Source organism: Electrona antarctica, assembly GCF_951216825.1.
Source record: "Electrona antarctica genome assembly, chromosome: 2".
In the NCBI taxonomy this organism is placed as follows: Eukaryota; Metazoa; Chordata; class Actinopteri; order Myctophiformes; family Myctophidae; genus Electrona; species Electrona antarctica.
Genome location: NC_136807.1, coordinates 60,318,035 through 61,380,038, shown reverse-complemented (window position 1 = coordinate 61,380,038; position 1,062,004 = coordinate 60,318,035). Strand labels below are relative to the sequence as shown.

At 41.2% G+C, this 1,062,004-nt stretch overlaps 8 protein-coding genes and 2 long non-coding RNA genes across 14 annotated transcripts; 7 read left to right on the top strand and 3 right to left on the bottom strand.

Annotated features, from left to right (window-relative positions):
- Positions 1 to 98,156: 98,156 nt before the first annotated feature.
- On the top strand, positions 98,157 to 798,134 carry LOC306943732 (uncharacterized protein). 5 transcript variants are annotated; one of them, XM_079530264.1, is made up of 6 exons: positions 98,157 to 98,698; positions 100,516 to 100,752; positions 101,343 to 101,558; positions 104,998 to 105,135; positions 128,385 to 128,495; positions 797,838 to 798,134. In XM_079530264.1, the coding sequence occupies exons 1-6, from the start codon at positions 98,410 to 98,412 to the stop codon at positions 798,080 to 798,082; spliced, it is 1,236 nt and encodes a 411-aa protein (XP_079386390.1). In that variant the 5' UTR covers positions 98,157 to 98,409; the 3' UTR covers positions 798,083 to 798,134. The 5 variants fall into 5 exon arrangements, with proteins under 5 accessions (XP_079386390.1, XP_079386389.1, XP_079386387.1 ...); XM_079530261.1 differs by lacking the exons at positions 98,157 to 98,698; positions 100,516 to 100,752; positions 101,343 to 101,558; ... (1 more) ...; positions 128,385 to 128,495; positions 797,838 to 798,134 and adding exons at positions 113,551 to 114,153; positions 125,471 to 125,752; positions 127,591 to 127,779; positions 155,286 to 157,114; XM_079530260.1 differs by lacking the exons at positions 98,157 to 98,698; positions 100,516 to 100,752; positions 101,343 to 101,558; positions 104,998 to 105,135; positions 797,838 to 798,134 and adding exons at positions 113,551 to 114,153; positions 125,471 to 125,752; positions 127,591 to 127,779 and having other exon boundaries at positions 128,358 to 130,722.
- Positions 188,902 to 190,053, top strand: LOC306935614. The gene is made up of 3 exons (XR_013791402.1): positions 188,902 to 189,196; positions 189,319 to 189,439; positions 189,584 to 190,053. It is a non-coding gene; the product is annotated as an uncharacterized lncRNA (long non-coding RNA).
- On the top strand, positions 190,912 to 192,357 carry LOC306937071 (uncharacterized protein). The gene is made up of 5 exons (XM_079520743.1): positions 190,912 to 191,008; positions 191,175 to 191,348; positions 191,515 to 191,688; positions 191,776 to 191,951; positions 192,126 to 192,357. The coding sequence occupies exons 1-5, from the start codon at positions 190,987 to 190,989 to the stop codon at positions 192,285 to 192,287; spliced, it is 708 nt and encodes a 235-aa protein (XP_079376869.1). The 5' UTR covers positions 190,912 to 190,986; the 3' UTR covers positions 192,288 to 192,357.
- Positions 192,289 to 194,431, top strand: LOC306937060 (ATP-dependent DNA helicase RecQ-like). Its single transcript, XM_079520734.1, has 5 exons — positions 192,289 to 192,474; positions 192,558 to 192,728; positions 192,859 to 192,978; positions 193,231 to 193,513; positions 194,136 to 194,431. The coding sequence occupies exons 1-5, from the start codon at positions 192,368 to 192,370 to the stop codon at positions 194,406 to 194,408; spliced, it is 954 nt and encodes a 317-aa protein (XP_079376860.1). The 5' UTR covers positions 192,289 to 192,367; the 3' UTR covers positions 194,409 to 194,431.
- Positions 726,600 to 728,699, bottom strand: LOC306943914 (threonine--tRNA ligase 2, cytoplasmic-like; the record flags this gene model as incomplete). Its single annotated transcript, XM_079530448.1, has 1 exon — positions 726,600 to 728,699. One exon carries the CDS (start codon positions 728,697 to 728,699, stop codon positions 726,600 to 726,602), a length of 2,100 nt encoding a protein of 699 aa, XP_079386574.1.
- Positions 798,135 to 804,784: 6,650 nt separating the features above from the next.
- Positions 804,785 to 806,826, top strand: LOC306934374 (E3 SUMO-protein ligase ZBED1-like; the record flags this gene model as incomplete). Its single annotated transcript, XM_079516943.1, has 2 exons — positions 804,785 to 805,890; positions 806,163 to 806,826. 2 exons carry the CDS (start codon positions 804,785 to 804,787, stop codon positions 806,824 to 806,826), a joined length of 1,770 nt encoding a protein of 589 aa, XP_079373069.1.
- A 7,082-nt stretch (positions 806,827 to 813,908) lies between these two features.
- On the bottom strand, positions 813,909 to 818,015 carry LOC306913979 (uncharacterized protein). The gene is made up of 6 exons (XM_079490833.1): positions 816,436 to 818,015; positions 816,177 to 816,317; positions 815,485 to 815,603; positions 815,090 to 815,311; positions 814,433 to 814,998; positions 813,909 to 814,309 (listed from the first exon to the last, which is right to left on the bottom strand). Exons 1-6 carry the CDS (start codon positions 816,614 to 816,616, stop codon positions 814,033 to 814,035), a joined length of 1,506 nt encoding a protein of 501 aa, XP_079346959.1. The 5' UTR covers positions 816,617 to 818,015; the 3' UTR covers positions 813,909 to 814,032.
- A 63,188-nt stretch (positions 818,016 to 881,203) lies between these two features.
- On the bottom strand, positions 881,204 to 888,055 carry LOC306934363 (uncharacterized protein; the record flags this gene model as incomplete). The annotated part of the gene is made up of 17 exons (XM_079516932.1): positions 881,204 to 881,394; positions 881,587 to 881,697; positions 881,851 to 881,898; positions 882,013 to 882,222; positions 882,342 to 882,627; positions 882,712 to 882,960; positions 883,442 to 883,605; positions 883,754 to 883,825; positions 883,957 to 884,183; positions 884,256 to 884,427; positions 884,574 to 884,792; positions 884,950 to 884,982; positions 885,067 to 885,150; positions 885,237 to 885,305; positions 885,386 to 885,508; positions 887,769 to 887,865; positions 887,984 to 888,055. 17 exons carry the CDS (start codon positions 888,053 to 888,055, stop codon positions 881,204 to 881,206), a joined length of 2,427 nt encoding a protein of 808 aa, XP_079373058.1.
- A 12,919-nt stretch (positions 888,056 to 900,974) lies between these two features.
- Positions 900,975 to 902,970, top strand: LOC306934352 (E3 ubiquitin-protein ligase TRIM21-like; the record flags this gene model as incomplete). The annotated part of the gene is made up of 2 exons (XM_079516921.1): positions 900,975 to 900,991; positions 901,995 to 902,970. The coding sequence occupies 2 exons, from the start codon at positions 900,975 to 900,977 to the stop codon at positions 902,968 to 902,970; spliced, it is 993 nt and encodes a 330-aa protein (XP_079373047.1).
- Positions 902,971 to 922,225: 19,255 nt separating this feature from the next.
- On the top strand, positions 922,226 to 923,667 carry LOC306938254. The gene is made up of 6 exons (XR_013791697.1): positions 922,226 to 922,290; positions 922,383 to 922,459; positions 922,544 to 922,611; positions 922,695 to 922,786; positions 922,892 to 922,960; positions 923,117 to 923,667. It is a non-coding gene; the product is annotated as an uncharacterized lncRNA (long non-coding RNA).
- Positions 923,668 to 1,062,004: the final 138,337 nt, after the last annotated feature.

Sequence of the window (1,062,004 nt, the reverse complement as noted above, 5' to 3'; positions counted from 1 at the left end):
TGGGGTCCCACAGGGATCTGTACTTGGTCCCCTCCTTTTCTCACTGTACACTAAATCCCTTGGCACTATCATCTCTGCTCACAATATATCCTATCACTGTTATGCCGATGACACACAACTGTTTCTATCCTTCCCCCCCCCTCTGCCACCCAGGTGGAAGAGCGCATCACTGCTTGCCTGGCTGACATCTCACAGTGGATGTCCTCCAACCACCTCAAGCTGAACCCAGACAAGACTGAGCTTCTCTTCTTCCCAGCTAAGTCCTGCCCGATGCGGGAGCTAACTATTTCCGTAGACAACGCCCTGGTAACGTCTGTCCCAACAGCCAGGAACCTTGGTGTTGTCCTGGACAGTCAGCTCTCGTTCAAAACTCACATCACAGCTGTCACTCGATCCTGTAGGTTCACACTCTATAACATACGACGAATTAGACCGTTCCTCACCCAGGAATCATCCCAGCTCCTAATCCAGACAACAGTCCTGTCAAAACTTGACTATTGTAACTCTCTCCTTACTGGCCTACCGGCATGTGCACTGAAGCCTCTCCAACTGATCCAAAATGCCGCAGCTCGCTTGGTCTTCAACCAGCCAAAATTCTCACATGTCTCCCCCCTGCTCCGCTCCCTGCACTGGCTCCCGGTCGCTGCCCGCACAGAATACAAAACTCTGATGTTGGCATTTAAAGCAACCAAAGGTATGGCTCCCCCATATCTTGCCAGCATGATTGAACCCTACAAACCCTCCCGCGCACTCAGATCAGCCAACGCAGGGAAGCTGGAAGTACCCTCACTAAAAACGCCAGGACAACGCTCCACACGTCCCAAACTCTTCTCCCTTCTGGCCCCAAAACTGTGGAATGCACTTCCCGTTGCAATCAGAACTGCAGCATCACTCCCGATCTTCCGCCGTAGTCTGAAAACCCACCTTTTCAGACTCCATCATGGCCCATAGCACTTACCCTACCCCCCTTAGACAGCACTTCTTAGACTTATATAGCATTTGAAACAGACTTATAGCATGTCATGTAGACAGCACAATAAGTGCATTGTATGTAGTCATAGCACTTCATAGTATATATGTACAGCATAGCATAGCATATATGTATAGTTTATATGTATAGTGTCATTATATAGATATGTTCTAGTTATAGTTTATATGTATAGTGTCATTATATAGATATGTTCTAGTCACGTTCTTAGCTTACGCATGTTTCGCGATAAATGCATTTTACATATGTGATGTATTCCCATGCTTTTTGTTCTTGCCTAATGTAAGTCGCTCTGGATTAAGAGCGTCTGCTAAATGCCTAAATTGTAAATTGTAAATTGTGAACACAAACACGATGATTTGATTGGCTGATCATCACCCCGTAGCGATGATTTGATTGGCTGATGTACATATTGAGGATAAAAACAGTGAGGGCAGTAAAAGTGAAGACGCTTAAAGTGATTGGCCGGAATTACATTTGTGATGATTTGATTGGCTGAGCATGGAATGTGATGTATGATATGATACGAGTGCCCCTCACTTCACACAAGTGTGATCTTTGTTGTGGATTTTTGTTGGAATCAGTGTTTGACTGAACTCTGTTGTTTTACATTCATGTCTAATAAACTATTCAATCAATCCTTTTTTTTCAACCAAGGTTCATGTTTAGGTTATTAGAGAGTAACAGATTCAGTCTGTTCTTGGTTGTCACTGGTACTGCAACACTTCCAGAGTTCTTCAGTTAATGAAACATCATGAACTTGGACACATCATCAGTGTTGTAAACCAAGACTTGTTTACATCAGGGTCCTCCATTTTCAATTCACCAAGAAATCTGTATACTTCTGTACTGCAGGAAGTATACAGAAGAAAGGAGGGAATGGAAAGAGCTGGATTAGCTGGAGTAAGAATAAAGGGAATATTGGTGTAATGTATTCGCTATAATACAATTCCTATGATGGATAGGATTATTTTTATTTTTGTATTCGCACATTTTAAAACAACACATTTGGAACAACAACATATTGTACGGGTGAGATTTAGAAAACCCTGTGGGAATTTCCTAAAAATCCTAAAAATCAAACAACAACAATGGATACACAGTATAAATACAAAAGTAAAAATACACATTAGTAGAAATGTAAAGTGTATGTGTAGTGTGTGTGGAAGAGACTGACATTTAATTGTTAGATGTGATTCATCAAATGGTTTTAAGTTTATATTTAAAATGATTTAGTGAAGATATAGACTTTGATGACATCACAGTATAGAACATAGAAGTGGGCGTGGTTTTCTGGACCCACTGAAAAAATCGACCATTCATTTTTTCCCAAATAATATTTATACATTTATTTAAAAAATATACTTAAATGTATTTAAATACTTATGAAGTAAATTAACTACAAGGAGAGAGACTGCTTTTCTCTCTCTATGAAGCTCATAAACAAACCTTAAATAAGTCGGAGGCAGACAGGCAAATGAATGAAGGTTTCGGAGTCCAGAGTTATTGCAAAGACAAAGTACAGATCAGCTCTCCTGCATGACCTCACCAGCCTGACGGCTTGTGAGGGGCCACTGACACCCAGACAGATAGTTCTGACAGTTTATATAGAACTTAGAAGCCGGATACACATTTGAATAGCTCAAGCGGACAGTCGTTGACACCCAAACCAAATGTTCCCAGATATCTTAGGTGTGGTCACAGGAAGAACAACAAAGACCTCTGTCTAGATGCTGCTACTAAGCTAGATCAAAGTAGGCCTATATCTATTTACCATAGAGTGCAAGCTGTGAAGCTGTGGTGTCTACCCAAACATGTCCTGTTGGTGAGGCCTCCTAGTTTTAGATGTAAAACAATTTAGTCTGTCTAGTTTAACATTATTAAGCTATATTAATGAAATGTGGTTCCAAATTACACGACACTTATATCAATTATTTTAAGCCTAGAATCAAGCCTTCTAGGATCCTGGTGAATCATGACCATAAAACCTCTGATTCTGTGAATAAATGAAAATGAAAGATGCCAAACAAATAGCATTTATTAAATGTAGTAAATCATATAATTAAATATGCAATCTTGTTGTTTGTTTGTTTTCTCAGAATCAGAGGTGTTATGGTCATGACTCACCAGGATCCTGGATGGATTGATTCTAGGCTTATTGATATCAATATTTTAGTAAATCTCTATGGGAGAGTTTTCAGCTCTATAGCTGTTCCTCTGCTCACGGTGTTACACTGTACCATGGCTCCCCCTCGTGACCGTTCATGGTACGTGCACTGTGCACGCTCCAGGCTCCAGCACGAGCTCCAGCAGGGCAGAGTCACAGAGAGAGTTACGACCTTAGAGGTTACGACATTGAGGGGGCAGAAAACAGCCTGGTCACGTGGTTCATGTTCACTCGCGAGCCCATAGACTCCAATGCATTCCGTAAACTCCCGGATGTCCCCTTTCAATAGAAGTCTATGTAGAAGAGCCGCCATTGGACTGAAGCCCCGTGACGTGAAAAGAGTTGTCGTAACTCTGTCTCACTTTATATGGCTCTGCAGCAGGGCTAGTGCGCATGCGCAAAGCCCTTGGACAGTAGCCCTATGCGCGTTCACCTTACTCTAAGGCGGTCACACACAGCTAGCTGGTAGCCTGTAGCAGTGTGGTTAGAAAACACAATAATAATAATAATAGTAAAAGGTTTGAAACGGTTTGAAAACAGTGTGGTCGTTAAGCAGCTCAACCCTGAAACACAGCAGGTAAGATGAACTGATTCACCTTGTTTTTACTACATTTATATTTTATATTATTGCCTCATCTTTTAACATGGAACAACACGACGAGTATTTCTCTCATATCTGCTAGTTAGTTATAAATGATCCTAAACCAGCAGTAGTTAATACTAGCAGCAGTAATAATATTGTAACTTGTTATAAACAAGCAGTAGTTAATAGGCCTACTAGCAGCAGTAATAATATTGTAACTTGTTTTAAGAGCACCTACGGACGGCTGCAATTCGAAACTGCCACCCATAAAGTCTGAATCAGTGGCGTATCCAGGAATTACGTTTTGGGCAGACAAGATGTTTTAATTGTCGTCTCCCCGCGCACAATCGTAGCACTAAAGGTTTTCAAAGAGATATACCTGCCAGACGAGTAGTATACAAAGGCTGAAAGGCATGCATTTACATTTCAATGGGTGACTGAGGGTCGCGCTCTACCGCAACGGCCAATCAGCTGTCCATTAATAGTTCTCAGGTCTTGTTTTAGTCCTCTTTTTTCTCATTGTATGGATTTTGGCGGACGCCTGCCCTCGCCTTATTGTAGATCATATGCCTCTGGTCTGAATACCCCCCACCCACCCCTTTTCCCCTCACTATGGGGTATATCTTGCGCCACCGCTTATCCCTTATCCCTGAACTAAAAAAAACCTTTTAAAATAGTTCAAATAGCTGATCTACAAGCTCGCAACGTGTAGATGTAGATCGGCTAGTTGAACTATTTTAAAATGTTTTTTAAAATAGTAAGAAATGGCGAATACGTTTAGGGATAAGGGTTAATTAAGGGTGGCGCAAGATGGAGACCTAGATGTTTTTCCCCTTTTACCTCCTTTTATGATGATTTCCTGTTTTTGGTTACTATATAGAAGTGTATCTCTGTACGTCTCTACATGTTCTGATGAATTGAAAAGGGTGGACCCGATTGTAAACAAGTAATGCTTTCTGGTGTCGTCCACAGTCAACAGTTTTTGTATTGAGTTGTACTTGAAATGTACTGTAATTCTGCAAACTGTTCACCAGTTTTCAACCTATCTTCATATAATAGGTCCTCATTAATAATCATGATAAAATGGCACAATTTTTTCCTACTCAGTCTGTGCCTCATAGGAGGGCTGTGGGCAGTTCAAAAACCGTCCTCCAGTAACATCATCATTAGGCATATAATCTTTTAAACACGATTTTTCTTTTTTTTACAAAAATGTTTAGATTTGTATTATCGTGAGAACCATAGCTTCCATTTTCGCTTCAATCAGTCTGTTATAAATGTGATCCTAAATAAGCAGTTGTTAATTCTAGCAGCAGTAATAATATTGTAAGTTGTTGGGGGGGCAATTTCTTAATTGCTGTTGGTAGGGATATGGGATTTTTAAATCCAGCTCCGTTGAGCCTCCATTATAACATGATTTTAGATGTGCCGTATCTCCAAAGGTTCGAGAGCTGTCCATGGTGGGCCGCCGCGCACCCGACGATTGTAAATCATTTTTGAGTTTGTACCGCATCGCTGAGAAAATGTAGCTGGTTGTACTGCTAGCTAAAGGCTGTGAGCTAATGCGAGTGGTGTTGTGGTCCTCACAGAGGCCCCCACCTTCCTGTTTAACCCGGAAAGGAAACAAGCTCCGTAGAGTGGGAGCAGACCTCGGCAGTGTGAGCATTATAACACTAGATGGCGCTAAAGGATTCAAAGAAACCTTTTACGAGGGCTCCTGTTAGGGTCTTCATGGTGTTTTTGTTGACCAGTGAGAGTGAGGAGATCCTGTATAGGAATCTTGGTCTTTGGTTGAGTTTTTTTTACATTGGTGGCCATTTTATCACAGGAAAAATTAGCCTCCAGGATGGAACCTTCAAGCTGCATGTTGTCAAAGGTGCAAACATAGTTTGTAAATGAGCAGGATTTGTCCACTGTAATGTTAAACACATACATCTTAGTCAATCAGATTTTTTTCTCCACCAGGCCAAAGGCATGGGGAGAGAGTATGTTTTGCACTCTGTTCGTGTGTGTGTCCGTCCTTCCGTCCGTCTGTCCGTTACCAGCTAATCTCCAGCACCGTTAACACGGTATTGGTTTGTTGTTCCTCACCACACTCCTTGAAACCAAAGTGCTTCCACACGCACATCCCACTCACACACTTGGAATCCTGAAATAAAACAATGTAAATGTTGGAGAGTTGGGCTAATACCATTAGTTCAGTCAGACAACTCACAAATAGATTTAGCCAATATTTATTAGAGAATGAGAATACAAGTGTGCATACAATATTAGACTTGGCGTTCGGCTCTGCTGCATTTTCTCGCTGCTCGGCGCGATTAAACACCATCGTAAAACATTAAGAGCAGGGAGATAGATATACAATAAAACCCCCATGGGGAGCATAAATAACAGAGCCTACCGGTGGTGGTGGGAGCAAACATCACATGACAACCAGGAACCATATGCAGAGGAAGGCAGAAAGAGTCAGCTGACTGCCACATCAGTGAATGACGTGTGGGACTTGCACACGCTTATACACCAACATAGTTTTTTATAGGAGGATATATGTGACCATACCATTAACAACCTATATAAGGCAAGGATTCTGAATCCATTCCATCCACAAAAGCACTCATTGGGCTAAAAACGGCAATAGCCACTTGTCCAAATGTGCCCAAAATGTGCTGAACTCATCACATTTATGATGACGGCTATGGCCGTGTTTAGCCCAATGAGTTTTTGTGCAAAACTAATGCTTGGAATGGATTCAGAATCATGACACATCACATGCTACTTAAAACTTAGTCCACCATTGCCGGCGTAGATCAATGGCAATTGGTCTTTTATAGTGCTTTTGATTGATCAAGTCATAATGCTACTCACGTTGGCATCGGGTTGCTCATTGTCGTTTCTTTGCTGCTTGTTTTCTCCGAAAAATAGTCCAAAGTTGTTGTTTTAGTCCAATCCGCCCAACGTTCAGATCTAATAGTGATTTCTGAACGCATCAGGCAAGCCATCTTACCGCTTGTGGTGAAAACTAAGACACAAAACTTGTTGCTCCTCCTCTCGTTGTATTGGGCTGTGTGGGCCGGAGGTAGTTGGCGCTTATTCACAGATATTGCCTGGCTGCCTGCAGTCATTTCACATGGACACCAGGGGGGCGATGAAAGTGTTAACATTATGGTAATTGTTAGGGTCTGGCCGAGCCTCGGGCCGACCCAGTTATGGTAGGGCAGGGCCGGGGTTTGATTCTGTTTCTTTCAATCGCCTGTATCTCCTATTCCTTGTCCCAGACATGTTTGGTCCAAACAAGGTTTATTCCACGGCCCAGACCCAGACCCAAAATAAGAGTTAAACAGGGAAAAATGCTGGCGTGAATTATATCACAAGTTATCAAATGCTGGCGGCCTAATCGTTAAAACATAAATGTTGAAATCTTGCCGTATATAGGTAATGGAATGGTCACATATAAGACCTTATAAAATACATTGCTCAATACCGACAGCCGGTCAGCAAGTGGACTCATTAATTTAAGTATTTTTAAGTATATAGGCAATATTTTAGGCCAATAAAAACACATTTCCCACTCCCCACCCCTGGCTGCCGGACTATAGGTCTCCAGTTATTAAAGTCCTTCCTTATTCACTTGATTTCAGACTGGAGTCCAGACTGCAGGTGAGACGAACTCTCCAGACTCATAAGAACTACAATACCCATGATGCATCACTCCCCGGTGAAGATTAACTCTCCAGACTCAGCTAGGGACGTTTCTATTAAACAGGAAGCTGAAGATGTTTCTATTAAACAGGAATCTGAAGACGTTTCTATTAAACAGGAAGCTGAAGACGTTTCTATTAAACAGGAAGCTGAAGACCAGCCACACCTCCGTAAGTTTCATGTGAAAGAAAATATTGTTCCTGAAGAAACAATGTATTTTGCTAAAATCTTTCAGAACAGTAATAACCTCTAGTTAGTAACGGTTTAGTCAATCTTATCTTGGTAGGTAATAGCTAATTTTGTACATGGAACATGGAAGAAGAATGTGTTTACATTTTAGGAATCCAGTGTTGACCATCATGTTTCTGCTCCTAGACATCCTGCACATGGTTGTGTGTAAAGAGGAGGTTTCTCCTGAACAGGAGAGGAGCCCCAGTCTGCTCCAGGAGGAACCAGAGCCTCCACACATTAAAGATGAACAGGAGGAGCTTAAAGAGGAAAAGGAGGAGCTACTTCAAAGACCAGAGGAACCTGTTGGGTCAACGTTAACATTACTAGCAGTGAAAGGTGGAGAAGAAAATGATGATGATGATGATGATGAAGAAGAAGAACACATATCTTCCCACTGCTCTGAGATTGAAGTTGAACTTGAATCTGACGCTGAAGTCACTGAAGACAGTGATGATTGGGAGAAGACCAGTGAAGACGATGATGATGAACGGCTTGACAAGAGTTTCAGTGACTCAGGTTCCCTGAAGAAGCACCAGCGTGTCCACACTGGAGAAAAACCCTTTAACTGTAAACATTGTGACAAGAGTTTCAGTAACTCATCTCTCCTGAAGCGACACCTTCGTGTCCATACTGGAGAAAAACCTTTCCAATGTAAACATTGTGACAAGAGTTTCAGTTGGTCAAGTAATTTGAAGAGACACCTTCGTGTCCACACTGGAGAAAAACCTTTCCAATGTAAACATTGTGAAGAGAATTTCAGTGATTCAAGTAATTTGAAGAATCACCTTCGTGTCCACACTGGAGAAAAACCTTTTAACTGTAAGCATTGTAACAAGAGTTTTAGAGTATCAGCTAACATGAAGAAGCACCAGCGTATCCACACTGGAGAAAAACCTTTCCAATGTAAACATTGTGAAGAGAATTTCAGTGATTCAAGTAATTTGAAGAATCACCTTCGTGTCCACACTGGAGAAAAACCTTTCCAATGTAAACATTGTGACAAGAGTTTCAAGAGTTCAAGTCATCTGAAGTCACACCTTCGTGTCCACACTGGAGAAAAACCTTTCCAATGTAAACGGTGTAACAAGAGTTTCAGTGTGTCATCTCACCTGAAGAGACATCAGAGTAGCCATACTGGAGAAAAACCTTTCCAATGTAAACATTGTGACAAGAGTTTTAACAATTCAAGTGATCTGAAGAGACACCTTCGTGTCCACACTGGAGAAAAACCTTTCCAATGTAAACTTTGTGACAAGAGCTTCAACAATTCAAGTAATCTGAAGATACACTTTCGTGTCCACACTGGAGAAAAACCTTTCCAATGTAAACATTGTGACAAGAGTTTCGATTACTCACGTTCCCTGAAGACACACCAGTATGTCCACACTGGAGAAAAACCTTTCCAATGTAAACATTGTGACAAGAGTTTTAACAATTCAAGTGATCTGAAGAGACACCTTCGCATCCACACTGGAGAAAAACCTTTCCAATGTAAACATTGTGACAAGAGTTTCAATAACTCACGTTCCCTGAAGACACACCAGTATGTCCACACTGGAGAAAAACCCTTCCAATGTAAACATTGTGACAAGAGTTTTAACAATTCAAGTGATCTGAAGAGACACCTTCGCGTCCACACTGGAGAAAAACCTTTCCAATGTAAACATTGTGACAAGAGTTTCAATCACTCACGTTCCCTGAAGACACACCACTATGTCCACACTGGAGAAAAACCTTTCCAATGTAAACATTGTGACAAGAGTTTCAAAAGTGCAAGTAATCTTCGTTACCACCTTCGTGTCCACAGTTCTCACAGGACAATAAAAAATATGTCCACTTTAAACGGTGTGACCTAAGTTTAAATAACTCGGGTCACTTGCTAAGACACCATTGCATTCACACCATGGGGTAAAAAAAAGAAAGTGTCCATGTGTTCCTGTCTGTCTTGGATTAAGGAGACATAATCTATAGACATGCAGCAGCATCCACTCTTAAATCCCTAAACTCTGTTTATCACTCATCGATTTGATTTATTACGGGTGATAGCTATGGTACTCACCATTGTATCTTATATAACAATGTTGGAAAAATGCATTGGCACCTGTTCTTGTATAAAGCCATACTTGGAGATTGTCCTAAATCCATCTCAACTTTTCTGAAGTACACCCACACCCGGTCAAGTAGTTTCCCCAAATTCAAGGTACCAAAAGTTAGCTCTGAACTTGCTTTTGGCTTCTGTGGCCCTAATACATGGAATGACCTGCAAATGACATTGCAACTGACCACATTGGTACCCTTATTTACAATTTAGGCATTTAGCGTCTGCTAAATGCCTAAATTGTAAATTGTCTTAAGTCGTTTTAAAACCTTGGTGAGCATACAGACCCCCACAATATGTAACTGTTTTTAGATCGTTTTGAAATGTGTCTTAGCATTTTATTGTAATTCACATGTATATCTTTTGTTTTTCTTTTCCTGATCTTCTGATGTATTGTGATGTTTTTTCTATATGATATTGTATTACTCGACGACACTGCAAATTAGTTTGATTACTCAGTGTAATTTCGAGAATAATCAAAACTTGAATGAATGAAAAATGAGCTCACTGGGAGGATCAAATTAAACAGCTGTATGTTTGTGGGGAGGTTGATAGACAAGGACAATATTATGGATTATTATACTGCTCCTATATTTCAAAACAAATATGGCTAAATTCTCCTTCTACAGCACAGCCACCCAGGCGTGGAATGCCCTGACCCCTTCCCTCAAAAAATGCAGATCACTTACGTCTTTTAAAACAGGCCTGAAAGTCCACCTTTCAGCAGGCCCAATGAAGAGGAAATGATCACTTCTCCTTTAAACAGGTGACCACGCCCCCTCCTAACTATCTCCCACTCTGTACATTTAGTGTTTTATTATTTCCATTTCCTGTAATGATATATTTTTTTGTTGTTGTTTTTTTATATAGATTTTTTTGTTGAGGGGCGCAAGCTCCTATTGGGCTTTGTCTTTGTGTGAACACAAACATGATGATTTGATTGGCTGATGTACATATTGAGGATAAAAACAGTGAGGGCAGAAAAAGTGAAGACACTTAAAGTGATTGGCCGGAATGACATTTGTGATTTGATTGGCTGAGCATGTCATGTATGATGTGATAAGAGCGCCCCTCACTTCACACAAGTGTGATTTTTGTTGTGGATTTTTGTTGGAATCAGTGTTTGACTGAACTCTGTTGCTGTTTTACATTTATGTCTAATAAACTTTTCAATCAATCCTGTCAATAGAGGCCTCCATTCTCCTGATCTTTTATTTTTCTTCTCATGTTAAACCTTAAAGGACAACTTTGGGGTTTTTCAACCAAGGTTCATGTTTTAGGTTATTAGAGAAAGTAAAAGATGAGTGTTATATATTTTTTCATTTTTCATTTGCTGCTTTATTTTGTTTAAACACTTTTAGCTATTTTTGGCAGGGGGCGGGGGCATTCGAACAAGTGTCATTTGTCTTACCAAATTGTACAGCAATTATCATTTTCTATAGCCCTACTAGACCCCAGGAAATTACATCTGGCCACAAAAGACCACAGGATCTATTGAATGTGAAGAGGGAGGTGAGAAACTGACATTTTGGAACACTGAATTGTATTCCAAATACTATAGGGAATCACAGTTATTGAAATTTTAGCCCATGTCCGAATATAAACGGCTTCTATGTAGTATTTTTATTTTAAAATATCAGCTAATACCAATATTGCATTTTAAGGCCAACATCGACCCATAACGATTTGATAAAATATTGTCCATCCCTAGATAAAATACTTTGGAACTTTTGAAAATGTATTGTTAACAATGTGTGGAAAATGTGTTGAATTAAAAAATAAAGTAAGTAAAACAATGTTGGCTGAACCTCTACCTAACCCAACTCCTGTCACATCTACAACACTTTGTTTGAAATCGAAGCCCAAGACGTTTCTGTTTACTGCTGCTTTTTACTGAGGTTTATGGGTCTGTAGGGGAGAACGGGGTAAGATGAACCACTTTTTGCTTAAGTTGTCCTGGAAGCAAGGCAAAATGAGATGGCAGTAAAATCTAATGATCGACCCATATTTCAGGATGTCTTCTATCAATTGAAATGATGAGTAAGCATCTATGACAAAGGTCCATGAAAATATGACCTTTTAAAAAAAAAAAGTGGCTCAATTTGCCCCAGGTAAGGGGTAAGTTGATCCAAGTCGAGGGGTAAGTTGAACCACATGATATTTGAATGTTAAAAGCTTAAACTTGAACAGATAAGGTATTCACTTATCGATAATAATATAATAACAGTTTTCCCTTTTGCAAATAGTCTTATTTGTTTATTTATTATTTAAACAATATTAAGACGATTAAATAAAGTTTGTTATTCAGAACCTTATATTTGCAATATTGTTAATACAATATTGCAAACTTCTCTTAAATGAGTATGTACATGCAAATTAAAGGTCATTCAGTATAATTTGAGTAGCAAAGACTTAATAAAAAAAATATGAATAGTGATTCCCATTGACTCAATTTACCCCCGGACATTGGTTCATTTTACCCCCAGCCTCCATTTTAGAAAACAATGACTAGAATAAGTTACTTATTCTTACAATTTATTTGCTAAATGATTCACATGGTTCTATCCATTGGCAAATCATCAACGTGCATGATATTACATTTTAGACCTAGGTACATTTTGCTTTGTATAACTTAGCAACTTAGCTTTTTGTGTAAAATAATGTTTTCTACTTTCCCCATGTGCTAACTAACTTCACAGCCAGGTGTGAACGATGGATTCTTACTAGATTTAAGGTCACATGACAACACATTTTTCTAGTTTTCTAGATAAAGGGGGTGGTTCAACTTACCGACTGGCTCATCTTACCCCGTTCTCCCCTATTCATTTTTTCTTTTTATTGTATTCTTATTTTTCTATTCTATTCTAAACCAACCAACCAACCAACCAACCAGTTTTGATTGTATTCAAATGTCCTTTAATTGTGAATGCATCACCCTTTACATTGCTCTTAATGTTGTGTGTGTAAAGCACACTGCCTTCCTTGTTGAAATGTACAAATAAACATGCTTACTCTAACGGGCAAAGCAGTGCTGTAACTTCATTACACTATTTAGTAAATCAACTCATAAATCAAAATATTATTATTAGACAATGAATCAATCAGTATATTTATTCAAGAGTACATTCACCTTTTTGATCATTAGAATAAAAGAAAATCACACCCGTGTGAAGTGAGGGGAAATCTTGTCATCATATGTCATAATGTTACCAAGATTGCTTTTTTTCCACCTTAGAAATATTGCACGAATCAGAGCCTATTTGTCATTGGACGATGCAAAAACGCTAATCCACGCCTTTGTTTTTTCTCCGCTTGATTACTGCAATGCACTTTTTTCTGGACTGCCTAAAAAAACAACTGACAGATTACAACTTGTCCAAAATGCAGCAGCCAGAGTTTTAACTAGAACTAAGATGAGAGAACATATTACTCCAGTTTTGGCTTCACTGCACTGGCTTCCGGTTGTTTTTAGGATTGATTTTAAAATTAATTTACTTGTTTATAAAGCTCTCAATGGTCTCGCACCTTCCTACCTAAATGACTGCCTGCCTAAATATGTCCCAAACCGCCCCCTAAGGTCTTCCACTGCTGGCCTGCTCGCTTTGCCTACAGGCCGACGGCGTGGAACAAACTCCCACTGTACCTTCGACAGGCAGCCTCTGTAGACATTTTTAAAGCGCAGCTCAAGACCCACTTCTACACTCTTGCTTTTAATTGATCTTTTCATTTTTTGTTATTCATGTCCTCACTGTATTGCATTACTGCTCTTGTTTTTTTTAATGTTTATGCCTTGCTTTTTTTTCCTTTTTTTTTCTCCATTGCTCTGTAAAGCACTTTGAGCTGCATTTCATGTCATGAAAGGTGCTATACAAATAAAGTTGTATGCCTATTATTATTATTATTATTATTATTATTATTATTATTATTATTATTATCATCTAATTCTGGCCAATCACAATAGGTATGCTCCTCACTTTTGTCTAATGTTTGTTCTTCCAGGTGGTCCCCAGCTAAATAATGGGGAGTTGGTAACCAAATATTTTACTCCATTTTATACTGGAAGACATTTTGAACTGTTAGATTTGATTCATAAATGGTTTATATTTTAAATTATTTAGTTTAGTTAGACTTTGAGGAGATCACAGTAGCCTATAACTGTTCCACTGTATTACACAGTACCATGGCTCCCCCTAGTGGCCGTCTATGGTACGTGCACCGTACACGCTTCCAGCAGCAGCAGCGCTGTACTGCGCATGTGCACTGTTTGTTGACACTTTAATTAATGTACAAAGAAAAGTAAAACGTTTGGTTTTAAAACAGTGTCATCGTTAAGCAGCTCAACCCTGAAACATGTGTTCAGGTTATTGATGAAAAACTAATCCAGGGACAAAAGATCATTAATTCACATGTAGGCTACATTGTTTTCTGATTAATTGAAAATGGAGATATATGAGACTGCTCGCCCCTTTACCAACTCGCCCCGGGCGTACAGCCGGCAGAACAGCTCGGCCTGGTATTCCTAAAGTAATCTAAGTAAATTATGCTTAAAGGTATATTCAGTGATTTTACTTAATTCAAATATCACTTATTTGTTCTTTTTTTCTGGATAATCCTCCCTACTATAGAGTGTGCTGACCATAAGGAGTTCCTCCCTGTCCCCAGTGAGCCCCTGGTGTCAAAAAACCCTAGTTTCAGTTTTGGTGGCGGGTGGCAAAGCCTTCATCCAATCAGGATGAGAGGGGCCTTCCTCCAATCATGATCGACTGGGGGCGGGCCTTGGTGCACATGCTGTTGGCCTGTTGCACTTCCCCCCACTGTAGAGCGTGCATGTGCACATTTTGTTGCCGGGGCGGACTGGGTGGTTTTCCAAATCACCCAAATCACTGAATGCTCCTTTAAACGGTTAAAGCTAACCTTATTCCTAACCTCAACCTCAGTAAAACGATGCCTAAACCTAACCCTATTCCTAAACTTAACCCCAGTAAAAGTTTTACTGGGGTTAAGTTTAGGAATAGGGTTAGGTTTAGGCATAGTTTTACTGTAAAACTATGCCTAACCCTAAACTTATTTCTAACCTTATTCTCAGTAAAACAAAATAAAGAATACAAGAACCGCCGCACCGAGCTGTCGGCGTGAGGTCGGCGGAAAAAAGCTGGGGCGAGTTGGCAAAGGGGCGAGATGACCTGTTACCAAATGGAGGACCATGATGCAAACAAGTCTTAGTGCTTTTTATGGTTTTATCCTCGCAGCAGTATGCAGAATATGTACCTATTCTACATCATGTGAATACAATTTACAATCCATCAATGTTGTAAATGAAATGCATAAGTCCTATAAAATGATGTGAAACCAATCAAATTAATCGTTTTGTGTTTACTTTAGCGGGTACTTTTATTCTGAAGAACTCGGCCACCGGATGTCTTATCCTAGCTGACTCGACACTGGTGACTGGACCCTCCTGCAGAGAGCGGTGGTACGGTGAACTTGGTGACCTGACGAAATATGTGACCGTCTTGTGGACTTGACACAATAAATAACTCGCATGGTGATCTTTAAATACGAGCCTGCCTAAATACCGCTAGGTTGAACTCTGCTAATAAACAAACCACAATGATTTACGTTCGGACACTGACGTCACGTGACATCTAGAGACGATGGTCACACATTTCAGCAGGTCACCAATGTCACCGTGACGTCACTGCCATGCTGAACTGACCGAGTGGCTTTGGAATTCAGCTCTAAGAGACGGTGTTCCAGAAGCTTCATTGAAATCTACACTTTTTGATTGATTGATTGATTGAAATATTTATTAACAGTTTGCAGAATTACAGCTAATTTCAAGCACAAACTCAATACAAAGACTGTTAACTGTGAGTAGACGACCCAATTAAGCATTACACTTGTTTACAAGAGGGTCCACCATGTTCAATTCATCAAAACATTTAGAGACGTACAAATAGACACTTCTATATAGTCAAAGAACAGAACAGGAATTCATCATAGAGGTAAAAAGGGAAAAGAAACATAGGCTACAGTGAGGGAGTCAGATTTTTACGGGGGCCAGTTTCGAATTGCAGCCGTCCGTAGGTGCCCTTTGAGAGCGGTTTTGAAGGAGTCAAGGGATTTGCATGTCTTAATGACTGTTGGTAGGGCGTTCAGGTACTTTTCAGGTACAAAATGAGTATTTATGCTCCTGAATGGTTGAACACATTGTTATGATGTCTTGTTTGTCTTCAGATTAACATTCTGACCCAATATGGAGTGGTTTGGAAATGCTACGTTAGCTAGCGGCTAGCTAACAAGGGACTGGACATGTGGTCAGCTAGCATTAAGCTACCGAGATGCTTTTGATTGATTGAAGTGTTTATTAACTGTATGCAGAATAGGTACTTTTCAAGCACAATAACTCAATGCATAAACTGTTAACTGTGGACAACACCATAAAGCCTTACACTTGTTTACAAGAGGGTCCAGCAGAATGTGGGGAGGGCGTTAACATTTGTCATTTGGGAGCCCTGTTGTGTGACATGACGAGCTTGTAAACAGTGACTTTTCCATGGCATTACATACTACTTTATTCACTTAGAATGGTGCAGATTTGCTCAGTTCATACTTCCATAACCCATAACAGAAGGACTTTAGAAGGAAGGATTTTATTGTCTGAACTTTCTATCAAAACAATCAAGTATCAAGCAAATGTGCACTGACGGGCGTGACTGTGAATGACTGTGTAGCAGCTAACAATAGCCACACCACTCTAGAGTCGATCGACAACAACGGGAGGTAAGAATAAATCTATCCGACTAGCGACTGGACCGCGGAGCGCCGTCTAACACAGGATCTTTTTTCATAATTAGACGGGATGATTTAGATCGCGAGTTATGAACGTTGTAGGATTTTCGTTTTCGTCCGCTAAACAGGCAGGGAACATTTTCGATGACGTGTCACTGTTGTGCAACACGAGGATTGGGCAACAAGCGTTCCTAGGCTGTGGAGTGATGCGACCATTTTGATATCATTAATCTCCGTCCTATTTATCAATCTCCGTCTCGGTCAACTAACCGTGCACTTGAACTTGACAGTGATCTCCGTCTGGGGCCCTTAAACCCTTAAACGCCATTTCCGTAGACTCAATGGCAATTCGTCTTTTATAGTGCTTTTGATTGATCAAGTCATAATGCTACTCACGTTAGCATCGGCTTGCTAGTTGGTGTTGTCAATAACACTAAATCGCGTCATCTTGATCGTCGTGCCCATAAACATCCATTCTATCTATTTATTTAAATCGCCTGTATCTCCTATTCCTTGTCCCAGATGGCATTTTTGGTCCAAATAAGGTTAATTCCACGGCCCAGAGCCGGCACTGTGATGCGCCTCCATTATGTTTCAGCAGCACGGAACATGGAATGATGATGCATCGTCACACACCCTAACATAAGATCATAACTTCCGGTCTGCTCTTCAAGATAGCTTAAGAGTTAAACAGGGAAAAATGCTGGCGTGAATTATATCACAAGTTATCAATAAATGCTGGCGGCCTAATCGTTAAAGCATAATGAAATGTTGACATCTTGCCGTATATAGGTAATGGTATGGTCACATATAAGACCTTATAAAATACATAGATCAATACCGACAGCCGGTCAGCAAGTGGACTCATTAATTTAAGTATTTTTAAGTATATAGGCAATATTTTAGGCCAATAAAAACACATTTCCCACTCCCCACCCTTGGCTGCCGGACTATAGGTCTCCAGTTATTAAAGTCCTTCCTTATTCACTTGATTTCAGACCGGAGTCCAGACTGCAGGTGAAGACGAACTCTCCAGACTCATAAGAACAATACCTATGATGCATCACTCCCAGGTGAAGATGAACTCTCCAGACTCAGCCAGGGATGTTTCTATTAAACAGGAAGCTGAAGACGTTTCTATTAAACAGGAAGCTGAAGACCAGCCACACCTCAGTAAGTTTCATGTGAAAGAGATGGAGGCTTATCCAAAAAAAAGAAAAAATAAGTGATATTTCATCCGGTTGAGTGAACGCTGGCGCGACTAGCTGCCGCTGCTCTCCGGTTGTTTTTAAAGTTTTAATGATTTTCTGCATAGCTTGCAGCAGATCACATATCTGTGGCGAAGGGGATACTGGTGGTCTCTACTCTAGGCTTACTGTCAAAACGATCTGTTTGTCAGGATGGCGTTCTAAACTGTTCAAGCTTAGCGTGTTGGCGTTCTACTCACCTGAGTTACCTGGCCACTGCTACTGCTGTTCGGTGAACGTACATCTGCCCGTGCATCATGTGGATCTACAAACTCGCTGTGAGCTCTGTGCTCCTGTGGACTATCATGTCCATAGTGATATATCCAGCGTCATCTTTGATCCAATATATGAGCGCGGAGCTCCTCCAGTTTCGATTCCACCGGCTTGATCCCCCGCCTGTACTGCACCGCTTCCCGGACATCGCCTGCCTTCCTCATCGGAGGTACATCCATCGCGGAGCCGGACGAAGTGTCCACATCGATGACTCCACTGTTATCAACTCCATCTGGTCTTCCACCCGCCGTCACCCTCGGAGAACCATCCGGAGGAAGGTGGATCACAGCGCGTTGGCTCACCTGGCTAGGTCGGCTAACGTTGGCTTCTCCAACCAACAGTCCGACGTCAAATTTGGATTATTTAACATCCGCTCCCTCACTGGCAAGGGACAACTACTGCAGGACCTCCTCCTCGACCGCAAGTACGACTTTCTTTGTCTAACGGAGACGTGGCAACATCCTGACGACTTTTCTCAGTTGAATGAGTCTATTCCTCCTGGGTTTGTTTACACCTGTCAACCCCGTCTCACCGGCAGAGGAGGCGGTCTCGCGATATTACACCGCGAGACTTGGAAGGTCTCAGCTGTCACCATGCCAGTGTCTTGTTCGTTCGAGTCCGTGGCTGTACAACTCAATGGACCCACTCCAACTGTTTTAGTCAACATATACCGCCCACCCAAACCAAACAAGGATTTCACTGATGAATTCACCACATTTCTCACTCACATTTGTTCACTCTCATCTAATATAATTTTGGTAGGTGATGCAAATATTCATATGGACAATATAAATCATGCTCTCACTAAGGACTTCATTTCATGCCTGGACAGTTTTGGTCTTCAACAACACATTGATTTCCCTACACACTCTAAAGGTCATATTCTGGACATTGTCTGTTGTTCTGGTGTCACTCCTCTCACCTGTTCTGCTGTCTGTCTCCCCATCTCTGACCACATGCTCATTTAATTTAATTTAAATCTGATACTGTCCAAATCCAAACTGTCACGCACTATGTCCTTCCGCAATATCAGAAACATTAATCAAACCGACCTCACCACTGGTATTGACTGTTTTCCCGCCATCACCCCCCCATGCACCCCAGAACAGCTGGTTTCCTCATACAATGATGGTCTCCAGATTCACTTGCCCCCCTCAAAACCCGGACTGTTTCATTCCCCCACTCTGCCCCCTGGTTCTCCCCCCACCTACGTCAGCTAAAAGCAGAAGGTCGCCAGCTGGAGCGGCTTTCCAATAAAACTGGTCTCACTGTCCACAAACAGATGTACCATACCCACATCCTTCACTACAAAGATGCCCTCTCCTCAGCCAAATCTCAATATTTCACAGATAAAATCACTGCTGGTGCTGGGAACACCAGGGCCCTGTTTTCAGTGGTCAATAACTCACTCCGCCCCCCAGATTCCCTCCCCCCACACTTCTACTCCACTGACCACTGCAACTCCCTGATGTCATTTTTTAATACAAAAATATCCACCATTCATCAGCAACTGACCCCTCACACGTCCAGTTGTCCGCCTCCTTTTGTTCCCCCCCCGCTCTCTCTACCTCTCTCCTGCTTCGAACTCTCCACTGCCGCTGATATATCTAAACTCATCCGGACATCCAAGCCATCCACCTGCCAACTTGACCCCCTGCCATCCTCCCTGGTTATAGCCTCACTCCCCTCTCTGCTGCCCCTGATAACTGCCATCATTCACTCCTCCCTCACCTCTGGTTCTGTCCCTCCTTCTCTCAAAACTGCTGCAGTCACACCATTACTGAAGAAACCTGGTCTAGACCCCAACATCTTCAACAACCTTCGCCCCATCTCCAACCTGCCATTTCTTGCAAAAATTCTGGAAGAATCTGTTGCTTCACAGATTCAAGCTCACCTCACCAACAATAACCTCTATGAACAGTTTCAGTCCGGTTTTCGCCCCCGTCACAGCACAGAAACAGCCCTCCTCAAAATCACAAATGACCTCCTGATAGCTGCTGACTCTGGACTAGTATCCATCCTCATCCTCCTGGATCTGAGCGCGGCTTTTGACACCATCTCCCACTCCACCCTCCTCGAGCGACTAGCATCCATTGGCATATCTGACACACCCCTAGACTGGTTCCACTCATACCTCTCTGACCGTACTCAGTTCATTCAGCTCAAATCATTCACTTCCCATCCCTCCCCCATCTCCTCCGGTGTTCCCCAGGGCTCCGTTCTTGGCCCTATCCTATTTATCATCTATCTCCTCCCCCTTGGACAGATTTTCCGCAAATACAACATCCTTTTCCACTGTTACGCGGACGACACCCAGCTCTATGTCTCCTCCAAACCCTCTTCCGGCTTCCCACCATCCTCCCTCTGTACCTGTTTGCAGGAAATCAAGTCCTGGTTCACCTCTAATTTCCTCAAACTGAACAGTGACAAAACCGAGGTAGTCCTCATTGGTTCCAAATCCACACTCACCAAGCAACCCAGTTTCACTCTCACCATTGACAACTCCTCAGTTTCCCCCTCCCCTCAGGTTAAGAGTCTGGGTGTCGTCCTCGACAGTACCCTATCATTCCACACCCACATCAACACCACCATCCGGTCCGCCTACTTCCACCTCAGAAACATCAACCGCCTCCGCCCCTCTCTAACTCCCCACAGTGCCGCAATCCTGGTTCACTCTCTTGTCACCTCCCGCTTGGACTACTGTAATTCCCTTCTTTTTGGTCTCTCCCACAAACTTCTCCATAAACTCCAACTGGTCCAGAACGCTGCTGCCCGTATCGTCACCAGAACCCCTGTCATCAGTCACATCACCCCTGTACTTCACCAACTCCACTGGCTCCCCATCAAATACTGCATCGACTTCAAGATCCTTCTCCATACCTTCAAGGCCATCCATAATCTCGCCCCCCCATACCTGTCTGACCTTGTCCATGTCAACATCCCCACCCGGTCTCTTAGGTCTGCCTCCTCAATCACCCTGAAAGTTATCCCAGCCCGTCTCTCCACCATGGGGTCAAGAGCCTTCAGCCGCTCTGCCCCCCACCTCTGGAACTCCCTCCCCCCTGACATCAGAAACATGGACTCTATCACCATATTCCAAACTCACCTCAAAACCCACCTGTTTAGGCAGGCATATGGCTGACCTCTGCTGCAAGCTGTGCCCTAGTTTTGTTTTGCTTTTAACTGTGTTTTGTATCAACTGTTTTTAACCTGTACGGCGACCTTGAGTGCCCTGAAAGGCGCCTTATAAATAAAATGTATTATTATTATGATTATTATCATCTTTTCTGAAGTACACCCGCACCCGGTCAAGTAGTTTCCCCAAATTCAAGGTACCAAAAGTTAGCTCTGAACTTGCTTTTGGCTTCTGTGGCCCTAATACATGGAATGACAAAACGACATTGAAACTGACATTGGTACCCTTAACACTTAGAACACCATTGGCCAAGATCTACGTAAATTAAAGCTCATTATTTAATAAAACCCTCAACGCCGTTGCCGTAGATCAATGGCAATTGCGTTGTTATAGCACTTTCGATCGATCAAGCCATAATGCTACTTACGTTAGCATCTGGTTGCTGCTGGTGCTCTCAATAACACAGGATTAAAATCATCGTGGCCATAATCACCCACCCGTTTGACTTACTAGTTTATGTTCAGTACCGGTAGTCTGGAAATGTGGCTTTTCAAAATAAGAGTTCAATGGGAAAATGCTGGTGTGAATTAGTAAGTGTTAAGTCGTTTTAAAACCTTGGTGAGCATACAGACCCCCACAATATGTAACTGTTTTTAGATCGTTTTGAAATTTGTCTTATCTTTTTATTTGTAAACCTATGTAATTCACATGTATATCTTTTGTTTTTGTTTTCCTGATCTTCTGATGTATTGTTTCTTCTATATGATATTGTATTAGTAGTAGTACTGCGAGAGTGAGGTCTAGCCAACACCAACTCGGGATTCCTGGATCGCTGCCCTCCACAAATTCCTATCCAACATCAGGTTCTTGAGCTCTGCGGTGTTGTCAGCCAAGCTGTCGCGCCGCAGCACGTCTACATAGGTGGTACGCTTCTTTCCCCTCCTGGCTTTGCCCTGGGTTGGCTCCCATAGGGTCAATTTACTTGCCTCAAGTTCTGGGTGCCTGACGCAGTGCCCTGCCAGCCTCATCCTTCTCTCTCTGACTTTGTCTGTGACGCGTGGTAGGTCCCCATAGAGGTCCACATTTCTGATGCGGTCCGTCCATGTGACACCTAGTGCCATTCGTAGCATTCTTGTGTAGACTCCATCCAGGGCTTTTTCCTGTTGTACTGTGAGGGTCCATGTCTCGGCCCCATACAGCAGTACTGACTCCACAGTAGCTATGAACAGCCGCCTCTTAAGGTCTTCTCCCATGTCTGATTTCCACACTCTCCTCATCCCGTGCAAGGCTTTCCAGGCAAGTGCTCTCCGAACCTTCAGATCCTGTTCAGTTGAGGCAGTCCAGGCCCCGAGGTACTTGAAGTCCTCGACTTGCTCGAGCACCGTCCCGTCTGCAGTGGCAAAGGTTTTGTCCTCGGTGTTGAATGTCATTACCTTTGTTTTCTTGGCATTGAGCTTGAGGCCGATCTTCCTGCACTCCTTTTCTACTGCCAGTAGTAGCTCTGTTCCTTTCTCGACTGTATCCGAGATTAGGGCGATGTCGTCTGCATAGTCGAGGTCAGTGACCATGATGGGGTGTACTCGCCTTGACTTCCTCGGGACCAGAGTGAACCCCAGCGCCTCCTCTCTGCCATTGATTGCAAGTCTCAGTGCATGATCCATCACTACAACGAACAGGAAGGGGGCAAGAGTGTCACCTTGTAGGACGCCTGCAAGAATTTCAAATTCTTTGGTGTCTCCGTCGCAGGTTTGGACCTTGGCTCTAGTCTGGCTGTAGCTTGACTCTATCATCTGGACCAACTTTTCTGGAACTCCGTAGGCACGTAGAATTCTCATGAGTTTCCCACGGTGGATGGTGTCGAAAGCCTTTTGGAAGTCGATGAATGTGATCACCGCTGACAGGTGCGCTCCCTTACCCCTTCCAATATCCTCCTCAGTGCCAGTATCTGCCCGACTGTTGTTCGTTCCGGGCGGAAGCCGTTCTGTTAGTTTCTCAGTAGAGGGTCTAAGATTGGTCTAAGACGATTGAGGATCATCCTGTTAGCGGTCTTGGCAACTTGTGAGCTCAGGCTGATGCCACGGTAGTTGTCCGTCTTGGTGAGGTCACCTGACTTTGGTACTGGAACGATGTTCATTGTGCGCCATAGCTCCGGCTGCTCTCCAGACATGTGTGCTTTGTTGATAAAATCTAGCACCACCTCGTCTATGGGCACGTATTTCAGAACCTCTGGTGTCAATCCATCCTCCCCACAGCTCTTGCCGCACTTGATCGTAGCCTTTGCCTTTTGGTACTCATCCATGGTGAATGGTCCATCTGGAATGGGAAGGTCATGGAAGACAGGGGCTATCAGAACATCCTCATCCTCGGTTGCAGGTGGGTTACCTAGGAGTGTTTTGAAGTGCTGGTACCATGCTTCAACCCGTTCCTCTGCATTTTCTCCCCGGATCTTGGAAGTCTGAGAGGACTTTCTGCCAGAGATATCATTGATGAGCTTCCAGCTCATGCCATGCTTCTGGTTAACATGAGCCTCCTCGATCTCCTTGATCTTCTGGTTTAGCTCCTGTTGTTCCAGTGTTGCATAGACTTGGTAGAGCTCCTCCTTCCTCCGCCTGTATTCCTCCTTCAGACCCTCTCCTTTTCCATCAGACAAGGTCCATGTGTGCTGCTCTCAGCTCCTCCCTGGCTTTGATTATTCTGGGGTCAAGACATCTGTCTTTCCTCCTTGCATTGGGGTCTCAGCTGCTGCATTGTTTGCTTCAACGTTTGTAGCGGGCTGATATGTTCTCCTCCTCCTCCTGCAGTACTTGGAACCTGTTCTTGAATTCTACTGCGTAGTGTTCCTGTAGCAGAGGGTCCGTTGCCAGTTGACTCCATTCATATTTCACCTTCCTCCTTCCCACCTTCCTTGGGGCCCTCAGGCTCAGTCTAACTGTTGCTGTTACGACCCTGTGGTCTGAGTAGAGTGAGCTGAAGGACCCGTATGCCTCGCTGTTAGTGACACTGCTCCTCCATTTCCTACGAGTAAGGATGTAGTCAATCTGATGTGCCGTGTTGTGTGGTGACAACCATGTCCACAACTTCCCTCTCTTCTTTTGGAACATTGTGTTGGTGGCCAGCAGTTGGTGCTCTTCCATAATCTCTAACAAGCGTTTTCCATTGTCATTTGTCTGTTCGTTGTAGGTGAACAGCGCATCTCCTGGTCCGAGACGTGCGTTGAAGTCCCCCAGGATGGCCAGGAAGTTGTGTGGCTTGACTCTTTCAATTGCATGCTTGAGCTTGTGGTAGAACTGTTCCTTACTTTCCATGCTGGCATCTTCAGTCGGGGAGTAAGCTACAATGACTGTGAGGGCAGGGTTTCCCTGGAATGACGCTGTAAGGATTCTTTCTGATATGCGTTCAACACCTATCAGTACCTTCTGGGCCTCCCTTCCTATGAGGATTCCAACACCACCATTCGCTGCCTGGGCTGCATTCCGCTATGCTGACCCCGTGTATAGGGCATACCCCATTCCAATTGTCTGGAGGTTCATCTCGTTTGTTCTGTCGTCCTTGTGCACCTGCCTGTGCTCTTGTAGGCCGCATATGTCAACGTGCTGCTCCCAAAGGTTCAGTGCTAGCTCCTCAGTCTTCAGCTCACGTTCTCCTTCCTTCTTACTGCTCGTGGGTGCTGCAAGAGTCCGGATATTGAATGTGGCGAGTCTGAGGGGCCGCTTGCATCTTAGTATAGCATCAGGTGCCCTGCGCCCGTTAGCTACACCCCGCCCAGGTGGGTTTAGGCGCGCGGCATCATCCGGTCTGTCTGGCAGACGCGCTTGGGTACCTGGCACTGTTGTGTTCCTGGGGACTCCCGCCCCTGGAAGTATAGGATTTGTGTTTCTGGTGTACTGATCCATAGTTTCCTTTCATGGCTGTTTACATTCGAGGGTCGCCGGTCCTCTCGAACGGAACAGTTTAACGTCATGCCCAGGACTAGATATTGTATTACTCGACGACACTGACAATGAGTTTGATTACTCAGTGTAATTTCGAGAATAAACAAAACTTGAATGAATGAAAAATGAGCTCACTGGGAGGATCAAATTAAACAGCTGTATGTTCGTAGGGAGGTCGATAGACAATGACAATATTATGGATTATTATACTGCTCCTATATTTCAAAACAAAAATGCAGATCACTTACATCTTTTAAAACAGGCCTGAAAGTCCACCTTTCAGCAGGCCCAATGGAGAGGAAATGATCACTTCTCCTTTAAACAGGTGACCACGCCCCCTCCTAACTTTCTCCCACTCTGTACATTTAGTGTTTCATTATTTCCTGTAATGATATATTTTGTTGATGATATTGAATTTCTGTTGAGGGGCGCTAGCTCCTCCTATTGGGCTTTGTCTTTGTGTGAAAACAAACACGATGATTTGATTGGCTGATCATCACCCCATAGCAATGATTTGATTGGCTGATGTACATATTGAGGATAAAAACAGTGAGAGCAGGAAAAGTGAAGACGCTTAAAGTGATTGGCCGGAATGACATTTGTGATGATTTGATTGGCTGAGCATGGAATGTGATGTATGATATGATAAGAGCGCCCCTCACTTCACACAAGTGTGATTTTTGTTGTGGATTTTTGTTGGAATCAGTGTTTGACTGAACTATTCAATCAATCCTTTTTTTCCAACCAAGGTTCATGTTTAGGTTATTAGAGAGTAAAAGATTCAGTCTGTTCTTGGTTGTCACTGGTACTGCAACACTTCCAGAGTTCTTCAGTTAATGAAACATCATGAACTTGGACACATCATCAGTGTTGTAAACCAAGACTTGTTTACATCAGGGTCCTCCATTTTCAATTCATCAAGAAATCTGTATACTTCTGTACTGCAGGAAGTATACAGAAGAAAGGAGGGAATGGAAAGAGCTGGATTAGCTGGAGTAAGAATAAAGGGAATATTGGTGTAATGTATTCGCTATAATACAATTCCTATGATGGTTAGGATTATTTTTATTTTTTTATTCGCACATTTTAAAACAACACATTTGCAACAACAACATATTGTTCGGGTGAGATTTAGAAAACCCTGTGGGAATTTCCTAAAAATCCTAAAAATCAAACAACAACAATGGATACACAGTATAAATACAAAAGTAAAAATACACATTAGTAGAAATGTAAAGTGTATGTGTAGTGTGTGTGGAAGAGACTGACATTTAATTGTTAGATGTGATTCATGAAATGGTTTTAAGTTTATATTTAAAATGATTTAGTGAAGATATAGACTTTGATGACATCACAGTATAGAACATAGAAGTGGGCGTGGTTTTCTGGACCCACTGGAAAAAATCGACCATTCATTTTTTCCCAAATAATATTTATACATTTATTTAAAAAATATACTTAAATGTATTCAAATACTTATGAAGTAAATGAACTACAAGGAGAGAGACTGCTTTTCTCTCTCTATGAAGCTCATAAACAAACCTTAAATAAGTCGGAGGCAGACAGGCAAATTAATGAAGGTTTCGGAGTCCAGATTTATTGCAAAGACAAAGTACAGATCAGCTCTCCTGCATGGCCCTCCACCTCACCAGCCTGACGGCTTGTGAGGGGCCACTGACACCCAGACAGATAGTTCTGACAGTTTATATAGAACTTAGAACATTTGAATAGCTCAAGCGGACAGTCGTTGACACCCAAACCAAATGTTCCCAGATATCTTAGGTGTGGTCACAGGAAGAACAACAAAGACCTCTGTCTAGATGCTGCTACTAAGCTAGATCAAAGTAGGCCTATATCTATTTATCATAGAGTGCAAGCTGTGAAGCTGTGGTGTCTACCCAAACATGTCCTGTTGGTGAGGCCTCCTAGTTTTAGATGTAAAACAATTTAGTCTGTCTAGTTTAACATTATTAAGCTATATTAATGAAATGTGGTTCCAAATTACACGACACTTATATCAATTATTTTAAGCCTAGAATCAAGCCTTCTAGGATCCTGGTGAATCATGACCATAAAACCTCTGATTCTGTGAATAAATGAAAATGAAAGATGCCAAACAAATAGCATTTATTAAATGTAGTAAATCATATAATTAAATATGCAATCTTGTTGTTTGTTTATTTTCTCAGAATCAGAGGTGTTATGGTCATGACTCACCAGGATCCTGGATGGATTGATTCTAGGCTTATTGATATCAATATTTTAGTAAATCTCTATGGGAGAGTTTTCAGCTCTATAGCTGTTCCTCTGCTCACGGTGTTACACTGTACCATGGCTCCCCCTAGTGACCGTTCATGGTACGTGCACTGTGCACGCTCCAGGCTCCAGCACGAGCTCCAGCAGGGCAGAGTCAAGCCGCTGCCACACCATCAAAAGAGCTGCGCACGTTCTCGGCTGCGCGTAGCTTAAAGCTTGAGTTTTTAGACAGCTGGTGGATGGAAAAGAAGCTCCACCTCCGCCGAAGACTTGAGCGACGGCCAGATTCCCGGAAACGCTCTCCTCCGCTCAAGTCTTCGGCGGAGGTGGAGCTTCTTTTCCATCCACCAGCTGTCTAAAAACTCAGAATTTAAGCTGCGCGCAGCTTAAGAAATGCGCAGCTTAAGAAAGTTTTGCGCTCAGGTGTGGAGACGGTGTCTCAGAGAGAGTTACGACCTTAGAGGTTACGACATTAAGGGGGCAGAAAACAGCCTGGTCACGTGGTTCGTGTTCACTCGCGAGCCCATAGACTCCAATGCATTCCGTAAACTCCCGGATGTCCCCTTTCAATAGAAGTCTATGTAGAAGAGCCGCCATTGGACTGAAGCCCCGTGACGTGAACAGAGTTGTCGTAACTCTGTCTCACTTTATATGGCTCTGCAGCAGGGCTAGTGCGCATGCGCAAAGCCCTTGGACAGTAGCCCTATGCGCGTTCACCTTACTCTAAGGCGGTCACACACAGCTAGCTGGTAGCCTGTTAGCAGTGTGGTTAGAAAACACAATAATAATAATAATAGTAAAAGGTTTGAAACGGTTTGAAAACAGTGTGGTCGTTAAGCAGCTCAACCCTGAAACACAGCAGGTAAGATGAACTGATTCACCTTGTTTTTACTACATTTATCTTTTATATTATTGCCTCATCTTTTAACATGGAACAACACGACGAGTATTTCTCTCATATCTGCTAGTTAGTTATAAATTATCCTAAACCAGCAGTAGTTAATACTAGCAGCAGTAATAATATTGTAACTTGTTATAAACAAGCAGTAGTTAATAGGCCTACTAGCAGCAGTAATAATATTGTAACTTGTTTTAAGAGCACCTACGGACGGCTGCAATTCGAAACTGCCACCCATAAAGTCTGAATCAGTGGCGTATCCAGGATTTACGTTTTGGGGAGACAAGATGTTTTAATTGTCGTCTCCCCGCGCACAATCGCAGCCGGACGGATAGCGGCGCGGTCTAGATACCGGAAGGTTCCCAGTTCGAACCAGCCGTCCGACACGTTAAAATTACCACCGCTGAAATGCCCTTGAACAAGGCATCAACCACTACGATGAAATGTGTTCTATGAGCAGGGCCTGGCTGGAAACAAGTTCTTGAGCTTAGCCCAGATACCCTGGGTAAATATAGATTTCATTTCATTTCATTTCAATCGTAGCACTAAAGGTTTTCAAAGAGATATACCTGCCAGACGAGTAGTATACAAAGGCTGAAAGGCATGCATTTACATTCCAATGGGTGATTGAGGGTCGCGCTCTACCGCAACGGCCAATCAGCTGTCCATTAATAGTTCTCAGGTCTTGTTTTAGTCCTCTTTTTTCTCATTGTATGGATTTTGGCCAGGCCAGAAATGGATTTGGACAGGCGGACGCCTGCCCTCGCCTTATTGTAGATCATACGCCTCTGGTCTGAATACCCCCCACCCACCCCTTTTCCCCTCACTATGGAGTATATCTTGCGCCACCGCTTATCCCATATCCCTGAACTAAGAAAAACCTTTTAAAATAGTTCAAATAGCTGATCTACAAGCTCGCAACGTGTAGATGTAGATCGGCTAGTTGAACTATTTTAAAATGTTTTTTAAAATAGTAAGAAATGGCGAATACGTTTAGGGATAAGGGTTAATTAAGGGAGGCGCAAGATGGAGACCTAGATGTTTTTCCCCTTTTACCTCCTTTTATGATGATTTCCTGTTTTTGGTTACTATATAGAAGTGTATCTCTGTACGTCTCTACATGTTCTGATGAATTGAAAAGGGTGGACCCGATTGTAAACAAGTAATGCTTTCTGGTGTCATCCACAGTCAACAGTTTTTGTATTGAGTTGTACTTGAAATGTACTGTAATTCTGCAAACTGTTAAAGGACCTTCACCAGTTTTCAACCTATCTTCATATAATAGGTCCTCATTAATAATCATGATAAAATGGCACAATTTTTTTCTACTCAGTCTGTGCCTCATAGGAGGGCTGTGGGCAGTTCAGAAACCGTCCTCCAGTAACATCATCATTAGGCAGATAATCTTTTAAACAAGATTTTTCTTTTTTTTACAAAAATGTTTAGATTTGTATTATCGTGAGAACCATAGCTTCCATTTTCGCTTCAATCAGTCTGTTATAAATGTGATCCTAAATAAGCAGTAGTTAATTCTAGCAGCAGTAATAATATTGTAAGTTGTTGGGGGGGCAATTTCTTAATTGCTGTTGGTAGGGATATGGGATTTTTAAATCCAGCTCCGTTGAGCCTCCATTATAACATGATTTTAGATGTGCCGTATCTCCAAAGGTTCGAGAGCTGTCCATGGTGGGCCGCCGCGCACCCGACGATCGTAAATCATTTTTGAGTTTGTACCGCATCGCTGAGAAAATGTAGCTGGATGTACTGCTAGCTAAAGGCTGTGAGCTAATGCGAGTGGTGTTGTGGTCCTCACAGAGGCCCCCACCTTCCTGTTTAACCCGGAAAGGAAACAAGCTCTGTAAAGTGGGAGCAGACCTCGGCAGTGTGAGCATTATAACACTAGATGGCGCTAAAGGATTCAATTAAACCTTTTACGAGGGCTCCTGTTAGGGTCTTCATGGTGTTTTTGTTGACCAGTGAGAGTGAGGAGATCCTGTATAGGAATCTTGTTCTTTGGTTGAGTTTCTTTTACATTGGTGGCCATTTTATCACAGGAAAAATTAGCCTCCAGGATGGAACCTTCAAGCTGCAGGTTGTCAAAGGTGCAAACATAGTTTGTAAATGAGCAGGATTTGTACTCTGTCCACTGTAATGTTAAACACATACATCTTAGTCAATCTGATTTTTGTCTCCACCAGGCCAAAGGCATGGGGAGAGAGTATGTTTTGCACTCTGTCCGTGTGTGTGTCCGTCCTTCCGTCCGTCTGTCCGTTACCAGCTAATCTCCAGCACCGTTAACACGGTATTGGTTTGTTGTTCCTCACCACACTCCTTGAAACCAAAGTGCTTCCACACGCACATCCCACTCACACACTTGGAATCCTGAATTAAAAAAATGTAAATTTTGGAGAGTTGGGCTAATACCATTAGTTCAGTCAGACAACTCACAAATAGATTTAACCAATATTTATTAGAGAATGAGAATACAAGTGTGCATACAATATTAGACTTGGCGTTCGGCTCTGCTGCATTTTCTCACTGCTCGGCGCGATTAAACACCATCGTAAAACATTAAGAGCAGGGAGATAGATATACAATAAAACCCCCATGGGGAGCATAAATAACAGAGCCTACCGGTAGTGGTGGGAGCAAACATCACATGACAACCAGGAACCATATGCAGAGGAAGGCAGGAAGAGCATGCAGACTGGTGAGCTTAAGTAGCCCGCCCCAAAAGGTCAGCTGACTGCCACATCAGTGAATGACGTGTGGGACTTGCACACGCTTATACACCCACATAGTTTTTTATAGGAGGATATATGTGACCATACCATTAACAACCTATATAAGGCAACGATTCTGAATCCATTCCATCCACAAAAGCACTCCTTGGGCTAAAAACGGCAATAGCCACTTGTCCAAATGTGCCCAAAATGTGCTGAACTCATCACATTTATGATGACGGCTATGGCCGTGTTTAGCCCAATGAGTGTTTTTTGTGCAAAACTAATGCTTGGAATGGATTCAGAATCATGACACATCACATGCTACTTATTACAATCCTTAGTGGTCTAGGGGTGGAAAAGGATGCAATACGTTGGCGAGTGAAGAGTCGCTTTATTATAGGCTTTTTAAAGGTTAACACAAAGTACCAGGTTACAGAATTTTAGGGATTTCAAACCTCGTTAACAGTCTCTGGATACAGTTAGAAAAATAGAGAGCAAATAAAAACAACAATCAAAAATAAGCTGGTCCTCACCTTTAAAGTAACCAAAAATCTGGCTTGCCTAGCAGCTTCACCTAGCCAAACAGGTGTTGGTTACAATAAGCAGGCTCTCATTATTTACATAACAGTACTGCCTCTTATTATTATTAATCCAAAACTGAGGTCACACCGAACATTCAGTGGACCAACAGGACATTAATTCAGACCTTTCAGACCTTACAGCTCTGGACAGCATGCACACAGCTACAGCAAAACTGCTACACACTGCCAATGAGCCCAGGTTCAAACACTTCTTTAAATAGTGGAGGTGACTAGCAGGTGATTGGTCCAGCCTGGATTGGAGGCGAGGCGTAGCAACTCGGGTAGGTCTCCTCCCATGACAACCGGACCTAGACTGAAAGTTGTTGTCAGTATTCCACTCTCCAACCATGGGCCATATAGATCGTATAATAGTTGATAGTATAATATAATATATATATATATATATATATATAATACAAAATATGGTAACATTTATACTATATTATATTATACTATTCCAACATAATACTCTTATGTAACACCCCCACCCACAAAATCAAACAAAGTTTGAAGCCAAAACAACTACCAAGCCCGCGAAAGGGCATCAGCCATCACATTATCTGTCCCCTTCTTGTGCCGAATTTCTAAATTATAGTCCTGAATGAGGATTGCCCATCTAATGAGACGTTGGTTATGGTTGCGCACACGGGTAACGGGCTTGACCCCACATAAACCTAAAAAAATTGCAGTGCCAGCAACATAGCCAAGGCCTCCTTCTCAATGGTTGCATACTTCACCTGATAATGGTTGAATTTACGGGAAAAGTAGCAAACTGGATGGACAACCCCACTCACATCCTCCTGTAGCAGAACAGTTCCAGCCCCCACCGCACTTGCGTCCACCTCCAAGGAGAAAGGACGAGCGAAATCAGGAGCGGCCAGCACGGGTGCACTACACAGGAGAGATTTCACCGTTTCAAATGCATGTCGGCACTCAGGAGACCAGATAAATGACCTAGACGGACTTAACAAGCTAGTAAGGGGATTAGCTACAGTCGAAAAGTTTTTACAAAAACCCCTATTGTATCCGGCCATGCCGAGGAATCGGCGCAACTCCCGGACCGTCGTGGGAACAGGGTAAGCAGCAATAGCGGCCACTTTCGCCTCGATAGGGCGCACCTGACCCTGTCCCACCTGTCTTCCTAGATACGTGACAGTCGCCTTGCCAAATTCACATTTAGCTAAATTCAAGGTTAACGAAGCTTTAACCAACCGCTCGAAGACTGTATAGAGGAGCACGATGTGTTCGCTCCAGTCTGAGGAAAAAAGAATCAAATCATCAAGATAAGCGTTGCAGTTAGGCACCCCTTCCAGCACAATGTTAACCAGCCGCTGAAAAGTAGCAGGTGCATTACACATGCCAAAGGCCATCACATCATACTGAAGGAAATGATCTGGCGTCACAAAGGCTGAAATCTCCGAGGCCCGCCGTGTTAACGGAACTTGCCAAAATCCTTTAAGGAGATCTAATTTTGTGACAAATGCTGCTGAGCCTAAATTGTCAACACAATCCTCCATCCTAGGGAGGGGGTAAGAGTCCTGCACAGTCACTGCATTTACTTTCCTATAGTCTGTACAAAACCTAGGACTGCCGTCTGACTTTACCTGGAGCAGGCACGGACTCGACCACGGGCTTGAACTTGGCCGCGCTAGACCATGAGCGAGCAGATACTCTGCCTCTTTTTTCATAAGCGCCCGTTTGGTGGGATTAACACGGTATGCGTGCTGCTTAATAGACCTAGCGCGTCCCACGTCAATGTCATGTTCAAGCACAGTGGTGCGAGTCGGCACATCTCCAAATAAAGCAGGGAAATCATGGACTAACCTGATGATGTCAGATTGCTGGGTAGGAAGTAAATGGGCAAGTGACTCTGGTAGTTTATGCAGCATCTCTGAGTTGCATAACCTGCCCTGCTGTGCTGGGGAGGCACGCAGCATCAAGCCATCTTCCTCCGGAGCCTGTGAAACCTTAGAATCACACTGGGCAGCAGCACCGCCTGCAGAGGAAGATGCTGGCTCAACTACCATTAACCCTACCTCCCGCACATGAAATGCTTTCAACATATTCACGTGGCACATACGAGTTTTACGTCTCCTGTCTGGGGTCCCAATTACATAGTTAGTTTCACTCAGCTTCTCCAAAACTCCAAAAGGACCTGCAAATCGGGCTGACAGTGCGGAACCAGGAATAGGCAGCAGCACTAAAACCGGTCGCCTACCTTGAAAGAGCGCGCTACGGCCGTTTTATCAAAGCGCTCCTTCATCTCAGCCTGAGACTTACTTAAATATTCTCTAGCCAGAGAACATGCCTTGTTGAGACGCCCCCTGAGCTTACTCACAAAATCCACGACGTTGGTTTCGGGAGACACGCTGGCGGCCATGAATTTGTCCTTGAGGACCTTGAGCGGGCCGCGAACCGTGTGTCCGAAAACCAACTCGTTTGGGCTAAACCCCAGCGATTCCTGTACTGCATCTCGAGCAGCAAATAGCACAAAAGGAATGCCCTCATCCCAATTCCGTGTCGATTCGAAGCAGAACTTGCGCAGCATAGACTTTAAAGTCTGATGCCACCTTTCCAGCGCACCCTGGGACTCAGGGTGGTATGCACTGGACACCACATGCTGAATAGACAACGTCTGCATTACTTGTTTAAACACTTTAGACAAGAAGTTGCTTCCACGATCAGTTTGCAAAACCTTAGCAAATCCCCAAGTAGTAAAGAACTTTGTTAGTGCTTTAAGCACTGAGGTGGCCGTGATTTTGCGCAAAGGAATGGCCTCAGGAAATCTAGTAGCCGTACACATTATGGTTAATAAATACTGGTTACCGGCTTGAGTGCGAGGCAGTGGACCCACACAATCCACAATGACACGCTCAAATGGTTCCCCAATGGCTGGAATAGGATGGAGCGGCGCAGCAGGGATAGTTTGATTTGGTTTCCCTGTCAGCTGGCAGGTTGGGCAAGTACGAAAATACTGGGCAACATCTTGTTTCAACCCAGGCCAAAAGAAATGTTTGAGAATTCGAGAGTAGGTTTTGGTTACACCCAAATGCCCAGCCCAATTATGGTCATGAGCCAGCGACAGAATCTGCTGCCTGTATGCAGTGGGGCCCACAATTTGGACCACTGCGCTCCAGTCAGATTCCTCAGCACCAATAGGACACCATTTGCGCATCAACAGTTCACCTTCACAAAAATAACCCCTGCTTTTCGTTTTTAACTCATCTGGAGTCATTACAGCGGCAAAGCATTTGTCCAGTGTGTGATCACCTCGTTGGGCCTGAATGAGATTTTCCCTGGTGACTGGTAGGGATAATTGATCCTTCATAACACCAATCACCTCCCCCCCTTTTGCATTAACACTCGCGCGTTGTGCCAACACTTTAGGAGCAGCAGGCAACTTGTCATCCGCCAAAGCACGCATGACAATGGAGTCAATGGACCTCTTTTAGACTGGGCACGAGTAATCACACACGCCGGAAAAGCATCGGGATATTTTTCAGCCAGAGCATCCTGTTTAACAACCTCCAAGACAGGATTCTCCACCACTTCCAGCACAGGATATACTTTCCCACCTGCAATGTCATTACCCATCACAAAGGAAATCCCCTCAATAGGCAACTCATCGCGCACGGCGACGTTAAAGTATCCTGACACCAAAACAGATTGCACATAGAGAGTATGTAAAGGTGCAGAAATAAATCCCATTTCCACCCCCCTTATTACTGTGCTCGACCCACAGGCCGTATCCTCACCCAAAGGCAAAACACCGGCCAGCATTACACTCTGCTGAGCCCCAGTATCTCTCAAAATACGAACAGCAGTTCGCTCAGTAGTGTCTTGTGACACGGACACCGTACCATCGAATACAAAAGGATCATAACTTGAGTCTGGCTCAGGGCGAACACACACAGATTGAGTCTTAGCATTTTCCCCAGTCTTTATGAGACCAACACTCTTAGAACCATTTTGCCCCTCTTTTTGCTGTCTTGCTCTACAATTAGCAATAAAATGCCCAGACCTTTTACAGAAATGACACACTCTGTCGTCCCTTTGCTTCCCCCCACCACCCCGCTCAGGCGAACGCTGAGCTGATGCGTAATTACGCGCGTTGCCATTCTTATGGGATGACTTAGGGCTGCTCGCAGTAGCATTGAACACAGTTTTATGAGTCAGCACAAACTCGTCAGCAAAAATAGCAGCTTCGTTCAGTGAAGTCACTCTCTGTTCATTTAAGTGTAGTGTGATTACTTCTGGGAGGCCCCTCTTAAACTCTTCAGTGAGCAGCAGTGCACGCAGCTTTTTAAAATCATCCACCTTACTGGAAGCGCACCACCGGTCAAACAGAGCCTCTTTTTCACGGGCAAACTCTACAAAAGTTTGGCTTGATGTTTTAGAATGCCGCCGAAACTTCTGGCGGTAGGCCTCTGGGACCAACTCGTATCCCCTTAATATGGCAGCCTTGACAACATCATATTTCATGCTATCTTGGATCGAGAGTGTGGCAATCACCTCTTGTGCTTTACCATGCAGTCTACATTGCAACAAAATGGACCAAACGTCCTTAGGCCAAGCGAGGGCAGTAACCACTCGCTCAAATGCGCAAAAGTATGAATCTACTTCAGCCTCACGGAAAGTGGGGACCAAGCCAATGTGTTTTGCAATATCAAATGAGGACGTACCTGTGTTTGCGGGACTGGGGTTGCGAAAGGGTGCCTGCTGCATCGAGACCACTGATGACCTCTCTCTCTCCATGTCCAGTTCCATTTTGCGTATGCGGATCTCTTTGTCCGCATCTATTTGTCTCAAATCCCTGTCTGCAGCCCATTTTCTGCGCTCTTGGTCTGCCTCCATTTTTTTTAGTTCCATCTCATGTTGGAACGTTCTCTCTCGTTCCCTCTCTCTCTCCTCCCTTTTCATGCGTGCTATACGCACTTTGACCTTGGATTGAGACAATAAGGATTTGGCGGACCCAGCTGAGTCTGAGGACGATCCTGCACCCAGGCGCGGCAGTGAGGGGTCGGGAGAAGTTTTGGCTCTCACCACCGGAGGCTCCGCACCCGGAGGTTTAGCCTCGAAAGCTCCCTTTCCGGACCCATCCATCTCACCACCATCTAAGGCCCCGGCAGTCCCTCCTCCAAACCCTGCTGTAAGCCCATCTACGGCTGACACGTCCGACTCTGCTGGAACTATCTCTGCAGGCACCACCAGAACACCCATACCCACCAGTCGCGTAAACACTATGTCCTTCATCACCCTTTTTACGTCACTCGCCTTTACCGTGATTTCATACTGGTTTGCAATTAATATTAAATCTTCCTTTCTGCAAATATCCAGTGAGCCTATAGAGGGATTTGCCACAAACGCGTCCAAATCAAAAGAGGTTGCCATTTTCGCTCTTTTTTTTTTTCACAAACCGTAATAAAAAACCAATTAATAAAACTTATTACCGATCACGAGCCCCCAATATATTACAATCCTTAGTGGTCTAGGGGTGGAAAAGGATGCAATACGTTGGCGAGTGAAGAGTCGCTTTATTATAGGCTTTTTAAAGGTTAACACAAAGTACCAGGTTACAGAATTTTAGGGATTTCAAACCTCGTTAACAGTCTCTGGATACAGTTAGAAAAATAGAGAGCAAATAAAAACAACAATCAAAAATAAGCTGGTCCTCACCTTTAAAGTAACCAAAAATCTGGCTTGCCTAGCAGCTTCAGAAAAGAAAAGGGTTACACAGTCAAGACTAGCCCACTCTGGCTGCACTGACTCACCTAGCCAAACAGGTGTTGGTTACAATAAGCAGGCTCTCATTATTTACATAACAGTACTGACTCTTATTATTATTAATCCAAAACTGAGGTCACACCGAACATTCAGTGGACCAACAGGACATTAATTCAGACCTTTCAGACCTTACAGCTCTGGACAGCATGCACACAGCTACAGCAAAACTGCTACACACTGCCAATGAGCCCAGGTTCAAACACTTCTTTAAATAGTGGAGGTGACTAGCAGGTGATTGGTCCAGCCTGGATTGGAGGCGAGGCGTAGCAACTCGGGTAGGTCTCCTCCCATGACAACCGGACCTAGACTGAAAGTTGTTGTCAGTATTCCACTCTCCAACCATGGGCCATATAGATCGTATAATAGTTGATAGTATAATATAATATATATATATATATATATATATATATATATATATATATATAATACAAAATATGGTAACATTTATACTATATTATACTATCCCAACATAATACTCTTATTTAACACTACTTAAAAATTAGTCCACCATTGCCGGCGTAGATCAACGGCAATTGGTCTTTTATAGTGCTTTTGATTGATCAAGTCATAATGCTACTCACGTTGGCATCGGGTTGCTCATTGTCGTTTCTTTGCTGCTTGTTTTCTCCGAAAAATAGTCCAAAGTTGTTGTTTTAGTCCAATCCGCCCAACGTTCAGATCTAATAGTGATTTCTGAACGCATCAGGCAAGCCATATTACCGCTTGTGGTGAAAACTAAGACATGTCGTAAAACTTTTTGCTCCTCCTTTCGTTGTATTGGGCTGTGTGGGCCGGAGGTAGTTGGCGCTTATTCACAGATATTGCCTGGCTGCCTGCAGTCATTTCACATGGACACCAGGGGGGCGATGAAAGTGTTAACATTATGGTAATTGTTAGGGTCTGGCCGAGCCTCGGGCCGACCCAGTTAGGGTAGGGCAGGGCCGGGGTTTGATTCTGTTTCTTTCAATCGCCTGTATCTCCTATTCCTTGTCCCAGACAAAAATAAGAGTTAAACAGGGAAAAATGCTGGCGTGCATTATATCACAAGTTATCAAATGCTGGAGGCCTAATCCTTAAAGCATAATGAAATGTTGACATCTTGCCGTATATAGGTAATGGTATGGTCACATACATAAGACCTTATAAAATACATTGCTCAATACCGACAGCCGGTCAGCAAGTGGACTATACTACTATGGACTATACTACTATTTTTAAGTATATAGGCAATATTTTAGGCCAATAAAAACACATTTCCCACTCCCCACCCCTGGCTGCCGGACTATAGGTCTCCAGTTATTAAAGTCCTTCCTTATTCACTTGATTTCAGACTGGAGTCCAGACTGCAGGTGAAGACGAACTCTCCAGACTCATAAGAACTACAATACCCATGATGCATCACTCCCCGGTGAAGATTAACTCTCCAGACTCAGCCAGGGACGTTTCTATTAAACAGGAAGCTGAAGATGTTTCTATTAAACAGGAAGCTGAAGACGTTTCTATTAAACAGGAAGCTGAAGACGTTTCTATTAAACAGGAAGCTGAAGACCAGCTACACCTCAGTAAGTTTCATGTGAAAGAAAATATTGTTCCTGAAGAAACAATGTATTTTGCTAAAATCTTTCAGAACAGTAATAACCTCTAGTTAGTAACAGTTTAGTCAATCTTATCTTGGTAGGTAATAGCTAATTGTGTACATGGAACATGGAAGAAGAGTGTGTTTACATTTTAGGAATCCAGTGTTGACCATCATGTTATGTTTCTGCTCCTAGACATCCTGCACATGGTTGTGTGTAAAGAGGAGGTTTCTCCTGAACAGGAGAGGAGCCCCAGTCTGCTCCAGGAGGAACCAGAGCCTCCACACATTAAAGATGAACAGGAGGAGCTTAAAGAGGAACAGGAGGAGCTACTTCAAAGACCAGACGAACATGTTGGGTCAACGTTGACATTAGTCAACGTTGTGAAAGGTGAAGCAGTGAAAGGTGAAGAAGAAAATGATGATGAACACATATCTTTCCACTGCTCTGAGATTGAAGTTGAACTTGAATCTGACGCTGAAGTCACTGAAGACAGTGATGATTGGGAGGAGACCAGTGAAGACAATGATGACGAACGGCGTGACAAGAGTTTCAGTGACTCAGGTTCCCTGAAGAAGCACCAGCGTGTCCACACTGGAGAAAAACCCTTTAACTGTAAACATTGTGACAAGAGTTTCAGTTATTCATCTCTCCTGAAGCGACACCTTCATGTCCATACTGGAGAAAAACCTTTCCAATGTAAACATTGTGACAAGAGCTTCAACAATTCAAGTAATCTGAAGATACACTTTCGTGTCCACACTGGAGAAAAACCTTTCCAATGTAAACATTGTGACAAGAGTTTCAGTTATTCAAGTGATCTGAAGAGACACCTTCGCGTCCACACTGGAGAAAAACCTTTTCAATGTAAACATTGTGACAAGAGCTTCAACAATTCAAGTGATCTGAAGAGACACCTTCGCGTCCACACTGGAGAAAAACCTTTTCAATGTAAACATTGTGACAAGAGCTTCAACAATTCAAGTAATCTGAAGATACACTTTCGTGTCCACACTGGAGAAAAACCTTTCCAATGTAAACATTGTGACAAGAGTTTCAGTTATTCATCTCTCCTGAAGCGACACCTTCATGTCCATACTGGAGAAAAACCTTTCCAATGTAAACATTGTGACAAGAGTTTCAGTTGGTCAGTTCACCTGAAGTCACATCTTCATGTCCACACTGGAGAAAAACCTTTCCAATGTAAAATGTGTGACAAGAGTTTCAGTCAGTCAAGTAATCTGAATTCACACCTTCGTGTCCACACTGGAGAAAAACCTTTTAATTGTAAGCATTGTAACAAGAGTTTTGCTAGAGTTCAATGCCTGAAAACACACCAGCGTGTCCACACTGGAGAAAAACCTTTCCAATGTAAAAATTGTGACAAGAGTTTCATTAGTTCAAGTAATCTGAATACACACCTTCGTGTCCACACTGGAGACAAACCTTTCCAATGTAAACATTGTGACAAGAGTTTCAACGTTTCAAGTAATCTGAAGATACACTTTCGTGTCCACACTGGAGAAAAACCTTTCCAATGTAAACATTGTGACAAGAGTTTCAGTTATTCATCTCTCCTGAAGCGACACCTTCATGTCCATACTGGAGAAAAACCTTTCCAATGTAAACATTGTGACAAGAGTTTCAGTTGGTCAGTTCACCTGAAGTCACATCTTCATGTCCACACTGGAGAAAAACCTTTCCAATGTAAAATGTGTGACAAGAGTTTCAGTCAGTCAAGTAATCTGAATTCACACCTTCGTGTCCACACTGGAGAAAAACCTTTTAACTGTAAGCATTGTAACAAGAGTTTTGCTAGAGTTCAATGCCTGAAAACACACCAGCATGTCCACACTGGAGAAAAACCTTTCCAATGTAAACGGTGTAACAAGAGTTTCAGTGTGTCATCTCACCTGAAGAGACACCAGAGTAGCCATACTGGAGAAAAACCTTTCCAATGTAAACATTGTGACAAGAGTTTTAACAATTCAAGTGATCTGAAGAGACACCTTCGTGTCCACACTGGAGAAAAACTTTCCAATGTAAACATTGTGACAAGAGCTTCAACAATTCAAGTAATCTGAAGATACACTTTCGTGTCCACACTGGAGGAAAACCTTTCCAAAGTAAACATTGTGACTAGAGTTTCAATCACTCACGTTCCCTGAAGACACACCAGTATGTCCACACTGGAGAAAAACCTTTCCAATGTAAATATTGTGACAAGAGTTTCAATCACTCACGTTCCCTGAAGACACACCAGTATGTCCACACTGGAGAAAAACCTTTCCAATGTAAACATTGTGACAAGAGTTTTACAATTCAAGTGATCTGAAGAGACACCTTCGCGTCCACCCTGGAGAAAAACCTTTCCAATGTAAACATTGTGACAAGAGCTTCAACAATTCAAGTACAACAATTCAAGTAATCTGAAGATACACTTTCGTGTCCACACTGGAGAAAAACCTTTCCAATGTAAACATTGTAACAAGAGTTTCAATCACTCACGTTCCCTGAAGACACACCAGTATGTCCACACTGGAGAAAAACCTTTCCAATGTAAACATTGTGACAAGAGTTTCAAAAGTGCAAGTAATCTTCGTTACCACCTTCGTGTCCACAGTTCTCACAGGACAATAAAAAAGATGTCCACTTTAAACAGTGTGACCTAAGTTTAAATAACTCGGGTCACTTGCTAAGACACCATTGCATTCACACCATGGGGTAAAAAAAAGATAGTGTCCATGTGTTCCTGTCTGTCTTGGATTATGGAGACATAATCTATAGACATGCAGCAGCATCCACTCTTAAATCCCTAAACTCTGTTTATCACTCATCAATTTGATTTATTACGGGTGATAGCTATGGTACTCACCATTGTATCTTATATAACAATGTTGGAAAACTGCATTGGCACCTGTTCTTGTATAAAGCCATACTTGGAGATTGTCCTAAATCCATCTCAACTTTTCTGAAGTACACCCACACCCGGTCAAGTAGTTTCCCCAAATTCAAGGTACCAAAAGTTAGCTCTGAACTTGCTTTTGGCTTCTGTGGCCCTAATACATGGAATGACCTGCAAATGACATTGCAACTGACCACATTGGTACCCTTAAGTCGTTTTAAAACCTCGGTGAGCATACAGACCCCCACAATATGTAACTGTTTTTAGATCGTTTTGAAATTTGTCTTAGCATTTTATTTGTAAACCTATGTAATTCACATGTATATCTTTTGTTTTTCTTTTCCTGATCTTCTGATGTATTGTGATGTTTTTTCTATATGATATTGTATTACTCGACGACACTGAAAATTAGTTTGATTACTCAGTGTAATTTCGAGAATAATCAACTTGAATGAATGAAAAATGAGCTCACTGGGAGGATGAAATTAAACAGCTGTATGTTTGTGGGGAGGTTGATAGACAAGGACAATATTATGGATTATTATACTGCTCCTATATTTCAAAACAAATATGGCTAAATTCTCCTTCTACAGCACAGCCACCCAGGCGTGGAATGCCCTGACCCCTTCCCTCAAAAAATGCAGATCACTTACGTCTTTTAAAACAGGCCTGAAAGTCCACCTTTCAGCAGGCCCAATGAAGAGGAAATGATCACTTCTCCTTTAAACAGGTGACCACGCCCCCTCCTAACTATCTACACTACATTTAGTGTTTTATTATTTCCTGTAATGATTTTTTATATAGATTTTTTTGTTGAGGGGCGCAAGCTCCTATTGGGCTTTGTCTTTGTGTGAACACAAACATGATGATTTGATTGGCTGATGTACATATTGAGGATAAAAACAGTGAGGGCAGAAAAAGTGAAGACACTTAAAGTGATTGGCCGGAATGACATTTGTGATTTGATTGGCTGAGCATGTGATGTATGATGTGATAAGAGCGCCCCTCACTTCACACAAGTGTGATTTTTGTTGTGGATTTTTGTTGGAATCAGTGTTTGACTGAACTCTGTTGCTGTTTTACATTTATGTCTAATAAACTATTCAATCAATCCTGTCAATAGAGGCCTCCATTCTCCTGATCTTTTATTTTTCTCCTCATGTTAAACCTTAAAGGACAACTTTGGGGTTTTTCAACCAAGGTTCATGTTTTAGGTTATTAGAGAAAGTAAAAGATGAGTGTTATATCTTTTTTCATTTTTCATTTGCTGCTTTATTTTGTTTAAACACTTTTAGCTATTTTTGGCAGGGGGGCGGGGGCATTCGAACAAGTGTCATTTGTCTTACCAAATTGTACAGCAATTATCATTTTCTATAGCCCTACTAGACCCCAGGAAATTACATCTGGCCACAAAAGACCACGGGATCTATTGAATGTGAAGAGGGAGGTGAGAAACTGACATTTTGGAACACTGAATTGTATTCCAAATACTATAGGGAATCACAGTTATTGAAATTTTAGCCCATGTCCGAATATAAAAAAATATAAAGTATTTTTATTTTAAAATATCAGCTAATACCAATATTGCATTTTAAGGCCAACATCGACCCATAACGATTTGATAAAATATTGTCCATCCCTAGATAAAATACTTTGGAACTTTTGAAAATGTATTGTTAACAATGTGTGTGTTACGGACCACGGTCCTGTTGTGATTTGATTATATTTGTTTAAGTATAATTATTATTTATGGTGACTATTAAACTGGGATAATAATTATAAGTTGGAAATCTATTATATATTGTATTATATAAGGCATATTATAAGCTGTGTTTCTTTTGTTCCCTAATAATGAATGAGACGATGAGACTGTTGGCTACAGATCTCATATGGATGAATACAGACATGGCTGTGAGTGACAGGTCCCTGACTGGACCTGCCCCTCCCTTCCTTATTCGCTCTCCCCGACAACACCAGTTTCCTGTTGGCTGAGCACTCTTCCTGTCGCTCTATAAAAGCTCAGTTGAACTTGGACTGCATGGGAGGACGACAGCATATCTAGCAGCAGAGACTCGATCCCTCTGTCCTTCGCTCGTTCGCCTGCCTTTTGTTTTGTTTAGTTTGTTCTTTATTCATTCGTTCAGTTTTGCCGTAAGTTGCCTTAGATCTATTTTTGTTTGGTTTTGTTGCCCAGTTATTTCGTTATTTAATATATATATATCTTCACTCATATATATATATATATAATAATTGTTACTATTCAGTCTGTAGATTGCTATTTATCTGTATGTAAAGCCCGGTTCCTACTCCACCATGTAGGGGTGCCAGGTAGTTTTCTTTTCCCTGATTTATTGTAATTTTGGTTAGTTAGGTTAGTTAGGGATTTAGAATTGTATTTTTGTTTAACTCTCGGTTAGGGCCTAAGTTAGGGGTAAACTTTTGATTTCCAGTTAGAGCCGTTTTCCTTAGAATAGAACCTGCACCTTGAAGCCAATACTATACAGTTGTGAAAATGTGAACCAAAGAACAAGAAATGTAAACTTTGTCTCTGCTAAACGGAAAAAGAGCTACAACAATAAACTAAGTTCTTTTTTCAACCCTGTCTCCTCTTGAATTATGTTATGTTCCTTCACCCTAGACGAAGGTGCGTAACATGATTGGGGGCTCGTAAAAGTAGATAGGACCATTGTTTGATATTAATTCGGAAAGTTAATAAAAAAATTAAAAAAAAGTGAACTCCAAATTTTGCCCAAAAATAATTTGGAGGTTCTCTTTTTTCGCTCTCAAGGTTACCCCTCGTAATTAGGTTTGTTTGTAAGTATTATTGTAATTTGGCTTCTTTGGATTCTGATCATTTTTTTGGATACTTTTGAGTATTTAAATTATTTTTGCGGCCTAGTTTGGCCTTCGTTCGTTTCGTTGTTTTTTGTTAAAAGGCGGCGCGAGTGGAAGTGTTGTTCGTTCGTTTTCTCTTGTTCATTCCCGGTCTGGTGAGTAGTCAAACATTAGTTTTTTTTTGTCTCTCTGTGGTTTGGCAGTTTGCTAGTGTAGGGGTTAGATTTAAATGTCTTCTGGTCAAATAGGAACAAGTAGTATTTTGTCTGATGAAATAGAGGAGGACACACACACACCTCCTGCTTCTCCCACTCTCCGAAATTTAGATAACTTTACGAAAGTGGAATTGAACCTGGTTGCCAAAGCCTTTAATATCCAGGTTCCAACCGGTCTTAATAAAGCCGGGTTGAAACGGTGTGTTGAGGGAAAACTCACCGAGAAAGGGCTCATGGAGAGCCAACAGCAGCATGTTAGTACATCTGTGCAGTCTAGCGGGGGTGCGGCCTCGCACGCCCCGGCATTATCTGACCTGGAAGATGGAGGGGATGCCTCCGCTTCCCAGAGTCCAACGGATACTAACGCCGCTGCTGGGGGAGTCCTCGACACACGGGGTCTCGAGCTCACTATCCGGTTGAGAAGGCTGGATCTTGATGTGAAGGCTATGGAGGTAGAGGCGCTTCAATTACGGATCAGGGCGGCGGAGCTCGAGAGGGAACCGCTCCCCCAGCACAGCTCACTGCAGTCGGCAGGAGCTGTTGGAACGTCTACGACCACCCATGGTGCGACACCGACCTTCGATATCAGTAAGCATATTTCCCTTGTCCCTCCCTTCAGAGAAGCGGAGGTAGATTCGTATTTTGATGCATTTGAGCGCATTGCTACCACTGTGAATTGGCCTAAAAACATGTGGAGTCTGTTATTGCAATGCAAACTTGTGGGAAAAGCGCGGGATGTGTGTGCGGCTTTATCTATCGATCAGAGTTTGGATTATGAAGTGGTTAAAAAGACCATATTACGCAGCTATGCCCTCGTACCCGAGGCGTATAGACAGCGCTTTCGTTCTTCATGTGAGAAAACTGCCGATCAAACCTATGTAGAATTTGCCAGAGAGAAATCTGTGTTGTTTGACAAATGGTGCACGGCTACTAAAGCTGTGACTGCTCACCAGATCCGTGAATTGATTTTGTTGGAGGAATTTAAATCCTGCTTAAATGAGCGCATTGTTGTCTACTTAAACGAGCAGAAAGTGGACAGTTTGGATAAAGCGGCGGTATGCGCCGACGAGTTTGTTTTGACACATCGATCTGTGTTTTCGTCTCCCTCTGCCCGCCGTGACCCTGCGGGGGGCAGATCGGGAAAAAAATCGTTTTCCAAAAACCCACCTAGTTCGGATGCTAATGCGGTCTCCTCGGAGACTCGTGAGTGTTTCTATTGCCATGAGAAGGGTCACCTCATTTCTTTGTGCCCTGCTCTGCAGCGCAAGGAGAATCAGAATCCAAAAAGACCAAAACCAGTGGGGTTTGTTCAAACTTTTTATCCGCCGCTCTCCCCTGTCACAGCTGAGGCTGTTTCGAGGGAAACGGTGGAGCAGTTTGGTCCATTCTTGCTAAAAGGGTTTGTCTCTCTGTCGGGCCAGGATGACGATAAAGTGCCAATCATGATCCTGCGCGACACTGGAGCCTCACAATCTCTCATCTTGCGTGATGTATTGCCTTTTTCAGAGAAGTCTTTCTGTGGTTCTGATGCTCTCGTGTTAGGAGTAGAAATGAATTCGTCGCGCGCTCCGTTGCATAATGTGTTTTTGTGTTCACCTCTGGTTTCTGGTCTTGTGCAGGTGGGTACCCGCGAGTGTTTACCAGTTGGTGGTGTGGCGCTGATTCTCGGCAATGATCTGGCGGGTGGAAAGGTGTTTCCCACGCCGGAGATTGTCGACAATCCTGTGGTCTGTTTGGATCAGTCGGTGAGTATTGGTGACACGGTTTTGTTCCCTGCGTGCGCTGTGACCCGGGCGCAAGCGAGGAGGGGCCGTGATGAGTCTGTCTTGAGTGACACATTCATGTGCTTTGATCAACCAGTGATTCGTTCTGCCGCAAAGCCTAGACAGAAGGATGATGGTGTACTGCATGTTTCGACTGATTTTGTGTTTGATGTTGATAAAGAGGCTTTCGTTTCGGCGCAGCAAAATGATCCATCTCTCACTGTTTTCTGGGAGGGCGCTCGAGTGCAGGACGCGCCGGGTGTGTACAGTGTTGTGGATGGCATTTTGACGCGCACTTGGTTTCCACCTACCGTCGGCAATCTCGGGTGGAATTCGGTGCAGCAGGTTGTTGTTCCGCAACCTTTTCGTTCTCAAGTTTTGAGTCTCGCTCATGACAATTTGGCTGGTCATTTAGGCATACGCAAAATGTACTCTCGCATCCTGCGCTATTTTTATTGGCCAGGATTGAAATCTGATGTGGCTAAATTCTGCCGTTCGTGTCATGTTTGCCAAATCATGGGCAAACCGAACCAAACTATTCCTCCCGCTCCGTTAGTGCCTATTCCGGTTATGGGAGAACCATTTGAACACATTATCATTGATTGCGTTGGCCCACTTCCCAAAACGAAGTCGGGTTATCAATACTTGCTCACTTTAATGTGCGCTGCCACTCGCTTCCCTGAGGCGATTCCGCTGCGTACATTAAAGGCCAAAGAAGTAATTAAGGCATTAATTAACTTTTTCTCCATTTTCGGTTTACCGGTTTCCCTACAGTCGGACCAGGGTACTAATTTTGTTTCGAAGCTTTTTGCTCAGGTTATGAAGACTTTGTCCATCAAACACAGACAGTCCAGTGCATATCATCCTGAGAGTCAGGGCGCCCTAGAGCGTTTCCATCAGACGCTCAAGTCAATGATGAAAAAGTACTGTACTGAGACGGGCAAAACGTGGGATGAAGGCTTGCCTTTTCTGCTTTTAGCAGTAAGGGAAAGTGTTCAAGAATCACTTGGTTTTAGCCCCTCTGAGCTTGTGTTCGGGCACAGCGTGCGCGGGCCTCTCCGTGTTTTCCGTGATCGCCTACTGTCCAAATCTACTGCCCCAGCCTCAAATGTATTGGACTATGTGTCTAATTTCAGGGAACGCCTGCACAAGGCCTGTGATTTTGCGCGTAGCGCACTGTCGGAGACACAGGGGAGGATGAAAAAACGCTTCGACCGTAAGGCGGTTAAACGTGACTTTCAAGTGGGTGACAGGGTGTTAATTTTACTCCCTTTGCTTACTTCCTCCCTCCAGGCTAAGTTCAGTGGGCCCTACGTCATTGAGAAAAAACGGAGTGACACTGATTATGTGGTCAGTACGCCAGACCGTCGGAGAAAAACCCGTGTGTGTCATGTTAACATGCTTAAACCTTATGTGACTCGTTCTGACAGGGATGCGCCTCCAGCCGCGCTAGTCCCTGTAGCTTCGTGTGTTCCCGTGGTGCCTTCTCTTTATTCCCCAGAGAGTGATGGCCTGCAGTCTAGGGGCTCTGGTGGCTCCACCCTGCAAAATTCTGAGTTTCTGAAAAATCTGTCTTATAATTTGCAGCACTTGGATCCTGTGGCTCGAGCGGACATGGTGAACTTGATTGAAAATAATTTGGCTTTGTTTTCAGACACGCCTACGTGCACTACTATTCTGTCCCACGATGTGGAGGTAGGTGATAGTCCTCCTATTAAGCAGCACGCTTACAGGGTTAATCCCACTAAGCGTGCGTTGATTAAAAAGGAGGTGGACTATCTGTTGGAACATGGTCTTGCTGTTCCTAGTTGTAGCGCGTGGAGTTCACCATGTATACTCGTGCCAAAGGCTGATGGCAGTCAACGCTTTTGTACTGATTTTAGAAAGGTGAATAATGTCACTACTCCGGACTCGTTTCCATTGCCGTTAATGTTGGACTGTGTCGATCGCGTTGGTGCTGCTAAATTCGTTACAAAACTCGATTTGCTTAAAGGTTACTGGCAGGTCCCTTTAACTGCTCGTGCGTCGGATATCTCTGCGTTTGTGACACCCGATGGCCTCTATCAGTATACTGTTATGCCATTCGGACTTCGGAATGCACCCGCTACGTTTCAACGTATGATGCGCGTTGTGCTAGCGGGCGTGGCTAATGTTGAGTCTTATCTTGATGACTTGGTAGCGTACAATGATACGTGGTCTGATCACATGCACACACTCGGGTTGATCTTCGAACGGTTGGCGGCGGCCAATTTAACCATTAATCTGTCAAAATGTGATTTCGGTAGGGCCACTGTGACGTACCTGGGGAGGGAAGTGGGTCAAGGTAAAGTTCGTGCCCTTGACGCCAAGGTCAAGGCTATTATTGATTACCCTGTGCCTACGTCTCGTCGTAGTCTCCGTCGTTTTCTCGGTATGTCCAGCTACTATCGTGCGTTCTGCAAAAATTTTGCGGATGTAGTTGCTCCTCTAACCAGTTTGACTTCTGTGAAAAAGCCTTATGTCTGGTCATCTGCATGTCAGCATGCTTTTGATTCTTGCAAAGCCCTCCTGTGTAGCACTCCTGTCCTGGCTGCCCCGGACTTCCATCAACCCTTCAAGCTGGAGGTGGACGCAAGCGGCAGTGGGGGTGGAGCAATTCTATTACAAGAAGATGAATCAGGTACTGACCATCCCGTTTGCTATTACTCCAAGAAATTTAATCCGGCTCAAAACAACTACAGCACCATAGAAAAGGAGACCCTTGCGTTGCTCCTTGCTGTACAATTTTTTGAAGTTTATGTGGGATCCAGCTCTTTACCTGTAACGGTCTACACTGACCATAATCCTTTGGTCTTTTTGAAACAAATGAGAAATTCGAATCAACGGCTTATGCGATGGTCATTACTGGTACAGGACTTCAATTTACAAATTTGTCACAAGAAAGGTGCTGATAATGTCTTGGCAGATGCTCTTTCTCGTGTTTACTCCCCAGAGTAACTCAACTTCTTCTTTTGGGGGAGGAAGTTCTGTTTTGTGGGGGGGGTGTTACGGACCACGGTCCTGTTGTGATTTGATTATATTTGTTTAAGTATAATTATTATTTATGGTGACTATTAAACTGGGATAATAATTATAAGTTGGAAATCTATTATATATTGTATTATATAAGGCATATTATAAGCTGTGTTTCTTTTGTTCCCTAATAATGAATGAGACGATGAGACTGTTGGCTACAGATCTCATATGGATGAATACAGACATGGCTGTGAGTGACAGGTCCCTGACTGGACCTGCCCCTCCCTTCCTTATTCGCTCTCCCCGACAACACCAGTTTCCTGTTGGCTGAGCACTCTTCCTGTCGCTCTATAAAAGCTCAGTTGAACTTGGACTGCATGGGAGGACGACAGCATATCTAGCAGCAGAGACTCGATCCCTCTGTCCTTCGCTCGTTCGCCTGCCTTTTGTTTTGTTTAGTTTGTTCTTTATTCATTCGTTCAGTTTTGCCGTAAGTTGCCTTAGATCTATTTTTGTTTGGTTTTGTTGCCCAGTTATTTCGTTATTTAATATATATATATCTTCACTCATATATATATATATATAATAATTGTTACTATTCAGTCTGTAGATTGCTATTTATCTGTATGTAAAGCCCGGTTCCTACTCCACCATGTAGGGGTGCCAGGTAGTTTTCTTTTCCCTGATTTATTGTAATTTTGGTTAGTTAGGTTAGTTAGGGATTTAGAATTGTATTTTTGTTTAACTCTCGGTTAGGGCCTAAGTTAGGGGTAAACTTTTGATTTCCAGTTAGAGCCGTTTTCCTTAGAATAGAACCTGCACCTTGAAGCCAATACTATACAGTTGTGAAAATGTGAACCAAAGAACAAGAAATGTAAACTTTGTCTCTGCTAAACGGAAAAAGAGCTACAACAATAAACTAAGTTCTTTTTTCAACCCTGTCTCCTCTTGAATTATGTTATGTTCCTTCACCCTAGACGAAGGTGCGTAACAGTGTGGAAAAATGTGTTGAATTAAAAAATAAAGTAAGTAAAACAATGTTGAGTCTGGCTGAACCTCTACCTAACCCAACTCCTGTCACATCTACAACACTTTGTTTGAAATCGAAGCCCAAGACGTTTCTGTTTACTGCTGCTTTTTACTGAGGTTTATGGGTCTGTAGGGGAGAACGGGGTAAGATGAACCACTTTTTGCTCAAGTTGTCCTGGAAGCAAGGCAAAATGAGATGGCAGTAAAATCTAATGATCGACCCATATTTCAGGATGTCTTCTATCAATTGAAATGATGAGTAAGCATCTATGACAAAGGTCCATGAAAATATGACCTTTTAAAAAAAGAAAGTGGCTCAATTTGCCCCAGGTAAGGGGTAAGTTGATCCAAGTCGAGGGGTAAGTTGAACCACATGATATTTGAATGTTAAAAGCTTAAACTTGAACAGATAATGTATTCACTTATTGATAATAATATAATAACAGTTTTCCCTTTTGCAAATAGTCTTATTTGTTTATTTATTATTTAAACAATATTAAGACGATTAAATAAAGTTTGTTATTCAGAACCTTATATTTGCAATATTGTTAATACAATATTGCAAACTTCTCTTAAATGAGTATGTACATGCAAATTAAAGGTCATTCAGTATAATTTGAGTAGCAAAGACTTAATAAAAAAAATATGAATAGTGATTCCCATTGACTCAATTTACCCCCGGACATTGGTTCATTTTACCCCCAGCCTCCATTTTAGAAAACAATGACTAGAATAAGTTACTTCAGACAATTTATTTGCTAAATGATTCACATGGTTCTATCCATTGGCAAATCATCAACGTGCATGATATTACATTTTAGACCTAGGTACATTTTGCTTTGTATAAATTAGCAACTTAGCTTTCGAAAACCTGTTTTTTGTGTAAAATAATGTTTTCTACTTTCCCCATGTGCTAACTAACTTCACAGCCATGTGTGAACGGTGGATTCTTACTAGATTTAAGGTCACATGACAACACATTTTTCTAGTTTTCTAGATAAAGGGGGTGGTTCAACTTACCGACTGGCTCATCTTACCCCGTTCTCCCCTATTCAGTTTTCTTTTTATTGTATTCTTATTTTTCTATTCTATTCTAAACCAACCAACCAACCAACCAACCAGTTTTGATTGTATTCAAATGTCCTTTCATTGTGAATGAATCACCCTTTACATTGCTCTTAATGTTGTGTGTGTAAAGCACACTGCCTTCCTTGTTGAAATGTACAAATAAACATGCTTACTCTAACGGTCAAAGCAGTGCTGTAACTTCATTACACTATTTAGTAAATCAACTCATAAATCAAAATATTATTATTAGACAATGAATCAATCAGTATATTTATTCAAGAGTACATTCACCTTTTTGATCATTAGAATAAAAGAAAATCACACCCGTGTGAAGTGAGGGGAAATCTTGTCATCATATGTCATAATGTTACCAAGATTGCTTTTTTTCCACCTTAGAAATATTGCACGAATCAGAGCCTATTTGTCATTGGACGATGCAAAAACGCTAATCCACGCCTTTGTTTTTTCTCCGCTTGATTACTGCAATGCACTTTTTTCTGGACTGCCTAAAAAAACAACTGACAGATTACAACTTGTCCAAAATGCAGCAGCCAGAGTTTTAACTAGAACTAAGATGAGAGAACATATTACTCCAGTTTTGGCTTCACTGCACTGGCTTCCGGTTGTTTTTAGGATTGATTTTAAAATTAATTTACTTGTTTATAAAGCTCTCAATGGTCTCGCACCTTCCTACCTAAATGACTGCCTGCCTAAATATGTCCCAAACCGCCCCCTAAGGTCTTCAGAATCAGAATCAGAATCAGAATCAGAAGACTTTATTGCCATGACATGTAAACATGTTAGGAATTTGGTTTGGTGGACAGCAGAGTGCAGTTACAACATTAGGACAAGTGCAAAACAGGACAAGACAGTGCAAAGAATAGTGAATAAAATAAAGTGCAGAGAGTTCAAGTGATCAGTTCAGAGCACAAGTCAGTCCATTCCACTCTGAGTGGGGGTGGAGTGAGGATAAAGGGGGGGTCAGGGGGGGACACCAGCAGCGTTGAGGAGCCGGATAACCGTGGGGAAAAAGCTGTTGGAATATCGGGCCTTCATAGTCTTTAGGGACCGCAACCTCCTGCCTGAGGGAAGCGGGGCAAAAAGACTGTGGCCTGGGTGTGCAGGGTCAGCCATGATCTTCCTGGCCCTCCTCGAAGCCCTACTCCTAAACAGGGCCTCAAGGGGGGGCAAAGGGCAGCCAATCACCCTCTCTGCTGATCGTATGACCCGCTGCAGCTTGGCCTTGTCCTTGGCCGCTGCAGCGGGAAACCAAACAGTGATGGCGAGGGTGATGATGGACTCTATGATGGCAGTATAGAAGTTAACCAGCAAGGTCCTTGGGAGGTGAAATTTCCTCAGCTGTCTCAGAAAAAACAGTCTCTTCTGGGCCTTTTTTGTGAGGGTGTCGATGTTGGGCCCCCACTTCAGGTCCCGAGAGACTGTCACCCCGAGGAAGCGGCATGACTCCACTGTGGAGTCATGCCGCTGGAGGGGCCGCGGTCCTCCTGAAGTCCACGATCAGCTCCACCGTCTTGAGAGCATTTAGCTCTAGGTTGTTTCCGGTGCACCAGGTCAGCAGCAAGTCGATCTCGCTTCTGTAGGCAGACTCATCCTCCCTGGAGATGAGCCCTACCAGGGTGGTGTCGTCTGCAAACTTAAGAAGTTTGACCGACTGGTGGCTGGAGGTGCAGCAGTTGGTGTAGAGGGAAAACAGAAGGGGAGACAGGACACAGCCCTGGGGGGAGCCGGTGCTGATGGTCCTCAGCTCGGAGATGGACTTCCCGATCTTCACCCGCTGAGTCCTGTTGGACAGGAAGTCTGTGATCCACCTGCAGGTGTAGTCAGGCACCTGCAGCGCAGAGAGGCCACTCTCCAGTATGGGAGGCAAGATGGTGTTGAACGCCGAGCTGAAGTCCACGAACAGAATCCTAGCATAGGTCCCCGCAGTGTCCAGATGTTCCAGGACGTAGTGAAGAGCCATGTTGATCGCGTCGTCCACGGACCGGTTGGCTCTATATGCAAACTGCAGAGGGTCTAGGAGAGGGTCTGTGATGTCCATCAGGTGGGCAAGGACGAGGCGTTCAAAGACCTTCATGACTACGGAGGTCAGGGCGACGGGTCTGTAGTCATTCAGGCCTGTGATCCTGGGCTTTTTGGGGACAGGGATGATGGTGGAGGCTTTGAAACAGGCTGGTACCTGACAGCACTCCAGTGAGGTGTTGAAGATGTGACTGAACACAGGGGACAGCTGGTCAGCACAGAACACTTCCACTGCTGGCCTGCTCGCTTTGCCTACGGGCCGACGGCGTGGAACAAACTCCCACTGTACCTTCGACAGGCAGCCTCTGTAGACATTTTTAAAGCGCAGCTCAAGACCCACTTCTACACTCTTGCTTTTAATTGATCTTTTCATTTTTTGTTATTCATGTCCTCACTGTATTGCATTACTGCTCTTGTTTTTTTTAATGTTTATGCCTTGCTTTTTTTTTCTTTTTCTTTCTCCATTGCTCTGTAAAGCACTTTGAGCTGCATTTCATGTCATGAAAGGTGCTATACAAATAAAGTTGTATGCCTATTATTATTATTATTATTATTATTATTATTATTATTATTATTATTATTATTATTATTATTATTATTATTATCATCTAATTCTGGCCAATCACAATAGGTATGCTCCTCACTTTTGTCTAATGTTTGTTCTTCCAGGTGGTCCCCAGCTAAATAATGGGGAGTTGGTAACCAAATATTTTACTCCATTTTATACTGGAAGACATTTTGAACTGTTAGATTTGATTCATAAATGGTTTATATTTTAAATTATTTAGTTTAGTTAGACTTTGAGGAGATCACAGTAGCCTATAACTGTTCCACTGTATTACACAGTACCATGGCTCCCCCTAGTGGCCGTCTATGGTACGTGCACCGTACACGCTTCCAGCAGCAGCAGCGCTGTACTGCGCATGTGCACTGTTTGTTGACACTTTAATTAATGTACAAAGAAAAGTAAAACGTTTGGTTTTAAAACAGTGTCATCGTTAAGCAGCTCAACCCTGAAACATGTGTTCAGGTTATTGATGAAAAACGAATCCAGGGACAAAAGATCATTAATTCACATGTAGGCTACATCGTTTTCTGATTAATTGAAAATGGAGTTATATGAGACTGCTCGCCCCTTTACCAACTCGCCCCGGGCGTACAGCCGGCAGAACAGCTCGGCCTGGTATTCCTAAAGTAATCTAAGTAAATTATGCTTAAAGGTATATTCAGTGATTTTACTTAATTCAAATATCACTTATTTTTCTTTTTTTCTGGATAATCCTCCCTACTATAGAGTGTGCTGACCATATAAGGAGTTCCTCCCTGTCCCCAGTGAGCCCCTGGTGTCAAAAAACCCTAGTTTCAGTTTTGGTGGCGGGTGGCAAAGCCTTCATCCAATCAGGATGAGAGGGGCCTTCCTCCAATCATGATCGACTGGGGGCGGGCCTTGGTGCACATGCTGTTGGCCTGTTGCACTTCCCCCCACTGTAGAGCGTGCATGTGCACATTTTGTTGCCGGGGCGGACTGGGTGGTTTTCCAAATCACCCAAATCACTGAATGCTCCTTTAAACGGTTAAAGCTAACCTTATTCCTAACCTCAACCTCAGTAAAACGATGCCTAAACCTAACCCTATTCCTAAACTTAACCCCAGTAAAAGTTTTACTGGGGTTAAGTTTAGGAATAGGGTTAGGTTTAGGCATAGTTTTACTGTAAAACTATGCCTAACCCTAAACTTATTTCTAACCTTATTCTCAGTAAAACAAAATAAAGAATACAAGAACCGCCGCACCGAGCTGTCGGCGTGAGGTCGGCGGAAAAAAGCTGGGGCGAGTTGGCAAAGGGGCGAGATGACCTGTCACCAAATGGAGGACCATGATGCAAACAAGTCTTAGTGCTTTTTATGGTTTTATCCTCGCAGCAGTATGCAGAATATGTACCTATTCTACATCATGTGAATACAATTTACAATCCATCAATGTTGTAAATGAAATGCTAAGTGAAATGCTAAGTCCTATAAAATGATGTGAACCCAATCAAATTAATCGTTTTGTGTTTACTTTAGCGGGTACTTTTATTCTGAAGAACTCGGCCACCGGATATCTTATCCTAGCTGACTCGACACTGGTGACTGGACCCTCCTGCAGAGAGTGGTGGTACGGTGAACTTGGTGACCTGACGAAATATGTGACCGTCTTGTGGACTTGACACAATAAATAACTCGCATGGTGATCTTTAAATACGAGCCTGCCTAAATACCGCTAGGTTGAACTCTGCTAATAAACAAACCACAATGATTTACGTTCGGACACTGACGTCACGTGACATCTAGAGACGATGGTCACACATTTCAGCAGGTCACCAATGTCACCGTGACGTCACTGCCATGCTGAACTGACCGAGTGGCTTTGGAATTCAGCTCTAAGAGACGGTGTTCCAGAAGCTTCATTGAAATCTACACTTTTTGATTGATTGATTGATTGAAATATTTATTAACAGTTTGCAGAATTACAGCTAATTTCAAGCACAAACTCAATACAAAGACTGTTAACTGTGAGTAGACGACCCAATTAAGCATTACACTTGTTTACAAGAGGGTCCACCATGTTCAATTCATCAAAACATTTAGAGACGTACAAATAGACACTTCTATATAGTCAAAGAACAGAACAGGAATTCATCATAGAGGTAAAAAGGGAAAAGAAACATAGGCTACAGTGAGGGAGTCAGATTTTTACGGGGGCCAGTTTCGAATTGCAGCCGTCCGTAGGTGCCCTTTGAGAGCGGTTTTGAAGGAGTCAAGGGATTTGCATGTCTTAATGACTGTTGGTAGGGCGTTCAGGTACTTTTCAGGTACAAAATGAGTATTTATGCTCCTGAATGGTTGAACACATTGTTATGATGTCTTGTTTGTCTTCAGATTAACATTCTGACCTAATATGGAGTGGTTTGGAAATGCTACGTTAGCTAGCGGCTAGCTAACAAGGGACTGGACATGTGGTCAGCTAGCATTAAGCTACCGAGATGCTTTTGATTGATTGAAGTGTTTATTAACTGTATGCAGAATAGGTACTTTTCAAGCACAATAACTCAATGCATAAACTGTTAACTGTGGACAACACCATAAAGCCTTACACTTGTTTACAAGAGGGTCCAGCAGAATGTGGGGAGGGCGTTAACATTTGTCATTTGGGAGCCCTGTTGTGTGACATGACGAGCTTAAACAGTGACTTTTCCATGGCATTACATACTACTTTATTCACTTAGAATGGTGCAGATTTGCTCAGTTCATACTTCCATAACCCATAACAGAAGGACTTTAGAAGGAAGGATTTTATTGTCTGAACTTTCTATCAAAACAATCAAGTATCAAGCAAATGTGCACTGACGGGCGTGACTGTGAATGACTGTGTAGCAGCTAACAATAGCCACACCACTCTAGAGTCGATCGACAACAACGGGAGGTAAGAATAAATCTATCCGACTAGCGACTGGACCGCGGAGCGCCGTCTAACACAGGATCTTTTTTCATAATTAGACGGGATGATTTAGATCGCGAGTTATGAACGTTGTAGGATTTTCGTTTTCGTCCGCTAAACAGGCAGGGAACATTTTCGATGACGTGTCACTGTTGTGCAACACGAGGATTGGGCAACAAGCGTTCCTAGGCTGTGGAGCGATGCGACCATTTTGATATCATTAATCTCCGTCCTATTTATCAATCTCCGTCTCGGTCAACTAACCGTGCACTTGAACTTGACGGTGATCTCCGTCTGGGGCCCTTAAACCCTTGAACGCCATTTCCGTAGATCAATGGCAATTCGTCTTTTATAGTGCTTTTGATTGATCAAGTCATAATGCTACTCACGTTAGCATCGGCTTTCTAGTTGGTGTTGTCAATAACACTAAATCGCGTCATCTTGATCGTCGTGCCCATAAACATCCATTCTATCTATTTATTTAAATCGCCTGTATCCCCTATTCCTTGTCCCAGATGGCATTTTTGGTCCAAATAAGGTTAATTCCACGGCCCAGAGCCGGCACTGTGATGCGCCTCCATTATGTTTTAGCAACATCCTTTTCCACTGTTACGCGGACGACACCCAGCTCTATGTCTCCTCCAAACCCTCTTCCGGCTTCCCACCCTCCTCCCTCTGTACCTGTTTGCAGGAAATCAAGTCCTGGTTCACCTCTAATTTCCTCAAACTGAACAGTGACAAAACCGAGGTAGTCCTCATTGGTTCCAAATCCACACTCACCAAGCAACCCAGTTTCACTCTCACCATTGACAACTCCTCAGTTTCCCCCTCCCCTCAGGTTAAGAGTCTGGGTGTCGTCCTCGACAGTACCCTATCATTCCACACCCACATCAACACCACCATCCGGTCCGCCTACTTCCACCTCAGAAACATCAACCGCCTCCGCCCCTCTCTAACTCCCCACAGTGCCACAATCCTGGTTCACTCTCTTGTCACCTCCCGCTTGGACTACTGTAATTCCCTTCTTTTTGGTCTCTCCCACAAACTTCTCCATAAACTCCAACTGGTCCAGAACGCTGCTGCCCGTATCGTCACCAGAACCCCTGTCATCAGTCACATCACCCCTGTACTTCACCAACTCCACTGGCTCCCCATCAAATACCGCATCGACTTCAAGATCCTTCTCCATACCTTCAAGGCCATCCATAATCTCGCCCCCCCATACCTGTCTGACCTTGTCCATGTCAACATCCCCACCCGGTCTCTTAGGTCTGCCTCCTCAATCACCCTGAAAGTTCTCCCAGCCCGTCTCTCCACCATGGGGTCAAGAGCCTTCAGCCGCTCTGCCCCCCACCTCTGGAACTCCCTCCCCCCTGACATCAGAAACATGGACTCTATCACCATATTCCAAACTCACCTCAAAACCCACCTGTTTAGGCAGGCATATGGCTGACCTCTGCTGCAAGCTGTGCCCTAGTTTTGTTTTGCTTTTAACTGTGTTTTGTATCAACTGTTTTTAACCTGTACGGTGACCTTGAGTGCCCTGAAAGGCGCCTTATAAATAAAATGTATTATTATTATTATTATTATCATCTTTTCTGAAGTACACCCGCACCCGGTCAAGTAGTTTCCCCAAATTCAAGGTACCAAAAGTTAGCTCTGAACTTGCTTTTGGCTTCTGTGGCCCTAATACATGGAATGACAAAACGACATTGAAACTGACATTGGTACCCTTAACACTTAGAACACCATTGGCCGAGATCTACGTAAATTAAAGCTCATTATTTAATAAAACCCTCAACGCCGTTGCCGTAGATCAATGGCAATTGCGTTGTTATAGCGCTTTCGATCGATCAAGCCATAATGCTACTTACGTTAGCATCTGGTTGCTGCTGGTGCTCTCAATAACACAGGATTAAAATCATCGTGGCCATAATCACCCACCCGTTTGACTTACTAGTTTATGTTCAGTACCGGTAGTCTGGAAATGTGGCTTTTCAAAATAAGAGTTCAATGGGAAAATGCTGGTGTGAATTAGTAAGTGTTAAGTCGTTTTAAAACCTTGGTGAGCATACAGACCCCCACAAACTGTTTTTAGATCGTTTTGAAATTTGTCTTATCTTTTTATTTGTAAACCTATGTAATTCACATGTATATATTTTGTTTTTGTTTTCCTGATCTTCTGATGTATTGTTTTTTCTATATGATATTGTATTAGTAGTAGTACTGCGAGAGTGAGGTCTAGCCAACACCAACTCGGGATTCCTGGATCGCTGCCCTCCACAAATTCCTATCCAACATCAGGTTCTTGAGCTCTGCGGTGTTGTCAGCCAAGCTGTCGCGCCGCAGCACGTCTACATAGGTGGTACGCTTCTTTCCCCTCCTGGCTTTGCCCTGGGTTGGCTCCCATAGGGTCAATTTACTTGCCTCAAGTTCTGGGTGCCTGACGCAGTGCCCTGCCAGCCTCATCCTTCTCTCTCTGACTTTGTCTGTGACGCGTGGTAGGTCCCCATAGAGGTCCACATTTCTGATGCGGTCCGTCCATGTGACACCTAGTGCCATTCGTAGCATTCTTGTGTAGACTCCATCCAGGGCTTTTTCCTGTTGTACTGTGAGGGTCCATGTCTCGGCCCCATACAGCAGTACTGACTCCACAGTAGCTATGAACCGCCGCCTCTTAAGGTCTTCTCCCATGTCTGATTTCCACACTCTCCTCATCCCGTGCAAGGCTTTCCAGGCAAGTGCTCTCCGAACCTTCAGATCCTGTTCAGTTGAGGCAGTCCAGGCCCCGAGGTACTTGAAGTCCTCGACTTGCTCGAGCACCGTCCCGTCTGCAGTGGCAAAGGTTTTGTCCTCGGTGTTGAATGTCATTACCTTTGTTTTCTTGGCATTGAGCTTGAGGCCGATCTTCCTGCACACCTTTTCTACTGCCAGTAGTAGCTCTGTTCCTTTCTCGACTGTATCCGAGATTAGGGCGATGTCGTCTGCATAGTCGAGGTCAGTGACCATGATGGGGTGTACTCGCCTTGACTTCCTCGGGACCAGAGTGAACCCCAGCGCCTCCTCTCTGCCATTGATTGCAAGTCTCAGTGCATGATCCATCACTACAACGAACAGGAAGGGGGCAAGAGTGTCACCTTGTAGGACGCCTGCAAGAATTTCAAATTCTTTGGTGTCTCCGTCGCAGGTTTGGACCTTGGCTCTAGTCTGGCTGTAGCTTGACTCTATCATCTGGACCAACTTTTCTGGAACTCCGTAGGCACGTAGAATTCTCATGAGTTTCCCACGGTGGATGGTGTCGAAAGCCTTTTGGAAGTCGATGAATGTGATCACCGCTGACAGGTGCGCTCCCTTACCCCTTCCAATATCCTCCTCAGTGCCAGTATCTGCCCGACTGTTGTTCGTTCCGGGCGGAAGCCGTTCTGTGAGTTTCTCAGTAGAGGGTCTAAGATTGGTCTAAGACGATTGAGGATCATCCTGTTAGCGGTCTTGGCAACTTGTGAGCTCAGGCTGATGCCACGGTAGTTGTCCGTCTTGGTGAGGTCACCTGACTTTGGTACTGGAACGATGTTCATTGTGCGCCATAGCTCCGGCTGCTCTCCAGACATGTGTGCTTTGTTGATAAAATCTAGCACCACCTCGTCTATGGGCACGTATTTCAGAACCTCTGGTGTCAATCCATCCTCCCCACAGCTCTTGCCGCACTTGATCGTAGCCTTTGCCTTTTGGTACTCATCCATGGTGAATGGTCCATCTGGAATGGGAAGGTCATGGAAGACAGGGGCTATCAGAACATCCTCATCCTCGGTTGCAGGTGGGTTACCTAGGAGTGTTTTGAAGTGCTGGTACCATGCTTCAACCCGTTCCTCTGCATTTTCTCCCCGGATCTTGGAAGTCTGAGAGGACTTTCTGCCAGAGATATCATTGATGAGCTTCCAGCTCATGCCATGCTTCTGGTTAACATGAGCCTCCTCGATCTCCTTGATCTTCTGGTTTAGCTCCTGTTGTTCCAGTGTTGCATAGACTTGGTAGAGCTCCTCCTTCCTCCGCCTGTATTCCTCCTTCAGACCCTCTCCTTTTCCATCAGCGACAAGGTCCATGTGTGCTGCTCTCAGCTCCTCCCTGGCTTTGATTATTCTGGGGTCAAGACATCTGTCTTTCCTCCTTGCATTGGGGACTTGCTGGAGACATGTCTCAGCTGCTGCATTGTTTGCTTCAACAAAACGTTTGTAGCGGGCTGATATGTTCTCCTCCTCCTCCTGCAGTACTTGGAACCTGTTCTTGAATTCTACTGCGTAGTGTTCCTGTAGCAGAGGGTCCGTTGCCAGTTGACTCCATTCATATTTCACCTTCCTCCTTCCCACCTTCCTTGGGGCCCTCAGGCTCAGTCTAACTGTTGCTGTTACGACCCTGTGGTCTGAGTAGAGTGAGCTGATGGACCCGTATGCCTCGCTGTTAGTGACACTGCTCCTCCATTTCCTACGAGTAAGGATGTAGTCAATCTGATGTGCCGTGTTGTGTGGTGACAACCATGTCCACAACTTCCCTCTCTTCTTTTGGAACATTGTGTTGGTGGCCAGCAGTTGGTGCTCTTCCATAATCTCTAACAAGCGTTTTCCATTGTCATTTGTCTGTTCGTTGTAGGTGAACAGCGCATCTCCTGGTCCGAGACGTGCGTTGAAGTCCCCCAGGATGGCCAGGAAGTTGTGTGGCTTGACTCTTTCAATTGCATGCTTGAGCTTGTGGTAGAACTGTTCCTTACTTTCCATGCTGGCATCTTCAGTCGGGGAGTAAGCTACAATGACTGTGAGGGCAGGGTTTCCCTGGAATGACGCTGTAAGGATTCTTTCTGATATGCGTTCAACACCTATCAGTACCTTCTGGGCCTCCCTTCCTATGAGGATTCCAACACCACCATTCGCTGCCTGGGCTGCATTCCGCTATGCTGACCCCGTGTATAGGGCATACCCCATTCCAATTGTCTGGAGGTTCATCTCGTTTGTTCTGTCGTCCTTGTGCACCTGACTGTGCTCTTGTAGGCCGCATTTGTCAACGTGCTGCTCCCAAAGGTTCAGTGCTAGCTCCTCAGTCTTCAGCCCACGTTCTCCTTCCTTCTTACTGCTCGTGGGTGCTGCAAGAGTCCGGATATTGAATGTGGCGAGTCTGAGGGGCCGCTTGCATCTTAGTATAGCATCAGGTGCCCTGCGCCCGTTAGCTACACCCCGCCCAGGTGGGTTTAGGCGCGCGGCATCATCCGGTCTGTCTGGCAGACGCGCTTGGGTACCTGGCACTGTTGTGTTCCTGGGGACTCCCGCCCCTGGAAGTATAGGATTTGTGTTTCTGGTGTACTGATCCATAGTTTCCTTTCATGGCTGTTTACATTCGAGGGTCGCCGGTCCTCTCGAACGGAACAGTTTAACGTCATGCCCAGGACTAGATATTGTATTACTCGACGACACTGACAATGAGTTTGATTACTCAGTGTAATTTCGAGAATAAACAAAACTTGAATGAATGAAAAATGAGCTCACTGGGAGGATCAAATTAAACAGCTGTATGTTCGTAGGGAGGTCGATAGACAATGACAATATTATGGATTATTATACTGCTCCTATATTTCAAAACAAAAATGCAGATCACTTACATCTTTTAAAACAGGCCTGAAAGTCCACCTTTCAGCAGGCCCAATGGAGAGGAAATTATCACTTCTCCTTTAAACAGGTGACCACGCCCCCTCCTAACTTTCTCCCACTCTGTACATTTAGTGTTTCATTATTTCCTGTAATGATATATTTTGTTGATGATATTGAATTTCTGTTGAGGGGCGCTAGCTCCTCCTATTGGGCTTTGTCTTTGTGTGAAAACAAACACGATGATTTGATTGGCTGATCATCACCCCATAGCAATGATTTGATTGGCTGATGTACATATTGAGGATAAAAACAGTGAGAGCAGGAAAAGTGAAGACGCTTAAAGTGATTGGCCGGAATGACATTTGTGATGATTTGATTGGCTGAGCATGGAATGTGATGTATGATATGATAAGAGCGCCCCTCACTTCACACAAGTGTGATTTTTGTTGTGGATTTTTGTTGGAATCAGTGTTTGACTGAACTCTGTTGTTTTACATTCATGTTTAATAAACTATTCAATCAATCCTTTTTTTCCAACCAAGGTTCATGTTTAGGTTATTAGAGAGTAAAAGATTCAGTCTGTTCTTGGTTGTCACTGGTACTGCAACACTTCCAGAGTTCTTCAGTTAATGAAACATCATGAACTTGGACACATCATCAGTGTTGTAAACCAAGACTTGTTTACATCAGGGTCCTCCATTTTCAATTCATCAAGAAATCTGTATACTTCTGTACTGCAGGAAGTATACAGAAGAAAGGAGGGAATGGAAAGAGCTGGATTAGCTGGAGTAAGAATAAAGGGAATATTGGTGTAATGTATTCGCTATAATACAATTCCTATGATGGTTAGGATTATTTTTATTTTTTTATTCGCACATTTTAAAACAACACATATTGTTCGCGTGAGATTTAGAAAACCCTGTGGGAATTTCCTAAAAATCCTAAAAATCAAACAACAATGGATACACAGTATAAATACAAAAGTAAAAATACACATTAGTAGAAATGTAAAGTGTATGTGTAGTGTGTGTGGAAGAGACTGACATTTAATTGTTAGATGTGATTCATGAAATGGTTTTAAGTTTATATTTAAAATGATTTAGTGAAGATATAGACTTTGATGACATCACAGTATAGAACATAGAAGTGGGCGTGGTTTTCTGGACCCACTGAAAAAAATCGACCATTCATTTTTTCCCAAATAATATTTATACATTTATTTAAAAAATATACTTAAATGTATTCAAATACTTATGAAGTAAATGAACTACAAGGAGAGAGACTGCTTTTCTCTCTCTATGAAGCTCATAAACAAACCTTAAATAAGTCGGAGGCAGACAGGCAAATTAATGAAGGTTTCGGAGTCCAGATTTATTGCAAAGACAAAGTACAGATCAGCTCTCCTGCATGGCCCTCCACCTCACCAGCCTGACGGCTTGTGAGGGGCCACTGACACCCAGACAGATAGTTCTGACAGTTTATATAGAACTTAGAACATTTGAATAGCTCAAGCGGACAGTCGTTGACACCCAAACCAAATGTTCCCAGATATCTTAGGTGTGGTCACAGGAAGAACAACAAAGACCTCTGTCTAGATGCTGCTACTAAGCTAGATCAAAGTAGGCCTATATCTATTTATCATAGAGTGCAAGCTGTGAAGCTGTGGTGTCTACCCAAACATGTCCTGTTGGTGAGGCCTCCTAGTTTTAGATGTAAAACAATTTAGTCTGTCTAGTTTAACATTATTAAGCTATATTAATGAAATGTGGTTCCAAATTACACGACACTTATATCAATTATTTTAAGCCTAGAATCAAGCCTTCTAGGATCCTGGTGAATCATGACCATAAAACCTCTGATTCTGTGAATAAATGAAAATGAAAGATGCCAAACAAATAGCATTTATTAAATGTAGTAAATCATATAATTAAATATGCAATCTTGTTGTTTGTTTATTTTTCTCAGAATCAGAGGTGTTATGGTCATGACTCACCAGGATCCTGGATGGATTGATTCTAGGCTTATTGATATCAATATTTTAGTAAATCTCTATGGGAGAGTTTTCAGCTCTATAGCTGTTCCTCTGCTCACGGTGTTACACTGTACCATGGCTCCCCCTAGTGACCGTTCATGGTACGTGCACTGTGCACGCTCCAGCACGAGCTCCAGCAGGGCAGAGTCACAGAGAGAGTTACGACCTTAGAGGTTACGACATTAAGGGGGCAGAAAACAGCCTGGTCACGTGGTTCGTGTTCACTCGCGAGCCCATAGACTCCAATCATAGAGTATATATATAATAGAGACTGAACTAGCGCGAAGCTCCGCCCCCCCAGCTATTCATGTCAGTGGAAGTTGCTCAGTGGCGTTTTGAAGCACCCGGAAGACTGCCGGAAGTCCCTCCCAGGACCTCAACTTTGAGGTCCTGAGTGACGTAGGGCAACCGAGCGCTCAACGTTAAAGCCCAGCTGCACGGGGTTTCCCGGTCATGAATCCACGGGTCCGCCTGTAGTCCCTCGTCCTACCACTAGGACCTAGAGCTTCAACGTTGGAAAGCCTGCCTGCCCCCTTGACTCCAATGCATTCCGTAAACTCCCGGATGTCCCCTTTCAATAGAAGTCTATGTAGAAGAGCCGCCATTGGACTGAAGCCCCGTGACGTGAACAGAGTTGTCGTAACTCTGTCTCACTTTATATGGCTCTGCAGCAGGGCTAGTGCGCATGCGCAAAGCCCTTGGACAGTAGCCCTATGCGCGTTCACCTTACTCTGGCGTTCACACACAGCTAGCTGGTAGCCTGTTAGCAGTGTGGTTAGAAAACACAATAATAATAATAATAGTAAAAGGTTTGAAACGGTTTGAAAACAGTGTGGTCGTTAAGCAGCTCAACCCTGAAACACAGCAGGTAAGATGAACTGATTCACCTTGTTTTTACTACATTTATCTTTTATATTATTGCCTCATCTTTTAACATGGAACAACACGACGAGTATTTCTCTCATATGATATATGATATAGTGATATAGTACTTTATTGTCAGTTCACACTGAAATTTGTCTTGCGACACAGCAGCCAAGTATGCAGAACACATATACGTACACACATTTGACATAACACAAAGAACAAGACAATTTACATACATAAAGACATGAAGACAAGAGCAATATCCACCGCTTAGATTATCCTGTGGCTACTACGACTCTTGATTAAGCCTCAAGGTCGAATGGTGGACAAAGGACCTCTTTAGTCTGACCTTATTGTATGCTGGTACACCATATCTCCTTCCTGAAGGTAGCAACCTATATTCTCCATACAACACATGCTTAGTATTAGAGGTGATATTCCTTGCTAACCTTAGGATGCTGTTATCATACGTGGATGTATAAAGTTTCTGAAGTTGTTGTCCAACAATCTTTGAACAAATGTTCAGTTGTTGCAGCATTTGTGACTTTAGGGCTGCAGACAAACATCCATACCAGGTGGTACTACAGTACTGAAGAACACTCATAATAACAGAAGTGAAAAACAAAAGAAGAATCCGTCTACTAGCACCGAAGGATCTTAGACGGCGAAGGAAGTAGATTATTTGCTTTGTTTTCTTACACACCGAATCAATCTGATCGTTCCATGACAATAGATGGTCTATTACTACTCGGTATTACTACTAGGTATTTGTACGAACATACCTGGTTGATCGGTTCACCATGAATAGTAATGGGGGATCTGTGTATCTCTGGTGGTGTACCAAAAACAATCTCTTCTGTCTTTTTTGTGTTAATGATGAGAGCGTTGTTATCACTCCATTCAACCACCTTAGCAGTAATAATATTGTAACTTGTTATAAACAAGCAGTAGTTAATAGGCCTACTAGCAGCAGTAATAATATTGTAACTTGTTTTAAGAGCACCTACGGACGGCTGCAATTCGAAACTGCCACCCATAAAGTCTGAATCAGTGGCGTATCCAGGAATTACGTTTTGGGGAGACAAGATGTTTTAATTGTCATCTCCCCGCGCACAATCGTAGCACTAAAGGTTTTCAAAGAGATATACCTGCCAGACGAGTAGTATACAAAGGCTGAAAGGCATGCATTTACATTCCAATGGGTGATTGAGGGTCGCGCTCTACCGCAACGGCCAATCAGCTGTCCATTAATAGTTCTCAGGTCTTGTTTTAGTCCTCTTTTTTCTCATTGTATGGATTTTGGCAAGGCCAGAAATGGATTTGGACAGGCGGACGCCTGCCCTCGCCTTATTGTAGATCATACGCCTCTGGTCTGAATACCCCCCACCCACCCCTTTTCCCCTCACTATGGAGTATATCTTGCGCCACCGCTTATCCCTTATCCCTGAACTAAGAAAAACCTTTTAAAATAGTTCAAATAGCTGATCTACAAGCTCGCAACGTGTAGATGTAGATCGGCTAGTTGAACTATTTTAAAATGTTTTTTAAAATAGTAAGAAATGGCGAATACGTTTAGGGATAAGGGTTAATTAAGGGAGGCGCAAGATGGAGACCTAGATGTTTTTCCCCTTTTACCTCCTTTTATGATGATTTCCTGTTTTTGGTTACTATATAGAAGTGTATCTCTGTACGTCTCTACATGTTCTGATGAATTGAAAAGGGTGGACCCGATTGTAAACAAGTAATGCTTTCTGGTGTCGTCCACAGTCAACAGTTTTTGTATTGAGTTGTACTTGAAATGTACTGTAATTCTGCAAACTGTTAAAGGACCTTCACCAGTTTTCAACCTATCTTCATATAATAGGTCCTCATTAATAATCATGATAAAATGGCACAATTTTTTTCTACTCAGTCTGTGCCTCATAGGAGGGCTGTGGGCAGTTCAGAAACCGTCCTCCAGTAACATCATCATTAGGCAGATCATCTTTTAAACAAGATTTTTCTTTTTTTTACAAAAATGTTTAGATTTGTATTATCGTGAGAACCATAGCTTCCATTTTCGCTTCAATCAGTCTGTTATAAATGTGATCCTAAATAAGCAGTAGTTAATTCTAGCAGCAGTAATAATATTGTAAGTTGTTGGGGGGGCAATTTCTTAATTGCTGTTGGTAGGGATATGGGATTTTTAAATCCAGCTCCGTTGAGCCTCCATTATAACATGATTTTAGATGTGCCGTATCTCCAAAGGTTCGAGAGCTGTCCATGGTACCCGACGATCGTAAATCATTTTTGAGTTTGTACCGCATCGCTGAGAAAATGTAGCTGGTTGTACAGCTAAAGGCTGTGAGCTAATGCGAGTGGTGTTGTGGTCCTCACAGAGGCCCCCACCTTCCTGTTTAACCCGGAAAGGAAACAAGCTCCGTAGAGTGGGAGCAGACCTCGGCAGTGTGAGCATTATAACACTAGATGGCGCTAAAGGATTCAAATAAACCTTTTACGAGGGCTCCTGTTAGGGTCTTCATGGTGTTTTTGTTGACCAGTGAGAGTGAGGAGATCCTGTATAGGAATCTTGTTCTTTGGTTGAGTTTCTTTTACATTGGTGGCCATTTTATCACAAGAAAAATTAGCCTCCAGGATGGAACCTTCAAGCTGCAGGTTGTCAAAGGTGCAAACATAGTTTGTAAATGAGCAGGATTTGTACTCTGTCCACTGTAATGTTAAACACATACATCTTAGTCAATCAGATTTTTGTCTCCACCAGGCCAAAGGCATGGGGAGAGAGTATGTTTTGCACTCACACACTTGTCTGTGTGTGTGTCCGTCCTTCCGTCCGTCTGTCCGTTACCAGCTAATCTCCAGCACCGTTAACACGGTATTGGTTTGTTGTTCCTCACCACACTCCTTGAAACCAAAGTGCTTCCACACGCACATCCCACTCACACACTTGGAATCCTGAATTAAAAAAAAAGAAATGTTGGAGAGTTGGGCTAATACCATTAGTTCAGTCAGACAACTCAAAAAAAGATTTAACCAATATTTATTAGAGAATGAGAATACAAATGTGCATACAATATTAGACTTGGCGTTCGGCTCTGCTGCATTTTCGCATGCTCGGCACGATTAAACACCATCGTAAAACATTGAGAGCAGGGAGATAGATATACAATAAAACCCCCATGGGGAGCATAAATAACAGAGCCTACCGGTGGTGGTGGGAGCAAACATCACATGACAACCAGGAACCATATGCAGAGGAAGGCAGAAAGAGCATGCAGACTGGTGAGCTTAAGTAGCCCGCCCCAAAAGGTCAGCTGACTGCCACATCAGTGAATGACGTGTAGGACTTGCACACGCTTATACACCCACATAGTTTTTTATAGGAGGATATATGTGACCATACCATTAACAACCTATATAAGGCAAGGATTCTGAATCCATTCCATCCACAAAAGCACTCCTTGGGCTAAAAACGGCAATAGCCACTTGTCCAAATGTGCCCAAAATGTGCTGAACTCATCACATTTATGATGACGGCTATGGCCGTGTTTAGCCCAATGAGTGTTTTTTGTGCAAAACTAATGCTTGGAATGGATTCAGAATCATGACACATCACATGCTACTTAAAAATTAGTCCACCATTGCCGGCGTAGATCAACGGCAATTGGTCTTTTATAGTGCTTTTGATTGATCAAGTCATAATGCTACTCACGTTGGCATCGGGTTGCTCATTGTCGTTTCTTTGCTGCTTGTTTTCTCCGAAAAATAGTCCAAAGTTGTTGTTTTAGTCCAATCCGCCCAACGTTCAGATCTAATAGTGATTTCTGAACGCATCAGGCAAGCCATATTACCGCTTGTGGTGAAAACTAAGACATGTCGTAAAACTTGTTGCTCCTCCTCTCGTTGTATTGGGCTGTGTGGGCTATGTTTTAGCAGCACCCACGGTAAACATGGAATGATGATTCATCGTCACACACCCTAACATAAGATCATAACTTCCGGTCTGGGTTTTTTGCTTTTCAAAATAAGAGTTAAACAGGGAAAAATGCTGGCGTGAATTATATCACAAGTTATCAAATGCTGGCGGCCTAATCGTTAAAACATAAATGTTGAAATCTTGCCGTATATAGGTAATGGTATGGTAACATATAAGACCTTGTAAAATACATTGCTCAATACCGACAGCCGGTCAGCAAGTGGACTCATTAATTTAAGTATTTTTAAGTATATAGGCAATATCTTAGGCCAATAAAAACACATTTCCCACTCCCCACCCCTGGCTGCCGGACTATAGGTCTCCAGTTATTAAAGTCCTTCCTTATTCACTTGATTTCAGACTGGAGTCCAGACTGCAGGTGAGATGAACTCTCCGCACTCATAAGAACTACAATACCCATGATGCATCACTCCCCGGTGAAGATTAACTCTCCAGACTCAGCCAGGGATGTTTCTATTAAACAGGAAGCTGAAGATGTTTCTATTAAACAGGAAGCTGAAGACGTTTCTATTAAACAGGAAGCTGAAGAAGTTTCTATTAAACAGGAAGCTGAAGACCAGCCACACCTCCGTAAGTTTCATGTGAAAGAAAATATTGTTCCTGAAGAAACAATGTATTTTGCTAAAATATTTCAGAACAGTAATAACCTCTAGTTAGTAACGGTTTAGTCAATCTTATCTTGGTAGGTAATAGCTAATTTTGTACATGGAACATGGAAGAAGAATGTGTTTACATTTTAGGAATCCAGTGTTGACCATCATGTTTCTGCTCCTAGACATCCTGCACATGGTTGTGTGTAAAGAGGAGGTTTCTCCTGAACAGGAGAGGAGCCCCAGTCTGCTCCAGGAGGAACCAGAGCCTCCACACATTAAAGATGAACAGGAGGAGCTTAAAGATGAACAGGAGGAGCTACTTCAAAGACCAGAGGAACATGTTGGGTCAACGTTGACATTACTAGCAGTGAAAGGTGAAGAAGAAAATGATGATGATGATGATGATGAAGAAGAACACATATCTTCCCACTGCTCTGAGATTGAAGTTGAACTTGAATCTGACGCTGAAGTCACTGAAGACAGTGATGATTGGGAGACCAGTGAAGATGATGATGATGAACGGCGTGACAAGAGTTTCAGTGACTCAGGTTCCCTGAAGAAGCACCAGCGTGTCCACACTGGAGAAAAACCCTTTAACTGTAAACATTGTGACAAGAGTTTCAGGAACTCATCTCTCCTGAAGCGACACCTTCGTGTCCATACTGGAGAAAAACCTTTCCAATGTAAACATTGTGACAAGAGTTTCAGTTGGTCAGGTCACCTGAAGTCACATCTTCATGTCCACACTGGAGAAAAACCTTTCCAATGTAAACATTGTGACAAGAGTTTCAGTTGGTCAGGTCACCTGAAGTCACATCTTCATGTCCACACTGGAGAAAAACCTTTCCAATGTAAACATTGTGACAAGAGTTACAGAGTGTCATCTCATCTGAAGATACACCTTCGTGTCCACACTGGAGAAAAACCATTCCACTGTAAACATTGTGACAAGAGTTTCAACAATTCAAGTCATCTGAAGCGACACCTTCGTGTCCATACTGGAGAAAAACCTTTCCAATGTAAACATTGTGACAAGAGTTTCAGTTGGTCAGGTCACCTGAAGTCACATCTTCATGTCCACAATGGAGAAAAACCTTTCCAATGTAAAATGTGTGACAAGAGTTTCAGTCAGTCAAGTAATTTGAAGAGACACCTTCGTGTCCACACTGGAGAAAAACCATTCCAATGTAAACATTGTGAAAAGAGTTTCCGTGCGTCACGTTCCCTGAAGTCACACCTTTGTATCCACACTGGAGAAAAACCTTTTAACTGTAAACATTGTGACAAGAGTTTCAGTAGGTCATCTCACCTGAAAACACACCAGCATGTCCACAATGGAGAAAAACCTTTCCAATGTAAACATTGTGACAAGAGTTACAACAGTTCAAGTCATCTGAAGAGACACCTTCGTGTCCACACTGGAGAAAAACCTTTTAACTGTAAGCATTGTAACAAGAGTTTTACTACAGTTCAATCCCTGAAAACACACCAGCGTGTCCACACTGGAGAAAAACCTTTCCAATGTAAACATTGTGACAAGAGTTTGGACATATTGGACTTTCGCCCAAAAATTGAAGTCACTGAAGACAGTGATGATTGGGAGGAGACCAGTGAAGGCGATGATGACGAACGGCGTGACAAGACTTTCAGTGACTCAGGTTCCCTGAAGAAACACCATTGTGTCCACACTGGAGAAAAACCTTTTAACTGTGAATATTGTGACAAGAGTTTCAGTCAGTCAGGTAACCTAAAGCAACACCTTCGTGTCCACACTGGAGAAAAACCATTCCACTGTAAACATTGTGACAAGAGTTTCAACAATTCTAGTCATCTGAAGTCACACCTTCGTGTCCACACTGGAGAAAAACCTTTCCAATGTAAACATTGTGAAAAGAGTTTCAAAGATTCAAGTAATCTTCGTTACCACCTTCATGTCCACACTGGAGAAAAACCATTCCAATGTAAACATTGTGAAAAAAGTTTCCGTGCGTCACGTTCCCTGAAGTCACACCTTTTTATCCACACTGGAGAAAAACCTTTTAACTGTAAACATTGTGACAAGAGTTTCCGTGAGTCACGTAACCTGAAGTCACACCTTTGTATCCACACTGGAGAAAAACCTTTTAACTGTAAACATTGTGACAAGAGTTTCAGTAGGTCATCTCACCTGAAAACACACCAGCATGTCCACACTGGAGAAAAACCTTTCCAATGTAAACATTGTGACAAGAGTTTTACTGCATCATCTTCCCTGAAAACACACAAGAGTATCCACACTGAAGCAAAACCTTTCCAATGTAAACATTGTGACAAGAGTTACAACAGTTCAAGTCATCTGAAGAGACACCTTCGTGTCCACAGTTCTCTGTGTGACGGTGTGACCTAAGTTTAAATACTCGGGTCACTTGCTAAGACACCATTGCATTCACACCATGGGGTAAACAAAAAAAGTTTCCACTATGTGTTCCTGTCTGTCTTGGATTATGGAGACATAATCTATAGTCATGCAGCAGCATCCACTCTTAAATCCCTAGACTCTGTTTATCACTCATCGATTCGATTTATTATGGGTGATAGCTATGGTTGTATGATTGAACCCTACAAACCCTCCCGCGCACTCAGAACAGCCAACGCAGGGAAGCTGGAAGTACCCTCACTAAAAACGCCGGGACAACGCTCCACACGTCCCAAACTCTCCTCCCTTTTGGTTCCAAAACTGTGGAATGCACTTCCTGTTGCAGTCAGAACTGCAGCATCACTCCCAATCTTCCGCCGCAGTCTGAAAACCCACCTTTTCAGACTCCATCATGGCCCATAGCACTTACCCTACCCCCTTAGATAGCATCTTTGTAGACTTAGATAGCATTTGATACAGACTTATAGCATGTTATGTAGACTATAGCACTATAATTGTATTGTATGTAGTCATAGCACGTCATAGTACATATGTATAGCATATATACATATGTATAGTTTCATTATATAGATATTCCACTGTTACGTTCTTAGCTTACGCATGTTTCATGATAAATGGTTTTTATATATGTGATGTATTCTAGGGATGCCAGAAAGTGACCATCAGCCAAATCGAATAATCGACAGCTCTACCGATTAATTGAACCCCCCCAATCAATATCAGATACAACTTTTAAGATTTTATATTATGCACATGCCATGGTCACATAACCATTATATGTTGAGTGCATGCTTTGATGGTTACAGTTTTATAATCAGTTTTGATGAGTAAACCTTCTCAGTTCTCATTATATGCTAGTTACTGCCATTCAGGATGGAAAATGAAATCCATTTGGATTTGGGGAGAAGTAGTTTCATAAGGAGCTGGTATGAAGTACTTGATATAAACAGAAAACGTTCAGATCACTAGTCTACACTCTACTCTACAACTGCCTTCATTTAATCTGATTGTCTGTCTGGCAGGCACTTAACAAGCGATCGTTAACTGTGTCTGTTAGAGAGAGGGGCAGAGAAGAGTGGCTTTGCTCAACTTGATTTATACTTATATTCTCCACTCTGATAGTACATCATGGTCGATATATCATGCAGCCTTACTTATTAGCCTATATTTTGGCTATACAAAAATAAAAATAAAACTTTTTTTTTCTTTTTCTATTTTCGATTATGAAATATTAAAATCGATTTCGGAGACTCAGACGATTAATCCGAAAAACGATTAATCGACGGCATCCCTAATGTGTTCCCATGCTTTTTGTTCTTGCTTAATGTAAGTCGCTCTGGATTATGAGCGTCTGCTAAATGCCTAAATTGTAATTGTATGGTACTCACCAATGTATCTTATATAACAAGGTTGGATGGTCCTCCCTGACAGAGAGACGAAAACTGCATTGGCACCTGTTCTTGTATAAAGCCATGCTTGGAGATTGTCCTAAATCTTTTCTGAAGTACACCCGCACCCGGTCAAGTAGTTTCCCCAAATTCAAGGTACCAAAAGTTAGCTCTGAACTTGCTTTTGGCTTCTGTGGCCCTAATACATGGAATGACCTGCAAATTACATTGAAACTGACCACATTGGTACCCTTAAGTCGTTTTAAAACCTTGGTGAGCATACAGACCCCCACAATATGTAACTGTTTTTAGATCGTTTTGAAATTTGTCTTATCTTTTTATTTGTAAACCTATGTAATTCACATGTATATCTTTTGTTTTGTTTTTCCTGATCTTCTGATGTATTGTGATGTTTCTTTCTATATGATATTGTTACTCGACGACACTGACAATGAGTTTGATTACTCAGTGTAATTTCGAGAATAAACAAAACTTGAATGAGCTCACTGGGAGGATCAAATTAAACAGCTGTATGTTCGTAGGGAGGTCGATAGACAACGACAATATTATTATACTGCTCCTATATTTCAAAACAAATATGGCAAATTCTCCTTCTACAGCACGGCCACCCAGGCGTGGAATGCCCTGACCCCTTCCCTCAAAAAATGCAGATCACTTACATCTTTTAATGGATTAGCTGCTCGTGGCGGAACGTTCCGTCAGAAGGAATCCAACCAGCAACTGCTTCTGGCTGCTTTTTTCATTATTATTCTGCCTTTAGCGATCCTAGACCGGGTTGCGCAACCGCGCTCCTGTCCACCTCCCATTATACAGGCTGACTAAAAAGGTGGATAACTCGAAATCTACGGAGCTCTCCGTGGTTTGGATAAAGCGTGCGATGTTCGGAGGTCTTGAAATAGCCTCTGCAGCGCTCGGCAGTCTGAGGTTGGCTGTGCGTCCAGCAGGTGTCAGTATAAGTGTTAAAAAAGCCTGAAAGTCCACCTTTCAGCAGGCCCAGTGAAGAGGAAATGATCACTTCTCCTTTAAACAGGTGACCACGCCCCCTCCTAACTTTCTCCCACTCTGTACATATAGCGTTTTATTATTTCCTGTAATGATATATTTTGTTGTTTTTGATGATGTTGATTTTTTTTTTTGAGGGCCGCTAGCTCGTCCTATTGGGCTTTGTCTTTGTGTGAACACAAACAAGATTTGATTGGCTGATCATTATCCCATAGCGATGATTTGATTGGCTGATGTACATATTGAGAATAAAAACAGTGAGGGCAGAAGAAGTGAAGACGCTTAAAGTGATTGGCCGGAAATTCCAGAATGACATTTGTGATGATTTGATTGGCTGAGCATGGAATGTGATGTATGATGTGATAAGAGCGCCCCTCACTTCACACAAAGTGTGATTTTTGTTGTTCTGCTATTATGAATTGATTACATAGGACCTGAATGGAAACAAGACCGCCAGGACTTTGTTTTTGTTCTCTCCCTTTTGGAATCAGTGTTTGACTGAACTCTGTTTCTGTTTTACATTCATGTCTAATAAACTATTCAATCAATCCTGTCAATAGAGGCCTCCATTCTCCTGATCTTTAGTTTTTCTCCTCATGTTAAACCTTAAAGGACAACTTTGGTTGTTTTTCAACCAAGGTTCATGTTTTAGGTTATTAGAGAAAGTAAAAGATGAGTGTTATATATATTTTTCATTTGCTGCTTTATTTCGTTTAGGGACCAGTCGAAATTTAGAAAATGGGGCCCTGGAGGAAAATAGGGGAGGGTCATGTCTTTTTTATTTTAGTCAGAGGGAGGGTGAGCTAATTTTACCTCGAGTCCAAGGGAGGGTGATCCAATTTTGATAATACAATAGTCCGGGTTTTATATATATATATAATACTACAGCTTGTCTGAATTAAAGTACAACTTTGGTCAACGATACCCCTCTGTTGCTTTCACTTGGTTCTTCCCAACAGGACCGGTTTTCATTGTTCCCCCTATGTGTCAATCATTGTGCTTGGCCTATCCAGACAGTAGGCGTGTGCAGAATTTGGCCAATCAGTGACGCTCGCGCGAAACGACCGGAAGTAGTCAGAGTCTCAGAGAACAACAACAAACAAGGAAAGTTATGGCGTCTCACAGGAGGAAGAACAGCAGCAGCAGCAAGAATGTGAAGATGTGACGGCTGAACTCGTAAATCGGATTTGGAAAGGCGACTCGAAGCGTGGGAGGCCTGTAAATCTGAGGCAGAGGATTTGGTAGTCCAGAGACTTGATGACCGCATCGCCAGTTTTAGGACTAGGATTGATGCTGTCACAGAGAACATACAAGCTGTTACAGGGAGATGGCCAATGATTTGGACAATGAGAGAGCCTTTCTGCAGCAGTCACTGGAGCATGTAAAGAAATTAAAGGTAAAACATAATCTTGATACTTGATATTAAATCACAATTTTGTACCTGCAACCGTTTCATAGACAGTGGATATTTAAATGTATTGATTGAATAGTTTATTTAACATGTAAAAACAGCAACAGAGTACAGTCAGACACTCAGTTAAAAATGGATCGTTTCCATTTAGGCTCTATATGCAATCAATTCATATACATGATATGAAGAATAACAACACAATTCAATATCAATAACAACAAATTCTAAATCATTTCAGGAAAAAAATAATACAAAAACAGTGGGGAAAAGGGAAGGGGGTTGATCACCTGTTAAAGGGGGAAGGATCATTTCCTCTCCCTTGGGCCTGCTGAAAGGTGGATTTTAAATAGATCTACAGGCGTTATGTCACATTGCAAGCTGGTAGATCAGCTATGCTCTGTTCATCATACAACAAAGTGGTTTAGGCTGGTTTAATTTGTATGTTTACATATGTTGTATTAAACTTGTGGTGTTTTCATGTACAGTTGAAGGAGACACCGTACACCAAGCAGTGCTTCAGACAAGCTGTCAAGAGGAAGGCCAATCAAATTGCTGATGATCAACTAATTAAAAAAAGAGCCAGAGGTGCAGGTCCCAAAACACTGATGGATGCTGAAGATGAGATTTGGTTGGCCAAGTGTATAGGTGAATGAAGTGCATTATTTGAATCCGTTCAAAAATATAGTAATGTATTTGTGAATGTATAGTCAGTGATGCAATTTACATCATGTAAATAGGTTTTCAATTTTGGTTCCTGGGACCCAGTGGTGTACAGTGGAGTACAGTACTGAGTACAGTATTGCATCCCAGGACACATGGAGGGTGACATTGATTGTGTCCTTTCTCAATTTAGTGAGTCTTAAGGTGGCCTTACACTAGCCGATTTTTTTCAATCTGAAATCTGATAGCACCACACACTACAGGATAATCGGAGCGGGGCAGAGCAAATATCAAACATTCTTGATGTTGATCGGGCCGATCCCGATCGCGCTTTGAGCGGCCCCGAGCAGATCGATTGAGTCGGGCACCCCCCGAGCGTCAAAAAATGCCCGATTATCGGCTAGTGTAAGGCCACCTTAAAGGATGCAGGGAGCAGGCTAATTGCATCACTGAGCCAATGGCAATCTTCTAACAATTTTGAATTCACTCTTGTTTTCAGAGGACAAAACTACAGTTCATGGGCGCAGGCATGAGAGTGTTCTGTACAAATCATAGAGTAAAAAACCAGGATCTTCTGTGACTGGCGAACTACAGGAGGGAGGGTAAAAGGCTCCCATTGATCCGCGCTGTGTCCACAGTCACATATAGGGCCAGACCAACACGCATGGGATCCATGCAAAGCAAGAGACATGTAAGTATCTCTCTCCAAATTAAATTTGTGTGTAGTGTGCAATATTAATTACAAAAAAATATCCAGTTCATTACAAAAAATATCCAATCTACAATCTCACAATGCGTTGCAACGCACAGAGCTTGTAGATCGGCTATTTTTTGGCAAAGACATTTGGTGCAGAGTGAAAAGTGGGGTCCAGGAACTCTTGGCAGTGTGACCTGTGCCCCCTGTATTGATTCTTACCACTGTTGTTCATCTGAAATATTTGTGTCACGTATCAATGAGTATTACAGTTTAGAAGATGGTATCTTAATGTTTTCATACAATGTATTTTACAGAAAGGTCAAAGATTGTGGTGTTCCAAGAAGCCTCCTAAAACGGAGTAACGTGACAATGAGTGCACACACCACCAGAGAAAGCACGTTTCTCTTGCAAAGGAACACCTTTTTGGAGTTGAGGCTGGGAAAGGAAGTATGGTTTGGCTATCAGTATGGATGACAAAGCATACCTACGACCAGGAACATCAGGTTTGTTTGTTATTTCATCACATTGAATATTTTCTGTAGTAAGGTACTGTGCTATTGTGCTTTTCTTATTAAAACATTACAACAATGCACATTTCATGATATAATTGACACATAGTGTACACAGTGACATCATGTGTTTTGTGTAAATGCGATGGTCAGTGAGTGAATATAACACAATTGTTCATGTTTTCACAGAGGGCTTCTCTGGGTCACGGCACCAGTCTGTCCTGCAGCCTACCGATGAACATCTGGCAAGGAGGCTCCCGACTCATGACTTCCCTGAGCCATCGATGTATATCACACCCTCTGCCTTCCGTGTACTAAAAAAATCACACCCGTGTGAACTGAGTGGTGTAAGGTCTGTCTGACGTAATGAAATCATGTCTGACGTAATGAAATCACACCCGGGTGTGATTTCATTACCTGGCTTTTTTGTCCAGAAAAAATGAGCATGGTTGCTATGTTCACCCTGTTCACCTGGGTGTGATTTCATTACGTCATTACAACAGGGTGAACATAGCAACCATGCTCATTTTTTCTGCACAAAAAAGCCAGTTGTAGGAGTGGTTTACACCACTCAAAAAAACCCGTCTGAAATGGAGTCCAGTACATTGATTTCCTCAGAGGATTCCAGTATGGCAGTGATACACCCAAAGGCCTACATCGGAACCCATGGGACAACATGGGCATCAAATTATATGCGTCTCAGACGGGACTCTCCTGTTGAATTTGAAGTGCCTAGCAGTAGCACAGTTATTCATCAGGAGATAAGAAAGCTCTTCTGTAGGAACAGAGATGCCACAAAGTACTTCCTTGACACAGCCATGAAAGCTGATGTACTGTGTGTTTCAATGAAGGCTGACTGCCCTTTTAGGTCCTATACCAGCTTACAGTTGGAATCTTTTAAAGCACAACTGAAACAAGGCACACATGACTGGTTACAAGTAAAGGACAACCTGTCTGCTGCAGACATTGCATTAGGGACTGACATTGTCAACCACGTTTCTGTTGTTGTTAGTGCAGTTGAGTCGGCCGTTACTGCCTTGTCATCCAGTTCTGGTATAAGAAGATGTGGAGCTGCTACCAGCCAATCATACAGTCCTGCCACGCTTTACTGAAACTCCAGGATAGTACTCCGATGCCTACCACCTGTCCCCACATCATTGACTTGACTGATGCTGGACCTGGAGTAGGGGTGTCCAATTTTGAGGTACACTTTATTCAATCAGTATTGTTCTTAACTCAAAAGATGCATGTGCCAAGATGACAGTATATAACATGCTGGCAATTTAAAAAATATATTAATAACATACTGTATACATTTTGACCAAGCCCTAAACTGAAATCTTGTTTTTTTAGGTACGATTCAGAGCAGCAGAAAGAGTTCGCATTCATTCAACGGACCTGCTGTGTCGAATTCATAGAGCCCGAGAGGATTCTGGACAAAACGAAGCAGAGCGGTTGAATGCATCCATGGGTAAATGGTCCGTGTATTTTACGGCCATTTCAATTCTAATTTCGTATCTGCAGATACGTATTCAGAATACGGTTTGGTGTTCTGAATACTGTTTGTCAAATATGGAAATGGTAAATTAAAACATAGAATACGGTTCGTTTTCTGAATACTGTTTAGAAATGGTTCATTAAAAACTTAGAAATAGGTATTTAAAACGAAAATATAACCCGATTCTATATTTTCGTTGGTGTCGTTGGAAACAGAATTAAGAATTCAAAACAAGACGCACTGCGACCTGTACTGTGTTATGTGGTTCATTTCTCCGCTCCGTCCCTCCCTCTTCCTGAAAAGGGGGCGGAGGCGTGGCCACAGCCGTCTTGAGTGACAGGCAGGCTGTGCTGCTGTTACTGCAAGCAGACACAGGCAGCGCTGTTGACGATCGCACCAGGCGATATTATATTTAATTTATCCTTTATTATATTTATTTAAACATATTGGTGTGCTTTTAGATCACATTTTAACGCACTGCTGTTATTATATGCCTTTAAGTATTCAATAGTAGACAGGGAAAAAAGCTATAACAACCTGATTACCGGGTGTGCCAAACCTTTCTCAGTTGTTTCTAATAGTAGAATCTAATTCTGCCTTGTACATTTTTGTATCGCGCATAGTTAATGAGATAATTTGCATATTAGATACATTAGCTGAAACAAAGATATAATAAGTACATGAATGTATAATATGGCAATAAGTTGACATAGTAAATGGTGCATTTATATAGCGCCTTTATCCAAGGCGCTTTACATAGACTGTGCATTGCATTCACCCATTCACCGTAGTAATATCTTTAGGGCACAAAATATTCACATTTTATCAAATATAATATATATTTATGTGAAATGAGGTTTGAAGGTGAGATTAGAAGATCAATTATGCAAACGAGGTCATTCTTTAAATGTATTGTTAATGTATGAATTATTCTTTAGATGAACAACACATCAATGCAGATATATGCCTAAATATGGTTCTGTGCAATACTTTGTGCAATATTAACTTGCATGTGTATCATTTTATAAACACATTTTCATATTTGTTTAATTGAAAAGCTAAACTGATTGGAGAAAAAACACAACATGGTACCAATTTTTTGTGAGCTAATAATCACGGTGTGCTAGCTTAGAAGCTTGACCTGTGTATTTAAGGTAAACACATTTTGCAGTGTAAGAAAATCTAGCATGTTTATTGTGATTAATCAGTATATATTATGCATATGTAACAACATGCACATTCAGACTTAAAGATTCAGACTCAAAGCGATCATATTTATGCAATTGTTGAGAGGGGGACAATGGCTGGGGAACACTGTGGGGTCACTGGCTGGGGGACACTGAGGGGACATCTGTCTGTCTGTCTCTCTTGTCTGCAAGCCTGTGTAACTTCTAGTCTGCCTAACTTCTGGAGGGACACTGGGGGGGGGACACTGGCTGGGGGGACACTGGCCCGACACTGGAGGACACTGGGGGACACTGGCTGGGGGGGGGGCACTGGGGGGGTCACTGGCTGGGGAGTCACTGGGGGACACTGCCTGGGGAGTCACTGGGGGGACACTGGCTGGGGAGTCACTGGGGGGACACTGGCTGGGGAGTCACTGGCTGGGGGACATTGGCTGGGGGGGGTCAATGGGGAGTCACTGACTGGGGGGGTCACTGGGGGACACTGGCTGCGGAGTCACTGGGGGACACTGGCTGGGGAGTCACTGGGGGGACACTGGCTGGGGAGTCACTGAGGGGACACTGGCTGGAGAGTCACTGGGGGGACACTGGCTGGGGGACACTGCCTGGGGGGTCACTGGGGGGACACTGGCTGGGGAGTCACTGGGGGGACACTGGCTGGGGAGTCACTGGCTGGGGGACCCTGGGGGGATCACTGGCTGGGGGACACTGGCTGGGGGGGTCACTGGGGAGTCACTGGCTGGGGGGTCACTGGGGGACACTGGCTGGGGAGTCACTGGGGGACACTGGCTGGGGAGTCACTGGGGGGACACTGGCTGGGGAGTCACTGGCTGGGGGACCCTGGGGGGGATCACTGGCTGGGGGGTCACTGGGGGACACTGGTGGGGGGGTCACTGGGGTGACTCCCCAGCAAGTGACCCCCCCAACCAGTGTCCCCCCAGCGACTCCCCAGCCAGTGTCCCAGTGACCTCCAGTGTCGGGCCAGTGTCCCCCCCAGTGTCCCTCCAGAAGTTAGGCAGGCTAGAAGTTACGCAGGCTTGCAGGCAGGCAGGCAGGCAGGCAGGCAGGCAGGCAGGCAGGCAGACAGACAGACAGACAGACAGACCCTCAGTGTCCCCCTCTCAACAATTGCATAAATATGATCGCTTTGAGTCTGAATCTTTAAGTCTGACTGTACATGTTGTTACATATGCATAATATATACTGATTAATCACAATAAACATGCTAGATTTTCTTACACTGCAAAATGTGTTTACCTTAAATACACAGGTCAAGCTTCTAAGCTAGCACACCGTGATTATTAGCTCACAAAAAATTGGTACCATGTTGTGTTTTTTTCTCCAATCAGTTTAGCTTTTCAATTAAACAAATATGAAAATGAGTTTATAAAATGATACACATGCAAGTTAATATTGCACAAAGTATTGCACAGAACCATATTTAGGCAAATATCTGCTTTGATGTGTTGTTCATCTACAGAATAATTCATACATTAACAATACATTTAAAGAATGACCTCGTTTGCATAATTGATCTTCTAATCTCACCTTAAAACCTCATTTCACATAAATATATATTATATTTGATCAAATTAACTATGCGCGATACAAAAATGTACAAGGCAGAATTAGATTATACGTCAAAAATCATATTAGAAACAACTGAGAAAGGTTTGGCACACCCGGTAATCAGGTTGTTATAGCTTTTGCCCTAGATAGATAGATAGATAGGTAGGTAGGTAGGTAGGTAGGTAGATAGATAGATAGATAGATAGATTAGCCATTAACAGTTTTAACATGGTACGTTTTAGGAGTGCAGATGTCTGTGACAGCCTGTCAGCTGGTCAGTCAATTAGCTCCCAATGCTCCGCTTGTCTACGACAGAAAAACAGGTGTAGTGGACAAAGCCTACACCTGACCTGATATTAAAACATTTTCATTCATGCTGGAATGATAAATGCCGAAAGTTTTAGTGATTCCGTCGTATGCCAAATGTGCCGAATGCCGAGCCAGCGCAACTGAGGACTTGGGAGATCTCACAGTCACAGATACCTGTATTAACCCAGCCAGCCCACCACCACCATCACTCCCCGAACCCACCTCACCCCTGCAGCCCACTTTGACAGGCTGGAATGGCTTAGGGTTGACGACAGAGTATGGCTACAGCATCTTGCAATGGTTCTGGTCCACACGATTCGATCCCCCACCCATGCATTATTGAATCCATCTCTCTCTCTCTCCATCCATTCATCCATATCTTTCTATCTATAAAAATACGAGGTATGCCTATACCTTAGCATAATTAGAAAGGCTGTTTTTATTCTATCTATCAATGTTTTTTATTATCGATCTACCTATCTATTGAATACTTTATTGATAGGTTCAATTCAATATGAGGATGTTTAATCAGTGCGTTTCCATTGGGGTTCAATCATCCAGAAGATAAATGGGGTCATCATCCCTATGTTCCCCAGGTTCTATGTCCCCCAGGTTCATATAATAACAGCAGTGCGTTAAAGTGTGATCTAAAAGCACGCTAATATATTTAAATTGTTGTTTAAATAAATATAATAAAGGATACATTAAATATAATATCGCCTGGTGCGATCGTCAACAGCGCTGCCTGTGTCTGCTTGCAGTAACAGCAGCACAGCCTGCCTGTCACTCAAGACGGCCGTGGCCACGCCTCCGCCCCCTTTTCAGGGAGAGGGAGGGACGGAGCGGAGAAATGAACCACAGAACACAGTACAGGTCGCAGTGTGTCTTGTTTTGAATTCTTAATTCTGTTTCCAACGACACCAACGAAGATATAGAATCGGGTTATATTTTCGTTTTAAATACCTATTTCTACGTTTTTAATGAACCATTTCTAAACAGTATTCAGAAAACGAACCGTATTCTATGTTTTAATTTACCATTTCTATATTTGACAAACAGTATTCAGAACACCAAACCGTATTCTGAATACGTATCTGCAGATACGAAATTAGAATTGAAATGGCCGTAAAATACACGGACCGTAAATAACTTTTCTGTTGTAAGACACAAGTGCATCAGATGCAACATTGACCATCCATGTTGACTATGCAACACCATGGTTAATTTCAAATTGTTTGACCCTCAGGTGAAGCGATCTGTGACGGAGGTGCAATCCAGTGGCAGACCTTTTCTGCTACCCATGGTTTGTCAGGAACTGATATCTCCACGATGACTGTGTCAGACCTAGTAGATCATGCAGAGCAGATGATGGAAAAGAACGCTTGGGCTGCGACAGAAGAAATCAGACTCCGCATTGACAAGTCACCTGCACCATGCATACATGCATTTACTGTGGAAAAACAAGGTACTTTGGTGCAATCCAGGTGTGTGTGTGTGTGTGTGTGTGTGTGTGTGTGTGTGTGTGTGTGTGTGTGTGTGTGTGTGTGGCAAAATGGAGTAATGTTTGTGTATGTATGTTTTTGTTTTTTTGCAGAAGACCACTTCTTCTACAACCGCAAGTATCTGCTGCAGTATATGGGAGCCAACAAGCTACAGAGAGCAGCTGTTCCAGGCCATAGTTACTTTCAAAAGTTTGAATGTTTCTTTGAGACTCATTTTGAGATTGGTGAACTATACATGGAGTACCTGAAGGGAAGTTGCAATGGTGAGTTTGCACAGTGTTGGTTATTGGGAGCATGGGATGGGCTCAGTGTACTTTCTCCCTGAAATGGCCAATCTACAAGGTTGCAACATATTGTGAGATTGTAGATGGTAGGCATTAGCAGTGGATTTAATGTAACAATAATGGCCAAACTATTGTGATACAAAGACGGCCATTAGTACCAGCACTCACAGCTATTTTCCTGGGAGTCTGACTCACTGATCGTTCACACGCACATTAGCACGTTCCATCAGAAGTGTGTTCTATTAAATCACTGTCTGACGATCAGTTTTAGTGTAAGCTCCTCAAACAGGCATTAACATATGGCATATAGTAAGACTTGTTCCCTCAGAATAGGAATGCTAGTATTCAATGTTGTGATCTATTGTAGATATTCCTGTATTGCATTTAAAGACAACATATGCCGATATATCCTTTTTCTCAATCCACAGTATCTGGAGGAGCTCACTGTGACTTTTGCACCTCACATCCCATCTCTGGTCCACCAATAGCAAGGATCCCTAGACCTTATCCAGACAACCAAAGACTGCCAGATTTGAAGTATCGCCCGTACAACAAAACCCCAATTGCTGATCGACTGCCAGATGACTTTCAGCCACGAGCTCAACTTAAGAAGGCGTTTGAACGTCTAGAAGTGCAACTTGACAATCCTGTCTCCATCTCAGAGTTTTCACAGAAGTATGTTGTTGCTGAGCGTAGCGTATGTGAATATGTACAACACATAGAACAAATTAAAATGATGAAGACTAAGAGATCTGCAGAAAAGCAGGACAGAAAAGGTCAGGCAGAGGTGAATTCATATGATGACTATGATTGGGAAGACTTATACAGACAAGACCAATTGTCCAAACTTTGTCTGAGTTGGACAAATACTTGTCCAAGCATGCATTGCAGCAACATGGTAAGAAGAGCGTCAAGCTGGAAATAGTGAGAGCCCACATTAGCTAGGCGGGAAATTGATGTGATAGTTCAGTTGGTGATGAAAGCATGAAATTCGGCACAGATGACCTTCATATGACCCTAATTGATAATCAACCTCGGGCCACGCAGAATTCCACCATTTTTCAAGATGGCCGCCAGTTTGCAATTGGACCTATACGTTTTGGACTATATCACTTTGCTAGGGCTGTAAATCTTTGATTTCACCATCATTTTGATATAAGAGAAGATCAAAATAACTTTAGGTTTCAATATGGCGGCATGTTTTCCAATATGGCTGCCAATAAACTGCATAAATGTACATCTGCTCATGGTTAATGCACAGTTGGTGATAGAAACATGACATTTGGCACAGATCACCTTCATGACACCCTAATTCATAATCAACCTTGGGCCATGCAGAATTCCTAAATTTGTCAAGATGGCCGCCAGTTTTAAAAATGGCTGCAACTGGACCTATATTTTGGACTATAGCACTTTGCTGAGGCTGAATCTTTGATTTCCACCTAAGGGAGTATGTCCTGGAGGTATTTCTACCAAGTAAGATACAAAATAACATTAAGTTCCAATATGGTGGCATGTTTTCCAATATGGCTGCCGATAAATTGCATAACTGTACATCTGTTCATGGTTAATCCACAGTTGGTGATACAAGTATGACATTTGGCACAGATTACCTTTATACCACCCTAATTGGTAATCAACCTCGGGCCACGCATAATTCCTCCATTTTACAAGATGGTCGCCAGTTTTTGCCAGTTGAAATGGCTTCAACTGGGCCTACGTTTTTGACTATATCCTTTTGCAGGGGCAGTATTTTTTAATTTCCCCCTCATTTTGATATAAGAGAACATGTTCTGGAGGCATTTCTACCAAGTAAGATCAGAAATAACATTAGGTTCCAATATGGCGTCATGTTTTCCAGTATTGCTGCCGATAAATGATTATGGTTAATCCACATGATCTTATAACATGAGCTCCAACACCACATGTGCTTAAATAATAATTGTATTAATAATTACCATACACAGGATCCATTTAGGTTTTCAATGACCTAGGTTCAAATAGCGTGGCATATTTTGAAATATGGTCACCATCACCATACACAAACTTAGATCCGATAAAGCTTGGTGAAGGTTTTTGGCACATCTTTGCAGCTTGGTATGCAGTTATGGCTTTGTGCAGATTCTTAGTTTTGTCTGTCTTGTTACAGGTCATTCAAAAGCTACCAAATCACTTTAAAATGTGGCGCAAATGGGCAGATGTTACTTTTAAGGCTGCTGCGAGTGAATTTAGCCGAAGATACTTTACACTTCTCTTCTGATATTAACTTCCTTTTTCTTTCCAATGTTGATGTTTTTAACTGTTACCATGGGTCTTGGTATGTAGCTTTGTTCAAGTGTCAACTGAATTCCATCATCAAGTTGCCTGGGGTCAAAATGAATTGGCATGCAATTCATTTTGTAAAAACAACTTTGTTAGTTCAATCACTGTGTTTTGTTATGGCCGCGTTGCGTCGTGTGAGGGCTTCGGAGGCAGCCAATCATGACTAGGTTGCTACTACGCGATTTGCTACACAAGTCTCATATAGCTTAAGCGGCATTTCAGAGTATGTGGTCAGACTGGGAGTCTGACCACATACATTGGCTTTAATAGGGGCAGTCAATCATGACTAGGTCACTAAAATAAAATGAGCTGTTGTATGCCAGGTTTCCACCTGGCAAAAAATACACTACAATAATTATGGGATACAACTGGGCTGGGCTCAGTAACATCACTATCCTACCCCCAGTCCGATCATTCATCCAATGCTATGAATTTCCTATATGATCTGTACACCTTCCGAAAGACTAAAGCCCTGTCTTCCTTGGCTCGGCTCTCCCGCGCTGGCACATCATGTCAATTCAGGTGCGGCTGTTTAACTTTAATTTGGGGCAAGCTAAACAGCATTTAGGAAACTAGAAAATGTATTAGCATTGAACCCCATGCTGAGTATCACAGCTATAGTGTCAACCAGTGTACCCTGGTACTGCAATAACACAATAAAAACTTGTCAATTGGGCTTTTGGGCTTCAGGCATCTTCCCAAATTGAGGAATTCTGCATGGCACGAGGTTGATTACCAATTAGGGTGGTATAAAGGTGATCTGTGCCATATTTCATGCTTGTATCCGGTCTGTGTATTATCCATGAGCAGATGTACATTCATGCAATTTATCGGCAGCCATATTGGAAAACATGTCACCATATTGGAACCTAAGGTTATTTCTGATCTTACTTTGTAGAAATACCCCCAGAACATATTCTCTTATATCAAAATGAGGGGGAAATAAAAAAATATTACAGTCTCAGCAAAAGGATATAGTCCAAAACATAGGCCCAGTTTCAACTGGTAAAACCTGGTGGCCATCTTGAATTATGCATGGCCCGAGGTTGATTACCAATTAGGGTGGTATAATGGTCTGTGCCAAATGTCATGCTTGTATCACCAACTGTGGATTAACCATGAGCCATGAATCATGAGTAGTACAGTTATGCAATTTATCGGCAGCCATATTGGAAAACATGCCACCATATTGGAACTTAATGTAATTTTGTTATCTTACCTGGTAGAAATACCTCCAGAACATATTCTCTTATATCAAAATTAGGGGGAAATCAAAGATTCAGCCCCAGCAAAGTGATATTATCCAAAACGTAGGTCCAGTTGCAGCGATTTTGAAAACTGGCGGCCATCTTGAAAAATGTAGGAATTCTGCATTGCCCAAGGTTGATTATGAATTAGGGTGTCATACAGGTGATCTGTGCCAAATTTCACGTTTGTATCACCAACTGTGCATTAACCATAAGCAGATGTACATTTATACAGTTTATTGGCAGCCATATTGGAAAACATGGCGCCATATTGGAACCTAATGTTACTTTTTATATCGTACTTGGTATAAATACCTCCAGAACATATTCTCTTATATCAAATTGAGGGGAAATAAAATATTTACAGCCCCAGCAAAGTCATATAGTCCAAAAACGTATGTACAGTTGCAGCCATTTTTAAAACTGGCTGGCCACCTTGAAAAAATTGGAATTCTGCGTGGCCGGAGGTTGATTATCGATTAGGGTCATATGAAGGTCATCTGTGCCAAATTTCATGCTTTCATCACCAACTGAACTATCATGTATTGAAAACAGCTATTTCCCGCCTAGCTACATAGGAAAAAGAGTATGTTCAAATGTTCTTAGTGGCCTTGCAGCCACTGCAGCAGATGACTCTTCCTCAGAGTCAGAGTCAGACTTTTCTGCAGAGGAAAGTGAAGATGAGGTGATTCTGGAGATAGTGACATTGCTACTATAGTTACCAGCAACACCACTGAAAACAACACGGCTGTCAATGAGGTGTCACAAGGTGAAAGCGAGTAAATAACCCAGATTATTATTTTTATATAAGTTGAATCAATTTGATTAACCAACCTTTTCCTTTTTTTGATAGAACTGTGCAGGTCCCATACAGTACACTGTATGGCCCTCATGTATCAATTGAGTGTAAAATCTGCCCCGAATTCGAGTGTAGGTTTCGTAGTACACCCACGTCGGGTCGGCATTTATAAAGTGATCGCAAACAGCTGATCCTTCCTAATTTCATTCCTAGCAGTAATAAATGTGATGGCTGAAATGAATCTGGCACGCCCTATAAAATCAAGCCGCGCCCTCGGTTTTGCAGCAATGGCCGAACGGAAGACGGCAAAGAAACTGAATTATTCCGAGGCCGAAATCGACGTTCTCACAACCGAGGTGGATCTGAACAAAAAAGTGCTATTTGCCGGCGCCAATAGTGGTATCGGGAATGACAAAAAACAAAGGTGTGGACTCGCATCACCGACTCCCAGGTGTTAAGGACAAGAGCAGAGGTTTGTTTGACATGCTTGAATATACTTGGATATACAAATCTATAGAATCTATAGATTTGAATAATAAATACATATGTGATAGCCTATTTGGAAAAGGGCTAATTTATACCGTTCATTAGGTCAAGAAGAAGTGGTCGGACATCAAAATGTGGACAAAAAAAAAAGCGTCCCAGATCCGCCAGGCTCAGCTGCTGACTGGTGGTGGTCAGGTATAAAGCTATATGTTATATGACATTGTTGATTGTTTACTTGAGACAAAATTAACGGGTTGATTAAATGTAATTGCTTAAAAATCGGGAGCTCATTTTATTTCCATTGTGATCCTCTGACCAGACTGATCCAGACCTCACTCTCACGGAGGTGGAGCAACGTATTGTATCCATTATAGGACCCGAGTCTATTGAGGGACTGGAGGTGCCCGGCGGCGACACTGCCGTGTCTGATGATGGTAAGTAAACTAGCCTATATCATATACCAGTAATCAAAACCTATCATTGGACCCTATAGGAAATGAGTACAACATTCACACATTCAAATACGGGTTGAAGTTTTTATTTATTTATTACGCCTATCCCATTTCAGAGCAACCTAGCTGCAGTGGTGTTGAGCCACCAGCTCACAGCAGCGGTGCGCACAGTGGCGGTGCGCGTCCATCCCCTCACGCGCCCAACGCTCCAGAGCCAGCCAGCAGTGCGGGAGGGGGGGCGCACGGTGGCAGCGTGCGTCCATCTCCCAACGCTCCAGAGCCAGCCAGCAGTGCGGGAGGGGGGGCGCACGGTGGCAGAGTGCGTCCATCTCCCAACGCTCCAGAGCCAGCCAGCAGTGCGGGAGGGGGGGCGCACGGTGGCAGAGTGCGTCCATCTCCCAACGCTCCAGAGCCAGCCAGCAGTGCGGGAGGGGGGGCGCACGGTGGCAGAGTGCGTCCATCTCCCAACGCTCCAGAGCCAGCCAGCAGTGCGGGAGCTCGCGGTGAGAGCGCGCGCCCTTCCTCTGCTCCTGCAGGTCCCCCACGCCAGGCTCAGGCAACAGCCCTGGTGTTGAACGACGCGGTCCTGGCCGGGCAGCGTGATATTGTTCAGGCCCTGAGGGAAATCAATAGATCTATTATAAACCTCACGGAGAGTGTGGATAGAGTCGGCAGCCAACTAAATAAATAAAAAATTGGGAGTAAACATTGTGCAAAGAGTATTTATTAAACAAGGGTCTTTTTTGCTATATGCCTTGATTTTACATCGAGCTTATAGGTGCCCATATTTCAATTCGTTGCCTTTGCTGTTATATGCCAATGTTTTTAAACCCTCTTTGAATGAAGTGAGAAAAAGTGAAGTGCATTTTAACATGTGTAACGTATCTGGGCCAATTCCAAACTGTATACTTAACTTACTTTTTTAGAACCGCCTTATGAGGTCCTCTCTCCTCTGTCTAGCCCCCGGGTAGGGGTTTTCCGGTGGGGGGTCTATGGGCATCGGCTCATCTGGCTGGACAACGTCTTCGTCCAGGGGCACGCCGTTGACCAGGGCGATGTTGTGCAACACCGCACAGGCCAAGATGATATTGCATGCCTTCACTGGCTTATACAACAGCGTGCCCCCGTTGCTGCTCAAGCAAATCCACCTGCCTTTGATACAAACGAATGCATGAAACGTAAATATACAAATAATAAATGTCAGAAAATAAAGAGCTAGGCTACTAGTATACACATGTGACCAAGCATCTCACCCTTTAGCAGGCCAATGCAGCGCTCCACTGTACCACGGGTTTTTATGTGAGCGGCATTGAAACTGCGCTCCTGGGCAGTCGCAGGATCCTGCAATGGCGTGACTAAATAGTCAGCCATTGCATAGCCTTTGTCACCTAGAACACAAGTCCCACCGAAAATGTAGTAAATGTTATACAAAAAAAATTTGGGCTATTTTGTTTTCATTTTGGGGTACCCAGGCCCCTAAAAAGAGAGGCAGGCAGGCAGGCAGGCAGGCAGGCAGGCAGGCAGGCAGGCAGGCAGGCAGGCAGGCAGGCAGGCAGGCAGGCAGGCAGGCAGGCAGGCAGGCAGACAGGCAGGCAGACAGACTAGTCGCTGTCCATGGTGCTGAATGAATGCAGCCACTAGTAGGCAATAGTGCACTAATGCAGTTTTACAGCAAAATATTTCACAATGTGCTCTGAATCTGATATTAAAATCACAGTAAAAGAGATGAGCAATAAAGCAATAGTATGCTATGTGAAAGCTTGAGTATTTTTAATGCTTCTTTCAAGAGAAATGCTGCTGCAAACAGTTTACTGTACATGAACAACTTGTTCCGAACAAGACATCAAAATATGAACTGTTTACAATTACAATATAATGTTACATTGTGAAGTGTTTTCTCCTGGATTTCTTCAGAGCAAAGTCCTTAATCACGTCACTAAAATCCAATTTGCGGAGGATGTCACTCTCAAATGACATCACAGTCAGACTATTTAGCCTCTCCTGTCCCATTGTGGACCTCAATTTATTCTTTATGAGTGCCAGTTTAGAAAAACTGCGCTCACCACTCGCATTACTCACAGGTAAAGTCAAGTAAAGCCTTAGAGCAATGTCTACATTTGGGAAGATGCCAGTCGCTTTTCTTTTCCTCATGGTCTGGCAAAGCTCTCTTGCATTAGAAGTATCATCCCCAATATATGCTTGGTATTGGACAATCTCTTCAACAAAGTCTACCCCCAAGTCAGTTGAATATCGCCTCTGGAGGTCAGCTGCGCTTTTGCGCAGCTGTTGTGCAGAGAGAGAGGAAATTTTATTCAGAAAGCCAAACACATTATTCAGTTCATTATAAGACTGATACCTGCGATCTAGTTCTGCTACTAATCGGTCCATAACAGTCAAATAGACACCAGAGGAGAACTTTTCTTTGCCTGCTAAATTAACCTCATGTTCTGTGGACTCATCCGCCCGCACTGTACGTTTCTTTTGTCTCTCTATGTCTCCTTTGTAAAGTTGTGATACTGTTGGAGACATATGTTTAGCTTGTTCCTCAAATACATTAAAATTATCTCGCAAGCCTGCGACATAATCTCTCAGCGATCTGACCAAATCAACTGCATTACACAAGTCCAGACGCACAGTCTGTAGCGCCTCACTTGTTTTATGAAAACGCTGGAGAATACAATTCCACATATTGCATAGAAAAGCAACCTCAAGTTTGTTCATTTTGTTGTGAAGCGACCTTGCTTCATCTCGATATGAACGGTTTATGATCTCGTTATCGGCAATGCTCTTAAGTGAGGCTTGAATATTTGCATAATTTATGCACAGCGCATGTGTCGCTTGTGCGTGTGCAGCCCATCTGGTGTCGGAGAGAGATTTCAGTGTTTCAATGCGGTTATTTTCATTAGCCTGCAGTCCTGCAGTTACGACTGCCCATCTAGCAGTTGACTTGGAACAGAAGTTGAACAACTTTTGTACAAAGTTGAAAAATTCAGCTGTCTCTAAGCAGCAGTTGACGCTGTTGACACCAACAAGATTTAACGTGTGAGCTGCGCACGGGACCCATTCAATTAGGGGATTTATCTCTTTCATGCGAGACTGTAAGCCTTTATAAACTCCGGACATATTTGCAGCATTATCGTAGCATTGCCCCCTGCAATTGCCTATTTCAATACCCATCTCCTCCAAAACCGTGATCACGGACTTACAGAGACCCTCCCCTGTGTGGTCAACTATAGGAAGAAACTTTATGAAGCGTTCATGAATGTCACCTTCTTCGGGTGACACATAACGCAAAATGAATGTGAGCTGATCCGTGTGTGAAACATCGGGGGTTGAATCAACACTAATTGAGAAGTATTTGGACATTTTGATTTCACTGATAATATCTGATAATACTCGATCCCCCATCATCTTAACTAATTCTTCATATATGGTCGAGGAAAGATATGATGGTTTACCTGATCCAGCATTACCATATTTTTCGATGTGTGTCTTCAAAAATGGGTCAAAGTCACTTATTACCTCAATGATGCCCAGGTAATTTCCATTGTCAAGACTGCCAATTATTTCACTAGTACCCCGTAAAGGCATTCCCCGCTCTGACAACATTTTTACAACTGCCACTACTCTCCTAAGTACATCTGTCCAGTATGTATACTGCGACTCCAGCTGTTTTCTCAATTCAGTGTCAATTACTCCAATATCTGATGCACGTTTAATGTATGCTAACATCGCATTCCTGTGGCTGTCACTGTTCTCATGTTTTGGAATGCTGTCCGAGGCACGTTTCCAGTCACTCCAACCACATTGAAAAGGGCCCATCTGCGTATTATTTCCACAACCAAATAGTCGGCATGCAAAACAAAAAACGGAACCAGTGGACGGGGAATAAAGCAGCCATTCTCTGGGCACACACTCGCCGTTTTGGAGCACACGGTTGAAAAGGGATTTGGAGAAAAATCTCCTCTGATCCTTATATTGACGTTCAGATGCTTTGGTGTCCGCCTCCTTATTTTGACAGGACTCGGGTCCCTTCTTAGCCCAGTATGATTGAACTCTGTCATCAATGTTACCCCAGCGAGCAGGGTCACTGTTATAGGAATCCTCCTCCGTGTTGGTGTCTATTTGGGCAGTGCCAGCTTCACCCTCATCTGCTTCAGACTGGGTAGAGGGCCCCGGCTCAACCTCCCCCTCGTTGCCTAGGTTCACCATCACCACCTAAAAAATGTCGCATCCGTGCATTTATTAGGCAGGCTAGTTAAAGTTATTACTATTAGGCCTATATATAGCGCTTTTATCCAAAACGCTTTAATGTGCATAATTAGGCTACAACGAACTGGCTACCCATACAGACACTGCACCCGGGCCGGCGCCAAAATAAAACAAAACAAGTATGCAACTATAATGCAAGGCTTATAGCCAGGGCCAAGGCACCAACCTGCTCATCATCTTCATCATCAGGAGCAGATCGTTCCACCTCCTCCTCACCGATGGAGTCATTCACCACCACCGCCACCTAAATGGTCATTTTTGTGCATTTATTAGCCTACACGCCTGGCTCCAAATCAAAACCATTCTGAGCAAGGCTTTAGGTTTAGACACTTATAGACACCGACCTGCTCATCATCTTCATCAGGAACGACGGGAGCAGATAGCGTTCCCAGTTCCACCTCGTCACTGGAGATGTAGTTGTTGTTGTTGGGATCGAGCCGTTCATCATGCTTTGTTGTCGGCAGTGTTGCTGCTTCAGAAGCGGCTTCAGCAACAGCCGCTGAAGCTGTCGCTAAATTAAATGGTGTGAAGAACCCCGTAAGTTTCCTCATTTTGCTCAGTGTCACCTTTTTACGTTCGTCTTTTTCTTCTTTCTTTTTTCTTTTTTGGTGTCCACTCGGACGAGGACGACTCGGACCTTCATTGTCTTCTTTCTTCTTAGCGTTATCCGCCATAATGTTGTCTCAAGATTCACAACAGACAGACAGATGTCGCGCCTAAATGACAGGTGAACTGACCTCACCTCCGGGCCTGGGTGGATCTTGGGTGGAGATACGGAAATGGTGGTGTCACTGGTGTGTGTGGGGGGTGGGGGGGGCCCTTGATACCGGACACAGACAGTAGGCGGGCTTTAGACCGGATCATGCTTTCCACGGCTATAGCTAGCTACCCCACAGCAGTGAGCACTGCAGTGCAGACAGGCAGTGCAGAGAGAAGCTCTCTCTCAATGAACCATAATACAACTAAATACAATAACTATACACACATTTCACTTGAATTGGTCAATTGGATTTCAATACTTTAGTTATAAAAAAAAAAAAAAAAAAAATATATATATATATATAATTTTTTTTTTTCTTTTTTTTTTTTTTTTTTCGGGGGCCCCTCTAGTCGTGGGCCCCCGGGCTTCAGCCCACCCTAGCCCAACGGTAAGTCCGGCTCTGCATAATCATTATCCGATGGTGGTTTAATACGCACATGAGTACAATCAATCGCGCCAACCACATTCGGAAGACCAGCAATCTCATAAAAGTCTCTCTTAATCACGGTTTGCTGGTCGTCAACGAATGGGAACCGAATGTACTCCTCAGTGAGGGACTTAATAGCCTCCAACACTGAGGGCATCATTCGGCTGATGGAGGGCTGTGAGATGCCAGACCTATCCCCGATCTCACGTTGGAAAGTCCCGGTGGCCAGACACCCCAACGTGGACAGCACCTGTATATGGACAGGTATGGCGCGTGAGCGCCTGGTGCTCCTCCTCAACAGGGGATCAAGCCTGTTGCACAAATCGATCAGCACATGTCTTGGGAGACGGAATCGGCTCATCAGCCATCCGTCATCCTCTGCCAGGAGGTCAGCCCGGTCTCTGAAGACCCGTTGGGCCCGTTCACGGGGCTCATCCTCATTTTCAATTTCTTCTGCTGCTGCTGCTGCATTCACGTCCTCTAACAGAGCCAGGTATGCCATGATTGTTGAGATCAGATGACTGGCAAGGCTCATTTAAATAGGTGCGTGAATCTACATTTATGTTTGTAATTGGTCAAATTAAAATCACTTGATTATTGTCACCTGGCTGATGCGGGGTGCATGGCTTTAGGCCTATAATAATTATTATTATTAGTATTATTATTATTATTATTATTATTATTAGTATTAGTATTATTAGTATTAGTATTATTATTATCCTGAAGGATACTTGATTAATCTATATACTTTCAAACGTATTGGAAATGAGACGGAAACAGGAATTTCAACTCTTGTTTATTTGGGCCTACTACCTTCGTTTATGTTCATGCAGATATATGCCTTTCAGCTGGTCAGACAATGTTGCTGATAATAATAATAATAATGATTCTTATTATTATTATTATTATTATTATAATAATAATAATAATTATTATTATTATTATTGTAATCATTTGATTAATCTATTCTATACTGATTCAAACGTGGAAATGATACACGGAGACAGGAATTCCATTCAACTTTTTTTTAATAGTTCTTATCCTTATTATTTCTACATTTGTCTATGTTTAGATGCCTGTCAGCAGTTCAGACAATGCTGCTCCGCTTGTGTACGACAGAAAAACAGCCGATGACAAAGCGTACGACAGCTCCCGACCAGACGTGGTTTTTGTCTTGGCTCAAGTTCAAAATCAAACGTTGGCGCAAATCGTAAATGCCGAAAATGTCGGTAATTTCGGCGTACACCCATATTTTGGCGTACGCACGGTTGATAAATGAGGGCCAAGATCTCTAGGTGTCTGAATCTAGATCTCGATCTTTCTTCAATTAATTGTGCAGCACTACTTCCTATGGGGAACCAGACTGGAAAAGTTGTACCTGTTTTTAACATCCATCTAGAGTCTAAATTGACGTCATAAAGACCAAATTAGAGGAATATAAAAAAACATTTGAAGAACATACTGTACATACAACCAAAACAAATCACACTTGTGTGAAGTGAGGGGCGCTCTTATCATCATACATTATCTCATTCCGGCCAATCACAATTAGCGTCATGTCATCATGACGTAAAATAGACTATGACGTAATATTGTCCATTCATTGTCAACGAGAATTGAATGTTTGTGTCGGACAAAGTTTGTGGACAAACACCAAAAGCTGGATATAGGAGGGGCTAGCACCCCTCAAAAAAATCACCCTCCCTGTGCCAGTGATCACCCTCCCTGTGCCAGTAATCACCCTGCCTGTGCCAGATTCAGATTTTTACGGGGGCCAGTTTTGAATTGCAGCCGTCCGTAGGTGCCCTTTGCATGTCTTAATGACTGTTGGTAGGGCGTTCCACATTTTGGTGGCATAGGAGCGGAAATAATTTAGTCCCTTGTTTGTGCCGAATCTGGATTGTACATGGTTCGTTGCACTCCCTCTGGTGTTGTGGGTGTGGACTTTGTTAACATTAAGGAAGTATCTAGACAGGTACATGGGTATCTTGGTGGATGCTATATTGTGTCTAGAACCTCCTTAATGAAAACGAGATAAGGGTTTATTATTCCTATAAATAAAGAATGTCAATCATCATCACCATCCATGTGTTCAGTAACAGTGTTTAACATGCATTTTATTCCTAAAGCTAGTGGAAGGCAGTCCATTCATCCTTACATGTATTCAGTAACAGTTACACACCTCCTCCACCAGGTGGCAGCAGAGCGGCAGCGGCGCATGCTCAGTGTGACACGTTGACCCGGAAGTAGATGCGTGTTGTTTGCAGGGTTGCCAAGTCTGCTTATTTCCCGCTACTTTTGTCTTAAGGCTAATTATTAGTATAATAAATGACCAAAACATTAATTATCATAGATATACATAGTATTTATAATGATAAATGCATCAAATATTTTTTATTAGCATTATATGGTCATATTATTGGGTTTGTTTTGGCTTGTTTTTCTTGATTTGGCTTTAAGAGTTGGCTTATTTCTCTCACACAATGTGGCAACACTGGTTCTTTGTTTTCAGCGTAATCGGAGAGAAGCTTGTTGTTGTTGTTGAAAATAGACATTTTCCACATTCTATAAGTTATAATTGTATTTAATACACATTCTATATTACAATAGGAACAGTTACACATTATATAAGTTTATGTTACATCAAGTCGGTTCTTCCGAAATCATCTCGGCTCTCCAGCGGTGTTTCCTCCTTCATTCAGCCCAGCTTCGAGTTCCATTCATCGGCGTTGAAGCCAAGAAAACAGCGGTAGTTTGGAATAGCTTTGGTGTGATTGTGAATGTCTCCTAAAGGAGGTAAAACGAGTCCAATGGAGTCTGTACGGCTGAAGATACATGAACACATGACGTCAGTGGTGGGAGAGGACATATTGTGTGTTTTGGACAAACACACAACAAGCGGTGATGTTTGTCGGGTCAGAGTGTTTGTGTTGGAGCGCCTCAGTGCAGCCGCACAGTTCATGGTCAACCTTTTCCAGAGAGAGATGGAGACACTAGAAACTCTGCTGGAGAAACAAAACAAACGGCTGAACATTGACTTTGATATGGGCATCGATCTACACACTGCAGGTATGTGTGTTACACACAACACTAAACTACACACTGCAGGTATGTGTGTTACACACACAACACCAAACTACACACTGCAGGTATGTGTGTTATACACACAACACCAAACTACACACTGTAGCCTAGGTATGTGTGTTACACGCACAACACTAAACTACACGCTGCAGGTACAATTTAGGCAGAGCGACTTGCCATAAGCAAGCACAAAACATGGTAATACATCAAATACATGAAAATAGTCATCAAGACTCATATGTAAGCTAAGCTTACAGTGAAATATTAATATAATGAAACTATGCACTAATACTATAGTGTGCTATGTCTACATAAATATATACATTTATGCATACACCTGTAAGGTCTTCAAGGCTAGGGCATGTGCTACGGGCTAAAATGGAGTCTGAATAGTGTGTGTTTTCAGACTACGGCGGTTTTGGGGCCAGAAGGGAGAAGAGTTTGGGACGTGTGGAGCGTTGTCTCTGCGTTTTTAATGAATGTACTTCCAGCTTCCCTGCGTGGGCTGATCTGAGCGAGCGGGAAGGTTTGTAGGGTTCGAACAGACTTGCGAAATATGGGTGTGCCATACCTTTGGTTGCTTTGAAGTCCGGCATCAGAATTTTGTACTCTGTGTGGGCAGCGACCGGGAGCCAATGGAGAGACTGGAGAAGGGGGGAGACATGTGAGAATTTTGGCTGGTTGAAGACCAGGCTAGCTGCGGCATTCTGGATCAATTGGAGAGGCTTAAGTGCACATGCCGGTAGAGAGTTACAATAGTGAAGTTTTGATATGACTGATGTCTGGATAAGGAGCTGGGCTGACTCCTGGGGCCGGGGCGCCTGATGGAGGGGAAAGGAACTGGTTGGAATAACGTGTTCCTTCCACGCACTACGTCCGGTCGGGGAAACTCCCCCGTCAGGTGAAAAGAAGCAGCTTGGACTCCTCATGCATTAAAAGAAGCATGAGGTCAGTGCGCTCTCCCCAGGTTGGCAGAGGTGTAGCACCCAGGATTACATTAGATAATTGACACTGGGAGAAAAACATGAACATTGGCTAGTACACATCCAAACATGTGCAGATGTTGGACTGTACAAGTAACATCATCCTTTTGAAACTTCTCAAGGGAACTTTCAAAGCCACTTTTAGTCTGGACTGTAGGTCGTTCCACAACCAAGGGCCAAAGAAGGCCAGAATTTTTTTTTACCACCCTCAGATTTGAATGCTGGTACTACACACCGTAGCCAAGCATTTGACCTGAGGTGAACTCGTATGTGTGCATGTGTATGGGGTAGCCAAAGATTTAGACTCTTGTGGATGTATTTTATCGATATACCACCCTGTGGTCACTGCAGAGACACCAGCTGAGCCCTTAGAGCTCTGAACATGTACGAATGTAAAATATAAGGTGCTCACCCTGATGCCCCAAATGTTAGAGAGGCCTACAGGGTGCTTGTGCAATGTAGTAGTCCGCAGTTTTCAATAAAGAACTGTTTTAATCCCGTTTGTGGCCGATTCTGTCTGAAGTTCCCAATGGCGGCAGTGAGGGGGCACATCTGGTGAAAGCCAGAATTACGAATTAATTATGTTAACAAGAAGTAAACGAGGGGGAAATTAAAATACCTGTTCATGTTCTGATGAAGAAAAAACTAAACAAGTGCGGACACAGACAGACCCTTTTCTAGTCGACGGCTTGCCTATTCCAGTAGCCTCGTTGTAAAACGGATATAAATAGGAGAATAAATGTCATCTAATGATAAAAAGCATTGGAGTTGTTGAGCTGATGCTAACCTCTTCTCTCCTCTTTCTGTCTGTGTGTAAAGAGGTTTCATCTGAATATGAGAAGTGGAGATCCAGTCTGGTCCAGGGGGAACCACAACCTCCACAACATCAGAGGAGATCCAGTCTGCTCCAGGAGGAACCACAACCTCCACAACATCAGAGGAGATTCAGTCTGGTCCAGGAGGAACCACAACCTCCACACATTAAAGAAGAACAGGAGGATGATGTGTCACCATTGACATTACTACACTGGGAGACGAGCTGTGACACTCTCTCAGGTAAATCAAATAAAATATAACTTTATCGATTCTAATCTAACAAGCGACATGTTATGACTCTTGTAGATCTGCTATTTCTGAATAGCCAAAGTATGAAATACAGCTTAAGTGTTTAACTCTTTCGGTGCCACAGTTCCATCTGGTGGAGGGCTCTCCGCCACGCCTGTATTCTCAATGGCGAGCACTTTTAGTTTGAAAGCCGATTTGGCCGGAAACTGAGAGTCAGGAAGTAAAAATCTGCTGTGTAACATGTCCCGCAATTGTCATTTAATCCACCAAAACTCATTGACAGATTCACACACAGTGCTCAAGTCACTGACCCATTTCTATAGCAACCCCACACTGCACGTGTCATTTTGAGATTAGATTTATAATTGTGTAAAAATCAAATCATAATATAAATGAATTTAGTCTGGTTCAGTTTTCTACAGGAGTGTTAGGCTGTTTATAAAGTATCATATTAAACTTTATAGTCTCTATAGTCTAGTCCTTGTTCATGACACAGGAACAGCTTAAAGTTGTTATCCATGTACTAATATCCATGTCACATCAAAGTCCTTATTAGTATTTATTGTATTCCTTCATTCCAGAGCAGTGTGTGGAGTCCAGTCTGCAGGTGAAGATCAGTTATCCAGCCACGACTGAAGACCACCTTAAACAGGAACCTGAAGACCACCTTAAACAGGAATCTGAAGACCACCTTAAACAAGAACCAGAAGACCACCTTAAACAAGAACCTGAAGACCACCGTAAACAGGAACCCGAAGACCACCTTAAACAGGAACCTGAAGACCACATGGATCTCAGTAAGTTTAACGCACTCTTTCTTCTTCTTCTTCTTTCTTCTATTGGTGAAAGTGGGTCGGTACTGAGGGTGTAAAGCAGTGGTGTGCCGTCAGGTCCAGCAAGGCGTTCTCTGCTGGCCCTGCACTTGCCTGATGCAGACATTTATATTTTATAATAAATATTTATTTTTCGAAAATATATTGTATTTATTTTGCTGCCATCATTGCCCTGTGATGACCTTTGATGACGTTAGCGTCTTGCCTGTATCGTTTGATGTGATGTTGTGATGATGTGTGTTTTCTGTGGTTCAAATGTTACCTTTGATCAGCATTTTTGTTTGGTTCGTTGGCTTGGGCCTTGGGGTCAGTCTGACACAAATGAAAGGAGACATGGATGTGTTGATGTTTGTGTTTTGGTGAACTTCTTGGGTATGTTCTATGGTAGCTGGTGATCAGCTCAAACAAAAATACTCTTAACTCGCTGAAATCTTGAGACATTTACAAACGGGTTGGTTTATTACACCATCATCGTGGCTATGATTCAGGATGCTTATCTGCTTAATTCCTTTTTATATGAAAGTCCATTATAAGTATGCAGTATCATCTGACGTTTATAACAAACCAAACTGTTTGAAAATCAGTTGAAAATTGAGCTAGTTATGGTTATTAAAGTACATGCACCACAGACACAATATGCTATGAGTGGACGAGCTACCTGTAGCAAGATGGCCGCCATGTGGCGACATTATGTGGCAGCGGTGGCCGAACGGATTGCGGAGCGGTTTTGATACCGGAAGGTCGCCAGTTCGAATCAGCGGTCCGACAAGTTAAAATTACCACCGCTGAAGTGCCCTTGAACAAGGCATTGAACCACTACGATGAAATGTTCTATGAGCAGGGCCTGGCTGGAAACAAGTTCTTGAGCTTAGCCCAGATACCCTGGGTAAATATAGTAATCATTTACTATACATTTCATCAGTACAGGAAAGTGATTGAGAACTTTGTGGACTGGAGTCACCTGAACAGGCTCCAGTTCAATGTCTCCAAAACAAAGGAAATCGTGATGGACTTCCGGAGAGCCCGCCCCCACCCCTCAGCCTGTTTCCATCGGGGGGGTGGAGGTCGAGGCGGTCAAGTCATACAAGTTCCTGGGTGTGGAGCTTGACCATAAGCTGGACTGGTCAGTCAACACAAACTGTATAAGAAGGGTCAGAGTAGGATGTATTTCCTGAGGACACTGGCCTCTTTCAACATCTGCAGGAAGCTCCTGCAGATGTTTTATCAGTCAGTGGTCTCCAGCGTTCTTTTCTATGCTGTGGTGTGTTGGGGAGGGAGCGCCAGACAGAAGGACACAGCCAGACTACACAGACTGATCAAGCGAGCAGGCAAGGTGACAGGGACCAAGCCTGACTCTGTGGCGGTGATGGCAGAGAAGAGGACCCTGGCCAAGACACTAGCCATCCTGGACGATGTTAGTCACCCACTGCACACAGCACTTTACTCTCAGAAGAGCAAATTCAGTAACAGGTTTTTATCCCAGACATGGAGCACAGATAGACTTAAGAACTCCTTTATCCCAAGGGCCATTGGGCTATATAATGAATCAATGGGGGCCATGGGGGGGAGATGAGGAGGGAGGGGGTTGGTCAGTTAACGTATTTGCTTTGCTTTTTTTTGGTGTTGTACTTTTAACTCATGGCTTTTTTAACTTATATGTATTGCCTTTTTCTACTGCATTCTATTTACTGATGTAATGTATTTGTATATGTTCATCATGCTCTTATTCTGTATCCCTTTTCAAATGCGTCCACTTCAACTGCCCCTCATACCTGAAATAGTCCCTGAAACCATTCACATCCCCATACCCACTTAGACACACACAACATCCCTATCGTATGGTTCCCAACAGAATATTTTCGGTATCTGGACACAGGTTATTCCACTACAAAGCTCCATCTGACTGGAATAATCTTCCGCTTTCACTCAGATCAAGCTAACTAGCAAGCTAACTGTACCTGTATGTGTATGTCCTGTGTATTTGTACTGTATGTCATGTTGCAAGTGTCTTTAGTACTGTGTACTTTCACTGCTGTAATGTTGTATTTTGTCTATATAGGACCCCCTCTAAAACGAGATACTGCATCTCAAGGGGCCGTCCTCTCAATAAAGTTCAAAGTATGTATGTTTTACACTGAAGCTGTTGGACAAAACAAATTTCCTTCGGGATCAATAAAGTATCTATCTATCTATCTATCTCAGTGATGTAAATAGGGTGCGTTTTGCGTCCCAAAACGCACTTTATAGTTTTGGGCCGCAACCTCCGCTCAACCTCTGCGTCCACGAGATGCACTACTGTACTCGGCATACACAGTAATAATAATCCACGTGAAAAAAAAAAAATGGGAAAAAATGCGGTAAAACAATAATAATACGGACACGATCATTTTGCATGCCCGCATCCGACCTTATCCTACGTTATAAAAAATAAAATCCACGTAGGAATCGTTCTTGTAGAACCACTAGTCTGTAACAACACTGTCAACACAGCGCGCTGTGCGCCGCCATGTTGGCTCTGACTGAGCGCAGCCTCTAGAATAGAGCTGTTTAGAGACAGAGAGTGACGACAATAGAGTGATCAGTGACGCATGCAGCCCCACGAATAAGCAGTGAACGGAGATGTCACAACTCTCTCAACTACACGGCGCTGCCTCCGACAGAAATATTTAGGGGAACATGTTTTAGCGTGACAAGCAGACCCGATTCAATGGGAAACACACATTGTGTAACACACACCGATATTTTGACTAAGTACAATAATTGCAACTGCAAACAACTTTTGGTTGGTTTAAGCTATGTTAAATCCACTGTTGCCCACTATTAGTATTTCTTACTGAGTTGTGCTTGCTAATGCTACTAGCCTACATTAAAATATACTGTATAGGCCTATTTGATATATATATATATATATATTATTTTTGAGTGGTGCAACCACTCCCTTACGGAGCTATGTGTGTGGGTGGGTGGCTGGGTGTCTGGGTATGAGCACGAAAACAGCATGGTTGTTTTTCACCATCTGTGCGCAACCTAATGCACACACAAACACACACGCACGTATTAACTGTATGCTTTCGGGGGTGCCAGTACATTACAGTACAGTAGAGGGGCCGCCACACGGTAACTCTGTCATTCTCAACCGTTTCGGACGCGACGCGGCACGCCGGAACCGGCCCGGCCCCCTGGGCGTGTTCCTGGGGGTCTGGAACCGAGCGTCAAAAATGCCCGATTATCGGCTAGTGTAAGGCCACCTTTACAGTGCAGAGCGCAGTCAGTGCACCGTCCCATTTCAATGTTGGAAAATGTGGACAAAGAGTAATCTGTTGATACTTCTTCCAGGCACTACTCTGCTCTGAGTTACAAGATTCAAACCTTTTATAGAGTCTCCTTGTATTGTTTTTCCTAGACTTTCTGCACGTCGTTGTGTGTAAAGAGGAGGTTCCACCTGAAGAGGAGAGGAGCTCCAGTCTGGTCCAGGAGGAACCACAACCTCCACACATTAAAGAGGAACAGGAGGAGCTACTTCAAAGACCAGAAGAGGCTGGTGGGTCAACGTTGACATTACTAGCAGTGGAAAGTGAAGATGATGATGAAAACAGAGAGACAGAGCCTGTAGCCGGAACCTCAACTGAACACATGAAAACACAAGCTGATGTAGAGGACTGTGGAAGAACATCACAACCAACTAGTGATGAGCAGCTCGTCTCTTCACACTGTTCTGAATCTGACACTGAAGACAGTGATGAGTGGGAGGAGACTATGGGAGATCAGTCAGCTTTAAACACACTGAAATCACAAAACACACAAAATGTGGGAGGACAGCTCAAGCTGTCCCAGGACCTGAAATCATCCAAACAACCTGAGTCCATGAGGAGTCACACAGGGAAGAAAGGTTTTAGCTGTACAGAGTGTGGCAGAATGTTTAATCTAAAGGGGAATCTAAAAAAACACATGAGGATTCATACAGGGAAAAAATATTGTAGCTGTACAGAGTGTGGTAAAATGTTTAATCTAAAGGCAACTCTAAAAACACACATGATGATTCATACAGGTGAAAAACCCTGTACTTGTACAGTATGTGGTACAGGCTTTAATCGGATGGATCGTCTAAAAACACACATGATGACTCATACAGGTGAAAAGCCCTTCTCTTGTACAGTATGTGGTAAAGGCTTTACTGAGAAAGGTAGTCTAAAAAAACACATGAGGACTCATACAGGCGAAAAGCCATTTCCTTGCACAATATGTGGTACAGGCTTTACTCAGTCGCAGCATCTAAAATCACACATGAGGACTCATACAGGTGAAAAGCCCTTCTCTTGTACAGTGTCTGGTAATGGCTTTACTGAGAGAGGTAGTCTAAAAGCACACATGAGGATTCATACAGGTGAAAAACCCTATACTTGTACAGTATGTGGTAAAGGCTTTATTCAGACGAGTAATCTAAAAACACACATGATGACTCATACAGGCGAAAAGCCCCATACTTGTATAGTATGTGGTAAAGGCTGTAATAGTACATTTAATCTAAAAACACACATGAGGACTCATACAGGCGAAAAGCCATTTCTTTGCACAATATGTGGTACAGGCTTTACTCAGACGCTGCATCTAAAATCACACATGAGGACTCATACAGGTGAAAAGCCCTTCTCTTGTACAGTGTGTGGTAATGGCTTTACTGAGAGAGGTAGTCTAAAAGCACACATGTGGATTCATGCAGGTGAAAAACCCTGTACGTGTACAGTATGTGGTAAAGGCTTTACTCAGATGAGTAATCTAAAAACACACATGAGGACTCATACAGGTGAAAGCCTTTAGTTTAAGACATATGATCAGTCAAAGCCTTTAGGTTAAGACATATGATCAGTCAGTCTAATCCAGGATGATAATGATGCAAAAGCAGAATGATTACATAATCTGACAATATCAACATGACTGAATAAAACACACATTAATAGTTTCTTGTGATGTATTTTTGTTTTATCGTGTGTATGGATCTTATTTTCTATTCAACATGATGGAATTTCATGTTTATTTTCTCTTGCATTATTCCCTCCAGCTCATAGGTTACTGGTAGTACAATATGAGCATCAGTGTGTGTCCGGTCAGGATTTAAAGTCATATTCATTAATATTCATGCAATAATTATTATGTTCATTGATATGCAATAAATAATGGTGCAGTAAAGTGCTGACAAGCTGCTGGGTTTGAGACAGTTGAGTTAGTTTGTTTGACTTTGATCGTTTATATTCTGCAGAGTTTAGTCTCTTTATTGAGGTGTTTTTCTGAACTTAAAGAAACTCTTTTATACCTGGGTTACGGTTATGGAAATATTGATAATGTTTTAGTTTTCTTGGTTTAATAAAGGTTTCAACACTACAGGTTCTCTATGTGTGATTTATCATTACAGAAATGTTATCAAAGATGTGTTCTATTTACCCCATAACTACTGTGAACAATACAGTCATTTTACAGCCTGTATACCTTGTGCTGAAGCTGTTACTACAGAGTACATGAGTAAGTATTAATTTTACACTCTGCATACATTGTAATACTATTCAAATTATTATTACAGTCGTGGTGGTTGTTGTTTATGTGACTGTGGGTCAGTTGGAAACTAGCCTACCTCAAATCTCAACCCGCACGCACACACGCACACAACAGTGTTTTTTACATCAGTGTCTGAGCAAATCGGCTATTTTATGTCATGATCTACGATGATTAGAGCGCCCCTCACTTCACAAGGGTGTGATTTTGTTCTTTTAACATGATCAGAAAGGTATAGGCAGACGCTTGTAGCTTATATTAATGCCTATACTTATTACATTTTGTTTAACATGAAGAAAAACATTTGAAGAACAATAAAAACAAACGGAAGTCTCTCTTGTAGCAAAAACATAAGAGTAACTAAAATGAAGTGGACAGCCAACTAGTGCTGTATGATTCTGAGTCACATTACATTAAGTGGACAGTCAACTAGTGCTGTGTGATTCTGACTCACATTAAATGAAGTGGACAGCCAACTAGTGCTGTGTGATTCTGACTCATTAAATGAAGTGGACAGCCAACTAGTGCTGTATGATTCTGACTCGCATTTAGAAATGAGATCTCTAGGTGTCTGAATCTAGATCTCGATCTTTCTTCAATTAATTGTGCAGCACTACTTCCTATGGGGAACCAGACTGGAAAAGTTGTACCTGTTTTTAACATCCATCTAGAGTCTAAATTGACGTCATAAAGACCAAATTAGAGGAATATAAAAACATTTGAAGAACATACTGTACATACAACCAAAACAAATCACACTTGTGTGAAGTGAGGGGCGCTCTTATCATCGTACATCATCATACATTATCTCATTCCGGCCAATCACAATTAGCGTCATGTCATCAGGACGTAAAATAGACTATGACGTAATATTGTCCATTCATTGTCAACGAGAATTGAATGTTTGTGTCGGACAAAGTTTGTGGACAAACACCAAAAGCTGGATATAGGAGGGGCTAGCACCCCTCATCTGTCACTCGCTGTGCCAGTGTGCCAGTAATCACCGTCCCTGTGCCAGTGATCACCCTCCCTGTGCCAGTGATCACCCTCCCTGTGCCAGTGATCACCCTCCCTGTGCCAGTGATCACCCTCCCTGTGCCAGTGATCACCCTCCCTGTGCCAGTGATCACCCTCCCTCTGCCAGTGTGCCAGTGATCACCCTCCCTGTGCCAGTAATCACCCTCCCTGTGCCAGTGATCACCCTCCCTGTGCCAGTGATCACCCTCCCTCTGCCAGTGTGCCAGTGATCACCCTCCCTGTGCCAGTGTGCCAGTGATCACCCTCCCTGTGCCAGTAATCACCCTCCCTGTGCCAGTGATCACCCTCCCTGTGCCAGTGATCACCCTCCCTCTGCCAGTGTGCCAGTGATCACCCTCCCTGTGCCAGTGATCACCCTCCCCTGTGCCAGTGTTGCCACAGATGCCTAAGGTTCCCAGCCCTGCTCTACTGTACAACCACACAGAATGTTCCCAGAATTGCACCATTATAGTTGTATTAACTGTATTGTGTTTACTGTTGCTATGCTGCTCTCTATGATGACTGAATGTTCTCTCACAAGACCAGCTCTGATCTAAGCAGCCTAATTGTGAACACTGGTGTACTGGTGGACGGGTTTCTGAACTGCCCACAGCCCTCCTATGAGACACAGACTGGTTTCTGAACTGCCCACAGCCCTCCTATGAGACACAGACTGGCAGACAATTGCACGAGTCTCTCCGATCCGAGTCCGAGTCGAGTAGCAAGTCATTTGGTCCAAGTCTCAAGCAAGTCTCAAGTTTTTCTGTTGTGGGCAAGTCAAGTCAAGTCGAGTCTCAAGTTTTTACCCTCAAGTCCAAGTCGAGTTGCAAGTCGTCAAATCAATGACTCGAGTCGGACTCGAGTCGAGTCATCAAGTCTCGAGTCCAATACTCTGCCGGACAGGCCGGTTACTTAAGTTGTCCGAGTCAGCTTGTCTCAAGTCGAGTCGAGTCTGGAGTCATTGTCTTCCAAGTCAAGTCGAGTCTCAAGTTTTTACCCTCAAGTCCAAGTCGAGTTGCAAGTCGTCAAATCAATGACTCGAGTCGGACTCGAGTCGAGTCATCGAGTCTCGAGTCCAATACTCTGCAGACTGGAAGGTCCCTGGACCACCTGGAACCACCTGGAACCCCTCAAGGACCACTGGTGGTCCTCAATGACTTTTTTGTTGACGAAGTGTATCTGATTGATTGATTGTTTTTATTTCACAGTATGTAGAATGGGTACATTTCAAACGAAAGCACAAGTCAAAACAAACACTGCTTTCCATGATTAAGCATTATTATGTGACCGGTGGCCAGAATGAGCCACATAGGAACTTTAACAATTTACTTGTTCGCCTCTTGAGAAAACACATTCATATATATATTCAGGCGCACTGTGTAAAAGTAGTAGGGAGATCAATAACTCCTTTCTGTATATTCATTAAATGGATAAGGTACACACAAGGTTCGTGTTTTTCACCAGGTAAAAGAGCATTGCAATTGAAGGTACCAGGAAGAAGGACTGAGGCGGAAACTGTTTTTGTAGGGGGTTACAATATCAAATTAGTTTATTTATCTAAGACAGAAGGCACTCTAAATGGCCGTATGAAACACACTTATTTATACATTCTAAAACCCCAATCCTAAAAACATATACAAACTAACTAAACCTAAAATAAACACTTAACCAAAAAGAAAAAAAAGGAAGGACGATCACTTGTTAAAACTGTTCATATCATCATTTGTGCCAGAGGTTGTGGACTAAAGTGCGGGGTGCATTCGGAGGACAATCAGCCCGGTGTCCCTGGGGCAGGCGTCTACTTCTTATTGATGTTTGTCAATTTTCCAGTAGATAATGAGGCAAAACAATTAGGTCTAATCAAAAGGTTTATTTGAAGATAATACAAAAATGAGAATAAGTCCAAAAGTAAAGTACAACGATGAATCCAAAAAGAATAGCTGTGCAAGCAGCCGATGAACCATACAGAAGTAGAGTCGCACTTGTTCCTCGGTTGTTAGTCTGGCATATTAGCTCCCTTCACTTTGGCTGCCCTCAGATTATATAGAGGATGATTTCACAACACAGATGATTTCAGAATATCACCGATACCGAGCCGGCCCACGAATATTCCGTAGCCTTTCCCAAGTTTCTACCAAAACACATTAGTCATCCTTTTCTCAGAACCTTCCAGAACATTTGGATACTGCCAGAACATTTGGATACTGCCAAAATGTCGACTTGACATGACAACAAGTTATCGTACTGCACAAAGCATCATACCATATTCCCCACCCAACCAGTTCTGATCTTGAGGGAGTAATCAGAATATCTGTGGTGTTGCAACACTGTACTGGTTCAGATGGAAACCACATGTCACACAAAGGACACAGTGCTGGGACCACATGAATACACTCAGTCAGAGAACAAATTGAAGCATACATAGGTCAAAGGGTTAATAGAATATACACCTGTTTATATAGAATGATACGCCTCTATATGTATGATTGATTCCTATACATTCTTTACACTGTAACACACATGAGACGTGGTGCCAATTCAACTGTTCCAAACATACATATCCTATACTAAGATGTAGCCGTAGACAGGTGCATACAGGTGAGTACTGTGTCGGTTCGATACTTACAGGCAAACCTGTCTGTGTCTGGCGTGCAGTACCACTGGTCCCCGTCCCCAGGGCTGGACTGGCCACAGGTCATACCGGGCATTTTCCCGGTGGGCCCGGTGGGCCGCGACCGCCAGTAGCCCATACATGGGCTACTGGCGGCCTGAGGGCCACATGTGGCCCCCACCTTCACTTAATGCAGCCCGCAGGTTAATATCAACTGTAGGCCCCCCAGTCTACAGTTGAGGGATGTTTATACCATCCCTCTACACTGGGGGTGCTGTTTATACCATCCCTCTACACTGGGGGCGCTGTTTATACCATCCCTCTACACTGGGGGTGCTGTTTATACCATCCCTCCCCACTGGGGACGCTGTTTATACCAGTCAGTCTGTCATACCATCCCTCCCCACTGGGGACGCTGTTTATACCAGTCAGTCTGTCATACCATCCCTCCCCACTGGGGACGCTGTTTATACCAGTCTCTCTGTCATACCATCCCTCCCCACTGGGGGGCACTGTTTATACCAGTCAGTCTGTCATACCATCCCTCCCCACTGGGGGCGCTGTTTATACCAGTCTCTCTGTCATATCATCCCTCCCCACTGGGGGCGCTGTTTATACCAGTCTCTCTGTCATACCATCCCTCCCCACTGGGGGCGCTGTTTATACCAGTCAGTCTGTTATACCACCCCCCCCCACTGGGGGTGCTGTTTATACCATCCCTCTACACTGGGGGTGCTGTTTATACCATCCCTCCCCACTGGGGACGCTGTTTATACCAGTCTCTCTGTCATACCATCCCTCCCCACTGGGGGCACTGTTTATACCAGTCAGTCTGTCATACCATCCCTCCACACTGGGCCCCCACATGTGGCCCCCACCTTCACCTAATGCGGCCCGCAGGTTAATATCAACTGGCGGCCTGAGGGCCACATGTGGCCCCCACCTTCACCTAATGCGGCCCGCAGGTTAATATCAACTGGCGGCCTGAGGGCCACATGTGGCCCCCACCTTCACCTAATGCGGCCCGCAGGTTAATATCAACTGGCGGCCTGATCTAACCTCTTAATTTTTATCTCAAAGTGCACCAGATTGAAGCATTTTCATGGCAAATTTACAGATTTTTCTGGACCCGGGGGGTCCACCCCTGCACTGCACCCCGGCGGTGCAGTGCAGGGGTGGGGCCACATAATATTATGTTGCTTAGGGCCACTAAACGCCTAGAACCGGCACTGTTTGTATCATTTATGTTGTTCTGTAAAAGTGGTGGTATTAGGGCTTGTTTGTGTGTGTGTGCCTCGACGGAGTGGGTGGTAGAGTTTCTGCTATCTGCGCGCTGGTTGTGGTGGGCCGGTCTGGGCCAAATTCACGCCAAAATGACCGGGCCGAATTTTTGTCCCAGTCCAGCCCTGCCCGTCCCTCTCCGTCCGGTGACCGCTGTCTAGGCTCGTCTCTCTCGACTCTCTGTCTCTGGATCTCCACCAGCGATGTCGATCCCAGAATGACTCGCTATTTCAATATCTATACTTTGTTTCACTCACTCTTTCCTCTACACAGCCACGCTCAAGTTGTCACTGTGCCGACTCGATAGCTGGCATGGGCACCGTGGTTCCAGTCCCCTCTGCACTGTCACGATCCTCTCTGTTACGGCACTCCTGGGAGCTTTCTGCCGGGACAACCTTACTCCTCGCTGCCTTCCTGCAGACTGAGGTCGGCCATTTGAATGCACCATGGGCCCGCCCCTCAGCAGCACGTGCATCCCAAGGGGCCAGTGAGGCTTTCCAACGTTGAAGCACTGGGCCCTAGTGGTAAGAGGATGGACTGCAGGCGGACCCGTGGAAGTATGATTGGGAAACCCCGTGCAGCTGGGCTTTAACGTTGAGCGCGTTTGCACTTCCGCATTTTGGGCACCAAATTTTGGTGCCCAAATCGAAAAAAAGGCGGAAGTAGAAGGCTTTTCCGGGTGCTTCAAAACGCCACTGAGCAACTTCCACTGACATGAATAGCGGGGGGGCGGAGCTTCGTGCCAGATCAGTCTCTATCCTTTTAATACTCTATGGCGCATCCGCCGCTCGTTAACCAACAGGAACAATGAGGAACTATTATTACACACACAATACATTTACATGTGGAAACAACACAATGCATTGCTGTGCTAGGATTATTATTGTTTAAACCACATAAATCCAGAGAAACCTTCTCCTTGACCCTCTCACAATTACACTATGCTTTATATTGTGTCTAGAACATCCTTAATGTAAACGAGATAAGGGTTTATTATTCCTATAAATAAAGAATGTCAATCATCATCACCATCCATGTGTTCAGTAACAGTGTTTAACATTCATGTTATTCCTAAAGCTAGTGGAAGGCAGTCCATTCATCCTTACAAGTATTCAGTAACAGTTACACACCGCCTCCACCAGATGGCAGCAGAGAGGCAGAGGTGCATGCTCCGTGTGACACGTTGACCCGGAAGTAGATGCGTGTTGTTGGCAGGGTTGCCAAGTCTGCTTATTTCCCGTTACTTTTGGCTTAAGACTAATTATTAATATAATAAATGACCAAAACATTAATTATCATAGACATACATAGTATTTATAATGATAAATGCATCAAATCTTTTTATTAGCATTATATGGTCATATTATTGGGTTTGTTTTGGCTTGTTTTTCTTGATTTGGCTTTAAGAGTTGGCTTGTTTTTGGAGGTGGTTTGGCTTATTTCTCTCACTCAATGTGGCAACACTGGCAGTGGTTCTTTGTATTCAGCGTAATTGCGGAATCGGAGAGAAGCTTGTTGTTGATCCTGACCTAATCTAGAGAAAATAGAAATTTTCCACATTCTATAAGTTCTAAGTGTATTTAATACACATTCTATATTACAGTAGGAGCAGAAACATTTACACATTATATAAGTTTATGTTACATTAAGTCGGTTCTTCGGTGCCAATGAAATGTTGTGACGAGTCACGACCCGAAATCATCTCGGCTCTCCAGCGGTGTTTCCTCCTTCATTCAGCCCAGCTTCAAGTTCCATTCGTCGGCGTTGAAGCCAAGGAAACAGCGGTAGTTTGGAAGAGAGTCTCTTTGGTGTAAATGTCTCCTAAAGGAGGTAAAACGAGTCCAATGGAGTCTGTACGGCTGAAGATACATGAACACATGACGTCAGTGGTGGGAGAGGACATATTGTGCGTTTTGGACAAACACACAACAAGCGGTGATGTTTGTCGGCTCAGAGTGTTTGTGTTGGAGCGCCTCAGTGCGGCCGCACAGTTCATGGTCAACCTTTTCCAGAGAGAGATGGAGACACTAGAAACTCTGCTGGAGAAACAAAACAAACTGCTGGACATTGACTTTGATATGGACATCGATCTACACAATGCAGGTATGTGTGTTACACACACAACACCAAACTACACACTGCAGGAATGTGTGTTACACACACAACAGAAAAATACACACTGCAGGTAGGCTATGTGTGTTACACACACAACACCAAACTACACACTTCAGGTAAGCCTATGTGTGTTACACACGACACCAAACTACACACTTCAGGTATGTGTGTTACACACACAACACCAAACTACACACACACAGCACTAAACTAGTATACACTGCACAAGTGCACATACAATTTAGGGGCGACTGTGGCTCAAGAGGTAGAGCAGGTCGTCCAATGATCCATGGGTCGGCGGTTCGAATCCCGGCTCCTCCTGTCTACATGTCGAAGTGTCCTTGGGCAAGACACTGAACCCCAAATTGCTCCCGATGTGCTGGTTGGTACCTTGCATGGCTTCCGCTGCAATCGGTGTATGAATGTGTGCGTGAATGGGTGAATGTAATGCACAATCTATGTAAAGCGCCTTGGATAAAGGCGCTATATAAATGCACCATTTACCATTTACAATTTAGGCAGAGCGACTTACAGTAAGCAAGCACAAAACATGGTAATACATCAAATACATGAAAATATATCAATATTCCACTGTAAGCTTAGCTTACATGAGTCTTGACTAACGAAACTATGTGTATACACTATAGAGTGCTATGTCTACATAAATATATATATAGACAAATAGGCATCTAATTTAAATAAATGTAGCCTATGCATTCGCCTGTAAGGTCGTCATGGCTAGGGCAAGTGCTATGTGCTAAGATGGAGTCGGAATAGGTGGGTTTTCAGACTACGGCGAAAGATTGCGAGTGAGTCTGCAGTTCTGATTACAATTCATTCCATAGTTTTGGGGCCAGATGGGAGAAGAGTTTGGGACGTGTGGAGTGTTGTCCCAGTGTTTTTAGTGAATGTACTTCCAGCTTCCCTGCGTTGGCTGATCTGAGCGAGCGGGAAGGTTTGTAGGGTCCGATCAGACTTGCGAAATATGGGTGTGCCATACCTTTGGTTGCTTTGAATGGCAGCATCAGAACTTTATACTCTGTGCGGGCAGCGTCCGGGAGCCAATGGAGGGAGCGGAGAAGGGGGTAGACGTGTGAGAATTTTGGCTGGTTGAAAACCAAGCGAGCTGCGGCATTCTGGTTCAATTGGAGAGGTGTGCATGTGTGCATGCCGGTAGGGCAGTAAGGAGAGTTACCATAGTCAAGTTTTGATATGCAGGGCTGGGTGCAATAACCGCCATACCGCCGGTATACAACGCATACCGCGGTATCGGGTTCGTTACCGCGGTAAAAAAAAAAAAAGGTCCTAACCCTAACCCTAGTTCTAACCTTAACCCTGGGTTCTAAGCCTAAGTGCATATGGTTGATATGAAATAAAGTGTATCATAATAAACAGTGAGGCTCAGTCAGTCTAATCATATGCCAGCAACACCAGAGGGAGTTCAACAAACCATGTGCAACCCAGATTCGGCACAAACAAGTATTGATTGATTGATTGATTGAACTATTTATTAAGTTTGCAGAATTACAGTAGCCTACATTTCAAGCACAACTCCATACAAAGACTGTTAACTGCGAGTGGACGACCCAATAAAGCATTACACTTGTTTACAAGAGGGTCCACCTAAATTCATTTCACTCCTATGCCACAAAAATGTGGAACGCCCTACCAACTGTCATTAAGACATGTAAATCCCTTGACTCCACCCACCCCCACCCACCCCTTTCCCCCCCACTGTATATGTTTTCCCCCCTTTTTTACCTCCTTTATGATGATTTCCTGTTTTTGGCTTTATAGAAGTGTATAGTGTACAAAATGTTATGATGAATTGAACAAGGTGGACCCTCTTGTAAACTAGTGTAATGCTTTATGGTGTCGTCCACTCACAGAGTAACAGTTAACAGTTTTTGTATTGAGTTGTGCAAATGTACTGTAAACTGTTAATACAAACTTAAATCAAGCAATAATGTTAACTCATGGCTTGGGGACTGGGGAGGCGCGCAGTTGCTGCGTGGTGTGGAGCGGCTGGAAGTTGAACCTTTCAATTCATCATATATTAAATCTATCAGTTAACTTGGAATTTGTTTAATATGTTTAAGATTTTAGGTTCCATGATGAGGGGACGTTTTTGAATGGTGACGTGTTTGTTTCATGCGATGCGCTGCTGAGCGGGCATTTCATTGGAGTGAGAATGGTTGCCATTGCGATTCCAAGTGAAGACAGTGTGCGGGATTCTTTTTTTCTCTACTTCTCAGTTCCAGTTATCCGACGCACCTGTAGGTGTGCAGAATGACTTTTTCTTAGTCAGTCAAAAGATAAAAACAGTTCTGTCCGTCCTGTCTGTACAGCTCTCTCTCTCTCTCCCTCCCTCTCCCCCTTTCTCTTCTCTCGCTGACAGACATCAATACAAAGTTGAAACCTGTTACAACGATGCGCCCTTATCCATAGGCTACACGTTTAGCCTAATGTTTCTCTCTCTCTCCCTTCCTTTCTCTTCTCGTCTCTCGCTGACAGACATCAATACAAAGTTGAAACCTGTTACAACGATGCGCCCTTATCCATAGGCTAGACGTTTAGCCTAATGTTTCTCTCTCTCTCTCTCCCTTTCTCTTCTCGTCTCTCGCTGACAGACATCAATACAAAGTTGAAACCTGTTACAACGATGCGCCCTTATCCATAGGCTACACGTTTAGCCTAATGTTTCTCTCTCTCTCTCTCGCCCTTTCTCTTCTCGTCTCTCGCTGACAGACATCAATACAAAGTTGAAACCGTTACAACGATGCGCCCTTATCCATAGGCTACACGTTTAGCCTAATGTTTCTCTCTCTCTCTGACGGTCTGAGCAATGCATGATGCACCTGGCTGTTACAATAGCGCGAGGTATTAATATTCGCTCAAAACAAAGTCGGACAATGTTTTAAATTAGGCTACTCCAAACCAGACCCACCTATAAATGTTGTCTGTTGTGACATCAATGGGATCGCAGGAAAAAGACATAACGTCATAACGGCGGTATGGGGGCCGACAATAACCGCGGTAATACAAATCCCATACCGCCCTATGACTGATGTCTGGATAAGGAGCTGGGCTGACTCCTGGGTGAGGAAGGGTCTGATTTGCAGGTATATGCCATAACACCAACACCAAACTACACACTGTGTGTGTGTGTGTGTGTGTGTGTGGTGTGTGTGTGTGTGTGTGTGTGTGCGTGCGTGCGTGATGCTAATCTTTGGGGGGGAAACGACCCGCGGGTGCCCGATTCATATTTTGACCCGTCCCGCCAAAATGTCATGTGTGTGTGCGTGTGTATGGGGTAGCCTATGATTTAGACTCGTGGATGTATTTTATCGATTTTTACATTTTCATATCTACGAGAGTCTAAGTGCTCCTTCCCCTGCAGTCAATGCAGAGACACCAGCTCAACCCTTAGAGCTCCGAACATGTACGAATGTAAAATATAAGTTGCTCACCGCAATGTCCCAGATGTTAGATAGGCCTACAGTGTGCTTGTGCAATGTAGTAGTCCGTAGTTGTCAAATAAAGAACTGTTTTAATCCCGTTTGTGGACGATTCTGTCTGAAGTAGTGAGGGGGCACATCTGATGAAAGCCATAATTACGCTCAATGTTAACAGGAAGTAAACGAGGGGGAAATGCTGTTTGCTCCACAATACACATAAATAAAAACAGTAAATAAATAACCTGTAATACTAATACCACAGCAAAGTCCATTGTTCATTTAGACTTGTTTAGCAGTCTTACAGCCTGGGGGAGAAAACTGTTCTTCAGTCTGCTTGTGCTGGCCTTGATGCTCTGGTACCTCTTCCCTGAGGGAAACAGTGTGGACAGACTGTTATGAGGGTGTCTTTGGTCCTTGATGCTCTGGTACCTCTTCCCTGAGGGAAACAGTGTGAACAGACTAAGTTACGTATGTAACTGTGGTTCTATGAATTCTGGATGACTGCCAGGCAGTGCTTATCACTGGATGATATCCGTCTCACGTACGTGCAGGTCGAGTAAATAATAACAACAAAGTCACGGATGTGACATGATGACGGTGGGCGTGGAGCGCAGTAGTCACTAATGACTTCCCTGTGGAATCTTCTCGCGAGATTCCTAGTGAACTCTGGCAGTCATCCAGAATTCATAGAACCACAGTTACATATGTAACCTACGTTCTATTTCATTCTTACTGAGTGCTTAACACTGGATGACTAGTACCAACGAACCCCCGGCTAGGTAAGGGACCCCCAGAACAGCAGTCGCAACTGCATTAGTTGCCGCTAAATTAACCATATAGAACCGGGCAAAAGTACACGGTGCGGCCCATGAGGCCACAGCACAAATCTCGCTCAGAGGAACCCCTCGTAGTGCCGCCCAGGAAGTGGAAACACTTCTGGTGGAGTGGCCTCTGACATTGTGAGGCAGTGGCAGGCCTCTTTTCCCACGATTTTGTAACCCATTTTTCACCCCTGTGTCAATTATCTAATGTGATCCTGGGCTCTACACACCCTCCGCCAACCTAGTCCCCATATATGGGCGACATGGGGAGAGCAACGGACTTGAACTCATGCTTCCTTCATGCCTGAGTGTCCAAGTTGCTCCTTTACACCTGACAGGGGGGAGTTTCCCTGGTTGGACGTAGCACGTGGAAGGAACATGTTATTCCAACCAGTTACTTTCCCCTCCATCAGGCGCCCCGGCTGGCCAGGTGGAGGCAGTTTAGAGACCAGGATTACTGCATGTTTTTTGTGAGGGTACCTACCCTAGGGGACACGGGGAGAACATGCAAACTCCACACAGAAAGGCCCTTTCACAAACCCGCCTTCGGGTATGGGCACTGATGACGCGGAGGAGGAAACACGCCGCCAGCACCCACAGCGTCCCGAGCGGGAATCGAACCCAGGACCTTCTAGCTGTGAGGCGACAGCATTACCAACTGTGCCACCGTGCCCCCGTGTGGCAGGCCTCTTGACCTGTATGCCTCCTCAATCACCATGACAACCCATTTTGAAAGCCTCTGCTTGGACAGGGCCTGCCCCTTCCTGTGCCCGCCGAAGTCTGTGTAGCGTTAACGCTATCAGTGGGAAAGGTGGGAATGCATAGAGGACATCTGGCCACGGGTGTGCCAGAGCATCCTGTCCTAACGGGTTCGATGTCTCCATCAGGGAGAACCAAGGAGGGCAATGTGTTGTGGACTCCGAGGCAAACAGGTCCACTTCCGCTGTGCCGTATCTGCGCCAGATCTCCTCTACTACCTCTGGGTGGAGTCTCCACTCCCCTGAGGGAGGCTTCTGGCGGGACAGAAAATCTGCCACCACATTCTGTGGCCCTGGCAGAAACATAGCCCTCAGGCTTAAAAAGCGAGGTAAAGCCCACACGAGGAGTTGCCGTGCCACCCGTAGTGATAGGGTCGATCTGGTCCCCCCCTGGCGGTTTATGTGGTAGACAGCTAACTTGTTGTCGGACCGCACAAGCACATGCCTGCCCTTCAGCTGCAGAGCAAAGTGTCGAAGTGCTAGGAATATAGCACGAAGCTCGAGCACATTTATGTGCTGTGTCAACTCTTGTCCTGTCCAGAGCCCCCTCACAGCTCTGCGTTGCCATACAGCCTGTCCCTCCAGGGCTGCAGTGTGAGAAGGCAGCTGCTGGACACCCTGACTCTCCTGGACATGTGGCATTTGGGGTCTAGATGTAGACCATTGACCCAGATCTGGAATGGCCGCAGCCGCAGGAGACCCAGAGGCACTACTGCTGTCACTGATGTCAGCATTCCTAACAACCTGAGAAACAGGCTGAACCTCAACTTCCTGTTCCTCCGAAAACAGAGAAGAAGATGTAGAATGGCTTCCCCTCGTTGAGGAGTGGGAAAAGCCAGCATTCGGCGGGAGTCTAGGACCAAGCCGATAAACACAACTGTCTGGCTGGGAGTGAGACAGCTCTTCTTGTGGTTGACTGTAAGGCCTAGCCGTGTCACATGACATATAAGGGCTGCCGTATCCTGCTCCACCTGTTCTCTGGTTGGAGAGCAAGTCAGCCAGTCGTCCAAGTACGGGAGGATTAGCATGCCACGGGCCTGCAGTGGGGCCAGTGCCGCCCGCATGCACCTCGTGAATATCCGAGGGGCCAGGGAAATCCCAAACGGGAGCACCCTGAACTGGTAGGCTCTGCCTTCGAATGCAAAGCGCAGATACTGCCTGTGGTGCAGGGCAATAGGGACGTGGAAATATGCGTCCTTTAAGTCGATCGATGTGAACCAGCTGTGCGTTGTGACTGCCTGGAGCACATCAGCTGTCCTCAACATATGGAAGGGTAACACCTTCAGATAGGTGTTGAGCCTGCGCAAGTCCAGTATAGGACGGAAACCATCTTTCTTTGTGACCAAAAAATACATGTAAAACCCACCTTGCTGTGTCTGCAGATCGAGTTCTTCGATGGTATTCTTCTCCAGGAGGGTGGCCACCTCCTGCCTGAGTGCCTGGGATTCCGTGGGATCCTTCATGATGGTCATCTTGATCCCACTGTGAACGGGGGGCCGGTGGCGGAACTGGATATTGTACCCTTGGGAGAGCGTGGCCACCACCCAAGGGTCTGAAGCGGAGCTTTCCCAGTAGCTGAGATGCTGCTGGGAGAAGCGTCCCACCGCCAGCCCCGGGCATTCAGGGCCTACTCCTCTGGCCCTTCTGGTCTCTAGGCGGGCGAAACCCAACCCCCAAGTCCTCTGAGGTGCCGGGCGAGAGGGGCCACGGCGACGTTGGTCGGTCAGTCTGTAGTTCGAGGCCCTTGGGTAGCTGTCTTGCTGCAATGGTGGCCGAGAGCGGCTGGTTCCATAACCTGGTGCAGACCGTTGCCTCGGTACTGGGGGAGGCCCCTTGAGGCTGGCAAACTGCTTCCTTCTGTCGTTAGCTTGGACGCTACGCTCCAAGGCTTGCTGTGCCGCAGCACCAAACACCTCCCCAGGAATTACGGGGAGTTTACGGAGGACTGTCCGGCATTGCTCAGGTAGTGGGGATTGGGCCAACCACCCCGGTCTGCGAGCTACGGTTAATGTTGACAGTAGTCTGCTAAGCTCTGTTATGTACGCCAATGACTCCAGAGAAGCGTCACTCAGGTTCTGGACGGAAGCATCCACACCTGGATTGGCATTCGCGCCCGACGAAGCCTCTACACCTGAGGGGGCATCCGTGCCCGAGGATTGTAGAGAGTGGGACAGAGCCAGCATAATGTGGGACATTGAATTTCCAATGTGGCCTATCCGCATATAGCTCTTGACCAGTAGGTCGTCTGTAGTGCGGCACTGGGGCCTGGGACAGCGGGACACCGGTCGCAGGGCCTCATCAGGTGAGCAAACTAGGGAGGTAATTGATGGCTCCACGGATGGCGCTTTATCAAGCCCATACTTGGCAGCGTCTTGCATAGAGGCCAAGGCCCTATCATCAGAGACATGGTGGGTCTTGGTCTTGGTGTTGGGGTCTACCCAGCATTTGTGGAGCTCTTTAATGTATCCCTCGGAGACGGGGACACTGCTGTAGCAGCAGCCTCATCCAGGCCCAAGCGCGCCAGCGCCATGCCGATCACAGGCTTAATAGAGGTCGGGTTAGACCCGGAATCCCCTCTGACTTCACTGCTCGACCGTGACGAGCGGGTGTATAAAGTCCTGGCGGCCGTCTCTGCCTCCTCTTGTGCGGGTTCATCACCGAAGTCAGTGCAGGAAGCCCTTGTGGATACCGAGTCCTCATCCCACGCTGGGGAGGAGGCGGCAGATTGTAGAGCATCGGCCTGTAGGTCGCCGGCCTGGGGAACAGGCCTATCTGGCTGAAGGTTCAGGAGTAGCTCCTTCGTCTCAGCGAATTGGGATGCCAAGGTGTCTACCTTAGCAGCCAACGGGTCCGCCTTAGTACGCCTAGCTGAGGGGGCATCTTTTCTGGCCCTCTTATGCAGGGTCTTCCGAGATGTAGAGGCCCTCTGCCACTTATCTGCAGGGGCACCAGATGGGGGAATCATCTGGCTCTCTGGCTGCTGATCTTGCACCTCAGCAAGCCTGGCCAGCTTCAGGTCCCGAGACATGTAGCTGCAGTTCATGCATTGGCCCTCGGTTATCCCCTGCTTCAGGTGTGCTACGCCCAGGCATTGGGGCATTCATCATGGCCATCATCGTCCCCCAGTGGAGCCATGCAAACAGCGCAAGGGTGCAAGTACTAGAGCGAAGGCACTCGTAAACAGAATTGTACTGTGGAACACTACTATGGTGGCTATGGAGCGGAGACACTCCAAGACACGTGAAATACCCACAAGTGGAACCACTCTTTTGGGAATAACTATGAATATTAAATTATAAACAAGCTCTGTAATGAGCGCAAACACTCAACAGGCAAGCAATAAACTTAGGTTATTTACTGAACGAGCAAAACACCCTCCAGACAATTCAAACTAAATCTGCTATATAGATATAGTTATGAATAAGCTACTGTAATGAGCGCAGACACTCAACAGGCAAACAATAAACTTATATAGGTTGTTTACTGAACGAGCAAAACACCCGCCAGACAATTCAAACAAAATCTACTATATAGATATAGTTATAAACAAGTAAGACGCGCAAACGCGGGAAGCGAACGCAGCTCGTAAATTGCAATAACAACAATTAGAATAAATTACGTACTTTTTAAGGTTTTTTTAAGTTAATTTTTTTTAAATTAAATGTTTTTTAAAAAAAAATTTAGTGTATGTATGTGTGCGTGCGTGCGTGTTTTTTTTTAAGTTTTTTGTTTAAGTTTTTTTTTAAGTTAAGTTTTTTTTTAAGTGTAGTTTTTTGTGTGTGCGTTTTTCCTTTTTAAGTTTTTTTTTTAAGTTAAGTTTTTTTTTAAGTTAAGTTTTTTTTTAAGTTAAGTTTGTGTGTGCGTTTTTCCTTTTTACGTTTTTTTTTTAAGTTAAGTTTTTTTTTAAGTTAAGTTTTTTTTTAAGTTAAGTTTTTTGTGTGTGTGCGTTTTTCCTTTTTAATTTTTTTTTTTAAGTTAAGTTTTTTTTTAAGTTAAGTTTTTTTTTAAGTTAAGTTTTTTGTGTGTGTGCGTTTTTCCTTTTTAATTTTTTTTTTTAAGTTACGTTTTTTTTAAGTTAAGTTTTTTTTTAAGTTAAGTTTTGTGTGTGTGTGTGTGTGCGTGCGTGCGTGCGTGCGTGCGTGCGTGCGTGCGTGCGTGCGTGTGTGTGTGTGCACGTTTTTTTTAAGTTAAGTTTTTTTTTAAGTTAAGTTTTTTGTGTGTGTGTGCGTGCGTGCGTGCGTGCGTGCGTGCGTGCGTGCGTGCGTGCGTGCGTGCGTGTGTGTGCGTGCGTGCATGTGTGTGTGTGTGTTTTTGTGTGTGATACAGCTGCGCCCTCTGGTGGTGGGCGGGTGGTGTTACAGCGTGACACACAGACACACACACACACAGACACACGGACGTGATCTGCTGGGTCTCATAGTAAATGCTCACTGCGTTCGCAATAAGCTCTGTAATGAGCGCAGACGCTCAACAGGGAAACGATAAACTTAGCTGTTTACTGAAAATAAGCAAAAATACTGAAAACAAGCAAAACATCATACAATAATGATAACAAGTTTTATAAATTGGCTCTGTAATGAGCGCAAACGCTCAACAAGCAAGCAGTTAACTTAGGTTGTTTATACTGGAACGAGTAAAGCACCCGCCAGATAATGTAAACAGAAATTGAATAACGTTTAACAACTAAACAAAGGAAAGAAAGGAGACCGAAATCAGACTCTTATTATTATTATTATTATTATTTATTATTATTATTATATTATATATATAATATATACAAACCTATAGCGTCTCCAGCAGCATGGCCAGTGCAAACACCGGCTTGCTGAGAGTACAAAAGTGTGTCTTTATCGCAGCCCTTGGAGGACGCAACACGATGCTCCAACCTTACCTTAAGGTTACAGGGCTCCCGGTGACAAGACGGTAGTTTAATTATATGAGTATCTCTCAATAAAGGAATAACCTCAAACCTGCTACGCGCCTGCGAGAAGATCAAAAGGGAAGTCATTAGTGAAGGCTGTGGCTTATGCACGCTGACTACTGAGCTCCACGCCCACCGTCATCATGTCACATCCGTGACTTTGTTATTATTTACTCGACCTGCACGTACGTGAGACGGATATCATCCAGTGTTAAGCACTGCCTCTGGCAGTCAGTAAGAATGAACTGTTATGACGGTGTGTTTGGTCCTTGATGCTCTGGTACCTCTTCCCTGAGGGAAACGGTGTGAACAGAATGTTATGAGGGTGTGTTTGGTCCTTGATGCTCTGGTACCTCTTCCCTGAGGGAAACAGTGTGAACAGACTGTTATGAGGCTGTGTTTGGTCCTTGGTGATCCTCATAGAAGTACCTGATGGTTTGTGGACTCAGGCTGAACTTCTGGAGGCGTCTGAGTCCATATAGGCGCTGTAGGGCTTTTGCAAACACCATAGTCGTGTGAGCCTCCCATTTCAGTCTCTCATGAATGAATGGTCATCTGAGTTACTACAGGGAGGGGGGGGGGGGGGATTTGTGTTATTGGAAGAAGAAAATAATACATCCACCACTTGAGTACGAGCATCCCCATGCTGAGGGGAACATTAGACAAAATGTAAATCTATAATCTCACAACGCCTTGCTTTGCGAGGCATTGTGAGCTTGTAGATCGGCTATTTCAGGCACAGAGGTTTGGTGTAGACTCAGAGAGAAAATGATAGAATAGTCAGTAGGTTAACAATTATATTAAAATATGTTTCAATGATTCAATTCATGATACGATTCGAATCCAGATATTAGGTTCACAGTACGATTATTCACGATGTTTTTAAACACAATTAATTTCCAGACAAATGACCGACCTAACCATATTGTTTTTTAATTAATATTAATATTTCAGCTGCATTCTCACCAACAATAAAACACTTTATTATTTTTAACCATTTATTTCATTCGGATTAGTGGAGAAAAGTTAAGCTAGAGCTAAAAAAAGAAAAGAAAAAAAGGCCCCTGGGAACGTGCCAAAATTGCTCATATGGTAGATCCGGCCCTGTCAATGTTAAGATGAAGAAAAAACAAAACGAGCCCGGACACACAGACACGAGGCCCTCTTCTAGTCTACGCCTTGCCTATTCCAGGACTCGGAGCCTCGTTGTAAAACGGATACTTATTTTTTAAACAATGGCGATCCAGACAAAACCAATAGGAGAATAAATGTCATCTAATGATAAAAGCATTTGAGTTGTTGAGCTGATGCTAACCTCTTCTCTCCTCCTTATGTCTGTGTGTAAAGAGGTTACATCTGAATATGAGAAGTGGAGATCCAGTCTGGTCCAGGAGGAACCACAACCTCCACAGCATCAGAGGAGATCCAGTCTGGTCCAGGACAAACCACAACCTCCACAGCATCAGAGGAGATCCAGTCTGGTCCAGGAGGAACCACAACATCAGAGGAGATCCAGTCTGGTCCAGGAGGAACCACAACCTCCACACATTAAAGAGGAACAGGATGAGGAGGCTGATGTGTCATCATTGACATTACTACACTGGGAGACGAGCTGTGACACTCTCTCAGGTAAATAAAATTAAATATCACTTTATCGATTCTAATCTAACAAGCAATGTTATGACTCTTGTAGATCTGCTATTTTTTAATAGGCAAAGTATGAAATATGGCTTAACACATTTTGTGCCCAAAACGTCTGTGGACGTCATGGGTATTACCGCACGTGCATAGCCCAAGACGTCTGTGGACGTTTTTATTAAAAAAAATCAGAAAAATCAAAACACTTTTTTTTTTTTTTTTTTAACACGTGGTGCCAAAGTTTTTTTTTTTCGCCATTGAGAATGCATTTGGCGTTTAAATTAAATAACTCAGAAACTATAAAACATTTCAAAGTAAAAAGTTCCAGCATGTGTCTCCACAGTCAGCTGAATTATAAAAAATGTGAATGGATTTTCTAGGTGAAAGTGATTTTGGGCAGTTAAGCGTGGGCTCTCAATGTGTTAAGTGTTCTTCTTAACTTAACTCTTTCGGCACCACAGCACCATCTGGTGGAGTTATCTTGCCGCCATGCCTGTATTCTCAATGGTGAGCACTTTTAGTTTGAAAGCCGGTTTGGCCAGAAACTGAGAGTCAGGAAGTAAAAATATGCTGTGTAACATGTCCCGCGATTGTCATTTAATCCACCCAAAACGTTTAGAGAAAGGAGCCACAAATCAAGCTTGTTTTTGGTCTAAAAAGAAAAATCCTCCTGTCCACATGTGGAAGTGTCCTTGGGCAAGACACTGAACCCGACACTGCCTCCAATGAGTTGGTCGTTGTGAGCTCACCACCATTGGTGTGTGAATGTGGGAAGTTAGGACGCTGGCGTCGACTGTTTGCTGCTTCACCTCCCAATGTATGAATTCATGAACCATTGTATAGCGCTTTGAGCACTTGGACAAGCGCTATAAAAATGCAATTCATTAATATGATACATATCTTATAGTGTAGTGTAGTATAGTGTATTCATGACACAGGAACAGCCTTATTACTTGCGCAAGCAGAGCGTGCAAGTAATGTTTTTTGTCCGGTGCTCCGATGCGTATGTCCCGTGGCAGCGTATGACGTAATGATTCATTTGTGCTTGATATGGCATTGGTGTCAGATTACATACATGGATACATGCGGGGGCATTACCTTTAATCCACCCGACACTGAAACATATCATTATTACGTCACCATCGAGAGCCAGTTCTACCCTGGCATTGGTACATATCTTCATCACGTCATACGGAGCTACGGACATACGCATCAAACGACCCAAGTAACCACAGTATACTGCTAATCAACCTACTTGCGCAAGCAGAGCGTGCAAGTAATGTTGTTTATCCGGTGCTCCGATGCGTATGTCCGTGGATGCGTATGACGTAATGATTAATTTGTGCAGATTACATACATGTATACATAGGGGCATTACCTTTAATCCACCCGACACTGAAATACATCATTATTATGTCACCATCGAGAGCCAGTTATACCCTGGCATTGGTACATATCTTCATCACGTCATATGCAAGTAACCACAGTATACTGCTAATCAATTTACAAATTACATATATACATAGAGCCTCAACCACCTTGCCCCGAAGAAGGCCAAGCCCCCCAAGCAGTCCCAGACCGCGGCAGATAGCACCAGGCCAGCGCCTGATAAGAAAGCTAAATTCTATTCCATTTATTTCACAGAGAGGCTGAAATTTGAAAGTTCGTAGCGGTCGACAGTACTTGCGCGCTCTGCTTGCGCACTGGCCTACTTGTGTGCAACACGCAAGTAGGCACTCGACAGAGTGCAGTTCTAGTTATTAAAGTTGTTATCCATGTCACATCAAAGTCCTTATTAGTAAAGTATTTATTGTATTCCTTCATTCCAGATCAGTGTGTGGAGTCCACTCTGCAGGTGAAGATCAGTTCTCCAGCCACAACTGGTTCTATTGAACAGGTACCTGAAGACCACCTTAAACAGGAACCTGAAGACCACCTTAAACAGGAATCTGAAGACCACCTTAAACAGGAACCCGAAGACCACCTTAAACAGGAACCTGAAGACCACATGGATCTCAGTAAGTTTAACGCACTGTCTTTCTTCTATTGGTGAAAGTGGGTCAGTACTAAGGGTGTAAATATGTCTTTATTTATTTTATTGGTGAAAGTGGGTCGGTACTGAGGGTGTAAAGATGAACCGATATGAATCGGTTATCGACTTAAGCATTAACAATGTGACTACATCTTAGAGTATATAACAATGTGACTACATCTTAGAGTATATATTAATAGACGGCACCCGGAGGAAACCCTGAGGCGAAATGGACATAGTGGCCGAATTTGTCATTGCAGCTCGAGCCTGTTGACTATCATTGCGCACGTTCATGTTATTGGGCCCATGACACGTGAACGAATGTTTTATACGTGAACGCGCACAAACGGCGCAATGAGACAACGCCAGCGTCGGCTTCGTTTCCAAGGCAACAATCACACCCTCAAATGCAAATAAACGTCAACGACCAGGATCCCAGGACTCTCCACAATGTTGGAAAATGTGGAGAAAGAGTAATCTGTTGATACTTCTTCCAGGCACTACTCTGCTCTGAGTTACAAGATTCAAACCTTTTATAGAGTCTCCTTGTATTGTTTTTCCTAGACTTTCTGCACGTCGTTGTGTGTAAAGAGGAGGTTCCACCTGAAGAGGAGAGGAGCTCCAGTCTGGTCCAGGAGGAACCACAACCTCCACACATTAAAGAAGAACAGGAGGAGCTACTTCAAAGACCAGAAGAGGCTGGTGGGTCAACGTTGACATTACTAGCAGTGGAAAGTGAAGATGATGATGAAAACAGAGAGACAGAGCCTGTAGCCGGAACCTCAACTGAACACATGAAAACACAAGCTGATGTAGAGGACTGTGGAAGAACATCACAACCAACTAGTGATGAGCAGCTCATCTCTTCACACTGTTCTGAATCTGACACTGAAGACAGTGATGAGTGGGAGGAGACTATGGGAGATCAGTCAGCTTTAAACACACTGAAATCACAAAACACACAAAATGTGGGAGGACAGCTCAAGCTGTCCCAGGACCTGAAATCATCCAAACAACCTGAGTCCATGAGGAGTCACACAGGGAAGAAAGGTTTTAGCTGTACAGAGTGTGGCAGAATGTTTAATCTAAAGGGGAATCTAAACAAACACATGAGGATTCATACAGGGAAGAAAGATTTTAGCTGTACAGAGTGTGGTAAAATGTTTAATCTAAAGGCAACTCTAAAAACACACATGATTCATACAGGTGAAAAACCCTGTACTTGTACAGTATGTGGTACAGGCTTTACTCAGACGCAGCATCTAAAATCACACATGAGGACTCATACAGGTGAAAAGCCCTTCTCTTGTACAGTGTGTGGTAATGGCTTTACTGAGAGAGGTAGTCTAAAAGCACACATGAGGATTCATACAGGTGAAAAACCCTATACTTGTACAGTATGTGGTAAAGGCTTTATTCAGACGAGTAATCTAAAAACACACATGATGACTCATACGGGCGAAAAGCCCCATACTTGTACAGTATGTGGTAAAGGCTGTAATAGTACATTTAATCTAAAAACACACATGAGGACTCATACAGGCGAAAAGCCATTTCTTTGCACAATATGTGGTACAGGCTTTACTCAGACGCAGCATCTAAAATCACACATGAGGACTCATACAGGTGGAAAGCCCTTCTCTTGTACAGTGTGTGGTAATGGCTTTACTGAGAGAGGTAGTCTAAAAGCACACATGTGGATTCATACGGGCGAAAAGCCCCATACTTGTATAGTATGTGGTAAAGGCTGTAATAGTACATTTAATCTAAAAACACACATGAGAACTCATACAGGCGAAAAGCCATTTCCTTGCACAATATGTGGTACAGGCTTTACTCAGACGCAGCATCTAAAATCACACATGAGGACTCATACAGGTGAAAAGCCCTTCTCTTGTACAGTGTGTGGTAATGGCTTTACTGAGAGAGGTAGTCTAAAAGCACACATGAGGATTCATACAGGTGAAAAACCCTATACTTGTACAGTATGTGGTAAAGGCTTTACTCAGACGAGTAATCTAAAATCACACATGAGGACTCATACAGGCGAAAAGGCTTTATTCAGACGAGTAATCTAAAAACACACATGATGACTCATACGGGCGAAAAGCCCCATACTTGTATAGTATGTGGTAAAGGCTGTAATAGTACATTTAATCTAAAAACACACATGAGGACTCATACAGGCGAAAAGCCATTTATTTGCACAATATGTGGTAAAGGCTGTGTTAACACAAGTAATCTAAAAACACACATGATGACTCATACAGGCAAAAAGCCTTTTTCCTGTACAGTATGTAGTAAAGGCTTTAATCATACGAGTAATCTAAAAAGACACATGAGGACTCATACAGGTGAAAGCCTTTAGTTTAAGACATATGATCAGTCAAAGCCTTTAGGTTAAGACATATGATCAGTCAGTCTAATCCAGGATGATAATGATGCAAAAGCAGAATAATTACATAATCTGACAATATCAACATGACTGAATAAAACACACATTAATAGTTTCTTGTGATGTATTTTTGTTTCATCGTGTGTATGGATCTTATTTTCTATCCAACATGATGGAATTTCATGTTTATTTTCTCTTGCATTATTCCCTCCAGCTCATAGGTTACTTGTAGTACAATATGAGCATCAGTGTGTGTCCGGTCAGGATTTAAAGTCATATTCATTAATATTCATGCAATAATTATTATGTTCATTGATATGCAATAAATAATGGTGCAGTAAAGTGCTGACAAGCTGCTGGGTTTGAGACAGTTGAGTTAGTTTGTTTGACTTTGATCGTTTATATTCTGCAGAGTTTAGTCTCTTTATTGAGGTGTTTTTCTGAACTTAAAGAAACTCTTTTATACCTGGGTTACGGTTATGGAAATATTGATAATGTTTTAGTTTTCTTGGTTTAATAAAGGTTTCAACACTACAGGTTCTCTATGTGTGATTTATCATTACAGAAATGTTATCAAAGATGTGTTGTATTTACCCCATAACTACTGTGAACAATACAGTCATTTTACAGCCTGTATACCTTGTTACTACAGAGTACATGAGTAAGTATTAATTTTACACTCTGCATACATTGTAATACTATTCAAATTATTATTACAGTCGTGGTGGTTGTTGTTTATGTGACTGTTGGTCAGTTGGAAACTAGCCTACCTCAAATCTCAACCCGCACGCACACACGCACACAACAGTGTTTTTTACATCATAGTGTCTGAGCAAATCGGCTATTTTATGTCATGATCTACGATGATTAGAGCGCCCCTCACTTCACAAGGGTGTGATTTTGTTCTTTTAACATGATCAGAAAGGTATAGGCAGACGCTTGTAGCTTATATTAATGCCTATACTTATTACATTTTGTTTAACATGAAGAAAAACATTTGAAGAACAATAAAAACAAACGGAAGTCTCTCTTGTAGCAAAAACATAAGAGTAACTAAAATGAAGTGGACAGCCAACTAGTGCTGTATGATTCTGAGTCACATTACATTAAGTGGACAGTCAACTAGTGCTGTATGATTCTGAGTCACATTACATTAAGTGGACAGCCAACTAGTGCTGTGTGATTCTGAGTCACATTACATTAAGTGGACAGTCAACTAGTGCTGTATGATTCTGAGTCACATTACATTAAGTGGACAGCCAACTAGTGCTGTGTGATTCTGACTCACATTAAATGAAGTGGACAGCCAACTAGTGCTGTATGATTCTGACTCGCATTTAGAAATGAGATCTCTAGGTGTCTGAATCTAGATCTCGATCTTTCTTCAATTAATTGTGCAGCACTACTTCCTATGGGGAACCAGACTGGAAAAGTTGTACCTGTTTTTAACATCCATCTAGAGTCTAAATTGACGTCATAAAGACCAAATTAGAGGAATATAAAAACATTTGAAGAACATACTGTACATACAACCAAAACAAATCACACTTGTGTGAAGTGAGGGGCGCTCTTATCATCGTACATCATCATACATTATCTCATTCCGGCCAATCACAATTAGCGTCATGTCATCATGACGTAAAATAGACTATGACGTAATATTGTCCATTCATTGTCAACGAGAATTGAATGTTTGTGTCGGACAAAGTTTGTGGACAAACACCAAAAGCTGGATATAGGAGGGGCTAGCACCCCTCAAAAAATCACCCTCCCTGTGCCAGTGTGCCAGTGATCACCCTCCCTGTGCCAGTAATCACCCTCCCTGTGCCAGTGATCACCCTCCCTGTGCCAGTGATCACCCTCCCTCTGCCAGTGATCACCCTCCCTGTGCCAGTGATCACCCTCCCCTGTGCCAGTGTTGCCACAGATGCCTAAGGTTCCCAGCCCTGCTCTACTGTACAACCACACAGAATGTTCCCAGAATTGCACCATTATAGTTTTATTAACTGTATTGTGTTTACTGTTGCTATGCTGCTCTCTATGATGACTGAATGTTCTCTCACAAGACCAGCTCTGATCTAAGCAGCCTAATTGTGAACACTGGTGTACTGGTGGACGGGTTTCTGAACTGCCCACAGCCCTCCTATGAGACACAGACTGGTTTCTGAACTGCCCACAGCCCTCCTATGAGACACAGACTGGAAGGTCCCTGGACCACCTGGAACCCCTCAAGGACCACTGGTGGTCCTCAATGACTTTGTTGTTGACGAAGTGTATCTGATTGATTGATTGATTGTTTTTATTTCACAGTATGTAGAATGGGTACATTTCAAACGAAAGCCCAAGTCAAAACAAACACTGCTTTCCATGATTAAGCATTATTATGTGACCGGTGGCCAGAATGAGCCACATAGGAACTTTAACAATTTACTTGTTCGCCTCTTGAGAAAACACATTCATATATATATTCAGGCGCACTGTGTAAAAGTAGTAGGGAGATCAATAACTCCTTTCTGTATATTCATTAAATGGATAAGGTACACACAAGGTTCGTGTTTTTCACCAGGTAAAAGAGCATTGCAATTGAAGGTACCAGGAAGAAGGACTGAGGCGGAAACTGTTTTTGTAGGTGGTTACAATATCAAATTAGTTTATTTATCTAAGACAGAAGGCACTCCAAATGGCCGTATAAAACACACTTATTTATACATTCTAAAACCACAATCCTAAAAACATATACAAACTAACTAAACCTAAAATAAACACTTAACCAAAAAGAAAAAAAAGGAAGGACGATCACTTGTTAAAACTGTTCATATCATCATTTGTGCCAGAGGTTGTGGACTAAAGTGCGGGGTGCATTCGGAGGACAATCAGCCCGGTGTCCCTGGGGCAGGCGTCTACTTCTTATTGATGTTTGTCAATTTTCCAGTAGATAATGAGGCAAAACAATTAGGTCTAATCAAAAGGTTTATTTGAAGATAATACAAAAATGAGAATAAGTCCAAAAGTAAAGTACAACGATGAATCCAAAAAGAATAGCTGTGCAAGCAGCCGATGAACCGTACAGAAGTAGAGTCGCACTTGTTCCTCGGTTGTTAGTCTGGCATATTAGCTCCCTTCACTTTGGCTGCCCTCAGATTATATAGAGGATGATTTCACAACACAGATGATTTCACAATATCACCGATACCGAGCCGGCACACGAATATTCCGTAGCCTTTCCCAAGTTTCTACCAAAACACATTAGTCATCCTTTTCTCAGAAGCTTCCAGAACATTTGGATACTGCCAGAACATTTGGATACTGCCAAAAGGTCGACTTGACATGACAACAAGTTATCGTACCGCACAAAGCATCATACCATATTCCCCACCCAACCAGTTCTGATCTTGAGGGAGTAATCAGAATATCTGTGGTGTTGCAACACTGTACTGGTTCAGATGGAAACCACATGTCACACAAAGGACACAGTGCTGGGACCACATGAATACACTCAGTCAGAGAACAAATTGAAGCATACATAGGTCAAAGGGTTAATAGAATATACACCTGTTTATATAGAATGATACGCCTCTATATGTATGATTCCTATACATTCTTTACACTGTAACACACATGAGACGTGGTGCCAATTCAACTGTTCCAAACATACATATCCTATACTAAGATGTAGCCGTAGACAGGTGCATACAGGTGAGTACTGTGTCGGTTCGATACTTACAGGCAACCCTGTCTGTGTCTGGCGTGCAGTACCACTGGTCCCCGTCCCCAGGGCTGGACTGGCCACAGGTCATACCGGGCATTTTCCCGGTGGGCCGCGACCGTAGGGGGCCGCCATGATTTAAAAAAAAAGGGGAAAAAAACCCTTTATTTAATTTTTTTATTTTTTTTAATGTATCCCCTATCCCATACATGGGCTACTGGCGGCCTGAGGGCCACATGTGGCCCCCACCTTCACTTAATGCAGCCCGCAGGTTAATATCAACTGTAGGCCCCCCAGTCTACAGTTGAGGGATGTTTATACCATCCCTCTACACTGGGGGTGCTGTTTATACCATCCCTCTACACTGGGGGCGCTGTTTATACCATCCCTCTACACTGGGGGTGCTGTTTATACCATCCCTCCCCACTGGGGACGCTGTTTATACCAGTCAGTCTGTCATACCATCCCTCCCCACTGGGGACGCTGTTTATACCAGTCAGTCTGTCATACCATCCCTCCCCACTGGGGACGCTGTTTATACCAGTCTCTCTGTCATACCATCCCTCCCCACTGGGGGGCACTGTTTATACCAGTCAGTCTGTCATACCATCCCTCCCCACTGGGGGCGCTGTTTATACCAGTCTCTCTGTCATATCATCCCTCCCCACTGGGGGCGCTGTTTATACCAGTCTCTCTGTCATACCATCCCTCCCCACTGGGGGCGCTGTTTATACCAGTCAGTCTGTTATACCATCCCCCCCCACTGGGGGTGCTGTTTATACCATCCCTCTACACTGGGGGTGCTGTTTATACCATCCCTCCCCACTGGGGACGCTGTTTATACCAGTCTCTCTGTCATACCATCCCTCCCCACTGGGGGCACTGTTTATACCAGTCAGTCTGTCATACCATCCCTCCACACTGGGCCCCCACATGTGGCCCCCACCTTCACCTAATGCGGCCCGCAGGTTAATATCAACTGGCGGCCTGAGGGCCACATGTGGCCCCCACCTTCACCTAATGCGGCCCGCAGGTTAATATCAACTGGCGGCCTGAGGGCCACATGTGGCCCCCACCTTCACCTAATGCGGCCCGCAGGTTAATATCAACTGGCGGCCTGATCTAACCTCTTAATTTTGATCTGAAAGTGCACCAGATTGAAGCATTTTCATGGCAAATTTACAGATGTTTCTGGACCCGTGAGGGGGGGGGTTAGCGCCCCCCCCCCCGGCGGTGCAGTGCAGGGGTGGGGCCACATAATATTATGTTGCTTAGGGCCACTAAACGCCTAGAACCGGCACTGTTTGTATCATTTATGTTGTTCTGTAAAAGTGGTGGTATTAGGGCTTGTTTGTGTGTGTGTGCCTCGACGGAGTGGGTGGAGGAGTTTCTGCTATCTGCGCGCTGGTTGTGGTGGGCCGGTCTGGGCCAAATTCACGCGAAAATGACCGGGCCGAATTTTTGTCCCAGTCCAGCCCTGCCCGTCCCTCTCCGTCCGGTGACCGCTGTCTAGGCTCGTCTCTCTCGACTCTCTGTCTCTGGATCTCCACCAGCGATGTCGATCCCAGAATGACTCGCTATTTCAATATCTATACTTTGTTTCACTCACTCTTTCCTCTACACAGCCACGCTCAAGTTGTCGTACTGTGCCGACTCGATAGCTGGCATGGGCACCGTGGTGCCAGATCAGTCTCTATCCTTTTAATACTCTATGGAGCATCCGCCGCTCGTTAACCAACAGGAACAATGAGGAACTATTATTACACACACAATACATTTACATGTGGAAACAACACAATGCATTGCTGTGCTAGGATTATTATTGTTTAAACCACATAAATCCAGCATAAGGAAATAAAGAAAAATAAAAAAATAAACAGAGAAACCTTCTCCTTGACCCTCTCACAATTACACTATGCTTTATATTGTGTCTAGAACATCCTTAATGTAAACGAGATAAGGGTTTATTATTCCTATAAATAAAGAATGTCAATCATCATCACCATCCATGTGTTCAGTAACAGTGTTTAACATTCATGTTATTCCTAAAGCTAGTGGAAGGCAGTCCATTCATCCTTACATGTATTCAGTAACAGTTACACACCGCCTCCACCAGATGGCAGCAGAGAGGCAGAGGCGTATGCTCCGTGTGACACGTTGACCCGGAAGTAGATGCGTGTTGTTGGCAGGGTTGCCAAGTCTGCTTATTTCCCGTTACTTTTGGCTTAAGACTAATTATTAATATAATAAATGACCAAAACATTAATTGTCATAGACATACATAGTATTTATAATGATAAATGCATCAAATCTTTTTATTAGCATTATATGGTCATATTATTGGGTTTGTTTTGGCTTGTTTTTCTTGATTTGGCTTTAAGAGTTGGCTTGTTTTTGGAGGTGGTTTGGCTTATTTCTCTCACTCAATGTGGCAACACTGGCAGTGGTTCTTTGTATTCAGCGTAATTGCGGAATCGGAGAGAAGCTTGTTGTTGATCCTGACCTAATCTAGAGAAAATAGACATTTTCCACATTCTATAAGTTCTAAGTGTATTTAATACACATTCTATATTACAGTAGGAGCAGAAACATTTACACATTATATAAGTTTATGTTACATTAAGTCGGTTCTTCGGTGCCAATGAAATGTTGTGACGAGTCACGACCCGAAATCATCTCGGCTCTCCAGCGGTGTTTCCTCCTTCATTCAGCCCAGCTTCAAGTTCCATTCGTCGGCGTTGAAGCCAAGGAAACAGCGGTAGTTTGGAAGAGAGTCTCTTTGGTGTAAATGTCTCCTAAAGGAGGTAAAACGAGTCCAATGGAGTCTGTACGGCTGAAGATACATGAACACATGACGTCAGTGGTGGGAGAGGACATATTGTGCGTTTTGGACAAACACACAACAAGCGGTGATGTTTGTCGGCTCAGAGTGTTTGTGTTGGAGCGCCTCAGTGCGGCCGCACAGTTCATGGTCAACCTTTTCCAGAGAGAGATGGAGACACTAGAAACTCTGCTGGAGAAACAAAACAAACTGCTGGACATTGACTTTGATATGGACATCGATCTACACAATGCAGGTATGTGTGTTACACACACAACACCAAACTACACACTGCAGGTATGTGTGTTACACACACAACAGAAAAATACACACTGCAGGTAGGCTATGTGTGTTACACACACAACACCAAACTACACACTTCAGGTAAGCCTATGTGTGTTACACACGACACCAAACTACACACTTCAGGTATGTGTGTTACACACACACAACACCAAACTACACACTGCAGGTAGGCCAATGTGTGTTACACACACAGCACTAAACTGGTATACACTGCACAAGTGCACGTACAATTTACAATTTAGGCAGAGCGACTTACAGTAAGCAAGCACAAAACATGGTAATACATCAAATACATGAAAATAGTCAAGACTCGTGTAAGCTAAGTTTACAGTGGAATATTGATATAACGAAACTATGTGTATACACTATAGAGTGCTATGTCTACATAAATATATATATAGACAAATGGGCATCTAATTTAAATAAATGTAGCCTATGCATTCGCCTGTAAGGTCGTCATGGCTAGGGCAAGTGCTATGGGCTAAGATGGAGTCGGAATAGGTGGGTTTTCAGACTACGGCGAAAGATTGGGAGTGAGTCTGCAGTTCTGATTACAATTCATTCCATCGTTTTGGGGCCAGATGGGAGAAGAGTTTGGGACGTGTGGAGTGTTGTCCCAGTGTTTTTAGTGAATGTACTTCCAGCTTCCCTGCGTTGGCTGATCTGAGCGAGCGGGAAGGTTTGTAGGGTCCGATCAGACTTGCGAAATATGGGTGTGCCATACCTTTGGTTGCTTTGAATGCCAGCATCAGAACTTTATACTCTGTGCGGGCAGCGTCCGGGAGCCAATGGAGGGAGCGGAGAAGGGGGTAGACGTGTGAGAATTTTGGCTGGTTGAAAACCAAGCGAGCTGCGGCATTCTGGTTCAATTGGAGAGGTGTGCATGTGTGCATGCCGGTAGGGCAGTAAGGAGAGTTACCATAGTCAAGTTTTGATATGCAGGGCTGGGTGCAATAACCGCAATATCGCCATACCGCCGGTATACAACGCATACCGCGGTATCGGGTTCGTTACCGCGGTAAAAAAAAAAAAAGGTCCTAACCCTAACCCTAGTTCTAACCTTAACCCTGGGTTCTAAGCCTAAGTGCATATGGTTGATATGAAATAAAGTGTATCATAATAAACAGTGAGGCTCAGTCAGTCTAATCATATGCCAGCAACACCAGAGGGAGTTCAACAAACCATGTGCAACCCAGATTCGGCACAAACAAGTATTGATTGATTGATTGATTGAACTATTTATTAACAGTTTGCAGAATTACAGTAGCCTACATTTCAAGCACAACTCCATACAAAGACTGTTAACTGCGAGTGGACGACCCAATAAAGCATTACACTTGTTTACAAGAGGGTCCACCTAAATTCATTTCACTCCTATGCCACAAAAATGTGGAACGCCCTACCAACTGTCATTAAGACATGTAAATCCCTTGACTCCACCCACCCCCACCCACCCCTTTCCCCCCCACTGTATATGTTTTCCCCCCTTTTTTACCTCCTTTATGATGATTTCCTGTTTTTGGCTTTATAGAAGTGTATAGTGTACAAAATGTTATGATGAATTGAACAAGGTGGACCCTCTTGTAAACTAGTGTAATGCTTTATGGTGTCGTCCACTCACAGAGTAACAGTTAACAGTTTTTGTATTGAGTTGTGCAAATGTACTGTAAACTGTTAATACAAACTTAAATCAATCAATCAAGCAATAATGTTAACTCATGGCTTGGGGACTGGGGAGGCGCGCAGTTGCTGCGTGGTGTGGAGCGGCTGGAAGTTGAACCTTTCAATTCATCATATATTAAATCTATCAGTTAACTTGGAATTTGTTTAATATGTTTAAGATTTTAGGTTCCATGATGAGGGGACGTTTTTGAATGGTGACGTGTTTGTTTCATGCGATGCGCTGCTGAGCGGGCATTTCATTGGAGTGAGAATGGTTGCCATTGCGATTCCAAGTGAAGACAGTGTGCGGGATTCTTTTTTTCTCTACTTCTCAGTTCCAGTTATCCGACGCACCTGTCCATTGTAGGTGTGCAGAATGACTTTTTCTTAGTCAGTCAAAAGATAAAAACAGTTCTGTCCGTCCTGTCTGTACAGCTCTCTCTCTCTCTCTCCCTCCCTCTCCCCCTTTCTCTTCTCTCGCTGACAGACATCAATACAAAGTTGAAACCTGTTACAACGATGCGCCCTTATCCATAGGCTACACGTTTAGCCTAATGTTTCTCTCTCTCTCTCTCTCTCTCCCTTCCTTTCTCTTCTCGTCTCTCGCTGACAGACATCAATACAAAGTTGAAACCTGTTACAACGATGCGCCCTTATCCATAGGCTACACGTTTAGCCTAATGTTTCTCTCTCTCTCTCTCTCTCTCCCTTTCTCTTCTCGTCTCTCGCTGACAGACATCAATACAAAGTTGAAACCTGTTACAACGATGCGCCCTTATCCATAGGCTACACGTTTAGCCTAATGTTTCTCTCTCTCTCTCTCTCCCTTTCTCTTCTCGTCTCTCGCTGACAGACATCAATACAAAGTTGAAACCGTTACAACGATGCGCCCTTATCCATAGGCTACACGTTTAGCCTAATGTTTCTCTCTCTCTCTCTGACGGTCTGAGCAATGCACGATGCACCTGGCTGTTACAATAGCGCGAGGTATTAATATTCGCTCAAAACAAAGTCGGACAATGTTTTAAATTAGGCTACTCCAAACCAGACCCACCTATAAATGTTGTCTGTTGTGACATCAATGGGATCGCAGGAAAAAGACGCTCGACACAACTTGTCTTGATCTGAAATGATGTGAAATCCGTTCGCTTTTTTATTTATTTTTTTAACAGCGGGCTGCGGGAGATGTCTGACGCAGTTGATTTGATTGACACCCGAACACGTGTTGCGACATTGACATGCCAATCTTTCCTTAATAAAACTGTAGTCCATAATATCCGTTCCAAAACTCTGTTTGCCTGCACCCCCTGTTACCTCCTCCTGATAGCTAACGCCCCCCCCCCAGAATGGTTATTTGGCCCAAAAGGATTTATATATATTATAATCACACAATCAAAGTCCGGATCGTTTGCAGCTGGGGTTAATTGCCTCGCGCTGCGCAAGGGTCTTCACAATAGCGCTGTTGTGGATTTAATTTTGGTAAACTGCATAACAACAGAAAAACGTGGAAAAGCTATTATGAGTCGTCTTGTCTCTGTAACGGTGCCACTGTGTGTGTGTGTGAGCTGTGAGGGGAGGCCGCGCATGGAGGAGGAATGACACTGGAACTGCACTAGAGACACACAGCTGCTCTATACATCTCCGTATACGGTGTTTTACCGGATTTTGCAGACCTGCTCTATACATCTCCATACACGGTGTTCCACCGGACTAAATAACACTATAAAACCGGAGGATTCTTTTTTCACGCGGGGGGGGGGGGGGGGGGGGGGGGGCAATTATCGCCATACCGGCGGTATGGGGGCCGACAATAACCGCGGTAATAAAAATCCCATACCGCCCCAGCCCTATGACTGATGTCTGGATAAGGCGCTGGGCTGACTCCTGGGTGAGGAAGGGTCTGATTTGCAGGTATATGCCATAACACCAACACCAAACTACACACTGTGTGTGTGTGTGTGTGTGTGTGTGTGTGTGTGTGTGTGTGTGTGTGTGTGTGTGTGTGTGTGTGTGTGTGTGTGTGTGTGCGTGCGTGATGCTAATCTTTGGGGGGGAAACGACCCGCGGGTGCCCGATTCATATTTTGACCCGTCCCGCCAAAATGTCATGTGTGTGTGCGTGTGTATGGGGTAGCCTATGATTTAGACTCGTGGATGTATTTTATCGATTTTTACATTTTCATATCTACGAGAGTCTAAGTGCTCCTTCCCCTGCAGTCAATGCAGAGACACCAGCTCAACCCTTAGAGCTCCGAACATGTACGAATGTAAAATATAAGTTGCTCACTGTCCCAGATGTTAGATAGGCCTACAGTGTGCTTGTGCAATGTAGTAGTCCGTAGTTGTCAAATAAAGAACTGTTTTAATCCCGTTTGTGGACGATTCTGTCTGAAGTAGTGAGGGGGCACATCTGATGAAAGCCATAATTACGCTCAATGTTAACAGGAAGTAAACGAGGGGGAAATGCTGTTTGCTCCACAATACACATAAATAAAAACAGTAAATAAATAACCTGTAATACTAATACCACAGCAAAGTCCATTGTTCATTTAGACTTGTTTAGCAGTCTTACAGCCTGGGGGAGAAAACTGTTCTTCAGTCTGCTTGTGCTGGCCTTGATGCTCTGGTACCTCTTCCCTGAGGGAAACAGTGTGAACAGACTAAGTTACGTATGTAACTGTGGTTCTATGAATTCTGGATGACTGCCAGGCAGTGCTTATCACTGGATGATATCCGTCTCACGTACGTGCAGGTCGAGTAAATAATAACAACAAAGTCACGGATGTGACATGATGACGGTGGGCGTGGAGCGCAGTAGTCACTAATGACTTCCCTGTGGAATCTTCTCGCGAGATTCCGAGTGAACTCTGGCAGTCATCCAGAATTCATAGAACCACAGTTACATATGTAACCTACGTTCTATTTCATTCTTACTGAGTGCTTAACACTGGATGACTAGTACCAACGAACCCCCGGCTAGGTAAGGGACCCCCAGAACAGCAGTCGCAACTGCATTAGTTGCCGCTAAATTAACCATATAGAACCGGGCAAAAGTACACGGTGTGGCCCATGAGGCCACAGCACAAATCTCGCTCAGAGGAACCCCTCGTAGTGCCGCCCAGGAAGTGGAAACACTTCTGGTGGAGTGGCCTCTGACATTGTGAGGCAGTGGCAGGCCTCTTTTCCCACGATTTTGTAACCCATTTTTCACCCCTGTGTCAATTATCTAATGTGATCCTGGGCTCTACACACCCTCCGCCAACCTAGTCCCCATATATGGGCGACATGGGGAGAGCAACGGACTTGAACTCATGCTTCCTTCATGCCTGAGTGTCCAAGTTGCTCCTTTACACCTGACAGGGGGGAGTTTCCCTGGTTGGACGTAGCACGTGGAAGGAACATGTTATTCCAACCAGTTACTTTCCCCTCCATCAGGCGCCCCGGCTGGCCAGGGGGAGGCAGTTTAGAGACCAGGATTACTGCATGTTTTTTGTGAGGGTACCTACCCTAGGGGACACGGGGAGAACATGCAAACTCCACACAGAAAGGCCCTTTCACAAACCCGCCTTCGGGTATGGGCACTGATGACGCGGAGGAGGAAACACGCCGCCAGCACCCACAGCGTCCCGAGCGGGAATCGAACCCAGGACCTTCTAGCTGTGAGGCGACAGCATTACCAACTGTGCCACCGTGCCCCCGTGTGGCAGGCCTCTTGACCTGTATGCCTCCTCAATCACCATGACAACCCATTTTGAAAGCCTCTGCTTGGACAGGGCCTGCCCCTTCCTGTGCCCGCCGAAGTCTGTGTAGCGTTAACGCTATCAGTGGGAAAGGTGGGAATGCATAGAGGAGGACATCTGGCCATGGGTGTGCCAGAGCATCCTGTCCGGGCTCGATGTCTCCATCAGGGAGAACCAAGGAGGGCAATGTGTTGTGGACTCCGAGGCAAACAGGTCCACTTCCGCTGTGCCGTATCTGCGCCAGATCTCCTCTACTACCTCTGGGTGGAGTCTCCACTCCCCTGAGGGAGGCTTCTGGCGGGACAGAAAATCTGCCACCACATTCTGTGGCCCTGGCAGAAACATAGCCCTCAGGCTTAAAAAGCGAGGGAAAGCCCACACGAGGAGTTGCCGTGCCACCCGTAGTGATAGGGTCGATCTGGTCCCCCCCCTGGCGGTTTATGTGGTAGACAGCTGACTTGTTGTCGGACCGCACAAGCACATGCCTGCCCTTCAGCTGCAGAGCAAAGTGTCGAAGTGCTAGGAATATAGCACGAAGCTTGAGCACATTTATGTGCTGTGTCAACTCTTGTCCTGTCCAGAGCCCCCTCACAGCTCTGCGTTGCCATACAGCCTGTCCCTCCAGGGCTGCAGTGTGAGAAGGCAGCTGCTGGACACCCTGACTGGACATGTGGCATTTGGGGTCTAGATGTAGACCATTGACCCAGATCTGGAATGGCCGCAGCCGCAGGAGACCCAGAAGCACTACTGCTGTCACTGATGTCAGCATTCCTAACAACCTGAGAAACGGGCTGAACCTCAACTTCCTGTTCCTCCGAAAACAGAGAAGAAGATGTAGAATGGCTTCCCCTCGTTGAGGAGTGGGAAAAGCCAGCATTCGGCGGGAGTCTAGGACCAAGCCGATAAACACAACTGTCTGGCTGGGAGTGAGACAGCTCTTCTTGTGGTTGACTGTAAGGCCTAGCCGTGTCACATGACACGGCAAGGGCTGCCGTATCCTGCTCCACCTGTTCTCTGGTTGGAGAGCAAGTCAGCCAGTCGTCCAAGTACGGGAGGATTAGCATGCCACGGGCCTGCAGTGGGGCCAGTGCCGCCCGCATGCACCTCGTGAATATCCGAGGGGCCAGGGAAATCCCAAACGGGAGCACCCTGAACTGGTAGGCTCTGCCTTCGAATGCAAAGCGCAGATACTGCCTGTGGTGCAGGGCTATAGAGCGTCGCAGTCCCGCCTCCTACCCTGACCCAGGAAATGAAACCCAATGCATTATTCTCATAGACATTTCGTAAAGTATTTATTTAAAGACGGTTACGCCGCGGACAAAGCCAACTCGAGTCGTGACAACTCATGACAACACAAACAATATTTTGGACCAAACAAATAATTAGAAAGAAGAAAAAAACGGCAGGTTACAACACTTTCTTTGTTGTTTTTCTTCTTTGTAATTATTTGTTTGGTCCAAAATATTGTTTGTGTTGTCATGAGTTGTCACGACTCGAGTTGGCTTTGTCCGCGGCGTAACCGTCTTTAAATAAATACTTTACGAAATGTCTATGAGAATAATGCATTGGGTTTCATTTCCTGGGTCAGGGTAGGAGGCGGGACTGCGACGCTCTATAGGGACGTGGAAATATGCGTCCTTTACGTCGATCGATGTGAACCAGCTGTGCGTTGTGACCGCGTGGAGCACATCAGCTGTCCTCAACATATGGAAGGGTAACACCTTCAGATAGGTGTTGAGCCTGCGCAAGTCCAGTATAGGACGGAAACCTCCATCTTTCTTTGTGACCAAAAAATACATGTAAAACCCACCTTGCTGTGTCTGCAGATCGAGTTCTTCGATGGTATTCTTCTCCAGGATGGTGGCCACCTCCTGCCTGAGTGCCTGGGATTCCGTGGGATCCTTCATGATGGTCATCTTGATCCCACTGTGAACGGGGGGCCGGTGGCATAACTGGATATTGTACCCTTGGGAGAGCGTGGCCACCACCCAAGGGTCTGAAGCGGAGCTTTCCCAGTAGCTAAGATGCTGCTGGGAGAAGCGTCCCACCGCCGGCCCCGGGCATTCAGGGCCTACTCCTCTGGCCCTTCTGGTCTCTAGGCGGGCGAAACCCAACCCCCGAGTCCTCTGAGGTGCCGGGCGAGAGGGGCCACGGCGACGTTGGTCGGTCAGTCTGTAGTTCGAGGCCCTTGGGTAGCTGTCCTGCTGCAATGGTGGCCGAGAGCGGCTGGTTCCATAACAGACATGCAAAAGTGTAGCTTTTCGGCGAAAATCGCCGTTTTTATTCCAAATAAGGCACCTGTGTGATTCATGCAAATACGTGTAGAGGGATGGTATAAACATCCCTCAACTGTAGGCTGGGGGCCCCCAGCCACATAGTGTTTGTCCCCCGCGAACCCCCCCCCCCCCCCCCCCCCCCCCGATAAATAGTACCGATAAACACTTCGCCCGCGGCACAGCGCCGTGCCCCGCACACTGTCACCTTTTTCACCTTGGGCCTGTTTGCATGCCTGCCATAACCTGGTGCAGACCGTTGCCTCGGTACTGGGGGAGGCCCCTTGAGGCTGGCAAACTGCTTCCTTCTGTCGTTAGCTTGGACGCTAAACTCCAAGGCTTGCTGTGCCGCAGCGCCAAACACCTCCCCAGGAATTACGGGGAGTTTACGGAGGACTGTCCGGCATTGCTCAGGTAGTGGGGATTGGGCCAACCACACCGGTCTGCGAGCTACGGTTAATGTTGACAGTAGTCTGCCAAGCTCTGTTATGTACGCCAATGACTCCAGAGAAGCGTCACTCAGGTTCTGGACGGAAGCATCCACACCTGGATTGGCATTCGCGCCTGACGAAGCCTCTACACCTGAGGGGGCATCCGTGCCCGAGGATTGTAGAGAGTGGGACAGAGCCAGCATAATGTGGCACATTGAATTTCCAATGCGGCCTATCCGTGCCGCGATGTTATAGCTCTTGACCAGTAGGTCGTCTGTAGTGCGGCACTGGGACCTGGGACAGCGGGACACCGGTCGCAGGGCCTCATCAGGTGAGCAAACTAGGGAGGTAATTGATGGCTCCACGGATGGCGCTTTATCAAGCCCATACTTGGCAGCGTCTTGCATAGAGGCCAAGTCCCTATCATCAGAGACATGGTGGGTCTTGGTGTTGGGGTCTACCCAGCATTTGTGGAGCTCTTTAATGTATCCCTCGGAGACGGGGACACTGAAAGCAGCCTGAGGCTTAGAAAGCCTGAACAATTCACTTTTAGTAACTGCTGTAGCAGCAGCCTCATCCAGGCCCAAGCGCGCCAGCGCCATGCGGATCACAGGCTTAATAGAGGTCGGGTTAGTCCCGGAATCCCCTCTGACATCACTTGTGGATAGCGAGTCCTCATCCCTTGCTGAGGAGGATGGCGGCAGATTTTAGAGCGTCGGCCTGTAGGTCGCCGGCCTGGGGAACAGGCCTATCTGGCTGAAGGTTCAGGAGTAGCTCCTTCGTCTCAGCGAATTGGGATGCCAAGGTGTCTACCGTAGCAGCCAACGGGTCCGCCTTAGTACGCCTAGCTGAGGGGGCATCTTTTCTGGCCCTCTTATGCAGGGTCTTCCGAGATGTAGAGGCCCTCTGCCACTTATCTGCAGGGGCACCAGATGGGGGAATCATCTGGCTCTCTGGCTGCTGATCTTGCACCTCAGCAAGCCTGGCCAGCTTCAGGTCCCGAGACATGTAGCTGCAGTTCATGCATTGGCCCTCGGTTATCCCCTGCTTCAGGTGTGCTACGCCCAGGCATTTGGGGCATTCATCATGGCCATCATCGTCCCCCAGTGGAGCCATGCAAACAGCGCAAGGGTGCATGATCTTGCACCTCAGCAAGCCTGGCCAGCTTCAGGTCCCGAGACATGTAGCTGCAGTTCATGCATTGGCCCTCGGTTATCCCCTGCTTCAGGTGTGCTACACCCAGGCATTTGGGGCATTCATCATGGCCATCATCGTCCCCCAGTGGAGCCATGCAAACAGCGCAAGGGTGTAAGTACTAGAGCGAAGGCACTCGTAAACAGAATTGTACTGTGGAACACTACTATGGTGGCTATGGAGCGGAGACACTCCAAGACACGTGAAATACCCACAAGTGGAACCACTCTTTTGGGAATAACTATGAATATTAAATTATAAACAAGCTCTGTAATGAGCGCAAACACTCAACAGGCAAGCAATACACTTAGGTTATTTACTGAACGAGCAAAACACCCTCCAGACAATTCAAACTAAATCTGCTATATAGATATAGTTATGAATAAGCTACTGTAATGAGCGCAGACACTCAACAGGCAAACAATAAACTTATATAGGTGGTTTACTGAACGAGCAAAACACCCGCCAGACAATTCAAACAAAATCTACTATATAGATATAGTTATAAATAAGCTCTGTAATGAGCGCAGACGCTCAACAGGGAAACGATAAACTTAGCTGTTAACTGAAAACAAGCAAAAATACTGAAAACAAGCAAAACATCATACAATAATGATAACAAGTTTTATAAATTGGCTCTGTAATGAGCGCAAACGCTCAACAAGCAAGCAGTTAACTTAGGTTGTTTATACTGGAACGAGTAAAGCACCCGCCAGATAATGTAAACAGAAATTGAATAACGTTTAACAACTAAACAAAGGAAAGAAAGGAGACCGAAATCAGACTCTTATTATTATTATTATTATTATTATTATTATATTATATATATAATATATACAAACCTATAGCGTCTCCAGCAGCATGGCCAGTGCAAACACCGGCTTGCTGAGAGTACAAAAGTGTGTCTTTATCGCAGCCCTTGGAGGACGCAACACGATGCTCCAACCTTACCTTAAGGTTACAGGGCTCCCGGTGACAAGACAGTAGTTTAATTATATGAGTATCTCTCAATAAAGGAATAACCTCAAACCTGCTACGCGCCTGCGAGAAGATCAAAAGGGAAGTCATTAGTGAAGGCTGTGGCTTATGCACGCTGACTACTGAGCTCCACGCCCACCGTCATCATGTCACATCCGTGACTTTGTTGTTATTATTTACTCGACCTGCACGTACGTGAGACGGATATCATCCAGTGTTAAGCACTGCCTCTGGCAGTCAGTAAGAATGAACTGTTATGACGGTGTGTTTGGTCCTTGATGCTCTGGTACCTCTTCCCTGAGGGAAACGGTGTGAACAGAATGTTATGAGGGTGTGTTTGGTCCTTGATGCTCTGGTACCTCTTCCCTGAGGGAAACAGTGTGAACAGACTGTTATGAGGCCGTGTTTGGTCCTTGGTGATCCTCATAGAAGTACCTGATGGTTTGTGGACTCAGGCTGAACTTCTTGAGGCGTCTGAGTCCATATAGGCGCTGTAGGGCTTTTGTCTCAGTCTCTCATGAATGAATGGTCATCTGAGTTACTACAGGGAGGGGGGGGGGGGGGATTTGTGTTATTGGAAGAAGAAAATAATACATCCACCACTTGAGTACGAGCATCCCCATGCTGAACATTAGACAAAATGTCAATCTATAATCTCACAACGCCTTGCTTTGCGAGGCATTGTGAGCTTGTAGATCGGCTATTTCAGGCACAGAGGTTTGGTGTAGACTCAGAGAGAAAATGATAGTCAGTAGGTTAACAATTATATTAAAATATGTTTAAATGATTCAATTCATGATACGATTCGAATCCAGATATTAGGTTCACGGTACGATTATTCACGATGTTTTTAAACACAATTAATTTCCAGACAAATGACCGACCAAACCATATTGTTTTTTAATTAATATTAATATTTCAGCTGCATTCTCACCAACAATAAAACACTATTTATTATTTTTAACCATTTATTTCATTCGGATTAGTGGAGAAAAGTTAAGCTAGAGCTAAAAAAAGAAAAGAAAAAAAGGCCCCTGGGAATGTGCCAAAATTGCTCATATGGTAGATCCGGCCCTGTCAATGTTAAGATGAAGAAAAAACAAAACGAGCCCGGACACACAGACACGAGGCCCTCTTCTAGTCTACGCCTTGCCTATTCCAGGACTCGGAGCCTCGTTGTAAAACGGATACTTATTTTTTAAACAATGGCGATCCAGACAAAACCAATAGGAGAATAAATGTCATCTAATGATAAAAGCATTTGAGTTGTTGAGCTGATGCTAACCTCTTCTCTCCTCCTTATGTCTGTGTGTAAAGAGGTTACATCTGAATATGAGAAGTGGAGATCCAGTCTGGTCCAGGAGGAACCACAACCTCCACAACATCAGAGGAGATCCAGTCTGGTCCAGGACGAACCACAACCTCCACAACATCAGAGGAGATCTAGTCTAGTCCAGGACAAACCACAACCTCCACAGCATCAGAGGAGATCCAGTCTGGTCCAGGAGGAACCACAACATCAGAGGAGATCCAGTCTGGTCCAGGAGGAACCACAACCTCCACACATTAAAGAGGAACAGGATGAGGAGGCGGATGTGTCATCATTGACATTACTACACTGGGAGACGAGCTGTGACACTCTCTCAGGTAAATAAAATAAAATGTCACTTTAGCGATTCTAATCTAACAAGCGATGTTATGACTCTTGTAGATCTGCTATTTTTGAATAGGCAAAGTATGAAATATGGCTTAAGTGTTCTTCTTAACTTAACTCTTTCGGCACCACAGCACCATCTGGTGGAGTTATCTTGCCGCCATGCCTGTATTCTCAATGGTGAGCACTTTTAGTTTGAAAGCCGGTTTGGCCAGAAACTGAGAGTCAGGAAGTAAAAATATGCTGTGTAACATGTCCCGCGATTGTCATTTAATCCACCCAAAACGTTTAGAGAAAGGAGCCACAAATCAAGCTTGTTTTTGGTCTAAAAAGAAAAATCCTCCTGTCCACATGTGGAAGTGTCCTTGGGCAAGACACTGAACCCGACACTGCCTCCAATGAGTTGGTCGTTGTGAGCTCACCACCATTGGTGTGTGAATGTGGGAAGTTAGGACGCTGGCGTCGACTGTTTGCTGCTTCACCTCCCAATGTATGAATTAATGAACCATTGTATAGCGCTTTGAGCACTTGGACAAGCGCTATAAAAATGCAATTCATTAATATGATACATATCTTATAGTGTAGTCCTTATTCATGACACAGGAACAGCCTTATTACTTGCGCAAGCAGAGCGTGCAAGTAATGTTTTTTGTCCGGTGCTCCGATGCGTATGTCCCGTGGCAGCATATGACGTAATGATTAATTTGTGCTTGATATGGCATTGGTGTCAGATTACATACATGTATACATGCGGGGGCATTACCTTTAATCCACCCGACACTGAAACATATCATTATTACGTCACCATCGAGAGCCAGTTCTACCCTGGCATTGGTACATATCTTCATCACGTCATACGGAGCTACGGACATACGCATCAAACGACCCAAGTAACCACAGTATACTGCTAATCAACCTACTTGCGCAAGCAGAGCGTGCAAGTAATGTTGTTTATCCGGTGCTCCGATGCGTATGTCCGTGGATGCACCAGGCCAGCGCCTGATAAGAAAGCTAAATTCTATTCCATTTATTTCACAGAGAAATTTCACAGCTTAAAATGCCCCCCGAAACCGTAAACCGGATCACATTCCACCGAGCTCATCGCCTCGGTGCGTTAAAAAAGAATCCTGTCCGACCCCGATCTATTATTGTAAAGTTTGAACACTTTAAACACAGAGCAGGTCAAGCAAAAGGGAAAGGAGCTGAAAGGAACACATTTCGGGATGAACGACCAGTTCCCGAGAGAAATAATGGAGAGGCGCAAAATTCTGTTCCCCATAAGGAAATAATTCATGGCGGAAAACAAGAAGGCTGTCATCTCAGTTAATAGACTATATGTCGATGGTCAACTGTACAGGGACAGTGAGAAGACACCGTGGCTATACTGATAACAATCAGCTATCTATCTATCTGTCTATCTGTCTATCTGTCTATCTGTCTATCTATCTATCTATCCATCTTTCCATCCATCCATCCATCCATCCATATCCATCCCTCCACCTACCGCGCTCTCACTTTAAGCTCATACGGACACACACACACACACACACACTCACAGCCCACCCAACGAACAGAACCCCCCTCTTCAACCCCCACGAACTATAAAATCAACAACTGCTATTAAAAGCCTAATTCTAAACTTTCCATGATGACGAAATTATTGCAATATCGTCCTGTCAAGCAACACAGGACCATCATTAGGATAGGAATAGATCCAATACCTCTTCGAGAGACATTGCTAAAGCGCAAACCATAACTGTTCACCACAAAACAACTCTCGGATGACGAAGAAAAATACTTTGCCTAAAACAGACGGTTCCTATCCATGGTTACGGACCGTAACTTACGGTCGTAAAGCTCACTGCTGTGTTGTACGGGTGTGCACATGCGCGTGCACACACACGCATACGCACCTCCTTCAAATCAGAACTATAGTATATGAACAAAAACTTAAATGACCCCACCAGCTCTACACACAAAATAGTTATAAAAAGAAAGAAAATTTGTCCCTTGCCGAATGTACCTCTATGCGCCGTCTGTCCGCTGCGGCCTCCCCGTGCTGCTTGGGGCTTGGGTGGTAGTGGTGCTTCCGCTTGTCACTCACGCTTCCTTGTCCTGTCTCTACCCATTGCCACACTACCTCGCTACATTCAGACGCATAAATCAAACCAACACACCCAGTCTCTCGAACGCCCACCACAAAGTTACTCTGCTATCGATACTAATGGATAGCGGCCTGGTAACTCTGCCGCCATGTGTCAGCGACACACGGCATGTCTGCCATGTTCTTTGTCTTGCTTGTTTTTTATTACTCCTGTTTTGTCTTTGTTTTTTGTTTTTGCTTTTTGTCTTGCTTGCTGACCTCACTCTCCACCGACACGTCCACTCTCAACTCCACTGATTTTTCTTTCCCCAAGGTACAATTGATATAGAAACAGTCTAAAGGTTGTTCATCTTAACATAAGGAGATACAAAATTGACGCCCTCAGAACATGGGCCACTCTATATAAACCGAATGTCATCACAATATCTGAAACATGGTTATACAAACTAATTTCTGACGAGAGTATGAAAATTGAGAACTTTGTTCTGTACCGAGCCGACAGGGATGCTAACGGTGGTGGTCTGGCCACATACGTTGACTCAAATCTTGTTTCTGAACGTCTCACTCCTACCATAGAGCCTGTCAATGTTGAATGTCTATTTATCAACATCAAGTTCCATGACAACAAACACCTAACAATTGGTAATATCTACAGGCCACCATCTGCTCCGGTTGACTCTATAAATTGCATCCTGTCTACCATCAACTCCTTTGACAAACAAAACGAGCTCATAATTCTGGGAGATTTTAATAAAAGCTGGCCCAGTCATTCCTGCACCAACGACAGAAACCTACTTAAAAGCATAAATCTGACTCAGCTAATAAAGGAACCTACCAGAGTGGACCACTGTTCCTCGTCACTTCTCGATTGGATACTTGTCACTAACCCTGGGAGGATCATTAAATCTGGTGTCATGTCCGACTGTTTTAGCAACCATTCGGTCATGTTTTGTGTCTGGAAAATCAAAATCCCCAGCTCTCCCCCAAAATACATAACTCTGAGACAAAGCAAAAACATGAACGTAAACTCCTACATACAAGACCTAATTGGCATCAACTGGAACAGATTTCAGCAAATTCCTTCTGTTGAGGACGCATGGGACTTCTTCCATACTGAAGTCACTAAGGTAATCAATGTCCATGCCCCCATGAAAACAATCCGAGTCAAAGGAAGACACTTACCATGGATTAACTCACAACTTATTCATCTCTATAAAGAAAGGGACAAAGCTTGGTCAAAATACCGGACCACAAGAGACCCTGGTGATTGGGAACATTACAGACAACTGAGAAACCAATCAAAGACCCAAACAAGAAATGTAAAATCTAACTACTACAAAGACAGCTTTAGACATGATTTCCACAACCCCACATTTTTTTGGAATAAACTGAACACTTTTCTCAATAAAACAGATAAAAAACCCATAAAGCGGATCCAAATCAATAATGACATTATCTCTGACCCCCTTCTCATCTCCCAAGCTTTCAATAACCACTTTTCCTCAATCTGTAGTTCCCAACACACAGACTCCTATGTTACAGCCGGTTCCCCAAACACAAACGCCCATAATGGTTCTTTCTCTTTCAAAAAACTTCAGCCTACCGATGTCTACTACGCAATATGTGAATTAAAAGAAAGTTGTGGTGCCGGTCCTGACGGTCTTGAAGCTAAATTTGTTAAACTTGCTGCTCACATATTAATGTATCCCCTCGCTGACCTGTTCAATCTGTCTCTGTCTACCTCCTCACTCCCTTGGAAAAGTGCAAGAGTCACCCCCATTTTTAAAACTGGAGACCAAACCGACATAAATAACTACAGACCCATTTCCAGCATCTGCACTATTGCGAAAGTCTTCGAAAAACTTATCTACAAACAGCTATCAGATTACATTAACCGTGGCAACATTTTATCCCCTCTTCAATCAGGATTCAGACCACACTTCTCCACAACCACAGCTACCTTAAAATTCACAAGCGACGTACTTCTGTCCTTTGACAAAAGGCAACTCACTGGTGCAATATTCATTGATCTTTCCAAAGCATTCGACATGGTTGACCACTACCTCCTTCTTGACAAACTCTTCTCTGTTGGTTTAATAGAAATGCTCTCCTATGGTTTAACTCCTATCTCCACAACAGACGTCAGTGTGTAGCACTACAAAGCTCTAAATCAGACTTTTCATTAGTAGAGAAAGGTGTTCCACAGGGGTCTTTACTGGGACCACTCCTCTTCTCTATATTCATAAATGACCTACCTGATATCTGTTCCCACTGTCAAGTCCAACTCTATACCGATGACACTGTTATCTACGTTTCTGACAAAAACACTCCCCAAATTCAACACCTCCTACAGTCTGATTTCAATCTGGTCCAAAAATGGCTCCAAAACAATATGCTTTTACTGAACAAAAATAAGTCCTGCAGCATGCTATTCGGCCACTCACGCAGTAGTGCAAAAACCTCCGATCTACGGATTAAATTCAATGATGGTTCAAACCTGGAGAAAGTGGACACATTCAAATACCTTGGTATCACACTTGACCCTGAACTTTCTTTCAAACCCCACATTGATCTCACATTAAAGAAAACCTACGGCAGTTTGTGCTCATTATACCCCTCCATCAACTGCTTCTCATTCGAAGTAAGAAAAATAATCATAAACCAAGTACTACTCCCCATTGTAGATTACGCCGACATAGTCTATCAGAACACCACAGAAACCATCCTCAAACCTCTTAACGTATTAAACAACTCACTATGCCGATTTGTATTGAGGTGCCCATACCAAACACACCACTGTTCCTTATACAGTTCACTTGAATGGCTGCAGCCTAAGGCAAGAAGACAACTTCACTGGTACCAATTCATATTTAAATGTGTGCACTTCAACTGCCCTCCATATCTGAAACAGTCACTGGTACTATATACATCCCCATATCCACTTAGAAATACTCAACATCCCTATTTTGCTATTCCCAGAAGAATATTCTCTGAATCCGGACGTAGGTCATTCCATTACAAAGCCCCATTTGACTGGAACAATCTTCCTCTTTCCATTAGATCTGTGACCTCCCCTGGCTGCTTCAGGACTTCCCTGTATTCACACCTCAAAACAACCTGTTCATGCTACTAACACTGCCCGTACTGCTGTTTACTTCTGACCCCTGTTTCAAGTCACTGTACTGTACCCTCAATATGCTTGTCCATAAAAAGTTGGGGGGATGGGGGAGTGGGTGGGAGAGGATGAGCAAGCTAACTGTATCTGTACATGTCTGTATTATCTATTGTGCACTGTATATTTGTGTAACTGCACTGTACTGTATGTAATGTTTTTTTACCTGTGTACGGGACCCCCTCTAAAATGAGATGCCACATCTCAAGGGGCTATCCTTTCAATAAAATTCTGACCAAATGCTGACCCCCGGAGCTTGAAACACAGTGACATGTCGTTTGATATGATGTTGTGGGTTTTCCGTGGTTCAAATATTACCTTTGATCAGCGTTTTTGTATGGTTCGTTGGCTTGGGCCTTGGGGTCAGTCTGACACAAATGAAAGGAGACCTGGACATGTTGATGTTTGTGTTTTGGTGAACTTCTTTGGTACGTTCAATGGTAGCTGGTGATCAGCTCAAACAAAAATACTCTTAATCCGCTTAAACGTACAAACGCCATCAACATGGCTATGATTCAGGATGCTTATCTGCTGAATTCCTTTTTATGAAAGTCCATAATAAGTATGCAGTATCATCTGACGTTTATAACAAACCAAACTGTTATAAAATCAGTTGAAAATTGAGCTAGTTATGGTTATTAAAGTACATGCACCACAGACACAATGCTATGAGTGGGCGAGCTACCTGTAGCAAGATGGCCGCCATGTGGCGATGTCACTCTCCATTGGCCAGCATCGGAGGTGTGTCATCTAGCCTTTCTATAACGTCACTCCATTGGCCAGCAGTGGGGGTGTGTCATCTAGCCTTTCTCATATATATCTATGATAATGACTACCTCTCATTCAGCTGGTCTCACATCTTCTATGAGAGTGCTGCAATGTAAACAAACAACGGCCACACTATTTACAGTGCAGAGCGCAGTCAGCGCACCGTCACATTTCAATGTTGGAAAATGTGGACAAAGAGTAATCTGTTGATACTTCTTCCAGCCACTACTCTGCACTGAGTTACAAGATTCAAACCTTTTATAGAGTCTCTTTGTATTGTTTTTCCTAGACTTTCTACACGTCCCTGTGTGTAAAGAGGAGGTTCCACCTGAAGAGGAGAGGAGCTCCAGTCTGGTCCAGGAGGAACCACAACCTCCACACAATAAAGAGGAACAGGAGGAGCTACTTCAAAGACCAGTGGCAGTGGAAAGTGAAGATGATGAAAACAGAGAGACAGAGCCTGTAGCCGGCACCTCAACTGAACACATGAAAACACAAGCTGATGTAGAGGACTGTGGAACATCACAACCAACTAGTGATGAGCAGCTCCTCTCTTCACACTGCTCTGACACTGAAGACGGTTATGAGGGAGATCAGTCAGCTTTAAACACACTGAAATCACAAAACACACAACATGTGGGAGGAGCCAAGCTGTCCCAGGACCTGGAATCATCCAAACAACCTGACTCCATGAGGAGTCACACAGGGAAGAAAGGTTTTAGCTGTACAGAGTGTGGCAGAATGTTTAATCTAAAGGGGAATCTAAAAAAACACATGAGGATTCATACAGGGAAGAAAGATTTTAGCTGTACAGAGTGTGGTAAAATGTTTAATCTAAAGGCAACTCTAAAAACACACATGAGGACTCATACAGGTGAAAAGCCCTTCTCTTGTACAGTGTGTGGTAATGGCTTTACTGAGAGAGGTAGTCTAAAAGCACACATGAGGATTCATACAGGTGAAAAACCCTGTACTTGTACAGTATGTGGTACAGGCTTTACTCAGACGCAGCATCTAAAATCACACATGAGGACTCATACAGGCGAAAAGCCATTTCCTTGCACAATATGTGGTACAGGCTTTACTCAGTCGCAGCATCTAAAATCACACATGAGGACTCATACAGGTGAAAAGCCCTTCTCTTGTACAGTGTGTGGTAATGGCTTTACTGAGAGAGGTCGTCTAAAAGCACACATGAGGATTCATACAGGTGCAAAACCATATACTTGTACAGTATGTGGTAAAGGCTTTATTCAGACGAGTAATCTAAAAACACACATGATGACTCATACAGGCGAAAAGCCCCATACTTGTATAGTATGTGGTAAAGGCTGTAATAGTACATTTAATCTAAAAACACACATGAGGACTCATACAGGCGAAAAGCCATTTCTTTGCACAATATGTGGTTCAGGCTTTACTCGGACGCATCATCTAAAATCACACATGAGGACTCATACAGGTGAAAAGCCCTTCTCTTGTACAGTGTGTGGTAATGGCTTTACTGAGAGAGGTAGTCTAAAAGCACACATGTGGATTCATGCAGGTGAAAAACCCTGTACGTGTACAGTATGTGGTAAAGGCTTTACTCAGATGAGTAATCTAAAAACACACATGCTGACTCATACAGGCAAAAAGCCTTTTTCCTGTACAGTATGTAGTAAAGGCTTTACTCAGATGAGTAATCTAAAAAGACACATGAGGACTCATACAGGTGAAAGCCTTTAGTTTAAGACATATGATCAGTCAAAGCCTTTAGGTTAAGACATATGATCAATCAGTCTAATCCAGGATGATAATGATGCAAAAGCAGAATAATTACATAATCTGACAATATCAACATGACTGAATAAAACACACATTAATAGTTTCTTGTGATGTATTTTTGTTTTATCGTGTGTATGGATCTTATTTTCTATTCAACATGATGGAATTTCATGTTTATTTTCTCTTGCATTATTCCCTCCAGCTCATAGGTTAATGGTAGTACAATATGAGCATCAGTGTGTGTCCACATTGGTCAGGATCTAAGTCATATTCATTAATATTCATGCAATAATTATTATGATCATTGATATGCAGTAAATAATGGTGCAGTAAAGTGCTGACAAGCTGCTGGGTTTGTGTAGCTGTTCACTGTGTATTGACGTGTTATTTACATTGTTACATTTCATAGTACATACTATGGTAGATTCCATTGTTACATTATCATAGTACATAATATGGTAGATTCCATCCATCCATCCACTTCAACCCGTAGTCGGGTCGCGGGGGCAACAGCTCCACCAGAGTGCTCCAGACTTCCCTCTCCAGAGCAACATTAGTGACTTCCTCCTGGGGGATTCCAAGACGTTCCAAGGCCAGTGAGTCGATGTGTTTCCTCCAACTGCGCCTTGGTCTGCCCCGGGGTCTCCTCCCAGTGGGATGTGCGTCGAGGACCTCCCTAGGGAGGCGCCCGAGAGGCATCCTAACCAGATGCCCGAACCACCTCAGCGGACTCCTTTCCAGGCGAAGGAGCAGCGGTTCTATTCATAGTACATCATATGGTAGATTCCAGAGACAGTTGAGTTAGTTAGTTTGACTTTGATCGTTTATATTCTGCAGAGTTTAGTTTTATTGAGGTGTTTTTCTGAACTTAAAGAAACTCTTTTATACCTGGGTTAGGGTGATGGAAATATAGATAATGTTTTATTGGTTTAATAAAGGTTTCAACACTACAGGTCCTCTGTGTGCTTTATCATTACAGAAATGTTATCAAAGATGTGTTGTATTTACCCCATAACTACTGTGAACAATAGTTAATTAGTAATGTTACAGCCTGTATACCTTGTGCTGAAGCTGTTACTACAGAGTACATGAGTAAGTATTAATTTTACACTCTGCATACATTGTAATAATATTCATATTATTATTACAGTCGTGGTGGTTATTGTTTATGTGACTGTTGGTCAGTTGGAAACTAGCCTACCTCAAATCTCAACCTGCATGCACGCACGCACACACACACAGTGTTTTTATCTTAGTGTCTGAGCAAATCGGCTATATTATGTCATGATATACGATGATTAGAGCGCCCCTCACTTCACACGGGTGTGATTTTGTTCTTTTAACATGATCAAACAATAAATCAACAATAAAAACAAACGGAAGTCTAGTGCTGTATGATTCTGACTCACATTCAATTAAGTGGACCGCCAACTAGTCCTGCATGATTCTGACTCACATTTAATGAAGTGGACAGCCAACTAGTGCTGTATGATTCTGACTCACACATAGGCGGCGGGTGTGTAAGGCTAGGCAAGGCTTAGCCTTCCCAAAAAATATGCTGGGTATTTTTTTTAATATATATAATATATGTGCACAGCATTATATAGAAGGCTATTGTGTGTGTGTGTGTGTGCGTGTGTGTGTGTGTGTGTGTGTGTGTGTGTGTGTGTGTGTGTGTGTGTGTGTGTGTGTGTGTGTGTGTGTGTGTGTGTGTGTTGTTGCTGCCCCCTGGTGATCGCTGATCGGGTAGGCTATACAGCAACTGGCCTAATAAGCATATGATTGGCTACTATTGGTATGTCTGTAAACCTCGTCCTTCCAGTCGCTTTGTAGCAAACAGTAGCGCGCACTGGTTTGTTTTGGGAAACAGCAAAACGCAAAATGTATTTTTCAAGGCAAAGATAAAGTAATTCAGAAGAAGAAGCTGTGAGTCGGCTGTCAGAACTCAGCAGCATCAGTGCCCGCATGGTTCACACCACTGCAGCAACACTGACACGTTCAGCGGAGTGGCTGCTGTCTGTGCCGTCTGTGAAGAGCCATGAGCCGGGACTCCCGGGAGGGGCAGCAACACCGCCGGGTAATCTACACACTGACTCGACACTTGAGAAAAAGACCCATATCGTCCAAAATATATATATTTTGGCCGATCAGTCGTTGTCTGTGTATAGGCTAATTCATTGGTAAAAGTATGCTAAATAACTCATTTCTAGACCATCTGGGAAATAAATCAGCGGCGATGAGTCCCCCCCTAACGCAATTCTATAGCCTACCCAAAGGTAAAACGCACCCGCCGCCTATGGACTCACATTAAATGAAGTGGACAGCCAAATGAGCATTTGCGCCTGTCGTAGACATGCGCAGAGCAAGTTCAGTCAGGGAACCTCAGTACCGCCTCAGCATCACGCTCCCATTCACATGATTCACTCAGCCAATCACACACTCACTCCATCTTCATACCGGCTACTTTAACCGGAGGTTTGCATTCCTCCTTCTGCTTGCTTGCTCGCTGCTGCTACCGTATACCTGCGCGCTGCAGTATACAACTTGCTTGCTGCTACTGTATCAGCGTGCCGCTGTATACAAACCTTCTGCTCAATTCTACTGCTGCTGACGTTGCTTTCACGGTTTTCCACGCAAACCTGGTAAGTCAGGGGGTTTGAATTGGTGGGAAGAACGTGCACTGCTTTGTTCACCGACGGAACCTAGATCAAGTTGAAGCTGCTGCTTAAATGTTCTCTTCTGTTGCCATTTTATCGTTGTGCCTCAAACACCGAGATCGCATTTGTTAGCCAATGAATGTCACGTTGGGTCTGTCCTGCTCACAACACTAGTCAAGGAAGCAGCCTTACCTGCTATCGAGTTGCTCTGCTTCTCCGCCGTTCTTCACATGTAAATCCAGGCAATGTTTTATAATCACTCAGACAGCGGTCACGTTTAGTGCGTATTCTTGTCTTGACTGCGTAGTAGTAGTGTGTAAAAGTATACACTAGTCTGCGACTAGTTTGTCCAGAGGTAAAGTAGGAGGAGAGTGGCGACACGCTTTGATCTCCAGTTCCAACATCGTTCCTATGGCTGGAACTATCCCGTTGAGATAGAATGAGCACTTTCGCATTCCATTGTTGCCACGGAAGTCGCCACTATTACTAGATTACTCTGAGTATGTCCGCATCGCGTCTGTCAGGCATGTTGCCACGTCTGGTCATTATAAGCGTCTTGGGCTTGTTTTATTTAAGTCACTTGCCGGGTAAACGTCGTAGTTAAACCCACAGTGCATTTGAAGCACCCTCAGTTTAATATGTTGTTAAAATTATTGACGTTGTTTGGACTGTTTTCATAAGGATTCAAGATTGTTTTTGTGGCTAGTTTTCGCGGACCTGGCTGCTTGTCTCTTCCAATATGGCAACACAAGTTCTCTGATCAGAATGAAATGTCCAATGCAGCGTCAGTCAGAAGTAAATGGAGTTGACCAGAGCAACTGAGGGAGTAGAGGTTGCTAGTTTGCATAGGCCCACATGGCTGCTGGGTCCCAAGGAATATTTCAGTGTGAATTGTACCATATCATGGGCCTAGGGTGGGCAGAGCCATGCTGGATATCTTTGGCTGGAGGAATCAATATAATGCCACATGATTCATGCTAACTATATAAACTAAATTATCCTGCTGTTTAAAGTAAAGGATTTACTTGGCTATAAGGTGGATGCTTGCACATTCAGGAATCACAACACTTTTTCATTAGTATTATGAGGTCTTTAGGAGGCTTGATAGGGGATTAATGATCAGGAAGATCTATTGCAAACTATTACCAGTTGTCAAGCGCAGTTCAATATAAGTGGTCTGCAGCTAGAGGATTTTAAAAATGCCCAGAAAAGCACTTTGGCTTGGTTACGTTGGGGTCCTTCTTTTCAATTAATCAGATGCAGAAGTGCTCACGGATGGTTAAAAAATATATATATGCTCATGCTCATAATTGGAGAAACAAGTATATGGTACGGACGCACGGGATATAGGCCTATGCGGGCGCTAAAGTTCTTATAACGACAGTGGGTGCCCCCCCCCCTGCCCTGCCCCCAGTGCGGGAGCGCACTCGTCCATTTGTTTGCATCGCACAGTGCGCTCAGTGCGCTATTTCTGAACGCGTCCATTGTGTCAGTGGGTGCTTCAGCCCTCAAGCACCCCCGGACTTAACGCGCTGGGCCGCCTATGCAAGTATGCTTGGAGAAATTGGTGGCATAGGTTACAGCAGAGCCATCTAATAGAATAGTTACGATGAGGGGGTAGAAACCGAGCGCTGTTCATGCAGTCTGAAAGGCGGACAAGCAGAGTTTGAATACATTGTTTTCAACGAGGTTTCAGCGGCGCAAATAAGAGCTTTTTTTAGGCACGTGTGCAACATGACAACTGTTTTTAAAAGTATTATGTGTTTGTCGTATGGTTACTACAAACCATCTAACATATAGGGATTTAAGATCACTAAAGCTGGGCTGTTGCATGGGTCCATGCATTTCTGCCTACTTCGGTCCTTCTACCCATTTGTAGAAGAGCCGTGCCATTCTTACCGTCTTACTCTATGGCTCTGTTTTTCAGGTAAGTGCATATGGCGCGCCAGGGAAGTGTTTAACATTAAAATAAACGTCTTTAAAGACAGGAATTGGCTCATTGCTAACATGTCTGCTATGCTTAGCCCAGAAACAGGTGTGGTGTTTCTCCTATGCTCAGCCCAGGAAAAGAGGTATGGTGTTACCGCGTTGCTAACACTGCTGCTAAATGATGATGATTTTAATTCTATTAGCGTTACGGCTTAGATGATGCTACACTATGACTGAAGCTAACTTGCTTTTAACGTCAACTTTAGCTATATCCATGTCATTTTAAAGTGATATTCATTCATAGCCTGACCTCATACTGCTTCTGTTTTCCATTTCCTGAGCGACAGGCCTTTATGGTGATCATACTGATGGGATGAACCTTGGGTGCTGGGAAGGTCCTTCCTGTGGGTTGCCGCATACAGTCTTCATCGCAGCTGCGGCCATTACCGGATAGGCTCACATTGGCGGTATTCGTGGATTTGCTGCTACCGAAACCATGAGGTTTGTCAACGTAGAGATGCTTGTCCTGTTTAATTTCATGTTCTAGCCCAGAGGCCATGCTGATGGGTTCGAAGTAGCCTGGTAACTTTCAATCAAACCATGCTAAACTATTCCTGCCTTCTCTTAAACAGCTGCAAGCTTCAGCCAAATCGGCTTAAAACCTATGACTCTGCAGGGTCCTATTCATCTTTCCAAGTTGCTTTCTGTGTATCCTATTTTGTAGTGCTTTAGTTAACTGTTTTAATCTCAAGGCATTATAGCTGACGTTCAGCTTTACTCCAGATCATTCAGTGAGTAATCTACTGGCAATCCTATTACTCTTTCAATACTTTTCAACTGGTTCTCAAACTCCAAGGGTTTCAGTCTTACCTTACATAGATCTCATACAATCAGATGTCTCACTTCCTTCTATGGGTTTCTAAGATGTGGTGAATCCTATGCATGATATTTCCACTTCTGACTTTGCTTGGATGCCCACCATTAAATCACTCAAAACAACTAATTTCATTAAGGTATTTCTGTGACAGCAACTAACACTGGTCTTTGTCCTTTCTCTTCCATGCCTCGTTTCTGCCATGCTGTTCATCCGAAAATGTCATGAGCCCCTGTTCATGATGGATTCCGGGAAGCCATATCCGGTCCTTGGTTCTGCAAAAGCTGCATCTTCTGTGTCAAGGCCGTGGGCTGCCTCCTGATCGCTACACGTCACACTCTTCAGGATCGGCGCAGCTACCACAGCGGCACCAAAAGTTCCAAATGCTACACACATGCTACATATATTCATTATTTAGCTCCCTATGCTGCAGGGTATTATAATACTCTTAAACTGCTTCTGCATGCTTGCTATATGTGCTGTGCCAGGTAGCATAGTTTACTTGCTGCCGCCTTTATGATCATGCTTATATGCACTGTGCCAGGCGGCATAGTTACTGCTGCCGCTTTATGATCATGCTTATATGCACTGTGCCAGGCGGCATAGTTACTGCTGCCGCTTTATGATCATGCTTATATGCACTGTGCCAGGCGGCATAGTTACTGCTGCCGCTTTATGATCATGCTTATATGCACTGTGCCAGGCGGCATAGTTTACTGCTGCCGCTTTATGATCATGCTTATATGCACTATGCCAGGCGGCATAGTTTACTGCTGCGCTTTATGATCATGCTTATACGCACTGTGCCAGGCGGCATAGTTACTGCTGCGCTCATGATCATGCTTATATGCACTGTGCCAGGCGGCATAGTTTACTGCTGCTGCTCTATGATCATGCTATATGCGCTGCGCCAGGCGGCATAGTTTACTGCTGCTGCTCTATGATCATGCTATATGCGCCGCGCCAGGCGGCATAGTTTACTGCTGCTGCTCTATGATCATGCTATATGCGCCGCGCCAGGCGGCATAGTTTACTGCTGCTGCTCTATGATCATGCTATATGCGCCGCGCCAGGCGGCATAGTTTACTGCTGCTGCTCTATGATCATGCTATATGCGCCGCGCCAGGCGGCATAGTTTACTGCTGCTGCTCTATGATCATGCTATATGCGCCGCGCCAGGCGGCATAGTTTACTGCTGCTGCTCTATGATCATGCTATATGCGCTGCGCCAGGCGGCATAGTTTACTGCTGCTGCTCTATGATCATGCTATATGCGCCGCGCCAGGCGGCATAGTTTACTGCTGCTGCTCTATGATCATGCTATATGCGCTGCGCCAGGCGGCATAGTTTACTGCTGCTGCTTTATGATCATGCTATATGCGCTGCGCCAGGCGGCATAGTTTACTGCTGCTGCTCTATGATCATGCTTATATGCGCTGCACCAGGCGGCATAGTTTTCTGCTGCTGCTTTATGATCATGTTATATGCGCTGCGCCAGGCGGCATAGTTTACTGCTGCTGCTTTATGATCATGCTATATGCGCTGCGCTTTCTGCAAGGCTCGCTAACTCGCAGCTCCAGGTGGTAGGCTACTGGGTACTGATTTCAGATTAATTATAATGATAGAATGTTGATCCCTGAATTTCGGGGATCAACAGGCGCTCTGTTGAACACATTGACCTAGTCATCACATAATGTTAGCATGACCTATGTCTGATCCAAGCCCACACTTTTTTTTTTTCTGTCTCTGCGTGGAATGGATATCGGTTTGGTCTTCCTGTTTCAGGAAACAACAGGTGCTCTGTTGTACACATGCATAGCTTAAGGTTGGTGTTGGATGATCTGCTTTTTGGGGGATTCGGATGTTTTGTGCTGTGTTTGGGGGATTCAGAGTCCCTATGGTCGGGACTGATGCGCTTGATCTAAGTACCTAAAAAGCAGATCCAATACATCGCCAAACCATAATAAATATACTGTATTGCTCATCTATATTCAATAAATATATATTACATCCTTCTTGAGTTGTCTGACTGAAATGAGCATTTGCGCCTGTCGTACACATGCGCAGAGCAAGTTCAGTCAGGGAACCTCAGTACCGCCTCAGCATCACGCTCCCATTCACATGATTCACTCAGCCAATCACACACTCACTCCATCTTCATACCGGCTACTTTAACCGGAGGTTTGCATTCCTCCTTCTGCTTGCTTGCTCGCTGCTGCTACCGTATACCTGCGCGCTGCAGTATACAACTTGCTTGCTGCTACTGTATCAGCGTGCCGCTGTATACAAACCTTCTGCGCACCCACCTCCACCCCAGCTACCACCTGTCGTTTTGGATCTACTGTTTAGGTACGGGGGATTCAGAGTCCCTATGGCCGGGACTGATGCGCTTGATCTAAGTACCTAAAAAGCAGATCCAATACATCGCCAAACCATAATAAATATACTGTATTGCTCATCTATATTCAATAAATATATATTACATCCTTCTTGAGTTGTCTGACTGAACTAGTGCTGTGTGATTCTGACTCACATTTATACATGAGATCTCTAGGTGTCTGAATCTAGATCTCGATCTTTCTTCAATTAATTGTGCAGCACTACTACCTATGGGGGGTCTTATATAGACTGATCAGCTGTGGTCTGACGTAATGAAATCACACCCGTGTGAACCATAGCAACCGTGCTCATTTATTTTGGTACGGACAGACACGGGTACGGACAGACACGTAAACTAACAAAGCCAGTTGTAGGAGTGGTTTACACCACTCAATAACAAAGCCAGTTGTAGGAGTGGTTTACACCACTCAAAAGAATCACATTTGTGTGAAGTGAGGGGCGCTCTTATCGTACATCATCATACATCTCATTCCGGCCAATCACAATTAGTGTCATGTCATCATGACGTAAAATAGACACTATGACGTAATAGGCCTATTGTCCATTCATTTTCAACGAGAATTTAATGTTTGTGTCAGACAAAGTTTGTGGACAAACATCAAAAGCTGTACATAGGAGGGGCTAAAACAACACAATAATAACAACAGAAATAAAAGCATAATGTACATTTGTAGATCTCTAGTCTTCATGGATTATGGTCATAATGTACATCAGTAGATTTCTATAGTCAATGGATTATGGTAATAAATTATGACCATATTCCATAAAGACTACTGATCTACTGATGTACATTATGACTCATAATGTACATCAGTAGATCTCTATAGTCTTTCAATCCTACATTTCATCTCATTACAACTTATCAATCATTCCATGTGCAGGATGTCTTTTTTGATAGTTTTTATCAAGTGAAGACTGACAGGAAAGAGAGAGAGAGAGAGAGAGAGAGAGAGAAAAAGAGAAGGGGAGAGACATGCAGCAAAGTTCGTCATGAACGGGACTCGAACACGCAACACGCTGTCAGGCTAGACAGACAGATGTCACTGCAGTTCAATGAAATGCTATTTTTAACTAATGCTAATAGTTAATGCTTTAACTTGTTACACACACGCACACACACACGCACAAAAACATATTTTCTTGTTCTCTATAATGCAATCTTATCTTTTTAGCATAGGGCTTCAAAGAAGTGCCATCATGACTTTACAAATGTTTAACAAGAGGAAGTAGGCCAATAGCCTATACGATTATTATTGATGCTAAAAGTTTTAGTTAAAGCATTAACTATTAGCATTAGTTAAAAATAGCATTTAATTGAACTGCAGTGACATGATTGACATCTGTCTGTCTGTCTGTCTGTCTGTCTGTCTGTCTGTCTGTCTGTCTGTCTGTCTGTCTGTCTGTCTTGTCTGTCTGTCTGTATGTCTATATCTATCCGCTCACAGCTGAATAAGATTTTAACAGGTGCAATCAAAAGTGTGCAAGGAAGCACATTTGTCTAGTTTATCTATTATTATTATCATATAGGCCTGTTACATATAGGCTATGAGGTTGTAGATCGGCTATCTGCACCCACACAGTGCGTAGCCATAATGCATCATTGAATAATGCGTTATTTTATCTATCGATTAATTTAATTCTAAATTAATTATCTATTATCTTAGTGCTAAATCCGATTGCAATGTATGCAATGGCTATCATTGCATTAGGTCATCCACACACCCAGCACTATATAAAGATACCGCTTAGAAATGTATTGTAAATAAATGAATTAAAACAATAAATTAATTTATTGTCTCCTCCGGTGACAAGCTACCAGTACATGCACACACAGGACTGAAAAAAGATAGGCGATATGGAAACAAGGATAAGAACAGATATGATCAGGAACAAAGCATTAATTGTCTTGATGTTGTATTGTGTTTTTGTTTCTGTATAATGAAGTAGGCTATTAAAAAAAGGGCGATCATAATCATAATCATAAATGGGGCGCCCGGTGCACCCCCGGCAGATCCACGGCCGCGTCCGAGGGACCCGTCCTGTTCCGACGGTCCGTCCCGCACACAAGATTGAACTGTACTGTAATGATTACAGACAGTACAGTACTGTGCTAATCTGTTAGCCCTACAGTCGGCTAGCTAAAAACATTGGAAGCTTCCGGACCGGTTCCGGGTGTTAACGTTAGAACTACAAGCGGAAGAGGACTTCATTTTCCATTCATGTAGACCAGCGGTTCCCAAACGTTTTTGGCCGTGCACCCCCTGTTACGTCCCGACCTAGCTGACGCACCCTCCCACATCGAAATATAAATTGCATAAACTATATAGAGACATATATTTCCTATGCAGGATAGGCTATATTCTGCATATACTTGCCATATATTGGCAACATATGTTAATATATTTAAAATAAAACCATAGCACCACCATTAGACATTTCATGTCGTGCACCCCCTAGAAGACGCTCGCGCACCACAAGGGGAAGTTTGGGAACCACTGATGTAGACGAAAGACAGATATTGGAAATTGAAAAAGGGCATTTTTGGATTTTTTATTTTCGATTTCAGAATACAAGAAGTTGTGTTTAACAAAAAAGAAAAACGCGATTTGAGTAAATTTTCGTTTTCCATCATGACAGACACCAGACAGAATATTGATTGAACACAAGATACACAGATTCTCCTGGCTTCTCTGTCCCCAAATCAACTGGCGGCGGGTGTCGTGGCAGGCTTAATGCCTATTCATAGTCTGGATTTCCGGTGGTGAGCTGACCACCGGAGCTGAAACAACGTTGAGCGGTGGTGAGTAAAAACAGAGAGAAGGGCTGGAGCGGTGGCGGTGGTTTGCTCTTCACCGCGGCTCGTGACATCATGTTGTAGTTCGGTGGTCACTGGAAAATCCAGACTATGTATGAGCCTTTAGGCTTACTGAGGTGGAGTGGAGGCTCTTCCACAGCTAGAGGAGAGGGCAGATATTTGGTCTTTGAATCACTTTCAAAGACCATTTGTTTTGACAACAAAACACAACATGAGTCAGGACGAGGTGTAACTAGGGTCAAAATTCAAATCACTAAACTGTCCGCGGTGCCACTGCTGAATAACTGGCTACTGCCTGCGCAGGCAGGTGATTGTAAATTGGGAAATTAGACTGGAGCTGCGCTGCAATGACAACGAGCAATTGAGATAATAGGCTGGCTGTGGCTATATAATATTACTGGGTAAAACAGTGTGTTTTGATACTGTTATTGTTATCTCTATGACAATTATAATATTCCGAATATATTTTGTTATTTTTGATATTTTCATAACTTTACATAGAACATAAACTGAGGGTGCACATTTTGCAATATGCCCCCTCAGGCACCCCCGTGGCGCCGGGTATGCTGGCAATTTGCCACATCTTCAGCCTCCATTGAAGTAAGACAGGAAGAAGACAACAAGGAAACTTAAACTTAAGTAAGTTTCTTAAAGGGCCAGTTTACCCCCAAATGACAGGGTGGACAGCAATGTCAGGGACACACAAAAACATTTCTATATGATTATAAAAACAGAATATATCATGATAAAAAATTACTTGTTTTATCAAATAACTTGTTGTGGACAATCAAACTATGTAAAAAGAAAAAGAAAAATCGAAAAATTAACCACTTATTAGACACACTGTAGTTAGCAGAGTGGTGTGTGGGACATGCCAAAATCATATAGGCTACATCCAATGTTACAGATCTGTATAAAATGAAGGAAACACATTTCAAGAGACTCATCATTGTACTGATATGTGTGTAAATGTTTGGCCATTCATAATAAAACCTCAGAGTTTCATTATTTTGTTACATTTTCATGATATTTGAGTGATTGTGATGGGGACACCCAAATGTACCTTATCGGTCAGATATTTCTATCAAAACTAAAACTCACGGGGTAATGATGATCCTCCTTTAAAGATAAAATTGATATGTTTCAACCACACAGGGTAGCCTACAATGAATTCTTTGAAACACTGACACCAACACCGAAGTAAATATCAGAATAATAGTTTATCTATGTGAAATATAAACTCAGCATTGACAATCAGTTACAACACAGCATTCAACTTCTCAAGTTGTGTTTGTTCGTCAAGCAAGGAGTACCGGTTGTTTTTCCATTGGAGGGATAGCTGGATTTCTCTGGGATTGTTTTCGTTCCACCTCCTTCCACATCCTTCATATTAAGGAATATGAGTAAGGAATATGAGTTGATGCCGTCTGGCAGACGGTACAGATCACCATTCTGCAAGCTAAACAGATATAAATTATCTTTTGTTCCACTGTCAATCAAAGCACTCAATAACAGATAACTAACTACTGGGAGAGTGCAATACTGTAATACTTGAACCTTGATATATTTGCACAGTGTGGGTAGGATAATTATTTTTTGTACTATGAACTGTATTTTTGTACTATGAACTGTGTGTGTGTGTATGTATTTATGTAATGTATAACGCTGTCTCTTGGTGCCCAAGGCAAATTTCTCCTCGGAGACAATAAAGGCTATTGAATTGAATTGGATCATCTTTACGTTTGGATTAACTTTATTATTTCGGGTTGGAGCGTCAGGGAGACGCGTGACGTGTGAGTAACTAAAGGAACAATACGAACAATAGAGCGAGCGTGCGGTTCGGACATATACGGACAATATTTAACCTGTCATGAATACTGTGTTGTAACTGATTGTCAATGCTGAGTTTATATTTCACATAGATAAACTATTATTCTGATATTTACTTCTGTTTTGGTGTCAGTGTTTCAAAGCATTCATTGCATGCTACATGATTGAAACGTATCAATTTCATCCTTAAAGGAGAATCATTACTACCCCTTGATTTTTAGTAACTGTGATATATCTGAGCGTTACAAGGTTTTCAGCCCAAGTCAAGGTTGTAATGTTCTGCGTGTTTCATCCTCCTGTGAACGGACAGACAGACGAACGGACGGACGGGCACACACACGCACACGAACGGACGGACGGATAGAGTGCAAAACATACTCTCTCCCCATGCCTTCGGCCTGGTGGAGACAATAAGCTGTGAAATTGCCTCTTTATGTACTATGTTGTTGAGAACATTTTTAGAATGACACTTCCTGTTGGTGATGTCACTATTTATTATTGTTATGGAGGGAAGAATGACTTGTGTATCAGGGTTGAGTGCGACTGGGGGACAGAGCTGTGTAATGTTATTTAAAAAAAAATGTTTTTTTGTTCTTTTTTTAACCCACAATTTTGTAACCCATTTTTCACCCCTGTGTCAATTATCTATTGTGATCCTGGGCTCTACACACCCTCCGCTAACCTGGGGAGAGCAACGGACTTGAACGCATGCTTCCTTCATGCATGAGTGTCCAGGTTGCTCCTTTACACCTGACAGGGGGGAGTTTCCCTGGTTGGACGTAGCGCGTGGAAGGAACACGTTATTCCAACCAGTTCCTTTCCCCTCCATCAGGTGCCTCGGCTGGCCAGGGGAGGCAGTTTAGTGACCAGGATAACTGCATTTTGTGAGGGTACCTACCTACCCTAGGGGACACGGGGAGAACATGTTAACTCCACACAGAAAGGCCCTTTCGCCAACCCCGCCTCGGGTATGGTCACTGATGACGCGGAGGAAAGGACACGCCGCCAGCACCCACAGCGCCCCAAGCGGGAATCGACCCCGGGACCTTCTAGCTGTGAGACGACAGCACTACCGACTGTGCCACTGTGCCTGTGTAATGTTATTTTAATGATTAATCATCAATTTATTCAAAACATCACACCCGTGTGAAGTGAGGGGCGCTCTTATCATCGTACATCATCATAAATAATCTCAGTCCTGCCAATCATAATTGGCGTCCTCACCTTCGTCATCAATGTTTGTGTTATGCAATGTATGTCTTTACACAAACACTCAAAATTGTTCATTGTCAATGGGAATTTAATGTTTGTGTAGGACAAAGTTTGTGCACACACACCAAAAGCTGGACACACTAAACATGACCAGCAATAAAGCACAGACAGATGTATACAGTATGTGAAAGGCATAATCTATGGATCCACTCTGCCCTCCGGTTTATAACTGGCTGTATGAAATAGGTGGCTGGCCATCATTGGCTAAGAGACGAGAACAACTGCACTGTTTGTTTTTGAGTGGTGTAAACCACTCCTACAACTGGCTTTTGTGTGCAGAAAAAAATGAGCATGGTTGCTATGTTCAAAATAATTTCTGACGTAATTAAATCACACCCGGGTGAACTGGATGACCGTAGCAACCGTGGTCATTTTCTCTGCGCAAAAACAGCCAGTTGTGAAATCACATCCAGGTGTGATACATACATTTATCAAAAATGATAGCTTTTTTTACTTAACATATTTTGTGTGATTTCATTACGTCAGACATTACGTCAGACCACAGCTGATCATGCTATATAAAACCTTACACCACTCAGTTCACACGGGTGTGATTTTTAATCTACAAAGCCTTACTTTAATTGCCTACAGTACATATTAGCAGATTACATCCCAAAACTGGCCATCATCACACCAGTTTCAACATTCACTTGAGCGATTTAAAAGACTTGAGCGATTTAAAAGATCCATTTGAGATCCAGCTGTGCTTGTTCACTTTGAAATGTTTATTATCTTGTAATGTATTTGTGTTTAAATTGTTTACTGTAATCAGGGCGTCATTGGAAAAGAGATCTTGCTCTCAACTTACTTCCCTGAATATATAAATGTTAAGAAGAAAGATGCATAGTCATATCTCATGTCCACTTTCATCGAAGGACATTGGGTACATACATGACAATGGTGGAGACCAACACCACCAGACACCTGATGATGTCATGAACAGAACAGGCCATATATGGATATAATAAAGGTCTCATGAGGACAAGCCAGCACAGAGTGACATCAACGGTATGAGGTGGCATCTCTCTGGGGAGAACATAAGACCCATCGCCAGGTCCAGGGGTTCAGTTGGAGGCAGCGTGGGAACTGGGTTGACAAGAACGCTACCAAGCGGACCTTTTGCCGAGAGTGAACAATATCTCAGATCATAGTTCTCGCCAGCATTAGTCATAAATGAGATAGACCTCGCCAGGATGCCCCAGAACACCATATAAGGAGATAACTGAGACCTTGTAGTGTCTTGCCATTATTTGTCATGCTCGCCATATTTGTAGTGTCTTGCCATTATTTGTCATATATTGAGTGTCCAGGAAGCACTTTTTACCCTGTTGCATAAATGATTGGAGAGGCCAGGCATGTCCTTATTTCTGTATCATTTTATTAAGGACAAAGCTTAGTTACCAAATTCATGATCAGTCCACTCCAGAGCCATCCTAGAGCAGTCCCATCATAGCTGTCCCCGATCTCATCTGGAACCTGGCTATAGATCTCACTCTGACTGACTGGATTCTCGACTGACCTCTCTGACTGGATTCTGTGGATTCCCCTTGGATTCTCCTCGGATTCTGGATCTCCGCACATTTGAGACCCTCTTTATAATTATCCAAATAGTGCATGTAGGGTGTGCACCCCAAAGCCCTTGTATGTGTGTACGCACGTGCATGTGCGTCCCCAAATGTCTCTAGACCACCGCATACTAAGTAGATGGTCACTTCTATAGATTATTAACACAATGGTATCCACGGTTCAATACAATAGCCTTTACAATTTCATAGCAGACCTTTTCAACTGATCACATAGGCCCTTCTTGGAATGTGGCTGTGGGCCAGCTAATATCAAGCCTCTCAGAGCTCACATGCAGAAACTCAGTCAGTGCAGGTTTGTTGTGCACAAACAGTATATGACATTATACAACATTATATGGATATTTCATCGTAATGTGGCTCTGTAATATACGACAACCTCTAAGACACAACGCATCGATACAGATTCCACGGAGCCCTATCGGCAGTTCTGACACCTTCAACCTCGGGTATCTGACCTTTCAACCCAGAAACTCACCCCCCCCACGGATCTGTCACCACTGGTTCTCTTTCTCTCTCCACTGCCAAGGCGCATCTCTGTATTAATTCCTAATCGGACACCATCTCGTGTGATTCGCTGATGACCCCAGGGTGAGAAAACCCGGTCCATCCTCAAGGCATTTCGCATCGGGGGGGGTCAGTGTCGAGTGTATAACATCTCAAGGCTTTATTTCACGGACCATGGAGGAGACTCTGGGGAGTATAGCACAGCTGAGGATGGGCGCACTGGAGCTGTCGCGGCGGTCACGGACCCTCGAAGAGAGGCGTCTGGCGCACTTGAGGCTGGCACAGGACTCTGGGGAGAGGATGGAACGGCTCTCCGAGAGGCTGACACCGGAGGAGAGGTGGGCGCTGGAGGAGAGGACGGCAGCACTGGAGCATTATCTGATGGAGGAGGAGAGGATGACACGGGAGAGCCGGGCAAAGGAGGAGTGGCTGGAACGGGAGAGCCAGACACTGGAGGAGAGCCAGACACGGACGAGGCTGGCTCTGGAGAGGGCGTTGACCATACTGCTGTCTGACCTGGAGTCCAGGATGGAACTGGGCGATCTGATCGAGAGGCTCATCATATTAGAACGGGATAACCTGGATATCAACCCGGCTGTCGAGTTTGACCAAGCGCCACCACCAGCCAACGAGGATCTCGTAAACCGCCTGCCCCACATCACCATCCATACCGATACCGTGGAGGACTGCTGTTCGGTCTGCTGTGGCGAATACGTTCCGGGGCAGGTGTACTCCACTCTGCCTTGTAAGCACGCTTTCCACAGAGAGTGCATTGCCACGTGGCTCCTAAGGTCCGGCACGTGTCCGTTGTGTCGCCATGTCGTGACTCCGCCGTCAACCCTCCTGCCATACACGTACCATCTTGTGGAGGACCCCTTCACATCGGGGACCATGTCCCAGCCAGATCCCCTCGCATCAGGGACCATGTCCCAGCCAGATCCCCTCACATCAGGGACCATGTCCCAGCCAGATCCCCTCACATCAGGGACCATGTCCCAGCCATAATGGTTTTAGCACGTGTCTTGTCTAGTGCATTAAGGACCTGGACATCGTTAGGTCTTTGATCGATTGAATACTTGTATTAATCAGAAATGTAAACGGTACAGACTACAGTCAGATTATTCAGATACTTGGTCTAAAAGGATATCACAGGGGAAAAAAAGTCCTTGTGGTCTTGCTTCCATTCTAGCCCCTGGTATTCAATTCATAACCGTGACATGAAAAATAACAAAATTCAAATCATCACAAAAATGAAATGAGTGGCACTCTCATCACTTTCATACATCATCATACATCAGAATCCGTGCTCAGCCAATCAAATCGTCGCTATGGGGCACACACAAACACACAGCTGGGCATAGGAGGGGCCCCCCAAAAAAGACAGCACAGGTTGAGGAAAAAAGTATCACAAGGTGACACGTAAACTTGTAGGTCTGCTATTTCAGCATTTTTATGCATACAACATTTTCATCATGAACACGATTATGACAATTATGAAAACATAATTGTCTCAGTAATCTTAAATAATCTAAAATAATTGCGATTAGACGGTTATAGTGCAGAATATCGTGCCATTCTATGAGCTTTTGTAGATCTGCTATTGGACGAGAACTCCTATTGTTGTTTTAAGCATTACGTTATACTTTATATATATAGACTCAACAGTACTACCTACTTGTGTGCAACACGCAAGTAGGCACTCAACAGAGTGCAGTTCTAGTTATGTCTGTGTCCCTATTATGCCCATATATGGAGTTCTTTGTCAAGCATGCCCGAATATGGAGTACTGTATGCAGATGTCAGAACATCATTGTGATGTCAGAACAGGCCAGCTCCATATATGGAGTTATAGGGGTGGGACGCGTGTGTGAAATTTGAAGTTGGCGGGGCGAACGGTTCTTGAGTTACTGTCACGGTACGCTCCTCTGCCCTTGGACTTTGTCTGTGTTTTGGGACTTATTACTTGTATTTGTGTTCTGTACCTTATTTTGTAGTAGTGTTCTGTGATTTCCTGTCTGCCTTGTTTGATGTCACCTGCCTTGTCTCACCTCCCTGTATTAGTATAACCCTACCCCCTTTCTGAAACCAGCTCCTCGCCACTCGCGCTGCACACTTGACCTCGATATGCGCGTTCACGCGAGGCTGCGCCATATTAAGTGTCGTCCGAAACCAAGCAGCCTTGAGTGGAAGTGGGTTATAAAGCCCTCAAGAGCGAGTCTGTGCCGATCTAGACTCAATTGCCTTGTGCAGCCCTGCTCTCTGTCCGCATGGAAACCGCAACCTACAAATGTAAGAACCACCACAAATAAATGATAAATAAACTCCTCCTAAACAATCTTCATCTGATGCAGAATAGACAATGCTCCAACTGATGTTCACAAGGGCTCTTTATTTACCCCACCGTGAAAAAACTATAAATTAAACCACACAAACAAAACAACTTTTAACACAATGATTTATAAACACCATGGATGTATATGACATGTCATTTTTGACAGTCACGCTGTATTTCCTTTTTCCATATTAATGAAATCCACGTCACAAACATAACTGTACAAACAAAATAACAGGTAACACAATTGCGTGATGGTAACCATGGCAACGAATGGTGTCTGTTTCCTGTTTCTGCACAAGGAGGGCGAGTGTATTTCCAAACAGTTTTTTATACCCAGCACCCTAATCAAGGGAACTTGATTCAGCTGGAGGGGCACTTTCTGACGAGGGAACCTCCTGAGAGCACTTCAAGTCAAGGGACTGGTTTCAGAAAGGGCCCTAGTCTCGCGTTACCAGACTGTTGACTCCGCGATTTCCAAACGCTTCATCATACAGCTGTATTGTGTTATTGTTATGCCAGACGCAAATGTTTACTCCACTACATTATTTTTAAACTTTAGTATGTAGGCCTACTAGTTACTTTGTAGATTTTGGTTATTAAATAAAAATACATTAACCACTTCAGCCCTATGTACATTTACGTCATTTGAAAATAGCAGATCTACATTGCCAACTACAATTTTAAAATATGTTCTACTTGCAGTAGAGTATATTTCACATTGATTGCAGTACTGATGCTTTTACTTAAATACAAATATGTGAGTACTCTATCCACCACTGCCCGCAAGCTGTGAGTGAATATTATTTTTACTATCCGAGGCCGATTCTAAATCAGTAGTTCTCAATCGTGCCACAAGGAGTCGACCCCCCAAAATGATATGCATCATGAAGGACGTAACAGTGGAATATCTATATAATGAAACTATTCATGTATACTATAAAGTGCTATGTCTACATACAAAAAATTCAAGTGCTGTCTACATAACATTCTATAAGTCTGTATAAAATGCTATCTAAGTCTACATAAAGTGCTATCTAAGTTACATAGGTTGAGCCTTTGCATATGCCTGTAAGATGAGATGAGATGAGATGAGATATACTTTATTAATCCCCGAGGGGAAATTGAAGCGTTACAACAGCACAATGTGACACATAGAAAGCTAAAACTACTGGACAGACAGAAACACAAAACAGACACAAATGGACATAAACCACACAAGACCAGCACCACCAAGGACCATAGGCCATTCGGGGGGAGGGGGGGAGGAAGTTCTTATGCATTGTATATAAGGTCGTCAGGGCTATGGCAAGTGCTACGGGCCATGATTGGCAAAATCAACACTGCTCGAGCAGCAGCAGCGCGTTCTGAATCAACTAGTCCTGTCAAATAGTGTTAGGGAGCTCGTCCTCATTATGTCCACAACGGTATAAGGATTAAAAAATGCTCCAAAATCTCAAAAGTAGCAAAATGATCCATGAGCTCAACGCTCACGTGTTTCAAGCTGGCGGATCCTCTACTTGTGATGCTTTCGTGTGACCAGTGTTCATTTTGGCAGCAAATTTCTATTTTAGTTTTAGTCAGTTTTATTTTATAGTGGATCTCTTGTCCACTAGTCCCTTCCTAGCATTTTAGTCTAGTTTTGATGAAATTGTCAATATACTTAGTTTTAGTCATCGTGGCTTAGTTTTCATTTAGTTTCCATTTAGTTTTTGTCAGTGAAAAAAGGTAGTCGACGAACATTTTCGTTATAGTTTTAGTCAACAAAATCAACACTGCGTGTGACTGTAGTGTGATCGAGTAGGACATTGATTTACGAAAAATAATAGTTAGAACACGGAGATGAGATGTTTCTGCCTCACAGCAACGATGTAGTCTCAAGGTGACGGGAAGATTAGCCAGGAAGAGAGTTTCTGCAGAGGAGGTGCATAATGTGATTAGGCCTAATTTAAGAGCATTACATAGCGGGCCGCAATTAATTACACCTCAGTGTGACGAGGGTTTTTAATAGAGGGAGTGCAGTGAGCTGTATTTAAGACCTGAGGATGATTCTACTAAATCCTTACAGGTTTCTGAAAAACATTGCTATACTGTATCAGTAGGTGTGGTTCCATTAAGCCTTTGCGAAAATAGGAAGCGTATGTTCGTTAATTCGAAAAAAGTAAAGCACATTTTCTGTCGTTTCCATTTGCGGATCTCAAGCAAATAATGTGTGATTATTGGTCTGTTAAACCAGTAGGTGGTGCACTCTTTCAGTCCAATGACTTGATATAACTGCAGAAAAAGAAGGCAGTGCAATGTGATGTCACCAGAACAGCGACACAACCGACACAACAACAACAACAACACATGGACACGACACGACATGAAACAACAACTGGTATGGAGACTATGGATGTCACGAGAAATAGAATAACATTACAACTGATAATGCAGATATGTGCTCTTGGGAGAGTTATCGTAACCACTATATCTGCGTACATATCCATTTTAAAAGCCATCCAGAGACGACGGAGGCGAATTCAACAGGCATTTGCAGCTTTAATGACTGTCGAACCGCCAAGGCCACCACGGGCTTCTCCATACATGTGGGAACGTGAGTGCTCTAAGCATTATTGGGAAGTCACAGTGCAAAGACATTTCACACCAAAGCTCTGGATGGAGGACTTCAGGATGTCAAGAGAGACATTCCAGCAGGTGTGTGACATCATAGGTCCATTCGTTGGACCACAAGAGGTATGCCACCGTCCGCCTGTGCCAACTGAGAAGAGGATAGCTATCGCTATATACAAACTTGCCAGTTGTGCCGAATACAGGCTAGTTGCTCAAGCATTTGGTGTTAGCAAAGCCACAGTCCACTGTTGTGTTTATGCAACCTGCCAAGCCATAAAGTCAGAGATGATGCGAGAGTACGTGAAATTGCCAGATGCGAGGGAGGCGCAAGCAATTGCAGAATGGAACTACTCTCAGCATTATGTACCACAAGTGTATGCAGCACTCGACGGGACACACATCCCAATACTACCCCCAGCAGATGGGTACACGGACTACGTGAATCGGAAGGGATGGCCTTCTATTATCCTTCAGGCTCTTGTGGACGTCCAATCTGTTCAGGTGAGCTATAACGATTCTTGTACATTTGACTACAGGCTAGAAAAGATGGATTTATTCATCATCATCATCACAAAAAAATATTTATATTTATATTTATATTTATATTTATATTTATATTTATATTTATATTTATATTTATATTTATATTTATATTTATATTTTTTTGTGATTCTGAACCCATTCCATGCATTCGTTTTGCACGAAAAACACTCCTTGGGCTAAATTCAGGACGAAAAAGCTGTCAAAAATCTGACTACACATACGTACCACCTTCAAGAAATAGCTCAAGGTATCAAAAATATAATAGCCTAATTTACTATCAACTTCTCTAATCAAGTCCGTTGCCTAACATTGATTTCCTATGTATTGACAACTAATATTTCTGGTATTTTGTCTCTGCTATGCAGATTTCCTGAGAGACATCCACAATACAAGCCCCTAAAGACATAGGAGGAGTCCAGGTGCCTCTTCTCATTGCTGGGGACCCCGCCTATCCATTGCTCCCATGGCTGATGAAGGGATTCTCTGGTTCTAACCTCTCAGAAGATGAGCTTCTCTTCAATGAGCACCTGAGCAGAATACGTGTGAAGGTTGAACATGCTTTCGGTTGCCTGAAGTCTAAATGGAGAGTCCTTTCCAAACGTTCTGACATCCACCACTCCTTCATGCCAACAGTAGTGGCAGCATGTTGTGTTCTACATAACTTGTGTGCGAAGGAAAAGCAAAAGCCAGTACCACTCTCCGCTGCCAACAGGCCCGCCGATGAATTTGAGCAGCCACCTCGCCAACCTTGTCAGGGCCAACCAGATGACGTAGCAGCTGAGGACCCCATATATCAACTGAGGACCCCATATCTCTTCAAAAGAGTGTTATTTCTGCTACAGGCTACCAACAACAGTGGGTGTGTCAAAATAAATACAAGCATGAAATGACAAATTATTTGAAATAATAATCTTCGCCACACAAGCATGTCCATTTCCAGAATCCAGCAGAGTAGTTTCACTACTCGGTAAAGGACAAAAGTGTAAAAAGAACCACCGCTCATCTGCTGAAAAAACCTAAGTGAGGTGCTGGAGTCACAAAGCCAAAGGGATAATGAGAAAAATAAAGGGAAGCTCTGCACACTCAGATCTGTGTATTTATTTTGCAAGCTTTCGGCTAGCTCCTTTCGGAACCCTACTAAAGTTTCTGACATTTTGATGACTTTATGTAGGGTTCCTTCTCACCGGCATCACGCGACATGGGACGCAATCTGACTTACCCTGACTTAGCCCTGTGCTGCTGTGTCGGTGTCACGCTGACATATTCCAAAAGAAGCATATGGACGCTATAGGATACAACGAACCCTCTCACCCCCCCCCCGAACGGCACAGAAGCCGTTAAGTATTTTTAATGTTTGTACGACCGTTTGGCAGCTCTCTTCCTTCCTTCCTTGACTTCCTTATTGACATCCTATTGTACCGCCTCCAGCGTCGGGGTTGGTTAGCTGCGCGTTCCTACGTTCTGGCCTCTGATTGGCGGAGCTCGTACTTGCTGTGGTGGATGTTTGTTCTGTTGTTGTTGTGTCTGCTACATTCACGTGACTACACTCACGTAATTATGGCCCAATATTTGTAGCTCTGTTTCTGAGACCTTTCAAAGTGATTCCAGATACAGAAATTGCATTTTTTTTTATTATTAGTAGTAGTATCACTGTGTACAATATATGGCTGTGTGTGTGAAGATTCGTCAGTTTAATGATGTCTGTGTGCCTTTGCAACAGGTTTCAAATGTACATAATTTGTGTAGAAGTGTCTATTTGTACGTCTCTAAATGTTTTGATGATTTGAACATGGTGGACCCTGTTGGAAACAAGTGTAATGCTTAATTGGGTCGTCCACTCACAGTTAACAGCCTTTGTATTGAGTTTGTGCTTGAAATGTACTGTAATTCTGCAAACTGTTAATAAATTCTTCAATCAATCAATCAATCAATGTGTTTTGATTGTATTGCTGTATTGTGTTTTCTGCTTTCTGTAAACGAATGTTTTCTCATGCCTTTCACTTGGAATTGCCAGTGAGTGTGCAATGCCGGTTGGTGCCACAGGGTGGTGCACTGCTCCTGGCTTGAAATGGTCAATAATCTTTGTCTGTGTGCAATGCCTGGATCCAGTCCACTATAGCCATCATACCTTATAATCAGTTAATGATTTTCATTACACAAAAGTGGCACCTCTTTAGGCTTGTCATTCAAATAGACATTACATAATTTAAATAACCTATACCCCTGTGCACGTTTATAGCAATTAAGCAGCCTCGTTCACAGAAAATGTTCACATGCTTCAACACAGACATTTTGAAACCATCATCAGATTTTATATATCCTAAGGACCTTTTGCAGTTATTGTTTAGTCTGTGAAAGCCTCCAATGTACCTGGTTACAAGACATTTCATTGTGACAATACATTGTGACATACTTTGGTGAACAAGAACTGACTCGGACTCTAAACTTGGGTTCGATTTGATTTTTTGATTTGATTATCTTTATTTTGAACCTTCAGGTAAAACAGTAAAATAAAATAATAATAAAAAAGAACGACAATGCATGTATATTTATTTTTTGGAATGAAATAAGAAAATTATGACAACTATGTGATCATTGATCTTCCACCTGAAGTTCAAAAAGGAGTAGGAAGAAGTAAAGACTTATTTACTCCTCCTTCTTAAATATTCACCATCTCTATAAGTAATTACAATAATCATATAATCCAAGTGTTACTGCATCCATATACTCATTATACATATACTATATATACACCAACATACATACATATATACATGCATATATGAGAACAAGAATTAAGCAACAAATTAAATGAGCAAGTAATACATAGCCAGAGACAATCAATGTGCCTCATCCTCCACTCTGTAATAGTTAAGTATGTCATTTTTATACCTCCTCTTAAACTGTACAATATTGGTGCTTTGTTTGAGTTCCAAAGCCAGACCATTCCACAAGTTCACCCCACAGATTGTTATACATTGACTTTTCATGGTAGTGTTGACAAGAAGTTTCCTCAAATTGAGCTCACCTCTTCAATTATAACCCCCCTCTCTGTCAAAAAACATGTTCTGTATGTTCACTGGTAGTAATCTATTTCTTGCTTTAAACATGACTTGTGCTGTTTTGAACTTGACCATATCTATGAATTTCAATGCATTTAACTGTAAAAAAAGAGAGTTTGTGTGTTCCTGATATGTGACATTTTTCACTATCCTTATTGCTCTCTTTTGTAATATGACCAATGGTTTGAAATTACTTTTACCCCAGATCTCCACACAATAATTAAGATATGGTAAAACCAGTGAACAATACAGAATGTACAATGCCCCTTGATTTAGAATTTGTTTTGATTTCCCCAGTATAGAGACACTTCTTGCCATATTAGCTCGTACATATGAAATATGGGGTTTCCAGCTGATTTTGTGGTCTAGTATCACTCCAAGAAATGTTATTTGATATACTCTTTCTATATTTACATTATCTATCGTCACAGTAGCTTGTGTTTGACGATTTCCAAAAAACATGATCTTTGTTTTACTCAAATTTAATGACAGTTTGTTTTTGTCAAACCACCGTTTCAATGTATTCATTTCTGATGTGATCACCTCCAAAAGCAGCTGCAGATTGTCCCCCGAATTGTCCCCCGGTTCAGGGTTTTTAATAAGGTAGTGGTGGATGAAAGAAGCGGTTGAAAGTGGGACACATGATGTTGAGCCTGAAAGAAAGCAGAGGACAATATGTGAGTAGACTCATTTTTAAATTACATAAAGATGCCTCTTTTTCCAATTCTGCATGTCACCTGTATTCATCCCACTGACAAAGTTCGCCAGCCATCCATTTTCTCTGCTAGCGACCTCATCTGCCTCCCCATCTTCTCTGGATCCTTCAACGTATCAACATATGTGAAGTTTGGAAAGCCCATATGGCTTCTACCAGGGATAAACCGGAACAGCATGTCATTTTTGTACCCTGCTACAAATTTTACAACATCCTCCCGCCTTCTCCTGGATGATGCTGCACCACTGCTGTGTTGTGTTGCAGCCTGTCCAATTCCAGATCTTCTGAACAGCTCGTCCAACTCTTTTCCAAATGAACCAGTCAGCTGAGCACAGCGATCGACCTGCACATCTGTGTACATACCTCTCGCCCGCTGGAGCATGTCTGCAAAACAGTTGCATTAAATACAGGTAGGATATACTACAACACCTGACGTTTAAGAGTAAGACATTTTACTTGTAGTAAGAATATAATATGTGAACCATTTTTAGTAAGATGCTGCTTTTTTTTACCTTTGAACTCGTTGTTTTGAAGTTCATTTACAAGGTCTAAGGCAATGTTGCATCCAGGTCGACCAGTTAGGTTTGCAACACGGTTCCACTTGAGGTCCTCCCTGACCCTTTCTGGGTGAAACCCCTCAATCCCTAATGTACAAAAATAACCGGTCACAACATGAATTTATATTAAGACATTATAAAACATTTCAAGAAATTCAGTAGCACACATCTTTGATCCTGCACACTGCCTTTTTAGTCTACTGCAGAGTGTACACCTAACCTCAATATTGATAAATAGAATGTACCTGTCAGGAATTGATGTGCAATTATGAAATATTTCGGATGTTTTCTATCCGGGAATCGAACCATGTCAGTTTTCCAAAAGTCTGTCATGGCATCTCCATCTCCCTCCCTCACAGCATCTCGCCGGGTGATGTTATACAGACCCTCCCAAATGACTGCTTTGCTATAGTTAAGCACATGGTCAGTTGGATTGGTTTCTTTGTGGTGTAGGCATTCTCCCGAGCAGTACCATGTGGCTATATCATACGAAGGGGGGGGGGGGGGGAACACACACACACACACACACACACACACACACTTGTTACTATAAAAGACAAATTAAAATGCATGGAATTGTGTGGTTTTCCTTTTAAATTGATTTACACATACGTTGCTTGGCCTTTTCTTTTTCTGAGCTACTCAGACAGTTTTCATGGTACCACACAGCTTTTTTACACTGATTGGCAAGTGCACACTGATACATTGTTCCACCCTGGCGTGTTTTGCAGTGGCAATGCACATATGAATCATTGTCTTGGCATTCTTGGCTGCAAAACCAGTCTTCATCCGCTGTGGGTTCGATTGCCATGTCAACGCAGCTCCGGTGAAACCACATTTCCCCGCAAAGGTTGCTGCTGCACTGGAACATAGTTTCTCCCATTTTGTCTGTAAGAAAAAAGAACCTCTTTTACTGCCAAAGACATAGTACTAGTGCTCGCATGAAAGTGTAACAGTACATTATATCTGAACCACTTCACCAGGGTACACACTTGTAATACTGAGGGAGCATTTATCCAATTACAAATGTGTTGCCCTGATTGACAACCATACATGGCTGCTTGGAAAAGGGGACAATAGACGAGGAAAAACACTTAGAAAATAGGAATAACTTAACATACTTTGGTCACAAATACAGTAGGGGTACAGCGTGGACTGGCTTCCCCTCCTTGAACCAGATGGAGTGGCAGCTGCCCTTGCCACTTTCTTGATGTCTTCATGACATGTAGGCATCCAGCAGAAATCGACAACTCTATGCGCCATGTTAGAAAGCCAGTCCATCTGTGCTTCTGGATCATCTGGGTAGTCTGCGGGTGTCTGGTTCACACTTTCCAGTTCGCACAAGTCGGTGACAAAAAGTGTGACGTATGCCTCAACAACAAACTAGGAATGAAGTAGATATGGCATTAATTTCAAGCACCTGTTATCTGTTACAATTCCAAATAGGCTACAAGGGAGAAACTGTTCCATCTTTACAGAGAATAAAGAAAGTATTACCAAAACAAAATCCCAGACATGTTGAATGTTGTCCTTCACTTCCTTACGAAGGGACTTGTGGGAGAAGAAGTGTTTCATTTGAGACAAAGTCCCACGTGCCTCTAGACTTTTGTTTGACATCAAGAGGTCCATCATATCCTACAATATAGAATAATGTTATACACAGTGTGCTACAATTTATATTTTTCTAATGTATAGTGGTTCAAAATGTGCTTGTGGCAGAGAGAGAGAGGGAGGGAGAGAGAGAGGGAGGGAGGGAGAGAGGGAGGGAGGGGGAGGGAGGGGGAGAGAGAGAGAGAGAGAGAGAGAGAGAGATATGTGTGAGAAAGTTGTGTGAGAGTGCATCGTTATCTTTGTATTGGCCGGTTTCCCAGAAGAGGAAAGATTACAGATTAAAATAATGATCAACAATATGAAAAGAATAGTGAATATCATTGGTTACTAAATGTCAACTTAACCTCTGAGTGCTATGTAGCAAACACAGTAGTCAGATGGAAATTCTCTGTCAATAATAATATAAAATATATCAACCTGAAAGCATTTCATTTCTTTATGAAACTCCTGGGGTGCTTCAACCAGACCCTCAAATCAGGTCCATCATATCCTACAATATAGAATAATGTTATACACAGTGTGCTACAATTTATATTTTTCTAATGTATAGTGGTTCAAAATGTGCTCGTGGCAGAGAGAGAGAGGGAGGGAGAGAGAGAGGGAGGGAGGGAGAGAGGGAGGGAGGGGGAGGGAGGGGGAGAGAGAGAGAGAGAGAGAGAGAGAGAGAGAGAGATATGTGTGAGAAAGTTGTGTGAGAGTGCATCGTTATCTTTGTATTGGCCGGTTTCCCAGAAGAGGAAAGATTACAGATTAAAATAATGATCAACAATATGAAAAGAATAGTGAATATCATTGGTTACTAAATGTCAACTTAACCTCTGAGTGCTATGTAGCAAACACAGTAGTCAGATGGAAATTCTCTGTCAATAATAATATAAAATATATCAACCTGAAAGCATTTCATTTCTTTATGAAACTCCTGGGGTGCTTCAACCAGACCCTCAAATCTGGCTTCGGGGGTTGAACCATTGGCTCTGTTACGCTTGCAGCTCGTAATTCTTTCAATGGTCAATGCGTCACCACTGCACAGAATTTCATAGGGCGTGGTCGCAACAGTTGGTACATATTTGTGTAGGCCGTCCATTATTTTTGTAACGCCATCATTTGAAGCTGGATCCTCAGACACCACACCTAGGCTGACCTATATTGATCAAACACAACAGACTAATAATCTCACAATAGACATCTTTTAAACATTTAGCCAGAAATGAAGTTGAACCACCTTTGTATGGTTGATCATGATTAAAGGTGAACTTACGATAGTGCTCTTTTGTCGCATTGCCTGTGTGTAGCGATGCGGAATGTGTCTAGTCACTGTTTTTCTGGGCCCTTTCAGGACTGGGAAATTGTCAGCAATGATACGCATGACAATGGTTATCATTCGCTGCCGAAGAGACTCGAATGTCTAAATTTCAAACAGAAAGAAGAAAAGACTTAAACATACTTATAATATATAATGTATGTATAATAATACAGTGAGACTTATAGTTATAACTAATTAATGTTCATACTGCTTTTGTGCTTTGTAACTATTGTTATGTAAATGAATATGTATGAGTTCTTATACACAGATTATAATGCATTATAGACACATGTGCATGTGTAGCAAGTTAACAGTAAATTATTCATTGCTTGATCACCCACTTGTTGACTGGGAAGAATCTTTGCTGGTGAAATTTCAACAGCCGGGATTGGTAGACCGGTCAGCTGGCTGAAATTGACTCTATAGCGTGTGGCAAATTGGTATGCCCAGATCATAAATTTATTGCCATGTTCACTGCTCAGGTGTTTCGCATGAGCGAGCATCTGTAATGTGAACAATAGAAGGATGCATGAGTAAAAATGTTAAACAGTAGAACTGTATTTTCAGTTGCAAATACATGAACATAGGAAACTGGTGGAAATGTACTTTTACTTCAGTACTGTACTTAAGTACAATTTTGAGGTATTTGTACTTTACTTGAGTATTTCCTATGTCCAATACTTATACTTATACTCCACTAAATGTCTGAGCCAAAATGTGTTCTTTTACTCCACTACAATGATTTGAAAACTGTAGTGACTAGTTACTTTGGAGATTTTAATTTTGATTAGAAAAAATCATACATTAACCACTTCAACCCTATACATTTCGGCCATTTGAAAATAGCCGATCTCCAAGCTCACAATGCGTCGCAACGCGACGCATTGTGAGCTTGTTGATCTGCTATTTTCAATAGTCAAGTACACTTTCAATTCTGTACTTTTACTTTTACGTACCTGCACATTGTCAAAGGACAGAGAATAAGCATTTGCACGAGCCGCTGCGCGACCTGTCTTTTGCCTACGTCTTTTGACTCTTTTTGATGGTTTCTATAATGACATGATTATTTAGTCATTAGAAACATATGAAATATTCACAAGCTGGCTGTGGCTCAGTTTTTGGAGCTGATTGCAAGGCCTTGAAAGGAAGTGTTTGGGGTAAAAGCATTAACTACCATTTAAGACTTACCTCCACTTCCTTTTTCCAAACTTTGACCATTTTGTCATGGTCCAAACGCAGTCTGTCTACATGCCTTCTAGCAGTGTTTTTGCTTAGACTTATTCCGAGTTTATTCAGAGTGAGAAAGATCTTTCCTGTACAACCTTGTCTCCACATGTCCAAAGACATTGCAGCTTGAACGAAATTCATCTTAACGGAGTGGGTGAACATTATAATTGAGAAAACCAGTCCCTTCCTTTTCATCACAAGGGCTGTGGCTTCCTCTGTGGTCAGCCTTCTATAAACACTAAAAATAAAGCGAAATGTTATTGTAGCAAAAAATAAACAAAAGCTGTACAGGCAGGCAAGCAATAGCAGATTGATTATGTTTAATATACCCTGTGTGCTCATCTGTGATCGAATGGCGTTGTGTGAGCCTCTTCGGCTCTGGAAACATAGCAGTCATGCAGGTCATAGTGAGATTTGCTTTTTCCAAAACCCAGTCTGTGGACTTTTCCCACGAGAAACCATCCAGCGATTCTGGGGAAAGTTGTTTGCTGAATGGGCCATTTTTATCTGACTGTAACTGCTTCACCTGAAAGTCATTAATAGGACTACATTTGTTTTTGATAGAAAAATGTATTAACAGTTTGCAGAATTACAGTACATTTCAAGCACAAACTCAATACAAAGGCTGTTAACTGTGAGTGGACGACCCAATTAAGCATTACACTTGTTTCCAATAGGGTCCACCATGTTCACACACACACACACACACACACACACACACACACACACACACACACACACACACACACACACACACACACACACACACACACACACACACACACACACACACACACACAAGCCTTGAATTCATGGTGATCTTTTGTTTAAAGACATTTTCAACAATTTAAGATCTCCATTTTGGCAGGAATATGCTTGGAAGATGGAAACAATGTTGCACATTCATCTATATTTTTTGTACAAACTGCTGTTTGAACTTTGTTTACAATGTTTCTATATTTAAATAAACTACATTACATTTGACCATACATTTGACTCTTGTGTTATATTCTTGTGAAATATTCAGTAAAGTATAGCTCAAAGGCTACATATTCAGTCAGACTTTTGGTGAGTTGTCCTGACAACTGACCCCTAAACGTGAAGACATCTCACCCCGAAAGTGGCCAAAAGTGAAGACATCTCACCCCTGGAAAAGCAGGGGTGAGATGTCTTCACGTTTAGGGGTGAGTTGTCAGGACAACTCACCAAAAGTGGCAAAAGGGGTGAGTTGTCTTGTTACCGTTCAAATCATCAAAAACATTTAGAGACGTACAAATAGACACTTCTATATAGACAAAGGACAGAACAGGAATTCATCATAAAGGAGGTAAAAAGGGAAAAGAAACATATACAGTGATACTATGTTTGATTGGTGTTAAATAGAACTACAAACAATATTATGTACTTCTCACATTTGGGTTAAATGGAACAATACAAATATTAATAATATAACAATGTAACAAAGAACCAAAAAAATAACAATAAAACATAATTACCTCTTTCTGTATTGTCTCAGTGACTATATTGTACATTGCAGTTTTTGCCATGGGCAGCATCATTAATATGCGTATGACTTTTTTGTACCGTCTTTTCTTCAGATCTGCAATAATCTCTGTTAATCGACCAAGCCTTGGAGTGCGTCGTTTAGTGTATACTGCAGGTCCTCTTGGCCTCGGTTTCTCTGGGACAGAAGGTGTATTCTCAGCCGTTCTGTCTGGGGTAAGTGGGCCTGTTTCTTCCGGGGTAGATGGTTGAGTAGATGTCCCCTCACCCGCAAGACTCTGCATTTTGGCTGCAGGCAAACTGTTTGAAGTCCCACAAAAGGTCCTTTTTTTGCCTTGTAGCTTGCTCACCGTGGAGAATCGTTTAATACAATTGCCACACACAAAATCTGTTAAGGACAGACCGGGGAAAGCTAGTCTTGCTGTCCTTGGACTTGAGACAATAGATCCAACACTATATCTATTGTAGCCATGTGCTTTTTTGCGGATTTCGTGTTGGCATTTGCTGCATATAGGCTTCGGCATTTTGGAAACAAATAGAAGCAGGCCAACAGGTCCTCTCTCTCACAGCTGGAGGCGGTCAGATCTCTCTCTCTCCCTCCCTCCCTCCCTCCAGGGTTGCCATGTTGGCTTGTTTCCCACCAAAGTGGTGCTTGTTTTTCGAGTGAAGAGTTGGCTTGTTTTGGGCTTGTTTTTGGAGGTGGGTTGGCTTATTTCTCTCACAAGAGTTGGCAACACTGCCTCCCTCGTGTTGATATACCGCTCTGTCTTCCCCTGGCCTGGATCATCATTTCACTCTCAGCCTATCTAGTGTCTACACTGTCCTGCGAAAGTTTAAACATGGAACTGGTGAGCTGGAGTTTAAACGCGATAGATCACATATTCTCCACAAGACAAGCTCAGGTCGCTGACCCGTCATGCCCGCATGGCACGAGCGTCGCTGGTTATGCCATGAATCATTTAAATAGATGGGGAGCCGTTTGTATGTCACCGATGGCGGTCGAAGACTGCGAAGATGTATATATTATTGGCTTCCTGATCACCGGTATGTTGCTGCTTGGAGCGAACAATGCCCTTTGTCATCGCAACATGGGAAAGAAGGTAATTAAATAAGTGTAATGCTTTATGGTGTCGTCCACTCACTGTTAACAGTTTTTGTATTGAGTTGTACTTGAAATGTACTGTAATTCTGCAAACTGTTAATCAATCAATCAATCAATCAGGTCGCAGTGCTGGATGGAAAAATGGACACCATGAATGACAAGATGGACACCATCCTGCGGGTCCTTGCTGCTCCAGACCGGCCCCTCGAACACAACACAGAGAGATTCCATGCCATGCAAGGTGGACCCTGTTGTAAACAACTGTAATGCTTAATTGGGTCGTCCACTCACAGTTAACAGCCTTTGTATTGAGTTTGTGCTTGAAATGTACTGTAATTCTGCAAACTGTTAATACAATTTTCAATCAATCAATCAATCAATCAAGGTTTGTTGAAGACCAGCGGCGCCCCCCCCCAACATGCTCTCCAGAAGGGACCCCCCCCCCCGGACAGCCATGAGCGAGGACATCTCTATAGCAAGTTGTTGCTATCTCCCACCATGAGTCATGTGGTCTGACCTTGCATGCATTCCAGAAGGAGGACTATGGGCTAACTCACACACTGCACATCTGCCTCCCATCCCATCCCACCCCCCCACCCCCCGCTCTGTCTCAATCCCCATCCACCTCCTCCCCCTCAGCCATGCCTAAACAACCACGTATTACCAATCTTACTTGCAACGTTATGTGATGTCTTCTTATGCCCCCACCTCCCTTGTCCAACCCAACCCTTTCTTTTTCTTTTTTTCCCTCTCAAGATGCAAAAATATGACTGCATGTTATTTGTCTCTATTCTCCGTTAATGCAATGAGTGCCACTGAAACAATTCCAATCTACTGTTGACATGGCAATAAAGTCTGGAATCTTGAATCTTGATTCTATTATTGATAACGATCACCTTATCGATAAGTCTATTGATAACGTGTACTCAATAAGCTTGTTATGGGATTTCTTGGGTATCGGTCCCTATTTAACAGTAACTGTGACTTAGAGGTGGCAGAGAAGTGATACAGAGAGTGAGAGAGACAGATAGAAAGTTTGAACGGGAGCATACCTACAGTATGTTCCCATGCAGGTTAAGAACTCCACTTACAATAAACCTAAACTAGAAACCTAACCTAGTAATTTCAATAATTCTAGTAAGACAAAGTATTTTAGAAACTTAGTCTTGTAGCAAATTACTACTTTAGTAGCAAATTCTGATTTAAGCTCAGTCTTTGAACAATCCATTTAACTTTAGTCCTGCCTAGGCTACTTAAACTATCTAGTCTTAGCCAACTAAAAATGAACACTGACATAAAATTAACTAAAACATAATTGCCCACAAAGATGGCAAAAACAAACATTCTTTGTACATACAATTATATAATTGTATAGTACAAAACACTTCTTAAAGTGTCCTTAAACCAGAAACCTAATGCTAACCCTAATCCCTAAGGTAAGTGGGGAACATGGACCCTGGGGAACATAGGGATGACCCCGTTTGAACTAGAGACAGATATAGTTAGACGAGTATAGCGCCAAAGGCTATCTGACCTGTGACCCTGTTCAGTTGTGCAGGTTGTGTAATTGAGAACTGTGCTATACAGTCCTTTTTTTATGAAAGATTTGTTTTGTGGCTTTTTTCCTTTGATATAGTTATTAGTGAAGATACACATGGAAGTAGGAGGGAGAAAAGGGGAGAGACATGCAGCAAAGGTCGTCATGAACTGGACTCGAACACACGACATGCTGTCAGGCCAGAGCCTATCTGTGCCATCCACCTGGACCGCTTGGCCAGCGGGCGCCCCATGCCTCCCATGCCTGCAGACAGTAAGTTATACATTTTTAAAGTAGGCTATTTAAGTGTTTGTTTTATGCATGAGATCAGAAAATCTGACCATTTAATCACAAATATAGGCTACACAGGAATGGATCTGTGCTATACAGTCCTTTTTTTATGAAAGATTTGTTTTGTGGCTTTTTTCCTTTGATATAGTTATTAGTGAAGATACACATGGAAGTAGGAGGGAGAAAAGGGGAGAGACATGCAGCAAAGGTCGTCATGAACTGGACTCGAACACACGACATGCTGTCAGGCCAGAGCCTATCTGTGCCATCCACCTGGACCGCTTGGCCAGCGGGCGCCCCATGCCTCCCATGCCTGCAGACAGTAAGTTATACATTTTTAAAGTAGGCTATTTAAGTGTTTGTTTTATGCATGAGATCAGAAAATCTGACCATTTAATCACAAATATAGGCTACACAGGAATGGATCTGTGCTATACAGTCCTTTTTTTATGAAAGATTTGTTTTGTGGCTTTTTTCCTTTGATATAGTTATTAGTGAAGATACACATGGAAGTAGGAGGGAGAAAAGGGGAGAGACATGCAGCAAAGGTCGTCATGAACTGGACTCGAACACACGACATGCTGTCAGGCCAGAGCCTATCTGTGCCAGCCACCTGGACCGCTTGGCCAGCGGGCGCCCCATGCCTCCCATGCCTGCAGACAGTAAGTTATACATTTTTAAAGTAGGCTATTTAAGTGTTTGTTTTATGCATGAGATCAGAAAATCTGACCATTTAATCACAAATATAGGCTACACAGGAATGGATCTCGACCTCATTTTGGACGAGGTCTCTCCTTTTCCTCTCAAGGAAAAGCAAAGGGCCATTATTAAAGCCTTAATTGGAGGAAAACACGTCTTTGCGGTTTTACCTACCGGATATGGAAAAAGCGCTACGTTTGGCCTATTTGCACATGTGATGGACAAGGTATTCACATTACATTTTATCCGCCAGTAGAGAGCCACACTCACGCACGCACGCACGCAAGCAAAAATTATTTAGCCTACTACATAACTACATTTACTACACTTTTCTTAAGCACAATTGGACATGCATTACTTCATTAATGTTGTTCTACTAATGCTACTCACTTTTCCACAGTTGGATGTAGGAAAAAAACACATTGTCCTTGTGGTGAGCCCCTTGAAGGCTTTGATGATGGATCAAGTCAACATATGGACGGCCAAAGGAGTGAATGCCGCTGCAGTAACCAAAGATATGGGCAGCGACGCAGTGACAAGTATGTTACAAAATAAACCTTAACAAAATGCACATATTCATACAATAACTATATCCAATGTTGTTTGACAGGTGTCAGTCAAGCGGAAGTGTCGCTTGTATTCATGTCACCCGAATGCCTCCTTATTGAGCCGTGGTGGTCATGGATCAAGTCCTACAAGGACAGAATCTGTCTTCTAGCTATAGATGAAGCACACTGCATCACAACATGGTAGGATGAAAGTGTACCGCATTCTCAATATTGTAAACAAAAATTGCTCATTGTCACAATCAAGTTGTATTTTTATTTTCTAGGGGAGACGAATTCCGGCCGGACTACAGAAAAATCCCCACTGTCCGGTGTGCCCTTTCCTGTCCTATGTTGCTTTTGACAGCAACAGTTACAGAGGACATGGTCAAAGACATCCTTGATCACTTTAAACAGTCAATGGACGACGTGGAGTTCATCACTTCCTTTCCTGACAGGTGTGGGTGTGTGTGTGTGTGTGTGTGTGTGTGTGTGCCCCCAATTTCAGAACCACAGAATACCAATTTATGTGACCTGTTTTTGGGTACATACTTTTATTGATTTTATTTATTTGTGTTATATATTAAGGCCTAATATACATCTGTCCTCGAAGACAAGTACCCTCAACTACTCCAAAGAGCTGGCTTGGCTTATAAAGGACCTCAAGGAGATGGGACCTTCGTCTCCTAAATGCATCATATATGCCAAGTGAGTATGTAATGATGGTGTATAAGGCATTGGTGAATTCTTCTTTGACATTTTTAAGTGTGCTGAATGTTTCTGATTGGTTGATAATTGTTGAGATAAATGTGTTAATCCAATGAATGATACATTTGTGATTTATCATTTTATTCATAAAGATCAAATCAATGAAATTGTATTATATTTGTCAATAGGCACAGTGGCACGCTGCTATGTATAATGTTGATACTAACTACATTAATAACTGTTCTTTTATAGTTCCATAAAGCATGTCAGAGAAATCTATTATGAATTGTTCGTGAGCCTTCAGGATGGATTTTGGAATGGCAGGGAGCATGTCAGCCAAAATAAACTGGTAGACATGTTCATGAAGAACACAGACAATGTAGCGAAAGCTAGGATCCTGGCCACATTTGTCAGACCTGACAGCCAAATCCGATGTGTGGTGGCGACAGTTGCATTTGGAATGGGTATCCACATGGAAGATGTCCGGACTGTTGTGCACTGGGGACCCCCAAAAACCATCCTGAACTATTGGCAGGTATGAGCTGGAATTACACCTATTTGGCAGATTCAAAACATATTGATTCTAATACTATAATGGCATGATTAATTTTAAACTGAACTGTAAAGTTATTAAATCATGCATGCAAATACAACATACAGTCAAAATCACAAAGCTTTCCAATTATATTGTGTACCAATTCTAGATTCCTATAAATTCTCAATTAAAGTAGGCCTATGGGGAAAATGTATAGATTTATTAATGCTGAACTTGAAAACTCGATCTATTTCTCAAGTCGGAGACACTGAATTCAAAATTGGAAACAAACATGCACATATTGGTCTGATCGTTTTTGAGTGGTGTAAACCACTCCTACAACTGGCTTTTGTGTGCAGAAAAAAATGAGCATGGTTGCTATGTTCACAATAATTGGTGTAAGGTTTTATATAGCCTGATCAGCTCTGATCTGACGTAATTAAATCACACCCGGGTGAACTGGATGACCGTAGCAACCATGGTCATTTTCTCTGCACAAAAAAAGCCAGTTGTGAAATCACATCCGGGTGTGATTTCATTACGTCAGATCAGAGCTGATCAGGCTATATAAAACCTTACACCACTCAGTTCACACGGGTGTGATTTTTTCTCTACATGGTAGGAGGTGGGACGGTGTTCCCGTGATGGAGCTCCAGGGAGAGCCATCATGTATGTGTACAGTCAAGTGAATATGGCCAAAGTTGTGGACAAATCCATGATCGACCTCACCAACAATAACGTATGCCTGAGGAGGCAGGCACTGAAACACATCCTCTTGCCCCAGATGGATGCAGAAGATGCACTAGAAGCTGCATGTGGAGGAGATATGTGTTGCTGTGTGTGTGACAATGTGCGATTGTGTGCTAGTGTGCTATTATCATTGCAGGGTTTTTGAGCAGTTTTGGTTGTGGGAGTGGGCATTGCTGTATTATTACATCACGTGATTTATTTATTTACTCCACCACTACTCCCAGCTCTTACCTTATTAAAAACCCTGAACCCAAGTTTAGAGTCCGAGTCAGTTCTTGTTCACCAAAGTATGTCACAATGTATTGTCACAATGAAATGTCTTGTAACCAGGTACATTGGAGGCTTTCACAGACTAAACAATAACTGCAAAAGGTCCTTAGGATATATAAAATCTGATGATGGTTTCAAAATGTCTGTGTTGAAGCATGTGAACATTTTCTGTGAACGAGGCTGCTTAATTGCTATAAACGTGCACAGGGGTATAGGTTATTTAAATTATGTAATGTCTATTTGAATGACAAGCCTAAAGAGGTGCCACTTTTGTGTAATGAAAATCATTAACTGATTATAAGGTATGATGGCTATAGTGGACTGGATCCAGGCATTGCACACAGACAAAGATTATTGACCATTTCAAGCCAGGAGCAGTGCACCACCCTGTGGCACCAACCGGCATTGCACACTCACTGGCAATTCCAAGTGAAAGGCATGAGAAAACATTCGTTTACAGAAAGCAGAAAACACAATACAGCAATACAATCAAAACACATTGATTGATTGATTGATTGAAGAATTTATTAACAGTTTGCAGAATTACAGTACATTTCAAGCACAAACTCAATACAAAGGCTGTTAACTGTGAGTGGACGACCCAATTAAGCATTACACTTGTTTCCAACAGGGTCCACCATGTTCAAATCATCAAAACATTTAGAGACGTACAAATAGACACTTCTACACAAATTATGTACATTTGAAACCTGTTGCAAAGGCACACAGAAATCATTAAACTGACGAATCTTCACACACACAGCCATATATTGTACACAGTGATACTACTACTAATAATAAAAAAAAATGCAATTTCTGTATCTGGAATCACTTTGAAAGGTCTCAGAAACAGAGCTACAAATATTGGGCCATAATTACGTGAGTGTAGTCACGTGAATGTAGCAGACACAACAACAACAGAACAAACATCCACCACAGCAAGTACGAGCTCCGCCAATCAGAGGCCAGAACGTAGGAACGCGCAGCTAACCAACCCCGACGCTGGAGGCGGTACAATAGGATGTCAATAAGGAAGTCAAGGAAGGAAGGAAGAGAGCTGCCAAACGGTCGTACAAACATTAAAAATACTTAACGGCTTCTGTGCCGTTCGGGGGGGGGTGAGAGGGTTCGTTGTATCCTATAGCGTCCATATGCTTCTTTTGGAATATGTCAGCGTGACACCGACACCGCAGCACAGGGCTAAGTCAGGGTAAGTCAGATTGCGTCCCATGTCGCTTGAATCCGGTGAGACCGGACCCTACGTCGTAGGGGTCCAAAGGAGCTCAACCCGGGGGGTCCGGAGACGGGCTAGCTTTCGGCCTGAAGGTGGTCAGTAGACCGAAAGCTTGCAAAAATAAATACTTTGTGCACAGATCTGAGTGTGCGGAGCTTCCCTTTGTCTCATTACTACTCGGTAAAGGGAAAAAAAGACAATTCAAACCGACAGGGACTTTACCACTACGCCACCCCGGAGCGTACAACACAGCACATCCCAGATTCTGCAAATAAATTAAAAAGAAAGGCTAAAACAAAGTGGAAAAGTTTAGGAATTAACCAGTAGAGCGGTCACAACAAGGTGCTATTTTTCAAATGTTATCACTCCAGGTGGTTATAATAGGTAGCAAAGGGATAATTGCCTGATGTTTTTCCCTCACTGAACGGTGTCTGTGGGTGCGTGGTAGTACTAGTATGTGTATGGCGTGTAGATGTAGGTGTGCGTTGTAGGAGCTGCAGAAAGGAATGGTGTGACTGCTGCTGTGGATGTTTGTGAATAGACTGCTGTGGAGATGCCTGTAGATTTTGGTCAAATGAATGCTGTGTGGAATTGGATGACTGTGGGTGTTGATGGAATGGATGTTGTGTAGATGGCTGGTAACTGGGATGAGGAGGAAAGGATGTGTCAATGGGACCGCCCTGCTGGTTCATTCCTGCCATAAACTCGACAGCTTGAGTACATCTCTCAAATGATTGCATAAACTGTTGTAAAACATGAGAAATTGACTGCAAGGTCTCCGTTTCCTTCTCTGCCTGTTCCTGCTGATTTTTGAAAAAGGTTTCCCACATGGCGTTTGTGCTATCAGAAGACTCTTTGCAGAAGACCGTCTCCATATATATATATATATATATATTGTAGCATCTGACCCAGACCAAGACACAGGAGACAGTACATGATTTGAACATTTTAGGCCTAATATTTCTATAAAACTTGCGGCCATTATGGGCATCAATGATAAGTTGAATGAAGGGTAAATGAAGGTCTCATCAATTGTGCAATGTGCACGTTGAAATAATGTACAGTATACTTTACATTTGATTTGTTTTATAGTTAGAGAAAAAATAAAATAAAATAATTGCCAGTGTAACATCGATGTGCAATTCCAAATACTGCAATGTATTTGCTAGTATGATTCACTCACTGACTGTATACTATTGATTGATTGAAATACTTATTAACAGTTTGCAGAATTACAGTACATTTCAAGCACAACTCAATACAAAGACTGTTAACTGTGAGTGGACGACCCAATAAAGCATTACACTTGTTTATACAAGAGGGTCCACCTTGTTCAATTCATCAAAACATTTAGAGACGTACAAATAGACACTTCTATATAGCCAAAGAGAACAGAACAGGAATTCATCATCATCATCGTTCATCATCATGTTTACTCACCTGGGTTCTCGGCATCTCTCTCACTGTCGAGCAACAGCAATGGACGAACAGATGGCCTGTCGCCCAGAATGACGTCCAGCGGTTCAACAAAGTGAACATGTCGATCGTTCAGCCCCGCTTTTGTTGTTGGCGTCTTTTATTTATTTATATGTGGTTTGTAAATTCTTAATGTTTCTCTGGCGTTGCAGATATGCCATTCTCTGCCATTCTGAGAGAAATGTCCTCATAAACGGCCTTGTTTCTGTACATTCCGTTACGTTTAGTTTGTACAGAGACATGATCGATCCCCCCAAAGTGCAATGAGACACGTACTGAATTTCAGCGTCTGTCCACTGTAGTGCTGACATTAGTATTATTTTCCGTCTACTCGCTTGTTTTCGTTGTTTTGCTCTCGTTTTCTTCTCTTCTCTCTTTTTTATTTCTCAGCGCGCCGCATTGCAAGTTAAAATACTCGTGCTCTGTAATGACGTCACATCAGTAGCGCTCGGGTCGCGCTGCAAGTGACATTTTGGACAGTGTGATATGTGTGACTTAATTGTTCACTACATGTGGTCGTTGCATTCAGACTGAGCCAGATCTCCTCAGATCGGATTTAGATGAGATTTGAAACCACCTCTGGATTTGACTCATGTCACATTTGAAAAAAATCGGATTCCATGTGACCCGTCTTATTTTTAAATGTTTTTTTTTTGTGGCTTTCGCCTTTATTTTATATATTTTATGGAGGGACAGACATTAGGCTGACAGGAGAGAGATGGGGGGAAGACATGCAGTAAAGGCCGTCGGGATCGGGAGTCGAACCCGCGGCACACTGCCAGACTGGATTACCAGCCAAGGTGCCTGGACCACTGAGCCATGGCCCATATGTAATTGGCCACCGACCCCCATCTGAATATATATTGTTCCAGGGACCTCCCCCACAGAAGCAAAGATTTGAGTTAAAAACATTCGCTCTGAAAGAATATATATTCAAAGATTTGCGCCACATTTTCACGATTTCTCAAAAATAGCAGACCTACAAGCTCGTAGTGCGGCACTCGGTGCCGCGCTATAACATAATGCTTAAAAGACCAAAAGGGGTTCCCGCTCAAAACACCAAAAGGGGTTCCCGCTCAAAATGGGTTAAGCAAATCGGATTTCTATCTTGAAGTGACACAGATCTGATTCAGGCTACATTCAGGCTAGATTTGGCTGCCAGTGTAAATCAGGCCTTATAGACACCAACTCTGGGGGTGCCCGAGATCAAACTGGGAACCTCGCCATTGCCATCTGGCTGTTCTACCGGCCACTTTACCCCTGATTCACTGCCGCCAGTTCTGAGGAATGCAATGGGGAGTTTGGGCCATGTAGGCTACTGTAGAGCAGTGTTTTTTAACCAGTGGTCCAGGGACCACATGTGGTCCTTGAGGGATGGTCCCCAGCTAAATGATGGAGAGTTGGTAACCAAATGGACCCCTATTATATAGATCTTTAACTCTTGAGCATGGCCGCGGGAAGATATTTACAGTAGGAGGTGCTGAATGCTTAGTAGGGGGTGCACGTGCCTCGTGCACGCGCATTTTCACGCAGAAAAGTGGCTTTTACTTTCCCTCTCCACACACATGAGCAAACTGACACAGGCAATTAACCAGAATAAGGCGCCGATACTGTGATACAGCATACAGCCATACACTGCAAAAAAACATGAACTAAGCAAGACTTTCTATCTTATATCTAGTCTTAAAATAGGATTGATCTTGTTTTAATCATGATATACTAACCAAAAGAAAATTGTATAAGACGATTAACAGTGTTTTTTAGAAAATATTTATTTTTTTCTCTTACTAAGTTATTCAATCTTTAAACAAGTTATTGTACATGTACATCAAGCTAAAATTACCCTCTGAGACAAGAATGAAGCCACACTATGACTTTTAAGACAATTGTTTAGTTGTGAGTACTTATTTTAAGACTTTCAAATTACATATTGAAATGAACACTTGTTGCATCAACACCACATTTATTCATATGACATTTATTACATGTCTTTCAGCAGCCAAAAACATTGTATACATTGGGGGTCCTTGACATGAAACATTTTGAGAACCAATGATATAAGCACCACGTGCTAATTGCTATACTAGAACAAATCATATTTACAAAAGAATAGCATGCATGACAATCATTGTATTAGCATTCATTCTTTCAACACAAATCTTCTCACAAAACCTCTTCAGATGGGGGGGGGGGGGCGCAGCCAAATCATTTTGGGGGACCATGGCATGATGTTTGAATACTACTGAATTCTAAGGAATTTAGTCAGGCTCATGTCATAATGGGTTAATTACACAATGCAGGTCCCCCAAAATGATTTGGCTGCGGACCCCCCCATTCCTGGGTTCTTAATTTTCATTTCTCAATGCAATTACATCATCAAGGTTATATTTTGTCAAAACATACACACTGTTATTAAAACTAATGGGAAAATATGAAGTATAATCTATTAGCTTCTCAGCATCTATCACCTCTGTTGCCTGGGCAAGATTAGGAACAGCAACTTCATATGCCAAGAGATCTCGATTATACCCAAGCGTTTCATAAAGTTGATATTCCATACAATACAGTGAACTGTCTACCAAATAAATCTTTTTTATAAGAGCAAAGACAGGTATGGTCTCAGTTGCACTGACAATAATGAGATACTTTTCACTGATGTACTTGTTACCGTTAAGACTAAGCCACCTAACGCTGACTGCATGTCGTAGGCCATCAATCCCCAGAAAATCTCTAATTTTTACTTTAATATACTCCAAATGTTGTACTTCTGAGACGGGGCCCAATTCCTTCTCGTGTACAAACATGGGATGTTCAGTGCCTATTGCATTTTGACAACACTCATAACGCTGATTATGGTTTACAAGTGATTTACAGACATTTTTGTAGTTAAGTTTAGAGGACCACTGTTTGAAGAAACAGTGCTTTGACTCAAACCTCATGCACATATGCCTTATCAACGGGCCAAGAGAAATAATTTGAGCAGGTATATGCAGCATGTAATGTTGCTTAGGGATAATATTTTTCTCAGGGAAAAGGTGCTTAAACTGTTTCAAATGCAGTTCAATCATTTTCTTCAGTCTCAATACAGTCTGCACAGACACAACAGGGGCAAAAAGTATCTTGACTATCTCAATTAACTCCAAAATAAACTGAACATATTCATTTTTTTCTATAATGTTCAACAGAAAAGGCATGATCTTTAACAATATCAGCATTTGCCCAGAGGATTGTTTAAGTTTGTTATCATTTGATGCCAAGGTGGGACTGATGGGACAGGGTTTGTCACATACATCTATGGGTGATAAAATAAAATTCTGCATGGCTGAGTTGAACACATCTAACTGCATCTGTCCAGAGAGAACAAGGTGTTGTAATACACACTTAATTTCCATAGGTGCGACACCCTCTAGAATTATGTGCATTATATCCTGTGGCGTCTGCTCAATTAGGTCAAAGCCTGGAAAATCGACCAACTTACTTCTTCTGTTTATTCCATAAGTGGTTTTGAGGGCTGACTTTACAAACACTGTACTAGCTCTTTCTATTTCAAGGCACTGTCGAACATGTTTTGCCATTGTCCTTTTAGTAAAACATTGGTCATCAAAATTGAGCTGCATTTCCTCAGAGGCACATTCACAATGCCTACACTTACTGTATGCAAAACCAACTCCTTCCTTGAATCCCGCAAGCTCATGTTGTGCAAGGGTGTCACCACATAATGAAATGACAGCCCCAAATAAATCCATGTCACCATTCGGTGTTTGGATTTTGACACCATTATACAGCAACTGTAAGTCTGCATCAAGTCTTTTTAATATAACATCAACACCGCACTCATGAATATCTTTAGATTTCGCTATAGCAATTAGTCTGATTGCAGCCCGTTTTGTCCTAAACTTGGGGTCTATATTGCCTAATGTATAATAAAACATCAGCAATTTATTTACAGAAGCATGTGACCCAAGCGGATTGCATAGCTCTATTTCATCGGAGTACAGAATCACCTGCAAAGCAGAAGGTCTTGATGAAAACAGTGGGTGGGTTTTGAAAAGGCTTCCATCATTAATGTCATACAAAAAAACATCTTTGTGACAGGTGTAGTGTTTATCATATTAAAAACTCTGGAATTGGACAGTAACTGTTCAAGACTCTTAATTAGGGGTATATAGTAAAATATATCGTTTTTGATTGCGAGTTCCCTCGATTGTCCTTTCTTTCGTCTACAAGCCTTTCGGGACGCCACCATCTCTTCTGGTTCAACTGGGTTAAAAAGCTTACCTAATGGTTTTGTCTTGCATGTAAGCGGTGGCCATTGAGGAGAAGGGATCTTGAAAATTGTCCAATGTCGCTAGTACCTCCTCTTGAACTTCCATACTGTCTGAGTGTCTTTGGAAGATCCTCATCATCGTGTCCCTCATGTTGTGCAGAAGGGCGTTTTGGTACTGCTGGACTCCAGACACAATTCTGTTGACACTCATCTGAAACAAATGATGAGACATCATGTTTAGAGACAGACAATGTATGGCAGTGGTTTTCAACCAGTGGTCCGGGGACCACCAGTGGTCCTTGAGGGGGTTCCAGGTGGTCCCCAGCTTAGCTAAATGATGGAGAGCTGGTAACCAAATGGACCCTTATAGATCTTTAACTCTTGAGTGTAAAATGAAACCAAATGGACCCACAAGGGTCCATTTGGTTTCATTTTACACTCAAGAGTTAAATTATTGTTAAACATATGCAATGGTTAATTTACAAGAGGTCTAAAAAAAAATGTTATTTTGATCAGTACCAACATCAATACAGCATGGACTTTGGACAAAATCTTATCAACACATAACAAAATATTCTTTAGTCATGGGTCTGAGAGGCCAAATCGACATCAAATGGTGATCCGTGGCTCAAATACTGAATAAATAATGGCCCTTGATATGAAAACGGTTGAAAACCACTGATGTATGGGATAAAGGTGTTGCTGATTACTTTGGGCACTTGCTGTGATATACATTGTAATTAGAAGGTCAAGCCTCATTTACTCTGTTCAGTATTTTATTGTATCCCTGAATATAGTATTATAAAAGTATATGCATTATAAAATAATATGTTTAACTGTAGTATAGAAAGGGTGCAGACTTGTATAAAATAATTATATTGATTATATTGTATATTTTTTATATATTGTTAAATTGTTATTGTCTGTTATATTGGAAATTTAAAAACACCAAGTTATGGTAAAATGCAATACCTGGGACAGGTGGCCCCTTTCCCGGATATCGATGGCGAATGCAACTGCACGTCTGGTGAGATTATCACTTAAACCAGGTCCTTCTTGTAGACAATGACAGAAGACAGAATACATTTTCTGACGTGTTCACAGCAGGTAGGGCTGGGCATTTAACCGGAAATATATTGAAACCCAAATGTAGAAACTCTAATGACAGTCTTGCTCATGTATTTAACTACCGGTATTCGTTTGTTTGTTTTATTTATTTTTGTATTTCTAATAGATCCAATACAGACCTGTATAACACAGCACTTTGTACTATATGGTGTTTGTAGATCTGCTATATTCCACTATATAAATAAAATAGCTCCTTAATTATAATCCACAAAAAAGTTTTAAATAATCATGATATTGATTTGAAGTCATACAGCTCTAATATCCGGTGTCATAGCTGTATAAGCATTATCATGCATAGGCAAAATTGAATCTTACATGCGACATTTGATTTGGTGTAACAGGTGAGTTGACGTCACTGCTGGAGGGACCAGCTCCTTCCTGTAGACATATGATATATTAATATACAATTCATTTTAAGACTAGTTCACAACTCTGTAGCAAGTTCTTTTCATGATCCATATAAAATAGTTCATTAAAGGATCAGGATGTATATCATCATGCATAGCCAAGATTGAGTCTTACCTGTGACATTCGATTTGGTGTGGCAGGAGTGACTTCACTGCTCGTCCTCTGCATCACACAACTGCCACCAGTTCCATCCTGTACACATGACAAATTTGTTATAATGGGATATTATTATTAATATTATGTTATACCTCTAGAGGGAGCAGTTTGTTATGTTTAGTCTGCTACATAACATTTTAATTATTTATTTTTGCTTTCATAAATTACATTAAATAACCATGTGCATATCTTATGAGAAGAAGTTACCACAATATAAATACACTTGTTTGTTTTTTATCATGCAGTCAACATTACATCTTGACTTACCTGTGACATTTGAGTGCAGGATGTGTTTGCTTCACTGCTGGTCCTCTGCAAATCTCTTGTTTGGGACACAGCTCCGGAAAAAATGGGTATATCAAAATGTTCACAACCAAGTCTAGACGGCTCAGGTGTTGCTGTTCTCATCCATCCAGTGGGTGGGAGACCAGACTCAAGATACTGACTATGTCTTCGTCTGATATGGTAGTAGAACGAGTTGAATACTCTGTATTCTTCTGTACACCCCTCAATCCCACATATAACACGGAAATCTGGATTGCGACTGTGTGCCTGGTTTATGTGACTCAATAGAGACTTAAGAGAGTTAAGGCAACAAAAACAAAACAAATTACACACCTCCAGCACGCCATAGCTGCCCAAAAAATGATAGCAGGAGTAAATGTTTTGTAACCGGGGCTAACCTAATTGTCCACTACAGCGATCCACTCAACCAAAATGCCCTCCTGTCTGATGAAGACACAGTCCATCAACCAGGACATCCTTCCAGCGCCACACCAACCATCTGTCCTCCCTCCACCTGACTACGTGCAGCTGGAATACACCCACACACCCAGCACGGCAGGCACCCTGCTGTTAAAGGAGAGAAGAGACATTGTAGTGCCTGTTGTGGCGCACACCTCTCCTCCTTCCACACATCCTCCTCATACACTTGTTCCTCAACCCACACTTCTTCCTCCTCCTCTCCACACCCCTGTTCCTCATCCCACCCAAGCTCCTCCTCTGTCATAGAACGTGTTTCCACTCCAGTCCAGTCAAAAAATAAAGTCCAGGGAGTACGACCATATGCGTACGACTGCAAGGCTTGAGTATACTCTAAGTTGCAAGGCAATAGAAAAGCCTTTACTTCCTGATTGTATAGGCCAGGGCTATACCAAAATAAGGAGGGGAGGACGATAAGACTCAATTTAAATTAGCACTTTATGCAAACCAGAAATGACAAAAACAGACGAAAGTAAATAAAATAAGAGTTCATAGTTATAATAGTTATATTATATATTTGTATTGTATCATTGTATTGTTTCACTTAAAGGGGCATTCCACTCATTTTCAACATTTTACTATGTCATTAATACACCTTAGAGCTGTTGTGTGGAAATAATAAAAAAGTTCCCCCATTCTGTGTTTCCTAGAACTAGAGGTCTGAAAAAAATCATTAACATGGTGAAACACATCTTGATGATGTCATCAAGATGTGTTTCACCATGTTAATGATTTTTTTCATAATTACAGTAAAGACACTGAACCCCAAATTGCTCCCGATGTGCTGGTTGGTACCTTGCATGGCTTCCGCCGCAATGTGTGTGTGAATGGGTAAATGTAATGCACAATCTATGTAAAGCGCACCGATGGCGACAGAAATCATGCAAGGCACTAGCCAGCACATTGGGAGCAATTTGGGGTTCAGTGTCTTGCTCAAGGACACTTCGACACTAACTCTGGGGAGCCCGGGTTCGAACAGGCAACATTGCGGTTACGATCCAGCCACTCCACCCCTGATCCACCGCCGCCTCCCTGATCAATTGTTGATCGAGTAAATAAAAACGAGGGGAAGAAAAAATTATGTTCTGGTCTGTTATTTCTTATGCACTTATATGATGTTAGAATGTATGAAATGATCTTCATGGTTTTATTGAAGATTAAAAAAATATTAAAATTGACATTTATTTTATTGGAAAAACATAATTCATACATACGCATGTATGACTCAATGTTTTCTTCAACTCGGTCTGTTTTGTGTTTGGCTTCATCTGTTAACTAACGATGATATAATTGTGATGTTTAAGTAACTGTTCTTTAGGTAAAGCACCTTGATATAAATGACACTTCTTGATATTTGACATGTGTTTTAAATCTGATTTGTAAGTACAAGAAAAGATTCAATGTTGGCTATACTACACATGACAGAGTTATAGGTCATCTTAAAATCCAATGTTAAATAGGCCAGCATTGGATTCATTGCAAACAGACCACTAGGGGGCGAGCCCAACTTGTTTGCGATGGTTTTTGAAAACATTATGCCCATACCTAACATCATGCCAAATATCTAAAACGTGTCACCAAGTGCATAATTGTTATGATTTTGTATGTATTAAATCCCAGTTTATAGGCATTTTAAGCTTACTGAGGCCACCGTGGACGCCATCTTGAAAATGATGCCTTTCCAGAAGTTATTTTCACCCAAACTTTTAATATGTTATTTAGCATACCCAATACTAATAGAATCCATTGGAAAATATATTTTATCAATTATTATTATTATTTTTTACATATTAAATCCCAGCTTTATAGGCATTTTGCAGCTATTGTGGACGCAATCTTGAAAATGATGCCTTTCCAGACATTATTTTTTCCTAATTCTTTAGTATGTTATTTAGCACACCCAATACTAATAGAATCCATTGAAAAATATCTTTTATCAATTATTATGGTTTTTAACCATATACTGAACCATTTGATATTAGATTCATTGCAAACAGACCACTAGGGGGCGAGCCCGACTTGTTTGCGATGGTTTTTGAAAACCTTATACCCATACCTAACATCATGCCAAAAATCAAAAACTTGTCACCAAGAGTATAATTGTTATGATTTTGTATGTATTAAATCCCAGTGCATAGGCATTTTAAGCTCCTGGCAGCCTTCGTGGACGCCATCTTGAAAATGATGCCTTTCCAGAAGTTATTTTTTCCTAATTTTTTAGTATGTTATTTAGCACACCCAATACTAATAGAATCCATTGGAAAATCTCTTTTATCAATTATTTAGATTTTTAGCCATATACTGACCCATTTAATATTAGATTAATTGCAAACAGGCCACTAGGGGGCGCTCCCAACTCGTTTGCGATGGTTTTTGAAAACCTTATAACCATACCTACCATCATACCACAAATCAAAAACTTGTCACCAAGTGCACGATCTTGTTGATTTTGGACGAATTCAGACCCAGCTATTTGTAAACATTCAAGTCTAATTTAGCTGGACTGGTTTTACTCTTCACATGTTTTCACTGTTATTAAGTGGCAGTGGTGGCCGAACGGATTGCGGAGCGGTCTTGATACCGGAAGGTCGCCAGTTCGAATCAGCGGTCCGACACGTTAAAATTACCACCGCTGAAGTGCCCTTGAACAAGGCATTGAACCACTACGATGAAATGTTCTATGAGCAGGGCCTGGCTGGAAACAAGTTCTTGAGCTTAGCCCAGATACCCTGGGTAAATATAGTAATCATTTCATTTCATCTGACTAAACACATGGATGGACAGTAATAGGCCTTTTTACTTCTTACACTGTTATGTATCAGACATGGTCAAATGAATCCTGGGCCAAATCAGACTTATCAGACCATGTCTAATGAAGAGTTCAAAGGGACCCTTCACATTACAGTATCAGTGCCACAGCTGAAATGCTAGCAAGTCAAGTAATACATGTACAGTACTTATTATAGGCATACCTTCAATTGCAGGCCCATCAGGAAATTAATATCTGCACAATATCCATTTGCAAATTCATGCTTCCTGTCTTTTCATTTTACCTAATCATTGTAAATATTAGGTCAACATAATGAATAGTTTAAAATAAATAGCATTTTTGATACTGAAGAACTATAAATGGCTAGTTATAACATTTAATCAGTACATGCACCAACGTAATTAGTTAGGCTACTATGAATTGGACAAACAACTTCGTATTGTATATATATTTTTTATTGTTGGTTTACTGGATTTTCAGCTCCTTGGTCCAAACTGTCCATCATCTCCATGTCCAATACTAAAGTATAAAAACAAAATAGAAATACTGTTAAAGGAGAGAACCACCCATTTTCAACAGTCAACTATGTCATGTATATGTGTTAATAATGATGAGTCGAAATGAGCACAACACCCCCACCTTCTGTATATCTTTATTAGCCGAAAAAAGGCCGTTTTGGGGATTTTGGGGTCACGTGACCAGTGACGTCGTCAAGACTTGTTTTCCTCCGTCCGCCCGCAGTTTACAATGGGAATAACATAAACAGTGCGACTTGAATTGAAATAGAACGCTTTTTAGAGCATTTTCAGCCAATTCAGTTGTAATATGTCCAAGACCTATGTCTTATGAGCCGGAATATATATCCATACCCCATTAAAAACATCCAGGTTTTATTCCGAGCGCTATTATTCATCTCTTTACCGTCATAATTATTTTGGGCGAACGTCTGACGTCATGACGTCTCTCTCCACGGCGCGCAACTCAGAAGGAGGAAGTGATACTACGAAGCGAAGCCAAAACAAAACAAGACAAGAAATCAACGAGTAGAGAACAAGACGGATTGACGGAGAGAAAAGACAAACAAAACAAACGTGTGAGATGGAGTCGAGTAAAGAAAAAGTATCTGGAAGAGCAAGTTGGTGTGCTCATGGGTGTGCTGTCCCGGGATGTCGTGATTATAAACAATCTAAGCTGGAAGGCACCACATTTCACACATTTCCTACCGGCGATATTGCCAGATGTCGGCGGTGGCTTGTGGCCATAAGAAATGTGAACTATGCTGTGAATATGTCGGCAGCCAAGATGAAATCAGTCCGTGTGTGCAGCAAGCACTTTACAGAGGAGGACTATGAAAGGGACCTAAAGTCGTCCTTGATGGGGACCACACCACGGAGAAGACTGAAGAGCACGGCCATTCCCTCGGTGTTTCCGTGGAGTGGGACTGCTGTCCCAATCTACAGAGGTGCCTTGGCGAAACGCAGGCATGCAGAGGTAAAGTTTCAAACATGCATACATTGATGGTATCCAGTCTATCGATTACACTGTAGTTGCTTTTATGATAATTTATCGCACATGCATGGTATTGTACCTTGCTATCTTTATATTTTGAGTCAGTAGTTGTTGGGATACTATTGATGCATTTTAACTGCACTGAAACTAATGTGCAAACATGCCAGGCAATGACTCATTCCACAACAATGTATTAATTTACCATGAAATTGGTCTGGCCTGGGATCTGTGTGTGTGTGTTTGTGCGTGCGTGTGCAATGCGTGTGCATTTTCTAAATTACATGTTATTGTTTTTATTTCCAGATTATGTCCACTATAGATTTGACGACCCCAGCTAAAAATGTAAGTTCTTGTCCTCCTCCTAGGAACCAAACCGTGTTTTTGTGCACTGAATTGGATTATGTAATAGATGGAGGCACCTCATTGGCACTGTGTCATGGGAGTGTCTTTGTGGGTGGCCTCCAGTGGTTATAAATAATGACACTGGTGGCTGATTTTGACTGTGGAGGTTAACATTTGATTCACATTTTGTATTTTGCTCAGTTTAAATTATTTCTTCTTTGCACATATTTATTAGAAAGTTGTATGCCGGTAATAGGGTGCACTCACTGACGAACTTGAGCTATTGTTTGGATGCGAGTCTTTTATTTGTGCGTCATACAGTTTTATCTCAGAGATAAATGTATTGGGGGTGACGGTCACTATTGTTTTAAAGGCTACATGTACACATGTCTTGTTTCTCTCACTCACACACATAACTGTTCATACCATGTTTTACATGCTGTGCAATTTACCAATCTCCCTTTCCATGTTAATGCATACGTGTGGACTAAAGACCAATTCTTATGTGGAATGGCTTTACAGAAAGATGAAACATTTGGACTGTCTGCAGCAGGTATGCCGGTGCATCCCGACCCTGCACCCTGTCCTCGCCCATTGCAGCCTTCGTCTCCAATGTCATTGCCTAAGAAACAACAAAGGGTAACTCACTATATAAAATATATGTACGCCATTACCACATTGTTTGATTTATGTCCCAACTTATTTTGAAGACAAACGGTCGTTTCTTTTTCCAGCAAGTTGAAGCCATGGGTCTAGAGACTGTCTCAAGACCTCCATGTTCACCAGAGAGATTGGCTTTGGTAGGGTGTGTGTGTGTGTGTGTGTGTGTGTGTGTGTGTGTGTGTGTGTGTGTGTGTGTGTGTGTATTATAATTTATTTTTTTCTGTTATTAGGAGGGCACCGATGACATGCCTCTTCAGCAGCAAATCGAAGATGAACCCACCGCATCACCAATGGATACAAGCTTTTGTAGCTCATTAGGAGATACGGAGACAAGTCCTGACTATAAACTTCCCACATCACAAAGCTCTAGTATAGACTCTAGTACAGACTCTGAGATATACAGTGATGTTTGGGATCAAAGAAAGTGGATTGTTAACGAATCAAACCTAATGCAACTCTTTAAAAGATGCCCAGAGTGTGGGTCTGGAATCATTGATACTTGTAAAATTGTTAAAGGGAGTCAAATTAAGATTAGTTGGGAGTGTGTGAAACGACACACAGGGAGTTGGCAGTCATGTCCAGATGTGAGAGAGATGCCACAGACAAATATTGTGTCAATGGCTTCTGTGCTGTTCACTGGCTCCACATTTACAGAAATCAAAGACTGGGCAGATCTTTGTAAAGTACAGTTGCCAGAAAGTACCACTTTCTATGAGTACCAGTCTTCCTACTTCCTGCCCGTTATAAAAGAAGAGTACGACCTGCAACAGAAGTCCATACTTGCCACCATGATAGAAGACGCAAATGCAGGGAAGCCAGTACACCTTTGTGGGGATGGGAGGCAAGTATACATAATATACCTACATGGCTACTGACAAACTTTTACTACATATCTGGTATTCATGTGTCTGGTGACACATTGATGATATCCAGTGATAATAGAGCACCGAAGTCTGACGTCAATATTGATAGAGGGCGCAAGTCCACAGGTTCATGTACTTTTATTTTCATTGTAATCCCCATAGGGGCATTTTAGATCGCCTCATATAAGAACTGTGTTTGAAAAATAAACATGTCATCCTGGCCGTTTCACTCATATGGATATGAGAAAAAGACGCTAATGTTACTACTGCTGCCACAATGCTTATATGAGACGATTTCAAGATGACCCCATGTTATTCTCCATAGAGAAAAACTTCCATGAACCAGGGGATGAGTGAGTGACGTCAGAACTTTGGCGCTCTAGGCTTTTTTCTTTATTTTTTTTGTTTAATCTCAACTCTTGCCTAATTGATGATATGCACACGGCTGCCATCTTGCCAGCAAGGTGCTACCTACAGTAGGTGCAACTTCCCATAGACAGCCCATTCATCCAAACAGAACAGTCCTATCTAATTGTATTAAATAATGTCAAACTCACCAACATTGCAGCTGTACGGAAAGCTTGAATTATCCTCTTTCTATCTGCAATGTGTTTGTTTAATAAAAATCCACTGTAGACATGTTATGAGCTATTCCCTGTCAAGAAATTCCTTGCAGATGATTTTTTTCTGCTGGAGTTTGGAAGTGCTCGATGACTATCACTCAACAGATGGCAGCCATGTGCATATCATCAATACCTCTCCTGTTTCTTTCATTCTTCTGAATTTCATACTTTGCTTACAGATGGAAAATGCAAAACTTCTATTCAGACATAATGAAAATAGTGCTTTGTGCTTCTATAGGTCAGACAGCCCTGGATTTTCAGCTAAATACACAACCTACAGCATTATGGATGACTGGACCAAGCGTATTATCCAATCTGATGTTATCCAGGTAAATGTAATCACACACAAGTTCCTGTTGTGTAATTTCTAATTTGTTTGTTCAAAAGTCTAACGTGTGGTCATTGTTTACACAACAGGTTACTGAGACCACAAGCTCTGTGGCAATGGAGCCTCTGGGGTTCAGGAGAGGTCTAAGCAGCCTTCTGGAACAGGGCCTTCCTATTGACATAGTCACAACAGATCGGTCCTCTTCCATTCGGAAGATCATGAAAGAGGAATTTCCTCAAATAAATCATCAGGTGGACCCCTGGCATTGCAGTAAAGGTCAGATTTTAATATATTGTATAATAGAACAATGAGCCTCCACTGTCTAAAGCCCTAACCACACTAAAGGGTCAAGACGGTTTTAGCGTTGTCCCTGCGGTGTGATAGGTCTTGTTGCACGTTGACCCACATAGTCCCTAGTGATTCAACGCATGGAATTAAATGGCCCAAACCACACCAAAGGGTCGAGACTGTTTTAGCGTTACTGTTTAGACCCAAGGAGTTGCATGGTGACCCTTTGGTGTGGTTAGGACTTTACAGTGATCTTTGAATGGGTAAGGGGCGTTGTTAGGCACGATGTGGAGCGAAGTAGCCTGGCTTACTACAACACCTAGACAACACATGCAGTATAGACTGCATTTTCCAGTGCATAACTGTAGTCCTGTCTTTTAAGAATGTGGCTCTGCCATTTCATGTTCATTTCTCCATAGCTTTGTTTGATTGGCTTGGCAGAAGGTTTTTATCCGGAAAAGGAAACTAGTTTGCCACATTCTAGAAAACCAGGACTAGTTATGAATAGTTATGCATACTCATCCAGGTGTTTTTAAATGGGGTATTTTACAATATGCACATCAAGCACTGGAACTATATTTTTAATCTACAGTGTCCAGTTTGCAGCTAACACTTTCTTTTTTCTTGCAAAGGTATAAGTAGGAAACTGCGAACTCTGGCTAAGAAGAGGTCAAATGCAGATCTCCTGCCATGGGTGAAGAGCGTTGGAAACCACCTCTGGTATTCATGTGCAAGCTGTAGGGGAAGTGTTGTGGTATGTATGAAATTGACAATATTAAAAGGTATCTTTGAAAAACAAAAAGGGTCCGGCACACTGTCAGACACTTGCCAAAATGTTGCTCTTTATTAGGTCAACGTTTCGGTCGCTTAGATGGAAGGTCTATGCGACCAAATGTCGACCTAATAAAGAGCAACATTTTGGCAAGTGTCTGACAGTGTGCCGGACCTTTTTTGTTTTTCAAAGATACGCTTTTTAATATATGCTCTATTACCCTACACACCTGTCACCAGCCTTTTGAGGTGTGCATCGGCCTTTTGCTAAACAGAAATTGGTTACTTGATTGGTTCAGGCTACGTCTCAATGCAATGACCGACGCTCCATATCAGGACAGTTTTTCACACTATCGCCTTCGGAACGCTCGCTCCTTGCCTGTGTAGATGTGTTACACTGATTTGCGTGGCTATCAGGAACACAATAGGAAAAAATTACGGTCTACATTTTCATATTTGTAAATGAACTGTTCAACTGTACAATAGAGTTGAATCATGTGACATGATCAAGACGTTTTGTGTTAGACTTTTAGCCTAAATGTCTGACTGTACCTTGTACTGTTTGCATTTCTGACTAATAAAGTAATCAATCAATCATGCAATCAATTAGACAGAACTATAGTTGACTAAACACAGACAGTATTGAATGTAATGTATCAATTGTGCATTTTACAGGAACTGAAACGGATATGGCTCTCCATTCTGTACCATATCTGTGGTATACACAGCTGGACAGAAAATGGAGAAGAGTACACCTGTGGACATGCTGAGCTGACTGAAGAACAACATAGCCGCAAGAAATGGCTCTCTAAAGGCACAGAGGTGTACAGAGTTTTCTCTGCAGTTGTCCAGAACAGATACCTGATGAAAGACCTGGATCAAATGGCTGATTTCAAGCACACAGGTAAGCTCTCTCATAAAGTGAGTTTTATTGACAGTAAGACAAGAAAGGGCCTATTAACGTCTTGGCTTCCCTGTGAAATCTTTAGCAATGGATCGCAATTTAGTAGTGTGCAGTTTGTGATGTCGCCAATATGATGTCACTCTTGTTCAAATATGGAGGTGGGGCATACATACAGGAAAAGACAAATCTTTATGCTACATTTAAATTCTGAATATTGATCCGTTAGATATTTCATGTCACGATTATTTGACACAATGGAACATTAATATATAATATATGTAAATATATTTTTCAGGAATGCTTGAATCATACCACAGCACCTTACTGAAGTACATGCCCAAGAGGCTTCATTTCAGTTACCAGTGCATGGGGGGACGTACTCAACTGTCTGTGCTTGACCACAACACCAATGTCCTAAGAGAGAAAGCTACCAAAGCCACAGGTATAAATTCAGTGTCGAATTCAGTTTTTATATGATGATCATCGTGTTATCAAATTATCACTGTAATAAACAAGTTACAATAATATTAATAATACATAACCCACAAGATGCAGATTGAGTTGGTGGAATGTTGTCTGATAACTATTGCAATATATTGTTTTTTTTAATCTTTTGATAGGTGAAGAGGTCCACAAATACGTCTACCAAAAGCAGTCTGCTGACTGGGTGGAGAAGAACGTATACGATCCTAAAAAATACACATTCAGGGAGAAACTGATTGAGAAGGTACTGGAGCGACGATTGGATGAAGATGTGCTATATAAAGACCCATCTTCATGCCTACCCAGACCTGACTTTCCAAAGAACATTGCTAGAAAGCCAAGACCATCCACACAGGAGTTGTCAGAAAAACACAGGACAAGAATGTGAAGGGGGGGGGGCAGATTTACAGCAAGAGTACATTTGCCTCAAAATAAAATACTTGTACAGTAGATCAATCTGTCTGAAACGTATTTTATTATTTTGCATCTCAGAGACGAAACGCAGTGCTGTTGTTTCATACGATTCTGTCCACAATTCCATGCTGTATTGAGGTTGGTACAATTAGGTAGAAATGAACAGGAACATGTTCAGAATAACAATTATTTTAAATTCTCCAATTGTGTTCTTGTAAATTAAGTAATGCAGATGTTTGATAATTCAACTCTTGAGTGTAAAATAAAACCAAATGGTCCCATAAGGGTCCATTTGGTTTCATTTTACACTAGAGTTGAAGATTTATTAGGATTCATTAGGTTATCAACTCCCATCATTTACCTGGGGACCACCTGGAACCCCCTCAAGGAACACTGGTTAAACCACTGCCTTACACCATTTGTCCCCACATTTGTCTCAATGGTCAAATGTCGTAAATTTAACCAAACGATCACATAAATTCAGTTGTTCATGAGATAAGAGTGCCCCTCACTGCACATGGACCTGTAAAACATGGATTTTACAGGTCCTGGGCCTCTATTATTTCTTTGTAACCTGTGTAAAGGCCAGTCAATGATGGATATTTTGCTCTAATAGCATTAATCACACATGATGAAAGGGGAATCCGGTTGTCTGGGCCCAGTGTTTCGCCTCTGAGGATAAACTCCAGAATTATTCTGTAGGACACCAATCTGTTCTGCCTGTGGACACAAAGTAGGAAGAATGACATTAGCAGTGTGGGTTCAACTTCTTATCAATAACGCAAGATTCTAAAAGTGTTAATGTATTTATAGATACATCACACTGGTTCTCAACATTGGGCTACAGGTCCAAATGGACCCTTGTGAGTAGTGTATAAATTGACTGTAGACTCAGTGTAAAATGTACTGTGTAGCTTGTGGTCCCAGAGCATTTAAAATGTTTTCAAAGGGTGGCATATGGCATAATGAATAACAAATTGGGGGAGTACTTGAAGTACTTTTTGAGAACCACTGCTTTAGCATACATGTCATGTGGCCTACTGTATAAACAACCAGCTTATTGCAAAACCTGCTGTATAGGTCTGAGCTAAGTTGATTATGCCACTAACAAGGTATCTAGATAGATGTAGAGTGTGTGTTTGTTCAAGTATGTAGCATATATAGAGAGATCATTTCGACCTATACTAACTGATGTTATACTACTGACGTTTAATACACTAGATTAGAGCTATTATAGTTTACTCACGTTTGAGACAGGCTGCCGTTGGGTCCAGCTGGGTTGTTTGTAGTTCTCCAGTTCCTTTTAGGCAAACGAAAAAATGTTTCCAGCACGCCCGGATTTACGTGCGCCTCAAAGTTGTCGTGGTTGCGAAAACATACTTTAATTTCGTCATCGTTGTCACCGTTTGCGTTCTCCATTTCCCTGATATAGAAGGCCATGTACGTGTGCTCATTGCAGCACAGGTGCTCTTGTTCTGTGTCCATCGCTGTGCAGTTGCCACATGAGCACCACGAAGTGGGATCTGCACCAAGTCTTGGTGGTGTGGTTGGATCCAGCTGCAGGGCAGAGGCGGCCGCCTGGGATTCTGCAACAGCTGCAAGCTCTCTCTCTCTCTCCCTCATCTCCTCTTCCGTATATTCCGGCTCGAATAGATAGCCATCCACCTGTCCTGTCCATGAACCATCCTCATCACTAGACGACATTAGAACGAAGTTGTTGTTGTTGTTGTCTGTCGCTGTCGTTTTCCCTCCTTGGCTTCTAAGTTGCGTGCCTTGGAGGCTTTGCGTCATGACGTCAGACGTTCGCCCAAATATTATTGTGAGAGATGAATAATAGCGCTCGGAATAAAACCTGGATGTTTTTAATGGGGTATGGATATATATTCCGGCTCATAAGACATAGGTCTTGGACATATTACAACTGAATTGGCTGAAAATGCTCTAAAAAGCGTTCTATTTCAATTCAAGTCGCACTGTTTATGTTATTCCCATTGTAAACTGCGGGCGGACGGAGGAAAACAAGTCTTGACGACGTCACTGGTCACGTGACCCCAAAATCCCCAAAACGGCCTTTTTTCGGCTAATAAAGATATACAGAAGGTGGGGGTGTTGTGCTCATTTCGACTCATCATTATTAACACATATACATGACATAGTTGACTGTTGAAAATGGGTGGTTCTCTCCTTTAAGTGCATTCATTGAAAAAGTATAAAAGGCGATTAAATTAAGAATTGTAAGTAGTCTATAGCCTTTTATATACGCCAAGGACTGCATGAACGTCAACATTTTATAAAGCTGCACGTTCTATGTGCTGCTTTCAGTGGTTTTTAGCTCCAAATTGACACCATGAATGTCGTTTATGGTCAAAACAAGGTTTTCGGAACATCAACCGGGTAAGACACCGCAGTTAAGTTCGTAACATTCGCTTACGGACAATAGGCTCTTCAAAATAAGGGTTGATGGGAGAAACCTCTGGCAATGCGTGATAGATAAATAAAATAAATATACTGCTTACTTTCTTCATTGACGCCACTGAAGCCATGATCGGTAGTGTCTGGAACCTCCATGTTTGCGTCCTCGCCTGTAGCCTCTGGAACCCCCTCATTGGTGGCTGGAACCGGGTCCATGTTTGCGGCCAGTGCTAAAGTTTAATATAAAATAGAATCATTGTGTTAATTACGTTATATTGAAAAGTAATACGATCTATTCTGCTAACCTATTATTAGGAATTATAAATACATCTTACTTTCTTCAAACATGGCTAGACATGAGGCACATGTCAGCGGTGCCGGTGGTTTCCGTTGGAGGAATTTTATATTCCTGGCCACCACCGCGTTGTCTTGAATCATTTGGTTAATGCTTCGTTGCAGAAAACCTTGTTGGCGATGCAGTGTGTTGGCGTGTGTCACCACAACACTACCAACATTTTTTATTCGGCATTGCAGGTCAGCCTTAGATACCTCATCATCTTCGAGTTGGTGCTGTAAGAGAAACAAAAACAAAATAAAAATATGATATATTAAACCGCCATATACAAGGTGTAGGCATGGTCAACTGTCTCGAGTGTCGTCTGAATTACGAACATATTTTAAAATCAACATTTAGTAGATCATTGTTTAAGCTTACCATGAGGAGCTCAAATTATTTTTTATTTTTTTGAAGGTGGTCGTCTGCTTTCATGGTGCTCGTCATGGTCTCGAGTGTGTGGAAAGCCAGTTGTGACTGAGGCTAGGTTAGGTTGGTTTTAAACCAAAGTATTGATGGGCGTGTCAGAGTCAGAGAATGCTGCTATTGGTTGTTTTTGTCACATAAAAAATAAGAATGTGCACGCAGCATTGAGCTGAGTTAATCTTTTTTTTTTTAAACTAATGCAAAGGAACACAGTAATATATAGAGCAATGAAAGAGCTGCATAGTCTTCACAAATCAGACAGGCAACAAGCAAATCAGATTTTAAAAATAAATTAAAGAAATATCTCATGTCACTTCCTTTTGCATTAAAAAAAATCATTAAAATGTATGTTGTATCAAACAAACAGTTTTCTGTTTTTTACACTATTGTACTCTCATCTATTAATGCATTTATCATATTTATCAAAGCAAAAACGAGTACATATCTTGGAGTGATGCAGCATCTAGTGTTGCTTTATCAAATATAAGTAGAAAGTAGCCTACTTGTTCTAGAAAATAATCGTATATATTGAGGTCGAAAATACCCAATACGGGTGTGTAAGAAATAACAAACAGAACATCATGTGTTTACTTTCTCAAACTTTATTTATTTTTGTAGATTGTACAAATGTAATTTACCCATTGTGCAACGTGAAAGGTTTTAACCCTGTTTTAAACATAGAATGGATGAGTTGTGTAATGTGGTTAAACATGATATATTAATCGTAGCCTTTGAGAGTAGTCATAATAATGCACAATGAATGAACTGATTGCTAGTAGACAGACAGACAGACAGACAGACAGACAGACAGACAGACAGACAGACAGACAGACAGACAGACAGACAGATGGAATTCAGGATACAAAGAAATCACAGCACAATAAATACACAATACATAGACAGATCACACCATACATTGACAATACTACACAGCTCCTCTTACAGAGAGCATGATGGAATAGGCTACCAGCCACAGTTCAAGAGTCATCACATTACACATGTTATGCACAGAACTGAGATGTGGCCTGTTTGTTCACATCTTGTGTGGACAAATCAAGTTGAAATGCTTTTTCATGATTTCTCACTGACAGTATAGTGGCCAACCATTACTGTAAGTGACATTCACATGAATCACTAGTCGTTTCCACCCACTTTCATGGTAAGACTATACTTTCAGGGATCATTTCTATAGGTTTCAACTTGAGAGATGAGTTTCTAAAGTGTTTGGTCTCGCTAACCACGATGAAGAGTTGTGATATTCCCTTCTGAGCGTGAAGCGGGCAGCGAATAATGATTCATTTCAAATGTTTGCTGCCATTGATGACTGTTCTTCGCTTCCCAGTGGAGCGTTGAGGAAGGGAATGTTGTCAGAGTGGTTCTTTAAAGACATGTCGAACATGAAAACTGATAAAAGCTGTGCAGGATCAAGTGGTTCATCTATGTTTTAATGTAAAGTAATCTGGGCTGCTGTCATGAAACATGTTATAGCATACACATAAAGTGTATTATTATTATCCAATTAAATACAAATGAGCTTCATTGGCATGAGACAGCATATGTTTGCAATGCCAAGCATGTGTGAAAATATAACAAAATACAGTTGACAATGGGGTAAGTTGGAGGGGGAACAGTGACCCATCATGATGGTAGAAGCTTATTGTAAAGTCGGGCCCTATGTCCCATGATGATGGTACTTAAAAGTAGACAGCCTAACATATAATGAATTTATTGATCTTCTGGTTGAAATTGTACAAATGTAATTTACCCATTGTGCAACGTGAAAGGTTTTAACCCTGTTTTAAACATAGAATGGATGAGTTGTGTAATGTGGTTAAACATGATATATTAATCGTAGCCTTTGAGAGTAGTCATAATAATGCACAATGAATGAACTGATTGCTAGTAGACAGACAGACAGACAGACAGACAGACAGACAGACAGACAGACAGACAGACAGACAGACAGACAGACAGACAGATGGAATTCAGGATACAAAGAAATCACAGCACAATAAATACACAATACATAGACAGATCACACCATACAATGACAATACTACACAGCTCCTCTTACAGAGAGCATGATGGAATAGGCTACCAGCCACAGTTCAAGAGTCATCACATTACACATGTTATGCACAGAACTGAGATGTGGCCTGTTTGTTCACATCTTGTGTGGACAAATCACGTTGAAAATCTTTTTCAGGATTTCTCACTGACAGTATAGTGGCCAACCATTACTGTAAGTGACATTCACATGAATCACTAGTCGTTTCCACCCACTTTCATGTTAAGACTATACTTTCAGGGATCATTTCTATAGTTTTCAACTTGAGAGATGAGTTTCTAAAGTGTTTGGTCTCGCTAACCATGATGAAGAGTTTTGATATTCCCTTCTGAGCGTGAAGCGGGCAGTGAATAATGATTCATTTCATATGTTTGCTGCCATTGATGACTGTTCTTCGCTTCCCAGTGGAGCGTTGAGGAAGGGAATGTTGTCAGAGTGGTTCTTTAAAGACATGTCAAACATGAAAACTGATAAAAGCTGTGCAGGATCAAGTGGTTCATCTATGTTTTAATGTAAAGTAATCTGGGCTGCTGTCATGAAACATGTTATAGCATACACATAAAGTGTATTATTATTATCCAATTAAATACAAATGAGCTTCATTGGCATGAGACAGCATATGTTTGCAATGCCAAGCAAGTGTGAAAATATAACAAAATACAGTTGACAATGGGGTAAGTTGGAAGGGGAACAGTGACCCATCATGATGGTAGAAGCTTATTGTAAAGTCGGGCCCTATGTCCCATGATGATGGTACTTAAAAGTAGACAGCCTAACATATAATGAATTTATTGATTTTCTGGTTGAAATTGTACAAATGTAATTTACCCATTGTGCAACGTGAAAGGTTTTAACCCTGTTTTAAACATAGAATAGATGAGTTGTGTAATGTGGTTAAACATGATATATTAATCATAGCCTTTGAGAGTAGTCATAATAATGCACAATGAATGAACTGATTGCTAGTAGACAGACAGACAGACAGACAGACAGACAGACAGACAGACAGACAGACAGACAGACAGACAGACAGACAGACAGACAGACAGACAGACAGACAGACAGACAGACAGACAGATGGAATTCAGGATACAAAGAAATCACAGCACAATAAATACACAATACATAGACAGATCACACCATACAATGACAATACTACACAGCTCCTCTTACAGAGAGCATGATGGAATAGGCTACCAGCCACAGTTCAAGAGTCATCACATTACACATGTTATGCACAGAACTGAGAAGTGGCCTGTTTGTTCACATCTTGTGTGGACAAATCACGTTGAAAATCTTTTTCAGGATTTCTCACTGACAGTATAGTGGCCAACCATTACTGTAAGTGACATTCACATGAATCACTAGTCGTTTCCACCCACTTTCATGTTAAGACTATACTTTCAGGGATCATTTCTATAGTTTTCAACTTGAGAGATGAGTTTCTAAAGTGTTTGGTCTCGCTAACCACGATGAAGAGTTTTGATATTACCTTCTGAGCGTGAAGCGGGCAGTGAATAATGATTCATTTCATATGTTTGCTGCCATTGATGACTGTTCTTCGCTTCCCAGTGGAGCCTTGAGGAAGGGAATGTTGTCAGAGTGGTTCTTTAAAGACATGTCAAACATGAAAACTGATAAAAGCTGTGCAGGATCAAGTGGTTCATCTATGTTTTAATGTAAAGTAATCTGGGCTGCTGTCATGAAACATGTTATAGCATACACATAAAGTGTATTATTATTATCCAATTAAATACAAATGAGCTTCATTGGCATGAGACAGCATATGTTTGCAATGCCAAGCAAGTGTGAAAATATAACAAAATACAGTTGACAATGGGGTAAGTTGGAAGGGGAACAGTGACCCATCATGATGGTAGAAGCTTATTGTAAAGTCGGGCCCTATGTCCCATGATGATGGTACTTAAAAGTAGACAGCCTAACATATAATGAATTTATTGATTTTCTGGTTGAAATTGTACAAATGTAATTTACCCATTGTGCAACGTGAAAGGTTTTAACCCTGTTTTAAACATAGAATGGATGAGTTGTGTAATGTGGTTAAACATGATATATTAATCATAGCCTTTGAGAGTAGTCATAATAATGCACAATGAATGAACTGATTGCTAGTAGACAGACAGACAGACAGACAGACAGACAGACAGACAGACAGACAGACAGACAGACAGACAGACAGACAGACAGACAGATCACACCATACAATGACAATACTACACAGCTCCTCTTACAGAGAGCATGATGGAATAGGCTACCAGCCACAGTTCAAGAGTCATCACATTACACATGTTATGCACAGAACTGAGAAGTGGCCTGTTTGTTCACATCTTGTGTGGACAAATCACGTTGAAAATCTTTTTCAGGATTTCTCACTGACAGTATAGTGGCCAACCATTACTGTAAGTGACATTCACATGAATCACTAGTCGTTTCCACCCACTTTCATGTTAAGACTATACTTTCAGGGATCATTTCTATAGTTTTCAACTTGAGAGATGAGTTTCTAAAGTGTTTGGTCTCGCTAACCACGATGAAGAGTTTTGATATTACCTTCTGAGCGTGAAGCGGGCAGTGAATAATGATTCATTTCATATGTTTGCTGCCATTGATGACTGTTCTTCGCTTCCCAGTGGAGCCTTGAGGAAGGGAATGTTGTCAGAGTGGTTCTTTAAAGACATGTCAAACATGAAAACTGATAAAAGCTGTGCAGGATCAAGTGGTTCATCTATGTTTTAATGTAAAGTAATCTGGGCTGCTGTCATGAAACATGTTATAGCATACACATAAAGTGTATTATTATTATCCAATTAAATACAAATGAGCTTCATTGGCATGAGACAGCATATGTTTGCAATGCCAAGCAAGTGTGAAAATATAACAAAATACAGTTGACAATGGGGTAAGTTGGAAGGGGAACAGTGACCCATCATGATGGTAGAAGCTTATTGTAAAGTCGGGCCCTATGTCCCATGATGATGGTACTTAAAAGTAGACAGCCTAACATATAATGAATTTATTGATTTTCTGGTTGAAATTGTACAAATGTAATTTACCCATTGTGCAACGTGAAAGGTTTTAACCCTGTTTTAAACATAGAATGGATGAGTTGTGTAATGTGGTTAAACATGATATATTAATCATAGCCTTTGAGAGTAGTCATAATAATGCACAATGAATGAACTGATTGCTAGTAGACAGACAGACAGACAGACAGACAGACAGACAGACAGACAGACAGACAGACAGACAGACAGACAGACAGACATACAGACAGACAGACAGACAGACAGACAGACAGATGGAATTCAGGATACAAAGAAATCACAGCACAATAAATACACAATACATAGACAGATCACACCATACAATGACAATACTACACAGCTCCTCTTACAGAGAGCATGATGGAATAGGCTACCAGCCACAGTTCAAGAGTCATCACATTACACATGTTATGCACAGAACTGAGAAGTGGCCTGTTTGTTCACATCTTGTGTGGACAAATCACGTTGAAAATCTTTTTCAGGATTTCTCACTGACAGTATAGTGGCCAACCATTACTGTAAGTGACATTCACATGAATCACTAGTCGTTTCCACCCACTTTCATGTTAAGACTATACTTTCAGGGATCATTTCTATAGTTTTCAACTTGAGAGATGAGTTTCTAAAGTGTTTGGTCTCGCTAACCACGATGAAGAGTTTTGATATTACCTTCTGAGCGTGAAGCGGGCAGTGAATAATGATTCATTTCATATGTTTGCTGCCATTGATGACTGTTCTTCGCTTCCCAGTGGAGCCTTGAGGAAGGGAATGTTGTCAGAGTGGTTCTTTAAAGACATGTCAAACATGAAAACTGATAAAAGCTGTGCAGGATCAAGTGGTTCATCTATGTTTTAATGTAAAGTAATCTGGGCTGCTGTCATGAAACATGTTATAGCATACACATAAAGTGTATTATTATTATCCAATTAAATACAAATGAGCTTCATTGGCATGAGACAGCATATGTTTGCAATGCCAAGCAAGTGTGAAAATATAACAAAATACAGTTGACAATGGGGTAAGTTGGAAGGGGAACAGTGACCCATCATGATGGTAGAAGCTTATTGTAAAGTCGGGCCCTATGTCCCATGATGATGGTACTTAAAAGTAGACAGCCTAACATATAATGAATTTATTGATTTTCTGGTTGAAATTGTACAAATGTAATTTACCCATTGTGCAACGTGAAAGGTTTTAACCCTGTTTTAAACATAGAATGGATGAGTTGTGTAATGTGGTTAAACATGATATATTAATCATAGCCTTTGAGAGTAGTCATAATAATGCACAATGAATGAACTGATTGCTAGTAGACAGACAGACAGACAGACAGACAGACAGACAGACAGACAGACAGACAGACAGACAGACAGACAGACAGACAGACAGACAGACAGACAGACATACAGACAGACAGACAGACAGACAGACAGACAGATGGAATTCAGGATACAAAGAAATCACAGCACAATAAATACACAATACATAGACAGATCACACCATACAATGACAATACTACACAGCTCCTCTTACAGAGAGCATGATGGAATAGGCTACCAGCCACAGTTCAAGAGTCATCACATTACACATGTTATGCACAGAACTGAGAAGTGGCCTGTTTGTTCACATCTTGTGTGGACAAATCACGTTGAAAATCTTTTTCAGGATTTCTCACTGACAGTATAGTGGCCAACCATTACTGTAAGTGACATTCACATGAATCACTAGTCGTTTCCACCCACTTTCATGTTAAGACTATACTTTCAGGGATCATTTCTATAGTTTTCAACTTGAGAGATGAGTTTCTAAAGTGTTTAGTCTCGCTAACCACGATGAAGAGTTTTGATATTACCTTCTGAGCGTGAAGCGGGCAGTGAATAATGATTCATTTCATATGTTTGCTGCCATTGATGACTGTTCTTCGCTTCCCAGTGGAGCCTTGAGGAAGGGAATGTTGTCAGAGTGGTTCTTTAAAGACATGTCAAACATGAAAACTGATAAAAGCTGTGCAGGATCAAGTGGTTCATCTATGTTTTAATGTAAAGTAATCTGGGCTGCTGTCATGAAACATGTTATAGCATACACATAAAGTGTATTATTATTATCCAATTAAATACAAATGAGCTTCATTGGCATGAGACAGCATATGTTTGCAATGCCAAGCAAGTGTGAAAATATAACAAAATACAGTTGACAATGGGGTAAGTTGGAAGGGGAACAGTGACCCATCATGATGGTAGAAGCTTATTGTAAAGTCGGGCCCTATGTCCCATGATGATGGTACTTAAAAGTAGACAGCCTAACATATAATGAATTTATTGATTTTCTGGTTGAAATTGTACACATGTAATTTACCCATTGTGCAACGTGAAAGGTTTTAACCCTGTTTTAAACATAGAATGGATGAGTTGTGTAATGTGGTTAAACATGATATATTAATCATAGCCTTTGAGAGTAGTCATAATAATGCACAATGAATGAACTGATTGCTAGTAGACAGACAGACAGACAGACAGACAGACAGACAGACAGACAGACAGACAGACAGACAGACAGACAGACAGACAGACAGACATACAGACAGACAGACAGACAGATGGAATTCAGGATACAAAGAAATCACAGCACAATAAATACACAATACATAGACAGATCACACCATACAATGACAATACTACACAGCTCCTCTTACAGAGAGCATGATGGAATAGGCTACCAGCCACAGTTCAAGAGTCATCACATTACACATGTTATGCACAGAACTGAGATGTGGCCTGTTTGTTCACATCTTGTGTGGACTAATCACGTTGAAAATCTTTTTCAGGATTTCTCACTGACAGTATAGTGGCCAACCATTACTGTAAGTGACATTCACATGAATCACTAGTCGTTTCCACCCACTTTCATGTTAAGACTATACTTTCAGGGATCATTTCTATAGTTTTCAACTTGAGAGATGAGTTTCTAAAGTGTTTGGTCTCGCTAACCACGATGAAGAGTTTTGATATTCCCTTCTGAGCGTGAAGCGGGCAGTGAATAATGATTCATTTCATATGTTTGCTGCCATTGATGACTGTTCTTCGCTTCCCAGTGGAGCCTTGAGGAAGGGAATGTTGTCAGAGTGGTTCTTTAAAGACATGTCAAACATGAAAACTGATAAAAGCTGTGCAGGATCAAGTGGTTCATCTATGTTTTAATGTAAAGTAATCTGGGCTGCTGTCATGAAACATGTTATAGCATACACATAAAGTGTATTATTATTATCCAATTAAATACAAATGAGCTTCATTGGCATGAGACAGCATATGTTTGCAATGCCAAGCAAGTGTGAAAATATAACAAAATACAGTTGACAATGGGGTAAGTTGGAAGGGGAACAGTGACCCATCATGATGGTAGAAGCTTATTGTAAAGTCGGGCCCTATGTCCCATGATGATGGTACTTAAAAGTAGACAGCCTAACATATAATGAATTTATTGATTTTCTGGTTGAAATTGTACAAATGTAATTTACCCATTGTGCAACGTGAAAGGTTTTAACCCTGTTTTAAACATAGAATGGATGAGTTGTGTAATGTGGTTAAACATGATATATTAATCATAGCCTTTGAGAGTAGTCATAATAATGCACAATGAATGAACTGATTGCTAGTAGACAGACAGACAGACAGACAGACAGACAGACAGACAGACAGACAGACAGACAGACAGACAGATGGAATTCAGGATACAAAGAAATCACAGCACAATAAATACACAATACATAGACAGATCACACCATACAATGACAATACTACACAGCTCCTCTTACAGAGAGCATGATGGAATAGGCTACCAGCCACAGTTCAAGAGTCATCACATTACACATGTTATGCACAGAACTGAGATGTGGCCTGTTTGTTCACATCTTGTGTGGACTAATCACGTTGAAAATCTTTTTCAGGATTTCTCACTGACAGTATAGTGGCCAACCATTACTGTAAGTGACATTCACATGAATCACTAGTCGTTTCCACCCACTTTCTTGTTAAGACTATACTTTCAGGGATCATTTCTATAGTTTTCAACTTGAGAGATGAGTTTCTAAAGTGTTTGGTCTCGCTAACCACGATGAAGAGTTTTGATATTCCCTTCTGAGCGTGAAGCGGGCAGTGAATAATGATTCATTTCATATGTTTGCTGCCATTGATGACTGTTCTTCGCTTCCCAGTGGAGCCTTGAGGAAGGGAATGTTGTCAGAGTGGTTCTTTAAAGACATGTCAAACATGAAAACTGATAAAAGCTGTGCAGGATCAAGTGGTTCATCTATGTTTTAATGTAAAGTAATCTGGGCTGCTGTCATGAAACATGTTATAGCATACACATAAAGTGTATTATTATTATCCAATTAAATACAAATGAGCTTCATTGGCATGAGACAGCATATGTTTGCAATGCCAAGCAAGTGTGAAAATATAACAAAATACAGTTGACAATGGGGTAAGTTGGAAGGGGAACAGTGACCCATCATGATGGTAGAAGCTTATTGTAAAGTCGGGCCCTATGTCCCATGATGATGGTACTTAAAAGTAGACAGCCTAACATATAATGAATTTATTGATTTTCTGGTTGAAATTGTACAAATGTAATTTACCCATTGTGCAACGTGAAAGGTTTTAACCCTGTTTTAAACATAGAATGGATGAGTTGTGTAATGTGGTTAAACATGATATATTAATCATAGCCTTTGAGAGTAGTCATAATAATGCACAATGAATGAACTGATTGCTAGTAGACAGACAGACAGACAGACAGACAGACAGACAGACAGACAGACAGACAGACAGACAGACAGACAGACAGACAGACAGACAGACAGACAGACAGACAGATGGAATTCAGGATACAAAGAAATCACAGCACAATAAATACACAATACATAGACAGATCACACCATACAATGACAATACTACACAGCTACTCTTACAGAGAGCATGATGGAATAGGCTACCAGCCACAGTTCAAGAGTCATCACATTACACATGTTATGCACAGAACTGAGATGTGGCCTGTTTGTTCACATCGTGTGTGGACAAATCACGTTGAAAATCTTTTTCAGGATTTCTCACTGACAGTATAGTGGCCAACCATTACTGTAAGTGACATTCACATGAATCACTAGTCGTTTCTACCCACTTTCATGTTAAGACTATACTTTCAGGGATCATTTCTATAGTTTTCAACTTGAGAGATGAGTTTCTAAAGTGTTTGGTCTCGCTAACCATGATGAAGAGTTTTGATATTCCCTTCTGAGCGTGAAGCGGGCAGTGAATAATGATTCATTTCATATGTTTGCTGCCATTGATGACTGTTCTTCGCTTCCCAGTGGAGCGTTGAGGAAGGGAATGTTGTCAGAGTGGTTCTTTAAAGACATGTCAAACATGAAAACTGATAAAAGCTGTGCAGGATCAAGTGGTTCATCTATGTTTTAATGTAAAGTAATCTGGGCTGCTGTCATGAAACATGTTATAGCATACACATAAAGTGTATTATTATTATCCAATTAAATACAAATGAGCTTCATTGGCATGAGACAGCATATGTTTGCAATGCCAAGCAAGTGTGAAAATATAACAAAATACAGTTGACAATGGGGTAAGTTGGAAGGGGAACAGTGACCCATCATGATGGTAGAAGCTTATTGTAAAGTGGGGCCCTATGTCCCATGATGATGGTACTTAAAAGTAGACAGCCTAACATATAATTAATTTATTAATTTTCTGGTTGAAATTGTACAAATGTAATTTACCCATTGTGCAACGTGAAAGGTTTTAACCCTGTTTTAAACATAGAATGGATGAGTTGTGTAATGTGGTTAAACATGATATATTAATCATAGCCTTTGAGAGTAGTCATAATAATGCACAATGAATGCACTGATTGCTAGTAGACAGACAGACAGACAGACAGACAGACAGACAGACAGACATACAGACAGACAGACAGACAGACAGACAGACAGACAGACAGACAGACAGACAGACAGACAGACAGACAGACAGATGGAATTCAGGATACAAAGAAATCACAGCACAATAAATACACAATACATAGACAGATCACACCATACAATGACAATACTACACAGCTCCTCTTACAGAGAGCATGATGGAATAGGCTACCAGCCACAGTTCAAGAGTCATCACATTACACATGTTATGCACAGAACTGAGATGTGGCCTGTTTGTTCACATCTTGTGTGGACAAATCACGTTGAAAATCTTTTTCAGGATTTCTCACTGACAGTATAGTGGCCAACCATTACTGTAAGTGACATTCACATGAATCACTAGTCGTTTCCACCCACTTTCAAGTTAAGACTATACTTTCAGGGATCATTTCTATAGTTTTCAACTTGAGCGATGAGTTTCTAACGTGTTTGGTCTCGCTAACCATGATGAAGAGTTTTGATATTCCCTTCTGAGCGTGAAGCGGGCAGTGAATAATGATTCATTTCATATGTTTGCTGCCATTGATGACTGTTCTTCGCTTCCCAGTGGAGCGTTGAGGAAGGGGATGTTGTCAGAGTGGTTCTTTAAAGACATGTCAAACATGAAAACTGATAAAAGCTGTGCAGGATCAAGTGGTTCATCTATGTTTTAATGTAAAGTAATCTGGGCTGCTGTCATGAAACATGTTATAGCATACACGTAAAGTGTATTATTATTATCCAATTAAATACAAATGAGCTTCATTGGCATGAGACAGCATATGTTTGCAATGCCAAGCAAGTGTGAAAATATAACAAAATACAGTTGACAATGGGGTAAGTTGGAAGGGGAACAGTGACCCATCATGATGGTAGAAGCTTATTGTAAAGTCGGGCCCTATGTCCCATGATGATGGTACTTAAAAGTAGACAGCCTAACATATAATGAATTTATTGATTTTCTGGTTGAAATTGTACAAATGTAATTTACCCATTGTGCAACGTGAAAGGTTTTAACCCTGTTTTAAACATAGAATGGATGAGTTGTGTAATGTGGTTAAACATGATATATTAATCATAGCCTTTGAGAGTAGTCATAATAATGCACAATGAATGAACTGATTGCTAGTAGACAGACAGACAGACAGACAGACAGACAGACAGACAGACAGACAGACAGACAGACAGACAGACAGACAGACAGACATACAGACAGACAGACAGACAGACAGACAGACAGACAGACAGACAGACAGACAGATGGAATTCAGGATACAAAGAAATCACAGCACAATAAATACACAATACATAGACAGATCACACCATACAATGACAATACTACACAGCTCCTCTTACAGAGAGCATGATGGAATAGGCTACCAGCCACAGTTCAAGAGTCATCACATTACACATGTTATGCACAGAACTGAGAAGTGGCCTGTTTGTTCACATCTTGTGTGGACAAATCACGTTGAAAATCTTTTTCAGGATTTCTCACTGACAGTATAGTGGCCAACCATTACTGTAAGTGACATTCACATGAATCACTAGTCGTTTCCACCCACTTTCATGTTAAGACTATACTTTCAGGGATCATTTCTATAGTTTTCAACTTGAGAGATGAGTTTCTAAAGTGTTTGGTCTCGCTAACCACGATGAAGAGTTTTGATATTACCTTCTGAGCGTGAAGCGGGCAGTGAATAATGATTCATTTCATATGTTTGCTGCCATTGATGACTGTTCTTCGCTTCCCAGTGGAGCCTTGAGGAAGGGAATGTTGTCAGAGTGGTTCTTTAAAGACATGTCAAACATGAAAACTGATAAAAGCTGTGCAGGATCAAGTGGTTCATCTATGTTTTAATGTAAAGTAATCTGGGCTGCTGTCATGAAACATGTTATAGCATACACATAAAGTGTATTATTATTATCCAATTAAATACAAATGAGCTTCATTGGCATGAGACAGCATATGTTTGCAATGCCAAGCAAGTGTGAAAATATAACAAAATACAGTTGACAATGGGGTAAGTTGGAAGGGGAACAGTGACCCATCATGATGGTAGAAGCTTATTGTAAAGTCGGGCCCTATGTCCCATGATGATGGTACTTAAAAGTAGACAGCCTAACATATAATGAATTTATTGATTTTCTTGTTGAAATTGTACAAATGTAATTTACCCATTGTGCAACGTGAAAGGTTTTAACCCTGTTTTAAACATAGAATGGATGAGTTGTGTAATGTGGTTAAACATGATATATTAATCATAGCCTTTGAGAGTAGTCATAATAATGCACAATGAATGAACTGATTGCTAGTAGACAGACAGACAGACAGACAGACAGACAGACAGACAGACAGACAGACAGACAGACAGACAGACAGACAGACAGACATACAGACAGACAGACAGACAGACAGACAGACAGACAGACAGATGGAATTCAGGATACAAAGAAATCACAGCACAATAAATACACAATACATAGACAGATCACACCATACAATGACAATACTACACAGCTCCTCTTACAGAGAGCATGATGGAATAGGCTACCAGCCACAGTTCAAGAGTCATCACATTACACATGTTATGCACAGAACTGAGAAGTGGCCTGTTTGTTCACATCTTGTGTGGACAAATCACGTTGAAAATCTTTTTCAGGATTTCTCACTGACAGTATAGTGGCCAACCATTACTGTAAGTGACATTCACATGAATCACTAGTCGTTTCCACCCACTTTCATGTTAAGACTATACTTTCAGGGATCATTTCTATAGTTTTCAACTTGAGAGATGAGTTTCTAAAGTGTTTGGTCTCGCTAACCACGATGAAGAGTTTTGATATTACCTTCTGAGCGTGAAGCGGGCAGTGAATAATGATTCATTTCATATGTTTGCTGCCATTGATGACTGTTCTTCGCTTCCCAGTGGAGCCTTGAGGAAGGGAATGTTGTCAGAGTGGTTCTTTAAAGACATGTCAAACATGAAAACTGATAAAAGCTGTGCAGGATCAAGTGGTTCATCTATGTTTTAATGTAAAGTAATCTGGGCTGCTGTCATGAAACATGTTATAGCATACACATAAAGTGTATTATTATTATCCAATTAAATACAAATGAGCTTCATTGGCATGAGACAGCATATGTTTGCAATGCCAAGCAAGTGTGAAAATATAACAAAATACAGTTGACAATGGGGTAAGTTGGAAGGGGAACAGTGACCCATCATGATGGTAGAAGCTTATTGTAAAGTCGGGCCCTATGTCCCATGATGATGGTACTTAAAAGTAGACAGCCTAACATATAATGAATTTATTGATTTTCTGGTTGAAATTGTACACATGTAATTTACCCATTGTGCAACGTGAAAGGTTTTAACCCTGTTTTAAACATAGAATGGATGAGTTGTGTAATGTGGTTAAACATGATATATTAATCATAGCCTTTGAGAGTAGTCATAATAATGCACAATGAATGAACTGATTGCTAGTAGACAGACAGACAGACAGACAGACAGACAGACAGACAGACAGACAGACAGACAGACAGACAGACAGACAGACAGACAGACAGACAGACAGACAGACAGACATACAGACAGACAGATGGAATTCAGGATACAAAGAAATCACAGCACAATAAATACACAATACATAGACAGATCACACCATACAATGACAATACTACACAGCTCCTCTTACAGAGAGCATGATGGAATAGGCTACCAGCCACAGTTCAAGAGTCATCACATTACACATGTTATGCACAGAACTGAGATGTGGCCTGTTTGTTCACATCTTGTGTGGACTAATCACGTTGAAAATCTTTTTCAGGATTTCTCACTGACAGTATAGTGGCCAACCATTACTGTAAGTGACATTCACATGAATCACTAGTCGTTTCCACCCACTTTCATGTTAAGACTATACTTTCAGGGATCATTTCTATAGTTTTCAACTTGAGAGATGAGTTTCTAAAGTGTTTGGTCTCGCTAACCATGATGAAGAGTTTTGATATTCCCTTCTGAGCGTGAAGCGGGCAGTGAATAATGATTCATTTCATATGTTTGCTGCCATTGATGACTGTTCTTCGCTTCCCAGTGGAGCCTTGAGGAAGGGAATGTTGTCAGAGTGGTTCTTTAAAGACATGTCAAACATGAAAACTGATAAAAGCTGTGCAGGATCAAGTGGTTCATCTATGTTTTAATGTAAAGTAATCTGGGCTGCTGTCATGAAACATGTTATAGCATACACATAAAGTGTATTATTATTATCCAATTAAATACAAATGAGCTTCATTGGCATGAGACAGCATATGTTTGCAATGCCAAGCAAGTGTGAAAATATAACAAAATACAGTTGACAATGGGGTAAGTTGGAAGGGGAACAGTGACCCATCATGATGGTAGAAGCTTATTGTAAAGTCGGGCCCTATGTCCCATGATGATGGTACTTAAAAGTAGACAGCCTAACATATAATGAATTTATTGATTTTCTGGTTGAAATTGTACAAATGTAATTTACCCATTGTGCAACGTGAAAGGTTTTAACCCTGTTTTAAACATAGAATGGATGAGTTGTGTAATGTGGTTAAACATGATATATTAATCATAGCCTTTGAGAGTAGTCATAATAATGCACAATGAATGAACTGATTGCTAGTAGACAGACAGACAGACAGACAGACAGACAGACAGACAGACAGACAGACAGACAGACAGACAGACAGACAGACAGACAGACAGACAGACAGACAGACAGACAGATGGAATTCAGGATACAAAGAAATCACAGCACAATAAATACACAATACATAGACAGATCACACCATACAATGACAATACTACACAGCTCCTCTTACAGAGAGCATGATGGAATAGGCTACCAGCCACAGTTCAAGAGTCATCACATTACACATGTTATGCACAGAACTGAGATGTGGCCTGTTTGTTCACATCTTGTGTGGACTAATCACGTTGAAAATCTTTTTCAGGATTTCTCACTGACAGTATAGTGGCCAACCATTACTGTAAGTGACATTCACATGAATCACTAGTCGTTTCCACCCACTTTCTTGTTAAGACTATACTTTCAGGGATCATTTCTATAGTTTTCAACTTGAGAGATGAGTTTCTAAAGTGTTTGGTCTCGCTAACCACGATGAAGAGTTTTGATATTCCCTTCTGAGCGTGAAGCGGGCAGTGAATAATGATTCATTTCATATGTTTGCTGCCATTGATGACTGTTCTTCGCTTCCCAGTGGAGCCTTGAGGAAGGGAATGTTGTCAGAGTGGTTCTTTAAAGACATGTCAAACATGAAAACTGATAAAAGCTGTGCAGGATCAAGTGGTTCATCTATGTTTTAATGTAAAGTAATCTGGGCTGCTGTCATGAAACATGTTATAGCATACACATAAAGTGTATTATTATTATCCAATTAAATACAAATGAGCTTCATTGGCATGAGACAGCATATGTTTGCAATGCCAAGCAAGTGTGAAAATATAACAAAATACAGTTGACAATGGGGTAAGTTGGAAGGGGAACAGTGACCCATCATGATGGTAGAAGCTTATTGTAAAGTCGGGCCCTATGTCCCATGATGATGGTACTTAAAAGTAGACAGCCTAACATATAATGAATTTATTGATTTTCTGGTTGAAATTGTACAAATGTAATTTACCCATTGTGCAACGTGAAAGGTTTTAACCCTGTTTTAAACATAGAATGGATGAGTTGTGTAATGTGGTTAAACATGATATATTAATCATAGCCTTTGAGAGTAGTCATAATAATGCACAATGAATGAACTGATTGCTAGTAGACAGACAGACAGACAGACAGACAGACAGACAGACAGACAGACAGACAGACAGACAGACAGACAGACAGACAGACAGACAGATGGAATTCAGGATACAAAGAAATCACAGCACAATAAATACACAATACATAGACAGATCACACCATACAATGACAATACTACACAGCTACTCTTACAGAGAGCATGATGGAATAGGCTACCAGCCACAGTTCAAGAGTCATCACATTACACATGTTATGCACAGAACTGAGATGTGGCCTGTTTGTTCACATCGTGTGTGGACAAATCACGTTGAAAATCTTTTTCAGGATTTCTCACTGACAGTATAGTGGCCAACCATTACTGTAAGTGACATTCACATGAATCACTAGTCGTTTCTACCCACTTTCATGTTAAGACTATACTTTCAGGGATCATTTCTATAGTTTTCAACTTGAGAGATGAGTTTCTAAAGTGTTTGGTCTCGCTAACCATGATGAAGAGTTTTGATATTCCCTTCTGAGCGTGAAGCGGGCAGTGAATAATGATTCATTTCATATGTTTGCTGCCATTGATGACTGTTCTTCGCTTCCCAGTGGAGCGTTGAGGAAGGGAATGTTGTCAGAGTGGTTCTTTAAAGACATGTCAAACATGAAAACTGATAAAAGCTGTGCAGGATCAAGTGGTTCATCTATGTTTTAATGTAAAGTAATCTGGGCTGCTGTCATGAAACATGTTATAGCATACACATAAAGTGTATTATTATTATCCAATTAAATACAAATGAGCTTCATTGGCATGAGACAGCATATGTTTGCAATGCCAAGCAAGTGTGAAAATATAACAAAATACAGTTGACAATGGGGTAAGTTGGAAGGGGAACAGTGACCCATCATGATGGTAGAAGCTTATTGTAAAGTCGGGCCCTATGTCCCATGATGATGGTACTTAAAAGTAGACAGCCTAACATATAATTAATTTATTAATTTTCTGGTTGAAATTGTACAAATGTAATTTACCCATTGTGCAACGTGAAAGGTTTTAACCCTGTTTTAAACATAGAATGGATGAGTTGTGTAATGTGGTTAAACATGATATATTAATCATAGCCTTTGAGAGTAGTCATAATAATGCACAATGAATGCACTGATTGCTAGTAGACAGACAGACAGACAGACAGACAGACAGACATACAGACAGACAGACAGACAGACAGACAGACAGACAGACAGACAGACAGACAGACAGACAGACAGACAGACAGATGGAATTCAGGATACAAAGAAATCACAGCACAATAAATACACAATACATAGACAGATCACACCATACAATGACAATACTACACAGCTCCTCTTACAGAGAGCATGATGGAATAGGCTACCAGCCACAGTTCAAGAGTCATCACATTACACATGTTATGCACAGAACTGAGATGTGGCCTGTTTGTTCACATCTTGTGTGGACTAATCACGTTGAAAATCTTTTTCAGGATTTCTCACTGACAGTATAGTGGCCAACCATTACTGTAAGTGACATTCACATGAATCACTAGTCGTTTCCACCCACTTTCATGTTAAGACTATACTTTCAGGGATCATTTCTATAGTTTTCAACTTGAGAGATGAGTTTCTAAAGTGTTTGGTCTCGCTAACCACGATGAAGAGTTTTGATATTCCCTTCTGAGCGTGAAGCGGGCAGTGAATAATGATTCATTTCATATGTTTGCTGCCATTGATGACTGTTCTTCGCTTCCCAGTGGAGCCTTGAGGAAGGGAATGTTGTCAGAGTGGTTCTTTAAAGACATGTCAAACATGAAAACTGATAAAAGCTGTGCAGGATCAAGTGGTTCATCTATGTTTTAATGTAAAGTAATCTGGGCTGCTGTCATGAAACATGTTATAGCATACACATAAAGTGTATTATTATTATCCAATTAAATACAAATGAGCTTCATTGGCATGAGACAGCATATGTTTGCAATGCCAAGCAAGTGTGAAAATATAACAAAATACAGTTGACAATGGGGTAAGTTGGAAGGGGAACAGTGACCCATCATGATGGTAGAAGCTTATTGTAAAGTCGGGCCCTATGTCCCATGATGATGGTACTTAAAAGTAGACAGCCTAACATATAATGAATTTATTGATTTTCTGGTTGAAATTGTACAAATGTAATTTACCCATTGTGCAACGTGAAAGGTTTTAACCCTGTTTTAAACATAGAATGGATGAGTTGTGTAATGTGGTTAAACATGATATATTAATCATAGCCTTTGAGAGTAGTCATAATAATGCACAATGAATGAACTGATTGCTAGTAGACAGACAGACAGACAGACAGACAGACAGACAGACAGACAGACAGACAGACAGACAGACAGACAGACAGATGGAATTCAGGATACAAAGAAATCACAGCACAATAAATACACAATACATAGACAGATCACACCATACAATGACAATACTACACAGCTCCTCTTACAGAGAGCATGATGGAATAGGCTACCAGCCACAGTTCAAGAGTCATCACATTACACATGTTATGCACAGAACTGAGATGTGGCCTGTTTGTTCACATCTTGTGTGGACTAATCACGTTGAAAATCTTTTTCAGGATTTCTCACTGACAGTATAGTGGCCAACCATTACTGTAAGTGACATTCACATGAATCACTAGTCGTTTCCACCCACTTTCTTGTTAAGACTATACTTTCAGGGATCATTTCTATAGTTTTCAACTTGAGAGATGAGTTTCTAAAGTGTTTGGTCTCGCTAACCACGATGAAGAGTTTTGATATTCCCTTCTGAGCGTGAAGCGGGCAGTGAATAATGATTCATTTCATATGTTTGCTGCCATTGATGACTGTTCTTCGCTTCCCAGTGGAGCCTTGAGGAAGGGAATGTTGTCAGAGTGGTTCTTTAAAGACATGTCAAACATGAAAACTGATAAAAGCTGTGCAGGATCAAGTGGTTCATCTATGTTTTAATGTAAAGTAATCTGGGCTGCTGTCATGAAACATGTTATAGCATACACATAAAGTGTATTATTATTATCCAATTAAATACAAATGAGCTTCATTGGCATGAGACAGCATATGTTTGCAATGCCAAGCAAGTGTGAAAATATAACAAAATACAGTTGACAATGGGGTAAGTTGGAAGGGGAACAGTGACCCATCATGATGGTAGAAGCTTATTGTAAAGTCGGGCCCTATGTCCCATGATGATGGTACTTAAAAGTAGACAGCCTAACATATAATGAATTTATTGATTTTCTGGTTGAAATTGTACAAATGTAATTTACCCATTGTGCAACGTGAAAGGTTTTAACCCTGTTTTAAACATAGAATGGATGAGTTGTGTAATGTGGTTAAACATGATATATTAATCATAGCCTTTGAGAGTAGTCATAATAATGCACAATGAATGAACTGATTGCTAGTAGACAGACAGACAGACAGACAGACAGACAGACAGACAGACAGACAGACAGACAGACAGACAGACAGACAGACAGACAGACAGACAGACAGACAGACAGACAGATGGAATTCAGGATACAAAGAAATCACAGCACAATAAATACACAATACATAGACAGATCACACCATACAATGACAATACTACACAGCTACTCTTACAGAGAGCATGATGGAATAGGCTACCAGCCACAGTTCAAGAGTCATCACATTACACATGTTATGCACAGAACTGAGATGTGGCCTGTTTGTTCACATCGTGTGTGGACAAATCACGTTGAAAATCTTTTTCAGGATTTCTCACTGACAGTATAGTGGCCAACCATTACTGTAAGTGACATTCACATGAATCACTAGTCGTTTCTACCCACTTTCATGTTAAGACTATACTTTCAGGGATCATTTCTATAGTTTTCAACTTGAGAGATGAGTTTCTAAAGTGTTTGGTCTCGCTAACCATGATGAAGAGTTTTGATATTCCCTTCTGAGCGTGAAGCGGGCAGTGAATAATGATTCATTTCATATGTTTGCTGCCATTGATGACTGTTCTTCGCTTCCCAGTGGAGCGTTGAGGAAGGGAATGTTGTCAGAGTGGTTCTTTAAAGACATGTCAAACATGAAAACTGATAAAAGCTGTGCAGGATCAAGTGGTTCATCTATGTTTTAATGTAAAGTAATCTGGGCTGCTGTCATGAAACATGTTATAGCATACACATAAAGTGTATTATTATTATCCAATTAAATACAAATGAGCTTCATTGGCATGAGACAGCATATGTTTGCAATGCCAAGCAAGTGTGAAAATATAACAAAATACAGTTGACAATGGGGTAAGTTGGAAGGGGAACAGTGACCCATCATGATGGTAGAAGCTTATTGTAAAGTGGGGCCCTATGTCCCATGATGATGGTACTTAAAAGTAGACAGCCTAACATATAATTAATTTATTAATTTTCTGGTTGAAATTGTACAAATGTAATTTACCCATTGTGCAACGTGAAAGGTTTTAACCCTGTTTTAAACATAGAATGGATGAGTTGTGTAATGTGGTTAAACATGATATATTAATCATAGCCTTTGAGAGTAGTCATAATAATGCACAATGAATGCACTGATTGCTAGTAGACAGACAGACAGACAGACAGACAGACAGACAGACAGACATACAGACAGACAGACAGACAGACAGACAGACAGACAGACAGACAGACAGACAGACAGACAGACAGACAGACAGACAGACAGACAGACAGATGGAATTCAGGATACAAAGAAATCACAGCACAATAAATACACAATACATAGACAGATCACACCATACAATGACAATACTACACAGCTCCTCTTACAGAGAGCATGATGGAATAGGCTACCAGCCACAGTTCAAGAGTCATCACATTACACATGTTATGCACAGAACTGAGATGTGGCCTGTTTGTTCACATCTTGTGTGGACAAATCACGTTGAAAATCTTTTTCAGGATTTCTCACTGACAGTATAGTGGCCAACCATTACTGTAAGTGACATTCACATGAATCACTAGTCGTTTCCACCCACTTTCAAGTTAAGACTATACTTTCAGGGATCATTTCTATAGTTTTCAACTTGAGCGATGAGTTTCTAACGTGTTTGGTCTCGCTAACCATGATGAAGAGTTTTGATATTCCCTTCTGAGCGTGAAGCGGGCAGTGAATAATGATTCATTTCATATGTTTGCTGCCATTGATGACTGTTCTTCGCTTCCCAGTGGAGCGTTGAGGAAGGGGATGTTGTCAGAGTGGTTCTTTAAAGACATGTCAAACATGAAAACTGATAAAAGCTGTGCAGGATCAAGTGGTTCATCTATGTTTTAATGTAAAGTAATCTGGGCTGCTGTCATGAAACATGTTATAGCATACACGTAAAGTGTATTATTATTATCCAATTAAATACAAATGAGCTTCATTGGCATGAGACAGCATATGTTTGCAATGCCAAGCAAGTGTGAAAATATAACAAAATACAGTTGACAATGGGGTAAGTTGGAAGGGGAACAGTGACCCATCATGATGGTAGAAGCTTATTGTAAAGTCGGGCCCTATGTCCCATGATGATGGTACTTAAAAGTAGACAGCCTAACATATAATGAATTTATTGATTTTCTGGTTGAAATTGTACAAATGTAATTTACCCATTGTGCAACGTGAAAGGTTTTAACCCTGTTTTAAACATAGAATGGATGAGTTGTGTAATGTGGTTAAACATGATATATTAATCATAGCCTTTGAGAGTAGTCATAATAATGCACAATGAATGAACTGATTGCTAGTAGACAGACAGACAGACAGACAGACAGACAGACAGACAGACAGACAGACAGACAGACAGACAGACAGACAGACATACAGACAGACAGACAGACAGACAGACAGACAGACAGACAGACAGACAGACAGATGGAATTCAGGATACAAAGAAATCACAGCACAATAAATACACAATACATAGACAGATCACACCATACAATGACAATACTACACAGCTCCTCTTACAGAGAGCATGATGGAATAGGCTACCAGCCACAGTTCAAGAGTCATCACATTACACATGTTATGCACAGAACTGAGAAGTGGCCTGTTTGTTCACATCTTGTGTGGACAAATCACGTTGAAAATCTTTTTCAGGATTTCTCACTGACAGTATAGTGGCCAACCATTACTGTAAGTGACATTCACATGAATCACTAGTCGTTTCCACCCACTTTCATGTTAAGACTATACTTTCAGGGATCATTTCTATAGTTTTCAACTTGAGAGATGAGTTTCTAAAGTGTTTGGTCTCGCTAACCACGATGAAGAGTTTTGATATTACCTTCTGAGCGTGAAGCGGGCAGTGAATAATGATTCATTTCATATGTTTGCTGCCATTGATGACTGTTCTTCGCTTCCCAGTGGAGCCTTGAGGAAGGGAATGTTGTCAGAGTGGTTCTTTAAAGACATGTCAAACATGAAAACTGATAAAAGCTGTGCAGGATCAAGTGGTTCATCTATGTTTTAATGTAAAGTAATCTGGGCTGCTGTCATGAAACATGTTATAGCATACACATAAAGTGTATTATTATTATCCAATTAAATACAAATGAGCTTCATTGGCATGAGACAGCATATGTTTGCAATGCCAAGCAAGTGTGAAAATATAACAAAATACAGTTGACAATGGGGTAAGTTGGAAGGGGAACAGTGACCCATCATGATGGTAGAAGCTTATTGTAAAGTCGGGCCCTATGTCCCATGATGATGGTACTTAAAAGTAGACAGCCTAACATATAATGAATTTATTGATTTTCTTGTTGAAATTGTACAAATGTAATTTACCCATTGTGCAACGTGAAAGGTTTTAACCCTGTTTTAAACATAGAATGGATGAGTTGTGTAATGTGGTTAAACATGATATATTAATCATAGCCTTTGAGAGTAGTCATAATAATGCACAATGAATGAACTGATTGCTAGTAGACAGACAGACAGACAGACAGACAGACAGACAGACAGACAGACAGACAGACAGACAGACAGACAGACAGACATACAGACAGACAGACAGACAGACAGACAGACAGACAGACAGATGGAATTCAGGATACAAAGAAATCACAGCACAATAAATACACAATACATAGACAGATCACACCATACAATGACAATACTACACAGCTCCTCTTACAGAGAGCATGATGGAATAGGCTACCAGCCACAGTTCAAGAGTCATCACATTACACATGTTATGCACAGAACTGAGAAGTGGCCTGTTTGTTCACATCTTGTGTGGACAAATCACGTTGAAAATCTTTTTCAGGATTTCTCACTGACAGTATAGTGGCCAACCATTACTGTAAGTGACATTCACATGAATCACTAGTCGTTTCCACCCACTTTCATGTTAAGACTATACTTTCAGGGATCATTTCTATAGTTTTCAACTTGAGAGATGAGTTTCTAAAGTGTTTGGTCTCGCTAACCACGATGAAGAGTTTTGATATTACCTTCTGAGCGTGAAGCGGGCAGTGAATAATGATTCATTTCATATGTTTGCTGCCATTGATGACTGTTCTTCGCTTCCCAGTGGAGCCTTGAGGAAGGGAATGTTGTCAGAGTGGTTCTTTAAAGACATGTCAAACATGAAAACTGATAAAAGCTGTGCAGGATCAAGTGGTTCATCTATGTTTTAATGTAAAGTAATCTGGGCTGCTGTCATGAAACATGTTATAGCATACACATAAAGTGTATTATTATTATCCAATTAAATACAAATGAGCTTCATTGGCATGAGACAGCATATGTTTGCAATGCCAAGCAAGTGTGAAAATATAACAAAATACAGTTGACAATGGGGTAAGTTGGAAGGGGAACAGTGACCCATCATGATGGTAGAAGCTTATTGTAAAGTCGGGCCCTATGTCCCATGATGATGGTACTTAAAAGTAGACAGCCTAACATATAATGAATTTATTGATTTTCTGGTTGAAATTGTACACATGTAATTTACCCATTGTGCAACGTGAAAGGTTTTAACCCTGTTTTAAACATAGAATGGATGAGTTGTGTAATGTGGTTAAACATGATATATTAATCATAGCCTTTGAGAGTAGTCATAATAATGCACAATGAATGAACTGATTGCTAGTAGACAGACAGACAGACAGACAGACAGACAGACAGACAGACAGACAGACAGACAGACAGACAGACAGACAGACAGACAGACAGACAGACAGACAGACAGACAGACAGACAGACAGACAGACAGACAGACAGACAGACATACAGACAGACAGATGGAATTCAGGATACAAAGAAATCACAGCACAATAAATACACAATACATAGACAGATCACACCATACAATGACAATACTACACAGCTCCTCTTACAGAGAGCATGATGGAATAGGCTACCAGCCACAGTTCAAGAGTCATCACATTACACATGTTATGCACAGAACTGAGATGTGGCCTGTTTGTTCACATCTTGTGTGGACTAATCACGTTGAAAATCTTTTTCAGGATTTCTCACTGACAGTATAGTGGCCAACCATTACTGTAAGTGACATTCACATGAATCACTAGTCGTTTCCACCCACTTTCATGTTAAGACTATACTTTCAGGGATCATTTCTATAGTTTTCAACTTGAGAGATGAGTTTCTAAAGTGTTTGGTCTCGCTAACCATGATGAAGAGTTTTGATATTCCCTTCTGAGCGTGAAGCGGGCAGTGAATAATGATTCATTTCATATGTTTGCTGCCATTGATGACTGTTCTTCGCTTCCCAGTGGAGCCTTGAGGAAGGGAATGTTGTCAGAGTGGTTCTTTAAAGACATGTCAAACATGAAAACTGATAAAAGCTGTGCAGGATCAAGTGGTTCATCTATGTTTTAATGTAAAGTAATCTGGGCTGCTGTCATGAAACATGTTATAGCATACACATAAAGTGTATTATTATTATCCAATTAAATACAAATGAGCTTCATTGGCATGAGACAGCATATGTTTGCAATGCCAAGCAAGTGTGAAAATATAACAAAATACAGTTGACAATGGGGTAAGTTGGAAGGGGAACAGTGACCCATCATGATGGTAGAAGCTTATTGTAAAGTCGGGCCCTATGTCCCATGATGATGGTACTTAAAAGTAGACAGCCTAACATATAATGAATTTATTGATTTTCTGGTTGAAATTGTACAAATGTAATTTACCCATTGTGCAACGTGAAAGGTTTTAACCCTGTTTTAAACATAGAATGGATGAGTTGTGTAATGTGGTTAAACATGATATATTAATCATAGCCTTTGAGAGTAGTCATAATAATGCACAATGAATGAACTGATTGCTAGTAGACAGACAGACAGACAGACAGACAGACAGACAGACAGACAGACAGACAGACAGACAGACAGACAGACAGACAGACAGACAGACAGACAGACAGACAGACAGACAGATGGAATTCAGGATACAAAGAAATCACAGCACAATAAATACACAATACATAGACAGATCACACCATACAATGACAATACTACACAGCTCCTCTTACAGAGAGCATGATGGAATAGGCTACCAGCCACAGTTCAAGAGTCATCACATTACACATGTTATGCACAGAACTGAGATGTGGCCTGTTTGTTCACATCTTGTGTGGACTAATCACGTTGAAAATCTTTTTCAGGATTTCTCACTGACAGTATAGTGGCCAACCATTACTGTAAGTGACATTCACATGAATCACTAGTCGTTTCCACCCACTTTCTTGTTAAGACTATACTTTCAGGGATCATTTCTATAGTTTTCAACTTGAGAGATGAGTTTCTAAAGTGTTTGGTCTCGCTAACCACGATGAAGAGTTTTGATATTCCCTTCTGAGCGTGAAGCGGGCAGTGAATAATGATTCATTTCATATGTTTGCTGCCATTGATGACTGTTCTTCGCTTCCCAGTGGAGCCTTGAGGAAGGGAATGTTGTCAGAGTGGTTCTTTAAAGACATGTCAAACATGAAAACTGATAAAAGCTGTGCAGGATCAAGTGGTTCATCTATGTTTTAATGTAAAGTAATCTGGGCTGCTGTCATGAAACATGTTATAGCATACACATAAAGTGTATTATTATTATCCAATTAAATACAAATGAGCTTCATTGGCATGAGACAGCATATGTTTGCAATGCCAAGCAAGTGTGAAAATATAACAAAATACAGTTGACAATGGGGTAAGTTGGAAGGGGAACAGTGACCCATCATGATGGTAGAAGCTTATTGTAAAGTCGGGCCCTATGTCCCATGATGATGGTACTTAAAAGTAGACAGCCTAACATATAATGAATTTATTGATTTTCTGGTTGAAATTGTACAAATGTAATTTACCCATTGTGCAACGTGAAAGGTTTTAACCCTGTTTTAAACATAGAATGGATGAGTTGTGTAATGTGGTTAAACATGATATATTAATCATAGCCTTTGAGAGTAGTCATAATAATGCACAATGAATGAACTGATTGCTAGTAGACAGACAGACAGACAGACAGACAGACAGACAGACAGACAGACAGACAGACAGACAGACAGACAGACAGACAGACAGACAGACAGATGGAATTCAGGATACAAAGAAATCACAGCACAATAAATACACAATACATAGACAGATCACACCATACAATGACAATACTACACAGCTACTCTTACAGAGAGCATGATGGAATAGGCTACCAGCCACAGTTCAAGAGTCATCACATTACACATGTTATGCACAGAACTGAGATGTGGCCTGTTTGTTCACATCGTGTGTGGACAAATCACGTTGAAAATCTTTTTCAGGATTTCTCACTGACAGTATAGTGGCCAACCATTACTGTAAGTGACATTCACATGAATCACTAGTCGTTTCTACCCACTTTCATGTTAAGACTATACTTTCAGGGATCATTTCTATAGTTTTCAACTTGAGAGATGAGTTTCTAAAGTGTTTGGTCTCGCTAACCATGATGAAGAGTTTTGATATTCCCTTCTGAGCGTGAAGCGGGCAGTGAATAATGATTCATTTCATATGTTTGCTGCCATTGATGACTGTTCTTCGCTTCCCAGTGGAGCGTTGAGGAAGGGAATGTTGTCAGAGTGGTTCTTTAAAGACATGTCAAACATGAAAACTGATAAAAGCTGTGCAGGATCAAGTGGTTCATCTATGTTTTAATGTAAAGTAATCTGGGCTGCTGTCATGAAACATGTTATAGCATACACATAAAGTGTATTATTATTATCCAATTAAATACAAATGAGCTTCATTGGCATGAGACAGCATATGTTTGCAATGCCAAGCAAGTGTGAAAATATAACAAAATACAGTTGACAATGGGGTAAGTTGGAAGGGGAACAGTGACCCATCATGATGGTAGAAGCTTATTGTAAAGTCGGGCCCTATGTCCCATGATGATGGTACTTAAAAGTAGACAGCCTAACATATAATTAATTTATTAATTTTCTGGTTGAAATTGTACAAATGTAATTTACCCATTGTGCAACGTGAAAGGTTTTAACCCTGTTTTAAACATAGAATGGATGAGTTGTGTAATGTGGTTAAACATGATATATTAATCATAGCCTTTGAGAGTAGTCATAATAATGCACAATGAATGCACTGATTGCTAGTAGACAGACAGACAGACAGACAGACAGACAGACATACAGACAGACAGACAGACAGACAGACAGACAGACAGACAGACAGACAGACAGACAGACAGACAGACAGACAGACAGACAGACAGACAGACAGATGGAATTCAGGATACAAAGAAATCACAGCACAATAAATACACAATACATAGACAGATCACACCATACAATGACAATACTACACAGCTCCTCTTACAGAGAGCATGATGGAATAGGCTACCAGCCACAGTTCAAGAGTCATCACATTACACATGTTATGCACAGAACTGAGATGTGGCCTGTTTGTTCACATCTTGTGTGGACAAATCACGTTGAAAATCTTTTTCAGGATTTCTCACTGACAGTATAGTGGCCAACCATTACTGTAAGTGACATTCACATGAATCACTAGTCGTTTCCACCCACTTTCAAGTTAAGACTATACTTTCAGGGATCATTTCTATAGTTTTCAACTTGAGCGATGAGTTTCTAACGTGTTTGGTCTCGCTAACCATGATGAAGAGTTTTGATATTCCCTTCTGAGCGTGAAGCGGGCAGTGAATAATGATTCATTTCATATGTTTGCTGCCATTGATGACTGTTCTTCGCTTCCCAGTGGAGCGTTGAGGAAGGGGATGTTGTCAGAGTGGTTCTTTAAAGACATGTCAAACATGAAAACTGATAAAAGCTGTGCAGGATCAAGTGGTTCATCTATGTTTTAATGTAAAGTAATCTGGGCTGCTGTCATGAAACATGTTATAGCATACACGTAAAGTGTATTATTATTATCCAATTAAATACAAATGAGCTTCATTGGCATGAGACAGCATATGTTTGCAATGCCAAGCAAGTGTGAAAATATAACAAAATACAGTTGACAATGGGGTAAGTTGGAAGGGGAACAGTGACCCATCATGATGGTAGAAGCTTATTGTAAAGTCGGGCCCTATGTCCCATGATGATGGTACTTAAAAGTAGACAGCCTAACATATAATGAATTTATTGATTTTCTGGTTGAAATTGTACAAATGTAATTTACCCATTGTGCAACGTGAAAGGTTTTAACCCTGTTTTAAACATAGAATGGATGAGTTGTGTAATGTGGTTAAACATGATATATTAATCATAGCCTTTGAGAGTAGTCATAATAATGCACAATGAATGAACTGATTGCTAGTAGACAGACAGACAGACAGACAGACAGACAGACAGACAGACAGACAGACAGACAGACAGACAGACAGATGGAATTCAGGATACAAAGAAATCACAGCACAATAAATACACAATACATAGACAGATCACACCATACAATGACAATACTACACAGCTCCTCTTACAGAGAGCATGATGGAATAGGCTACCAGCCACAGTTCAAGAGTCATCACATTACACATGTTATGCACAGAACTGAGATGTGGCCTGTTTGTTCACATCTTGTGTGGACAAATCACGTTGAAAATCTTTTTCAGGATTTCTCACTGACAGTATAGTGGCCAACCATTACTGTAAGTGACATTCACATGAATCACTAGTCGTTTCCACCCACTTTCATGTTAAGACTATACTTTCAGGGATCCTTTCTATAGTTTTCAACTTGAGAGATGAGTTTCTAAAGTGTTTGGTCTCGCTAACCACGATGAAGAGTTTTGATATTCCCTTCTGAGCGTGAAGCGGGCAGTGAATAATGATTCATTTCATATGTTTGCTGCCATTGATGACTGTTCTTCGCTTCCCAGTGGAGCGTTGAGGAAGGGAATGTTGTCAGAGTGGTTCTTTAAAGACATGTCAAACATGAAAACTGATAAATGCTGTGCAGTATCAAGTGGTTCATCTATGTTTTAATGTAAAGTAATCTGGGCTGCTGTCATGAAACATGTTATAGCATACACATAAAGTGTATTATTATTATCCAATTAAATACAAATGAGCTTCATTGGCATGAGACAGCATATGTTTGCAATGCCAAGCAAGTGTGAAAATATAACAAAATACAGTTGACAATGGGGTAAGTTGGAAGGGGAACAGTGACCCATCATGATGGTAGAAGCTTATTGTAAAGTCGGGCCCTATGTCCCATGATGATGGTACTTAAAAGTAGACAGCCTAACATATAATGAATTTATTGATTTTCTGGTTGAAATTGTACAAATGTAATTTACCCATTGTGCAACGTGAAAGGTTTTAACCCTGTTTTAAACATAGAATGGATGAGTTGTGTAATGTGGTTAAACATGATATATTAATCATAGCCTTTGAGAGTAGTCATAATAATGCACAATGAATGAACTGATTGCTAGTAGACAGACAGACAGACAGACAGACAGACAGACAGACAGACAGACAGACAGACAGACAGACAGACAGACAGACAGACAGATGGAATTCAGGATACAAAGAAATCACAGCACAATAAATACACAATACATAGACAGATCACACCATACAATGACAATACTACACAGCTCCTCTTACAGAGAGCATGATGGAATAGGCTACCAGCCACAGTTCAAGAGTCATCACATTACACATGTTATGCACAGAACTGAGAAGTGGCCTGTTTGTTCACATCTTGTGTGGACAAATCACGTTGAAAATCTTTTTCAGGATTTCTCACTGACAGTATAGTGGCCAACCATTACTGTAAGTGACATTCACATGAATCACTAGTCGTTTCCACCCACTTTCATGTTAAGACTATACTTTCAGGGATCATTTCTATAGTTTTCAACTTGAGAGATGAGTTTCTAAAGTGTTTGGTCTCGCTAACCACGATGAAGAGTTTTGATATTACCTTCTGAGCGTGAAGCGGGCAGTGAATAATGATTCATTTCATATGTTTGCTGCCATTGATGACTGTTCTTCGCTTCCCAGTGGAGCCTTGAGGAAGGGAATGTTGTCAGAGTGGTTCTTTAAAGACATGTCAAACATGAAAACTGATAAAAGCTGTGCAGGATCAAGTGGTTCATCTATGTTTTAATGTAAAGTAATCTGGGCTGCTGTCATGAAACATGTTATAGCATACACATAAAGTGTATTATTATTATCCAATTAAATACAAATGAGCTTCATTGGCATGAGACAGCATATGTTTGCAATGCCAAGCAAGTGTGAAAATATAACAAAATACAGTTGACAATGGGGTAAGTTGGAAGGGGAACAGTGACCCATCATGATGGTAGAAGCTTATTGTAAAGTCGGGCCCTATGTCCCATGATGATGGTACTTAAAAGTAGACAGCCTAACATATAATGAATTTATTGATTTTCTGGTTGAAATTGTACAAATGTAATTTACCCATTGTGCAACGTGAAAGGTTTTAACCCTGTTTTAAACATAGAATGGATGAGTTGTGTAATGTGGTTAAACATGATATATTAATCATAGCCTTTGAGAGTAGTCATAATAATGCACAATGAATGAACTGATTGCTAGTAGACAGACAGACAGACAGACAGACAGACAGACAGACAGACAGACAGATGGAATTCAGGATACAAAGAAATCACAGCACAATAAATACACAATACATAGACAGATCACACCATACAATGACAATACTACACAGCTCCTCTTACAGAGAGCATGATGGAATAGGCTACCAGCCACAGTTCAAGAGTCATCACATTACACATGTTATGCACAGAACTGAGATGTGGCCTGTTTGTTCACATCTTGTGTGGACTAATCACGTTGAAAATCTTTTTCAGGATTTCTCACTGACAGTATAGTGGCCAACCATTACTGTAAGTGACATTCACATGAATCACTAGTCGTTTCCACCCACTTTCATGTTAAGACTATACTTTCAGGGATCATTTCTATAGGTTTCAACTTGAGAGATGAGTTTCTAAAGTGTTTGGTCTCGCTAACCACGATGAAGAGTTTTGATATTCCCTTCTGAGCGTGAAGCGGGCAGTGAATAATGATTCATTTCATATGTTTGCTGCCATTGATGACTGTTCTTCGCTTCCCATTGGAGCCTTGAGGAAGGGAATGTTGTCAGAGTGGTTCTTTAAAGACATGTCAAACATGAAAACTGATAAAAGCTGTGCAGGATCAAGTGGTTCATCTATGTTTTAATGTAAAGTAATCTGGGCTGCTGTCATGAAACATGTTATAGCATACACATAAAGTGTATTATTATTATCCAATTAAATACAAATGAGCTTCATTGGCATGAGACAGCATATGTTTGCAATGCCAAGCAAGTGTGAAAATATAACAAAATACAGTTGACAATGGGGTAAGTTGGAAGGGGAACAGTGACCCATCATGATGGTAGAAGCTTATTGTAAAGTCGGGCCCTATGTCCCATGATGATGGTACTTAAAAGTAGACAGCCTAACATATAATGAATTTATTGATTTTCTGGTTGAAATTGTACAAATGTAATTTACCCATTGTGCAACGTGAAAGGTTTTAACCCTGTTTTAAACATAGAATGGATGAGTTGTGTAATGTGGTTAAACATGATATATTAATCATAGCCTTTGAGAGTAGTCATAATAATGCACAATGAATGAACTGATTGCTAGTAGACAGACAGACAGACAGACAGACAGACAGACAGACAGACAGACAGACAGACAGACAGACAGACAGACAGACAGACAGACAGACAGATGGAATTCAGGATACAAAGAAATCACAGCACAATAAATACACAATACATAGACAGATCACACCATACAATGACAATACTACACAGCTACTCTTACAGAGAGCATGATGGAATAGGCTACCAGCCACAGTTCAAGAGTCATCACATTACACATGTTATGCACAGAACTGAGATGTGGCCTGTTTGTTCACATCGTGTGTGGACAAATCACGTTGAAAATCTTTTTCAGGATTTCTCACTGACAGTATAGTGGCCAACCATTACTGTAAGTGACATTCACATGAATCACTAGTCGTTTCTACCCACTTTCATGTTAAGACTATACTTTCAGGGATCATTTCTATAGTTTTCAACTTGAGAGATGAGTTTCTAAAGTGTTTGGTCTCGCTAACCATGATGAAGAGTTTTGATATTCCCTTCTGAGCGTGAAGCGGGCAGTGAATAATGATTCATTTCATATGTTTGCTGCCATTGATGACTGTTCTTCGCTTCCCAGTGGAGCGTTGAGGAAGGGAATGTTGTCAGAGTGGTTCTTTAAAGACATGTCAAACATGAAAACTGATAAAAGCTGTGCAGGATCAAGTGGTTCATCTATGTTTTAATGTAAAGTAATCTGGGCTGCTGTCATGAAACATGTTATAGCATACACATAAAGTGTATTATTATTATCCAATTAAATACAAATGAGCTTCATTGGCATGAGACAGCATATGTTTGCAATGCCAAGCAAGTGTGAAAATATAACAAAATACAGTTGACAATGGGGTAAGTTGGAAGGGGAACAGTGACCCATCATGATGGTAGAAGCTTATTGTAAAGTCGGGCCCTATGTCCCATGATGATGGTACTTAAAAGTAGACAGCCTAACATATAATTAATTTATTAATTTTCTGGTTGAAATTGTACAAATGTAATTTACCCATTGTGCAACGTGAAAGGTTTTAACCCTGTTTTAAACATAGAATGGATGAGTTGTGTAATGTGGTTAAACATGATATATTAATCATAGCCTTTGAGAGTAGTCATAATAATGCACAATGAATGAACTGATTGCTAGTAGACAGACAGACAGACAGACAGACAGACAGACAGACATACAGACAGACAGACAGACAGACAGACAGACAGACAGACAGACAGACAGATGGAATTCAGGATACAAAGAAATCACAGCACAATAAATACACAATACATAGACAGATCACACCATACAATGACAATACTACACAGCTCCTCTTACAGAGAGCATGATGGAATAGGCTACCAGCCACAGTTCAAGAGTCATCACATTACACATGTTATGCACAGAACTGAGATGTGGCCTGTTTGTTCACATCTTGTGTGGACAAATCACGTTGAAAATCTTTTTCAGGATTTCTCACTGACAGTATAGTGGCCAACCATTACTGTAAGTGACATTCACATGAATCACTAGTCGTTTCCACCTACTTTCAAGTTAAGACTATACTTTCAGGGATCATTTCTATAGTTTTCAACTTGAGCGATGAGTTTCTAACGTGTTTGGTCTCGCTAACCATGATGAAGAGTTTTGATATTCCCTTCTGAGCGTGAAGCGGGCAGTGAATAATGATTCATTTCATATGTTTGCTGCCATTGATGACTGTTCTTCGCTTCCCAGTGGAGCGTTGAGGAAGGGGATGTTGTCAGAGTGGTTCTTTAAAGACATGTCAAACATGAAAACTGATAAAAGCTGTGCAGGATCAAGTGGTTCATCTATGTTTTAATGTAAAGTAATCTGGGCTGCTGTCATGAAACATGTTATAGCATACACATAAAGTGTATTATTATTATCCAATTAAATACAAATGAGCTTCATTGGCATGAGACAGCATATGTTTGCAATGCCAAGCAAGTGTGAAAATATAACAAAATACAGTTGACAATGGGGTAAGTTGGAAGGGGAACAGTGACCCATCATGATGGTAGAAGCTTATTGTAAAGTCGGGCCCTATGTCCCATGATGATGGTACTTAAAAGTAGACAGCCTAACATATAATGAATTTATTGATTTTCTGGTTGAAATTGTACAAATGTAATTTACCCATTGTGCAACGTGAAAGGTTTTAACCCTGTTTTAAACATAGAATGGATGAGTTGTGTAATGTGGTTAAACATGATATATTAATCATAGCCTTTGAGAGTAGTCATAATAATGCACAATGAATGAACTGATTGCTAGTAGACAGACAGACAGACAGACAGACAGACAGACAGACAGACAGACAGACAGATGGAATTCAGGATACAAAGAAATCACAGCACAATAAATACACAATACATAGACAGATCACACCATACAATGACAATACTACACAGCTCCTCTTACAGAGAGCATGATGGAATAGGCTACCAGCCACAGTTCAAGAGTCATCACATTACACATGTTATGCACAGAACTGAGATGTGGCCTGTTTGTTCACATCTTGTGTGGACAAATCACGTTGAAAATCTTTTTCAGGATTTCTCACTGACAGTATAGTGGCCAACCATTACTGTAAGTGACATTCACATGAATCACTAGTCGTTTCCACCCACTTTCATGTTAAGACTATACTTTCAGGGATCCTTTCTATAGTTTTCAACTTGAGAGATGAGTTTCTAAAGTGTTTGGTCTCGCTAACCACGATGAAGAGTTTTGATATTCCCTTCTGAGCGTGAAGCGGGCAGTGAATAATGATTCATTTCATGTGTTTGCTGCCATTGATGACTGTTCTTCGCTTCCCAGTGGAGCGTTGAGGAAGGGAATGTTGTCAGAGTGGTTCTTTAAAGACATGTCAAACATGAAAACTGATAAAAGCTGTGCAGGATCAAGTGGTTCATCTATGTTTTAATGTAAAGTAATCTGGGCTGCTGTCATGAAACATGTTATAGCATACACATAAAGTGTATTATTATTATCCAATTAAATACAAATGAGCTTCATTGGCATGAGACAGCATATGTTTGCAATGCCAAGCAAGTGTGAAAATATAACAAAATACAGTTGACAATGGGGTAAGTTGGAAGGGGAACAGTGACCCATCATGATGGTAGAAGCTTATTGTAAAGTCGGGCCCTATGTCCCATGATGATGGTACTTAAAAGTAGACAGCCTAACATATAATTAATTTATTAATTTTCTGGTTGAAATTGTACAAATGTAATTTACCCATTGTGCAACGTGAAAGGTTTTAACCCTGTTTTAAACATAGAATGGATGAGTTGTGTAATGTGGTTCAACATGATATATTAATCATAGCCTTTGAGAGTAGTCATAATAATGCACAATGAATGAACTGATTGCTAGTAGACAGACAGACAGACAGACAGACAGACAGACAGACAGACAGACAGACAGACAGACAGACAGACAGACAGACAGACAGACAGACAGACAGACAGACAGACAGACAGACAGACAGACAGACAGATGGAATTCAGGATACAAAGAAATCACAGCACAATAAATACACAATACATAGACAGATCACACCATACAATGACAATACTACACAGCTCCTCTTACAGAGAGCATGATGGAATAGGCTACCAGCCACAGTTCAAGAGTCATCACATTACACATGTTATGCACAGAACTGAGATGTGGCCTGTTTGTTCACATCTTGTGTGGACAAATCACGTTGAAAATCTTTTTCAGGATTTCTCACTGACAGTATAGTGGCCAACCATTACTGTAAGTGACATTCACATGAATCACTAGTCGTTTCCACCCACTTTCATGTTAAGACTATACTTTCAGGGATCATTTCTATAGTTTTCAACTTGAGAGATGAGTTTCTAAAGTGTTTGGTCTCGCTAACCACGATGAAGAGTTTTGATATTCCCTTCTGAGCGTGAAGCGGGCAGTGAATAATGATTCATTTCATATGTTTGCTGCCATTGATGACTGTTCTTCGCTTCCCAGTGGAGCGTTGAGGAAGGGAATGTTGTCAGAGTGGTTCTTTAAAGACATGTCAAACATGAAAACTGATAAAAGCTGTGCAGGATCAAGTGGTTCATCTATGTTTTAATGTAAAGTAATCTGGGCTGCTGTCATGAAACATGTTATAGCATACACATAAAGTGTATTATTATTATCCAATTAAATACAAATGAGCTTCATTGGCATGAGACAGCATATGTTTGCAATGCCAAGCAAGTGTGAAAATATAACAAAATACAGTTGACAATGGGGTAAGTTGGAAGGGGAACAGTGACCCATCATGATGGTAGAAGCTTATTGTAAAGTTGGGCCCTATGTCCCATGATGATGGTACTTAAAAGTAGACAGACTAACATATAATGAATTTATTGATTTTCTGGTTGAAATTGTACAAATGTAATTTACCCATTGTGCAACGTGAAAGGTTTAACCCTGTTTTAAACATAGAATGGATGAGTTGTGTAATGTGGTTAAACATGATATATTAATCATAGCCTTTGAGAGTAGTCATAATAATGCACAATGAATGAACTGATTGCTAGTAGACAGACAGACAGACAGACAGACAGACAGACAGACAGACAGACAGACAGACAGACAGACAGACAGACAGACAGACAGACAGACAGACAGACAGACAGATGGAATTCAGGATACAAAGAAATCACAGCACAATAAATACACAATACATAGACAGATCACACCATACAATGACAATACTACACAGCTCCTCTTACAGAGAGCATGATGGAATAGGCTACCAGCCACAGTTCAAGAGTCATCACATTACACATGTTATGCACAGAACTGAGATGTGGCCTGTTTGTTCACATCTTGTGTGGACAAATCACGTTGAAAATCTTTTTCAGGATTTCTCACTGACAGTATAGTGGCCAACCATTACTGCAAGTGACATTCACATGGATCACTAGTCGTTTCCACCCACTTTCATGTTAAGACTATACTTTCAGGGATAATTTCTATAGTTTTCAACTTGAGAGATGAGTTTCTAAAGTGTTTGGTCTCGCTAACCACGATGAAGAGTTTTGATATTCCCTTCTGAGAGTGAAGCGGGCAGTGAATAATGATTAATTTCATATGTTTGCTGCCATTGATGACTGTTCTTCGCTTCCCAGTGGAGCGTTGAGGAAGGGAATGTTGTCAGAGTGGTTCTTTAAAGACATGTCAAACATGAAAACTGATAAAAGCTGTGCAGGATCAAGTGGTTCATCTATGTTTTAATGTAAAGTAATCTGGGCTGCTGTCATGAAACATGTTATAGCATACACATAAAGTGTATTATTATTATCCAATTAAATACAAATGAGCTTCATTGGCATGAGACAGCATATGTTTGCAATGCCAAGCAAGTGTGAAAATATAACAAAATACAGTTGACAATGGGGTAAGTTGGAAGGGGAACAGTGACCCATCATGATGGTAGAAGCTTATTGTAAAGTCGGGCCCTATGTCCCATGATGATGGTACTTAAAAGTAGACAGCCTAACATATAATGAATTTATTGATTTTCTGGTTGAAATTGTACAAATGTAATTTACCCATTGTGCAACGTGAAAGGTTTTAACCCTGTTTTAAACATAGAATGGATGAGTTGTGTAATGTGGTTAAACATGATATATTAATCATAGCCTTTGAGAGTAGTCATAATAATGCACAATGAATGAACTGATTGCTAGTAGACAGACAGACAGACAGACAGACAGACAGACAGACAGACAGACATACAGACAGACAGACAGACAGACAGACAGACAGACAGACAGACAGACAGACAGACAGACAGACAGACAGACAGACAGACAGACAGACAGATGGAATTCAGGATACAAAGAAATCACAGCACAATAAATACACAATACATAGACAGATCACACCATACAATGACAATACTACACAGCTCCTCTTACAGAGAGCATGATGGAATAGGCTACCAGCCACAGTTCAAGAGTCATCACATTACACATGTTATGCACAGAACTGAGATGTGGCCTGTTTGTTCACATCTTGTGTGGACAATTCACGTTGAAAATCTTTTTCAGGATTTCTCACTGACAGTATAGTGGCCAACCATTACAGTAAGTGACATTCACATGAATCACTAGTCGTTTCCACCCACTTTCATGTTAAGACTATACTTTCAGGGATCATTTCTATAGTTTTCAACTTGAGAGATGAGTTTCTAAAGTGTTTGGTCTCGCTAACCACGATGAAGAGTTTTGATATTCCCTTCTGAGCGTGAAGCGGGCAGTGAATAATGATTCATTTCATATGTTTGCTGCCATTGATGACTGTTCTTCGCTTCCCAGTGGAGCGTTGAGGAAGGGAATGTTGTCAGAGTGGTTCTTTAAAGACATGTCAAACATGAAAACTGATAAAAGCTGTGCAGGATCAAGTGGTTCATCTATGTTTTAATGTAAAGTAATCTGGGCTGCTGTCATGAAACATGTTATAGCATACACATAAAGTGTATTATTATTATCCAATTAAATACAAATGAGCTTCATTGGCATGAGACAGCATATGTTTGCAATGCCAATCAAGTGTGAAAATATAACAAAATACAGTTGACAATGGGGTAAGTTGGAAGGGGAACAGTGACCCATCATGATGGTAGAAGCTTATTGTAAAGTCGGGCCCTATGTCCCATGATGATGGTACTTAAAAGTAGACAGCCTAACATATAATGAATTTATTGATTTTCTGGTTGAAATTGTACAAATGTAATTTACCCATTGTGCAACGTGAAAGGTTTTAACCCTGTTTTAAACATAGAATGGATGAGTTGTGTAATGTGGTTAAACATGATATATTAATCATAGCCTTTGAGAGTAGTCATAATAATGCACAATGAATGAACTGATTGCTAGTAGACAGACAGACAGACAGACAGACAGACAGACAGACAGACAGACAGACAGACAGACAGACAGACAGACAGACAGACAGACAGACAGACAGACAGACAGACAGACAGACAGACAGACAGACAGATGGAATTCAGGATACAAAGAAATCACAGCACAATAAATACACAATACATAGACAGATCACACCATACAATGACAATACTACACAGCTCCTCTTACAGAGAGCATGATGGAATAGGCTACCAGCCACAGTTCAAGAGTCATCACATTACACATGTTATGCACAGAACTGAGATGTGGCCTGTTTGTTCACATCTTGTGTGGACAAATCACGTTGAAAATCTTTTTCAGGATTTCTCACTGACAGTATAGTGGCCAACCATTACTGTAAGTGACATTCACATGAATCACTAGTCGTTTCCACCCACTTTCATGTTAAGACTATACTTTCAGGGATCATTTCTATAGTTTTCAACTTGAGAGATGAGTTTCTAAAGTGTTTGGTCTCGCTAACCAAGATGAAGAGTTTTGATATTCCCTTCTGAGCGTGAAGCGGGCAGTGAATAATGATTCATTTCATATGTTTGCTGCCATTGATGACTGTTCTTCGCTTCCCAGTGGAGCGTTGAGGAAGGGAATGTTGTCAGAGTGGTTCTTTTAAGACATGTCAAACATGAAAACTGATAAAAGCTGTGCAGGATCAAGTGGTTCATCTATGTTTTAATGTAAAGTAATCTGGGCTGCTGTCATGAAACATGTTATAGCATACACATCAAGTGTATTATTATTATCCAATTAAATACAAATGAGCTTCATTGGCATGAGACAGCATATGTTTGCAATGCCAAGCAAGTGTGAAAATATAACAAAATACAGTTGACAATGGGGTAAGTTGGAGGGGGAACAGTGACCCATCATGATGATAGAAGCTTATTGTAAAGTCGGGCCCTATGTCCCATGATGATGGTACTTAAAAGTAGACAGCCTAACATATAATGAATTTATTGATTTTCTGGTTGAAATTGTACAAATGTAATTTACCCATTGTGCAACGTGAAAGGTTTTAACCCTGTTTTAAACATAGAATGGATGAGTTGTGTAATGTGGTTAAACATGATATATTAATCATAGCCTTTGAGAGTAGTCATAATAATGCACAATGAATGAACTGATTGCTAGTAGACAGACAGACAGACAGACAGACAGACAGACAGACAGATGGAATTCAGGATACAAAGAAATCACAGCACAATAAATACACAATACATAGACAGATCACACCATACAATGACAATACTACACAGCTCCTCTTACAGAGAGCATGATGGAATAGGCTACCAGCCACAGTTCAAGAGTCATCACATTACACATGTTATGCACAGAACTGAGATGTGGCCTGTTTGTTCACATCTTGTGTGGACAAATCACGTTGAAAATCTTTTTCAGGATTTCTCACTGACAGTATAGTGGCCAACCATTACTGTAAGTGACATTCACATGAATCACTAGTCGTTTCCACCCACTTTCATGTTAAGACTATACTTTCAGGGATAATTTCTATAGTTTTCAACTTGAGAGATGAGTTTCTAAAGTGTTTGGTCTCGCTAACCACGATGAAGAGTTTTGATATTCCCTTCTGAGCGTGAAGCGGGCAGTGAATAATGATTCATTTCATATGTTTGCTGCCATTGATGACTGTTCTTCGCTTCCCAGTGGAGCGTTGAGGAAGGGAATGTTGTCAGAGTGGTTCTTTAAAGACATGTCAAACATGAAAACTGATAAAAGCTGTGCAGGATCAAGTGGTTCATCTATGTTTTAATGTAAAGTAATCTGGGCTGCTGTCATGAAACATGTTATAGCATACACATAAAGTGTATTATTATTATCCAATTAAATACAAATGAGCTTCATTGGCATGAGACAGCATATGTTTGCAATGCCAATCAAGTGTGAAAATATAACAAAATACAGTTGACAATGGGGTAAGTTGGAAGGGGAACAGTGACCCATCATGATGGTAGAAGCTTATTGTAAAGTCGGGCCCTATGTCCCATGATGATGGTACTTAAAAGTAGACAGCCTAACATATAATGAATTTATTGATTTTCTGGTTGAAATTGTACAAATGTAATTTACCCATTGTGCAACGTGAAAGGTTTTAACCCTGTTTTAAACATAGAATGGATGAGTTGTGTAATGTGGTTAAACATGATATATTAATCATAGCCTTTGAGAGTAGTCATAATAATGCACAATGAATGAACTGATTGCTAGTAGACAGACAGACAGACAGACAGACAGACAGACAGACAGACAGACAGACAGACAGACAGACAGACAGACAGACAGACAGACAGACAGACAGACAGACAGACAGATGGAATTCAGGATACAAAGAAATCACAGCACAATAAATACACAATACATAGACAGATCACACCATACAATGACAATACTACACAGCTCCTCTTACAGAGAGCATGATGGAATAGGCTACCAGCCACAGTTCAAGAGTCATCACATTACACATGTTATGCACAGAACTGAGATGTGGCCTGTTTGTTCACATCTTGTGTGGACAAATCACGTTGAAAATCTTTTTCAGGATTTCTCACTGACAGTATAGTGGCCAACCATTACTGTAAGTGACATTCACATGAATCACTAGTCGTTTCCACCTACTTTCAAGTTAAGACTATACTTTCAGGGATCATTTCTATAGTTTTCAACTTGAGCGATGAGTTTCTAACGTGTTTGGTCTCGCTAACCATGATGAAGAGTTTTGATATTCCCTTCTGAGCGTGAAGCGGGCAGTGAATAATGATTCATTTCATATGTTTGCTGCCATTGATGACTGTTCTTCGCTTCCCAGTGGAGCGTTGAGGAAGGGGATGTTGTCAGAGTGGTTCTTTAAAGACATGTCAAACATGAAAACTGATAAAAGCTGTGCAGGATCAAGTGGTTCATCTATGTTTTAATGTAAAGTAATCTGGGCTGCTGTCATGAAACATGTTATAGCATACACATAAAGTGTATTATTATTATCCAATTAAATACAAATGAGCTTCATTGGCATGAGACAGCATATGTTTGCAATGCCAAGCAAGTGTGAAAATATAACAAAATACAGTTGACAATGGGGTAAGTTGGAAGGGGAACAGTGACCCATCATGATGGTAGAAGCTTATTGTAAAGTCGGGCCCTATGTCCCATGATGATGGTACTTAAAAGTAGACAGCCTAACATATAATGAATTTATTGATTTTCTGGTTGAAATTGTACAAATGTAATTTACCCATTGTGCAACGTGAAAGGTTTTAACCCTGTTTTAAACATAGAATGGATGAGTTGTGTAATGTGGTTAAACATGATATATTAATCATAGCCTTTGAGAGTAGTCATAATAATGCACAATGAATGAACTGATTGCTAGTAGACAGACAGACAGACAGACAGACAGACAGACAGACAGACAGACAGACAGACAGATGGAATTCAGGATACAAAGAAATCACAGCACAATAAATACACAATACATAGACAGATCACACCATACAATGACAATACTACACAGCTCCTCTTACAGAGAGCATGATGGAATAGGCTACCAGCCACAGTTCAAGAGTCATCACATTACACATGTTATGCACAGAACTGAGATGTGGCCTGTTTGTTCACATCTTGTGTGGACAAATCACGTTGAAAATCTTTTTCAGGATTTCTCACTGACAGTATAGTGGCCAACCATTACTGTAAGTGACATTCACATGAATCACTAGTCGTTTCCACCCACTTTCATGTTAAGACTATACTTTCAGGGATCCTTTCTATAGTTTTCAACTTGAGAGATGAGTTTCTAAAGTGTTTGGTCTCGCTAACCACGATGAAGAGTTTTGATATTCCCTTCTGAGCGTGAAGCGGGCAGTGAATAATGATTCATTTCATATGTTTGCTGCCATTGATGACTGTTCTTCGCTTCCCAGTGGAGCGTTGAGGAAGGGAATGTTGTCAGAGTGGTTCTTTAAAGACATGTCAAACATGAAAACTGATAAAAGCTGTGCAGGATCAAGTGGTTCATCTATGTTTTAATGTAAAGTAATCTGGGCTGCTGTCATGAAACATGTTATAGCATACACATAAAGTGTATTATTATTATCCAATTAAATACAAATGAGCTTCATTGGCATGAGACAGCATATGTTTGCAATGCCAAGCAAGTGTGAAAATATAACAAAATACAGTTGACAATGGGGTAAGTTGGAAGGGGAACAGTGACCCATCATGATGGTAGAAGCTTATTGTAAAGTCGGGCCCTATGTCCCATGATGATGGTACTTAAAAGTAGACAGCCTAACATATAATTAATTTATTAATTTTCTGGTTGAAATTGTACAAATGTAATTTACCCATTGTGCAACGTGAAAGGTTTTAACCCTGTTTTAAACATAGAATGGATGAGTTGTGTAATGTGGTTCAACATGATATATTAATCATAGCCTTTGAGAGTAGTCATAATAATGCACAATGAATGAACTGATTGCTAGTAGACAGACAGACAGACAGACAGACAGACAGACAGACAGACAGACAGACAGACAGACAGACAGACAGACAGACAGACAGACAGACAGACAGACAGACAGACAGACAGATGGAATTCAGGATACAAAGAAATCACAGCACAATAAATACACAATACATAGACAGATCACACCATACAATGACAATACTACACAGCTCCTCTTACAGAGAGCATGATGGAATAGGCTACCAGCCACAGTTCAAGAGTCATCACATTACACATGTTATGCACAGAACTGAGATGTGGCCTGTTTGTTCACATCTTGTGTGGACAAATCACGTTGAAAATCTTTTTCAGGATTTCTCACTGACAGTATAGTGGCCAACCATTACTGTAAGTGACATTCACATGAATCACTAGTCGTTTCCACCCACTTTCATGTTAAGACTATACTTTCAGGGATCATTTCTATAGTTTTCAACTTGAGAGATGAGTTTCTAAAGTGTTTGGTCTCGCTAACCACGATGAAGAGTTTTGATATTCCCTTCTGAGCGTGAAGCGGGCAGTGAATAATGATTCATTTCATATGTTTGCTGCCATTGATGACTGTTCTTCGCTTCCCAGTGGAGCGTTGAGGAAGGGAATGTTGTCAGAGTGGTTCTTTAAAGACATGTCAAACATGAAAACTGATAAAAGCTGTGCAGGATCAAGTGGTTCATCTATGTTTTAATGTAAAGTAATCTGGGCTGCTGTCATGAAACATGTTATAGCATACACATAAAGTGTATTATTATTATCCAATTAAATACAAATGAGCTTCATTGGCATGAGACAGCATATGTTTGCAATGCCAAGCAAGTGTGAAAATATAACAAAATACAGTTGACAATGGGGTAAGTTGGAAGGGGAACAGTGACCCATCATGATGGTAGAAGCTTATTGTAAAGTTGGGCCCTATGTCCCATGATGATGGTACTTAAAAGTAGACAGACTAACATATAATGAATTTATTGATTTTCTGGTTGAAATTGTACAAATGTAATTTACCCATTGTGCAACGTGAAAGGTTTAACCCTGTTTTAAACATAGAATGGATGAGTTGTGTAATGTGGTTAAACATGATATATTAATCATAGCCTTTGAGAGTAGTCATAATAATGCACAATGAATGAACTGATTGCTAGTAGACAGACAGACAGACAGACAGACAGACAGACAGACAGACAGACAGACAGACAGACAGACAGACAGACAGACAGACAGACAGACAGACAGACAGACAGACAGACAGACAGATGGAATTCAGGATACAAAGAAATCACAGCACAATAAATACACAATACATAGACAGATCACACCATACAATGACAATACTACACAGCTCCTCTTACAGAGAGCATGATGGAATAGGCTACCAGCCACAGTTCAAGAGTCATCACATTACACATGTTATGCACAGAACTGAGATGTGGCCTGTTTGTTCACATCTTGTGTGGACAAATCACGTTGAAAATCTTTTTCAGGATTTCTCACTGACAGTATAGTGGCCAACCATTACTGCAAGTGACATTCACATGGATCACTAGTCGTTTCCACCCACTTTCATGTTAAGACTATACTTTCAGGGATAATTTCTATAGTTTTCAACTTGAGAGATGAGTTTCTAAAGTGTTTGGTCTCGCTAACCACGATGAAGAGTTTTGATATTCCCTTCTGAGAGTGAAGCGGGCAGTGAATAATGATTAATTTCATATGTTTGCTGCCATTGATGACTGTTCTTCGCTTCCCAGTGGAGCGTTGAGGAAGGGAATGTTGTCAGAGTGGTTCTTTAAAGACATGTCAAACATGAAAACTGATAAAAGCTGTGCAGGATCAAGTGGTTCATCTATGTTTTAATGTAAAGTAATCTGGGCTGCTGTCATGAAACATGTTATAGCATACACATAAAGTGTATTATTATTATCCAATTAAATACAAATGAGCTTCATTGGCATGAGACAGCATATGTTTGCAATGCCAAGCAAGTGTGAAAATATAACAAAATACAGTTGACAATGGGGTAAGTTGGAAGGGGAACAGTGACCCATCATGATGGTAGAAGCTTATTGTAAAGTCGGGCCCTATGTCCCATGATGATGGTACTTAAAAGTAGACAGCCTAACATATAATGAATTTATTGATTTTCTGGTTGAAATTGTACAAATGTAATTTACCCATTGTGCAACGTGAAAGGTTTTAACCCTGTTTTAAACATAGAATGGATGAGTTGTGTAATGTGGTTAAACATGATATATTAATCATAGCCTTTGAGAGTAGTCATAATAATGCACAATGAATGAACTGATTGCTAGTAGACAGACAGACAGACAGACAGACAGACAGACAGACAGACAGACATACAGACAGACAGACAGACAGACAGACAGACAGACAGACAGACAGACAGACAGACAGACAGACAGACAGACAGACAGACAGACAGACAGACAGACAGATGGAATTCAGGATACAAAGAAATCACAGCACAATAAATACACAATACATAGACAGATCACACCATACAATGACAATACTACACAGCTCCTCTTACAGAGAGCATGATGGAATAGGCTACCAGCCACAGTTCAAGAGTCATCACATTACACATGTTATGCACAGAACTGAGATGTGGCCTGTTTGTTCACATCTTGTGTGGACAATTCACGTTGAAAATCTTTTTCAGGATTTCTCACTGACAGTATAGTGGCCAACCATTACAGTAAGTGACATTCACATGAATCACTAGTCGTTTCCACCCACTTTCATGTTAAGACTATACTTTCAGGGATCATTTCTATAGTTTTCAACTTGAGAGATGAGTTTCTAAAGTGTTTGGTCTCGCTAACCACGATGAAGAGTTTTGATATTCCCTTCTGAGCGTGAAGCGGGCAGTGAATAATGATTCATTTCATATGTTTGCTGCCATTGATGACTGTTCTTCGCTTCCCAGTGGAGCGTTGAGGAAGGGAATGTTGTCAGAGTGGTTCTTTAAAGACATGTCAAACATGAAAACTGATAAAAGCTGTGCAGGATCAAGTGGTTCATCTATGTTTTAATGTAAAGTAATCTGGGCTGCTGTCATGAAACATGTTATAGCATACACATAAAGTGTATTATTATTATCCAATTAAATACAAATGAGCTTCATTGGCATGAGACAGCATATGTTTGCAATGCCAATCAAGTGTGAAAATATAACAAAATACAGTTGACAATGGGGTAAGTTGGAAGGGGAACAGTGACCCATCATGATGGTAGAAGCTTATTGTAAAGTCGGGCCCTATGTCCCATGATGATGGTACTTAAAAGTAGACAGCCTAACATATAATGAATTTATTGATTTTCTGGTTGAAATTGTACAAATGTAATTTACCCATTGTGCAACGTGAAAGGTTTTAACCCTGTTTTAAACATAGAATGGATGAGTTGTGTAATGTGGTTAAACATGATATATTAATCATAGCCTTTGAGAGTAGTCATAATAATGCACAATGAATGAACTGATTGCTAGTAGACAGACAGACAGACAGACAGACAGACAGACAGACAGACAGACAGACAGACAGACAGACAGACAGACAGACAGACAGACAGACAGACAGACAGACAGACAGACAGACAGACAGACAGACAGACAGACAGATGGAATTCAGGATACAAAGAAATCACAGCACAATAAATACACAATACATAGACAGATCACACCATACAATGACAATACTACACAGCTCCTCTTACAGAGAGCATGATGGAATAGGCTACCAGCCACAGTTCAAGAGTCATCACATTACACATGTTATGCACAGAACTGAGATGTGGCCTGTTTGTTCACATCTTGTGTGGACAAATCACGTTGAAAATCTTTTTCAGGATTTCTCACTGACAGTATAGTGGCCAACCATTACTGTAAGTGACATTCACATGAATCACTAGTCGTTTCCACCCACTTTCATGTTAAGACTATACTTTCAGGGATCATTTCTATAGTTTTCAACTTGAGAGATGAGTTTCTAAAGTGTTTGGTCTCGCTAACCAAGATGAAGAGTTTTGATATTCCCTTCTGAGCGTGAAGCGGGCAGTGAATAATGATTCATTTCATATGTTTGCTGCCATTGATGACTGTTCTTCGCTTCCCAGTGGAGCGTTGAGGAAGGGAATGTTGTCAGAGTGGTTCTTTTAAGACATGTCAAACATGAAAACTGATAAAAGCTGTGCAGGATCAAGTGGTTCATCTATGTTTTAATGTAAAGTAATCTGGGCTGCTGTCATGAAACATGTTATAGCATACACATCAAGTGTATTATTATTATCCAATTAAATACAAATGAGCTTCATTGGCATGAGACAGCATATGTTTGCAATGCCAAGCAAGTGTGAAAATATAACAAAATACAGTTGACAATGGGGTAAGTTGGAGGGGGAACAGTGACCCATCATGATGATAGAAGCTTATTGTAAAGTCGGGCCCTATGTCCCATGATGATGGTACTTAAAAGTAGACAGCCTAACATATAATGAATTTATTGATTTTCTGGTTGAAATTGTACAAATGTAATTTACCCATTGTGCAACGTGAAAGGTTTTAACCCTGTTTTAAACATAGAATGGATGAGTTGTGTAATGTGGTTAAACATGATATATTAATCATAGCCTTTGAGAGTAGTCATAATAATGCACAATGAATGAACTGATTGCTAGTAGACAGACAGACAGACAGACAGACAGACAGACAGACAGACAGATGGAATTCAGGATACAAAGAAATCACAGCACAATAAATACACAATACATAGACAGATCACACCATACAATGACAATACTACACAGCTCCTCTTACAGAGAGCATGATGGAATAGGCTACCAGCCACAGTTCAAGAGTCATCACATTACACATGTTATGCACAGAACTGAGATGTGGCCTGTTTGTTCACATCTTGTGTGGACAAATCACGTTGAAAATCTTTTTCAGGATTTCTCACTGACAGTATAGTGGCCAACCATTACTGTAAGTGACATTCACATGAATCACTAGTCGTTTCCACCCACTTTCATGTTAAGACTATACTTTCAGGGATAATTTCTATAGTTTTCAACTTGAGAGATGAGTTTCTAAAGTGTTTGGTCTCGCTAACCACGATGAAGAGTTTTGATATTCCCTTCTGAGCGTGAAGCGGGCAGTGAATAATGATTCATTTCATATGTTTGCTGCCATTGATGACTGTTCTTCGCTTCCCAGTGGAGCGTTGAGGAAGGGAATGTTGTCAGAGTGGTTCTTTAAAGACATGTCAAACATGAAAACTGATAAAAGCTGTGCAGGATCAAGTGGTTCATCTATGTTTTAATGTAAAGTAATCTGGGCTGCTGTCATGAAACATGTTATAGCATACACATAAAGTGTATTATTATTATCCAATTAAATACAAATGAGCTTCATTGGCATGAGACAGCATATGTTTGCAATGCCAATCAAGTGTGAAAATATAACAAAATACAGTTGACAATGGGGTAAGTTGGAAGGGGAACAGTGACCCATCATGATGGTAGAAGCTTATTGTAAAGTCGGGCCCTATGTCCCATGATGATGGTACTTAAAAGTAGACAGCCTAACATATAATGAATTTATTGATTTTCTGGTTGAAATTGTACAAATGTAATTTACCCATTGTGCAACGTGAAAGGTTTTAACCCTGTTTTAAACATAGAATGGATGAGTTGTGTAATGTGGTTAAACATGATATATTAATCATAGCCTTTGAGAGTAGTCATAATAATGCACAATGAATGAACTGATTGCTAGTAGACAGACAGACAGACAGACAGACAGACAGACAGACAGACAGACAGACAGACAGACAGACAGACAGACAGACAGACAGACAGACAGACAGACAGACAGATGGAATTCAGGATACAAAGAAATCACAGCACAATAAATACACAATACATAGACAGATCACACCATACAATGACAATACTACACAGCTCCTCTTACAGAGAGCATGATGGAATAGGCTACCAGCCACAGTTCAAGAGTCATCACATTACACATGTTATGCACAGAACTGAGATGTGGCCTGTTTGTTCACATCTTGTGTGGACAAATCACGTTGAAAATCTTTTTCAGGATTTCTCACTGACAGTATAGTGGCCAACCATTACTGTAAGTGACATTCACATGAATCACTAGTCGTTTCCACCCACTTTCATGTTAAGACTATACTTTCAGGGATCATTTCTATAGTTTTCAACTTGAGAGATGAGTTTCTAAAGTGTTTGGTCTCGCTAACCACGATGAAGAGTTTTGATATTCCCTTCTGAGCGTGAAGCGGGCAGTGAATAATGATTCATTTCATATGTTTGCTGCCATTGATGACTGTTCTTCGCTTCCCAGTGGAGCGTTGAGGAAGGGAATGTTGTCAGAGTGGTTCTTTAAAGACATGTCAAACATGAAAACTGATAAAAGCTGTGCAGGATCAAGTGGTTCATCTATGTTTTAATGTAAAGTAATCTGGGCTGCTGTCATGAAACATGTTATAGCATACACATAAAGTGTATTATTATTATCCAATTAAATACAAATGAGCTTCATTGGCATGAGACAGCATATGTTTGCAATGCCAAGCAAGTGTGAAAATATAACAAAATACAGTTGACAATGGGGTAAGTTGGAAGGGGAACAGTGACCCATCATGATGGTAGAAGCTTATTGTAAAGTTGGGCCCTATGTCCCATGATGATGGTACTTAAAAGTAGACAGACTAACATATAATGAATTTATTGATTTTCTGGTTGAAATTGTACAAATGTAATTTACCCATTGTGCAACGTGAAAGGTTTAACCCTGTTTTAAACATAGAATGGATGAGTTGTGTAATGTGGTTAAACATGATATATTAATCATAGCCTTTGAGAGTAGTCATAATAATGCACAATGAATGAACTGATTGCTAGTAGACAGACAGACAGACAGACAGACAGACAGACAGACAGACAGACAGACAGACAGACAGACAGACAGACAGACAGACAGACAGACAGACAGACAGACAGACAGATGGAATTCAGGATACAAAGAAATCACAGCACAATAAATACACAATACATAGACAGATCACACCATACAATGACAATACTACACAGCTCCTCTTACAGAGAGCATGATGGAATAGGCTACCAGCCACAGTTCAAGAGTCATCACATTACACATGTTATGCACAGAACTGAGATGTGGCCTGTTTGTTCACATCTTGTGTGGACAAATCACGTTGAAAATCTTTTTCAGGATTTCTCACTGACAGTATAGTGGCCAACCATTACTGCAAGTGACATTCACATGGATCACTAGTCGTTTCCACCCACTTTCATGTTAAGACTATACTTTCAGGGATAATTTCTATAGTTTTCAACTTGAGAGATGAGTTTCTAAAGTGTTTGGTCTCGCTAACCACGATGAAGAGTTTTGATATTCCCTTCTGAGAGTGAAGCGGGCAGTGAATAATGATTAATTTCATATGTTTGCTGCCATTGATGACTGTTCTTCGCTTCCCAGTGGAGCGTTGAGGAAGGGAATGTTGTCAGAGTGGTTCTTTAAAGACATGTCAAACATGAAAACTGATAAAAGCTGTGCAGGATCAAGTGGTTCATCTATGTTTTAATGTAAAGTAATCTGGGCTGCTGTCATGAAACATGTTATAGCATACACATAAAGTGTATTATTATTATCCAATTAAATACAAATGAGCTTCATTGGCATGAGACAGCATATGTTTGCAATGCCAAGCAAGTGTGAAAATATAACAAAATACAGTTGACAATGGGGTAAGTTGGAAGGGGAACAGTGACCCATCATGATGGTAGAAGCTTATTGTAAAGTCGGGCCCTATGTCCCATGATGATGGTACTTAAAAGTAGACAGCCTAACATATAATGAATTTATTGATTTTCTGGTTGAAATTGTACAAATGTAATTTACCCATTGTGCAACGTGAAAGGTTTTAACCCTGTTTTAAACATAGAATGGATGAGTTGTGTAATGTGGTTAAACATGATATATTAATCATAGCCTTTGAGAGTAGTCATAATAATGCACAATGAATGAACTGATTGCTAGTAGACAGACAGACAGACAGACAGACAGACAGACAGACAGACAGACAGACAGACAGACAGACAGACAGACAGACAGACAGACAGACAGACAGACAGACAGACAGACAGACAGACAGACAGACAGACAGACAGACATACAGACAGACAGACAGATGGAATTCAGGATACAAAGAAATCACAGCACAATAAATACACAATACATAGACAGATCACACCATACAATGACAATACTACACAGCTCCTCTTACAGAGAGCATGATGGAATAGGCTACCAGCCACAGTTCAAGAGTCATCACATTACACATGTTATGCACAGAACTGAGATGTGGCCTGTTTGTTCACATCTTGTGTGGACAATTCACGTTGAAAATCTTTTTCAGGATTTCTCACTGACAGTATAGTGGCCAACCATTACAGTAAGTGACATTCACATGAATCACTAGTCGTTTCCACCCACTTTCATGTTAAGACTATACTTTCAGGGATCATTTCTATAGTTTTCAACTTGAGAGATGAGTTTCTAAAGTGTTTGGTCTCGCTAACCACGATGAAGAGTTTTGATATTCCCTTCTGAGCGTGAAGCGGGCAGTGAATAATGATTCATTTCATATGTTTGCTGCCATTGATGACTGTTCTTCGCTTCCCAGTGGAGCGTTGAGGAAGGGAATGTTGTCAGAGTGGTTCTTTAAAGACATGTCAAACATGAAAACTGATAAAAGCTGTGCAGGATCAAGTGGTTCATCTATGTTTTAATGTAAAGTAATCTGGGCTGCTGTCATGAAACATGTTATAGCATACACATAAAGTGTATTATTATTATCCAATTAAATACAAATGAGCTTCATTGGCATGAGACAGCATATGTTTGCAATGCCAATCAAGTGTGAAAATATAACAAAATACAGTTGACAATGGGGTAAGTTGGAAGGGGAACAGTGACCCATCATGATGGTAGAAGCTTATTGTAAAGTCGGGCCCTATGTCCCATGATGATGGTACTTAAAAGTAGACAGCCTAACATATAATGAATTTATTGATTTTCTGGTTGAAATTGTACAAATGTAATTTACCCATTGTGCAACGTGAAAGGTTTAACCCTGTTTTAAACATAGAATGGATGAGTTGTGTAATGTGGTTAAACATGATATATTAATCATAGCCTTTGAGAGTAGTCATAATAATGCACAATGAATGAACTGATTGCTAGTAGACAGACAGACAGACAGACAGACAGACAGACAGACAGACAGACAGACAGACAGACAGACAGACAGACAGACAGACAGACAGACAGACAGACAGATGGAATTCAGGATACAAAGAAATCACAGCACAATAAATACACAATACATAGACAGATCACACCATACAATGACAATACTACACAGCTCCTCTTACAGAGAGCATGATGGAATAGGCTACCAGCCACAGTTCAAGAGTCATCACATTACACATGTTATGCACAGAACTGAGATGTGGCCTGTTTGTTCACATCTTGTGTGGACAAATCACGTTGAAAATCTTTTTCAGGATTTCTCACTGACAGTATATTGGCCAACCATTACTGCAAGTGACATTCACATGGATCACTAGTCGTTTCCACCCACTTTCATGTTAAGACTATACTTTCAGGGATAATTTCTATAGTTTTCAACTTGAGAGATGAGTTTCTAAAGTGTTTGGTCTCGCTAACCACGATGAAGAGTTTTGATATTCCCTTCTGAGAGTGAAGCGGGCAGTGAATAATGATTAATTTCATATGTTTGCTGCCATTGATGACTGTTCTTCGCTTCCCAGTGGAGCGTTGAGGAAGGGAATGTTGTCAGAGTGGTTCTTTAAAGACATGTCAAACATGAAAACTGATAAAAGCTGTGCAGGATCAAGTGGTTCATCTATGTTTTAATGTAAAGTAATCTGGGCTGCTGTCATGAAACATGTTATAGCATACACATAAAGTGTATTATTATTATCCAATTAAATACAAATGAGCTTCATTGGCATGAGACAGCATATGTTTGCAATGCCAAGCAAGTGTGAAAATATAACAAAATACAGTTGACAATGGGGTAAGTTGGAAGGGGAACAGTGACCCATCATGATGGTAGAAGCTTATTGTAAAGTCGGGCCCTATGTCCCATGATGATGGTACTTAAAAGTAGACAGCCTAACATATAATGAATTTATTGATTTTCTGGTTGAAATTGTACAAATGTAATTTACCCATTGTGCAACGTGAAAGGTTTTAACCCTGTTTTAAACATAGAATGGATGAGTTGTGTAATGTGGTTAAACATGATATATTAATCATAGCCTTTGAGAGTAGTCATAATAATGCACAATGAATGAACTGATTGCTAGTAGACAGACAGACAGACAGACAGACAGACAGACAGACAGACAGACAGACAGACAGACAGACAGACAGACAGACAGACAGACAGACAGACAGACAGACAGACAGACAGACAGACAGACAGACATACAGACAGACAGACAGACAGATGGAATTCAGGATACAAAGAAATCACAGCACAATAAATACACAATACATAGACAGATCACACCATACAATGACAATACTACACAGCTCCTCTTACAGAGAGCATGATGGAATAGGCTACCAGCCACAGTTCAAGAGTCATCACATTACACATGTTATGCACAGAACTGAGATGTGGCCTGTTTGTTCACATCTTGTGTGGACAATTCACGTTGAAAATCTTTTTCAGGATTTCTCACTGACAGTATAGTGGCCAACCATTACAGTAAGTGACATTCACATGAATCACTAGTCGTTTCCACCCACTTTCATGTTAAGACTATACTTTCAGGGATCATTTCTATAGTTTTCAACTTGAGAGATGAGTTTCTAAAGTGTTTGGTCTCGCTAACCACGATGAAGAGTTTTGATATTCCCTTCTGAGCGTGAAGCGGGCAGTGAATAATGATTCATTTCATATGTTTGCTGCCATTGATGACTGTTCTTCGCTTCCCAGTGGAGCGTTGAGGAAGGGAATGTTGTCAGAGTGGTTCTTTAAAGACATGTCAAACATGAAAACTGATAAAAGCTGTGCAGGATCAAGTGGTTCATCTATGTTTTAATGTAAAGTAATCTGGGCTGCTGTCATGAAACATGTTATAGCATACACATAAAGTGTATTATTATTATCCAATTAAATACAAATGAGCTTCATTGGCATGAGACAGCATATGTTTGCAATGCCAATCAAGTGTGAAAATATAACAAAATACAGTTGACAATGGGGTAAGTTGGAAGGGGAACAGTGACCCATCATGATGGTAGAAGCTTATTGTAAAGTCGGGCCCTATGTCCCATGATGATGGTACTTAAAAGTAGACAGCCTAACATATAATGAATTTATTGATTTTCTGGTTGAAATTGTACAAATGTAATTTACCCATTGTGCAACGTGAAAGGTTTTAACCCTGTTTTAAACATAGAATGGATGAGTTGTGTAATGTGGTTAAACATGATATATTAATCATAGCCTTTGAGAGTAGTCATAATAATGCACAATGAATGAACTGATTGCTAGTAGACAGACAGACAGACAGACAGACAGACAGACAGACAGACAGACAGACAGACAGACAGACAGACAGACAGACAGACAGATGGAATTCAGGATACAAAGAAATCACAGCACAATAAATACACAATACATAGACAGATCACACCATACAATGACAATACTACACAGCTCCTCTTACAGAGAGCATGATGGAATAGGCTACCAGCCACAGTTCAAGAGTCATCACATTACACATGTTATGCACAGAACTGAGATGTGGCCTGTTTGTTCACATCTTGTGTGGACAAATCACGTTGAAAATCTTTTTCAGGATTTCTCACTGACAGTATAGTGGCCAACCATTACTGTAAGTGACATTCACATGAATCACTAGTCGTTTCCACCCACTTTCATGTTAAGACTATACTTTCAGGGATCATTTCTATAGTTTTCAACTTGAGAGATGAGTTTCTAAAGTGTTTGGTCTCGCTAACCAAGATGAAGAGTTTTGATATTCCCTTCTGAGCGTGAAGCGGGCAGTGAATAATGATTCATTTCATATGTTTGCTGCCATTGATGACTGTTCTTCGCTTCCCAGTGGAGCGTTGAGGAAGGGAATGTTGTCAGAGTGGTTCTTTAAAGACATGTCAAACATGAAAACTGATAAAAGCTGTGCAGGATCAAGTGGTTCATCTATGTTTTAATGTAAAGTAATCTGGGCTGCTGTCATGAAACATGTTATAGCATACACATCAAGTGTATTATTATTATCCAATTAAATACAAATGAGCTTCATTGGCATGAGACAGCATATGTTTGCAATGCCAAGCAAGTGTGAAAATATAACAAAATACAGTTGACAATGGGGTAAGTTGGAGGGGGAACAGTGACCCATCATGATGATAGAAGCTTATTGTAAAGTCGGGCCCTATGTCCCATGATGATGGTACTTAAAAGTAGACAGCCTAACATATAATGAATTTATTGATTTTCTGGTTGAAATTGTACAAATGTAATTTACCCATTGTGCAACGTGAAAGGTTTTAACCCTGTTTTAAACATAGAATGGATGAGTTGTGTAATGTGGTTAAACATGATATATTAATCATAGCCTTTGAGAGTAGTCATAATAATGCACAATGAATGAACTGATTGCTAGTAGACAGACAGACAGACAGACAGACAGACAGACAGACAGACAGATGGAATTCAGGATACAAAGAAATCACAGCACAATAAATACACAATACATAGACAGATCACACCATACAATGACAATACTACACAGCTCCTCTTACAGAGAGCATGATGGAATAGGCTACCAGCCACAGTTCAAGAGTCATCACATTACACATGTTATGCACAGAACTGAGATGTGGCCTGTTTGTTCACATCTTGTGTGGACAAATCACGTTGAAAATCTTTTTCAGGATTTCTCACTGACAGTATAGTGGCCAACCATTACTGTAAGTGACATTCACATGAATCACTAGTCGTTTCCACCCACTTTCATGTTAAGACTATACTTTCAGGGATAATTTCTATAGTTTTCAACTTGAGAGATGAGTTTCTAAAGTGTTTGGTCTCGCTAACCACGATGAAGAGTTTTGATATTTCCTTCTGAGCGTGAAGCGGGCAGTGAATAATGATTCATTTCATATGTTTGCTGCCATTGATGACTGTTCTTCGCTTCCCAGTGGAGCGTTGAGGAAGGGAATGTTGTCAGAGTGGTTCTTTAAAGACATGTCAAACATGAAAACTGATAAAAGCTGTGCAGGATCAAGTGGTTCATCTATGTTTTAATGTAAAGTAATCTGGGCTGCTGTCATGAAACATGTTATAGCATACACATAAAGTGTATTATTATTATCCAATTAAATACAAATGAGCTTCATTGGCATGAGACAGCATATGTTTGCAATGCCAATCAAGTGTGAAAATATAACAAAATACAGTTGACAATGGGGTAAGTTGGAAGGGGAACAGTGACCCATCATGATGGTAGAAGCTTATTGTAAAGTCGGGCCCTATGTCCCATGATGATGGTACTTAAAAGTAGACAGCCTAACATATAATGAATTTATTGATTTTCTGGTTGAAATTGTACAAATGTAATTTACCCATTGTGCAACGTGAAAGGTTTTAACCCTGTTTTAAACATAGAATGGATGAGTTGTGTAATGTGGTTAAACATGATATATTAATCATAGCCTTTGAGAGTAGTCATAATAATGCACAATGAATGAACTGATTGCTAGTAGACAGACAGACAGACAGACAGACAGACAGACAGACAGACAGACAGACAGACAGACAGACAGACAGACAGACAGACAGACAGACAGACAGACAGACAGATGGAATTCAGGATACAAAGAAATCACAGCACAATAAATACACAATACATAGACAGATCACACCATACAATGACAATACTACACAGCTCCTCTTACAGAGAGCATGATGGAATAGGCTACCAGCCACAGTTCAAGAGTCATCACATTACACATGTTATGCACAGAACTGAGATGTGGCCTGTTTGTTCACATCTTGTGTGGACAAATCACGTTGAAAATCTTTTTCAGGATTTCTCACTGACAGTATAGTGGCCAACCATTACTGTAAGTGACATTCACATGAATCACTAGTCGTTTCCACCCACTTTCATGTTAAGACTATACTTTCAGGGATCATTTCTATAGTTTTCAACTTGAGAGATGAGTTTCTAAAGTGTTTGGTCTCGCTAACCAAGATGAAGAGTTTTGATATTCCCTTCTGAGCGTGAAGCGGGCAGTGAATAATGATTCATTTCATATGTTTGCTGCCATTGATGACTGTTCTTCGCTTCCCAGTGGAGCGTTGAGGAAGGGAATGTTGTCAGAGTGGTTCTTTAAAGACATGTCAAACATGAAAACTGATAAAAGCTGTGCAGGATCAAGTGGTTCATCTATGTTTTAATGTAAAGTAATCTGGGCTGCTGTCATGAAACATGTTATAGCATACACATCAAGTGTATTATTATTATCCAATTAAATACAAATGAGCTTCATTGGCATGAGACAGCATATGTTTGCAATGCCAAGCAAGTGTGAAAATATAACAAAATACAGTTGACAATGGGGTAAGTTGGAGGGGGAACAGTGACCCATCATGATGATAGAAGCTTATTGTAAAGTCGGGCCCTATGTCCCATGATGATGGTACTTAAAAGTAGACAGCCTAACATATAATGAATTTATTGATTTTCTGGTTGAAATTGTACAAATGTAATTTACCCATTGTGCAACGTGAAAGGTTTTAACCCTGTTTTAAACATAGAATGGATGAGTTGTGTAATGTGGTTAAACATGATATATTAATCATAGCCTTTGAGAGTAGTCATAATAATGCACAATGAATGAACTGATTGCTAGTAGACAGACAGACAGACAGACAGACAGACAGACAGACAGACAGACAGACAGATGGAATTCAGGATACAAAGAAATCACAGCACAATAAATACACAATACATAGACAGATCACACCATACAATGACAATACTACACAGCTCCTCTTACAGAGAGCATGATGGAATAGGCTACCAGCCACAGTTCAAGAGTCATCACATTACACATGTTATGCACAGAACTGAGATGTGGCCTGTTTGTTCACATCTTGTGTGGACAAATCACGTTGAAAATCTTTTTCAGGATTTCTCACTGACAGTATAGTGGCCAACCATTACTGTAAGTGACATTCACATGAATCACTAGTCGTTTCCACCCACTTTCATGTTAAGACTATACTTTCAGGGATAATTTCTATAGTTTTCAACTTGAGAGATGAGTTTCTAAAGTGTTTGGTCTCGCTAACCACGATGAAGAGTTTTGATATTCCCTTCTGAGCGTGACGCGGGCAGTGAATAATGATTCATTTCATATGTTTGCTGCCATTGATGACTGTTCTTCGCTTCCCAGTGGAGCGTTGAGGAAGGGAATGTTGTCAGAGTGGTTCTTTAAAGACATGTCAAACATGAAAACTGATAAAAGCTGTGCAGGATCAAGTGGTTCATCTATGTTTTAATGTAAAGTAATCTGGTGTAATAAATTGTATTATTATTATCCAATTAAATACAAATGAGCTTCATTGGCATGAGACAGCATATGTTTGCAATGCCAAGCAAGTGTGAAAATATAACAAAATACAGTTGACAATGGGGTAAGTTGGAGGGGGAACAGTGACCCATCATGATGGTAGAAGCTTATTGTAAAGTCGGGCCCTATGTCCCATGATGATGGTACTTAAAAGTAGACAGCCTAACATATAATGAATTTATTGATTTTCTGGTTGAAATTGTACAAATGTAATTTACCCATTGTGCAACGTGAAAGGTTTTAACCCTGTTTTAAACATAGAATGGATGAGTTGTGTAATGTGGTTAAACATGATATATTAATCGTAGCCTTTGAGAGTAGTCATAATAATGCACAATGAATGAACTGATTGCTAGTAGACAGACAGACAGACAGACAGACAGACAGACAGACAGACAGACAGACAGACAGACAGACAGACAGACAGACAGACAGACAGACAGACAGACAGACAGACGGAATTCAGGATACAAAGAAATCACAGCACAATAAATACACAATACATAGACAGATCACACCATACATTGACAATACTACACAGCTCCTCTTACAGAGAGCATGATGGAATAGGCTACCAGCCACAGTTCAAGAGTCATCACATTACACATGTTATGCACAGAACTGAGATGTGGCACTGTTTGTTCACATCTTGTGTGGACAAATCATGTTGAAATGCTTTTTCATGATTTCTCACTGACAGTATAGTGGCCAACCATTACAGTTAGTGACATTCACATGAATCACTAGTCGTTTCCACCCACTTTCATGTTAAGACTATACTTTCAGGGATCATTTCTATAGTTTTCAACTTGAGAGATGAGTTTCTAAAGTGTTTGGTCTCGCTAACCACGATGAAGAGTTTTGATATTCCTTTCTGAGCGTGAAGCGGGCAGTGAATAATGATTCATTTCATATGTTTGCTGCCATTGATGACTGTTCTTCGCTTCCCAGTGGAGCGTTGAGGAAGGGAATGTTGTCAGAGTGGTTCTTTAAAGACATGTCAAACATGAAAACTGATAAAAGCTGTGCAGGATCAAGTGGTTCATCTATGTTTTAATGTAAAGTAATCTAGGCTGCTGTCATGAAACATGTTATAGCATACACATAAAGTGTATTATTATTATCCAATTAAATACAAATGAGCTTCATTGGCATGAGACAGCATATGTTTGCAATGCCAATCAAGTGTGAAAATATAACAAAATACAGTTGACAATGGGGTAAGTTGGAAGGGGAACAGTGACCCATCATGATGGTAGAAGCTTATTGTAAAGTCGGGCCCTATGTCCCATGATGATGGTACTTAAAAGTAGACAGCCTAACATATAATGAATTTATTGATTTTCTGGTTGAAATTGTACAAATGTAATTTACCCATTGTGCAACGTGAAAGGTTTTAACCCTGTTTTAAACATAGAATGGATGAGTTGTGTAATGTGGTTAAACATGATATATTAATCATAGCCTTTGAGAGTAGTCATAATAATGCACAATGAATGAACTGATTGCTAGTAGACAGACAGACAGACAGACAGACAGACAGACAGACAGACAGACAGACAGACAGACAGACAGACAGACAGACAGACAGACAGACAGACAGACAGACAGACAGACAGACAGACAGACAGACAGATGGAATTCAGGATACAAAGAAATCACAGCACAATAAATACACAATACATAGACAGATCACACCATACAATGACAATACTACACAGCTCCTCTTACAGAGAGCATGATGGAATAGGCTACCAGCCACAGTTCAAGAGTCATCACATTACACATGTTATGCACAGAACTGAGATGTGGCCTGTTTGTTCACATCTTGTGTGGACAAATCACGTTGAAAATATTTTTCAGGATTTCTCACTGACAGTATAGTGGCCAACCATTACTGTAAGTGACATTCACATGAATCACTAGTCGTTTCCACCCACTTTCATGTTAAGACTATACTTTCAGGGATCATTTCTATAGTTTTCAACTTGAGAGATGAGTTTCTAAAGTGTTTGGTCTCGCTAACCACGATGAAGAGTTTTGATATTCCCTTCTGAGCGTGAAGCGGGCAGTGAATAATGATTCATTTCATATGTTTGCTGCCATTGATGACTGTTCTTCGCTTCCCAGTGGAGCGTTGAGGAAGGGAATGTTGTCAGAGTGGTTCTTTAAAGACATGTCAAACATGAAAACTGATAAAAGCTGTGCAGGATCAAGTGGTTCATCTATGTTTTAATGTAAAGTAATCTGGTGTAATAAAGTGTATTATTATTATCCAATTAAATACAAATGAGCTTCATTGGCATGAGACAGCATATGTTTGCAATGCCAAGCAAGTGTGAAAATATAACAAAATACAGTTGACAATGGGGTAAGTTGGAGGTGGAACAGTGACCCATCATGATGGTAGAAGCTTATTGTAAAGTCGGGCCCTATGTCCCATGATGATGGTACTTAAAAGTAGACAGCCTAACATATAATGAATTTATTGATTTTCTGGTTGAAATTGTACAAATGTAATTTACCCATTGTGCAACGTGAAAGGTTTTAACCCTGTTTTAAACATAGAATGGATGAGTTGTGTAATGTGGTTAAACATGATATATTAATCATAGCCTTTGAGAGTAGTCATAATAATGCACAATGAATGAACTGATTGCTAGTAGACAGACAGACAGACAGACAGACAGACAGACAGACAGACAGACAGACAGACAGACAGACAGACAGACAGACAGACAGACAGACAGACAGACAGACAGACAGACAGACAGACAGATGGAATTCAGGATGCAAATAAATCACAGCACAATAAATACACAATACATAGACAGATCACACCATACAATGACAATACTACACAGCTCCTCTTACAGAGAGCATGATGGAATAGGCTACCAGCCACAGTTCAAGAGTCATCACATTACACATGTTATGCACAGAACTGAGATGTGGCCTGTTTGTTCACATCTTGTGTGGACAAATCATGTTGAAAATCTTTTTCAGGATTTCTCACTGACAGTATAGTGGCCAACCATTACTGTAAGTGACATTCACATGAATCACTAGTCGTTTCCACCCACTTTCATGTTAAGACTATACTTTCAGGGATCATTTCTATAGTTTTCAACTTGAGAGATGAGTTTCTAAAGTGTTTGGTCTCGCTAACCACGATGAAGAGTTTTGATATTCCCTTCTGAGCGTGAAGCGGGCAGTGAATAATGATTAATTTCATACGTTTGCTGCCATTGATGACTGTTCTTCGCTTCCCAGTGGAGCGTTGAGGAAGGGAATGTTGTCAGAGTGGTTCTTTAAAGACATGTCAAACATGAAAACTGATAAAAGCTGTGCAGGATCAAGTGGTTCATCCATGTTTTAATGTAAAGTAATCTGGGCTGCTGTCATGAAACATGTTATAGCATACACATAAAGTGTATTATTATTATCCAATTAAATACAAATGAGCTTCATTGGCATGAGACAGCATATGTTTGCAATGCCAAGCAAGTGTGAAAATATAACAAAATACAGTTGACAATGGGGTAAGTTGGAAGGGGAACAGTGACCCATCATGATGGTAGAAGCTTATTGTAAAGTCGGGCCCTATGTCCCATGATGATGGTACTTAAAAGTAGACAGCCTAACATGTAATTAATTTATTGATTTTCTGGTTGAAATTGTACAAATGTAATTTACCCATTGTGCAACGTGAAAGGTTTTAACCCTGTTTTAAACATAGAATGGATGAGTTGTGTAATGTGGTTAAACATGATATATTAATCGTAGCCTTTGAGAGTAGTCATATTAATGCACAATGAATGAACTGATTGCTAGTAGACAGACAGACAGACAGACAGACAGACAGACAGACAGACAGACAGACAGACAGACAGACAGACAGACAGACAGACAGACAGACAGACAGACAGACAGACAGACAGACAGATGGAATTCAGGATACAAATAAATCACAGCACAATACATACACAATACATAGACAGATCACACCATACAATGACAATACTACACAGCTCCTCTTACAGAGAGCATGATGGAATAGGCTACCAGCCACAGTTCAAGAGTCATCACATTACACATGTTATGCACAGAACTGAGATGTGGCCTGTTTGTTCACATCTTGTGTGGACAAATCACGTTGAAAATCTTTTTCAGGATTTCTCACTGACAGTATAGTGGCCAACCATTACTGTAAGTGACATTCACATGAATCACTAGTCGTTTCCACCCACTTTCATGTTAAGACTATACTTTCAGGGATCATTTCTATAGTTTTCAACTTGAGAGATGAGTTTCTAAAGTGTTTGGTCTCGCTAACCACGATGAAGAGTTTTGATATTCCCTTCTGAGCGTGAAGCGGGCAGTGAATAATGATTCATTTCATATGTTTGCTGCCATTGATGACTGTTCTTCGCTTCCCAGTGGAGCGTTGAGGAAGGGAATGTTGTCAGAGTGGTTCTTTAAAGACATGTCAAACATGAAAACTGATAAAAGCTGTGCAGGATCAAGTGGTTCATCTATGTTTTAATGTAAAGTAATCTGGGCTGCTGTCATGAAACATGTTATAGCATACACATAAAGTGTATTATTATTATCCAATTAAATACAAATGAGCTTCATTGGCATGAGACAGCATATGTTTGCAATGCCAAGCAAGTGTGAAAATATAACAAAATACAGTTGACAATGGGGTAAGTTGGAAGGGGAACAGTGACCCATCATGATGGTAGAAGCTTATTGTAAAGTCGGGCCCTATGTCCCATGATGATGGTACTTAAAAGTAGACAGCCTAACATATAATGAATTTATTGATTTTCTGGTTGAAATTGTACAAATGTAATTTACCCATTGTGCAACGTGAAAGGTTTTAACCCTGTTTTAAACATAGAATGGATGAGTTGTGTAATGTGGTTAAACATGATATATTAATCATAGCCTTTGAGAGTAGTCATAATAATGCACAATGAATGAACTGATTGCTAGTAGACAGACAGACAGACAGACAGACAGACAGACAGACAGACAGACAGACAGACAGACAGACAGACAGACAGACAGACAGACAGACAGACAGACAGACAGACAGACAGACAGACAGATGGAATTCAGGATACAAAGAAATCACAGCACAATAAATACACAATACATAGACAGATCACACCATACAATGACAATACTACACAGCTCCTCTTACAGAGAGCATGATGGAATAGGCTACCAGCCACAGTTCAAGAGTCATCACATTACACATGTTATGCACAGAACTGAGATGTGGCCTGTTTGTTCACATCTTGTGTGGACAAATCACGTTGAAAATCTTTTTCAGGATTTCTCACTGACAGTATAGTGGCCAACCATTACTGTAAGTGACATTCACATGAATCACTAGTCGTTTCCACCCACTTTCATGTTAAGACTATACTTTCAGGGATCATTTCTATAGTTTTCAACTTGAGAGATGAGTTTCTAAAGTGTTTGGTCTCGCTAACCACGATGAAGAGTTTTGATATTCCCTTCTGAGCGTGAAGCGGGCAGTGAATAATGATTCATTTCATATGTTTGCTGCCATTGATGACTGTTCTTCGCTTCCCAGTGGAGCGTTGAGGAAGGGAATGTTGTCAGAGTGGTTCTTTAAAGACATGTCAAACATGAAAACTGATAAAAGCTGTGCAGGATCAAGTGGTTCATCTATGTTTTAATGTAAAGTAATCTGGGCTGCTGTCATGAAACATGTTATAGCATACACATAACGTGTATTATTATTATCCAATTAAATACAAATGAGCTTCATTGGCATGAGACAGCATATGTTTGCAATGCCAAGCAAGTGTGAAAATATAACAAAATACAGTTGACAATGGGGTAAGTTGGAAGGGGAACAGTGACCCATCATGATGGTAGAAGCTTATTGTAAAGTCGGGCCCTATGTCCCATGATGATGGTACTTAAAAGTAGACAGCCTAACATATAATGAATTTATTGATTTTCTGGTTGAAATTGTACAAATGTAATTTACCCATTGTGCAACGTGAAAGGTTTTAACCCTGTTTTAAACATAGAATGGATGAGTTGTGTAATGTGGTTAAACATGATATATTAATCATAGCCTTTGAGAGTAGTCATAATAATGCACAATGAATGAACTGATTGCTAGTAGACAGACAGACAGACAGACAGACAGACAGACAGACAGACAGACAGACAGACAGACAGACAGACAGACAGACAGACAGACAGACAGACAGACAGACAGACAGATGGAATTCAGGATACAAAGAAATCACAGCACAATAAATACACAATACATAGACAGATCACACCATACAATGACAATACTACACAGCTCCTCTTACAGAGAGCATGATGGAATAGGCTACCAGCCACAGTTCAAGAGTCATCACATTACACATGTTATGCACAGAACTGAGATGTGGCCTGTTTGTTCACATCTTGTGTGGACAAATCACGTTGAAAATATTTTTCAGGATTTCTCACTGACAGTATAGTGGCCAACCATTACTGTAAGTGACATTCACATGAATCACTAGTCGTTTCCACCCACTTTCATGTTAAGACTATACTTTCAGGGATCATTTCTATAGTTTTCAACTTGAGAGTTGAGTTTCTAAAGTGTTTGGTCTCGCTAACCACGATGAAGAGTTTTGATATTCCCTTCTGAGCGTGAAGCGGGCAGTGAATAATGATTCATTTCATATGTTTGCTGCCATTGATGACTGTTCTTCGCTTCCCAGTGGAGCGTTGAGGAAGGGAATGTTGTCAGAGTGGTTCTTTAAAGACATGTCAAACATGAAAACTGATAAAAGCTGTGCAGGATCAAGTGGTTCATCTATGTTTTAATGTAAAGTAATCTGGGCTGCTGTCATGAAACATGTTATAGCATACACATAAAGTGTATTATTATTATCCAATTAAATAGAAAATGAGCTTCATTGGCATGAGACAGCATATGTTTGCAATGCCAAGCAAGTGTGAAAATATAAAAAAATACAGTTGACAATGGGGTAAGTTGGAAGGGGAACAGTGACCCATCATGATGTTAGAAGCTTATTGTAAAGTCGGGCCCTATGTCCCATGATGATGGTACTTAAAAGTAGACAGCCTAACATATAATGAATTTATTGATTTTCTGGTTGAAATTGTACAAATGTAATTTACCCATTGTGCAACGTGAAAGGTTTTAACCCTGTTTTAAACATAGAATGGATGAGTTGTGTAATGTGGTTGAACATGATATATTAATCATAGCCTTTGAGAGTAGTCATAATAATGCACAATGAATGAACTGATTGCTAGTAGACAGACAGACAGACAGACAGACAGACAGACAGACAGACAGACAGACAGACAGACAGACAGACAGACAGACAGACAGACAGACAGACAGATGGAATTCAGGATACAAATAAATCACAGCACAATAAATACACAATACATAGACAGATCACACCATACAATGACAATACTACACAGCTCCTCTTACAGAGAGCATGATGGAATAGGCTACCAGCCACAGTTCAAGAGTCATCACATTACACATGTTATGCACAGAACTGAGATGTGGCCTGTTTGTTCACATCTTGTGTGGACAAATCACGTTGAAAATCTTTTTCAGGATTTCTCACTGACAGTATAGTGGCCAACCATTACTGTAAGTGACATTCACATGAATCACTAGTCGTTTCCACCCACTTTCATGTTAAGACTATACTTTCAGGGATCATTTCTATAGTTTTCAACTTGAGAGATGAGTTTCTAAAGTGTTTGGTCTCGCTAACCACGATGAAGAGTTTTGATATTCCCTTCTGAGCGTGAAGCGGGCAGTGAATAATGATTCATTTCATATGTTTGCTGCCATTGATGACTGTTCTTCGCTTCCCAGTGGAGCGCTGAGGAAGGGAATGTTGTCAGAGTGGTTCTTTAAAGACATGTCAAACATGAAAACTGATAAAAGCTGTGCAGGATCAAGTGGTTCATCTATGTTTTAATGTAAAGTAATCTGGGCTGCTGTCATGAAACATGTTATAGCATACACATAAAGTGTATTATTATTATCCAATTAAATACAAATGAGCTTCATTGGCATTGTTGAGTCAAAACTCATAAATGGAGCATGAATCTCATAAATGGAGCTGGATCTTCTACAAGACACCTCAGACCTCTCAGACAACTACATCTCCCAGAGTGCATCAGCTGCAAGATGGCTGCTGGTGCTCATTTGCCTGATTGAACACCTGTTAAAGGCTGCTGGTGGTGGCTGTCAAACAAATATCAGACTACCAAAGATGAAGGTCTACCCATGAGCTCTACCTCCAAAGACGCCAATGGTCGGTTATGTTTGTTCTACTTACTTTGTGCTTACTTACTTACTTAATGTGGTTAAAAATATGGCCTTAATAGGCTAAATGTGTGTAGTATAAGTAACTGTTTCAGTTTGGAACTTGCATTATAGCCTCAATTTGTTTGAGTTTAGATTTCATTTGTTGAAGTCTACATTTACAAAAGGCAATTTAGATGTAGTTAAAGATGTTAACATGATTTACATTATTTATACTTAAAACTACTAAAACTGGACAACTTACCATGTTTAAAGGTATGTTAAATGCCTAGTTGGCTTAGAGCTGATCTACAAGCTCAAAGTTCAGTTTCCCCCTAAATACTTATTACATTTAAAATGCTTGTTTCCTAATTTATTCAAGCTGAAAGGTTACAGTAACCTGAAGTGTTTCATTTAAAATGACTTTAATATTTTGATTAAAACGTTGACTTAAATAAGTTAATTTAAGACTTAATTTAGTGTAAAACACTTTATTGTTAAAACACTAATAGTTAAAGACATGTGATTAGTTAAAAATATATTTAATGTTTAAAATCAAGCATGTTTAAAAGAGAACCTATTGTTTTGAAAATATGTTTGTTTTTGATGTCTTGATTGTTTGACATTGTTGTTAAACCTTATTTCTTTGTTTTCAAAGGTTTTCAACCTAATTGAAGATACCAACCAGTCAACAAACAAGCAACTGTGGATAAAAAAGTTGGAAAATAAAAGTTGACCTGAGTTGGATCTTGGAGTTGTTTCCTTATATGTCATTTTGGAGTGGAATTGGGGTTGACCTAACAGGCATGAGACAGCATATGTTTGCAATGCCAAGCAAGTGTGAAAATATAACAAAATACAGTTGACAATGGGGTAAGTTGGAAGGGGAACAGTGACCCATCATGATGGTAGAAGCTTATTGTAAAGTCGGGCCCTATGTCCCATGATGATGGTACTTAAAAGTAGACAGCCTAACATATAATGAATTTATTGATTTTCTGGTTGAAATTGTACAAATGTAATTTACCCATTGTGCAACGTGAAAGGTTTTAACCCTGTTCTAAACATAGAATGGATGAGTTGTGTAATGTGGTTAAACATGATATATTAATCATAGCCTTTGAGAGTAGTCATAATAATGCACAATGAATGAACTGATTGCTAGTAGACAGACAGACAGACAGACAGACAGACAGACAGACAGACAGATGGAATTCAGGATACAAAGAAATCACAGCACAATAAATACACAATACATAGACAGATCACACCATACAATGACAATACTACACAGCTCCTCTTACAGAGAGCATGATGGAATAGGCTACCAGCCACAGTTCAAGAGTCATCACATTACACATGTTATGCACAGAACTGAGATGTGGCCTGTTTGTTCACATCTTGTGTGGACAAATCACGTTGAAAATCTTTTTCAGGATTTCTCACTGACAGTATAGTGGCCAACCATTACTGTAAGTGACATTCACATGAATCACTAGTCGTTTCCACCCACTTTCATGTTAAGACTATACTTTCAGGGATCATTTCTATAGTTTTCAACTTGAGAGATGAGTTTCTAAAGTGTTTGGTCTCGCTAACCACGATGAAGAGTTTTGATATTCCCTTCTGAGCGTGAAGCGGGCAGTGAATAATGATTCATTTCATATGTTTGCTGCCATTGATGACTGTTCTTCGCTTCCCAGTGGAGCGTTGAGGAAGGGAATGTTGTCAGAGTGGTTCTTTAAAGACATGTCAAACATGAAAACTGATAAAAGCTGTGCAGGATCAAGTGGTTCATCTATGTTTTAATGTAAAGTAATCTGGGCTGCTGTCATGAAACATGTTATAGCATACACATAAAGTGTATTATTATTATCCAATTAAATACAAATGAGCTTCATTGGCATGAGACAGCATATGTTTGCAATGCCAAGCAAGTGTGAAAATATAACAAAATACAGTTGACAATGGGGTAAGTTGGAAGGGGAACAGTGACCCATCATGATGGTAGAAGCTTATTGTAAAGTCGGGCCCTATGTCCCATGATGATGGTACTTAAAAGTAGACAGCCTAACATATAATGAATTTATTGATTTTCTGGTTGAAATTGTACAAATGTAATTTACCCATTGTGCAACGTGAAAGGTTTTAACCCTGTTTTAAACATAGAATGGATGAGTTGTGTAATGTGGTTAAACATGATATATTAATCATAGCCTTTGAGAGTAGTCATAATAATGCACAATGAATGAACTGATTGCTAGTAGACAGACAGACAGACAGACAGACAGACAGACAGACAGACAGACAGATGGAATTCAGGATACAAAGAAATCACAGCACAATAAATACACAATACATAGACAGATCACACCATACAATGACAATACTACACAGCTCCTCTTACAGAGAGCATGATGGAATAGGCTACCAGCCACAGTTCAAGAGTCATCACATTACACATGTTATGCACAGAACTGAGATGTGGCCTGTTTGTTCACATCTTGTGTGGACAAATCACGTTGAAAATCTTTTTCAGGATTTCTCACTGACAGTATAGTGGCCAACCATTACTGTAAGTGACATTCACATGAATCACTAGTCGTTTCCACCCACTTTCATGTTAAGACTATACTTTCAGGGATCATTTCTATAGTTTTCAACTTGAGAGATGAGTTTCTAAAGTGTTTGGTCTCGCTAACCACGATGAAGAGTTTTGATATTCCCTTCTGAGCGTGAAGCGGGCAGTGAATAATGATTCATTTCATATGTTTGCTGCCATTGATGACTGTTCTTCGCTTCCCAGTGGAGCGTTGAGGAAGGGAATGTTGTCAGAGTGGTTCTTTAAAGACATGTCAAACATGAAAACTGATAAAAGCTGTGCAGGATCAAGTGGTTCATCTATGTTTTAATGTAAAGTAATCTGGGCTGCTGTCATGAAACATGTTATAGCATACACATAAAGTGTATTATTATTATCCAATTAAATACAAATGAGCTTCATTGGCATGAGACAGCATATGTTTGCAATGCCAAGCAAGTGTGAAAATATAACAAAATACAGTTGACAATGGGGTAAGTTGGAAGGGGAACAGTGACACATCATGATGGTAGAAGCTTATTGTAAAGTCGGGCCCTATGTCCCATGATGATGGTACTTAAAAGTAGACAGCCTAACATATAATGAATTTATTGATTTTCTGGTTGAAATTGTACAAATGTAATTTACCCATTGTGCAACGTGAAAGGTTTTAACCCTGTTTTAAACATAGAATGGATGAGTTGTGTAATGTGGTTAAACATGATATATTAATCATAGCCTTTGAGAGTAGTCATAATAATGCACAATGAATGAACTGATTGCTAGTAGACAGACAGACAGACAGACAGACAGACAGACAGACAGACAGACAGACAGACAGACAGACAGACAGACAGACAGACAGACAGACAGACAGACAGACAGACAGACGGAATTCAGGATACAAAGAAATCACAGCACAATAAATACACAATACATAGACAGATCACACCATACAATGACAATACTACACAGCTCCTCTTACAGAGAGCATGATGGAATAGGCTACCAGCCACAGTTCAAGAGTCATCACATTACACATGTTATGCACAGAACTGAGATGTGGCCTGTTTGTTCACATCTTGTGTGGACAAATCACGTTGAAAATCTTTTTCAGGATTTCTCACTGACAGTATAGTGGCCAACCATTACTTTAAGTGACATTCAGATGAATCACTAGTCGTTTCCACCCACTTTCATGTTAAGACTATACTTTCAGGGATCATTTCTATAGTTTTCAACTTGAGAGATGAGTTTCTAAAGTGTTTGGTCTCGCTAACCACGATGAAGAGTTTTGATATTCCCTTCTGAGCGTGAAGCGGGCAGTGAATAATGATTCATTTCATATGTTTGCTGCCATTGATGACTGTTCTTCGCTTCCCAGTGGAGCGTTGAGGAAGGGAATGTTGTCAGAGTGGTTCTTTAAAGACATGTCAAACATGAAAACTGATAAAAGCTGTGCAGGATCAAGTGGTTCATCTATGTTTTAATGTAAAGTAATCTGGGCTGCTGTCATGAAACATGTTATAGCATACACATAAAGTGTATTATTATTATCCAATTAAATACAAATGAGCTTCATTGGCATGAGACAGCATATGTTTGCAATGCCAAGCAAGTGTGAAAATATAACAAAATACAGTTGACAATGGGGTAAGTTGGAGGGGGAACAGTGACCCATCATGATGATAGAAGCTTATTGTAAAGTCGGGCCCTATGTCCCATGATGATGGTACTTAAAAGTAGACAGCCTAACATATAATGAATTTATTGATTTTCTGGTTGAAATTGTACAAATGTAATTTACCCATTGTGCAACGTGAAAGGTTTTAACCCTGTTTTAAACATAGAATGGATGAGTTGTATAATGTGGTTAAACATGATATATTAATCATAGCCTTTGAGAGTAGTCATAATAATGCACAATGAATGAACTGATTGCTAGTAGACAGACAGACAGACAGACAGACAGACAGACAGACAGATGGAATTCAGGATACAAAGAAATCACAGCACAATAAATACACAATACATAGACAGATCACACCATACAATGACAATACTACACAGCTCCTCTTACAGAGAGCATGATGGAATAGGCTACCAGCCACAGTTCAAGAGTCATCACATTACACATGTTATGCACAGAACTGAGATGTGGCCTGTTTGTTCACATCTTGTGTGGACAAATCACGTTGAAAATCTTTTTCAGGATTTCTCACTGACAGTATAGTGGCCAACCATTACTGTAAGTGACATTCACATGAATCACTAGTCGTTTCCACCCACTTTCATGTTAAGACTATACTTTCAGGGATCATTTCTATAGTTTTCAACTTGAGAGATGAGTTTCTAAAGTGTTTGGTCTCGCTAACCACGATGAAGAGTTTTGATATTCCCTTCTGAGCGTGAAGCGGGCAGTGAATAATGATTCATTTCATATGTTTGCTGCCATTGATGACTGTTCTTCGCTTCCCAGTGGAGCGTTGAGGAAGGGAATGTTGTCAGAGTGGTTCTTTAAAGACATGTCAAACATGAAAACTGATAAAAGCTGTGCAGGATCAAGTGGTTCATCTATGTTTTAATGTAAAGTAATCTGGGCTGCTGTCATGAAACATGTTATAGCATACACATAAAGTGTATTATTATTATCCAATTAAATACAAATGAGCTTCATTGGCATGAGACAGCATATGTTTGCAATGCCAAGCAAGTGTGAAAATATAACAAAATACAGTTGACAATGGGGTAAGTTGGAAGGGGAACAGTGACCCATCATGATGGTAGAAGCTTATTGTAAAGTCGGGCCCTATGTCCCATGATGATGGTACTTAAAAGTAGACAGCCTAACATATAATGAATTTATTGATTTTCTGGTTGAAATTGTACAAATGTAATTTACCCATTGTGCAATGTGAAAGGTTTTAACCCTGTTTTAAACATAGAATGGATGAGTTGTGTAATGTGGTTAAACATGATATATTAATCATAGCCTTTGAGAGTAGTCATAATAATGCACAATGAATGAACTGATTGCTAGTAGACAGACAGACAGACAGACAGACAGACAGACAGACAGACAGACAGACAGACAGACAGACAGACAGACAGACAGACAGACAGACAGACAGACAGACAGACAGACAGACGGAATTCAGGATACAAAGAAATCACAGCACAATAAATACACAATACATAGACAGATCACACCATACAATGACAATACTACACAGCTCCTCTTACAGAGAGCATGATGGAATAGGCTACCAGCCACAGTTCAAGAGTCATCACATTACACATGTTATGCACAGAACTGAGATGTGGCCTGTTTGTTCACATCTTGTGTGGACAAATCACGTTGAAAATCTTTTTCAGGATTTCTCACTGACAGTATAGTGGCCAACCATTACTTTAAGTGACATTCAGATGAATCACTAGTCGTTTCCACCCACTTTCATGTTAAGACTATACTTTCAGGGATCATTTCTATAGTTTTCAACTTGAGAGATGAGTTTCTAAAGTGTTTGGTCTCGCTAACCACGATGAAGAGTTTTGATATTCCCTTCTGAGCGTGAAGCGGGCAGTGAATAATGATTCATTTCATATGTTTGCTGCCATTGATGACTGTTCTTCGCTTCCCAGTGGAGCGTTGAGGAAGGGAATGTTGTCAGAGTGGTTCTTTAAAGACATGTCAAACATGAAAACTGATAAAAGCTGTGCAGGATCAAGTGGTTCATCTATGTTTTAATGTAAAGTAATCTGGGCTGCTGTCATGAAACATGTTATAGCATACACATAAAGTGTATTATTATTATCCAATTAAATACAAATGAGCTTCATTGGCATGAGACAGCATATGTTTGCAATGCCAAGCAAGTGTGAAAATATAACAAAATACAGTTGACAATGGGGTAAGTTGGAGGGGGAACAGTGACCCATCATGATGATAGAAGCTTATTGTAAAGTCGGGCCCTATGTCCCATGATGATGGTACTTAAAAGTAGACAGCCTAACATATAATGAATTTATTGATTTTCTGGTTGAAATTGTACAAATGTAATTTACCCATTGTGCAACGTGAAAGGTTTTAACCCTGTTTTAAACATAGAATGGATGAGTTGTATAATGTGGTTAAACATGATATATTAATCATAGCCTTTGAGAGTAGTCATAATAATGCACAATGAATGAACTGATTGCTAGTAGACAGACAGACAGACAGACAGACAGACAGACAGACAGACAGATGGAATTCAGGATACAAAGAAATCACAGCACAATAAATACACAATACATAGACAGATCACACCATACAATGACAATACTACACAGCTCCTCTTACAGAGAGCATGATGGAATAGGCTACCAGCCACAGTTCAAGAGTCATCACATTACACATGTTATGCACAGAACTGAGATGTGGCCTGTTTGTTCACATCTTGTGTGGACAAATCACGTTGAAAATCTTTTTCAGGATTTCTCACTGACAGTATAGTGGCCAACCATTACTGTAAGTGACATTCACATGAATCACTAGTCGTTTCCACCCACTTTCATGTTAAGACTATACTTTCAGGGATCATTTCTATAGTTTTCAACTTGAGAGATGAGTTTCTAAAGTGTTTGGTCTCGCTAACCACGATGAAGAGTTTTGATATTCCCTTCTGAGCGTGAAGCGGGCAGTGAATAATGATTCATTTCATATGTTTGCTGCCATTGATGACTGTTCTTCGCTTCCCAGTGGAGCGTTGAGGAAGGGAATGTTGTCAGAGTGGTTCTTTAAAGACATGTCAAACATGAAAACTGATAAAAGCTGTGCAGGATCAAGTGGTTCATCTATGTTTTAATGTAAAGTAATCTGGGCTGCTGTCATGAAACATGTTATAGCATACACATAAAGTGTATTATTATTATCCAATTAAATACAAATGAGCTTCATTGGCATGAGACAGCATATGTTTGCAATGCCAAGCAAGTGTGAAAATATAACAAAATACAGTTGACAATGGGGTAAGTTGGAAGGGGAACAGTGACCCATCATGATGGTAGAAGCTTATTGTAAAGTCGGGCCCTATGTCCCATGATGATGGTACTTAAAAGTAGACAGCCTAACATATAATGAATTTATTGATTTTCTGGTTGAAATTGTAAAATGTAATTTACCCATTGTGCAACGTGAAAGGTTTTAACCCTGTTTTAAACATAGAATGGATGAGTTGTGTAATGTGGTTAAACATGATATATTAATCATAGCCTTTGAGAGTAGTCATAATAATGCACAATGAATGAACTGATTGCTAGTAGACAGACAGACAGACAGACAGACAGACAGACAGACAGACAGACAGACAGACAGACAGACAGACAGACAGACAGACAGACAGACAGACAGACAGACAGACAGACAGACAGACAGACAGACAGACGGAATTCAGGATACAAAGAAATCACAGCACAATAAATACACAATACATAGACAGATCACACCATACAATGACAATACTACACAGCTCCTCTTACAGAGAGCATGATGGAATAGGCTACCAGCCACAGTTCAAGAGTCATCACATTACACATGTTATGCACAGAACTGAGATGTGGCCTGTTTGTTCACATCTTGTGTGGACAAATCACGTTGAAAATCTTTTTCAGGATTTCTCACTGACAGTATAGTGGCCAACCATTACTGTAAGTGACATTCACATGAATCACTAGTCGTTTCCACCCACTTTCATGTTAAGACTATACTTTCAGGGATCATTTCTATAGTTTTCAACTTGAGAGATGAGTTTCTAAAGTGTTTGGTCTCGCTAACCACGATGAAGAGTTTTGATATTCCCTTCTGAGCGTGAAGCGGGCAGTGAATAATGATTCATTTCATATGTTTGCTGCCATTGATGACTGTTCTTCGCTTCCCAGTGGAGCGTTGAGGAAGGGAATGTTGTCAGAGTGGTTCTTTAAAGACATGTCAAACATGAAAACTGATAAAAGCTGTGCAGGATCAAGTGGTTCATCTATGTTTTAATGTAAAGTAATCTGGGCTGCTGTCATGAAACATGTTATAGCATACACATAAAGTGTATTATTATTATCCAATTAAATACAAATGAGCTTCATTGGCATGAGACAGCATATGTTTGCAATGCCAATCAAGTGTGAAAATATAACAAAATACAGTTGACAATGGGGTAAGTTGGAAGGGGAACAGTGACCCATCATGATGGTAGAAGCTTATTGTAAAGTCGGGCCCTATGTCCCATGATGATGGTACTTAAAAGTAGACAGCCTAACATATAATGAATTTATTGATTTTCTGGTTGAAATTGTACAAATGTAATTTACCCATTGTGCAACGTGAAAGGTTTTAACCCTGTTTTAAACATAGAATGGATGAGTTGTGTAATGTGGTTAAACATGATATATTAATCATAGCCTTTGAGAGTAGTCATAATAATGCACAATTAATGAACTGATTGCTAGTAGACAGACAGACAGACAGACAGACAGACAGACAGACAGACAGACAGACAGACAGACAGACAGACAGACAGACAGACAGACAGACAGACAGACAGACAGACAGACAGACAGATGGAATTCAGGATACAAAGAAATCACAGCACAATAAATACACAATACATAGACAGATCACACCATACAATGACAATACTACACAGCTCCTCTTACAGAGAGCATGATGGAATAGGCTACCAGCCACAGTTCAAGAGTCATCACATTACACATGTTATGCACAGAACTGAGATGTGGCCTGTTTGTTCACATCTTGTGTGGACAAATCACGTTGAAAATCTTTTTCAGGATTTCTCACTGACAGTATAGTGGCCAACCATTACTGTAAGTGACATTCACATGAATCACTAGTCGTTTCCACCCACTTTCATGTTAAGACTATACTTTCAGGGATCATTTCTATAGTTTTCAACTTGAGAGATGAGTTTCTAAAGTGTTTGGTCTCGCTAACCACGAAGAAGAGTTTTGATATTCCCTTCTGAGCGTGAAGCGGGCAGTGAATAATGATTCATTTCATATGTTTGCTGCCATTGATGACTGTTCTTCGCTTCCCAGTGGAGCGTTGAGGAAGGGAATGTTGTCAGAGTGGTTCTTCAAAGACATGTCAAACATGAAAACTGATAAAAGCTGTGCAGGATCAAGTGGTTCATCTATGTTTTAATCTAAAGTAATCTGGGCTGCTGTCATGAAACATGTTATAGCATACACATAAAGTGTATTATTATTATCCAATTAAATACAAATGAGCTTCATTGGCATGAGACAGCATATGTTTGCAATGCCAATCAAGTGTGAAAATATAACAAAATACAGTTGACAATGGGGTAAGTTGGAAGGGGAACAGTGACCCATCATGATGGTAGAAGCTTATTGTAAAGTCGGGCCCTATGTCCCATGATGATGGTACTTAAAAGTAGACAGCCTAACATATAATGAATTTATTGATTTTCTGGTTGAAATTGTACAAATGTAATTTACCCATTGTGCAACGTGAAAGGTTTTAACCCTGTTTTAAACATAGAATGGATGAGTTGTGTAATGTGGTTAAACATGATATATTAATCATAGCCTTTGAGAGTAGTCATAATAATGCACAATGAATGAACTGATTGCTAGTAGACAGACAGACAGACAGACAGACAGACAGACAGACAGACAGACAGACAGACAGACAGACAGATGGAATTCAGGATACAAAGAAATCACAGCACAATAAATACACAATACATAGACAGATCACACCATACAATGACAATACTACACAGCTCCTCTTACAGAGAGCATGATGGAATAGGCTACCAGCCACAGTTCAAGAGTCATCACATTACACATGTTATGCACAGAACTGAGATGTGGCCTGTTTGTTCACATCTTGTGTGGACAAATCACGTTGAAAATCTTTTTCAGGATTTCTCACTGACAGTATAGTGGCCAACCATTACTTTAAGTGACATTCACATGAATCACTAGTCGTTTCCACCCACTTTCATGTTAAGACTATACTTTCAGGGATCATTTCTCTAGTTTTCAACTTGAGAGATGAGTTTCTAAAGTGTTTGGTCTCGCTAACCACGATGAAGAGTTTTGATATTCCCTTCTGAGCGTGAAGCGGGCAGTGAATAATGATTCATTTCATATGTTTGCTGCCATTGATGACTGTTCTTCGCTTCCCAGTGGAGCGTTGAGGAAGGGAATGTTGTCAGAGTGGTTCTTTAAAGACATGTCAAACATGAAAACTGATAAAAGCTGTGCAGGATCAAGTGGTTCATCTATGTTTTAATGTAAAGTAATCTGGGCTGCTGTCATGAAACATATTATAGCATACACATAAAGTGTATTATTATTATCCAATTAAATACAAATGAGCTTCATTGGCATGAGACAGCATATGTTTGCAATGCCAATCAAGTGTGAAAATATAACAAAATACAGTTGACAATGGGGTAAGTTGGAAGGGGAACAGTGACCCATCATGATGGTAGAAGCTTATTGTAAAGTCGGGCCCTATGTCCCATGATGATGGTACTTAAAAGTAGACAGCCTAACATATAATGAATTTATTGATTTTCTGGTTGAAATTGTACAAATGTAATTTACCCATTGTGCAACGTGAAAGGTTTTAACCCTGTTTTAAACATAGAATGGATGAGTTGTGTAATGTGGTTAAACATGATATATTAATCATAGCCTTTGAGAGTAGTCATAATAATGCACAATGAATGAACTGATTGCTAGTAGACAGACAGACAGACAGACAGACAGACAGACAGACAGACAGACAGACAGACAGACAGACAGACAGACAGACAGACAGACAGACAGACAGACAGACAGACAGACAGACAGACAGACAGACAGACAGACAGACAGATGGAATTCAGGATACAAAGAAATCACAGCACAATAAATACACAATACATAGACAGATCACACCATACAATGACAATACTACACAGCTCCTCTTACAGAGAGCATGATGGAATAGGCTACCAGCCACAGTTCAAGAGTCATCACATTACACATGTTATGCACAGAACTGAGATGTGGCCTGTTTGTTCACATCTTGTGTGGACAAATCACGTTGAAAATCTTTTTCAGGATTTCTCACTGACAGTATAGTGGCCAACCATTACTGTAAGTGACATTCACATGAATCACTAGTCGTTTCCACCCACTTTCATGTTAAGACTATACTTTCAGGGATCATTTCTATAGTTTTCAACTTGAGAGATGAGTTTCTAAAGTGTTTGGTCTCGCTAACCACGATGAAGAGTTTTGATATTCCCTTCTGAGCGTGAAGCGGGCAGTGAATAATGATTCATTTCATATGTTTGCTGCCATTGATGACTGTTCTTCGCTTCCCAGTGGAGCGTTGAGGAAGGGAATGTTGTCAGAGTGGTTCTTTAAAGACATGTCAAACATGAAAACTGATAAAAGCTGTGCAGGATCAAGTGGTTCATCTATGTTTTAATGTAAAGTAATCTGGGCTGCTGTCATGAAACATGTTATAGCATACACATAAAGTGTATTATTATTATCCAATTAAATACAAATGAGCTTCATTGGCATGAGACAGCATATGTTTGCAATGCCAAGCAAGTGTGAAAATATAACAAAATACAGTTGACAATGGGGTAAGTTGGAAGGGGAACAGTGACCCATCATGATGGTAGAAGCTTATTGTAAAGTCGGGCCCTATGTCCCATGATGATGGTACTTAAAAGTAGACAGCCTAACATATAATGAATTTATTGATTTTCTGGTTGAAATTGTACAAATGTAATTTACCCATTGTGCAACGTGAAAGGTTTTAACCCTGTTTTAAACATAGAATGGATGAGTTGTGTAATGTGGTTAAACATGATATATTAATCATAGCCTTTGAGAGTAGTCATAATAATGCACAATGAATGAACTGATTGCTAGTAGACAGACAGACAGACAGACAGACAGACAGACAGACAGACAGACAGACAGACAGACAGACAGACAGACAGACAGACAGACAGACAGACAGATGGAATTCAGGATACAAAGAAATCACAGCACAATAAATACACAATACATAGACAGATCACACCATACAATGACAATACTACACAGCTCCTCTTACAGAGAGCATGATGGAATAGGCTACCAGCCACAGTTCAAGAGTCATCACATTACACATGTTATGCACAGAACTGAGATGTGGCCTGTTTGTTCACATCTTGTGTGGACAAATCACGTTGAAAATCTTTTTCAGGATTTCTCACTGACAGTATAGTGGCCAACCATTACTGTAAGTGACATTCACATGAATCACTAGTCGTTTCCACCCACTTTCATGTTAAGACTATACTTTCAGGGATCATTTCTATAGTTTTCAACTTGAGAGATGAGTTTCTAAAGTGTTTGGTCTCGCTAACCACGATGAAGAGTTTTGATATTCCCTTCTGAGCGTGAAGCGGGCAGTGAATAATGATTCATTTCATATGTTTGCTGCCATTGATGACTGTTCTTCGCTTCCCAGTGGAGCGTTGAGGAAGGGAATGTTGTCAGAGTGGTTCTTTAAAGACATGTCAAACACTAAAACTGATAAAAGCTGTGCAGGATCAAGTGGTTCATCTATGTTTTAATGTAAAGTAATCTGGGCTGCTGTCATGAAACATGTTATAGCATACACATAACGTGTATTATTATTATCCAATTAAATACAAATGAGCTTCATTGGCATGAGACAGCATATGTTTGCAATGCCAAGCAAGTGTGAAAATATAACAAAATACAGTTGACAATGGGGTAAGTTGGAAGGGGAACAGTGACCCATCATGATGGTAGAAGCTTATTGTAAAGTCGGGCCCTATGTCCCATGATGATGGTACTTAAAAGTAGACAGCCTAACATATAATGAATTTATTGATTTTCTGGTTGAAATTGTACAAATGTAATTTACCCATTGTGCAACGTGAAAGGTTTTAACCCTGTTTTAAACATAGAATGGATGAGTTGTGTAATGTGGTTAAACATGATATATTAATCATAGCCTTTGAGAGTAGTCATAATAATGCACAATGAATGAACTGATTGCTAGTAGACAGACAGACAGACAGACAGACAGACAGACAGACAGACAGACAGACAGACAGACAGACAGACAGACAGACAGACAGACAGACAGACAGACAGACAGACAGACAGACAGACAGATGGAATTCAGGATACAAAGAAATCACAGCACAATAAATACACAATACATAGACAGATCACACCATACAATGACAATACTACACAGCTCCTCTTACAGAGAGCATGATGGAATAGGCTACCAGCCACAGTTCAAGAGTCATCACATTACACATGTTATGCACAGAACTGAGATGTGGCCTGTTTGTTCACATCTTGTGTGGACAAATCACGTTGAAAATATTTTTCAGGATTTCTCACTGACAGTATAGTGGCCAACCATTACTGTAAGTGACATTCACATGAATCACTAGTCGTTTCCACCCACTTTCATGTTAAGACTATACTTTCAGGGATCATTTCTATAGTTTTCAACTTGAGAGATGAGTTTCTAAAGTGTTTGGTCTCGCTAACCACGATGAAGAGTTTTGATATTCCCTTCTGAGCGTGAAGCGGGCAGTGAATAATGATTCATTTCATATGTTTGCTGCCATTGATGACTGTTCTTCGCTTCCCAGTGGAGCGTTGAGGAAGGGAATGTTGTCAGAGTGGTTCTTTAAAGACATGTCAAACATGAAAACTGATAAAAGCTGTGCAGGATCAAGTGGTTCATCTATGTTTTAATGTAAAGTAATCTGGGCTGCTGTCATGAAACATGTTATAGCATACACATAAAGTGTATTATTATTATCCAATTAAATAGAAAATGAGCTTCATTGGCATGAGACAGCATATGTTTGCAATGCCAAGCAAGTGTGAAAATATAAAAAAATACAGTTGACAATGGGGTAAGTTGGAAGGGGAACAGTGATAGCCTGGCTAATAAGCCAGACTAATATCACACAACACTGTCGCGGTATATCAGTCTGGGCTGGCTCCACTTGGATTTCATTTCCCGGGAACATTTTCTCTTTGACGCAATTGGTCAGAGCTACTGTCAGTCAAAGGTCTCAAGCATTGAACGTCACTGCACCAAAGCCCGCCTATATTGCATACCGTGTCCCGATTGGTCCGACCTGTTCTCTGCTGTAGGAAAGAGGCGTGCTACTGAGCCTCGCCAGACCGTAATCCGCTGGTAGGCAACTTTTTTTTGCCAACGGCTGATTCGGTCTGGTTTATTAACCAGGCTAGAACAGTGACCCATCATGATGTTAGAAGCTTATTGTAAAGTCGGGCCCTATGTCCCATGATGATGGTACTTAAAAGTAGACAGCCTAACATATAATGAATTTATTGATTTTCTGGTTGAAATTGTACAAATGTAATTTACCCATTGTGCAACGTGAAAGGTTTTAACCCTGTTTTAAACATAGAATGGATGAGTTGTGTAATGTGGTTGAACATGATATATTAATCATAGCCTTTGAGAGTAGTCATAATAATGCACAATGAATGAACTGATTGCTAGTAGACAGACAGACAGACAGACAGACAGACAGACAGACAGACAGACAGACAGACAGACAGACAGACAGACAGACAGACAGACAGACAGACAGACAGACAGACAGACAGATGGAATTCAGGATACAAATAAATCACAGCACAATAAATACACAATACATAGACAGATCACACCATACAATGACAATACTACACAGCTCCTCTTACAGAGAGCATGATGGAATAGGCTACCAGCCACAGTTCAAGAGTCATCACATTACACATGTTATGCACAGAACTGAGATGTGGCCTGTTTGTTCACATCTTGTGTGGACAAATCACGTTGAAAATCTTTTTCAGGATTTCTCACTGACAGTATAGTGGCCAACCATTACTGTAAGTGACATTCACATGAATCACTAGTCGTTTCCACCCACTTTCATGTTAAGACTATACTTTCAGGGATCATTTCTATAGTTTTCAACTTGAGAGATGAGTTTCTAAAGTGTTTGGTCTCGCTAACCACGATGAAGAGTTTTGATATTCCCTTCTGAGCGTGAAGCGGGCAGTGAATAATGATTCATTTCATATGTTTGCTGCCATTGATGACTGTTCTTCGCTTCCCAGTGGAGCGTTGAGGAAGGGAATGTTGTCAGAGTGGTTCTTTAAAGACATGTCAAACATGAAAACTGATAAAAGCTGTGCAGGATCAAGTGGTTCATCTATGTTTTAATGTAAAGTAATCTGGGCTGCTGTCATGAAACATGTTATAGCATACACATAAAGTGTATTATTATTATCCAATTAAATACAAATGAGCTTCATTGGCATTGTTGAGTCAAAACTCATAAATGGAGCATGAATCTCATAAATGGAGCTGGATCTTCTACAAGACACCTCAGACCTCTCAGACAACTACATCTCCCAGAGTGCATCAGCTGCAAGATGGCTGCTGGTGCTCATTTGCCTGATTGAACACCTGTTAAAGGCTGCTGGTGGTGGCTGTCAAACAAATATCAGACTACCAAAGATGAAGGTCTACCCATGAGCTCTACCTCCAAAGACGCCAATGGTCGGTTATGTTTGTTCTACTTACTTTGTGCTTACTTACTTACTTAATGTGGTTAAAAATATGGCCTTAATAGGCTAAATGTGTGTAGTATAAGTAACTGTTTCAGTTTGGAACTTGCATTATAGCCTCAATTTGTTTGAGTTTAGATTTCATTTGTTGAAGTCTACATTTACAAAAGGCAATTTAGATGTAGTTAAAGATGTTAACATGATTTACATTATTTATACTTAAAACTACTAAAACTGGACAACTTACCATGTTTAAAGGTATGTTAAATGCCTAGTTGGCTTAGAGCTGATCTACAAGCTCAAAGTTCAGTTTCCCCCTAAATACTTATTACATTTAAAATGCTTGTTTCCTAATTTATTCAAGCTGAAAGGTTACAGTAACCTGAAGTGTTTCATTTAAAATGACTTTAATATTTTGATTAAAACGTTGACTTAAATAAGTTAATTTAAGACTTAATTTAGTGTAAAACACTTTATTGTTAAAACACTAATAGTTAAAGACATGTGATTAGTTAAAAATATATTTAATGTTTAAAATCAAGCATGTTTAAAAGAGAACCTATTGTTTTGAAAATATGTTTGTTTTTGATGTCTTGATTGTTTGACATTGTTGTTAAACCTTATTTCTTTGTTTTCAAAGGTTTTCAACCTAATTGAAGATACCAACCAGTCAACAAACAAGCAACTGTGGATAAAAAAGTTGGAAAATAAAAGTTGACCTGAGTTGGATCTTGGAGTTGTTTCCTTATATGTCATTTTGGAGTGGAATTGGGGTTGACCTAACAGGCATGAGACAGCATATGTTTGCAATGCCAAGCAAGTGTGAAAATATAACAAAATACAGTTGACAATGGGGTAAGTTGGAAGGGGAACAGTGACCCATCATGATGGTAGAAGCTTATTGTAAAGTCGGGCCCTATGTCCCATGATGATGGTACTTAAAAGTAGACAGCCTAACATATAATGAATTTATTGATTTTCTGGTTGAAATTGTACAAATGTAATTTACCCATTGTGCAACGTGAAAGGTTTTAACCCTGTTCTAAACATAGAATGGATGAGTTGTGTAATGTGGTTAAACATGATATATTAATCATAGCCTTTGAGAGTAGTCATAATAATGCACAATGAATGAACTGATTGCTAGTAGACAGACAGACAGACAGACAGACAGACAGATGGAATTCAGGATACAAAGAAATCACAGCACAATAAATACACAATACATAGACAGATCACACCATACAATGACAATACTACACAGCTCCTCTTACAGAGAGCATGATGGAATAGGCTACCAGCCACAGTTCAAGAGTCATCACATTACACATGTTATGCACAGAACTGAGATGTGGCCTGTTTGTTCACATCTTGTGTGGACAAATCACGTTGAAAATCTTTTTCAGGATTTCTCACTGACAGTATAGTGGCCAACCATTACTGTAAGTGACATTCACATGAATCACTAGTCGTTTCCACCCACTTTCATGTTAAGACTATACTTTCAGGGATCATTTCTATAGTTTTCAACTTGAGAGATGAGTTTCTAAAGTGTTTGGTCTCGCTAACCACGATGAAGAGTTTTGATGTTCCCTTCTGAGCGTGAAGCGGGCAGTGAATAATGATTAATTTCATATGTTTGCTGCCATTGATGACTGTTCTTCGCTTCCCAGTGGAGTGTTGAGGAAGGGAATGTTGTCAGAGTGGTTCTTTAAAGACATGTCAAACATGAAAACTGATAAAAGCTGTGCAGGATCAAGTGGTTCATCTATGTTTTAATGTATAGTAATCTGGGCTGCTGTCATGAAACATGTTATAGCATACACATAAAGTGTATTATTATTATCCAATTAAATACAAATGAGCTTCATTGGCATGAGACAGCATATGTTTGCAATGCCAAGCAAGTGTGAAAATATAACAAAATACAGTTGACAATGGGGTAAGTTGGAGGGGGAACAGTGACCCATCATGATGATAGAAGCTTATTGTAAAGTCGGGCCCTATGTCCCATGATGATGGTACTTAAAAGTAGACAGCCTAACATATAATGAATTTATTGATTTTCTGGTTGAAATTGTACAAATGTAATTTACCCATTGTGCAACGTGAAAGGTTTTAACCCTGTTTTAAACATAGAATGGATGAGTTGTGTAATGTGGTTAAACATGATATATTAATCATAGACTTTGAGAGTAGTCATAATAATGCACAATGAATTAACTGATTGCTAGTAGACAGACAGACAGACAGACAGACAGACAGACAGACAGACAGACAGACAGACAGATGGAATTCAGGATACAAAGAAATCACAGCACAATAAATACACAATACATAGACAGATCACACCATACAATGACAATACTACACAGCTCCTCTCACAGAGAGCATGATGGAATAGGCTACCAGCCACAGTTCAAGAGTCATCACATTACACATGTTATGCACAGAACTGAGATGTGGCCTGTTTGTTCACATCTTGTGTGGACAAATCACGTTGAAATGCTTTTTCATGATTTCTCACTTACAGTATAGTGGCCAACCATTACAGTAAGTGACATTCACATGAATCACTAGTCGTTTCCACCCACTTTCATGTTAAGACTATACTTTCAGGGATCATTTCTATAGTTTTCAACTTGAGAGATGAGTTTCTAAAGTGTTTGGTCTCGCTAACCACGATGAAGAGTTTTGATATTCCCTTCTGAGCGTGAAGCGGGCAGTGAATAATGATTCATTTCATATGTTTGATGCCATTGATGACTGTTCTTCGCTTCCCAGTGGAGTGTTGAGGAAGGGAATGTTGTCAGAGTGGTTCTTTAAAGACATGTCAAACATGAAAACTGATAAAAGCTGTGCAGTATCAAGTGGTTCATCTATGTTTTAATGTAAAGTAATCTGGGCTGCTGTCATGAAACATGTTATAGCATACACATAAAGTGTATTAATATTATCCAATTAAATACAAATGAGCTTCATTGGCATGAGACAGAATATGTTTGCAATGCCAAGCAAGTGTGAAAATATAACAAAATACAGTTGACAATGGGGTAAGTTGGAAGGGGAACAGTGACCCATCATGATGGTAGAAGCTTATTGTAAAGTCGGGCCCTATGTCCCATGATGATGGTACTTAAAAGTAGACGGCCTAACATATAATTAATTTATTGATTTTCTGGTTGAAATTGTACAAATGTAATTTACCCATTGTGCAACGTGAAAGGTTTTAACCCTGTTTTAAACATAGAATGGATGAGTTGTGTAATGTGGTTAAACATGATATATTAATCGTAGCCTTTGAGAGTAGTCATAATAATGCACAATGAATGAACTGATTGCTAGTAGACAGACAGACAGACAGACAGACAGACAGACAGACAGACAGACAGACAGACAGACAGACAGACAGACAGACAGACAGATGGAATTCAGGATACAAAGAAATCACAGCACAATAAATACACAATACATAGACAGATCACACCATACAATGACAATACTACACAGCTCCTCTTACAGAGAGCATGATGGAATAGGCTACCAGCCACAGTTCAAGAGTCATCACATTACACATGTTATGCACAGAACTGAGATGTGGCCTGTTTGTTCACATCTTGTGTGGACAAATCACGTTGAAAATCTTTTTCAGGATTTCTCACTGACAGTATAGTGGCCAACCATTACTGTAAGTGACATTCACATGAATCACTAGTCGTTTCCACCCACTTTCATGTTAAGACTATACTTTCAGGGATCATTTCTATAGTTTTCAACTTGAGAGATGAGTTTCTAAAGTGTTTGGTCTCGCTAACCACGATGAAGAGTTTTGATATTCCCTTCTGAGCGTGAAGCGGGCAGTGAATAATGATTCATTTCATATGTTTGCTGCCATTGATGACTGTTCTTCGCTTCCCAGTGGAGCGTTGAGGAAGGGAATGTTATCAGAGTGGTTCTTTAAAGACATGTCAAACATGAAAACTGATCAAAGCTGTGCAGGATCAAGTGGTTCATCTATGTTTTAATGTAAAGTAATCTGGGCTGCTGTCACGAAACATGTTATAGCATACACATAAAGTGTATTAATATTATCCAATTAAATACAAATGAGCTTCATTGGCATGAGACAGAATATGTTTGCAATGCCAAGCAAGTGTGAAAATATAACAAAATACAGTTGACAATGGGGTAAGTTGGAGGGGGAACAGTGACCCATCATGTTGGTAGAAGCTTATTGTAAAGTCGGGCCCTATGTCCCATGATGATGGTACTTAAAAGTAGACAGCCTAACATATAATGAATTTATTGATTTTCTGGTTGAAATTGTACAAATGTAATTTACCCATTGTGCAACGTGAAAGGTTTTAACCCTGTTTAAACATAGAATGGATGAGTTGTGTAATGTGGTTAAACATGATATATTAATCGTAGCCTTTGAGAGTAGTCATAATAATGCACAATGAATGAACTGATTGCTAGTAGACAGACAGACAGACAGACAGACAGACAGACAGACAGACAGACAGACAGACAGACAGACAGACAGACAGACAGATGGAATTCAGGATACAAAGAAATCACAGCACAATAAATACACAATACATAGACAGATCACACCATACAATGACAATACTACACAGCTCCTCTTACAGAGAGCATGATGGAATAGGCTACCAGCCACAGTTCAAGAGTCATCACATTACACATGTTATGCACAGAACTGAGATGTGGCCTGTTTGTTCACATCTTGTGTGGACAAATCACGTTGAAAATCTTTTTCAGGATTTCTCACTGACAGTATAGTGGCCAACCATTACTGTAAGTGACATTCACATGAATCACTAGTCGTTTCCACCCACTTTCATGTTAAGACTATACTTTCAGGGATCATTTCTATAGTTTTCAACTTGAGAGATGAGTTTCTAAAGTGTTTGGTCTCGCTAACCACGATGAAGAGTTTTGATATTCCCTTCCGAGCGTGAAGCGGGCAGTGAATAATGATTCATTTCATATGTTTGCTGCCATTGATGACTGTTCTTCGCTTCCCAGTGGAGCGTTGAGGAAGGGAATGTTGTCAGAGTGGTTCTTTAAAGACATGTCAAACATGAAAACTGATAAAAGCTGTGCAGGATCAAGTGGTTCATCTATGTTTTAATGTAAAGTAATCTGGGCTGCTGTCATGAAACATGTTATAGCATACACATAAAGTGTATTAATATTATCCAATTAAATACAAATGAGCTTCATTGGCATGAGACAGAATATGTTTGCAATGCCAAGCAAGTGTGAAAATATAACAAAATACAGTTGACAATGGGGTAAGTTGGAGGGGGAACAGTGACCCATCATGATGGTAGAAGCTTATTGTAAAGTCGGGCCCTATGTCCCATGATGATGGTACTTAAAAGTAGACAGCCTAACATATAATGAATTTATGGATTTTCTGGTTGAAATTGTACAAATGTAATTTACCCATTGTGCAACGTGAAAGGTTTTAACCCTGTTTTAAACATAGAATGGATGAGTTGTGTAATGTGGTTAAACATGATATATTAATCGTAGCCTTTGAGAGTAGTCATAATAATGCACAATGAATGAACTGATTGCTAGTAGACAGACAGACAGACAGACAGACAGACAGACAGACAGACAGACAGACAGACAGACAGACAGACAGACAGACAGACAGACAGACAGACAGACAGACAGACAGACAGACAGACAGACAGACAGATGGAATTCAGGATACAAAGAAATCACAGCACAATAAATACACAATACATAGACAGATCACACCATACAATGACAATACTACACAGCTCCTCTTACAGAGAGCATGATGGAATAGGCTACCAGCCACAGTTCAAGAGTCATCACATTACACATGTTATGCACAGAACTGAGATGTGGCCTGTTTGTTCACATCTTGTGTGGACAAATCACGTTGAAATGCTTTTTCATGATTTCTCACTTACAGTATAGTGGCCAACCATTACAGTAAGTGACATTCACATGAATCACTAGTCGTTTCCACCCACTTTCATGTTAAGACTATACTTTCAGGGATCATTTCTATAGTTTTCAACTTGAGAGATGAGTTTCTAAAGTGTTTGGTCTCGCTAACCACGATGAAGAGTTTTGATATTCCCTTCTGAGCGTGAAGCGGGCAGTGAATAATGATTAATTTCATATGTTTGCTGCCATTGATGACTGTTCTTCGCTTCCCAGTGGAGTGTTGAGGAAGGGAATGTTGTCAGAGTGGTTCTTTAAAGACATGTCAAACATGAAAACTGATAAAAGCTGTGCAGTATCAAGTGGTTCATCTATGTTTTAATGTAAAGTAATCTGGGCTGCTGTCATGAAACATGTTATAGCATACACATAAAGTGTATTAATATTATCCAATTAAATACAAATGAGCTTCATTGGCATGAGACAGAATATGTTTGCAATGCCAAGCAAGTGTGAAAATATAACAAAATACAGTTGACAATGGGGTAAGTTGGAAGGGGAACAGTGACCCATCATGATGGTAGAAGCTTATTGTAAAGTCGGGCCCTATGTCCCATGATGATGGTACTTAAAAGTAGACGGCCTAACATATAATTAATTTATTGATTTTCTGGTTGAAATTGTACAAATGTAATTTACCCATTGTGCAACGTGAAAGGTTTTAACCCTGTTTTAAACATAGAATGGATGAGTTGTGTAATGTGGTTAAACATGATATATTAATCGTAGCCTTTGAGAGTAGTCATAATAATGCACAATGAATGAACTGATTGCTAGTAGACAGACAGACAGACAGACAGACAGACAGACAGACAGACAGACAGACAGACAGACAGACAGACAGACAGACAGACAGACAGACAGATGGAATTCAGGATACAAAGAAATCACAGCACAATAAATACACAATACATAGACAGATCACACCATACAATGACAATACTACACAGCTCCTCTTACAGAGAGCATGATGGAATAGGCTACCAGCCACAGTTCAAGAGTCATCACATTACACATGTTATGCACAGAACTGAGATGTGGCCTGTTTGTTCACATCTTGTGTGGACAAATCACGTTGAAAATCTTTTTCATGATTTCTCACTGACAGTATAGTGGCCAACCATTACTGTAAGTGACATTCACATGAATCACTAGTCGTTTCCACCCACTTTCATGTTAAGACTATACTTTCAGGGATCATTTCTATAGTTTTCAACTTGAGAGATGAGTTTCTAAAGTGTTTGGTCTCGCTAACCACGATGAAGAGTTTTGATATTCCCTTCTGAGCGTGAAGCGGGCAGTGAATAATGATTCATTTCATATGTTTGCTGCCATTGATGACTGTTCTTCGCTTCCCAGTGGAGCGTTGAGGAAGGGAATGTTATCAGAGTGGTTCTTTAACACTAGCATGTCTGAATTAAAATCACTACTACTATGACGGCTAACGGTCAGGCTGACCGGTGTTTTTCGTGCAATTCCATTGGCCACTCTCTCCCTGCATCTCTTCACACCTCTCCCCCCGTGGCGGGGGGTTGACGACTTGCCATTGTCTTCTAAATGTCACATTCCAACTAATTCAAGGCAGCGTTTCAACTCGACAGGACAACTCAAAGTTATTTTTCAACATGTATTTATTTAGCTATGCTCAATAGATAGGTGGAAACAATACGCCAGTCAGTCAACACACCATATTTCACCATATTTTTGATGCGCTGATATATGAAATGAATATGCGCGACAGCTGTGCGTGCGTGCGTGCAAATCAGAAAAGTTTAGGCTACAGACAAAGGAGTTGGGAGTTTGGGAGCGGCCGGCTAGCCACATATTAGCCTATATATATTTTAAAAATACCCAGCATAATTGTTGGGAAGGCTAAGCCTGGCCTAGCCGCCGCCTATGATCGATGTCATTTATATATATTTGATTTATTGTGCCAGCAGAGAGATCCGTAGCAGCAGCACGGTTTATATATACACCATAGGATAGATCAAGTCATGTGACGCATCACCGCCACAAATAGTGCTACAGCGTTATCTAAAATGCACTTCCGCATACCTCACCGTCAGTTACTTGGATATTTTCTCCCTCTCCACGAGAGCGTGCAGAAAAGTTATTTTCTTTTTCATTTCAGTTTACCAAACTATAATTATAGTGACGATGTGAGCGCTATATATTCAATATAGCGCTAGCTATAGCTAGTTTCTGTACCATACCACGTTCCTATGTCGCGCATTTCATATCAGCGCATCTTACCGTCTCGTTTCTGTATTGAATCAACCAAATTTGTACCGTAGTAAAAAAAAACAATGTCTGTTTACTTGGATCCATGAACATAAATTATAACATAATTATGCTAAAGATGGCGTGTATAGTCAACATGTATTTATATCTATTGAGCTATGCGCTTGGTGGAAACAATACCACACACCATATTTCTTTTTCCGTTTCGAGAAATAAAGTCAGACATGAATACTTTGTGTTAATTCAAGAATGTTTATTGTTTCTTAGTGTTACACAATATAACAATATAAAGCATGCAAGGTGTGACATAAAATCAGGAAAACATCCTATGGCATTAGTTTCTGTACATTTATCTGGATGGCACACAAAATGTTGTCTTTCTCTTCTTTCGCTTAGATACACTTGACACATGTCATAGTAAATGTACCAGTGCATGTTCCACACGCCCGTTTGTCACATTTATGGCAGCTGATTAGCGTCTTGTTTCCACATCCGTCAAGCTGACACTGCCTTCTCTTCTTGGGGGTAGGGGTGTCTGGTGTCTGTGGACCATTCTGGGCCCTCTTGGCAGCTCTTGGCGTTGTAGGCTGGTTCTGTGGTGTGGTCGGCAGCGGCTGCAGTGCGCTGCGCTGCTGGCGCCGAGGTGTGCGTGGTGGCACTGACGCAGAGTCCTTTTCATCCATGTGTTCCTTACGGAGCTGTAGTGCCAAGTCCTGTAGGAACTCCCTCCTGGTGAGCTGCGGTTTGTCCAAGCACTGTTTGAACAATACATAGGCATTGATGGCAGCCAGGTCCAGCATGTTGTAAAAGACAGCCACTGGCCAGCGACTGGTGCCAACTCTGACGCTGTAGTTTCGTGCCATCTGATCCAAAATGTCCACTCCCCACTTGGTGTGGTTGTAATCAGTTACAGACTCTGGCTTTTCTTTGGGGTCTGTACCAATCCCGATGGAACGGTGCATGGTGCTCAGGATGCAAACGTTTTTGTTGGGTTTGCTCTGGTAGATGGTGAGCGTGGCATCATTGCTCTTCATCAGTTGCGTGTGGAATAGCCTTTCTTTTCCACGTACGCATGGAGGCAACTCTCGCCTCAACTTCATCGAAGTGAAAAAGTTATCCATTGTGATGTTCCGCCCTTTGTCGAGGAATGGTTCCACCAGCCTCTGGACAACATCTTGAGACAGCGGCACGCCATCACTGCAAATGACAGGGAGAAGGTGTAATGGTTATTACAACGCAAAATATATACATATAGGCATTGATGTAAAGACATTTTAAATACATGATTATTATTATTATTAGAGGAAAATAAATTACCTGCTGCGGTACTGGCCCTTTCCAAGGTAGGGAAATCCATTTAGGAAGTATTTGCTGTCCAGGTCAGCAGCAATCCAGAACTTAATTCCAAACTTGTCTGGTTTATTGGCCATGTATTGCGTAAACCCACATCTTGCCTTTGAGGGGAAGAGCTGCTCATCCACCGTGATGTTCACTCCAGGCACATAGCAAGATTTGCAGTTGTCTGTGAACTGATTCCAAATGTCCGTTATTGCCGCAAACTTGTCTGCTTCTTTGCGAGCGAGTCTGGTGTCCTTGTCATCAAATCGCAAGTAGCGCATGATGGATTTGAAACGGTCACGAGACATTGTTTCTTTTACCATCTCATTTCCCCATTCGTTGGCCCACAGTTGATTCAATGGATAACCACATGTCGTCAACGCACGAATGAAAAACACACTGATGAATGCTTTCAGTTCTGTAACAGACAAATCCCAATCTTGATTCTGTCCATCACTGCGGGCAAACTTCACTGTGCAGTCTCTGACGGTTTCCAATATGTTGGGGTCAAACATACACAGAAAACTGCTCAGCTCGTCGTGGATTCTGACCTTGGCAAAAGCAGTGGGACCTGGTCTGGCTGCGAAGATATTACGCATGGGCACTCTGCCGCGGCCAGCCCCAGGTTGCATAGATGACCATATGGTTCCATCTTTACTTGTCTCAGTCGTGGTAGACTCGGGCTGAGACGTTTCAGGTAAGTCCTCTGTGTCACATTCAGACTCACTATCTGAAGCTGGCGGGTAGTACACTTCAGCCTGTGGTGCGTCTCCTCCGAAATCCCCAAACGGTGCGTCATCATCGCTGTCTACATCGCCGAAAGCAGTCTGCCGTTGAAGGAGGTTGGCTGCTTCTGCTGCAGTGTAACGTCGTTCTCTTGTCCTTCTCATCATGTCGTCTGACGGTTATGTTTCTGAAATGACCAGTGACTGTGACTTTATACACATTTTCTGCATCAAAGTTGTATAGGCTAATTTAAATGTCAATTGATTTCTGATTGGGCTATTACAAATAATGGGGGGAGTTTCCCCGCAAGGTGACAAGAGCAGGAATGTGCAGAATTATTTATACTGATTGATTCAATAGTTCAAACACAATCAACACAATAACAATCGAATTGATTTCTGATTGGGCTATTCTGCACATTCCTGCTCTTGTCACCTTGCAACTACGATGCAAAAAATGTGTATAAAGGATTTGATGTCACACATGCATGTATGTAACACCAAACATTTCAGGCCTACATGGTAATATTCGTTCAAAAACTATAGCCTACGGTACAAAATAAATGTAGGATGTAGCATTTATTCATATTATACACAAGTCATTTCATTGAAAACAGCCAACAGGAAATGTCATGCACAGCTCAGTCACAATGCTATAAACTTTATTATCCCATATAATTATGCTAAAGATGGCGTGTATAGTCAACATGTATTTATTTAGCTATGCTCAATAGATATAGGTGGAAACAATACGCCAGTCAGTCAACACACCATATTTTCTTTTTCATTTCAGAAACTATAATTATAGTGACGATCTGAGCGCTATATATTCAATATAGCGCTCACATGTCACTATAATTAATTACCCTTGCGCAGCAATTACACTGTCCATCTTTGTATTGAGACAATAAAATAAATACGACATTAGCGTTATATATTGTCATTTTTATATAGAGGGGATACATTATAGGGAAGGAGGTCTATCGCGTTGGAATGATTCATGTCATTAATTACCCTTGCGCAAGGTGACAAGAGCAGGAATGTGCAGAATTATTTATACTGATTGATTCAATAGTTCAAACACAATCAACACAATAACAATCGAATGGATTTCTGATTGGGCTATTCTGCACATTCCTGCTCTTGTCACCTTGCAACTACGATGCAAAAAATGTGTATAAAGGATTTGATGTCACACATGCATGCTTGTGATGTAACACCAAACATTTCAGGCCTACATGGTAATATTCGTTCAAAAACTATAGCCTACGGTACAAAATAAATGTAGGATGTAGCATTTATTCATATTATACACAAGTCATTTCATTGAAAACAGCCAACAGGAAATGTCATGCACAGCTCAGTCACAATGCTATAAACTTTATTATCCCATATAATTATGCTAAAGATGGCGTGTATAGTCAACATGTATTTATTTAGCTATGCTCAATAGATATAGGTGGAAACAATACGCCAGTCAGTCAACACACCATATTTTCTTTTTCATTTCAGAAACTATAATTATAGTGACGATCTGAGCGCTATATATTCAATATAGCGCTCACATGTCACTATAATTAATTACCCTTGCGCAGCAATTACACTGTCCATCTTTGTATTGAGACAATAAAATAAATACGACATTAGCGTTATATATTGTCATTTTTATATAGAGGGGATACATTATAGGGAAGGAGGTCTATCGCGTTGGAATGATTCATGTCATTGATTCATGTCATTTTTACACTGTTCGTTTAGCGTGCCCTCCGAAAAATAAAGTAAAAATATTTTTGATGCGCTGATATATGAAATGAATATGCGCGACATAGTCACAATGCTATAAACTTTATTATTCCAACATAATTATGCTAAAGATGGTGTGTATAGTCAACATATTTCTTTTTCCGTTTCGAGAAATAAAGTCAGACATCGTTATTTCTGCAAACCGCATATAAGAAATATAACATCTAAAACAACATTTAGTTTATGTAAGTTTGTAATGTAAGTTTGCCTACATGTGGACTTCCACATGTAGGTTGGAATGCAAATGACACATTAGCTTGAACAATGCCCGTCTCCAGCCGGGAGGAAGGTGTGAACAGCACGGCTTGTGGGGGAGAAAGGGTGAGGGCTCTAAGAGCGGTCCCACGGACCGCAAAAGAGCAGACATTTTAGTAGAATTATGTCTAAAATCATATTTCCAAAACGTTTCAGATGAAAAAAAAAACAGAGATGGTTTGAATCGAACATTTAGAAAAAGTCATGCAAGGGGAACTTTCTCAGGACTTCATGGGCAAAGAAAATCCACTTCAAAATTTCAAAATCGGTCAGCCTGACCGCTCCGACGCGCTAGTGTTAAAGACATGTCAAACATGAAAACTGATCAAAGCTGTGCAGGATCAAGTGGTTCATCTATGTTTTAATGTAAAGTAATCTGGGCTGCTGTCACGAAACATGTTATAGCATACACATAAAGTGTATTAATATTATCCAATTAAATACAAATGAGCTTCATTGGCATGAGACAGAATATGTTTGCAATGCCAAGCAAGTGTGAAAATATAACAAAATACAGTTGACAATGGGGTAAGTTGGAGGGGGAACAGTGACCCATCATGATGGTAGAAGCTTATTGTAAAGTCGGGCCCTATGTCCCATGATGATGGTACTTAAAAGTAGACAGCCTAACATATAATGAATTTATTGATTTTCTGGTTGAAATTGTACAAATGTAATTTACCCATTGTGCAACGTGAAAGGTTTTAACCCTGTTTAAACATAGAATGGATGAGTTGTGTAATGTGGTTAAACATGATATATTAATCGTAGCCTTTGAGAGTAGTCATAATAATGCACAATGAATGAACTGATTGCTAGTAGACAGACAGACAGACAGACAGACAGACAGACAGACAGACAGACAGACAGACAGACAGACAGACAGACAGACAGACAGACAGACAGACAGACAGACAGACAGACAGACAGATGGAATTCAGGATACAAAGAAATCACAGCACAATAAATACACAATACATAGACAGATCACACCATACAATGACAATACTACACAGCTCCTCTTACAGAGAGCATGATGGAATAGGCTACCAGCCACAGTTCAAGAGTCATCACATTACACATGTTATGCACAGAACTGAGATGTGGCCTGTTTGTTCACATCTTGTGTGGACAAATCACGTTGAAAATCTTTTTCAGGATTTCTCACTGACAGTATAGTGGCCAACCATTACTGTAAGTGACATTCACATGAATCACTAGTCGTTTACACCCACTTTCATGTTAAGACTATACTTTCAGGGATCATTTCTATAGTTTTCAACTTGAGAGATGAGTTTCTAAAGTGTTTGGTCTCGCTAACCACGATGAAGAGTTTTGATATTCCCTTCCGAGCGTGAAGCGGGCAGTGAATAATGATTCATTTCATATGTTTGCTGCCATTGATGACTGTTCTTCGCTTCCCAGTGGAGCGTTGAGGAAGGGAATGTTGTCAGAGTGGTTCTTTAAAGACATGTCAAACATGAAAACTGATAAAAGCTGTGCAGGATCAAGTGGTTCATCTATGTTTTAATGTAAAGTAATCTGGGCTGCTGTCATGAAACATGTTATAGCATACACATAAAGTGTATTAATATTATCCAATTAAATACAAATGAGCTTCATTGGCATGAGACAGAATATGTTTGCAATGCCAAGCAAGTGTGAAAATATAACAAAATACAGTTGACAATGGGGTAAGTTGGAGGGGGAACAGTGACCCATCATGATGGTAGAAGCTTATTGTAAAGTCGGGCCCTATGTCCCATGATGATGGTACTTAAAAGTAGACAGCCTAACATATAATGAATTTATGGATTTTCTGGTTGAAATTGTACAAATGTAATTTACCCATTGTGCAACGTGAAAGGTTTTAACCCTGTTTTAAACATAGAATGGATGAGTTGTGTAATGTGGTTAAACATGATATATTAATCGTAGCCTTTGAGAGTAGTCATAATAATGCACAATGAATGAACTGATTGCTAGTAGACAGACAGACAGACAGACAGACAGACAGACAGACAGACAGACAGACAGACAGACAGACAGACAGACAGACAGACAGACAGACAGACAGACAGACAGACAGACAGACAGACAGACAGACAGACAGACAGATGGAATTCAGGATACAAAGAAATCACAGCACAATAAATACACAATACATAGACAGATCACACCATACAATGACAATACTACACAGCTCCTATTACAGAGAGCATGATGGAATAGGCTACCAGCCACAGTTCAAGAGTCATCACATTACACATGTTATGCACAGAACTGAGATGTGGCCTGTTTGTTCACATCTTGTGTGGACAAATCACGTTGAAAATCTTTTTCAGGATTTCTCACTGACAGTATAGTGGCCAACCATTACTGTAAGTGACATTCACATGAATCACTAGTCGTTTCCACCCACTTTCATGTTAAGACTGTACTTTCAGGGATCATTTCTATAGTTTTCAACTTGAGAGATGAGTTTCTAAAGTGTTTGGTCTCGCTAACCACGATGAAGAGTTTTGATATTCCCTTCTGAGCGTGAAGCGGGCAGTGAATAATGATTCATTTCATATGTTTGCTGCCATTGATGACTGTTCTTCGCTTCCCAGTGGAGCGTTGAGGAAGGGAATGTTGTCAGAGTGGTTCTTTAAAGACATGTCAAACATGAAAACTGATAAAAGCTGTGCAGGATCAAGTGGTTCATCTATGTTTTAAGTAAAGTAATCTGGGCTGCTGTCATGAAACATGTTATAGCATACACATAAAGTGTATTAATATTATCCAATTAAATACAAATGAGCTTCATTGGCATGAGACAGAATATGTTTGCAATGCCAAGCAAGTGTGAAAATATAACAAAATACAGTTGACAATGGGGTAAGTTGGAGGGGGAACAGTGACCCATCATGATGGTAGAAGCTTATTGTAAAGTCGGGCCCTATGTCCCATGATGATGGTACTTAAAAGTAGACAGCCTAACATATAATAAATGTATTGATTTTCTGGTTGAAATTGTACAAATGTAATTTACCCATTGTGCAACGTGAAAGGTTTTAACCCTGTTTTAAACATAGAATGGATGAGTTGTGTAATGTGGTTAAACATGATATATTAATCGTAGCCTTTGAGAGTAGTCATAATAATGCACAATGAATTAACTGATTGCTAGTAGACAGACAGACAGACAGACAGACAGACAGACAGACAGACAGACAGACAGACAGACAGACAGATGGAATTCAGGATACAAAGAAATCACAGCACAATAAATACACAATACATAGACAGATCACACCATACAATGACAATACTACACAGCTCCTCTTACAGAGAGCATGATGGAATAGGCTACCAGCCACAGTTCAAGAGTCATCACATTACACATGTTATGCACAGAACTGAGATGTGGCCTGTTTGTTCACATCTTGTGTGGACAAATCACGTTGAAAATCTTTTTCAGGATTTCTCACTGACAGTATAGTGGCCAACCATTACTGTAAGTGACATTCACATGAATCACTAGTCGTTTCCACCCACTTTCATGTTAAGACTATACTTTCAGGGATCATTTCTATAGTTTTCAACTTGAGAGATGAGTTTCTAAAGTGTTTGGTCTCGCTAACCACGATGAAGAGTTTTGATATTCCCTTCTGAGCGTGAAGCGGGCAGTGAATAATGATTCATTTCATATGTTTGCTGCCATTGATGACTGTTCTTCGCTTCCCAGTGGAGCGTTGAGGAAGGGAATGTTGTCAGAGTGGTTCTTTAAAGACATGTCAAACATGAAAACTGATAAAAGCTGTGCAGGATCAAGTGGTTCATCTATGTTTTAATGTAAAGTAATCTGGGCTGCTGTCATGAAACATGTTATAGCATACACATAAAGTGTATTAATATTATCCAATTAAATACAAATGAGCTTCATTGGCATGAGACAGAATATTTTTGCAATGCCAAGCAAGTGTGAAAATATAACAAAATACAGTTGACAATGGGGTAAGTTGGAGGGGGAACAGTGACCCATCATGATGGTAGAAGCTTATTATAAAGTCAGGCCCTATGTCCCATGATGATGGTACTTAAAAGTAGACAGCCTAACATATAATGAATTTATTGATTTTCTGGTTGAAATTGTACAAATGTAATTTACCCATTGTGCAACGTGAAAGGTTTTAACCCTGTTTTAAACATAGAATGGATGAGTTGTGTAATGTGGTTAAACATGATATATTAATCGTAGCCTTTGAGAGTAGTCATAATAATGCACAATTAATTAACTGAATGCTAGTAGACAGACAGACAGACAGACAGACAGACAGACAGACAGACAGACAGACAGACAGACAGACAGACAGACAGACAGACAGACAGACAGACATACAGACAGACAGACAGACAGACAGACAGACAGATGGAATTCAGGATACAAAGAAATCACAGCACAATAAATACACAATACATAGACAGATCACACCATACAATGACAATACTACACAGCTCCTCTTACAGAGAGCATGATGGAATAGGCTACCAGCCACAGTTCAAGAGTCATCACATTACACATGTTATGCACAGAACTGAGATGTGGCCTGTTTGTTCACATCTTGTGTGGACAAATCACGTTGAAAATCTTTTTCAGGATTTCTCACTGACAGTATAGTGGCCAACCATTACTGTAAGTGACATTCACATGAATCACTAGTCGTTTCCACCCACTTTCATGTTAAGACTATACTTTCCGGGATCATTTCTATAGTTTTCAACTTGAGAGATGAGTTTCTAAAGTGTTTGGTCTCGCTAACCACGATGAAGGGTTTTGATATTCCCTTCTGAGCGTGAAGCGGGCAGTGAATAATGATTCATTTCATATATTTGCTGCCATTGATGACTGTTCTTCGCTTCCCAGTGGAGCGTTGAGGAAGGGAATGTTGTCAGAGTGGTTCTTTAAAGACATGTCAAACATGAAAACTGATAAAAGCTGTGCAGGATCAAGTTGTTCATCTATGTTTTAATCTAAAGTAATCTGGGCTGCTGTCATGAAACATGTTATAGCATACACATAAAGTGTATTAATATTATCCAATTAAATACAAATGAGCTTCATTGGCATGAGACAGAATATGTTTGCAATGCCAAGCAAGTGTGAAAATATAACAAAATACAGTTGACAATGGGGTAAGTTGGAGGGGGAACAGTGACCCATCATGATGGTAGAAGCTTATTGTAAAGTCGGGCCCTATGTCCCATGATGATGGTACTTAAAAGTAGACAGCCTAACATATAATGAATTTATTGATTTTCTGGTTGAAATTGTACAAATGTAATTTACCCATTGTGCAACGTGAAAGGTTTTAACCCTGTTTTAAACATAGAATGGATGAGTTGTGTAATGTGGTTAAACATGATATATTAATCGTAGCCTTTGAGAGTAGTCAAAATAATGCACAATGAATGAACTGATTGCTAGTAGACAGACAGACAGACAGACAGACAGACAGACAGACAGACAGACAGACAGACAGACAGACAGACAGACAGACAGACAGATGGAATTCAGGATACAAAGAAATCACAGCACAATAAATACACAATACATAGACAGATCACACCATACAATGACAATACTACACAGCTCCTCTTACAGAGAGCATGATGGAATAGGCTACCAGCCACAGTTCAAGAGTCATCACATTACACATGTTATGCACAGAACTGAGATGTGGCCTGTTTGTTCACATCTTGTGTGGACAAATCACGTTGAAAATCTTTTTCAGGATTTCTCACTGACAGTATAGTGGCCAACCATTACTGTAAGTGACATTCACATGAATCACTAGTCGTTTCCACCCACTTTCATGTTAAGACTATACTTTCCGGGATCATTTCTATAGTTTTCAACTTGAGAGATGAGTTTCTAAAGTGTTTGGTCTCGCTAACCACGATGAAGAGTTTTGATATTCCCTTCTGAGCGTGAAGCGGGCAGTGAATAATGATTCATTTCATATGTTTGCTGCCATTGATGACTGTTCTTCGCTTCCCAGTGGAGCGTTGAGGAAGGGAATGTTGTCAGAGTGGTTCTTTAAAGACATGTCAAACATGAAAACTGATAAAAGCTGTGCAGGATCAAGTTGTTCATCTATGTTTTAATCTAAAGTAATCTGGGCTGCTGTCATGAAACATGTTATAGCATACACATAAAGTGTATTAATATTATCCAATTAAATACAAATGAGCTTCATTGGCATGAGACAGAATATGTTTGCAATGCCAAGCACGTGTGAAAATATAACAAAATACAGTTGACAATGGGGTAAGTTGGAGGGGGAACAGTGACCCATCATGATGGTAGAAGCTTATTGTAAAGTCGGGCCCTATGTCCCATGATGATGGTACTTAAAAGTAGACAGCCTAACATATAATGAATTTATTGATTTTCTGGTTGAAATTGTACAAATGTAATTTACCCATTGTGCAACGTGAAAGGTTTTAACCCTGTTTTAAACATAGAATGGATGAGTTGTGTAATGTGGTTAAACATGATATATTAATCGTAGCCTTTGAGAGTAGTCATAATAATGCACAATGAATGAACTGATTGCTAGTAGACAGACAGACAGACAGACAGACAGACAGACAGACAGACAGACAGACAGACAGACAGACAGACAGACAGACAGACAGACAGACAGACAGACAGACAGACAGACAGACAGATGGAATTCAGGATACAAAGAAATCACAGCACAATAAATACACAATACATAGACAGATCACACCATACAATGACAATACTACACAGCTCCTCTTACAGAGAGCATGATGGAATAGGCTACCAGCCACAGTTCAAGAGTCATCACATTACACATGTTATGCACAGAACTGAGATGTGGCCTGTTTGTTCACATCTTGTGTGGACAAATCATGTTGAAAATCTTTTTCAGGATTTCTCACTGACAGTATAGTGGCCAACCATTACTGTAAGTGACATTCACATGAATCACTAGTCGTTTCCACCCACTTTCATGTTAAGACTATACTTTCAGGGATCATTTCTATAGTTTTCAACTTGAGAGATGAGTTTCTAAAGTGTTTGGTCTCGCTAACCACGATGAAGAGTTTTGATATTCCCTTCTGAGCGTGAAGCGGGCAGTGAATAATGATTCATTTCATATGTTTGCTGCCATTGATGACTGTTCTTCGCTTCCCAGTGGAGCGTTGAGGAAGGGAATGTTGTCAGAGTGGTTCTTTAAAGACATGTCAAACATGAAAACTGATAAAAGCTGTGCAGGATCAAGTGGTTCATCTATGTTTTAATGTAAAGTAATCTGGGCTGCTGTCATGAAACATGTTATAGCATACACATAAAGTGTATTAATATTATCCAATTAAATACAAATGAGCTTCATTGGCATGAGACAGAATATGTTTGCAATGCCAAGCAAGTGTGAAAATATAACAAAATACAGTTGACAATGGGGTAAGTTGGAGGGGGAACAGTGACCCATCATGATGGTAGAAGCTTATTGTAAAGTCGGGCCCTATGTCCCATGATGATGGTACTTAAAAGTAGACAGCCTAACATATAATGAATTTATTGATTTTCTGGTTGAAATTGTACAAATGTAATTTACCCATTGTGCAACGTGAAAGGTTTTAACCCTGTTTTAAACATAGAATGGATGAGTTGTGTAATGTGGTTAAACATGATATATTAATCGTAGCCTTTGAGAGTAGTCATAATAATGCACAATGAATGAACTGATTGCTAGTAGACAGACAGACAGACAGACAGACAGACAGACAGACAGACAGACAGACAGACAGACAGACAGACAGACAGACAGACAGACAGACAGACAGACAGACAGATGGAATTCAGGATACAAAGAAATCACAGCACAATAAATACACAATACATAGACAGATCACACCATACAATGACAATACTACACAGCTCCTCTTACAGAGAGCATGATGGAATAGGCTACCAGCCACAGTTCAAGAGTCATCACATTACACATGTTATGCACAGAACTGAGATGTGGCCTGTTTGTTCACATCTTGTGTGGACAAATCACGTTGAAAATCTTTTTCAGGATTTCTCACTGACAGTATAGTGGCCAACCATTACTGTAAGTGACATTCACATGAATCACTAGTCGTTTCCACCCACTTTCATGTTAAGACTATACTTTCCGGGATCATTTCTATAGTTTTCAACTTGAGAGATGAGTTTCTAAAGTGTTTGGTCTCGCTAACCACGATGAAGAGTTTTGATATTCCCTTCTGAGCGTGAAGCGGGCAGTGAATAATGATTCATTTCATATGTTTGCTGCCATTGATGACTGTTCTTCGCTTCCCAGTGGAGCGTTGAGGAAGGGAATGTTGTCAGAGTGGTTCTTTAAAGACATGTCAAACATGAAAACTGATAAAAGCTGTGCAGGATCAAGTTGTTCATCTATGTTTTAATCTAAAGTAATCTGGGCTGCTGTCATGAAACATGTTATAGCATACACATAAAGTGTATTAATATTATCCAATTAAATACAAATGAGCTTCATTGGCATGAGACAGAATATGTTTGCAATGCCAAGCAAGTGTGAAAATATAACAAAATACAGTTGACAATGGGGTAAGTTGGAGGGGGAACAGTGACCCATCATGATGGTAGAAGCTTATTGTAAAGTCGGGCCCTATGTCCCATGATGATGGTACTTAAAAGTAGACAGCCTAACATATAATGAATTTATTGATTTTCTGGTTGAAATTGTACAAATGTAATTTACCCATTGTGCAACGTGAAAGGTTTTAACCCTGTTTTAAACATAGAATGGATGAGTTGTGTAATGTGGTTAAACATGATATATTAATCGTAGCCTTTGAGAGTAGTCATAATAATGCACAATGAATGAACTGATTGCTAGTAGACAGACAGACAGACAGACAGACAGACAGACAGACAGACAGACAGACAGACAGACAGACAGACAGACAGACAGACAGACAGACAGACAGACAGACAGACAGACAGACAGACAGACAGACAGACAGATGGAATTCAGGATACAAAGAAATCACAGCACAATAAATACACAATACATAGACAGATCACACCATACAATGACAATACTACACAGCTCCTCTTACAGAGAGCATGATGGAATAGGCTACCAGCCACAGTTCAAGAGTCATCACATTACACATGTTATGCACAGAACTGAGATGTGGCCTGTTTGTTCACATCTTGTGTGGACAAATCACGTTGAAAATCTTTTTCAGGATTTCTCACTGACAGTATAGTGGCCAACCATTACTGTAAGTGACATTCACATGAATCACTAGTCGTTTCCACCCACTTTCATGTTAAGACTATACTTTCCGGGATCATTTCTATAGTTTTCAACTTGAGAGATGAGTTTCTAAAGTGTTTGGTCTCGCTAACCACGATGAAGAGTTTTGATATTCCCTTCTGAGCGTGAAGCGGGCAGTGAATAATGATTCATTTCATATGTTTGCTGCCATTGATGACTGTTCTTCGCTTCCCAGTGGAGCGTTGAGGAAGGGAATGTTGTCAGAGTGGTTCTTTAAAGACATGTCAAACATGAAAACTGATAAAAGCTGTGCAGGATCAAGTTGTTCATCTATGTTTTAATCTAAAGTAATCTGGGCTGCTGTCATGAAACATGTTATAGCATACACATAAAGTGTATTAATATTATCCAATTAAATACAAATGAGCTTCATTGGCATGAGACAGAATATGTTTGCAATGCCAAGCAAGTGTGAAAATATAACAAAATACAGTTGACAATGGGGTAAGTTGGAGGGGGAACAGTGACCCATCATGATGGTAGAAGCTTATTGTAAAGTCGGGCCCTATGTCCCATGATGATGGTACTTAAAAGTAGACAGCCTAACATATAATGAATTTATTGATTTTCTGGTTGAAATTGTACAAATGTAATTTACCCATTGTGCAACGTGAAAGGTTTTAACCCTGTTTTAAACATAGAATGGATGAGTTGTGTAATGTGGTTAAACATGATATATTAATCGTAGCCTTTGAGAGTAGTCATAATAATGCACAATGAATGAACTGATTGCTAGTAGACAGACAGACAGACAGACAGACAGACAGACAGACAGACAGACAGACAGACAGACAGACAGACAGACAGACAGACAGACAGACAGGCAGATGGAATTCAGGATACAAAGAAATCACAGCACAATAAATACACAATACATAGACAGATCACACCATACAATGACAATACTACACAGCTCCTCTTACAGAGAGCATGATGGAATAGGCTACCAGCCACAGTTCAAGAGTCATCACATTACACATGTTATGCACAGAACTGAGATGTGGCCTGTTTGTTCACATCTTGTGTGGACAAATCATGTTGAAAATCTTTTCCAGGATTTCTCACTGACAGTATAGTGGCCAACCATTACTGTAAGTGACATTCACATGAATCACTAGTCGTTTCCACCCACTTTCATGTTAAGACTATACTTTCAGGGATCATTTCTATAGTTTTCAACTTGAGAGATGAGTTTCTAAAGTGTTTGGTCTCGCTAACCACGATGAAGAGTTTTGATATTCCCTTCTGAGCGTGAAGCGGGCAGTGAATAATGATTCATTTCATATGTTTGCTGCCATTGATGACTGTTCTTCGCTTCCCAGTGGAGCGTTGAGGAAGGGAATGTTGTCAGAGTGGTTCTTTAAAGACATGTCAAACATGAAAACTGATAAAAGCTGTGCAGGATCAAGTTGTTCATCTATGTTTTAATCTAAAGTAATCTGGGCTGCTGTCATGAAACATGTTATAGCATACACATAAAGTGTATTAATATTATCCAATTAAATACAAATGAGCTTCATTGGCATGAGACAGAATATGTTTGCAATGCCAAGCAAGTGTGAAAATATAACAAAATACAGTTGACAATGGGGTAAGTTGGAGGGGGAACAGTGACCCATCATGATGGTAGAAGCTTATTGTAAAGTCGGGCCCTATGTCCCATGATGATGGTACTTAAAAGTAGACAGCCTAACATATAATGAATTTATTGATTTTCTGGTTGAAATTGTACAAATGTAATTTACCCATTGTGCAACGTGAAAGGTTTTAACCCTGTTTTAAACATAGAATGGATGAGTTGTGTAATGTGGTTAAACATGATATATTAATCGTAGCCTTTGAGAGTAGTCATAATAATGCACAATGAATGAACTGATTGCTAGTAGACAGACAGACAGACAGACAGACAGACAGACAGACAGACAGACAGACAGACAGACAGACAGACAGACAGACAGACAGACAGACAGACAGACAGACAGACAGACAGACAGACAGGCAGATGGAATTCAGGATACAAAGAAATCACAGCACAATAAATACACAATACATAGACAGATCACACCATACAATGACAATACTACACAGCTCCTCTTACAGAGAGCATGATGGAATAGGCTACCAGCCACAGTTCAAGAGTCATCACATTACACATGTTATGCACAGAACTGAGATGTGGCCTGTTTGTTCACATCTTGTGTGGACAAATCATGTTGAAAATCTTTTTCAGGATTTCTCACTGACAGTATAGTGGCCAACCATTACTGTAAGTGACATTCACATGAATCACTAGTCGTTTCCACCCACTTTCATGTTAAGACTATACTTTCAGGGATCATTTCTATAGTTTTCAACTTGAGAGATGAGTTTCTAAAGTGTTTGGTCTCGCTAACCACGATGAAGAGTTTTGATATTCCCTTCTGAGCGTGAAGCGGGCAGTGAATAATGATTCATTTCATATGTTTGCTGCCATTGATGACTGTTCTTCGCTTCCCAGTGGAGCGTTGAGGAAGGGAATGTTGTCAGAGTGGTTCTTTAAAGACATGTCAAACATGAAAACTGATAAAAGCTGTGCAGGATCAAGTGGTTCATCTATGTTTTAATGTAAAGTAATCTGGGCTGCTGTCATGAAACATGTTATAGCATACACATAAAGTGTATTAATATTATCCAATTAAATACAAATGAGCTTCATTGGCATGAGACAGAATATGTTTGCAATGCCAAGCAAGTGTGAAAATATAACAAAATACAGTTGACAATGGGGTAAGTTGGAGGGGGAACAGTGGGCCATCATGATGGTAGAAGCTTATTGTAAAGTCGGGCCCTATGTCCCATGATGATGGTACTTAAAAGTAGACAGCCTAACATATAATGAATTTATTGATTTTCTGGTTGAAATTGTACAAATGTAATTTACCCATTGTGCAACGTGAAAGGTTTTAACCCTGTTTTAAACATAGAATGGATGAGTTGTGTAATGTGGTTAAACATGATATATTAATCGTAGCCTTTGAGAGTAGTCATAATAATGCACAATGAATGAACTGATTGCTAGTAGACAGACAGACAGACAGACAGACAGACAGACAGACAGACAGACAGACAGACAGACAGACAGACAGACAGACAGACAGACAGACAGACAGACAGACAGACAGATGGAATTCAGGATACAAAGAAATCACAGCACAATAAATACACAATACATAGACAGATCACACCATACAATGACAATACTACACAGCTCCTCTTACAGAGAGCATGATGGAATAGGCTACCAGCCACAGTTCAAGAGTCATCACATTACACATGTTATGCACAGAACTGAGATGTGGCCTGTTTGTTCACATCTTGTGTGGACAAATCACGTTGAAAATCTTTTTCAGGATTTCTCACTGACAGTATAGTGGCCAACCATTACTGTAAGTGACATTCACATGAATCACTAGTCGTTTCCACCCACTTTCATGTTAAGACTATACTTTCCGGGATCATTTCTATAGTTTTCAACTTGAGAGATGAGTTTCTAAAGTGTTTGGTCTCGCTAACCACGATGAAGAGTTTTGATATTCCCTTCTGAGCGTGAAGCGGGCAGTGAATAATGATTCATTTCATATGTTTGCTGCCATTGATGACTGTTCTTCGCTTCCCAGTGGAGTGTTGAGGAAGGGAATGTTGTCAGAGTGGTTCTTTAAAGACATGTCAAACATGAAAACTGATAAAAGCTGTGCAGGATCAAGTGGTTCATCTATGTTTTAATCTAAAGTAATCTGGGCTGCTGTCATGAAACATGTTATAGCATACACATAAAGTGTATTAATATTATCCAATTAAATACAAATGAGCTTCATTGGCATGAGACAGAATATGTTTGCAATGCCAAGCAAGTGTGAAAATATAACAAAATACAGTTGACAATGGGGTAAGTTGGAGGGGGAACAGTGACCCATCATGATGGTAGAAGCTTATTGTAAAGTCGGGCCCTATGTCCCATGATGATGGTACTTAAAAGTAGACAGCCTAACATATAATGAATTTATTGATTTTCTGGTTGAAATTGTACAAATGTAATTTACCCATTGTGCAACGTGAAAGGTTTTAACCCTGTTCTAAACATAGAATGGATGAGTTGTGTAATGTGGTTAAACATGATATATTAATCGTAGCCTTTGAGAGTAGTCATAATAATGCACAATGAATGAACTGATTGCTAGTAGACAGACAGACAGACAGACAGACAGACAGACAGACAGACAGACATATGGAATTCAGGATACAAAGAAATCACAGCACAATAAATACACAATACATAGACAGATCACACCATACAATGACAATACTACACAGCTCCTCTTACAGAGAGCATGATGGAATAGGCTACCAGCCACAGTTCAAGAGTCATCACATTACACATGTTATGCACAGAACTGAGATGTGGCCTGTTTGTTCACATCTTGTGTGGACAAATCACGTTGAAAATCTTTTTCAGGATTTCTCACTGACAGTATAGTGGCCAACCATTACTGTAAGTGACATTCACATGAATCACTAGTCGTTTCCACCCACTTTCATGTTAAGACTATACTTTCAGGGATCATTTCTATAGTTTTCAACTTGAGAGATGAGTTTCTAAAGTGTTTGGTCTCGCTAACCACGATGAAGAGTTTTGATATTCCCTTCTGAGCGTGAAGCGGGCAGTGAATAATGATTCATTTCATATGTTTGCTGCCATTGATGACTGTTCTTCGCTTCCCAGTGGAGCGTTGAGGAAGGGAATGTTGTCAGAGTGGTTCTTTAAAGACATGTCAAACATGAAAACTGATAAAAGCTGTGCAGGATCAAGTGGTTCATCTATGTTTTAATGTAAAGTAATCTGGGCTGCTGTCATGAAACATGTTATAGCATACACATAAAGTGTATTAATATTATCCAATTAAATACAAATGAGCTTCATTGGCATGAGACAGAATATGTTTGCAATGCCAAGCAAGTGTGAAAATATAACAAAATACAGTTGACAATGGGGTAAGTTGGAGGGGGAACAGTGACCCATCATGATGGTAGAAGCTTATTGTAAAGTCGGGCCCTATGTCCCATGATGATGGTACTTAAAAGTAGACAGCCTAACATATAATGAATTTATTGATTTTCTGGTTGAAATTGTACAAATGTAATTTACCCATTGTGCAACGTGAAAGGTTTTAACCCTGTTTTAAACATAGAATGGATGAGTTGTGTAATGTGGTTAAACATGATATATTAATCGTAGCCTTTGAGAGTAGTCATAATAATGCACAATGAATGAACTGATTGCTAGTAGACAGACAGACAGACAGACAGACAGACAGACAGACAGACAGACAGACAGACAGACAGACAGACAGACAGGCAGATGGAATTCAGGATACAAAGAAATCACAGCACAATAAATACACAATACATAGACAGATCACACCATACAATGACAATACTACACAGCTCCTCTTACAGAGAGCATGATGGAATAGGCTACCAGCCACAGTTCAAGAGTCATCACATTACACATGTTATGCACAGAACTGAGATGTGGCCTGTTTGTTCACATCTTGTGTGGACAAATCATGTTGAAAATCTTTTCCAGGATTTCTCACTGACAGTATAGTGGCCAACCATTACTGTAAGTGACATTCACATGAATCACTAGTCGTTTCCACCCACTTTCATGTTAAGACTATACTTTCAGGGATCATTTCTATAGTTTTCAACTTGAGAGATGAGTTTCTAAAGTGTTTGGTCTCGCTAACCACGATGAAGAGTTTTGATATTCCCTTCTGAGCGTGAAGCGGGCAGTGAATAATGATTCATTTCATATGTTTGCTGCCATTGATGACTGTTCTTCGCTTCCCAGTGGAGCGTTGAGGAAGGGAATGTTGTCAGAGTGGTTCTTTAAAGACATGTCAAACATGAAAACTGATAAAAGCTGTGCAGGATCAAGTTGTTCATCTATGTTTTAATCTAAAGTAATCTGGGCTGCTGTCATGAAACATGTTATAGCATACACATAAAGTGTATTAATATTATCCAATTAAATACAAATGAGCTTCATTGGCATGAGACAGAATATGTTTGCAATGCCAAGCAAGTGTGAAAATATAACAAAATACAGTTGACAATGGGGTAAGTTGGAGGGGGAACAGTGACCCATCATGATGGTAGAAGCTTATTGTAAAGTCGGGCCCTATGTCCCATGATGATGGTACTTAAAAGTAGACAGCCTAACATATAATGAATTTATTGATTTTCTGGTTGAAATTGTACAAATGTAATTTACCCATTGTGCAACGTGAAAGGTTTTAACCCTGTTTTAAACATAGAATGGATGAGTTGTGTAATGTGGTTAAACATGATATATTAATCGTAGCCTTTGAGAGTAGTCATAATAATGCACAATGAATGAACTGATTGCTAGTAGACAGACAGACAGACAGACAGACAGACAGACAGACAGACAGACAGACAGACAGACAGACAGGCAGATGGAATTCAGGATACAAAGAAATCACAGCACAATAAATACACAATACATAGACAGATCACACCATACAATGACAATACTACACAGCTCCTCTTACAGAGAGCATGATGGAATAGGCTACCAGCCACAGTTCAAGAGTCATCACATTACACATGTTATGCACAGAACTGAGATGTGGCCTGTTTGTTCACATCTTGTGTGGACAAATCATGTTGAAAATCTTTTTCAGGATTTCTCACTGACAGTATAGTGGCCAACCATTACTGTAAGTGACATTCACATGAATCACTAGTCGTTTCCACCCACTTTCATGTTAAGACTATACTTTCAGGGATCATTTCTATAGTTTTCAACTTGAGAGATGAGTTTCTAAAGTGTTTGGTCTCGCTAACCACGATGAAGAGTTTTGATATTCCCTTCTGAGCGTGAAGCGGGCAGTGAATAATGATTCATTTCATATGTTTGCTGCCATTGATGACTGTTCTTCGCTTCCCAGTGGAGCGTTGAGGAAGGGAATGTTGTCAGAGTGGTTCTTTAAAGACATGTCAAACATGAAAACTGATAAAAGCTGTGCAGGATCAAGTGGTTCATCTATGTTTTAATGTAAAGTAATCTGGGCTGCTGTCATGAAACATGTTATAGCATACACATAAAGTGTATTAATATTATCCAATTAAATACAAATGAGCTTCATTGGCATGAGACAGAATATGTTTGCAATGCCAAGCAAGTGTGAAAATATAACAAAATACAGTTGACAATGGGGTAAGTTGGAGGGGGAACAGTGACCCATCATGATGGTAGAAGCTTATTGTAAAGTCGGGCCCTATGTCCCATGATGATGGTACTTAAAAGTAGACAGCCTAACATATAATGAATTTATTGATTTTCTGGTTGAAATTGTACAAATGTAATTTACCCATTGTGCAACGTGAAAGGTTTTAACCCTGTTTTAAACATAGAATGGATGAGTTGTGTAATGTGGTTAAACATGATATATTAATCGTAGCCTTTGAGAGTAGTCATAATAATGCACAATGAATGAACTGATTGCTAGTAGACAGACAGACAGACAGACAGACAGACAGACAGACAGACAGACAGACAGACAGACAGACAGACAGACAGACAGACAGACAGACAGACAGACAGACAGACAGACAGATGGAATTCAGGATACAAAGAAATCACAGCACAATAAATACACAATACATAGACAGATCACACCATACAATGACAATACTACACAGCTCCTCTTACAGAGAGCATGATGGAATAGGCTACCAGCCACAGTTCAAGAGTCATCACATTACACATGTTATGCACAGAACTGAGATGTGGCCTGTTTGTTCACATCTTGTGTGGACAAATCACGTTGAAAATCTTTTTCAGGATTTCTCACTGACAGTATAATGGCCAACCATTACTGTAAGTGACATTCACATGAATCACTAGTCGTTTCCACCCACTTTCATGTTAAGACTATACTTTCCGGGATCATTTCTATAGTTTTCAACTTGAGAGATGAGTTTCTAAAGTGTTTGGTCTCGCTAACCACGATGAAGAGTTTTGATATTCCCTTCTGAGCGTGAAGCGGGCAGTGAATAATGATTCATTTCATATGTTTGCTGCCATTGATGACTGTTCTTCGCTTCCCAGTGGAGTGTTGAGGAAGGGAATGTTGTCAGAGTGGTTCTTTAAAGACATGTCAAACATGAAAACTGATAAAAGCTGTGCAGGATCAAGTGGTTCATCTATGTTTTAATCTAAAGTAATCTGGGCTGCTGTCATGAAACATGTTATAGCATACACATAAAGTGTATTAATATTATCCAATTAAATACAAATGAGCTTCATTGGCATGAGACAGAATATGTTTGCAATGCCAAGCAAGTGTGAAAATATAACAAAATACAGTTGACAATGGGGTAAGTTGGAGGGGGAACAGTGACCCATCATGATGGTAGAAGCTTATTGTAAAGTCGGGCCCTATGTCCCATGATGATGGTACTTAAAAGTAGACAGCCTAACATATAATGAATTTATTGATTTTCTGGTTGAAATTGTACAAATGTAATTTACCCATTGTGCAACGTGAAAGGTTTTAACCCTGTTCTAAACATAGAATGGATGAGTTGTGTAATGTGGTTAAACATGATATATTAATCGTAGCCTTTGAGAGTAGTCATAATAATGCACAATGAATGAACTGATTGCTAGTAGACAGACAGACAGACAGACAGACAGACAGACAGACAGACAGACAGACATATGGAATTCAGGATACAAAGAAATCACAGCACAATAAATACACAATACATAGACAGATCACACCATACAATGACAATACTACACAGCTCCTCTTACAGAGAGCATGATGGAATAGGCTACCAGCCACAGTTCAAGAGTCATCACATTACACATGTTATGCACAGAACTGAGATGTGGCCTGTTTGTTCACATCTTGTGTGGACAAATCACGTTGAAAATCTTTTTCAGGATTTCTCAGACAGTATAGTGGCCAACCATTACTGTAAGTGACATTCACATGAATCACTAGTCGTTTCCACCCACTTTCATGTTAAGACTATACTTTCAGGGATCATTTCTATAGTTTTCAACTTGAGAGATGAGTTTCTAAAGTGTTTGGTCTCGCTAACCACGATGAAGAGTTTTGATATTCCCTTCTGAGCGTGAAGCGGGCAGTGAATAATGATTCATTTCATATGTTTGCTGCCATTGATGACTGTTCTTCGCTTCCCAGTGGAGCGTTGAGGAAGGGAATGTTGTCAGAGTGGTTCTTTAAAGACATGTCAAACATGAAAACTGATAAAAGCTGTGCAGGATCAAGTGGTTCATCTATGTTTTAATGTAAAGTAATCTGGGCTGCTGTCATGAAACATGTTATAGCATACACATAAAGTGTATTAATATTATCCAATTAAATACAAATGAGCTTCATTGGCATGAGACAGAATATGTTTGCAATGCCAAGCAAGTGTGAAAATATAACAAAATACAGTTGACAATGGGGTAAGTTGGAGGGGGAACAGTGACCCATCATGATGGTAGAAGCTTATTGTAAAGTCGGGCCCTATGTCCCATGATGATGGTACTTAAAAGTAGACAGCCTAACATATAATGAATTTATTGATTTTCTGGTTGAAATTGTACAAATGTAATTTACCCATTGTGCAACGTGAAAGGTTTTAACCCTGTTTTAAACATAGAATGGATGAGTTGTGTAATGTGGTTAAACATGATATATTAATCGTAGCCTTTGAGAGTAGTCATAATAATGCACAATGAATGAACTGATTGCTAGTAGACAGACAGACAGACAGACAGACAGACAGACAGACAGACAGACAGACAGACAGACAGACAGACAGACAGACAGACAGACAGACAGACAGACAGACAGACAGACAGATGGAATTCAGGATACAAAGAAATCACAGCACAATAAATACACAATACATAGACAGATCACACCATACAATGACAATACTACACAGCTCCTCTTACAGAGAGCATGATGGAATAGGCTACCAGCCACAGTTCAAGAGTCATCACATTACACATGTTATGCACAGAACTGAGATGTGGCCTGTTTGTTCACATCTTGTGTGGACAAATCACGTTGAAAATCTTTTTCAGGATTTCTCACTGACAGTATAGTGGCCAACCATTACTGTAAGTGACATTCACATGAATCACTAGTCGTTTCCACCCACTTTCATGTTAAGACTATACTTTCCGGGATCATTTCTATAGTTTTCAACTTGAGAGATGAGTTTCTAAAGTGTTTGGTCTCGCTAACCACGATGAAGAGTTTTGATATTCCCTTCTGAGCGTGAAGCGGGCAGTGAATAATGATTCATTTCATATGTTTGCTGCCATTGATGACTGTTCTTCGCTTCCCAGTGGAGCGTTGAGGAAGGGAATGTTGTCAGAGTGGTTCTTTAAAGACATGTCAAACATGAAAACTGATAAAAGCTGTGCAGGATCAAGTGGTTCATCTATGTTTTAATCTAAAGTAATCTGGGCTGCTGTCATGAAACATGTTATAGCATACACATAAAGTGTATTAATATTATCCAATTAAATACAAATGAGCTTCATTGGCATGAGACAGAATATGTTTGCAATGCCAAGCAAGTGTGAAAATATAACAAAATACAGTTGACAATGGGGTAAGTTGGAGGGGGAACAGTGACCCATCATGATGGTAGAAGCTTATTGTAAAGTCGGGCCCTATGTCCCATGATGATGGTACTTAAAAGTAGACAGCCTAACATATAATGAATTTATTGATTTTCTGGTTGAAATTGTACAAATGTAATTTACCCATTGTGCAACGTGAAAGGTTTTAACCCTGTTTTAAACATAGAATGGATGAGTTGTGTAATGTGGTTAAACATGATATATTAATCGTAGCCTTTGAGAGTAGTCATAATAATGCACAATGAATGAACTGATTGCTAGTAGACAGACAGACAGACAGACAGACAGACAGACAGACAGACAGACAGACAGACAGACAGACAGACAGACAGACAGACAGACAGACAGACAGACAGACAGACAGACAGACAGACAGATGGAATTCAGGATACAAAGAAATCACAGCACAATAAATACACAATACATAGACAGATCACACCATACAATGACAATACTACACAGCTCCTCTTACAGAGAGCATGATGGAATAGGCTACCAGCCACAGTTCAAGAGTCATCACATTACACATGTTATGCACAGAACTGAGATGTGGCCTGTTTGTTCACATCTTGTGTGGACAAATCACGTTGAAAATCTTTTTCAGGATTTCTCACTGACAGTATAGTGGCCAACCATTACTGTAAGTGACATTCACATGAATCACTAGTCGTTTCCACCCACTTTCATGTTAAGACTATACTTTCCGGGATCATTTCTATAGTTTTCAACTTGAGAGATGAGTTTCTAAAGTGTTTGGTCTCGCTAACCACGATGAAGAGTTTTGATATTCCCTTCTGAGCGTGAAGCGGGCAGTGAATAATGATTCATTTCATATGTTTGCTGCCATTGATGACTGTTCTTCGCTTCCCAGTGGAGCGTTGAGGAAGGGAATGTTGTCAGAGTGGTTCTTTAAAGACATGTCAAACATGAAAACTGATAAAAGCTGTGCAGGATCAAGTTGTTCATCTATGTTTTAATCTAAAGTAATCTGGGCTGCTGTCATGAAACATGTTATAGCATACACATAAAGTGTATTAATATTATCCAATTAAATACAAATGAGCTTCATTGGCATGAGACAGAATATGTTTGCAATGCCAAGCAAGTGTGAAAATATAACAAAATACAGTTGACAATGGGGTAAGTTGGAGGGGGAACAGTGACCCATCATGATGGTAGAAGCTTATTGTAAAGTCGGGCCCTATGTCCCATGATGATGGTACTTAAAAGTAGACAGCCTAACATATAATGAATTTATTGATTTTCTGGTTGAAATTGTACAAATGTAATTTACCCATTGTGCAACGTGAAAGGTTTTAACCCTGTTTTAAACATAGAATGGATGAGTTGTGTAATGTGGTTAAACATGATATATTAATCGTAGCCTTTGAGAGTAGTCATAATAATGCACAATGAATGAACTGATTGCTAGTAGACAGACAGACAGACAGACAGACAGACAGACAGACAGACAGACAGACAGACAGACAGACAGACAGACAGACAGACAGACAGACAGACAGACAGATGGAATTCAGGATACAAAGAAATCACAGCACAATAAATACACAATACATAGACAGATCACACCATACAATGACAATACTACACAGCTCCTCTTACAGAGAGCATGATGGAATAGGCTACCAGCCACAGTTCAAGAGTCATCACATTACACATGTTATGCACAGAACTGAGATGTGGCCTGTTTGTTCACATCTTGTGTGGACAAATCACGTTGAAAATCTTTTTCAGGATTTCTCACTGACAGTATAGTGGCCAACCATTACTGTAAGTGACATTCACATGAATCACTAGTCGTTTCCACCCACTTTCATGTTAAGACTATACTTTCCGGGATCATTTCTATAGTTTTCAACTTGAGAGATGAGTTTCTAAAGTGTTTGGTCTCGCTAACCACGATGAAGAGTTTTGATATTCCCTTCTGAGCGTGAAGCGGTCAGTGAATAATGATTCATTTCATATGTTTGCTGCCATTGATGACTGTTCTTCGCTTCCCAGTGGAGCGTTGAGGAAGGGAATGTTGTCAGAGTGGTTCTTTAAAGACATGTCAAACATGAAAACTGATAAAAGCTGTGCAGGATCAAGTTGTTCATCTATGTTTTAATCTAAAGTAATCTGGGCTGCTGTCATGAAACATGTTATAGCATACACATAAAGTGTATTAATATTATCCAATTAAATACAAATGAGCTTCATTGGCATGAGACAGAATATGTTTGCAATGCCAAGCAAGTGTGAAAATATAACAAAATACAGTTGACAATGGGGTAAGTTGGAGGGGGAACAGTGACCCATCATGATGGTAGAAGCTTATTGTAAAGTCGGGCCCTATGTCCCATGATGATGGTACTTAAAAGTAGACAGCCTAACATATAATGAATTTATTGATTTTCTGGTTGAAATTGTACAAATGTAATTTACCCATTGTGCAACGTGAAAGGTTTTAACCCTGTTTTAAACATAGAATGGATGAGTTGTGTAATGTGGTTAAACATGATATATTAATCGTAGCCTTTGAGAGTAGTCATAATAATGCACAATGAATGAACTGATTGCTAGTAGACAGACAGACAGACAGACAGACAGACAGACAGACAGACAGACAGACAGACAGACAGACAGACAGGCAGATGGAATTCAGGATACAAAGAAATCACAGCACAATAAATACACAATACATAGACAGATCACACCATACAATGACAATACTACACAGCTCCTCTTACAGAGAGCATGATGGAATAGGCTACCAGCCACAGTTCAAGAGTCATCACATTACACATGTTATGCACAGAACTGAGATGTGGCCTGTTTGTTCACATCTTGTGTGGACAAATCATGTTGAAAATCTTTTTCAGGATTTCTCACTGACAGTATAGTGGCCAACCATTACTGTAAGTGACATTCACATGAATCACTAGTCGTTTCCACCCACTTTCATGTTAAGACTATACTTTCAGGGATCATTTCTATAGTTTTCAACTTGAGAGATGAGTTTCTAAAGTGTTTGGTCTCGCTAACCACGATGAAGAGTTTTGATATTCCCTTCTGAGCGTGAAGCGGGCAGTGAATAATGATTCATTTCATATGTTTGCTGCCATTGATGACTGTTCTTCGCTTCCAAGTGGAGCGTTGAGGAAGGGAATGTTGTCAGAGTGGTTCTTTAAAGACATGTCAAACATGAAAACTGATAAAAGCTGTGCAGGATCAAGTGGTTCATCTATGTTTTAATGTAAAGTAATCTGGGCTGCTGTCATGAAACATGTTATAGCATACACATAAAGTGTATTAATATTATCCAATTAAATACAAATGAGCTTCATTGGCATGAGACAGAATATGTTTGCAATGCCAAGCAAGTGTGAAAATATAACAAAATACAGTTGACAATGGGGTAAGTTGGAGGGGGAACAGTGACCCATCATGATGGTAGAAGCTTATTGTAAAGTCGGGCCCTATGTCCCATGATGATGGTACTTAAAAGTAGACAGCCTAACATATAATGAATTTATTGATTTTCTGGTTGAAATTGTACAAATGTAATTTACCCATTGTGCAACGTGAAAGGTTTTAACCCTGTTTTAAACATAGAATGGATGAGTTGTGTAATGTGGTTAAACATGATATATTAATCGTAGCCTTTGAGAGTAGTCATAATAATGCACAATGAATGAACTGATTGCTAGTAGACAGACAGACAGACAGACAGACAGACAGACAGACAGACAGACAGACAGACAGACAGACAGACAGACAGACAGACAGACAGACAGACAGATGGAATTCAGGATACAAAGAAATCACAGCACAATAAATACACAATACATAGACAGATCACACCATACAATGACAATACTACACAGCTCCTCTTACAGAGAGCATGATGGAATAGGCTACCAGCCACAGTTCAAGAGTCATCACATTACACATGTTATGCACAGAACTGAGATGTGGCCTGTTTGTTCACATCTTGTGTGGACAAATCACGTTGAAAATCTTTTTCAGGATTTCTCACTGACAGTATAGTGGCCAACCATTACTGTAAGTGACATTCACATGAATCACTAGTCGTTTCCACCCACTTTCATGTTAAGACTATACTTTCCGGGATCATTTCTATAGTTTTCAACTTGAGAGATGAGTTTCTAAAGTGTTTGGTCTCGCTAACCACGATGAAGAGTTTTGATATTCCCTTCTGAGCGTGAAGCGGGCAGTGAATAATGATTCATTTCATATGTTTGCTGCCATTGATGACTGTTCTTCGCTTCCCAGTGGAGTGTTGAGGAAGGGAATGTTGTCAGAGTGGTTCTTTAAAGACATGTCAAACATGAAAACTGATAAAAGCTGTGCAGGATCAAGTGGTTCATCTATGTTTTAATCTAAAGTAATCTGGGCTGCTGTCATGAAACATGTTATAGCATACACATAAAGTGTATTAATATTATCCAATTAAATACAAATGAGCTTCATTGGCATGAGACAGAATATGTTTGCAATGCCAAGCAAGTGTGAAAATATAACAAAATACAGTTGACAATGGGGTAAGTTGGAGGGGGAACAGTGACCCATCATGATGGTAGAAGCTTATTGTAAAGTCGGGCCCTATGTCCCATGATGATGGTACTTAAAAGTAGACAGCCTAACATATAATGAATTTATTGATTTTCTGGTTGAAATTGTACAAATGTAATTTACCCATTGTGCAACGTGAAAGGTTTTAACCCTGTTCTAAACATAGAATGGATGAGTTGTGTAATGTGGTTAAACATGATATATTAATCGTAGCCTTTGAGAGTAGTCATAATAATGCACAATGAATGAACTGATTGCTAGTAGACAGACAGACAGACAGACAGACAGACAGACAGACAGACAGACAGACAGACAGATGGAATTCAGGATACAAAGAAATCACAGCACAATAAATACACAATACATAGACAGATCACACCATACAATGACAATACTACACAGCTCCTCTTACAGAGAGCATGATGGAATAGGCTACCAGCCACAGTTCAAGAGTCATCACATTACACATGTTATGCACAGAACTGAGATGTGGCCTGTTTGTTCACATCTTGTGTGGACAAATCACGTTGAAAATCTTTTTCAGGATTTCTCACTGACAGTATAGTGGCCAACCATTACTGTAAGTGACATTCACATGAATCACTAGTCGTTTCCACCCACTTTCATGTTAAGACTATACTTTCCGGGATCATTTCTATAGTTTTCAACTTGAGAGATGAGTTTCTAAAGTGTTTGGTCTCGCTAACCACGATGAAGAGTTTTGATATTCCCTTCTGAGCGTGAAGCGGGCAGTGAATAATGATTCATTTCATATGTTTGCTGCCATTGATGACTGTTCTTCGCTTCCCAGTGGAGCGTTGAGGAAGGGAATGTTGTCAGAGTGGTTCTTTAAAGACATGTCAAACATGAAAACTGATAAAAGCTGTGCAGGATCAAGTGGTTCATCTATGTTTTAATCTAAAGTAATCTGGGCTGCTGTCATGAAACATGTTATAGCATACACATAAAGTGTATTAATATTATCCAATTAAATACAAATGAGCTTCATTGGCATGAGACAGAATATGTTTGCAATGCCAAGCAAGTGTGAAAATATAACAAAATACAGTTGACAATGGGGTAAGTTGGAGGGGGAACAGTGACCCATCATGATGGTAGAAGCTTATTGTAAAGTCGGGCCCTATGTCCCATGATGATGGTACTTAAAAGTAGACAGCCTAACATATAATGAATTTATTGATTTTCTGGTTGAAATTGTACAAATGTAATTTACCCATTGTGCAACGTGAAAGGTTTTAACCCTGTTTTAAACATAGAATGGATGAGTTGTGTAATGTGGTTAAACATGATATATTAATCGTAGCCTTTGAGAGTAGTCATAATAATGCACAATGAATGAACTGATTGCTAGCAGACAGACAGACAGACAGACAGACAGACAGACAGACAGACAGACAGACAGACAGACAGACAGACAGACAGACAGACAGACAGACAGACAGACAGACAGACAGACAGACAGACAGACAGATGGAATTCAGGATACAAAGAAATCACAGCACAATAAATACACAATACATAGACAGATCACACCATACAATGACAATACTACACAGCTCCTCTTACAGAGAGCATGATGGAATAGGCTACCAGCCACAGTTCAAGAGTCATCACATTACACATGTTATGCACAGAACTGAGATGTGGCCTGTTTGTTCACATCTTGTGTGGACAAATCACGTTGAAAATCTTTTTCAGGATTTCTCACTGACAGTATAGTGGCCAACCATTACTGTAAGTGACATTCACATGAATCACTAGTCGTTTCCACCCACTTTCATGTTAAGACTATACTTTCCGGGATCATTTCTATAGTTTTCAACTTGAGAGATGAGTTTCTAAAGTGTTTGGTCTCGCTAACCACGATGAAGAGTTTTGATATTCCCTTCTGAGCGTGAAGCGGGCAGTGAATAATGATTCATTTCATATGTTTGCTGCCATTGATGACTGTTCTTCGCTTCCCAGTGGAGCGTTGAGGAAGGGAATGTTGTCAGAGTGGTTCTTTAAAGACATGTCAAACATGAAAACTGATAAAAGCTGTGCAGGATCAAGTGGTTCATCTATGTTTTAATGTAAAGTAATCTGGGCTGCTGTCATGAAACATGTTATAGCATACACATAAAGTGTATTAATATTATCCAATTAAATACAAATGAGCTTCATTGGCATGAGACAGAATATGTTTGCAATGCCAAGCAAGTGTGAAAATATAACAAAATACAGTTGACAATGGGGTAAGTTGGAGGGGGAACAGTGACCCATCATGATGGTAGAAGCTTATTGTAAAGTCGGGCCCTATGTCCCATGATGATGGTACTTAAAAGTAGACAGCCTAACATATAATGAATTTATTGATTTTCTGGTTGAAATTGTACAAATGTAATTTACCCATTGTGCAACGTGAAAGGTTTTAACCCTGTTTTAAACATAGAATGGATGAGTTGTGTAATGTGGTTAAACATGATATATTAATCGTAGCCTTTGAGAGTAGTCATAATAATGCACAATGAATGAACTGATTGCTAGTAGACAGACAGACAGACAGACAGACAGACAGACAGACAGACAGACAGACAGACAGACAGACAGACAGACAGACAGACAGACAGACAGATGGAATTCAGGATACAAAGAAATCACAGCACAATAAATACACAATACATAGACAGATCACACCATACAATGACAATACTACACAGCTCCTCTTACAGAGAGCATGATGGAATAGGCTACCAGCCACAGTTCAAGAGTCATCACATTACACATGTTATGCACAGAACTGAGATGTGGCCTGTTTGTTCACATCTTGTGTGGACAAATCACGTTGAAAATCTTTTTCAGGATTTCTCACTGACAGTATAGTGGCCAACCATTAATGTAAGTGACATTCACATGAATCACTAGTCGTTTCCACCCACTTTCATGTTAAGACTATACTTTCAGGGATCATTTCTATAGTTTTCAACTTGAGAGATGAGTTTCTAAAGTGTTTGGTCTCGCTAACCACGATGAAGAGTTTTGATATTCCCTTCTGAGCGTGAAGCGGGCAGTGAATAATGATTAATTTCATATGTTTGCTGCCATTGATGACTGTTCTTCGCTTCCCAGTGGAGCGTTGAGGAAGGGAATGTTGTCAGAGTGGTTCTTTAAAGACATGTCAAACATGAAAACTGATAAAAGCTGTGCAGGATCAAGTGGTTCATCTATGTTTTAATGTAAAGTAATCTGGGCTGCTGTCACGAAACATGTTATAGCATACACATAAAGTGTATTAATATTATCCAATTAAATACAAATGAGCTTCATTGGCATGAGACAGAATATGTTTGCAATGCCAAGCAAGTGTGAAAATATAACAAAATACAGTTGACAATGGGGTAAGTTGGAGGGGGAACAGTGACCCATCATGATGGTAGAAGCTTATTGTAAAGTCGGGCCCTATGTCCCATGATGATGGTACTTAAAAGTAGACAGCCTAACATATAATGAATTTATTGATTTTCTGGTTGAAATTGTACAAATGTAATTTACCCATTGTGCAACGTGAAAGGTTTTAACCCTGTTTTAAACATAGAATGGATGAGTTGTGTAATGTGGTTAAACATGATATATTAATCGTAGCCTTTGAGAGTAGTCATAATAATGCACAATGAATGAACTGATTGCTAGTAGACAGACAGACAGACAGACAGACAGACAGACAGACAGACAGACAGACAGACAGACAGACAGACAGACAGACAGACAGACAGACAGACAGACGGAATTCAGGATACAAAGAAATCACAGCACAATAAATACACAATACATAGACAGATCACACCATACAATGACAATACTACACAGCTCCTCTTACAGAGAGCATGATGGAATAGGCTACCAGCCACAGTTCAAGAGTCATCACATTACACATGTTATGCACAGAACTGAGATGTGGCCTGTTTGTTCACATCTTGTGTGGACAAATCACGTTGAAAATCTTTTTCAGGATTTCTCACTGACAGTATAGTGGCCAACCATTACTGTAAGTGACATTCACATGAATCACTAGTCGTTTCCACCCACTTTCATGTTAAGACTATACTTTCAGGGATCATTTCTATAGTTTTCAACTTGAGAGATGAGTTTCTAAAGTGTTTGGTCTCGCTAACCACGATGAAGAGTTTTGATATTCCCTTCTGAGCGTGAAGCGGGCAGTGAATAATGATTCATTTCATATGTTTGCTGCCATTGATGACTGTTCTTCGCTTCCCAGTGGAGCGTTGAGGAAGGGAATGTTGTCAGAGTGGTTCTTTAAAGACATGTCAAACATGAAAACTGATACAAGCTGTGCAGGATCAAGTGGTTCATCTATGTTTTAATCTAAAGTAATCTGGGCTGCTGTCATGAAACATGTTATAGCATACACATAAAGTGTATTAATATTATCCAATTAAATACAAATGAGCTTCATTGGCATGAGACAGAATATGTTTGCAATGCCAAGCAAGTGTGAAAATATAACAAAATACAGTTGACAATGGGGTAAGTTGGAGGGGGAACAGTGACCCATCATGATGGTAGAAGCTTATTGTAAAGTCGGGCCCTATGTCCCATGATGATGGTACTTAAAAGTAGACAGCCTAACATATAATGAATTTATTGATTTTCTGGTTGAAATTGTACAAATGTAATTTACCCATTGTGCAACGTGAAAGGTTTTAACCCTGTTTTAAACATAGAATGGATGAGTTGTGTAATGTGGTTAAACATGATATATTAATCGTAGCCTTTGAGAGTAGTCATAATAATGCACAATGAATGAACTGATTGCTAGTAGACAGACAGACAGACAGACAGACAGACAGACAGACAGACAGACAGACAGACAGACAGACAGACAGACAGACAGACAGACAGACAGATGGAATTCAGGATACAAAGAAATCACAGCACAATAAATACACAATACATAGACAGATCACACCATACAATGACAATACTACACAGCTCCTCTTACAGAGAGCATGATGGAATAGGCTACCAGCCACAGTTCAAGAGTCATCACATTACACATGTTATGCACAGAACTGAGATGTGGCCTGTTTGTTCACATCTTGTGTGGACAAATCACGTTGAAAATCTTTTTCAGGATTTCTCACTGACAGTATAGTGGCCAACCATTACTGTAAGTGACATTCACATGAATCACTAGTCGTTTCCACCCACTTTCATGTTAAGACTATACTTTCCGGGATCATTTCTATAGTTTTCAACTTGAGAGATGAGTTTCTAAAGTGTTTGGTCTCGCTAACCACGATGAAGAGTTTTGATATTCCCTTCTGAGCGTGAAGCGGGCAGTGAATAATGATTCATTTCATATGTTTGCTGCCATTGATGACTGTTCTTCGCTTCCCAGTGGAGCGTTGAGGAAGGGAATGTTGTCAGAGTGGTTCTTTAAAGACATGTCAAACATGAAAACTGATAAAAGCTGTGCAGGATCAAGTGGTTCATCTATGTTTTAATGTAAAGTAATCTGGGCTGCTGTCATGAAACATGTTATAGCATACACATAAAGTGTATTAATATTATCCAATTAAATACAAATGAGCTTCATTGGCATGAGACAGAATATGTTTGCAATGCCAAGCAAGTGTGAAAATATAACAAAATACAGTTGACAATGGGGTAAGTTGGAAGGGGAACAGTGACCCATCATGATGGTAGAAGCTTATTGTAAAGTCGGGCCCTATGTCCCATGATGATGGTACTTAAAAGTAGACGGCCTAACATATAATGAATTTATTGATTTTCTGGTTGAAATTGTACAAATGTAATTTACCCATTGTGCAACGTGAAAGGTTTTAACCCTGTTTTAAACATAGAATGGATGAGTTGTGTAATGTGGTTAAACATGATATATTAATCGTAGCCTTTGAGAGTAGTCATAATAATGCACAATGAATGAACTGATTGCTAGTAGACAGACAGACAGACAGACAGACAGACAGACAGACAGACAGACAGACAGACAGACAGACAGACAGACAGACAGACAGACAGACGGAATTCAGGATACAAAGAAATCACAGCACAATAAATACACAATACATAGACAGATCACACCATACAATGACAATACTACACAGCTCCTCTTACAGAGAGCATGATGGAATAGGCTACCAGCCACAGTTCAAGAGTCATCACATTACACATGTTATGCACAGAACTGAGATGTGGCCTGTTTGTTCACATCTTGTGTGGACAAATCACGTTGAAAATCTTTTTCAGGATTTCTCACTGACAGTATAGTGGCCAACCATTACTGTAAGTGACATTCACATGAATCACTAGTCGTTTCCACCCACTTTCATGTTAAGACTATACTTTCAGGGATCATTTCTATAGTTTTCAACTTGAGAGATGAGTTTCTAAAGTGTTTGGTCTCGCTAACCACGATGAAGAGTTTTGATATTCCCTTCTGAGCGTGAAGCGGGCAGTGAATAATGATTCATTTCATATGTTTGCTGCCATTGATGACTGTTCTTCGCTTCCCAGTGGAGCGTTGAGGAAGGGAATGTTGTCAGAGTGGTTCTTTAAAGACATGTCAAACATGAAAACTGATACAAGCTGTGCAGGATCAAGTGGTTCATCTATGTTTTAATCTAAAGTAATCTGGGCTGCTGTCATGAAACATGTTATAGCATACACATAAAGTGTATTAATATTATCCAATTAAATACAAATGAGCTTCATTGGCATGAGACAGAATATGTTTGCAATGCCAAGCAAGTGTGAAAATATAACAAAATACAGTTGACAATGGGGTAAGTTGGAGGGGGAACAGTGACCCATCATGATGGTAGAAGCTTATTGTAAAGTCGGGCCCTATGTCCCATGATGATGGTACTTAAAAGTAGACAGCCTAACATATAATGAATTTATTGATTTTCTGGTTGAAATTGTACAAATGTAATTTACCCATTGTGCAACGTGAAAGGTTTTAACCCTGTTTTAAACATAGAATGGATGAGTTGTGTAATGTGGTTAAACATGATATATTAATCGTAGCCTTTGAGAGTAGTCATAATAATGCACAATGAATGAACTGATTGCTAGTAGACAGACAGACAGACAGACAGACAGACAGACAGACAGACAGACAGACAGACAGACAGACAGATGGAATTCAGGATACAAAGAAATCACAGCACAATAAATACACAATACATAGACAGATCACACCATACAATGACAATACTACACAGCTCCTCTTACAGAGAGCATGATGGAATAGGCTACCAGCCACAGTTCAAGAGTCATCACATTACACATGTTATGCACAGAACTGAGATGTGGCCTGTTTGTTCACATCTTGTGTGGACAAATCACGTTGAAAATCTTTTTCAGGATTTCTCACTGACAGTATAGTGGCCAACCATTACTGTAAGTGACATTCACATGAATCACTAGTCGTTTCCACCCACTTTCATGTTAAGACTATACTTTCCGGGATCATTTCTATAGTTTTCAACTTGAGAGATGAGTTTCTAAAGTGTTTGGTCTCGCTAACCACGATGAAGAGTTTTGATATTCCCTTCTGAGCGTGAAGCGGGCAGTGAATAATGATTCATTTCATATGTTTGCTGCCATTGATGACTGTTCTTCGCTTCCCAGTGGAGCGTTGAGGAAGGGAATGTTGTCAGAGTGGTTCTTTAAAGACATGTCAAACATGAAAACTGATAAAAGCTGTGCAGGATCAAGTGGTTCATCTATGTTTTAATGTAAAGTAATCTGGGCTGCTGTCATGAAACATGTTATAGCATACACATAAAGTGTATTAATATTATCCAATTAAATACAAATGAGCTTCATTGGCATGAGACAGAATATGTTTGCAATGCCAAGCAAGTGTGAAAATATAACAAAATACAGTTGACAATGGGGTAAGTTGGAGGGGGAACAGTGACCCATCATGATGGTAGAAGCTTATTGTAAAGTCGGGCCCTATGTCCCATGATGATGGTACTTAAAAGTAGACAGCCTAACATATAATGAATTTATTGATTTTCTGGTTGAAATTGTACAAATGTAATTTACCCATTGTGCAACGTGAAAGGTTTTAACCCTGTTTTAAACATAGAATGGATGAGTTGTGTAATGTGGTTAAACATGATATATTAATCGTAGCCTTTGAGAGTAGTCATAATAATGCACAATGAATGAACTGATTGCTAGTAGACAGACAGACAGACAGACAGACAGACAGACAGACAGACAGACAGACAGACAGACAGACAGACAGACAGACAGACAGACAGACAGACAGACAGACAGACAGACAGATGGAATTCAGGATACAAAGAAATCACAGCACAATAAATACACAATACATAGACAGATCACACCATACAATGACAATACTACACAGCTCCTCTTACAGAAAGCATGATGGAATAGGCTACCAGCCACAGTTCAAGAGTCATCACATTACACATGTTATGCACAGAACTGAGATGTGGCCTGTTTGTTCACATCTTGTGTGGACAAATCACGTTGAAAATCTTTTTCAGGATTTCTCACTGACAGTATAGTGGCCAACCATTACTGTGTCGTATCTCTCGGCCAGGCGGAGAGCGCACAGTTGGATTGAACTGGAGTACTCAATGCAGTCCGACACAAAGGTTCAAGGTTTAACAAGTATATTTATTGTAATAATAGGTTGATGGAAGAAAAGGGGGAAAAGGTAAGGGGATGACAGGACCAGGGTGGTACAAGCTCAGGGTCAGCGGGAAAATAAGGTGCAGTTCAGTCCCCCGTCTGTCCAATTTATACTGGCCTACGACATTAGTGTCTGCGTACACGCACGTCTGCTAATCGGTGTGGAAACGCCATATCATATGTGTGGGGGCGCCATGAGTGTGTGCTTAACGTTTACTCTTAACCAATCGTCGGTCCCAGAATGGTCAAACAGGTCCATCTACGCACTTTGGTCTTCATAACTTTGCGTGCACGCTAGTACATGAGAAGACATGTGCGCGTGCGTTCTTGCGTGCGTGTGTGTGCATTCTGTTTGAGGGGTCCCACATGAGATAGTGGGGGCCCCGCATGAGATTGTATATCTTACGTGCTCCTTTTAGCTCTACTATCTAGCATGTGTCCAGTACACCTATGCGCTGTATGTGACAGTGTGTGTGTGTGTGTGTGTGTGTATGTGTATGTGTATGTGTATGTGTATGTGTATGTGTATGTGTATGTGTATGTGTATGTGTGTGTGTGTGTGAAGTCCGAGGTCATTGTATGTTGACCTAAGGACTCGGGCCTCTCTCCCATGACCGGTATGTGTGTGTGTGTGTGTGTGTGTGTGTGTGTGTGTGTGTGTGTGTGTGTGAGAGTGGGTGAGTGTGTGAGTGCGTGCGTGTGCGTGCGTGCGTGTGCGTGCGGTCCTGATTTACACGACATCCCTCCCTGATTTCGATTCGCGCCAGCTAATCAAAAACAAACAAACCACCGAACCCGACAGACCAGGGACACAACCACAACCACCCATAAAAACAAAAATAAAACAAAACAAAACAAAACCCAACGAGCAAAAAATATTAAAAAACAAAAAACAAAAAAAAACAAACAAAAAAACAACAAAAGACACAGCAAAGCACACAAGAACTCCCCACTAGTCGACAAGCGACCCCACCCCACTAGCCTTAGCAAAGTGACCAAGCCACAGAACAATCCACCCACACCCGGCCACCCAGTACCCTTAGCATAGAGTTTCCCCACCTCCCCATTGTTAAAAGTCAAACGGCACAAAGTAATCAACGGTCGCGAAGCTTACGCGTAAACTAGAACAAGCCTTGCAGGACACAACCAAAATAGCGATTATACAGGTATAACTAAATCAAACGATTAGCATAAATCAATAAAACACACCGCAGCCCACAGGCCTACATAAACCGAGAAAAACAATAGCAACAATGCATGCACATCGGCGACACCATAGCGCACTGGACCACCGCCACCATAAAAATGTAAAGGAAAGTTAAAGAGAAACCGCCGAGAAAAAACGAAACACCTAACCAGAAAAAACGCGTGATGACTTCGCCAGGAGGCCGGCATACCTTACCTGTGTACACAAAGAAGAGAGAAAGGACAGACAGAAATGTGTACAGGTGTGTGCACATACGATAGAAAAGATAGAGCTATGTTCCTACGTGTGCATCTACGTGTGTGAGAATATGTGTGCATGTAGTATCAGTCAGGGGGGGGGGGCATTGGGCTGGTGGAGGGCAGAGGCACCGGGACAGGGCGGGGGAGCGTGGGGGCGCGGATGGGCACCAACTGTTCATCCGGACCATCCATCCAGTCCACTTCACCGCGCCCCACCTGGGGACCTTAGATCCCCTGCCTCCGTGCCATTCAGTCATCCAAATCTCTTTCCTCCGGATGAATATCCATATAATCGTCCCTGTAATATTCCGGTCCCGGCCACCCCCTCTCGTCCCCTGAATCATCTCCATCCAAGGTGAACTCGAGGTCTCGTCTGACCACAGGTGCAATGACAGTCATTTGAATCGCCTGAATGTTCACAGCGCCCGCAATGCCCCTGGCAATGAAGGCCCGAAGTAGAGGGATACAGCAACAGATCACCAGGGCCAGAATAAGCAAGCACCCCAGTATGGCCGCTCCTATCTGGGCTAAATAGGTCCCCCACCCCCCCCAGACGTAGTCGCAACCAGTCTTCCCAAGGGTCTCGCACACCGGTGTGTTCGCGAACCTCTTCCCTGAGTTCTCTCAATCTTCCCATTGCCATGGTGAAACTACCATTGTGCGCGGTGCTGTTTGGAATATAGGAACAACAAGTATCCGCAAACATGGAACAAACCCCGCCACTGGAGGCGAGGAGGAAATTTAATGCGTCGCGGTTTTGTGAAGCGACGAGGCTAGTGGCCGCCAGCTGTTGGCCCAGAGCATCCAATGCCTCGTAAGTGTAGTTCATGTAGCGTTGTTGGTTGTAGACAAAATAGTTGAGCCACTTGGCAACCACACTGATCCCTATTGAGGGAAAGAACAGAGAAGCCCCTGATAAGGAAACATGATTTATAACCATGTGGTCTCTGGGTATGTTATAAGGAACCCCAAAGGTGTCAAATTGCACCGAGGACACTGCGGCCATTCCTTGCTCGGCCCCCCTCCGGAGTCTTTTGGAGCGAAGAACGCTCCTGTCTGTAAGGTCCTCAGCAGGTATGATCACTATGGACTGAACAGCCACGACTCTGGCGCATCGCCCGAACCAATTTATGGGCAAAGTTTTAAGTAGAATACGTTCCTTGCACATCCAAAATTGATCTGCCACCGCCTGCGTGGCGTAATGAAGTGGACAGATCGTCGGCTGGGGCTCAGTCTGGTTCCCTTTAAGTACAGTCAATGCCGGGCTGACGTCCACGTCGGCCTGGTCAGGCAAGCACCCGCTGTCGGTCACAGTAGAAGATATGTTCCATATGATCTCACATAAGTCCTCATCCAAGCTGCCCACATCTACAGACGGGTGGTCAACCATAGGGAGGCTCCCGTCCTTCTGGAAACACTCGAAGGTGCCTGCCAGTGTCAAACGCGTACTGCTGGGTGGAGACCCCAGATCCATGCTCATGCGCACATCTAGTGAAGTGCATCGACCTCCAGATAGGGACTCCCTCAAAACCCTAGTGTCCATGGCAGGCCTCATCACCGCACCGTAATATTCTGCCGATCCCAAGTAATGGAGACATTCCGCTGGGCAGAATGGCGCAAATCTCTGGCCAAACATTATAGCTGCTCTGCTGTTATAGGCGGCCGGGACCCTATCGTATCCCATCTGAGTAAAAGCTTCCGCCCTGAATTTCTCCTTCTCCCTCACGCAGCTTCCCCAGCTATATGGTGTATTCATCACTAAAAGTGCGTCAACTCTAGCGGAAGTACAGAAATAACAGTCAGTCTTATTTAAGGTCCATGCAGTATAATCCACCCACTGGTACCATGGGTTAGCGTGAGCTAGGCCATGTAAGGGGTCACTTATTACTGGTTTGTACTCCCGGCGGCCAATTGGACTGTGAGTTACATTTAATCGACCGGCCCATTCCCGTTCCCACTGTTCACCCTTGGAGATCGCCCGCCTAGTCATGTTGGGTCTATCACTGGTAATGTTCATCAACAGCCTCTCCTCAACTACGGGGACATCCATATCGTGTGGAAGGAGAGTCTTGACATCTGAGGAGGTGGTCGTTGCGTTAGGAAACGAAGTGACAGTTGGGACGGTCGGACGGGAAGTTGTATTGTTGTTTGTAGTTGTAGTCAGGGTTGACAGAGGCGTGGTTGTGTTTGGTGAAAGGGTAGCCGTCGTAGTCGAAAGAAGTGTGGTCGTGTTCGTCGGAAGAAGTGTGGTCGTCGCAGTCGTAGTCGGAAGCGTAGTTGTGGTCGGGAGAAGTGTGGGCGTCGTATTTGTAGTCGGGAGAAGTATGGTCGTGTTCGGGGAAAGGGTAAAGAGTGTGGTCGTGTTTGGGGAGAGAATCGTAGTCGCGGTCGGGAGAAGTGTGGTCGTGTTAGTTAGAAGAAGTGTGGTCGTCGCAGTCGTAGTCGGGTTAATTGTAGTCGTAGTTGGGAGAAGTGTGGTCGTGTTAGTTAGAAGAAGTGTGGTCGTCGCAGTCGTAGTCGGAAGAAGTGTGGTCGTGTTAATTGTAGTCGTAGTTGGGAGAAGTGTGGTCGTGTTAGTTAGAAGAAGTGTGGTCGTCGCAGTCGTAGTCGGAAGAAGTGTGGTCGTGTTAATTGTAGTCGTAGTTGGGAGAAGTGTGGTCGTGTTAGTTAGAAGAAGTGTGGTCGTCGCAGTCGTAGTCGGAAGAAGTGTGGTCGTGTTAATTGTAGTCGTAGTTGGGAGAAGTGTGGTCGTGTTAGTTAGAAGAAGTGTGGTCGTCGCAGTCGTAGTCGGAAGAAGTGTGGTCGTGTTAATTGTAGTCGTAGTTGGGAGAAGTGTGGTCGTCGTAGTCGTAGTCGGGAGAAGTGTGGTCGGGGGTTCCCTCCCTGTGGTCACCACAACCAAGACTTGATGGACTGGACAAGCCGCCGTTGGAATCCGATTGGGTTTGCCACGGACACCATTTGTCATGGACGATTGGATTTGCCATGGACACTCTGGGCTGTCTCTGATGCAGGTATATATCCCGCCATCACTGACCTGAAGTTTGGACATAATGAGGGAGCAGTCTCCCTGACTTTGGTCGCCATTCAGGAATCGTATTCTGTTCGTCGGACTACCTCCGGTCACCGCCACTGTACCTTGATGTTCATCTTGCCATAAATTGTACCATAACATGTCAGGTGCGCCCGGTGTTCGGGGGCACGGACACGGGAGCAGTATGAGGCTTCCTTTCCTACCCTTAACCGTCAACATCGTACCGCTTGGGTCTACGTGCCTCACGACTCGGCCTCTGGCGGCCGGGGAGGGAAGACCACTTTTTGCTTCGCCTTTTGGACGATTGAGGCTGTTCTGCTGGGGTGTCGGCGGGTTGTGACACACTTTCGACATCCGGGGCAAGAGAGGGTTGCTCTGGGACAAACCGTAGATCGATTTGTTCGAACCCTTCCTGGAGGTCCCCTCCTGATTCGTCACCGCTACCGCTAAGTGCAATAGGAAGGTGACCAATATCAGCTTCCTGGGCGGAGTCGCCAGAATTATCTCTCTCTGTCTCTGGGGCTGGCAGGGCCTCAGGCCCTGTCTGAGCCCCTGTCTCATCCCCTTGTTGAGCTGCCGGGGCCGCTGGCTCCTCTGTTGGAGGCGTGTGCGCTTCTCCATTGGTGGGGGCTTTGACGCAGTGGTTCAGATGATACCACGTTGGAGAACCGTCAACCTGTACTGCGGTACCGGTACTTCGCACAACAAGATATGGCCCTTGTCGGCGTTCGTTGTTCCAGCGTCTTCGAAAGACACGAACAAAGACACTGTCCCCCGGCACTATGGAGTTGACGGGCGTTCGCTGCGACTCCTCCTTCTCCTCCTGTTCCTGTTTGGAAGAAACGTAAGTAGCAATCCTCCGATGGAGGTTAGACATATACTGGACATACTTTCTCATGTCATCCTCAAGCAGCGACAGACTAGGGCCTTTACCACTGGTGCGTAAACCAGCAGTGTTCATGCGCCGACCCATCACTAATTCATGCGGTGTCATTTTAAGGTGTCGAATTTCACTTGAGCGGCATGCCATCAAAGCGAGGGGGAGCGCATCGACCCAATTGAGCCCTGTTTGTTGACATATTTTTGTGATCCTATTCTTCAGGACACCATTATATCGCTCACAAAGACCGTTAGATTCTGGATGATAAGCAGACACAAAACGTTGCTTGCTGCCTAACGTTTTAAGGACCAACTGCATCGCGCGGTCAACAAATTCTTTCCCATTATCGGAAGCCAGCTTCTCGGCCACGCCCCAGCGGCTGAAGACCTCCCTGCAAAGGAACTTAGCCACCGATTGACTGTCCTTTTTTCGCGTCGGCGTCGCTTCTATCCAGCGACTGAAAACGTCGACCACAACAAGAAGATACCTCTGACCACATACTGGATGAATCATGTCGACATAGTCCATGACAAGTTCTCTCATAGGCCCGTTTGGTGTGGGAATATGGCCTGGGTGCGTCGGTACTCCTCGTCGGATGTTGTTCTTTAAACAAATGGTGCATCGACCTATGACTTGATCAATCTGTTCCAACAAATAAGGTGCCCAGAACCCACATTCTTGTGTGATTTTTCTTTTCACCTCTGTCCTAGCCACATGTGCAAGCCCATGAGACTCCAGTATCAATAAGCCCAATAGGTCGGGCGGTGCTACTGCTAACCCTTCATGGTTACGCCATAACCCTGTGCCGTCCTGGACAGCACCCCGTTCCCGCCATAAGTTCTTATCTAGTTCACTGGCCTCATCTTGCATCAAAATTAAATCAGTCATTGTGACACTCTCCTCCAACTCCACCTCATGCGTTACTAAAAGGATCTTACCCGGCCTGTTAGCTCCTGCCACGCCCCTAGCTGAATTATCAGCGGCATTGTTGCCCAAAGTGATGCGAGAAGTGTCAGACTTATGTGCTGCGCATTTAGTGATGGCAATTTGCTTGGGTTTCATCATTGCTGACAAAAGCTTAACGATCTGTGCTTGATGTTTAATTGGAGAACCATCTGCGGTCTTAAACCCTCGGTTTCTCCACACTGCACCAAACAAGTGGCACACATTAAGGGCATATGCACTATCTGTGTAAATGTTTACTCGTTTGCCTTCTGCTAGCAAACAAGCTTCTGTCAAGCCTACCAGCTCGGCGAGCTGGGCGGAGGCAGGTTGTGGAATTGCCTCCGCTTTTACGGTTACAAAATCAGTACCTTGGGCCTGTACAACTGCATAAGCTGCACTTAAGGTCTCCCCAATGCGATAGCAAGACCCATCTGTCCAATATTCTACATCCACATCAGAAAGTGGAAGAGCTTGTAGATCGGCTCTTAGTCTAGAATACCTTACTGCCTCTTCCACGCAGTCGTGGGGCTCGCCATCCTCGGCGGTGGTCAACCATTCTGATGGATTTTTTGTAGGGCATCTGACCACGGTGACATCGGGTAGTTCTAACATTCGGTGATAGTCCTTAATTCTGGACAAAGTCAATGTGTATTTGCCAAAGTTTAAAAGATTTTTCAGGCTATGTTCTACACAAATAGTCACCGGGTACCCCATTGTGATGGCAGATGCCTTCTCGTACATTAAGTAGGTCCCAGCCAGTGCTCTGTAGCACGGGGCCATACCCATCTCCACCTCACTGAATGCTGTGGAATAATATGCTACGGGTTGGGGTTTAATACCAAAGCCTGTAGGCTGAGCAAGGATAGCGCACGCATGTTTTCCCCCTGTGGACATTGAAGCATACAACAGGAAGCTTTTGGTATAATCACACAATGCTAGAGCAGGGGCCTCCATTAACTTAATCTTTAGTGTCTCGAACGCCGTAATTGCGTCCTCTGTCCAAGTAAGGTTTTCATGCAAATGAGTGGTCCCTGTATCTTTGATCATAAGCCTGAGGGGACTCACAATGACTGCGTAGTCCTCTACCCATGCGGCTGAGTATTGGGTCATGCCCACAAACTTCATCAATTCGCGTACAGTTCTAGGTTTAGGCGCCTTACGAATGGCTTCTAAATGCTCATCGGAAATACCTCGCTGATTATGGCTGATTTTCTGGCCTAAATAAACTACAGTATCCTGACAATATTGAAGCTTTTTCAAACTTACGCGATGGCCCTTCTCTGATAATTTCTGTAAAAGAAGGATCGATTCTTCATGGCACATTTTCTGATTTTTGCTACACAGAATCAAGTCATCACAGTACGAAAGTATAACCGATGTCATAAGAGGCCCTATGTCCTCCAGATCTTCTTTCAAAACTTTATTAAAGATATGGGGGCTGTGTCTATAACCCTGTGGTAGACGTTTGTAGATGTAATGCTCTCCCTTATAGGTGAACCCGAATAATCCCTGGCTCTCCTCGGCCAATGGCACCGAAAAGAACGCCCCTGTGAGGTCGAGTACGGTAAAACACGTTGCGTCCGCGGGAATATCCGATATCAAAATGTGAGGATCCGGTACCTCCGCGGGAAAATCGACAGAAAGTTCATTAATTGCGCGTAGGTCATGGCAGAGCCGATATGAGGAGTCTGGTTTCAAAATAGGTAAAAGGGGCATACAGCTAATAGGGGACTTCGTAGTCTGTAGAACCCCGGCTTTCAATAGTCCTTTTATCTGTGGTTCAATGCCCTGTATGGCAGCGTCTTTCAAGCGGTATTGGTGCTTCCAGGGAGGTGTGGTTCCCGGTCGAAGTTCCACCTTCACTGGCTGGGCTGACTTTACAAGTCCAATGTCTGTACTGCTCTTGGCCCACAAGTCCCCAGGGACCTGTTGCATCATTTCCTCCCTGAGAATTTGTGCTGATTCAATGGTGTAGATAGAGCTGTGTGCCATTCTGGCCGTCTGTGGGTGGCCCATTCCTTGTGCTGAGATCATAATCTTGAGAAATTTCCGATCTTTACTTGCCCAGATTGCAGGGTTTTCTTTTGTTGTTACAAAGACGGTGGATTCAGCTTCCACCATCATTGCCCCTATATGCTTCTGCTCGTAATCTTCGGAAATCCTTAAAGTCACATGTGGCAGACTGTTGTTCACTTTAAAAGTCTCTCTCAGGTATTCTTGCATGTTTATTTTCATCGCCGCCCCTTGGGGACCCAGTATAATACAACCGGAGCTGAGCATTGTCTGTTGTGGCTGTTGTTTCCTCCATTCTTCAGCCTCTGTGTCGCTTGCTTCTTTAAAGTACTGCAATGTACAGTGGGGATCATATTCTGGCAGTCTTGCTCCTGGTAGGTTAGCTGTAAGGAACTTGTCCCACAATCTGGCAGGTTCCAGCAGATCGTTACTTAGGTTTCCCAGCCAGTAGACCAACGAGCCTTCTGTTTGGTCCGTGGCAAATAGCTGCTTGTGTCGTGGGTATTCTTCGGGGGGGACGTGCACCACACATCCGTCTGGTGTGCACTTAATTGTACAGTTCAATCTGGTGAGGGCATCACGCCCTAAAAGGCCAATGGGGGTTTTGTCAGACACAAGTATTGGAATTTCAGTCACTTGGGATTTGAATCTGATTTTTACAGGCAGTGTGGAAGGTATCAGCTGTTTTTTCCCCTCGAACCCGATTGTTCGGACGTAATGCCCGGACATAGGAAGGTGTATGGCGTCTTCTGGTTTTATACAAGTGAAGCAGGCGCCAGAATCTGGCATCAATTGTATTGGATTGTCATTTACCGTTACCCATACCATGGGATCCGGTTCCGCGCCTGACGCCACCAGCTGCCACCGTCCCTCGGATTCTAATGGGCATCCCTATTCTATGCCCCCCTGCGGCGGTCCTCTATGAGGATTCGCCGGACCCCTAGGGGGAGGTCTGGAGTCCCTTGAGTCTGCCCGGTCCTGCTGTGGTGGGCCCTGCCTCCGATCATCCCATCTCCGATCCTCCCATCGTCCAGACTGTTGGCGGCAGCGATTGGCCAAGTGACCATAACGGTGACATATGAAACAGGGACCCAGAGGGCCACGCCACCCGTCAGACTGAGGTTGTGGCGTCGTGCAAGACCACCCTTGCTGTGGTTTCGTCTCACCAGCCACCACCGTCGCCTGTCTGACTGGTTTCTCTCGAGCCAGGTGTGCCATATTCAGCTTCCTCATTGTTTCATCATCTGTTTCCTTCTGTAGTTGATCTTTTCGGCGTAGAGCCTCGACTTGATGCGAGATGTGGTCGGCGTATATTGTGCTGGTCATACTACCCAGACCCACGACGTCTTTAAGTTTCCTCTGGACCGTCAGAGGCAGACCACGTTCAATCTTCCCCCTCACTAAGGCCAAATCCATCTGGTTTCTTTCCGGATCCGTCCCGGTGACGTCTCTCCACTTCTGCATGGCGCGTGCAACGTAAAATCGGGGATTCTCTGCCTCAGCCAGGGGTTCAATCAGGATCCTGTCTGGGTGTACATTAGTCGGATAAACGTCCCTAAGGGCTCGGTACAGCGCTCCGGTGTGTGCGGCGAACAAATCCGCGTCAAATACTGCTGTGATGGAAAAACGTTGCAGCCCAGCCCGAGCGAAGATGGATTCCATGGTTGGGACACCCACCAGAACGGCTAGAAGACGCTTAACGTCCCCAATGGCAATCTGAATGCCCACCACAAGCTGTTCAAACTTCGCAATCCATGGATACGCCCCCTCCTGAAGTGGGGGCAGCTTGTTGGTCAGGTCCGTCAAATCCGTGGCCGCCCAGGGTTTATAGTCAATGTCCGCTCCCCTGATCACAAGTGGCATCTGCTTTGAGGATGATTGTTGGCCCTTGGTCTTGCCCGACCGGAGATCGTAGGTCCGCCTCTCCGGTACGTCGGGGCCGCACTTCTGCAGCTCACGTGCCACCAAATCAAAGTCCCTGTGTAGCGCCTCTTCCTCCCGTCCTAGCTCGTGAAGCTTCTTGTTGATTATGTCGACAACTCGTGGGTCAGGTGCATCCTTATCAGTACAGGCCAGTTCCCTGTGCAGCCACTTCCTGCTCCCCTGGAGTTCCGCTAGATCATCGTCCATCCGGTTCGCAGCGATGGACAGCTTCTCTGCCTGGGCCGTCAGCTTCTCCTCCTCCCCATCAGACAGTACTTGCGTCGCCCCGTCACCGGAACCGTCTGTGGCACGACCCCCTGCGTGCCTGTACCTGCCCTTGCGTTCGGCCTCCGCCAGAAGGGACCTGACTGTGGGAGAGTAGCCGTCCGAGGCCGCTCGACTGTTGGCGTCGGCCCTGGCTCCGCCCTCTCTCCCGTCCGAGGCCGCTCGACTGTTGGCGTCGGCCCTGGCTCCGCCCTCTCTCCCCCTTACGGGCCTGTTCCTACCGTCAGGTAGCATCTCTATTGTGGCGACGGCCCGGCCCGACTCCACCACATCCCCAAAGTCATCTTTAACTTCATATCGGCCATCTGTGTCGAGCATCGGGACCTGTGGGTATACGGATCTCTGTCCGGCTGTGTCAGGGGCCTTCCCCAAATATGGCGGCGGTGACACATGTGAGAAAGGTTCGTCGCACAGCTCCATCTGTTTCTCAGTGAGCCGGGCTGGAGCCTGTAACCTCTCCCGTCTTTCTTTATAGGCTTTGCTCAACTTCTGGCCTTCTTTGAAAAATAAATCCAAAATTGCCACTTCTGCTTCTCGTTTCTCCTTACGGGCCCTGCCACGCCTCCCCGTTTTTTGTTCGGCTCTATACGTACTGATAAGAACTTCGAGGGTTTTAATCACGTGGGGATCAAAGGTCCCGTCTAACGGCCAGGGTGTTTCGATTTCCGGCCACCTGTTCGCCCATTTCTTTGAATAACCAAAAATACCCCTTATCAAAGGGTGTCGCTTCTGTATAATGCCCACAGGGGTCGTAGGCTGCGCCACGCTCACCCCTTTAACCCATCCGGCCCCCATGATTGGTAAACTACACGAAATTGTCCCACGTACTCCGTCAAAATATATCTATATAACCTGTATGTTCCTGGAACCCGGCTGTCAGGGTCCGATATAATCTACGTGTTGTAGGCTGACCCCGCTATGCACAGATCCCAATCAATTGCTGCCTGTTAAAAGGCTGTCAATGACCACCCGAACTATGTGTTGTATTAACAACCGTGACCGCACCATCAGTTTGTAAAACTATGTGTCACTGCATGTACATGCGCGTGAACGTGATATGAGCATTGGCAGGACCTAACCGTATATATAGGGGACTGGAGTTAACCCACAAGCCAACCCTCAAAACACCCTCCCTCCCAAATGTGTCGTAGTTGTGTAATGAGGATACCCGTGACTACAATCCCTATGTACCTGTTAATTCACCTATACCATTATAGTATCATTATTCTCATAAAAAATGGCACCAAACAAGGATGACCCCCCTTAATGCACATTAAGTAAGGACTAACTGACTGTGCAATTGTCCAGAAGGCCTATTGTTACTTGTGTGGAACAAAATGACCAAGCCCAACACCAAAGAACGAGACCATACAAAGTGAACCAGATAGAATGACTGAATGACCAGTGTAGGTCAAGAAGGATCAATTAACATGTGTGACACAGCTCACGTCCGGCATACAAGAGTTGCATTCAGCTGCAGCGCCGTAAGAGTGATATCCAGCTGCGGCGCCAAAAATAGCAGATCTACAGATCTGCAAGATGAGAACCTCAGATCCACAAGATGAAAACGGCAGATCTACAAGATGAAAATAGCAGATCCACAAGATCACAAGATGAAAATAGCAGATCCACAAGATCACAAGATGAAAATAGCAGATCTACAAGATGAAAATAGCAGATCTACAAGATCACCCGACGCAGATAGCAGATCTGCAAGACGAAAATAGCAGATCCACAATGCAAGTGGAAGAGTAAATCACAGCCAAAGTCCTCTGTTGTCAGTCCACGTAACCCTAATCGTGTGTATTTAAACACACACTCAACATAAACTGTGTATCCATCAGCCTATAACTCGCATCGAATCTCCCCCTCAGTGTCTAAAACAAGGCACTAAACACAATTAACCATGCAATGGAGTTAGACAACGCACAGTGCAAGGCCAAGTCATTCAACAAGTCAGCAACCCGTTTCAACATGCAGCAATCAAGCACACATCAACAGCAACACTGGTTAGTGACAGGCGCAGACTTAGAACAATGCAAAGTGACACATGCCGACTTTATCTACCAATTAAAGCTTTGTAATTGAAAATACAATAAGCCACAACACCATATAGTGTCGCGGCAGGGTGTAAATGAAGCAAGGCCACACAGCCAAACTTGTAACTCATCAAAAGCTTTGTAAGTAATAACACCTTAAGTAACAGTACTATTAAGCGCTGTGCTAAAGTGTAGAACAACGTAGGGCCACACAGCCAAATGTGTCAGTTAACAAAAACCTTGTAATTGATGCCACCATGAGCAACAACACTATTAAGTGTTGTCCCAAGGTGTATAAGAATGTAAGACTTACACAGCCAAATCTGTCAATTAACAAAAATGCCTTGTAATAAATGCCACCATGAGCAACAACACTATTAAGTGTTGTCCCAAGGTGTATAACAATGTAAGACTTACACAGCCAAATCTGTCAATTTAACAAAATGCCTTGTAAGTAATGCTCAAACTTCATAAAAGCCGACAGTGATGTTAGAATGACAAGCAACGCAAGGAGCGGGCGTTAAAAAATTAAAATAAAATAGAATAAACGAAAAAATAAAGGTGGCCTAACTAGTCCCACACAATCAAATTCTGCAGACCGTGAATTCAGCCATATTATGTCCAACACAAAGCATTCACAGGCCAACAAGACACAGAAAAACCATTCATCCAGCAGGGTGTACAAAACAATTGGAATCACACATTTGAATGCAGTAACAACGTACAACCGCTGCCGTCGGGGCGCGGGCGGGGGAAACGCACCCCTCCCCTCTGTGGCAACTGACTGGGAGCACAAAATGGCCGCCCAATGCGTGGCTCGATGAGCCAAAATGGAGGACCGCCGACACAGCGTACACGTGCACACTAGGCAACCAACCAGAAGCGTTCCCGTTCCGCAACGCGATGACGTAGCCGCCGTGTCCCGTAAAAGCTTTAACTTGCCACCAACATTCCAATTCAACAATTCAGTTTACGGCCAATTCAAACGGAATATATGTGATGCTCGTATAGGGTTTAGGTGGAGTGGGCCAAAAGTGTATAATCGACGTGGCAGCAAGAAATGACACCGCGCCGATTATTCACAAACACAGCGTTTTAACCCTGCCGCCTGCTGTCAGAACGCAGCCCTCCTCCGAGCAGCCTTCGAGCAGCCTCGTTCTCGTGCTGTTATTATTGTTATTATTTTTCCAAAGTACTTTACCGTCGCTATAAACTACACAAAGTTTAATTTCGGCCAGCGCCCAATCGGTCAGAACGCAACGTATGCAATCGATGCTTTATTATTGGATGACTCGGCACCGTTCTTCGAATAATGATAGTTATCTCGCAACGCTAGCCGTTGACGGTTAGCCACATAATGGTGTGAGCACACCAAAGCGTATATTCACACCAACGGAACGCGAGCCCGACGCGCGCGAACGTGTACAAAAGCGCTCTTCAACGGGAGCGATCTGGGCGTTAAATCACAATGCGCAACGCAAATGTGTGGGTATATTTCAACTGACCCGCAGCGCCGTCCAGCGACAACACGGATCCAACAGCACAAATATCAACCCAACAACGCATAAAGATCCATAACATGAGCCATGAACCTTTATCGCACAGAACAACCAACAAGTATCACAATCCAATGTACGTCTACACTAAACTCTGACAGTTATATGGCCATACATGAGACAACGTCCAACTCTGCAACAATAAAACATCAACGACCACAAGCACTGTCCGTACGGCTGCAATCCAGCCAAACCACATAACCATTAACCTTAATTTTCTTTTTCTATCACAATGGCCCGGGCTTCCACAATTAACTGTATTCCCCTAATTGTATTATATCAACTGTATTCAATTCTAAACAGTACAAGGGCACCCAGCCGCGCCCTTGTTTCACAGAGCGTGGGGTGTGTATAGTGTATTCAGCGTCTATGTGTAATATTAAATTTATCTCGCAGTGGAGACACACAATGCCAAATCAAGTGGGTAGATAATCAACTGTGATGCATTTATCTCTAACAGTCAGTACACTCAAATGGTTAGATAAACCACAATGTCATGCATTTATCCATACTCAGTCAGTATTCATATGTCCTCTGATCGGGTGAGACGCATGTATGAATTATGGTGTTGTCACAGGGTGTACTCCGACCTTATTTTAGTTGGTATTCACTCTGCTGTCGTCAGAGTATGCCTGGCCGGATCAGCTGCACGCGCCCCTGCGGTGTCACCAAAAGCGCTCCAGGAAGAAAAACAAGCAGTTCGTCTTTTTAATAGCGAATATATCAAATCACATATATAATAATAGACTTCACACCGCGGACTCCCGCCCCATTAATTTTATATCAAACTATCCTTATACCCCCCAGCGCTTCCCCAAGTACTTAACTTCAACTGCGCGATTAATTCCAAACGCAATCAATTACCGGCAGACTTATACACTTCCAATCCTAAGTGTCTCACACATTAGGCTGCAACTGGGACCTTTTTTCAAGACTACGGGTGACCCCCTCCCGCATCCCGCTATCTACCTTTACGGCTGATCTTCACCGTAAAAGTTTATCTGATAGGGTCCTGCAAATTAATACCAAGCACTTTTAGATTAGGACGGAGCTCTCGACGCGTACTCCGGCCGACTTATTCAGGCAATTGACGTTCCCAAATAAATCTTAACTTTTGCCTTCTTTTTTTTTTCTTCTCTCATGGATCAACAATGTGTCAGTATTAATGCACTCAATTTAAGGGGCGTTAAAGCAATGGACCTTCTTTAACTGATCAAATTAGGCGATAGACGTACCTATTTTAATCATATTCTTTGCCTGACAACTGAAGGATACATTATACCGATCCCAGAACTCAGAATAGATACACGACAAATAACAACAAGAATTTAAAGGCAGCTAAAGCGATTGACGTTCTTTAACTTGACATAATTAGGCGATTGATGTATTCCCAATTAGATCATAATATTTGCCTTCTGATCTGAAGAAACAGTTAGAGTTCCCAGACCACAAGGGGAGAAAACAATAATAATAAAGTGATTTAAATCACAGTCTGTGTAGGTGTCAGATCATAAGCACATTACAGGGCAAATAAGGGAGAATACGCTTTCCACTGTTTACAGGTGATTATGATAAAGGTGATTATGATAACATGCATTGTGCGGTGCATGAGACCCAGATCCAACTGACATTATCCGCCTCCCGCAGACACAGGATTCTTGAAGTGCAGCTTCCCCCGGCGCGACCCCCAGCATACTACAGCAACACGGGTGTGAATTATAAACAAATAATTCTCACCTTGCTGTAGTATGGACTGTTGTCTTTTTTATGAAGGTCCGCGTCCGGTTGGGTCAGCTTTTCACACTCTTCGTGGTCGCCAGATGTCGTATCTCTCGGCCAGGCGGAGAGCGCACAGTTGGATTGAACTGGAGTACTCAATGCAGTCCGACACAAAGGTTCAAGGTTTAACAAGTATATTTATTGTAATAATAGGTTGATGGAAGAAAAGGGGGAAAAGGTAAGGGGATGACAGGACCAGGGTGGTACAAGCTCAGGGTCAGCGGGAAAATAAGGTGCAGTTCAGTCCCCCGTCTGTCCAATTTATACTGGCCTACGACATTAGTGTCTGCGTACACGCACGTCTGCTAATCGGTGTGGAAACGCCATATCATATGTGTGGGGGCGCCATGAGTGTGTGCTTAACGTTTACTCTTAACCAATCGTCGGTCCCAGAATGGTCAAACAGGTCCATCTACGCACTTTGGTCTTCATAACTTTGCGTGCACGCTAGTACATGAGAAGACATGTGCGCGTGCGTTCTTGCGTGCGTGTGTGTGCATTCTGTTTGAGGGGTCCCACATGAGATAGTGGGGGCCCCGCATGAGATTGTATATCTTACGTGCTCCTTTTAGCTCTACTATCTAGCATGTGTCCAGTACACCTATGCGCTGTATGTGACAGTGTGTGTGTGTGTGTGTGTGTGTATGTGTATGTGTATGTGTATGTGTATGTGTATGTGTATGTGTATGTGTATGTGTATGTGTGTGTGTGTGTGAAGTCCGAGGTCATTGTATGTTGACCTAAGGACTCGGGCCTCTCTCCCATGACCGGTATGTGTGTGTGTGTGTGTGTGTGTGTGTGTGTGTGTGTGTGTGTGTGTGTGTGTGTGAGAGTGGGTGAGTGTGTGAGTGCGTGCGTGCGTGTGCGTGCGTGCGTGTGCGTGCGGTCCTGATTTACACGACAACTGTAAGTGACATTCACATGAATCACTAGTCGTTTCCACCCACTTTCATGTTAAGACTATACTTTCCGGGATCATTTCTATAGTTTTCAACTTGAGAGATGAGTTTCTAAAGTGTTTGGTCTCGCTAACCACGATGAAGAGTTTTGATATTCCCTTCTGAGCGTGAAGCGGGCAGTGAATAATGATTCATTTCATATGTTTGCTGCCATTGATGACTGTTCTTCGCTTCCCAGTGGAGCGTTGAGGAAGGGAATGTTGTCAGAGTGGTTCTTTAAAGACATGTCAAACATGAAAACTGATAAAAGCTGTGCAGGATCAAGTGGTTCATCTATGTTTTAATGTAAAGTAATCTGGGCTGCTGTCATGAAACATGTTATAGCATACACATAAAGTGTATTAATATTATCCAATTAAATACAAATGAGCTTCATTGGCATGAGACAGAATATGTTTGCAATGCCAAGCAAGTGTGAAAATATAACAAAATACAGTTGACAATGGGGTAAGTTGGAGGGGGAACAGTGACCCATCATGATGGTAGAAGCTTATTGTAAAGTCGGGCCCTATGTCCCATGATGATGGTACTTAAAAGTAGACAGCCTAACATATAATGAATTTATTGATTTTCTGGTTGAAATTGTACAAATGTAATTTACCCATTGTGCAACGTGAAAGGTTTTAACCCTGTTTTAAACATAGAATGGATGAGTTGTGTAATGTGGTTAAACATGATATATTAATCGTAGCCTTTGAGAGTAGTCATAATAATGCACAATGAATGAACTGATTGCTAGTAGACAGACAGACAGACAGACAGACAGACAGACAGACAGACAGACAGACAGACAGACAGACAGACAGACAGATGGAATTCAGGATACAAAGAAATCACAGCACAATAAATACACAATACATAGACAGATCACACCATACAATGACAATACTACACAGCTCCTCTTACAGAGAGCATGATGGAATAGGCTACCAGCCACAGTTCAAGAGTCATCACATTACACATGTTATGCACAGAACTGAGATGTGGCCTGTTTGTTCACATCTTGTGTGGACAAATCACGTTGAAAATCTTTTTCAGGATTTCTCACTGACAGTATAGTGGCCAACCATTACTGTAAGTGACATTCACATGAATCACTAGTCGTTTCCACCCACTTTCATGTTAAGACTATACTTTCAGGGATCATTTCTATAGTTTTCAACTTGAGAGATGAGTTTCTAAAGTGTTTGGTCTCGCTAACCACGATGAAGAGTTTTGATATTCCCTTCTGAGCGTGAAGCGGGCAGTGAATAATGATTCATTTCATATGTTTGCTGCCATTGATGACTGTTCTTCGCTTCCCAGTGGAGCGTTGAGGAAGGGAATGTTGTCAGAGTGGTTCTTTAAAGACATGTCAAACATGAAAACTGATACAAGCTGTGCAGGATCAAGTGGTTCATCTATGTTTTAATGTAAAGTAATCTGGGCTGCTGTCATGAAACATGTTATAGCATACACATAAAGTGTATTAATATTATCCAATTAAATACAAATGAGCTTCATTGGCATGAGACAGAATATGTTTGCAATGCCAAGCAAGTGCTAAAATATAACAAAATACAGTTGACAATGGGGTAAGTTGGAGGGGGAACAGTGACCCATCATGATGGTAGAAGCTTATTGTAAAGTCGGGCCCTATGTCCCATGATGATGGTACTTAAAAGTAGACAGCCTAACATATAATGAATTTATTGATTTTCTGGTTGAAATTGTACAAATGTAATTTACCCATTGTGCAACGTGAAAGGTTTTAACCCTGTTTTAAACATAGAATGGATGAGTTGTGTAATGTGGTTAAACATGATATATTAATCGTAGCCTTTGAGAGTAGTCATAATAATGCACAATGAATGAACTGATTGCTAGTAGACAGACAGACAGACAGACAGACAGACAGACAGACAGACAGACAGACAGACAGACAGACAGACAGACAGACAGACAGACAGACAGACAGACAGACAGACAGACAGATGGAATTCAGGATACAAAGAAATCACAGCACAATACATAGACAGATCACACCATACAATGACAATACTACACAGCTCCTCTTACAGAGAGCATGATGGAATAGGCTACCAGCCACAGTTCAAGAGTCATCACATTACACATGTTATGCACAGAACTGAGATGTGGCCTGTTTGTTCACATATTGTGTGGACAAATCACGTTGAAAATCTTTTTCAGGATTTCTCACTGACAGTATAGTGGCCAACCATTAATGTAAGTGACATTCACATGAATCACTAGTCGTTTCCACCCACTTTCATGTTAAGACTATACTTTCAGGGATCATTTCTATAGTTTTCAACTTGAGAGATGAGTTTCTAAAGTGTTTGGTCTCGCTAACCACGATGAAGAGTTTTGATATTCCCTTCTGAGCGTGAAGCGGGCAGTGAATAATGATTCATTTCATATGTTTGCTGCCATTGATGACTGTTCTTCGCTTCCCAGTGGAGAGTTGAGGAAGGGATGTTGTCAGAGTGGTTCTTTAAAGACATGTCAAACATGAAAACTGATAAAAGCTGTGCAGGATCAAGTGGTTCATCTATGTTTTAATGTAAAGTAATCTGGGCTGCTGTCATGAAACATGTTATAGCATACACATAAAGTGTATTAATATTATCCAATTAAATACAAATGAGCTTCATTGGCATGAGACATAATATGTTTGCAATGCCAAGCAAGTGTGAAAATATAACAAAATACAGTTGACAATGGGGTAAGTTGGAAGGGGAACAGTGACCCATCATGATGGTAGAAGCTTATTGTAAAGTCGGGCCCTATGTCCCATGATGATGGTACTTAAAAGTAGACAGCCTAACATATAATGAATTTATTGATTTTCTGGTTGAAATTGTACAAATGTAATTTACCCATTGTGCAACGTGAAAGGTTTTAACCCTGTTTTAAACATAGAATGGATGAGTTGTGTAATGTGGTTAAACATGATATATTAATCGTAGCCTTTGAGAGTAGTCATAATAATGCACAATGAATGAACTGATTGCTAGTAGACAGACAGACAGACAGACAGACAGACAGACAGACAGACAGACAGACAGACAGACAGACAGACAGACAGACAGACAGACAGACAGACAGACAGACAGACAGACAGATGGAATTCAGGATACAAAGAAATCACAGCACAATAAATACACAATACATAGACAGATCACACCATACAATGACAATACTACACAGCTCCTCTTACAGAGAGCATGATGGAATAGGCTACCTACCAGCCACAGTTCAAGAGTCATCACATTACACATGTTATGCACAGAACTGAGATGTGGCCTGTTTGTTCACATCTTGTGTGGACAAATCACGTTGAAAATCTTTTTCAGGATTTCTCACTGACAGTATAGTGGCCAACCATTACAGTAAGTGACATTCACATGAATCACTAGTCGTTTCCACCCACTTTCATGTTAAGACTATACTTTCAGGGATCATTTCTATAGTTTTCAACTTGAGAGATGAGTTTCTAAAGTGTTTGGTCTCGCTAACCACGATGAAGAGTTTTGATATTCCCTTCTGAGCGTGAAGCGGGCAGTGAATAATGATTCATTTCATATGTTTGCTGCCATTGATGACTGTTCTTCGCTTCCCAGTGGAGCGTTGAGGAAGGGATGTTGTCAGAGTGGTTCTTTAAAGACATGTCAAACATGAAAACTGATAAAAGCTGTGCAGGATCAAGTGGTTCATCTATGTTTTAATGTAAAGTAATCTGGGCTGCTGTCATGAAACATGTTATAGCATACACATAAAGTGTATTAATATTATCCAATTAAATACAAATGAGCTTCATTGGCATGAGACATAATATGTTTGCAATGCCAAGCAAGTGTGAAAATATAACAAAATACAGTTGACAATGGGGTAAGTTGGAAGGGGAACAGTGACCCATCATGATGGTAGAAGCTTATTGTAAAGTCGGGCCCTATGTCCCATGATGATGGTACTTAAAAGTAGACAGCCTAACATATAATGAATTTATTGATTTTCTGGTTGAAATTGTACAAATGTAATTTACCCATTGTGCAACGTGAAAGGTTTTAACCCTGTTTTAAACATAGAATGGATGAGTTGTGTAATGTGGTTAAACATGATATATTAATCGTAGCCTTTGAGAGTAGTCATAATAATGCACAATGAATGAACTGATTGCTAGTAGACAGACAGACAGACAGACAGACAGACAGACAGACAGACAGACAGACAGACAGACAGACAGATGGAATTCAGGATACAAAGAAATCACAGCACAATAAATACACAATACATAGACAGATCACACCATACAATGACAATACTACACAGCTCCTCTTACAGAGAGCATGATGGAATAGGCTACCAGCCACAGTTCAAGAGTCATCACATTACACATGTTATGCACAGAACTGAGATGTGGCCTGTTTGTTCACATCTTGTGTGGACAAATCACGTTGAAATGCTTTTTCATGATTTCTCACTGACAGTATAGTGGCCAACCATTACAGTAAGTGACATTCACATGAATCACTAGTCGTTTCCACCCACTTTCATGTTAAGACTTTACTTTCAGGGATCATTTCTATAGTTTTCAACTTGAGAGATGAGTTTCTAAAGTGTTTGGTCTCGCTAACCACGATGAAGAGTTTTGATATTCCCTTCTGAGTGTGAAGCGGGCAGTGAATAATGATTCATTTCATATGTTTGCTGCCATTGATGACTGTTCTTCGCTTCCCAGTGGAGCGTTGAGGAAGGGAATGTTGTCAGAGTGGTTCTTTAAAGACATGTCAAACATGAAAACTGATAAAAGCTGTGCAGGATCAAGTGGTTCATCTATGTTTTAATGTAAAGTAATCTGGGCTGCTGTCATGAAACATGTTATAGCATACACATAGTGTATTAATATTATCCAATTAAATACAAATGAGCTTCATTGGCATGAGACAGAATATGTTTGCAATGCCAAGCAAGTGTGAAAATATAACAAAATACAGTTGACAATGGGGTAAGTTGGAGGGGGAACAGTGACCCATCATGATGGTAGAAGCTTATTGTAAAGTCGGGCCCTATGTCCCATGATGATGGTACTTAAAAGTAGACAGCCTAACATATAATGAATTTATTGATTTTCTGGTTGAAATTGTACAAATGTAATTTAGCCATTGTGCAACGTGAAAGGTTTTAACCCTGTTTTAAACATAGAATGGATGAGTTGTGTAATGTGGTTAAACATGATATATTAATCGTAGCCTTTGAGAGTAGTCATAATAATGCACAATGAATGAACTGATTGCTAGTAGACAGACAGACAGACAGACAGACAGACAGACAGACAGACAGACAGACAGACAGACAGACAGACAGACAGACAGACAGACAGACAGACAGATGGAATTCAGGATACAAAGAAATCACAGCACAATAAATACACAATACATAGACAGATCACACCATACAATGACAATACTACACAGCTCCTCTTACAGAGAGCATGATGGAATAGGCTACCAGCCACAGTTCAAGAGTCATCACATTACACATGTTATGCACAGAACTGAGATGTGGCCTGTTTGTTCACATCTTGTGTGGACAAATCACGTTGAAAATCTTTTTCAGGATTTCTCACTGACAGTATAGTGGCCAACCATTACTGTAAGTGACATTCACATGAATCACTAGTCGTTTCCACCCACTTTCATGTTAAGACTATACTTTCAGGGATCATTTCTATAGTTTTCAACTTGAGAGATGAGTTTCTAAAGTGTTTGGTCTCGCTAACCACGATGAAGAGTTTTGATATTCCCTTCTGAGCGTGAAGCGGGCAGTGAATAATGATTCATTTCATATGTTTGCTGCCATTGATGGCTGTTCTTCGCTTCCCAGTGGAGCGTTGAGGAAGGGAATGTTTTCAGAGTGGTTCTTTAAAGACATGTCAAACATGAAAACTGATAAAAGCTGTGCAGGATCAAGTGGTTCATCTATGTTTTAATGTAAAGTAATCTGGGCTGCTGTCATGAAACATGTTATAGCATACACATAAAGTGTATTAATATTATCCAATTAAAATACAAATGAGCTTCATTGGCATGAGACAGAATATGTTTGCAATGCCAAGCAAGTGTGAAAATATAACAAAATACAGTTGACAATGGGGTAAGTTGGACGGGGAACAGTGACCCATCATGATGGTAGAAGCTTATTGTAAAGTCGGGCCCTATGTCCCATGATGATGGTACTTAAAAGTAGACAGCCTAACATATAATGAATTTATTGATTTTCTGGTTGAAATTGTACAAATGTAATTTACCCATTGTGCAACGTGAAAGGTTTTAACCCTGTTTTAAACATAGAATGGATGAGTTGTGTAATGTGGTTAAACATGATATATTAATCGTAGCCTTTGAGAGTAGTCATAATAATGCACAATAAATGAAATGATTGCTAGTAGACAGACAGACAGACAGACAGACAGACAGACAGACAGACAGACAGACAGACAGACAGACAGACAGACAGACAGACAGACAGACAGACAGACAGATGGAATTCAGGATACAAAGAAATCACAGCACAATAAATACACAATACATAGACAGATCACACCATACAATGACAATACTACACAGCTCCTCTTACAGAGAGCATGATGGAATAGGCTACCAGCCACAGTTCAAGAGTCATCACATTACACATGTTATGCACAGAACTGAGATGTGGCCTGTTTGTTCACATCTTGTGTGGACAAATCACGTTGAAAATCTTTTTCAGGATTTCTCACTGACAGTATAGTGGCCAACCATTACTGTAAGTGACATTCACATGAATCACTAGTCGTTTCCACCCACTTTCATGTTAAGACTTTACTTTCAGGGATCATTTCTATAGTTTTCAACTTGAGAGATGAGTTTCTAAAGTGTTTGGTCTCGCTAACGACGATGAAGAGTTTTGATATTCCCTTCTGTGCGTGAAGCGGGCAGTGAATAATGATTCATTTCATATGTTTGCTGCCATTGATGACTGTTCTTCGCTTCCCAGTGGAGTGTTGAGGAAGGGAATGTTGTCAGAGTGGTTCTTTAAAGACATGTCAAACATGAAAACTGATAAAAGCTGTGCAGGATCAAGTGGTTCATCTATGTTTTAATGTAAAGTAATCTGGGCTGCTGTCATGAAACATGTTATAGCATACACATAGTGTATTAATATTATCCAATTAAATACAAATGAGCTTCATTGGCATGAGACAGAATATGTTTGCAATGCCAAGCAAGTGTGAAAATATAACAAAATACAGTTGACAATGGGGTAAGTTGGAGGGGGAACAGTGACCCATCATGATGGTAGAAGCTTATTGTAAAGTCGGGCCCTATGTCCCATGATGATGGTACTTAAAAGTAGACAGCCTAACATATAATGAATTTATTGATTTTCTGGTTGAAATTGTACAAATGTAATTTAGCCATTGTGCAACGTGAAAGGTTTTAACCCTGTTTTAAACATAGAATGGATGAGTTGTGTAATGTGGTTAAACATGATATATTAATCGTAGCCTTTGAGAGTAGTCATAATAATGCACAATGAATGAACTGATTGCTAGTAGACAGACAGACAGACAGACAGACAGACAGACAGACAGACAGACAGACAGACAGACAGACAGACAGACAGACAGACAGACAGACAGACAGACAGACAGACAGACAGATGGAATTCAGGATACAAAGAAATCACAGCACAATAAATACACAATACATAGACAGATCACACCATACAATGACAATACTACACAGCTCCTCTTACAGAGAGCATGATGGAATAGGCTACCAGCCACAGTTCAAGAGTCATCACATTACACATGTTATGCACAGAACTGAGATGTGGCCTGTTTGTTCACATCTTGTGTGGACAAATCACGTTGAAAATCTTTTTCAGGATTTCTCACTGACAGTATAGTGGCCAACCATTACTGTAAGTGACATTCACATGAATCACTAGTCGTTTCCACCCACTTTCATGTTAAGACTTTACTTTCAGGGATCATTTCTATAGTTTTCAACTTGAGAGATGAGTTTCTAAAGTGTTTGGTCTCGCTAACAACGATGAAGAGTTTTGATATTCCCTTCTGAGCGTGAAGCGGGCAGTGAATAATGATTCATTTCATATGTTTGCTGCCATTGATGACTGTTCTTCGCTTCCCAGTGGAGCGTTGAGGAAGGGAATGTTGTCAGAGTGGTTCTTTAAAGACATGTCAAACATGAAAACTGATAAAAGCTGTGCAGGATCAAGTGGTTCATCTATGTTTTAATGTAAAGTAATCTGGGCTGCTGTCATGAAACATGTTATAGCATACACATAGTGTATTAATATTATCCAATTAAATACAAATGAGCTTCATTGGCATGAGACAGAATATGTTTGCAATGCCAAGCAAGTGTGAAAATATAACAAAATACAGTTGACAATGGGGTAAGTTGGAGGGGGAACAGTGACCCATCATGATGGTAGAAGCTTATTGTAAAGTCGGGCCCTATGTCCCATGATGATGGTACTTAAAAGTAGACAGCCTAACATATAATGAATTTATTGATTTTCTGGTTGAAATTGTACAAATGTAATTTAGCCATTGTGCAACGTGAAAGGTTTTAACCCTGTTTTAAACATAGAATGGATGAGTTGTGTAATGTGGTTAAACATGATATATTAATCGTAGCCTTTGAGAGTAGTCATAATAATGCACAATGAATGAACTGATTGCTAGTAGACAGACAGACAGACAGACAGACAGACAGACAGACAGACAGACAGACAGACAGACAGACAGACAGACAGACAGACAGACAGACAGACAGACAGACAGACAGACAGATGGAATTCAGGATACAAAGAAATCACAGCACAATAAATACACAATACATAGACAGATCACACCATACAATGACAATACTACACAGCTCCTCTTACAGAGAGCATGATGGAATAGGCTACCAGCCACAGTTCAAGAGTCATCACATTACACATGTTATGCACAGAACTGAGATGTGGCCTGTTTGTTCACATCTTGTGTGGAGAAATCACGTTGAAAATCTTTTTCAGGATTTCTCACTGACAGTATAGTGGCCAACCATTACTGTAAGTGACATTCACATGAATCACTAGTCGTTTCCACCCACTTTCATGTTAAGACTTTACTTTCAGGGATCATTTCTATAGTTTTCAACTTGAGAGATGAGTTTCTAAAGTGTTTGGTCTCGCTAACCACGATGAAGAGTTTTGATATTCCCTTCTGAGCGTGAAGCGGGCAGTGAATAATGATTCATTTCATATGTTTGCTGCCATTGATGACTGTTCTTCGCTTCCCAGTGGAGCGTTGAGGAAGGGAATGTTGTCAGAGTGGTTCTTTAAAGACATGTCAAACATGAAAACTGATAAAAGCTGTGCAGGATCAAGTGGTTCATCTATGTTTTTATGTAAAGTAATCTGGGCTGCTGTCATGAAACATGTTGTAGCATACACATAGTGTATTAATATTATCCAATTAAATACAAATGAGCTTCATTGGCATGAGACAGAATATGTTTGCAATGCCAAGCAAGTGTGAAAATATAACAAAATACAGTTGACAATGGGGTAAGTTGGATGGGGAACAGTGACCCATCATGATGGTAGAAGCTTATTGTAAAGTCGGGCCCTATGTCCCATGATGATGGTACTTAAAAGTAGACAGCCTAACATATAATGAATTTATTGATTTTCTGGTTGAAATTGTACAAATTTAATTTAGCCATTGTGCAACGTGAAAGGTTTTAACCCTGTTTTAAACATAGAATGGATGAGTTGTGTAATGTGGTTAAACATGATATATTAATCGTAGCCTTTGAGAGTAGTCATAATAATGCACAATGAATGAACTGATTGCTAGTAGACAGACAGACAGACAGACAGACAGACAGACAGACAGACAGACAGACAGACAGACAGACAGACAGACAGACAGACAGACAGACAGGCAGACAGACAGACAGACAGACAGACAGATGGAATTCAGGATACAAAGAAATCACAGCACAATAAATACACAATACATAGACAGATCACACCATACAATGACAATACTACACAGCTCCTCTTACAGAGAACATGATGGAATAGGCTACCAGCCACAGTTCAAGAGTCATCACATTACACATGTTATGCACAGAACTGAGATGTGGCCTGTTTGTTCACATCTTGTGTGGACAAATCACGTTGAAAATCTTTTTCAGGTTTTCTCACTGACAGTATAGTGGCCAACCATTACTGTAAGTGACATTCACATGAATCACTAGTCGTTTCCACCCACTTTCATGTTAAGACTATACTTTCAGGGATCATTTCTATAGTTTTCAACTTGAGAGATGAGTTTCTAAAGTGTTTGGTCTCGCTACCCACGATGAAGAGTTTTGATATTCCCTTCTGAGCGTGAAGCGGGCAGTGAATAATGATTCATTTCATGTGTTTGCTGCCATTGATGACTGTTCTTCGCTTCCCAGTGGAGCGTTGAGGAAGGGAATGTTGTCAGAGTGGTTCTTTAAAGACATGTCAAACATGAAAACTGATAAAAGCTGTGCAGGATCAAGTGGTTCATCTATGTTTTAATGTAAAGTAATCTGGGCTGCTGTCATGAAACATGTTATAGCATACACATAAAGTGTATTAATATTATCCAATTAAATACAAATGAGCTTCATTGGCATGAGACAGAATATGTTTGCAATGCCAAGCAAGTGTGAAAATATAACAAAATACAGTTGACAATGGGGTAAGTTGGACGGGGAACAGTGACCCATCATGATGGTAGAAGCTTATTGTAAAGTCGGGCCCTATGTCCCATGATGATGGTACTTAAAAGTAGACAGCCTAACATATAATGAATTTATTGATTTTCTGGTTGAAATTGTACAAATGTAATTTACCCATTGTGCAACGTGAAAGGTTTTAACCCTGTTTTAAACATAGAATGGATGAGTTGTGTAATGTGGTTAAACATGATATATTAATCGTAGCCTTTGAGAGTAGTCATAATAATGCACAATGAATGAACTGATTGCTAGTAGACAGACAGACAGACAGACAGACAGACAGACAGACAGACAGACAGACAGACAGACAGACAGACAGACAGACAGACAGACAGACAGACAGACAGACAGACAGACAGACAGACAGACAGACAGACAGATGGAATTCAGGATACAAAGAAATCACAGCACAATAAATACACAATACATAGACAGATCACACCATACAATGACAATACTACACAGCTCCTCTTACAGAGAGCATGATGGAATAGGCTACCAGCCACAGTTCAAGAGTCATCACATTACACATGTTATGCACAGAACTGAGATGTGGCCTGTTTGTTCACATCTTGTGTGGACAAATCACGTTGAAAATCTTTTTCAGTATTTCTCACTGACAGTATAGTGGCCAACCATTACTGTAAGTGACATTCACATGAATCACTAGTCGTTTCCACCCACTTTCATGTTAAGACTTTACTTTCAGGGATCATTTCTATAGTTTTCAACTTGAGAGATGAGTTTCTAAAGTGTTTGGTCTCGCTAACCACGATGAAGAGTTTTGATATTCCCTTCTGAGTGTGAAGCGGGCAGTGAATAATGATTCATTTCATATGTTTGCTGCCATTGATGACTGTTCTTCGCTTCCCAGTGGAGCGTTGAGGAAGGGAATGTTGTCAGAGTGGTTCTTTAAAGACATGTCAAACATGAAAACTGATAAAAGCTGTGCAGGATCAAGTGGTTCATCTATGTTTTAATGTAAAGTAATCTGGGCTGCTGTCATGAAACATGTTATAGCATACACATAGTGTATTAATATTATCCAATTAAATACAAATGAGCTTCATTGGCATGAGACAGAATATGTTTGCAATGCCAAGCAAGTGTGAAAATATAACAAAATACAGTTGACAATGGGGTAAGTTGGAGGGGGAACAGTGACCCATCATGATGGTAGAAGCTTATTGTAAAGTCGGGCCCTATGTCCCATGATGATGGTACTTAAAAGTAGACAGCCTAACATATAATGAATTTATTGATTTTCTGGTTGAAATTGTACAAATGTAATTTAGCCATTGTGCAACGTGAAAGGTTTTAACCCTGTTTTAAACATAGAATGGATGAGTTGTGTAATGTGGTTAAACATGATATATTAATCGTAGCCTTTGAGAGTAGTCATAATAATGCACAATGAATGAACTGATTGCTAGTAGACAGACAGACAGACAGACAGACAGACAGACAGACAGACAGACAGACAGACAGACAGACAGACAGACAGACAGACAGACAGACAGACAGACAGACAGACAGATGGAATTCAGGATACAAAGAAATCACAGCACAATAAATACACAATACATAGACAGATCACACCATACAATGACAATACTACACAGCTCCTCTTACAGAGAGCATGATGGAATAGGCTACCAGCCACAGTTCAAGAGTCATCACATTACACATGTTATGCACAGAACTGAGATGTGGCCTGTTTGTTCACATCTTGTGTGGACAAATCACGTTGAAAATCTTTTTCAGGATTTCTCACTGACAGTATAGTGGCCAACCATTACTGTAAGTGACATTCACATGAATCACTAGTCGTTTCCACCCACTTTCATGTTAAGACTTTACTTTCAGGGATCATTTCTATAGTTTTCAACTTGAGAGATGAGTTTCTAAAGTGTTTGGTCTCGCTAACCACGATGAAGAGTTTTGATATTCCCTTCTGAGTGTGAAGCGGGCAGTGAATAATGATTCATTTCATATGTTTGCTGCCATTGATGACTGTTCTTCGCTTCCCAGTGGAGCGTTGAGGAAGGGAATGTTGTCAGAGTGGTTCTTTAAAGACATGTCAAACATGAAAACTGATAAAAGCTGTGCAGGATCAAGTGGTTCATCTATGTTTTAATGTAAAGTAATCTGGGCTGCTGTCATGAAACATGTTATAGCATACACATAGTGTATTAATATTATCCAATTAAATACAAATGAGCTTCATTGGCATGAGACAGAATATGTTTGCAATGCCAAGCAAGTGTGAAAATATAACAAAATACAGTTGACAATGGGGTAAGTTGGAGGGGGAACAGTGACCCATCATGATGGTAGAAGCTTATTGTAAAGTCGGGCCCTATGTCCCATGATGATGGTACTTAAAAGTAGACAGCCTAACATATAATGAATTTATTGATTTTCTGCACAATGAATGAACTGATTGCTAGTAGACAGACAGACAGACAGACAGACAGACAGACAGACAGACAGACAGACAGACAGACAGACAGACAGACAGACAGACAGACAGACAGACAGACAGACAGACAGACAGACAGACAGACAGATGGAATTCAGGATACAAAGAAATCACAGCACAATAAATACACAATACATAGACAGATCACACCATACAATGACAATACTACACAGCTCCTCTTACAGAGAGCATGATGGAATAGGCTACCAGCCACAGTTCAAGAGTCATCACATTACACATGTTATGCACAGAACTGAGATGTGGCCTGTTTGTTCACATCTTGTGTGGACAAATCACGTTGAAATGCTTTTTCATGATTTCTCACTGACAGTATAGTGGCCAACCATTACAGTAAGTGACATTCACATGAATCACTAGTCGTTTCCACCCACTTTCATGTTAAGACTATACTTTCAGGGATCATTTCTATAGTTTTCAACTTGAGAGATGAGTTTCTAAAGTGTTTGGTCTCGCTAACCACGATGAAGAGTTTTGATATTCCCTTCTGAGCGTGAAGCGGGCAGTGAATAATGATTCATTTCATATGTTTGCTGCCATTGATGACTGTTCTTCGCTTCCCAGTGGAGCGTTGAGGAAGGGATGTTGTCAGAGTGGTTCTTTAAAGACATGTCAAACATGAAAACTGATAAAAGCTGTGCAGGATCAAGTGGTTCATCTATGTTTTAATGTAAAGTAATCTGGGCTGCTGTCATGAAACATGTTATAGCATACACATAAAGTGTATTAATATTATCCAATTAAATACAAATGAGCTTCATTGGCATGAGACAGAATATGTTTGCAATGCCAAGCAAGTGTGAAAATATAACAAAATACAGTTGACAATGGGGTAAGTTGGAAGGGGAACAGTGACCCATCATGATGGTAGAAGCTTATTGTAAAGTCGGGCCCTATGTCCCATGATGATGGTACTTAAAAGTAGACAGCCTAACATATAATGAATTTATTGATTTTCTGGTTGAAATTGTACAAATGTAATTTACCCATTGTGCAACGTGAAAGGTTTTAACCCTGTTTTAAACATAGAATGGATGAGTTGTGTAATGTGGTTAAACATGATATATTAATCGTAGCCTTTGAGAGTAGTCATAATAATGCACAATTAATGAACTGATTGCTAAGAGACAGACAGACAGACAGACAGACAGACAGACAGACAGACAGACAGACAGACAGACAGACAGACAGACAGATGGAATTCAGGATACAAAGAAATCACAGCACAATAAATACACAATACATAGACAGATCACACCATACAATGACAATACTACACAGCTCCTCTTACAGAGAGCATGATGGAATAGGCTACCAGCCACAGTTCAAGAGTCATCACATTACACATGTTATGCACAGAACTGAGATGTGGCCTGTTTGTTCACATCTTGTGTGGACAAATCACGTTGAAAATCTTTTTCAGGATTTCTCACTGACAGTATAGTGGCCAACCATTACTGTAAGTGACATTCACATGAATCACTAGTCGTTTCCACCCACTTTCATGTTAAGACTTTACTTTCAGGGATCATTTCTATAGTTTTCAACTTGAGAGATGAGTTTCTAAAGTGTTTGGTCTCGCTAACCACGATGAAGAGTTTTGATATTCCCTTCTGAGCGTGAAGCGGGCAGTGAATAATGATTCATTTCATATGTTTGCTGCCATTGATGACTGTTCTTCGCTTCCCAGTGGAGCTTTGAGGAAGGGAATGTTGTCAGAGTGGTTCTTTTCCTATATACAGCTGTAGTCCCCACACGTCTCAATATTTGCCATTGACAATGAACAGAGAAATTAGGTCAAAATTCCGCTAAATATGACGTAAATTGAAATATATTATATATATATCTTTTTTTAATTGAATTGAAATACTGTACTTATAAAAGAACCTGGCAACCCGCACCCCGCGGTCATTTTCCGCTAACCTGAGCGGTGCTCCCTAGCCATCATCCCATGCACCGTCGAGAGGAAAAAGAAGTGAAATAAATGCAGCCTTGAGCCTACCTACCAATGTGGTGTTGTGGAGCTTGATCACCTCCTCCTCCTCCTCCTTTCCCCAAATTGCCAATCCCAATAAATCCAAAAGTAGCCTAGTGTGAATACTTCCACAGCCTAATTACTAAAGGATAAACTATCAGTGTTCTCCAAAATGTGTCAATGTTTGTCAACTCAGCACGTGTTGACAGCGCATTGTAAACAGAAGCCGTGTGTGTGTCACACCAAAAGTGGTGACCTATAGAATCCTGTACATAGAAGCATCACGCAATCGTCACCCCTACACAGCTGTCATTAATTAATGGTCTTGACTTGATTGCCTATGCGTTCAAGTGATATAGGGTGAAAACCGTGAAATGCACAGGCTCATCTTACATCGCTGCTGGCTGCCACTGCAGGCAACAATGAACATGCACATTTCCCAGAAAGTTTCAGGGCACACTACTTTGTCTGTCTTTCTCTATCCCTTTCTCTCTGTCTCCCTCCCTGTGTGGGTCACGTGGTGGGCTTTGAGCAAATGGGAGAGGGAATGTAGTGTTGCCAGGTCCGCGTATTGTAAGCGAGTGGTAGTGTGTGTAAGTAGCGTGTTGATTGGCATTTTTTCTGTGCTTGTTTTCATAGACGTGGCAAGAAATTAGGCAGGGGTGTCGGTGCTTGTGGCGTGTTTGTGTTTATTATTGATAGTGATATTGTTTGTGAGTCTGGACGGGAGGCGGCTTTAGTGGCAGTGCAAAGCCAATTTTGACGCGGGTGGTGTTGAGTGTGGGCGTGTGGCGCGACATGAGGAGATAGCCGTGGATCGACGCGGAGGGTAAGTCTGTGACGTGTTAGTGTGTTGTTGCAGTGTGTGTTGCTCCTGCTTCGGCTCCCAGCGTGTCGGCACCCAGCGTGTCAGTGGCGTAGTAGCTGGTGACTTTGGGTATTGGGTTGCGTACATGTTTTCAATTGTATAATAGATAACAAAATACAGTTGACAATGGGGTAAGTTGGAGGGGGAACAGTGACCCATCATGATGGTAGAAGCTTATTGTAAAGTCGGGCCCTATGTCCCATGATGATGGTACTTAAAAGTAGACAGCCTAACATATAATGAATTTATTGATTTTCTGGTTGAAATTGTACAAATGTAATTTACCCATTGTGCAACGTGAAAGGTTTTAACCCTGTTTTAAACATAGAATGGATGAGTTGTGTAATGTGGTTAAACATGATATATTAATCGTAGCCTTTGAGAGTAGTCATAATAATGCACAATGAATGAACTGATTGCTAGTAGACAGACAGACAGACAGACAGACAGACAGACAGACAGACAGACAGACAGACAGACAGACAGATGGAATTCAGGATACAAAGAAATCACAGCACAATAAATACACAATACATAGACAGATCACACTTCTGATTTAGAGTCATTCAATTTAAGGAAATTTTGCGAAATTGTACAAATGTAATTTACCCATTGTGCAACGTGAAAGGTTTTAACCCTGTTTTAAACATAGAATGGATGAGTTGTGTAATGTGGTTAAACATGATATATTAATCGTAGCCTTTGAGAGTAGGCCTAGTCAGTGATCATGCCCATACCTTTAGAGGAAGCAGCAGGAGAAAGAGGACTGAACAAACACGCCATGACTACATTAATGGCCAGGAGACAACAGGAGGCGAGAAAATGCATCGCTTCGAACCGTACCAGCGCCCCTCAAGGACATGTACAGGTAAGGGTTAAGGACGCAGACACATGCACACTCTGAATAAAAACTTACAAGCACATGAATCATTCAAATAATAATGCAACTTGCACACTCAGTGTGTCATTTATTAGTGTGGCCTGAGTCACCAAAACACGTCTAGATGTCTATATTGTGTAATGTAAAAATGAAAAGGCTAAGATATTTATCATTTCTACTAGATTTCGAGTGAGTGAGCCAGCAAATAAATGTGAATTCAAAATGTATTTTATCAGCAAGTTCTAATTCAACTGCTAGTTGAGAGATTTCAAGATGAGAGATTTCAAGTTGCCATTGTTATGATATGGTAGTCACAGTAATGATAATGATTCACGTCTAAACTCTGCCAATGTCTTGAGCATGTTGATCAGTTTGATCAGAGAGAGAACCGTGGTTGATTTTATTGTGTGTATGCTAATCCAAATTCTTCTCTCTATAGGTGCTAAGAAACAGCAGCAGTGTTTCCAAAGACTCTCAGCGGAACCCTCCATGGACAAATCTGTGTTCACTCGACACTCCAGCATGTCCAGCTCTGATGCCTCTGAACCAGAGTGGGACACAGATGAGCAGGAGGTGTTCAACTCTGATGACGTCCCTTCCCCAGCGTTCTACGTTGACATCCTGACCACAACCGCCCCACGGAACTCCATCGTGTCCTGCTCAACTGTCCCATCCCCAACACCACTGACCGAAGTGACCACCAGCTCCTCCCAACACTCTGAGTCTGATCCAAAGAGTTGTATATCCGAGCAAGACTTTCTGAATGAAGGAGAGTACCTTGTCCAGAGCTTCATGGAGGAAGGAGGCTACGGGACGGTGGCCAAGGCCATCAAAACGTCCACATGGGACACGGTGGCCATCAAGATATTAAAGAAACATCACAACTACGACCAAGTGGTAGAACACGAGGTGAGCATAATTGCTTTAGGAGATTTTCAAAATGTGTCATTTATTATATGACTCATCGTGTCTAAATCTTTCTTCTTGTATTTGCAGATGACCATGTCGCGAAAGCTGAAAGTCCTGGACCCTGACACATGTGGAATAGTGAGATTTTACGACGGCTTCGTCCATAAAGGATTTCAATGCATGGTGTTTGAGTCTCTGGATATCGATCTCCTGGGGTTCCTTAATGACAGAGGTCCTATGTCCATGATGGAGATGAGACCTGTCATACAGCAGGTATGAGTTTGAAAAGTGATGGCAACCCATACAGACACATATTCAGTTAAATTTCACACCACCTTGTGTTTCACATTATTAATCGTGCTCTTTATTCTTGACTTGCAGCTTTCCATTGCACTACAGGCCCTGAAGGGTATCGGTCTGATCCACACAGACATAAAACTAGATAACATCATGCTGGTGAACCGACGAGAACAACCCCTCAAAGTCAAACTCATTGACTTTGGTCTGGCTGTTCATGTCTCTGAGACCAAGCAACGGAGGATCATGCCCATTCGTGCATATAGGTGAGTTATTTTGAGCTAGATTTTGTGTTAAATCGTACTGGCCTTTATACATACTGTACTTTACTGAAAGCAGACAGTTATTATATTGCTAACATCCTTTTTGTTTTTCCACCCACAGAGCACCAGAAGTATTCCTGGGCCTCCCACTCACAGAGGCCCTTGACATGTGGTCACTGGGCTGTGTGATGGCCAATGGGATGCTGACTCGTGATTTATTCTGTGGGGACACTGACTCTGAAGTGGTGAGTATTCCACGGATTTACTTTACACAGAAGTTAAATGTTCACCTATGTTTACCTAAGACTGTTACATGGAATATTGTGAATAATAATGTGAAATATCCTGTGTTCCCCCCCCCCCCCCCCTGTAGCTTCTATCCATCATCTTGACTCTTGGTATGCCGGTTCAAGCTCTCCTGGACGCCGGACTGAAAATATGCGGAACAGAAATCCGCTCACTGGAAGAAGTGTTCGACTCGTTGTGTGGTGACGCCGACGGAACTGGAGTCGTCTTTGTGGACCTGTTGAAACGAATGCTTCACCCGGATCCAGAGGAGAGGATAACACCTGACCAGGTTTTGATTGATTGATTGATTGAAAATTGTATTAACAGTTTGCAGAATTACAGTACATTTCAAGCACAAACTCAATACAAAGGCTGTTAACTGTGAGTGGACGACCCAATTAAGCATTACACTTGTTTACAACAGGGTCCACCATGTTCAATTCATCAAAACATTTAGAGACGTACAAATAGACACTTCTATATAGACAAAGAACAGTACAGGAATTCATCATAATGGAGGTAAAAAGGGAAAAGAAACATATACAGTGAGGGGAAAAAGGGGGGGCGGTGGGGGGGATTCAGATTTTACGGGGGCCAGTTTCGAATTGCAGCCATCCATAGGTGCCCTTTGAGAGCAGTTTTGAAGGAGTCAAGGGATTCGTGTTGGACCATCCCTTCATCACCACCAAGTCATGTCCCACCAAACCACAGCGTTGTAGCAAGCCCACACAATAGACTGTGATCTTGAGGTGGAGGTTTTTGTTTTGAGGAACAATTTGAACGCCCGACCAAATCAATGGAGAGATTACACTCCACTGCTGTTGCACTGGTACTGTCACAAACAGTATGATATCTGAAGTGTTTTCTCTCACTTCCACAAGAGACTGAATTTATATCTGCTGCTATTCATAGCTGCTGCAAATGTTTCTCTATACTTTCGCAAGAACCATTTCTGCCTCATTTAAAAAAATGTTTTTAATATTTTGACCATACAGCTTATGTGTAGATATTTTAAACTTGTTATCCAATGTTTTTCAACATATTGTTTGACATTTTATATTATACACTCAAAATATATTTTTTGTACATACCGGTACTATTTTTCTAGTGGCATATGTTGTAAGCATGGATGAAATAAAACGTGTGTATGAAATACATACATTGAAATACATATTGTGTATGTTCTTATTAACACTAGCATGTCTGAATTAAAATCACTACTACTATGACGGCTAACGGTCAGGCTGACCGGTGTTTTTCGTGCAATTCCATTGGCCACTCTCTCCCTGCATCTCTTCACACCTCTCCCCCCGTGGCGGGGGGTTGACGACTTGCCATTGTCTTCTAAATGTCACATTCCAACTAATTCAAGGCAGCGTTTCAACTCGACAGGACAACTCAAAGTTATTTTTCAACATGTATTTATTTAGCTATGCTCAATAGATAGGTGGAAACAATACGCCAGTCAGTCAACACACCATATTTCACCATATTTTTGATGCGCTGATATATGAAATGAATATGCGCGACAGCTGTGCGTGCGTGCGTGCAAATCAGAAAAGTTTAGGCTACAGACAAAGGAGTTGGGAGTTTGGGAGCGGCCGGCTAGCCACATAGTAGCCTATATATATTTTAAAAATACCCAGCATAATTGTTGGGAAGGCTAAGCCTGGCCTAGCCGCCGCCTATGATCGATGTCATTTATATATATTTGATTTATTGTGCCAGCAGAGAGATCCGTAGCAGCAGCACGGTTTATATATACACCATAGGATAGATCAAGTCATGTGACGCATCACCGCCACAAATAGTGCTACAGCGTTATCTAAAATGCACTTCCGCATACCTCACCGTCAGTTACTTGGATATTTTCTCCCTCTCCACGAGAGAGGGAGGGAGAGAGAAAAAAGAGAGCCGTGATGCGTGGAAATCAGTTCCACTGGTCGCGTGCAGAAAAGTTATTTTCTTTTTCATTTCAGTTTACCAAACTATAATTATAGTGACGATGTGAGCGCTATATATTCAATATAGCGCTAGCTATAGCTAGTTTCTGTACCATACCACGTTCCTATGTCGCGCATTTCATATCAGCGCATCTTACCGTCTCGTTTCTGTATTGAATCAACCAAATTTGTACCGTAGTAAAAAAAAACAATGTCTGTTTACTTGGATCCATGAACATAAATTATAACATAATTATGCTAAAGATGGCGTGTATAGTCAACATGTATTTATATCTATTGAGCTATGCGCTTGGTGGAAACAATACCACACACCATATTTCTTTTTCCGTTTCGAGAAATAAAGTCAGACATGAATACTTTGTGTTAATTCAAGAATGTTTATTGTTTCTTAGTGTTACACAATATAACAATATAAAGCATGCAAGGTGTGACATAAAATCAGGAAAACATCCTATGGCATTAGTTTCTGTACATTTATCTGGATGGCACACAAAATGTTGTCTTTCTCTTCTTTCGCTTAGATACACTTGACACATGTCATAGTAAATGTACCAGTGCATGTTCCACACGCCCGTTTGTCACATTTATGGCAGCTGATTAGCGTCTTGTTTGCACATCCGTCAAGCTGACACTGCCTTCTCTTCTTGGGGGTAGGGGTGTCTGGTGTCTGTGGACCATTCTGGGCCCTCTTGGCAGCTCTTGGCGTTGTAGGCTGGTTCTGTGGTGTGGTCGGCAGCGGCTGCAGTGCGCTGCGCTGCTGGCGCCGAGGTGTGCGTGGTGGCACTGACGCAGAGTCCTTTTCATCCATGTGTTCCTTACGGAGCTGTAGTGCCAAGTCCTGTAGGAACTCCCTCCTGGTGAGCTGCGGTTTGTCCAAGCACTGTTTGAACAATACATAGGCATTGATGGCAGCCAGGTCCAGCATGTTGTAAAAGACAGCCACTGGCCAGCGACTGGTGCCAACTCTGACGCTGTAGTTTCGTGCCATCTGATCCAAAATGTCCACTCACCACTTGGTGTGGTTGTAATCAGTTACAGACTCTGGCTTTTCTTTGGGGTCTGTACCAATCCCGATGGAACGGTGCATGGTGCTCAGGATGCAAACGTTTTTGTTGGGTTTGCTCTGGTAGATGGTGAGCGTGGCATCATTGCTCTTCATCAGTTGCGTGTGGAATAGCCTTTCTTTTCCACGTACGCATGGAGGCAACTCTCGCCTCTGTCTGTTCACAGTTCCAAGTATCGTTGTGTTTCTTGCTCGGAGAGACTGCCCCAACTTCATCGAAGTGAAAAAGTTATCCATTGTGATGTTCCGCCCTTTTTCGAGGAATGGTTCCACCAGCCTCTGGACAACATCTTGAGACAGCGGCACGCCATCACTGCAAATGACAGGGAGAAGGTGTAATGGTTATTACAACGCAAAATATATACATATAGGCATTGATGTAAAGACATTTTAAATACATGATTATTATTATTATTAGAGGAAAATAAATTACCTGCTGCGGTACTGGCCCTTTCCAAGGTAGGGAAATCCATTTAGGAAGTATTTGCTGTCCAGGTCAGCAGCAATCCAGAACTTAATTCCAAACTTGTCTGGTTTATTGGCCATGTATTGCGTAAACCCACATCTTGCCTTTGAGGGGAAGAGCTGCTCATCCACCGTGATGTTCACTCCAGGCACATAGCAAGATTTGCAGTTGTCTGTGAACTGATTCCAAATGTCCGTTATTGCCGCAAACTTGTCTGCTTCTTTGCGAGCGAGTCTGGTGTTCTTGTCATCAAATCGCAAGTAGCGCATGATGGATTTGAAACGGTCACGAGACATTGTTTCTTTTACCATCTCATTTCCCCATTCGTTGGCCCACAGTTGATTCAATGGATAACCACATGTCGTCAATCTTGATTCTGTCCATCACTGCGGGCAAACTTCACTGTGCAGTCTCTGACGGTTTCCAATATGTTGGGGTCAAACATACACAGAAAACTGCTCAGCTCGTCGTGGATTCTGACCTTGGCAAAAGCAGTGGGACCTGGTCTGGCTGCGAAGATATTACGCATGGGCACTCTGCCGCGGCCAGCCCCAGGTTGCATAGATGACCATATGGTTCCATCTTTACTTGTCTCAGTCGTGGTAGACTCGGGCTGAGACGTTTCAGGTAAGTCCTCTGTGTCACATTCAGACTCACTATCTGAAGCTGGCGGGTAGTACACTTCAGCCTGTGGTGCGTCTCCTCCGAAATCCCCAAACGGTGCGTCATCATCGCTGTCTACATCGCCGAAAGCAGTCTGCCGTAGAAGGAGGTTGGCTGCTTCTGCTGCAGTGTAACGTCGTTCTCTTGTCCTTCTCATCATGTCGTCTGACGGTTATGTTTCTGAAATGACCAGTGACTGTGACTTTATACACATTTTCTGCATCAAAGTTGTATAGGCTAATTTAAATGTCAATTGATTTCTGATTGGGCTATTACAAATAATGGGGGGAGTTTCCCCGCAAGGTGACAAGAGCAGGAATGTGCAGAATTATTTATACTGATTGATTCAATAGTTCAAACACAATCAACACAATAACAATCGAATTGATTTCTGATTGGGCTATTCTGCACATTCCTGCTCTTGTCACCTTGCAACTACGATGCAAAAAATGTGTATAAAGGATTTGATGTCACACATGCATGTATGTAACACCAAACATTTCAGGCCTACATGGTAATATTCGTTCAAAAACTATAGCCTACGGTACAAAATAAATGTAGGATGTAGCATTTATTCATATTATACACAAGTCATTTCATTGAAAACAGCCAACAGGAAATGTCATGCACAGCTCAGTCACAATGCTATAAACTTTATTATCCCATATAATTATGCTAAAGATGGCGTGTATAGTCAACATGTATTTATTTAGCTATGCTCAATAGATATAGGTGGAAACAATACGCCAGTCAGTCAACACACCATATTTTCTTTTTCATTTCAGAAACTATAATTATAGTGACGATCTGAGCGCTATATATTCAATATAGCGCTCACATGTCACTATAATTAATTACCCTTGCGCAGCAATTACACTGTCCATCTTTGTATTGAGACAATAAAATAAATACGACATTAGCGTTATATATTGTCATTTTTATATAGAGGGGATACATTATAGGGAAGGAGGTCTATCGCGTTGGAATGATTCATGTCATTGATTCATGTCATTTTTACACTGTTCGTTTAGCGTGCCCTCCGAAAAATAAAGTAAAAATATTTTTGATGCGCTGATATATGAAATGAATATGCGCGACATAGTCACAATGCTATAAACTTTATTATTCCAACATAATTATGCTAAAGATGGTGTGTATAGTCAACATATTTCTTTTTCCGTTTCGAGAAATAAAGTCAGACATCGTTATTTCTGCAAACCGCATATAAGAAATATAACATCTAAAACAACATTTAGTTTATGTAAGTTTGTAATGTAAGTTTGCCTACATGTGGACTTCCACATGTAGGTTGGAATGCAAATGACACATTAGCTTGAACAATGCCCGTCTCCAGCCGGGAGGAAGGTGTGAACAGCACGGCTTGTGGGGGAGAAAGGGTGAGGGCTCTAAGAGCGGTCCCACGGACCGCAAAAGAGCAGACATTTTAGTAGAATTATGTCTAAAATCATATTTCCAAAACGTTTCAGATGAAAAAAAAAACAGAGATGGTTTGAATCGAACATTTAGAAAAAGTCATGCAAGGGGAACTTTCTCAGGACTTCATGGGCAAAGAAAATCCACTTCAAAATTTCAAAATCGGTCAGCCTGACCGCTCCGACGCGCTAGTGTTAACACAATATTTGCCGAACCCGGAATTATCTGGATTTGTGCTTGCAATTAACCTTGTGTGCCAAACCGAGAACTTAAGTCTCTGGTTTTAATAATGTAATTTTATCCAGAAACAATAGTATTTTATTTTCCAATTGTTAGCTGTTTTTAGCATCCATCGCTAGCCTCCAGGATATAAATATAAAGTCTAGACCTAGTAAAAAATAACACTGCCATGGCTCAATAGCGCCCTCTGGCAGAAGATGAAGGAGCAGGATTTTGCCTTGAAGAGATCACTTAAATCAGGTCACAGCAGTGACAGGCAGATTTTCACAAGCCTTCGAAACAAGGTAGTAAGGAACTTAAGGAAAGCAAAAGCGGATTTATTTCATCAAAGTAATAGAAGATGCAAGGGGAAATGGGAAATTGATTTGGGAAAACCTTAATAAACTAACTGGGAGAAATAAGGATCACAAAACAAAGGAACTCTAACTTAAAGTGAATGGAATTTTAACTTTAGATGTGATTGCAAATCATTTTAATAGTTTCTTTATACATTCTGTTGAGGAGCTGGCTCAAAGCTTCTCTACTAGAACTTGGACTTTTGATCATATTAAGGACGACAGGCCCATTTTCAGGTTGGATGAGATTACCGAATCTGAAGCGGTAAAGATTATAGGCTCATTAAGAGACTCAAAAGCAAAGGATGTTTGTAATATGGACACAACCTTTCTAAAAACACATAAGGACGCCCTAATCTGTCCTATAGCTCACTTGATAAATCTATCAATCAAATGCATTTTTCCAAGTACATGGAAAACGGCTATTGTAACACCCATTTTTAAGGCTGAGGACCAAACAAATGTGCCAAATTATTCTACCTATTGTGTCAACCAAAACATCCATTGCACTACATTTTACATCTTTGTTGTAAAGCTACCTGATTATGGCAAAAGATATGTTTATGGCAAAAACCTAACTTAAATAATAAACACTTATGCCAGGTCTGCAAATTACCTGGGATCTGTCGACTGTAGGCTATATCTAACATGCTATCTAAATCACATTTTAACGAAAGCCTGCAAAGTTTATAACATCCTATGTATTTCCTATAAGCCCATTTTGGTAACACTTTATATTAAGGTCGCCTTTATAATGCATTATAACTTGCTCATTAATAATGCATTATAATATGCTTATAAGGCATTATAACACTCGTTATAAATGTTTATAATCATGTATAACAACTTATAACCACGTTTATAACACATTATAAGTGCTGGTCATAATGCATTATTATGCTCAGTGGAACAGCACATTATAACTATTATAAGTGCTGTAATGTCTGTGTTATAATGCATTATAACCAATGTGTATTAAATGGAATAATGTCTTATATATAGTATATATACTACTATATAATAATATATAGTATACAATTATACAACTGCTAATAACCATTAAAGAATGTTGCCACTTTACTTAAAAGTCTCAAAGTCCTGCTATAGCATATTATTGATGTTTATAAGACATTCAATTTAATACACATCGAAATATGTGTGTATTCTCTGTGTTCATGTCAAGGCGTGGGTTTGAAATGTTTAAAATGTATCGTGATATGTATCGTATCGCTGTTAAAATGTATCGTTACACCCCTAGTAGGACCTACTCACAGTTCAAACTGTCACAGTAAAACAAGGAATATAGATGGCTTACTGGCTTATTGGCTTACTGCTTATTTGATGCACATAACTGCATGTAAAGATTCAGCAGTTTGTGGTTGTTCCATTCATGCTAGTCATTTCAATGTATTTGCGTATGAAACTGCTGTGACCAAACGTGCTAATGGCCACCTATTAGGTATTGACTAGCTAGATCACCTGTGAACGACCACATTATCATCATTAAAGGTGTGCTTCCACTGTTTTGTGTGGAATTAGCAATCTGCACCAATGATGGTGGCTCATTTGCAACAACTTGTTCTATTGTTCATCAAACCCTGAACACAGGACGTCAATGATGTCAAGCTTTGAGGCAGAGGGCATTACATTCTAGAAATGATTCTCAAAGGAAACGTGTCTGGACTGTACGACCGCTTTTACCTGGGTCTCAATACAGAGCTCAGAGTCAAACACAACAGCCATCATTGTTGTGTTTGGGGGGTTTAAAGAACTTACCAACAACAAAGCAGCATGCTTTAGTTACTAGTTACTTTGTATGTTTTGATACAAAGCACATTAACCACTTCAGCCATATATACATTTCGGCCATTTGAAATAGCCGATCTACAAGCTCACAATGCGTAAAGTCAGTTTTATTTTTCATTTTCATCAATGTCACTTTGAGCCATCAATAAGTCAACAATTCCGGCTACATATGTCTCACTGCAAAGATACATCTTGCACAATAGCCTTGGACCGTGACAGGATTAAATTGGGGTCATCTCAAGTATAGTGGCTGGATTGCCATATAAATCATATACAAATTTAAATGTAAAACAAAGTAAAATATTGGTGCACGTACCATGAATACATTGAATCTATTTATGTCATACATAAGACTATATTTAGTTCATTTTATTTTTACATTTTAACACAATTTGTGCCCAAGACGTCCACATACGTTCTAGGAATGAACTGATGTTATTTACACAATAGTTCATTTCACCCTTGAGAAATTATAATACAAATAACAAGTACACTAATAACCAAATCACATTTTTATTGGCTTAAAAATAGCAGATACGTTATTTGAATTTGGGGGGTTAAATATAACAATTTGATCAGGCCTACAACATAATCAATTCACTTTTATTGAAAAGCAATGGTGAGAGTCACCATGATTTTAGTTTGTGTTTGTTCTTTGAGAAACAAGATGCTCCATGACCTCAAATCACCAAAACAAAGTCACTCCACGAGGAGTCACATAGATACGAAACGTTTTAGTTGTGCAGATTGTGGCAAAAAATGTTCAATCGCAAAGGAAATCTGAAGACACACACAATGATTAATTCAGGGGAAAAGCCATTTGCTTGCACAGTTTGTGGAAAGGGCTGTAGCCACACGGCTCATCTAAAAAGACACATGAGGACTCATACAAACTCATGACAGGGTTGAATAGATTTTCTGTCCACACCTAATTTCCTCCCTAATTTCCAGCCATGTGCAGAAATATATTTCACCAGGACATATTAAATCATCTTTTTAATCACTCACTAAGGTACATGTTATCTTCGTTTGGACACATCTAACTTATTATTGAATGATTCATGAACTATCCTATTATTGTGAATTGTGAATGTTGTGGAATGTTTTGGAGGTAGTCTGTCCCATTGTTAACGGACAGGTTAGGGCGTGTAACCCTATTGCTGAATGGATCGACCAACCAATTTGCATGTGATCCTTTTAGTATGATAAATACTGAGAATTTAGAGCATTGAATTGGTGCCCCTCCCCTCTTTGACCAATCAGTTAGTGGTTCAACCCGTTAGGTTGTGGTTGGTGGAGAGATAGTTCTATTGTTCTCTGGCCAACCAATCCCAAGCAGTTAGTGGTTCCACCTCAGGCTCTCTAGTATAAGAAGAGTTTGTAGTTGTCAGTTCTCCACAACTCCTCCAGGATATCACTCATTTCTGATCAGATCTGACTGTGGACTCCAGGTGAAGATGGAATCTCTCAACTCTAGGAACAATTCTGCTGAAGAAAGAGGACTCACCATGACTACATTAATGACCAGGAGACAACAGGATAGCAAAACTTTCAAAGTAAAAGTAGGAGGCCTGAAAAAGCATCGCTTTGAACCATACCAGCGCTTTTCAAGGACATATACAGGTAAGGGTCAATGAACACTACACATTGTCTAGTGAAAACAGATATATCTAGAATTGGGCTAAATTATAAATATCTGAATTTATCAGCAGTTTTATATCTAATACAAAATATTCTATATTCTATATTTTGATTTCTGAAAAAATCCCTGCTATTCAAACGTGTACATAATTATAATAATGTGATGAATTATATCCCCAACACCATAACATAACATACCAATTGTATGTTGGGGATATAATTAATGTGTAGCTCAGCTCATGTAGGCTATTTGTTGAGCCGAGCGTATCAATCACAACTTTCATAGTTTGTGAAGTATTATTTTGTGTATGATATATTCCATGAGTCACTCTAAATTATATCTCTTCTCTCTAGGTGCTAAGAAGAAGCAGCTGCCATTTAAAAAAAGATTTAAAAAATCCGTTGAGGTCACCAGCCCCACTAGCTCTGATTGCTCAGAGTTGGACACAGCTGAACAGGACATAATCAACTATGATGACGTCCCAGCGGTTAACGTTGACACCCTAACCCTGACCGCCCCCAGACCCGGCATTATGTCTTGCTCGGATCCAGAGTGGGACAGATTTGATTTGGACAATGTGCTCAACTCTGCTTCCCCAACACCACTGGTCATTGTGACCGCCACACCACTCTGATGGTCCAGAGAGTTGCATGGTATCTGAGATGGACCTGCTGGACAGAGGCCAGTACCAAGTCCAGAGCATCCTGGGGGAGGGCAGCTTTGGGACGGTGGCCAAAGCCATCAGCACACTCACCGGTGATACAGTGGCCATCAAGATCTTGAAGAGTTGCAGTGATTATGATGAAGTGGCAGCACGTGAGATGGCTGTGTTGCAAACGCTGAAAGTCCTGGACCCTGACACGTGTGGAATAGTGAGATTTTACGACGGCTTCGTCCATAAAGGATTTCAATGCATGGTGTTTGAGTCTCTGGATATCGATCTCCTGGGATTCCTTAATGACAGAGGTCCTATGTCCATGATGGAGATGAGACCTGTCATACAGCAGGTATGAGTTTGAAATGTGATGGCAACCCATACAGACACATATTCAGTTAAATTTCACACCACATAGACAGATCACACTTCTGATTTAGAGTCATTCAATTTAAGGAAATTTTGCGAAATTGTACAAATGTAATTTACCCATTGTGCAACGTGAAAGGTTTTAACCCTGTTTTAAACATAGAATGGATGAGTTGTGTAATGTGGTTAAACATGATATATTAATCGTAGCCTTTGAGAGTAGGCCTAGTCAGTGATCATGCCCATACCTTTAGAGGAAGCAGCAGGAGAAAGAGGACTGAACAAACACGCCATGACTACATTAATGGCCAGGAGACAACAGGAGGCGAGAAGAAGAGGTCTGAAAATGCATCGCTTCGAACCGTACCAGCGCCCCTCAAGGACATGTACAGGTAAGGGTTAAGGACGCAGACACATGCACACTCTGAATAAAAACTTACAAGCACATGAATCATTCAAATAATAATGCAACTTGCACACTCAGTGTGTCATTTATTAGTGTGGCCTGAGTCACCAAAACACGTCTAGATGTCTATATTGTGTAATGTAAAAATGAAAAGGCTAAGATATTTATCATTTCTACTAGATTTCGAGTGAGTGAGCCAGCAAATAAATGTGAATTCAAAATGTATTTTATCAGCAAGTTCTAATTCAACTGCTAGTTGAGAGATTTCAAGATGAGAGATTTCAAGTTGCCATTGTTATGATATGGTAGTCACAGTAATGATAATGATTCACGTCTAAACTCTGCCAATGTCTTGAGCATGTTGATCAGTTTGATCAGAGAGAGAACCGTGGTTGATTTTATTGTGTGTATGCTAATCCAAATTCTTCTCTCTATAGGTGCTAAGAAACAGCAGCAGTGTTTCCAAAGACTCTCAGCGGAACCCTCCATGGACAAATCTGTGTTCACTCGACACTCCAGCATGTCCAGCTCTGATGCCTCTGAACCAGAGTGGGACACAGATGAGCAGGAGGTGTTCAACTCTGATGACGTCCCTTCCCCAGCGTTCTACGTTGACATCCTGACCACAACCGCCCCACGGAACTCCATCGTGTCCTGCTCAACTGTCCCATCCCCAACACCACTGACCGAAGTGACCACCAGCTCCTCCCAACACTCTGAGTCTGATCCAAAGAGTTGTATATCCGAGCAAGACTTTCTGAATGAAGGAGAGTACCTTGTCCAGAGCTTCATGGAGGAAGGAGGCTACAGGACGGTGGCCAAGGCCATCAAAACGTCCACATGGGACACGGTGGCCATCAAGATATTAAAGAAACATCACAACTACGACCAAGTGGTAGAACACGAGGTGAGCATAATTGCTTTGGGAGATTTTCAAAATGTGTCATTTATTATATGACTCATCGTGTCTAAATCTTTCTTCTTGTATTTGCAGATGACCATGTCGCGAAAGCTGAAAGTCCTGGACCCTGACACATGTGGAATAGTGAGATTTTACGACGGCTTCGTCCATAAAGGATTTCAATGCATGGTGTTTGAGTCTCTGGATATCGATCTCCTGGGGTTCCTTAATGACAGAGGTCCTATGTCCATGATGGAGATGAGACCTGTCATACAGCAGGTATGAGTTTGAAATGTGATGGCAACCCATACAGACACATATTCAGTTAAATTTCACACCACCTTGTGTTTCACATTATTAATCGTGCTCTTTATTCTTGACTTGCAGCTTTCCATTGCACTACAGGCCCTGAAGGGTATCGGTCTGATCCACACAGACATAAAACTAGATAACATCATGCTGGTGAACCGACGAGAACAACCCCTCAAAGTCAAACTCATTGACTTTGGTATGGCTGTTCATGTCTCTGAGACCAAGCAACGGAGGATCATGCCCATTCGTGCATATAGGTGAGTTATTTTGAGCTAGATTTTGTGTTAAATCGTACTGGACTTTATACATACTGTACTTTACTGAAAGCAGACAGTTATTATATTGCTAACATCCTTTTTGTTTTTCCACCCACAGAGCACCAGAAGTATTCCTGGGCCTCCCACTCACAGAGGCCCTTGACATGTGGTCACTGGGCTGTGTGATGGCCAATGGGATGCTGACTCGTGATTTATTCTGTGGGGACACTGACTCTGAAGTGGTGAGTATTCCACGGATTTACTTTACACAGAAGTTAAATGTTCACCTATGTTTACCTAAGACTGTTACATGGAATATTGTGAATAATAATGTGAAATATCCTGTGTCCCCCCCCCCCCCCTGTAGCTTCTATCCATCATCTTGACTCTTGGTATGCCGGTTCAAGCTCTCCTGGACGCCGGACTGAAAATATGCGGAACAGAAATCCGCTCACTGGAAGAAGTGTTCGACTCGTTGTGTGGTGACGCCGACGGAACTGGAGTCGTCTTTGTGGACCTGTTGAAACGAATGCTTCACCCGGATCCAGAGGAGAGGATAACACCTGACCAGGTTTTGATTGATTGATTGATTGAAAATTGTATTAACAGTTTGCAGAATTACAGTACATTTCAAGCACAAACTCAATACAAAGGCTGTTAACTGTGAGTGGACGACCCAATTAAGCATTACACTTGTTTACAACAGGGTCCACCATGTTCAATTCATCAAAACATTTAGAGACGTACAAATAGACACTTCTATATAGACAAAGAACAGTACAGGAATTCATCATAATGGAGGTAAAAAGGGAAAAGAAACATATACAGTGAGGGGAAAAAGGGGGGGCGGTGGGGGGGATTCAGATTTTACGGGGGCCAGTTTCGAATTGCAGCCATCCATAGGTGCCCTTTGAGAGCGGTTTTGAAGGAGTCAAGGGATTCGTGTTGGACCATCCCTTCATCACCACCAAGTCATGTCCCACCAAACCACAGCGTTGTAGCAAGCCCACACAATATCCCCAAACGGTGCGTCATCATCGCTGTCTACATCGCCGAAAGCAGTCTGCCGTAGAAGGAGGTTGGCTGCTTCTGCTGCAGTGTAACGTCGTTCTCTTGTCCTTCTCATCATGTCGTCTGACGGTTATGTTTCTGAAATGACCAGTGACTGTGACTTTATACACATTTTCTGCATCAAAGTTGTATAGGCTAATTTAAATGTCAATTGATTTCTGATTGGGCTATTACAAATAATGGGGGGAGTTTCCCCGCAAGGTGACAAGAGCAGGAATGTGCAGAATTATTTATACTGATTGATTCAATAGTTCAAACACAATCAACACAATAACAATCGAATTGATTTCTGATTGGGCTATTCTGCACATTCCTGCTCTTGTCACCTTGCAACTACGATGCAAAAAATGTGTATAAAGGATTTGATGTCACACATGCATGTATGTAACACCAAACATTTCAGGCCTACATGGTAATATTCGTTCAAAAACTATAGCCTACGGTACAAAATAAATGTAGGATGTAGCATTTATTCATATTATACACAAGTCATTTCATTGAAAACAGCCAACAGGAAATGTCATGCACAGCTCAGTCACAATGCTATAAACTTTATTATCCCATATAATTATGCTAAAGATGGCGTGTATAGTCAACATGTATTTATTTAGCTATGCTCAATAGATATAGGTGGAAACAATACGCCAGTGGCCATCAAGATCTTGAAGAGTTGCAGTGATTATGATGAAGTGGCAGCACGTGAGATGGCTGTGTTGCAAACGCTGAAAGTCCTGGACCCTGACACGTGTGGAATAGTGAGATTTTACGACGGCTTCGTCCATAAAGGATTTCAATGCATGGTGTTTGAGTCTCTGGATATCGATCTCCTGGGATTCCTTAATGACAGAGGTCCTATGTCCATGATGGAGATGAGACCTGTCATACAGAAGGTATGAGTTTGAAATGTGATGGCAACCCATACAGACACATATTCAGTTAAATTTCACACCACATAGACAGATCACACTTCTGATTTAGAGTCATTCAATTTAAGGAAATTTTGCGAAATTGTACAAATGTAATTTACCCATTGTGCAACGTGAAAGGTTTTAACCCTGTTTTAAACATAGAATGGATGAGTTGTGTAATGTGGTTAAACATGATATATTAATCGTAGCCTTTGAGAGTAGGCCTAGTCAGTGATCATGCCCATACCTTTAGAGGAAGCAGCAGGAGAAAGAGGACTGAACAAACACGCCATGACTACATTAATGGCCAGGAGACAACAGGAGGCGAGAAGAAGAGGTCTGAAAATGCATCGCTTCGAACCGTACCAGCGCCCCTCAAGGACATGTACAGGTAAGGGTTAAGGACGCAGACACATGCACACTCTGAATAAAAACTTACAAGCACATGAATCATTCAAATAATAATGCAACTTGCACACTCAGTGTGTCATTTATTAGTGTGGCCTGAGTCACCAAAACACGTCTAGATGTCTATATTGTGTAATGTAAAAATGAAAAGGCTAAGATATTTATCATTTCTACTAGATTTCGAGTGAGTGAGCCAGCAAATAAATGTGAATTCAAAATGTATTTTATCAGCAAGTTCTAATTCAACTGCTAGTTGAGAGATTTCAAGATGAGAGATTTCAAGTTGCCATTGTTATGATATGGTAGTCACAGTAATGATAATGATTCACGTCTAAACTCTGCCAATGTCTTGAGCATGTTGATCAGTTTGATCAGAGAGAGAACCGTGGTTGATTTTATTGTGTGTATGCTAATCCAAATTCTTCTCTCTATAGGTGCTAAGAAACAGCAGCAGTGTTTCCAAAGACTCTCAGCGGAACCCTCCATGGACAAATCTGTGTTCACTCGACACTCCAGCATGTCCAGCTCTGATGCCTCTGAACCAGAGTGGGACACAGATGAGCAGGAGGTGTTCAACTCTGATGACGTCCCTTCCCCAGCGTTCTACGTTGACATCCTGACCACAACCGCCCCACGGAACTCCATCGTGTCCTGCTCAACTGTCCCATCCCCAACACCACTGACCGAAGTGACCACCAGCTCCTCCCAACACTCTGAGTCTGATCCAAAGAGTTGTATATCCGAGCAAGACTTTCTGAATGAAGGAGAGTACCTTGTCCAGAGCTTCATGGAGGAAGGAGGCTACAGGACGGTGGCCAAGGCCATCAAAACGTCCACATGGGACACGGTGGCCATCAAGATATTAAAGAAACATCACAACTACGACCAAGTGGTAGAACACGAGGTGAGCATAATTGCTTTGGGAGATTTTCAAAATGTGTCATTTATTATATGACTCATCGTGTCTAAATCTTTCTTCTTGTATTTGCAGATGACCATGTCGCGAAAGCTGAAAGTCCTGGACCCTGACACATGTGGAATAGTGAGATTTTACGACGGCTTCGTCCATAAAGGATTTCAATGCATGGTGTTTGAGTCTCTGGATATCGATCTCCTGGGGTTCCTTAATGACAGAGGTCCTATGTCCATGATGGAGATGAGACCTGTCATACAGCAGGTATGAGTTTGAAATGTGATGGCAACCCATACAGACACATATTCAGTTAAATTTCACACCACCTTGTGTTTCACATTATTAATCGTGCTCTTTATTCTTGACTTGCAGCTTTCCATTGCACTACAGGCCCTGAAGGGTATCGGTCTGATCCACACAGACATAAAACTAGATAACATCATGCTGGTGAACCGACGAGAACAACCCCTCAAAGTCAAACTCATTGACTTTGGTCTGGCTGTTCATGTCTCTGAGACCAAGCAACGGAGGATCATGCCCATTCGTGCATATAGGTGAGTTATTTTGAGCTAGATTTTGTGTTAAATCGTACTGGCCTTTATACATACTGTACTTTACTGAAAGCAGACAGTTATTATATTGCTAACATCCTTTTTGTTTTTCCACCCACAGAGCACCAGAAGTATTCCTGGGCCTCCCACTCACAGAGGCCCTTGACATGTGGTCACTGGGCTGTGTGATGGCCAATGGGATGCTGACTCGTGATTTATTCTGTGGGGACACTGACTCTGAAGTGGTGAGTATTCCACGGATTTACTTTACACAGAAGTTAAATGTTCACCTATGTTTACCTAAGACTGTTACATGGAATATTGTGAATAATAATGTGAAATATCCTGTGTCCCCCCCCCCCCCCCCTGTAGCTTCTATCCATCATCTTGACTCTTGGTATGCCGGTTCAAGCTCTCCTGGACGCCGGACTGAAAATATGCGGAACAGAAATCCGCTCACTGGAAGAAGTGTTCGACTCGTTGTGTGGTGACGCCGACGGAACTGGAGTCGTCTTTGTGGACCTGTTGAAACGAATGCTTCACCCGGATCCAGAGGAGAGGATAACACCTGACCAGGTTTTGATTGATTGATTGATTGAAAATTGTATTAACAGTTTGCAGAATTACAGTACATTTCAAGCACAAACTCAATACAAAGGCTGTTAACTGTGAGTGGACGACCCAATTAAGCATTACACTTGTTTACAACAGGGTCCACCATGTTCAATTCATCAAAACATTTAGAGACGTACAAATAGACACTTCTATATAGACAAAGAACAGTACAGGAATTCATCATAATGGAGGTAAAAAGGGAAAAGAAACATATACAGTGAGGGGAAAAAGGGGGGGCGGTGGGGGGGATTCAGATTTTACGGGGGCCAGTTTCGAATTGCAGCCATCCATAGGTGCCCTTTGAGAGCGGTTTTGAAGGAGTCAAGGGATTCGTGTTGGACCATCCCTTCATCACCACCAAGTCATGTCCCACCAAACCACAGCGTTGTAGCAAGCCCACACAATATCCCCAAACGGTGCGTCATCATCGCTGTCTACATCGCCGAAAGCAGTCTGCCGTAGAAGGAGGTTGGCTGCTTCTGCTGCAGTGTAACGTCGTTCTCTTGTCCTTCTCATCATGTCGTCTGACGGTTATGTTTCTGAAATGACCAGTGACTGTGACTTTATACACATTTTCTGCATCAAAGTTGTATAGGCTAATTTAAATGTCAATTGATTTCTGATTGGGCTATTACAAATAATGGGGGGAGTTTCCCCGCAAGGTGACAAGAGCAGGAATGTGCAGAATTATTTATACTGATTGATTCAATAGTTCAAACACAATCAACACAATAACAATCGAATTGATTTCTGATTGGGCTATTCTGCACATTCCTGCTCTTGTCACCTTGCAACTACGATGCAAAAAATGTGTATAAAGGATTTGATGTCACACATGCATGTATGTAACACCAAACATTTCAGGCCTACATGGTAATATTCGTTCAAAAACTATAGCCTACGGTACAAAATAAATGTAGGATGTAGCATTTATTCATATTATACACAAGTCATTTCATTGAAAACAGCCAACAGGAAATGTCATGCACAGCTCAGTCACAATGCTATAAACTTTATTATCCCATATAATTATGCTAAAGATGGCGTGTATAGTCAACATGTATTTATTTAGCTATGCTCAATAGATATAGGTGGAAACAATACGCCAGTCAGTCAACACACCATATTTTCTTTTTCATTTCAGAAACTATAATTATAGTGACGATCTGAGCGCTATATATTCAATATAGCGCTCACATGTCACTATAATTAATTACCCTTGCGCAGCAATTACACTGTCCATCTTTGTATTGAGACAATAAAATAAATACGACATTAGCGTTATATATTGTCATTTTTATATAGAGGGGATACATTATAGGGAAGGAGGTCTATCGCGTTGGAATGATTCATGTCATTGATTCATGTCATTTTTACACTGTTCGTTTAGCGTGCCCTCCGAAAAATAAAGTAAAAATATTTTTGATGCGCTGATATATGAAATGAATATGCGCGACATAGTCACAATGCTATAAACTTTATTATTCCAACATAATTATGCTAAAGATGGTGTGTATAGTCAACATATTTCTTTTTCCGTTTCGAGAAATAAAGTCAGACATCGTTATTTCTGCAAACCGCATATAAGAAATATAACATCTAAAACAACATTTAGTTTATGTAAGTTTGTAATGTAAGTTTGCCTACATGTGGACTTCCACATGTAGGTTGGAATGCAAATGACACATTAGCTTGAACAATGCCCGTCTCCAGCCGGGAGGAAGGTGTGAACAGCACGGCTTGTGGGGGAGAAAGGGTGAGGGCTCTAAGAGCGGTCCCACGGACCGCAAAAGAGCAGACATTTTAGTAGAATTATGTCTAAAATCATATTTCCAAAACGTTTCAGATGAAAAAAAAAACAGAGATGGTTTGAATCGAACATTTAGAAAAAGTCATGCAAGGGGAACTTTCTCAGGACTTCATGGGCAAAGAAAATCCACTTCAAAATTTCAAAATCGGTCAGCCTGACCGCTCCGACGCGCTAGTGTTAACACAATATTTGCCGAACCCGGAATTATCTGGATTTGTGCTTGCAATTAACCTTGTGTGCCAAACCGAGAACTTAAGTCTCTGGTTTTAATAATGTAATTTTATCCAGAAACAATAGTATTTTATTTTCCAATTGTTAGCTGTTTTTAGCATCCATCGCTAGCCTCCAGGATATAAATATAAAGTCTAGACCTAGTAAAAAATAACACTGCCATGGCTCAATAGCGCCCTCTGGCAGAAGATGAAGGAGCAGGATTTTGCCTTGAAGAGATCACTTAAATCAGGTCACAGCAGTGACAGGCAGATTTTCACAAGCCTTCGAAACAAGGTAGTAAGGAACTTAAGGAAAGCAAAAGCGGATTTATTTCATCAAAGTAATAGAAGATGCAAGGGGAAATGGGAAATTGATTTGGGAAAACCTTAATAAACTAACTGGGAGAAATAAGGATCACAAAACAAAGGAACTCTAACTTAAAGTGAATGGAATTTTAACTTTAGATCATGATGTGATTGCAAATCATTTTAATAGTTTCTTTATACATTCTGTTGAGGAGCTGGCTCAAAGCTTCTCTACTAGAACTTGGACTTTTGATCATATTAAGGACGACAGGCCCATTTTCAGGTTGGATGAGATTACCGAATCTGAAGCGGTAAAGATTATAGGCTCATTAAGAGACTCAAAAGCAAAGGATGTTTGTAATATGGACACAACCTTTCTAAAAACACATAAGGACGCCCTAATCTGTCCTATAGCTCACTTGATAAATCTATCAATCAAATGCATTTTTCCAAGTACATGGAAAACGGCTATTGTAACACCCATTTTTAAGGCTGAGGACCAAACAAATGTGCCAAATTATTCTACCTATTGTGTCAACCAAAACATCCATTGCACTACATTTTACATCTTTGTTGTAAAGCTACCTGATTATGGCAAAAGATATGTTTATGGCAAAAACCTAACTTAAATAATAAACACTTATGCCAGGTCTGCAAATTACCTGGGATCTGTCGACTGTAGGCTATATCTAACATGCTATCTAAATCACATTTTAACGAAAGCCTGCAAAGTTTATAACATCCTATGTATTTCCTATAAGCCCATTTTGGTAACACTTTATATTAAGGTCGCCTTTATAATGCATTATAACTTGCTCATTAATAATGCATTATAATATGCTTATAAGGCATTATAACACTCGTTATAAATGTTTATAATCATGTATAACAACTTATAACCACGTTTATAACACATTAGAAGTGCTGGTCATAATGCATTATTATGCTCAGTGGAACAGCACATTATAACTATTATAAGTGCTGTAATGTCTGTGTTATAATGCATTATAACCAATGTGTATTAAATGGAATAATGTCTTATATATAGTATATATACTACTATATAATAATATATAGTATACAATTATACAACTGCTAATAACCATTAAAGAATGTTGCCACTTTACTTAAAAGTCTCAAAGTCCTGCTATAGCATATTATTGATGTTTATAAGACATTCAATTTAATACACATCGAAATATGTGTGTATTCTCTGTGTTCATGTCAAGGCGTGGGTTTGAAATGTTTAAAATGTATCGTGATATGTATCGTATCGCTGTTAAAATGTATCGTTACACCCCTAGTAGGACCTACTCACAGTTCAAACTGTCACAGTAAAACAAGGAATATAGATGGCTTACTGGCTTATTGGCTTACTGCTTATTTGATGCACATAACTGCATGTAAAGATTCAGCAGTTTGTGGTTGTTCCATTCATGCTAGTCATTTCAATGTATTTGCGTATGAAACTGCTGTGACCAAACGTGCTAATGGCCACCTATTAGGTATTGACTAGCTAGATCACCTGTGAACGACCACATTATCATCATTAAAGGTGTGCTTCCACTGTTTTGTGTGGAATTAGCAATCTGCACCAATGATGGTGGCTCATTTGCAACAACTTGTTCTATTGTTCATCAAACCCTGAACACAGGACGTCAATGATGTCAAGCTTTGAGGCAGAGGGCATTACATTCTAGAAATGATTCTCAAAGGAAACGTGTCTGGACTGTACGACCGCTTTTACCTGGGTCTCAATACAGAGCTCAGAGTCAAACACAACAGCCATCATTGTTGTGTTTGGGGGGTTTAAAGAACTTACCAACAACAAAGCAGCATGCTTTAGTTACTAGTTACTTTGTATGTTTTGATACAAAGCACATTAACCACTTCAGCCATATATACATTTCGGCCATTTGAAATAGCCGATCTACAAGCTCACAATGCGTAAAGTCAGTTTTATTTTTCATTTTCATCAATGTCACTTTGAGCCATCAATAAGTCAACAATTCCGGCTACATATGTCTCACTGCAAAGATACATCTTGCACAATAGCCTTGGACCGTGACAGGATTAAATTGGGGTCATCTCAAGTATAGTGGCTGGATTGCCATATCAATCATATACAAATTTAAATGTAAAACAAAGTAAAATATTGGTGCACGTACCATGAATACATTGAATCTATTTATGTCATACATAAGACTATATTTAGTTCATTTTATTTTTACATTTTAACACAATTTGTGCCCAAGACGTCCACATACGTTCTAGGAATGAACTGATGATATTTACACAATGGTTCATTTCACCCTTGAGAAATTATAATACAAATAACAAGTACACTAATAACCAAATCACATTTTTATTGGCTTAAAAATAGCAGATACGTTATTTGAATTTGGGGGGTTAAATATAACAATTTGATCAGGCCTACAACATAATCAATTCACTTTTATTGAAAAGCAATGGTGAGAGTCACCATGATTTTAATTTGTGTTTGTTCTTTGAGAAACAAGATGCTCCATGACCTCAAATCACCAAAACAAAGTCACTCCACGAGGAGTCACATAGATACGAAACGTTTTAGTTGTGCAGATTGTGGCAAAAAATGTTCAATCGCAAAGGAAATCTGAAGACACACACAATGATTAATTCAGGGGAAAAGCCATTTGCTTGCACAGTTTGTGGAAAGGGCTGTAGCCACACGGCTCATCTAAAAAGACACATGAGGACTCATACAAACTCATGACAGGGTTGAATAGATTTTCTGTCCACACCTAATTTCCTCCCTAATTTCCAGCCATGTGCAGAAATATATTTCACCAGGACATATTAAATCATCTTTTTAATCACTCACTAAGGTACATGTTATCTTCGTTTGGACACATCTAACTTATTATTGAATGATTCATGAACTATCCTATTATTGTGAATTGTGAATGTTGTGGAATGTTTTGGAGGTAGTCTGTCCCATTGTTAACGGACAGGTTAGGGCGTGTAACCCTATTGCTGAATGGATCGACCAACCAATTTGCATGTGATCCTTTTAGTATGATAAATACTGAGAATTTAGAGCATTGAATTGGTGCCCCTCCCCTCTTTGACCAATCAGTTAGTGGTTCAACCCGTTAGGTTGTGGTTGGTGGAGAGATAGTTCTATTGTTCTCTGGCCAACCAATCCCAAGCAGTTAGTGGTTCCACCTCAGGCTCTCTAGTATAAGAAGAGTTTGTAGTTGTCAGTTCTCCACAACTCCTCCAGGATATCACTCATTTCTGATCAGATCTGACTGTGGACTCCAGGTGAAGATGGAATCTCTCAACTCTAGGAACAATTCTGCTGAAGAAAGAGGACTCACCATGACTACATTAATGACCAGGAGACAACAGGATAGCAAAACTTTCAAAGTAAAAGTAGGAGGCCTGAAAAAGCATCGCTTTGAACCATACCAGCGCTTTTCAAGGACATATACAGGTAAGGGTCAATGAACACTACACATTGTCTAGTGAAAACAGATATATCTAGAATTGGGCTAAATTATAAATATCTGAATTTATCAGCAGTTTTATATCTAATACAAAATATTCTATATTCTATATTTTGATTTCTGAAAAAATCCCTGCTATTCAAACGTGTACATAATTATAATAATGTGATGAATTATATCCCCAACACCATAACATAACATACCAATTGTATGTTGGGGATATAATTAATGTGTAGCTCAGCTCATGTAGGCTATTTGTTGAGCCGAGCGTATCAATCACAACTTTCATAGTTTGTGAAGTATTATTTTGTGTATGATATATTCCATGAGTCACTCTAAATTATATCTCTTCTCTCTAGGTGCTAAGAAGAAGCAGCTGCCATTTAAAAAAAGATTTAAAAAATCTGTTGAGGTCACCAGCCCCACTAGCTCTGATTGCTCAGAGTTGGACACAGCTGAACAGGACATAATCAACTATGATGACGTCCCAGCGGTTAACGTTGACACCCTAACCCTGACCGCCCCCAGACCCGGCATTATGTCTTGCTCGGATCCAGAGTGGGACAGATTTGATTTGGACAATGTGCTCAACTCTGCTTCCCCAACACCACTGGTCATTGTGACCGCCAGCTCCTCCCACCACTCTGATGGTCCAGAGAGTTGCATGGTATCTGAGATGGACCTGCTGGACAGAGGCCAGTACCAAGTCCAGAGCATCCTGGGGGAGGGCAGCTTTGGGACGGTGGCCAAAGCCATCAGCACACTCACCGGTGATACAGTGGCCATCAAGATCTTGAAGAGTTGCAGTGATTATGATGAAGTGGCAGCACGTGAGATGGCTGTGTTGCAAACGCTGAAAGTCCTGGACCCTGACACGTGTGGAATAGTGAGATTTTACGACGGCTTCATCCATAAAGGATTTCAATGCATGGTGTTTGAGTCTCTGGATATCGATCTCCTGGGATTCCTTAATGACAGAGGTCCTATGTCCATGATGGAGATGAGACCTGTCATACAGCAGGTATGAGTTTGAAATGTGATGGCAACCCATACAGACACATATTCAGTTAAATTTCACACCACCTTGTTTCACATTATTAATCGTGCTCTTTATTCTTGACTTGCAGCTTGCCATTGCACTACAGGCCCTGAAGGGTATCGGTCTGATCCACACAGACATAAAACTAGATAACATCATGCTGGTGAACCGACAAGAACAACCCCTCAAAGTCAAACTCATTGACTTTGGTCTGGCTGTTCATGTCTCTGAGACCAAGCAACGGAGGATCATGCCCATTCGTGCATATAGGTGAGTTATTTTGAGCTAGATTTTGTGTTAAATCGTACTGGCCTTTATACATACTGTACTTTACTGAAAGCAGACAGTTATTATATTGCTAACATCCTTTTTGTTTTTCCACCCACAGAGCACCAGAAGTATTCCTGGGCCTCCCACTCACAGAGGCCCTTGACATGTGGTCACTGGGCTGTGTGATGGCCAAAGGGATGCTGACTCGTGATTTATTCTGTGGGGACACTGACTCTGAAGTGGTGAGTATTCCACGGATTCACTTTACACAGAAGTTAAATGTTCACCTATGTTTACCTAAGACTGTTACATGGAATATTGTAAATAATAATGTGAAATATCCTGTGTTTCCCCCCCCCCCCCCCCCTGTAGCTTCTATCCATCATCTTGACTCTTGGTATGCCGGTTCAAGCACTCCTGGACGCCGGACTGAAAATATCAGAAATAACAGAAAACCGCTCACTGGAAGAAGTGTTCGACTCGTTGTGTGGTGACGCCGACGGAACTGGAGTCGTCTTTGTGGACCTGTTGAAACGAATGCTTCACCCGGATCCAGAGGAGAGGATAACACCTGACCAGGTGTTGGACCATCCCTTCATCACCACCAAGTCATGTCCCACCAAACCACTGCGTTGTAGCAAGTCCACACAATAGACTGTGATCTTGAGGTGGAGGTTTTTGTTTTGAGGAACAATTTGAACGCCCGACCAAATCAATGGAGAGATTACACTCCACTGCTGTTGCACTGGTACTGTCACAAACAGTATGATATCTGAAGTGTTTTATCTCACTTCCACAAGAGACTGAATTTATATCTGCTGCTATTCATAGCTGCTGCAAATGTTTCTCTATACTTTCGCAAGAACCATTTCTGCCTCATTTAATTTGTTTTTATTATATTTTGACCATACAGCTTATGTGTAGATAGATTTATTTTAAACTTGTTATCCAATGTTTTTCAACATATTGTTTGACATTTTATATTATACACTCAAAATATATTTTTTGTACATACCGGTACTATTTTTCTAGTGGCATATGTTGTAAGCATGGATGAAATAAAACGTGTGTATGAAATACATACATTGAAATACATATTGTGTATGTTCTTATTAACACAATATTTGCCGAACCCGGAATTATCTGGATTTGTGCTTGCAATTAACCTTGTGTGCCAAACCGAGAACTTAAGTCTCTGGTTTTAATAATGTAATTTTATCCAGAAACAATAGTATTTTATTTTCCAATTGTTAGCTGTTTTTAGCATCCATCGCTAGCCTCCAGGATATAAATATAAAGTCTAGACCTAGTAAAAAATAACACTGCCATGGCTCAATAGCGCCCTCTGGCAGAAGATGAAGGAGCAGGATTTTGCCTTGAAGAGATCACTTAAATCAGGTCACAGCAGTGACAGGCAGATTTTCACAAGCCTTCGAAACAAGGTAGTAAGGAACTTAAGGAAAGCAAAAGCGGATTTATTTCATCAAAGTAATAGAAGATGCAAGGGGAAATGGGAAATTGATTTGGGAAAACCTTAATAAACTAACTGGGAGAAATAAGGATCACAAAACAAAGGAACTCTAACTTAAAGTGAATGGAATTTTAACTTTAGATCATGATGTGATTGCAAATCATTGTAATAGTTTCTTTATACATTCTGTTGAGGAGCTGGCTCAAAGCTTCTCTACTAGAACTTGGACTTTTGATCATATTAAGGACGACAGGCCCATTTTCAGGTTGGATGAGATTACCGAATCTGAAGCGGTAAAGATTATAGGCTCATTAAGAGACTCAAAAGCAAAGGATGTTTGTAATATGGACACAACCTTTCTAAAAACACATAAGGACGCCCTAATCTGTCCTATAGCTCACTTGATAAATCTATCAATCAAACAATGCATTTTTCCAAGTACATGGAAAACGGCTATTGTAACACCCATTTTTAAGGCTGAGGACCAAACAAATGTGCCAAATTATTCTACCTATTGTGTCAACCAAAACATCCATTGCACTACATTTTACATCTTTGTTGTAAAGCTACCTGATTATGGCAAAAGATATGTTTATGGCAAAAACCTAACTTAAATAATAAACACTTATGCCAGGTCTGCAAATTACCTGGGATCTGTCGACTGTAGGCTATATCTAACATGCTATCTAAATCACATTTTAACGAAAGCCTGCAAAGTTTATAACATCCTATGTATTTCCTATAAGCCCATTTTGGTAACACTTTATATTAAGGTCGCCTTTATAATGCATTATAACTTGCTCATTAATAATGCATTATAATATGCTTATAAGGCATTATAACACTCGTTATAAATGTTTATAATCATGTATAACAACTTATAACCACGTTTATAACACATTATAAGTGCTGATCATAATGCATTATTATGCTCAGTGGAACAGCACATTATAACTATTATAAGTGCTGTAATGTCTGTTATAATGCATTATAACCAATGTGTATTAAATGGAATAATGTCTTATATATAGTATATATACTACTATATAATAATATATAGTATACAATTATACAACTGCTAATAACCATTAAAGAATGTTGCCACTTTACTTAAAAGTCTCAAAGTCCTGCTATAGCATATTATTGATGTTTATAAGACATTATTCAATTTAATACACATCGAAATATGTGTGTATTCTCTGTGTTCATGTCAAGGCGTGGGTTTGAAATGTTTAAAATGTATCGTGATATGTATCGTATCGCTGTTAAAATGTATCGTTACACCCCTAGTAGGACCTACTCACAGTTCAAACTGTCACAGTAAAACAAGGAATATAGATGGCTTACTGGCTTATTGGCTTACTGCTTATTTGATGCACATAACTGCATGTAAAGATTCAGCAGTTTGTGGTTGTTCCATTCATGCTAGTCATTTCAATGTATTTGCGTATGAAACTGCTGTGACCAAACGTGCTAATGCTTCCACTGTTTTGTGTGGAATTAGCAATCTGCACCAATGATGGTGGCTCATTTGCAACAACTTGTTCTATTGTTCATCAAACCCTGAACACAGGACGTCAATGATGTCAAGCTTTGAGGCAGAGGGCATTACATTCTAGAAATGATTCTCAAAGGAAACGTGTCTGGACTGTACGACCGCTTTTACCTGGGTCTCAATACAGAGCTCAGAGTCAAACACAACAGCCATCATTGTTGTGTTTGGGGGGTTTAAAGAACTTACCAACAACAAAGCAGCATGCTTTAGTTACTAGTTACTTTGTATGTTTTGATACAAAGCACATTAACCACTTCAGCCATATATACATTTCGGCCATTTGAAATAGCCGATCTACAAGCTCACAATGCGTAAAGTCAGTTTTATTTTTCATTTTCATCAATGTCACTTTGAGCCATCAATAAGTCAACAATTCCGGCTACATATGTCTCACTGCAAAGATACATCTTGCACAATAGCCTTGGACCGTGACAGGATTAAATTGGGGTCATCTCAAGTATAGTGGCTGGATTGCCATATCAATCATATACAAATTTAAATGTAAAACAAAGTAAAATATTGGTGCACGTACCATGAATACATTGAATCTATTTATGTCATACATAAGACTATATTTAGTTCATTTTATTTTTACATTTTAACACAATTTGTGCCCAAGACGTCCACATACGTTCTAGGAATGAACTGATGATATTTACACAATGGTTCATTTCACCCTTGAGAAATTATAATACAAATAACAAGTACACTAATAACCAAATCACATTTTTATTGGCTTAAAAATAGCAGATACGTTATTTGAATTTGGGGGGTTAAATATAACAATTTGATCAGGCCTACAACATAATCAATTCACTTTTATTGAAAAGCAATGGTGAGAGTCACCATGATTTTAGTTTGTGTTTGTTCTTTGAGAAACAAGATGCTCCATGACCTCAAATCACCAAAACAAAGTCACTCCACGAGGAGTCACATAGATACGAAACGTTTTAGTTGTGCAGATTGTGGCAAAAAATGTTCAATCGCAAAGGAAATCTGAAGACACACACAATGATGAATTCAGGGGAAAAGCCATTTGCTTGCACAGTTTGTGGAAAGGGCTGTAGCCACACGGCTCATCTAAAAAGACACATGAGGACTCATACAAACTCATGACAGGGTTGAATAGATTTTCTGTCCACACCTAATTTCCTCCCTAATTTCCAGCCATGTGCAGAAATATATTTCACCAGGACATATTAAATCATCTTTTTAATCACTCACTAAGGTACATGTTATCTTCGTTTGGACACATCTAACTTATTATTGAATGATTCATGAACTATCCTATTATTGTGAATTGTGAATGTTGTGGAATGTTTTGGGGGTAGTCTGTCCCATTGTTAACGGACAGGTTAGGGCGTGTAACCCTATTGCTGAATGGATCGGCCAACCAATTTGCATGTGATCCTTTTAGTATGATAAATACTGAGAATTTAGAGCATTGAATTGGTGCCCCTCCCCTCTTTGACCAATCAGTTAGTGGTTCAACCCGTTAGGTTGTGGTTGGTGGAGAGATAGTTCTATTGTTCTCTGGCCAACCAATCCCAAGCAGTTAGTGGTTCCACCTCAGGCTCTCTAGTATAAGAAGAGTTTGTAGTTGTCAGTTCTCCACAACTCCTCCAGGATATCACTCATTTCTGATCAGATCTGACTGTGGACTCCAGGTGAAGATGGAATCTCTCAACTCTAGGAACAATTCTGCTGAAGAAAGAGGACTCACCATGACTACATTAATGACCAGGAGACAACAGGATAGCAAAACTTTCAAAGTAAAAGTAGGAGGCCTGAAAAAGCATCACTTTGAACCATACCAGCGCTTTTCAAGGACATATACAGGTAAGGGTCAATGAACACTACACATTGTCTAGTGAAAACAGATATATCTAGAATTTGGCTAAATTATAAATATCTGAATTTATCAGCAGTTTTATATCTAATACAAAATATTCTATATTCTATATTTTGATTTCTGAAAAAATCCCTGCTATTCAAACGTGTACATAATTATAATAATGTGATGAATTATATCCCCAACACCATAACATAACATACCAATTGTATGTTGGGGATATAATTAATGTGTAGCTCAGCTCATGTAGGCTATTTGTTGAGCCGAGCATATCAATCACAACTTTCATAGTTTGTGAAGTATTATTTTGTGTATGATATATTCCATGAGTCACTCTAAATTATATCTCTTCTCTCTAGGTGCTAAGAAGAAGCAGCTGCCATTTAAAAAAAGATTTAAAAAATCCGTTGAGGTCACCAGCCCCACTAGCTCTGATTGCTCAGAGTTGGACACAGCTGAACAGGACATAATCAACTATGATGACGCCCCAGCGGTTAACGTTGACACCCTAACCCTGACCGCCCCCGGACCCGGCATTATGTCTTTCTCGGATCCAGAGTGGGACAGATTTGATTTGGACAATGTGCTCAACTCTGACGTCCCTTCCCCAACACCACTGGTCATTGTGGAATCCGTTGAGGACACCAGCCCCACTAGCTCTGATTGCTCAGAGTTGGACACAGCTGAACAGGACATAATCAACTATGATGACGTCCCAGCGGTTAACGTTGACACCCTAACCCTGACCGCCCCCGGACCCGGCATTATGTCTTGCTCGGATCCAGAGTGGGACAGATTTGATTTGGACAATGTGCTCAACTCTGCTTCCCCAACACCACTGGTCATTGTGACCGCCAGCTCCTCCCAACACTCTGATGGTCCAGAGAGTTGCATGGTATCTGAGATGGACCTGCTGGACAAAGGCCAGTACCAAGTCCAGAGCATCCTGTGGGAGGGCAGCTTTGGGACGGTGGCCAAAGCCATCAGCACACTCACCGGTGATACAGTGGCCATCAAGATCTTGAAGAGTTGCAGTGATTATGATGAAGTGGCAGCACGTGAGATGGCTGTGTTGCAAACGCTGAAAGTCCTGGACCCTGACACGTGTGGAATAGTGAGATTTTACGACGGCTTCGTCCATAAAGGATTTCAATGCATGGTGTTTGAGTCTCTGGATATCGATCTCCTGGGATTCCTTAATGACAGAGGTCCTATGTCCATGATGGAGATGAGACCTGTCATACAGCAGGTATGAGTTTGAAATGTGATGGCAACCCATACAGACACATATTCAGTTAAATTTCACACCACCTTGTTTCACATTATTAATCGTGCTCTTTATTCTTGACTTGCAGCTTGCCATTGCACTACAGGCCCTGAAGGGTATCGGTCTGATCAACACAGACATAAAACTAGATAACATCATGCTGGTGAACCGACGAGAACAACCCCTCAAAGTCAAACTCATTGACTTTGGTCTGGCTGTTCATGTCTCTGAGACCAAGCAACGGAGGCTCATGCCCATTCGTGCATATAGGTGAGTTATTTTGAGCTAGATTTTGTGTTAAATCGTACTGGCCTTTATACATACTGTACTTTACTGAAAGCAGACAGTTATTATATTGCTAACATCCTTTTTGTTTTTCCACCCACAGAGCACCAGAAGTATTCCTGGGCCTCCCACTCACAGAGGCCCTTGACATGTGGTCACTGGGCTGTGTGATGGCCAAAGGGATGCTGACTCGTGATTTATTCTGTGGGGACACTGACTCTGAAGTGGTGAGTATTCCACGGATTCACTTTACACAGAAGTTAAATGTTCACCTATGTTTACCTAAGACATGGAATATTGTGAATAATAATGTGAAATATCCTGTGTTCCCCCCCCCCCCCCTGTAGCTTCTATCCATCATCTTGACTCTTGGTATGCCGGTTCAAGCACTCCTGGACGCCGGACTGAAAATATCAGAAATAACAGAAAACCGCTCACTGGAAGAAGTGTTCGACTCGTTGTGTGGTGACGCCGACGGAACTGGAGTCGTCTTTGTGGACCTGTTGAAACGAATGCTTCACCCGGATCCAGAGGAGAGGATAACACCTGACCAGGTGTTGGACCATCCCTTCATCACCACCAAGTCATGTCCCACCAAACCACTGCGTTGTAGCAAGTCCACACAATAGACTGTGATCTTGAGGTGGAGGTTTTTGTTTTGAGGAACAATTTGAACGCCCGACCAAATCAATGGAGAGATTACACTCCACTGCTGTTGCACTGGTACTGTCACAAACAGTATGATATCTGAAGTGTTTTCTCTCACTTCCACAAGAGACTGAATTTATATCTGCTGCTATTCATAGCTGCTGCAAATGTTTCTCTATACTTTCGCAAGAACCATTTCTGCCTCATTTAATTGTTTTTTTTAATATTTTGACCATACAGCTTATGTGTAGATAGATTTATTTTAAACTTGTTATCCAATGTTTTTCAACATATTGTTTGACATTTTATATTATACACTCAAAATATATTTTTTGTACATACCGGTACTATTTTTCTAGTGGCATATGTTGTAAGCATGGATGAAATAAAACGTGTGTATGAAATACATACATTGAAATACATATTGTGTATGTTCTTATTAACACAATATTTGCCGAACCCGGAATTATCTGGATTGGTGCTTGCAATTAACCTTGTGTGCCAAACCGAGAACTTAAGTCTCTGGTTTTAATAATGTAATTTTATCCAGAAACAATAGTATTTTATTTTCCAATTGTTAGCTGTTTTTAGCATCCATCGCTAGCCTCCAGGATATAAATATAAAGTCTAGACCTTGTAAAAAATAACACTGCCATGGCTCAATAGCGCCCTCTGGCAGAAGATGAAGGAGCAGGATTTTGCCTTGAAGAGATCACTTAAATCAGGTCACAGCAGTGACAGGCAGATTTTCACAAGCCTTCGAAACAAGGTAGTAAGGAACTTAAGGAAAGCAAAAGCGGATTTATTTCATCAAAGTAATAGAAGATGCAAGGGGAAATGGGAAATTGATTTGGGAAAACCTTAATAAACTAACTGGGAGAAATAAGGATCACAAAACAAAGGAACTCTAACTTAAAGTGAATGGAATTTTAACTTTAGATCATGATGTGATTGCAAATCATTTTAATAGTTTCTTTATACATTCTGTTGAGGAGCTGGCTCAAAGCTTCTCTACTAGAACTTGGACTTTTGATCATATTAAGGACGACAGGCCCATTTTCAGGTTGGATGAGATTACCGAATCTGAAGCGGTAAAGATTATAGGCTCATTAAGAGACTAAAAAGCAAAGGATGTTTGTAATATGGACACAACCTTTCTAAAAACACATAAGGACGCCCTAATCTGTCCTATAGCTCACTTGATAAATCTATCAATCAAACAATGCAGGACCAAACAAATGTGCCAAATTATTCTACCTATTGTGTCAACCAAAACATCCATTGCACTACATTTTACATCTTTGTTGTAAAGCTACCTGATTATGGCAAAAGATATGTTTATGGCAAAAACCTAACTTAAATAATAAACACTTATGCCAGGTCTGCAAATTACCTGGGATCTGTCGACTGTAGGCTATATCTAACATGCTATCTAAATCACATTTTAACGAAAGCCTGCAAAGTTTATAACATCCTATGTATTTCCTATAAGCCCATTTTGGTAACACTTTATATTAAGGTCGCCTTTATAATGCATTATAACTTAGATGAAACTTACCAGGCTCAAAGAGGGTGAGGGTCTCAGTTCATGTGAGCATTAAGACAACCAGTGACCATTAGCATGTTTAATCTCTGTCTGTAATGATGAAGTATCAGCCATCCTCATTTAGCCTGCATTTCAACCTCAGGTCCAGATGAAAGAATTCCGATGTTTTTATAAAAATACATTGAATTAAAACACAAGCAAAACCCTACTGAAACAAATTCCAATTATTCCATACAACTGAGAACAGCACAACAAATACCCACAACCTTTTATTAAACACATTACTGTCTTTGTGTTTGTTGATACTGTTCTGTTCACTAGACATGAGTACCACCATAGAGAATAAAACACAAAATAAAAAAACATACAAGTTAAAATTAAATTGAATACAAGTATGAACACAACAAACACATGCAGTACATTGTTTGATATAAACACTTTATTAACAGTTTGCAAAAAGTACAGAGGTAAAGTACCAAATCATCAATACATAAAATGCATGACATATGTGACCGCTCACAGTAGTTTGATATACAAGGGGGCCATGGTCATTTTTCAGTTTTTTACATATTATGAAACTACATAATGTAAGCTTTCATATGATGTATTGTTCATTGAAATTGTTAGCACCTCTGGGCCCCAGGAATGGGTGTGACAATAGATACTTGTCTCCACCCCTAATGGCTTGCATAATCACTCCCCCACCCACTAACCACTCCCCCACTAGGCTAGCTGTTAGTGAACACTTAGTAGGCAGTGTGCTAAAGTACATGTTGTTTTACTTAAGTTAAAGTATCAATATTGCAATATAGAAATATAGGACTGACGTTGTTTAGTGTATGTTTTGTAATAATACAATCTAAAAAGTAACTAGTAGGCTAACTGAGTTTTCAAATAAATACATGTGGAGTAAAACTATTTGCAGCCTTGTAGTTTTAGACCCATGCGTTTAATTGCTAAATTTAAAAATGCTGTATATTTACATTACATTATTATTAATATGTACAAAGGTACCTTTTTTACCCCTAAATGCATGGCTTAAATCAGCCGTGCACTGATGTGAAAGAGTTAAAATCTTTTCAACAGAAAGTCAGGGGAAAAAATACCTTAGACGTTTGTTATGATCCTTTCCACGTTTTAAGAAGATCACACCAGGATTTGTACTACACGACACATGTCATCACATTCAATATTTGAGCTGTTCTTCTAACAACAACAATGTCATGGATTGAACAAATTATATAAAAGACGGATTTCACCGCGATGCGCGACCACGCGGACACGCAATGTTATTCTTTCAGTATTGATCATCAGGCAGCAGCATCCAACGGTAATAAAGTTACAAAGATTTAAACACAGTGCTAAACCACACATAGCTACACGTGTTCACTGATATAAAGGGCAAAATAATGGATTACAAGTAACTACAACAATCTCGTCAGAACGCACAGCTGTGTGTAGTGTGGAGACCACAAACACAAAACTGGCAGCATTTTTTTTCTTCAGTGGACGACGACGGCTACGTGAAACTGGAGAACAATACATAGGTATGGCCAATCGAAACAACTCTATGTAAATACGTGCAGGAATGTTCACACCCCCAAAATACGCAAATAATCTTTCATTACAGAGACATTTTTGCAATGTAATTACAACGACTTAATGACACTAAAACAACTTTCTGATGGAATAAAAACATTCTTTAACATTCCAACTGTGTTGAATTGGTGCCCCTCCCCTCTTTGACCAATCAGTTAGTGGTTCAACCCGTTAGGTTGTGGTTGGTGGAGAGATAGTTCTATTGTTCTCTGGCCAACCAATCCCAAGCAGTTAGTGGTTCCACCTCAGGCTCTCTAGTATAAGAAGAGTTTGTAGTTGTCAGTTCTCCACAACTCCTCCAGGATATCACTCATTTCTGATCAGATCTGACTGTGGACTCCAGGTGAAGATGGAATCTCTCAACTCTAGGAACAATTCTGCTGAAGAAAGAGGACTCACCATGACTACATTAATGACCAGGAGACAACAGGATAGCAAAACTTTCAAAGTAAAAGTAGGAGGCCTGAAAAAGCATCGCTTTGAACCATACCAGCGCTTTTCAAGGACATATACAGGTAAGGGTCAATGAACACTACACATTGTCTAGTGAAAACAGATATATCTAGAATTGGGCTAAATTATAAATATCTGAATTTATCAGCAGTTTTATATCTAATACAAAATATTCTATATTTTGATTTCTGAAAAAATCCCTGCTATTCAAACGTGTACATAATTATAATAATGTGATGAATTATATCCCCAACACCATAACATAACATACCAATTGTATGTTGGGGATATAATTAATGTGTAGCTCAGCTCATGTAGGCTATTTGTTGAGCCGAGCGTATCAATCACAACTTTCATAGTTTGTGAAGTATTATTTTGTGTATGATATATTCCATGAGTCACTCTAAATTATATCTCTTCTCTCTAGGTGCTAAGAAGCAGCTGCCATTTAAAAAAAGATTTAAAAAATCCGTTGAGGTCACCAGCCCCACTAGCTCTGATTGCTCAGAGTTGGACACAGCTGAACAGGACATAATCAACTATGATGACGTCCCAGCGGTTAACGTTGACACCCTAACCCTGACCGCCCCCGGACCCGGCATTATGTCTTGCTCGGATCCAGAGTGGGACAGATTTGATTTGGACAATGAGCTCAACTCTGACGTCCCTTCCCCAACACCACTGGTCATTGTGGAATCCGTTGAGGACACCAGCCCCACTAGCTCTGATTGCTCAGAGTTGGACACAGCTGAACAGGACATAATCAACTATGATGACGTCCCAGCGGTTAACGTTGACACCCTAACCCTGACCGCCCCCGGACCCGGCATTATGTCTTGCTCGGATCCAGAGTGGGACAGATTTGATTTGGACAATGTGCTCAACTCTGCTTCCCCAACACCACTGGTCATTGTGACCGCCAGCTCCTCCCAACACTCTGATGGTCCAGAGAGTTGCATGGTATCTGAGATGGACCTGCTGGACAGAGGCCAGTACCAAGTCCAGAGCATCCTGGGGGAGGGCAGCTTTGGGACGGTGGCCAAAGCCATCAGCACACTCACCGGTGATACAGTGGCCATCAAGATCTTGAAGAGTTGCAGTGATTATGATGAAGTGGCAGCACGTGAGATGGCTGTGTTGCAAACGCTGAAAGTCCTGGACCCTGACACGTGTGGAATAGTGAGATTTTACGACGGCTTCGTCCATAAAGGATTTCAATGCATGGTGTTTGAGTCTCTGGATATCGATCTCCTGGGATTCCTTAATGACAGAGGTCCTATGTCCATGATGGAGATGAGACCTGTCATACAGCAGGTATGAGTTTGAAATGTGATGGCAACCCATACAGACACATATTCAGTTAAATTTCACACCACCTTGTTTCACATTATTAATCGTGCTCTTTATTCTTGACTTGCAGCTTGCCATTGCACTACAGGCCCTGAAGGGTATCGGTCTGATCCACACAGACATAAAACTAGATAACATCATGCTGGTGAACCGACGAGAACAACCCCTCAAAGTCAAACTCATTGACTTTGGTCTGGCTGTTCATGTCTCTGAGACCAAGCAACGGAGGATCATGCCCATTCGTGCATATAGGTGAGTTATTTTGAGCTAGATTTTGTGTTAAATCGTACTGGCCTTTATACATACTGTACTTTACTGAAAGCAGACAGTTATTATATTGCTAACATCCTTTTTGTTTTTCCACCCACAGAGCACCAGAAGTATTCCTGGGCCTCCCACTCACAGAGGCCCTTGACATGTGGTCACTGGGCTGTGTGATGGCCAAAGGGTTGCTGACTCGTGATTTATTCTGTGGGGACACTGACTCTGAAGTGGTGAGTATTCCACGGATTCACTTTACACAGAAGTTAAATGTTCACCTATGTTTACCTAAGACTGTTACATGGAATATTGTGAATAATAATGTGAAATATCCTGTGTTCCCCCCCCCCCCCCCCCCTGTAGCTTCTATCCATCATCTTGACTCTTGGTATGCCGGTTCAAGCACTCCTGGACGCCGGACTGAAAATATCAGAAATAACAGAAAACCGCTCACTGGAAGAAGTGTTCGACTCGTTGTGTGGTGACGCCGACGGAACTGGAGTCGTCTTTGTGGACCTGTTGAAACGAATGCTTCACCCGGATCCAGAGGAGAGGATAACACCTGACCAGGTGTTGGACCATCCCTTCATCACCACCAAGTCATGTCCCACCAAACCACTGCGTTGTAGCAAGTCCACACAATAGACTGTGATCTTGAGGTGGAGGTTTTTGTTTTGAGGAACAATTTGAACGCCCGACCAAATCAATGGAGAGATTACACTCCACTGCTGTTGCACTGGTACTGTCACAAACAGTATGATATCTGAAGTGTTTTCTCTCACTTCCACAAGAGACTGAATGTATATCTGCTGCTATTCATAGCTGCTGCAAATGTTTCTCTATACTTTCGCAAGAACCATTTCTGCCTCATTTAATTGTTTTTTTTAATATTTTGACCATACAGCTTATGTGTAGATAGATTTATTTTAAACTTGTTATCCAATGTTTTTCAACATATTGTTTGACATTTTATATTATACACTCAAAATATATTTTTTGTACATACCGGTACTATTTTTCTAGTGGCATATGTTGTAAGCATGGATGAAATAAAACGTGTGTATGAAATACATACATTGAAATACATATTGTGTATGTTCTTATTAACACAATATTTGCCGAACCCGGAATTATCTGGATTTGTGCTTGCAATTAACCTTGTGTGCCAAACCGAGAACTTAAGTCTCTGGTTTTAATAATGTAATTTTATCCAGAAACAATAGTATTTTATTTTCCAATTGTTAGCTGTTTTTAGCATCCATCGCTAGCCTCAAGGATATAAATATAAAGTCTAGACCTAGTAAAAAATAACACTGCCATGGCTCAATAGCGCCCTCTGGCAGAAGATGAAGGAGCAGGATTTTGCCTTGAAGAGATCACTTAAATCAGGTCACAGCAGTGACAGGCAGATTTTCACAAGCCTTCGAAACAAGGTAGTAAGGAACTTAAGGAAAGCAAAAGCGGATTTATTTCATCAAAGTAATAGAAGATGCAAGGGGAAATGGGAAATTGATTTGGGAAAACCTTAATAAACTAACTGGGAGAAATAAGGATCACAAAACAAAGGAACTCTAACTTAAAGTGAATGGGATTTTAACTTTAGATCATGATGTGATTGCAAATCATTTTAATAGTTTCTTTATACATTCTGTTGAGGAGCTGGCTCAAAGCTTCTCTACTAGAACTTGGACTTTTGATCATATTAAGGACGACAGGCCCATTTTCAGGTTGGATGAGATTACCGAATCTGAAGCGGTAAAGATTATAGGCTCATTAAGAGACTCAAAAGCAAAGGATGTTTGTAATATGGACACAACCTTTCTAAAAACACATAAGGACGCCCTAATCTGTCCTATAGCTCACTTGATAAATCTATCAATCAAACAATGCATTTTTCCAAGTACATGGAAAACGGCTATTGTAACACCCATTTTTAAGGCTGAGGACCAAACAAATGTGCCAAATTATTCTACCTATTGTGTCAACCAAAACATCCATTGCACTACATTTTACATCTTTGTTGTAAAGCTACCTGATTATGGCAAAAGATATGTTTATGGCAAAAACCTAACTTAAATAATAAACACTTATGCCAGGTCTGCAAATTACCTGGGATCTGTCGACTGTAGGCTATATCTAACATGCTATCTAAATCACATTTTAACGAAAGCCTGCAAAGTTTATAACATCCTATGTATTTCCTATAAGCCCATTTTGGTAACACTTTATATTAAGGTCGCCTTTATAATACATTATAACTTAGATGAAACTTACCAGGCTCAAAGAGGGTGAGGGTCTCAGTTCATGTGAGCATTAAGACAACCAGTGACCATTAGCATGTTTAATCTCTGTCTGTAATGATGAAGTATCAGCCATCCTCATTTAGCCTGCATTTCAACCTCAGGTCCAGATGAAAGAATTCAGATGTTTTTATAAAAATACATTGAATTAAAACACAAGCAAAACCCTACTGAAACAAATTCCAATTATTCCATACAACTGAGAACAGCACAACAAATACCCACAACCTTTTATTAAACACATTACTGTCTTTGTGTTTGTTGATACTGTTCTGTTCACTAGACATGAGTACCACCATAGAGAATAAAACACAAAATAAAAAAACATACAAGTTAAAATTAAATTGAATACAAGTATGAACACAACAAACACATGCAGTACATTGTTTGATATAAACACTTTATTAACAGTTTGCAAAAAGTACAGAGGTAAAGTACCAAATCATCAATACATAAAATGCATGACATATGTGACCGCTCACAGTAGTTTGATATACAAGGGGGCCATGGTCATTTTTCAGTTTTTTACATATTATGAAACTACATAATGTAAGCTTTCATATGATGTATTGTTCATTGAAATTGTTAGCACCTCTGGGCCCCAGGAATGGGTGTGACAATAGATACTTGTCTCCACCCCTAATGGCTTGCATAATCACTCCCCCACCCACTAACCACTCCCCCACTAGGCTAGCTGTCAGTGAACACTTAGTAGGCAGTGTGCTAAAGTACATGTTGTTTTACTTAAGTTAAAGTATCAATATTGCAATATAGAAATATAGGACTGACGTTGTTTAGTGTATGTTTTGTAATAATACAATCTAAAAAGTAACTAGTAGGCTAACTGAGTTTTCAAATAAATACATGTGGAGTAAAACTATTTGCAGCCTTGTAGTTTTAGACCCATGCGTTTAATTGCTAAATTTAAAAATGCTGTATATTTACATTACATTATTATTAATATGTACAAAGGTACCTTTTTTACCCCTAAATGCATGGCTTAAATCAGCCGTGCACTGATGTGAAAGAGTTAAAATCTTTTCAACAGAAAGTCAGGGGAAAAAATACCTTAGACGTTTGTTATGATCCTTTCCACGTTTTAAGAAGATCACACCAGGATTTGTACTACACGACACATGTCATCACATTCAATATTTGAGCTGTTCTTCTAACAACAACAATGTCATGGATTGAACAAATTATATAAAAGACGGATTTCACCGCGATGCGCGACCACGCGGACACGCAATGTTATTCTTTCAGTATTGATCATCAGGCAGCAGCATCCAACGGTAATAAAGTTACAAAGATTTAAACACAGTGCTAAACCACACATAGCTACACGTGTTCACTGATATAAAGGGCAAAATAATGGATTACAAGTAACTACAACAATCTCGTCAGAACGCACAGCTGTGTGTAGTGTGGAGACCACAAACACAAAACTGGCAGCATTTTTTTTCTTCAGTGGACGACGACGGCTACGTGAAACTGGAGAACAATACATAGGTATGGCCAATCGAAACAACTCTATGTAAATACGTGCAGGAATGTTCACACCCCCAAAATACGCAAATAATCTTTCATTACAGAGACATTTTTGCAATGTAATTACAACGACTTAATGACACTAAAACAACTTTCTGATGGAATAAAAACATTCTTTAACATTCCAACTGTGTTGAATTGGTGCCCCTCCCCTCTTTGACCAATCAGTTAGTGGTTCAACCCGTTAGGTTGTGGTTGGTGGAGAGATAGTTCTATTGTTCTCTGGCCAACCAATCCCAAGCAGTTAGTGGTTCCACCTCAGGCTCTCTAGTATAAGAAGAGTTTGTAGTTGTCAGTTCTCCACAACTCCTCCAGGATATCACTCATTTCTGATCAGATCTGACTGTGGACTCCAGGTGAAGATGGAATCTCTCAACTCTAGGAACAATTCTGCTGAAGAAAGAGGACTCACCATGACTACATTAATGACCAGGAGACAACAGGATAGCAAAACTTTCAAAGTAAAAGTAGGAGGCCTGAAAAAGCATCGCTTTGAACCATACCAGCGCTTTTCAAGGACATATACAGGTAAGGGTCAATGAACACTACACATTGTCTAGTGAAAACAGATATATCTAGAATTGGGCTAAATTATAAATATCTGAATTTATCAGCAGTTTTATATCTAATACAAAATATTCTATATTCTATATTTTGATTTCTGAAAAAATCCCTGCTATTCAAACGTGTACATAATTATAATAATGTGATGAATTATATCCCCAACACCATAACATAACATACCAATTGTATGTTGGGGATATAATTAATGTGTAGCTCAGCTCATGTAGGCTATTTGTTGAGCCGAGCGTATCAATCACAACTTTCATAGTTTGTGAAGTATTATTTTGTGTATGATATATTCCATGAGTCACTCTAAATTATATCTCTTCTCTCTAGGTGCTAAGAAGCAGCTGCCATTTAAAAAAAGATTTAAAAAATCCGTTGAGGTCACCAGCCCCACTAGCTCTGATTGCTCAGAGTTGGACACAGCTGAACAGGACATAATCAACTATGATGACGTCCCAGCGGTTAACGTTGACACCCTAACCCTGACCGCCCCCGGACCCGGCATTATGTTTTGCTCGGATCCAGAGTGGGACAGATTTGATTTGGACAATGTGCTCAACTCTGACGTCCCTTCCCCAACACCACTGGTCATTGTGGAATCAGTTGAGGACACCAGCCCCACTAGCTCTGATTGCTCAGAGTTGGACACAGCTGAACAGGACATAATCAACTATGATGACGTCCCACCGGTTAACGTTGACACCCTAACCCTGACCGCCCCCGGACCCGGCATTATGTCTTGCTCGGATCCAGAGTGGGACAGATTTGATTTGGACAATGTGCTCAACTCTGCTTCCCCAACACCACTGGTCATTGTGACCGCCAGCTCCTCCCAACACTCTGATGGTCCAGAGAGTTGCATGGTATCTGAGATGGACCTGCTGGACAGAGGCCAGTACCAAGTCCAGAGCATCCTGGGGGAGGGCAGCTTTGGGACGGTGGCCAAAGCCATCAGCACACTCACCGGTGATACAGTGGCCATCAAGATCTTGAAGAGTTGCAGTGATTATGATGAAGTGGCAGCACGTGAGATGGCTGTGTTGCAAACGCTGAAAGTCCTGGACCCTGACACGTGTGGAATAGTGAGATTTTACGACGGCTTCGTCCATAAAGGATTTCAATGCATGGTGTTTGAGTCTCTGGATATCGATCTCCTGGGATTCCTTAATGACAGAGGTCCTATGTCCATGATGGAGATGAGACCTGTCATACAGCAGGTATGAGTTTGAAATGTGATGGCAACCCATACAGACACATATTCAGTTAAATTTCACACCACCTTGTTTCACATTATTAATCGTGCTCTTTATTCTTGACTTGCAGCTTGCCATTGCACTACAGGCCCTGAAGGGTATCGGTCTGATCCACACAGACATAAAACTAGATAACATCATGCTGGTGAACCGACGAGAATAACCCCTCAAAGTCAAACTCATTGACTTTGGTCTGGCTGTTCATGTCTCTGAGACCAAGCAACGGAGGATCATGCCCATTCGTGCATATAGGTGAGTTATTTTGAGCTAGATTTTGTGTTAAATCGTACTGGCCTTTATACATACTGTACTTTACTGAAAGCAGACAGTTATTATATTGCTAACATCCTTTTTGTTTTTCCACCCACAGAGCACCAGAAGTATTCCTGGGCCTCCCACTCACAGAGGCCCTTGACATGTGGTCACTGGGCTGTGTGATGGCCAAAGGGATGCTGACTCGTGATTTATTCTGTGGGGACACTGACTCTGAAGTGGTGAGTATTCCACGGATTCACTTTACACAGAAGTTAAATGTTCACCTATGTTTACCTAAGACTGTTACATGGAATATTGTGAATAATAATGTGAAATATCCTGTGTTCCCCCCCTCCCCTGTAGCTTCTATCCATCATCTTGACTCTTGGTATGCCGGTTCAAGCACTCCTGGACGCCGGACTGAAAATATCAGAAATAACAGAAAACCGCTCACTGGAAGAAGTGTTCGACTCGTTGTGTGGTGACGCCGACGGAACTGGAGTCGTCTTTGTGGACCTGTTGAAACGAATGCTTCACCCGGATCCAGAGGAGAGGATAACACCTGACCAGGTGTTGGACCATCCCTTCATCACCACCAAGTCATGTCCCACCAAACCACTGCGTTGTAGCAAGTCCACACAATAGACTGTGATCTTGAGGTGGAGGTTTTTGTTTTGAGGAACAATTTGAACGCCCGACCAAATCAATGGAGAGATTACACTCCACTGCTGTTGCACTGGTACTGTCACAAACAGTATGATATCTGAAGTGTTTTCTCTCACTTCCACAAGAGACTGAATTTATATCTGCTGCTATTCATAGCTGCTGCAAATGTTTCTCTATACTTTCGCAAGAACCATTTCTGCCTCATTTAATTGTTTTTTTTAATATTTTGACCATACAGCTTATGTGTAGATAGATTTATTTTAAACTTGTTATCCAATGTTTTTCAACATATTGTTTGACATTTTATATTATACACTCAAAATATATTTTTTGTACATACCGGTACTATTTTTCTAGTGGCATGTGTTGTAAGCATGGATGAAATAAAACGTGTGTATGAAATACATACATTGAAATACATATTGTGTATGTTCTTATTAACACAATATTTGCCGAACCCGGAATTATCTGGATTTGTGCTTGCAATTAACCTTGTGTGCCAAACCGAGAACTTAAGTCTCTGGTTTTAATAATGTAATTTTATCCAGAAACAATAGTATTTTATTTTCCAATTGTTAGCTGTTTTTAGCATCCATCGCTAGCCTCCAGGATATAAATATAAAGTCTAGACCTAGTAAAAAATAACACTGCCATGGCTCAATAGCGCCCTCTGGCAGAAGATGAAGGAGCAGGATTTTGCCTTGAAGAGATCACTTAAATCAGGTCACAGCAGTGACAGGCAGATTTTCACAAGCCTTCGAAACAAGGTAGTAAGGAACTTAAGGAAAGCAAAAGCGGATTTATTTCATCAAAGTAATAGAAGATGCAAGGGGAAATGGGAAATTGATTTGGGAAAACCTTAATAAACTAACTGGGAGAAATAAGGATCACAAAACAAAGGAACTCTAACTTAAAGTGAATGGAATTTTAACTTTAGATCATGATGTGATTGCAAATCATTTTAATAGTTTCTTTATACATTCTGTTGAGGAGCTGGCTCAAAGCTTCTCTACTAGAACTTGGACTTTTGATCATATTAAGGACGACAGGCCCATTTTCAGGTTGGATGAGATTACCGAATCTGAAGCGGTAAAGATTATAGGCTCATTAAGAGACTCAAAAGCAAAGGATGTTTGTAATATGGACACAACCTTTCTAAAAACACATAAGGACGCCCTAATCTGTCCTATAGCTCACTTGATAAATCTATCAATCAAACAATGCATTTTTCCAAGTACATGGAAAACGGCTATTGTAACACCCATTTTTAAGGCTGAGGACCAAACAAATGTGCCAAATTATTCTACCTATTGTGTCAACCAAAACATCCATTGCACTACATTTTACATCTTTGTTGTAAAGCTACCTGATTATGGCAAAAGATATGTTTATGGCAAAAACCTAACTTAAATATTAAACACTTATGCCAGGTCTGCAAATTACCTGGGATCTGGTGACTGTAGGCTATATCTAACATGCTATCTAAATCACATTTTAACGAAAGCCTGCAAAGTTTATAACATCCTATGTATTTCCTATAAGCCCATTTTGGTAACACTTTATATTAAGGTCGCCTTTATAATGCATTATAACTTAGATGAAACTTACCAGGCTCAAAGAGGGTGAGGGTCTCAGTTCATGTGAGCATTAAGACAACCAGTGACCATTAGCATGTTTAATCTCTGTCTGTAATGATGAAGTATCAGCCATCCTCATTTAGCCTGCATTTCAACCTCAGGTCCAGATGAAAGAATTCCGATGTTTTTATAAAAATACATTGAATTAAAACACAAGCAAAACCCTACTGAAACAAATTCCAATTATTCCATACAACTGAGAACAGCACAACAAATACCCACAACCTTTTATTAAACACATTACTGTCTTTGTGTTTGTTGATACTGTTCTGTTCACTAGACATGAGTACCACCATAGAGAATAAAACACAAAATAAAAACACATACAAGTTAAAATTAAATTGAATACAAGTATGAACACAACAAACACAACAAGCCATCAAGATCTTGAAGAGTTGCAGTGATTATGATGAAGTGGCAGCACGTGAGATGGCTGTGTTGCAAACGCTGAAAGTCCTGGACCCTGACACGTGTGGAATAGTGAGATTTTACGACGGCTTCGTCCATAAAGGATTTCAATGCATGGTGTTTGAGTCTCTGGATATCGATCTCCTGGGATTCCTTAATGACAGAGGTCCTATGTCCATGATGGAGATGAGACCTGTCATACAGCAGGTATGAGTTTGAAATGTGATGGCAACCCATACAGACACATATTCAGTTAAATTTCACACCACCTTGTTTCACATTATTAATCGTGCTCTTTATTCTTGACTTGCAGCTTGCCATTGCACTACAGGCCCTGAAGGGTATCGGTCTGATCCACACAGACATAAAACTAGATAACATCATGCTGGTGAACCGACGAGAACAACCCCTCAAAGTCAAACTCATTGACTTTGGTCTGGCTGTTCATGTCTCTGAGACCAAGCAACGGAGGATCATGCCCATTCGTGCATATAGGTGAGTTATTTTGAGCTAGATTTTGTGTTAAATCGTACTGGCCTTTATACATACTGTACTTTACTGAAAGCAGACAGTTATTATATTGCTAACATCCTTTTTGTTTTTCCACCCACAGAGCACCAGAAGTATTCCTGGGCCTCCCACTCACAGAGGCCCTTGACATGTGGTCACTGGGCTGTGTGATGGCCAAAGGGATGCTGACTCGTGATTTATTCTGTGGGGACACTGACTCTGAAGTGGTGAGTATTCCACGGATTCACTTTACACAGAAGTTAAATGTTCACCTATGTTTACCTAAGACTGTTACATGGAATATTGTGAATAATAATGTGAAATATCCTGTGTTCCCCCCCCCCCCTGTAGCTTCTATCCATCATCTTGACTCTTGGTATGCCGGTTCAAGCACTCCTGGACGCCGGACTGAAAATATCAGAAATAACAGAAAACCGCTCACTGGAAGAAGTGTTCGACTCGTTGTGTGGTGACGCCGACGGAACTGGAGTCGTCTTTGTGGACCTGTTGAAACGAATGCTTCACACGGATCCAGAGGAGAGGATAACACCTGACCAGGTGTTGGACCATCCCTTCATCACCACCAAGTCATGTCCCACCAAACCACTGCGTTGTAGCAAGTCCACACAATAGACTGTGATCTTGAGGTGGAGGTTTTTGTTTTGAGGAACAATTTGAACGCCCGACCAAATCAATGGAGAGATTACACTCCACTGCTGTTGCACTGGTACTGTCACAAACAGTATGATATCTGAAGTGTTTTCTCTCACTTCCACAAGAGACTGAATTTATATCTGCTGCTATTCATAGCTGCTGCAAATGTTTCTCTATACTTTCGCAAGAACCATTTCTGCCTCATTTAATTGTTTTTTTTAATATTTTGACCATACAGCTTATGTGTAGATAGATTTATTTTAAACTTGTTATCCAATGTTTTTCAACATATTGTTTGACATTTTATATTATACACTCAAAATATATTTGTTGTACATACCGGTACTATTTTTCTAGTGGCATATGTTGTAAGCATGGATGAAATAAAACGTGTGTATGAAATACATACATTGAAATACATATTGTGTATGTTCTTATTAACACAATATTTGCCGAACCCGGAATTATCTGGATTTGTGCTTGCAATTAACCTTGTGTGCCAAACCGAGAACTTAAGTCTCTGGTTTTAATAATGTAATTTTATCCAGAAACAATAGTATTTTATTTTCCAATTGTTAGCTGTTTTTAGCATCTATCGCTAGCCTCCAGGATATAAATATAAAGTCTAGACCTAGTAAAAAATAACACTGCCATGGCTCAATAGCGCCCTCTGGCAGAAGATGAAGGAGCAGGATTTTGCCTTGAAGAGATCACTTAAATCAGGTCACAGCAGTGACAGGCAGATTTTCACAAGCCTTCGAAACAAGGTAGTAAGGAACTTAAGAAAAGCAAAAGCGGATTTATTTCATCATAGTAATAGAAGATGCAAGGGGAAATGGGAAATTGATTTGGGAAAACCTTAATAAACTAACTGGGAGAAATAAGGATCACAAAACAAAGGAACTCTAACTTAAAGTGAATGGAATTTTAACTTTAGATCATGATGTGATTGCAAATCATTTTAATAGTTTCTTTATACATTCTGTTGAGGAGCTGGCTCAAAGCTTCTCTACTAGAACTTGGACTTTTGATCATATTAAGGACGACAGGCCCATTTTCAGGTTGGATGAGATTACCGAATCTGAAGCGGTAAAGATTATAGGCTCATTAAGAGACTCAAAAGCAAAGGATGTTTGTAATATGGACACAACCTTTCTAAAAACACATAAGGACGCCCTAATCTGTCCTATAGCTCACTTGATAAATCTATCAATCAAACAATGCATTTTTCCAAGTACATGGAAAACGGCTATTGTAACACCCATTTTTAAGGCTGAGGACCAAACAAATGTGCCAAATTATTCTACCTATTGTGTCAACCAAAACATCCATTGCACTACATTTTACATCTTTGTTGTAAAGCTACCTGATTATGGCAAAAGATATGTTTATGGCAAAAACCTAACTTAAATAATAAACACTTATGCCAGGTCTGCAAATTACCTGGGATCTGTCGACTGTAGGCTATATCTAACATGCTATCTAAATCACATTTTAACGAAAGCCTGCAAAGTTTATAACATCCTATGTATTTCCTATAAGCCCATTTTGGTAACACTTTATATTAAGGTCGCCTTTATAATGCATTATAACTTAGATGAAACTTACCAGGCTCAAAGAGGGTGAGGGTCTCAGTTCATGTGAGCATTAAGACAACCAGTGACCATTAGCATGTTTAATCTCTGTCTGTAATGATGAAGTATCAGCCATCCTCATTTAGCCTGCATTTCAACCTCAGGTCCAGATGAAAGAATTCAGATGTTTTTATAAAAATACATTGAATTAAAACACAAGCAAAACCCTACTGAAACAAATTCCAATTATTCCATACAACTGAGAACAGCACAACAAATACCCACAACCTTTTATTAAACACATTACTGTCTTTGTGTTTGTTGATACTGTTCTGTTCACTAGACATGAGTACCACCATAGAGAATAAAACACAAAATAAAAAAACATACAAGTTAAAATTAAATTGAATACAAGTATGAACACAACAAACACAACAAGCCATCAAGATCTTGAAGAGTTGCAGTGATTATGATGAAGTGGCAGCACGTGAGATGGCTGTGTTGCAAACGCTGAAAGTCCTGGACCCTGACACGTGTGGAATAGTGAGATTTTACGACGGCTTCGTCCATAAAGGATTTCAATGCATGGTGTTTGAGTCTCTGGATATCGATCTCCTGGGATTCCTTAATGACAGAGGTCCTATGTCCATGATGGAGATGAGACCTGTCATACAGCAGGTATGAGTTTGAAATGTGATGGCAACCCATACAGACACATATTCAGTTAAATTTCACACCACCTTGTTTCACATTATTAATCGTGCTCTTTATTCTTGACTTGCAGCTTGCCATTGCACTACAGGCCCTGAAGGGTATCGGTCTGATCCACACAGACATAAAACTAGATAACATCATGCTGGTGAACCGACGAGAACAACCCCTCAAAGTCAAACTCATTGACTTTGGTCTGGCTGTTCATGTCTCTGAGACCAAGCAACGGAGGATCATGCCCATTCGTGCATATAGGTGAGTTATTTTGAGCTAGATTTTGTGTTAAATCGTACTGGCCTTTATACATACTGTACTTTACTGAAAGCAGACAGTTATTATATTGCTAACATCCTTTTTGTTTTTCCACCCACAGAGCACCAGAAGTATTCCTGGGCCTCCCACTCACAGAGGCCCTTGACATGTGGTCACTGGGCTGTGTGATGGCCAAAGGGATGCTGACTCGTGATTTATTCTGTGGGGACACTGACTCTGAAGTGGTGAGTATTCCACGGATTCACTTTACACAGAAGTTAAATGTTCACCTATGTTTACCTAAGACTGTTACATGGAATATTGTGAATAATAATGTGAAATATCCTGTGTTCCCCCCCCCCCCTGTAGCTTCTATCCATCATCTTGACTCTTGGTATGCCGGTTCAAGCACTCCTGGACGCCGGACTGAAAATATCAGAAATAACAGAAAACCGCTCACTGGAAGAAGTGTTCGACTCGTTGTGTGGTGACGCCGACGGAACTGGAGTCGTCTTTGTGGACCTGTTGAAACGAATGCTTCACCCGGATCCAGAGGAGAGGATAACACCTGACCAGGTGTTGGACCATCCCTTCATCACCACCAAGTCATGTCCCACCAAACCACTGCGTTGTAGCAAGTCCACACAATAGACTGTGATCTTGAGGTGGAGGTTTTTGTTTTGAGGAACAATTTGAACGCCCGACCAAATCAATGGAGAGATTACACTCCACTGCTGTTGCACTGGTACTGTCACAAACAGTATGATATCTGAAGTGTTTTCCTCACTTCCACAAGAGACTGAATTTATATCTGCTGCTATTCATAGCTGCTGCAAATGTTTCTCTATACTTTCGCAAGAACCATTTCTGCCTCATTTAATTGTTTTTTTTAATATTTTGACCATACAGCTTATGTGTAGATAGATTTATTTTAAACTTGTTATCCAATGTTTTTCAACATATTGTTTGACATTTTATATTATACACTCAAAATATATTTGTTGTACATACCGGTACTATTTTTCTAGTGGCATATGTTGTAAGCATGGATGAAATAAAACGTGTGTATGAAATACATACATTGAAATACATATTGTGTATGTTCTTATTAACACAATATTTGCCGAACCCGGAATTATCTGGATTTGTGCTTGCAATTAACCTTGTGTGCCAAACCGAGAACTTAAGTCTCTGGTTTTAATAATGTAATTTTATCCAGAAACAATAGTATTTTATTTTCCAATTGTTAGCTGTTTTTAGCATCCATCGCTAGCCTCCAGGATATAAATATAAAGTCTAGACCTAGTAAAAAATAACACTGCCATGGCTCAATAGCGCCCTCTGGCAGAAGATGAAGGAGCAGGATTTTGCCTTGAAGAGATCACTTAAATCAGGTCACAGCAGTGACAGGCAGATTTTCACAAGCCTTCGAAACAAGGTAGTAAGGAACTTAAGAAAAGCAAAAGCGGATTTATTTCATCATAGTAATAGAAGATGCAAGGGGAAATGGGAAATTGATTTGGGAAAACCTTAATAAACTAACTGGGAGAAATAAGGATCACAAAACAAAGGAACTCTAACTTAAAGTGAATGGAATTTTAACTTTAGATCATGATGTGATTGCAAATCATTTTAATAGTTTCTTTATACATTCTGTTGAGGAGCTGGCTCAAAGCTTCTCTACTAGAACTTGGACTTTTGATCATATTAAGGACGACAGGCCCATTTTCAGGTTGGATGAGATTACCGAATCTGAAGCGGTAAAGATTATAGGCTCATTAAGAGACTCAAAAGCAAAGGATGTTTGTAATATGGACACAACCTTTCTAAAAACACATAAGGACGCCCTAATCTGTCCTATAGCTCACTTGATAAATCTATCAATCAAACAATGCATTTTTCCAAGTACATGGAAAACGGCTATTGTAACACCCATTTTTAAGGCTGAGGACCAAACAAATGTGCCAAATTATTCTACCTATTGTGTCAACCAAAACATCCATTGCACTACATTTTACATCTTTGTTGTAAAGCTACCTGATTATGGCAAAAGATATGTTTATGGCAAAAACCTAACTTAAATAATAAACACTTATGCCAGGTCTGCAAATTACCTGGGATCTGTCGACTGTAGGCTATATCTAACATGCTATCTAAATCACATTTTAACGAAAGCCTGCAAAGTTTATAACATCCTATGTATTTCCTATAAGCCCATTTTGGTAACACTTTATATTAAGGTCGCCTTTATAATGCATTATAACTTAGATGAAACTTACCAAGCTCAAAGAGGGTGAGGGTCTCAGTTCATGTGAGCATTAAGACAACCAGTGACCATTAGCATGTTTAATCTCTGTCTGTAATGATGAAGTATCAGCCATCCTCATTTAGCCTGCATTTCAACCTCAGGTCCAGATGAAAGAATTCAGATGTTTTTATAAAAATACATTGAATTAAAACACAAGCAAAACCCTACTGAAACAAATTCCAATTATTCCATACAACTGAGAACAGCACAACAAATACCCACAACCTTTTATTAAACACATTACTGTCTTTGTGTTTGTTGATACTGTTCTGTTCACTAGACATGAGTACCACCATAGAGAATAAAACACAAAATAAAAAAACATACAAGTTAAAATTAAATTGAATACAAGTATGAACACAACAAACACATGCAGTACATTGTTTGATATAAACACTTTATTAACAGTTTGCAAAAAGTACAGAGGTAAAGTACCAAATCATCAATACATAAAATGCATGACATATGTGACCGCTCACAGTAGTTTGATATACAAGGGGGCCATGGTCATTTTTCAGTTTTTTACATATTATGAAACTACATAATGTAAGCTTTCATATGATGTATTGTTCATTGAAATTGTTAGCACCTCTGGGCCCCAGGAATGGGTGTGACAATAGATACTTGTCTCCACCCCTAATGGCTTGCATAATCACTCCCCCACCCACTAACCACTCCCCCACTAGGCTAGCTGTCAGTGAACACTTAGTAGGCAGTGTGCTAAAGTACATGTTGTTTTACTTAAGTTAAAGTATCAATATTGCAATATAGAAATATAGGACTGACGTTGTTTAGTGTATGTTTTGTAATAATACAATCTAAAAAGTAACTAGTAGGCTAACTGAGTTTTCAAATAAATACATGTGGAGTAAAACTATTTGCAGCCTTGTAGTTTTAGACCCATGCGTTTAATTGCTAAATTTAAAAATGCTGTATATTTACATTACATTATTATTAATATGTACAAAGGTACCTTTTTTACCCCTAAATGCATGGCTTAAATCAGCCGTGCACTGATGTGAAAGAGTTAAAATCTTTTCAACAGAAAGTCAGGGGAAAAAATACCTTAGACGTTTGTTATGATCCTTTCCACGTTTTAAGAAGATCACACCAGGATTTGTACTACACGACACATGTCATCACATTCAATATTTGAGCTGTTCTTCTAACAACAACAATGTCATGGATTGAACAAATTATATAAAAAACGGATTTCACCGCGATGCGCGACCACGCGGACACGCAATGTTATTCTTTCAGTATTGATCATCAGGCAGCAGCATCCAACGGTAATAAAGTTACAAAGATTTAAACACAGTGCTAAACCACACATAGCTACACGTGTTCACTGATATAAAGGGCAAAATAATGGATTACAAGTAACTACAACAATCTCGTCAGAACGCACAGCTGTGTGTAGTGTGGAGACCACAAACACAAAACTGGCACCTTTATTTTTCTTCAGTGGACGACGACGGCTACGTGAAACTGGAGAACAATACATAGGTATGGCCAATCGAAACAACTCTATGTAAATACGTGCAGGAATGTTCACACCCCCAAAATACGCAAATAATCTTTCATTACAGAGACATTTTTGCAATGTAATTACAACGACTTAATGACACTAAAACAACTTTCTGATGGAATAAAAACATTCTTTAACATTCCAACTGTGTTGAATTGGTGCCCCTCCCCTCTTTGACCAATCAGTTAGTGGTTCAACCCGTTAGGTTGTGGTTGGTGGAGAGATAGTTCTATTGTTCTCTGGCCAACCAATCCCAAGCAGTTAGTGGTTCCACCTCAGGCTCTCTAGTATAAGAAGAGTTTGTAGTTGTCAGTTCTCCACAACTCCTCCAGGATATCACTCATTTCTGATCAGATCTGACTGTGGACTCCAGGTGAAGATGGAATCTCTCAACTCTAGGAACAATTCTGCTGAAGAAAGAGGACTCACCATGACTACATTAATGACCAGGAGACAACAGGATAGCAAAACTTTCAAAGTAAAAGTAGGAGGCCTGAAAAAGCATCGCTTTGAACCATACCAGCGCTTTTCAAGGACATATACAGGTAAGGGTCAATGAACACTACACATTGTCTAGTGAAAACAGATATATCTAGAATTGGGCTAAATTATAAATATCTGAATTTATCAGCAGTTTTATATCTAATACAAAATATTCTATATTCTATATTTTGATTTCTGAAAAAATCCCTGCTATTCAAACGTGTACATAATTATAATAATGTGATGAATTATATCCCCAACACCATAACATAACATACCAATTGTATGTTGGGGATATAATTAATGTGTAGCTCAGCTCATGTAGGCTATTTGTTGAGCCGAGCGTATCAATCACAACTTTCATAGTTTGTGAAGTATTATTTTGTGTATGATATATTCCATGAGTCACTCTAAATTATATCTCTTCTCTCTAGGTGCTAAGAAGCAGCTGCCATTTAAAAAAAGATTTAAAAAATCCGTTGAGGTCACCAGCCCCACTAGCTCTGATTGCTCAGAGTTGGACACAGCTGAACAGGACATAATCAACTATGATGACGTCCCAGCGGTTAACGTTGACACCCTAACCCTGACCGCCCCCGGACCCGGCATTATGTCTTGCTCGGATCCAGAGTGGGACAGATTTGATTTGGACAATGTGCTCAACTCTGACGTCCCTTCCCCAACACCACTGGTCATTGTGGAATCCGTTGAGGACACCAGCCCCACTAGCTCTGATTGCTCAGAGTTGGACACAGCTGAACAGGACATAATCAACTATGATGACGTCCCAGCGGTTAACGTTGACACCCTAACCCTGACCGCCCCCGGACCCGGCATTATGTCTTGCTCGGATCCAGAGTGGGACAGATTTGATTTGGACAATGTGCTCAACTCTGCTTCCCCAACACCACTGGTCATTGTGACCGCCAGCTCCTCCCAACACTCTGATGGTCCAGAGAGTTGCATGGTATCTGAGATGGACCTGCTGGACAGAGGCCAGTACCAAGTCCAGAGCATCCTGGGGGAGGGCAGCTTTGGGACGGTGGCCAAAGCCATCAGCACACTCACCGGTGATACAGTGGCCATCAAGATCTTGAAGAGTTGCAGTGATTATGATGAAGTGGCAGCACGTGAGATGGCTGTGTTGCAAACGCTGAAAGTCCTGGACCCTGACACGTGTGGAATAGTGAGATTTTACGACGGCTTCGTCCATAAAGGATTTCAATGCATGGTGTTTGAGTCTCTGGATATCGATCTCCTGGGATTCCTTAATGACAGAGGTCCTATGTCCATGATGGAGATGAGACCTGTCATACAGCAGGTATGAGTTTGAAATGTGATGGCAACCCATACAGACACATATTCAGTTAAATTTCACACCACCTTGTTTCACATTATTAATCGTGCTCTTTATTCTTGACTTGCAGCTTGCCATTGCACTACAGGCCCTGAAGGGTATCGGTGTGATCCACACAGACATAAAACTAGATAACATCATGCTGGTGAACCGACGAGAACAACCCCTCAAAGTCAAACTCATTGACTTTGGTCTGGCTGTTCATGTCTCTGAGACCAAGCAACGGAGGATCATGCCCATTCGTGCATATAGGTGAGTTATTTTGAGCTAGATTTTGTGTTAAATCGTACTGGCCTTTATACATACTGTACTTTACTGAAAGCAGACAGTTATTATATTGCTAACATCCTTTTTGTTTTTCCACCCACAGAGCACCAGAAGTATTCCTGGGCCTCCCACTCACAGAGGCCCTTGACATGTGGTCACTGGGCTGTGTGATGGCCAAAGGGATGCTGACTCGTGATTTATTCTGTGGGGACACTGACTCTGAAGTGGTGAGTATTCCACGGATTCACTTTACACAGAAGTTAAATGTTCACCTATGTTTACCTAAGACTGTTACATGGAATATTGTGAATAATAATGTGAAATATCCTGTGTTCCCCCCCCCCCCTGTAGCTTCTATCCATCATCTTGACTCTTGGTATGCCGGTTCAAGCACTCCTGGACGCCGGACTGAAAATATCAGAAATAACAGAAAACCGCTCACTGGAAGAAGTGTTCGACTCGTTGTGTGGTGACGCCGACGGAACTGGAGTCGTCTTTGTGGACCTGTTGAAACGAATGCTTCACCCGGATCCAGAGGAGAGGATAACACCTGACCAGGTGTTGGACCATCCCTTCATCACCACCAAGTCATGTCCCACCAAACCACTGCGTTGTAGCAAGTCCACACAATAGACTGTGATCTTGAGGTGGAGGTTTTTGTTTTGAGGAACAATTTGAACGCCCGACCAAATCAATGGAGAGATTACACTCCACTGCTGTTGCACTGGTACTGTCACAAACAGTATGATATCTGAAGTGTTTTCCTCACTTCCACAAGAGACTGAATTTATATCTGCTGCTATTCATAGCTGCTGCAAATGTTTCTCTATACTTTCGCAAGAACCATTTCTGCCTCATTTAATTGTTTTTTTTAATATTTTGACCATACAGCTTATGTGTAGATAGATTTATTTTAAACTTGTTATCCAATGTTTTTCAACATATTGTTTGACATTTTATATTATACACTCAAAATATATTTGTTGTACATACCGGTACTATTTTTCTAGTGGCATATGTTGTAAGCATGGATGAAATAAAACGTGTGTATGAAATACATACATTGAAATACATATTGTGTATGTTCTTATTAACACAATATTTGCCGAACCCGGAATTATCTGGATTTGTGCTTGCAATTAACCTTGTGTGCCAAACCGAGAACTTAAGTCTCTGGTTTTAATAATGTAATTTTATCCAGAAACAATAGTATTTTATTTTCCAATTGTTAGCTGTTTTTAGCATCCATCGCTAGCCTCCAGGATATAAATATAAAGTCTAGACCTAGTAAAAAATAACACTGCCATGGCTCAATAGCGCCCTCTGGCAGAAGATGAAGGAGCAGGATTTTGCCTTGAAGAGATCACTTAAATCAGGTCACAGCAGTGACAGGCAGATTTTCACAAGCCTTCGAAACAAGGTAGTAAGGAACTTAAGAAAAGCAAAAGCGGATTTATTTCATCATAGTAATAGAAGATGCAAGGGGAAATGGGAAATTGATTTGGGAAAACCTTAATAAACTAACTGGGAGAAATAAGGATCACAAAACAAAGGAACTCTAACTTAAAGTGAATGGAATTTTAACTTTAGATCATGATGTGATTGCAAATCATTTTAATAGTTTCTTTATACATTCTGTTGAGGAGCTGGCTCAAAGCTTCTCTACTAGAACTTGGACTTTTGATCATATTAAGGACGACAGGCCCATTTTCAGGTTGGATGAGATTACCGAATCTGAAGCGGTAAAGATTATAGGCTCATTAAGAGACTCAAAAGCAAAGGATGTTTGTAATATGGACACAACCTTTCTAAAAACACATAAGGACGCCCTAATCTGTCCTATAGCTCACTTGATAAATCTATCAATCAAACAATGCATTTTTCCAAGTACATGGAAAACGGCTATTGTAACACCCATTTTTAAGGCTGAGGACCAAACAAATGTGCCAAATTATTCTACCTATTGTGTCAACCAAAACATCCATTGCACTACATTTTACATCTTTGTTGTAAAGCTACCTGATTATGGCAAAAGATATGTTTATGGCAAAAACCTAACTTAAATAATAAACACTTATGCCAGGTCTGCAAATTACCTGGGATCTGTCGACTGTAGGCTATATCTAACATGCTATCTAAATCACATTTTAACGAAAGCCTGCAAAGTTTATAACATCCTATGTATTTCCTATAAGCCCATTTTGGTAACACTTTATATTAAGGTCGCCTTTATAATGCATTATAACTTAGATGAAACTTACCAAGCTCAAAGAGGGTGAGGGTCTCAGTTCATGTGAGCATTAAGACAACCAGTGACCATTAGCATGTTTAATCTCTGTCTGTAATGATGAAGTATCAGCCATCCTCATTTAGCCTGCATTTCAACCTCAGGTCCAGATGAAAGAATTCAGATGTTTTTATAAAAATACATTGAATTAAAACACAAGCAAAACCCTACTGAAACAAATTCCAATTATTCCATACAACTGAGAACAGCACAACAAATACCCACAACCTTTTATTAAACACATTACTGTCTTTGTGTTTGTTGATACTGTTCTGTTCACTAGACATGAGTACCACCATAGAGAATAAAACACAAAATAAAAAAACATACAAGTTAAAATTAAATTGAATACAAGTATGAACACAACAAACACATGCAGTACATTGTTTGATATAAACACTTTATTAACAGTTTGCAAAAAGTACAGAGGTAAAGTACCAAATCATCAATACATAAAATGCATGACATATGTGACCGCTCACAGTAGTTTGATATACAAGGGGGCCATGGTCATTTTTCAGTTTTTTACATATTATGAAACTACATAATGTAAGCTTTCATATGATGTATTGTTCATTGAAATTGTTAGCACCTCTGGGCCCCAGGAATGGGTGTGACAATAGATACTTGTCTCCACCCCTAATGGCTTGCATAATCACTCCCCCACCCACTAACCACTCCCCCACTAGGCTAGCTGTCAGTGAACACTTAGTAGGCAGTGTGCTAAAGTACATGTTGTTTTACTTAAGTTAAAGTATCAATATTGCAATATAGAAATATAGGACTGACGTTGTTTAGTGTATGTTTTGTAATAATACAATCTAAAAAGTAACTAGTAGGCTAACTGAGTTTTCAAATAAATACATGTGGAGTAAAACTATTTGCAGCCTTGTAGTTTTAGACCCATGCGTTTAATTGCTAAATTTAAAAATGCTGTATATTTACATTACATTATTATTAATATGTACAAAGGTACCTTTTTTACCCCTAAATGCATGGCTTAAATCAGCCGTGCACTGATGTGAAAGAGTTAAAATCTTTTCAACAGAAAGTCAGGGGAAAAAATACCTTAGACGTTTGTTATGATCCTTTCCACGTTTTAAGAAGATCACACCAGGATTTGTACTACACGACACATGTCATCACATTCAATATTTGAGCTGTTCTTCTAACAACAACAATGTCATGGATTGAACAAATTATATAAAAAACGGATTTCACCGCGATGCGCGACCACGCGGACACGCAATGTTATTCTTTCAGTATTGATCATCAGGCAGCAGCATCCAACGGTAATAAAGTTACAAAGATTTAAACACAGTGCTAAACCACACATAGCTACACGTGTTCACTGATATAAAGGGCAAAATAATGGATTACAAGTAACTACAACAATCTCGTCAGAACGCACAGCTGTGTGTAGTGTGGAGACCACAAACACAAAACTGGCACCTTTATTTTTCTTCAGTGGACGACGACGGCTACGTGAAACTGGAGAACAATACATAGGTATGGCCAATCGAAACAACTCTATGTAAATACGTGCAGGAATGTTCACACCCCCAAAATACGCAAATAATCTTTCATTACAGAGACATTTTTGCAATGTAATTACAACGACTTAATGACACTAAAACAACTTTCTGATGGAATAAAAACATTCTTTAACATTCCAACTGTGTTGAATTGGTGCCCCTCCCCTCTTTGACCAATCAGTTAGTGGTTCAACCCGTTAGGTTGTGGTTGGTGGAGAGATAGTTCTATTGTTCTCTGGCCAACCAATCCCAAGCAGTTAGTGGTTCCACCTCAGGCTCTCTAGTATAAGAAGAGTTTGTAGTTGTCAGTTCTCCACAACTCCTCCAGGATATCACTCATTTCTGATCAGATCTGACTGTGGACTCCAGGTGAAGATGGAATCTCTCAACTCTAGGAACAATTCTGCTGAAGAAAGAGGACTCACCATGACTACATTAATGACCAGGAGACAACAGGATAGCAAAACTTTCAAAGTAAAAGTAGGAGGCCTGAAAAAGCATCGCTTTGAACCATACCAGCGCTTTTCAAGGACATATACAGGTAAGGGTCAATGAACACTACACATTGTCTAGTGAAAACAGATATATCTAGAATTGGGCTAAATTATAAATATCTGAATTTATCAGCAGTTTTATATCTAATACAAAATATTCTATATTCTATATTTTGATTTCTGAAAAAATCCCTGCTATTCAAACGTGTACATAATTATAATAATGTGATGAATTATATCCCCAACACCATAACATAACATACCAATTGTATGTTGGGGATATAATTAATGTGTAGCTCAGCTCATGTAGGCTATTTGTTGAGCCGAGCGTATCAATCACAACTTTCATAGTTTGTGAAGTATTATTTTGTGTATGATATATTCCATGAGTCACTCTAAATTATATCTCTTCTCTCTAGGTGCTAAGAAGCAGCTGCCATTTAAAAAAAGATTTAAAAAATCCGTTGAGGTCACCAGCCCCACTAGCTCTGATTGCTCAGAGTTGGACACAGCTGAACAGGACATAATCAACTATGATGACGTCCCAGCGGTTAACGTTGACACCCTAACCCTGACCGCCCCCGGACCCGGCATTATGTCTTGCTCGGATCCAGAGTGGGACAGATTTGATTTGGACAATGTGCTCAACTCTGACGTCCCTTCCCCAACACCACTGGTCATTGTGGAATCCGTTGAGGACACCAGCCCCACTAGCTCTGATTGCTCAGAGTTGGACACAGCTGAACAGGACATAATCAACTATGATGACGTCCCAGCGGTTAACGTTGACACCCTAACCCTGACCGCCCCCGGACCCGGCATTATGTCTTGCTCGGATCCAGAGTGGGACAGATTTGATTTGGACAATGTGCTCAACTCTGCTTCCCCAACACCACTGGTCATTGTGACCGCCAGCTCCTCCCAACACTCTGATGGTCCAGAGAGTTGCATGGTATCTGAGATGGACCTGCTGGACAGAGGCCAGTACCAAGTCCAGAGCATCCTGGGGGAGGGCAGCTTTGGGACGGTGGCCAAAGCCATCAGCACACTCACCGGTGATACAGTGGCCATCAAGATCTTGAAGAGTTGCAGTGATTATGATGAAGTGGCAGCACGTGAGATGGCTGTGTTGCAAACGCTGAAAGTCCTGGACCCTGACACGTGTGGAATAGTGAGATTTTACGACGGCTTCGTCCATAAAGGATTTCAATGCATGGTGTTTGAGTCTCTGGATATCGATCTCCTGGGATTCCTTAATGACAGAGGTCCTATGTCCATGATGGAGATGAGACCTGTCATACAGCAGGTATGAGTTTGAAATGTGATGGCAACCCATACAGACACATATTCAGTTAAATTTCACACCACCTTGTTTCACATTATTAATCGTGCTCTTTATTATTGACTTGCAGCTTGCCATTGCACTACAGGCCCTGAAGGGTATCGGTCTGATCCACACAGACATAAAACTAGATAACATCATGCTGGTGAACCGACGAGAACAACCCCTCAAAGTCAAACTCATTGACTTTGGTCTGGCTGTTCATGTCTCTGAGACCAAGCAACGGAGGATCATGCCCATTCGTGCATATAGGTGAGTTATTTTGAGCTAGATTTTGTGTTAAATCGTACTGGCCTTTATACATACTGTACTTTACTGAAAGCAGACAGTTATTATATTGCTAACATCCTTTTTGTTTTTCCACCCACAGAGCACCAGAAGTATTCCTGGGCCTCCCACTCACAGAGGCCCTTGACATGTGGTCACTGGGCTGTGTGATGGCCAAAGGGATGCTGACTCGTGATTTATTCTGTGGGGACACTGACTCTGAAGTGGTGAGTATTCCACGGATTCACTTTACACAGAAGTTAAATGTTCACCTATGTTTACCTAAGACTGTTACATGGAATATTGTGAATAATAATGTGAAATATCCTGTGTTCCCCCCCTCCCCTGTAGCTTCTATCCATCATCTTGACTCTTGGTATGCCGGTTCAAGCACTCCTGGACGCTGGACTGAAAATATCAGAAATAACAGAAAACCGCTCACTGGAAGAAGTGTTCGACTCGTTGTGTGGTGACGCCGACGGAACTGGAGTCGTCTTTGTGGACCTGTTGAAACGAATGCTTCACCCGGATCCAGAGGAGAGGATAACACCTGACCAGGTGTTGGACCATCCCTTCATCACCACCAAGTCATGTCCCACCAAACCACTGCGTTGTAGCAAGTCCACACAATAGACTGTGATCTTGAGGTGGAGGTTTTTGTTTTGAGGAACAATTTGAACGCCCGACCAAATCAATGGAGAGATTACACTCCACTGCTGTTGCACTGGTACTGTCACAAACAGTATGATATCTGAAGTGTTTTCTCTCACTTCCACAAGAGACTGAATGTATATCTGCTGCTATTCATAGCTGCTGCAAATGTTTCTCTATACTTTCGCAAGAACCATTTCTGCCTCATTTAATTGTTTTTTTTAATATTTTGACCATACAGCTTATGTGTAGATAGATTTATTTTAAACTTGTTATCCAATGTTTTTCAACATATTGTTTGACATTTTATATTATACACTCAAAATATATTTTTTGTACATACCGGTACTATTTTTCTAGTGGCATATGTTGTAAGCATGGATGAAATAAAACGTGTGTATGAAATACATACATTGAAATACATATTGTGTATGTTCTTATTAACACAATATTTGCCGAACCCGGAATTATCTGGATTTGTGCTTGCAATTAACCTTGTGTGCCAAACCGAGAACTTAAGTCTCTGGTTTTAATAATGTAATTTTATCCAGAAACAATAGTATTTTATTTTCCAATTGTTAGCTGTTTTTAGCATCCATCGCTAGCCTCCAGGATATAAATATAAAGTCTAGACCTAGTAAAAAATAACACTGCCATGGCTCAATAGCGCCCTCTGGCAGAAGATGAAGGAGCAGGATTTTGCCTTGAAGAGATCACTTAAATCAGGTCACAGCAGTGACAGGCAGATTTTCACAAGCCTTCGAAACAAGGTAGTAAGGAACTTAAGGAAAGCAAAAGCGGATTTATTTCATCAAAGTAATAGAAGATGCAAGGGGAAATGGGAAATTGATTTGGGAAAACCTTAATAAACTAACTGGGAGAAATAAGGATCACAAAACAAAGGAACTCTAACTTAAAGTGAATGGAATTTTAACTTTAGATCATGATGTGATTGCAAATCATTTTAATAGTTTCTTTATACATTCTGTTGAGGAGCTGGCTCAAAGCTTCTCTACTAGAACTTGGACTTTTGATCATATTAAGGACGACAGGCCCATTTTCAGGTTGGATGAGATTACCGAATCTGAAGCGGTAAAGATTATAGGCTCATTAAGAGACTCAAAAGCAAAGGATGTTTGTAATATGGACACAACCTTTCTAAAAACACATAAGGACGCCCTAATCTGTCCTATAGCTCACTTGATTAATCTATCAATCAAACAATGCATTTTTCCAAGTACATGGAAAACGGACCAAACAAATGTGCCAAATTATTCTACCTATTGTGTCAACCAAAACATCCATTGCACTACATTTTACATCTTTGTTGTAAAGCTACCTGATTATGGCAAAAGATATGTTTATGGTAAAAACCTAACTTAAATAATAAACACTTATGCCAGGTCTGCAAATTACCTGGGATCTGTCGACTGTAGGCTATATCTAACATGCTATCTAAATCACATTTTAACGAAAGCCTGCAAAGTTTATAACATCCTATGTATTTCCTATAAGCCCATTTTGGTAACACTTTATATTAAGGTCGCCTTTATAATGCATTATAACTTGCTCATTAATAATGCATTATAATATGCTTATAAGGCATTATAACACTCGTTATAAATGTGTATAATCATGTATAACAACTTATAACCACGTTTATAACACATTATAAGTGCTGGTCATAATGCATTATTATGCTCAGTGGAACAGCACATTATAACTATTATAAGTGCTGTAATGTCTGTGTTATAATGCATTATAACCAATGTGTATTAAATGGAATAATGTCTTATATATAGTATATATACTACTATATAATAATATATAGTATACAATTATACAACTGCTAATAACCATTAAAGAATGTTGCCACTTTACTTAAAAGTCTCAAAGTCCTGCTATAGCATATTATTGATGTTTATAAGACATTATTCAATTTAATACACATCGAAATATGTGTGTATTCTCTGTGTTCATGTCAAGGCGTGGGTTTGAAATGTTTAAAATGTATCGCTGTTAAAATGTATCGTTACACCCCTAGTAGGACCTACTCACAGTTCAAACTGTCACAGTAAAACAAGGAATATAGATGGCTTACTGGCTTATTGGCTTACTGCTTATTTGATGCACATAACTGCATGTAAAGATTCAGCAGTTTGTGGTTGTTCCATTCATGCTAGTCATTTCAATGTATTTGCGTATGAAACTGCTGTGACCAAACGTGCTAATGGCCACCTATTAGGTATTGACTAGCTAGATCACCTGTGAACGACCACATTATCATCATTAAAGGTGTGCTTCCACTGTTTTGTGTGGAATTAGCAATCTGCACCAATGATGGTGGCTCATTTGCAACAACTTGTTCTATTGTTCATCAAACCCTGAACACAGGACGTCAATGATGTCAAGCTTTGAGGCAGAGGGCATTACATTCTAGAAATGATTCTCAAAGGAAACGTGTCTGGACTGTACGACCGCTTTTACCTGGGTCTCAATACAGAGCTCAGAGTCAAACACAACAGCCATCATTGTTGTGTTTGGGGGGTTTAAAGAACTTACCAACAACAAAGCAGCATGCTTTAGTTACTAGTTACTTTGTATGTTTTGATACAAAGCACATTAACCACTTCAGCCATATATACATTTCGGCCATTTGAAATAGCCGATCTACAAGCTCACAATGCGTAAAGTCAGTTTTATTTTTCATTTTCATCAATGTCACTTTGAGCCATCAATAAGTCAACAATTCTTCTTGCACAATAGCCTTGGACCGTGACAGGATTAAATTGGGGTCATCTCAAGTATAGTGGCTGGATTGCCATATCAATCATATACAAATTTAAATGTAAAACAAAGTAAAATATTGGTGCACGTACCATGAATACATTTAATCTATTTATGTCATACATAAGACTATATTTAGTTCATTTTATTTTTACATTTTAACACAATTTGTGCCCAAGACGTCCACATACGTTCTAGGAATGAACTGATGATATTTACACAATGGTTCATTTCACCCTTGAGAAATTATAATACAAATAACAAGTACACTAATAACCAAATCACATTTTTATTGGCTTAAAAATAGCAGATACGTTATTTGAATTTGGGGGGTTAAATATAACAATTTGATCAGGCCTACAACATAATCAATTCACTTTTATTGAAAAGCAATGGTGAGAGTCACCATGATTTTAGTTTGTGTTTGTTCTTTGAGAAACAAGATGCTCCATGACCTCAAATCACCAAAACAAAGTCACTCCACGAGGAGTCACATAGATACGAAACGTTTTAGTTGTGCAGATTGTGGCAAAAAATGTTCAATCGCAAAGGAAATCTGAAGACACACACAATGATTAATTCAGGGGAAAAGCCATTTGCTTGCACAGTTTGTGGAAAGGGCTGTAGCCACACGGCTCATCTAAAAAGACACATGAGGACTCATACAAACTCATGACAGGGTTGAATAGATTTTCTGTCCACACCTAATTTCCTCCCTAATTTCCAGCCATGTGCAGAAATATATTTCACCAGGACATATTCAATCATCTTTTTAATCACTCACTAAGGTACATGTTATCTTCGTTTGGACACATCTAACTTATTATTGAATGATTCATGAACTATCCTATTATTGTGAATTGTGAATGTTGTGGAATGTTTTGGGGGTAGTCTGTCCCATTGTTAACGGACAGGTTAGGGCGTGTAACCCTATTGCTGAATGGATCGACCAACCAATTTGCATGTGATCCTTTTAGTATGATAAATACTGAGAATTTAGAGCATTGAATTGGTGCCCCTCCCCTCTTTGACCAATCAGTTAGTGGTTCAACCCGTTAGGTTGTGGTTGGTGGAGAGATAGTTCTATTGTTCTCTGGCCAACCAATCCCAAGCAGTTAGTGGTTCCACCTCAGGCTCTCTAGTATAAGAAGAGTTTGTAGTTGTCAGTTCTCCACAACTCCTCCAGGATATCACTCATTTCTGATCAGATCTGACTGTGGACTCCAGGTGAAGATGGAATCTCTCAACTCTAGGAACAATTCTGCTGAAGAAAGAGGACTCACCATGACTACATTAATGACCAGGAGACAACAGGATAGCAAAACTTTCAAAGTAAAAGTAGGAGGCCTGAAAAAGCATCGCTTTGAACCATACCAGCGCTTTTCAAGGACATATACAGGTAAGGGTCAATGAACACTACACATTGTCTAGTGAAAACAGATATATCTAGAATTGGGCTAAATTATAAATATCTGAATTTATCAGCAGTTTTATATCTAATACAAAATATTCTATATTCTATATTTTGATTTCTGAAAAAATCCCTGCTATTCAAACGTGTACATAATTATAATAATGTGATGAATTATATCCCCAACACCATAACATAACATACCAATTGTATGTTGGGGATATAATTAATGTGTAGCTCAGCTCATGTAGGCTATTTGTTGAGCCGAGCGTATCAATCACAACTTTCATAGTTTGTGAAGTATTATTTTGTGTATGATATATTCCATGAGTCACTCTAAATTATATCTCTTCTCTCTAGGTGCTAAGAAGAAGCAGCTGCCATTTAAAAAAAGATTTAAAAAATCCGTTGAGGTCACCAGCCCCACTAGCTCTGATTGCTCAGAGTTGGACACAGCTGAACAGGACATAATCAACTATGATGACGTCCCAGTGGTTAACGTTGACACCCTAACCCTGACCGCCCCCGGACCCGGCATTATGTCTTGCTCGGATCCAGAGTGGGACAGATTTGATTTGGACAATGTGCTCAACTCTGACGTCCCTTCCCCAACACCACTGGTCATTGTGGAATCCGTTGAGGACACCAGCCCCACTAGCTCTGATTGCTCAGAGTTGGACACAGCTGAACAGGACATAATCAACTATGATGACGTCCCAGCGGTTAACGTTGACACCCTAACCCTGACCGCCCCCGGACCCGGCATTATGTCTTGCTCGGATCCAGAGTGGGACAGATTTGATTTGGACAATGTGCTCAACTCTGCTTCCCCAACACCACTGGTCATTGTGACCGCCAGCTCCTCCCAACACTCTGATGGTCCAGAGAGTTGCATGGTATCTGAGATGGACCTGCTGGACAGAGGCCAGTACCAAGTCCAGAGCATCCTGGGGGAGGGCAGCTTTGGGACGGTGGCCAAAGCCATCAGCACACTCACCGGTGATACAGTGGCCATCAAGATCTTGAAGAGTTGCAGTGATTATGATGAAGTGGCAGCACGTGAGATGGCTGTGTTGCAAACGCTGAAAGTCCTGGACCCTGACACGTGTGGAATAGTGAGATTTTACGACGGCTTCGTCCATAAAGGATTTCAATGCATGGTGTTTGAGTCTCTGGATATCGATCTCCTGGGATTCCTTAATGACAGAGGTCCTATGTCCATGATGGAGATGAGACCTGTCATACAGCAGGTATGAGTTTGAAATGTGATGGCAACCCATACAGACACATATTCAGTTAAATTTCACACCACCTTGTTTCACATTATTAATCGTGCTCTTTATTCTTGACTTGCAGCTTGCCATTGCACTACAGGCCCTGAAGGGTATCGGTCTGATCCACACAGACATAAAACTAGATAACATCATGCTGGTGAACCGACGAGAACAACCCCTCAAAGTCAAACTCATTGACTTTGGTCTGGCTGTTCATGTCTCTGAGACCAAGCAACGGAGGATCATGCCCATTCGTGCATATAGGTGAGTTATTTTGAGCTAGATTTTGTGTTAAATCGTACTGGCCTTTATACATACTGTACTTTACTGAAAGCAGACAGTTATTATATTGCTAACATCCTTTTTGTTTTTCCACCCACAGAGCACCAGAAGTATTCCTGGGCCTCCCACTCACAGAGGCCCTTGACATGTGGTCACTGGGCTGTGTGATGGCCAAAGGGATGCTGACTCGTGATTTATTCTGTGGGGACACTGACTCTGAAGTGGTGAGTATTCCACGGATTCACTTTACACAGAAGTTAAATGTTCACCTATGTTTACCTAAGACTGTTACATGGAATATTGTGAATAATAATGTGAAATATCCTGTGTTTCCCCCCCCCCCCCCCCCCTGTAGCTTCTATCCATCATCTTGACTCTTGGTATGCCGGTTCAAGCACTCCTGGACGCCGGACTGAAAATATCAGAAATAACAGAAAACCGCTCACTGGAAGAAGTGTTCGACTCGTTGTGTGGTGACGCCAACGGAACTGGAGTCGTCTTTGTGGACCTGTTGAAACGAATGCTTCACCCGGATCCAGAGGAGAGGATAACACCTGACCAGGTGTTGGACCATCCCTTCATCACCACCAAGTCATGTCCCACCAAACCACTGCGTTGTAGCAAGTCCACACAATAGACTGTGATCTTGAGGTGGAGGTTTTTGTTTTGAGGAACAATTTGAACGCCCGACCAAATCAATGGAGAGATTACACTCCACTGCTGTTGCACTGGTACTGTCACAAACAGTATGATATCTGAAGTGTTTGAGACTGAATTTATATCTGCTGCTATTCATAGCTGCTGCAAATGTTTCTCTATACTTTCGCAAGAACCATTTCTGCCTCATTTAATTTTTTTTATTTATATTTTGACCATACAGCTTATGTGTAGATAGATTTATTTTAAACTTGTTATCCAATGTTTTTCAACATATTGTTTGACATTTTATATTATACACTCAAAATATATTTTTTGTACATACCGGTACTATTTTTCTAGAGGCATATGTTGTAAGCATGGATGAAATAAAACGTGTGTATGAAATACATACATTGAAATACATATTGTGTATGTTCTTATTAACACAATATTTGCCGAACCCGGAATTATCTGGATTTGTGCTTGCAATTAACCTTGTGTGCCAAACCGAGAACTTAAGTCTCTAGTTTTAATAATGTAATTTTATCCAGAAACAATAGTATTTTATTTTCCAATTGTTAGCTGTTTTTAGCATCCATCGCTAGCCTCCAGGATATAAATATAAAGTCTAGACCTAGTAAAAAATAACACTGCCATGGCTCAATAGCTTCCTCTGGCAGAAGATGAAGGAGCAGGATTTTTCCTTGAAGAGATCACTTAAATCAGGTCACAGCAGTGACAGGCAGATTTTCACAAGCCTTCGAAACAAGGTAGTAAGGAACTTAAGGAAAGCAAAAGCGGATTTATTTCATCAAAGTAATAGAAGATGCAAGGGGAAATGGGAAATTGATTTGGGAAAACCTTAATAAACTAACTGGGAGAAATAAGGATCACAAAACAAAGGAACTAACTTAAAGTGAATGGAATTTTAACTTTAGATCATGATGTGATTGCAAATCATTTTAATAGTTTCTTTATACATTCTGTTGAGGAGCTGGCTCAAAGCTTCTCTACTAGAACTTGGACTTTTGATCATATTAAGGACGACAGGCCCATTTTCAGGTTGGATGAGATTACCGAATCTGAAGCGGTAAAGATTATAGGCTCATTAAGAGACTCAAAAGCAAAGGATGTTTGTAATATGGACACAACCTTTCTAAAAACACATAAGGACGCCCTAATCTGTCCTATAGCTCACTTGATAAATCTATCAATCAAACAATGCATTTTTCCAAGTACATGGAAAACGGCTATTGTAACACCCATTTTTAAGGCTGAGGACCAAACAAATGTGCCAAATTATTCTACCTATTGTGTCAACCAAAACATCCATTGCACTACATTTTACATCTTTGTTGTAAAGCTACCTGATTATGGCAAAAGATATGTTTATGGCAAAAACCTAACTTAAATAATAAACACTTATGCCAGGTCTGCAAATTACCTGGGATCTGTCGACTGTAGGCTATATCTAACATGCTATCTAAATCACATTTTAACGAAAGCCTGCAAAGTTTATAACATCCTATGTATTTCCTATAAGCCCATTTTGGTAACACTTTATATTAAGGTCGCCTTTATAATGCATTATAACTTGCTCATTAATAATGCATTATAATATGCTTATAAGGCATTATAACACTCGTTATAAATGTTTATAATCATGTATAACAACTTATAACCACGTTTATAACACATTATAAGTGCTGGTCATAATGCATTATTATGCTCAGTGGAACAGCACATTATAACTATTATAAGTGCTGTAATGTCTGTGTTATAATGCATTATAACCAATGTGTATTAAATGGAATAATGTCTTATATATAGTATATATACTACTATATAATAATATATAGTATACAATTATACAACTGCTAATAACCATTAAAGAATGTTGCCACTTTACTTAAAAGTCTCAAAGTCCTGCTATAGCATATTATTGATGTTTATAAGACATTATTCAATTTAATACACATCGAAATATGTGTGTATTCTCTGTGTTCATGTCAAGGCGTGGGTTTGAAATGTTTAAAATGTATCGTGATATGTATCGTATCGCTGTTAAAATGTATCGTTACACCCCTAGTAGGACCTACTCACAGTTCAAACTGTCACAGTAAAACAAGGAATATAGATGGCTTACTGGCTTATTGGCTTACTGCTTATTTGATGCACATAACTTGCATGTAAAGATTCAGCAGTTTGTGGTTGTTCCATTCATGCTAGTCATTTCAATGTATTTGCGTATGAAACTGCTGTGACCAAACGTGCTAATGGCCACCTATTAGGTATTGACTAGCTAGATCACCTGTGAACGACCACATTATCATCATTAAAGGTGTGCTTCCACTGTTTTGTGTGGAATTAGCAATCTGCACCAATGATGGTGGCTCATTTGCAACAACTTGTTCTATTGTTCATCAAACCCTGAACACAGGACGTCAATGATGTCAAGCTTTGAGGCAGAGGGCATTACATTCTAGAAATGATTCTCAAAGGAAACGTGTCTGGACTGTACGACCGCTTTTACCTGGGTCTCAATACAGAGCTCAGAGTCAAACACAACAGCCATCATTGTTGTGTTTGGGGGGTTTAAAGAACTTACCAACAACAAAGCAGCATGCTTTAGTTACTAGTTACTTTGTATGTTTTGATACAAAGCACATTAACCACTTCAGCCATATATACATTTCGGCCATTTGAAATAGCCGATCTACAAGCTCACAATGCGTAAAGTCAGTTTTATTTTTCATTTTCATCAATGTCACTTTGAGCCATCAATAAGTCAACAATTCTTCTTGCACAATAGCCTTGGACCGTGACAGGATTAAATTGGGGTCATCTCAAGTATAGTGGCTGGATTGCCATATCAATCATATACAAATTTAAATGTAAAACAAAGTAAAATATTGGTGCACGTACCATGAATACATTGAATCTATTTATGTCATACATAAGACTATATTTAGTTCATTTTATTTTTACATTTTAACACAATTTGTGCCCAAGACGTCCACATACGTTCTAGGAATGAACTGATGATATTTACACAATGGTTCATTTCACCCTTGAGAAATTATAATACAAATAACAAGTACACTAATAACCAAATCACATTTTTATTGGCTTAAAAATAGCAGATACGTTATTTGAATTTGGGGGGTTAAATATAACAATTTGATCAGGCCTACAACATAATCAATTCACTTTTATTGAAAAGCAATGGTGAGAGTCACCATGATTTTAGTTTGTGTTTGTTCTTTGAGAAACAAGATGCTCCATGACCTCAAATCACCAAAACAAAGTCACTCCACGAGGAGTCACATAGATACGAAACGTTTTAGTTGTGCAGATTGTGGCAAAAAATGTTCAATCGCAAAGGAAATCTGAAGACACACACAATGATTAATTCAGGGGAAAAGAAATTAAACACATTACTGTCTTTGTGTTTGTTGATACTGTTCTGTTCACTAGACATGAGTACCACCATAGAGAATAAAACACAAAATAAAAAAACATACAAGTTAAAATTAAATTGAATACAAGTATGAACACAACAAACACATGCAGTACATTGGTTGATATAAACACTTTATTAACAGTTTGCAAAAAGTACAGAGGTAAAGTACCAAATCATCAATACATAAAATGCATGACATATACTATAAAAGCAATACAAGTATTTTACATAAAAGCAGTGGCACTTTCTGATAGCTGGTGGTAGGGCATTGCCATGTTCCACATTTGAGTGCCATAATACTAGAACATTAAAAGAGTCACACTATAACATTTAACTCAAACTGTATGTATGAGTCTTTTTAGAATGACAAGTCTGAATTCGAACACTTATTGTCAGACTTTAGTCAGATATAGGCCAATATTATCAATGTAATACGACAGGAAAAAGTAGTACGGAATAACTTGAAAAAATACCCTTTTATATTTTACTTATTTACTTATACTTTGTAATCAAATTTCACACTTCCCACTCTCATTTCGTTCTTCATTTACAGGATATGTTCTTAACTTTCCATGAGAACATTACGGCAAGTATGTCCACATACCTGGCCAATAAAGTTTCACAATGCACATAGAAAGAAGACAAAAATATCTAAAGTACATTGTTATGGATAACTAGCATTTCAATATATAAATGTCTTACAGGCCTTGTGTGTGTGTGTGTGTGTGTGTGTGGGGGGGGGGGGGGGGGGGGGGGGGGGTATTGAGGAAGAAGGTGTTACCTGTATGGTCAGAGTGGGTCACTCTGACCAATCGGGTAACATCGTTCCTAAGTACCCTGACCTGGTCAGACTGCATATATACTGATCATGCCCATACCTTTAGAGGAAGCAGCAGGAGAAAGAGGACTGAACAAACACACCATGACTACATTAATGGCCAGGAGACAACAGGAGGCGTACAGGTAAGGGTTAAGGACGCAGACACATGCACACTCTGAATAAAAACTTACAAGCACATGAATCATTCAAATAATAATGCAACTTGCACACTCAGTGTGTCATTTATTAGTGTGGCCTGAGTCACCAAAACACGTCTAGATGTCTATATTGTGTAATGTAAAAATGAAAAGGCTAAGATATTTATCATTTCTACTAGATTTCGAGTGAGTGAGCCAGCAAATAAATGTGAATTCAAAATGTATTTTATCAGCAAGTTCTAATTCAACTGCTAGTTGAGAGATTTCAAGATGAGAGATTTCAAGATGCCATTGTTATGATATGGTAGTCACAGTAATGATAATGATTCACGTCTAAACTCTGCCAATGTCTTGAGCATGTTGATCAGTTTGATCAGAGAGAGAACCGTGGTTGATTTTATTGTGTGTATGCTAATCCAAATTCTTCTCTCTATAGGTGCTAAGAAACAGCAGCAGTGTTTCCAAAGACTCTCAGCTGAACCCTCCATGGACAAATCTGTGTTCACTCGACACTCCAGCATGTCCAGCTCTGATGGCTCTGAACCAGAGTGGGACACAGATGAGCAGGAGGTGTTCAACTCTGATGACGTCCCTTCCCCAGCGGTTGACATCCTGACCACAACCGCCCCACGGAACTCCATCGTGTCCTGCTCAACTGTCCCATCCCCAACACCACTGACCGAAGTGACCACCAGCTCCTCCCAACACTCTGAGTCTGATCCAAAGAGTTGTATATCCGAGCAAGACTTTCTGAATGAAGGAGAGTACCATGTCCAGAGCTTCATGGAGGAAGGAGGCTACGGGACGGTGGCCAAGGCCATCAAAACGTCCACATGGGACACGGTGGCCATCAAGATATTAAAGAAACATCACAACTACGACCAAGTGGTAGAACACGAGGTGAGCATAATTGCTTTGGGAGATTTTCAAAATGTGTGCATCATTTTATTATATGACTCATCGTGTCTAAATCTTTCTTCTTGTATTTGCAGATGACCATGTTGCGAAAGCTGAAAGTCCTGGACCCTGACACATGTGGAATAGTGAGATTTTACGACGGCTTCGTCCATAAAGGATTTCAATGCATGGTGTTTGAGTCTCTGGATATCGATCTCCTGGGATTCCTTAATGACAGAGGTCCTATGTCCATGATGGAGATGAGACCTGTCATACAGCAGGTATGAGTTTGAAATGTGATGGCAACCCATACAGACACATCTTCAGTTAAATTTCACACCACCTTGTTTCACATTATTAATCGTGCTCTTTATTCTTGACTTGCAGCTTGCCATTGCACTACAGGCCCTGAAGGGTATCGGTCTGATCCACACAGACATAAAACTAGATAACATCATGCTGGTGAACCGACGAGAACAACCCCTCAAAGTCAAACTCATTGACTTTGGTCTGGCTGTTCATGTCTCTGAGACCAAGCAACGGAGGATCATGCCCATTCGTGCATATAGGTGAGTTATTTTGAGCTAGATTTTGTGTTAAATCGTACTGGCCTTTATACATACTGTACTTTACTGAAAGCAGACAGTTATTATATTGCTAACATCCTTTTTGTTTTTCCACCCACAGAGCACCAGAAGTATTCCTGGGCCTCCCACTCACAGAGGCCCTTGACATGTGGTCACTGGGCTGTGTGATGGCCAATGGGATGCTGACTCGTGATTTATTCTGTGGGGACACTGACTCTGAAGTGGTGAGTATTCCACGGATTCACTTTACACAGAAGTTAAATGTTCACCTATGTTTACCTAAGACTGTTACATGGAATATTGTGAATAATAATGTGAAATATCCTGTGTCCCCCCCCCCCCCCCCCCCTGTAGCTTCTATCCATCATCTTGACTCTTGGTATGCCGGTTCAAGCACTCCTGGACGCCGGACTGAAAATATCAGAAATAACAGAAAACCGCTCACTGGAAGAAGTGTTCGACTCGTTGTGTGGTGACGCCGACGGAACTGGAGTCGTCTTTGTGGACCTGTTGAAACGAATGCTTCACCCGGATCCAGAGGAGAGGATAACACCTGACCAGGTGTTGGACCATCCCTTCATCACCACCAAGTCATGTCCCACCAAACCACTGCGTTGTAGCAAGTCCACACAATAGACTGTGATCTTGAGGTGGAGGTTTTAGTTTTGAGGAACAATTTGAACGCCCGACCAAATCAATGGAGAGATTACACTCCACTGCTGTTGCACTGGTACTGTCACAAACAGTATGATATCTGAAGTGTTTTCTCTCACTTCCACAAGAGACTGAATTTATATCTGCTGCTATTCATAGCTGCTGCAAATGTTTCTCTATACTTTCGCAAGAACCATTTCTGCCTCATTTAATTATTTTTTTTAATATTTTGACCATACAGTTTATGTGTAGATAGATTTATTTTAAACTTGTTATCCAATGTTTTTCAATTATTGTTTGACATTTTATATTATACACTCAAAATATATTTTTTGTACATACCGGTACTATTTTTCTAGTGGCATATGTTGTAAGCATGGATGAAATAAAACGTGTGTATGAAATACATACATTGAAATACATATTGTGTATGTTCTTATTAACACAATATTTGCCGAACCCGGAATTATCTGGATTTGTGCTTGCAATTAACCTTGTGTGCCAAACCGAGAACTTAAGTCTCTGGTTTTATTAATGTAATTTTATCCAGAAATAATAGTATTTTATTTTCCGTTTGTTAGCTGTTTTTAGCATCCATCGCTAGCCTCCAGGATATAAATATAAAGTCTAGACCTAGTAAAAAATAACACTCTGCCATGGCTCAATAGCGCCCTCTGGCAGAAGATGAAGGAGCAGGATTTTGCCTTGAAGAGATCACTTAAATCAGGTCACAGCAGTGACAGGCAGATTTTCACAAGCCTTCGAAACAAGATAGTAAGGAACTTAAGGAAAGCAAAAGCTGATTTATTTCATCAAAGTAATAGAAGATGCAAGGGGAAATGGGAAATTGATTTGGGAAAACCTTAATAAACTAACTGGGAGAAATAAGGATCACAAAACAAAGGAACTCTAACTTAAAGTGAATGGAATTTTAACTTTAGATCATGATGTGATTGCAAATCATTTTAATAGTTTCTTTATACATTCTGTTGAGGAGCTGGCTCAAAGCTTCTCTACTAGAACTTGGACTTTTGATCATATTAAGGACGACAGGCCCATTTTCAGGTTGGATGAGATTACCGAATCTGAAGCGGTAAAGATTATAGGCTCATTAAGAGACTCAAAAGCAAAGGATGTTTGTAATATGGACACAACCTTTCTAAAAACACATAAGGACGCCCTAATCTGTCCTATAGCTCACTTGATAAATCTATCAATCAAACAATGCATTTTTCCAAGTACATGGAAAACGGACCAAACAAATGTGCCAAATTATTCTACCTATTGTGTCAACCAAAACATCCATTGCACTACATTTTACATCTTTGTTGTAAAGCTACCTGATTATGGCAAAAGATATGTTTATGGCAAAAACCTAACTTAAATAATAAACACTTATGCCAGGTCTGCAAATTACCTGGGATCTGTCGACTGTAGGCTATATCTAACATGCTATCTAAATCACATTTTAACGAAAGCCTGCAAAGTTTATAACATCCTATGTATTTCCTATAAGCCCATTTTGGTAACACTTTATATTAAGGTCGCCTTTATAATGCATTATAACTTGCTCATTAATAATGCATTATAATATGCTTATAAGGCATTATAACACTCGTTATAAATGTTTATAATCATGTATAACAACTTATAACCACGTTTATAACACATTATAAGTGCTGGTCATAATGCATTATTATGCTCAGTGGAACAGCACATTATAACTATTATAAGTGCTGTAATGTCTGTGTTATAATGCATTATAACCAATGTGTATTAAATGGAATAATGTCTTATATATAGTATATATACTACTATATAATAATATATAGTATACAATTATACAACTGCTAATAACCATTAAAGAATGTTGCCACTTTACTTAAAAGTCTCAAAGTCCTGCTATAGCATATTATTGATGTTTATAAGACATTATTCAATTTAATACACATCGAAATATGTGTGTATTCTCTGTGTTCATGTCAAGGCGTGGGTTTGAAATGTTTAAAATGTATCGTGATATGTATCGTATCGCTGTTAAAATGTATCGTTACACCCCTAGTAGGACCTACTCACAGTTCAAACTGTCACAGTAAAACAAGGAATATAGATGGCTTACTGGCTTATTGGCTTACTGCTTATTTGATGCACATAACTGCATGTAAAGATTCAGCAGTTTGTGGTTGTTCCATTCATGCTAGTCATTTCAATGTATTTGCGTATGAAACTGCTGTGACCAAACGTGCTAATGGCCACCTATTAGGTATTGACTAGCTAGATCACCTGTGAACGACCACATTATCATCATTAAAGGTGTGCTTCCACTGTTTTGTGTGGAATTAGCAATCTGCACCAATGATGGTGGCTCATTTGCAACAACTTGTTCTATTGTTCATCAAACCCTGAACACAGGACGTCAATGATGTCAAGCTTTGAGGCAGAGGGCATTACATTCTAGAAATGATTCTCAAAGGAAACGTGTCTGGACTGTACGACCGCTTTTACCTGGGTCTCAATACAGAGCTCAGAGTCAAACACAACAGCCATCATTGTTGTGTTTGGGGGGTTTAAAGAACTTACCAACAACAAAGCAGCATGCTTTAGTTACTAGTTACTTTGTATGTTTTGATACAAAGCACATTAACCACTTCAGCCATATATACATTTCGGCCATTTGAAATAGCCGATCTACAAGCTCACAATGCGTAAAGTCAGTTTTATTTTTCATTTTCATCAATGTCACTTTGAGCCATCAATAAGTCAACAATTCTTCTTGCACAATAGCCTTGGACCGTGACAGGATTAAATTGGGGTCATCTCAAGTATAGTGGCTGGATTGCCATATCAATCATATACAAATTTAAATGTAAAACAAAGTAAAATATTGGTGCACGTACCATGAATACATTGAATCTATTTATGTCATACATAAGACTATATTTAGTTCATTTTATTTTTACATTTTAACACAATTTGTGCCCAAGACGTCCACATACGTTCTAGGAATGAACTGATGATATTTACACAATGGTTCATTTCACCCTTGAGAAATTATAATACAAATAACAAGTACACTAATAACCAAATCACATTTTTATTGGCTTAAAAATAGCAGATACGTTATTTGAATTTGGGGGGTTAAATATAACAATTTGATCAGGCCTACAACATAATCAATTCACTTTTATTGAAAAGCAATGGTGAGAGTCACCATGATTTTAGTTTGTGTTTGTTCTTTGAGAAACAAGATGCTCCATGACCTCAAATCACCAAAACAAAGTCACTCCACGAGGAGTCACATAGATACGAAACGTTTTAGTTGTGCAGATTGTGGCAAAAAATGTTCAATCGCAAAGGAAATCTGAAGACACACACAATGATTAATTCAGGGGAAAAGCCATTTGCTTGCACAGTTTGTGGAAAGGGCTGTAGCCACACGGCTCATCTAAAAAGACACATGAGGACTCATACAAACTCATGACAGGGTTGAATAGATTTTCTGTCCACACCTAATTTCCTCCCTAATTTCCAGCCATGTGCAGAAATATATTTCACCAGGACATATTAAATCATCTTTTTAATCACTCACTAAGGTACATGTTATCTTCGTTTGGACACATCTAACTTATTATTGAATGATTCATGAACTATCCTATTATTGTGAATTGTGAATGTTGTGGAATGTTTTGGGGGTAGTCTGTCCCATTGTTAACGGACAGGTTAGGGCGTGTAACCCTATTGCTGAATGGATCGACCAACCAATTTGCATGTGATCCTTTTAGTATGATAAATACTGAGAATTTAGAGCATTGAATTGGTGCCCCTCCCCTCTTTGACCAATCAGTTAGTGGTTCAACCCGTTAGGTTGTGGTTGGTGGAGAGATAGTTCTATTGTTCTCTGGCCAACCAATCCCAAGCAGTTAGTGGTTCCACCTCAGGCTCTCTAGTATAAGAAGAGTTTGTAGTTGTCAGTTCTCCACAACTCCTCCAGGATATCACTCATTTCTGATCAGATCTGACTGTGGACTCCAGGTGAAGATGGAATCTCTCAACTCTAGGAACAATTCTGCTGAAGAAAGAGGACTCACCATGACTACATTAATGACCAGGAGACAACAGGATAGCAAAACTTTCAAAGTAAAAGTAAGAGGCCTGAAAAAGCATCGCTTTGAACCATACCAGCGCTTTTCAAGGACATATACAGGTAAGGGTCAATGAACACTACACATTGTCTAGTGAAAACAGATATATCTAGAATTGGGCTAAATTATAAATATCTGAATTTATCAGCAGTTTTATATCTAATACAAAATATTCTATATTCTATATTTTGATTTCTGAAAAAATCCCTGCTATTCAAACGTGTACATAATTATAATAATGTGATGAATTATATCCCCAACACCATAACATAACATACCAATTGTATGTTGGGGATATAATTAATGTGTAGCTCAGCTCATGTAGGCTATTTGTTGAGCCGAGCGTATCAATCACAACTTTCATAGTTTGTGAAGTATTATTTTGTCTATGATATATTCCATGAGTCACTCTAAATTATATCTCTTCTCTCTAGGTGCTAAGAAGAAGCAGCTGCCATTTAAAAAAAGATTTAAAAAATCCGTTGAGGTCACCAGCCCCACTAGCTCTGATTGCTCAGAGTTGGACACAGCTGAACAGGACATAATCAACTATGATGACGTCCCAGCGGTTAACGTTGACACCCTAACCCTGACCGCCCCCGGACCCGGCATTATGTCTTGCTCGGATCCAGAGTGGGACAGATTTGATTTGGACAATGTGCTCAACTCTGACGTCCCTTCCCCAACACCACTGGTCATTGTGGAATCCGTTGAGGACACCAGCCCCACTAGCTCTGATTGCTCAGAGTTGGACACAGCTGAACAGGACATAATCAACTATGATGACGTCCCAGCGGTTAACGTTGACACCCTAACCCTGACCGCCCCCGGACCCGGCATTATGTCTTGCTCGGATCCAGAGTGGGACAGATTTGATTTGGACAATGTGCTCAACTCTGCTTCCCCAACACCACTGGTCATTGTGACCGCCAGCTCCTCCCAACACTCTGATGGTCCAGAGAGTTGCATGGTATCTGAGATGGACCTTCGAGCCTTCAAGCCTTCGAAACAAGATAGTAAGGAACTTAAGGAAAGCAAAAGCTGATTTATTTCATCAAAGTAATAGAAGATGCAAGGGGAAATGGGAAATTGATTTGGGAAAACCTTAATAAACTAACTGGGAGAAATAAGGATCACAAAACAAAGGAACTCTAACTTAAAGTGAATGGAATTTTAACTTTAGATCATGATGTGATTGCAAATCATTTTAATAGTTTCTTTATACATTCTGTTGAGGAGCTGGCTCAAAGCTTCTCTACTAGAACTTGGACTTTTGATCATATTAAGGACGACAGGCCCATTTTCAGGTTGGATGAGATTACCGAATCTGAAGCGGTAAAGATTATAGGCTCATTAAGAGACTCAAAAGCAAAGGATGTTTGTAATATGGACACAACCTTTCTAAAAACACATAAGGACGCCCTAATCTGTCCTATAGCTCACTTGATAAATCTATCAATCAAACAATGCATTTTTCCAAGTACATGGAAAACGGACCAAACAAATGTGCCAAATTATTCTACCTATTGTGTCAACCAAAACATCCATTGCACTACATTTTACATCTTTGTTGTAAAGCTACCTGATTATGGCAAAAGATATGTTTATGGCAAAAACCTAACTTAAATAATAAACACTTATGCCAGGTCTGCAAATTACCTGGGATCTGTCGACTGTAGGCTATATCTAACATGCTATCTAAATCACATTTTAACGAAAGCCTGCAAAGTTTATAACATCCTATGTATTTCCTATAAGCCCATTTTGGTAACACTTTATATTAAGGTCGCCTTTATAATGCATTATAACTTGCTCATTAATAATGCATTATAATATGCTTATAAGGCATTATAACACTCGTTATAAATGTTTATAATCATGTATAACAACTTATAACCACGTTTATAACACATTATAAGTGCTGGTCATAATGCATTATTATGCTCAGTGGAACAGCACATTATAACTATTATAAGTGCTGTAATGTCTGTGTTATAATGCATTATAACCAATGTGTATTAAATGGAATAATGTCTTATATATAGTATATATACTACTATATAATAATATATAGTATACAATTATACAACTGCTAATAACCATTAAAGAATGTTGCCACTTTACTTAAAAGTCTCAAAGTCCTGCTATAGCATATTATTGATGTTTATAAGACATTATTCAATTTAATACACATCGAAATATGTGTGTATTCTCTGTGTTCATGTCAAGGCGTGGGTTTGAAATGTTTAAAATGTATCGTGATATGTATCGTATCGCTGTTAAAATGTATCGTTACACCCCTAGTAGGACCTACTCACAGTTCAAACTGTCACAGTAAAACAAGGAATATAGATGGCTTACTGGCTTATTGGCTTACTGCTTATTTGATGCACATAACTGCATGTAAAGATTCAGCAGTTTGTGGTTGTTCCATTCATGCTAGTCATTTCAATGTATTTGCGTATGAAACTGCTGTGACCAAACGTGCTAATGGCCACCTATTAGGTATTGACTAGCTAGATCACCTGTGAACGACCACATTATCATCATTAAAGGTGTGCTTCCACTGTTTTGTGTGGAATTAGCAATCTGCACCAATGATGGTGGCTCATTTGCAACAACTTGTTCTATTGTTCATCAAACCCTGAACACAGGACGTCAATGATGTCAAGCTTTGAGGCAGAGGGCATTACATTCTAGAAATGATTCTCAAAGGAAACGTGTCTGGACTGTACGACCGCTTTTACCTGGGTCTCAATACAGAGCTCAGAGTCAAACACAACAGCCATCATTGTTGTGTTTGGGGGGTTTAAAGAACTTACCAACAACAAAGCAGCATGCTTTAGTTACTAGTTACTTTGTATGTTTTGATACAAAGCACATTAACCACTTCAGCCATATATACATTTCGGCCATTTGAAATAGCCGATCTACAAGCTCACAATGCGTAAAGTCAGTTTTATTTTTCATTTTCATCAATGTCACTTTGAGCCATCAATAAGTCAACAATTCTTCTTGCACAATAGCCTTGGACCGTGACAGGATTAAATTGGGGTCATCTCAAGTATAGTGGCTGGATTGCCATATCAATCATATACAAATTTAAATGTAAAACAAAGTAAAATATTGGTGCACGTACCATGAATACATTGAATCTATTTATGTCATACATAAGACTATATTTAGTTCATTTTATTTTTACATTTTAACACAATTTGTGCCCAAGACGTCCACATACGTTCTAGGAATGAACTGATGATATTTACACAATGGTTCATTTCACCCTTGAGAAATTATAATACAAATAACAAGTACACTAATAACCAAATCACATTTTTATTGGCTTAAAAATAGCAGATACGTTATTTGAATTTGGGGGGTTAAATATAACAATTTGATCAGGCCTACAACATAATCAATTCACTTTTATTGAAAAGCAATGGTGAGAGTCACCATGATTTTAGTTTGTGTTTGTTCTTTGAGAAACAAGATGCTCCATGACCTCAAATCACCAAAACAAAGTCACTCCACGAGGAGTCACATAGATACGAAACGTTTTAGTTGTGCAGATTGTGGCAAAAAATGTTCAATCGCAAAGGAAATCTGAAGACACACACAATGATTAATTCAGGGGAAAAGCCATTTGCTTGCACAGTTTGTGGAAAGGGCTGTAGCCACACGGCTCATCTAAAAAGACACATGAGGACTCATACAAACTCATGACAGGGTTGAATAGATTTTCTGTCCACACCTAATTTCCTCCCTAATTTCCAGCCATGTGCAGAAATATATTTCACCAGGACATATTAAATCATCTTTTTAATCACTCACTAAGGTACATGTTATCTTCGTTTGGACACATCTAACTTATTATTGAATGATTCATGAACTATCCTATTATTGTGAATTGTGAATGTTGTGGAATGTTTTGGGGGTAGTCTGTCCCATTGTTAACGGACAGGTTAGGGCGTGTAACCCTATTGCTGAATGGATCGACCAACCAATTTGCATGTGATCCTTTTAGTATGATAAATACTGAGAATTTAGAGCATTGAATTGGTGCCCCTCCCCTCTTTGACCAATCAGTTAGTGGTTCAACCCGTTAGGTTGTGGTTGGTGGAGAGATAGTTCTATTGTTCTCTGGCCAACCAATCCCAAGCAGTTAGTGGTTCCACCTCAGGCTCTCTAGTATAAGAAGAGTTTGTAGTTGTCAGTTCTCCACAACTCCTCCAGGATATCACTCATTTCTGATCAGATCTGACTGTGGACTCCAGGTGAAGATGGAATCTCTCAACTCTAGGAACAATTCTGCTGAAGAAAGAGGACTCACCATGACTACATTAATGACCAGGAGACAACAGGATAGCAAAACTTTCAAAGTAAAAGTAGGAGGCCTGAAAAAGCATCGCTTTGAACCATACCAGCGCTTTTCAAGGACATATACAGGTAAGGGTCAATGAACACTACACATTGTCTAGTGAAAACAGATATATCTAGAATTGGGCTAAATTATAAATATCTGAATTTATCAGCAGTTTTATATCTAATACAAAATATTCTATATTCTATATTTTGATTTCTGAAAAAATCCCTGCTATTCAAACGTGTACATAATTATAATAATGTGATGAATTATATCCCCAACACTATAACATAACATACCAATTGTATGTTGGGGATATAATTAATGTGTAGCTCAGCTCATGTAGGCTATTTGTTGAGCCGAGCGTATCAATGACAACTTTCATAGTTTGTGAAGTATTATTTTGTGTATGATATATTCCATGAGTCACTCTAAATTATATCTCTTCTCTCTAGGTGCTAAGAAGCAGCTGCCATTTAAAAAAAGATTTAAAAAATCCGTTGAGGTCACCAGCCCCACTAGCTCTGATTGCTCAGAGTTGGACACAGCTGACCAGGACATAATCAACTATGATGACGTCCCAGCGGTTAACGTTGACACCCTAACCCTGACCGCCCCCGGACCCGGCATTATGTCTTGCTCGGATCCAGAGTGGGACAGATTTGATTTGGACAATGTGCTCAACTCTGCTTCCCCAACACCACTGGTCATTGTGACCGCCAGCTCCTCCCAACACTCTGATGGTCCAGAGAGTTGCATGGTATCTGAGATGGACCTGCTGGACAGAGGCCAGTACCAAGTCCAGAGCATCCTGGGGGAGGGCAGCTTTGGGACGGTGGCCAAAGCCATCAGCACACTCACCGGTGATACAGTGGCCATCAAGATCTTGAAGAGTTGCAGTGATTATGATGAAGTGGCAGCACGTGAAATGGCTGTGTTGCAAACGCTGAAAGTCCTGGACCCTGACACGTGTGGAATAGTGAGATTTTACGACGGCTTCGTCCATAAAGGATTTCAATGCATGGTGTTTGAGTCTCTGGATATCGATCTCCTGGGATTCCTTAATGACATGTGTCAATGTCTTTGTGGACCTGTTGAAACGAATGCTTCACCCGGATCCAGAGGAGAGGATAACACCTGACCAGGTGTTGGACCATCCCTTCATCACCACCAAGTCATGTCCCACCAAACCACTGCGTTGTAGCAAGTCCACACAATAGACTGTGATCTTGAGGTGGAGGTTTTTGTTTTGAGGAACAATTTGAACGCCCGACCAAATCAATGGAGAGATTACACTCCACTGCTGTTGCACTGGTACTGTCACAAACAGTATGATATCTGAAGTGTTTTCTCTCACTTCCACAAGAGACTGAATTTATATCTGCTGCTATTCATAGCTGCTGCAAATGTTTCTCTATACTTTCGCAAGAACCATTTCTGCCTCATTTAATTATTTTTTTAAATATTTTGACCATACAGCTTATGTGTAGATAGATTTATTTTAAACTTGTTATCCAATGTTTTTCAACATATTGTTTGACATTTTATATTATACACTCAAAATATATTTTTTGTACATACCGGTACTATTTTTCTAGTGGCATATGTTGTAAGCATGGATGAAATAAAACGTGTGTATGAAATACATACATTGAAATACATATTGTGTATGTTCTTATTAACACAATATTTGCCGAACCCGGAATTATCTGGATTTGTGCTTGCAATTAACCTTGTGTGCCAAACCGAGAACTTAAGTCTCTGGTTTTAATAATGTAATTTTATCCAGAAACAATAGTATTTTATTTTCCAATTGTTAGCTGTTTTTAGCATCCATCGCTAGCCTCCAGGATATAAATATAAAGTCTAGACCTAGTAAAAAATAACACTGCCATGGCTCAATAGCGCCCTCTGGCAGAAGATGAAGGAGCAGGATTTTGCCTTGAAGAGATCACTTAAATCAGGTCACAGCAGTGACAGGCAGATTTTCACAAGCCTTCGAAACAAGGTAGTAAGGAACTTAAGGAAAGCAAAAGCGGATTTATTTCATCAAAGTAATAGAAGATGCAAGGGGAAATGGGAAATTGATTTGGGAAAACCTTAATAAACTAACTGGGAGAAATAAGGATCACAAAACAAAGGAACTCTAACTTAAAGTGAATGGAATTTTAACTTTAAATCATCTTTTTAATCACTCACTAAGGTACATGTTATCTTCGTTTGGACACATCTAACTTATTATTGAATGATTCATGAACTATCCTATTATTGTGAATTGTGAATGTTGTGGAATGTTTTGGGGGTAGTCTGTCCCATTGTTAACGGACAGGTTAGGGCGTGTAACCCTATTGCTGAATGGATCGACCAACCAATTTGCATGTGATCCTTTTAGTATGATAAATACTGAGAATTTAGAGCATTGAATTGGTGCCCCTCCCCTCTTTGACCAATCAGTTAGTGGTTCAACCCGTTAGGTTGTGGTTGGTGGAGAGATAGTTCTATTGTTCTCTGGCCAACCAATCCCAAGCAGTTAGTGGTTCCACCTCAGGCTCTCTAGTATAAGAAGAGTTTGTAGTTGTCAGTTCTCCACAACTCCTCCAGGATATCACTCATTTCTGATCAGATCTGACTGTGGACTCCAGGTGAAGATGGAATCTCTCAACTCTAGGAACAATTCTGCTGAAGAAAGAGGACTCACCATGACTACATTAATGACCAGGAGACAACAGGATAGCAAAACTTTCAAAGTAAAAGTAGGAGGCCTGAAAAAGCATCGCTTTGAACCATACCAGCGCTTTTCAAGGACATATACAGGTAAGGGTCAATGAACACTACACATTGTCTAGTGAAAACAGATATATCTAGAATTGGGCTAAATTATAAATATCTGAATTTATCAGCAGTTTTATATCTAATACAAAATATTCTATATTCTATATTTTGATTTCTGAAAAAATCCCTGCTATTCAAACGTGTACATAATTATAATAATGTGATGAATTATATCCCCAACACCATAACATAACATACCAATTGTATGTTGGGGATATAATTAATGTGTAGCTCAGCTCATGTAGGCTATTTGTTGAGCCGAGCGTATCAATCACAACTTTCATAGTTTGTGAAGTATTATTTTGTCTATGATATATTCCATGAGTCACTCTAAATTATATCTCTTCTCTCTAGGTGCTAAGAAGAAGCAGCTGCCATTTAAAAAAAGATTTAAAAAATCCGTTGAGGTCACCAGCCCCACTAGCTCTGATTGCTCAGAGTTGGACACAGCTGAACAGGACATAATCAACTATGATGACGTCCCAGCGGTTAACGTTGACACCCTAACCCTGACCGCCCCCGGACCCGGCATTATGTCTTGCTCGGATCCAGAGTGGGACAGATTTGATTTGGACAATGTGCTCAACTCTGACGTCCCTTCCCCAACACCACTGGTCATTGTGGAATCCGTTGAGGACACCAGCCCCACTAGCTCTGATTGCTCAGAGTTGGACACAGCTGAACAGGACATAATCAACTATGATGACGTCCCAGCGGTTAACGCTGACACCCTAACCCTGACCGCCCCCGGACCCGGCATTATGTCTTGCTCGGATCCAGAGTGGGACAGATTTGATTTGGACAATGTGCTCAACTCTGCTTCCCCAACACCACTGGTCATTGTGACCGCCAGCTCCTCCCAACACTCTGATGGTCCAGAGAGTTGCATGGTATCTGAGATGGACCTGCTGGACAGAGGCCAGTACCAAGTCCAGAGCATCCTGGGGGAGGGCAGCTTTGGGACGGTGGCCAAAGCCATCAGCACACTCACCGGTGATACAGTGGCCAAGATCTTGAAGAGTTGCAGTGATTATGATGAAGTGGCAGCACGTGAAATGGCTGTGTTGCAAACGCTGAAAGTCCTGGACCCTGACACGTGTGGAATAGTGAGATTTTACGACGGCTTCGTCCATAAAGGATTTCAATGCATGGTGTTTGAGTCTCTGGATATCGATCTCCTGGGATTCCTTAATGACATGTGTCAATGTCTTTGTGGACCTGTTGAAACGAATGCTTCACCCGGATCCAGAGGAGAGGATAACACCTGACCAGGTGTTGGACCATCCCTTCATCACCACCAAGTCATGTCCCACCAAACCACTGCGTTGTAGCAAGTCCACACAATAGACTGTGATCTTGAGGTGGAGGTTTTTGTTTTGAGGAACAATTTGAACGCCCGACCAAATCAATGGAGAGATTACACTCCACTGCTGTTGCACTGGTACTGTCACAAACAGTATGATATCTGAAGTGTTTTCTCTCACTTCCACAAGAGACTGAATTTATATCTGCTGCTATTCATAGCTGCTGCAAATGTTTCTCTATACTTTCGCAAGAACCATTTCTGCCTCATTTAATTATTTTTTTAAATATTTTGACCATACAGCTTATGTGTAGATAGATTTATTTTAAACTTGTTATCCAATGTTTTTCAACATATTGTTTGACATTTTATATTATACACTCAAAATATATTTTTTGTACATACCGGTACTATTTTTCTAGTGGCATATGTTGTAAGCATGGATGAAATAAAACGTGTGTATGAAATACATACATTGAAATACATATTGTGTATGTTCTTATTAACACAATATTTGCCGAACCCGGAATTATCTGGATTTGTGCTTGCAATTAACCTTGTGTGCCAAACCGATAACTTAAGTCTCTGGTTTTAATAATGTAATTTTATCCAGAAACAATAGTATTTTATTTTCCAATTGTTAGCTGTTTTTAGCATCCATCGCTAGCCTCCAGGATATAAATATAAAGTCTAGAAAATAACACTGCCATGGCTCAATAGCGCCCTCTGGCAGAAGATGAAGGAGCAGGATTTTGCCTTGAAGAGATCACTTAAATCAGGTCACAGCAGTGACAGGCAGATTTTCACAAGCCTTCGAAACAAGGTAGTAAGGAACTTAAGGAAAGCAAAAGCGGATTTATTTCATCAAAGTAATAGAAGATGCAAGGGGAAATGGGAAATTGATTTGGGAAAACCTTAATAAACTAACTGGGAGAAATAAGGATCACAAAACAAAGGAACTCTAACTTAAAGTGAATGGAATTTTAACTTTAGATCATGATGTGATTGCAAATCATTTTAATAGTTTCTTTATACATTCTGTTGAGGAGCTGGCTCAAAGCTTCTCTACTAGAACTTGGACTTTTGATCATATTAAGGACGACAGGCCCATTTTCAGGTTGGATGAGATTACCGAATCTGAAGCGGTAAAGATTATAGGCTCATTAAGAGACTCAAAAGCAAAGGATGTTTGTAATATGGACACAACCTTTCTAAAAACACATAAGGACGCCCTAAACTGTCCTATAGCTCACTTGATAAATCTATCAATCAAACAATGCATTTTTCCAAGTACATGGAAAACGGCTATTGTAACACCCATTTTTAAGGCTGAGGACCAAACAAATGTGCCAAATTATTCTACCTATTGTGTCAACCAAAACATCCATTGCACTACATTTTACATCTTTGTTGTAAAGCTACCTGATTATGGCAAAAGATATGTTTATGGCAAAAACCTAACTTAAATAATAAACACTTATGCCAGGTCTGCAAATTACCTGGGATCTGTCGACTGTAGGCTATATCTAACATGCTATCTAAATCACATTTTAACGAAAGCCTGCAAAGTTTATAACATCCTATGTATTTCCTATAAGCCCATTTTGGTAACACTTTATATTAAGGTCGCCTTTATAATGCATTATAACTTGCTCATTAATAATGCATTATAATATGCTTATAAGGCATTATAACACTCGTTATAAATGTTTATAATCATGTATAACAACTTATAACCACGTTTATAACACATTATAAGTGCTGGTCATAATGCATTATTATGCTCAGTGGAACAGCACATTATAACTATTATAAGTGCTGTAATGTCTGTGTTATAATGCATTATAACCAATGTGTATTAAATGGAATAATGTCTTATATATAGTATATATACTACTATATAATAATATATAGTATACAATTATACAACTGCTAATAACCATTAAAGAATGTTGCCACTTTACTTAAAAGTCTCAAAGTCCTGCTATAGCATATTATTGATGTTTATAAGACATTATTCAATTTAATACACATCGAAATATGTGTGTATTCTCTGTGTTCATGTCAAGGCGTGGGTTTGAAATGTTTAAAATGTATCGTGATATGTATCGTATCGCTGTTAAAATGTATCGTTACACCCCTAGTAGGACCTACTCACAGTTCAAACTGTCACAGTAAAACAAGGAATATAGATGGCTTACTGGCTTATTGGCTTACTGCTTATTTGATGCACATAACTGCATGTAAAGATTCAGCAGTTTGTGGTTGTTCCATTCATGCTAGTCATTTCAATGTATTTGCGTATGAAACTGCTGTGACCAAACGTGCTAATGGCCACCTATTAGGTATTGACTAGCTAGATCACCTGTGAACGACCACATTATCATCATTAAAGGTGTGCTTCCACTGTTTTGTGTGGAATTAGCAATCTGCACCAATGATGGTGGCTCATTTGCAACAACTTGTTCTATTGTTCATCAAACCCTGAACACAGGACGTCAATGATGTCAAGCTTTGAGGCAGAGGGCATTACATTCTAGAAATGATTCTCAAAGGAAACGTGTCTGGACTGTACGACCGCTTTTACCTGGGTCTCAATACAGAGCTCAGAGTCAAACACAACAGCCATCATTGTTGTGTTTGGGGGGTTTAAAGAACTTACCAACAACAAAGCAGCATGCTTTAGTTACTAGTTACTTTGTATGTTTTGATACAAAGCACATTAACCACTTCAGCCATATATACATTTCGGCCATTTGAAATAGCCGATCTACAAGCTCACAATGCGTAAAGTCAGTTTTATTTTTCATTTTCATCAATGTCACTTTGAGCCATCAATAGGTCAACAATTCTTCTTGCACAATAGCCTTGGACCGTGACAGGATTAAATTGGGGTCATCTCAAGTATAGTGGCTGGATTGCCATATCAATCATATACAAATTTAAATGTAAAACAAAGTAAAATATTGGTGCACGTACCATGAATACATTGAATCTATTTATGTCATACATAAGACTATATTTAGTTCATTTTATTTTTACATTTTAACACAATTTGTGCCCAAGACGTCCACATACGTTCTAGGAATGAACTGATGATATTTACACAATGGTTCATTTCACCCTTGAGAAATTATAATACAAATAACAAGTACACTAATAACCAAATCACATTTTTATTGGCTTAAAAATAGCAGATACGTTATTTGAATTTGGGGGGTTAAATATAACAATTTGATCAGGCCTACAACATAATCAATTCACTTTTATTGAAAAGCAATGGTGAGACTCACCATGATTTTAGTTTGTGTTTGTTCTTTGAGAAACAAGATGATCCATGACCTCAAATCACCAAAACAAAGTCACTCCACGAGGAGTCACATAGATACGAAACGTTTTAGTTGTGCAGATTGTGGCAAAAAAAATTCAATCGCAAAGGAAATCTGAAGACACACACAATGATTAATTCAGGGGAAAAGCCATTTGCTTGCACAGTTTGTGGAAAGGGCTGTAGCCACACGGCTCATCTAAAAAGACACATGAGGACTCATACAAACTCATGACAGGGTTGAATAGATTTTCTGTCCACACCTAATTTCCTCCCTAATTTCCAGCCATGTGCAGAAATATATTTCACCAGGACATATTAAATCATCTTTTTAATCACTCACTAAGGTACATGTTATCTTCGTTTGGACACATCTAACTTATTATTGAATGATTCATGAACTATCCTATTATTGTGAATTGTGAATGTTGTGGAATGTTTTGGGGGTAGTCTGTCCCATTGTTAACGGACAGGTTAGGGCGTGTAACCCTATTGCTGAATGGATCGACCAACCAATTTGCATGTGATCCTTTTAGTATGATAAATACTGAGAATTTAGAGCATTGAATTGGTGCCCCTCCCCTCTTTGACCAATCAGTTAGTGGTTCAACCCGTTAGGTTGTGGTTGGTGGAGAGATAGTTCTATTGTTCTCTGGCCAACCAATCCCAAGCAGTTAGTGGTTCCACCTCAGGCTCTCTAGTATAAGAAGAGTTTGTAGTTGTCAGTTCTCCACAACTCCTCCAGGATATCACTCATTTCTGATCAGATCTGACTGTGGACTCCAGGTGAAGATGGAATCTCTCAACTCTAGGAACAATTCTGCTGAAGAAAGAGGACTCACCATGACTACATTAATGACCAGGAGACAACAGGATAGCAAAACTTTCAAAGTAAAAGTAGGAGGCCTGAAAAAGCATCGCTTTGAACCATACCAGCGCTTTTCAAGGACATATACAGGTAAGGGTCAATGAACACTACACATTGTCTAGTGAAAACAGATATATCTAGAATTGGGCTAAATTATAAATATCTGAATTTATCAGCAGTTTTATATCTAATACAAAATATTCTATATTCTATATTTTGATTTCTGAAAAAATCCCTGCTATTCAAACGTGTACATAATTATAATAATGTGATGAATTATATCCCCAACACCATAACATAACATACCAATTGTATGTTGGGGATATAATTAATGTGTAGCTCAGCTCATGTAGGCTATTTGTTGAGCCGAGCGTATCAATCACAACTTTCATAGTTTGTGAAGTATTATTTTGTGTATGATATATTCCATGAGTCACTCTAAATTATATCTCTTCTCTCTAGGTGCTAAGAAGAAGCAGCTGCCATTTAAAAAAAGATTTAAAAAATCCGTTGAGGTCACCAGCCCCACTAGCTCTGATTGCTCAGAGTTGGACACAGCTGAACAGGACATCAACTATGATGACGTCCCAGCGGTTAACGTTGACACCCTAACCCTGACCGCCCCCGGACCCGGCATTATGTCTTGCTCGGATCCAGAGTGGGACAGATTTGATTTGGACAATGTGCTCAACTCTGACGTCCCTTCCCCAACACCACTGGTCATTGTGGAATCCGTTGAGGACACCAGCCCCACTAGCTCTGATTGCTCAGAGTTGGACACAGCTGAACAGGACATAATCAACTATGATGACGTCCCAGCGGTTAACGTTGACACCCTAACCCTGACCGCCCCCGGACCCGGCATTATGTCTTGCTCGGATCCAGAGTGGGACAGATTTGATTTGGACAATGTGCTCAACTCTGCTTCCCCAACACCACTGGTCATTGTGACCGCCAGCTCCTCCCAACACTCTGATGGTCCAGAGAGTTGCATGGTATCTGAGATGGACCTGCTGGACAGAGGCCAGTACCAAGTCCAGAGCATCCTGGGGGAGGGCAGCTTTGGGACGGTGGCCAAAGCCATCAGCACACTCACCGGTGATACAGTGGCCATCAAGATCTTGAAGAGTTGCAGTGATTATGATGAAGTGGCAGCACGTGAGATGGCTGTGTTGCAAACGCTGAAAGTCCTGGACCCTGACACGTGTGGAATAGTGAGATTTTACGACGGCTTCGTCCATAAAGGATTTCAATGCATGGTGTTTGAGTCTCTGGATATCGATCTCCTGGGATTCCTTAATGACAGAGGTCCTATGTCCATGATGGAGATGAGACCTGTCATACAGCAGGTATGAGTTTGAAATGTGATGGCAACCCATACAGACACATATTCAGTTAAATTTCACACCACCTTGTTTCACATTATTAATCGTGCTCTTTATTCTTGACTTGCAGCTTGCCATTGCACTACAGGCCCTGAAGGGTATCGGTCTGATCCACACAGACATAAAACTAGATAACATCATGCTGGTGAACCGACGAGAACAACCCCTCAAAGTCAAACTCATTGACTTTGGTCTGGCTGTTCATGTCTCTGAGACCAAGCAACGGAGGATCATGCCCATTCGTGCATATAGGTGAGTTATTTTGAGCTAGATTTTGTGTTAAATCGTACTGGCCTTTATACATACTGTACTTTACTGAAAGCAGACAGTTATTATATTGCTAACATCCTTTTTGTTTTTCCACCCACAGAGCACCAGAAGTATTCCTGGGCCTCCCACTCACAGAGGCCCTTGACATGTGGTCACTGGGCTGTGTGATGGCCAAAGGGATGCTGACTCGTGATTTATTCTGTGGGGACACTGACTCTGAAGTGGTGAGTATTCCACGGATTCACTTTACACAGAAGTTAAATGTTCACCTATGTTTACCTAAGACTGTTACATGGAATATTGTGAATAATAATGTGAAATATCCTGTGTTCCCCCCCCCCCCCCTGTAGCTTCTATCCATCATCTTGACTCTTGGTATGCCGGTTCAAGCACTCCTGGACGCCGGACTGAAAATATCAGAAATAACAGAAAACCGCTCACTGGAAGAAGTGTTCGACTCGTTGTGTGGTGACGCCAACGGAACTGGAGTCGTCTTTGTGGACCTGTTGAAACGAATGCTTCACCCGGATCCAGAGGAGAGGATAACACCTGACCAGGTGTTGGACCATCCCTTCATCACCACCAAGTCATGTCCCACCAAACCACTGCGTTGTAGCAAGTCCACACAATAGACTGTGATCTTGAGGTGGAGGTTTTTGTTTTGAGGAACAATTTGAACGCCCGACCAAATCAATGGAGAGATTACACTCCACTGCTGTTGCACTGGTACTGTCACAAACAGTATGATATCTGAAGTGTTTTCTCTCACTTCCACAAGAGACTGAATTTATATCTGCTGCTATTCATAGCTGCTGCAAATGTTTCTCTATACTTTCGCAAGAACCATTTCTGCCTCATTTAATTTTTTTTATTTATATTTTGACCATACAGCTTATGTGTAGATAGATTTATTTTAAACTTGTTATCCAATGTTTTTCAACATATTGTTTGACATTTTATATTATACACTCAAAATATATTTTTTGTACATACCGGTACTATTTTTCTAGTGGCATATGTTGTAAGCATGGATGAAATAAAACGTGTGTATGAAATACATACATTGAAATACATATTGTGTATGTTCTTATTAACACAATATTTGCCGAACCCGGAATTATCTGGATTTGTGCTTGCAATTAACCTTGTGTGCCAAACCGATAACTTAAGTCTCTGGTTTTAATAATGTAATTTTATCCAGAAACAATAGTATTTTATTTTCCAATTGTTAGCTGTTTTTAGCATCCATCGCTAGCCTCCAGGATATAAATATAAAGTCTAGACCTAGTAAAAAATAACACTGCCATGGCTCAATAGCGCCCTCTGGCAGAAGATGAAGGAGCAGGATTTTGCCTTGAAGAGATCACTTAAATCAGGTCACAGCAGTGACAGGCAGATTTTCACAAGCCTTCGAAACAAGGTAGTAAGGAACTTAAGGAAAGCAAAAGCGGATTTATTTCATCAAAGTAATAGAAGATGCAAGGGGAAATGGGAAATTGATTTGGGAAAACCTTAATAAACTAACTGGGAGAAATAAGGATCACAAAACAAAGGAACTCTAACTTAAAGTGAATGGAATTTTAACTTTAGATCATGATGTGATTGCAAATCATTTTAATAGTTTCTTTATACATTCTGTTGAGGAGCTGGCTCAAAGCTTCTCTACTAGAACTTGGACTTTTGATCATATTAAGGACGACAGGCCCATTTTCAGGTTGGATGAGATTACCGAATCTGAAGCGGTAAAGATTATAGGCTCATTAAGAGACTCAAAAGCAAAGGATGTTTGTAATATGGACACAACCTTTCTAAAAACACATAAGGACGCCCTAATCTGTCCTATAGCTCACTTGATAAATCTATCAATCAAACAATGCATTTTTCCAAGTACATGGAAAACGGCTATTGTAACACCCATTTTTAAGGCTGAGGACCAAACAAATGTGCCAAATTATTCTACCTATTGTGTCAACCAAAACATCCATTGCACTACATTTTACATCTTTGTTGTAAAGCTACCTGATTATGGCAAAAGATATGTTTATGGCAAAAACCTAACTTAAATAATAAACACTTATGCCAGGTCTGCAAATTACCTGGGATCTGTCGACTGTAGGCTATATCTAACATGCTATCTAAATCACATTTTAACGAAAGCCTGCAAAGTTTATAACATCCTATGTATTTCCTATAAGCCCATTTTGGTAACACTTTATATTAAGGTCGCCTTTATAATGCATTATAACTTGCTCATTAATAATGCATTATAATATGCTTATAAGGCATTAAAACACTCGTTATAAATGTTTATAATCATGTATAACAACTTATAACCACGTTTATAACACATTATAAGTGCTGGTCATAATGCATGATTATGCTCAGTGGAACAGCACATTATAACTATTATAAGTGCTGTAATGTCTGTGTTATAATGCATTATAACCAATGTGTATTAAATGGAATAATGTCTTATATATAGTATATATACTACTATATAATAATATATAGTATACAATTATACAACTGCTAATAACCATTAAAGAATGTTGCCACTTTACTTAAAAGTCTCAAAGTCCTGCTATAGCATATTATTGATGTTTATAAGACATTATTCAATTTAATACACATCGAAATATGTGTGTATTCTCTGTGTTCATGTCAAGGCGTGGGTTTGAAATGTTTAAAATGTATCGTGATATGTATCGTATCGCTGTTAAAATGTATCGTTACACCCCTAGTAGGACCTACTCACAGTTCAAACTGTCACAGTAAAACAAGGAATATAGATGGCTTACTGGCTTATTGGCTTACTGCTTATTTGATGCACATAACTGCATGTAAAGATTCAGCAGTTTGTGGTTGTTCCATTCATGCTAGTCATTTCAATGTATTTGCGTATGAAACTGCTGTGACCAAACGTGCTAATGGCCACCTATTAGGTATTGACTAGCTAGATCACCTGTGAACGACCACATTATCATCATTAAAGGTGTGCTTCCACTGTTTTGTGTGGAATTAGCAATCTGCACCAATGATGGTGGCTCATTTGCAACAACTTGTTCTATTGTTCATCAAACCCTGAACACAGGACGTCAATGATGTCAAGCTTTGAGGCAGAGGGCATTACATTCTAGAAATGATTCTCAAAGGAAACGTGTCTGGACTGTACGACCGCTTTTACCTGGGTCTCAATACAGAGCTCAGAGTCAAACACAACAGCCATCATTGTTGTGTTTGGGGGGTTTAAAGAACTTACCAACAACAAAGCAGCATGCTTTAGTTACTAGTTACTTTGTATGTTTTGATACAAAGCACATTAACCACTTCAGCCATATATACATTTCGGCCATTTGAAATAGCCGATCTACAAGCTCACAATGCGTAAAGTCAGTTTTATTTTTCATTTTCATCAATGTCACTTTGAGCCATCAATAAGTCAACAATTCCGGCTACATATGTCTCACTGCAAAGATACATCTTGCACAATAGCCTTGGACCGTGACAGGATTAAATTGGGGTCATCTCAAGTATAGTGGCTGGATTGCCATATCAATCATATACAAATTTAAATGTAAAACAAAGTAAAATATTGGTGCACGTACCATGAATACATTGAATCTATTTATGTCATACATAAGACTATATTTAGTTCATTTTATTTTTACATTTTAACACAATTTGTGCCCAAGACGTCCACATACGTTCTAGGAATGAACTGATGATATTTACACAATGGTTCATTTCACCCTTGAGAAATTATAATACAAATAACAAGTACACTAATAACCAAATCACATTTTTATTGGCTTAAAAATAGCAGATACGTTATTTGAATTTGGGGGGTTAAATATAACAATTTGATCAGGCCTACAACATAATCAATTCACTTTTATTGAAAAGCAATGGTGAGAGTCACCATGATTTTAGTTTGTGTTTGTTCAGTAGAAGTTTCCCCTGTCAGTTGGACATGAAGGACTCCAATCATAATCATTGCAGGCTATTGCTTTCTAAAGCTTTCATTGTAATACTTTCAACGTGATTGACAAGTTGTGACATAATTGGTGTAAGCCTAATAGTTATAATGTTATAACTATTTCATCATTTCAGCAGCAGATACCTCCTGGATTCACAGGAGTTTCAAAGTAATTCAACGTTCAAGCAAAGACAATACAATGTGTAGGCCTATATGAATTGGCTACAGTACCGTATTGGGCAGATGCATCAAGTTTGTCAAGAACAGTGTGGAGGATACTGAGAAATAAGAGAGAGAGAGAGAGAGAGAGAGAGAGAGAGAGAGAGAGAGAGAGAGAGAGAGAGAGAGAGTCCACCTTTCCCAGTTTCATGTATAAGTCATCCTCCATCCTGATTGGATGAAATAAGTATCCTGGCCTAAAAGGCTGGAGACACTCGGTTACTGAACAAACAATATGATGATCCCTTACAGAATCTTCAACATTCCACAGAGGGTCATAATCATTCCAATGTGATTATGCCAGTTTAGATGAAACTCACCAGGCTCAAAGAGGGTGAGGGTCTCAGTTCATGTGAGCATTAAGACAACCAGTGACCATTAGCATGTTTAATCTCTGTCTGTAATGATGAAGTATCAGCCATCCTCATTTAGCCTGCATTTCAACCTCAGGTCCAGATGAAAGAATTCAGATGTTTTTATAAAAATACATTGAATTAAAACACAAGCAAAACCCTACTGAAACAAATTCCAATTATTCCATACAACTGAGAACAGCACAACAAATACCCACAACCTTTTATTAAACACATTACTGTCTTTGTGTTTGTTGATACTGTTCTGTTCACTAGACATGAGTACCACCATAGAGAATAAAACACAAAATAAAAAAACATACAAGTTAAAATTAAATTGAATACAAGTATGAACACAACAAACACATGCAGTACATTGGTTGATATAAACACTTTATTAACAGTTTGCAAAAAGTACAGAGGTAAAGTACCAAATCATCAATACATAAAATGCATGACATATACTATAAAAGCAATACAAGTATTTTACATAAAAGCAGTGGCACTTTCTGATAGCTGGTGGTAGGGCATTGCCATGTTCCACATTTGAGTGCCATAATACTAGAACATTAAAAGAGTCACACTATAACATTTAACTCAAACTGTATGTATGAGTCTTTTTAGAATGACAAGTCTGAATTCGAACACTTATTGTCAGACTTTAGTCAGATATAGGCCAATATTATCAATGTTGTGTGAAGACACACACAATGATTAATTCAGGGGAAAAGCCATTTGCTTGCACAGTTTGTGGAAAGGGCTGTAGCCACACGGCTCATCTAAAAAGACACATGAGGACTCATACAAACTCATGACAGGGTTGAATAGATTTTCTGTCCACACCTAATTTCCTCCCTAATTTCCAGCCATGTGCAGAAATATATTTCACCAGGACATATTAAATCATCTTTTTAATCACTCACTAAGGTACATGTTATCTTCGTTTGGACACATCTAACTTATTATTGAATGATTCATGAACTATCCTATTATTGTGAATTGTGAATGTTGTGGAATGTTTTGGGGGTAGTCTGTCCCATTGTTAACGGACAGGTTAGGGCGTGTAACCCTATTGCTGAATGGATCGACCAACCAATTTGCATGTGATCCTTTTAGTATGATAAATACTGAGAATTTAGAGCATTGAATTGGTGCCCCTCCCCTCTTTGACCAATCAGTTAGTGGTTCAACCCGTTAGGTTGTGGTTGGTGGAGAGATAGTTCTATTGTTCTCTGGCCAACCAATCCCAAGCAGTTAGTGGTTCCACCTCAGGCTCTCTAGTATAAGAAGAGTTTGTAGTTGTCAGTTCTCCACAACTCCTCCAGGATATCACTCATTTCTGATCAGATCTGACTGTGGACTCCAGGTGAAGATGGAATCTCTCAACTCTAGGAACAATTCTGCTGAAGAAAGAGGACTCACCATGACTACATTAATGACCAGGAGACAACAGGATAGCAAAACTTTCAAAAAGTAAAAGTAGGAGGCCTGAAAAAGCATCGCTTTGAACCATACCAGCGCTTTTCAAGGACATATACAGGTAAGGGTCAATGAACACTACACATTGTCTAGTGAAAACAGATATATCTAGAATTGGGCTAAATTATAAATATCTGAATTTATCAGCAGTTTTATATCTAATACAAAATATTCTATATTCTATATTTTGATTTCTGAAAAAATCCCTGCTATTCAAACGTGTACATAATTATAATAATGTGATGAATTATATCCCCAACACTATAACATAACATACCAATTGTATGTTGGGGATATAATTAATGTGTAGCTCAGCTCATGTAGGCTATTTGTTGAGCCGAGCGTATCAATGACAACTTTCATAGTTTGTGAAGTATTATTTTGTGTATGATATATTCCATGAGTCACTCTAAATTATATCTCTTCTCTCTAGGTGCTAAGAAGCAGCTGCCATTTAAAAAAAGATTTAAAAAATCCGTTGAGGTCACCAGCCCCACTAGCTCTGATTGCTCAGAGTTGGACACAGCTGAACAGGACATAATCAACTATGATGACGTCCCAGCGGTTAACGTTGACACCCTAACCCTGACCGCCCCCGGACCCGGCATTATGTCTTGCTCGGATCCAGAGTGGGACAGATTTGATTTGGACAATGTGCTCAACTCTGCTTCCCCAACACCACTGGTCATTGTGACCGCCAGCTCCTCCCAACACTCTGATGGTCCAGAGAGTTGCATGGTATCTGAGATGGACCTGCTGGACAGAGGCCAGTACCAAGTCCAGAGCATCCTGGGGGAGGGCAGCTTTGGGACGGTGGCCAAAGCCATCAGCACACTCACCGGTGATACAGTGGCCATCAAGATCTTGAAGAGTTGCAGTGATTATGATGAAGTGGCAGCACGTGAGATGGCTGTGTTGCAAACTGTACTTTACTGAAAGCAGACAGTTATTATATTGCTAACATCCTTTTTGTTTTTCCACCCACAGAGCACCAGAAGTATTCCTGGGCCTCCCACTCACAGAGGCCCTTGACATGTGGTCACTGGGCTGTGTGATGGCCAAAGGGATGCTGACTCGTGATTTATTCTGTGGGGACACTGACTCTGAAGTGGTGAGTATTCCACGGATTCACTTTACACAGAAGTTAAATGTTCACCTATGTTTACCTAAGACTGTTACATGGAATATTGTGAATAATAATGTGAAATATCCTGTGTTCCCCCCCCCCCCCCCTGTAGCTTCTATCCATCATCTTGACTCTTGGTATGCCGGTTCAAGCACTCCTGGACGCCGGACTGAAAATATCAGAAATAACAGAAAACCGCTCACTGGAAGAAGTGTTCGACTCGTTGTGTGGTGACGCCAACGGAACTGGAGTCGTCTTTGTGGACCTGTTGAAACGAATGCTTCACCCGGATCCAGAGAAGAGGATAACACCTGACCAGGTGTTGGACCATCCCTTCATCACCACCAAGTCATGTCCCACCAAACCACTGCGTTGTAGCAAGTCCACACAATAGACTGTGATCTTGAGGTGGAGGTTTTTGTTTTGAGGAACAATTTGAACGCCCGACCAAATCAATGGAGAGATTACACTCCACTGCTGTTGCACTGGTACTGTCACAAACAGTATGATATCTGAAGTGTTTTCTCTCACTTCCACAAGAGACTGAATTTATATCTGCTGCTATTCATAGCTGCTGCAAATGTTTCTCTATACTTTCGCAAGAACCATTTCTGCCTCATTTAATTTTTTTTATTTATATTTTGACCATACAGCTTATGTGTAGATAGATTTATTTTAAACTTGTTATCCAATGTTTTTCAACATATTGTTTGACATTTTATATTATACACTCAAAATATATTTTTTGTACATACCGGTACTATTTTTCTAGTGGCATATGTTGTAAGCATGGATGAAATAAAACGTGTGTATGAAATACATACATTGAAATACATATTGTGTATGTTCTTATTAACACAATATTTGCCGAACCCGGAATTATCTGGATTTGTGCTTGCAATTAACCTTGTGTGCCAAACCGATAACTTAAGTCTCTGGTTTTAATAATGTAATTTTATCCAGAAACAATAGTATTTTATTTTCCAATTGTTAGCTGTTTTTAGCATCCATCGCTAGCCTCCAGGATATAAATATAAAGTCTAGACCTAGTAAAAAATAACACTGCCATGGCTCAATAGCGCCCTCTGGCAGAAGATGAAGGAGCAGGATTTTGCCTTGAAGAGATCACTTAAATCAGGTCACAGCAGTGACAGGCAGATTTTCACAAGCCTTCGAAACAAGGTAGTAAGGAACTTAAGGAAAGCAAAAGCGGATTTATTTCATCAAAGTAATAGAAGATGCAAGGGGAAATGGGAAATTGATTTGGGAAAACCTTAATAAACTAACTGGGAGAAATAAGGATCACAAAACAAAGGAACTCTAACTTAAAGTGAATGGAATTTTAACTTTAGATCATGATGTGATTGCAAATCATTTTAATAGTTTCTTTATACATTCTGTTGAGGAGCTGGCTCAAAGCTTCTCTACTAGAACTTGGACTTTTGATCATATTAAGGACGACAGGCCCATTTTCAGGTTGGATGAGATTACCGAATCTGAAGCGGTAAAGATTATAGGCTCATTAAGAGACTCAAAAGCAAAGGATGTTTGTAATATGGACACAACCTTTCTAAAAACACATAAGGACGCCCTAATCTGTCCTATAGCTCACTTGATAAATCTATCAATCAAACAATGCATTTTTCCAAGTACATGGAAAACGGCTATTGTAACACCCATTTTTAAGGCTGAGGACCAAACAAATGTGCCAAATTATTCTACCTATTGTGTCAACCAAAACATCCATTGCACTACATTTTACATCTTTGTTGTAAAGCTACCTGATTATGGCAAAAGATATGTTTATGGCAAAAACCTAACTTAAATAATAAACACTTATGCCAGGTCTGCAAATTACCTGGGATCTGTCGACTGTAGGCTATATCTAACATGCTATCTAAATCACATTTTAACGAAAGCCTGCAAAGTTTATAACATCCTATGTATTTCCTATAAGCCCATTTTGGTAACACTTTATATTAAGGTCGCCTTTATAATGCATTATAACTTGCTCATTAATAATGCATTATAATATGCTTATAAGGCATTAAAACACTCGTTATAAATGTTTATAATCATGTATAACAACTTATAACCACGTTTATAACACATTATAAGTGCTGGTCATAATGCATTATTATGCTCAGTGGAACAGCACATTATAACTATTATAAGTGCTGTAATGTCTGTGTTATAATGCATTATAACCAATGTGTATTAAATGGAATAATGTCTTATATATAGTATATATACTACTATATAATAATATATAGTATACAATTATACAACTGCTAATAACCATTAAAGAATGTTGCCACTTTACTTAAAAGTCTCAAAGTCCTGCTATAGCATATTATTGATGTTTATAAGACATTATTCAATTTAATACACATCGAAATATGTGTGTATTCTCTGTGTTCATGTCAAGGCGTGGGTTTGAAATGTTTAAAATGTATCGTGATATGTATCGTATCGCTGTTAAAATGTATCGTTACACCCCTAGTAGGACCTACTCACAGTTCAAACTGTCACAGTAAAACAAGGAATATAGATGGCTTACTGGCTTATTGGCTTACTGCTTATTTGATGCACATAACTGCATGTAAAGATTCAGCAGTTTGTGGTTGTTCCATTCATGCTAGTCATTTCAATGTATTTGCGTATGAAACTGCTGTGACCAAACGTGCTAATGGCCACCTATTAGGTATTGACTAGCTAGATCACCTGTGAACGACCACATTATCATCATTAAAGGTGTGCTTCCACTGTTTTGTGTGGAATTAGCAATCTGCACCAATGATGGTGGCTCATTTGCAACAACTTGTTCTATTGTTCATCAAACCCTGAACACAGGACGTCAATGATGTCAAGCTTTGAGGCAGAGGGCATTACATTCTAGAAATGATTCTCAAAGGAAACGTGTCTGGACTGTACGACCGCTTTTACCTGGGTCTCAATACAGAGCTCAGAGTCAAACACAACAGCCATCATTGTTGTGTTTGGGGGGTTTAAAGAACTTACCAACAACAAAGCAGCATGCTTTAGTTACTAGTTACTTTGTATGTTTTGATACAAAGCACATTAACCACTTCAGCCATATATACATTTCGGCCATTTGAAATAGCCGATCTACAAGCTCACAATGCGTAAAGTCAGTTTTATTTTTCATTTTCATCAATGTCACTTTGAGCCATCAATAAGTCAACAATTCCGGCTACATATGTCTCACTGCAAAGATACATCTTGCACAATAGCCTTGGACCGTGACAGGATTAAATTGGGGTCATCTCAAGTATAGTGGCTGGATTGCCATATCAATCATATACAAATTTAAATGTAAAACAAAGTAAAATATTGGTGCACGTACCATGAATACATTGAATCTATTTATGTCATACATAAGACTATATTTAGTTCATTTTATTTTTACATTTTAACACAATTTGTGCCCAAGACGTCCACATACGTTCTAGGAATGAACTGATGATATTTACACAATGGTTCATTTCACCCTTGAGAAATTATAATACAAATAACAAGTACACTAATAACCAAATCACATTTTTATTGGCTTAAAAATAGCAGATACGTTATTTGAATTTGGGGGGTTAAATATAACAATTTGATCAGGCCTACAACATAATCAATTCACTTTTATTGAAAAGCAATGGTGAGAGTCACCATGATTTTAGTTTGTGTTTGTTCAGTAGAAGTTTCCCCTGTCAGTTGGACATGAAGGACTCCAATCATAATCATTGCAGGCTATTGCTTTCTAAAGCTTTCATTGTAATACTTTCAACGTGATTGACAAGTTGTGACATAATTGGTGTAAGCCTAATAGTTATAATGTTATAACTATTTCATCATTTCAGCAGCAGATACCTCCTGGATTCACAGGAGTTTCAAAGTAATTCAACGTTCAAGCAAAGACAATACAATGTGTAGGCCTATATGAATTGGCTACAGTACCGTATTGGGCAGATGCATCAAGTTTGTCAAGAACAGTGTGGAGGATACTGAGAAATAAGAGAGAGAGAGAGAGAGAGAGAGAGAGAGAGAGAGAGAGAGAGTCCACCTTTCCCAGTTTCATGTATAAGTCATCCTCCATCCTGATTGGATGAAATAAGTATCCTGGCCTAAAAGGCTGGAGACACTCGGTTACTGAACAAACAATATGATGATCCCTTACAGAATCTTCAACATTCCACAGAGGGTCATAATCATTCCAATGTGATTATGCCAGTTTAGATGAAACTCACCAGGCTCAAAGAGGGTGAGGGTCTCAGTTCATGTGAGCATTAAGACAACCAGTGACCATTAGCATGTTTAATCTCTGTCTGTAATGATGAAGTATCAGCCATCCTCATTTAGCCTGCATTTCAACCTCAGGTCCAGATGAAAGAATTCAGATGTTTTTATAAAAATACATTGAATTAAAACACAAGCAAAACCCTACTGAAACAAATTCCAATTATTCCATACAACTGAGAACAGCACAACAAATACCCACAACCTTTTATTAAACACATTACTGTCTTTGTGTTTGTTGATACTGTTCTGTTCACTAGACATGAGTACCACCATAGAGAATAAAACACAAAATAAAAAAACATACAAGTTAAAATTAAATTGAATACAAGTATGAACACAACAAACACATGCAGTACATTGGTTGATATAAACACTTTATTAACAGTTTGCAAAAAGTACAGAGGTAAAGTACCAAATCATCAATACATAAAATGCATGACATATACTATAAAAGCAATACAAGTATTTTACATAAAAGCAGTGGCACTTTCTGATAGCTGGTGGTAGGGCATTGCCATGTTCCACATTTGAGTGCCATAATACTAGAACATTAAAAGAGTCACACTATAACATTTAACTCAAACTGTATGTATGAGTCTTTTTAGAATGACAAGTCTGAATTCGAACACTTATTGTCAGACTTTAGTCAGATATAGGCCAATATTATCAATGTTGTGTGAAGACACACACAATGATTAATTCAGGGGAAAAGCCATTTGCTTGCACAGTTTGTGGAAAGGGCTGTAGCCACACGGCTCATCTAAAAAGACACATGAGGACTCATACAAACTCATGACAGGGTTGAATAGATTTTCTGTCCACACCTAATTTCCTCCCTAATTTCCAGCCATGTGCAGAAATATATTTCACCAGGACATATTAAATCATCTTTTTAATCACTCACTAAGGTACATGTTATCTTCGTTTGGACACATCTAACTTATTATTGAATGATTCATGAACTATCCTATTATTGTGAATTGTGAATGTTGTGGAATGTTTTGGGGGTAGTCTGTCCCATTGTTAACGGACAGGTTAGGGCGTGTAACCCTATTGCTGAATGGATCGACCAACCAATTTGCATGTGATCCTTTTAGTATGATAAATACTGAGAATTTAGAGCATTGAATTGGTGCCCCTCCCCTCTTTGACCAATCAGTTAGTGGTTCAACCCGTTAGGTTGTGGTTGGTGGAGAGATAGTTCTATTGTTCTCTGGCCAACCAATCCCAAGCAGTTAGTGGTTCCACCTCAGGCTCTCTAGTATAAGAAGAGTTTGTAGTTGTCAGTTCTCCACAACTCCTCCAGGATATCACTCATTTCTGATCAGATCTGACTGTGGACTCCAGGTGAAGATGGAATCTCTCAACTCTAGGAACAATTCTGCTGAAGAAAGAGGACTCACCATGACTACATTAATGACCAGGAGACAACAGGATAGCAAAACTTTCAAAGTAAAAGTAGGAGGCCTGAAAAAGCATCGCTTTGAACCATACCAGCGCTTTTCAAGGACATATACAGGTAAGGGTCAATGAACACTACACATTGTCTAGTGAAAACAGATATATCTAGAATTGGGCTAAATTATAAATATCTGAATTTATCAGCAGTTTTATATCTAATACAAAATATTCTATATTCTATATTTTGATTTCTGAAAAAATCCCTGCTATTCAAACGTGTACATAATTATAATAATGTGATGAATTATATCCCCAACACTATAACATAACATACCAATTGTATGTTGGGGATATAATTAATGTGTAGCTCAGCTCATGTAGGCTATTTGTTGAGCCGAGCGTATCAATGACAACTTTCATAGTTTGTGAAGTATTATTTTGTGTATGATATATTCCATGAGTCACTCTAAATTATATCTCTTCTCTCTAGGTGCTAAGAAGCAGCTGCCATTTAAAAAAAGATTTAAAAAATCCGTTGAGGTCACCAGCCCCACTAGCTCTGATTGCTCAGAGTTGGACACAGCTGAACAGGACATAATCAACTATGATGACGTCCCAGCGGTTAACGTTGACACCCTAACCCTGACCGCCCCCGGACCCGGCATTATGTCTTGCTCGGATCCAGAGTGGGACAGATTTGATTTGGACAATGTGCTCAACTCTGCTTCCCCAACACCACTGGTCATTGTGACCGCCAGCTCCTCCCAACACTCTGATGGTCCAGAGAGTTGCATGGTATCTGAGATGGACCTGCTGGACAGAGGCCAGTACCAAGTCCAGAGCATCCTGGGGGAGGGCAGCTTTGGGACGGTGGCCAAAGCCATCAGCACACTCACCGGTGATACAGTGGCCATCAAGATCTTGAAGAGTTGCAGTGATTATGATGAAGTGGCAGCACGTGAGATGGCTGTGTTGCAAACGCTGAAAGTCCTGGACCCTGACACGTGTGGAATAGTGAGATTTTATGACGGCTTCGTCCATAAAGGATTTCAATGCATGGTGTTTGAGTCTCTGGATATCGATCTCCTGGAATTCCTTAATGACAGAGGTCCTATGTCCATGATGGAGATGAGACCTGTCATACAGCAGGTATGAGTTTGAAATGTGATGGCAACCCATACAGACACATATTCAGTTAAATTTCACACCACCTTGTTTCACATTATTAATCGTGCTCTTTATTCTTGACTTGCAGCTTGCCATTGCACTACAGGCCCTGAAGGGTATCGGTCTGATCCACACAGACATAAAACTAGATAACATCATGCTGGTGAACCGACGAGAACAACCCCTCAAAGTCAAACTCATTGACTTTGGTCTGGCTGTTCATGTCTCTGAGACCAAGCAACGGAGGATCATGCCCATTCGTGCATATAGGTGAGTTATTTTGAGCTAGATTTTGTGTTAAATCGTACTGGCCTTTATACATACTGTACTTTACTGAAAGCAGACAGTTATTATATTGCTAACATCCTTTTTGTTTTTCCACCCACAGAGCACCAGAAGTATTCCTGGGCCTCCCACTCACAGAGGCCCTTGACATGTGGTCACTGGGCTGTGTGATGGCCAAAGGGATGCTGACTCGTGATTTATTCTGTGGGGACACTGACTCTGAAGTGGTGAGTATTCCACGGATTCACTTTACACAGAAGTTAAATGTTCACCTATGTTTACCTAAGACTGTTACATGGAATATTGTGAATAATAATGTGAAATATCCTGTGTTCCCCCCCCCCCCCCCCCCTGTAGCTTCTATCCATCATCTTGACTCTTGGTATGCCGGTTCAAGCACTCCTGGACGCCGGACTGAAAATATCAGAAATAACAGAAAACCGCTCACTGGAAGAAGTGTTCGACTCGTTGTGTGGTGACGCCAACGGAACTGGAGTCGTCTTTGTGGACCTGTTGAAACGAATGCTTCACCCGGATCCAGAGGAGAGGATAACACCTGACCAGGTGTTGGACCATCCCTTCATCACCACCAAGTCATGTCCCACCAAACCACTGCGTTGTAGCAAGTCCACACAATAGACTGTGATCTTGAGGTGGAGGTTTTTGTTTTGAGGAACAATTTGAACGCCCGACCAAATCAATGGAGAGATTACACTCCACTGCTGTTGCACTGGTACTGTCACAAACAGTATGATATCTGAAGTGTTTTCTCTCACTTCCACAAGAGACTGAATTTATATCTGCTGCTATTCATAGCTGCTGCAAATGTTTCTCTATACTTTCGCAAGAACCATTTCTGCCTCATTTAATTTTTTTTATTTATATTTTGACCATACAGCTTATGTGTAGATAGATTTATTTTAAACTTGTTATCCAATGTTTTTCAACATATTGTTTGACATTTTATATTATACACTCAAAATATATTTTTTGTACATACCGGTACTATTTTTCTAGTGGCATATGTTGTAAGCATGGATGAAATAAAACGTGTGTATGAAATACATACATTGAAATACATATTGTGTATGTTCTTATTAACACAATATTTGCCGAACCCGGAATTATCTGGATTTGTGCTTGCAATTAACCTTGTGTGCCAAACCGATAACTTAAGTCTCTGGTTTTAATAATGTAATTTTATCCAGAAACAATAGTATTTTATTTTCCAATTGTTAGCTGTTTTTAGCATCCATCGCTAGCCTCCAGGATATAAATATAAAGTCTAGACCTAGTAAAAAATAACACTGCCATGGCTCAATAGCGCCCTCTGGCAGAAGATGAAGGAGCAGGATTTTGCCTTGAAGAGATCACTTAAATCAGGTCACAGCAGTGACAGGCAGATTTTCACAAGCCTTCGAAACAAGGTAGTAAGGAACTTAAGGAAAGCAAAAGCGGATTTATTTCATCAAAGTAATAGAAGATGCAAGGGGAAATGGGAAATTGATTTGGGAAAACCTTAATAAACTAACTGGGAGAAATAAGGATCACAAAACAAAGGAACTCTAACTTAAAGTGAATGGAATTTTAACTTTAGATCATGATGTGATTGCAAATCATTTTAATAGTTTCTTTATACATTCTGTTGAGGAGCTGGCTCAAAGCTTCTCTACTAGAACTTGGACTTTTGATCATATTAAGGACGACAGGCCCATTTTCAGGTTGGATGAGATTACCGAATCTGAAGCGGTAAAGATTATAGGCTCATTAAGAGACTCAAAAGCAAAGGATGTTTGTAATATGGACACAACCTTTCTAAAAACACATAAGGACGCCCTAATCTGTCCTATAGCTCACTTGATAAATCTATCAATCAAACAATGCATTTTTCCAAGTACATGGAAAACGGCTATTGTAACACCCATTTTTAAGGCTGAGGACCAAACAAATGTGCCAAATTATTCTACCTATTGTGTCAACCAAAACATCCATTGCACTACATTTTACATCTTTGTTGTAAAGCTACCTGATTATGGCAAAAGATATGTTTATGGCAAAAACCTAACTTAAATAATAAACACTTATGCCAGGTCTGCAAATTACCTGGGATCTGTCGACTGTAGGCTATATCTAACATGCTATCTAAATCACATTTTAACGAAAGCCTGCAAAGTTTATAACATCCTATGTATTTCCTATAAGCCCATTTTGGTAACACTTTATATTAAGGTCGCCTTTATAATGCATTATAACTTGCTCATTAATAATGCATTATAATATGCTTATAAGGCATTAAAACACTCGTTATAAATGTTTATAATCATGTATAACAACTTATAACCACGTTTATAACACATTATAAGTGCTGGTCATAATGCATTATTATGCTCAGTGGAACAGCACATTATAACTATTATAAGTGCTGTAATGTCTGTGTTATAATGCATTATAACCAATGTGTATTAAATGGAATAATGTCTTATATATAGTATATATACTACTATATAATAATATATAGTATACAATTATACAACTGCTAATAACCATTAAAGAATGTTGCCACTTTACTTAAAAGTCTCAAAGTCCTGCTATAGCATATTATTGATGTTTATAAGACATTATTCAATTTAATACACATCGAAATATGTGTGTATTCTCTGTGTTCATGTCAAGGCGTGGGTTTGAAATGTTTAAAATGTATCGTGATATGTATCGTATCGCTGTTAAAATGTATCGTTACACCCCTAGTAGGACCTACTCACAGTTCAAACTGTCACAGTAAAACAAGGAATATAGATGGCTTACTGGCTTATTGGCTTACTGCTTATTTGATGCACATAACTGCATGTAAAGATTCAGCAGTTTGTGGTTGTTCCATTCATGCTAGTCATTTCAATGTATTTGCGTATGAAACTGCTGTGACCAAACGTGCTAATGGCCACCTATTAGGTATTGACTAGCTAGATCACCTGTGAACGACCACATTATCATCATTAAAGGTGTGCTTCCACTGTTTTGTGTGGAATTAGCAATCTGCACCAATGATGGTGGCTCATTTGCAACAACTTGTTCTATTGTTCATCAAACCCTGAACACAGGACGTCAATGATGTCAAGCTTTGAGGCAGAGGGCATTACATTCTAGAAATGATTCTCAAAGGAAACGTGTCTGGACTGTACGACCGCTTTTACCTGGGTCTCAATACAGAGCTCAGAGTCAAACACAACAGCCATCATTGTTGTGTTTGGGGGGTTTAAAGAACTTACCAACAACAAAGCAGCATGCTTTAGTTACTAGTTACTTTGTATGTTTTGATACAAAGCACATTAACCACTTCAGCCATATATACATTTCGGCCATTTGAAATAGCCGATCTACAAGCTCACAATGCGTAAAGTCAGTTTTATTTTTCATTTTCATCAATGTCACTTTGAGCCATCAATAAGTCAACAATTCCGGCTACATATGTCTCACTGCAAAGATACATCTTGCACAATAGCCTTGGACCGTGACAGGATTAAATTGGGGTCATCTCAAGTATAGTGGCTGGATTGCCATATCAATCATATACAAATTTAAATGTAAAACAAAGTAAAATATTGGTGCACGTACCATGAATACATTGAATCTATTTATGTCATACATAAGACTATATTTAGTTCATTTTATTTTTACATTTTAACACAATTTGTGCCCAAGACGTCCACATACGTTCTAGGAATGAACTGATGATATTTACACAATGGTTCATTTCACCCTTGAGAAATTATAATACAAATAACAAGTACACTAATAACCAAATCACATTTTTATTGGCTTAAAAATAGCAGATACGTTATTTGAATTTGGGGGGTTAAATATAACAATTTGATCAGGCCTACAACATAATCAATTCACTTTTATTGAAAAGCAATGGTGAGAGTCACCATGATTTTAGTTTGTGTTTGTTCAGTAGAAGTTTCCCCTGTCAGTTGGACATGAAGGACTCCAATCATAATCATTGCAGGCTATTGCTTTCTAAAGCTTTCATTGTAATACTTTCAACGTGATTGACAAGTTGTGACATAATTGGTGTAAGCCTAATAGTTATAATGTTATAACTATTTCATCATTTCAGCAGCAGATACCTCCTGGATTCACAGGAGTTTCAAAGTAATTCAACGTTCAAGCAAAGACAATACAATGTGTAGGCCTATATGAATTGGCTACAGTACCGTATTGGGCAGATGCATCAAGTTTGTCAAGAACAGTGTGGAGGATACTGAGAAATAAGAGAGAGAGAGAGAGAGAGAGAGAGAGAGAGAGAGAGAGAGAGAGAGAGAGAGAGAGAGAGAGAGAGAGAGAGAGAGAGAGAGAGTCCACCTTTCCCAGTTTCATGTATAAGTCATCCTCCATCCTGATTGGATGAAATAAGTATCCTGGCCTAAAAGGCTGGAGACACTCGGTTACTGAACAAACAATATGATGATCCCTTACAGAATCTTCAACATTCCACAGAGGGTCATAATCATTCCAATGTGATTATGCCAGTTTAGATGAAACTCACCAGGCTCAAAGAGGGTGAGGGTCTCAGTTCATGTGAGCATTAAGACAACCAGTGACCATTAGCATGTTTAATCTCTGTCTGTAATGATGAAGTATCAGCCATCCTCATTTAGCCTGCATTTCAACCTCAGGTCCAGATGAAAGAATTCAGATGTTTTTATAAAAATACATTGAATTAAAACACAAGCAAAACCCTACTGAAACAAATTCCAATTATTCCATACAACTGAGAACAGCACAACAAATACCCACAACCTTTTATTAAACACATTACTGTCTTTGTGTTTGTTGATACTGTTCTGTTCACTAGACATGAGTACCACCATAGAGAATAAAACACAAAATAAAAAAACATACAAGTTAAAATTAAATTGAATACAAGTATGAACACAACAAACACATGCAGTACATTGGTTGATATAAACACTTTATTAACAGTTTGCAAAAAGTACAGAGGTAAAGTACCAAATCATCAATACATAAAATGCATGACATATACTATAAAAGCAATACAAGTATTTTACATAAAAGCAGTGGCACTTTCTGATAGCTGGTGGTAGGGCATTGCCATGTTCCACATTTGAGTGCCATAATACTAGAACATTAAAAGAGTCACACTATAACATTTAACTCAAACTGTATGTATGAGTCTTTTTAGAATGACAAGTCTGAATTCGAACACTTATTGTCAGACTTTAGTCAGATATAGGCCAATATTATCAATGTTGTGTGAAGACACACACAATGATTAATTCAGGGGAAAAGCCATTTGCTTGCACAGTTTGTGGAAAGGGCTGTAGCCACACGGCTCATCTAAAAAGACACATGAGGACTCATACAAACTCATGACAGGGTTGAATAGATTTTCTGTCCACACCTAATTTCCTCCCTAATTTCCAGCCATGTGCAGAAATATATTTCACCAGGACATATTAAATCATCTTTTTAATCACTCACTAAGGTACATGTTATCTTCGTTTGGACACATCTAACTTATTATTGAATGATTCATGAACTATCCTATTATTGTGAATTGTGAATGTTGTGGAATGTTTTGGGGGTAGTCTGTCCCATTGTTAACGGACAGGTTAGGGCGTGTAACCCTATTGCTGAATGGATCGACCAACCAATTTGCATGTGATCCTTTTAGTATGATAAATACTGAGAATTTAGAGCATTGAATTGGTGCCCCTCCCCTCTTTGACCAATCAGTTAGTGGTTCAACCCGTTAGGTTGTGGTTGGTGGAGAGATAGTTCTATTGTTCTCTGGCCAACCAATCCCAAGCAGTTAGTGGTTCCACCTCAGGCTCTCTAGTATAAGAAGAGTTTGTAGTTGTCAGTTCTCCACAACTCCTCCAGGATATCACTCATTTCTGATCAGATCTGACTGTGGACTCCAGGTGAAGATGGAATCTCTCAACTCTAGGAACAATTCTGCTGAAGAAAGAGGACTCACCATGACTACATTAATGACCAGGAGACAACAGGATAGCAAAACTTTCAAAGTAAAAGTAGGAGGCCTGAAAAAGCATCGCTTTGAACAATACCAGCGCTTTTCAAGGACATATACAGGTAAGGGTCAATGAACACTACACATTGTCTAGTGAAAACAGATATATCTAGAATTGGGCTAAATTATAAATATCTGAATTTATCAGCAGTTTTATATCTAATACAAAATATTCTATATTCTATATTTTGATTTCTGAAAAAATCCCTGCTATTCAAACGTGTACATAATTATAATAATGTGATGAATTATATCCCCAACACTATAACATAACATACCAATTGTATGTTGGGGATATAATTAATGTGTAGCTCAGCTCATGTAGGCTATTTGTTGAGCCGAGCGTATCAATGACAACTTTCATAGTTTGTGAAGTATTATTTTGTGTATGATATATTCCATGAGTCACTCTAAATTATATCTCTTCTCTCTAGGTGCTAAGAAGCAGCTGCCATTTAAAAAAAGATTTAAAAAATCCGTTGAGGTCACCAGCCCCACTAGCTCTGATTGCTCAGAGTTGGACACAGCTGACCAGGACATAATCAACTATGATGACGTCCCAGCGGTTAACGTTGACACCCTAACCCTGACCGCCCCCGGACCCGGCATTATGTCTTGCTCGGATCCAGAGTGGGACAGATTTGATTTGGACAATGTGCTCAACTCTGCTTCCCCAACACCACTGGTCATTGTGACCGCCAGCTCCTCCCAACACTCTGATGGTCCAGAGAGTTGCATGGTATCTGAGATGGACCTGCTGGACAGAGGCCAGTACCAAGTCCAGAGCATCCTGGGGGAGGGCAGCTTTGGGACGGTGGCCAAAGCCATCAGCACACTCACCGGTGATACAGTGGCCATCAAGATCTTGAAGAGTTGCAGTGATTATGATGAAGTGGCAGCACGTGAGATGGCTGTGTTGCAAACGCTGAAAGTCCTGGACCCTGACACGTGTGGAATAGTGAGATTTTATGACGGCTTCGTCCATAAAGGATTTCAATGCATGGTGTTTGAGTCTCTGGATATCGATCTCCTGGAATTCCTTAATGACAGAGGTCCTATGTCCATGATGGAGATGACCTGTCATACAGCAGGTATGAGTTTGAAATGTGATGGCAACCCATACAGACACATATTCAGTTAAATTTCACACCACCTTGTTTCACATTATTAATCGTGCTCTTTATTCTTGACTTGCAGCTTGCCATTGCACTACAGGCCCTGAAGGGTATCGGTCTGATCCACACAGACATAAAACTAGATAACATCATGCTGGTGAACCGACGAGAACAACCCCTCAAAGTCAAACTCATTGACTTTGGTCTGGCTGTTCATGTCTCTGAGACCAAGCAACGGAGGATCATGCCCATTCGTGCATATAGGTGAGTTATTTTGAGCTAGATTTTGTGTTAAATCGTACTGGCCTTTATACATACTGTACTTTACTGAAAGCAGACAGTTATTATATTGCTAACATCCTTTTTGTTTTTCCACCCACAGAGCACCAGAAGTATTCCTGGGCCTCCCACTCACAGAGGCCCTTGACATGTGGTCACTGGGCTGTGTGATGGCCAATGGGATGCTGACTCGTGATTTATTCTGTGGGGACACTGACTCTGAAGTGGTGAGTATTCCACGGATTCACTTTACACAGAAGTTAAATGTTCACCTATGTTTACCTAAGACTGTTACATGGAATATTGTGAATAATAATGTGAAATATCCTGTGTTTCCCCCCCCCCCTGTAGCTTCTATCCATCATCTTAACTCTTGGTATGCCGGTTCAAGCACTCCTGGACGCCGGACTGAAAATATCAGAAATAACAGAAAACCGCTCACTGGAAGAAGTGTTCGACTCGTTGTGTGGTGACGCCGACGGAACTGGAGTCGTCTTTGTGGACCTGTTGAAACGAATGCTTCACCCGTTTCCAGAGGAGAGGATAACACCTGACCAGGTGTTGGACCATCCCTTCATCACCACCAAGTCATGTCCCACCAAACCACTGCGTTGTAGCAAGTCCACACAATAGACTGTGATCTTGAGGTGGAGGTTTTTGTTTTGAGGAACAATTTGAACGCCCGACCAAATCAATGGAGAGATTACACTCCACTGCTGTTGCACTGGTACTGTCACAAACAGTATGATATCTGAAGTGTTTTCTCTCACTTCCACAAGAGACTGAATTTATATCTGCTGCTATTCATAGCTGCTGCAAATGTTTCTCTATACTTTCGCAAGAACCATTTCTGCCTCATTTAAAAAAAAAAATAATAATATTTTGACCATACAGCTTATGTGTAGATAGATTTATTTTAAACTTGTTATCCAATGTTTTTCAACATATTGTTTGACATTTTATATTATACACTCAAAATATATTTTTTGTACATACCGGTACTATTTTTCTAGTGGCATATGTTGTAAGCATGGATGAAATAAAACGTGTGTATGAAATACATACATTGAAATACATATTGTGTATGTTCTTATTAACACAATATTTGCCGAACCCGGAATTATCTGGATTTGTGCTTGCAATTAACCTTGTGTGCCAAACCGAGAACTTAAGTCTCTGGTTATAATAATGTAATTTTATCCAGAAACAATAGTATTTTATTTTCCAATTGTTAGCTGTTTTTAGCATCCATCGCTAGCCTCCAGGATATAAATATAAAGTCTAGACCTAGTAAAAAATAACACTGCCATGGCTCAATAGCGCCCTCTGGCAGAAGATGAAGAAGCAGGATTTTGCCTTGAAGAGATCACTTAAATCAGGTCACAGCAGTGACAGGCAGATTTTCACAAGCCTTCGAAACAAGGTAGTAAGGAACTTAAGGAAAGCAAAAGCGGATTTATTTCATCAAAGTAATAGAAGATGCAAGGGGAAATGGGAAATTGATTTGGGAAAACCTTAATAAACTAACTGGGAGAAATAAGGATCACAAAACAAAGGAACTCTAACTTAAAGTGAATGGAATTTTAACTTTAGATCATGATGTGATTGCAAATCATTGTAATAGTTTCTTTATACATTCTGTTGAGGAGCTGGCTCAAAGCTTCTCTACTAGAACTTGGACTTTTGATCATATTAAGGACGACAGGTCCATTTTCAGGTTGGATGAGATTACCGAATCTGAAGCGGTAAAGATTATAGGCTCATTAAGAGACTCAAAAGCAGGCTTATTGGCTTACTGCTTATTTGATGCACATAACTGCATGTAAAGATTCAGCAGTTTGTGGTTGTTCCATTCATGCTAGTCATTTCAATGTATTTGCGTATGAAACTGCTGTGACCAAACGTGCTAATGGCCACCTATTAGGTATTGACTAGCTAGATCACCTGTGAACGACCACATTATCATCATTAAAGGTGTGCTTCCACTGTTTTGTGTGGAATTAGCAATCTGCACCAATGATGGTGGCTCATTTGCAACAACTTGTTCTATTGTTCATCAAACCCTGAACACAGGACGTCAATGATGTCAAGCTTTGAGGCAGAGGGCATTACATTCTAGAAATGATTCTCAAAGGAAACGTGTCTGGACTGTACGACCGCTTTTACCTGGGTCTCAATACAGAGCTCAGAGTCAAACACAACAGCCATCATTGTTGTGTTTGGGGGGTTTAAAGAACTTACCAACAACAAAGCAGCATGCTTTAGTTACTAGTTACTTTGTATGTTTTGATACAAAGCACATTAACCACTTCAGCCATATATACATTTCGGCCATTTGAAATAGCCGATCTACAAGCTCACAATGCGTAAAGTCAGTTTTATTTTTCATTTTCATCAATGTCACTTTGAGCCATCAATAAGTCAACAATTCCGGCTACATATGTCTCACTGCAAAGATACATCTTGCACAATAGCCTTGGACCATGACAGGATTAAATTGGGGTCATCTCAAGTATAGTGGCTGGATTGCCATATCAATCATATACAAATTTAAATGTAAAACAAAGTAAAATATTGGTGCACGTACCATGAATACATTGAATCTATTTATGTCATACATAAGACTATATTTAGTTCATTTTATTTTTACATTTTAACACAATTTGTGCCCAAGACGTCCACATACGTTCTAGGAATGAACTGATGATATTTACACAATGGTTCATTTCACCCTTGAGAAATTATAATACAAATAACAAGTACACTAATAACCAAATCACATTTTTATTGGCTTAAAAATAGCAGATACGTTATTTGAATTTGGGGGGTTAAATATAACAATTTGATCAGGCCTACAACATAATCAATTCACTTTTATTGAAAAGCAATGGTGAGAGTCACCATGATTTTAGTTTGTGTTTGTTCAGTAGAAGTTTCCCCTGTCAGTTGGACATGAAGGACTCCAATCATAATCATTGCAGGCTATTGCTTTCTAAAGCTTTCATTGTAATACTTTCAACGTGATTGACAAGTTGTGACATAATTGGTGTAAGCCTAATAGTTATAATGTTATAACTATTTCATCATTTCAGCAGCAGATACCTCCTGGATACACAGGAGTTTCAAAGTAATTCAACGTTCAAGCAAAGACAATACAATGTGTAGGCCTATATGAATTGGCTACAGTACCGTATTCGGCAGATGCATCAAGTTTGTCAAGAACAGTGTGGAGGATACTGAGAAATAAGAGAGAGAGAGAGAGAGAGAGAGAGAGAGAGAGAGAGAGAGAGAGAGAGAGAGAGAGAGAGAGAGAGAGAGAGAGAGAGAGAGAGAGAGAGAGAGAGAGTCCACCTTTCCCAGTTTCATGTATAAGTCATCCTCCATCCTGATTGGATGAAATAAGTATCCTGGCCTAAAAGGCTGGAGACACTCGGTTACTGAACAAACAATATGATGATCCCTTACAGAATCTTCAACATTCCACAGAGGGTCATAATCATTCCAATGTGATTATGCCAGTTTAGATGAAACTCACCAGGCTCAAAGAGGGTGAGGGTCTCAGTTCATGTGAGCATTAAGACAACCAGTGACCATTAGCATGTTTAATCTCTGTCTGTAATGATGAAGTATCAGCCATCCTCATTTAGCCTGCATTTCAACCTCAGGTCCAGATGAAAGAATTCAGATGTTTTTATAAAAATACATTGAATTAAAACACAAGCAAAACCCTACTGAAACAAATTCCAATTATTACATACAACTGAGAACAGCACAACAAATACCCACAACCTTTTATTAAACACATTACTGTCTTTGTGTTTGTTGATACTGTTCTGTTCACTAGACATGAGTACCACCATAGAGAATAAAACACAAAATAAAAAAACATACAAGTTAAAATTAAATTGAATACAAGTATGAACACAACAAACACATGCAGTACATTGGTTGATATAAACACTTTATTAACAGTTTGCAAAAAGTACAGAGGTAAAGTACCAAATCATCAATACATAAAATGCATGACATATACTATAAAAGCAATACAAGTATTTTACATAAAAGCAGTGGCACTTTCTGATAGCTGGTGGTAGGGCATTGCCATGTTCCACATTTGAGTGCCATAATACTAGAACATTAAAAGAGTCACACTATAACATTTAACTCAAACTGTATGTATGAGTCTTTTTAGAATGACAAGTCTGAATTCGAACACTTATTGTCAGACTTTAGTCAGATATAGGCCAATATTATCAATGTTGTGTGAAGACACACACAATGATTAATTCAGGGGAAAAGCCATTTGCTTGCACAGTTTGTGGAAAGGGCTGTAGCCACACGGCTCATCTAAAAAGACACATGAGGACTCATACAAACTCATGACAGGGTTGAATAGATTTTCTGTCCACACCTAATTTCCTCCCTAATTTCCAGCCATGTGCAGAAATATAATTCACCAGGACATATTAAATCATCTTTTTAATCACTCACTAAGGTACATGTTATCTTCGTTTGGACACATCTAACTTATTATTGAATGATTCATGAACTATCCTATTATTGTGAATTGTGAATGTTGTGGAATGTTTTGGGGGTAGTCTGTCCCATTGTTAACGGACAGGTTAGGGCGTGTAACCCTATTTCTGAATGGATCGACCAACCAATTTGCATGTGATCCTTTTAGTATGATAAATACTGAGAATTTAGAGCATTGAATTGGTGCCCCTCCCCTCTTTGACCAATCAGTTAGTGGTTCAACCCGTTAGGTTGTGGTTGGTGGAGAGATAGTTCTATTGTTCTCTGGCCAACCAACCCCAAGCAGTTAGTGGTTCCACCTCAGGCTCTCTAGTATAAGAAGAGTTTGTAGTTGTCAGTTCTCCACAACTCCTCCAGGATATCACTCATTTCTGATCAGATCTGACTGTGGACTCCAGGTGAAGATGGAATCTCTCAACTCTAGGAACAATTCTGCTGAAGAAAGAGGACTCACCATGACTACATTAATGACCAGGAGACAACAGGATAGCAAAACTTTCAAAGTAAAAGTAGGAGGCCTGAAAAAGCATCGCTTTGAACCATACCAGCGCTTTTCAAGGACATATACAGGTAAGGGTCAATGAACACTACACATTGTCTAGTGAAAACAGATATATCTAGAATTGGGCTAAATTATAAATATCTGAATTTATCAGCAGTTTTATATCTAATACAAAATATTCTATATTCTATATTTTGATTTCTGAAAAAATCCCTGCTATTCAAACATGTACATAATTATAATAATGTGATGAATTATATCCCCAACACCATAACATACCAATTGTATGTTGGGGATATAATTAATGTGTAGCTCAGCTCATGTAGGCTATTTGTTGAGCCGAGCGTATCAATCACAACTTTCATAGTTTGTGAAGTATTATTTTGTGTATGATATATTCCATGAGTCACTCTAAATTATATCTCTTCTCTCTAGGTGCTAAGAAGCAGCTGCCATTTAAAAAAAGATTTAAAAAATCCGTTGAGGTCACCAGCCCCACTAGCTCTGATTGCTCAGAGTTGGACACAGCTGAACAGGACATAATCAACTATGATGACGTCCCAGCGGTTAACGTTGACACCCTAACCCTGACCGCCCCCGGACCCGGCATTATGTCTTGCTCGGATCCAGAGTGGGACAGATTTGATTTGGACAATGTGCTCAACTCTGCTTCCCCAACACCACTGGTCATTGTGACCGCCAGCTCCTCCCAACACTCTGATGGTCCAGAGAGTTGCATGGTATCTGAGATGGACCTGCTGGACAGAGGCCAGTACCAAGTCCAGAGCATCCTGGGGGAGGGCAGCTTTGGGACAGTGGCCAAAGCCATCAGCACACTCACCGGTGATACAGTGGCCATCAAGATCTTGAAGAGTTGCAGTGATTATGATGAAGTGGCAGCACGTGAGATGGCTGTGTTGCAAACGCTGAAAGTCCTGGACCCTGACACGTGTGGAATAGTGAGATTTTACGACGGCTTCGTCCATAAAGGATTTCAATGCATGGTGTTTGAGTCTCTGGATATCGATCTCCTGGAATTCCTTAATGACAGAGGTCCTATGTCCATGATGGAGATGAGACCTGTCATACAGCAGGTATGAGTTTGAAATGTGATGGCAACCCATACAGACACATATTCAGTTAAATTTCACACCACCTTGTTTCACATTATTAATCGTGCTCTTTATTCTTGACTTGCAGCTTGCCATTGCACTACAGGCCCTGAAGGGTATCGGTCTGATCCACACAGACATAAAACTAGATAACATCATGCTGGTGAACCGACGAGAACAACCCCTCAAAGTCAAACTCATTGACTTTGGTCTGGCTGTTCATGTCTCTGAGACCAAGCAACGGAGGATCATGCCCATTCGTGCATATAGGTGAGTTATTTTGAGCTAGATTTTGTGTTAAATCGTACTGGGCTTTATACATACTGTACTTTACTGAAAGCAGACAGTTATTATATTGCTAACATCCTTTTTGTTTTTCCACCCACAGAGCACCAGAAGTATTCCTGGGCCTCCCACTCACAGAGGCCCTTGACATGTGGTCACTGGGCTGTGTGATGGCCAATGGGATGCTGACTCGTGATTTATTCTGTGGGGACACTGACTCTGAAGTGGTGAGTATTCCACGGATTCACTTTACACAGAAGTTAAATGTTCACCTATGTTTACCTAAGACTGTTACATGGAATATTGTGAATAATAATGTGAAATATCCTGTGTTTCCCCCCCCCCCCCCCTGTAGCTTCTATCCATCATCTTAACTCTTGGTATGCCGGTTCAAGCACTCCTGGACGCCGGACTGAAAATATCAGAAACAACAGAAAACCGCTCACTGGAAGAAGTGTTCGACTCGTTGTGTGGTGACGCCGACGGAACTGGAGTCGTCTTTGTGGACCTGTTGAAACGAATGCTTCACCCGTTTCCAGAGGAGAGGATAACACCTGACCAGGTGTTGGACCATCCCTTCATCACCACCAAGTCATGTCCCACCAAACCACTGCGTTGTAGCAAGTCCACACAATAGACTGTGATCTTGAGGTGGAGGTTTTTGTTTTGAGGAACAATTTGAACGCCCGACCAAATCAATGGAGAGATTACACTCCACTGCTGTTGCACTGGTACTGTCACAAACAGTATGATATCTGAAGTGTTTTCTCTCACTTCCACAAGAGACTGAATTTATATCTGCTGCTATTCATAGCTGCTGCAAATGTTTCTCTATACTTTCGCAAGAACCATTTCTGCCTCATTTTTAAAAAAAATAATAATATTTTGACCATACAGCTTATGTGTAGATAGATTTATTTTAAACTTGTTATCCAATGTTTTTCAACATATTGTTTGACATTTTATATTTTACACTCAAAATATATTTTTTGTACATACCGGTACTATTTTTCTAGTGGCATATGTTGTAAGCATGGATGAAATAAAACGTGTGTATGAAATACATACATTGAAATACATATTGTGTATGTTCTTATTAACACAATATTTGCCGAACCCGGAATTATCTGGATTTGTGCTTGCAATTAACCTTGTGTGCCAAACCGAGAACTTAAGTCTCTGGTTATAATAATGTAATTTTATCCAGAAACAATAGTATTTTATTTTCCAATTGTTAGCTGTTTTTAGCATCCATCGCTAGCCTCCAGGATATAAATATAAAGTCTATACCTAGTCAAAAATAACACTGCCATGGCTCAATAGCGCCCTCTGGCAGAAGATGAAGGAGCAGGATTTTGCCTTGAAGAGATCACTTAATTCAGGTCACAGCAGTGACAGGCAGATTTTCACAAGCCTTCGAAACAAGGTAGTAAGGAACTTAAGGAAAGCAAAAGCGGATTTATTTCATCAAAGTAATAGAAGATGCAAGGGGAAATGGGAAATTGATTTGGGAAAACCTTAATAAACTAACTGGGAGAAATAAGGATCACAAAACAAAGGAACTCTAACTTAAAGTGAATGGAATTTTAACTTTAGATCATGATGTGATTGCAAATCATTGTAATAGTTTCTTTATACATTCTGTTGAGGAGCTGGCTCAAAGCTTCTCTACTAGAACTTGGACTTTTGATCATATTAAGGACGACAGGCCCATTTTCAGGTTGGATGAGATTACCGAATCTGAAGCGGTAAAGATTATAGGCTCATTAAGAGACTCAAAAGCAGGCTTATTGGCTTACTGCTTATTTGATGCACATAACTGCATGTAAAGATTCAGCAGTTTGTGGTTGTTCCATTCATGCTAGTCATTTCAATGTATTTGCGTATGAAACTGCTGTGACCAAACGTGCTAATGGCCACCTATTAGGTATTGACTAGCTAGATCACCTGTGAACGACCACATTATCATCATTAAAGGTGTGCTTCCACTGTTTTGTGTGGAATTAGCAATCTGCACCAATGATGGTGGCTCATTTGCAACAACTTGTTCTATTGTTCATCAAACCCTGAACACAGGACGTCAATGATGTCAAGCTTTGAGGCAGAGGGCATTACATTCTAGAAATGATTCTCAAAGGAAACGTGTCTGGACTGTACGACCGCTTTTACCTGGGTCTCAATACAGAGCTCAGAGTCAAACACAACAGCCATCATTGTTGTGTTTGGGGGGTTTAAAGAACTTACCAACAACAAAGCAGCATGCTTTAGTTACTAGTTACTTTGTATGTTTTGATACAAAGCACATTAACCACTTCAGCCATATATACATTTCGGCCATTTGAAATAGCCGATCTACAAGCTCACAATGCGTAAAGTCAGTTTTATTTTTCATTTTCATCAATGTCACTTTGAGCCATCAATAAGTCAACAATTCCGGCTACATATGTCTCACTGCAAAGATACATCTTGCACAATAGCCTTGGACCGTGACAGGATTAAATTGGGGTCATCTCAAGTATAGTGGCTGGATTGCCATATCAATCATATACAAATTTAAATGTAAAACAAAGTAAAATATTGGTGCACGTACCATGAATACATTGAATCTATTTATGTTATACATAAGACTATATTTAGTTCATTTTATTTTTACATTTTAACACAATTTGTGCCCAAGACGTCCACATACGTTCTAGGAATGAACTGATGATATTTACACAATGGTTCATTTCACCCTTGAGAAATTATAATACAAATAACAAGTACACTAATAACCAAATCACATTTTTATTGGCTTAAAAATAGCAGATACGTTATTTGAATTTGGGGGGTTAAATATAACAATTTGATCAGGCCTACAACATAATCAATTCACTTTTATTGAAAAGCAATGGTGAGAGTCACCATGATTTTAGTTTGTGTTTGTTCAGTAGAAGTTTCCCCTGTCAGTTGGACATGAAGGACTCCAATCATAATCATTGCAGGCTATTGCTTTCTAAAGCTTTCATTGTAATACTTTCAACGTGATTGACAAGTTGTGACATAATTGGTGTAAGCCTAATAGTTATAATGTTATAACTATTTCATCATTTCAGCAGCAGATACCTCCTGGATTCACAGGAGTTTCAAAGTAATTCAACGTTCAAGCAAAGACAATACAATGTGTAGGCCTATATGAATTGGCTACAGTACCGTATTGGGCAGATGCATCAAGTTTGTCAAGAACAGTGTGGAGGATACTGAGAAATAAGAGAGAGAGAGAGAGAGAGAGAGAGAGAGAGAGAGAGAGAGAGAGAGAGAGAGAGAGAGTCCACCTTTCCCAGTTTCATGTATAAGTCATCCTCCATCCTGATTGGATGAAATAAGTATCCTGGCCTAAAAGGCTGGAGACACTCGGTTACTGAACAAACAATATGATGATTACTATCCCTTACAGAATCTTCAACATTCCACAGAGGGTCATAATCATTCCAATGTGATTATGCCAGTTTAGATGAAACTCACCAGGCTCAAAGAGGGTGAGGGTCTCAGTTCATGTGAGCATTAAGACAACCAGTGACCATTAGCATGTTTAATCTCTGTCTGTAATGATGAAGTATCAGCCATCCTCATTTAGCCTGCATTTCAACCTCAGGTCCAGATGAAAGAATTCAGATGTTTTTATAAAAATACATTGAATTAAAACACAAGCAAAACCCTACTGAAACAAATTCCAATTATTCCATACAACTGAGAACAGCACAACAAATACCCACAACCTTTTATTAAACACATTACTGTCTTTGTGTTTGTTGATACTGTTCTGTTCACTAGACATGAGTACCACCATAGAGAATAAAACACAAAATAAAAAAACATACAAGTTAAAATTAAATTGAATACAAGTATGAACACAACAAACACATGCAGTACATTGGTTGATATAAACACTTTATTAACAGTTTGCAAAAAGTACAGAGGTAAAGTACCAAATCATCAATACATAAAATGCATGACATATACTATAAAAGCAATACAAGTATTTTACATAAAAGCAGTGGCACTTTCTGATAGCTGGTGGTAGGGCATTGCCATGTTCCACATTTGAGTGCCATAATACTAGAACATTAAAAGAGTCACACTATAACATTTAACTCAAACTGTATGTATGAGTCTTTTTAGAATGACAAGTCTGAATTCGAACACTTATTGTCAGACTTTAGTCAGATATAGGCCAATATTATCAATGTTGTGTGAAGACACACACAATGATTAATTCAGGGGAAAAGCCATTTGCTTGCACAGTTTGTGGAAAGGGCTGTAGCCACACGGCTCATCTAAAAAGACACATGAGGACTCATACAAACTCATGACAGGGTTGAATAGATTTTCTGTCCACACCTAATTTCCTCCCTAATTTCCAGCCATGTGCAGAAATATATTTCACCAGGACATATTAAATCATCTTTTTAATCACTCACTAAGGTACATGTTATCTTCGTTTGGACACATCTAACTTATTATTGAATGATTCATGAACTATCCTATTATTGTGAAATGTGAATGTTGTGGAATGTTTTGGGGGTAGTCTGTCCCATTGTTAACGGACAGGTTAGGGCGTGTAACCCTATTGCTGAATGGATCGACCAACCAATTTGCATGTGATCCTTTTAGTATGATAAATACTGAGAATTTAGAGCATTGAATTGGTGCCCCTCCCCTCTTTGACCAATCAGTTAGTGGTTCAACCCGTTAGGTTGTGGTTGGTGGAGAGATAGTTCTATTGTTCTCTGGCCAACCAACCCCAAGCAGTTAGTGGTTCCACCTCAGGCTCTCTAGTATAAGAAGAGTTTGTAGTTGTCAGTTCTCCACAACTCCTCCAGGATATCACTCATTTCTGATCAGATCTGACTGTGGACTCCAGGTGAAGATGGAATCTCTCAACTCTAGGAACAATTCTGCTGAAGAAAGAGGACTCACCATGACTACATTAATGACCAGGAGACAACAGGATAGCAAAACTTTCAAAGTAAAAGTAGGAGGCCTGAAAAAGCATCGCTTTGAACCATACCAGCGCTTTTCAAGGACATATACAGGTAAGGGTCAATGAACACTACACATTGTCTAGTGAAAACAGATATATCTAGAATTGGGCTAAATTATAAATATCTGAATTTATCAGCAGTTTTATATCTAATACAAAATATTCTATATTCTATATTTTGATTTCTGAAAAAATCCCTGCTATTCAAACATGTACATAATTATAATAATGTGATATGAATTATATCCCCAACACCATAACATACCAATTGTATGTTGGGGATATAATTAATGTGTAGCTCAGCTCATGTAGGCTATTTGTTGAGCCGAGCGTATCAATCACAACTTTCATAGTTTGTGAAGTATTATTTTGTGTATGATATATTCCATGAGTCACTCTAAATTATATCTCTTCTCTCTAGGTGCTAAGAAGCAGCTGCCATTTAAAAAAAGATTTAAAAAATCCGTTGAGGTCACCAGCCCCACTAGCTCTGATTGCTCAGAGTTGGACACAGCTGAACAGGACATAATCAACTATGATGACGTCCCAGCGGTTAACGTTGACACCCTAACCCTGACCGCCCCCGGACCCGGCATTATGTCTTGCTCGGATCCAGAGTGGGACAGATTTGATTTGGACAATGTGCTCAACTCTGCTTCCCCAACACCACTGGTCATTGTGACCGCCAGCTCCTCCCAACACTCTGATGGTCCAGAGAGTTGCATGGTATCTGAGATGGACCTGCTGGACAGAGGCCAGTACCAAGTCCAGAGCATCCTGGGGGAGGGCAGCTTTGGGACGGTGGCCAAAGCCATCAGCACACTCACCGGTGATACAGTGGCCATCAAGATCTTGAAGAGTTGCAGTGATTATGATGAAGTGGCAGCACGTGAGATGGCTGTGTTGCAAACGCTGAAAGTCCTGGACCCTGACACGTGTGGAATAGTGAGATTTTACGACGGCTTCGTCCATAAAGGATTTCAATGCATGGTGTTTGAGTCTCTGGATATCGATCTCCTGGAATTCCTTAATGACAGAGGTCCTATGTCCATGATGGAGATGAGACCTGTCATACAGCAGGTTTGAGTTTGAAATGTGATGGCAACCCATACAGACACATATTCAGTTAAATTTCACACCACCTTGTTTCACATTATTAATCGTGCTCTTTATTCTTGACTTGCAGCTTGCCATTGCACTACAGGCCCTGAAGGGTATCGGTCTGATCCACACAGACATAAAACTAGATAACATCATGCTGGTGAACCGACGAGAACAACCCCTCAAAGTCAAACTCATTGACTTTGGTCTGGCTGTTCATGTCTCTGAGACCAAGCAACGGAGGATCATGCCCATTCGTGCATATAGGTGAGTTATTTTGAGCTAGATTTTGTGTTAAATCGTACTGGCCTTTATACATACTGTACTTTACTGAAAGCAGACAGTTATTATATTGCTAACATCCTTTTTGTTTTTCCACCCACAGAGCACCAGAAGTATTCCTGGGCCTCCCACTCACAGAGGCCCTTGACATGTGGTCACTGGGCTGTGTGATGGCCAATGGGATGCTGACTCGTGATTTATTCTGTGGGGACACTGACTCTGAAGTGGTGAGTATTCCACGGATTCACTTTACACAGAAGTTAAATGTTCACCTATGTTTACCTAAGACTGTTACATGGAATATTGTGAATAATAATGTGAAATATCCTGTGTTTCCCCCCCCCCCTGTAGCTTCTATCCATCATCTTAACTCTTGGTATGCCGGTTCAAGCACTCCTGGACGCCGGACTGAAAATATCAGAAATAACAGAAAACCGCTCACTGGAAGAAGTGTTCGACTCGTTGTGTGGTGACGCCGACGGAACTGGAGTCGTCTTTGTGGACCTGTTGAAACGAATGCTTCACCCGTTTCCAGAGGAGAGGATAACACCTGACCAGGTGTTGGACCATCCCTTCATCACCACCAAGTCATGTCCCACCAAACCACTGCGTTGTAGCAAGTCCACACAATAGACTGTGATCTTGAGGTGGAGGTTTTTGTTTTGAGGAACAATTTGAACGCCCGACCAAATCAATGGAGAGATTACACTCCACTGCTGTTGCACTGGTACTGTCACAAACAGTATGATATCTGAAGTGTTTTCTCTCACTTCCACAAGAGACTGAATTTATATCTGCTGCTATTCATAGCTGCTGCAAATGTTTCTCTATACTTTCGCAAGAACCATTTCTGCCTCATTTTTAAAAATTTTTTTTAATATTTTGACCATACAGCTTATGTGTAGATAGATTTATTTTAAACTTGTTATCCAATGTTTTTCAACATATTGTTTGACATTTTATATTATACACTCAAAATATATTTTTTGTACATACCGGTACTATTTTTCTAGTGGCATATGTTGTAAGCATGGATGAAATAAAACGTGTGTATGAAATACATACATTGAAATACATATTGTGTATGTTCTTATTAACACAATATTTGCCGAACCCGGAATTATCTGGATTTGTGCTTGCAATTAACCTTGTGTGCCAAACCGAGAACTTAAGTCTCTGGTTATAATAATGTAATTTTATCCAGAAACAATAGTATTTTATTTTCCAATTGTTAGCTGTTTTTAGCATCCATCGCTAGCCTCCAGGATATAAATATAAAGTCTAGACCTAGTCAAAAATAACACTGCCATGGCTCAATAGCGCCCTCTGGCAGAAGATGAAGAAGCAGGATTTTGCCTTGAAGAGATCACTTAAATCAGGTCACAGCAGTGACAGGCAGATTTTCACAAGCCTTCGAAACAAGGTAGTAAGGAACTTAAGGAAAGCAAAAGCGGATTTATTTCATCAAAGTAATAGAAGATGCAAGGGGAAATGGGAAATTGATTTGGGAAAACCTTAATAAACTAACTGGGAGAAATAAGGATCACAAAACAAAGGAACTCTAACTTAAAGTGAATGGAATTTTAACTTTAGATCATGATGTGATTGCAAATCATTGTAATAGTTTCTTTATACATTCTGTTGAGGAGCTGGCTCAAAGCTTCTCTACTAGAACTTGGACTTTTGATCATATTAAGGACGACAGGTCCATTTTCAGGTTGGATGAGATTACCGAATCTGAAGCGGTAAAGATTATAGGCTCATTAAGAGACTCAAAAGCAGGCTTATTGGCTTACTGCTTATTTGATGCACATAACTGCATGTAAAGATTCAGCAGTTTGTGGTTGTTCCATTCATGCTAGTCATTTCAATGTATTTGCGTATGAAACTGCTGTGACCAAACGTGCTAATGGCCACCTATTAGGTATTGACTAGCTAGATCACCTGTGAACGACCACATTATCATCATTAAAGGTGTGCTTCCACTGTTTTGTGTGGAATTAGCAATCTGCACCAATGATGGTGGCTCATTTGCAACAACTTGTTCTATTGTTCATCAAACCCTGAACACAGGACGTCAATGATGTCAAGCTTTGAGGCAGAGGGCATTACATTCTAGAAATGATTCTCAAAGGAAACGTGTCTGGACTGTACGACCGCTTTTACCTGGGTCTCAATACAGAGCTCAGAGTCAAACACAACAGCCATCATTGTTGTGTTTGGGGGGTTTAAAGAACTTACCAACAACAAAGCAGCATGCTTTAGTTACTAGTTACTTTGTATGTTTTGATACAAAGCACATTAACCACTTCAGCCATATATACATTTCGGCCATTTGAAATAGCCGATCTACAAGCTCACAATGCGTAAAGTCAGTTTTATTTTTCATTTTCATCAATGTCACTTTGAGCCATCAATAAGTCAACAATTCCGGCTACATATGTCTCACTGCAAAGATACATCTTGCACAATAGCCTTGGACCGTGACAGGATTAAATTGGGGTCATCTCAAGTATAGTGGCTGGATTGCCATATCAATCATATACAAATTTAAATGTAAAACAAAGTAAAATATTGGTGCACGTACCATGAATACATTGAATCTATTTATGTCATACATAAGACTATATTTAGTTCATTTTATTTTTACATTTTAACACAATTTGTGCCCAAGACGTCCACATACGTTCTAGGAATGAACTGATGATATTTACACAATGGTTCATTTCACCCTTGAGAAATTATAATACAAATAACAAGTACACTAATAACCAAATCACATTTTTATTGGCTTAAAAATAGCAGATACGTTATTTGAATTTGGGGGGTTAAATATAACAATTTGATCAGGCCTACAACATAATCAATTCACTTTTATTGAAAAGCAATGGTGAGAGTCACCATGATTTTAGTTTGTGTTTGTTCAGTAGAAGTTTCCCCTGTCAGTTGGACATGAAGGACTCCAATCATAATCATTGCAGGCTATTGCTTTCTAAAGCTTTCATTGTAATACTTTCAACGTGATTGACAAGTTGTGACATAATTGGTGTAAGCCTAATAGTTATAATGTTATAACTATTTCATCATTTCAGCAGCAGATACCTCCTGGATTCACAGGAGTTTCAAAGTAATTCAACGTTCAAGCAAAGACAATACAATGTGTAGGCCTATATGAATTGGCTACAGTACCGTATTGGGCAGATGCATCAAGTTTGTCAAGAACAGTGTGGAGGATACTGAGAAATAAGAGAGAGAGAGAGAGAGAGAGAGAGAGAGAGAGAGAGAGAGAGAGAGAGAGAGAGAGAGAGAGAGAGAGAGAGAGAGAGAGAGAGAGAGAGAGAGTCCACCTTTCCCAGTTTCATGTATAAGTCATCCTCCATCCTGATTGGATGAAATAAGTATCCTGGCCTAAAAGGCTGGAGACACTCGGTTACTGAACAAACAATATGATGATTACTATCCCTTACAGAATCTTCAACATTCCACAGAGGGTCATAATCATTCCAATGTGATTATGCCAGTTTAGATGAAACTCACCAGGCTCAAAGAGGGTGAGGGTCTCAGTTCATGTGAGCATTAAGACAACCAGTGACCATTAGCATGTTTAATCTCTGTCTGTAATGATGAAGTATCAGCCATCCTCATTTAGCCTGCATTTCAACCTCAGGTCCAGATGAAAGAATTCAGATGTTTTTATAAAAATACATTGAATTAAAACACAAGCAAAACCCTACTGAAACAAATTCCAATTATTCCATACAACTGAGAACAGCACAACAAATACCCACAACCTTTTATTAAACACATTACTGTCTTTGTGTTTGTTGATACTGTTCTGTTCACTAGACATGAGTACCACCATAGAGAATAAAACACAAAATAAAAAAACATACAAGTTAAAATTAAATTGAATACAAGTATGAACACAACAAACACATGCAGTACATTGGTTGATATAAACACTTTATTAACAGTTTGCAAAAAGTACAGAGGTAAAGTACCAAATCATCAATACATAAAATGCATGACATATACTATAAAAGCAATACAAGTATTTTACATAAAAGCAGTGGCACTTTCTGATAGCTGGTGGTAGGGCATTGCCATGTTCCACATTTGAGTGCCATAATACTAGAACATTAAAAGAGTCACACTATAACATTTAACTCAAACTGTATGTATGAGTCTTTTTAGAATGACAAGTCTGAATTCGAACACTTATTGTCAGACTTTAGTCAGATATAGGCCAATATTATCAATGTTGTGTGAAGACACACACAATGATTAATTCAGGGGAAAAGCCATTTGCTTGCACAGTTTGTGGAAAGGGCTGTAGCCACACGGCTCATCTAAAAAGACACATGAGGACTCATACAAACTCATGACAGGGTTGAATAGATTTTCTGTCCACACCTAATTTCCTCCCTAATTTCCAGCCATGTGCAGAAATATATTTCACCAGGACATATTAAATCATCTTTTTAATCACTCACTAAGGTACATGTTATCTTCGTTTGGACACATCTAACTTATTATTGAATGATTCATGAACTATCCTATTATTGTGAAATGTGAATGTTGTGGAATGTTTTGGGGGTAGTCTGTCCCATTGTTAACGGACAGGTTAGGGCGTGTAACCCTATTGCTGAATGGATCGACCAACCAATTTGCATGTGATCCTTTTAGTATGATAAATACTGAGAATTTAGAGCATTGAATTGGTGCCCCTCCCCTCTTTGACCAATCAGTTAGTGGTTCAACCCGTTAGGTTGTGGTTGGTGGAGAGATAGTTCTATTGTTCTCTGGCCAACCAACCCCAAGCAGTTAGTGGTTCCACCTCAGGCTCTCTAGTATAAGAAGAGTTTGTAGTTGTCAGTTCTCCACAACTCCTCCAGGATATCACTCATTTCTGATCAGATCTGACTGTGGACTACAGGTGAAGATGGAATCTCTCAACTCTAGGAACAATTCTGCTGAAGAAAGAGGACTCACCATGACTACATTAATGACCAGGAGACAACAGGATAGCAAAACTTTCAAAGTAAAAGTAGGAGGCCTGAAAAAGCATCGCTTTGAACCATACCAGCTCTTTTCAAGGACATATACAGGTAAGGGTCAATGAACACTACACATTGTCTAGTGAAAACAGATATATCTAGAATTGGGCTAAATTATAAATATCTGAATTTATCAGCAGTTTTATATCTAATACAAAATATTCTATATTCTATATTTTGATTTCTGAAAAAATCCCTGCTATTCAAACATGTACATAATTATAATAATGTGATGAATTATATCCCCAACACCATAACATACCAATTGTATGTTGGGGATATAATTAATGTGTAGCTCAGCTCATGTAGGCTATTTGTTGAGCCGAGCGTATCAATCACAACTTTCATAGTTTGTGAAGTATTATTTTGTGTATGATATATTCCATGAGTCACTCTAAATTATATCTCTTCTCTCTAGGTGCTAAGAAGCAGCTGCCATTTAAAAAAAGATTTAAAAAATCCGTTGAGGTCACCAGCCCCACTAGCTCTGATTGCTCAGAGTTGGACACAGCTGAACAGGACATAATCAACTATGATGACGTCCCAGCGGTTAACGTTGACACCCTAACCCTGACCGCCCCCGGACCCGGCATTATGTCTTGCTCGGATCCAGAGTGGGACAGATTTGATTTGGACAATGTGCTCAACTCTGCTTCCCCAACACCACTGGTCATTGTGACCGCCAGCTCCTCCCAACACTCTGATGGTCCAGAGAGTTGCATGGTATCTGAGATGGACCTGCTGGACAGAGGCCAGTACCAAGTCCAGAGCATCCTGGGGGAGACCTAGTCAAAAATAACACTGCCATGGCTCAATAGCGCCCTCTGGCAGAAGATGAAGAAGCAGGATTTTGCCTTGAAGAGATCACTTAAATCAGGTCACAGCAGTGACAGGCAGATTTTCACAAGCCTTCGAAACAAGGTAGTAAGGAACTTAAGGAAAGCAAAAGCGGATTTATTTCATCAAAGTAATAGAAGATGCAAGGGGAAATGGGAAATTGATTTGGGAAAACCTTAATAAACTAACTGGGAGAAATAAGGATCACAAAACAAAGGAACTCTAACTTAAAGTGAATGGAATTTTAACTTTAGATCATGATGTGATTGCAAATCATTGTAATAGTTTCTTTATACATTCTGTTGAGGAGCTGGCTCAAAGCTTCTCTACTAGAACTTGGACTTTTGATCATATTAAGGACGACAGGTCCATTTTCAGGTTGGATGAGATTACCGAATCTGAAGCGGTAAAGATTATAGGCTCATTAAGAGACTCAAAAGCAGGCTTATTGGCTTACTGCTTATTTGATGCACATAACTGCATGTAAAGATTCAGCAGTTTGTGGTTGTTCCATTCATGCTAGTCATTTCAATGTATTTGCGTATGAAACTGCTGTGACCAAACGTGCTAATGGCCACCTATTAGGTATTGACTAGCTAGATCACCTGTGAACGACCACATTATCATCATTAAAGGTGTGCTTCCACTGTTTTGTGTGGAATTAGCAATCTGCACCAATGATGGTGGCTCATTTGCAACAACTTGTTCTATTGTTCATCAAACCCTGAACACAGGACGTCAATGATGTCAAGCTTTGAGGCAGAGGGCATTACATTCTAGAAATGATTCTCAAAGGAAACGTGTCTGGACTGTACGACCGCTTTTACCTGGGTCTCAATACAGAGCTCAGAGTCAAACACAACAGCCATCATTGTTGTGTTTGGGGGGTTTAAAGAACTTACCAACAACAAAGCAGCATGCTTTAGTTACTAGTTACTTTGTATGTTTTGATACAAAGCACATTAACCACTTCAGCCATATATACATTTCGGCCATTTGAAATAGCCGATCTACAAGCTCACAATGCGTAAAGTCAGTTTTATTTTTCATTTTCATCAATGTCACTTTGAGCCATCAATAAGTCAACAATTCCGGCTACATATGTCTCACTGCAAAGATACATCTTGCACAATAGCCTTGGACCGTGACAGGATTAAATTGGGGTCATCTCAAGTATAGTGGCTGGATTGCCATATCAATCATATACAAATTTAAATGTAAAACAAAGTAAAATATTGGTGCACGTACCATGAATACATTGAATCTATTTATGTCATACATAAGACTATATTTAGTTCATTTTATTTTTACATTTTAACACAATTTGTGCCCAAGACGTCCACATACGTTCTAGGAATGAACTGATGATATTTACACAATGGTTCATTTCACCCTTGAGAAATTATAATACAAATAACAAGTACACTAATAACCAAATCACATTTTTATTGGCTTAAAAATAGCAGATACGTTATTTGAATTTGGGGGGTTAAATATAACAATTTGATCAGGCCTACAACATAATCAATTCACTTTTATTGAAAAGCAATGGTGAGAGTCACCATGATTTTAGTTTGTGTTTGTTCAGTAGAAGTTTCCCCTGTCAGTTGGACATGAAGGACTCCAATCATAATCATTGCAGGCTATTGCTTTCTAAAGCTTTCATTGTAATACTTTCAACGTGATTGACAAGTTGTGACATAATTGGTGTAAGCCTAATAGTTATAATGTTATAACTATTTCATCATTTCAGCAGCAGATACCTCCTGGATTCACAGGAGTTTCAAAGTAATTCAACGTTCAAGCAAAGACAATACAATGTGTAGGCCTATATGAATTGGCTACAGTACCGTATTGGGCAGATGCATCAAGTTTGTCAAGAACAGTGTGGAGGATACTGAGAAATAAGAGAGAGAGAGAGAGAGAGAGAGAGAGAGAGAGAGAGAGAGAGAGAGAGAGAGAGTCCACCTTTCCCAGTTTCATGTATAAGTCATCCTCCATCCTGATTGGATGAAATAAGTATCCTGGCCTAAAAGGCTGGAGACACTCGGTTACTGAACAAACAATATGATGATTACTATCCCTTACAGAATCTTCAACATTCCACAGAGGGTCATAATCATTCCAATGTGATTATGCCAGTTTAGATGAAACTCACCAGGCTCAAAGAGGGTGAGGGTCTCAGTTCATGTGAGCATTAAGACAACCAGTGACCATTAGCATGTTTAATCTCTGTCTGTAATGATGAAGTATCAGCCATCCTCATTTAGCCTGCATTTCAACCTCAGGTCCAGATGAAAGAATTCAGATGTTTTTATAAAAATACATTGAATTAAAACACAAGCAAAACCCTACTGAAACAAATTCCAATTATTCCATACAACTGAGAACAGCACAACAAATACCCACAACCTTTTATTAAACACATTACTGTCTTTGTGTTTGTTGATACTGTTCTGTTCACTAGACATGAGTACCACCATAGAGAATAAAACACAAAATAAAAAAACATACAAGTTAAAATTAAATTGAATACAAGTATGAACACAACAAACACATGCAGTACATTGGTTGATATAAACACTTTATTAACAGTTTGCAAAAAGTACAGAGGTAAAGTACCAAATCATCAATACATAAAATGCATGACATATACTATAAAAGCAATACAAGTATTTTACATAAAAGCAGTGGCACTTTCTGATAGCTGGTGGTAGGGCATTGCCATGTTCCACATTTGAGTGCCATAATACTAGAACATTAAAAGAGTCACACTATAACATTTAACTCAAACTGTATGTATGAGTCTTTTTAGAATGACAAGTCTGAATTCGAACACTTATTGTCAGACTTTAGTCAGATATAGGCCAATATTATCAATGTTGTGTGAAGACACACACAATGATTAATTCAGGGGAAAAGCCATTTGCTTGCACAGTTTGTGGAAAGGGCTGTAGCCACACGGCTCATCTAAAAAGACACATGAGGACTCATACAAACTCATGACAGGGTTGAATAGATTTTCTGTCCACACCTAATTTCCTCCCTAATTTCCAGCCATGTGCAGAAATATATTTCACCAGGACATATTAAATCATCTTTTTAATCACTCACTAAGGTACATGTTATCTTCGTTTGGACACATCTAACTTATTATTGAATGATTCATGAACTATCCTATTATTGTGAAATGTGAATGTTGTGGAATGTTTTGGGGGTAGTCTGTCCCATTGTTAACGGACAGGTTAGGGCGTGTAACCCTATTGCTGAATGGATCGACCAACCAATTTGCATGTGATCCTTTTAGTATGATAAATACTGAGAATTTAGAGCATTGAATTGGTGCCCCTCCCCTCTTTGACCAATCAGTTAGTGGTTCAACCCGTTAGGTTGTGGTTGGTGGAGAGATAGTTCTATTGTTCTCTGGCCAACCAACCCCAAGCAGTTAGTGGTTCCACCTCAGGCTCTCTAGTATAAGAAGAGTTTGTAGTTGTCAGTTCTCCACAACTCCTCCAGGATATCACTCATTTCTGATCAGATCTGACTGTGGACTCCAGGTGAAGATGGAATCTCTCAACTCTAGGAACAATTCTGCTGAAGAAAGAGGACTCACCATGACTACATTAATGACCAGGAGACAACAGGATAGCAAAACTTTCAAAGTAAAAGTAGGAGGCCTGAAAAAGCATCGCTTTGAACCATACCAGCTCTTTTCAAGGACATATACAGGTAAGGGTCAATGAACACTACACATTGTCTAGTGAAAACAGATATATCTAGAATTGGGCTAAATTATAAATATCTGAATTTATCAGCAGTTTTATATCTAATACAAAATATTCTATATTCTATATTTTGATTTCTGAAAAAATCCCTGCTATTCAAACATGTACATAATTATAATATTGTGATGAATTATATCCCCAACACCATAACATACCAATTGTATGTTGGGGATATAATTAATGTGTAGCTCAGCTCATGTAGGCTATTTGTTGAGCCGAGCGTATCAATCACAACTTTCATAGTTTGTGAAGTATTATTTTGTGTATGATATATTCCATGAGTCACTCTAAATTATATCTCTTCTCTCTAGGTGCTAAGAAGCAGCTGCCATTTAAAAAAAGATTTAAAAAATCCGTTGAGGTCACCAGCCCCACTAGCTCTGATTGCTCAGAGTTGGACACAGCTGAACAGGACATAATCAACTATGATGACGTCCCAGCGGTTAACGTTGACACCCTAACCCTGACCGCCCCCGGACCCGGCATTATGTCTTGCTCGGATCCAGAGTGGGACAGATTTGATTTGGACAATGTGCTCAACTCTGCTTCCCCAACACCACTGGTCATTGTGACCGCCAGCTCCTCCCAACACTCTGATGGTCCAGAGAGTTGCATGGTATCTGAGATGGACCTGCTGGACAGAGGCCAGTACCAAGTCCAGAGCATCCTGGGGGAGGGCAGCTTTGGGACGGTGGCCAAAGCCATCAGCACACTCACCGGTGATACAGTGGCCATCAAGATCTTGAAGAGTTGCAGTGATTATGATGAAGTGGCAGCACGTGAGATGGCTGTGTTGCAAACGCTGAAAGTCCTGGACCCTGACACGTGTGGAATAGTGAGATTTTACGACGGCTTCGTCCATAAAGGATTTCAATGCATGGTGTTTGAGTCTCTGGATATCGATCTCCTGGAATTCCTTAATGACAGAGGTCCTATGTCCATGATGGAGATGAGACCTGTCATACAGCAGGTATGAGTTTGAAATGTGATGGCAACCCATACAGACACATATTCAGTTAAATTTCACACCACCTTGTTTCACATTATTAATCGTGCTCTTTATTCTTGACTTGCAGCTTGCCATTGCACTACAGGCCCTGAAGGGTATCGGTCTGATCCACACAGACATAAAACTAGATAACATCATGCTGGTGAACCGACGAGAACAACCCCTCAAAGTCAAACTCATTGACTTTGGTCTGGCTGTTCATGTCTCTGAGACCAAGCAACGGAGGATCATGCCCATTCGTGCATATAGGTGAGTTATTTTGAGCTAGATTTTGTGTTAAATCGTACTGGCCTTTATACATACTGTACTTTACTGAAAGCAGACAGTTATTATATTGCTAACATCCTTTTTGTTTTTCCACCCACAGAGCACCAGAAGTATTCCTGGGCCTCCCACTCACAGAGGCGCTTGACATGTGGTCACTGGGCTGTGTGATGGCCAATGGGATGCTGACTCGTGATTTATTCTGTGGGGACACTGACTCTGAAGTGGTGAGTATTCCACGGATTCACTTTACACAGAAGTTAAATGTTCACCTATGTTTACCTAAGACTGTTACATGGAATATTGTGAATAATAATGTGAAATATCCTGTGTTTCCCCCCCCCCTGTAGCTTCTATCCATCATCTTAACTCTTGGTATGCCGGTTCAAGCACTCCTGGACGCCGGACTGAAAATATCAGAAATAACAGAAAACCGCTCACTGGAAGAAGTGTTCGACTCGTTGTGTGGTGACGCCGACGGAACTGGAGTCGTCTTTGTGGACCTGTTGAAACGAATGCTTCACCCGTTTCCAGAGGAGAGGATAACACCTGACCAGGTGTTGGACCATCCCTTCATCACCACCAAGTCATGTCCCACCAAACCACTGCGTTGTAGCAAGTCCACACAATAGACTGTGATCTTGAGGTGGAGGTTTTTGTTTTGAGGAACAATTTGAACGCCCGACCAAATCAATGGAGAGATTACACTCCACTGCTGTTGCACTGGTACTGTCACAAACAGTATAATATCTGAAGTGTTTTCTCTCACTTCCACAAGAGACTGAATTTATATCTGCTGCTATTCATAGCTGCTGCAAATGTTTCTCTATACTTTCGCAAGAACCATTTCTGCCTCATTTAAAAAAAAATAATAATAATATTTTGACCATACAGCTTATGTGTAGATAGATTTATTTTAAACTTGTTATCCAATGTTTTTCAACATATTGTTTGACATTTTATATTATACACTCAAAATATTTTTTTTGTACATACCGGTACTATTTTTCTAGTGGCATATGTTGTAAGCATGGATGAAATAAAACGTGTGTATGAAATACATACATTGAAATACATATTGTGTATGTTCTTATTAACACAATATTTGCCGAACCCGGAATTATCTGGATTTGTGCTTGCAATTAACCTTGTGTGCCAAACCGAGAACTTAAGTCTCTGGTTATAATAATGTAATTTTATCCAGAAACAATAGTATTTTATTTTCCAATTGTTAGCTGTTTTTAGCATCCATCGCTAGCCTCCAGGATATAAATATAAAGTCTAGACCTAGTCAAAAATAACACTGCCATGGCTCAATAGCGCCCTCTGGCAGAAGATGAAGAAGCAGGATTTTGCCTTGAAGAGATCACTTAAATCAGGTCACAGCAGTGACAGGCAGATTTTCACAAGCCTTCGAAACAAGGTAGTAAGGAACTTAAGGAAAGCAAAAGCGGATTTATTTCATCAAAGTAATAGAAGATGCAAGGGGAAATGGGAAATTGATTTGGGAAAACCTTAATAAACTAACTGGGAGAAATAAGGATCACAAAACAAAGGAACTCTAACTTAAAGTGAATGGAATTTTAACTTTAGATCATGATGTGATTGCAAATCATTGTAATAGTTTCTTTATACATTCTGTTGAGGAGCTGGCTCAAAGCTTCTCTACTAGAACTTGGACTTTTGATCATATTAAGGACGACAGGTCCATTTTCAGGTTGGATGAGATTACCGAATCTGAAGCGGTAAAGATTATAGGCTCATTAAGAGACTCAAAAGCAGGCTTATTGGCTTACTGCTTATTTGATGCACATAACTGCATGTAAAGATTCAGCAGTTTGTGGTTGTTCCATTCATGCTAGTCATTTCAATGTATTTGAGTATGAAACTGCTGTGACCAAACGTGCTAATGGCCACCTATTAGGTATTGACTAGCTAGATCACCTGTGAACGACCACATTATCATCATTAAAGGTGTGCTTCCACTGTTTTGTGTGGAATTAGCAATCTGCACCAATGATGGTGGCTCATTTGCAACAACTTGTTCTATTGTTCATCAAACCCTGAACACAGGACGTCAATGATGTCAAGCTTTGAGGCAGAGGGCATTACATTCTAGAAATGATTCTCAAAGGAAACGTGTCTGGACTGTACGACCGCTTTTACCTGGGTCTCAATACAGAGCTCAGAGTCAAACACAACAGCCATCATTGTTCAGATTTATAGCTATCCACGATTTAACTTGCTAAGATGATAGCATCATGGTCCATAGCTACGCCTACTGAAAGGCCACAACTGCACATAGAGTATGTCTTTACTCAAACTGTCTAAATAATATAACTCAGGTGTCTTTTATACTTTTATTGTCGTTTAACAAACATACATTTAAACACATGAACTATTTATCTAGGATTGAAGGGTTAGTTTTAACCCTGTTTAGGTTAGACGTTTAGTTAGTTTTAACTAGTTAGTTAGGTTCGTTTAGTTAGGTTTAGTTAGGTTTAGTTAGGTTTAGTTAGGTAAAAAACCATTGGTCTAATGTGAGTTGTTTTTCATCATGTCCATGTGGTTACATGAGGTGTGGATCCTTCGTAGTTGGTTTGAATCTGACTTATTGAAACTGGCGCCAGGCCATTTAAACCCTCTGTTTCCTTAGACCTGCCCTGTGGGCAGGTTCACATCAGCTAACATTCAATTGGCTGCTGGGCACTGTGGCAACAGTCCTTAACCTTACTATTGGTTGAGAGATCAGGAAGTACATTTCCCACTGACATGTGCTAGCCATGTCTGGCATGGGAGAAGCATGCTGGAGGGAGAAGTGGTTGAGGAACTCTTGTTTACACAACTGCTGGCTATTCACCTCTTATCAGAGCTCCCCCGCTATGCTCTGGCCTGTTTCTGACATTCCCTTAGAGGGAGACGGAGGTGTCACATTTCACACCTTCCTGTTAACTTAGCCTGCTTTGGGGTGAAAGGCTCTCCGACCATAGTTATAGTACTAAAATTATTGAAGTTTACACAGTGCATATTTATTAATAGAAACCAAACGCTGATTACCATATCCAGCGGAACACCTCCCGCCAAAACTAATCTATAACTTATAGAGTGGTTTTCCGATATCCGTTATGCCGGTTTGGTTCAACACATAATTGACCATATGTGCCGGGAGAGGGTTCGATAAACACAAAGCCATTTTCACCTGGTTGAAAGCCAGGAGGAAAATGGGAATCACCCCTGAATCAAATGACATTTCAGCTTGCTTGGAATCAGAGGCTGGAATAGACATTGACTTTGGAGTAGTTATACTATGATTAGCTTAACATGCCTTTGAACTGACTGGTTAAGGAATTATAATATTGTTCTTTGTTTATCTTTTCAGAATTAGTTACTCATTCTAAGGTTCCTGTTTGTTTCCTTACTTGTAATTCTGTTTAATTTGATTCCACTTCAAACAAATACCTTGACTTGTGATATCTCCGTGGATCACTACTTAATTTGTTACATTTTAGAAGCAGGTTGGTTCCTGCCATTTATTACCCCTCATAAACTTGCTTGGTCCTGAGCAGATTGGAGATAAGATTTCACAAGGTTCTGGTTTACTTTACTGTCTTCTTCGTAAAAGCCCTTGGATTTTGTGTGTTTAGTAACTAATGTGTAATTTAGCATGGCACTTTTATTACCTTCAGGATTTTTTAGGCAATTATTTCTTAACTGGCCTGCAATTTAACAAAGTCATTACATTTCAAAGTGTTACTACACACTATTTTGTCCCTGTCATTGACATGGGCTGTCAGTTTGTGTGTGGCAACTGTAAGTGTCACGATTCACACCTTCCACCCAGGCTTTTCCCTTGCTGGAAAGGAAGAATTAACATTATTTTATACCACACATTAATTTACCATTTTACCCTAGTTATGAGTTACTTTATACTTTCTGGTTTGTACTCGTTAACCGGGGAATGTTTATGTATTCTGTAATGTTAACTTGTATCACACAATAATAATCACACAATACACTTTTTGTTAAAAACACACATGAAGTTGTCACTGTCCTTCTCTGCCTTGGTGACAGCCTGGAGGTCTCCCTCCCTGTGTGGGGGGGGGAAGCATGTGTGTGTGTGTGTGTGTGTGTGTGTGTGTGTGTGTGTGCGCGCGTGTGCGCGTGCGCTTGCGCTCCCCCGCTGTGCCAACATTCCTCCTGGCGGTCATCCTTTTGGGCCCGCCGGTGTTGGGGGGGGTAGGCATGTGTGCATCCGTCATTCATTCATGACGTAATTGGCATTGACTGCATCTTTTCATTTTAACTTTCCCTCTGCCCTGATCGATGCCATCGGCCGGTTTTATTGTGACCTTACCGATGGCTGCAGGGCTTGTGATGGAGAGCGCTGCTTTGCAAAGCTTTCCCCAGCTTCCACGTGGTTTGGCTGTGGGCGGTCCCCCCAGCTCCCCACCTTTACCCTCGCCGGACGGGAGGGGATTGGTGGTCGCTGTTGTGGGGTGGACTACTGCAGTGGTTGCTGGCATGGGTAGGCATAGCAGGGCGATCGTCGCAGACTCCGCCCTGGTGAAACTCAAGGGCTTATGCCTTGACAGGGTGGATTCTGTGGGTGTCAGGCCGCTGCTTGCACTGGTGGAGGACGGTTTCGTCTCACCTAGGTCTGCCGCTCTGATGTCATCTCGCCCTTCCGAGGCGAGGGATTGCTGTGGCGTGTGCCACTGTTCTGTGGCGGTCGACTTCCTGTTGTCTCCCGCGACGGACGCCGTGACAGCGTGCGCTGTGCTGGCCCCGGCAGCTCTCTGGGTGGTTTCTTCCTTTGGACTCACCCTGGCCTCCGGTGCTGCTGACCTGGCGTAGTCTTCTGGTAGGACACAGCAGGTTCCCTGCCGTTCTGGTGTCCCGTTGAGAGCCTGGTTCTCCCCCGCTGACTTAGTGGCAAGCCCCCCTGGGGCTCGCTGGGTGACGTCATCTGTTGGTAGGACACAGCAGGTTCCCTGCTGTTCTGGTGTCGCTTTGGGGGGAGCTTGGTTGTCCTCCGCTGACGTAGTGGTGACGTCATCTGTTGGGGTGAGAGTGCGGTCAGGCGTCTGTCGCCTCCCGTCCGTTTCTTCCCCCATCGAGGTGACGTCTCTGGTGTAGTCTTCCTTGACCTCTCCGACCTTCTGCTCCGCTGCTGTGACCTGGATCCTCTGTGTTAGTGACCCTATTTTTATTGGCCCTAGATCGTGGTCAGCCTGAGCGGCTTGCAGGTTAAGCCTGTCTCTTCCTCGGACAAGCTTTTTATAGTCAGAGAGCATTTGGATTGACCTTTTCGGACTTATTAAGGATTTGGTGTCCTGTAATATTAAATTCAAAACATTGAGAGCTTTATCTAATGCATTTGATGCCATTGGTTCCCTTCTCTCTGAACTAATCAATTTGTTTATTGTGTCAGACAAGTTTGACCATTGTGGTTCCACTTGTAACCACACTGAATCCAGTAACAATTTCCTCATGTTATAGTATTTAGTCGTGCAGTCATGGAGCTCACTATTTACTTGCAAAGCATTTTGTGATAAATTAGCTTCTTTCAATTCCTCGGAATAGTCGCTATAGCTATCCGCTAACTTCCCGTAAGCTATTTTGAGCCTACCAAATGTGTCCGCTTTTGCGGTGTTGGGAGATTGTTGTGACAGACTTATTTCACACTCAGCCGCTAAATTATTGAATATTGATTGCGCCCCTTTGCTTCTAACTTTTAACTCGTTGATTAAAGCCATCCTTACTTCACCTATCAAACTTATGAATCTTTGGGATTTTAGTAAGCGCTCTCACGGTTTTATAGTTTTATAGCATTGACACAGGGGATTTTAGCCAGTTTAGCGTTTACAGTATTTTTCCTTCTGTTACGGTTCTGGTCTAATCTAAGCTGGGTATCATAGTTAAAAGTGGTTTCACATTCATTGCTAATAATACCTGCCTCCCTTATTACTCAATCAGTTTTAGCCTGGTGGTTTGTGCTGTGCCAGCTCCATTTATTCACAAGCCTATTGCATGTGCCTCTTGTGAGGTTACAATTAGCATTTGGGCTGTTTTACGACCTTCCCCCCCCCCTGCTGATGGCAGGAGTTGAGAGTGGACACTATCTTGAGCCCTGTTGTTTTGCCAAACTCTACCTTCCCCCGCACTTATGGCTAGGATGGAGAGTCTTCTAGAGAGTGAAGCAACACAGCATGACTATTCTACAGTGTCAGTTTAGGGGCCATTTTAAGTTACCATTAGGCCCTGTCTGCCTGTTTACTCTGCCCTTCCCCCGCATTTATGGCTAGGTTAGAAGTATCAGAGTAGAGGCAAGTTGCCCTGTTGTCGCCTATCTCATCACTGCCCCTCCCCCGCCTATGGCTGGGTGGTAGTCACAGTGTGGAAGGCAAGACAAAAGGCTAATGGTTTTAGCAAATTAGCTTTGCTCTGGCGGCCATTTTCCCCTGGTTGAAAGCCAGGAGGAAACTGGGAACAATAATGGCCCAGCTCTTAGTTACAATAATCACTCCTGAATCAAATGACATTTCAGCTTGCTTGGAATCAGAGGCTGGAATAGACATTGACTCTGGAGTAATCATTAAAACCCAGAACTTGGATCACATTGTCGCCTGTGTTTAGGTTAGCAACCTTTTAGCTTTACAGTAACGCTTTTTATCCTATGGTTTGCCGGCTTCTTCAGAGCTCTGTGCTAAACTGGATTTTTAGCTGGTGTACTGTTTTACGCTGGAGTTACTTTTGTTTGTACATTTTACAAGGCCTGTGGTTAGTACATCAGGCTATTTACCATCTACGCTTGAGACTTTTGAGTCTAGCCGTGGCATCTATTAACCGTGCTTTGAACTATTTAGTTACCAGGCTATTTTAGTTACAAGGCTACTGGTTTAATTGTTAGTAAAGTTACCGCGATTAAGTTGATAATTGCACACTAACCTTGCTCATTTGGAGCGTTTGTTTTAGTAAGTTAACCGCGATTATGACAATAATCGCACCGTATGGTTTTTTACTCATTTGGAGTTTTGTTTTAGTAAAGTTTACCGCGATTACGATAGTAATCGCACGCACTGGTTTTTTACTTATTTGGAGTTTTTGTTTTAGTAAAGGTTACCGCGATTACGATAGTAATCGCACGGAATGGTTTTTTACTGTTTGGAGTTTTTGTTTTAGTAAAGATTACCGCGATTACGATAGTAATCGCACGGAATGGTTTTTTACTGTTCAGATTTATAGCTATCCACGATTTAACTTGCTAAGATGATAGCATCATGGTCCATAGCTACGCCTACTGAAAGGCCACAACTGCACATAGAGTATGTCTTTACTCAAACTGTCTAAATAATATAACTCAGGTGTCTTTTATACTTTTATTGTCGTTTAACAAACATACATTTAAACACATGAACTATTTATCTAGGATTGAAGGGTTAGTTTTAACCCTGTTTAGGTTAGACGTTTAGTTAGTTTTAACTAGTTAGTTAGGTTCGTTTAGTTAGGTTTAGTTAGGTTTAGTTAGGTAAAAAACCATTGGTCTAATGTGAGTTGTTTTTCATCATGTCCATGTGGTTACATGAGGTGTGGATCCTTCGTAGTTGGTTTGAATCTGACTTATTGAAACTGGCGCCAGGCCATTTAAACCCTCTGTTTCCTTAGACCTGCCCTGTGGGCAGGTTCACATCAGCTAACATTCAATTGGCTGCTGGGCACTGTGGCAACAGTCCTTAACCTTACTATTGGTTGAGAGATCAGGAAGTACATTTCCCACTGACATGTGCTAGCCATGTCTGGCATGGGAGAAGCATGCTGGAGGGAGAAGTGGTTGAGGAACTCTTGTTTACACAACTGCTGGCTATTCACCTCTTATCAGAGCTCCCCCGCTATGCTCTGGCCTGTTTCTGACATTCCCTTAGAGGGAGACGGAGGTGTCACATTTCACACCTTCCTGTTAACTTAGCCTGCTTTGGGGTGAAAGGCTCTCCGACCATAGTTATAGTACTAAAATTATTGAAGTTTACACAGTGCATATTTATTAATAGAAACCAAACGCTGATTACCATATCCAGCGGAACAATCATTGTTGTGTTTGGGGGGTTTAAAGAACTTACCAACAACAAAGCAGCATGCTTTAGTTACTAGTTACTTTGTATGTTTTGATACAAAGCACATTAACCACTTCAGCCATATATACATTTCGGCCATTTGAAATTGCCGATCTACAAGCTCACAATGCGTAAAGTCAGTTTTATTTTGCATTTTCATCAATGTCACTTTGAGCCATCAATAAGTCAACAATTCCGGCTACATATGTCTCACTGCAAAGATACATCTTGCACAATAGCCTTGGACCGTGACAGGATTAAATTGGGGTCATCTCAAGTATAGTGGCTGGATTGCCATATCAATCATATACAAATTTAAATGTAAAACAAAGTAAAATATTGGTGCACGTACCATGAATACATTGAATCTATTTATGTCATACATAAGACTATATTTAGTTCATTTTATTTTTACATTTTAACACAATTTGTGCCCAAGACGTCCACATACGTTCTAGGAATGAACTGATGATATTTACACAATGGTTCATTTCACCCTTGAGAAATTATAATACAAATAACAAGTACACTAATAACCAAATCACATTTTTATTGGCTTAAAAATAGCAGATACGTTATTTGAATTTGGGGGGTTAAATATAACAATTTGATCAGGCCTACAACATAATCAATTCACTTTTATTGAAAAGCAATGGTGAGAGTCACCATGATTTTAGTTTGTGTTTGTTCAGTAGAAGTTTCCCCTGTCAGTTGGACATGAAGGACTCCAATCATAATCATTGCAGGCTATTGCTTTCTAAAGCAAAGACAATACAATGTGTAGGCCTATATGAATTGGCTACAGTACCGTATTGGGCAGATGCATCAAGTTTGTCAAGAACAGTGTGGAGGATACTGAGAAATAAGAGAGAGAGAGAGAGAGAGAGAGAGAGAGAGAGAGAGAGAGAGAGAGAGAGAGAGAGAGAGAGAGAGAGAGAGAGAGAGAGAGAGAGAGAGTCCACCTTTCCCAGATTCATGTATAAGTCATCCTCCATCCTGATTGGATGAAATAAGTATCCTGGCCTAAAAGGCTGGAGACACTCGGTTACTGAACAAACAATATGATGATTACTATCCCTTACAGAATCTTCAACATTCCACAGAGGGTCATAATCATTCCAATGTGATTATGCCAGTTTAGATGAAACTCACCAGGCTCAAAGAGGGTGAGGGTCTCAGTTCATGTGAGCATTAAGACAACCAGTGACCATTAGCATGTTTAATCTCTGTCTGTAATGATGAAGTATCAGCCATCCTCATTTAGCCTGCATTTCAACCTCAGGTCCAGATGAAAGAATTCAGATGTTTTTATAAAAATACATTGAATTAAAACACAAGCAAAACCCTACTGAAACAAATTCCAATTATTCCATACAACAGAGAACAGCACAACAAATACCCACAACCTTTTATTAAACACATTACTGTCTTTGTGTTTGTTGATACTGTTCTGTTCACTAGACATGAGTACCACCATAGAGAATAAAACACAAAATAAAAAAACATACAAGTTAAAATTAAATTGAATACAAGTATGAACACAACAAACACATGCAGTACATTGGTTGATATAAACACTTTATTAACAGTTTGCAAAAAGTACAGAGGTAAAGTACCAAATCATCAATACATAAAATGCATGACATATACTATAAAAGCAATACAAGTATTTTACATAAAAGCAGTGGCACTTTCTGATAGCTGGTGGTAGGGCATTGCCATGTTCCACATTTGAGTGCCATAATACTAGAACATTAAAAGAGTCACACTATAACATTTAACTCAAACTGTATGTATGAGTCTTTTTAGCTCAGAGTCAAACACAACAGCCATCATTGTTGTGTTTGGGGGGTTTAAAGAACTTACCAACAACAAAGCAGCATGCTTTAGTTACTAGTTACTTTGTATGTTTTGATACAAAGCACATTAACCACTTCAGCCATATATACATTTCGGCCATTTGAAATAGCCGATCTACAAGCTCACAATGCGTAAAGTCTGTTTTATTTTTCATTTTCATCAATGTCACTTTGAGCCATCAATAAGTCAACAATTCCGGCTACATATGTCTCACTGCAAAGATACATCTTGCACAATAGCCTTGGACCGTGACAGGATTAAATTGGGGTCATCTCAAGTATAGTGGCTGGATTGCCATATCAATCATATACAAATTTAAATGTAAAACAAAGTAAAATATTGGTGCACGTACCATGAATACATTGAATCTATTTATGTCATACATAAGACTATATTTAGTTCATTTTATTTTTACATTTTAACACAATTTGTGCCCAAGATGTCCACATACGTTCTAGGAATGAACTGATGATATTTACACAATGGTTCATTTCACCCTTGAGAAATTATAATACAAATAACAAGTACACTAATAACCAAATCACATTTTTATTGGCTTAAAAATAGCAGATACGTTATTTGAATTTGGGGGGTTAAATATAACAATTTGATCAGGCCTACAACATAATCAATTCACTTTTATTGAAAAGCAATGGTGAGAGTCACCATGATTTTAGTTTGTGTTTGTTCAGTAGAAGTTTCCCCTGTCAGTTGGACATGAAGGACTCCAATCATAATCATTGCAGGCTATTGCTTTCTAAAGCTTTCATTGTAATACTTTCAACGTGATTGACAAGTTGTGACATAATTGGTGTAAGCCTAATAGTTATAATGTTATAACTATTTCATCATTTCAGCAGCAGATACCTCCTGGATTCACAGGAGTTTCAAAGTAATTCAACGTTCAAGCAAAGACAATACAATGTGTAGGCCTATATGAATTGGCTACAGTACCGTATTGGGCAGATGCATCAAGTTTGTCAAGAACAGTGTGGAGGATACTGAGAAATAAGAGAGAGAGAGAGAGAGAGAGAGAGAGAGAGAGAGAGAGAGAGAGAGAGAGAGAGAGAGAGAGAGAGAGAGAGAGAGAGAGAGAGAGAGAGTCCACCTTTCCCAGTTTCATGTATAAGTCATCCTCCATCCTGATTGGATGAAATAAGTATCCTGGCCTAAAAGGCTGGAGACACTCGGTTACTGAACAAACAATATGATGATTACTATCCCTTACAGAATCTTCAACATTCCACAGAGGGTCATAATCATTCCAATGTGATTATGCCAGTTTAGATGAAACTCACCAGGCTCAAAGAGGGTGAGGGTCTCAGTTCATGTGAGCATTAAGACAACCAGTGACCATTAGCATGTTTAATCTCTGTCTGTAATGATGAAGTATCAGCCATCCTCATTTAGCCTGCATTTCAACCTCAGGTCCAGATGAAAGAATTCAGATGTTTTTATAAAAATACATTGAATTAAAACACAAGCAAAACCCTACTGAAACAAATTCCAATTATTCCATACAACTGAGAACAGCACAACAAATACCCACAACCTTTTATTAAACACATTACTGTCTTTGTGTTTGTTGATACTGATCTGTTCACTAGACATGAGTACCACCATAGAGAATAAAACACAAAATAAAAAAACATACAAGTTAAAATTAAATTGAATACAAGTATGAACACAACAAACACATGCAGTACATTGGTTGATATAAACACTTTATTAACAGTTTGCAAAAAGTACAGAGGTAAAGTACCAAATCATCAATACATAAAATGCATGACATATACTATAAAAGCAATACAAGTATTTTACATAAAAGCAGTGGCACTTTCTGATAGCTGGTGGTAGGGCATTGCCATGTTCCACATTTGAGTGCCATAATACTAGAACATTAAAAGAGTCACACTATAACATTTAACTCAAACTGTATGTATGAGTCTTTTTAGAATGACAAGTCTGAATTCGAACACTTATTGTCAGACTTTATTCAGATATAGGCCAATATTATCAATGTTGTGTGAAGACACACACAATGATTAATTCAGTGGAAAAGCCATTTGCTTGCACAGTTTGTGGAAAGGGCTGTAGCCACACGGCTCATCTAAAAAGACACATGAGGACTCATACAAACTCATGACAGGGTTGAATAGATTTTCTGTCCACACCTAATTTCCTCCCTAATTTCCAGCCATGTGCAGAAATATAATTCACCAGGACATATTAAATCATCTTTTTAATCACTCACTAAGGTACATGTTATCTTCGTTTGGACACATCTAACTTATTATTGAATGATTCATGAACTATCCTATTATTGTGAATTGTGAATGTTGTGGAATGTTTTGGGGGTAGTCTGTCCCATTGTTAACGGACAGGTTAGGGCGTGTAACCCTATTGCTGAATGGATCGACCAACCAATTTGCATGTGATCCTTTTAGTATGATAAATACTGAGAATTTAGAGCATTGAATTGGTGCCCCTCCCCTCTTTGACCAATCAGTTAGTGGTTCAACCCGTTAGGTTGTGGTTGGTGGAGAGATAGTTCTATTGTTCTCTGGCCAACCAACCCCAAGCAGTTAGTGGTTCCACCTCAGGCTCTCTAGTATAAGAAGAGTTTGTAGTTGTCAGTTCTCCACAACTCCTCCAGGATATCACTCATTTCTGATCAGATCTGACTGTGGACTCCAGGTGAAGATGGAATCTCTCAACTCTAGGAACAATTCTGCTGAAGAAAGAGGACTCACCATGACTACATTAATGACCAGGAGACAACAGGATAGCAAAACTTTCAAAGTAAAAGTAGGAGGCCTGAAAAAGCATCGCTTTGAACCATACCAGCTCTTTTCAAGGACATATACAGGTAAGGGTCAATGAACACTACACATTGTCTAGTGAAAACAGATATATCTAGAATTGGGCTAAATTATAAATATCTGAATTTATCAGCAGTTTTATATCTAATACAAAATATTCTATATTCTATATTTTGATTTCTGAAAAAATCCCTGCTATTCAAACATGTACATAATTATAATAATGTGATGAATTATATCCCCAACACCATAACATACCAATTGTATGTTGGGGATATAATTAATGTGTAGCTCAGCTCATGTAGGCTATTTGTTGAGCCGAGCGTATCAATCACAACTTTCATAGTTTGTGAAGTATTATTTTGTGTATGATATATTCCATGAGTCACTCTAAATTATATCTCTTCTCTCTAGGTGCTAAGAAGCAGCTGCCATTTAAAAAAAGATTTAAAAAATCCGTTGAGGTCACCAGCCCCACTAGCTCTGATTGCTCAGAGTTGGACACAGCTGAACAGGACATAATCAACTATGATGACGTCCCAGCGGTTAACGTTGACACCCTAACCCTGACCGCCCCCGGACCCGGCATTATGTCTTGCTCGGATCCAGAGTGGGACAGATTTGATTTGGACAATGTGCTCAACTCTGCTTCCCCAACACCACTGGTCATTGTGACCGCCAGCTCCTCCCAACACTCTGATGGTCCAGAGAGTTGCATGGTATCTGAGATGGACCTGCTGGACAGAGGCCAGTACCAAGTCCAGAGCATCCTGGGGGAGGGCAGCTTTGGGACGGTGGCCAAAGCCATCAGCACACTCACCGGTGATACAGTGGCCATCAAGATCTTGAAGAGTTGCAGTGATTATGATGAAGTGGCAGCACGTGAGATGGCTGTGTTGCAAACGCTGAAAGTCCTGGACCCTGACACGTGTGGAATAGTGAGATTTTACGACGGCTTCGTCCATAAAGGATTTCAATGCATGGTGTTTGAGTCTCTGGATATCGATCTCCTGGAATTCCTTAATGACAGAGGTCCTATGTCCATGATGGAGATGAGACCTGTCATACAGCAGGTATGAGTTTGAAATGTGATGGCAACCCATACAGACACATATTCAGTTAAATTTCACACCACCTTGTTTCACATTATTAATCGTGCTCTTTATTCTTGACTTGCAGCTTGCCATTGCACTACAGGCCCTGAAGGGTATCGGTCTGATCCACACAGACATAAAACTAGATAACATCATGCTGGTGAACCGACGAGAACAACCCCTCAAAGTCAAACTCATTGACTTTGGTCTGGCTGTTCATGTCTCTGAGACCAAGCAACGGAGGATCATGCCCATTCGTGCATATAGGTGAGTTATTTTGAGCTAGATTTTGTGTTAAATCGTACTGGCCTTTATACATACTGTACTTTACTGAAAGCAGACAGTTATTATATTGCTAACATCCTTTTTGTTTTTCCACCCACAGAGCACCAGAAGTATTCCTGGGCCTCCCACTCACAGAGGCCCTTGACATGTGGTCACTGGGCTGTGTGATGGCCAATGGGATGCTGACTCGTGATTTATTCTGTGGGGACACTGACTCTGAAGTGGTGAGTATTCCACGGATTCACTTTACACAGAAGTTAAATGTTCACCTATGTTTACCTAAGACTGTTACATGGAATATTGTGAATAATAATGTGAAATATCCTGTGTTTCCCCCCCCCCCTGTAGCTTCTATCCATCATCTTAACTCTTGGTATGCCGGTTCAAGCACTCCTGGACGCCGGACTGAAAATATCAGAAACAACAGAAAACCGCTCACTGGAAGAAGTGTTCGACTCGTTGTGTGGTGACGCCGACGGAACTGGAGTCGTCTTTGTGGACCTGTTGAAACGAATGCTTCACCCGTTTCCAGAGGAGAGGATAACACCTGACCAGGTGTTGGACCATCCCTTCATCACCACCAAGTCATGTCCCACCAAACCACTGCGTTGTAGCAAGTCCACACAATAGACTGTGATCTTGAGGTGGAGGTTTTTGTTTTGAGGAACAATTTGAACGCCCGACCAAATCAATGGAGAGATTACACTCCACTGCTGTTGCACTGGTACTGTCACAAACAGTATGATATCTGAAGTGTTTTCTCTCACTTCCACAAGAGACTGAATTTATATCTGCTGCTATTCATAGCTGCTGCAAATGTTTCTCTATACTTTCGCAAGAACCATTTCTGCCTCATTTAAAAAAAAAATATATAATATTTTGACCATACAGCTTATGTGTAGATAGATTTATTTTAAACTTGTTATCCAATGTTTTTCAACATATTGTTTGACATTTTATATTATACACTCAAAATATATTTTTTGTACATACCGGTACTATTTTTCTAGTGGCATATGTTGTAAGCATGGATGAAATAAAACGTGTGTATGAAATACATACATTGAAATACATATTGTGTATGTTCTTATTAACACAATATTTGCCGAACCCGGAATTATCTGGATTTGTGCTTGCAATTAACCTTGTGTGCCAAACCGAGAACTTAAGTCTCTGGTTATAATAATGTAATTTTATCCAGAAACAATAGTATTTTATTTTCCAATTGTTAGCTGTTTTTAGCATCCATCGCTAGCCTCCAGGATATAAATATAAAGTCTAGACCTAGTCAAAAATAACACTGCCATGGCTCAATAGCGCCCTCTGGCAGAAGATGAAGGAGCAGGATTTTGCCTTGAAGAGATCACTTAATTCAGGTCACAGCAGTGACAGGCAGATTTTCACAAGCCTTCGAAACAAGGTAGTAAGGAACTTAAGGAAAGCAAAAGCGGATTTATTTCATCAAAGTAATAGAAGATGCAAGGGGAAATGGGAAATTGATTTGGGAAAACCTTAATAAACTAACTGGGAGAAATAAGGATCACAAAACAAAGGAACTCTAACTTAAAGTGAATGGAATTTTAACTTTAGATCATGATGTGATTGCAAATCATTGTAATAGTTTCTTTATACATTCTGTTGAGGAGCTGGCTCAAAGCTTCTCTACTAGAACTTGGACTTTTGATCATATTAAGGACGACAGGCCCATTTTCAGGTTGGATGAGATTACCGAATCTGAAGCGGTAAAGATTATAGGCTCATTAAGAGACTCAAAAGCAGGCTTATTGGCTTACTGCTTATTTGATGCACATAACTGCATGTAAAGATTCAGCAGTTTGTGGTTGTTCCATTCATGCTAGTCATTTCAATGTATTTGCGTATGAAACTGCTGTGACCAAACGTGCTAATGGCCACCTATTAGGTATTGACTAGCTAGATCACCTGTGAACGACCACATTATCATCATTAAAGGTGTGCTTCCACTGTTTTGTGTGGAATTAGCAATCTGCACCAATGATGGTGGCTCATTTGCAACAACTTGTTCTATTGTTCATCAAACCCTGAACACAGGACGTCAATGATGTCAAGCTTTGAGGCAGAGGGCATTACATTCTAGAAATGATTCTCAAAGGAAACGTGTCTGGACTGTACGACCGCTTTTACCTGGGTCTCAATACAGAGCTCAGAGTCAAACACAACAGCCATCATTGTTGTGTTTGGGGGGTTTAAAGAACTTACCAACAACAAAGCAGCATGCTTTAGTTACTAGTTACTTTGTATGTTTTGATACAAAGCACATTAACCACTTCAGCCATATATACATTTCGGCCATTTGAAATAGCCGATCTACAAGCTCACAATGCGTAAAGTCAGTTTTATTTTTCATTTTCATCAATGTCACTTTGAGCCATCAATAAGTCAACAATTCCGGCTACATATGTCTCACTGCAAAGATACATCTTGCACAATAGCCTTGGACCGTGACAGGATTAAATTGGGGTCATCTCAAGTATAGTGGCTGGATTGCCATATCAATCATATACAAATTTAAATGTAAAACAAAGTAAAATATTGGTGCACGTACCATGAATACATTGAATCTATTTATGTCATACATAAGACTATATTTAGTTCATTTTATTTTTACATTTTAACACAATTTGTGCCCAAGACGTCCACATACGTTCTAGGAATGAACTGATGATATTTACACAATGGTTCATTTCACCCTTGAGAAATTATAATACAAATAACAAGTACACTAATAACCAAATCACATTTTTATTGGCTTAAAAATAGCAGATACGTTATTTGAATTTGGGGGGTTAAATATAACAATTTGATCAGGCCTACAACATAATCAATTCACTTTTATTGAAAAGCAATGGTGAGAGTCACCATGATTTTAGTTTGTGTTTGTTCAGTAGAAGTTTCCCCTGTCAGTTGGACATGAAGGACTCCAATCATAATCATTGCAGGCTATTGCTTTCTAAAGCAAAGACAATACAATGTGTAGGCCTATATGAATTGGCTACAGTACCGTATTGGGCAGATGCATCAAGTTTGTCAAGAACAGTGTGGAGGATACTGAGAAATAAGAGAGAGAGAGAGAGAGAGAGAGAGAGAGTCCACCTTTCCCAGTTTCATGTATAAGTCATCCTCCATCCTGATTGGATGAAATAAGTATCCTGGCCTAAAAGGCTGGAGACACTCGGTTACTGAACAAACAATATGATGATTACTAATCCCTTACAGAATCTTCAACATTCCACAGAGGGTCATAATCATTCCAATGTGATTATGCCAGTTTAGATGAAACTCACCAGGCTCAAAGAGGGTGAGGGTCTCAGTTCATGTGAGCATTAAGACAACCAGTGACCATTAGCATGTTTAATCTCTGTCTGTAATGATGAAGTATCAGCCATCCTCATTTAGCCTGCATTTCAACCTCAGGTCCAGATGAAAGAATTCAGATGTTTTTATAAAAATACATTGAATTAAAACACAAGCAAAACCCTACTGAAACAAATTCCAATTATTCCATACAACTGAGAACAGCACAACAAATACCCACAACCTTTTATTAAACACATTACTGTCTTTGTGTTTGTTGATACTGTTCTGTTCACTAGACATGAGTACCACCATAGAGAATAAAACACAAAATAAAAAAACATACAAGTTAAAATTAAATTGAATACAAGTATGAACACAACAAACACATGCAGTACATTGGTTGATATAAACACTTTATTAACAGTTTGCAAAAAGTACAGAGGTAAAGTACCAAATCATCAATACATAAAATGCATGACATATACTATAAAAGCAATACAAGTATTTTACATAAAAGCAGTGGCACTTTCTGATAGCTGGTGGTAGGGCATTGCCATGTTCCACATTTGAGTGCCATAATACTAGAACATTAAAAGAGTCACACTATAACATTTAACTCAAACTGTATGTATGAGTCTTTTTAGAATGACAAGTCTGAATTCGAACACTTATTGTCAGACTTTAGTCAGATATAGGCCAATATTATCAATGTTGTGTGAAGACACACACAATGATTAATTCAGGGGAAAAGCCATTTGCTTGCACAGTTTGTGGAAAGGGCTGTAGCCACACGGCTCATCTAAAAAGACACATGAGGACTCATACAAACTCATGACAGGGTTGAATAGATTTTCTGTCCACACCTAATTTCCTCCCTAATTTCCAGCCATGTGCAGAAATATATTTCACCAGGACATATTAAATCATCTTTTTAATCACTCACTAAGGTACATGTTATCTTCGTTTGGACACATCTAACTTATTATTGAATGATTCATGAACTATCCTATTATTGTGAAATGTGAATGTTGTGGAATGTTTTGGGGGTAGTCTGTCCCATTGTTAACGGACAGGTTAGGGCGTGTAACCCTATTGCTGAATGGATCGACCAACCAATTTGCATGTGATCCTTTTAGTATGATAAATACTGAGAATTTAGAGCATTGAATTGGTGCCCCTCCCCTCTTTGACCAATCAGTTAGTGGTTCAACCCGTTAGGTTGTGGTTGGTGGAGAGATAGTTCTATTGTTCTCTGGCCAACCAACCCCAAGCAGTTAGTGGTTCCACCTCAGGCTCTCTAGTATAAGAAGAGTTTGTAGTTGTCAGTTCTCCACAACTCCTCCAGGATATCACTAATTTCTGATCAGATCTGACTGTGGACTCCAGGTGAAGATGGAATCTCTCAACTCTAGGAACAATTCTGCTGAAGAAAGAGGACTCACCATGACTACATTAATGACCAGGAGACAACAGGATAGCAAAACTTTCAAAGTAAAAGTAGGAGGCCTGAAAAAGCATCGCTTTGAACCATACCAGCGCTTTTCAAGGACATATACAGGTAAGGGTCAATGAACACTACACATTGTCTAGTGAAAACAGATATATCTAGAATTGGGCTAAATTATAAATATCTGAATTTATCAGCAGTTTTATATCTAATACAAAATATTCTATATTCTATATTTTGATTTCTGAAAAAATCCCTGCTATTCAAACATGTACATAATTATAATAATGTGATGAATTATATCCCCAACACCATAACATACCAATTGTATGTTGGGGATATAATTAATGTGTAGCTCAGCTCATGTAGGCTATTTGTTGAGCCGAGCGTATCAATCACAACTTTCATAGTTTGTGAAGTATTATTTTGTGTATGATATATTCCATGAGTCACTCTAAATTATATCTCTTCTCTCTAGGTGCTAAGAAGCAGCTGCCATTTAAAAAAAGATTTAAAAAATCCGTTGAGGTCACCAGCCCCACTAGCTCTGATTGCTCAGAGTTGGACACAGCTGAACAGGACATAATCAACTATGATGACGTCCCAGCGGTTAACGTTGACACCCTAACCCTGACCGCCCCCGGACCCGGCATTATGTCTTGCTCGGATCCAGAGTGGGACAGATTTGATTTGGACAATGTGCTCAACTCTGCTTCCCCAACACCACTGGTCATTGTGACCGCCAGCTCCTCCCAACACTCTGATGGTCCAGAGAGTTGCATGGTATCTGAGATGGACCTGCTGGACAGAGGCCAGTACCAAGTCCAGAGCATCCTGGGGGAGGGCAGCTTTGGGACGGTGGCCAAAGCCATCAGCACACTCACCGGTGATACAGTGGCCATCAAGATCTTGAAGAGTTGCAGTGATTATGATGAAGTGGCAGCACGTGAGATGGCTGTGTTGCAAACGCTGAAAGTCCTGGACCCTGACACGTGTGGAATAGTGAGATTTTACGACGGCTTCGTCCATAAAGGATTTCAATGCATGGTGTTTGAGTCTCTGGATATCGATCTCCTGGAATTCCTTAATGACAGAGGTCCTATGTCCATGATGGAGATGAGACCTGTCATACAGCAGGTATGAGTTTGAAATGTGATGGCAACCCATACAGACACATATTCAGTTAAATTTCACACCACCTTGTTTCACATTATTAATCGTGCTCTTTATTCTTGACTTGCAGCTTGCCATTGCACTACAGGCCCTGAAGGGTATCGGTCTGATCCACACAGACATAAAACTAGATAACATCATGCTGGTGAACCGACGAGAACAACCCCTCAAAGTCAAACTCATTGACTTTGGTCTGGCTGTTCATGTCTCTGAGACCAAGCAACGGAGGATCATGCCCATTCGTGCATATAGGTGAGTTATTTTGAGCTAGATTTTGTGTTAAATCGTACTGGCCTTTATACATACTGTACTTTACTGAAAGCAGACAGTTATTATATTGCTAACATCCTTTTTGTTTTTCCACCCACAGAGCACCAGAAGTATTCCTGGGCCTCCCACTCACAGAGGCCCTTGACATGTGGTCACTGGGCTGTGTGATGGCCAATGGGATGCTGACTCGTGATTTATTCTGTGGGGACACTGACTCTGAAGTGGTGAGTATTCCACGGATTCACTTTACACAGAAGTTAAATGTTCACCTATGTTTACCTAAGACTGTTACATGGAATATTGTGAATAATAATGTGAAATATCCTGTGTTTCCCCCCCCCCCTGTAGCTTCTATCCATCATCTTAACTCTTGGTATGCCGGTTCAAGCACTCCTGGACGCCGGACTGAAAATATCAGAAATAACAGAAAACCGCTCACTGGAAGAAGTGTTCGACTCGTTGTGTGGTGACGCCGACGGAACTGGAGTCGTCTTTGTGGACCTGTTGAAACGAATGCTTCACCCGTTTCCAGAGGAGAGGATAACACCTGACCAGGTGTTGGACCATCCCTTCATCACCACCAAGTCATGTCCCACCAAACCACTGCGTTGTAGCAAGTCCACACAATAGACTGTGATCTTGAGGTGGAGGTTTTTGTTTTGAGGAACAATTTGAACGCCCGACCAAATCAATGGAGAGATTACACTCCACTGCTGTTGCACTGGTACTGTCACAAACAGTATGATATCTGAAGTGTTTTCTCTCACTTCCACAAGAGACTGAATTTATATCTGCTGCTATTCATAGCTGCTGCAAATGTTTCTCTATACTTTCGCAAGAACCATTTCTGCCTCATTTTTAATATTTAATTTTTAATATTTTGACCATACAGCTTATGTGTAGATAGATTTATTTTAAACTTGTTATCCAATGTTTTTCAACATATTGTTTGACATTTTATATTATACACTCAAAATATATTTTTTGTACATACCGGTACTATTTTTCTAGTGGCATATGTTGTAAGCATGGATGAAATAAAACGTGTGTATGAAATACATACATTGAAATACATATTGTGTATGTTCTTATTAACACAATATTTGCCGAACCCGGAATTATCTGGATTTGTGCTTGCAATTAACCTTGTGTGCCAAACCGAGAACTTAAGTCTCTGGTTATAATAATGTAATTTTATCCAGAAACAATAGTATTTTATTTTCCAATTGTTAGCTGTTTTTAGCATCCATCGCTAGCCTCCAGGATATAAATATAAAGTCTAGACCTAGTCAAAAATAACACTGCCATGGCTCAATAGCGCCCTCTGGCAGAAGATGAAGAAGCAGGATTTTGCCTTGAAGAGATCACTTAAATCAGGTCACAGCAGTGACAGGCAGATTTTCACAAGCCTTCGAAACAAGGTAGTAAGGAACTTAAGGAAAGCAAAAGCGGATTTATTTCATCAAAGTAATAGAAGATGCAAGGGGAAATGGGAAATTGATTTGGGAAAACCTTAATAAACTAACTGGGAGAAATAAGGATCACAAAACAAAGGAACTCTAACTTAAAGTGAATGGAATTTTAACTTTAGATCATGATGTGATTGCAAATCATTGTAATAGTTTCTTTATACATTCTGTTGAGGAGCTGGCTCAAAGCTTCTCTACTAGAACTTGGACTTTTGATCATATTAAGGACGACAGGTCCATTTTCAGGTTGGATGAGATTACCGAATCTGAAGCGGTAAAGATTATAGGCTCATTAAGAGACTCAAAAGCAGGCTTATTGGCTTACTGCTTATTTGATGCACATAACTGCATGTAAAGATTCAGCAGTTTGTGGTTGTTCCATTCATGCTAGTCATTTCAATGTATTTGCGTATGAAACTGCTGTGACCAAACGTGCTAATGGCCACCTATTAGGTATTGACTAGCTAGATCACCTGTGAACGACCACATTATCATCATTAAAGGTGTGCTTCCACTGTTTTGTGTGGAATTAGCAATCTGCACCAATGATGGTGGCTCATTTGCAACAACTTGTTCTATTGTTCATCAAACCCTGAACACAGGACGTCAATGATGTCAAGCTTTGAGGCAGAGGGCATTACATTCTAGAAATGATTCTCAAAGGAAACGTGTCTGGACTGTACGACCGCTTTTACCTGGGTCTCAATACAGAGCTCAGAGTCAAACACAACAGCCATCATTGTTGTGTTTGGGGGGTTTAAAGAACTTACCAACAACAAAGCAGCATGCTTTAGTTACTAGTTACTTTGTATGTTTTGATACAAAGCACATTAACCACTTCAGCCATATATACATTTCGGCCATTTGAAATTGCCGATCTACAAGCTCACAATGCGTAAAGTCAGTTTTATTTTTCATTTTCATCAATGTCACTTTGAGCCATCAATAAGTCAACAATTCCGGCTACATATGTCTCACTGCAAAGATACATCTTGCACAATAGCCTTGGACCGTGACAGGATTAAATTGGGGTCATCTCAAGTATAGTGGCTGGATTGCCATATCAATCATATACAAATTTAAATGTAAAACAAAGTAAAATATTGGTGCACGTACCATGAATACATTGAATCTATTTATGTCATACATAAGACTATATTTAGTTCATTTTATTTTTACATTTTAACACAATTTGTGCCCAAGACGTCCACATACGTTCTAGGAATGAACTGATGATATTTACACAATGGTTCATTTCACCCTTGAGAAATTATAATACAAATAACAAGTACACTAATAACCAAATCACATTTTTATTGGCTTAAAAATAGCAGATACGTTATTTGAATTTGGGGGGTTAAATATAACAATTTGATCAGGCCTACAACATAATCAATTCACTTTTATTGAAAAGCAATGGTGAGAGTCACCATGATTTTAGTTTGTGTTTGTTCAGTAGAAGTTTCCCCTGTCAGTTGGACATGAAGGACTCCAATCATAATCATTGCAGGCTATTGCTTTCTAAAGCTTTCATTGTAATACTTTCAACGTGATTGACAAGTTGTGACATAATTGGTGTAAGCCTAATAGTTATAATGTTATAACTATTTCATCATTTCAGCAGCAGATACCTCCTGGATTCACAGGAGTTTCAAAGTAATTCAACGTTCAAGCAAAGACAATACAATGTGTAGGCCTATATGAATTGGCTACAGTACCGTATTGGGCAGATGCATCAAGTTTGTCAAGAACAGTGTGGAGGATACTGAGAAATAGAGAGAGAGAGAGAGAGAGAGAGAGAGAGAGAGAGAGAGAGAGAGAGAGAGAGAGAGAGAGAGAGAGAGAGAGAGAGAGAGAGTCCACCTTTCCCAGTTTCATGTATAAGTCATCCTCCATCCTGATTGGATGAAATAAGTATCCTGGCCTAAAAGGCTGGAGACACTCGGTTACTGAACAAAAAATATGATGATTACTATCCCTTACAGAATCTACAACATTCCACAGAGGGTCATAATCATTCCAATGTGATTATGCCAGTTTAGATGAAACTCACCAGGCTCAAAGAGGGTGAGGGTCTCAGTTCATGTGAGCATTAAGACAACCAGTGACCATTAGCATGTTTAATCTCTGTCTGTAATGATGAAGTATCAGCCATCCTCATTTAGCCTGCATTTCAACCTCAGGTCCAGATGAAAGAATTCAGATGTTTTTATAAAAATACATTGAATTAAAACACAAGCAAAACCCTACTGAAACAAATTCCAATTATTCCATACAACTGAGAACAGCACAACAAATACCCACAACCTTTTATTAAACACATTACTGTCTTTGTGTTTGTTGATACTGTTCTGTTCACTAGACATGAGTACCACCATAGAGAATAAAACACAAAATAAAAAAACATACAAGTTAAAATTAAATTGAATACAAGTATGAACACAACAAACACATGCAGTACATTGGTTGATATAAACACTTTGTTAACAGTTTGCAAAAAGTACAGAGGTAAAGTACCAAATCATCAATACATAAAATGCATGACATATACTATAAAAGCAATACAAGTATTTTACATAAAAGCAGTGGCACTTGCTGATAGCTGGTGGTAGGGCATTGCCATGTTCCACATTTGAGTGCCATAATACTAGAACATTAAAAGAGTCACACTATAACATTTAACTCAAACTGTATGTATGAGTCTTTTTAGAATGACAAGTCTGAATTCGAACACTTATTGTCAGACTTTAGTCAGATATAGGCCAATATTATCAATGTTGTGTGAAGACACACACAATGATTAATTCAGGGGAAAAGCCATTTGCTTGCACAGTTTGTGGAAAGGGCTGTAGCCACACGGCTCATCTAAAAAGACACATGAGGACTCATACAAACTCATGACAGGGTTGAATAGATTTTCTGTCCACACCTAATTTCCTCCCTAATTTCCAGCCATGTGCAGAAATATATTTCACCAGGACATATTAAATCATCTTTTTAATCACTCACTAAGGTACATGTTATCTTCGTTTGGACACATCTAACTTATTATTGAATGATTCATGAACTATCCTATTATTGTGAAATGTGAATGTTGTGGAATGTTTTGGGGGTAGTCTGTCCCATTGTTAACGGACAGGTTAGGGCGTGTAACCCTATTGCTGAATGGATCGACCAACCAATTTGCATGTGATCCTTTTAGTATGATAAATACTGAGAATTTAGAGCATTGAATTGGTGCCCCTCCCCTCTTTGACCAATCAGTTAGTGGTTCAACCCGTTAGGTTGTGGTTGGTGGAGAGATAGTTCTATTGTTCTCTGGCCAACCAACCCCAAGCAGTTAGTGGTTCCACCTCAGGCTCTCTAGTATAAGAAGAGTTTGTAGTTGTCAGTTCTCCACAACTCCTCCAGGATATCACTCATTTCTGATCAGATCTGACTGTGGACTCCAGGTGAAGATGGAATCTCTCAACTCTAGGAACAATTCTGCTGAAGAAAGAGGACTCACCATGACTACATTAATGACCAGGAGACAACAGGATAGCAAAACTTTCAAAGTAAAAGTAGGAGGCCTGAAAAAGCATCGCTTTGAACCATACCAGCGCTTTTCAAGGACATATACAGGTAAGGGTCAATGAACACTACACATTGTCTAGTGAAAACAGATATATCTAGAATTGGGCTAAATTATAAATATCTGAATTTATCAGCAGTTTTATATCTAATACAAAATATTCTATATTCTATATTTTGATTTCTGAAAAAATCCCTGCTATTCAAACATGTACATAATTATAATAATGTGATGAATTATATCCCCAACACCATAACATACCAATTGTATGTTGGGGATATAATTAATGTGTAGCTCAGCTCATGTAGGCTATTTGTTGAGCCGAGCGTATCAATCACAACTTTCATAGTTTGTGAAGTATTATTTTGTGTATGATATATTCCATGAGTCACTCTAAATTATATCTCTTCTCTCTAGGTGCTAAGAAGCAGCTGCCATTTAAAAAAAGATTTAAAAAATCCGTTGAGGTCACCAGCCCCACTAGCTCTGATTGCTCAGAGTTGGACACAGCTGAACAGGACATAATCAACTATGATGACGTCCCAGCGGTTAACGTTGACACCCTAACCCTGACCGCCCCCGGACCCGGCATTATGTCTTGCTCGGATCCAGAGTGGGACAGATTTGATTTGGACAATGTGCTCAACTCTGCTTCCCCAACACCACTGGTCATTGTGACCGCCAGCTCCTCCCAACACTCTGATGGTCCAGAGAGTTGCATGGTATCTGAGATGGACCTGCTGGACAGAGGCCAGTACCAAGTCCAGAGCATCCTGGGGGAGGGCAGCTTTGGGACGGTGGCCAAAGCCATCAGCACACTCACCGGTGATACAGTGGCCATCAAGATCTTGAAGAGTTGCAGTGATTATGATGAAGTGGCAGCACGTGAGATGGCTGTGTTGCAAACGCTGAAAGTCCTGGACCCTGACACGTGTGGAATAGTGAGATTTTACGACGGCTTCGTCCATAAAGGATTTCAATGCATGGTGTTTGAGTCTCTGGATATCGATCTCCTGGAATTCCTTAATGACAGAGGTCCTATGTCCATGATGGAGATGAGACCTGTCATACAGCAGGTATGAGTTTGAAATGTGATGGCAACCCATACAGACACATATTCAGTTAAATTTCACACCACCTTGTTTCACATTATTAATCGTGCTCTTTATTCTTGACTTGCAGCTTGCCATTGCACTACAGGCCCTGAAGGGTATCGGTCTGATCCACACAGACATAAAACTAGATAACATCATGCTGGTGAACCGACGAGAACAACCCCTCAAAGTCAAACTCATTGACTTTGGTCTGGCTGTTCATGTCTCTGAGACCAAGCAACGGAGGATCATGCCCATTCGTGCATATAGGTGAGTTATTTTGAGCTAGATTTTGTGTTAAATCGTACTGGCCTTTATACATACTGTACTTTACTGAAAGCAGACAGTTATTATATTGCTAACATCCTTTTTGTTTTTCCACCCACAGAGCAACAGAAGTATTCCTGGGCCTCCCACTCACAGAGGCCCTTGACATGTGGTCACTGGGCTGTGTGATGGCCAATGGGATGCTGACTCGTGATTTATTCTGTGGGGACACTGACTCTGAAGTGGTGAGTATTCCACGGATTCACTTTACACAGAAGTTAAATGTTCACCTATGTTTACCTAAGACTGTTACATGGAATATTGTGAATAATAATGTGAAATATCCTGTGTTTCCCCCCCCCCCCTGTAGCTTCTATCCATCATCTTAACTCTTGGTATGCCGGTTCAAGCACTCCTGGACGCCGGACTGAAAATATCAGAAATAACAGAAAACCGCTCACTGGAAGAAGTGTTCGACTCGTTGTGTGGTGACGCCGACGGAACTGGAGTCGTCTTTGTGGACCTGTTGAAACGAATGCTTCACCCGTTTCCAGAGGAGAGGATAACACCTGACCAGGTGTTGGACCATCCCTTCATCACCACCAAGTCATGTCCCACCAAACCACTGCGTTGTAGCAAGTCCACACAATAGACTGTGATCTTGAGGTGGAGGTTTTTGTTTTGAGGAACAATTTGAACGCCCGACCAAATCAATGGAGAGATTACACTCCACTGCTGTTGCACTGGTACTGTCACAAACAGTATGATATCTGAAGTGTTTTCTCTCACTTCCACAAGAGACTGAATTTATATCTGCTGCTATTCATAGCTGCTGCAAATGTTTCTCTATACTTTCGCAAGAACCATTTCTGCCTCATTTTTAAAAAAAAATAATAATATTTTGACCATACAGCTTATGTGTAGATAGATAGATTTATTTTAAACTTGTTATCCAATGTTTTTCAACATATTGTTTGACATTTTATATTATACACTCAAAATATATTTTTTGTACATACCGGTACTATTTTTCTAGTGGCATATGTTGTAAGCATGGATGAAATAAAACGTGTGTATGAAATACATACACAATGGTTCATTTCACCCTTGAGAAATTATAATACAAATAACAAGTACACTAATAACCAAATCACATTTTTATTGGCTTAAAAATAGCAGATACGTTATTTGAATTTGGGGGGTTAAATATAACAATTTGATCAGGCCTACAACATAATCAATTCACTTTTATTGAAAAGCAATGGTGAGAGTCACCATGATTTTAGTTTGTGTTTGTTCAGTAGAAGTTTCCCCTGTCAGTTGGACATGAAGGACTCCAATCATAATCATTGCAGGCTATTGCTTTCTAAAGCTTTCATTGTAATACTTTCAACGTGATTGACAAGTTGTGACATAATTGGTGTAAGCCTAATAGTTATAATGTTATAACTATTTCATCATTTCAGCAGCAGATACCTCCTGGATTCACAGGAGTTTCAAAGTAATTCAACGTTCAAGCAAAGACAATACAATGTGTAGGCCTATATGAATTGGCTACAGTACCGTATTGGGCAGATGCATCAAGTTTGTCAAGAACAGTGTGGAGGATACTGAGAAATAAGAGAGAGAGAGAGAGAGAGAGAGAGAGAGAGAGAGAGAGAGAGAGAGAGAGAGAGAGAGAGAGAGAGAGAGAGAGAGAGAGAGAGAGAGAGAGAGAGAGAGTCCACCTTTCCCAGTTTCATGTATAAGTCATCCTCCATCCTGATTGGATGAAATAAGTATCCTGGCCTAAAAGGCTGGAGACACTCGGTTACTGAACAAACAATATGATGATTACTATCCCTTACAGAATCTTCAACATTCCACAGAGGGTCATAATCATTCCAATGTGATTATGCCAGTTTAGATGAAACTCACCAGGCTCAAAGAGGGTGAGGGTCTCAGTTCATGTGAGCATTAAGACAACCAGTGACCATTAGCATGTTTAATCTCTGTCTGTAATGATGAAGTATCAGCCATCCTCATTTAGCCTGCATTTCAACCTCAGGTCCAGATGAAAGAATTCAGATGTTTTTATAAAAATACATTGAATTAAAACACAAGCAAAACCCTACTGAAACAAATTCCAATTATTCCATACAACTGAGAACAGCACAACAAATACCCACAACCTTTTATTAAACACATTACTGTCTTTGTGTTTGTTGATACTGTTCTGTTCACTAGACATGAGTACCACCATAGAGAATAAAACACAAAATAAAAAAACATACAAGTTAAAATTAAATTGAATACAAGTATGAACACAACAAACACATGCAGTACATTGGTTGATATAAACACTTTATTAACAGTTTGCAAAAAGTACAGAGGTAAAGTACCAAATCATCAATACATAAAATGCATGACATATACTATAAAAGCAATACAAGTATTTTACATAAAAGCAGTGGCACTTTCTGATAGCTGGTGGTAGGGCATTGCCATGTTCCACATTTGAGTGCCATAATACTAGAACATTAAAAGAGTCACACTATAACATTTAACTCAAACTGTATGTATGAGTCTTTTTAGAATGACAAGTCTGAATTCGAACACTTATTGTCAGACTTTAGTCAGATATAGGCCAATATTATCAATGTTGTGTGAAGACACACACAATGATTAATTCAGGGGAAAAGCCATTTGCTTGCACAGTTTGTGGAAAGGGCTGTAGCCACACGGCTCATCTAAAAAGACACATGAGGACTCATACAAACTCATGACAGGGTTGAATAGATTTTCTGTCCACACCTAATTTCCTCCCTAATTTCCAGCCATGTGCAGAAATATATTTCACCAGGACATATTAAATCATCTTTTTAATCACTCACTAAGGTACATGTTATCTTCGTTTGGACACATCTAACTTATTATTGAATGATTCATGAACTATCCTATTATTGTGAAATGTGAATGTTGTGGAATGTTTTGGGGGTAGTCTGTCCCATTGTTAACGGACAGGTTAGGGCGTGTAACCCTATTGCTGAATGGATCGACCAACCAATTTGCATGTGATCCTTTTAGTATGATAAATACTGAGAATTTAGAGCATTGAATTGGTGCCCCTCCCCTCTTTGACCAATCAGTTAGTGGTTCAACCCGTTAGGTTGTGGTTGGTGGAGAGATAGTTCTATTGTTCTCTGGCCAACCAACCCCAAGCAGTTAGTGGTTCCACCTCAGGCTCTCTAGTATAAGAAGAGTTTGTAGTTGTCAGTTCTCCACAACTCCTCCAGGATATCACTCATTTCTGATCAGATCTGACTGTGGACTCCAGGTGAAGATGGAATCTCTCAACTCTAGGAACAATTCTGCTGAAGAAAGAGGACTCACCATGACTACATTAATGACCAGGAGACAACAGGATAGCAAAACTTTCAAAGTAAAAGTAGGAGGCCTGAAAAAGCATCGCTTTGAACCATACCAGCGCTTTTCAAGGACATATACAGGTAAGGGTCAATGAACACTACACATTGTCTAGTGAAAACAGATATATCTAGAATTGGGCTAAATTATAAATATCTGAATTTATCAGCAGTTTTATATCTAATACAAAATATTCTATATTCTATATTTTGATTTCTGAAAAAATCCCTGCTATTCAAACATGTACATAATTATAATAATGTGATGAATTATATCCCCAACACCATAACATACCAATTGTATGTTGGGGATATAATTAATGTGTAGCTCAGCTCATGTAGGCTATTTGTTGAGCCGAGCGTATCAATCACAACTTTCATAGTTTGTGAAGTATTATTTTGTGTATGATATATTCCATGAGTCACTCTAAATTATATCTCTTCTCTCTAGGTGCTAAGAAGCAGCTGCCATTTAAAAAAAGATTTAAAAAATCCGTTGAGGTCACCAGCCCCACTAGCTCTGATTGCTCAGAGTTGGACACAGCTGAACAGGACATAATCAACTATGATGACGTCCCAGCGGTTAACGTTGACACCCTAACCCTGACTGCCCCCGGACCCGGCATTATGTCTTGCTCGGATCCAGAGTGGGACAGATTTGATTTGGACAATGTGCTCAACTCTGCTTCCCCAACACCACTGGTCATTGTGACCGCCAGCTCCTCCCAACACTCTGATGGTCCAGAGAGTTGCATGGTATCTGAGATGGACCTGCTGGACAGAGGCCAGTACCAAGTCCAGAGCATCCTGGGGGAGGGCAGCTTTGGGACGGTGGCCAAAGCCATCAGCACACTCACCGGTGATACAGTGGCCATCAAGATCTTGAAGAGTTGCAGTGATTATGATGAAGTGGCAGCACGTGAGATGGCTGTGTTGCAAACACTGAAAGTCCTGGACCCTGACACGTGTGGAATAGTGAGATTTTACGACGGCTTCGTCCATAAAGGATTTCAATGCATGGTGTTTGAGTCTCTGGATATCGATCTCCTGGAATTCCTTAATGACAGAGGTCCTATGTCCATGATGGAGATGAGACCTGTCATACAGCAGGTATGAGTTTGAAATGTGATGGCAACCCATACAGACACATATTCAGTTAAATTTCACACCACCTTGTTTCACATTATTAATCGTGCTCTTTATTCTTGACTTGCAGCTTGCCATTGCACTACAGGCCCTGAAGGGTATCGGTCTGATCCACACAGACATAAAACTAGATAACATCATGCTGGTGAACCGACGAGAACAACCCCTCAAAGTCAAACTCATTGACTTTGGTCTGGCTGTTCATGTCTCTGAGACCAAGCAACGGAGGATCATGCCCATTCGTGCATATAGGTGAGTTATTTTGAGCTAGATTTTGTGTTAAATCGTACTGGCCTTTATACATACTGTACTTTACTGAAAGCAGACAGTTATTATATTGCTAACATCCTTTTTGTTTTTCCACCCACAGAGCACCAGAAGTATTCCTGGGCCTCCCACTCACAGAGGCCCTTGACATGTGGTCACTGGGCTGTGTGATGGCCAATGGGATGCTGACTCGTGATTTATTCTGTGGGGACACTGACTCTGAAGTGGTGAGTATTCCACGGATTCACTTTACACAGAAGTTAAATGTTCACCTATGTTTACCTAAGACTGTTACATGGAATATTGTGAATAATAATGTGAAATATCCTGTGTTTCCCCCCCCCCCCTGTAGCTTCTATCCATCATCTTAACTCTTGGTATGCCGGTTCAAGCACTCCTGGACGCCGGACTGAAAATATCAGAAATAACAGAAAACCGCTCACTGGAAGAAGTGTTCGACTCGTTGTGTGGTGACGCCGACGGAACTGGAGTCGTCTTTGTGGACCTGTTGAAACGAATGCTTCACCCGTTTCCAGAGGAGAGGATAACACCTGACCAGGTGTTGGACCATCCCTTCATCACCACCAAGTCATGTCCCACCAAACCACTGCGTTGTAGCAAGTCCACACAATAGACTGTGATCTTGAGGTGGAGGTTTTTGTTTTGAGGAACAATTTGAACGCCCGAACAAATCAATGGAGAGATTACACTCCACTGCTGTTGCACTGGTACTGTCACAAACAGTATGATATCTGAAGTGTTTTCTCTCACTTCCACAAGAGACTGAATTTATATCTGCTGCTATTCATAGCTGCTGCAAATGTTTCTCTATACTTTCGCAAGAACCATTTCTGCCTCATTTTTTAAAAAAAATAATAATATTTTGACCATACAGCTTATGTGTAGATAGATTTATTTTAAACTTGTTATCCAATGTTTTTCAACATATTGTTTGACATTTTATATTATACACTCAAAATATATTTTTTGTACATACCGGTACTATTTTTCTAGTGGCATATGTTGTAAGCATGGATGAAATAAAACGTGTGTATGAAATACATACATTGAAATACATATTGTGTATGTTCTTATTAACACAATATTTGCCGAACCCGGAATTAACTGGATTTGTGCTTGCAATTAACCTTGTGTGCCAAACCGAGAACTTAAGTCTCTGGTTATAATAATGTAATTTTATCCAGAAACAATAGTATTTTATTTTCCAATTGTTAGCTGTTTTTAGCATCCATCGCTAGCCTCCAGGATATAAATATAAAGTCTAGACCTAGTCAAAAATAACACTGCCATGGCTCAATAGCGCCCTCTGGCAGAAGATGAAGAAGCAGGATTTTGCCTTGAAGAGATCACTTAAATCAGGTCACAGCAGTGACAGGCAGATTTTCACAAGCCTTCGAAACAAGGTAGTAAGGAACTTAAGGAAAGCAAAAGCGGATTTATTTCATCAAAGTAATAGAAGATGCAAGGGGAAATGGGAAATTGATTTGGGAAAACCTTAATAAACTAACTGGGAGAAATAAGGATCACAAAACAAAGGAACTCTAACTTAAAGTGAATGGAATTTTAACTTTAGATCATGATGTGATTGCAAATCATTGTAATAGTTTCTTTATACATTCTGTTGAGGAGCTGGCTCAAAGCTTCTCTACTAGAACTTGGACTTTTGATCATATTAAGGACGACAGGTCCATTTTCAGGTTGGATGAGATTACCGAATCTGAAGCGGTAAAGATTATAGGCTCATTAAGAGACTCAAAAGCAGGCTTATTGGCTTACTGCTTATTTGATGCACATAACTGCATGTAAAGATTCAGCAGTTTGTGGTTGTTCCATTCATGCTAGTCATTTCAATGTATTTGCGTATGAAACTGCTGTGACCAAACGTGCTAATGGCCACCTATTAGGTATTGACTAGCTAGATCACCTGTGAACGACCACATTATCATCATTAAAGGTGTGCTTCCACTGTTTTGTGTGGAATTAGCAATCTGCACCAATGATGGTGGCTCATTTGCAACAACTTGTTCTATTGTTCATCAAACCCTGAACACAGGACGTCAATGATGTCAAGCTTTGAGGCAGAGGGCATTACATTCTAGAAATGATTCTCAAAGGAAACGTGTCTGGACTGTACGACCGCTTTTACCTGGGTCTCAATACAGAGCTCAGAGTCAAACACAACAGCCATCATTGTTGTGTTTGGGGGGTTTAAAGAACTTACCAACAACAAAGCAGCATGCTTTAGTTACTAGTTACTTTGTATGTTTTGATACAAAGCACATTAACCACTTCAGCCATATATACATTTCGGCCATTTGAAATAGCCGATCTACAAGCTCACAATGCGTAAAGTCAGTTTTATTTTTCATTTTCATCAATGTCACTTTGAGCCATCAATAAGTCAACAATTCCGGCTACATATGTCTCACTGCAAAGATACATCTTGCACAATAGCCTTGGACCGTGACAGGATTAAATTGGGGTCATCTCAAGTATAGTGGCTGGATTGCCATATCAATCATATACAAATTTAAATGTAAAACAAAGTAAAATATTGGTGCACGTACCATGAATACATTGAATCTATTTATGTCATACATAAGACTATATTTAGTTCATTTTATTTTTACATTTTAACACAATTTGTGCCCAAGACGTCCACATACGTTCTAGGAATGAACTGATGATATTTACACAATGGTTCATTTCACCCTTGAGAAATTATAATACAAATAACAAGTACACTAATAACCAAATCACATTTTTATTGGCTTAAAAATAGCAGATACGTTATTTGAATTTGGGGGGTTAAATATAACAATTTGATCAGGCCTACAACATAATCAATTCACTTTTATTGAAAAGCAATGGTGAGAGTCACCATGATTTTAGTTTGTGTTTGTTCAGTAGAAGTTTCCCCTGTCAGTTGGACATGAAGGACTCCAATCATAATCATTGCAGGCTATTGCTTTCTAAAGCAAAGACAATACAATGTGTAGGCCTATATGAATTGGCTACAGTACCGTATTGGGCAGATGCATCAAGTTTGTCAAGAACAGTGTGGAGGATACTGAGAAATAAGAGAGAGAGAGAGAGAGAGAGAGAGAGTCCACCTTTCCCAGTTTCATGTATAAGTCATCCTCCATCCTGATTGGATGAAATAAGTATCCTGGCCTAAAAGGCTGGAGACACTCGGTTACTGAACAAACAATATGATGATTACTATCCCTTACAGAATCTTCAACATTCCACAGAGGGTCATAATCATTCCAATGTGATTATGCCAGTTTAGATGAAACTCACCAGGCTCAAAGAGGGTGAGGGTCTCAGTTCATGTGAGCATTAAGACAACCAGTGACCATTAGCATGTTTAATCTCTGTCTGTAATGATGAAGTATCAGCCATCCTCATTTAGCCTGCATTTCAACCTCAGGTCCAGATGAAAGAATTCAGATGTTTTTATAAAAATACATTGAATTAAAACACAAGCAAAACCCTACTGAAACAAATTCCAATTATTCCATACAACTGAGAACAGCACAACAAATACCCACAACCTTTTATTAAACACATTACTGTCTTTGTGTTTGTTGATACTGTTCTGTTCACTAGACATGAGTACCACCATAGAGAATAAAACACAAAATAAAAAAACATACAAGTTAAAATTAAATTGAATACAAGTATGAACACAACAAACACATGCAGTACATTGGTTGATATAAACACTTTATTAACAGTTTGCAAAAAGTACAGAGGTAAAGTACCAAATCATCAATACATAAAATGCATGACATATACTATAAAAGCAATACAAGTATTTTACATAAAAGCAGTGGCACTTTCTGATAGCTGGTGGTAGGGCATTGCCATGTTCCACATTTGAGTGCCATAATACTAGAACATTAAAAGAGTCACACTATAACATTTAACTCAAACTGTATGTATGAGTCTTTTTAGAATGACAAGTCTGAATTCGAACACTTATTGTCAGACTTTAGTCAGATATAGGCCAATATTATCAATGTTGTGTGAAGACACACACAATGATTAATTCAGGGGAAAAGCCATTTGCTTGCACAGTTTGTGGAAAGGGCTGTAGCCACACGGCTCATCTAAAAAGACACATGAGGACTCATACAAACTCATGACAGGGTTGAATAGATTTTCTGTCCACACCTAATTTCCTCCCTAATTTCCAGCCATGTGCAGAAATATATTTCACCAGGACATATTAAATCATCTTTTTAATCACTCACTAAGGTACATGTTATCTTCGTTTGGACACATCTAACTTATTATTGAATGATTCATGAACTATCCTATTATTGTGAAATGTGAATGTTGTGGAATGTTTTGGGGGTAGTCTGTCCCATTGTTAACGGACAGGTTAGGGCGTGTAACCCTATTGCTGAATGGATCGACCAACCAATTTGCATGTGATCCTTTTAGTATGATAAATACTGAGAATTTAGAGCATTGAATTGGTGCCCCTCCCCTCTTTGACCAATCAGTTAGTGGTTCAACCCGTTAGGTTGTGGTTGGTGGAGAGATAGTTCTATTGTTCTCTGGCCAACCAACCCCAAGCAGTTAGTGGTTCCACCTCAGGCTCTCTAGTATAAGAAGAGTTTGTAGTTGTCAGTTCTCCACAACTCCTCCAGGATATCACTCATTTCTGATCAGATCTGACTGTGGACTCCAGGTGAAGATGGAATCTCTCAACTCTAGGAACAATTCTGCTGAAGAAAGAGGACTCACCATGACTACATTAATGACCAGGAGACAACAGGATAGCAAAACTTTCAAAGTAAAAGTAGGAGGCCTGAAAAAGCATCGCTTTGAACCATACCAGCGCTTTTCAAGGACATATACAGGTAAGGGTCAATGAACACTACACATTGTCTAGTGAAAACAGATATATCTAGAATTGGGCTAAATTATAAATATCTGAATTTATCAGCAGTTTTATATCTAATACAAAATATTCTATATTCTATATTTTGATTTCTGAAAAAATCCCTGCTATTCAAACATGTACATAATTATAATAATGTGATGAATTATATCCCCAACACCATAACATACCAATTGTATGTTGGGGATATAATTAATGTGTAGCTCAGCTCATGTAGGCTATTTGTTGAGCCGAGCGTATCAATCACAACTTTCATAGTTTGTGAAGTATTATTTTGTGTATGATATATTCCATGAGTCACTCTAAATTATATCTCTTCTCTCTAGGTGCTAAGAAGCAGCTGCCATTTAAAAAAAGATTTAAAAAATCCGTTGAGGTCACCAGCCCCACTAGCTCTGATTGCTCAGAGTTGGACACAGCTGAACAGGACATAATCAACTATGATGACGTCCCAGCGGTTAACGTTGACACCCTAACCCTGACCGCCCCCGGACCCGGCATTATGTCTTGCTCGGATCCAGAGTGGGACAGATTTGATTTGGACAATGTGCTCAACTCTGCTTCCCCAACACCACTGGTCATTGTGACCGCCAGCTCCTCCCAACACTCTGATGGTCCAGAGAGTTGCATGGTATCTGAGATGGACCTGCTGGACAGAGGCCAGTACCAAGTCCAGAGCATCCTGGGGGAGGGCAGCTTTGGGACGGTGGCCAAAGCCATCAGCACACTCACCGGTGATACAGTGGCCATCAAGATCTTGAAGAGTTGCAGTGATTATGATGAAGTGGCAGCACGTGAGATGGCTGTGTTGCAAACGCTGAAAGTCCTGGACCCTGACACGTGTGGAATAGTGAGATTTTACGACGGCTTCGTCCATAAAGGATTTCAATGCATGGTGTTTGAGTCTCTGGATATCGATCTCCTGGAATTCCTTAATGACAGAGGTCCTATGTCCATGATGGAGATGAGACCTGTCATACAGCAGGTATGAGTTTGAAATGTGATGGCAACCCATACAGACACATATTCAGTTAAATTTCACACCACCTTGTTTCACATTATTAATCGTGCTCTTTATTCTTGACTTGCAGCTTGCCATTGCACTACAGGCCCTGAAGGGTATCGGTCTGATCCACACAGACATAAAACTAGATAACATCATGCTGGTGAACCGACGAGAACAACCCCTCAAAGTCAAACTCATTGACTTTGGTCTGGCTGTTCATGTCTCTGAGACCAAGCAACGGAGGATCATGCCCATTCGTGCATATAGGTGAGTTATTTTGAGCTAGATTTTGTGTTAAATCGTACTGGCCTTTATACATACTGTACTTTACTGAAAGCAGACAGTTATTATATTGCTAACATCCTTTTTGTTTTTCCACCCACAGAGCACCAGAAGTATTCCTGGGCCTCCCACTCACAGAGGCCCTTGACATGTGGTCACTGGGCTGTGTGATGGCCAATGGGATGCTGACTCGTGATTTATTCTGTGGGGACACTGACTCTGAAGTGGTGAGTATTCCACGGATTCACTTTACACAGAAGTTAAATGTTCACCTATGTTTACCTAAGACTGTTACATGGAATATTGTGAATAATAATGTGAAATATCCTGTGTTCCCCCCCCCCCTCTAGCTTCTATCCATCATCTTAACTCTTGGTATGCCGGTTCAAGCACTCCTGGACGCCGGACTGAAAATATCAGAAATAACAGAAAACCGCTCACTGGAAGAAGTGTTCGACTCGTTGTGTGGTGACGCCGACGGAACTGGAGTCGTCTTTGTGGACCTGTTGAAACGAATGCTTCACCCGTTTCCAGAGGAGAGGATAACACCTGACCAGGTGTTGGACCATCCCTTCATCACCACCAAGTCATGTCCCACCAAACCACTGCGTTGTAGCAAGTCCACACAATAGACTGTGATCTTGAGGTGGAGGTTTTTGTTTTGAGGAACAATTTGAACGCCCGACCAAATCAATGGAGAGATTACACTCCACTGCTGTTGCACTGGTACTGTCACAAACAGTATGATATCTGAAGTGTTTTCTCTCACTTCCACAAGAGACTGAATTTATATCTGCTGCTATTCATAGCTGCTGCAAATGTTTCTCTATACTTTCGCAAGAACCATTTCTGCCTCATTTAAAAAAAATAATAATAATATTTTGACCATACAGCTTATGTGTAGATAGATTTATTTTAAACTTGTTATCCAATGTTTTTCAACATATTGTTTGACATTTTATATTATACACTCAAAATATATTTTTTGTACATACCGGTACTATTTTTCTAGTGGCATATGTTGTAAGCATGGATGAAATAAAACGTGTGTATGAAATACATACATTGAAATACATATTGTGTATGTTCTTATTAACACAATATTTGCCGAACCCGGAATTAACTGGATTTGTGCTTGCAATTAACCTTGTGTGCCAAACCGAGAACTTAAGTCTCTGGTTATAATAATGTAATTTTATCCAGAAACAATAGTATTTTATTTTCCAATTGTTAGCTGTTTTTAGCATCCATCGCTAGCCTCCAGGATATAAATATAAAGTCTAGACCTAGTCAAAAATAACACTGCCATGGCTCAATAGCGCCCTCTGGCAGAAGATGAAGAAGCAGGATTTTGCCTTGAAGAGATCACTTAAATCAGGTCACAGCAGTGACAGGCAGATTTTCACAAGCCTTCGAAACAAGGTAGTAAGGAACTTAAGGAAAGCAAAAGTGGATTTATTTCATCAAAGTAATAGAAGATGCAAGGGGAAATGGGAAATTGATTTGGGAAAACCTTAATAAACTAACTGGGAGAAATAAGGATCACAAAACAAAGGAACTCTAACTTAAAGTGAATGGAATTTTAACTTTAGATCATGATGTGATTGCAAATCATTGTAATAGTTTCTTTATACATTCTGTTGAGGAGCTGGCTCAAAGCTTCTCTACTAGAACTTGGACTTTTGATCATATTAAGGACGACAGGTCCATTTTCAGGTTGGATGAGATTACCGAATCTGAAGCGGTAAAGATTATAGGCTCATTAAGAGACTCAAAAGCAGGCTTATTGGCTTACTGCTTATTTGATGCACATAACTGCATGTAAAGATTCAGCAGTTTGTGGTTGTTCCATTCATGCTAGTCATTTCAATGTATTTGCGTATGAAACTGCTGTGACCAAACGTGCTAATGGCCACCTATTAGGTATTGACTAGCTAGATCACCTGTGAACGACCACATTATCATCATTAAAGGTGTGCTTCCACTGTTTTGTGTGGAATTAGCAATCTGCACCAATGATGGTGGCTCATTTGCAACAACTTGTTCTATTGTTCATCAAACCCTGAACACAGGACGTCAATGATGTCAAGCTTTGAGGCAGAGGGCATTACATTCTAGAAATGATTCTCAAAGGAAACGTGTCTGGACTGTACGACCGCTTTTACCTGGGTCTCAATACAGAGCTCAGAGTCAAACACAACAGCCATCATTGTTGTGTTTGGGGGGTTTAAAGAACTTACCAACAACAAAGCAGCATGCTTTAGTTACTAGTTACTTTGTATGTTTTGATACAAAGCACATTAACCACTTCAGCCATATATACATTTCGGCCATTTGAAATAGCCGATCTACAAGCTCACAATGCGTAAAGTCAGTTTTATTTTTCATTTTCATCAATGTCACTTTGAGCCATCAATAAGTCAACAATTCCGGCTACATATGTCTCACTGCAAAGATACATCTTGCACAATAGCCTTGGACCGTGACAGGATTAAATTGGGGTCATCTCAAGTATAGTGGCTGGATTGCCATATCAATCATATACAAATTTAAATGTAAAACAAAGTAAAATATTGGTGCACGTACCATGAATACATTGAATCTATTTATGTCATACATAAGACTATATTTAGTTCATTTTATTTTTACATTTTAACACAATTTGTGCCCAAGACGTCCACATACGTTCTAGGAATGAACTGATGATATTTACACAATGGTTCATTTCACCCTTGAGAAATTATAATACAAATAACAAGTACACTAATAACCAAATCACATTTTTATTGGCTTAAAAATAGCAGATACGTTATTTGAATTTGGGGGGTTAAATATAACAATTTGATCAGGCCTACAACATAATCAATTCACTTTTATTGAAAAGCAATGGTGAGAGTCACCATGATTTTAGTTTGTGTTTGTTCAGTAGAAGTTTCCCCTGTCAGTTGGACATGAAGGACTCCAATCATAATCATTGCAGGCTATTGCTTTCTAAAGCAAAGACAATACAATGTGTAGGCCTATATGAATTGGCTACAGTACCGTATTGGGCAGATGCATCAAGTTTGTCAAGAACAGTGTGGAGGATACTGAGAAATAAGAGAGAGAGAGAGAGAGAGAGAGAGAGAGAGAGAGAGAGAGTCCACCTTTCCCAGTTTCATGTATAAGTCATCCTCCATCCTGATTGGATGAAATAAGTATCCTGGCCTAAAAGGCTGGAGACACTCGGTTACTGAACAAACAATATGATGATTACTATCCCTTACAGAATCTTCAACATTCCACAGAGGGTCATAATCATTCCAATGTGATTATGCCAGTTTAGATGAAACTCACCAGGCTCAAAGAGGGTGAGGGTCTCAGTTCATGTGAGCATTAAGACAACCAGTGACCATTAGCATGTTTAATCTCTGTCTGTAATGATGAAGTATCAGCCATCCTCATTTAGCCTGCATTTCAACCTCAGGTCCAGATGAAAGAATTCAGATGTTTTTATAAAAATACATTGAATTAAAACACAAGCAAAACCCTACTGAAACAAATTCCAATTATTCCATACAACTGAGAACAGCACAACAAATACCCACAACCTTTTATTAAACACATTACTGTCTTTGTGTTTGTTGATACTGTTCTGTTCACTAGACATGAGTACCACCATAGAGAATAAAACACAAAATAAAAAAACATACAAGTTAAAATTAAATTGAATACAAGTATGAACACAACAAACACATGCAGTACATTGGTTGATATAAACACTTTATTAACAGTTTGCAAAAAGTACAGAGGTAAAGTACCAAATCATCAATACATAAAATGCATGACATATACTATAAAAGCAATACAAGTATTTTACATAAAAGCAGTGGCACTTTCTGATAGCTGGTGGTAGGGCATTGCCATGTTCCACATTTGAGTGCCATAATACTAGAACATTAAAAGAGTCACACTATAACATTTAACTCAAACTGTATGTATGAGTCTTTTTAGAATGACAAGTCTGAATTCGAACACTTATTGTCAGATATAGGCCAATATTATCAATGTTGTGTGAAGACACACACAATGATTAATTCAGGGGAAAAGCCATTTGCTTGCACAGTTTGTGGAAAGGGCTGTAGCCACACGGCTCATCTAAAAAGACACATGAGGACTCATACAAACTCATGACAGGGTTGAATAGATTTTCTGTCCACACCTAATTTCCTCCCTAATTTCCAGCCATGTGCAGAAATATATTTCACCAGGACATATTAAATCATCTTTTTAATCACTCACTAAGGTACATGTTATCTTCGTTTGGACACATCTAACTTATTATTGAATGATTCATGAACTATCCTATTATTGTGAAATGTGAATGTTGTGGAATGTTTTGGGGGTAGTCTGTCCCATTGTTAACGGACAGGTTAGGGCGTGTAACCCTATTGCTGAATGGATCGACCAACCAATTTGCATGTGATCCTTTTAGTATGATAAATACTGAGAATTTAGAGCATTGAATTGGTGCCCCTCCCCTCTTTGACCAATCAGTTAGTGGTTCAACCCGTTAGGTTGTGGTTGGTGGAGAGATAGTTCTATTGTTCTCTGGCCAACCAACCCCAAGCAGTTAGTGGTTCCACCTCAGGCTCTCTAGTATAAGAAGAGTTTGTAGTTGTCAGTTCTCCACAACTCCTCCAGGATATCACTAATTTCTGATCAGATCTGACTGTGGACTCCAGGTGAAGATGGAATCTCTCAACTCTAGGAACAATTCTGCTGAAGAAAGAGGACTCACCATGACTACATTAATGACCAGGAGACAACAGGATAGCAAAACTTTCAAAGTAAAAGTAGGAGGCCTGAAAAAGCATCGCTTTGAACCATACCAGCGCTTTTCAAGGACATATACAGGTAAGGGTCAATGAACACTACACATTGTCTAGTGAAAACAGATATATCTAGAATTGGGCTAAATTATAAATATCTGAATTTATCAGCAGTTTTATATCTAATACAAAATATTCTATATTCTATATTTTGATTTCTGAAAAAATCCCTGCTATTCAAACATGTACATAATTATAATAATGTGATGAATTATATCCCCAACACCATAACATACCAATTGTATGTTGGGGATATAATTAATGTGTAGCTCAGCTCATGTAGGCTATTTGTTGAGCCGAGCGTATCAATCACAACTTTCATAGTTTGTGAAGTATTATTTTGTGTATGATATATTCCATGAGTCACTCTAAATTATATCTCTTCTCTCTAGGTGCTAAGAAGCAGCTGCCATTTAAAAAAAGATTTAAAAAATCCGTTGAGGTCACCAGCCCCACTAGCTCTGATTGCTCAGAGTTGGACACAGCTGAACAGGACATAATCAACTATGATGACGTCCCAGCGGTTAACGTTGACACCCTAACCCTGACCGCCCCCGGACCCGGCATTATGTCTTGCTCGGATCCAGAGTGGGACAGATTTGATTTGGACAATGTGCTCAACTCTGCTTCCCCAACACCACTGGTCATTGTGACCGCCAGCTCCTCCCAACACTCTGATGGTCCAGAGAGTTGCATGGTATCTGAGATGGACCTGCTGGACAGAGGCCAGTACCAAGTCCAGAGCATCCTGGGGGAGGGCAGCTTTGGGACGGTGGCCAAAGCCATCAGCACACTCACCGGTGATACAGTGGCCATCAAGATCTTGAAGAGTTGCAGTGATTATGATGAAGTGGCAGCACGTGAGATGGCTGTGTTGCAAACGCTGAAAGTCCTGGACCCTGACACGTGTGGAATAGTGAGATTTTACGACGGCTTCGTCCATAAAGGATTTCAATGCATGGTGTTTGAGTCTCTGGATATCGATCTCCTGGAATTCCTTAATGACAGAGGTCCTATGTCCATGATGGAGATGAGACCTGTCATACAGCAGGTATGAGTTTGAAATGTGATGGCAACCCATACAGACACATATTCAGTTAAATTTCACACCACCTTGTTTCACATTATTAATCGTGCTCTTTATTCTTGACTTGCAGCTTGCCATTGCACTACAGGCCCTGAAGGGTATCGGTCTGATCCACACAGACATAAAACTAGATAACATCATGCTGGTGAACCGACGAGAACAACCCCTCAAAGTCAAACTCATTGACTTTGGTCTGGCTGTTCATGTCTCTGAGACCAAGCAACGGAGGATCATGCCCATTCGTGCATATAGGTGAGTTATTTTGAGCTAGATTTTGTGTTAAATCGTACTGGCCTTTATACATACTGTACTTTACTGAAAGCAGACAGTTATTATATTGCTAACATCCTTTTTGTTTTTCCACCCACAGAGCACCAGAAGTATTCCTGGGCCTCCCACTCACAGAGGCCCTTGACATGTGGTCACTGGGCTGTGTGATGGCCAATGGGATGCTGACTCGTGATTTATTCTGTGGGGACACTGACTCTGAAGTGGTGAGTATTCCACGGATTCACTTTACACAGAAGTTAAATGTTCACCTATGTTTACCTAAGACTGTTACATGGAATATTGTGAATAATAATGTGAAATATCCTGTGTTCCCCCCCCCCCTGTAGCTTCTATCCATCATCTTAACTCTTGGTATGCCGGTTCAAGCACTCCTGGACGCCGGACTGAAAATATCAGAAATAACAGAAAACCGCTCACTGGAAGAAGTGTTCGACTCGTTGTGTGGTGACGCCGACGGAACTGGAGTCGTCTTTGTGGACCTGTTGAAACGAATGCTTCACCCGTTTCCAGAGGAGAGGATAACACCTGACCAGGTGTTGGACCATCCCTTCATCACCACCAAGTCATGTCCCACCAAACCACTGCGTTGTAGCAAGTCCACACAATAGACTGTGATCTTGAGGTGGAGGTTTTTGTTTTGAGGAACAATTTGAACGCCCGACCAAATCAATGGAGAGATTACACTCCACTGCTGTTGCACTGGTACTGTCACAAACAGTATGATATCTGAAGTGTTTTCTCTCACTTCCACAAGAGACTGAATTTATATCTGCTGCTATTCATAGCTGCTGCAAATGTTTCTCTATACTTTCGCAAGAACCATTTCTGCCTCATTTAAAAAAAAAAAAAAATATATTTTGACCATACAGCTTATGTGTAGATAGATTTATTTTAAACTTGTTATCCAATGTTTTTCAACATATTGTTTGACATTTTATATTATACACTCAAAATATATTTTTTGTACATACCGGTACTATTTTTCTAGTGGCATATGTTGTAAGCATGGATGAAATAAAACGTGTGTATGAAATACATACATTGAAATACATATTGTGTATGTTCTTATTAACACAATATTTGCCGAACCCGGAATTATCTGGATTTGTGCTTGCAATTAACCTTGTGTGCCAAACCGAGAACTTAAGTCTCTGGTTATAATAATGTAATTTTATCCAGAAACAATAGTATTTTATTTTCCAATTGTTAGCTGTTTTTAGCATCCATCGCTAGCCTCCAGGATATAAATATAAAGTCTAGACCTAGTCAAAAATAACACTGCCATGGCTCAATAGCGCCCTCTGGCAGAAGATGAAGAAGCAGGATTTTGCCTTGAAGAGATCACTTAAATCAGGTCACAGCAGTGACAGGCAGATTTTCACAAGCCTTCGAAACAAGGTAGTAAGGAACTTAAGGAAAGCAAAAGCGGATTTATTTCATCAAAGTAATAGAAGATGCAAGGGGAAATGGGAAATTGATTTGGGAAAACCTTAATAAACTAACTGGGAGAAATAAGGATCACAAAACAAAGGAACTCTAACTTAAAGTGAATGGAATTTTAACTTTAGATCATGATGTGATTGCAAATCATTGTAATAGTTTCTTTATACATTCTGTTGAGGAGCTGGCTCAAAGCTTCTCTACTAGAACTTGGACTTTTGATCATATTAAGGACGACAGGTCCATTTTCAGGTTGGATGAGATTACCGAATCTGAAGCGGTAAAGATTATAGGCTCATTAAGAGACTCAAAAGCAGGCTTATTGGCTTACTGCTTATTTGATGCACATAACTGCATGTAAAGATTCAGCAGTTTGTGGTTGTTCCATTCATGCTAGTCATTTCAATGTATTTGCGTATGAAACTGCTGTGACCAAACGTGCTAATGGCCACCTATTAGGTATTGACTAGCTAGATCACCTGTGAACGACCACATTATCATCATTAAAGGTGTGCTTCCACTGTTTTGTGTGGAATTAGCAATCTGCACCAATGATGGTGGCTCATTTGCAACAACTTGTTCTATTGTTCATCAAACCCTGAACACAGGACGTCAATGATGTCAAGCTTTGAGGCAGAGGGCATTACATTCTAGAAATGATTCTCAAAGGAAACGTGTCTGGACTGTACGACCGCTTTTACCTGGGTCTCAATACAGAGCTCAGAGTCAAACACAACAGCCATCATTGTTGTGTTTGGGGGGTTTAAAGAACTTACCAACAACAAAGCAGCATGCTTTAGTTACTAGTTACTTTGTATGTTTTGATACAAAGCACATTAACCACTTCAGCCATATATACATTTCAGCCATTTGAAATAGCCGATCTACAAGCTCACAATGCGTAAAGTCAGTTTTATTTTTCATTTTCATCAATGTCACTTTGAGCCATCAATAAGTCAACAATTCCGGCTACATATGTCTCACTGCAAAGATACATCTTGCACAATAGCCTTGGACCGTGACAGGATTAAATTGGGGTCATCTCAAGTATAGTGGCTGGATTGCCATATCAATCATATACAAATTTAAATGTAAAACAAAGTAAAATATTGGTGCACGTACCATGAATACATTGAATCTATTTATGTCATACATAAGACTATATTTAGTTCATTTTATTTTTACATTTTAACACAATTTGTGCCCAAGACGTCCACATACGTTCTAGGAATGAACTGATGATATTTACACAATGGTTCATTTCACCCTTGAGAAATTATAATACAAATAACAAGTACACTAATAACCAAATCACATTTTTATTGGCTTAAAAATAGCAGATACGTTATTTGAATTTGGGGGGTTAAATATAACAATTTGATCAGGCCTACAACATAATCAATTCACTTTTATTGAAAAGCAATGGTGAGAGTCACCATGATTTTAGTTTGTGTTTGTTCAGTAGAAGTTTCCCCTGTCAGTTGGACATGAAGGACTCCAATCATAATCATTGCAGGCTATTGCTTTCTAAAGCAAAGACAATACAATGTGTAGGCCTATATGAATTGGCTACAGTACCGTATTGGGCAGATGCATCAAGTTTGTCAAGAACAGTGTGGAGGATACTGAGAAATAAGAGAGAGAGAGAGAGAGAGAGAGAGAGAGAGAGAGAGAGAGAGAGAGAGAGTCCACCTTTCCCAGTTTCATGTATAAGTCATCCTCCATCCTGATTGGATGAAATAAGTATCCTGGCCTAAAAGGCTGGAGACACTCGGTTACTGAACAAACAATATGATGATTACTATCCCTTACAGAATCTTCAACATTCCACAGAGGGTCATAATCATTCCAATGTGATTATGCCAGTTTAGATGAAACTCACCAGGCTCAAAGAGGGTGAGGGTCTCAGTTCATGTGAGCATTAAGACAACCAGTGACCATTAGCATGTTTAATCTCTGTCTGTAATGATGAAGTATCAGCCATCCTCATTTAGCCTGCATTTCAACCTCAGGTCCAGATGAAAGAATTCAGATGTTTTTATAAAAATACATTGAATTAAAACACAAGCAAAACCCTACTGAAACAAATTCCAATTATTCCATACAACTGAGAACAGCACAACAAATACCCACAACCTTTTATTAAACACATTACTGTCTTTGTGTTTGTTGATACTGTTCTGTTCACTAGACATGAGTACCACCATAGAGAATAAAACACAAAATAAAAAAACATACAAGTTAAAATTAAATTGAATACAAGTATGAACACAACAAACACATGCAGTACATTGGTTGATATAAACACTTTATTAACAGTTTGCAAAAAGTACAGAGGTAAAGTACCAAATCATCAATACATAAAATGCATGACATATACTATAAAAGCAATACAAGTATTTTACATAAAAGCAGTGGCACTTTCTGATAGCTGGTGGTAGGGCATTGCCATGTTCCACATTTGAGTGCCATAATACTAGAACATTAAAAGAGTCACACTATAACATTTAACTCAAACTGTATGTATGAGTCTTTTTAGAATGACAAGTCTGAATTCGAACACTTATTGTCAGATATAGGCCAATATTATCAATGTTGTGTGAAGACACACACAATGATTAATTCAGGGGAAAAGCCATTTGCTTGCACAGTTTGTGGAAAGGGCTGTAGCCACACGGCTCATCTAAAAAGACACATGAGGACTCATACAAACTCATGACAGGGTTGAATAGATTTTCTGTCCACACCTAATTTCCTCCCTAATTTCCAGCCATGTGCAGAAATATATTTCACCAGGACATATTAAATCATCTTTTTAATCACTCACTAAGGTACATGTTATCTTCGTTTGGACACATCTAACTTATTATTGAATGATTCATGAACTATCCTATTATTGTGAAATGTGAATGTTGTGGAATGTTTTGGGGGTAGTCTGTCCCATTGTTAACGGACAGGTTAGGGCGTGTAACCCTATTGCTGAATGGATCGACCAACCAATTTGCATGTGATCCTTTTAGTATGATAAATACTGAGAATTTAGAGCATTGAATTGGTGCCCCTCCCCTCTTTGACCAATCAGTTAGTGGTTCAACCCGTTAGGTTGTGGTTGGTGGAGAGATAGTTCTATTGTTCTCTGGCCAACCAACCCCAAGCAGTTAGTGGTTCCACCTCAGGCTCTCTAGTATAAGAAGAGTTTGTAGTTGTCAGTTCTCCACAACTCCTCCAGGATATCACTAATTTCTGATCAGATCTGACTGTGGACTCCAGGTGAAGATGGAATCTCTCAACTCTAGGAACAATTCTGCTGAAGAAAGAGGACTCACCATGACTACATTAATGACCAGGAGACAACAGGATAGCAAAACTTTCAAAGTAAAAGTAGGAGGCCTGAAAAAGCATCGCTTTGAACCATACCAGCGCTTTTCAAGGACATATACAGGTAAGGGTCAATGAACACTACACATTGTCTAGTGAAAACAGATATATCTAGAATTGGGCTAAATTATAAATATCTGAATTTATCAGCAGTTTTATATCTAATACAAAATATTCTATATTCTATATTTTGATTTCTGAAAAAATCCCTGCTATTCAAACATGTACATAATTATAATAATGTGATGAATTATATCCCCAACACCATAACATACCAATTGTATGTTGGGGATATAATTAATGTGTAGCTCAGCTCATGTAGGCTATTTGTTGAGCCGAGCGTATCAATCACAACTTTCATAGTTTGTGAAGTATTATTTTGTGTATGATATATTCCATGAGTCACTCTAAATTATATCTCTTCTCTCTAGGTGCTAAGAAGCAGCTGCCATTTAAAAAAAGATTTAAAAAATCCGTTGAGGTCACCAGCCCCACTAGCTCTGATTGCTCAGAGTTGGACACAGCTGAACAGGACATAATCAACTATGATGACGTCCCAGCGGTTAACGTTGACACCCTAACCCTGACCGCCCCCGGACCCGGCATTATGTCTTGCTCGGATCCAGAGTGGGACAGATTTGATTTGGACAATGTGCTCAACTCTGCTTCCCCAACACCACTGGTCATTGTGACCGCCAGCTCCTCCCAACACTCTGATGGTCCAGAGAGTTGCATGGTATCTGAGATGGACCTGCTGGACAGAGGCCAGTACCAAGTCCAGAGCATCCTGGGGGAGGGCAGCTTTGGGACGGTGGCCAAAGCCATCAGCACACTCACCGGTGATACAGTGGCCATCAAGATCTTGAAGAGTTGCAGTGATTATGATGAAGTGGCAGCACGTGAGATGGCTGTGTTGCAAACGCTGAAAGTCCTGGACCCTGACACGTGTGGAATAGTGAGATTTTACGACGGCTTCGTCCATAAAGGATTTCAATGCATGGTGTTTGAGTCTCTGGATATCGATCTCCTGGAATTCCTTAATGACAGAGGTCCTATGTCCATGATGGAGATGAGACCTGTCATACAGCAGGTATGAGTTTGAAATGTGATGGCAACCCATACAGACACATATTCAGTTAAATTTCACACCACCTTGTTTCACATTATTAATCGTGCTCTTTATTCTTGACTTGCAGCTTGCCATTGCACTACAGGCCCTGAAGGGTATCGGTCTGATCCACACAGACATAAAACTAGATAACATCATGCTGGTGAACCGACGAGAACAACCCCTCAAAGTCAAACTCATTGACTTTGGTCTGGCTGTTCATGTCTCTGAGACCAAGCAACGGAGGATCATGCCCATTCGTGCATATAGGTGAGTTATTTTGAGCTAGATTTTGTGTTAAATCGTACTGGCCTTTATACATACTGTACTTTACTGAAAGCAGACAGTTATTATATTGCTAACATCCTTTTTGTTTTTCCACCCACAGAGCACCAGAAGTATTCCTGGGCCTCCCACTCACAGAGGCCCTTGACATGTGGTCACTGGGCTGTGTGATGGCCAATGGGATGCTGACTCGTGATTTATTCTGTGGGGACACTGACTCTGAAGTGGTGAGTATTCCACGGATTCACTTTACACAGAAGTTAAATGTTCACCTATGTTTACCTAAGACTGTTACATGGAATATTGTGAATAATAATGTGAAATATCCTGTGTTCCCCCCCCCCCTGTAGCTTCTATCCATCATCTTAACTCTTGGTATGCCGGTTCAAGCACTCCTGGACGCCGGACTGAAAATATCAGAAATAACAGAAAACCGCTCACTGGAAGAAGTGTTCGACTCGTTGTGTGGTGACGCCGACGGAACTGGAGTCGTCTTTGTGGACCTGTTGAAACGAATGCTTCACCCGTTTCCAGAGGAGAGGATAACACCTGACCAGGTGTTGGACCATCCCTTCATCACCACCAAGTCATGTCCCACCAAACCACTGCGTTGTAGCAAGTCCACACAATAGACTGTGATCTTGAGGTGGAGGTTTTTGTTTTGAGGAACAATTTGAACGCCCGACCAAATCAATGGAGAGATTACACTCCACTGCTGTTGCACTGGTACTGTCACAAACAGTATGATATCTGAAGTGTTTTCTCTCACTTCCACAAGAGACTGAATTTATATCTGCTGCTATTCATAGCTGCTGCAAATGTTTCTCTATACTTTCGCAAGAACCATTTCTGCCTCATTTTAAAAAAAAAAAAATAATATTTTGACCATACAGCTTATGTGTAGATAGATTTATTTTAAACTTGTTATCCAATGTTTTTCAACATATTGTTTGACATTTTATATTATACACTCAAAATATATTTTTTGTACATACCGGTACTATTTTTCTAGTGGCATATGTTGTAAGCATGGATGAAATAAAACGTGTGTATGAAATACATACATTGAAATACATATTGTGTATGTTCTTATTAACACAATATTTGCCGAACCCGGAATTATCTGGATTTGTGCTTGCAATTAACCTTGTGTGCCAAACCGAGAACTTAAGTCTCTGGTTATAATAATGTAATTTTATCCAGAAACAATAGTATTTTATTTTCCAATTGTTAGCTGTTTTTAGCATCCATCGCTAGCCTCCAGGATATAAATATAAAGTCTAGACCTAGTCAAAAATAACACTGCCATGGCTCAATAGCGCCCTCTGGCAGAAGATGAAGAAGCAGGATTTTGCCTTGAAGAGATCACTTAAATCAGGTCACAGCAGTGACAGGCAGATTTTCACAAGCCTTCGAAACAAGGTAGTAAGGAACTTAAGGAAAGCAAAAGCGGATTTATTTCATCAAAGTAATAGAAGATGCAAGGGGAAATGGGAAATTGATTTGGGAAAACCTTAATAAACTAACTGGGAGAAATAAGGATCACAAAACAAAGGAACTCTAACTTAAAGTGAATGGAATTTTAACTTTAGATCATGATGTGATTGCAAATCATTGTAATAGTTTCTTTATACATTCTGTTGAGGAGCTGGCTCAAAGCTTCTCTACTAGAACTTGGACTTTTGATCATATTAAGGACGACAGGTCCATTTTCAGGTTGGATGAGATTACCGAATCTGAAGCGGTAAAGATTATAGGCTCATTAAGAGACTCAAAAGCAGGCTTATTGGCTTACTGCTTATTTGATGCACATAACTGCATGTAAAGATTCAGCAGTTTGTGGTTGTTCCATTCATGCTAGTCATTTCAATGTATTTGCGTATGAAACTGCTGTGACCAAACGTGCTAATGGCCACCTATTAGGTATTGACTAGCTAGATCACCTGTGAACGACCACATTATCATCATTAAAGGTGTGCTTCCACTGTTTTGTGTGGAATTAGCAATCTGCACCAATGATGGTGGCTCATTTGCAACAACTTGTTCTATTGTTCATCAAACCCTGAACACAGGACGTCAATGATGTCAAGCTTTGAGGCAGAGGGCATTACATTCTAGAAATGATTCTCAAAGGAAACGTGTCTGGACTGTACGACCGCTTTTACCTGGGTCTCAATACAGAGCTCAGAGTCAAACACAACAGCCATCATTGTTGTGTTTGGGGGGTTTAAAGAACTTACCAACAACAAAGCAGCATGCTTTAGTTACTAGTTACTTTGTATGTTTTGATACAAAGCACATTAACCACTTCAGCCATATATACATTTCGGCCATTTGAAATTGCCGATCTACAAGCTCACAATGCGTAAAGTCAGTTTTATTTTTCATTTTCATCAATGTCACTTTGAGCCATCAATAAGTCAACAATTCCGGCTACATATGTCTCACTGCAAAGATACATCTTGCACAATAGCCTTGGACCGTGACAGGATTAAATTGGGGTCATCTCAAGTATAGTGGCTGGATTGCCATATCAATCATATACAAATTTAAATGTAAAACAAAGTAAAATATTGGTGCACGTACCATGAATACATTGAATCTATTTATGTCATACATAAGACTATATTTAGTTCATTTTATTTTTACATTTTAACACAATTTGTGCCCAAGACGTCCACATACGTTCTAGGAATGAACTGATGATATTTACACAATGGTTCATTTCACCCTTGAGAAATTATAATACAAATAACAAGTACACTAATAACCAAATCACATTTTTATTGGCTTAAAAATAGCAGATACGTTATTTGAATTTGGGGGGTTAAATATAACAATTTGATCAGGCCTACAACATAATCAATTCACTTTTATTGAAAAGCAATGGTGAGAGTCACCATGATTTTAGTTTGTGTTTGTTCAGTAGAAGTTTCCCCTGTCAGTTGGACATGAAGGACTCCAATCATAATCATTGCAGGCTATTGCTTTCTAAAGCTTTCATTGTAATACTTTCAACGTGATTGACAAGTTGTGACATAATTGGTGTAAGCCTAATAGTTATAATGTTATAACTATTTCATCATTTCAGCAGCAGATACCTCCTGGATTCACAGGAGTTTCAAAGTAATTCAACGTTCAAGCAAAGACAATACAATGTGTAGGCCTATATGAATTGGCTACAGTACCGTATTGGGCAGATGCATCAAGTTTGTCAAGAACAGTGTGGAGGATACTGAGAAATAAGAGAGAGAGAGAGAGAGAGAGAGAGAGAGAGAGAGAGAGAGAGAGAGAGAGAGAGAGAGAGAGAGAGAGAGAGAGAGAGAGAGAGAGAGAGAGAGAGAGAGAGAGAGAGAGAGTCCACCTTTCCCAGTTTCATGTATAAGTCATCCTCCATCCTGATTGGATGAAATAAGTATCCTGGCCTAAAAGGCTGGAGACACTCGGTTACTGAACAAACAATATGATGATTACTATCCCTTACAGAATCTTCAACATTCCACAGAGGGTCATAATCATTCCAATGTGATTATGCCAGTTTAGATGAAACTCACCAGGCTCAAAGAGGGTGAGGGTCTCAGTTCATGTGAGCATTAAGACAACCAGTGACCATTAGCATGTTTAATCTCTGTCTGTAATGATGAAGTATCAGCCATCCTCATTTAGCCTGCATTTCAACCTCAGGTCCAGATGAAAGAATTCAGATGTTTTTATAAAAATACATTGAATTAAAACACAAGCAAAACCCTACTGAAACAAATTCCAATTATTCCATACAACTGAGAACAGCACAACAAATACACACAACCTTTTATTAAACACATTACTGTCTTTGTGTTTGTTGATACTGTTCTGTTCACTAGACATGAGTACCACCATAGAGAATAAAACACAAAATAAAAAAACATACAAGTTAAAATTAAATTGAATACAAGTATGAACACAACAAACACATGCAGTACATTGGTTGATATAAACACTTTATTAACAGTTTGCAAAAAGTACAGAGGTAAAGTACCAAATCATCAATACATAAAATGCATGACATATACTATAAAAGCAATACAAGTATTTTACATAAAAGCAGTGGCACTCTCTGATAGCTGGTGGTAGGGCATTGCCATGTTCCACATTTGAGTGCCATAATACTAGAACATTAAAAGAGTCACACTATAACATTTAACTCAAACTGTATGTATGAGTCTTTTTAGAATGACAAGTCTGAATTCGAACACTTATTGTCAGACTTTAGTCAGATATAGGCCAATATTATCAATGTTGTGTGAAGACACACACAATGATTAATTCAGGGGAAAAGCCATTTGCTTGCACAGTTTGTGGAAAGGGCTGTAGCCACACGGCTCATCTAAAAAGACACATGAGGACTCATACAAACTCATGACAGGGTTGAATAGATTTTCTGTCCACACCTAATTTCCTCCCTAATTTCCAGCCATGTGCAGAAATATATTTCACCAGGACATATTAAATCATCTTTTTAATCACTCACTAAGGTACATGTTATCTTCGTTTGGACACATCTAACTTATTATTGAATGATTCATGAACTATCCTATTATTGTGAAATGTGAATGTTGTGGAATGTTTTGGGGGTAGTCTGTCCCATTGTTAACGGACAGGTTAGGGCGTGTAACCCTATTGCTGAATGGATCGACCAACCAATTTGCATGTGATCCTTTTAGTATGATAAATACTGAGAATTTAGAGCATTGAATTGGTGCCCCTCCCCTCTTTGACCAATCAGTTAGTGGTTCAACCCGTTAGGTTGTGGTTGGTGGAGAGATAGTTCTATTGTTCTCTGGCCAACCAACCCCAAGCAGTTAGTGGTTCCACCTCAGGCTCTCTAGTATAAGAAGAGTTTGTAGTTGTCAGTTCTCCACAACTCCTCCAGGATATCACTCATTTCTGATCAGATCTGACTGTGGACTCCAGGTGAAGATGGAATCTCTCAACTCTAGGAACAATTCTGCTGAAGAAAGAGGACTCACCATGACTACATTAATGACCAGGAGACAACAGGATAGCAAAACTTTCAAAGTAAAAGTAGGAGGCCTGAAAAAGCATCGCTTTGAACCATACCAGCGCTTTTCAAGGACATATACAGGTAAGGGTCAATGAACACTACACATTGTCTAGTGAAAACAGATATATCTAGAATTGGGCTAAATTATAAATATCTGAATTTATCAGCAGTTTTATATCTAATACAAAATATTCTATATTCTATATTTTGATTTCTGAAAAAATCCCTGCTATTCAAACATGTACATAATTATAATAATGTGATGAATTATATCCCCAACACCATAACATACCAATTGTATGTTGGGGATATAATTAATGTGTAGCTCAGCTCATGTAGGCTATTTGTTGAGCCGAGCGTATCAATCACAACTTTCATAGTTTGTGAAGTATTATTTTGTGTATGATATATTCCATGAGTCACTCTAAATTATATCTCTTCTCTCTAGGTGCTAAGAAGCAGCTGCCATTTAAAAAAAGATTTAAAAAATCCGTTGAGGTCACCAGCCCCACTAGCTCTGATTGCTCAGAGTTGGACACAGCTGAACAGGACATAATCAACTATGATGACGTCCCAGCGGTTAACGTTGACACCCTAACCCTGACCGCCCCCGGACCCGGCATTATGTCTTGCTCGGATCCAGAGTGGGACAGATTTGATTTGGACAATGTGCTCAACTCTGCTTCCCCAACACCACTGGTCATTGTGACCGCCAGCTCCTCCCAACACTCTGATGGTCCAGAGAGTTGCATGGTATCTGAGATGGACCTGCTGGACAGAGGCCAGTACCAAGTCCAGAGCATCCTGGGGGAGGGCAGCTTTGGGACGGTGGCCAAAGCCATCAGCACACTCACCGGTGATACAGTGGCCATCAAGATCTTGAAGAGTTGCAGTGATTATGATGAAGTGGCAGCACGTGAGATGGCTGTGTTGCAAACGCTGAAAGTCCTGGACCCTGACACGTGTGGAATAGTGAGATTTTACGACGGCTTCGTCCATAAAGGATTTCAATGCATGGTGTTTGAGTCTCTGGATATCGATCTCCTGGAATTCCTTAATGACAGAGGTCCTATGTCCATGATGGAGATGAGACCTGTCATACAGCAGGTATGAGTTTGAAATGTGATGGCAACCCATACAGACACATATTCAGTTAAATTTCACACCACCTTGTTTCACATTATTAATCGTGCTCTTTATTCTTGACTTGCAGCTTGCCATTGCACTACAGACTGTGTGATGGCCAATGGGATGCTGACTCGTGATTTATTCTGTGGGGACACTGTCTCTGAAGTGGTGAGTATTCCACGGATTCACTTTACACAGAAGTTAAATGTTCACCTATGTTTACCTAAGACTGTTACATGGAATATTGTGAATAATAATGTGAAATATCCTGTGTTTCCCCCCCCCCTGTAGCTTCTATCCATCATCTTAACTCTTGGTATGCCGGTTCAAGCACTCCTGGACGCCGGACTGAAAATATCAGAAATAACAGAAAACCGCTCACTGGAAGAAGTGTTCGACTCGTTGTGTGGTGACGCCGACGGAACTGGAGTCGTCTTTGTGGACCTGTTGAAACGAATGCTTCACCCGTTTCCAGAGGAGAGGATAACACCTGACCAGGTGTTGGACCATCCCTTCATCACCACCAAGTCATGTCCCACCAAACCACTGCGTTGTAGCAAGTCCACACAATAGACTGTGATCTTGAGGTGGAGGTTTTTGTTTTGAGGAACAATTTGAACGCCCGACCAAATCAATGGAGAGATTACACTCCACTGCTGTTGCACTGGTACTGTCACAAACAGTATGATATCTGAAGTGTTTTCTCTCACTTCCACAAGAGACTGAATTTATATCTGCTGCTATTCATAGCTGCTGCAAATGTTTCTCTATACTTTCGCAAGAACCATTTCTGCCTCATTTTTAAAAAAAATTTTTAATATTTTGACCATACAGCTTATGTGTAGATAGATTTATTTTAAACTTGTTATCCAATGTTTTTCAACATATTGTTTGACATTTTATATTATACACTCAAAATATATTTTTTGTACATACCGGTACTATTTTTCTAGTGGCATATGTTGTAAGCATGGATGAAATAAAACGTGTGTATGAAATACATACATTGAAATACATATTGTGTATGTTCTTATTAACACAATATTTGCCGAACCCGGAATTATCTGGATTTGTGCTTGCAATTAACCTTGTGTGCCAAACCGAGAACTTAAGTCTCTGGTTATAATAATGTAATTTTATCCAGAAACAATAGTATTTTATTTTCCAATTGTTAGCTGTTTTTAGCATCCATCGCTAGCCTCCAGGATATAAATATAAAGTCTAGACCTAGTCAAAAATAACACTGCCATGGCTCAATAGCGCCCTCTGGCAGAAGATGAAGAAGCAGGATTTTGCCTTGAAGAGATCACTTAAATCAGGTCACAGCAGTGACAGGCAGATTTTCACAAGCCTTCGAAACAAGGTAGTAAGGAACTTAAGGAAAGCAAAAGCGGATTTATTTCATCAAAGTAATAGAAGATGCAAGGGGAAATGGGAAATTGATTTGGGAAAACCTTAATAAACTAACTGGGAGAAATAAGGATCACAAAACAAAGGAACTCTAACTTAAAGTGAATGGAATTTTAACTTTAGATCATGATGTGATTGCAAATCATTGTAATAGTTTCTTTATACATTCTGTTGAGGAGCTGGCTCAAAGCTTCTCTACTAGAACTTGGACTTTTGATCATATTAAGGACGACAGGTCCATTTTCAGGTTGGATGAGATTACCGAATCTGAAGCGGTAAAGATTATAGGCTCATTAAGAGACTCAAAAGCAGGCTTATTGGCTTACTGCTTATTTGATGCACATAACTGCATGTAAAGATTCAGCAGTTTGTGGTTGTTCCATTCATGCTAGTCATTTCAATGTATTTGCGTATGAAACTGCTGTGACCAAACGTGCTAATGGCCACCTATTAGGTATTGACTAGCTAGATCACCTGTGAACGACCACATTATCATCATTAAAGGTGTGCTTCCACTGTTTTGTGTGGAATTAGCAATCTGCACCAATGATGGTGGCTCATTTGCAACAACTTGTTCTATTGTTCATCAAACCCTGAACACAGGACGTCAATGATGTCAAGCTTTGTGGCAGAGGGCATTACATTCTAGAAATGATTCTCAAAGGAAACGTGTCTGGACTGTACGACCGCTTTTACCTGGGTCTCAATACAGAGCTCAGAGTCAAACACAACAGCCATCATTGTTGTGTTTGGGGGGTTTAAAGAACTTACCAACAACAAAGCAGCATGCTTTAGTTACTAGTTACTTTGTATGTTTTGATACAAAGCACATTAACCACTTCAGCCATATATACATTTCGGCCATTTGAAATAGCCGATCTACAAGCTCACAATGCGTAAAGTCAGTTTTATTTTTCATTTTCATCAATGTCACTTTGAGCCATCAATAAGTCAACAATTCCGGCTACATGTCTCACTGCAAAGATACATCTTGCACAATAGCCTTGGACCGTGACAGGATTAAATTGGGGTCATCTCAAGTATAGTGGCTGGATTGCCATATCAATCATATACAAATTTAAATGTAAAACAAAGTAAAATATTGGTGCACGTACCATGAATACATTGAATCTATTTATGTCATACATAAGACTATATTTAGTTCATTTTATTTTTACATTTTAACACAATTTGTGCCCAAGACGTCCACATACGTTCTAGGAATGAACTGATGATATTTACACAATGGTTCACTAATAGTACACTAATAACCAAATCACATTTTTATTGGCTTAAAAATAGCAGATACGTTATTTGAATTTGGGGGGTTAAATATAACAATTTGATCAGGCCTACAACATAATCAATTCACTTTTATTGAAAAGCAATGGTGAGAGTCACCATGATTTTAGTTTGTGTTTGTTCAGTAGAAGTTTCCCCTGTCAGTTGGACATGAAGGACTCCAATCATAATCATTGCAGGCTATTGCTTTCTAAAGCTTTCATTGTAATACTTTCAACGTGATTGACAAGTTGTGACATAATTGGTGTAAGCCTAATAGTTATAATGTTATAACTATTTCATCATTTCAGCAGCAGATACCTCCTGGATTCACAGGAGTTTCAAAGTAATTCAACGTTCAAGCAAAGACAATACAATGTGTAGGCCTATATGAATTGGCTACAGTACCGTATTGGGCAGATGCATCAAGTTTGTCAAGAACAGTGTGGAGGATACTGAGAAATAAGAGAGAGAGAGAGAGAGAGAGAGAGAGAGAGAGAGAGAGAGAGAGAGAGAGAGAGAGAGAGAGAGAGAGAGAGAGAGAGTCCACCTTTCCCAGTTTCATGTATAAGTCATCCTCCATCCTGATTGGATGAAATAAGTATCCTGGCCTAAAAGGCTGGAGACACTCGGTTACTGAACAAACAATATGATGATTACTATCCCTTACAGAATCTTCAACATTCCACAGAGGGTCATAATCATTCCAATGTGATTATGCCAGTTTAGATGAAACTCACCAGGCTCAAAGAGGGTGAGGGTCTCAGTTCATGTGAGCATTAAGACAACCAGTGACCATTAGCATGTTTAATCTCTGTCTGTAATGATGAAGTATCAGCCATCCTCATTTAGCCTGCATTTCAACCTCAGGTCCAGATGAAAGAATTCAGATGTTTTTATAAAAATACATTGAATTAAAACACAAGCAAAACCCTACTGAAACAAATTCCAATTATTCCATACAACTGAGAACAGCACAACAAATACCCACAACCTTTTATTAAACACATTACTGTCTTTGTGTTTGTTGATACTGTTCTGTTCACTAGACATGAGTACCACCATAGAGAATAAAACACAAAATAAAAAAACATACAAGTTAAAATTAAATTGAATACAAGTATGAACACAACAAACACATGCAGTACATTGGTTGATATAAACACTTTATTAACAGTTTGCAAAAAGTACAGAGGTAAAGTACCAAATCATCAATACATAAAATGCATGACATATACTATAAAAGCAATACAAGTATTTTACATAAAAGCAGTGGCACTTTCTGATAGCTGGTGGTAGGGCATTGCCATGTTCCACATTTGAGTGCCATAATACTAGAACATTAAAAGAGTCACACTATAACATTTAACTCAAACTGTATGTATGAGTCTTTTTAGCTCAGAGTCAAACACAACAGCCATCATTGTTGTGTTTGGGGGGTTTAAAGAACTTACCAACAACAAAGCAGCATGCTTTAGTTACTAGTTACTTTGTATGTTTTGATACAAAGCACATTAACCACTTCAGCCATATATACATTTCGGCCATTTGAAATAGCCGATCTACAAGCTCACAATGCGTAAAGTCTGTTTTATTTTTCATTTTCATCAATGTCACTTTGAGCCATCAATAAGTCAACAATTCCGGCTACATATGTCTCACTGCAAAGATACATCTTGCACAATAGCCTTGGACCGTGACAGGATTAAATTGGGGTCATCTCAAGTATAGTGGCTGGATTGCCATATCAATCATATACAAATTTAAATGTAAAACAAAGTAAAATATTGGTGCACGTACCATGAATACATTGAATCTATTTATGTCATACATAAGACTATATTTAGTTCATTTTATTTTTACATTTTAACACAATTTGTGCCCAAGACGTCCACATACGTTCTAGGAATGAACTGATGATATTTACACAATGGTTCATTTCACCCTTGAGAAATTATAATACAAATAACAAGTACACTAATAACCAAATCACATTTTTATTGGCTTAAAAATAGCAGATACGTTATTTGAATTTGGGGGGTTAAATATAACAATTTGATCAGGCCTACAACATAATCAATTCACTTTTATTGAAAAGCAATGGTGAGAGTCACCATGATTTTAGTTTGTGTTTGTTCAGTAGAAGTTTCCCCTGTCAGTTGGACATGAAGGACTCCAATCATAATCATTGCAGGCTATTGCTTTCTAAAGCTTTCATTGTAATACTTTCAACGTGATTGACAAGTTGTGACATAATTGGTGTAAGCCTAATAGTTATAATGTTATAACTATTTCATCATTTCAGCAGCAGATACCTCCTGGATTCACAGGAGTTTCAAAGTAATTCAACGTTCAAGCAAAGACAATACAATGTGTAGGCCTATATGAATTGGCTACAGTACCGTATTGGGCAGATGCATCAAGTTTGTCAAGAACAGTGTGGAGGATACTGAGAAATAAGAGAGAGAGAGAGAGAGAGAGAGAGAGAGAGAGAGAGAGAGAGAGAGAGAGAGAGAGAGAGAGAGAGAGAGAGAGAGAGAGAGAGAGAGAGAGAGAGAGAGAGAGAGAGAGAGAGAGAGAGAGAGAGAGAGTCCACCTTTCCCAGTTTCATGTATAAGTCATCCTCCATCCTGATTGGATGAAATAAGTATCCTGGCCTAAAAGGCTGGAGACACTCGGTTACTGAACAAACAATATGATGATTACTATCCCTTACAGAATCTTCAACATTCCACAGAGGGTCATAATCATTCCAATGTGATTATGCCAGTTTAGATGAAACTCACCAGGCTCAAAGAGGGTGAGGGTCTCAGTTCATGTGAGCATTAAGACAACCAGTGACCATTAGCATGTTTAATCTCTGTCTGTAATGATGAAGTATCAGCCATCCTCATTTAGCCTGCATTTCAACCTCAGGTCCAGATGAAAGAATTCAGATGTTTTTATAAAAATACATTGAATTAAAACACAAGCAAAACCCTACTGAAACAAATTCCAATTATTCCATACAACTGAGAACAGCACAACAAATACCCACAACCTTTTATTAAACACATTACTGTCTTTGTGTTTGTTGATACTGTTCTGTTCACTAGACATGAGTACCACCATAGAGAATAAAACACAAAATAAAAAAACATACAAGTTAAAATTAAATTGAATACAAGTATGAACACAACAAACACATGCAGTACATTGGTTGATATAAACACTTTATTAACAGTTTGCAAAAAGTACAGAGGTAAAGTACCAAATCATCAATACATAAAATGCATGACATATACTATAAAAGCAATACAAGTATTTTACATAAAAGCAGTGGCACTTTCTGATAGCTGGTGGTAGGGCATTGCCATGTTCCACATTTGAGTGCCATAATACTAGAACATTAAAAGAGTCACACTATAACATTTAACTCAAACTGTATGTATGAGTCTTTTTAGAATGACAAGTCTGAATTCGAACACTTATTGTCAGACTTTATTCAGATATAGGCCAATATTATCAATGTTGTGTGAAGACACACACAATGATTAATTCAGGGGAAAAGCCATTTGCTTGCACAGTTTGTGGAAAGGGCTGTAGCCACACGGCTCATCTAAAAAGACACATGAGGACTCATACAAACTCATGACAGGGTTGAATAGATTTTCTGTCCACACCTAATTTCCTCCCTAATTTCCAGCCATGTGCAGAAATATAATTCACCAGGACATATTAAATCATCTTTTTAATCACTCACTAAGGTACATGTTATCTTCGTTTGGACACATCTAACTTATTATTGAATGATTCATGAACTATCCTATTATTGTGAATTGTGAATGTTGTGGAATGTTTTGGGGGTAGTCTGTCCCATTGTTAACGGACAGGTTAGGGCGTGTAACCCTATTTCTGAATGGATCGACCAACCAATTTGCATGTGATCCTTTTAGTATGATAAATACTGAGAATTTAGAGCATTGAATTGGTGCCCCTCCCCTCTTTGACCAATCAGTTAGTGGTTCAACCCGTTAGGTTGTGGTTGGTGGAGAGATAGTTCTATTGTTCTCTGGCCAACCAACCCCAAGCAGTTAGTGGTTCCACCTCAGGCTCTCTAGTATAAGAAGAGTTTGTAGTTGTCAGTTCTCCACAACTCCTCCAGGATATCACTCATTTCTGATCAGATCTGACTGTGGACTCCAGGTGAAGATGGAATCTCTCAACTCTAGGAACAATTCTGCTGAAGAAAGAGGACTCACCATGACTACATTAATGACCAGGAGACAACAGGATAGCAAAACTTTCAAAGTAAAAGTAGGAGGCCTGAAAAAGCATCGCTTTGAACCATACCAGCGCTTTTCAAGGACATATACAGGTAAGGGTCAATGAACACTACACATTGTCTAGTGAAAACAGATATATCTAGAATTGGGCTAAATTATAAATATCTGAATTTATCAGCAGTTTTATATCTAATACAAAATATTCTATATTCTATATTTTGATTTCTGAAAAAATCCCTGCTATTCAAACATGTACATAATTATAATAATGTGATGAATTATATCCCCAACACCATAACATACCAATTGTATGTTGGGGATATAATTAATGTGTAGCTCAGCTCATGTAGGCTATTTGTTGAGCCGAGCGTATCAATCACAACTTTCATAGTTTGTGAAGTATTATTTTGTGTATGATATATTCCATGAGTCACTCTAAATTATATCTCTTCTCTCTAGGTGCTAAGAAGCAGCTGCCATTTAAAAAAAGATTTAAAAAATCCGTTGAGGTCACCAGCCCCACTAGCTCTGATTGCTCAGAGTTGGACACAGCTGAACAGGACATAATCAACTATGATGACGTCCCAGCGGTTAACGTTGACACACTAACCCTGACCGCCCCCGGACCCGGCATTATGTCTTGCTCGGATCCAGAGTGGGACAGATTTGATTTGGACAATGTGCTCAACTCTGCTTCCCCAACACCACTGGTCATTGTGACCGCCAGCTCCTCCCAACACTCTGATGGTCCAGAGAGTTGCATGGTATCTGAGATGGACCTGCTGGACAGAGGCCAGTACCAAGTCCAGAGCATCCTGGGGGAGGGCAGCTTTGGGACGGTGGCCAAAGCCATCAGCACACTCACCGGTGATACAGTGGCCATCAAGATCTTGAAGAGTTGCAGTGATTATGATGAAGTGGCAGCACGTGAGATGGCTGTGTTGCAAACGCTGAAAGTCCTGGACCCTGACACGTGTGGAATAGTGAGATTTTACGACGGCTTCGTCCATAAAGGATTTCAATGCATGGTGTTTGAGTCTCTGGATATCGATCTCCTGGAATTCCTTAATGACAGAGGTCCTATGTCCATGATGGAGATGAGACCTGTCATACAGCAGGTATGAGTTTGAAATGTGATGGCAACCCATACAGACACATATTCAGTTAAATTTCACACCACCTTGTTTCACATTATTAATCGTGCTCTTTATTCTTGACTTGCAGCTTGCCATTGCACTACAGGCCCTGAAGGGTATCGGTCTGATCCACACAGACATAAAACTAGATAACATCATGCTGGTGAACCGACGAGAACAACCCCTCAAAGTCAAACTCATTGACTTTGGTCTGGCTGTTCATGTCTCTGAGACCAAGCAACGGAGGATCATGCCCATTCGTGCATATAGGTGAGTTATTTTGAGCTAGATTTTGTGTTAAATCGTACTGGCCTTTATACATACTGTACTTTACTGAAAGCAGACAGTTATTATATTGCTAACATCCTTTTTGTTTTTCCACCCACAGAGCACCAGAAGTATTCCTGGGCCTCCCACTCACAGAGGCCCTTGACATGTGGTCACTGGGCTGTGTGATGGCCAATGGGATGCTGACTCGTGATTTATTCTGTGGGGACACTGACTCTGAAGTGGTGAGTATTCCACGGATTCACTTTACACAGAAGTTAAATGTTCACCTATGTTTACCTAAGACTGTTACATGGAATATTGTGAATAATAATGTGAAATATCCTGTGTTTCCCCCCCCCCCTGTAGCTTCTATCCATCATCTTAACTCTTGGTATGCCGGTTCAAGCACTCCTGGACGCCGGACTGAAAATATCAGAAATAACAGAAAACCGCTCACTGGAAGAAGTGTTCGACTCGTTGTGTGGTGACGCCGACGGAACTGGAGTCGTCTTTGTGGACCTGTTGAAACGAATGCTTCACCCGTTTCCAGAGGAGAGGATAACACCTGACCAGGTGTTGGACCATCCCTTCATCACCACCAAGTCATGTCCCACCAAACCACTGCGTTGTAGCAAGTCCACACAATAGACTGTGATCTTGAGGTGGAGGTTTTTGTTTTGAGGAACAATTTGAACGCCCGACCAAATCAATGGAGAGATTACACTCCACTGCTGTTGCACTGGTACTGTCACAAACAGTATGATTTCTGAAGTGTTTTCTCTCACTTCCACAAGAGACTGAATTTATATCTGCTGCTATTCATAGCTGCTGCAAATGTTTCTCTATACTTTCGCAAGAACCATTTCTGCCTCATTTTTAATTTTTTTTTAAATATTTTGACCATACAGCTTATGTGTAGATAGATTTATTTTAAACTTGTTATCCAATGTTTTTCAACATATTGTTTGACATTTTATATTATACACTCAAAATATATTTTTTGTACATACCGGTACTATTTTTCTAGTGGCATATGTTGTAAGCATGGATGAAATAAAACGTGTGTATGAAATACATACATTGAAATACATATTGTGTATGTTCTTATTAACACAATATTTGCCGAACCCGGAATTATCTGGATTTGTGCTTGCAATTAACCTTGTGTGCCAAACCGAGAACTTAAGTCTCTGGTTATAATAATGTAATTTTATCCAGAAACAATAGTATTTTATTTTCCAATTGTTAGCTGTTTTTAGCATCCATCGCTAGCCTCCAGGATATAAATATAAAGTCTAGACCTAGTCAAAAATAACACTGCCATGGCTCAATAGCGCCCTCTGGCAGAAGATGAAGAAGCAGGATTTTGCCTTGAAGAGATCACTTAAATCAGGTCACAGCAGTGACAGGCAGATTTTCACAAGCCTTTGAAACAAGGTAGTAAGGAACTTAAGGAAAGCAAAAGCGGATTTATTTCATCAAAGTAATAGAAGATGCAAGGGGAAATGGGAAATTGATTTGGGAAAACCTTAATAAACTAACTGGGAGAAATAAGGATCACAAAACAAAGGAACTCTAACTTAAAGTGAATGGAATTTTAACTTTAGATCATGATGTGATTGCAAATCATTGTAATAGTTTCTTTATACATTCTGTTGAGGAGCTGGCTCAAAGCTTCTCTACTAGAACTTGGACTTTTGATCATATTAAGGACGACAGGTCCATTTTCAGGTTGGATGAGATTACCGAATCTGAAGCGGTAAAGATTATAGGCTCATTAAGAGACTCAAAAGCAGGCTTATTGGCTTACTGCTTATTTGATGCACATAACTGCATGTAAAGATTCAGCAGTTTGTGGTTGTTCCATTCATGCTAGTCATTTCAATGTATTTGCGTATGAAACTGCTGTGACCAAACGTGCTAATAGCCACCTATTAGGTATTGACTAGCTAGATCACCTGTGAACGACCACATTATCATCATTAAAGGTGTGCTTCCACTGTTTTGTGTGGAATTAGCAATCTGCACCAATGATGGTGGCTCATTTGCAACAACTTGTTCTATTGTTCATCAAACCCTGAACACAGGACGTCAATGATGTCAAGCTTTGAGGCAGAGGGCATTACATTCTAGAAATGATTCTCAAAGGAAACGTGTCTGGACTGTATGACCGCTTTTACCTGGGTCTCAATACAGAGCTCAGAGTCAAACACAACAGCCATCATTGTTGTGTTTGGGGGGTTTAAAGAACTTACCAACAACAAAGCAGCATGCTTTAGTTACTAGTTACTTTGTATGTTTTGATACAAAGCACATTAACCACTTCAGCCATATATACATTTCGGCCATTTGAAATAGCCGATCTACAAGCTCACAATGCGTAAAGTCAGTTTTATTTTTCATTTTCATCAATGTCACTTTGAGCCATCAATAAGTCAACAATTCCGGCTACATATGTCTCACTGCAAAGATACATCTTGCACAATAGCCTTGGACCGTGACAGGATTAAATTGGGGTCATCTCAAGTATAGTGGCTGGATTGCCATATCAATCATATACAAATTTAAATGTAAAACAAAGTAAAATATTGGTGCACGTACCATGAATACATTTAATCTATTTATGTCATACATAAGACTATATTTAGTTCATTTTATTTTTACATTTTAACACAATTTGTGCCCAAGACGTCCACATACGTTCTAGGAATGAACTGATGATATTTACACAATGGTTCATTTCACCCTTGAGAAATTATAATACAAATAACAAGTACACTAATAACCAAATCACATTTTTATTGGCTTAAAAATAGCAGATACGTTATTTGAATTTGGGGGGTTAAATATAACAATTTGATCAGGCCTACAACATAATCAATTCACTTTTATTGAAAAGCAATGGTGAGAGTCACCATGATTTTAGTTTGTGTTTGTTCAGTAGAAGTTTCCCCTGTCAGTTGGACATGAAGGACTCCAATCATAATCATTGCAGGCTATTGCTTTCTAAAGCTTTCATTGTAATACTTTCAACGTGATTGACAAGTTGTGACATAATTGGTGTAAGCCTAATAGTTATAATGTTATAACTATTTCATCATTTCAGCAGCAGATACCTCCTGGATTCACAGGAGTTTCAAAGTAATTCAACGTTCAAGCAAAGACAATACAATGTGTAGGCCTATATGAATTGGCTACAGTACCGTATTGGGCAGATGCATCAAGTTTGTCAAGAACAGTGTGGAGGATACTGAGAAATAAGAGAGAGAGAGAGAGAGAGAGAGAGAGAGAGAGAGTCCACCTTTCCCAGTTTCATGTATAAGTCATCCTCCATCCTGATTGGATGAAATAAGTATCTTGGCCTAAAAGGCTGGAGACACTCGGTTACTGAACAAACAATATGATGATCCCTTACAGAATCTTCAACATTCCACAGAGGGTCATAATCATTCCAATGTGATTATGCCAGTTTAGATGAAACTCACCAGGCTCAAAGAGGGTGAGGGTCTCAGTTCATGTGAGCATTAAGACAACCAGTGACCATTAGCATGTTTAATCTCTGTCTGTAATGATGAAGTATCAGCCATCCTCATTTAGCCTGCATTTCAACCTCAGGTCCAGATGCAAGAATTCAGATGTTTTTATAAAAATACATTGAATTAAAACACAAGCAAAACCCTACTGAAACAAATTCCAATTATTCCATACAACTGAGAACAGCACAACAAATACCCACAACCTTTTATTAAACACATTACTGTCTTTGTGTTTGTTGATACTGTTCTGTTCACTAGACATGAGTACCACCATAGAGAATAAAACACAAAATAAAAAAACATACAAGTTAAAATTAAATTGAATACAAGTATGAACACAACAAACACATGCAGTACATTGGTTGATATAAACACTTTATTAACAGTTTGCAAAAAGTACAGAGGTAAAGTACCAAATCATCAATACATAAAATGCATGACATATACTATAAAAGCAATACAAGTATTTTACATAAAAGCAGTGGCACTTTCTGATAGCTGGTGGTAGGGCATTGCCATGTTCCACATTTGAGTGCCATAATACTAGAACATTAAAAGAGTCACACTATAACATTTAACTCAAACTGTATGTATGAGTCTTTTTAGAATGACAAGTCTGAATTCGAACACTTATTGTCAGACTTTAGTCAGATATAGGCCAATATTATCAATGTTGTGTGAAGACACACACAATGATTAATTCAGGGGAAAAGCCATTTGCTTGCACAGTTTGTGGAAAGGGCTGTAGCCACACGGCTCATCTAAAAAGACACATGAGGACTCATACAAACTCATGACAGGGTTGAATAGATTTTCTGTCCACACCTAATTTCCTCCCTAATTTCCAGCCATGTGCAGAAATATATTTCACCAGGACATATTAAATCATCTTTTTAATCACTCACTAAGGTACATGTTATCTTCGTTTGGACACATCTAACTTATTATTGAATGATTCATGAACTATCCTATTATTGTGAATTGTGAATGTTGTGGAATGTTTTGGGGGTAGTCTGTCCCATTGTTAACGGACAGGTTAGGGCGTGTAACCCTATTGCTGAATGGATCGACCAACCAATTTGCATGTGATCCTTTTAGTATGATAAATACTGAGAATTTAGAGCATTGAATTGGTGCCCCTCCCCTCTTTGACCAATCAGTTAGTGGTTCAACCCGTTAGGTTGTGGTTGGTGGAGAGATAGTTCTATTGTTCTCTGGCCAACCAATCCCAAGCAGTTAGTGGTTCCACCTCAGGCTCTCTAGTATAAGAAGAGTTTGTAGTTGTCAGTTCTCCACAACTCCTCCAGGATATCACTCATTTCTGATCAGATCTGACTGTGGACTCCAGGTGAAGATGGAATCTCTCAACTCTAGGAACAATTCTGCTGAAGAAAGAGGACTCACCATGACTACATTAATGACCAGGAGACAACAGGATAGCAAAACTTTCAAAGTAAAAGTAGGAGGCCTGAAAAAGCATCGCTTTGAACCATACCAGCGCTTTTCAAGGACATATACAGGTAAGGGTCAATGAACACTACACATTGTCTAGTGAAAACAGATATATCTAGAATTGGGCTAAATTATAAATATCTGAATTTATCAGCAGTTTTATATCTAATACAAAATATTCTATATTCTATATTTTGATTTCTGAAAAAATCCCTGCTATTCAAACGTGTACATAATTATAATAATGTGATGAATTATATCCCCAACACCATAACATAACATACCAATTGTATGTTGGGGATATAATTAATGTGTAGCTCAGCTCATGTAGGCTATTTGTTGAGCCGAGCGTATCAATCACAACTTTCATTGTTTGTGAAGTATTATTTTGTGTATGATATATTCCATGAGTCACTCTAAATTATATCTCTTCTCTCTAGGTGCTAAGAAGCAGCTGCCATTTAAAAAAAGATTTAAAAAATCCGTTGAGGTCACCAGCCCCACTAGCTCTGATTGCTCAGAGTTGGACACAGCTGAACAGGACATAATCAACTATGATGACGTCCCAGCGGTTAACGTTGACACCCTAACCCTGACCGCCCCCGGACCCGGCATTATGTCTTGCTCGGATCCAGAGTGGGACAGATTTGATTTGGACAATGTGCTCAACTCTGCTTCCCCAACACCACTGGTCATTGTGACCGCCAGCTCCTCCCAACACTCTGATGGTCCAGAGAGTTGCATGGTATCTGAGATGGACCTGCTGGACAGAGGCCAGTACCAAGTCCAGAGCATCCTGGGGGAGGGCAGCTTTGGGACGGTGGCCAAAGCCATCAGCACACTCACCGGTGATACAGTGGCCATCAAGATCTTGAAGAGTTGCAGTGATTATGATGAAGTGGCAGCACGTGAGATGGCTGTGTTGCAAACGCTGAAAGTCCTGGACCCTGACACGTGTGGAATAGTGAGATTTTACGACGGCTTCGTCCATAAAGGATTTCAATGCATGGTGTTTGAGTCTCTGGATATCGATCTCCTGGAATTCCTTAATGACAGAGGTCCTATGTCCATGATGGAGATGAGACCTGTCATACAGCAGGTATGAGTTTGAAATGTGATGGCAACCCATACAGACACATATTCAGTTAAATTTCACACCACCTTGTTTCACATTATTAATCGTGCTCTTTATTCTTGACTTGCAGCTTGCCATTGCACTACAGGCCCTGAAGGGTATCGGTCTGATCCACACAGACATAAAACTAGATAACATCATGCTGGTGAACCGACGAGAACAACCCCTCAAAGTCAAACTCATTGACTTTGGTCTGGCTGTTCATGTCTCTGAGACCAAGCAACGGAGGATCATGCCCATTCGTGCATATAGGTGAGTTATTTTGAGCTAGATTTTGTGGTAAATCGTACTGGCCTTTATACATACTGTACTTTACTGAAAGCAGACAGTTATTATATTGCTAACATCCTTTTTGTTTTTCCACCCACAGAGCACCAGAAGTATTCCTGGGCCTCCCACTCACAGAGGCCCTTGACATGTGGTCACTGGGCTGTGTGATGGCCAATGGGATGCTGACTCGTGATTTATTCTGTGGGGACACTGACTCTGAAGTGGTGAGTATTCCACGGATTCACTTTACACAGAAGTTAAATGTTCACCTATGTTTACCTAAGACTGTTACATGGAATATTGTGAATAATAATGTGAAATATCCTGTGTTTCCCCCCCCCCCCCTGTAGCTTCTATCCATCATCTTAACTCTTGGTATGCCGGTTCAAGCACTCCTGGACGCCGGACTGAAAATATCAGAAACAACAGAAAACCGCTCACTGGAAGAAGTGTTCGACTCGTTGTGTGGTGACGCCGACGGAACTGGAGTCGTCTTTGTGGACCTGTTGAAACGAATGCTTCACCCGTTTCCAGAGGAGAGGATAACACCTGACCAGGTGTTGGACCATCCCTTCATCACCACCAAGTCATGTCCCACCAAACCACTGCGTTGTAGCAAGTCCACACAATAGACTGTGATCTTGAGGTGGAGGTTTTTGTTTTGAGGAACAATTTGAACGCCCGACCAAATCAATGGAGAGATTACACTCCACTGCTGTTGCACTGGTACTGTCACAAACAGTATGATATCTGAAGTGTTTTCTCTCACTTCCACAAGAGACTGAATTTATATCTGCTGCTATTCATAGCTGCTGCAAATGTTTCTCTATACTTTCGCAAGAACCATTTCTGCCTCATTTTTAAAAAAAATAATAATATTTTGACCATACAGCTTATGTGTAGATAGATTTATTTTAAACTTGTTATCCAATGTTTTTCAACATATTGTTTGACATTTTATATTATACACTCAAAATATATTTTTTGTACATACCGGTACTATTTTTCTAGTGGCATATGTTGTAAGCATGGATGAAATAAAACGTGTGTATGAAATACATACATTGAAATACATATTGTGTATGTTCTTATTAACACAATATTTGCCGAACCCGGAATTATCTGGATTTGTGCTTGCAATTAACCTTGTGTGCCAAACCGAGAACTTAAGTCTCTGGTTATAATAATGTAATTTTATCCAGAAACAATAGTATTTTATTTTCCAATTGTTAGCTGTTTTTAGCATCCATCGCTAGCCTCCAGGATATAAATATAAAGTCTAGACCTAGTCAAAAATAACACTGCCATGGCTCAATAGCGCCCTCTGGCAGAAGATGAAGGAGCAGGATTTTGCCTTGAAGAGATCACTTAATTCAGGTCACAGCAGTGACAGGCAGATTTTCACAAGCCTTCGAAACAAGGTAGTAAGGAACTTAAGGAAAGCAAAAGCGGATTTATTTCATCAAAGTAATAGAAGATGCAAGGGGAAATGGGAAATTGATTTGGGAAAACCTTAATAAACTAACTGGGAGAAATAAGGATCACAAAACAAAGGAACTCTAACTTAAAGTGAATGGAATTTTAACTTTAGATCATGATGTGATTGCAAATCATTGTAATAGTTTCTTTATACATTCTGTTGAGGAGCTGGCTCAAAGCTTCTCTACTAGAACTTGGACTTTTGATCATATTAAGGACGACAGGCCCATTTTCAGGTTGGATGAGATTACCGAATCTGAAGCGGTAAAGATTATAGGCTCATTAAGAGACTCAAAAGCAGGCTTATTGGCTTACTGCTTATTTGATGCACATAACTGCATGTAAAGATTCAGCAGTTTGTGGTTGTTCCATTCATGCTAGTCATTTCAATGTATTTGCGTATGAAACTGCTGTGACCAAACGTGCTAATGGCCACCTATTAGGTATTGACTAGCTAGATCACCTGTGAACGACCACATTATCATCATTAAAGGTGTGCTTCCACTGTTTTGTGTGGAATTAGCAATCTGCACCAATGATGGTGGCTCATTTGCAACAACTTGTTCTATTGTTCATCAAACCCTGAACACAGGACGTCAATGATGTCAAGCTTTGAGGCAGAGGGCATTACATTCTAGAAATGATTCTCAAAGGAAACGTGTCTGGACTGTACGACCGCTTTTACCTGGGTCTCAATACAGAGCTCAGAGTCAAACACAACAGCCATCATTGTTGTGTTTGGGGGGTTTAAAGAACTTACCAACAACAAAGCAGCATGCTTTAGTTACTAGTTACTTTGTATGTTTTGATACAAAGCACATTAACCACTTCAGCCATATATACATTTCGGCCATTTGAAATAGCCGATCTACAAGCTCACAATGCGTAAAGTCAGTTTTATTTTTCATTTTCATCAATGTCACTTTGAGCCATCAATAAGTCAACAAGCTCCTCCCAACACTCTGATGGTCCAGAGAGTTGCATGGTATCTGAGATGGACCTGCTGGACAGAGGCCAGTACCAAGTCCAGAGCATCCTGGGGGAGGGCAGCTTTGGGACGGTGGCCAAAGCCATCAGCACACTCACCGGTGATACAGTGGCCATCAAGATCTTGAAGAGTTGCAGTGATTATGATGAAGTGGCAGCACGTGAGATGGCTGTGTTGCAAACGCTGAAAGTCCTGGACCCTGACACGTGTGGAATAGTGAGATTTTACGACGGCTTCGTCCATAAAGGATTTCAATGCATGGTGTTTGAGTCTCTGGATATCGATCTCCTGGAATTCCTTAATGACAGAGGTCCTATGTCCATGATGGAGATGAGACCTGTCATACAGCAGGTATGAGTTTGAAATGTGATGGCAACCCATACAGACACATATTCAGTTAAATTTCACACCACCTTGTTTCACATTATTAATCGTGCTCTTTATTCTTGACTTGCAGCTTGCCATTGCACTACAGGCCCTGAAGGGTATCGGTCTGATCCACACAGACATAAAACTAGATAACATCATGCTGGTGAACCGACGAGAACAACCCCTCAAAGTCAAACTCATTGACTTTGGTCTGGCTGTTCATGTCTCTGAGACCAAGCAACGGAGGATCATGCCCATTCGTGCATATAGGTGAGTTATTTTGAGCTAGATTTTGTGGTAAATCGTACTGGCCTTTATACATACTGTACTTTACTGAAAGCAGACAGTTATTATATTGCTAACATCCTTTTTGTTTTTCCACCCACAGAGCACCAGAAGTATTCCTGGGCCTCCCACTCACAGAGGCCCTTGACATGTGGTCACTGGGCTGTGTGATGGCCAATGGGATGCTGACTCGTGATTTATTCTGTGGGGACACTGACTCTGAAGTGGTGAGTATTCCACGGATTCACTTTACACAGAAGTTAAATGTTCACCTATGTTTACCTAAGACTGTTACATGGAATATTGTGAATAATAATGTGAAATATCCTGTGTTTCCCCCCCCCCCCTGTAGCTTCTATCCATCATCTTAACTCTTGGTATGCCGGTTCAAGCACTCCTGGACGCCGGACTGAAAATATCAGAAACAACAGAAAACCGCTCACTGGAAGAAGTGTTCGACTCGTTGTGTGGTGACGCCGACGGAACTGGAGTCGTCTTTGTGGACCTGTTGAAACGAATGCTTCACCCGTTTCCAGAGGAGAGGATAACACCTGACCAGGTGTTGGACCATCCCTTCATCACCACCAAGTCATGTCCCACCAAACCACTGCGTTGTAGCAAGTCCACACAATAGACTGTGATCTTGAGGTGGAGGTTTTTGTTTTGAGGAACAATTTGAACGCCCGACCAAATCAATGGAGAGATTACACTCCACTGCTGTTGCACTGGTACTGTCACAAACAGTATGATATCTGAAGTGTTTTCTCTCACTTCCACAAGAGACTGAATTTATATCTGCTGCTATTCATAGCTGCTGCAAATGTTTCTCTATACTTTCGCAAGAACCATTTCTTCCTCATTTTTAAAAAAAATAATAATATTTTGACCATACAGCTTATGTGTAGATAGATTTATTTTAAACTTGTTATCCAATGTTTTTCAACATATTGTTTGACATTTTATATTATACACTCAAAATATATTTTTTGTACATACCGGTACTATTTTTCTAGTGGCATATGTTGTAAGCATGGATGAAATAAAACGTGTGTATGAAATACATACATTGAAATACATATTGTGTATGTTCTTATTAACACAATATTTGCCGAACCCGGAATTATCTGGATTTGTGCTTGCAATTAACCTTGTGTGCCAAACCGAGAACTTAAGTCTCTGGTTATAATAATGTAATTTTATCCAGAAACAATAGTATTTTATTTTCCAATTGTTAGCTGTTTTTAGCATCCATCGCTAGCCTCCAGGATATAAATATAAAGTCTAGACCTAGTCAAAAATAACACTGCCATGGCTCAATAGCGCCCTCTGGCAGAAGATGAAGGAGCAGGATTTTGCCTTGAAGAGATCACTTAATTCAGGTCACAGCAGTGACAGGCAGATTTTCACAAGCCTTCGAAACAAGGTAGTAAGGAACTTAAGGAAAGCAAAAGCGGATTTATTTCATCAAAGTAATAGAAGATGCAAGGGGAAATGGGAAATTGATTTGGGAAAACCTTAATAAACTAACTGGGAGAAATAAGGATCACAAAACAAAGGAACTCTAACTTAAAGTGAATGGAATTTTAACTTTAGATCATGATGTGATTGCAAATCATTGTAATAGTTTCTTTATACATTCTGTTGAGGAGCTGGCTCAAAGCTTCTCTACTAGAACTTGGACTTTTGATCATATTAAGGACGACAGGCCCATTTTCAGGTTGGATGAGATTACCGAATCTGAAGCGGTAAAGATTATAGGCTCATTAAGAGACTCAAAAGCAGGCTTATTGGCTTACTGCTTATTTGATGCACATAACTGCATGTAAAGATTCAGCAGTTTGTGGTTGTTCCATTCATGCTAGTCATTTCAATGTATTTGCGTATGAAACTGCTGTGACCAAACGTGCTAATGGCCACCTATTAGGTATTGACTAGCTAGATCACCTGTGAACGACCACATTATCATCATTAAAGGTGTGCTTCCACTGTTTTGTGTGGAATTAGCAATCTGCACCAATGATGGTGGCTCATTTGCAACAACTTGTTCTATTGTTCATCAAACCCTGAACACAGGACGTCAATGATGTCAAGCTTTGAGGCAGAGGGCATTACATTCTAGAAATGATTCTCAAAGGAAACGTGTCTGGACTGTACGACCGCTTTTACCTGGGTCTCAATACAGAGCTCAGAGTCAAACACAACAGCCATCATTGTTGTGTTTGGGGGGTTTAAAGAACTTACCAACAACAAAGCAGCATGCTTTAGTTACTAGTTACTTTGTATGTTTTGATACAAAGCACATTAACCACTTCAGCCATATATACATTTCGGCCATTTGAAATAGCCGATCTACAAGCTCACAATGCGTAAAGTCAGTTTTATTTTTCATTTTCATCAATGTCACTTTGAGCCATCAATAAGTCAACAAGCTCCTCCCAACACTCTGATGGTCCAGAGAGTTGCATGGTATCTGAGATGGACCTGCTGGACAGAGGCCAGTACCAAGTCCAGAGCATCCTGGGGGAGGGCAGCTTTGGGACGGTGGCCAAAGCCATCAGCACACTCACCGGTGATACAGTGGCCATCAAGATCTTGAAGAGTTGCAGTGATTATGATGAAGTGGCAGCACGTGAGATGGCTGTGTTGCAAACGCTGAAAGTCCTGGACCCTGACACGTGTGGAATAGTGAGATTTTACGACGGCTTCGTCCATAAAGGATTTCAATGCATGGTGTTTGAGTCTCTGGATATCGATCTCCTGGAATTCCTTAATGACAGAGGTCCTATGTCCATGATGGAGATGAGACCTGTCATACAGCAGGTATGAGTTTGAAATGTGATGGCAACCCATACAGACACATATTCAGTTAAATTTCACACCACCTTGTTTCACATTATTAATCGTGCTCTTTATTCTTGACTTGCAGCTTGCCATTGCACTACAGGCCCTGAAGGGTATCGGTCTGATCCACACAGACATAAAACTAGATAACATCATGCTGGTGAACCGACGAGAACAACCCCTCAAAGTCAAACTCATTGACTTTGGTCTGGCTGTTCATGTCTCTGAGACCAAGCAACGGAGGATCATGCCCATTCGTGCATATAGGTGAGTTATTTTGAGCTAGATTTTGTGGTAAATCGTACTGGCCTTTATACATACTGTACTTTACTGAAAGCAGACAGTTATTATATTGCTAACATCCTTTTTGTTTTTCCACCCACAGAGCACCAGAAGTATTCCTGGGCCTCCCACTCACAGAGGCCCTTGACATGTGGTCACTGGGCTGTGTGATGGCCAATGGGATGCTGACTCGTGATTTATTCTGTGGGGACACTGACTCTGAAGTGGTGAGTATTCCACGGATTCACTTTACACAGAAGTTAAATGTTCACCTATGTTTACCTAAGACTGTTACATGGAATATTGTGAATAATAATGTGAAATATCCTGTGTTTCCCCCCCCCCCCTGTAGCTTCTATCCATCATCTTAACTCTTGGTATGCCGGTTCAAGCACTCCTGGACGCCGGACTGAAAATATCAGAAACAACAGAAAACCGCTCACTGGAAGAAGTGTTCGACTCGTTGTGTGGTGACGCCGACGGAACTGGAGTCGTCTTTGTGGACCTGTTGAAACGAATGCTTCACCCGTTTCCAGAGGAGAGGATAACACCTGACCAGGTGTTGGACCATCCCTTCATCACCACCAAGTCATGTCCCACCAAACCACTGCGTTGTAGCAAGTCCACACAATAGACTGTGTTCTTGAGGTGGAGGTTTTTGTTTTGAGGAACAATTTGAACGCCCGACCAAATCAATGGAGAGATTACACTCCACTGCTGTTGCACTGGTACTGTCACAAACAGTATGATATCTGAAGTGTTTTCTCTCACTTCCACAAGAGACTGAATTTATATCTGCTGCTATTCATAGCTGCTGCAAATGTTTCTCTATACTTTCGCAAGAACCATTTCTGCCTCATTTTTAAAAAAAATAATAATATTTTGACCATACAGCTTATGTGTAGATAGATTTATTTTAAACTTGTTATCCAATGTTTTTCAACATATTGTTTGACATTTTATATTATACACTCAAAATATATTTTTTGTACATACCGGTACTATTTTTCTAGTGGCATATGTTGTAAGCATGGATGAAATAAAACGTGTGTATGAAATACATACATTGAAATACATATTGTGTATGTTCTTATTAACACAATATTTGCCGAACCCGGAATTATCTGGATTTGTGCTTGCAATTAACCTTGTGTGCCAAACCGAGAACTTAAGTCTCTGGTTATAATAATGTAATTTTATCCAGAAACAATAGTATTTTATTTTCCAATTGTTAGCTGTTTTTAGCATCCATCGCTAGCCTCCAGGATATAAATATAAAGTCTAGACCTAGTCAAAAATAACACTGCCATGGCTCAATAGCGCCCTCTGGCAGAAGATGAAGGAGCAGGATTTTGCCTTGAAGAGATCACTTAATTCAGGTCACAGCAGTGACAGGCAGATTTTCACAAGCCTTCGAAACAAGGTAGTAAGGAACTTAAGGAAAGCAAAAGCGGATTTATTTCATCAAAGTAATAGAAGATGCAAGGGGAAATGGGAAATTGATTTGGGAAAACCTTAATAAACTAACTGGGAGAAATAAGGATCACAAAACAAAGGAACTCTAACTTAAAGTGAATGGAATTTTAACTTTAGATCATGATGTGATTGCAAATCATTGTAATAGTTTCTTTATAATAATAATAATAATAATAAATTTTATTTATAACGCACTTTACATTTGAAACAAATCTCAAAGTGCTACAACAAGAAGAAGAAAGAACAATAATCTTAAAATAATGCATGATTAAATAAAATGACTAAAAAAGCACATTTCATGGTATACTGCTAAAAGGATTAAAAGCACACCGGGCAACTAATGGTCCAGCTGGCCAAATGCCTTGTTAAAAAGAAATGTCTTAAGTCCCCTTTTAAAAGCGTCCACGGATTGTGGTGCTCTCAGGTGGTCGGGGAGGGCATTCCACAGCCGAGGAGCAGCTGAACAGAAGGCCCGGTCCCCCATGGTGCGGAGTTTTGTTTTGGTGGTTTTGAGTGTGTTAGAATTTCCAGAGCGGAGGGAGCGGGTGGAGGCTGGGGGTTCAATGAGTTCCTTCAGATAGGAAGGGGCGTTGCTGTGGATGCACTGATGGGTGAGGAGGCAGACCTTGTATTCTATCCTGGAGGAGACAGGAAGCCAGTGAAGGGAATGGAGTATGGGTGTGATATGATCATATTTCCGCACTCTCACCAGGATCCTAGCAGCACTGTTCTGGATGTACTGGAGCCTCTGGATGCTCTTGCTAGGGATCCCGGTGAGAAGTGCGTTGCAGTAGTCAAGCCTTGAGGAGACAAAGGCGTGAACAAGTTTTTCTGCATCTGGCAGGGTGAGTGTGGGACGGAGTCTGGCTATGTTTCGGAGGTGAAAGAATGAGGTTTTGCAGAGGTGTTTGATGTGAGGGTCAAAGGTCAGTTGGGGGTCCATTTTTACACCCAAGTTGGTGACTACAGGTGAGAGGGGGAGGTCCTGGGTGGAGAAGGTGATGCTGGTTATTGGGGATGATTTGACCTGGTGTGGGGTGCCGATGAGAATGGCCTCTGTCTTGGAGCTGTTGAGTTGGAGAAAGTTGTCAGTCATCCACGCCTTTATCTCCTCAAGGCAGGTGGTCAGTGTGGATGATGGTGATGATGGTGATGACAGGGGGGCAGAGGGGGGTGGGACTGTCCTGAGGTAGAGTTGGGTGTCATCAGCGTAGCAGTGGTAGGATATCCCATGCCGACTGATGACACGACCAAGGGGGAGCATATAGAGAGTGAAAAGGGTGGGGCCGAGGACGGAACCTTGGGGTACGCCGCAGGTGACAGGGTGTGAACGTGAGTGAACACCTCCCAGGGAAACGCGCTCGGTTCTGTCCGTGAGATATGAGGTGAACCAGTTTAGTGCAGTGTCGGTGAGTCCTATAGTGGAGTGGAGTCGGTTGAGGAGGATGGTATGGTCGACTGTGTCAAATGCGGCTGACAAGTCCAGGAGGATGAGGAGGGAGGGGGAGCCGTTATCAGCTGCCATCAGCAGGTCGTTGGTGACTCTGACCAGTGCCGTTTCTGTGCTGTGGGCTGAGCGGAATCCTGACTGGAATTTGTCAAAGAGGTTATTGTTTTTTAGGTGTTGTTGAAGTTGAGCAGCTACTACCTTTTCCAGTACCTTGGAGAGGAAGGGCAGGTTGGAGATGGGCCTGTAGTTGGCATGAACTTCCGGGTCAAGAGTGGGTTTTTTCAGGAGAGGTGTAATGATGGCTGATTTTAAGGCAGGTGGAACACAGCCGGCTTGGAGGGAGAGGTTGATGACTGTGGTGATGAGGGGGCTTATGGCAGTAATGTGGGTTTTTAACAGTGCTGTGGGGAAGGGGTCAAGGGCACATGTTGATGGTTTCATCTTGGAGATGATGGCCTCAACCTGGTGTTGTGAGATGTTGGCAAAGCAGTGGAAAGGCTGGGGGATCCCAGGCAGTGGGGTGACAGACAGGGAAGTTGAAGTGGAGGAGTGCGATAGGGTGGAGCGGATGTTATTGACTTTTGACCTGAATGAGTCTAGGATGCTGTTGCATTGGTCCTCTGTGGTGTCGCTGTGAGAGGGTGATTGTGGTTTGAGGATGTTATTTATGGTGGTGAAAAGTTGCTTGGAGTTACCGGAGTTGTTATTGATGATATTGGAGTAGAAAAGTGACCGGGCATCTCTGAGGGCCTTTGCATAGGCTTTTTGATGCTCCCTGTATGCCAGCCTGTGGACAGTGAGTCCTGACGCCATGAAACGGCGCTCAAGGACACGGCCCGCTGCCTTCGCTTTCCGCAGCTCACTGGTGAACCAGGGGGAGGAGCGTGAGAAAGTGACTGTTTTTGTTTTGACAGGGGCGTGAAGATCCAGGAGACGGCTCAGGGTGTTGTTGTAGAGGTCAACTGATTCAGTGGCTGATGAGGGGGTTGCAGAGGAGAGGTCATGAAGGTCCAGGGAAAAGGCGTCGGGGTTGATGTTTTTGATTTGTCTGAAGTGAATTTGACGTTTTGGCTTATTGTGGGGGGAGGGGAATGGAAGCTCCATAGAGATGACTCTGTGGTCAGACACACCCATCTCGTACACCTGCAGGTTGCTGATCAGGCCAGGGTCACTGATGACCAGATCAAGCGTATGTCCCCTGTCATGTGTTGGGACGTGCACGTGCTGTGTGAGGTGGAGGCAGTCCAGTAGTTGTAGTAGTTCAGCTGCGGGGGGTGAGGTGGGGGTGTCCATGTGAATATTCAGATCTCCTAGAATTAAGGTGTTGGTGGATGTAATACAGAGTGTTGTGAGGAGATCATGCAGTTCTGAAATAAAAAGTGAGTTTGGTTTTGGTGGCCGGTAAATGAGTATTGCTGTCATAGTGGAGGGGGGTTTGCATTTAAAACCGAGACATTCAAATGAAGAGAATGCTGGCAGAGGGAGGGGAGACAGGTCCAGATGGCCTTTGTGCAGGATGGCTAAGCCACCACCTTTACCACCAGTGCTGCGTGCTTTCTCCAGGTATTTGTAACCAGGAGGGCAGGCTTTGTTGAGCGATGAATAAACCCCTGGCTGGTGCCAGGTCTCAACAAGGCACATGATGTCTAATTGTTTTTCCAGAATGTGGGTGTGAATGAGAGAGGATTTTTCTTTGAGGGTTTGTAGGTTGAAAAGTTCAATTTTGACTGTTGATGGAGTCGTGAATTTCTGCAGTGGCCGGAGTAAGGTGGAATCCACTCCACGTTTTGTATGCCACCTGCAGTAAAGTGGTCTCGCGACGATCCCAGCGCTGCTGTATTGGCTAGCTGGGAGTGTGCTCTGATGACGCGTCACACATGCGACGGAGCGTTTGGTTGAACAGATGGAGTGAATGGAGTGACAGGATTGAGAGAAGACAAATTTACGACGGGAACTTCTGTGGATATAGCGGGGACGGCGGATAATTCTAATCCGTCGGATGACTGAAGTGGATAACGGAGTGGTGAAGTTGTTGAGCCGAAGCAGTTGCGAGATGGAATATTGTAGCATACTGCCCGGTAGGAGTATGGACTGGGAAGATGATGTGATCCTGTTAGCCGGGCCGGCTGCAGCCACCAGTTGCTTGCTGGCTAGCAAGCAACTTCGTGCCCCACTGACAGCACAGGAGCAACTGCACGTTACTGGTCGCCGGCTAGCCCTGAGGTCGCCAGCTAACCAGAACGACGAGAACACGGGGGGGATGGCTGCCTATGTTTTGGTTGTCAGCTAGCCCTAAAGCCGCCAACTAACCGCAACGTTGAGAAGCAGCCAACACACCAGGACAGTAAATCCAGTAAATCCCCCAGGACAGGGGGATGGCTGCCTATGTTTTGGTTGTCAGCTAGCCCTAAAGCCGCCAACTAACCGCAACGTTGAGAAGCAGCCAACACACCAGGACAGTAAAAACAGCCCGAAATATTTCCAGGGTGGAGGTCCAGAAAGCCGTTCTCTTGCAGTAAAACGCTCCTTGGTAGTGGGACAGTGGAGTTAGCAGGTGAGTGAACACAACAACAGTAAAAAGTCCAATCGGGGAGGCAATGTCAAAAAGCTTTAAAAATAACTAATCTAAAACTAGAGGTAAAAGGCAACTTTAAAATAGGCTTAAACTGAACTAATCTAGCTCAGATGGAGAAGCGGCGAACAAACTGACGCCAGCGTCCTCTCACATCCGTCCTCCTCTCTCTCTCTCTCTGTTGTCTGGATTAGGAGCTGGACATGGCTGCTGGCCTAGAATGAATGTTTTATACATTCTGTTGAGGAGCTGGCTCAAAGCTTCTCTACTAGAACTTGGACTTTTGATCATATTAAGGACGACAGGCCCATTTTCAGGTTGGATGAGATTACCGAATCTGAAGCGGTAAAGATTATAGGCTCATTAAGAGACTCAAAAGCAGGCTTATTGGCTTACTGCTTATTTGATGCACATAACTGCATGTAAAGATTCAGCAGTTTGTGGTTGTTCCATTCATGCTAGTCATTTCAATGTATTTGCGTATGAAACTGCTGTGACCAAACGTGCTAATGGCCACCTATTAGGTATTGACTAGCTAGATCACCTGTGAACGACCACATTATCATCATTAAAGGTGTGCTTCCACTGTTTTGTGTGGAATTAGCAATCTGCACCAATGATGGTGGCTCATTTGCAACAACTTGTTCTATTGTTCATCAAACCCTGAACACAGGACGTCAATGATGTCAAGCTTTGAGGCAGAGGGCATTACATTCTAGAAATGATTCTCAAAGGAAACGTGTCTGGACTGTACGACCGCTTTTACCTGGGTCTCAATACAGAGCTCAGAGTCAAACACAACAGCCATCATTGTTGTGTTTGGGGGGTTTAAAGAACTTACCAACAACAAAGCAGCATGCTTTAGTTACTAGTTACTTTGTATGTTTTGATACAAAGCACATTAACCACTTCAGCCATATATACATTTCGGCCATTTGAAATAGCCGATCTACAAGCTCACAATGCGTAAAGTCAGTTTTATTTTTCATTTTCATCAATGTCACTTTGAGCCATCAATAAGTCAACAATTCCGGCTACATATGTCTCACTGCAAAGATACATCTTGCACAATAGCCTTGGACCGTGACAGGATTAAATTGGGGTCATCTCAAGTATAGTGGCTGGATTGCCATATCAATCATATACAAATTTAAATGTAAAACAAAGTAAAATATTGGTGCACGTACCATGAATACATTGAATCTATTTATGTCATACATAAGACTATATTTAGTTCATTTTATTTTTACATTTTAACACAATTTGTGCCCAAGACGTCCACATACGTTCTAGGAATGAACTGATGATATTTACACAATGGTTCATTTCACCCTTGAGAAATTATAATACAAATAACAAGTACACTAATAACCAAATCACATTTTTATTGGCTTAAAAATAGCAGATACGTTATTTGAATTTGGGGGGTTAAATATAACAATTTGATCAGGCCTACAACATAATCAATTCACTTTTATTGAAAAGCAATGGTGAGAGTCACCATGATTTTAGTTTGTGTTTGTTCAGTAGAAGTTTCCCCTGTCAGTTGGACATGAAGGACTCCAATCATAATCATTGCAGGCTATTGCTTTCTAAAGCTTTCATTGTAATACTTTCAACGTGATTGACAAGTTGTGACATAATTGGTGTAAGCCTAATAGTTATAATGTTATAACTATTTCATCATTTCAGCAGCAGATACCTCCTGGATTCACAGGAGTTTCAAAGTAATTCAACGTTCAAGCAAAGACAATACAATGTGTAGGCCTATATGAATTGGCTACAGTACCGTATTGGGCAGATGCATCAAGTTTGTCAAGAACAGTGTGGAGGATACTGAGAAATAAGAGAGAGAGAGAGAGAGAGAGAGAGAGAGAGAGAGAGAGAGAGAGAGAGAGAGAGAGAGAGAGAGTCCACCTTTCCCAGTTTCATGTATAAGTCATCCTCCATCCTGATTGGATGAAATAAGTATCCTGGCCTAAAAGGCTGGAGACACTCGGTTACTGAACAAACAATATGATGATTACTATCCCTTACAGAATCTTCAACATTCCACAGAGGGTCATAATCATTCCAATGTGATTATGCCAGTTTAGATGAAACTCACCAGGCTCAAAGAGGGTGAGGGTCTCAGTTCATGTGAGCATTAAGACAACCAGTGACCATTAGCATGTTTAATCTCTGTCTGTAATGATGAAGTATCAGCCATCCTCATTTAGCCTGCATTTCAACCTCAGGTCCAGATGAAAGAATTCAGATGTTTTTATAAAAATACATTGAATTAAAACACAAGCAAAACCCTACTGAAACAAATTCCAATTATTCCATACAACTGAGAACAGCACAACAAATACCCACAACCTTTTATTAAACACATTACTGTCTTTGTGTTTGTTGATACTGTTCTGTTCACTAGACATGAGTACCACCATAGAGAATAAAACACAAAATAAAAAAACATACAAGTTAAAATTAAATTGAATACAAGTATGAACACAACAAACACATGCAGTACATTGGTTGATATAAAGGTAAAGTACCAAATCATCAATACATAAAATGCATGACATATACTATAAAAGCAATACAAGTATTTTACATAAAAGCAGTGGCACTTTCTGATAGCTGGTGGTAGGGCATTGCCATGTTCCACATTTGAGTGCCATAATACTAGAACATTAAAAGAGTCACACTATAACATTTAACTCAAACTGTATGTATGAGTCTTTTTAGAATGACAAGTCTGAATTCGAACACTTATTGTCAGACTTTATTCAGATATAGGCCAATATTATCAATGTTGTGTGATGATTAATTCAGGGGAAAAGCCATTTGCTTGCACAGTTTGTGGAAAGGGCTGTAGCCACACGGCTCATCTAAAAAGACACATGAGGACTCATACAAACTCATGACAGGGTTGAATAGATTTTCTGTCCACACCTAATTTCCTCCCTAATTTCCAGCCATGTGCAGAAATATATTTCACCAGGACATATTAAATCATCTTTTTAATCACTCACTAAGGTACATGTTATCTTCGTTTGGACACATCTAACTTATTATTGAATGATTCATGAACTATCCTATTATTGTGAATTGTGAATGTTGTGGAATGTTTTGGGGGTAGTCTGTCCCATTGTTAACGGACAGGTTAGGGCGTGTAACCCTATTGCTGAATGTATCGACCAACCAATTTGCATGTGATCCTTTTAGTATGATAAATACTGAGAATTTAGAGCATTGAATTGGTGCCCCTCCCCTCTTTGACCAATCAGTTAGTGGTTCAACCCGTTAGGTTGTGGTTGGTGGAGAGATAGTTCTATTGTTCTCTGGCCAACCAACCCCAAGCAGTTAGTGGTTCCACCTCAGGCTCTCTAGTATAAGAAGAGTTTGTAGTTGTCAGTTCTCCACAACTCCTCCAGGATATCACTCATTTCTGATCAGATCTGACTGTGGACTCCAGGTGAAGATGGAATCTCTCAACTCTAGGAACAATTCTGCTGAAGAAAGAGGACTCACCATGACTACATTAATGACCAGGAGACAACAGGATAGCAAAACTTTCAAAGTAAAAGTAGGAGGCCTGAAAAAGCATCGCTTTGAACCATACCAGCGCTTTTCAAGGACATATACAGGTAAGGGTCAATGAACACTACACATTGTCTAGTGAAAACAGATATATCTAGAATTGGGCTAAATTATAAATATCTGAATTTATCAGCAGTTTTATATCTAATACAAAATATTCTATATTCTATATTTTGATTTCTGAAAAAATCCCTGCTATTCAAACATGTACATAATTATAATAATGTGATGAATTATATCCCCAACACCATAACATACCAATTGTATGTTGGGGATATAATTAATGTGTAGCTCAGCTCATGTAGGCTATTTGTTGAGCCGAGCGTATCAATCACAACTTTCATAGTTTGTGAAGTATTATTTTGTGTATGATATATTCCATGAGTCACTCTAAATTATATCTCTTCTCTCTAGGTGCTAAGAAGCAGCTGCCATTTAAAAAAAGATTTAAAAAATCCGTTGAGGTCACCAGCCCCACTAGCTCTGATTGCTCAGAGTTGGACACAGCTGAACAGGACATAATCAACTATGATGACGTCCCAGCGGTTAACGTTGACACCCTAACCCTGACCGCCCCCGGACCCGGCATTATGTCTTGCTCGGATCCAGAGTGGGACAGATTTGATTTGGACAATGTGCTCAACTCTGCTTCCCCAACACCACTGGTCATTGTGACCGCCAGCTCCTCCCAACACTCTGATGGTCCAGAGAGTTGCATGGTATCTGAGATGGACCTGCTGGACAGAGGCCAGTACCAAGTCCAGAGCATCCTGGGGGAGGGCAGCTTTGGGACGGTGGCCAAAGCCATCAGCACACTCACCGGTGATACAGTGGCCATCAAGATCTTGAAGAGTTGCAGTGATTATGATGAAGTGGCAGCACGTGAGATGGCTGTGTTGCAAACGCTGAAAGTCCTGGACCCTGACACGTGTGGAATAGTGAGATTTTACGACGGCTTCGTCCATAAAGGATTTCAATGCATGGTGTTTGAGTCTCTGGATATCGATCTCCTGGAATTCCTTAATGACAGAGGTCCTATGTCCATGATGGAGATGAGACCTGTCATACAGCAGGTATGAGTTTGAAATGTGATGGCAACCCATACAGACACATATTCAGTTAAATTTCACACCACCTTGTTTCACATTATTAATCGTGCTCTTTATTCTTGACTTGCAGCTTGCCATTGCACTACAGGCCCTGAAGGGTATCGGTCTGATCCACACAGACATAAAACTAGATAACATCATGCTGGTGAACCGACGAGAACAACCCCTCAAAGTCAAACTCATTGACTTTGGTCTGGCTGTTCATGTCTCTGAGACCAAGCAACGGAGGATCATGCCCATTCGTGCATATAGGTGAGTTATTTTGAGCTAGATTTTGTGTTAAATCGTACTGGCCTTTATACATACTGTACTTTACTGAAAGCAGACAGTTATTATATTGCTAACATCCTTTTTGTTTTTCCACCCACAGAGCACCAGAAGTATTCCTGGGCCTCCCACTCACAGAGGCCCTTGACATGTGGTCACTGGGCTGTGTGATGGCCAATGGGATGCTGACTCGTGATTTATTCTGTGGGGACACTGACTCTGAAGTGGTGAGTATTCCACGGATTCACTTTACACAGAAGTTAAATGTTCACCTATGTTTACCTAAGACTGTTACATGGAATATTGTGAATAATAATGTGAAATATCCTGTGTTTTCCCCCCCCCCTGTAGCTTCTATCCATCATCTTAACTCTTGGTATGCCGGTTCAAGCACTCCTGGACGCCGGACTGAAAATATCAGAAATAACAGAAAACCGCTCACTGGAAGAAGTGTTCGACTCGTTGTGTGGTGACGCCGACGGAACTGGAGTCGTCTTTGTGGACCTGTTGAAACGAATGCTTCACCCGTTTCCAGAGGAGAGGATAACACCTGACCAGGTGTTGGACCATCCCTTCATCACCACCAAGTCATGTCCCACCAAACCACTGCGTTGTAGCAAGTCCACACAATAGACTGTGATCTTGAGGTGGAGGTTTTTGTTTTGAGGAACAATTTGAACGCCCGACCAAATCAATGGAGAGATTACACTCCACTGCTGTTGCACTGGTACTGTCACAAACAGTATGATATCTGAAGTGTTTTCTCTCACTTCCACAAGAGACTGAATTTATATCTGCTGCTATTCATAGCTGCTGCAAATGTTTCTCTATACTTTCGCAAGAACCATTTCTGCCTCATTTTTAAAAAAAAATAATAATATTTTGACCATACAGCTTATGTGTAGATAGATTTATTTTAAACTTGTTATCCAATGTTTTTCAACATATTGTTTGACATTTTATATTATACACTCAAAATATATTTTTTGTACATACCGGTACTATTTTTCTAGTGGCATATGTTGTAAGCATGGATGAAATAAAACGTGTGTATGAAATACATACATTGAAATACATATTGTGTATGTTCTTATTAACACAATATTTGCCGAACCCGGAATTAACTGGATTTGTGCTTGCAATTAACCTTGTGTGCCAAACCGAGAACTTAAGTCTCTGGTTATAATAATGTAATTTTATCCAGAAACAATAGTATTTTATTTTCCAATTGTTAGCTGTTTTTAGCATCCATCGCTAGCCTCCAGGATATAAATATAAAGTCTAGACCTAGTCAAAAATAACACTGCCATGGCTCAATAGCGCCCTCTGGCAGAAGATGAAGAAGCAGGATTTTGCCTTGAAGAGATCACTTAAATCAGGTCACAGCAGTGACAGGCAGATTTTCACAAGCCTTCGAAACAAGGTAGTAAGGAACTTAAGGAAAGCAAAAGCGGATTTATTTCATCAAAGTAATAGAAGATGCAAGGGGAAATGGGAAATTGATTTGGGAAAACCTTAATAAACTAACTGGGAGAAATAAGGATCACAAAACAAAGGAACTCTAACTTAAAGTGAATGGAATTTTAACTTTAGATCATGATGTGATTGCAAATCATTGTAATAGTTTCTTTATACATTCTGTTGAGGAGCTGGCTCAAAGCTTCTCTACTAGAACTTGGACTTTTGATCATATTAAGGACGACAGGTCCATTTTCAGGTTGGATGAGATTACCGAATCTGAAGCGGTAAAGATTATAGGCTCATTAAGAGACTCAAAAGCAGGCTTATTGGCTTACTGCTTATTTGATGCACATAACTGCATGTAAAGATTCAGCAGTTTGTGGTTGTTCCATTCATGCTAGTCATTTCAATGTATTTGCGTATGAAACTGCTGTGACCAAACGTGCTAATGGCCACCTATTAGGTATTGACTAGCTAGATCACCTGTGAACGACCACATTATCATCATTAAAGGTGTGCTTCCACTGTTTTGTGTGGAATTAGCAATCTGCACCAATGATGGTGGCTCATTTGCAACAACTTGTTCTATTGTTCATCAAACCCTGAACACAGGACGTCAATGATGTCAAGCTTTGAGGCAGAGGGCATTACATTCTAGAAATGATTCTCAAAGGAAACGTGTCTGGACTGTACGACCGCTTTTACCTGGGTCTCAATACAGAGCTCAGAGTCAAACACAACAGCCATCATTGTTGTGTTTGGGGGGTTTAAAGAACTTACCAACAACAAAGCAGCATGCTTTAGTTACTAGTTACTTTGTATGTTTTGATACAAAGCACATTAACCACTTCAGCCATATATACATTTCGGCCATTTGAAATAGCCGATCTACAAGCTCACAATGCGTAAAGTCAGTTTTATTTTTCATTTTCATCAATGTCACTTTGAGCCATCAATAAGTCAACAATTCCGGCTACATATGTCTCACTGCAAAGATACATCTTGCACAATAGCCTTGGACCGTGACAGGATTAAATTGGGGTCATCTCAAGTATAGTGGCTGGATTGCCATATCAATCATATACAAATTTAAATGTAAAACAAAGTAAAATATTGGTGCACGTACCATGAATACATTGAATCTATTTATGTCATACATAAGACTATATTTAGTTCATTTTATTTTTACATTTTAACACAATTTGTGCCCAAGACGTCCACATACGTTCTAGGAATGAACTGATGATATTTACACAATGGTTCATTTCACCCTTGAGAAATTATAATACAAATAACAAGTACACTAATAACCAAATCACATTTTTATTGGCTTAAAAATAGCAGATACGTTATTTGAATTTGGGGGGTTAAATATAACAATTTGATCAGGCCTACAACATAATCAATTCACTTTTATTGAAAAGCAATGGTGAGAGTCACCATGATTTTAGTTTGTGTTTGTTCAGTAGAAGTTTCCCCTGTCAGTTGGACATGAAGGACTCCAATCATAATCATTGCAGGCTATTGCTTCTAAAGCAAAGACAATACAATGTGTAGGCCTATATGAATTGGCTACAGTACCGTATTGGGCAGATGCATCAAGTTTGTCAAGAACAGTGTGGAGGATACTGAGAAATAAGAGAGAGAGAGAGAGAGAGAGAGAGAGAGAGAGAGAGAGAGAGAGAGAGAGAGAGTCCACCTTTCCCAGTTTCATGTATAAGTCATCCTCCATCCTGATTGGATGAAATAAGTATCCTGGCCTAAAAGGCTGGAGACACTCGGTTACTGAACAAACAATATGATGATTACTATCCCTTACAGAATCTTCAACATTCCACAGAGGGTCATAATCATTCCAATGTGATTATGCCAGTTTAGATGAAACTCACCAGGCTCAAAGAGGGTGAGGGTCTCAGTTCATGTGAGCATTAAGACAACCAGTGACCATTAGCATGTTTAATCTCTGTCTGTAATGATGAAGTATCAGCCATCCTCATTTAGCCTGCATTTCAACCTCAGGTCCAGATGAAAGAATTCAGATGTTTTTATAAAAATACATTGAATTAAAACACAAGCAAAACCCTACTGAAACAAATTCCAATTATTCCATACAACTGAGAACAGCACAACAAATACCCACAACCTTTTATTAAACACATTACTGTCTTTGTGTTTGTTGATACTGTTCTGTTCACTAGACATGAGTACCACCATAGAGAATAAAACACAAAATAAAAAAACATACAAGTTAAAATTAAATTGAATACAAGTATGAACACAACAAACACATGCAGTACATTGGTTGATATAAACACTTTATTAACAGTTTGCAAAAAGTACAGAGGTAAAGTACCAAATCATCAATACATAAAATGCATGACATATACTATAAAAGCAATACAAGTATTTTACATAAAAGCAGTGGCACTTTCTGATAGCTGGTGGTAGGGCATTGCCATGTTCCACATTTGAGTGCCATAATACTAGAACATTAAAAGAGTCACACTATAACATTTAACTCAAACTGTATGTATGAGTCTTTTTAGAATGACAAGTCTGAATTCGAACACTTATTGTCAGACTTTAGTCAGATATAGGCCAATATTATCAATGTTGTGTGAAGACACACACAATGATTAATTCAGGGGAAAAGCCATTTGCTTGCACAGTTTGTGGAAAGGGCTGTAGCCACACGGCTCATCTAAAAAGACACATGAGGACTCATACAAACTCATGACAGGGTTGAATAGATTTTCTGTCCACACCTAATTTCCTCCCTAATTTCCAGCCATGTGCAGAAATATATTTCACCAGGACATATTAAATCATCTTTTTAATCACTCACTAAGGTACATGTTATCTTCGTTTGGACACATCTAACTTATTATTGAATGATTCATGAACTATCCTATTATTGTGAATTGTGAATGTTGTGGAATGTTTTGGGGGTAGTCTGTCCCATTGTTAACGGACAGGTTAGGGCGTGTAACCCTATTGCTGAATGGATCGACCAACCAATTTGCATGTGATCCTTTTAGTATGATAAATACTGAGAATTTAGAGCATTGAATTGGTGCCCCTCCCCTCTTTGACCAATCAGTTAGTGGTTCAACCCGTTAGGTTGTGGTTGGTGGAGAGATAGTTCTATTGTTCTCTGGCCAACCAACCCCAAGCAGTTAGTGGTTCCACCTCAGGCTCTCTAGTATAAGAAGAGTTTGTAGTTGTCAGTTCTCCACAACTCCTCCAGGATATCACTCATTTCTGATCAGATCTGACTGTGGACTCCAGGTGAAGATGGAATCTCTCAACTCTAGGAACAATTCTGCTGAAGAAAGAGGACTCACCATGACTACATTAATGACCAGGAGACAACAGGATAGCAAAACTTTCAAAGTAAAAGTAGGAGGCCTGAAAAAGCATCGCTTTGAACCATACCAGCGCTTTTCAAGGACATATACAGGTAAGGGTCAATGAACACTACACATTGTCTAGTGAAAACAGATATATCTAGAATTGGGCTAAATTATAAATATCTGAATTTATCAGCAGTTTTATATCTAATACAAAATATTCTATATTCTATATTTTGATTTCTGAAAAAATCCCTGCTATTCAAACATGTACATAATTATAATAATGTGATGAATTATATCCCCAACACCATAACATACCAATTGTATGTTGGGGATATAATTAATGTGTAGCTCAGCTCATGTAGGCTATTTGTTGAGCCGAGCGTATCAATCACAACTTTCATAGTTTGTGAAGTATTATTTTGTGTATGATATATTCCATGAGTCACTCTAAATTATATCTCTTCTCTCTAGGTGCTAAGAAGCAGCTGCCATTTAAAAAAAGATTTAAAAAATCCGTTGAGGTCACCAGCCCCACTAGCTCTGATTGCTCAGAGTTGGACACAGCTGAACAGGACATAATCAACTATGATGACGTCCCAGCGGTTAACGTTGACACCCTAACCCTGACCGCCCCCGGACCCGGCATTATGTCTTGCTCGGATCCAGAGTGGGACAGATTTGATTTGGACAATGTGCTCAACTCTGCTTCCCCAACACCACTGGTCATTGTGACCGCCAGCTCCTCCCAACACTCTGATGGTCCAGAGAGTTGCATGGTATCTGAGATGGACCTGCTGGACAGAGGCCAGTACCAAGTCCAGAGCATCCTGGGGGAGGGCAGCTTTGGGACGGTGGCCAAAGCCATCAGCACACTCACCGGTGATACAGTGGCCATCAAGATCTTGAAGAGTTGCAGTGATTATGATGAAGTGGCAGCACGTGAGATGGCTGTGTTGCAAACGCTGAAAGTCCTGGACCCTGACACGTGTGGAATAGTGAGATTTTACGACGGCTTCGTCCATAAAGGATTTCAATGCATGGTGTTTGAGTCTCTGGATATCGATCTCCTGGAATTCCTTAATGACAGAGGTCCTATGTCCATGATGGAGATGAGACCTGTCATACAGCAGGTATGAGTTTGAAATGTGATGGCAACCCATACAGACACATATTCAGTTAAATTTCACACCACCTTGTTTCACATTATTAATCGTGCTCTTTATTCTTGACTTGCAGCTTGCCATTGCACTACAGGCCCTGAAGGGTATCGGTCTGATCCACACAGACATAAAACTAGATAACATCATGCTGGTGAACCGACGAGAACAACCCCTCAAAGTCAAACTCATTGACTTTGGTCTGGCTGTTCATGTCTCTGAGACCAAGCAACGGAGGATCATGCCCATTCGTGCATATAGGTGAGTTATTTTGAGCTAGATTTTGTGTTAAATCGTACTGGCCTTTATACATACTGTACTTTACTGAAAGCAGACAGTTATTATATTGCTAACATCCTTTTTGTTTTTCCACCCACAGAGCACCAGAAGTATTCCTGGGCCTCCCACTCACAGAGGCCCTTGACATGTGGTCACTGGGCTGTGTGATGGCCAATGGGATGCTGACTCGTGATTTATTCTGTGGGGACACTGACTCTGAAGTGGTGAGTATTCCACGGATTCACTTTACACAGAAGTTAAATGTTCACCTATGTTTACCTAAGACTGTTACATGGAATATTGTGAATAATAATGTGAAATATCCTGTGTTTCCCCCCCCCCCTGTAGCTTCTATCCATCATCTTAACTCTTGGTATGCCGGTTCAAGCACTCCTGGACGCCGGACTGAAAATATCAGAAATAACAGAAAACCGCTCACTGGAAGAAGTGTTCGACTCGTTGTGTGGTGACGCCGACGGAACTGGAGTCGTCTTTGTGGACCTGTTGAAACGAATGCTTCACCCGTTTCCAGAGGAGAGGATAACACCTGACCAGGTGTTGGACCATCCCTTCATCACCACCAAGTCATGTCCCACCAAACCACTGCGTTGTAGCAAGTCCACACAATAGACTGTGATCTTGAGGTGGAGGTTTTTGTTTTGAGGAACAATTTGAACGCCCGACCAAATCAATGGAGAGATTACACTCCACTGCTGTTGCACTGGTACTGTCACAAACAGTATGATATCTGAAGTGTTTTCTCTCACTTCCACAAGAGACTGAATGTATATCTGCTGCTATTCATAGCTGCTGCAAATGTTTCTCTATACTTTCGCAAGAACCATTTCTGCCTCATTTAAAAAAAAATATATATATATTTTGACCATACAGCTTATGTGTAGATAGATTTATTTTAAACTTGTTATCCAATGTTTTTCAACATATTGTTTGACATTTTATATTATACACTCAAAATATATTTTTTGTACATACCGGTACTATTTTTCTAGTGGCATATGTTGTAAGCATGGATGAAATAAAACGTGTGTATGAAATACATACATTGAAATACATATTGTGTATGTTCTTATTAACACAATATTTGCCGAACCCGGAATTATCTGGATTTGTGCTTGCAATTAACCTTGTGTGCCAAACCGAGAACTTAAGTCTCTGGTTATAATAATGTAATTTTATCCAGAAACAATAGTATTTTATTTTCCAATTGTTAGCTGTTTTTAGCATCCATCGCTAGCCTCCAGGATATAAATATAAAGTCTAGACCTAGTCAAAAATAACACTGCCATGGCTCAATAGCGCCCTCTGGCAGAAGATGAAGAAGCAGGATTTTGCCTTGAAGAGATCACTTAAATCAGGTCACAGCAGTGACAGGCAGATTTTCACAAGCCTTCGAAACAAGGTAGTAAGGAACTTAAGGAAAGCAAAAGCGGATTTATTTCATCAAAGTAATAGAAGATGCAAGGGGAAATGGGAAATTGATTTGGGAAAACCTTAATAAACTAACTGGGAGAAATAAGGATCACAAAACAAAGGAACTCTAACTTAAAGTGAATGGAATTTTAACTTTAGATCATGATGTGATTGCAAATCATTGTAATAGTTTCTTTATACATTCTGTTGAGGAGCTGGCTCAAAGCTTCTCTACTAGAACTTGGACTTTTGATCATATTAAGGACGACAGGTCCATTTTCAGGTTGGATGAGATTACCGAATCTGAAGCGGTAAAGAATATAGGCTCATTAAGAGACTCAAAAGCAGGCTTATTGGCTTACTGCTTATTTGATGCACATAACTGCATGTAAAGATTCAGCAGTTTGTGGTTGTTCCATTCATGCTAGTCATTTCAATGTATTTGCGTATGAAACTGCTGTGACCAAACGTGCTAATGGCCACCTATTAGGTATTGACTAGCTAGATCACCTGTGAACGACCACATTATCATCATTAAAGGTGTGCTTCCACTGTTTTGTGTGGAATTAGCAATCTGCACCAATGATGGTGGCTCATTTGCAACAACTTGTTCTATTGTTCATCAAACCCTGAACACAGGACGTCAATGATGTCAAGCTTTGAGGCAGAGGGCATTACATTCTAGAAATGATTCTCAAAGGAAACGTGTCTGGACTGTACGACCGCTTTTACCTGGGTCTCAATACAGAGCTCAGAGTCAAACACAACAGCCATCATTGTTGTGTTTGGGGGGTTTAAAGAACTTACCAACAACAAAGCAGCATGCTTTAGTTACTAGTTACTTTGTATGTTTTGATACAAAGCACATTAACCACTTCAGCCATATATACATTTCGGCCATTTGAAATAGCCGATCTACAAGCTCACAATGCGTAAAGTCAGTTTTATTTTTCATTTTCATCAATGTCACTTTGAGCCATCAATAAGTCAACAATTCCGGCTACATATGTCTCACTGCAAAGATACATCTTGCACAATAGCCTTGGACCGTGACAGGATTAAATTGGGGTCATCTCAAGTATAGTGGCTGGATTGCCATATCAATCATATACAAATTTAAATGTAAAACAAAGTAAAATATTGGTGCACGTACCATGAATACATTGAATCTATTTATGTCATACATAAGACTATATTTAGTTCATTTTATTTTTACATTTTAACACAATTTGTGCCCAAGACGTCCACATATGTTCTAGGAATGAACTGATGATATTTACACAATGGTTCATTTCACCCTTGAGAAATTATAATACAAATAACAAGTACACTAATAACCAAATCACATTTTTATTGGCTTAAAAATAGCAGATACGTTATTTGAATTTGGGGGGTTAAATATAACAATTTGATCAGGCCTACAACATAATCAATTCACTTTTATTGAAAAGCAATGGTGAGAGTCACCATGATTTTAGTTTGTGTTTGTTCAGTAGAAGTTTCCCCTGTCAGTTGGACATGAAGGACTCCAATCATAATCATTGCAGGCTATTGCTTTCTAAAGCTTTCATTGTAATACTTTCAACGTGATTGACAAGTTGTGACATAATTGGTGTAAGCCTAATAGTTATAATGTTATAACTATTTCATCATTTCAGCAGCAGATACCTCCTGGATTCACAGGAGTTTCAAAGTAATTCAACGTTCAAGCAAAGACAATACAATGTGTAGGCCTATATGAATTGGCTACAGTACCGTATTGGGCAGATGCATCAAGTTTGTCAAGAACAGTGTGGAGGATACTGAGAAATAAGAGAGAGAGAGAGAGAGAGAGAGAGAGAGAGAGAGAGAGAGAGAGAGAGAGAGAGAGAGAGAGAGAGAGAGAGAGAGAGAGAGAGAGAGAGAGAGAGAGTCCACCTTTCCCAGTTTCATGTATAAGTCATCCTCCATCCTGATTGGATGAAATAAGTATCCTGGCCTAAAAGGCTGGAGACACTCGGTTACTGAACAAACAATATGATGATTACTATCCCTTACAGAATCTTCAACATTCCACAGAGGGTCATAATCATTCCAATGTGATTATGCCAGTTTAGATGAAACTCACCAGGCTCAAAGAGGGTGAGGGTCTCAGTTCATGTGAGCATTAAGACAACCAGTGACCATTAGCATGTTTAATCTCTGTCTGTAATGATGAAGTATCAGCCATCCTCATTTAGCCTGCATTTCAACCTCAGGTCCAGATGAAAGAATTCAGATGTTTTTATAAAAATACATTGAATTAAAACACAAGCAAAACCCTACTGAAACAAATTCCAATTATTCCATACAACTGAGAACAGCACAACAAATACCCACAACCTTGTATTAAACACATTACTGTCTTTGTGTTTGTTGATACTGTTCTGTTCACTAGACATGAGTACCACCATAGAGAATAAAACACAAAATAAAAAAACATACAAGTTAAAATTAAATTGAATACAAGTATGAACACAACAAACACATGCAGTACATTGGTTGATATAAACACTTTATTAACAGTTTGCAAAAAGTACAGAGGTAAAGTACCAAATCATCAATACATAAAATGCATGACATATACTATAAAAGCAATACAAGTATTTTACATAAAACCAGTGGCACTTTCTGATAGCTGGTGGTAGGGCATTGCCATGTTCCACATTTGAGTGCCATAATACTAGAACATTAAAAGAGTCACACTATAACATTTAACTCAAACTGTATGTATGAGTCTTTTTAGCTCAGAGTCAAACACAACAGCCATCATTGTTGTGTTTGGGGGGTTTAAAGAACTTACCAACAACAAAGCAGCATGCTTTAGTTACTAGTTACTTTGTATGTTTTGATACAAAGCACATTAACCACTTCAGCCATATATACATTTCGGCCATTTGAAATAGCCGATCTACAAGCTCACAATGCGTAAAGTCTGTTTTATTTTTCATTTTCATCAATGTCACTTTGAGCCATCAATAAGTCAACAATTCCGGCTACATATGTCTCACTGCAAAGATACATCTTGCACAATAGCCTTGGACCGTGACAGGATTAAATTGGGGTCATCTCAAGTATAGTGGCTGGATTGCCATATCAATCATATACAAATTTAAATGTAAAACAAAGTAAAATATTGGTGCACGTACCATGAATACATTGAATCTATTTATGTCATACATAAGACTATATTTAGTTCATTTTATTTTTACATTTTAACACAATTTGTGCCCAAGACGTCCACATACGTTCTAGGAATGAACTGATGATATTTACACAATGGTTCATTTCACCCTTGAGAAATTATAATACAAATAACAAGTACACTAATAACCAAATCACATTTTTATTGGCTTAAAAATAGCAGATACGTTATTTGAATTTGGGGGGTTAAATATAACAATTTGATCAGGCCTACAACATAATCAATTCACTTTTATTGAAAAGCAATGGTGAGAGTCACCATGATTTTAGTTTGTGTTTGTTCAGTAGAAGTTTCCCCTGTCAGTTGGACATGAAGGACTCCAATCATAATCATTGCAGGCTATTGCTTTCTAAAGCTTTCATTGTAATACTTTCAACGTGATTGACAAGTTGTGACATAATTGGTGTAAGCCTAATAGTTATAATGTTATAACTATTTCAGCAGCAGATACCTCCTGGATTCACAGGAGTTTCAAAGTAATTCAACGTTCAAGCAAAGACAATACAATGTGTAGGCCTATATGAATTGGCTACAGTACCGTATTGGGCAGATGCATCAAGTTTGTCAAGAACAGTGTGGAGGATACTGAGAAATAAGAGAGAGAGAGAGAGAGAGAGAGAGAGAGAGAGAGAGAGAGAGAGAGAGAGAGAGAGAGAGAGAGAGAGAGAGAGAGAGAGAGAGAGAGAGTCCACCTTTCCCAGTTTCATGTATAAGTCATCCTCCATCCTGATTGGATGAAATAAGTATCCTGGCCTAAAAGGCTGGAGACACTCGGTTACTGAACAAACAATATGATAATTACTATCCCTTACAGAATCTTCAACATTCCACAGAGGGTCATAATCATTCCAATGTGATTATGCCAGTTTAGATGAAACTCACCAGGCTCAAAGAGGGTGAGGGTCTCAGTTCATGTGAGCATTAAGACAACCAGTGACCATTAGCATGTTTAATCTCTGTCTGTAATGATGAAGTATCAGCCATCCTCATTTAGCCTGCATTTCAACCTCAGGTCCAGATGAAAGAATTCAGATGTTTTTATAAAAATACATTGAATTAAAACACAAGCAAAACCCTACTGAAACAAATTCCAATTATTCCATACAACTGAGAACAGCACAACAAATACCCACAACCTTGTATTAAACACATTACTGTCTTTGTGTTTGTTGATACTGTTCTGTTCACTAGACATGAGTACCACCATAGAGAATAAAACACAAAATAAAAAAACATACAAGTTAAAATTAAATTGAATACAAGTATGAACACAACAAACACATGCAGTACATTGGTTGATATAAACACTTTATTAACAGTTTGCAAAAAGTACAGAGGTAAAGTACCAAATCATCAATACATAAAATGCATGACATATACTATAAAAGCAATACAAGTATTTTACATAAAAGCAGTGGCACTTTCTGATAGCTGGTGGTAGGGCATTGCCATGTTCCACATTTGAGTGCCATAATACTAGAACATTAAAAGAGTCACACTATAACATTTAACTCAAACTGTATGTATGAGTCTTTTTAGAATGACAAGTCTGAATTCGAACACTTATTGTCAGACTTTATTCAGATATAGGCCAATATTATCAATGTTGTGTGAAGACACACACAATGATTAATTCAGGGGAAAAGCCATTTGCTTGCACAGTTTGTGGAAAGGGCTGTAGCCACACGGCTCATCTAAAAAGACACATGAGGACTCATACAAACTCATGACAGGGTTGAATAGATTTTCTGTCCACACCTAATTTCCTCCCTAATTTCCAGCCATGTGCAGAAATATAATTCACCAGGACATATTAAATCATCTTTTTAATCACTCACTAAGGTACATGTTATCTTCGTTTGGACACATCTAACTTATTATTGAATGATTCATGAACTATCCTATTATTGTGAATTGTGAATGTTGTGGAATGTTTTGGGGGTAGTCTGTCCCATTGTTAACGGACAGGTTAGGGCGTGTAACCCTATTGCTGAATGGATCGACCAACCAATTTGCATGTGATCCTTTTAGTATGATAAATACTGAGAATTTAGAGCATTGAATTGGTGCCCCTCCCCTCTTTGACCAATCAGTTAGTGGTTCAACCCGTTAGGTTGTGGTTGGTGGAGAGATAGTTCTATTGTTCTCTGGCCAACCAACCCCAAGCAGTTAGTGGTTCCACCTCAGGCTCTCTAGTATAAGAAGAGTTTGTAGTTGTCAGTTCTCCACAACTCCTCCAGGATATCACTCATTTCTGATCAGATCTGACTGTGGACTCCAGGTGAAGATGGAATCTCTCAACTCTAGGAACAATTCTGCTGAAGAAAGAGGACTCACCATGACTACATTAATGACCAGGAGACAACAGGATAGCAAAACTTTCAAAGTAAAAGTAGGAGGCCTGAAAAAGCATCGCTTTGAACCATACCAGCGCTTTTCAAGGACATATACAGGTAAGGGTCAATGAACACTACACATTGTCTAGTGAAAACAGATATATCTAGAATTGGGCTAAATTATAAATATCTGAATTTATCAGCAGTTTTATATCTAATACAAAATATTCTATATTCTATATTTTGAAAAAATCCCTGCTATTCAAACATGTACATAATTATAATAATGTGATGAATTATATCCCCAACACCATAACATACCAATTGTATGTTGGGGATATCATTAATGTGTAGCTCAGCTCATGTAGGCTATTTGTTGAGCCGAGCGTATCAATCACAACTTTCATAGTTTGTGAAGTATTATTTTGTGTATGATATATTCCATGAGTCACTCTAAATTATATCTCTTCTCTCTAGGTGCTAAGAAGCAGCTGCCATTTAAAAAAAGATTTAAAAAATCCGTTGAGGTCACCAGCCCCACTAGCTCTGATTGCTCAGAGTTGGACACAGCTGAACAGGACATAATCAACTATGATGACGTCCCAGCGGTTAACGTTGACACCCTAACCCTGACCGCCCCCGGACCCGGCATTATGTCTTGCTCGGATCCAGAGTGGGACAGATTTGATTTGGACAATGTGCTCAACTCTGCTTCCCCAACACCACTGGTCATTGTGACCGCCAGCTCCTCCCAACACTCTGATGGTCCAGAGAGTTGCATGGTATCTGAGATGGACCTGCTGGACAGAGGCCAGTACCAAGTCCAGAGCATCCTGGGGGAGGGCAGCTTTGGGACGGTGGCCAAAGCCATCAGCACACTCACCGGTGATACAGTGGCCATCAAGATCTTGAAGAGTTGCAGTGATTATGATGAAGTGGCAGCACGTGAGATGGCTGTGTTGCAAACGCTGAAAGTCCTGGACCCTGACACGTGTGGAATAGTGAGATTTTACGACGGCTTCGTCCATAAAGGATTTCAATGCATGGTGTTTGAGTCTCTGGATATCGATCTCCTGGAATTCCTTAATGACAGAGGTCCTATGTCCATGATGGAGATGAGACCTGTCATACAGCAGGTATGAGTTTGAAATGTGATGGCAACCCATACAGACACATATTCAGTTAAATTTCACACCACCTTGTTTCACATTATTAATCGTGCTCTTTATTCTTGACTTGCAGCTTGCCATTGCACTACAGGCCCTGAAGGGTATCGGTCTGATCCACACAGACATAAAACTAGATAACATCATGCTGGTGAACCGACGAGAACAACCCCTCAAAGTCAAACTCATTGACTTTGGTCTGGCTGTTCATGTCTCTGAGACCAAGCAACGGAGGATCATGCCCATTCGTGCATATAGGTGAGTTATTTTGAGCTAGATTTTGTGTTAAATCGTACTGGCCTTTATACATACTGTACTTTACTGAAAGCAGACAGTTATTATATTGCTAACATCCTTTTTGTTTTTCCACCCACAGAGCACCAGAAGTATTCCTGGGCCTCCCACTCACAGAGGCCCTTGACATGTGGTCACTGGGCTGTGTGATGGCCAATGGGATGCTGACTCGTGATTTATTCTGTGGGGACACTGACTCTGAAGTGGTGAGTATTCCACGGATTCACTTTACACAGAAGTTAAATGTTCACCTATGTTTACCTAAGACTGTTACATGGAATATTGTGAATAATAATGTGAAATATCCTGTGTTTCCCCCCCCCCCTGTAGCTTCTATCCATCATCTTAACTCTTGGTATGCCGGTTCAAGCACTCCTGGACGCCGGACTGAAAATATCAGAAATAACAGAAAACCGCTCACTGGAAGAAGTGTTCGACTCGTTGTGTGGTGACGCCGACGGAACTGGAGTCGTCTTTGTGGACCTGTTGAAACGAATGCTTCACCCGTTTCCAGAGGAGAGGATAACACCTGACCAGGTGTTGGACCATCCCTTCATCACCACCAAGTCATGTCCCACCAAACCACTGCGTTGTAGCAAGTCCACACAATAGACTGTGATCTTGAGGTGGAGGTTTTTGTTTTGAGGAACAATTTGAACGCCCGACCAAATCAATGGAGAGATTACACTCCACTGCTGTTGCACTGGTACTGTCACAAACAGTATGATTTCTGAAGTGTTTTCTCTCACTTCCACAAGAGACTGAATTTATATCTGCTGCTATTCATAGCTGCTGCAAATGTTTCTCTATACTTTCGCAAGAACCATTTCTGCCTCATTTTTAATTTTTTTTTTGACCATACAGCTTATGTGTAGATAGATTTATTTTAAACTTGTTATCCAATGTTTTTCAACATATTGTTTGACATTTTATATTATACACTCAAAATATATTTTTTGTACATACCGGTACTATTTTTCTAGTGGCATATGTTGTAAGCATGGATGAAATAAAACGTGTGTATGAAATACATACATTGAAATACATATTGTGTATGTTCTTATTAACACAATATTTGCCGAACCCGGAATTATCTGGATTTGTGCTTGCAATTAACCTTGTGTGCCAAACCGAGAACTTAAGTCTCTGGTTATAATAATGTAATTTTATCCAGAAACAATAGTATTTTATTTTCCAATTGTTAGCTGTTTTTAGCATCCATCGCTAGCCTCCAGGATATAAATATAAAGTCTAGACCTAGTCAAAAATAACACTGCCATGGCTCAATAGCGCCCTCTGGCAGAAGATGAAGAAGCAGGATTTTGCCTTGAAGAGATCACTTAAATCAGGTCACAGCAGTGACAGGCAGATTTTCACAAGCCTTCGAAACAAGGTAGTAAGGAACTTAAGGAAAGCAAAAGCGGATTTATTTCATCAAAGTAATAGAAGATGCAAGGGGAAATGGGAAATTGATTTGGGAAAACCTTAATAAACTAACTGGGAGAAATAAGGATCACAAAACAAAGGAACTCTAACTTAAAGTGAATGGAATTTTAACTTTAGATCATGATGTGATTGCAAATCATTGTAATAGTTTCTTTATACATTCTGTTGAGGAGCTGGCTCAAAGCTGCTCTACTAGAACTTGGACTTTTGATCATATTAAGGACGACAGGTCCATTTTCAGGTTGGATGAGATTACCGAATCTGAAGCGGTAAAGATTATAGGCTCATTAAGAGACTCAAAAGCAGGATTATTGGCTTACTGCTTATTTGATGCACATAACTGCATGTAAAGATTCAGCAGTTTGTGGTTGTTCCATTCATGCTAGTCATTTCAATGTATTTGCGTATGAAACTGCTGTGACCAAACGTGCTAATGGCCACCTATTAGGTATTGACTAGCTAGATCACCTGTGAACGACCACATTATCATCATTAAAGGTGTGCTTCCACTGTTTTGTGTGGAATTAGCAATCTGCACCAATGATGGTGGCTCATTTGCAACAACTTGTTCTATTGTTCATCAAACCCTGAACACAGGACGTCAATGATGTCAAGCTTTGAGGCAGAGGGCATTACATTCTAGAAATGATTCTCAAAGGAAACGTGTCTGGACTGTACGACCGCTTTTACCTGGGTCTCAATACAGAGCTCAGAGTCAAACACAACAGCCATCATTGTTGTGTTTGGGGGGTTTAAAGAACTTACCAACAACAAAGCAGCATGCTTTAGTTACTAGTTACTTTGTATGTTTTGATACAAAGCACATTAACCACTTCAGCCATATATACATTTCGGCCATTTGAAATAGCCGATCTACAAGCTCACAATGCGTAAAGTCAGTTTTATTTTTCATTTTCATCAATGTCACTTTGAGCCATCAATAAGTCAACAATTCCGGCTACATATGTCTCACTGCAAAGATACATCTTGCACAATAGCCTTGGACCGTGACAGGATTAAATTGGGGTCATCTCAAGTATAGTGGCTGGATTGCCATATCAATCATATACAAATTTAAATGTAAAACAAAGTAAAATATTGGTGCACGTACCATGAATACATTGAATCTATTTATGTCATACATAAGACTATATTTAGTTCATTTTATTTTTACATTTTAACACAATTTGTGCCCAAGACGTCCACATACGTTCTAGGAATGAACTGATGATATTTACACAATGGTTCATTTCACCCTTGAGAAATTATAATACAAATAACAAGTACACTAATAACCAAATCACATTGTTATTGGCTTAAAAATAGCAGATACGTTATTTGAATTTGGGGGGTTAAATATAACAATTTGATCAGGCCTACAACATAATCAATTCACTTTTATTGAAAAGCAATGGTGAGAGTCACCATGATTTTAGTTTGTGTTTGTTCAGTAGAAGTTTCCCCTGTCAGTTGGACATGAAGGACTCCAATCATAATCATTGCAGGCTATTGCTTTCTAAAGCTTTCATTGTAATACTTTCAACGTGATTGACAAGTTGTGACATAATTGGTGTAAGCCTAATAGTTATAATGTTATAACTATTTCATCATTTCAGCAGCAGATACCTCCTGGATTCACAGGAGTTTCAAAGTAATTCAACGTTCAAGCAAAGACAATACAATGTGTAGGCCTATATGAATTGGCTACACTACCGTATTGGGCAGATGCATCAAGTTTGTCAAGAACAGTGTGGAGGATACTGAGAAATAAGAGAGAGAGAGAGAGAGAGAGAGAGAGAGAGAGTCCACCTTTCCCAGTTTCATGTATAAGTCATCCTCCATCCTGATTCGATGAAATAAGTATCCTGGCCTAAAAGGCTGGAGACACTCGGTTACTGAACAAACAATATGATGATCCCTTACAGAATCTTCAACATTCCACAGAGGGTCATAATCATTCCAATGTGATTATGCCAGTTTAGATGAAACTCACCAGGCTCAAAGAGGGTGAGGGTCTCAGTTCATGTGAGCATTAAGACAACCAGTGACCATTAGCATGTTTAATCTCTGTCTGTAATGATGAAGTATCAGCCATCCTCATTTAGCCTGCATTTCAACCTCAGGTCCAGATGCAAGAATTCAGATGTTTTTATAAAAATACATTGAATTAAAACACAAGCAAAACCCTACTGAAACAAATTCCAATTATTCCATACAACTGAGAACAGCACAACAAATACCCACAACCTTTTATTAAACACATTACTGTCTTTGTGTTTGTTGATACTGTTCTGTTCACTAGACATGAGTACCACCATAGAGAATAAAACACAAAATAAAAAAACATACAAGTTAAAATTAAATTGAATACAAGTATGAACACAACAAACACATGCAGTACATTGGTTGATATAAACACTTTATTAACAGTTTGCAAAAAGTACAGAGGTAAAGTACCAAATCATCAATACATAAAATGCATGACATATACTATAAAAGCAATACAAGTATTTTACATAAAAGCAGTGGCACTTTCTGATAGCTGGTGGTAGGGCATTGCCATGTTCCACATTTGAGTGCCATAATACTAGAACATTAAAAGAGTCACACTATAACATTTAACTCAAACTGTATGTATGAGTCTTTTTAGAATGACAAGTCTGAATTCGAACACTTATTGTCAGACTTTAGTCAGATATAGGCCAATATTATCAATGTTGTGTGAAGACACACACAATGATTAATTCAGGGGAAAAGCCATTTGCTTGCACAGTTTGTGGAAAGGGCTGTAGCCACACGGCTCATCTAAAAAGACACATGAGGACTCATACAAACTCATGACAGGGTTGAATAGATTTTCTGTCCACACCTAATTTCCTCCCTAATTTCCAGCCATGTGCAGAAATATATTTCACCAGGACATATTAAATCATCTTTTTAATCACTCACTAAGGTACATGTTATCTTCGTTTGGACACATCTAACTTATTATTGAATGATTCATGAACTATCCTATTATTGTGAATTGTGAATGTTGTGGAATGTTTTGGGGGTAGTCTGTCCCATTGTTAACGGACAGGTTAGGGCGTGTAACCCTATTGCTGAATGGATCGACCAACCAATTTGCATGTGATCCTTTTAGTATGATAAATACTGAGAATTTAGAGCATTGAATTGGTGCCCCTCCCCTCTTTGACCAATCAGTTAGTGGTTCAACCCGTTAGGTTGTGGTTGGTGGAGAGATAGTTCTATTGTTCTCTGGCCAACCAATCCCAAGCAGTTAGTGGTTCCACCTCAGGCTCTCTAGTATAAGAAGAGTTTGTAGTTGTCAGTTCTCCACAACTCCTCCAGGATATCACTCATTTCTGATCAGATCTGACTGTGGACTCCAGGTGAAGATGGAATCTCTCAACTCTAGGAACAATTCTGCTGAAGAAAGAGGACTCACCATGACTACATTAATGACCAGGAGACAACAGGATAGCAAAACTTTCAAAGTAAAAGTAGGAGGCCTGAAAAAGCATCGCTTTGAACCATACCAGCGCTTTTCAAGGACATATACAGGTAAGGGTCAATGAACACTACACATTGTCTAGTGAAAACAGATATATCTAGAATTGGGCTAAATTATAAATATCTGAATTTATCAGCAGTTTTATATCTAATACAAAATATTCTATATTCTATATTTTGATTTCTGAAAAAATCCCTGCTATTCAAACGTGTACATAATTATAATAATGTGATGAATTATATCCCCAACACCATAACATAACATACCAATTGTATGTTGGGGATATAATTAATGTGTAGCTCAGCTCATGTAGGCTATTTGTTGAGCCGAGCGTATCAATCACAACTTTCATAGTTTGTGAAGTATTATTTTGTGTATGATATATTCCATGAGTCACTCTAAATTATATCTCTTCTCTCTAGGTGCTAAGAAGCAGCTGCCATTTAAAAAAAGATTTAAAAAATCCGTTGAGGTCACCAGCCCCACTAGCTCTGATTGCTCAGAGTTGGACACAGCTGAACAGGACATAATCAACTATGATGACGTCCCAGCGGTTAACGTTGACACCCTAACCCTGACCGCCCCCGGACCCGGCATTATGTCTTGCTCGGATCCAGAGTGGGACAGATTTGATTTGGACAATGTGCTCAACTCTGCTTCCCCAACACCACTGGTCATTGTGACCGCCAGCTCCTCCCAACACTCTGATGGTCCAGAGAGTTGCATGGTATCTGAGATGGACCTGCTGGACAGAGGCCAGTACCAAGTCCAGAGCATCCTGGGGGAGGGCAGCTTTGGGACGGTGGCCAAAGCCATCAGCACACTCACCGGTGATACAGTGGCCATCAAGATCTTGAAGAGTTGCAGTGATTATGATGAAGTGGCAGCACGTGAGATGGCTGTGTTGCAAACGCTGAAAGTCCTGGACCCTGACACGTGTGGAATAGTGAGATTTTACGACGGCTTCGTCCATAAAGGATTTCAATGCATGGTGTTTGAGTCTCTGGATATCGATCTCCTGGAATTCCTTAATGACAGAGGTCCTATGTCCATGATGGAGATGAGACCTGTCATACAGCAGGTATGAGTTTGAAATGTGATGGCAACCCATACAGACACATATTCAGTTAAATTTCACACCACCTTGTTTCACATTATTAATCGTGCTCTTTATTCTTGACTTGCAGCTTGCCATTGCACTACAGGCCCTGAAGGGTATCGGTCTGATCCACACAGACATAAAACTAGATAACATCATGCTGGTGAACCGACGAGAACAACCCCTCAAAGTCAAACTCATTGACTTTGGTCTGGCTGTTCATGTCTCTGAGACCAAGCAACGGAGGATCATGCCCATTCGTGCATATAGGTGAGTTATTTTGAGCTAGATTTTGTGTTAAATCGTACTGGCCTTTATACATACTGTACTTTACTGAAAGCAGACAGTTATTATATTGCTAACATCCTTTTTGTTTTTCCACCCACAGAGCACCAGAAGTATTCCTGGGCCTCCCACTCACAGAGGCCCTTGACATGTGGTCACTGGGCTGTGTGATGGCCAATGGGATGCTGACTCGTGATTTATTCTGTGGGGACACTGACTCTGAAGTGGTGAGTATTCCACGGATTCACTTTACACAGAAGTTAAATGTTCACCTATGTTTACCTAAGACTGTTACATGGAATATTGTGAATAATAATGTGAAATATCCTGTGTTTCCCCCCCCCCTGTAGCTTCTATCCATCATCTTAACTCTTGGTATGCCGGTTCAAGCACTCCTGGACGCCGGACTGAAAATATCAGAAACAACAGAAAACCGCTCACTGGAAGAAGTGTTCGACTCGTTGTGTGGTGACGCCGACGGAACTGGAGTCGTCTTTGTGGACCTGTTGAAACGAATGCTTCACCCGTTTCCAGAGGAGAGGATAACACCTGACCAGGTGTTGGACCATCCCTTCATCACCACCAAGTCATGTCCCACCAAACCACTGCGTTGTAGCAAGTCCACACAATAGACTGTGATCTTGAGGTGGAGGTTTTTGTTTTGAGGAACAATTTGAACGCCCGACCAAATCAATGGAGAGATTACACTCCACTGCTGTTGCACTGGTACTGTCACAAACAGTATGATATCTGAAGTGTTTTCTCTCACTTCCACAAGAGACTGAATTTATATCTGCTGCTATTCATAGCTGCTGCAAATGTTTCTCTATACTTTCGCAAGAACCATTTCTGCCTCATTTAAAAAAAAAAAAAAAATATTTTGACCATACAGCTTATGTGTAGATAGATTTATTTTAAACTTGTTATCCAATGTTTTTCAACATATTGTTTGACATTTTATATTATACACTCAAAATATATTTTTTGTACATACCGGTACTATTTTTCTAGTGGCATATGTTGTAAGCATGGATGAAATAAAACGTGTGTATGAAATACATACATTGAAATACATATTGTGTATGTTCTTATTAACACAATATTTGCCGAACCCGGAATTATCTGGATTTGTGCTTGCAATTAACCTTGTGTGCCAAACCGAGAACTTAAGTCTCTGGTTATAATAATGTAATTTTATCCAGAAACAATAGTATTTTATTTTCCAATTGTTAGCTGTTTTTAGCATCCATCGCTAGCCTCCAGGATATAAATATAAAGTCTAGACCTAGTCAAAAATAACACTGCCATGGCTCAATAGCGCCCTCTGGCAGAAGATGAAGGAGCAGGATTTTGCCTTGAAGAGATCACTTAATTCAGGTCACAGCAGTGACAGGCAGATTTTCACAAGCCTTCGAAACAAGGTAGTAAGGAACTTAAGGAAAGCAAAAGCGGATTTATTTCATCAAAGTAATAGAAGATGCAAGGGGAAATGGGAAATTGATTTGGGAAAACCTTAATAAACTAACTGGGAGAAATAAGGATCACAAAACAAAGGAACTCTAACTTAAAGTGAATGGAATTTTAACTTTAGATCATGATGTGATTGCAAATCATTGTAATAGTTTCTTTATACATTCTGTTGAGGAGCTGGCTCAAAGCTTCTCTACTAGAACTTGGACTTTTGATCATATTAAGGACGACAGGCCCATTTTCAGGTTGGATGAGATTACCGAATCTGAAGCGGTAAAGATTATAGGCTCATTAAGAGACTCAAAAGCAGGCTTATTGGCTTACTGCTTATTTGATGCACATAACTGCATGTAAAGATTCAGCAGTTTGTGGTTGTTCCATTCATGCTAGTCATTTCAATGTATTTGCGTATGAAACTGCTGTGACCAAACGTGCTAATGGCCACCTATTAGGTATTGACTAGCTAGATCACCTGTGAACGACCACATTATCATCATTAAAGGTGTGCTTCCACTGTTTTGTGTGGAATTAGCAATCTGCACCAATGATGGTGGCTCATTTGCAACAACTTGTTCTATTGTTCATCAAACCCTGAACACAGGACGTCAATGATGTCAAGCTTTGAGGCAGAGGGCATTACATTCTAGAAATGATTCTCAAAGGAAACGTGTCTGGACTGTACGACCGCTTTTACCTGGGTCTCAATACAGAGCTCAGAGTCAAACACAACAGCCATCATTGTTGTGTTTGGGGGGTTTAAAGAACTTACCAACAACAAAGCAGCATGCTTTAGTTACTAGTTACTTTGTATGTTTTGATACAAAGCACATTAACCACTTCAGCCATATATACATTTCGGCCATTTGAAATAGCCGATCTACAAGCTCACAATGCGTAAAGTCAGTTTTATTTTTCATTTTCATCAATGTCACTTTGAGCCATCAATAAGTCAACAATTCCGGCTACATATGTCTCACTGCAAAGATACATCTTGCACAATAGCCTTGGACCGTGACAGGATTAAATTGGGGTCATCTCAAGTATAGTGGCTGGATTGCCATATCAATCATATACAAATTTAAATGTAAAACAAAGTAAAATATTGGTGCACGTACCATGAATACATTGAATCTATTTATGTCATACATAAGACTATATTTAGTTCATTTTATTTTTACATTTTAACACAATTTGTGCCCAAGACGTCCACATACGTTCTAGGAATGAACTGATGATATTTACACAATGGTTCATTTCACCCTTGAGAAATTATAATACAAATAACAAGTACACTAATAACCAAATCACATTTTTATTGGCTTAAAAATAGCAGATACGTTATTTGAATTTGGGGGGTTAAATATAACAATTTGATCAGGCCTACAACATAATCAATTCACTTTTATTGAAAAGCAATGGTGAGAGTCACCATGATTTTAGTTTGTGTTTGTTCAGTAGAAGTTTCCCCTGTCAGTTGGACATGAAGGACTCCAATCATAATCATTGCAGGCTATTGCTTTCTAAAGCTTTCATTGTAATACTTTCAACGTGATTGACAAGTTGTGACATAATTGGTGTAAGCCTAATAGTTATAATGTTATAACTATTTCATCATTTCAGCAGCAGATACCTCCTGGATTCACAGGAGTTTCAAAGTAATTCAACGTTCAAGCAAAGACAATACAATGTGTAGGCCTATATGAATTGGCTACAGTACCGTATTGGGCAGATGCATCAAGTTTGTCAAGAACAGTGTGGAGGATACTGAGAAATAAGAGAGAGAGAGAGAGAGAGAGAGAGAGAGAGAGAGAGAGAGAGAGAGAGAGAGAGAGAGAGAGAGAGAGAGAGAGAGAGAGAGAGAGAGAGAGAGAGAGAGAGTCCACCTTTCCCAGTTTCATGTATAAGTCATCCTCCATCCTGATTGGATGAAATAAGTATCCTGGCCTAAAAGGCTGGAGACACTCGGTTACTGAACAAACAATATGATGATTACTATCCCTTACAGAATCTTCAACATTCCACAGAGGGTCATAATCATTCCAATGTGATTATGCCAGTTTAGATGAAACTCACCAGGCTCAAAGAGGGTGAGGGTCTCAGTTCATGTGAGCATTAAGACAACCAGTGACCATTAGCATGTTTAATCTCTGTCTGTAATGATGAAGTATCAGCCATCCTCATTTAGCCTGCATTTCAACCTCAGGTCCAGATGAAAGAATTCAGATGTTTTTATAAAAATACATTGAATTAAAACACAAGCAAAACCCTACTGAAACAAATTCCAATTATTCCATACAACTGAGAACAGCACAACAAATACCCACAACCTTTTATTAAACACATTACTGTCTTTGTGTTTGTTGATACTGTTCTGTTCACTAGACATGAGTACCACCATAGAGAATAAAACACAAAATAAAAAAACATACAAGTTAAAATTAAATTGAATACAAGTATGAACACAACAAACACATGCAGTACATTGGTTGATATAAACACTTTATTAACAGTTTGCAAAAAGTACAGAGGTAAAGTACCAAATCATCAATACATAAAATGCATGACATATACTATAAAAGCAATACAAGTATTTTACATAAAAGCAGTGGCACTTTCTGATAGCTGGTGGTAGGGCATTGCCATGTTCCACATTTGAGTGCCATAATACTAGAACATTAAAAGAGTCACACTATAACATTTAACTCAAACTGTATGTATGAGTCTTTTTAGAATGACAAGTCTGAATTCGAACACTTATTGTCAGACTTTATTCAGATATAGGCCAATATTATCAATGTTGTGTGAAGACACACACAATGATTAATTCAGGGGAAAAGCCATTTGCTTGCACAGTTTGTGGAAAGGGCTGTAGCCACACGGCTCATCTAAAAAGACACATGAGGACTCATACAAACTCATGACAGGGTTGAATAGATTTTCTGTCCACACCTAATTTCCTCCCTAATTTCCAGCCATGTGCAGAAATATATTTCACCAGGACATATTAAATCATCTTTTTAATCACTCACTAAGGTACATGTTATCTTCGTTTGGACACATCTAACTTATTATTGAATGATTCATGAACTATCCTATTATTGTGAATTGTGAATGTTGTGGAATGTTTTGGGGGTAGTCTGTCCCATTGTTAACGGACAGGTTAGGGCGTGTAACCCTATTGCTGAATGGATCGACCAACCAATTTGCATGTGATCCTTTTAGTATGATAAATACTGAGAATTTAGAGCATTGAATTGGTGCCCCTCCCCTCTTTGACCAATCAGTTAGTGGTTCAACCCGTTAGGTTGTGGTTGGTGGAGAGATAGTTCTATTGTTCTCTGGCCAACCAACCCCAAGCAGTTAGTGGTTCCACCTCAGGCTCTCTAGTATAAGAAGAGTTTGTAGTTGTCAGTTCTCCACAACTCCTCCAGGATATCACTCATTTCTGATCAGATCTGACTGTGGACTCCAGGTGAAGATGGAATCTCTCAACTCTAGGAACAATTCTGCTGAAGAAAGAGGACTCACCATGACTACATTAATGACCAGGAGACAACAGGATAGCAAAACTTTCAAAGTAAAAGTAGGAGGCCTGAAAAAGCATCGCTTTGAACCATACCAGCGCTTTTCAAGGACATATACAGGTAAGGGTCAATGAACACTACACATTGTCTAGTGAAAACAGATATATCTAGAATTGGGCTAAATTATAAATATCTGAATTTATCAGCAGTTTTATATCTAATACAAAATATTCTATATTCTATATTTTGATTTCTGAAAAAATCCCTGCTATTCAAACATGTACATAATTATAATAATGTGATGAATTATATCCCCAACACCATAACATACCAATTGTATGTTGGGGATATAATTAATGTGTAGCTCAGCTCATGTAGGCTATTTGTTGAGCCGAGCGTATCAATCACAACTTTCATAGTTTGTGAAGTATTATTTTGTGTATGATATATTCCATGAGTCACTCTAAATTATATCTCTTCTCTCTAGGTGCTAAGAAGCAGCTGCCATTTAAAAAAAGATTTAAAAAATCAGTTGAGGTCACCAGCCCCACTAGCTCTGATTGCTCAGAGTTGGACACAGCTGAACAGGACATAATCAACTATGATGACGTCCCAGCGGTTAACGTTGACACCCTAACCCTGACCGCCCCCGGACCCGGCATTATGTCTTGCTCGGATCCAGAGTGGGACAGATTTGATTTGGACAATGTGCTCAACTCTGCTTCCCCAACACCACTGGTCATTGTGACCGCCAGCTCCTCCCAACACTCTGATGGTCCAGAGAGTTGCATGGTATCTGAGATGGACCTGCTGGACAGAGGCCAGTACCAAGTCCAGAGCATCCTGGGGGAGGGCAGCTTTGGGACGGTGGCCAAAGCCATCAGCACACTCACCGGTGATACAGTGGCCATCAAGATCTTGAAGAGTTGCAGTGATTATGATGAAGTGGCAGCACGTGAGATGGCTGTGTTGCAAACGCTGAAAGTCCTGGACCCTGACACGTGTGGAATAGTGAGATTTTACGACGGCTTCGTCCATAAAGGATTTCAATGCATGGTGTTTGAGTCTCTGGATATCGATCTCCTGGAATTCCTTAATGACAGAGGTCCTATGTCCATGATGGAGATGAGACCTGTCATACAGCAGGTATGAGTTTGAAATGTGATGGCAACCCATACAGACACATATTCAGTTAAATTTCACACCACCTTGTTTCACATTATTAATCGTGCTCTTTATTCTTGACTTGCAGCTTGCCATTGCACTACAGGCCCTGAAGGGTATCGGTCTGATCCACACAGACATAAAACTAGATAACATCATGCTGGTGAACCGACGAGAACAACCCCTCAAAGTCAAACTCATTGACTTTGGTCTGGCTGTTCATGTCTCTGAGACCAAGCAACGGAGGATCATGCCCATTCGTGCATATAGGTGAGTTATTTTGAGCTAGATTTTGTGTTAAATCGTACTGGCCTTTATACATACTGTACTTTACTGAAAGCAGACAGTTATTATATTGCTAACATCCTTTTTGTTTTTCCACCCACAGAGCACCAGAAGTATTCCTGGGCCTCCCACTCACAGAGGCCCTTGACATGTGGTCACTGGGCTGTGTGATGGCCAATGGGATGCTGACTCGTGATTTATTCTGTGGGGACACTGACTCTGAAGTGGTGAGTATTCCACGGATTCACTTTACACAGAAGTTAAATGTTCACCTATGTTTACCTAAGACTGTTACATGGAATATTGTGAATAATAATGTGAAATATCCTGTGTTTCCCCCCCCCCCCTGTAGCTTCTATCCATCATCTTAACTCTTGGTATGCCGGTTCAAGCACTCCTGGACGCCGGACTGAAAATATCAGAAATAACAGAAAACCGCTCACTGGAAGAAGTGTTCGACTCGTTGTGTGGTGACGCCGACGGAACTGGAGTCGTCTTTGTGGACCTGTTGAAACGAATGCTTCACCCGTTTCCAGAGGAGAGGATAACACCTGACCAGGTGTTGGACCATCCCTTCATCACCACCAAGTCATGTCCCACCAAACCACTGCGTTGTAGCAAGTCCACACAATAGACTGTGATCTTGAGGTGGAGGTTTTTGTTTTGAGGAACAATTTGAACGCCCGACCAAATCAATGGAGAGATTACACTCCACTGCTGTTGCACTGGTACTGTCACAAACAGTATGATATCTGAAGTGTTTTCTCTCACTTCCACAAGAGACTGAATTTATATCTGCTGCTATTCATAGCTGCTGCAAATGTTTCTCTATACTTTCGCAAGAACCATTTCTGCCTCATTTAAAAAAAAAAATAATAATATTTTGACCATACAGCTTATGTGTAGATAGATTTATTTTAAACTTGTTATCCAATGTTTTTCAACATATTGTTTGACATTTTATATTATACACTCAAAATATATTTTTTGTACATACCGGTACTATTTTTCTAGTGGCATATGTTGTAAGCATGGATGAAATAAAACGTGTGTATGAAATACATACATTGAAATACATATTGTGTATGTTCTTATTAACACAATATTTGCCGAACCCGGAATTAACTGGATTTGTGCTTGCAATTAACCTTGTGTGCCAAACCGAGAACTTAAGTCTCTGGTTATAATAATGTAATTTTATCCAGAAACAATAGTATTTTATTTTCCAATTGTTAGCTGTTTTTAGCATCCATCGCTAGCCTCCAGGATATAAATATAAAGTCTAGACCTAGTCAAAAATAACACTGCCATGGCTCAATAGCGCCCTCTGGCAGAAGATGAAGAAGCAGGATTTTGCCTTGAAGAGATCACTTAAATCAGGTCACAGCAGTGACAGGCAGATTTTCACAAGCCTTCGAAACAAGGTAGTAAGGAACTTAAGGAAAGCAAAAGCGGATTTATTTCATCAAAGTAATAGAAGATGCAAGGGGAAATGGGAAATTGATTTGGGAAAACCTTAATAAACTAACTGGGAGAAATAAGGATCACAAAACAAAGGAACTCTAACTTAAAGTGAATGGAATTTTAACTTTAGATCATGATGTGATTGCAAATCATTGTAATAGTTTCTTTATACATTCTGTTGAGGAGCTGGCTCAAAGCTTCTCTACTAGAACTTGGACTTTTGATCATATTAAGGACGACAGGTCCATTTTCAGGTTGGATGAGATTACCGAATCTGAAGCGGTAAAGATTATAGGCTCATTAAGAGACTCAAAAGCAGGCTTATTGGCTTACTGCTTATTTGATGCACATAACTGCATGTAAAGATTCAGCAGTTTGTGGTTGTTCCATTCATGCTAGTCATTTCAATGTATTTGCGTATGAAACTGCTGTGACCAAACGTGCTAATGGCCACCTATTAGGTATTGACTAGCTAGATCACCTGTGAACGACCACATTATCATCATTAAAGGTGTGCTTCCACTGTTTTGTGTGGAATTAGCAATCTGCACCAATGATGGTGGCTCATTTGCAACAACTTGTTCTATTGTTCATCAAACCCTGAACACAGGACGTCAATGATGTCAAGCTTTGAGGCAGAGGGCATTACATTCTAGAAATGATTCTCAAAGGAAACGTGTCTGGACTGTACGACCGCTTTTACCTGGGTCTCAATACAGAGCTCAGAGTCAAACACAACAGCCATCATTGTTGTGTTTGGGGGGTTTAAAGAACTTACCAACAACAAAGCAGCATGCTTTAGTTACTAGTTACTTTGTATGTTTTGATACAAAGCACATTAACCACTTCAGCCATATATACATTTCGGCCATTTGAAATAGCCGATCTACAAGCTCACAATGCGTAAAGTCAGTTTTATTTTTCATTTTCATCAATGTCACTTTGAGCCATCAATAAGTCAACAATTCCGGCTACATATGTCTCACTGCAAAGATACATCTTGCACAATAGCCTTGGACCGTGACAGGATTAAATTGGGGTCATCTCAAGTATAGTGGCTGGATTGCCATATCAATCATATACAAATTTAAATGTAAAACAAAGTAAAATATTGGTGCACGTACCATGAATACATTGAATCTATTTATGTCATACATAAGACTATATTTAGTTCATTTTATTTTTACATTTTAACACAATTTGTGCCCAAGACGTCCACATACGTTCTAGGAATGAACTGATGATATTTACACAATGGTTCATTTCACCCTTGAGAAATTATAATACAAATAACAAGTACACTAATAACCAAATCACATTTTTATTGGCTTAAAAATAGCAGATACGTTATTTGAATTTGGGGGGTTAAATATAACAATTTGATCAGGCCTACAACATAATCAATTCACTTTTATTGAAAAGCAATGGTGAGAGTCACCATGATTTTAGTTTGTGTTTGTTCAGTAGAAGTTTCCCCTGTCAGTTGGACATGAAGGACTCCAATCATAATCATTGCAGGCTATTGCTTTCTAAAGCAAAGACAATACAATGTGTAGGCCTATATGAATTGGCTACAGTACCGTATTGGGCAGATGCATCAAGTTTGTCAAGAACAGTGTGGAGGATACTGAGAAATAAGAGAGAGAGAGAGAGAGAGAGAGAGAGAGTCCACCTTTCCCAGTTTCATGTATAAGTCATCCTCCATCCTGATTGGATGAAATAAGTATCCTGGCCTAAAAGGCTGGAGACACTCGGTTACTGAACAAACAATATGATGATTACTATCCCTTACAGAATCTTCAACATTCCACAGAGGGTCATAATCATTCCAATGTGATTATGCCAGTTTAGATGAAACTCACCAGGCTCAAAGAGGGTGAGGGTCTCAGTTCATGTGAGCATTAAGACAACCAGTGACCATTAGCATGTTTAATCTCTGTCTGTAATGATGAAGTATCAGCCATCCTCATTTAGCCTGCATTTCAACCTCAGGTCCAGATGAAAGAATTCAGATGTTTTTATAAAAATACATTGAATTAAAACACAAGCAAAACCCTACTGAAACAAATTCCAATTATTCCATACAACTGAGAACAGCACAACAAATACCCACAACCTTTTATTAAACACATTACTGTCTTTGTGTTTGTTGATACTGTTCTGTTCACTAGACATGAGTACCACCATAGAGAATAAAACACAAAATAAAAAAACATACAAGTTAAAATTAAATTGAATACAAGTATGAACACAACAAACACATGCAGTACATTGGTTGATATAAACACTTTATTAACAGTTTGCAAAAAGTACAGAGGTAAAGTACCAAATCATCAATACATAAAATGCATGACATATACTATAAAAGCAATACAAGTATTTTACATAAAAGCAGTGGCACTTTCTGATAGCTGGTGGTAGGGCATTGCCATGTTCCACATTTGAGTGCCATAATACTAGAACATTAAAAGAGTCACACTATAACATTTAACTCAAACTGTATGTATGAGTCTTTTTAGAATGACAAGTCTGAATTCGAACACTTATTGTCAGACTTTAGTCAGATATAGGCCAATATTATCAATGTTGTGTGAAGACACACACAATGATTAATTCAGGGGAAAAGCCATTTGCTTGCACAGTTTGTGGAAAGGGCTGTAGCCACACGGCTCATCTAAAAAGACACATGAGGACTCATACAAACTCATGACAGGGTTGAATAGATTTTCTGTCCACACCTAATTTCCTCCCTAATTTCCAGCCATGTGCAGAAATATATTTCACCAGGACATATTAAATCATCTTTTTAATCACTCACTAAGGTACATGTTATCTTCGTTTGGACACATCTAACTTATTATTGAATGATTCATGAACTATCCTATTATTGTGAAATGTGAATGTTGTGGAATGTTTTGGGGGTAGTCTGTCCCATTGTTAACGGACAGGTTAGGGCGTGTAACCCTATTGCTGAATGGATCGACCAACCAATTTGCATGTGATCCTTTTAGTATGATAAATACTGAGAATTTAGAGCATTGAATTGGTGCCCCTCCCCTCTTTGACCAATCAGTTAGTGGTTCAACCCGTTAGGTTGTGGTTGGTGGAGAGATAGTTCTATTGTTCTCTGGCCAACCAACCCCAAGCAGTTAGTGGTTCCACCTCAGGCTCTCTAGTATAAGAAGAGTTTGTAGTTGTCAGTTCTCCACAACTCCTCCAGGATATCACTAATTTCTGATCAGATCTGACTGTGGACTCCAGGTGAAGATGGAATCTCTCAACTCTAGGAACAATTCTGCTGAAGAAAGAGGACTCACCATGACTACATTAATGACCAGGAGACAACAGGATAGCAAAACTTTCAAAGTAAAAGTAGGAGGCCTGAAAAAGCATCGCTTTGAACCATACCAGCGCTTTTCAAGGACATATACAGGTAAGGGTCAATGAACACTACACATTGTCTAGTGAAAACAGATATATCTAGAATTGGGCTAAATTATAAATATCTGAATTTATCAGCAGTTTTATATCTAATACAAAATATTCTATATTCTATATTTTGATTTCTGAAAAAATCCCTGCTATTCAAACATGTACATAATTATAATAATGTGATGAATTATATCCCCAACACCATAACATACCAATTGTATGTTGGGGATATAATTAATGTGTAGCTCAGCTCATGTAGGCTATTTGTTGAGCCGAGCGTATCAATCACAACTTTCATAGTTTGTGAAGTATTATTTTGTGTATGATATATTCCATGAGTCACTCTAAATTATATCTCTTCTCTCTAGGTGCTAAGAAGCAGCTGCCATTTAAAAAAAGATTTAAAAAATCCGTTGAGGTCACCAGCCCCACTAGCTCTGATTGCTCAGAGTTGGACACAGCTGAACAGGACATAATCAACTATGATGACGTCCCAGCGGTTAACGTTGACACCCTAACCCTGACCGCCCCCGGACCCGGCATTATGTCTTGCTCGGATCCAGAGTGGGACAGATTTGATTTGGACAATGTGCTCAACTCTGCTTCCCCAACACCACTGGTCATTGTGACCGCCAGCTCCTCCCAACACTCTGATGGTCCAGAGAGTTGCATGGTATCTGAGATGGACCTGCTGGACAGAGGCCAGTACCAAGTCCAGAGCATCCTGGGGGAGGGCAGCTTTGGGACGGTGGCCAAAGCCATCAGCACACTCACCGGTGATACAGTGGCCATCAAGATCTTGAAGAGTTGCAGTGATTATGATGAAGTGGCAGCACGTGAGATGGCTGTGTTGCAAACGCTGAAAGTCCTGGACCCTGACACGTGTGGAATAGTGAGATTTTACGACGGCTTCGTCCATAAAGGATTTCAATGCATGGTGTTTGAGTCTCTGGATATCGATCTCCTGGAATTCCTTAATGACAGAGGTCCTATGTCCATGATGGAGATGAGACCTGTCATACAGCAGGTATGAGTTTGAAATGTGATGGCAACCCATACAGACACATATTCAGTTAAATTTCACACCACCTTGTTTCACATTATTAATCGTGCTCTTTATTCTTGACTTGCAGCTTGCCATTGCACTACAGGCCCTGAAGGGTATCGGTCTGATCCACACAGACATAAAACTAGATAACATCATGCTGGTGAACCGACGAGAACAACCCCTCAAAGTCAAACTCATTGACTTTGGTCTGGCTGTTCATGTCTCTGAGACCAAGCAACGGAGGATCATGCCCATTCGTGCATATAGGTGAGTTATTTTGAGCTAGATTTTGTGTTAAATCGTACTGGCCTTTATACATACTGTACTTTACTGAAAGCAGACAGTTATTATATTGCTAACATCCTTTTTGTTTTTCCACCCACAGAGCACCAGAAGTATTCCTGGGCCTCCCACTCACAGAGGCCCTTGACATGTGGTCACTGGGCTGTGTGATGGCCAATGGGATGCTGACTCGTGATTTATTCTGTGGGGACACTGACTCTGAAGTGGTGAGTATTCCACGGATTCACTTTACACAGAAGTTAAATGTTCACCTATGTTTACCTAAGACTGTTACATGGAATATTGTGAATAATAATGTGAAATATCCTGTGTTTCCCCCCCCCCTGTAGCTTCTATCCATCATCTTAACTCTTGGTATGCCGGTTCAAGCACTCCTGGACGCCGGACTGAAAATATCAGAAATAACAGAAAACCGCTCACTGGAAGAAGTGTTCGACTCGTTGTGTGGTGACGCCGACGGAACTGGAGTCGTCTTTGTGGACCTGTTGAAACGAATGCTTCACCCGTTTCCAGAGGAGAGGATAACACCTGACCAGGTGTTGGACCATCCCTTCATCACCACCAAGTCATGTCCCACCAAACCACTGCGTTGTAGCAAGTCCACACAATAGACTGTGATCTTGAGGTGGAGGTTTTTGTTTTGAGGAACAATTTGAACGCCCGACCAAATCAATGGAGAGATTACACTCCACTGCTGTTGCACTGGTACTGTCACAAACAGTATGATATCTGAAGTGTTTTCTCTCACTTCCACAAGAGACTGAATTTATATCTGCTGCTATTCATAGCTGCTGCAAATGTTTCTCTATACTTTCGCAAGAACCATTTCTGCCTCATTTTTTATTTTTAATTTTTAATATTTTGACCATACAGCTTATGTGTAGATAGATTTATTTTAAACTTGTTATCCAATGTTTTTCAACATATTGTTTGACATTTTATATTATACACTCAAAATATATTTTTTGTACATACCGGTACTATTTTTCTAGTGGCATATGTTGTAAGCATGGATGAAATAAAACGTGTGTATGAAATACATACATTGAAATACATATTGTGTATGTTCTTATTAACACAATATTTGCCGAACCCGGAATTATCTGGATTTGTGCTTGCAATTAACCTTGTGTGCCAAACCGAGAACTTAAGTCTCTGGTTATAATAATGTAATTTTATCCAGAAACAATAGTATTTTATTTTCCAATTGTTAGCTGTTTTTAGCATCCATCGCTAGCCTCCAGGATATAAATATAAAGTCTAGACCTAGTCAAAAATAACACTGCCATGGCTCAATAGCGCCCTCTGGCAGAAGATGAAGAAGCAGGATTTTGCCTTGAAGAGATCACTTAAATCAGGTCACAGCAGTGACAGGCAGATTTTCACAAGCCTTCGAAACAAGGTAGTAAGGAACTTAAGGAAAGCAAAAGCGGATTTATTTCATCAAAGTAATAGAAGATGCAAGGGGAAATGGGAAATTGATTTGGGAAAACCTTAATAAACTAACTGGGAGAAATAAGGATCACAAAACAAAGGAACTCTAACTTAAAGTGAATGGAATTTTAACTTTAGATCATGATGTGATTGCAAATCATTGTAATAGTTTCTTTATACATTCTGTTGAGGAGCTGGCTCAAAGCTTCTCTACTAGAACTTGGACTTTTGATCATATTAAGGACGACAGGTCCATTTTCAGGTTGGATGAGATTACCGAATCTGAAGCGGTAAAGATTATAGGCTCATTAAGAGACTCAAAAGCAGGCTTATTGGCTTACTGCTTATTTGATGCACATAACTGCATGTAAAGATTCAGCAGTTTGTGGTTGTTCCATTCATGCTAGTCATTTCAATGTATTTGCGTATGAAACTGCTGTGACCAAACGTGCTAATGGCCACCTATTAGGTATTGACTAGCTAGATCACCTGTGAACGACCACATTATCATCATTAAAGGTGTGCTTCCACTGTTTTGTGTGGAATTAGCAATCTGCACCAATGATGGTGGCTCATTTGCAACAACTTGTTCTATTGTTCATCAAACCCTGAACACAGGACGTCAATGATGTCAAGCTTTGAGGCAGAGGGCATTACATTCTAGAAATGATTCTCAAAGGAAACGTGTCTGGACTGTACGACCGCTTTTACCTGGGTCTCAATACAGAGCTCAGAGTCAAACACAACAGCCATCATTGTTGTGTTTGGGGGGTTTAAAGAACTTACCAACAACAAAGCAGCATGCTTTAGTTACTAGTTACTTTGTATGTTTTGATACAAAGCACATTAACCACTTCAGCCATATATACATTTCGGCCATTTGAAATAGCCGATCTACAAGCTCACAATGCGTAAAGTCAGTTTTATTTTTCATTTTCATCAATGTCACTTTGAGCCATCAATAAGTCAACAATTCCGGCTACATATGTCTCACTGCAAAGATACATCTTGCACAATAGCCTTGGACCGTGACAGGATTAAATTGGGGTCATCTCAAGTATAGTGGCTGGATTGCCATATCAATCATATACAAATTTAAATGTAAAACAAAGTAAAATATTGGTGCACGTACCATGAATACATTGAATCTATTTATGTCATACATAAGACTATATTTAGTTCATTTTATTTTTACATTTTAACACAATTTGTGCCCAAGACGTCCACATACGTTCTAGGAATGAACTGATGATATTTACACAATGGTTCATTTCACCCTTGAGAAATTATAATACAAATAACAAGTACACTAATAACCAAATCACATTTTTATTGGCTTAAAAATAGCAGATACGTTATTTGAATTTGGGGGGTTAAATATAACAATTTGATCAGGCCTACAACATAATCAATTCACTTTTATTGAAAAGCAATGGTGAGAGTCACCATAATTTTAGTTTGTGTTTGTTCAGTAGAAGTTTCCCCTGTCAGTTGGACATGAAGGACTCCAATCATAATCATTGCAGGCTATTGCTTTCTAAAGCTTTCATTGTAATACTTTCAACGTGATTGACAAGTTGTGACATAATTGGTGTAAGCCTAATAGTTATAATGTTATAACTATTTCATCATTTCAGCAGCAGATACCTCCTGGATTCACAGGAGTTTCAAAGTAATTCAACGTTCAAGCAAAGACAATACAATGTGTAGGCCTATATGAATTGGCTACAGTACCGTATTGGGCAGATGCATCAAGTTTGTCAAGAACAGTGTGGAGGATACTGAGAAATAAGAGAGAGAGAGAGAGAGAGAGAGAGAGAGAGAGAGAGAGAGAGAGTCCACCTTTCCCAGTTTCATGTATAAGTCATCCTCCATCCTGATTGGATGAAATAAGTATCCTGGCCTAAAAGGCTGGAGACACTCGGTTACTGAACAAACAATATGATGATTACTATCCCTTACAGAATCTTCAACATTCCACAGAGGGTCATAATCATTCCAATGTGATTATGCCAGTTTAGATGAAACTCACCAGGCTCAAAGAGGGTGAGGGTCTCAGTTCATGTGAGCATTAAGACAACCAGTGACCATTAGCATGTTTAATCTCTGTCTGTAATGATGAAGTATCAGCCATCCTCATTTAGCCTGCATTTCAACCTCAGGTCCAGATGAAAGAATTCAGATGTTTTTATAAAAATACATTGAATTAAAACACAAGCAAAACCCTACTGAAACAAATTCCAATTATTCCATACAACTGAGAACAGCACAACAAATACCCACAACCTTTTATTAAACACATTACTGGGTTTGTGTTTGTTGATACTGTTCTGTTCACTAGACATGAGTACCACCATAGAGAATAAAACACAAAATAAAAAAACATACAAGTTAAAATTAAATTGAATACAAGTATGAACACAACAAACACATGCAGTACATTGGTTGATATAAACACTTTGTTAACAGTTTGCAAAAAGTACAGAGGTAAAGTACCAAATCATCAATACATAAAATGCATGACATATACTATAAAAGCAATACAAGTATTTTACATAAAAGCAGTGGCACTTGCTGATAGCTGGTGGTAGGGCATTGCCATGTTCCACATTTGAGTGCCATAATACTAGAACATTAAAAGAGTCACACTATAACATTTAACTCAAACTGTATGTATGAGTCTTTTTAGAATGACAAGTCTGAATTCGAACACTTATTGTCAGACTTTAGTCAGATATAGGCCAATATTATCAATGTTGTGTGAAGACACACACAATGATTAATTCAGGGGAAAAGCCATTTGCTTGCACAGTTTGTGGAAAGGGCTGTAGCCACACGGCTCATCTAAAAAGACACATGAGGACTCATACAAACTCATGACAGGGTTGAATAGATTTTCTGTCCACACCTAATTTCCAGCCATGTGCAGAAATATATTTCACCAGGACATATTAAATCATCTTTTTAATCACTCACTAAGGTACATGTTATCTTCGTTTGGACACATCTAACTTATTATTGAATGATTCATGAACTATCCTATTATTGTGAAATGTGAATGTTGTGGAATGTTTTGGGGGTAGTCTGTCCCATTGTTAACGGACAGGTTAGGGCGTGTAACCCTATTGCTGAATGGATCGACCAACCAATTTGCATGTGATCCTTTTAGTATGATAAATACTGAGAATTTAGAGCATTGAATTGGTGCCCCTCCCCTCTTTGACCAATCAGTTAGTGGTTCAACCCGTTAGGTTGTGGTTGGTGGAGAGATAGTTCTATTGTTCTCTGGCCAACCAACCCCAAGCAGTTAGTGGTTCCACCTCAGGCTCTCTAGTATAAGAAGAGTTTGTAGTTGTCAGTTCTCCACAACTCCTCCAGGATATCACTCATTTCTGATCAGATCTGACTGTGGACTCCAGGTGAAGATGGAATCTCTCAACTCTAGGAACAATTCTGCTGAAGAAAGAGGACTCACCATGACTACATTAATGACCAGGAGACAACAGGATAGCAAAACTTTCAAAGTAAAAGTAGGAGGCCTGAAAAAGCATCGCTTTGAACCATACCAGCGCTTTTCAAGGACATATACAGGTAAGGGTCAATGAACACTACACATTGTCTAGTGAAAACAGATATATCTAGAATTGGGCTAAATTATAAATATCTGAATTTATCAGCAGTTTTATATCTAATACAAAATATTCTATATTCTATATTTTGATTTCTGAAAAAATCCCTGCTATTCAAACATGTACATAATTATAATAATGTGATGAATTATATCCCCAACACCATAACATACCAATTGTATGTTGGGGATATAATTAATGTGTAGCTCAGCTCATGTAGGCTATTTGTTGAGCCGAGCGTATCAATCACAACTTTCATAGTTTGTGAAGTATTATTTTGTGTATGATATATTCCATGAGTCACTCTAAATTATATCTCTTCTCTCTAGGTGCTAAGAAGCAGCTGCCATTTAAAAAAAGATTTAAAAAATCCGTTGAGGTCACCAGCCCCACTAGCTCTGATTGCTCAGAGTTGGACACAGCTGAACAGGACATAATCAACTATGATGACGTCCCAGCGGTTAACGTTGACACCCTAACCCTGACCGCCCCCGGACCCGGCATTATGTCTTGCTCGGATCCAGAGTGGGACAGATTTGATTTGGACAATGTGCTCAACTCTGCTTCCCCAACACCACTGGTCATTGTGACCGCCAGCTCCTCCCAACACTCTGATGGTCCAGAGAGTTGCATGGTATCTGAGATGGACCTGCTGGACAGAGGCCAGTACCAAGTCCAGAGCATCCTGGGGGAGGGCAGCTTTGGGACGGTGGCCAAAGCCATCAGCACACTCACCGGTGATACAGTGGCCATCAAGATCTTGAAGAGTTGCAGTGATTATGATGAAGTGGCAGCACGTGAGATGGCTGTGTTGCAAACGCTGAAAGTCCTGGACCCTGACACGTGTGGAATAGTGAGATTTTACGACGGCTTCGTCCATAAAGGATTTCAATGCATGGTGTTTGAGTCTCTGGATATCGATCTCCTGGAATTCCTTAATGACAGAGGTCCTATGTCCATGATGGAGATGAGACCTGTCATACAGCAGGTATGAGTTTGAAATGTGATGGCAACCCATACAGACACATATTCAGTTAAATTTCACACCACCTTGTTTCACATTATTAATCGTGCTCTTTATTCTTGACTTGCAGCTTGCCATTGCACTACAGGCCCTGAAGGGTATCGGTCTGATCCACACAGACATAAAACTAGATAACATCATGCTGGTGAACCGACGAGAACAACCCCTCAAAGTCAAACTCATTGACTTTGGTCTGGCTGTTCATGTCTCTGAGACCAAGCAACGGAGGATCATGCCCATTCGTGCATATAGGTGAGTTATTTTGAGCTAGATTTTGTGTTAAATCGTACTGGCCTTTATACATACTGTACTTTACTGAAAGCAGACAGTTATTATATTGCTAACATCCTTTTTGTTTTTCCACCCACAGAGCACCAGAAGTATTCCTGGGCCTCCCACTCACAGAGGCCCTTGACATGTGGTCACTGGGCTGTGTGATGGCCAATGGGATGCTGACTCGTGATTTATTCTGTGGGGACACTGACTCTGAAGTGGTGAGTATTCCACGGATTCACTTTACACAGAAGTTAAATGTTCACCTATGTTTACCTAAGACTGTTACATGGAATATTGTGAATAATAATGTGAAATATCCTGTGTTTCCCCCCCCCCCCTGTAGCTTCTATCCATCATCTTAACTCTTGGTATGCCGGTTCAAGCACTCCTGGACGCCGGACTGAAAATATCAGAAATAACAGAAAACCGCTCACTGGAAGAAGTGTTCGACTCGTTGTGTGGTGACGCCGACGGAACTGGAGTCGTCTTTGTGGACCTGTTGAAACGAATGCTTCACCCGTTTCCAGAGGAGAGGATAACACCTGACCAGGTGTTGGACCATCCCTTCATCACCACCAAGTCATGTCCCACCAAACCACTGCGTTGTAGCAAGTCCACACAATAGACTGTGATCTTGAGGTGGAGGTTTTTGTTTTGAGGAACAATTTGAACGCCCGACCAAATCAATGGAGAGATTACACTCCACTGCTGTTGCACTGGTACTGTCACAAACAGTATGATATCTGAAGTGTTTTCTCTCACTTCCACAAGAGACTGAATTTATATCTGCTGCTATTCATAGCTGCTGCAAATGTTTCTCTATACTTTCGCAAGAACCATTTCTGCCTCATTTTAAAAAAAAAATAATAATATTTTGACCATACAGCTTATGTGTAGATAGATTTATTTTAAACTTGTTATCCAATGTTTTTCAACATATTGTTTGACATTTTATATTATACACTCAAAATATATTTTTTGTACATACCGGTACTATTTTTCTAGTGGCATATGTTGTAAGCATGGATGAAATAAAACGTGTGTATGAAATACATACACAATGGTTCATTTCACCCTTGAGAAATTATAATACAAATAACAAGTACACTAATAACCAAATCACATTTTTATTGGCTTAAAAATAGCAGATACGTTATTTGAATTTGGGGGGTTAAATATAACAATTTGATCAGGCCTACAACATAATCAATTCACTTTTATTGAAAAGCAATGGTGAGAGTCACCATGATTTTAGTTTGTGTTTGTTCAGTAGAAGTTTCCCCTGTCAGTTGGACATGAAGGACTCCAATCATAATCATTGCAGGCTATTGCTTTCTAAAGCTTTCATTGTAATACTTTCAACGTGATTGACAAGTTGTGACATAATTGGTGTAAGCCTAATAGTTATAATGTTATAACTATTTCATCATTTCAGCAGCAGATACCTCCTGGATTCACAGGAGTTTCAAAGTAATTCAACGTTCAAGCAAAGACAATACAATGTGTAGGCCTATATGAATTGGCTACAGTACCGTATTGGGCAGATGCATCAAGTTTGTCAAGAACAGTGTGGAGGATACTGAGAAATAAGAGAGAGAGAGAGAGAGAGAGAGAGAGAGAGAGAGAGAGAGAGAGAGAGAGAGAGAGAGAGAGAGTCCACCTTTCCCAGTTTCATGTATAAGTCATCCTCCATCCTGATTGGATGAAATAAGTATCCTGGCCTAAAAGGCTGGAGACACTCGGTTACTGAACAAACAATATGATGATTACTATCCCTTACAGAATCTTCAACATTCCACAGAGGGTCATAATCATTCCAATGTGATTATGCCAGTTTAGATGAAACTCACCAGGCTCAAAGAGGGTGAGGGTCTCAGTTCATGTGAGCATTAAGACAACCAGTGACCATTAGCATGTTTAATCTCTGTCTGTAATGATGAAGTATCAGCCATCCTCATTTAGCCTGCATTTCAACCTCAGGTCCAGATGAAAGAATTCAGATGTTTTTATAAAAATACATTGAATTAAAACACAAGCAAAACCCTACTGAAACAAATTCCAATTATTCCATACAACTGAGAACAGCACAACAAATACCCACAACCTTTTATTAAACACATTACTGTCTTTGTGTTTGTTGATACTGTTCTGTTCACTAGACATGAGTACCACCATAGAGAATAAAACACAAAATAAAAAAACATACAAGTTAAAATTAAATTGAATACAAGTATGAACACAACAAACACATGCAGTACATTGGTTGATATAAACACTTTATTAACAGTTTGCAAAAAGTACAGAGGTAAAGTACCAAATCATCAATACATAAAATGCATGACATATACTATAAAAGCAATACAAGTATTTTACATAAAAGCAGTGGCACTTTCTGATAGCTGGTGGTAGGGCATTGCCATGTTCCACATTTGAGTGCCATAATACTAGAACATTAAAAGAGTCACACTATAACATTTAACTCAAACTGTATGTATGAGTCTTTTTAGAATGACAAGTCTGAATTCGAACACTTATTGTCAGACTTTAGTCAGATATAGGCCAATATTATCAATGTTGTGTGAAGACACACACAATGATTAATTCAGGGGAAAAGCCATTTGCTTGCACAGTTTGTGGAAAGGGCTGTAGCCACACGGCTCATCTAAAAAGACACATGAGGACTCATACAAACTCATGACAGGGTTGAATAGATTTTCTGTCCACACCTAATTTCCTCCCTAATTTCCAGCCATGTGCAGAAATATATTTCACCAGGACATATTAAATCATCTTTTTAATCACTCACTAAGGTACATGTTATCTTCGTTTGGACACATCTAACTTATTATTGAATGATTCATGAACTATCCTATTATTGTGAAATGTGAATGTTGTGGAATGTTTTGGGGGTAGTCTGTCCCATTGTTAACGGACAGGTTAGGGCGTGTAACCCTATTGCTGAATGGATCGACCAACCAATTTGCATGTGATCCTTTTAGTATGATAAATACTGAGAATTTAGAGCATTGAATTGGTGCCCCTCCCCTCTTTGACCAATCAGTTAGTGGTTCAACCCGTTAGGTTGTGGTTGGTGGAGAGATAGTTCTATTGTTCTCTGGCCAACCAACCCCAAGCAGTTAGTGGTTCCACCTCAGGCTCTCTAGTATAAGAAGAGTTTGTAGTTGTCAGTTCTCCACAACTCCTCCAGGATATCACTCATTTCTGATCAGATATGACTGTGGACTCCAGGTGAAGATGGAATCTCTCAACTCTAGGAACAATTCTGCTGAAGAAAGAGGACTCACCATGACTACATTAATGACCAGGAGACAACAGGATAGCAAAACTTTCAAAGTAAAAGTAGGAGGCCTGAAAAAGCATCGCTTTGAACCATACCAGCGCTTTTCAAGGACATATACAGGTAAGGGTCAATGAACACTACACATTGTCTAGTGAAAACAGATATATCTAGAATTGGGCTAAATTATAAATATCTGAATTTATCAGCAGTTTTATATCTAATACAAAATATTCTATATTCTATATTTTGATTTCTGAAAAAATCCCTGCTATTCAAACATGTACATAATTATAATAATGTGATGAATTATATCCCCAACACCATAACATACCAATTGTATGTTGGGGATATAATTAATGTGTAGCTCAGCTCATGTAGGCTATTTGTTGAGCCGAGCGTATCAATCACAACTTTCATAGTTTGTGAAGTATTATTTTGTGTATGATATATTCCATGAGTCACTCTAAATTATATCTCTTCTCTCTAGGTGCTAAGAAGCAGCTGCCATTTAAAAAAAGATTTAAAAAATCCGTTGAGGTCACCAGCCCCACTAGCTCTGATTGCTCAGAGTTGGACACAGCTGAACAGGACATAATCAACTATGATGACGTCCCAGCGGTTAACGTTGACACCCTAACCCTGACCGCCCCCGGACCCGGCATTATGTCTTGCTCGGATCCAGAGTGGGACAGATTTGATTTGGACAATGTGCTCAACTCTGCTTCCCCAACACCACTGGTCATTGTGACCGCCAGCTCCTCCCAACACTCTGATGGTCCAGAGAGTTGCATGGTATCTGAGATGGACCTGCTGGACAGAGGCCAGTACCAAGTCCAGAGCATCCTGGGGGAGGGCAGCTTTGGGACGGTGGCCAAAGCCATCAGCACACTCACCGGTGATACAGTGGCCATCAAGATCTTGAAGAGTTGCAGTGATTATGATGAAGTGGCAGCACGTGAGATGGCTGTGTTGCAAACGCTGAAAGTCCTGGACCCTGACACGTGTGGAATAGTGAGATTTTACGACGGCTTCGTCCATAAAGGATTTCAATGCATGGTGTTTGAGTCTCTGGATATCGATCTCCTGGAATTCCTTAATGACAGAGGTCCTATGTCCATGATGGAGATGAGACCTGTCATACAGCAGGTATGAGTTTGAAATGTGATGGCAACCCATACAGACACATATTCAGTTAAATTTCACACCACCTTGTTTCACATTATTAATCGTGCTCTTTATTCTTGACTTGCAGCTTGCCATTGCACTACAGGCCCTGAAGGGTATCGGTCTGATCCACACAGACATAAAACTAGATAACATCATGCTGGTGAACCGACGAGAACAACCCCTCAAAGTCAAACTCATTGACTTTGGTCTGGCTGTTCATGTCTCTGAGACCAAGCAACGGAGGATCATGCCCATTCGTGCATATAGGTGAGTTATTTTGAGCTAGATTTTGTGTTAAATCGTACTGGCCTTTATACATACTGTACTTTACTGAAAGCAGACAGTTATTATATTGCTAACATCCTTTTTGTTTTTCCACCCACAGAGCACCAGAAGTATTCCTGGGCCTCCCACTCACAGAGGCCCTTGACATGTGGTCACTGGGCTGTGTGATGGCCAATGGGATGCTGACTCGTGATTTATTCTGTGGGGACACTGACTCTGAAGTGGTGAGTATTCCACGGATTCACTTTACACAGAAGTTAAATGTTCACCTATGTTTACCTAAGACTGTTACATGGAATATTGTGAATAATAATGTGAAATATCCTGTGTTTCCCCCCCCCCCCTGTAGCTTCTATCCATCATCTTAACTCTTGGTATGCCGGTTCAAGCACTCCTGGACGCCGGACTGAAAATATCAGAAATAACAGAAAACCGCTCACTGGAAGAAGTGTTCGACTCGTTGTGTGGTGACGCCGACGGAACTGGAGTCGTCTTTGTGGACCTGTTGAAACGAATGCTTCACCCGTTTCCAGAGGAGAGGATAACACCTGACCAGGTGTTGGACCATCCCTTCATCACCACCAAGTCATGTCCCACCAAACCACTGCGTTGTAGCAAGTCCACACAATAGACTGTGATCTTGAGGTGGAGGTTTTTGTTTTGAGGAACAATTTGAACGCCCGACCAAATCAATGGAGAGATTACACTCCACTGCTGTTGCACTGGTACTGTCACAAACAGTATGATATCTGAAGTGTTTTCTCTCACTTCCACAAGAGACTGAATTTATATCTGCTGCTATTCATAGCTGCTGCAAATGTTTCTCTATACTTTCGCAAGAACCATTTCTGCCTCATTTTTAAAAAAAAATAATAATATTTTGACCATACAGCTTATGTGTAGATAGATTTATTTTAAACTTGTTATCCAATGTTTTTCAACATATTGTTTGACATTTTATATTATACACTCAAAATATATTTTTTGTACATACCGGTACTATTTTTCTAGTGGCATATGTTGTAAGCATGGATGAAATAAAACGTGTGTATGAAATACATACACAATGGTTCATTTCACCCTTGAGAAATTATAATACAAATAACAAGTACACTAATAACCAAATCACATTTTTATTGGCTTAAAAATAGCAGATACGTTATTTGAATTTGGGGGGTTAAATATAACAATTTGATCAGGCCTACAACATAATCAATTCACTTTTATTGAAAAGCAATGGTGAGAGTCACCATGATTTTAGTTTGTGTTTGTTCAGTAGAAGTTTCCCCTGTCAGTTGGACATGAAGGACTCCAATCATAATCATTGCAGGCTATTGCTTTCTAAAGCAAAGACAATACAATGTGTAGGCCTATATGAATTGGCTACAGTACCGTATTGGGCAGATGCATCAAGTTTGTCAAGAACAGTGTGGAGGATACTGAGAAATAAGAGAGAGAGAGAGAGAGAGAGAGAGAGAGAGAGAGAGAGAGAGAGTCCACCTTTCCCAGTTTCATGTATAAGTCATCCTCCATCCTGATTGGATGAAATAAGTATCCTGGCCTAAAAGGCTGGAGACACTCGGTTACTGAACAAACAATATGATGATTACTATCCCTTACAGAATCTTCAACATTCCACAGAGGGTCATAATCATTCCAATGTGATTATGCCAGTTTAGATGAAACTCACCAGGCTCAAAGAGGGTGAGGGTCTCAGTTCATGTGAGCATTAAGACAACCAGTGACCATTAGCATGTTTAATCTCTGTCTGTAATGATGAAGTATCAGCCATCCTCATTTAGCCTGCATTTCAACCTCAGGTCCAGATGAAAGAATTCAGATGTTTTTATAAAAATACATTGAATTAAAACACAAGCAAAACCCTACTGAAACAAATTCCAATTATTCCATACAACTGAGAACAGCACAACAAATACCCACAACCTTTTATTAAACACATTACTGTCTTTGTGTTTGTTGATACTGTTCTGTTCACTAGACATGAGTACCACCATAGAGAATAAAACACAAAATAAAAAAACATACAAGTTAAAATTAAATTGAATACAAGTATGAACACAACAAACACATGCAGTACATTGGTTGATATAAACACTTTATTAACAGTTTGCAAAAAGTACAGAGGTAAAGTACCAAATCATCAATACATAAAATGCATGACATATACTATAAAAGCAATACAAGTATTTTACATAAAAGCAGTGGCACTTTCTGATAGCTGGTGGTAGGGCATTGCCATGTTCCACATTTGAGTGCCATAATACTAGAACATTAAAAGAGTCACACTATAACATTTAACTCAAACTGTATGTATGAGTCTTTTTAGAATGACAAGTCTGAATTCGAACACTTATTGTCAGACTTTAGTCAGATATAGGCCAATATTATCAATGTTGTGTGAAGACACACACAATGATTAATTCAGGGGAAAAGCCATTTGCTTGCACAGTTTGTGGAAAGGGCTGTAGCCACACGGCTCATCTAAAAAGACACATGAGGACTCATACAAACTCATGACAGGGTTGAATAGATTTTCTGTCCACACCTAATTTCCTCCCTAATTTCCAGCCATGTGCAGAAATATATTTCACCAGGACATATTAAATCATCTTTTTAATCACTCACTAAGGTACATGTTATCTTCGTTTGGACACATCTAACTTATTATTGAATGATTCATGAACTATCCTATTATTGTGAAATGTGAATGTTGTGGAATGTTTTGGGGGTAGTCTGTCCCATTGTTAACGGACAGGTTAGGGCGTGTAACCCTATTGCTGAATGGATCGACCAACCAATTTGCATGTGATCCTTTTAGTATGATAAATACTGAGAATTTAGAGCATTGAATTGGTGCCCCTCCCCTCTTTGACCAATCAGTTAGTGGTTCAACCCGTTAGGTTGTGGTTGGTGGAGAGATAGTTCTATTGTTCTCTGGCCAACCAACCCCAAGCAGTTAGTGGTTCCACCTCAGGCTCTCTAGTATAAGAAGAGTTTGTAGTTGTCAGTTCTCCACAACTCCTCCAGGATATCACTCATTTCTGATCAGATATGACTGTGGACTCCAGGTGAAGATGGAATCTCTCAACTCTAGGAACAATTCTGCTGAAGAAAGAGGACTCACCATGACTACATTAATGACCAGGAGACAACAGGATAGCAAAACTTTCAAAGTAAAAGTAGGAGGCCTGAAAAAGCATCGCTTTGAACCATACCAGCGCTTTTCAAGGACATATACAGGTAAGGGTCAATGAACACTACACATTGTCTAGTGAAAACAGATATATCTAGAATTGGGCTAAATTATAAATATCTGAATTTATCAGCAGTTTTATATCTAATACAAAATATTCTATATTCTATATTTTGATTTCTGAAAAAATCCCTGCTATTCAAACATGTACATAATTATAATAATGTGATGAATTATATCCCCAACACCATAACATACCAATTGTATGTTGGGGATATAATTAATGTGTAGCTCAGCTCATGTAGGCTATTTGTTGAGCCGAGCGTATCAATCACAACTTTCATAGTTTGTGAAGTATTATTTTGTGTATGATATATTCCATGAGTCACTCTAAATTATATCTCTTCTCTCTAGGTGCTAAGAAGCAGCTGCCATTTAAAAAAAGATTTAAAAAATCCGTTGAGGTCACCAGCCCCACTAGCTCTGATTGCTCAGAGTTGGACACAGCTGAACAGGACATAATCAACTATGATGACGTCCCAGCGGTTAACGTTGACACCCTAACCCTGACCGCCCCCGGACCCGGCATTATGTCTTGCTCGGATCCAGAGTGGGACAGATTTGATTTGGACAATGTGCTCAACTCTGCTTCCCCAACACCACTGGTCATTGTGACCGCCAGCTCCTCCCAACACTCTGATGGTCCAGAGAGTTGCATGGTATCTGAGATGGACCTGCTGGACAGAGGCCAGTACCAAGTCCAGAGCATCCTGGGGGAGGGCAGCTTTGGGACGGTGGCCAAAGCCATCAGCACACTCACCGGTGATACAGTGGCCATCAAGATCTTGAAGAGTTGCAGTGATTATGATGAAGTGGCAGCACGTGAGATGGCTGTGTTGCAAACGCTGAAAGTCCTGGACCCTGACACGTGTGGAATAGTGAGATTTTACGACGGCTTCGTCCATAAAGGATTTCAATGCATGGTGTTTGAGTCTCTGGATATCGATCTCCTGGAATTCCTTAATGACAGAGGTCCTATGTCCATGATGGAGATGAGACCTGTCATACAGCAGGTATGAGTTTGAAATGTGATGGCAACCCATACAGACACATATTCAGTTAAATTTCACACCACCTTGTTTCACATTATTAATCGTGCTCTTTATTCTTGACTTGCAGCTTGCCATTGCACTACAGGCCCTGAAGGGTATCGGTCTGATCCACACAGACATAAAACTAGATAACATCATGCTGGTGAACCGACGAGAACAACCCCTCAAAGTCAAACTCATTGACTTTGGTCTGGCTGTTCATGTCTCTGAGACCAAGCAACGGAGGATCATGCCCATTCGTGCATATAGGTGAGTTATTTTGAGCTAGATTTTGTGTTAAATCGTACTGGCCTTTATACATACTGTACTTTACTGAAAGCAGACAGTTATTATATTGCTAACATCCTTTTTGTTTTTCCACCCACAGAGCACCAGAAGTATTCCTGGGCCTCCCACTCACAGAGGCCCTTGACATGTGGTCACTGGGCTGTGTGATGGCCAATGGGATGCTGACTCGTGATTTATTCTGTGGGGACACTGACTCTGAAGTGGTGAGTATTCCACGGATTCACTTTACACAGAAGTTAAATGTTCACCTATGTTTACCTAAGACTGTTACATGGAATATTGTGAATAATAATGTGAAATATCCTGTGTTTCCCCCCCCCCCTGTAGCTTCTATCCATCATCTTAACTCTTGGTATGCCGGTTCAAGCACTCCTGGACGCCGGACTGAAAATATCAGAAATAACAGAAAACCGCTCACTGGAAGAAGTGTTCGACTCGTTGTGTGGTGACGCCGACGGAACTGGAGTCGTCTTTGTGGACCTGTTGAAACGAATGCTTCACCCGTTTCCAGAGGAGAGGATAACACCTGACCAGGTGTTGGACCATCCCTTCATCACCACCAAGTCATGTCCCACCAAACCACTGCGTTGTAGCAAGTCCACACAATAGACTGTGATCTTGAGGTGGAGGTTTTTGTTTTGAGGAACAATTTGAACGCCCGACCAAATCAATGGAGAGATTACACTCCACTGCTGTTGCACTGGTACTGTCACAAACAGTATGATATCTGAAGTGTTTTCTCTCACTTCCACAAGAGACTGAATTTATATCTGCTGCTATTCATAGCTGCTGCAAATGTTTCTCTATACTTTCGCAAGAACCATTTCTGCCTCATTTTTAAAAAAAAATATATATTTTGACCATACAGCTTATGTGTAGATAGATTTATTTTAAACTTGTTATCCAATGTTTTTCAACATATTGTTTGACATTTTATATTATACACTCAAAATATATTTTTTGTACATACCGGTACTATTTTTCTAGTGGCATATGTTGTAAGCATGGATGAAATAAAACGTGTGTATGAAATACATACATTGAAATACATATTGTGTATGTTCTTATTAACACAATATTTGCCGAACCCGGAATTAACTGGATTTGTGCTTGCAATTAACCTTGTGTACCAAACCGAGAACTTAAGTCTCTGGTTATAATAATGTAATTTTATCCAGAAACAATAGTATTTTATTTTCCAATTGTTAGCTGTTTTTAGCATCCATCGCTAGCCTCCAGGATATAAATATAAAGTCTAGACCTAGTCAAAAATAACACTGCCATGGCTCAATAGCGCCCTCTGGCAGAAGATGAAGAAGCAGGATTTTGCCTTGAAGAGATCACTTAAATCAGGTCACAGCAGTGACAGGCAGATTTTCACAAGCCTTCGAAACAAGGTAGTAAGGAACTTAAGGAAAGCAAAAGCGGATTTATTTCATCAAAGTAATAGAAGATGCAAGGGGAAATGGGAAATTGATTTGGGAAAACCTTAATAAACTAACTGGGAGAAATAAGGATCACAAAACAAAGGAACTCTAACTTAAAGTGAATGGAATTTTAACTTTAGATCATGATGTGATTGCAAATCATTGTAATAGTTTCTTTATACATTCTGTTGAGGAGCTGGCTCAAAGCTTCTCTACTAGAACTTGGACTTTTGATCATATTAAGGACGACAGGTCCATTTTCAGGTTGGATGAGATTACCGAATCTGAAGCGGTAAAGATTATAGGCTCATTAAGAGACTCAAAAGCAGGCTTATTGGCTTACTGCTTATTTGATGCACATAACTGCATGTAAAGATTCAGCAGTTTGTGGTTGTTCCATTCATGCTAGTCATTTCAATGTATTTGCGTATGAAACTGCTGTGACCAAACGTGCTAATGGCCACCTATTAGGTATTGACTAGCTAGATCACCTGTGAACGACCACATTATCATCATTAAAGGTGTGCTTCCACTGTTTTGTGTGGAATTAGCAATCTGCACCAATGATGGTGGCTCATTTGCAACAACTTGTTCTATTGTTCATCAAACCCTGAACACAGGACGTCAATGATGTCAAGCTTTGAGGCAGAGGGCATTACATTCTAGAAATGATTCTCAAAGGAAACGTGTCTGGACTGTACGACCGCTTTTACCTGGGTCTCAATACAGAGCTCAGAGTCAAACACAACAGCCATCATTGTTGTGTTTGGGGGGTTTAAAGAACTTACCAACAACAAAGCAGCATGCTTTAGTTACTAGTTACTTTGTATGTTTTGATACAAAGCACATTAACCACTTCAGCCATATATACATTTCGGCCATTTGAAATAGCCGATCTACAAGCTCACAATGCGTAAAGTCAGTTTTATTTTTCATTTTCATCAATGTCACTTTGAGCCATCAATAAGTCAACAATTCCGGCTACATATGTCTCACTGCAAAGATACATCTTGCACAAAAGCCTTGGACCGTGACAGGATTAAATTGGGGTCATCTCAAGTATAGTGGCTGGATTGCCATATCAATCATATACACATTTAAATGTAAAACAAAGTAAAATATTGGTGCACGTACCATGAATACATTGAATCTATTTATGTCATACATAAGACTATATTTAGTTCATTTTATTTTTACATTTTAACACAATTTGTGCCCAAGACGTCCACATACGTTCTAGGAATGAACTGATGATATTTACACAATGGTTCATTTCACCCTTGAGAAATTATAATACAAATAACAAGTACACTAATAACCAAATCACATTTTTATTGGCTTAAAAATAGCAGATACGTTATTTGAATTTGGGGGGTTAAATATAACAATTTGATCAGGCCTACAACATAATCAATTCACTTTTATTGAAAAGCAATGGTGAGAGTCACCATGATTTTAGTTTGTGTTTGTTCAGTAGAAGTTTCCCCTGTCAGTTGGACATGAAGGACTCCAATCATAATCATTGCAGGCTATTGCTTTCTAAAGCAAAGACAATACAATGTGTAGGCCTATATGAATTGGCTACAGTACCGTATTGGGCAGATGCATCAAGTTTGTCAAGAACAGTGTGGAGGATACTGAGAAATAAGAGAGAGAGAGAGAGAGAGAGAGAGAGAGAGTCCACCTTTCCCAGTTTCATGTATAAGTCATCCTCCATCCTGATTGGATGAAATAAGTATCCTGGCCTAAAAGGCTGGAGACACTCGGTTACTGAACAAACAATATGATGATTACTATCCCTTACAGAATCTTCAATATTCCACAGAGGGTCATAATCATTCCAATGTGATTATGCCAGTTTAGATGAAACTCACCAGGCTCAAAGAGGGTGAGGGTCTCAGTTCATGTGAGCATTAAGACAACCAGTGACCATTAGCATGTTTAATCTCTGTCTGTAATGATGAAGTATCAGCCATCCTCATTTAGCCTGCATTTCAACCTCAGGTCCAGATGAAAGAATTCAGATGTTTTTATAAAAATACATTGAATTAAAACACAAGCAAAACCCTACTGAAACAAATTCCAATTATTCCATACAACTGAGAACAGCACAACAAATACCCACAACCTTTTATTAAACACATTACTGTCTTTGTGTTTGTTGATACTGTTCTGTTCACTAGACATGAGTACCACCATAGAGAATAAAACACAAAATAAAAAAACATACAAGTTAAAATTAAATTGAATACAAGTATGAACACAACAAACACATGCAGTACATTGGTTGATATAAACACTTTATTAACAGTTTGCAAAAAGTACAGAGGTAAAGTACCAAATCATCAATACATAAAATGCATGACATATACTATAAAAGCAATACAAGTATTTTACATAAAAGCAGTGGCACTTTCTGATAGCTGGTGGTAGGGCATTGCCATGTTCCACATTTGAGTGCCATAATACTAGAACATTAAAAGAGTCACACTATAACATTTAACTCAAACTGTATGTATGAGTCTTTTTAGAATGACAAGTCTGAATTCGAACACTTATTGTCAGACTTTAGTCAGATATAGGCCAATATTATCAATGTTGTGTGAAGACACACACAATGATTAATTCAGGGGAAAAGCCATTTGCTTGCACAGTTTGTGGAAAGGGCTGTAGCCACACGGCTCATCTAAAAAGACACATGAGGACTCATACAAACTCATGACAGGGTTGAATAGATTTTCTGTCCACACCTAATTTCCTCCCTAATTTCCAGCCATGTGCAGAAATATATTTCACCAGGACATATTAAATCATCTTTTTAATCACTCACTAAGGTACATGTTATCTTCGTTTGGACACATCTAACTTATTATTGAATGATTCATGAACTATCCTATTATTGTGAAATGTGAATGTTGTGGAATGTTTTGGGGGTAGTCTGTCCCATTGTTAACGGACAGGTTAGGGCATGTAACCCTATTGCTGAATGGATCGACCAACCAATTTGCATGTGATCCTTTTAGTATGATAAATACTGAGAATTTAGAGCATTGAATTGGTGCCCCTCCCCTCTTTGACCAATCAGTTAGTGGTTCAACCCGTTAGGTTGTGGTTGGTGGAGAGATAGTTCTATTGTTCTCTGGCCAACCAACCCCAAGCAGTTAGTGGTTCCACCTCAGGCTCTCTAGTATAAGAAGAGTTTGTAGTTGTCAGTTCTCCACAACTCCTCCAGGATATCACTCATTTCTGATCAGATCTGACTGTGGACTCCAGGTGAAGATGGAATCTCTCAACTCTAGGAACAATTCTGCTGAAGAAAGAGGACTCACCATGACTACATTAATGACCAGGAGACAACAGGATAGCAAAACTTTCAAAGTAAAAGTAGGAGGCCTGAAAAAGCATCGCTTTGAACCATACCAGCGCTTTTCAAGGACATATACAGGTAAGGGTCAATGAACACTACACATTGTCTAGTGAAAACAGATATATCTAGAATTGGGCTAAATTATAAATATCTGAATTTATCAGCAGTTTTATATCTAATACAAAATATTCTATATTCTATATTTTGATTTCTGAAAAAATCCCTGCTATTCAAACATGTACATAATTATAATAATGTGATGAATTATATCCCCAACACCATAACATACCAATTGTATGTTGGGGATATAATTAATGTGTAGCTCAGCTCATGTAGGCTATTTGTTGAGCCGAGCGTATCAATCACAACTTTCATAGTTTGTGAAGTATTATTTTGTGTATGATATATTCCATGAGTCACTCTAAATTATATCTCTTCTCTCTAGGTGCTAAGAAGCAGCTGCCATTTAAAAAAAGATTTAAAAAATCCGTTGAGGTCACCAGCCCCACTAGCTCTGATTGCTCAGAGTTGGACACAGCTGAACAGGACATAATCAACTATGATGACGTCCCAGCGGTTAACGTTGACACCCTAACCCTGACCGCCCCCGGACCCGGCATTATGTCTTGCTCGGATCCAGAGTGGGACAGATTTGATTTGGACAATGTGCTCAACTCTGCTTCCCCAACACCACTGGTCATTGTGACCGCCAGCTCCTCCCAACACTCTGATGGTCCAGAGAGTTGCATGGTATCTGAGATGGACCTGCTGGACAGAGGCCAGTACCAAGTCCAGAGCATCCTGGGGGAGGGCAGCTTTGGGACGGTGGCCAAAGCCATCAGCACACTCACCGGTGATACAGTGGCCATCAAGATCTTGAAGAGTTGCAGTGATTATGATGAAGTGGCAGCACGTGAGATGGCTGTGTTGCAAACGCTGAAAGTCCTGGACCCTGACACGTGTGGAATAGTGAGATTTTACGACGGCTTCGTCCATAAAGGATTTCAATGCATGGTGTTTGAGTCTCTGGATATCGATCTCCTGGAATTCCTTAATGACAGAGGTCCTATGTCCATGATGGAGATGAGACCTGTCATACAGCAGGTATGAGTTTGAAATGTGATGGCAACCCATACAGACACATATTCAGTTAAATTTCACACCACCTTGTTTCACATTATTAATCGTGCTCTTTATTCTTGACTTGCAGCTTGCCATTGCACTACAGGCCCTGAAGGGTATCGGTCTGATCCACACAGACATAAAACTAGATAACATCATGCTGGTGAACCGACGAGAACAACCCCTCAAAGTCAAACTCATTGACTTTGGTCTGGCTGTTCATGTCTCTGAGACCAAGCAACGGAGGATCATGCCCATTCGTGCATATAGGTGAGTTATTTTGAGCTAGATTTTGTGTTAAATCGTACTGGCCTTTATACATACTGTACTTTACTGAAAGCAGACAGTTATTATATTGCTAACATCCTTTTTGTTTTTCCACCCACAGAGCACCAGAAGTATTCCTGGGCCTCCCACTCACAGAGGCCCTTGACATGTGGTCACTGGGCTGTGTGATGGCCAATGGGATGCTGACTCGTGATTTATTCTGTGGGGACACTGACTCTGAAGTGGTGAGTATTCCACGGATTCACTTTACACAGAAGTTAAATGTTCACCTATGTTTACCTAAGACTGTTACATGGAATATTGTGAATAATAATGTGAAATATCCTGTGTTCCCCCCCCCCCCCTGTAGCTTCTATCCATCATCTTAACTCTTGGTATGCCGGTTCAAGCACTCCTGGACGCCGGACTGAAAATATCAGAAATAACAGAAAACCGCTCACTGGAAGAAGTGTTCGACTCGTTGTGTGGTGACGCCGACGGAACTGGAGTCGTCTTTGTGGACCTGTTGAAACGAATGCTTCACCCGTTTCCAGAGGAGAGGATAACACCTGACCAGGTGTTGGACCATCCCTTCATCACCACCAAGTCATGTCCCACCAAACCACTGCGTTGTAGCAAGTCCACACAATAGACTGTGATCTTGAGGTGGAGGTTTTTGTTTTGAGGAACAATTTGAACGCCCGACCAAATCAATGGAGAGATTACACTCCACTGCTGTTGCACTGGTACTGTCACAAACAGTATGATATCTGAAGTGTTTTCTCTCACTTCCACAAGAGACTGAATTTATATCTGCTGCTATTCATAGCTGCTGCAAATGTTTCTCTATACTTTCGCAAGAACCATTTCTGCCTCATTTTTTAAAAAAAAATAATAATATTTTGACCATACAGCTTATGTGTAGATAGATTTATTTTAAACTTGTTATCCAATGTTTTTCAACATATTGTTTGACATTTTATATTATACACTCAAAATATATTTTTTGTACATACCGGTACTATTTTTCTAGTGGCATATGTTGTAAGCATGGATGAAATAAAACGTGTGTATGAAATACATACATTGAAATACATATTGTGTATGTTCTTATTAACACAATATTTGCCGAACCCGGAATTATCTGGATTTGTGCTTGCAATTAACCTTGTGTGCCAAACCGAGAACTTAAGTCTCTGGTTATAATAATGTAATTTTATCCAGAAACAATAGTATTTTATTTTCCAATTGTTAGCTGTTTTTAGCATCCATCGCTAGCCTCCAGGATATAAATATAAAGTCTAGACCTAGTCAAAAATAACACTGCCATGGCTCAATAGCGCCCTCTGGCAGAAGATGAAGAAGCAGGATTTTGCCTTGAAGAGATCACTTAAATCAGGTCACAGCAGTGACAGGCAGATTTTCACAAGCCTTCGAAACAAGGTAGTAAGGAACTTAAGGAAAGCAAAAGCGGATTTATTTCATCAAAGTAATAGAAGATGCAAGGGGAAATGGGAAATTGATTTGGGAAAACCTTAATAAACTAACTGGGAGAAATAAGGATCACAAAACAAAGGAACTCTAACTTAAAGTGAATGGAATTTTAACTTTAGATCATGATGTGATTGCAAATCATTGTAATAGTTTCTTTATACATTCTGTTGAGGAGCTGGCTCAAAGCTTCTCTACTAGAACTTGGACTTTTGATCATATTAAGGACGACAGGTCCATTTTCAGGTTGGATGAGATTACCGAATCTGAAGCGGTAAAGATTATAGGCTCATTAAGAGACTCAAAAGCAGGCTTATTGGCTTACTGCTTATTTGATGCACATAACTGCATGTAAAGATTCAGCAGTTTGTGGTTGTTCCATTCATGCTAGTCATTTCAATGTATTTGCGTATGAAACTGCTGTGACCAAACGTGCTAATGGCCACCTATTAGGTATTGACTAGCTAGATCACCTGTGAACGACCACATTATCATCATTAAAGGTGTGCTTCCACTGTTTTGTGTGGAATTAGCAATCTGCACCAATGATGGTGGCTCATTTGCAACAACTTGTTCTATTGTTCATCAAACCCTGAACACAGGACGTCAATGATGTCAAGCTTTGAGGCAGAGGGCATTACATTCTAGAAATGATTCTCAAAGGAAACGTGTCTGGACTGTACGACCGCTTTTACCTGGGTCTCAATACAGAGCTCAGAGTCAAACACAACAGCCATCATTGTTGTGTTTGGGGGGTTTAAAGAACTTACCAACAACAAAGCAGCATGCTTTAGTTACTAGTTACTTTGTATGTTTTGATACAAAGCACATTAACCACTTCAGCCATATATACATTTCGGCCATTTGAAATAGCCGATCTACAAGCTCACAATGCGTAAAGTCAGTTTTATTTTTCATTTTCATCAATGTCACTTTGAGCCATCAATAAGTCAACAATTCCGGCTACATATGTCTCACTGCAAAGATACATCTTGCACAATAGCCTTGGACCGTGACAGGATTAAATTGGGGTCATCTCAAGTATAGTGGCTGGATTGCCATATCAATCATATACAAATTTAAATGTAAAACAAAGTAAAATATTGGTGCACGTACCATGAATACATTGAATCTATTTATGTCATACATAAGACTATATTTAGTTCATTTTATTTTTACATTTTAACACAATTTGTGCCCAAGACGTCCACATACGTTCTAGGAATGAACTGATGATATTTACACAATGGTTCATTTCACCCTTGAGAAATTATAATACAAATAACAAGTACACTAATAACCAAATCACATTTTTATTGGCTTAAAAATAGCAGATACGTTATTTGAATTTGGGGGGTTAAATATAACAATTTGATCAGGCCTACAACATAATCAATTCACTTTTATTGAAAAGCAATGGTGAGAGTCACCATGATTTTAGTTTGTGTTTGTTCAGTAGAAGTTTCCCCTGTCAGTTGGACATGAAGGACTCCAATCATAATCATTGCAGGCTATTGCTTTCTAAAGCAAAGACAATACAATGTGTAGGCCTATATGAATTGGCTACAGTACCGTATTGGGCAGATGCATCAAGTTTGTCAAGAACAGTGTGGAGGATACTGAGAAATAAGAGAGAGAGAGAGAGAGAGAGAGAGAGAGAGAGAGAGAGAGAGTCCACCTTTCCCAGTTTCATGTATAAGTCATCCTCCATCCTGATTGGATGAAATAAGTATCCTGGCCTAAAAGGCTGGAGACACTCGGTTACTGAACAAACAATATGATGATTACTATCCCTTACAGAATCTTCAACATTCCACAGAGGGTCATAATCATTCCAATGTGATTATGCCAGTTTAGATGAAACTCACCAGGCTCAAAGAGGGTGAGGGTCTCAGTTCATGTGAGCATTAAGACAACCAGTGACCATTAGCATGTTTAATCTCTGTCTGTAATGATGAAGTATCAGCCATCCTCATTTAGCCTGCATTTCAACCTCAGGTCCAGATGAAAGAATTCAGATGTTTTTATAAAAATACATTGAATTAAAACACAAGCAAAACCCTACTGAAACAAATTCCAATTATTCCATACAACTGAGAACAGCACAACAAATACCCACAACCTTTTATTAAACACATTACTGTCTTTGTGTTTGTTGATACTGTTCTGTTCACTAGACATGAGTACCACCATAGAGAATAAAACACAAAATAAAAAAACATACAAGTTAAAATTAAATTGAATACAAGTATGAACACAACAAACACATGCAGTACATTGGTTGATATAAACACTTTATTAACAGTTTGCAAAAAGTACAGAGGTAAAGTACCAAATCATCAATACATAAAATGCATGACATATACTATAAAAGCAATACAAGTATTTTACATAAAAGCAGTGGCACTTTCTGATAGCTGGTGGTAGGGCATTGCCATGTTCCACATTTGAGTGCCATAATACTAGAACATTAAAAGAGTCACACTATAACATTTAACTCAAACTGTATGTATGAGTCTTTTTAGAATGACAAGTCTGAATTCGAACACTTATTGTCAGACTTTAGTCAGATATAGGCCAATATTATCAATGTTGTGTGAAGACACACACAATGATTAATTCAGGGGAAAAGCCATTTGCTTGCACAGTTTGTGGAAAGGGCTGTAGCCACACGGCTCATCTAAAAAGACACATGAGGACTCATACAAACTCATGACAGGGTTGAATAGATTTTCTGTCCACACCTAATTTCCTCCCTAATTTCCAGCCATGTGCAGAAATATATTTCACCAGGACATATTAAATCATCTTTTTAATCACTCACTAAGGTACATGTTATCTTCGTTTGGACACATCTAACTTATTATTGAATGATTCATGAACTATCCTATTATTGTGAAATGTGAATGTTGTGGAATGTTTTGGGGGTAGTCTGTCCCATTGTTAACGGACAGGTTAGGGCGTGTAACCCTATTGCTGAATGGATCGACCAACCAATTTGCATGTGATCCTTTTAGTATGATAAATACTGAGAATTTAGAGCATTGAATTGGTGCCCCTCCCCTCTTTGACCAATCAGTTAGTGGTTCAACCCGTTAGGTTGTGGTTGGTGGAGAGATAGTTCTATTGTTCTCTGGCCAACCAACCCCAAGCAGTTAGTGGTTCCACCTCAGGCTCTCTAGTATAAGAAGAGTTTGTAGTTGTCAGTTCTCCACAACTCCTCCAGGATATCACTAATTTCTGATCAGATCTGACTGTGGACTCCAGGTGAAGATGGAATCTCTCAACTCTAGGAACAATTCTGCTGAAGAAAGAGGACTCACCATGACTACATTAATGACCAGGAGACAACAGGATAGCAAAACTTTCAAAGTAAAAGTAGGAGGCCTGAAAAAGCATCGCTTTGAACCATACCAGCGCTTTTCAAGGACATATACAGGTAAGGGTCAATGAACACTACACATTGTCTAGTGAAAACAGATATATCTAGAATTGGGCTAAATTATAAATATCTGAATTTATCAGCAGTTTTATATCTAATACAAAATATTCTATATTCTATATTTTGATTTCTGAAAAAATCCCTGCTATTCAAACATGTACATAATTATAATAATGTGATGAATTATATCCCCAACACCATAACATACCAATTGTATGTTGGGGATATAATTAATGTGTAGCTCAGCTCATGTAGGCTATTTGTTGAGCCGAGCGTATCAATCACAACTTTCATAGTTTGTGAAGTATTATTTTGTGTATGATATATTCCATGAGTCACTCTAAATTATATCTCTTCTCTCTAGGTGCTAAGAAGCAGCTGCCATTTAAAAAAAGATTTAAAAAATCCGTTGAGGTCACCAGCCCCACTAGCTCACACAGCTGAACAGGACATAATCAACTATGATGACGTCCCAGCGGTTAACGTTGACACCCTAACCCTGACCGCCCCCGGACCCGGCATTATGTCTTGCTCGGATCCAGAGTGGGACAGATTTGATTTGGACAATGTGCTCAACTCTGCTTCCCCAACACCACTGGTCATTGTGACCGCCAGCTCCTCCCAACACTCTGATGGTCCAGAGAGTTGCATGGTATCTGAGATGGACCTGCTGGACAGAGGCCAGTACCAAGTCCAGAGCATCCTGGGGGAGGGCAGCTTTGGGACGGTGGCCAAAGCCATCAGCACACTCACCGGTGATACAGTGGCCATCAAGATCTTGAAGAGTTGCAGTGATTATGATGAAGTGGCAGCACGTGAGATGGCTGTGTTGCAAACGCTGAAAGTCCTGGACCCTGACACGTGTGGAATAGTGAGATTTTACGACGGCTTCGTCCATAAAGGATTTCAATGCATGGTGTTTGAGTCTCTGGATATCGATCTCCTGGAATTCCTTAATGACAGAGGTCCTATGTCCATGATGGAGATGAGACCTGTCATACAGCAGGTATGAGTTTGAAATGTGATGGCAACCCATACAGACACATATTCAGTTAAATTTCACACCACCTTGTTTCACATTATTAATCGTGCTCTTTATTCTTGACTTGCAGCTTGCCATTGCACTACAGGCCCTGAAGGGTATCGGTCTGATCCACACAGACATAAAACTAGATAACATCATGCTGGTGAACCGACGAGAACAACCCCTCAAAGTCAAACTCATTGACTTTGGTCTGGCTGTTCATGTCTCTGAGACCAAGCAACGGAGGATCATGCCCATTCGTGCATATAGGTGAGTTATTTTGAGCTAGATTTTGTGTTAAATCGTACTGGCCTTTATACATACTGTACTTTACTGAAAGCAGACAGTTATTATATTGCTAACATCCTTTTTGTTTTTCCACCCACAGAGCACCAGAAGTATTCCTGGGCCTCCCACTCACAGAGGCCCTTGACATGTGGTCACTGGGCTGTGTGATGGCCAATGGGATGCTGACTCGTGATTTATTCTGTGGGGACACTGACTCTGAAGTGGTGAGTATTCCACGGATTCACTTTACACAGAAGTTAAATGTTCACCTATGTTTACCTAAGACTGTTACATGGAATATTGTGAATAATAATGTGAAATATCCTGTGTTCCCCCCCCCCCTGTAGCTTCTATCCATCATCTTAACTCTTGGTATGCCGGTTCAAGCACTCCTGGACGCCGGACTGAAAATATCAGAAATAACAGAAAACCGCTCACTGGAAGAAGTGTTCGACTCGTTGTGTGGTGACGCCGACGGAACTGGAGTCGTCTTTGTGGACCTGTTGAAACGAATGCTTCACCCGTTTCCAGAGGAGAGGATAACACCTGACCAGGTGTTGGACCATCCCTTCATCACCACCAAGTCATGTCCCACCAAACCACTGCGTTGTAGCAAGTCCACACAATAGACTGTGATCTTGAGGTGGAGGTTTTTGTTTTGAGGAACAATTTGAACGCCCGACCAAATCAATGGAGAGATTACACTCCACTGCTGTTGCACTGGTACTGTCACAAACAGTATGATATCTGAAGTGTTTTCTCTCACTTCCACAAGAGACTGAATTTATATCTGCTGCTATTCATAGCTGCTGCAAATGTTTCTCTATACTTTCGCAAGAACTATTTCTGCCTCATTTAAAAAAAAAAAAAATTAATATTTTGACCATACAGCTTATGTGTAGATAGATTTATTTTAAACTTGTTATCCAATGTTTTTCAACATATTGTTTGACATTTTATATTATACACTCAAAATATATTTTTTGTACATACCGGTACTATTTTTCTAGTGGCATATGTTGTAAGCATGGATGAAATAAAACGTGTGTATGAAATACATACATTGAAATACATATTGTGTATGTTCTTATTAACACAATATTTGCCGAACCCGGAATTATCTGGATTTGTGCTTGCAATTAACCTTGTGTGCCAAACCGAGAACTTAAGTCTCTGGTTATAATAATGTAATTTTATCCAGAAACAATAGTATTTTATTTTCCAATTGTTAGCTGTTTTTAGCATCCATCGCTAGCCTCCAGGATATAAATATAAAGTCTAGACCTAGTCAAAAATAACACTGCCATGGCTCAATAGCGCCCTCTGGCAGAAGATGAAGAAGCAGGATTTTGCCTTGAAGAGATCACTTAAATCAGGTCACAGCAGTGACAGGCAGATTTTCACAAGCCTTCGAAACAAGGTAGTAAGGAACTTAAGGAAAGCAAAAGCGGATTTATTTCATCAAAGTAATAGAAGATGCAAGGGGAAATGGGAAATTGATTTGGGAAAACCTTAATAAACTAACTGGGAGAAATAAGGATCACAAAACAAAGGAACTCTAACTTAAAGTGAATGGAATTTTAACTTTAGATCATGATGTGATTGCAAATCATTGTAATAGTTTCTTTATACATTCTGTTGAGGAGCTGGCTCAAAGCTTCTCTACTAGAACTTGGACTTTTGATCATATTAAGGACGACAGGTCCATTTTCAGGTTGGATGAGATTACCGAATCTGAAGCGGTAAAGATTATAGGCTCATTAAGAGACTCAAAAGCAGGCTTATTGGCTTACTGCTTATTTGATGCACATAACTGCATGTAAAGATTCAGCAGTTTGTGGTTGTTCCATTCATGCTAGTCATTTCAATGTATTTGCGTATGAAACTGCTGTGACCAAACGTGCTAATGGCCACCTATTAGGTATTGACTAGCTAGATCACCTGTGAACGACCACATTATCATCATTAAAGGTGTGCTTCCACTGTTTTGTGTGGAATTAGCAATCTGCACCAATGATGGTGGCTCATTTGCAACAACTTGTTCTATTGTTCATCAAACCCTGAACACAGGACGTCAATGATGTCAAGCTTTGAGGCAGAGGGCATTACATTCTAGAAATGATTCTCAAAGGAAACGTGTCTGGACTGTACGACCGCTTTTACCTGGGTCTCAATACAGAGCTCAGAGTCAAACACAACAGCCATCATTGTTGTGTTTGGGGGGTTTAAAGAACTTACCAACAACAAAGCAGCATGCTTTAGTTACTAGTTACTTTGTATGTTTTGATACAAAGCACATTAACCACTTCAGCCATATATACATTTCGGCCATTTGAAATAGCCGATCTACAAGCTCACAATGCGTAAAGTCAGTTTTATTTTTCATTTTCATCAATGTCACTTTGAGCCATCAATAAGTCAACAATTCCGGCTACATATGTCTCACTGCAAAGATACATCTTGCACAATAGCCTTGGACCGTGACAGGATTAAATTGGGGTCATCTCAAGTATAGTGGCTGGATTGCCATATCAATCATATACAAATTTAAATGTAAAACAAAGTAAAATATTGGTGCACGTACCATGAATACATTGAATCTATTTATGTCATACATAAGACTATATTTAGTTCATTTTATTTTTACATTTTAACACAATTTGTGCCCAAGACGTCCACATACGTTCTAGGAATGAACTGATGATATTTACACAATGGTTCATTTCACCCTTGAGAAATTATAATACAAATAACAAGTACACTAATAACCAAATCACATTTTTATTGGCTTAAAAATAGCAGATACGTTATTTGAATTTGGGGGGTTAAATATAACAATTTGATCAGGCCTACAACATAATCAATTCACTTTTATTGAAAAGCAATGGTGAGAGTCACCATGATTTTAGTTTGTGTTTGTTCAGTAGAAGTTTCCCCTGTCAGTTGGACATGAAGGACTCCAATCATAATCATTGCAGGCTATTGCTTTCTAAAGCTTTCATTGTAATACTTTCAACGTGATTGACAAGTTGTGACATAATTGGTGTAAGCCTAATAGTTATAATGTTATAACTATTTCATCATTTCAGCAGCAGATACCTCCTGGATTCACAGGAGTTTCAAAGTAATTCAACGTTCAAGCAAAGACAATACAATGTGTAGGCCTATATGAATTGGCTACAGTACCGTATTGGGCAGATGCATCAAGTTTGTCAAGAACAGTGTGGAGGATACTGAGAAATAAGAGAGAGAGAGAGAGAGAGAGAGAGAGAGAGAGAGAGAGAGAGAGTCCACCTTTCCCAGTTTCATGTATAAGTCATCCTCCATCCTGATTGGATGAAATAAGTATCCTGGCCTAAAAGGCTGGAGACACTCGGTTACTGAACAAACAATATGATGATTACTATCCCTTACAGAATCTTCAACATTCCACAGAGGGTCATAATCATTCCAATGTGATTATGCCAGTTTAGATGAAACTCACCAGGCTCAAAGAGGGTGAGGGTCTCAGTTCATGTGAGCATTAAGACAACCAGTGACCATTAGCATGTTTAATCTCTGTCTGTAATGATGAAGTATCAGCCATCCTCATTTAGCCTGCATTTCAACCTCAGGTCCAGATGAAAGAATTCAGATGTTTTTATAAAAATACATTGAATTAAAACACAAGCAAAACCCTACTGAAACAAATTCCAATTATTCCATACAACTGAGAACAGCACAACAAATACCCACAACCTTTTATTAAACACATTACTGTCTTTGTGTTTGTTGATACTGTTCTGTTCACTAGACATGAGTACCACCATAGAGAATAAAACACAAAATAAAAAAACATACAAGTTAAAATTAAATTGAATACAAGTATGAACACAACAAACACATGCAGTACATTGGTTGATATAAACACTTTATTAACAGTTTGCAAAAAGTACAGAGGTAAAGTACCAAATCATCAATACATAAAATGCATGACATATACTATAAAAGCAATACAAGTATTTTACATAAAAGCAGTGGCACTTTCTGATAGCTGGTGGTAGGGCATTGCCATGTTCCACATTTGAGTGCCATAATACTAGAACATTAAAAGAGTCACACTATAACATTTAACTCAAACTGTATGTATGAGTCTTTTTAGAATGACAAGTCTGAATTCGAACACTTATTGTCAGACTTTAGTCAGATATAGGCCAATATTATCAATGTTGTGTGAAGACACACACAATGATTAATTCAGGGGAAAAGCCATTTGCTTGCACAGTTTGTGGAAAGGGCTGTAGCCACATGGCTCATCTAAAAAGACACATGAGGACTCATACAAACTCATGACAGGGTTGAATAGATTTTCTGTCCACACCTAATTTCCTCCCTAATTTCCAGCCATGTGCAGAAATATATTTCACCAGGACATATTAAATCATCTTTTTAATCACTCACTAAGGTACATGTTATCTTCGTTTGGACACATCTAACTTATTATTGAATGATTCATGAACTATCCTATTATAGCAGGCTTATTGGCTTACTGCTTATTTGATGCACATAACTGCATGTAAAGATTCAGCAGTTTGTGGTTGTTCCATTCATGCTAGTCATTTCAATGTATTTGCGTATGAAACTGCTGTGACCAAACGTGCTAATGGCCACCTATTAGGTATTGACTAGCTAGATCACCTGTGAACGACCACATTATCATCATTAAAGGTGTGCTTCCACTGTTTTGTGTGGAATTAGCAATCTGCACCAATGATGGTGGCTCATTTGCAACAACTTGTTCTATTGTTCATCAAACCCTGAACACAGGACGTCAATGATGTCAAGCTTTGAGGCAGAGGGCATTACATTCTAGAAATGATTCTCAAAGGAAACGTGTCTGGACTGTACGACCGCTTTTACCTGGGTCTCAATACAGAGCTCAGAGTCAAACACAACAGCCATCATTGTTGTGTTTGGGGGGTTTAAAGAACTTACCAACAACAAAGCAGCATGCTTTAGTTACTAGTTACTTTGTATGTTTTGATACAAAGCACATTAACCACTTCAGCCATATATACATTTCGGCCATTTGAAATAGCCGATCTACAAGCTCACAATGCGTAAAGTCAGTTTTATTTTTCATTTTCATCAATGTCACTTTGAGCCATCAATAAGTCAACAATTCCGGCTACATATGTCTCACTGCAAAGATACATCTTGCACAATAGCCTTGGACCGTGACAGGATTAAATTGGGGTCATCTCAAGTATAGTGGCTGGATTGCCATATCAATCATATACAAATTTAAATGTAAAACAAAGTAAAATATTGGTGCACGTACCATGAATACATTGAATCTATTTATGTCATACATAAGACTATATTTAGTTCATTTTATTTTTACATTTTAACACAATTTGTGCCCAAGACGTCCACATACGTTCTAGGAATGAACTGATGATATTTACACAATGGTTCATTTCACCCTTGAGAAATTATAATACAAATAACAAGTACACTAATAACCAAATCACATTTTTATTGGCTTAAAAATAGCAGATACGTTATTTGAATTTGGGGGGTTAAATATAACAATTTGATCAGGCCTACAACATAATCAATTCACTTTTATTGAAAAGCAATGGTGAGAGTCACCATGATTTTAGTTTGTGTTTGTTCAGTAGAAGTTTCCCCTGTCAGTTGGACATGAAGGACTCCAATCATAATCATTGCAGGCTATTGCTTTCTAAAGCAAAGACAATACAATGTGTAGGCCTATATGAATTGGCTACAGTACCGTATTGGGCAGATGCATCAAGTTTGTCAAGAACAGTGTGGAGGATACTGAGAAATAAGAGAGAGAGAGAGAGAGAGAGAGAGAGAGAGAGAGAGAGAGAGTCCACCTTTCCCAGTTTCATGTATAAGTCATCCTCCATCCTGATTGGATGAAATAAGTATCCTGGCCTAAAAGGCTGGAGACACTCGGTTACTGAACAAACAATATGATGATTACTATCCCTTACAGAATCTTCAACATTCCACAGAGGGTCATAATCATTCCAATGTGATTATGCCAGTTTAGATGAAACTCACCAGGCTCAAAGAGGGTGAGGGTCTCAGTTCATGTGAGCATTAAGACAACCAGTGACCATTAGCATGTTTAATCTCTGTCTGTAATGATGAAGTATCAGCCATCCTCATTTAGCCTGCATTTCAACCTCAGGTCCAGATGAAAGAATTCAGATGTTTTTATAAAAATACATTGAATTAAAACACAAGCAAAACCCTACTGAAACAAATTCCAATTATTCCATACAACTGAGAACAGCACAACAAATACCCACAACCTTTTATTAAACACATTACTGTCTTTGTGTTTGTTGATACTGTTCTGTTCACTAGACATGAGTACCACCATAGAGAATAAAACACAAAATAAAAAAACATACAAGTTAAAATTAAATTGAATACAAGTATGAACACAACAAACACATGCAGTACATTGGTTGATATAAACACTTTATTAACAGTTTGCAAAAAGTACAGAGGTAAAGTACCAAATCATCAATACATAAAATGCATGACATATACTATAAAAGCAATACAAGTATTTTACATAAAAGCAGTGGCACTTTCTGATAGCTGGTGGTAGGGCATTGCCATGTTCCACATTTGAGTGCCATAATACTAGAACATTAAAAGAGTCACACTATAACATTTAACTCAAACTGTATGTATGAGTCTTTTTAGAATGACAAGTCTGAATTCGAACACTTATTGTCAGACTTTAGTCAGATATAGGCCAATATTATCAATGTTGTGTGAAGACACACACAATGATTAATTCAGGGGAAAAGCCATTTGCTTGCACAGTTTGTGGAAAGGGCTGTAGCCACACGGCTCATCTAAAAAGACACATGAGGACTCATACAAACTCATGACAGGGTTGAATAGATTTTCTGTCCACACCTAATTTCCTCCCTAATTTCCAGCCATGTGCAGAAATATATTTCACCAGGACATATTAAATCATCTTTTTAATCACTCACTAAGGTACATGTTATCTTCGTTTGGACACATCTAACTTATTATTGAATGATTCATGAACTATCCTATTATTGTGAAATGTGAATGTTGTGGAATGTTTTGGGGGTAGTCTGTCCCATTGTTAACGGACAGGTTAGGGCGTGTAACCCTATTGCTGAATGGATCGACCAACCAATTTGCATGTGATCCTTTTAGTATGATAAATACTGAGAATTTAGAGCATTGAATTGGTGCCCCTCCCCTCTTTGACCAATCAGTTAGTGGTTCAACCCGTTAGGTTGTGGTTGGTGGAGAGATAGTTCTATTGTTCTCTGGCCAACCAACCCCAAGCAGTTAGTGGTTCCACCTCAGGCTCTCTAGTATAAGAAGAGTTTGTAGTTGTCAGTTCTCCACAACTCCTCCAGGATATCACTAATTTCTGATCAGATCTGACTGTGGACTCCAGGTGAAGATGGAATCTCTCAACTCTAGGAACAATTCTGCTGAAGAAAGAGGACTCACCATGACTACATTAATGACCAGGAGACAACAGGATAGCAAAACTTTCAAAGTAAAAGTAGGAGGCCTGAAAAAGCATCGCTTTGAACCATACCAGCGCTTTTCAAGGACATATACAGGTAAGGGTCAATGAACACTACACATTGTCTAGTGAAAACAGATATATCTAGAATTGGGCTAAATTATAAATATCTGAATTTATCAGCAGTTTTATATCTAATACAAAATATTCTATATTCTATATTTTGATTTCTGAAAAAATCCCTGCTATTCAAACATGTACATAATTATAATAATGTGATGAATTATATCCCCAACACCATAACATACCAATTGTATGTTGGGGATATAATTAATGTGTAGCTCAGCTCATGTAGGCTATTTGTTGAGCCGAGCGTATCAATCACAACTTTCATAGTTTGTGAAGTATTATTTTGTGTATGATATATTCCATGAGTCACTCTAAATTATATCTCTTCTCTCTAGGTGCTAAGAAGCAGCTGCCATTTAAAAAAAGATTTAAAAAATCCGTTGAGGTCACCAGCCCCACTAGCTCACACAGCTGAACAGGACATAATCAACTATGATGACGTCCCAGCGGTTAACGTTGACACCCTAACCCTGACCGCCCCCGGACCCGGCATTATGTCTTGCTCGGATCCAGAGTGGGACAGATTTGATTTGGACAATGTGCTCAACTCTGCTTCCCCAACACCACTGGTCATTGTGACCGCCAGCTCCTCCCAACACTCTGATGGTCCAGAGAGTTGCATGGTATCTGAGATGGACCTGCTGGACAGAGGCCAGTACCAAGTCCAGAGCATCCTGGGGGAGGGCAGCTTTGGGACGGTGGCCAAAGCCATCAGCACACTCACCGGTGATACAGTGGCCATCAAGATCTTGAAGAGTTGCAGTGATTATGATGAAGTGGCAGCACGTGAGATGGCTGTGTTGCAAACGCTGAAAGTCCTGGACCCTGACACGTGTGGAATAGTGAGATTTTACGACGGCTTCGTCCATAAAGGATTTCAATGCATGGTGTTTGAGTCTCTGGATATCGATCTCCTGGAATTCCTTAATGACAGAGGTCCTATGTCCATGATGGAGATGAGACCTGTCATACAGCAGGTATGAGTTTGAAATGTGATGGCAACCCATACAGACACATATTCAGTTAAATTTCACACCACCTTGTTTCACATTATTAATCGTGCTCTTTATTCTTGACTTGCAGCTTGCCATTGCACTACAGGCCCTGAAGGGTATCGGTCTGATCCACACAGACATAAAACTAGATAACATCATGCTGGTGAACCGACGAGAACAACCCCTCAAAGTCAAACTCATTGACTTTGGTCTGGCTGTTCATGTCTCTGAGACCAAGCAACGGAGGATCATGCCCATTCGTGCATATAGGTGAGTTATTTTGAGCTAGATTTTGTGTTAAATCGTACTGGCCTTTATACATACTGTACTTTACTGAAAGCAGACAGTTATTATATTGCTAACATCCTTTTTGTTTTTCCACCCACAGAGCACCAGAAGTATTCCTGGGCCTCCCACTCACAGAGGCCCTTGACATGTGGTCACTGGGCTGTGTGATGGCCAATGGGATGCTGACTCGTGATTTATTCTGTGGGGACACTGACTCTGAAGTGGTGAGTATTCCACGGATTCACTTTACACAGAAGTTAAATGTTCACCTATGTTTACCTAAGACTGTTACATGGAATATTGTGAATAATAATGTGAAATATCCTGTGTTCCCCCCCCCCCTGTAGCTTCTATCCATCATCTTAACTCTTGGTATGCCGGTTCAAGCACTCCTGGACGCCGGACTGAAAATATCAGAAATAACAGAAAACCGCTCACTGGAAGAAGTGTTCGACTCGTTGTGTGGTGACGCCGACGGAACTGGAGTCGTCTTTGTGGACCTGTTGAAACGAATGCTTCACCCGTTTCCAGAGGAGAGGATAACACCTGACCAGGTGTTGGACCATCCCTTCATCACCACCAAGTCATGTCCCACCAAACCACTGCGTTGTAGCAAGTCCACACAATAGACTGTGATCTTGAGGTGGAGGTTTTTGTTTTGAGGAACAATTTGAACGCCCGACCAAATCAATGGAGAGATTACACTCCACTGCTGTTGCACTGGTACTGTCACAAACAGTATGATATCTGAAGTGTTTTCTCTCACTTCCACAAGAGACTGAATTTATATCTGCTGCTATTCATAGCTGCTGCAAATGTTTCTCTATACTTTCGCAAGAACCATTTCTGCCTCATTTAAAAAAAAAAAAAATTAATATTTTGACCATACAGCTTATGTGTAGATAGATTTATTTTAAACTTGTTATCCAATGTTTTTCAACATATTGTTTGACATTTTATATTATACACTCAAAATATATTTTTTGTACATACCGGTACTATTTTTCTAGTGGCATATGTTGTAAGCATGGATGAAATAAAACGTGTGTATGAAATACATACATTGAAATACATATTGTGTATGTTCTTATTAACACAATATTTGCCGAACCCGGAATTATCTGGATTTGTGCTTGCAATTAACCTTGTGTGCCAAACCGAGAACTTAAGTCTCTGGTTATAATAATGTAATTTTATCCAGAAACAATAGTATTTTATTTTCCAATTGTTAGCTGTTTTTAGCATCCATCGCTAGCCTCCAGGATATAAATATAAAGTCTAGACCTAGTCAAAAATAACACTGCCATGGCTCAATAGCGCCCTCTGGCAGAAGATGAAGAAGCAGGATTTTGCCTTGAAGAGATCACTTAAATCAGGTCACAGCAGTGACAGGCAGATTTTCACAAGCCTTCGAAACAAGGTAGTAAGGAACTTAAGGAAAGCAAAAGCGGATTTATTTCATCAAAGTAATAGAAGATGCAAGGGGAAATGGGAAATTGATTTGGGAAAACCTTAATAAACTAACTGGGAGAAATAAGGATCACAAAACAAAGGAACTCTAACTTAAAGTGAATGGAATTTTAACTTTAGATCATGATGTGATTGCAAATCATTGTAATAGTTTCTTTATACATTCTGTTGAGGAGCTGGCTCAAAGCTTCTCTACTAGAACTTGGACTTTTGATCATATTAAGGACGACAGGTCCATTTTCAGGTTGGATGAGATTACCGAATCTGAAGCGGTAAAGATTATAGGCTCATTAAGAGACTCAAAAGCAGGCTTATTGGCTTACTGCTTATTTGATGCACATAACTGCATGTAAAGATTCAGCAGTTTGTGGTTGTTCCATTCATGCTAGTCATTTCAATGTATTTGCGTATGAAACTGCTGTGACCAAACGTGCTAATGGCCACCTATTAGGTATTGACTAGCTAGATCACCTGTGAACGACCACATTATCATCATTAAAGGTGTGCTTCCACTGTTTTGTGTGGAATTAGCAATCTGCACCAATGATGGTGGCTCATTTGCAACAACTTGTTCTATTGTTCATCAAACCCTGAACACAGGACGTCAATGATGTCAAGCTTTGAGGCAGAGGGCATTACATTCTAGAAATGATTCTCAAAGGAAACGTGTCTGGACTGTACGACCGCTTTTACCTGGGTCTCAATACAGAGCTCAGAGTCAAACACAACAGCCATCATTGTTGTGTTTGGGGGGTTTAAAGAACTTACCAACAACAAAGCAGCATGCTTTAGTTACTAGTTACTTTGTATGTTTTGATACAAAGCACATTAACCACTTCAGCCATATATACATTTCGGCCATTTGAAATAGCCGATCTACAAGCTCACAATGCGTAAAGTCAGTTTTATTTTTCATTTTCATCAATGTCACTTTGAGCCATCAATAAGTCAACAATTCCGGCTACATATGTCTCACTGCAAAGATACATCTTGCACAATAGCCTTGGACCGTGACAGGATTAAATTGGGGTCATCTCAAGTATAGTGGCTGGATTGCCATATCAATCATATACAAATTTAAATGTAAAACAAAGTAAAATATTGGTGCACGTACCATGAATACATTGAATCTATTTATGTCATACATAAGACTATATTTAGTTCATTTTATTTTTACATTTTAACACAATTTGTGCCCAAGACGTCCACATACGTTCTAGGAATGAACTGATGATATTTACACAATGGTTCATTTCACCCTTGAGAAATTATAATACAAATAACAAGTACACTAATAACCAAATCACATTTTTATTGGCTTAAAAATAGCAGATACGTTATTTGAATTTGGGGGGTTAAATATAACAATTTGATCAGGCCTACAACATAATCAATTCACTTTTATTGAAAAGCAATGGTGAGAGTCACCATGATTTTAGTTTGTGTTTGTTCAGTAGAAGTTTCCCCTGTCAGTTGGACATGAAGGACTCCAATCATAATCATTGCAGGCTATTGCTTTCTAAAGCTTTCATTGTAATACTTTCAACGTGATTGACAAGTTGTGACATAATTGGTGTAAGCCTAATAGTTATAATGTTATAACTATTTCATCATTTCAGCAGCAGATACCTCCTGGATTCACAGGAGTTTCAAAGTAATTCAACGTTCAAGCAAAGACAATACAATGTGTAGGCCTATATGAATTGGCTACAGTACCGTATTGGGCAGATGCATCAAGTTTGTCAAGAACAGTGTGGAGGATACTGAGAAATAAGAGAGAGAGAGAGAGAGAGAGAGAGAGAGAGAGAGTCCACCTTTCCCAGTTTCATGTATAAGTCATCCTCCATCCTGATTGGATGAAATAAGTATCCTGGCCTAAAAGGCTGGAGACACTCGGTTACTGAACAAACAATATGATGATTACTATCCCTTACAGAATCTTCAACATTCCACAGAGGGTCATAATCATTCCAATGTGATTATGCCAGTTTAGATGAAACTCACCAGGCTCAAAGAGGGTGAGGGTCTCAGTTCATGTGAGCATTAAGACAACCAGTGACCATTAGCATGTTTAATCTCTGTCTGTAATGATGAAGTATCAGCCATCCTCATTTAGCCTGCATTTCAACCTCAGGTCCAGATGAAAGAATTCAGATGTTTTTATAAAAATACATTGAATTAAAACACAAGCAAAACCCTACTGAAACAAATTCCAATTATTCCATACAACTGAGAACAGCACAACAAATACCCACAACCTTTTATTAAACACATTACTGTCTTTGTGTTTGTTGATACTGTTCTGTTCACTAGACATTAGTACCACCATAGAGAATAAAACACAAAATAAAAAAACATACAAGTTAAAATTAAATTGAATACAAGTATGAACACAACAAACACATGCAGTACATTGGTTGATATAAACACTTTATTAACAGTTTGCAAAAAGTACAGAGGTAAAGTACCAAATCATCAATACATAAAATGCATGACATATACTATAAAAGCAATACAAGTATTTTACATAAAAGCAGTGGCACTTTCTGATAGCTGGTGGTAGGGCATTGCCATGTTCCACATTTGAGTGCCATAATACTAGAACATTAAAAGAGTCACACTATAACATTTAACTCAAACTGTATGTATGAGTCTTTTTAGAATGACAAGTCTGAATTCGAACACTTATTGTCAGACTTTAGTCAGATATAGGCCAATATTATCAATGTTGTGTGAAGACACACACAATGATTAATTCAGGGGAAAAGCCATTTGCTTGCACAGTTTGTGGAAAGGGCTGTAGCCACATGGCTCATCTAAAAAGACACATGAGGACTCATACAAACTCATGACAGGGTTGAATAGATTTTCTGTCCACACCTAATTTCCTCCCTAATTTCCAGCCATGTGCAGAAATATATTTCACCAGGACATATTAAATCATCTTTTTAATCACTCACTAAGGTACATGTTATCTTCGTTTGGACACATCTAACTTATTATTGAATGATTCATGAACTATCCTATTATTGTGAAATGTGAATGTTGTGGAATGTTTTGGGGGTAGTCTGTCCCATTGTTAACGGACAGGTTAGGGCGTGTAACCCTATTGCTGAATGGATCGACCAACCAATTTGCATGTGATCCTTTTAGTATGATAAATACTGAGAATTTAGAGCATTGAATTGGTGCCCCTCCCCTCTTTGACCAATCAGTTAGTGGTTCAACCCGTTAGGTTGTGGTTGGTGGAGAGATAGTTCTATTGTTCTCTGGCCAACCAACCCCAAGCAGTTAGTGGTTCCACCTCAGGCTCTCTAGTATAAGAAGAGTTTGTAGTTGTCAGTTCTCCACAACTCCTCCAGGATATCACTCATTTCTGATCAGATCTGACTGTGGACTCCAGGTGAAGATGGAATCTCTCAACTCTAGGAACAATTCTGCTGAAGAAAGAGGACTCACCATGACTACATTAATGACCAGGAGACAACAGGATAGCAAAACTTTCAAAGTAAAAGTAGGAGGCCTGAAAAAGCATCGCTTTGAACCATACCAGCGCTTTTCAAGGACATATACAGGTAAGGGTCAATGAACACTACACATTGTCTAGTGAAAACAGATATATCTAGAATTGGGCTAAATTATAAATATCTGAATTTATCAGCAGTTTTATATCTAATACAAAATATTCTATATTCTATATTTTGATTTCTGAAAAAATCCCTGCTATTCAAACATGTACATAATTATAATAATGTGATGAATTATATCCCCAACACCATAACATACCAATTGTATGTTGGGGATATAATTAATGTGTAGCTCAGCTCATGTAGGCTATTTGTTGAGCCGAGCGTATCAATCACAACTTTCATAGTTTGTGAAGTATTATTTTGTGTATGATATATTCCACGAGTCACTCTAAATTATATCTCTTCTCTCTAGGTGCTAAGAAGCAGCTGCCATTTAAAAAAAGATTTAAAAAATCCGTTGAGGTCACCAGCCCCACTAGCTCTGATTGCTCAGAGTTGGACACAGCTGAACAGGACATAATCAACTATGATGACGTCCCAGCGGTTAACGTTGACACCCTAACCCTGACCGCCCCCGGACCCGGCATTATGTCTTGCTCGGATCCAGAGTGGGACAGATTTGATTTGGACAATGTGCTCAACTCTGCTTCCCCAACACCACTGGTCATTGTGACCGCCAGCTCCTCCCAACACTCTGATGGTCCAGAGAGTTGCATGGTATCTGAGATGGACCTGCTGGACAGAGGCCAGTACCAAGTCCAGAGCATCCTGGGGGAGGGCAGCTTTGGGACGGTGGCCAAAGCCATCAGCACACTCACCGGTGATACAGTGGCCATCAAGATCTTGAAGAGTTGCAGTGATTATGATGAAGTGGCAGCACGTGAGATGGCTGTGTTGCAAACGCTGAAAGTCCTGGACCCTGACACGTGTGGAATAGTGAGATTTTACGACGGCTTCGTCCATAAAGGATTTCAATGCATGGTGTTTGAGTCTCTGGATATCGATCTCCTGGAATTCCTTAATGACAGAGGTCCTATGTCCATGATGGAGATGAGACCTGTCATACAGCAGGTATGAGTTTGAAATGTGATGGCAACCCATACAGACACATATTCAGTTAAATTTCACACCACCTTGTTTCACATTATTAATCGTGCTCTTTATTCTTGACTTGCAGCTTGCCATTGCACTACAGGCCCTGAAGGGTATCGGTCTGATCCACACAGACATAAAACTAGATAACATCATGCTGGTGAACCGACGAGAACAACCCCTCAAAGTCAAACTCATTGACTTTGGTCTGGCTGTTCATGTCTCTGAGACCAAGCAACGGAGGATCATGCCCATTCGTGCATATAGGTGAGTTATTTTGAGCTAGATTTTGTGTTAAATCGTACTGGCCTTTATACATACTGTACTTTACTGAAAGCAGACAGTTATTATATTGCTAACATCCTTTTTGTTTTTCCACCCACAGAGCACCAGAAGTATTCCTGGGCCTCCCACTCACAGAGGCCCTTGACATGTGGTCACTGGGCTGTGTGATGGCCAATGGGATGCTGACTCGTGATTTATTCTGTGGGGACACTGACTCTGAAGTGGTGAGTATTCCACGGATTCACTTTACACAGAAGTTAAATGTTCACCTATGTTTACCTAAGACTGTTACATGGAATATTGTGAATAATAATGTGAAATATCCTGTGTTTCCCCCCCCCCCTGTAGCTTCTATCCATCATCTTAACTCTTGGTATGCCGGTTCAAGCACTCCTGGACGCCGGACTGAAAATATCAGAAATAACAGAAAACCGCTCACTGGAAGAAGTGTTCGACTCGTTGTGTGGTGACGCCGACGGAACTGGAGTCGTCTTTGTGGACCTGTTGAAACGAATGCTTCACCCGTTTCCAGAGGAGAGGATAACACCTGACCAGGTGTTGGACCATCCCTTCATCACCACCAAGTCATGTCCCACCAAACCACTGCGTTGTAGCAAGTCCACACAATAGACTGTGATCTTGAGGTGGAGGTTTTTGTTTTGAGGAACAATTTGAACGCCCGACCAAATCAATGGAGAGATTACACTCCACTGCTGTTGCACTGGTACTGTCACAAACAGTATGATATCTGAAGTGTTTTCTCTCACTTCCACAAGAGACTGAATTTATATCTGCTGCTATTCATAGCTGCTGCAAATGTTTCTCTATACTTTCGCAAGAACCATTTCTGCCTCATTTTTAAAAAAAAATTTAATATTTTGACCATACAGCTTATGTGTAGATAGATTTATTTTAAACTTGTTATCCAATGTTTTTCAACATATTGTTTGACATTTTATATTATACACTCAAAATATATTTTTTGTACATACCGGTACTATTTTTCTAGTGGCATATGTTGTAAGCATGGATGAAATAAAACGTGTGTATGAAATACATACATTGAAATACATATTGTGTATGTTCTTATTAACACAATATTTGCCGAACCCGGAATTATCTGGATTTGTGCTTGCAATTAACCTTGTGTGCCAAACCGAGAACTTAAGTCTCTGGTTATAATAATGTAATTTTATCCAGAAACAATAGTATTTTATTTTCCAATTGTTAGCTGTTTTTAGCATCCATCGCTAGCCTCCAGGATATAAATATAAAGTCTAGACCTAGTCAAAAATAACACTGCCATGGCTCAATAGCGCCCTCTGGCAGAAGATGAAGAAGCAGGATTTTGCCTTGAAGAGATCACTTAAATCAGGTCACAGCAGTGACAGGCAGATTTTCACAAGCCTTCGAAACAAGGTAGTAAGGAACTTAAGGAAAGCAAAAGCGGATTTATTTCATCAAAGTAATAGAAGATGCAAGGGGAAATGGGAAATTGATTTGGGAAAACCTTAATAAACTAACTGGGAGAAATAAGGATCACAAAACAAAGGAACTCTAACTTAAAGTGAATGGAATTTTAACTTTAGATCATGATGTGATTGCAAATCATTGTAATAGTTTCTTTATACATTCTGTTGAGGAGCTGGCTCAAAGCTTCTCTACTAGAACTTGGACTTTTGATCATATTAAGGACGACAGGTCCATTTTCAGGTTGGATGAGATTACCGAATCTGAAGCGGTAAAGATTATAGGCTCATTAAGAGACTCAAAAGCAGGCTTATTGGCTTACTGCTTATTTGATGCACATAACTGCATGTAAAGATTCAGCAGTTTGTGGTTGTTCCATTCATGCTAGTCATTTCAATGTATTTGAGTATGAAACTGCTGTGACCAAACGTGCTAATGGCCACCTATTAGGTATTGACTAGCTAGATCACCTGTGAACGACCACATTATCATCATTAAAGGTGTGCTTCCACTGTTTTGTGTGGAATTAGCAATCTGCACCAATGATGGTGGCTCATTTGCAACAACTTGTTCTATTGTTCATCAAACCCTGAACACAGGACGTCAATGATGTCAAGCTTTGAGGCAGAGGGCATTACATTCTAGAAATGATTCTCAAAGGAAACGTGTCTGGACTGTACGACCGCTTTTACCTGGGTCTCAATACAGAGCTCAGAGTCAAACACAACAGCCATCATTGTTGTGTTTGGGGGGTTTAAAGAACTTACCAACAACAAAGCAGCATGCTTTAGTTACTAGTTACTTTGTATGTTTTGATACAAAGCACATTAACCACTTCAGCCATATATACATTTCGGCCATTTGAAATTGCCGATCTACAAGCTCACAATGCGTAAAGTCAGTTTTATTTTGCATTTTCATCAATGTCACTTTGAGCCATCAATAAGTCAACAATTCCGGCTACATATGTCTCACTGCAAAGATACATCTTGCACAATAGCCTTGGACCGTGACAGGATTAAATTGGGGTCATCTCAAGTATAGTGGCTGGATTGCCATATCAATCATATACAAATTTAAATGTAAAACAAAGTAAAATATTGGTGCACGTACCATGAATACATTGAATCTATTTATGTCATACATAAGACTATATTTAGTTCATTTTATTTTTACATTTTAACACAATTTGTGCCCAAGACGTCCACATACGTTCTAGGAATGAACTGATGATATTTACACAATGGTTCATTTCACCCTTGAGAAATTATAATACAAATAACAAGTACACTAATAACCAAATCACATTTTTATTGGCTTAAAAATAGCAGATACGTTATTTGAATTTGGGGGGTTAAATATAACAATTTGATCAGGCCTACAACATAATCAATTCACTTTTATTGAAAAGCAATGGTGAGAGTCACCATGATTTTAGTTTGTGTTTGTTCAGTAGAAGTTTCCCCTGTCAGTTGGACATGAAGGACTCCAATCATAATCATTGCAGGCTATTGCTTTCTAAAGCAAAGACAATACAATGTGTAGGCCTATATGAATTGGCTACAGTACCGTATTGGGCAGATGCATCAAGTTTGTCAAGAACAGTGTGGAGGATACTGAGAAATAAGAGAGAGAGAGAGAGAGAGAGAGAGAGAGAGAGAGAGAGAGAGAGAGAGAGTCCACCTTTCCCAGATTCATGTATAAGTCATCCTCCATCCTGATTGGATGAAATAAGTATCCTGGCCTAAAAGGCTGGAGACACTCGGTTACTGAACAAACAATATGATGATTACTATCCCTTACATAATCTTCAACATTCCACAGAGGGTCATAATCATTCCAATGTGATTATGCCAGTTTAGATGAAACTCACCAGGCTCAAAGAGGGTGAGGGTCTCAGTTCATGTGAGCATTAAGACAACCAGTGACCATTAGCATGTTTAATCTCTGTCTGTAATGATGAAGTATCAGCCATCCTCATTTAGCCTGCATTTCAACCTCAGGTCCAGATGAAAGAATTCAGATGTTTTTATAAAAATACATTGAATTAAAACACAAGCAAAACCCTACTGAAACAAATTCCAATTATTCCATACAACTGAGAACAGCACAACAAATACCCACAACCTTTTATTAAACACATTACTGTCTTTGTGTTTGTTGATACTGTTCTGTTCACTAGACATGAGTACCACCATAGAGAATAAAACACAAAATAAAAAAACATACAAGTTAAAATTAAATTGAATACAAGTATGAACACAACAAACACATGCAGTACATTGGTTGATATAAACACTTTATTAACAGTTTGCAAAAAGTACAGAGGTAAAGTACCAAATCATCAATACATAAAATGCATGACATATACTATAAAAGCAATACAAGTATTTGACATAAAAGCAGTGGCACTTTCTGATAGCTGGTGGTAGGGCATTGCCATGTTCCACATTTGAGTGCCATAATACTAGAACATTAAAAGAGTCACACTATAACATTTAACTCAAACTGTATGTATGAGTCTTTTTAGAATGACAAGTCTGAATTCGAACACTTATTGTCAGACTTTAGTCAGATATAGGCCAATATTATCAATGTTGTGTGAAGACACACACAATGATTAATTCAGGGGAAAAGCCATTTGCTTGCACAGTTTGTGGAAAGGGCTGTAGCCACACGGCTCATCTAAAAAGACACATGAGGACTCATACAAACTCATGACAGGGTTGAATAGATTTTCTGTCCACACCTAATTTCCTCCCTAATTTCCAGCCATGTGCAGAAATATATTTCACCAGGACATATTAAATCATCTTTTTAATCACTCACTAAGGTACATGTTATCTTCGTTTGGACACATCTAACTTATTATTGAATGATTCATGAACTATCCTATTATTGTGAATTGTGAATGTTGTGGAATGTTTTGGGGGTAGTCTGTCCCATTGTTAACGGACAGGTTAGGGCGTGTAACCCTATTGCTGAATGGATCGACCAACCAATTTGCATGTGATCCTTTTAGTATGATAAATACTGAGAATTTAGAGCATTGAATTGGTGCCCCTCCCCTCTTTGACCAATCAGTTAGTGGTTCAACCCGTTAGGTTGTGGTTGGTGGAGAGATAGTTCTATTGTTCTCTGGCCAACCAACCCCAAGCAGTTAGTGGTTCCACCTCAGGCTCTCTAGTATAAGAAGAGTTTGTAGTTGTCAGTTCTCCACAACTCCTCCAGGATATCACTCATTTCTGATCAGATCTGACTGTGGACTCCAGGTGAAGATGGAATCTCTCAACTCTAGGAACAATTCTGCTGAAGAAAGAGGACTCACCATGACTACATTAATGACCAGGAGACAACAGGATAGCAAAACTTTCAAAGTAAAAGTAGGAGGCCTGAAAAAGCATCGCTTTGAACCATACCAGCGCTTTTCAAGGACATATACAGGTAAGGGTCAATGAACACTACACATTGTCTAGTGAAAACAGATATATCTAGAATTGGGCTAAATTATAAATATCTGAATTTATCAGCAGTTTTATATCTAATACAAAATATTCTATATTCTATATTTAGATTTCTGAAAAAATCCCTGCTATTCAAACATGTACATAATTATAATAATGTGATGAATTATATCCCCAACACCATAACATACCAATTGTATGTTGGGGATATAATTAATGTGTAGCTCAGCTCATGTAGGCTATTTGTTGAGCCGAGCGTATCAATCACAACTTTCATAGTTTGTGAAGTATTATTTTGTGTATGATATATTCCATGAGTCACTCTAAATTATATCTCTTCTCTCTAGGTGCTAAGAAGCAGCTGCCATTTAAAAAAAGATTTAAAAAATCCGTTGAGGTCACCAGCCCCACTAGCTCTGATTGCTCAGAGTTGGACACAGCTGAACAGGACATAATCAACTATGATGACGTCCCAGCGGTTAACGTTGACACCCTAACCCTGACCGCCCCCGGACCCGGCATTATGTCTTGCTCGGATCCAGAGTGGGACAGATTTGATTTGGACAATGTGCTCAACTCTGCTTCCCCAACACCACTGGTCATTGTGACCGCCAGCTCCTCCCAACACTCTGATGGTCCAGAGAGTTGCATGGTATCTGAGATGGACCTGCTGGACAGAGGCCAGTACCAAGTCCAGAGCATCCTGGGGGAGGGCAGCTTTGGGACGGTGGCCAAAGCCATCAGCACACTCACCGGTGATACAGTGGCCATCAAGATCTTGAAGAGTTGCAGTGATTATGATGAAGTGGCAGCACGTGAGATGGCTGTGTTGCAAACGCTGAAAGTCCTGGACCCTGACACGTGTGGAATAGTGAGATTTTACGACGGCTTCGTCCATAAAGGATTTCAATGCATGGTGTTTGAGTCTCTGGATATCGATCTCCTGGAATTCCTTAATGACAGAGGTCCTATGTCCATGATGGAGATGAGACCTGTCATACAGCAGGTATGAGTTTGAAATGTGATGGCAACCCATACAGACACATATTCAGTTAAATTTCACACCACCTTGTTTCACATTATTAATCGTGCTCTTTATTCTTGACTTGCAGCTTGCCATTGCACTACAGGCCCTGAAGGGTATCGGTCTGATCCACACAGACATAAAACTAGATAACATCATGCTGGTGAACCGACGAGAACAACCCCTCAAAGTCAAACTCATTGACTTTGGTCTGGCTGTTCATGTCTCTGAGACCAAGCAACGGAGGATCATGCCCATTCGTGCATATAGGTGAGTTATTTTGAGCTAGATTTTGTGTTAAATCGTACTGGCCTTTATACATACTGTACTTTACTGAAAGCAGACAGTTATTATATTGCTAACATCCTTTTTGTTTTTCCACCCACAGAGCACCAGAAGTATTCCTGGGCCTCCCACTCACAGAGGCCCTTGACATGTGGTCACTGGGCTGTGTGATGGCCAATGGGATGCTGACTCGTGATTTATTCTGTGGGGACACTGACTCTGAAGTGGTGAGTATTCCACGGATTCACTTTACACAGAAGTTAAATGTTTACCTAAGACTGTTACATGGAATATTGTGAATAATAATGTGAAATATCCTGTGTTTCCCCCCCCCCTGTAGCTTCTATCCATCATCTTAACTCTTGGTATGCCGGTTCAAGCACTCCTGGACGCCGGACTGAAAATATCAGAAATAACAGAAAACCGCTCACTGGAAGAAGTGTTCGACTCGTTGTGTGGTGACGCCGACGGAACTGGAGTCGTCTTTGTGGACCTGTTGAAACGAATGCTTCACCCGTTTCCAGAGGAGAGGATAACACCTGACCAGGTGTTGGACCATCCCTTCATCACCACCAAGTCATGTCCCACCAAACCACTGCGTTGTAGCAAGTCCACACAATAGACTGTGATCTTGAGGTGGAGGTTTTTGTTTTGAGGAACAATTTGAACGCCCGACCAAATCAATGGAGAGATTACACTCCACTGCTGTTGCACTGGTACTGTCACAAACAGTATGATATCTGAAGTGTTTTCTCTCACTTCCACAAGAGACTGAATTTATATCTGCTGCTATTCATAGCTGCTGCAAATGTTTCTCTATACTTTCGCAAGAACCATTTCTGCCTCATTTTAAAAAGAAAATAATAATATTTTGACCATACAGCTTATGTGTAGATAGATTTATTTTAAACTTGTTATCCAATGTTTTTCAACATATTGTTTGACATTTTATATTATACACTCAAAATATATTTTTTGTACATACCGGTACTATTTTTCTAGTGGCATATGTTGTAAGCATGGATGAAATAAAACGTGTGTATGAAATACATACATTGAAATACATATTGTGTATGTTCTTATTAACACAATATTTGCCGAACCCGGAATTAACTGGATTTGTGCTTGCAATTAACCTTGTGTGCCAAACCGAGAACTTAAGTCTCTGGTTATAATAATGTAATTTTATCCAGAAACAATAGTATTTTATTTTCCAATTGTTAGCTGTTTTTAGCATCCATCGCTAGCCTCCAGGATATAAATATAAAGTCTAGACCTAGTCAAAAATAACACTGCCATGGCTCAATAGCGCCCTCTGGCAGAAGATGAAGAAGCAGGATTTTGCCTTGAAGAGATCACTTAAATCAGGTCACAGCAGTGACAGGCAGATTTTCACAAGCCTTCGAAACAAGGTAGTAAGGAACTTAAGGAAAGCAAAAGCGGATTTATTTCATCAAAGTAATAGAAGATGCAAGGGGAAATGGGAAATTGATTTGGGAAAACCTTAATAAACTAACTGGGAGAAATAAGGATCACAAAACAAAGGAACTCTAACTTAAAGTGAATGGAATTTTAACTTTAGATCATGATGTGATTGCAAATCATTGTAATAGTTTCTTTATACATTCTGTTGAGGAGCTGGCTCAAAGCTTCTCTACTAGAACTTGGACTTTTGATCATATTAAGGACGACAGGTCCATTTTCAGGTTGGATGAGATTACCGAATCTGAAGCGGTAAAGATTATAGGCTCATTAAGAGACTCAAAAGCAGGCTTATTGGCTTACTGCTTATTTGATGCACATAACTGCATGTAAAGATTCAGCAGTTTGTGGTTGTTCCATTCATGCTAGTCATTTCAATGTATTTGCGTATGAAACTGCTGTGACCAAACGTGCTAATGGCCACCTATTAGGTATTGACTAGCTAGATCACCTGTGAACGACCACATTATCATCATTAAAGGTGTGCTTCCACTGTTTTGTGTGGAATTAGCAATCTGCACCAATGATGGTGGCTCATTTGCAACAACTTGTTCTATTGTTCATCAAACCCTGAACACAGGACGTCAATGATGTCAAGCTTTGAGGCAGAGGGCATTACATTCTAGAAATGATTCTCAAAGGAAACGTGTCTGGACTGTACGACCGCTTTTACCTGGGTCTCAATACAGAGCTCAGAGTCAAACACAACAGCCATCATTGTTGTGTTTGGGGGGTTTAAAGAACTTACCAACAACAAAGCAGCATGCTTTAGTTACTAGTTACTTTGTATGTTTTGATACAAAGCACATTAACCACTTCAGCCATATATACATTTCGGCCATTTGAAATAGCCGATCTACAAGCTCACAATGCGTAAAGTCAGTTTTATTTTTCATTTTCATCAATGTCACTTTGAGCCATCAATAAGTCAACAATTCCGGCTACATATGTCTCACTGCAAAGATACATCTTGCACAATAGCCTTGGACCGTGACAGGATTAAATTGGGGTCATCTCAAGTATAGTGGCTGGATTGCCATATCAATCATATACAAATTTAAATGTAAAACAAAGTAAAATATTGGTGCACGTACCATGAATACATTGAATCTATTTATGTCATACATAAGACTATATTTAGTTCATTTTATTTTTACATTTTAACACAATTTGTGCCCAAGACGTCCACATACGTTCTAGGAATGAACTGATGATATTTACACAATGGTTCATTTCACCCTTGAGAAATTATAATACAAATAACAAGTACACTAATAACCAAATCACATTTTTATTGGCTTAAAAATAGCAGATACGTTATTTGAATTTGGGGGGTTAAATATAACAATTTGATCAGGCCTACAACATAATCAATTCACTTTTATTGAAAAGCAATGGTGAGAGTCACCATGATTTTAGTTTGTGTTTTTCCGGAGAAGTTTCCCCTGTCAGTTGGACATGAAGGACTCCAATCATAATCATTGCAGGCTATTGCTTTCTAAAGCAAAGACAATACAATGTGTAGGCCTATATGAATTGGCTACAGTACCGTATTGGGCAGATGCATCAAGTTTGTCAAGAACAGTGTGGAGGATACTGAGAAATAAGAGAGAGAGAGAGAGAGAGAGAGAGAGAGAGAGAGAGAGAGAGAGAGAGAGAGAGAGAGAGAGAGAGAGTCCACCTTTCCCAGTTTCATGTATAAGTCATCCTCCATCCTGATTGGATGAAATAAGTATCCTGGCCTAAAAGGCTGGAGACACTCGGTTACTGAACAAACAATATGATGATTACTATCCCTTACAGAATCTTCAACATTCCACAGAGGGTCATAATCATTCCAATGTGATTATGCCAGTTTAGATGAAACTCACCAGGCTCAAAGAGGGTGAGGGTCTCAGTTCATGTGAGCATTAAGACAACCAGTGACCATTAGCATGTTTAATCTCTGTCTGTAATGATGAAGTATCAGCCATCCTCATTTAGCCTGCATTTCAACCTCAGGTCCAGATGAAAGAATTCAGATGTTTTTATAAAAATACATTGAATTAAAACACAAGCAAAACCCTACTGAAACAAATTCCAATTATTCCATACAACTGAGAACAGCACAACAAATACCCACAACCTTTTATTAAACACATTACTGTCTTTGTGTTTGTTGATACTGTTCTGTTCACTAGACATGAGTACCACCATAGAGAATAAAACACAAAATAAAAAAACATACAAGTTAAAATTAAATTGAATACAAGTATGAACACAACAAACACATGCAGTACATTGGTTGATATAAACACTTTATTAACAGTTTGCAAAAAGTACAGAGGTAAAGTACCAAATCATCAATACATAAAATGCATGACATATACTATAAAAGCAATACAAGTATTTTACATAAAAGCAGTGGCACTTTCTGATAGCTGGTGGTAGGGCATTGCCATGTTCCACATTTGAGTGCCATAATACTAGAACATTAAAAGAGTCACACTATAACATTTAACTCAAACTGTATGTATGAGTCTTTTTAGAATGACAAGTCTGAATTCGAACACTTATTGTCAGACTTTAGTCAGATATAGGCCAATATTATCAATGTTGTGTGAAGACACACACAATGATTAATTCAGGGGAAAAGCCATTTGCTTGCACAGTTTGTGGAAAGGGCTGTAGCCACACGGCTCATCTAAAAAGACACATGAGGACTCATACAAACTCATGACAGGGTTGAATAGATTTTCTGTCCACACCTAATTTCCTCCCTAATTTCCAGCCATGTGCAGAAATATATTTCACCAGGACATATTAAATCATCTTTTTAATCACTCACTAAGGTACATGTTATCTTCGTTTGGACACATCTAACTTATTATTGAATGATTCATGAACTATCCTATTATTGTGAATTGTGAATGTTGTGGAATGTTTTGGGGGTAGTCTGTCCCATTGTTAACGGACAGGTTAGGGCGTGTAACCCTATTGCTGAATGGATCGACCAACCAATTTGCATGTGATCCTTTTAGTATGATAAATACTGAGAATTTAGAGCATTGAATTGGTGCCCCTCCCCTCTTTGACCAATCAGTTAGTGGTTCAACCCGTTAGGTTGTGGTTGGTGGAGAGATAGTTATATTGTTCTCTGGCCAACCAATCCCAAGCAGTTAGTGGTTCCACCTCAGGCTCTCTAGTATAAGAAGAGTTTGTAGTTGTCAGTTCTCCACAACTCCTCCAGGATATCACTCATTTCTGATCAGATCTGACTGTGGACTCCAGGTGAAGATGGAATCTCTCAACTCTAGGAACAATTCTGCTGAAGAAAGAGGACTCACCATGACTACATTAATGACCAGGAGACAACAGGATAGCAAAACTTTCAAAGTAAAAGTAGGAGGCCTGAAAAAGCATCGCTTTGAACCATACCAGCGCTTTTCAAGGACATATACAGGTAAGGGTCAATGAACACTACACATTGTCTAGTGAAAACAGATATATCTAGAATTGGGCTAAATTATAAATATCTGAATTTATCAGCAGTTTTATATCTAATACAAAATATTCTATATTCTATATTTTGATTTCTGAAAAAATCCCTGCTATTCAAACGTGTACATAATTATAATAATGTGATGAATTATATCCCCAACACCATAACATAACATACCAATTGTATGTTGGGGATATAATTAATGTGTAGCTCAGCTCATGTAGGCTATTTGTTGAGCCGAGCGTATCAATCACAACTTTCATAGTTTGTGAAGTATTATTTTGTGTATGATATATTCCATGAGTCACTCTAAATTATATCTCTTCTCTCTAGGTGCTAAGAAGCAGCTGCCATTTAAAAAAAGATTTAAAAAATCCGTTGAGGTCACCAGCCCCACTAGCTCTGATTGCTCAGAGTTGGACACAGCTGAACAGGACATAATCAACTATGATGACGTCCCAGCGGTTAACGTTGACACCCTAACCCTGACCGCCCCCGGACCCGGCATTATGTCTTGCTCGGATCCAGAGTGGGACAGATTTGATTTGGACAATGTGCTCAACTCTGCTTCCCCAACACCACTGGTCATTGTGACCGCCAGCTCCTCCCAACACTCTGATGGTCCAGAGAGTTGCATGGTATCTGAGATGGACCTGCTGGACAGAGGCCAGTACCAAGTCCAGAGCATCCTGGGGGAGGGCAGCTTTGGGACGGTGGCCAAAGCCATCAGCACACTCACCGGTGATACAGTGGCCATCAAGATCTTGAAGAGTTGCAGTGATTATGATGAAGTGGCAGCACGTGAGATGGCTGTGTTGCAAACGCTGAAAGTCCTGGACCCTGACACGTGTGGAATAGTGAGATTTTACGACGGCTTCGTCCATAAAGGATTTCAATGCATGGTGTTTGAGTCTCTGGATATCGATCTCCTGGAATTCCTTAATGACAGAGGTCCTATGTCCATGATGGAGATGAGACCTGTCATACAGCAGGTATGAGTTTGAAATGTGATGGCAACCCATACAGACACATATTCAGTTAAATTTCACACCACCTTGTTTCACATTATTAATCGTGCTCTTTATTCTTGACTTGCAGCTTGCCATTGCACTACAGGCCCTGAAGGGTATCGGTCTGATCCACACAGACATAAAACTAGATAACATCATGCTGGTGAACCGACGAGAACAACCCCTCAAAGTCAAACTCATTGACTTTGGTCTGGCTGTTCATGTCTCTGAGACCAAGCAACGGAGGATCATGCCCATTCGTGCATATAGGTGAGTTATTTTGAGCTAGATTTTGTGTTAAATCGTACTGGCCTTTATACATACTGTACTTTACTGAAAGCAGACAGTTATTATATTGCTAACATCCTTTTTGTTTTTCCACCCACAGAGCACCAGAAGTATTCCTGGGCCTCCCACTCACAGAGGCCCTTGACATGTGGTCACTGGGCTGTGTGATGGCCAATGGGATGCTGACTCGTGATTTATTCTGTGGGGACACTGACTCTGAAGTGGTGAGTATTCCACGGATTCACTTTACACAGAAGTTAAATGTTCACCTATGTTTACCTAAGACTGTTACATGGAATATTGTGAATAATAATGTGAAATATCCTGTGTTTCCCCCCCCCCCCCCTGTAGCTTCTATCCATCATCTTGACTCTTGGTATGCCGGTTCAAGCACTCCTGGACGCCGGACTGAAAATATCAGAAATAACAGAAAACCGCTCACTGGAAGAAGTGTTCGACTCGTTGTGTGGTGACGCCGACGGAACTGGAGTCGTCTTTGTGGACCTGTTGAAACGAATGCTTCACCCGGATCCAGAGGAGAGGATAACACCTGACCAGGTGTTGGACCATCCCTTCATCACCACCAAGTCATGTCCCACCAAACCACTGCGTTGTAGCAAGTCCACACAATAGACTGTGATCTTGAGGTGGAGGTTTTTGTTTTGAGGAACAATTTGAACGCCCGACCAAATCAATGGAGAGATTACACTCCACTGCTGTTGCACTGGTACTGTCACAAACAGTATGATATCTGAAGTGTTTTCTCTCACTTCCACAAGGGACTGAATTTATATCTGCTGCTATTCATAGCTGCTGCAAATGTTTCTCTATACTTTCGCAAGAACCATTTCTGCCTCATTTAAAAAAATATATATATATTTTGACCATACAGCTTATGTGTAGATAGATTTATTTTAAACTTGTTATCCAATGTTTTTCAACATATTGTTTGACATTTTATATTATACACTCAAAATATATTTTTTGTACATACCGGTACTATTTTTCTAGTGGCATATGTTGTAAGCATGGATGAAATAAAACGTGTGTATGAAATACATACATTGAAATACATATTGTGTATGTTCTTATTAACACAATATTTGCCAAACCCGGAATTATCTGGATTTGTGCTTGCAATTAACCTTGTGTGCCAAACCGAGAACTTAAGTCTCTGGTTTTAATAATGTAATTTTATCCAGAAACAATAGTATTTTATTTTCCAATTGTTAGCTGTTTTTAGCATCCATCGCTAGCCTCCAGGATATAAATATAAAGTCTAGACCTAGTAAAAAATAACACTGCCATGGCTCAATAGCGCCCTCTGGCAGAAGATGAAGGAGCAGGATTTTGCCTTGAAGAGATCACTTAAATCAGGTCACAGCAGTGACAGGCAGATTTTCACAAGCCTTCGAAACAAGGTAGTAAGGAACTTAAGGAAAGCAAAAGCGGATTTATTTCATCAAAGTAATAGAAGATGCAAGGGGGAATGGGAAATTGATTTGGGAAAACCTTAATAAACTAACTGGGAGAAATAAGGATCACAAAACAAAGGAACTCTAACTTAAAGTGAATGGAATTTTAACTTTAGATCATGATGTGATTGCAAATCATTGTAATAGTTTCTTTATACATTCTGTTGAGGAGCTGGCTCAAAGCTTCTCTACTAGAACTTGGACTTTTGATCATATTAAGGACGACAGGCCCATTTTCAGGTTGGATGAGATTACCGAATCTGAAGCGGTAAAGATTATAGGCTCATTAAGAGACTCAAAAGCAGGCTTATTGGCTTACTGCTTATTTGATGCACATAACTGCATGTAAAGATTCAGCAGTTTGTGGTTGTTCCATTCATGCTAGTCATTTCAATGTATTTGCGTATGAAACTGCTGTGACCAAACGTGCTAATGGCCACCTATTAGGTATTGACTAGCTAGATCACCTGTGAACGACCACATTATCATCATTAAAGGTGTGCTTCCACTGTTTTGTGTGGAATTAGCAATCTGCACCAATGATGGTGGCTCATTTGCAACAACTTGTTCTATTGTTCATCAAACCCTGAACACAGGACGTCAATGATGTCAAGCTTTGAGGCAGAGGGCATTACATTCTAGAAATGATTCTCAAAGGAAACGTGTCCGGACTGTACGACCGCTTTTACCTGGGTCTCAATACAGAGCTCAGAGTCAAACACAACAGCCATCATTGTTGTGTTTGGGGGGTTTAAAGAACTTACCAACAACAAAGCAGCATGCTTTAGTTACTAGTTACTTTGTATGTTTTGATACAAAGCACATTAACCACTTCAGCCATATATACATTTCGGCCATTTGAAATAGCCGATCTACAAGCTCACAATGCGTAAAGTCAGTTTTATTTTTCATTTTCATCAATGTCACTTTGAGCCATCAATAAGTCAACAATTCCGGCTACATATGTCTCACTGCAAAGATACATCTTGCACAATAGCCTTGGACCGTGACAGGATTAAATTGGGGTCATCTCAAGTATAGTGGCTGGATTGCCATATCAATCATATACAAATTTAAATGTAAAACAAAGTAAAATATTGGTGCACGTACCATGAATACATTGAATCTATTTATGTCATACATAAGACTATATTTAGTTCATTTTATTTTTACATTTTAACACAATTTGTGCCCAAGACGTCCACATACGTTCTAGGAATGAACTGATGATATTTACACAATGGTTCATTTCACCCTTGAGAAATTATAATACAAATAACAAGTACACTAATAACCAAATCACATTTTTATTGGCTTAAAAATAGCAGATACGTTATTTGAATTTGGGGGGTTAAATATAACAATTTGATCAGGCCTACAACATAATCAATTCACTTTTATTGAAAAGCAATGGTGAGAGTCACCATGATTTTAGTTTGTGTTTGTTCAGTAGAAGTTTCCCCTGTCAGTTGGACATGAAGGACTCCAATCATAATCATTGCAGGCTATTGCTTTCTAAAGCTTTCATTGTAATACTTTCAACGTGATTGACAAGTTGTGACATAATTGGTGTAAGCCTAATAGTTATAATGTTATAACTATTTCATCATTTCAGCAGCAGATACCTCCTGGATTCACAGGAGTTTCAAAGTAATTCAAAGTTCAAGCAAAGACAATACAATGTGTAGGCCTATATGAATTGGCTACAGTACCGTATTGGGCAGATGCATCAAGTTTGTCAAGAACAGTGTGGAGGATACTGAGAAATAAGAGAGAGAGAGAGAGAGAGAGAGAGAGAGAGAGTCCACCTTTCCCAGTTTCATGTATAAGTCATCCTCCATCCTGATTGGATGAAATAAGTATCCTGGCCTAAAAGGCTGGAGACACTCGGTTACTGAACAAACAATATGATGATTACTATCCCTTACAGAATCTTCAACATTCCACAGAGGGTCATAATCATTCCAATGTGATTATGCCAGTTTAGATGAAACTCACCAGGCTCAAAGAGGGTGAGGGTCTCAGTTCATGTGAGCATTAAGACAACCAGTGACCATTAGCATGTTTAATCTCTGTCTGTAATGATGAAGTATCAGCCATCCTCATTTAGCCTGCATTTCAACCTCAGGTCCAGATGAAAGAATTCAGATGTTTTTATAAAAATACATTGAATTAAAACACAAGCAAAACCCTACTGAAACAAATTCCAATTATTCCATACAACTGAGAACAGCACAACAAATACCCACAACCTTTTATTAAACACATTACTGTCTTTGTGTTTGTTGATACTGTTCTGTTCACTAGACATGAGTACCACCATAGAGAATAAAACACAAAATAAAAAAACATACAAGTTAAAATTAAATTGAATACAAGTATGAACACAACAAACACATGCAGTACATTGGTTGATATAAACACTTTATTAACAGTTTGCAAAAAGTACAGAGGTAAAGTACCAAATCATCAATACATAAAATGCATGACATATACTATAAAAGCAATACAAGTATTTTACATAAAAGCAGTGGCACTTTCTGATAGCTGGTGGTAGGGCATTGCCATGTTCCACATTTGAGTGCCATAATACTAGAACATTAAAAGAGTCACACTATAACATTTAACTCAAACTGTATGTATGAGTCTTTTTAGAATGACAAGTCTGAATTCGAACACTTATTGTCAGACTTTAGTCAGATATAGGCCAATATTATCAATGTTGTGTGAAGACACACAATGATTAATTCAGGGGAAAAGCCATTTGCTTGCACAGTTTGTGGAAAGGGCTGTAGCCACACGGCTCATCTAAAAAGACACATGAGGACTCATACAAACTCATGACAGGGTTGAATAGATTTTCTGTCCACACCTAATTTCCTCCCTAATTTCCAGCCATGTGCAGAAATATATTTCACCAGGACATATTAAATCATCTTTTTAATCACTCACTAAGGTACATGTTATCTTCGTTTGGACACATCTAACTTATTATTGAATGATTCATGAACTATCCTATTATTGTAAATTGTGAATGTTGTGGAATGTTTTGGGGGTAGTCTGTCCCATTGTTAACGGACAGGTTAGGGCGTGTAACCCTATTGCTGAATGGATCGACCAACCAATTTGCATGTGATCCTTTTAGTATGATAAATACTGAGAATTTAGAGCATTGAATTGGTGCCCCTCCCCTCTTTGACCAATCAGTTAGTGGTTCAACCCGTTAGGTTGTGGTTGGTGGAGAGATAGTTATATTGTTCTCTGGCCAACCAATCCCAAGCAGTTAGTGGTTCCACCTCAGGCTCTCTAGTATAAGAAGAGTTTGTAGTTGTCAGTTCTCCACAACTCCTCCAGGATATCACTCATTTCTGATCAGATCTGACTGTGGACTCCAGGTGAAGATGGAATCTCTCAACTCTAGGAACAATTCTGCTGAAGAAAGAGGACTCACCATGACTACATTAATGACCAGGAGACAACAGGATAGCAAAACTTTCAAAGTAAAAGTAGGAGGCCTGAAAAAGCATCGCTTTGAACCATACCAGCGCTTTTCAAGGACATATACAGGTAAGGGTCAATGAACACTACACATTGTCTAGTGAAAACAGATATATCTAGAATTGGGCTAAATTATAAATATCTGAATTTATCAGCAGTTTTATATCTAATACAAAATATTCTATATTCTATATTTTGATTTCTGAAAAAATCCCTGCTATTCAAACGTGTACATAATTATAATAATGTGATGAATTATATCCCCAACACCATAACATAACATACCAATTGTATGTTGGGGATATAATTAATGTGTAGCTCAGCTCATGTAGGCTATTTGTTGAGCCGAGCGTATCAATCACAACTTTCATAGTTTGTGAAGTATTATTTTGTGTATGATATATTCCATGAGTCACTCTAAATTATATCTCTTCTCTCTAGGTGCTAAGAAGCAGCTGCCATTTAAAAAAAGATTTAAAAAATCCGTTGAGGTCACCAGCCCCACTAGCTCTGATTGCTCAGAGTTGGACACAGCTGAACAGGACATAATCAACTATGATGACGTCCCAGCGGTTAACGTTGACACCCTAACCCTGACCGCCCCCGGACCCGGCATTATGTCTTGCTCGGATCCAGAGTGGGACAGATTTGATTTGGACAATGTGCTCAACTCTGCTTCCCCAACACCACTGGTCATTGTGACCGCCAGCTCCTCCCAACACTCTGATGGTCCAGAGAGTTGCATGGTATCTGAGATGGACCTGCTGGACAGAGGCCAGTACCAAGTCCAGAGCATCCTGGGGGAGGGCAGCTTTGGGACGGTGGCCAAAGCCATCAGCACACTCACCGGTGATACAGTGGCCATCAAGATCTTGAAGAGTTGCAGTGATTATGATGAAGTGGCAGCACGTGAGATGGCTGTGTTGCAAACGCTGAAAGTCCTGGACCCTGACACGTGTGGAATAGTGAGATTTTACGACGGCTTCGTCCATAAAGGATTTCAATGCATGGTGTTTGAGTCTCTGGATATCGATCTCCTGGAATTCCTTAATGACAGAGGTCCTATGTTCATGATGGAGATGAGACCTGTCATACAGCAGGTATGAGTTTGAAATGTGATGGCAACCCATACAGACACATATTCAGTTAAATTTCACACCACCTTGTTTCACATTATTAATCGTGCTCTTTATTCTTGACTTGCAGCTTGCCATTGCACTACAGGCCCTGAAGGGTATCGGTCTGATCCACACAGACATAAAACTAGATAACATCATGCTGGTGAACCGACGAGAACAACCCCTCAAAGTCAAACTCATTGACTTTGGTCTGGCTGTTCATGTCTCTGAGACCAAGCAACGGAGGATCATGCCCATTCGTGCATATAGGTGAGTTATTTTGAGCTAGATTTTGTGTTAAATCGTACTGGCCTTTATACATACTGTACTTTACTGAAAGCAGACAGTTATTATATTGCTAACATCCTTTTTGTTTTTCCACCCACAGAGCACCAGAAGTATTCCTGGGCCTCCCACTCACAGAGGCCCTTGACATGTGGTCACTGGGCTGTGTGATGGCCAATGGAATGCTGACTCGTGATTTATTCTGTGGGGACACTGACTCTGAAGTGGTGAGTATTCCACGGATTCACTTTACACAGAAGTTAAATGTTCACCTATGTTTACCTAAGACTGTTACATGGAATATTGTGAATAATAATGTGAAATATCCTGTGTTTCCCCCCCCCCTGTAGCTTCTATCCATCATCTTAACTCTTGGTATGCCGGTTCAAGCACTCCTGGACGCCGGACTGAAAATATCAGAAATAACAGAAAACCGCTCACTGGAAGAAGTGTTCGACTCGTTGTGTGGTGACGCCGACGGAACTGGAGTCGTCTTTGTGGACCTGTTGAAACGAATGCTTCACCCGTTTCCAGAGGAGAGGATAACACCTGACCAGGTGTTGGACCATCCCTTCATCACCACCAAGTCATGTCCCACCAAACCACTGCGTCCACACAATAGACTGTGATCTTGAGGTGGAGGTTTTTGTTTTGAGGAACAATTTGAACGCCCGACCAAATCAATGGAGAGATTACACTCCACTGCTGTTGCACTGGTACTGTCACAAACAGTATGATATCTGAAGTGTTTTCTCTCACTTCCACAAGGGACTGAATTTATATCTGCTGCTATTCATAGCTGCTGCAAATGTTTCTCTATACTTTCGCAAGAACCATTTCTGCCTCATTTAAAAAAATATATATATATTTTGACCATACAGCTTATGTGTAGATAGATTTATTTTAAACTTGTTATCCAATGTTTTTCAACATATTGTTTGACATTTTATATTATACACTCAAAATATATTTTTTGTACATACCGGTACTATTTTTCTAGTGGCATATGTTGTAAGCATGGATGAAATAAAACGTGTGTATGAAATACATACATTGAAATACATATTGTGTATGTTCTTATTAACACAATATTTGCCGAACCCGGAATTATCTGGATTTGTGCTTGCAATTAACCTTGTGTGCCAAACCGAGAACTTAAGTCTCTGGTTTTATTAATGTAATTTTATCCAGAAATAATAGTATTTTATTTTCCGTTTGTTAGCTGTTTTTAGCATCCATCGCTAGCCTCCAGGATATAAATATAAAGTCTAGACCTAGTAAAAAATAACACTCTGCCATGGCTCAATAGCGCCCTCTGGCAGAAGATGAAGGAGCAGGATTTTGCCTTGAAGAGATCACTTAAATCAGGTCACAGCAGTGACAGGCAGATTTTCACAAGCCTTCGAAACAAGGTAGTAAGGAACTTAAGGAAAGCAAAAGCGGATTTATTTCATCAAAGTAATAGAAGATGCAAGGGGAAATGGGAAATTGATTTGGGAAAACCTTAATAAACTAACTGGGAGAAATAAGGATCACAAAACAAAGGAACTCTAACTTAAAGTGAATGGAATTTTAACTTTAGATCATGATGTGATTGCAAATCATTGTAATAGTTTCTTTATACATTCTGTTGAGGAGCTGGCTCAAAGCTTCTCTACTAGAACTTGGACTTTTGATCATATTAAGGACGACAGGCCCATTTTCAGGTTGGATGAGATTACCGAATCTGAAGCGGTAAAGATTATAGGCTCATTAAGAGACTCAAAAGCAGGCTTATTGGCTTACTGCTTATTTGATGCACATAACTGCATGTAAAGATTCAGCAGTTTGTGGTTGTTCCATTCATGCTAGTCATTTCAATGTATTTGCGTATGAAACTGCTGTGACCAAACGTGCTAATGGCCACCTATTAGGTATTGACTAGCTAGATCACCTGTGAACGACCACATTATCATCATTAAAGGTGTGCTTCCACTGTTTTGTGTGGAATTAGCAATCTGCACCAATGATGGTGGCTCATTTGCAACAACTTGTTCTATTGTTCATCAAACCCTGAACACAGGACGTCAATGATGTCAAGCTTTGAGGCAGAGGGCATTACATTCTAGAAATGATTCTCAAAGGAAACGTGTCCGGACTGTACGACCGCTTTTACCTGGGTCTCAATACAGAGCTCAGAGTCAAACACAACAGCCATCATTGTTGTGTTTGGGGGGTTTAAAGAACTTACCAACAACAAAGCAGCATGCTTTAGTTACTAGTTACTTTGTATGTTTTGATACAAAGCACATTAACCACTTCAGCCATATATACATTTCGGCCATTTGAAATAGCCGATCTACAAGCTCACAATGCGTAAAGTCAGTTTTATTTTTCATTTTCATCAATGTCACTTTGAGCCATCAATAAGTCAACAATTCCGGCTACATATGTCTCACTGCAAAGATACATCTTGCACAATAGCCTTGGACCGTGACAGGATTAAATTGGGGTCATCTCAAGTATAGTGGCTGGATTGCCATATCAATCATATACAAATTTAAATGTAAAACAAAGTAAAATATTGGTGCACGTACCATGAATACATTGAATCTATTTATGTCATACATAAGACTATATTTAGTTCATTTTATTTTTACATTTTAACACAATTTGTGCCCAAGACGTCCACATACGTTCTAGGAATGAACTGATGATATTTACACAATGGTTCATTTCACCCTTGAGAAATTATAATACAAATAACAAGTACACTAATAACCAAATCACATTTTTATTGGCTTAAAAATAGCAGATACGTTATTTGAATTTGGGGGGTTAAATATAACAATTTGATCAGGCCTACAACATAATCAATTCACTTTTATTGAAAAGCAATGGTGAGAGTCACCATGATTTTAGTTTGTGTTTGTTCAGTAGAAGTTTCCCCTGTCAGTTGGACATGAAGGACTCCAATCATAATCATTGCAGGCTATTGCTTTCTAAAGCTTTCATTGTAATACTTTCAACGTGATTGACAAGTTGTGACATAATTGGTGTAAGCCTAATAGTTATAATGTTATAACTATTTCATCATTTCAGCAGCAGATACCTCCTGGATTCACAGGAGTTTCAAAGTAATTCAACGTTCAAGCAAAGACAATACAATGTGTAGGCCTATATGAATTGGCTACAGTACCGTATTGGGCAGATGCATCAAGTTTGTCAAGAACAGTGTGGAGGATACTGAGAAATAAGAGAGAGAGAGAGAGAGAGAGAGAGAGAGAGTCCACCTTTCCCAGTTTCATGTATAAGTCATCCTCCATCCTGATTGGATGAAATAAGTATCCTGGCCTAAAAGGCTGGAGACACTCGGTTACTGAACAAACAATATGATGATTACTATCCCTTACAGAATCTTCAACATTCCACAGAGGGTCATAATCATTCCAATGTGATTATGCCAGTTTAGATGAAACTCACCAGGCTCAAAGAGGGTGAGGGTCTCAGTTCATGTGAGCATTAAGACAACCAGTGACCATTAGCATGTTTAATCTCTGTCTGTAATGATGAAGTATCAGCCATCCTCATTTAGCCTGCATTTCAACCTCAGGTCCAGATGAAAGAATTCAGATGTTTTTATAAAAATACATTGAATTAAAACACAAGCAAAACCCTACTGAAACAAATTCCAATTATTCCATACAACTGAGAACAGCACAACAAATACCCACAACCTTTTATTAAACACATTACTGTCTTTGTGTTTGTTGATACTGTTCTGTTCACTAGACATGAGTACCACCATAGAGAATAAAACACAAAATAAAAAAACATACAAGTTAAAATTAAATTGAATACAAGTATGAACACAACAAACACATGCAGTACATTGGTTGATATAAACACTTTATTAACAGTTTGCAAAAAGTACAGAGGTAAAGTACCAAATCATCAATACATAAAATGCATGACATATACTATAAAAGCAATACAAGTATTTTACATAAAAGCAGTGGCACTTTCTGATAGCTGGTGGTAGGGCATTGCCATGTTCCACATTTGAGTGCCATAATACTAGAACATTAAAAGAGTCACACTATAACATTTAACTCAAACTGTATGTATGAGTCTTTTTAGAATGACAAGTCTGAATTCGAACACTTATTGTCAGACTTTAGTCAGATATAGGCCAATATTATCAATGTTGTGTGAAGACACACAATGATTAATTCAGGGGAAAAGCCATTTGCTTGCACAGTTTGTGGAAAGGGCTGTAGCCACACGGCTCATCTAAAAAGACACATGAGGACTCATACAAACTCATGACAGGGTTGAATAGATTTTCTGTCCACACCTAATTTCCTCCCTAATTTCCAGCCATGTGCAGAAATATATTTCACCAGGACATATTAAATCATCTTTTTAATCACTCACTAAGGTACATGTTATCTTCGTTTGGACACATCTAACTTATTATTGAATGATTCATGAACTATCCTATTATTGTAAATTGTGAATGTTGTGGAATGTTTTGGGGGTAGTCTGTCCCATTGTTAACGGACAGGTTAGGGCGTGTAACCCTATTGCTGAATGGATCGACCAACCAATTTGCATGTGATCCTTTTAGTATGATAAATACTGAGAATTTAGAGCATTGAATTGGTGCCCCTCCCCTCTTTGACCAATCAGTTAGTGGTTCAACCCGTTAGGTTGTGGTTGGTGGAGAGATAGTTATATTGTTCTCTGGCCAACCAATCCCAAGCAGTTAGTGGTTCCACCTCAGGCTCTCTAGTATAAGAAGAGTTTGTAGTTGTCAGTTCTCCACAACTCCTCCAGGATATCACTCATTTCTGATCAGATCTGACTGTGGACTCCAGGTGAAGATGGAATCTCTCAACTCTAGGAACAATTCTGCTGAAGAAAGAGGACTCACCATGACTACATTAATGACCAGGAGACAACAGGATAGCAAAACTTTCAAAGTAAAAGTAGGAGGCCTGAAAAAGCATCGCTTTGAACCATACCAGCGCTTTTCAAGGACATATACAGGTAAGGGTCAATGAACACTACACATTGTCTAGTGAAAACAGATATATCTAGAATTGGGCTAAATTATAAATATCTGAATTTATCAGCAGTTTTATATCTAATACAAAATATTCTATATTCTATATTTTGATTTCTGAAAAAATCCCTGCTATTCAAACGTGTACATAATTATAATAATGTGATGAATTATATCCCCAACACCATAACATAACATACCAATTGTATGTTGGGGATATAATTAATGTGTAGCTCAGCTCATGTAGGCTATTTGTTGAGCCGAGCGTATCAATCACAACTTTCATAGTTTGTGAAGTATTATTTTGTGTATGATATATTCCATGAGTCACTCTAAATTATATCTCTTCTCTCTAGGTGCTAAGAAGCAGCTGCCATTTAAAAAAAGATTTAAAAAATCCGTTGAGGTCACCAGCCCCACTAGCTCTGATTGCTCAGAGTTGGACACAGCTGAACAGGACATAATCAACTATGATGACGTCCCAGCGGTTAACGTTGACACCCTAACCCTGACCGCCCCCGGACCCGGCATTATGTCTTGCTCGGATCCAGAGTGGGACAGATTTGATTTGGACAATGTGCTCAACTCTGCTTCCCCAACACCACTGGTCATTGTGACCGCCAGCTCCTCCCAACACTCTGATGGTCCAGAGAGTTGCATGGTATCTGAGATGGACCTGCTGGACAGAGGCCAGTACCAAGTCCAGAGCATCCTGGGGGAGGGCAGCTTTGGGACGGTGGCCAAAGCCATCAGCACACTCACCGGTGATACAGTGGCCATCAAGATCTTGAAGAGTTGCAGTGATTATGATGAAGTGGCAGCACGTGAGATGGCTGTGTTGCAAACGCTGAAAGTCCTGGACCCTGACACGTGTGGAATAGTGAGATTTTACGACGGCTTCGTCCATAAAGGATTTCAATGCATGGTGTTTGAGTCTCTGGATATCGATCTCCTGGAATTCCTTAATGACAGAGGTCCTATGTCCATGATGGAGATGAGACCTGTCATACAGCAGGTATGAGTTTGAAATGTGATGGCAACCCATACAGACACATATTCAGTTAAATTTCACACCACCTTGTTTCACATTATTAATCGTGCTCTTTATTCTTGACTTGCAGCTTGCCATTGCACTACAGGCCCTGAAGGGTATCGGTCTGATCCACACAGACATAAAACTAGATAACATCATGCTGGTGAACCGACGAGAACAACCCCTCAAAGTCAAACTCATTGACTTTGGTCTGGCTGTTCATGTCTCTGAGACCAAGCAACGGAGGATCATGCCCATTCGTGCATATAGGTGAGTTATTTTGAGCTAGATTTTGTGTTAAATCGTACTGGCCTTTATACATACTGTACTTTACTGAAAGCAGACAGTTATTATATTGCTAACATCCTTTTTGTTTTTCCACCCACAGAGCACCAGAAGTATTCCTGGGCCTCCCACTCACAGAGGCCCTTGACATGTGGTCACTGGGCTGTGTGATGGCCAATGGAATGCTGACTCGTGATTTATTCTGTGGGGACACTGACTCTGAAGTGGTGAGTATTCCACGGATTCACTTTACACAGAAGTTAAATGTTCACCTATGTTTACCTAAGACTGTTACATGGAATATTGTGAATAATAATGTGAAATATCCTGTGTTTCCCCCCCCCCCTGTAGCTTCTATCCATCATCTTAACTCTTGGTATGCCGGTTCAAGCACTCCTGGACGCCGGACTGAAAATATCAGAAATAACAGAAAACCGCTCACTGGAAGAAGTGTTCGACTCGTTGTGTGGTGACGCCGACGGAACTGGAGTCGTCTTTGTGGACCTGTTGAAACGAATGCTTCACCCGTTTCCAGAGGAGAGGATAACACCTGACCAGGTGTTGGACCATCCCTTCATCACCACCAAGTCATGTCCCACCAAACCACTGCGTTGTAGCAAGTCCACACAATAGACTGTGATCTTGAGGTGGAGGTTTTTGTTTTGAGGAACAATTTGAACGCCCGACCAAATCAATGGAGAGATTACACTCCACTGCTGTTGCACTGGTACTGTCACAAACAGTATGATATCTGAAGTGTTTTCTCTCACTTCCACAAGGGACTGAATTTATATCTGCTGCTATTCATAGCTGCTGCAAATGTTTCTCTATACTTTCGCAAGAACCATTTCTGCCTCATTTAAAAAAATATATATATATTTTGACCATACAGCTTATGTGTAGATAGATTTATTTTAAACTTGTTATCCAATGTTTTTCAACATATTGTTTGACATTTTATATTATACACTCAAAATATATTTTTTGTACATACCGGTACTATTTTTCTAGTGGCATATGTTGTAAGCATGGATGAAATAAAACGTGTGTATGAAATACATACATTGAAATACATATTGTGTATGTTCTTATTAACACAATATTTGCCGAACCCGGAATTATCTGGATTTGTGCTTGCAATTAACCTTGTGTGCCAAACCGAGAACTTAAGTCTCTGGTTTTATTAATGTAATTTTATCCAGAAATAATAGTATTTTATTTTCCGTTTGTTAGCTGTTTTTAGCATCCATCGCTAGCCTCCAGGATATAAATATAAAGTCTAGACCTAGTAAAAAATAACACTCTGCCATGGCTCAATAGCGCCCTCTGGCAGAAGATGAAGGAGCAGGATTTTGCCTTGAAGAGATCACTTAAATCAGGTCACAGCAGTGACAGGCAGATTTTCACAAGCCTTCGAAACAAGGTAGTAAGGAACTTAAGGAAAGCAAAAGCGGATTTATTTCATCAAAGTAATAGAAGATGCAAGGGGAAATGGGAAATTGATTTGGGAAAACCTTAATAAACTAACTGGGAGAAATAAGGATCACAAAACAAAGGAACTCTAACTTAAAGTGAATGGAATTTTAACTTTAGATCATGATGTGATTGCAAATCATTGTAATAGTTTCTTTATACATTCTGTTGAGGAGCTGGCTCAAAGCTTCTCTACTAGAACTTGGACTTTTGATCATATTAAGGACGACAGGCCCATTTTCAGGTTGGATGAGATTACCGAATCTGAAGCGGTAAAGATTATAGGCTCATTAAGAGACTCAAAAGCAAAGGATGTTTGTAATATGGACACAACCTTTCTAAAAACACATAAGGACGCCCTAATCTGTCCTATAGCTCACTTGATAAATCTATCAATCAAACAATGCATTTTTCCAAGTACATGGAAAACGGCTATTGTAACACCCATTTTTAAGGCTGAGGACCAAACAAATGTGCCAAATTATTCTACCTATTGTGTCAACCAAAACATCCATTGCACTACATTTTACATCTTTGTTGTAAAGCTACCTGATTATGGCAAAAGATATGTTTATGGCAAAAACCTAACTTAAATAATAAACACTTATGCCAGGTCTGCAAATTACCTGGGATCTGTCGACTGTAGGCTATATCTAACATGCTATCTAAATCACATTTTAACGAAAGCCTGCAAAGTTTATAACATCCTATGTATTTCCTATAAGCCCATTTTGGTAACACTTTATATTAAGGTCGCCTTTATAATGCATTATAACTTGCTCATTAATAATGCATTATAATATGCTTATAAGGCATTATAACACTCGTTATAAATGTTTATAATCATGTATAACAACTTATAACCACGTTTATAACACATTATAAGTGCTGGTCATAATGCATTATTATGCTCAGTGGAACAGCACATTATAACTATTATAAGTGCTGTAATGTCTGTGTTATAATGCATTATAACCAATGTGTATTAAATGGAATAATGTCTTATATATAGTATATATACTACTATATAATAATATATAGTATACAATTATACAACTGCTATTAACCATTAAAGAATGTTGCCACTTTACTTAAAAGTCTCAAAGTCCTGCTATAGCATATTATTGATGTTTATAAGACATTATTCAATTTAATACACATCGAAATATGTGTGTATTCTCTGTGTTCATGTCAAGGCGTGGGTTTGAAATGTTTAAAATGTATCGTGATATGTATCGTATCGCTGTTAAAATGTATCGTTACACCCCTAGTAGGACCTACTCACAGTTCAAACTGTCACAGTAAAACAAGGAATATAGATGGCTTACTGGCTTATTGGCTTACTGCTTATTTGATGCACATAACTGCATGTAAAGATTCAGCAGTTTGTGGTTGTTCCATTCATGCTAGTCATTTCAATGTATTTGCGTATGAAACTGCTGTGACCAAACGTGCTAATGGCCACCTATTAGGTATTGACTAGCTAGATCACCTGTGAACGACCACATTATCATCATTAAAGGTGTGCTTCCACTGTTTTGTGTGGAATTAGCAATCTGCACCAATGATGGTGGCTCATTTGCAACAACTTGTTCTATTGTTCATCAAACCCTGAACACAGGACGTCAATGATGTCAAGCTTTGAGGCAGAGGGCATTACATTCTAGAAATGATTCTCAAAGGAAACGTGTCTGGACTGTACGACCGCTTTTACCTGGGTCTCAATACAGAGCTCAGAGTCAAACACAACAGCCATCATTGTTGTGTTTGGGGGGTTTAAAGAACTTACCAACAACAAAGCAGCATGCTTTAGTTACTAGTTACTTTGTATGTTTTGATACAAAGCACATTAACCACTTCAGCCATATATACATTTCGGCCATTTGAAATAGCCGATCTACAAGCTCACAATGCGTAAAGTCAGTTTTATTTTTCATTTTCATCAATGTCACTTTGAGCCATCAATAAGTCAACAATTCCGGCTACATATGTCTCACTGCAAAGATACATCTTGCACAATAGCCTTGGACCGTGACAGGATTAAATTGGGGTCATCTCAAGTATAGTGGCTGGATTGCCATATCAATCATATACAAATTTAAATGTAAAACAAAGTAAAATATTGGTGCACGTACCATGAATACATTGAATCTATTTATGTCATACATAAGACTATATTTAGTTCATTTTATTTTTACATTTTAACACAATTTGTGCCCAAGACGTCCACATACGTTCTAGGAATGAACTGATGATATTTACACAATGGTTCATTTCACCCTTGAGAAATTATAATACAAATAACAAGTACACTAATAACCAAATCACATTTTTATTGGCTTAAAAATAGCAGATACGTTATTTGAATTTGGGGGGTTAAATATAACAATTTGATCAGGCCTACAACATAATCAATTCACTTTTATTGAAAAGCAATGGTGAGAGTCACCATGATTTTAGTTTGTGTTTGTTCAGTAGAAGTTTCCCCTGTCAGTTGGACATGAAGGACTCCAATCATAATCATTGCAGGCTATTGCTTTCTAAAGCTTTCATTGTAATAATTCAACGTGATTGACAAGTTGTGACATAATTGGTGTAAGCCTAATAGTTATAATGTTATAACTATTTCATCATTTCAGCAGCAGATACCTCCTGGATTCACAGGAGTTTCAAAGTAATTCAACGTTCAAGCAAAGACAATACAATGTGTAGGCCTATATGAATTGGCTACAGTACCGTATTGGGCAGATGCATCAAGTTTGTCAAGAACAGTGTGGAGGATACTGAGAAATAAGAGAGAGAGAGAGAGAGAGTCCACCTTTCCCAGTTTCATGTATAAGTCATCCTCCATCCTGATTGGATGAAATAAGTATCCTGGCCTAAAAGGCTGGAGACACTCGGTTACTGAACAAACAATATGATGATTACTATCCCTTACAGAATCTTCAACATTCCACAGAGGGTCATAATCATTCCAATGTGATTATGCCAGTTTAGATGAAACTCACCAGGCTCAAAGAGGGTGAGGGTCTCAGTTCATGTGAGCATTAAGACAACCAGTGACCATTAGCATGTTTAATCTCTGTCTGTAATGATGAAGTATCAGCCATCCTCATTTAGCCTGCATTTCAACCTCAGGTCCAGATGAAAGAATTCAGATGTTTTTATAAAAATACATTGAATTAAAACACAAGCAAAACCCTACTGAAACAAATTCCAATTATTCCATACAACTGAGAACAGCACAACAAATACCCACAACCTTTTATTAAACACATTACTGTCTTTGTGTTTGTTGATACTGTTCTGTTCACTAGACATGAGTACCACCATAGAGAATAAAACACAAAATAAAAAAACATACAAGTTAAAATTAAATTGAATACAAGTATGAACACAACAAACACATGCAGTACATTGGTTGATATAAACACTTTATTAACAGTTTGCAAAAAGTACAGAGGTAAAGTACCAAATCATCAATACATAAAATGCATGACATATACTATAAAAGCAATACAAGTATTTTACATAAAAGCAGTGGCACTTTCTGATAGCTGGTGGTAGGGCATTGCCATGTTCCACATTTGAGTGCCATAATACTAGAACATTAAAAGAGTCACACTATAACATTTAACTCAAACTGTATGTATGAGTCTTTTTAGAATGACAAGTCTGAATTCGAACACTTATTGTCAGACTTTAGTCAGATATAGGCCAATATTATCAATGTTGTGTGAAGACACACAATGATTAATTCAGGGGAAAAGCCATTTGCTTGCACAGTTTGTGGAAAGGGCTGTAGCCACACGGCTCATCTAAAAAGACACATGAGGACTCATACAAACTCATGACAGGGTTGAATAGATTTTCTGTCCACACCTAATTTCCTCCCTAATTTCCAGCCATGTGCAGAAATATATTTCACCAGGACATATTAAATCATCTTTTTAATCACTCACTAAGGTACATGTTATCTTCGTTTGGACACATCTAACTTATTATTGAATGATTCATGAACTATCCTATTATTGTAAATTGTGAATGTTGTGGAATGTTTTGGGGGTAGTCTGTCCCATTGTTAACGGACAGGTTAGGGCGTGTAACCCTATTGCTGAATGGATCGACCAACCAATTTGCATGTGATCCTTTTAGTATGATAAATACTGAGAATTTAGAGCATTGAATTGGTGCCCCTCCCCTCTTTGACCAATCAGTTAGTGGTTCAACCCGTTAGGTTGTGGTTGGTGGAGAGATAGTTATATTGTTCTCTGGCCAACCAATCCCAAGCAGTTAGTGGTTCCACCTCAGGCTCTCTAGTATAAGAAGAGTTTGTAGTTGTCAGTTCTCCACAACTCCTCCAGGATATCACTCATTTCTGATCAGATCTGACTGTGGACTCCAGGTGAAGATGGAATCTCTCAACTCTAGGAACAATTCTGCTGAAGAAAGAGGACTCACCATGACTACATTAATGACCAGGAGACAACAGGATAGCAAAACTTTCAAAGTAAAAGTAGGAGGCCTGAAAAAGCATCGCTTTGAACCATACCAGCGCTTTTCAAGGACATATACAGGTAAGGGTCAATGAACACTACACATTGTCTAGTGAAAACAGATATATCTAGAATTGGGCTAAATTATAAATATCTGAATTTATCAGCAGTTTTATATCTAATACAAAATATTCTATATTCTATATTTTGATTTCTGAAAAAATCCCTGCTATTCAAACGTGTACATAATTATAATAATGTGATGAATTATATCCCCAACACCATAACATAACATACCAATTGTATGTTGGGGATATAATTAATGTGTAGCTCAGCTCATGTAGGCTATTTGTTGAGCCGAGCGTATCAATCACAACTTTCATAGTTTGTGAAGTATTATTTTGTGTATGATATATTCCATGAGTCACTCTAAATTATATCTCTTCTCTCTAGGTGCTAAGAAGCAGCTGCCATTTAAAAAAAGATTTAAAAAATCCGTTGAGGTCACCAGCCCCACTAGCTCTGATTGCTCAGAGTTGGACACAGCTGAACAGGACATAATCAACTATGATGACGTCCCAGCGGTTAACGTTGACACCCTAACCCTGACCGCCCCCGGACCCGGCATTATGTCTTGCTCGGATCCAGAGTGGGACAGATTTGATTTGGACAATGTGCTCAACTCTGCTTCCCCAACACCACTGGTCATTGTGACCGCCAGCTCCTCCCAACACTCTGATGGTCCAGAGAGTTGCATGGTATCTGAGATGGACCTGCTGGACAGAGGCCAGTACCAAGTCCAGAGCATCCTGGGGGAGGGCAGCTTTGGGACGGTGGCCAAAGCCATCAGCACACTCACCGGTGATACAGTGGCCATCAAGATCTTGAAGAGTTGCAGTGATTATGATGAAGTGGCAGCACGTGAGATGGCTGTGTTGCAAACGCTGAAAGTCCTGGACCCTGACACGTGTGGAATAGTGAGATTTTACGACGGCTTCGTCCATAAAGGATTTCAATGCATGGTGTTTGAGTCTCTGGATATCGATCTCCTGGAATTCCTTAATGACAGAGGTCCTATGTCCATGATGGAGATGAGACCTGTCATACAGCAGGTATGAGTTTGAAATGTGATGGCAACCCATACAGACACATATTCAGTTAAATTTCACACCACCTTGTTTCACATTATTAATCGTGCTCTTTATTCTTGACTTGCAGCTTGCCATTGCACTACAGGCCCTGAAGGGTATCGGTCTGATCCACACAGACATAAAACTAGATAACATCATGCTGGTGAACCGACGAGAACAACCCCTCAAAGTCAAACTCATTGACTTTGGTCTGGCTGTTCATGTCTCTGAGACCAAGCAACGGAGGATCATGCCCATTCGTGCATATAGGTGAGTTATTTTGAGCTAGATTTTGTGTTAAATCGTACTGGCCTTTATACATACTGTACTTTACTGAAAGCAGACAGTTATTATATTGCTAACATCCTTTTTGTTTTTCCACCCACAGAGCACCAGAAGTATTCCTGGGCCTCCCACTCACAGAGGCCCTTGACATGTGGTCACTGGGCTGTGTGATGGCCAATGGAATGCTGACTCGTGATTTATTCTGTGGGGACACTGACTCTGAAGTGGTGAGTATTCCACGGATTCACTTTACACAGAAGTTAAATGTTCACCTATGTTTACCTAAGACTGTTACATGGAATATTGTGAATAATAATGTGAAATATCCTGTGTTTCCCCCCCCCCTGTAGCTTCTATCCATCATCTTAACTCTTGGTATGCCGGTTCAAGCACTCCTGGACGCCGGACTGAAAATATCAGAAATAACAGAAAACCGCTCACTGGAAGAAGTGTTCGACTCGTTGTGTGGTGACGCCGACGGAACTGGAGTCGTCTTTGTGGACCTGTTGAAACGAATGCTTCACCCGTTTCCAGAGGAGAGGATAACACCTGACCAGGTGTTGGACCATCCCTTCATCACCACCAAGTCATGTCCCACCAAACCACTGCGTTGTAGCAAGTCCACACAATAGACTGTGATCTTGAGGTGGAGGTTTTTGTTTTGAGGAACAATTTGAACGCCCGACCAAATCAATGGAGAGATTACACTCCACTGCTGTTGCACTGGTACTGTCACAAACAGTATGATATCTGAAGTGTTTTCTCTCACTTCCACAAGGGACTGAATTTATATCTGCTGCTATTCATAGCTGCTGCAAATGTTTCTCTATACTTTCGCAAGAACCATTTCTGCCTCATTTAAAAAAATATATATATATTTTGACCATACAGCTTATGTGTAGATAGATTTATTTTAAACTTGTTATCCAATGTTTTTCAACATATTGTTTGACATTTTATATTATACACTCAAAATATATTTTTTGTACATACCGGTACTATTTTTCTAGTGGCATATGTTGTAAGCATGGATGAAATAAAACGTGTGTATGAAATACATACATTGAAATACATATTGTGTATGTTCTTATTAACACAATATTTGCCGAACCCGGAATTATCTGGATTTGTGCTTGCAATTAACCTTGTGTGCCAAACCGAGAACTTAAGTCTCTGGTTTTATTAATGTAATTTTATCCAGAAATAATAGTATTTTATTTTCCGTTTGTTAGCTGTTTTTAGCATCCATCGCTAGCCTCCAGGATATAAATATAAAGTCTAGACCTAGTAAAAAATAACACTCTGCCATGGCTCAATAGCGCCCTCTGGCAGAAGATGAAGGAGCAGGATTTTGCCTTGAAGAGATCACTTAAATCAGGTCACAGCAGTGACAGGCAGATTTTCACAAGCCTTCGAAACAAGGTAGTAAGGAACTTAAGGAAAGCAAAAGCGGATTTATTTCATCAAAGTAATAGAAGATGCAAGGGGAAATGGGAAATTGATTTGGGAAAACCTTAATAAACTAACTGGGAGAAATAAGGATCACAAAACAAAGGAACTCTAACTTAAAGTGAATGGAATTTTAACTTTAGATCATGATGTGATTGCAAATCATTGTAATAGTTTCTTTATACATTCTGTTGAGGAGCTGGCTCAAAGCTTCTCTACTAGAACTTGGACTTTTGATCATATTAAGGACGACAGGCCCATTTTCAGGTTGGATGAGATTACCGAATCTGAAGCGGTAAAGATTATAGGCTCATTAAGAGACTCAAAAGCAAAGGATGTTTGTAATATGGACACAACCTTTCTAAAAACACATAAGGACGCCCTAATCTGTCCTATAGCTCACTTGATAAATCTATCAATCAAACAATGCATTTTTCCAAGTACATGGAAAACGGCTATTGTAACACCCATTTTTAAGGCTGAGGACCAAACAAATGTGCCAAATTATTCTACCTATTGTGTCAACCAAAACATCCATTGCACTACATTTTACATCTTTGTTGTAAAGCTACCTGATTATGGCAAAAGATATGTTTATGGCAAAAACCTAACTTAAATAATAAACACTTATGCCAGGTCTGCAAATTACCTGGGATCTGTCGACTGTAGGCTATATCTAACATGCTATCTAAATCACATTTTAACGAAAGCCTGCAAAGTTTATAACATCCTATGTATTTCCTATAAGCCCATTTTGGTAACACTTTATATTAAGGTCGCCTTTATAATGCATTATAACTTGCTCATTAATAATGCATTATAATATGCTTATAAGGCATTATAACACTCGTTATAAATGTTTATAATCATGTATAACAACTTATAACCACGTTTATAACACATTATAAGTGCTGGTCATAATGCATTATTATGCTCAGTGGAACAGCACATTATAACTATTATAAGTGCTGTAATGTCTGTGTTATAATGCATTATAACCAATGTGTATTAAATGGAATAATGTCTTATATATAGTATATATACTACTATATAATAATATATAGTATACAATTATACAACTGCTATTAACCATTAAAGAATGTTGCCACTTTACTTAAAAGTCTCAAAGTCCTGCTATAGCATATTATTGATGTTTATAAGACATTATTCAATTTAATACACATCGAAATATGTGTGTATTCTCTGTGTTCATGTCAAGGCGTGGGTTTGAAATGTTTAAAATGTATCGTGATATGTATCGTATCGCTGTTAAAATGTATCGTTACACCCCTAGTAGGACCTACTCACAGTTCAAACTGTCACAGTAAAACAAGGAATATAGATGGCTTACTGGCTTATTGGCTTACTGCTTATTTGATGCACATAACTGCATGTAAAGATTCAGCAGTTTGTGGTTGTTCCATTCATGCTAGTCATTTCAATGTATTTGCGTATGAAACTGCTGTGACCAAACGTGCTAATGGCCACCTATTAGGTATTGACTAGCTAGATCACCTGTGAACGACCACATTATCATCATTAAAGGTGTGCTTCCACTGTTTTGTGTGGAATTAGCAATCTGCACCAATGATGGTGGCTCATTTGCAACAACTTGTTCTATTGTTCATCAAACCCTGAACACAGGACGTCAATGATGTCAAGCTTTGAGGCAGAGGGCATTACATTCTAGAAATGATTCTCAAAGGAAACGTGTCTGGACTGTACGACCGCTTTTACCTGGGTCTCAATACAGAGCTCAGAGTCAAACACAACAGCCATCATTGTTGTGTTTGGGGGGTTTAAAGAACTTACCAACAACAAAGCAGCATGCTTTAGTTACTAGTTACTTTGTATGTTTTGATACAAAGCACATTAACCACTTCAGCCATATATACATTTCGGCCATTTGAAATAGCCGATCTACAAGCTCACAATGCGTAAAGTCAGTTTTATTTTTCATTTTCATCAATGTCACTTTGAGCCATCAATAAGTCAACAATTCCGGCTACATATGTCTCACTGCAAAGATACATCTTGCACAATAGCCTTGGACCGTGACAGGATTAAATTGGGGTCATCTCAAGTATAGTGGCTGGATTGCCATATCAATCATATACAAATTTAAATGTAAAACAAAGTAAAATATTGGTGCACGTACCATGAATACATTGAATCTATTTATGTCATACATAAGACTATATTTAGTTCATTTTATTTTTACATTTTAACACAATTTGTGCCCAAGACGTCCACATACGTTCTAGGAATGAACTGATGATATTTACACAATGGTTCATTTCACCCTTGAGAAATTATAATACAAATAACAAGTACACTAATAACCAAATCACATTTTTATTGGCTTAAAAATAGCAGATACGTTATTTGAATTTGGGGGGTTAAATATAACAATTTGATCAGGCCTACAACATAATCAATTCACTTTTATTGAAAAGCAATGGTGAGAGTCACCATGATTTTAGTTTGTGTTTGTTCAGTAGAAGTTTCCCCTGTCAGTTGGACATGAAGGACTCCAATCATAATCATTGCAGGCTATTGCTTTCTAAAGCTTTCATTGTAATACTTTCAACGTGATTGACAAGTTGTGACATAATTGGTGTAAGCCTAATAGTTATAATGTTATAACTATTTCATCATTTCAGCAGCAGATACCTCCTGGATTCACAGGAGTTTCAAAGTAATTCAACGTTCAAGCAAAGACAATACAATGTTTAGGCCTATATGAATTGGCTACAGTACCGTATTGGGCAGATGCATCGAGTTTGTCAAGAACAGTGTGGAGGATACTGAGAAATAAGACCTGGACCACATTGACCTGCACAATGAATGAACTGATTGCTAGCAGACAGACAGACAGACAGACAGACAGACAGACAGACAGACAGACAGACAGACAGACAGACAGACAGACAGACAGACAGACAGACAGACAGACAGATGGAATTCAGGATACAAAGAAATCACAGCACAATAAATACACAATACATAGACAGATCACACCATACATTGACAATACTACACAGCTCCTCTTACAGAGAGCATGATGGAATAGGCTACCAGCCACAGTTCAAGAGTCATCACATTACACATGTTATGCACAGAACTGAGATGTGGCCTGTTTGTTCACATCTTGTGTGGACAAATCACGTTGAAATGCTTTTTCATGATTTCTCACTGACAGTATAGTGGCCAACCATTACTGTAAGTGACATTCACATGAATCACTAGTCGTTTCCACCCACTTTCATGTTAAGACTATACTTTCAGGGATAATTTCTATAGTTTTCAACTTGAGAGATGAGTTTCTAAAGTGTTTGGTCTCGCTAACCACGATGAAGAGTTTTGATATTCCCTTCTGAACGTGAAGCGTGAAGCGGGCAGTGAATAATGATCCATTTCATATGTTTGCTGCCATTGATGACTGTTCTTCGCTTCAAGTGGTTTATCTATGTTTTAATGTAAAGTAATCTGGGCTGCTGTCATGAAACACACTATAGCATACCTGTACAAATAAAGTGTATTATTATTATCCAATTAAATTCAAATGAGCTTTATTGGTATGATAAATCATATGTTTGCAATATGCCAAAGCAAGTGTGAAAATCTAACAAAATACAGTTGAAAATGGGGTAAGTTGGAGGGGGAACGGCATTGTGTAAAGTTTACATAGCTGTTTACATTGTAAACAGAGCTATGTCACATTGTGTCGTTTAACAAAACTTTTATACCGTTTAAAATGTATATAATACATTTTATATTTTATACAGGGTATAAAAGATTTTTTGAAACAAAAATCAGCTATCACTTTGGGACAAATAGCAGCATTTCTTTCTCAATGCATTCTTTTGTACAATGCTACAAAAATATTATAATATAATGACCCATCATGATGGTAGAAGCTTACTGTAAAGTCGGGCCTATGTCCCATGATGATGGTACTCAACTGAATTTATTACATGGCTTGGTTGAATGTATAACAGACCTCTGCCTAATCAAACCCTCTGAGCACCAGCTGCGCGGCTGCGCCCCGCTTGATTTACTGCTGTTTCCAACATGACAGCCATGTAAACACACACACACTAGTGACACACAATGTCATTTACAGCTAAACATTGCTCTCAAAAATGTTTTCGAAAAAATTTGAGCGAGAAATAGACGAAGCAGTACCCGAAAATGTATTCTGTTTGATCAACTCACTTCCTTGTTTTTCCGACAGTGCTCCAGCACTGCAGCTGACCAGACGCAGCCAGCGCAAACTTATGGAATACTTTTTTTGTTGTGTTTTGGGTCAATGTATTAATTTATGTTAGGTAGCCATGTAATAAGCGGGATAATATCTGGCTAGGTGGTCGTTGTCGGGATATAATTCACCTTCAGGGAGGTGGTTAAACTCCCTGTCGGTGAATTATCTCCCGACAATGACCACCTAGCCAGATATTATGCCTTACGTAACTGCATGTAGTAATAATAATAATGGCCTACAGAGCATTAATCCGAGGAGCAGTAGGCCATGGGTGCAGCTAGTCAGTTAATGGTATACACCTAAAAATGGCCACGCCCAGGGCACCCCTCTGTGGATTTGTCTATAGGTTATTGGTTTATAATCGTAACCCGGTATGCAATGTATTGATACAGACACACTGCACGTACATATACTTACATACATACAGTACATACAGTACTTTGCCGGGATTTGATCAACCCTGGCTGGGTCGCCTGAGTGAGGGGTATGATGTTGGTAGACCCGAAACCCTGTTGACCTCAGGTAACATCACTGAGGATACGTCCCAGTAGCATCCATGCGATGTATTTTTGAGTGGTGCAAACCACTCCAACAACTGGCTTTGTACCCGTGTACCCGTGTACCCGTGTTTGTTCGTACCAAAAAAACGAGCATGGTTGCTATGGTTAGTATGTGACGTCACTGACATCACAGATATCACGTCAGAGTGAATCAATCTCTATATAATCAATCTTTATAAATGTGTAGTTGCACCACTCAGTTCACACAGGTGTGATTTTTAGTTATTGTTTGAGTGAAAAAGGCCCTTTTTTCGCTTGTATTTTTGAGTGGTGTAAACCACTCCTACAACTGGCTTTTGTGTGCATAAAAAAATGACCATGGTTGCTATGGTCAAAATAATTTCTGACGTAATTAAATCACACCCGGGTGAACTGGATGACCGTAGCAACCGTGGTCATTTTCTCTGCACAAAAAAAGCCAGTTGTGAAATCACATCCAGGTGTGATTTCATTACGTCAGATCAGAGCTGATATAATACCTTACCTTATATAATACCTCACATCGGACAAAAACTCCAGCTGAATCAACCTTACACCACTCAGTTCACACGGGTGTGATTTTTGAGATACAAGCGATTTTTGTTTGATACATTTTTTTCCCTCATACACTGTGTGATATGACTACAGTGACATGCAATAGCTCAAAATGAGGCACAGAACCGTGTCGAGTGGAAGTGTCAGGTTCCACACAGGAACAAGAGGTAAGGGTTCAGGGGTCGCGCGGTCAGAAGTCCTCCCGGTTGCTCCTGGAGTCTCGGAGGTGTGTGAGCGCTCCCAGCACCTCCTCCCTGCTCCTCCTGCCCAGCTGCTGACCTCCTCGGCTCCTAACGCTCAGCGTGTCACTCGCACGCTCCTTCTCCCCGACCACCAGTATGTAGTTGTACTGGGCCAACTGGGCTGAGCGGATCTTCCGGTTTAAGGTGGCGTGATCTTCATTCACACTGGCCATGAAGCCTGCTTCACGGAAGTCCCGGACCACCTGCTGGGCATAAGGCTCACTGTCACCCCCTACAGGAAGAACCATCACCTGCGCTGGAGATAACCACAGCGGCCATTTCCCTCCAAAGTGTTCGGCCAGTATGGCGATCATCCTCTCCACTGATCCCAGTACAGCTCTGTGGATCATCACCGGTCTGTGGTTCTGTCCATCTGGTCCAACATACTGCAGATCAAATCTGATTGGCAGCTGGAAGTCCAATTGGATGGTGGCACACTGATGCTGTCGACCAATGGCGTCGCTGATCTGGATGTCAATCTTTGGCCCATAGAAGGCTCCGTCTCCCGGATTCAACTCCCAGTGTTCCCCAAACGCCTGGAGACTCCTCTCCAACTGCCGTTCGGCAGTGTTCCAGAGCTCCTCCTCCCCCAGACAGGGTGTAGGTCGCGTGGACAGCAGACAGTGGAAGGAGAACCCAAACGTCTGGTACACACTCCTCACAAAGTCCAGACAGCCAGATATCTCCTCTTCTAGCTGCTCTGGCGTGCAAAAGATGTGTGCATCGTCCTGACAGAACCTGCGGACCCGAGTGAGGCCGGTCAGCGCTCCAGACAGCTCGTTCCTGTGGAGAACTCCGAAGTCCGCCCAGCGGAGAGGAAGCTCCCTCCACGACCTCACGTCCTGCTCAAACATCACACAGTGTGCAGGACAGTTCATTGGCTTCAGGGCGTATGTGTGACTGTCCTGGCTTGCCACGGTGAACATGTCGTCGCAGTAATGCTCCCAGTGACCTGAACGCTCCCACAATGCCTTCCTGTACAGGGTCGGGGTCACGACCTCCTGGAAGCCCCGCCTCTTATATTCACTCTTCATCAGGTCAGTCAGTGTGTTGTAAATATGAGCTCCTTTGGGCAGAAAGAAGCAGCTTCCAGGACTGACGTCGTTGAAGAAGAACAGATCCTGCTCCGTGCCGATGCGCCTGTGGTCCCTCCTCCTCGCCTCCTCCTTCTGCTCCTCCCACTCCTTCCTCTCCCGCTCGCCCGGAAACGCCACGCCCAGCAGGCGCATCACGCCCAACGTCTGCGGCTGATTGGCTAATGTCACGGGAGACACCTGTAACATTTTGAAGACCTTGACGAGGCCGGTGTGAGGAAGAAGAGGTCCATTACACACTCCTACACTGTCTCCACATCTGTACACTGTCACACTGGGCCCAGTCCCCTGCTCTCCAATGAGCTGACGTCTCAGCTTGTTGCTCGGGAACAGCTGCTTGACGTCGTGCGTCTGGAGCTCCACAGTGGAGAGGACAGGTCTGAGGGATGCAGCCTCCTTACATCTGTCCTCCAGCTCCGCCAGAGAGACAGTGCTGTTGTCCAGCATATGGTCACAGTAGAGGCCGGACTCCATCACTCCCTCCCTGCACAGCTCGGCGCCCAGCGACGCCTCCAGCACGCCTCCCAGCACGCACCCCGCCGTCCTCCACAACGCCTGTTTGCCCTCAATTGTGTTGAAGTCCAGAAGCTGCAGTTCGCAGTCTCCCTCTAGGGGGCGCAGGAGATCACACAGTTCGCCGTTCACTCTGCTCACCAGTGCTCCTTTCACCCACGTGCTCTGCGCCACGAGGAGGGGCGTGGTCACGCCAGCTCGGCCCTCTACCGTCCTGCCATCGGCCAATCGGATGCTGAGGGGCCTCTCTGTAGCTCCGCCTCTCGTCTCGTCGGCCCGTTTCTCCCTGAGAGACTCGAAGAGCCGCAGGCGATCAGACACAACAGAAGATACCTGCAACTGGCTGTAGGCTCTGTGCATGTGCAGCAGCGTCCCGCGCACTTTACATCTGAACAGAACGGTCACGAGCGTCCTAACAGGACCGGTTACCATGGCAACCATCCTGCAATAACATTATCATTAATAATAATAGCATAACATCGTCATCACATATCACTGTCTCTCTCCTTCACTGCGACACGCCATAATGTTGTTCTGACTGACTGACTCAATCCCCACATCTACCAATCAAGTAATAATTGACTCAATAATGACATCATTAATCATCATTAAATTGTATATGCTTCTCAGCTTTACCCAAACACATTACAAAATGAAAGCACCAGTGAATGCCACAAAATAAAACACAGTTGGACAAATATTTACCCATATATGGACATGCCTGACATCACACCACTGACATCATAGTATTGATGTCATAGTACTGATGTCATAGACTGGCGACAATCAGACAGTTGGTGCATCACTACACAAACATCACCGAGAGCATGTTCCACACGGCATATTTAAACTCGGCAGTGAGCCCAGTGTCTCTGATGTCATGGACACTGGGCTCACTTACTTCCTGTACTCCATGTTGTCTCAGTGAGACAGCCCTCCCCTATCCACAAGGAGGAGCAGTCCACCAAAGCATTATGGGAATTGTAGTCCAGGAAGGAAGTGAGCCCAGTGCCGAGGACATCAGAGACACTGGGCTTAAATATAACATTTCTAAAACCACATATTACACACATAAAGACCCCCAGGAAAGTGTTCTAAATCTTCTAAACGTACGTCATTAACATATTGTTTTGCAGGGTGAAGTGTCCCTTTAAGTAACATTTACAAGTGAATACGCATTAGGAGGAGCATCTCTGATGCTAATCCAGACAGAAAACATCTTTATACACTCACAAGACCATATTTCAAGGTCTTGCTGTGTGAGTGATGACGTGGCACACACCCAGCACCTGGGTATATAGCGGGGCCACGCCTACACGTGCCATTCAGTTATCTTTTTCTTCTGCTATCACAAGCGATAAGGGCAACTGGCATATTCACTCGCAAGTGTTACTTAAATAACCAGTTATTTTAAGGAACAGTTTTCTCATGAATACGCATTAGGAGTACACCCTTCATAAACCACCTTATGAGGGTGTCCTCACTCAGAGCCTTATTGTCAATACCAATATGGCATGCCGATATGGCAGCTTCGTTATCATGAGAGACCAACTCCTAGGGCTGTTCCCGTCCTTGAACAGTGAACACGCCCACAGGACTATCAACCTGCCAACTCAGGCCCCCGGCCTAGTGGAGAAAGGGTCAGAGGTTGAGGCCCTGACCCAGGGGCCCCACTCATATGCAAGGAGCTGACAACCTAAGTTGCCTTATAAGCTCTGTTTCGACCATTCTGGCCCAACCCCCTTAAGTAACCCGGCCCTCTGGGCAAGGACCAGGGGGCCTGAGGGCGATTCCCACGCTCCTCAGCAACTTGCAGGACTGCATGAGCCACCGAGGGCTCTGTAACGTCCAGGTTATAGGACCTCGCAAAGGTGATCGTGACGACCAGTTCGCCGCCAAACAGACATACTGCACCGAAATACACTTGTATAGGGCCCAAGATGCCGCCACACTACGGGTGGAGTGAGGCCTCAACCCAACACGTGGCAAAATACATCTGCTGGAGTAAGCCAATTGAATGGCTTCCACAATCCACTGGGACAGTCTGACCTTTGTCACTGGCTTCCCTTTGGCTTTTGTGCCCATTGCCACAAATAGCTGGCTGGCTTCATTTTCTGAAGGAACCCGTTCTGGCCATGTACACCCGTATGGGCCTGACCTCAGGTCCACCGGCACAACGGTGGCATTGGAGTTCTTCGGAACAAAAGCTGGGTTAGGCTTAACCGTGACCCATGTCTTGTCCTCATTAAACACTGTGTAGTCTGGGCTCACAAAGAGAGCCTGTAAATCACTGACACGTTTAGCCGTCTTGAGGGCCACCAATAGGATGACCTTCAGGGACAAGGCCTTCAGACCCACTGTCTCTAGTTCAAATGGGGTCTCAGAGAAGGCCCTTAGAACCATGGAGAAGTCCCACGGTGGGACCAGAGACCGGGTCACCGGGTGGGGTTTCCGCGCACCCTTCATAAACCGCCTTATGAGGGTGTCCTCACTCAGAGCCTTATTGTCAATACCAATATGGCAAATAAATCAATTAAAAGCAAGGGTGTAGAAGTGGGAAGGTCAAGGTCTCAAGGTCAAGACCTCCCTCTTTGAGGCCTGGAAAGGCACGACCTGGCCAGGCCGACCAGCGCACCACCACTCAAAGACCTTCCATGCTATGTCATACACCTTCCTGGTGGATGGGGCTCTAGCACCCTGAATTGTGGCAACCACATTTGCGGGTAGGCCCTCGTCATGGAGGTTCATCCTCTCACGGGCCAGAGGTTCAGGGCCTCTGGGTCTGGAAGAAATATGTCGAGCCCCACCTGTGTGAGCAGGTCCCGTCTGAATGGGAGCTGCCACGGCCGGTTGTATAGGAGAGGAGCTATTTCTGACCTCCAGGAGCCCCAGGCTGGGCCTACGAGGAGTAGGCCCAACCGTTAGGAGACAACCGTTAAGTCCTGACCCTGTCCAGGGTTGGCTTGATCAGGTTGAGGGTCCATTCGTGGCCCAGGGCGTCCATGCCTAGCGTTGCCGTTCCTCTGATGGAGAAGAACAGGTGACACTTACTGTTCTCCTCTGTGGCAAAGAGGTCTGCCACTGGGGTCCCGAACCTGTCCTGAACCTGTCCCATAGTTGTGGGTGAAGAGACCAGTCCGTGTACTGGAGTGGTCCCCTGGACAGCAGGTCCGCTACCTGCATTCAGGAGCCCTGGGACGTGGCGTGCCTTGATCAAGAGGAGGTGCTCGTCGCACCACAGCACCAGTTGCTTTGCCAGAGCATGCACGGACCTTAGTCCGCCCTGCTTGATGATATAACATACCGTCGTTGTGTTGTCTGAGCTTACAAGAACGTGGGAACCTTTGACGTAGCATTTGGAGTGGTGTAGCGCCAGCAACACCGCCAGCAGCTCCAGGTAGTTGATGTGGAAAGACACGTGACTCTGGTCCCACACTCTGGCAGCGGTGGCCGAACGGATAGCGGCGCGGTCTAGATACCGGAAGGTTCCCAGTTCGAATCAGCCGTCCGACACGTTAAAATGACCACCGCTGAAATGCCCTTGAACAAGGCATCAACCACTACGATGAAATGTGTTCTATGAGCAGGGCCTGGCTGGAAACAAGTTCTTGAGCTTAGCCCAGATACCCTGGGTAAATATAGATTTCATTTCATTTCATTTCATTTCATTTAATTTCTGCTGGCCACTATAGAGCGTCGCAGTCCCGCCTCCTACCCTGGACCAGGAAATGAAACCTAATGCATTTTCCTCATAGACATTTCTTAAAGTATTTATTTAAAGACGGTTACGCCGCGGACAAAGCCAACTCGAGTCGTGACAACTCATGACAACACAAACAATATTTTGGACCAAACAAATAATTACAAAGAAGAAAAACAACAAAAAAAGTGTTGTAACCTGCCGTTTTTTTCTTCTTTCTAATTATTTGTTTGGTCGAAAATATTGTTTGTGTTGTCATGAGTTGTCACGACTCGAGTTGGCTTTGTCCGCGGCGTAACCGTCTTTAAATAAATACTTTAAGAAATGTCTATGAGGAAAATGCATTGGGTTTCATTTCCTGGTCCAGGGTAGGAGGCGGGACTGCGACGCTCTATACCCTGAAGCGTGGCACCCCAGCCTGACAGCCTGGCGTCTGTTGTGAGGACTTTCCTGGAGAGGATTCTCCCCGTGGGGACTCCTTCCGTTAGAGCGTCGTGGGACCCCCACCACTCAGCTCTGCACTTCTTCTTTTTTAGTTATACTGTGTCTCACTACTAGAACTTTCTGACTCTGAGGTAGATAAGATTTTTGGCTGTCAACAGCATCCATTTGTGTTTGTTGTCAATGTTGTGGACCGGAGATGCACGGGGTGAAATGGTTTCTAAGATACGATACTGCATAGTGATTGGCTCTGCTGCATGCCTATGAAGAGTACTTACCAATGAGCTGTGCCTAGCGCCTTTCTAGACACCAGGTTCCATGTCTTGCTCCTGTTCCCATAGCTCAGATAGCTGCCCCTTCTGCTTGTGTGTGTGTGTATGTGTGTGTGACTGTGTGTCCGCATGTGAGCGAGTGACTGAGAATCACCATAACGCACTGTCATTCTTCCACAAGCCCCACATACAGGACACAGTGCGTCCTGTATCAGTTCACTAGGAGACAGGTATTTTCGTTGCCAAATACGGTACGTTCCCGTATTTTACGGGACGGTTGGGAATGTTTGTAAAATTCCTTACAAATGTATATAAACAAATAATAAGGTTAATAAGTGTATTATAAATAACCCATTAACAGTAATGAATGTCTCATAAATATCTTAACAGCTAATAAATATGTTTGTTAAATTCCTTATAAATGTATATAAACAACTAATAAGGATAATAAGTGTCTTTTGTAATTGTAACTCCCTCCTTATTGGCCTACCAGCGGCCGACTACGTCTGTCGCTAGGTCCCGTCAGTCCATCGCTCCGGTCCGCCTGTTGCTAAGTACGACCGCCCGTCGCTGTATTCGGACCGCCGGTCGGAAAACACAACACAAACGCAGAAACAACCATGAAACAAATAAACACTCATTATATTTACACCTGGGAGCTATACATAAAGGACAAATAAGTAAAATAAGCTGTGATAGAGTATTTCGGTAGCCTAGAAGACTTGCTTGTATGGCCGTGGGAAGATATTTACAGTAGGTGCTGAATGTTTAGCAGGGGGTGCGCGCATTAGCACGCGCCGCAAAATGCACGCGCCGCAAAATGCACGTGCACGCGCCTCGTGCACGCGCATTTTCACGCATTTTCACGCAGAAAAGTGTATTTTACTTTCCCTATCTCCACACACATAAACAAACTGACACAGGCAATTAACCCTTACAGCGCTAGCATTTATTGAAAAATTAGGATCTAATTCACGCCAGCATTTTTTCCAGTCGAGCTGTTATTTTGAAAAGCCACATTTCCAGTCTACCGGAAGTAGTATTAACCTAGGACGCTGAATCCAAACCGGTGCACTGGAGAGCTCCACATCACCGGCTCTGTGCCGTCAAAGAAACGTTGTTTTGACCAAAATGCCATCTCGGACAAGGAATAGGAGATACAGGCGATTTAAATAGAATGGATTATTATGGCGACGATGATCTAAGATGGGCGATCAAGTGCTGTGCTAACAACATAGCTAGCTAACCGGCTAACGTAAGTAGCATTATGGCTTGATCGATCAAAACTACTATAAAAGCGCAATTGCCATTAATCAACGGCAATGGGGGTAAGCGTAGTGTCAAAAAAAATTGAACCATTAACAAACAACATTGCAGGCTCTTAAAGGGGAGGTGTTATAAATGTGGAGTGAACTTAAAGGAATTTGCCAAAAACCTCATAGAAAATGACTTTACACACAAGAGCATACAATTGTAAACCTTTTTAAAGTAAGTAATCGGATGACAACAAAACATTCTAAGTTCATTTCCAAAGTGATCAGATTATTCTGTGCAATTAAATAAATGGTCAGTTGGAGAATGATAAAAAGGTGAGTGTACTGGTATGTGAATATTATAAAGTGTTGATCTGTGCATTCTACCGAATTAGGTAGCACTAAAGGTGGCCTTACACTAGCCGATAATCGGGCATTTGAAATCTGACAGCACCACACACTACAGGATAATCGGAGCGGGGGCCGAGCAAATATCAAACATTCTTGATGTTGATCGGGCCGATCCCGATCGCGCGCGGGGGGTGCCCGATTGAGTCGGGCACCCCCCGAGCGTCAAAAATGCCCGATTATCGGCTAGTGTAAGGCCACCTTAAGAGAGAGAGAGAGAGAGAGAGAGAGAGAGAGCAACAAACTGGAGTGCAAGACCTCTAAGTCTTGGGAGCCGTGGGGGTGAACGTGGTTTCGTCAGTAAAAGTTTTTTTCTCAACTGATTATTGTAGCTTGGGGTCACCTCTTAAGAATTCAAGAGGGTGCCCGGTGATATCGCTTGGGCATTTTTAGTTATTAACCCCTTAATGCCATAAACACTAAAAATCCACCCAAAATAGAGTTTTAAGGCATTTCATGCAAAAAAAACTGTGTCTAAATGCATCAAATTTGCTTTTTACAGTGTTTATGAATGTGTATATGCACAATGTATTTGATTGATGATGAATGTATTATTAATTAATGCATAAAATCCCATAACATATATCTTTGGTGTTCTAAATGCATCAAATTTGCTTTCTAGAGTGTTTATTCATGAATGTGGATATGTACATGTATATTTGATTTCAGAACAGGGCATTTTTTTATATTAGCCCCTTCATGCAAAACAGGAAAATACCATAAAATACAATAATAATAAATTGTTATTTGGAAGTCATGTCCACCACATCCCCTTTCCTATGAATTAACTCTTTCAGGCTTATCCGTGAACATTCTACACTAAAACATCAACAGAACATTATGTGCATGACAAACCATATACACAGGTTTTCACTCTTACTTACAGCGAGCCACACCTTTTAATTGCACAAATGTCATCTGGGGTAGATTTGTAATCTTTAGGTAGATTGGTAGGGCTCAGTGGCCTGATAGATCTCTTTTTCCATCCAAACTACTCTGGGTCCCATGCTGGTGGAAGATGCCCATCGACATTTTGCCACAAAGCTGCTTAAAAGTGGGCTCTTAACATTCTCAATTAATGATTGATGTGTTGGTGGTAGAGCAGCTACCTGTAGGTTCTTTTCTCCCAGAATAGTAGTCTAGTTTCCTCCATAGTTTCCTTAACGGAACAGGCCCTGAAGGTCCAAATGGCACTTGGAATGCCTATAGCACAACATGAGGAGAGTGTGGAAATCAGACATGGGAGAAGACTTTGCAGTATCTCTGTCCTCCTCTTCCCTCTTCCATATCTTTCATGTCTGATTCAATCTTGGAGCAGATGTGACAACTCAGGGCCAAGGTCTTCAGGGTCTCTTGCTTCAATGTTATTCAAATATTACATCCTGCACTGTGGCCGAACCTCATGGAGGTTATATGAACTGGTTGGTCCACCGACCACTCCATCCTCCAGCAATGGGTGGTGTCACATAAAAATAACTTTGGACATGTGGAGGTAGCTTTTCAGGTAGTAGAGGCCATAACATCAGAAGATGGAGAAGTCAGTCATCTAGATCAGGGGTTCTCAACCCGTGGGTCGCGACCCCTCGGGGGGTCGCCAAATTATTTTAGGGGGTCCCCAAATTATTTTCAAAAAAAATCACGGTTTTTCAAAAATAGCAGACCTACAAGCTCGTAGCGCGCCACCGAGTGGCGCGCTATGAGCTTGTAGATCTGCTATTTTTCAATAGCTAAATTATAACAATGCTTACAACACCAAAAGGGGTTCCCGCCCAAAATGGTTTAAGGTTATTGTAGCAGTCAATTTATATTGGGGGTCGGGAGGGGGCGGGGCGGGGGTCCCGAGACATTGCCAAAGCATTTCCGGGGGTCCCCGGCCAAAAACGTTGAGAACCCCTGATCTAGATGTATGACATCAGCTATTGCAATCTGACTCAAGGCTCTCATCAGTTCCTCTGCCTCTGGTCCAGCTACGATCCCACTCTGTAGCACTAGCTCAGCCATCAACTACAAGGCACGCACGCACATTCTGAAGGAACTTCTTTCCTATTAAACAAACTTGGCAAAAACATCTGACAAAACACCAGAAAGCCCACTTTCAGCTAATAGTGAACCTACTGTAGGCCCATACTGTATAATAAAATCATCAAGGCATAGCATAGCAGGAAAAAAGTTGTAACATGTATAAATTGTGGTTGTAATCTGTAGCCTACAGCAATGAAGTGATCATATTCATAGCTGTAATGATTTACAAAATGCTACTTTATTCAGCTTTATTAATTTCGGTGGAATAATATTTGTGTTCTATAGACCTGTAGCCTATTATTTAATGGGGTTAAAGTACTCTGTCAATTCAAAACATTGAACATGACCATATGGATACATCTTTATTTTATTAAATAGTACATTGTATTGGATTTGATAGTATCGTTGCATGAAATCTCATAACTACTTTTGTGGGCAATGTTTGGTGCAAGATGCTCGATAGATGACCTGAAAGGGTTAATATGCCACCACCTGAAAAGAAATATGCCACAGTTTCACTAATACAGATTGTAGAAAGCAAAGTTGACATGATTAGTGTGCATACAATCTCAAAAGATATATTTTATGGAATTTGGGGATTTTCGGGCATGAAGGGGTTAATAAGCATTAATTAATAATGCATTCATCATAAATCAAATACGTTGTGTATATCCACTTTCATAAACACTGTAGAAAGCAAATTTGATGCATTTAGACCAAGTATTTTGCATGAAATGCCATAAAACTCTATTTTGGGTGGATTTTTTGTGTTTAGGGGATTAAGGGGTTAATAACTAAAAATCCCCAAGGGATATCACTGGGCACCCTCTTGAATTATTAAGAGGTGACCCCAAGCTACAAGAATCAGTTGAGAAAAAAACTTTTACTGACGAAACCACGTTCAGACAAAAATCAGCCTTCTGCTCCCGGACTGCGTGCTGTGCTGCACATTGTTGCCATGGCACATGGCTGTTGCTTGCGTGTGTGCATTGTGCACGCATGTTCGTGTACATCATGTTATACTGTACTGTGCTGTACCATTGCAATTACAGGATTGCACTCTTTACATTATCTGGAATGCATCCTTCTAACAATACAGGTTGTACCGGTATCTTATCTAGTTTCAAACACTTTCACACCGCAGCTTATGCCTCAACTTTGACCCCTCTATCACATGGAACTATTTTTTGGGCGTAGCCTAAAAAATAGTTCCGTGTGATAGAGGGGTAAAAAAAAGAACGGAAGTTGCACTAATATTTTAGAAATAGATCAACAATACAAATGACGTTAGTTTTGTGGATTAATTTACTTTTACTGCGTGGCCCCCAGTGCCCCCCACAAAATGACCGGAACTACTTGATATTTCACCAAAACCAGAGCAGAACTCCCACCACAGGACTCGGGCAATAAATTAATACAGTTGCAACCACTATATTAATGGCAAGTATTTCATACAACTTAAGTTAAAAAAAATCTGAACTATCCCTTTAAGTATGTGACGTGTGTCAGAAGGCTGTTTTTCTTTTTGTTTTTTGCATAGGAGTTCCCTTATGTTTTGTTGTATAATCATGTATGATGATGTCCGGGAGAAACCAATGTGTTGCTTAATGCTTAGCTCTTGAACATCCCCCTACCTAGTTGGTATATGCCAGCCGCGCTGATGATTGTGGGGGCGGGCTTATGAACATTGAATGGACAGGTGACAGTTATAAGGAGCGAACTGTCAGAGGAGAAGAACGGGTGGGAAGCAGAGCTCAGTGGGGCTATCGGAGCGCGAGAGGAACGGAGACAAGCCGAGGTACAGAGAGGAACAACGGTTACACGATGACTGTCAAGTTGAGAGGGAACTTGACCGTGGCCGTTGGATTGATTGATTGATTGATTGATTGATTGATTGATTGATAATTTTATTAGACAAAAAAATGCAAACAGTACAGGGTACAGTCAAGCACAGCATTGGTCCAAAAGGACAGCACCGAAGAAAGACCTTGCGGTCTTGTTTCCATTCGGGTCCCAAGCATTCATTCACAATGACAACAGTGACAACAAACAATACGTTTCTCAAACACATTAAATCTACATGTACAGGTTGGAATAGAAATACATTAATAAACATAAAGGGGGGGGGGGGGACAATGACCCTCTCTCCCTTTGACCTGATGACAGTGACAGGTGAGTTTTCAGACCCTTTTTAAAGGAAACCAGTGATCTGCTTGTTTTGAGGGAAGGGGGCGGGGCATTCCACACTTGAGTGGCAGTGCTGTGAATTTACCCATATTTGTTCTGAAAATGGGTGGCACCAGATCATTATTTACGCTCCCTCTAGTATTATGGCTGTGGGAGTTGCTCACCTTTTTGAGGTAATCAGTCAAGTAAATAGGCACTGTGGGCATGGATGGCAGAGCTGCATTTATTATCTTGAATCTCTCTAGGTCGTCCTCAGACGAGCCCTCCATCATCGTTTCCAGTCATCCCGGTTCTCCATACATCTGGCCAGTTCGTTGGTACTTTGCGCTCCTGCATCGCTCTTGAGTACATCCACATATGTTAGCGTGGGACGTCCTCGTGATCGATGCCCGTGTGTTGGTTCCCAGAGCACCAGTTTGCTGGCTGGCAGTTCTTGATGCCTTTGGCAGTGTCCTGCTAGTCTCATTCTCCTGGCTGCTATTTTCTGGCTCACCCTTGGTAATCCCTCATACAGAGTCTTGTTAGTAACATGTACAGTCTTGCTGATGTTAAGTACTGCACACAGCATTCTGGTGTAGCACCCGTCAAGGGACTTCTGCAGGGTTGGCTTCAGGGTCCAGCATTCACTGCCGTATAGGAGAACTCCTAGACTCCACTGTTGCGTAGAAGAAGCTGAGTTTGATTTGTCGGGGGAGATTGGAGTTCCATACACTGGTCATGCCATTCAGGGCCCTCCATGCAAGTGCCTTCCTCACTTTCAGATCTTTCTCGGTTGAGTTGACCCATGAGCCCAGGTACTTGAAGTCCTTGACTTCCTTCAGCACAGTGCCTCCTGTTGTTGTGAGAGGTGGATGTTCCGGTGAGATGTTATAGGTGATAACCTCAGTTTTCTTGGCATTTATCCTAAGGCCAACATTGGCACCCTCCAGCTCTACTCTATTCAGGAGTTCCTGAGCTTGTTCCACGTTGTCGGAGAGCAGGCTGATGTCATCCGCATAGTCCAGGTCTGTCAGGACTACTTTGGGTTGTCGTCTCGACCTCCTTGGTGTTAGGGTGGAGCCAAGATCCTGCTCTCGTCCACTGATGGCTTTCCTGAGTGCATAGTCCAGGACTATGATGGGGGCTATGAAGGGGGCTAAGAAGGGGGCTAGGGTATCCCCCTGCATTACCCCAGCCCGGATTTCAAACTCCTCGCTGTTGCCATCTGGGGTCACCACCTTGGCCCTTGTTCCTGCATACATGGTCTCTATTGCCCGGAGCAAGTTGGGAGGGACACCGTAGGCCTTAAGGATCTTCACCATTGTGCCTCTGTGAATCGAGTCAAATGCGTTTTTGAAGTCGATGAAGCAGAGTACAGCAGTCAAGTTATCCTTCTTCACCTCCTCAATCATTCTCCTCAGTGCCAAGATCTGTGCTACGGTAGTTCTCCCCTCTCTGAAGCCATTTTGGTTCTCCCTCAGGAGAGGGTCGATGGCATGCCGTATCCTGTTTAGTATCATTCTGTTGTAAACCTTTGCAGTGATACAAGTTAGGCTGATGCCTCGGTAGTTGTCTGGCTTTGAGAGGTCCCCTGCTTTAGGCACTGGAATGATGTTAGACAGAGACCATATTTCAGGCTGTTTGTTGTTCATTAGTGCCAGGTTGCAAAACTCCAGGGTGAGGTCATCAAGGTCACAGTTCTTTAGGACCTCTGGGGGTATGCCATCTGGCCCAGCACTCTTGCCCTCCCTCACTGTGGATTTCGCCTTGGAAAGCTCACTGGTCGTGAAGGGACCATCTTCGATGTCCAGGCCCTGGAGGATTGCCGGCACATCCTCCTCAACTCCAACCCTGTCCTCTGGGCTGTGTCCCTCCACCTGTCCCTCCTTAGCTCTCTTCCGCCCAGTCAACTCATTGATGACTCTCCAGGCCTCCCCATATTGCCGTTCACCATGCGCTGCCTGCACTCTTTGTACGCTCTCCATCAGTTCCTCTCCTTTTATGGTGTCGTATGTACTGAAGAGAAACTGCTTGGCTTCATTCAGTACAACACGTCTCTCCACGTTTGGTTCACGCTCAAAGTTGAGCCGTGCTTCCTCCACCCTGCTGCGTGCAGCACAGCCTGGTCGCCTCCTCATTCGCAATAACGAATCTCTCGTATTCGCTGCTGGGCTCAGCTAACTTGTCCAGCTGCCGAAAGCACCTCCTAACCTCCTCCGTGTACCTGGCTTGCAGGCATGGGTCGGCTGCGAATGCCTTCCAGTCGTGCCGGATCTTGGGGCTTGGCTTGGGGACCCTGAGGCTCAGTCGCACACTCATGGAGACCACGCGGTGGTCAGAGCCCACAGAGCTGAAAGTGCTGAACGATTCAGCATTCAAGATGGAGCTCCTCCACTTTCGCCTCACAAGTATGTAGTCCAGCTGACGTACAGTACCTGTGGCTCGGTCTCGGAAGGTCCATCTCTTGCCTGTTCTTTTCTGGAACATGGTGTTCGCTGCCAGGAGCTGGTGTTCCATGAGGAGGGCGTTGAGGTGTGTGCCATTGCGGTTGGTAGAGTCGTGGTATGGGAAGGGTACGTCCTCTGGACCGAGCCTTGCATTGAAGTCCCCCAGGATTGCCAGGAAGTTTTGTGCTGGGACGTCTCGGACAGCTGTTGCAAGGTCCTCATAGAACTTCTCCACTTCCACATATGGTGCCACGTTGGTGGGTGAGTACACGACTATGATTGTTGTTACTGGGTTGCCTGAGAACTCTGCGATGAGGATCCTATCGGTATGGTGGTAAACCCGATGGAGAGCCTTACGTGCCAGAGAACCCAGCATTAGCCCTACACCCCCTGTTGCAGCCTGGGCCTCGTTTCGCCACGCAGATGAAGTGATGAGCGTGCATCTCTCCACTCTGCGGTACACGATCTGCTCTTCAGTGTGTACTCTGTGTTCTTGGATCCCCAGGATCTCCACTCCACGCTTCTCAGCACAGTGTGCTAGCTCCACCAATCTTGCTTCTTCTCTCACTGTGCATGCGTTGAAGGTTCCCATTACAAATGGTCTCCGACAACGCAAGAGTGCATTGGACGGGGTGCTGTGATCGGACAGGGCCCTCCCTTGCGGGTTTAAGGTCCTATCATCATGGTGTCCTCCGGGAGGAGGATCAGCGCCACCGTCCTCTGCGATGTTCCTGCGGACTCCCGCCGCTGGAAGTATAGGATTTGGGATGACTGTGTTCTTCATGGTTGGCTTTACAATGCTAATTAAGGACTGTGGGGCGCAACTCCTCGCAGTCCTGGTTTTAGTTCAGAGTGTCCTTCTCCTAGATGGGTTGCCTTCCACGGCTATGAGCCCCATCTGCCCATGCTATTTGCCCATAGCTGACGGCGCCAACCACCGAGATCCCCTACCCAGTTACCGTGTGTGGCCACGAGGAGGCACTGCAGAAGTCTTGGCGGTGGAGCGGCTTTGTACCAGCAGGAGGAGACTTACGCACTCGGCTCCTCTTTTCACCCTCCGCGAGGAGGGCTAGCCGGCGGCAGTAGCTGAAAGCAGAGTAGCAAGCAGGAGCAGCATGCACAACATGCACTAACTACAAGCACTACTACAGTTCTACTGCACTACGCATCACACAGCCCTGCATGCACGCACGCACGCACACGCACGCACGATGCTAGTCCCATTTTTCGTTGATTAACTCTGTCTTCAACACTGAGCCAACCTATGCTATCAAATTGTGTTGCACAGAGGTGGGTCATGGTCCCTAGTCCTAGCAAAAGTCTGATTAGTTTGTTTTGGGAGGTCTGGATCTTATTTTTTTGTGACATTGAGATGTTGGAAAACCAGGAGGTGCATGCATAGTCAAATAAGGGCTGAATAAGGGCTCCAGTTAGTGTCCTGAGAGCCGTCTTGTTAACATAGGAGGAGATTCTGCCCAAGAATCTTGTTCTTTGATTTACTCTTTTGATCGCTCTTGTTGCCATACCATCACCCGTCAGTTTATTGTCCAGGATACAGCCCAGATACGTAACCTCTTCTTTACTAGAGATTACTACATCATCAATACTGACCTTAAAATCCTTTACATTTACCCTATTAAGGGAATGGTTGGACCCAAAAAGAATGGATTCTGTCTTACCTAGATGCAATGAGAGTTTGTTATCTGTAAGCCAAGTTCGGATATTAGTGAGTTCTGAGCTGAGTGCCTCCTCAACCTGTGTTTTGTGTTCTCCCGAAATCAGGAGTGCTGAGTCGTCTGCAAACAGGAACAATTTACAATTACAGGCAGCACTCATGTCGTTAATATATAATACAAATAATAATGGCCCTAGTATGCTTCCTTGGGGCACCCCACAGTTCACTGAGAGGGGGGAGGACAAGGTTCCATTCATGTCCACCATTTGTTCTCTTCCCTCAAGGTAGGATTTCATCCAGCGTACTGATGTACTATCGAATCCTATCACCTCCAGTTTGTCAAGTAGGATTGAGTGGTTAACAGTGTCAAACGCTTTTTGGAGGTCCAGCATGACCATGCCACAGTACTTGCCCGAATCTACCTCACGCTTGATGTAGTCGTTTAGGTACAATAGGCAGGTGTCAGTGGAGTGGGATGTTCTGAATCCAGACTGGAACTCGAACAGCAGATTGCGTTCATCTAGGTAGCTGTTGATCTGTTCATAAATTAATCTCTCCATGACCTTAGATGTGGAACTCAGGATGGATACAGGGCGGTAGTTACCAGTATCTAATTTGCTTCCTTTTTTATATAGGGGGATTACTCGCGCCAATTTTAGTTCCTTTGGGACATAGCATTGGCTAATAGATACATTTGTTATGTGGGCTATAATTGGAGCTATGGAGACAGCAGCGTCTCTGAGGAATTTGCTCCTGGAGAGGAGATCGGAGACGAGACGGAGAGACAGAACCATACCAGCCACAGAGAGGGCTGGCTTGAGCGAGTACTGCACACCTCGTACAACAGGACCCAGGCTAACCCCCTGGGTTGTGTGTAAGTAACTATCCACGCAGTACCTTGCTACGTTACCCAGTTATAGTACACCCGTTTCGACTGTTATCAATGGAAAAGACCGCAGTTATCAGTTCGGATCAGTACGATTGTTTTCGACGAGTATGGGCATTCCTGCCGACTGGAAAAAAAACCGACAGGATTAAGGTTGGCGAACATGCATTAATATTAGGACTGCGCTGCGACATGGCTTTTAGGATTAGGGTTTTAACTTTAGATATTGTATTTTAGTCGGCCATATATAGTGCCCCCTGTATAGATAAATAAATTACGCTTTACATGGTTTGTCACCACTTTAACCTGCTGTGTTGGTCTCAGTCATTCCTGGTGGACATATTGAATTGCTCTTTACCTGGTATAACAAACAAACGTCCTTCTTCTGATGTAATTCAGAGTGTAATCGAGGCCTTGCACCTCTCAAAAGCAAGTTGGATATACAAAAACTAATTGGGTCTCACAGTAAACATGTCCTCGCACTTTTTCAGTGCACTTTAATATTATTACTGTGTTACTCATGAGTTGTGATATAATTCATTGTTTAATGTGACTTTAATCGGCCCGGGTCACAAGTGCACAATGACATACACTACTAGTTATAGTTACTGCTCTAAAAAAACTAGTTACTTTACTAGTTCCTAATTGTGTGTGTGTGTGTGTGTGTGTGTGTGTGTGTGTGTGTGTGTGTGTGTGTGTGTGTGTGTGTGTGTGCGTGCGTGTGGGGTTAGTGGAGCCAATTCGCAGTCATGAACAAACATTCAACTGGATTGTTAGGTGCACGAGTGTGAAGGCAGTGAAAGACAGCATTGCGCATTATGCTATCAGTCACACCGCTCCTCACAGTGTAATCAACAATACTTCATACTTGCACCTCCAACATCTGTAAAAGTCACTGGACCCTTTGGCATATTTGTTGATAATGCTATGCTCTTTGACATCTGCTAAACAATTAATTTGCATTTTCTCTTACTGTACTTGAGTATTTTAAATTTGTACTTTTATTTCTACTCCACTAGATTTTATACAGTATGTGCACATGAAAGGTTCTAGACATGATAAATGAACATCTGCAGTTTGTTCATCCAACATGGTCCAGAAAATCTACTCATGTGACACACAAAGTATCTTCTTTACAATTTCAATTTACAAACATAACCTATTTTAACCACTTCAAACCTATATGTCCTATTATATTTGGTAATTTGAAAATAGTCGATCTACAAGCTCAAAATCATGAGTCTTGATGCAACACATTGTGAGCTTGTAGTTCTGCCAGTTATTTTGCTCTAAATGTAATGCACTCGGTCAACTGTGTATATTCTAAGTGTAGTGTTGTGCATTGCAATGTTTTGTGTGTGCATGTTTGTGTCATTTTAGGTGTGTAGATGGGCATAACCTGGACCGGTGATTGTAGCCTCATTCTGGAAGTGCAGTCCCTCATCGGCCCCAGTTCTACTGTCCACCACCCCCTGCCAGCCGGTGCCCATAGTCTTCTTCATCTCTCTGGCCTCTGTTGACTCCCTCGGATGAATGGTAGACTTGATTGCGTTCGTCGTAATAGCCACTACTGACCCCTCTCTGCATGTGGTCATAGTCACGACCTCTTCCTCTGTGTCTTCTTGGCTGTGGGCAGTCTAATCTCCAATAATCTGGGCAGCCGCAATTGAAGCAACATCCGGTCGGTCGTCATATTGGTTCCTTCCACGTCTCCTGTTGTAATTTTTGTTGTCGTTTTCTTCTTTGTCTGTTGACAGCTTAGTGACAGCGTTCATCATGGCAAGCTGGAGGGCTTCGGCCTTGTCTTTTTTCTGCTTCTTCTCTTTTTCTTTAGTCTCTTGTTCTACTTCCTCTGAAAGCTAGCGCATCGCGTCAAACCAACAATAACTCAAAGCTAGCCTGAAACATGACGGAGGACAAACAAAGAAACTCAGAGAGACAGCTATACTGTTGCTTCTTAGACAATGGCTGAGAGCAGTGTGTTTATTTTCACTTCCTTATATACACAGATCACACGATCACGTGACCGGTATCAGGTCACGTGCTCTTAAAGGTATAGATACAAATATACATACAGTGATATATATATATATACACAGGCAATTAATGATCATACATTCCAACAGCCCCACTTGATCGTGAATTGGTACACAAAGAAATAACACAACAAAAATGTTATTCTCCAAAGAGAAACAAAAAAAACCTTGGACTGTATGTTATTCTCCAAACATGAAACCCTCAAAATTCCTCAATTGACACAGCCTGGCTGGTTTTGTCATAACATCGGCAACCATTTGTTCAGTTGGACAATACTCGAGAATCACTTTACCATCATTGACAGTTGATCTTACAAAGTGGTATCTTATGTCAATATGTTTTGACCTCTGTCTCTGTACAGGATTTTTAGCTAACGCTATTGTACCTTGATTGTCCTCGTAAATCTTTGGCTGCATGTAAAGAAATCCATCAATACATTGTAACAATTGAATCAAATACAAACACTCTTGTAGAGTTGCCGCTAAAGCCATGTACTCAGCTTCACAAGTTGAAAGTGCTACGGTGTATTGCTTTTTAGACCTCCATGAAATCAAAGGGCCCTCTGGGTTTAGGCTGACACAATAACCACTAGTGCTACGTCTGTCACTTGCATCTTCTGCCCAGTTTGCATCACTATATGCTATCAAGCCTAGTTCCTCACATTTCCTATAGAATAAGGATTTTTCCCTGGTTCCCTTCAGATATCTCAGCACATGTTTCACTGTGATCCACTGCTCTTCTGTTGGTTTAGAAAAATATTGTGAAAGTTTTCCCACTACAAAACTCAGATCTGGCCTGGTACAAGTAGTCAAGTATATTAGACTACCCACAACTTCCCTGTATTTTCTCACATCCCCCAATGACTCACTGCTGTCAGTGTAGTTCAGCTTTGCCTCACAGGGTGTTGTTCTTGGCTTGCAGTCCTCCATGTCAAATCTAGTCAATATTTTGTCAACATATTTCTTTTGTGACATAGTCACACAATGTTCACCTTGTTCAAAATCAATACCAATGAAATGTTTCAATTTGCCTAAGTCTTTCATTCTGGATTTTGCTGTAAGCATTTCTTTGACATCAATCATCACATTGTCATCACTTGCTGCAATTATTATATCATCGACCCAAAATAAAATTAATACCTTTTGATCCTTCATTTCCCTTGTGTAAATACAATAATCAACTGGGTTCTGAATAAATTAATTTGTAGTTAAAAAATCATGCAACATCTTGTTCCAATTTCTCCCTGATTGTTTTAAACCATACAAAGATTTATTTAGTTTACACACCAGCATGTCCCCATTCTCAGATGTAACTTCATATCCCTCTGGTTGTCTCATGTAAATCTCAAAATCTATTGGTGCATGCAAATAGGCCGTTTTGACGTCCATTTGGTGTAAGATCATATTCTCTTGTGCTGCCTTTTGCATCAATACCCTCACACTAGTCTGGCTTGCCGTTGGTGAAAAAGTCTCTCCATAATCCAGACCTGGTTTTTGATTGAAACCTTTGGCTACATAACGTGCCTTGAATTGTTTAGATTCATCTGCATTTGTTTTTAAAGCATACACCCATCTACCTCCCACTATTTATTTTCCTTCTGGCAGTTTAGTCAGGGTAAACGTGTCATTTTCCTTTAGTGATTCAATTTCCTCATCCATAGCTCTTGCCCATAACTTAGAGTCAGGTGATGCCATTGCCTGCTTTACTGTGTGTGGCACATCACAAATGACTCTATAACAATAATCAAAGGTTATGTCATCTAGGTCATCAGATTTTACTTGACACTCATAATCCTTTAAATACTGAGGTGGTTTCACTTTTCTTCTGGGATATGTTGCACTCTGGCCACTGTCACCTGCCTGAGCACTGACCAAATCATCCATCTCCCCTGCTTCTTGTTCCTGTATCTCACTGGTTTGGCCATCTTCACCTGCCTGAACATTTGCCAAATCAGTCATTTCAACCACAACCTCTTGTTCTTGTGCCTCGTTAGTTTCCCTATCTTCAGGGAGGTGGTTTACAGTCCTTTCCCCACTGCAATCATCATCCCAATCTGTTTGGGTCTGAATCTCAATGACATTCCTTTGAATGAACTTTACCAATCTGTGCTTAATTACCTTCCCAGTGTCGGGATAAAAAACTAAATAGGCTGGGCTATTTTTTATCATATCCTACAAATATCCCTTTTTCACATCGTGAATCCAACTTTTTCTTATTTTGTTTATATGCATAGCATGGGGACCCAAAAGTTCTCATTCTTGAAAGGTTTGGCCTCTTTCCTGTCAGCATGTAATATGGGGTCTGTCCTACACGCTTATTGAAACATCTATTTCGGATAACAGCAGCCGTCATTACCGCATATGTCCACAATTCCCTTGGTAATTTGCACTCAATCAGCATACATCTGGCCATCTCAAACAGCGTTCGCCAATTTCTTTCAGCTGTCCCATTCTGATGGGGTGAGTATGGAGCTGAGGTCTCATGTCTAATGGACTTTCCGCTTAACAATGCCTGAAAGTGACCAGAAGTATACTCAGTACCATTATCCGAACGAATACACTTAATTTTCCCATAGGGTGAAACATCGGCAATGTACTTCTCTGTAGCTTGGACTGTGTCACTCTTAGATTTCAAGAAATAAACAAAAGTAGCTCCTGAATAGTCGTCAGTAAATGCTAAAGCATATTTGAATCCGTCTTTAGCCGTTGGATCAATTGGTCCAGATAAATCAGTGTGTACAAGTTCTAGTGCTGCTTTAGCTCTTTGGTCTGGTTCTCTATTTCGGCTCTGAGCAAATTTACCTTCTATACACACATCGCATGACAACTTGGAAATATCAACCTTGCCTTTAATTTCCATACCATCAGTTACAATCTGCAGTTTTAACACATCTTCGTAGTTGCAATGTCCCAGAATCTCATGCCACGTCTTGATGTCATAGCACCCATGACATTAATCAACATCAATACTCTCATCAATGGTGTTTACATAAAACAACCTGTCATGTACCTTAATGTCGAATGTCGTGCCGTCTCTCTGGATGAACTTGTTCTGTCCCTCTTTGAAGATGAATGTGGCTCCATTTGATGTTGCTGCGTTGACTGAGAAAATGTCTTGGGGAAAGGATGGAACATACAGCGCCCCCTTCAGCATCGTTTCCACCTCTCGACCCTTGGTATCTCTCAGGTAAAACACTGCAGTACCTCTCTTCAGCGCTACGCCAGAGGCCCTCACTCCATAAGCCATCTCCAGAACATTCCTCCGTGGCTCGAAATTCTCATCGAAGTTTCGGAACTTCTTCACGTCGGTCACAATATGTGACGTAGCCCCGGTGTCGACCATCAGCCCTCTGCTCAGAGTATTACTCCGACAAAGTCTCTGCTTCGGTCTCCCGGCGCCGTCCGAGTCGCGGTTCACCTGGCCCACCTTGAAGGCGAACGCGTGCTCCTCTTCATCCTGCGTCACATTGACGTTGTCTTTCCGTCTTCTTCGTCTGCAGTTGGTATCATTATGTGTTGGACTTCTGCAAAGACTGCACCACTGTCTCTGTTCTTTCTGACTAGCAGCATCTCCGCACTCAAACGATTTGTGCCCTCTCTGGCCGCAGTTATAACAGGACAGTCTCACGTCGTTGTCCTTGCTTCTTAGTCTCATCACGCTGTCATCCCCGGAACTGCTACTGAACCTTTCAGTGATCTCGTAACTCCTCAGTTTGGACTTAAAGTCGGCGAAGGTGATCCTGTCATCACTTTGTGCGATGTGGATGGAAAATGGCTTATAAGATTCTGGCAGCCCCTTCAGAACCATTGCTGTTAGCAAGCCATCACTCAAAGTCTCTTCCGCATTTCTCAGTGCCGTGATAGCTGTTTCTGCTCGTATAATATATGCTGTCATTGTTTCATCTGCAGTTTTCCGGAGCGACGTCAGCTCTGTGTACAAACTGATCACTCTCGGTTTCCCCTTGCCCGCATAGTGATATTTCAGAATCTGTAACGCCTTTCTTCCGTCATCCGCTGCCTCACGCATAACTAACGACAAACTCGTATCATCGAGCACTTGAACCAATTCAGCGTAAGCATTTTCATTTTTCTCGTCGTCCTCAGCTTCTCTTGCTGCGGCTGCAGCGTCTCTTGCTGCGGCTTCCTCCGCATCGAGTGTTTCCTCGTCGTGTCTTTCAGCCCTTTCAGCCGGAGGTAGCCGAGAAATTTTACCAACCATAATTCAAAGTTCCTTTCATCTCCGTCAAAGCGAACACGGTTCCACCGGTCGTTGCTGTCTCTACTACTGGGCTCCATGACCTGTTAAACAAAGCTAACGCATAGCGTCAGACAACAACAAACCCAGAGCTAGCCGGAACTGACGGAGGATAATAAAGGTGACTCAGAGAGCAGATGTGGGTTTGCTTCCTTAGACCATGGCTGAGAGAAGCGAGTGTTTATTTTCATCATTATATACACGTCAACCCAATTGACACATCCGGTTCCGGTTTCAGTATAAAAGCATATATAAATATACATACAGTGACAATGATATATTTATATACACAGACAATTAATGATCATTTCCAATACATCTCAACACCAGCGTCTTCCGGAACGCGTATAGGCAAAATCCAAATCAGCGCAATAAGTTTGAGCGACAGCCTTACTGTCGCCGTCCAGACAAATTAAGCTCAGGATCTGTACGTTTCCCACCTTGTCTCAGTAAAATCCTGGACGTCCTCCTTCTGTACTAATAAAACATGCATATAGCATCGTTTGGATTCGTCTTTACGCACTTTTTGTCTTTGTTTTAGTTTATTTTGCTCTTCTTTGCAGCTCGATGTAGTAGGTCGCCATTGCTGTTGTTATTATGGGAAGGGAATGAAGCTGCGACCCGATTGGTCCATGTGACCAAAACCACACCACTCCCCTTGCAGAGATTAGTACGCTTAGTAAGAAATAGTCCCGGTTTTGACCACCGATTATAAAAATACTGCAGGACGGCATGTGGAGAACTTTTTTATTTTGACTTTCTAACTATAGATCTCTTTTATGGAGCAAAAATGATGTAGTGCCACTTGTGTGGGAGCGAAAGTGGCCTTGCTTGGGGTAAGGCCTATACCTCCTGAGCCACATCCGCCCGCCCTGCTGTTCACCAGAACCAACCCAGAAAGTGATGGAGTCCCAAAAGGTTCACAGGAGCCTCTCTGCCCCGCCCACACACCAGATGTGAGCTGGGGGAGGAAGAAAAAATTAAGAAAACTACCCCAGTGAATCTCTCTTTTGTTTTCTCTCTTCCTCTCTCTCTCTGTGTGTGTGTGTGTGTGTGTGTGTGTGTGTGTGTGTGTGTGTGTGTGTGTGTGTGTGTGTGTGTGTGTGTGTGTGTGTGTGTGTGTGTGTGTGTGTGTGTGTGTGTGTGTGTGTGTGTGTGTGTGCGCGCGCGCGCGCGCGTGCGCGCGTGCGTATTGAATTATCCTCTTTCAATCTGCAAAGCGTCTGTTTCATAAGAATCCACCGTAGACATGTTATGCTACTAGAAAACGTGTTGGAGTTTGGAAGCACTTGTTTTTTATTAACGCATTGTGCTGCTGCTTCCTGCTTCATGTGCAAATCCGAAACAGGTACGAATGCAGGGCCGTTCAGTGACTTTCGACGAGCGCTTCCAAACTCGGCACAGAATTCCTGTGCCACATTGTGACATGCAGGCATCAGTGTTCAATGCCAGTATACTCCCGCAGCTGCTCTATACATCTCCTTATAACAGTATTCTACGGCCTGGGCCGGCTTAGCGGTCCCGCCGGTCCAGGTGTCTTGGGTGCCAATCCAGCATGACAGTGTGTCGCAGGTTCGAGTCCCGATTCCGACAAACTTTGCTGTGTGTCGCCCCCACCCCCCCTCCCAACCCCCCTCTCTCCCCGTTTCCTATAATCTTTTATCCCACGATTTTGCAACCCATTTTTTTCCACCCAGTGTCAATTATCTAATGTAATCCTGGGCGCTACACTTCCTCTGCCAACCTGGGGGGGGCAGCAGACTGACCTCATGCTTCCTTCTATGCATGAGGAGTCCAAGCTGCTTCTTTTCACCTGACAGGGGGGAATTTCCCCGGCCGGACGTAGCGCGTGGAAGGAACACGCTATTCCAAACAGTGACACATAATGAAAAGCAATGAATAAAAAAAACACACACTTTTTGTTTTAAACCAGCTAAATGCACCAAATGGACCATCGCCTAACCAATTTGTACTATTGTTGAGGGGTGCTAGCCCCTCCCATGTCCAGCTTTGAGGGTCTGTGTAAACACAAACATTAAAGACAAAAGTGAGGTCGCAAATTGTGATTGGCCAGAATGAGATTGTATGATAAGAGCACCCCTCACTTCACACATTATATTCAATGTAGGGCAGGCCTATATTATCAAACTTTGACAGATGCCTGTTAAGCATAACCCTTGAGACTGTACTACATTCATACTAAATTGTAGAACTATTATTATATATAGAACATATATTCGCTGGTGATATGTACAGTACACACTGCAGTACATTCATATATTATATAATATATGAATGTAGATATTCACTGTAGGCTACATTATTGTTCACTTACTCCAAATCAACTGCAAATGCAGATCAGAATTTCATTATGATAGCCTACATCTAACACACTTTATAGTACTTTAGTTATTTTTTATTAAATCTTACTCTGTATGAGATGTAATAAACATCTTGAATATTATGACACCCTATCTTATCTCCCCTCCAATGGGGGTCAAACAAGATAGCAAATAACTCATTGAACAGTAATGTTACAGAAAGCATGGTATGTTACAAGTAATTTGGATCCTTGAGCTATAAGTATATCATATTTCATTAAGTCAAAAAAAATATTATAGGCAAAAGATATTCTTTAACTTCTAGCTGTCGTCTTCATTTAATTTCAGATGGTGGTCAGTCACAAACTCACAGTCATTCATTGTTAAGCTTAGACTTTACTACTTCTCTGCATATGAATCTATGTGCATTTGGACTCCTCATGTGTCTTCTTAGATGACCGTTGTCGCGAAAGCCTTTGTTACAAACTGTACAAGTGAACGGCTTTTCCCCTGTATGAGCCCACATGTGTCTTCTTAGATGACTGTTGTCACGAAAGCCTTTGTTACAAACTGTACAAGTGAACGGCTTTTCCCCTGTATGAGCCCACATGTGTCTTCTTAGACGACCGTTGTCACAAAAGCCTTTGTTACAAACTGTGCAAGTTAATGGCTTTTCCCCTGTATGAGTCTTAATGTGTCTTTTTAGAACACTGCTTTCACAAAAGCCTATGTTACAAACTGTACAAGTGAATGGCTTTTCCACTGTATGAGTCATAGGCCCTCATTTATCAATCGAGTGTAAAATCTGCCCCAAATTCGAGTGTAGGATTCGTAGTACACCCACGTCGGGTCGGCATTTACAAAGTGATCGCAGACAGCTGTTTCTTCCTTAATTTCGTTCGGACGTTTATAAATGTGACGGCTGAAATCTATCTGGCACGCCCTATGAAATCAAGCCTCGCCCTCGTTTTTGCGACATGAACAACTGCAATACGACCTGGAAACCATGGTTACAGGGGGAAAAAAGTTTCACCTGCCAAATGAAGTGCACTTTCTGACAATGCGCAGGATTCGTTTGAATCGCAGCAAAGCTTTCTGGTGTGAATGTCACCTAAGTTGCCTTGCTGCCCCCTCCCATACACACACACACACAGACGCACGCAACTTGTTGTATCTTAAATAAATAAACCTGCATGAATTAAATAAAGCTGTAGGACTACCCTGTCTGTTTCTCCTCTCGCTTCGCTTCCCTTGCTGCCCTCACCCCCCGCACGCACGCATGCACGCACATATCGCAATTTACAAGCAACTGTCACTGTGTTGTTAGTTGTAGGCCTATATTAAATTATTAAAGTCTTTATTCATTTAATATACAACAAGATATATTAGTGAACGAAAACCTGAACCTGTGAACCATGAATTATATAACAAATAGGCACGCACACACGCTGCAGTTTTGCAAGGTGCATCTCCTGTCCTGTAGTCTGTCTCTCTCTATCACGGTGGTCCGTCCGTGACACCGTGACCAATTGACCATGCACGTTCGACGACAGTCTATTTAAATTGCCTCGCTGTCAACTGTCAATTATATAGATTCAGCCAAAACCGTAGCCTCATGTGGCACTGAACAGTGGTGGTGGTGGGCTGCAGGCTGGCTTAGCCTATACTATCTCCGATGCGTTCCCACTTGCGCTGGCACGGCACATTTGGCATTCGAGCGACGCGAGGAGGAGATTGCGCATACTGTAACTCCAGAAAGACATCGGCCTGCTGTAGATTAGGCTACAGTAGGCTACCCATGTTGGGACTCTCCGCGCTGCAGCACTGCACTATAGGCTACTCTCCAACGTCCCGTCATGGAAATATTTCAGCACAGACAGCCCAAATCCTGCATGTATGCGCTCATGCAAAACACTGTTTAAATGGCTTAAGCATCTAACTTGCAACATTGTTTTTAATTGCGCGATTTTAATTACTTGTAAAGTTGGAAATCTCCTACTAATTTCATATGACACAAAGACACATCATATGTATTTAGCCCATATATACCTATACAGTTTTATATAAACATTTTAGGAGTGAATACATATGTTTAGATGCCTGTGACAGCCTCTCAGCTGGTCAAACAATGCTGCTCCGCTGTTCTACGACAGAAAAACAGGTGAGGACAAAGCGTACGACAGCTCCCGACCAGACGTGAGTTTTGTCTTGGCTCAAGTTCAAAATCAAACGTTGGCGCAAATGGTAAATGCCGAAAATTGCGGTAATTTCGGCGTACACCCATATTTTGGCGTACGCACGGTTGATAAATGAGGGCCATAATGTGTCTTTTTAGAACACTGCTTTCACAAAAGCCTTTGTTACAAACTGTACAAGTGAATGGCTTTTCCACTGTATGAGTCTTAATGTGTCTTTTTAGAACACTGCTTTCACAAAAGCCTTTGTTACAAACTGTACAAGTGAATGGCCTTTCCACTGTATGAGTACTAATGTGTCTTTTTAGCACACTGCTTTTACAAAAGCCTTTGTTACAAACTGTACAAGTGAATGGTTTTTCCCCTGTATGAGTCCTAATGTGCATTTTTAGCACACTGCTGTCACGAAAGCCTTTGTTACAAACTGTACACGTTAATGGCTTTTCCCCTGTATGAGTCCTAATGTGTCTTTTTAGCATACTGCTTTTACAAAAGCATTTGTTACAAACTGTACAAGTGAATGGATTTTCCCCTGTATGAGTCCTAATGTGCATTTTTAGCTCACTGCTGTTACAAAAGCCTTTCTTACAAACTGTACAAGTGAATGGCTTTTCCCCTGTATGCGTCATCAATTTGAGTTGTGTCTTGTGTGACTTCAGTGTGTTTAAAGGTGACTGATCTACACCGGGCTGCCACTCGTCACTGTCTTCAGTGATGTCAGATTCAGAACAGTGTGAAGAGAGGAGCTGGTCATCACTAGCTGGTTGTGATGTTCCACAGTGATGTTCAGTTGAGGTGCTGGCTACAGGCTCTACGTCTCTGTTCTCACCATCATCTTCACTTTTCACTGCTAGTAATGTCAGCATTGGCCTATCAACCTCTTCTGGTCTTTGAAGTAGCTCCTCCAGCTCCTCTTTAATGTGTGGAGGCTCTGGTTCCTCCTGGACGAGACTGGAGCTCCTCTCCTCTTCAGAGGAAACCTCCTCTTTACACACAGAGAGATGCAGGACATCTAGGGAAAACACAGGGAGGTGCAGGGAGTCTAGGGGAAAAGATACAATGAGAAACAGTAGAGGTTTGATATTATTATTATTTGTTTCATGTTTTTTCCTCTGTTACATGAAAAGCTAGTGCACACACATCCACAGTAGTGCTCAGGTGCAGTTCTCAACAATGGAAAATAAAATATTCACATCGGTTAAGAAAGCTCGGCTGTTTTTATTGCGCTCTAAATTCCCTAACGACTAATGGACCAGATTACTGATGTTTTAACTGAACCCTAGTCCAATTAACACACTCAGCGCCGGGATTCCTTCAAAATAGAAGCTCTGGGGTGCCGGAAAGACATGGCCGCTTTTACTCTGAAAACCCCCAGAAACAAAACGGGGAAAAAAAAGAGAAATATTTATGCTTGCTCTCGTTTCCATAATATCGCTGAATAATCCATCGTGTTGAAGGAGAGGCGGGTGAGAAGTCAGAATTGAGGAGTTTAGTATATCCATCAGATCAAAACCACGGAGAGCGCCCTAGATAAGGAGATACGAGGCATTCTTTCTGCAGCGGTAAATAGGAAGTTACCGGACCGCGCATGAACGAAGAGCGAAGCGTATGGTGGCCTTAGAGTCCAAATAAATTAAAAAAATAATAATATTCTTCTCTCGTTTGGTATCATTGAAGATGCGCTAGGACGTGTATACACGTCATTGCAACCCGTCGATTGGGTTGCTTATGACGTTTCCACACGTCCTACGTACGGTCTGAATGTGTTAATGTTACATTCAGATTGATCTAGTCTGATTCATGGTACATTCAGATTGATCCAGGAGTCAACACATCGATGCAAATCACATTGTTAATGTTAAAACAGATTACCGATTAATCTTCCATTTTAGCCGTAGCACATGACAGTCATATTTATGCAGAGGTTAAAATGTAATTTAGATAGCATGTTATTAACTAGGCTAACTATAGCCTACAGTTTGTCTAGTTTCAATGTACAGATTATTTATTGTGTGATATTATAGTGTTTAGACCCTAGATGCTAGGTTCATGGTTTACCTACAGTATGATCCTAGAACACTGAGGCACTACACTGTCTCTATACATTTGATGAATGTGCTTACCGTGCTTACTGTAAATTGCTCTGGATTAGATAAAGAGTGTCTGCTAAATGCCTAAATAGTAAAGTGTAAAGAGCTTGAAACTTACTGAGATCTATGTGGTCTTCAGGTTCCTGTTTAAGGTGGTCTTCAGGTTCCTGTTTAAGGTGGTCTTCAGGTTCCTGTTTAATAGAAACAGTGGTGTCTGGAGGACTGATCTTCACCTGCAGACTGGACTCCACACACTGGTCTGGAATGAAGGAATACAATAAGAACTTTAACAATAAAGACTTTGATGTGACCTGTATAAGGACTTTATATGATGGGACACGAATAATGGCTTAAATTAGGGATTTTTGGGGGTCCCCAGCCAAAAACGTTGAGAACCCCTGTACTACGGAACAAAATAGATATATTTATAATCAGGAGAATAAATAACAAATACGGCCACAGCCGTAACAACGGCCTATGCTCCATGAAAAGGAGCGATAGGCATAAGTGGAATGTGATGATGTATGATGATAAGAGCATAAGATTTGCTTTTTTGGTGAAAAGGTTGACAAAATAAGCCAGAGGGGATAGCGCCCCTCAAAAAAAGAATACATGTAATGTTCCTATTTTATGACCAAAATAAACTACTACTACTAAACAATCTGTTTGTCTGATTGATTGATTGAAATATGTTAACTGTGAGTGGACGACCCGATAAAGCATTATACTTGTTTACAAGAGGGTCCACCTTGTTCAAATCATCAAAACATTTAGAGACGTACAAATAGACACTTCTATATAGCCAAAAAGAACAGAACAGGAATTCATCATAAAGGAGGTAAAATAAAGGTAAAATAAACATATACAGTGAGGGGGAAAGGGGGTGGGTGGTGAAGGGGCGATTCAGATTTTTACGGGGGCCAGTTTCGAATTGCAGCCGTCCGTAGGTGCCCTTTGAGAGCGGTTTTGAAGGAGTCAAGGGATTTGCATGTCTTAATGACTGTTGGTAGGGCGTTCCACATTTTGGTGGCATAGGAGCGAAAATAATTTAATCCCGTTTGTGCCGAATCTGGGTTGCACATGGTTTGTTGCACTCCCTCTGGTGTTGTGGGTGTGGACTTTGTTAACATTAAGGAAGTATTTAGACAGGTACATGGGTATCTTGGTGGTGTATCGAATCTTGTGGACCAGACCCATTGCAAGATGCTGTACTCTGTCATCAACCCTAAGCCATTCCAGCCTGTCAAAGTGGGCAGGGGTGAGGTGGGTTCGGGGGGGTGAGGCCGATTAGGAGCCTGACCAGTTTGTTTTGGGAAGTCTGGAGCCTTGTTTTAAGGGCCTTTGAGGTGTTATGGTACCAAGAGGTGCATGAAACCTTGTACAAGGGCTCCTGTTAGGGTCTTCAAGGTGTTTTTGTTGACCAGTGAGGAGATCCTGTAAAATAATCTTGTTCTTTGGTTCACTTTTTTGATTACGTTGGTGGCCATTTTATCACCGGAAAGATTGGCCTCCAGGATGGCACCTAGGTACCGTAAATCCTCAAATACATTCCTTCCTTCAATAAAAAGCTGTCCCCCTATTAATTACCGGGGGTGGCGTTGAATTAAGTATATAAAAACCGTCCTTTTATTGGCCGGGTTTTTTGTGTTTTTTTTTTTTCAAGTGCCGTATCTGTTACCTTCGCTGCCCTGGCTGGCTGGCTGTCACTAGTGTCCAAATGCCGGTGGTCGCATTGCTCGCGCTCGTGCACAACGCAACAAACTAACAAACAAACTTCGGGAGAGAACGCCACTATAAGCACTTTTCATGGCCACGGACAACGAAAGCAGCAGTCTAACGAGTGAGAACTGTTTCTGTTTGTGACATGAGGTGCTTCGAGCTCGCAGATCTACGCTTCATGCAACGAATGTACCGTACGTTCGTTCCATAAAAGGGTAGATCCACTACCGTTTGGGGGCTCAGCAGCCTTATAGAACGAACGTACCGATATACTGTGAGCTTAGCCTGTTGCTAACGCGACCCCCCTCCTCTCCCTCTCTCTCTCTAACACAACTCTCTCTAACGCGACTCTCTCTCTCTCTCTCTCTCCCCTGTTGAAGTTGCAATAGTTGGATCACTGCAGTGTTGCACTGTTCATATTAGCTGCTTTGATATTATAGGAAATAGCCTACCATACATTTTATTTTTATGTTATTATTTGCATCTGAACTTGTCATTAGCCTAGGCCTAGATACATACTAGGCCTATACACTGCCTATACATACTGCCTATTTGAATGTGCAGTAAATAGGATAGTAAATAGTACTGTGACCAGATTTGACTGAGGGACTGCCATTGGATTTTTTTTCATGTCATATGAAAGCAGGGAATCATAGTTTTAAAATTGTCTGAAATGTCTTTATTAGGAACAATCCCTTGAGATGAACCATCTCGTTTTCAATTCACAAAATACACTTCATACATAGACACTTTTTTACAGACAGTTCAACCAGACAAAAACAAGACAAGACAAAACAATACAATTCATAGATAAACAAAAACAAACAAACAAAAAAAAGAGAAAGAAAAGAAAACTGCAACAAAACAACATTTCACATAACATGGACATAACATAGACATAACACATGGGTCATTGCATCATGGATCTGTTAGTGATGATGATTAGTGAAAACATGAACAGGTAGTCTCAAGATGAGGACAGCACAGTTTAAAACAAATTAAAAGATGTTATTGAACGAATATGGACAGGTAGATTGTTCCAGTCACAAGGAGCTTTGAACACAAATTATTTTTTGCCAACTGATGTGGGTATATTAAAGTAAATCTGTGAGCAATGTCTAAGTTGATGTGTAGAAGTGTATGGTATCATAAGCTGTTTCAAATACTGTGGATAATTGAAATGAATGCATTTAAAGATGAAATGCAGCCAGTGCTGCCGTCTTCTTGAGGTGGGAGATGGTAAGTTGAGATTTTCGTACAAGGTACAGTGGTGGGTCAAATATGGGCAGTCAAAGACAAATCTGCATAAACGGTTATATACTGAGTTTGAGGGAAGAAGGTTTGTTGTTTGTTGTTACTGTAAAAGTAAAACAGTTTCTGTTACGGTATAGGACACCAGTACTAAAGTTGATTATATTTGAATTGTTCAACTCTATGCAGTTGTGTACCATCAAGACAGGCGATATTGAATGATTGATTGTTAGTTTGTGCTTTAATATTTTGATTAGTCCCGAAGAGTGTTTGTTTTGGTTTTGTTGATGTAATTTATTAGCTATAAGCCATGATTCTAGATAATTAAAATGTAGTTGCAATGTCGACTGAGTTTGTGAAAGGTTAGCTTGTGAAGTGTATATGACAGCGTCATCAGCATAGAGTTGAACGTTACAACCAGAGAAAATTGAGGGAAGATCATTAATAAAGATGGAGAACAGAAGTGGGCCTAGGGTTGAGCCCTGTGGCACACCACGTTCCTGTACTGCTAGGTCGGATTTACTGCCCTGAATGACAACACAGTGTTTTCTATTGTGCAAATAGGAGTTGAACCAAAGTGAGGCATTACGTGACATGCCAATAGAGTGAAGTTTGTCTAGTAGGAGGTAGTGGTCAACTAGATCAAATGCCTTGGTTAAATCAATAAAGATTGCACCGGTAAGTTTACGATTAGCAGAGGCAGAGTGTATGTCGTTGGCGAGTTTCAGTAGAGCAGTAGTTGTAGAAGGATTTTGACGAAAACCAGATTGAACAGGTGAGAGAATGTTGTATTTGGAGAGATAATTGGACAGTTGGTTGTATATTAATCTTTCGAAAACTTTTGCTATTGAGCAGATAATTGAAATTGGACTGTAGTTGGGATCAAGTTGATTACATGCTTTGTAGAGTGGGGTGATACGTGACCATTTCCAGATGGAGGGTATGTCATGAGTTGAAAGAGATAAATTAAAAAGGTCGCAGAGAGGGTACATGAGAATGTGTTGAGCAAGTTTGAGAAATTTGGCTTCGACGCCATCTAAGCCAGGACTGCTGCAGACTTTGAGGTCCTTAAAGGGCCACTTCACCCCTGACACAACCTGATCTTATTTTAATGATGTTTAGGACACTAGAAACACTTTTCCTGGGTTTTTGTGTGCGCAATCCCTGTTTTCAGATATCCTGGTCAGGAATCCATCTTATCTACGTAATACTGATCATGGCCCCTCCCCTCCGGACTACAACAGTCTAACCTCGCGTCACCGTAGAGTATGCGCGTCACCTACACACGGCTACACCTACACCTGAATACAGCCCCGAGGGGTGTCCCTAGTCTCTATTCCGTTCCACCTACAACCCCAGGCCACCTCCACCGTTGCATTCCTCATATTGTTTGTGTACTATCATGGCGTCTGAAGTGCAGAGTGATACTGATCCACGGACTAGATCCATGGACAATATTTATTTGAACCGGAATACACAGATAGAGCAACCCCGGCACAGATGAAACGAGCATACAGGGCAGCCAGGCCCTGGATATTTTTTACTTGATCAAGTAAGAATTATTTATGTAGCCCTGAAACATGACTGTCATACGAGCGTCATGTGAACCATGGCTGTATTTCTGCAAAGTGTAAACATTATGTAAACTTGCATACTCTAGCAATCGATTGCTTTAATGTGAGAGATTTATAAAGTTAGGATAGTAGCTAGGCTATGTATGTGTATAGTTCACTGTTCTGAGTGTCGTAGTATGTAGACTTGTTACACATCAAGATTCCAGTTCATAGACGCAGCCATGTTCTATCATATTGTTACGTTGGGTCCCAAAAATAGAAGGTCTACAAGCTCACAGCGCATCGCAGATTCGACACTTTGTGAGCTTGTAGGTCTGTTATTTTTGGTGCACCAACGTCATGCATGAAACAAAGTATAAATCAGGCTTCACGTCGGATAGATGATGGCCATATATTGTTCTCATTTACAGGAGTCAGGAGGACAGACAATACGGATGTCGTTTTCAGCCTTCAAAACGTGAGAGGATCAACTGCTGCACCGAAAGAAGAACATTCCCTTTTCCAAGCCTTCCATGTCATTTAAAAACTCTGAAAACAGCTATAATGAAGTTATCTAATAAAACATTTACATGACGTACACCTGCTTGCTGCATATTGACTATTGTAAACAATGAAAAAAAGGTTGCACCCCAAATTCCATCTAGTGTTCATTTGAACGATTTCATTTGGCAGAAATTGCATATTGCATAACGTGTTGTATACATTCTCTCCATGTAATCATTTTGCTGGGGATTGCTTACCATACAGTTGAACTACAGTAAAACATGATGGCCTATGTTACAATATCCACTAATTAAAAGCATGATGACACATGGTTACAATGTTACAGTGAAACATGTTCTCGGAAATTCGCACATGAATATGAAACGTACGTTTTGTTTTATTATAAAATGCATTATATCTCCCTTCAGTGTCAATCACAGACTTTCTATTATTTAGTTTGCTTTGCTAAAAAAGCTACGTGACAATTTTCAACCGTAAAGACGGCATGATGCGCTGCAGCGGCTCTGTCTAATTCCTGAAGAGTGAATACATTCTTCCAAAACAAATCTAATGTCCAACCGTTTACTGGTTCATGAAAAAGGAGAAGCAGACTTCACGTTATACAAGAAGGAACACATGGCTTCATGTCGTGTTTTTGTCATCCACTCGAAAAAGGCTAGCAAAAAGTGGATACAGTCAACGTGGGGTTTGTTATTATCCTCGCAAAAATGCACCCGCAGTGAAGGTTGCCAGTTCTTTTACTTTGTGAGAGAAATAAGCAACCATGTCCATGCAAAGTGCAAACAAGCCTCAAAACAATATGCACATATATTTTTGGTTATTTATATTATGTGCCTATTAGGCACATAAGCCGGCTATTTTCAAAAGAAATCTTGAGTGGATAAAGTGCAAATGTGGAATATCTTTGAAATATTTTAACAACACATATCTAATATAGGGCTCCATGGCACGTGGAAAAATACAAATTCATTTGGGGGTCCTTGGCATGTTCATGGAGAACCACTGGTGTGAAAAACATTTGGATGAAAGCCCAAATATCAACTACATTTTAGAAACAAGCCAAAAAAAAGAAACATCAACCAGTGACTGTGAACCACCAATATTTACAAGCAACAACAAACAATAAGCCCAAAGTTGCTTATAATAAGCAGACATGGCAACACTGGGTCACTTCCATGTGTATTTGTTGTTTGTAGAAAATGAGAGGATAAAGATCATAAAGTCACACCTACGGGCCCACCTACGCAGCCTCCCCCTGAGGAACAGCGCAGCAAAGCATTATGGGCATTGTAGGAATTCAGCAATCCAGTCAACCCCTAGTCAAATACACAGACTTCATTATTTTTCTGGTCAAAGGGTGCAAATTTCAAATCGTGCTACTGTTATCTATTACAAATACCATTAACATTGAGTGACTCGATTTTCTTCCAGAGGTGAAGTGGCCCTTTAATTGCGTTCAGGACTTCAACAAGAGTAATTATCCTGAAAGAGAATGTGCTGTGGCAAGGTGGTGTATTGGTGAGAACATAGGGATCAGATGTAGGAGTACAGACTGAGGAGAAACGTTGGTTGAAAGCTTGAGCTACTAAAATTGACATTGGTTGTTCAAGTTAAATTGATGTGTTGATTTTATTATGGTATTTTTATGAGGACTTGGTTTCAATAAATGAGTCCAGTACATTTTACAGGGTTCTAACTGTCTAACAGACCCAAAATGTGATTTATTCATTATGATCAGTTTGAAAAGTAGAAATATAGGCCTCCTTCTTATAGCTGCCTCCTTCCAATAAAAGCCTGGTATCAGAATCGGTTGAGACAAATAAAAGCCCCGGATTATAAATGAGGATTTACGGTAGGTCATCTTTTCGTGTGATAATATTGTCACCCACTCTAACCAAGAAGCCATCTGCCTTGCTGAGATTACTATTTGATCCAAAGAGAATGGATTCAGTTTTTCCCAGGTGTAAAGATAGTTTGTTATCAGCGAGCCAGGTGCAGATTCTACCGAGTTCAGAGCTGAGGGCCTTTTCAACCTGCAGTTTGTTCCTGTCTGAGACTAGCAGTGCCGAGTCATCTGCGAACAGGAACAAGGTGCAGTCACAAGGTGCTGATGATATGTCGTATACATATATTAGGAACAGTAAAATCCCTAGTGTGCTTCCTTGTGGAACGCCACAGCTCACTGGGATGGGGGGGGGACAGTGTTCCATTCACCTCTACCATACAATTTACAATTTACAATTTAGGCATTTAGCAGACGCTCTTAATCCAGAGCGACTGTTCTCTCCCCTCCAGGTAGGATTGCATCCAGCTCACTGATGTGCTATTAAAACCAATTGCTTTTAGTTTGTTAACCAGTATGGAGTGGTTCACTGTGTCAAAAGCCTTTTGGAGGTCCAGCTTGACCATGCTGCAGTATTTGCCAGCATCCACCTCGTGTTTGATGTGGTCGCTCAAATAGAGGAGGCATGTGTCAGTGGAGTGGGATGTTCTGAAGCCAAATTGGAACTCATACATTAATTTATTTGTGGCAAGATACTGTTGTGGACTGAATTAAGTGGTGGACTGGAGGCGAGTGGGAATGATGCCACAACAACTAGGGTTTCCAGGATGGACTTACAGGATGTTTACTTCACGTTAGAACAGCAGATAAGTTGACAGACAGAACTTGGCACAAATAATGTCGGGTAGGTAAACTGAATTGGCTCCCGGTCGCTGCCCGCACAGAATACAAAACTCTGATGTTGGCATTTAAAGCAACCAAAGGTATGGCTCCCCCATATCTTGCCAGCATGATTGAACCCTACAAACTCTCCCGCGCACTCAGATCAGCCAACGCAGGGAAGCTGGAAGTACCCTCACTAAAAACGCCGGGACAACGCTCCACACGTCCCAAACTCTTCTCCCTTCTGGCCCCAAAACTGTGGAATGCACTTCCCGTTGCAATCAGAACTGCAGCATCACTCCCGAACTTCCGCCGTAGTCTGAAAACCCACCTTTTCAGACTCCATCATGGCCCATAGCACTTACCCTACCCCCCTTAGACAGCACTTCTTAGACTTATATAGCATTTGAAACAGACTTATAGCATGTCATGTAGACAGCACAATAAGTGCATTGTATGTAGTCATAGCACTTCATAGTATATATGTACAGCATAGTATAGCATATATGTATAGTTTATATGTATAGTGTCATTATATAGATATGTTCTAGTTATAGTTTATATGTATAGTGTCATTATATAGATATGTTCTAGTCACGTTCTTAGCTTACGCATGTTTCGCGATAAATGCATTTTACATATGTGATGTATTCCCATGCTTTTTGTTCTTGCTTAATGTAAGTCGCTCTGGATTAAGAGCGTCTGCTAAATGCCTAAATTGTAAATTGTAAACTCACACTGTGCATATAGTCTTTCTTTGTTTGTTGTTGTCGGTCCGTAGTTCTCGGGCAGAGACGGAGGAGGAATCACTGAGACGTCCATACACATTGAAAACCGGAACACAACACACTAAACTGGCGGGCTGAACATAACCTACCCAGAACACTCTGAGGCTGAGACCCATAGGTTGCAAATGTTCCCACATTACAATACTTTTCAACCTGTTCATAGACTATTTGAACAGACTATTTGTCTGATATTGCCGTCAACTAAAAACACTGTATGACGTCATACTGTAGTTGACTTACTTTACTCTTGTTAGATTAAAACTGATAGGTGATTTAAAACAGTTGCAAAACTCATGAGAATAGTCTACTGCTTAGCTTTACACACACACACACACTGTCCATGTTTACTAACCTGCTCGGTGTAGTGCAATGTGTGGCTGTAGCATCACGTCCAGCAGTTTGTTCTGTTTCTCCAGCAGAGTTTCTAGTGTCTCCATCTCTCTCTGGAAAAGGTTGTACATGAACTCTCCCTCCGCGCTGAGGCGCTCCAACACAAACACTCTGGCATTAAGCGTCACACTACAAACATCAACACCACGCTGTTTGTCCAAAACACACAATATCTCCTCTCCCACCAACGTCATGTGTTCATTTATCTTCATCCGTACAGACTCCATTTGACTCCTTTTACCTCCTTTAGGATACATTTTCACCAACTGTAATATTATACTAATATAATGTGTAAAGCTCTCGGTTACTACTGTAATATTACTAATGTGTAAAATGTCCCTTTTCTTACGACAGGATCACAAACAAAGAGGTTCCACAACTTTCCGCCTCGCCGATTCCGCCATTACTTCCGGGTCAACGTGTCAAGAGCATGCGCAACAAAGGATGCAGGCGCACCTGTCGCCACCTGGTGGAGGAGGTGTGTAACTGTTACTGAATACAAGGATGGTGATTGATGATTGGAATTCTTTATAGGAATAATAATCCCTTTTATGTCGTTTTCGAGGAGGTCCTAGACACAATACACTGAATACACTTTAACAACAACAAAGAAAGGAAAATAAAACATTTAGACAACACAGAAACTACAACAACCAAAACAATAACAAATATACAAGTAAACAAACATGGTTGGCATAAAATCATAACTTCATAAGGCCAATGGTTCCACAGTTAAACAAAACTGTCACAGGGGGAGGGTTATCACTGGTGTTACGACCCCGGGTCTATATGTGTATGGGAGGTTGGAATATCAATATTCCTTACTCCAATATAACCTTCTTTTCCCTGGGGTGTGGTGGCTTGATGAGAGAGTGATGTGTGCCAGGTGTGTCTGTGGAGGTGGGCAGAGAGTGAGAGAGTTAAGTGACTGCTTTGGAAAGTAGGTGGCGACTTGGAGCCTGGAGGCGGTGATTGGTCTTCGGCGGGTGGTGGAGGAGGATAAAAGGCCACCTCTGTTCAGTGCCAGGGGTCCTCTCTTCACTCTCATGTGGACTACCAGCAAATGCACTACTCACCCTGTGCTCTATAATGTATTCCTCTAGTGCCACTGTGTATCACCTAATGATAAGATAACAATCACAATGATCTAACCAGTCGGGTATTGCTAAGGGTGTGGGGGGGGGGTCTTTATTTTGGGGCCCCGTTTTCTGATGTTTTGTTGAGTAGGAGTTAGGGTAGTGATTGTATTTTCCTTTGTTGATTCCGGACAGTTTAGTTAGGGTTAGAATAGTTAGTGTTGGGTTTATGTTGTTTTGCTGCTCAGATTCCCCCCTTCCTAAAGACGAAATAAAACCCATGGAAAGACTGTGCTCCTGTTTGCTGGTGGTTCATTCGAGAGGTTTTAAGAGGGGTCCATCGCATTCATGTTGCAGTCCAGTTCCCCTAGGCTGTGGCTGTAACACTGGCCCTGGCACACAAGTGTGTGAGAGGATATTTATTTTTGAAATAAAATAGTTAATTAAATTAAGCTCTCATATCTGTATTGTGTAGGCTATTCTGTAGCCCCTCTCGGCACCCTCCGTAAAGCGTTTCTGAAATTTGGATGACACTTTACGTAGGGTCCCTATGCATTTATTCCACGCGATATGGTACACAGATGTACATACCCTCCGTGCAGGCCGTGCTGCGGCCTTTTGGTGGTGGTGAGATGTTTCAAAAGAAGCATAAATCGGCTATAGGAGACAACGGAAACATGAGAGAAATTTCTTTGTTTGACCGTTTTGGCTGCTCTGAAATTCTCTCTTCCTTCCTTCCACTTCCCATTGTACCGCCTCCAGCAAAAATACGGCTTGTGCGTCAAATTAAATTTCTCTCACGTTTCCGTTGTCTCCTATAGCCGATTTATGCTTCTTTTGAAACATCTCACCACCACCAAAAAGCTGCAGCACGGCCTGCACGGAGGGTATGTACATCTGTGTACCATATCGCGTGGAATAAATGCATAGGGACGTAAAGTGTCATCCAAATTTCAGAAACGCTTTACGGAGGGTCCCGAGAGGGGCTAGCTATGCTGTTACAGTCTGTCTGTCTGTCTATGAGATACAGCGGGTTGAGTCTAATAATCATTACAATGGCCTGACATGAAAGAAAATATTTCAAAATAATTAAAATTAAGGTTATGTAGATTCATTGATTGCTTTATTAGGCAGAAATGTAAACAGTAGGCTGTGAGTACAGTAGTCACCGAATATCACTGAAAAAAGTCCTTGCACTCTTGTTTCCATTCAGGTCCTGGGTATTCAATTCATAATCATGACATGGAGCATAACAACAAAATTCAAATCATCACAAGTTTGTAAATACATCGAAGATGCAAATGTAATGAAGCCATGGCCTGGAAGAGAGGTCATCAGGTGGTCTCCAACCTTCGTAGAGTGTTTCAACCCTTAACCACTACACTCTCCAGTTGGCTACATCATCCATGCTGGCACAAGCATTTCAGGCAAAAAGTGTATTGATACCTGCAGTGCCAACCAGCGCTGCCCCAGTAAACAAATTTACATTTTACGTGACGGTACACACATTAACCAGTGAACAGTTTCCTCAATATTATTTTCCAAAAGTAAGAAGGTTTGCCTTGTCTGTTAGAAAAGTACTGTATTAACTGTATTAAAGTACTGTATCAACTGTGTTAACAGCTAAGTCAACGGTAAGCTAACGTGAGCCCAGAGTGTAGCATACGGTAGCCGAAAGGCGAACTGACAAAAAAAAGGAAAAGAATCAGAATATTCTTATCTCGCCCGGTATCATGGAGGATGTGCAACGTCCTATGGATGGAATGTTAAGGGGATAGGATAGATATGGACATTATAGCGATAATATCGTACTATTGGAACTGTGTGTGTGTGTGTGTGATCACTGATCAGCGGGCTGACAGCATGCAGATACAGCGCTAGCCTGTATCAAACATGTTTGAAAATTATCAGAGTGATCATGATCAACTCGGGACGGTTCAGATTGGATCTTTGAACACTCACAGATCAGGGGGATCATCCTCACTGCTGCTTCTCCACAATTTTTGTGTGGATTTCGGATCTGCAAAATGCACTAAAGAACGCGTTCTATGTGCAAACTCCTCGGAAGAGAACATTCCCTTGGCGCGCGTTGGAAATGAACGCCTTGGAAGCGCCTTGGAAATGAGCATCCTCAGAAAGACCAGAATGAACTTAAAGCCGAATGAGTGTAGCCTATACATGAGTCCAATTCTTTTTCAATCGCATTCAACATCGGAATAATCCGGTCAGTCAATCGGAATGGTTTTTAAATCGCATTGAGCACTTTCATTCGGATTTAAGTTTTTGTAGGTGTTTACATGACAACTTTTATTTGGAATAAAAAGGGGTTAAAAGTCCTCATGTAAACCTGGCCACTGACATAGAAACTGATTTTTCAGAAAACTGTAAGGATTTACTTGCACTTTAACCCTGTTGTTGGATATTGCTATATTTGCACCGTCTTATTGATAAATGAAATGTCTTCTTACTATGCCATGTTTTAATTAATTATATATATTGCTAAACCAACTATTTAATAAAGTGTTTTGTATATTGGTTACACACGTTTCTGCCTTGCCTTTATTGTTACTGAATCTGTGTTGGGGAGTCATTACGTGCTCCGGGTGTTCAGTATTAGTATAATATTCCTGGGGTGCAATTCCCCAGGTGGCGTAGTTGGCTACCTTAATCTATACCACCCCGCCACACATTCCCCCCCAAAAAAATGCAAATTCTCATTTGTGTGTGTTTTTATATGAAAAGTCCATACAAATGTGTTTTTAATTACTTCCTGAAAACGAAAATGTGCTGCGTGATGACGTGTCGAGGCCCACATCAATACAAAACAATAAATATGAAGCTCACCAGTCACCAGCAATGATCCCTCTAAAAGAAAATTCGGTCTGAGCAAACCTGATCAAACCTCCTGAGCAGACATCAGCAAACTGAGCAACATACGTCACCTTGACACCAACTATCCAAACGTTAGATAATGCAAAGTGAGTGCCCCTCACTTCACACAGGTGTTATTTTTTCTTTTTTCCAAATGGATTTTGGTATACGAGTGAATCAATGAATAGTTACATAAGGTTACGCACTACAAGTTACAACATTTTTATTTTATATCAAGGTGGTAGGCTAGCAATTTTAGGAATATTCAGGTAGTCTATATCAGTGGTTCTCAACCTTTCAGGCTGTAAAGTAATCATAATGTATAACGCAGTAGACGTGTTAATACAGAACATATAGAATGCAGAGGGACGCAGTTGTGGCGTTAATACAGAACACACAAGTGTGAATGCAGAGGGGACGACAGTTGTGCGTCAGTAATGCAGAACACAGAACACAGAATGCAGAGGGGACGACAGTTGTGCGTCAGTAATGCAGAACACAGAACACAGAATGCAGAGGGGACGACAGTTGTGCGTCAGTAATGCAGAACACAGAATGCAGAGGGGACTACAGGTGTGCGTCATTAACCCATTTTGGACTGAGGTCGATTAAAAAAAAGGCTTCTAAATCAAAAAAAATCTGAAAAATCTATGTTTCTATGTCAGTGGTGCTCAACCTTTTTCATGTCAAGGACCCACCCACCCACACACACACACACACAGTAGTAGCAGTAGTCATCTGAAAGGTTTTGCTTTTAGTCGACTAAAATGTATTTTTTGGGCGGGCCGTGATGGCGTCACAATGCCTGATTTATACTCAGCCGTGTGGTGAAAGACAGCCAATCAACAAGCTCCCTAGCACCACCTGTGATCCGTCCTTTCTTTGCGGAGCCGTCACCCGTTCTACGAGTTGGCTTTGAAGAACGACACTTCCACATTCCAGCGTGCAACATCTTAGTCAAGTGGATTTATTTTGTAGTGGCGCAAGCCCCTCTTATGCCCAGCTTTGTGTGTGCGTGTGTACCCCATAGCGATGATTTGATTGGCTGGCTTAAAAAGTGAGGACGCCAAAAGTGATTGGCCAGAATGTGATGATGTATTTAGAAAGAGGGCACTTTGCTGTCCAGAGGGCAAAAGGGAAGGTGCTCTAGCACCATCTAGTGTCTATCTGTGCACGTGCCTGTCCCCCCCATCGTAATCTACATAATGACATCATCACGCAACAATGTCACAATGTCGTCATCACAACCATGTCCTTTAAAACCAATCGTCAAGTGGACAACATGTCATTTAACGACTTTTAACGACGGCTCTAACTTCTTGTAGTAACGTCTGAGAGATATATTGCATCAATTTGCTATAGACAGTCATCAGCCTCGTGGATTGACCAACCCGCCTGTGATAAATGTTCTGCTGGACACTGCATCTGAGTGGAGCAACAAAACAATACCATGGTGCTGCTGTTGCAGTGCAGCACAAGCTGTACCACTTTAAATGGTCACGTCATCTCAACACGGATCAGATTGCAGTGTGTGTCTTCAACACGGTGTCCTTGCGCTGGAGGACGTTGCCCCCGGCGACACGCAGACGAGGAGAACGTCACCCAGAGATTCCCTCCAGACGTAGAGACCACGTAGCCGTGCCGCTGGAGGATATCATCTACGTCTGGGGAGGGTATCCTTACTGTGACGTGCTCTATGCCTATGACGTCGACGCACACAGATGGTTCAAACCACAGGTTTCTGGGACTGTTCCAGAGGCGAGGTACTGCCACTCAGCCTGTGTCTTGGGGAAGGTCATGTTTATCCATGGAGGATTCATCCAGCTGACTGAATGCATTAATGACATCTACAAGTTGGACACCAGCACACTGGTCTGGACTTTAATCAACACCAGAGGAACTGCACCACCTGTATCAGCGGGTCACTCTGCCACCATTATTGGGACCAAGATGTTTGTATCTGGGGGCTGTGGGAGGGGTCAGTACTACAAAACCATCAGAGTGTTTGACACAGAGACCAACCTCTGGCTGAGCACGACTTCTGCACAGCATCTTCCAGGAGGACACTGGGATCATTCAGCCTTTGACTACAATGGAGAGCTGTACATAATTGGTGGCCACAACAATAACCAGATCTCCAATGATCTGTGGAAATTCAGTCCAGAGACCTTCTCCTGGATGAAGGTTGAGCCCAAGGGGAAAGGCCTGTCTAGGACGTATGGTATGTGCTGTTGCATTGTGGGAGATCGTACCTTCCTCTTTAAAGGAGACGACACATCCAATGACCTGTACGTCCTAGACTTGAGTCCTAGCCTGAAGACCTTATGTAAGCTAGCTGTTATTCAGCATGGTGTGGATAAGTCTGAACTCCCACACAACATCAGGTGGGAACTGAGAGCCATGACTACCAAGCGCAACTAAAATGACTCACTGGTGCCAATTAATAAACCACAGATCACGTGAGCACAGTCCACAATGCTCTGCTGTATTTTACAGTGAAAGCATTATCTTTTGATTGCTTCTTGTGATCAAAAATGAGACCCAGTTAGAGTCTGATGTTCGAATATATAATGTATCTGTTTGCAGCCATGACTGCCACCAGACTTGAAGCTCTGATATTGTTTCATATGTTTTATTCGCCATTTTTTAATAACTTTAAAGACTTACGTGTTTTTTTTTCCGGACAGAGTGACGCGGATGACGCGTTCGGATGACGTAACCGGAAATCGATGACAGTTAGCTGGCTTGCTAGTTGTCGGGTCTGCGGGATAATTTTTGTGTTGTGATCACAACTGGAGGATTTTCATGAAACGGAACAATGATTGTGGCGTTCTTCAAAGTGAAAGTGAAAACATCGGCAGGGAACGGGAGTTAAAGATTATTTGAACTGGGGACCCCCCACCCAGAAAAGCAACAGAATGGTTCCACAGATACATATTGTGAAAATAGCCGATCTACAAGCTCGTTGTGAACTTGTAGATCGGCTATTTTCACAATTGTTGCCTCTTTCTTATATTATTTAACAATCTGGCGAATGTTTGACCAGTTTTTATAGCATGGTTTGCTGATTACTTTTGATGCAGTAATTATGGTCTTTTTCTTTTAGAGCCTTTGAGGTATACAAGTCTTAAAAGTCCTTAAATTGTCACTTCACTGTCATCAAATCATGTGGGGACCCACAGGTTGAGAACGACTGGTATGAATACTCAAATGTGCTTTACATGGGGGGCATGAGAAAACGTAAAACGTAAAAACTTTATTGAGACGAACGTCAGCCCCTTATATGGCCCCTACTACGCCGGCTATGTAGCTCTACATAGCAGAGGGATTGATTGATCGATTGAAAGATGTATTAACAGAGAGAGGTTCCATATGGGGCTAAACCGCTAGAGATTAACGTTAGCTTCCACATGTTTAATTCACAAGCACACCGGAGGCTTGTTGTGCTGTAATGATATGCAAACACTAACATAACCACGTTAGCTAACCAGCTAACGCAAAGCTAACGTTAGTCCCCCTCTCGTTGTTGTAGCGCACAACCATGCTTTTATCCACACTTCCATCCGTTCGCCTTTTAAATCTCAATGTCCCATCAACGCACGGGTCCAAGCAACGCAATCTTATCTGGTTCTTGGGGTTTGTTAACACTGACTGCGCGTCGTCGCGCACTGCGCACAGTCACACACAGGAGGAGAGGAGAGGATACCATAGAGTTATAAAAGGAGGGGAGGAGACCTGTCTGTCGCCTCGCCTGTGTACTAATCTAAATAAAGTGTGGGCAAATGTCGACTCGGGATAGGTGTTATTACTGTAGTAGATGATATTGGGACACATTTATTGGTTTGGCCATGTGCGCGCGCGCACGGGCGCACCTTAGGGGGAACATTGCTCACCAGTTTGATTCCCATTGGCATTGCTTCATTGTCCTCCACGGTTTTGATTAAAGAACTACTCCGTTTTTAATCTCATTCAAGATGACATCCAGACTAAAATATGTTGTGTATAGGTTAGAAATAATCCCCTGGCTTTGCCCCACATCTTTCTGTCTCTTTGTTTACAAACGTGAGATGAGGTCAGGACTTGGAGGCCCCATAGCCTGGAGGGATGCGACGCTCTGATTGGTTCAGAAACTTCAGAGCCAAACTTCAAAATAAAATGCCCACCATTAGTTTCACTACACCTTTAATCACTACATTGTCCCATTAGTAGTAACCTCTCCTGATAACCTTTTCGGTAACACTTTATATTAAGGTCGTCTTTATAATGCATTATAGCGCATTTATAATGCATTATAATGTGCTTATAAGGCATTATACCACTTGTTATAAATATTTATAATCATGTATAACAACTTATAACCACATTTATAACATATTATAAGTGCTGGTCATAATGCATTATTATGCTCAGTGGAACAGCACATTATAACTATTATAACTTAGGTGGTTATAAAGGCACATAGAGAAGTGCTGTAATGTCTGTGTCATAATGCATTATAGCCAATGTGTATTAAATGGAATAATGTCTTATAAACATCAATAATATGCTATAGCAGGACTTTGAGACCTTTAAGTAAAGTGGCAACATACTTTAATGGTTATTAGCAGTTGTATCATTTTATAATACCCTATAGCATGACTTTGTGACCTTTAAGTAAAGTGACAAAACTTTGTATGTTTATAAGACATTATTCCATTTAATACCCATTGGTTATAATGCATTATGACACAGACATTATAGCATAACACTCTATGTGCCTTTATAACCACCTAATTTATAATAGTTATAATGTGCTGTTCCACTGAGCATACTAATGCATTATGATGAAGTTGTTATACATGATTACAAACATTTATAACAAGTGTTATAATGCCTTATAAGCACATTATAATGCATTATAAATGAGCTTATAATGCATTATAAAGGCGACCTTAATATAAAGTGTTACCAGTTTTTCTGCCTAAGACAGGATTGGACTTTTTTTTAATAGTCACAGACTTTTTTATAGTCACAGACAGCCTAGTACGAGATCGGGCGAGATAAGGGTTTATAGTGCCAGGGATCAGGGAGGAGTTTCGCTCAGAATCATACAAAACATCCATGTTTTCAGAGGTCAATAAAATAACACCACGACCTCGTGGGTCCGTTTCCAGTGCTAAATGTATCGTGTGCCCTGTGCCCCGGACATGATTCTGTGTTCCCGGAAGTGCGTCTATTCCGTCGTTCTCGATTCTTAAACAGCATTATCTGCTATAGGCAGGATAAGAAAGGTGTCCCATGACTCGCATATACCTGTACAGCTATAGAATGTAGCTTCGGTAATGCATTTGTCACTAATTATTTTTATTTTATTTATAATTTTTATCCCACGATTTTGTAACCCATTTTTCACCCCTGTGTCAATTATCTAATGTGATCCTGGGCTCTACACACCCTCCGCCAACCTGGGGAGAGCAACAGACTTTAAGTTTGAACTCATGCTTCCTTCATGCATGAGTGTCCAAGTTGCTCCGTTACACCTAACGTCACTAATTCTAATGAGACATCACATTGTATACTGTCAGTATTCTAAAGATGAGGCACCATCACATTGTATACTGTCAGTATTCTAATGAAGAGGCAACATCACATTGGCTAACTGTCAGTATTTTAACGATGATACAGCGTGATTGGTACCTGTCAGTAATCTAATGCAGGGATATTTGTCCTGGCTGTAGGTCACATCATTGGCATGAGATTTAGGCTCTCCTCAAAGACTCCTTTGACCCAAGAAGACTTCGATAATATTGAGCTGCCAAAGGTAATAATACTATTATTTTAATGATATAAAATGTGTTATTTCGAGAGCATCGAAATATAGTTATAATAGTTATAATGTGCTGTTCCACTGAGCATACTAATGCATTATGACCAGCACATAAAGTCATCGATCAGCTGCAGGAGAAATAGTACTGACATACGGTATTTAAAAAACAAAATGTTGTGCCGTCCACTATGGGCAGAAGTAAAAGCACTTTTGGAGATCTCTATAGGAACATGATTCCAATTTTAGGTTGTGGCACGCTACATTCATGATATTTGGAATAGGTTAATAATATCAAATATTGTTTCTAAAGAAACAATGTGGGCTCGCTTCAAGCCAAAATAATAGTAGTTTAACTGCCTGTCTGTGTGTTGTGTGTGGGTAGTAGACTTGTCTCCAGTTGAATTCCAAAGTATGAGTAGGCCTACTCACATTTACAGAAAGCACATAACACGTTAGACTGAAAAATTTGTAACTAAAGCTGTCAAATGCTGTAATTGCAGTGTAATAGTTGCTACACAGTGCTGTGGGTTTTTGAACTAGTGGAGCTATGTTTTACCCCGGTGAGATGTCTTTACTTTCCGGGGTGAGCTGTCTTCACTTTCTGACATTGCGGGGTGAGTTGTCTGTACTTTCCGTGGCACCCATTACAGTAGGCATAATTCAATTTCGGATCTAACTATCGGTTCCTACAGACGTGCGCAGTCACGGCTAATTATTTATTTATTTAACAGTAAAATCCGGTGAAACACTTGTAAGGAGTAGAGCGTCTCTCTCTCTCTCTCTCTCTCTCTCTCTCTCTCTCTCTCTATGCAGCATTGAGGGGGGGGGGGGGTCGTTTGTGGATAATGTTTGCGCTTCAAAGGCAGAGTCTGACGGCTGTACAAAGTTGCTAATTAGACGCACAACGGACGCATGATCAATCAATCACAGTTCTAATAGGCCTATACTGACTGAATTACATCTGAATTGAATGCCCCAGTGTGGAGATGAGCACACTGCACTGCACAACTTTTGACCAAAATGGGACAGCACACTGCACTGCACACAGCACAACTTTTTTCTTTCTTTTTGTAGATATGACAACTTTTTAGTGCACAACTTTTGACCAAAATGGGACAGCACACTGCACTGCACACAGCACAACTTTTTTCTTTCTTTTTGTAGATATGACAACTTTTTAGTGTTTTTGTAGCAAACTGATGTTTTTTTTTTTTATGACAACTTTTTACTATATTTTTTAGTTTACATTTTTTCTATACTTAACTTTTTTCTATATTTTTTTGTACAAACTGATGTTTTTCTAAACTTTTGATGTTTACCTTTTTTTATATTTTTTGTACAAACTGCTGTTTGAACTTTGTTTACAATGTTTCTATATTTAAATAAACTACATTACATTTGACCGTACATTTGACTCTTGTGTTATATTCTTGTGAAATATTCAGTAAAGTATAGCTCAAAGGCTACATATTCAGTCAGACTTTTGGTGAGTTGTCCTGACAACTCACCCCTAAACGTGAAGACATCTCACCCCGAAAGTGGCCAAAAGTGAAGACATCTCACCCCGGAAAGTGAAGACATCTCACCCCTAAAAAAGCAGGGGTGAGATGTCTTCACGTTTAGGGGTGACTCACCAAAAGTGAGTTTAGGGGTGAGTTGTCTTGTTACCGTTTAGATTACATCCTCATGGCAGCCTCGAAAACGAGGATCCGTTCTCCTCAGCCATTAATTTCTTCTCTTTTTGCACTAGCTGAGCTAACAACACATACACATTCATGTTATTAATTATCCACTTCTGTATTCACGTGAGTTGGTGGCCAAACGTGGGTGAAAATTGTAATCTTAACACAAACAAAATAAAGTCTATTTATTTTACACATGTTTTGTTTCACTGTGTATTATCATTAGGGCCCGAGTGCTGCACTGTAGTGTGAAGCCCTATTGAATCACAATTATTAATATTATTTTATCCACAATGAAATTTTTGAGGCGCAAAATGACAAAATGAATGTGCCAAGCCGATCCTCATATTATTGTCTCCATGGCTCCAGCCTCCATGTGCATCGGACTGCGTCCTCGAGTTGCATGCATGCTGCTCAGAGCTGAAGCAGCCCCTCTTCCCCGCCCACTCTAGCAGCGAGTCATTTAGCACCAACACCAGGACAAATCAAAGTCATCAAACGGCGAAAGTAACCCAATCTGCATGAGGAAACGAGACTCTCGTCGGGGGGAGGGGGGCACACACATGGGTCAGCGACGTCCAAATTATGATGGCGTTCGTTGACATGATGACATCTATGCCAGCCTCCTTTTCAAGACAAGAAGGCATTTTATGATATGAGTCAATCTATATTTTTTAAAACCTCCTATTTTCAGTAGGGGTGCACCGATGCATCGGCCCGACAATCGGTAGGGGCCGATGTTTGCCTTGTTAACTGCCATCGGCGCATCGGTAAAAAACTTGACTTTCACCGATGGCAGTGGCCGATGGTCTGCTCGGTAACAAGACAACTCACCCCTAAAGCCACTTTTGGTGAGTTGTCCAGACAACTCACCCCTAAACGTGAAGACATCTCACCCCTGCTTTTTTAGGGGTGAGATGTCTTCACTTTCCGGGGTGAGATGTCTTCACTTTTGGCCACTTTCGGGGTGAGATGTCTTCACGTTTAGGGGTGAGTTGTCAGGACAACTCACCGGGGTGAGATGTCTCGTATTCTTTGAGCTATACTTTACTGAATATTTCACAAGAATATAACACAAGAGTCAAATGTACGGTCAAATGTAATGTAGTTTATTTAAATATAGAAACATTGTAAACAAAGTTCAAACAGCAGTTTGTACAAAAAATATAAAAAAAAGGTAAACATCAAAAGTTTAGAAAAACATCAGTTTGTACAAAAAAATATAGAAAAAAGTTAAGTATAGAAAAAATGTAAACTAAAAAATATAGTAAAAAGTTGTCATAAAAACAAAAAAAAACATCAGTTTGCTACAAAAACACTAAAAAGTTTAGGTAAACATCAAAAGTTTAGAAAAACATCAGTTTGTACAAAAAAATATAGAAAAAAGTTAAGTATAGAAAAAATTTAAACTAAAAAATATAGTAAAAAGTTGTCATAAAAAAAAAACATCAGTTTGCTACAAAAACACTAAAAAGTTGTCATATCTACAAAAAGAAAGAAAAAAGTTGTGCTGTGTGTAGGGGAGTGTGCATTCCTGCCGTCAGCGTCCTCGAGAAACCCATGAAAGCTGAAAAGCTGCGAGAACGGTGCCTTAACAACTTTGAAAGTACCATCTACGAAGACTTGTTTCACAGACCGGAGAAGATCCAGTTGTTTGGATGTGGCCAATATCAGGTGGCGAGAATTGTCCGTGATGACGTCCGTTTGCAGAAAATCCACTGGTAGACTGGCAACATCTAACACAAAGTCAAGTTCGGTTGCTTTTGGCTCGGCAGGCCTAAGCTTCTGTCTGTGTCGGTTGGCAGCCCGGCTCAGATTGGCTTGGTTGACAACATACGCCGTTTCCTCTCTGACTACTGTCTCCACCACGCTGTCAGCTGATGTGAAGAGATTCTCCTGGGTGACTTCAATGACCTTTTTGTAGAGCTGTACCTTAGTTTCAAAGCCAGGATCTCCGTCATGGATGTGGTTGTGTGGTCCAGGTGTGTATACTTCCCCAACCTGCTTCATTGTAGCAAGACAGGTCAGATCTTTTCGTCTTACACTGCAGCGCCAGGTTGTCCCCCTCTTGGTCTGGGCCCTATAGTTGTAACTATAGCCATAGCTATCAACTAAAAGCCTGCCACCGCGCTGTGTACCGCTTGCAATCGTGGTGTAACGAACTGGTTCTGGCTGAGGTTCTGGTGGAGGCGCCGCCACAGCTTCTGGTAGAGGTGCAGCTGCTGGTGGTGGCGCCGCCACAGCTTCTGGTAGAGGTGCAGCTGCGGATGGTTCATCTGCTGGTGGTTCAGCTGGTGGTTCTGCATGCACCCTTGCAATCGTGGTGTAACGAACTGGTTCTGGCTGAGGTTCTGGTGGAGGCGCCGCCACAGCTTCTGGTAGAGGTGCAGCTGCTGGTGGAGGCGCCGCCACAGCTTCTGGTAGAGGTGCAGCTGCGGATGGTTCATCTGCTGGTGGTTCAGCTGGTGGTTCTGCATGCACCCTTCTTCTCGTCCTCTTCGGAAGAACTGCAAAATCAACTTCATTGTTATCAAGAAAGCGTACTGGTCGTTTCACTAGTCGTCGTGGCATCTTGACTGTACTGGCTGTACTGAATTTTAGGCCTCTGTTCCCTACCTTTTTAAAGGTAGGTTAAGCTCCACCCTTTTTTACCTCAACGACTGTCGTTCAGGTCATTTCATACTGTATGAGACAACGACCCCATTAGCCCTCTAATGTGACTCCAACCAACCAAACCTGTTTGATGGCCAGATGTGGGCCTATTTCGCACATGCTAATATGCCACCATCATCGTTGTTGGGGGGTGCTTAGAGATCTTATAGGCCAGCATTCTTCCCTAGTGGGTGCTCTGCTTTGAAATGAAAACAGGAACCAAACCTGTTTGATGGCCAGATGTGGGCCTATTTCGCACATGCTAATATGCCACCATCATCGTTGTTGGGGGGTGCTTCACCATGAATTCAAGGCTTGTGTGTGTGTGACTGAATATGTAGCCTTTGAGCTATACTTTACTGAATATTTCACAAGAATATAACAAGAGTTAAATGTACGGTCAAATGTAATGTAGTTTATTTAAATATAGAAACTACAGGCTACAGATGTAAATATATTTATGACACAGTAAAATGTTGAATTCGCCTTTAAGTATGTCAAGGTCAAATGCATAATAAACCTTACAAATACAAACATTATTGTTTGTATGTAGGCTACCCAGTAGCCTACCCATATGATTAGATGAATGTGCAACTCACAGTCAAGCCCCTAGTCAGGGACCTCTATGGAACGATGATTGATATTGCTTGTAACTTTATAATTTTTATCAGACATAATAATGCTATATAGTTGTTTAAAAAGTGACATAGTACTGCTTTAACCCATTTAGACCTGACTTCGAAATAAAAAAAAGTCTTCTGAAAGAATATATTCAAAGATTTGTGCTGCATTTTCACGATTTTTTCAAAAATAGCATACCTACAAGCTCGTAGCGCGCCACTCGCTATGAGCTTGTAGATCTGCTATTTTTCAATAGCTTAAAGTATAACATAATGCTTAGTTAAAACACCAAAAGGGGTTCCCATCCAGAATGGGTTTAACTGTTACACCCCTCTAACAATGCTTAAAAAATGTGTACAATCTATCAATTATGCAAGAATGTAAACATGAGATAGTCAGACTGCAGCACTGAAGCAAATTGATATAGCACAGAGGCCATTAAAACCCACTTCTGTCTCATTCTGTCTCCTAAAACTCAGACTTTCTGCAGCATCTAACTAAATAAAGCTGTCTTCTTCTCTGCTCTCAATGTCAGAATGACTTATAGAGTTACAATGTGTAACTTTGTGTATGTGGAAAAAAACCTCTCGATCACTCTCTACTTACTAGAACTATGCTTGTTATGGTTAGACCGAATAAATTGAGTTTGTTTAGCTATCCAGTGTGCAATCATTAATATATGTGTTCCTGTCGGGCGCCCGCTGGCCTAGCGGTCCAGGCGCATGCCACACATAATATGGCTCTGGCCTGACTGCGTGTCACGGGTTCGAGTCCCGTTCATGACGACCTTTGCTGCGTGTCTCTCCCCTTCTCTCTCTCTCCCTCTTTCCAGTCATGTTTAGCTTGGGAGGCAGGGTTGTTCCTGTCTACCTTCACTTGTATAAAAAGGCAAAAAGCCAAAAACAAATCTAATATATATATATATGTTCCTGTCTAGACTAGAGATACTTAGAAATAATTAACTCAGTATTTGGTATAGATCAAGCAATGCATCCACAATTCCACTATAGCACGCAGCCTATATGCCAAATGTTATACTGTAATATTATACAGTATTCAGCACATTATTTTAGGGCTATTTTGCAAAGACATTTATTTTACAATATGCAATCATTAGCGACATTGTCACTCGTGTGTGTGTGTGTGTGTGTGTGTGTGTGTGTGTGCAAACTTCTGAAGAAATGTGAACTGAACCCCTCTCAATTTGGTTACTCCAGAAGAGTCCAGATGGCTGTCACTTTTCTCACATGCTAATGTAACTAGCAGTAGCAAGATCATTGTCCGAAAGTTCGCTTCGTTTGGCAGGTGTGAAGGCTCATTCGAATCCTAATGCGTGTCTAATGTGTCTGTCTGTCACTGTGTGGGGATCCGAGTGGAGACTTTCTTCATCTTGTTTAAATATAAATACTTCAAAATTAAAACACATGTTTAGCTCAGCATGATCTATAAACTGTATAGCTAACATGGAATATGCATAATAATTGTGATCGGATCATCAATGGGACTCTGGGAGTAGGCTATCTATTGTAAACTTCGGATCATTTTGCGCTCCCGTCTCCGCTGTGCCTCGTTCATGTGCCCAAAAAAAAGAACAGTGGCGCGCACACACACACACACACACACACACACACAGTAAGTCTCCGACGACACACTGCATCCGTTACTCTCACTTTACGTGAAAAGCCTATTTTTTAACATCGGCTTCTGAACACATTGATAAAATTCCCTGCTACGTTTCCTTGCTTTCCCTGACACAGCCAGTGTGAAGGCAAACCGCATCAAATTAAATATGCAAGAATCCAAATTCTCCGCCCATACGCATTTGAGTCTACAGAAGTATTAGGTGAGAATGTGACCTAATTAGCAACTTTGTACAGCCGTCAGACTCTGCCTTTGAAGCGCAAACATTATCCACAAACGACCCCCCCCCCCCCCCCCCTCAATGCTGCATAGAGAGAGAGAGAGAGAGAGAGAGAGAGACGCTCTACTCCTTACAAGTGTTTCACCGGATTTTACTGTTAAATAAATAAATAATTAGCCGTGACTGCGCACGTCTGTAGGAACCGATAGTTAGATCCGAAATTGAATTATGCCTACTGTAATGGGTGCCACGGAAAGTACAGACAACTCACCCCGCAATGTCAGAAAGTGAAGACATCTCACCCCGGAAAGTAAAGACATCTCACCGGGGTGAGATGTCTTCACTTTCCGGGGTGAGATGTCTTCACTTTCCGGGGTGAGATGTCCGGGGTGAGCTGACCGGACATCTCACCCCGACATGTCAAAAAGTGAAGACAACTCACCGGGGTGAGATGTCTCGTATTCGTCTGCTCTGCAGGCAAATCCGGTAATACACCCTTGTATTGTATCTTCTGAGAGCATGGCAAAGCAGTTTATCAATACATGCTTGCATCACCTCTGAGTTTTTGTGAGACATAAGCTTGGACATACACGTCTGTGTCCTCGGACTCTAGTACAACTTCCCCAGTGTAGTCCACATTGCTCAGCTGAGCATACATAAGCAGAGAGCATCATTGTATCTGCCTCTGGATGCTTATTGAAGACATAGGGCAGTATTATGCGTGTCTTAAGTACCAGGTCTTATGACTTAACTTAAGACCTGGAGGCGTGGTCAATGCTGTTTGGCCACTCAGAATAGCCAAATGGCATTGATCACGCCTCCAGGTCTTAAGTTAAGTAATAAGACCTGGTACTTAAGACACGCATAATACTGCCCTATAGTCTCTGCTTGCCATGCCAGTTGTCAGGTTGGTTGACATGTCTCGCTCACAGTATACAATACATCATCACCCTGCACCTGACCAACTTGTGCTTTCAACTGTTCCTTCACAAGCTTCTGCAGTCTCACCTTGTTTCCTGAGTTGACAATGAGTTGCTTGAACTCGGCAGCTCCTGGGAACTTGTCTTCAGGCTTGGGGAAAACCTTTGGTATATGTGGATGCTTTGCTGCTCGATGATCATGCTCATCATCCTTGATGCTAAAGAGAAGGTCACATCTGTCATTGATGAGAATGATGAGACATGCATCAGCATGGTGTGAGAAGATGATAGAACAGATTTGATCCAGGTAGTAACTCCACATGTGTCTCTGCAGTAAATAAATCTGTCTGTATGCGATCTGACCATTATTATTTTGATTACACTGTCATGCTCGTTTGAGGACAGGTATAGAGACCAGAGCATACATGTGTTTGGGAATGTTGCTGAAGGTTATGTTATTTTGACACCCAAATCAAAGAAACCATACAGCGTTTATTTAATTATTTGATATCTCCGACAGTAAATGCACTGCGATATTATTTTGACGGCCTGCAGTGGGATGGACAATTAGGGTATAGAAACGGACATGGCAGACCCCTTAATGTTGTGGATCAAGGTTATGTTATTTTGTAATCTGACACCCAAACCATACAGTGTTTATTTAATTTGTATATCTACAATATGTCTCCACAGTGAGGCTGGACAATGTAGCCTAGCAGCCTACTACTATAGCCTACTAGCCTACTGGTAGGCAGGGAAATGGCAACCAGAATAACCCGTTCTGAGTGAAACTCCTCCCTATGCACTGGCCCTATATAAATAACACAATTATAACCCTACGATCCCGTAGTTTTTTTTCCTTAGTAATGATTTTCCCTAATGCATAAAGGGTGATTGTTTTTTTGTTTTTTTGTTTTTTTATTAAATTTTTATTCCACATCTTTGCAGTGACACATTGCATAATACATACATAAGTACATAGCGCATATATATATTTACAGCAGGTGCGTTTCATGGTAGTCATTGCATGTTTGTGGATTTTTCTCTTTTTATCCTTTAAAAGAAAGCCCCACCAATATTACCCCTACTCCCAAGTACCCCCTCCCCCCTCCCACCCATAGAAAGAAGAGTAGCAGATAGAGGGAAAAAGAGAAGAATTACAAAAAAAATAATAATAATAATAATAATAAAATAAAAGGAAAAAAAGGAAAAGATAGAGAAAGACAGGGTGAAAACAGCATGTTGACTCGGCCTCAGATGGCATATGCTCCTTGTGAATTGTGACAATGATAGAACAAAGTATGCACCCTCGGGTGAATTATACACTTATCTAGTCCAATGAAATAGCTTGGAGTGAATCAAAGTGAGAGATGAGAGGCTGCCAATGTTTATAAAAAATTTCAACAGAGCCGCGGACAGCAAATTTAATCTTTTCTAGTTTCAGAAATGACATTAGGTTCCGTAACCAGGATGTGTTTGAGGGAGGTAGATGGTTTTTCCATAGCAGTAGTATACGGCGGCGAGCGATTAAAGAGGAAAATGAGACTATATTTTTTTGTCTATTGTTCAGTCTGGCTCCCACTTCAGGGACACCGAAAATAGCAATGCAAGGGTGATTGTTACAACGTGGTTAAAATGATTGTGATGCTAATTACTTCAGCAGTGGTTAAACGTAGGCCCAAACAACACCAATGCAAGTATCCAACTAGTCACAACTACTTGCATTGGTGTGACATGTAATTTTGTTGCAACTCCTTGCAACTGCCATTGGGGGATAATGGTTTCACAGGTCTTATGCTTGATATGATTGTGTGCAGGTGTCACACTCTGTCTCACGACGCTTCGCAAGATGACAATGCACAAGCAGCTTTAAATCAGGGATTATGACACCATCAAGGCCTAGCTGACAACATACATTTTTGTCAACTAAATCAGCTGTAGATTTAGTTGACTGAAATCAAATTTAGTCAACTACAACTAGATTAAAACATGGCTAAAATATGACAAAAAATAAACTGGAATTTTATTCAACATAGGCCTAGTAAAATTTGCCATCAAAATTACCATTGAACTACTGACATTACTTTATTCTCTCGTCCAGGTGCCATGTCATTTTTCCGACCTCTCGATATTCTGACCTCCCATAATTCCGAACTACCACTATCCCAAACCCTAACCTCACAGGAAGCCACGGGTGATTTTGAACCCGCAGCACAGATAAGTTGTAACCTGCCACGGGAGCCATGGGTGATTTTTACCCCACAGCGCGGGTGACCAGCCACGCAGGTCTGACTAAAGGCTCATACATAGTCTGGATTTTCGGTGGTTAGGTGACCACCGAACTACAACATGACGTCACGAGCCGTGGTGAAGAGCAAACCACCGCCAACGCTCCAGCCCTTCTCTCTGTTTTTACTCACCACCGCTCAACGTGGTCACCTCACCACCGAAAATCCAGACTATGAATAGGCCTTAACGGGATGTCTGATAAGGCAGTCCCCATTACACCAAGGCACTGTTGCAGTATAAACCTTTTCATAGTTAGTGTAAAATGTATTACTTACTTACTCCAATAATGCACCCTGTACTAATAGTTTTAACTGTATGGGGACTAAAATTTATATTTATACCATGTTCATTGTTCCCTGTAGTGATAGTTTAAAGGTAGGGTAAGTTAAGTCATTTGCTTTGGTTAAAATAATTGTTAAATAGCTCTGATTAGTATAGAGTGTCTGTTTCTCTGTTCAGTAACAGGAGTCTCCCTGTCTCTCCTGCTTGCTATTAAACAGAGAATGTATTTTCAGGTCGGGGATACCAATTTCATCCAATCAGGATAGAGAACTCCGTCAAGAGAGATAAAATAAGTGAAATTAGAAGTGATGACACAAAGAAATGAGCAGACAAAATTGGAAGTGGTCTTGGAACAGTATAACATCTAAGCTGGTTTATTGAAGAGCTGGAGAGACGGTGATACCCCTGTTACTGAACAAACATATCATTGATTACTGTCAGAATATAGTAGTTTAACCTTTAACAAAAAACGTTGTTTTAACCAAAATATATAACTTACCCTACCTTTAAGTAAAATGTATAGGGGAGAACGGGGGAAGATGAACCACTTTTTGCTTAAGTTGTCCTGGAAGCAAGGCAAAATGAGATGGCGGTAAAATCTAATGATCTACCCATATTTCAGGATGTCTTCTATCAATTGAAATGATGAGTAAGCATCTATGACAAAGGGCCATGAAAATATGACCTTTTTTTAAAAAGTGGTAATGTGGCTCAATTTGCCCCAGGTAAGGGGTAAGTTGATCCAAGTCGAGGGGTAAGTTGAACCACATGATATTTGAATGTTAAAAGCTTAAACTTGAACAAATATATGTATATTCACTTATCGATAATAATATAATAACAGTTTTCCCTTTTGCAAATAGTCTTATTTATTTGTTTATTTATTATTTAAACAATATTAAGTCAATTAAATAAAGTTTGTTATTCAGAACCTTATATTTGCAATATTGTTAATACAATATTGCAAACTTCTCTTAAATGAGTATGTACATGCAAATTAAAGGTCATTCAGTATATTTTGAGTAGCAAAGACTCAATTTACCCCCGGACATTGGTTAATTTTACCCCCAGCCTCCATTTTTAAAAACAATGACGAATAAGTTACTTCAGACCATTTATTTGCTAAATGATTCACATGGTTCTATCCATTGGCAAATCATCAATGTGTATGATATTACATTTTAGACCTAGGTACATTTTGCTTTGTATAACAGTCATTTTACATGATGTGTCGAAATTTTACTTTGACCGACAAAAACCTGTTTTTTGTGTAAACAAATGTTTTCTACTTTCCTCATGTGCTTCCCAACTTCACAGTCAGGTGTAAATGATGGATGCTTACTAGATTTAAGGTCACATGGCAACACAGTTTTCTAGTTTTCTAGATAAAGGGGGTGGTTCAACTTACCCGCTGGCTCATCTTACCCCGTTCTCCCCTACTTACTCCAATATTACGCCCTGTAGTAATAGTTTAGTTATTATGGGGTTGGCCTAAGTACACAATTTACACAATTAGAGGTGCACCGTTTGATAACATTTCTGTAATGATATGTAACAGACATGCAGCAGTGTGTTACGACTAGGCATGCCACGGTATGATATTTTACAGTACGGTACGGTGCCGGTATTGATAACCTATACCTCGGTATTCCACGGTATTTATATATAATAAAAATAAAAAAAAGATTGCCCCCCCCATCTATGTATAGTGACTACCCCTACCTCCTTATAAGCCCTTCTTTGTTCCCCAACCTGTAGGCCTACATATTATTTTGTATTTTTACCTTTTATGATAATTTCAATTTTGTTATTTGTCATGTGACTTGTCATGATTATGAATTGATTACCCAGGACCTGAATGGAAACAAGACTGCAAGGACTTTTTTCAGTGATCCCTTTGGACATGTGTTTGACTGTACCCTATACTGATTACATTTCTGCCAATAAAGTATTTAATCAATAGCTATTCCCCACTGTATTTCACTGTACTATGGCTCCCCCTAATGGCCGTTTTGTACCCTGCACGCTGCAGCAGAGCTAGTGCGTAATCTCAACTGCGCATGATCACAACTCTGTGTGCCGTGTTGACAGTTCACAACTTCACACATAGTAGGCTACATATGGAAATATGGAATATACAATTGGATCTGGGTGTCTTTCAGCAACACTAACTCAAAGGTAGGAAGCAACTTTTCAATCTACTGCAGCTGTGTGGTGAAAATAAATGTTTTGCCTTAGTCTGCAAGTGGAGTTGCACTGCATATGCGCAGCATGCGCCGCCCACCGACGCTGTATTAAAATACCGTCAGCTCGGAAATCTCACGGTATCAACACCGTGGCTTTTCCTGTCGCGGTATTACCGAAATTCGGTATACCGTGGCATGCCTAGTTACGACCCAAAATGTCTAGGGACATGGGTAAACATAACATATAAATGGGACAGGAAACCTCACTCAAAGTTGAAAAAGACTTTACTTGTAGGCCTACACCCTGCTGACATATGATTGTAAGGCCAGGTTCCCAAGCAACCATATTGTCAAGTTCGTGGATGACACAGCAGTGGTCGGACAAATCTCAGAGAACAACGAGGTGGAGTGCAGGTGTGCGGTGGAACACCTGGAGTCTAGGTGCAGAGCAAATAACATCTGCAGTGCATCAATGTCAAAAAGACTAAAGAGATGATTGTGGACTTACTCTTCATCGGCGGAAATGCTGTAGAGGTGGTCCCCAGTTTCAAGTACCTGGGAGTGCAAATTGCCAACAACCTGACTTGCAAGATCAACTTGGTCTCCTTAATAAAGAAGGCCTACCAGCGTGTGTACTTCCTGAGGAGGCTGAAGAGGGCGGGGCTGGGTACCCCTGTCCTTACCCCCTTCTGCAGGTGTGCCGTGGAGAGCATCATAGATATTAAAATGCCTCACTGGCCGCTGCAGTTCATTGGAGCGACGTATCTCCATTGAAGGCAGGAAGTCAAGCGGAAGTGCTGAAGCGATAATTTGCTGAAGGCACGCTGCATCGCTGCCCATGTGACGTCACTCATGCGACTCCTCCATGTCTCTGTCACTCAAGTGCTACTGGCCAATCACAGTGAGTCTTTTCCGGGACATATGTTACACACGCTCATGCTTCACAAGGAATCTCAGGAAAATTGTGCCTTCGATTTTGACACGTGCCCCGTTCGAGAGCATCACTGTGCGGCATGCTCTGAGGCAGCCAGGAAGGTGAAGTCTGCCCAGAAGATCACTGGATGCAGCCTTCCTGCCCTCAGTGACATTTACATGGCAGGTGTAGGAAAAAGGCTACCAGCATCATGAAAGATGCCACCCACCCTGCACACTGTCTGTTCGTCCCCCTCCCTTCGGGCGGGAGGGGGAAGTATTAAGGCCAGCACCACCAGGAAGATGAATAGCTTCTTCCCTGTAGCTGTCAAGGACTATCTAAAGAGGACGAGAAGCGAAGATCGTACGGTGGACGCCATGTTGCGCCATGGAAGGAAAGAAACATGCGCAGTTGAGACCAGGAAGTTGTACATGCACAAATTTGGGCATGTACAACTTCCTGGTAAAAAAAAGGGGAAACAAATCCTATGAGACAGGTTTATGTGACAAAGCATGCAATGCATCTGGCATTTAAGGTAAAACTGCATTTAAGGTAAAACAGTATTTAAGGCAAAACAAATAGGTTAGACCAGGTCTAAATGGGTTAAGTAAAACACTTGGTGATTTTATACGCAGGAATTTATACGCATCTCAGGTTTGTCTTAATTGTCATCGATTAAATTGTAGGCTACTAGGCAACTTGATTCGTTATTTCATTATTCATAATTTCTTTTGTAAACCAAGGTTGTTTAAGACATTTAAGTTTTCTTAATTTGTGTCTATGTATTTTTGTCTGTTTTCAGCATGGATTTGAGGGCTGTTCTAACCGCCAAGGCAAACGTGGACCCCTACCAGAGGTTCCCTAGCATTCCGCTGAAGGCGGTGAACGTAAGGGAGACCCAGAAGGTGCTGCAGTGGGAGTTCCCCGAAGACAGGGCGAAGGCCGTGAAGGTCGTTACAAACCTGTACGCCGCCTTCACCAATGGGGTGACCGCCTTGAAAATGCTCCTATTCGAGAAGCAAGCCCCAAAGGTGAAGGCGGGGAACACGTACATTGTCCGAAATTATCGGATAACACAATATGGTGGGGTGGGCTGCCTGCAGTGTTGTAGGGACACAGGCTTCTACTTGACCAGAGCCCTGGACATCAGCCCAGAAATGGAGGCGCAGTGCGAGGCGCTCCTGGACCTCCCATGCCAGACTATTTCCCTGGAAAACGTCCGCGACGTGCTGCCAGGCCTGGTGACCATAAAAGGCCACATTACAACTGTAAGTCGACCATTATATTATTATCATTATTATTATATTTAATATTTGGACATTTGGAATGTTGGACGGTATACCATACCCGTAAAAGTAGCCTTAACATAATATGTTCCAATTTTATACACCGTAAAAATATACAGTAGGCCTATAGCCTATAAGCGTGCATGCAACAAATGAATTAATGTGGATATAATTTAAAATTTTTGCTATGCGCATGTCTCCTCATTTCTGTCACATATACAGATGGAAACTGTGCGCAAGTTTGCGGGGGAAAAGGGAGCGCCTTGCCCGGTGCAGTGCCTGGAAATAACGGACGTAAGTTTTAATTTTCTTTCAGTTCAACTTTGTGAAATAGTTAATATCCGTATAAATAGTCATACTTTAAGCCCATGGCTATGTGATTCTTTCATTGCAGAAAGGACATGAGGGGACAGTATACCTTTGGCGGGAGGCTATCCTATCCCCGTGCCTGCAAATGGGCAACATGTTCCGGGTGACCCATCTGAAGATGAAGGCCTCTGCCACGGGAACAACCTTCCAGACCACCAACTACACCACCATTGAGGTCATAGGCTACTATATTGTCATTAGAATTATAATGTTTGTAACAGTATGATGTTAGTGTAATTATATTGTCTAGATTTGAACATAATAATAGCCTAACTATTGTATGTAAAGGCTGTGAAAGCATTAACATTTCAACCCAAACACAGAAAAAGAGCTAACCAAAGCGCATATAGATTGCATTTTCCCCCCTCGATAATGATCTATCATTGAAGCTCCAACATTGGGATAGACACAGTGAAAGGTCCTATATGCATTAGGATGTGTTAAAATGTAATGACTGAAAACAAATTTGTTTGATTTCTACAGGATGCGGTGGAGTGCAGGAAAGGCGTTGTCCTTGGGGTGATGGAGGCCGACCAGGGGATGGAGCTGCTGCTGGAAGACAACAGCGTCATCACACCCTGGCCAAATTTGAGAACCTGTTCCCCCCCGAAACCCAATTCCCCCGAAAGGCTTTTATGTTTATGAATGTGTTTTAACACTAGCGCGTCGGAGCGGTTACGAATGTACGAATGTACTCACAGCATAGACTAAATGTTGTTTAATAATAAAGTTTATAGCATGGTCTGTTTGACCCGACCGACATTTCCTTTCCTTGGAGTGAGAATGCTTGCCGATGCGCGATTCCAAATAAAAATGACAGTGTTTGAAATCAGTCCAACCCGATAGACGTCCCGAACCTCTAAATGTTTTGTCAGTGAAAAGATAACAGTTCTGTCCGTCCTTCTTTGTCTGTAAACTTTTCTGCACGCTACCAGTGGAACTGTGGAACTGATTTTCATGCATCACGTCTCTCTTTTTTTTTCTCTCTCCCTCTCTCGCAAAGAGGGAGAGAATATGTTCATGGAGGAGGTGTGAAGAACATTAGACGAGTGGGGGAGATAATGGCCAATCAAATCACATGAAAAACACGGTCAGCCCGACTGTTAGCCGTCTTACTAGTAGAGATTTTAAATCAGGCATGCTAGTGTTAAATGTATTGTTTTTATCTTTTTGCCTATGTTTTTGCTTATTTTTTTGTCTGACCAGGACCTGAGTAAACAAATGTAATTCTGTACACGTAATAAAACTCCTTGAACCTTGAACATGATTGGAAACTGGCCAGAGGCCTGTTGTCTGTTTGACACGTGCGCGCACACACACACACACACACACACACACACGCACACACATTGTGGGTTTAGTGTCCACGCCCCAATTAACTCAGGTGTAAGTAGGTCACTGATTACCCCCTTCCCTATAAAGCCTGGTGCTTTTTCATTCATTCTTGTTTGGCTGTCTGACTGTGTGCACTGCAGTGTTGGTTTTATTTGACTAATACTATGACAAAACTGTCAAACTACATAAAAACTAAGCCATGATGATACAAACTATGACAAAATATACTGACAATTTTGTCATTAGATTAAAAACATGACTAAAATGTTAGGGAGGGAAGAGTGCGGAGAAGAGATCATTCTATGTTCGGTTGCGCTCAGGTTCTTGTGCTCTGAAAATAGCCGACCTACAAGCTCACAATATGAAGAAAGACTAAATTAAGATTTATTCCAAAGACTATCACTAAATCAATACTGCTGCACTGGCATGTGGATGTCAGTGCTCGTCTATGCCTCGTCTAACATCGATTCAACCATACCTACATCCATCCATCCATCCACACATCCATTATACATTGAAACAATGCTATTATTAGGGCCATTTCAACACTTTTCAACCTTCCTCTGTATGCCTAATAGGCCTATGTACCATTAAAAACAATCACTATTACTCTATTTATGGTATAGTTCAAGAAAGGAACATGCCAAAGTAGTCTAGTCAGTATCACTGCCATATGCCTGAATGGCAGTGATATCACTAATAGACAAGTTTGGAGCAACCACCGCAGAAGAGTAAAAGGAATTTCTTTTTTTTAAATGAAGCATATTAAATGCATACAAAGGTTAAAATGCTGAAATGGTCCATACCAAGTATGCTATAGCCTACTGCAGTGGTTCTCAACCTTTTAATACAAAGACCCCACGTTATGTCATCTTTTGTTAGCCTTAATTTGGAAGCCTTAATTTCCAAAAACAAATAAAATAAAATAAACCAAGGTTGAGAACAGCTGCTTTACAGCATTCTCTATGAACAAAAACAAAACGGAGCATTATTCATTTACTTATTTATTTGATTCAAACACAGTTTTGTATAATAGGCTACGTGACAAGTGTACATTACGTTAGTATTTCCAAGTTACTTTGTAGATTTTGATTATTATTACAAAACATACAGTAACCACTTCAGTCCTATACACAGCTCACAATGAGTCACATTGTGAGCTTGTAGAGCTGCTATTTTCAAAAGATGTGTATACATTTGAAAAGTGACAGTCTGTATAATGAGTACTTTTGATACTTTAGGTACCATTTGAGACCCAGAAGGTGCTGCAGTGGGAGTTCCCCGAAGACAGGGCGAAGGCCGTGAAGGTCGTTACAAACCTGTACGCCGCCTTCACCGATGGGTGAAAGTAGGTCACTGATTACCCCCTTCCCTATAAAGCCTGGTGCTTTTTCATTCATTCTTGTTTGGCTGTCTGACTGTGTGCACTGCAGTGTTGATTTCATTTGACTAATACTATGACAAAAAACGTTTGTCGACTACCTTTTTTCACTGTCAAACTACATAAAAACTAAGCCATGATGATACAAACTATGACAAAATATACTGACAATTTTGTCAGCAGATTAAAAACATGACTAAAATGTTAGGGAGGGAAGAGTGCGGAGAAGAGATCATTTTATGTTCGGTTGCGCTCAGGTTCTTGTGCTCTGAAAATAGCCGACCTACAAGCTCACAATATGAAGAAAGACTAAATTAAGATTTATTCCAAAGACTATCACTAAACTAAAATCAACATTTTCTGCCAAAATCAATACTGCTGCACTGGCATGTGGATGTCAGTGCTCGTCTATGCCTCGTCTAACATCGATTCAACCATACCTACATCCATCCATCCATCCACACATCCATTATACATTGAAACAATGCAATTAGTAGGGCCATTTCAACACTTTTAAACCTTCCTCTGTATGCCTAATAGGCCTATGTACCATTAAAAACAATCACTATTACTCTGTTTATGGTATAGTTCAAGAAAGGAACAGTGATATCACTACTAGACAAGTTTGGGGCAACCACCGCAGAAGAGTAAAAGGATTTTTTTTTTTTTAATTAAGCATATTAAATGCATACAAAGGTTAAAATGCTGAAATGGTCCATACCAAGTATGCTATACTGCAGTGGTTCTCAACCTTTTAATACAAAGACCCCACGTTATGTCATCTTTTGTTAGCCTTAATTTGGAAGCCTTAATTTCCAAAAACAAATAAAATAAAATAAACCAAGGTTGAGAACAGCTGCTTTACAGCATTCTCTATGAACAAAAACAAAACGGAGCATTATTCATTTACTTATTTATTTGATTCAAACACAGTTTTGTATAATAGGCTACGTGACAAGTGTACATTACGTTAGTCCTATACACAGCTCACAATGAGTCACATTGTGAGCTTGTAGAGCTGCTATTTTCAAAAGATGTGTATACATTTGAAAAGTGACAGTCTGTATAATGAGTACTTTTGATACTTTAGGTACAATTTGAGTCCTGGGTTGTAAAGCCTAAAAAGGGGAAACAAATGCTATGAGACAGAGGTTTATGTGACAAAGCATACAATGCATCTGGCATTTAAGGTAAAACAGCATTTAACACATTTAGCGGTATCATTTATTGAAAAATTAGGATCTAATTCACGCCAGCATTTTTTAAATTTGAGCTCTTATTTTGAAAAGCCACAGTTCCAGACTTCCGGTAGGGAGCTTATTCTAGGAAGTTTAACAGGTCCCGTTCAACTGTTGTTTACAATTTGGGTCCATGCCAGTGCACTTGGGGGCTTATCATCGCCGGCTCTGTGTCGTCAAAGAAACGCTGTTTTGACAAATGCCATCTGGGACAAGGAATAGGAGATACAGGCGATTGAAAGAAAGGGATAGAATGGATTCTATTAGTAATCTCAGCAAGGCAAATGGCTTCTTGGTTAGAGTGGGTGACAATGTTATCACACGTAAAGATGAAATTACCTACCTAGGTTCCATCCTGGAGGCTAATCTTTCCGGTGATAAAATGGCCACCAACGTAATCAAAAAAGTCAACCATAGAACAAGATTCCTCTACAGGATCTCCTCACTGGTCAACAAAAACACCTTGAAGACCTTAACAGGAGCCCTTGTACAGGGTTTCTTTGACTATGCATGCACCTCCTGGTACCACAGCACCTCAAAGGCCCTTAAAACCAGGCTCCAGACTTCCCAAAACAAACTGGTCAGGCTCCTACTTGATCTAGCCCCCCGAACCCACCTCACCCCTGCCCACTTCGACAGGCTGGAATGGCTTAGGGTCGACGCCAGAGTACAGCAACTTGCAATGGGTCTGGTCCACAAGATTCGATACACCACCAAGATACCCATGTACCTGTCTAGATACTTCCTTAATGTTAACGAAGTCCACACCCACAACACCAGAGGGAGTGCAACGAACCATGTACAACCCAGATTCGGCACAAACAAGGGACTAAATTCTTTTCGCTCCTATGCCACCAAAATGTGGAACGCCCTACCAACTGTCATTAAGACATGCGAATCCCTTGACTCCTTCAAAACCGCTCTCAAAGGGCACCTACGGATGGCTGCAATTCGAAACTGGCCCCCGTAAAATCTGAATCCCCCCCCCCCCGCCCCCCCCTTTTTTCCCCTCACTGTATATATTTCTTTTCCCTTTTTACCTCCTTTTTGATGAATTTCCTGTCCTGTCTATAGAAGTGTCTATTTGTACGTCTCTAAATGTTTTGATGATTTGAACATGGTGGACCCTGTTGGAAACAAGTGTAATGCTTAATTGGGTCGTCCACTCACAGTTAACAGCCTTTGTATTGAGTTTGTGCTTGAAATGTACTGTAATTCTGCAAACTGTTAATAAATTCTTCAATCAATCAATCAATCAATCAATTCTTATGGTGCCGATGATCTAAGATGGGCAACGGAGTCTTGTGACAACAGCTAGCTACCCGATGCTAACGTAAGTAGCATTGTTGGTCGCTCGAATTAATCCACTATAAAAAAGCAATTGGCGTTAAGCGTCAGTATCAAAATTAGGCTTCATTGACAAAGACCTTCGGCAATGGCGCTGAAAGTATTAAGGTAAAACAGTATTTAAGGCAAAACAAATAGGTTAGACCAGGTCTAAATGGGTTAAGTAAAACACACTGGGTACTGATTAGTACTTTTTTCCAACACTGTTCAAAAGAAATTACACTTTTGTACTTCTGTACATTTCCAGGGGACACAAACAAATGTCCTTGAATGACCCCAGTTCAACATGAACAACACATTAACTGTCCATCCATTTGTCCTGAAACTCCAGGGGACACAAAGAAATTAGGCAGTCCTTCAGAACCAATCCCCCAGTTCAACATGAACGAAACAAACAGTCCAATGATCCAACTTCCATCAAACCCACTGGCTCTCGATTAAATTAGCGAGTGCCTCCAACTCCATACCATTAAACTCTGACTTATCTTGTCCTTGATACCCCCCGCCACTCTATTCAAATTGACGAGTAGCCGCTGAAACAAAGAAAACAGGTGTTATTAATTAAAAAAAGAAAGCTGAAGTTCCATTCCAAAGTGACATAAATGTCCCATTGTGTACTAGATTTTCAGGCGGGAACCATTTTCAATCTCATCTTCATACAATTGATCCACACTAACGCTCATTAAATAAATGTCAGTTTGTCTACTCTTGTCTCAGAGGAGGGCAGTGGACACAGACCACCTTCAACGTGGATTTAGCCATTTCAGTCTTTATGAACTGAATGTCCCGTGACATCTGCCTCACCTCCATGAGTAGCTCCGTCAGCATTTTGGTTAGCAGAAATGTCTTGGAAGAAAAACTATTTGACATGAAATGTCAAGGATAGATTGACCATTTTCAATCAAATGACACCAACTTGCTGATGTTTGCACCCCTCGCTTATAGTAACCATTACTGACGAAAACCAAAATCTTTCAGTTGTTTGACTATCTCGTTCTTTGTGTTTGCTCCTGTTTTTTGGCTGATTTGGGAACGCACACGTGGAGATCACACGGCTCTGGACTTCCCAGTTCTCATCAATGAAGTACAGCGTTATACACGTACAGCTCACTTTTCTATAGTCATCTGTCCACATATATGTGGCAGCTCCGCACGCTTGGGCTTCGGATATGGCCTTCTGTTTAATGAAACATCTGTGTCAGTCTGTTTCCAGATTATCACAAACACAGCAGCCTGGCATGATGCACACATCATGTGTAACTGACTTGTTTTTGCCCTTGACAAAAAAGATGCTCAAGCCAAGGACCCTTTTACGGAGACAGCGGCTTCTGTCTGTGCTGATCCACCAGGGACAGTATACAAGGCTATATATGTAGAACTTAATCACTGACCCTATGCAGATACATCAGTACATCTGTGCCTTTCCAGGCAAACCATCCCGTGCACACCTTCCTACCTCCTGCCAGTATGACAGGTCATTTGATGGTCCCCAATGGACAACATGCCTCACATCCCCTATATCAACCCAAATGTCAGTGGCCAGCACACATCTCAATGGGCTGTTGTGTTTGGCAAATGTGGCAAGGATTGCATCCTGTTTTATAGCGGACATTGACTGTGAAACATGTTGTTTTTTTCTTGGTCAACATGACACATGGCACTGCCAAGGCTCTCCTTGAACATGCCAAATGCTGTAGTCAATGTTGTCATGGATCTGTAAGACATAAAGACAGATACTTTGTGGTCATATAGCTTCTGCAGAACCAAGCATTTCTTTGGTGCGGTTTTACCAATCTAGACACTAAGGGCAGTATTATGCATGTCTTAAGTACCAGGTCTTATGACTTAACTTAAGACCTGGAGGCGTGGTCAATGCTGTTTGGCCAATTGATCACGCCTCAGGTCTTAAGTTAAGTAATAAGACATTTAAGTTTGGAAGCACTTTTTAGTTTGACCATATTAATTCGACTATATAAGTACTGTGGATATTTGCTGGAAATCATGCACACTTGTTTCGTACAATCAAGGCCCTCGCCATCGGGAAATCTCTACTGCTCCGGAGACCCCTCTCTCGCTTTGCAACTCACATGCGGAGGTGTGTTTATTCTGAAATAAAACAAATGCAGCTGTTCCATTTTGCCAGACTACTAAATAGCGTCTCCCCTTTGTCTTCCTGTCTGCAGTTGAACTTAAACCAGATGACCTGTTCTTTCCTTGAACACATTTGAAGTTGAGTTTCACTCGTACAGAAAACAGGTAAGCTTGATTTCAAATGTATTTATTATAAATTAAAATTAGAGCTTTGCTGTAAACTTATTAAAACAAAAAAAATCATTTAAATATAGAAAAGAAAAGGGTGCTCGTGCATGAGGTCAAAACAATATTTTTTGCTCTACCCCTCGGCAGACGCAGGCGTGGACCTCCACGGGTCAGCCGGCCACGGGAAGGACCAGGAGGAGTACTATCAGGCCGGCGACGGGCCGCTCTGGTGTTGTTGCTGGGGGAAGAGCGAGGTGCCGGTGGTGTTGCTGACGGTGGTGCTGGAGGTGCGGGAGGAGGTGGAGGGGCTTGGGCCGTCGGAGGAGCGTGCCTCAACGATCCCACATGAGCGAGCCACTCCCATGCTACAGCGCAGCGCTCTAGCGCATTAGCGCTGCGCACGAGAGCCTGAGGCCGCGACCCGTCCCAGGGTGGTCTCCAGCATTTGGAACCCCGCCTGCTGCATGTCCAAGAACGGGCGATCCCCGTCCCTGGACAGTGCTCGATGGGGTCCCCGCCTGAGACGACTCGCGGCCTCGGTCGCTGCCGTAGGCCCACTCCCCGACGGTCCTTCCCCGGGATCCACCTCCTTCTCCTCTCGCTCTCCCCCCGCTTCTGCTGGCTCCGACTCCGACTCGCCAACCTCCTCCTGGTCAGATTCAGCAGCTACGCTGGAGGCGGCCGAGGAGCCATCTGTGGAATTATCATTGAAATTAGCTGCATTGTTTGACTGCATTCGTTGCAATAAATTACAGTTTGGAGATGTGTGTGATGGTGTCTCATTCCTTTCCACTGGGTAAATGTTGTAGGCTATGCATAGGATCCACATGTGAAGTGAGATTGGCTATTATTATACTATTTATTAGCCATGCTATGTTACCGAGATGTGTATTCTCCCACATTACACCACCTAGCATGCAAATTAAAACTGAAGGCAGCAGTTATAATCCAACGAAAAACTAAGGAATTGGGATAAGATAACCACACGAAAAAAAACCTCAACACATGAATCTTCTGAAATCCAATTGTTAAAAATAAACTGATGCCTTCCACTCTTTTTGGACTTATAGCCAATAACCCGTTTGATATTATTTCATTTCAAAATATATCTAGCCATTTCCACCGTATACGTGTAGAATTTACTACACGTGAATTTAGACCGGTAGTTGGCTGCAAGCTTGTTAAAGCTGACAAACATTGCAGTCCAAAAGCGTGTGGTTATTATCTTGACCAATTATTCTTTCGTTTTGATAACGAAATAACTGCCTTCAGTAGTTTTAATTTCATGGAATTGCGTGGCATGCGCCTACACTCGGCCATCATAAACCAGGTGTTAATTTGGGAGAATGCTCTCCACGGTTCCACCCACCCATTTAATTACCAGATACCCCGCCGACCTCAACCCCACCGAAGCCCTCTATGCTTTCGGCGCAGAGGGTAGAGGCGGCGAGGTCCTCGGCTGGTGTGAGAACCTCCAGCGTAGCTGTTCCTCCTCCCGTGGCCGACTGCTGCCGTCGGTTTTGGGCGACCTTTGGATTGAATATTCTATGGTCAATTTCAATATAAGGCAATATGCCATGGAGAGCCACCTCTATTAATCCCCAAGCCATTCTGGTCAATGTCAATATTCCCCATAACACCATCTATACAGTCAACTCAACATACCTTGTGTTTGCCCGTCCTCCGGAGATCAGCATACCTCTTCTTAATTTGTGTCACCGTGCGGCTGACTCCGAACCGCAGCCCACGCCGTGGGAAGGTGTCCCATTATGGCCCGTTGACGTGCTTTGACCTCATGCACGAGCACGCGTATTTCTTCTCTAGAAAAGTGAACAGCCCGGCGGCGTTCTGGTATCTCCGCCATCATAATAGCTTTGCACAGACCGCAGGTGATCACCTGACTTTTAAAGGGAATGGCATGATTGGCTGGAAGGAGAAAACGCCCTAAACACTCCCATGACTAATTCAAGGCCGTTTTGCTCACACCACGGGGGGTGTCGAAAGCGCTTCTTACCATGCCCATAATTGTAATATGACATTGCCCACGCCTCCACCTCTTAAAAACTGTAATATGATATGTAATATGATTTGACCTGCTTAATAGGGCCCTAAATCTCAATTCACAATATAAAACCTGAGCCTAAACTAATACATTTCTGTTTATTCGTTTAGTATTGTATTAGTGTTAATACAATACTATTCGACTGCATACAGTCAAAGTATGAGCTGTCACCCGATCCACTATGAAGCTGCAGCAATACCTGTCTGGCTGTCTCAATATAAGTGGCAGCGAGGAGGGAGAGGAGAGGTAGACACTAGACGTAGCATGGATGTGGAGGCCGTTGCTAGATTAACCTCTAGTAGAACATACAAGTACACTAAACTCAGTTAAACTACAAAACTTCCTCAAATATGTAACTTCAGCTACCATTTTGATGATACGCTAATTTAAGTGTTAAGCCAACTCGTCTTAATATTAGTAATGGTGTTGTCTAACTATCTACTGATAACTGTTCTCTGATAACTTAACAATCTACTCAGCAGGTAATGGCATATTACAAACATTGGAGTCAAGAAGACAGTGTAAAAGTATAACAAGTGATTTTATTAAACAGCAACTAAAATTATAACCATATAAAAACAACATATAAGGCCTAAGAACATAAGGATCCTATGATGTGTGGAGTCAGTAATCAGTGGTGTAAATGTGGATGTGTGAGACATAGTGTGGTGTGTGAGTGGATGGAAAGCATAAAGGAATATCTTCAAGAGAATATATATTCCAAGCAGACAGAACAAAACAAATGGAGCTCCAAAAGCAGAACCTCATGGGGATGGCATGGGGCGAGCAGCTGCTTCACTTTCCTGGTGCTGATTCAATCAGAAAGAAGAGGTTTTCATGTTATAGAAGTGGTTTAATTACCCATGGTAATAAAAACGTATATGACAGTGATGACACACTAAGGTTTTAAAGATTTTTTTTAACATTACTTATTTGATATGAACTAATTTACTGCCGAAGATGTCTTTGACAACAAATCTTTGAATATATATTCTTTCAGAGCTAACCTTTTTTTTTTTATGTCGACGTCAGGCCTTTATCCCGGGATACCATAAAAGTGCACTCCTTCATGGCCGGTGTCCTCCTGAGGGCGGATCGGGGTGGGCAGGACCTCTGCGATCATGTCGCGGCGCCTCCGAGGCCTGCGCCGAGCAGGGCGGGAGGTCATGTTCTGGGCCCCCAGTGTTGGTCCCATCGTCTGCCTGTGTAGAGGCCCTTACAGCGCGTTTGCACCGTTTCGTAATCATATAAGGGTCAATCTGGCGGCAAAACCCACACTCACCAGGCGGTTTGGAGAGAACACGGTCTTCGGGAAGAGGCAGAGAGTCATCACGTAAGCGCTTGGCGCTGAGCTGGAGAGGGCCTTCTGAAGACTTGTTCCTTCCACGAGCTGTAAGAATCAAACGTGAGGATCAGAAATGTACACTTGAGTTGCAAAAGTTACAACGCACTGACAAGAGTCGCAGCCCCGTTTACTCACTTGAGGAGGGGTGTTTGTCTTGTGCTGTGGAGGTAGGATGGCTGTCAGATGCACAGTCAGAGTCTGGCAGTGGATGAGCAGCAGGCATAGCGGGGACACTAGGAGGTTTGGAGAGAACACGGTCTTCGGGAAGAGGCAGAGAGTCATCACGTAAGCGCTTGGCGCTGAGCTGGAGAGGGCCTTCTGAAGACTTGTTCCTTCCACGAGCTGTAAGAATCAAACGTGAGGATCAGAAATGTGCACTTGAGTTGCAAAAGTTACAACGCACTGACAAGAGTCGCAGCCCCGTTTACTCACTTGAGGACGGCTCTGGCTTTTCATGTGCTGTGAGAGCAGGAGGCAGAGGGGTGACCGATGGAGCTTTCACCACTTTCTTTCTGCAGAGGCAGGACACAATAGAGTCATCTCCCCATTAAAGGAGCCATATTCACTCAATCGCTTTCATAAGTATTACTTGTTATGATTCTTGAAATCCTCTACAACCAGAGAGCTGGATTTTGTCTTTGTTCAACACATGTCAGTGGTGTTTTGGCCGGAGTCTTGGTGACCTACCTTGACTTCTTGGTCTTGTTTTTTGGCAGCTTTCTTTTAATGTTCACATTCTTGACAGAACACACCATCCCATCATAGTATTTTAACGTCCATGTCCCTACTGTCAACACACAGAGAAACATGGACATTTTCATCACTAATACTATGTCTACTTTATGCCATCATGCAGTGGTGATAAGTACTAAAATGTATGAGCAGATCTGCAAGCTCAGCGTTGTGAGCTTGTAGGTCGGCTTCTTTCAAATAGCCTACGTATAAAGTAGTGGTTAATGTGTGTTTTGCAATTTACAACACTGTCTTTGTGACAGTTTCAGTGATTCAAACCTTTCTCGTTGACTTTGGTTACTTTTGCTGAATAGTAGCGAGAGTCTGTCCACCGGCCAAGAACACTTTCCCCTACACGGAAATCCTGGAAAACAAAAGAACAGGGTTATTACACCTTGAAAGGGTAAGACCACTTTTGTAGAGGTTTGGGTTGTATAGTTACCTTACCATGATGTAACTCCAAACGTGGACAAGAAATCAAAAATAATTGCTCCAGTGATTAGAAATTGATAATTCAAAATATGCTCCTCATTGACTTACATTGTATTCTGAAACAAAGTCACTTTTTTAGTAAGTAAATGAATGCAAAGAAAGTTGATTCAGGCAATATAGAGCTTCACCAAACCCAGTGCTGGTTTTTATTTTAATAAAAATGTCAACGTCCTGTTCATTTTACTATTTTAAGATCCGATCCGGGTTTTCTTCCTAATAAAAACATTGACATTTTTATTTAAAAAAATAAACCTTTTAAATAACAAACCAATAACGAACCAATTGTCAGTTAACACATAAATACAGATATATCGCAAGAACATCTTATGCTGAAATTTGCTAATGCCTCACCATCTTGCCAGGTCATCCAGCTTCCTGACCTTCCTCTTGATCCTGTTTCTGTAGACTCAAACTATAAATACAAAAAAATTAAAAGGGGGTCAAACTCCTGGGATGGGTACGGAGTGTGAGGTATGCACACAGGGCAAGTTTACTCAACACAGAAACAGGCAGGCAGATGCCAGGGCAAAAGCCCCTCTTGAGTTAGTGCATACAGATCTAGCTGGCCCAATAGAGCCTGCAGATATTGACGGATACAGATATGCTATTGGATTCACTGATGATTATAGTGGGATGATATTTCCGTATTTTCTAACATGTCTTTGAGTGGGGGTGTTGACTATATATGCAAAGCTATGTTGACGTCATCACGTGCCTGCGTGCACGTCTACCTTGTGTTCTAACATCTACCTGCGCCTTGTGTTCTAACATCTACCTGCGCCTTGTGTTCTAACATCTACCTGCGCCTTGTGTTCTAACATCTACCTGCGCCTTGTGTTCTAACATCTACCTGCGCCTTGTGTTCTAACATCTACCTGCGCCTTGTGTTCTAACATCTACCTGCGCATGTGCAAATAAACATTCATTCATTCCTGTCTGATAACTTCATTGATGAGCCACGCGTTTCATTGCTGTGACCACCAACCACTATACGCTTTATTAATATGGCTAATAATGCAACATGAGCAAAGACATGTTACGTCATGATGATGTACAATGATAAGAGTGCCCCTCACTTCACACAGGTGTGAATTATTTAATTGTAGAATAGGCTTCAAAAAATAGAGCAGTCATACTATTAATATTGTTTGTTGTGTAATGTTACACAAGGCTGTAATACACAGCATATCTCTAAATAGCAAATAATGTACAAATGCCTTACATTTAATTTCAAAGAGGGGATGTTATGGTGTTTAAAAATAAGAATAAGAAGTGTTTAACCTGTAAACCTTAAGGAAATGGCAACCTGTTAATTAATACTATGGTTTATTATTATTATTATGTGCAAAGGTATTTTTTTACTTCTAAAGTGATGCCTGCATGTAACCTGTTAATTAATACTACGGTCTATTAATAATAATAATAGTAATTATTATTATTGCAAAATGTAAAGTGGTACCTTTTACCCCTAATATGATGCCTGCAATCAGCTGCACTATCATGTGACAAAAGCCTTGAGCCTTACTGACAGGACTCGGGGAGAAAAAAAATACCTCATGGCGCTGGTGTGTTTGCTACTATTTGCAAACTGTTGGTCTCCCCTCCCCCACAGCAGCAGCTAATAATCACTTGTAAAGCATCTCTATCCGCGGACCCCACTTTGAGAACAGAATTCACCAGCAAAAAAAAAAGAAAAAACATTTTTGGAAAAAAATAAAATAAAATCTGAATTATTTTGCGGACCCCCTGGCTATGCGTCGCGGACCCCGCTTTGAGAACGGTGTCCTGTGACCAGCAAGCAGGTTGGATGATGGATCCAGGCTACTTGTCTGTGTGACTCCACACTAACTGCTAATCACACCAGGCAACAATTGGGAATAATTAGCTAATAGCTATGCTCTGCCTAGTGTCTGCAGAGTGGGGGAGGGGAGACCAACACTTTGAGACAAATTAATGAACAACATGCAGTGACTTTATATCGTCCGTCCACGCAAATAATGTCCAGAAACATGCTTGATATAAATATTGATAAATGTACTTAAAGTACCAAAAGTAAAAGTACTCATTGTGCAGAATGTGCCATTTCACAAGTTCAAAATGTGTACAAAATCTATTGAAAATAGCCGATCTACAAGCTCACAATGCGTCACAACGCGACGCATTGTGAGCTTGTTGATCGGCTATTTACAGTACTTAAGTAAAAGTACTTAATTACTTTCCACCACTGTTCAGTTACCAGTGTTGCGTTTGAGTTTGAGCAAGTCCTGAGCATTCTTGATAAAATATGTGCGGGGAATCTGTTTAAACTAAGGCTGTCAAAGTTAACGCGTTAATCGTGCGTTAACTCAAAGTCCTTTTAACGGCGTTAATTTAATTAACGCGCGATTAACGCAGTGAAGTTTTAACCTTGGTGCGCTCCGTAGTTTGGGGAAGCAAATAAGCGATGCACACCAACACTGACTAATGACAACAACGCAGCAACGCAGCAACATGGAGAAGAAGGGCTATACTCTTGTGAACGGAAAGTTCAGTTTTAAAGTACTGCCAGACGGTTCCATAGACAAAACAAAAGTAATTTGCATTTACTGTAAAGCTGAATTCAGTTACCACCGTAGCACATCTACATTGAAATACCACTTGTCGGCCAAGCACACCGCTGATGCAGAGAGCCCTACGCCCTCTTCCTCAAGCCAAACTACGTTGGTTAATTTACCGAGGAGACAGCTGGACAAGTCCACCACCCGCAAACTTTCAACAGCGGTCGCCAAATGGGTGGCTACCGCTTGCAGGCCGATTAACATTGTGGAGGACGAGGGTCTGCGTGAAATAATACGGATCGCATCCAATGACTGGACGTACGAACTGCCTTGTAGAACCACTACTGTGACGAAGATCCACAACTTGTATGAAGAAGAGAAAGCCAAAGTAGTGGTGACGTTGGGCAATTCAGAGACTATTGCGCTCACCGGAGACCACTGGACTTCACTTGCCAACCACAGTTACCTCGGTGTCACAGCACATTATTTTGATGAGAAGTGGGGACTTATGTCCCATGCGTTATGCGTGATGAAAACGGAAGAGAGGCACTTCGCCCATGCGTGCGCAGAGCACTTTATCCAAGTAGCCCAGCAGTGGGACATTTTAGATAAAGTTAGCACGCTGACTACAGACAGTGCACGTAACATGATCGCAGCGGCCAGGGAACTCCCATTTGAACATATGCCGTGTGCTGCACATCTCCTCCAACGTGCCATCACAGTGGCTCTACAGAACAGCCCATTTGACAACGCGTTGGCAAAATGCAGAAAGGTGGTCGGCCATTTCAAGCATAGTCCACCAAATTCAGCAGAGCTGGAGGAACAGCAACTGGAACTTGGACAAAAAAAAGAGGCAATGGTACAAGACGTGTCCACTAGATGGAACAGCACCCTGGATATGATCACCCGTGTGCTGAGAAATAAAGATGCACTGATAGCTACCCTGGCCCAACATGCAACCAAGGTCACTATGCCAACAGCTCCTGAGCTGGATAAACTACAGAAGTTGAAGACTGTGCTGCAGCCTTGCAGGTAAATTATTGATACTCTCATACTGAAAAAATGGTGTGTGTGTGTGTGTGTGTGTGTGTGTGTGTGTGTGTGTGTGTGTGTGTGTGTGTGTGTGTGTGTGTGTGTGTGTGTGTGTGTGTGTGTGTGGCAGATCTACAAGCTCGTAGCGCGCCACTCGGTGGCGCGCTATGAGCTTGTAGATCTGCTATTTTGGGGGGTGGGGGGGGGGAGGTGCAAGCTCTCAGCTTTGAAGTTCCTAACTTAAATGTTTTTCTTTTTCTATATTATTGCAGGTACATAACTGAACTTCTTGGAGGAGAGAAGTTTGTTTCCTGTTCAATCGTGCTGCCAGCCTTTCGGCATCTATCCAAAAGTATGGAGGTCTCTGAGGATGACCCAGCATATCTGGTTGCATTCAAGGAGAAATTCGCAGCAGACATGGAGCAACGCACGGAAAAAACAAACATCCCATGGCTGAAGGTTGCGACTGCTCTGGATCCTAGATTTAAGGACCTCAAGTGTCTGAGCAAACCTGACAGGGCTGAGGTGTGGAGTTCCATTACTGCCTTGCTCAGGCAGGAGAGACCTGTACAGCCTGAAGGAGCAGCGACGCCTGAGCCACCTAAGAAAAGATCAGCTCTCTCTTTCCTGCTTGACTCAGATGCTTCATCTGATGAAGAGGAGGACTGTGTGGTGAACTGGGTGGCCCGCTACAGGGCGGAGCCCACTGTTGCCTTGGATGACTGTCCACTGCAGTGGTGGTCCGACCATGAAGGGGCACACAGCATGATGGCCTGCCTTGCACGCAAGTACTTGGCAACACCTGCCACATCCGTGCCATGTGAAAGGTTGTTTTCTCTGTCTGGACATGTTGTTCAGAAGAAGCGTGCGTCCCTGTCATCTGAAAATGTCAACAAGCTTGTCTGTTTGAGCAACTGGCTCAAACAGTGTCAGTAACTCTTAGTTATTGTTGTTTTTGTACTGCAGGCTGAGAGAAAGATGGAGGCTGGGTTACAGTCAACCGTTGTTTACTATAGGCTAGCCTAACTGCACTACTGTAGCTGTGTCTTGTTTAGCATGTCTCATGTTCACATGTTCACTTTGTCTGAGAGAAGAGAAGAGATGGAGGCTGGGTTACAGTCAACCGTTGTTTACTATAGGCTATAGCCTAACTGCACTACTGTAGCTGTGTCTTGTTTAGCATGTCTCATGTTCACATGTTCACTTTGTCTGAGAGAAGAGATGGAGGCTGGGTTACAGTCAACCGTTGTTTACTATAGGCTATAGCCTAACTGCACTACTGTAGCTGTGTCTTGTTTAGCATGTCTCATGTTCACATGTTCACTTTGTCTGAGAGAAGAGATGGAGGCTGGGTTACAGTCAACCGTTGTTTACTATAGGCTATAGCCTAACTGCACTACTGTAGCTGTGTCTTGATTAGCATTTCTCATGTTCACATGTTCACTTTGTCTGAGAGAAGAGAAAAGATGGAGGCTGGGTTACAGTCAACCGTTGTTTACTATTAGGCTATAGCCTAACTGCACTACTGTAGCTGTGTCTTGTTTAGCCTCGTGTTTTTGTTAATTTTGTTTGAAAAGAGAAGGAGGCTGGGTTATTCAGCTTCTGCTGAATAAAACAGGACAGCTGTTTACTAAAGGCTACAGCCTAATTGCACTATATAATTTGAGTGACTGTGTCTGTCATATGCACTTTATTGTTTTGTTCAGTTATTTTGTGCATCACTTTTGTTTTGAATGTGAGAGTCATCATTTTGTGTTAACTGCATGGCTGCTTATTGTACTTTAACAAAAAAATGTGGATGAATAGTTCAAGTGTAAAGTTGAACAACACAGTAACACTACATTGTTACTTGATTGTGGACAGTAGGCCTATTTGTCATTGTTCCAATAAAAAACATATGCATTTTTGACATAAAGCAAAGCATTTGTCTCTGTTCATGTTGAAAAGTGTTAAAAACTTGAAATATATCTGTTTAAGTTAGATTTAGAACAGATAAAAAATATGCGATTAAATATGCGATTAATCGACGATTAACTATGGGCAGTCATGCGATTAATCGCGATTAAATATTTTAATCGACTGACAGGCCTAGTTTAAACACAAGATGCATGATCACTCTACTAAAGAATATATACAGAATCAAGTTGTAAACTTACCTTACGTTTCTTCTTCTTCTTCTTCTTGGTGTTTTACGGCGGTTTGCATCCATTTGTTGCATTACCGCCACCTTCTGGTCCGGGATACGGACCAAACAAAATCTTTTCTCTGACAAATTACAGTGTGTTCACCCATATAATCCCACATATCCCCAAACATTGTCCAACCCGTTCCAATGTCACTCAGTGCTGAGCTTGCGCAAACCCTTCCCTCAATGTGTTATCCAAATCTTCTCCCGTAATATCCACAATATTTAGAAATCTCCTCACTGCGTCCAACACCATTTTGATCCTCTCAGACTTGCCCTGCATCTCTACTGCACAATTAATTACCATGGCCATGAACGCCAGGAACTGTCTCTTATCCATACTAATATATCGATCCTCCCTTTCCTTATCCTCCATTTCGTGTTGTTTTTTCCCTCTCTCCCCTTTCTTGTCCATACTCTTCACGGCTTCAGCATATGTCACTCCCTTTTCCGCTCTGATCTTGTTCACCTTCATTTCCTCCACTCGTTTAGGACATTCTGCTGCCCAACTCGTTTAGGACATTCTGCTGCCCCTACAAAGTGGCTTCCCTTGCAGTGAAGACACTTTGGATTATCCGTCACACAATCCTCCTCCTTACACTTGTCCTTGCCACACCTTCCACATCTTTTCACTCTTCTGCAAACAGATGCCACATGGCCGTATTCCTGGCAACAGAAACATCTCATAGGACCTCTCTCATAAGGCCTGACTCTGTACGATACGTAATCCACATATATACGGTCTGGTAGCTCTCCTTGGAATGTGATACAAATGGACTTGGTTTCTTCCCTCTGCCCCTCTCTGTATCTAGACATTCGTCTGGCTGCACAAACACCGTCCACCTCTTCCAGAAAACTGTCCGGTTCGACTGTCAGAGGAACCCCATTAATTACTCCCTTCCTCCTCCTTAATCCTCCCAGATGGAAAGTGTCTACTCGGACACGGGACTCACCAAACTCCCTGATGTTAATAGCCCTGTATGCTTGCTCATGGTCTCTGCAATCAATGAGCGCCTCTTGTAACCCTCACGGACTTTACTTTCCCAACCCGTTTCGCTATGAACTTTCCCACCTCATACTGATCTCCGAAAACGCCGTCAGCTTTACTCTCAGCTCTCATCCCTACCATATACCGATCTTCTTGCGCACTTAGGTCACTTTCCCTCCTTCTCTTTTTCCTATCCACAGATACTGTCATGTCGTCCTCCGAGTCTTCATCATTTCCCCCAAACTCTTGTACTGCTAGTCCTGCTGCCATTTTCAAACAAACCCTGAGTCGATTAGTGGTTATATTACTACTATATTAATATATATAATAATATAAGTGCTAAGAGGAGCATGAGGTGCTGTCTGGAACTCTGGCTGGAGCACTGCCTTACCTTACGTTTGTTGTGCTGAAATGTGTCTTCCACTGCACCGCACCAAAGTCAGTTCCTGTAACAAGTTGTTGCCAACTCTTGTGAGAGAAATAAGCCAACCCACCTCCAAAAACAAGCCCAAAACAAGCCAACTCTTAGCGAGAGAAATAAGCCAAATCTTCCCTCGAAAAACAAGCCAAAACAAGCCCAATAATATCGCCATATAATACTAATAAATAAATATTTGATGCATTTATCATTATAAATACTATCTATGTCTATAATTATTAATTAAACAAGCCAACTTTGGTGGGAAACAAGCCAACATGGCAACCCTGCTGCATACGCTGGTCTCTGTGACACGTGACTGGCCTGTCTCTTCTCATTGGCTAGAAGTGTGCAAACTAAGCACACATGCTGTACCCCGTTGTAGTCGCTAGGGGGAGCACTTGTAGCACTCCTTAGCACACTTGGGAGACTTATAAGACCATGTGGGCCACTTCAGAAAAAAAGCTCGGGGCATTCCACTACACTGTTCCGGATCGATTTAAATGCTAAACTTTGTGGGGACCCATACTTGCGTCCCCACATGGTAAATGGGTCCCCACATCGTTGCTGTGCTAGCATATGCAAGACCCCACATGGTAGGCAATACAAGCCCACACACACACACACACACACACACACACACACACACGCACACACAAACAAACATGCACTCAGGACATTCCGCCTTATTACTCCACCTCATCAGGAACAGGCGAGGCTCGCCACATGAGCCAACTCTGTAGGCCATTGATGAGCTCCTCATCTATCCATTCATCCTCATTTTCAGCAAAATGGTTATGGTTGGGTGCGCTTGCCTGTTCCTGACAACGGGATGAGATTAAATGTGGGCGTTCCACAGGTGGCACATGGCCCCAAGCGCCACTCTTGGTCGGTGGAAACCCTAAATGGGAAGGACGCCTCTTCCACCAAAAGGGGTTCGAGAAGTTCGGGTTAGGGTTCCCTCGCCACAGGAGCCAACACTGGAGGCCATTGATGACCTCCTCATCCATCCATTGATCATCATTTTCAGGTGCCACCTGTGCATTTGGTGGCACATGTGGCCCCAAGTGCCACTCTTGGCCGGGAGAAATCCTGACAGGCAACATTGCCTCTTCTACCAATAAGGACTGGATAGTGGATAGCGTTCAGATTGTCTGACATGTTGTATGGTTAGGGTTAGTGTGGTGTAGGGTTAGAGAGTGTGTAAGTTAGAGAGGAAGAAATGACAATGAGCTCGGTGCAATTCCTTTTATAGGAGAGGGGGTGTGGCCGAAATTCAGTATTTTTAAAAAATAGGGTTACATGTATTTCAGAAAAGACCCGCACACCGTCTGCACTTGCAATACAAAATGTATTTGCAACGTTTCGGTCAAAGACCTTCAAGCATCTCAGATGCCTGAAGATCAGGCACTGGAGCAAACCATCAACAGAGAAGGCAAGAGTCAGGGTGGAGTTGTTGGCTCCACATTACGAAAGGGAGCTCTCACAAGATGGTTAATGACAAGGCATGTGACCACAGCATACGTGGATGCCATGAAAGACCCTTTGTGTGCTTTTGGGCACTTTGCACCAGTGTCACAAAGAACCTCCAGAATGGACAGAGATGAGAGAGACAAGAAGATCAAAACGCTGATGGAAAAGGAAAACAATAACTGTGTTGCTGTAGTGTTTGATAGATATGATCATCCACACTCAAGAGGCTTGGCTTGGCATGGCTGTGACACCACACTGCAGTCTGGTACATGGCTTGATACATGTATGTGCTGGAAGGCATCTTCTGTTGGGGGTAGATTTGCAGCTGATGAATCTGTTGTAGATGCTAGTGTGTACCTCAGTTCATCCAAGGTGGTGCAAGGCCGGCCATCTTCCCTTTTCTTTTTGCCATACAGAAGGAGGGCATACTTTATTGCCACAGGAATAGCCTCCTCCAGACATCCAGAAAGACCAAAATTCACCCTTTGTCAGACTTCTGATTGACTTCTAACTAACCAGCAGGCTCTTTCTGACTTGTTCCGCCCTGGTTCCGCCTTGTTTATGTTGAATTTGCTTCACATCATCATTTTTGGAAAAGACTAAAAACAAACATGATATGCCCAGTCACCATGCTGTGCCTGTGATGTTCCTTTTTACTGACACCAAGTTTAACTTTAAAATAAGAATTGAACACACAGCATATCAATACGAAGCAACTGAAAAACACGTTATTTCAATGGTAGTGGATGGAGAGAAAGGATTTTTGTCCAACCACGAAACAGCAACCAATGGGTGCGAACCACGGGCGGGACTTGGCAAAGGGTGAATTTGGCCATATCTTTTAAGTCACTCAGATGGGTCTTGAGTCTGTTAAATGCAGTAACCTTCCCAATTCTGTACAAGCTGCTTGTGGTATCACAACCTGTGAGGGCGTGGCATGCAGGTAGACATGCACAAAGTGCTGCACCAAGCTTCTTTGCGATAGCACAGACTGGGACAAACCTCTGCCTTGGGCCATGTCCAGAGTGCATGAACACTGTCGAGGATCCAAACATTCCTTTGCTGGAATAATATACCTGTACAAGCAAAACCAGTATGTCTGTATAATCACAATATACCTGTACAAGCAAAACCAGTATGTCTGTATAATCACAACTGATGACAACTCGAGAACGAGACTCTGCTAGATGTGTTGCATGGAGTACCAATCTGGTGTCAGCCTCTTCCTGGTCACTATACAGATCTGTCAACACCTGACTTGCTACCACATGCCAAAACGATGGTGTTCTTTGAAGAGATTCTCTCTGGCCCTGTAGGCCCTGTAGTGGCTATGTAGTTGCTTACAAAGCTGCATAAAGCAACCTTGTTACCACTGACAGTTCCTGTAGTTAGGAACATTGGCTTTTCCTGTGATACGTGTAGTAGACTAGGTCCGTTCCCCCAAAATATGAACCCTGAAGGCAAATCGTGTTAATTTATTATACATGTTTTCTAGGGGTATTAAGGTGTGCTGAATCCACATTTGTGACCAGATTTGATCGAAGGACTGCCATTGGATTTTTTTCATTTTTGTTTTTATCATGTCATATGAAAGCAGGGAATCATAGCTTCAAATTGACATATTGGTTGTGCAGTTTGACCCACTAGTTTTTGAGATATGGCTTATAGAGTAATGTCTTGCAGAGATACAGCAATCTGAGAATTTGGTCTTCAAAGATGCAGTTCCACAGTCAGTGGCATTTGGGGGCGCTGTTTCCTCTTCATTGCTAAAATGAGGTACTCTACCCCCACAGGCGGGGGCAGTATTGAGTCGAAAACAAGAGTGAAGCTATAGTTATTAATTCTGGGTCAGGGTATAGTAAGGAAATGAGCCTTTATAAAATTGTCAAATTCAAAAAAGTAGTAGGCCTATACTATAAATTACCCAATTGATTTACTTAAGTTAAAGTACTACTACCCTATTCATACTAATGCATATAAGGTTGAAGTGGTTAATGTATGTTTTATAATAATTATCAAAATCTACAAAGTAACTATAGTAACTGGAAAATGTCAATGTTTTAGCACCTATATTATGTTATTGGGGTAGATTCAAATAGTAGTCAAAGTTGAATACATAATGCAGTTACCACAGTTTTTATTAAACGTCCCTTTGTTCTCAATAGAGGGGAACAAAAACAAAGATACACAGCGTATTTGTAGCTTTGAATCTGTGTAGGTGAAGTTGAAACCAGTTCATCTTTGTAGCTCTGTAGCTTTGTGTCTTTTGCAACAGCTATACAAACGCTTACATTGACAGAATGGTAGACAGCATCTTTGCATCTGCCTGGCCTGGACTGTTAGCCGTTAGCTCCTGCCGCTAGCCGAATAGTACTAAGCCCGTTTTCAGCTAAATGCGGAAATGTCCAGGCTAAATAACTTATCGACGGGAGTCGTGTTAATATTATTTACTCGTCAATGTCATGTTCACTCCAAATAAACAAGTATTATGCACTTGATGCGGAGAGCCATCTTATAGAAGAGTTGCGATATTGAGGGGGCAGAAAACAGCCCGGTCACGTGGTTCATGTACTTGCACGAGCCCATAGACTGCAATGCATTCCGTAAACTTCCGGTTGTCCCTACAAAGAAGGTTATGTAGAAGAGCCGCCATTACAGACTAACAGACAGACTGGCCCCATGAAGTAAACGGAGTTTGCGTAACTCTGATGAAGTAAAGCTTCATTCACGTTAATCATAATAGCATAATAATAATATCCGTTTCTCAAACAAATCTGAGAAATCCCAACGGCAAATATTCGGTAAAACAGTGACCCCTATTGTTCCAACAAAACAAGCAAGGATGAAGAGGCCTTAATGTTTATTAAATAAACATTTTTGTAATGTACTTAGACTAGTATTTAAGGTAGAAATACATAACGTGACTCAGGCCATTGACCTTATATATATACACACACAATATATACAATAATTACACCAGGAATAATTAATAAAAAATCAAATCACAGCAAACATTACAATCCACACAGCAAACAACACAGCAAACAATTCCTGGTATAACATCCTATTAACATCCTATTACAATCTGGCTGGTGTCTTTGACTTTGTTGGGCGTGATGGTGGGCTGGGTGGTGGCTTAGGACATGTTGTGTCTTTGGCATAGTCCTCACAATACTCTCGGATGTGTTTGTACAGATAGGCCTGCCTCTCTCTGTCCAGTCCTGCTGGTTGTAGAGTGGGAAATCCATGCTTTGGTGGCAGGACGTTGACGTCACGAAGCAGTTGGAACTTCACCTCTTCTTCATCGTTGTGTCGTTTCTTGGCAAACACTATGCCAGGCTTGTTGGCATCAAAGCTGCATGTGATGAAATATTAAATTATGTAAGTAGTGGTTGTTATAGGGTTGAAACACAAGTTTTTATATAATTGAAAAGTGTCAATAAATACATACAAATGTTTAAATATAAAATAAACCCACCGGAAATGCTGGTACTGTTTGATGTGCTCCAGTGGGCGGAAGTATGGTTGGAGGAATTTCTGCCAGTCATAGCAGTGCACCATCACACGGCCATCCTCTGTTCCAACCAGCTGTGCGATGTTGGGCTTTGAGCTGTTGTTCACCATTGCAGCGATGTCAGCCAGGTTGTGGGCGTCTGACTTATGGAAGATCTTCTTGAACTGACCGAAGTAGCAGTCAGGAGCAAATTTTGTGTGACCTACAATCAAAAAGTGGAGCCCGAGTTGATGATGCAGTTTGTGTATCGTGCGCCAGGCACAATACCACAAGACAAACTTGTTTTTATTCTGGCCACAGCAGTTGTCACAGTGAAGATCCACGTCCGTCTCTCCCAGCCCATAATTACAGAAGAAGTGGTGTACATAGCTAATGACTGAATTGCTCCCTTTGCCACATGTCATGCCTTCATCTACAAGGTAGTTGACCTGTTCTGGTATCCCTTCACAGCATATACCAAAAATTCCACACTTGCGTGGAGTTTTGAAAAATATCTCTCCTGGCTGGTGATGGCGATGTGGATACAAGATCTGTAAGAAAATAGCAAATTAGGCTGTTATTATTTTTTGTATTTTCAGACTGACAAATCTGTTTTATCTTTTTTCTTTTAATTGAGTTTACCTGTTGAGCAAAGTCAAAGGAATAGTGCATCTTGAAGTCCCTGCTTGCAGGTGGAACAGGGCCGTTCAGCAGATGCAGATCCTGATCTGTGCAAATCTCTTTGCAGTCTCTGCGCATGCAGTTGTATAGGTCTCGCTCGCCCTTAACCAGGGACAAGTGCTCAAGCTGTACATTAAGTGTGTCACGTTTCTCTTCCTCTGCCAGACCGTTACTTCGGTAAACCTGTACAAAAGGGAAAATAAAAAAACAGCACAAGCATAGTGGATTGTTATCCACATGTAATTACTCTTCTATCTCCATCACAATTCCACTAGTACTGTAACCACAAGGACCCTAGAATTCATATTTGTGATCTTGAATCATTTTGACCATTCATAATGATTTACATACTGTACCTTGTAGTTGTTCTTTTGACACTGCCAACATAAGTCTGACATAGGCTTGGTACACTTTATGTCTGGCAGAAACGTCTTCCAGATGTATCTGAATGAGCTAAGAGACAAAACACGGGCATCTGGAAAAAAAGGACAGATTACATTACATTACATTTAAAAACCATGTACTGCTACATTCAGAGCCAATCAGGCAAAACAGTCGACCAAACGTTCATAGGAGAGCTAGCCTTTGCCCAAATAAACGACTAGGAAGAATATCTAAGCACACACACGCACTGAAGCACACAGCATGCAAGAAAGAGCAAGAGCGACACCGTGAAAAGAGGTGCTCGCATTCATAACACAGCAAACCTTTAACCTTGGTCGTGGGCTACAGTGAGATCCTACTCGCCGCCACCCACACGGCCAGTCGGCTGATATACCACTAGGCTCCCCTTGGTGTCCGGATAGCAGCAGTGCAGCACTCACCACAGTGGGGGAAAAGAACAACAAGCATAAAATTAGTATAAAGAAAACCCAGCTCAAAGTAACAGAACAGAAATGGCTCGAACAAAAACAATAAACTTAAACTAAACTAAACAAATCATAACAGTCATGGTGCGCACACACGCACACACACACACACTTTGTTTATTTTCACATAGCATCCACCCCTAGTGTTTACATCATAACATGCTTTCTTTTTAACCTACCAGGCTCATATTTCTTTGATGTCTCCTGGTATTTACGCCAAACTTCTGCCCTGGTGGTACTAGAGGAGAGGACTTCTCCAGAAAAGTTTTTCTGGTTTGCTTGGCGCCCTGGCAAAACCACAGCATACTCTGCAGCATAACCTGATTGATTGAAGTATTTATTAACAGATTGGAAAATTACAGTACATTTCAAGCGCAACTCAATACAAAGACTGTTATTGTGGACGACACCATAAAGCATTACACTTGTTTACAATACCTCTTATGAAGGATATGACCCGCTGAATGTCATTTGGCTGCAGATAGCGCTTCTGTCGAGGTTTCTTCACAGAGCGTGGCACAAATCCATAGTCTCTGAACTGCTTGTGGATAGCAATGAGTGTTTTCTCTGCCAAGCTAGAATGAAAACATTTAACATTTAAAATGTATGTGGTCATCATGCATGTATGATGAATGTATGTAGTCTAATGTATAATGTAATGTATGTAGAATCAGAATATAATTGTAATTAATATACAATGAAATATCATATAGGCTACATGAAATTAGCTATAGCAAATCTACAAGCTTACCAATGCATAAACATGTACGTTGTCCTGCAGATTTTTATGTCATTGACGATGTATTCTGTCCATGGAGCCTTCCGTTTGGTTGGCGTTTTTTTGTTGTTACTAGTCATCTCTGTTGTTCTTATGTGAGTATCATAATGTCCCATAATCAGCATGTCTCTCATGTCTGCCGCCAACATGGATATCTGCTGACGTCTGTCATATACATCTAATGGATCCAACTTTAGCATACACGACTGTGCGGAATCGTTCTCTTTATCTGCCCGGCGCTTTGTGCATCTACACATGAAGTTTCGGATTTTATTGAGTTCATTGTCTCTAATAGGATGGACAACCTCGTTGGCTAATGTCTCCTCGTGGATATTTTCCTCCACTGTGACAATGTTACAGTCTGTGTCATCATTTTCAAATACACGAACATCGTCGATATCACCTGGCAAACTGGATTCTTCGTCCGAGTCATCTTCCTCCGTCAGACTTCCAACATCACCGTCATCCATATCTAAAAACTCCTCGAGCTCCTTGTCCAATTCTAGTTGATGGCTTGGTCTCAAACCTTCTGCCCTCAACATGTTAAGTAGAGTACAAATTCTTTTAGCGATAAAATCGCGTCTAGCAGCAGGGTCCATCGTGTTCTTTTCGTTTTCTGCTTCCATGTTCATTAAACGCCACACACACAGGCAGCTGTTTCTGTCGCTGAAATAAGGAACAATAAGGAAGTAAAACACAGCCAGAGCCAATCACAGGCGCCTGCGTCATACGGAATTAGCCAATCTCAGGCCGTCACTCAACATTTCACAAAAACAAAGAAGAAGAAATGCGGAAGTGTTTCAACATTTCCCCTTATACCAACGAAGAAGAAACGTAATGTTTTTTATTAATTAAACTGATATAACAACATAACGTGGCAAATAATTGTTTATTTGGAATGTACTTTGGCTGGTATTTAAGGTAAATATAACGCGACTCACTTTTATAAGTAATTTACCGCGGACATGCCGCATTTACCGCAATACATTGGCTTTAGTAATGCAGTTAGCTTATAATATTAGCACATTTAAGCTAACGGCTGGAGGACTACGGATAATCCGGTCAATAAAATCATTACACTTAAACATTAATACAATTATGTCATGTTTACATGCCGAGTTAAGCTCTGACATCTATTTCAGACCTGCGCTAACATTACATGAATAATAATATAGCTTCAGATCATTTTAGACAGAAAAATAAAAAAGGAAAAATAAAATAGTTTTTCAGCTGTCCTGAACAGTTGCCACCCCCGCGATGGCAGTCTCTATATCGCGTGGGGTCACATTTGTTGTATGTAAAGCTCAAAAATGGCCGCTAAGGCCTCAAAATGGACCATTTAAAGATGGCGGCCACCACTGTGCTGAAACATAATAAAATACATAGGCTATATGCTTGGCTAAACAAGGTAGAAGATAGACTGAAATGTCCTTTATGTTTTCATATATGGAGAATAGAATGAAATATTCAGATTTAAGATCAGTTGTGAAGGAACCACTTTAATATAATTTATATTGTGAAAATTGACCTCTTTAGTCCAGGACCTTAAGGATATGTCACGCTAATCGGTCTACTCTAAAAGCACCACATTTGGCCCAGATGTATGTATACAGGGCATGTTCTAATGATTTAGCTAGGGCACCCGAGCCAGTGACCTTCGTGGTCACCATAGTGGCCAAATCCAATATGGCTGCCACCTGAAAACGGTTTTGGCTATAACTTTTGAACCAGATGAGCTACAAATGCAAACTTGGTGTCTATTTCAGGTTGTTTGACAATTTGACATTATGGAATACTTATCTTTATGATTGGGTGTGTCTGGACACCAAATTTGCATATGTCCAAGATGGCAGCTATATTAAAATGAGTTTAGGCCTACCTTTGACACTATTGGCAGCTCAGTCAGTAGAGCACTCACCTTTCAACCACAAGATCATGGCTTCGATCCAGCTCTGATAATAAGCCACTATGACCTACTTACTAGTACAGTACTACTTACTGTTGTGGAGTCCCATATGTACTGAAATCAGGAATATGACAACCATGCAGACACAATAGCAGGAGGATGAGATGAGACTAGCCAGTCACTGCAACCACATGGATGTGCAAAAGAAAGATGCTGATGTGGGAAGCACAAACTAGCTGGCTAGATGTATGGGGAATGTCATTTAACTCCAAGAGTATACAAATTGAACCAATTTGGTTCAGATTGTATACTATTGTATCCAAATTGATAAATTAGCCATCACACATACAACTAAATCTTTGTTTGAATCTTTAAATTAACTATTGGTTTTCAGTTCAGAAAGGGTCTTGTCTTCTTGGAATGGACTTCAAGGTTAAAGTGTACAGCGTTGGTAGCCAGAAGGATCCTTCACAAGAAGCTCATGACGGTTGCTTTAAGGCCTGTAATTTGAGGGAAGCGTTTACCTGGTGAGCTTCCCTGGTGAGCTTCCAACGCGTAGAACCGGAGGACAATCTTTAGGGGTCGTGGGGTAGGTGGGGGTGACAGATAGTAAGCATTTCCACGAGCATGTCAGAGACCGGCTCACTGGCGTGAACGGCAACTCGGACGTCGTTTTGTCTCCCCGCAGCATTGACATAACCGAAGAGTTCAATCCAGAGTTCATCTTGGGCGGCTGTTGCTCCCCTGGTGACCACACCTGTGCCATGGGCAGCAATGCCAGCGGCAATGGTGAGCCTTGCCTGTTCCATTTCCTGCTTCATTCGGGCTCCGTTCACCAACGCCGGGGTGTTGTTCACAATGCGCAGGACAGCGTTATTCAACCGCCACACCCAGTCTTCCATTCTCGAATTATTTTTTCCGCTGAGTCACCTCGAATCAGTCAAGTCGGAAAGAAAGCTGAAATGCTCGCTGCGGCAAATTACTTGTGGAGCCGCGTACGTCACTTCCTGTCTACCCGTAAATCCACTCGGTAGCGCGACGACCAGCCCAGTAACTGAAATAAAGAAAACAAGAGCAACAGCAGACAAGGGAAACACAACTATTCAAGTTGGGTGTTGGGGAGACCATATCCTATATGTTTACATCTTTGACAGCTAATACACCACATGTTGTTGTGGTTGATGAAGAGTCCAGGAAAGTGTCTGTATTAGAGATGGCCTGCACCTTAGACCACAGCCTAGAGGAAGCCTTTATGACCAAGGTCATTATACCAACCACATACCATCTCAGAGCTAGGTGATAGGTGCTGCAGACTAGTTGTTTTGGGATGCCCAAAAGTCTGTGAATGCCGTACGGCACCTAGTGTGTGTGTGTGTGTGTGTGTGTGTGTGTGTGTGGGGGGGGGGGGGGGGGGGGGGCTTACCAAAAGTGTCAAAGGTTCAGGTACGACAAATTGTCCTATAGCTCTGCCATCTTGGAAATATGCAAATTAGGGGTCCACCCTAAAGCCTTTAAGCCCTTCAACATGCGTCTATTATTGTCCAGATCAAGTCAGATGAATTACATACAAATTACAAATACATATCAAGTTTGCATTTGTAGATAATTTGGTTCAAACGTTAGAGCCAAAACCGTTTACAGGTGGTGGTGGTGGTGGCTATAATGGATTTTGGTCGCTGTGGCAACCCTGAAGGTCGCTGACTTGTGTGCCCTAGCTAAATCATTAGAACATGCCCTGGGCTACATCTGGGAATAATTTGGCGCGTTTAAACTGATTAACGCGAAATAACACTGAAAATATTCACCAATAAATGTAATTTTTCACAATATATATGAGTTTAAATCAGTTTCCTCAGAAAAAACAAATCTACCTTGTTTGGTCAAAAATAATATACTGTAATATATTCCAGTATAGTGGTGGCCGCCATCTTTAAATGGTCCATTTTGAGGGCTTAGCGGCCATTTTTGAGCTTTACAGTATACAGCAGATTTGGATTCAGCAGCCCTTAATACCCCTAAAAAACATGTATGTAATAAATTAACACGATTTGCCTTCAGCACTTTAAATAAGCAAATTTTCTGAAATATAGCCTAGTCTATCTGCTTGCTTGGATGGTGCCTCTTCTTTGCCTTCACAAATCTTCTTAATGAGGAACATTCTCCACTGTCACAACAAATTGGTCAACAACAAATTTGAGAAGCTTCTCAATGTGGACATCATGCTTAATTCTTTCTTGCCAGATACGTTTATAAACACTCTTCCTGCACTCTGGGTCATATCCCGGGGCAGCAGGCACCCCACCTAGTCCTCGTCCGACTCCCACCCCTCCTCATCACCACCGTCTGCCCCCTCCTCGGCACCCTCCTCCGCCTCCTGCTCACCAACACCCCCCGGCGCCTGAACTGCGGTCCACGCGTCGACCACGCTCAGAATGAACTCCAGCATTGTTGCATTCTTCTTCCCACCTTTGGCCTTTTACACGGTCAGGGCGTTTGCAAAGCTTTTTGAAATTTCTGAAGCTGATTTGGCGTTTGGGCTTGGCGTGGGAGGGGGGGAAGGGCAGTTCCATGGAGTCAGTGATGACCAGGTCGAGCGTATGGCCTTTTTTGTGTGTGGAGGCGTCCATAGTGAGTAATTTGTATGGTCCAATTTTGGACCACAGCATTTCTCCATGTCCCCTGCAGATGTCATCAATGACTGGAAATAAATATAATTTTAGTCATTTGTACATAGTACAATCTAACAGCAGAATAGTGAATATCACATACTGGAAAGTAAATACCATTGGTCTGGATGGGGTCATCAGAGGGTGGACTATAGCCCTGGCTGGAGGCTCAGTTGGGTTGAGGGTCGGCGGAAGGAGGTGGTGTGGTGAGGAGACTGGTGAGGGAGAAGGGGGGGCAGGGGAAGGGGACTCTGCAGGAATGAAAGGTGGAGGTGGACGGGTAGAAGAGGAACACAAAGCCAGAGGAGAAGGGCAACCAAGCTTCTGCAACTTGGCTGGAATCCTTTCCTCTGGCTCAATGTAACGTGTTATCTGGTCAAAATTGGCAACTCGGGTGCCCAGTTTGTGGACCAGAATGACACTCTTCTCTTCAATTGACTCTATTTGCATAGGACCCAGCATGTCACTCTCCATCTTCCCTCCCTTGCGCCCCTCCTGAACCATATTCTTTAGCAGGACAAAGTCCCCAACCCTAAAATGGTCATCCACACCGTGCAGAAGTTTCCGCTTACGGATTTTATCCTGGGACTTCTGCACGTTGTGGATGACCATTTTGTATACCTCCCCCTGATCCTTCAGTCCTTCGCTTATGACCTCCTTCTCTGCCAATCGCTCTACCTTCTCAGGTGTTATCTACAAGTACAGAAATGCAAGTGTTAAATCTAATGTATTAAGTTAGGCAAATGATGACCACCACCTCTAATCACCTGTAAGAATTAGAGCCTCTAACCTCATATGTGTCGGCCACCTCTGAAGGGTATCTGGCCTCCCTCCCAAACATGAGTTTGTAAGGGCTAAACTGTGTGGCGAGTTGTTTTTTAGTTCGCAAGCCGAACATGCATGGCTTGAGTTTTTTGTCCCAATTCTGAGGGTTCTCATCAGCCAGCTTGTTGAGAGACCTGAAAATTTCATGTCATGTAGAGGACATTTAACATTGCTAATTAACATCTGTGTATTGATATAGCTGCATATTTTAACCAATATAACTTGCCTTTGTATGGTGCCATTAATTTTTTCCACAAGCCCATTGGTCTGGGGGTGGTATGGTGTAGAAAAGCTCCTCTTAATCCCCAGGGATTTGCAGAGCTCTGCGTTGATCTGGGTGTGAAAACAAAGTGAGGAGCAGTCATACGATAAAAAAAAAATATATATATATATATTAAACAAATATATTTTATTGTACAGTAGGCTACTGTATATACTGTACCTTGTTCTTGAATTCAGTACCATTGTCTGTAAGCAGCCTTTGAGGTACACCAAATCTTTATACAAAATCTAATATACACTCAGTGACCTCCTCTGCTTTTTTGCTCTTAAGAGGGTAGGCCTCTGCCCACTTTGTGAAATAGTCCATGATGACACAGACATAAAGATTACCTCCCTCTGTTTTTGTTAATTTTAGCAGGTCCATTCCCACCAACTCAAATGGTTGTTCCACCTGAAAGACATGTTTTCATGAATATGAGATAATATTTTGTGGGTGTATACATGAGCACTTAGTTTAACAAAATATAGCACCTTTATGGGATTGTATTGGCTTTTCTCCTTTAAAGTGGAGACACGCTTTTGGCATTGAGGACACTGTTGTATCTAAAGGAAGAGTGTGCACAGAATCATTGTATAAATGAATTTAAGAAAGACAATAGTTCAATAAAGGAAAGCATTGACTGTAAATATGAGTTGACTTTAGTTCCCTACCCATTTTCTAATGTCCTGTTGCATACCAGGCCAGAAGTACCGAGTGATGATGGCATGGTGGGTTTTGTCAGCACCACAGTGGGCACCCATATCACTGCTGTGAAATTCTTCAAATATGTCACTTGCCGCCTTTGCAGATGTTACCACCTTGGCCCAATGTTGGAGCAACCCCTCTGCCCTCCTCCTGCACAAGTACCACAACTCTCCATCTGGGTCAGAGAGTGTAAATCTCATGAGTTGAAGAGAACACATGGGATAAGGCATGGGGGATGATATTGAATTGTACACAATTGCTTACCTATAATTTTATGAGAGTTGGCTCTTCTTTTGAGACAGAATCTCATCCGTTTATCGGCTCCTTCTGGATATATTCCATGGACCAAAAAGTCCATGAGCTCCTTGATGGAATTGGGCTCCATAACGAACCTAAACTAAACTAAACTAACCCTAACCCTAAACTATTTCTATCTATCCCTACTGACTTTATCTATCTATTTCTGTCTGACTACCTATATCTGACTATCTACCTCTAACTCTAGCTAACTATAGGCTACCACAGACAAACAAACAACTATATGCTATACTTACTTAAATACTTACTACTTACTTACTTACTTATAGGACTGTTACGTTTCCTTCATATATCTAGGGGTACTTAAAGGACGCAACAAGGCTGGCAAGGGAATTCGCTTTTATTTGCACCAGTTCAATAAGGTTATTTTATGCAATAGACAGAGGGTATATATATACAATTAATACAATGGTATATCATGAATATATATATAGAATACGGTCATATATATATAATATCCTCCTGTCTAGACAACCTGTAAGCGACTAATAACGGTAGTTTCTGGGTTTCCAACCAACTTAAAGTTTGGGGCTGAGCCCTCCCGAGCTGAGCCCGGTTACAAGATCAACTTTAAAGATGATTTACTTATATATAATGAAAACAAAAAGAAGGCTGTATGGGGCAACTCAGGGAAAACAACAAAACAGACTAAACCTATCCTAATGGAAACAGAACCCTCTAGCTAATCCTAACCATCAACAGAAAAAGAAAGGTTACAAATTATCAACCTATCTAAACTCTCTACTCTTTCTAGTCCTAACCAAAATACAAACTGTTTACAAAAATCAAGCTCCCACACTCCCGATTATTACAACACAGTATAACTTCTTGTAACGGTACCACAGGTAATCACGCAGAGCGCTCCACACTGGAGTCCCTTGTGAATGTTAGACTCTTTACACAGCTCCCTGGACAAGGTGCTCTCAGTATGTCAGACTGAGTCACAGTGCCAACGAGCTGGCTTCACAGCTGCTCTTAAGTAGTCTTCCTCTGGCTGGCCTTCTGATGATGATAGGCTCCCGTTGACGAGGTGGGCAGGTGGAAGGTAAGTCTCCGCCTCCGAGCACCAGCCAGACCTGTGACTGAGAACTGCAATCAGCACTCCATACTATGCCACATCACTGTATACTATAATATCAATATAATCACGTATAACATAATATATATATATATATATATAAATACCCCTTGTATAATATACAATATATAGAAATACAGTCACGGTATCATATATAATACATATAAATATACAATCCTCGAGTATGTAACACCCCCACCCCCAAAATCAAACAAAGTTTGACCCTATCTCTACCACACTCTAGACAGGGCGTCTGCCATTACGTTATCTGCCCCCTTTTTGTGTCGAATCTCCAAATTGTAATCCTGAATGAGAATTGCCCATCTCATGAGCCGCTGGTTGTGATTGCGCATGCGCTGCAAGATTACCAAGGGGTTGTGGTCCGTGTAACAGACCACCGGCAACGGACTCGACCCCACGTACACTTCAAAGAACTGCAGCGCAAACAATACAGCCAAGGCCTCTTTCTCCACGGTTGCATATTTCACCTGGTATTTGTTGAATTTCCGGGAGAAATAGCAAACGGGATGGACAAGTCCACTCACGTCCTCCTGCTGCAGGACAGCTCCAGCACCCACACCACTCGCGTCCACCTCCAGGGTAAACGGGCGACTGAAGTCGGGAGCAGCCAAGACCGGCGCACTACACAGGAGAGATTTGACAGTTTAAAATGCATAACGACACTCGAGAGACCAGATAAAGGGTTTCGTAGGACTCAATAAATTGGTGAGGGGATAAGCAACAGTCGAGAAGTTTTTGCAAAACCCTCTGTAGTAACCAGCCATGCCAAGGAACCGGCGCAACTCTCGAACCGTAGTGGGAGCGGGGTAGGCGGTGATGGCAGCGACTTTAGCCTCAATAGGTCGCACCTGCCCCTGGCCTACTTGCCGTCCCAAATACGTCACGGTAGCTTTGCCGAATTCACATTTGGCTAGATTCAAAGTCAGCGCAGCTTTAGCTAGACGAGTGAACACTGTGTACAAGCGTTCAATATGCTCGTCCCAACTCCCTGAATAGACGATCAAATCATCTAGGTATGCATTGCAATTAGGCACCCCTTCCAACACAATATTAACCATTCGCTGAAAGGTAGCGGGCGCATTGCACATGCCAAATGCCATGACACTATACTGGAGAAAATGGTCCGGTGTGACAAAAGCAGAAATTTCAGAGGCACGACGGGTTAAGGGGATTTGCCAATAACCCTTTAATAAGTCCAGTTTAGTAACAAAAGCAGCAGACCCCAAATTATCCACGCAGTCTTCCATCCTCGGCAAAGGAAAAGCGTCTTGGACCGTCACCGCATTCACCCTCCTATAATCCGTACAAAATAGACTACCATCGCTTTTAAGCTGCAGCAAACACGGGCTACTCCATGGACTAGAACTTGGCCGTGCCAGGTTATGCTCAAGGAGATACTCCGCCTCCTTCCTCAAGAGCGCACGCTTAGTTGGGTTTACGCGATAAGCGTGTTGCTTAATGGGCCGTGCAGCCTGCACATCAATATCATGCTCGAGCACAGTGGTGCGAGTGGGGATATCCCCGAATAGAATAGGGAAATCCTTCACTAACCTCATGACGTCACGTTGTTGTTCAGTGCGTAGATGAGTGAGAGTCTTAGGCAACTTAATCAGCATTTCTGAATTACAGAGGCGACCCTCGGGTGCAGGTGATGCTCGCAGCACCAACCCATCGTCCTCCGCAGCCTGTAGATCCATAGGATCACCCTGGCCATCCACACTCTGTAGGAGAAGAATGTGGCTCAGCCACCATTAGCCCTACTCCCCTCACATGAAATTCCTTCAACATGTTAACGTGACAGACACGGCTCTTACGCCTCCTGTCGGGAGTTCCAATCACATAGTTCGTGTCGCTGATTTTTTCCAGAACCATAAAAGGACCTGAAAACCGGGCTGATAGAGCAGAGCCCTGAACAGGCAGTAAGGCTAGGACTTGATCACCTGCCTTAAAGATGCGTTTAACCGCAACTTTATCATGACGCCTCTTCATGTCTGTCTGAGAAGCTTTCAGCCATTCTCTAGCCAGAGAACACGCTTTCTCGAGCCGACCTTTAAGTTTGTTAACAAAGTCTAACACATTGGTGTCAGGAGTCACGTCAGCGGCCATCAGCTTGTCCTTCAGGACCTTAAGGGGGCCGCGGACCGTATGTCCGAACACCAACTCATTAGGAGCAAACCCTAGAGATTCCTGTACTGCGTCACGAGCCGCAAACAACACAAATGGAATCCCGTCATCCCAACTTCTTTTAGCCTCAAAGCAGTATTTACGCAACATGGATTTCAATGTCTGATGCCACCGTTCTAGCGCCCCCTGAGACTCCGGGTGATAGGCACTTGAGATCACATGGTGGACAGACAGTGTTTCCATCACTTGCTTAAATACTTTTGACAAGAAATTAGTACCCTGATCCGTTTGGATCACCTTGCAAAAGCCCCACGTAGTAAAGAACCTGGTTAGAGCTTTTAACACTGAGGTGGCAGTTATGTTGCGCAGAGGAATAGCTTCGGGAAATCTAGTAGCAGCACACATAATAGTCAGTAGATACTGATTCCCAGCCTTCGTACGAGGCAAAGGCCCCACACAATCCACAATAACCTTTTCAAATGGTTCTCCAACGGCAGGAATCGGACAGAGCGGCGCAGCAGGAATGGTTTGGTTAGGTTTGCCCGTCAGCTGACAGATCGCACAAGTGCGACAATATTGGGAAACACTTTGTTTCAACCCCGGCCAAAAGAAGTGTTTTAGGATTCGGGAATATGTTTTTGTAATTCCCAAATGCCCCGCCCAATCATGATCGTGAGCTAACGAGAGAACCTGCTGTCGGTATGCAGTTGGGACCACAATTTGGACCACTGCGCTCCAATCTGATTCCTGTTCACCATTTGGACACCATTTGCGCATTAACAACCCTTGGTCACTAAAGTAACCCGTGCCCTTTGTTTTAATTTCCTCTTGGCTCAACACAGCCGCTAGACATTTCTTCAATGTGGAATCCTTATCTTGTGCTTGGATAAGGCTTTCCCTGGTTACAGGCAAAATCAAATGATTTTTCCCACCCTCAGTTACCTCCCTCCCCCTGGCATTAACACTCTGCAGTTGTGCCAACGCTTCAGGAGCGGCAGACAACATTTTGTCACTTGCGAGAGCGCGCATGACAATAGAGTCAGCTAAATCAGAATCCTTCCCCGCTTTACGTGACGGGTGCACGGGTGATCACACAAGCTGGAAAAGCTTTAGGATATTTCATACACAGGGGGTCGTTGGCAGTAACACATTCCACCATAGGACAGTTTATCACTTCCAACACAGGATGATATCGCAGTTTCCCACCTGCGATATCATTCCCCATGATAAATGAAATCCTTTCAATTGGTAATTCATCACGCACCGCCACATTAAAGTACCCAGAGACCAGAGCAGAATGTACATACAGCGCGTGCAAAGGCACAGAAATATATCCCATATCCACTCCTCGTATCACCACACTCGACCCGCAGGCCGTATCGCCATTCAAAGGCAGTACACCCGCTAGTATAACACTTTGTTGAGCCCCAGTGTCCCTCAGCATGCGTACCGCAGTGCGCTCAACAGAATGCTGTGACACCGATACTTCGCCATCCAATACAAACGGATCATAACTGGCGTCAGGACCAGAACGTGCACCCACAAAAGCATTTCCCACACTTTTCTCCATTCTGATCAATCCCACACTCCCAGTACCATTGTGATCTTGCCGTTGTTTTGCTCTGCACTGGGCGATCAAATGCCCCACCTTTTTGCAATAATGACAAGTGCGATCCTCCCTCTGTTTAGCACCACCCCGCTCAGGCGAACGCTGAGTCTGTGCGTAATTACGCGCGTCACCAGACTTGCAAGCTTTGTTTAGATTTGACTCTGGAGCATGAAACACATTCTTATGCGTCAGAACAAACTCATCAGCGAAGATAGCAGCATCCCCCAATGACGCCACTCTCTGTTCATTCAAGTGCATGCATATACTGTCGGGCAAGCCCCTTTTAAACTCTTCCATCAACAGCAGTGCGCGCAGTGATTTACAATCCGTTACTTTGCTTGCCGCGCACCACCTGTCGAACAGAGCCTCTTTCTCCCGAGCGAACTCGACAAAAGTTTGGCTAGCATTTTTAGTATGCTGCCTAAACTGCTGACGATACGCTTCGGGGACTTTTTCAAATGCCCGTAGAATGCTTGCTTTGACAGTGTCATAATTCATACTATCCTGAACAGAGAGCGCGGCCATGACCTCCTGTGCTTTACCCAGCAGCTTACACTGGAGCAAAATGGACCAAACGTCCTTGGGCCAAGCGAGAGCAGTAGCCACACGCTCAAATGCATTAAAGTAGGAATCCACCTCAGACTCACGAAAAATGGGGACTAATCCAATATGCCGTGTAATGTCAAATCTTGACGTACCTGGTGTGTCACCGAGACTGAGACCGGACCGTTGCTGGGGTGCCTGTTGACCTGCCGATGCCGCTGCGGCCCTTGCCTTTGCCTTTTCCTCCCATTCCAACTCCATCTGCCGTATGCGGATCTCTTTATCCGCATCCACATTAATTTTTGTGATTTTCAATTGGAACTCTCTTTCATGTTCCCTCTCTCGTTCTCGTTCTTTCTTTTTCATGCGCGCTATGCGCACCTTTACCTGAGAACCTTCCAATACGGACTTAATAGACCCAGCTGAACCCGAGGAGGATCCCGAACCCAGGCGCGGTCGTGGGGGGTCGAGAGAGTTCTTAGACCTCACCACCGGAGGCAGTCCCACCGGGGGTGCCGTGCCCTTGTCCTCCCCCTTTTCGGACCCATCAACCCCACTACCTCCTATGGCCCCGTCGGTCCCCCCAACTTAAAGTTTGGGGCTGAGCCCTCCCGAGCTGAGCCCGGTTACAAGATCAACTTTAAAGATTTACTTATATATAATGAAAACAAAAAGAAGGCTGTATGGGGCAACTCAGGGAAAACAACAAAACAGACTAAACCTATCCTAATGGAAACAGAACCCTCTAGCTAATCCTAACCATCAACAGAAAAAGAAAGGTTACAAATTATCAACCTATCTAAACTCTCTACTCTTTCTAGTCCTAACCAAAATACAAACTGTTTACAAAAATCAAGCTCCCACACTCCCGATTATTACAACACAGTATAACTTCTTGTAACGGTACCACAGGTAATCACGCAGAGCGCTACACACTGGAGTCCCTCGTGAATGTTAGACTCTTTACACAGCTCCCTGGACAAGGTGCTCTCAGTATGTCAGACTGAGTCACAGTGCCAACGAGCTGGCATCACAGCTGCTCTTAAGTAGTCTTCCTCTGGCTGGCCTTCTGATGATGATAGGCTCCCGTTGACGAGGTGGGCAGGTGGAAGGTAAGTCTCCGCCTCCGAGCACCAGCCAGACCTGTGACTGAGAACTGCAATCAGCACTCCATACTATGCCACATCACTGTATACTATAATATCTATATGTATCAATATAATCACCGTATAACATAATATATATATATATATATATAAATACCCCTTGTATAATATACAATATATAGAAATACAGTCACGGTATCATATATAATACATATAAATATACAATCCTCGAGTATGTAACAAGGACTATATGCTCTGCTCTATTACCACCAACTTCAATATGCTTTAAACTGCTTCTCAAGATCAAAATCTCCTACTCTACACTTGAGCCCTCAGTACATTTCCTTTTTTATAAACGCACATACACTGCATTGGCACACCTATGGCCAATCCAGTGCAACACCTGGATCAGGTGGTCAACATGGTCATGCCAATGCCATGTAGGTCTAGACTGGTTAGAAAACAGCATTAATCCACAACTGAAGAGGTGTAACTATTGACAGCCTATTCTGCATTTGTCAGACTTAACACAAGAGTTTGGGTTTATACCAACATCGTTGACTTGTCATTAAGTGATCAGTTGAATTATGCGTATATTATTTGTTTGAAAACAACGGGTCACAAGTTGACATGTTGCACTGTCTGCTAGACAACAGCAGGTGGTGCTGTTTTATGCTCTGCACAGTGTTATTTTCTCGATATTTACAAATGAAAAGATTAAATACGCTATTCTGCATTTGTCTCCACAGAAGAGTTTGTGTTTCATGGTGTGACTATACCAACATCATTGACTTGTTTCTACAGCTATTCATTGATCAGTTCAACGGAGTGCTTATATTTGTTAAAAAACCAGAGTCACAAGACAACATGGCATGTTGTGACTATACTGTTCCCATGAGTTCACACCTGGACAGACACACATAAGATCAAATAGATCGTGTCCTACAGCAGTTGTCAGCTTATCATAGCGCGATGGGTAGAGCACAGCTCCCCCAATTTTTTTGGTTCATTGCAAAGACGGTTCGAATCCCACTTCCCACACTGATATTTTCATTTTTTTTATTTGTATCATTCTGTGTTTTATAAGTGCATGTTGTCACTGTTTCATACAAGTGAGATTCCACAAACAATCGGATGGGTATTTAATGATCTTTATTGAAAAGAACAGGAGAAGATAGTGTAGGCTCGGGGATCGTTTGGTTTGCATATTCTTCTAGCTGCGGCCGGCGCTACAATAGCTCCCCCCCTTCCTGAAACAACATCTGTGAAAGACGGCTCGTGAACGCGCAAAACCAGTCTGGATCCCCTTGACTTGGAAACAAGTTAAATTGTCACACCGGCAAGAGGAAGGTATGTTTATATGAATAGTTTTCATTATATAGATATTCCACTGCTACGTTCTTAGCTTACGCATGTTTCATGATAACTACTTTTTATGTATGATGTATTGCCATGCTTTTTGTTCTTGCTTATTGTAAATCGCTAAATGCCTAAATTGCCTAAATTTAAAATTGTCCAAGTGCACAGATCACACTTCAAGAACACATTTGTTTTGATTATTTACAAAATTATGGAGCTGGGTAGGATCTACCAGTGGTGCAGTTGAATGTATAAGATTGCCCTGTTATTGAAACATTTATTATTTTCACAGAAAAAGGCCCAAAAAGGATCTACAGAAAAAGAGGCATCCAGCCAGATGATTGAAGAACTGAAACGGCAAATGGAAGGCAAATATTCAGAGGTAAAATATAATTGACTATTTAGAAACTTGAGATTTGATGTGTGTTTTTGAGTTGATGTAGTAATTTTCCTGTGAATTTTGCTGCAACAGAGGAGACTGATTATTCGATTTTGTTTTGGTGTAGTTAACTAACTGAAATGAAGATTCTGATGAGGAGCTGCCCAGGAACTGGAGCGCAGCTCGAAACAAAATAAAAGCCCTTCAGAGGGAAAACAGAGCCCTGAAGGAAGACAACGTGAAACGTATCATAGATGCTATGACCGGTATTTAAATAAAAAACTAATAATCTTGCCATGTCTGCAGAAAACGATAAAGGCCAACGGTCATATATGTTTTGCCCGATGGTTCTTGGTTTACCTATGATCCTAGATTACTATTTCTATGCATTTGTGCATTGTTTTCCTTTCATACTGTAGTTGCTCTGGTTAATGCTTTCATTCCCCTGTCTTTACATCTTCATTCCCTGACCCTGTATAGAGCTTCCAGTAGTGGTTGCACAGCTGAAGCACGTGATCAAGAAACTCACGTCAGATCCTGCCTCTACCTCCTGCTTGTCACCCACACCATCCTCCTGCATGTCACCCACACCATCCTCCATGTCCTGCATGTCACCCACACCATCTGCATCCTCCTGCATGTCACAGTCTGCAGCCATACCTCAAGCGGTGTCTGATGAGATGGTAACTACCCCATAAGGCAGGGGTGGGCAACTTTGACGATGGAGAGGGCCACAATATTTCCACACGCACTCCAGAGGGCCACATTGCAAGCTCAAAACGCATCACGCTGTGACGCGTTTTGAGCTTGTAGATCAGCTATTTTATGCTATTGTTGCTATATTTGAATTGAAATCCTGAATAATGTTTTGCTATTTTTGAATTGGAATCCTGAAAACTAACATTTATGTAATTTAAAATGCATTTAGTTAGTTATGTTACCTTTATGAACTAAATAAAAAAAGACAATAACATTTTAATACTAGTCATTAGCTGAAATCAATAATGTATCAATGTTCGGATATTGACCTCGGGCCGCATTAACTGAAGGTGGGGGCTGCATGTGGCCCCCGGGCCGCCAGTTGCCCATGTATGCCATAAGGCATTTTTATTTTATTTTATACACGAGAAAATGTTGTAGATCTGTGACTTAATGTGGAAAATCTGGTGGTTTTACTCATTACCTGGAAAGAAAGCATGCTCACAAACTTTGTGGTAGAGATACAGTATTTGTATCTGGTTTTACACATTACATGGAAAGAAAGCATGCTCACAAACTTTGTGGTTGAGTTCTATAGTATTTGCAGTCTCCTTAAAAGTTTCATTGGGAAATGGGATGATGCCTCAGATGTTCGTCTATAAATATCCACTGCACAGATGAATATAATGTGAGTATTTGAGAGTAACAGGTTTTTGGCAGGGAAACGCTGGCCAATTCCAGTTTGACCGGGAAGCAGTCGGGGGCGCACAAAGACCTGGAGTCCAAGCCACCACTAGACCCTAGCAAGCTTGAGGCTACAATTGGTGAGGTCTTTCAATATGGACAAACCATAATGATTCGCACACACTGCTTATCAAAATCACCCCCCCCCCCACCCCCTCCCCACTTTGTGGTGTTAATTATGGATGGTGGATAATATGGGGTGACTGTAACAGCCGTTGGCTGTTTTGTGATTAAGGAGTATATATAGAGCTGATGTTATCATCTCTATATTAGTAGGCTGGCTTAGCTGGTACTAGGTTAGGAGGAGTGCCTATTATGTTGCCTGGTACTGGTTGTTGCTTTTGTCCCCTGCAGGTGCTGAGCATTTGTGTCCCTAATGTGTTGCCGTCCTGAGGAGGGCCTGGCTTGGAGCCTGATCAGCCCTCTGATTGGTCCTGTGGCAGCTCAGGCCTCGCTTCCTGGACTATAAAGCTCACTCCATGTCTGGACTTCGGGGTGGGAACACTGCTGCGTGTGGTGTGGGAGCACACCAGCGTGTGGCCTTCCCTCCAGCCGTCCACTTATCTGCCATTCTGAGTGTCTTTACGTTTAGTGTTTGTTAGGTGTTAGTTGTAGCTTCATTTGTCTGTTTGTTAGAGTGTGTTTGTCCATCTGTTCATCCCCACTCTGCTATGTAAGTTACCCTGTTCGTCATTTCATTATGCACGAAGCCACTTTGTATTTATTTTGTGTATTAAAGCAGATACACTTCTATGAGCTGTATTGTTCTTTCACATGTTACGAGCAGTAAAACCCCTAGACTATTATGGTTCGTAACATATTTGGGATCTCGTCCGGTCTTTTGTCTTTTTCCAAAAGTGAACCTGTTAATTGGGATTTATTTTTCTAAAAGTTAACCCATTAGTTTGGATCTCTCCTGGTTTTTTTTGGCTTTTCAAAAGTACCCATGTTAAGTGAATATTAAGTGGCTGTTTGTCAGTTTTTTGTTCCAAAAGAAAGTTGAGCTTGTACTGTGTTCATTTGGTCTCTCTTTCTTGTTTGGTTGTTGCTAAAACTGAGCCCATACTCATATGGTGTCTCTTTTTTAGTAATATTCGTTTGGTGAACCTGCATTTGTTAAAAGAAAGTAACTACTGCTGTCAAAAATAACGCGTTAACGGCGTTATTCATTTGCGTTAATTAATTGCGTTAAAATATTTAACGCAATTAACGCATGCGCAGTCTTGACCCGCTGAAATCCCATACTTCCACTCACTGACGTCACCCACCGCGTCGCTCTAGTTCTGCAGTGGAAGGCGGGTGGTCTAAACAGTAAACACGACAATATGGAGCAAGAAGAAAAGGTTTCGCCTATGGATGGTTTTGTGTTTGCAAAGAACAAAGATGGAACAATAAATAAGCAAGCAGTCATTTGCACGCATTGCTCTAAGCAGTTTAGTTTTCACCGAAGCTGTTCAACCTTAAAGTACCATATCAACGCTAAACATGCATTTGTTGGGGCAGCTTCGGATGGCTTGCGTCAGACCAACCTGAATGAACACAGGGCACTAAGCAAGTCCACCTCCGATAAATTAACCAACACAATTGCAAAATGGGTTGCAATGGACTGTAGACCGATTAGCATTGTTGAAGACAAGGGCCTCGCTAATGTTTTGAAAGTTGCGACCCTCGACACATCCTACACACCACCAGCAAGAGGCACAATAATGACTAGAGTCCACGAGCTGTATGCAACCGAAAAAAAGAAAAAAGAAGAGGCTACAGCTCAAGCAGAATCTATCGCCCTGACAGGAGACCACTGGACGTCCGTGAGTAATACAAATTACCTGGGAGTAACTGCACATCAAATCACTGAGGCATGGGAATTGCAGTCTTTTGCACTAACTATAATGAAAACAGAAGAACGTCACTTTGCGGAGGCATGTGCAGAGCAGTTCCAAACTGTAGCACGCAAGTGGGACATTGAAAAAAAAGTTACAACCATAGGGACTGACAGTGCACGCAATATGATTGCTGCGGCTCGCATTCTACCGTACGATCACATTCCCTGTGTCGCTCACATCATACAGAGAAGCATCACCGTGAGTCTCGCTGACAGCGGATTTGTCGGCACGTTGGCCAAGTGTCGCAAAATTGTGGGCCACTTCAAGCACAGCCCAGCAAACGCAGCAGAGCTGACTGAAGAGCAACGGTCACTCGGATCGAAGGAGGAGGCACTTGTCCAGGACGTATCAACGCGTTGGAATTCCACGTTGGAAATGGTCAAGCGCCTCGTCCGCAACAAAGCACCTGTAATCGCAACCCTGGATCTGCAGAACCATAAACTCGCTATGCTGACGGACGCAGAATGGGACAAACTCAAGAAACTGGAGACCCTTCTAGAGCCCTACCGGTAAGCCCGTCTTCAATCATCATAATGTGACCATTCATTGTAGTCTAAAATTAATTTTATCAAATGAATATTAAACGTTAATCTACTATTAAATGTAACAACTTGTGTTCAAGTAATTCACGTGTATTTCCTCTCTCTCTGTGTGTGTGTGTGTGTGTGTGTGTGTGTGTGTGTGTGTGTGTGTGTGTGTGTGTGTGTGTGTGTGTGTGTGTGTGTGTGTGTGTGTCTCTCTCTCTCTCTCTCTCTGACGTGTGTGTGAGTGTGTGTCTGTCTCTCTCTGACGTGTGTGCGTGTGTGCTGCAGGTATGTCACTGAGCTTCTGGGTGGGGAGAAATACGTTTCCTGCTCTGTGGTACTACCAGCATTCTGCCACTTGCACCGTAAGATGGCAGTCTCTGATGAGGACCCTGCATATGTGGTGAAATTTAAAACAAAGATCATGGAAGACCTAGCCTCCCGCCAAAGAAACATGAACAATGAATGGCTCAAGATTGCAACAGCACTGGATCCACGTTTTAAAGGCTTAAAGAGTGTGCCCAAGATGGAGAGAGAAGCGGTGTGGACCACACTTGGAGGCATGCTGCGTGAAGAACCACCCAGAGCATCTCCACACACTGATGAAGATGGGCCACCCAAGAAGAAAATTAGCCTTCTTCTGGAGATGGACTCTGATTCTGATTCAGAGGAAGATATGCAGCCTGACAGAGACATGCACAGGTACAGGGCAGAGCCCCCCATTAGCACGGAGAAATGCCCCTTGCAGTGGTGGGCATCTCATGCAGGAGCTCATGCCAAGCTGGCCCCGCTGGCTCGCAAATATCTAGCCACTCCTGCAACCTCAGTCCCATGTGAGAGGCTCTTCTCGGTTGCAGGTCACATTGTGAACAAGAAAAGGGCAGCCTTGCTCTCAGAAAATGTGGACAAGTTGGTGTGCCTGAGCAACTGGCTGAAGCATGAGTAGATAAGAGGGCCACATGCAGGCCCGGTTCTTCCTACAGGCCGACGAAGCGGCGGCTTCGAGCGCCATGGGGGAGGGGCGCCAAAAAATAAAAAAATAAAAAAACTTTTTTTTTTTTTTTTTTACTCTGTCCCAACTCTGTCTGCCCAGTGTCCCCCCAGTGCCTCCCCAGTGCCTCCCCAGTGCCTCCCCAGTACCTCCCCAGTGTCTCCCCAGTGCCAGTGTCCCGCCAGTGCCTCCACAGAGCCTCCCCAGTGTCCCCACAGTGCCTCCCCAATGGACCCCCAGTGCCTCCACAGTGTCCCCACTGTCCCCCCAGTGCCTCCACAGTGTCTCCTCAATTTTTGGGACAGAGTAAAAAAAAAAAAAAAAAAAACTTTTTTTATTTTTTTATTTTCTGAGGGGGGGGGGGGGGCGCCGCGAAAAATCCTGCTTGGGGCGCCAGATTTCTCAGGACCGGCCCTGGCCACATGCATGTGTAGGCCATGTTGTGATGGCCATGTTCTTTTGGTTTGATTTAAAAAAAAACTAAAAAAGTTAAAATACTGTACTGTTACAGAAAGAATGTTCCAATGTTTGCCTTAAGCTTATTTCTTATTTGTATTGATGCTCTGCGTCAAAGTAACGGAGCTCCTCTTTTTTTGTCTGCCTGAGAGCATATAGTTATTTAAGTTCTATAAACTGAAAATGTTATATGGATGAACCACAGTGCCTAGTGTAGGCTAGATTCAGAGACAGTTGATTGAGTACTGTTCCAAACCCCCATGCAAACAGTTCAAATTCTGTTCCTCTGTGTTAATAAGAAGAATAACACTGTTATTTGTTGATTTGTTAAATAAACTGAATACTACATAGGTATGTTAACAAATGTATATCCGCTTTCTGTCATTTATCTTTCCATTTCCACAACAATATACAGGAAAACATGGCATATTTTGGACATAGTTCGAATGGTGATTAATCATGATTAAATTAATTTTGAAGCTGTGATTAATCTGATTAGAAATTTTAATCATTTGACAGCCCTAAAAGTAACATGATGTTTTTTCTTTTTTTTCGGTCCCGGTTGTGATCGGCTGGAGTTGCTATTGGTAGGTATGTTGCTCGTATTTTGTTGCACCTTAAGTTTGGTTACTTTAGTATAGGTGAATTGGACAAACTAAAAGCTGTTAGATTACCAAATTTCTTAGAATCTCTGTGGCGGGGCTGCTGGGAGGCGATATAGACAAGGGTGGTGGTGGAGCTGTTAGTTCGAGGTGGCTTTCTGAATGTGGCATCTGAGAGACGGACGGTCAGTGCAACTGGTTGGATAGGGGGGGAGGATGAAGCGGAGGCTGAAGATTCTTCCCTGGGTGCCGCCAGGAGTGCTGGCCTGCCGAAAAAGGCTGGGGGGGTTCTGGGGAACTAGGGATAACCCTTTGGGGGGTGAGTCCTGATAGGGCGCCGGCTGCGACGCCTGCTCCCCGGCCTGATGACACAGCCACGGGAGAGAAATGCCGGTCCGGAGCGCGGTGCTCCTGCTCTAAGCCCCACCACCCAGAGATTGTCTTGGTCCCGTTTGCTGCAGAGAAGGTGAGAGTGAAGTCTGCTTTTTCAGCGTTTGTGTTGAATGTGTTGCTGCCACGGGAAGATTGGCTTAACCTGTGAGGAGCTTGACATGCTAACTAATGGTGCAGAAAATCGAGTCATATAGCTGCTTTTGCCCTCCGTTCAGTTGTGCTGGTATCGCACTAATTTTGATATAATGCAGTGGTGCTGCGATGGCACCGTTCGTATTTCTGAAATCCATAACCTGATACGGACGAGGGTGGATATGAAATGTAGTGAAATGTTTATTTGGCCGTGTCGTGGTGTGCAAACTCCGGAGGCTGGCACCCACGGCAGCAGTCAAACCTCGTAGCGTTTCTTTTTTTGTTTTCATTCAAGTTGTCCTATGTTGGACTCAGGTACATTTAGTGGTTGTGCATTCAACCGTAGAGGTTAGTTAAACAAAGTGGGTTTTTCATACCTCGTTTTTGGTCCGTTGGTGGGTAATTCAAACTAGTTCTGAAAGTGTGACAGGTTATGTTATAACCTTACGTACCAAGTTGAATGTAGTTTGGGTATTTGTTTGTTAGTTGGCAAGGCATTTACCACAACTAAATGTGATGTCGATATATGGTGTTTTAAACTGTTCAGGTACTATACTCGTTTCTTGTCACTGCTATTTGCTATGGACAGGCCGCGTTTTTGCGTCTATTTTTGCCATGATGTTGTAGAGGCTTCAGAGGCTTCTTTAAAGTATTTGTAGCATTTTTCGATGCACGTCCGCGCCGCTGTTTTTTTTTTTGAAATAGTCGGATTTTTGCGAGCAGAAACCAAATTCGTTTTTGCAAACCGGTGGTTTTACACTTTTTCGTGGATTCATAAATACTTGTGACGGGGTTTGGTGAGCCATTGCCCTGACGTAAAGTGGAATTCAGGCATGTGTTTTTATTGTCACGGTTTTCGATAGCACTTGTCACTTTACACATTTGGGTGTAAAGGCTTGTGTTTTGTGTCGGCTAGTGCCTTGAACAGGTTGAAGGTTTTCAGTATGTATTGTGGAGAAAGCGTCTTTATTCCACTCTACAGAGTATTAGAGCAGTTGTATTTAAGGGTTGTTAAACACTGCCCTCGTGTGGGCGTTGTGAGTGTGACAGACCTCCAAATTCAATGGCTTGCTCATTTAGGGGTCCTGAGTAGGACCAGGCGTACAAGTTAAGTGATTGTGGATCCAATCAAATTTAGTGATCATGTAATCAATCAGATTCATCCTTGGATATCCTTTTTTGTTTCGCACTAAAAGGGTTGAGATTTTGAAGGGTGGTGATCTGAATGTACTGTGATTAATCTGTCATGTGGTTTTGCTTAAACCATATTGGTCTGTGTAGTGATTAAACTAGTTCTAACATGAGAAGGGTTACGTGGTAACCTGACGTACCAAAGTGAACTTGTTTTATGTGTTCTGTTTTTCTTTTTTTTTCCTGTAATGGGTCAAGGCTTTGTTACACGAAGGTCCGGTCTAGAGAAGACTATCACAGGATGTAGTTTCTCTCTTAGGGTGGAGGGTGTAACAGCCGTTGGCTGTTTTGTGATTAAGGAGTATATATAGAGCTGATGTTATCATCTCTATATCTATATTAGTAGGCTGGCTTAGCTGGTACTAGGTTAGGAGGAGTGCCTATTATGTTGCCTGATACTGGTTGTTGCTTTTGTCCCCTGCAGGTGCTGAGCATTTGTGTCCCTAATGTGTTGCCGTCCTGAGGAGGGCCTGGCTTGGAGCCTGATCAGCCCTCTGATTGGTCCTGTGGCAGCTCAGGCCTCGCTTCCTGGACTATAAAGCTCACTCCATGTCTGGACTTCGGGGTGGGAACACTGCTGCGTGTGGTGTGGGAGCACACCAGCGTGTGGCCTTCCCTCCAGCCGTCCACTTATCTGCCATTCTGAGTGTCTTTACGTTTAGTGTTTGTTAGGTGTTAGTTGTAGCTTCATTTGTCTGTTTGTTTGTCCATCTGTTCATCCCCACTCTGCTATGTAAGTTACCCTGTTCGTCATTTCATTATGCACGAAGCCACTTTGTATTTATTTTGTGTATTAAAGCAGATACACTTCTATGAGCTGTATTGTTCTTTCACATGTTACGGGCAGTAAAACCCCTAGACTATTATGGTTCGTAACAGTGACAAAAAAAAGTTATGTTTTATTTTCTGTTTTCCCTCACAGGTCATGTCCAGGCGAAGTATCCTGACCTCGCCATTCAAGCCATAAGGTGGTGTCCAAGCCCAAGAAAGTTGAGAAGGCCATGTAAATTGGCCCTGTTTTTTTGTTTTCCTGTGTATTTCTGTTTCTATTGCCTACCTGCAATGTACCCAGTATGTTAACGTTTTGAAAGTTTTATAAATGTACCAAATTCTTAAATCTGTCTTGTTGTTTATTTACTGTAGTGTACACACAGTATGTGAACTTCAAGTGTACTTTAAGTATATCAGTAGTATACTAAGTAAAACGCGGAAGTAAAGCGGAAGTCCCCGCATGTGAAGTGGGCTCGACTCCGCCCCTTTCTAGACATTGTGCAAGAGGAGATATGCACCCAGTTACCTCCTGGCCTATAGCTGACGCACCCCCCACATGGCAATACAAATTGCATAAGCTAGAGACTAGCCTAAGATTTAGACTCTCGTACATATTTTTCGATTGACGATCTGCATTCTGCTTGTATTTCTTATAAACGACTTGTGCAATAAATCCCACTGTTGGAAATATCTCGTCTTATAAATACTATTTTGGATTTATATAGGCTTGTATAAGTTCTCAAAGACGCTTTAGATGTTATTAATAATTGTTTAAATCCTTCCAGGGGACGTGTTGTGAACTTAACCCTTATTTCACTGATAGTCTATGCAATGTCGCCCCCATAGGATCTATTTATGAATTGCTCGGGTTCCGCGCTAAGTTATTTTTTAAATTAATTAGAAACTAATGATTCGGACGTCCGGACTGCTAGGGTACAGCCTTTATACTTAATAATCTTTGCATTTGTATACCTGCAGTGGCCTAGAGTAGAGGAACATTTCCTGAGCCTTCCATCATGGATGAGTCTTCCCTTCCCTGGCAGGCAGGCGGTCGGTGGAGGTGATGCAACAAGCTATCGAAAAGGAATTCCATAAGCTGACACTGTGAAACGTGCATTTATTATGCTTCACATTAGGTACTGGGCCCATTGATCCATTGATCATTATCGATGCTTTATGACTTGTGAGCTTGATAGGCTATTTTTGAAAAAAACATTTTGTATGCCACTATTGTACAACAGTATAATACAGGATTAAGCTAATCAGACCCATCAATTCAGTTAATAAAATAAAAGTAAAGTGTTGTAGTTTGGAATCCCCATAAAATGTATTGGTAGGCAGGTTTCTGAACTGCCCACCAATAAGCTGCAAAGTGAGTAGACGGAAATGGTGCAATTTTAAAATTAGCATTCGTGAAGACCAATTATATCTGCTAGTTGAAACCATTTAAATACAGCTTGAAGCAATAAGACAAACTGAAGCAATCATTGTGGGAGGCACTTATATTTTATAAGGATAAAAAGATAAAAGGATAAAAAGATTAATACAAAAAAAAACTAACAACAATTTGTGTCGGGGGTGAGGCTGCATCTCCTAGTCCAGGACCTCCACGCTGTACCCAGCTTCTTCAGTTCCTACAAGACAAGAAGATACATGGATATTATGCTGCTTATGGATTCCCACATGCCAACATGACATTGTCCTACAGTATCAACACCAGGAAAGACCTACAGAGTAATGCTGCGGATTGTCCAGCACATTGTCTAAGGGAATAATAGACACAAGAAAGTGGCGTGTAGTCAAAGCTAAACGAAACATCAAAGACACTCACCGGCGTGGGGGCGATTGTCGGCCCCTTATCTAGGCTCCATTGAGGGGTGGAATGCAAGCTACCTGTAGCTGGTATTACACGTGACCCTCCGCCTCGACCAGGACCAGGAACAGGAACAATAGGCTGATACGGATTGGGAAGACCGATCAGAGGAACATTAGTGCAGAGCAGTATGATACTGCACTGGGTGCAGTGGCAGGCGACTGGAACCAAAAGAAGAGCCTCAGCAGCAGCCTCAGCTGCTAAAGTTGCAAGGTTTCTTCGATTGGCCAGAAGATTTATCACCGGGGAAGTCTGAACATTTAGAACTTGGTTCAGGTGCTGGTGGTGGATGCGCACGGGTCCAGGGTGCCCTGAATAGGAGGACAGGAGAACACATTTAGAGAACAGCTGGCATATAGGTCCATCTCAAGTAATAGAATATTTTGGAAAAGTCCATTTTCTTCCGTAATATAATTCAAAAAGTGAAACTTTCATATATTCTCAATTAATTGTGCATAAAGTGAAGTATTTAAAACCTTTGTTTTAATCTTGATGATTATGCCGTACAGCTCATGAAAATCAAAAAATCTTATCTCAATGAATAGAGGGTATGCGTGTGACATCATCATCAAACCCGGAAGTTATGCAGGAATGCCTACTGAGTGGCAAAAAACTACTTTCTGGCGTTGACAACCCATGCATCCAAACAGAAAAGTCCTATCTGATTGCATTAAACAACGTTAAACAATGTTAAACTCACTTTGCATGTTGCTTTGCCACTCGATGTGCCATTCACTTTAAGCATGCACATACCCTCTTAGAATATTTTACGAGACCACTTCAAATGCAATCATAGGGATTGTATTGGCAGCTGCAGTACTCCGTTGAAGTAGTACCCATGTGTCTATCTCTCAGTCCTCGTTCCCCACTCCCTCAGACCAGCAGTGTCATGCCCATTTATAAACCAGTGTGAACACTTCTCCAATCAACCTGCTTCCTATAAAACTGGACTCATTCCACACACACTGCCAATACATACTGTTTCTTGCAATCTGATACTTTGGACTTTGGCACCAACTAGCACATCGGGAGCAATTAGGGGTTCAGTGTCTTGCTCAAGGACACTTCGACAGTAACTCTGGGGGAGCCCGGGTTTGAACTGGCAACCTTGCGGTTACCATCCAGGCACTCTACCCCTGAGCCACCACTTTACTGCTTTGTGCTTCAGGTTTGCCTTTTGGACTTTCTGTTTACTGCTTTGACTTTGATTTTTTTTTGGGCATTCCTGCTTATGTGTTTAAACTGCTTTCCTGATTTTCTGCTTGCAATCTACTTTGTATTTTTGCAAGCTTGACTTTTGAATTACGTTAATTTGAACTTAACTGCTTATGGCTTCTGCATTTGGGTTCAGTCTTCTGCTTACCTTGACAAGTTAGAACGATGTTCACACGGGCCTGTGCTGCCCCCCCTATCACAGGGACCAGAAGGCCATTGAAATCGATTGTAAGCCATTGGTCGGCCAGAACCATGACCCTGCACATGTTGCATGGGCAAATCTGTGGCACTGCTGCTGCCATCCTGGTCACTGTCATGGGGATACATTTATTTAGATGTCTGTCAATTAAGTATATTATGTGTATGGGTTAACAAACAGTTCTGAGCTCACTGGTTTGGCAACTCATATAAAAGTAAGGCTTCTTTCATGTTACATTAGATAGCATTACAAATAAATTGTGCACATTTGATCCTACAAAATCTGGGACCCAAACGAGTGAAAATAGCTGATCTACAAGCTCACAAAACGTGCAATTCACCAAAACACTGTTGAAATCTGCTATTTTTTAAGTCTGGTTTTAGTTTAAAGGCAAGCGGACAGCTCCAAATAAAAGTAGCGATCTATCATTATGATCATGCTCCGTGTAAAACTACTCTGCGACGAATCCATTATCATCATGACATATCCAAGCTCAGCGTCCCTGTCCATGGGTTTCAAGGTAAAACATATGATAATAAATAAAAGTAGGCTCTCGTCTCGCCGTGTGGCTGTCTGTAAACTTTCCTAGCAGCAATTCTGAGCCCATACCTGGAACGTCTCCAGCTGTTGGTCTGTACCAGGCTGACATCCATAGGTACCTTTCAAAACCTTTCAGACGAAAGGTACCTCTGGAAGCAAGCCACACCTCTGATGGGTGGGGTTTAGTCTTAAGGGGTGTGTTTTTTTCACCCACTGTGTAATACAATAAATGGACAGTAGGTGGCAGTAGGACAGAGGCCAGAATAATTTGCTGCTGTCCAAGCTGTGAAACATGGTATCCAACTGTTCACGTAGGCGTTGCACCATGTGTCTTGAGTCTTTCAGTTCACGCAGTGCCAATCGTACACGGTTGTTTGCTGTTTCAATGTGGTGCTGTGTAGCAGATTTTTCACTACTGTAGTCCGACCAGTGTGGCAAAAAGTCATTGACACAAGGTGTGGGATGTGCTGCTAAGGACAACACTTCACGTGTGAAGTGATATGTCAGGTTGGCTAATGACTGTCTGTCCATTTGTTGGTTTCCAATGGCGTACTACAGTAAAAAAGATAAAAAAGTACAAAGAAACATAAGTTACAACCCTGTATAAGTACCACATCAACCATTTTTAATGCAATGCTCATATTCCACATGTACATCAATATGCTGCACTAGTTGTAATTTGCAACAGTAGATGTTATAATTGGATGAATCTATGGAGTTTCAATTGCAATATTTTACAGTGATATGCCATTGATTGAAATTGGATTTTTGATGTGCTTGTATTTCGGTTAAATTATGTGGTTGTAGGGCATGTTTGAATTATCTTCTTTCAATTTGCAATGTGTTTTTTTTATTCATATTCATCCACTATAGACATGTTATGAGGTGCTTTGTGTCAAGACATTCTGTGAAGGTGTTTATTTTTGCTCCCAAGTGTTGGAGGTTAGTTGTGCTAATTACAATTATTGAATGGGTTTGTGTATCATATTAACATAATGTAGGAGGTAGCCCCATGCAGTATTAATAAAAAACGAGAAATATCATAGCAAGGAATTTCTCAGTAGAAAGTAGCTTAAAACATGTTTGAGGTGGATTGTTTAAAACATAAGCTTGACAAAATGTAATGGCTTAGACATAGGGTAATTCCAGCTTGCTGTACAGGTGCAATGTCAGTGAGTCATTGTGGTCATTGTTGTTTGTTGATTAGAGTGGGTGTCAATGTTATCACATGATAAGATGAAATTATTTGAAACACAGTTGGCTTTCCTTGTTGTCTGGGACAAATCTTATTGGATGAGTGCATTGAAATTGTATCATTGGACAAGTGACTGTTGGTTTTCGTTGTTCTGTCATGTTGGTAATAGCTAACAATATTGTCTGGCACTATAAATTACATTATAAACTAGAAAAGCAGTTCCTGGTGAAACTGCGTGGGCTCGCCAAAAAACTCAATGTATGATGTACAGTAGTAAATGTATTAAAGCTGAAGGAAAAAAAAATACAAAAAGTTAAAAAGTATAAAAATTTGTAAAAAGAATAGTATAAGCATAAGTAACTGCATAAAGCGGAGTAAAGTATGTGGAAGTAGTATGATGCCCAAAAAGTGGCAGAATAAAGTAAGTAAAGTTATAACTGTGTCTACTAATGATTTGTATTGCATTCTTGATTAATTAAGAAAAGGTAAAAAGAAAAAAATACATCAATGGATATGAAAGCATTAATGAGCAGAAATTGTATTAAATAGCATACGTTTACATGTAAAAAAAAGGGTCAAATAGCATATAGGCCTATCTTTAAAAGCATAAACACAATGATTATTGACAATGGTCTACGATTTTTCTTTCATTTTTGTGTTTTTAAAAGTTTTTTTAAGTTTTTGTTAGGTTTATTTTTTTTAAGTTTATTAAGTATTTAAGTTTTTTTCAAGTTTTTCTTTAAATGTTTTTTTCAAGTTATTTTTTAAACGTTTTTTTTTCTTTTAAGTTTTTTTTAAGTTTTTCATTTTTAAGTTTTCTTTTTTAAGTTTTTTATTTTTAAGATTTTTTTTTAAGTTTAAAAAAAAAAAAGTTTTTTAAAAAAAAGTAAAAAAAAAAAGTTAAAAAAAAAAAAGTAAAAAAAAAAAAGGTTTAAAAAAAAAAAGTTAAAAAAAAAAAAAGTTTAAAAAAAAAAAAGTTTAAAAAAAAATATTTTTTAAGTTTATATTAGTGTTCCTATTGGTGGTGTAAGTCCATAAACAAATTTTCAGGACTGTATCATGCTGCAAACAAAAGTTAGAGCTGTGTAAAGGCCAGCCAATGGGAACACAGAAGGGCGGGGCTTAAGCAATTAATTAAGTACAGCGTGCTCCTATTGGTGGTCTAAGCCCATGGAGCAAATTGCAAGACTGTAGCATGCTGCAAGCAAAAGACAGGGTTTTTGTGTGTGTGTGTGTGTGTGTGTGTGTGTGTGTGTGTGTGTGTGTGTGTGTGTGTGTGTGTGTGTGTGTGTGTGTGTGTGTGTGTGTGTGCGTGTGACTCTGTGTGTAGAGCCTAATTGCACAAATAGCAGACCTACAAGCTGCGTGCGTGCGTGCGTGCGTGTGCATGCATGCGTGTGTCTGTGACTGCACAAATAGCAGACCTACAAGCTCACAAGGTTTCGCAGAGCAACTCATTGAGATCTTGTAACTCTAATGTCAGCCCTGTAATTAAGCCCTTATATGTCTCAGCTGTGGGAGAGTAAAACAGTGCTTCACTATGACTGGGAGATTTCAATGGGCCTGAATAGGGAAAAACCTATGCCCGAACAAATTGCTCTTTCGCAAAAAGTAAAAGTCGAATGCAAATATTTCTTTCACTGTGAGTGGCCTGAGACATTGAGGTACAACATGTACGATTGTGGTGTTAGTACGATCGAAAATGTGGTTATAAGAGCGAGTTAAGAATTGTCTTCACGATACTTTCCTCGTAAGAATTATACAATGGAGGTCAATGGGCAGCTTGACTGTATTTGTGTCACTTAAAAGGCTGTAGTTCACATTCTGTATGTATCTGTGCTTTGGTGGTTACATTGTGTGAAAGAGGACATGTGTGGCTACAAAATGACCAAAGAACATCTGTGTAAAGTGAATATTTTGGCCGGGACGACAATTTGTTTGGTAAATTTCCAAGGAAAGAATTTCAGTTTCCACACTCTACTCAAGGAGGCCGCGCACTCTAAGGGGACACTGATTGGGCGAAACGGCCTGCGATTGAACTGCGATTTCGGAAAAACCGTGTAACATATTCGAATACGGTTTGAACCACGACAAAGTCCACAGTCGTGTGAGCTAGCTAAAGTTTAAATCACGTTTCTACGACAAAGTATGCCAGAGTAATGAGGCTGCAAAAGTGAGGTTGATTTAGAGATAAAATCCCATACATTGTCTATGAGAGAAAGATTTTATAAATAAAGTTAAATATTTTAAAAAGTATAAACTTTTTCAAAAAACCTTTTTCACCAATGAAAATTCAAAGATTGATGAACATTTTAAAGTTTGAATGGAGTTTCAAAGTGAAAGTATGACAGAGTAATAAGAGCACAAAAAAGTCAACTGTGAAAAATGGGACGTTTCTCCCATCGACTCTCATTATAAAGAATGTAAAAAAAAGTTTAAAAAGTAAAAAAAGTATAAACATTTGTAAAAATCTAAATGCAAGCACACATAACTGCAAAGAGCTGAACAGTTTGAAGTTTGAACTAAATTTCTAGCATAAAGTGTGTGAAAGTAGTAGGAGGACGAAAAAAAGGGCGGAAATTGGAAGTATAAATATAAACTGGCAAGAACTAGTGTGTGCTCGCTGTTGCGAGCCCACAATTAAATGATGTACTTACCATGAGTGCAGCTGCACTGGTTCTGATACCTTCTGCTGGCTGTCCATTCACATGAGGTAAATACGTTGGTGAAAAGTCTGCAGATGCCATTGCTTGATTGCTGTTAAAAAAAGTCACACTTGTGTGAAGTGACAGGTTATCTTATGGGAATTTGTCATTTTGATGTAATGTGAATTTGTTAATTGTGGTCGACACCAGAAGGGGCATACATACGTCAAAGAGGGTACACAGACTACACTGTCGATAGAACAATATTGTTGTGCAACAATTGTTGTGCAATTCCATTGTGTATCGTTGAAATGGTCTACTAATTACTAATACTATACGGCGAAAAGATGGCTAATGATGGTAGTTGTGTTAGCAGTTATTTGGTAGTGTAGTTAACTACCGTAACAATAGTAGTCAATGGAATTAATCTGTAAGATTTCCTGTTAAACGTAATTAATGATTTATTCAACACTCACCTTTGTGATGTATATGTTCTCTATGTGTGTTCGTTCTGCCTTGCAAGTTGCTTACTTGTTTCGTTTGGTTGGTAGTGTTTTGCTACTTACACGCACAACAAGTTAGTGTTGCCAAGTCTTGTGAGAGAAATAAGCCAACCCACCTCCAAAAACAAGGCCAAAACAAGCAAGAGTGATTCACACTTCTTCAAACCTATTGGTATTTATAGCATATACATCAAAGAATGTTGGCACAAAAAACCGCAACCCGCCACCTGGGAAAAAAACATGGCAACCCTGCTGGCAACAACACGACATAACATCCGTCAATCATTCCCCAGTCCCGGAAGTCCCACCCCAAAGTCAGTAATTGGTTGAAGCCATAGCCGTCCGCTACACTACCTTGTTTTGCATGTGAAATCACTTGTAGATGTATATTCTCTATTTATTGTGCAAACGTTTTGCATTTTCTGTTTTGTTTCCACTATTAAATGTATGTGAAATGTTTTGTACTGTTTATATAATGTTAATCATTTAGTTTGGAATTGCTTTTGCAAAATTTGATTTATTTGGGGGGGGAAGTATAAATGGCACCCCCTAGTGTTGACATGAAAAAAGCCAAACATTTCATGGGTTTGTGAAAAATAAATGTACCAAATAATACAATAAAGTCACTATCACTCGTTGGTAAATGTTTTTGTAGACGTTATTTTCAAATGCAAACATTATCCATTGACATCTATGTCATATTTTACTATTTACTACGTTTGTTGTCCATCACTATAGTGTAAAATACTTCTACTATAGGTTAACATGCAACATTTAGTGATATGAGTCAAATGTCAATTATTTTATTGGCAAAGAAAAAAAGCCATTAACTACTATTACTACATGCACAGAAAAAAATGAAAAGAAGCACACAATACCAAGTACAACATAATACCCACTACACTAGTACAACATAATTATACACATTATACAAAATCCACTGACATGTTAATAATAATTCTACTACTACTACTATACACAACACTATAGACTATTACCTATGACTACTTACTTTACTACGTGAAGATGTGGTGCAGGTGAAATGATCTTCATGGCGTGGGTTGACCAGGGTTTCCGATGTTCACTGTTGCATTTGCATCCACAGCTATAAGCACAAACACATGTGGAGTTGTATCACTGTAGTTAGTATGTTTAGCACAGTAATGACACAGAGCTGTTTGTTGTTACTGATATACTTGTTTTGCAAGTATTTTGGTTCGTTTGTTGTTACTGATATACTTGTTTTGCAAGTATTTTGGTTCGTAATATTGTCTATGTACTGTGTATGTATGTATGGGTATTTTATTCACTGCTTTACTCTAATGCATTGTACTATTGTTTTGTTTCATTTTATTGTTGCTATGTGATGCTCAATGTTTTATTTCATGTTATTGTACAGCATCTTGTAACATTTGTTTTGAAATGCGCTTTATACAAAACAAACGTAGTCACACACAGACGTACGCACGCTCACAGAGAACCACAGTTGTGTGATGTGTGATAATGTATAATACACATTTCTTGCCTATCTTATCCATGATTGTCACACAGTTGTGATGTATTAATATGATAGTATAAATGCGAGTGCTTACGGAAGAATCATGGTCATGTTTAATAGTTGCGTACCTGGAACACGTGCAGTCTCTGCTGCAATGGTAGTCCTGATCTGGGCGGAGAGCTGGTCCAGAAGCTGTTCTTTTTCTTTTAGCATCTGATGCAGTTGTGCCATCTCCTCGTAGAACCCAGGAGGGTGCTTTAAGTTGGGTGCGAATCTGCGGGCTTTAATAATTTCGATGCCATTTGTGCACAGTTGAAATGCAGACGCCTGAAGCTGTTGGCGGTCCATGTGTGCGTCTTTGCATGCATACTGAAAATGAAAACAATGCAACGGTTATTGTTGGTTCACAAACATAAGAGGTCTGTAATTTAAAAGAAACATTGATGTAGGCTTACCATGACAGAATACAATTGTTACAGTGGAGTGGTATATCCGTATACGTGTAATTAATTAAAGCTTGACATTCCATAGGTTAATATTTCATGACAAAATGTCAGATCACAAGTAGAACTTACTATCAAAGCAGATGCATTCCGTTTGAATTCTTCAGTCGTTGGGGAAAGTGCCATTGGCAGTGTAGATGGCGAAGCCATGTTGCTGCGTCGTATAGGCTTTAGAGAAAGACTTCGTTTTTGCGTGTGAGTTTATTTTTGTCAAATTGGTGGATGCAGTGCATTATGGGCAATAGAGTTGTTTTGACATGTAGTTTGTGTCATGGCAGCTTGAATGTCTGTCTGTTCTGACTTTTTATTTCTATGTCCTTTAGGTTGGAGCTGCATTCTACCTGTGGGGAGGTGTGTCCTGGCGATTACCTGGCTGGTCCCCATCTGGCAATCACCTGGCTGGCTACTTATACCTGGATGTGACGGCACGCAGTGCTCAGTGATAGTTTCTCTTCGGCCAGTGCACACCTCTGTGCTTTTGTACTAGGTCAGTTGTATTAAGACTTGAGAACATATTCCGCTCCTCTACTGGCCTGCTCCTAATTGTTGGTCTCCTTCCTCATTGCCTGCCTGCCAGCCTGACCACCTCTCCATATGCAGCTCCAACTGAAGACCTAAGTATATTTCTGCTTTGGAAACTGGGACTTTATATTTTTGGACTTGAGTTAATTTTTGCCTTGAAGAACTTCTGTGTTTTGGAGTGAATAAATACTCTGGATTTTTGCATCATATCACGTTTCCTTGTCTGATCTGTCTGCATCTGGGTTCCCTGTCTGCCTTGACAGTAGGGCAAAAATTAACTCCAGTCCAAAAATATAAAGTCCCAGTTTCCAAAGCAGAAATATACTTAGGTCTTCAGTTGGAGCTGCATGGAGAGGTGGTCAGGCTGGCAGGCAGGCACTGAGGAAGGAGACCAACAATTAGGAGCAGGCCAGTAGAGGAGCGGAATATGTTCTTAAGTCTTAATACAACTGACCTAGTACAAAAGCACAGAGGTGTGCACTGGCCGAAGAGAAACTATCACTGAGCACTGCGTGCCGTCACAGCCAGGTATAAGTAGCCAGCCAGGTGATTGCCAGATGGTGACCAGCCAGGTAATCACCAGGACACACCTCCCCACAGGTAGAATGCAGCTCCAACCTAAAGGACATAGAAATAAAAAGTCAGAACAGACAGACATTCAAGCTGCCATGACAGTTTGTAATATAATTAATAATAATAATAATTTCGGCTTTACCGTGGTCTTAATTTAATGGGCCAATATTTGTTTAAAGGTGTCTATCTTATATCTGCAATTCCTAAGGCTATACACCAAAATAATATAAGGGAAATTAGTTTGCTAGGTAATTTCCGTGTGTGTGTGGTGTGTGTGTGTGTGTGTGTGTGTGTGTGATCCTTATTTTCATGACGTTAGGAGAGGAAATAGACTAGTGGTGTTTATCCATCGGTTTTCCGAAAAATTATATGTTAATACTTAGTGTGGAGATAATTGGCACCCCCTAGGTGTAAGTGCTGTATCAGTGTTTGTAAACGTTATTTTCAAATGCAAATCTTTTTATTTAGTTTCATGTTCTATTCAAATGCTTCCCATGTCACGTTTGTTGTCTTTCATCAGTGGTGCAAAAAACTTCTAACATAGGTTAACATGTAACATGTCCTACTCATATAGGCTAATCAGTCAAGTGTCAGTTATTTTATTGGTAAAGATTGTGGGGGGGAAAGGCCATTATTAACTACTACAGATGTCAGTTATTTTATTAAAGATTGTGAAAAAGGACATGATTAACTACTATTACTACACAATACACAGAAGAAAATCAAAAGAGGTGCACAACACACATTATTTCCTACCTACTACATAATTATACACGTCAAAAATTATTATAATACTAATGCACACAATGATATAAACTACTATTACTACTTCTACGACCAAGTACAACATAATATATAACATAACATAATTATACACATACAATAAAAATGACTGACATGCTGTACAATAATGTTGGACATGATCTTGACATGAACTTTATAGCATGGGATGAGGGTCCATATGGTGTTGTGTTGTGACTATAAGCTATGTCATGTCCTCATCGTCTTCATCCTCTGATGGGATATAATGTTCATCATCAACATCCTTCCCTTCTTCCTTCTCCTTCTCTTTCTCTTCCTATAAAAAATCTTATCTCAATGAATTAGAATATTTTACGAGACCACTTAAAATGCAATCATAGGGATTGTATTGGCAGCTGCAGTACTCTGTTGAAGTAGTACCCATGTTTCTATCTCTCAGTCCTCGTTCCCCACTCCCTCAGACCAGCAGTGTCATGCCCATTTATAAACCAGTGTGAACACTTCTCCAATCAACCTGCTTCCTCAGGTTGGCTTCCTATAAAACTGGACTCATTCCACACACACTGCCAATATATACTGTTTCTTGCAATCTGATACTTTTGACTTTACTTTACTGCTTTGCGCTTCATGTAGGTTTGCCTTTTGGACTTTCTGTTTACTGCTTTGACTTTGATTTTTTTTTGGGCATTCCTGCTTATAATGGTCGCCAAGGACTTATTTAACTTCTTTTTCATGATGTCCTGGAGCGCCAAGGACGTGTTTTTTGTGTTTTTTAACATGGTAAAAAAAAAAATATATATATATATATATATATATATATATATCAAATAAAATAAAAGATATATGGTGGCGGTCTGGGACTTTTGGCGCCCCCTGGTGGCGGTGAATGAGTTTTAAACTGCTTTCCTGATTTTCTGCTTGCAATCTATTTTTGCAAGCTTGACTTTTGAATTATGTTAATTTGAACTTAACTGCTTATGGCTTCTGCATTTGGGTTCAGTCTTCTGCTTACCGTGACAAGTTAGAACGATGTTCGCACGGGCCTGTGCTGCCCCCCCTATCACGGGGACCAGAAGGCCATTGAAATCGATTGCCAGAACCATGACCCTGCACATGTTGCATGGGCAAATCTGTGGCACTGCTGCTGCCATCCTGGTCACTGTCATGGGGATAAATTCATTTAGATGTCTGTCAATTAAGTATATTATGTGTATGCAGGGCTGCCAAGTCTCACCCTTTGAGCGTGACAGTCACGCAATTTAACCCTTTACCATGCACCACGCCACACAGGCCATTTCACATGCATTATTTTCCATTTTCACTACATTATAATATTTTCCATAACTTTTGCTTTTGCGACTAGCCGTAGTAAGTGAGGGACACGTCACACTCTGACTGGTGAGTTAACCAACCCAACGAAAGGAACCAGTCGCACCACGTATACAAACCAATCAGAAGCGACTTAGGGTGGGCCATAGCGCCTCAATGCATAAAGGAGGCAGGGCAGTGCTGAGAGGCACGAATTTTCTTCTCCGAGTGAGTTGTTTTTACACTGGCAGTAGCTGAATTGCACTTGAAGGTTCTGTCAGCATGAATGATATTAAATGAAACAAATGCCTTGTATAATGTTGACTGTTTTAATTTTTTTAATGCTGTATGTAATTGCTTTTTTCTAAGGACCTTGAATTTGCTTTAAATACATTATTTTTTAATTAAATTCAGAAACACTTCATTCGTTTTTACATGATTTTCTAATTACCCCCTTTCTGTTGCAGACGAGGAGAGCCGAGGTGAAGATGGCTGTGTCAATGGTCGAACACAACGTGCCGTTTGCAGTGGCAGATCACTTCAGTCCCTTGCTAAAGGAGTGCTTCAAAGATTCCCCTACAGTGCAGAACTACAAGTGTGCCCGCACAAAAACATTGTGCATAATCAATGAAGCAGTGGCCCCTCACTTTAGAAAGGAGCTGGTGATGAAGATGAGGACAAATCCCTTCACCTTGATCACTGATGGATCAAATGATACAGGTCATCACACTTCCCAGTACCATTTTAGATGCATTATGATCTCACTCACTCACTCACTCAATCACTCACTCTTTCTCTCTCTGTCTGATGTGTACCTTTAATCTTACATATGTGTACAATATCATTGCAGGAAGAGAGAAGATGAACCCACTCACTGTGCGGGTATATGACAGTGACACCAGTAGAGTGGTCCACCAATTTCTGGACATGTGCCCAACCAGCGGGCCAAGTTGCGGCACAGCAGAAGTAATCTACAAGAAGATGGACGAGGCCTTGAAAAAACACACCATACCATGGAGAAACTGTGTGAGTCTCTCTGTTGACAATGCACCTGTTAATACAGGAGTCAGGAATAGCATCGCATCCAGAATTCTGAAAGAACATTCCAATATCTACATCCATGGGTGCCCCTGTCACATCGTCCACAACACTGCCAAACAGGCTGGCCAGAGCTTTTTGGAGGTTAGTTGAATCATCTATGCTTTCTATGACCTACCATATCTGTTATGCCCAACAGGTTGTGGTGTCATGAATCTATGACAAAAATATCATGCGACTATAAATGATCATGTATTGCAGGTTTGTGGATTTGATCCAGAGGATCTGACTGTGGATGTGGGACTCTGGTTTAAGGGAAGCACCAATCGTTAAGGTTACCTGACAGGTATGTGCAGTCCCAAATTATCCCAATGTAGTACAAATTAAATGCAGAAGAGTTTGATCAAATTGAAATGAATTTGTTCCGTTCTTGTCACAGAGTTCTGCGAGCTCCATCAGAGTGACTATATGGAGATACTCATGCACGTTTCCATTCGATGGTTGAGCCTGGAGAAGTGTTTGACTCGTATCCTGCAGCAATATGGGCCATTGACCAGCTACTTCAAGTCGTAAAGTAGGCATCATATTTCAATGAGCCAAATGCACGATTATTATAACAGACTTAAAAGTATGTAGTATGAACAACCCGTTTTTTTTTTTCACAGATGACAAACAAACAAGGTTCAGGAGGCTGTTGGCAGAATTATCCAGCCCAATGACAGAGGTGTACCTGCTCTTCTATCAAGCAATACTTCCAGTCTTCTCCACCTTCAACCTCCTCCTCCAGAGAGAGTCATCAATCTTCCTTCTACATGAAGAGGTAAATTGGGAATGTTGGGATACAGTATGCTATGTAATGTTTGTTCCTTTTTTCATTAGCACTAAATTAATGAAAATCTTTTCTGCATTTTTTTAGATGAGGAGTTTCATCCGCATGCTTCTCTCAAAGTTTCTGAAGCCCGCAGCACTGCAGAACCGGAACTTGCATGAGATCCTCTTTCAGGAGCCATCAAACCAACTGCCAGGTCATTCTCCCAAGTTTCACATCAGCAGATGCACATACACTATCCACTCACTGATCTCACACAACAGATTGTGTTTGTTAGAGGGCTGCAGAGGTTATGAGTTTTTAATTTGCTAATGTCATCTCATCACACACACACAGGCCCACAATGGAAACAAGCCCCCAGGACGTTTTTGTGTTATCCTTTTAGCCTAAATGTGTGACTATATACCTTGTGCTGTTTTCATTTCTAATAAAGTATGCAATCACTGATGTGATGGAGATATTTAAAGGGGTGCATGTCAAGTTTGCTATTGTGGTTGTTGATGGTTGCCAAAGTCACTCAACACCGGTCTCATACTGACATGTTGGGAATGAGAATATATTGCATCAATCTTTCTCCAGTATCACATACAGCACCTTAATGACGTCTGAAGTTGTTGATTTATTGTCTCTCCTCGGAGAAAAGCTGGAGTTCGGCTTCACAACTAGAGCTACACTCAACCGGCTCCTTGGTGGTGGAGACATTTCAGCACAGCAAGTGCAGAGGTTCCAGCAGGCAGCAGTGGCGTTCCTGGAGAGGGCTGTGGAGTATGCCCTGCAGAAACTCCCAATGAAAGAGCCCCTCATTAAACACGCCATGTTTCTGGATGTCCAGCAGAGGGTAGAGTGTGGAGTGGAACATGCTGTGTACTTTGTCAACAGGTTGTATTAAAGTCTACTCGTGTCAACAGGTTGTATTAAAGTCTACTCGTGAATCAATTCACTATGGGTTATGTCCATTCTTGGACGTAAGACAGAAAAAAATCTATACACTCACGTTCTAATGATATTAGAACAGGCTTTTACATCAAGACGCAGCGCAAGTCCCTCCCCCGAGGGCATAAATACCTGCGCTGTCGTCTAGGCGTCATTTGTTTCTTCTTCTGCGTAAGACAACAAGCTAAACCACTGCTACTGAAACCAACTTCTTTACAATATCTCATCAGGACGAGTGACACAAGTTGCTCGGTACCACAAGGTGGAAATTGGAATCTTTAGTAGTGCGAAGCTACACTCACAAAAGAAAAATAAACTTTCACTGTTTTTGTTACCGTGTTAGCCTCAGACGCTCCGGATTGAAAGAACAACTCAGCTCTAAAGATACAGGTGGCAGAGCTAAGAGCAGCTTACCTGATAGCTAAACGCTAGTGTGTTCGTAACAAGTTAACGGTTAGCTCCCCTGTCGAGGCGTCAGAGGCCCACAGAAAAATACCTTGCCGAGAACTAAGAATTCCGCAAGCAGAGGGAAGACGGTGAAGTCCCGAGCGATGGCCCGTCGATAACGGAGTGGAGCCGTTTCCCTGGTGACCGGAACGCTCCGCGTCACCCTGCTAGATCGGCGCGTCGCTGCGGAGGGAGACGCCGCGCCAACATACCTGTTTCAAGGGGTGGCGAGAATAGCAGGAGGAATGCCGAGGGACTGCGGCACCTACAGGAGCCAGCCAGGCAGGCTGCACCGTCGTACCGTCCGCCGACGGTGGGCCACGCCTGCCCACCGACTGACAGAGGCAGGTTGCGTTCGCAGCCAGCCACGGGAATACGTCCCCCAGAGGGCTCCTCGAGGAAGAGGCGCTTTCCGCGGACGGGGACGCGGGTGCGCTAGATAGCCTGAGTGGACTTATCCCGTGCCCGAGGGTTCGAGCCCGGTTCCGACCGTAGAGGCCACGGGCCCCACGTCGGAACCAGTGGCGAAGAGGAAGAGATTCGTACACCCCGCAGAGAGCGGGAAAGTGACATTGAACATTCCTCCAAATGTTGTTATCCTAAATGCTACTGTGTTAAATGCTGCTGTAATAAAGAAAGCCATTACCGTATGCAAAATGTTTTTTACAAATGTAAATATTTGTTCAATAAAGTGCTTGATCACATCAATGCCTCATACTTTAAAAAAAACAAAACACAATAAAAATACAACATCGAACCCGTACGGGCATTATGAGCCCACCGCAGAAAGAGCCGCTAGGCCTCTCGACAGCGGTGGGACGGTACTTCAGCATTGTAGCGAGAAAAAAGCTCGCCACAGGCTGGGGTCCTCACGGTCGCAATTCCTCCCCGCCGGCTCGATTAGGCGGGGGGGGGGGGGGCTCCTAACACAGGAGCACTGCGACCGTTACGTCCCCAGGCCACTAGAGAGTGCTATCGCTCCACTAGTAATGAAGCCCATGCTAGAGAATCCTCTGGCACGGTGTTTTCAACAGTGGAAGCTATGTGGCGCGTCCCCATGGGTTTTACGCACAGTAAAGACGGGGTACAAACTACAATTTGCACGACCACCACCCACGTTCGGGAAGATAATTCTCTCTCAAGTGGGGGGGGCAGGCAGCGGAAGTACTTCGGGCAGAAATCCTCGAATTACTAGCCAAGAGAGGTGCCTTTAGACCAACAAAACAACGGTTTCTACAGCCGCTATTTTCTGGTCAAAAAGAAGGGGGGGGGGGGCTACGACCGATCCTAGATCTGAGGGCTCTCAACAAATACCTCAAATTTTTCAAATTCAAAATGCTGACAGCAACGACTCTACTGCGTTCTCTGCGCCAGGGCGACTGGTACACCAGTATCGATCTCAAAGACGCCTATTTCCATGTCCCGATCTATCCACCGCACAGGAAATTCCTGCGCTTTGGATTCGAAGGGAATATATACGAATATATGGTTCTCCCCTTCGGGATGTCATTATCCCCCAGGGTATTCGTGAAATGCACTCAGGCGGCGCTGGCTCCCTTGTGTCACCAAGGGACCCGCATTGTGTCCTACATAGACGATCTCCTGCTGTGCGCAAGCTCACCAGCAGAGGTGCAGTTTCACACAAAACTTGTAGTGGATCAGTTAAACGCCCTGGGTTTTACTATAAATCATGCGAAGAGCGCGATGACGATGACAATCGATAGATTACATAGGCATAACGTTGAACTCCCTCTCATTCTCGGCCAGACTGAGCCAGGAGAGAGTAGAATCGTTTCTCAAATGTGTGACACTTTTCAAAATGGGGCACAAGGTGCCGTTCAGCGTGTGCCTACGAATGGCAGGGCTCATGGCGTCTGCCATTTCGCTGGTACGTCTAGGCAGGCTACATATGAGACCGTTTCAAGAATGGATGCGGTCTCTGCGTATTCCTACCAGCCGCCGACATCAGAAAGTCAGACTGACGGCGGGGTGTGTGCAGGCACTCAAATGGTGGGAAAACAGAGCCACACTTACGGAGGGCGTCCCTATGGGGATTGTCACCTCCAGGAAGGTGGTTACCACGGATGCCAGTATGTCGGGGTGGGGGGCCACTCTCGACGGCATGGCGACCAGGGGGGTGTGGGGCGATGCTCGGAGGCACGCCCACATCAACTATCTAGAACTGATGGCAGTATTTTTAGCACTACACCAGTTCGAACCGTTTATTCGTGGCCGCCCAGGTCCTAGTGAGGACGGACAACACCACTACGATGTGTTACATCAACAAACAGGGCGGACTCAAGTCCAGGACTCTACATCTACTAGCCCACAGGCTGATCACGTGGTGCGACATGCACCTCCTTTCGATCAGAGCCTGTCACGTCCCGGGGCTCCTGAATGCAGGAGCAGACCTGCTATCCAGGGGCCAGCGGATTGGTCTCTCCACCCAGAGGTGGCCATGCAGTTATGGGACAGGTTTGGCATGGCCAAAGTGGACCTGTTTGCATCAGAGGAGAACACAAAGTGCCACCTGTTCTTCTCCATCAAGGGGAGCTCGTCACTGGGACTGGATGCTCTGGCTCACGAATGGCCGCGGGGTCTGCTTTATGCCTTCCCCCCGCTGTCATTAATACGACCCACCTTGGACAGAGTGAGGACTCAAGGCCTAGAGGTGGTCCTCATAGCTCCGGCCTGGGGGTCATGGAGGTCAGAGATAGCCTCCCTCCTGTACGGCCAGGCGTGGCAGCTCCCGTTGCGGAAGGACCTGCTCACGCAAGCAGGTTACGAGATTTTCCACCCTTGCCCTCAGACCCTGGATCTATGGGCCTGGCCCGTCAAAGGATCAATTTGAGTGCTGAGGGCTTACCCACGAACGTGATAGCCACTATTCAGGGGGCTAGGGCTCAGTCCACTACGAGGCAGTACGACGTTGCATGGAAAGTTTTTGAGCGATGGTGTGCGGATAGGCCGGGCCAGGAATTACCATTCCAGGCCGGTTCTGACGTTCCTGCAGGGCATGCTGGATGACGGGAAGTCACAATCATCTATCAAAGTCAATCTGGCTGCTATATCAGCGTGTCATATTGGCATGGGGGATAAGGCTCTGAGTGAACACCCACTCATACGACAATACATGAGGGGGGTTCGAAAGGCCCGCCCAGTTACTCGGTCCCTGGTTCCTCCTTGGGACCTATCTTTAGTACTGGACGCCCTGACAAAGGCACCATTTGAGCCACTGGAATCAGTAGAATGGAAATTATTAACATTAAAAACCGTCCTCCTATTAGCTCTCACTACGGCTAAAAGAGTTAGCGATCTACAGGCGCTCTCAGTGAGTCCTGATTGCACTATCTTTAGTGAGGATAGAATGTTGCAAGAATTCCAACCTGGCCAGTGTTCCAGTGGACCTGAGGTCATTCCATCCGCCCCCATTTAGGATGGAGGAGGACAGGAGGTTACATTGTCTATGCCCGGTACGAGCCCTACGTGTGTACATGGACAGGGTGGCTCTCTTCAGGAAGGGCAACCAGCTGTTTGTGGCCTGGGGCGCTAGCGCAAAGGGAAAACCGGTCACCAAGGTGCGGTTGTCCCAATGGATCGTGGAGGCCATACAGTTGGCCTATTCCACGGCTCGGGTGGTGCCTCCAGTGGGGTTGAGGGCACACTCCACTAGAGGTATCTCGGCATCCTGGGCACTCTACAAGGGTATCTCGATACAGGATGTCTGCACGGCGACGAGTTGGTCCTCGCCGTCGACCTTTGCCAGGTTCTATAACCTGGACGTAACTGAACCAACTGTGGCACATGCGGTCCTGCAGGTTGCCTCCCGCTGAGGTATGCCCCTTAAGGATGTTTATATATAAATAAAGGTGGTGAGCATATAGTATATGTGTACATATAGATATGTGCATTTTGGATACATGAATGAATAAACAGTCAACCTAACTATATATACCGGGAAGGCCGTATATTGATGGCTAGGATGGGACTTAGGCCGACACTCACAGGACGATAGGGACTGTTAGTGGCTAGGCCTCGGGGCACATAAGGTGACATGGTTCATCAGCTCCTTATATAGGAACAGGGACCATTTTGACCGGAGGTCTTTTTGGTCCCACCTCTTATAAGTCATTAGGTCGGTGACCTTTTGACCTTTTGAGAATGAGACTAGCAGGACACTGCCAAAGGCATCAAGAACTGACAGCCAGCAAACTGGTGCTCTGGGAACCAACACACGGGCATCGATCACGAGGACGTCCCACGCTAACATATGTGGACGTACTCAAGAGCGATGCTGGAGCGCAAAGTACCAACGAACTGGCCAGATGTATGGAGAACCGGGATGACTGGAAACGACGATGGAGGGCTTGTCTAGAGAGAGTAAAGTACATTTTATCAAATCATAACAGATGTTAACTCAATATGCTTTACAAGTAGAGCAGCTTTAAGACCTGGCTCTTGTCACATGTTCTTAATAGTTTGAAAGTCTGATGACTAGTGACCACACCTGAAAAAGAACCCCTGTTTCAGCTACATTACTTTACCAGATCAGTGCATATTGTGTTCTTTTTAGGTTTCCTGAACTTCTCCCATACAACGGGCCTGAAGAGCGTGACAAACTGAGTGAGGAGTTTCTGGACTACCAGACCATGGACATGCCATGCCCGAGAACCCAGCCACATCCGACTGCGAGAGCTTTTGGGGGAACATGGCATCAATGAAGAATAAGGTAAGAATTATTCTGCACCCTTGGGAATACCCATTGACGTAATCAACTTGATACTATACAAAAGTACTTGAGAGTAATTAGGCTTCCTTTGTACATTTTTCAAAGGTGACCAGTATGAGCAGATTTGGGAGGCTTTCTCGTATCGCCAAGTTGGTGTTGGTCCTTCCACATTCAAATGCTGATGCGGAACGTGTGTTCTCTGTGGTGGGACTGAATAAAACCAAGACCCGAAACAGTCTGGCTCTTGAGGGGACACTGTCATCAATCATGACTGTGAAGATGGCAAACCTTGAGCCACAGTGTTACAAGTGGGAGCCCCCTCTCTCTGACATCAAGGCATCAAAATCAGCCACGCCTACAACATGAGACATGATCCTGCTTTGATGCAGACATGACAGACAGTTGACCAATGGTGGCATGTTGACAGACATACTGTATAACTTGTATAACTCTAAATCCTGTTTTCTGAAAAAACCTATGTCTATATCAGTGGTTCTCAAACTATTTCATGTCAAGGACCCAAAAATTTATTTGGCCGCTAACCCCCTTTTGAAAATGTGTTGCTCCAGGAACCCCATCAAGTTAAAAACTTTCCCTGTGAAAGAATATGTTCAAAGATTTGCACACATTTGTAGTGCGGCCGTGCTATGAGCTTGCATTGTAGATCTGCTATTTTAATAGCTACTTCGAATGGTTAATGTGGTTAAACGCTAAATTGACAGATGTTCTTTGCACTTTCTTTTTTTGTTGCAGTAAAAAAGTCACTAAAGAAGGCTGCTATTTAAAGCTGCTATATTTCGCTTTACATTTTATAAATAAATGTATTTATTTGTAAAAACAAAGGTAGGCCTACAATCTTTTTCATTTCTACTTTAAGCATGAGGAGGCAGCTGGCATGGAGGTGAAGACATCAGTGTTAAGGTTAAATATCAACGTTAAAACGAGCCAAATCGACATTAAAAAGGCCAATTTTGTAGAACTTTTAGACCATATCTGTGGACATCATATGGGCATACTCAACAATGGATGCCAAAAAAATGGACAAATTCTCATTTGTGTTTTCATTTCAAAAGTCCATAATAAAAACGTTTTAATTACTTCCTGAAAACGTGCTGCGTGATGACGTGTCGACGCCCACATCTATAAAAGCCAATAAAAATGAAGCTCACCGTCACTAATGACGTGACGGTGCATATGTTGTGTAACCATAACCAAGATATGCACCCCCAATCAATCAATTTGTGTGGGATACATTTGTGAGAATAAATTAAACGATTTGTCAATATGTTACTACTACGGCCGTGTTTATTATGATTAATTAACTACAGAAAAATGATCGCGTTAAAAACATTAACGCATTTAGGGCTCCATTTTTGTCTCGTCTTTCTAAAGTGCTGGCACACTATACACTCTGTCCTTCTTTTATCTGTATTGTATTGCATTGTATTGTACTATATGTGTCATTGTATGTTTAGTTTTACTACCATTTTAAGAGCCTCCTCAGGGACTACAGATGTAAATTAGTTTATGGCTAACTCTGGCACATTTACATGGAAGTGAAAACTGAAATGTTGATTAATGAGCATTGTCCCTGTCAAATAAATAAATAAATAAAGCAAGCCACTATTTGGGGTTTTAGGAGTGGGGAAAGGGTGTTCCCCCCCACTAAAGTTGGTATTTTGGTTACCTGTCTAAATCCCTTAAACACCTCTGTTACCCATTATATTATGCATAGGTGTGGTTCAGGCGTTGCAATAATTAAACCAGATATAACCAATCACCAGTCTTGGCTTTAAGAGATCCCTTAACCGTCGCCCGTTAGTGCTATATTGCTTCATAGCCGCAGCCGCTGCCGCTGCACCCCCCCAAAAACCCCATTTGCTGCTATGGGGTGATCATGAACTGAAAGAGCAAATGGAAATGGAATCGCGCACAAATAACTCCTTTGACTATACAATTATATAAACACAATGGACACAAGGAAGTGGCAGGCACTCGACTTCTGCTGATTATAGGAAAATTACAAAGAGATAGGACAATAAGGAGAGATGAGGCAGCCTACTCTGTGCCTGCAGACATCTCCATTGAGGCGCGCGCCGTGCGCCGCTCTACCAAACTAATTTGGCACGGCTTATAAGCATAACCTTTATCATAACACATTATACAGCTTATTATACTGACTTCAAGTATTATAATTTCTAAATCAAGACACGAAATAGACACTAGTGCTTTCTAGGGTATGATTTGGGGCCCTAAGATGAATAAAGATTATAATGTGTTATGATTAAGGTTATAGCATATAATTCTGGGTGCCTGCCATGCAATGGCAGAAACACAGGTTGAAATCCGAAACACATACTTAATCGTAATAATAATAATAATCCTCAATACGCGAAACTTTGACGTCTATGGCCGTTTGCCAAAGCCCCGCAATATATACATCAAAACGTGCGGATCGGCCGGGAATGGTGTGCTTGTGCTTTTCTTTCCGATTAGTGTTACCGTGCCGACGTAATTCGCAATAAACGACGCGAAAAATGCCCATTCAAAGTCAATGGGGAGACGCGAGTAAAAACAAAAAACTTTGGAGCCACATTGCTCTGGCATACTGGTACGTGGAAACACGATTTAAATGTCAAACAGTACACGAGGCCATCGACTTTGTCGTGGTTCAGACGGAATTCGAATACGTTGCACGGTTTGCCCGCTATCGCAGTTCCAAGTGTGTGTGGTCTGAGCAATAATCTCGACTCAGAGTGTCCCAGAGAGAGACCGGGTTAGAGTGAGAAGCCACAGGTGCCCCATTCAGGACCCCATGTAGGGTATCCATGAAGGCCGGATACTCTGACTGTTGTTTGTACGCACAAACAACAGTCAGAGTATTCCCCCCTCCAACCCTAAGGCGGAGGGAAGCGACCCTCTTGTCCACCGGGGTAAACTCCAACGTACTGGCACTCAACCGGGGGCTTGTGAGTATCCCCACACCCGCCTGAGCCCTCACACCCTGGGCAACTCCAGAAAAGAACAAGGTGTACCCCTTGTCCAAGAGTTTGGTTCCAGAATCCTTACTGTGTGTGGAGGTGAGCCCCACCAGGTCTAACCTGTAGCGCTCAGCCTCCCGCACCAGGTCCGGTTCTTTCCCCACCAGTGTAGTGACGCTCCACGTCCCAAAGTCAGACTCTGCTGCCCGGGTCTGGTCCGTCCAAACACTCCAGTGTCACTGCCACCCGTCTGGCAGCGCACCCGACCCCACTGCTTCCTGACGCGGGTGGTGGGCCCACGTGGCGGAGAAGATGTGCCCACGTTGCTTCTTTGGGCTGAGCCCGGCCGGGCTCCGTGGTAAGCCCGGCCACCAGGCGCTCGCTGACGAGCCCTCCCTCCGGGCCTGGCTCCAGAGGGGGGGCCCGGGCTTCCTCCGGGCCGGGTCGCATCTCTTCTCTCTTGTTCTTCCATGAGTGCTTTACATTGAAAGTCAATGGAGAGAAACAGGGAAACGCGTAATTCTGTCATTTTTCTGTGGGTAACCAAATGGACCCTTACAGGTCTGTCACTGTGAGAGTGTAACACATGTAACCAAATGGACCCTTACAGGTCTGTCACTGTGAGAGTGTAACACATGTAACCAAATGGACCCTTACAGGTCTGTCACTGTGAGAGTGTGACACTTGTAACCAAATGGACCCTTACAGGTCTAACAATGAGAGTTTGACACTTGTAACCAAATGGACCCTTACAGGTCTGTAACAATGAGAGTTTGACACTTGTAACCAAATGGACCCTTACAGGTCTGTAACAATGAGAGTTTGACACTTGTAACCAAATGGACCCTTACAGCTCTGTAACTCTGAGAGTATATACATGTAACCAAATGGACCTTTACAGCGCTGTAACTCTGAGAGTATATGTAACCAAATGGACCGTTACAGGGTCCAATGTCATCAAATGGTGGTCCGTGGCTCAAATGGGTCTGAGAGGCTAAATGTCATCAAATGGTGGTCCGTGGCTCAAATGCTGCACAGACTTGGCGAGCTGCAGGCACCCAGTCAAATTTCTTGAAATCTGTTTCTAGTTAAGTATGCGTTTCGGATTTCAACCTGTGTTTCTGCCATTGCATGGCAGGCACCCAGAACTAGAAAAGGATCGCTGCAAGCAGTGATAAGGCCGGACCAAGCAGGAAGGCAATAAGAATAATATGCACAAGAAACATGGAAGACTAAACTTGAGAAAAAGACCATGGAATTGTGACAGGGTCGGTTTTTTATAGTGTTTTTTTTTTATAGTGGAGTCTTCAAGAACCTGTACCTGTACAGGTTCTTGAAGACTCATACACAGAGTTGGCGGTGCCCAGATTTGAACCCATGACCTTGTGTTGCAAAGGCAAGAGCTCTACCTACCGAGCTAACAAGCAAAATCATTCAGTGTTTTTGTAGCAAGTTGCACAAGGATAACTAATGATAAGGTGGGTATAAAGATGTATGAATTGACTGCGTATAAACCAGAAAATATACCAGATTCGGATGAGGAGCTCAATGAGTGAAAACCAATGAAATTTGTCTGAAACAGGGATTAAAGGTTAACTGAAAAAATATTATTAAACTTCAGAGAAAATAAACAGCTTTGAACATTCATGAAAAACAAACAAATGGGGCCCACTTTAAGTTGTTGACTTGAAAAGTTCCAGTTCAGTTCCTATTCAGTTCAGGGAAAGCAGTCTCTTTCTCCAATTTGGAGAACCAGATTACCACATTTGTGGGTGAAGGGGGGTTCAGAGTTCCGGGTCGGCTCGCCAGGTCTGGGTACCATCCGGTACCAGAACCATCCATGCAAGGGAATCCTTTCAGGACACAAAAAACCTGAACTGAAAGGCCAGGTGTCCAAATCAGTCTTTGTTTCAAAATCACTGTTGTACAACATCAAATAATCTATCAATTCATGAGTAAAGAACCTGATTTGATCAGGATCAAGTTCTTTATACATGTTTCTCACCAAACAAATCAGTTTCTAGCATTGTTACGGCCCTTTAAACTTGGCTCAACCAAGGGCTAACATAAAAGGACACAAAGTCAGATCAAAAGTTTACAAAGATATTACACATTTATTTAAAATCCTGCATTGCAAAACAGGGACTGATTGACAAGAATACTTACGACCAGCCCATCTGAAACTTAACTAATAACAGCAACAAAAAGGGAACACAACTGATCAGTTTGGGTGTTTGGGAGACAATGAGCTGCTGGCCACAGGTCCACTTATATAGCCTGCAACTAATCAAGAACAGCTGACTAAGGATGTGGCAGCCAGAAATCTCAGGTGATTGACAGGTGGGGCACTTTAGACCAGCAGAGGTCAGCAAAGCCACAGGCACTACAACAGAACAAAGTAAAGACAAAATTTCACAAAACGGCAATTTTCATTGGCTCATAAAACCTTAATTTTTTCACTTAAAAAAAACGTACTATACTTTCCCATGTCCAAAGTTCACGTGTAGAAGTTTTCGTGCATTTTGATCAAAGATCCTGGGAGGAGATGCATTTTAATTGATTTTCATATAATTCAAAATGGCGGGTGATCTAGAGGTCAGAGGTCAAAAGTAACAGCGCAGAACTTGTTCGGCATGAGGAGACGCATATGTGTGTCGAGGTTTCATTGCCGACTGTCAAACGGTTCATGAGCTATGCATGGTCAAAGTTTGCATTTTCAATATAGCGCCACCCTTTGGCCAATGGTTGTGGGCTTCGCATCCTCACCGTTTGGCATGGCCCTCTACCATATCTCCAAATTTCGCGAAAACCGACTGCCAGTTCAGCCAGAACTGCTATTTTTGGCGGAAGAAAATAAATTACAATTCCGGCAATTTTCATTGGCTCATAAAACCTTCATTTTTTCACTTAAAAAAAACGTACTATACTTTCCCATGTCCGTATCGGTCCAAAGTTCACGTGTAGAAGTTTTCGTGCATTTTGACCAAAAATCGTGGGAGGAGATGCATTTTAATTGATTTTCATATAATTCAAAATGGCGGGTGATCTAGAGGTCAGAGGTCAAAAGTAACAGTACGGAACTTGTTCGGCATGAGGAGACGCATATGTGTGTCGAGGTTTCATTGCCGACGGTCAAACGGTTCATGAGCTATGCCTGGTCAAAGTTTGCATTTTCAATATAGCGCAATGGTTGTGGGCTTCGCATCCTCACCGTTTTACAAACATTTGGGATTTGTTTACAAACATTTGGGATTTGTTTACAAACATTTTGGGGTTTGTTTACAAACATTTTGGATTTGTTTACAAACATTTGGGATTTGTTTACAAACATTCCGAGGTTTGTTTACAAACATTTGGGATTTGTTTACATACATTTGATGTTTGTTTACAAACATTTTGATGTTTGTTTACAAACATTTGGGATTTGTTTACAAACATTTGGGGTTTGTTTATAAGCAAACCTCGAAATGTTTGTAAACAAACATAAAAATGTTTGTAAACAAACCTCGAAATGTGTGTAAGCAAATCCCAAATGTTTGTAAACAAATCCAAAATGTTTGTAAACAAATCCCAAATGTTTGTAAACAAACCTCAAAATGTTTGTAAACAAACCTCGAAATGTTTGTAAACAAACCCCAAATGTTTGTAAACAAACCCCGAAATGTTTGTAAACAAACTCCAGATGTTTGTAAACAAATCCAAAATGTTTGTAAACAAACCGCAAAATGTTTGTAAACAAATCCCAAATGTTTGTAAACAAACCGTGAAATGTTTGTAAACAAATCCCAAATGTTTGTAAACAAACCTCGAAATGTTTGTGAACAAATCTAAAATGTTTGTAAACAAATCCCAAAAGTTTGTAAACAAATCCCAAAAGTTTGTTAACAAAAAGATGCACATGCACGCACATGCACACACGTGCACGCACACACACACATTGAAAGTCAATGGAGAGAAACGGGGAAACACGTAACTCTGTCATTTCTCAACCGTTTCGGACGTGGGGCGGCTCGCCGGAACCGGGCCGTCCCCCTGGGCGCATTCCTGTGGGTAACCAAATGGACCCTTACAGTTCTGTCACTGTGAGAGTGTAACACATGTAACCAGATGGACCCTTACAGGTCTGTCACTGTGAGAGTCTGACACTTGTAACCAAATGGATCCTTACAGGTCTGTAACAATGAGAGTTTGACACTTGTAACCAAATGGACCCTTACAGGTCTGTAACAATGAGAGTTTGACACTTGTAACCAAATGGACCCTTACAGCTCTGTAACTCTGAGAGTATATACATGTAACCAAATGGACATTTACAGCGCTGTAACTCTGAGAGTATATGTATATGTATACTCAGAGTGTCGCACGCCCAGAGAGAGACCGGGTCAGAGTGAGAAGCCACTGTGAAGACTGTACCAAAATTCTCCGAACAAATCGTCGTCACGGCCAAAATATTCACTTTACACGCATGGGTTTCGGTAATTTTGTAGCCACACTCGTCCTCTTTCACCCAATGTCACAACCATAGCCCAGATACATACAGTACGTGAACTACAGCCCTAAAAGCGACAGGTGTACCATCATAATGTGTCATAAACTCCATGTTAACTGCCTGAATGAGTCAGCAATTTTTTCATCACAAACACAATTCTTAACTCACTCTTACCAACTTTTATCGTACCAATACCACGATCGCACACGGAGTACCTCAATGTCTCGGGTCACTCACGGCGAAAACAAAAATCACATTCGACTTTTACTTTTTGCGATAGAGCAATTTGTTCGGACATATGTTCTCTCAATGAGACAGTCAGTGTGCTTTTAACTTTCAATAGTGTTATCATTTGCATAGACTAGCCCAGGTGAAAATGATACTTTGTTAATGATTCAAGGTCAAGTTGACCACATCTCACACACGCGCGCGCACACACACATGCACACTTGTGCACGCACACACACACATTGAAAGTCAATGGAGAAAATCGGGGAAACACGTAACTTCTTCAACCGTTTTAGACGCGGAGCGGCTCGTCGGAACCGGGCCGTCCCCCTGAGTGAAACCAAATGGACCCCATAGCATGTTAGCATTAGCATGGTAGCATTAGCATGTTAGCATGTTAGCATTAGCATGTTAGCATTAGAATGTTGGTGGCAACGTAATGTGCAATACACTTAGACAAAATACCCCATTGAAAGTCAATGGGGAGACCTGGCTTACATGTAACCAAATTGACCCTTACAGGGTCTGAGAGGCTAAATGTCATCAAATGGTGGTCCGTGGCTCAAATGCTGCACAGACTTGGCGGGCTGCAGGCACCCAGTCAAATTTCTTGAAATGTGTTTCTAGTTACTATTACTCACATAACACAACGCCATCCTCAACACATCTCCAAGTGTCATATTGGCCTGGATCCCTGGCACAATGACTTTTTCTGGAGAGGTCAGTATCTCAAAATTTCCACTGCATCTGAGTTGAACGATGAAATTCACCGACGCCATCGCCATCTGAAAAAAGGTACATCAAAAATCAATTATATATTATGCACTATATATTAAGATGTATATTTGCTCAGACAAAAATAGAATAGTGTGTTCATAATGCATAGCAAGTGTTACATTTTTGAATCGAGTCCCAGCCCTAGTTACTACTACTCACATAACACAACGCCATCCTCAACACATCTCCAAGTGTCATATTGGCCTGGATCCCTGGCACAATGACTTTTTCTGGAGAGGTCAGTATCTCAAAATTTCCACTGCATCTGAGTTGAACGATGAAATTCACCGACGCCCTTGCCATCTGAAAAAAGGTACATCAAAAATCAATTATATATTATGCACTATATAATAAGATGTCTATTAGGCCGATTTGCTCAGACACTGACCTGTATTGTCCATTCATTCTCCACAATAGCTGAATATAGAAGGGGCTATAGTAACTACAAATACACATCATCAATATTGCATGAGGACAACCTGGGAACAATCACCCTTGCCAAAAACCCTGTAAACAGACAGAGGGCTAAGCATATGTGGACATAAAGTATAATTGTATCAGATCCACTGTGAGTGAGGGGAGTGTAACATCATACTGATGATATGGTTGATGTGCATTATTATGTTTGTGCCACAGTGAGGCGCCAAGGTGCAAGGAATTGTATAGGCGGGGTGTCAAGGATGAGTCACCACATCCTCCTTATTATGGCCCAACGCCAAATGCCGCCCTCAAGCCCTGTACCCTCACTGACTTAAGTAACGTCAGCTGTAAGTGCTTGAGGGTGAGAGGCTGCAAGGGCTCCAAATTGTAATGAAAGTAATGGGACAGCACTTTGAAGATGAGTCTGTCGACCGTCATTCAAGTTACACTTTAGTTTGTATCATATTTAAAACTCTCACGGCCCTTATTCAGTCAGTACTTTAAACATACACAAAGGTAACAAAAGAATACGGTAGCCTAATTTTTCATATCCTTCTAAGTCTATTTTTGAAGCTGATTTTTTTTTACATTGATTTTATATAAAATGAATGTAAAAAAAAATCAATGCATTTTATAATGAATGTTCATTATAAATTGCATTTCCATATTATTTTACTTTGCTCATTGCTAATCATGTTTTCCCTTATTTTGTATTAAATATATAGCCTATCTTCCATTCCGTCTCCCTTTGAGAACAGTGAGGAAACAACTTAAGTGACAGACATTCTAACCGCGATTCAAAGGCATTCATTCGTTGAGGGCATATTCTTTCTTGTGACACTTGCTTTGGCACTACAACCTCTCTCAACCTCTCTCATCTCAAACCCTCCCCCTAAACCTAACCTCACACGGGGCAGCACACCTAAACCTAACCATAACCCATGTCTAACCAATGACTAGTCTAAACTAAGTATGCACCCCGCTTTGACAATGTAAACATAGATCGCTTTTCTCCGGATGCAACGTTAAGCTGCACAACTGTTCAGATCTAAACCGCCCTCAAAGCTTAGGGCACCTACGGACGGCTGCAATTCTTAACGGGCCCCGGAAAATCTTAGCACAGGCTCTGTTTGGACAGCTGATAATAACTGCTCATGGCGCTAGAGTTCCGGAAGAACTCCAATACAACTCCCACCACACGATTAAACTATAAAATATTTCCTGTTAAACGTAATTACTAATTTAGAACTCACCTTGTCTCTGTCGTGGTCTTGTCAAAGTTGAAAGCTTCTTTGAGTTCTTCTTCTGTTGTGTTTATTGGCAGTTGGCAAACAAAATTGTGCATTACCGCCACCTACTGGTGTCTTTATCCATCCCTATTTATTGAATTTCTGAGTTACATTAATTTCTTGGCCACACAAAACCTATATTTTTCCAATCAAATTGGTTACTCTCAGATACTCAAAAATGTGCCTATAGCACCTGTCTCCTAAATCGTACCTTTCTTTCATTTCTGCTAGATTCTCCCTTAACTGTCTTCTTTCTACTTCATATGCCCTACAATTCATCATCACATGCTCAACTGTTTCTTCCTCCACTGATCGCACCTCCCTGTGTTGTGTTTTCCTATAATAAATAATGCTGCATTTAGGCCTGTATGCCCAAATCTTAGACGTGATATTACCGTCTCTTCCCTTCTGCTCCTTCCTGCTCCCCTCACCTCTCCTACTTTCCTCTGAATTCCATAAAAGCATCTTCCCTTCCTCTCCTCCTCCCACCTCCTTTGCCATCTCTCCTTCATCTTTCTTTTAATAATGCTCTTACCCTCCATCTTGCTAATTTTCAATGCCATCTCGATATTGTTACAGTTTGTCGCCTCCTTTGCCACCTTGTCCACCTCCTCATTTCCTCTCACTCGATCCAATATGTGCTGGTATCCACATAAACACCACTGTTAAACCCATCATCTCTATCCTATAGCCTATAAGATTTGTTTTATTTATATTATTATTATATGTCCGGCCTGCTTTCTGAATTGCTGCACTGTAAGCCTTTCTGACTTTCTGAATATGTATATTCCATGTTAATCTTTCATCAAACCATAGTCCTAATAGCTTAACATTTTTCACTCTTTCTATATCTTATTTATAAATGTTTTACCTTACTCTCCTCTCCCACTCTTTTCCTGGTAAAGAACATTGTTTTTGTCTTTCCTATAAGACCATTCTTCCATTCTTGCCTCCTGTAATTTCTTTACAATGAATTGTACATTTTTCCCCCTCCTCCAAATTGCCCCATCATCTGCAAACAAAGAAAACCCCATAGCCTACCACTCTCTACTCCTTTAAAGACATCATTTATCATGATAGAAAATAATAGCGGACTATATGCTCCCCTGCGGGGTTTCAGTCTCTATCTTAAATTTCCCTGACAAGCTCTTTCCTACTCTCACCTGTATTGATCTCCCTATTAAAAAACCTCTAATCCAGGCATGTCAAAGATACGGCCCGCGGGCCGGATCCGGCCCGCATGATGATTTCATCCGGCCCGGCATACATTTCTGAATATGTCAAAAAAAAGCGAGTCTCTAGCTCATTTCTATCAAAAGTTATGCTTTTTTAAAAGAAATACCCAAAATGCTCCCTCCAGCCGCTAGAGGGCAGCAAATGTCAAAAGAAATCCTCACGTCCAGCAGACGGCACTGACATGAGACAGGAAATAAACAACACAACGTGTTCAGGTAAAAAAAAATAACCGGCAATCTTGCTTCACCAGTCACCACTACTAAGAAGTTGTTGTCGGTGACACCCCAATTCCCAAAATGGCTTTGTCAAAAAAGAAGAGAAAAGTGGACACGGAGCACAGAGCTTTCCAGGAAAAATGGACTGACGATTATTTATTCACAGAGGTGAATACAAAACCAGTGTGCTTGGTATGTAATCAGCCAGTTTCAGTGCTCAAAGAATATAACATTCGGCGCCACTATGAGACTCTTCATTTAGAAAAATATGGCCATTTGAAAGGACAACTAAGAAAAGACGAGATAAACAAATTGTTTGCTGGTCTGAAGAAACAGCAGTCTACTTTTTCTCGCAGCCGCGATATCGCTGGTGATGGAGCAGTGAGAGCCAGCTACCTTATTGCCAATGAGTTGGTGCAGGCATCCAAGCCATTTTCTGATGGTGAATTCGTGAAAACATGCATGCTGAAGGCTGCAGAAGTCGTGTGCCCTGAAAAGCGACAGGCCTTTGCCAACATTAGTCTATCGAGGAACACTAGATAGGGTGACAGAACCTTCAGGAGACTTGAGCAGCCAAATGAAAGACAAAATCAAGTAATTTGTCGCATTTTCGGTTGCAATTGACGAGAGCACCGATGTTACAGATATTGCTCAACTGGCCATATTTATTAGGGGTGTTGATGAGACTTTGGCCATCACGAGGAGTTGGTTGGATTGGTGCCTATGAAGGACACCACAACAGCAAATGACATATTCAGCTCTCTCGTTGAAGCACTGGACAAGGTGGGAGTGGACTGGTCCCGTGCCGTCAGCATGGCTACCGACGGCGCACCATCAATGGTCGGAAGAAAGGCAGGCGTTGTCACAAAATTCCGTGAAAAAGTACAGACCGCAAATGGAGGACAAGATTTTTGGGCATTCCACTGTATTTTGCACCAGGAAGCATTATGTTGCAAAACACTGCAAATGGATCACATTATGAGTGTGGTTGTGAAAACTGTGGAAAGCCCTAAAGCCTGCCATGCATGCACATCAGTCTGTCTGTCTTACTGTGTTTTTATAGAGCACATTGTGAAATATTTTGCTCATCTCTCTTACTGTGTTTTTATAGAGCACATTGTGAAATATTTTGCTGTAAAACTGCATTTGTGCACTACTGGCTACTAGTGGCTGCATTCATTCAGCGACTCAGCAAGAGACTAGTCTGTCTGTCTGCCTGCCTGCCTCTCTCTTGCGCACCGCGCAGCCCCGGGGGGCCCTGAAATTTTGTCTAGCAATTGGGAGGGTAAATCCGGCCCTGCGTGCATACATGCTGTTAACTACATAGCTGCGCTGAGCTCTCGCTCTCTCTCTGTGTGTGTGTGTGTTTGTGTGTGTGCGTGCGTGCGTGCGTGCGTGCGTGCGTGCGTGCGTGCGTGCGTGCGCGTGCGAGAGAGACTGTGTGCATGAGAGAGTGGCGAGAGAGAGAGAAGAAGAGAGTATGAGGTTGAGAGAGCAGGAGAGAAAGGAGAGGGAATTAAAGGCCAGAGGGAGAAGAAAGATAATGTCAAAGTTGTTAAAGGACCACTACACCACTTTTCAACTTCTCTTCCTATAATTGGTCCTAACTAATGTTCATGATAAAATACCACCATTTTTTCCTACTCAGTCTGTGTCTCATAGGAAGGCTGTGGGAAGTTCAGAAACCCGTCCACCAGTGACATCATCGATGGTGAATCCAAGCTAATAGAAACGGCAGGCTTTCTTTTCCTGAAAAGTTGCAATGTCCCACAGGAATTCAAACTTGCAAGAGTAGTTCCTCTCTATAAAAAGGGTAGCAAGTTGGACCCTGGGAACTACCGCCCTGTGTCCATCCTTTGTTCCATCTCAAAGGTCATAGAGAGACTAGTATATGAACAGATAAATTCATATCTGCTTAATAACAAGCTTCTTTTTGAATTCCAGTCAGGCTTCAGAAAATCTCACTCCACTGATACATGTCTGTTATACTTGACTGATAACATCAGACGTGAGGTGGACTCAGGCAAGTACTGCGGCATGGTCATGCTGGACCTTCAAAAGGCGTTTGACACTGTGAACCACTCCATACGGCTAAACAAGCTGAAGGCAATCGGTTTTGATGGCCCATCGTTAAACTGGGTGAGATCTTACCTTGAGGGAAGGAAACAGGTGGTCGATGTGAATGGTACCCTGTCTACTTCCCTCCCAGTAGAGTGTGGGGTCCCCCAAGGGAGCATCCTAGGGACTCTACTGTTTCTAATTTATGTAAACGACATGAACTCGGCATGTAAATGCAATCTGTTCTTGTTCGCAGACGACTCAGCTCTCCTGGTCTCGGACAAAGATAAGTCGCAGGTCGAGAGAGTACTCAGCACAGAGCTCGGTAGCATCTGTCTTTGGCTCTCCGACAACAAATTGTCACTGCACCTTGGGAAAACTGAGTCTATTCTGTTTGGTTCAAGTCATAACCTCAACAAGTCCCCGGGCTTCACAGTTAGAGTGTGTGACAGTGTGGTCACAAATAGGGAAGAGGTCACTTACTTGGGTTGTATACTAGATAACAAACTCACGGGTGAAAAAATGGCAATGAAAGTGATCTCAAAGGTCAACCAGAGAACTTGTTTCTTGGGCAGGATATCCCCTTATGTCAACAGCAGTGCTATGAGGACCTTGGCCGGTGCCCTCATCCAGTGCCACTTTGACTATGCTTGTACTTCATGGTACAGAGGTATCTCCAAGCTATTGAAAACAAAGCTGCAGACCTCCCAAAACAAGCTTGTGAGGTTACTACTAAAATTGAACCCCAGGTCTCATCTTACCTCTGCCCACTTTAGTAGCCTGGGATGGCTAAGAGTGGAGGAGAGAGTATCTCAGCTCTCATTGTGTCTGGTCTTCAAGATCCTAGATGCCTCTGTTCCTAATTAGGGATATTATTGCTATTTATCGGGTATTGAGGGCTAATTGGGCGTTGTGTTGATGGGTTATTGGGTCTAGGGGTTGATGGGTTATTGGGTTAGTTTGATACGAAGTTGGGTATCGCCCTATTAATCTTTTTTCACATGTTTAATCATGTTATAAAAAATTATTGACAGGTGATAAATTAAGTTCCCACCCCTGTCTTTCCCTTAAAAATACCGAGGGGTCTTTATCTCATTTCTAGACAGAGATATGATTTTTTGAAAAAAAATTGGTTAGGGTTTTTTAGGGGTGCACTACACAACTTACAACACACGATTGAGGGGGGCGTAAGGGCTGGATTTGAGCCCCCAATTAACCATAATTGACCCCTCCCAATGCTTATTAATTGTCCCTAAACCCTAAGCTAGACCCCCACCCCAAAACCCATCAAGGACCACCCCCAATGCACATTAATTGTCCCTGACCCCTAACCTAGCCCCCCACCCCAAAACCCATCAAGGCCCCTCCCCCAATGCACATTAATTGTCCCTGACCCCTAACCTAGCCCCCCACCCCAAAACCCATCAAGGCCCCTCCCCCAATGCACATTAATTGTCCCTGACCCCTAACCTAGACCCCCACCCCAAAACCCATCAAGGCCCCTCCCCCAATGCTTATTAATTGTCCCTGACCCCTAACCTAGACCCCCACCCCAAAACCCATCAAGGCCCCTCCCCCAATGCACATTAATTGTCCCTGACCCCTAACCTAGACCCCCACCCCAAAACCCATCAAGGCCCCTCCCACAATGCTTATTAATTGTCCCTAGACCCTAAACCACTTTTTTTGCGAGCTTAGGGACCCACCAATGTGTCACTAAAAACCCTTACCAATTGACTCCAAATCGTCTGAAACATGCTCCTAGCTCATTTCCCCACAAACTTCTGAAAAAAAGAGGAAAAAATAACTAGGTGTAACCCTAAGTGCCCCCAGTGCCTCCCCAGACAGTTCCCCCAAGTGCCCCCCCCCAGTGCATCCCCAAGCAGTGCCCCCCAGTGCCCCCCAATGCCTCCCCAGACATTGCCCCCCCAAGTGTCCCCCAAGTGCCTCCCCAGACAGTTCCCCCAAGTGCCCCCCCAGTCCATCCCCAGACAGTGCCCCCCAGTGTCCCACCAGTGCCCCCCCAAGAGCCCCCCAATGCCTCCCCAGACAGTGCCCCCCCAAGTGCCTAAGCCCCTGGGTTAGGGTTAGGGTTAGCCCTAAGCCCCGCCCACCTGCATTTCAGAATGGAATTGATATGGAATTGGGTAACCCTAATTGAATGGAATTGATATGGAATTGGGTAAACAAAATCGAAAAAATGACTAAGTGTAACCCTAAGTGCCCCCCCAGTGTCCCCCAAGTGCCTCCCCAGACAGTGCCCCCAAGTGCCACCCCAGTGCCTCCCCAGACAGTGCCCCCTCAGTGCCCCCACCCAGTGCCTCCTCAAGTGCCCCCCAAGTGTCCCCCAAGTGCCTCCCCAGACAGTTCCCCCAAGTGCCCCCCCAGTCCATCCCCAGACAGTGGCCCCCAGTGTCACCCCACTGCCCCCCCCCCCAAGTGCCCCCCCAATACCTCCCCAGACAGTGCCCCACCCCCCAAGTGCCTAAGCCCCTGGGTTAGGGTTAGGGTTAGCCCTAAGCCCCGCCCACCTGCATTTCAGAATGGAATTGATATGGAATTGGGTAACCCTAATGGAATGGAATTGATATGGAATTGGGCACCCCAATATCTTATCAAATCAATTCATTTCTTCACCCAAGAAGGTATCACTTCCAGTTTCAGATATTGGGTGAGAAATGAATGGAATTGATACGGAATCGGGCACACCAATATCTTAACAAATCAATTCATTTCTTCACCCAAACAGGTATCACTTTCGGTTTTCAGATATTGGGTGAAAAATGAATGGAATTTATATGGAATTGGGCACCCCAATATCTTATCAAATCAATTCATTTTTTTCACCCAAAAAGTCTCACTTCCGGTTTCTCCCCCCCAGTGTCCCCCAGTGTCCCCCTAGTGCCTCCCCAGACAGTGCCCCCTCAGTGCCCCCCCCCAGTGCTTCCCCAAGTGCCCCCCCAGTGCCTCCCCAAGTGCCCCCCACCCCCAGTGCCTGAATTTTTTTTTCAGTGCCCCCCCAAGTGCCTCCCCAGACAGTGCCCCCCCAGTGTCCCCCAAGTGCCTCCCCAGACAGTTCCCCCAAATCCCAGTCCATCCCCAGACAGTGCCCCCCAGTGTCCCCCCAGTGCCCCCCCCCCCCAAGTGCCCCCCAATGCCTCCCAAGACAGTGTCCCCCAAGTGCCTCCCCAGACAGTGCCCCCCAGTGTCCCCCAAGTGCCTCCCCAGACAGTTCCCCCAAGTCCCTGTCCATCCCCAGACAGTGTCCCCCCAGTGCCCCCCCCAAGTGCCCCCCCAATGCCTCCCAAGACAGTGCCCCCCAGTGTCCCCCAAGTGCCTCCCCAGACAGTGCCCCCCCAAGTGCCCCCCAAAGTGTCCCCAAAGTGCCTCCCCAGACATTGCCCCCCCAAGTGTCCCCCAAGTGCCTCCCCAGACAGTTCCCCCAAGTGCCCCCCCAGTCCATCCCCAGACAGTGCCCCCCAGTGTCCCACCAGTGCCCCCCCCAAGAGCCCCCCAATGCCTCCCCAGACAGTGCCCCCCCAAGTGCCTAAGCCCCTGGGTTAGGGTTAGGGTTAGCCCTAAGCCCCGCCCACCTGCATTTCAGAATGGAATTGATATGGAATTGGGTAACCCTAATTGAATGGAATTGATATGGAATTGGGTAAACAAAATCGAAAAAATGACTAAGTGTAACCCTAAGTGCCCCCCCAGTGTCCCCCAAGTGCCTCCCCAGACAGTGCCCCCAAGTGCCACCCCAGTGCCTCCCCAGACAGTGCCCCCTCAGTGCCCCCACCCAGTGCCTCCTCAAGTGCCCCCCAAGTGTTCCCCAAGTGCCTCCACAGACATTGCCCCCCCCAAGTGTCCCCCAAGTGCCCCCCCAGTCCATCCCCAGACAGTGGCCCCCAGTGTCACCCCACTGCCCCCCCCCCCCCAAGTGCCCCCCCAATACCTCCCCAGACAGTGCCCCACCCCCCAAGTGCCTAAGCCCCTGGGTTAGGGTTAGGGTTAGCCCTAAGCCCCGCCCACCTGCATTTCAGAATGGAATTGATATGGAATTGGGTAACCCTAATGGAATGGAATTGATATGGAATTGGGCACCCCAATATCTTATCAAATCAATTCATTTCTTCACCCAAGAAGGTATCACTTCCAGTTTCAGATATTGGGTGAGAAATTAATGGAATTGATACGGAATCGGGCACCCCAATATCTTATCAAATCAATTAATTTCTTCACCCAAACAGGTATCACTTTCGGTTTTCAGATATTGGGTGAAAAATGAATGGAATTTATATGGAATTGGGCACCCCAATATCTTATCAAATCAATTCATTTTTTTCACCCAAAAAGTCTCACTTCCGGTTTCTCCCCCCCAGTGTCCCCCAGTGTCCCCCTAGTGCCTCCCCAGACAGTGCCCCCTCAGTGCCCCCCCCCCCAGTGCTTCCCCAAGTGCCCCCCCAGTGCCTCCCCAAGTGCCCCCCACCCCCAGTGCCTGAATTTTTTTTCAGTGCCCCCCCAAGTGTCCCCCAAGTGCCTCCCCAGACAGTGCCCCCCCAGTGTCCCCCAAGTGCCTCCCCAGACAGTTCCCCCAAATCCCAGTCCATCCCCAGACAGTGCCCCCCAGTGTCCCCCCAGTGCCCCCCCCCCAAGTGCCCCCCAATGCCTCCCAAGACAGTGTCCCCCAAGTGCCTCCCCAGACAGTGCCCCCCAGTGTCCCCCAAGTGCCTCCCCAGACAGTTCCCCCAAGTCCCTGTCCATCCCCAGACAGTGCCCCCCCCAAGTGCCCCCCCAATGCCTCCCAAGACAGTTCCCCCCAGTGTCCCCCAAGTGCCTCCCCAGACAGTGCCCCCCCAAGTGCCCCTCCCAGTGTCCACCAAGTGCCCCCCGCCCCAAGTGCCCCCCAATGCCTCCCAAGACAGTGCCCCCCCCCCAAGTGCCCCCCCAATGCCTCCCCAGACAGTGCCCCCCCCCAAGTGCCCCCCCCAGGGTCCCCCAGTGCCTTCCCAGACAGTGTGTCCCCCCCCCCCCCCCAAGTGCCTAAGCCCCAGGTTATGGTTAGAGTTAGCCCTAAGCCCCGCCCACCTGCATTTCAGAATGGAATTGGGTAACCCTAATTGAATGGAATGGATATGGAATTGGGTAAACAATATCTTATCAAATCAATTCCTTTTTCCACCCAAAAAAGGACTCACTTCCGGTTTCAGATATTGGGTAAGCATACATTGGAATTGATATGGAATTGGGTATACCAAATATATCAAATCAATATTTTTTTCAACCAAAAAGTCCCCACTGTCCCCCCAGTGCCTCCCCAGACAGTGCCCCCTCAGTGCCCCCCCCCCCCAGTGCCTCCCCAAGTGCCCCCCCAGACAGTGCCCCCCCAGTGTCCCCCAAGTGCCTCCCCAGACAGTTCCCCCAAGTGCCCCCCCAGTCCATCCCCAGACAGTGCCCCCAGTGTCCCCCCAGTGCCCCCCCCCAATGCCTCCCAAGACAGTGCCCCCCCAAGTGTCCCCCAAGTGCCTCCCCAGACAGTGCCCCACAGTGTCCCCCCAAAGTGCCCCCCCAATCCCTAAGCCAGTTTCAGATATTGGGTGAGGAATGAATGGAATTGATACGGAATTGGGCACCCCAATATCTTATCAAGTCCATTCATTTTTCACCCAAAATTGTCCCTAAACCCTATGTTAGCCCCAGAACCCATCAACCCAGCCCAATAGCATATCAATTACATGAATTATCTCTAAATCTTAACCAAAGCCTCACACGTATCCCTGGCCAACCAAAGTCTTGAAAGAAACAACCATAGCTCAAAGTTCAAACATTTATTATTTTTTCACGCACACACACACACACACACACACACACACACACACACACACACACACACACACACACACACACACACACACACACACACACACACACACACACACGAGGCAACTGTGCCTGAAACACAATAGCCTTATCAAAGGCACACAACACAAATAAAACAATGGGGTTGGGGATAAAAACAAAATAAAACGACCTGCCTCAGGTGACTTAAATGAGAAAAAAATTAAAACAAACAAAAAGAAACAGCCGTGCTGTTCGGCTCACATCTAGCCAGGGCTAGAAGGCTTCCTCGTTCTCAGAGTCTTCAAATTGGATGGGGTGGGGTAGCCTCAGTCTTGGAAGCGGATGGGGGGGGTAGTGGGAGGAGGGGGGAGGCTTCCTCAGCCTCAGAGTCTCGGAAGAGGATGAGGGAGGTAGTGGGAGGAGGGGGGGAGGCAGGGAAAGGAGGTTGTGGAAGTCCTCCAGTGGATCCTTCCACTACTCGGGGAGCTTTATCTGTTGAAATAAAGATGATTTATTTAGTTTTACTGACACACACACACACACACACACACACACACACACACACACACACACACACACACACACACACACACACACACACACACACACACACACACACACACACACACACACACACACACACACACACACACACACCAATTCCTCTTGAGTAATTGTTCTCACCTTGTGGCTCTGCTGGGCTGGAGGGACGGAGTCCCAGGGAAAACATTGGCGGAAGGATACGCCGGTGAGGAACTCGTCCACGACGGGGGCCACCTGTTGACCTCTCCTCTCCTGTTGAAACAAACATTATGGATGTTAGACACCATTATTATTCGATGTCCTTTGTTTTGCATGTGTGAAGGTTGTCAGGACCAATGTCATATCAAGTCCTATGTTAAATATCCCAATAAGGGCCAAGGACCCTCTACATGTATTTTTTCTCACTTTTGTGCTCTGCAGCTGCGTTAGCATCCTTTCTTTGCATTAGTCCTTCTGGAGGTGTTGGAACAAATAGAACATATAGGTGGTCAGGACCAATTCCAGTCCTATTGATCCAGTCACACACAAGTATTCTTACAATTTGAAGAGTAATTGTAAATGTCTTACCTAAGCCTTTGAACAGTCGAATCCTAGGATTCAAGTCTTGCGGCTTAATCCTGCTGAGTGCCTTCTCTGTTCTTGGGGTGAACTTTATTTTATCAACAAGAACCACTACAGGGGAGGAGGATGGAGAGCGTTGCCGCTTTCGTGCTAGCCTTCTTTCCTCCTTCTTTCCTCCTCTTTCCTCCTGTTCCTCCTCAGATGAAGTCGAGGACTCTGTAATAATATCGAACAAAACATAATTAGTCTGATAGTGTGTTGTCAACTGGTCAACGTAATTGCTGAATATCTTGGTTCAAGAGAATCTTGCATACGTGTACAGCATTGGCACTCACCGGAGCGATCATCATACAGGACATCACAGTCACTGTTGCTTGTGTCCGAGACGTTGATTGCCTCCTCCCTTTTGTCCTCGTCTGCCTCCTCCCGTTCCTTCTCCCGTGCCTCTCTGCTGTCCTTCGCCGCCTTGCACTGCTTGTACCCCTCCATGAGGAGGACGCGGGCCGTCATGACCTCCTCCTCATCGGCGATGCTCATATAGAAGCGGCTGGCTGTCTCCTCCGAATGCTTCATCGCCTTGCTGACCTTTGCCCGGCTGGTCACATCAAGGCTTTTCCGTGCCTTTGAATGGAAGAGAAAGGATCTAAATCATACTACTTAACTTTAATAGTTGTCTGTTAAACGTGCTTGGTCTGAAAGATTTACCTTGCTGGATGCTGAGGACCTGATGAGGTTGAAGGTTGGCTTCCCTTCAAGCCCAAGTCTTCCCCACACCTTCTCAATTCTTTTTCCGAGGTTTCGCACCTCCTTCCCCCCGCTGGTGCAAAACACAAGTTCAGTGCTGGTCCCCTGACACTTGGTGGTGTTTATGAGTTCGAGCAGCCACTGCAGCTCTTCCCTCTTCAAGGCCAGGGGGGCAGGACCGTGGCTGTTGAATGATTTGTGATTTCGAACCTACCACAGGTGGATATCATTGTTTGATGTTAGGGTTGAAAAATAAGTTGGGAAAACCATTTCCTATCAAATCAATTAAGTTTTCCACCCAAAAAAGTGTCGCCATACTAACCCTGATCACAGAAACCTCTTATGGAGCACGTTCACTGAAAAGTGGTGTTTATAGGGACCCCAATAATTCTACCAACATAACGGTACCACACAAAGACATTTAGACATGATAAGACCACTGGAAGTTGGTGAAAATAGAATGTATTACTTTTTGGTTGTAAATATAAATGTATATGATAAGAAGTTGGGCAAACAATTTCCATCAAGTCCATTCAGGTTTCCACCCAAAAAAGTGTCACCATACTAACCCTGATCACATAAACCTCTTTAGTTTAATGAAATGTGGAACAGGGACCCCAATAATTCTACCAATATAATGGTACCACAAAAATACACATTGATAATGGAATCGTTAGAAGTCTTGACTCACATAAATCACAAATCCGCTCTTGGAGGGTTTGGCATCGTTCACTTCAGACACTGTCAGGTTCTTGAACACACCGGCCCGATGGCCGTGCGTGATCGCAAGGAATCCGGCCAGGAACCCATGTATCTCCTGCACAGCATTGAGTGTGAAGCAGGCCTGGAGTTGTTCTAAAAAGAAAAGATAGTTTAAACTTGGCATTTGTTTAACAACCGGTACACATATCAACTTGTGTTGAATATTCCTTTTGTTGCAGGTCCACTGGTAAGTATCATTATTTCTTTCTTCAAAGGAATATTTCTTTACAAGTTTACTTACCGAGCAGCCCCGGCAGCCGATCCTCGGCGACCTTCAGGAACCTCATCTCCATATTTATGTCCAGCTCCTCGTCTGTATAGAAATGCATACAATTAGTTTAAGATAAAGGTCTTACTGTGTGCTGTGGCATTGTGTTTGATAGAGAATACAGTGTCTTGGACAAACCAAAAAACTATGACATTACGGTCTGTAAATACACTCACTCGATTTCTTAACGAGGACTGCATATTTCTGGGCGAGCAAGGGGACGGTGAGGCTCTTCTGCATCGCCGACATGCTGTACTGGACACTATCAAGCTCTACCTGGGTGAGGGTGGACTGCTTCCTGAACCTGGGTACACCTTTGACGTGTCTCAGGAAGCCCCCAAAGTCGAGAACATAGGTCTTTAACGTGCCGGGTTTGGCCGTTTTGGACAGTGCTCTAAAGAAGCTGTGAAAGACAATATATGAGTTAAAAACTAAGGAGTTAGTCTTTGGTGGAAACTCTGTGGACTCTACCTACTCTCTGGTCTTGTCCAGGTCCAGGAGGGGACGGAGGTGGGCTTTCCCCACACAGCCCAGGCTCTTGCAGACCTTAGCTGCACGTCTGCCTCTTTGCTGCTGGTTGTCCAGGTATTTTGGGTCGTCTTGTCTCAAAGAGACAAGATGTTCCACCCAATCATCAATGATGATGGCTGTTGACAGAAACACATTTGTGAGTGAATACAGGATTTAAATGTTTTTTTCCCATTTCAAAAGGACACACGTCAACATGTCGTAAATCCTCAAAGTCACTAACAAATTCCATTTAAGAAAATGTAAAAATGAAAAGAATACTTACAAAAGAGGCCCTGCTCCCCCTCCGAGAGCTTTGTCTTCTCGGTGGCCTTTCTGCCGGTGCCCTTGACCGGGGTGGCCTTTCTGCCGGTGCCCTTGACCGGGGTGAGGTGGACCTTTTTAAATGTTTCGAGCTCCATCAGCCTCCTCCTCAGCTCCAGGTTCTCACCCAAAATCCTCTCAAACTCTGCCCGCAGGTCCACGCAGGCCGACTGCGAGCAGACTGGGGTTGAATTTGAAGAAACATAATTAATATAGATAAGCTGTCAAACATCCTTATTATTCAATATTGATTTGGTCAGGCACAACTTCATATCAATCCCTATGTTAAATGACCCCATAAATGCAAAAGACCCTAACTTGAAGAGTATTTTTCTCACCTTTTTGACCTGAAGGGCGGTTGGTAGGCAGATCTGTTAAAACAAACATCATTAATATGGATATCCTTGCTGTCAAACACAAGTATCCTTACAATTTGGAACAATTATTGCCCTCACATTTAACGCCTGACGTTGACGGAGGTGACATCCCATAGGTGACAGGTGTCACCGGACCTGGTGAGGACATGTCGTCACCTGGAGCTGTTGAAACAAACATCATGAATCTAGATGTAAGGACACAAAACACAATTGTATATTCTCACAATTGGATGAGTAATTGCACTTACGCTCAATAGAGTCGGAGGTAGGCCCAAGCAGGTCAAGGGCCCTGCACACCTCATCCACTTCGTCAGTCGCTGTTGAAATAAACATTATTAATGTAGTTGCCCTTAAACAACACAAGTATTCTTACAATTGGAAATGTGATCGTTCTTACTCAGCTGGGTGGGGTTGGCCTGATTATCTGGAGGGCTGGGCACTGGGCGCTGGGCCCTGGGCACTGGTCCTGGGCGCTGGGCCTGGGTGCTGGGCACTGGGCACTGGGCACTGGGCACTGTAGCTGTTAAAAAAAACATTAATGTAGTTGACCTTAAAACAACACAAGTATACTTACAATTGCAATGGTAATTGGACCTGCCTCTTTCGAACAGGTCAAGCCGGCTGACCATTCCGACACCCGTGGCCCGTAGGGCAGCCAATTTGCTGATGGTCAAGGAGCGCTTCGCTGCTGTTACAAGTCTCTTTTTTTCATCCCCCTGTTGAAAAGCAACAGGTTAAAATAATGTACAACCGGGTCAATCACAGGATGTTGGGGTAGTGAGGTTCCTATTCATTGGCATTCTACTTTGACCCAATGCGTGTTCCCTGACAGGATTTGACTTCTAGGGGTCACCATGTCACGGGGGCCCTCAGAAGCCAACTGGGGGAAAGTCTTTCCAAAGGGTTAGGCCATGTTGCCCCCTAATTGGGATTTTTTTTAGAGAATAAGACATGCAAGCTGACACATATCTGTTTTAACCCAATATCAGGTCTCAACAATCTGGGACACAATTTACTATAATTATTTGTTTGGGTGGTTCTAGTTGTTAACCACTTGAACCGGTTAGGGTGATGACTGGTAATTGGGTGAAAAAGTAAGAGAGGTTAATACTTAGCTGGGTTGCAGAGTTTTAGGGTATTGGCCCAATAACAGTGCAAAATACCCTAACATAGCAGGCTTTTTTCAGCTTTCTTCGCAATACCAATGCTAAGGTTTAAGTGGTTAAGTAGCAAGCACACATAATTAACTTACTTCTATCAGGTGGACGTCAGCAAGATGCTTATCAATGCGTGCATTGTTCTTCTTGCCACAAATGTCACAGGTGGGATAGTCCATTTTTTTGACTCTACAGTTACAAAACAAATGTATACAAGGTAAGCCAAACCAGTGTAGAAAGCGCACCATTACACAATAATCATGTTCTCATTAAAAAATAACACTGCAGGAGTCAACTTTACCTTCCATATGCATAGTCCTGGATGAGAAGCCTCTCCACATTATTTGTGACCTTGTGGCCTTTTTTCAGGTGGGAGGTAAGGAAGACCACCTTTGAGCATATTGGACATTGGACTTTGTCCACGGTAGCCTAAAAAAAAAGTTAAAAATTGGGATTAGTACAGTTAATGGAAAGGTTTTCCATTGTTGATTTCTCCATCCAGAAATCCATCCCTTTTTAAAACCATTTTGATAGAATTATTCTCTGCTCCCCAAAATGTACACACATGTTGAAAATGAAAATCAATTATACTTCACCAAAACCTAACCCAAAATCTAGCAAAATCTAACCACCAAATCATAAGCCCCAAAAATATAGAATATTTACTCACAGGCATGTTGATGCGTTGTTGGAATGCAGGATTCAGTTGATTGTAATGTGAGTTATCTAGCAGCTTGCAGCACTCTCTCCCTCTCTCAATACAGACAATGAATGAAGCACATGGCACTTCCCCTCCCTTATAAACCCTTCCAGCAGGTGAAACAAATTCTGTCAATTAGTCATTAATTTGACATGGGTAGGGTTGTTGTCAGTAATTGGGCTATATAAAACATGGAATTGATAGGATGTTGGGCAAAGGCAAGTGTTTGGATGAGTGTGGTCGACATGGAAAGAATGCATGGATTTGATAAGGAATTGGGTACCCAAACTCCTATCAAATTTAATATTTTTTTCAACCAATTTGGGATGAAATTATCTAACCAATCAAATCCATTCATAATGGATATGATGTGAAATTGGGCAACCCTAGCCTAACCATAAAATCTAAATGAATGGAATAGAAAAACCATTCAAGACAGAGTTATCCTCTGTGCCCCAACATTTACACAATAAAGACCACATACCCCAGACCCATTAAGAACCCTCCCTCTACATATTAATTGCCCCTAAACCCTTTGCTAGCCCCCCACCCCAAAACCACTCAAACCCTGCCCACTGGAATATCAATTACATTTTAATTATCTCCAACCCCTGTCACTAATTATCACTAATCACCAACTACATGATATCACTACATGATATTACCATTTTTTGGAGAGACTATTCATAAATGGATGACTCAGATTTACGTGTAAGAGGAACAACATTTATTTAGGAAAAATCAAAAGCAAGAAAAAACAAAAGGAATAACAAAACAAACAATAACAAATCATTTTTAGGATGCCCCAGATCCTCCGGAGGCCCCAGATCCTCGGGCTGGAGGTCGAAGGCGTCTCCTCAGAATGCGCTGTCTGGCCTCCAGAAATTGGGCGTAAATGAGGAGTATCTCGTACCTCCTCCTGCCTCTGACCTCGATAACAAATTCCTCTTCCTCCGAATCCTCCTCTGAATTTGTTGGAACCAAATATTGTGGCTCCTCCAGGACCTGGTCATCATGTGTCTGTAGACAAACATAATTGGATTAATGTATATCCCTGTGTTGAAAGGTACAATGAATTTGAATGATTAGGTCGCTCTAAAAAGGTTTGCAGCCACACATCTTTTTAGGATGTACTTACATCTTCAGGAGAAGGGTTGGTGGTGGTGTCAGGCGGTGTCGGGGGGTCTCCCTCCTGGCTTGGTTGTTCCATTCTGTATAATATTATAAAGATTTCAGATTGCAAACCATGCAATGTTGATAGTCTTTTCGAAAGAAGATAGTTGATGTAGAATTTGTAGAACAATATTTAACAAAAATACCAACCTCTTGGTTGCTTGTTAGTCCTTTGTCAGTCCTTCTTCCATGCAAGTCTGATGCTGTCTGACAGTCACTCTGACTCAAAACATATATAGTGTGCCATTAGCTTCAATAACCAACACCTGGTCCGACTTGATTAACTCCAGCTGGATCAATTATATGCATGTCAACGCATGGAATACCTTAGGCGTAGGGTGGTAATATTTAATTGGGTGAAAAGAAAAGGGAGGTTGATATGAATCCTTATTAAATTAGGGGATCTTAAGAATTTTGATTGACCTCTCGTGTACCGTACATGCTAGGATCATAATGCAGATGTCTACGCGTTAGGCAGAGAATTCTGAAAAGAATGGATGGTGATTGAACACCTGCGGGACCCCATGACATGACTTATGGCAGGTCAAAGGTGAGGGTTAGGGTTTTGACACTAAAATGGGTGGTGTCTTCATGAAAATTGGGGGGCTCTAAAGACCACCTGGATTGTGTCTGAGGTCTGTTTTTCGGACCAAACGTACCCAGGGCTGTGGTCTCTGCTGTGTTCTTAGCCCTACGCCCTGAGACCCGCACAACCGGCCTGAACCCTCAAAAAATAGGAGCTGGGTTAGCGGCATACGTTCATGGGTGATTGGGTCAATCTCTTTTTTATAACCATTAAAGATATAATCAATCTCTGCTCAACAACCTTTATACACTTGTTTGCTGAACCCCAGGGGACGTGCCCTTCGAAGGACGGCTTGGACCCTCACACCCTGAGTTCTGACCTTTCGGACAGCAGAAGGCCGTAAAATAGAGGCCTTGGTTAGGGGTATAGCTTGCTCTTTCGCAACCACGCGGCAGCCGTGCACAGCACCGGCTCGAGGCCGGTACTGACGGATTGGGCTCGGCTTCACGATTCAGAAAACGTCCAGTCTGCGCAAAAAGGACCCCCCATTTATGATATATCTGTGTTCCGATTAGTAATCAATCTCCATGTTAATAACGCCCAAAATACCCCTGCCCACACTAACCCGTGTATACAATTGTGCACACTAATTAACCACCTTCCCGACGAGGTACAGCCACGGGACCAACACCATTCGATTCGGCGTGCAAAAGTAAGTCAGACTAAGTTGTCCTTTTTTGGAATAAGAAGAAAGTCTATAGCGCACCTAATTAAGAGTGTTTAACTCCGCCCACAAAGGCCGCACAGGGGCATGGCGCACATTCACGCGTAGTGCTTGACGAGACGAACACGTTGCTGTGTGTTTCTCCACACACGGTCATGTGGTTCAGAAAATGAGGATTACACTTTGACGCACGATAACTCTGCCCACAAAGGTCGAAAAGGGGCGTGCCGCATATCCACGCATAGCTCGCGATTAGACGAACACGCTCATATGTGTTTCCCTGCATACGGACTTATGGTTCTCAAAATTAGGTTTAGCATTTCACCCTTCAATACACTGTCAGGGTTACCAAGTCTATAAGGCTTGTTGATGACGGGTCAGAGTTGGCGAACTCTTGCTACGGGTGTCGCACGAGTGTGGCGGACCTATTGGAGCGTAGATCTTGGAAAGCTGAACGCGCCCATGTAAATGACATCGCAAACAGACTTTTCGTTGGCGATCTATTGTGCGTCGAAGAGTAACCCTAGCCCTAGCCAATTAAGAGAACCGTAAGTCTGTGTGCGCAGTAACCCATATTGGTGCGTTCGGCTCGTCGCGCTGAGTCCGAAAATGGTCTTGGTTTTGCCGAGACGTGTCCGGGGGCAGGGTTTAACCTTTAGGGTTAGGGTCATAAAAAGGTTAGGGCGGTAACTAGAAATTGGGTGAACAGTAAAGGGAAGTTGATAGTTAGCTGGGCAGGGGCCTCATATGATTAGATTAGGGGATCTTAAGAATTTTGATTGACCTCTCGTATACCGTACATGCTAGGATCATAATGCAGATGTCTACGCGTTAGGCAGAGAATTCTGAAAAGAATGGATGGTGATTGAACACCTACGGGACCCCATGACATGACTTATGGGAGGTCAAAGGTGAGGGTTAGGGTTTTGAGACTAAAATGGGTGGTGTCTTCATGAAACTTGGGGGGCTCTAAAGACCACCTGGATGGCGTCTGAGGTCTGTTTTTCGGACCAAACGTACCAAGGGCTGTGATCTCTGCTGTGTTCTGAGCACTAGGCCCTGAGCCCAGCGAAACCGGTCTCAGCACTCCAAACATAGGAGCTGGGTTAGCGTTATATGTTAATGGCTGATTGGGTCAATCTCTTTTTTATAACCATTCCAAATAGAATCAATCTCTGCGGAACAACCTTTATACACTTGTTTGCTGGAGCCCAGGGGATGTGCCCTTCGAACGACGGGCCACTCGGACCCTCGCCCCCTGAGTTCTGAGCTCTTAGATAGCAGAAGGCCGTAATCAAAGCCTTTGTAGGGAGTGAAGCTTGCTCTTTGGAAACCACGCCACAGCCGCGCACAGCACCGGCTCGAGGCCGGTACTGACGGATTGGGCTCGGCTTCACGATTCAGAAAACGTCCTGTCTGTGTGAAAAGGACCCCCCCCCATAGCATTAGGGTTAGGATCATAAAAAGGTTAGGGCGGTAACTAGGCATTGGGTGAACAGTAAAGGGAGGTTGATAGTTAGCTGGGCGGAGGCCTCGAATGAAGCCTCACTGGTGTTTGGGGGTCTTACGTATTTTGATTGACCTCTCGTGAACCGTACATGCTAGGGTCATAATGCAGATATCTACGCGTTCGGCAGACAGTTCTGAAAAGAAGGGATGGACATTGAACACCTGCGGGACCCCATGACATGACTTATGGCAGGTCAAAGGTGAGGGCTAGGGTTTTGATACTAAAATGGGTGGTGTCTTTGTGAAACTTGGGGGGCTCTAAAGACCACCTGGATGGCGTGTGAGGCCTGTTTTTCGGACCAAACGTACCCAGGGCTGTGAACTCTGCTGTGTTCTGAGCACCAGGCCCTGGGCCCCTGCGAAACCGGCCTGAGCACTCCAAACATAGGAGCTGGGTTAGCGTTATATGTTAATGGGTGAATGGGTCAAAGTCTTTTTTATAACCATTGGAGATAGATTCAATCTCTGCTCAACAACCTTTGTACACTTGTTTGCTGGAGCCCAGGGGATGTGCCCTTCGAACGACGGGCAACTCGGACCCTCGCCCCCTGAGTTCTGAGCTCTTAGACAGCAGAAGGCCATAATCAAAGCCTTTGTTAGGAGAGGAGCTCGCTCTTTCACAACCACGCGGCAGCCGTGCACAGCACCGGCTCGAGGCCGGTACCGACGGATTGGGCTCGGCTTCACGATTCAGAAAACGTCCAGTCTGCGCAAAAAGGACCCCCCATTTATGATATATCTGTGTTCCGATTAGTAATCAATCTCCATGTTAATAACGCCCAAAATACCCCTGCCCACACTAACCCGTGTATAAAATTGTGCACACTAATTAACCACCTTCCCGACGAGGTACAGCCACGGGACCAACACCATTCGATTCAGCGTGCAAAAGTAAGTCAGACTAAGTTGTCCTTTTTTGGAATAAGAAGAAAGTCTATAGCGCACCTAATTAAGAGTGTTTAACTCCGCCCACAAAGGCCGCACAGGGGCATGGCGCACATCCACGCGTAGGGCTTGACGAGACGAACACGTTGCTGTGTGTTTCTCCACACACGGTCATGTGGTTCAGAAAATGAGGATTACACTTTGACGCACGATAACTCCGCCCACAAAGGTCGAAAAGGGGCGTGCCAAATATCCACGCATAGCTCGCGATTAGACGAACGCGCTCATATTTGTTTCCCTGCATACGGACTTATGGTTCTCAAATTTAGGTTTAGCATTTCACCATTCAATACAGTGTAAGGGTTACCAAGTCTATAAGGCTTGTTGATGACGGGTCAGAGTTGGCGAACTCTTGCTACGGGTGTCGCACGAGTGTGGCGGACCTATTGGAGCGTAGATCTTGGAAAGCTGAACGCGCCCATGTAAATGACATCGCAAACAGACTTTTCGTTGGCGATCTATCGTGCGTCGAAGAGTAACCCTAGCCCTAGCCAATTAAGAGAACCGTAAGTCTGTGTGCGCAGAAACCCATATGGGTGCGTTCGGCTCGTCGCGCTGAGTCGGAAAATGGTCTTGGTTTTGCCGAGACGTGTCCGGGGGCAGGGTTTAACCTCTAGTGTTAGGGTCATACAAAGGTTAGGGCGGTAACTAGAAATTGGGTGAACAGTAAAGGGAAGTTGATAGTTAGCTGGGCAGGGGCCTCATATGATTAGATTAGGGGATCTTAAGAATGTTGATTGACCTCTCGTATACCGTACATGCTAGGATCATAATGCAGATGTCTACGCGTTAGGCAGAGAATTCTGAAAAGAATGGATGGTGATTGAACACCTACGGGACCCCATGACATGACTTATGCGAGGTCAAAGGTGAGGGTTAGGGTTTTGAGATTAAAATGGGTGGTGTCTTCATGAAACTTGGGGGGCTCTAAAGACCACCTGGATGGCGTCTGAGGTCTGTTTTTCGGACCAAACGTACCAAGGGCTGTGATCTCTGCTGTGTTCTGAGCACTAGGCCCTGAGCCCAGCGAAACCGGTCTCAGCACTCCAAACATAGGAGCTGGGTTAGCGTTATATGTTAATGGCTGATTGGGTCAATCTCTTTTTTATAACCATTCCAAATAGAATCAATCTCTGCGGAACAACCTTTATACACTTGTTTGCTGGAGCCCAGGGGATGTGCCCTTCGAACGACGGGCCACTCGGACCCTCGCCCCCTGAGTTCTGAGCTCTTAGATAGCAGAAGGCCGTAATCAAAGCCTTTGTAGGGAGAGAAGCTTGCTCTTTGGAAACCACGCCACAGCCGCGCACAGCACCGGCTCGAGGCCGGTACTGACGGATTGGGCTCGGCTTCACGATTCAGAAAACGTCCTGTCTGTGCGAAAAGGACCCCCCCCCATAGCATTTTGGTTAGGATCATAAAAAGGTTAGGGCGGTAACTAGGCATTGGGTGAACAGTAAAGGGAGGTTGATAGTTAGCTGGGCGGAGGCCTCGAATGAAGCCTCACTGGTGTTTGGGGGTCTTACGTATTTTGATTGACCTCTCGTGAACCGTACATGCTAGGGTCATAATGCAGATATCTACGCGTTCGGCAGACAGTTCTGAAAAGAAGGGATGGACATTGAACACCTGCGGGACCCCATGACATGACTTATGGCAGGTCAAAGGTGAGGGCTAGGGTTTTGACACTAAAATGGGTGGTGTCTTTGTGAAACTTGGGGGGCTCTAAAGACCACCTGGATGGCGTGTGAGGCCTGTTTTTCGGACCAAACGTACCCAGGGCTGTGAACTCTGCTGTGTTCTGAGCACCAGGCCCTGGGCCCCTGCGAAACCGGCCTGAGCACTCCAAACATAGGAGCTGGGTTAGCGTTATATGTTAATGGGTGAATGGGTCAATGTCTTTTTTTATAACCATTGGAGATAGATTCAATCTCTGCTCAACAACCTTTGTACACTTGTTTGCTGGAGCCCAGGGGATGTGCCCTTCGAACGACGGGCAACTCGGACCCTCGCCCCCTGAGTTCTGAGCTCTTAGACAGCAGAAGGCCATAATCAAAGCCTTTGTTAGGAGAGGAGCTCGCTCTTTCGCAACCACGCGGCAGCCGTGCACAGCACCGGCTCGAGGCCGGTACCGACGGATTGGGCTCGGCTTCACGATTCAGAAAACGTCCAGTCTGCGCAAAAAGGACCCCCCATTTATGATATATCTGTGTTCCGATTAGTAATCAATCTCCATGTTAATAACGCCCAAAATACCCCTGCCCACACTAACCCGTGTATAAAATTGTGCACACTAATTAACCACCTTCCCGACGAGGTACAGCCACGGGACCAACACCATTCGATTCAGCGTGCAAAAGTAAGTCAGACTAAGTTGTCCTTTTTTGAAATAAGAAGAAAGTCTATAGCGCACCTAATTAAGAGTGTTTAACTCCGCCCACAAAGGCCGCACAGGGGCATGGCACACATCCAGGCGTAGGGCTTGACGAGACGAACACGTTGCTGTGTGTTTCTCCACACACGGTCATGTGGTTCAGAAAATGAGGATTACACTTTGACGCACGATAACTCCGCCCACAAAGGTCGAAAAGGGGCGTGCCAAATATCCACGCATAGCTCGCGATTAGACGAACGCGCTCATATTTGTTTCCCTGCATACGGACTTATGGTTCTCAAATTTAGGTTTAGCATTTCACCATTCAATACAGTGTAAGGGTTACCATGTCTATGAGGCTTGTTGATGACGGGTCAGAGTTGGCGAACTCTTGCTACGGGTGTCGCACGAGTATGGTGGACCTATTGGAGCATAGATCAAGGAAAGCTGAACGCGCCCATGTAAATGACATCGCAAACGGACTTTTCGTTGGCGAGCTATCGTGCGTCGAAGAGTAACCCTAGCCCTAGCCAATTAAGAGAACCGTAAGTCCGTGTGCGCAGAAACCCATATGGGCGCGCTCGGCTCATCGCGCTGAGTCGGAAAATGGTCTTGGTTTTGCCGAGACGTGTCCGGGGGCAGGGTTTAACCTTTAGGGTTAGGGTCATAAAAAGGTTAGGGCGGTAACTAGAAATTGGGTGAACAGTAAAGGGAAGTTGATAGTTAGCTGGACGGGTCCTCATATGCTATCTAGCCTTGCTAGATTAGGGGATCGCTCTTTGGAGACCACGCGACAACCATGCACAGCACGGGCTCGAGGCCGGTACCGACGCATTGGGCTCGGCTTCACGATTCAGAAAACGTCCTGTCTGTGCGAAAAGGACTCCCCCATTTATGATATATCTGTGTTCCAATTAGTGATCAATCTCCGTGATAATAACGCCCAAAACACCCCCTAACACCAACCCATCTATAAAATTGTGCATACTAATTAACCACTTTCCCGTAAGTCTGTGTGCATGGATACGGTCACGTTCGGCTCGTCACGCTGAGTCCGAAAATGGTCTTGGTATGTAAGTATGCACCCGGGGGGGTGCATACTTAGTTTAGACTAGTCATTGGTTAGACATGGGTTAAGGTTAGGTTTAGGTGTGCTGCCCCGTGGGAGGTTAGGTTTAGGGTGAGGGTTTGAGATAGGTTGTAGTTGTAGGACTAATGACTGGTCTAACCAATGACTAGTCTAAACCAAAAACTGTCTAAACTAAGTACTGCACCCGTCCGGGGGAGCAGGGTTAGAGTGTACCAGCAGATGGCAGCAGAGGATAAGGCATATAGTGAGTAGTGTACATAGTGCCCCTTCTTTGGTGTTAATGGAGTGGGGGGTCATTGGTTAGGGGGTTAGGGATAATTGATGTGGAATTGATATATCATTGGTTAGGCTCTTGATGGGTTTTGGGGTGGGGGTCAGGGGTGGGGGTCATGGCTTAGGGGGTTAGGGATAATTGATGTGGATTTGATATATCATTGGTTAGGGTCTTTATGGTTTTTGGGGTGGGGTCATAGGGCTAGGGGGTTAGGGAAGAGTTGACTGTTATTGATAGTATATTGGTTATTGGGTGGATATTGGGTGAATTATAGCGCCCCCTACTGGACCGGGGTGAAACGGGGTGGAAAAACAGCACCCCCCGGTGGCCGTTTCGGGAAATTGGGTGCGTACCCAATGACCTATCAACCAACACATTCAAAGACATATCAATCCCATTGATCCGTTTTCTTATCAAGTTGATGGGATCCGGGATAAAGTTATAGGGAAATCGTCTGAAACCGACCCCTCATCAACTCCTATGTTAAATCGCCCAATAACCCCCGAAATGTCCCTAACCCTAAGTACCTGCTGGGCTACCTGCCCAGAGTGAGGGATGCTCACAGGTACTCAACCAGAGGAAGTCCATATGATCTAGTTCCCCCCAGTTTCAAGACACTCAAGGGAAAAAAATGCATTTTACTACGCAGCCACTACTCAGTGGAATGCACTCCCTCCAGCCCTGAAATCCCTAAATTCTATTGCAAGATTTAGGAAAGACCTGAAATCATGGCTCCATCTACACACTAACTGGTCATAGTTAGCTTCCGACCCTGGATAGCCCATCTCCCATGCTCTGGACTATTCTCTCAGGGTACCTCTTGTCCTATGTATATAGCTCCCAGCCTTATATATAAGGATTATTTATTATAAGATAAAGATAAAGAAAACTTTATTGTCCATTAAATTTACATAAAATGGAAATTTGTCTTTGGCACACCGGCAGTCATGTTCCATGGTTGTTTTGTTTGTACAGTATGTTTGTATATAGTTTCATGTTACAAAGTGGACCACAATGGAAACAAGGAAGGCTTTTTTGTGTCTAAGTCCATTTGGCGTTTTTTAAAACGATGTCATTTTCTGTAATTTTCTTAAACTGCCAATAAAGTATTCTATCTATCTATAAAAGTTGAAGCCATCGTTCTCACGATAATACAAATCTAAATATATTTTAAAACAAATCTTGTTTAAAAAAAATCTGCCTAATGATGATGTCACTGGTGGACGGGTGTCTGAACTGCCCAAAGCCCTCCTATGAGACACAGACTGAGTAGGAAAAAATTGTGGTGTTTTATCATGAACATTAGTGAGGACCAATTATATGAAGAGATGTCGAAAAGTGGTGAAGTGGTCCTTTAACTTTTGATGGCAGTGGTCCTCTTATTCCAGTCAGAATACGCAAACGAAATCGATACTTCGGGCAAACAGCGGGTGGGAGTGCACTTTTGCACTGCTCCGAAGCGCTGCCCCGACCGTTCCGTAAGCAATTCAATAAATAATAATTATCTCGCCTGGGCGAGATAAATATTATCTCGACCGGGCGAGATAGTTATCTGGTCCGGACGAGATAATATCTCAACCGGGCGAGATATTATCTTGACGGGTCGAGATAAAATATATTTTGAACCCTGGCCAATCAGGGCTCCGTAGAAATGGCTCATTGTAGAAGCATATATATTGTTTTGGCTGGAAGTGGACATTCTACGCTGTATTTGGATATACATTATGTTCACATAGTAATAGCAGTACAATGTCTAGGGATGCATGTTTCTCAAAAATCTGTTTATGAGATAAACAGATTTTGGAGGGAAAAAAATTAGCTTTTTTTTTATGGAAGAGTAGTTCCGGAGCAACAGATTGTGTGGCCTTGGTCTTGCCCTAATGGGACTAATCGATTGTAGCTACTGGGACGTAAGTCGGGACTTGATCACCCCGGCTGGGTTGCCTGAGTGAGGGGTATGATGTTTGTTCCCAAAAGGACTTTCAAACTAGGAAGGGTATGGCCTGGTCAGCCTGCAATGACGTGCATAAGATCTGGTCATCCCAGGTTAGTAAGATGTTAAAAGTAAAAATATTTAGGACGACCGTTGAGCCGATTCTACTCTATGGCTCAGAGACATGGACACTTTCAAAGAAACAAGAGAATCGGTTGGATGGCACTTACACCCACGTTCTAATGAGAGCGCAAAATCTGTCTTGGAAGAGCCCAACATCGACTAATCTAATATACGCAGGCAACCTTCCCCGTGTTTCTTCGCTGGTCCGATCCAGAAGAGCGCAGTTTGCCGGCCATTGCTACAGAGCTGACAATGAGGTTATATCGTCCCTTCTTCTCTGGAGTCCTGCCTCAGGGCGGACCAGAGGTAGAAAGCTGTCTTTCCCTGATGTCATGTCTAGGGACCCATGCTTCAGTAGGCAGGAACTGGGGGTGGCAATGAAGGACTGGGAAGTCTGGCGTAGCATTGTGGAATCCATGATCTCGACCGCAGTCAAAAAATGATGATGATGATGTTTGAGAGACCTGAAACCCCCGATGACCTTGGGATACATCAGTGAGGATACGTCCCAGACTCCCAGGTGCATCCATGCAATGTTTTCTTTAGTTCTGTTGTTTCAGCGCCCTCAGGGCGTCTTACTGGTATTTTTTCCTCTCCAATATCAGTTCTATTCTGACAACAAAGCAGTGCTATAATAAAGAGCAGCTGAACAAAAAGCTAAAAAGGTGCAACCTGTTTTAGCTAATGACCTGCAGGTCAGCTGACCAAATGGACCAATGATGTGGAGTCAGCTGACCAAATGGACCGATGGCGAGCAGTCAGCTGGTCAGCAAATGGACCACACTGTCTCTCCTTGTGCCACGCGCACACACACACACACGCACACACACACACACACACACACACACACACACACACACACACACACACACACACACACACACACACACACACGTTGAGGAGTTGAGGCGTTGATGCATTACATTTAGTGGGTTCAGTTTATTTCACGGACGGATGCTCCACTGAAAGGTAGTCATTTGAAGTAATACATAGCGCCAGAGTCAGTGGAGATGAGAACAGCTGCACAAACAACAGACAATGTTGTGTTGGACCGTTTCCAAAGCAGGAGGACCAAAGCGAGTCCGCCATGCTGCTGTAGCAGTGAGGAACAAACTGTATTCCTTTGGAGGCGACTGTGGTGGAGGCGACTGTGGTGGAGGGAGATACAACAACATGGAACAGATGGATGTGCATGTCTTCAACACAGTGTCTTTATGCTGGAAGAAGTTACCTCCAGTGGAACATGGAAGAGGAGACGGTCACCTTGAGGTCCCCTCCATGTGCTACGGCCACACAGCTGTGCTGATAGAATATACAGTCTACATCTGGGGAGGATATCCTCACTGCAACATACTTTATGGATTTGATGTCGCCCCCCACACATGGTTCACACCCAGGGTTTCTGGGTCTGTTCCAGAGGAGAGGAGCTCCCACTCAGTCTGTGTGTTGGGGAAGGACATGTTCATCCATGGAGGATACACCAAGATGACTGGATGGACTAATGACATCTACAAGTTGGACACCAGCACAATGGTCTGGTCTGGAATTAACACCAGAGGAACTCCACCTCTTGCTGGAGACCGTCACTCTGCCACCATCATCGGGACAAAGATGTTTGTATTTGGGGGTGGAGCCAACTCCAGCATCAACACCATCAGAGTCTTTGACACAGAGACCAACCTCTGGCTGGACACACCTTCTGCACAGCCTCTTCCAGAAAAACGCTACGGTCTTTTAGACTTTTCCTACAATGGACAGCTGTACATATTTGGTGGCCGCAACAATAACCAGACCTTCAATGATGTGTGGACATTCAGTCCAGAGACCTTCTCCTGGAAGAAGGTTGAGCTCAAGGGGATTGGCCCACCTCCTACGATGTATAGGATGTGCTGTTGCATGATGGGATATCGTGCTATCTTCTTTGGAGTAGACAACACCTCTGATGACCTGTATGTCTTAGACTTCAGTCCTAGCCTCAAGACATTATGTAAGCTAGCAGTTATTCAGTACGGCCTGGATCAGTCTGGACTCCGAAACGACAGCAGTTGGGAACTGGCAGCCATGACCAAAAAAGCATAAAAAATAACACCTCAGCAACGAATAGACAACAATACAGGCTCGATTCCCTGTGGATCTCAGTTGTTGATGTCATATTGATGATGTCACATTAATGATGTCAGTCATAAGGCCTTTTCAGACGGGCAGTGACTGACGCGCCTAGTAATTCGTTTTCAATGAGAGTCGTGAGTTTATTTTGGACGTGTAGATAAGTTGATGGAGCGAGATTACGCAAGCGTATTTCCATGGGCGTGGTCCTGTGAAGTTGTTGCACGCGGTCCCGTTTCGTGCACGCGGCCACGGCGACTACACCTGGATTGTGGTGAGCTTTTTTTTGTCAGGTGAAAACCTGACTAACAACTACCCATTAAATGTAGATGACATCTACCCATTAAATGTAGACGACAGTTCGCCACCTAGTCGTGATCAGAGCCATAGACAGAGTTCTGACAAGTCCGTTCACTTCATGGGGCTTCAGTCCAATTTGTCCCTTTTCAGGCTGCATGAACAGCGCTCGAGCGCTGGGTTTCTGCCCACACTGCTGTCACCAAACATACTAAATATAGTGAGAACAACGGTCTGGTAACACCCACTTTTAAAACAAACATGGGCAGATTCTGCTTCTACAGCACTGCCACCCAAGTGTGGAATGTCCTGATCTCTTCCCTAAAAAAATGCTAATCACTGGCATCCTTTAAAACAGTTCTGAAAATCCACCTTTCAGCAGGCCAAAGGGAGAGGAAAAGAACACTCCTCCCTTAGTCAAGTGACTACGCACCACCTCTTTATAAACCACTTCCTTTTTTCCCCAACCTGTAGGCCTATATTAGCCTGGCTAATAAGCCAGACTGAATCAGCCATTGGCAAAAAAAAATTGCCTGCCGGCGGATTACGGTCTGGAGAGGCTCAATTGAACGCCCATTTCCTACACTAGAGAACTGGTGTGGCCAATTGGGACACGGTATGCAATATGGGCTGGGCGGGCTTTGGTACATTGACGTTCAATGCTTGAGACCTTTGACTGACAGTAGCTCTGACCAATTCCGTCAAAGAGAAAATGTTTGAACCCGCCCCCCCGGGAAACAAGATCCATAGACAGCATCTCCAGACTCAAATACCACACAACAGTGTGATTTGAGTCTGGCTTATTAGCCAGGCTAGGCCTATATATCTTTTTTGAGGGGCGCTAGCTTCCATCATGCTGTTGCATGATGGGAGACCTGTATGTAGCCTCAAGATATTATGTAAGCTAGCAGTTATTTAGTACGGTCTGAAGCAGTCTGGACTCCGAAGCGACATCAGGTGGGAACTGGCAGCCATGACCAAAAAAGCGCAAGCGTATATCTGTGGGCGCGGTCCTGTGAAGTTCTTGCGAGTGGTCCCGTTTCGTGCACGCGGCCATGGGCGACTACACCTGGTTTGTGGTGAGCTTTTTTTATAGACTCCATATTTGGGCATGCCTGACAAATAACTCCATATATGGGCATAAAAAGGACACAGACATAATAACTGGGTGGGGAATGCATTTCCAACATGCATCGTTCCAAGTAGGCCAGTAGTCCTTGTTAAAATACTAGTCTTTAATGGTCACGTCACTTTACTCAGACATATCCATAAACAAACTCGATATGCCCATATATAAGCATTTGATATGTTGCCACGGTTACTGAGTATCGGCACTCCATATATGGAGCTGTCCGACGTATCCAACTGACCTATCCAAGTCTGACATCACAAACTCCATATTTGGGCGTTGGGTTGATCTGGAGCTTCGTACGCAGAGACGTCTAGTGCTCATGCTAATGTAAAAAAACTCCATATATGGATATATAGACACGTGACTCATGGTGACATCAGCGAGATGTGACGTAGCATCTATCAGAGCTCTATATAAAGGACGGCCGTCACTCCCTGAGTTTAGAGAGAAGCAGTGATTATCTCCAAGACAGCACTTAGTTCTCGCCACTTCAACCTTCAGCTTCCTCCACTTTCACTTTTATTCTCAGCGGTGTAGAAATGGCGTCCACCAGCGGTCTCTTGTCTGAAGAGCACTTCCTGTGTTCCATCTGTATGGATGTGTTCACTGATCCAGTCGCCACTCCGTGTGGACACAACTACTGCAAAGCCTGTATCACACGTTACTGGGACACTAGTGATGTGTACAAGTGTCCACTGTGTGCAAAGATCTTCAATAAGAGACCAGACGTATCTGTCAATACTTTTGTTTCTGAGATGGTTCAACAGTTCAGGAGTCACAAGTTGAAAGAAGAATATGAAGCAAAGACAGAGGCTGAAATCCAGCAGATGATCCAGGAGAGACAAGTGAAGATTCAGGAGGTCAAACACTCAGTAGAGCTCAGCAGGAAAGATGCAGACACAGTGATAGCAGACTGTGTGCAGATCTTCACCACTCTGTTCAGCTGTGTTGAGAGAAGCCAGGCTGAGCTCATTGGTGTGATTGAAGAGAAGCAGAAAACAGCAGAGAAACAGGCTGAAGGCTTAATTGAAGATCTGCAACAAGAAGTCACTCAGTTAGAGAAGAGAAGCTCTGAGCTGAAACAGATTTCACACACTGATGACCACCTCCACCTCCTCCAGAGCTTCACATCCAACAACACAGGGTGGAGACCCACCAAGGACTGGACAAAGGTAATTGTCTATCTGTCTTCATATGTGGAGACTGTGAGGACAGCTGTGTCTCAGCTGGAGAAGACAATCAGTCAAGAGATGAAGAAGCAGCTGTGTTATGTTGAGCTGAGGAGCATCCAGCAATATGAGGTGGATGTAACTCTGGACCCTGATACAGCACTTCCTTACCTCATCCTGTCTGACGATAGAAAACAAGTGAGTCGTGGAAACCTAAGAAATAATGTCCCTGACAACACAGAGAGATTCTCTGCATGGCCCTCTGTCTTAGGAAAACAAAGCTTTTCCTCAGGAAGGTTTTACTATGAGGTTCAGGTTGGAGGGAAGACTGACTGGGACATAGGAGTGGCCAGAGAGTCCATCAACAGGAAGGGATCAATCTGTCTGAGACCCAACAACGGTTACTGGACTATAAGGTTGATGAATGGAAATGAGTACGAGGCTAATGTTTACCCTGATGTCCTCCTCCCTGTAAGAGAGGAGCTCCAGAAAGTGGGAGTGTTTGTGGATTATGAGGAGGGTCTGGTCTCCTTTTATGATGTGGAGACCAGAGTAAGTCTCTACTCTTTCACTGGCTGCACCTTCACTGAGAGACTATATCCATTCTTCTGTCCATGCCACAACTATAATGGTAGAAACTCTGCTCCTCTGATCATCTCTCCTGTCAAAATGGACGCTGGGCTCGGGGAGGACAGTGGGAACATGTTCCCTCCATCTTCAAAAAGAAGAAAAGCAAGACGTAACCAGTAAATGATTTAGACAAAAATCCTGTTTATATTTCATATAAGCTCCACATGTCTATTGATGCAAAAAAATGAAAAAAAACATCAATAAACTATTTAAATTAAATCTTAAATATTAAGCTATATTATCCACTATACTATATACACTATACTACATGATTGTAAAAAAGGGAAAAGTATTTTGAAGGATTACTGTGATTATGGTAAGCTCATCACACATACCATAATTAATTAAGGGCCCCAGACGGAGATCTCTGTCCTGTTAATTAGTACAGTCTGATGCCCTAGAGTCTAGGGCATCAGACTGTACTAATTAACAGGACAGAGATCAATCTCCGTCTAGGGCCTAGACGGAGATTGATTAAAGGAGAATTCCATGCTAGAAGGCTTTCTTACCTTTCTTACCTTTCTTTGTAGTCGTTACGTCGCCACCAAAGAGGTCCAGGTGTTTTTTTGTGCAAAAAGTCCTTATTGGCTATTTCCCCTACCATAAGCCCTCAATTAATTGCATTGAATTGAATGGGGCTATGGGGTGTTGTGCTAATTCGCTTATTTCCATCGAAATAAAGTAAAGTGTGCCGCTTGGGATATTATTTACATTATGAAGAGAGGATATATACAAAAAATATATAATTTTGAGCGATGGAAATAAGCGAATTAGCACAACACCCCATAGCCCAATTCCCATTCAATGCAATTCATTTAGGGCTTATGGTAGGGGAAATAGCCAATAAAGGAGCTTTTGCACAAAATAACACCTGGACCTCTTTGGTGGGGACGTACTGTAACAACTACAAAGAAAGGTAAGAAAGCCTTTTAGTATGGAATTCTCCTTTAACAGGACGGAGATTATTGATATCAAAACCGATCGCATCGCTCCACAGGCTTCGATGTTGTGCAACAGTGGGACATCATCGAAAATGTTCCCCCCCTGTTTAGCCGACGAGACAGAAAATCTTAAAACGTTAATAACTCGCGATCTAAATCATTCTGTCCAATTCTAAGCAAAGATTATGTGTTAGACAGCACGCTGCGGTCCAGTTGCTAGTAGCGGTAGATTTAATCATACCTCCCGTTGTTTTCGATCGCCTTTTAGAGTGTTTGGGCTAGAAATCAGACCCGTCTGAAGTGAGTGGTACTGTACTGTACTGTACTGTACTGTACTGTACTGTACTGTACTGTACTGTACTGTACTGTACTGTACTGTACTGTACTTTACAAGCCCTCCTCCCTGGCCTGTGTGTGTCTGTGTGTTAGGCTGTGCAACAGTGACAGTTGGTGGTGAACAAACGCTATGTTCGTGCTCGGACACAGCCAGGGACGCAGGGACACACCCAGGGACACAGGGACAGACCCAGGGACTCAGGGACAGACCCAGGGACACAGGCACAGACCCATGGACACAGCCACACACATAGCTGTCTATAGGAGTGGTTGCACCACTCAAAAAAAAAAAAATCTATCAGGGGAACACATAATTTCCTCATCTTTTTTGTGTTTGTATTTGTTGATACATGAATTATTGTGTCCGGGACCCGACAAAAACTGTGTGTGTGTGTTGGGACAGACGGTCGTCTTATATAATCGGTTCTCAAAGTGGGGTCCGGGGTCCCCCAGGGGTCCTCGAGGGAGACCCCTCGAGGGGGTCCCCAATCAATCAATCAAACTTTATTACAGCCGAAGCCAATAAAAGACAAAACAATTAAATGACATACAAAACAATTCAAAGATAGTTGATATTGTAAAAAAACAAAACAATATAAATTGGTGGTCCCAAAGATAGAGATGCCATTAAATGGGGGCCTGTAGACTAATGCATGTCAAACTAGGGGTCCTTGAAATTAAAATGTTTGAGAATCACTGCTAGATCCACAAACCTCTTCTCTTATGGGGGTCCCTGGCATATATATTTTATTCACATGGGGGTCCACGGGTTAATACATTTTAATACATTTGGGGGTCCTTGACATGAAAACGTTTGAGAACCACCGTCTTATATTTCACCTGGGAAATAAATGTTGTAACGTGGAGGACGACGACAGGGACTCCCTTTTTTGCAGAGCGGGTCGATGGGCGTGGTTAAGCAGCTGTGCATGGTTGGAGCAGTGCGGCTTCAGCAAGCTCTGTCTATGTCTCAGAGTGCCGCTGTGTTTTTCTACTCAGTCTGTGTCTCATAGGAGGGCTGTGGACAGTTCAGAAACCAGTCTGTCTCTCATAGGAGGGCTGTGGGCAGTTCAGAAACCAGTCTGTGTCTCATAGGAGGGCTGTGGGCAGTTCAGAAACCAGTCCGTGTCTCATAGGAGGGCTGTGGGCAGTTCAGAAACCAGTCCGTGTCTCATAGGAGGGCTGCGGGCAGTTCAGAAACCAGTCTGCGTCTCATAGGAGGGCAGTTCAGAAACCAGTCCGTGTCTCATAGGACGGCTGTGGGCAGTTCAGAAACCAGCCTGAGGGCTGTGGGCAGTGCAGACTCCAAGCTAATAGGTCTATTCCTGAAAAGTTGCAGTGCGAAAATGGAAGCCATCGTTCTCACGATAATACAAATCTAAACTTTTTTTTAGAAAAACAAATCTGCCTAACGATGATGTCACTGGTGGACATCATGGGCTATTTATAAATGAGTACAGATAAATGAGTACAGACCGCAAGGATGCGGCCAGCTTAATGACGACAACATTTTGAAACTCAGAATGACAATATGAACCTTGTCAAGGGAGGCATACTATGGTCCGACGGAGCATTGGTTCGAAGGAGCATTGGTCCGAGGTGCGTTGGGGGTCGGGAGAGGGTTGGGGTTAGGTTTAGGTGTGCTGCCCCGGGGGAGGTTAGGGTGAGGGTTTGAGGTAGGTTGTCGTTCGGACCAATGCTCCGTCGGACCAAACACATTGTCAATAAACAATAAACACACCCTGACCATGGTCTAGGACTCCGGACTCCGGAGTTTATCTACGTCACTTTGGTTCATTGTACCTGGACCCTACCATCTCATCTGAGCGGGTGTTGCTGCTGTAATAAATATATTTTATATTTGCTAATAACTGTTTCCTCTAAATAAACGTTTTGGATTATGCACGTAAAGCTGTATATATATAAATGCACGTGTATTTTTAACAATAATAAATACTAAATAGCCGTAAGTTGATATTGTGAAAGCACAGCATTATGAGGACTACCCTTTAAAATCTGGTCTTCCAACAAATACATTATCCAAGCGAATCGTAAGAAGAAAAGTTATTTAGAGTTATTAACTTATTAGAGTTATTCAGTTATATAATACATTTCGGAGGGGGGGGGGAGTTGGAAGGAGAGTGTTATAGGATGCAAAACAGTGAAAAGATTTGTCAAACCCTGATAATTATAGGCCATTTGCCTTAAAGGAGCATTCAGTGATTTGGGTGATTTGGAAAACCACCCAGTCCGCCCCGGTAACAAAATGTGCACATGCACGCTCTACAGTGGGGGGAAGTGCAACAGGCCAACAGCATGTGCACCAAGGCCCGCCCCCACTCGATCAAGGCCCCTCTCATCCTGATTGGATGAAGGTTTTGCCACCCGCCACCAAAACTAAAACTAGGGTTTTTTGACCCCAGGGGCTCACTGGGGACAGGGAGGAACTCATTATATGGTCAGCACACTCTATAGTAGGGAGGATTATCCAGAAAAAAAGAAAAAATAAGTGATATTTGAATTAAGTCAAATCACTGAATATACCTTTAACATTAATGGAGACAATGATAAAAAGAGACATTATATGGAAAGCAAATTATATAGGCCTAGATAGAAAAGGAAGGAACACAATGAGTCAAACCACATGTCTGGAATATTAAATTAGGAAGTCAGAAATAAACAAAGAAGTGTAGTAGAAGTATTTATTAATATTGAGAAGGCATATGTGGTTATGTAAAAGGTATAATATAGAATTATTAAATATTTGGTTTAATTTGGAGGTCAATACAAGTGAGAGTGGGAAAGAGATTACCATATCAGAAAATAAATAGAGAATGTAACTAGATCTATGCAGTAGCTACCTCTGCTGTTATTATGATACATGATGTTCTTAAAGGAATGAAAAGTAGGATGGCTTGTATTTAATATTCCAAGAAATAATAAGGTTGCATAGTTATCCACTTTAGCTATGTCCATTAGGCCTACATAGTGGGTATAATAGTGGATGACATACTGAAATATGCTAACTTTGTGTATTTGTCGTACGATGACCCAGAAGGCATCCACACAAGTCAATGTTTCTGAGTCTGAATATGTAAGACGCATTTCCTCAAGCCCCCCTCAAGGAAGTACATGAAACTAAGACGCATTGTATTTGCCAGAGTGTCCGCTTGTACCGACATGGATGGTCCATGGGTGACCCTGCGATTGGGAGTATGGGCCGATTACCAAATGGACTCACTTTTGTGGTGCTTTGGGCCTTTGCCCCTGTGAGCTTGCAGATCAGATTCTTTGGCGTTAGACTGGTGTCATCTAAGGCAGGCTTCATTTGGGGCCCCCGTAGTTCTATGCCATAGAAGTTCTATGCCATAGAACTACGGCCATAGAACTACGGACATGTGCTACCCGTATCTATGGGTTTAAAATTCCAGAAAATCCTACAAATCAAAAACATTTTGGCCTGTAGCTCGGTCCACAAGTATTTCCCGCGTTGTGCAGATTTCGAAGTTCCCTATGATCCAATGATGTTGGGGTCAAGGTCGAACCGACCTTTGGTCTCGGAGGAAATTGCCCAACAATATGGCAATCAGACACCGTTTTTAGTGTTTTTTCCATACTGTATTGCTGTAATCTTTTAATGATTTGTGATAACATACTTACAGGATTTAAGAAGATCAATGAACATGAAGGAGCAGAATAGAAGAGACAATAATATCATGGCACACTGTGTTAAATGGAATGGAATGGAATGTGTGTGCAAAATGCATACTCTCCCCATGCCTTCGGCATGGTGGAGACAAACATCTGTACAGCAGAGGCGGGCGAGGGGGATCGAAGGGTGCTTTGGTATGTGACTCTGTGAGTGCTGCAGCAGTGGGTGGAGAGTGGGTGGAGTTTAGTCAAGAAGCAGAGCAGAGGACGGAGTCAAGACCATAACGTGTCAGCTAGTGAAGTCACATCCCAGACGGTAAAAGAGGGCCTCAAATAATCAGACTGGACCGAAGGAGGAGATTAACTGTTTGGGTTTTTGATTTTTTTAAAGAGAGATGTCGTCCGAAAGCTTTTCAGCGTTGGCGTCAGAGAAGGAACAGATCTACCAGGCAGCCATGCTGAAGCAGCCTGTGATAAAGTTACACCGAATAGAGAAGGAACAGATCTACGAGGCAGCTATGCTGAAGCAGCCTGTGATAAAGTTACACAGAATAGAGAAGGAACAGATCTACCAGGCAGCCATGCTGAAGCAGCCTGTGATAAAGTTACACCGAATAGAGAAGGAACAGATCTACCAGGCAGCCATGCTGAAGCAGCCTGTGATTAAGTTACACAGAATAGGTATGTGCATGTTTTCATGTCACTGTATACACTTTGATTTCAACTTCAACAGAAAGCGCATGTACACAAATGCTTTCGGTACTCGGGTAATTATTCCTGTGTGTGTGTGTGTGTGTGTGTGTGTGTGTGTGTGTGTGTGTGTGTGTGTGTGTGTGTGTGTGTGTATGTGTGTGTGCGCATTCTTGTGTAGCGCACATTATCAGACATGAGGGTGAGAGAGATCGAGGGGGGACTGGCCTAGTGTCAAAGAGAGAGGGGGGGGGGGGGTGCTGGCCTGTGTGTGTGTGTGTGTGTGTGTGTGTGTGTGCGTGCATGCGTGCATGCGTGCATGCGTGCGTGCGTGCGTGCGTGCGTGAAAGAGACAGCTGGAGTCATCAGTCAGGCCAGGAATGTTCCAACAGCCAATCTGTGCCTGTCAGTTGCAGCTGCCGTCCTACATTTAAACATTTATCCAGGACGTCACTGACCAGTTCATTATTTATTAAATGTTGCTTAGCTGCTGACTAGGCTGCTACTCAAATGAAAGACAAACACATTTGAAATTAATTAAAGCCACCCATGGTACCTTTACGCTTATTCTGACTGCGTGCATTTGATTAAAAGGCTACACAGTGAGTTTCTAAACTCAATTAGGTCATTTAAAGATAAATATTAAAGCCATGATATGTTTTGTTCTTGATACTATGATCCTGCACGCAGACATAGTTGTATTGGCTTTAATGGCAATGTACAATATAGAAACTGTACAATCTAGAATCACATTACCATGTGATTCTGCATCAGATTGTAAGGGAAGAGAGATGGCTCACTCCTCTTTAGTTTAGTTAAACTTAACACTGGATAAACTATGGTTAAGAAAAACACCTATGATTAATTGCAAAAAAACGGCAGTGATTAGGTGCCGATTGGATTAAACAATTACTAAATTAGTTGACAACTAATTGAATAATGGATTTGATCACGATTAATCGTTGCAGCCTTATGACTAGGCTATGTCTAGTCATAAGTGACTAGCTTAGATAGGGTATGACTAGCGACGGTACTGCCATTGTCAGATGGTAATGATACAACACAGCTTGCAAGTTATTTTAAAACATTTGATTCATGTTTTTCCTCTCTCCTCATTCTCCATCCCAGAAGTCTTTCCTGCCCAACTCAAACATATCTACAGCAGAGATTGTCATATCAACCAACACCAGAGAAAACATACAGGAGAGAAGCCCTACCACTGTGACCAGTGTGGGACTAGGTTCAGCATGAAAAGTACTCTGAAACAGCACCAGATAATTCATACAGGAGAGAAGCCCTATCACTGTGATCAGTGTGGGACTAGGTTCAGCCGGAGCAGTACTCTCAAACATCACCAGAGAATTCATACAGGAGAGAAGCCTTACGCCTGTAATCAGTGTGGGACTAGGTTCAGCACGAGCGGTCCTCTCAAAAGGCACCAGAGAATTCATACAGGAGAGAAGCCCTACGCCTGTGACCAGTGTGGGACTAGGTTCAGCACGAGAGGTGACCTAACAAAACACCAGAGAATTCACACAGGAGAGAAGCCATACTACTGTGACCAATGTGGGGCTAGGTTCAGCATGAGCAGTAATCTCAAAATTCATCAGATAATTCATACAGGAGAGAAGCCCTATCACTGTAATCAGTGTGGGACTAGGTTCAGCAAGAGCGATCATCTCAAAAGTCACCAGAGAATTCATACAGGAGAAAAGCCCTACGTCTGTGACCAGTGTGGCACTAGGTTCAGGATGAGCAGTACTCTCAAAATGCACCAGAGAATTCATACAGGAGAGAAGCCTTACCACTGTGACCAATGTGGGACTAGCTTCAGCATGAGCGGTGACCTAACAAAACACCAGAGAATTCATACAGGAGAGAAGCCTTACCACTGTGATCAGTGTGGGACTAGGTTCAGCATGAGGAGTCATCTCAAACATCACCAGAGAATTCATACAGGAGAGAAGTTTAATGTTACAGTTAATCGTTTACCCGCCAGGAACATAGGAATATTAACACGTAGAATCTTGTAGCCTGCCACAAACGGAAAAGCCGTTTTAACAGCGATGTATTCATTAATGCATGTTTTAATACGATCGTATCGAAATCTACCGTCCGTTAGCTTTGTTATGCTTCTGACACAATGGGCGCGGCCATTTTGAAAATGCGCGCGCATCCACTAACATTGCCGGCTCTGTTTTCAGACGGCTTTATCTCACAGAAGCGACATTGCAGAGGACGCTTTGTCCCAGACAAGCGTTTTCAACGGCCTGTAGCAGGCGCTGTGATACTCGCGGTCCACTTTTTCCACCACCGACCGAGAGAACGAGCACCAGCTTCGTCAACACACACGGAATGGTTTCATAGTAAAATGCGATACGGATATTTGGCTCTTCAAAGTAAGTGTCACGCGTGATTAAACCATGGCAATACGCAATCGAGGGATTAATTAATGGCGGCAGGCTAAGAGTTAAATGTTTTATGTTTAAGTAGTACTTTTCTATGGCATTGTTTGCACTCTCTTATTTTGCTATTGAAGCATTGTTCTCTTTGCACTCTTTGAAAATAAATTATTTTGATACTGCCTATATGTCTCAGAGGTTTTATGTCAGGGGTCTTCAATGAGGGGTGGGGGGGGCTGCCAAATATTTGTGGTTTTTTGTTACATTAACCAGTTGAACCCTAGCATCCCTATTTTGGGAACTTAAGCCAAAAAGAGCAGATTCAAGCTTGTTGATCAGCTATTTCTGCAAAGAGGTTTGGTTTAGAAGGAGAAAACAGAAGACCAAGTTCAGAGCCAAAGGTTAAGTTTACTATACGGTATTGAATTTATGTAAATGTTTCAAAATCAACATGAATACATGTAAAGCTGATGATTGTCAAACAAGTCTAAAGCTGTATGAAAAAGAACAGTTTAGAACTATTTACTGTAAGCAAGGAAAAACACAAGATAAATAAATAATTCATGTCATAAAATGCATATAAAAATCAATAACCAATAACCTATCAGTCTAAACAGTAATTTAACAAACTGCACATTGAAACTATATACACTATAGCAGTGGTTTTCAACCAGTGGTCCTTGAGGGGGTTCCAGGTGCATGGGTCCCCAGCTAAATGGAGAGTTACTTGAACCAAATGTGACACTCAAGAGTTAAACTATATTGTTAAACATGCATTACCTAATTTACAAACCGTCAACATAATTAGAGAATGTTATTTTGATCAACGTTTGCCTGTTATCTCTTAATGGTACCATCATCAATACAGCATGGAATTGTGGACAATCTTATCCAACAATAACAAAAAATCTTCTAAGTTGTAGGTCTGCAAGGCTAAATGTCATCAAAAAATGCAGAATAAATAATGGGCCTTGATATGAAAAGGGTTGAAAACCACTGGGGTTCCCAAACCTCTCGAGACCCAAAAGAGAAATTTGGTCTCCCTGGGACCCAAAATAATGAAAATACAACTATTTATTTTCACGACTCTTTGATAATGTTTTGAAATAATTGCATTGTAAGAAAAAAAAGAAAACGATATTTGTTTGACCCATAAAATGGTCTCGTGGCCCACATGGATCTCGACCACATGTGTATTGTGGGCGTCCCACAGTTTCATCTGTGTCTCAGCCCTGTGCGGAGTGGGAAGTGAGTGGCCATATATGTAGTCAGAGCTGCCCTTGCACGGCCTCCTCTGTCACTGCTCTGTAAATTCACTGGCTGGTTAGGCTGCCTGTATGTGAGAGTGTGGCTATCGTCACCAGCCTCCTCTAACCAACTGTTACAGGCGAAATCTCTCTCCCTCTCACAGAAATTGTGCAGTGCACAGCAGGTGGCAATCATTGTCGGTGCAAAGGTGAAGTCAAAGTCACTCCTTTTTAGGAGTACCCGCCACCTCGCCTTGAGCATCCCAAATGCCTGTTCTACCCCAACCCTGAGCGAGCTAAGGTAAACGTTGAAGGACTCCTGCTCTGGAGTCAGGCGAGGGGACTTGATGTAACCCTTCAGCTTCCAATCCAGCAGGGGGTATGCTGGGTCTCCCACAATCATGAGGTTGATCTCCTCTCCTTCGATGTTCCTCGCACACTATAAAACAGGAAGAAACAGAATCAGCTTTATTATCAGAAGTCAAAATGGGAAAACAAACAAATTATCTTTACATATTAGATACACAATAGTGAGGTAAGGTAAAGGTATGAAGCATGCAGTGTGTGATACTATGGACGTTAGTTAATACATTAGTTAAGAATGAAGGTGCCCCAGGCTTTCTGCAGTGTTTTTGTATGTTTTATTACATATATGTTGTTTGAAGGTGCAGTAACAGGTATTGTAGTGTTCCAGCATAATGTCAATTAAACTGTCCTTACCTTTGGCAGCCGGTCAGATCTTTGGAAGAGGTTGGAGTGGTTAAGCGCATTTGCGTCATGGGCTCTACCTGGCATTTTACAGCTGATGTTCCAGAAACTGGGGAAAACATTAACGTGTCATTGCGTGTGTGTTATGTTATTCTATTTGATTGCATAATGGGACACTTTAGTGTTGTCATAGGCTACATTTAACTTGCAGAAGTCACCTCGAGGTTATACAGATCTGTAATGTAATTAATCCAAAAGTTCTCGTTGGAACATTTTAGGCTAATTTATATGCGTGTTTGCGGTAAATAAGGGTGCTGCGGAGCGCAAATTACGCACGGGGAGCAATGCCCATTCGATTCTGTCAACTGCAGGTTGTTTATAGCAGAAACGAATATCTCATTTCTTTGGTGGGCCCAAATCAAATAAAATAAAAAGAATAGGCTAGCCTACATCATTTAGTAGTAGGCCTAGCCTAGGCTACTATAGCGTTGACGAGGTTGTTGAGGAGGAAGATTACGAGGGTGACAGCTATCTGTATGTTCTGAGATGGACTGCGGTCACCGCAGTTATATTTTATTTTCCAAATGCTGCTAATGTATTTTAGTGTTCTGACGGCCAGGCCGCTGTGACAACTGACTGCTGCTGTAAATGTTAGGCTATATGGGAATGTGTTGTTGGGATCGAAATGTATAGGCTATTATATCATTGGTTATATTTAGAGCCTATAGGCTATTGTGTGTAACGTCATGGTACATACAGTATATAGTTAGTTTCATTCCAAATTATTTTAAACTGGTGCGTATAGGCCTATAGCCTATTAAATGATTATGAGAGGTTACCTACCAGCACCTGTCATCAACCACAGCTTGCAGCACGTAGGAGGGCCATCCTTTCCGATTAACAAAATCGCTGTACCCATCTGAGGGAGGGAGGATAGGGATGTGTGTCCCATCTATAATCCCCATAATTTGGGGAATGCGGTGTGCTGCCTGGAACCGCTCCGCTATTGCCATGGCCTCCTCCTCATTTGGGACACGGACAAGTTGTCGAATCGGCCCACCCACCATCCCCTTGCAAAACATGTATGTGAATTTATGGACTGTGCTTTTGTGTATGCCGAATTGATTTGCTACTAGCCTGTATTCCCCACAGCTCCCTAATTTATAAAGCACTATGGCCACTCGCATCATTAGAGGAATGGGCGCTCTGACCGTAACCTCTTCAGGGGCCATATATCTCTCCATTAGTGTGCAGAGTCTGACAAAAGACGCACGTTTCATCCGAAAGTCATTTTTCCATTCGGCGTCTGTATATTCTAAAAGAACTATACGCTCCCACCAGTCTTGGCTTCGGACTTTCATCCATTCTCTCCTGCTCTTTCTTGGCGGTGGGGGCAGAGGCGCAACTTGCCGGGGAATGTTTGTCGCGGCTAAACGCAATAACTGGTGACGTTTCACCCGACTCTTTTTTTTAGCCTGAAGTAAAAAAAATAGCTGTTCAAATTGCTGCTTAACTAAAAACAAAATGTCAATACAAATGGCAGTAGCCAGGATACGCTGTCGTGCGTCCATCTACATCATCTTCACTTCACTTCCCTGTCAACTCAAATGTCAAACTTGTCTTGAGCAGGTTACACCCCAAACCACTTACTGCGCATGTCCAAAGTTATTCGGAATGAGCATGCATGTAAACACATGAGGAATGAGGAATACCTTTATTCAAGTTCCATGTAAACAGTTGAGTATGAATCTCTGTTCGGAATGAAGTCATTCATTCTGAATACATTTTGTGCATGTAACTGTGGCCAGTGTCTAGTCAGAAGAGCTTGGTCTGTGGGTCTTCCTTTACTAAGAGGTCCTCAGCCAAGTACCCTGTGGCCAGGCATTGTTCTTTACTGTTTGAAGCCGTGCCAGGTGTTGGAGAAATTTAGCCTATATTTGTCTCAAGGAACCTCCAGGATGTTTGTGAGAGACAGCTATCTGCTACAAATGCTGTATGTAAATCTTAACCACACCCAGAATTCAATGTGAAGGTATATTTTGTCTCATGTTGTCAATGTTAAAGTTAGTAGTCTTGGGCTGGCCGTGTGCTCTCGTGGGCCGGCCTGGCCCACGGCGAAGCTCTGTGTCTTTGGTCTGAAATAAATGGTCGATTCAACACTTCGAGGAAAACTCTCTCAGCCTGCGTTCTTCATCTGATGTAAGGTTTTGACTACGGTTTGCTTTAGTCTAGTTCATTTCTCTCCAGTTTAGTGAGTTTACTGAGGTTAGTTGTGTGAAAATACACGACATAGGCTACATTGTTTTCTGATTAATTTAAAATGGACGACCATGATGCAAACAAGTCTTAGTGCTTTTTATGGTTTTATCCTCGTAGCAGTATGTAGTATATGTACCTATTCTACATCATGTGAATACAGTTTACAATCCATCAATGTTGTAAATGAAATGCATATATAAGTCCTATAAAATTATGTGAAACCAATCAAATTAATCGTTTTTGTTTACTTTAGCGGGTACTTTTATTCTGAAGAACTCGGCCACCGGAAGTCTTATCCTAGCTGACTCGACACTGGAGATTGGACCCTCCCGCAGAGAGAGGTGGTACGGTGAACTTGGTGACCTGACGAAATATGTGACCGTCTTGTGGACTTGACATAATAAATAACTCACATGGTGATCTTTAAATACGAGCCTGCCTAAATACCGCTAGGTTGAACTCTGCTAATAAACAAACCGCAGTGATTTACGTTCGGACACTGACGTCACGTGACGTCTAGAGACGATGGTCACACATTTCGGCGGGTCACCAATGTCACCGTGACGTCACCGTCATACTGGACTGACCGAGTGGCTTTAGAATTCAGCTCTAAGACTCTTAGAGCTGAATTCTAAATGATCTTAGACTAAGAGATGGTGTTCCAGAAGCTTCATTGAAATCTACACTTTTCAGGTAGCTTACAAAATGAGTATTTATGCCCCCGAATGGTTGAACACATTGTTGTCTTGTTTGTGTTCAGATTAACATTCTGACCTAATATGGAGTGGTTTGGAAATGCTACATTAACAAGGGACTGGACGTGTGGTCAGCTAGCATTAAGCTACCGAGATGCTTTTGATTGAAGTGTTTATTAACTGTATGCAGAATAGGTACATTTCAAGCACAATAACAATGCATAAACTGTTAACTGTGGACGACACCATAAAGCCTTACACTTGTTTACAAGAGGGTCCAGCAGAATGTGGGGGGAGGGCGTTAACATTTGTCATTTGGGAGCCCTGTTGTGTGACATGATGAGCTTGTAAACAGTGACTTTTCCATGGAATTACATACTACTTTATTCACTTAGAATGGTGCAGATTTGCTCAGTTCATACTTGTGCCATAACCCATAACAGAGGGACTTTAGAAGGAAGGATTTTATTGTCTGAACTTTCTATCAAAACAATCAAGTATCAAGCAAATGTGCACTGACGGGCGTGATGGCACACAGAACCGTGGATGCATAACAGCCAAGCACTCGTCATTTAATGAAGCCACATACACATTTATATAATCTATGAGGTTTCTATTTTAATTGGGTTTCTAGTAAGGCTGTCCCCAAACATTCAAGGTTCGAATGTTCGCTCGTTAGGGTTGGCACTCGAATCTTAATTAATGGGCTTGAACCATTCGTTTTTCGTTTTTTTTATTTTTATTAAAACAAAAATATTATTTTTTTCCTTTTTTATTTCTAGTTTCTAGTGCATTCCTGTCAGAAGTTATGATTTTTTAAAGAAATATCTCCTTGTTCTTCTGTCCCTCTCCAAAGTCTCCCGTGCACAACTGCACATTAATTTGGTGATTGGCCTGCAGCTGAGGTGCACCTCTCACAGAACCTTGTTCTGTGAGAACAAAAGAGTTCCATTGAATGGAATGTCTGACGCGTCTCACTAAAGGCCTATTCATAGTCTGGATTTTCGGTGGTGAGCTGACCACCAAGGCTGAAATAACGTTGAGCGGTGGTGAGTAAAAACAGAGAGAAGGGCTGGAGCGGTGGCGGTGGCGGTGGTTTGCTCTTCACCGCGGCTCATGACGTCATGTTGTAGTCCGGTGGTCACCTAACCACCGAAAATCCAGACTATGTGTAACCAGATGGCCGAAATAGGAGGTACTAAAATGCATTTAACACTACAGACTACGCCAGTTGGAATTGCACCAACAACCAATTAAGGCTTAAACAGGTTCGTAAAACAGAGCTTAAGAAACTGGGATGAGGAGGAGCTGAGTGAAGACACCAGAGTTTACAAAAGGTTGACATTTATTTCACATTAACTTAGTTATAAATAGCACCATGGCTTAATACAAAATGGCAGTTCTCAACACTGTAGAACACATTTCTTCTCCATACATCATGAGCAGTTAAGGCACATCACATCAAAAGGAGTATCAACTCAAGTAGGTTAGTTTCACTGCAACAAAAACACACAATTAGTTTAACTACTCTTAATGTCTAAACATGCAAACAGTGAAGAGGAGGTCAAGCCTTACAGTGGGTTGAGAACTACAAAATAAAATACATACATCACAAAGGAAACGATAACATTATGTGCACATAATATACCTTAACACAGGGCAAGCAGAGTGGAAGCGCACCTCTGGCAGAAAGCTGCCTCACAGCTACTGGCCCAACTTGCATTGTCACCAATTGGATAAACTTCATTATTTAAAAGACATTAAAATACCATACCATGGTAGCACTGAGAACCACTCTGCTCGCCTGTGGAGAATCAGTCAGATCTGCCATTGCACTAGGATTTCCTGCTTTTGAAAAGAGTACTGCATCATGATTGGCTGGTCTGGAGCCACTTGCACCTGCACTCAATGACACAATCATTAGTGTCAGTGACAAACACACCATAGGGGAAATGAGAGAAACTGCATTAAAGTCCACCTGGTTACATCCACCCCAGCTTTAACACAGCCATGTCCTCATGGCTCACGTAGACTATAGCCGGGATACAGAACGGTCCCGAGGCCTTCATGGCTTCTGGTCAGTGGCAGTCACATCACACACTCACGCTCCGTGGGGAAGCTCGACGCCATCTGCACTCCTACCATGCGTGGTCCCTCTCCCTTTATGGAGTAGCTTCTCTTCATGGGCGCTTTGACATCACTTGGGCAGGGACAGGTCCACCGGGTGCCTCCGCAGGCATGGCCATTGCCCCTTAGCACCTGAACCTCCAGCCCCTCCTCACAGCTCAGTCACAGAGGCATTGCAGAAAGGAGTGGCTCCAGGGAAGTGGTCCCTTTGGACCACCTCCAAACTTCCTTTAAGGACATGTAACCAACCCGATCAAGCCTCCTAACACCCAGTCCCTTGATGGGAAAGCCTGGACCCGCCTTTGGGAGCTGCAGAGGCCAACCGTCAATCTCTCTCCCCCCAGATTACACAACACATCTCACACACACAGGCAGTGGGGCAGACAATTAACACATTTGATAATCAATTAAAATCATTGCTGGTCTGGAAAAAGAGCAAATTCCACACTTGGTCTCACCATGATCACCCAGCTCTCACCCAGTGCTCTGTCCTGCCGACTACACCAAATGTAACCATATGGCCAAAGTAGGAGTTACTAAAATGCATTTAACGTTAGGGTTCAGGGTAAAAGCCCCATATGTATTGCTGCTGGAACCCTTTCCATGATCCCTGTTACTTGTCCCCAGGTCCCACCTATGGAGTTTTTGCTGGAACCCCTTGGTCCCTTGGACGTTGGCCTCCCGGAGGGGTTGCTCGTCTCCCCTGCATTAGTCCATGCTGAGAGAGGTACCCTCCATGCCCCTATCACTAATGTAGGACAGTCTGATGTGTGGCTAGTGCCACGTAGAGTGATAGGAACGGTTCAAGTTGTAGAGGAAAGGGACGTTGTAACTGGTGATGCACCACATGTTGAACTCTCTTTAGATGAGTCCACAAGAGAATGTACAGCTTTCGTTTCAGTGCAGTCTGTGCACATTGACCATAATGTTGTGAGCGATGTACAACAGTTTAACTTTCCTGGCCTCGATCCCAGTGACACGGTTGAGGCTAGGCGGTTACTAACTAAATACCAGCATGTATTTTCTAAAAATGAGGGTGACTTAGGCTGTACTAACCTTATTACCCATGAAATCCCACTGTTAGAAGAGGCACCAGTAAGACAACCCTACCGGCGTATTCCCCCTTCACAGTATGAGGCAGTCAGGGCACACATTAAGCAATTGCTGGATAGCCAAGTAATCAGAGAGAGTTGCAGCCCCTATTCTTCCCCCATTGTGCTGGTGATGAAGAAGGGAGGAGGGCTACGTATGTGCGTTGATTATCGGCAACTGAACGCGAAGACACGGAAGGACGCCTATCCACTTCCAAGAATTGAAGAGTCCTTGGACGCCTTAACTGGAGCAAAGTGGTTTTCCACACTAGACTTGGCAAGTGGATATAACCAGGTGCCAATGGCTGAAGCTGATCGGGCCAAAACAGCCTTTTGCACTCCTTTTGGGCTATTTGAATTTAACCGAATGCCCTTTGGTTTATGCAATGCGCCCGGGACCTTCCAGCGCTTAATGGAGCGCATGTTTGGGGACCAACGTTTCCAGTCGGTCCTGTTATATCTTGATGACATCATTGTTTTCTCATCTACAGTTCACCAACACCTGGAACGCTTGGAAAAAGTGTTCTCGCGACTTGACCAACAAGGGTTGAAGGTAAAACTGTCCAAATGCCACTTTTTCCAAAAGGAAGTGAAGTACCTGGGCCATGTTGTCTCCGAACAGGGGGTAGCTACCGACCCAGAAAAGTTGGCTGCGGTGCGGGAGTGGAAGCGGCCTTCGCACTTGGCCGAGTTACGCTCTTTCCTTGGTTTCGCCTCTTATTATAGAAGGTTTGTGGAGGGGTTTGCCAAGCTAGCAGCTCCCCTCCATCACCTGGTGGCAAGGTTGAGTGGGCCCAACAAGAAGGGTAAGACCCCTAAAACCCCCCTATCAGACTTCTGGGATGAGCGATGCGAGCATGCATTCCTTGCGCTGAGGGAAGGTCTGACTACAGCCCCAGTCCTGGCTTATGCAGACTTCCAAAAGCCTTTCATTCTTGAGACCGACGCCAGCCATGGTGGATTGGGCGCAGTACTCTCACAAGACCATGATGGGAAGCGCCGGCCGATAGCCTTTGCGAGCAGAGGACTTAAGCCAACTGAGCGAAACATGGATAATTATAGCTCCATGAAGCTCGAGTTCCTGGCTCTTAAATGGGCTGTTACTGAAAAATTTAAAGAATACCACCTAGGCAACAAAGTCACTGTCTACACAGATAACAACCCTCTCCGGCACCTCCAAACGGCCAAGCTTGGTGCACTGGAGCAGCGATGGGCTTCTCAATTGGCCTCTTTCGACTACACCTTAGAATACCGTCCAGGTCGTAGTAATGGAAATGCTGACGCTTTATCCAGACAGTACCTGGACCGGTTCACCACTGGGATGGAAGTTCCCCCAGCCCCACGCCACCCACTGTCGGATTCCTCTGTCTTCCAGGAAACTCACATTCGTGAGATGGCTGCTATGCCAGGGTTTTCACAACTTGAATTGGCATCTTTACAGAAGCAAGACCCTGTCATTAGCCCGGTGTTGAAGTACTGGAAGGAAGGACAGACCCCCGGACGAGAGGAACGTGAACATCTGAGCCAGGAGAGTAGGGAGCTACTTCGCCAGTGGGGACGCCTGGTGGAGAGAGATGGAGTGCTGTATCGGAAGATCTACCCCCCCGGAGGTGGTAAAGAACTATTCCAAATACTATTACCCCAGTGTCTTAGAGAAAAAGTGTTCCAGAGCGTGCATGATGGCCACGGACACCAGGGCGTTGACCGCACCTTACAGTTGACACGGGATCGTGGATACTGGCCAGGTATGGCTAAAGACATTGAACATTGGTGCCGTAGCTGTGGGAGGTGCATGCTAGCAAAAGAAGGCCCTCGAATCAAGGCATACAGAGGAAGCCTCCAGGCATGTCGACCCAACGAGCTACTGGCTATGGACTTCACCTTACTAGAGCCAGCCAGTGATGGACGGGAAAATGTCTTAGTCCTCACGGACGTGTTTTCCAAGTTTACACAAGCTATACCAACAAGAGACCAGCGGGCGAGCACAGTGGCAGATGTCTTGGTCAAACACTGGTTCCACCTGTTCGGAGTCCCCAGCCGCATTCATTCAGACCAAGGTAGAAACTTCGAGAGCAAGATCATAAAGCAGCTGTGTGATACCTATGGCATTAAGAAAACCAGGACTACCCCATACCATCCTGAAGGTAACGGCCAATGTGAGCGGTTCAATCGGACGCTCCACGACCTCCTTCGCACTCTGCCACCAGAGAAGAAGAGGCGTTGGCCCCAGTATCTGTCCCAGGTAACCTACTCGTACAATACCACTGCTCATCAGACCACCGGTTTGGCTCCACATTACATCATGTTTGGCCGTGAACCCCAGCTACCGGTCGACTTTCTCCTTGGTGCTGACGAAGGCTCTGGTGAGGAGGCCCCAGAGGAATGGGTCAAGAAACATCAAGAATCCCTAAAGACAGTGTATGACCATGTCCGACAGCAACTGCAGGCCAAAGCAGAACAACGGAACCGAAAGCACAACCAGCAGGTGACCAATCCTGGTCTAGAAGAGGGTCAGCTTGTCTACAGGAGGAACCACCAGGTTAGAGGCAGGAACAAGATCCAAGACCTCTGGCACCCCTGCCTCTATCGAGTCGTGAATAGACCCCTTGATCAGGGAATGGTGTATACCATCGCCCCTGTCCACCAGGATGGCCCTGCTCTGCGAATACACCGGACCGAGCTGCGGACTGCACCAGAGGGAGGGGGGCCCGATGCCCAACCGGTGACTCCAGTACAGGTCACTCTAGACCATACACCTCCAGTTGATGCCACAAGTGACTCTGAGGAGTCTATCGTTCTGGTAGTAGAGCATAATGAGAGAGGAGACCCAGGTGTACGAACACCAGAACCGGAGGCTCATGGGAGCCCACCGCATCCGGTACCAGACCAGGGAGGTAGCCCAAGATCAACTGACGGCTCGGAAGAACATTTATCACCACCTTCTCCTGGCCTGCGCCGCAGCAGCCGACGTAATGCTGGTTTCCACCCCAACCCTCACCGGCTACCATACAGACAAACTGTGTCACCAGCACAGGGGGGGAGAATGGGGGCCTGCTCGTCCCAGTACCAGGTTGATACATCGTCGGGACGCCGATTCAATTTAGGAGGGGCGAATGTAATCAGTGGGACAGTCCCAGTGGGACTGGGAACCAATACGTTTCATAGCACCACCCCCTCAGCTCAGCATATAGGGTAGCTGGCCAGGCATAGGGAATAGGCGGTGTTTTACCCAGGTTGTTTCCTGTTCCAGTCAGGCTGTTGGGTGGTGTTTTGTTTGTGCTCGTAGCATCGAGGTAAGCTCTTGGTTTTACTAATATAGGGTTACCTGTCTCTAGGTTGATTTATGTCAACAACCTCCAGTTTATTTATTCTTTTTCTTCGTCAGAGACTGTGGAGCTCTGATCTAGTGACAGCCCTGTCAGCGTGTGTGTGTGTGTGTGTACACAGTTCAGAGAAACCAAGGTAGGCTTGCCTCATACCGCAACAGCACACCGTTACATTAAATTGTCTCCCAGTTAATTATGCAAATGCTTGTCTCGTTGTTAGACGCAGCGGCGAACGAGCCGGCTAATGTGTGTGCGTGTGTGTGTGTGTGTACACACCAGAGTCTTGAGGTAGGCTTCCGTCCGTATTTTGACAGCATAAAAGTTTGTGTTTGATGAATGACGTGAGTCCTCATGATACGTTTGTTACACAGACGGTGTTTCTACCCAGTAATACACTGACAAGAGCCTGGCTAGCGTGGTGTCCGTTGTGCGTGTGTGTAAGCCTACACACCAGAGTTTAGAGGTAGGCTTACGTCCATACTGCGACAGCATAGCAGTCTTTGTTATGAGTAAAATGCAGGTCCTCATATGTTTATATTAGTCCTCATGACATGTTTATATTACACAGACGGTGTCCCGACCGAGCAAACACTGACTGTTTTACCAACAACCTGGATGCCCTGATCACCTTAACAGGGTATGTGCTCATTAGCAGTACAAAGTACATTTAATGCATGTTATGTATGATTGTTTGGCTACCTCAGCGTTGTACTCAGAATCTGAGTACAACCATGAAAGCGCTTTAACTATATGGTAAATCATGAGGCTAATTGAGGTTTGTGTTCCATTACAGATTGGACCTCATACTGTGAACCGCTGTTCTTTTTATCTTTTTTGTTTTGAATTCAAGTCTATGCTGCTATAGTTTTTATGTTTTTGTACTAGATCACACCCAAGTGGTGTTTTTATAAGTGTCCTCACTTTTACTGCTCTAACCAAGGAGTTAACTAGTTAACCGCCAAAGACGGATATATTGGTTTAAGGATTATATTGCAGAGTTGCACTCAAGGACTACTGTCCCTTTTTACAGTGTGGTGTTCTTTTTGGCTTTTAGCCTTTTAGTGTTATTTTGCAGTGTTTAATGCCAACCATATTTGGCTCAGAGTGCTATTGCGTTTCTTTGCAGTGCTTAACGGTGTGTCTATGGACATAGGAAATGAGTGCATCCTAGTGCAATTGATTCAAATCCCTTTTATCTGTGTAGTGGAAGACTTGATAACCTTTTATTGGTAACGCTGTGAATAGTGAATATACGTTTTAAAGGAAATGTCAATACTGTGAATAGTGAATATACGTTTTAAAGGAAATGTCAATACTCTGTACTTTCTCCGAATAAAGTTATATTCCTATGAAGCAACCGACAATTATTGTTCACTCAACCTGAACACTTACCTTCATATGTATTCCGGGTCTCCCACCCTGTAATTGGGAGTGGCGTAGTATCACTGTGACATTAGGAGTACGTAGCGACTCCATCTGGTTACAATTGGCGTCCGATTGAACCGCTCACATTGGCCGTTACCTTCAGGATGGTATGGGGTAGTCCTGGTTTTCTTAATGCCATAGGTATCACACAGCTGCTTTCATGAACATTTCTCGCACCTGTCTAAACGTGAACTGCATGATTGTAGCCAAATGTAACCAGATGGCCGAAATAGGAGGTACTAAAATGCATTTAACACTACAGACTACGCCAGTTGGAATTGCACCAACAACCAATTAAGGCTTAAACAGGTTCGTAAAACAGAGCTTAAGAAACTGGGATGAGGAGGAGCTGAGTGAAGACACCAGAGTTTACAAAAGGTTGACATTTATTTCACATTAACTTAGTTATAAATAGCACCATGGCTTAATACAAAATGGCAGTTCTCAACACTGTAGAACACATTTCTTCTCCATACATCATGAGCAGTTAAGGCACATCACATCAAAAGGAGTATCAACTCAAGTAGGTTAGTTTCACTGCAACAAAAACACACAATTAGTTTAACTACTCTTAATGTCTAAACATGCAAACAGTGAAGAGGAGGTCAAGCCTTACAGTGGGTTGAGAACTACAAAATAAAATACATACATCACAAAGGAAACGATAACATTATGTGCACATAATATACCTTAACACAGGGCAAGCAGAGTGGAAGCGCACCTCTGGCAGAAAGCTGCCTCACAGCTACTGGCCCAACTTGCATTGTCACCAATTGGATAAACTTCATTATTTAAAAGACATTAAAATACCATACCATGGTAGCACTGAGAACCACTCTGCTCGCCTGTGGAGAATCAGTCAGATCTGCCATTGCACTAGGATTTCCTGCTTTTGAAAAGAGTACTGCATCATGATTGGCTGGTCTGGAGCCACTTGCACCTGCACTCAATGACACAATCATTAGTGTCAGTGACAAACACACCATAGGGGAAATGAGAGAAACTGCATTAAAGTCCACCTGGTTACATATGTATGAGCCTTCACTCACACACACACACCCCAGCATGATCGCTGATAGAGGGAACCGTTCATAGCAGCCATAATATATTAGCATATGCTCTCTAGCATCACATAGCCTATTGCTAAAAATAAGTGAACTCTGATCATTGTTAAGCAAAACGGTCACGGTGACAGGTTCTGCTTTTGCCCTGTGCCCACTTCAATGCGCTTCTACACAGGTGGAACAAATGAACGAGTGACAGCTAACGAGCAAGCTACGCTGTCGTCTGCCAGCAAGCTCGCAGATCAGCTGTTTTCGCGGAGCGTGTGTGTGTGTTAGGAGAGACGAGAGAGATTGATAAAGAGCAGGGGAGACGCGCTGCGCTCTGATCGAGACGGATATCTCAAAGGTTATTTTTTAAATTAAATAGAAACAAATGGTCCGGATGTTCGCTCGAAAATTCCTGCCGAAGTTTGAGTCCTAAAAAGGGCTAGGGTACAGCCTTAGTGTCTAGCTGGTCATGTCATGATTCTATTTATATATTTATATACCACTATTCGTATAATTGTAATCCATCTACAACCTATTAGTGAGATTGCAGATCAGCTATTTTCAATAAACCGATTTAACATATTACCAATCTCTAAAAAAAAATCACCCGATCTACATTGTATTGTATCTTGTTAAAGTGTTCTTGATTAATGTATGAATTGGTTTAAATTAACACCTAGAAAATATTCAAAACAAAAAACAAATATAGCGTATATATATTAAAAGTATATGAAAGCCAACTAATGCTTGGAATGGATTCAGAATTATGACAACCCCCTAGTTTGACACATCCCATGCTACTTAACACCTTGAGGGCTCGGGCCTATTTAATCCATTAATAAAATGTGCCCATAATTTATAGCGGCCGGACTACTTTTACCGGCGGACCGGAAGTTGTTGTGAATGTCTGTGTAGCAGCTAACAATAGCCACACCACTCTATTCGATCGACCACAACGGGAGGTAAGAATACATCTCTCGCGACTAGCGGCTGGACCGCGGAGCACCGTCTAACACAGGATCTTTTTTCATAATTAGACAGGATGATTTAGATTGCGAGTTATGAAAGTTTTAAGATTCTCGTTTTCGTCCACTAAACAGGCAGGGAACATTTTCGATGACGTGTCACTGTTGTGCAACACATGATTGGGCAACAAGCGCTCCTAGGCTGTGGAGCGATGCGACCGGTTTTGATATCATTAATCTCCGTCCCATTTATCAATCTCCGTCTCGGGCAACTGACCGTGCACTTGAACTTGACGGTGATCTCCGTCTGGGGCCCTTAAACTATTAACACTTAGTCCGCCATAATGCTACTCACGTTAGCATCGGGTTGCTAGTTGGTGTTGTCAATAACACTGAATCGCGTCATCTTGATCGTCGTGCCCATAAACATCCATTCTATCTGTTTCTTTAAATCGCCTGTATCTCCTATTCCTTGTCCCAGATGGCATTTTTGGTCCAAATAAGGTTAATTCCACGGCCCAGAGCCGGCACTGTGATGCGCCTCCATTATGTTTTAGCAGCACCCGCGGTAAACATAGAATGATGATGCATCGTCACACACCCTAACATAAGATCATAACTTCCGGTCTGGGTTTTTTGCTCTTCAAGATAAGAGTTAAACAGGGAAAAATGCTGGCATGAATTATATCACAAGTTATCAATAAATGCTGGAGGCCTAATCGTTAAAGCATAATGAAATGTTGACATCTTGCCGTATATAGGTAATGGTATGGTCACATATAAGACCTTATAAAATACATTGATCAATACCGACAGCCGGTCAGCAAGTGGACTCATTAATTTAAGTATATAGGCAATATTTTAGGCCAATAAAACATTTCCCACTCCCCACCCCTGGCTGCCGGACTATAGTGCTCCAGTTATTAAAGTCCTTCCTTATTCACTTGATTTCAGACCGGAGTCCAGACTGCAGGTGAAGACGAACTCTCCAGACTCATAAGAACTACAATACCCATGATGCATCACTCCCAGGTTAAGATGAACTCTCCAAACTCAGCCAGGGATGTGTCTATTAAACAGGGAGCTGAAGACGTTTCTATTAAACAGGAAGCTGAAGACGTTTCTATTAAACAGGAAGCTGAAGACGTTTCTATTAAACAGGACGCTGAAGACCAGCCACACCTCAGTAAGTTTCATGTGAAAGAAAATATTGTTCCTGAAGAAACAATGTATTTTGCTAAAATCTTTCAGAACAGTAATAACCTGTAGTTAGTAACGGTTTAGTCAATCCTATCTTGATAGGTAATAGCTCATTTTGTACATGGAACATGGAAGAAGAAATTAGGAATCCAGTGTTGACCATCATGTTATCTTTCTGCTCCTAGAAATCCTGCACATGGTTGTGTGTAAAGAGGAGGTTGCTCCTGAACAGGAGAGGAGCCCCAGTCTGCTCCAGGAGGAACCAGAGCCTCCACACATTAAAGATCAACAGGAGGAGCTTAAAACGGAACAGGAGGAACTACTTCAAAGACCAGAGGAACCTGTTGGGTCAACGTTGACATTACTAGCAGTGAAAGGTGAAGAACAAAATTATGATGATGAAGAAGAAGAACACATATCTTCCCACTGCTCTGAGATTGAAGTTGAACTTGAATCTGACACTGAAGTCACTGAAGACAGTGATGATTGGGAAGAGACCAGTGAAGACGATGATGATGAACGGTGTGACAAGACTTTCAGTGACTCAGGTTCCCTGAAGAAACACCAGCGTGTCCACACTGGAGAAAAACCTTTTAACTGTGAACATTGTGACAAGAGTTTCAGCCAGTCAGGTAACCTAAAGCAACACCTTCGTGTCCACACTGGAGAGAAGCCTTTCCAATGTAAACATTGTGACAAGAGTTTCAGTGTGTCAGGTGACTTGAACAGACACGAGTATGAGTTAGGTAATCTGAAGTCACACATTCGTGTCCACACTGGAGAAAAAACTTTCCATTGTAAACATTGTGACAAGAGTTTCAGAATCTCATCTCTCCTGAAGACACACCTTCGTGTCCACACTGGAGAAAAACCTTTCCAATGTAAACATTGTGACAAGAGTTTTAAGGATTCAAGTAATCTTCGTTACCACCTTCATGTCCACACTGGAGAAAAACCTTTTAACTGTGAACATTGTGACAAGAGTTTCAGTCTGTCAGGTAACCTAAAGCAACACCTTCGTGTCCACACTGGAGAGAAGCCTTTCCAATGTAAACATTGTGACAAGAGTTTCAGTCATTCAAGTGCCCTAAAGACACACCTTCGTGTCCATACTGGAGAAAAACCTTTCCAATGTAAACATTGTGACAAGAGTTTCAGAACCTCATCTCTCCTGAAGACACACCTTCGTGTCCACACTGGAGAAAAACCTTTCCAATATAAACATTGTGACAAGAATTTTACTGCATCATCTTCCCTGAAAACACACCTTTGTGTCCACACTGAAGAAAAATCTTTCCAATGTAAACATTGTGACAAGAGTTTCAAGGATTCAAGTAATCTTCGTTACCACCTTCTTGTCCTCAGTTCTTATAGGACAATACAAAATATGTCCTTTAAACTGTGCGACCTAAGTTTAAATAACTTGGGTCACTTAATTGCTAAGACACCATTGCATTCACACCATGGGTTAGACAATCTATATACATGCAGCAGCATCTTAAATCCCTAGACTCTGTTTATCACTCCGATTAGATGTATTACGGGTGATAGCTATGGTACTCACTAGGGATGTCCCGATACACTTTTTTCGTTTCCGATCCGATTCCGATCCAACAATTTCTGTGTTAGCCGATACCGAATACCGATACCAGTGCTTTTTTTAAAAAGGTGTACATGTACATGTACTCATGTTGGTTGCGTTATCACGTAGAATAACGTGAAGTTTAGCCCTGGTGATGTTCCACTTTGCAAGCACACACACACACACACACACACACACACACACACACACACACACACACACACACACACACACACACACACACACACACACACACACACTCTCAATATGCATATTTTTCTTTTTAACCAACCAAAACAGCCAGTGCACTACATTTTACATCTTTGTTGTAAAGCTACCTGATTATGGCAAAACCTAACTTAAATAATAAACACTTATGGGTCCATAAAACATTTATTCAGCACTTTTGAATTAATTCATTGCATACATTCAAATTCCAGACAATGGAGACCTACACCACCGATGCCGATACGATGGCGATGTTTTGGACCGATGTTTAGTAATCAATTAAAATAATAAAAAATACATTTTAAAAACTTCTAAACTTCAAAATAAGTTATTTTTAATTCAAGTTAACAATATAATACATTGAATACATTTAAATAAAATGTTTTGGCACATAAGGCATTTTTTTCAAAATGAAATGCACCCCTATATATGCCCTCCTATATTCAGCTATTAGTGTAGATTTCCGTCCTACAAAAATATTTAATTCTCATTGACAATTTTATGTCATAGTGTCTGAGCAAATAGACATGTTACATCATAATCACCATTCCATCACCTAATCAACATGAGTTAGACTTTAATATATTAGCGCCCCTCACTTCACACAGGTGTGATTTGTTTTGTTGCCGTTCTGATTGGCCAAAATTCACAACAGCTGTTGTCAAAGTTACAAGTCTACACTGCCTCACTGATGGACGCCTTGTGAGCTTGTAGATCTGCTATTTTCGTTGCGCAAGACCTTTCTACGGAGCAGCATAGCATTAGCATGTTACGTTACTTTGGAATGGAGTTATACAGGCACGGAGGAGAGGACAGCTGGTTGAAAAACGATGGGATGTTATTCATTCAATTCATACAAGCCTAAATGTTCACAACAAGTTACAACCACAGTTCCTTTGGTCTTTATAATGGTTATGATTATTGATCTGGTCCATATAGCTTTAGAAGGAGCTAGGTTATTATTACATGCTAGGCTAATTAAGTTAACAACCGTGCTACATTATTGCATTTAGCTCCCCTCTTGTCTTTTAAAAAAAAAAAAACTATTCCACCCGTTCCACCCACGGAGCAAGTTACTATGCGCGTCAGTCCACTGTGTCCCAGTCAGACAGTTTAGAGCTTATTTGTCCAGTCTAACTTCGAAGAGAGGGGGAGAAAGAAAAACAACAAAATATAGCCTACTTGGCAGCCCTTGTGCATGCACATTTCTGTTAGTCGCAAACTACAGCAAGGCGCCTTTGTTTTAAATTGTCCCCCATTTGCACGTCGGCAAAGCCGTTCACACCTACGGCTGGAGATGGCTCACGTGATTAAATAAAATGTGGTATCGGATTGGTGCAGTGCGTACTTGCCGATTCCGATATGACCAAATAAGAGCATATCGGAGGGCATTCCGATACAAGTATCGGTATCGGGACATGCCTAGTACTCACCAATGTATCTTATATAACAAGGTTGGATGGTCCTCCCTGACAGAGAGACGAGAACTGCATTGGCACCTGTTCTTGTATAAAGCTATGCCTGGAGATTGTCCTAAATACATCTCATCTTTTCTGAAGTACACCCGCACCCGGTCAAGTAGTTTCCCCAAATTCAAGGTACCAAAAGTTAGCTCTGAACTTGCTTTTGGCTTCTGTGGCCCTAATACATGGAATGACAAAACGACATTGAAACTGACATTGGTACCCATAACACTTAGAACGCCATTGGCCGAGATCTACGTAAATTAAAGCTCATTATTTAATAAAACCCTCAACGCCGTTGCCGTAGATCAATGGCAATTGCGCTGTTATAGAGCTTTCGATCGATCAAGCCATAATGCTACTTACGTTAGCATCTGGTTGCTGCTGGTGCTCTCAATAACACAGGATTAAAATCATCGTGGCCATAATCACCCACCCGTTTGACTTACTAGTTTATGTTCAGTACCGGTAGTTTGGAAATGTGGCTTTTCAAAATAAGAGTTCAATGGGAAAATGCTGGTGTGAATTAGTAAGTGTTGGTGAGCATACAGACCCCCACAATATGTAACTGTTTTTAGATCGATTTGAAATTTGTCTTATCTTTTTATTTGTAAACCTATGTAATTCACATGTATATCTTTTGTTTTTGTTTTCCTGATCTTCTGATGTATTGTTTTTTCTATATGATATTGTATTACTCGACGACACTGACAATGAGTTTGATTACTCAGTGTAATTTTGAGAATAAACAAAACTTGAATGAATGAAAAATGAGCTCACTGTAAGGATCAAATTAAACAGCTGTATGTTCGTAGGGAGGTCGATAGACAATGACAATATTATGGATTATTATACTGCTCCTATATTTCAAAACAAATATGGCAAAATTCTCCTTCTAAAATGCAGATCACTTACATCTTTTAAAACAGGCCTGAAAGTCCACCTTTCAGCAGGCCCAATGGAGAGGAAATGATCACTTCTCCTTTAAACAGGTGACCACGCCCCCTCCTAACCTTCTCCCACTCTGTACATTTAGTGTTTCATTATTTCCTGTAATGATATATTTTGTTGATGATATTGAATTTCTGTTGAGGGGCGCTAGCTCCTCCTATTGGGCTTTGTCTTTGTGTGAGCTCGCTCATGTCCACCGGCTCTCTGGTTATCTGAAACTCTCAGATCTGAACGAACACCTCTAAGGGCAGCCGAAAGGAAGTGGCGCAAGACAAAGCTACCTGATGACCTATCCCACTTTCACTCACTCCTCTCTGCCTTCTCCCTCTCACTAACCACTGCTAAAACCTCTTTCTACCACACCAAAATCCAATCCTGTACTTCTAACCCAAGGAAGCTCTTCTCCACTTTCTCCTCCCTCCTTAAGCCCCCTCCCCCCACTCAACCTTCATCCCTCACTGCTGATGTTTTTGTCAACTACTTCGAGAAGAAGGTTGACGATATCAGCAGCTCCTTCCCCCCCCCTCCCCCATAAAGTGGCATCTGACTCAACCAACACTAACCCCAACATACCATGCATGTCCTCCTTCTCTCCTCTTTCCCCAGACAAGGTCCTACAACTAGTGACTTCCACTAGACCTACCACCTGTCCTCTCGACCCTGTCCCGTCTCCAATCATCCAGACCATCGCACCTGATCTGCTCCCCTTCATCACCTCCATCATCAACACCTCGGTAACCTCAGGCTGCGTCCCATCTCCCCTCAAGTCAGCCAGAGTAACACCACTCCTCAAGAAACCAACCCTTGACCCCTCAGATGTCAAGAACTACAGACCGGTATCACTCCTTTCATTTCTATCAAAAAGCATTGAACGTGTTGTCTCCAACCAGCTCTCTCTCCATCTCTCACATAACAACCTGCTGGATCCCAACCAGTCCGGATTCAAAAAGGCCAACTCCACAGAAACTGCCCTGCTGGCAGTCACAGAAGCACTACATGCTGCCCAGGCTGCTTCCCACTCTGCAGTCCTGATTCTCCTAGACCTATCAGCAGCATTTGACACAGTGAACCACCAGCTGCTCCTAGACACCCTAGAGGATCTAGGCATCGGCGGGACGGCACTAAAGTGGTTCTCCTCTTACCTCACCGACCGGACCTACCAGGTCTCCTGGAAAGGTCTGTTATCATCCCCCCGAACCCTCCAAACTGGGGTCCCACAGGGATCTGTACTTGGTCCCCTCCTTTTCTCACTGTACACTAAATCCCTTGGCACTATCATCTCTGCTCACAATATATCCTATCACTGTTATGCCGATGACACACAACTGTTTCTATCCTTCCCCCCCTCTGCCACCCAGGTGGAAGAGCGCATCACTGCTTGCCTGGCTGACATCTCACAGTGGATGTCCTCCAACCACCTCAAGCTGAACCCAGACAAGACTGAGCTTCTCTTCTTCCCAGCTAAGTCCTGCCCGATGCGGGAGCTAACTATTTCCGTAGACAACGCCCTGGTAACGTCTGTCCCAACAGCCAGGAACCTTGGTGTTGTCCTGGACAGTCAGCTCTCGTTCAAAACTCGCATCACAGCTGTCACTCGATCCTGTAGGTTCACACTCTATAACATACGACGAATTAGACCGTTCCTCACCCAGGAATCATCCCAGCTCCTAATCCAGACAACAGTCCTGTCAAAACTTGACTATTGTAACTCTCTCCTTACTGGCCTACCGGCATGTGCACTGAAGCCTCTCCAACTGATCCAAAATGCCGCAGCTCGCTTGGTCTTCAACCAGCCAAAATTCTCACATGTCTCCCCCCTGCTCCGCTCCCTGCACTGGCTCCCGGTCGCTGCCCGCACAGAATACAAAACTCTGATGTTGGCATTTAAAGCAACCAAAGGTATGGCTCCCCCATATCTTGCCAGCATGATTGAACCCTACAAACCCTCCCGCGCACTCAGATCAGCCAACGCAGGGAAGCTGGAAGTACCCTCACTAAAAACGCCGGGACAACGCTCCACACGTCCCAAACTCTTCTCCCTTCTGGCCCCAAAACTGTGGAATGCACTTCCCGTTGCAATCAGAACTGCAGCATCACTCCCGATCTTCCGCCGTAGTCTGAAAACCCACCTTTTCAGACTCCATCATGGCCCATAGCACTTACCCTACCCCCCTTAGACAGCACTTCTTAGACTTATATAGCATTTGAAACAGACTTATAGCATGTCATGTAGACAGCACAATAAGTGCATTGTATGTAGTCATAGCACTTCATAGTATATATGTACAGCATAGCATAGCATATATGTATAGTTTATATGTATAGTGTCATTATATAGATATGTTCTAGTTATAGTTTATATGTATAGTGTCATTATATAGATATGTTCTAGTCACGTTCTTAGCTTACGCATGTTTCGCGATAAATGCATTTTACATATGTGATGTATTCCCATGCTTTTTGTTCTTGCCTAATGTAAGTCGCTCTGGATTAAGAGCGTCTGCTAAATGCCTAAATTGTAAATTGTAAATTGTGAACACAAACACGATGATTTGATTGGCTGATCATCACCCCGTAGCGATGATTTGATTGGCTGATGTACATATTGAGGATAAAAACAGTGAGGGCAGTAAAAGTGAAGACACTTAAAGTGATTGGCCGGAATGACATTTGTGATGATTTGATTGGCTGAGCATGGAATGTGATGTATGATATGATACGAGCGCCCCTCACTTCACACAAGTGTGATTTTTGTTGTGGATTTTTGTTGGAATCAGTGTTTGACTGAACTCTGTTGTTTTACATTCATGTCTAATAAACTATTCAATCAATCCTTTTTTTTCAACCAAGGTTCATGTTTAGGTTATTAGAGAGTAAAAGATTCAGTCTATTCTTGGTTGTCACTGGTACTGCAACACTTCCAGAGTTCTTCAGTTAATGAAACATCATGAACTTGGACACATCATCAGTGTTGTAAACCAAGACTTGTTTACATCAGGGTCCTCCATTTTCAATTCACCAAGACATCTGTATACTTCTGTACTGCAGGAAGTATACAGAAGAAAGGAGGGAATGGAAAGAGCTGGATTAGCTGGAGTAAGAATAAAGGGAATATTGGTGTAATGTATTCGCTATAATACAATTCCTATGATGGATAGGATTATTTTTATTTTTGTATTCGCACATTTTAAAACAACACATTTGGAACAACAACATATTGTACGGGTGAGATTTAGAAAACCCTGTGGGAATTTCCTAAAAATCCTAAAAATCAACAATGGATAAACAGTATAAATACAAAAGTAAAAATACACATTAGTAGAAATGTAAAGTGTATGTGTAGTGTGTGTGGAAGAGACTGACATTTAATTGTTAGATGTGATTCATCAAATGGTTTTAAGTTTATATTTAAAATTATTTAGTGAAGATATAGACTTTGATGACATCACAGTATAGAACATAGAAGTGGGCGTGGTTTTCTGGACCCACTGAAAAAATCGACCATTCATTTTTTCCCAAATAATATTTATACATTTATTTAAAAAATATACTTAAATGTATTCAAATACTTATGAAGTAAATTAACTACAAGGAGAGAGACTGCTTTTCTCTCTCTATGAAGCTCATAAACAAACCTTAAATAAGTCGGAGGCAGACAGGCAAATGAATGAAGGTTTCGGAGTCCAGATTTATTGCAAAGACAAAGTACAGATCAGCTCTCCTGCATGACCCTCCACCTCACCAGCCTGACGGCTTGTGAGGGGCCACTGACACCCAGACAGATAGTTCTGACAGTTTATATAGAACTTAGAAGCCGGATACACATTTGAATAGCTCAAGCGGACAGTCGTTGACACCCAAACCAAATGTTCCCAGATATCTTAGGTGTGGTCACAGGAAGAACAACAAAGACCTCTGTCTAGATGCTGCTACTAAGCTAGATCAAAGTAGGCCTATATCTATTTACCATAGAGTGCAAGCTGTGAAGCTGTGGTGTCTACCCAAACATGTCCTGTTGGTGAGGCCTCCTAGTTTTAGATGTAAAACAATTTAGTCTGTCTAGTTTAACATTATTAAGCTATATTAATGAAATGTGGTTCCAAATTACACGACACTTATATCAATTATTTTAAGCCTAGAATCAAGCCTTCTAGGATCCTGGTGAATCATGACCATAAAACCTCTGATTCTGTGAATAAATGAAAATGAAAGATGCCAAACAAATAGCATTTATTAAATGTAGTAAATCATATAATTAAATATGCAATCTTGTTGTTTGTTTGTTTTCTCAGAATCAGAGGTGTTATGGTCATGACTCACCAGGATCCTGGATGGATTGATTCTAGGCTTATTGATATCAATATTTTAGTAAATATCTATGGGAGAGTTTTCAGCTCTATAGCTGTTCCTCTGCTCACGGTGTTACACTGTACCATGGCTCCCCCTCGTGACCGTTCATGGTACGTGCACTGTGCACGCTCCAGGCTCCAGCACGAGCTCCAGCAGGGCAGAGTCACAGAGAGAGTTACGACCTTAGAGGTTACGACATTGAGGGGGCAGAAAACAGCCTGGTCACGTGGTTCATGTTCACTCGCGAGCCCATAGACTCCAATGCATTCCGTAAACTCCCGGATGTCCCCTTTCAATAGAAGTCTATGTAGAAGAGCCGCCATTGGACTGAAGCCCCGTGACGTGAAAAGAGTTGTCGTAACTCTGTCTCACTTTATATGGCTCTGCAGCAGGGCTAGTGCGCATGCGCAAAGCCCTTGGACAGTAGCCCTATGCGCGTTCACCTTACTCTAAGGCGGTCACACACAGCTAGCTGGTAGCCTGTAGCAGTGTGGTTAGAAAACACAATAATAATAATAATAGTAAAAGGTTTGAAACGGTTTGAAAACAGTGTGGTCGTTAAGCAGCTCAACCCTGAAACACAGCAGGTAAGATGAACTGATTCACCTTGTTTTTACTACATTTATATTTTATATTATTGCCTCATCTTTTAACATGGAACAACACGACGAGTATTTCTCTCATATCTGCTAGTTAGTTATAAATGATCCTAAACCAGCAGTAGTTAATACTAGCAGCAGTAATAATATTGTAACTTGTTATAAACAAGCAGTAGTTAATAGGCCTACTAGCAGCAGTAATAATATTGTAACTTGTTTTAAGAGCACCTACGGACGGCTGCAATTCGAAACTGCCACCCATAAAGTCTGAATCAGTGGCGTATCCAGGAATTACGTTTTGGGCAGACAAGATGTTTTAATTGTCGTCTCCCCACGCACAATCGTAGCACTAAAGGTTTTCAAAGAGATATACCTGCCAGACGAGTAGTATACAAAGGCTGAAAGGCATGCATTTACATTTCAATGGGTGACTGAGGGTCGCGCTCTACCGCAACGGCCAATCAGCTGTCCATTAATAGTTCTCAGGTCTTGTTTTAGTCCTCTTTTTTCTCATTGTATGGATTTTGGCGGACGCCTGCCCTCGCCTTATTGTAGATCATACGCCTCTGGTCTGAATACCCCCCACCCACCCCTTTTCCCCTCACTATGGGGTATATCTTGCGCCACCGCTTATCCCTTATCCCTGAACTAAAAAAAACCTTTTAAAATAGTTCAAATAGCTGATCTACAAGCTCGCAACGTGTAGATGTAGATCGGCTAGTTGAACTATTTTAAAATGTTTTTTAAAATAGTAAGAAATGGCGAATACGTTTAGGGATAAGGGTTAATTAAGGGTGGCGCAAGATGGAGACCTAGATGTTTTTCCCCTTTTACCTCCTTTTATGATGATTTCCTGTTTTTGGTTACTATATAGAAGTGTATCTCTGTACGTCTCTACATGTTCTGATGAATTGAAAAGGGTGGACCCGATTGTAAACAAGTAATGCTTTCTGGTGTCGTCCACAGTCAACAGTTTTTGTATTGAGTTGTACTTGAAATGTACTGTAATTCTGCAAACTGTTCACCAGTATAATTCATATAATAGGTCCTCATTAATAATCATGATAAAATGGCACAATTTTTTCCTACTCAGTCTGTGCCTCATAGGAGGGCTGTGGGCAGTTCAAAAACCGTCCTCCAGTAACATCATCATTAGGCATATAATCTTTTAAACACGATTTTTCTTTTTTTTACAAAAATGTTTAGATTTGTATTATCGTGAGAACCATAGCTTCCATTTTCGCTTCAATCAGTCTGTTATAAATGTGATCCTAAATAAGCAGTTGTTAATTCTAGCAGCAGTAATAATATTGTAAGTTGTTGGGGGGGCAATTTCTTAATTGCTGTTGGTAGGGATATGGGATTTTTAAATCCAGCTCCGTTGAGCCTCCATTATAACATGATTTTAGATGTGCCGTATCTCCAAAGGTTCGAGAGCTGTCCATGGTGGGCCGCCGCGCACCCGACGATTGTAAATCATTTTTGAGTTTGTACCGCATCGCTGAGAAAATGTAGCTGGTTGTACTGCTAGCTAAAGGCTGTGAGCTAATGCGAGTGGTGTTGTGGTCCTCACAGAGGCCCCCACCTTCCTGTTTAACCCGGAAAGGAAACAAGCTCCGTAGAGTGGGAGCAGACCTCGGCAGTGTGAGCATTATAACACTAGATGGCGCTAAAGGATTCAAAGAAACCTTTTACGAGGGCTCCTGTTAGGGTCTTCATGGTGTTTTTGTTGACCAGTGAGAGTGAGGAGATCCTGTATAGGAATCTTGGTCTTTGGTTGAGTTTTTTTTACATTGGTGGCCATTTTATCACAGGAAAAATTAGCCTCCAGGATGGAACCTTCAAGCTGCATGTTGTCAAAGGTGCAAACATAGTTTGTAAATGAGCAGGATTTGTCCACTGTAATGTTAAACACATACATCTTAGTCAATCAGATTTTTTTCTCCACCAGGCCAAAGGCATGGGGAGAGAGTATGTTTTGCACTCTGTTCGTGTGTGTGTCCGTCCTTCCGTCCGTCTGTCCGTTACCAGCTAATCTCCAGCACCGTTAACACGGTATTGGTTTGTTGTTCCTCACCACACTCCTTGAAACCAAAGTGCTTCCACACGCACATCCCACTCACACACTTGGAATCCTGAAATAAAACAATGTAAATGTTGGAGAGTTGGGCTAATACCATTAGTTCAGTCAGACAACTCACAAATAGATTTAGCCAATATTTATTAGAGAATGAGAATACAAGTGTGCATACAATATTAGACTTGGCGTTCGGCTCTGCTGCATTTTCTCGCTGCTCGGCGCGATTAAACACCATCGTAAAACATTAAGAGCAGGGAGATAGATATACAATAAAACCCCCATGGGGAGCATAAATAACAGAGCCTACCGGTGGTGGTGGGAGCAAACATCACATGACAACCAGGAACCATATGCAGAGGAAGGCAGAGAGTCAGCTGACTGCCACATCAGTGAATGACGTGTGGGACTTGCACACGCTTATACACCAACATAGTTTTTTATAGGAGGATATATGTGACCATACCATTAACAACCTATATAAGGCAAGGATTCTGAATCCATTCCATCCACAAAAGCACTCATTGGGCTAAAAACGGCAATAGCCACTTGTCCAAATGTGCCCAAAATGTGCTGAACTCATCACATTTATGATGACGGCTATGGCCGTGTTTAGCCCAATGAGTTTTTGTGCAAAACTAATGCTTGGAATGGATTCAGAATCATGACACATCACATGCTACTTAAAACTTAGTCCACCATTGCCGGCGTAGATCAACGGCAATTGGTCTTTTATAGTGCTTTTGATTGATCAAGTCATAATGCTACTCACGTTGGCATCGGGTTGCTCATTGTCGTTTCTTTGCTGCTTGTTTTCTCCGAAAAATAGTCCAAAGTTGTTGTTTTAGTCCAATCCGCCCAACGTTCAGATCTAATAGTGATTTCTGAACGCATCAGGCAAGCCATCTTACCGCTTGTGGTGAAAACTAAGACACAACACTTGTTGCTCCTCCTCTCGTTGTATTGGGCTGTGTGGGCCGGAGGTAGTTGGCGCTTATTCACAGATATTGCCTGGCTGCCTGCAGTCATTTCACATGGACACCAGGGGGGCGATGAAAGTGTTAACATCATGGTAATTGTTAGGGTCTGGCCGAGCCTCGGGCCGACCCAGTTATGGTAGGGCAGGGCCGGGGTTTGATTCTGTTTCTTTCAATCGCCTGTATCTCCTATTCCTTGTCCCAGACATGTTTGGTCCAAACAAGGTTTATTCCACGGCCCAGACCCAGACCCAAAATAAGAGTTAAACAGGGAAAAATGCTGGCGTGAATTATATCACAAGTTATCAAATGCTGGCGGCCTAATCGTTAAAACATAAATGTTGAAATCTTGCCGTATATAGGTAATGGAATGGTCACATATAAGACCTTATAAAATACATTGCTCAATACCGACAGCCGGTCAGCAAGTGGACTCATTAATTTAAGTATTTTTAAGTATATAGGCAATATTTTAGGCCAATAAAAACACATTTCCCACTCCCCACCCCTGGCTGCCGGACTATAGGTCTCCAGTTATTAAAGTCCTTCCTTATTCACTTGATTTCAGACTGGAGTCCAGACTGCAGGTGAGACGAACTCTCCAGACTCATAAGAACTACAATACCCATGATGCATCACTCCCCGGTGAAGATTAACTCTCCAGACTCAGCTAGGGACGTTTCTATTAAACAGGAAGCTGAAGATGTTTCTATTAAACAGGAATCTGAAGACGTTTCTATTAAACAGGAAGCTGAAGACGTTTCTATTAAACAGGAAGCTGAAGACCAGCCACACCTCCGTAAGTTTCATGTGAAAGAAAATATTGTTCCTGAAGAAACAATGTATTTTGCTAAAATCTTTCAGAACAGTAATAACCTCTAGTTAGTAACGGTTTAGTCAATCTTATCTTGGTAGGTAATAGCTAATTTTGTACATGGAACATGGAAGAAGAATGTGTTTACATTTTAGGAATCCAGTGTTGACCATCATGTTTCTGCTCCTAGACATCCTGCACATGGTTGTGTGTAAAGAGGAGGTTTCTCCTGAACAGGAGAGGAGCCCCAGTCTGCTCCAGGAGGAACCAGAGCCTCCACACATTAAAGATGAACAGGAGGAGCTTAAAGAGGAAAAGGAGGAGCTACTTCAAAGACCAGAGGAACCTGTTGGGTCAACGTTAACATTACTAGCAGTGAAAGGTGGAGAAGAAAATGATGATGATGATGATGAAGAAGAAGAACACATATCTTCCCACTGCTCTGAGATTGAAGTTGAACTTGAATCTGACGCTGAAGTCACTGAAGACAGTGATGATTGGGAGAAGACCAGTGAAGACGATGATGATGAACGGCTTGACAAGAGTTTCAGTGACTCAGGTTCCCTGAAGAAGCACCAGCGTGTCCACACTGGAGAAAAACCCTTTAACTGTAAACATTGTGACAAGAGTTTCAGTAACTCATCTCTCCTGAAGCGACACCTTCGTGTCCATACTGGAGAAAAACCTTTCCAATGTAAACATTGTGACAAGAGTTTCAGTTGGTCAAGTAATTTGAAGAGACACCTTCGTGTCCACACTGGAGAAAAACCTTTCCAATGTAAACATTGTGAAGAGAATTTCAGTGATTCAAGTAATTTGAAGAATCACCTTCGTGTCCACACTGGAGAAAAACCTTTTAACTGTAAGCATTGTAACAAGAGTTTTAGAGTATCAGCTAACATGAAGAAGCACCAGCGTATCCACACTGGAGAAAAACCTTTCCAATGTAAACATTGTGAAGAGAATTTCAGTGATTCAAGTAATTTGAAGAATCACCTTCGTGTCCACACTGGAGAAAAACCTTTCCAATGTAAACATTGTGACAAGAGTTTCAAGAGTTCAAGTCATCTGAAGTCACACCTTCGTGTCCACACTGGAGAAAAACCTTTCCAATGTAAACGGTGTAACAAGAGTTTCAGTGTGTCATCTCACCTGAAGAGACATCAGAGTAGCCATACTGGAGAAAAACCTTTCCAATGTAAACATTGTGACAAGAGTTTTAACAATTCAAGTGATCTGAAGAGACACCTTCGTGTCCACACTGGAGAAAAACCTTTCCAATGTAAACTTTGTGACAAGAGCTTCAACAATTCAAGTAATCTGAAGATACACTTTCGTGTCCACACTGGAGAAAAACCTTTCCAATGTAAACATTGTGACAAGAGTTTCGATTACTCACGTTCCCTGAAGACACACCAGTATGTCCACACTGGAGAAAAACCTTTCCAATGTAAACATTGTGACAAGAGTTTTAACAATTCAAGTGATCTGAAGAGACACCTTCGCATCCACACTGGAGAAAAACCTTTCCAATGTAAACATTGTGACAAGAGTTTCAATAACTCACGTTCCCTGAAGACACACCAGTATGTCCACACTGGAGAAAAACCCTTCCAATGTAAACATTGTGACAAGAGTTTTAACAATTCAAGTGATCTGAAGAGACACCTTCGCGTCCACACTGGAGAAAAACCTTTCCAATGTAAACATTGTGACAAGAGTTTCAATCACTCACGTTCCCTGAAGACACACCACTATGTCCACACTGGAGAAAAACCTTTCCAATGTAAACATTGTGACAAGAGTTTCAAAAGTGCAAGTAATCTTCGTTACCACCTTCGTGTCCACAGTTCTCACAGGACAATAAAAAATATGTCCACTTTAAACGGTGTGACCTAAGTTTAAATAACTCGGGTCACTTGCTAAGACACCATTGCATTCACACCATGGGGTAAAAAAAAGAAAGTGTCCATGTGTTCCTGTCTGTCTTGGATTAAGGAGACATAATCTATAGACATGCAGCAGCATCCACTCTTAAATCCCTAAACTCTGTTTATCACTCATCGATTTGATTTATTACGGGTGATAGCTATGGTACTCACCATTGTATCTTATATAACAATGTTGGAAAAATGCATTGGCACCTGTTCTTGTATAAAGCCATACTTGGAGATTGTCCTAAATCCATCTCAACTTTTCTGAAGTACACCCACACCCGGTCAAGTAGTTTCCCCAAATTCAAGGTACCAAAAGTTAGCTCTGAACTTGCTTTTGGCTTCTGTGGCCCTAATACATGGAATGACCTGCAAATGACATTGCAACTGACCACATTGGTACCCTTATTTACAATTTAGGCATTTAGCGTCTGCTAAATGCCTAAATTGTAAATTGTCTTAAGTCGTTTTAAAACCTTGGTGAGCATACAGACCCCCACAATATGTAACTGTTTTTAGATCGTTTTGAAATGTGTCTTAGCATTTTATTGTAATTCACATGTATATCTTTTGTTTTTCTTTTCCTGATCTTCTGATGTATTGTGATGTTTTTTCTATATGATATTGTATTACTCGACGACACTGCAAATTAGTTTGATTACTCAGTGTAATTTCGAGAATAATCAAAACTTGAATGAATGAAAAATGAGCTCACTGGGAGGATCAAATTAAACAGCTGTATGTTTGTGGGGAGGTTGATAGACAAGGACAATATTATGGATTATTATACTGCTCCTATATTTCAAAACAAATATGGCTAAATTCTCCTTCTACAGCACAGCCACCCAGGCGTGGAATGCCCTGACCCCTTCCCTCAAAAAATGCAGATCACTTACGTCTTTTAAAACAGGCCTGAAAGTCCACCTTTCAGCAGGCCCAATGAAGAGGAAATGATCACTTCTCCTTTAAACAGGTGACCACGCCCCCTCCTAACTATCTCCCACTCTGTACATTTAGTGTTTTATTATTTCCATTTCCTGTAATGATATATTTTTTTGTTGTTGTTTTTTTATATAGATTTTTTTGTTGAGGGGCGCAAGCTCCTATTGGGCTTTGTCTTTGTGTGAACACAAACATGATGATTTGATTGGCTGATGTACATATTGAGGATAAAAACAGTGAGGGCAGAAAAAGTGAAGACACTTAAAGTGATTGGCCGGAATGACATTTGTGATTTGATTGGCTGAGCATGTCATGTATGATGTGATAAGAGCGCCCCTCACTTCACACAAGTGTGATTTTTGTTGTGGATTTTTGTTGGAATCAGTGTTTGACTGAACTCTGTTGCTGTTTTACATTTATGTCTAATAAACTTTTCAATCAATCCTGTCAATAGAGGCCTCCATTCTCCTGATCTTTTATTTTTCTTCTCATGTTAAACCTTAAAGGACAACTTTGGGGTTTTTCAACCAAGGTTCATGTTTTAGGTTATTAGAGAAAGTAAAAGATGAGTGTTATATATTTTTTAATTTTTCATTTGCTGCTTTATTTTGTTTAAACACTTTTAGCTATTTTTGGCAGGGGGCGGGGGCATTCGAACAAGTGTCATTTGTCTTACCAAATTGTACAGCAATTATCATTTTCTATAGCCCTACTAGACCCCAGGAAATTACATCTGGCCACAAAAGACCACAGGATCTATTGAATGTGAAGAGGGAGGTGAGAAACTGACATTTTGGAACACTGAATTGTATTCCAAATACTATAGGGAATCACAGTTATTGAAATTTTAGCCCATGTCCGAATATAAACGGCTTCTATGTAGTATTTTTATTTTAAAATATCAGCTAATACCAATATTGCATTTTAAGGCCAACATCGACCCATAACGATTTGATAAAATATTGTCCATCCCTAGATAAAATACTTTGGAACTTTTGAAAATGTATTGTTAACAATGTGTGGAAAATGTGTTGAATTAAAAAATAAAGTAAGTAAAACAATGTTGAGTCTGGCTGAACCTCTACCTAACCCAACTCCTGTCACATCTACAACACTTTGTTTGAAATCGAAGCCCAAGACGTTTCTGTTTACTGCTGCTTTTTACTGAGGTTTATGGGTCTGTAGGGGAGAACGGGGTAAGATGAACCACTTTTTGCTTAAGTTGTCCTGGAAGCAAGGCAAAATGAGATGGCAGTAAAATCTAATGATCGACCCATATTTCAGGATGTCTTCTATCAATTGAAATGATGAGTAAGCATCTATGACAAAGGTCCATGAAAATATGACCTTTTAAAAAAAAAAAGTGGCTCAATTTGCCCCAGGTAAGGGGTAAGTTGATCCAAGTCGAGGGGTAAGTTGAACCACATGATATTTGAATGTTAAAAGCTTAAACTTGAACAGATAATGTATTCACTTATCGATAATAATATAATAACAGTTTTCCCTTTTGCAAATAGTCTTATTTGTTTATTTATTATTTAAACAATATTAAGACGATTAAATAAAGTTTGTTATTCAGAACCTTATATTTGCAATATTGTTAATACAATATTGCAAACTTCTCTTAAATGAGTATGTACATGCAAATTAAAGGTCATTCAGTATAATTTGAGTAGCAAAGACTTAATAAAAAAAATATGAATAGTGATTCCCATTGACTCAATTTACCCCCGGACATTGGTTCATTTTACCCCCAGCCTCCATTTTAGAAAACAATGACTAGAATAAGTTACTTATTCTTACAATTTATTTGCTAAATGATTCACATGGTTCTATCCATTGGCAAATCATCAACGTGCATGATATTACATTTTAGACCTAGGTACATTTTGCTTTGTATAACTTAGCAACTTAGCTTTTTGTGTAAAATAATGTTTTCTACTTTCCCCATGTGCTAACTAACTTCACAGCCAGGTGTGAACGATGGATTCTTACTAGATTTAAGGTCACATGACAACACATTTTTCTAGTTTTCTAGATAAAGGGGGTGGTTCAACTTACCGACTGGCTCATCTTACCACGTTCTCCCCTATTCAGTTTTCTTTTTATTGTATTCTTATTTTTCTATTCTATTCTAAACCAACCAACCAACCAACCAACCAGTTTTGATTGTATTCAAATGTCCTTTAATTGTGAATGCATCACCCTTTACATTGCTCTTAATGTTGTGTGTGTAAAGCACACTGCCTTCCTTGTTGAAATGTACAAATAAACATGCTTACTCTAACGGGCAAAGCAGTGCTGTAACTTCATTATACTATTTAGTAAATCAACTCATAAATCAAAATATTATTATTAGACAATGAATCAATCAGTATATTTATTCAAGAGTACATTCACTCATTAGATCATTAGAATAAAAGAAAATCACACCGGTGTGAAGTGAGGGGCAATCTTGTCATCTGTCATCATGTTACCAAGATTGCTTTTTTTCCACCTTAGAAATATTGCACGAATCAGAGCCTATTTGTCATTGGACGATGCAAAAACGCTAATCCACGCCTTTGTTTTATCTCGGCTTGATTACTGCAATGCACTTTTTTCTGGACTGCGTAAGAAAACAACTGACAGATTACAACTTGTCAAATGCAGCAGCCAGAGTTTTAACTAGAACTAAGATGAGAACATATTACTCCAGTTTTGGCTTCACTGCACTGGCTTCCGGTTGTTTTTAGGATTGATTTTAAAATTATTTTACTTGTTTATAAAGCTCTCAATGTTCTCGCACCTTCCTACCTACATGACTGCCTGCCTAAATATCTCCCAAACCGCCCCCTAAGGTCTTCCACTGCTGGCCTGCTCGCTTTGCCTAAAAAAAAGGCAACTAAAAAAAACGGGGAAGGAGCGTTTTGCTTCTACAGGCCGACGGCGTGGAACAAACTCCCACTGTACCTTCGACAGGCAGCCTCTGTAGACATTTTTAAAGCGCAGCTCAAGACCCACTTCTACACTCTTGCTTTTAATTGATCTTTTAATTTTTTGTTATTCATGTCCTCACTGTATTGCATTACTGCTCTTGTTTTTTTTTAAATGTTTATGCCTTGCTTTTCTTTTCTTTTCTTTTTTTTTCTCCATTGCTCTGTAAAGCACTTGCTATACAAATACAGTTTTTTTATTATTATTATTATTATTATTGCGAACGCAGTGATTGCGAACGCAGTGAGCATTTACTATGAGACCCAGCAGATCATGTCTGTCTGTCTGTCTGTCTGTCTGTCTGTCTGTCTGTCTGTCTGTGTGCAACAGCGTCAACTTCGGGAGTGCCTGAGGGCTTGGGCACCCACTGAAAAAATAATAAGCCAAATAGCACCCACTGAGATTAAGGCTGAAGATCCCCTCCCCCTGGTAATTTTGTCACGTAGGCACACACCTTTACGGTGTTCACAGAACAGGTATTCAAATGCTAATACGGTGGCTTTGTTCCAGTGAGCGCACGGTTCATTCACACTCCGTCTCCTGCAGCAACACTAACACGGTCAGCGGAGAGGCTGCTGTCTGTGTACCGTCGGCCCGTCTGTAAAGAGCCATGAGCCGGGAGGGGAGGGGAGGGGCCGCAACACCGCCGGGTAATCTCCACACTGATTTGAGACATGACAAACAGAGCCATCTCAGCCAAAATAGCCCAAAACAATGTCCGGGGAACAGAACTGTTCCTTTTCCTCAGACTACTTTTACTTTAATTAAAAGGTAAGATGCAGTGGCTGTAATTGGGTCCAGGATCTTGCTTTCGTGAGCAATGGTGTACGAGATTGGTAATACATTGGTCAAATCATGACATTGTTAGACCATCTGGGGGAAATAAATAAATAAATCTGCGTCGTCGTCGTCCCACCCACTGCCGTTATAGGAACCTTACGCGCCTGTCTGTGTGTGTGTCACGCTGTAACACCACCCGCCCGGCACCAGAGGGCGCAGCTTATCACACTCAAAAACACACATGCACGCACACACACGCACGTGCATCGCACGCACGCACGCACGCACGCACGCAAAAAAAACTTAATAAATAAATAAAAAATAATAAAAATAAATAAATAAATGGTAAATGGTGCATTTATATAGCGCCTTTATCCAAGGCGCTTTACATAGATTGTGCATTACATTCACCCATTCACACACACCGATTGCGGCGGAAACCATGCAAGGTACCAACCAGCACATCGGGAGCAATTGATGTAAAGCGCCTTGGATAAAGGCGCTATATAAATACACCATTTACCATGGTGTGTGTGTGTGTGTGTGTGTGTGTGTGTGTGTGTGTGTGTGTGTGTGTGTGTGTGTGTGTGTGTGTGTGAGTTAATCATACTGCATATAGTGTCTGGTTATGCCTTCGTTTGAAACCCTCCTCAAAAATGTTTGGATCTGTTATGCTACTGTTTGTTGTAGATCCAAATAAAAGTACTCAAATGTGTGTGTGTGTGTGTGTGTGTGTGTGTGTGTCAGACTGCCACAACAGCTGCGTTTGCTTCCCGCGTTCACGCGTCTTACTTGTTATTATCATACATCATCTCATTCTGGCCAATCACAATAGGTATGCTCCTCACTTTTGTCTAATGTGTGTTCTTCCAGGTGGTCCCCAGCTAAATAATGGGGAGTTGGTAACCAAATGGACCCTTATTGGATTTTAATATTTTACTCTCCATTTTATACTGGAAGACATTTTGAACTGTTAGATTTGATTCATAAATGGTTTCTATAAGTTGATATTTTAAATGATTTAGTTTAGTTAGACTTTGATGAGATCACAGTATAACTCTTCCAATGTATTACACTGTACCATGGCTCCCCCTAGTGGCCGTCTATGGTACGTGCACCGTGCACGCTTCCAGCAGCAGCGCTGTACTGCGCATGTGCACTGTTTGTTGACACTTTAATTAATGTATAAAAGAAAAGTAAAACGTTTGGTTTGAAAACAGTGTCGTCGTTAAGCAGCTCAACACCCATGTGTTCACGTTATTGATGTCAATAATTAGACTATACATTTTGGTCACTGAGGTTAGTTGTGTGAAAATACACGACATAGGCTACATTGTTTTCTGATTAATTTAAAATGGACGACCATGATGCAAACAAGTCTTAGTGCTTTTTATGGTTTTATCCTCGTAGCAGTATGTAGTATATGTACCTATTCTACATCATGTGAATACAGTTTACAATCCATCAATGTTGTAAATGAAATGCATATATAAGTCCTATAAAATTATGTGAAACCAATCAAATTAATCGTTTTTGTTTACTTTAGCGGGTACTTTTATTCTGAAGAACTCGGCCACCGGAAGTCTTATCCTAGCTGACTCGACACTGTAGATTGGACCCTCCCGCAGAGAGAGGTGGTACGGTGAACTTGGTGACCTGACGAAATATGTGACCGTCTTGTGGACTTGACATAATAAATAACTCACACGGTGATCTTTAAATACGAGCCTGCCTAAATACCGCTAGGTTGAACTCTGCTAATAAACAAACCGCAGTGATTTACGTTCGGACACTGACGTCATCACATCACATCGCTGAAATGTGTGACCATCGTCTCTAGACGTCACGACGTCTAGAGACGATGGTCACACATTTCAGCGGGTCACCAATGTCACCGTGACGTCACCGTCATACTGGACTGACCGAGTGGCTTTAGAATTCAGCTCTAAGAGATGGTGTTCCAGAAGCTTCATTGAAATCTACACTTTTCAGGTAGCCTACAAAATGAGTATTTATGCTCCCGAATGGTTGAACACATTGTTGTCTTGTTTGTGTTCAGATTAACATTCTGACCTAATATGGAGTGGTTTGGAAATGCTACGCTAACAAGGGACTGGACGTGTGGTCAGCTAGCATTAAGCTACCGAGATGCTTTTGATTGATTGAAGTGTTTATTAACTGTATGCAGAATAGGTACATTTCAAGCACAATAACAATGCATAAACTGTTAACTGTGGATGACACCATAAAGCCGTACACTTGTTTACAAGAGGGTCCAGCAGAATGTGGGGGGAGGGCGTTAACATTTGTCATTTGGGAGCCCTGTTGTGTGACATGACGAGCTTGTAAACAGTGACTTTTCCATGGAATTACATACTACTTTATTCACTTAGAATGGTGCAGATTTGCTCAGTTCATACTTGTGCCATAACCCATAACAGAGGGACTTTAGAAGGAAGGATTTTATTGTCTGAACTTTCTATCAAAACAATCAAGTATCAAGCAAATGTGCACTGACGGCATCAGAACAGAACCGTGGATGCATAACAGCCAAGCACTCGTCATTTAACACTAGCGCGTCGGAGCGGTCAGGCTGACCGATTTTGAAATTTTGAAGTGGATTTTCTTTGCCCATGAAGTCCTGAGAAAGTTCCCCTTGCATGACTTTTTCTAAATGTTCGATTCAAACCATCTCTGTTTTTTTTTTCATCTGAAACGTTTTAGAAATATGATTTTAGACATAATTCTACTAAAATGTCTGCTCTTTTTCGGTCCGTGGGACCGCTCTTAGAGCCCTCACCCTTTCTCCCCCACAAGCAGTGCTGTTCACACCTTCCTCCCGGCTGGAGACGGGCATTGTTCAAGCTAATGTGTCATTTGCATTCCAACTACTTCCACATGTAGGCAAACTTACATTACAAACTTACATAAACTAAATGTTGTTTTAGATGTTATATTTGTTATATGCGGTTTGCAGAAATAACGATGTCTGACTTTATTTCTCGAAACGGAAAAAGAAATATGGTGTGTGGTATTGTTTCCACCAAGCGCATAGCTCAATAGATATAAATACATGTTGACTATACACGCCATCTTTAGCATAATTATGTTGGAATAATAAAGTTTATAGCATTGTGACTATGTCGCGCATATTCATTTCATATATCAGCGCATCAAAAATATGGTGAAATATGGTGTGTTTGCCGATGCGATTTTTTTTTTCCCGGCCGTTTTCAATATACCCTGAGCTGTGGACCTCTTTCCTAGTCAAAGGCTGTTTTCAATGAAATGACTTGTGTATAATATGAATAAATGCTACATCCTACATTTATTTTGTACCGTAGGCTATAGTTTTTGAACGAATATTACCATGTAGGCCTGAAATGTCTTTATTGTCTCAATACAAAGTTGTACATCAGCGCGAATCAGCGCGATGCCAAATAAAAATGACAGTGTTTGAAATCAGTCCAACCCGATAGACGTCCCGAACTTCTAAATGTTTTGTCAGTCAGAAGAACAGTTCTGTCCGTCCTTCTTTGTAAACTTTTCTGCACGCGACCAGTGGAACTGATTTCCACGCATCACGGCTCTCTTTTTTTCTCTCTCCCTCTCTCTCTCTCCCTCTCTCGTGGAGAGGGAGAAAATATCCAAGTAACTGACGGTGAGGTATGCGGAAGTGCATTTTAGATAACGCTGTAGCACTATTTGTGGCGGTGATGCGTCACATGACTTGATCTATCCTATGGTGTATATATAAACCGTGCTGCTGCTACGGACCTTTCTGCTGGCACAATAAATCAAATATATATAAATTACATCGATCATAGGCGGCGGGTATGTAAGGCTAGGCCAGGCTTAGCCTTCCCAAAAATTATGCTGGGTATTTTTAAAATATATATAGGCTAATATGTGCGCAGCATTATATAGAAGGCTAGCCGCTCCCAAACTCCCAACTCCTTTGTCTGTAGCCTAAACTTTTCTGATTTGCACGCACGCACGCACGCACAGCTCTTTCCTTTTTTTGGCACAATCAATCAAATATATATTAATTACATCGATGTTTCCCCCTCTATATAAAATGACAATATATAACTAATGTCGTATTTCGTCTGAGCAATGTGCCTGACTCTGGCAATAACGTGTGGTAGCCTATTGTATTGGCTCAATACAAAGTCGGACAGTGTTTGTTGCTGCGCAAGGGTATTCAATATAGCGCTCACACCGTCACTATAATTATAGTTTGGTAAACTGAAATAAAAAATAACTTTGAGTTGTCCTGTCTAGTTGAAACTGCTGCCTTGAATTCGTTGGAATGTAACATTTAGAAGACAATGGCAAGCCGTCAACGGGTGCAGAGAGAGGTGTGAAGATCATTAGACAGTGGGGGAGACAATGGCCAATCAAATAGCACGAAAAACACCGGTCAGCCTGACCGTTAGCCGTCATATTAGTAGTGCATTTTTTTCAGACATCCTAGTGTTAATGAAGCCACATACACATTTATATAATCTATGAGGTTTCTATTTTAATTGGGTGTCTAGTAAGGCTGTCCCCAAACATTCAAGGTTCGAATGTTCGCTCGTTAGGGTTGGCACTCGAATCTTAATTCATGGGCTTGAACCATTCGTTTTTCGTTTTTTTTATTTTTATTAAAACAAAAATATTATTTTTTTCCTTTTTTATTTCTAGTTTCTAGTGCATTCCTGTCAGAAGTTATGATTTTTTAAAGAAATATCTCCTTGTTCTTCTGTCCCTCTCCAAAGTCTCCCGTGCACAACTGCACATTAATTTGGTGATTGGCCTGCAGCTGAGGTGATTGACCTTTCTCACCTTGTTCTGTGAGAACAAAAGAGTTCCATTCAATGGAATGACGCGTCTCACTAAAGGCCTATTCATAGTCTGGATTTTCGGTGGTGAGCTGACCACCAGGGCTGAAATAACGTTGAGCGGTGGTGAGTAAAAACAGAGAGAAGGGCTGGAGCGGTGGCGGTAGTGAAAGGTGATGAACAAAATTATGATGATGAAGAAGAAGAACACATATCTTCCCACTGCTCTGAGATTGAAGTTGAACTTGAATCTGACACTGAAGTCACTGAATACAGTGATGATTGGGAGGAGACCAGTGAAGACGATGATGATGAACGGTGTGACAAGACTTTCAGTGACTCAGGTTCCCTGAAGAAACACCAGCGTGTCCACCCTGGAGAAAAACCTTTTAACTGTGAACATTGTGACAAGAGTTTCAGTCAGTCAGGTAACCTAAAGCAACACCTTCGTGTCCACACTGGAGAGAAGCCTTTCCAATGTAAACATTGTGACAAGAGTTTCAGTGTGTCAGGTGACTTGAACAGACACGAGTATGAGTTAGGTAATCTGAAGTCACACATTCGTGTCCACACTGGATAAAAACCTTTCCATTGTAAACATTGTGACAAGAGTTTCAGAATCTCATCTCTCCTGAAGACACACCTTCGTGTCCACACTGGAGAAAAACCTTTCCAATGTAAACATTGTGACAAGAGTTTTAAGGATTCAAGTAATCTTCGTTACCACCTTCATGTCCACACTGGAGAAAAACCTTTTAACTGTGCACATTGTGACAAGAGTTTCAGTCTGTCAGGTAACTTAAAGCAACACCTTCGTGTCCACACTGGAGAGAAGCCTTTCCAATGTAAACATTGTGACAAGAGTTTCAGAACCTCATCTCTCCTGAAGACACACATTCGTGTCCACACTGGAGAAAAACCTTTCCATTGTAAACATTGTGACAAGAGTTTCAGAACCTCATCTCTCCTGAAGACACACCTTCGTGTCCATACTGGAGAAAAACCTTTCCAATGTAAATATTGTAACAAACGTTTCAGTCATTCAAGTTCCATTTGGTCACACCTTCGTGTCCATACTGGAGACAAACCTTTCCAATGTAAACATTGTGACAAGAGTTTCAGTCATTCAAGTGCCCTAAAGACACACCTTCGTGTCCATACTGGAGAAAAACCTTTCCAATGTAAACATTGTGACAAGAGTTTCAGTGTGTCAGGTGACTTGAACAGACACGAGTATGAGTTAGGTAATCTGAAGTCACACATTCGTGTCCACACTGGAGAAAAACCTTTCCATTGTAAACATTGTGACAAGAGTTTCAGAACCTCATCTCTCCTGAAGACACACATCCGTGTCCACACTGGAGAAAAACCTTTCCATTGTAAACATTGTGACAAGAGTTTCAGAACCTCATCTCTCCTGAAGACACACCTTCGTGTCCATACTGGAGAAAAACCTTTCCAATGTAAATATTGTAACAAACGTTTCAGTCATTCAAGTTCCATTTGGTCACACCTTCGTGTCCATACTGGAGACAAACCTTTCCAATGTAAACATTGTGACAAGAGTTTCAATTGGTCATCTCACCTGAAGACACACCAACATGTCCACACTGGAGAAAAACCTTTCCAATGTAAACATTGTGACAAGAGTTTCAGTGTGTCAGGTGACTTGAACAGACACGAGTATGAGTTAGGTAATCTGAAGTCACACATTCGTGTCCACACTGGAGAAAAACCTTTCCATTGTAAACATTGTGACAAGAGTTTCAGAACCTCATCTCTCCTGAAGACACACATTCGTGTCCACACTGGAGAAAAACCTTTCCATTGTAAACATTGTGACAAGAGTTTCAGAACCTCATCTCTCCTGAAGACACACCTTCGTGTCCATACTGGAGAAAAACCTTTCCAATGTAAATATTGTAACAAACGTTTCAGTCATTCAAGTTCCATTTGGTCACACCTTCGTGTCCACACTGGAGAAAAACCTTTCCAATGTAAACATTGTGACAAGAGTTTTACTGCATCATCTTCCCTGAAAAAACACCTTTGTCTCCACACTGGAGAAAAACCTTTCCAATGTAAACATTGTGACAAGAGTTTCAGAACCTCATCTCTCCAGAAGACACACCTTCGTGTCCACACTGGAGAAAAACCTTTCCAATATAAACATTGTGACAAGAATTTTACTGCATCATCTTCCCTGAAAACACACCTTTGTGTCCACACTGAAGAAAAATCTTTCCAATGTAAACATTGTGACAAGAGTTTCAAGGATTCAAGTAATCTTCGTTACCACCTTCTTGTCCTCAGTTCTTATAGGACAATACAAAATATGTCCTCTAAACTGTGCGACCTAAGTTTAAATAACTTGGGTCACTTAATTGCTAAGACACCATTGCATTCACACCATGGGTTAGACAATCTATATACATGCAGCAGCATCTTAAATCCCTAGACTCTGTTTATCACTCATCGATTAGATGTATTACGGGTGATAGCTATGGTACTCACTAGGGATGTCCCGATACACTTTTTTCGTTTCCGATCCGATTCCGATCCAACAATTTCTGTGTTAGCCGATACCGAATACCGATACCAGTGCTTTTTTTTAAAAAGTGTAAAGTACATGTACTCATGTTGGTTGCGTTATCACGTAGAATAACGTGAAGTTTAGCCCTGGTGATGTTCCACTTTGCAAGCACACACACACACACACACACACACACACACACACACACACACACACACACACACACACACACACACACACACACTCAATATGCATATTTTTCTTTTTAACCAACCAAAACATCCATTGCACTACATTTTACATCTTTGTTGTAAAGCTACCTGATTATGGCAAAATATATGTTTATGGCAAAACCTAACTTAAATAATAAACACTTATGGTTCCATAAAACCTTTATTCAGCACTTTTGAATTAATTAATTGCATACATTCAAATTCCAGACAATGGAGACCTACACCACCGATGCCGATACGATGCCGATGTTTTGGACCGATGTTTAGTAATCAATTAAAACATTAAAAATTAAAACTTCTAAACTTCAAAATAAGTTATTTTTAATTCAAGTTAACAATAGAATACATTGAATACATTTAAATAAAATGTTTTGGCACATAAGGCATTTTTTTCAAAATGAAATGCACCCCTATATATGCCCTCCTATATTCAGCTATTAGTGTAGATTTCCGTCCTACACAAATATTTAATTCTCATTGACAATGTTATGTCATAGTGTCTGAGCAAATAGACATGTTACATCCTAATCACCATTACATCACCTAATCAACATGAGTTAGACTTTAATATATTAGCGCCCCTCACTTCACACAGGTGTGATTTTTTTTGTTGCCGTTCTGATTGGCCAAAATTCACAACAGCTGTTGTCAAAGTTACAAGTCTACACTGCCTCACTGATGGACGCCTTGTGAGCTTGTAGATCTGCTATTTTCGTTGCGCAAGACCTTTCTACGGAGCAGCATAGCATTAGCATGTTACGTTACTCAATTCATACAAGCCTAAATGTTCACAACAAGTTACAACCACAGTTCCTTTGGTCTTTATAATGGTTATGATTATTGATCTGGTCCATATAGCTTTAGAAGGAGCTAGGTTATTATTACATGCTAGGCTAATTAAGTTAACAACTGTGCTACATTATTGGATTTAGCTCCCCTCTTGTCTTTTAAAATAAACCAAACTTTTCCACCCGTTCCACCCACGGAGCAAGTTACTATGCGCGTCAGTCCACCGTGTCCCAGTCAGACAGTTTAGAGCTTATTTGTCCAGTCTAACTTCGAAGAGAGGGGGAGAAAGAAAAACAACAAAATATAGCCTACTTGGCAGCCCTTGTGCATGCACATTTCTGTTAGTCGCAAACTACAGCAAGGCGCCTTTGTTTTAAATTGTCCCCCATTCGCACGTCGGCAAAGCCGTTCACACCTACGGCTGGAGATGGCTCACGTGATTAAATCAAATGTGGTATCGGATTGGTGCAGGGCGTACTTGCCGATTCCGATATGACCAAATAAGAGCATATCGGAGGGCATTCCGATACAAGTATCGGTATCGGGACATGCCTAGTACTCACCAATGTATCTTATATAACAATGTTCGATGGTCCTCCCTGACAGAGAGACGAGAACTGCATTGGCACCTGTTCTTGTATAAAGCTATGCCTGGAGATTGTCCTAAATACATCTCATCTTTTCTGAAGTACACCCGCACCCGGTCAAGTAGTTTCCCCAAATTCAAGGTACCAAAAGTTAGCTCTGAACTTGCTTTTGGCTTCTGTGGCCCTAATACATGGAATGACAAAACGACATTGAAACTGACATTGGTACCCTTAACACTTAGAACGCCATTGGCCGAGATCTACGTAAATTAAAGCTCATTATTTAATAAAACCCTCAACGCCGTTGCCGTAGATCAATGGCAATTGCGCTGTTATAGAGCTTTCGATCGATCAAGCCATAATGCTACTTACGTTAGCATCTGGTTGCTGCTGGTGCTCTCAATAACACAGGATTAAAATCATCGTGGCCATAATCACCCACCCGTTTGACTTACTAGTTTATGTTCAGTACCGGTAGTCTGGAAATGTGGCTTTTCAAAATAAGAGTTCAATGGGAAAATGCTGGTGTGAATTAGTAAGTGTTAAGTCGTTTTAAAACCTTGGTGAGCATACAGACCCCAGACTATATGTAACTGTTTTTAGATCGTTTTGAAATTTGTCTTATCTTTTTATTTGTAAACCTATGTAATTCACATGTATATCTTTTGTTTTTGTTTTCCTGATCTTCTGATGTATTGTTTTTTCTATATGATATTGTATTACTCGACGACACTGACAATGAGTTTGATTACTCAGTGTAATTTCGAGAATAAACAAAACTTGAATGAATGAAAGATGAGCTCACTGGGAGGATTAAATTAAACAGCTGTATGTTCGTAGGGAGGTCGATAGACAATGACAATATTATGGATTATTATACTGCTCCTATATTTCAAAACAAATATGGCAAAATTCTCCTTCTAAAATGCAGATCACTTACATCTTTTAAAACAGGCCTGAAAGTCCACCTTTCAGCAGGCCCAATGGAGAGGAAATGATCACTTCTCCTTTAAACAGGTGACCACGCCCCCTCCTAACTTTCTCCCACTCTGTACATTTAGTGTTTCATTATTTCCTGTAATGATATATTTTGTTGATGATATTGAATTTCTGTTGAGGGGCGCTAGCTCCTCCTATTGGGCTTTGTCACAACACAAACACGATGATTTGATTGGCTGATCATCACCCCATAGCGATGATTTGATTGGCTGATGTACATATTGAGGATAAAAACAGTGAGGGCAGTAACAGTGAAGACGCTTAAAGTGATTGGCCGGAATGACATTTGTGATGATTTGATTGGCTGAGCATGGAATGTGATGTATGATATGATACGAGCGCCCCTCACTTCACACAAGTGTGATTTTTGTTGTGGATTTTTGTTGGAATCAGTGTTTGACTGAACTCTGTTGTTTTACATTCATGTCTAATAAACTATTCAATCAATCCTTTTTTTTCAACCAAGGTTCATGTTTAGGTTATTAGAGAGTAAAAGATTCAGTCTGTTCTTGGTTGTCACTGGTACTGCAACACTTCCAGAGTTCTTCAGTTAATGAAACATCATGAGTGTTGTAAACCAAGACTTGTTTACATCAGGGTCCTCCATTTTCAATTCATCAATAAATCTGTATACTTCTGTACTGCAGGAAGTATACAGAAGAAAGGAGGGAATGGAAAGAGCTGGATTAGCTGGAGTAAGAATAAAGGGAATATTGGTGTAATGTATTCGCTATAATACAATTCCTATGATGGATAGGATTATTTTTATTTTTTTATTCGCACATTTTAAAACAACACATTTGGAACAACAACATATTGTACGGGTGAGATTTAGAAAACCCTGTGGGAATTTATAAGGTTAATCTAATTTAACAAAATACATCCTAAAAATCAAACAACAACAATGGATACACAGTATAAATACAAAAGTAAAAATACACATTAGTAGAAATGTAAAGTGTATTTGTAGTGTGTGTGGAAGAGACTGACATTTAATTGTTAGATGTGATTCATCAAATGGTTTTAAGTTTATATTTAAAATGATTTAGTGAAGATATAGACTTTGATGACATCACAGTATAGAACATAGAAGTGGGCGTGGTTTTCTGGACCCACTGAAAAAATCGACCATTCATTTTTTCCCAAAAAATATTTATACATTTATTTAAAAAATATACTTAAATGTATTCAAATACTTATGAAGTAAATTAACTACAAGGAGAGAGACTGCTTTTCTCTCTCTATGAAACTCATAAACAAACCTCGGAGGCAGACAGCCTCCGAAACCTTCATTCATGGCCCCTCACGGCTTGTGAGGGGCCACTGACACCCAGACAGATAGTTCTGACACTTTATAATTATAGAACTTAGAAGCCAAATACACATTTGAATAGCTCAAGCGGACAGTCGTTGACACCCAAACCAAATGTTCCTAGATATCTTAGGTGTGGTCACAGGAAGAACAACAAAGACCTCTGTCTTAGATGCTGCTACTAAGCTAGATCAAAGTAGGCCTATATCTATTTACCATAGAGTGCAAGCTGTGAAGCTGTGGTGTCTATGCGTCTACCCAAACATGTCCTGTTGGTGAGGCCTCCTAGTTTTAGATGTAAAACCATTTAGTCTGTCTAGTTTAACATTATTAAGCTATATTAATGAAATGTGGTTCCAAATTACACGACACTTATATCAATTATTTTAAGCTTAGAATCAAACCTTCTAGGATCCTGGTGAATCATGACCATAAAACCTCTGATTCTGTGAATAAATGAAAATGAAAGATGCCAAACAAATAGCATTTATTAAATGTAGTAAATCATATAATTAAATATGCAATCTTGTTGTTTGTTTGTTTTCTCAGAATCAGAGGTGTTATGGTCATGACTCACCAGGATCCTGGATGGATTGATTCTAGGCTTAGAATAATTGATATCAATATTTTAGTAAATCTCTATGGGAGAGTTTTCAGCTCTATAGCTGTTCCTCTGCTCCCCACGGTGTTACACTGTACCATGGCTCCCCCTAGTGACCGTTCATGGTACGTGCACTGTGCACGCTCCAGGCTCCAGCACGAGGTCCAGCAGGGCAGAGTCATAGGTCCTCATTCACAAAGGAGAAATACGCCATAGTGTAACGGAAGCGTAAAGGTCATGCGTATAGATAGCGGAAAATCCGTCCGATCACGCTAGGGTTAAGTCCCGTGTGATTCAGGGAAGCAGGTGTAATCACTTCATTTGTGCGTATCGCCGAGTGTATGCTTTCCGCATTTTTTCCAAGCGATTCGCCTGGTGTCGCCTGGTTTGATGGAACATCCACGACCATATAAGGCAACAGGAAATATCGAAATACGTCATCATAGACTGCACAGAGGATTCCCAAGTTTTAAATGATATACAACAGCCGCGATGAGCTTGTAGAGCAGTTCATTTTGACAGGTGGGTCTCTGCACGGACAGATCTTCAAGCAAACAGCGCGAGTTATATGTATATAATTATAAACGAAACTTGCCAACTTGGCACGCATTGCTTCACTCCTTGTTGAATGTCAGAACGTTAATAAGTTAACTGATGTTACAGTTGCTTTCACATAATGAGAAAGAAGTTAATTTGTAGGCTACTGTTCACCACACGACCAAATGCTATATTACAACTCGGCAATGATAAAAGCCCTTACTGATGAATGCACTGCAGGGTTATAAAAAAAAAAGAAACAATTGCACACTCGCCATAGAGGTAAAATATATATCCGATACTTTTTTTTTATCAGAGCTGCATTGATTCATGCAGGGATCAATATCATCTCACTGTCATCTGTCTGAATGCCATGTGGAGAATGGATTTGTTCTGATCATGGACACGTAGGCATATACATTTTCCTCTTTGTCAGATCCTCTTTGTCAGCCTAAGTGCAGGTTAATTTCATGATGTCGTCATATTAAAATGATTCGCGGGACATTTGGCACCAAACTTGATTGATCTCATGATGAGATCAATGTAGTAGCCTACAGCCTAGCTACAGTTGCCCATATTATAATTAAGGTGAGCTGGCTTAAAACTATGACTGGCCGAATTGCACGCGCTGATGCAATAATGTGGACTTTTTTAATAGGGCTAATCAGATTGGATTGAGGGGGACAGCGGCAGCATGCTGCTGTCCCCCCCCCCCCCCCCCCCCACACACACACACACACACACACACACACACACACACACACACACACACACACACACACACACATACACAGACCGTCGGTCAGACTGACTCAAAGGAGCTCCATAAGAACAAAACAATTTAAATAGGCCTACTGCTGCTGCAGGCATTACTACACTAAACAACGTTGGATTCGTACAGTGCAGAATGCAGATAAGTGTATGTTCTTATTATAATTGTGAGTTTGTTTTTTAACATGCAGGGCGAGACTGCGAGAGCCGATCTACAAGCTCACAACGCGTTGCACTGCGAGTAGAAAGCTGTCAAGTGAGCAGTGCAATCGCGCATGCTAGAAATATCCTAATAAATAAATAAAAAGGTGTCGGGCTTGCAGGGGAAGTTTCTGTATGGGACTCTAGGCTAACCTGCCTCTAGAATGCATGCATTTAGGCATACAAGTGATACTTGGCTTTTATATAAGCTATAATTTTTTTATGTGCTGACCAATGTTTTGGACACATGCCTACATATTTTATCTGAGATTTGGGGACTTTTAATTGATTCAGCATGAAGACTAAAGCCTTCTGAATAAATCTACGCAAGCCGTACACTACCCTCTGAGCTGGCGCAGCTTTTAACGGAGTTTCCGACAATCCAACGTCACCGTCAAGTTCACGTTCATGAATTCCCACGTAATGTGGGAATCCACGTAAATGCCTGTCCGCTCACGCTCCGCTCACGTAACGTCACTTTATGAGCGTAAACGCCGTTGTGAATGAGGACCATAGAGAGAGTTACGACCTTGGTTACGACATTGAGGGGGCAGAAAACAGCCTGGTCACGTGGTTCATGTTCACTCGCGAGCCCATAGACTCCAATGCATTCCGTAAACTCCAAGAAAGCTAGAGAAGGAAGTGTCATGGTCACGTGACTGGACGCCGGGGCTGCGCCATGACACCCCCCCTCCCCCCCAGGTGGCAAAACTCGCACCGGAAGTTCGATGAATACATGGCAGTGGATGGGAGCCCGCTGGACATCTTGTAAACAAACATTATTTATGAACGATAGCGACCTTTGTCATATAATCGGTCCAGGAATATATCACAGGTTGTTTTCCGAGTGGGTGTTTTTCAACTTGCGAACCATTTAATTGTATTGAGTCATCTAAAGAGCACAGAGTAAGTTTCTGCCTGGGTTGCATGGGTTGTCATCGCGAGACTCAACACGTCAACAAAGAAGTAAGGTAAGTATAAATTGGTCATTTATGCATGAATTCATCTATTGCTTTTTGTGTTCCATAGTACTAAATTTGAGCATTTATTGTATACCTTCTAAAAAATATAGCTATCATGACATGCTGGCCTTTAAGCCTGGATCAAGAGTCAGTCTATGACAGATTTATTGAATCGAGTCTGGCATTTGTTTACGTATCACGTAAGCAAAGTCAGATTCTTGAATTGATCCAAGGCTAATGCTATGCTAGCCAGTTGACTCCTACGTCACTTCAAATCATTCTACTGATGTTCACTTTAAACAGTAAACACGCTCTGTGAAGCTGCCATAATCTACTACAAGATCAAACGTGTCACATGTTGAGATCTCCGATCGGCACGTGAGCTTGTAAATCTGCAAAAATCGGCAACATGGTGAAAGAGTATATATAAGGACTCAGAGTATAAATTACCCCGCATACCTTCTCTTTTCACTCACTCTTGATGAACACCGCTCTAAAAGCAACTATTAAATGGGCATAAGTGAGAACCTAGAAAGTAGTTATAATACCCAGACATAAATCCACCATAGCCCATTTTGGTTATAAGTATAGAATTAAGGTACCGTTATGAACTAATTTAATAATAATAATAATAATAATAATAAACTTTATTTGTATAGCACCTTTCATACATAAATGCAGCTCAAAGTGCTTCACAGGGCAGGACACAAAAATAGAATACAATAAAACACAGTCAAGTAGTTAAAATGATAGAACAATGTCAAAGAACAAAATAAAAGTATAAAAACATAGAGACAAAATAAATAAAAACACAACATGCAGCAAATCAGTCAGGACAGAGTAGGAACGCAGATATTAAAACTCAACTAAAAGCAAGAGTGAAGAGGTGAGTCTTGAGTTGAGATTTAAAAATGTCTACAGAGGGTGCGTGTCTGAGCTGGAATGGTAATTTATTCCAGGCTGTTGGGCCGTAGAAGCAAAAAGCTGCCTCACCATATTTTTTTGTGCACATTTTTTTAGGCACTTCAAGCAGGCCAGCAGTGGAGGACCTGAGGGGGCGGTTAGGGACATATCTAGGTAGGCAGTCACGGAGGTACGAAGGTGCAAGACCATTTAGGGATTTATAAACAAGTAAAAGAATTTTAAAATCTATTCTAAAAACCACTGGGAGCCAATGCAGTGATGATAGAACTGGAGTAATGTGTTCTCTCATTTTAGTTCTAGTTAACACTCTAGCAGCCGCATTTTGAACAAGTTGGAGTCTATCCGTTGATTTCTTTGGCAGGCCTGAGAGGAGGGCATTACAGTAATCTAATCGAGAAAAGACAAAAGCATGGACCAATGTTTTAGCATCATCTAAAGATAAATATGCTCTAATACGTGCGATGTTTCGAAGATGAAAGAAAGCTGTCTTGGTAGCTTGATTAATGTGCGCATTAAAATTCAGATCTGAGTCGATAATAACCCCTAGGTTCTTTACTGTCGACTTACTTCCTAATTTAGAATTTACCGCTACTGTGTGTGTGTGTGTGTGTGTGTGTGTGTGTGTGTGTGTGTGTGTGTGTGTGTGTGTGTGTGTGTGTTTGTGTGTGTCAACGTTTCGATCACTAGGATCTTCTTCAGGAATGAATGAATTCCTGAAGAAGATCCTAGTGATCGAAACGTTGAATCAAATAAACCAGTGGAGCTGAGTTTTCATACCAGTGTTGCGGACTCTATTTTTTCCTAGTGTTGTTAGTGTAACATGCACAATCACACTCATTTTGTTCATTGTTTCTTGCTAGTCATAATAATGTTGTTTCTGTGTAATACAGATGGAGTGCACAGGAGTTCAAGCCAGAGGAATGCCAAGTAAGGTAAGTAAGGTGAGTGAGTGAGTGTGTGAGAGCGTGTGAGCGTGCATGCGCTGACCATAAAGGGGACCTCTCGATGTCATCAGGTCGAACCAGTCATTCACCATGTCAATAAACCATGCTGTGCTTAAAGCCTCAGTTGGGAGTTGATGACAGTGCACCAGCATTCGAATGGCACTTGCAGTGCTGTGCGAATACACCTTGCATGCAGGTAGGACCTGAAGAGAACATAACTGTTAAGCATAGAAAATACTGCACATACAGTACCCTGTCTGTATCTAGATCTACCTGGTCATTGTATGTCATAGAAAGAGAAGGCACTTTCAGTATATTATACACTCAGGGACAGATTTACTAAGCCTTTTGGACCTCATTTTAGATACTGTCTGCACTTAAATTTCATTTAAGATGCAAGGCCTTTGTACATATACCAAACTGTAATTGTGTGTTGTTAGTGCAACATACTTTCATTTTATCGAAGCTGTTGCCTGTTGATATGGCTCTTTGTGTCAGACCAGGCACCAGTTTCTCTGCCATGTCGGCCTGCACAGCGATCACCTTCTCAATGGCAAGTATAGACACCTGGAAAACATTTCAAGCAGAAGTAGGTAGATTTTGTCATTTCAGTAATTCAGTAAGTATAGCTCATTTGGGGTTATCATTCATAAATTTCAAAACCATCTATTTGCTTTTTGTTATTTGGTGATCTGAGTAGCATCCCATTAACACATGTACTCACTGTATCACCAGGCAAGCTGTTGTTCCTGACTATGTCATCTGGTATGACAAAGTCGTGGTTACACAGTGCCGTTTTCATGCATTTAAGCAGGTGGGGGGTGTCAGGACAAAAGAACAGATATGCTCCATCAAAACATGGATGGGCAATGTATGTCCTGTCCATGGATTGTCCATTATGAAGGCCTGCCTCCCGCCACATCGCCTGGTTGGATGAGTCCATGTCAGAACACTAGAAGGTGATATAGAAGGTAAGAACATTCATTGACATAATGTTAATAGCAAAGCTGAGAATTAAGCTTTTACAAAGCCAATAACTGGTTTGTTCATATAGGATGTGGTGGTAAATTAAAGGCTAAAGCCTGAACGTACCACAGCAACGACTTGTATGCCCCGCTCTCCACATGCCAGAATTATGGATTTCATGTAGGCCCAGAGATCTTTCCCTGACACCGAAGGCCCAGTGTAATCATAAGCCACAACCTGCTTAAAATCTTTGGTTAAAGGGGAAAACCACCCATTTTCAACATTTTACTATGTCATTAATATACCTTAGAGCTGTTGTGTGGAAATAATAAAAAAGTCCCCCCATTTTGTGTTTCCTAGAACTGTAATTATGAAAAAAGATTTTTTTCAGACCTCTAGTTCTAGGAAACACAGAATGGGGGGACGTTTGTATTATTTCCACACAACAGCTCTAAGGTATATTAATGACATAGTAAAATGTTGAAAATGAGTGGAATGCCCCTTTAAGGAGGCCAGAATAGTCGTCAGCACTTTTGTGGCCAATGTCTTAGTTTGGGGGGGCAAGGTTACTGTACCCAAAATTGTTTTGCTCCCTGCGTCATATTGAATTTATTTTTTGATGGCCATTTCATCAATCTATTAAAAAAAGGAGAAAGATATATATATTCCATTACAATGTGCAGATGAAACAAAAAACTTTATAGGCTATGGGAGTGAAACAATTTCTTGTGAATAAGCAACATGACTAAGTTCAACAGTGTGCAGTCATAAGTCTGTATGTCTGTTCTGTAAGTGTGTCTTTTGGAAAATACTATACTGTATATTCTATACTGTGTATGTATTTGTTGTTAATCATTCTGATTTTATCGTACTGATGAAACTATACAAACTAACTATACATTTTCATTTTAAGGTACCTTCAGGACAGCAAGGCGGGCACTGGGAGGGAGATGCTGCAGTTTCAGCACCATTAAGTCCAGGATTTCCTTTTGGATTCCTGGTGCGAATGCTATGGCCTCCAGGCGCCTGCTGAGTGTCCGGTAGGATGGCATGGGCAAATTCATCTCTAGAATGTGTAAAGATATTTTAGCAAAGTTTGTACCTTTGTTGTCTCTTCGTGTTAGAAAGATGTAAATATGTTATAACAAGTCTAGGGCTCATACCTTTTCTTAAATATTCATAGCCACTGATCCCTGTGGCAACTCTGACTTTTAAGCATTTGCTTATAGTTGCAGATGACCATTTATTGACCTTGTCTGCAGACTCTGCTGGTTGAAATCTACAGTATAACCGAGAAGGGAATATGGAGAGACATGAACAGGCAAGCACTGGCAGTGACTGTCACCCTTATATCACACCCTACCAATAATTCAGCAGTGGCTTGGTCGTGTGTGTTGTAAATCAGTTTGTTTACTGTATTGGTACTGTATTGATGTTCATTCTTTCCCTCTCTGTTCATCAGCCTTGTTGACATGCACTACCTTTGACCCAGAAATGAGTTGGGTAAAACTGCTTCTGTTACTATCTTGCTTTATAGCACTGTAAGTAGTGATGTGGTTATTATCTCACCTGCTTTCAAGGCTCTGAAGTTGGTCAGGATTGAAGACCAGGCTAAGCATCTTATTCTGAAAGAGGAATAGTGAAAATTGGAAAATGAAAAGAGAAGCCTTTTTGGATTAATGAAGGTTTTGAAACATTGCAGTTAAAAAGCTCCTAGTTGGATCTCGGGACCAAGCTGATGGTCCACAGACAGGCGAGCCCACCGTCCGTCGCAGGCCCTGCCTTCTGGCGCCCCCCGATGCTCTTAGCTGAGTGTCCTGCTTGGGGTCTGGAGCATAAATAAAGCATATATAATAATACCTTGATCTCTAACTCAACTTCGAGTTCAGCGATCCGTCTGCGTGTGTCTCTGTCTATTTCCTCTGCAGGTTCTTCGTCTTGTTCTGCAATCAGGAAAGTGGACAGTGGCAGTGACAACCTCAGCATGGCTGTGATGGAAGTTGTCTGGTGCATCTAGGTTTCAAAGACCACGATGGTGGTATTGCATGTGCTTTGGCAGAAAGTTACTGAATAAATTACAATTGTGGCAACATCTTCATAACATCTTCATACTCTAGTTTTTATAGTTTCAATTTCAAAAGTAGGGAAATCCTTTTAATAAACATGATATTTTTGTTCATGTTTGATGTTCATGTTATGTACACTTAATTACAAAGGTTATGTTCTGCATGACTGTATCCCATGTAGCTTTACCTGTTGATGTATTGGTGTACGTGTGATCCAGGGGTGTTCTGCAAGTGCTCCCAGTCATGCAGATGCCCTCAATCATACGAGGATTGCTCATTTGATCACTGACTGAAGTAGGGAGAAAACAGACTTTTTAAATTGGGTGATTGAAAAGTGATCCTTAATATGTTTTTGTTTATCTGATTATGTTCATGATTACACTTGATTAAAAGGGTTCTGTTCTCGATGAGATCATCCTATGTTATTTTTTTTTACCAGTTGATTGCCTGCTGTAACTGTGATCCATGCCATTGCTGTTAATCATGCAGGGGTTCTCTGTCACACTCAGGCACACCGAGGGTCTCGGATACACTGGAGCTCTCAGACACACGAGGGTCTCGGATACACTACAGCTCTCAGACACACCATGGGTCACAGGGCTCTCAGGCACATCGGAGCTCTCAGGCACACCGAGGGTCTCAGGCACACCAGAGCTCTCCGACACACTGGGGCTCTCTGTCACACTGGGGGTCTCGGTCACACAGGGGGTCACGGTCATGCAGAGCTTGATCATTTGATCAGGGACTGCATCAGGCAGAATATGCCCAGTGGGATACAACTGGGCTTTTGAAAAGTGATCCTAGTTTTGAAAAGAAAAGAAGAATCATGAACTTTTAAATTATTGACACTGAAATAGCATTGTATGTGTTTTTACAGTGTCCTACCTCACAGATCCTTGCCCACTTTGTGGTTTTCAAGGTGTGAACCCATCTGACCCAGCTCTTTTAAGGGCTTTTGCCCATTGCTTTAGCCTTACAAGGTCTTTGGGAAATGTAAAAAATGTCTTGTGTGGCCCAGGCCCTGTCCTCCTGGACTTGCAGTGTGGTGCTGCACAGCTAACCATTTTTAACTGTTGTGAAATAACCCATTAAATTAGACAAATAAGGAAATTAACATTTTATTGTTGTATTGATTGATTGATCATACTTCATAATCATATTATCATTTGTCCTGTCCATCCCTAATCCAAATTACCATGTTCAGCAGTGGAAAGTAACTAATTACATTTACTCAAGTACTGTATTTAGTTTTTGTAGGTACCTTTCAATGCTTTATACCCCTACATCTCAGATGTAGGAAGTCTTTAGGTAAAATGTTACATTTACAGTTTAGATGATTACAAAACACAAGGTATGTATAGTAAGTGATATTTTAAAGTGTTCTGATAGTAATACTTGCTATAGTGTTGCTTCAGCTCTTAACGAATGCATGTTCAGGTCGTGATACCAATTTGAGCCAATCAGTAGAGAAGTAGTAGAAGTAGTATAACACTACACTACTGTTTACCTAGTCTGACACAGACGGTTGGGGGCGCTGTTTTTCAGTTTTTTGACCATGGGTTCTCAGATTAAAGCAGGGACTGGGAGACCAGTCAGACCACTGTTACTGAACAAATACTATAGCAATGATGATTACGATCGGAATACAGAGCTTTAACAACGTTTAAAATAATATATATATAATACTGTATATAATTAGACCCTTCGTAGTATCGAAAACTTAAAACGAGTGTGAAAAGGTGACTATATGCATGATGAAGGCCGGGTACTTTGGTATAGGCCTACTGTAAATACTTGTTTAGCGTCGGCCGCAGCTAGAAGAATATACTTCACAAGTATTTCTACATTGTTTTATTAGGCCTATAGTAAAACAGTGGGCCTAAGAAATTTGAGTAGGCCTACTTCTAATTCTTCTACCACACTGCTAATGTTAAACCCTTCAATGTGTAGGCTACTGTAAGTGGACTGACAGTGGACTGCATAATATGATAGATTGAATATTCAGTCAGATAAATATAATCCCAGCAAAACCTGAATAATGTACAGCGCAACAAGACAAGTGGATAATTGCTATCGGAGAACGGAACGGTTAACCCCATTTGTTTAATGACTAATGAGTACCGTTTTGGACATAGGCTACAATGTTTTCACCAAACAGCAACAATTTATAGACTAATATAGTAGGCCTAAAAATATAATAGAAACATTGCACGTTTTATAGAACTCCGCGCTCGGCGCGCTGGGATCGAACCAGCTGGACAACCCCACTTCATTTGCTGCGCCAATTAGGCTAAATGAAGCTTGGTGCAGCTGCACGGCACAGCTTGGTGAATCCGATAGATTCTACAATTATAACACGATATAGGCTATTACATGAAATGAAACTATAGGCCTAATAAATTGTAATAGGCCTAGCCCACTATTCTCAATTTCATTGAGGACGCGAGACCATATTGGTTTTAATTCATCAACATTACAAACTAAATAGCGTCTTAAAATGTTGAAAATAAAGTTTTTTGCAAATTGCAATGTCAGTGGTGTTGGATGAAATACTAATACGTTTTTTTTTATTCACTCAAGCAAAAGTTGCCTAACAGTAGGCCTAGGCTATCTCAAAGTAATATAGCAATACAATTTACAAGTAGCCTACAGTATAGTATTGCCAGCAAAATATAGGCCTGCTTACAGTACCAAAGTAAAAGTTCACTTTATTCTTTTAAATGTCTAGCGTTAATGAAAATAGCAGATATCCAAAATAGGGCTTAAGTGGTTAAGTTTTAAAATAATAGGCCTACGCAAATTAACTGTAGCCTAAAGTCTAGAGTAGGCCTAGATGCTGTTGTAGGCCTAGTAACAATACATTAACTAGCCATACAGACAGTCTATTGTTGTAATAACAATAGAGGCCTAATACATTAGTTTTAGGTAGTAAGTAGTAATAACTATAATAATTGTAGTGAAAGTACAATATTTGCATGTGAAATGTAGAGGTAATATAAAACGATTGTGTCATGTCCCTCAAAATAGTAGCAATACAGTACTTGAATAAAAATGCTTAGTTGGCACTGCAGGTCAGTCCTTTAAATTAATTTAATTTCATAATATTTATGCATGTATTTACAAATATTTCCATAACAAGATATAGGCCTACTTACTTTGTTGCTCGTTCAACTCCTACTGAAAATGGATTAGAGCTGGCAACAGGTGTTTGGATTGATTTGCAGACAGCTGTCAATCAGTGACTGTAGGCCTAATCACTCAGTCTATCAACACTCAGTTGCGGTTTGGATAGCTAAATCAAATTATATAGGTTTGTACATCTAAAAACAAGACAGTAGAAAGCAATGTGTGATATATGTCTTTTATTTTCCATAAGATATTATTTTACAATGGTCTCAATCATTCAAAAATAGTGTATATTAATATGCTTGTCTACTTGGCTCCATTGACTCCAATTAGTAGGGGGTAATACCGTCATGAAATGGCTAAAATCGTTACGCGGTGGATAAAAGCACCACATTTGGTACACGCACTCTTTAGGGTGTATCTCACCATCTCAGAAGGGGTGCCCAAATTTTTAAACACATTAAAGGCTTTTTTTAGGGGAAAATCCAAAATGGCCACCAGAAATGACCTATTATACCTAAAGGTGATATAATTCTGAAAGTTTGACTGATTGTGCCAAGTATAACCTTCACATTTATAGTTATTAGACTAATATTAAAAGATTTGGCAAAAAGAACCCCTGACAAATGTCTTAAATATGTTTTAAACAACTTTAAATGCCAAAAATTGACTTAAAAACCACTCGGAATGAGATGACCTTCCACATTAATCCCTTTCTGAGTGATATATTGTCAATGCCAAAAATATATAATTGTTTTTAAAAACTTTTAAAAGACCATATGAATGATTACCAATAGATAATATATTGTAAAAATCTTCATATGACCAGAGATAAGCCCTCTATTGGGGCACAACTCCTATCGTCAAAAAATGGCCAAATCGTTACGCGATACAATCGATACAAGCATGACAATCGATACACTCGATACAAGCATGAACTTTGGTACAGATGTCCCTTGGGTCATCCTAAATCCTCCTAGAAGGGGTGCCCAAAAAAATCTTTAACAGGAAGTGAGTTATGTAAAAGATTCAAAATGGCCACCTAAACTGTTGACAGTTGACTCAAAAGACACCAAAGTATTCTCCAAAAAGCATACAATTTGGCACACATGTCCCTTGGGTCACCCCAAGACATCCTAGAAGGGGTGCCAAAAACAATCATGAACAGGAAGTGAATTATTGACAAAATTGAAAATGGCCGCCTACAGTGTTATTGGTGATTGGCTCAAAAAGCCTATAGAATCTCATAGAAGCATACAATTCAGCACATATGTCCCTTGCATCATCCAAAGACATCCTAGAAGGGGTGCCCAAAGGAATCCGAAACAGGAAGTGAGTTATTGACAAAATTGAAAATGGCTGCCTACAGTATTATCGATTGTCTCAAAGACAACTAAAGAATCTCCAAAAAGCATACAATTTGGCACATATGTCCCTTGGGTCATCCTAAGACATCCTAGAATGGGTGCAAAAATAAGGAAAACAGGAAGTGAATTCTTGACAAAATTGAAAATGGCCGCCTACAGTGTTAGATATTGACTCAAAAAGCTTATAGAATCTCATAGAAGCATACAAGAGACACACATGTCCCTTGTGTCATCCTAAGACATCCTAGAAGGGGTGCCCAAAGGAATCCGAAACAGAAAGTGAGTTATTGACTAAATTTAAAATGGCCGCTTACCCTACACTGTTGACAGATGAAAATTACCTATTATTTCTAAAGGTGATACATGTTGAAGAAATAAGAAAAAATTCTAAATGGATGTTTAAACTGTTGACAACTGCAGAATGTATAACCTGGCGTATTATGTTTAAATTGACACTTCATCAGCATATTTATTTCCTTTTCTTTACTTTACTCTTTGAATCTTTATTTTACTCTCTGCACCTTAGTTATTTTGCACTCATCTTGTTGCTTATGTTGGACTCTATCTTCTTATTTATTTTCTTCTAGCAACTGTGTGCCATTTCGCAACTACCAGCACATTGACATAATGCTGTGCAAGGTAACCCAGCATCCTGGCACCGTCTTTCTCGAACAAAGAGGCAGCCTCTGGCAAGAGTGTGAATAAAAGTGTCCACAAATCAGCAACTTTAATCCGTCCATATTTCAGACCAAAAGCCAGATTGGTAAACTGCTCAATCTGAATGTTGTAGCAGTGCAGCTTGTGTGGGAGGAATGTTTTCCATTGAGAGACATTTTTGAGCAAACAGGTCCTTCCTTAGATCGTTAACATTTTCAATGTCAGTTGTCTTGCCATACAGAACCATCAGTTTTCTTTTGTATCACATGCTTTAGGTGGCCATTTTCAATTCAGTAAATAACTCACTTCCTGTTTCAGATTATTTTGGGCACCCCTTCTAGGATGTTTTAGGATAACCCAAGGGACATGTGTGCCAAATTTCATGCTTTTATGAGATTATTTAGTTGTCTTTTGAGTAAATCGACAACATTGTAGGTGGCCATTTTCAATTTAGTCAATAACTCACTTCCTGTATCAGATTATTTGTGGTACCTCTTCTAGGATGTTTTAGGATGACCCAAGGGACACGTGTACCAAATATTATGTTTTTTGGAGATTCTTGGTGTCTTTTGAGTCAATCGCCAACAATCTAGGCGGCCATTTTCAATTTTGTCAATAACTTACTTCCTGTTTCAGATTTATTTGGGCACCCCTTCTAGGATGTATTAGGATGACCCAATGGACATGTGTACCAAATATTATGATTTTTGGAGATTCTTGGTGACTTTTGAGTCAATCGACAACACTCTAGGCGGCCATTTTCAATTTTGTCAATAACTTACTTCCTGTTTCAGATTTCTTTGGGCACCCCTTCTAGGATGTCTTAGGATGACCAAAGGGACATGTGTATCAAATATTATGGTTTTTGGAGATTCTTTTGTTGTCTTTTGAGTCAACTGTCAACAGTTTAGGTGGCCATTTTCTATTTTGTCAATAACTCACTTCCTGTTTAAGATTTTTTTGGGCACCCCTTCTAGGATGTCTTAGGATGACCCAAGGGACATGTGTACCAAATATTATGGTTTTTGGAGATTATTTGTGTCTTTTGAGTCAACTGTCAACAGTTTAGGTGGCCATTTTGAATTTTGTCAATAACTCACTTCCTGTTTAAGATTTTTTTGGGCACCCCTTCTAGGATGTCTTAGGATGACCCAAGGGACATGTGTACCAAATATTATGGTTTTTGGAGATTCTCTTGTTGTCTTTTGAGTCAACTGTCAACAGTTTAGGTGGCCATTTTGAATTTTGTCAATAACTCACTTCCTGTTTAAGATTTTTTTGGGCACCCCTTCTGGGAGGTTTTAGGATGACCCAAGGGACATGTGTACCAAATTTCATGCTTTTATCCGCCGCGTAACGTTCCAGACGGTATTACCCCCTACTAAATGCATTTCACCGCAGTGTCTGCTTCAGTTTGCAAGGCGAATCTGCCGGCTGGAATTGCAGACAGTCTTCACGTTCAGAAACGTACTTTGTGCTCTTTGGATAGCTCTATAAAATTACACAGTGTACACATCGAAAAGCAACACAGCAGACAATAATGTGTTATATGTCTTCTGTTATTTTCCAGAAGTGATTATTTTACAATGGTCTCTCTCAATCGTTCAGAAATAGAGTTTGTTCGTGTGCTTGTCCACTCGGCTCCATTCACTCCAATGCATTCCCCGCAGTTTCGGCAGCAGATTGCCACTCACTGTGACGAATCTGCCGGCTTGAATTGCATGGTAGAGAAAATTACGTTGGTGTCTCTTCCTTCTCTGAGCTTCCTTGGTAAACTCCCGGATGTCCCCTTTCAATAGAAGTCTATGTAGAAGAGCCGCCATTGGACTGAAGCCCCGTGACGTGAAAAGAGTTGTCGTAACTCTGTCTCACTTTATATGGCTCTGCAGCAGGGCTAGTGCGCATGCGCAAAGCCCTTGGACAGTAGCCCTATGCGCGTTCACCTTACTCTAAGGCGGTCACACACAGCCAGCTGGTAGCCTGTTAGCAGTGTGGTTAGAAAACACAATAATAATAATAATAGTAAAAGGTTTGAAACGGTTTGAAAACAGTGTGGTCGTTAAGCAGCTCAACCCTGAAACACAGCAGGTAAGATGAACTGATTCACCTTGTTTTTACTACATTTATCTTTTAACATGGAACAACACGACGAGTATTTCTCTCATATCTGCTAGTTAGTTATAAATTATCCTAAACCAGCAGTAGTTAATACTAGCAGCAGTAATAATATTGTAACTTGTTATAAACCAGCAGTAGTTAATAGGCCTACTAGCAGCAGTAATAATATTGTAACTTGTTTTAAGAGCACCTATGGACGGCTGCAATTCGAAACTGCCACCCATAAAGTCTGAATCAGTGGCGTATCCAGGAATTACGTTTTGGGGAGACAAGATTTTTTAATTGTCGTCTCCCCGCGCACAATCGTAGCACTAAAGGTTTTCAAAGAGATATACCTGCCAGACGAGTAGTATACAAAGGCTGAAAGGCATGCATTTACATTCCAATGGGTGATTGAGGGTCGCGCTCTACCGCAACGGCCAATCAGCTGTCCATTAATAGTTCTCAGGTCTTGTTTTAGTCCTCTTTTTTTCTCATTGTATGGATTTTGGCCAGGCCAGAAATGGATTTGGACAGGCGGACGCCTGCCCTCGCCTTATTGTAGATCATACGCCTCTGGTCTGAACAGAGGCGGACTTACCGTTGGCCCACCCTAGCTCATTTTACAATTATAAAATTGTAAAATGAAATCCAATTCAAGTGAAATGTGTGTATTGTTATTGTATTTAGTTGTATTATGGTTAAACCATTGAGAGCTTCTGCCTGCCTGCCTCTCTTTTTAGGGGCCTGGGTACCCCAAAATGAAAACAAAATAGCCCAAAAAAAAATTGCGGGACGCGATAATAGCTGATCTACAAGCTCGCAACATGTAGATGTAGATCGGCTAGTTGAACTATTTTAAAATGTTTTTTTAAAATAGTAAGAAATGGCGAATACGTTTAGGGATAAGGGTTAATTAAGGGTGGCGCAAGATGGAGACCTAGATGTTTTTCCCCATTCACCTCCTTTTATGATGATTTCCTGTTTTTGGTTACTATATAGAAGTGTATCTCTGTACGTCTCTGTATGTTCTGATGAATTGAAAAGGGTGGACCCGATTGTAAACAAGTAATGCTTTCTGGTGTCGTCCACAGTCAACAGTTTTTGTATTGAGTTGTACTTGAAATGTACTGTAATTCTGCAAACTGTTAAAGGACCTTCACCAGTTTTCAACCTATCTTCATATAATAGGTCCTCATTAATAATCATGATAAAATGGCAAAAAAAAATTCTACTCAGTCTGTGCCTCATAGGAGGGCTGTGGGCAGTTCAAAAACCGTCCTCCAGTAATCATCATTAGGTAGATAATCTTTTAAACAAGATTTTTCTTTTTTTTTACAAAAATGTTTAGATTTGTATTATCCTGAGAACCATAGCTTCCATTTTCGCTTCAATCAGTCTGTTATAAATGTGATCCTAAATAAGCAGTAGTTAATTCTAGCAGCAGTAATAATATTGTAAGTTGTTGGGGGGGCAATTTCGTAATTGCTGTTGGTAGGGATATGGGATTTTTAAATCCAGCTCCGTTGAGCCTCCATTATAACATGATTTTAGATGTGCCGTATCTCCAAAGGTTCGAGAGCTGTCCATGGTGGGCCGCCACGCACCCGACGATCGTAAATCATTTTTGAGTTTGTACCGCATCGCTGAGAAAATGTAGCTGGTTGTACTGCTAGCTAAAGGCTGTGAGCTAATGCGAGTGGTGTTGTGGTCCTCACAGAGGCCCCCACCTTCCTGTTTAACCCGGAAAGGAAACAAGCTCCGTAGAGTGGGAGCAGACCTCGGCAGTGTGAGCATTATAACACTAGATGGCGCTAAAGGATTCAAAGAAACCTTTTACGAGGGCTCCTGTTAGGGTCTTCATAGTGTTTTTGTTGACCAGTGAGAGTGAGGAGATCCTGTATAGGAATCTTGTTCTTTGGTTGAGTTTCTTTTACATTGGTGGCCATTTTATCACAGGAAAAATTAGCCTCCAGGATGGAACCTTCAAGCTGCAGGTTGTCAAAGGTGCAAACATAGTTTGTAAACTTGGCGTTCGGCTCTGCTGCATTTTCTCGCTGCTCGGCGCGATTAAACACCATCGTAAAACATTAAGAGCAGGGAGATAGATATACAATAAAACCCCCATGGGGAGCATAAATAACAGAGCCTACCGGTGGTGGTGGGAGCAAACATCACATGACAACCAGGAACCATATGCAGAGGAAGGCAGAAAGAGCATGCAGACTGGTGAGCTTAAGTAGCCCGCCCCAAAAGGTCAGCTGACTGCCACATCAGTGAATGACGTGTGGGACTTGCACACGCTTATACACCCACATAGTTTTTTATAGGAGGATATATGTGACCATACCATTAACAACCTATATAAGGCAAGGATTCTGAATCCATTCCATCCACAAAAGCACTCCTTGGGCGGCAATAGCCACTTGTCCAAATGTGCCCAAAATGTGCTGAACTCATCACATTTATGATGATGGCTATGGCCGTGTTTAGCCCAATGAGTGTTTTTTGTGCAAAACTAATGCTTGGAATGGATTCAGAATCATGACACATCACATGCTACTTAAAAATTAGTCCACCATTGCCGGCGTAGATCAACGGCAATTGGTCTTTTATAGTGCTTTTGATTGATCAAGTCATAATGCTACTCACGTTGGCATCGGGTTGCTCATTGTCGTTTCTTTGCTGCTTGTTTTCTCCGAAAAATAGTCCAAAGTTGTTGTTTTAGTCCAATCCGCCCAACGTTCAGATCTAATAGTGATTTCTGAACGCATCACGCAAGCCATTTTACCGCTTGTGGTGAAAACTAAGACATGTCGTAAAACGTGTTGCTCCTCCTCTCGTTGTATTGGGCTGTGTGGGCCGGAGGTAGTTGGCGCTTATTCACAGATATTGCCTGGCTGCCTGTCCCAGACATTTTTGGTCCAAACAAGGTTTATTCCACGGCCCAGACCCGGCGCTGTGATGTGCCTCCATTATGTTTTAGCAGCACCCGCGGTAAACATGGAATGATGATTCATCGTCACACACCCTAACATAAGATCATAACTTCCGGTCTGGGTTTTTTGCTTTTCAAAATAAGAGTTAAACAGGGAAAAATGCTGGTGTGAATTATATCACAAGTTATCAAATGCTGGCGGCCTAATCGTTAAAACATAAATGTTGAAATCTTGCCGTATATAGGTAATGGTATGGTCACATATAAGACCTTATAAAATGTTCAATACCGACAGCCGGTCAGCAAGTGGACTCATTCAATTAAGTATTTTTAAGTATATAGGCAATATTTTAGGCCAATAAAAACACATTTCCCACTCCCCACCCCTGGCTGCCGGACTATAGGTCTCCAGTTATTAAAGTCCTTCCTTATTCACTTGATTTCAGACTGGAGTCCAGACTGCAGGTGAGACGAACTCTCCAGACTCATAAGAACTACAATACCCATGATGCATCACTCCCCGGTGAAGATTAACTCTCCAGACTCAGCCAGGGACGTTTCTATTAAACAGGAAGCTGAAGACGTTTCTATTAAACAGGAAGCTGAAGACGTTTCTATTAAACAGGAAGCTGAAGACGTTTCTATTAAACAGGAAGCTGAAGAAGTTTCTATTAAACAGGAAGCTGAAGACCAGCCACACCTCCGTAAGTTTCATGTGAAAGAAAATATTGTTCCTGAAGAAACAATGTATTTTGCTAAAATCTTTCAGAACAGTAATAACCTCTAGTTAGTAACGGTTTAGTCAATCTTATCTTGGTAGGTAATAGCTAATTTTGTACATGGAACATGGAAGAAGAATGTGTTTACATTTTAGGAATCCAGTGTTGACCATCATGTTTCTGCTCCTAGACATCCTGCACATGGTTGTGTGTAAAGAGGAGGTTTCTCCTGAACAGGAGAGGAGCCCCAGTCTGCTCCAGGAGGAACCAGAGCCTCCACACATTAAAGATGAACAGGAGGAGCTTAAAGAGGAACAGGAGGAGCTACTTCAAAGACCAGAGGAACATGTTGGGTCAACGTTAACATTACTAGCAGTGAAAGGTGGAGAAGAAAATGATGATGATGATGATGAAGAAGAAGAACACATATCTTCCCACTGCTCTGAGATTGAAGTTGAACTTGAATCTGACGCTGAAGTCACTGAAGACAGTGATGATTGGGAGAAGACCAGTGAAGACGATGATGATGAACGGCGTGACAAGAGTTTCAGTGACTCAGGTTCCCTGAAGAAGCACCAGCGTGTCCACACTGGAGAAAAACCCTTTAACTGTAAACATTGTGACAAGAGTTTCAGTAACTCATCTCTCCTGAAGCGACACCTTCGTGTCCATACTGGAGAAAAACCTTTCCAATGTAAACATTGTGACAAGAGTTTCAGTTGGTCAAGTAATTTGAAGAGACACCTTCGTGTCCACACTGGAGAAAAACCTTTCCAATGTAAACATTGTGAAGAGAATTTCAGTGATTCAAGTAATTTGAAGAATCACCTTCGTGTCCACACTGGAGAAAAACCTTTTAACTGTAAGCATTGTAACAAGAGTTTTAGAGTATCAGCTTCCATGAAGAAGCACCAGCGTATCCACACTGGAGAAAAACCTTTCCAATGTAAACATTGTGAAGAGAATTTCAGTGATTCAAGTAATTTGAAGAATCACCTTCGTGTCCACACTGGAGAAAAACCTTTCCAATGTAAACATTGTGACAAGAGTTTCAAGAGTTCAAGTCATCTGAAGTCACACCTTCGTGTCCACACTGGAGAAAAACCTTTCCAATGTAAACATTGTGACAAGAGTTTCAGTCGGTCATCTCACCTGAAGACACACCAGAGTGTCCACACTGGAGAAAAACCTTTTAACTGTAAGCATTGTAACAAGAGTTTTACAGTATCAGCTTCCATGAAGAAGCACCAGCGTATCCACACTGGAGAAAAACCTTTCCAATGTAAACATTGTGAAGAGAATTTCAGTGATTCAAGTAATTTGAAGAATCACCTTCGTGTCCACACTGGAGAAAAACCTTTCCAATGTAAACATTGTGACAAGAGTTTCAAGAGTTCAAGTCATCTGAAGTCACACCTTCGTGTCCACACTGGAGAAAAACCTTTCCAATGTAAACATTGTGACAAGAGTTTCAGTCGGTCATCTCACCTGAAGACACACCAGAGTGTCCACACTGGAGAAAAACCTTTCCAATGTAAACATTGTGACAAGAGTTTCAACGTTTCAAGTAATCTGAATTCACACCTTCGTGTCCACACTGGAGAAAAACCTTTCCAATGTAAACATTGTGACAAGAGTTTCAGTGTGTCATGTGACTTGAACAGACACGAGTATGTCCACACTGGAGAAAAACCTTTCCAATGTAAACATTGTGACAAGAGTTTCTTTGACTCATATCTCCTGAAGCGACACCTTCGTGTCCACACTGGAGAAAAACCTTTCCAATGTAAATATTGTAACAAACGTTTCAGTCATTCAAGTTCCATTTGGTCACACCTTCGTGTCCACACTGGAGACAAACCTTTCCAATGTAAACATTGTGACAAGAGTTTTAGTGAATCAAGTTCCCTGAAGAAACACCAGTATGTCCACACTGGAGAAAAACCTTTCCAATGTAAACATTGTGACAAGAGTTTTAGTGAATCAAGTTCCCTGAAGAAACACCAGTATGTCCACACTGGAGAAAAACCTTTCCAATGTAAACATTGTAACAAGGGTTTCAGTGAGTTAGGTAATCTGAAGTCACACATTCGTGTCCACACTGGAGAAAAACCTTTCCAATGTAAACATTGTGACAAGAGTTTCAGAGTGTCATCTCATCTGAAGACACACCTTCGTGTCCACACTGGAGAAAAACCTTTCCAATGTAAACATTGTGACAAGAGCTTCAACAATTCAAGTAATCTGAAGTCACACCTTCGTAACCACACTGGAGAAACCTTTCCAATGTAAACATTGTTACAAGATTTGCAACAGTTCAAGTAATCTTCGTTACCACCTTCGTGTCCACAGTTCTCACAGGACAATAAAAAAGATGTCCACTTTAAACGGTGTGACCATATTTAAATAACTCGGGTCACTTGCTAAGACACCATTGCATTCACACCATGGGGTAAAAAAAAAAATGTTTCCATGTGTTCCTGTCTGTCTTGGATTATGGAGACATAATCTATAGACATGCAGCAGCATCCACTCTTAAATCCCTAGACTCTGTTTATCACTCATCGATTTGATTTATTACGGGTGATACCATTGTATCTTATATAACAATGTTGGAAAACTGCATTGGCACCTGTTCTTGTATAAAGCCATACTTGGAGATTGTCCTAAATCCATCTCAACTTTTCTGAAGTACACCCGCACCCGGTCAAGTAGTTTCCCCAAATTCAAGGTACCAAAAGTTAGCTCTGAACTTGCTTTTGGCTTCTGTGGCCCTAATACATGGAATGACCTGCAAATTACATTGCAACTGACCACATTGGTACCCTTAAGTCGTTTTAAAACCTTGGTGAGCATACAGACCCCCAAAATATGTAACTGTTTTTAGATAGTTTTGAAATTTGTCTTAGCATTTTATTTGTAAACCTATGTAATTCACATGTATATCTTTTGTTTTTCTTTTCCTGATCTTCTGATGTATTGTGATGTTTTTCTTTTCCTGATCTTCTGATGTATTGTGATGTTTTTTCTATATGATATTGTATTACTACAGGGCGACTGTGGCTCAGGAGGTAGAGCAGGTCGTCCAATGATCCATGGGTCGGCGGTTCGAATCCCGGCTCCTCCTGTCTACATGTCGAAGTGTCCTTCGGCAAGACACTGAACCCCAAATTGCTGGTTGGTACATTGCATGGGGGTAAGGGACACCCGTCAATCACCTGAGGGCTCTGGGTGCCACACCCTGTGGAAGCTGTGTCCTGTTACATGATTGGGAGGAGGCTACAAATAGGAGCATGTGGCCAGCAGCTCACTCTCTCCCCAAACACCCATCAGAACAGTTGTGTTTCCCTCCCTGCTGAGTTTGTGTGTCTTTATTTCAGTTACAGGTGGGCTGGTCGTGAGTACACTTTTGACGTTTTGAGTTTGGTTAGTTTAGTTTGTTCTTGTTTTGTTGTTTGATAGTTTATGAGGAGTCTGGGCACTCCGACACGCACATAGTGCGTAGCTGCCCAGGCTCCCCACCTTATTAGTTGTGACCAGCCCATCCTTTGGTTTGTTTGTTAGGGTTTTAGTTAGGTCTTCAGTTTACTTTATGATTGATTTTGGCATTCATTAATTCACCAGTGTAGAAGTTCCTTCAGTCACTTCTTTATCCTTTTGGTTATTCAGCGTTCCTTTTTGGCTTGTAAATTCATTCATTCATCCCTCAACTCATTCATTGCCTGTTTGGTGTTCAGTACATGCTTTATATGCCCATTTCAGTTTTAAATAAACCTTTGTAAACTTTTGAACTGCCTTGTGTTGACTTATTATGGTATGGTCCGGGTGTTCGAGCCAAGTTCTTACGGACCGTAACACGCCGCAATCGGTGTATGAGTGTGTGTGTGAATGGGTGAATGTAATGCACAATCTATGTAAAAGCGCCTTGGATAAAGGCGTTTTATAAATGCACCATTTACCATTTATAAATGCACCATTTATTTACTCGACGACACTGAAAATTAGTTTTATTACTCAGTGTAATTTCGAGAATAATCAAAACTTGAATGAATGAAAAATGAGCTCACTGGGAGGATCAAATTAAACAGCTGTATGTTTGTAGGGAGGTTGATAGACAAGGACAATATTATGGATTATTATACTGCTCCTATATTTCAAAACAAATATGGCTAAATTATCCTTCTACAGCACAGCCACCCAGGCGTGGAATGCCCTGACCCCTTCCCTCAAAAAATGAAGATCACTTACGTCTTTTAAAACAGTCCTGAAAGTCCACCTTTCAGCAGGCCCAATGAAGAGGAAATGATCACTTCTCCTTTAAACAGGTGACCACGCCCCCTCCTAACTTTCTCCCACTCTGTACATTTAGTGTTTTATTATTTCCTGTAATGATATATTTTGTTGTTTTTTATATTGATTTTTGAGTGGTGTAAACCACTCCTACAACTGGCTTTTGTGTGCATAAAAAAATGACCATGGTTGCTATGTTCAAAATAATTTCTGACGTAATTAAATCACACCCGGGTGAACTGGATGACCGTAGCAACCGTGGTCATTTTCTCTGCGCAAAAAAAGCCAGTTGTGAAATCACATCCGGGTGTGATTTCATTACGTCAGATCAGAGCTGATCAGGCTATATAATACCTTATTACGTCAGACCACAGCTGATCATGCTATATAAAACCTTACACCACTCAGTTCACACGGGTGTGATTTTTTTGTTGAGGGGCACAAGCTCCTCCTATTGTTCTTTGTCTTTGTGTGAACACAAACACGTTGATTTGATTGGCTGATCATCACCCCATAGCGATGATTTGATTGGCTGATGTACATATTGAGGATAAAAACAGTGAGGGCAGAAAAAGTGAAGACACTTAAAGTGATTGGCTGGAATGACATTTGTGATGATTTGATTGGCTGAGCATGGAATGTGATGTATGATGTGATAAGAGCGCCCCTCACTTCACACAAGTGTGATTTTTGTTGTGGATTTTTGTTGGAATCAGTGTTTGACTGAACTCTGTTGCTGTTTTACATTTATGTCTAATAAACTATTCAATCAATCCTGTCAATAGAGGCCTCCATTCTCCTGATCTTTTGTGTTTCTCCTCCTCCTTAAACCTTCACACTAGCATGCCTGATTTAAAATCTCTACTAGTAAGACGGCTAACGGTCGGGCTGACCGTGTTTTTCGTGTGATTTGATTGGCCATTATCTCCCCCACTCGTCTAATGATTTTCACACCTCCCTGCACCCATTGACGGCTTGTAACGGCTTCTAAATGTTACATTCCAACTAATTCAAGGCAGCAGTTTCAAGTGACAGGACAACTCAAGTTATTTTTTCTTTTTAATTTCAGTTTACCAAACTATAATTATAGTGACGATGTGAGCGCTATATATTCAATATAGCGCTCACATCGTCACTATAATTAATTACCCTTGCGCAGCAAACACTGTCCGACTTTGTATTGAGACAATAAAATAGGCTACACGTTATTGTAACAGCCAGAGCCAGGCACACACAGAGAAATACGACATTAGCGTTATATATTGTCATTTTTATATAGAGGGGAAACATTATAGGGAGGGAGGTCTATCGCGTTGGAATGATTCATGTCATTGATGTCATTTTTACACTGTTCGTTTAGCGTGCCCTCCGAAAAATAAAGTCACAAACATTGTCTGTTTATTTCTCCCGAAAAAGTTTTTTTGGGAAGGCGAAGCCTTGCCTAGCCTTACAGACCCGCTGCCTATGATCGATGTAATTTATATATATTTGATTGATTGTGCCAGCAGAGAGGTCCGTAGCAGAAGGTTTATAGCAGCACGGTTTATATATACACCATAGGATAGAAGAAGTCATGTGACACATCGCCGCCACAAATAGTGCTACAGCGTTATCTAAAATGCACTTCCGCATACCTCACCGACAGTTACTTGGATCCATGAACATATTCTCTCCCTCAGGGAGAGAGAAAAAAAAAGAGAGACGTGATGCATGAAAATCAGTTCCACTGCTCGCGTGCAGAAAAGTTTACAGACAAAGAAGGACGGACAGAACTGTTATCTTTTCACTGACAAAACATTTAGAGGTCTATCGGGTTGGACTGATTTCAATTATTTATTATTTGGAATCGCGCATCGGCAAGCATTCTCGCTCCAAGGAAAGGAAATGTCGGTCGGGTCAAACAGACCATGCTATAAACTTTATTATTAAACAACATTTAGTCTATGCTGTGAGTACATTCGTAATGTAAGTTTGCCTACATGTGGCAGTTGGAATGCAAATGACACATTAGCTTGAACAATGCCCGTCTCCAGCCAGGAGGGAGGTGTGAACAGCACTGCTTGCGGGGGGAGAAAGGGTGAGGAGTCTGAGGCCGGTCCGACGGACCGAAAAAGAGCAGGTTTAGTAGGTAGATGTACGTCTAATATCATATTTCCAAAACGTTTCAGATGAAAAAAAAAACAGAGATGATTTGAATCGAACATTTAGAAAAAGTCATGCAAGGGGAACTTTCTCAGGACTTCATGGGCAAAGAAAATCCACTTCAAAATTTCAAAATCGGTCAGCCAGACCGCTCCGACGTGCTAGTGTTAAAGGACAACTTTGGGGTTTTTCAACCAAGGTTCATGTTTTAGGTTATTAGAGAAAGTAAAAGATGAGTGTTATATATTTTTTCATTTGCTGCTTTATTTTGTTTAAACACTTTTAGCTATTTTTGGCAGGGGGCGGGGGCATTCGAACGAGTGGGTAAATGCATTTGTCTTACCAAATTGTACAGCAATTATCGTTTTATATAGCCCTACTAGACCCCAGGAAATTACATCTGGCCATGAAAGATCACAGGATCTATTGAATGTGAAGAGGGAGGTGAGAAACTGACATTTTGGAAAACTGAATTTTATTCCAAATACTATAGGGATTCACAGTTATTGAAATGTTAGCCCATGTCCGAATATAAACAGCTTCTATGTAGTATTTTTATTTTAAAAGATCAGCTAATACCAATATTGCATTTTAAGGCCAACATCGACCCATAACGATTTGATAAAATATTGTCCATCACTAGATAAAATACTTTGGAATTTTTGAAAATGTATTGTTAACAATGTGTGGAAAAATGTGTTGAATTAAAAAAAAAGTAAGTAAAACAATGTTGAGTGTTCAACAGTCTGGCTGAACCTCTACCTAACCCAACTCCTGTCACATCTACAACACTTTGTTTGAAATCAAAGCCCAAGAAACGTCTGTTTACTGCTGCTTTTTACTGAGGTTTATGGGTCTGTAGGGGAGAACGGGGTAAGATGAACCACTTTTTGCTTAAGTTGTCCTGGAAGCTAGGCAAAATGAGATAGCAGTAAAATCTAATGATCGACCGGATTTCAGGATGTCTTCTATCAATTGAAATGATGAGTAAGCATCTATGACAAAGGGCCATGAAAATTTGACCTTTTAAAAAAAAAAGTGGTAATGTGGCTCAATTTGCCCCAGGTAAGGGGTAAGTTGATCCAAGTCGAGGGGTAAGTTGAACCACATGATATTTGAATGTTAAAAGCTTAAACTTGAACAGATAATGTATTCACTTATCGATAATAATTTAATAACAGTTTTCCCTTTTGCAAATAGTCTTATTTGTTTATTATTTAAACAATATTAAGACAATTAAATAATGTTTGTTATTCAGAACCTTATATTTGCAATATTGTTAATACAATATTGCAAACTTCTCTTAAATGAGTATGTACATGCAAATTAAAGGTAATTCAGTATAATTTGAGTAGCAAAGACTTAATAAAAAAAATATGAATAGTGATTCCCATTGACTCAATTTACCCCCGGACATTGGTTAATTTTACCCCCAGCCTCCATTTTAGAAAACAATGACAATAAATTGTCTGAAGTAACTTATTGTAGTCATTGTTTTCTAAAATGGAGCCTGGGGGTAAAATGAACCAGACAATTTATTTGCTAAATGATTCACATGGTTCTATCCATTGGCAAATCATCAACGTGTATGATATTACATTTTAGACCTAGGTACATTTTGCTTTGTATAACAGTCCTTTTACATGATGTGTCGAAAACCTGTTTTTTGTGTAAAATAATGTTTTCTACTTTCCCCATGTGCTAACTAACTTCACAGCCAGGTGTAAATGATGGATGCTTACTAGATTGAAGGTCACATGACAACACAGTTTTCTAGTTTTCTAGATAAAGGGGGTGGTTCAACTACCGACTGGCTCATCTTACCCCGTTCTCCCCTATTCAGTTTTATTTTTATTTTATTCTTATTTTTCTATTCTAAACCAATAGTTTTGATTGTATTCAAATGTCCTTTTATTGTGAATGCATCACCCTTTACATTGCTCTTAATGTTGTGTGTGTAAAGCACACTGCTTTCCTTGTTGAAATGTACAAATAAACATGCTTACTCTAACGGGCAAAGCAGTGCTGTAACTTCATTACACTGTTTAGTAAATCAACTCATAAATCAAAATATTATTATTGGACAATGAATCAATCAGTATATTTATTCAAGAGTACATTCGCCTTTTTGATCATTAGAATAAAAGAAAATCACACCTGTGTGAAGTGAGGGGCAATCTTGTCATCATATGTCATCATGTTACCAAGATTGTTTTTTTTCACCTTAGAACTATTGCACAAATCAGAGCCTATTTGTCATTGGACGATGCAAAAACACTAATCCACGCCTTTGTTTTTTCTCGGCTTGATTACTGCAATGCACTTTTTTTCTGGACTGCCTAAGAAAACAACTGACAGATTACAACTTGTCCAAAATGCAGCAGCCAGAGTTTTAACTAGAACTAAGATGAGAGAACATATTACTCCAGTTTTGGCTTCACTGCACTGGCTTCCGGTTGTTTTTAGGATTGATTTTAAAATTATTTTACTTGTTTATAAAGCTCTCAATGGTCTTGCACCTTCCTACCTACATGACTGCCTGCCTAAATATGTCCCAAACCGCCCCCTAAGGTCTTCCACTGCTGGCCTGCTCGCTTTGCCTAAAAAAATGGCAACTAAAAAATACGGGGAAGCAGCGTTTTGCTTCTACGGGCAGACGGCGTGGAACAAACTCCCACTGTACCTTCGACAGGCAGCCTCTGTAGGCATTTTTAAACACAGCTCAAGACCCACTTCTACACTCTTGCTTTTAATTGATCTTTTAATTTTTTGTTATTCATGTCCTCACTGTATTGCATTACTGCTCTTGTTTTTGTTTTTTTTAATGTTTATGCCTTGCTTTTCTTTTCTTTTTTTTCTCCATTGCTCTGTAAAGCACTTTGAGCTGCATTTAATGTCATGAAAGGTGCTATACAAATAAAGATTTATTATTATTATTATTATCATACATCATCTCATTCTGGCCAATCACAATAGGTATGCTCCTCACTTTTGTCTAATGTTTGTTCTTCCAGGTGGTCCCCAGCTAAATAATGGGGAGTTGGTAACCAAATCTAATTATTAGATTTAAATATTTTACTCCATTTTATACTGGAAGACATTTTGAACTGTTAGATTTGATTCATAAATGGTTTCTATAAGTTTATATTTTAAATTATTTAGTTTAGTTATACTTTGATGAGATCACAGTATAACTGTTCCACTGTATTACACTGTACCATGGCTCCCCCTAGTGGCCGTCTATGGCACGTGCACCGTGCACGCTTGCAGCAGCAGCAGCGCTGTACTGTTGACACTTTAATTAATGTACAAAGAAAAGTAAAACGTTTGGTTTGAAAACAGTGTCGTCGTTAAGCAGCTCAACCCTGAAACATGTGTTCAGGTTATTGATGAAAAACTAATCCAGGGACAAATGTAGGCGACATTGTTTTCTGATTCATTGAAAATGGAGGACCATGATGCAAACAAGTCTTAGTGCTTTTTATGGTTTTATTCTACATCATGTGAATACAATTTACAATCCATCAATGTTGTAAATGAAATGCACAAGTCCTATAAAATGATGTGAAACCAATCAAATTTATCGTTTTTGTTTACTTTAGCGGGTACTTTTATTCTGAAGAACTCGGCCACCGGAAGTCTTATCCTAGCTGACTCGACACTGGTGAATGGTCCCTCCCGCAGAGAGCGGTGGTACGGTGAACTTGGTGACCTGACGAAATATGTGACCGTCTTGTGGACTTGACATAATAAATAACTCACATGGTGATCTTTAAATACGAGCCTGCCTAAATACCGCTAGGTTGAACTCTGCTAATAAACAAACCACAGTGATTTACGTTCGGACACTGACGTCACGTGACGTCTAGAGACGATGGTCACACATTTCAGCAGATCACCAATGTCACCGTGACGTCACCGCCATGCTGGACTGACCGAGTGGCTTTGGAATTCAGCTCTAAGAGACGGTGTTCCAGAAGCTTCATTGAAATCTACACTTTTCAGGTACAAAATGAGTATTTATGCTCCTGAATGGTTGAACACATTGTTATGATGTCTTGTTTGTGTTCAGATTAACATTCTGACCTAATATGGAGTGGTTTGGAAATGCTACGTTAGCTAGCGGCTAGCTAACAAGGGACTGGACGTGTGGTCAGCTAGCATTAAGCTACCGAGATGCTTTTGATTGATTGAAGTGTTTATTAACTGTATGCAGAATAGGTACTTTTCAAGCACAATAACTCAATGCATAAACTGTTAACTGTGGACAACACCATAAAGCCTTACACTTGTTTACAAGAGGGTCTAGCAGAATGTGGGGAGGGCGTTAACATTTGTCATTTGGGAGCCCTGTTGTGTGACATGACGAGCTTGTAAACCGTGACTTTTCCATGGCATTACATACTACTTTATTCACTTAGAATGGTGCAGATTTGCTCAGTTCATACTTGTGCCATAACCCATAACAGAAGGACTTTAGAAGGAAGGATTTTATTGTCTGAACTTTCTATCAAAACAATCAAGTATCAAGCAAATGTGCACTGACGGGCGTGACGGCACACAGAACCGTGGATGCATAACAGCCAAGCACTCGTCATTTAATGAAGCCACATACACATTTATATAATCTATGAGGTTTCTATTTTAATTGGGTGTCTAGCTGGTCATGTCATGATTTTATTTATATATTTATATACCACTATTCGTATAATTGTAATCCATCTACAACCTATTAGTGAGCTTGCAGATCAGCTATTTTCAATAAACAGATTACCAATCTCTAAAAAAAAAAAAAACACCCGATCTACATTGTATTGTATCTTGTTAAAGTGTTCTTGATTAATGTATGAATTGGTTTAAATTAACACCTAGAAAATATTCAAAACATAAAACAGTGTATATATATTAAAAGTATATGAAAGCCAACTAATGCTTGGAATGGATTCAGAATTATGACAACCCCCTAGTTTGACACATCACATGCTACTTAACACCTTGAGGGCTCGGGCCTATTTAATCCATTAATAAAATGTGCCCATCATTTATAGCGACTTTTACCGGCGGACCGGAAGTTGTTGTGAATGTCTGTGTAGCAGCTAACAATAGCCACACCACTCTAGAGTCGATCGATAACAACGGGAGGTAAGAATAAATCTATCCGACTAGCGACTGGACCGCGGAGCGCCGTCTAACACAGGATCTTTTTTCATAATTAGACGGGATGATTTAGATCGCGAGTTATGAACGTTGTAGGATTTTCGTTTTCGTCTGCTAAACAGGCAGGGAACATTTTCGATGACGTGTCACTGTTGTGCAACACCGAGGATTGGGCAACAAGCGTTCCTAGGCTGTGGAGCGATGCAACCATTTTGATATCATTAATCTCCGTCCTATTTATCAATCTCCGTCTCGGTCAACTAACCGTGCACTTGAACTTGACGGTGATCTCCGTCTGGGGCCCTTAAACCCTTAAACGCCATTTCCGTAGATCAATGGCAATTCGTCTTTTATAGTGCTTTTGATTGATCAAGTCATAATGCTACTCACGTTAGCATCGGCTTGCTAGTTGGTGTTGTCAATAACACTGAATCGCGTCATCTTGATCGTCGTGCCCATAAACATCCATTCTATCTATTTATTTAAATCGCCTGTATCTCCTATTCCTTGTCCCAGATGGCATTTTTGGTCCAAATAAGGTTAATTCCACGGCCCAGAGCCGTGGAATTAACCTCCATTATGTTTTAGCAGCACGGAACATGGAATGATGATGCATCGTCACACACCCTAACATAAGATCATAACTTCCGGTCTGGGTTTTTTGCTCCTCAAGATAGCTTAAGAGTTAAACAGGGAAAAATGCTGGCGTGAATTATATCACAAGTTATCAATAAATGCTGGCGGCCTAATCGTTAAAGCATAATGAAATGTTGACATCTTGCCGTATATAGGTAATGGTATGGTCACATATAAGACCTTATAAAATACATAGATCAATACCGACAGCCGGTCAGCAAGTGGACTCATTAATTTAAGTATTTTTAAGTATATAGGCAATATTTTAGGCCAATACAAACACATTTCCCACTCCCCACCCTTGGCTGCCGGACTATAGGTCTCCAGTTATTAAAGTCCTTCCTTATTCACTTGATTTCAGACCGGAGTCCAGACTGCAGGTGAAGACGAACTCTCCAGACTCATAAGAACAATACCTATGATGCATCACTCCCAGGTGAAGATGAACTCTCCAGACTCAGCCAGGGATGTTTCTATTAAACAGGAAGCTGAAGACGTTTCTATTAAACAGGAAGCTGAAGACGTTTCTATTAAACAGGAAGCTGAAGACCAGCCACACCTCAGTAAGTTTCATGTGAAAGAAAATATTGTTCCTGAAGAAACAATGTATTTTGCTAAAATCTTTCAGAACAGTAATAACCTGTAGTTAGTAACGGTTTAGTCAATCCTATCGTGGTAGGTAATAGCTCATTTTGTACATGGAACATGGAAGAAGAAATTAGGAATCCAGTGTTGACCATCATGTTATGTTTCTGCTCCTAGAAATCCTGCACATGGTTGTGTGTAAAGAGGAGGTTTCTCCTGAACAGGAGAGGAGCCCCAGTCTGCTCCAGGAGGAACCAGAGCCTCCACACATTAAAAATCAACAGGAGGAGCTTAAAACGGAACAGGAGGAACTACTTCAAAGACCAGAGGAACCTGTTGGGTCAACGTTGACATTACTAGCAGTGAAAGGTGAAGAAGAAAATTATGATGATGAAGAAGAAGAACACATATCTTCCCACTGCTCTGAGATTGAATTTGAACTTGAATCTGACACTGAAGTCACTGAAGACAGTGATGATTGGGAGGAGACCAGTGAAGACGATGATGACGAACGGTGTGACAAGACTTTCAGTGACTCAGGTTCCCTGAAGAAACACCAGCGTGTCCACACTGGAGAAAAACCTTTTAACTGTGAACATTGTGACAAGAGTTTCATTCAGTCAGGTAACCTAAAGCAACACCTTCGTGTCCACACTGGAGAGGAGCCTTTCCAATGTAAACATTGTGACAAGAGTTTCAGTGTGTCAGGTGACTTGAACAGACACGAGTATGAGTTAGGTAATCTGAAGTCACACATTCGTGTCCACACTGGAGAAAAACCTTTCCATTGTAAACATTGTGACAAGAGTTTCAGAATCTCATCTCTCCTGAAGACACACCTTCGTGTCCACACTGGAGAAAAACCTTTCCAATGTAAACATTGTGACAAGAGTTTTAAGGATTCAAGTAATCTTCGTTACCACCTTCATGTCCACACTGGAGAAAAACCTTTTAACTGTGAACATTGTGACAAGAGTTTCAGTGGTCAGGTAACCTAAAGCAACACCTTCGTGTCCACACTGGAGAGAAGCCTTTCCAATGTAAACATTGTGACAAGAGTTTCAGTCATTCAAGTGCCCTAAAGACACACCTCCGTGTCCATACTGGAGAAAAACCTTTCCAATGTAAACATTGTGACAAGAGTTTCAGTGTGTCAGGTGACTTGAACAGACACAAGTATGAGTTAGGTAATCTGAAGTCACACATTCGTGTCCACACTGGAGAAAAACCTTTCCATTGTAAACATTGTGACAAGAGTTTCAGAACCTCATCTCTCCTGAAGACACACCTTTGTGTCCACACTGGAGAAAAACCTTTCCAATGTAAATATTGTAACAAACGTTTCAGTCATTCAAGTTCCATTTGGTCACACCTTCGTGTCCACACTGGAGACAAACCTTTCCAATGTAAACATTGTGACAAGAGTTTCAATAGGTCATCTCACCTGAAGACACACCAACATGTCCACACTGGAGAAAAACCTTTCCAATGTAAACATTGTGACAAGAGTTTCAGAACCTCATCTCTCCTGAAGACACACCTTCGTGTCCACACTGGAGAAAAACCTTTCCAATATAAACATTGTGACAAGAGTTTTACTGCATCATCTTCCCTGAAAACACACCTTTGTGTCCACACTGAAGAAAAATCTTTCCAATGTAAACATTGTGACAAGAGTTTCAAGGATTCAAGTAATCTTCGTTACCACCTTCTTGTCCTCAGTTCTTATAGGACAATACAAAATATGTCCACTTTAAACTGTGCGACCTAAGTTTAAATAACTTGGATCACTTAATTGCTAAGACACCATTGCATTCACACCATGGGTTAGACAATCTATATACATGCAGCAGCATCTTAAATCCCTAGACTCTGTTTATCACTCATCGATTAGATGTATTACGGGTGATAGCTATGGTACTCACCAATGTATCTTATATAACAAGATGGATGGTCCTCCCTGACAGAGAGACGAGAACTGCATTGGCACCTGTTCTTGTATAAAGCTATGCCTGGAGATTGTCCTAAATACATCTCATCTTTTCTGAAGTACACCCGCACCCGGTCAAGTAGTTTCCCCAAATTCAAGGTACCAAAAGTTAGCTCTGAACTTGATTTTGGCTTCTGTGGCCCTAATACATGGAATGACAAAACGACATTGAAACTGACATTGGTACCCTTAACACTTAGAACACCATTGGCCGAGATCTACGTAAATTAAAGCTCATTATTTAATAAAACCCTCAACGCCGTTGCCGTAGATCAATGGCAAAAGCGCTTTCGATCGATCAAGCCATAATGCTACTTACGTTAGCATCTGGTTGCTGCTGGTGCTCTCAATAACACAGGATTAAAATCATCGTGGCCATAATCACCCACCCGTTTGACTTACTAGTTTATGTTCAGTACCGGTAGTCTGGAAATGTGGCTTTTCAAAATAAGAGTTCAATGGGAAAATGCTGGTGTGAATTAGTAAGTGTTAAGTCGTTTTAAAACCTTGGTGAGCATACAGACCCCCACAATATGTAACTGTTTTTAGATCGTTTTGAAATTTGTCTTATCTTTTTATTTGTAAACCTATGTAATTCACATGTATATCTTTTGTTTTTGTTTTCCTGATCTTCTGATGTATTGTTTTTTCTATATGAAATTGTATTACTCGACGACACTGACAATGAGTTTGATTACTCAGTGTAATTTCGAGAATAAACAAAACTTGAATGAATGAAACATGAGCTCACTGGGAGGATCAAATTAAACAGCTGTATGTTCGTAGGGAGGTCGATAGACAATGACAATATTATGGATTATTATACTGCTCCTATATTTCAAAACAAAAATGCAGATCACTTACATCTTTTAAAACAGGCCTGAAAGTCCACCTTTCAGCAGGCCCAATGGAGAGGAAATGATCACTTCTCCTTTAAACAGGTGACCACGCCCCCTCCTAACTTTCTCCCACTCTGTACATTTAGTGTTTCATTATTTCCTGTAATGATATATTTTGTTGATGATATTGAATTTCTGTTGAGGGGCGCTAGCTCCTCCTATTGGGCTTTGTCTTTGTGTGAAAACAAACACGATGATTTGATTGGCTGATCATCACCCCATAGCAATGATTTGATTGGCTGATGTACATATTGAGGATAAAAACAGTGAGAGCAGAAAAAGTGAAGACGCTTAAAGTGATTGGCCGGAATGACATTTGTGATGATTTGATTGGCTGAGCATGGAATGTGATGTATGATATGATAAGAGCGCCCCTCACTTCACACAAGTGTGATTTTTGTTGTGGATTTTTGTTGGAATCAGTGTTTGACTGAACTCTGTTGTTTTACATTCATGTCTAATAAACTATTCAATCAATCCTTTTTTTCCAACCAAGGTTCATGTTTAGGTTATTAGAGAGTAAAAGATTCAGTCTGTTCTTGGTTGTCACTGGTACTGCAACACTTCCAGAGGTCTTCAGTTAATGAAACATCATGAACTTGGACACATCATCAGTGTTGTAAACCAAGACTTGTTTACATCAGGGTCCTCCATTTTCAATTCACCAAGAAATCTGTATACTTCTGTACTGCAGGAAGTATACAGAAGAAAGGAGGGAATGGAAAGAGCTGGATTAGCTGGAGTAAGAATAAAGGGAATATTTGTGTAATGTATTCACTATAATACAATTCCTATGATGGATAGGATTATTTTTATTTTTGTATTCGCACATTTTAAAACAACACATTTGGAACAACAACATATTGTACGGGTGAGATTTAGAAAACCCTGTGGGAATTTCCTAAAAATCCTAAAAATCCAACAACAACAATGGATACACAGTATAAATACAAAAGTAAAAATACACATTAGTAGAAATGTAAAGTGTATGTGTAGTGTGTGTGGAAGAGACTGACATTTAATTGTTAGATGTGATTCATCAAATGGTTTTAAGTTTATATTTAAAATGATTTAGTGAAGATCACAGTATAGAACATAGAAGTGGGCGTGGTGTTCTGGACCCACTGAAAAAATCGACCATTCATTTTTTCCCAAATAATATTTATACATTTATTTAAAAGATATACTTAAATGTATTAAAATTCTTATGAAGTAAATTAACTACAAGGAGAGAGACTGCTTTTCTCTCTCTATGAAGCTCATAAACAAACCTTAAATAAGTCGGAGGCAGACAGGCAAATGAATGAAGGTTTCGGAGTCCAGATTTATTGCAAAGACAAAGTACAGATCAGCTCTCCTGCATGACCCTCCACCTCACCAGCCTGACGGCTTGTGTTATGGTCATGACTCACCAGGATCCTGGATGGATTGATTCTAGGCTTATTGATATCAATATTGTGGAATCCTTTGTGTGTGTGTCGCCTCGGAGGAGCAGGAGAAAGAACAAAGAAAAACCCGTGATGATGGTCTCATGACATCCGCATTTATTTGTTAAGCACAGAAGTCAGGGTCGTAACAAAACATGCATGTGGAAATTACACGCTGTGGTCTGTATCTACACCAGCCTCCGTCCCCAAAATGAGTCTAGTTGATACAGCCCTGAATGTTGACATTACATGGCATTAAATACTCAAGATTCGCCGTCCCCCAAGAAGTCCCTCCCCTCTCTGGGTATAAACACTTCCTGACTTCTAACCAATGAGGTCTGAGCCTGACTTCCTGTTAGAGGCAGGCACTTCTAGACAAAAGGCGAGTCTTATGGTAAACATTTGACGAAGTATAGCTTTGACATAATACCACAACAATGAATTAAAGGTACAATGAAGATATAAACCTAACGGACAATGAAGATATAAACGGAAATATATGAACAGAACTATATGAAACTGATATAAACCTGACTATATTTAAGAAATGTATGAGCTTGATACATAACACTATATTCCTGAAATACCCTATGTTAAGAGTACATTCTAGATTAGTACTGAATGCTTCTAATAGTCTAGTAACCAGTATTAATTCCTAGCGTTTTATCTGCAATCTATAATGACAAATAGATATTAGGACCTATTTTATTTAAGAACAGTTCAACATTATGATATTTAAGTTAACCAGAGTATAAACTAAGCCATACTTCAAACAAATGCCATTTGGTCACAGCTGTAAAAACAGGATCTTAAGCTATTGATAACCCTTTACTATCCCAGCAGGTCCCTGCCTTTAGATAGTAAAAATCCCTCCCGCTTCAAAAGACCCTTTAGACAAAAGATCTTTGCCTGAGGTGCCGGTCAGAACGGAATGTCTATTACCCCTCTAAAAACAACCGCCCTTTTGGTGAGAACATTTTTAGATTGATTCAAACCAGCTGTTAACTCCGTCCGTACTGACCCTAGTTGAAAATAGACTTTAATTTTGGTTCATTCATTAGAAAATACACGACATATCCTCCCTTTTATGGGGCATATGCTCCATAAACATCAAGATAAATGAACCAAAATAAAATCCTCCCTTTGATACATTAAAAACAAAAAAAGTTTATCAGAAAAAAAACAACTAACTAAGAAAAGTCCGAAATAGCCAGGACACCCAAACTACATAACCCCCCCCCCTTTTGACAGACCAAACAGTCTGTCAAAAAACAAAACAAAACCAAAAACACCAAACCAAATAACCACCCTTAACCCACACACAAAAAAAAAAAAAAAAACAGGTATAAAAGTCCAAACCTCCTCCCTGGACACCCGTAATCACCCTAAAAATCAGCAAACCAAACAAACAAAAACACAAAACAGCCGAACCATCATCGTACCACCCTACCATGCCTGATGAATATCCAAGCACGGGAGGCTGAAAATACAACCAAGGTTAAACTCAGACACAAGATATCAAAACACATTTTTTTTTTTTTTTCCCCCATCAAAATCCAAAAAACGAAAAAAACGAATGTCCGTTCTTTTTTCTTTAGCCAAAGAAATGCACAAAAGTTCGAGGTAAGCGTCACCGTCTGACCTCAGAGCATAGATAGAGAGACAGATATTTAGAAAAGAGTTGAGCGATACAAGATAGGGCATGCCATAGTGACACAGACGGGGAATGGGCATTTGGGCAAATCCTTCCAAGCACGAGAAAGTGTGCGGGGGAGTGAAAAAGGGCATGTGACAGGGCAAAATCCTTCTCAAACCTCCTCAGCATAGGTACACAGCTCTAGATCTGTGTACAGCGATACATCCTTTCCATCGTTCATTCCAGCCTCCATATCCCATGTATCCATGTGAGTGAGGACGGGCGACTGAATGGCCTGCAGTGCCATTGTCCCGCCCGCACCCCCTGTGAGCCCTCTGATTACCAAGGCACGGATGAGCGGAAGACAGCAGCAAAAGATAAAAGCTACAATGAAAATTATTCCTAGGATCCACATCCCTGCTGTCACCAGGTATGCACCCCAGGAACCCAAATGGCTTTCCAGCCATTCAGCCAGTCCAAAGGTGACTCCGGTGTGCGCATGGAGCTCAGCCCTCAGGCTGTGTAGATGTCCCATGGCCTGAGTGAAAGTACCATTTACTGCCGTAGAATTCGGGATGTATGTGCAACAGAAATCGCCAAACATTGCACAAACCCCGCCTTGAGATGCGAGGACCACATTCAACACCTGACGATTCTGCCAGGTCATCTGACTAGTGGCTGCCAACTGCCTTCCAATTGCTCCCAGGGCAGCGATAGTGAAATTCAAAAACCTCTGCTGATTATAATACAATCTGGGCAGTTTCCCAGGCTGTGGTCGACAAAGATATTCATAAACCTGTGTGTCCTGTGGAGCGTATGATAAATCCCATATTGTGTCGCAACGTTTTGCAGTAAAGTTACCCATATCCACAAGTCTCGTAGTCTGTGCTCCCAATCTACCCCTCTCAAAACATTCAAAAGTACCCACTAATTTTAGAACTCCACTAGGAATTGTAGACGGATCTGTTTTCACTCGTATGTCCAGTTTACTACACATCTCTCCGAGTGTGGGCCCTACAGTCTCGTCCTGATTTACAGAATCCTGACTTGCTTTGTGTTCTGGTAGAGATTCGTTATAATATTCAGCAGATCCTAGGTACTGTAAACATTCTGCCTGGCAGAAGGGGACTAAATTTGGGTCAGAATCATTATTTAACACTCCATTGGAACTGAGTATAGTTTGTTTCTTTTCTTTTTCACAATTTTTCCAACTAAAATGTGTATTCAATACAGTTAGATGTGTCTGGTGTGCTTGTGCACAGAAATAACAGTCAGACTTGCCTATTGTCGTAACGGAAAAGACACTCCATTGATACCAAGAATTTGCCAAAGCCATGTGATATAATGGTTCCAAAATGCCACCTGGGTTTGTATTAAACAGACTACTCATATGGAACGAGCCAGTTGCTTTTGCAATTTCTTCATCATCTGGAGTGACCTTTCTTGCTGTTCTATGTTTAACCAAATCCGGGTCTAAATTAATGTTGAACTCTAAGATGTCCTCCGTTTGTATATCAGGAAAATATTCAAGCGGAGACGTTATCGTGGAAGTGACAAAAATATTTGGGGTCTCTTCTATAAGGATATACTCAGTTTCAACAGAACTAGGGGATAATAGGCTATACTCAGTTTCAACAGAACCAGTAGATATTACCACAGAACTAGGAGGAATAACACTATCTAATTTAGTGACTGTGATGGGAGGAGGATAGCAACAAGGTCCTGAAAAAAATGTGACCATCCCTATAAAATTTTGTAACCCAGATTTAGCTTTCTTAGCTGACCTAGCAGGCCGTGATTCAATATTGGGAACCAGATCTTCCGGTATAGGCTGCATGAAAGTGGACATGGGCTCGGTGATAGGAGGAATGAGAACAGGGTTACCTTCTTTGAGTCTAGACATTGTACCTTCGGGGTCGACGCCTTTCACGGACTGGCCTGGGGTCTCGGGGGAGAGCAAGCTGTGGTTCTCCCCCCTGGACCAGAGCTCCAGTGTCTTGTGGCTCGGCACCGCTTCCCTGGCTGTTTCCTTCAGCGTGGGGCGCTGAAGGGATGAATCTGGTGTCAATGTTACCGAATGCCCCGCTGTAATCGACGTCAGTGTCCTCCATGTCTGCTGAAAGAGGACTAGACTAACACGAGGTCCTGGTCGTCGTTGTTTGCTGGTGTCTCAACACAATGGTTCAGGTGATACCACGTGGGTGATCCCTCGACTTGTAGTGCCGTTCCCGTGCACCGAGTGACCAGGAAAGGACCGGATCGGCGTCCGTGGAACCACTTCCTGCGGAAAACTTTTACGTACACGCTATCCCCTGGCAGGATAGTGTTACAAGGTGTACATGCAGCTTCTTCCTTCTCCTCCTGTTCCTGGTGATTTGAACTGAAGATTGATGTCGTCTGACACCTGGTGCAGACGTCCGTACTCCATAGATGACGTAGTATTGGCAACGAAATCTTCTGGTTAACCGCTTAGCAGCTGTAGGATGCCCTGTAGATGTTGACCACTGTTGTGTAGAGGAGAGCAGACCTCGCCATCGGCACAGGTGTCAATATTGACATGATGTCGGATGTCCACTGGTACACTGGCATACTCCAAACTGGGTCACTGCAACTGTTTTTTTCTCCGTCATCCTCCTGTTTAGAAATATGAACTAACTCCACACCAAGATTTAGAGTAGACATTCTTTTGCAAAACACAACCATGCATTGAAATATTTGGTTCACACATGTTAGTATTGACTACTCAGTGTTACTTACAAAGTCCTAAAAAAGATTATCCACTCATATTAAAATCAAATTGTTCCTTGTACCCTCTTGTCTCGCCAACTCCTGATAAATTTAACAATGTAGACTCATTTTTCGTTTGCCTTATTAATGCAATGGTCGTTTCTTGAACAACCAAATTACTTCTATACATGAATAATGCATCCTAAATTAGACTGCACATTTGTTGACAATAGTCATTTCTCCAAGCAATTATAAGCCACAATAAGTTTAAAACTCATTGCATGTTCCCTCTAAACAAAAGTAATTTATCGTGACACTCTGACTCCTCATAAGATGTTATACATTTTTAAAGAATTTAATCAAACTGCATTGAGTGCAATCTGAAAAAAAATACCCCTCATTATCAATTTGACCTTTATCTGATTAACCAATACCCTCCCCCCTTCTGTCACTCAAAATAGAGTGACAGAATTTACACACGCATACTGATTGTGTCAAAACGTCAAAACAGCTTCCTGCCACAACCCATGTCCATGCCCAATGTCCATGTCCTTTTACGCCAAACCGTAGCCTACCGAAAAGCATAAACCACGAACACCCATACCAACGCTGAGACAGAAGGAAGGAAACAGAAAGTATTCAGAAATTGCACACTCCAAACAGGGGAAAAAAATCGTTAACCTGCCATGTCGTCGCCCGTCCTTTTTTTTTTTTTTTTTCAGCCAACAGTTGCCACCACATCACCAGGAAAGAGGTTGTTCTCTCATAGAGTCCAAAGTCAATGGAAGCACTTCAAAAAATAAAAAAAATAAAAAATAAAACTGTTGCATCCCGCGCAAAATAGGACAGACTCACTGCGATATTCGTTGATGGGCTGCAGTGATGAGAGTCCTTGTGACAGCCGAACTTCACTGCGGGTCACGTGATGGTGAAGGCCGCGGAGGACAGCTTCGCATCGACAGAGCGGACCCAAGTCCCCACCGCCGTACCGGTAAACCCTGGCCCTGGCCAGGTGGCATGGAAACGGCGTTGGCTGGAAACGGCAGGCACCCTGAGAAAAGGCTCTAGTGGCACCAAACCCGTCACAGTTCCTTGCAAAATGATTCAAACTACCACAAGTAAAACAACCAGAAAAAAATACGTGGGGGGCCTCGAGAAATCCCCCTGGATTGGATAGTAGCAACCGGCTTGGTGAAGCAACCGGCAGGCACCCTGTGGTCCGAGTCACCGGCTTCGGTACGGCCGCGAGAGCCGCTACCTGCTGCTCCAGATGCTGTAGCTGCAGCTCTGCAATACGTCTCACAGTCTCTGCATGTTCACGCTGCTGGGCGTCCTCCTTGGCACGAAACAACTCAACATCCCAAGTCGTACACTGACCGGCAAGCCCTGTATAATCATTATCGACCATGGACGAATCGCAACCCGCCACGTCGGCCCAAGACTGATAAGCACGGTCAACGAACCTTCGTGGATGTTCCGTAGCAGTTAGGGGAGAAAAAAATACTGGGATCAGCTGGGACCATAGAACGAGGAAAACCCACCGCACCTGGCCCCCCCGTCCGCGACATCAGACGTATCTCCCCCTTCTCCAGAACCTTCAGCACGTGTGGAGTGGGTGGCCGGACTCAGAGGTGTGTTCGGAAGCGTGGACACATATGCAGGTGGAGGACTGTCACATCTATTATTCCCCCCCATACACAGCAGTCCATTTCCGGCAACCGGTACCCCCAACACCTGCTCTGTCATCGTCGTCACGTGCTGCCCAATCGATGTCGCCGTATCGTCTGAAGAACTTGAAGCCTGCTCACCAAAAACAAAAATCTCAGAGAGTGGCTGTGTGGGTAACATGTTATTCTCGGCATAGACCTTCTTGGCACAGGCCTTCTTAGCAAAGGCCATACAAATCCTTTTACCCTGTTGAAGAAACAATTTCATCACTTTCCGCTCCTCCTTCACCTCAGCCGCCAACGCTTTCCCATACTTGTGCACACGGACCCCCATGTCCCCAATGACATCCGGATAGAATATGCTTTCCCGTGGCCAACACCGATCATCTATCGGACCATGTAACTCCCATCTCCCCAGGATTGATGATAACTCGTCAATAAGCACATCATCATTGTGGAAAGAAGCTTGCTGACTAGACGAATCCAAAACCAGTATTTAAGTTATTGAGTTCAGAGATATTAAATTACAACAAATGTCACGTCAACTAACCTTCACGGATGCAATTGATTCGTAATGCTCCTAAAACACCACCTCACCTAAACAGGGAACATACAGAGAACTCCAAAAAAATTGCCAACCACTTACAGACTGTAGGCACTTGAGAACTTGTGAGCAGCTGCGTTACTGTAGGAATGTATGGTGTCACGCAAATTATGTGAAATGCAAAAAACTACTGTATATATTATACACAAGTTCAAGAACCTGTGTGAGAAATATTATAACTGACTACAAGCTTTAAACAAGAGCAAACGAAATGGACTTTTTGAGTTGGAAAGGCAAAGAAGTACAAAGTTTGGACTAAAATTTAGCAAAACCCAAAAAAATTAAACCCTTACACCTTACTTCGAACAGGCAAAAACACACCCCGTCCTCTGAAAGAGAACACAGGTTTTTAAAGAACCCCACACAACAGTTTTCACTGTTAAAACAATTAGTTGACAACAAAAAGAATCATGCAACAAAAATGAAACGCCACCAGTCACCACATTAATCCAGGAATTGTCCGTTAGTCAGAGAAAAGAAATGCATGCATTAAAGACCATATGCTAACTGTAACTATAACTGTATCTGTATCTATAAAATTATGAGAAAATTTGAAACAACCGAATGGTTTTCCCAAAAGGAATAGTGAAAATGAACAACCTTTAAGAGGACAGTCAGGAAGCCGACCAAAATGAAACAACGAGACAATATCAAATTATGTTTACCAAACGAAATTCACTGACAATTAGCAATTTATGACCGAGACAAACATAATTTATCCCAACCGTCAATTAAGAATAGTGAAAAAAGACTTGATATTTACACAAAGAGATACTCACGTGTTTCCCTTGACAGACCCCCAAACTGAAAAATAAAATAAAACATCATTCCCATACAACACATGTTGAAAGAAAAGAATGTAAACTACTCACCTTTAAACGTTTTTTTTTTTCTTAAACTGAGCCATTCCGAAAGTACAAAACAACACTAATAGATATGTAACACTGAGTGTAACAACGGAGATATAGATAAAAGAAAGAACAAATAATCCCATTACATTAACGACTGGCGGGCTCCGTAAAAAAACAAACATCCACTCAAAACACAAAAACGGAAACAACAACACAAACGAGTCTAAACATGTGTCCGCCCTAGTCCTGCAGTCTCAACACAAAACAAAAGATTATCCACGGTCACACAATAGCCGGGTTTGTAAATTGGACCAGCCAGAAAACAAACACCCATCGAGCGATCACCCCAAATGCCATTGTACCCCCCTAAAAACCCTCCAGTCGCATGCAGAGACTACAAAACCATAAACCCACATGAAGACTAAAATAAAACATTGAAATACTAAAAACAAAAAAAACAAAGACAAAGACAAAGACAAAACAAGATAAGACTATCACAAATAAACAAACATCTAAGATAACACCAACCTCATGAAGGCATAAAACCATCCTTAACCACCCCACTATCAACCACTGACATTCCTCAACTTACACACAACAGCCATTCATCAACTCCCCTCAACTCACACACAAACAACCCCCATTCAGTCATTCATCATGTTCAACAACCATCCACAACTTTCCCGCCAAAAATCCAAAATGGCGCCCGCGGACCCCCAGACAAACAATAGAACAAAGGAACCTACAAGACCAACATCCACACCATCACACAAACATCATATATCAACAAAACAAACGTAACCTACTCTTTATCAAACCACCAACCAAACCAGCACAACCTTACCTCCGCCTCTCTGTAAAATCAGAGAAATAGTCGCTCCGAACCGAACCAAACATAACATTTCTCAGCTACAGAAACGCCAGACAGACTCTGCACCAGGACACAACCATCCACACCTTTAAAAAATTAAAATGCAGATAAATGCAACGTCCCTTTAGCGCGCCGTCGACGGGTGAAACCACGACAAAAGTTGAGAAGCCTAACAACCGAGTCTACGTCAAAACCCCGTCGCTCACAGGCGCATCTGCCCCAACCAACCAACAAAAATAATAAAACATACAGTTGTTCCGCCCAGTTAAATGAAGGTGAACAATAAATGATTAATTAACCCTACCATCAAATTCCTCGCCGCAGAAAACAGAAATAACACGAAATGTCCCATCACATGCTATTCCAGTCCATAACTTACGACGCTTTACGACAGCCGGCCTACGCGCGTACGGTAAACCTGTCGCAAAGAGAAACACACAGCCAAGCGTGCACCAAAACAGATGAAACATGATAAAAAAAAATAAACCCCTATTTAAAACGGACCACGTGATCAGTCCACGGGAAAAAAATAAAAATAAACGGACGGCAGACAAAGGAAAAAGCGCCCGGTTTGTTTTGTCGCGACCGGAAACAAACATCATTAGATCTCCCTGTGTTACACCTCCTAAGCCCCCATCGACACGACACACACTGTTTCGTTGCTCTGTTGCGGTTTAAAACCATCACAAGCAAGCCAAAACGTAACTCACCCATCTCCTATTAGACTGAAAAATCTGGTCCACTGGTTCTCATTGCCTGGAGCAAAGATATTGCCCCAAAAACACCGGGTCTCCGCACCACTTTGTGGAATCCTTTGTGTGTGTGTCGCCTCGGAGGAGCAGGAGAAAGAACAAAGAAAAACCCGTGATGATGGTCTCATGACATCCGCATTTATTTGTTAAGCACAGAAGTCAGGGTCGTAACAAAACATGCATGTGGAAATTACACGCTGTGGTCTGTATCTACACCAGCCTCCGTCCCCAAAATGAGTCTAGTTGATACAGCCCTGAATGTTGACATTACATGGCATTAAATACTCAAGATTCGCCGTCCCCCAAGAAGTCCCTCCCCTCTCTGGGTATAAACACTTCCTGACTTCTAACCAATGAGGTCTGAGCCTGACTTCCTGTTAGAGGCAGGCACTTCTAGACAAAAGGCGAGTCTTATGGTAAACATTTGACGAAGTATAGCTTTGACATAATACCACAACAATGAATTAAAGGTACAATGAAGATATAAACCTAACGGACAATGAAGATATAAACGGAAATATATGAACAGAACTATATGAAACTGATATAAACCTGACTATATTTAAGAAATGTATGAGCTTGATACATAACACTATATTCCTGAAATACCCTATGTTAAGAGTACATTCTAGATTAGTACTGAATGCTTCTAATAGTCTAGTAACCAGTATTAATTCCTAGCGTTTTATCTGCAATCTATAATGACAAATAGATATTAGGACCTATTTTATTTAAGAACAGTTCAACATTATGATATTTAAGTTAACCAGAGTATAAACTAAGCCATACTTCAAACAAATGCCATTTGGTCACAGCTGTAAAAACAGGATCTTAAGCTATTGATAACCCTTTACTATCCCAGCAGGTCCCTGCCTTTAGATAGTAAAAATCCCTCCCGCTTCAAAAGACCCTTTAGACAAAAGATCTTTGCCTGAGGTGCCGGTCAGAACGGAATGTCTATTACCCCTCTAAAAACAACCGCCCTTTTGGTGAGAACATTTTTAGATTGATTCAAACCAGCTGTTAACTCCGTCCGTACTGACCCTAGTTGAAAATAGACTTTAATTTTGGTTCATTCATTAGAAAATACACGACAATATTTTAGTAAATCTCTATGGGAGAGTTTTCAGCTCTATAGCTGTTCCTCTGCTCACGGTGTTACACTGTACCATGGCTCCCCCTAGTGACCGTTCATGGTACATGCACTGTGCACGCTCCAGGCTCCAGCACGAGCTCCAGCAGGGCAGAGTCACAGAGAGAGTTACGACCTTAGAGGTTACGACATTGAGGGGGCAGAAAACAGCCTGGTCACGTGGTTCATGTTCACTCGCGAGCCCATAGACTCCAATGCATTCCGTAAACTCCCGGATGTCCCCTTTCAATAGAAGTCTATGTAGAAGAGCCGCCATTGGACTGAAGCCCCGTGACGTGACAGAGTTGTCGTAACTCTGTCTCACTTTATATGGCTCTGCAGCAGGGCTAGTGCGCATGCGCAAAGCCCTTGGACAGTAGCCCTATGCGCGTTCACCTTACTCTAAGGCGGTCACACACAGCTAGCTGGTAGCCTGTTAGCAGTGTGGTTAGAAAACACAATAATAATAATAATAATAATAATAATAGTAAAAGGTTTGAAACGGTTTGAAAACAGTGTGGTCGTTAAGCAGCTCAACCCTGAAACACAGCAGGTAAGATGAACTGATTCACCTTGTTTTACTACATTTATCTTTTATATTATTGCCTCATCTTTTAACATGGAACAACACGACGAGTATTTCTCTCATATCTGCTAGTTAGTTATAAATTATCCTAAACCAGCAGTAGTTAATACTAGCAGCAGTAATAATATTGTAACTTGTTATAAACAAGCAGTAGTTAATAGGCCTACTAGCAGCAGTAATAATATTGTAACTTGTTTTAAGAGCACCTACGGACGGTAGCCGCAATTTGCAACTCTAGATTTTTTTATAATGGGATGAATCTAGAGTTGCAATACCCTCCATTGACTCCCCACTCATCATTTTGCGTTTGCGATCTGCTTGTCTTAAACGACGTTAAACTCACCAACATTGCAGCTGTAGTCCAAGCTTGAATTATTCTCTTTCAATCTGCAAAGCTTGTTTTTCATAAAAATCCCCTGTAGACATGTTATGAGCTACTTTCTGTCTAGAAATTCTGTGCAAGTGATTCTTTTTCTAAGTGCTTTGGAAGCGCTCGTCGTAAGTCACTGAACGTCCCTGCATGCATCTGTTTCGCATTTGCACATAATGCAGGAGGCAGCAGCGCGACCCCTTAATAAAAACGAGCGCTTCCAAACTCCAACATTTCTTCTTCTTGACAGAAAGTAGCTCATAACATGTCTACGGGGGATTTTTATGAAAAACAAGCTTTGCAGATTGAAAGAGAATAATTCAAGCTTGGACTACAGCTGCAATGTTGGTGAGTTTAACGTCGTTTAAGACAAGCAGATCGCAAACGCAAAATGATGAGTGGGGAGTCAATGGAGGGTATTGCAACTCTAGATTCATGCCATTATAAAAAATTCTAGAGTTGCAAATTGCGGCTACTACGGACGGCTGCAATTCGAAACTGCCACCCATAAAGTCTGAATCAGTGGCGTATCCAGGAATTACGTTTTGGGGAGACAAGATGTTTTAATTGTCGTCTCCCCGCGCACAATCGTAGCACTAAAGGTTTTCAAAGAGATATACCTGCCAGACGAGTAGTATACAAAGGCTGAAAGGCATGCATTTACATTCCAATGGGTGATTGATGGTCGCGCTCTACCACAACGGCCAATCAGCTGTCCATTAATAGTTCTCAGGTCTTGTTTTAGTCCTCTTTTTTCTCATTGTATGGATTTTGGCCAGGCCAGAAATGGATTTGGACAGGCGGACGCCTGCCCTCGCCTTATTGTAGATCATACGCCTCTGGTCTGAAAACCCCCCACCCACCCCTTTTCCCCTCACTATGGGGTATATCTTGCGCCACCGCTTATCCCTTATCCCTGAACTAAAAAAAACCTTTTAAAATAGTTCAAATAGCTGATCTACAAGCTCGCAACGTGTAGATGTAGATCGGCTAGTTGAACTATTTTAAAATGTTTTTTAAAATAGTAAGAAATGGCGAATACGTTTAGGGATAAGGGTTAATTAAGGGAGGCGCAAGATGGAGACCTAGATGTTTTTCCCCTTTTACCTCCTTTTATGATGATTTCCTGTTTTTGGTTACTATATAGAAGTGTATCTCTGTACGTCTCTACATGTTCTGATGAATTGAAAAGGGTGGACCCGATTGTAAACAAGTAATGCTTTCTGGTGTCGTCCACAGTCAACAGTTTTTGTATTGAGTTGTACTTGAAATGTACTGTAATTCTGCAAACTGTTAAAGGACCTTCATCTTCATATAATAGGTCCTCATTAATAATCATGATAAAATGGCACAATTTTTTTCTACTCAGTCTGTGCCTCATAGGAGGGCTGTGGGCAGTTCAGAAACCGTCCTCCAGTAACATCATCATTAGGCAGATAATCTTTTAAACAAGATTTTTCTTTTTTTTACAAAAATGTTTAGATTTGTATTATCGTGAGAACCATAGCTTCCATTTTCGCTTCAATCAGTCTGTTATAAATGTGATCCTAAATAAGCAGTAGTTAATTCTAGCAGCAGTAATAATATTCTAAGTTGTTGGGGGGGCAATTTCTTAATTGGTGTTGGTAGGGATATGGGATTTTTAAATCCAGCTCCGTTGAGCCTCCTATAACATGATTTTAGATGTGCCGTATCTCCAAAGGTTCGAGAGCTGTCCATGGTGGGCCGCCGCGCACCCGACGATCGTAAATCATTTTTGAGTTTGTACCGCATCGCTGAGAAAATGTAGCTGGATGTACTGCTAGCTAAAGGCTGTGAGCTAATGCGAGTGGTGTTGTGGTCCTCACAGAGGCCCCCACCTTCCTGTTTAACCCGGAAAGGAAACAAGCTCTGTAGAGTGGGAGCATACCTCGGCAGTGTGAGCATTATAACACTAGATGGCGCTAAAGGTTTCAAATAAACCTTTTACGAGGGCTCCTGTTAGGGTCTTCATGGTGTTTTTGTTGACCAGTGAGAGTGAGGAGATCTTGTATAGGAATCTTGTTCTTTGGTTGAGTTTCTTTTACATTGGTGGCCATTTTATCACAGGAAAAATTAGCCTCCAGGATGGAACCTTCAAGCTGCAGGTTGTCAAAGGTGCAAACATAGTTTGTAAATGAGCAGGATTTGTACTCAAACTGTCCACTGTAATGTTAAACACATACATCTTAGTCAATCAGATTTTTGTCTCCACCAGGCCAAAGGCATGGGGAGAGAGTATGTTTTGCACTCTGTCCGTGTGTGTGTCCGTCCTTCCGTCCATCTGTCCGTTACCAGCTAATCTCCAGCACCGTTAACACGGTATTTGTTTGTTGTTTCTCACCACACTCCTTGAAACCAAAGTGCTTCCACACGCACATCCCACTCACACACTTGGAATCCTGAATTAAAAAAATGTAAATGTTGGAGAGTTGGGCTAATACCATTAGTTCAGTCAGACAACTCACAAATAGATTTAACCAATATTTATTAGAGAATGAGAATACAAGTGTGCATACAATATTAGACTTGGCGTTCGGCACTGCTGCATTTTCTCGCTGCTCGGCGCGATTAAATACCATCGTAAAACATTAAGAGCAGGGAGATAGATATACAATAAAACCCCCATGGGGAGCATAAATAACAGAGCCTACCGGTGGTGGTGGGAGCAAACATCACATGACAACCAGGAACCATATGCAGAGGAAGGCAGGAAGAGCATGCAGACTGGTGAGCTTAAGTAGCCCGCCCCAAAAGGTCAGCTGACTGCCACATCAGTGAATGACGTGTGGGACTTGCACACGCTTATACACCCACATAGTTTTTTATAGGAGGATATATGTGACCATACCATTAACAACCTATATAAGGCAAGGATTCTGAATCCATTCCATCCACAAAAGCACTCCTTGGGCTAAAAACGGCAATAGCCACTTGTCCAAATGTGCCCAAAATGTGCTGAACTCATCACATTTATGATGACGGCTATGGCCGTGTTTAGCCCAATGAGTGTTTTTTGTGCAAAACTAATGCTTGGAAGGGATTCAGAATCATGACACATCACATGCTACTTAAAAATTAGTCCACCATTGCCGGCGTAGATCAACGGCAATTGGTCTTTTATAGTGCTTTTGATTGATCAAGTCATAATGCTACTCACGTTGGCATCGGGTTGCTCATTGTCGTTTCTTTGCTGCTTGTTTTCTCCGAAAAATAGTCCAAAGTTGTTGTTTTAGTCCAATCCGCCCAACGTTCAGATCTAATAGTGATTTCTGAATGCATCAGGCAAGCCATATTACCGCTTGTGTCGTAAAACTTGTTGCTCCTCCTCTCGTTGTATTGGGCTGTGTGGGCCGGAGGTAGTTGGCGCTTATTCACAGATATTGCCTGGCTGCCTGCAGTCATTTCACATGGACACCAGGGGGGCGATGAAAGTGTTAACATTATGGTAATTGTTAGGGTCTGGCCGAGCCTCGGGCCGACCCAGTTAGGGTAGGGCAGGGCCGGGGTTTGATTCTGTTTCTTTCAATCGCCTGTATCTCCTATTCCTTGTCCCAGACATTTTTGGTCCAAACAAGGTTTATTCCACGGCCCAGACCCGGCGCTGTGATGCGCCTCCATTATGTTTTAGCAGCACCCGCGGTAAACATGGAATGATGATTCATCGTCACACACTGTCACACCCCTGTCTCAGGCGGGGTAATACGTACACCAGGAATGGCGAGGCAAACGCAGTTGGGCAGAGTTTTTAACAATGGTTTTATTTTCCAAAGTGGCAAAAATTACAGAGGAGACCAAATGTCTGAAAATAGAAAATAAAGGTATATTCAAAATCAAGTACTTTATATTATATACAATAATGCAAATCAAAATCATTTTAAATAAACCATTATTATATAATATAAGTATTTATAAATCAGGCCTTTCTAATGTAAAGCAAAACATAATATATATCTATTATACAATTGAAAACATGTACGCAACCCAATACCCAAAGTCACCAGCTACTACGCCACTGACACGCTGGGTGCCGAAGCCAAAGCAGGAGCAACACGCACTGCAACAACACACTAACACGTCACAGACTTACCCTCCGCGTCGATCCACGGCTATCTCCTCATGTCGCGCCGCACGCCCACACTCAACACCACCCGCGTAAAAACTGTCATTGCACTGCCACTAAAGCCGCCTCCCGTCCAGACTCACAAACAATATCAACATCAATAATAAACACAAACACGCCACAAGCACCGACACCCCCGCCTAATTTGTTGCCACGTCTATGCAAACAAGCACAGAAAAAATGCCATTCAACACGCTACTTACACACACTACCACTCGCTTACAATACGCGGACCTGGCAACACTACATTCACTCTCCCATTTGCTCAAAGCCCACCACGTCACCCACACACACACATACCAAAAGTAGACGAAGAAGAACTACACACCGCACACACTGATTCTAACTTGGACAGTTAAAATAATGCACACACGACCGCGTCGACACCTGGCGTGGTACAAGCGGGACAAACCGACAACACCAACACTACACGCACACGCGCGCTGCAACAACAAACAGCTACGCACAGTGTGTGTGTGTGCGTGCGTGCGTGCGCGGGGGGGGATTTTGGATCGCCTCGCGATGCAGTGCAAATGGCACTACACTACACAGGGCTCGACAGTGCGACTAGGTACTCGCATTTGCGACTTAAAATATCACCGTGCGAGTTGTAAAATTCACTTTGTAGCACCGGTGCGACTACAGAATCCGATCTTTCAAGCTAAAAGTTGCGCAGTTTACATCCAAAAGAATGTGTCACTCTCTCGGTTCTGCACCGCTGCTGGAGAAGTATAGCACTGTCGAAGGCAGCGCAACTAATCCCCCCCCCCACACACACCCCAGAGAGGGAGGAGAGAGAAGAGAGCGAGAGAGAGAGAGAGAGCACACACGTCTTCACCCCAGCGAGGGAGGGAGCCAGAGAGAAAGGGAGAGAGATAGACAAAGACAGAGCTTTCCAGTCCTTACATTTTTTCTCAAATTGACCAGCAGAAAAGTGAGCAACCTATAATCCACATTGTTAGACAAAGTAGTGTGCCCTGAAACTTTCTTGGAAATGTGCATGTTGCCTGCAGTGGCAGCCAGCCGCGATGTAAGATGAGCCTGCGCATTTCACGGTTTTCACCCTATATAACTTGAACGCATAGGCAATCAAGTCAAGACCATTAATTAATGACAGCTGTGTAGGGGTGACGATTGCGTGATGCTTCTATGTACAGGATTCTATAGGTCACCACTTTTGGTGTGACACACACACGGCTTCTGTTTACAATGCGTTGTCAACACGTGCTGAGTTGACAAAGATTGACAGATTTAGGAGAACACTGATAGTTTATCCAGTAAAAAGCAGTTTCATGTGTGCTTATTTTAATTTAATTTAATTTGCTTTGATGTGAAAATAAAATACAACAAATAATAATAATACCCATCCGTTACGTGAAGGGCACAATACTGGGTTTAAAAACACAGCTGAAACATGAAGTGGAGTCTGTCAAATCTCGCAATTTCCTTCTTCCCATTGCGCTGCAACGGAACTAGGATGAGCCGCCCGAAGGGCGGCGAAATTCTAGTATATAACATACTACATAATATATATATATAATAGACATAATAAAGCAACAGATCTAGATCCTTTCAACCATGGTAACAAATAATAAACACATCACCTCCTCAGAGAGACAGTTCCTCAGCTCCAGGCAGCATCAGACAGCAGGCCAGACTGACTGACACTGCCATCTCCCAGAGCTATATACCCCCCCTGGCTCCTCCCACAACACAGGACCAAATTACAAGGGGTTAACATGATCTACAGCATGTTACATGTTACAGTATAGCTCAAAACGGCAGTTATATACACACATTCATATTTAAATGAGCTTGTATTACGAACCTTATGACCATATATGGGGTCTTGGCTCCAAAGGAGTAATATATGAGTGCTGTCAAGGATCACAAACCCATTCAAGCAAAAGTGTACATTTATTGAGAAAAGGTTTCACAATTCAAGACGATAGGGCAAGCTGTATATATATATATATATATATATAGATATCATCAGGGTGGCTAATGCTAAAATAACAAACAAAACCCCCCCAACCCTACCTAGAAAAGAAACAATCCTAAACTACACCAAAAAGAACATTACACTCTAGGCTCCCTGACTAAACAGAAACAATGGGCCAACGAAAGAAAATAGCAGCACACCCTTACCATACAGCTTCCCTTAATTCTTATGACACAGGAAAAGGGTTTGGGATACTTTGACAGCGGTTTGCATACAAAGATTACTAGGTTGGTCTGTTCTTTAAACACACAGTAAATAAAGAAAGCTCAAACTAAGCAGGTAAGGCACACAGCCTACAGACACTACCCTAGCTACAGACTGGGTTCAGCAGCACAGGTGACGGATGGCAAGGCCTGATGAGGAGCTTCTCCCAGGCTTTTATACTGGTGGCTGGCTGATTGAAAATGAGGCCCAGGTGTCTCCAGACACCCAGCCACTCCTCCAATCCACCCTCCAATCATCATACAGCACTGAAACACACTGACAGTGGATTAAACACAAACCACAACAACACAAGGCCACATAGGGCCGTAACACCTCCTCCCATAAAAATAAACCCCTAGGTTTACTAAACAGAGGCACTTTGAACACACATCATACAAAGCAAAACAGTTGGAAACAATGAATATCACAAAGTCATTCAAAGTGAACTTGTCCATCTCACACAACCACCAGGTTCTGGACATACAGCCACACCAGACTGTGTCCGACTGAACAAGGCAATGACAAACCAAACTGACAACTTGCTCAAAATGATAGGCTTACTTAACGTGTGGAGGTTGACCTTAGGACTCAACATCAGGACAGTCAGCAGACTCAGCAATGCCATGACCAGGCTGGCGGTAGTAGTAGCACAGTCTACCTGGCTTCAGCCTGGAAGTAGTCTTCTGAAGTTGTTGGGACTTAGAGTTGGCATCTGTCTCTGAGCATTGAAGAGAAGAGTCTTCGTCCTTCCTTGCAACCACACAGCAGCACAAGGCATTGTCTTCGGCACCTAGTCGAAGGCGAGCCAAGCGCACCTTTAAACGTGCAGCGTCCAATTTAGATTCCCCCAAAGAGGAACCCACAGACATGGGTGATACTGGCCCACTTTGAGCACCCCCCTCCACCTGAGGTTCAACCTGAGCTTGTTCAGCCCCACCACCCACATCACCCTCCTCCACCTGAGGAGATCCAGGCATAGGCGGCAACACAATGAGCCCATTAGCCACCAGCTGTGCCAACACAATGGCCTTCAGCTCAGCTTTTAAATGAGGGCGAGCTGCCTGTACCCCAAAATAGTCAGCAACTATGTTTAAGTCTGCTGTCCTGCACATGTTCAACTTTTCAAAAGTAGGATCACTTAGAAAAAACTTTAAGTCGAATTGTGCCATTTTACCATCCGAACACCTGTTAACACCTGCTGCTGATCCCGGACGAGCCCCCAAATATATTACAAACCTTATGACCATATATGGGGTCTTGGCTCCAAAGGAGTAATATATGAGTGCTGTCAAGGATCACAAACCCATTCAAGCAAAAGTGTACATTTATTGAGAAAAGGTTTCACAATTCAAGACGATAGGGCAAGCTGTATATATATATATATATATATATATATATATAGATATCATCAGGGTGGCTAATGCTAAAATAACAAACAAAACCCCCCCAACCCTACCTAGAAAAGAAACAATCCTAAACTACACCAAAAAGAAAATTACACTCTAGGCTCCCTGACTAAACAGAAACAATGGGCCAAAACTGGGGCAACGAAAGAAAATAGCAGCACACCCTTACCATACAGCTTCCCTTAATTCTTATGACACAGGAAAAGGGTTTAAGATACTTTGACAGCGGTTTGCATACAAAGATTACTAGGTTGGTCTGTTCTTTAAACACACAGTAAATAAAGAAAGCTCAAACTAAGCAGGTAAGGCACACAGCCTACAGACACTACCCTAGCTACAGACTGGGTTCAGCAGCACAGGTGACGGATGGCAAGGCCTGATGAGGAGCTTCTCCCAGGCTTTTATACTGGTGGCTGGCTGATTGAAAATGAGGCCCAGGTGTCTCCAAACACCCAGCCACTCCTCCAATCCACCCTCCAATCATCATACAGCACTGAAACACACTGACAGTGGATTAAACACAAACCACAACAACACAAGGCCACATAGGGCCGTAACAGCTTGTAGCTCTTCTAGTTCACAAAGTCCTTAGTTCTCCCAAGTCTTCCAACGTCATTTTAGACCGCAATGTCCCTCGGCGACAAGCAATCCTCCCTACCTCCAGACAGGAGTTGGTTTGGCCCAACAGTGCTGTCCCCCATTTAAAGTGACAGGACCCTTCAGTAACTGTTTTAGAAATTGTGGTGAAACTGTGGTGAGAGCTGTTTGCTTGTAGTTGTGTTAGTTGTGTTTGTCCATACCCTACCTAAACAGTGCGCGCTACTGAAAGGCATGTAACAGCAAACAGACAGTGACAGGGTGGGGTCACACTGTCACATTACCTCCCTCCTCTCCAGCAACTGCAAGTTCAGGAAGACGAGACAGGTAGTCAGCTAGCAGATTCGATTTTCCAGCTCTGTGTGTGATATTGAAGCAATATGGCTGTAGCGCCAAATACCATCAATGGGAGTAAATACCATGGGAGTTTTTATCCTTCATGGAATTGATCCAACTTAATGCCCGATGGTCAGTTTCCAGATCAAAGGTCCTTCCAAGAAGATAATACCGAAGGCTGTCCAATGCCCACTTGATGGCAAGGCATTCCTTTTCAATGGCTGAATACCTTGTTTCTCTGGGCTGCAGTTTACGGCTCAAATACAGTAGTGGCTGTTCCTCATCCTCCTTTCCTTGTGCTAGGACTGCTCCAAGGCCCACACCCGAGGCATCGACTTGAACAAGGAATCTCTTGTTAAAGTCAGGACTTTGCAAGACAGGGGAAGAGCATAAAAGAGCCTTGAGGTTTGTGAAAGCAATTTCACACTCTGCTGTCCATTTCACTGGATTAGGACAGTTTTTGGTAGTCAGATTGACAAGAGGGGCGGTGATTGTAGAGAAGTGGGGGACAAAGCGTCTGTACCACCCAGCAAGTCCCAAGAAAGACCGGACCTGCTTCTTTGTCCTTGGTCTAGGACTGTCTCTGATAGCCTTCACTTTGTCCACCTGAGGACGTATTTGTCCATTGCCAAGATGGTATCCGAGGTAGCAAACCTCCCTTTTGGCCCACTCACATTTCTGGGTGTTAAGCGTGAGTCCAGCAGAATGGATCTGGTGCAGGACCTGACGCAAGTGAGAGAGATGGTCTTCCCAGGAAGTGCTAAAGACCACCACGTCATCAAGATAGGCAGCACAAAACTGGGCACATCCCTGAAGGGCTCGGTCCATTAACCGCTGAAATGTGGCAGGGGCTCCGTGGAGTCCAAACGGCATAACGGTGTAATGATAGAGACCCTTTGGACCACGAAAGGCAGTGTACTCCCTTGATTCCTTCTCCAAGGGTACTTGCCAATATCCCTTACATAGGTCAAGGGTGGTGATGAACACAGCTTTGCCAAGCTTCTCAAGAAGTTCATCAATTTGTGGCATAGGATAAGCATCAAATTTTGAAACTGCATTTACTTTGCGTAGGTCATTACAGAGTCGTATAGTGTTATCCTTTTTAGGAACAAGAACAATGGGATTACACCACTCACTGTTGGAGGGTTCGATCACTCCTAGGTCCAGCATAGTTTGAATCTCATTGTTGAGGGGCTCCACCATTCGTTCAGGCACTCTGTAAGGGCGTTGGCGAATAGGTGTAGAGTTCTTTAATTGGATGACATGCTTGATTAAGGGCGTTTTCCCTGGCTTTCCACTGAACAGTTCTGGGAACTCTTCACACACCTGCCTGAATTCAAGGGCAGACTGTGCAGACAAGTGACTCACGTCAGGTTGCTGTGCAGTTGTGAGCATGGACAGATCAGTCTCCTCCACGGAATCCTCCGTTTCCACTTCCCGTGCCAGCATTACCTTTTCCACTCGTAACTCCTTTTCCAGAGTAGGTACTTGACTGGTTTGGACGTCCGTTCCTTCCACAGAGCTTTTCCTGTCCTTCCACTCCTTGAGAAGGTTAATGTGATACACCTGTGATGCCTTTCCTTTATCAGGGTGTGAGACCTCATATGTCACAGGACCGACCTGTCTGATCACAGAGAAAGGACCTTGCCATTGGGCAAGCAACTTGTTGCTGGAGGTTGGAAGCAACAGCATCACCTTTTGACCTGGCTGTAGCACCCTGTGTCGTGCCTTCTGATCATACCAGGTTTTCTGTTTCAGCTGGGCCTTTCCAAGATTGTGTTTTGCTTCGCTTCTGTACTGCTCTAGCCGGTCTCGCATCTGCAGTACATAAGAAAGGACACCTTGGGGTGCGGGTTGTTTGGACTCCCAGGACTTCTTCAAGAGGTCTAAGGGACCTTGGACAGGGAAGCCATAAAGAAGCTCGAATGGCGAAAAGCCAGTAGATGCCGGGGTACCTCTCGGTAGGCAAAGAGAACAAAGGGAAGCCATTTATCCCAGTCTCGACCGGTGTCATCTACAAACTTTCGCAGCATGGACTTCAAGGTGTGGTTAAAACGTTCCACCAATCCATCAGTTTGTGGATGATAAGGAGTGGTGCGAATGCCAGTAATGCCAAGTTGTTTGTGAAGCTGCTTCATAAGCTTTGAGGTGAAGTTGGTTCCCTGGTCAGTGATTATCTAGTCAGGAATACCAACTCGTGAAAAGAACTGGACAAGTGAACTGATGATTTTGGGTGTCTTGATACTCCTCAGTGGGAAGGCCTCAGGAAACCTGGTTGCATAGTCACAGAGAACGAGGATATATTCCTGGCCTGTACTGCTTTTCTCCAGTGGTCCAACAATATCCATTGCGATCCTCCGGAAGGGAACATCAATGAGAGGAAGCGGTAGTAGTGGAGCTTTCTCAGGTCGTTTCGGAGAAGTCTTCTGGCACTGCGGACAAGTTTGACAGTACTCAATGACATCTTTGACCATTAAAGGCCAAAAGAAACGAGCTTTGACTCGAGCGAGAGTCTTGTCTTGCCCAAGATGGCCAGCCCAGGGTATGGAATGAGCCAGATGGAGTACAAGAGGCCGACAAGTAGTAGGAACAACCAAGCGGTTCTCTGGCTGACCTGCCACATACAGGACTCCATCCTCCAAGAGGTACTTCTCACTCGGGTTGTGTTGGATTGTGTGATTGGCATCTTTCACCTTTGCCAGTAGGGGTGCTAGCGAGGCATCAGCTTTCTGGAGCCCTCGGATGTCTTCAGGTACCTGCCACTGTACATCAGGCTTCAAGTCAGAAAGATCACCTAACTGTGGAGTGCCTTGCATCTTCTCCAGGCGGCGCTGGCGCTTGCTTTTCTGGGGTCCCTTCTGTCCACCCTGGCATAAAGAAGGATCCAGGTCAGGAAGGGGTTCCAGCCCTGGCTTGGCTTTCTGGGACTGGGTAAGTACTGGATAAGCCACTTGGTTGGCTGTGGTTGAACAAGACTTCCCTTGCTGCCGGTGTGCTTGACGGATAAGATCATTTAGAATGGGCAAGTCTCTGCCCAAGATCATGTCATGGGGCAAGTTTTCAAGAACCCCAACACGGAGCAAGAAAGCCTGGTCTTCAATGACGATGGTCACATCTGTCACCGGATATGGTCGCTGATCCCCATGGACACACTGGATGGCTGTAGCATGCAGATAATCAAGAGAGCCAATGGAGACAAAAGACTTGTTAAGGAGTGTCATAGAGCTACCCGTGTCCAGCAATGCTTGCACACGATGACCATTGACACGAGCTGGCATCATGATTGGCTCAGTGTCAGGTTCAAGCTCAGGTTCAGGATCTGGTGCAAGGACAGGTGCCATGACTGAAGCTGGAACAGATGGATGTGGAACATGACAGAAGCTAGACAGTTTGGGACCTTTCAAGGGGCAGACTGAGGCCCGATGCCCTGGCTGTTGACAGTGGTAGCATATCAGATCCTTCACTGGACCCGGTCTGGAGAACCCTTTAGTCTCCCCCGAGGTGCCTTGACCACCCACTGGACCACCTGTCTTGTGATCTCCTCTGCGGGGCAGGTCAGCTGCATCTTGGGATGCTCCTCTGTTTTGTTGCCTTTGCGTCCTCAGACCTTTACAAGCGTTGAGGTACTGGCCAGCAAGTTTAGCGGCAGTCAGACCATCTTCTGGCTCGTGTTCCTTGACCCAGGTCTTCATCTCATTTGCAAGCATGCGAAGCAGTTGCTCAAGAATGAAAACCTCTGCGATATCATCTTTGGAACACTGCTCTGGCTTGATCCACCGTCTGTAGAGTCCTCTGAGTTGGCTGTAAGTCTCCTTGGGAGATTCACCAGGGGGAATGTGTGTTGACCGGAACTGACATCTGTAAGTCTCGGGAGAGATGTCGAACTTGGCAAAAAGGGCTTCTTTAAGGTTGGCATAGATGTTGGAATCATCCTCCTCCATTGAGGAGTAGGCATCAAGAGCTTTCACAGTCAAAAGAGGAACAAGTCTGCAGGCCCATTCAGGTTGCGGCCAGCCCCAAGTGCGAGCGATACGCTCAAAGCGAACAAGAAAGTTCTCAATGTCTTCACCTTGTTGGAAAGGAAGCATCTTCGGGCCTTGTCGCATAGGCAGGTCGCTGTGGGCTACAGGCTGCACGGAACCTCTGGACGGAGTCGATGAAGGATCCACGGTTGAGCTGGCGTGGTGGTTGAGTTCTGGGCGAAGGTGTGGGCGACTGCACAGGGGTGCGATCAGAAGCAAAGGTTACTTGGAGGGTTAGCATTTTGGCTAGCATCACCGACATGGGCTTGTTGTGAGGGCACTGTGGTAGCACTTTGCACAGTAATGGCAGCTTTTAACTGCCGGAGTTCACGAACAAGGATATCTTCCCTTTGCTGCTGACTGATCAAAAAGTCTTTGAACATGCCAACCAGTGAAGGTTCACCTAGCCTCAGTGGCTCCTCAGGTGACCTAGCCTTCCCATGGCTCTTTCTGGCCTTGGGCCTAGCACCCCGAATGTCCTGATACCCCTTCACATCATCTTCAGACGCCTCCGTGTACCACTCGACGTCCTCACGCTCTCCAATGGCCACCTCTCCGACCGGCATCGCCGGTGACCCTCCGATGGCCCCATCTTCAGTCTCCTCTGTCATTGCCACCTCAGACACTTGGGATCGTAAATCCCATCTAGTTCTACCTCTGCCCGGTTTGTTTGAATAACCTCTGCGGCCTGCCATCCCACCACTGCCACCAAATGTCACACCCCTGTCTCTGGCGGGGTAATACGTACACCAGGAATGGCGAGGCAAACGCAGTTGGGCAGAGTTTTTAACAATGGTTTTATTTTCCAAAGTGGCAAAAATTACAGAGGAGACCAAATGTCTGAAAATAGAAAATAAAGGTATATTCAAAATCAAGTACTTTATATTATATACAATAATGCAAATCAAAATCATTTTAAATAAACCATTATTATATAATATAAGTATTTATAAATCAGGCCTTTCTAATGTAAAGCAAAACATAATATATATATATATAACATACTACATAATATATATATATAATAGACATAATAAAGCAACAGATCTAGATCCTTTCAACCATGGTAACAAATAATAAACACATCACCTCCTCAGAGAGACAGTTCCTCAGCTCCAGGCAGCATCAGACAGCAGGCCAGACTGACTGACACTGCCACCTCCCAGAGCTATATACCCCCCCTGGCTCCTCCCACAACACAGGACCAAATTACAAGGGGTTAACATGATCTACAGCATGTTACATGTTACAGTATAGCTCAAAACGGCAGTTATATACACACATTCATATTTAAATGAGCTTGTAGCTCTTCTAGTTCACAAAGTCCTTAGTTCTCCCAAGTCTTCCAACGTCATTTTAGACCGCAATGTCCCTCGGCGACAAGCAATCCTCCCTACCTCCAGACAGGAGTTGGTTTGGCCCAACAGTGCTGTCCCCCATTTAAAGTGACAGGACCCTTCAGTAACTGTTTTAGAAATTGTGGTGAAACTGTGGTGAGAGCTGTTTGCTTGTAGTTGTGTTAGTTGTGTTTGTCCATACCCTACCTAAACAGTGCGCGCTACTGAAAGGCATGTAACAGCAAACACACAGTGACAGGGTGGGGTCACCCTGTCACACACACCCTAACATAAGATCATAACTTCCGGTCTGGGTTTTTTGCTTTTCAAAATAAGAGTTAAACAGGGAAAAATGCTATCAAAATATGCTGGCGGCCTAATCGTTAAAACATAAATGTTGAAATCTTGCCGTATATAGGTAATGGTATGGTCACATATAAGACCTTATAAAATACATTGCTCAATACCGACAGCCGGTCAGAAGGTGGACTCATTAATTTAAGTATTTTTAAGTATATAGGCAATATTTTAGGCCAATAAAAACACATTTCCCACTCCCCACCCCTGGCTGCCGGACTATAGGTCTCCAGTTTTTAAAGTCCTTCCTTATTCACTTGATTTCAGACTGGAGTCCAGACTGCAGGTGAGACGAACTCTCCAGACTCATAAGAACTACAATACCCATGATGCATCACTCCCCGGTGAAGATTAACTCTCCAGACTCAGCCAGGGACGTTTCTATTAAACAGGAAGCTGAAGATGTTTCTATTAAACAGGAAGCTGAAGACGTTTCTATTAAACAGGAAGCTGAAGACGTTTCTATTAAACAGGAAGCTGAAGACCAGCCACACCTCCGTAAGTTTAATGTGAAAGAAAATATTGTTCCTGAAGAAACAATGTATTTTGCTAAAATCTTTCAGAACAGTAATAACCTCTAGTTAGTAACGGTTTAGTCAATCTTATCTTGGTAGGTAATAGCTAATTTTGTACATGGAACATGGAAGAAGAATGTGTTTACATTTTAGGAATCCAGTGTTGACCATCATGTTTCTGCTCCTAGACATCCTGCACATGGTTGTGTGTAAAGAGGAGGTTTCTCCTGAACAGGAGAGGAGCCCCAGTCTGCTCCAGGAGGAAACAGAGCCTCCACACATTAATGATGAACAGGAGGAGCTTAAAGAGGAACAGGAGGAGCTACTTCAAAGACCAGAGGAACCTGTTGGGTCAACGTTGACATTACTAGCAGTGAAAGGTGAAGAAGAAAATGATGATGATGAAGAAGAAGAACACATATCTTCCCATTGCTCTGAGATTGAAGTTGAACTTGAATCTGACGCTGAAGTCACTGAAGACAGTTATGATTGGGAGACCAGTGCAGACGATGATGATGAACGGCGTGACAAGAGTTTCAGTGACTCAGGTTCCCTGAAGAAGCACCAGCGTGTCCACACTGGAGAAAAACCCTTTAACTGTAAACATTGTGACAAGAGTTTCAGTAACTCATCTCTCCTGAAGCGACACATTCGTGTCCATACTGGAGAAAAACCTTTCCAATGTAAACATTGTGACAAGAGTTTCAATAGGTCATCTAACCTGAAGACACACCAACATGTCCACACTGGAGAAAAACCTTTCCAATGTAAAATGTGTGACAAGAGTTTCAGTCAGTCAAGTAATCTGAATTCACACCTTCGTGTCCACACTGGAGAAAAACCTTTTAACTGTAAGCATTGTAACAAGAGTTTTACAGTATCAGCTTCCATGAAGAAGCACCAGCGTATCCACACTGGAGAAAAACCTTTCCAATGTAAACATTGTGAAGAGAATTTCAGTGATTCAAGTAATTTGAAGAATCACCTTCGTGTCCACACTGGAGAAAAACCTTTCCAATGTAAACATTGTGACAAGAGTTTCAAGAGTTCAAGTCATCTGAAGTCACACCAGCGTGTCCACACTGGAGAAAAACCTTTCCAATGTAAACATTGTGACAAGAGTTTCAACTTTCCAAGTGTTCTGAATTTACACCTTCGTGTCCACACTGGAGAAAAACCTTTCCAATGTAATCATTGTGACAAGAGTTTCTTTAACTCATATCTCCTGAAGCGACACCTTCGTGTCCACACTGGAGAAAAACCTTTCCAATGTAAACATTGTGACAAGAGTTTCAAGAGTTCATGTCATCTGAAGTCACACCAGCGTGTCCACACTGGAGAAAAACCTTTCCAATGTAAACATTGTGACAAGAGTTTCAGTCGGTCATCTCACCTAAAGACACACCAGAATGTCCACACTGGAGAAAAACCTTTCCAATGTAAACATTGTGACAAGAGTTTCAACATTTCAAGTAATCTGAATTTACACCTTCGTGTCCACACTGGAGAAAAACCTTTCCAATGTAAACATTGTGACAAGAGTTTCAGTATGTCATGTGACTTGAACAGACATGAGTATGTCCACACTGGAGAAAAACCTTTCCAATGTAAACATTGTGACAAGAGTTTCTTTGACTCATATCTCCTGAAGCGACACCTTCGTGTCCACACTGGAGAAAAACCTTTCCAATGTAAATATTGTAACAAACGTTTCAGTCATTCAAGTTCCATTTGGTCACACCTTCGTGTCCACACTGGAGACAAACCTTTCCAATGTAAACATTGTGACAAGAGTTTTAGTCGATCAAGTTCCCTGAAGAAACACCAGTATGTCCACACTGGAGAAAAACCTTTCCAATGTAAACATTGTGACAAGAGTTTTAGTGAATCAAGTTCCCTGAAGAAACACCAGTATGTCCACACTGGAGAAAAACCTTGCCAATGTAAACATTGTGACAAGTTTTTCAGAGACTCATTTCTCCTGATGCGACACCTTCGTGTCCACACTGGAGAAAAACCTTTCCAATGTAAACATTGTGACAAGAGTTTCAGTTTGGCAAGTAACCTGAAAAAACACCAGAGTGTCCACACAGGAGTTAAACCTTTTCACTGTAAACATTGTGACAAGTTTTTTACTGCATTATCTTCCCTGAAAACACACCAGAGTGTCCACACTGGAGAAAAACCTTTCCAATGTAAACATTGTAACAAGGGTTTCAGTGAGTTAGGTAATCTGAAGTCACACATTCGTGTCCACACTGGAGAAAAACCTTTCCAATGTAAACATTGTGACAAGAGTTTCAGAGTGTCATCTCATCTGAAGGGACACCTTCGTGTCCACACTGGAGAAAAACCTTTCCAATGTAAACATTGTGACAAGAGCTTCAACAATTCAAGTAATCTGAAGTCACACCTTCGTGTCCACACTGGAGAAAAACCTTTCCAATGTAAACATTGTGACAAGTTTTTCAGAGACTCATTTCTCCTGAAGCGACACCTTCGTGTCCACACTGGAGAAAAACCTTTCCAATGTAAACATTGTGACAAGAGTTTCAGTTTGGCAAGTAACCTGAAAAAACACCAGAGTGTCCACACAGGAGTTAAACCTTTTCACTGTAAACATTGTGACAAGTTTTTTACTGCATTATCTTCCCTGAAAACACACCAGAGTGTCCACACTGGAGAAAAACCTTTCCAATGTAAACATTGTGACAAGAGTTTCAGAGTGTCATCTCATCTGAAGGGACACCTTCGTGTCCACACTGGAGAAAAACCTTTCCAATGTAAACATTGTGACAAGAGCTTCAACAATTCAAGTAATCTGAAGTCACACCTTCGTGTCCACACTGGAGAAACCTTTCCAATGTAAACATTGTTACAAGATTTGCAACAGTTCAAGTAATCTTCGTTACCACCTTCGTGTCCACAGTTCTCACAGGACAATAAAAAATATGTCCACTTTAAACGGTGTGACCTAAGTTTAAATAACTCGGGTCACTTGCTAAAACACCATTGCATTCACACCATGGGGTAAAAAAAAGAATGTTTCCATGTGTTCCTGTCTGTCTTGGATTATGGAGACATAATCTATAGACATGCAGCAGCATCCACTCTTAAATCCCTAGACTCTGTTTATCACTCATCGATTTGATTTATTACGGGTGATAGCTATGTTACTCACCATTGTATCTTATATAACAATGTTGGAAAACTGCATTGGCACCTGTTCTTGTATAAAGCCATACTTGGAGATTGTCCTAAATCCATCTCAACTTTTCTGAAGTACACCCGCACCCGGTCAAGTAGTTTCCCCAAATTCAAGGTACCAAAAGTTAGCTCTGAACTTGCTTTTGGCTTCTGTGGCCCTAATACATGGAATGACCTGCAAATTACATTGCAACTGACCACATTGGTACCCTTAAGTCGTTTTAAAACCTTGGTGAGCATACAGACCCCCACAATATGTGGATAGTTAGATAGTTTTTAAATTTGTCTTAGCATTTTATTTGTAAACCTATGTAATTCACATGTATATCTTTTGTTTTTCTTTTCCTGATCTTCTGATGTATTGTGATGTTTTTCTTTTCCTGATCTTCTGATGTATTGTGATGCACAATCTATGTAAAAGCGCCTTGGATAAAGGCGCTTTATAAATGCACCAGTTACCATTTATAAATGCACCATTTATTTACTCGACGACACTGAAAATGAGTTTTATTACTCAGTGTCATCAAAAAATGCAGATCACTTACGTCTTTTAAAACAGTCCTGAAAGTCCACCTTTCAGCAGGCCCAATGAAGGGGAAATGATCACTTCTCCTTTAAACAGGTGAAGACGCCCCCTCCTAACTTTCTCCCACTCTGTACATTTAGTGTTTTATTATTTCCTGTAATGATATATTTTGTTGTTGTTTTTTTATATTGATTTTTTTGTTGAGGGGCACAAGCTCCTCCTATTGTTCTTTGTCTTTGTGTGAACACAAACACGATGATTTGATTGGCTGATCATCACCCCATAGCGATGATTTGATTGGCTGATGTACATATTGAGGATAAAAACAGTGAGGGCAGAAAAAGTGAAGACACTTAAAGTGATTGGCCGGAATGACATTTGTGATGATTTGATTGGCTGAGCATGGAATGTGATGTATGATGTGATAAGAGCGCCCCTCACTTCACACAAGTGTGATTTTTGTTGTGGATTTTTGTTGGAATCAGTGTTTGACTGAACTCTGTTGCTGTTTTACATTCATGTCTAATAAACTATTCAATCAATCCTGTCAATAGAGGCCTCCATTCTCCTGATCTTTTGTGTTTCTCCTCATGTTAAACCTTAAAGGACAACTTTGGGGTTTTTCAACCAAGGTTCAAACATGTTTTAAGTTATTAGAGAAAGTAAAAGATGAGTGTTATATATTTTTTCATTTGCTGCTTTATTTTGTTTAAACACTTTTAGCTATTTTTGTCAGGGGGCGGGGGCATTCGAACGAGTGGGTAAATGCATTTGTCTTACCAAATTGTACAGCAATTATCGTTTTCTATAGCCCTACTAGACCCCAGGAAATTACATCTGGCCACGAAAGATCACGGGATCTTTCGTGGGGTCCATTTGGTTTCGCTCAGGGGGGCGGCCCGGTTCCGGCGAGCCGCCCCGCGTCTGAAACGGTTGAGAAATGACAGAGTTACGTGTTGCCCCGATTTTCTCCATTGACTTTCAATGTGTGTGTGTGCGTGCACATGTGTGCATGTGCGTGCATGTGCGTGTGTGCACGCGCGTGTGTGAGAGGTGGTCAACTTGACCTTGAATCATTAACAAAGTATCATTTTCACCTGGGCTAGTCTATGCAAATGCAAACAGTATTGAAACACTGACTCTCAATGAGAGAACGTATGTCCGAACAAATTGCTCTATCGCAAAAAGTAAAAGTCGAATGCGTTTTTGCCGTGAGTGACCCGAGACATTGAGGTACGCCATGTGCGATCGTGGTATTGGTACGATAAAAAACGTGGTTATAAGAGCGAGTTAAGAATTGTGTTTGTGATGAAAAAATTGCTGACTCATTCAGGTATTTAACATGGAGTTTATGACACATTATGATGGTACACCTGTCGCTTTCAGGGCTGTAGTTCACGTACTGTATGTATCTGGGCTATGGTTGTGACATTGGGTGAAAGAGGACGAATGTGGCTACAAAATTACCGAAACCCATGCGTGTAAAGTGAATATTTTGGCCGTGAGGACGATTTGTTCGGAGAATTTCGGTACAGTCTTCACATTGGCTTCTCACTCTGACCCGCTCTCTCTCTGGGCGTGCGACACTCTGAGTCGAGAATATTGCTCAGAACACACACACTTTGAACTGCGATAGCGGGCAAACCGTGCAACGTATTCGAATTCCGTCTGAACCACGACAAAGTCGATGGCCTCGTGTGCTGTTTGACGTTTAAATCGTGTTTCTACGTACCAGTATGCCAGAGCAATGTGGCTCCAAAGTAACGTGTCGTTTTCTGTTTTTCCACGCGTTTCCCCATCGACTTTGAATGGGGCATTTTTTGCGTTGTTTATTGCGAATTACGTCGGCACGGTAATGCGAATCGGAGAGAAAAGCACAAGCACACCATTCCCGGCCGAGCCGCACGTTTTGATGTATATATTGCGGGGCTTTGGCAAACCGCGCGGCCGTCCATAGCGGACAAAGTTTCGCGTCTTGATTATTATTACGACTAGAAACACATTTCAGGAAATTTGACTGGGTGCCTGCAGCTCGCCAAGTCTGTGCAGCATTTGAGCCATGGACCACCATTTGATGACATTTAGCCTCTCAGACCCAAGGGTCCATTTGGTTGACTTTCAATGGGGTATTTTGTCTAAGTTTATTGCACATTACGTTGCCACCACCATTCTAATGCTAACATGCTAATGCTAACATGCTAAAATGCTAATGCTAACATGCTAATGCTAATATGCTAATGCTAACATGCTAATATGCTAATGCTAACATGCTAATGCTAACATGCTAATGCTAACATGCTAACATGCTAATGCTAACATGCTAATGCTAACATGCTAATGCTAACATGCTAACATGCTAATGCTAACATGCTAATGCTAACATGCTAATGCTAACATGCTAATATGCTAATGCTAACATGCTAATGCTAACATGCTAACATGCTAATGCTAACATGCTAACATGCTAATGCTAACATGCTAAGGGGTCCATTTGGTTTCGCTCAGGGGGGTGGCCCGGTTCTGGCGAGCCGCCCCGCGTCCGAAACGGTTGAGAAATGACAGAGTTACGTGTTTCCCCGAATTCCTCTATTGACTTTCAATGTGTGTGTGTGCGTGCACATGTGTGCATGTGCATGCATGTGCGTGTGTGCGCGCGTGTGTGAGAGTTGGTCAGGTGACCTTGAATCATTAACAAAGTATCATTTTCACCTGGGCTAGTCTATGCAAACGCAAACAGTATTGAATGTTAAAAGCCCACTGACTGTCAATGACAGGTATGTCCGAACAAATTGCTCTATCGCAAAAAGTAAAAGTCGAATGCGATTTTTGTTTACGCCGTGAGTGACCCGAGGCATTGAGGTACGCCGTGTGCGATCGTGGTATTGGTACGATAAAGAACGTGGTTATAAGAGCGAGTTAAGAATTGTGCTTGTGATGAAAAAATTGCTGACTCATTCAGGTATTTAACATGGAGTTTATGACACATTATGATGGTACACCTGTCGCTTTCAGGGCTGTAGTTCACGTACTGTATGTATCTGCGCTATGGTTGTGACATTGGGTGAAAGAGGACGAGTGTGGCTACAAAATTACCGAAACCCATGCGTGTAAAGTGAATATTTTGGCCGTGAGGACGATTTGTTCGGAGAATTTCGGTATAGTCAGAACCGCCCCCCCCCCCTGAGCGAAACCAAATGGACCCCTTAGCATGTTAGCATGTTAGCATTAGCATGTTAGCATTAGCATGTTAGCATGTTAGCATTAGCATATTAGCATGTTAGCATTAGCATGTTAGCATTAGCATGTTAGCATGTTAGCATGTTAGCATTAGCATGTTAGCATTAGCATGTTAGCATGTTAGCATTAGCATGTTAGCATGTTAGCATTAGCATGTTAGCATATTAGCATGTTAGCATGTTAGCATTAGCATGTTAGCATTAGCATGTTAGCATTAGCATGTTAGCATTAGCATTTTAGCATGTTAGCATGTTAGCATTAGCATGTTAGCATTAGCATATTAGTATTAGCATGTTAGCATGTTAGCATTAGAATGTTGGTGGCAACGTAATGTGCAATAAACTTAATACCCCATTGAAAGTCAACCAAATGGACCCTTACAGGGTCTGAGAGGCTAAATGTCATCAAATGGTGGTCCGTGGCTCAAATGCTGCACAGACTTGGCGAGCTGCAGGCACCCAGTCAAATTTCCTGAAATTTGTTTCTAGTTGTAGTCATTGTTTTCTAAAATGGAGGCTGGGGGTAAAATGAACCAGACAATTTATTTGCTAAATGATTCACATGGTTCTATCCATTGGCAAATCATCAATGATATTACATTTAGACCTAGGTACATTTTGCTTTGTATAACAGTCCTTTTACATGATGTGTCGAAAACCTGTTTTTTGTGTAAAATAATGTTTTCTACTTTCCCTATGTGCTAACTAACTTCACAGCCAGGTGTAAATGATGGATGCTTACTAGATTTAAGGTCACATGACAACACAGTTTTTTAGTTTTCTAGATAAAGGGGGTGGTTCAACTACCGACTGGCTCATCTTACCCTGTTCTCCCCTATTCAGTTTTCTTTTTATTTTATTCTTATTTTTCTATTCTAAACCAATAGTTTTGATTGTATTCAAATGTCCTTTTATTGTGAATGCATCACCCTTTACATTGCTCTTAATGTTGTGTGTGTAAAGCACACTGCTTTCCTTGTTGAAATGTACAGATAAACATGCTTACTCTAACGGGCAAAGCAGTGCTGTAACTTCATTACACTGTTTAGTAAATCAACTCATAAATCAAAATATTATTATTGGACAATGAATCAATTAGTATATTTATTCAAGAGTACATTCGCCTTTTTGATCATTAGAATAAAAGAAAATCACACCTGTGTGAAGTGAGGGGCAATCTTGTCATCATATGTCATCATGTTACCAAGATTTTTTTTTTCACCTTAGAACTATTGCACGAATCAGAGCCTATTTGTCATTGGACGATGCAAAAACGCTAATCCACGCCTTTTTTTTTTCTCGGCTTGATTACTGCAATGCACTTTTTTTCTGGACTGCCTAAGAAAACAACTGACAGATTACAACTTGTCCAAAATGCAGCAGCCAGAGTTTTAACTAGAACTAAGATGAGAGAACATATTACTCCAGTTTTGGCTTCACTGCACTGGCTTCCGGTGGTTTTTAGGATTGATTTTAAAATTATTGTACTTGCTTATAAAGCTCCCAATGGTCTCGCACCTTCCTACCTACATGACTGCCTGCCTAAATATGTCCCAAACCGCCCCCTAAGGTCTTCCACTGCTGGCCTGCAGCTCGCTTTGCCTAAAAAAATGGCAACTAAAAAATACGGGGAAGCAGCGTTTTGCTTCTACGGGCAGACGGCGTGGAACAAACTCCCACTGTACCTTCGACAGGCAGCCTCTGTAGACATTTTTAAAGCGCAGCTCAAGACCCACTTCTACACTCTTGCTTTTAATTGATCTTTTAATTTGTTGTTATTCATGTCCTCACTGTATTGCATTACTGCTCTTGTTTTTTTTTTTTTTTTATGTTTATGCCTTGCTTTTCTTTTCTTTTTTTTCTCCATTGCTCTGTAAAGCACTTTGAGCTGCATTTCATGTCATGAAAGGTGCTATACAAATAAAGTTGTATTATTATTCTGGGTGCCTGCCATGCAATGGCAGAAACACAGGTTGAAATCTAAAACGCATACTTAATAATCGTAATAATAAACAATACATGTTCCGAAACTTTGACGTCTATGGCCGGCCGCACGGTTTGCCAAAGCCCCGCAATATATACATCAAAACGTGCGGCTCGGCCGGGAATGGTGTGCTTGTGCTTTTCTTTCCGATTTGTGTTACCGTGCCGACGTAATTCGCAATAAACGATGCGAAAAATGCCCCATTCAAAGTCGATGGGCAGACGCGGGTAAAAACAGAAAACGACACGTTACTTTGGAGCTACATTGCTCTGGCATACTGGTACGTAGAAACACAGCACACGAGGCCATCGACTTTGGGGTGGTTCAGACGGAATTGAGTGTCGCACGCCCAGAGAGAGAGCGGGTAACACCAGGGCTCCACCGGGCGCGTCAGCGTCGCGTCTCCGTCACCGTCAGGGAATGTTCCCTTTTTAATCAATGAAGGGTGGCTCCACTGCCCGCGTTGCGTTGCGTTGACGGAGACGCGACGCGTGCATTAAAATTGAACCGGTGCGTTTTTTGACGCACACGACGGAGATGCAACGCGTCCGGTGGAGCCCTGGCGTTAGAGTGAGAAGCCACTGTGAAGCCTGTACCGAAATTCTCCGAACAAATCGTCGTCACGGCCAAAATATTCACTTTACACGCATGGGTTTCGGTAATTTTGTAGCCACATTCGTCCTCTTTCACCCAATGTCACAACCATAGCCCAGATACATACAGTACGTGAACTACAGCCCTGAAAGCGACAGGTGTACCATCATAATGGTCATAAAACTCCATGTTAAATGCCTGAATGAGTCAGCAATTTTTTCATCACAAACACTCTCATAACCACGTTTTTTATCGTACCAATACCACGATCGCACACGGCGTACCTCAATGTCTCGGGTCACTCACGGCGAAAACAAAAATCGCATTCGACTCGCATGTCGTTTTGCGATAGAGCAATTTGTTCTGTCATTGAGAGTCAGTGTGCTTTTAACTTTCAATACTGTTTGCATTTGCATAGACTAGCCCAGGTGAAAATGATACTTTGTTAATGATTCAAGGTCAAGTTGACCACCTCTCACACACGCGCGCACACGCACATACACGCACATGCACACATGTGCACACACACACACACATTGAAAGTCAATGGAGAAAATCGGGGAAACACGTAACTCTGTCATTTCTCAACCGTTTTAGAAGCGGGGCGGCTCGTCAGAACCGGGCCGCCCCCCCTGGGCGCATTCATGGGTAACCAAATGGACCCTTACAAGTCTGTCACTGTGAGAGTGTAACACATGTAACCAAATGGACCCTTACAGGTCTGTCACTGTGAGTTTGACACTTGTAACCAAATGGACCCTTACAGGTCTGTAACAATGAGAGTTTGACACTTGGAACCAAATGGACCCTTACAGCTCTTTAACGCCGAGAGGTTAACACTTGGAACCAAATGGACCCTTACAGGTCTGTAACTCTGAGAGTATATACATGTAACCAAATGGACCCTGACAGGGCTGTAACGCTGAGAGGTCAACACTTGTAACCAAATGGACCCTTACGGCTCTGTAACCCTGAGAGTGTAACACATGGAACCAAATGGACCCTTACGGCTCTGTAACCCTGAGAGTGTAACACATGGAACCAAATGGACCCTTATAGGTCTGTAACCCTGAGAGTGTAACACATGGAACCAAATGGACCCTTACAGGTCTGTAACTCTGAGAGTATATACATGTAACCAAATGGACCCATTTGACTCGCAAGTCAATGCCACCACCTCCCTAACACAAGGTTGCACAGACTTGGCGAGCTGCAGGCACCCAGTCAAATTTCTTGAAATGTGTTTCTAGTTCTGGGTGCCTGCCATGCAATGGCAGAAACACAGGTTGAAATCTAAAACGCATACTTAATCGTAATTATTATAATCAATACGCGAAACTTCGACGTCTATGGCCGGCCGCACGGTTTGCCAAAGCCCCGCAATATATACATCAAAACGTGCGGCTCGGCCGGGAATGGTGTGCTTGTGCTTTTCTTTCCGATTCGTGTTACCGTGCCGACGTAATTCGCAATAAACGGCGCGAAAAATGCCCCATTCAAAGTCGATGGGGAGACGCGGGTAAAAACAGAAAACGACACGTTACTTTGGAGCCACATTGCTCTGGCATACTGGTACGTAGAAACACGATTTAAACGTCAAACAGCACACGAGGCCATCGACTTTGTGGTGGTTCAGACGGAATTCGAATACGTTGCACGGTTTGCCCGCTATCGCAGTTCAAAGTGTGTGTGGTCTGAGCAATATTCTCGACTCAGAGTGTCGCACGCCCAGAGAGAGAGCGGATCAGAGTGAGAAGCCAATGTGAAGACTATACCGAAATTCTCCGAACAAATCGTCCTCACGGCCAAAATATTCACTTTACACGCATGGGTTTCGGTAATTTTGTAGCCACACTCGTCCTCTTTCACCCAATGTCACAACCAAAGCCCAGATACATACAGTACGTGAACTACAGCCCTGAAAGCGACAGGTGTACCATCATAATGTGTCATAAACTCCATGTTAAATACCTGAATGAGTCAGCAATTTTTTCATCACAAGCACAATTCTTAACTCGCTCTTATAACCACGTTTTCTATCGTACCAATACCACGATCGCACACGGCGTACCTCAATGCCTCGGGTCACTCACGCCGAAAACAACAATCGCATTCGACTTTTACTTTTTGCGATAGAGCAATTTGTTCGGACATACGTTCTGTCATTGACAGTCAGTGGGCTCTTAACTTTCAATACTGTTTGCGTATGCATAGACTAGCCCAGGTGAAAATGATACTTTGTTAATGATTCAAGGTCACCTGACCAACTCTCACACACGCGCGCACACACGCACATGCACGCACATGCACACATGTGCACGCACACACACACATTGAAAGTCAATAGAGAAATTCGGGGAAACACGTAACTCTGTCATTTCTCAACCGTTTCGGACGCGGGGCGGCTCGCCAGAACCGGGCCGCCCCCCTGAGCGAAACCAAATGGACCCCTTAGCATGTTAGCATTAGCATGTTAGCATTAGCATGTTAGCATGTTAGCATTAGCATGTTAGCATGTTAGCATTAGCATGTTAGCATTAGCATGTTAGCATGTTAGCATTAGCATGTTAGCATGTTAGCATTAGCATGTTAGCATGTTAGCATTAGCATGTTAGCATTAGCATGTTAGCATTAGTATATTAGCATGTTAGCATTAGCATGTTAGCATGTTAGCATGTTAGCATGTTAGCATGTTAGCATGTTAGCATTAGCATGTTAGCATTAGCATGTTAGCATGTTAACATTAGCATGTTAGCATTAGCATATTAGCATGTTAGCATTAGCATATTAGCATTAGCATGTTAGCATTAGCATGTTAGCATGTTAGCATGTTAGCATTAGCATGTTAGCATCAGCATGTTAGTATTAGCATGTTAGCATGTTAGCATTAGAATGTTGGTGGCAACGTAATGTGCAATAAACAAAATACCCCATTGAAAGTCAACCAAATGGACCCTTACAGGGTCTGAGAGGCTAAATGTCATCAAATGGTGGTCCGTGGCTCAAATGCTGCACAGACTTGGCGAGCTGCAGGCACCCAGTCAAATTTCCTGAAATTTGTTTCTAGTTAGTATTATTATCATCTCATTCTGGCCAATCACAATAGGTATGCTCCTCACTTTTGTCTAATGTTTGTTCTTCCAGGTGGTCCCCAGCTAAATAATGGGGAGTTGGTAACCAAATGGACCCTTATTAGATTTAAATATTTTACTCTATTTTATACTGGAAGACATTTTGAACTGTTAGATTTGATTCATAAATGGTTTCTATAAGTTTATATTTTAAATTATTTAGTTTAGTTATAGTATAACTAAACACACAGTATAACTGTTCCACTGTATTACACTGTACCATGGCTCCCCCTAGTGGCCGTCTATGGTACGTGCACCGTGCACGCTTGCAGCAGCAGCAGCGCTGTACTGCGCATGTGCACTGTTTGTTGACACTTTAATTAATGTACAAAGAAAAGTAAAACGTTTGGTTTGAAAACAGTGTCGTCGTTAAGCAGCTCAACCCTGAAACATGTGTTCAGGTTATTGATGAAAAACTAATCCAGGGACAAATGATCATTAATTCACATGTAGGCGACATTGTTTTCTGATTAATTGAAAATGGAGGACCATGATGCAAACAAGTCTTAGTGCTTTTTATGGTTTTATCTTCGTAGCAGTATGTAGAATATGTACCTATTCTACATCATGTGAATACAATTTACAATCCATCAATGTTGTAAATGAAATGCATAAGTCCTATAAAATGATGTGAAACTAATCAAATTTATCGTTTTTGTTTACTTTAGCGGGTACTTTTTTCTGAAGAACTCGGCCACCGGAAGTCTTATCCTAGCTGACTCGACACTGGTGATTGGACCCTCCCGCAGAGAGCGGTGGTACGGTGAACTTGGTGACCTGACGAAATATATGACCGTCTTGTGGACTTGACATAATAAATAACTCACATGGTGATCTTTAAATACGAGCCTGCCTAAATACCGCTAGGTTGAACTCTGCTAATAAACAAACCACAGTGATTTACGTTCGGACACTGACGTCACCTGACGTCTAGAGACGATGGTCACACATTTCAGCAGATCACCAATGTCACCGTGACGTCACCGCCATGCTGGACTGACCGAGTGGCTTTGGAATTCAGCTCTAAGAGACGGTGTTCCAGAAGCTTCATTGAAATCTACACTTTTCAGGTACAAAATTAGTATTTATGCTCCTGAATGGTTGAACACATTGTTATGATGTCTTGTTTGTGTTCAGATTAACATTCTGACCTAATATGGAGTGGTTTGGAAATGCTACGTTAGCTAGCGGCTAGCTAACAAGGGACTTGACGTGTGGTCAGCTAGCATTAAGCTACAGAGATGCTTTTGATTGATTGAAGTGTTTTTTTTTTTAAATGTTTTTTTTTTTGTGGCTTTCACTTTATTTTATATATTTTATGGAGGCAGACAGTAGGCTGACAGGAAATGGGGAGAGAGATGGGGGGGAAGACATGCAGTAAAGGCCGTCGGGAGTCGAACCCGCGGCACACTGCCAGACTGGATTACCAGCGAAGGTGCCTGGACCACTGAGCCATGGCCCAGGCGATTGAAGTGTTTATTAACTGTATGTGTGACAGGGGTCAGCTTTTTCTTTTCTGTTTGTATTACATAATGGCCTTATTTAACTCTAAATCAGTAATATTGTTTCCTTCTGTCCTGTATATTACTGTCTTAATGTGCTGTTGTGTATATTTCTGATTCTGAGTTTATTTAGTAACATTGTGGTCTTGAATGTCTCCCTGATCGCCTGATGAGCACCTGCTGTGCTAATGACTTGGGGCAGGCCTAGGGACTTCAAAAGGCCGGTGTTAGTCTGAAGGAAGGAGCGAAGGGGGAGGGTGTGTGTGACAGAGCTCTTGGTGAGAAGCGCCTTGAGAGAGAGAGAGAGGACTGGATCGGTGTGACGGCGGTTGATCCACGGTTCCCACGCCAGCTATCGAGTCAAGAGAGAGACGAACTCGAGCGTGGCCGTGAAGTAGAATAGTGAGTGAACAAAGTATAGATAATAAAGATTATAATAGCGAGTCATTCTGGGATCGACATTGCTGGAGGAGATCCAGAGAACGAGACGAGAGAGACAAGCCTAGCGGCACCGAACTGAGTGAGAGGGACGCAGCCCAGTGGTACTGCACGCCCGATACAGATGGACCCAGGCTTGCCCTGGGTTGCCTGTAAGTACCGAACCAACGCAGTACGCACTGTACCATACCTGTCTGCAGCTCTGTGCTTAGTATAGGAACTTACCTGTGAAACAGTGAATTGGCGCCCAGTCTCCTGTGTGTTACAGGCTAAGAAGTAGAAGTCACCCGAGAGACACCGTTGGTCCTCTGCAGCACTCCGCACTTTATCGCACCTTCCTCTGATATAGTGATGAACAGTTTTAAGAAGTGAATGTCTGCCTTCTTTTTGTATTTCTTTGGTTAAGTGTTTGTTTTAGGTTAGTTAGTTTTGTATACTTTTAGGATTAGGGTTTTAGAGTTTATAAATAAAAGTGTGTTTTATCCGGCCATATATAGTGCCTCCCTGTCATTAGATAAATAAACATTTATGTGGTTAGTTGTAACCCCCTGCAAACGGTGTCCGCCTCATCCCTTCTTCCTGGTACCTTTTGAAATGAAATGCTCTTTTACCTGGTGAAAAACACGAACCTTGTGTGTACCTTAGTGATCCATATACAAAAAGGAGTTCTTGGCCTCCATATTAAACCAAGTGGCGTAGTCAGCAATATCCAGCATTGTTTTATTGAGTTACACAGTAGTATGCACCTTGCACTTTTAAACAGTGCGTCTGAATATATATGAATGTGTTTTCTCAAGAGTCAAACAAACAAATTGATAAAGTTTCTATGTGACGCATTTCGGCCACCGGTCACATATGCAGAATAGGTACATTTCAAGCACAATAACTCAATGCATAAACTGTTGACTGTGGACGACACCATAAAGCCTTAGGCTACACTTGTTTACAGCAGAATGTGGGGAGGGCGTTAACATTTGTCATTTGGGAGCCCTGTTGTGTGACATGACGAGCTTGTAAACAGTGACTTTTCCATGGCATTACATACTACTTTATTCACTTAGAATGGTGCAGATTTGCTCAGTTCATACTTGTGCCATAACCCATAACAGAAGGACTTTAGAAGGAAGGATTTTATTGTCTGAACTTTCTATCAAAACAATCAAGTATCAAGCAAATGTGCACTGACGGGCGTGATGGTACACAGAACCGTGGATGCATAACAGCCAAGCACTCGTCATTTAATGAAGCCACATACACATTTATATAATCTATGAGGTTTATATTTTAATTGGGTGTCTAGCTGGTCATGTCATGATTTTATTTATATATTTATATACCACTATTCGTATAATTGTAATCCATCTACAACCTATTAGTGAGCTTGCAGATCAGCTATTTTGAATAAACCGATTTAACCGATTACCAATCTCTAAAAAAAAATCACCCGATCTACATTGTATTGTATCTTGTTAAAGTGTTCTTGATTAATGTATGAATTGGTTTAAATTAACACCTAGAAAATATTCAAAACAAAAAACAGCGTATATATATTAAAAGTATATGAAAGACAACTAATGCTTGGAATGGATTCAGAATTATGACAACCCCCTAGTTTGACACATCACATGCTACTTAACACCTTGAGGGCTCGGGCCTATTTAATCCATTAATAAAATGTGCCCATCATTTTTAGCGCCCGGACCACTTTCACCGGCGGAAGTTGTTGTGAATGTCTGTGTAGCAGCTAACAATAGCCACACCACTCTAGAGTCGATCGACAACAACGGGAGGTAAGAATAAATCTATCCGACTAGCGACTGGAACGCGGAGCGCCGTCTAACACAGGATCTTTTTTCATAATTAGACGGGATGATTTAGATCGCGAGTTATGAACGTTGTAGGATTTTTGTTTTCGTCCGCTAAACAGGCAGGGAACATTTTCGATGACGTGTCACTGTTGTGCAACACCGAGGATTGGGCAACAAGCGTTCCTAGGCTGTGGAGCGATGCGACCATTTTAATATCATAAATCTCCGTCCTATTTATCAATCTCTGTCTCGGTCAACTAACCGTGCACTTGAACTTGACGGTAATCTCCGTCTGGGGCCCTTAAACCCTTAAACGCCATTTCCGTAGATCAATGGCAATTCGTCGTTTATAGTGCTTTTGATTGATCAAGTCATAATGCTACTCACGTTAGCATCGGGTTGCTAGTTGGTGTTGTCAATAACACTAAATCGCGTCATCTTGATCGTCGTGCCCATAAACATCCATTCTATCTATTTATTTAAATCGCCTGTATCTCCTATTCCTTGTCCCAGATGGCATTTTTGGTCCAAATAAGGTTAATTCCACGGCCCAGAGCCGGCACTGTGATGCGCCTCCATTATGTTTTAGCAGCACCCGCGGTAAACATGGAATGATGATGCATCGTCACACACCCTAACATAAGATCATAACTTCCGGTCTGGGTTTTTTGCTCTTCAAGATAGCTTAAGAGTTAAACAGGGAAAAATGCTGGCGTGAATTATATCACAAGTTATCAATAAATGCTGGCGGCCTAATCGTTAAAGCATAATGATATGTTGACATCTTGCCGTATATAGGTAATAGTATGGTCACATATAAGACCTTATAAAATACATAGATCAATACCGACAGCCGGTCAGCAAGTGGACTCATTAATTTAAGTATTTTTAAGTATATAGGCAATATTTTAGGCCAATAAAAACACATTTCCCACTCCCCACCCTTGGCTGCCGGACTATAGGTCTCCAGTTATTAAAGTCCTTCCTTATTCACTTGATTTCAGACCGGAGTCCAGACTGCAGGTGAAGACGAACTCTCCAGACTCATAAGAACAATACCTATGATGCATCACTCCCAGGTGAAGATGAACTCTCCAGACTCAGCCAGGGATGTTTCTATTAAACAGGAAGCTGAAGACGTTTATATTAAACAGGAAGCTGAAGACCAGCCACACCTCAGTAATTTTCATGTGAAAGAAAATATTGTTCCTGAAGAAACAATGTATTTTGCTTAAATCTTTCAGAACAGTAATAACCTGTAGTTAGTAACGGTTTAGTCAATCCTATCGTGGTAGGTAATAGCTCATTTTGTACATGGAACATGGAAGAAGAAATTAGGAATCCAGTGTTGACCATCATGTTATGTTTCTGCTCCTAGAAATCCTGCACATGGTTGTGTGTAAAGAGGAGTTTTCTTTGGTTGTGTGTAAAGAGGAGGTTTCTCCTGAACAGGAGAGGAGCCCCAGTCTGCTCCAGGAGGAACCAGAGCCTCCACACATTAAACATCAACAGGAGGAGCTTAAAACGGAACAGGAGGAACTACTTCAAAGACCAGAGGAACCTGTTGGGTCAACGTTGACATTACTAGCAGTGAAAGGTGATGAAGAAAATTATGATGATGAAGAAGAAGAACACATATCTTCCCACTGCTCTGAGATTGAAGTTGAACTTGAATCTGACACTGAAGTCACTGAAGACAGTGATGATTGGGAGGAGACCAGTGAAGACGATGATGACGAACGGTGTGACAAGACTTTCAGTGACTCAGGTTCCCTGAAGAAACACCAGCGTGTCCACACTGGAGAAAAACCTTTTAACTGTGAACATTGTGACAAGAGTTTCATTCAGTCAGGTAACCTAAAGCAACACCTTCGTGTCCACACTGGAGAGGAGCCTTTCCAATGTAAACATTGTGACAAGAGTTTCAGTGTGTCAGGTGACTTGAACAGACACGAGTATGAGTTAGGTAATCTGAAGTCACACATTCGTGTCCACACTGGAGAAAAACCTTTCCATTGTAAACATTGTGACAAGAGTTTCAGAATCTCATCTCTCCTGAAGACACACCTTCGTGTCCACACTGGAGAAAAACCTTTCCAATGTAAACATTGTGACAAGAGTTTTAAGGATTCAAGTAATCTTCGTTACCACCTTCATGTCCACACTGGAGAAAAACCTTTTAACTGTGAACATTGTGACAAGAGTTTCAGTGGTCAGGTAACCTAAAGCAACACCTTCGTGTCCACACTGGAGAGATGTCTTTCCAATGTAAACATTGTGACAAGAGTTTCAGTTATCAAGTGCCCTAAAGACACACCTCCGTGTCCATACTGGAGAGAAAAACCTTTCCAATGTAAACATTGTGACAAGAGTTTCAGAACCTCATCTCTCCTGAAGACACACCTTCGTGTCCACACTGGAGAAAAACCTTTCCAATGTAAATATTGTAACAAACGTTTCAGTCATTCAAGTTCCATTTGGTCACACCTTCGTGTCCACACTGGAGACAAACCTTTCCAATGTAAACATTGTGACAAGAGTTTCAATAGGTCATCTCACCTGAAGACACACCAACATGTCCACACTGGAGAAAAACCTTTCCAATGTAAACATTGTGACAAGAGTTTTACTGCATCATCTTCCCTGAAAACACACCTTCGTATCCACACTGAAGAAAAATCTTTCCAATGTAAACATTGTGACAAGAGTTTCAAGGATTCAAGTAATCTTTGTTACCACCTTCTTGTCCTCAGTTCTTATAGGACAATACAAAATATTTCCACTTTAAACTGTGCGACCTAAGTTTAAATAACTTGGGTCACTTAATTGCTAAGACACCATTGCATTCACACCATGGGTTAGACAATCTATATACATGCAGCAGCATCTTAAATCCCTAGACTCTGTTTATCACTCATCGATTAGATGTATTACGGGTGATAGCTTTGGTACTCACCAATGTATCTTATATAACAAGGTGGATGGTCCTCCCTGACAGAGAGACGAGAACTGCATTGGCACCTGTTCTTGTATAAAGCTATGCCTGGAGATTGTCCTAAATACATCTCATCTTTTCTGAAGTACACCCGCACCCGGTCAAGTAGTTTCCCCAAATTCAAGGTACCGAAAGTTAGCTCTGAACTTGCTTTTGGCTTCTGTGGCCCTAATACATGAAATGACAAAACGACATTGAAACTGACATTGGTACCCTTAACACTTAGAACACCATTGGCCGAGATCTACGTAAATTAAAGCTCATTATTTAATAAAACCCTCAACGCCGTTGCCGTAGATCAATGGCAATTGCGCTGTTGGCAATGTAATTCACATGTATATCTTTTGTTTTTGTTTTCCTGATCTTCTGATGTATTGTTTTTTCTATATGATATTGTACAAGTAAGACGCGCGAACGCGGGAAGCGAACGCAGCTCGTAAATTGCAAAAACAACAATTAGAATAAATTACGTAATTTTTTAAGGTTTTTTTTAAGTTCTCTTTTTTTGTGTTTAAGTTTTTTTTTAAGTTAAGTTGTTTTTGAAGTTAAGTTTTTTTTAAGTTTTTCCTTTTAAAGTTTTTCCTTTTAAAGTTTTTCCTTTTTAAGTTTTTTTTTTTTTAAGTTAAGTTTTTTTAAGTTTTTCCTTTTAAAGTTGTTCCTTTTTAAGTTTTTTTTTAAGTTAAGTTTTTTTTTAAGTTAAGTTTTTTTTAAGTTAAGTTTTGTTTGTGTGTGTGTGCGTGCGTGTGTGTGTGTGTGTGTGTGTGTGTGCGCGTGCATGTGTGTGTGTGTTTTTGTGTGTGATACAGCTGCGCCCTCTGGTGGTGGGTAGGGTTGGGATTCGTTAGGATTTTAACGGATCCGGATCCTTCCCGGATCCATCTTAACGGTTCCGGTTCCTAACGGTTCCCTTAACGGATCCTAATATTATTTTGTACCCCTTTTTTTCTGACATAGATTATGCTTATATTATAACTAACCTAACCAAGTACATAATGAACACAAATTCATTAATTCAACTAGAAACAAATTTCAGGAAATTTGACTGGGTGCCTGCAGCTCGCCAAGTCTGTGCAGCATTTGAGCCACGGACCACCATTTGATGACATTTAGCCTCTCAGACCCTGTAAGGGTCCATTTGGTTGACTTTCAATGGGGTATTTTGTCTAAGTTTATTGCACATTACGTTGCCACCAACATTCTAATGCTAACATGCTAATACTAACATGCTAATGCTAACATGCTAATGCTAACATGCTAACATGCTAATGCTAACATGCTAATGCTAACATGCTAATGCTAACATGCTAACATGCTAACATGCTAATGCTAACATGCTAATGCTAACATGCTAATGCTAACATGCTAATGCTAACATGCTAACATGTTAATGCTAACATGCTAATGCTAACATGCTAACATGCTAATGCTAACATGCTAATGCTAACATGCTAACATGCTAATGCTAACATGCTAATGCTAACATGCTAACATGCTAATGCTAACATGCTAATGCTAACATGCTAACATGCTAACATGCTAATGCTAACATGCTAATGCTAACATGCTAACATGCTAATGCTAACATGCTAATGCTAACATGCTAACATGCTAATGCTAACATGCTAATGCTAACATGCTAACATGCTAATGCTAACATGCTAATGCTAATATGCTAATGCTAACATGCTAAAATGCTAATGCTAACATGCTAATGCTAATTTGCTAACATGCTAATGCTAACATGCTAATGCTAACATGCTAAAATGCTAACATGCTAAAATGCTAATGCTAACATGCTAATGCTAACATGCTAACATGATAATGCTAATATGCTAATGCTAACATGCTAATGCTAACATGCTAACATGCTAAAATGCTAATGCTAACATGCTAAAATGCTAACATGCTAACATGTTAACATGCTAATGCTAACATGCTAATGCTAACATGCTAACATGCTAATGCTAACATGCTAATGCTAACATGCTAAAATGCTAACATGTTAATGCTAACATGCTAACATGCTAATGCTAACATGCTAATGCTAACATGCTAATGCTAACATGCTAACATGCTAATGCTAACATGCTAATGCTAACATGCTAATATGCTAACATGCTAATGCTAACATGCTAATGCTAACATGCTAATGCTAACATGCTAACATGCTAATGCTAACATGATAATATGCTAATGCTAACATGCTAACATGCTAATGCTAACATGCTAACATGCTAACATGCTAATGCTAACATGCTAATGCTAACATGCTAAGGGGTCCATTTGGTTTCGCTCAGGGGGGCGGCCCGGTTCTGGCGAGCCGCCCTGCGTCCGAAACGGTTGAGAAATGACAGAGTTACGTGTTTCCCCGAATTTCTCTATTGACTTTCAATGTGTGTGTGTGCGTGCACATGTGTGCATGTGCGTGCATGTGCGTGTGTGTGCGCGTGTGTGAGAGTTGGTCAGGTGACCTTGAATCATTAACAAAGTATCATTTTCACCTGGGCTAGTCTATGCAAATGCAAACAGTATTGCAAGTTAAAAGCCCACTGACTCTCTATGAGAGAACGTATGTCCGAACAAATTGCTCTATCGCAAGTCGAATGCGATTTTTGTTTTCACCGTGAGTGACCCGAGGCATTGAGGTACGCCGTGTGCGATCGTGGTATTGGTACGATAAAAAAACGTGGTTATAAGAGCGAGTTAAGAATTGTGCTTGTGATGAAAAAATTGCTGACTCATTCAGGTATTTAACATGGAGTTTATGACACATTATGATGGTACACCTGTCGCTTTCAGGGCTGTAGTTCACGTACTGTATGTATCTGGGCTATGGTTGTGACATTGGGTGAAAGAGGACGAGTGTGGCTACAAAATTACCGAAACCCATGCGTGTAAAGTGAATATTTTGGCCGTGAGGACGATTTGTTCGGAGAATTTCGGTATAGTCTTCACATTGGCTTCTCACTCTGATCCGCTCTCTCTCTGGGCGTGCGACACTCTGAGTCGAGAACATTTCTCAGACCACACACACTTTGAACTGCGATAGCGGGCAAACCGTGCAACGTATTCGAATTCCGTCTGAACCACCACAAAGTCGATGGCCTCGTGTGCTGTTTGACGTTTAAATCGTGTTTCTACGTAACAGTATGCCAGAGCAATGTGGCTCCAAAGTAACGTGTCGTTTTCTGTTTTTCCACGCGTTTCCCCATCGACTTTGAATGGGGCATTTTTCGCGTCGTTTATTGCGAATTACGTCGGCACGGTAACACGAATCGGAAAGAAAAGCACAAGCACACCATTCCCGGCCGAGCCGCACGTTTTGATGTATATATTGCGGGGCTTTGGCAAACCGTGCGGCCGGCCATAGACGTCGAAGTTCCGGAACATCTATTACGATTATTAAGTATGCGTGTTAGATTTCAACCTGTGTTTCTGCCATTGCATGGCAGGCACCCAGAATTATTCTGGGTGCCTGCCATGCAATGGCAGAAACACAGGTTGAAATCTAAAACGCATACTTAATTCTGGGTGCCTGCCATGCAATGGCAGAAACACAGGTTGAAATCTAAAACGCATACTTAATCGTAGTAATCACCAATACGCGAAACTTCGACGTCTATGGCCGGCCGCACGGTTTGCCAAAGCCCCGCAATATATACATCAAAACGTGCGGCTCGGCCGGGAATGGTGTGCTTGTGCTTTTCTTTCCGATTCGCGTTACCGTTCCGACGTAATTCGCAATAAACGACGCGAAAAATGCCCCATTCAAAGTCGATGGGGAAACGCGTGGAAAAACAGAAAACGACACGTTACTTTGGAGCCACATTGCTCTGGCATACTGGTACGTAGAAACACGATTTAAACGTCAAACAGCACACGAGGCCATCGACTTTGTGGTGGTTCAGACGGAATTCGAATACGTTGCACGGTTTGCCCGCTATCGCAGTTCAAAGTGTGTGTGGTCTGAGCAATATTCTCGACTCAGAGTGTCGCACGCCCAGAGAGAGAGCGGATCAGAGTGAGAAGCCAATGTGAAGACTATACCGAAATTCTCCGAACAAATCGTCCTCACGGCCAAAATATTCACTTTACACGCATGGGTTTCGGTAATTTTGTAGCCACACTCGTCCTCTTTCACCCAATGTCACAACCATAGCCCAGATACATACAGTACGTGAACTACAGCCCTGAAAGCGACAGGTGTACCATCATAATGTGTCATAAACTCCATGTTAAATGCCTGAATGAGTCAGCAATTTTTTCATCACAAGCACAATTCTTAACTCGCTCTTATAACCACGTTTTTTATCGTACCAATACCACGATCGCACACGGCGTACCTCAATGCCTCGGGTCACTCACGGTGAAAACAAAAATCGCATTCGACTTTTACTTTTTGCGATAGAGCAATTTGTTCGGACATACGTTCTCTCATAGAGAGTCAGTGGGCTTTTAACTTGCAATACTGTTTGCATTTGCATAGACTAGCCCAGGTGAAAATGATACTTTGTTAATGATTCAAGGTCACCTGACCAACTCTCACACACGCGCGCACACATGCACATGCACGCACATGCACACATGTGCACGCACACACACATTGAAAGTCAATAGAGAAATTCGGGGAAACACGTAACTCTGTCATTTCTCAACCGTTTCGGATGCGGGGCGGCTCGCCAGAACCGGGCCGCCCCCCTGAGCGAAACCAAATGGACCCCTTAGCATGTTAGCATTAGCATGTTAGCATTAGCATGTTAGCATGTTAGCATGTTAGCATTAGCATGTTAGCATGTTAGCATTAGCATGTTAGCATGTTAGCATTAGCATGTTAGCATGTTTGCATTAGCATGTTAGCATTAGCATGTTAACATGTTAGCATTAGCATGTTAGCATTAGCATGTTAGCATTAGCATGTTAGCATTAGCATGTTAGCATTAGCATATTAGCATATTAGCATTAGCATATTAGCATTAGCATGTTAGCATTAGCATTTTAGCATGTTAGCATGTTAGCATTAGCATGTTAGCATTAGCATGTTAGTATTAGCATGTTAGCATTAGAATGTTGGTGGCAACGTAATGTGCAATAAACTTAGACAAAATACCCCATTGAAAGTCAACCAAATGGACCCTTACAGGGTCTGAGAGGCTAAATGTCATCAAATGGTGGTCCGTGGCTCAAATGCTGCACAGACTTGGCGAGCTACAGGCACCCAGTCAAATTTCCTGAAATTTGTTTCTAGTTCTGGGTGCCTGCCATGCAATGGCAGAAACACAGGTTGAAATCTAACACGCATACTTAATAATCGTAATAGATGTTCCGGAACTTCGACGTCTATGGCCGGCCGCACGGTTTGCCAAAGCCCCGCAATATATACATCAAAACGTGCGGCTCGGCCGGGAATGGTGTGCTTGTGCTTTTCTTTCCGATTCGTGTTACCGTGCCGACGTAATTCGCAATAAACGACGCGAAAAATGCCCCATTCAAAGTCGATGGGGAGACGCGGGTGAAAACAGAAAACGACACGTTACTTTGGAGCCACATTGCTCTGGCATACTGTTACGTAGAAACACGATTTAAACGTCAAACAGCACACGAGGCCATCGACTTTGTGGTGGTTCAGACGGAATTCGAATACGTTGCACGGTTGGCCCGCTATCGCAGTTCAAAGTGTGTGTGGTCTGAGCAATATTCTCGACTCAGAGTGTCGCACGCCCAGAGAGAGAGCGGATCAGAGTGAGAAGCCAATGTGAAGACTATACCGAAATTCTCCGAACAAATCGTCCTCACGGCCAAAATATTCACTTTACACGCATGGGTTTCGGTAATTTTGTAGCCACACTCGTCCTCTTTCACCCAATGTCACAACCATAGCCCAGATACATACAGTACGTGAACTACAGCCCTGAAAGCGACAGGTGTACCATCATAATGTGTCATAAACTCCATGTTAAATGCCTGAATGAGTCAGCAATTTTTTCATCACAAGCACAATTCTTAACTCGCACTTATAACCACGTTTTTTATCGTACCAATACCACGATCGCACACGGCGTACCTCAATGCCTCGGGTCACTCACGGTGAAAACAAAAATCGCATTCGACTTTTACTTTTTGCGATAGAGCAATTTGTTCGGACATACGATCTCTCATAGAGAGTCAGTGTGCTTTACCTTTCAATACTGTTTGCATTGCATAGACTAGCCCAGGTGAAAATGATACTTTGTTAATGATTCAAGGTCACCTGACCAACTCTCACACACGCGCGCACACATGCACATGCACGCACATGCACACATGTGCACGCACACACACATTGAAAGTCAATAGAGAAATTCGGGGAAACACATAACTCTGTCATTTCTCAACCGTTTCGGATGCGGGGCGGCTCGCCAGAACCGGGCCGCCCCCCTGAGCGAAACCAAATGGACCCCTTAGCATGTTAGCATTAGCATGTTAGCATTAGCATGTTAGCATGTTAGCATTAGCATGTTAGCATGTTAGCATTAGCATGTTAGCATTAGCATGTTAGCATTAGCATGTTAGCATTAGCATGTTAGCATGTTAGCATTAGCATGTTAGCATGTTAGCATTAGCATGTTAGCATGTTAGCCTTAGCATGTTAGCATTAGCATATTAGCATGTTAGCATTAGCATGTTAGCATATTAGCATGTTAGCATTACCATGTTAGCATGTTAGCATTAGCATGAGCATGTTAGCATGTTAGCATTAGCATGTTAGCATTAACATGTTAACATGTTAGCATTAGCATGTTAGCATTAGCATGTTAGCATTAGCATGTTAGCATGTTAGCATTAGCATGTTAGCATGTTAGCATTAGCATGTTAACATGTTAGCCTTAGCATTTTAGCATTAGCATGTTAGCATTAGCATGTTAGCATTAGCATGTTAGCATGTTAGCATTAGCATGTTAGCATTAGCATGTTAGCATTAGCATGTTAGCATTAGCATGTTAGCATTAGCATGTTAGCATGTTAGCATTAACATATTAGCATATTAGCATATTAGCATGTTAGCATTAGCATATTAGCATTAGCATGTTAGCATTAGCATTTTAGCATGTTAGCATGTTAGCATTAGCATGTTAGCATTAGCATGTTAGTATTAGCATGTTAGCATGTTAGCATTAGAATGTTGGTGGCAACGTAATGTGCAATAAACTTAGACAAAATACCCCATTGAAAGTCAACCAAATGGACCCTTACAGGGTCTGAGAGGCTAAATGTCATCAAATGGTGGTCCGTGGCTCAAATGCTGCACAGACTTGGCGATCTGCAGGCACCCAGTCAAATTTCCTGAAATTTGTTTCTAGTTCTGGGTGCCTGCCATGCAATGGCAGAAACACAGGTTGAAATCTAAAACGCATACTTAATCGTAATTCTGGGTGCCTGCCATGCAATGGCAGAAACACAGGTTGAAATCTAAAACGCATACTTAATCGTAGTAATCACCAATACGCGAAACTTCGACGTCTATGGCCGGCCGCACGGTTTGCCAAAGCCCCGCAATATATACATCAAAACGTGCGGCTCGGCCGGGAATGGTGTGCTTGTGCTTTTCTTTCCGATTCGCGTTACCGTTCCGACGTAATTCGCAATAAACGACGCGAAAAATGCCCCATTCAAAGTCGATGGGGAAACGCGTGGAAAAACAGAAAACGACACGTTACTTTGGAGCCACATTGCTCTGGCATACTGGTACGTAGAAACACGATTTAAACGTCAAACAGCACACGAGGCCATCGACTTTGTGGTGGTTCAGACGGAATTCGAATACGTTGCACGGTTTGCCCGCTATCGCAGTTCAAAGTGTGTGTGGTCTGAGCAATATTCTCGACTCAGAGTGTCGCACGCCCAGAGAGAGAGCGGATCAGAGTGAGAAGCCAATGTGAAGACTATACCGAAATTCTCCGAACAAATCGTCCTCACGGCCAAAATATTCACTTTACACGCATGGGTTTCGGTAATTTTGTAGCCACACTCGTCCTCTTTCACCCAATGTCACAACCATAGCCCAGATACATACAGTACGTGAACTACAGCCCTGAAAGCGACAGGTGTACCATCATAATGTGTCATAAACTCCATGTTAAATACCTGAATGAGTCAGCAATTTTTTCATCACAAGCACAATTCTTAACTCGCTCTTATAACCACGTTTTTTATCGTACCAATACCACGATCGCACACGGCGTACCTCAATGCCTCGGGTCACTCACGGTGAAAACAAAAATCGCATTCGACTTTTACTTTTTGCGATAGAGCAATTTGTTCGGACATACGTTCTCTCATAGAGAGTCAGTGGGCTTTTAACTTGCAATACTGTTTGCATTTGCATAGACTAGCCCAGGTGAAAATGATACTTTGTTAATGATTCAAGGTCACCTGACCAACTCTCACACACGCGCGCACACATGCACATGCACGCACATGCACACATGTGCACGCACACACACATTGAAAGTCAATAGAGAAATTCGGGGAAACACGTAACTCTGTCATTTCTCAACCGTTTCGGATGCGGGGCGGCTCGCCAGAACCGGGCCGCCCCCCTGAGCGAAACCAAATGGACCCCTTAGCATGTTAGCATTAGCATGTTAGCATTAGCATGTTAGCATGTTAGCATTAGCATGTTAGCATGTTAGCATTAGCATGTTAGCATGTTAGCATTAGCATGTTAGCATGTTTGCATTAGCATGTTAGCATTAGCATATTAGCATGTTAGCATTAGCATGTTAGCATTAGCATGTTAGCATTAGCATGTTAGCATTAGCATGTTAGCATTAGCATGTTAGCATGTTAGCATTAGCATGTTAGCATTAGCATGTTAGCATTAGCATGTTAGCATTAGCATGTTAGCATTAGCATATTATCATATTAGCATTAGCATATTAGCATTAGCATGTTAGCATTAGCATTTTAGCATGTTAGCATGTTAGCATTAGCATGTTAGCATTAGCATGTTAGTATTAGCATGTTAGCATGTTAGCATTAGAATGTTGGTGGCAACGTAATGTGCAATAAACTTAGACAAAATACCCCATTGAAAGTCAACCAAATGGACCCTTACAGGGTCTGAGAGGCTAAATGTCATCAAATGGTGGTCCGTGGCTCAAATGCTGCACAGACTTGGCGAGCTGCAGGCACCCAGTCAAATTTCCTGAAATTTGTTTCTAGTTCTGGGTGCCTGCCATGCAATGGCAGAAACACAGGTTGAAATCTAAAACGCATACTTAATAATTATTATCATCATCAATACGCGAAACTTCGACGTCTATGGCCGGCCGCACGGTTTGCCAAAGCCCCGCAATATATACATCAAAACGTGCGGCTCGGCCGGGAATGGTGTGCTTGTGCTTTTCTTTCCGATTCGTGTTACCGTGCCGACGTAATTCGCAATAAACGACGCGAAAATGCCCCATTCAAAGTCGATGGGGAGACGCGGGTAAAAACAGAAAACGACACGTTACTTTGGAGCCACATTGCTCTGGCATACTGGTACGTAGAAACACGATTTAAACGTCAAACAGCACACGAGGCCATCGACTTTGTGGTGGTTCAGACGGAATTCGAATACGTTGCACGGTTTGCCCGCTATCGCAGTTCAAAGTGTGTGTGGTCTGAGCAATATTCTCGACTCAGAGTGTCGCACGCCCAGAGAGAGAGCGGATCAGAGTGAGAAGCCAATGTGAAGACTATACCGAAATTCTCCGAACAAATCGTCCTCACGGCCAAATTATTCACTTTACACGCATGGGTTTCGGTAATTTTGTAGCCACACTCGTCCTCTTTCACCCAATGTCACAACCAAAGCCCAGATACATACAGTACGTGAACTACAGCTCTGAAAGCGACAGGTGTACCATCATAATGTGTCAAAAACTCCATGTTAACTGCCTGAATGACTCAGCAATTTTTTCATCACAAGCACAATTCTTAACTCGCTCTTATAACCACGTTTTTCATCGTACCAATGCCACGATCGCACACGGCGTACCTCAATGCCTCGGGTCACTCACGGTGAAAACAAAAATCGCATTCGACTTTTACTTTTTGCGATAGAGCAATTTGTTCGGACATACCTGTCATTGACAGTCAGTGGGCTTTTAACATTCAATACTGTTTGCGTTTGCATAGACTAGCCCAGGTGAAAATGATACTTTGTTAATGATTCAAGGTCACCTGACCAACTCTCACACACACGCGCGCACACACGCACATGCATGCACATGCACACATGTGCACGCACACACACACATTGAAAGTCAATAGAGGAATTCGGGGAAACACGTAACTCTGTCATTTCTCAACCGTTTCGGACGCGGGGCGGCTCGCCAGAACCGGGCCGCCCCCCTGAGCGAAACCAAATGGACCCCTTAGCATGTTAGCATTAGCATGTTAGCATGTTAGCATTAGCATGTTAGCATGTTAGCATTAGCATGTTAGCATGTTAGCATTAGCATGTTAGCATTAGCATGTTAGCATGTTAGCATTAGCATGTTAGCATGTTAGCCTTAGCATGTTAGCATTATCATAATAGCATGTTAGCATTAGCATGTTAGCATATTAGCATGTTAGCATTAGCATGTTAGCATGTTAGCATGTTAGCATTAGCATGTTAGCATTAGCATGTTAGCATGTTAGCATTAGCATGTTAGCATTAACATGTTAACATGTTAGCATTAGCATGTTAGCATTAGCATGTTAGCATGTTAGCATGTTAGCATTAGCATGTTAGCATGTTAGCATTAGCATGTTAGCATTAGCATGTTAGCATTAGCATGTTAGCATTAGCATGTTAGCATGTTAGCATTAGCATGTTAGCATGTTAGCATTAGCATGTTAGCATGTTAGCATTAGCATGTTAGCATGTTAGCATTAGCATGTTAGCATTAGCATGTTAGCATGTTAGCATTAGCATATTAGCATGTTAGCATTAGCATGTTAGCATATTAGCATGTTAGCATTAGCATGTTAGCATGTTAGCATTAGCATGTTAGCATTAGCATGTTAGCATTAGCATGTTAGCATTAGCATGTTAGCATGTTAGCATTAGCATGTTAGCATGTTAGCATTAGCATGTTAGCATTAGCATGTTAGCATTAGCATATTAGCATGTTAGCATTAGCATATTAGCATGTTAGCATTAGCATTTTAGCATGTTAGCATTAGCATGTTAGCATTAGCATGTTAGTATTAGCATGTTAGCATTAGAATGTTGGTGGCAACGTAATGTGCAATAAACTTAGACAAAATACCCCATTGAAAGTCAACCAAATGGACCCTTACAGGGTCTGAGAGGCTAAATGTCATCAAATGGTGGTCCGTGGCTCAAATGCTGCACAGACTTGGCGAGCTGCAGGCACCCAGTCAAATTTCCTGAAATTTGTTTCTAGTAATTATTATAATCACCAATACGCGAAACTTCGACGTCTATGGCCGGCCGCACGGTTTGCCAAAGCCCCGCAATATATACATCAAAACGTGCGGCTCGGCCGGGAATGGTGTGCTTGTGCTTTTCTTTCCGATTCGTGTTACCGTGCCGACGTAATTCGCAATAAACGACGCGAAAATGCCCCATTCAAAGTCGATGGGGAGACGCGGGTAAAAACAGAAAACGACACGTTACTTTGGAGCCACATTGCTCTGGCATACTGGTACGTAGAAACACGATTTAAACGTCAAACAGCACACGAGGCCATCGACTTTGTGGTGGTTCAGACGGAATTCGAATACGTTGCACGGTTTGCCCGCTATCGCAGTTCAAAGTGTGTGTGGTCTGAGCAATATTCTCGACTCAGAGTGTCGCACGCCCAGAGAGAGAGCGGATCAGAGTGAGAAGCCAATGTGAAGACTATACCGAAATTCTCCGAACAAATCGTCCTCACGGCCAAATTATTCACTTTACACGCATGGGTTTCGGTAATTTTGTAGCCACACTCGTCCTCTTTCACCCAATGTCACAACCAAAGCCCAGATACATACAGTACGTGAACTACAGCTCTGAAAGCGACAGGTGTACCATCATAATGTGTCAAAAACTCCATGTTAACTGCCTGAATGACTCAGCAATTTTTTCATCACAAGCACAATTCTTAACTCGCTCTTATAACCACGTTTTTCATCGTACCAATGCCACGATCGCACACGGCGTACCTCAATGCCTCGGGTCACTCACGGTGAAAACAAAAATCGCATTCGACTTTTACTTTTTGCGATAGAGCAATTTGTTCGGACATACCTGTCATTGACAGTCAGTGGGCTTTTAACATTCAATACTGTTTGCGTTTGCATAGACTAGCCCAGGTGAAAATTATACTTTGTTAATGATTCAAGGTCACCTGACCAACTCTCACACACGCGCGCACACACGCACATGCATGCACATGCACACATGTGCACGCACACACACACATTGAAAGTCAATAGAGGAATTCGGGGAAACACGTAACTCTGTCATTTCTCAACCGTTTCGGACGCGGGGCGGCTCGCCAGAACCGGGCCGCCCCCCTGAGCGAAACCAAATGGACCCCTTAGCATGTTAGCATTAGCATGTTAGCATGTTAGCATTAGCATGTTAGCATGTTAGCATTAGCATGTTAGCATGTTAGCATTAGCATGTTAGCATTAGCATGTTAGCATGTTAGCATTAGCATGTTAGCATGTTAGCCTTAGCATGTTAGCATTAGCATAATAGCATGTTAGCATTAGCATGTTAGCATATTAGCATGTTAGCATTAGCATGTTAGCATGTTAGCATGTTAGCATTAGCATGTTAGCATTAGCATGTTAGCATGTTAGCATTAGCATGTTAGCATTAACATGTTAACATGTTAGCATTAGCATGTTAGCATTAGCATGTTAGCATGTTAGCATGTTAGCATTAGCATGTTAGCATGTTAGCATTAGCATGTTAGCATTAGCATGTTAGCATTAGCATGTTAGCATTAGCATGTTAGCATGTTAGCATTAGCATGTTAGCATGTTAGCATTAGCATGTTAGCATGTTAGCATTAGCATGTTAGCATGTTAGCATTAGCATGTTAGCATTAGCATGTTAGCATGTTAGCATTAGCATATTAGCATGTTAGCATTAGCATGTTAGCATATTAGCATGTTAGCATTAGCATGTTAGCATGTTAGCATTAGCATGTTAGCATTAGCATGTTAGCATTAGCATGTTAGCATTAGCATGTTAGCATGTTAGCATTAGCATGTTAGCATGTTAGCATTAGCATGTTAGCATTAGCATGTTAGCATTAGCATATTAGCATGTTAGCATTAGCATATTAGCATGTTAGCATTAGCATTTTAGCATGTTAGCATTAGCATGTTAGCATTAGCATGTTAGTATTAGCATGTTAGCATTAGAATGTTGGTGGCAACGTAATGTGCAATAAACTTAGACAAAATACCCCATTGAAAGTCAACCAAATGGACCCTTACAGGGTCTGAGAGGCTAAATGTCATCAAATGGTGGTCCGTGGCTCAAATGCTGCACAGACTTGGCGAGCTGCAGGCACCCAGTCAAATTTCCTGAAATTTGTTTCTAGTAATTATTATAATCACCAATACGCGAAACTTCGACGTCTATGGCCGGCCGCACGGTTTGCCAAAGCCCCGCAATATATACATCAAAACGTGCGGCTCGGCCGGGAATGGTGTGCTTGTGCTTTTCTTTCCGATCCGTGTTACCGTGCCCACGTAATTCGCAATAAACGACGCGAAAAATGCCCCATTCAAAGTCGATGGGGAGACGCGGGTGAAAACAGAAAACGACACGTTACTTTGGAGCCACATTGCTCTGGCATACTGGTACGTAGAAACACGATTCGAACGTCAAACAGCACACGAGGCCATCGACTTTGTGGTGGTTCAGACGGAATTCGAATACGTTGCACGGTTTGCCCGCTATCGCAGTTCAAAGTGTGTGTGGTCTGAGCAATATTCTCGACTCAGAGTGTCGCACGCCCAGAGAGAGAGCGGATCAGAGTGAGAAGCCAATGTGAAGACTATACCGAAATTCTCCGAACAAATCGTCCTCACGGCCAAAATATTCACTTTACACGCATGGGTTTCGGTAATTTTGTAGCCACACTCGTCCTCTTTCACCCAATGTCACAACCATAGCCCAGATACATACAGTACGTGAACTACAGCCCTGAAAGCGACAGGTGTACCATCATAATGTGTCATAAACTCCATGTTAAATGCCTGAATGAGTCAGCAATTTTTTCATCACAAGCACAATTCTTAACTCGCTCTTATAACCACGTTTTTTATCGTACCAATACCACGATCGCACACGGCGTACCTCAATGCCTCGGGTCACTCACGGTGAAAACAAAAATCGCATTCGACTTTTACTTTTTGCGATAGAGCAATTTGTTCGGACATACGTTCTCTCATAGAGAGTCAGTGGGCTTTTAACTTGCAATACTGTTTGCATTTGCATAGACTAGCCCAGGTGAAAATGATACTTTGTTAATGATTCAAGGTCACCTGACCAACTCTCACACACGCGCGCACACATGCACATGCACGCACATGCACACATGTGCACGCACACACACATTGAAAGTCAATAGAGAAATTCGGGGAAACACGTAACTCTGTCATTTCTCAACCGTTTCGGACGCGGGGCGGCTCGCCAGAACCGGGCCGCCCCCCTGAGCGAAACCAAATGGACCCCTTAGCATGTTAGCATTAGCATGTTAGCATTAGCATGTTAGCATGTTAGCGTTAACATGTTAGCATGTTAGCATTAGCATGTTAGCATGTTAGCATTAGCATATTATCATGTTAGCATTAGCATGTTAGCATGTTAGCATTAGCATGTTAGCATTAGCATGTTAGCATTAGCATGTTAGCATTAGCATGTTAGCATATTAGCATGTTAGCATTAGCATGTTAGCATGTTAGCATTAGCATGTTAGCATTAGCATGTTAGCATTAGCATGTTAGCATGCTAGCATTAGCATGCTAGCATTAGCATTAGCATGCTAGCATGTTAGCATGTTAGCATGTTAGCATGAGCATGTTAGCATGTTAGCATGTTAGCATTAGCATGTTAGCATTAGCATTTTAGCATGTTATCATGTTAGCATTAGCATGTTAGCATTAGCATGTTAGTATTAGCATGTTAGCATGTTAGCATTAGAATGTTGGTGGCAACGTAATGTGCAATAAACTTAGACAAAATACCCCATTGAAAGTCAACCAAATGGACCCTTACAGGGTCTGAGAGGCTAAATGTCATCAAATGGTGGTCCGTGGCTCAAATGCTGCACAGACTTGGCGAGCTGTAGGCACCCAGTCAAATTTCCTGAAATTTGTTTCTAGTTCTGGGTGCCTGCCATGCAATGGCAGAAACACAGGTTGAAATCTAAAACGCATACTTAATAATTATAATCACCAATACGCGAAACTTCGACGTCTATGGCCGGCCGCACGGTTTGCCAAAGCCCCGCAATATAGACATCAAAACGTGCGGCTCGGCCGGGAATGGTGTGCTTGTGCTTTTCTTTCCGATTCGTGTTACCGTGCCAACGTAATTCGCAATAAACGACGCGAAAAATGCCCCATTCAAAGTCGATGGGGAAACACGGGTAAAAACAGAAAACAACACGTTACTTTGGAGCCACATTGCTCTGGCATACTGGTACGTAGAAACACGATTTAAACGTCAAACAGCACACGAGGCCATCGACTTTGTGGTGGTTCAGACGGAATTCGAATACGTTGCACGGTTTGCCCGCTATCGCAGTTCAAAGTGTGTGTGGTCTGAGCAATATTCTCGACTCAGAGTGTCGCACGCCCAGAGAGAGAGCGGATCAGAGTGAGAAGCCAATGTGAAGACTATACCGAAATTCTCCGAACAAATCGTCCTCACGGCCAAAATATTCACTTTACAGGCATGGGTTTCGGTAATTTTGTAGCCACACTCGTCCTCTTTCACCCAATGTCACAACCATAGCCCAGATACATACAGTACGTGATCTACAGCCCTGAAAGCGACAGGTGTACCATCATAATGTGTCAAAAACTCCATGTTAACTGCCTGAATGACTCAGCAATTTTTTCATCACAAACACAATTCTTAACTCGCTCTCATAACCATGTTTTTTATCGTACCAATACCACGATCGCACACGGCGTACCTCAATGCCTCGGGTCACTCACAGGGAAAACAAAAATCGCATTCGACTTTTACTTTTTGCGATATAGCAATTTGTTCGGACATACGTTCTCTCATAGAGAGTCAGTGGGCTTTTAACTTGCAATACTGTTTGCATTTGCATAGACTAGCCCAGGTGAAAATGATACTTTGTTAATGATTCAAGGTCACCTGACCAACTCTCACACACGCGCGCACACACGCACATGCACGCACATGCACACATGTGCACGCACACACACACACATTGAAAGTCAATAGAGAAATTCGGGGAAACACGTAACTCTGTCATTTCTCAACCGTTTCGGATGCGGGGCGGCTCGCCAGAACCGGGCCGCCCCCCTGAGCGAAACCAAATGGACCCCTTAGCATGTTAGCATTAGCATGTTAGCGTTAGCATGTTAGCATGTTAGCATTAGCATATTAGCATGTTAGCATGTTAGCATGTTAGCATTAGCATGTTAGCATGTTAGCATGTTAGCATTAGCATGTTAGCATGTTAGCATTAGCATATTAGCATGTTAGCATGTTAGCATGTTAGCATTAGCATGTTAGCATGTTAGCATTAGCATGTTAGCATGTTAGCATGTTAGCATTAGCATGTTAGCATGTTAGCATGTTAGCTTTAGCATGTTAGCATTAGCATGTTAGCATGTTAGCATGTTAGCATGTTAGCATTAGCATGTTAACATTAGCATGTTAACATTAGCATGTTAGCATGTTAGCATGTTAGCTTTAGCATGTTAGCATTAGCATGTTAGCATGTTAGCATTAGCATGTTAGCATTAGCATGTTAGCATTAGCATGTTAGCATTAGCATGTTAGCATGTTAGCATTAGCATGTTAGCATTAGCATTAGCATGTTAGCATGTTACCATGTTACCATGTTAGCATTAGCATGTTAGCATGTTACCATGTTAGCATTAGCATGTTAGCATTAGCATGTTACCATGTTAGCATTAGCATGTTAGCATTAGCATGTTAGCATGTTAGCATTAGCATGTTAGCATGTTAGCATGTTAGCATGTTAGCATTAGCATGTTAGCATGTTAGCATTAGCATGTTAGCATGTTAGCATTAGCATGTTACCATGTTAGCATTAGCATGTTAGCATTTTAGCATGTTAGCATGTTAGCATTAGCATGTTAGCATTAGCATGTTAGCATTAGCATGTTAGCATTAACATGTTAGCATGTTAGCATTAGCATGTTAGCATTAGCATGTTAGCATTTTAGCATTAGCATGTTAGCATTAGCATGTTAGCATGCTAGCATATTAGCATTAGCATGTTAGTATTAGCATGTTGGTGGCAACGTAATGGTGGTCCGTGGCTCAAATGCTGCACAGACTTGGCGAGCTGCAGGCACCCAGTCAAATTTCTTGAAATTTGACTGGGTGTCAAATTGCCAGTCAATTTGAAGGTGGCAACGTAATGTGCAATAAACTTAGACAAAATACCCCATTGAAAGTCAACCAAATGGACCCTTACAGGGTCTGAGAGGCTAAATGTCATCAAATGGTGGTCCGTGGCTCAAATGCTGCACAGACTTGGCGAGCTGTAGGCACCCAGTCAAATTTCCTGAAATTTGTTTCTAGTTCTGGGTGCCTGCCATGCAATGGCAGAAACACAGGTTGAAATCTAAAACGCATACTTAATCGTAATTATAATTATCAATACGCGAAACTTCGACGTCTACGGCCGGCCGCACGGTTTGCCAAAGCCCCGCAATATATACATCAAAACGTGCGGCTCGGCCGGGAATGGTGTGCTTGTGCTTTTCTTTCCGATTCGTGTTACCGTGCCCACGTAATTCGCAATAAACGACGCGAAAAATGCCCCATTCAAAGTCGATGCGGAAACGCGTGGAAAAACAGAAAACGACACGTTACTTTGGAGCCACATTGCTCTGGCATACTGTTACGTAGAAACACGATTTAAACGTCAAACAGCACACGAGGCCATCGACTTTGTGGTGGTTCAGACGGAATTCGAATACGTTGCACGGTTTGCCCGCTATCGCAGTTCAAAGTGTGTGTGGTCTGAGCAATATTCTCGACTCAGAGTGTCGCACGCCCAGAGAGAGAGCGGATCAGAGTGAGAAGCCAATGTGAAGACTATACCGAAATTCTCCGAACAAATCGTCCTCACGGCCAAAATATTCACTTTACACGCATGGGTTTCGGTAATTTTGTAGCCACACTCGTCCTCTTTCACCCAATGTCAAAACCATAGCACAGATACATACAGTACGTGAACTACAGCCCTGAAAGCGACAGGTGTACCATCATAATGTGTCATAAACTCCATGTTAAATGCCTGAATGAGTCAGCAATTTTTTCATCACAAGCACAATTCTTAACTCGCACTTATAACCACGTTTTTTATCGTACCAATACCACGATCGCACACGGCGTACCTCAATGCCTCGGGTCACTCACGGGGAAAACAAAAATCGCATTCGACTTTTACTTTTTGCGATAGAGCAATTTGTTCGGACATACGATCTCTCATAGAGAGTCAGTGTGCTTTACCTTTCAATACTGTTTGCATTGCATAGACTAGCCCAGGTGAAAATGATACTTTGTTAATGATTCAAGGTCACCTGACCAACTCTCGCACACACGCACATGCACACATGTGCACGCACACACACACATTGAAAGTCAATAGAGAAATTCGGGGAAACACGTAACTCTGTCATTTCTCAACCGTTTCGGACGCGGGGCGGCTCGCCAGAATCGGGCCGCCCCCCTGAGCGAAACCAAATGGACCCCTTAGCATGTTAGCATTAGCATGTTAGCATTAGCATGTTAGCATGTTAGCGTTAACATGTTAGCATGTTAGCATTAGCATGTTAGCATGTTAGCATTAGCATATTATCATGTTAGCATTAGCATGTTAGCATGTTAGCATTAGCATGTTAGCATTAGCATGTTAGCATTAGCATGTTAGCATATTAGCATGTTAGCATTAGCATGTTAGCATTAGCATGTTAGCATGTTAGCATTAGCATGTTAGCATTAGCATATTAGCATGTTAGCATTAGCATGTTAGCATTAGCATGTTAGCATGTTAGCATTAGCATGTTAGCATGTTAGCATTAGCATGTTAGCATGTTAGCATTAGCATGTTAGCATTAGCATGTTAGCATGTTAGCATTAGCATGTTAGCATTAGCATATTAGCATGTTAGCATTAGCATGTTATCATGTTAGCATTAGCATGTTAGCATGTTAGCATGTTAGCATTAGCATGTTAGCATTAGCATGTTAGCATGTTAGCATTAGCATGTTAGCATGTTCGCATTAGCATGTTAGCATTAGCATGTTAGCATTAGCATGTTAGCATGTTAGCATTAGCATGTTGACATTAGCATATTAGCATGTTAGATTAGCATGTTAGCATGTTAGCATTAGCATGTTAGCATTAGCATATTAGCATGTTAGCATTAGCATGTTAGCATGAACATGTTAGCATTAGCATGTTAGCATGTTAGCATGTTAGCATTAGCATGTTAGCATTAGCATATTAGCATGTTAGCATTAGCATGTTAGCATGTTAGCATTAGCATGTTAGCATGTTCGCATTAGCATGTTAGCATTAGCATGTTAGTATTAGCATGTTAGCATGTTAGCATTAGAATGTTGGTGGCAACGTAATGTGCAATAAACTTAGACAAAATACCCCATTGAAAGTCAACCAAATGGACCCTTACAGGGTCTGAGAGGCTAAATGTCATCAAATGGTGGTCCGTGGCTCAAATGCTGCACAGACTTGGCGAGCTGCAGGCACCCAGTCAAATTTCCTGAAATTTGTTTCTAGTTAAGTATGCGTTTTAGATTTCAACCTGTGTTTCTGCCATTGCATGGCAGGCACCCAGAACTAGAAACAAATTTCAGGAAATTTGACTGGGTGCCTGCAGCTCGCCAAGTCTGTGCAGCATTTGAGCCACGGACCACCATTTGATGACATTTAGCCTCTCAGACCCTGTAAGGGTCCATTTGGTTGACTTTCAATGGGGTATTTTGTCTAAGTTTATTGCACATTACGTTGCCACCAACATTCTAATACTAACATGCTAATGCTAACATGTTAATGCTAACATGCTAACATGCTAAAATTCTAATGCTAACATGCTAATGCTAACATGCTAATATGCTAATGCTAACATGCTAACATGCTAACATGCTAACATGCTAATGCTAACATGCTAACATGCTAATGCTAACATGCTAACATGCTAACATGCTAATGCTAACATGCTAACATGCTAAACATGCTATTGCTAACATGCTAACATGCTAATGCTAACATGCTAATGCTAACATGCTAACATGCTAATGCTAACATGCTAATGCTAACATGCTAACATGCTAATGCTAACATGCTAACATGCTAATGCTAACATGCTAATGCTAACATGCTAATATGCTAATGCTAACATGCTAACATGCTAACATGCTAATGCTAACATGCTAACATGCTAACATGCTAATGCTAACATGCTAACATGCTAATGCTAACATGCTAACATGCTAATGCTAACATGCTAATGCTAACATGCTAATATGCTAATGCTAACATGCTAACATGCTAATGCTAACATGCTAATGCTAACATGCTAAGGGGTCCATTTGGTTTCGCTCAGGGGGGCGGCCCGGTTCTGGCGAGCCGCCCTGCATCCGAAACGGTTTGAGAAATGACAGAGTTACGTGTTTCCCCGAATTTCTCTATTGACTTTCAATGTGTGTGTGCGTGCACATGTGTGCATGTGCGTGCATGTGCATGTGTGCGCGCGTGTGTGAGAGTTGGTCAGGTGACCTTGAATCATTAACAAAGTATCATTTTCACCTGGGCTAGTCTATGCAAATGCAAACAGTATTGCAAGTTAAAAGCCCACTGACTCTCTATGAGAGAACGTATGTCCGAACAAATTGCTCTATCGCAAAAAGTTAAAGTCGAATGCGATTTTTGTTTTCCCCGTGAGTGACCCGAGGCATTGAGGTACGCCGTGTGCGATCGTGGTATTGGTACGATAAAAAACGTGGTTATAAGTGCGAGTTAAGAATTGTGCTTGTGATGAAAAAATTGCTGACTCATTCAGGCATTTAACATGGAGTTTATGACACATTATGATGGTACACCTGTCGCTTTCAGGGCTGTAGTTCACGTACTGTATGTATCTGTGCTATGGTTTTGACATTGGGTGAAAGAGGACGAGTGTGGCTACAAAATTACCGAAACCCATGCGTGTAAAGTGAATATTTTGGCCGTGAGGACGATTTGTTCGGAGAATTTCGGTATAGTCTTCACATTGGCTTCTCACTCTGATCCGCTCTCTCTCTGGGCGTGCGACACTCTGAGTCGAGAATATTGCTCAGACCACACACACTTTGAACTGCGATAGCGGGCAAACCGTGCAACGTATTCGAATTCCGTCTGAACCACCACAAAGTCGATGGCCTCGTGTGCTGTTTGACGTTTAAATCGTGTTTCTACGTAACAGTATGCCAGAGCAATGTGGCTCCAAAGTAACGTGTCGTTTTCTGTTTTTCCACGCGTTTCCCCATCGACTTTGAATGGGGCATTTTTCGCGTCGTTTATTGCGAATTACGTGGGCACGGTAACACGAATCGGAAAGAAAAGCACAAGCACACCATTCCCGACCGAGCCGCACGTTTTGATGTATATATTGCGGGGCTTTGGCAAACCGTGCGGCCGGCCATAGACGTCGAAGTTTCGCGTATTGATTATTCTGGGTGCCTGCCATGCAATGGCAGAAACACAGGTTGAAATCTAAAACGCATACTTAATTCTGGGTGCCTGCCATGCAATGGCAGAAACACAGGTTGAAATCTAAAACGCATACTTAATAATTCTGGGTGCCTGCCATGCAATGGCAGAAACACAGGTTGAAATCTAAAACGCATACTTAATCGTAATAATCATCAATACGCGAAACTTCGACGTCTATGGCCGGCCGCACGGTTTGCCAAAGCCCCGCAATATATACATCAAAACGTGCGGCTCGGCCGGGAATGGTGTGCTTGTGCTTTTCTTTCCGATTCGTGTTACCGTGCCCACGTAATTCGCAATAAACGACGCGAAAAATGCCCCATTCAAAGTCGATGGGGAGACGCGGGTGAAAACAGAAAACGACACGTTACTTTGGAGCCACATTGCTCTGGCATACTGGTACGTAGAAACACGATTTAAACGTCAAACAGCACACGAGGCCATCGACTTTGTGGTGGTTCAGACGGAATTCGAATACGTTGCACGGTTTGCCCGCTATCGCAGTTCAAAGTGTGTGTGGTCTGAGAAATATTCTCGACTCAGAGTGTCGCACG

Excerpts from the sequence above, each read along its gene's own strand:
- LOC306937060 (XM_079520734.1), top strand. The coding sequence starts at position 192,368 with ATGTCACCCGAATGCCTCCTTATTGAGCCGTGGTGGTCATGGATCAAG. Across the intron at positions 192,979-193,230 it reads AAATGCATCATATATGCCAA|TTCCATAAAGCATGTCAGAG; the intron begins GTGAGTATGTAA and ends GTTCTTTTATAG. Across the intron at positions 193,514-194,135 it reads CCATCCTGAACTATTGGCAG|GAGGTGGGACGGTGTTCCCG; the intron begins GTATGAGCTGGA and ends TCTACATGGTAG.
- LOC306913979 (XM_079490833.1), bottom strand. The coding sequence starts at position 816,616 with ATGATGACCACATACATTTTAAATGTTAAATGTTTTCATTCTAGCTTG. Across the intron at positions 815,604-816,176 it reads ATCAAAGAAATATGAGCCTG|ATGCCCGTGTTTTGTCTCTT; the intron begins GTAGGTTAAAAA and ends CTTTTTTTCCAG. Across the intron at positions 814,310-814,432 it reads AAACAGTACCAGCATTTCCG|CTTTGATGCCAACAAGCCTG; the intron begins GTGGGTTTATTT and ends CATCACATGCAG.
- LOC306943732 (XM_079530260.1), top strand. The coding sequence starts at position 113,865 with ATGTCTCCTAAAGGAGGTAAAACGAGTCCAATGGAGTCTGTACGGCTG. Across the intron at positions 114,154-125,470 it reads CATCGATCTACACAATGCAG|AGGTTACATCTGAATATGAG; the intron begins GTATGTGTGTTA and ends CTGTGTGTAAAG. Across the intron at positions 125,753-127,590 it reads GAGCTGTGACACTCTCTCAG|ATCAGTGTGTGGAGTCCACT; the intron begins GTAAATAAAATT and ends CCTTCATTCCAG.
- LOC306937071 (XM_079520743.1), top strand. The coding sequence starts at position 190,987 with ATGCCTCCCATGCCTGCAGACA. Across the intron at positions 191,009-191,174 it reads GCCTCCCATGCCTGCAGACA|TTATTAGTGAAGATACACAT; the intron begins GTAAGTTATACA and ends CCTTTGATATAG. Across the intron at positions 191,952-192,125 it reads TTGCACATGTGATGGACAAG|TTGGATGTAGGAAAAAAACA; the intron begins GTATTCACATTA and ends ACTTTTCCACAG.